Below are 1096240 nucleotides of genomic sequence, written 5' to 3' on the forward strand. Positions count from 1 at the left end.
TTGCTTATTTTTCACTAAACCAGAGAGGTCGTTTCAAATCTGAAAGCTAGAAAAGGGAACATGCTAAGTTAATATCTGTAAGAATTTAATTATTCTAAGCATCAATACAAGGCTTTTATTGTAAGAAGAGTTCCCCCACCTCTTTCTGGAAATATTTTTAAATAATGAAATTGGATATATTTGGAATTTGGTTAAGTAGATGTGTACTTAGAAATTTGGAATATAGTTCAGAACAATAAGAAATATTTTCTATAGAAAATCAAGCCTCATTTAGATCAATTTCTAGGCAGAATATTTCAACTTAAATATCCTGGGGTTGTTTTTCTACAGACTGAAAAATGGACAATTAGATATGAATTAATCTACTAGCACTTATAGTTTCTATTTTCATTTCAAACAAAACAAATTTTCTCATGAGTTAGAAGACCAAAAATGGATGGCTTCATTACAGCATAGAAAATTCTGTTATTTAATCCTTGGTGTAATGAAAGGGAAAAACATAAAGAACTCTGAAAAAGACTTTGCTGTTGGTGATTGTACTGATGTGATGTGTGATGCCAGTATCTGCATTCAGACCTGATCTGAAGCCAAGAAGTTATATATGGATACTCAGTGTATTTGTATTATACTTATAGAAGTAAGGCATGAAAAATGTAATGATATCCTTGAAGGAGAGAAAAAACTAAGACTGAACAACCAGTTCTAATACAAATGAGGGATATCAACTTGTGAATTTTTTACACTGTAACTTGAGTTTAGATATACATGCATTATTGTAAGGTAGTATTCCACACTACTAGGTTAACCACAGTGGCTTGACATCAATCTCCAGCTTTTAGGTGCTAACTTGGGTTAAAAGTTTTGTTAAACTATATTGGTTAATGAATATTTAGAAGACTTGACTTGTGAAAATCTAATTCACTGGAAGTCTCTGGGAGATAGTTTCTATTCATTGGGTGGGGAAGAGAGGAACAATTATGGCAAAGAAGGAAAGGAAAAATGACTTTCTTAGTCAAACTTACATGGACCAGTCCCCAGATGATAAGTCCAAATTGCCCTAAAAATATTTTCGTGACACAGAAATAAGATGTGAATTTCACCCATTCATTCAAAAAATGTATAAATATGTGATATGCAGGAACTATGTTTCAGTCACTCTTCTAGATATTTTGAAAACATCACTGAACAACAACAAAATTCCCATAATTCCTGCCCTCTTAAAGCCTCGGTCCTTTTAGAAAGTAGACCCAAAATAAAGATAAACATAATAACTGAATATATTACAAAGTAGAGAAAGTGATAACAACTTTGGGAAAAGTAATAGGAAATGGTGTGGGGGCAGGCAAGTGGAATGTGCTGTCAGTAATGTCGGAGTAGGTCTCACTGCAAGAAGTAATATTTGATCAAAAACTTGTAGGAGATGAGGTCCTTAGGTAAAATGATATTAGAAGAAACAGTGTTCAAGCTGAGGAGTGGTCACTGCAAAGGCTCTAAGATGGGAAATTCTTTGAAGTCATTCAGAAAGATCAGGTAGGGCCATGTGCACAGAGGAGAATGGGCAAGGGGGAGGAATATTGGGAGATCAGAGAGATGAGGGAGCTAGAATTTTGGATTTAATTCTGAGGAACATGGACTGTGTGAACTAATCACCTCCCCATTCTTAAAACTATCCCAGGAGACCCTTTTTGTTCTATGGATCTAAAATTATGTATATCAGTCATTACAGCTGAGGCTGTCCTACTGCTGGTTCCAAGCACCAAACATTATCTGCCTTCCCAGAGCACCAGCACCATCACTTACATTATGTTAAGAAGTGATGTTAACTGTACTTAACCGGTTGGTTGATAAAGAAGTTAATAACCATGAGAGCTTCAAAAATTGCCATAGTCAGATTCCTTTTTGCAATGAGCTAAGACATGTGTCAGCAAACTTTTTTCTGTAACGAGGCAAAGAGTAAACACTTTTTGCTTTGTGACTGTATGGTGTCTGTTGCACATACTCAGCTCTGGCATGGTGGGGCAAAAGCAGCAAAAACAAATATGCATGACTGGGTTTCAGTAAAAAAATTATTTGCAAAACCATGTGGTGGGCTAGATTAGAGCCAGAGGCTGTAGTGTGCTTACCCTTATGATAGAACACAGAAAATATGTTAGCTTTGGAGCAAAGGCTGTTAGGTGAGGGAGGATGCAACATGGTGCAGGAGAAACAGCAGTCATTAAACTTTGGAATCAGACATACCTGTCCTTCAGGCTCAACTCTTCTACTTTACCTAGTGCACATAGCAGATGTAAAGAGGTGAATGCTTGTATCCCACCCTTGCAGCCAGCACCCCATAAAAAAAGCTTGTCTGTTGAAACCCTAACTCCTAATGTGATGTAGTGGGAGGTGGGGCCTTTTGGAGATAATTGGATTCAGATCAAGTCATGAGGGTGGGGCTCTATGATGGGATTAGTGTCCTTATAAGAAGAGGAAGAGACCAGAGCTTGTTTCTCTCCATGTGTGAGGCTATAGCAATAAGGCAGCCATCTTCAAACCAGGAAAAGGATTCTCAGTAGAAAATGAATCAAATCTGCAGGTGCCTTGATCTTGGACTTTCTACCCTTTAGAACCACAAGAAATAAATGTCTGCTGTTTAACCCAGTCTGTGGTATTTTATCATAGCAGCTCAAGCTGACTAAGCAGGCATTCAAAAATGCAAGCGAATATTTACCAGATAGCAGATTTTGGGGGAAAAATCCATAACTTTAGGATATAATAATGACTTCAGAAACAAGGGAGAATGGTAAATAGACCATTATCTTTCTAAATATTGATTCTGCTCCATTTTTTCACTCTTCTCCTTCCAGTACTTCAATTATGTAGCTTTGTACATTTAATTATGCCTTACCTCTCTCTTTTTGTTTCTTCTGTTTTTTTCCCTGCCTATGATTCTCCTCTTGCATATTCTCACTCACCCATCTTCTAGTTCACCAATCTGTTATACTATGTTCAGTCTGCTGGAAAACCCACCTAATGATTTCTTAATTCCAAATATTTCCATTCTAAAATATCTGCTTTTTAATAAATAACATTTTTGCCTAATTTCAGTCTTTTCTACTATTTGACCAGCTTTTTCTCTCTAATATCTGAGTCACTTCTGCACTTCTGCTTCTTTTTCCCCCTCCTGTTTTAGCAAACCTAGTGTATCCTCATAAGTTTGGATATTGTAGATAACAACAATAAAAGAAAAAAACAAAAAACTGAAGGGGTTCTGCTGATTTTTTTTTTCAAAGATAAATATTTTTTTATTTTGCCTTGTTCTGGAACCACTGGAACCTCTTTTTAAAAAATTTTTATTAGAGTTTGTGAGGGTATAGAGGCTGTGAACCTTTAAATCTCACTGTGCATCACATAGGGTAGATATACATATTCATAGACCGGAGCAAAGTAATCAAATAAAGATGAAGTTATTTTCTCTATGCTTTAAGACATTTAGGACATTTACGGTCAATTTTAAAATAATTTCTAGGAAACGCTAGAAATTTGGAGGCTAATTTTCTTATGGAAGATAGTCACCATCTCATAGAACTGTATTTACAATTTGTGGAAATGATGCTAGCTAGATAATTTATTAATTTATATTACACAGGCTGAAATTTTAGGCTGTTTTGTTATGGCTACCTGGAGATTTTTGGATATATGCATGCCATCTAGTCTATTAAATGTCTTGAAAATTAAAATACTTATTAGAAAGAAAAATAGGTTGTAATTAATTAATGAGTTTTGTGAGAAATGGTCTAAGTAAAATGATACTCCTATTTTATATATTTTCTTCAGAACCCCTAGTCATAACACAGTAGCCGTTGACCCTGAGTGACCTTGGGTATGTCACTTACCTGCTCTGTCTTCATTTCTCTCACTTATAAAATGATGATAATAGTGCCTGCCTCATTGGTTGCTATGACGCTTAAGTGACTTAGTCTTTTTAAAGTGCCTAGAACAGTGCCTGGCCTAGGACAAACATGATAACTATTTGTTAAATAAATTAAATAAAGTATTCCTAGCTTCTCCTTTTTAGTTTCTCTATTGTTTTGTGAAAGAAGTAGACAGGAATCCTTGATTCTTACCTCAGAGGTGTTATTGCTTAACTATGTGCCCTTGGTACCACAAATTTTTTAGTGTCATTTAGCTTTGGTTCTGCACCTGTAACATGAAGTACTTCATGAAGCTCATTTAATTGTCACAACTACCTCAAGACAGGTGGTGAAACAACCTCATCTGAGGCTTAGAAAAAATAATAACCTGCCTGAAGAAACACAGCTAGTAGATGTGGCATCTGGGAAGCCCGTCCATTTCCAGAGCCCAGGGCTCTGATTATTACTCTGAGACCATGAGCCTCACTCTTCATTCTTCCCCGGTGGATGCTTGGTTCTTACTTACAGTGTCTTTAGGCATTGAAAAGCAGGCAGGTCTCTGCCTCTGCATACCATCTGCAGTTTTAGCTGTGGGAGGAGTCCTTGAGATTGTCTCCTTGACGTAGTAGTGAGACATGGCCCATGCCTTCTGGTGCAGGCTGGGATCCAGCCCACTTTAGCAGGTCACTAGTCCTTTCTGGTGGACCTTTGTTTCATGGCTTTTGGCTCTTCTCTGTCATAGCTTTCTTTCTAGGAGGCATTTGCAATGGTAACAAAGAAATCCTGCAGACCTTCATGTCTCTTGAGCATTTTCTTTTCTGAATCAGGTTCTGGTTTCCCGTGGCAACCATGTAGCTTGACCCTCCACAAAGCAGATCTCCCTGTGGTGTTAGCCTTTCAAAATGGTATCCTGTTGTCAATGTAATTGTTTGTTGTCCAGAATCCAGACACTATCCTTTTAGTGGCCTTCGGGAGACAATATATATGTGTGTCTTTTAATACTTTTGTTACCTTAATGGTGAGAGGAGCAGGCCAGGAAGGAAGCAAGCATCGCAAGAGGGCAGGGTAGCTTCTCACACAGCAGAATCTTGTGATGCCTCTTAAGCCAAGCTGTGTGTGTGTGTGTGTGTGTGTGTGTGTGCGTGTGTGCGCGCGCACGTGTGTGTATGTTGGGAGCCGAGTGGCTTTTTCTATAATCTAGTCCTCCACTCTGGGCCAGTAGAATCATTAAATGTCAATGCTGGAAAGGATTGTAGACCATATTCTGGGCACCATAACGATGAAGAAATCCAGGCCATTAGAGGCGAATTGCCTTGTTCAAGGTCTCATGCCATCTTAACATTGGACTGGGACCAGCCTTCTTGACGCCAGTGCTCTTAACCCTGAGTGGTGTAACCTCCTCCACACCAAACTCATGAGTGTAGCAGGTGCAGATCCCAGACCCCAGATTCAGGTGTGTGGTGGATTGAGTTGTGTCTCCTCAAAAAGAGGTGATTCTGGTATCTGTGAGTGTAAACTTATATGGAAATAGGTTCTTTTCCAATGTAATCAAGGTAAGACAATATCATATTAAGGTGGATCTTGAATGCAATGGCTGATGTCCTTCTAAGAAGAGAAGACACACAGGGACACACACATAGAGCAGGCCATGTGACGCTGGGGATTGAAGTGATGCAGGAAGGCCAGGCACAGCCCAAAGTTCTAGAAGCTGGGAGGAGGAAGGGAGAGCTACCCCTAGAGGCTGTAGGGAGGACAGGCCTGCGGCTACCTTCATTTTGTGCATCTAGCCTTGGGAGCAGAGAGATGAAATACCTGCTATTTCAAGTCATCCACTTTGCGATAACTCGTTATGACAGTCCTAGGAAACTAATACAAGGGGGCTATTAAATATTCTTTTAGTTTTCTATAATTCACTGTGATGTTTATTTTGTTCTTTATTTCTTCCAGGGGGTAAACACTGAAACCTGGTCTCTTTAGGTGCCTCCCGCCTCCCAGGGCTATGCCTCAACTACAGTTGGGCCTATCTGCCTAGCCAGGTTGTCCAGGACCATGCCCTGTTTCTGTGCCCTTGGCCTCTACAGCTCTGATGTTGCTAGCCACTTCCAACTATTGCAAGGCGTGAGGGTCTCAGGGAGTTTATACTCATGTGTGCACAGTTGGGGTACTTTGGACATTTCTGCAGTGAGTGCTCCATTGTCAAAATGGCTCTGCCATGGAGAAGAGCTTTCAGGCTTCTCTTACCAAGACCCACCTGTGTCTCTTTTCTCACCTTTACCCCACCTGCACAGTCAGGGAAAATTTTACCTGCTTCCCTCTACTCATTTCCCGACACTCTTCCTCTACTCTTTATCTATGTCTTGATGCTCTAACATCCTTACTTAGACTTTTGGGATACAAGAGCCCAAATACTTGCTGGCTCTTTCAGCTTTCGGTCTTGCCACATCCCTCCCCTGAGACACTGAACCCAGAATATTTGCTGCAAGGGAGGGGGCAAGGGAAGTGGAAAATAGCAGTGGAAAAATAAAGAACTTTCGTGGTTTATCAAAACTATTATCTGGATGAATGTGATATGGAAGAAAAATGTTCTCCTGAAGCCAGAGAGACATGAAATCAAATGCCAACAATACTACTTTGCGGCTGTAAATAAGCCAAGTTATATTTAGCCTCTGTGAGCCCTTGTACTCTCACTTACCAAAATAGGGAATTAAAAGACCTACCTTCTGAAGATGTTGTGAGGATTAAATTTAATGAGATAATACGTGCAAAATCATTGCATCTCCATTTAGCAAAAACACAAAGACAATACCAACTAGCCAAGCCAAATGAATGTCACAGAAATGAATTAAGATGGTGTTGATGTCCTAGTTCTTTCCTAGGGAGCCAGCATCCATGAAGACACCAACTATTTAGCCTGAAGATTCATTCTGAGTATGGCCTCCCACTACTATGCAACATGCTACTGTGGAGGCCCACTGGCTCCTTTAATTGTCTTTCTTATGCTAAGGAATAGCCTGAGGATGGGAACTAGCTTTTCCATTCTTCCATATCATCATCACTTTCAAGTTTTGGTGCACTTAGGTTTTTCTGTTTTCCTGAATCTAGATGAATACTCTGCAGACAGACAAATGCTTTTTATTTTAATCAACTTCGTTCTGAAACTGGAACACTGCTGAACCCTTGTGGGGAATGAGTGCTTTTTTTTTTTTTTTCCCCTTTAGGATTTGGAGACATCCAGCAGAGCCTGGTTGACGCTGCCAGTTTTTCCTTCTCTGGCTAAGAGGTTGTCATTCAGATGTAGAGCCACTAGATGTCACAAACGGGGAAGGGTTCTTCCCTGCTCCCTGCGGTTTCTCTTGCAAGGAGAGATAGTGATGTACTATAATCCTTCTTTTAAAAAAAAGTATATATATATATATATGCTCTAAAAGATAACTTTTTAGGGAAGTTTCAGGTTTATAATGAAATTGAGAGGCAGGTCCAGAGTTTTTCATGTATCCACTATTCCCAAACATATGTGGCCTCCCCTATTATCAACGTCACTCACCAGAATGGTACTTTTTTTTTTTTTTAATCAAGGATGAACGCACATAAAAGTCCATAGCCTACCTTAGGGTTTACTCTTGTTGTTGTAGATTCTTTGGATTTGGACCAATGTATCATAACATCATCCATCATTCTTCTCTAGTTGCTACAGTCAGAATATCTGGGTATCCTTCCCACCCTACCCAACCCCCTGCACCCAAATTCACATGTTGAAATCCTAATCTTCAAAGGCAATGGTTTAGGAAGTGGGCCCTTGGAAGGTGCTTAGGTCATGAGGTGGAGCCCTCATGAGTGGGATGAGTACTGCTATAAAAGAGGCCCCACAGAGCTCCCTGGCCCCTTTTGCTATGTAAGGATACAAGGAGAAGTCAGCCACTCAGAAGAGGGCCCTCACCCTGCTGGCACCCTGGTCTCAGTCTTCTAGCCCCCAGAGCAGTGAGAAATACATGTCTCTTGCTTATAAGCTACCCAGTCTGTAATGTCTTGTTTCAGCAGCCCCAACAGAATAAAATGGTCATACAGAGTATGTTCACTGCCCTAAGGATCCTCTATCCTGTCTAGTCATCTCTCCTTCCCTCCTCAAACCCCTGGCAACCACTTAGCTTTTTGCTGCTCTGCATTTTCCAGAATGTCATATTGGTGGATTTATACAGTATTGTAGTCTTTTCATATTGGCCTCTTTCAATTAGTAATGAGGTTACTCCATGTCTTTTCATGACTTGGTAGCTCATTTCATTTTAACCCTGAAGAATATTTCATTGTCTGGACAGATCATAGCCTACTTATCCATTGACCTACTGAAGGACATCTTGGTTGCTTCCAAGTTCTGGCAGTTATGAATATAGCTGCTGTAAACATCCATGTGTAGGTTTTTGTATGGGCAGGAATTTCCAGCTCCTTTGGGTAAGTCCTAACATGAGTGATTGCTGCATCATCGGTAAGAATATGTTTGGTTTTGTAAGAAACTGCCAAGCCATCTTCCAAAGCAGCTGTACCATTTTCCATTCCCATCAGTAATGAATGAGAGTTTCTGTTGCTCTGCATCCTTAATAGCATTTGTTGTGAGCACACTGGGTTTGGGCCATTCAAGTAGATGCATGGTAGTATTTCATACATCCATTAGATGTTTTGATTTACATTTTCCTGATGACATATGATATTGAGCATTTTTTTCCCCACATGCTTATTTGCCATCTGTATAACTTCCTTTTTTTTTTTTTTTTTTTTTTTTTTGCCTTTTTGCCATTTCTTGGGCCGCTCCTGCAGCATTTGGAGGTTCCCAGGCTAGGGGTCTAATTGGAGCTGTAGCCGCCGGCCTACGCCAGAGCCACAGCAACGTGGGATCCGAGCCGCGTCTGCAACCTACACCACAGCTCAAGGCAACGCCAGATCGTTAACCCACTGAGCAAGGGCAGGGACTGAACCCGCAACCTCATGCTTCCTAGTCGGATTCGTTAACCACTGCACCATGACAGAAACTCCTATCTATATAACTTCTTTGGTGAGGAGTCTGTTAAGATCTTTGGCCCAGTGCTGAAATCAGATTTTTTTTTTTGTCTTTTTTTTTGTCTTTTAAGGGCCATACCCGCGGCATATGGAAGTTCCCAGGTTTGGTGTTGAAATGGAGCTGTAGTCGCCGGTCTAGTCCACAGCAATGCAGGATCTGAGCCTTGTCTGTGACCTATACCACAGCTCACAACAATGCCAGATCCTTAACCCTTGGATCGAGGTCAGGGATCGCACCCGTGTCCTCGTGGTTTGTAGTCAGGTTCATTAATGGATGAGCTACAATGGGAACGCCCAGGTTTTTTTTTTTTTAATTGAGATTTAAAAGTTCTTTGTATATTTTGAATTAAAGTCTTATCATACATGTCTTTGTAAATATTTTCTTTAGTGCGGCTTAACTTTTCATCCTATTAATATCGTCTTTCACAGAGCAGAGGTTTTAAGTTATAAAGTCCGGCTCAAGAATTATTTCTTTCATGAATTATGCCTTTTATGTTGTATCTGAAAGCGCATCACTATATTCAAGGTCACCTGGATTTTCTCCTATATTATCTATAGTTTCATAGTTTTGCATTTTACTTTTAAGTCTGGTCAATTTTAAGTTAATTTTTGTGAAAGTGTAAGGTCTTTGTCTAGATTCAGTGTTTGCATGTGGATGCCCCATTGTTCCAGCACCATTTGTTGAAGAAACCATCTTTGCTCCATTGCATCCTTTGTCAAAGATCAGTTAACTGTATTTATGGTTGCCTATTTCTGTTCCATTGACCTGTTTTTCTGTTATTTCACCAGTACCACACTATCTTGATTACTGTAGCTTTATAGAATGTTTTGAAGATGGATAGAATCAGTCCTCCTTCAATACTGTCTCTTGCCCCTCCATAATGTTAGAATCAGTTTGCTGATATCCATAAAGTAACGTGTTGGAACATAGATTGCATTGAATCTATATATCAACTTGAGAAGAACTAATATTTTGTGTTTTATGCCAGTCTCAACTGTTAGATAAGCAGTGTTGTAGGTGGACCTGCCCTTACGGTTCTTATTGTGAATGCAAGATGCCCTCAGCTATAACCTTGAGGAAACTTAAAAAAAAAAAAACAAAAAGGTTTATTATTTACAAGTCCTGGAAATTACATGGCACATCATGAGGTCACAGGAAGTGAGAGAGAGATCATGAATCTGAGTTTCTACTTCTTTTGGGGTAAAGGGCATGGGCTAGGGAGGGGGCCTAGGATTTTGAGGGTCTCACTTTACATTGGTGGATTTAAAACACAAAACTGGGAATTTAAAGCACAGGAAGAAAAGAAATACAAGTAGTACACACATGGCCAGTTATTTATATCAACCAAGATCTCTAAAACAAAGGAGTGTGGAAGAAAGTTGGGGGAGGGGACAGCCTGGTTCTTTATCTCCTCCTGTGGTTCTTACTTAAACCAAATCTGTTAGTCTAGTGGTTAGGATTTGGCACTTTCACTGCTGTGGCCTGGGTTCAATCCCTGGTCTGGGAACGAAGATCCCACATCAAAATCTACTGCACACCAGAGCTAAAAAGCCAAAACCAAAACCAAACAAACGAAAGATGACTGAATGCTGAAGGAGTCAAGAATATGATTAAATGAGGGCAAGTGGCTCTAGAATGATGATAGGGCAGAAGCGGGAGAGGGCTGAGCATTTCAGGGCTTGGACTGGCTTCAGCTTGGTATTCCCAGGACATACCTTCCTTGATGTGCTCCTACAGCAGTTGACATCAGTGTCACACGAAAGGGATGAGGGATGGGGAGGGAGGGAGGGCAGTCTGCGATACATTGTCTGTGGAGAATGTTAAAACAATAATAAAATGGACTAAAGGTCAGCCTGCTTTCTATTATGACCATGCCTTGGCATTTCTAAATAATGTCAGTAACAAAATACTCCTTAATTTCCTGAGAAGTGCTTTCCCCTCTCACCTCCAAAACCCATACCCTTCTTTCTGCTTTCTGCTTTCACAGCTCAGTGTAGACCTTAACAATGGCACCTTGTATGACATTGTTTACCTCAGACTATGAGTTCTTTATGTCTTATTTAAGTATGGCTGATCTTTGCCCCTCTCTGTCATCCCTTACTATCCCTGTTATACTTATTGGCCCAAAGTAGTCTACTGTTATTTAGTTGAGTAAATAAAAGGTAATAATTTAGTTCTTCTACATGTGAGAGTAGCAAGTTATTACAGAGATAATAAAGTCTTCTAGCCTTAAAGCTCAACCAGTGTCCCAAGTCAGTTATGATCCCCTCAAACTTGATTTTCTTTTAATTTTCCACAGTTATTAAATTAAAATCCTTGGAGTTCCCATTGTGGCTCAGTGGTTAACAAACCCAACTAGCATCCATGAAGACGTGGGTTCGATCCCTGGCCTTGCTCAGTCAGTGGGTTAAGGATCCAGTGTTGTCGTGAGCTGTGGTGCAGGTCGCAGATGTGGTTGGATCCTACAGTGCTGTGGCTCTGGTGTAGATCGGCAGCTACAGCTCCCATTGGACCCCTAGCCTGGGAACATCTGTATGCTCTAAAAAGAAAAAAAAAATCCTACTTTTCTTACTACCACCAGCCTTTTGGAAAGATGAAGTTATGTGACAATAATAACTTAAATGTCACCAGTCCTGGTCCCTCCTTGCCTGCTCAGGGCTGCCAACTCCATTTATTCATGTATTCAATTGTGCAATGATTAAGTGTCCATGTAATGAATGAATACTGACTCTCATGTGCCAGGCTCTGGGCTAGCATGTCTGACATCTCATTCAGTTATGTCAGAGAGTTCCAAGTAGATGCCTTAGCCTTGATCACAGGCAGAGTGAAATTGAAACACCCTTACATTTCTCTTGCTATTACTATTATTTCTCCCATAATGCAACTTCAATGTGTTATTTTATAACATTGTCTCTGACTGTGAATGAGTCTTTGCAAAGACTCCTTTCAGGGGTGAGGCGAAGAGGGCCAGAAAAGAAAATTCTCCAGCCACTCATCACCCATCATTTTCCCAGTCTGTTCTTTACCTTATGGCCAGACTATCTTCAAATGTCTATAGAGAAGTTTGAGTCACTGTCTTCATCAAATCTCACCAGTGATTTCCTATTACCACAAAGTAAACCCCAAATCCCATGACATTTAAGGCTAGTTGAAGGATTAAAAACATGCAAATAAATGTCATGGAACCAAAATGACAAACATATGGGAACTCTCGGGTTTTTTATTTTCCCTGCCAGCCAAAGCATGGTCTGGCTTTGCCCTGCTTGGTTTTTTCTTTTCCTTTTTCTTTTGAGGAGAGTTCTCCCAGTGTCCCAGCACAGCTGCTTGTTGGTGGGTATAGTCTTCAGGCAAGAGGGAGGGTGGGCCTGAACTTCAGCATGTGCTCAGGTTACCCAGTGGTGCCAGATGACAGGCCTGTCTGCAGGTGGCAGGTTTAACTTATTTGCATGCAACTCCTACATAGCTGGCCTTTGTGAATCAAAATTGGGAGAAATGGTAAGAAGTCTGAATAAGAAAAAGGGAAAGGGGCCAGAGAGGATGGCTAGGACCAAGAAAGGAAGTTTTTAGGGTGGTTAGTGTGAGAAAGAACCAGAGCAGCTGTGGGTTGGGAGGGAAATGGATGGAGGAGAAATGGGATTTTAAGAAGTATCGCTTAAATAAAGAACCTGAGTTACTTTGAAATTTCTTTTGGTTGCTGGTCTCTGTTTGCTTTGTCTGCCATAGTGTTAGAAAAATCATTTTACACTCCTGACTTCACGTCTGAGTTTCACTAGTTAATGCAGGTCTGCAACTGCCCTCTAGGTCAGGGAATGTTGGGAGAAGAAATCCTCTTGTCTTTGCATTCATCAGCTGTTTGACTTTTTGAAAGTTAACACTTTTCTTAACTTGCACTTTTTCATCTGCAAACTAGGGTAGTAACAGCACCTGCCTCATGAAATGGTTGTGTGAATTAAGTGAACTCACACACATTCAAAGTCCTCCATGTAGTATTTGGAAGAGTGTGAATGCTAAATGAATGATAACATCCTGTTATTATTTATGTCGTTAGATAGAGAAACTCAAGCAGAATCTTTGGAAGTCTCCATGAGGAAGTTATGTGTCCTGGCAAGCTGGGTGGGACAGAGTAACCCCGGGGCTTGCTCAATTACAATGACTGGAAGGAATCAAAGCATTCTAGTCCTTGCAGCGGTTCCTGTAGTCTGAAGACACAGCAGATTTTTATTTCTAACTAACATGTCAGATTTCCTCTAAGTAGTAGTTTCTTATGGTAAGCCTTTCATATAATTTTAACATTTTTCTGCATTCTTTTGCTTAAGTTTGTTTTTCCTTTATCTCCCATATTCCATTTTGTTTGCTTTCTCCAACTCGATCCCACTTTTTTCTTTTTTTCAATCCCCCTTCTAATAGAAGGATTTAAGGATTGCAGAGTTTCTCCAAATTTGAATTGAAAAGGTGAATATAAGCCTAAGATCTCAGCTCTCTTCTCTCTAAGCCGTTGCCCTCTTCCCTTCCGGCTCCCTACCCCGCCCCTTAGACACTTCTCCCAGCAACAAATTGCTCCTCAAGGTCTCAGCTCTTCCACCTTCAGGGGTGAAAAGGACAGAGGCCTTTAAGCAGCTGTATCTTTTTGTTTCATAAGGAAACAACAACAATAACAACAACAAAAAAAACCACATTACTTCAACAGCTGGTTGTAATTATAAGCTAGATACAGAGTAAAATAAAATTCAAACCAGCAAACACTGGGACAAAGCTCTTTGAGCCAGAGTGATCCAAAGGGCCTATCTGTCCCTCATGGCTTTCTTTCACTTTCTCCTAAGGGTTTGCTCTTTGGTTATTGAATTATAGGAACCTGTCCTCTAGTGCCATTTTCAAAGGCTCAATGTTCTTAATCTAGTACTCTGAGAATACCAGAATAAAAGCCTCTCTACTGGTATCATCCATGGAAGGGCTTCAAAGGGAAAAGTCTCTTTATAACTCTCTTAAGGATGTGTGTGTGTCCTTGTACACAAGCTGAACATTTTCTGGGAGAAGGATCCTGTCTATTAGTAAAATCCCAAAGACCCCTCCAAAATTAGTCACAATTTGTAGGACTTTAATTGTTCATCCGAATACTTAAGTCCACTTATTTCCATTTTGTTCCTGCTTTTGTCGTTGCACTTATATTTTCTTTTTACACTAATAGTTCTGTGCAGGCATTTTAGATCTTGCAGCAGAAATATTTCTTCCATATTCACTAATTCTGTTGAGAGGATCCTTATTCACTCTCATTTGAGAGGATTAACTCCCAGTTTAGGGCCTATGTAATAGACTTTTCAATTAAAATGAAGTATTCAAAGAGTGTGGATGTACAGGAATACAAAAGGTCATTAAGCTTGGCTCCTGCTGCCCAGAGTCTGTAAGTATAGTGGGAAGACAGATATACTTAAAAACAATAACAGGAGCTCCCATTGTGGTATAGCAGAAATGAATCCAGCTAGTATCCATGAGGATTAGTGTTCGATCCCTGGCCTTGCTCAATGGGTCGGGGATCCAGCATTGCTGTAAGCTGTGGTGTAGGTCACAGACATAGCTCGGAGCCTGCATTGCTATGGCTGTGGTGTAGGCTAGCAGCTATAGCTCTGATTTGACCCCTAGTTTAGGAACTTCCATATGCTGTGGGTGCAGCCCTAAAAAATAAATAAATAAAATAAATAAAAACAATAACACCACCACCACCACCAGTCATAGCAATGCAGAGTCATACAGATGAAGGATAGATGAGGGATTTCTTTTGGGGCTGCACCCACAGCATGTGGAAGTTCCCAGGCTAGGAGGCTAGGGGTTGAATTGGAGCTGCAGCTGCCAGCCTACACCACAGCCACAGCAACGTGGGATCCAAGTTGAGCTACGCCACAGCTCACGGTAACGCCAGATCCTTAATCCACTGAGCAAGGCCAGGGTTCAAACCCATGTCCTCATGGATACTAGTTGGGTTCGTTAACCACTGAGCCATGACGGGAATTCCCATGGTTTCTAAACCTATCTGGAGAGTTAGGATAGGCCTGTTGAGGTAGGTAATATTCAAACATATCTTGAAATGCTTTGAGGGATTTTTACAGGGAGAACGAGAGGAAATGAGCATTCTTGGCAGGAAGCGGAAGAGCAATTAGTTTGGGTGTACCTGGAGCCTGAGGTGAGTGGGTAGTTGTGGTGAGGCCTGTGATGGGTAGGGGACATTGGAGTCAGGTGAATGATCCCAGGTCGATTACTTGGGATTTCAGGTTAACTCCTTGATACCTATATATGGGGGGAAGGTGTGTCTTTATATATACAGCTGTTGAAAGAAAATGTGCTTTGCCAAAAGTCTGCTCTTGCAGACTTGTTGAGAACTTCCAGGTTGTGAAAGATGTGGAGACAGAGGGTGAACACATACCATTTGGGAACTGAGGAGTCCAGGATCTGGAAATGCAGGTCCAGGTCCAGGGTGGAGGCGCGGGGACAGTTCCCTGAGACATGAAAGAGGACCTGGATATGCCAGAGGGGAAGGAGCCCAGCGCTGCTACATACACTATTCAATTCTATGAGCACTTTAAAATTTTTTTTTTTTTTATTTTTAGTGGTGGACTCATGGCATATGGAGGTTCCCAGGCTAAGGGTCAAATTGGAGCTATAGCTGCCATCCTACGCCAGAGCCACAGCAATGCAGGATCCCAGCCTCGTCTGTGACCTACACCACAGCTTACAGCAATGCCAGATCCTTAACCCACTGAGCAAGGCCAGGGATCGAACCCGTGTCCTCATGGATGCTAGTCAGATTCGTTAACTGATGAGCCACGATGGGAACTCCCTATGAACACTTTAAAAGGAACAATGAATATAGACCCTTAAACACTTCAGTTTGCTTGTTTAAACTGGGACCTTTCAGCTTATTTTATCAAGAAGAGTCTTGTGTTTTATGAAGGGCATTGTGAGAAGTGCAGTGGTTTAGGTCATGCAGTTATGTTCCAAATAAAACCCTATTATCCACTGGTAAAGGTCAAGTGTATAATGACTGTTTTTGAAAAGGTGACTCTCACGTAGTTCCTTTGCATTTTAATCTACAGCATGTTCATGAATACTTTAGTCAGAGCACATCTTTGGTGTGTTGGCAAATAAGGCCGTGTAATATTTTCACCGATAAACACATTAGTGATGGCAGAGCCTATAGACCACAAAAAGCAAGACTAAACATTGTAAAGTTGTTCTGAAAGAACTAGATGTTTGTATCTTTTGCCTAGGGCTGCTTGGAGACAGTTTAGCTGTCAAATAAAGTTACTGAATGGGCTTTTAATTTACTATATACATCAGAACATCAGAGGATAATGCTGCAAGTATCTGGAAATTGGCTTGCGGAAGAAGCTAAATTTGGCTGTGATCACTGCTAAAGGGGCCGTATTTGATGGATTCTTTTAGTTTTGCAGAAAAGAAATGGAGGTGCTGAGATAAATGAATTAAATTTAGTGGGCAGAGTAACTATGGAAATTTTTCTGCTCTGAAATGGCCTTTTTCATGATAAAGATAGAAAATTTTATAGGATGATCTTTTGTTTTGTTTTGGTCTTTTTTCCTCCGTCAAATAATGTTTACTATTTATCTTTCCTGGTGACACAGGCCTTGTTTCTTCCATTGTTACTCTTGATGATTTTGGCTTAGTGTGTTCCAGTCTTAAATTGAGAAACTCCAGGAATTCCCGTTGTGGTGCAGCGGACAAGAATCCTGCTAGTGTCCATGAGGATGCAGGTTGGATCCCTGGCCTCGCTCAGTGGGTTAAGGATCTGGCGTTGCTGTGAGCTGTGGTGTAGGTCACAGGTGCGGCTCTGATCCCTTGTTGATGTAGCTGTGGCGTAGGCTCTGATTTGACCTCTAGTCTGGGAATGTCCATATGTCAGAGGTGAAGCCCTAAAAAAGGGGTCGGAGAAGAGAAACTCCAGGGTTCCAGCAGGGAGGAAAAAGGTGATGACATCATAGGGTATAGGATTTGTTGGAAGTGAGGTGGGAGGCGGGGGTTGAAGAAACGCCACCTGTAAGCTGCTTTCCTCCTCCCAAAGCCTGCAGCAGTTTGTAGAAATCATGACCAGTACAGTCACAAATAGAAAGGCCCCCATCCTGAGTCCTCCTAGGCACTCCCGGCGGACACATTTACAGATGGGAATTAACAGACAGTGAACCTCTTAAAGTATGGCCCCGCAGGGCTCTGCACATGCTATATACAGACTTCTACCAGAAAAACTGAACTGTGTTCGTAATGAGTGATGGCATTTCTCTATAGTTGGTCCTTAATAAAGGCTGAAAGATATTGAAAAAACAGTTTATTAGTCCCATCTGACACCTTGCTGTAACCACTTAATGAAGTTGCTGATACTCTACTTTGATTTTTAAAGCTTTACATATCCTTTGAATATGCAGTTGTGAGCTAAAAACATTTTGTCCAAAAACTTCACCAACGTGGCAATTTAATTCTTTCCCAAAGTGTCTCTTGTTAAATATGAACCATAGCTTACACTTTTATCTAGGAACTGATTATCTTGAACACATCATTTAAAATTTTTTTAAACCGTGGATAGGTCTAGTCACGTAAAGTTGTAGAGTATTATATACTTCAAAATGTTATCACTGTCTCCTAACAAAATTTAGTGTCAGCAATGCTATTGCACTGTATGTTTAAGATAAAACAGCCCAGTCTCTTGCTTAGAAAAGTTTTTCTCCTAAAGACTAAGATGCTGTCAGTGCTGGTTCAAAAGGATCAATTGAACAACTGGCATGTGGCATCCAGTGCCTAGACACTTTTGATGTAAAGATGATATGAGCCTAATAAATAAAAATTATTCAAATGATCATATTTTTAAAGGCAATTAAATCGATGTATCTGGGTACATCAATTCTCTCTTCATTCATAGCCTGATCGTGGGTTATTACCATGTTTGTTTTGAATCTCTGACTGCTAAACTTAATCCCATTCCTTCAACTTTCTGCTCAGCAGTAATCCTGTATTGTCATGAGGTTGTCACCACAATTCAAAGTTTAGAATTTGCTTTGAAATTTCAGTAAGTTTCCTTGCCCGCAACACTTAAAATATATATGGAAAAAAAGAAGATTTTAAGTTCCTCTTCAATGCATACAGGGAAAATTGTTTACCTGAGGAAGCCCTGGGGGATGGGAGTGAACAAGTTCAGTGTTTGATAAAAAAAGACTCCAGCTGATAGATACTTCAAAATATTGCACCGCATCGCGAATGTCTGTATTGTTTGGTCAGGTGGCAGAACATGGTTTGAAAACTGCTGAAATGCGTAGCACTGTCTGGTTAGACCAATTAGGAGACATTTCAGTCAAACCTAGAAGTGGGTCTGCTTTTAAAATTTGTAGGCTCTCACAAGTTCCAGTGGGACAAGTCACACGCATTTCCACCCCTTTATTTAGCAAGCAGAGGAGCACCTGTGAATTTGCTTTTTTTGTTGTTGTTATTCTATTAAAATTTTATTTCAGACACAGTGTACAAATAAAATCCATTCTAATGAATTTTCTTACATTTTTAAAGCTGCTGGACTCATTTTCTCTCACTAGTCATGCTTAGGTGCTTTCTTGAGATACATAATTATGTAATCTAAAAATAAGTGACATTTTGGATATTCTTTCCTACATGTCTTCTTTGATGAAATATGTGTTCAAAACTTTTTCTGTTTTTGTAGTTTGTATTATGCCGTTATCTTTTTTCACTGTTATTACTTCATTTACTTATTTTTATATATAATGATTTTTATTTTTTTCATTATAGCTGGTTTACAGTGTTCTCTCAATTTTCTACTGTGTAGCATGGTGACCCAATTACACATACATGTATAAATTCTTTTTTCACACATTATCATGCTCCATCATAAGTGACTAGATACAGTTCCCAGTGCTACACACAGCAGGATCTCATTGCTTATCCATTCCAAAGGCAGTGATCTGCATCTATTAACCCCAAGTTCCCTGTCCATCCTGCTCCCTCCCACCCCTCCTTGGCAACCACAAATCTACTGTCCAAGTCCATGATTTTCTTTTCTGTGGAAAGGTTCATTCGTGCCGTATATTAGACTCCAGATATAAGTGACATCATATGGTATTTGTCTTTCTCTTTCTTACTTACTTCACTCAGTATGAGAGTCTCTAGTTCCATCCATGTTGCTGCAACTGGCATTATTTTGTTCCTTTTTATAGCTGAGTAGTATTCCATTGTGTATATATACCACTTCTTCCTAATCCAATAATCTGTTGATGGACATTTGGGTTGTTTCCATGTCTTGGCTATTGTGATTAGTGCTGCAATGAACATGTGGATGCATGTGTCTTTTTTAAGGAAAGTTTTGTCCAGATATATGCCCTAGTGGGATTGCTGAGTCATATGGTAGTTCTATGTATAGTTTTCTAAGGTACCTCCATACTGTTCTCCATAGTGGTTGTACCAGCTTACATTCCCACCAGCAGTGCAGGAGGGTTCCCTTTTCTCCACACCCTCTCCAGCATTTGTTATTTATTAATGATGGCCATTCTGACTGGTGTGAGGTGGGGTATCTTGTGGTGTTTTTTCGTTTTGTTTTGTTTTTTTTTTTTTGTCTTTTTGCCATTTCTTGGGACGCTCCTAAGGCATATGGAGTTTCCCAGGCTAGGGGTCTAATTGGAGCTGTAGCTGCCAGCCTATGCCAGAGCCACAGCAACGCAGGATCCGAGCCGCGTCTGTGACCTACACCACAGCTCACGGCAACACTGGATCGTTAACCAACTGAGCAAGGGCAGGGATCGAACCCTCAACCTCATGGTTCCTAGTTGGATTCGTTAACCACTGCACCACGATGGGAACTCCTCTTGTGGTAGTTTTAATTTGCATTTCTCTAATAATCAGTGATGTTGAACATTTTTTCATGTGCTTGTTGGTCATCTGTATATCTTCTTTGGAGAAATGTCTATTCAGGTCTTTTGCACATTTTTCATTGGGTTGTTGGGTTTTTTTGCTGTTGAGTTGTATAAGTTGTTTGTATATTTTATAGATTAAGCCCTTGTCAGTTGCATCATTTGAAACTATTTTCTCCCATTCTGTAAGTTGTCTTTTTGGTGCATCTGCGAATTTGAAAGTGTGTCTCATGACCCTAATGTGTTTCCATATTTACCAATACCAACACGTATTAAATTGCCCAACAAAACCTGAACAGGCATCAATAATGTTCTCCTGTTAAACAATTTGCTTTTCATTAAAAGTTACATGAAGAGGAGAAACTCAATTATTTTAAGATAAAACATTAGATCAGGTGGAATTCTGCAGATTTTCCAGCCATCTGGTTCTGTCACAAACTCCCCAGGGATCCTGAACATATTTGCAACTGAAAAGAATTTGAACTTGAATGACTTTTAAATTGGGATATAAAATGTGGCAACCCAGACTATGCAAAGATACTTAGCAAGAACTGATGAATAGATCTATTTCAAGGCTTATCCTCCATGATGTTTTCTTTTCTTCGAGGATGCAAACTTTTGGTAATAACTGAGTAAAAACTCTTTCCCTAAAATTAAACCATACCTGTGAGATAAATTTTAAATTAATCCAGAAATTCTTCTGCTCTGAGTGACTTTTTTCATTTGCCAGTTTCCAAAGAAACACATTGTTAGGAGTTAAATTCTTAAGTAAAGGAAACTCTAGGAAAGAAAACCCAAAGTGTAATGTGAACTGGAGTTTGGCCTTGCTATCAGCATCTACATGGAGTAAAACATGAGCCACTGCAGCTGCCAACATGCAGCACCCCCTGAACAGATCTCAGGGTGGAGACCAGGAGTGAGGCACTCTGTGCTCTGGGAAAACTGGAAGAGCAGGTCTTCAGATAGTTAGATATTTTTAGAAGATTTTATGAGCCCACTTTTTGCATCTCCTCATGTCTAGAAATGGTGATGTCTGCTTCTTGTGACTAGTAGCAACCTTCATGCGATTAGCAGCGAACTTTGCACAATGTGTACCTGGCTGCATGCCCCTCCCCCTTCACGTTTCTCACATTTACACTGATATTATTTCCCCCTCCCTCTGAAATATCTCCACCTGGGCTATTCTTTTTTTTTGAAGATGCCATGGTCATCTGTGAGTGCAGCCACTCCCAAGGGTGAACCAGTGAGCCCTGAGGGAACTCAGGAAAGAAACAAAGAATACTGGACCAGACCTGAAGTGCATATCAAAGGAGTGATTCCATTAACCCCAGACTTTTGCATCCTCCCATAGAAACACCATGAACTCCTCAACTTGAGGTATTGCTGCCAGAATTTGGCCTCTGTCTGCCTGTGCCAAATTGAAAGACAGAGACGGAGGTTTGGGTAAAGGAGAAAAAAATAGCTTTATTGCTTTGCCAGGCAAAGGGGGGGGGGTGTCACAGTAGACTAATGTCTTAAAGACTGTCCCCCTCACCCCCTTAGAAAGAATTGCAAGGAGTTTTATAGTAAAAAGGAGAAAAACAGGTTTGCAGATAGGAATCAGGATTGGGACAAATATGCATTCTTCTTTCTTTGGGGGAGTCTTAGTCTTCAAAACTGGAGTCAGGTGATCTTGGCCTGATCATGGTGGTGGTCTTCCGGGTTATTGCCTAGAATAACAGTACTTGCAAAAAAGGCATATTGATCAGAAATTGTAGAACAAATTAGAAAGTTCCTAAAAAACATCATATGCTAATAATCTTTAACCCATAGGCAATTATGCCCAGGGTGCCTAATCCATAGCTTACAGGTGATTGTGTTTAGGGTGTAACGAAGTCAGGGAGAAGGACAAGGAAGAACTCTAGGCTGTTCAATTTTAAAGTATTCATTTCAAAAAGAAGCATAAGGAATATAACTTTTCTCTCGGGGCGCCTGCATCAGTATCTGGTTTTCTGCAATCTTTTTATGTGCTACCTGCCTATGTATCCTAGCTTCCCTCTCGCCTCCTCAGAGCTGGGACTCTAATCCAGCCAAAAGCCAGTTGGTTTTTATTTTTAATTTTTGCTTTTTTTTTTTTTTAGGGCTGTACCTGTGGCATATGAAAGTTTCCAGGCTAGGGGTCAAATAGGAGCTGCAGCTGCCAGCCTACACCACAGCCACAAATGTGGGATCCGAGCCACATCTGTGACCTACACCACAGCTCAAGACAACTCCCAGATCCTTAATTCACTAAGTGAGGCCAGGGATTGAATCCCTGTCTTCATGGATACTAGTCGGGTTCGTTACTACTGTGAGCCATGACAATAACTCCAACCCACAGTTTTTAAATTAGAATTACTTAGTGTCTGGACTTACTGAGGCCCAGGTTCTTTGTCCTCTAGCACAGGAGTTTAGTGAGAGACAAAGTGATAGGCAAGAAATAGATTTATTAAGATAAGACGCTTGTGAGAGATGCAAGCAGGCAGGCAAGGAGGCTCTGCCGCAGGATTAGGTGGGGTGCATTTTTATAATGCAAGGGAGGTGGGGAGTGGGAAAAACTGAGTCTTCCTCTTTTTTGGCATAGTAGCTCCTCCTTCATATCTAGTATGAGAGTATTTGACCCTATAAGGTCAGACTAGGACTGGTAAGGTGCTTATTCAAATCATTAGAAGGACAGTCCTTAAACTTCTGCCCTTGGTCCTAAGAGTAATGACCTGAGGCATATCTTGTGCTTTTATTTGTGGTAAGCTTGCTTTGTTCTGATGGCTTTCTCAAGCGATTATTAACTTACAGTGATCTCACGAAGTTCCCTAGGTTTCCCTCTCTATCTATGGTCCCCTATTGAGATTTCTCCAACTACCCCGGTAACTATTCTACTCCATCCCTATCAGTTATATACATGACTTTATAGACTCTCTAATAACCAATCTCATTTTCATTGTGGCATTTTCTTCTTTTTTGTTTTCTTAATTGATACGTATTTGGCATATAACACTGTACATTTAAGGTGTATCACGTGTTGATTGATACACTTTTGTATTGTAATGTGATTGTCATTGCAGTGACAGCACTGCTATCATATTGCATAATTGTCATTTCTTTGTGTGTGTGTGTGTGTGTGTGTGTGTGTGTGGTGAGAAGAAATTAAGATCTAGGAAGGGAGTATTCCCATGATCGCATTGGACTCACCTCTTCAGCTATCTCCCCCTCAGGCAAGTTGCACCTTTTTTGGGATCTGCAGTGAGCCGTATATGAGAACTTGGTGGTTGGAACCATGAAGGAAGTGGAGAGTGTGTAGGATATTTGATCTCAAAAGACTTGCAGGGTTTCTGTATCAGAATGTCACATATCAGAACACAGCTGGCCAAGTCCTATGTCAGAACACACCTGACTTTTCGCTTTATAATTGTTTGCCTGGCAAGCATCAATTTTAAAGCTTTTAAGAATTGTTAATAAGAACCTTGCCCCCACTGCCTGCTACAACTCCTCCTCCCCCATTAACTACCAAAGTTGCATTTACCGCCTCTGAGGGACTTTAGTCCATACCAATACAGGCCCAGACAACAGGTGTTCTAGATGATCAGGTGAAGATGTTGCAAACCTTTTATACATGCGATTGATAGTGAATCATTTTCAGACAATTGATGCTAATTTTGAATCCTAGAAAGGTGATCTTTGATCAATGAAAAAAAAAAAGCTTCACTTGTTGCAGGAAGATTTGCTAAGCTAGGAAAAAATATTTTCGGTTCAGATGTCGCTAGAATTAAATATTAAGAAAATCCAGTTAGCTCAGCCCATCCTGAAAACTTCCCCAACAACATATAGGACATAAGTTTTACATTGTATTTGATTTTTCAGTTTAATAAATGTCTTGGTATTTGTGAAGAACTTTGGTAAATTTTTTGAAAGCTACGTTGTTGTCAAGGACATAATCATTGTGTCTATTAGAAATATGGGTATGACTTGCAAGGCCCAAATTTTGACTGTGAGGCAAGAACTGTTTAGGTCTTAAATTGATTATTACCAGATTGAAGAAGGAATAACTTGCTTTATATAGAGCACGGCATGTAATAGACTAAAGGATACTTATTATAAAGTTGCAGCCTTGGACCTTTGGTCAAAATTGCCATTCAATAGACTGTGTTTAAAAAGGAAATCACTAGGAAATCACAAATGATGATAATGATGACTGATAATGAAGATGGCATTTATTGAACCTTTACTAGTGCCAGGTACTCTTAGAAACACCTAATTCATTTAATCAAATAACCTCAACCAAAGAGTAAATGCGAGATGAGTGTCTCTTGTAATCTCAGGTACTCATGAAAAGACTGATAAGATTAGGACGCGTAAGATATTAGAGTTGGATAAAGTATCCTGGGGCTTCCTGGAGAAAGTCAACCTTGACCAATCCCCTGAGAGGTTGTTGGTTTACAGAGGAGCACACCCATCCAGCTCAGGTGGACGTAAAGTCAGGAACTTGGTTGTGGCCACCTTAGTGCAGATATAACACACAAGGGGGCTTAAGTTCCCCTTGTATTCTGATCATCCACCTTGTAATAGAAAACTCAGGCAGTTCCTGTAAAAGGCACTGTTGCCCATCCTAGGACTGTAGGGAGTTTATTAAATTGATTGTAAGGGAGTAATCACTAGTAGTGAGTGACTGGAAGAGTGCAGGATGTTAAATGCCCTGAAAGATAAGATAATCTTACATAACAAAGAATCATTTTATCCAAAATGCATATGGCACTCCTTGAGAAACACCACAGGTGACTCAGGTCCTTACCAAGAGGGATCCAGGGTGGCTTTATTGTGGCACACCTGGAATGGTGGATGATGCAGTGGGGAGGAGTTCATAGAATCAAATCTAGAACACTCTTTCCAAGGTTTTTAGAAATTGTTATGTTCCAGTGAGAGTGTACTGATATTATGATATGTTAATTTGTTAAATAATTTTTGTATAATGCATCTTTGCTGTGAAAATTTCTGAAGTGGAAGGAAAAAGGACACCATCTCATGAGTAAGTTAGTGTATATCCTTCCAGGCTTTACTATATGTATTGATTAATTGATTGCATAAAGATAAGATCATAAAAACAACATTCAATTTTTTTCATCGCCATTTTTCAGTATTTGCATGGAAGGGAGTAAGTTTTATAGCCTCAGATCAATACCATATGCTTGTAATTTTTTTCTTTTCTTTTTATGATTGCACCTGCAGCCTATGGAAGTTCCTGGACCAGAGGTCGAATTGGAACTGCACCTGTGACCTCTGTCATAGCCATGGCAACGCTGGATCTGAGCCACATCTGTGACTTCTACCAAACTTATAGCAACACCGTATCCTTAAACCACTGAGCAAGGCCAGGGATCAAACCATATCCTCATGGACATATGTCAGGTTCTTCACCCATTGAGCCACAGTGGGAACTTCTGTAGTTTTTAGAAGTTTTCAAAAGAATTCCATATGTGAAGAGACATTAAATATTTACATTTCAAATAGCAGTAATCTTTAATGATATTTTCAGTGTTTTATTTATCTTTGCGTTGTTCCAAACAAGTTTGGAAGTGGTTTCTTTACATTCTTTGTCAAAACTGACTTGTGCAGTAGTGCTTTCATCCATGAGATGAGGGGATTTCTGCAGACCTCTGTCATAACTATAGCTTTCCTCTGCGGACTCTTGGAGGCATTAGGCAATAGCCTCCAGACACTGCTGTGCTGCCTACTGCTTTGAGAATGTCTCAGTTTCCAAAGTCCATCCTGAACAGTGCTCTCCCACCAAACCCTCCAAACCCTAATGCCTTACCACTCTCCTCCAATGACCCTTTAGTAGGAAGCCAGTTCACAAGGGATTTGTCGTACTTCAATGATTTCCTCTACCTTTTTGGTGGCAGCTAATTGTTATATTGTTAGTGTATTTTTCTAATTAATATATATATTTTTTAATCTAGTCAGTTAACTTTTTCTCTTTTTTCTTTAAATTTAGGATTATTTTTCTCAGTGGGGAGAGCACAAAATAGAATTTAAAATTATTTTTCTCAGTGGGGAGAGCACAAAATAGAACTTTATTTATTTATTTATTTTCCCCCCAGGCAGTATTCTGATAGGAAGCCTCTGTGCCTTGAGCCTGTAGTCTAAAGCCAGGGAGGGAAGACGCAGGTCCTACTAGCTAGGCTCTGTCAATGTCAGGCCATTGGCCTCTGTGTTCTGTGGAGGGGCTAGAGAACTATGGAATCTGATGGATGGCTAAAGGACATTTCCAGCTAACTTATTATTAAACTGTATTGTTCATGTCTTTCACTTGCCTCAGGGTAAGTTGTAGCTGACTCAAATAACTCTATCAGATTCATAGGCTAATTTAGGAAATCACTTATAGTTGTATTAATGACATAACTTATACATCTTAATTTTTCTAGAATTGACAAATCAATTGTTTTAGCAAGTGTTTAATTAAAATCTATAATTTAATTTTTATTAAAAGCTATGATCTATTTTCATACATAATGGAAAATAGGACATTATAGAATTTAACAGTATTTTTTCCTCTGATTATAAGTAATTTTCACTTCCTTCTTCTCTATTTTGTCAGCATTGTGTTGGCTTTTATTTTTTTATATATATTTTTTTTGTCTGAGGGCCCATGTTGTAATGTCAAGTTCATGTAAGCATAGGCCATCATTTTTTTCCTGAGATGTAACTAAATCTCATAATTCACTGACTTCAGTGTAGAGTTTGAATTCTTGTCCCCAAAATGTTTTATACAATTACTGTTGTAGCCCTTGGATTTTGGTGCTTTAGATGGGAAAAAGTTTGCTATCAGGATAATACATATGTGGTTTAAAGTAGTTTTTACAAGAGTTCCCATCCTGGCTCAGTGTAAATGAATCCGACCAAGAACCATGAGGTTGCAGGTTTGGTCCCTGGCCTTGCTCAGTGGGTTAAGGATCCAGCGTTGCCATGAGCTGTGGTGTAGGTTGCAGATGGGGCTCAGATCCTGTGTTGCTGTGGCTATGGTGTAGCGACTACAGCTCCAATTAGACCCCTAGCCTTGGAATCTCCATATGCTGCGGGTGCAGCCCTAAAAAGAGAAAAAAAAAAAAAAAAAAAAAAAAAAGAAGGAAAGTAAAAAGAAAGAAAAAAAAAGGAAAAAGTAAAAAAAATAGTTTTTACAGAAGTGACAATAATAGGGCAGGCAGGCAGATAAATAGTTTACTAGAACACATTTGCTAATATAATGGAAACTATCACTAGAAGAAAAAGAGCAAATCAAATGAATTAAATATTTACATTTGAAGAATATTCTAAGTTTGATCAAATTCAAACCAATTGAAGAATATTCTAAGTTTGATCAAATTCAAACCAATCACATCGTTTTTACAAATTATTTTTAATTGTGAGCTATGTGTATCAATCCAGTCTGTTGCCTGTGTATGCGGATAGAAAAAGAATTTTCCAGCACATCCAGGTAAAGAGAAATAAGAATTTATTGAGATAAGAGATGCTGCTAGCATAGCAGGACCACTTGCTGATAATCAGGGAGAGGTGACCCCAAAGAGAAAGAAGAGTTTGAGATGAGAAGTCCCACTAGCACAGCAAGACTACTTCCTAATGATTGGGGAGAGCCTAAATCTGGCATGTAGTCATGTCTGTTTTTATAGCCCAGGGAGAGAAGAAGTCTCAGGATACATCTGCTGACCTGCTGATTGGTTGGGAAAAGATGGTGTCTTCTGATACACTTGCTGGTTGGTTGGGATGTACCTTGCCCCTATAGGGGAGGGGTGAGGAGTGGGTTACATACCTTTCCTAGTAGGGAGTAGGAAGGAGTAGGCCAGGTTGCTCAAAGCGGTGGGGTGCGTGGCAGTGTCAGGTAACATTACAATGAGAGGTCGGGCGATGATGGGATCTGGCAATTTTGGTCTTAGCCAAGGGCTTTGAGTTCTGTCTCCTTGAGGAGACCTTGAAGTCCAACATAGTCATATATCAATGGAATGGCTTTGGTTTTTTTTTCCTCCTAAGTCCATTAAGACCAGTGTTTCTCAACCCTGGTTACATATTAGAATTAACCAGGGGTCTGTGGGGTAGGTTTAAAAAATCCTGATGTCCAAGTTGTACTCTTGACCATGATCCACAAGGAAGAGACCCAGGCTTCAGTGTTTTTCTAAAGCTCTCTAGGTGATTCCACTATGCTTACAACTGCTTTAACAGGTTACTTAACTTTCATAGATACTGAGCTGAAAGGTTGGCTTTTAAAAACCATGCTTTTTTTTTTTTTTTTTTTTTTTCCTATTAGAATAGCAGAATTTGCTTCTTGGCCACTTGAAGTTTGGCTCTCATCACAAGAATAAGTATCTTCCCATGGAGCAAGGATGTTCAATTTGGCAGACCTCAAGTACAGGGAGAACCACAAAGGACTTTATTTATCTTTTCCCTGGGCTCAAAACAATCCTTACATGGGAATATGTTTATTTATCAGAATAATAAATGTGTGGGTTCTGCAGCTCTGTTTCAGATTCACATGCAAGATTCTCAGCATCTTCAAAGAAGGGCCTTTCAAAGCTCTAAAACCTAAAACTCACTTTTTATCTTTTTTTGCTTTCTGCGTATATGTGAGTTTTGGCAGGTGGGGTTTTCATTGGCCAAAATCAAAGGGAGAAACATTAAAAAAAATTTTTAAAACAGCAACAAAATCCCAGATATTTCAAGCAGGATAGAGAGCTGGCAATTGGGCCCCTTTCTTAGAAAGAAAAATATGGAATACAGTATTCTTAGAATTTTATCACCATCCAAGAATCTTGCATTTGTTGATATAACTAATAGTTTCATTGTTAGATAATGGAGAATCTAAGCTTTCTCACCACCTTGGGGATACTCTTCTGAGTAAACAGAGCTCAGGCTACCGTCAGATATCAACTAAATGAAAGAGCCACCTTTTATTTTTATTTTTATTTATTTTTTTTGTCTTTTTGCGTTTTCTGGGGCTGCTCCCGCGGCATATGGAGGTTCCCAGGCTAGGGGTCGAATTGGAGCTGTAGCCGCTGGCCTACGTAAGAGCCACAGCAACATGGCATCTGAGCTGTGTCTATGACCTACACCACAGCTCACAGCAATGCCGAATCCTCAACCCACTGAACAAGGCCAGGGATTGAACCCACAACCTCACGGTTCCTAGTCGGATTCATTAACCACTGCGCCACGACGGGAACTCTGAGCCACCTTTTAATAACAGACATGTGACACTGAATAGCTCCAGTGGGGAGAGAGAAGCTGAGAAGGAAAATTGTTTGATTTCAAAAAAGACATGGAGTTACCCTCTGGGCTGACCCATGTTATTTCAGATGATGAGTGGCTCTGGAGGTGACAAAACTTTATTGTTTTGAAAGAAATACAGAGAAAATAAATAGATTTTGTTTGCTCTTAATGAAAAAAAAAAATGTGTGTACAGTGAATTTCCTCAAGTTGGAGCAAGTTGCTTACTGTCAGCTTTGTAAATCCATCACCTATAGAGAAGCAGAGACTACAGAGCCATCTAAAGCTATGCTCCTAAATAATCCTACATGAAGGGCCCAAGAAATCGAGACAGGAAAAGAAAGATCCTTTTCTTGCACTTTTGGTGTTACTTTCTTTTTTAATTCCTCCTTGTCTCCCTCAAACTACCCAAAATGCTTTGCTGTTTTGTTTTGTTCTGAAGCTATCTTTGCATATCTGACCATCTTTGACAGGGGACAGGGTCTGTTTTATTCAAGAATAGTCTTGGTTTTAAGCCTTGTCACTTGGTAGGGAACTAAGGACATCACATCTGAGTGGTTTAACTTGTTTTTATTTAAGCACTAGGAAACCCCATAGGACCCTTCAATATAGTACTAAGCATGTTTGTATATGACCAAGCCTTAATAATACAAGAAATCTGCTGGCAAAGGAAGATGATATCTTTTATCTGTATGAGATCTTAAACACTAAAAGTTGATTTAATTCCATATTACCCTTGGATATCCTTCTCCAAGGTGGTTCAATGCATTCCATATAAGTATGGAAAACTTTTAAAGTACGCTTTTCTGTTTGAATGTCAATGACTCAGATTGTCATAGATGTGATTGCATTCAGGTCATTGCACCCGCATAAACTTTTGCACCCAAGAATCCATTTCTAAATACCTGGAATGTATAGAAACTATTTTCCACATCGAAAAGTCAGGAAAGGATGGAAATAGTGAAAAATAGGTTCCTTGTTATTGGAGTGTAAAGTGCTAGAGAGAAGGACTTCAGTAAGAGAATTAAAATCTTTCTTTTAATTTTAGTACTACAGTACTGAAGTCCTACAGTATCTCAGGTATATTAATCTAATCAATGACACTACAAATTTCTGGATTGCTAACATGGGGTATGAAAGAAAGTATACTTTGAACCCTACAAAAAGGGAAAAAAAAAAAAAAAACCCAGTAGATTTTGGGATAGTACTGTTGCTGATTTAACAACACCATAGGTATACTCCTTTTTGTTAACTTCCTTGTTGTTGTTGTTAACTTTGCAAAATACCAGGAAATGGGAATTGCTATATGTTTACAATTTGAACTCACATATATCAGAGCAAGGATGGATTCATTATCTTTTCTTGGAATAGTGTATTTATAGAGTTTGACACAAAGAAAAATAGCTAAGATTCTACAACTCAGAAGAATCAAGAGATACTGCAGTAACATAAAATTGACTTTTAATGTTTGTTTACCAGTTCATTGTATCTTACAGAAAATGAAAACATTTTTTTTTTTTTTTGGTAATACAGATTGGTTCTTCTCCTCAGATTTATACTCAATAGGTATTAAATGCCTTTAAATACTGACTTCCTTTTAATCAGGTGGCTTAATGACTTTTGTGTTTTTCATCTCTTTTGTTGTACATCATTGCTACACTGGCAGTAGTGAGCTATGATACAGTTGACTCTTAACAAAACCGTGTCAGTTATCCGTCGATATTTTTGATGTTTTCTGTTCTGAGAGCTGATGCGTAATTCTCTTTTCATCCTTCTCTCCTTAGTGGTCAGCTACTCCATGAGACCACTGTATTCTTTGGAGCACTGAAATCAAGAAACCCAGTATGGCTGCCAGCAACCAAATTGGAATCTCCTTTGAGTCTACTTCTAATTGCCAAAATAATAAGCAACTATATTATTGCATAAAATAAAACTTTAACAGGTACCTGCCCCCTTTCCATGAGAGAAAGTTTAAATGTACAAATACCATATTTGACTAGAAATTACTGTGATGAAATATGGCAGCAATCATTAAAAGATGGCTTCCAGTGTTAAGGTGACTAACTTGTTTTCATTCCTGTGCTATCTTCTATATGATTCATTTCTTTTTGCTTAGATTTCCACATGTTGGTGTGTTAGTGAAATATGCAGATGTACTTTGTTCCTTAAATGGGCCAAGTGTTATTAGGGACAGAATGATCAGAACAGAACAAGATTTCCTAACTTAAGACTCCCATCTCATCCCTCTGCTATTCTTGGTAACCAAGCCTGAGGAGCAATTTCTGAACTAGCCAGTGTTGTACTGACTTTCTGTTAGGAATTGTGTTAGGCCAACCTTTCTTTTTCAGACGTGCTCAGTGAGCAATCTTAAGGAATGAAATAGGAAAAGTAGATATTTGGTGAAAAATGGCAAAATAAGAACATTAAAAAGAAATCCTTATTCAAGGAGAAGTCCAAAAGAGTATGGGAATTCTGATCTTTTTGGGGAAGTCAGAAGATAAAAATTCTGCCCAGCAGTATTCATTTTATTAAGATATATATATATTTGTTTGTTTGTTTGTTTAACAAGCGTGGAAAAATGGTGTGCAGTCAGTATAGATTTTATCAGCTAACAGTCATTCCAGAGATTTTTGATCAGCACCAATTCCTATACTAGTAAGTATTCAAAAGTTAAGAAATGCTCCTATACTTAATATTATAAAGGTAGAGTTCTGCAGCAGTAACTGAAAATTATATATCTGATTCAATAGAAATTTATTTCCACTTGCAATTCCAATAATATTGTTGTAACGTGGGTAGTAATCATTCAAGTATGGGCTTCCTCCGATGACCTAACCCCCATATTTAAGGTACTAGAGTCACTATTTTGGAGATAGTTCCTCTTTAAATAATATTTTCATTTTATCCTATACCGTTTAGGTATTTTTAATTTAGAAATTTGAGTTCTATTTGTATCAGCAGTGTTTGAGTTAACTCTCACAATCTCTTTGGATTTATATTTTTGAAGTTTGCATATATATCCAACCTAGTGTAAAAATGTGCATGCATACATTCTCCTCTTTTAATATTAAAGCATCTGAAAATTTACAGATATGCTTTTGATAAAAGAGATAATATACTTTAATTTACAGTATTCTGTCTAGATAATGTATGAATATAGTTATGGTTTCATGGACTTCCAATTGTTCTATACCTTCCACACACATAACTCTACATTTTATAGAGTGAATTTATTAGAGTTATTACAGAGCTTTGAATGCAACCACAATCAATTCAGGAAACAGATTTATTTGCTCATGTTCATGGGAGGAAAATCTACATAAAAACATTCATGAAAGCATACCAGCTATGTCATACTTGGATTATTATACTAAATCCCATTTATTAGAACTCATTGTGAAACAATGGGAAACCATGAAATGTAATTTGAATACAAATATTGGTCCCTGTGGGGTCTCAACAGTCATAAAAATATAAGAAAACCGAGCTTTATTTAAGAGTGAAGCTGCTAATGGGGAAAGTTGTTTTTTCTGAAGCTGGTCTTACCTTGCTTTTAAAACCCTGAAGATTTTAGTGTAAACTCTTTGATGACAGCTTCAGCATTTCATTTAAGCCTAATGATGATCAGCAAGGAAAGTGGCATAACTGACCACATTTTCTATATGGAGAAAGGTTTAAAACTACTTTGTTGACTTTTTTCCCCAAACACAGGCACTAGTTGGGCTTTCTAGTTTGTATACAAACAGGAATAATAAGAATTTTGAAAGTTGGGTTCTTATTTCTTGGTGAGGCAAGTGTATAGTTATTCATTCCTTTTATGATTTAAATTTTTTCACGTAATTGTAAATAAGAAGGAAATATTAAATACTTTAAAGTTATTTAATAGGACAATAACATTTCATAGGCTAACATAAAATCAAGCTGCTAAATTTTACAATTTTTCTGTCCAGCAGTTTATCTATATAACTGCCCTGAGTAAATGCTAAATGCTGCTTAGCAAATGACCCTTAGAATTTAAATAGAACTCAGTAAAGCTACTCAAAAGATAAAACAATGCTTCTCAGGCCTGTGTAATTTTAATTAGAAGAAGGTAGGAATCTCTCATTGGTTAAATATTATTGGCTTATTTTAGTTTCATGCTTCGTATAAATAGGGTCATTAAGAGGTTTTGACTGTGCTTGTTATTAATGCATTGGAGTCCATATGAATTTTTGTTTGTTTGTTTTTTGGTCAAAAAGGCAGGATTTTAAAGAGAAAAATATTCTGTCTATTGGAGACTTGAAAGATTGACTTTTAGAAAAGTGTAGATTGTTCCCTTGTGAAACTAAGTTTTGTGCCACCTCTCACAATCTCAGTTTATGTAAAGAAGCCTGTATTTCAAATCTGCTGCTCAAATTTGCTTATTATCATGCATTTCAAAATTGTACAAATGTGTAAAACTTGTGCTTGTGGCAGCTGCTGCTCTGAGTAGCTTTACTTTCCTGCATTTAATCCTAGCGATCCTCAAGCTATATTGCATGCCCCGCTCATGAAAGGATACTTGGTTGGGGTGATGTAGCCTAAATGGTTTGGCTCTAAAGCCTCCTTATGTCATGTTTCCCTTAAAATTATATTAATTTATAATATATATTGAATGATAGCTTTACAAAAACAAATTAATGAATTGGTCTTTATGAAAATGACTCTTTACAGTAAGTAAAAAAGGGTTCATCACAGTTTTGGTAACTTGCATGAGTTCATATTGAAAAAGAAACCTTTCACATGTTCTTAATGACTTTAAAACTGCCGTGCTCTAGGGGCACGCTCAGTTGTATGCTCTGAAGCAGTAGACACCATACAGCTTATGCTTTTTGTCTGGGAAACCCACAAAGCGCACTGCAGCCTCTGTTGGACTGCAGCGCCTTCTTGGCCTAGAGATGGGGTAGCGGACGCTGCCGTCCGCCAGCCAGCCCGCATCGCAGCGGTCATATCCCAGAAGTTTCCAGGCAGCGAATATCTGGCCCACTTTTGCAATCTGAGCACCATCATTGAGACAAGCCTGCACCGCCTCATCGTAGGTCAGCTTGGTGGGGTGGATCAGGTAGTAAAACCGGCCTGCAGAGGAAAGGAGAGATGGTCAGTGGGCCTGTCCGTGGCTGAGCCCCACAGAGGAGGATGAAGCCCCGAACAGAAGCTTTTCTCCACAAAGGGGGATGCAGAGCAGTATCTGTCAAGCTCCTGGAATGTAGGACTGTCAGTGAAAGAGAGTGACCCTAGGTCTCTCTCCCTAAATTAGTTTTTTCCTTGCCCCTTAATATGTGTTCAGACATGCCCTTTTAGAGCTGGGGAAAAAAAAAAAAAAAAAAAAGAAAAGGGAAATGACAGATGCGGTTTCTCAGCTAATTAGTGGCTAAAAGGGCCCTTCTGTGGCACTAGAGAAGGCTGAATTCCATGTTAAAAGCAAGAGCTATTTAAATTCTAGCTGTAGCAAGACTGAACCCCAGCACAAGTTTCTGGAGAGGCAGAATTTGAATGTGAAAGGATCAAAACACATTCCTGACAGAAAAGTCCATTTAACAAAAAAATCAAAAGCCCTCAAGTCCTTTTCATTACAGGTATCAATAAGACATTATTCTTACTCAAAGACTACAGTATGAGAATGCAAAACATACAGGAAGTCACTTGCCATAAATAATACGGACTCAGAATGTGAACCCAAGTCTGTTCACTCACTGTTTATTTTCTGCCAGCTTCCTCTGTGGGAGCTCTGACACCTGACGGTTTCCGGATTTCACAAAAAAGAGCGAGTTAGTCTCAGCCACATATGGACTAATGTTAATGACTGAGATTCCTTCAGTTCATATTAAATGTGCATAAAATGTATATGATAGGACATCAACTGACTGAAGTGATGCATACCCATCAGCGAAAGATTTTCTCAGACTTTTAGTTTCAAGTAGAATAGAATCAGACTCTTAACCTGACTGTACATTGTAATGTGTTATCACCCTGTCCCTCATTAAATATAGACTATTAGACTACATAGACTATTAAATATAGACTATTAAATATGGACCATTGAAGCCTAAATTAATGCCAGTTCTTTCTAGACTAAGAGGATGGGATTTGGAGAAAGAGTAGAGGTCACTGGAACAGTAGAGGTCCCAAACACGGCTGAGATCTGGTATTGCTGCGGTTGTGGTGTAGGCCAGCAGCTGTAGCTCCAGTTCAACCTCTAGCATGGGAACCTCCATATGCTGCCGGTGTGGCCCTCAAAAGCAAAAACAAAAAAAAAAAAAAAAAAAAAATCCTATCAGGTAGTTGCAACAAAGGCCATACAGCCCACAAAGCCATAAATTACTGTCTGACCCTTTACAGAAAGTTTGTGATCCCTGATCCCTTGTTTTTTCCCCAGGGCAAGACACTAGACCTAAAACACAAAATAGTGGGGCCAAGGCTTGCCTCATCGGCACAATAACACAAGGCCTCACTCTTCATTTAATGCTCTACTATCGTCATTTTAAAATTCTTAATTTTTGAACAAGGTGCCCATATTTTCATTTTGCACCAGGTCCCACACATTGCATAACTGGTTCTGGATGGAGCAAGATAGGGTTGGGATCTCTCCCTTCCGTTTTTGCCTCCAGTGCTATTTCTACTTAATTTTCTTGCAAAGCTCTCTTTATCCTGAGCTTTCTGTTTATCCCAAGCTTTGGCGATCATCTGTGAATAAACTGACATTGTAATTGAGAGAAGGAGAGAAGCCATCCTTATTTCAATGGAGAGATCTATATCTCATGGAGGGCACACGATGGCAGCAGCATCTTGGGCAGTAAGAAAAAGACTCCCTGCAACATGACAGTCAAACTGTTTCATAATAACAGTTGGATGCAATAAAACCTAAGGATGATGGAAATATGTACTTTTGCTCGATGTCTCTGGATTTTTAAAAATTATGACACTGAAGAACTTCTTACATCTGGAGCAACACTTCAAAGCTTTTTTTTAAGTAGATAAGATTAAAAGTTTAATGTCGTATCTTAGTACGTATTGGTCTGTGGGATAGGAAACGAGGCAGTGTGGTTAATAGCTTACCATTGAAGTTGGATGTAAAACAGAAAACATCATATCTGCTTTTATCTTTGTCCCAAAACCCGTAGTTCCTGACGCCGGGCACTGTGTTCTGGCCTCCACAGGGTTCTCTCGGTTTTGTGATGGGATATTGCACAGACCCATCACTGAGCCAGCCAGCGTTGCACCAGTCCAGCCCACCCCGCCAGGCATCATACAGCTGGTCGAAGGAGGCAATCACAGCATCCTGGTCCAGACAAGCCTGCTGTGCTTCATGAAAATTGAGGTTGTAGCGCCCCAGTCGTGGAAAATAGGGGAATACCACACCTGGCCAAGGGAGAAGGCAAGGAATTGTTAGCGGCACAAAAAGTAAGAACTATAAGCAGATCCCACTTGATGGGGAAAGATATAGTAAGCTCTCCATCAGATGAAGTACCAGTTTTTGTTCAACTTAGTTTTCTCATGGTCCCATTTCTTTTCAAAGAACCTCTCAGCTCTGAGCATCTCACAATTAGCCATGCTTTCTGGGAACTTCAGAGATTTACCTCTTTTGCTAATAGCTCAGCTCAAGCCTCACAATTCTCCTTTTTGGAACGATTCATCCACAGATTATAGTTTCCATGTAGTCCTCCCTGAGACTCTACCTTCTGCGCATCTAACAAAAACCTAGTAAAGCAGTCTTATTTCACACGAATAAGCTAGTTTTTTTATAGCGAAGCACCTCCATAAAAAGCACTGTGGGCTCTCTTCCCTGTTTGAACTTTTGTAGCTCTTACTCTTACTTTTTTCTAGCCTTGAACAGTACAATGAAAATAAGGGCTTTCATTTTTAAATATTTCCATTACTGTTTTTCAGCTTCCATATTCATAGATTGCAAACTGAAACTAAGCTTTTAAAAACATCTTTATTGTAAATAGAAAAAGAAAAGCCTCCTGACAGTTGTCTTGTTAAAGTAGGTACAAAATGCATGTCTGCTGATTAAGTAAAGCCCAAGAATTAAAATTAAGTAATTTAGAGGACAGAAACCCTCAGTAACTGTAAACTTTGTGTCTTGGCACTTGACTTTGGGAAGCTGCAACAGCTTTCCAAAGTCTTTCTTTTGGTCAAATAATCATGGGAGGTGATTGAGCTTTCTCACGGCTTTCTGCAGCTTCTTTAAAGGATAAGGGTTACATCATGAGAAAGCAAAATGGTATCATTTTGTTGGACTTAATGAAGGACCACAGCATCAAAATGTCTCCCCTACTGTTGCTAAAGGACAATTTCAAGTGATTATTCAAGGCTTTGCCTTGGGTTTTTTTTTTTTTTAAACATCATTAGAAATAATTCATATTTTATGTGGAATGTAAGAATTGTCCGACTGACACAGTAATTTGGTGGATTTTACCAAATGGGCTCCTTTATGAGTCTGCAGACCCTATTCAAGACGGATGCACAATTCGCGAAGAGTATAACCAGTACACAGGAAATGTTTTCCTTTATAAATTGTCTTGGAAGACTCTACGAGAAGAAATTTCAATAGCCTAAATCAAGTCGCGTCCACTGAAGGCCTCTGCAGGACACATTTGTCCCCCAGGGGCAGTCCAGCTGGCACTGTCCACTAGAGGCAGAGATCCAGGAAGGCTTCCTGATCCCATCCTGCCATCTCAGGTTCTTGGCTGAGGGATCTGTACACTGAATCAGAGCCAGAAGTAGGGAGGAAAAGACTCTCTGGGTTGTCTTTGCCCCCCTGCAGTGATGGAGTGGGGGTGGGGAAAGCCTGGAGAAGGCTCCTTCTAAGAAGGACAGGGTGCCTGGGCATCCAGCTAAGGACCCAGTCAGCGCTGGGAAGGAGCTGCTATAGTGCCTCCTGTCCCTCAAGCCTTCATCCTCTTGCTATAGCACCCTCAGGAAAGCTGATGAAAAGGAAAATACTTAATTTATCCAGTAGAGATTTCTTTGGCAGCTAGACCTTATGTGAGAGAAAAATCACAAAGTATCTAAACCTAAATTCAACTCTTCAGGTTGAATTCCATTTCCCAAATGGCTCAAGATGGTAACAGCAGAGTATGTAGGATATTTTATAATCATTTTAAAGACCTAAAGACTGCCTTTGGTGGACTCCCATAGGTACTGGGAAAAGTTTTTCTCTAGTAATTTGTCCTTGATCAACCATTGAGTTATGTTTGATTCAGTTCCAAATCCAGTGTAATGTATTTTCGAGTTCCTTTCAAGTTTAACATAATTTCATGCAACATTTCTCAAAGTGAAACCCTATATTAAAATTTCACTCTTTTTCAATTGTAAGAATAAATGGTCAACTTACAGTAACTCAAAAGATTTACTTAGCATATTTTAATAAATGTTTGATGATGCTGGACAGAACACATTTCAAGTAAATCAAGATCAAGTTCTATGTCTCCACCAGTGTTTTAAAAGTTTCACTGCATTGTACATTTGGTACACACATTTCAACAATCAGATGTTTTGTACAAGTAGGGGCATTTCTGGAACTACATGTTTGTTAGTATTTATTTACTTATTTTACTTCCAGCTAGTTAAGATTTCAACATCTAAGACCAAAATTGCAGAAACCTTCTTGGCTCTGTGGAAAACTATGCAATTCCTACAGCTGAATTATGGAACAAATGGTGATTGCTTTCATCTGCGGTTACAAAAATAAGAAAACTTAGGCTTTCATGGGTGAGAAATAAGGGTATTATTATTTTCCAAGTATGATTATTTTATATTTATATGTCAAAATGTAATCAAAAGCTCTTTACTTTTCCATGAAGGGCTGGTATGCATCACTACCAAGGGGATTTATTAAGGCTGATATATCACACCACAGTATCAAATGATGTGAGTAGTGAATCGAAATATGTTTTAAAAACACATTTTTTAAGACTTAATTGCATAGTCCAATTTATCCTAGTTGTTGGCAAATATTAATCTGTCAGACATGGAAAGTATTTTTTTTTTTTTTTTTTTTTTTTTTTTTGGCCATACCCATGGCGTATGGAAGTTCTCAGGCTGGGGATAAAACCTGCAGCACAGTAGTGACCCACGCCACTGCAGTGACAATGCCAGATCCTTAACTCACTGCCCCAGAGGGAACTCTGAGGTTTTCATGTCATGGTACAAATAAAACTAAAGGAAATTTCAATCATTCCATAAAATAAATATTTTTAGTAATAAAGATCATGTAGCCCAAATTTACCTTCCTCAGTGCCTTTCATAGTGCCTCTCAGTACTATGGACATATCTAAAATTAGTTCTCTGTTTCTCAAGTTCTCAGACTGTATTTTTGTGTATTTGGCCCTATTTTCATCAATGGAAGACCAATACAGTGGAAGATTAGAAGAACGAATACCATGTTTTTCTTATCTATATCTTCATATCTTGCTGTGTTCATATAAGGCTTTCCTCTGGCTAGGTTCTATTTCTATAATATGGGTAATTAGTAGTAATCAGAGGGCTTTACTCTATTCAAGATTCTATATATTAAAAAATTGCATTTCCGGAGTTAATTCTAACTCAGTCTTTCAAAAGAGTTTATAATTTTTTTTATCAGTGTTATTTGAAAAACAATTCTTAAATCACAACTGAGAGCAAGGCATTGTGCTCAGTATTCTAAGATACCTTGAGTTTGTGGTGTGGCCTCTTCCTGAAAAGAGACTATGATTACACACGCACACACACACACACACACACACACACACGCACGTATCTGAATCCAAGACAGAATAAAATCTTACATATACAAACCATACACTATTGGCATCTTAAGGAAGAACGATCTTTTTCCTAATTGGAAAAATTCTTTGAAGGACATAGTATTTAATCTGCTATTAAAGGGCCAATATGATTAAAGACATTGTACAATTACAGTTAGAAAGGCAACTTAATCATGACATTTAAAATGATAGGCTTGGAGTTCCCATATCATGGCTTAGCAGTGACTAGTATCGGTAAGGATTCGGCTTCTATCCCTGGCCTTGTGCAGTGGGTTAAGGACCTGGCATTTCCATGAGCTGTGGTGTAGGTCGAAGACGTAGCTTGGATCTGGCATTGCTGTGTCTGTGGCCTAGTCCGGCGGCTACAGCTCTGATTCAACCCCTAGCCTGGGAACCTCCATATGTCTTGGACTGCAGCCCTAAAAAGACAAAAAAAAAAAAAAAAAAAAAAAAGATAGGCTTCCCTGGTCTTATATATGCATGTTATAAGATTGACAAGGAGCTTGAATGGAACTTGCCTGACTGGTAGATGGTTTCATGTAAGGATGTAATTGATAATGAAAAAAAGTCACAACCTGGAATAAGAGCTAATAAATGGTAACCACAAGGTATCTCTCATGCTGCATAGGGTTTATTATAGCCTTCAAACTCTAATGTAGATAACTGCTGCACCTGGAGAATCCATCCCAGACTGTGTGGAAATTATCCAGTTCCTCACAATGCCCATCCTTAGATTAGCGGTCAATATTCCTCAGACTTTATTTTATAATGGTACCGTGGCTATCTTCCAAAATTTTGTAATTTTATTTTAAAATATAATTCGTATCTCATGTTGAAGTATATACAGATAAAATCCTGAGGTTTTCTTGAAGATTATCCAGTGACAATAGGTGTAAATAAAGCAAAATAAGATATAATTGGCTATGTCATGACATTTTTTGAGGCTGAATGATGATGTATGGAGATTCATTACACTAGTTTTTCTACTTTTCCAAGTGTTTAAAATTTGTTGTAATTAAAGTTAAAAATTTTTATCCCATCCTATTGCCAAGTTGAGCCTTAAAGCAGTCAAGCTGGATGCTAGCTGTAGCATCCGTTGTTCACATTTGGGCCTTTGAAGAGTTCCTTCCTTCTACCTGTGATGCTGTCTTTCCTGCTTTCTCATGTTCTCTATCCTTAGAAAGAACCAGATCCCCCTTTTGTGATCTAACTCAAGTGTCTCTTCCTTTAGCATGCTTTCAACAGTCCCTCCATTGCGTGCAGACTCTTGTATTTGAAAGTATAAATTTATTGTAGCAAACCTGACTCACCTATAAACTATTTACTGAGTGCCGACTTTGTTTTTGGCATTTGACTGCATTCAAGTAGATCCTATTTAGCACGTGAAGACAGACAATTTTGCAAATATTTACAAAATGAAATATGATTGGCATTATAATGGAAATCTGTATACAGTGTTCTTTGAATATCATAGCTGGCGGAGGAGGGAGAGCTCAGGGTAGAGTTGGTCTTTGCTTTTATTCTTAAAGGATTGTTATTTTCTTCAGTTGTTCAGAAATGGATTCATATATGTCATATTAAATATTGAAAATGCCATTTATTTCAAGGCAGAACCTCTGGTGAATGGCTGCTTCTGCAGTACATGAGAAAGATGGAAAAATGCTCTCTGCAGTGAGGGGGATTTGAAACTGCCATGGGGACACCAATTCATACACTATATCTAAAGGACAGTCTCTAGGTCACTTCCCAATAATGTTGGGGCCTTTAAGAATCTTCAGAAAACATCAGAAGAACTGTGGCTGCCAAACACCTCTGCCTTCCCGCAACCTCCACCCTTCTCCCCAGCACACTTTCTCCTTCTTGCAACTCCCCAGATCATAGCACATAAACACCTAGGCTTCATTCACTACCCTTGGTGTCAAATGCCAGCTGTACCTCTCACTCCTAGCCATGTTACCTTAAAAAAGGAGCTTTCCCTAAGAGTCTGCTGTTAAGGGGGATTACTGAAAGTGAGCAAAGTAAATAGCACAATGATTAGAGCAATTTGTTTGCATCTACTTACTTTGCCCAATCCTTACCTTATTTTAAAGTACTGACTTTAGAAAGTATCTTAGAATCCTTAATGGACTATGAGATTGCTGAATGAAAGGAATCAGGATTTGGAAGTTTTCGTTTCTCATGTTACCAAAACAACATCTGTAAAAATATTTACCAATTAAATTGGTTTCTTGGACACATTTACTTGGCTCATTTGCATTATGTGTTATATGGTAGAGAACTGTTCCAAAAAGATGGAGAATTTGGAAGGATGCAGGGACTAGAAAGGAAAAATTACTCTTCTTATGTAGTTCTCCCTCAGCATCTCTAATTGTGTCTCAAAGTCTCAGTTTGACACTAGAGTGCATTTTCCTCTATCATATGCTAAATCTCTTTTTCCAACAAAGGGAGAACTTGCTTCATGCTCAAAGCCATCAGCAAGCAGGCATCCAGATCTAATTTAGAAATATCTTATATTCATTGTACCTATTTTCATCGTTTCTTTCTATTTCTGTCAAGTTATACTGGTTTCTATTTAAAATTTATTTTAATAAATGTAGGGAGATAACAAATATAGCATATGAATTATTTTAAGTTTAGGAAATACTGTGGGGTATGAACATAGACTTTTTTTATGGAAACATAGACTTCTAGAAGAAGAAGTAACTTAACAGATAAGGTAGTTCAATTTATTATTCATAGATGAGGAAGCCAAAGTACAATAAGGATAAGTAACTTGCTCGGGTTACCAAACTTATACTGGCAGAGCTGGGACCAACAGAAGCATTTGGATATTACTAGCTCCAGGCTCTGTCCATTGCCTGATGCCCCTTTGACAAAAGAAAGTGATCCTCAATTAATATTTGAGGATTAACTATCTTCTCTAAGCCAACTACTTCTTTCATCCTGAATAATGCCAATGTTCATGGATGTTGAAGTGAATCAATAAAAACTTAAAAAGACAAGGTGATAGGCAGTCAGGAGCTGTGACTGAGAGAGACAAGGCCACAAAAATGTACTTTACAGCATTGTGCAATGTATCAGATACATAAAGCTCATAACCCTCATGCATGTGCTGGTGCTCTGTGAGATTCAGAGGGTGAGATCTTCAGTGATGTGCTAGTGCACCAAATAGATATTTTTCCCAAAGCTGCAAATCTGTCCTAGAATGTGGAAGGAGCTTCTAGTAAACATACACTTACAGTTTATGTGCATAAGGAAAGACAGTATTCTATTAAGGAGTCAAACTCCATCCTTCAATGTAAAGTAACACTGAGATTCATGAATATCTTGAGACACATGAGAAACTAAGGAGTTTCCCACTTGTGGAGTATAGAGGTTAGACTTTGGGCAGAGGGGAAACAAGATGGCATGGACACATTTTATTGTTTCGATTTATATGCATTTTTGTCTTTGAACCCACATATTTAAGAAATAAAACTTCCTTCAAAACACCTTGACCATTTGGTAATCAATTTCTAAGAGACTCTGGACTATTTTAAAAAATTACTTCTTTGTAAGAATATTTACATAAATCTAGAGGTTACTTTTTTGTTAAATTAAATTTTCACAGTTATTTTACAGAATAAAATTAAATGTATTTAATTAGCAGATGTCCTTCACAAAACTTGCCATTATTTTGAATCTCATAATTTTAGAACCATCATAAAAAAAGCCTCCACTCTGAATTTCCTAATAACTGTGTAATGAGATTTAAATTTTGAATGGCATAAGGCAGTTTTTGAATATTGTTAATTTAGTTCCACTGCACGTTTCTACTTCCAATAGCTTCGATTTTGCATATAGCCATTGTGTGCACATTTCAAATATGAGAGCTGGAATCGTAGAGTGCAAAATACAAAAGAACAGGAAGACATGCTTTATGTGGGACTTTTGGTTTAGCACATCAGCACTATGGTAACCAGTAGATATTACGTGTCATGAAAAAAAAAAGCAATGATTAATTATCATTTCTAATTTTAACATGATTTACAGATACGTACCTTGTAAATCTAATGCTACCACAGCTGTATCATCTTCTAATCCTTCAATCACCTCACACTTATATCTCCCATAATCCTCCAGGGTAAGGTCTGTGATCACTAGAGAAGCGTCATTATCACTGCCTCCTTTCAGAAACACTCTACCGTGGTAGCCTCCATAGGTTTTCTTGTGGTATCCCATGGAAACAAAAACGTCCACTTCCTTGAGGTAATCTGAAGTTAGCTTGGTCCACTTAATTCGGATTTTATGGGTTCCTGAGCCAAATGCTGTAGGGTCTCGGAAAAATTTACACGGCAGTGTAACATTGCCACCTCGGTGTGAGAACACCTTGGCTTGTTCTGCTTCCACGAGTAGACGGGGGCCATTTTCTGCTGTAATTAAAAAGAAAAAAGAATGATTCATGCTTTTAGACTTTTTTATAAAATGAAACATGCCATGTACACAGGGTACCTGACAAAGAGTAGCAAGGAGTGATAAACATTTCTTCATGATTGAGCAGTGACCGCCTGTGACCACATGGCACCTCTGGTACCTCAAGGGCATCTACAAGGTAGTCGTGTCTTTCAAGCCACTGAAAAAAGGAGGGATGTGCCTTATAATCCATGTGAGACACTGGCTATAAGACTCTGTAGTCATGTGAAGTTTTAAGATTTCACCATAAACTCTATTTTCTTCTACATTTAAATATCAAAATTATAGAAACAAGACTAAAAGAACTGAGAAGAACCATGACTATTTCATCAATATAAACCCAAAAATTCAAGCTAGGTAAACTGATCTCTTCCCAGCTGAGCTTTCTTTTTTTTTTTTTTTTTTTTTTTTTTTGTCTTTTGTTGTTGTTGCTATTTCTTGGGCCGCTCCCGCAGCATATGGAGGTTCCCAGGCTAGGGGTTGAATCGGAGCTGTAGCCTACGCCAGAGCCACAGCAACGCGGGATCCGAGCCGGATCCAAGCCGCGTCTGCAACCTACACCACAGGTCATAGCAACACCGGATCGTTAACCCACTGAGCAAGGGCAGGGACCGAACCCGCAACCTCATGGTTCCTAGTCGGATTCGTTAACCACTGCGCCACGATGGGAACTCCCCAGCTGAGCTTTCTAATACCATAAGTCTGTATTGAAATCTGTCCTCAAAACTTGAATGTTAAAAGTGTATCCAAAGTCACACTTATTTCCTAATTCACCAAATAATTATCTGTGTATCTCCTTAAACTTCTTTTCCACTGCCCTCCTTGCTTTCCCACTTTCTGCTGTGCCTTGTGTCGCAGAATCTTACCGCTTTATGTCTACCTTGCCTTGCCTTGCCCTTTCATTTCCCTCCTCCCTTCTCCAAGGACTTTATTGCCTTCCTGAGAGCACTGTGATATTCCTGGCCTGCCAAGTCAGCAGGGCCGCTAGGCTCTGGCAAGCCAGCTGTTATTTTCAGATCTTGGCTTTCCCTGGGGCTTCCCCTGGTTCACTCGTTGTGCTTTTGACCTTGATGAGGTCTTTTGAGGATGTGCAAGCTTTGAAAATGAGAAAGTGATATGGGAACTTCTGGATGCACACAACTTCTCATCCACACACGGCTTTCTAAGGCTGCCAAGGCTGTCTTTCAAGCAGCTCTTTGTGCTTCACGCCTAAGGTCCTGAGTAAACCTTGGTCACGAATCATTGAAGGTTCACAGGTCATCAGGAAGAGGAGCCAGTCAGCTCCAGACAGACCTCATAACTTAGTTATTTAATGGCATACATAGGATTCGGATTTTGAAGTGTCCAAGAATAGATGGAGTAGTTATATTTTTATAAAATTAATATTACAAAATGAACTTATTTATGTAAGCCCCAATCCTCAGAAACTGAAAAGTTTAACCATTTTTAAAGACATCAGTGCCCCCACTTTGAATAGATCATAAGATGAGAGGATAAGGGCTTAATTAAAATGAGTAACTAATCCAGCTCATTAGGAATTTCCTTTAGAGTCTATTCTATCTTCTTATTTAGGACCATAGAATTGTAAGACATAAAAGGTAAATCTATCCAACTCTATGCTACATATAATATGCCCCGTGCAATATCCCCCATAATCAAACCCATGTTCTACCTAAATATTTCTAGTGTCTTCTTTCTGGGAGGAGGAAGAGGTGCTGTTGACAAAATCTGCTCAGTGATGCCTGAGTCTCCAGGGAACATCTCTCTGCACAGCGCCTTGGGAGGACGCTTGTAACTGGGCCTTCCCAGCCTGGGACTTGACTTTAGACCTGACCCAAGAGTTCTAAGAGGTTACGGTTTCATGATCCTCTCAAGCATTTTTACTTCCAAGACAAAACTAATGTGCAAATGTCCTGGGCTAAGGGGATCCTACATTAGTTAGGAACAAGGGCTTTGATGTGATAGAGACCTAGCTTTAACCTCACAAGTTTAGAACTTGTGCTAGCTTTGGAGCCTTGAGCAAGTTGTGTACCCCTAACCCCCAATTTCCTTATATATGAATTAGGCAGAGTAACATCTACTATGTATAGTTAACCTAATAGATACGTAAAGCACTTAGAATAATAAAGGACCCAGTGTAAGTGTACACTCACTGCTAACCTACTATTGCGTAGTTTTTCCCACTGTTCCTCATATATGATACTCTCTGATATTGAGTATAGTTTTTGACATATATTAACCTTCCATGGATCCACTAATTTATAACGTTTTGAACCATGTGGAGTAAAATAACACATAAAATGCCACCTGTGTTATGTAGGAAACTTGGAAATTATTGTGTGGTTTAGCATAATCATAAGGTTGTCCAGAATGAATACGAGGCCCGCATGTTTTTTAAATTAAAGAGTTAAAGCGAAGATCAAAACTCTTATATAAGGGACTGAGGCTTCTAATTTTTCTCTGAGGTTGACTGTAAATCATCCCGTAGTATTTTAGAAGGAAAAGCTTCTGGTGTTTTTTTTTTTTTTTCCCAGTTAGTTACTTATACTCCAGCATTGTGTATAGATGATGTCTTGTATGGTATAATGTTGAGAACAGAATAGACACCAAAAATCCACTGGCTTCCCGCAAAATAATTTTTCTAACAAGTCTACCAGAATGTATAAATTTTCACTATTCTTCTTTTTGGGGTAGCTGGGGTGTTGAGGTAATAGATGTCAGAAGGCCCTGCCTGAAATTCAAAGAACCCTAAGAAAGATGTGTAATGTGTAAACTTTGCATAACTGAGGACCACTAGTGTTCCTTAACTTAAATCCCCAACATGGCCTTTAGAACAGTCCTTAGTTCACTTGCTTTTAGAAGATCAGCACTGCAGATGATAGAGCACTGAGCACTGCTGGTAGGAGTGGCCTGTTGCAGAACAGGTAAGATGTGGAAAAGAGCCCTGGCCAGAGAATCAGGAGCACTTGTTCTGTTGCAGACTCTAGCAGGGCTTTGCTGTTTGAGTGACAGGTCTTTGCCATAAGACCACTGAGCTTGAGATGCTTATCCTGCTTCTGATGGCAGGTTGTCAAGATAGGGATCAGCCAGGAAGCACATTAAGCTGAAAAGGGGGGAGGCCAGGGACAAGAAGCAGAAAATGGAACTGAGAATGTTGATCAAAAACTTGGCATGATCTTGCCTGGAGTCAGTCTTGAATCTGATCATTAGATTCAAAAACCTGGATCCAGGAGTTCCCTTTGTGGCTCAGTGGAAAGGAATCTGACTAGCATCCATGAGGATGCAGTTTCGATTCCTGGCTTTACTCAGTGGGTTAAGGATCTGGCGTTGCTGTGAGGTGAGCTGTGGTGTAGGTGTCAGATGCGGCTTGGATCTGGCATTGCTGGGGCTGTGGCATAGGCCAGCGGCTATAGCTCTAATTAGATCCCTAGTCTGGGAACCTCCATATGCTGCAGGTGTGGCCCTAAAAAGACAAGAAAGAAAAAAAAAGGATCAGTTTGATATTAGTATTTAAGTCAAAACTGTTCAATCTATAGGGCAGTTGTAAGGCAAATAAAATGCAAAAGATAAAAATAAACTTTGATCATTAGAATGAGTGTTTCTTGTTTTCTTTTTCTAGAATCTTTTTTTTTGTATTGAAATATAGTTGATTTACAATGTTGTGTTAATTTCTACTGTACAGCAAAGTGATTCAGTTACACACACACACACACACACACACACATATATATACTTTAAAAAAATTCTCTTTTCCATTATGGTTTATCACAGATTGTTTTCTTTTTTAAGAAAAATATGGAAGATTAGAGAAAACTAAGCAGCAAATATGTGCTTATTTTGGGAAGACTAAATGTTTTAAAAGTTCAATTTGTAAGTTACAGGAATTTCATTATTTCTACTAGTGAGTGTCAGTGACAGTGACTTGAAAAATTTAATGCCCTTCAAAGACATCAGTTGTCTCCAGGGAAAACAGCAGGGTTTAATTATTATTTTACAAATTCTGCTGTGAAACCTAGAGGACATCATTCAGCTTCACCAAATTATGAAGTAATGGCATGGCGGAACAACTGGTCTTTGTATCACTGTAATTTAGATGAAGTCTTTTAAATAATAGGACAAAAACATTTGCAGAAAAACAATTTAAAAGTATAGTATTGAACTGTTACCTATTGTTTTTAATTTTATTGAAAGTATAATTATTATTTTTCAGGGGGTGGGCAGTTCATTGCCAAATCAAGGTGACAGAAAAAGAAAGAAAGTGCTATGGATCAAAGTTTGTCTTTTTAAAATAAATTGTGGATTGTGCAAAATAACCAGTTTTGGTGTTGGTTACTTTCTCACTGGTGTGTAATGAAGGAGTCTCTAGACAATTAAATTTCTAGACAGTTAAAATGTAAAAAGAACCCAAGCAAACAAAAATGAGGAATAGGATGGGGGAGGGAGAATTGAGAGTTTGGGATTAGCAAAGGCAAACTATGATATATAGGATGGATAAACAGCAAAGTCTTAACATATAGCACAGGGATCTACATTCAATAGCCTGTGATAAGCCATAATGGAAAAGAATATGAAAAAATATATATACATATCATAGCATAAATTAACATTGTAAATCAACTATACTTCAATAAAATTAATAAAGAAAAAAATACTCCCCTCCCAAGAAAAAATCCTACCACTGTATTTTTTTTTTATTGTGGTAAAATACACATAACATGAAATTTGCCATTTAAACCACTTTTAAGTATGCAATTCAGTGGCATGGATTACTTTCACATTGTTGTGCAGCCACCACCGTTATCTATTTTCTAATATCTATTTTCAGTAATTTTTTTTGGCTGCACCCACATCGTATGGAAGTTCCTGGGCCAGGGATATAATCTGGCAGGATCCCTAACCCACTGCACCACAGTGAGAACTCCTCCAATAGCTTTTCATCACTCCAAACAGAAAGCTAGTTCCTCCCTTACATTCCAAACTGGCACGAAAGTGCCAGGAGACTCGCAAACACCAGCTCCATGATGAGTCATTTGAAAAATCTGCACAAAGTTTTTAAAAAGGATCCTTATTTTCGTGGCATTCGTTATCACTTGGGTTGGTTGGGATGTGCTATGACTACACTTTGGAAGCTGTTACTTCCTTTAGGGTAGCCAAACCTGCTAGAGGGTGAGCAACCAGAATGGACTTGCCACAGTCTACTGAAAACAATCCCTGTGTCTCCCTGGTCCACATCTTGTTAAAATGTTCCTCCAGCATCATAGCCCCTGGGATGTAATAAGCACCCGTGACCGAAATAGACTGGTGCCGCCTAGAGCCTGCGCTCAGCTATGGCAGTAGACATGGATCCCTGCACTTGTTTTAGACCATAATACAGCTCTAAAATGAAAATGCTTTCTAAAAAACAACTAAATAAACACATTAAAGATACAGCATTTAAAAAGAATATGGGGAGTTCCCATCGTGGCACAGTGGTTAACGAATCCGACTAGGAAGCATGAGGTTGCGGGTTCGGTCCCTGCCCTTGCTCAGTGGGTTAACGATCTGGCGTTGCCTTGAGCTGTGGTGTAGGTTGCAGACGCGGCTCGGATCCTGCGTTGCTGTGGCTCTGGTGTAGGCTGGTGGCTACAGCTCTGATTCGACCCCTAGCCTGGGAACCTCCATATGCCGCTGGAGCGGCCCAAGAAATAGCAAAAAAAAAAAAAAAAAAAAAAAAAAAAAGACAAAAAATAAAAATAAAAAGAATATGTAATGTCAACATTTATCTCATAATGTGTACATGACATTTAGGTAGGATACATAATTTAGGAAAAAATTAAGTATCTTACTCATTAACCTTTAACTGTTTATAATTACAGTCAGTCCTCCATATCTGTAGGTTCCTCATTTGGGGATTCAAAGAATCAGGGATGGAAACTATTTGAAAAAAAAAAAAAAAAATCCCAGAAAGTTCCAAAAAGCAAAACTTGGATTTGCTGCATGCCCAGCAACTATTTACATAGCATTTACATTGTATTTACAACTATTTACATAACATTTACATTGTTTTAGGTATTATAAGTTATCTGGAGATATTTAAAGTAAGGGGAGGTTGCTTGTAGGTTATGTGCAAATACTGTGACATTTTATATAGGGATTTGAGCATCTGAGCAGTCTAGAATCTGAGGGTGGTCCTGGAACCAATTCCCAGTGGATCTTGAGAGATGACCATATTTTGTTTCCTTTGGACTGGAATAAACCTAATTGTTTCTGAAGTTGCTTACTGGGAATCAGAAGCTCCCATCATTTGGTCATGATTCTGATGTTAATAGCTTTGCATGAGAAACTTTTATAAGAGCCCTCCCCACGGTCCTTTCCTCTCTCCCTCCAGCCTTTACTGTCCTTTCAGAGGGCCAATTGCTTTTAATTTGTCAGAGACGGAGCTTCACTTTCTTCCCCAGCTTTTCCTGAATGCAAGGATTCTGAGCCTCTCCTCTTTGACTTAGCACTTTAGGAAGGGCCAACCTGAAGAGGGCAAGGAAGAAGCTTTAAGGAGTACCCATTTCTACCCTCTGCCCTCAACTAGACGATTTGAGTTTTGAACTTTGTTGGGTTTGTCCCTAGCCCATCTTTGCTTTCACCTGAAAACATCTGAGTATTGTGCTTCTTACCATTTGTGTAAATTCAAGAGAAATATGTATATTTGCATAAACTGTATCTGAAGATATCACTAGAAATCCTAGAAACCAGCAACTGTGGTAGCCTGTGGGAACATAATGTGGGTGTCTGGGTGGAGAACTCTTGGGAGATTTTCACTGGGTACACTTCCATATTTTAAAATTTTGGGGAGTTTCCGTTGTGGCTTGGCAGGTTAAGGACCTGATGTTTTCTCTGGAAGGATGCAGGCTTGATTCCTGGCCTCGCCCAGTGAATTCAGGATCAGGTGTCTCCACCAGCTGTGTTGTAGGTTGAATAGGTGTAGGCTGCAGATGTGGCTTGGATCCAGTAGTATAGGATGCAACAACCGCTCTGATTCCACCTCTGGCTCAAGAACTTCCATATGCTGCAGGTGCGGCCATAAAATTTAAAAAAAATATTTTTTTTGAACCATATGAATGTATCACCTATGCATGAACTATATAGTAATAGTATAAAAATAAATAGTTGAGGGAATTTAATTGGCAAAATAGAAAACTTTTTAGTCTCTAAAAATAAACATAAGAAACTAGTATCCAGCATTGCAGTATAACATTGTCACTGGAGGTTTATCTTTTTAGAAGACCTATAGCTCTTTTAATAAAAATGTTATATCTTTAAACAGGTCTTCAAAAGTTGAGTTTTATCTCTCTCTCTCTCTCTTTTTTTTTTTCAATTCCTTTAAGATACCAGTAATAAAGGTGCTGATTGTCATTAAGTTGTTTTTTAATTTTTTTTGTGTGTGTGCGTTTTAGGGCTGCACCCATGGCGTATGGAGGTTTCCAGGCTAGGGCTCAAATTGGACCTACAGCTGCCAGGCTACACCACAGCCACAGCAATGCCAGATCCGAGCCGCATCTGTGACCTACAACACAGCTCATGGCAATGCCGGATCCTTAACACACTGAGTGAGGCCAGGGATTGAACCCACAACCTCATGGTTCCTAGTCAGATTCGCTTCCGGTGAGCCAAGATGGGAATGCCTTCAAAAAATGCAAATCAAGAAATACAGAAATGTTCAAACCTACCATTCTGTCACTAAAATTTTTGGAACTCAAAAACCAATAAGTTTTACCCTGGTTTCAAATTAGTGCTTAGGCTAGCTTTTGTGTAATTCAGTGTCCTTGTTTATTCCTTTTTTTCCCCTTTTATGTATTTATTTATTGCAATATATATATATTAATTGTTATTTCTCCAATACAATTTTTTTTCTACTATACAGCATGGTGACCCAGTTACACATACATGTATACATTCTATTTTCTCACATTATCCTGCTTCATCATAAGTGACTAGACATAGTTTCCAGTGCTACACAGCAGGATCTCATTGCTAATCCATTCCAAAGGCAATAGTTTGCATCTATTAACCCCAAGCTCCCAATCCACCCCACTCCTTCCTCCTCCCCCTTGGCAACAATAAGTCTATTCACCAAGTCCATGATTTTCTTCTCTGTGGAAAAGTTCATTTGTGCCATATATTAGATTCCAGATATAAGTGATATCGTATGGTATTTGTCTTTCTTTTTCTGACTTACTTCACTTTAGTATGAGAGTCTCCAGGTCCATCCATGTTGCTGCAAATGGCATTATTTTGTTCTTTTTTATGGCTGAGTAGTATTCCATTGTGTCTATATACCACATCTTCCTAATCCAATCATCTGTTGATGGACATTTGGGTTGTTTCCATGTCTTGGCAATTGTGAATAGAGCTGCAATGAACATGTGGGTGCATGTGTCTTTTTTAAGGAAAGTTTTGTCCGGATATATGCCCAAGAGTAGGATTGCTGGGTCATAGGGTAGTTCTATGTATAGATTTCTAAGGTACCTCTATACTGTTCTCCATAGTTTAATTCAGCAAAGTAGCAGGATATAAGATTAACATTCAGAAACTGGTCATATTTTTGTATCCTAACAATGAAGTATTAGAAAAGGAATATAAAAATACAATACCTTTGAAAATCACACCCCAAAAAATCAAATACCTAGGAATACTCTTGACCAAGGAGGTAAAAGACTTACATGATGAGAACTATAAAACATTAATCAAGGAAATTAAAGAAGATGTAAAGAAATGGAAAGCTATTCCATGCTCCTGGGTTGGAAAAATTAATACCGTAAAAAAGGCCATACTACCCAAAGCAATCTACAGATTCAATGCAATCCCTATCAAATTACCCAGGACATTTTTCACAGAACTAGAACAAACAATCCAAAATTTTATATGGAACCACAGAAGACCCAGAATTGCCAAAACAATTCTGAGGAACAAAAACCAAGCAGAAGGCATAACTCTCCCAGACTTCAGGCAATATTACAAAGCCGCAGTCATCCGCAGTCATCAAGATAGTGTGGTACTTGTTTTTGGTACCAAAGCAAACATACAGACCAATGGAACAGAATAGAGAACCCAGAAATAGATTACTGCTATTTCTCACCAGGAATAGACCCTGCCTTTTGGTCTCACAGTCTACAAGAACCAACACCCCTCCACTGTCCACCAGGGCCTGCCTGCTCTCTATAGTCTTTATGCCCTGTTACTTCCTATCAATCTACAGCTGAACCAGACTACCTAAAACTGTGTTTTCAGTTTTCTTAAAAGGCATATGACCTGCCTTATCTGATGTGAGACATGCTGTGGAGCATTCTTTTAGGTATTGAGCACATCCATCTGATTGCTGTGTGGTCAGGCCACTCAAAGTGGTGGGTACTTCCCCTGCCAGACCGGTGCCTGCTTCACCTACCTCTACTTGCATGATTGACCTTCTGCCACACTTGCCCCCAAGCCTCAGTTAGGGGTTGTTCTGGCTTTAGATCAGAACATCTCTGCTTCCATAGCTTATCAAAGGCAAAGTAATGGGTAGTCCCCCTTTGCTGGTTTCCCTGGTAACTGGTGAGCCAACCTGACGTCAGTTCCCCCTATGACTGGTAACCTCCCCCTCCCCCTGGAGTGAAGACCAATGCAAGTCCACACATACTGGGATGTTGCTCCAGGACCTTGTTTCAGACATGTACGATGCCCTGTCCTTTAACCACTGATGTCTCTGTTGTTGACTCCAGGTTCTTTTGTCTTGAAGCTGGGCAGGTATAGGGCTTTAGGCCTGTGTGGGTGAGCCCAGCACTTGCCTTAGAGCTAAGTTGATTCTGTGAGGGAAAACTGCCCAACATCAAAGCATGATATTATTTTGGCCAATGGTGATCATGAATGTGTACCATGTTATTATCATATCCAAGTTTCACAGTAAAAATGAGGATAAGTTCTAGTACTATTTTATAGCCTGGAGGTAATCCATAGCAATATGAAAAAAAAATGTTTTTCAGGAACAATGGAAATTTTTCCCCCCAAAGGATATCTTAGACAAAACTCTGCCATATAAAAGGTAAACTTCTCTACTGGAAATGGGCATCAAGAGCCTCCAGATAGCTCTTGGAGGTCCAGTGAACACAGTTTAAAAATCTGTGTTCTGAGATATGAACTTGAAACTGTGTTACTGTCTTGAAAAATATTGTCTCTTTTTAATTCCTTTTTCTTCATCTTTTTTAACAAGGAAGAAGTAAAGTGTGGTGAGAGTGTTTGGTTCTGTTCTACTAAGTTCTTTGTGGGCTTTTGTCTTTCCACATTCATTATTATTTCATGTATATTATATTATTATCTACATTATTCTCCATTCTTTTTTTTTTTTTTTTGTCTTTTTGCCTTTTCTAGGGCCATTCCATTGGCATATTGAGGTTCCCAGCCTAGGGGTCTCATTGGAGCTGTAGCCACTGGCCTACGCCAGAGCCACAGCAATGCCAGATCCGAGCCACGTCTTCGACCTACACCACAGCTCACGGCAACGCCGGAGCCTTAACCCACTGAGCAAAGCCAGGGATCGAACCTGCAACCTCATGGTTCCTAGTCGGATTCGTTAACCACTGAGTCACCATTATTCTTTATTATATATAGTATAATAAAACTCAGCAGCTATAGTTTATTGGCTAAGCACATTGTGTCACTTAAGCTGTAGTTCTCAGTTTCCTCATCAGTATAATGGAGGTAAGCCTCCTTTTCCCAGGCTTCTTGTGAGGGTTAATGGAAGCAATATGCTGAGAACTTAGCCTTGTGCCTGGTACACCATGAGTGTCAGTAACTGTTGACTTTTACTAACAAACATTTACTGAGAGTCCAAAATGTACGAGGTGTACGAACCAGCTTCTGTCTTCTACATTGTCTTCTATCCTGTGCTCTTGCAGAAGGTACTTCCTGGAAAGTACTGGTTTCTGAAAATTCACATCTCATCAACTTTTGATGATGCTTCTAATTTAATGGTTCTTAACAGGACAGGAGCTCATTTCTGTATCACCATCTTAGAGCCTTTTCTAAAAAACCCTCTATCTTTTCAAGCCAAAAATTTCCTACCTCCTTTTCAGTTTCCTTGGGGGTTCCAGACAGTCTTCATTTGAGGGTGGGGGTGGAATGTGTGTAGTTGCAGCTGCCACCCCCACTTTGCTTCTCTAACTCCTCTTAAGAATCACCACAGTGGCCCGTAGGAAAAGTTTCTCCAAAGCCCAAGTCCAAATCTTTTTTTCATAGTGATTTGATTTCTTCTGGAACATAGTTATATCAATTGAATGGAATAAAATGGGAGCCATTTTTGCTCACTGCTTCACTCAAAAGTTTTCAAGAGAATGCCGAAATTCAGGCTATGTGGTTCCTATGTGTGTCAGGAGCCCAAGAATCACCTTAAGTTTGAATCTCAGCTTTACCACTTGATAACCATATACCAGGGGCAAGCGATGGAACCTCTCTCAGCTTCAGTGAGGATAACTATCTTTATTCTGGATGATGGTGAGGACTAAATGAGGTGGCTTAGGCAGTGCATTTGCTATTGTGCATCACACGTAGTAAGTGGTTTTGAATGTTAATTTATCAGTATTATTGCTATTAGTAAGTCCACAAACTAGAGACAACCATATTAGCTTTGACAACTCAGAGATGTCTGCTCTTGTTAATAATTTTTCAGAAATTAAATTTATCAATGTTATCAAAGATTTATGGGTAAAGAAAGAGCATTTTATTTCTATTATTTTAGATTTAGAAAAACCAAGGTGAATTATCATAGATATAGACAAATTAAGAAATATAGCATAAGAAAATAAATTTGAAGATTTCACTAATATAGGGAATGACAGTCTTTGTAGAGACATACTTGCCTGGATTTTAACTGTAATGCAGACTTCTTTCAAAGGGTCTGGGGAAACTGAAACATTAGCATGTGTCTTTCTTCTTCATTAGGCTGTAATTAACAACATACTCCCTAATTACTGGAAATGTGTCTTTATGTGGTAAAGGGGTAGAAGTCTACCTGTCTCTGCTCAGCCTCTGTCCACTTTGTGATGAAACGTAAGGTCAGGTTGTCTGTAATTTGTAGAAAGAGCACTGTTGGTTTTATACATTCGTGTGGTTAGTGTTTTCACTTAGCGTGAAAGACATCAAGATAGTACTGTCACAGAGTCATCCTGGAGGCAAAAAGGTTCTTAAGAATCTTAATCAGCAATCATGAATTAATAGTGTATAATGTGTCAAGTATTAAGTTTAGTGCTGAAATGAAATGAAAGGTAAGTGGAACATAAATGGCCGGCTGGGCAAGGCTGAGGGAAGTGAAGGGAACACCAGGGTTCCTGGAACAACAGGGAGTGGAGTGGACCTCCCACTGTGTGGCACACAAGCTCCACGTTAAAGGTGGGGCAGGTGCTGGTTCCCACAGATGCTGTCCAACAGGAATACAGACTGAAAAAACAGCAGGTCTTTGGATTTTTCAACAAATGCCAGAAATGCACATTTTAATGCAAAAATTTCCTCTTTTTCAATGGTTGCAATTAACTAAGTTTTTCTAAATTCTTTTTTTTTCTTTACTTCTTTTTTTTTTTTTTTTTGCTTTTTAGGGCCTCACCTGCGACTTACAGAAATTCCCAGGCTAGGGGTCCAATTGGAGCTACAGCTGCCGGCCTTCACTACAGCCATAACAATGAGGGATCTGAGCTTCATCTGCGACCTACACCACAGCTCACGACAACAATGCCAGATCCCCAACCCACTGAGTGGTGAGGCCAGGGGTCGAACCCACATCTTCATGGATACTTGTTTCTGCTGCACCACAAAGGAATGCCCAATTGAAGTTCTTTTAAAGTTACATGAGAAAAAATAAGTACCATAGATCATTGATCAAGATTTAGACTGTGAAGTGAGTATGTGGCTTCTGAATCCTCCTTCACCCCATCTGGTGATGCTGAGAGTTTCCAAAGCTCAGATGAGGGCAATCTCCTTGTCTCTATCTGCATTTCCTCCTGCTCCAGAAGGAAATAGAAATAGAGTCATCTAGTTTCATGGGCTAAAAATATTTATGGGCTGGTGATTCCAAAACTTTCTGGCAGTGCACTTTTTCCTAAGCACCAAGCTAGTAAATCCAACTACCTGCTGGTCCGCTATTGGATGCCAAACAGGTGACTTGAGTCCCTCTCTCCTGTCCAGACTTGCTCTCCCAATCTCCCTCAATTCATTTTATGCCTCCATCATCCATCTTTTTGCTCAAGCCAAAATCTAGGACGTGTGTTTGATGTGCCCCTTTCCCATTTTCCCTAAATCTCATCTATCACCAACTGCTGTCTTGTCTACCTCCATTTCTTTCTTTCTTTTCTTTTTTTCTGAATTGGTTCATCTCCATCTACCTCCACTGCTACCATCTTGGTTGCCACCACCATGATTTCTTGCCTCAACTACCGTAAGATCCTCCTAAAGGTCTCCTCACTTCTAGTCTTGACCCACCATAATCCAGTAGTCCTGTGGTCTTTTGTACATGGAAATCATATCACGTCACCTTGCTCACAATCTTTCAACTATTTTCAAGCACTTTTAGAATAAAATCTGAACCTCGTATTCTGAGCCACATAAAAAGTATGATGGCCTCACTTATGCCTCCTCTTCCAGTCTCATCTTAAACCATGCCAGGCTACCCATCGCTTTAGCATCTTTCTAGTTTGAAAATACCCTATTTGTTCTCATCCCAGAGAATGTGCATGTCCCAGTCTTCCTACCTGGAATGCTTTTGATGTGACTGGCTTCTGATCACTATTCAGGACTCAGCCTACAGAGCACTTCCACATCCCCCTCTAATGAGGGTCATCCCACTACCCCCAGAGACCCTCTCACAACATTTTCCCCCTTAGAAACACTTACATTTACTGCTTATGTGTTAAATTTTTTAAATTAAATCAATTACATATGCACACCAAATAAATAGTTGTAAGAAAAGAGGCCAAAGCTTGGTTGGGGAGCACATTTTGATTTTAATGTATTGCGGGCAGTCTGTAAATAGCTGTTATTTTATTCATTTTTTAAAATAAGGTATTTTGTTTACGTGGAAACATCTCAGTGAAATATTAACCATCTAATCAGCTTTTCAGTATTTGAAGCTAATGAAGACCCTTTGTTAATGATTCTGTGATAAAAGACAAGGCAAAGTGAGGACAAAGAAATAATCATATGCAGATTTTGGAGATTTAAAACTTGTCAGCAAATTTTTGATACTTGACAAGAGAAGGCAAAAATTATTCATAACCCACATTGTACTAGGGAAGAAAACTTTAAAATTTACCTCTCTAGTCTTTAAAAAAAACAAAAAGCAGGAAAAAATAGAGTGTTATTTTTTACTAGCAATATTCTTTTTTTTTTTTCCTTTTTACAGCTACACCTGTGGTATGTGGAAATTCCCAGGCCAAGGGTCAAATTGGACTGCAGCTACAGCCTACCCAGCCTAACACAACTACAGGCTATCCAACAGCTACAACAACACTGGATCCAAATCACATCTGCATTCTATGCTGAAGCTTGCAGCAACACTGGACCCTTAACCCACTAGGCGAGGCCAGGGATCGGACCCATATCCTAACGGACACTCTGTCGGGTTCTTAACCTGCTGAACCACAACAGGAACTCTTTACTAGCAACATTACTGAGCCCAGACAGGTGTAAACCCATTGTGAAAAAATGTAGCCATATAAATGAATAAATAAAAAATGTATGTCATACATATTTTAATTTATAAGGAAGTGTACCTATCTTAACTTACATGTCTTTTACCTGTTTCACCTTTGTCTTCACTACCATTCAGTAACTCTGAGCCAAACAGACAAATGTCATTTCCACTGCTTTCCAGGAACAAGGTAAAGCAAGGGAGCACGCAGACACCATTACAAATAGAATCATCGAGAAGTGGAAATCGTCTCATTTCAAGGATATGTTTTCAATGGTTTTTCTATTTTAAACTCACAATCCCTTGAAAGAGAATGGATGTGTGTATATGTGTAACTGGATTACTTCTATACAGCAGAAATTATTACAATCTTGTAAATCAACTATATTTCAATAAAACTTTAAAGAAACCATAATGGGAAATAATATGAAAAAGTGCATATATATGTAAAACTGAATCACTTTGCTGTATAGTAGAAATTAACACAACATTGTAAATCAACTATGCTTCAATAAAATTTTTTAAAAAGTGTTTTCTGAAAAAAATAAATTCACAATCTCTCTTTATTTATTTATTGGATATAGTGCTTTTCTTTTTATTCATTAGATCATAGTTGATTTACAGTGTTGTGTCAATTTCTGCTGTACAGCCTAGTAACCCAGTTATATTTATATACATTCTTTTTCTCATACTATTTTCCATCATGTTCTTTCCCAAGAGATTGGATATAGTTCCCTATACTGTGCAGTAGGACCTCATTGATTATCTATTCTAAATGTAGTAGTTTGCGTCTACCAACCACAAACTCCCTGTCCATCCCTATCCCTCCCCCTCCCCATCCCCCTCCCTCTTGGCAATCACAAGTATGTTCACTATCTGTGAGTCTGTTTCTGTTTTATAGATAGGTTCATTTGTGCTATATTTTCACATGTAAGTGATATCATAAGGTATTTGTCTTTCTCTTTCACTTACTTCCCTTAGTATGAAAATCTCCAGGTACATCCATGTGTGGCAAATGGCATTATTATTATTATTATTATTTATGGCTGAGTAGTTTTCCGTTGTATATATGCACCACATCTCTTAATCCATTCTACAGAATGGGAGAAAATCTTTGCAAATGATACAACAAACGAGGGCCTAATCTCCAAAGTATAAACAACTCATACAACTCAGCAACAACAAAACAAATAACCCTATCAAAAAATGGGCAGAAGACCTAAATAGACATTTCTCCGAATAAGATGTAGGTAGATGAAAAAATGCTTGACATCATTAATTATGAGAGAAATGCAAATCAAAACTATAATGAGATAACATCTCAAACTGGTCAGAACAGTCACTGTTAACATGTTTACAAATAACAAATGCTGAAGAGGGTGTGGAGAAAAGGGAACCCTCCTACACTGTTGGTGGGAATGTAAATTGGTGCAGCCGCTATGGAAAACAGTATGGAGGTTCCTGAGAAAACTAAATATAGAACTATCATATCATCCAGCAATCCCACTCCTAAGAATATATCTGGACGAAACCTTCATTAAAAAAGATACATGCACCCCTTTGTCCATTGCAGCACTATTCATGATCCCTCTTCAGAAACAAGATACGACTCTCTTATTTCCACCTCCTTCACCTAGTCTACATGCTTAATTGTAGTAAATGTTAATTTTATACATCATGGACTGTGGTATTTCTGTGTTTTTATCCATAATGTCCTTGTCTTAATTGAGCAGACAGTGTTTGGAAAAGGTAGCAAAAATTCTTGTTTAATATTGTCTAGTACATTTCATAGCATAATCCTCGAGCATATAAAGTACTCGGAGCTTGTACATGTGGTAATTAGTAGAGAGTAAGTTCTGAGGTCAAGTAACCAACAGGTTTAATCATTACAAGATTAAAATGGCTCCTAGTTGTACGGACTACTTGATAATCATTTTTGAGAACACACGTGTTTAGTGCTAATACATTGTCATTAATATAAAATACACAAAATGTTTTTGAAGTGATTTGTATAGAACTTTCACATTTCTTATACTTTCATTGTCTTCATTTTGAAATGAAAATATTTCTGTAACAAAGATGCTCCCCCACCTCAGATGTTATCACTTTGATAACCTCTTAATTAAATATTTTAAATTCTTAGCATTTTGGTAGATTTTTGTATTCCAGATTATATCCCTAAAAGAGTAATTTCCACCTTACAATTAAAATAAAGAACACAAGCAATAAAGAACTCTAAAGCTATTCTTTCTTGCTATCTGGAAAAGTCAGAGAAACATAGCATGTTGAAATTATTTTAATATTAGCTGCTAAGCTATAGGTCAGTGCTTTAGCTGAGTCCTGCAAACCTGCACTGGAAGAAAAAGGCTTCTCTATTTAATGGATTTTTCTTGGGGGAAAAAAAGCTTTGGGAAAGTTTCCAAATAATCATTGGTTTCCTGCATAATTTGCTGATTTCAGCATCCAGGATAGAACAGAAAGCAATAGCTGTTAGTGTGAATATGTTGTTACCTGAAAATGTTGTTAAATACAGGTATTTATACCTGGAAATGGCCCAAAATTCATTGTTTTAACAAACGCTTTATAGAATAACATAGAAGTCAGCATTTTAGGTTGCTCAATAACAAGTTCAGAAATGTTCTTAACCTGTATTTTATGGGTTTAAAAAGTGAGTATGAATACAAAATTCTAAATAGTAAAATTTTTTTCTTTGGTAGCTGTTACTCATATTTTCACCTCCATTTAAGACTATTTGTTTCTTGTCAACTTTGTCACCTTTGTCACTGTCATTAAGTTCCCTGGGGAGATGGTCTGTCCTTATACAGACAATAACTCAGTGGAGGGTTTTTTTTGTTGTTGTTGTTTTTATTTTTTATTTTTAAAATTTAAAAAATGAAAATATAGTTGATTTACAATGTTGTGCCAATTTTTTTCAAAATAGATTTGTTTTATTTTTATTAATGTATAGTTGAACTCAGTGTTTTTCACAAAGGCCAATATTCAGCAAATGCCTGAATGAGTAGATTATTGCAAAAAGACACAAATGTAAAGAAGACTTTGTAGATGCAAAGTCAGTATGAAAATACATATATTTCTGAATATAGATCAAAGGATTTATCGAAAGTATATATCAGCCTACAATCATTTCATTCCTTGCTTTTCCCTATGTGCAACCAGTGTTTGTGTGTATAAATATATATATGTGGGCGTATCTAGTGTAGCAGCTATATAGCTGAGGAAGATTATTGCCATGTTTGACTTAACATCTCTTATTTAAAGAAACTGTTTTGTTGAATGGCGGATACCACAATCATTAGCTCTGTATTCATAGTGATGCCTGCCTTGCATTAGACCATAACCTTGAAGAAGACAAAGATTGTGTGTTTTGTTCATAGCTAATAATAATTGTTCTGTTCCCAATGCCTATTTAGATGCTTGCTGTAGAAATTGAACATTTGTGTCCCTTTCAAATTCATATGTCGAAGCCTGATTCCCCCATGTGATGATATTTGGAGGTAGGGTCTTTGGGAAATGATTAGGTTATGAAGTGGAGCCCCCATGAATGGGTTTAGAGTCTTATAAAAGAGATCCAGGAGAGGTCCCTTGTCCCCTCCTGCCACATGAGCACACAGCCATCTGTGAACTAGGACCTTACTCTCACCAGACACCAAATCTGCCAGCACCATGATCTTAGACTTCCCAGTCTCCAGAACTGCAAGAAATATATTTTTGTTGTTTATAAGCCATCCAGGCTATGGTATTCTGTTATAACAGCCTTAGTAAATGTATATATGTTTGTGTGCAATATTTTTACACACACACACACACACACACACACACACACACACATGCCTATATATACATTTTCCTTTTTCCCTTTTGGGATTATTTATTATAGTCATATGGTGATTATCTTATGTCGATCAAATGACACATCTGTGTTTAATGCAGTAAGTTCTAATTAGCATATTTGTCTTCATGTCCTATAGTAAACTAATAAGAGTTCTTAGAATTAGGATGTTGTTAATTTTTATAATTTCATGATGAAATTCTCTGATATTTCATAGCCAATAATTTCTAGATAGAATTATCATCAATGTATGTAGTTAACCAAATGCAAGTTGGAAAATATACTTGCTATTCATGGATTTTACGTATGTAGCTGCAAATGGTTTACTCTCCTCAAAAAGTAAATTATAATTTAACTTTTAATTTAACTTTTAATAATAGAGTCTGACTCCAAATGAGTTTTAAGCGGAAGAGAGAATACTAGATAAGTTCTCCCACTAAACTTTGGCTCTGTAGATGGTTTATGATCATACATTATTAAATTCACTTCACTCCTTTTAATCCTCTCTGCATCACCAGATCCCAACTCTGCAGATATTACATAAGGAACACGATAGCATTGCAGTGACCAAATCTAAATCAAATACTCTTCAAAGCTTTGTGCACACATTAGGGAGATTGCTGCACCCTGCCTCTGCGGATTCTCCTAGAATGTGAGATCTATGTGCAGTGTGGGAGCAATGAAAATGACTAAACCAAATTTGCTACCCAAATTCAGAATCCTCCTTATCTGCTGCCTCTCGTCCATGAACTGAAAAGTTTCCTGAATTTTGGAAAGTCTGACGAGGGCTTGATTAGGAAAAGTACCTGGATCTTGGTGCTGAATTTATTCAACAAAAGTATTACTCACTTCCTATGTGCCCAGAAATTGTTTAAGTGACTGGGATACAGCAGACAAAGATGCCTACCCTTGTGAACCTATGTTCTTTGGCAAAGATGGACACAATCAAATAAAAATGAGTTAAGAGCTGGGGCTACAGAGAAAAAGAGAAGAAGATAAGAGCTAGATTGGGGGGTGCAAAGCAGGTGTGGAGTGCAGTAGCCAGAATGAATTCATTAAGAGAGAAATGAGGAGCTCCCGTTGTGGCTTGGGGGTTAACAAACCCGACTAGGAACTATGAGGTTGCGGGTTCAATCCCTGGCCTCGCTCAGTGGGTTAAGAATCCGGCGTTGCCATGAGCTGTGGTGTGGGTCACAGATGCAGCTTGGATCCTACGTTGCTGTGGCTCTGGTGTAGGCCAGGGGCTACAGCTCCGATTCGATCCCCCCCTAGCCTGGGGACCTCCATATGCCGCTGGTGCAGCCCTAAAAAGACAAAAAGACAAAAAATAAAAAAAAATAAAAAAGAAAGAAAGAAAGAAAGTGAGAAATGAACCCAGATTGAAGAAGGGGAGGGGATTAGCCAAGAGAAACTGCTCCCCATCAGCCATTCAGTCTGGGGCAAGCAACATTTAAGTTCTGAGTCTTGATTTGCTCATCTGTAGGGTGGGATGTGGATCTAGATGCTCTGCACAAGTCCTTTAGAGTTTTTAAATTCTGTAAACTATGATTTAGCTCATGCCAATATTACAGAAGGACAGCAGTCATCTAGTTCATGTTCATTAGGCGCACACAATGTGTCATGTGCTGCTAAATGCCATGGATGCCATAGGATTTGAGAAATTTCATTATGATAGTGATAATTTGGAAGAATCTTCTTTACACTCTTTGATTTATTCAACACAGATACATTAAACACCTGCACTGTGCCAGGCACTACTGTATAGCTTGAGGGTTATAAAGCTACCGGTCTGATGAGGAAAGGGAGTCATATTAGTGAAAAATAACACAGCGGGGATGGAAAAGTTATTTGAGACACAGGAAGGAAGAACCAACCACACCAAAAGGGTGGTCTCCACTTCTGCCAGGGGTCCTAGAGTGACAATATTTTTTTTATCCATAAAGATGAACTTCTGACAATTCTTTCTTTAAAAAAAACTAATTGCTTTATCTTTTGAGAAAGGTGACCTAAGTTTTACTTTTTATAGAGGGGAACTGTTTTCCTCTCTAAGATTTCCTCTTCTTATTCTTAAAAAAATTTTTTTAAAAAGCTTATTTATGTGCACCTAATAAGTATGTTAAGGGGTATGTTACTTAAGTTGGAAAGCTTCAGTTTCCCCCAGGAGAGTAAAAGTGATCAGATAATATTTGATACTATTTGGGGACTTTTTTTTTTTGTCTTTTTGGGGCTGCTCCTGTGACACACGGACGTTCTCAGACCAGGGTTTGAATCAGAACTGCAGCTACCAGCCTATACCACAGCCATAGCAACACAGGATCACAGCTGTGTCTGCGACCTACACCATAGCTCACTGCAATGCCAGATCCTTAGCCCACAGAGCAAGACCAGGGATTGAACCTGTGTCCTCATGGATACTAGTTGGCTTCGTTAACTGCTGAGCCACAGTGGGAACTCCCTCTTGGGGGAATTTTAAATTGTAAAATTAAAGAGGGAAAAGAAGGCAATTTATAAAATGTTTACCTCATGAGAACTAAGGTAGAGATATGGTTCTGCTAACGAATGAATTTGAAAAGCATGAGCTTTTCCCACCCATACATATTCTCCTTTTTCTATTTAAAAATCAGTTTTCTGTGACAGTAAGGAAATAATAAACATGGCAATAACAACCATCATCTACTGGGAGTGTATCATGCACTGAGTACCAAGGATTTTTTCATATATTATCTAATTTAATTCTCACAAAGCTCTGTAGTATAAACAGTGATGTTGCCTAATTTTATAGATGAGATGCCTGAGACTTGAAGAGGTTAAGTAAATTGTCCAAGATCTAAAGCCAGTAAGTGGCGTTAAGGGAAAAATTCTTGAACTTGACATCAGAAGACGTGCACTTGAAACACCAGAGACAGAAAACACTGGATCTCTGATGTGGAAAATAGCAAGGGGTTATGGGTTCAGTATAACTGTAACTGTTTTGCAACTGTTTTGGCTAACAGGAAAACAGTCATAAAATTTCTTTGCTGTCCATGTAAATGTTTTCTTAAAAGTTGAATCTTAAAAAGTACATTCATCCTCTCTGAACTTCAACTGGTAATCGAAAGTCTTCAAAAAGTTTTTAAACCAGATCCAAATAGTTTCAAAATTTTGTGTGACTTAGTACTCCATAAAAAATTCTTCCTAATGGTCTCCAGTTTCAAAGGATTTAGAAGCTGTTTGACTAGGCACATCATGAAATGAGGAACATAATCCATTAGTTGAGACTGTTATAGAGACACTATTAAGATCAGCTGTCTCTTCCTTTAGAAATATTTGAGGAAATTACTATTTCTCCACACTGCAGACAGTATATGATACATAAGCTAACACCGTGATTGCATATTTTTAGCATACTCCACGGATAAGTGAGGTTTCTTTTTCTTTTCTTTTTTCTTTTCTTTTCTTTCTTTTTCTCTTTTGGCTGCACATGGGGCATATGGAAATTCCTGGGCCAGGGATCGAAGGATCAAATCTGAGCCAAAGCAGTGACCTATGCCACAGCTGCGATGACGGTGGATCCTTAACCCACTACAGCGGGGCCAGGGATGGAACTGAACATTCACTGCCACAGAGACAATGTCAGATCCTTAACCCACTGCACCACAGTGGGAGGTTTGCTTCCTTCCTTCTTTTGTTTTCTTTTCTTTTTTTTGGCTGCACATGGGACATATGGAAGTTCCTGGCTTAGGGATGGAAGGAACGAAACTGAGCCAGAGCAGGGACCTACGCCATAGCTGCAATGATGTTGGATCCTTAACCCACTGTGCCAGGCCAGGGATGGAGCTGAACACGCACTGCTGCAGAGACAATGCCAGATCCTTAACCTGCTGTGCTGCAGTGGGAACTCTGATAAGTCAGGTTTGCTTCCTTGTGTAAGCAATTGAATCAGTAAAAAAATGAAAGGAAATGAATTAGTACAGGTTCAGTGTTATCTAAAGGCATGACTTTTTCCATGGAAAGGTGGGAGATTTTCCTTTTTTACCCCTAGAAAAAGGCTTTTCAATAGAAATAATTGGCATGGGAATCTCTGCTCGCCATTTTTTCCCTTGGTAATCTCACTTTTTTGAAAAGCCAAATTAAAAATTTTGGCCTGTATTTCGATAGAATCTCCCACAACAAGATTAAGAGGAAGCCTTCAGAAAATATAACTAGGGAGTTCCCATTGTAGTTCAGAGGTATCAACCCTGACTAGTATCCATAAGGATGTGGGTTTGATACCTGGCCTTGCTCAGTGGATTAAGGATCTGGCATTGCTGTAAGCCGTGGTGTAGGTCGCAGACATGGCTCGGATCTGGCACAGCTGTGGCTATGGCTGTGGCTGGCATCTGTAGCTCTGATTTGACTCAGACTGGGAACTTCCATATGCCACAGGTACGGCCTAAAAAGCAAAAAATTCAAGGAGAATTCTAGGATCATGTGCTTTATTCCCCTGGTGTTATTTAAGCCTGAGAAACTTAAAGTATAGAAATAAAAAAAAAATAATGAAAAATGGGAGATAGAAAAGATGTTTTTGTGGTAATATCAATTTTGAATAATTTTCTGTCCCTAACAGAAGCTCATACTGCTTATCAGTACAATTCAGGAATTTGAGATTCAGATTACTAATTTAATCATCTGACTGCAAAATTCTTATAAAATTTTATGAAAGTTTTAGCTTTCTTAAATTCCTTCTGGGCCATGTTTGAAGTAAGTAGTATTTCAGGTAAGTAATGAAAGCTATCTGCTTAATGATTATCTGCTGTTGTATGTGGTTTATTTTTGTGTTGTGAAAGAAGACTGATATTATGGCAGGACGTTTGGACAGGTTTCTCTGAAGGACTGAAGAACATGAAAGTTCAACCTGAATACCATAATAAAGTAAAAAGGAAACTTTCTATTGGATAGAAATAATGGGAACAGATATTTGGAACAATTTTAAAATAAATGTCAGCTATGGTCATTGCATCATTTTAGTATTAACTTCCACAAACAAAATGTAGGTCTTGTAGTTTTATTACTTGAAAGCTCAGAGCAACTTTCTAAGAACATGAATTTACAATTAAAATGACATGGACGGTGTCTTTTTTTAAAAAATCGGACAGTATAGGCAAATAACCTGGATTATTCTGATACCTTGTGTCAGAAATTCCTTTGCACTGAATTTCAACAGAGTATGTGGGAATAAAAAGGCTGGAGCAACAGACATTTTCTTGCTGAGAAAACTTTAGTCTGACGCAGGCTTTTCCCAGGAGTAACTCTTAAAATGTTAATATACTTTTAAAAAAATATTTTCATACTCTGGGTGAAATTTAGACAAAGTGATTTGCACAGAGTTAATAATAAAACAGAAATCAAACCTAGCAATAACTTGAAACTACTGCTTGAGTTTATTCTACATCAGATTTAAAACCGCTCTTGTTCACAATGACTAGATATTACTGTTTGGCTGAACTGAATTCCGCAACTTGACATTCAAAGAATGTTATCCTTCATCAGAAATCTCTACGTGTAAATATCTTATAGTCTCAGGGAAACAGCTTTGATTCTACTATACCCATTAAAAGAAACAGCTGAGTCAGCAGATTGCATAGTAAAATTTATGATTATATAATTCCTTTTTTTATGGTCCAACAGTGAAACGCATAAAGCTGTTAGAAATGAAGAGAACTGAAAGAGGTGTCTAAAATAGCCAGATGTCCAATTCATAATTCTGTTTGGGTAGTCATCACACATACAGCAGAATACTTTTGGCCAGACTTATGCTATCATTTGACCTTCACAAGTCACACTTTTCAACAGTGGATGCAATTTTCTGAGACTACCCTCCCGACCTTGAAGACAGAACTTGATCTTTTAACAAACTTAGAATGCCTCTGGTCCCCAAACTTAGAATGCCTCTGGTCCCCAAACTGAGTTCATCTAAAATTAATGTCATCATATGTTTAAACTGTTAAATTCCATAATTCTTATTTTAATCATTCAGCATACAAGGGCAAAGAGAGAAGCGCCAGCTCTTTTAGAACTATCTTTTTTTTATTGCATGAGTCTCTGAGCTTTCTTAATGCAGGATGTCCCTCATCTGAAGCCAGGATTGAGGAAATAGCTGCATTGTACTGCAGCCTCAAATCTTGCTACAGCTCTCAGGCTTAGCATTTAGCTGAGCTGAAAGGAAATATGCAGGGGAAATATGCATTGGTCTATGGGAACTAAAGCTTCACTGAAGGAGACTTTAATAGGGTAAGTTAGTTTTTTACTGAACCTCAGCTTGTCTGACTTTCATTTTCACACTGTTTTTCTTAATGATGACTCTAACAGAATGACCTTATATCCTAAGTTTTACTTCCTATTTCTCCCCCCTTTTGCCTTGCCTTTAAGTAAACTTTTTGCCCTCCATTCTACTTAGAAGGTAGCAACTGAAAAGCCTTGAACCATTGCATCAACACTCTGCAGTTGGACCTTAATTGTCTCCGATTTTTAACTGTACTGTAGTGCAAGAGCATTCGAAAGCCAGGGAGCATGTTCACCAATTAGCAGAAAGGAAAATAAAAAGTCAATGCAGCAGAACTAAAATAACACTAACCAAGCATCTCAACTCAAAGTAACTTGAAATGAATCAGACTTTCATAAGAGAAGCTGTGTTTTCTTACCTTGGATGTGAATAACTCTGTCATGATCTAGAGTATAGTTGTTTGAAAGATGATCAGCCCAGCAGACTGAAATCAGCACCAGAAGAAGTAGACTCTTCATCTTTATAGCCCAAAGAATCTTCTTCACTGTGAGAGCATCACATACAAAGAGGCTTGTGAGATTTGGAACCCTTTGGAGTGTTGCACTGCACAACTTATTACCGCCTTATCATCATAAAATGGGTCTGTAAAAATATTTAACCCAATCTGCTCAGAAAGTTACTGTAGCTGTCTTTGGGAGCTGAAGACTGCAGCTTTGAACAATTCCAGTTTCCCTTCTGTAGCCTGAGTCCAAATAGTGTTTAACTCTATCTTTGCAGAATTGTAAATCTAGCAATTTAGAACAGTAGAGTTTTGCTCTAGAGAGTTACAGCATGTCACAAAGAGATGTGGCAAGGATAGAAACAGACTTTTTAAAAAATACTTAAAACCTCTGAATTTGAAAGATAAGTCAATACAACCATTTGATATAGCTGCAGATGAATATTTATCACCTGGTTTGATTCAGAATTGAATCTTAAACCAGGGCAAATAAAGCATATTTGCCTAAAACTTGATATCATCATTCATTTTACATATGGCTTCCTAATAAGCAGGTTAGATTTGCTTGTTCTAAATAGAAAAGAAGACCAGAAAAAAAAAAAAAAGCCCAATTAAACAGAAGCAGCACATTTGTTATAGATTCACTTACCATCTTAAACACTGCTTGGGTCTATGGTGAATAGTTGAAAATCATGGACAAACTAGATTAGAGTTGTGCATGCTACCACTGCAGTCATCCTGATTGATTTTTCATTCATTTCTACCTAAAATGCTGACGCACCAACTTGGAGTGCCAGGTAGGGTCTCTGCAGTCAGCAGAGCCACGGCTGCAGGGAGCATCCCTGCCAGCCTGGCAGGGCAATTAGGCAAATAAAGAGCTGAAATAGACAGCCAGGCTCAGCTCTGGTCCCGAGTAAAAGAGACAGAACCATCGCCTGGCTGTCCTTTATTGCCAGACCGATTGGATGAAAGGGGACACAGTGCCCCCCAAAATTTTGTCATTGTAAGACTCTGAAAGTGATTCTAAATGATACAAACCAGACGACCTTTGCAGTATTTGCCAGGCAAGAATTTCGGTGTCGTGCCTCTGTTTCAATGTGGAAGCTGAGGCAAATATTAACAAGGACTTTCTTTTTCTCTCATGCACACAGCAGCCTTAACAATACTTGGCTATTTTTAAAACTGAAATTGCACAGCACTGGCTTCTCACACTAATTTGTTTTTTCCAGGAAAGCCTGACTCTGTAGAATACTTATTAAAGAGCTCTTAGTCTGTTCCTGGAGGTCCTTGTGGGCCAGCCGCTTCCCCAGAGCCTAAGGCAGTACTCACAGATGGCCCCCAGGTCTCTTTTGGGACCACAGGACCTCTCTGCCTTCTCCCCTCTAAAAATCAGCATCATTGTGATTCTTATGGCTTCAGTCTCTCCTGTTTGCTTTAACCCTTTTCTTTTTCTTCATTATGTCACAGAAAGAAGATGGTGAATGAGCAAATTGAGAAACTTACTTCCCCAGGAAAGTAAAACTGTCACCTTCAAAATTCTATTTGAAGTTCACTTGCTTGCTCCTCTGAGATTGTTTTCCAGAAAATGATAATTTTTTTTTTTTTGAAGCTACTGACTTATGTCCATAGAAATACTATTTACAAATATTACCTGTTTTCAGCCCAGAACTACACTTTGATGAACACTTATAATAAAGGTCACCTTTTGGAATTTGGAATATGCTTGGCACAGTTATAGACAAACACATCAGACAATGGGCAAACGGGCACATGAGGTGTCCTGTGCTTTCTGCTTGCCACAGGATTGGGAGGGGAGGGGGAAATGTGGATGAGAGAGTGTGAGAAAAACATAATTTTGACTGTTAAAGAAAGGGGTCAAGAAGAGCGGAGGCAGAGAATTTGCTACATTATTTTTTACATTAGGGTGGACATCTACTTCCCTCCAAACACACACACACACACATAGATGCACGCACATAGTTATGCATCCTACCACAGGATCCACCCTAACTTTTGCTTACTTTGACCTAAAATATATCACACGCAAATGTATCTATCTATTTTAATTCCATATAATAGTATTAAAAACTGTATCCCTAAGGATTCCTTCTACTATGTTAAGGTGTTAAATATCCCAGTTTTAAAATGCAAACTTGGTGGGGGGTAGCTGGACATAAATAATAATAATCACAGCAGTTCCTTTTAACTGAATGTCTACACTCTGCCAAGGAATATGCTAAGCACTGTGCAGATAACGGCTCATGCATTTCTTATAATAATAGTGTGAGACAAATATTTCCTTTTTTCCTGACACAGTCACCTTGCTGGAGGTCACACATCTAAGAACGTGGCCATCTTTGTATTTGCTTCAGGCCAAATCAACACCGCTTTGAGTTGTACTTATTTTTTCTGAAAGAGAATCTTAGTTATTTGCTTTGTTGCCTTTTTTATTTAAGCTCTAACTTGAACCTACTATGACCTTAAAACTTTGACTTGGAGTTCCCATCATGGCTCAGCAGGAATGAATCTGACTGGCATCCGTGAAGGGAGGGTGCGGGTTTGATGTCCAGCCTCGCTCAGTGGGTTAAGGAGCTGTGGCATAGGTCGCAGACTCAGCTTGGATCCGGCGTTGCTGTGGGGGTGGCATAGGCCTTCGGCCACAGCTCTAATTTGACCTCTAGCCTGGGAATCTCCATGTGCCTGGCACTTTTCTCAGAGTGGTTGTTGCCTTACCATGCTGGTGCCATGAACACTGCCGTGGTGGCTCACGTGTGGGCACACACATGTGTACTCATGCACACCTTCTTCAATTTAAAATAGCCAAGAACCTTGCACATTGTTAGTGATTTGTGATTAGAATAGAGGCATGTATCACTAAACACCTCCAAGGACTCCACACTGGCATTAATGCAGGCCAGGCAGGAGACAGTGGAAGTGATCTTTGCTACCCTGGCAGAATAAGAGCCATCTCACCAAAAGATGTGGCATGGAAAAGCAAACTTTAGAGACACAGTCTTCTGCTATTTAAGAAAAGTAAGTACCTACAAGGTTCTGCAGACTAAATTGAGGTCTTGGAGGACAAAAGCTGTGCCCAGCTGTCTGTATGCTGGTCCTCAAAGGAGAAAGCTGAATCCTACTTACTTGTATTTGTAATGATGTCTTCTCTGAATATCTAGGTATGTTGGGTTAAACATTTTCAGGGTTTTTTTTTTTTTCTTTTTATGGGCACACCCTGTAGCATATGGAAGTTCCCAGGCTAGGAGTTGATCTAAGGCCTACGCCACAGCCACAGCAACACTGGATCCCAGCCGCATTTGTGACCCTTGCTGTAGTTTGCGGCAACTCCTGATCCTTAACCCACTGAGCAAGGCCAGAGATCCAACCTGCATCCTCACGGACACTATGTCAGGTTCCTAACTCACTGAGCCACAGTGTGAACTCCAAAAATTTTCAGTTTTTGATAGGAGCAAAATTTAGGAAACTTGAGGGCTTTTATACACCAGCTATTGCCAGCCTTGAGTTAGCACTCCTAGTTCACCTGCAACTCACATATTGAGGGTCTCTTTTTATAGCCTTGCATACCCCTCTGCAATGATGCTGTAGCCAACTTCAAGGTGACTTCAAATTGCAATGTCTGTGTTCACAGTCAAAGACATGATAGGACTATAATTCTGCAGTTCTGCTTTGCTGACAATTGAACCACTATTTGGAAGCAAGATATCTAGCCAACTTACAAGTCTAATTACTTGATAGACAGAGTAAATATACACTAATACCAACAATCATAGTGCCAAAGTGGCCAATTGCTATTCCTTAAACACCCATTATGTTAAAATTATTGTATTAGGCAATGGGGAAATAAAACCAAGTGGAAGGTGCAGAAATAGTAACACCATAAATCAACTATACTTCAGTAAAACTTTAAAAAATGAAAAAAAGAAAAACCAGGTGGAAGGCATGTATCTGATTTTCTGTGTCTTGAGAGCTAATGCTGCCTATGTCCTGAACTACTTACTATTAGTCATCCCTCCATATCCATGGGTTCTGCATCCTTGGATTCAACCAAACTTAGAACAAAAGTATATGGAAAAAAATTCCTGAAAGTACCAAAAAGAAAACCTTTAATTTCAACTATTTTTGTAGCACTTACAGTCAGTGTATTAGATATTGTAAGTAATTTAGAGATGATTTAAAGTATACAAGAGAATGTGCCTAGGTTATATGCAAATACTGCACCATTTTATATAAGGGATTTGATCATCTCTGGAGTTTGGTATCCACAGGGCATCCTGGAACCAGTTCCCATGAAGACCCTTGGGGATGAATGTACTTACTAGGTACTGTCCTTGAATCTTCACCCATTTAATTGCTACTACTCAGAACAAGTCAGTTGAAGTATATAAGTATACACATTTGACAGTTTTACACTGTCCAAGTGGTGAAATCCCCCTCATGTAAGGTGAGAAGGTGGGGATCTGGGCAGTCTGAGGTGACCCCAGAGCCTGCACAAGCCACCAGCATCACTAATATCCTGTGTACCCTGAGGAAACCATCAGTTCTCACAACTCTTTCAAGCCTTCACACAGCTGGAATGCTTTTCCTCATCCTTCTCTCACTAGGGTATAGGTATAGTATCAATTACAGCTTCATTGTTTAAAGACGTAGAGTTCTGAGGCAGAATGCTTTCCTCACTACACGCCCAGCACCCAGAACCATCCTATGTCCCCCGAGGAAGGGTGAGTGGAAAAATGACCTGGGATAAACAGTTACAGGACCAAAGGAGCCAAGGCAGAGTCGAGGTTTTACACCATTTAAACGTCCCATGTGTTACATAGAGGATGGTGAAAAATTGCTTTTTCCTCCATTGAGAAAAATAAACCATGTTTCAATTTAGCACTTGAAATTTAGTTCACAGACTATGAAAATCAATAATATAAAGGCTGCTAGAAGCAGAATGAGCAAACCATAGAATCTCATTGGACAGAATTATTTCACAATAGACTGAATCCTCCCCTCCTTGACATCTTTCCAATCTGATCTAGTTATTGGCAGAAGAGGGTCCATGATCAGTGGTGCCATGAAATGAAAAAAGAAAAGACAAAGCACTGCAAAATTATGCTTTTTCATAAGGTTAAATTAATTCAACTTCTAAATATTGTTCTTTTTTCTGAAGTAAATTTTCTTACCTTTTTGCTGTTACAATGGCTTTCATTTCATGGAATTAGACTTTTTAGACATTTAAAAATTGTAGGTTATTTTATCCTTACTTAGCAATATTTTTTTTAATGACAGTCTTATGCTGGCTTATCACTTGTTTTGTTGTTGGTGGTTTGGCTTTGTTTCCTGTTTTGACTCTGCAGGTGTGTCAAATCCAGAAGTCAGACCGCTGACCCCAATCATGGCAAAAGAACTCAAACTATTGATGGATTTGAATTGTTCAGTGTGTGGAGGGACCACTGGGTCTTAACCTAAGCCCCAGGATTTCCTGCACACAATGGGGCAGAATGCAGAACTGCTTGGAATATACCCAGTGCTCAAAAGAGAAGCCATGACTGAAAATAAAATCTTTGTTCAACTATACAACAGCTCCCCTCAGGGAGTGAGTCTGTATAAACTTCAAGTGAACAGAGCATCCACTCTGTCATCTTGCATTATTCTATGAAAGTGCAAACTGGAGTTCCCTGGTGGCTCAGCAGGTTAAGGATCTGGCATTGTCACTGCTGTGCTGTGGGTTCGATCCCTAGCCCTGGAACTTCTGCATGCCCAGATCACGGCCAAAAAAAAAAAAAAAAAAAAAAGAAAAGAAAGTGCAAACTCCTGGAGAAACAAAAGGAAATTTATGATGCTCTGAATTAGATGTCCAGCCACAGACATTGTGATGACTTCCTACTCAGGCCGTGATCAGTCTCCTGCTTCCTTGGCATGACCCTTTGGCAACCTGAGAAGCTGGGAAAGGTCCTAGGTCAGGAGGAAGAGAACATGAGTTGTACTCCAGGTCTCATGATCAACACATCAGGTCTCAATTTCTTCACCTACAAAATGGTAATAATAATTTTCCCTAAGATGAAAAGTGTTTTTGAAAAAGTATAAAAACAGTGCAAACTAAGGCACTATTATCAAGCAGGTGTGCCTCACTTCAAACCTAAACAATTTTTATGGATAAATGTAAGAAAAATAGCAAACTAAAGACATCTCTGCCACAGAGACAGGTGAGTTCTAAATGATGTACTCTTTGGAGTGAGTGCACGATTCAAAACAAAGCAGGGGGCCTAGAGCAGCAATAGTAGCAGCACCAAGAAACGTATTAGAAAAGCATATTCCTGGGGCTCCACACCAGATCTGACTCAGAAACTGAGGGCGGGGCCCAGCCGCCAGTGTTTCACAAGTCCTGCCCCCTCGCCCAGGTGAGTCTGACTCAGGTTCAGATTGAAGAACCACAGGTCTAAGCCTGTAACATTACCCGGCATTCTTCCTCTTGTGGTTGAGCTCCAGGAAGCCAAAGCCAAGCTGCCCAAGGATCATGCCAACTACCAGAAAGCAACAGACTGACCATGCCAGACGAGGAAGTCACCACGATGTCTGGTAAGCTTAAAGGCTTAGACTGGTTGAACCTAGAAGCCTCTTAACTCTCAAGATAAGCTGCAATTTACAATTTATTAATGTTTTTTCTTCCTCCTCCCTACTTTGAAATGAGCCAATTTTATTTCCATTTCCCTCTACATTTTTCATTCCAAAGGTGTTTTTCTCTTTCTCGTGCTTTACGTTTTTCTCCACTTCCCCATTTGCTACCTACAAATCTTACTCATCCACTGTAACTTCATTTTTCTCTTCTCTTTCCCCTCTAGTTTATTATATTTATTACATTATTCGAGATCTGACGTGGTCATATGGTTTATCATCCAAACCAGGGCACAGAATGAACAGAAGAACGATTTATAGCTACATGGAACACCCATATCCTGTAAATTGGGGCTGTCCTAGGGAGATGGGGCACTGTGTAATTAGTGTAATGAAGAAAAGGCAGAATTTAGTTTTATTCTTTGCTTGGCCACTTTCTAGTTGTGTGATTCTAAGAAAAGTCATTCAACTGCTTCAGGGTCAAATTTTTTTTTTATCAGTAATTGGAATGGTTGATGAAAAATGTCAAAGTCTTTCACACATTTGGTGGTGTTATTATTATTCAACTTTTTTCTAACTGGAGACATCAGGCCCTCCATTCTACTCACATTGCATTTTAGGACTGTCCTCCTCAGCAAACAAATTCATGGGTTTTTAAGGGGATGCTATCAATAAGGCTTGTTGAAGTAGCTTTTTGATTCACTTTTTGCTTTTGGCTGGTTATTCTTTGCCGGCTCTCTTTTAGAAAAATCATAATAGCGCTTGGGAAAAACTCGGCAACTCTTCCCTTAATCAAAGCATATTTGCTCCTGCTGCTCATTGGCCCATCTGCACCTACTTGAGCTAATTCTTGAGGAAGGAATTAGACTTCTCCAAAACCAGCTTTATGAAAGGGTTCCACAGTGGTTTTGTTTGTTGATTGCCTTTCTAAAACAAACATAAAAGGCATATGTAAATAAAAATGCAAATTCTATGTGGTGTTTATGGTGTTCAGTCCTACACATTTTTATTGCATGCCTGGGGAATGTGGAGGAAAGTAGTGCATTTACACAATAATAAGCACAGTGAGTTATTTGGAACTTTTCCAGTTTCTGAGTAACTAATAGTCTGGCATTTGCTGCATGAATAAATGAATGAGGCACACACAGTAGGTTCTGACACTCCCAGGTTATAAACTCTGTGAAACTGTAGCCTTAAAGTGATGCTTAAGATCTGTGAACATTTCATCTAACATTAATTTACATGCAATACCTTCAACTGAAATTATATTCTCCAACCCAGTTCACATTGAGGTTCGGGATAGGATTAGTAAATATACAAAAGATAGTAGTGTGTGTATATATATATATATATATATGTATGTATATATATATAAAACATCTTATTTGACTCATTTTCTCATTAGGAAGAATGTATGCAGCATAAACTATGCCTCTCCAGTTTTATGGGATAATACCCGTGGGTGAGTAGATGTCAGCATCTACTCATACGACAAGAAGGAAAAAAATAAGTTGTAACTATAGTAAAAATGGACTCTCTTGTCATTGTATGTTCTCAGTGCCTTTTGCATGTGTAGCCATATCACATGGGTGAGATGGCATGTGTACACAGAAACATCAATTCATTCTGACCTGACATACCTAAAAATATCTTTTCTCTGCATTTACAATGAGCAGTCAATAAGACTAAATTCCAGACTTGTTCTCAATGTATTCCAGTATTCTAGTCCTAACGCTACTGGATAATTCACAGTCTTTTGGAGAAAAAATTCTGTGAGAGCTGGTCAGGACGTGGGGTTCTCAAGCTGGAGTGTGATAGTCATTGGTGAAGTAGTTTGGGCTCTGTCTATGTGCCGTCTGCAGGCTCCTCACATCTACTCAAAAGCCTTTCAGTTAGAGATTTCTAGGTTTTCAGGGTGGGAGCGTGTCTTCCATAATTGATAGTCTGTTTCTTAACCAGATAGTTGTTAAGCAATACATCTTGATGATATTGTAAGATTAAAAGAAAATAAATCTTCTATTTTCCCTTCTGTTTATCTTTGGGGAACTTATCCTACTTTTGCCCCCCCCCCAATCAAAGTTTTATAACAGAACTTTAAAAAATAGACTATAACCAATATGAATATCACATTGCTATGCAATTAAAAATGCATCCTTTATAGATGCAGAAAACATTTTCTGTCATTACACATAAAGAAAATTTTCAGAAATCAAATCACCTCAAGGGCAATTCTTAAAAGATGATTAAATATGTGGGTATATAAATTTACAATGCTGTCACTTCCCAAACTAACTCATAATTTCTTTTAGAGTTTTTTTTTTTTTTTGTCTTTTTTAGGGCCACACCCACAGCATATGGAGGTTCCTGGGATAGGGATCGAATCAGAGCTATAACCGCTGGCCTACACCACAGCCACAGCAATGCAGGATCCAAGCCACGTCTGCAACCTACACCACAGCTCACAGCAACGCCAGATCCTTAACCCACTGAGCAAGGCCAGGGATGGAACCTTCATCCTCATGTGTGCTAGTCAGATTCGTCCCCACTGAGCCGCAATGGGAAATCCAATTTCTTTTATAGTTTAATTGCTAAATGCCTCCATGGCGTATTGGCATTATAATTACGTTCAAGTTATGGGAATAATATGTCCACATGATAGAGGTAATTTTGACTAAAATTAAATTTTCACAAAAAGTTTGTTTCTGGCCTAGAATAATTTCCTCAAAAGCCAAACAAAAAAAGGGTGTAAATACTTTAGCATTGCTCTGAAAATTTTTTTTTTTTTTTTTTTTTTTATTTACCCAGAGTATACTTCCTAGACATACTTGTACAGGAAACATATCATTTTACAGATTCATTCTTTCTGGAGTCCATGGTCAAAATTCTCGGTAGTATCAACAACAAAGCATTATACTGAATAACATAAAATTAGACTTTGAATTTTTTTCTTAATGGATAAAATCAAATAACTGAATTGTCATTATCAGTAATACTAAATGAATTTCGAACACTGACAAGCTCTTAACACTAAGATGTCTACAAAGGTAGAGATTTCTTAGCGAATTGCAATTCAAATAGAACTTAAATGCAGGCATTTTAAAGAGACTGGAAGGCCGTTGTAACCAGTGATGTACGGTAACCAGTTTTTTTTTTTTCTGAAGTATTATAAAAGAATGAATATGCGTATATGAATATTAAGAGCTTAGATTACCATCTCCTTGTTTCCTAACTAGCATATAAAAATTCCAAATCAAACAAAAGTGAATAAAATAAAACAACTTCCATTTTTTATTGCTCTTTTACATCATTTTAAAACCATGGAAAATAACTCTCCCCTTCGTATTTTAATATGCAAATACAAATAAAATGACGTGTTATGAATGACTGCTTTTAAATGTAGGTTACATAAAAACAAGTTAGACTCTAACTCATATTCATACAACAAAATAAACACAAAACTCTTAGCTACAGGTTTTATAACTTGAAAGAAAACATTTTTTAAAAATAAGATATTTAGAAGTAGGGTTTACACAGATAGAAAACTGATCATAACATCCCTTTCAACTAAACTGCTTTTGGAAGTGTTCCTAATTTAGCTTGTAAAACTGTATTTTAAGAGTCTTGTTTCATTTAAAGTTTTAGCATTTCTTATAAAGTTCAAAATTTTAGCAGCTGTCGGTTAAACATTATACTAACACTGGATCTAAAAATACAACTGCAAATCATCTACAAGATGGCTTTGATGGCATCACAGATGTGACAGTAACAAGTTTTTATCATAATGCAAAATCCAACTCTTAAGCTCTCCACCGCATCCCACATGTAATTCTAAACTACTTGACAAACAACAAGAATTGAGCAACTCACAGATATTTTAAACGATGATCAGACTCTGAGAAGGTGTAGAAAGATTTTAAATATGTGTCAATTTGATTTTTTTTTTTTACTAAATACTGTGAAGAATTTTAGGATCAATAATTTCCTGAGGTATCTGATAGTACCAAGTCATGATAAAAACAAAAATAAATCCATCAAAGATCTGAAACTGTAGAAACTTTCTTTTCTCCTTTCTGCTTGATGCAGTCCCCACCTCTTTTGGCTGTCACTTTTAAGATATCTTCCAAGACCCTGAGGCAGGTTTACTATTGGTCTGTGTCAAAGCATGAGCTCATCAGAATTGAGTTCATTGGCCTTTGAGTAACAAAGCCTGTTCCAGCCCCAAAGGCTGCATCTACACAGCACAAAAAGGGGGGAGAATCCAGTATGCTGATTAACTTGGCAAATATTGACAGCTAAGCTCATTAAATAAAGTTTCCAAATTGGTTTTGTGATGCAAGACACAACCCAAGAACTCACCTTAATAGAAGTTTTTTTTTATTAGAGTATAGTTGATTTACTGTGTTGTGTCAGTTTCTGCTGTACGGCATAGTGACCCAGTCTCATTCTTTTTCTTATACTGTCTTCCATTATGTTCTACCCCAAGAGAGTGGACATAGGTCCCGGGCTGTATAGTAGGACTTAATTGCTTATCCATTCTAAAGGTAATAGTTTGCATTTACCAACCCCAAAGTCTTAAGTTAGAGTGATATTTGAATGTTTTTTTAGCTTTTAAAAGTAAAAAAAAAAAAAAATCCTCATTTACATCTTCTTTAGCTGAGGAATTTGTTCATTCTGAAAACTAAGATCACTTAATCCACCTTTTTTAAAGGCACTGAAAGCTGCCTATAAAGCTTAAAACTGATTACACTAGATTACCCTAGATCCCAAAATTACCTACATAGAGTACAACTTTGTTTCATAAAGAACAACGGCATTTAAAATTTTATGTTATGTAAGTATTAGGCTTAACACTGAATTAGAAGTAAATAGTCATGAGTATAATGCACAAAAATCAGGGCAGTATTATTACAAGAAATAGGGAAAGGAAGTATACCTAAGTTTCCTTTTTTTTTTATACCCCAGGGCATACGGAGTCCCCAGGTTAGGGATCCGAGCCTTTGTGGCCTAGGCCGGATCCCTAACCCACTGTGCTGGGCCTGGAATCAAACCCGTGTCCCAGTGCCCCAGAGATACTGCAGAAACTCTTCAAAGGTTTTTCAGTGTACTAAATACCATGAAATTACCACCCCAACCCCCCACAGACTCTCCCTTTTAATCTGCCCGCAAATTCCCACTATTAGCGTTAGCAATGCAAAGTCTCCCAAGGTCTTTTCCACTTCAAACTTGACCAGAGTTTTGTAAGATATTTTGAAGAGCCTTAAGTCCATGTTAGTGAGAGCAGTGTAGAGGTGGCAGAGTTCCTGGGTGGGTACTGTCACCATTAAGAGGAAAGGTGGAATCTAGTTTCATAGAAATAAAGGGACTTTCCATGAAAAATTATATAAAAACCTGAAATCTTATCAGTGCAGGAAAAATGACAATTGAGGATTATTTTTGCACTAATGAAACTTTAAATAATCTCTTTCACCTTGTTAACCTTAGCAGGTGCACAGGTAAATCTCTATCTCAGTGATGTAATATATCTTGAGAGTAAAGGATCTATAAAGCAAGGGAAGTGATAATGTTGCTCAACCCTTCAAAGAATAAACTGCCATCCAAAAATTGTAGAAAAACCTCACAAATTCAGCTGTCAATCATCAGCTCAGGTGTTGGTAATAACTGCACACCTGAAAATAATTTCTAGCGCACACAAAGTCATGGGAAATGGATTATCAGTGGCTGATTTAGCGATTGGCTTCTAAAACGTATGCATTTGCAGACAATAGTTTAAAAGGCAAAAGCCCCTGCCTCTGAGAAGTGGAAAAGAAGAGGAAGAGGAAGAGGAAGAGGAGCAGCAGGAGGGAAATGGGGAACTAGGGGAGGAGGAAAAGAAGGAGAAGCAGAGGAGGAGGTGGTGGAGGTGGAGGAGGAGGTGATAGAGGAAGAGGTGGATGGAGAAGAAAAACACAGAAAAAAACACTGGGTGAAGAGCAGTGTTCCTCCGTGTTAAAGGACTCTTGACAAAGGCAGCCAGCAGCACAGCCACTGTCAATGGGAGGAATGACCTGAAGGACAGGTAACCCAATAGTGGAAAGAACAGCCAGAGAGGCTAAAGGAAAAATCTGAGCGGATCCAGGAAGGGGAAAACCAGCCTGACATATCCTAAAGGTTCCTAAATCATGCACTGTGCCATGTGAAGCCGCAATTCAAGTAATGATCCATTAAGCACCACTTCCTGCCAGGCAAATAGAAAGTAAGGTTCAGCTTTAGATCCCAAAGCTGTCACCTTTTGGGAGGCTGTGAAGCAACAGACAGCAGGATGCGAAGTGCATCATGGCATCTCTGTAGGATACTATTGGAGAAAGGAGGACAGCTTTACAGTGCAGTGGGAACAACACCCCCTGATTGTGAAATGCAGCGGCCTGTCAGCCACCTAACCCTGGTGCCTGGGAGGAGCTAGGAGGAATGGTTTCACAAAGAAGGTGATTGCTCAACTGGATCTGAAAGACAAGAGGGGGAGAGGGAAGGGAGGCACAGGTACTGCTCTCTATTAGAATAGCATAGGCTGAGGAAATGAGCTGTGAGAGGCCTTGGGCTGCCCATGGCCTGCATGGAGAGTAGGACAATCAAATGGACTGGCTGGAGATGAGGCTAGACAGGCTGGCAGAAGCAGGGACAAGAAGGCCTTGCGTATCGTGTTTGCATTTTTCCTGATGCTAGCAGGAAAACAAAGTGCTGCAACCACCACTAGTTATTTATCTTTACATATCTCACAATAATATCCTAAAAATAAACCTTATTAGAAGACGTTACTAAGATGGGTTTTCTTTTACTTTTTTTAAAGGATTAGTTGATTATAATATTTCAGGTGTAGAGCAAAGTGATTATTTATGCTTCTTCAGATTTTTTTTCATTATAGGTTATTACAAGATACCGAAAATAGTTCTTTGTGCTATATAATAGGTACTTGCTGTTTATTTTATATATATATGTAATGTGCCTGTTTATCCCAAATGCCTAATTTATTCCTACCCATTCCTTTCTTATAACAATTCGATTTTTTGTCTGAGTTCCTGTTTCATAAATAAGTTCATTTGTATCATTCTTAATATTATTATTATTATGATTTTGTCTTTTTTTAGGGCTGCACCCATGGCATATGGAGGTTCCCAGGCTTGAGGTCCATTTGGAGCTGTAGCCGCCAGCCTATGCCACAGCCACAGCAAGGTGGGATCTGAGCTGCATCTGCAACCTTCACCACAGCTCACGGCAACGCCGGATCCTTAACACATTGAGTGAGGCCAGGGATCAAACCTGCATCCTCACAGATGCTAGGTGGGTTCGTTAATCGCTGAGCCACAACGGGAACTCCCTGTGTCATTTTTTAAATTCCACTTAGAAGTAATATGATATTTGTCCTTATTCAGTATGATAATCTCTAGGTCCATCCAAGTTGCTGCAAATGGCATTATTTCATTCTTTTTTATGACTAATATTCTATTGTGTATATGTACAATATTTTTCTTTATCAATTCATCTCTTGATGAACATTTAGGTTGCTAACACATCTTGGTTATTGTAAATAGTTTTGCTTATGGACATTGGAGGACATGCCTCTTTTCAAATTAGAGTTTCATCTTTTCCAGATATATGCCCAGGACTGGGATTGCTGAATCACATGGTAACTTTATTTTTAAGGAACTTCGATACTGTTTTCCATAGTGGTTGCACCAATTTATATTTCCACCAGTGGTGTACAAGGGTTCCCTCTTCTCCATACTTCTAAGATGGATTTTCTTAATCCATATCATGTATTCTCTGTTTACTGAGGGAGATGCATGCATAACACAATTTTAAAATTTCCAATTTTTTAAGAAAAATGTGAAAAATTTAAAGTGTAATAGGTTAACTTTTAGTATTGGATTTTCACTTACTCTTCAGGAAGGCCAGATTAACATAGATAGTGCTATAAATTCAATGGTCAGTGTAATTGTGGAACACATAAAAAAATTAATACATTTTCATATTGGGTTATAGCAAAAGACTGTCAAGCCACATACTTTAAAGTGGCTCTAGGAATACTTTATGAAATTTGAGAGCAGAATCCAGCCTATTGCATACATAATGGCTGGAATACCAGTCCCTAGAAAGTAGAAACTGTGTCCATCACGCTGTCCTCTGGCACATAGTAAGAGCTCAGGGGCACTGGTTTTGCTCTGTGCACTGTAGGATGAATGGCAGCCCCCAGTGTTGTATAGTGCACAATCTGCACAAGCGTATGCTGTGGCCACACATACGCACACACACCTACACCCTTTCTACTGAACAAATCGTAACATTTCATGCAAATTTAGACAACAATCATTTAATTTTCAGTTGATAAATGAAGTACCTAAATGTGTCTGATTCCATCCTAATGTTACAAGAGTTTAAACCTCTGAGGATAAAACACCATATTGTATTAGGCTTTATACTCCTGGCATGTAGTGAGTTTTTAGTGGGTGTTCAATGAATTATTTTTTAAAATTAAACTCAATGAATGATTTTAAAAGATTGGCCTTTCTGGAGTTTCCTTCGTGGCACAGTGGTTAGTGAATCCGACTAGGAACCATGAGGTTGCGGGTTCGGTCCCTGCCCTTGCTCAGTGGGTTCAGGATCCGGCGTTGGCGTGAGCTGTGGTGTAGGTTGCAGACGCGGCTCGGATCCTGTGTTGCTGTGGCTCTGGCGTAGGCCGGCGGCTACAGCTCTGATTAGACCCTGAGCCTGGGAACCTCCAAATGCCGCGGGAGCGGCCCAAGAAATAGCAAAAAGACAAAAAAAGAAAAAAAAAAAAAAAGATTGGCATTTCTGTGGTTCTAAATACAGCTGATAGAGGGTGGATTAGGGTTAGCTAAGTAATTATTAGACTCAGTCACTTCATTTTTTTTGTGTTGATTGTGACCCTTTCTGGAGTGCCTCATCTTCAGTCATCTTTCAGGTTTGCTGCTCATTTGAAAAGATAATCTACTCTGACATTAAAGGACCACTTTTGGCTAAGAGCATACGACTGTCTTAACTTTCCTGCAAGGTTCTTGAAGAATTTCCACACAAGTTCTTGAAGTCCACGGTAGAACAATATAAGATTTAAAGGCATTTCCATGGACTCTAATTGCTAACCATCTACCTCTCTACTGTCATTTCCAACCCCCATCCCATGTTATCATTTGAATATTTTCAGACTGGAGAATAAACACAGTACAAGCCCCCGAAGGCTTTGTGGAAGTGGAAGTGATGTTTTATCAGCATGATATATCAAATATATCCTATTTGATATATTCATCTGGTACTTTGGAGATTCTTTGAAATTGTACTACTACCAATGGCAGAGTCAAAAGAAAAATTAGGAATGTAAAAGGAAGTCAAAAGGGGGCATAAAAGGGAAAGAACAAGACCTGAGGCCAAATCGTCCATCTCTTTTCCTCTTACTTGCTAATTTAAAATTTGCTTAAGGATCATGACTTTGGACGGACTCCTTGCATGATTATCTGACCTCTGTCATGAAAAAGGAAATGTATGACAGGTAAAACAAAGCAGCAGCTGTTGCTAGTGTGAAAAGGTGGAAAAGGGAGCAAGATCAGTCTGTCAAATATAATTACCTCAGAGAGGATTTCTGAACTCTGCTGTCCTTTTCTGCCAAGCTAATGGAAGCCTCCCTTGGCTTAGAGGAGAGACAAAGATAGTGAAATGCATGTACTTTAATTCTTAACTGAGTTGGCAATAATAATAGCAGCCGTGAAGTAAGATGTCATGCTCAATGTCATTGGACTTCAGATGGTAATTTCTAGCAATGAGTGAATTCAGAGGGAACCATGTCACCTGTACATTCTGCCAATATTGACTGAAATGCATCAAATCCAAAGCCAGAACAGGCAGGGGCCCCATCCCCCACCCTACCCTGCCATTTTACTGGGTCTGAAAGTGAACTTGGGAAAAAAAGCTCACTCTGTCTATGATGCTGAGCCAAGGGGTGGGGGAAGATTGTAAAGCAGGTGGGGTGCAAAGTGACCCAAAACAAAAGAAGGTCATTTAAATTTCAGGAAGTTCAAGGGCAGGATAATGTTTGTTTTCTTCATATCTGGAAGGGTGTGTTGTTTTTTAATTCATTCCTGAATTTCAAGGGAAGAATTTCATTCTGTAAAAATGCCATTGCTTAAAAAAAAGTTAATAGGTTAAGTTGGCTCTTTGAAAGTTAAGGTAGTTAAGGTGACAGGTATGTTGGAATATAAAACAAAAAAGGAAATGTACTTAAAAATAATAAAATACATACAATAAAAGTGGTATAAGAAAGGCCACTGGTCATTAAAAAGTAAAAATAAACAAAAAACCCTTAAAACCAAACACAGGAAAAGAAGAAAAGACAGTGATCTCATTGAATCATTAATTTCAATGATCTGGTTTAGTCAGAATCAAATTTTAAGAACTGCACAATTGGCATATAATCTCTTAGTACATAATGAATGGCCTAAGGATGCATCTACTGTTTGTCCAATTGAGAAGAAGAGCGTGTCTCTCAGAAACCTCTTGACCATGATTTACATTTTTTAGTGATCATTTAGGAAGGTCTTTGCAAAATAACCCTTTCAGCAAAAGCATAAATTTCTATCTAGGCAGAATAAATAGCTACTAACTGGCATCATGGGCAAAGCAGTTGTTCAATAATATTTTTGAGGGAAGGATATAAAATGCAATCTATAGCCTCAAATGTCTCTCACCAGTACGGAATCCAAACCAATATGGAATCAAAACCATGGATTGCATTTGGTAGCATTCTGATACAATTGGACACTCAACTTCCCCAACTAGAATGCAATGGCCTTGATCACAGCAGTACCCACACTGTGTAACAGTCCTTGAATCTCCAGCACATAGGCTGGAAGAATACCCTCACGACTATTTTCCAATTTGCAGGGATCAATGTTAACATTTGGGAATGCCCATTTCTTTAATCTACACAATGTAAAGAAGGAAAAGAGAGGACTGATAAATTTTTATTTGTGCTCTCTGGTGTTGGAATATTTAAATTCTGGAAATATGTTTATATAGAACATTTACAGTTATTTCTCTTCAGCTAAAACACTGAAAGAATATTTTTATCCCCTTGGTTTTCTTAAAGTACAAATACGGATAGATAAGAATTTCTATGTCACAAAATAGGCCAAATGAAACAAGGTAAATTTGCTTCCACATCCCTCCATATTTCTTCTTTTGTTTCTATTTTTTTTTTCTTTTTCTTTTTAGAAGATCTTGGTGTCTGGGACATTTTAGCTGCTCATGGATCTATACTTCCAGACCCCATCCTCAGACCTGCTTTCCTGACTCTCTCTTCCCTTGAAACCAATTCTTCCTTTGCCTTTAGTCTTCTGTTAATTTTTGATTCTTTATTCATGCTTTATATTCAAGGGTTTATCTTTCATAACAAACACACTAGGCAATAAGAGTAATATTTAGCCCAAGAAGTCATCCCAAAGCCCACTGAATCAAACCATCCACCTTGGCTCCCTGATTTGAGCCACAGACTCCATTTCTCTATATGCAGCAGCACAGTTCCTGCCTTTCTTTATTTGGTTCTCTTCACAAGTTAAACTTTTCAGTGCCCACAATGGATCTGGCATGAGCTCACTGGCATCGTCCCCTTTTAAGAAGTTCTCATTCTCAATTGCAAAATGAAGTTGCTTCAAAATACTAGCATACTTGGCGAATCAAATTCTCTCCAGTAATGAAATGCACATGAAAAGCAAATGGTTGCTGACCTCTTTTGTTGGCATCCATGATTTTGGATAATTTCCTGGGATGGTATTTGCCAAATGCAGATTTCAGTCTTTTGTGGGTTTTTTTTTTTTTTGGTAGTGGGTATTTTAGGAAAGCTTATTTAAATGGGAGACAGACAGTATAGCCTGGGGAGACAATAGCCCTGAAAAATGATGCATTCAGGGCAATGGTGGACAGAAGCAGGAACCTTTCTGTTTATGGGCAGTGAGAAATAGCCACTAACAACCCCACAAATAAAACCATAACCCAAGAAAACTAAGCTGAAGGCCCTGACAATATTCATTTGCTAGCCAATGCCCATTTGGCCAATAGCTGATGAAGCTTGGCAGCACCACAGGGAACTTAAAATCAATGTTCTGTACTCAGGCTTAAGTATAGTCCTTAGTGCAGACATTGTATTTACAGTCAAAAATGCCTGAATGAGCTTGCCTGAAGGATTTGCAAAGTCTGCAATAAATACAACGTCTACCTTATTTAAATTTGTCTAGTCCACTAGCCAACCATCCCATTTAATAGGTCCTTGCTTATAGAAGATTTTCTTTTTTCAGGACAGAATTCATTTGTCCATCCTTCCTCTTTGGGGTGGTGGGTGGAGAGAGTTTGGGGTGGTTGGATTCTGCCGTGGGCCAAATTGAACACTCTGAGCACTAAGTGGTGACAGTGTTCATTGTCAATCGTTAAACTGACATAGCCAGTGTGGTACTGAAAACCAGAGTCATGGGCATTTGAGTCGTGAAGTGACTCATGTTGTCAGCCTGTCCTAGGTTTCCCTGGAGGAAACAGCTGCCTAAATGGATATTCTTCAAGGAAATAAAAGGCTTCACAACTGAAACATAGTGTATGTGGTTTTTTTTTGTTTTGTTTTGTTTTGTTTTGTTTTTTACTGACCGGCCAAGAAGAGAAAAAAGGAGTCTCTGGAAAAGAATGGAGTGCCCGTAAAAGCAACTTCAGCTGCTTTAGTATTGTGCCCAAGGCGAGCTGTAATGGGGGATCACATCTAGAGAACACACAGGGTTGATTTTAGACCTGAAAGTGGAGTCAAATGTGCAAACAAATGCTACGTAATGGTCAATTTTCTCAGAAGTGCTTAAAGTTCTTTATTTACCACATAACCCCAGATATTTCAGATTTATTATACACTGATTTTAATACAGATTGAGAGTATGTGTGTGTTTATTCATCTATATACATCTAAAAATAAGCACACCAAGTAGTTTACACAAACATGCACACACAAGGTAATAAATTAAACTTGGCTAATTCTAAGCCCAAATTTATTCATATCTTTTAAAAAACTTTTCTTCCATTGGATTTATATAGAATTTTTCCCTCTGCAAAGTTAGAGATAGAAAATTCTATATGAATAAACAAAAAACACTGTTTCTCTTCATCCTTTCTTAGCTTCAAAGTTAAAGGATTCAAGTTATTTTACATTTACAGTATTATTAGGTCGTTACTTTCTTCAAAGAACTATTTTTAAAAAGACCACCCAGAAGTTGCAACTAATTGAGGAAGCAATCTTCAGCTCAGTTAAAAAGAGAGGCTCCATGGGACACATTCCTGGCACCAGTACTCTGCCATATCTGTATGGGCTGGATAGAATGCAAAGGACAATCTTAAATTTTGAAAATACCCTGGTCTTTTCTTTTTGCCCCTAAAAAGCAAGAAAATGGTGAAAAAATTTTTAATACTTTTTTCAGAGGATTGTTTCATTTATTTGAGGTTTAGAAATGCCAGGGGGAAAAAAATTAGCCACCCAAGCAGATCATAAAAGTCAAAGTCACAGATGTAGAAACAGGTTTTTAGTAGTGTGATGAATTTCTGAGGTTGGGGAAAGTGTGAGATGTTATTCAAAGTGGAGCATTTGGGCCATGGAATTCTCATTAGCTGTTTGGTCATGAGAGAAACATCTGTAAAAGGGGACTAAAAGGTTTGAAGAAAAATATTTGAGGAATACATGGGAACATAGAATTAGAAAAATGATGGGTAATGCTTAGAATTAAGTTGGAAATCAATAAACAAAAGATGTGGAATATATACATATATTTAGAAACTAAGCTACAAGCCTCTAAATAACACAAGGGTCATAAAAAATCAGAAGGGATATTAAAAATTATTTTGAACTGAATGAAAAAGAAAACTCGACATATCAAAATTTGGGGGATGAAGCTGAAACATTATGCAGTGAAAGTTTTGTAGCCTCACACTCTTTTATTATAAAAGAATCAAGACAAAGTCTTCAGATCCCACCTTAAGAAATTAGAAAAAGAAGAGCTTATGAAACCTGATGTAAACAGAAGAAAGAATTATAAAGATCAGAGCAGAAGTCAATGAAGTAGAAAACAGAAACAATGAGAACATCAATGAGAACAAAAGATGGTCCTGTGAAGAGATCAATAAAATCAATAAATGTCTATCCAGGCTAATCTGATAAAAGATAAAAGACACTGGTTACAAATATCATGAATGAAAGGAAACACCACTACAAATTTTATAGATAAAAACCATAAAAAGAGATGGTATGAAAACTTCACCCTAATAAATTCAATGATCTGAATGGCCAAATTCCTTGAAAGATACAGATTACTAAAGCTCACGTAAAAATATCCATTACTTGAATAGCTCTATATCTTTTATAGAACTTGAATCTATAGTTTAAAACACTCCCAAGAAAACAGCAAAAAGAACAATAACAAAACCTCCAGGCCCAGAGAACATCACTAGTGAATTCAACCAAATATTTAGAGATCAATGCAAACTTTACAAAAACTCTTGGAAAAAAACAAAGAGATATGAGTATTTATCAGTTCATTATGTGAAGCCAGCATTAACCCAAAGACATTGCAAGAAAAGCAAACTACAAACAAGTACCCTTCCTGAACATAGATGTAAAAATTCTTAACAAAATGTAATCAAAGCTAATCCAACAGTATACAACATGAGTTATACAAAATGATATTTATCCCATAGGTTCAAGGTTTATCTTACATTAGAAAAATCAATTAATATGTATTAACATATATATGTAGACTAGATACGTAGATAAAAAATAGATTTAGACGGGTTTATATATGTGTGTGTGTGTGTATATTGTCAATATATATAGGAAAAGCATTTGACAAAATTCAAAATCCATCCTTAATAAAAACTCAATAAACTAAGAATAGAAAGGGCCTTCTTCATCTAATTAAAGACTTCTATGTACAACCCACAGCTTAAGGATGAAAGGCTAAATTCTTTGTTCCTGAAATTAGAAACAAGGCAAACATGTATGCTTTGACCATTTACTTTCGACATCGTACAATTGGTGTCTAGACAATGTTGGAAAGGAAAAATTAAAGCTTTATATCCAGATATCATGATTGTCTACACAAAAAGTCATAATGAATCTGCAAAAAAAGCTATAGTGGCCAATAACTGAGTTAGCAAGGTTGCTGGACACAAGATCAATGGGCAAACATCAATTCTGTGTATACATATGGGCAATGGATATACAGAAACTGAAATTTAAAGAAACCTGGGTGATGAACATTTTTATTAATTATAGTGATGATTTTATAGGCATATATACATGCAAAACTTATTTGTGCACTTGAACATGTATTGCTTATTTTATGTCAATTGTACCTTAATAAATGTTAAAAATAAATAGAGCTGTCTGTAGTTCCATCAGAGATTATTTTTTTCCATTTTATTGCATACCCATCCAAATATTTTAGTAAAATATAAATGCTTTTTATTTTTTGTTGAAATGGAATCAAATTACAGTGTTTTTTAAGTGATTTTTTAAAAATTGAGTATATGATGGGCACCTCTATTTCATTAAATCCTCTTTTACATCATTTTAATGGTATTACACTAAAATATTTTAATGTTTTTGGATATTTAAGTATATTGTTTAACTATTAATAAAACAACATTGTTATTACATAGCTATACATAAATATTTTTTTCAGCTAGATTCTACACAGACTACCAAATTAAATAGATTTATCTACAAAGTTGTGCAACTATTACCACTATCTTATTCTGAAACATTTCATCACTCCTAATAGAAACCCCATACTCATATGAGTAGACACTCCCTTCCCCCCCATTCTCTGGCAACTACTAATCTACTTTCTGTCTATTGTGGATATTTCATATAAATGGAACCATATAGTATGGGGTCCTTTAATGACTGGCTACTTTCACTGAGCATAATGTTTTCAAGTTTCATCCATTCTGTAGCATGTATCAGTACTTCATCTTTTTATGGCTGAATAATAATCCATTGTATAAATATACCATGTTTTGTTTATCCATTCAGCAGTTGATGAATATTTGGGTTATTTTTCCACTTTTTGACTCTAATAAATAATGCTGCTATAAATATTGATGTACACATTTTTACATGAATATATTATATACCTAGCAATGGAATTGCACTTCACCATTTTATACTGTACCAATGATGCATGAGTATTCCAATTTCTCCATGTCCTCACTAGCACCTGTTATTGTCTATCCTTTTAATTATATTCACCCTAATGGGTGTGAAATGGTATCTTGTTTTTTATTTGCCTCTCTGTAATAACTAATGATGTTGAGCATTTTTTTCATGGGCTTATTGGTCATTTATAAATATATATGCATATTTAGGAAAAATGTCTATTCAATCCTTTGCCTATTTTTATTTTTTAATGTTTTGGAGTCTAGTTATGGACAATGTTGTATTAGTTTCAGGGGTACAGCAAAGTGAGTAAGTTATATCTTATACATATATCCATTCTTTTGTCCCATATAGGTTATCACTGAATATTGAGTAGAGGACCCCGTGCTATACAATAAGTCTTTGTTAGTTATCTATTTTATATACAGTAGTGTATATATGTTAATCCCATCCTCCTAATTTATCCCTCCCCCTCACGGTTTCCCCTTTAGTGACCATAAATTTGATTTTGAAATCAGTGAGTTTGTTTCTATTTCATAAATAAGTTCTTTTGTATCATTTTAAAATACTTTCCGCATATAAGTGATCTCATATGCTGTTCATCTTTCTCTCTCTTTTTTTTTTTGTCTTTTGTTGTTGTTGTTGTTGTTGCTGCTATTTCTTGGGCTGCTCCCGCGGCATATGGAGGTTCCCAGGCTAGGGGTTGAATCGGAGCTGTAGCCACCGGCCTACGCCAGAGCCACAGCAACGCGGGATCCGAGCCGCGTCTGCAACCTACACCACAGCTCACGGCAGCGCCGGATCTTTAACCCACTGAGCAAGGGCAGGGACCGAACCCGCAACCTCATGGTTCCTATTCAGATCCGTTAACCACTGCGCCACGACGGGAACTCCATCGTCTTTCTCTTTCTGACTTCACCTCTTAGTACTATGGACCTTCACTTAGGTGCATCCATGTTGCTGCAAATGGCATTATTTTGTTCTTTTTTATGGCTAATATTCCATTGTGTATATGTACCACATCTTTATCCTGTCCTTTGTCAATGGACGTTTAGGTTGCTTCCATATCTTGGCTATTGTAAATAGTGCTGCAATGAATATTGTGGTGCACGTATTTTTTTGAATTATGGTTTTCTCTGGGTATATGCCCAGGAATGGGACTGCTGGATCATGCAATAGTTCTATATTTAGTTTTTAAGTAACCTCCAAACTGTCCTCCACAGTGGTTGCACCAACTTATGTTCCCACCAACAGTGTAGGAGGGGTCCCTCTTTTCCATATCCTTTCCAGCATTTATTGTTTTGCAGACTTTTTATGATGGTCATTTTGACCAGTGTGAAGTGATACCTCACTGTAGTTTTGATTGGCATTTTTCTAATAATTAGTGATATTGCCTCCTTTATCATAGATTAATTGGCCATAGGTGTGTGGGTTTGTTTCTGGGTTTTTATTCTGTTCCATTGATCTATGGTGTGTGTGTGTGTGTGTGTGTGTGTCAATACCATGCTGTTTTGATTATCACATTTTACTTTATACTAATTACAGGAAATTGGTATTTTCCTTTAAAGTTTAGATTTCATAGTCTTCAAAAATATATTATTTTACCTTGAGGCAATTAATGCATTACCACTAATAATAACTATTAGACAAGGTAGGTTTCAGTTTTTGGTATGCCAAAACAGTTTAAGAATGCAAATATTCAATGATGGTACAGCGCTCTTTTCATTCTGCTGTCTGAAGATTAATTTGAAATTGTAACAATATGTAATGAAACAAAATCCCAATAAAAGACTGCAGATGATCAATGCCTTCTATTTTCAAAAGAAAGGTTTTCAAATCTGCTTTGACATTTATTTTCCATTCTCTGGTGCACTGGCTATTTGTTTAATAAAAGGAGACCTTTCCAGTGACAAGGACATTATCTTATTCATTTCAATAATTCTGTGAGCACTATCAATCAAGCAGTTTTCTTTCAAGTCATGTTAATGTGAATGAGGTTTTTCCTTTTACTCTTAGAATTTTGAGACTCAAAGCCTGTACAAGGACTATAAAGCTAATACTAAGAGTAATTGCATTGTAGCTTGGAAGCGAGAAGAAATAAAATGATCTACAGAGTTTGGAAGGATATGCCCCAAATAAAATTTTACAGAACAAAACATAGTGTTTTGCAGTGGAAATTAAATTGGTCAAATATGAACTGTGGAAGATATTAAACGTATTCAATGTAACTTCACAGGGCAAACTAGAACAAATGGATGGATGTTAAGGAAGCCGATTTTGCACCATGTCAGGAAGAACTTTTTGGTAAGTCCTCTAAAAGTGAAATGAACTGCCTTGTGAAATACATTGTGCTTTTTGCCACTGCAGGTGTTGAAGCAGCTCAACAAACATCTGTCAATTACATTACCCCAGAGATTTGGTGAGTGGGTGGACCACTGGAACAGATTAGGTCCTTTGAACTGTGATTTCAAATCTAACATTTCAGGTCAGAGTTCTTTAGGACATCAGATGGATAAACAATCACCTAACAAGAAAGCAAGCCATTTTGACAGTTAAATACAGCATAGCTCATAGGAAAGTGTGCTAAGCCATGGTGATACAAATAAAATATTGAGAAAGAATTGAAAGAAAAGAGTCAAATTCCAGCTAGCAGTACAATGTCGGGTTGCCTGGAGGAAGTGTTATATGAAGGTTCCTAGCAGGAGTCATATTTGTGGGGGTGGGGAGAGATAATAAGTTAGGGACTGCCATCTGAAAATAGTGTTTGAGCAAAGAATTAGAGGAGTAGAAGTCCATGAATGTCTGGGAAGAGAAGAGAAATATTTTGGAACTTTTGATTATCAGAATCTTTGTGATAAATTTGTATTTCCTTTGGCTACCAAGACCGTTTGCTTTTTAATGCTGTAAGCTAATAGTTATAATGTGGTAAAATATCCGAAAGAAGTCATCAACTTCTCAATCATTGTATTTATTTCCCCTTTGTAATTTAAAATAACATTAGTGATAAAGATAGATAGGAGCCTTCCAAATTGCTTCCAGAATTTTCCTAGATAGCAACAGGACTGTACAGCATCTGAGAACAGCCTGCAGGAACTGAGTCACCACGAAGGTTTATCTCAGCCCGGCTCCTTGGGGAACCAGGCACAGTGCTCTCCCTCTTGGTTTGAGGATTTTGCTCTCAGGGAAAGCAGGACAAGGAGATAAGACCCACCCAGCATATATCAAGCTAGCCCACTGATTTTTGATATTTTCCCAAAGTGAAAAGAAAAGCAACATTTCCAACTAGCTAATTTTCCTGCTTGTTAGTCTATCTGAAATTTTTGGTTTTGGAAGCTTTTAATATTCTCTTTGTTTTTGTCAGCCGTTTTTCTGTACCGTGCCTGGCTGTGAGTTCTTTTATTTTTTATTTTCTGGTTTTCATCATGTTGGGCTTTGTAGTACTCCTTGAATCCATGACACAGGCCGTCACAAGCTTGTATTTCTAAAAGTTTGTTTCTGTCCCATTTGCTGTTTCTCCTGCTGGGATGCCACTGTCTATGCCCAACACAGCTTCTACTTTGCTCTCCTCCAGCATCTTTCATCTTTTCTCTATCAGGTTTCAGTCCAGTTATTTTTTTCAGAACTATTTTCCAGTGTACTAATCATCTCCTCAACGCATCTAAGCTTTTCATAAACTCATGTATTGAGTTCTTAATTTTAGATACTACATTTTCTCGGTTCTGGAGTTTCCATTTGAATGAGTTTTTTTGTAGTTTCCAATTCTTTGCTAAAGTTCTTAGGACCTAATTTCTTGAAATTAAACACATAAAATCTGTATCTGATAACTTTAATATTTAGATCCATTGGAGTTCCTGCTGTGGCTCAGCAGGTTAAGGACCCCATATTGTTTCTGTGAGAATGTGGCTTCGACACTTGTCCTTGCTCAGTGGGTTAAGGTTGCCACAAGCTGTGGCGTAGGTTGCAGGGGTGGCTGGGATTCAATCCCTGGCCTGGGAACTTCCATCTGCTGCAGGTGTGGCTGTGCAATGAAAAAAAATGTTTACATCTATTGATCTGTTTCTTAAGACCGCACTCTCAGCATATGGAAGTTCCCTGGCTAGCGGTCGAATCGGAGCTACAGCCACAGTGTAGTGGTCAGCTTATGCTGCAGCCACAGCCACAGCCACACCAGATCTGAGCCATGTCTGCAAACTGTACCACAGCTCACAGCAATGCCAGATCCTTAGCACATTGAGCAAGGCCAGGGATCAAACCTGCATCCTCATGCGTTCTAGTCAGTTTCATTACTGCTGTGCCACAATGGGAACCCCTCTATTTTCTGTTTTATGTCTTAATTTTTCTGGTCATTTGATCCTGTCAGGTGGGATATTGGGTCATTTTAGATGAGAAGTGAGGCTGGAATGGCAAGCTAGAGTTGGTCACTAAGAACCTTGCCAATCATAGTAAATAATTTGGATTTAATTTTCACAGCAATATATAGGCATTAAATGGGTTTAAGCAGGCAAATCTTTTCTAGTTCACTTTAAAGGAGTACTTTAGCTTCAACATGAGGGAAGGCATTAGAAAGCAATAAGACTATAGACACAGAGACCAGTGGGTAAGGCTTGCAGGCGTTTGAGCAAGAGAGGATGATGATTTGGGGAAAGTTTATGCTAATGGAGATACAAAAGAGTGTGTACATTCAAGAGATATAGTTATGGGCTAGAATCCACATGATGGTTCCCATGTTGCTATTTCTGGAAACTCAGTAAAGAGGAAATGCTGCCATTTGCCAAACTAGATAGAAATAGAGGAAATTCAAATTCACAAGAAAGAAAAGGCGTTCATTTGGGACCTCTGGAGATTGAGAGGTTACAAAGACTTCCTAATTGTGAGAGGTTTGGGGTCTGGACACTCAGGAAAAAATTCTGAGACAGATAAAAACCTCTGGGAGTCATCACACAGGTGAGAGTGGTATTGACACAGAGGAGTAGGTGAAAGAGCACAGGGAGGAAAGGGAGGGTGAGTGCAAGGCATCCTGGGCAGACACTGTCAGAGCACAGAGCTGCGGAGGGGCAGGTGGGCTCTCGGAGGCTTGAAACAGAGCCTGAGATGGAGTTATCGAAGTAGTAGGAAACTACTACTCTGTCACACAAGCCAACAGTAAAGATCTTGAAGAGGGAACATGGTCACCGGCATTAAAGGCCACTAAGAAAACAATGGAAACAAATCACTGGTGACCCTGGTGAGGAGTGTTTCAGTGGAATTGAGGGAGAAAGCACATCGCAATAGGTTGAGGATTAGATGGGAGAAGGGTGGAGGGTGGGCACCAGGAGTTTGTGAAGTTTGGCTCTGAGAGGAAGGAGAAAGATTGGTAGATAGAATGAATGTGAGATTAGGGAAATGTGTATAATTTTAGGACAAGAAGAGTTGAGTGATTAAAGGCCAAGAGGAAGAAATAACCAGAGTGGGAGTGGCTGAAGAATACAAGAGAGAAAAAGACTAATTCAATAGGGACTATTTCTGAAAAGACTGGAGGATTTGTGTCCAGAGCTCAGGGAGCAATGTCTGCCTGAGACACTTAGAGGCAAAGGAAGTCCTTGCATCTTATTATTTTCTCTAACAGAAGGGGAAAAGGGTGCTATTGGTCAGAGATTAGTTTTGGTGGCAGGACAGTGAGAGAGTTCTTTGCAGATGGTTTCTCCTTTTAATATCAATTAGGGAGGCTTGGGTACCTGTTGCAAGGAATTTGAGAAGTAAAAATTAGGGTGAGGGGAGGGAGAAGGTGGCCTGGGAGTTTGGGGTTAGTAAATGCAAACTATGGCATTTGGAGTGGATAAGCGGTGTTATCCTGCTGTATAGCACAGGTAACTATATCTAGTCACTTGTGATGGAACATGATGGAGGATAATGTGAGTAAAAGAATATATATATATATGTATGACTGGGTCACTTTGTTGTACAGTAGAAATGGACAGAATGCTGTCAATCAACTTACATGGAAAAAATAAAAATCATAATAAAAAAAGAGAAGCAGAAACTTTTAAGAAGTAAGGTAGGACTACCACATAGCATTAAAGAGCCAGCTGAAGTCATACACCATGAGGTTGTGCAGTGGCCCCATTCTGTGGGGTGATGGGGTGTTCCTAGCAGTTTCTAGCAGTTTGGGGCAACTGTGGAGGAAGTGGACTATTAGTTTTTTTGGCCATGCCCATGGCATATGCAAGTTCCTGGGCCAGGAGGGGAACCTGCATCACAGCAGTGACTGGAGCTGCAGCAGTGACAACGCTGGATCCTTAACCCACTGGAACACCAGGGAGCTCTGTGAACTGTTAGATTTATCCTGAAGAAGGATTTGGGGCTGGTGGGTCCCTCTTCAGACAGCTGGACAAGTACATGGCTAATGAGAATGTTGGAAAGTGTGATGGATAATGGAGAAAAATTGAAGATAAAAGGGAGAAAATAGATGGATGGATTATAGAGAGTCTAAGATGGAGGATTCAGGTCAATTTGATGAACTGGCAGTCAGTGACTCCAAATTTTCTGGTTTGGGTTATTGGATTATGGGGATTTTCAGCTTACATATAAGAAGACCAGTTTGCTTCAGACTGTCTTGGCTTATTCCTGTTTTGCTGGATTATTTAGTAAGGCACTCCATTTCACTTTCAAAAGTATTTTATAATAAACTAAATAACTTGGTAGATGGATCAGACTTGGTAGAAGGAAGATAATGACCTTAATTTGGGACATGATGAGTTCAAGAGTTTATAGGAAATCGAGGTTAAAAGGTCAAACATAAAGGCAAATACAACCTATATTCACCCCTAAAACATACATTATAATTTAGTTATTATCTCTAGAGTGATTTACTCATCTGCAGATAATACATTAAATTCCTGAAAAGTATTTGCATTAAATACTTGAGGGCCTTTTCTGGGTAGTGAAATCTATGGTATTTCTGAATAAGTGAAAAATATTAATCACATAGGAATAATTTTAACATAGACCAAATTATCAGTCCCATACAATGTAGAGTTAAATTGGGTCATACCTCCAGACATCGCAAGGTGGCAGCACAACTACAATACGATGTAGTTAACAAGGGAAAAAATTCTTTTCAGATATTCTACAGTTAAAATATGAGTTTATAGCCATTGTACATTATATAATTTTTTCTAAACCTATGGTCTTTTATTTAAAAATAATTATTTGTTTTATCACTTTGCCAACTTGAAAATGTGAAAATTAAAGTTTTATTCTTTTAACATATACATTATTTTTAAGTATTTTAAATAAACTAAAACACATGATCACTGATACACATTTATGGCATTCTTAAGATAGCTATTAGTATATCACACAGTAGTTATAAGTATTTTATAAATTTGCATCTTGATCGGCATATTGTAGTCAGATAATTTTATTTACAGTTTGTTTTTAATACATTTATTAATATATTAGTGAACATACACTCAGTAATTTCTCTTGTTGACCTTTACAAGGAAAGTGTTCATAGTCTCAAGAAATTCTTGCTTCCCATATTGTAGCTATAGTAACACAATTTGTGTGTGGGGGGTAGAGTTATCTGATTTAGCCAATGGAAAATACAGAATATCCAGTTAAAATTGAACTTCAGATAAACAGTGAATAATCTCTTTAGTAAAAGTAGTACCAGGCAATATTTGGGACACGCTTATACTAAAAAGTACGCAGTTTGTTGATATGTGTTACAAGGCAACTCTAATAATAGCAACAGGAAGGAGAAGAACTAGGAGAAAAAGTGAATTGCTGAGAAAACCTAAGAAATCCAGGATTCTGGGCTCCAAATCCAACCTAAGGTTTAGAGGTCTTCAGGACCAAGGAACTAGGAAAAGAACTGTATGTGGACTTGAACTAGGCTGCATTCTGTGGCGAACTTATTTATATGTTAAGATAAACAACATGGGCTAAGGTTAATCAAGTACTCTAGTGAATTACCATCTACACCACACATTGATTACTGATTTTTAAACAACAAGATGCAACAACATATATTTAAAGCTAGCTCAGTATTGGACCAAATTGAATGAATAACTACAATTCAGACATTTTGGGGTCTTACCCATGTTCAGGGTTATCATTATGAAAATCTGTCATTAGAGCATGAAGTCTTAGAAATGCCACTTTAATTTGATTTAATTCAACAAACATGTCTGGCACCTTCTCTTTGCAGAGGACTAAGACCACAAAATATAAGAGTTATGAAAACATTGATGTCATCCATCTCAGTGGACATTTATAGCTGATAAAATGAAAGTTAAAATCGTGTATGAATAATGGGAAACTGATTCTTAGCAATTTTCCCCTGGGTTTTAGTTCTTGGTTAACTGTTTCTCCCTTTGTTCCTAGCTGGAATGATCACCTTTCTCTTCCATATGCTTTTCAGTTACCATTTTAATACCAAAGATTTCTAAACCTCAGTTCTAGCCATGACTTCCCCACTGTGCCTAAATATATACATTCAGTTCATATATAGGATCTTGGCTGTCCTATGGGTGCTTCCTAAATTAGACTCACCATTTTCTCCCAGAAACTTTTATCCTTCCTTTCTTCCCAGCCTTAGTCAGTTGCATCTCTCTTCATGTTACCTTCTGCCCTTGAAACATTCACATTCTCCTCGCCTTCTCCCCCCCATCCAATTAATATATCCTTATTAGATGGTGCCTATACTCTTTCAGGTCCATTCTAAACTCATTTTTTTTCCCCCTCCAATCTCAATTTCCTTAAAGTGAGAGATTTATTAAAATTATCAATTAATGTTATTTACATCATTAATTTTATACCAATAATTATTATTTAAGTCTGAGGAGAGTTCATGAATTTGATGACATTGAAAGATACGAAGACCAATAAGGAAACAAAGGCAGAGTCAGGGACCAGCCTGGGATTGAGAGGTGTTTAGACATCTGAAATAGAGGCACTTGGAAGAAAAGGCAGGGAGACCCCCCTCAAGCCTCCTGTTTGCACAGCACTAGGCACTGATGAAACAACAGTAAGCATTTAGAGGGCACCTACTGAATGTTAGGTATGCATATCCCCCAGCTGGGTGAATAATGCAGAACAAAGATTCCTTTTTTCCAAGCTTCCGGAAAGTAGGGGAAGGAAACCAACTCTCTCAACCTAGGTCATTAGCCCCAACAATTTAAAGAGTGATGAACACATCTTTCTAAAACCACTGTGCTAGCTCTCCATGCTGGGCCCTTCTCTTTATACCATAAAAATTGATTCTAAATAAATCAAAAAGGCCACAGTGATGACAGTGAATATACAATGTTGCAAGATCCTGAGGTACCTTTTGAGTAATAGAAAGGACCACAATGTTCTCACCTCATGGTTTTTGCATTAGGAGTATTTTGAGCATGCATCTTTAAAATCATTTTCCCTCGTTGGCCATCTCCTCTCAGCCCTTCATTACCATGCCTGTGTTGCTGAGCCTGGACAGATAGAATACCTATAGCTTCTCATGTTAACTGAGCTGAGAGGACCCAAGCAAAGAGATCAGGAGGGTTAAGCAGACCACCTGGGAGACTCCTTGGGGTGGGAGAGGGGATACTCAGGGTAAAGCACTGTGGGGAGGGTGGAAGGACAAGTTGATCAGGCCCAGGTAAAAGGAGCCATGGGGTAACAGGACCCAAGGTCCTGCACATTTCTGGAACCAGGCCTTGAGGGAGTCTCTCTGGCCTCACCTGTAGAATGGGGATAGCAGAGACTGAAGACCATGGAGAATGAAATGGGCTTAATGCGGCACTGTGGGGGAAGGATGTGACAGCATCCCTCCACCAGATGCTTGAAATTCTTTCCACTGAAAACAAAACATTTACTTTAAAGAGATAAACAGCTTGACATGCAAATGCATGAGTGCAGCTCATTCACACGTAGGTGCAATCAGTCAGTCAAGAAGTCAATAAACAGAGAAGTTTCAGATCCTCTGGGGTGGGGGGTGCTTGGAGTGTCCATGTTTATGAGGTAGAGGTGAGTGGAAAGTTTGTCTAAGTGCACAGGAAAGAGACCCAGGGGACTTAGGAAGGCGAACTTCACCTACTTGGCACATTTTACCTGTGATTCATGACGTGTGTCTATCTGCCTTCTCCACTGGCTTGCAAACTCCTTCAGCCAGTTTGTCTATAACACCTAGCATGGAGCCTGGTGCAAATGGTCAGCACTATATCACTCTGTGCTCAGTCCGAATTTTAGTTCCAGACTGGTGGACAGCAACTGTGTGCAAATGAATTTTTGCTTTTCCTGCTCATCCATATAGGCAGATCATTGGAACCCTTGTCCTCCTGGGGTTCTGGAGTGTCAGAGCTGTCCCCACAGGCCCATCTGTGCCCACATATCCAAGAAACAAAGCTCTTATTCACTCAGCAAGGAGATGGCCAACAAAGGAAAATGATTTTAAAGATGCATGCTCAAAATACTCCTAATGCATAAACCATGAGGTGAGAACATTGTGGTCCTTTCTATTACTCAAGAGGTACCTCAGGATCTTGCAACATTGTATATTCACTGTCATCACTGTGGCCTTTTTGATTTATTTAGAATCAATTTTTATGGTAAGGGCCCAGCATGTAGAGCAAGTGCAGTGCCTAGCCAATAGCAAATATTCAATAATTAAATAAAAAATATTTGTTGAATGAACAAATGCACGCATGAATCATTGATTGAGGTGATTCCCAAATTCCAAATAAGAGAGCAAAAATGAGAAAAATTCACATCGCATAGGTGGAGCCTAAGCTGAAACATCCATAAAACTTGGAGAAAAGTTTAGAGAAGTCTAGATTTAGCATAAAAATAATTGAATGGTATTTAACGTAACTGGATTTTGTTTAATACAGTAAATGGAATTGGAATATGGTCGTTAGAATTTAGGAACCAATCAAGTCAATTGTGTTCTCTTTGGGTTAAGCTAGGTTGGACAAAAGAAGAGATTTCCCCAAATATTTGTGTCTGGAGGAACAGAGCAATGAGAATCCACATATTTGGTCCTGAACCCCTTTAAATCAAGGTACTGAAGGCAGAAGACAGGGAGTTGCAGAGGGCAAACACAGAAATTAGCCAGCATGTTCAACATATGGGACAAAGATGACATCTTTTAAAAATGTGTGCTCAGGTACTTTACAATTGGTTTCACAGAACTTTTAACATCAATGCCGATTATAGATTTTGGAAAACTAACTGGAGGAAGAAAAGCAGTGAAAATTCGCTTTGACTTTATAAAAATAACACTGATCAAAATCATTCATTTAAATGTTTCCCAGTATATGTTTGACACACGACATAAGGATAGGCATGTTTTAGTAGTTGTTTCAGATTTATTTATGTTTTCTTTGATTACACTCCTTTGATATGCCACCATGATGCTTTGTGAAGTTCAGGGATATCTAGATTTAGCATAAAAATAATTGAATGGTATTTAACGTAATTGGATTTTGTTTAATACAGTAAATGGAAGTGGCATATGGTCATTAGAATTTAGGAACCAATTAGGTCAATTGTGTTCTCTTTGGGGTAAGCTAGGTCGACAAAAGGGGTGATTTCTGCTACCCTTACAAGACTCAGAACCCATTCCTGAACGACTGTGATTTTTCACTGTTTGTTTTGTTGGTTTTTGTTTTGCAAATAGCTTCCTGGCCTTCTAGCAATACCCCCACCTCAGTTATCACTACCCTATCCCCTACTGAGCTATATAACAATAGATAGAAGCTCAAAATAGCCAGCAACATTTGGCATTTTAAACAAATCTGGCTTCATCTGAACCTAGCTAGGACTCTTAAGTCCCAGCCAGCCCCCTCTAGGGCTCCACCACTGGAAAAAGCCTTTTTGTGGAGCTGCAATAGAGCCATGAACCCAGTAGCATCAGAGCCTCTCCCAGAGCTTGGCTGGATCTCTCTTGTAGAGTTTGTTCTTCTCTAAGATCAAGTCATTTGAAACCATTAAAACTTCTTGTGATGGTTTTCCAAGCCAGGACTAAATCTCTACTTTGAGGACCTCTGACTTTTAGGGAGTCTCTCACTAGAACAAATCCGTGATTCATGCTAAATCACAAGGATGATCAGATGAAATTGTTAGCAGAACGGTGTGTGTTTCTGGTGGATAATAACTCCAGGGAAATGAGAATGAAGATAATGTGCTTTATTTTACATGATTGTTGATGTTGATTCCAGACATTACCTCTGATCAATTCAGGCTATAATTTTGTGGCATTAATGAAGGAAGGCTTAATGAGCAGCTCTCTTTTCCCAGAGTAGGTCTCACTGCTCTACACAAAACCAGAGTCCCCTAAACAGGAAACTTTCATTCCACACGAGCAGGCCTAACTCGATTTGTAGATTACACCTCCAGGGCTCAGCAAGTAACAAATTAATTTTTTTCCCCTACTGAGGCATTTTTCCTTTCAATCTGAATTTCAGACCTCTGTCTTGATTAATGCTGATGGGCTGGGCACTCCTGCCATTTAGTTATATATCTTGCAAAGAGCCACTTGGAGTAATAATTCATATATTTCCTGGGGAAAAGTTTTTCAAAAGTCTCAGGGCAATATTCTGATGGATTAGTCTTTTAGGATACCCTGATGCTTCTTTCAAATAGTGGGGTCCCTTGTAATTGTTCTTGCTTAAGATTTTTTTTTCTCATATCAATTTAATAGAATTGATGATCTTGCTTCAAAACTGCACATGAACCACAGGGATAGATGAAGTTTTTCCACATGCTGATTCTTAGTGTTTGAGAACAATATTTTGTAAAACATACTTCATTACCCCAAAGCAAGTTTTACTCCTCTCCTTTTATATTTAATTTTTTTTTAAATCTGAAGAATATGTGATAATAAGTGCCAGTATCTGTGTGCAAATCATTATTTATCCATATAAATTAGTAACAGAAAATTTTACAGTGATTTATTTCCTTTTAAAAGTGATTCAAGATGCAAACTCTTCCTGCACTTTTTTGAGCTAGGTCCTGACATCTCTGTAAAAAACAAATCTTATATTAGAAGCAAGTCACAGTTATTAAGCCATATCCTCATGGAGGCAGAAAGTTGATGATGAATTATCAGTAAAGAGTAAACTGATTTTAAATGCAACCACTGGGAATTTAATCAACTGTTAAGTGGTGCCTTGGTTTCTAAATAATATAAAAGTCACTTGCTGTATTTTCTACTCTGAGCAACTACCCCCAAATCAGGCCTGCAGTTAGTGTTCTGTGTCAGCAGAACGGAAATCCCAGAATTTTTTAGTAAGAGCCTGGTGAGAGAGCGTTCTTTGACTCATCCACTAGGTGGCACACAGGGACCATGTTTCACACAAGGAACCTCACAGACCCTCCCATTCATAGTGTAAATAAAGAGCTGCATTATTAATTTATACCATCGCATCCACTCTACACCTAATATTTCTTTAAGCAGCTGTTTCCTATAATCCTCCCTAAACACTATTGATTAAATCCTAAGACTATTCAGGTTTCCATTTTTCTGTAACAACATGTCAGTTACCTTTAAATAACATACTAAGTACATTTAAATAACATGGACTAAGTACTGTGGTTACTTGATGGATACAGGAGATTAGAAAATTAACTAGAGGCAACAGAAGAGTATAATGCAAAGCTTATTTTCAATTTTGCTTTGCATTTCGCTGGAATTTTAATTGGTAGAATACCACTATCTTAAAAAATGTAATCTGGAAAATAAAACACACACAGGGCAAAAGGAAAGGAAAAGAAACCAGTCCTCGTATTTTGTGAAAAAGGGAGTTATTTTCTGAATATGACTCTTGTTTCTCTTTACAAAGATGAAGTGCTGTGCTCCCTTAAGATGCAAAGACTTCTTCAACTCCTCAGAAAATACCGACATTCCACCTCCAAGATGCTAAAAGGCAGGACTGTTTAGCAGACCATCTATTCATAAAGCATCTTTCTGCGTACGCTGAACATATTTATACTGGATGTGTTACTGGCCCCAAAGGAAGGAAAAGGAAGTGAAACCACTAGGGATATAATGAATTGATTCTTCTCTGTGAAAGTATCTTCAGTTCTTCTAAATCACAGTGTCAGTCATTCCTCTGAGAGACAGGACCTAGCCAACAATAAATGGCTCACTTTATAGGAACATAATGTTCTCCTCTTGCTTGTTTCTCCTAGAAAGTCCAGGCCCACTGAGCGCTTCTCTTTGCAATACTGGTTTCTGGGTACATTATCTTTGGAGACCAGTTGTCTGGAGGTTGTTGGTTTTCTCCTGCTCCTTTAGTTACATTTAAACAAAACTACTTCTCCTTATCTAGTTTTCTTATTTTTTTATGGTGTTTCCAACATTGTGAAGAGGTTACCCAAACATATAATCATTCTCTTAGCTTAAAAATTAAATTATTAACACCAGAGAGCCCTAAAGTGACTAAAGACTCGAGCTTGAATGCTCAATAGGCTGTTTGGCATACATTCCCTTTTTACTGAATGAAAGAACAACTTCCTTATTTGTAAAAATAAATGGAACTCAAGTTAGAAATTGATGTAAGGATTAAGAAATACCACACTAAAAGTTATCCAAAGAGAACTGCTATGGTATATTTTTGGTAGAACAATATTCCCATTTTAGGATTCCATTAAAATATTGAAGTCGCTGAGATGTGTATAAAATTATGGCAAATTTAGTACACTGAAATAATCAAATAGAAATGGTTACCAGAAACTACATTTGTAAAGGATAAATATTCCATTTCACTTAGAAATTAATTCACAGGTTTTATTTCTTAAGAACCGTTAGCTTCCAAGAAGCCAGCCAGTATGTTTGATTTTATGACATCACGCTGGAACATGTACAGGAACACTTTCCACCCTAAAAAACTCCCAAATGTACTGGCCACTTTGTGTATTTTTCCAGGGATAAATGAAAATAAAACAATTTATTTTCAAAATAACAAACCATCATATTTTGAACACAACAGTCATATTCAGTGGAAGAAAACAACCTCATTAAGGCCCCAAAGAGTTCAGATTTGCTCAGGGTGGTGAACAGTCTCAACATAAATAATTCCTTTGAGCAACTTTTAAAAAAATAATCTTACCAATCGTGACTTAAAGATTTTTAGTGTGTTAAAATTATCCATCAACATCATTCTATTTCTGAAAAGCATCATCATTCTATGATCTTCATTTCATCATTTAGATGAGAAGCCTGGACCAAATTGGTAACCCATCTCAAAGATTATCAATCTAACAGGTATTACCTATGATTACAGTAATTTCTTTTTCACATAAACCTACATATTCTCTAAAAGGAAATTCATAAATCTGGAATAGACATCCCCGCTTCACTTCTGAGCACTTCCTTCAGTCTATACTTTTTTTTTAAATCTCAGGTGCTATAAAAACACTTGTTGAAATACAGATGGAAAAGCCGCCACTTGGAAACCACATATCAACCAGATTTATAGTAGCACCAGCAAAAGAGAGGATACTAGACTTAATACTTGCCCCAATCTAGACTCAGCTTGCTAATTAGAGTACAGTATTTTATCTGACACTATGAATTTTTTTTAGGTTGAGGTCATGTTAAAATCAAAAGAAAATTAAAATAATAAGAAAAGTTGCTTTAATGTATACATATATTATGATATGTACTGCTCTCTGAAACCTTAGAGGCATCAAGGGTTGACCAAAAGAGTAAAAGATTTGTGGAAGTTTTACCTTGTCCTAAAATCCAGAAGTTCAGATGCTCTCAAGTCCTGCTGAAGTTGGAGCCTGGAGATCAAGTGAAGCTAGCGCTCTTTCCTCTCACCTTAAGTTTGTCTCTGGGCAAGTGTGTGTGCCCGTGTGTGAGTGTGTGTGTGAGTGAATGTGTGTATGTGCGCGCGCGCGCGCGCGTGTGTGCGCGCGCAGAATGTCTCTTTGTGGCGTTGGATGGCAGAGGTCCTGGTCCTGGGAAGAAGGAGGCACTTTCTCACCAAGAGCAGAAGAAAAGCAAAGCGTCACCAGGAAAGTTCTCCTCCCAGATCCCCTAATTACAGCCTAACGTGCACTTCATGCAAACTTCAGGGAGGAAGGGAGGGGCAGCTCTGTGCCCATACCCTGTGAAACAGCAGCCTCTTAGATGACTTTCCCCTCTGCTCAGATCCCAGAGTAACCCGCTCGAGGGTTCAGGCAAAGCGGCAGCTACAACCACAAGCCCCCACCCACACCACACCTCTTGGGTCGGTGTAGAGGGGATGGCGCAAGGGGCTTGTGGAATGACCGTGGGGGCAGCGGTGTGAGGCAGACAAGCTAGGGCAGTGAGTTTGCCATTTGCTTTTTTAGCCTCTAATTAAAAGGAAAATTCAAATGTAGGAGAGGTCCTTGCTTTCCCGCCTCCCTCTCTCCGAAGTAGATCCAGGGTAATCAGGTAGAAAGGTTAATTATGACAACAGCGGATAAATCTTCCTAAACTTGAGGTGCTCTTTGACCAAACTGCCAGAAGTGTACTTTCTGGACTCAGTCGATATCAATATTGGCTTTGAATCTCTGTTCGCAAACAACTGCTATTGTATTCCTGGATGCCAGATCTCAAAGAACCTGGATTTATTTATAGAGAGAAGAATGCGAGGGGCAGACAGGATGGGTGGGGTTGGCTTATAGATCCTTACCCAGGATTAGAACCAGATGGGCACAGGGAACGCGCGCGCGCGCGCGCACACACACACACACACACACACACACACACAAGCCCCTAAAATAACGACTGGGGAAGATGCTGGGACACGCGGGAAAACGCCTTCTGAACAAATAGACATTTATTTATAACTCCTGGGAGAGTATATAGGTCCATTGATTCCCGCCTTGAGTAACCAAGGGTTTTGGAGAGGAAATGGCTTCATATTTCAATAACAGAGCCACCTTTGATGGAGCCTAGAAGGGGAAAAAAAGAAACACGCCGCAGGAAGCAAACGGCTGTTGCAGCCGCCGGGAGGAGGGAGTGGGGCTGGCCCCGGGATGAGGACAGGCAAACAAGCTCGAGAGGCCCTCAGCCAGGGAGGAGGCGAGACGTAGGCTGGCCAGCTGGAGAGCCTGGAGTGCAGGGCACCCTTCGGCGCCGGGCGTGGGGCGCGGGGAGGAGTCAGGGCATCGCAGCCCCGCTCCCTGCTCTCGCCTGTCTGCTTGAGAGGCGCAGGCAGGACTGCGGGCTGGCTGGTCACGACTGCCACTGCTCAACTGGTTGTCTGGAGAGGCAAGGGGACAGGTGGGGCAGAGGTCTCGCGGCACAGAGGACTGAAGGAGCAGAGGGATTGGTGGGGCAAGGGTAGAGGCGCCAATGGGACAGTGGTGCAGGTGAGCCACGCGGGACCAGTGAGGCAGGGATGCTGGTGGAGCTGGTAATTTAGGGCAGACGAGCTCGTGGGGCAAAAGCTTGGAAAGGCAGGGGCAGGAGCTGCGCCCCAGGCGGCGAGTGGCGCTATTGTCTTGGAGATAAAACCCAAGCCTTGTTGGCTGCTTCCTCACAGAAGAGAGGAGGGAGAGAGGTGGCTTTTTTTTTTTTTTTTTTTTTTTTTTTTTTTTCAGGCTTCTTTCCAGTTTCCCCTGATGTAGTTCACCGGTTCCTGCCCCGAGGCTCACCCTTGCTTTTCGTGTCTTTGGTAAATTAACACGTGCCTCTTGGAAAGATTTTATTCCAAAGACAAACCAAACACCCACAAAGTCTCGCTAAATGAAGACAGAGTCGAAATGAAATAATTAAAAATGAATCCTCCAACAGGCAATTCAACACCTTTCTTGTAATTCCAAAACCCTGGCAAGGCGCCTCTTTTCATTTTTTTCTGCTTGTCTTCACAGGGAACAGGCTCTCAAGGCTTTGCAATTTTAGGTCGTTAATTTACTGGCTATTGAGACAGCTGTTATACTGTAGGCCCCCACATTAACTGCTGATAAAATAAGATACATCTCTTCCTTTCACCTGCGAAGATTTTTTATGCTGTTTCTTGTAAATGTTCAGGATGGTTTGTATTTTAAGGAACATAAAGGAATTAGATTTAAAAACAAATATCCTACTTTTTTATATTAAAGCTCCATAAAGGTGGTGAGACTGGTGGTGTGTGGCTATGAAATCATATAAATAGAATTTAAGTACTGTTCTTGTTCCCTTGGTTTATACACTTAATCTGTGGGAGTTGCCTGGGAAGTAAATCAGATCAGCCCACTCATGGTTGGCACTTGTTCTTTATTTTGTGGTCTGCTCCATCCACTTATTCCAGCAGAACATGAAGAGATTGAAATGCATTCTCTTCAAAAATTGTTTATTAGCCGTGTAAAACCACCTGTTTTGTGATTTTGTCAGACCACAGTGAGTTACACTAGGAAAAAAAACTATATATGTATATATATTTTTAATTTCAGGTATAAAGCCTACCAATTGAAACAGGCTTCCAGGGTTATCTTGTCAGTCCTCCCTTACTCTTATTTCCTACTTCCCCTTTCCAGTTGTCTAGTTGCAAGTTGCTTGGTCAGGCCACTCAAGATGTCTGTTTTCTTGCTCTCTGTACCTCCCCTGCCTGACCAGTGCCTGCTTCACCTATACCCACTCACTTAACTGACTTTCCTACACGCTTGCCTCTAGACCCAGCTGGTCATTGTTCTAATCTTTACATTAGAACACCTCCACCTGGATAGCTTATCTGAGGTGGTGAGGGGTGTGATCGTTGGATGGTTTCCCTGGTAACTGATGAGCCAACCAGACTTCAATTCCCTCTATAACTGGTAACGGCCCCTTCCTCCAGGAGTGAAGATGGCTGCCATGTCCTGCCAACCGTCTGCTGCTCAGGCTGGGGTGTTGCTCCATGACCTTGCTTCCAACATGTAAGATCCCCCCCCCCACCCCCGTGCATTAAACCCTTGTTGTCTGTGATGCGGACACCAACCTCTTAGGTCTTGAGGCTATTCAAAGAAAGGTTTGCAGGCCTGTGGGGTGCAGCCCAATACTAATTTTTGTTGAGAGCTCTAGCACAGTTTTTTAAAATCACAAATCCTTAGCCTGTTGACAGTGTGTGTTTAATTTTATTGGTATTGATATATTTATTGATATTATACACATTTCTACTCATTTTGGAGCTTCATACGGTGTATGATTATCTTAAATTTACGTTGGAATTAGCTTTAAAGTCTTTAAAAAGATCTTTTTGATTAATTAATGTACTTTCAACATTATAGAGGAATACATTACTTTGATCAATCATTATAATTATGCATCAGGGCAAAGTCATTACAATAAATTTTGGTTAAAAAATCAAATCGGGGGTTCCCCTTGGGGTTTAGCCGGTTAAGAACCTGACCAGTACCTATGAGGATGCCGGTTTGATCCCTGGCCTTGCTCAGTGGGTTAAGGATCCCGTGATGCCATGAGCTGTGGTGTAGGTCACAGAACTGGCTCATATCTGGCGTTGCTGTGGCTGTGGTGTAGGCTGGCAGCTGTAGTTTGATTCGACCCCTAGCCTGGAAAGTTCCATATGCCATGGGTGTGGCCCTAAAAAAAAAATCAGGTAACTAAGCAAATATGAATCTGTTTTTATGACTAAATAATTATACAAAGGTGTAAATTGTAGAAAAATATTAGAAGATCCAATCTTTTTAAGGAAAACCATATCAAAAGGGTATTCTGTGTATGAAGATTCCTTCTAATTGTTAACACTAATGATTCATGTGGCAGTGTTACTTACTGAATGCAAGTTCATGTGCCTGATGCACAGTGAAGCCAAATAAGTATTAGGAGTTTGGAGCAGAGAAAGTTTATTGCAGGCCAGGAAAATGGGTAGCTCTTGGTTAAAAAACCTCAAACTCCCCAATGGTTTGCAGGGAGATTTTATAGGCAAAAGTTGGGGTGGGGGCTGTAGGATGTGTGATTGGTTGGTAGTAAGGTAGAGGGCAGTGCTTCCAGTAACTTTGCGCTCAGCCTGAAATTACCGTCCTCCACCTGGGTGGGGACAGGAAGAAGAACTCAAAGATATTGTTGAGGGGGTGGGGGGAGATGCTACCCCATTGCTACACTCTTGCCTTTTGACTGTCTTGACTGAGCCTCCTTTGTTTCTGCATTCCCTTACTTCCCTGGTTAGAATCTGCCCTTCGGAACTCAGAGAAGGTCTAGGAGGCTGAGTGAAGCCTATTTACTTCAAAGAAGAAACTGGGAACACAGAAAGGATTTGTACCCAGGAGGGGCCCACAGGGTCCTGCTCTGTTTCAGAAAACAGATCTTTGCTGGAATAATGAGGTATTTTGTCCGGGTTCTGGAGAAAGCAGGGAAACCAGCTTTCTTAAGTTTCAAGAAAAAAAAATGAACATTTTCTTCAGTATTAATTTTTAAATAACTTATGTGCTTAAAATGCGTGTAAGGTTTTACCTCAAATTACCTGGCTAAGTGCTAGAGACAGAGAGCCCAGAAATTAAAGTGGAAAATCAAGATTCTGGAAAAGCAAATACCAATTTAGAGCTAATGGATATTGAAAAGACCTTTAGCATAATGCAAAAGTATTTTTTTAAGAATGAAAAATTGGCCAGAATGGTGTTATAAAATGTAACTGCATTCTTTGGTTAATTGTAGGCAATTTGAGTAACCAAGCTGAACTGGACAAAATGGAATATTCAACCATTTTTGACTTGCCAAAAAAGGCAATTTCATTGGGCTTAACCTAATACCAACTTAAATATGTGCATAGTATAAACACAGCAGGAACGTTTTCAACATTTAAAAAAATATCCATATAAAATATCATGAATCTTTAATATGTAATACATTTGCAAGCAGAGTGGTATTCCTTCTGGCATATTACACTTCTAATAAAATATACATTTATATTCAAATGGAGATTACCTAAATTCATCTCCTTTTCAAACTCTGAAGAGGCTGCTCTATTATCTACCAAATTTCAGAGAACTTCCCTGTGAGTTTATATTTCCTGGAATTTTTGCCTCAGGCTAGTATCATACCTGGTTGAACATCTGCTAGGGAAAAGGTGCAGCTGTGTGCACTACCAGGATGGGGGTAGGGAGGAAAGCCATTTGACCTTCCCTGTCTGAGGGCTCACAACTTCATTAAAGCATCCCTTGGGATTGTGGGTATAACCATGAGAAAGACATCATTTGTAATTAAGTCCTTCCCACTGGCTATAATCCTGTTGAACTCCATGATTAAAATACAAATTCAATATTCTAAGTGGTCACAAAGCATTTGATAAAAGGTTATTTTGCTTTTAATGCAATGGGGGGAATGCCTTTCCAAGGGCCCACTTTTTGTACTCTCACTCTCAAAGTGTCCTGCAGAGAGACTCCTCCAAAGGGCAAGTGAAATAATTAGGCAATAAATTGTTCAAATGTTAAGAGCGAAGCTGTTCCAAAAGCTAGTGAGGCCACATGAATATCATAGCAAGTGATAAATATCCTTGACTCCTGAGAAGTTAAGTGCCTGCATGTTCTTCCCCTGGTCTGTTGGATTGGTTTTGGTTTCACAGCACCTTTCCTGTAATCTATTGTTCCCACATTGTGTTTCTTTTTTCCAAAATGCCCAAACTCTTTAGTTTTTCTTCAATACATTGATGTTTATTTGGTTATTAACTAGGTTCTACTCATTTTCTAGTAGGGTCCAGATTGAGTTGTCTCTCCTTTGTTATGCTGTCTTTGATGCTCCATGTGTTTAGAGACTTCTTTGCGCTTCACAATCCCATGTTACTTTAAAACAAAAAACAAGCAAACAAACAAAAAAAAAACAAAACAAAAAAAAACTGGCTGCACCTTCAAATTGCAGGTGGAAATTCCCAGGGCTAGGGGTTGACTTGGAGTTGCAGCTGAGGCCTATGCCACAGCCTTGGCAAACCCGCATGCGTGCTTCATTTGCAGCTCCCTACACCACAGCTTGAGGCAATGCCAGATCCTTTCCCCACTGAGCAAGGTGAGGGATCAAATCCGCATACTCACAGAGACAGTGTCAGGTCCTTAACCTGCTGAGCCACAACAGGAACTTCCCATATTCCTCTTAAGGGCACTCATTGGCCAGTTTATTTTGCCTTCTGTTTTATTTACATTTTCATGTATTTACTTTTCTTTTTTAATCAAGTGTACTTTAAACTCTATGAAAGTTACTATATCTTTACATCTTCAGCTTCTAGCACATAGCATGTTGATAGTAACTTATCAAAAATGTTTATTGCTGATGTTAAAGATGACGGTATCTTTTACTTTCAGGAGAGAAAATAAGAACAAATGAGGAAAACTAGTTATTGAAAAAGCTAGTTCAGACTATTATGAACTAGCCAGTGGCATAAATAGTAAATCATCAGAGGTTGATTAATAATTTGTATCATTGTTATTGATCTCACGGAATTAAAGGAAACATAATACATATTTTTCTTCCATGCTCAGCTAATGAATGATTATATAAATGATAATCAACAGAGGTAAAATATTTTTACTCTTTTAGGAAACTAGGTTGAGCTTAGTGATAGAGTTACCATCTTAGAATTATGATAGCAGCCACTTGAATATTGATTTTTTTTGCTTGTATTTATAGTTACTTTAAAGTTAGACCAATTATAACTATCAATAAATGTAGTCCTTACTGTATTTTCTTCCTGCTTCTTATAACCTTGAGAGAAAGAGATGTCAAGTCTAATTGGGCTAGAGTGATTTATAGATAGTTCTTCTTAGGGTAAAATGGGTGAATTAGCTAATGCATCAAGGTTGACATAGGGCAAGACTGCTCAGGAGAGAGTAAAGTATTGGGATTATTGGGAAGTGAAGGACAATAGTCCGGCTTTGTCAGAAAGATGGAGAGAAAGACAGAATATATTGTATCAGAAGCCCATGAAGAAGTATCTCAAAGTTAAGTGTCAAGCTTAGAGGCAGTTCTACCAAGAGTGGAGAAGAATGTTAACTTAAATACTCAGAATAGCATGCCTCTTAGTAAATTTTGACTTAAGTGTTTTGGAATAAACATCGGGATGTTTTTGAAATTTTATACACCAGTCTATGCTAAACTTAATAGGTCACATCTATTTTTTTTTCTTAATATCACCAGAAATCCAGAATTAATTCTTTATTTACATCCAAGTTTTAGGCAAGTACTAGGTAATACTTAAAGCAGCCGATGTACCCATCTATATCTGCATATATCTGCCTCCATCATATGAGTGTCTTTTTTTTTTTTTTTCCTTTTTCACTAAGGTCATTAGAAAGCTCTCTCGTAGTTTATTTGAAGCACTGAGGAAGTAAAAGTATTTTGGAAGTGGCCTTTGAACAGTGCATGTGGAAATAGCTTCACATGCATTTATCTTGTATTTCCTTTCTCAGGCTAACTCAGCCAATTGATGCTACTGTAAATAGGAAATCTGCCCTTCTTCCTTTACCAAAATCTAGGTTTTCCAACTTACAGCTAAATTAAGGCATGAAAGGTTAAATCGAAAGGAAGACTCTTATGGGTAAACAAAGAAAGGAAAAAAAAAGAAAGTATTTCTCCATCTTGGGTCTAATTGCCACCAGCCTTGTTGCTGAATGTGTCACCATTCTTCAGTAAGCCTTCCCTGATGTCAACTAGAATGTTCACTTACCGGTGCAAATGCCTGGAGGTGGATCTCGTTGGAGCTTAAAGGCCAGTGATTTGAGAACATAAAAAATTCTGAAAACATGCAAAGTTCAATTGACCCTATCTTAGCTTGTACATGAGAAGAGGAATGCCAATAACTTTAGAATCTGGTCATCTCTAGGAATTTTTTTCCCTATTCATGTTTGCTATGCTAAACTCTCCTTCCCCCCCTCTAATAGCACTTAAGTAAAAATAGAAAGTTTTTAGAATAAAAGGCAAGCTAAAATGATTTAATCCAATCCTTTACTTTCTGGATTAGTAAACTGAGTCTGCTGAGACTAAGGAATTGTTCCCAAAGTCACCCTTGTTATTTGCTATAAGACTGTGAAATGTCACAGCCACCCATTTTTATAAATCAGAATAGGACTTAGGGTGCAGTTGTAATTAATGTTCTTCTTCTAGAACATAGCTAAAGATTAATTATTCCTTGATTTATTACCTTATATTTCTTATGGAACTTTTGCATAGTTCAACTCATTAGTTGGGTATATATCTATCTCTTTTATTATACGAAGAGCACATTGCTTGTTCATGTCTAATTCATTCTTAAATCTTCCAGGATTGCCTCCCACCTCACCCCAAGGACAGTGCCTTGCACCTGTAGAGGTGGAAAAAAGTTTGTTGAATTGAGTCACATCAGCACCATAGGGAAATCAGGTTAGCAGGGGGAAACTGGAAAGTGAGTTCTAATAGAACTTTTCCAGTATATTGTCTATAAAAAAATAGTCATATATTTTGATTTAAAACCTGACTTGATTTATTTTTATATAGCCGTTGGTTCTTCCCTCTTACTTACTCTCTTCAGCATCTTAATGCCTTGCCACACAAATGCTTGATCGTTCTTCTTAGTTGGAAATTACCATATCAGGAGTCTGGCTCTGGAGGGAAGTCTGAAATGTTTCTCGCACCCGTCACCTCTTTATTTGGAACAGTTATTTCTTGTTTGATCCCTCCTCTTTTTGTAGTATTATCCTGGTGCCTTCCTTAATTCAGCTCTCCCATGTCAGGGTCCACCTCTACATGCCCATCATACTACTTTCTTCTGTCAGTAGCTCTGAGCTTTGGCACTTCATCATCAAAAGTAATTTTGATAAGGCTTCCTGGAGAGCTGAGCTCTAAAAACCCGAGATGTATATTTGATTTTGTGACCTGTACACTAAAATCAACACTGCTTTTACTATACTTGGCCTGAGAGTGGCATTCTTTACTCTTGGAATTAATTAAATTGTTTGGAGGCTGTAGAAACTATCTTGGATCAATTTGAGTGAATACAGTCGTTCATCAGACTCTGAAAACTTCTAAAATACGTATTTTTTGATGATTAAGTTACTATGCATGAAAATTTCTTATACAAAACATCTCTGCTGAATGGAATTTTGTACTTCAATTTCATAGAGAGTCACTCTGCTCCATTTATGTATATCTAGCCTTATAAAATAATGGACAAATATTTGTAGAGCAAAAAATATACTTGATAATTTTGTATTATGATATGATCACTTTGTGGATTTTCTTGTGGATAAAAGGCTTTGTGTTATTTGAGCATTACTTCTTATATGAACACTACTATTAGAACTGTGTGCAGAGAGTTCAGAAGCCCCTTCCCTCAACTGGACTATTTATGAAAAGGATCAAGCAAACAAACAGTGCGCATTGCTTTCTTGAGATTCTCTTTCTTTTAAAAAGACAATTTTTTAGAGCAGTTTTAAGTTCACAGCAAAATTGAAAGGAAGGCATAGAGATTTCCTGATACTCCCTGCCTCCCCATATACATTGCCTCCCCCATTGTCCATACCCCCCACTAAAGTGGCGTAATTGTTACAAATGATGAACTCACGCTGACACATGCTTATCACCCAAAGTTCATAGCTTACATTAGGCTTCTTGTGTTGTACGTGCTATGGATTTGAACAAATATATAATGATGTGTGCCTGCCATTTTAGTATCATGTAGAATATTTTCACTTTCTTCACAATCCTCTGTGTTGCACTTACCTATTCCTCCTTCCACCTAACCCCTGGCAACCACTGACTGATACTTCATTTTTAATGCTTCTAGATAATTTAAGGAGCTAACAGTGAGCTTCTGAGAGATCCTGTACTGAATGAAATTTATCTCCTTAGAAGCCACTTAAACAAAAATCAGCAAGCTTTAAATACATGTTATTTATTTTAAAATATGTGCTAATACTGTCTAGTTTGATATAGAAGGGGATAATAGAAGTTTTGAGGTGAAATGATTCAGTACATCAGGGTGTATTCCTGGCTCTTTGATAAGAGTAAAGCTTCATTTCTGCCTAGTAGCCTGTCACAGAGGCTGCCTCACTACTACTGACATTCCACAATTAACTTTCTTTCAATCTCAGTTAATGGTATTATTTCTATTTTGTGATTTTGCTATTAAAAATCATGAATTATACTTTAATCAACTACATAATTTAAAGTAAAATTAAGGTTTGTGCCTTTATTTTCATTTCAAATGTTATATTTAATATATATGTCATTTGTGATTGCCCTTTTAAAAGCTAACTTTGAAAATGAATTCTTCGTACCACCATTTTTTTAAAATAATGAAACTTGAAGCACATTTTGTCTCACCGATCATTCAGTTTTGACTGTCAAAAGATCTTTTTCTCTTTGAGTTTAGAGAAAAAAAGACTCTTAAATAATGAAGTACTTCATTTTTAATTCCTGTAATCTTTCTGTATGCTGATATTATCAAAGAATAAGAAAAATTATAGACCCATGACTTTAATTTCCATTCTTTTCTTCACTTGACCTCTAGGAAGGGAATAATTTGATGCAATCCAAGTTTATTGTTTTGATGGGGTGACTGTTTAGTTAAGGTTTGTTGTCTTCATTCCAAATGAAGTAGATTTTACTCCAAACCATAGACTAACCATAATTAATTGATCAATAAAATAAAATAACAGTAATTTGTTCTTAATGCTTTAAACCATCTATTTTATGTTCTTATATCGAGATATTCATCAACAATTGTTTAGGCTATTTGCATTATTCAGTCATGCAAACAATGGAAATCATATTTATAGAGCAATATTATGCTATATGTAGAGTGTATTTGTGTGTGTGTATGTGTGTGTGTATATATATATACAGTTTTATTCTGTGATGGGAACTTGAGGCCACAAACTTAGTTGGGCTTGGACTTTATATATTGGTGACATGATTCTCCATAAAGGTCTCTGTGTCTTCCTGTCCAAAAGAACACCTGTTCTGCTGAGGAAAGTTTTATACTTGTGAATCTTTTTTTTTTTTTTTTTTTTTCCCTTGCTTGTGGCTTGTGAAAGTTGTGAAAGTTCTAGACCAGGGATGGAACTCAAGCCACAGCAGTGACAATGCTGGATCCTTAACTGCTAGGCAACCAGAGAACTTCTGCGAATCTTCATTGCTTGAAAAATATTACAATTGGGCAGTAAGTTTGCATTTTTTTTTTCCTTTTTAGAGCTGCACCTGTGGCATATGGAAGTTCCCAGACTAGGGGTTGAATTGGAGCTGCAGCTGCAGTCTATGCTACAGCCACAGCAGCACTGGATCCAAGCTGTATCTGCAAACTTTGCTGCAGCTTTTGGCAACAGTGGATCCTTAACCCCACTGAGCGAGGCCAGGGATCAAACCAGCTTCCTCATGGACACTATGACCTGCTGAGCCTTGATGGTAACTCCACTATTGGGCAGTAATTTTGGAATCCTAATTGTCTTTATAGATAAATTTCTGTTGGTTTTTCTCAGAGACATGTTATGATTCTCTCTCACTAAAAAGTGTTTACCAACACATTGATAAAAGGGGCTGTGATCACATCAGTATTTTTATTTGCATTTGAGGAATAGATTTTGGAAAAAACTACCTACTCCACCTGCCCAAATAGTGAAAGATTTCTGCTTGTGCACTTTTAGAATTTCAGTCTCTATAAAATACTTTAATTGGATTAAGTTGCTATCATTGCAATATATAAAATTGCTGCCTACTGAGATCTAAGCATTTTTAGAAATTGAGTACAATTACTTAAGAACAAGAAGCAGGAAAGGGTCAGAATTAAGCTCTCTTTTGCTTCCGTTATTTTCTTAAGGTTTTTTTTTTTTTTCTATGAGGAATGATAAATTATGGAAAATAAATTTGGAAGTGAATGATATCCAGATTTTTCCTCTTAAGAATGACAGCCAGCTGTGGCACAGTGGGTTAAGAATCAGACTAAATTGGTTCTGGTCCCTGCAGAGGCAAGAGTTCAATCCTTGGCCCAGGGCAGTGGCTTAAAGGATCTGATGTTGCTGCAAGTGTGCCTTGGAGTCAATCCCTGGCCTGGAAACTTCCATATACTATTGGTGTGGCCATTGAACAAAAAAAGATTTACAGCTTTAGCTCCTAGGTCATATACCCCCTTAGCATCCGAAACCCCTTTACATCATATTTTTATGACTTCTTTGATATCTGTCTTCCTTGGTAGAGTTGAAGCAACCTAGGGATGAAACTCAGTCCATTTTGTTCACTGCTTTATCTTCAGTGCTAACATGTGGTAAGTTATTGACAAATATTTGACAAGTATTTTAAAAGTGAAAAATAGAAAAGTACAAAAATGTCTTACCTAAAATTAGATTTCATGCCCAGGATATCTTTAATTGAATCTTTGAATGACATAAACACTTGAGAGAGAAATGTTTCCCTACCCTAATTTATATATCCCTCTTGACAAGTCTTCTTCCAGATCTATTAATAAAAAATGGTATTAAATTCCTTTGAGCTGGGATGTTCCTAGTTATAAACAGAGTGGGAGGCAATGTCAGTGGTATAATTTGAGGGACAGTAAGAGGGAGGTTTGTTCAAAAATAGCTCCCACCTGGTGGCCACAGTATTTGAAATCCTCATTGCTGGAGCTGTTCTGTTGTGAAAGGGTCTCCGGGAAGCCCATTTTAAACTTATTTATTCTGGTGGTTGTCAAAACAAAATGGCATCCTACCTCCTTTCTGGGTTAGGACTTGAAATGAGGAGTTAATATGTGAAAAGTCTCAAACTTTTGGTGAGTAAACTGACATATGATGTGCTATCATGCAGTTGAATAGGCAGAAATTTTCCACCTCAAAAACTGAAGAGAAAAAAAAAAAATCTCTGGAAAGATCTGTTAAGCTCAGGTAAGGATTAGAAGCTACTCCTCTAAGGAGGGTAAGAATTTAAACAATATCAGCTATAAAACTATTTGTGCAAAATTTAAGGGAAAAAAGAAAAGGTCCTGAAGCATGGAAGAACCTTTGAAATGTGGACCTTCAAAATATTATTTATCTCTTTGAGTTATGACCCGGGTAGTTATGACAGGGACAGAATGGTGAAGTGCAGCAATGGATAGGCTATGTATGAGGGGAGGGAGAGGGGTTGCTTAGCAACACAAAGTGCATCAAGGCAAGGAGAGCTTTTCAGAAGAGATTTCCTTGCTTAAGGAATTGCCTTTTGCCCATTCACCTAAGCCAGGAAACAAAGGAGAGGTGGGAGATTTTACTTGCTCTACTTTTCTGTGATACTGTCATTTATAACCAATAAATCTTTGGTATTGGTCCTTATTTCCAGCCCAGAGCTCCTAAAATCCTTGGAATTTCCCAAGTGATAAGAGAGACAGAGATATCTTTTGTTATGTTAATGAGGCAACCTGGACCACAGCCAGGGATGGGGGGCTGGTGGTCATGAAGCCTACCAGGTAATTAGAGGGTTGTACTTTGAGTCCCATCCCCTGACCTCCTGGAAGGGGAGAGGGGCTAGAGGTTGAATTAGTTGCCAATGGCCAGTGATTTAATCCCTCATGTCTTTGTAATGAAGCCTCCATAAAATCCCCAAAGGAGAGAACTTGGAGAGCTTTCTGGTTGGTCAACAGGTAGGGTTTGGGGAGAGTGGCATAGTACTGAGAGGGCATAGAAGCTCTGTGTTTCTCTTCTACCATACCTTGCTCTGTGGGTCTCTTCACTGAGTTAGATCCTTTTAGAAGAAACCAGTTATCGAGTAAGTAGAATGTTTCTCTGAGTTCTTTAAGCTGCTCTAGAAAATTAATTGAACCCAAGGAGAGGGTGTCAGGGAACCTCTGATTGACAGTCAGTCAAAAATGCAGGTAACAATCTAGACTTGGGACTATAGTTTGAAGAACAATGACAGGGTCACAGATAAATCTAGTCTGAAGGCCGTGAGTCACAAGGACAGATAACTACTTGTCTGATGTGGGAGGAGAGGGGCAGTCTTGTAGGACTGAACCCTTAACCTGTGCAATCTAATGCTCTTTTCAGGAAGATAGTGTCAGAAGTGAGTAAATTTCAGGACTCCCTGCTAGTGTCCTGGGCATTGTTTGGTAATGTGGGGGAAAACCTTCCCTTTCCACAACCATAACTGAATTGGATACTATATGTTGTGTGTATGTGAGTGTGTGTGTTGTGGTGGTAGGGGAACCTCCAGACATTTGGTGACTGGCAGTGAAGTATTCTGTGTGGATGTGTCAGTAGTGTGAGAGTAAAAGAGAAACATAGGGAAGGATGGGGTTTTCCCTACCCAGGTAGACTGAATGGAGTTTTTCCCATTCATCGACTTTCTTGTTGGACATTTTACCTTTTCTATTTTCTGCTTTTTTTTTTTTTGCTTTCTTTTTAGTAAAGTTGATAACTGTGTTCTGCAGTGGGTGGACGGCAAACTCAGGAAAGAAGGAAGGAAAGTAATTCATGACTTATTCCCATAATAAGTAGTCAGGCTCTTGAATCATTAGGATGATGAGTCATTTTGCCACTGTTTTCTTAACCCCGGTTTTTCTCCACTGAATAAATGAATGGTGGACAAGGAGAGGAGAAGCCACAGGATGAACCCACCACCCTTTTATAAGTTGTAACTATTTACATTCAAACCTGGGCGCCCCCTTCCCTAACAGTTGTCCCTCAGGCAGGTTATCTAATCTTTGTAAATTGAAATGTCGTCTACTCTAAGATGAAGATAATCATGGCTTCTGACTGCTGGGTTATATGAGGGTTAAATGAGCGTGAAAAGAGCAGAACCTGTGTTCACAAAGTGCTCAGCAAATGTCAGCTGTTACTCCTCAGGGGACAGACTGCCTAGCCTGGTCAGGCTAGAGTGACCTCCAAGTTGAAGATGACCCTGAAATTCTTGATGTATTTGGAGATTCCAGTTTGGACATCTTTCTAGCCAAATGGGGGTAATGACAGAAAAACAAAACTCCCCGAGGCTCCAAATTGAATGAGGAAGTAACTGCCTCCTTGTCACAAGTATGGGGAAAAGGAAACCTTTGATCTCTGACAAAAGCGATATTTTACTGAACCAATTTTCTCCCTAGAAGATTTGAATCATGAGTGGTTTATGTTTCACATGAAGTTAATGCTAACTCATATCTCAGTAAACAGAGAAATGCTCTGAACTGGAATCATGGGGAATTGAAAATACTACAGGCTAGATAATTGACTTGACAAACAAGTCATGCTGGGCAGACTAATTAAATACTCAACCTTTTGAACTTCCCTCTGGCATTTTACAACTGACTTTTTTTTTTTCCTTTTTTGGTCTAAACTCTGTCACTGTTTCACAATTTTACTTGAGAATCTTCTGACAGCAGCTTCACTTTTACAGCTTGACCACCTGTAAGTCTGGCTGCTGCCTTATCCACTATACTCTTGTCCTAAGGCATCTATAGTGTCTGCCTTAAAGCCAACAGATACTATTTGGTCCTCAGATGCTACTTTAATACTGTCACCCATATTACACGTTTTTCAGATTACTTATTCCTGTTGCCTTTATGATGATACTCTCTCCTTGTTATCACAAATTTCTAACCGCTGCTGTTTTTTTTTTTTTTTTTTTTTTTTTTTTTTTTTTTTTTTTTTTTTTTTTTTTTTTTTAAGGGCTACACCTGAGGCACATGGAGATTTTCAGGCTAGGGGTCAAATCAGAGCTATAGCTGCTGGCTTAGGCCGCAGCCACAGCAATGCCAGATCTGAGCGCATCTGTGACCTACACTGCAGTTCACAGCAACACCGGATCCCCAACTGAGTGAGGCTAGGGATCAAATCCGCATGGATACTTGTAGGTTTTGTTGCTGCTGAGTCACAATGGGAACTTTAACTCTGCCTCTGCGTTTTGCAGCTTTTTCCTCTAATGCCATCCCTCTATTGTTTCCAAGCTTCAGTCCTTGGTCTGTCACTCTTTTGTTTGTTTCTTTTTTCTTTTTTTCTTTTCTTTTTTTTTTTTTGTAGTTGATTTACAATGTGATAATTTCTGCTGTCCAACAAAGTTACTCAGATATGCCTACATATACACATATCCATTCTATTTTAGATTCTTGTCCCCTGTAGATTATCACAGAATACTGAGTAGAGTTCCCTGTGCTATGCAGCAGGTGCCTATTGACCATCTATTCTATATACAGTAGTGTGTATATGTTGCTCTTTTCTTTTTACATGCTTTTCTTAAATGATCTTGTTTCACTACCATCAATGTGTCAATCATTCCTAAATCTGCATCTCCAGAGTATAGACTCTAATTTCCATACTTAGGTCTGATTGTATGTCCTAAGTGAGTATCTCCACTTAAACCAGCCCTGTCACAAATATACTCCTCTTTATTTCCTACCTTGGCTTAGGGAGTCACCATCCCCCATTCACCTACAGCAAGAAGCCTAGGAATTGCTTGCAGTTATTCTTGCATATTCACCCATATCCATATCCAGTCTGATTTATTTCCTAGTATTCCTTTTATGTTATTTTCTATTTTTTTTTTTTTTTTTTGCTCTACCCATGGCATGTAGACATTCCCGGACCAGGGATCAAACCTGTGCCACAGCAGTGACCTGAGCTGCTCCAGTGACAACTCTGAATCCTTAATCTGCTGAGCCACAAGAGAGCTGCCCTAGTATTTCTCATTTTTACCTAAATTCCTTAGTTGTTACTGACGTGAGTCACTGTGTATTATTTTAGTAGCTTTTAAAAATGCTCTTCATTCTTACCTTTTAAATAAGGATGATAACAAACCGTGAAGATGCAGTTAGGACATGCCAATCTCTCTTCCAAGTGCTTTACTCACACTAATTCATTTAATTCCGAAGCTAAGCCCCTAAAGCAGGTATTCTTATTATCTGCTTTTAACAGATAAGATCATTGAGGCATAGAGAGGTTCACTTGATCACAGAGCTGATGGAAGCAAGATGTAAACCCAGGCAGTCAAGCTCCAGAGTTCTCCTCACTGTTATCAGATTAATCTATACACAAGAAAATTTAAGTATGTTTTACTCCCTGTTGCCCATAGCTCAAAGAACAAAGATAATGTCTTCTGTGGGACATAAAAGTTTTGGTCTCTGCTCCTCTGAATGGGTTCATTTGTTACTTTGCATTTAACACCGTGTTCTAGCCACATTTCCCTCATGCTGTACTTAACAATAAACTCAATAGCAATGATAGATTCTATGTTTGCATATCAACCATTCAGTTTGGCATTCATTTTCTCTGTTCTCCTTTTGATACCTTTCTTAAACTCACAGTTGCTAATGCCGTAACATTTTAGCCAGTTTGTTGCAAGGACATTGTACCAGGTAGAATTCCAAGACGCCCCCTGACTCCCCATTCCTGACCCTTAGTGTACATGTACCTTCGTCCAGTTATTCAAACAAACACTAATCTAGGTATTACTATGAAGGGATTTTGCAGATGTAATTCAAGTACCACATTGGTTAACTTTCTAATAAGGACATTGTCTTAGTGGACTTGACCTAATCTCAAGTATCCTTTAAAATCTTTTTTTTTTTTTCCCAGCAGAAGGAAGTTGAGTGATTCAAAGCATGGGAAATATTGAATGTGTTATCGCTGGTTTGAAAATGGAGGAGACCACATGGCAAGGAATGAGGAAGGCCTCTATGAGGTGAAACAAGCCCCTGGCTGAGGGTCAGCAAGCAATCGGTAACATCAGTCCTACAAAGGCAAGGAACTGCATGGTGCCAACAGTGAGAATGATCTTGGCACTATTTTTTAAAGACAAGTTCAAGTCACCTGTGAGTAAAAATAGTTTTACTTTTTCCTTTCCATTTTTTTTTTTTTCTGCCTAATTCCCCTGACTAGAACTTCTAGTACAATGTTGAGTATAAGTGGAAAGAGTAGAATCTTTGTCTTGTTCCTGTACTTAGGGGGACAAAAGTTTATTTTGATTTTCCCCATTAATTATGATGTTAGCTTTGGGATTTTTTATAGAAGCCTTTTCTCAGGTTGAAGAAGTTCTCAAGTTCTCTTCTTAGTTTGTTGAGTTTTTTTTTTTTTTTCTAAATCATGAAAAGTTGTTGGATTTTGTGAACTTATTTTTTGCATTGATAGAGGTGATCATGTGTTTTTGTCATTTATTGATATGTTGTATTACTCTAATTGATTTTTTGATGTTAAGGTTACTTATTTCATTCCTGGGATAGTTCTCAATTGGTCATGGTGTATAATCCTTTTTATATGTTGTTGGATTCACTTTGCTAGTTTTATACTGAGGGTTTTTGTGATTCATAAGGAACACTGGCCTTGAGTTTTCTTTTGTTATCTTGTTTGGTTTTGGTATAATGATAGAATAGATCACAATAGAATTACATTGGAAATGGACAAAAGAACGGAATTCAGAAAATTCACAAGTATGTGAGGATTCAACAAAACAGTTGTAAATAATCATTGGGTCAAAAATGAAATTACAAGTGAAATATCATTAAAGATGAATGAAAACTAAAAACATGCTACAATGTATGTGAAGCAGCCAAAATAGTGCTTTGAGGGAAATCAATGCTGTATACTCCTATATGATAAGAGAAAAATCTCAGATCAATAATCTAATCTTCCAACCTTAAGAAGCTACAAAAAACTATAAACTAAACCCAAACAAAAGAGAAGGATGGAAATAATAGTGAATGAAAATAAATGAAATTGAGAATAAAAAAACAGAATGAATACAATCAGTGTTGGTTCTTTGAAAAGAGCAAAAGAATCTATAAGCCTTTGTTGGTAGAATGACCAGTAGAAAAAGAGAGAAGGCTTAATTTAGTGAAATTGGGGTGAAAGAGAGAGCATCACTATCTGAGCCCTAATTTCCTTATCTGTAAAATAAAAAATGATGATATATGCCTCATCAAGTTATTATAGATACTGAATGAGACATTACTGATCACCGTGCCTGCAATGTAATAGGGTATTGATGGGAGGTTGTTTTTCACTTTCTCTTTTGGACTTCTACTTCATTTTACAGTATTGAATTCTTTCTAAAGTCTAGTTTAAAAACCAGAAGTGATTATTCATGCTTTTAAAATCTACTTCACTGCTTATCTTCAGTGCCTTCCTTATTCTAATCCCAATTTACCTTTCCATTTATAGTCCTCCCTACACTTTGGCATTGAAGCTGAGCTTCAGCCAAGCTGTTTCACTCACTTTTCCTTGGGGTGCAGATGATGTAGGGATTTGTTCTTATGTATTTATCTCTTTATTTCCTGGCTCTGGCTTTCCCTTTATCTCTGCTCTTGCACTGGTATTCTGCAGGCTGTTCTTTTCCGCTCCAGCCCAAACCAGAGCAGAACCAATGAATCAAGACATTTCTTACTTGAGTGAAAGGCAGAAGCATTTGGCTATTGCTAGCAGAGCTGTTTCTGGCTTCCCTACTCCTTATATAAACAGCCTTTGGACTTTTCTCTGACTCTGTACTATATACCTTTCACAGGATCGCAAATCTTGCATCCTCCTTAACTTTTCTTTCATGCCCAGTTGGAAGTTTAGTCCATTTCTGCATGCTATGGCAATTAACTTACTCAACTATTGTATCTTTTGATGTGTTTAATTGCTTCATGACCAAAGCTTTAGCAAGGTGTGTATACCAGCAAATTGCTATGGTATGACCTTGGGTTGAATTACGAACATCAAAAGGAAACTCTCAAAATTTAAAAATGTCTGAGTATAAAAGGAAATAATATTTCAGAGAAGGGTTAATAAAAGAAGTTTTTATGCAGTTTATTCCTGAATAATTTTGCCCACAGCTTCTAAAATAAAAATAAGGCATCTTTAAAAAAATGCCATTGAGAAAATGTTCACTTGAGATGGAATTTACTGAATACCTGTTGTAAAAGGTTAGGAAATTAATGTACACATATTTTCCCACTTCCTATCAAACGACTTTGCCCTTTTTTGTCAGACATACTACTATTTTTTTTTTACATTTTTTAGGTTTATAGTCTTGACCTAACACAAATGGACTGCCAGTTATTTTCCCAGCAATGGGTTTATTCAAGATTAAAAAAAAAAAGAATTGTAGTTTGGGGTCTGCAACCATGGTGAGCCATGTGTAAGTCCTTGGGCAACAAGGAGAGAAGAAGTCTTTTAAAGGGGAAAAGGAATTTGGGAGGTTTGTAGCAGACAAAATGTCCCTTCGCAAAATTGAGAGTTCGAGGTATAGTGGCTTTTTATTGGCCAAGTTATGACAGTCTCTCATTGGCTGAGCCTTTGCTATTGCAAGAAGAAGTCTTCCTGTTGGCTTCTGCTATCATAATAGGGCATGAGAGTTCCCCCTTCTAGCCTCTTGACTTTAACATAAATTTCTGTTTATTAATCTTTATAAGCATATATAATTTTCTAAACTGGCCTTGTTTTGGGTCTTTTTAGGGCCACACTCATTGCATATGCAAGTTCCCAGGCTAGGGGTCAAATTGTTGCTGTAGCTGCTGGCCTATACCACAGTCACAGCAATGCCAGATCTGAGCTGTGTATGCCACTTACAGCACAGCTCATGGCAAAGCCAGATCCTTAACCCACTGAATGAGGCCAGGGATTGAACCTTCGTCCTCATGGATGCTAGTCAGATTCATTTCCACTGAGCCATGACAGGAACTCCTAAGCTGACCTTTTAAACTGAGCAACAGAATGTCTACATCTTTTTCAGATGGTAAATATATTTTTTAGCATTTGTTCTATACATTCATAAGAATTCTGTTGTATGGCTGTACATAAGAAATGAAACCTATGTGAAATTACAAGATATGTATGATGATTTCCACTTTTGTTATATAAGCAGTATTCTGATCATTTTCATAGCTATTTTACTTGTTTATTTTACGAAGATAAAACAAAGGTAAGTTTAAAAATAGAAGTCTGTGTAGTCATTGGCTATCATGTTGACCAGACATACAGGAATTTCAATTAATTCATGAAAAACCTACTGTAGTTCACCCGTAAAATTAAAATGTAATGTCTTTTTCCCCAGGGTTTTGAAAGTTGCATTTAGATAACATCTGTAAAAGATATGCTATCAAACAGTGCAGTATATTACTAATTTCACTGTTGAGGCAGTTTTATGAAATCACTGCCCCCATAGCACTGCTTTTATGCTTTATTACCTTTTGACATAAATGACTACTTACAAAAACTGAAAACACTATATAAATGTCAGAACAGTCCTGGGTTCCACATATCCCCGGCTTTACAGACTTTAGCAGATCCTGAGGTTTCCAAGTGTACTATCATTAAGAATTCCTAACACATACCTTTTTGGAAAAATACACGATAATGACTTTTGCAAATATTTCATTTACTGACTGTTGTATTCTAAATTATGAATCTAAAATTTTCACATGCATATTATTGTTCCCAAAATTGCAGTACAATTGCACCTGGTGTAGTGATGACATTTTGTGTACTTAAGAAAAAAATTGCCAGAGGCTTTGCCCATAAATGGCAAACAAAGAGATTAAAAGAATCATTCTTAGCTAGTTTGTTAGACCTTTCATAATATTTCTAAATAATAGACTGAAACATATGACTTCACAAAATGGGTTAAGGTTGGAGGAGATTATTTTTAAGCATCTGTCTCAATGTGTACTTAGGTTAAAGGAGAGGCAGTGTACACTGATAATTCAAAATGCAACCATTTATACTCGCCTAATTAAAAAAGGCTCTTCACTGCATCTGTTGAGTGGAGTGTCTGTATGTTACTAAAGTCTCCACATCATTGGCTTTGTTCTTCTTACTAGAAGAAGCAAATGCTATTGTAAATAAGCCACAGATTTGCAAGCGATAGACAGTTAAACACTTATTGAGATCCTACTATGTAGCGGGCACTCTGTTAGGTACAAGAGGCCCCAAGATGAATGCTTTGTGATTTTTGGTCTTGGAATTTACAGTTCAGAGGAAAAAATAGGCACACAAAGAGGTCATCTCAATATGATAGCTTTAAATTAGTATTCAGACAGAGGCATTTCAGCTATGTGGGGTAAGAGTATTGACTCTGTTTGGTAAGGTAAGGAAGATAATACCTGAGCTGAGTGTTCAAAGTTAAAAGCTAGCCACACAGAGGGCAATCGGGTGGACAGGAGCAACTTCAACTTGGTGATCTAGTCCCGCCTTAGCCAGTATGCCAACTGCATTGGGCAGGCTGTGCATGGAGGTTCAACCTAGGTTGCTCTGACTTTGCTCTTATGCCATTTTATAATTCATCTGCCTAGAGGAGGCACCTTTCTGCCATTGCTCTGTCCACAGTAGTACCTTTTTATATTTGTTCACTCAGAAGGGCCACTTGTCTGCAATTTTACAAAGGTGTTATATTTTAGCCTTATACTGTTGGTTAGAGAGCAAGGCTTTCTCTGCATATCATCTTTAACTCAGAAGTTTTCTAAACATCTAACAGTCCCTTATCCTCTCTTCTGAAAGCTTCCAAGCATCCTGAGCTTTCTGTCTATGGGTTGTCGACAGCTAGCTGATTAATAAACAGACAGGGATGTTGGTCTGCACTCTGGGCTATCTCTCTGTGGTCCAGATCAAAGTCAAAACGAACCAAAAGAAATGTGGACAACTGGCTGACTACTCAGGGAGTGGCTCTCAAAAGGGAACAACTGAACACTCAGTTAATTTCCAGAAGAGTGAGCTCCTGGGGGCTTGAGATTTCTCCATTATCTTTGCATTTTTACAGGTGCCTCCCTTTCTTTTTATTCCTTCCTCCCAACTAGTTGCTTCCATAGACTCTGCCAGTGGAAAACTTTCTCAGTCAAAAGCCTCTGAGTTGAATCTCTCTGTCTTACCTTGTTCTCAGGCTCTATCTTTCTGCAGTAGGTGATTCTGGTCTACCTGCCCCTGTGCAGGCAGATGGAAGAGGTCCCTTTGGGGGTGGGGAAAGGAAGAGCTCACTAAGTTCAGAAAAGGTGTATATGGAGGGAAAAAGCAGGTTAAAATTTAGAAATATGTATTACTATATGTGTATATGCTGCAAATCACTCGCCAAAGAACTTTTATGGAATACCTAGGCTATGATCAGTACATACAGCCACTTGCCACTAGTTTTATGACTCTTTCACTTGCGTAAACAAAGTTTCTGAGAACTAGGTCTGGCACTGGTACCAAACAGTGTCCAGTACAATATCAGAACCCCAATAAGCAAAAAGATGACCTTGGTCAGTTAGTATCATTGAAGTCATTGGGTAAATATTACAGCCATAGGTAATAAGGATGATGGTAAATTGTTTAAATTCCTTTTCTACTCCTTTGCAGGGACATCAGGAGGCCCCTAAGTGTATTCAAAAGCCTTTACATTTCTAATTTAGTATCTCTGAGATGCTCCTAGGAAAAGATCGCAAACTGGGAAGCATGACTTTGAACAGAAGTTGTGTGATCTTCTGGAAGTCCCAACTCAGCAAAGTCCTGCTTTTACCTAGAAATTGCACACAAAAGTCTGATTTGTAGCCAAGAAAACTAGCAGTAGTTGTTCAGCAGCAATCGATTGGCAAGTAAAATAGAGATTTTGGAGGGGAGAAGTGCTGGGATAGAATTATCTGGACAAATGGGAAGATGAGTTCATTGGATCAAGGCTCCAGGAGGATGTGAATATTGAGATGTGAGTGTGACCTAGAGAGATTGAACAGATAATGCCCCTTGGAGTAGGCAGGTTTGAGGTAATCTTGGGCTGGGTGGCCACAACTCTGCAATACTCTGATATCACCCTGTCCACAACCTTATTGCAATGCTTCATAGGTGTGGGGCTGAGGACCACTGGGGGCACGGTTTCCTGGGGTGCAGCAAAATGCCTGATTCCCAGATGCTAACCTGGTGTGACAGCATTGATGTCTCAGAGTAAAACTAGAGAATTTGTTTTTAATGACCCTGAGTATTTTATAGGTGTTGCCACTTAAGAATCATTGAGTAGATCAATCACTATGTCTTATATACTGAATTAATAACAGCATATAGGTATACGAATAATATGTAACAATATATACTAATAATATGTAGTAGTAATAACAATTGTATATGTACTATGTACTGTACACAATACTAACAGGCAAATATGTAGGCAAATATTTCAGGTAAATATTGCAAATATGTAGGCAAATATTGTAGTTTATACAGAGGCAAATGTTGTCTGTTTATGTAGAGAAGCTGCAGGAGTAAACTTTAAAATGGAGAAATTTCATGGTATGCAAATACCTTCATGGGAGGGCTACCTAAAGTATGTTGCTACTTTGAAATGATAGTTCTCCTACCCAGCCAATATGCTTCTCATTTAAGCTTTTCCTCCTTAAAAAAAAAAAAATTACAAAGTTTTTTATGAATGACCTGAGGATAGATAGATGAGCAGGAATGCCAAAAATGTCTGATGTTTACAGAGTAGGCTGCTTATAATTTTAGTGATAAATGTGGATAGGTAAATTGCCCTGAATATTTGGGTAGTATGCTGGTAAATGTTGAAGGACTAGCTCTTTGGGGGAAAAAGTCCTGAGTTAGAGAATTGGCTGATTTGGAGGGTATATATACTTCCATATTCATCAGTTTCAAGCTACCAATGATTTAACAACCTGCTAGCATAGTTCCTAAAATTTTAATACCAGTTTTTATGAACCCAAACTAGCCAGCTCTACTGATTTTATATATAGTTTATTTACATCTACTTTTCAAAGTTAACTTTTTCACTTACTGTATTCCACAGTACATAGTTTCCTGTCGAAGTCCCAGCCAACATTTATATGTCCATGTATTTTTTTCCCCTTGTGCTGTTCTTTTTGTATCATTATGACTTTTTGTATCATTATGTATCATTATGTTAACATGGCTAGTACATTTTTCACTTAAATTGTTTTTCTAGAATTGCACATCCTTAATGTCCTTTGAAAAGAACAGGGAGACCTTATAAAAGTAGTGGAAAACTAACTACAATTACTAGATGAAGTAAGTTCAAGCTATTTTTTAGAAGTATTTATAAAACTAAATGGCATCAGGAGTTCCCTGGTGGTGCAGTGGGTTAAGGATCTGGCATTGTCTCTGCTATGGTGTGGGTTTAATTCCTGACTTGGGAATTTGTGCATGCCACAAGGGTGGCCAAACAAACAAGCAAAAACCCAAAACAAAAAACGAAACCAAAAAAAAAAAAAAAAAAAAAAACCAACAAAAAAAAACCCCCGCAACTAAATGGCATCAGTGTGTCAGATATCAATTGTTTTTGAAAAAAAAATTCTCTTTTGCAAAATAGCTGTTTTCTTAGACTTGGAGAATAAAGAGGGTAGCTCATTCAATTGCTAAAAAAACTCTGTGCTTAATAGTCACTGAAAAGTGAAGGATGATGTACTCTGGGTCTGTCAGGGAAATATTTACTGTGTGATTTTCTGAAAGGAGAGTTAATGTGTGAGAGAAATCTGGAAAGCTCTTTGAATACTACCTACAGATATCTACACACAACTTTTCAGAGTTGAAGAGGTTAGTGAGAAAGACGGGTATATCTTGAGAAATCTTCCCAAGAAAGTTCTGTTTTAATTGTTACAGAACTGATTTAACTGTTAAAGAACTATTTACAGGCTGTAATTCCCACCTCTGACCACCTCACTCCCTTCAGAAGCACTTTTGGTAGGCGATGGCAAATATGATTGCAGTAACTCAGTTCTCCCTGAAAATGCTGTTTTTGTAGGAAATGAGGAATTTAATTTTTCAGAATGACATTAAATTGTTCTAATGAGTAATGCAGCTAAAGCCAAGTGGGCTAATTAGCAGGGAGGCATTTTTGTGGTGACATTGGTCAAAAATGTCACCCCGTGGTGCAATAGGTTAAACATCTGGATTATATGTTGTTAGGGACTGAATTGTGTCCCACCCCCTATTCATGTGTTGAAGCCTCAACCACCCCAGTGACTGTATGTCTGCCTGCTTGACGACACATGCAGCTGCATATACAGAAACATCATTACTTGAACAACATTTTTGAACATCTAGCATTGGTACGAGGTAATCAGAAAGAGTAAATCAAAATTTGTCTTCCGTCTATGGCCATATCAGCCTGAACGCATCCAATCTCATCTGATCTCAGAAGCTAAGCAGGGTTGATCCTACCTGGGAAAATTTGTCTTCAATGAGTTTCCATCACGGTGAGAAAATTCTAATATCCTCTAGAGAAAAAAGTAATATAAATAAAATGTAGTTCAAGATTGAGATGGAAATAATTTAAGGCAGGACTGTTGTCAAATTATTTGTATTATTTTACTTTAAATATAAATTCCACTCTTCCCAAAATAATTTAAGGTGGATTTTCAAACAAATGTGGACATAACTATGATAGGTTCTTGTGTATATTGCTACGAGTGGGCGCATTAAGGATAAAAAGTGAAGTCAGGAATGACATGGTGAAGGCAAAGTAGTTCTCACCAGGGATGATGTGGTTTGCAAGCGTGCAATTAAATTGGTTCTGGGAGTCTTGGTTTCAAGGAAGGAATCATCTAATAGCTTGCATAGATCTCCCTGTTGGTATCATTCACTTTATCACTTTGCAGTACATTTCATTGTCCAAAGTCTGTTTAACAATTTGCTGTGGAACAGAAAGAGCTGATTTCTAAGAATGAATAGTGATGGATCTGCACAGCTTCATCAGCTTACTCAAGTGCTTTTTTCCCTTGTAGTGGCTAACTTTCCCCTACAGCTAGAATTGCAATGTCATATGTTCTGCCCTCATGAAAAGGAAGAATGGGCTGGCAACTGCCCTATATATATTTTTTAAAGTATCTATATCTAATATATATAAATATTTCCTGGCTAAAACAAAGGGTGACAAAGATGCTTCCTGTTTTTGCTATCTTTGGTCTCTTCCTGCATTCTTCCCTCTGGCTCCTTGGCTTCTTCAGATCCCCTGTCTTGGCCACTTGCTTGAACTTTGACCTCCCATCTGGCACCCTCAGTATTAGTCACGCTCTTGTCTCTGACTGTGTAAGATCCTTAGTATCTTTGAGGATTCTTTTTCTTTTTTTTTTTCTTTCATAGATAAACTACTCGGAGGTTATTTTTTAGTTCCAATAACTGGAATTCAATTTATTAAAATCCCAAGTTAAAAAACTTAGCATTTCCTTAAGAGTATGTATTTTTAGCTTACGAAAGATACCATTATAATTTTTAAGTTTAACAACTTTTAACCATTATTCTGGTACCATTTCAAACTTAGTTAACTAATAAACACCTTCAAATATATTGAGCCAAATTTACAAATTAAATATTATGTTCAATATTCTTCTTAAATGTTTCAGCTGTCCACAAGGAAAGACATGTCCAAAATAAAAAGATCATCTTTCTGCGTAGTGAATGTTTGTAATTAATATAAATACTTTCAATTTTCTTAATATTTACATAAAGCAGTATAACTTGAATTGAACGCTGTCTTGAAACACCTCATCCTAAGACGATAGGTGTCTGCTTGGTTCTAGATGGCTGTAATGTTGCTGCTAAGAATTTCCTTTTGGGGAAAAGCCATCTAAATATGGATATCTCTCAGAGCAGTACCCTTCTTCAGTTTCTGCCTGTTTTTGTCCCTTTCCACTGCTTTTGATGAGTTTTTTTTATAATTTGTCTAAAATTTTGTGTTCTGTGGGAGGGTTCATCTGATAGCAACTGCTTTGTTATTCCCTGAAGTGGATCTCTTGAATCAGAGGCTTTGGGATTTGTTAACTGGTCACTGAATGTAAGGTGAAGGCTAGGGAAATAGAGGTATCATAGATAATTACCCAACAACAAATGATGTCTTCTCATAGGCAAAGCTGGGAAATTAAATGCGAATTCATACATATCTTGTCATACCAATCCAGTAAAATGTCTGAAATTTGAATCTGCTGCCAGCAAAGCTCTTGGCCTACTAACTAGTAAGACTAAAGAGAAGCTGCCTTTTCATTTGTGTGACCAGCAATGCCCTGTGCTTGGCACTGGCCCACAGTTGGTCTTTCAGAACTGTGCTGTAGAATCAGTGTTGAATTTTGTTCTTCCTCAAGTGGCTCTGACACCTGCCAAATGACAGATTATTGACCTTTTAGCCTGCAAGCAAATAATGGATATGCCTTGAGCACATTGAGGCTCTTAGAAAGACTTTGGTAACTGTAACTTCTGTGAGTTTAAACCTTGAAGAGATTTTGTCATTACTTCATTTGGAATTTAGATTCTATTAAAATGCCTCATTAACTGCTATGGATAAAAAGTAGCAAGAAACAAGTATAGGGAAGGATGGTGGAGGAGAAGATAATTCTCGACAAAACATTACCCATAAATTGTTTCTGAGAAAAGTAGGGAGATAGGATAAACCATCTCAAACAAAAGAGTAACCTTTTTTGTGAATGAATCTAATCCAGTTTGTCTGGCAAACAGATGAATAGGCATGTGTGTGGGGCAAGATGCTCCCTTCCCACCTTCATGTTGTCAGGTGATATTTTATAATGAAAGTAAGTCTTAACCTCGACCCCAATTCTGCCTAATGTAGTAACATTTATTGGCAAACAGGAACAAATACAGTCATATAATCTGTTCTTTTTTACTTCTGGACCGTTCATCTCTGTTGTCAGCGCCTCTGACAGGCATCTATTAAAAGATCAACTAGAGGCCAGTGCAACAATATTCTGATGTCAAGGTCAGCCAACACTTATACTGGGGTCAAATGACAAAGTTATCTTTGAAATGGAGTGGCCTGCAGCCATTGGAACCCTAACTCTCCAGTGATTCCCAATTTGAGTTTGTTGAATTTTACGCTTTCTTGATTTAGTCTCATATACTCTTTCTAAGCTGATCATATAGTTCAGAAACCATGCATTTCAGCAGTGAAAAGTACTGCTAGATTTCTTTGTGATGAGCAAAATTTCTTGTACGATTTTGAGAAAATATTTGAAGTGCACTTCTTGAGTATGGATTCCTCTTGAATCTATTTCAAATGCCAAATGAATGCCCCACGTAGAGGATTAGAGTTAACCTATACCTGTATATATTACACTGCTTACTGCTGGATTTTAAAAGTAATTTATCACACAGATAATGGCTCTCAATGACAATCGGATTTGTCTAGAAACCCTTAGTCCAGGTGAATAGTTCTGAATCACCACCTAGCGCTGATAGACACTGCTAATTAATAATTAACTGCTTTTCTTTCAGGATTAAATGTAGATTCACAATCTTTAGCAGCAAAGGCAGCTACTACCAATCAGAATTTTTAGTCAAGATGGGACTGTGTCATCCTAGCTTTAGTCCTTCCTCAGTTTAATATCAAACATTTATCTTTTTTAAACATCTGAGTACCAGCCAACATTTCCCACTTCACATATCATATGGCATCAGCTTCTGCAATACACATTTGACATTTGTAGTCATTAAGCTTCTTCTTTTTTTTTTTTTTTTTTTTTTTTTTTAACCAAAAGAGACGAATAAAGTGGGAGGCAGTTCAGTCTTGAGTATCACAGCTTTAAGAGAAGTCAACATTGCAGATGATTGCTTGGAAGCTGTAGCAGCAAGAGACCACCTATGAGGAAAATAGTGATAATTACAAACAACAATCACAGCTGTTAACGGCAGCACTCATAACACATCCGCAGCGTGAAAAGATTGCAACTAATGCATCAGATGTTCAGCCACACTCCATCATGGTGATGGACCCAGAGTGGAGACAATCTATGGACAAAGCCCACACTAACAGCAGGAGAGGTCAGAATTAAAGTCCAGAGCTTTCCTTGCATGAGAAATTTTTAATCATTTCAGAATGAAGGCCTAAAGGCTTAACTTATTTTGCATAAGAAATATATTACCAAAAGGTTACTTATCAATCAACACTGCAAGACTTCTTACCATACTTGAATTTTTCCTATAGATGGCACTTGAATCATTGTGCTTATTTTTTCCCAACTGCATAAAAAAATCACCCTGCCTGCAGATACTGTGCTCCACATTCTTCAGATCCAAAGCTCTTTAGGAAACACTTCATTGCTCTCAGACGGGAACATATAACTTTCAGTAGCCAAGGACTAAATTATGTTGGATTTTTCTCCAGAAAAATAATGATGAATTATTTAAGAATATTCATTTTTGGAAACACTTATTCATTTCATTTCCTGTGAGGCATATTTAATATTGGGATTGCTTTGTAAGTGTCTTTTATCCTCTAATTTCTTTTGCATTTATATCTTACCAAGCCCACAAAATAACCAGCAACCATGACAAGTCAAGTAATACAAAAAAAGAAGCCATGCATAGAAATAATAGTATAAGTCTGATAGGTTAATTCAAATTCTGATGAAGTCACATATAATTTAAGCCAACATAGTTCATGCTACTTTGAAATAAACAGCATAATCAGAATATATTAAAATTTATGAATAAGATAATATTGCCATCACCTCTTTTCTTTGTGTTCCAAATCTGCATATCCTATTAACATGAATGATATGCAATTTTAATGTTTATTGTCACACATGAAAAAGATGTGTAGTTTTTGGCAAAATGTTAGTATATACTATGTTTGCTTGAGTGCGGGGGGAATGTGGAAAAATATTGATGAATTTAGTTTTTGTTAATAGTGAATGGGGTTACCTGGTCTATAGTGAGATTTAGCTCGAAGAATCTATGTGAGAGAAAATCTTTCAGATTAGTTGCAGCCTTGGCCAGAAAAGGGGTTCCAGGGGGAATGTAGAGGGACCTCTCCTATCCTAACTACAGAAGAAGGCAAACAATGATGTGTGTAGAGTAAGATAAAAAGAGAGAAAAGGGATATTAAGGGAATTCCTTTGTCCTATCTTCTGTTTTCTCTTAGAGGAGAGGTGAAATCACTTTTAAAACCCCATAGTGATCATTTCTATTTAGAAGTGTGGACAGTAGCCTCATTTCTTTTCTAAACCTTAGTTTTATTCCCTCACATCTATTTTCCTGCCTGCTAATGGTGATTTGGGGGGTGAGGGGAACCTTATTAAGAAAACTTATTTTTTGCTATATTACTGAATCCACCTCAGTGTGAAGATAGAACTTGAATAAAGTGATAGTGGCAAAACTGATTTCCCACCTTCCTTCCTCCCATCTGTCATCTGAGTTGGTCAATCAACTCACTAAGCAACTTTTGAATATATTCACATGTGTTCTCCACATATATTGGGCTTTCAAAGCATTGTCACATATAGTACTTTACTTGATCTGCACAACAATCCTAAAGGAAGGGAAGCCATTCTTACTATTAATAAAACACTAATGGCATCTCATATTTATAGAGCATTTTATAATAATACATAATTATAATTAATGTTTCATATAATTTTTAAATTATCGCTTCAAATTCTCTGGGTATCAGAACAATTTGCAGTAGAATCAATATGAGTAGTTAATAGGCACAAATGTTGTTTAGGGTCACTTAAAACCAAAGAAGTACAAATTAAAATGACCAAAAAACATTTTCAGCTGTCGAATAACCAAAGGAATGATACACTTAATTTTGTCAAGAGTGTGTGTTGGCTCAAGGGGCACTGTTACATGCTGCTGGAAAAGTTATAATTTGTTTCACCTTTTCTGAATGACATTTTGGTGCTAGGAATTGAGTCTGAGGAAATAGAAACAAAGGTTTACCTGTAACAAATCATTACAGAATTCTTCATGATATAGGATATTAGAAACCACATGTATCTAGGGAAATGTAATTTGAGGCAGTCATCTTGGAATATGAGATTTTAGAAAGGTAGACCATGTAATGTGAATCAAAAGTTGGAAGTTTGGGATCATAGCTGCCTTAATTGTCTGAACTGCCATCCCTAGAGTTTCATATGAGAAAAATAAAAAGCTAATGTAAAGCGCTGTTCTTTGGGGATTTGGGGATTCCTTCATTCATTACAGCCCAACCTGGTTTTAACTGGCATAGGTGTTCTTGCTGTCTTATGTATGGATGGATGCATTTATATAATACATAACAATATGTGTTAGGAAAACTCTGTCTCTTTTCTTATAAGCAGAGAAGCTGTGGGATTAAGGAAATTGTAGAAAGGAGCCCACATGGTAATAACTGGCAGGGTAGCCTATTGTCAAGCCAGTTGATACTGAAAGCCTGAAGTTATTTTAAAAACTATTGAATATATGTCTCTGATTAAACAGGATTAGATAATATCCTTTATTCTGCTTCTAGGACTTGATGATCCCAAGATTTCTTTTAGCTTTATGAGTCTATGGTTGATTTAGCAATCACATTTATTATTTGAAGAAAGCGAGGAAGATGGTGTTAAATGTTCCTCAAAGTGGAATTGAGCTTTTAATTATTATAGGTCATATGGGGGAGAGAGACACTGAACAGCTTAATTCCAAGCCTGAAAAATTTTCAGTGAATGTTTAAAGATACAACAGTGTGGCTATTCAACTAGAAAGCTGTTGGTGTTTGTTTGCTTTGACTGGGCAAAAATTTGACTGCTCAGGTCATTATAGCACTTCGAAATTAATAAAAAGAAAACTTTTTGTAAAGTACTGATTAAAAACTCCCTTAATTTTTACTTAAACAAAATCAAGTCTATAAAAACTAGGTAACATTGGCTAGGGCTGTATGTTTTGAGATAAAGGGCACCATAACAGTAAAATCAGAAACACTGATGAGTATATCGGGCTATAGGAAATTCTTAGATTTCTTCTTCTGAATTATTACAGTGAAGATGCAGATTTCGTAACTATTAAGACAACTTAATGCAGTGTCTTTCTTCTTCCACAGATGCTCTTTCAGAAGACTTAGTTTTTTTTGTTTTTCTTTTTTTTCCTTTTAAGTGACAACACTCAGAGTTCCTGTCACGGTGCAGTGGTTAACGAAACTGACTAGGAACTGTGAGGTTTCGGGTTTGATCCCTGGCCTCGCTCAGTGGGTTAAGGCTCTGGCATTGCTGTGGCTCTGGCGTAGGCAGGCAGCCATAGCTCTGATTAGACCCCTAGCCTGGGAACCTCCATATGCCGTGGGAGCGGCCCTAGAAAAGGCAAAAAGACAAAAAAAAGTGACAACACTCATGCTATTTAACCCTTCTTTAGCATCTTATATTTATTATTTTATCTTTTCTCCCCCCTCCCCCTTCCTTTTTTCTCTCCTCCTTTCATTCACAGTTACTGAGATCAAAATGTTGGTGCTCTTCTAGGTAAGGACAGTGAGAAATTGTGGCTTTATTTGCACAGGCAAATGGGCCTAAAATACTCCCTGGAATGCATGTTCCCACTGGACCCTGGCATAGGTGAGCCCATGGGGCAAAGTACCTGTAATGGGTGTTCCCAGGACAAGTGGCTGCAAAGTTGAGCCTTGCCTTCTGGAAATGGCTTCTGCCCTTGGTTTCCATCCCATCCCAGCTCATTGTCCTGGTCTGCTCTGCCCTTTCTTTGTCTCTTAAATGAAGCCTCTTTGTTCACTACTGCCTCTTTTTTGTTTACCATGGAATCCTGAGGCTTGGATAATCCACAGGTTCCATCTTGTTCCTTATACCCACTTCCTCTGGGGCCTCTTTTTACACTTGTGGTTTCACCTATTAGGAAGGCAGACACCCAATCTATTTCTCCATTTCTGGCATCTGGGCTTCTCACTGGACATGAGTGCTAAAACTTGTTTTTCAAACCAAACCCCTTCTCTTTTGCCTTTACAAACCATTCCTTTGATGTCATATTTTTGCTACTGTATCAGCACTTTCCAGTCACCCAGACGCACAAAGTCTGATATTCTTTCCTCTAATCAGACATTCCTTTGCCCTATCTCCTGCATCCATCCTTTCCTCTCCCTTTCCACTGATACTAGGCTGGCTCCATTCACTGTGAGATCAATTGCACCAAATCTGAAAGACCCACACAAAGATTAGTTTATGCTCCCCATGTTCTCAGCCTTTCCCTCCTCCAGTTCAGCCTGTGTACATCAGTCTTCTCTAAGGTTAATCTCCTTTGCCTTTGGGATTAAATCCCTTTATGTTGCATTGGAGGGGTCACACAATTTACCTTTTATATACCTTTGGAGCTAATCTACTTTTCTCACACAAACCTTCCCCCTTCCAATCCAACTTAACTAATTGCTATTCCTTTTTCTAGGGCTGCTCCCACTGGCCTATGTTCCCAGGCTAGGGGTCTAATCGGAGCTGTAGCCTCCAGCCTACGCCAGAGACACAGCAATGCAGGATGCGAGCCATGTCGGCAACCTACAACACAGCTCAGGGCAACACTGGATCCTTAACCCACTAAGCAAGGCCAGGGACCGAACCTGCAACCTCATGGTTCCTAGTCAGACTTGTTAACCACTGCCCACGACGGGAACTCCTATATATTTTAATATATGTTTTATTTCCAGTTTTAGATGGTAAGGTACTTGAGGGCTAGAAGTTTATTTGTATTTTCCACAGTTAATAGGAAGTTTTAACATATCAGTTTACTGATTGCTATCTGGAGATTATGTCATCTACTTACCTTCCTTCTTTCCATGAGTGGTTCTGAAAGTTATTATTCAGAATAGCTTCCTGCATAATGCGGCCTGAATTCTTCTTGATGACATGTGTACTTGGTTTTTTCCCCACTTGAATGCTGGTGTGCATTTCAGTCTATTACAATTTTGACAAATTCTCAGGGTCTTTAGAGTTCAGGCTGTTTTTATCTCTGGTATATAACATCATCATGCACAAAAGGAAATCAGCAAAACAAATTTCTTCATTGTATAACCACATGCAAACCTGCCAGATTTAACCATCTGAGAACAGGGACTCCCCCGTAAGATTTCTCTGTTAAAGTCCATGAAGGTTTGAAGAAGTTTCCAAGGCTAAAAGTCACACATAGTCAGGTTGGTGGGGGAGGTCCAACAAAACTAATGAAAAGACTTTGGTCAGAAAGAGAGTGGCGCTGTTGTCCTGGGATGTGATCTTTTTCTCCCTACACTCCCACCTCCAAATTGTGTGTGTTGACAATTAAGCTAAGAGTAGATAGATTCCTTTCAGCATTTGAAAGCAAGGGTTGGTAGCTGGCAGTAAGAAAACTAATATAATGACAGCAACTGCTTAATGCGAAATGCCACGCTGCTTACATTTCAGCATGAAATCAAAAATTTTTAAATAAATGGAATTCATGTTCTAAAAAGCAGTTCACATAATTTGCAGTACTTATACTATTCTTTTGCAAAAATGTGCAGGAGAGCATGACCAGAAAATAATGCAGTGGCTGACAGAGAAACCCTTTGTTCTCAAAAGTGAAGTAATTTTGACTTTTTTATGTATTGAAAGCAGCATTGAGTTACAGCCACCTTGTAGTTGTAAAGATCCATAGCATCCTCTTTTGAAAATTATTTGTATAGCTTTATCTATAAGCAGAATTATTAGAATCCAATTTTCTCTGAACTGCATCATCAATATTCATTAAAATGTTCCATGCATATTTCCCATAGCCTCTTTTTTTTTTTTTTTTTTTTTTTCTTCTTCCCCACTCATTCTCTTTTCCAGGCAAACCAAACTAGTAAGTGTTCTCTCGTGGTCTGATTCCTTATCTCTGAAACTCTATCATTGTCTTTGCCTCAGAAATCCCAGTGGATTACAGTGCATAGGCAACTGAATCTTAAGTCAGTTAAAACATAACTAACCACATCCTTCCTTGTAGCAGACAAATAAGGATTCAAGGTCATTCATAAGTTATATCACAGCCATGTAATACTGGGTAAATATCATCTTATAATGAGCAAATGGAGGACCTCTAAAGAGTTAAAATCGTGGATGTACAACCCACTCTTGTAGTATGAACAATGACCTTAGAAAAATATCACTGTCTCTAATTTTATGATCTTACGATAGTTGCTCAAAGAACAAGAACATAGAGTTTTAACATCTAGATTTCATTTTCAGGACTCCATAGAACATTTTTATAACACACCAAGTCAGCAATCATTTCCATGGCTGTTTATGGCCTCTGTCTAAGCCAGTTCAAGTGGAGGTTAAAGTTGACTGCTTCAGTGATGCTCCCTATTTTGAAGTGGACCAATTTTCTGTTCCTTGATGGTATGTGACTTTTTAGCACTTCAGTGTATTGCTCGCAATCTATATTTTGATTGCTTAGGTTTTCAGACTTGGTTTTGGGAGTAAGAACTTTTGATTATTTCTTTCAAAGTTCTAGCTTTAACTGATCATGTTTATCATGTGCTTAGAAATTAAAGAAACAGCCTCTGATTAGAAGCTTGAGAGATGGCTGAGAAACAGGCAAAAATATAACTTTCAAGTCAGTAGGTGAAATGCCTGGATTGAATTGGCTTATCTATGTAAGTAAGCTTCTTAAAATATAATCACTGAGAGTCATTGTATCAGGTAATTTGCTGAAATTATCTTGCTTTTTTGTCACTGTGACTCTGTAAAATAGGGATGAGTAAGGCATGAATAGCCCATGCTGTGGACATCTCCTACTTTTTCAACTGCTTTAGTCTTTTTTTTTTCAGAAACTACCCCTACCCCCATGTAATTCAGGTGTGCAGGAAGGAAATTGCACCTTCACTGCAAGGTGACAGAGGTCAAATCTGCCCCACTGTACTAATCTCAGTAGCTGAAGTTATTGTCCTAAGAGAAAGAACAGAACTCAAGGAAAGCTATCCCGAATCCATGTTGGAGATTATCTAGCTCTTGGAGGACATCTTGCCATTTTGTCTGAAGTGTCTAATGTTAAGGGTGTGTATACTTGGAAGTGCCCATCTCTGCTACTTCATGGGAAGAATCTTCCTACAAAGGAAGCCAAGTTGAGGAGGGTAGAGCCAAAAAAGTGTATGAACATATTTTATCTATATCTATATCTATTGCTCAATGTTTTAAAGCCAATTTTAGTAGCATTACTGACATTTACAATTACAAGAATTCTAACTAATACTCCCTTCCCATTTTATTACCCACAAAAGGTTACCTGACTTCACCATATACACACATCTAGTAAGTGGCAAGCCCAGGATTTGAGTACAGGTCTCTCTGATTCTAGAACCGTAGTCATGTAATGACTCCAAGAGTACCCCGGGGAATCTTGGTAATAGTCAGCTACTTAAAACATCAAAGATGGTTTTGGACTCTGATTCCAAACTGTGAAAAACATTTTCTTTCCCAGAGGTTTCTGTGTGCTCCCACCTGATAGGGGGCGTAGTTTTTGAAGGGCAGGTATAGCCCTGTGGATTCTGGCACATACAATGGCTTTTTGTTAGGACAGTTTTGCAGAACATTTGATTATCTTAACCTTGGCCAGTGAGAATGTTGTATAGCGATCGCCTCTTTACCTCTCTGAATGTTGGCTTGCACTGGTTAAAAATTCTGACATTTACTGTCATACAAATAGTCAATATAATTTAGAACCAAGTGATGGGAACTGCTGAGAAAATCCTTGCATTTGATCACCAACCTTTCCTGAGATAGACCTTTCCAACAGGCACTTTCATGGCCTGAGCAGAACTGTTGCTCCTCTCTGGCCCCACTGTGTTGTGATGACCCACTTGCTAAGAGGTCTTTGCTTGGATGGTCTGGCTATCCGTAACATGGGAAAGCTGCTTCTCTGATGTCTGAGTCATTTAGTGAAGTCTTATACTCCGGTAAATATTCATGGACCACTAAGTATATCACCTTGGGTTGAGATAAAAACAGTTATAGGAATTCTTTTCAAACAAGAAGATTGCAAAACCTGTTCTAAAAGTTCCTCAAATTAATATGTCAAGAAAGAAGTTACAGTGTTAAGATGGATGGCACAGTGCTTAGTTGTAAGGAGAATTGCCTTCATTTCTTCGTGAAATTTAAATCTCTTAATATAATTTATGGGGACAGGGTTGCAGGTCTTCAATTAATTTAAATGTCTGGGCCTTAGTGGATACAATGAGAACTTGCGAATGGTAGATTTTTCAGGTCGCATAGATGATCAAGTTTTGTTTATTTTTTTTGATTGTGTTTTTCTTTTTTTTTCTTTTTTTTTAACTCTTGTTCTGTTTACTCCAAAATTGAAAATTTTCAGTACATTGATTTCAAAGGTTAGGATTCAAATATTCAACATTTTTGAAAGTACGTGTTTTAAACTCAATTTACACTGGTTCCAGGGCAGAAATTAAATTATCTTATAAAAATTACCTTAAAGTGGGTTTGTAATAGATGCAGACTATTGCCTTTGGAATGGATTAGCAATGAGATCTGTGTAGCACTGGGAACTATGGTCACTTATGATGGAGCATGATAATGTGAGGAAAAAAATGTATACATGTGTGTGTAACTGGGTCACCATGCTCTACAGTGGAAAATTGACAGAACACTGTAAACCAGCTATAATGGAAAAAAATAAAAATCATTATGTATATAAATAAATAAAAATAAAAACAAAAATTTTATATAAGCTGAAAAAAAAAGTGGATTTGTATTGCCCATTCTCCATTTATATCTAGTTAAAAAAAAGAAAAAGACCCCAACCATGTTGCTAGAAAATCAAGTGTTTTTGGATTACAGTAAATAAGCAGACATGACTAGCTTAGTCTCAGTTTTTAAAGTCTATAAAAGTGCATTATGAGATGCAAATTGGAAAGTTAAACACAGTGAATTGAACAAGCATTAGCTTCTTCACTCTCCTGAAACTGCAATAAAATAACTATAAAGGTATTTTTTTTAAGGTCATAATTAAACAAGGACAATGAGAAGGGAAGAAGAGGTGGCAGTAATGTTGGAAGAAATGTTGGGAGCTGAAAAACAGATGGAAGAGTCATAACTGACTTAGCAGACCTCAGCAAGCTGAGTCCTAATCATAGTGGAGAAAGCCAAGAGCAAACTGATTTACACCGTGGGCCCTGCAAAAGGCTCTAGAAGCTCTGATGGTGGATCATGCTGGGAGTAGAGATACAAGTGGGCTAAAAACGTGGGTCTAGGTTAAAGTTTAAGAAAGTTAGTCCTCCAGTTCTTCTTTCCTCCTCTCTGTGAGGCTTGTCACGGCTTCTCCCCAGTGTGGCCACTTTGTTCTTTATAGAAGGTCTCTCTGTCCTATTTCTCGTCTAAAGCACAGTTAGAACAGAATGCTCCATGTAAATAGGGAATAAAGTGAAGATTTATGTACTCTATGTTGCCAAGTTAAGCTATTAGGCTTATATCCTCAGGCAAGAATTAAAACTGCATCTGAGGAATCTGATTGATCTCCCAAGTAAAGATGCTGACCATCCCAAGTGGATTAATTCAGGCAGGCAACACTGAAAGGAATCCGCATTCAACACCCATCTTCCTCCACCACATGTAGACCTTCTAATCAACAGTTTATGGCTCAGTCATAAATTTGAGCAGTCCAGGATCACCAAGTATTTGAGAAAGCCTCCAATGTGAAAGACATAAACCAAAAACAAAGAAACAAAACAATAAATAAAAAGAGTAACTTGGAGGAAAGAGTTACTATGAAACAAGGATAAAACACCAATGACCCCAAATCCACTTATCTTCAAAATACTCAAAAGTATCAAGAAAATATGTCCATAAAGTAAAAACAGAACTCCAGGAAAATGAAATAAACACTTTCATAGAATATAAAAGAGCTCTTGGGAATTAAAAAAAAAATAGAAATAGAGTATTTAGTAGAAGAGTTGGAAAGTTGAAAAATTCCCCTAGAAAATAGTAAAAAAAAAGATGCAAGAAATGATTAAATAAAACAAGAGGATGAATGTAGGAAGTTCAGCATCTGAAGAGTAGGGGGAGGGCAGAAGTGGGAGAGCATAGACGAAATAACTCTGAAATGCTCAGCATTTTAAGTTGAGTTTCTAGATTTTAAAATATATATTCAGTTTGATAGAAGGAATGAAAAAAAAAAGGCCTCATACCTACACAAACTATTCTGAAATTTCACAACATTGTAGACAAGGAGAGAGAACAAGTTACTTAAAAATTCTGATGAGAAAATGGCTTTAATCTATCCAAACTATCACTCAAGATTGGGAATAGATTAAAGACATTTCCAGAAATGCAAGGCCCACCACGTTTTTGCACCCATGTTTCCCTTGCCACTGGCTAAGGGATATTAGTGATGTATATGCCTAAAATAAGGGACTAAACCGAGAATCAGAAAACACAGGATCCAGGGAAGACATCCAGCATGACAGAAGCAAAAGGAATCTCCAGGAAAAAATTCAAAAGAATAATTGATCTTTATTGAAACTTATTAGAAGGTTCTAGGAAATTTTTTTTTCTGGAAAATAAGTATAAGTGCCTAAAAAGTTTGAAATTAGAGGGGATTTAAATAATGAGTGGAGGAAGAGTTGAGAAGTTAATATAAGTTGCTGAGGAACAAAACAAAAATAAGATGCTTGTTAACAGTAGGGACAATAAATGTTATGTAGAAAAGGCAAACTAATCATAGTATACTAAATAGTATACTACTGCTGAAAAATGAGAACTATCTAATAAAAGTTATGTTTTGAAAATCTTGAGCAAATGGGAAATGGAAGTATGAATGCAGGTGATGGGAGCCTTGTCCACACAAAGAGAAGTCAATAGTGTCTAAAACTCAAAGATCAAGAAGCAATTTAAGAAAATTACGCTAAATTAAAATTTAAAAACTGGTAAACATGGAGTTCCCGTTGTGGTGCAGTGGTTAACGAATCTGACTAGGAACCATGAGGTTGCGGGTTCGGTCCCTGCCCTTGCTCAGTGGGTTAACGATCTGGCGTTGCCGAGAGCTGTGGTGTAGGTTGCAGACGCGACTCGGATCCCGCTGTGGCTCTGGTGTAGGCTGGTGGCTACAGCTCCGATTCGACCCCTAGCCTGGGAGCCTCCATATGCCGCGGGAGCGGCCCAAAGAAATAGCAAAAAGCCAAAAAAACAAAAACCAAAAACCAAAAACCAAAAAACTGGTAAACAATTTAAAAGTGATTGCCTCTGAAAAATCAGCCAGTGGTGGCATATGGAAGGTCAGAGGCATGGTGTTTTTTTAGAATAAGCTATTCTACATTGTGTTCATGGGTAACATTTTAAAAAATAAATGTTGGGAAAATTACATGCTGGGAAAATTTTTTAAAGGAAATGTAAGTATTTGGAATACTATTTTCATGACCCCCCTCACCATTTTATGCTATAATATGTAAATATTATTAAATACTTTTTTATGTCTCTCTATATATACACATGTGAATATATATATTCACATTTCTTTTGACTAATGAGAATAAATCTGTAGTGTACATTTTCCCCCCCCCCTGTACAGCATGGGGACCAAGTTACACTTACATGTATACATTATTTTTCCCCACCCTTTGTTCTGTTGCAATGTAAGTATCTAGACATAGTTCTCAATGCTACTCAGCAGGATCTCCTTGTAAATCTATTCCAAGTTGTATCTGATAACCCCAAGCTCCTGATCCCTCCCACTCCCTCCCTCTCCCCGCTGGGCAGCCACAAGTCTATTCTCCAAGTCCATGATTTTCTTTTCTGTGGAAATGTTCATTTGTGCTATACATTAGATTCCAGTTATAAGTGATATCATATGATATTTATCTTTGTCTTTCTGACTTATTTCACTCAGTATGAGAGTCTCTAGTTCCATCCATGTAGCTGCAAATGGAATTATGACATTCTTTTTTGTGCCTGAGTACTATTCCATTGTGTATATATACCACATCTTCCTAATCCAATCATCTGTTGATGGACATTTGGTTTGTTTCCATGTCTTGGCTATTGGGAATAGTGCTACACTGAATATGTGGGTGCATGTGTCTCTTTTAAGTAGAGTTTTGTCTGGATATATTTCCAAGAGTGGGATTGTGGGTCATATGTAAGTTCTATGTATAGATTTCTAAGGTAGCTCCATAACTGTTCTCCATAGTGGCTGTACCAGTTTACATTCCCACCAGCAGTGCAGGAGGGTTCCCTTTTCTCCACACCCCCTCCAGCACTTGTTATTTGTGGACTTGTTAATGATGGCCATTCTGACTGGTGTGAGGTGGTATCTCATGGTAGTTTTGATTTGCATTTCTCTTATAATCAGGGGTGTTGAGCATTTTTTCATGTGCTTCAGCATTTTTTCACGTGCTTCTTGGCCATCTGTATATCTTCCTTGGAGAAATGTCTATTCAGGTCTTTTGCCCATTTTTCCATTGGCTTTTTTGTTGTAGAGATTAAGCCCTTGTCCGTTGCATTGTTCGAAACTATTTTCTCCCATTCTGAAAGTTGTCTTTTTGTTTCCCTTTTAGTTTCCTTTGCTTGCAAAAGCTTTTCAGTTTGATTAGGTCCCATTGGTTTATTTTTGCTCTTATTTCTGTTGCTTTGGGAGACTGACCTGAGAAAATATTCATGAGGTTGATGTCAGAGAGTGTTTTGCCTATGTTCTCTTCTAGGAGTTTGGTGATGTCTTGTTTTATATTTAAGTCTTTCAGCCATTTTGAGTTTATTTTCATACATGATGTGAGTATGTTCTATTTTCATTGATTTGCATGCAGCTGTCCAGATTTCCCAGCAATGCTTGCTGAATAGACTTTCTTTTTCCCATTTTATGTTCTTGCCTCCCTTGTCAAAGATTAATTGACGATAGGTGTCAGGGTTTATTTCTGGGTTCTCTATTCTGTTCCATTGGTCTGTCTGTCTGTTGTGACACCAGTACCACATGTAGTGTACATTCTTAATCATACAACTTTATTTATAAATATACACATACACATACTTACACATATATCCAAATAACTTTTTTCCTGATTTATAAATGAGGGTTTCCAGAAGGGAAAACAAGAGAGAAAGTCCCCAAATTGCACCAGAGCACCCTCTGCCACACATAAAGCATGGATTTTCATTTCTTTCCCTTGTGTTAGGTCCAGCTGAATGCCAGTTCTTTTATGAGCCTTTCCTGATCCATCCATCTGAAAATAGCCTGTATGTGCCCATCTCTTTCATTTCTTTTGGTATAAGTCACAGGTGATTTTATGTTTCTTCCCTTTAATTTTCTGTTACCAGTGATAGCTTTCTAGCTTTATATCTCATAAACTCAATCTCTTAGCAGAACTGCTTGATTATTTCTTTGATTCCAAATCCAAAACCAGCTGTGTCAGGTGCCTACCTCTATATCCAGGGCTTAGGATGGATTTTGTTGACCAAGGTGGCTCTTCTTAAGATGTTCATGTGTATGAAGGAGAAAGGCTGTTTCTGTAAGAAGATGAAGGTACTAGAGAGATGCTCCTTCAAGTGTTTTCTCCACTAGTGTTGATTATTACAGTTTTGGGAAAGAGATGAGTGATTATTGAAAAAATCATGTTGAGTCAAAATTGTCAGGGTGTAGGAGTTCCTGTCATGGCTCAGTGGAAACATATCTGACTAGCCTCCATGAGAACGCAGGCTTGATCCGTAACCTAACCAAAAAAAAATTGTTAGGATATGAAAGGAAAGGTATGTAGAGATTTGGTAAAGAAATTGGGCCATGTGGCCTGGTCTGGTGCTGCTCTGTTCATTAGATTAACTTGGTCCTTTGTTAAGTTTTATTAATATTGCATAACATTGTTTTTAACAATTTTCATTTTGCCATATATAAATATGGTAGTCAAAGTAATACTTTGATGATCTGTTAATTCTCATTACAAATAAAATTCATGCAGCATTGCATCTTCAGAGGAATATTTTAAATTTTAAATTTTTAAATTTTTTATTTTTTGTATGCTTTTTAGGGCTGCACTTTCGCCATATGGAAGTTCCTAGACTGGTGGTCCAGTTGGAGCTTCAGCTGCTTGCCTACACTACAGCCACAGCAACATGGGATCCAAGCTCTGTCTGTGACCCATGCCATAGCTCACAGCAACACTGGATCCCCAGCCCACTGACCAAGGCCAGGGATAGAACCTGAGTCTTCATGGCTGCTAGTTGGGTTCGTTACTGCTGAGCCATGACGGGAACTCCGCATATTTTACTTTCTATAGAAATTCCAGGTAAAGGTTAGGATGAATCACTTTGGAAAAGCTAGATTAAGCCAGAAGCTTTTCAGTAGAGAAGGAAGGGATGTAATTGTAGGAAACAAAAAACATTGAGGGGAAATGTGCTGCTGACCAGTTTAATGTAGCAATAAAACTGTCCAGCACAACCCATTGATTCAGGTATCATCATTGCACATCCTGTAGCTGAGCAACGAAGTATAACAATAGAGCCTTTAGAACATCTTTGCAAGATTTAGATTATAAAGAGAAATATCCGCTTATAAATATCAATGCATTTGAAGAGCACTCCGTGATTCTTGCAAATACCATATTCAGATTTGTTTTCATTTTGTGGTTCAGTTTTTAACACAGAAAATACATAGTCCTTTTTTTTTTTTTTTTTTTTTATCTGAACCTGTGTCTGTTCACTTATTTTTTTTTTATTTTTTTATTTTTTTTGTCTTTTTGCTATTTCTTGGGCCGCTCCTGGCGGCATATGGAGGTTCCCAGGCTAGGGGTCGAATCAGAGCTGTAGCCACTGGCCTACGCCAGAGCCACAGCAATGCGGGATCCGAGCCGCGTCTGCAACCTACACCACAGCTCACGGCAACGCCGGATCGTTAACCCACTGAGCAAGGGCAGGGACCGAACCCGCAACCTCATGGTTCCTAGTCGGATTCGTTAACCACTGCGCCACGATGGGAACTCCTGTTCACTTATTTTATTTTATTTTTATTTATATTTTTATTTCCCCAATACATTATTTTTTTTTCTACTGTACAGCATGGTGACCCAGTAACACATACATGTGTACATTCTTTTTTCTCACATTATCATGCTCCATCATAAGTGACTAGACATAATTCCCAGTGCTATACAGCAGGATCTCATTGCTTATCCATTCCAAAGGCAATAGTCTGCATATATTAATCCCAAGCTCCCCATCCATCGCACTCCCTCCCTCTCTCCCTTGGCACCCACAAGTCTATTCTCCAAGTCTATTTATACTTAGTACTTAGAGCAGAATGACTTAAACATTATCATTTTTTTAAAGAAAGTTTTATTCTTTCGAGAAAAGTTTCATTTTTTTTTTGTGCTTGCCTTTGTAATTAATGGATTAATCTTTAGCTCCTCTTACTTTTGCATGGGTATCTGATTGCTTATGTATTCAGCAGACATATTCCTAATTTAAAATACAGAACCTAATCATCCTTTTCCCCCTGCTTTGGGAGGCTTCCTCTCCCAGCTAACCATTCATCATTGGCCTTTAAATTGCTGTAGGCAAGCAGAAAAGGATTTCCTTCTTTACATTTTCTTAGCATATTTTCACAGAAAAGAAAATTAATAGAAAGGTAAAAGACTCCCTGAGAACTTTTGCGGCTATTGCAATTTAGAAATATTATTGAATTGGTTTTTTTAAAAAAGGGTGAAATAAGAGAAACAAAAGATTAGGCTAAAGAAACCTGCAGCTTTCATTTTTTAAAATATTTCTCTGATTAGAGACAGATGAGCAAGAAAAAAACTAAGGCTCAGGCTGCCAACCATAGACTTTCAAAACCCACAGCTAAGCAGGGACTCAGACGTTTTCATACATCATCTCACTAACACAACTGTTAGATGATGGTGGTAAATGCAGGCATACCCAATCTCATTCTTTTTATTTTTATTTTTATTTTATTTTCTCACTGTACAGCAAGGGGATCAAGTTATCCTTACACGTATACATTTTTCCCCCACCCTTTGTTCTGTTGCAACATGAGTATCTAGACATAATTCTCAATGCTACTCAGCAGGATCTCCTTGTAAATCTATTCTAAATTGTGTCTGCTAACCCCAAATCTCATTCTTAATGAAAGACAAGTAAATTACAACTACAATGAAATACTGTTTCTAGTCATCAGACTGGCAAAGAGAAAAAGGTTTGCTAATATGCTTTGAGAATGTGTGTGGAAGACAGCTTGCTACCCTCACACACTATTGGTGGGAATGGAAACTGGTACATTCTCCAGAGAGTGTGATTTTGCAATATTTACCAAAATATGCAATTCTCTTGGCCTAGAATTCTACTTCTAAAAACTTACTCTTCAGAAAATGTATCCACATATACGAGGATATTCATTGTGACTTTTCTTTTCACAAACAAAATAATAAACTGGGGAACACCTTACATGTCCATCCATAGACTGCAGGTTAAATAGATGATGATATATTTATGATAGGGAAATCTATGCCATATGCAAGATGTGTTATTATTAAGTGCAAAATAGCATGTAAAGGTGAAACACTACCATTCTTCTTTTTAGAGATTTATGGAAGGCTTCAGAAAAGCTCCCCAAGAAACTGGTTACTGAATTTGCCTTGGGGAAGGGAGGAGGACCCTGTTGTTTGTTTGAGGAGGAGTGGTGTTTGTTTCCATATATCTTTTTATGTTGTAAAAAAAAAAAAAATGATGCCAACACCACATTTTCTGTCTAGTTAAAACTTAAAAATGTCAAGCCCACGGGCTCACATTCCTTCTGAGCACTACCGCTCTAACCTGCCACAGATCCCCCTACATGACCAGGGGCAGGCAGCTCCTGAGGTGAAAGGAAAGTGGAAAATAGTTGGATGGAGCAAATATTGTGACAGGAGTAACATTAGGAACCATGATGTTACCTCACATTTTGTGAATACTTAGTATGCCAGGCGCTGGTCAATTTTCCATACATTAACCTACTTAATCCTCACATCTATCCGTGAAATTACACATTGTCATCATCTTCATTTTCTGGATGAGGTAGACCTAAGAGACAGAGGGGATGAGGAATCTTCCCCAAATCACATAATTATTAAATGACTGCTGACAAGTTCAAGGACTACCAGAACTGCACTCAGCAAAGCAAGAGGTCCCTGCCTTCCCACCAGCACTGTCCTGCCCTTGATGACCAACTGGATGCTCTGTCCAAAAAAATGAAAGGGTATTTTTTCTTCATCAGCTCCTTTTCAAAAAGGGAGACCTGTTTTTGTTCGTTATTTGGAGTTGCAAATATTTGCAGAGACTGTGTGGGCACCATTGACCAGTTAGTTCCTTGGAAATGGGAAGGCTAAACAAATAAAGGAATGAGTGAAGTATGCCACGCAAACACCAAAAGAAGGACAGTGGGTTGTTGACATTAACATCACAAAACACCATACAAAATTCATAATATGGGAGGAAAAATTTTAAGGATGTTGACAAAATATTATACTTCCACTGTGAAAATATCTCAATCATGAATGTTGAATCTTGAAATACACACAATTGAAGATATTAAAAATTCAAGAGGAAGTGGACAAAGCCAGTCATTGTGGCAAATTTTTTTTTTTTTTTGTCTTTTTGCCATTTCTTGGGCCGCTCCTGCGGCATATGGAGGTTCCCAGGCTAGGGGTCGAATCGGAGCTGTAGCTGCCAGCGTATGCCAGAGCCACAGCAACGCAGGATCCGAGCCGCGTCTGAGACCTACACCACAGCTCACGGCAATGCCGGATCGTTAACCCACAGAGCAAGGGCAGGGATCGAACCTGCAACCTGTGGCAGATTTTTGGTGCACATCCACATCTGTTTCTGTCACATCAAATACATTAATAATGATAATATCAATAATAATCAAGGAATAAAAGAAAAAAGGGAATTAAATATATTGACTGCCTTAAAATGATTTACAAATCTGGCTCATAAAATTTGAATGTGCATTTATTAAAATTTTTAGTGGTTTAGGGATTTTGATGCTAATGTAGCAGGGTGTCATTCCTTTCCCCATATGCTTTCTTGATGATAAAATAGATTATTTTAAAGCTAGGAAAAAATATATCATAGGAATTGCTCAGAGGCAGACACTGGTAGCATTCTTAGTAAGATGGAGAAAAGAGAGTCAATAAAGTAACTAGAATCATAATGTAAGATACTGTAAATCTTTTTTTTAACCAGGATATAGTTGATTTGCAGTGTTGAGTCAATTTCTGCTGTACAGATTGGGACCCAGTCGTACATATGTATATATTCTTTTTCTCATACTACCTTCCATTATGTTCTATCCCAAGAGACTGGGTATAGTTCCCTGTGCTATACAGTAGGACCTCATTGCTTATCCATCTTAGATGTAAGTTTGTATTTACCAATCCCAAACTCCCCATCCATCCCACTTCTTTTCCACCTCCCCCTTGGCAACCATAAGTCTGTTCTCTATGTCCATGAGTCTGTAAATCTTAAGGGTAAACAAATAAACTTGCTTTGTAGCTTTTTCCCCCTGATGCAGGACCAAGAAGAGTAGGATTCCCTTAACATCCTCCTCCCACAAACAGGATTTGACGTAATCATCAGGGGCAGGCAAATGACTGACAGCCTAGGTCAGGGCCCATGCCAAGGAAGCAGCAAGGTGCTGATGGGAAAGAGAGGATAAAGGACTATGGGGGAAAAAAATCCCTTTTCCGTGGATTGAGCTTTAGGATTTCTCCTGTGAATTGTCTAATCCTAATCTTATACCTACTTTATTTTATTTTTTATTTTATTTTTTTTCTGCTGTACTGCATGGGGACCAAGTTACACTTACATGTATACATTTTTTTCCCCCACCCTTTGTTCTGTTGCAATATAAGTATCTAGACATAGTTCTCAATGCTACTCAGCAGGATCTCCTTGTAAATCTATTCCAAGTTGTATCTGATAATCCCAAGCTCCTGATCCCTCCCACTCCCTCCCTCTCCCCGCTGGGCAGCCACAAGTCTATTCTCCAAGTCCATGCTTTTCTTTTCTGTGGAAATGTTCATTTGTGCTGTACATTAGATTCCCATTGTAAGTGATATCATATGATATTTATCTTTGTCTTTCTGACTTATTTCACTCCGTATGAGAGTCACTAGGTCCATCTATGTTGCTGTAAATGGCATTATGTCGTTCTTTTTTATGGCTGAGTAGTATTCCATTGCGTACATACCAATCTTATACCCATTTTAAAAGTAGATATTTATCTTTCACTTGTTAGTTTATAGAAGCTCTTTATATTAACTATTTCATATTCAAATTATATTTATTATAACCAAATATTTTATTATTTTTTTGTTTTTAAAATTTTTATTATAGTGGATTTACAATGTTCTGTCAAGTTCTGCTGTACAGTAAAGTAATCCAGTTAGGAGTTCCCGTCGTGGTGCAGCAGAATAAAATCTGAGGAGGAACAATGAGGTTGTGTGTTTCGATCCCTGTCCTTGCTCAGTGGGTTAAGGATCTGGCATTGCTGTGAGCTGTGGTGTAGGTTGCAGACGTGGCTCAGATCCTGCGATGCTGTGGCTGTGGTGTAGGCTGGCGGCTACAGCTCCGAATGGACCCCTAACCTGGGAACCTCCAGATGCCCCAGGTGCGGCCCTATAAAGACAAAAAAAGACAACAACAACAACAAAAAGTAACCCAGTTATACATATGTATACATACAGTTTTTTTCCACGTTATTCTTCATCATGTTCCATCACATAGAACTATGTCTAATCATAGTTCCCTGTGCTATATATATATAGCAGGATTTCATTACTTATCCACTCCAAATGCAATAGTTTGCATCCACTAACCCCAAACCCCCGGTCCCTCCAACTCCCTCCCCCTCCCTCTTGGCAACCACAAGTCCATTCTCCACATCCATGAGTTTGTTTCTTTTCTGTAGATAGGTTTATTTGTGCCATACATTAGATTCCAAATATAGGTGATATCATATGGTATTTGTCTTTCTCCTTCTGACTTAACTTCACTTAGTATGAGAGTCTCTAAGTCCATCCATGTTGCTGCAAATAGCATTATTTTGCTCTTTTTTATGGTAGATTTTTTTTTCATTTAAAATTTTTTTAAAATTTTTATTTCCTCAATACATTATTTTTTTTCCTACTGTACAGCATGGTGACTCAGTTACACATACATGTATACATTCTTTTTTCTCATAGCATCATGTTCCATCATAAGTGACCAGACATAATTTCCAGTGCTACACAACAGGATCTCATTGCTAACCCATTCCAAAGGGCAATAGTCTGCATCTATTAACCCCAAGGTCCCCATCATCCCACTCCCTCCCCCTGCCCCTTGGTAACCACAAGTCTATTCTCCAAGTCCATGATTTTCTTTTCTGTGGAAAGGTTCATTTGCACTTTATGTTAGATTCCACATATAAGTGATATCACATTGTATTTGTCTTTCTCTTTCTGACTTACTTCACTCAGGATGAGAGTCTCTAGTTCCATCCATGTTGTTGCAAATGGCATTATTCATTCTTTTTTATGGCTGAGTAGTATTCCATTGTGTATATATACCACTTCTTCCATCCAATCCTCTGTTGATGGACATTTGGGTTGTTACCATGTCTTGGATATTGTGAATAGTGCTGCAATGAACATGTGGGTGCATGTGTCTTTTTCAAGGAAAGTTTTGTCCAGATATATGCCCAAGAGTGGGATTTCTAGGTCATATGGTAGTTCTATGTATAGTTTTCTAAGGTACCTCCATACTGTTCTCCATAGTGGTTGTACCAGTTTACATTCCCACCAGCAGTGCAGGAGGGTTCTCTTTTCTCCACACCTCCTCCAGCATTTGTTATCTGTGGACTTATTAAAGATGGCCATTCTGACTGTTGTGAGGTGGTATCTCGTGGTAGTTTTGATTTGCATTTCTCTAATAATCAGGGGTGTTGAGCATTTTTTTCATGTGCTTGTTGGCCATCTATATAGCTTCTTTGGAGAAATGTCTGTTCAGGTCTTCTGCCCATTTTTCTACTGGGGTTGTTGGGTTTTTTGCTATTGAGGTGTATAAGTTGTTTGCATATTTTAGAGATGAAGCCCTTATCAATTGCACCATTTGAAAGTATTTTCTCCCATTCTGTAAGTTATCTTTTTGTTTTCTTTTTGTTTTTCTTTGCTGTGCAAAAGCTTGTCAGTTTGATTAGGTCCTATTGGTTTATTTTTGGTTTATTTCTGTTGCTTTGGGAGACTGACCTGAGAAAACATTTGTAAGGTTGATGTCAGAGAATGTTCCACCTATGTTCTCTTCCAGGAGTTTGATGGTGTCTTGTCTTATATTTAAATCTTTAAGCCATTTAGAGTTTATTTTCATATATGGTGTGAGGGTGTGTTCTAGTTTCATTGATTTGCATGCAGCTGTCCAGATTTCCCAGCAATACTTGCTGAAAGACTGTCTTCTTCCCATTTTATATTCTTGCCTCCTTTGTCAAAGGTTAGTTGACCATAGGTGTCAGGGTTTCCTTCTGGGTTCTCTATTGTGTTCCATTGGTCTGTATGTCTGTTTTAGTATCAGTACCATGTGGCTCTCAATATAACCAAATATTGTAATATTTTTATTCAAATAATTGGATATGTTATGAAAAATAGTAACATAATTTATATACAAATATATCTAGCATCTTAATATATTTCCAGTGCACTTTTTGGTTTATTTTTGTGTATTTGTATAGTGAAATGTGTTTATCATCTTCTCTTTGGCTTCTGGGTCCTTGTTTTGTTACCTAAAACTTAACACTCCTGAATGTAATATTCTTCTCAAAAATCAGAATTTCTAAACTTATATGCCAGTAGTTCACCTTACTTCTCTAGGAGTTTTAATTATTACATGGACATCCTTTAACCTCCTGCATGTTTTCCTTACATTAACTTTGAAGTTAAGCCCTCATTCAAAGTTCAGTTTGGAGAATTCCCTTGGTGACACTTCTCATCCTTGTTCCATTTCATTTTCATTCTCTTAGCCCTCTGTGTTATGCAGTCTGTGCTCTGTTTGGAAATTTATTTCCTAAAACCTGCCAACAGGGAAGAAATAACTATAACTGCCTTGACCCATAAAGAGTTAGAGAATATCTTTACTTCTGTGTCAGATTTTGTTTTTTTTCCTTTTGCAGTATTTAATTTAAAAATGCTCATTACCTAAGCAACACATCAGTAAGCATACAACCACATTAACATGCCTTTATTACTCTCCTCCTGTGGGATATCCTCTCTGCCACTTTTCTTCACCGATTCATAGCCCTCAGCTGGTGAGTGGCACCTGTGACCCAGTGGGGTGGTGTGTGCTGCCTCTGCTCTGCACCCCATATTGAATCTTGACACTCTTTGGAACTGCTGTGCATGGACTCTTTTCTATCTGCCAAGTATTTCTCTGCTGGTGACCATCTTAAATCTTCATGGAGCCATAGTTTGAAAGAGTTTTGCAGAGTTGGTGAAGAGTCTTTGCCCACTTTTTATTATACCCTTTTGTTGCAATTCAAAAGCTACCTTATTTGGACCCAAGGATACCTTGAGTTCAATTTGTATTGTAGTTTGGGCTCCTTAAAAGCTGACTCTGGGACAAGGACTTGGGAGTAGGTGGTTAAACTGTGAAGTATTCCAGTAGACATGGGTAAGGGAGTAAGGAGAGAGGGAGTGAGGAGAAGAAAGAAACCAACCGTAATCATGGAGAGAGAGAGAGCAGAGAGAAGCAAGAAACCATCCCTGATCAGTGAGTGTTCACCGCTTGTTATGTGGAGGAACCAAGGCTCCATCTGACCAGGGGCTGGCTGAACTACCAGGTGGAAAACACCTCAGAATTTTCCACTGAGTATCTAGGAAGCCTGGTATTTATTCTCCAACTCCCATTCCTTGTTTACTGAGAGATGCTCCTGGGGGTGTTGAATCTCTAGCTTTCTGACCTACACTGGGCAAACTCCCTTGGTTTTGCAGAAAGCTCTAAAACTGAGAAATAGTGAGCCAGCAGCCTGAACGTCCACTATAGCTGCCAGCAATGACGTGGGCATAGACAGCACCTGCCACAGACAAATCGCACCTTAGTTTTATACATAACACTCCTTTGCACCCCCGCTGCAAATGTACGTTCCAGTGTTTTCTCTGAGCCAAGTTCACTTTGAACGCTGCTGTCCTTTTTGAAACGTACTTGCTGTCAGCACTCTCCCCACTTTTCTCTATTTTCCCCAGATACTCTGTCAGCACCTGCCACCCACCTCCACCCCAGTTTTCCACACAGACCTGAAGATGCCGGAATCCCACACGTGGGTACAGGTTCAGTCATTTCCTAGCAGTTCCATAAGACTTGCATGTAAATAGATTTCGCAGTAGTTCACAAGCTGCAGCCTGTGCCATATTTAATCCCTCAGCAGTAGATGCAGCCTTGGTCAAGCTGAGAATCACACCACACAGTCTTAAAATTTAATCTTTTATGTCGTTTTTTTCTCTCCTGACCTCTGCCAACTGGTACTTGACTTATCCTATATAACATAACCTAGATTTACTTACCAACAGTTCTTGCCAAGTTTCCCTAGATACCCTTAGTAACTGGCTTCTTAAAACTCACCTTACGTGTGGACTTAAAGTGACAGCATTCCTTGAAGAAGGATAGAAAATCAGTTGGTTCTACAGTGTGTAGAATACCGCAGAATTGTTGCCTCTTACTTGTTATACACAGCCTCTTCCATTTATTTACTTAAGGGTTTTGGAAGAAATGCCTCAAAGATGTTTAAGCTGGGTAAGCGGCATTCTGTCAGAACCATTGCAAGGATGGAAGAGAGTGACTGGAGCTCAGACGATTACTCAAATCCTCCCGCTTCCATTGATTTGTGGTAAAGCCCCAGTGGGCAAGAAGGCCAGCTCCTCCCCGTTGCATTTCCATCAGTTTTAGCGTGGAAATGCTCACTTGCTACAGGACTCCAGCCAGATAAGCTGCCTGGCAGAGTGGGAAGCAGAACGACTTGACAGAGGGACAGTGTGTCAGAGTCTGCAGACTCTGGTTAGTAACTGATGTGAGGTGAGATTAACTTGTGTGGAAGGCGCCTTCCCAATTAGCCATGCATCGGAAGCAGCCTTCCTAGGCGAAAGCTGGTGGTGTTGGGATTGTATGCGTTCTAATATTGTTTTATGTGGGTGGCAATCTGATTGGTGTCTCTCTAGAGGACTTAATTTAGTGCTTTTTCCATGGTGTGTCTAATAAATCCAGGTGATTATTGCTGTACATTGAGACTGTACTAAATAGCCTTAGACCCCATTTAATAATTTGTGTTCGGGGGAGGGGTGTGATAAATTCACAGAGACATGGAGCATTTGTCTTCTCCTGTAGCTACAGAGCTGAGGGGAAACTAAGCAATCAGTCCCTGTGTTCATTTCTCTCTGGTTCACATCTGTGTGTCTCTGTCTACCCCTGTCTCTCTCTCTCTATTTCACACACAGGCACACTTATGTATACGCACACACTCAGACACTGTTTAGATTCTCTTTTCCTAAGGACTTCCTCACACTTAAAGTTAGTCCTGACATGTCTTGCCCCTTTGAGACCCATGAGAGAGGCAGTGTGGAATAGTGTAAGAGCTGAGGTTTTGACAAGAAACAAATAGTCTTGGACCATGGCTCAGTCACTCAGCTATATGACCTGCAAATCACACAAACTTTTTTTGAGCCTTAGTTCTCTGAAGTTGCAAACATTTGCCACCTCTTGCAATGAGAGAAGGATACATCATGCCAAGTGGCATGCTGCCTGGGGTAGGATCTCCCTGAGAGGATTAGACTTCCAGCCATTAGGTCAGCCTTGTTCCATGTATCTTGCTCGAGCCAATATAATGTGAACAGAAGTCTTAGGAACTGTGTTGTGGTTCCACTACTGGTCTTTTCCTCTGTCACAAGATTAGTACATCCTAGATTGGGATTGTTCCCTCATCTTTGATCCAAAAGAACAGAAGACATGGAGCACAGACATAGTGGATCCACAGCGGAAACCTGTAATATGAGCAAGGAAATAAACCCTTATTGTTGTAAACCACGAAGACCACACAGTACCTTGGACTATAGTGATTTATATATTTCCTTAACTATACGATGGGGGTAATATTATCCATTCTGCAAAGATAATGTAAGACTGAGTGAGATAATGTATGTAAAAGCTCAGCAATTGAACAGCTTGGAGATGGCAGTTTACAAGTTGTAGGGGCTGGAAAGGAGGAATTTCTGAAGCACCTAGTTCATAATTTTGGTTGGTGCTTCTAATGAAAGGATGGCACTTCTTTTTGGAAAAATCTTTCTTCCCATCTAGGAAAATATCTACATATAATTCAAGTCACAGTTCTAATTTCACATCCTCAATAAAGCTCTACCCAACCCTCTGTCCTGGCGAGAAATCAATTGCTTCTCTATAGCCATAACAACGTTGTATTATAAATGTTTACATGCTGAATTTCCCATGAGACTGTGCAGGCCTTTAGGGCAGAAACTGATTTTCATATCCAAACATCCAAAAAGCAGTGGATTAGGTAGAAATTACAGTGGAGCTTCATCATAGAAACAATTTTAATTTTTTCCAAGAAAGGCAACAAAATTTGATATGATGCTATTATCTCAGGCAGTGCCAAACTCTTCTAGTAATGTGCATTCAAATGATCAGGTTTCTACAGTAGGAAGGAGCAGGCACTGAACACGAGATGGATGCTCTAGAATTTTTCACCCTAATCTTCTCTGTCACTGGGGTTAGAAATGGAATTGTTTGAATGTGTGTGCACATTCCACATTCTTTTATTTTTCACTTTTTTAGTCTACTTTAATGGTTCTCCCAGTATACTCTGAATAAGAATGCCCGTGTGTAATACATGTATGTGTATTGTAGCTTAGGGGCAAGTTCATGGGTTTTTAAAGGAACATTTTAAATAATTTTAATCAGGTAAGATGGACATGTGATACACTGCACAGATTTAAAAAATACAGCTGAAAAGTTTTAATATATGTTTACACCCATGAAAGCATAATCACAATCAAGATAATGAACATATCTGTTACATTAGAAGTTTTTTCTTGTGACCCTTGTAATCACACCCTCCTTCCTTCTCCCTGGCCTGTCCATCCCTAGATGACCGCTGACCTGCTTTCCGTACTATAAATTAGTTTGCTTTTTCTGAGCTTTATATAAATGGAATCATACAGTGTGTACTCTTTGTTCGGCTTCCTCGCTCACTATAATTATTTTGAGATGAACATTTGGGTTGTTCCCAGTTTGAGGCTATAGCAAATAAAGCTTCTTTGAACAGTCATGTACATGTCGTTGTGCAGGCATATGTTTTTATTTATCTTGAGTAAATACCTAGGAGTGAAATGGCTAGATCATATTATAAGTTTATATTTAACTTTTTAAGAATCTGCCAAACCATTTTCCAAAGTGGTTGACCATTATGCATTCCACTTGTAGTGTATGTGAGTGCCACTTTTTCTGCATCCTTGTCAACACTCGGTATGGCCAGTCTTCTTAAGTATAGCCATTCCGAGAGGCATGTATCTTATTGTGGTTTTTTACATTTCTCTAATAGCTCACAATGTTTAGTGTCTTTGCATGTGCTTATTTGCTACTTATATATTTTCTTTGGTGAAGTGTTTTCAATTTTTTTTCCATTTTTTTTTTTTTTTTTACAATTGCGTTTTGAGAGTTCTTTATATTTTTTCAGTACAAGTCGTTTACCAGAAATATCCTCTGCAAATATTTTCCCCATCCGAGGCTTATCTTCTCATACTCTTAAGAATGGCATTTGGAGAACAGAAGTTTTTAATTTTGATAAAATCTACTTTAACAATTTTTCTTTTATGGATATACTTTTAGTGTCTAAAGAATTGGTTCCTAACCCAAGGTCATAGATTTCGCTTAAATTTCTTTTAAAAGTTCTAGAGTTCTAGTTTTTCTAATTAGTTCTGTGTGTCTTTTTATTTTTTTTGTATTTTGCCTTTTCTAGAGCCATTCCCTCAGCATATGGAGGTTCCCAGGCTAGGGGTCTAATTGGAGCTGTAGCCACTGGCCTATAACAGAGCCACAGCAACATGGGATCTGAGCCACGTCTGCGACCTACACCACAGCTCAAGGCAATGCCAGATCCTTAACCCACTGAGCAAGGCCAGGGATCGAACCTGCAACCTCATGGTTCCTAGTCAGATTCGTTAACCACTGCGCCACAATGGGAACTCCAGTTCTGTGTGTCTTTAGTTAATTTTTGTTATAGTGTCAGGGATCAAAGTTCATGATTTTGCACATTCATTATTTTCACCACTATTTCCTGAAAAAGACTATTCTTTCTCCACTTCTGCAACTTGGTTAAAAATCAGTTGTTCACACCTTAGTGATTGTGAATAATGCTGCACAAGGAGTGCAGATGTCTCTTAGAAATAATGATGTTGTTTCCTTTGGGTATATACTCAAAAGTAGGATTGCTGGATTGGTAGATACATTTTTTATTTCTTGAGCAGCCTCCATACTGTTTTCTGTGGTAGCTATACCAGTTTGTATTTCTACCAGCAGCGTTCCTTTTCCTGCACATTTTTGCTAGCATTCATTAACTCTTGTCTTTTTGATAATAATCTTAAGTGATGTGAGGTGATTCCTCATTGTGGTTTTGGTTTGCATTTCTCTGATGATGAGTAATGTTGAGTACTTTTTCTTGTACTATAGGCCTTTTGTAAATCTTCCTTGGAAAAATGTCTATTCAGGTCCTTTGTCCATTTCTTACTTGGATTATTTGTGTTTTTGCTATTGAGTCATAGGAGTTCCTTGTATAGTTTTTATATTGACTCTTTATCATATATGTGGTTTACAAATATATTTATATTAGGTTGCTTTTTCATTTTCGTGATGATTTCCTTTGCCATACAAAAATCTTTTGAATTTGATGTAGTCCTACTTGTTTATTCTTGCTGTTGATGTCAATTTAAAAAAATCATTGCCAAGAAAATGTTCAAGGGGCTTACCCTCTAAGAAGAAAATGTGACACCCAGTCCCCAATGGAATATTATTCAGCCTTAAAGAAGAATCTTGCCATGCAGAACAACACAGGTGAACCTGAAGGGCTAGACTACCTAGTACAATGTTGAACAGAAGTGGTATGGGTGAACGTCCTTGTCTTGGTTGTGTTCTTGGGAGGGAAACATTCAGTCTTTTGCCATTAAGTATAATGTTAACTGTAGTTATTTCATAAATATCCTTTACCAGGTTGTGGGAACTCCCTTCTATCCCTATTTTGTTGAGAATTTTTTATCAGAAACAAATATTTGATTTTATCAAATACTTTTCTGCATTAATTTGGACATCACATGATTTTGATATGTTTACTTATATAAACAATACAGTGATTGACTATTTAATCAACCTTATAAACTCGACTTTGTCATGATTTATTTTCATTTTTTGTGTATTGTTGGATCTGATTTCCTAAGTTTTTGCTTAAATGTTTTTCATTTATAGTAATGAGAGACATTCAGCTCTAGTTTTGCTTATTTTTGTTTTAGTGTTTGTAATCCCTTTGGTTTTAGGTTCAGAGTAATGCTAGCCTCATAGAATGACTTACAGAGTAGTCCATTCTCTTCAGTTTTCTCAGAGAGTTAATATAAAATTGGGATGAATTTTTCTTACGTTTGGTAGAATTCACCAGGGAAGACGTTCAGACCTGGAGTTTTCCTCGTATGAAGATTTTTACCTACAAATGCAGTTTCCTGAATAGACGTGGGGTTATCCCTGTTATCTTTCTTTTCTTCTTGAGTGAAATTAGGTATCTTGAATCTCTCAAGAAATTTGCTCATTTCATCTAAGTTGTCATATTAATTGCATGAAGTTGTTCATAATACTGTTTTTCAAAATATATGTAGAATCTTTGGTGATGTGTTTTCCCTAATTTCTGATATTGATGATAATTTTGCCATCTTTTTTTCCTGATCAGTCTGACTAAAGGTTTATTGCTTTTATTGATCCTCCGAAAGAACCAGTTATAGATTCATTGTTATCTAGCCATTGACATCTGGCTGGTGGGAACAGGCACTATTCCCTGCTTGTATAAATTTCAGGAATTCTTCTCTCTTATCCTTATGGAAGGCTCTGTCCCTGTCTAGGGGTAGTTTCTTTACACATACGCAGTGATCTTCCCTCTCTGAATATTCAAGAGCGACTTTCCGCAGATTTCCAGTGATCTTTTCTCTGTGCGGTTCACTTCCCTCCAGTACTCAGTCTTGAAACTCTACCCTCTTGGTCTCCTCAGACTTTCAGCTTCATCATCTCTTCACCTCAGGGAGTCTACCAAGCTCCACCTGGCTTCCCTCTTCCCATAAAACCATATAGGAGCTCTTTTGAGGCAATAAGATGGGCAATTATAAGGATCTCTTCATTTGTTTTCTGTCCTCAGGGATCACTCTTTTTCTTTGCCTGATGTCCAAGGTCCTTCAATTCATTGCTTCAGATATGCTGTCTGGTTTTGTGATTGTTTCAGTCAGGAGGGCAAATCTGATCCCTCTTACTCCATATTAAAAGTCCATCTTAGGAGTTCCCATTGTGGCTCAGCAGAAACAAATCTGATGAGTATCCATGAGGATACAGGTTCTATCCCTGCCCTTACTCAGTGGGTTAAGGATCCGGGGGTTGCCGTGAGCTGTGGCATAGGTCGCTGACGCGGCCTGGATCTGGCATTGCTGTGGTTGTGACATAGGCCACTGGCTACAGCTCTGATTCAACCCCTAGCCTGGGAAAGTCCATATGCCATGGGTGCAGCCCTAAAAAGACACACACACACACACACACACACACACACACACACACGCACGTCCCTCTTCCAAGATGGCAGAAGTCCCTCAATGCTATTTTTGATGATGCATTTTTTTCACTTCATTAAATTAAATCTGGGCAAGTTAAGATTTGACTAAGGTTTTGCTACTAAATAAAGCCTTGCTAGGAAGTACAACCCAGTCTTTTTTTCATGCAATAGTCACTCTTTAACAAACGTTAGTTTAAAACGTTTGTGTGTAGTCAGATGTACAGATGCACAAATGCACAGATGCACAACTATACCAATTTTTGATGCTTGATAATTTCAAGTAATTCACAATATGCTGGTAAAAAATAGTGGGTGGTATAAAACAATTTTCACAAAGAACCTCTATTCCTGCCTGCATACCTACTGTTACTTTGGTGTAAATTTACCACTGTCTAGAGTTAGAGATCTAACAGATCCAATTTTACAGAGTTTTTCCAACACTCCACAATCATACAAAGCTGTCAGCTGTGAGCTATATGTTTATTTTGCATCCAGTATATCCTAGAAAGTGAAAACTTACATCTATATACCATGGCTTATATGCATAAAAAAATGCTTAAATTAACACATAGGGAGATTTAATTTCATTTACATATTTTAACATTATGAGAAGTTATATCTGCCAGATTTGTTGGTGAAAATGATGTAGTAGATTATTCTAAAAGTAGAATTGGCTTAGTTTTGCCTGTTATTGGCAAATACATAATATTAATTTCTTCCATCTGGGAAAAGCCCTAGTGCTGAATGAAATGTATCATCAGAGACTTTCTGGCAAATGATATATATATTCAAAATATCTTTATTGAATGAATGAATGAATACTTGCATATTTCTTCAAGTTCCTGACCATGTTTATTTCTTTATTTTTTTCACTTTTAAAAATTTTATTGAAGTATAGTTGATTTACAATGTTGTGCCATTTTCTGCTGTACAGCAAAGTTACCCAGTCATACACATATATACATTCCCTTTTTTATATTATCTTCCATCCTGGTGTATCCCAAGAGACTGGATATAGTTACCTGTGCTGTGCAGTAGGATGTCATTGTTTATCCATTCTAAATGTAATAGTTTGCATCTACTGACCCCAAGTCCTGATCCATCCCACTCCCTCCCCTCTCCCCTTAGGCAACACAAGTCTCTTCTCTTTGTGAGTGTGTTTCTGTTTTGTAGATAGATTCATCTTTAATTGTACAAATATTCACTTAGTGCTTGTTAAGTACCAGGCAATGTAGAAGACACAAAGATGAGTAAATTTTACTTGCTACACTTAAGGAACTGATGATCTAGCATATGGCATTAGCTAGAAGGCACATACTTTACAGTATGAGAAGGTGTGTGTGTGTGTGTGTGTGGTAATGCCATGAAAGTTCTATTGGGACTGACCATCTCAAAATCAGGGAGAGCTCACCTCTGTTTGGGAGAAATTGGGAAAATATACAAGGCATTTCAAAATACGAGTAATGTTTTGATAGGTGAAAACAGGCATCAAGAAAATTCTAAGCAGGAAAGTAATGTGTCCAGAGATGTTTCATTTATCTTGTGAACAGGGAGACTGCAGAAAAAGTTGGGGGTTGAAGCTAGAGTGATAGGAAGGAGGAAGTGGCAGTTATATTGTTAGCAGCCATGAAATGAGCAGGAGAGTTTGCATTTAATGTCGTTAGACATTTGGGAGCCTTCACATGTTTTAGTAGGAATTTATTGTGTCATCAGAGCGGTGGGTATAAATATAACCTGACACCTGAACGTAGGAAAGAAGTGGGCAGTGGTGAGAGGTGTGGAAGCCCAGTTACAGTACAAGCAAAATAATTCTCAGAAGGAATAGTTCAAGTAATGGTTGGAGAATATTATAAAGATGTTTCAGAGGTAAAAAATCTAAATTATTTGGCAACTGAGTAAGCACAGTTATTAAAGTGAAGGAGAAGGAAGAGACTTAGCTACAAAGAAAGAATTTTATAGATGTACTCAATGTGTTTTTAGCTGATGCTTCCAAACAAGAAACCACAGGATACTGAACCCAACGATGAAGCATGTGTGAGAACACGGTAATTTGAGAGTAAACTGTGTCCCTAATATCTGTACACAGAAACTGAAGCCAGACAAATTAAGCCAACACAACGGGGTAAATATAGTTTTGAAAACTACTCACTTTAGTAGTTCTTCTCCTTCTCCTCTTCTCCCTTCCTTCCCTCTCCGCCTCCTTCTTTTAACAGGAATGACTTCAAAGTTCTGAGTTTACCTGGCTGGTGGAGTAGTCATACTATTAATTGAATCTGAAAATCAAGGAAGGAGGCTAATAAATTATTACCAATCCTGTGGTCTTTGACTCTGAGTATACTTGGACCACCAAAGGAAAACATAAATAATGTCTTTCTTCTTTTTCTTCTCCAAGAACAAAGTCATATTCAAACTACCAGATCAAAGACATGAGAGGGAGTTGCAGATTATGTTTCAAAAAGCCACATTTGAGTCTATTCATTGCAAGGCCCAAATAAAACTATGCAAACACCCAGACCTTCCCTGAATTAATGTTGACCTCACAGATACCAATGTGCAAGTATTTTTTAATTCCAATAATCACTTTTGTCTCTTACTCATTTTTTGAGGATTGCATAGACAGTATTTTTCTCAGGCTACATGTGAACCCTCTTTGTCTTTTAGAATTATTCCTGATTTCAAATAATTCATCCCCTACCCAACCATCACCATTTTTCACAACTTTGAATTATGTTACGCTCTTTTATTTTTAGTTAAAACATCTTTTCTTACCAGTACTTTTAATAGTTCCACTGAATTTTCATGTATCAAACATGATAGGATTTATGTTCATAAAGCAAGACAACAAACATACCATCTTCTAGCAAGTACTGTGACAGACAAAACTAAAATGAATATACACAGCTGCTGAAGGCCTCTGTTTGGGTGCAGAAATGAAACAACTTTGGCTTTGCCTGTGATGGTCAGTAGGTTGAGAAGTTCAAAAGTACAGGAGATTTGTATATTCTGTGGCCTCAGACCTTCCTATCCCCTGAGAACATACTGGAAATGAGTTAGTCTTTACCTGTAAGTCAGCCACGACAGTGTAAACAAAGAAAGCCAAGCCTTTTCTTTCTCTACTAAGTGAAGAGGCAGGCTCAGTATGATAAATACTTCATTAATGTTTGCACAGTATCTGAATTCCCCTATATGAGAAAATCACAAGAAACATGTATGAAAGGATTCGTATTAGGGAATGCGTCACTGAGAAAAAGCACCAGCTTACAGCTCACCAGCCTCTCTGTCTTAGGACTTGGGACTTTTGCCTGGCTCCCTTGGCTGTCATTTGAGGGTGGGGTGGGGACTTTCTTCTCACCTCCTGAAGTCTGTGCTGGGACAAACTGCTGCTGTCACAACACTTTCCCTCTCTTAGTATCTTAATATTCTCCTTGATTTACAGTCCTTTTTGCAAATTTCCTATGTTAATTCTTCCCTGTCCCCACACAATGACTACTTAAGTGTTACTTTTCTTCTCTAGGTTTCTCATTGATGCTTTTTAGGACTGAAGTTCCCTCTAAACTCTGCTTTCCTTTGCATGTCAGGAACCTAGAAATTATATGACAACAACAAAAATAGGCAAATTGTGAGACTGGAAATTAAACCAAATACATGTAGGAGAATAGTTTGCATGCGGTATAGTATTGATTACTTGGCCTTTGTTTTAGAAAGCAAAATTTTACAAAGTTACTTTCATATTTGGAACAATATAAGTTGTATTTTCCAAGTATTCCACTATTGGTGATGTCAGAGAATTGGGTGAGGCTCAGTATTTAATCAGATTTCATTTTTCCTATTATGTGAGGTGGAAAATTGAGGAACAAGTCTCTTTTCTAAACACTCAGGTTTATTAATACAGAAAATAAAAAAGGGCAGTGTGTATAAATAAAAATTCATCTAGATAAATATGACTTCATTTTCTAAATCATATATATTGGGGAAAATTTAGGCAATAGAGTTACCTATTGACAATGGTTAATATCTTCAAGGCAGAGTTGTATGTGGTTGTAGTGTTGTTTTGTGTTAATAGTTGAGGTTTTTTTTTTTTTTAATTTTAGAGTTGAACGACTAGTAACTACATGTTCAGAACTTGGTAGGACTGTCTTGATTTAAAATGGGGATTGTCAACAGTGGGTGGTTTTTATGGCCCCTGCCCCCTGCAGACAACAATGTCTAGAAGCACTTTGATTGTTAAACTTTCTGGGGAGGGAGAGTTGAAGCTACTGGCATCTTGGGGGGATGCTGATGAATATACTGCAATGCACAGGACAGCCCCTGACAACCAACTTATCCAGGCCCAAATGTTAATAATTGAGAAAGCTTGAAGTAAAATATTGTATTTCATCATCTTTCTGCAGACGGATAAGTTCATGTAGTCTGGTATTTTTAATTTTATTCTACAGCGGCTCCATTCAGGTCAGGTTTTAAAGCAAAAGTATGTGGGTTTTGTTTTTTTTTTAAATCACTTGTTCCATGTAAAATTGTTGTGTAATGTAACACATAAATATACTTTTGCTTTATCTTAACTCTGTATTAACATTTTAATACAGTGGTACAGGCGTATTAGGCCAGTTATCCATGGAAAACACATTCTAAACTGACAAGAAAATGCTTCTGTAAACATAGGTCAGAATATCAAGTTAATAATTTTGCGTTATAGGGAAATCTAAAAAATGTAAATCAAGAATTCCAAGCTCTAAAATATGACTTTCTTTTAACAACATGTCATTTGCTCTGGCTTTCAGAACTGTATAGAATAGGTACTGACATTCTTCAACTTAGACTGAAGGTGAACTCTTCACCCAGTGGTTACAGAATGACTGAACGCACTGTTCCTCCTTTCCAGGCCCCGCTGTTTTACAAAGAGACCATTTGGGGCATCCATGTACCTGGTGGCGGCTGTACAGCTAGGACTTCTGAGTGCATGTGAATAATCTTTCTGTGGGTTAAGTTGTACCCAAGAACAAAGTAAGACCTGAGCCTCAGAATGCAGCCTCTGTACTCTCTTTTCAAGAGTTGTATTTATCTTTAGGTTAAATAACATTCTAGAATATGTAAGCAAAGTCCCTGAGGTACACAGGGTAGTAGAACAGACTGCACAAAAGCAAAGCTTGTATCAGGCATGCTATGTGACTTGTGCTCAATAGATATTCCAGGATCACGTGCATTTTCAAGAAAACGTAGATGTTCCAGCAACAAGATCATTTTTGGAGGGGTCATAAGGGTAATGCATATGGAAAATATAAATGTAAATTTGCATCAAACATAACTGGTCTGTTAAAAGGTCAACTGAATTATTACCTATTCTCTCACCCCAGCCACCTCCTTGGCCTTACTATCAAAGCTCTCTGTGTTGACATTTAAAAAATGAATGTGACAAAAATTTATTTCTTTACTATCCTCCCAAGTTCCTATTCTTTAGGGAAAACTAGTTGTCTTGGGTTGCTATCTTTTGATTCATGATACAGCATTTAGATGGCAATTGTGTGTTCATTTTTTTTCTATTTATTCAGTCAATAAGAAGATGGAAATATATAACCTAGAAACATCAGATTCGCTACAAAATGCACTCGATCAAGACTAAACTATTTTATTGTTATTTGTGGAGAAATAAGCTCCATACTCTCAAATTTCAAAAATATACGTATAAAATTGAAAATACAACATTGGTATTGCTTTTCAGTTCTAGATCACATTATCTTTGGAAGCCATTTACAATGTCTTAAGAGTTTTAACAAAACCAAGCCTGACTTACCTGAATAAGCACAGATTAAGTCTCATTTAAGATGAGTTTTCTTATTTGCTTCTTTTAAAAATCAAGCTCATTGTCTCTATGGGATAAAAGAATTGTGAGAAGCAAAGAAAGTACTGAGGATATATGGGACTATGACAGGGACAGAATTTTCAAGGTCCCTGTGGTCCAATATTTTCCCATTTCTTATTGGCAGTACTTCTCATGGGTCCTCTTCTTTTTTTTTTTTTTTTTTTTTTTTTTTTTTTTTTTTTTTTGCCTTCTTTTGGGTTTACAATGCTTTCTGGTTTTAGAAATTAACAAACACACAACCGAAGTCAACTTTTCTATGTTTATTCCACCCTTCCTTTATTGCAAGTATTTAAATATTCAGTGCAAGACAACAGAAGGCCTTGTGGGAGTAGAAGATATGAGGGCCTTGGTACTTGATACCAAAGAGAGCTCCGCACATCTGCAAAGCTGGCTGGCTAGCAGTTAGAGAGGTGCTAAAATACAGATTGCCCTTAAAATCTTGCCTTTGCCTGGGCACTGCCCTCCCTTTCTAGCATGACTTCAAATTTCCACCCTGAGAATTGCTATTATTCAGGGTTGCAAATTTACCTAAGCCAATTTAGCTGTTTAGCAAATGTCAGGTTTTTTTTTTTTTTTTTTTTTTTTTTTTTGGTAAATGTCAGGGTTGGGGTAGGTACTGATTTTCTGCCACCATCACTATGAACTAATGACCTAACAACCAGAGGGTTGGTTACAGAGAACGCAAATCTGAGCCCAAAGTCTGCCGAAAGTACCTGCATTTATTAGTGAGCTGTCACAACAACTATCAGAGTCAGTTCTCAGAGCGTGGGGATATATCTATCCTCAAACCCTCTGACTGGTACCATGCATGAAAAGTTCACTTTAAGGAAGATGCAGTGCTATTGCTTTCCTTTTATTCTTATTAAGAGGGAAAATATAATCATAAGTATTAGTTTGCTGCATCTTGAGAATTTTATAGACCCATGTAACCATTGTTACAAATAAGATATAGTATGTTTCCATTCCCTGCTCTCCAGGAAAAAACCTAAGGCTCTTTCCAATCAGTCCCCTCCCTGGTTTTCACCTCTCTATTCTAGTTTGTGCACATTTAGATTTCACATGGGCAATTGTACTGTAAACAACTCTGTAGTTGAATCAAGACAGAAGCCCTGTGAAGTGGGCTGGCTTCTTACACTTCCATCACACCAGTGATAAGGGTCTGAAGAGTCTTTCTAACCACCTACTATCTTAAATATCAGGCATTTCACAAGTGAGGAACTATTTCTTATACTCAGTATCTTATTTAACAAATCTTGTGGCCTAGATTTCGATAACCACATGTAAATCAGCTACCTTGGGGCATGTATTAAAGTTTTCCGCACCTATGTGACATACTCAGATTGATAGAGGAAGTTGTCTTGTGATGATCTGGCTCCTGCCTTTACCCCCAAATCCCATTCATCTTAAATGTACAGTTCAGCCTTTGTCCACCATCATAGCACAGTCTCTTATTTCTTCCATTTCCCAAGGTTCTTGGTATGAACCTTTATTGCAGCACATAAAACAATGAATTTACCCCAGAATGTGCTCTGTCTTCACTGGCATGTAGATTTTCTCTTTAGAAACAATATCATAAATATCTCTGTATTTTCCATGTAAACTATTTCATTCTCTAGCACAGAGTGCTAAATAAATATTTGTTGGAATGATACATGGCTGAAAGGATGATGCATGAATAATTAAAATACTCAAGTGTTATCTGGGGCTTTTTCAAAGACAAGTTTATCAAGAATTCATGACATTGTTGAGCTGTTGGAAATAGAATATTTTCATTGGGGGGATTTCAGCCAGAAATACTCTCCAGATAGGTGGGATGGAATGATGCTGCCTGATCAGGAAATATACCTCCCTGGGGAATTAAAAAGAGATAGATGATGAATTCTATAAAAATAGTTTTTTCTCTCTCTCTCTCTTTTTTTTTTTTTTGCTTGATTTTACCTAGAGTTTACATTGCTTTCTTGCCATGTCAATTCTCCTTCTTTCCTTCCTTAGCCTTTATAGGAGACTTATTGTAATATTATAGGAGGATATGAGGTTAATCGTGTCAGTGAACCAGCTAGAGTTCTTTGCAAGGTTTTATCTCAGAAACGTTGAGATGACTGGCTTAGAAAGATTCCTGGAAAACAGTGATTTGGATGCTTAGGACCATCTTCATCCTAGCCATCTAGCCATGACTTTTGCTTTCTTAAATCATAGATAAAGCCTTCCCCTGAACAGAAAGGCTTGTGTACTGACATATCTTACTGGGAAAAAACTCAGCCTCAGGTTATTTGCTTTATGATGCATCAGAAAATATTAAAATTCCCAATGTCTCTGGAAAGTTATCAATTAACTGATCCTAACTTGGCATAATCAAAATTAATTTTTTCTAATTTCACATGTAGGCCATGTGCTCCTCTGTAAGTGGGGAGGAAATTTTTTATTGCCTGATAGATTCTTAGCACTAATTAGTGTTATACAATTAGAGTTCAGTGAACTAAAGAAGAATACTACTGAGAAAATTAGCACACTAGTTAGAGTTTTAAATATGTAATGGAGAAATGCCTTTATCCAAAGAACATGGGTCTTTTATCTGTCCTTCTAACTCAGGGAAACACTCGATTTCTAGATGCCTGCTCCTCCTCTGCCTCATCTTTCAGTCTCAGGACTCTCTCCTTCTGCCCTGGTCCCTTTTGAACTATTTTCAACCCAGAAGTCAGAGTGATTCTGTCAAATTGCAAATCAAATTATGTCACGCCTTTGCTGAAAACTTTGTAGTGACTTTCTGTCTCAGTCATCCTTAAAACCTATCACCACCACTTTATCCAAGGCTGTAAGAAAACCTGACCTCGCTGTGAAACAAGAAACTATTTCTTCCAAATCTCTTCCCTATATAAACATCCTCGAGAAAATAGCCCAGAACAAAGGCAGGCAGTACCTCTGATCACAAGATGTGTGGAAATGTGAGAGACTCATGGAAAATTATTTCTCAGCAACTGTGCATTTTATTTATCTTGTTTGCTCTCTATCTTCCCCCATTACATTTTAAACTGAGGAGTGGTTCTCCAGGATCTAGACGATTACCTAATAGTAGATACTTAACATATGCTTGATGACCAAATGAATGATTGGCTAGTTCTTCACCAAAGGTTGCAAAGGAAGCTGGCTGACAGCATCCTCCTCAGTTCAATGATGTGAGTATTAGCAGGTTTCTACCCTAGCTCATGATACTTGACCACTGATCGCATCTCTGACTGCTTAGAACACTCTCAGTCTCCTGGTATTCACTCTGCAATTTTTTGTTGTATATATATGACTTACTCTAGGAAAATGGATCATGTGATTACATAGCTGAGAAGTCCAAGACATACAGTCAGCAAGCTGGAGACTCAGGAAGGCTAATGATGTTAGTGCCAGTGCAAATCCAAGTGCCTAAGAACCAGGAAAGCTGGTACTTAAGTCCCAGTCTGAGTCAGAATCTGAAGGCTGGAGGAGACCCATCTTGTAGGTCAAACATGGAGAAGAAGAATGCTTTCTTCCTCAGCTTTTTATTCTATTCAAGCCTTCAACAGATTGGTTGAGGCCCATCTACATTGCAGAGGGCAATCTGAGAAGGAGACTTCCTCTTTCCATTTGTTCTTAGTGCTGGGAGATTTTAGACAGGAGCCCCAACTCTCCAGCTAACTACTGCTTTCTTCATGACACCAAGTGACTCAAACTACACTGAGGAAGGGGGACAAGGGTCACTCTATTGAGTGAGGGTGGAAACCAAATCAGCCTGAGGGTATAATTAGGACATCTTTATTAAGTATTGGTCCTAAAATATATACAAAGAGACCTAACTAGAAATGGAATAAAGGTTTATGTTTAGAAGTTAAAACCTTATTTGAAAAAAAAAAAAATCTCATCTCATCTAGAAGCACCCTGACAGAGGTACCCCCAAATATTTAACCTGATATTTGGGAGTTGGACTCAAAATTGGTAAGTGCTGACAACTTGGCAGCAAAAGAAGAGGGACTATCTCCTGGAATGTAAATCCAATTGAGTTCAGAGAGAAAAATGTTCAAAGGTGACAGAGGGTTTGTCATATTTAACAGATCCTGACTGTGGATGGTGATATGAGCAAGCTCACGCTAAAATAACTGAAAATAATGAATTCTGAAATACATGGAAGACAAAACAATTATCCTTAAAAGGTAGGAAGGATGCCATAATGATAATCTTGATGTGTTTGATTGCCCATAAAGTTGACATAGTGACAGAAATAGAAGCATTGTGCACTGAAAAAACAAAATCTACCTTATTTGTTCTTTTTAAGTATCTGAAGCCTTGAAAGTTCTGAGGTAATGGGATTCAAAATGGGAAAGTTCTGGGAAGATGAGAGTGAGAGAAAGGAGATTGTCCCCACAGAACTGGAGCATTGTGGAACGTGTATCTGGATCTGGAGAAAAATGGGCAAAGACAATGTGTGGACAAACCACCAGTTTAGCTGGGAGCACTGCTCAGGCATAATCCAGCTGTCCTTTTTACTCACATAAAAAGTCATGAAATCTGCTTGCTTTCTAACACCTCTCTTTTTAAAATCATGGATGACTGAATTTTTTAACTCTCCAGATATCTCAATCAGAACTGTGCCTCATTTTATTGTTTTCCTGGAGCTTAGAGGCATCAAGTATTTTATTTGAGATTCTTTTCAAACATTCTTTTAAAGAAGGTGCTATTCAATATTTGATTTTTCCCATATAATACAGTAGTGCCAGAAAATAAGTCAGAGTGAAGCTCTAAGTCAACAAATTATTAGAGCTGTTCACTTTTTTAATTCAAGCGTTTGGCCAAGTTTCATATGTGCCATCTATTTTTTTTAAAGAATGAATTGCAATCATTATCCAGGTGTCTTCTAATAAAAAGTTTTAAAAACAGTCTGTACTCTTGCTTTTTCATTCTGCAAGAATCAGAATTTCACGTTGAAAATTATCCAAGATTAGTTTTCTTTTGGAAAATAAATGTTTTTGACTCATCAAACTCTCACAAGACTTCAATTCATTCAAAGCTTCAGCTTCCCTTTTTGTAACTTATTCATTACTTCCTGAGAGTGGCACACCTCCTAGGTAGAAATGACTAGATTTCTAGAAAAGGTGTCTCAGTGAGTCATCATTTTGGCCTGAAAAAGCTCATTTCCAGGGGCAGAACAGCAGGGATGGTGGCACACCCACTATGAGACACTGTTAATAACAACTGAAGCATTTATGCATTAAACTTTTTTTTCCCCTAAAGTTTTTGGATGTAAAACAGACAAATGGAACAAAGTTAGGTGTGGCTGTGGTCTTGTGCTGTTTTGTGGAACAGGATTGAGCAACAGCAAACCGGCAGAGCTTTGGGATTTGTTCCCTGTAGGGTAATTGTTTAGCCTTGGAGTTGAGGTCAGACTTCAGGACTAGCCAAAACTAGTTATTAGGTGTCCGAACTGAAAATCCCAAGAGCCGGGTCTGATGCACTACAGAATTAGAATTGTGGGGGTTCCTGGTGTGGGACAGTCGGTTAGGGGTCAAACTGCAGCAACTCTGATTGCTGCAGATGCAAGTGTTCGATCTCCGGCCAGGCACAATGGGTTAAAGATCTGGCTTGTGTTAGCATAGTTTGCAGCTGTGGCTTGGATTCAGTCCCTGGTCTGGAAAACTTTGTATGCCATCGGTGCAACCATAAGATTTAAAAAATAAATACAAATAAAAAATAAAGAATTAGAATTGTGAATGAGCAATCATAATCAGGAACCAATAGAAGTGAGTAAGTTAGGGACTCAGGAAGTAAATATAAGACATTCTGATGAAATCTGGCTAATACAGACTTGCTGGTTGAATTGACTTAAAAATGGCTTCGTATGTTCCTTATAAAACTCAAATAATTCTTGTGGGTTTATATTTAAAAATTAAGGGGAGAAATGATGTTTTTGCAACATTAAGACTTTTCATCCATGAATATATCTTTGTTTATTCGTCTGTTTTTATGTTTTTCATAAAAGTATTATTCCTCTAAAAATCTCTCCATCTTTTCTTAGATCTACTCCTGGCTTCATGGTGATTTTGTGTCTGCTATTGTTTTCTAGAACTATTTTCTAATACATTTTTAATTAGTTATTGTTGGTGTGTGGGAACTTAATAATCTTGATGTTGACCTTGTAGCCTGTCATTTTGGGAAATCTATTAGTGGAAATTCCACAATAATTCTATAGGTAGCCAATACACAAAATTTTACTTCTTTATTTCCAGTATATTGCCTTGACTAATATTTATAATCCAAGAGAGGGATTATCTATATTAAATGTATTTTTTAAAAACCGTAAGTATTGAATTTTATGAAATGTTTTTCTTTCTGCATCTGTGGTTATGATCATGTGGTTTTCCCTATCTGTTGACTAATATAATACTTAGGAGTTTCTTTTTTTTTTTTTTTTTGGTCTTTTTAGGGCTGCACCTGCGGCACATGGAGATTCCCAGGCTAGGGGTCAAATCAGAGCTGGCGCCTCCAGCCTACACCACAGCCATAGCAACTCAGGATCGAGCCGCATCTGCAACCTACACCACAGCTCACGGCAATGATGGATCCTCAACCCACTGCATGAGGCCAGGGATCGAACCCTCATCCTCATGGATGCTAGTTGGGTTCATTTATGCAAAGCCACAATGGTAACTCCTGATATGGTTTTCAAATGTGCTTTAAAAATGTGGGTCTGTCTCTTTTCATTCCTAATAATGTTGGTGTTTTATTTTACTGAGTAGTATTGTTTCTTTTCTTTTTTTTTCCCTTCGGCAAATCAGGTTTTGATTTCATTGGTTATTTCTTATGTTTGTTTTATATTTCACTAAATTGCTTCAGCTTTCTTCAAATTTACTTTTCCTAGTTTCTAAAAAGCTTAACTCATTTAGCTTTTTAGAAAACTCAGTTTCAAAGTACTTTCCTTTACAAATAAATGAATTTGTACATTTTTCTCTGTAGTACATTCATTGTCATTTGCTTCTAAGTGTGCCATAATTTCCATTGTAGTTTCCTCATTATCCTGTAAGCTACTTAGGAGTGCATTTTAAGGTTTTAAGTGTGTGTGTGTGTGTGTATGTATACATGCACATTTTCATATATGTTTACTCTTTCCTATCTAATGTAGAAAACAAAGTCTGTATAATTAATTTTTTGAAATATTTGAGATATACTCTATTCCCTGGTTTCTATCTTTGACTTGAGTTTTATGGTTGCTTCTACCTAGGCTTACAGTCCAGAAGTAATTTAAAGCTTCTTCCCTGCAGTGAGGTTGGAGGAGCTGGAAAATCTAGAGACCATTCATTCCTACAGGTCTCTTGACTTAATAATACTTGATCCTAATTTTATCTGTGGTCATTGCCTTCCTAAGTCAGCTGCTCCTTGGAAACAGTAACCCTAGGAAATGGTTGGGAGTCATTTTTTGTTGTTGTTTTAAGTGTGTTTTATGGGAGGGAAACACCTTTCCTGTCTGTAGCTTTAAGCAGTGGTCACTGACTCACCTGGACCAGTTTCCACCTTCCTGTTCTCAGGAGCTGAACTCTTGCCACCACTGCCTTCATTAAAGACACATGACTCTAATGAAACCAATGGCTTCAGACTTGCTTAGTGTCTTTGAGTTTTTTTTGGTGTGTCTATTTCTGATTTAAGAGAAGTTTTATTTTGCTTTTGGTCCTGCTATCTCATTTTGTTTTTTCCTTTCTATATTTTATTCCTATGTGTTTGGATCAGAAGCAGTGCCTCAAAGTATAAACTGCCCACCTGCTACTGACTTAAGTACTTTTATCTTTACAACATTTGAGATTATTTTTGTGCATGGTATAAGGTGAACATCTAACTGCTGTTGTTTCTCCTCTCTTTTCATAATGAAATAAAAGTATCTCATTTATTTGGTAATAAGTGATAATTCAGTCCATCCCATGAGGTATAGAATCCCATAGTTGGTGGCTTCTGGTTGTAATTAATTTGGAACTCAGAGTGCTTTTTTTTTTTTTTAACTTTTGGAATTAAAGTCCTTTTGAAAGGGGCACTGTTTGTATAGTTAATATAGTCCACAACATTCTGTATTGTCTTAAAAATGACTTCACTCATTTCTGTAACTCTTCTGGCCCTAAAGCTTCTGAGTGTGCAAACTCTTAGGTAAAATGCAGTCCTTTAAGTTTCAAATTCATGGATGCCATTATCTTTGTCTCATTAGCATAAAAGGTTTTTGAAAAATCTACTTCTCAAAATATTCCACCCCCCCTCACCTCACCCTAGTTTTACTTGCATATAGCTTTACTCCCTTTAGATGGCAAGTGCAGTATTTGCAGAAGAAATGATTAATGGCCAGTCTAAGATTCTGCATACATACTGGGAGCAATAAGTGATCTTTTAAAGATCACTGAACCTCTCTTGGCTTTAATTCCCTCATCAGCTGTAATGAGAGAAATGGATTATCTGACCTTTGAGATTCATGTAGGAACATGGTTGGGTCTATATTCTGGATCTGAGTTTTTAAAAAAAATTAATGATACTAAACAGCACTTGGGAGAACCTACCATATGGCCTGTAACTGGGTGTGATGCTATGTCTAATCCTGTTAATTTAAAATTCTTAAAAAATCGTTAGTGAATTGGAAGACAGGGTGAAGAACACATTCGTTACACAGGCAACTGATGCTACCTAAGGAGATGCTGCAAATGCGAGGGAGAAGAGAATGATAGATGTGGTTTATTACCTATGCTTGGCTAAGAGAGAGCAAAGGACTTGCTGACTGATGTACATATTATGTATGTTATTCTAGCACACATTTTTTTCTTAATGAGCCAGATTTTCCCATTGTTTAAATTTTTCCCCCTAATTCTTCCGGGTGGATGGAGCATCATGCTCTGGGGTATCAAAACTGCCTTGATGTTACCCTGATGTCCCAACTGTTATACTTCTCAAAGTGTAGTTTAGGCAGTCGAGAAGATCTGATTCAATTTAATGTTCAGTTTTAGGTACCAGCGGCTTTTGCACAGTATGTTGCTTTGTCTCTGGAGAGTTACATTAATTGCAATAGGAACACCAAAGAGGCAACACACTTAGCATTATTTATCTCTGCATTAGGCACACGGAGGACCTATTTAGCTGGTAGGAGCATCACGAACATCATTTTCAGTTTCTAAAGAAATCAAGTCCTATTCCCAATCCATTGTATTTAGCAAACTTATCTGTAGCCTTAATGCTCTGTTCACCTTCTCAAAGGAATACTGAATATTAATAACAACATATCCCTAAGAGACCAACATTTTGTTGACTTCTCATTTTCCTAATTTTTTAGATTTGTTGATTGTGACATAATTTTGGTTACTTCTTTCATCTTTGCTGTTGTTGTTTTTGCTGCTACTGTTGTTGAACATCAGAGCAACTTGATTCCTCCAAGAATCGACACCAATGCGGCATTGTTTGGTCACAGCCTGCCCCTCTACTAGCTCAGTTAAAGGTCTCTCCCTTTATCTGTCAGAGAAACCTCAGATACAGTTCTATTAAAATATGTGTCCCATTTGTAACTCTAGAGTGTGTTTGTTGATTTGTTTTTCTGTAGCCTCTCAGTATCTCTGCCCCAGAGTCATTCCTTGAAGGCCAGGATCAGGTATCATAGTGGCTCAGTGTATTATCACTTAGAAAAGGGCTTCACACATGGTAGGAGTTGAATAAAGGAATGAGAAATAAAGTAGGCACTTAAAGATATATTTATACATAGCCCATTTTATGGTTCTCTGTTTCTTTCAGCTGTGCCTTATATGATAATTTTTACTAAAGACTTCTAATAATTGATGGCATAAGACTTCCCCCATCTTCTTCTCTTCCCTTCCTCTTTTTTTCCCTTATGTTTACATGCTGCAAGTGTACACACACACACACACACACACACACACGTACATGGCCACCACCGCTACTATCACTGAGCAGAGTAAGAACACTTAATAAGCATTCACTAATTTGGAAGGCTCCAGAGGCACAGAAATATAGATCTAGAATTTATAATATAAATATCAAACTGATAAGCTACAGTGTCTTCTATAGTTTATTAAATTTTATTTAAAAAATTGCTCTAAAAGTAAATAATGATAATTGGAGAAAGAATTTTACATGAAGATAGAATGAAAGGAAATTCTGAAGGCTCAAAAGACTCTGCTACTTAATATGGATCATGTAGATGTGGCTGCTTTCAGAAAAGAGGTTAGGAACTTTTAGATAAATTGTAAAGGAATTGACTACAGCAAACTTCTTCATGATTACAGTATCACGTCTACTTGCAAACATGGGCCATGAATACCCTCATCTGTGTGCCTACTGAGGAGCTGTTTGTCTTTATGGGACTTTGCACAGCTGACAGCTAATGCAAGCATTTAAATGCAAAATCTGACACTGATGTTTTCCCCCAAATGACACTGTGATTCATAAATTATATGAATGTGGGAAGCACTATTCATTTATAAAATAATGCAACTATCACTTAGTAGTGCAATTCAAAACATCTTTTCACTTTATTTAGCCATTTCCAATCCCATTACATGTGACTATGAAAAGAATAAAAATTGATTAGACAAGGAGTGAAAAGTGGGCAAAAGCATTTCCCGGCATGTTGCCCGCCTCGTGGCAAAATGATGGAACCATAGCATTTTATTTCCTATTGAGGAGATGTTTCTTGCTTAGGTGGCCTGTTTCTGATTAAAAGCATCTTTGTAATACTGCATTTCATGTCCATAAAAAGAAAAATATACTCTGCCAGGAAAGAGTCTAGTACTAGCTGCAAAAAAAAAAAAAAGATGTTAATGAGGCAGGACAGGATATCTGTGCTCCAAAGTTTGTAGGATGGCGAGTTTTAAAATCACATAGCAAATCATGTCTCTTAGCTTCTGATTTCTCTCTGTTGGGTTTATGATAAAAGTGGTAGTGATAACTAAGATAGTTGCTAAGATAAGACTAAGAGCTACAATTTTTGGAACACTTTTGGAGTGCATTGTGTTATAGATAAACATGTAATTGTCAAAACAACCTTGAAAGGTGAAATTATTGTCCTAATTTATGAACGTGGACTCTGAGACTGAGCCCAGTTAAGTAACTTCTATGAGGTGGGCAGTGAGGGCCCAAGTTCAAATTGCTGCTGTCAACTTCTCTCTCATCCTTGTGCCCACACAATTCAGGGACTATTGTGCCTGTCGGTGAAAACTAGTAAGGCTCCCACTGACTGTCTTCCTTAATGTGGCTCATAGGTCTGTGTGATGGCTTGTTTCCATAAAGTTTTTAGACTTCTACATAAAAGTATTTTGCTGTTTAGAATTTTCCTTTCGAATTTTAGGGAAATGGTCTGGGCACAGCTCTGTTCTATTTCAAGAAGTGGGGGGAAGAGGGGGAAGAAGCCACGTTCATGTCCCCTGTGGCACCTGGGGAGTGTGGTCCTAGCAGGTCATCTTCATGGGAAGGCTAGGACATAGCTTCTGGTGTCCTTGTTCACAGGTGTTGGCTGAGAAGCAGCTCACATTAGATTTTGATGAAAAATAACTTGTTAAAGGACAGAGGAAATTTTTCCCATTTACTCTTCTGATACATGGTGTTAGGGAGGGGGACCTTGCATTTTGAGCAGAAGACTAGAAATTTCTCACACGACCTTTATCAGGAAGCACAAAACCAGTGAGCAGCACACAGTCAGAGGCACGCTTCTCAGGTGGCTTGTAAATTATATAGCCAGGTGGCCTTTGCTGCCCAAGGACTGTTCCAAAGGTATCTACAGTTTTTATTCATTCATTGCAAATTTTGCCATCCATTTTTACAGGCATAAAGCTTTTCTGCGAGGGGAAAAATCCATTTTAATGAGAAGAAAAAGAATAATTTGGACATTATTCATTTCATAGGAAAATTCAACCCTGTACATATAAAAAAGGGGAGAGTAGGTGCTAAGATAATATCTATGTTCAAAATATATTCACAAAATGTTTTTGCACCTCATTTATCAGAACTATTTAAGTCTTACGATTATTTCTGCCTCAGTAAGATCCTATGCTTTACTAGTAGCAGACAGAGCCCTATAGATTTAATGTTCCGTTTTAAATATAACATGAAGTTTATTGCATAAAACTGCTTTCCTTTTCCTCTTTTGGTGTATTTCTTTTGCTTAATCCCATAAAATCCTGATAGTGTGTATTTAGTCAGGTGGACTCTTTACCAGTTTTATGTAGGAAAAGGTATTGTGTTGGAATCTTGGGCTGAAAATTTGAGAGTTAGAAGTAAAAGGATTAAAGGAACCACGGTCAACACCAGAAAAGCTTTGTGTTAAATAAAGACAAGAAAGCCATAGAGTAATATCTATTATTACAAAATGTTTTTCTCATACTAGCTTCCCTGTAAATCAACTATACTTTAATTTAAAAAAAAATCATTAAGAGTTCCTGTTGTGGCGCAGTGGTAACGAATCCAACTAGTATCCTTGAGGATGCGGGTTTGATCCCTGGCCTCGCTCAGTGTGTTCTGTGAGTGTGGCATGGACCGGCAGCTGCAACTCTAATTAGACCCCTAGCCTGGTAACTTCCATATGCCATGGGTACAACCCTAAAAAGCAAAAAAAAAAAAAAAAAAAAAAAAAAAAAAAAAAAAAAAAAATTAAATTACAGCAGTAAAAAAGATGTTTTTTTCTTCTTTCGAATGTTTCTTCTTTCTGATAAGCTTGCTATATTGATATTCAGTATAATTTCTGAAGCAACAGTCATGGATGTATTATGGAATGGCAAAGGAAAATGAGTCAGGCCTTTTTTGCATTTATATGCCTATTCATTAGATCACCATGTTCTTCCCTCTGTTTGGCATAATCTAAAAGTGGTCCTTTCAAAACTCTGAACACAGCACAGAAGGTCTGCTCTGATCAGTAGGGCCTCTTCATCATGGTCCATGAGCAGATCATGTGTGTTCTACCTCTAAGAAGTTCATTCTCTTTTCTCTGTCTTCACCTGTGTCTGTTCCTGCCCTCCAGGGTAAAGCTCACGACTCTCTCTCTCTTTCTCCCTCCGAGTCGCCTCTGGGGAGCCCAAATTTTCCTGGCCTCAGAAAATCTGTAGCACTTAATTCCATGTTGTTGAGTCCTCTTCTCTGTTGCTCTCAGGTAGGAGTCTGTCTTCACAGCAACTAGACTGTGAGCCCCCCAAGGATGGGGAATCTGGCATCTGCATCCCCCAGCACAAAGCAGAGTGTCCACTGTCAGCAGGAACTCCTTGATTCAGAGCCTGTTTTCTGCTATTTTATTTTTATTATTTAATTGAGTGAGATTCTGCAGGGCCTAAACTATGCCCTTGAAACCAAGGCCCCTTTGGGAGCTGTGTTAACTTAAGGCACGTGGTCTTTATTTATTTAGTGTTTCAATATACAGAGGTAGCTTTACCACCAATCACACTATCTGACAGTCTTTAAAAAAAAAATGTACTGCTTCTGCATCATTTGGCTTTGCTCCTTCTCTTATGACTTTCTGGAAGTGTGGAGAGGAATGGGAAGAGGAGGACTTATGTTCTGTCGGCCTCTAGAACTTAAATTAGAAAACTGAAGGATAACAAGAATTCCTTTTGTCATACCCCCTTTTTTTTTTTTTCTTTTTTGCCCCCCCCCCCCACCCAAGTGGCATATGAAGTTCCCAGGCTAGGGATTGAATCAGACCTGGAGCTGCAACCTACGCCACAGCTGTGGCAATGTTGGATCCTTAACCCACTGTGCCAGGCCTGGGATCAAACTTGGGTCCCTGCCACTGCAGAGACAGATGATCCTGTTGTGCCACAGCAGGAACTCCTATACATTAAAATAAAAATTATAAAGGAGTACCTTCTGGTAAGTATAGAAAAACCTAGTATTTCTTTTCACTCTTAAAGTTAGAGACATGGAATGAGAAGGTGTGTGCTTTCTTGAGGGTGGCATTTGTCCAGGTGGATCTGTGGCTATGTGCCTGGCTTTCCCTTTTCATTTAGAAGCTTTCTGCTTCCAGGGTGTCTAAAATGGCATGGATGAATGTTTGGGGGCTTGTTTAGGGGTGAGCCCTCAGGAACTCCCAGCCAAAGTACATTTCTAGTGGAGTATTCTAAATAGTGCTTTCCTGGCCATCAGGTTTTCTAGGAGCTCTGAGGTAGGAGGATGGATGTAGGAGCAATGAGATCAAAGTAAGAGGGACAAATTAATCCCAGAACAGAACCACTACAAAAATGGTGAAGCTAAACCTCTCAAAAACTTTGAGGTGTATCCAGTGGGCTGAAATGCCCACTGTTTGAAGGATGTCTGTGCAGAACAAACCTTTCTTAGGTAAGGAAAAGAGCTGGGTCCAGCCCAGGAGTAAGAGCTTGCTAGAAACTTTATGAAGAAATTAGCATAGTGGCCACTTTGGTTGAAAAGACCCTGACCCTGGGTCCTAGCAGAAATTTAGGTGAGGACCCAGGACTTGGGTCAGCAAGTCATGCGGTAATTCAGATACACACGAAGGGATCTGACGTTGTCTGCTCTTACAAATACTCTGAAAGCTAAATGCATCTTGTAACCGTTGGAGCATGTGGCAGGCAGGATTTGTTGGCGGGAATTCTTATAAAGACTCCCGAGAAATCAGGCCATTTTGACTTTCACTTGGAATGGCATTAGAGTGGTCCCAGACTCTTGGGTCCAGTCTAGTTTCTGGGTCTGCCCTAGAGTGAACCCAAGCCTGCAGTCTCTGTATTACTCGGACGCATCTTCTGGCTTTCAAGACGACGGGGGCCTTCTCTGGGCAAGAGTGGACTCCAGAATTAGCCTCAAGTGAAATGTATTTCTTTGGAATCTATCTGAGATGGAAATAGCCTTCCCAGGTCTGCAGCTGTGTGTGGTACAGCCTCATTCAACCAGCACATTCTCCTTAATGTATGACTTCAGAGGGGAGGTGGGGCCAAGGTGGAAGCCTTGGGTAGAGGTTTCTCAGAAATGTCTGTTTCACAAAGCAGCTCTTTTTCTCAGTGGAACAACTCTGAGCCTAGTGCTTTCATTTTCCTCAAATATCTATCAGGACTTTGTGACTTATGAGCAAACAAACTGAAACAGAAGGCCACTTTTTAAGTTAATTTTATATTTGGTACAGGATTAGAAACTGGGCTTTGTTCACACACCAGCTATAGCCTGTAGCACAGAAATTGTGCCTGCACTTCCAACCCATTGCCGTGATACTCAGTTTGAAGGGGATTAAGGCTAAGGGGAAAAAAAAGGTCAGTTTCTATTTGTAGGTGCTTCTCAGTGTCTCCTCTCAGAATCTCAATTACCTTTCTGTTATTTTCTTTTCCATGCCTCATGGCCTTAAGACTCGTTGGAAACACTAATGTTCTGCTTTCTCATCAATAGCTGTGGATCATAGCGCCACTCACTAACATTTTACTGTGGTGTCCTGAGCTGCCCAGTCACTTCGTGCTAAATTTAGGGTTTAAATAAATAGAACATTTTAGTTGCAGTGCTACTAGAAAGCAGCTGGAATAAGGATAAATGAATCTATTGCTTTTGTATTGCTGTAATGGGAAGCACAACTTTGAGGGTTATTTTTTGTGTATTTATTTATTTTTAAAATTCCAAGATATTCTATGGGAAAACGAATAAAACTCAGGGTAGCAGTGGGAGAATAGCCTCTCAGATAAGTGAATTCCTTATTTTTTTTTAACCATGCAAATAGAGAAATGATTCTGAATGAATTTATATATATCATGTCTAAACCAGAAGTCCCAAGTTGAGACAGTGGCCATCCTCTTAGCCTCTTTAGCACCCTTGGCTCTTCAACTTCAAGTGTCTGTTGTTACTCTCTCATGATTCCTATGGTTGCATCTTGCCTCCCCAACAAGTACCTTGAACAAAAGAACTGATGTTAGTCACCTCAGCCTCTCACATAGCACCTGCCATGGACTTGGACACACAGTGAAGCCATCAAAAAAATGTTTGCTAAAGGGATGTGCCCTTGTTGACCTTAAGGAAAACAACCAGTTATTTTACTAGCAAAATGGGACTTTTTAGGAACAGCAAAGAATTGCAATTTGGGAAATTCAATCTATGGGGAACCACAGGCAAGTACAGAGACAATGGAGAGGAATAGTCTTCTTTTAGAGAAGAGGGAGTTGGGATTGTTGTTATAAATGAAGAGTTCATTGGAGGAAACTGGGAGTTTCAAGTGTAGAGGCTTTTCACTGGCTGAGTTGTGAGAATCTCTCATTGGCTGGACTGTTCCAGGGCAAAGAAAAATTCTTCCTTTTCCCTGCTGGTTACTAAAGAAGTAACCTTTCAGTTGGAGTTGCAAAGGTATCTCTCTCTCTCTTTTTAGTTTGCATCTGACCTCAAGTGGCAGGGTGTGGAAACTCCCTTTTCTGATTTACTGACTCCATTTTAAGTGAGAATTCATTTTACTAATTTTCCCATCCTTAAAATGAAATTGATGTTTTAGAAATAAGACTTACTGTAAAAAAGATTTTTTGTTCCCTTTTTATGGCTGAGTAGTATTCCACACACACGCACGCACGCACGCATGCACACACACACACCATGTCTTCCTAATCCAATCATCTGCTGATGGACATTTGGGTTGTTACCATGTCTTGGCTATTGTGATTGGTGCTGCAATGAACATGAGAGTGCATGTGTCTTTTTCAAAGAAAGTTTTGTCTGGATATATACCCAAGAGTGGGATTGCTGGGTCATATGGTAGTTCTATGTATAGATTTCTACGGTACCTCCATACTGTTCTCCATAGTGGTTGTGCCAGCTTGCATTCCCACCAACAGTGCAGGAGGGTTCCCTTTTCTCCACACCCCTAATGCCATTTGCAGCAACGTGGGTGGAACTAAATACTCTCGTACTGAGTGAAGTAAGTCAGAAAGAGAAAGACAAATACCATATGATATCATGTATATCTGGAATCTAATATATGACACGAATGAACCTTTCCACAGAAAAGAAAATCATGGACTTGGAGAATAGACTTGTGGTTGCCAAGGGGAAGGGGGAGGGAGTGGGATGGATAGAGTGCTTGAGGTTGATAGATGCAGATTACTGCCTTTGGAGTGGTTAAGCAATGAGATTCTGCTGTGTAGCACTGGGAACTATGACTGGTCACTTATGAGGGAGCATGATAACGTGAGAAAAAACAATGTATGCATGTATGTGTAACTGGGTCACCGTGCTGTACAGTAGAAAATTGACAAAACACTGTAAACTAGCTATAATGGAAAAAAATAAATATCATTATATAAAAAAATAAAAAAATAAATAGTTTTTTAAACATACACAGTACCATATATAAAGGCTGCTACAAAATACAAACTAAAAAGGTAAAGCTACTCTAACCTCTCTCTCTTAGTCACCCAGTTTTCTTCCTGACAGGCAAGAGGCTTCCTGCATAGCTTTCCAAAAATACCACGTTCGTTTATAAACACATACATAGAGAAATGTATATGTATAGATAAAATTCGAGCAAAATATGTACATTGTCATGCAACTGCTTTTTTTTTTTTTTTTTTTTTAAACAATATATCCTGGAGAATCTTCTGTCAACACAGGGAGCTAATGCATTTTTTTAAAGACCTGCATAGAATATATTCTGTGGTTGTACATTTCCCCAAACTTTTCACTATTATCAATTACATAGCAAGAATATATGTCATTTTACAAATGGGTAAATATAGCTAAAGGATAAATACCTAGAAATAGAATTGCTGCATAAAGGCATTGACAAATTGCTCTCCACCAGCTTTCTCTCTAACCAACTTACAATGCATGCCGTAACTACTTCCTTGACATGCCCTGTGATACCCAAATGAAGAAATCACATTATTAATGGCAAACACTTACATAGCACTTAGTCTGCATCAGGCATTGGTCTGTGTGCTCTACATATATTATCTCAAATAAGACTCTCAACAACCTTGTGAGGGAGGTACTTTCATTATCTCGAGTGTACAGATGAGATAAGACATTTTGCCTCGGGTCACCCAGCTAGGAAATAGCAAAAGACATTTGAGTCCAGGCTGTCTGGCTTCAGGAGTCACTTGTAAGCATGACCCTAAACTGCTCATCGTGTCAATTTTTAAAAAATATTCTGTATGAGACATAAGAATTTATTAAGAAATAAATGTTCAACTGCTGAATAAGGATTTCATCGGACTCTTCTACCATATGTACCCTCCTTGTTGCAATCTTCCATAGCAGCCTGAGTCCCTCTCATTCCTTGAAAGTGTCAGTTCCTGGTTCACTAGCACATTCTGTGGAATATCAGTGCTCATGTAGGTAAACTTTTCATTGTTCTGGCCTATCAATATCTCAGTCTCTCCCTCACTTTATCCTCCATCTGGCCTCAGCTCTCTCTTCCTGTGATGATAACCAAGATCTAGCTCTTGTCATCATAAATAACTACATCTTCTTTATAATAATGCCTTCAAGCATCCTATGTTTAGACACAGTTCCAATTCCAATTTTTCTACTCACTGTCTACAATACCCCTTACTCCATCAAACCCACTGGAGTCTGTATTCTATTGATGCTGTGAACAACAACAACAAAAAAAAACAAAGAGTATCAGTCATGACCCTGTTATGTCAGGGTTAAATCACAACCCACTGGAGAAGAGAGTTGAGGATGAAAGATTGAATGAGATATTCTATAAACAGCCCCCAGATGAATTTCTCAGGAAAATTTTCAATGATCCTAGATTCTTGCATTTTCCCATACATAGAAAAGCACTAAAATTATTGAGATACCTGTTCTTTGTGATTAGCAGTAATTTTCTACCAAGATGTATGCTTGATTATATGTATTTCCTAGCCTACACACACCCCCCTCCTCCCTTTTGGACCAGTTCCTTAGAGCTGTCTCCTGGGCTATAGTCCTCAGTAAGACCCTGAAAAAAACTTAAACTCATCACTCTTATGTTGTGTGTTTTCCTTTAAGTCAATAGTCTTGTCATTTTCCCCCTGTCCATCACCATGTTGGTGCCTTCACTTTTCCCTTACATGGTAGCTTATATTTCACATTTCATTGCTACAGTCAATTTACTTAGATTATTGCATGGCTTCCTGAAAAATCTCTCCTTCCTTGCTCTCTTTCTTTGTATTTTCAAAACAGCAGGCGGCTATTAAAATGTAAGTTAGCTTAAGTTACTTGTTAGTTTAAAACCCTCCAATATCTTTCCATTCCACTTAGAAAAAGAGGCAAATTATTTTAAATGGTTTATAAGGCCATATACAGCCTTTCTGGCTGTTTCATACCACTCACACTTTTTCTCACTCTACTTAAGCCACATGTTTCCACCCCAAAGACTTCGTATTTGCTTTGTGACTTTGCCTGGAATATTTTTCTTCCAGATAGCCACAAGACTCCCTTTCTCACTTCCATAATCCCAAGAAAAATAGTGCTCCAAGTATGATCAGTTCAGTGGGAAAAGTGTGCAAATCTTAACTTTTTTCCTTTTTTTTTTTTTTAAACTACTGAGTTCAACATAGTGTATTTCCCTTCATTAACTAAACTTTAAATCAAACTTTAATCACTTATTGTTAATACTGGTGCAAAACTGGAAGTATCTCAGATTCCTTCTCATGAGTTTTCCTCATAGGTAATATAAATTCCTGGTTTTAGAGAAGTTTACTTAAAAGATATGACGGGGAAATGGGGATACGTTTGTTCCAGAGCAATAGACTTTGTCAAGACTGATTTTCACTTGAAGTTTATGCTTTGTATTTAATTATTTGCAGCTTTGTTTGTAACAACAAAGAATTGGAAACAGCTTCAATATTTTATAAGTGGAAAAATTCTATGTAGTCATTAAAAAGTAATGAAAATATATCTGAAAATACTGATGAGGAAAGATCATGTACCTGAGTGAGCAAGATATATAAGTGAGAAAATCATATAGAACAGTTCTTGTATATTTTTTCTGTAGATAGAGGTGAATAATAGAGTTATAGTTAGTATGATATAAATAAATAAAAATAATTCTCTGAAGTATACATAGGAAGCCACCGAAGGAGACTTAATTTTCATTCTATTTCTTTGTTTTTTACAACTTTATTTAAAAACCAAGCACATAATTTTAGTTGTGGTGTTTAAATTTTAACATACATTAAACTATTGAACTGAGTCATTTAGCATAAACTTATTTGTTATTCAGTAAAAAACAAACAACTTTGAGATTTGTACTGTGAGCATAGCACCATGCCAGGTGCTGGGGAGGCCATAAAAGAAAAAGAAGCAATCACCAACCTAACGCAACTTAAGATTTAATAGGGAAAATAAGACTCACAGAAACAGTAAAAGAGAAACATAAAAATCACATACTTCAGGATGATGTCTATAAAGTGGATGATGGGGATTATGTGAATTGAGACAAGAAGACAAGTTGCCAGGTGTCATCAGGTAAAAAAGATAGAATCTGAATTTGATGTTGAAAGAAATATAAGGGTTAGGTTAAGGGAAAGAAATGGAGAAGATAAGCCAAGAAGGAGTAACCTACATTAGGCAGCTTTACTAAGGTCACAGGTAACAAATCAACAAGGACAAAATGTTTTAGGATGGTGACCTGGCACCAGCATGAGAATCAACAGAAATGATTAGAGACTGGGGAGGAAATACCTTTGAAGACTAACCTAGAAACCAAAGCCTGAATATTTCAGTCTAAAGTGCAAGAATATAATTTGGATGCAGAGTAAAGCAAGTATCCAAAATATCCTGGAAAAGAAAAAAACACTCTTATATAGACCTTGGTTAAATGTAAACACTGCAAGATAATATTCAGAAAATAAATGTTTCAGAAAAAAAAGTTTGTTCTTTTCTTACTTTGGGCACATATTGATAGAATATTATATCTGTCCAGTTAAGAGCTGAAGAATAGAAAAATAATTTTATAAAATGTCGGTCAGTATAATTACTGATAGAGACAAAGTAAGTATAAATCTATTTAATAAAATTGAATGTAAACTCAAGACTCAACAAAAATAAAAAAAACTTAATGTACTAAGAATAACCTAGATGCACTATTTAGATAAAACAGACAATACTGAGAAGCGAGGCAGATGGAATGAAAGAAAATAAAATACACTGCTTATTTTCTCTTGAGGGATCATAATGGTTTTATGTAACTTTCAATAATAATGTTTCAACCTTGACTCTAAACATAGGGAAACAGTGTAGTCTCCTGCTACTTCCTTTGAATTCACCCAACCCTTCAAGATGGTGTTAAGGGAATGGAATTCAAGGTTTAGACTGATTTGATTGCCCCAACCCTACATAGAGCACCAGAAGACTGAGCATTTGCTTTTGCTTAGGGGCCATTTCTTAATAAAGATTCCTTTTAAGCAACAATGCCATAGTAACTAGATGAGGCAACTTAAATGTAAAACTACATGATTTATTAACATCTCTTCCAACCTGGGTCAGAAAAATTAGCAATAAATCAGCAGTGCTCAGGTCTCTTTTAGACTTCTTTTGCAGGGGTCATGCTCTTCCCCTTAATTGACATCATGCTTGGTCTCCATCAGAAATCCTTTCCAAACCCTTCTCAGACCTTTCCCCCAATGTGGTACTCTTGAGGCCACATGTGGTTCTACCCCTAATTATTGTTCACTTCATTTGCACACAGGTTTTCTTAATAGCATTCACTTTTGCAAGGTAGGATACTATTGTCAGATCAACACAATAAAGCCTTGAAAACAATCGTTAATGCCACATGGTCTGATTTCTAATACATTCTCTCTTTCCCTTCTGTGGTAAGCTGAATAAAGGCCCCTCAAAAATGTCTACTGCCTAATCCCTGGAACTTGTAAGTAGGTTACATCATATAGCAATAGAACTGTCCAGATGTGATGAAGGTAATGGCTTTTGAGATGAAGTGACTATCCTTTTGAATATAATCTAATTGCATGAGACTTTAAAAGAGGAGACTCTTTCCCATTTGAAGTCAGACAGACACAGTGTGAGAAGGATTCAGCCCATCATTGCTGACTCTGAAGACTGAGAAAGAGGACTACAAGCCAAGGGATGCAGGTGGCATCCAGAAACTGAGAATAACACTCAGCTGACAGCCAGTGAGGAAACAGAACTTCAGTTCTGCAGCTGTAAGGAACTGATTCCTACCAACAAGCAAGAAGACGACTTCTTCTTCTTCTTTGTGTGTGTGTGTGTGTGTGTGTGTATTTTCCCTGCCAGGGCCTCCAGAAAGGAACTCAAGCAGTGCCAACACCTTGATTTCAGCCTCGTGAGACTTTTGGCAAAGACCAGAGACACTTCACTTCTGACCCATAAAAATGATGAAATTGCACATTTGTGTTTTATTAAACTAGTCAGTTTCTGGTAATTTGTTATGGCAGCAATAGAAAGCTAATATACCTTTATCATGTGGTTAAGAAGATGCAAGTCATTCCATAGGTTTTACTTGACTCTGTTCTCATTTTCTTTTTCTCTCAATGTCTAGTTGATAGGCACATTTCTTTTTCATAATCTAACTCCCTCATTTGCTTCTGGCAAACTCTGATGCTCATCAATGTTTACTATTCAATAGATACATTTTTTTGATCAGTGCAACCCATCCAATTTAGAAATTAACTAATTTTAAATTTAAAAAATTCCACAAATAGAATTTAAAATATGATGCAGAAACAACAGGAAATATGAAAATAGACAAACAAGTGTCTATATGCCACAAATTAGAAAAAAAGAAAACAGTAAGCAAGCATTATTAAAAAGATAGAAGTCATTTTGCAAGACCAAATATTGTAATAATAAATGTAATGAGAGATGAGCCTCTGAAACAAAATCCAAATGACATACTTAAAGAAACACAAAATGATTAGGTATGAAAACAGTTACAAAAGTATATATAATGAGATGGGATTAAGATGGTGGAATAGAAGGACTGGAGCTCAACTTGTCTCCTAAAAACAACAAAATTCACAACTAAAGGCTGAGCAATCTTCAACCAAATGGACCAGAAACCTTAAAGATACCCTACTCCAGAAGACAAAGAGGAGGCCACATCAAGAGATAGGAGGGGTGATTACACAATATAAACAACCCCACACCTCCTGGGTGGGAAGCCCCACAGACTGGAAACTAACTGGTTCACAGAGACTCACCTACAGGAGTGAGAGTTCTGAGCCCCACATCAAACTCCCACGTTTGGGGGTCTGACACTGGGAGAAAGACCCCCTGGAGCATCTGGCATTGAAGGCCAGTGGGGCTTGTATGCAGGGTCTCCACGGGACTGGGGTAAATGGAGATCCCATTCTTAAAAGGCGCACACAGACTTTCACATGCACTGGGTCCCAGGGCAAAGCCAAATCTCCATAGGAATCTGGGTCAAACCTGACTGCGGTTCTTGGAGGACATCTTGGGAAAACAGGTGACGGTGGCTTGTTGTGAGGGAATGACATTGGAAGCAAAGCTCTGGGGAATATTCAGCAGCTTGCCTTTCTCTGGAGGTGGCCATTTTGGGAAAACCTGTCCCCACCCATCAGCGCTGAGAAGCCCCAGCGCAAACAACAATCCAGGTGGGATCATAGCCCTGCCCCTCAGTAAATAGGCTGCCTAAAGGACCCCTCAGGCACACAGCCCCCCTAATCCCATCCAGAGACAAAGCCCCACCCACCAGAGGAATTAGAATCCGACCCACCTACCAGTGGGCAGGCATCAGTTTCTCCCTCAGGGAGCCTACAGCAAGCCCTCTGTACCAACTTCAGCCACAAGGGGGGGCAGCCACCAGAAGTAAGAGAGGCTACAACTCTATTATCTGTAAAGAGGTCACCACACCAAAAACCTATAAAAATGAAAAGACAGAGAACTATAACTCAGATGAGGGAGAAAGGAAAAACCCCAGAAAATCAGCTAAGCAATGAGGAGATTCTCAGCCTCCAGGAAAAAGACTTTAGAGTGTTGATGATAAAAACGATGGAAGACATTGGAAATAAACTGGAGGCAAAGAAGGATAACTTATAGGAAACATTGACTGAAGAGATACAAGATATAAAACTTAAACAAGAAGAGATGCAAAATACAATAACTGAAATAAAAAATTCACTAGAATTAGCTAACAGCAGAATACAGGAGGCAGAAGAGCAAATAAGCGAGGTGGAGGACAGATTAGTGGAAGTTACGGATGCAGAACAGAAAAGAGAAATAAGATTGAAAACAAAGAAGAGAATCTCAGAGAACTCTGGGATAACGTGAAACAAAACAACATCCATATTATAGGGGTGCCAGAAGGAGAAGAGAGAGAGAAGGGGACAGAAAAAAATATTCCAAGAGGTAATAGCTAAGAACTTCCCTCACATAGGAAAGGAACCACTCACTCAAATCCAGGAAGCGCAATGAGTACCATATAAAATAAACCCAAGGAGGAATACACCGAGATACATATTAATCAAACTGACCAAAATTAAAGACAAAGAGAAAATCTTGAAAGCAGCTGGGGAAAAGAAACACGTAACATACAAGGGAACCCCAATAAGGTTACCGGCGGATTTTTCAGCAGAAGCTCTGCAGGCCAGAAGGGAGTGGCATGATATACTTAACGTGATGAAAGGAAAAAACCTCCAACCAAGATTACTTCACCCAGCAAGGCTCTCATTCAGATTTGAAGGAGAAATCAAAACCTTCACAGATAAGCAAAAGTTGAGAGAATTCAGCAACACTAAACCAGCCTTACAACAAATGCTAAAGGAACTTCTCTAGGCAGAAAAGAAAAGGCTGCAACAGGAAACAAAAATACCACAAATGAGAAGGCTCACCAGTAAAGGTATATATACAGTAAAGATACGAAATCACTGATGAACAATTATGCCACCAAAATCAGAAATCATGAGAAGAGGTGGGTACAAATGCAGGACACTGGAGATGAACTTGCAATTAAGAGAACAACAACTGAAAACAATCTTATATACATATAGACTCATATCAAAACTTCAGAATAACTGCAAACCAAAAATCTACACTTGATACACAAACAAAGAAATCAACTCAAATACAACACTAAAGACAGTCATCAAACCAAAAGAGGAGAGAACAAGAAAAGAAGGGAAGAAAAAAGAGCAACAAAAACAAATCCAAAGTAATTAATAAAATGCCAATAAGAACATACATATCAATAATTACCTTAAATGTTAACGGACTAAATGCCTCAACCAAAAGACATAGACTGACTGAATGGATACAAAAACACGATTCATATATATGCTGTCTTCAAGAGTCCCACTTCACTTCTAGGGACACATACAAATTGAAAATGAGAGGATGGAAGAAAATATTTCATGCAAATGGGGATCAAAAGAAAGCTGGAGTAGCAATACTCATATCAGACAAAACAGACTTTAAAATGAAGAATATTTTAAGGGACATTTCTCCAAAGAAGATATACAGATGGCCAACAAGCACATGGAAAAATGCTCAACATCACTGATTATTAGAGAATGCAAATCAAAACCTCTATGAGGTACCACTTCACACCAGTCAGAATGGCCATCATTAATAAGTTCACAAATAACAAATGCTGGAGGGGTGTGGAGAAAAGGGAAACTCCTGCACTGTTGGTGGGAAATAAACTGGTACAACCACTATGGAAAACAGTATGGAGGTACTTTAGAAAACTATATATAGACCTGCCATATGACCCAGCAATTCCACTCTTGGACATATATCTGGACAAAACTTTCCTGGAAAAAGACACATGCACCTGTATGTTCACTGTAGCACTCTTCACAATAGCCGAGGCAGGGAAACAAGCTAAATGTCCATTGACAGATGAATGGATTAAAAAGATGTGGTATGTATACACAATGGAATACTACTCAGCTATAAAAAAGAACAAAATAAGCAGCATGAATGGAACTAGAGGCTCTCATACTCAGTGAGGTGAGAAAGACAAATACCAAATGATATCACATATATCTAGAATCTTAGATACAGCACAGATGAACCTTTCCACAGAAAAGAAAATCATGGACATGGAGAACAGACATGTGATTTCCAAGGGGGAGGGGGAGGGAGCTGGATGGACTGGGAATTTGGGGTTAATAGATGCAAACTATTGCCTTTGGAATGAATAAGCAATGAGATCCTGCTGTATTACACTGAGAACTATATCTAGTCCCTTATGATGGAGCATGATAATGTGAGAAAAAGAAGGTATAATGTATGTGTGACTGGGTCACCTTGCTGTACAGTAGAAAAATGACAACACTGTAAACCAGCTATAATGAAAAAAAATCATTAAAAAAAGTATATGTAATGCATTCAAATTATAGGAAGGCATTGGTCACAATAACAACATGAGACAAAAATTAAAAGCAAAAAGCACAAAAAAGAACAAAGGTCTTTTTCCATTTTAAACTGCATAATTTATGTGAAACATTAAGTCATATGAATCATCTTTTAAATACAATTTTACTGCAATATATAAAGTAAAAAGTTTTAAATGTAAGGAGGGATGAAAGAAAAAAGATTCCAAAATATCATGTAGTATTTGACAAAATAATAAAATAATGGTGCCTCGTGCTCTGAATTAAAGAATAAGGTTTATTTAAATACATTAAAATGTATGCCTTAAACAGAAACGAAACTTCTTTACCACTGCCCATTAATTGGCATGCCAATAAATTCCTGAAAAGAGACGTTTTATGAGCCATACTGCCTATGCAAAGTGCTTTAATTAATACTAGAATTTTGCAGCAATAAATTAACATTAAAAAATCTGATCATTTAGAAACCTTAAAATATTTTACTTTGCATTTATTGGTTCAGAGTAGAAACATAACTACAATGTAGAACATGTAGAAATCAGCCCATGGAAAAGTGTATGGAATCTGACCAAGGGAGTAACTCAGCGGAAAATTCATAGAATAATAACTGTATGGGACTAAATTAAAAAAAAAATAGAGAAGGAATTGCACTAAGGACCATAACATAATCTAATGAGAAAGATGGAAAGATATATTATGCTTTTCTAGAAAATTATAAATTACCCAAATTAATAGATCTGATGAAATAAAAAACAATGGAAGAATTCTTAGCAAATAATCACCTTTATGAAAGGCCCCTTGACTTACTCTAAAAACTGGGAGTTATTAATTGCATTCTATCAAACCATAAATTGATTTGATAGAACTATGGTTCTATCAAACCATAAGTCATAATTCCATTTTATCAAGAGGATGGGAAATGTGTTTTCTATTAGATGCAGTAGATGGTTTTCATCCGTAATTAGGTCTAGTCAGTACAGAGCAGACTGCTCTGATTGAAATGTATCCCCAAATAATGCACAGTATCCACCATAAGATAAACATTTTGCTTAAAATTTCAGCCGCCCCTAAAAGTTGTGAACCAGTAAGTCCCTTATATCTATGTGAGTTTGTCAAGTTTCTTTGCTCCACAGTGACTAGAGAAGTGAGTCCACATGGACCATTAATGTGGTTTTCAAAGCACGTCCTTGAACTGGCTTTCACTCCTTCCCCAGTTTTTTTTTTTTTTTTTTTTTCTCTGCCATTTCTTGGGTCACTCCTGCGGCATATGGAGGTTCTCAGGCTAGGGGTCTAATCGGAGCTGCAGCCGCCAGCCTATGCCACAGCCACAGCCACACTGGATCCCAGCCATGTCTGTGACCTATATCACAGCTCATGGAAACAAACAGCTCCTTAACCCACTAAGCACGACCAGGGATCGAACCCACAACCTCATGGCTCCTAGTCAGACTCCTTAACCACTGAGCCAAGACGGGAACTCCCCTTTCCCCAATTCTTTAGTTCTTCTGCCCCTCATTCCTTCTCCCTGAATCACTCCCCAAACAATCTCCCACGTTGAAGCCTTTGTTGTATTCTCTGCTTTCCGGAGTACCTGAGCTAAAACCTGTAAAACCTGAGAGAGAGGGTGTGATGCCCTCAAAGGAAGGATGAGATTGTGGCTTACTTGGGTCTAGCTTTTTCTTTGGTGCTGGGAATGACTGAAGAGTAAAAACTTAAGGACCTAAATTGATACCATGTGGAATCCTACTACTTTGGGTGGATGGAGTGGGTTGAAGAAGAAAAAAATAATCTTCACTCGTTCACTTCTTTTGCTTTCACTCATTATTGTTACATAATGCGACTAATTTGAAAACCCCTTTACACATCCATAAATATGCTTTTCCTTATGCGAAAATACTCCCCTCCAATTTTTAAGAATAAATCTTGCCTGATGTTGTTACAGCTCATGAGTTTTACTGGTCTTTAAATATATATAATTTTTTTTGAAAGCCTTAGAATTAGAATAAAAGATTTGCAAAACAAATTTCAGGAAAGTCAGAGATAGAATGACAGAACCTTTGCATGAAAACCCTTTGGCATTCTTTCAAAATTTTAAAACTTACCATTCAGCAAGAGAAATTCTGTTTAACACCCTCTGTGCTTTCAGAGAAATTAACACTCCAGCAGATGTCAATGATGCTTTTTTTTTTCCTTAAGTGATGACCTTGCTCAAATTCAAGCTTTAGAGCAAATTTTCTATATGCACATCCATAAAATATTTATGGATTATAATGAAGATCTGTTGTAGGTAATGTCTAAATTACTAGTTTGGGGAGGGGGGTGGAAAATTTAAAGCAAAGGAATGAAATTGATGAATGCCTGTGGTTGACATTATTGTTCACATTTTTTTTTTCCCCTCCTCAGATTAGAGCTTTCTTTATAGCATGCCACAAATACCTACTTCTATTGTATATGTATGTGCCCTTGTACCACAGGTGACCAAAAGGAGTTTTTCCTGTTGACTGCTGTCTGTTTTGCTTACATGGCTCAAAATGAACAGAGATGCAGACCTGAGACAGGTTATCTATCCTGGGGAGAGTAATCTGCTCAGAATTGAGGGGCTCTATTGCTCTGAGATTGATCTGGATCTGTTCAATTGTAATATCTGTCCTGTGAGAGAAGACTCAGAAACCAGGGAGGAAAAATAAGTACATAAGTTGGAGATAAATTCAAACAGTCAGAAATGGCAGCATGTTCTGACCTTGAATGATATTTTAGATAACTGCTACATTCTTCTTTTATTTCAGTGCAAAGAGACATTGCAGTTTTGTGGTGTACATTTTCGAGTCCATATGTGGCTGTGGGGAAAAGTGTAAGAAATCTGATTGGATTTTACACGTAGTTTTACCCTCATGAGTTTCTCCCTTATGGGCCAAAGGAATTATATATGAACTCTAATTGTTGGGATCCACACTCTAATTTTCCTTTGGGTGGAGGGAGGGCACACCAATCACATGAATTAATATTCTTGTTCTATAAGGTAAAATGATGTCCAAGAACCAAATTGTTTTTCTTTGATCACCAAAAATAATAAGATATCCAGCTGGCTATGTTTCATTACCAATTTACCTCCTAATGCAAAAGCTGCAGAGGGGAAAGAGTTAAACTTGCCCTAGGATAGAGGCAACACTATCCTATGGTCTGTGCATTCATAGCGTAGCACATACTGTATCTCTTCTAGACAGCCAGAGAGCATTTGTCGGAAGCATTTGATGGCATTTTCAAAATTCTTTACCATCTGCAATGTATGGGATTTCCTTTTCTTACTGTTTTCTATTTACAGAACCAAAAATCTAAACAGCCTGGCAGTTTTTTGGTTCATCCGATTATTTGAGACAGCCAGATTAAATAATTCAGTTCCTGACTGGAATAGGATCGACCTGGATGACCTGGTTTGGTGGTGTGCAATTATCCCGCTGACACACACCTTGCCAAATGTCCACTTCATGGCAGCTTTACCACCTTTGGAAACACTGCTTTAAGCATCAGTCCCATGAGACCTAAGCTGGCTCTTGCTGCTAATGAGTTTAGTTACACACATGTTGCCTGCTGACAATCTCCTTTACTGTCCCAAAATCCAGTTATAGAAGTTGATGGGAGAAAGTGGGATAGTTAGAAAATGTGGCTTGGATGGCATTTTGAAGGGTTAAACAAGGTCATGCCTTCTTAATGAAGGAGGAGCAGGAATATCACGGGAATTGGGGAAAATGGATCATTTAACCTTTGCCTCTCTGGAGACTTGAGATAAAGGAGCCTACAGATGCATGTGGCATTTTCAGTTACTGAGAGCAAGCTCCTTGTACAGTTCACTCTGATTGGGTCTAGTGTGTTTCAGGAATCCTTTTGGAGTTTTGCCTTGCAGAGTTCTGCGGAGACAGCAGGACTGCCTGGGAGCCCCACCTTCCTGGCATATTCTGGTGGACAAGGCTGCCAACTGGAGTGGCCCTGAGCCCAGGCTAAGTGGCCAAAGCCACCCCAGCCTGGCTGTGGAGACAGGCGCAGTCTGCAACTCAGCAAAGCCCTGCTTCCAGGCATTTTTGGTCATAGATTTAATTTCTACTTTCAAAAATATCCCTGAAGCAACAAACAGTGAGCAGCCCATAAGAGATCTTCTGTATATATTTTTTCTCCTCCTTCTATATCATCCCCCTCTAAATAAGAGGATTTTTTTTTTTTTTTCCCAAGCTTGGTTTCAAGTAGAACACTCCATAGGGAAGTAAACTTGTGGCATAAAATTGTGGGGAAAACTGCATCAGAGGAATCAAGTCACAAGATGAGCTTTTACCTCAAGAATTTTTCCTCATCACCACCCTTGGTATTGAAAACCACCCAGGTACACATAAAAAGGCATATTTATAAAGACTGAATTATTACTTCAACAAGTATCAGAAATGAATGTGCAGGCCTAAGTAATTTTAATCCTGTAACCAAGGTAAAAACCATATAACATCTTTATCTAAAATATAATAGAAATATGCATACACATGTATAAAAAGAAAAGCAGTATGTAAAATAATGAAACAAAACCAAAAAAAAAAAAAGAAGAAGAAATTACCTTAAATTGCAGACAAACAAACTTGAATTACATATTAGAAACTTTCTAATTCTAACTGGAATGTTTTATTGAGGTGAAACAGGGGTTTTCAGGGTATTTTTTAGGTAAGATTTTATTTATTTAAAAATTTCAGAACTTGTTTATGTAGAAGCAGAGGTAGGAACTAAATGATTTTTAGGAGCCCCTTGTAAATCTATAATTTAATACTCCATGTCCTGAAAGGCTGGCTGCCTGCCTTGTGTAGCTGAGGGACTAAAATACAAAATGGCACACTAGTCTCTTATTACTCTTTATTCTTTCTTGAATATTAGGAAAGGCCTTCTTGGCCCCATGCAAGAGCATTCAGTAGAAACTACTTAGGTTGAGAGCAATATCAAGAATCAGCAGTTAGGGCCATATTATGGTGACATGCTAGCATATACAGAACCTGGATTCCAGTATAATTGTCTTTTCTTTTTCTCCTGATCTCCCATCCCCATCCAGTCTTAAAGCAGTTTTACAGCCCCCTCATAATTATAACAGCCATTCTTAGGAGTTTGGATTTCATAGTCTTGAAAAGATTCTTTTTTTTGTTTCGTCTTTTTAGGGTTGCATCCGGGGCATATGGTGGTTCCCAGGCTAGAGGTCGAATTGGAGCTGTAGCCGTTGGCCTGCAACACAGCCATAGCAATGCCAGATCCGAGCCACGTCTGCGACCTACACCACAGCTCACAGCAATGCTGGATTCTTAACCCACTGAGCGAGGCTAGGGATGGAACCTGTGTCCTCATGGATGCTAGTCAGATTCGTTTCCATGGAGCCACGATGGGAACTCCTTGAAAGAATTCTTGAACTCTTAAACAAGGCTACAGAAAATGTTGTTTGGCTCAGGAGGGGAGGGGATTCTAAACACCTGAATGTGTCAGAAAGCCAGAGGGTCTTTATGATGCCCTGGGAATGGGAATTGCTTAGTCAGTATCACTCAAGGGAAAGGCTTTGGGAAAGATGACCCAAGTGGTCCCAGACATATTTCTCTTTCTGATTGGAATGTCTACATCTTATGTTGGCTTCCCAAATAGGCCTTGTCCCTGGTGTCAGATTGCTGGCTCCCTGGTATGTCAATTACTACCTAATTTTTTGACTAATTTTTACCCGTCTCTCTGTTTTCCACAAACCTCTGGAATCTGGGTCAACACGGCATGAATTACATACACTCATAGAGACTCAGTAGCTTCCTGAACTTCATTTCCATCTTACCCTTTGTCCAGGATTGTGGCAAAAGAGAAAGAAACATTTATGAAAACAGAGAAAAACAGGGCTTGAAGGGTACTGAGGACACAGATACTGTGATCTAACATTAGATACGAACAAGACACTATTATTTAATGTTCAATCCAGAACATGCCAGAATACTCATCAAAATACCAAAACTTATTTTCCTTGGATTGTTATTTTATCACAATCAGACTAAATGAGACTGTCAGAAGCGCTGCATTCTTCTAGTAATTGCATATGCCATCTGTACTGTGATCCTTAGCAGTGGGTTGTTATTATTAAGATAGGGCTAACTTTAATGCCCAGCGTGTCCCCATAGTCTACGGATATTTTAAAAAGATATGCTTTCCATTCTGGCTGTCAAAGAAATCAGAAAACAAAAATTACATAAAAACAGAGTCAAAACCAAGTAAAAGTGACATTAACTTTCCTGAACTGTCATTAATCTTTGTGTTTGAAACACTCATGTTCCAATATATTTCTTTCGCTATTTTATAATCAGATGGGCTCTTGCAGGTGCAATTCCTAAGCATGGGTACGTTGCTGGTGTTTGCGAGTATGTGAACAGGGCCCAAAGTACAACCGCACAAGCTTACATTCCCCTGGGGACAAAGATGAGGTGTTTGCTACCAATACTTGAAGTGTGTGTCACTGTCTTTCCAAGTTGCTCCCCTGGGCCAGCTTCAGGCAAAGATGTGAAGCAGGTAAAATGTGCTTTTGGTGCTCCAAGCAGTCTCATTTTTATTCCCTGGCATTCGTAGCATTCACTCCGTTCAGCATCTTAACCCTGTCAAAATTTACTCTCAGCAAAAGAGCTCCTTGAAATCTTTTTAAGTCTTGGTATGAAATTCTTTGTGTCACCTCTCCCAGGGTGAGTAGTATGTTAACTTCTGATACTAATTATAGAATTAAATGCTCTTCTCCTTCTGAGGAAGTCCATGCATCATTGGACAGTTACAAAAGAGATTCTGGAGGGCATCAAGGAAAGCCTTTGCAGCACTGTGGAACATACCTGCAGTACACACACACACACACACACACACACACACACACACACACACACACACACAGAAAGAAAACACACAGAAAGAAAACATTAACACATATCCCCTCTTCCACATGTGTTAGGAGGCCCAGGCATAATCTTGTATATATTTCTCACCAAATTCTCTACTGTAAGTAGAGTCAAGCAAGAAGTCAAGTTATCTTGTCCAAGTTATACAACTATTCAATATAAGATCCAGGATATAAAAGCTCAGCCAACCCCCACCCCCAGTGTCTTTTCTCAGTATGTTCTAAACATTTTTTTGTTGACTTGAGTGTGTGCTGAAAGTGAGGCATTTTCTGAGCTTAAATGCACATTGCAATATGGGAGAAACCGAGTGAGAAAACTTAAATGGAAAATCTTCTCAGAAATCCCAGGAGGAAGCCAGACTGATTTTTCATGTCTGAAGTCTTCATTCATTTTTTTTTTTTTTGCCATGTCTAAAGAGACACTTCATTTATCATCTTTGTGTCATCTCTTGCTTTGGTTAACGGCTGATGTTCCTCTTTGATTACTGACTGATGTCTCATAACTTCTGGGCTGTGAGGCATGAAACATTTCACATTACAGAATATGGCATTTTCACCACGGAGTAACTAAATATTTATTCCCCAAGAAATGTTCAGCAGGGTCTGGGTGCTTTGTTTTTGCATCTTCCACCTTTTTTCCTTTTATTGATTTCATTACTATTATCAACCATTTGTCATAAAATTCTTTTCTTGAAGTCAAAAATAATTCAATACTCTTCATTCAAAGCTACTGCTTTCTCTACTCCCAATGGAAGTGTCCTACCATTAGATGGACTTAGAGGTACTCAGAACAGATAAGAAGCTCTTGATATTGAAGCTTCTCCGTGTTTAACATTCCTTCTGCATTTTCTGCCCAACAAGGAAAGGCCATAAACATAGTTTTGTACTTGAATTATTGCTGAATTAAGCAAAGAGTATTTTAAAATAATAGTAGCAATGCAGGTCACGCAGCTTGAAAATTACCTGTTTTCACTTTTGCAGCAAGTATTAATGACCTCCTATATTACATGTGCCAGGCGCTGTTTTTGAGCTAAGGAAACAATGATGAGGAGAAGCTGTGGCCCTGCTCGCCTAGACTAGTGAGGGAAATGGGTATTGATCAAATGAGAATGCAAAAGAATGTATGATTACAAATGAAGATATGCACTTTGAAAGGAAGAAAGGGAGGGAGGGAACTTTCTATGTAACAAAGGAACCTGGCCTCAAATGAGCATGTGAGGAGGGAAGCTTCCAGTGTTCATATGAAGGAGTGGGATGGAGAAGAGCCTTATAGACACAATGATAAAATCACAAGCCTGGCATTTGCAAAGAAAGTGGAGAATTTAGAAACTGAGAGAAGGCAGTTTGGCCTGAGCTCATCGAAAGAGAAAGAGTGATGATTACTGAGACCAGGAAGATAAGCAAGGGCCAGACCCAGTGGACATTTAGGCAGTGTTCTGTGGATGTTGCTCCTCAGTTTCAGAGCAATGGGAAGCTACTGCAGGATTTCATGCATGGGGGTAACATGATTGACTGGCTTTGCATTTTGAAAAGATGCCTTTTTGCTCCTGGCAGGGTTTCATCTTGGCGAAGGGGAACTCAATTATTGATTTTGTTCTCTAATATCTAATTACTGTTAATATTTGATGGGATGAAAAATGAGGAATATGTTCTATCATACTATTGAGGGGTTTGCTTTTCTCTCTCCTTTCCTTCTTTCTTCCCTTCCCTCTCTTCCTCCCTTCCTTCCTTTTTTTTTTCCCCTTGGATTAGCACTATTAAAGCTCGCTCAAATTAAAAAAAAAAAAAAAAAGCTACTTGGAAAAGGCATTCACTAAGCTTCATTTATAAAAATGTGTAGAAAATTTTGAATTCTGATACACTGTGTGAAGAAAGAGTGATTAAATAATAAGCAGTGGTGAAATACAGATTTAAAAGCTAGGGCCAAATCTCTCTCTTATGAATATAATGTTGTGCAGGGAAGATGTGATACACTTACTTACAAAGGCATTTTAATCATCTTTGGAATGTTCTAAAAAATGTGGTGGTTTAATAGAAATATGGAATCTCTTAACCCAGACAGAAGTGCACCACAATATACTGGGGAGATGTTTATAATATTTCTTTTAGAGTAAAAAAAGGCTCATAGTTGATTGATTCATTCACTATTAAACACACTTTTATGGATGTCAACCATGTGCCAGGTACAGATTTTAGAGACATAGCAGAGAACTAGAGATAGTTTCTCTAATTGTGTGGCTTACATTTGGGGTGGGTTAGATATTAAAGAATCATCAAGGGAATAGATGATAGATAATTTAAACAAGGAGGATAAGATTTCAAGACTGTGGTGGAAAGGTGTTTGTATATATGTATATATATATATAGAATCATTATCAGTAAGGTTTTCTCTCAATATGCATGTACACACACATATGTTTGTATACATACACTTGCATACGTGCATATATATATTGAGAGACAGTCTCACTGATGAGGTGGCACTTGAGCAGGTCAAAATGCTAACACCCTAAATCAAAGCACATTGGAGAAAGCCCTTCGAAAATTTTCTCTCCACCCATTGGTGAAAGACACACAGAGTCACCTTAATTGTTAATTTTTTTGAACATCATGATGAAATTTTCTTTGGTATTTGATACTGGCAGATTGCACCAGTGCAACTTTACATCCAACTCCACCCCCTCTTCTGCTTTATTCTTAATTGCTTATGGCTGATCTAGCTCTGTCTGGAGTGCCTGCTATTTGATGATTATGGATGCTATGAATAGCATGTTTGGGAGAAGATCCACTTCATTTGCAACACAGTTTAATTATAAAAGAACTTTTTAAACTAATGTTTTCTTGCTAATTCCTTTCTCAAACTTGGTTTCTCTCTTTTGTTTAGCAGATGTGTTTTCATTACACACCCATTTGGCAATTTTGAAACAAGTTCACAACAGAGCCCATTTTCTAAACAAATCCACACAAATATGCAAACTGTGAACCTGTCCTTCGGCTTTACAACTGAAACAACTGAAGGATAAATAATTTTGTTACATATTTCCATCACGAGATTGAAGATTAAAATTCATTTCAGTGGCGATATCATCAAGCACTATCACTTGTCTTGATATCTAGAAACAGAATGATGTCATATTTATTTGTAAGAGCAGTGATCTCCAAGTATTTAAGAATCTATTTCTTGAGTTCAATAGTATGAAAATATGTCAAAGTCAAATCTACACACATTTAAAAAATCACTTTCATGTAGATGCTTTAAGTTGTAAGTCCTGAGAGTTCCCTTCGTGGTGCAGTGATTAACGAATCCGACTAGGAACCATGAGGTTGCTGGGTTCGATCCCTGGCCTTGCTCAGTTGGTTAACGATACGGCGTTGCCGTGAGCCGTGGCGTAGGTTGCAGACGCGGCTCGGATCCCGCATTGCTGTGGCTCTGGCGTAGGCTGGCAGCTACAGCTCCGATTCGACCCCTAGTCTGGGAACCTCCATATGCGGTGGGAGCGGCCCAAGAAATGGCAAAAAGACAAATAAATAAAGTTGTCAGTCTTTCATTGTCTACAATAGCTCATACAATTGTTTAAGTGGATCAAATTGCTGAAAGTATACATATAAGGTAGTATTACAAACTATATCTGGTATGTTAATACATGAATTCATTGATAAAAAGCAATATTACTGAAATACTAATCTGAACTTTCCATAGAGGATATCAGATAAGGAAGCAAAATTACGAAAAAGAATATGGCAAGGCACATGCACGATTGGCATTAAAGTCTTCTGATTGAGTACAAGCCACGTACTCAAGAAACTCTGGTTATCACAGGGTCCCTGATTCGCTTTGCAGATCCTTAAGAGTCAGTAATAAAGGCAAATTTATTTAGGCTTACCTAACTTCCAATAATATCTGATATACTAGGTAATATATTAAGGAAAATCAATAAAGTTGACATCTCACTATGGTAGGGATGTTTGTTTATCACCTGAAATTTTATTCTTTTATTTAGGAAGGAACTTATGGAAGTTTTTCATTTTTATTTATGTATTTTTTGGGGGGACCAGCACAGAGCTATCTGTGGGGCAGTTCAAGAACCTATATGAATTTACCGATGAGATTTAAATACTTTTATTTTCTTTTGTGGAATTCGGAAAAGCATGATGAAGAATGTTTGATTCAAAAACAGTTGCTACACCACTAAAGCAATCACTGTATTTTTCCAAGAATAAAATGAAGAATTTTAAAATTTTTAAGAAATGTTAAATATGGTATGTGTTAGGGTCCTGACTAAAAGTAAATTCACTCAAGGATTTGTGAAAGATAAATTATGAAGATGATTCACACATATACATTTCCCCCTTGTCCTTCTATAACTTATGTCAGAGTGAAAGGTAATGTCACACTGAAGATATTACTGTTATCCAGAGAGTATGGATATGGGACAAAAGCACTGAATGTAGTTTGAGTGATATTTAAAATTATGTAGGTGTTTGACTCATGGAAACTCACTGTTCCTCCTCATTCATAAGGTTCACAGTAATGTTATAACTTGCCCTTAAGCATCTATTAAATAGCAATTGATGATTAATTATGAGATTTTCCAAAAATTTCAATGGTTAGCTATAGGAGATAGCAAATACTATCTTAGCCCCTGGTAAGTTCCATTTTCTAAACAAATCTGCACAAATATGGTTTAATTCCATCTAAACTGAAATGAATAACGCACCTGAGTATGATAACATATTCATTTTAAAAACTGTCAAAACAGAACATAAAACATATACCACATTTAATTAAATTACATGTGATTGAGAAAAATCTAAAGTAATAACAATTAGGACATTCTAGTGAGTTCACCTTTTTCAGTTTGATCATGGACTTTTAAGTTCTTATAGCTGGATAAGAATGCTACTCAACATATTGCTCTGTGTGTATGCAGTAAACCTTACCAACATTCATTAGTAAACAGGCATGTCATTAGTAAACAGGCATGTGAGTTGACTCAATCTCTTCTTTAAGCTCTCTGTCCTTTTAGGGGCCCAATTTGTATAAATGATAGCACACAGCTGGCCCAAGAGCAGACCCAAGAAGACAGCTGGATACTCATACCACTTCTGTATTCCAGTGGCCACAAATAGCCTTGATTGAAGTATACACAAGGAATCTGACTTCACACAGGCAGTTGGAAAAGAAGGAGCACTTTAATAGCTTTCCAGATAGTTGAAAATATTCTTCTTTGAAACTAGGCCAATACTTGATACATGGTACTTTCTTAAAGATCAGTTGCAACGTAGAATTTGAAACCATATCAATAAGTTTTTTTCATACGCTTTTATATTAAAATCCATGGGTTTGTCTGACATTTTGAATAGATCTGTTAGACATGTCTGATTGATTTTGTAACATTGTACATTGATTGCCTGTAAAATATCAGCTTATTGAGTTATGCAGATTTTTCAAATGCTGACCTATTTTACTTTGTGATGTCAAGAGATCGCATTCATTAATATCTCCCCATCCTATCAGAAGCGTCTATAATTTGGGGACCTTCTCAAGTTTATCATTATGGATATAATTTTTCAAAGCAAATTTGCACTTGGCAATGTTATTTTATCACTTGCAACACATATTGGGAGTTGTTTTCCTGAACTGACAGATTCACTTAATTCACTTTTGAAAAAATATATGCCAAATACTTAAATCTGTGTAACCATATTTTGCTTCAGTCACTTTTTCAAATACAAAGAATGCAAAAAAAAATTTACTCAAGTGCTTTTCATGGAGATCACTGTCACACTTTTATGTGCAGCAGAAATGCTTTATGTGTACGTCATATTCAGTTGCATAGAATATTAAAAAGACGTTTACTCAAGAAGAAAACCTTAATAAATACAGTTCAGTTCATTTATCAAGTACCTTGAGTAAAACTGGCTTTTTCTTTTTTCAAACTGGAGGTGTGTATAGGTAAACAGTACAATGACCATTAGTAAAATTTGGTGCTGCTGTCCTGATTTGTGCTAAGACACCAGTAGATTCATCTGCAATTGCTTTTGCAACATCAGTGCAAATGTCAACACAATAAAAATAAAAATGACGTTGTAGTGTTATAGAAATAGATTTTACTTCTTAGATAGCCTAGAATGGTCTGGGGGACTAAGGGCTGTACAAAACACACTTTGAGAATTACTTAGTATTGTAAATCAGTGATATTTGTTTTACATTTAGAGTACAAACAAATAACATTGCAATATTATATTTCAAAGCCACAGTCATCAAGACAGTATGGTACTAGTACCAAAACAGACATATTAACTAATAGAACAGGATAGAGAACCCAGAAATAAACCCAGACACCTATGCTCAATTAATTCTTGACAAAGGAGGCAAGAATATAAAATGGAAAATGACAGTCTTTCCAGCAGGTGGTGCTGAGAAAACTGGACAGCCACATGTAAATCAATGAAATAGGAATATACCCTCAAACCATGCACAAAAATAACTCAAAATGGCTTAAAGACTTAAACGTAAGACAAGACACCATCAAACTCCTGGAAGAGAACATAGGTGGAACATTCTCTGACATCAACCTTACAAAATATTTTGTCAGATCAGTCTCCCAAGGTAACAGAAATAAAAGCAAAAATAAACCAGTAGGATCTAATCAAGTTGACAAGCTTTTGCACAGCAAATGAAACCATAAAAAAAAAAAAGCAAAAAGACAACTTATAGAATTGGAGAAAATAGTTTCAAACAATGCAACTGAGATGGTCTTAATCTGTAAAATATACAAACAACTTATATACCTCAACAGCAAAAAAGCCAACAACTCAATTGAAAAATGGGCAAAAGACCTGTACAGACATTACTCCAAAGAAGATACACAGATGGCCAACAAGCACATGGAAGAATGCTCAACATCACTGATAATTAGAAAAACTCAAATCAAAAGTACTATGAGATACCCCACCTCACACCAGTCAGAATGGCTATCATTAATAAGTCCACAAATAACAAATGCTAAAAAGGGTATGGAGAAAAGGGAACCCTCCTGCACTGTTGGTGGGAATATAAACTGGTACAACCACTATGGAAAACAGTATGGAGTTTCCTTAGAAAACTATATATAGAACTACAGTATGACCAGCAGTCCCACTCTTGGGCATATATCTAGACAAAACTTTCCTGGAAAAAGACACATGCACCCATATGTTCACTGTAGCACTCTTCACAATAGCCGAGGCAGGGAAACAACCTAAATGTCCATTGACAGATGAATGGATTAAGAAGATCTGGTACATACACACAATGGAATACTACTCAGCCATAAAAAGGAATGAAATATAATGCCATTTGCAGCAACATGGATGGAACTAGACTCTCATACTAAGTGAAGTAAGTCAGAAAGAGAAAGCCAAATGCCATTTGATATCACTTACATATGGAATCTAATGTATGGCACAAATGAACCTTCCCACAGGAAAGAAATTCATGGACATGAAGAACAGACTTGTGGTTGTCAAGGTGAAGGGAGAGGGAGTGGGATGGTCTGGGAATTTGGAATTAATAGATGCAAACTATTGCCTTTGGAATGGATAAACAATGAAATCCTGCTGTATAGCATTGTGAACTATATCTAATCACTTATGATGGAAGATGAAAATGTGAGAAAAAGGAATATATATGTATATGTGTGACTGGGTCACCTTGCTGTACAGTGAAAAATTGACATAACACTGTAAACCAGCTATAATGGAAAAAAATCATTAAATTAAAAAATAACATTGCAATATTGAGAAAATGATTTTAAAAAATATAGTGATAATAACACCTGCCATCTATTTAAAGCATCCAATATGGCAAGTATAACCCAAGTATCTTAGACACATTATCTTATAAAATCTGTACTGGAAAACAGCGAGAGATGTATTATTGTACCCATTTTATAAATGAGGAAGTAGATAAAAGGTTAAGTAGTTTTCCAAGTTTCACATAACTTATAATTTATGGAATCAAGAATAGAAATCTGGAATTTCTGACATGAATGCTAGTTATTCTTAAACACTAGCTTAACTTATTTTCAATAGATACACATATTGGAATACAAATTTAAGGTGGTTCATGGAACTAGAGAAGTGAATTAATATAAACAATTGTTGCTCTGGAATCTAGATCACTTACAAACATTCCAAAGAAGACTTTGTAAGATGCTCCAAAGAACAACATTCTTGTGTATGGAAGACTCCAAGTTTTGTCTTATCCACTGGCTCCTATTTTTTCATTACTTCTCACTCTTTGAAAATTTAGTCTCCCATTCAATGGAGGTTAATATAAAAAATTTTGGTGGAGAACATTTATGATGTCCTGTTTTGTTTTGTTTTGTTTCGTTTTTAAGATAAGATTGAATTCTCCTTCCCAGATAAGCCAGCACAACAGATGTATTACTTGTGGGTACATTCTTTTTTCTTTTTTTTTTTTTTAATTTTCTTTTCTTTCTTTCTTTCCCCAATACATTATTTTTTTTCCTACTGTACAGCACGGTGACTCAGTTACACATACATGCATACATTTTTTTTTCTCACACTATCATGCAAAGCCTAAGTCATTAAAACTGTTGGAATTTCAATAGTTCATCCTGGCTTGAGAGGCATAACTAACTTCCCTTTCCAAAAGTGTGCTATTTTCTTTCAGATACTTAGCCTGTGGAAACAGGAACTTATTTCATCCCTATGTTGTCTCCTGTGTGATATCACTGGTTCTACTCTTAAGTAAGACTGGGTGATAAGGGGGCGTCCCCTGCCAGGGATTGAAAACCTAACAAAGTCTCTTCATTTCCTAGTTGAGTTGATTCTTCCTTCTCAGATATTAAGGTCTTGGAATCTGTGGGAACAGTTCCCCATGAGTGGTAACCAGGAGCATAGTGAGTCACTGACTTCTAGGCTGAGAGAGTTGGGCTGCTCACTAGATGTAGCAAGTGCTAGAGCTGTATGAATGCTGTGTTTTCCTTGTGGATAGAAAGACATGGCTCATGGCATTGCATGGCTACCATTTACACCCACTCATGGACTTGAACTTGCAAAAGAAGAGTATATATTTGTGGTAAAAGCATACAGTAATCCAGTACTCTTACATACTATAGTCATTCATACTTCCATTCAGCAAATAGTTCCCAGGCGATTATTGCAGGCACAGTGTTAGGAGCTGGGAAGCATCAGGAAGCATGATAGCAGGTTCCTGCCCTCAGAAGGCTTGCTGTCTATGGGAGAAGTTAAATAGTCAATGTATAATTACACACCTAGTTACTATCTACAAGCATACATTTTAGCGGAGTTCTTAGCCTTGATTGGTTATAGGAAAAAACAATCTCTGCAAAGAGGAAAATTTCCCTTTTGGGTCAGGACCTGCTAAAACTCCTTGTCTGGTCTCATCCCAAGCCTCTGCTGTGGGCTACTAAGTTGCAGATACACAAAACTTTCTGATCATTCTGTGCCTTCCTTTGCTTGGAATGACTTTGCCCTCTTTCTCTTCCTTCTTCAGCTTTCCAGGCAGAGCAAACCAACCCCTCTTTTGTGTTCCTCAAGCACCAGTGAAGCCAGAAAGTGCACACTTCTCTTCCAGGCAGTCAGAATTCAGAATGCTTGGGTTTGAAGGCCAGTTCTATGTGATATGGACTAGTTGCCTAAACTCTCCAAGCTTCAAATTCTTCAACTTAATTATAGAGTAGGTTGACTCTACACATTGGTGAAATAACCTAGCACATAGTAAGCACTCTGAGCTTACTGGCTGATAATATGTTAGCAATTGTGTTCATTCTTTGATAGAATTTCATGAATCTGAACACTTAAAAGGTAAAGTTAGAGCCCTTCTCGGTCTGCTCTAACTCCTACCATGACTCCCCGCTCACTCAGAGTAAAAGTGAAAGTCATTCCAGTGCCTTAGAATAGGGCTTGAGCTAATCTGTTTTCTTTTACATCGACATCCTCGCCTCCCTCACTCTACTCGGCCACTGAGCTTCTGTGTTGTTTTCCACTTCAGGAGTCTCTGCCTTTGAGCCCTGCACTCCTTCACTTTACCTGGAATGATCTTTCCTCACGTGTCCTGGATCCCTCTTTTATCTCCTCCACCATCTTTTCAGTGAAGAGCCACCCACTCTAGTCACCTACGATTTCTTTACTACTCCTGATGTCACTCCTTAGCCCATTTTCTTCTTCTTCTTCTTCTTTCTTTTTTATGGATGCAGCTGCAGCATATGGAACTTCCTAGGATAGGGGTTGGATTGGAGCTACAACTGCTGGTCTACATACACCACAACCACAGCAATGGTGATCCTTAACCCACTGAGCGAGGCCAGGGATTGAACCCACACCCTCATGGATACTAGTTGGGTTCTTAAACTGCTGAACCACACAGGAACTCCTCCTTAGCCCATTTTCTTGCTTTCTTTTTCTTTATAGTTTTATTTTCCTTCCTAGCACTTGTTATTTCTCTGTATCTTGTTTATTGTCTATCCTTTCTACCATAGTTTATGAATTTGAAATGTGTCTTTTATTCACCACCCAAATCCTGACCATCTAGAACAGTGCCTGTGTCCAGTAGATGCTGAATAATTATCACTGAAAGAAAAAAGAAATCATTGGAGTTCCCTTGTGGCACAGTGGGCTAAGGACTCAGCATTGCCACTGCAATGGCTAGGGTCACTGTTAAGGCAAGGGTTTGATTCTTGGCCCAAGAACTTCCACATGCTGCAGTTGTGGCAAAAAAAAAAAAAAAAAAAGTTTTCCTCCTTGCCCTGAGTCCCTTCATAGTTTCATTTACATGAGATAATCAGTAAATATGAATTTTGTTTATGCAAATATCTTAAACTAAAGAAACTGAATTAATAGGCTACCTAGTCAGTTTTTATCTTTAAAAATGACCTTGAAAGAGGATTTCCTGTGTAAGTAAGTCTTCCTACACCACAGAACTATGGTTTTTCACTGCTCATATCAGAATCATTTTCAGAAACTCCTCACGGAAGTATTTATCATTTAATGTTCCCCTCCCACCAACATTCTACTGTTCAAAAGTGTAGAGAATATTATTTATCTGACATTCAGGTGTGTTTGTTTTGGTTTTTTGAGTCTGGAGGCTTGAAAGAAGGTAGAACTTATCTTCGAAGTTGTGAAATTTTTATTTGGTCTTTTGAATCCTGGGAATTTTTCATCAAAAGGTTTAAATCGCCTATGACCAGTTTTCACTCCAAGAAGCAGTGTTGTGTTTACAAGGGCTTGAAACGAATAATTAATCCTAAGGCAGTATCAGGTTGCAGCTAGCATTTATAGGAGCTGGCTTTCCCATCACTCCACTGCTACTACCATTCAATAATTAAATCAATAGCCAGGTTATGGCTTCATTCTTTTTCATTTGCTCAATATTTTAAAATATAAATTACTTAATGCTTTTTTTTTTAAATTCACTCTCTTAATTGTATCCGTTTAGAACATATCTTTCGTCTTAAAAACATCACTTTTTAAAATTGTGTTAGTGAAAAACTTTTGCCCAACATGCAGGTGTTGTGCGAATACACTGTGCAGAACTCCAAAAACAGAACTAAATGGCTAGAAAAGATGAATGCATACAGGTAGAATATAAGACTTCTTTGCTAGCAGGGGAAGTGAATATGGTCTAGTGATCCTTAGACCATGGTTACTTCAAGATCAGAGGTCTCCAATACTCAATTATTGAAGTGGCCACGGAGATTAGTGGTAAAGAAATTTGGGAAAAAACTGGATTAATTTTCTGTTATGTTCTATTATCGTTAGGAATTTTTGATCACTGAAAAAGAAAAAACAAACAAACAAAAAACACCTCTTTTACTGATCCGGTAGTCTAACACCAATTGCAAAATTGGTTATTAAATGTAAGGTGTAAAATACGTTTGGTGAGAAGTTGAAAAATTTTAATGACTCTAAAAAGCCCATCAGTGAGCCTCCATTTGGTTTGGGGAATTTGCAAATGCGGGGGTCAGTACCCACTGGGAAGTCTCTCCTCTTGGGTGCTCTTTCCTTTCTAGTGACCTGTTGGTGGCAGAAATGGCTCGTGACCTCCTGAAAAGCTGCTCTAGAACCAAGTGCTGTCTACTCAGCCTGAAAGTGAACCTTTAAGGTGATATATGAAGGCTGACTTTCTCATCAGGACTGAGGTTAGGTCTTGGGCTCAAACTAGTTACGCATGTCAGGAAAGATTATATATATCTTGTGTATGTCACCTTTAGTTTTGTTTATCTGGTTCATTCTCTAGTTATTGTCATTACTCTTATCTAGTTACTATTGAGCAGCTGTATAAAGAACTTTGTTACATATTAGAAAACCAGAGACTAGCATGGGTGAAACTTACAGGTATATTTTATTTCCCCAACATAATTTTATCACCCATTGAAGACAAGAAAATGTATTCCAGAGAAAATGGCTGTCCACTTTATTAGCTGTGAAACTGTGTTCAGATTCTTCTCTTTGGGCCTCAGTTTTCTCATTTGTAAATTGGAAACTGTTAAGGTGATTGTGAAGATTAAATGATTTCCTAAATGGAAAACATTTAGAATTATGCCTGGTTTATAGTATGTACTCAGTAAAGATTAGCCATTTTAGTGTTGGAGTATTTAAGGAACTTGATCTACAATACATCATCACAGGTGATACCATTGAAATTGGCCAAATGCTGCAAGTGGGCAATTTTGGGGAGTAAAATAATTCCTCTGTTACTTTAGCCAAATCCAGTTCTTTAGCTTTATCTCTGATCACTACCATCACGTCTTAGTGAACACATCTAGGATCTAGGGAATACTTCATTTTTCATTGGAAGAACTGCAGATATTTCTAATAAGCGTTTCTCAAACTTCACTATGCATCATGATCATGTGGAATACTTGTTAAACACTGATCTTTGAGCCCTGCCCCAAAGTTTCTGATTCATTTGCCTAGGGTAATCTCAAGAATGTCCCTTCCAAACAAGTTTCCAGGTAGCGCTGATATTATTGATGCTTGGACCACACTTTGGGAACCAAAACAAAATGAAGATGTTTTATAATTCTCTTTGTGTTTCTCCCTAATCATGTGTTTGTCTTTGCTTATTTACATCTAGAGCTATTGATTAAAAATTTTTTTTATTGCAGTATAGTTGATTTACAGTGTTTGTTCATTTACGCTGTACTGCAAGGTGATTTATTTGTATTTCTTTTGTGAGTATATATATATTGGCCATCTTGTGGCCTATGGAGTTCCCCAGCCAGGGATCTGATCCAAGCCAGAGCTGTGACCTAGCCACAGCTGTTGCAAAGCCAGTTCCTTAACCCACTGCACCAGGCAGGGGATCAAACCCGAGTCTCTGCTGCCACAGAGACACTGTTGATCCTGTTATGCCACAGTGGGAACTCCTATATATTCTTTTTCATGTTCTTTTCTATTACAATTTATCACAGGCCAGTGAATCTACTTCCCTGAGCTATATAGTAGGACCTTGTTTATCCACCTTATGTTTCATAGTTTGCATCTGCTAATTCCAAACTCCTAATCTTCCCCTCCCACCATCCTGCCTTGGCAACCATAAATCTGTTTAGAGCCCTTGATTTTAGGTTTTCAGAATAAAAAACTAGTAAAAGCCAGGTCCTAGGAAGCCTTGAAAGAGAAGCAATAATGGAAGATCACAAAAGATAACAAAAATTTTGACAAAATGGCATCCTTTACACTTTTAATGCTGCATTTAAAAAATATTACCTTTACTTTCCACTTTATAGTTGCTTTGAAAATCTTGCAGAGATTTCCTTGTATATGCATCTTGTAGGTTATAAGAGCACCATTTTTAGTCCTGTACAGCAGCACAAAACATTAGTAAAAAGGATAAATCAGTCTGAGTATTTCTTTCTAAAAAGGTTAAGGAATGTTTTGCTTTATTAATCGCTTGCTTTAGTAGAACTGGAGAACCTATATTGCCTAACAAATCAGGTTGGAATGTAGTACATATTAGACCCAATGTGTGAACTGCGATTCTGTTTTTAATAGCTATTTTCTAAGCTTTTGCGGCATATAAGAACATTATTGAGAGGAATGGCAACATCTCAGTTCTGAGAGTACTTTCTAAAAAAAATTCACTGGATAAATAATTTTCAGGCCGAATATTGCAATCTCAAGATGAGCCACAGTGTTCTTATTTTTATAAATATTAATAAAACCCTCCAACTGATGAAATTCAATAAATGTTGGACCATTTCAAATGAGCAATGGATGGGTGAAGAAGGATTTGTTCAGCTAATCAGAGACAGTATCTAGAGACTGTCTCTTCTTACAAGTAATTTGCTAGTTTGCATTCTTTTCAGAAGTGGCCATTGATACAAACAAAACCCTTTCAAGTCCAAGGATAAATTTACTCATTTAACATTATAGACCTTCCCGGTGGAGGTATGTTCTGTTTTCATCACGCCTGTAACTGAATTTTGACCTTGTGTTGGAAACACTTTGCCTTCTTGGGTATACACATTTTAAAAAACACTCATTTTAACTTGAAATATCTAATTTATTATATTTAACCCAATGTTAATACATAGTGACTCAGGAGATCCTCTCCCAAGACCTCAACCAGGAGGCCATTTGTAAGACATCCAGAGACAAGTGACCACAGGCATGAGGCCTGGGACAGGGGTTTGAAATAACAGCCAAAGAAAACCTATCTTGTTAAATGGGCATGTTATTTAGAAACAAAGTTGCCCTTTTAAGACGTGTACTTTTGGAATGGTTCCAACTGTGGGGTGACACTAAGCAAAATAAGAGTTAAAATGGAGTCCTTCAACCTTGTTGTCTAGTGATTTTGGAAGTTAGGCATCAGGCTCTCCTCCGGAGGTTCCATTTTAGGACTGGAACAGAGAAGCAGCTGAAAGGAGAGAAAAGTAGTTTGCTGAGACAGGATGTGCCTCTGTGCTAGCTCTCCACAGCTGCGTCCTCAAAAAGGATAAATGAGGGCATATTCACTCATTAATCAACCCAGAAGGATCACACACACAGAGAAAGGATCCCATCGAGTTGCTCGGATGTTTTGGTCTTTGAGCGCAATCACTAATTGCCTGGAAATGGGCCTGCAATTCTTAAAGTTGGCCCTGGTCCTCTCTCATTGTGAGTCCAGTCCGAACAGCAAGAACCAGCTCCCCAAAGCCTGTCTCCAGCTGGAGCCTCAGCTCTTGTCACCCTCAGCTCTCTCTTAGTGAATTTTCCGGAAAGAAAGTGGCACCTAGGTTGTTTTCTTTTCTTTTCTTTCTTTCTTTTTTATTTTTAGAACTGCACCTGTGGCACATGAAAGTTGCCAGGCTAAGGGTCAAATCAGAGCTTAAGCTGGCAGCTTATGCTACAGCCACGTGAAATCCTTAACCCACTGAACAGGGCCAAGGTTTGAACCTGCATCCTCATGAATTCTAAAGTTGGGTTCATTACCACTGAGCCACAAGGGGAACTCTCCCCCCCCATTTTTTTTTTTTTTTTCTGTTTAAGTGGTGGGAGAGATAGGGCTTGGTATAAAATGGTGAGATAGTCCCTCTCCTTCAGAAGAATTTTAGTTAATTTTGTTCCTCTCTGCTTTTTATTTGTTTTACATCACATATAGCCTTTGTTCCTATAGGAGAGGGGTTGAAGACACCACATTTAACGAATGTCAATGAGACAGTGCAAGTCTGCTTACAGCTGAGTTCTGCATGAGTCAGAGAGAAGAGCAATTTCCAATTTGGAGTGAGTTATAAGACGAAGCTGTGCTATGGGACCCAGACAGCAATTCTTCACAGCAAGACTTTATTATTTAAAGACAAACTCAGAGATGCTTTGATTTGCTATGCTGTGAGGGGCCCTAGATTCAGTCTCAGATCTCACTCTTTGTTTTCCCTAAGAGGAAATGAGGCCAGAGAGGGGCAATAACTTACAGAGGTTACTCAGGAGTGGATCCAAGACAAGTTCCCATGGGTTTTGCTTCTCAACTACAGTACTGCCCTGAGAAGTGAATTTCCAAATCATTCATATTCAGATGTGAGAAGAACCAAAATACATTCTGAAGTGAAAGATAAAGTATTTTTTCCCAGAACACTTGCTTGTTGTGGCTTTTTTAGGAATAGTCAATTATTAATTATTAGCAATGTGTATTTTTAAAGAGGAAGAGGGAATCATAATGAAGGCAAATGCAAATCTATCCTGTAGGTATAAGGGAGACGTAACAATATTTTAGAAAGAATTTTAAAAGAGCTTTAGAATACATTAATAATACTCCGAATTTTGTGTCAGAATTAGGAAAGAAGAGGGAAGGTGGGTTTGGCTGGGGGATGAGAAGAGGCAAGATTTCATTATTAAAATCTTTTTACTCTTTTTCATGACTATGCTTCCCTTCAGCTCTCTTAATAAGACAAAAATATTCTTACATTCTCTAAGCCATATGGGCAAGTGTATAAGGTACATTTGTGTTGAATCTCCAAGCTTTGGGCAAACTGGATAAGCCTCCCTCAGGCACATGTGTTTTGCCAAGACTCTCAAAGACCCTTCCTGGGAGGAAGCCATCCCCAAAACTTCAACAGAACGATGATAACAGCCATAGAGATGTTAACAAACTTTTCAAAGATGTACTATGTGTATAATAGAAAAGGCAGGAGAGATTTTGCTTTTGTAGATTCTAATGTGATGGGCACATTTTCCTGAATAGTTTTTTGACACCATGGAGCAGAGTTTCAATGTTCATCAGTGAGCTTTGTTTTGGAAGTTTCGATAATGTTTACCTTTTTAGTGATCATAATTTTTCTTCAAGAATGTTATTTTTTTAATTTGAGAAATTACTGTATATCAAATCCAGGCTTACTGGTGTCTTAAAAGAAAGGCAGCATGAACCATACAGCACACATAAACCAGCCCCCTGACAATTCTCATCAATGGAGATCAATAGATCAATAGTAGGATAAAGGGGCTAAAGGATTGTCACTGGTAAATTAGCATCATTTCATTCCACTTCTTTCTCTTTCCTTCTCCTATGCTGTCAGCCATATTTACTTTTCAAAGATGGGCTTTTTGAGACTTCAGGATGATATTGCTGGTGGGGCTAAGAATAAGCATGGTAGATAGTTTTGGCAGGAAGCACAAAAGTTGTGGAGTGGACTAGAGCTGGCATATGCTATTAGAAAGGAAGGGATGGAAGCAGGTAGGGTCAGGGCTGCCTCAGCAAGTACCACTCAACTCAGCAAGTGGGTCTTGCACCAAACTCTGGATTTGGGGAGCAAGAAAGAGTGTCTAGGACTTCTCCTTTTTAATGCATCTCTAATATTTAGTAGTAATAACTTTTGACTATATTAAAAAACTAAAATAGATATTTATTTTGTTTAAAAATACGCACATGTCCATTGTCAAACCGTTTCATGTTAAAGTCCTCCTGCCTATTAGTCACTGGAATACAATTTCAGAGCCATGCCCAGGTGGGGACGGACGGAGAGGCTGTCCAGTGTTTAGGCTATCAGGGATCCACTGTCTCTGGAGAATTTAAGAGCAAAAATTAAACCTTTCATGGATCTGCTTTTTATTAACATCGTATGCCCATAAATCCAAACTGTCAGTAATAAAATATTCATCCTCTCCAAAGACACTTCTACTGTCTTGCCCTTGGTACACCATTTTATTTTTCCTTTGACAAAATTGGATCATTCTATACATACTTTTTCAATGTAAAATGAATCTTGAGCATTTTCTTTTATCACTAATCAATGTCCTTCTATATTATAAATTTTATATTTGCCTATCATGTTGTCATTTATTTACATACTCTCTGTTTTTGGTTAATTTTGGCAGTTTCTAATTTTTCTTTTATATTTAATTACTTGTAGTTTATTTATCTATTTATTTAATTAATTTATTTATTTTTTGTCTTTTTGCCATTTCTGGGCCACACTCAGGGCATATGGAGGTTCCCAGGCTAGGGGTCTAATTGGAGCTTAGCTGCCAGCCTACGCCAAAGCCACAGCAACGCGGGATCCATGCTGCGTCTGCGACCTACACCACAGCTCATGGCAACGCCAGATCGTTAACTCACTGAGCAAGGGCAGGGATCGAACCGGCAACCTCATGGTTCCTAGTTGGATTTGTTAACCACTGCGCCACGACGGGAACTCCTATTTACTTATTTATTTTTGTCGTTGGTCTTTTCTGCGGCCGCACCTGCAGTATATGGAGGTTCCCAGGATAGGGGTCTAATCGGAGCTGTAGCTGTGGGCCCAAACCACAGCCACAGCAATGCCAGATCCTTAACCACTGAGCGAGGCCAGGGATTGAACCCAAAACCTCATGGTTCCTTGTCAGATTCATTAACCACTGAGCCACGATGGGAACTCCTGCTTGAATTTTCAATTGGAACCATTGTTGAGTCAAACTGCATGGAAAAAATTTAAGACTTTAATACTGAGAATATTTCAATGTAGGCAGTTATTATTATTGACATTCCCACCAGCGATGGAAAAAAAAAAAATAGGTGTTTCCTAATAGCTGTGCAAACACTGGAATTTGGCATAAAACAAAACAAATATAAAAAAATAAACAATATAAAAAATAAACACTTGGTTACTTTGATAAACTAGTGATTGTATTTGATTGTTGTCATACTTTATGTTACTTTGACTAGTTGTGGAGCCGATCATTTTGTTGTGTTTATTACTTTTAATTCTACTCTTAGAGTCAGCCTCTTAATATCCTTTAATGATCTCTCCCTTCTTTTTAACCGAAGACTGTGTGTTTATATGTAGAGATTATTCATAAAAATCTGTGTAAACCTTCTTTTTTTTGTATATATTGCGGATACTTTTTGTATATATAGTGCAGTAGGCAATTTATCATTTGCCTACTGATCTTCTCAAACTCTGGATTAACTAAAACATTTTTATTTAATACTATTCTATTCTATCTTAATTATTCTATTCAACATTTTCAAAAATCAGCAGTGGGATCATATACCCTCAGTATTTCTTCTAGTGCTTTTCGTCTTTAAATTTAATGTTATACTACATTCGGGAAATACTTTGGAGTAAAATATGTTGAATCGGTTGAGATGCCTTATTGTATAATCATTCCATCCTTTATTACATTTTAATTTTGTGTCATTGAATGATTTCTATTTTCTCTCTGACATAAATGATACTACTAAAAAAATACTGTATGTGTATTAGTGTATATAATTTGTGTACACATTTGAGGGCTTTGTTCTATATTCTGTACATTCTATATTTATAACAGTGTCACTCTGTCTTAATTACTGCTCTTTTGTAGCACATTTCCGTGTCACGTGCAGTATGTTCCCCTCAATATTCTTTTTTGTTTGTTTGTTTGTTTTGGCTTTTTAGGGCTGCACCTGCGGCATACGGAGGTTCCCAGGCTAAGGGTCCAGTCAGAGCTATAGCTGCCGGCCTACACCACAGCCACAGTAATGCCAGATCTGAGCCACATCTGGGACCTACATACACCACAGCTCATGGCAACGCTGGATCCTTAGCCCAGTGAGTGAGACCAGGGATCGAACCCACAACCTCCTTGTTCCTAGACAGATTCATTTCCGCTGCACCATGACAGGAACTCCCCCTCAGTATTCTTATAAAATATTTTCTTGTGTTTTTCTATCATTTACTCTTTAAAATATACTGGGACATCCTTTCAAAAATTTGAAAAAAATATTAGGATTTGTATTGGAATTATAATTTCTAACTTTATTACATTTTAATTTTGTGTCATTGAATGATTTCTATTTTCTTAATTTAATGAGGTATACCCAATAAATAATTCATGAATACTTAGAAGAATATGATGGTTTTTTGGTAGAATTATTACTCTGTTTCCTAAATTTTTGTATTTTCCTTCCTTTTTTCCCTATAATTTTTTAGCTTATTAATACTCACTTTTATGCTTGTTAGTTTGAGTCCTATGTTTCCCTTTATGAGCTGGAACACATTACTAATAATTTTTTATTTTTAAAAAAATCCAGGGAGATTTATAAAAGATCTTTATGATTTATAAAATTTCTTATATTTCTGGCAGTTTAGTTCCATTTATATTGGTATTTTATTAAGTGACATATAAATTTCAGTGATTGGTGTATATTTGTTGAGAACTATATCTATTAGCAATATAAAATATTGAATTTCTACCTCATTTAATACTTGTCCTTGAATTTGTTTCTTTTATAGGGTATTTGTATCACCACTTTCTTTTTACGTGCATTTTCTTAATAAGTCTGTGCTCACCGTTTTATTTTGACTCTTTTACCGAATTTTATTTAAGATACATCTTATATAAATAGCATTTTTGTAATAGAGGAAAACAGTTTAATTTAAAATCCAAATAGACTGAAACAGCACCTGTCTTGAGGAACCAAGGGAGGATATAGGAACAGGTGAGTAATTTGTATTCAGGGGGAAAAGTAAAATCTTTAGCTCCCTTGCATTTACATAGGATCATGGAACAGAGAAAATGACTAGTGAAATTTCAAAGCTCATTCTTCTCAGTTGCTAAAAGGTGAGACCTAGAGTAAAGGGTCTGTTTGAGGAGTGATACTAATAAGACTTTGGAAAAGCAAAGGCAGGATAGAAGATTATTTGTGGGTCAGAGCTAGATAAACTGCCCTGTTTAATGAAGGCAGAATGGCTGAGTTCTTTCCAAGCATGATGGTGAGCGATTCTTGGAAATCTGAGAGGCCTGAAGACACATGCAGGGAGTCTTTAGGATGAAAGAGGAACACACAATAGGTGACTGGCACCTTTCTGTGACCCCAAAGCCTCAGTGATGTCTACAACCCATACCATTGCTTGTCTAGGGAGTTGGGGTTGAGAGAAACCCAGGAAAGGGACAGGAGCAAGAGATGGAGAGATAGGAGGTCAGATGCAAGTGAGATTTAGAGTTCAGAAATTAACAGAGCTTGAATTCAGCAATAACTACAGAAATATACCACTCCAGAACATTGATCTTACTGGGAAATGAGAGAGAAGGCAATGAGTGTCTGTTGTTTTAATCTCATAGGAGAATATGACTTCACCTGCCATCTGGATTACATACACTTAAAATTTTTGTGTACCCTAGCCATCTATTTTTGCCTTTTGATAGAAAGCATAATCTATTAATCATCATATCTGATGTATTTGGACTTCTTTCCATCACATTGTTCTATGTCATTTTAATCCTTGTTACTCCATCCTACCTTTGCATTCCTACATATTGGACCTTTATTTTTTAATCTAACATATCAAATAGTTTTCAGAATGGGTACATGGGTGGCTGCATATTTTTTGACCACTTGACTAACTGAAAAAAAATTTTTAAATAAGTTTTTCATGTAAATAGAATCAAGGATGGATAAATAAATCTTGGGTTAAATTTTTTGTTATTGTTGTTTACTTTTCAAAACTCCATGAACGTCTCTTGGTTGTCTTCTGGCTTTAGTATTGGGAAGGCGATATCTAAATCAATTGGAATTTCATTATTTTATAAATTATCTGCTTTCCTATATGGTAGTTGTATGTCTCCCACTCCTCTACTGTGAAATACAACAGTCTTAACTAGGATATACCACAATGGTGTCTCTTCATTATTTAGAAATCTTTTAGATAAAAATTCCATCTTTCTTCAGTCTAAAATTTTTAATAATTTCATTTATTACTGATTTTGTAATTTCTTAAAAATGGTTTTTCTTTTTCCTTGGATGTCTGTCTGTAGTAAATTATCTGATTCTTGCCTCTAAATCTAACATATTTTATGGCATTATTTTCATCTTTTGGTCTTCCTTTTCTGAATTCTGCATTGATTTCTTGAGTTCATCTTCTACTACACTAAATAAATATGCAAAACCTAATCTACTGTTCGTTGTCATTATCAAGGCTGAGAATGTAGATAAATAGGAAGTACATTTTCTATAGAGACTCTAAAAATAATAATAAAACCAACTAAAAGTCACTTTGCTTTTTCTCATCACCATGTGCTGGCAACTATAATAATGCTGGCTTAGGATACAGGGTGTGTCTCCAGTCTTGGTAGAACTCTATATTTCTGCAGTAAACAGTGATTATAAAAATTAACAAACAGATCTTGAGTTATGTCAAATCTGTCTTTCTATGTGGCCAATGGAAGTTTTATTTGTGTTTAGAATTTAAGGCAGTGAAACAGAGTGTGAACTGTTGGTGTGATATTTTGGATTGGTAAGTGAAAGTTTTAGCTTATACATAAAACATCTCACTGCATTTAAGTACTATTAAAAATAAAATCAATTCTTTCAAGTGATAGTTTTAAAAATAAAAAATAAAGCAGTAAAATAATGATTATTGCTGATTACTACCTGATTGTGGTTCCTGTCAAATAGAGGAGGGGGATTTAAAGGATGATCTGCTCTGGTCATCAAGTATGCTAGTCATGTCACTGACAACCATAATGATAGTCAGCTTTCTGTAGCAGTTCACTCCATGAGCAAGTTTGATTAATAAGGTTTTCTCTTTGGGACAGCAATCTGTTCTTCAGGGAAGTCCCCACTTATTGATATGTTTTCCTTATGGCCATCTACTCTTGGTTAAAACCGTACTGACATTGACATTTTTGCTTGGTGTGACCATCTGGCCTAACCTGACCTCTTTTTCTTTCTCTGCACCCTGATCTTGTGAAAATGGAACTAAGTGGGATATTTTAAGTCTCCCATTCTTATTTTCTGGGAAAAAAAACCTGAGTTTTTGCAGGTCTCTATGCCTCTTTTAGTCCTGTTCTGCCTGCATTTCCTCTTTTTGTAAAAAATTCTTTGTCTTTTTTTTTTTTTTTTTTTAGGCCCCCTCTTGTGGCATATGGTAGTTCCAGGCTAAGGGTCAAATAGGAGCTGTAGCTGCTGGCCTAGCCACAGCCACAGCAAAGTAGGATCTGAGCCACTTCTGCAACGTATACCACAGCTCACAGCAACACTGGATCCTTAACCCACCAAATAAGGCCAGGGATTGAATCTGTGTCCTCATGGATACTAGTTGGGTTCATTACTACTGAGCCACAATGGAAACTCCTGCATTGCCTCTGGAAGAAATTCCTCAAAGCTTTCAGTTTTTTATGGCACCCTGTCTAGTTTCCAGTTGGGTAGAAGTTTCCTCCATTTATGTTATTTTTTATTTCAATACACGTCAGTGAGGATAATGGAGAGATATATATGCTCATGTCATTATCTTTCCTCCAGTTTTCTGCTGCTTATTGATTTAAATTACCCCAACTCTTACTCTCATTAAATGCATTTCTGGAAGAGGTATTAATAAGCAGGCTGTATGTGTGTGTGCATGTAGGTATGTGTAGTGGTATGCACATACACGAGTGTGGATTAATTTTAAAGACTTACAGCTGTTGGAAGGAAGCTCTTGAGTAATTCTGTAATTACGGTGTACTGAATAGTTTAATGAATTCATGTAGTTTTTGTTTTTCTTTTTAAAGGCATTAATGTAAGAGTCTGAATAAGTGTATACTTCTAACAATTTTTTGACAGAATTTTAAAAGTTTATACATTACTGCATTCACAAAAGAGGAGACCCAGAAAAATGCTTTGACCAAATCAGGAAATATAGCCTTTATATTCCCAAAGAGGAACACCCACAGTAGCTTGGAGGGGTAGTAGAACAGGCTGAAATTATTGTTTTGAAGCTGAAAGTTCAGAATCAGTTTAGGGAATTGTGGTATACCTAAGACTTTAAAACTCTTTATTTCAATCCTATATACTTCAGAGCTGATGTTTTTCTACTCTTAGATTTATCCATTGTAATGTACCTTTGATAAAACAAAGGTGACTGAATCCCTGGCTTCTGAGGGAGTCCTAGCAAGTCTATAATATTGGCTGCAAGTATAGCAAGGATATAAAATTCCTGGAAAACATCAGAGGGATTTAAAAATTCATTTTAAAGCTAGAAGTGTGGGATTAATAGGTAGAATCATGTTACTGAGCTAGTATGATTTGCCAAGATTAATAGTTCATTTAGTTGAAAATTACTATTTATGATGTTTAAGAGGTAAGTCTGTTAAGAAAGGACAAAGAAAGCTATTTAATAATGGCAAATTTTTCAATGAGAATAGTAGCTTAGGGCAAGAAAGGGAAACCTTTTTGTCTAAAGGGTGAAAAAGGACATTTCAAATTCTGGTTCCTTCTGGGGTCTCTCTAGTTCACCTTCTGAGAGTTTAGGCTCTCATTCTCCCCTTACCACCCCATGTACACATTCTGCCATGTTATGTGCAATGACCTGTGGATTGTTTCCTGACACCCATGTCTTTGCATAGCACTCTTCCTTTGTATATACTAATCCCTGTCTTGGAATGCTTTCCCCATTCTTGCTTGCCTTTAAAACCCATCATCATGTATCAGAGCCCAGGTCATAGGTCTTCTCTTCTATGACATTTTTTCACCACCTATAAGTAAACTGTATAGGTTGCTAGGATCCCCTGCCCTTGCCCCTCCATCACCTTCATCAAGCCCAGTATTTTGATTCCACCAGCATCCACCACATTGTGTATAATGTTTGTCTTTTCATGTCTCTCCCTGCTGGACTGCATACTCCTGGAAGACTGAACTGTCTAGTTTTTGCATTTCCAGTATCTTAAATATTACCTCTCTTTAGTAGATGCTTATCTATGTTAAATGAGTGAAAGAGGGAAGAAAACAATCCTATAATGTTAAACTTACCACTATAACCCAGACTGAAATTAACTTGTTGAAGAAAGATGGACATATACCTGCATTTATTTTATTCAGAAATAAACTTTAAGTGCTATGCTTCTTCTCTGGGGAAACGGGCTTTCTAGAACATTGGAAAATTAGAGCTACGACATTATTCAAAGGTACCTGGACCCTTGACAATGTTTTCACCTTATAGTTCAGAAAGTCCCTATTTTATGCATTTTATATCCAGAACAGGTTATTTGTAAATAGTCTCTGCTAAAGAAGAATATAAATCACTGGTATAAGTTTTTCTGAGTTGGGATGAAAAAGGGCTAGGATAGGATGGGAGTTTGGGGTTATAGATGCAAACTATTAAATTTAGAATGGATAAACAATGAGGTTCTACTGTGTAGCACAGAGAACTATATCCAGTCTCCTGGGTTAGACTATGATGGAAAAGAATATAAAAAGAATATGTATATATATCTGAGTCACTTTGCTGTACAGCAGAAATTGTTTCAACATTGTAAATAAACTATATTTTAGTAAAAAAAGAAAGACTGAGTATAAAAAGGATATGGGCATAACATCTACTTTGCTTCATTCTTAACACTTAAAAGTGTCTAAAAGGCTAATCTGGAAGCTAAAAGGGAGACAAGAAAAAACACAGTAAATGTACTGTTCCTGCAGCATATTCTATAATGCCATGTATAAGCGCTTCATAAATTACGACTTCATAGTAGGTATACATATATGATCTTTCCCTGCCATCTGTGACCGACCTGCAGTGCTGCAAATTATTTATACTGGATTGCATGGATCACTCTCATCAGTACTGTACTTATCAAAGATTGACTATACCATAAGGAATGTCTTTGATTTCACAGAAAAATTCTTTAGGTCCCCAGTTAAGTATCAATAAAAATGAAGTTAATATGCACTTAATGTGTATATAAGTAAATAAGCGTCCACTTTTAGGGTGTTCACAAACATGTCTGCAGGCTGCTTAAGATGACATTCTGAGTCAAAATAACATGGTTAACCCATGCCCTAATTGATCTCTCTCCACGTGAACTCATCCTCTTCAAGCTTGTGCCCCCATCCTTTTTGTACACTAGCTCCAGTTTCTGATATCGGCAGCAATTTAAATGGAATGTTTCAGAATCTGCCTCTAGCTCACAAAACTCTGTGTAGGAGCTGATTATAGAGATTTGACATAATTATTGGCACTACTTGATCATTGTACTAAGAATTATTTGTGGGTCTATAATACCATGGTCTTAGGCTGAAGTACTGATTTCTTCAATCCACAGCATGGCAGAAAAAAGACCCAGGATGGCACCTCTGGTCATAGCAGTCTTATACTTTTATTCCAATCTGCTGGTCAAATGTGATCATTTTTTGTCTATACCGTCGTGTGAAAAAAAATTCAAGAAGCAATAAATTGCAGTATGTTGGTATAAAAACCCATAAGTTCTATCTGCAAGAGAAAAGCAAAGACATTGAGAGGATCTCAGAATAGTGGTTGGGAGCCTGGGACTTGATGTGCTGTGTGAGTTTGAATCCCTGGCCTGTTCTTTACTAGTTGTGTGGAATTAGACAAATTACTTGGCTTTGCTATGCTTTACTTTTCTTACCTGCAAAATGGCAATAATGATCCTATAGCATAGCCTATAGGATTAAGAAGATAGATTAATATAGCCAGAGTGATTAGAACTTGCCTGATATATAGTAAAAATGATGAAAGTATTTACTATTGTGATTTGTTTTCTTGGTGAGGAATAAGTTCAGTTATCATATAATAAGAAAAATTGTCTCTAGCACTTTGGATTCTATCATTAAGATACATTTATCTCCAATACTCCTTAAGCAAGTATAATATAATTATTTACCCTATAATATATATAGCTAAGGAATTTCCTTAACATTCTCATAGTCTGCTTGATATCACTGTGCAAGCAGAAATTGCTTATTCTGGATGAGTCGTATAAAAATTCAAATACTTTTTCCTTGTACCAGACTTAATGACTTATTAATGAGATAACGTGGTAGAGAGGGAAAAACGCTATTGAGTAGCAAGAGTTTGTTGGCCAGATAATTCAGCTCACTAGAGTATTTTACTAGGAAACATTGGGGCAGCAAACAGGACACTGGAAGTTCCATCATTCCTACAGGAGCAACCAGGTCGATGGATCACTGCATCTGCTTGGGAGAAGAACATGGAAATGGGCTCCAGAGCTTCAATATGTCTACTACATGGACTTAAGAATAGAATAGACACTACTTAAAAACTCAGAATGTGATGTTGACATCTGATTGATTTTTTTTCCTCCTCTAACTGTTCTCCTGTACCCACATACCCACACACTTTTTTTTTTTTTAAGGACTTACCTTTGATAGATTGGTACAAGGCAGAGGTCCCAAGTAGATCTGAATTTATGATTTAATTGACTCAAAAACTATAAAGTTTCATATCTAAAAATGGGCAAAATGTGATGGTTTTAAGATTCTTTATTAAAACAATAAGTGTAATTATTATAGCTTTAATGTATAATCTTTTGATTTGTAGTTAAAGCAGATAAGGATTTAATATTTAAACACCATCTTCATTAATGGTACCCAAAGAATTGCTGTATACATTGGTACAGTTCAATGATCTGTCTATATGTGCTACTTTGAGGAATACAAAGATTTTTTTCATTTCATACTCTCAGCATTTTAGTTAATTTCAATCCAACACACATCTGATAAATCTATCCATAAACTAATACTGCGATCAAGCCACAAATTAATCACGTAGTTTATTCACCCCACTGCTGCAGATATCCTGCAGTACCCATTTGGATGCCTCGGAGAGCATGTTGACTGTGGAAGTGCACAAAATGGCATCTTAATGACCTGAAAGAACTAATACACTTCTGTAAGTGCCTTGCTAAATATCACAGAGTGACTTGGACACTGGAGAAAGCTTGGCTCATTATTCCACTCTGCTGAGCTAAATCACTTGGGCTCTCTTTATTTGCTGTTGGCCTTTCTCTTTTCCTCTCTCTGCTCAAGCATAAAGGATATTGATTTAAATAAAAGATACTGTAAACATGCACTTTGTTAGGGAAATCTGACTATGCAAGTATAATTTCAAAGGTCAGAGTTCTAGCAATGCTTGATTTACATTAATTTGTGCTTTAGGAAAATGCCTACTTGACTTAAAAAAAAAAAAGGAGCTTGATTCGCATATTGCTCTGTGTTTTTCTGTCATGTCCTCCCAGATTTGATCAAAGAGGAAAATCATATTTACGTAAAAATCTCACACTTGGGGGTTGTTCAGTGTAGTACAATATGTTAAACCTCTGGGGAAAATATATAGCCTGAATTTAAGTCTGAAAGAATTGGGGACCTCAATCTGAAAATGATTGCAGAGCGAAATAAGCAGCTTGTATTTTTAAAGATTATTTTACAGCTTTTTCTAGGACAACATTCTTTTTTAATTCCATAAAGATGTATTCCATAATGCTGTCTCAGGACCGACATAGAAAAACTGACAAAAATATTTCTAAAGTTGATTATATGTTCCATGTATTGCAAAAATGGCAAGTAATTTAACTCTTTAACATTTACTTTTTAGCGCTGACTTGCTTTTATTAAAATGTACTTCTATTAATAAGGTTACCGAGCATTTTGTTAGAGTACTATTCCTCTTATTGTCAGAATTGCTTATTTAACATTTTATTACTTTATTCTGTGTAGTCAAAAGATCAAAATGAAATAAAACTTTGTAAGGGAATGCAGTTGACAATAGTGTCAGAAACAAAAAACCCCTCTATGTACTATCATGTATTTTTTTTAAACGTGATTTTTTTTTTTTGCCAGATTAAGTTACAATTTACAGATTTACCTCTTACTAGCTGAATAGTGAAAGGATGGTAACAAGTACTGCCTTATATATTATTGAGAAAAATGCTGATAATACAAGTGATCATTTTACTGTGTTCACTCTCCCTGCAGTGTGTTAAAAATCGTATTGTTTTTCCATGTCATCCTTATGACAAACCTTTAAGGTGGGTAGCAATATTGTTACATTTATAGATGAAAAATTAGAAGTTAAGAGAAGTCATATCATACTCAAGATCACATACATAGCAAATGGTAGAAAATGGCTTGGAATCTTGGTTCTAACTACAGGTTAATTTTTTTTTTCTTCTTTTTGTGGCGACATCTGCAGAATGTGGAAGTTTCTGGTCCAGGGGTCAAATTGGAGCTGCAGCTGCTGGCCTGTGCCACAGCCACAGCAATGCCAAATCCTAGCCACATCTGTGATCTACATTGCAGCTTGCGGCAATGTTGGATCCTTAACCCACTGAGTGAGGTCAGGGATCAGACCTGCATCTTCATAGATACTAGTTGGGTTTTTAATATGCTGAGCTACAATGTACACTCTTTTATAAGTTTTTTTTTTTGTTTGTTTGTTTTTTTTGTTTTGCTGTTAACCCGCTGAGCCATATGGAAACTCCAGTGGAGGTAATGTTTTTAAAGAACACAGTATATCATCTAGAATCTTACAGGAGGTTAATAATCGGTTGCTATACTTTAGGTATCATTATTGCTTTGATATTCAGTAAAAGACATCTGAATGATCAGAATTAAAAATTAATACTGGAGTTAATGAGTTTTTACTTGTTGTGGCAATTGAAATTCTAGACCTACCATTGACTTAGTTTATTGTTATATTCTATATCTTTTATTTTTAGGACCACACCCACGGCATATGGAATTCCCAGGCTAGAGGTTGAATCAGAGCTGTAGCTGCTGGCCTATACCACAGCAACACCAGATCCCAGCCACATCTGCGACCTACACCACAGCTCATGACAATGCCAGATCCTTAACCCACTGAGCAAGGATAGGGATCAAACCTGCATCCTCATGGGTGCTAGTCTAGATTCTCTTCTGCTGAGCCACAACGGGAACTCCATATTCAGTATCTTTAGTGGTATATACTTTGTACTTGAATTCTGACTTTAAGCCCAATGAGTCCCTTCATTGTCAAATTCTCTGAAATTATATATACTTTTTTAATTGCAGATTTATAATTTTTCAATAGACAGATGCTAATATAGCATACAGAATCAGTGTTATTTCTGTTTTAGGTATATGTGGGTCGTTTACCCTTCCATGCCCATAAGACTTCCTTAGGCTTCCTGTGCCTCATTCACTAAACCTTTCATTCATTTGTATTACTTCTATCCCAATTGACACCTCTGCAATTATGCTGGTGCTTTTTTCATTGACTCCATATTCATTTTCCCCCATAAAACTCTTACAGTACAGAACATACATAGTATAATTTTTATGTTGCTGTAATATTACTTTACTATTTGCTAAAATCCTCAATAACTTTTCCCAGGAGGAGAGTTTTGGAGCCCAGATGGTTCAGATAAGAACTTGCATATTTCCTGCATATTCTTAATTATTATTCAGGTATTTGTAGTCATTTTGTTCCAAGGTGAGCATAACCCTTTGTTGTTTCATGTTATGACTAATTTTTTTCTTTGCAAATGCCCAGAGTATTGTACACAGATATGGAATCATGATGAGATTTTGTGAATCTGAGATGCCCTTGGTGTTTTCAAATGAATGAGAGTTGTTCTGTCCTAGGGATATTACTGGTTATCTTTGTAAGAGTGAAATGAATGGTCATTGCTAGTTCTGGTGCTCATTAAATCATTATATCTTGAATTTTTTCTGGAATAGAGAGGTGGGAACAAAGATCAAACGATTATTTGTTTAATCTCTGTAATGACATTAATCTCTCACTGCCCATCACATACCAAAAGTTTATTCATTAAAACACACATGCCTAAAAAACATAATTTGAACGAAATTATCTTATTTGTAAATATATATCTATTTATTTATATATACCTGTGTGTACATACACATAATTTTTTTCATACATATACTCACAAATTCTACAGAAATTTTATTACTATGTATATTGTATATAATAGAATTTATGCAATATATAATTCAGCTGAGTAGTTCCTTTCATTTAAAAGAACTAGATAATTAATATTTTGCTATTTTTATTTGGTTTCAATTATGTATCAAATAGCTCTAGTTTTCTATTTCTCTCTGTGCATTTGAGTATTTGTATGCATCTGTGGAGTCAATTTATTTAATGCAATAAAACTTTATCATAAAAGCTTTTCCTATATCATCTTTTCAATTATTTTAGGGTGACAAAATGTATTTTGAGTGTTCACTATGATACTGGGTAGTCCTCTCTCATTTTAAAAGTGAAAACTTGAAAAATGGATCTGTGTCCATCAATATTACATATTTCTTAATTACTTATATTGAGCAGTGGGTTTAACTTTATCATTATCCCCATATTTTTAAAATTAAGACAAAGGCCCAGAGTCACTGAACTCTCTGGGTCATTAAATCCAGATCTTCATCTTATGTAATGTTTTAAAATGAGCTTTATGCATATATTTTTCATAAATAAGAAAACAAAATACTTGATACTAAAATACTAGAAATTTTTGACTTTCAGAATTTTCTGTGACATTTTAATGAGGCAGGAAAAATTATCCATTACTTAGTTTTTAAGTTCCTCTTTAAAATTTTATAATAGCATCACTCCCTGGGAAAGAATCTTCAAAAATGGCCTGAAGTAACCTCTATGGAATAATGGTTTATAAATACATTTTAGTTAGTTCAGTGATAATTAGTGACACATGAGTGAATAACCATATTTTAAGTTCATGGATATTGAGCTTAGTGAATGATGTTTTGCTTTATAAGAGTCTGTTGGGGGCTGTTATGAATAATAATGAGGACAGAACATATATTTGCATCTACAGTGAATGCCCCCTGGCAAGAAGGCCTTGAGAAATCACACTGCTTGGGTTCCACTGTATGAGTGACATCCCAGACTACCCTCCCCAGCACAGCAAAGCTGCAATCAGTGTGTTGCTGCAAGGATCATTACCTTTTTGACACCACTTTCATTGCTTCTTTCATTCTAAATTTCTCTGAGAATGAGTTTTATTCATTCTATAACTATAATACATCTAGTTTTGACACTTTTTATCAGTAATTACAAAAGAATCAGTAGACTGGAATTTAGAGCAATTCAGATATTGTTTAACTCAACTGTAACTCTTGCTTTTGTAGAGCTTCCGGTATGCACACTTTCCTACTTTGTACAGTAGGGACCAGAGAAAGGGTATCTGCTGTGAATTCCCTCTTTAGAGGCAACCTTCAGACACCCTTTCTAAACCAACACCCTTCCTATCCTTCTTTATTTTTTTTCCTTTGCTTAGGTTCATTCTAGCACACATCACTTCCTGACATAATATTTAATTACTATTTTTCTCTTTCACTTTCCAGTGGAATGTAAGCTTTATGAGAATAGGATTTTGTCTACTTTATTTACATTTGGATCTTTAGTACTAGAACACTGGCTGACACATTTTTGTTGGATCAATGAATGATGGGATTATCAGAGCTTCGAAGCTGCTTGCATATCGACTTATATATATTCCTCTTATGTATTAATTCCAGAGAAGTAGTTTTCAGCATTTATCCCTCACTAATTTGAATTCTGACTATATGCCAGACATTAGGATAAGTGAAGACAAATAAGATAGAATCCCAGGCCACACAGAACTTACTAACTCCTAGAACATTCTACTAACCCGATTTTCTGGGGATGGGTTTTAAGACAGCGTAACTACAAAATCTTTTGCTTACAGAGTAAGAGGCTGAATGTCAAAGTCATGAAAGATACTCACTGCAAATCCCAGAATAGAGTTACTTTTATGAGTTAAGCCATTTGTTTGTATCAGCCATTATTGAATGCAAACCTGTTATGAGGGAGTGGTGATTTATGAATGCAATGGCACTTGCAGTACACATTTTCATTAAAAATTTTGCTTGAATGTTCTCTGTGCCAAGTATGTCTATGTCTGTATTCACAGAGTACCTAGAAAAGGCACAGGAGGAGATCAAGTTTGTGGAAAGTAGAGGCTAAGGGCTGAGAGAAGTCTAGATGGAGCACAGGGTTTTGTCAGGAGTCTCAGTCAGTCTCACGAAGGAGGAGGACTGGGACTTAGCCATGAAAAACATGAGGCCAAAGCACCCGGTAGGCAGGAATTACAGTGGAAGGGAGGTCAAATAAGGAAGTGAAGGTTTGCCAGAGAGAATTATGTTCATGATTTAAGCCTTTCCACAGAACTCTGTGGTAAGTTCAGATATTAGAAATCATCTAGGTCAACTCTGCTCCTTTTAAAAAAATTATTATTTTTATTGAATGAAAGGTTAAGTTCCATAATATTTTACAATGTTCAAAAGTTTCACACACATGATTTCATGTAATCCCATAATAACCCTTTTACAAAAAATTCCTTACTCCTATATTGTCCCCCCTCCCTTCTCTCTTTCCAGTGGTAACTGCTAGTTTGTTCTCTGTATCTGTGAGCCTGCTTCTTTTTTGTTTTATTCACTAGTTTGTTGTACATTTTAGATTCCATGTACAAATTATATACAATATTTTTCTTTCTCTGTCTGACTTGCTTCACTTACCATAACATGCCCCAAGTCCATTCATGTTGCTTGCTATAATTGGCAAAAATTCATTTTTATGGCTGGGTAGTATTCCTTTATGTGTGTGTATGTATTACCTTTTCTTTACCCATTCATTGGTTTTATATATATCTATATATATCTATATCTATATCTATCTCACCATTTCTTTATCCATTCATCTGTTGATGAACACTTAGGTTGCTTCCATACCTCCTTGACAATTGTAAATAACGCTGCTATGAATATTAGGGTGCATGTAAGTTTTTTGTTTTTTTTTTTCAAATATATAGCCAGGAGTAAAATTGCTCAGTCATGGGGTATTTCTGTTTTTAGTTTTTGAGAAACCTACAAACTGTTTTCCATAGTGGCTCTACCAATTTACATTCCCACTAACAATGTAGGTGTTTTTGCCACACTTAACCAACATTTGTTATTTGTGTTTCTTTTTGATAATAGCCATTCTGACAGGTGTGAGGTGATGTCTCATTTTGGTTTTGATTTGCATATCCCTGATGATTGGTGATATTGAGTACCTTTTCATGTGCCTGTTAGCTGTCTGCATTTCCTCTTTGGAAAAATATCTATTCAGTTCTGAACATTTTTAAATTGAGTTTTTTTTATGTTAAGTTGTATGAGCTGTTTATATATGTTGGATATTAACCTCTTATCAGTCATATCATTTGCAAATTTTTTCTCCCATTCAGCAGATTGGTTTCTGTTTGTTTGTTTTGTTGATGGTTTCCTTTGCTTTGTAAAGGCTGAAAATTTAATTAGGTCCTATTTCTTTGTGCTTTTGTTTCCATTACTGTAGGAGATGGATCCAAAAAAATATTACTGTGATTTATGTCAAAGAGCGTTTTGCCTATGTTTTCCTCTGGGAGTTGTATAGTATCTGGTCTTACTTTTAGGTCTTGAATTCATTTTGAATTTATTTTTGTGCATGGTGTTAGAGAATGTTCTTGTTTCATTCTTTCTCATGTAGCTGTCCAGTTTAACCAGCACTACTTATTGAAGAGAATATCTTTTCTCTATTGCATATTCTTGCCTTCTTTGTCATAGATTAATTGACCATAAGTGTGTGGGTTTATTTCTGGGCTCTCTATTCTGTTCCATTGATCTCTCTCTGTGTCTGCTTTTTTTTGTGCTAGTACCATACTGTTTTGATGACTGTATCTTTCTAATGTGATTATTCCTCCTGCTCTTTTTTCTCATGGTTCTTTTGGCTATTAAGGAGTCTTTTGTGTTTCCATACAAATTTTAAAATTATTTGTTCTAGTTCTGTGAAAAATACCTTTTGTAATTTGATAGGGATTGTATTGAATCTGTAGATTGCCTTGGATAGTATGGTCATTTTAACAGTATTAATTTTTCCAATCCAAGAACACAGTATATCTGTCCATCTGTTTCTATCATCTTCAATTTCCTTCATCACCATCTCAGTGTTTTATAGTTTTCCAACTGTAAGTCTTTAACCTCCTTAGGTAGGTTTATTCCTGCTTTTTTTTTTCTTCACTTTTTAGGGTTGCACCTGTGGCATATGGAGGTTACCAGGCTAGGGGTTGAATCGGAGCTATAGCTGCTGGCCCATGCCACAGCCACAGCCACAGCAATGCAGGATCCTTAACGCACTGAACAAGGCCAGGGATTGAACCCGCAACCTTGTGGTTCCTAGTTGGATTCATTTCTGCTGTGCCACGATGGCATTTTATTCTTTTTGATGCTATGATAAATGGGATTGTTTCAACCCTGCATCTTAAAGGTGAAGAAAATGAGGTCTAGAGAAATGTTTGGTGACTTGTCTAAGGTCAGTTGCTAGAACTGTGAGTATTTGATTGCTAAGATTTTATGACCGTTCAGTATCCACTTTTTCCTTTTGGTAGCCCTGAGTTTGTTTGGGGCTATGCCTTCCTAATATCCCCTGCTCTTGTGTCATAATGAACCCATTCACAGACTCCATTGGTGCAGTATGAGATGCCAACCTAAGCCAATTAAATAAGCCATCTCCCTCAATGGATTGAGGTCTCACCAAAGCTACATGACTCAAGTGACATATGTGACTCAAGCGACACATTGCTACTCCAAGTCTTCTTCTGGTCCCATGTGGACGTATTCTCTATTTCTAGCTTGACTCAAACTTGAAAGATGAGAGACTGATACTCCTTCAACCATCTCATTACCTCCAGGAAGAGCCTGTCACTGAAGCCAATGTTGAGGACTTGTGGCCCAGGAAGAGGGAAGATTCAGGGCCTGTTGTCATTGTTGGAACCCCTATACCAGGCAGTGTTTGGAACACAAAATACCTCCTGGACTTCTCAGTTTCCTGAGCCATTGAACTCCTTCCCCACCCACCTCTTCTAACTGCTTACTTAAAGGTTGAATTTGTTTTTGCCATGTAAATGTCCAAACTGGTACACTGGTAGATTTCCAGTTAAGCTCTTACTTGTTTGATGTTTGGTTGTGTTTCTTGAACCCTGACATAAGGAAGTCACATAAGTGAATGTCTGTGGGACTAGTTTTAGTTCTAGTAACAAGACCATTAAAAAATTTAGTGTAGTCCAGAGGTTAATAATACTAAGTTAGGAGTAGAAAACTAGGAGCTCAAGTCCCACTTCTAGGACTGTCAGTAATTTCCTAAAACTCACTTTTTTCCAGCTCTTTCAGACACACAGTAGAGGTAATAGTTATCCTTGCCTAGTGTGATCCTGGTGAAGATTAAGTGAGATTATATGCCTCTAGCAGTAACAGAGCCCAGCACGTGGTCAACACTCCAAGGTGTGTTATGCTGATTGATACTATGTTGTGTTAATAATTGCTAATTAGAGTCATTGTTAACTAGATGGAAGGTTGAAAGGAGATTGTTTTAACTTGGGAACAGAAAAATTTGATTTTATTCTCTCCTTTAAAGATTTTATTTTAAAAATCTCATTCTGGTCCTTTTTCAATTTCATAAACATTTTTAGGCGATTATTTTTTAGGCTCTCATCTTTCTCATTTTTCCATATTGTTCTCAGAAGACCCTTTGGGGACTTTATTTCCACCCTTGATTTCCTTCTGCATGGCCAGACTATTTAACGGACAACCTGCCTGTTAATAAAAGTTGCTCAGAGAAACTGGGTCTAATCTATTTATTTTTGTTTCTAGTTTGTTCTTATGCAATTTCTAAAGATGCTACTTGAAAGTTTCATTTTCAGAAATCCCAATTGTTTTTTTGGGGGGAAGGGGGCTAATATTATTTTATGCTTCTGAAATGTATGTTAGACAGAAAAATAGATCTTTCGTGTATTTTCGGTTGTTATCTTCACAAGGTAAAGTTAAAACTCCTTTTGTGCTGATAGAACAATTTCATATCTATATGGTATTTAAGGTTTATCCTCATGTTTACTATTTACACTATTCAGGGCTTTGGAATTCTCTGATTATATGTTACCTATCCCTCATGTCTTTGTGTTAGCATGTACTAGAAGCATGGTTTTAAGTTAGAGGGGACCACATGCTGAGGAGAATGAGATAACTCAGGCAGTGAGAATTCAGTAAGTATAGTAACCTAAGATTATGCTTTTATTCTCCTTACTAGGTGATTCATGGGGATCTGTGTACATAAGGTAATGCTAAGGCCAGATTTTCCAATTATTTTCTTTTGTTCTATATAACAAAATTTTGTGTGTAACTTGTGCAAAACTCTAATAAGATAGAATTCATATACCAGCAAAACTCTAATAAGATAGAATTATTTGGAAGAAAATAATATTTATGGATCTTCAAACAAAACAGTCTCTACTGTGCTTTAAAGTTTGAGCTCCTAGGACCTAAACCAAAGCCTGCAACTGACTTAGAATTCAAGAATATTTTTTAGAGCATAGGAAAATCAACAGACCCTGTAGTGCTTCTAACAACCAGTGTCATGAATGGGCCACTTGGGTAAAATTCTATTAAATATTTTTGTCAATGCTACATAAAATACAATTTTTAGGATAAAAAATCTCTAAATCAATGTGATTCAAGAGCTTGAATGATAGATTTTTGTGAATTTAGTGCAATCTGGTTTGGGAATTAAGGTGGTGACACCCACAGTGGTATAGATTTATCTTCTAGTAAATTTCTCATTAGCATAAGTGGAGTGTCCGAGAGGGGAAAGGATACTTAAGAAATCTTGTTTCTTCCTGCAACATCGATTTAGTTCTCTTCCCTTGTTTCTATGTCCTATGATAAAATGGAGTCAGTTTATCAGTCAGGTTCTTAGCTGCAGAGAATAAAATCCATTCTAGATGGTTTAAACTCAAGGGATTATTAGGGCTCACATAATCATTGTTAGACCTGATAAAGCAGATCCTGGGAGTTTTCAGGAATAAATTCCTAAACTGCATAGCAGAGCAGGACTGCAAAAGGAGCAGAAGACTCTTCAAGAATCTGTTGAATCAAGACGCTACTGTGGGAGTTCCCACTGTGGCTCAGCAGGTTAAGGAGCCGACATAGTGTCCATGAGGATGTGGGTTCAATCCCTGGCCTTGCTCAGTGCATTAAGAATCTGGTATTACCACAAGCTGTGGCATATGTCACAGATCCAGCATTACTGTGGTTTTGGCTGTGGTGATTTGACTCCTAGCCTGGGAACTTCTATATGCCATAGGTTCCACCAGAAAAAGAAAAAAAAAAAGCTATTTCCACATCAGTCATCTCTAGGCCCCCTGTACTGCTGCCACCATCTGCATCAGAAAATTGCATACACCCGATTCCTCACCTATGAAACTTGACCTGGATTCAGTTCCATCTGAGTGAGAAAACCTACATTGTCTGGATTGTTAGCTGCAAAGGAATCTGGGAAAATCTAGCTTTTAGCCTCCAAGTCAGCTGCAGATGTGAAGGCTGGTAAAAGAGGATTGGGTGCCGCCATGCAGGGACTGGCGGTACTTGTGTTTTAAAAATTAAAGAATCTGATGTGTGACATCCTTAGGAGTGGATAAGTCAAGTTAAATTCCTAAAATGTGTGGGATGTCAATATCTTAACATTTGTCGGAGGTGTGTAGAGGGCAGAGAGAGAGATGGGAAGGAACAGGAAGGGGTTAACAGAAGCCATGGTTGTAAGCTTAGACTGATATCGGAGTCATGAGATCCTGAGATTCTTCATTTTCCTTATACCCCTCTTTGTCTTGCCTACTTGTTGGGCAGTTTCTTACATAAGCCATCTCCTTGCCTTACCTCTTTATCTTGCTCATTCAACCTCTTAGCAGAGGACAGAAGCCACTTATCTCCCTGGACAAGACAGAAAGCTTTTGTCTGTGAGTGAGGAATAAACAGTTTTCTCTGTGGCCCTTTCATTTTTTTATATAACTAACATCAGATGCACCATTAAATACACTGACATTCTCCCACCATCACCACTAGACAAGAAGAGGGTTAAACTGGTTCCTTACCAGAGATATATACTTTATGCATTTGGATCTTCCTTTGCCTAGCTCGGTGCTAAAACCAGCAATATCTGCTTGGGGAATGCTCAAAGTCTGGTGGAATTTGGCTTCAGTTCAACTACAGGGACTGGGATCTGAGATTTTAACAAGCATCTTATGGCCCCCACACCAAACTCTCAGTTTCCCAGCCCTGCTGAATTAGCTGCTTCTTTCCTCTCCTCAAGTGGTGGCATCTGGACAGGGTCTTCAAGATGAGAGGCATCTGTTTCCACCCTTGACTTTAGTTTCTCCCTGGAACTCAGACCCAAAGCTAGCACAAAGCGGAGCCCATCAGCAAGCTGTGTGTTTGAGTGGCAAATCGGGGTGTGGGTACTCCCTTTCTGAGCTGTTCTGCAACCTTTTTCCTAGTTGTGATGCACACAGGGTCCTTTGTCTGTGGCTCCCTATGGCTGGCTCTCTGCAGGCAGGGCTGCATTTTTGAAAGCACTGAGTTGTTTTAGAGTTTCCTTTTGATGCTCTTTTGATTCTAATTATCTTTAAGTATGAGAAACTATGATCAAGATGAAAAAAGCGACCATCTTCCTCCTCCCAACACTGCAATTACTGGGAGACAGATTTTCAGGCTTCACTGGAGTGTTTGGAACAAATATTTTCAAAGAATTACCTAGGAGTCCTTAGGAGAGGGCTTCTGAGCATTTTTGATTCCCTTATAAAACAAACAAACTAACAGGAAACCTATGTCAATTGTGACTTCAAAAATTCTGAATCCTCTGTGATTTTTTTTTTATAAGGTACCAGGCATATCAAAGGTCTAAATAGGCTATTACCTTGCCCACACGGATGACCCTGTCCTTTTAAATAATTCAGCACAGTTCGCTGGGTGAGTCAGTCCTATTAATGTCTGCTGTTTGTTAGAAAGTAAATGGTCATCTGAGTCTAGTAAAGGACGATAGTTATCTTCTAATAGGGACAGGCAATATTAAATGTTGGCTTTAATTGTGGAAGTGTCAACTGTATGTCAGGGCAAATGTTTTCCCAGTGAAAGAAAAATTCGGATGGTTAGAAATGTTTCCTTTTGCAGACTCTTAGTCCTCAAGCTAATAAAATTTAAGTTCAATAAATAGATTTATACACGAACGTGATGCTGAAAATCATCTTGACTAACACTTGACTACCATCAACTCTGATGGCATTTATAACAAATTGGCATTAATTAAAATGTTTTGCAACAATAATTTTTTGTGTCTGTTGGTGTTAAATGGATTTCTTTTGAACTAAATAGCCTTTGTAGAGGAAGCTTGGAGGTTTTATTTACTGTGAGAGGATGCCATCAATGTAATAGAAAACCTACAGATTATGAAATTCTGAATCCTGTTATTTGGACAAATTTGGGCAAATATTTTGCATCTGTTTTGTCATAGGTAATATGAGGATAATTATTCTGAAATTAAAATTTTATTGGGGGATTAAATACAGTCACTGATTCATTGGGCACCTTCTCTGTGCCAGGTACTAAGCTACCATTCTGAAACAACAAGATTCAGTACTGCCATTAAGAAACTGTAATCTAGAGTATGAAAAAACATTTGGATATATAAAAGATGTTAAATAAATACTAAAAATGTAAAGATGGAGTGATTATCTATCTTTGGGATAAAATATTCATTGCTCTAGTCTTAGTCCTAAAAATACATTAAATGGTAAACGTGTCATTGTTAGATCAATTTATACAGTGATTCTCTCAAAGAGAATCTCTACTTTTCAGAGACTATAACAAATAACTACAATCATAGTATCTTTCTAATCCCACCTCTGTCATGTGACTCTAGCAAAGCTTTTATTGTCTCACCAATAACTAATTTGCAACAAGACAACTCACTAGTTGAGCTCGTCATAGCCTGATTCAACTTTTGTAGTGCTTGAGGCATATACAAATTTGAGAGTTTCTTTAAGAACGTAAATCCAGGAGTTCAAGTCTTGGCTCAGTGGTTAACAAATCCAACTAGGAACCATGAGGTTGTGGGTTTGATCCCTGGCCTTGCTCGGTGGGTTGGGGATCTGGCATTGCTGTGAGCTGAGGTGTAGGTCACAGTTGCGGCTCGGATCCCATGTTGCTGTGGCTGTGGAGTAGGCTGGCGGCTATAGCTCCAATTCGACCCCTAGCCTGGGAACCTCCATAGCCTCATGTCCAGCCTTAGAAAAAGAGAAAAAGACCAAGAAAAAAAAAATCCAATATCAAATATGCAAAATTAGTTTCAAATGGAATATAGATTTAGAATAAAATATGTCAAATTATAAATACTTAGATGTGGACACCACGAAACTGAAAAATAATTCTTTATCAATTAATTTCCTTGAAAAGTAAGGAAGTTTTTCCCCTACAAATATGGCTGCCTTCTTTATCACCTCTCCATATGACAATAATTTTCTAATATCACTTTCTATAGAGACAATAGAATTCAATCTTTTGTCAAGCATGGCTAATTGAAAACTGCTTTTTATTAACTTAGAGATGTTTCTGCTTCATAGCTCTCTGTGGATAATGTCAGACACATTTTTAGGATTTCTATCAAATTTGGAGGAACATCTATCAAGTGTCTTTCATATGCCAATTATACAGCTTGGAAGAATTTTTTTCCTGGTTCAGACCATTTCATAGCACTTTGCTCTTCCACTGCTAGTACCTTCCAGGAATTAGAATAGAAGTTCATATCCTAATTTGTCCTTTGGCTCTGTACTTACATGTCATGGAGCTGGATGAGCTAGCAAAATGAGGGCTAAATATGTTATGGAAATCATTCCTATACCAAATGGTCAACAATAGCTGAACCGTACATGGAAATAACCAGAACTGCTTAATATGTTTTATTAATCCCAAGCTAAACATATTTTCAACTCCATCTCCCCTTAACTGTTCTCCCTAAATCCACGTGACCCTTCCTCCCACATGAAGGGAAGTGAAGCAAAGTGGAAGTAAGAGTAGAATGAGATACATAAGTATGTGTAAAGCATCCTATGTTTTTAAATATAAAAAGAATACCAATGACCTTGTGAACACCTTGCTGGAACTTCTCCAAGAACTGTGGAAGGAGCCTCTGCATGTGAGAAGGGCCTAAGATTATGCTCCATTATTTCAAGGGACAGTTGCCTTTGTGCCTAACATAGCTCTTTCCTTACAGAGCTTAGAATTTATTGGGTGGGTGTTATCCTTGCAATAGTATTATAGAAGGGTAGGATTTTAATGTTAGAGTCACATGGTTCCATTTTCTTGAATAGGGCCTTTATCTATTTTAAATGTTTTTATCAACTGCTAATGTGTTTTGAACCATTGGTTCCTAATTTATTCATGCAGTTAGTCAAGGACTGTCACCTATGCCAGGTAGTATGCATACCCTGCAGATGCTGAGATCCATGGAAGAGTTACTTGCAGCCCTTCAGGGGGTGTGGGGAGATTTTTCATAAAGGGTGCAGAATTAGTAAACTGATATTCCTTGGGATTCCAGCTTTTATCTAATATTTTACAAAATAATGCAGAAGAATAGCTGCTTTCTCAAAGGTCTCTTAGTATTTTTCTTTCTCATAACTATGGTGGTACATGTCTAATATTCTCTAACTTTCTCTATTTTTAAGTGGATAAGTCACTTCCTACCACCTGTATGCAGATTCCAGAGTCTCTCTTTCTCTGCTCCATGTAGGTTTTTTTTTTTTTCATATAATGATTTTTATTTTTTTCCATTATAGCTGGTTTACAATGTTCTGTCAATTTTCTACTATACAGCATGGTGACTCAGTTACACATACATGAGTACATTCTTTTTTTCTCACATTATCATGCTCCATCATAAGTGGCTAGACATAGTTCCCAGTGCTACACTGCAGGATCTCATTGCTAATTCATTCCAAAGGCAAGAGTCTGCATCTATTAACCCCCATATCTGGAATGTAATATACAGCACAAATGAAACTTTCCACAGAAAAGAAAATCATGGACTTGGAAAATAGACTTGTGGTTGCCGAGGGGTAGGGGGAGGGAGTGGGATGGACTGGGAGCTTGGAGTTATAGATCCACGTAGGTTTTTAATTAGATGTTATAACCATGTCCCTTGGCAGAGACTGATGAAGAACGAAAATCTTTGAACATTGCCAATAGTCCCGAAACGCTGTCTTGTTACTAGATACATGAGGCTAACACAGCGCCTCATTTCCTTGAGGTTTTTTTTTTTTTCCCAGCATTCTCCCCATGGTGAATAAATTTCCCTTATACTCGTTTTAATGTAATGGCCATCATCTTGTGTCTTCTGGCATGTGAGTTGGTGAAACAGAGATGCTGAGTGATGAAGTATTGGTAATGTCTATCAAGTATCACTGTCTTTCATTTCTGAGATCCCATTCTTGCCACTGGGCTACTTTAATTTTGTTAATTTAGTGATTTGTGTGCAATGGCTTCATGTTATATATGTGGCATACATTTTCTTTTTCTTAAAGAAGAGTACTTCAATTAAGAATTATACTGTTTCATCTGAGGAGCTGACATTGCGAGAATGGAAAGAACACTTCTGCACTATGAACATCAGAGGCCTGGGATGAACCTGTGAGGAATCCGTGATCCGGCATGATTATATTCTAATTAATCAAGATAGATTAAGAACAGTATTTTATGTTCAGAGAAAGCATCAGAACAATTTTTGTAGGTACCCATTACAGCTTTTATTCATTCTTACTCTCAGCATTTGGTTCATCTATAATAAGATGGCCCAATGGTGAGCTTTGGAAAGGAATACAGGTGGTTCATGGTAAGTGTTCCCCAAAGTGTCCCATGAATTAAAGTAGTGATATTGAGGCTTGGGGTTTTGAAAACCTCCAGTAGCTAACAGGGAACATGAGGTAAAGGACCCAGGTTTGCAAAGAATTCCTATTAAGACCCTGGAAACTCAGAAATCTATAAAAAAATTCATTGAGCCTTTCTACTCTCAAGTGCAGCTATACTTGTTTCTCAAAAGTACCTTCTTCCTCATTGAAATCTCTCTTCCACTCTTTGGTGGTATGCTTTATTTTGTAGGCACTTATTTTTTCAACCAACTTAATGTTCAGCATAAAACACTGAGGATCCAGAGATCTGCAAAGATCCACAGTCTCTGACATAAAGGAACCCAACCTAGGAAAACAATAATCATGAGAATATGTGTGAGGATTGTTGTGATGGAGTTTGGTTTACACTGGGTGGGGTATGTCAAAGATCTCACTAAATAAGGGACAAATGTGGGAATTTTACCCACCCTTACGGTACTGACATTTTAAGGCACCATTTCACATTAGAAAATAGAATACCAAGCCTTCCAAGGATGTGTGTTCCATTAAATTATATCTCCAAAATCAGAACAATCCAAATCTAGTAAATGGAGACCTGAACAACACAGTTCTTAAAAGCGATTCCTTCCAGACAAAGGTGATTCAAAGTCAGATTTCCCACTTTTACTAATGGATTTATAGGAAGCAACTTCTCGGTAATGTTATAATGAAGAGTTGATATTTTCTTCCATTTATTAACTTTCAGAAATATTGAGGTCTCATCTCCAGGTACTTACCTGTTCAAGCAAGAAGAATTAATTATTCAAAACATAAAGTCTGGAATCCATTTAAAAATGGGATCTGGGTTAAAATTGTTGTCTCTCTATTTTTTAGCTAGGAAAAACTTCAGGTCCTCATATGCAAAGTGGAAGTATCTAGGAGTATCCACTCTATGGAATATTAGATGAGATAGTACTTGTAGCTGGACAGAATGTCTGGTAAATGTTCAATAAATATTAGTCATTAAAAATAAACACATAGGGATTTCCTGTTGTGGCTCAGTGGGTTACAAGTCCGACTAGTATCCATGTGGGTATGGGTTCAATCCCTGGCCACCCTGCTCAGTGAGTTAAGGATCAGGTGTTGCCATGTGCTGTGGTGTATTTTGCAGATATGTTTCAGATTTGGTATTGCTGTGGCTGTTGTGTAGGCCAGCAGCTACAGCTCCAATTTGACTCCTAGACTAGGAACTTACATGTGTCGTGCATGTGGCACTAAAAAGAAAAAAAATACATAAAAATAAATAAAATTTTAGTAGGTAAAATTTTCAGTAGGTAATGAATGGCAGTAGAAATTTCAAGAATGTTTTGAGGCATTCTGAGTGAGAGTGGACTAGACTTGAGAATTGTATGTAGAATAGTGATTCTCACTCTTTTTATATTGTAGATCCCTTAAGAATTTGATGAAAGTGTGGATCCTCTTTGAAAAACACAGGTGCACAGTTTTAGGGGTTCTACTCTAACTTATAAATTGAGTTTCCCTCAGTTTTTGAGACCCTTTCCTTTGGGAGGCTTGCCAGTGCTTCTTTCATCAAGAATCCACATGCCACATAATTCCTGTTGGGAACTCAAGGAACACTTGACAGTAAAGGAATCACATAGTTAAATATTTCTTTTATATATATATTTTTGTTGTTGTTGTTATTTCCCCAATAATTTTTTTTTTCTACTGTACAGCATGGTGACCCAGTTACACATGTATGTATACATTCTTTTTCCCTCACATTAGTATGCTCCATCATAAGTAACTAGACAGAGTTCTAAGTGCTACAAAGCAGGATTTCATTGCTAACCCATTCCCAATGCAATAGTTTGCATCTATTAACCCCAAGCTCCCAATCCACCCCACTCCCTCCTCCTCCCCCTTGGCAACAACAAGTCTACTCTCCAAGTCCATGATTTTCTTTTCTGTGGAAAAGTTCATTTGTGCCATATATTAGATTCCAGATATAAGTGATATGATGACTGGATTAGGAAGAGGTGGTATCTATACACAGTGGAATACTACTCAGCCATAAAAAAACGAACAAAATAATGCCATTTGCAACAACATATAATAGCTAGATATTTCTGAATTTCCTACAGCTTTGGGTTTTGGCTTTAATCAAATCAACTGCTACTTTTCTGATGCCACTCTTGTTCATTGGCCTCATCAAGGCTCACCTTGGTTTTTGGAAGAGGCTCTTTGCTATTGATTCTGTCACTATTCCTGTACCGCCCATCACTCTGCCACATTGGCTGCCAAAACAAGCACCTCATGATAAAAAACCTTTGTTGGCTCCTCACACCCATATGCTCAAGCTCTGCATCATGCATTTGAATACCTTAGTCATCTTGCCATGGATCTCTGCAGTTTCATGTCCCCGAGCCCCATCTTCTACATCTTTATCAAATGCTCAGTTGTTTCCTTCTATCATGGCAGAACCTGAACACACCATCATGGTTTATGTCTCCATTCTTTGAATTTTTGCTTGGAATCGACTTTCATCTCTTGCTTTCCTTGTGAAATATTTTTTGAAGCGGAGGTCTATTCCCCCAAGAAACCCTCCTAGGCAGCACTAGTCATTTTCCCTCTGATTCATGGTATCTTCAAAAGAATTCTGTTGATTCCTTTATCATATCATATTTAAATCTTACTATTGACTTACTTAAATCGTCAACTAGATACAGGGTTTCCTGTGAGCAGAAATTTTTAATCTTTATAGCCCAGCACCATAGCCAGCATACTGTGCAACTTAGTTGAGAAGTGAAAAGTCATTCTGTTGGAAGTTTTTAAAAATCCATTTTATTTTTGAATCATAACATTTTGCAGAAGAAAAGATTAGTAGTCTATTTTAGCATTAATGTAGTAATACAGCAAAAGTTTTTTTTTGTTTGTTTGTTTGTTTTTTCTGTTTAGGGCCGCACCTGTGGCATATAAAGGTTCCCAAGCTAGGGGTCTAATTGGAACTGTTGCTGCCAGCCTACACCTCAGCCACAGCAACGCCAGGTCCAAGCCATGTCTGTGACCTACACCACAGCTCATGGCAATGACAGATCCTTAACCCACTGAGCGAGGCCAGGGATTGAACCCTCAACCTTGTGGTTCCTAGTCAGATTTATTTCTTCTGCGCCATGATGGGAACTCCACAAAAATCTTAAAATCATCCAAAAGCCAGTGTTAGAAAATGAGGCCTTAGAAAAGAAGATCAGGAATAAAGTAATGGTAGACCCCGCCCTAAAATGGGCAGAAAGAATAGGGAAAACACATACCATACATATGAGCACCTTGGGGCAGTAAATTGACAGATGTTTCTAACTATCACCTGGAGGCTGACCCCAAACTCCCAAGATCAATTTAAACTGCAGAAAGTTGGGGAATGAATGGCATGACTTTTATCTCAAAGAATGGCAGACTTGACCTATTAGAGCTAGCAAATAGCATTTCAAAATAATATTTGAGGCATTTTTGTAACTTAGTTGTTCTAATTAGTAACTGTCTGCCTGTAGAATTAGATCAGGACTATTACTCTAGTTTTAAAGGCCTTGCTTTGTTTTCTAAGTATTTATTTATTCATCCTGTTTCATTTATTTCAAGAGGTATTTTGCCCTTGAAATGTAGCACTTAATAAAAAAAAAATTTCCACTCATAAAAAAGGCATTCTTGATATTGTTGAAGTATCTTTACAATGCTATAATTATAGGACAGTTTCTATTTTATTTTGTAGTTATTTAAACCTTTATTTTGACCTTTTCATATTTCCTTGGGTATTTGTCTTTATGCGTTATTATTTTAAGGAAAACAATATAGCAGGTTATTAAAAATTTTAGTACAAATCAGAAAACAACCAGAGCAAAAGAAGAAATTTTATGCTGATGTGTTAGGCATTTGTTTTTATTTTATTTTAAATATTTATTTTGTTACATTTCTTCAGTATTATTTTAACAATTTAATTCAACAGCTGCCTAAATACATCACTAAATAAGAAGCAGAGTTGAAACTTTCTAAAATTTGAGTTGTATATACCCGGTATTTCATTTGGAAAGAAGGTTGGTAATAACAAAATATGATTATAGAATAAATATGAGGGAAGTGAAAAAATAAGACTTGTGGAGATTCTACTGAGTAATAGAGCAGGTTAACTTTTGGAACAGGGTATCAAAATGATTACTAGCTTAGATGATTTGAATGTGTGTATATACAGATGTATGTATGTGTGATTATAATTTTATATGTACAAATAAATTAATGTATTCTACATAAATTATATAATAGTGAATATGCAAAATTATCCCTTATATAAAAATAATATATATATAAATAGTATGTGGCACATATTTTAATATATAGTATATGTTTATATAATATAAATATAACAAAATAATGAAATATATATTGTTATTGTATATTTATATAAAATTATATATTTATATTCCCTGGAAGATAACTAGTGGAGTTGTTAACTTTATGTGAGTGGATGCTCTTTTTAAAAATTTAAAGAGAGCATGCATTTATGTCTTTAAATAATGCACTTGGACTGCAGTTACTTGATCAGTTTAAATAGTCCTTGTTGATCCCTGGCTATAACATGTGGGCCAATCAGGACATTAACCTTTCTCCCACCTTCTTTCCACCACTCCATCTCTTATTTTTTGTTAGTAATTTAAATTATTTATACATCTCAAAATTCCTGTTATTATGCTCCGATTTGCCCTTGGGAACAGAGCCTAAATCAAAAACTACTTTACTTAATAATGGGTGTTTTTCTCATACTATACCATATTGTTTTCTTCCAAAGTGGGAGAAAGAAATCTATTGCTTCTAGTAAAAAACAGGTAAAATCCATGAAACAACATAAATGTAAACAATCACTTCATAATACAAAGTGTCAAACATGGTTACAGCTTCATAAAATCCAAGTTCTTACAGGTCTCCGGAAACATCAGTGTTACTGACCTATCAAGTATTTATTTACTCCGTGAATGGCATCAGTTCCTTTGTCCTCTGAGGGTGGATTTTTAACCAATATATCTTTGAATCGATACCATTTTGAAGGAGTCACCAAGTTAATTTATCCTTTTAGTGTCTTCTCTATATAGATTGACAGCCAGGCAGACAGCAAGAGTGTAAACCTATGCTTCCTAAAGTGAAATGGTTTGTAGGGAATTCTAGGTCACTCTAATTACCATCACTCTAACTTAAACATAATGGCAGGTTGCCTTTTGAATCAGAGTCTGATGGTGTAAAGGAATTTGAAAAATGAAACAAACTTTTAATCAGGTGTGTTTGCAAAAGATTGAATTAACAGTCACATGGGCAGAAGAGACAATCTGTGAGATGGAAATAATACATCTTAATTTCCATTTGCCCATAATTATGATTGTCATGCCAACTAATCACAGACTATGTTGTGAATTTCTCAAGATTTAGGGACAGGTAAAATTAGAATAATGACTTTGATCAAAAAATCGTGTGTTAATGGTTGTAAATGAATCCATCCTCTTGGACCGTCTCGTGTCACACAGGAAGAAGGTTCCTGCTTGATCCTCTTGAGCCCTGTTTTGTTGGAGCATCTGCTTCCATTGACTCTGACAGGAGCACTTTCCTAAGGGAACCCTTCTTTCCCCTCTTCCCTTCTAATTATGATTCAGAATGTTTCTGTCCTTCCCTTAGCTTCCTGCATTGGTCCAAAGCTGTGTTCAGTGATTTCTCCGGAGACGGAGCACAGCTGACAACTCACCATAGGCAACCCAGATGCGACAAGGAGTCTTCTAAGAATTTGAAACTATAAACAAGAAAAAAATTTACCCAAGCAGCTTAAGCAAAGAGATTATCCATGTAAATATATCTTTCCTGATGCTTCAAAGACCTTCCAGAGAAGGGGCTTTTATTACCCTGCACCCAGTGTGTTCTTAAATTTGCATTTTGATACTACCAATGATGACTGTTGTGGTTCTGCCTCTTTAAAAGAATGATACAATGTAATAATTATAGCTATCTAGCTGCTGAATTGGATGACCTGCTCATTTTCTTGGCTGGTGATTCAGCGTTCCTTAACATTACCTGCACATAGAATGACCTGGGGAGGTTTGAAATATTGATGCCTGAATCCCATCACCAGAAACTCTAATTTACATGGGCCAGTGTGTAGCCTGAGTCTGGGGATTTTTAAAGTCTCCCAGGTGATATATACATGCAAGCCAAGGTTGAAAATCATTGCCTAAATTGTTTTTGCTGGCATATACTGAGCACTTATTTTGTTCTAGCTATAAAATGTTCTGGCCCTGTGCTAAATGCGTTACATATGGCATCTTGTTTGCTCAGCAAGATAGCTCTTTGAAGTTGCAAATGATATCTCCATTTTACAGATGAGGACACTAAACTCAGGCTAAGTGAATTTCTCAAAGTCATGTGTCTGGTGAGCAGCAAAGAAAGGATTTGAACCAGATCTGCCCACCATCCTGTACTATCAACCATCATCATTGGTGGAAGTTTTGTGGCCAAGATAGAACGGATGGCTTGTTTATTTTATTTTATTTTAAAAATTTATTGAATTATAGTTGATTGACAATGGTGTGTTGATTTCTGCCATACAGAAAGTAATTCAGTTTTGCATATATATATATAAAATATTTTTCATATTCTTTCCCATTATGGTTTATCATAGGATATTGAATCTACTTTCCTGTGCTTTAGAGTAGGATCTTATTGTTTACCCATCCTATAGATAATACTTTTCACCCGTTAATCCCAAACTCCCAATACATCCCTCTCCTTTTCTCCACCGTTGGCAACCACAAGTCTGAAGCAAATGGCTTATTACATGTTAGGTGGATTGCAAGGGCATTTTCTTATGGAGCAGGAGATTGAGCTGGCCAGAATTTTCCAAACTTCCAGAATGCTGAGAAGTTTCTGGAGTTCTTGGGCCTCTTTTCCAGAACCTGATTAATAAGCATTTCTGAGTTGGGAGTCCAATAGTTTGTTGTCACTGCTATTGTTAGAAAATGCTTTGGTTGATTCTGACTTTAGGGAAGCACTGGACTAGATGACTGTGTGGAATCCTGGGATTCTGTGTGATACATTCTCCAGATCCTTCCAGGGAAAAGTCAGAGGAACAATGCTTCTGAATCCTGTTGAAAACAGGTGAGAGGGACAATCTTTGTAAAACACATTCCTAAAATACAAGCTCTGCATGTAATCCTGTTCCCTGTATTTTGAGGCTGCTCTGAGTTTACTATGTTGGCCGTGTTGGGATGGATGCCTTTTTACAAGCCTTTGATCCCGATCCATCTTAAGAGTTGATTATGCTCATCGTTGCCCAACTCTTTTTTGCATTCAGTGATATCACGTTGGTAGTTTGAACTTGGCCATCATGAATTCTTAACAATTTTTAAATAAGCTTTTATTTTAGGATAGTTTTTGATGAGAAGAAAAGTTGCAGAGATAAAACAGGGATTTCTCATATATCTCTTGGTGGGAGTTTTGACACCACAGAAATCGGAAAATGTTAAAAAACACAATTTTCCTCCTGTCCCACTGACCTCATCTTCCAACCCATTTTTAAACCTTAAGTACTAACCAAAGCTGCTTACATAGGGTCTAACCCTTTCTGCCTGGAAAACTGAAATGTCACTTAAGAGATATTTTCTGATTTTTCATAGACTTTTGGTTTTGGTAAGATTCTACTTTAAAAATATTCAAATGTAGGAGGTACATACCCAAAGATTGAAAATGAAATACAATTCTACTTCTTCCTGATAAATTTTAAGTGATGGTGAACTTGATGGAAAAAGGGAAATGATACCAGTATTTTATCTCACATATCTAAAGAGAAGTACCAGATAAATTTGATCTAAAGAATTATGTAGAAGCCCAACCTAGGCTCACCCTAAACCTCAAGGTAATAATGTATTGTAATGCATTCATATTTTTTGAAGTGCTTACCTGAATAGAAGTTTCACCTCAACCCATGAGAGAAATTTACTTCATATTTTCTTCATTATAGTTTAGTATTTCTAAATTTCTGCCTTGGAGACCTAATGACCTAATGAAATATTTTCAGGGTTTTAGAGAGGGTCTCTATTTAAAACACAAAATAATACTTAACCAGGGATTTCCTGTTGTAGCTCAGCAGTAACAAACCTGACTAGAATCCATGAGGATTCGATCCCTGGCCTGGCTCAGTGGGTTAAGGATCAGGAGTTGTCATGAACTGTGGTGTCAGTTGCAGAATGGCTTGGATCCTGCATTGCTGTGGCTGTGGTGTAGGCCATAGCCTATAGCTCCAATTAGACCCCTAGCCTGGGAACTTCCATATGCCAGGAGTGTGGCCCTAAAAAACAAACAAACAAACAAATAAACAAACACCTACACATTATTACATGTGAAATCAGTGTGAACTTAACTAAATCAAACTCCTCAGTCAAATACAAGTCCATTTCTCACTTACTCCAAAATAACATTTCCTTCCCACTCTAGTGAAGAATGATTCTTCTGCCTTCTGATTTACTGTTACTCCTCATACTGCCAAACTATTCACTTGGCATTTAACACCAAGAAACCTGTCTCTGTGCAAGATTCATTTTTTAGATTAAGAGAACTTCTGTTTTGTTGGAGATCTCTTGCTTTGGTATTCATCTTACCATGCATGCTTTTTAAAATCTCTACTATATAGATTTCTTAGAATCTTCAGTTCCTTAATATCTTCTGTTTTGAAGGGATTTTAATGGTCTCTTTTCCGCCACCTGTTTGCTGATATTTCCTCATGAAACTTCCTCCTTAGAGAACAGACTTCTGGTTGCTGTGAGGGAGGGAAGGATTAGGATTTGGGGATGAGCAGATGCAAACTGTTATATATAGAATGGATAAACAACATGGTTCTATTGCATAGCACAATAAACTAGATTCAATATCCTGCGATTAACCATAATGGAAAAGAATAAGAAAAAATTCAATAATTCCTTTCACAAATGTTTTTTCTTTTTCTTTTTGTCTTTTTCTAGGGCCGCACCTGCAGCATATAGAGGTTCCCAGGCTAGGGGCTGAATTGGAGCTGTAGTCGCTGGCCTACGCCAGAGCCACAGCAACATGTGATTCGAGCTGTGTCTGCGACCTACACCACAGCTCATGACAGCGCCAGATCCTTAACCTACTGGGCAAGGCCAGGAACAAACCCTCAACCTCATGGTTCTTAGTTGGATTTGTTAACCTCTGAGCCATGATGGGAATGCCTCACAAATGTATTTTTAGCAAATATGTTATATGCAAAAACTGTACAGACATTAGCCCGGCCATTGGGAGTTACAGTCTACCCAAGAAATGGCTATTGAGCCAGAGCTGATTTCGAGGTATTGTGATCTGTGTGGTTACATGGGACTCTGTGTTTGGAAAGACCCTCAAACTTCGTTAATGTTAAGTCTTGGTGTCTTGAAATTCTTCATAGTTTTTGGACTCTGGGCCCTGAATTTTCTTTGGTGCTGGGCCTGTAAAGTAGGGAGCCAATTCTGCATCTAGCTGTTGGTCACTGACTCCAACTTTCCTTTCTTGATAAATGCAATTGCTTAGTTTGTAATTATTGCTTATTAGGTATTTTCTGATTGTATGGAAAAGATTCCCTGCAGGATCTTGCTGATCCCACCAAGGGAGATCAAATCTAGGGGTGAGTCCAATCTCTCTGAATGTAGAATGTTTTCACAGCGGAATTGACTTTTATTGTATAATTAAATGGTTTGATGTTAGACATAGAAAAATAGACTTTTCCAATAAATAGACATATTATATTATCTTAGGTAACTAACATTAAAGGCAATTTTTATAACACTAAAAATTAATGTTTTAGGCTTTGTGCACAATGTTGGTAATAATAATTTATACTAAAAATATAATAACATCAGGGATAATCCAACTGAGATCTCTTGTCTCATTTTCACTTAAGCCTAAAGATATTAAGAACACCAGTTGGCAAGTGTAGGTTTTGAATAATCAATTAGCAAAGCCTAACCCATTACTTAATGTTTCATGAAAATAAAAAAAAAAAAAAAAAAAGAAAAGTAAAGAAAAAGATTTTTTCCCAGAGACTCAAACTGAGCTTGTACTGCTCAGTGGGAAACGTTAATCAGTTCATTATTGTGGTATATTATTTTCCTTCATTAGGTAAATGAATATGGAAGAATAAAATAATGAGCAAGAAAGTGGTCTTAGGTCTGTACCCTGAAAAACCAACGAAAGATTCACCAGCTATTTAAGCACAGACTCTAATAAAATTGGAACTTTTGATTATTGTATTTTAATATTTGTATGTATGACTGGTGAGCCTACATGACATAAAGAGAAATGCTAACACTGTTTAAGGTACTTCCTCAAATACTGAGCTTTGATCCAAGCAGTCTTATTTGTGCCATATTTTATATATATATATATATATAATATATATGGCAGATATTTATATATTTACCAAAAAAAATCTCATTATTTTTACATCTCATTTTTATGATGGAGAGTTGCATAATTGAGTGAAAGGAAATACTTAATCATATAGTAATGTTGTTGTAATAGTGTATTAACTTTGTAATGTGAGTAATAATACTCTTTTATGTTTAGAGAATGAATAGACTAAAAATCCTTGATATCTACTGATTTAATTTAGCTTGCCCTGAAATCATGTAATTGGAGGAAATTAGACTGCATTATATTTTAAAAACTGAGGCTGTCTATACACAACAGTAAACACTGCAGGGACAAAAAAGGCATTACATTAGCTAGCATTATTGTAATATTGAAAACTTGCCCTTTCTGACTGAGCAGGTAGTTTGCTATTCAAAATCCATGTTACCAAGTAATGGCTCAAAATTATCCCTTTGTCATTTTTATCTATTCGAGTTCCATGCCGAGAAATATTACAGAGTAAGTGTTCAACAGTAAGCATTAAAATGATTTCTACCTAGATGTGTACCTTGTCTAAAAAGAACCCATTTGCTTTGCACTGAAAAATATGAGATTTTAAGAGTTAGATTAGCTGTGCTATTCCTGTTAAGTGGATTGAGAGAGGCAGTGCTCTGAATTTTTAAAGTTAAGGAAAATTATAAGCTAATTTTTGGTTTAAATGTGAGACATTTCTCATATGGAAACAAGTAAAATATGCTGAAAAATAGTAACTTTAGAGATAAGTTAGTTGAAAGCTTCCCCTAAAATAATGCATTCTGTTTTAAAGAGTAATGATTCATATATTCATCAATTTCTGTGGTAGACTGTAACTCATAGTAGCAGGGCTAATGTTTGTACAGTTTTTTCATATATTTAAAAAAATATGTGAAAGGCATTGTTTATTTTTTTCATATTCTTTTGTATTATGGTTTATCACAGGACACTGAATCTGGTTCCTTGGGCTATACAATAGGACCTTGTTGTTTATCCATTTCATATATAATAGTTTGCATCTGTTAATCCCACAGTCCCAATCCTTCCCTCCTCTACACGCTTCCTTCTTAGCAACCACACCTCTGTTCTCCATTTCTGTGAGTCTATTTCTGTTTCGTACATAGATTCATTTGTGTCATATTTTAGATTCCACATATAAGTGATATCACATGGTATTTGTCTTTCCCTTTCTGACTTACTTTCCCTTAGTATGATAATCTCTAAGTCCATCCATGTTGCTGCAAATGGCATTATTTCATTGTTTTTTTCATGGCTGAAGGAATTGTTGAATTATTATACATGTGATAAAAACTGATAACCTGATGAAGCAGCTGCATAAATCAGCCAAGAGGAACATCAAAACCATTGGCGACGTGTGAAAAAGATGTGAACAGAAATGTTGAAATATTCATTTTGGCCTACGCGTTATTATGTGAAATACATTGCATGAAAATTTGTTGCGTTTCACTGTTGCACTGAGAAGTTTTCTTTTTTTTTTTTTTTTTAATAGAATCCTCAAGCTCCCCCTTGTTAGGAACCTGAGAGACTAGCTACTTCAGTAAATCTAATCCCTTGGATACACCTAACCTGCATGTCCAACATCTTCTCCATCATCATCCATCTGCAGTTTATCCTCGAATTTTATTTTTTGAAAGGCCGTAGGATGCTTAATATAAAATCATATTTTGTTGCATCAGCTTTTAATTTCCAGAAGTCACACAAAAGCTCAACGTTAGTAGACCGGCTGCTTGAGTAGGAATCTTGCTAATTCTAAAGGAAAGCTGATCCCTGCTAAGGCAGAAATGGAGGCCAGGCGGGCACGGGGGCAGGGCTTACTTCCTGCCGGGCTCAGGGACAAGCTATTTCACCCTGCAGAGCAAGAAAGGAGGAACCTGGAAGCCAGATTTTTGGAAATGTTATATGAAATTTGAAAACAGACTTCCCATGAAATGTAACATTTTCTCATTAAACTAATGACTGGAGAACAGCTGTTGACTTTAGTTCAGTGAGCTTTGGGGCATTCTCATATTGCTTCTTTCATAATGTACAAGTGTTAGTGGAAGGATAAAGTCTGGGGCCTGCAGTTAGGTGACCTGAATTCAGTTCCCTTTCCAGCACTAATAGACTATGTGATCTTCATCAAGACTTTCCTCTGTCATGCTTCATTGCCACTTATGAAATAGAGGCAATAATAAGGTGACTTTTAGATATCTTGTAATTTTTGTTTTAGCTATTATGTTGAAAGAGAAGCAGATCCACTACTTTTGTTAGATAAAATTCCTTGTCTTTTTCTTCTAATTAATTCATTCTCTATCTCAAGATGCATGTACACACACACACACACACACACACACACACACACACACACATCTTGTGGCTAAATGGAAAATATTTGTGGCTAACCCTCTAGGCAAAGGTACCTCAGTGTTCAACATCTAAAATGTCTTTGTATAAGTCTTCATGCAATTTTCTGTCACAGTGAGTTTATTTTATTTTGCAGTTCATAGTCCCTACTCTGTATTTATAGGTATATACTGCACACACCCTTTGGTTAAAATCTCAGTTTACAGATTATTTTTGCTCACATCTCAGGGTCCATTAGTTCACTTCGGTTCATAAAAGTCTGTGTTTAATTCATAGGAAATATTTAAAGAATGTGACCTTTAGAATTAAATTTATCCTGAGCAAAAGGCAGTGTGTCAATAGATCCTTTTCCTGTGGTTACACAATGATACTTTTTTATGAAAAAAAAATTAGAGTATTTAATGCAAATGATTTAATGATTTTAAATGGCACACATCTTCTCTTCATGATAAACAGCGTGTGAAATGATTTTTATTCATTTATTAAACTCAATTTGCCTTCAAAATTGTAAGTTGGAGAAACTCCTCAGAATTCATATTTTTGTAGAAGGTAAATAAGGAAGGTCCTTAAGCTGCCTGGTTATTGGATTTACAGTGAAATCTCCTGACTAGCTTATGCTATTGCTTTTTAAAACAACTCAATGGACTCAATTATCCCAAGTACCTGGTTTCTTCTTGTTGTGGCATAAATCACCTTATTCCATTTACTAGGGATTCACAAAACTTAGTGCAGTATTGAGAAAGTAAGTGCATTTATCCAACTACATAACTTTCATGTTGGGAAAAAAAAACAAAAACAAAAAACAGTTGGAATAGGACCAAAACTACTATGAAAAAAAAGGATTCTGTTTTTAAAAGCTAGGATGTGACATTGGGTCAATGCTCATGGAAGTCACTGGTCTTACCATGTCCCCACCATCCTGAAGCAGCTGGTTTGGTAGAATGGTGAATTGGCCTCTTAAAGACCCAGTTATAACACTAGCTAGTTGGCAATACCTTGCAGAACTAGGCCTAAGGTTTTTTGTTTGTTTTGTTTCTGTCTTCTTAGGATTGCACCCGCAGCATATGGAAGTTCTCAGGCTAGTGGTTGCATCAGAGCTGTAGCCACAGACACCAGCCACAGCAATACCAGATCTGAAACGCATCTGTGACCTACACTACAGCTCACAGCAACGTCATATCCTTAACCCACTGAGTGAGGCCAGGGATCAAACCCATCCTGTCATGGATACTAGTTGGGTTCATTATCGCTGAACAACATTGGGAAATCCAGAATTGGGCCTGGGTTTTCCAAAAGGCTGTATATGCCTGAATCAGCATTGAAATCTGATGCTGTTTCTCCCATAGCCAGGATTCACAAGTCCAGGATCAAGGGGTAGAAATAGGAGTGGTACCATTCACTATCACCCCCAGTGACACATTAGAGAAATTTTTGTTTGTGTAACTTTAGGCTCTGATGGTCTACAGGTCTTAGTTCCAAAGGGAAGGATGCTTCCACCAGGAGACACAACAATAGGTCCATTGAATTGGAATTTGTGTCTGTCGCCTGGTCACTTTGGGCTTCTCCTTCCTTTGAATCAACAGGAAAATAAAGGAATCACTCTGCTGGCTACAGTGATACATCATGACTACAAAAGGGAAATTGGAGTACTACTGTACAGTAGAAGTAAGGAAGAATAAATCTGGAATACAGGAGATCCTTTAGATTATCTCTTGGTATTACCATGCTCTGTGAAAAAAATCAACGAAAAACTGCAACAACTCAATTCAGGCAAGATTGCTGGACCTGGACCTTTCAGTAATGAAAGTTTGGGTCGCCACACCAGGGGAGAATTACCACCACCTGAAGGACCAGCTGAGGGTAAAGGGAATCCAGATTGGGCAGTGGAAGGTGGTTTTACCATTTATGACCACATGACTAGTTACAGAAATGTGAGGACTGTAATTGTCATGGGGACTGTAATTCCTTATTTTGTGGTGAGTATGTTTGTACACACACATAATAATTAAATACATTTGTCTTCCTTTTTAAAAAATCTCTACTATGTAACAAGATGTGTTTGCTTTATATCACAGTATTTAAATATTATTAACTTGGCATCATAGTATTAAGTTATGAGATATCGAGGAGAAAGTAAACATTACCTAAGTGCTTTACCTCCTCTGCTGAGGAAAGGTTTGGTGTTTTTTTCCCGTTGTATGCAGGACATTTGTATCATGTTAGGAGGAAATATGACCATGCTTTTTGTCTTTATTTGGGGATTAAGTGTGGTTTAAGAAGATGTGTTGGGATCCCAAGATGACAAGAGGTGAACTTGTATTTAATTGTATGGGTCAACCTGGCTATGCCACAGTACCCATATATTTGCTCAGACATTATTCTAGATATTTCTGGGAAGGTTTTTTGTTTGTTTGCTTTTTGTTTTTTTTTTTTCCAGATGAGATTAACATTTAAGTCAGTAGATTTTTTTTTAATAATGATTTTTACTTTTTCCATTATACCTGATTTACAGTGTTCTGTCAATTTTCTCCTGCACAGCAAGGTGACCCAGTCACACATACATGTATACATTCTTTTTTCTCACATTATCATGTTCCATCACAAGTGACCAGACATAGTTCCCAGTGCTATACATCAGGATACCATTGCTTATCCATTCTAAAGGCTATAGTTTGCATCTGTTAACCCCAAATTCCAAGGACATCCCACTCCCTCCCCCCCACCCCCAGCAACCACAAGTCTGTTCTCCAAGTCCATGAGTTTCTTTTCTGTGGAAAGGTTCATTTGTGCCATATATGAGGTTCCAGATATAAGTGATATCATATGGTATTTATCTTTCTTTTTCTGACTGACTTCACTTAGTGTGAGAGTCTCTAGTTCCATCCATGTTGCTGCATATGACATTGTTTTGCTCTTTTTCATGGCTAAGTAGGATTCCAATGCGTATGTATACCACATCTCCTTAATCCAATCATCTGTCAATGGACATTTGGGTTGTTTCCATGTCTTGACTATTTTGAATAGTACTCCAGTGAAAATACAGGTGCGTGTGTCTTTTTTTTTTTTTTTTTTGTCTTTTTGCTATTTCTTGGGCCACTCCCACGGCATATGGAGGTTCCCAGGCTAGGGGTCTAATCGGAGCTGTAGCCACTGGCCTACGCCAGAGCCACAGCAACGCAGGATCCGAGCCGCAGCCCACGGCAACGCCGGATCGTTAACCCACTGAGCAAGGGCAGGGATCGAACCCGCAACCTCATGGTTCCTAGTCAGATTCATTAACCACTGCGCCACGACGGGAACTCCACGTGTGTCTTTTTCAAGGAAAGTTTTGTCCGGATATATGCCCAAGAGTGGCATCGCTATGTCATATGGTAGTTCTATGTATAGTTTTCTAAGGTACCTCCATACTGTTTTCCATAGTGGTTGTACCAGTTTATATTCCCACCAACAGTGCAGGAGGGTTCCCTTTTCTGCACACCCTCTCTAGCATTTGTTATTTGTGGACTTATTAATGATGGCCATTCTGACTGGTGTGAGGTGACACCTTATAGTAATTTTGATTTGGATTTCTCTAACTATCAGTGATGTTGAGAATTTTTTCATGTGCTTATTGGCCATCTGTATATCTTCTTTGGAGAAATGTCTATTCAGGTCTTTTGCCCATTTTTCCATTGGGTTGTTGGCTTTTTTGCTGTTGAGGTGTATAAATGGTTTTTATGTTTTAGAGATTAGCCCTTGTCAGTTGCATTGTTTGAAACTATTTTCTCCCATTCTGTAAATTATCTTTTTTTGTGTGTGTGTGGTTTCCTCTGCTGTGCAAAAGCTTGTCAGTTTGATTAGGTCCCATTGGTTTATTTTTGCTTTTATTTCTGATGCTTTGGGAGTAAGTCAGTAGATTTTGAATAAAACAGATTACCCTTCATAATATGGATGGAACTGATCCAATCACTTGAAGGTCTTAATAGAAAAAGACTGGCTTCCCTGGAATAAGAGAGAATTCTTCCAGAAGAATGAACTTGAACTACAACATTGACTCTTCCTGGGCCTACAGCCTGCCTGCCTAATCTGCAGATTGAGGACTTGCCAAGTCCCCGCAATTACATGAGCCAATTCCTTAAAATAAATCTCTCTCTACATATACACACTTCCTATTGGTTCTCTTTCTTTGGAGAACCCTGACTAATATAGACAAGTCTCCAATAAAACTTAAAAAACCGGTAATAACACTTTGCTGTCATAAGTAATAGAATGAAATTCTGCTAGAATTAAGCTCAGTGAAGCCAGTGGTTTCTTGATCACTGCTTTCTCTATCACCTACAATATTGGCTAGTCAGTTAGTAAATACTTGCTTGATGACTGAGAGGCCTGCAGATGAGGAATCATTTGGTAAATAAAAATCCCTATGTACCAAGTTTATGAAGAGATTAATCAAACCTGTTAAAAACTTAGTTTGGATTTTGACAGTTGTTGATAGAGGAATAGTCATAGAGGACTGATAGAGACAGGCTAATTTAACATTGATTTAGCATTCAGTTGAGAAATAGATATGTGGGTGTCTTTCAAAGAATTTGGTAATAAAAGTTCTTCCTCTATGCCTCACTTTCTCTCATATACGCATACATATATGCATACACACACCAAGTAACAGGTTGGCCATAGCAAGTTTTTTTTTTTTTTTTTTTTTAAGGTAATTCAGTAGACAGTAGGGGAAGAAGAATCATTTACATTCGTTAGGAATAATTTTTAATAAGAGCTTTAACATCCAGTTTATGCACTAGCTAGCTAGCTGTTTGACTTTTGGAAAGTCCCTTTACCATGCTGAGACTCTGTTTATTCATCCATAGAGTAGATAAAATGATGTCTACTCATAGGGTTATAATTGGAGTTTAAAACATACAGAAATTCTCAGAATATTTTAAAATAACTTGTGGTCTAGCAGTTTTAAGGCTCAGCCATAAATTCTTTGACACTCTTTGAGATGTTCTCCCCACTCTAATCTGGAGTTGTTGTGGCTGGTTTGAACAGGAGTTTGTCAAAATTGATGCTATATGACTTTTGACACTGGGTCAAAACATGCTAGGCAGCTCCTGGCTTGTGCTGTTGGGTCACTGAACCATAATGTAAAAAATGCAGCTACCATGAAGCTACCCATTATTCTGGACAAAGCCTCTAGCCAGCAGCCCTAGCTAAGCCCTGTTTTCTAGCCATTCCAGCCAAAACCCCAGCATATGAGTGAGGAGACCATCTTGGAAGGAGTTCCCCACCCCAGCTTTTCAAATCCCCCCAAACAATTTTGGTCTTTCTAACTCCAACTCCAACATTGTGAAGCAGATACAGTTCTTACTTGCTGTGCTTTATTCGAAATACTTATCCACCAGATAGGTGATCATGGACAGTTATTACTTCACAGCACTAGGCTTGGAATGGTTTGTTATAACAGTAGAATCTGGAAATCAGGAATGTAGGTGGTTGCTAATAAGTGCAATAGGATAATAAGCACATTTATACCAGTAATTGTATGCTACCCACACACCAAACCTATAATGAATGTATTATTATTATTCCCAATTATTCTGTAGGGAAATCAAGGTATTGATATGATAAGAATTCTCTTTCTATTGTCATAGAATTAATAAGTGGAGACATTATTAAAGCTCTTATCTTTTCACTTTATAGTACCAATAATTTTAAGATCAGGAAAGAGGAAAAATTAAAGTGATAGAGGGACAGGGAGGAATGTGGGCGAATGTGGTATCTATATATGTGTGACAGAGGAGGAAAGGCTGGTTTTGGCCAAGAGCAGTGCTGCTTCTGGGAGTGAAGGGAGGGAGGCTGCAGTGATGGGCTCAGATGGAGCTGGGCGAGGGAGGAAGGGAGCTGTCATAACCTTGGTTTTGTATGTTTTGAGTGAGAGGCCTTAGAAGGGAGCCTATGATGGGGCTGAGAGGTCGAAGAGTCTGCTCATGATTTAGATTTAGACCACTACTGGGGGCTGTGGAGAGGGGACTGGCTAATGAGAGGCAATGAGATTACTGAGCAACACCACATTGTGAGTCCACAAGGAACTGGAGATGGAGAATTTGTCATGGCAGCAATCTATGTAGCACTGTCACATCCCCTTGCGGTGACATCAATGCAGATACAGGCTCTAAGGAGGAAATGTTTGGGCTTGGTTGAAGGTCACGTATCTGTAGGATCACTGTGCTGGGAATATGCAGTAAAACAGGAGGAAAGAATAATTTATTCAGTCATATTTCTGTCCATTACATGCCAGGCACTCAGTAAGTATTTGGTGGGGAGTCAAGAAAGCTGGACAGGTAAGTCTAGAGCAGTGAGGATGAACCTCCCCTGGGTCTAGGGAAGGAAAGTTTGAATGAGAACAGAAGGAAAGTTTGTAGGAGAGTGAGAAGGTGAGAGATCTTGACAAGGGGGAAATTGGGGTGAGAGTGGGAGATGTTCAAGTTTAAAATACCAAAGGAAGAGTCTATCTTGTGGGTGCAAACTTCTTAAAAATAGAGGAGCTACCTTTAATGAAGTGAAGGAAATGGGAGACAATAGGAATTCAAGGAACAGTGAGGCAAGGCACTGTATTTGCCCCCTCCTCCTGAACCTTCACTTTACCTGACACAAAGACATGGTGACTGTCAGGGGTTAAATATCTGTGTCACCTCAAAATTCAAAGTTGAAATCCTAACCCCTCGTGTGATGAGATTAAGAGGTGGGGGCCTTGGAGAGGTGGTTAGGTCACGAGGATGGAGCCCTCGTGATTCCGACGCATGTCCTCATTGGAAGAGGCCCGAGGGAGCTTGTTCACCATCATGTGAGGTTATGACAGGAGACATTCTTCTGCAACTTCTGGTCCAGAGGAGGGTCCTCACCAGACACCACCAGTGCCAGCATCTTCGTCTTGAATGTTCCTGTCTCTAGAACTGTGAAAAATAAGTGTTTCTTGTTGGAGGTACCCAGTTGATGGTACATCGGTACATTTGTTATGGCAGCTTGCGCTGATTAAGACCAACTTTTTAGGAGAGGGCTTTAAGGATGAGTGGGCTGCTTACAAATTAAAAAAAAAAAAAAAAAAGAAAGAAAGAAAGAAAGAAAAAAGGAAGTTCCCATCTTGGCATAGCGGAAATGAATCCGACTAGGAACCATGAGGTTACAAGTTCAATCCCCGGCCTCGCTCAGTGGGTAACAGATCCAGCGTTGCCGTGAGCTGTGGTGTAGGTTTCAGATGTGGCTTGGATCTGGCTTTGCTGTGGCTGTGGTGTAGGCCGGCAGCTGTAGCTCTGTTTCGACCCCTAGCCTGGGAACCTCTATGTGGTGCGGGCGCAACCCTAAAAAGACAGAAGACAGGGAAAAAAAAAAAAAGGAGGAATCTTATTGTCCTAGGAAACAGATTCCATAGATGACCAGAGATATGAAAATCTTTTGAGCCAAACCAGTCCAGCTATTGCCTTGAAGTAGTGGCAACAGGAAGTGTTTGCACTGGGATGGGAGGGGTTAAGCTGTTTCTTAGGCAGAGGTCCAATCTTTGTGTCAACTTTTCAATATACTTAGTAACACTAGATACTTGAGTAAGATCAATTTGTCTTTACAAAGTCTGAATAACTCAATTGCGAATGTAAACACATTTGATTATAAAAATACACACCAAGAGTGTGAAAGGTTACGTGAAAGTACATAACCCCTTTACCCTAAAAATGTGTTCTAAATTCTGATTTTCATGCACACATGAAATCCTGACTTCTGGCCAAATAGCATTAGCAGTGAAACATGAATGTACGTGCTTAATTGAGATCTTAGGAAGCATCAGACAGCTGGATGAAGGCTGTGCTTTTCCCACTATCCACCAAAGGACGTGAACCACGGGTTTTATGAGTTCATAATTCATGGTGAATTGTACTGTCAGCCTGAAAAATAACAGTATGGCTAGAATCGCTCTGTAGAATGAAGGGCCCCAAAGGCGATGTGTATGAAAATCCTACCACTAATTACTGCCTCTGTTCAGCATGCTCATAAAGCAAGCCCAAGCCTCTCTTGCCGTTTTGGGCTCAGGAGGGCACTGTGATACTGAGCAATGGGGACAGCCACTGGGTTCCCAGTGACCAAAGGGAATGTCAGTTAACATGGGATCACAGAAGAGGATTTGCCTGAAGTGGCTGTGCTCAGGCTGCTGCTCAGTGGAGCAATTCAGTAAAGTAGGCAGAAGCCAGGCTTTTGGCGACACTTGCCTCAATCCTGGATACGCCAGCTGCAGAGTCTTTCTGAGGTCTGGCCCGCATTGTTGTCCTCCTCTTCACTCTTTCTACAGTTACTGCTTTAATTAAAATCATCAGCCCACATCCAGGCAGAGAGAGGGTCTCCAAATGGCTCTCCTCCTCCCCTCCAGACACTTTACTCACTTTTAAAACTGATGTTTCTCAAACATGGTTTTGATCATTTCATTCTTTTTAAGGTGAACCTATAATTTAGCCAAAGAAGGCATTTCTCTGCTTTGCTGGTAGCCAGGTGTGGCCATGTGACTAGATTCTGTCCAAGGGGACATGAATTGATGGGTGCAAGTTCTGGGTTATGGATTTGCCAGGGAAAGGGCTATGTCCTCCTCTGCCCCTTCCTCCTTGCCCTGTTGGGATGCAGATGTGACCATGGCAGCTGGATCAAACATTGTAGGTACCTGTTCAGATGCCAGGGCAACAAGGGGCAAGAGGCCTGGAACTCCCAACAGCATGACACTTCCCTGACAGCATTGGGTTGCTTATGCCCAGATCTTTGTGTGAGAGAGAAATAAACTTTCATATTGTTTAAGACACCACTATTCAGGCTTTTACTTATATATACTTGTATATACTTTTGTAGAAAACTTTTATACTGCACACTTCGTATAAAATTTTCATTGACACCCTTCCCCATTGTTTTTTTTTTTTTTTTTTTTTTTTGCTTTTCAGGGCTACACCTGCAACATATGGATGTTCCCAGACTAGGGGTTAAATGGAGAGCTACAGCTGCTGGCCTACACCACAGTCATAGCAATGGCAGATCCAAGCCGCATCTATGAACTTCGCCACAGCTCATGGCAATACCACATCCTTAACCCACTGAGTGAGGCCAGGGATCCAACCGGCATCCTTAAGGATCCTAGTTGCGTTAGTAACCTGCGGAGACACAATGGGAACTCCCTTCACTGACTTCCTGTTGCTGGAAGATAAGTCCATGTCTCTAAGCAGAGCATTTAGGATTCTTTCAAAGGTAGGTTCAGTCCATGCTGGCAATTTAATTTCCAGTTACTTGCCCTGTGTCACACTCCTCTAGCCAATTAGTCCCCTCTTTCTTCCAAAAATACCTTCATTTGTTACTTTTACATATACTGATCCCTATTCTCTCCATTTAGAAAAAAAGCTTCCCATTTGCCCTTCTCAAGGTCTAAAGGTCTGGTTCTAACGTCACAACCTCTGTGCTGCTTTCTTGGAGTTCTTGGAATAGTTTTCCCTGGCAGATTTAATTTCTTCTTCCTCAGGGCTTCTAGAGTACTGTGCGTGTGTGTGTGTGTGTGTGTGTGTGTGTGTGTGTGTGTGAGAGAGAGAGAGAGAGAGAGAGAGAGAGAGAGGAGAGAGATGGAAATTTTCTATAATTTTTTTGCATTATTTGTGTTTATCTCCCTTACTAAGAAGGTAAACTGTTTACAGGTAAAGTAAACAGTGAATAATCAGGATGGACACAAAACTGAGGAATCTGCCTTTCATGAGGAGTGGAACTCTAAGTGAAATTGACATTCCCTTAGCAAAGAGAAATAGAATGAAGGTTCAGAGGTACTTTATGTGTTTTATTTTTTTCCCAACTAGAATGCCTTTGACGATGGTGGTAGGGAAACCAGGAAATCAAACAGCATGGGGCAGATGGCTTTGATTACTGGACCAAGCTGGAAAAACAGTCCCTGATGGGCTACAGTCATTCCTGTCTGTTTCCAGAACTTTGAAAGATAAGGAGGAAATCTGCAGAGTAGCCCCATAAGGGGTAGGAAGGGAACTGGGCCATTGTAGTCCCTGAAAACAGGCATGTCTTGTTACACTGGATGTGGAGCTGTCTTCCTGTGTATCTGACATCCACAGCTGCCCTTTGACACTGCTGTTCTGACATATCTAACTATGGCAGTCCCACTCAGTGTGGACCACATGATGTCACAGCCAATGCATTCAGTTTAATCTGCTTTATCCCATGCTTAGCTTCAAACAAAGAATTGCTTAATTTCCTCCATCTTCAACATTTGTGAATGAAGAATCTATACATCTTAGCATTTTAAGTTTCCATTGAGAAACACTCTTTTCTCAGATGTACCCCAACTATCCAAGCCTTTTGAGAAGGGTCTGTGGACTAGACTTTAATGTATTCTGGTTATATGAAAGCAGGAGGCATTGGGAAAATAATGCACACACCTAAAGTTACAAACTGATTTTGAAAACAAACCTTGAAATGAAAACCAACAGTGTAATTTTTGATCTTTTTTTTTCAATGTCTGAATAAACTTATTCGAGTCGAGAAAGCAGAATGTGCAAAGAGTGAATGGAAGGTTGTCACTTAAACATAATGGTTGAGAACATGAGTTATGAGGTCAGAGTATATGCATGCATTAATAGCCTGGTTCTGTTCTACAGGAGCAGACTGCTTAAAACTGCTCGAGCTTCCTCATATTTAACCTGGAGATAATGTCACTGTCACCTCACAGGCCTCCTTTAAGAGTTAAATGAGATAAATATATAAGATCTTCCTTTAGTGCTGGCACACAGTAAGTACAATAAATACTAGAGCTCTCCCTTATTATTTTATGTAACATTCATTTGTCAATTATACTTCTTTTCCTTGACCTCTTACACAGCCTGAGACAATGGACTGTTGCAAAAATCGTATATTGCCGGCATTGGTGACCTTATAAAAAGAGAATGTCAAGTATTCTGTATCTTCTTTGGTGGCATGCTAAGACAGGAGTTGGGAGAATATAAGCTGATGCCTTAAGTAATGGCTTCAGACTGGATTTAGAAAAAGAAAGAGGTTTTATTATGTTGGTTCTTGGGAAAATGTGGATCGTACTGCAGATGATGGAATTTTGTAGGTAGATGTTTGGAGGTGGTAGTGGATAAAATCATAAAAGTGGTGGAGGAGAAGGGTTCTTAAAATTAACCCACACAGCATTTTTGGCACATACCTTTATGTTGGCCACCCCTGAGACACTGTGAGGGTTTAAAGTGGATTTATGCCCAAATTCTTCACGGCATAATTTAAAAGATTTGAAGCAAAATATGCTGCCACAATGAACACACGCTCTATGCTTTATGAATGGCCTGTTTATTGCTGTGGTTCTGCACAACTGGAACAAACTGGTCTAAACTAGTCAAATTCATGCAGAATCACGAGGTTCTGCTTTAAATCTATCCCTCACTTCTAAGTCCACTTTCCACTACTTTAATGTGTAGATATTGCCATAAAACATACGGGTTGTGCACCTTTTGAACGACTCTGTGCATGTCACTATTTAAAGTAGAGGCTAAAGGAATTTCTGATTCCTGACTTCAGTGTGTTCTTCCAGCCTGTGCAGGGTCTAGCTGCAGGAAATAGCAGCTCAATCTTTGAAGCAAAGACTTTTCCTCTGCCTCTCAGAGTAAATAGCCCAAGAGAGCTTCCTCACTCCAAGGAAGTGGAGATAAGGGTGTGATAGGAAGGGAGAGGGCTGTCTTTGTGTCTGTCAGAATGGCACCTGAAGGAAGGCAGCTGGCTCCTGCTGAATGATAAGGTTAAGGTTACTGCGGCAGAGATAAAAAAGCCCGCGTGGTCAAAATGTATTACACACCAAAAGAATACCAACAGGAGTTTTTAGCATTACACCCCAAGCCTTTTGCTGAACAGATGACAGTCTGTTCTGATTTTTTGGAGGGAATTTAAGAATTATACTTCCCTGAGTGGAAGGAGTGTAGGACACACACATACACAGACACACACACAAACACACACTCTACTGGTTTCACTAGCTGTAGGTGGCTGACCCCTTTCCCAGTGGAACACTTTAAGAGGAGAAATCATTACCAAGGACCAGAAAAGACAGAACAAAGGATTTTATTGCTGGAAGCAGGAACTTGTTATCGCAGACTTTGGTGCTGGTGGTTTTGGTGGTCAGGGAGTTCCAGGAAAAATACACCTAGATGTAAGAGCTGTGGAAAACCTCACTATCTCCGTACTGTTGTTGGTGTCTCTCAAATATTTTTGAGCTCTTCACTGCTTGTGAGAAACATGACCGTCTCAAGGACACCCTTCCCTTTCTCACTCTGGAGTATTTCTCTTCCCTCTACATCTCCCTCCATCCCACCCCAGTAGTGCCTCCACAGTGAAGAATTTATGGGGCCTTATTTTCTATAGTTTCTAGTCTCCCCCCCAAATTAGTTTCCTCTACCTGCAAAACACAAAATTATCCTTTCAGCTCTGTGAAGAACAGCCCCCACATGCATGGAGTTAGTACCCTGACAGCCTTCCTCACCCATGTGTAGTCTCTTAACCTTCTCCTAAAAAAAAATTTTTAAGACTTACAATCTCCCTGACCAAATTTTCCAAGATAAAGCACTGGAATAACTCGTGAAATGACTAATCTTGCCTAAAAAAGATCTGACAAAATATATGCTATTATAAGGAGTCTTAAAAGGATATAGTTATTACTTTCAATTTTTAAAGAACAAATAGACCTTCTCTCTCTTGCTAGTTTCTTCGAGATGCTCTGTCAACCTCTGTGTTTTTTTTTCCATCCCTCCTAGCAACAATCTGTAGTGTAGGGAGAATTGCTGAACAAGGGCTTGTACTTTGTTTCCCCATTGCCAAGTCAGATCTGTCTTACTGAGCATGGCCACCAGGGGAAGCTCTTTGAGTGAGCTTCCGGGAAGTTGGGGAGAGAGGAAAGAATTGCATAGGGTAGCAGATTTGCAGAACTAATACTTTCTGCGTGCCAGGGCCACGAATACCACCTTCCTTCCAAGTTTGCTGGATGGGAAAACAAGTGGCCCAGTAGAAATAAAGACGTGGTCAGTGTTTAAAAGGAGAAAAGCATGGGGGCAATGCTTGATGGTTGGATGAGGAGGTGATTTTTGAGTACAGGAAAGTGGGCATTTCTGTTATCTCCAGGTAGAGTTTTTAGGAATATAGAACTATAAACATGGGTGAGAGAGGCCCTAGCAAAGACTGTGGCCTCAGGAGTAGGATCAGCACCTGCCATTGGCCTACTGATTGAGTAAGTAAGAGAGGTAGCTGAGCAAGAAACAAAGGATGTTTGTGTTGACTCTAGCACAGGGTTTGTTGGGGCAGAGTGGAAGAATAGCTGCAATGATACTAATGTGGAAAACCAGGTCAATTGGTTTTCAGAATGATGGAGGAAATGGCAGATGCCACAAGATGATAGAAAGGGAAGAAAAGCATATATGAACCCTTTCCCAAATCTCTGTCAGCCAGAAAGGAGGGATGTGAGGAGACCAGAAATTCCAGAGATTTTGCTCCCAGTGGGTGAGTCAGATTTACTCTTCTGATGCCAGATTAAAATCCTATCATCTAGATGACTTGGGAGTCTGTTAAATATTTTGTTTGCACACATACCCATCTGGCAGTATCTATACATCCCTTAACAAAGACATTTAGAGCTTCAAATATAATTTCCCATTTCCACTATGTCCAAATTATGATCCTCCCCCACCTAAAAACCCTGTTTTCTTTGGTGAAACAGGGGTGAGAAAGAGCAAGAGAAAAATACAGGTGTAGGGTTTTTTTCCCTCTCAGATTCCCCAGGGGACAATTCCACCACAAATACCGTATTTACTGGTCACTGCACTATAGTAACACTGTCTATAGTCTCCCACGAAAACAGTTTCTCGAGAATCTTTCCATGTGGCTAAGTGGTGGCTTTCCACTTGGTGGAATAAATGAAGGGAGCGTCAGTGGCGGTTCTGACTTCAGATGCTGGTTGGCACAGCCCGGACACTGTGACGTTAGGCAGATGCCACCATGATGCTCAGTCCTACCACTCTATGAATAGCTCTTTGCAGGGGTGGCTGTTGCTGCTGGAACAAGCTGGACTGAAGGAGTTCTGTGTGCAGCAAGCTTTTCCACACTGTGGGCTGAAGTGCAAGCTGCCTGCAACTTTTTTTTTTTTCTTTTGGTTTGTTAAACTTGACATTTGAATTTTACCCCCCTTTTTGGAAACAATGGGATAGTTAGGGCAGATTAATGATTCCTTTCAAAACTTTTTTTGAACTAAAACAACAACAACAACAACAAATTAGGAGACTTATGGCTTTAGATGAATGAAACTTTTCTAAGTGTTATTTGATTTTCAGCCTGACCAGCTATTTCTGAATTTACAAATGGAAGAAGTTCAGAATAAGAAATAAGTCCAAGAGGAAGGAGAGGGTGTGAAATGGAGAGAGAGGGGTAGAAGGAGAGGGAACTAGACAAACGGAAAGAAACAGAGTACAATGAAAATAAATTCTTTGGAGTTCTCGTCTTGGCGTAGTGGTTAACGAATCTGACTAGGAACCATGAGGTCGTGGGTTCGATCCCTGCCCTTGCTCAGTGGGTTGATGATCTGGCGTTGCCGTGAGCTGTGGTGTAGGTTGCAGACGCGGCTCGGATCCCGCGTTGCTGTGGCTCTGGCGTAGGCTGGTGGCTACAGCTCTGATTCGACCCCTAGCCCGGGAACCTCCATATGCCGCGGGAGCAGCCCAAGAAATAGCAAAAAGACAAAAAAAAAAAAAAACCAAAAAAACAAAAAAAACCCCACAAAGTTAAAAAAAAAAAGAAAAGAAATTCTTTGTGGTAATACTTGAAATGTTAAAACAATTTTTATGCTTTTCATTTATCATCATTTATTTATCAATGTCCAGTGCATTAAATTGTAACTATAAATGTGACAATCATTTCTTTTGGTAAATGTGAATCATTTCTCAGAGTTTTTGCCTGTAGAATGTAATTGCTAAGAATGTTCATGTATATTTTGAACTGCTTAATCTTACATCTAGTTACTAAATATAGAATTCCTGCTAATTCCATTTAAAATCTTCAAAAAAAAAAAACACCCAACCTCACAAAAATACTTGTCATAATTCATTGTGCTTTAATTCAATAAAACTTCCTGAGTGCAAGGGCTTTATCTGGTTGCAAGTTACTCAGATCCTTAATGTTACTGATAGACAGACTGAGGTCCGAGAGGTTTTGTATTTTTGTTTAAGCATGTGGTTCAGTGATAGAGAAATTATTAATTGTTGTGTTCCTTTCTCATAGGCCTTCATAACTTCTATTGTTGTCTTCTTCCAATTCTTTAATTTCCAATACAAGCAGAAAAGCCAGAGTCTATGTGTTGCACACATTTGGGAAGAAGTCTGGCTGAATGAGTTACTTCCCATACACCTGAGACTCTCCAGGCTTGGTAGGGAAGGAGAAAATGGTGGGGGAAAAAATAGCACTTTGGCCTTGGTCCAGGGTCTTCAGGGTCTGCAGGATCTGTCTCACCCTCGGTAGGTACTGTGATCACGAGCAGGAGGGACCTGCAACTCCCTGTCAGTTTAGAATGCGGGGAGTTGGGGGCTTCGCAAATGTACTTGTGTCACACTCCCTTGGGTACCTAGAGTGGAGGTGGCTGAATCAGGGTGCAGAGTGTTCTGAGGACAGCTCCATCTCTTCTTCTCTAAAGAGAATCTCAGAAGAAGTTGTATTAATTTATTCATTCATTCATTCACTCAACAAATATTTACAGGGAATAGAAGTCTGTGTAGGACGGAGATTCAGCAGCGCACGAAATCCCTCATGGAGCCCATATTCTAGTGACTCATCTCAGTCACTGAAAGAAAAGCCCTGTGTCAGCTCAGGCAGAGGGCAGTGGTTTGAGGAGCCATGCTAAAGAGTAACAGCTTCTGATAGCATAATGGAGCAGCAAGTGGCCCAGTGGAGAAAAGGCCACCGCTATAGATGGCAACAGAGGTGGCATTAATACGACAGAAGGAATCTATATATGCCACCAGATGCTAGATGAAAAGGAGACCTGGGTATCCTGTCCCAGTAACTCACCTGGCCTTCTAAACATGGTGGCACTTAGGCTTCACATCAGGCTGAAAGACTGGCAGGAGGAAATTAGTGAATTTGTGGAGAAATGAATAAATTCATAAAATAATTTAGAAATCACTGAAATAACTGAGTTTTCTTGGAAATTACTAAATTACCTTTTTTTGGAGGGAGGCATTAGATGAAATACAAAGAACAACATTTTGGAATAAAACAGTTGTGGTCTGTGAAAAGTAAGCTTGCCACAGTAACAAAAGGAAAATCACATAAAAAAAATGAACTTTAGGAGTTCCCATTGTGGCGCAGTGGAAACGAATCTGACTAGGAACCATGAGGTTGCGGGTTTGATCCCTGGCCTTGCTCAGTGGGTTAAGGATCTGGCATTGCTGTGGCTGTGAGGTAGGCTGGCAGCTGTAGCTCCAATTAGACCCCTAGCCTTGGAGCCTCCATATGCTGTGGGTGGGGCCCTAAAAAGACAAAAATAAATAAATAAATAAATAAACAGAACTTACTGAGCACCTATTATATGTGTGTGTGTGTGTTTTTCGTCCAGAGAAAAACTCATAGAAAGCGCCCCAGAGGTTTTAATACTTGAACTCAGGGATATATGATTCTCAAACTTGAGATTTCGTTTTTGGTAAGGGAAAGCTTAGGTTCATTAACTGGCCATACAAATGTTATTAGTCATTTGCACACATACGTGCCTTGGCTATATCAATGTAAGGAAAATATAACCACCAAATTGAAGAATTTGGCATTTGTCAGCAGACACTGAATGATCCTGTAGGATGTCTGGTGCACTCCCTAGGGATACAGTGGGAGACTTAGGTTTGTGAATAGAATTTACAATTTAAAGCACCAAACTTAAAATATGCTAATGATATTAAAATCTGTATGTTTCTGTTCTTTGAACAATATCAGTGTTTAAGCCTGTGAATTACTCTTTTTTGGGGAAATGAAATAGCAGAGGTAAAAATACAACTCTCAAATGGATCACTATTTTTATTAAAAGTTCACTCATAAAACTAACCATTCCAATGGAATGAATCTATTCTAATAAATGTTCTCTAAACTAAGTATCAGCTGAGCCAGAGTTATTATTTCAGACTTCGATAGGGGCCACTTACATTTTTATTTAGGCAGTCTTGTCAAAAATTCTGGCAATACCGAAGGATATGCCAACAGAAAGAAATACACCTTATATTGGGAAACTATTGCTTTTATTTTCCTGGATTATCAGGAGTAAATTTACTTCAACCAGAAGCTAACTTACGAGACATGTGTTTTTAACATTTTAAATATCCCTTTAGAATATAAATCAGTGACTCTCATCCCCTATTAATTTATGGAAATGTTCAAGTGAAAGTTTCGGTGGCATTACCTAGCAATACAATGTTGCAAAAGTAAACACTCTGCCTTTCAGTCCATTTTTTTTGGTAATAATGCAATAGAGACCATAAACTATAGTGCAAACATACAAATATTTGATTTCATTTGCATTCTTAAATTTCTGAGTAAAATATTCTAATTGCTTTTTTCCTGCTTTGAAAGAAAAAGTAACTCAAATATTTTGAAGACAGGATGAAAAGGTAAATTCAAAAGATTCAGTATTTCATCAGGTACAACATATTTTTCAGGGAGAGGCAGTAATAATGGTCTTAGGCACTTAATCTAAGGAGTCAGTACAATAAAAGAACTTTTGCATGTGTGGAGACAGAGTTTGCATCAGTTCCTTATTCTGCCTTTGGTGCTCCAAATGCTATTAACATTATTAGCAAGCTCTCTGCATTCAGCAAAATATCAACTTAGGTATGTGGGTCTGCAAGTCAAGCTATATCGAGTAGCCACTTAATAGTAACTTATTGAATGAATAAATAAGATTCTACAATTTTTGTTTTTATTTTTCTCTCTGGTATGTCACTCACCTGATACATCCTTACTGTAACTATTCTAGCTGTTTTTAAAATTTTTTTATTAGAGTATAGTTGATTTACAGTGTTGTATCAAATTCCACTGTTGAGCACAGTGACCCAGTCATACGTATTTATATATTAATGTATATATATCAATGTATATATATTCACAATCTTTTTCTCATACTACTTTCCATCATTTTCTACCCCAAGAGTTGGATATAGTTCCCTGTGATATACAGTAGGACCTCATTTCTTACCCATTCTATATGTAATAGTCTGTATCTACCAACCCCCAGCTCCCCATTCATCCCACTTCCTCCCCCACTCCCACCTGACAACCACAAGTCTGTTGTCCATGTGTGTCTGTTTCTATTTTTTAGAAAGGATCATTTGTGCCATATTTTATATTACACATATAAGTGATATCATATGGTATTTGTCTTTCTCTTTCTGACTGACTTCACTTAGTATGAGAATCTCTAATTATATCCCTGTTGCTGCAAATAGTATTATTTGTTCTTTTTTATGGCTGAGTAGTATTCCATTGTATGTACATACCACATCTTCTTAGTCCAACCATCTGCCAATAGACATTTAGGTTCTTTCCATATCTTGGCCATTGCAAATAGTGCCGCAATGAACACAGGAGTGAATGTATCTTTTTGAATGAAAATTTTGTCCAGATATATGCCTAGGAGTGGGATTGCTGGATCATATGCTGGTTCTATATTTAGTTTTCTGAGGAACCTCCATACTGTTTTCCACATTCTAGACACTTTTTAAAGTACATACACACACCACATACATATATACACTGTCCGTAATTGAAGTATAGTTGACTTACAATGTGTTAGTTTCAAGTGTATAGCAAAGTCAATCAATTGTATGTATACATTCTTTTTCAGATTCCTTTCTCATATAGGCTGTTACAGAATGAGTACAGTTTCCTATTCTATACAATAGATCCTCCTTAGTTATCTAGTATATATACAATAGAGTGCATTTGTTAATCCTTAATTCCTAATTTATCCCTCCCCCATAAGTTTGTTTTCTAAATCTATGAGTCTCTTTTTGTTTAGTAAATAAGTTCATTTGTATCATTTTTTAGACTTTCTATATATGATATCATATGATACTGGTCTTTGACTTACTTCACTTAATGTGATAATTTTTAGGTCCATCCAAATATTTCTGCAAATCGCATTCATTTTTTTTTAAATGGCTGAGTAACAATCCATTGTATAAATATACCACATCTTCTTTATCTGTTCATCTGTTGATGGACATTTAGGTTGGCTCTTGTATATAGTGCTGTTAGGAACATTGGGGTGCATATATCTTTTCAAATTATGGTTTTCTTCAGATATATGCCCAGGACTGCAATTGTAAGATCATATGGTAGTTCTGCTTTTTTTAAGGAAACTCCATACTGTTCCCCATAGTGGCTGAACCAATTTACATTCCCACCAACACCATAGGAGTGTTCCCTTTTCTCCACACTCTCTCCAGCATTTATTATCTATAGACTTTTTGATGACAGCCACTGTGACTTGTGTGAGGTCATACCTCATTGTAGTTTTGATTTGTATTTCCCTAATAAATAGCAGGGATGACCATCTTTCTGGTACCTATTGTCCATCTGCTTGTCTTCTTTGGAGGAATGCCTATTTATGTCTTATGACCATTTTTTGGACTGGATTGGGTTTGTTTGGTTATTGAGTTGTACAAGCTGTTTGTATATTTTGGAAATTAATCCCTTGTTGGTATCATTGTTTGCAAATATTTTCTTCCATTCTGTAGGTTGTCTTTTTGTTTTGTTTGTGATTTCCTTAAAAGCTGTGCAAAAACTTTTAAGTTTAATTAGCTTCCATTTGTTTACTTTTGCTTTTTTTCCATTAGTTTAGGAGATGGATCAAAAAAAATTACTAAAATTTATGTCAGAGTGTTCTGCCTATGTTTTCTTCTAGGAGTTTTATAGTATCCAGTCTGACTTTTGGGTCTTTAATTCATTTTGATTTTATTTTTGTGTATGGTGTTAGAGACTGTTCTAATTTCATTTTTTTACATTTAGCTGTCCAGTTTTCTCACTACCACTTAGTGAAGAGACTGTTTTTCCTACCATTGTATATTTTTTCCTTTGTATATTCTTGTATTCCTTGTAAATTATCTGACCATAATTGATCATAAGTGCATGGATTTATTTCTGGGCTCTCTTTTCTGTTCCATTGATCTATGTCTCTGTTTTTATAATAGTACCACAATCTATTATTATTATAGTCTTATTGTATATATTAAAGTGTGGGAATGTGATACCTTCAGCTCTGTTCCTCTTTCTAAACATTGTTTTGGCTATTAGGAAGTCTTTTGTGCTTACATACAAATTTTAAAATTATTTGTTATAGATCTGTGAAAATTGCCATTGGTAATTTGATAAGATTGAATTGAATCTATCGATTGCTATAGGTATTATGGTTGCTTTAACAATATTGATTCTTTCAAGTCCAAGAACAAAATGTATCCTCACATCCATTTGTGTCATATTCAATTTCTTTCATCGTCTTATATTTTGCAAGCACAGGTCTTTTACCTCCTTGGGTAGGTATATTCCTAGGTATTTTATTCTTTTTGATTCAATGGTAAATGGAATTGTTTCCTTAATTTCTCTTTCTTATATTGTTAATGTATGGAAATGCAACAGATTTCTGTATATTAGTTTTGTACCCTGTAACTTCACTGAATGCACTGATGAGCTCTAATAGCTTTCTGGTGGTGTCTTTAGGATTTTCTATGTGTAGTATCATACCATCTGCAAACAGTGACAGTTTTACTTCTTCCTTTCCAATGAATATTCCTTCCACTTCTTTTTTTCCCCCTCTGATTATGGTAGCTAGAAGCTTCAAAACTAAGCTAAATAAAAATGTTGAGAATAGGCATCCTTGTTTTGTTCCTGATGTTAGAGGAAATGTTTTTAGCCTTTCACCGCTGAGTGTGATGATAGCTGTAACTTTGTCATGTAGGGCCTTTATTATGTTGGATTAAGTTCCCTCTATGCCCAGTTTCTGAAGAGTTTTGTTATAAATGAATGCAGAACCATATCAAAAAGCTATTTATGCATCCATTTAGATGATCATATGTTTTGATTGATTTGTGGATATTGAAAAATCCATGCATGCCTGGGCTAAATCCCACTTGATCAATGTATATGATACTTTTTTTTTAATATAATGATTTCATTTTTTTTCCATTATAGCTGATTTACAGTGTTCTGTCAATTTTCTACTGAACAGTATGGTGACCCAGTTACACATGCACATATACATTCTTTTTTCTCACATTATCATGCTCCATCATAAGTGACCAGACATAGTTCCCAGTGCTACACAGCAGTATTGTTGGATGCAGTTTGACAGTTCGTTGAGAATTTTTGCATCTCTGTATATTAGTGATATTGGCTTATATATTTTTTTCTTTGTGATATCTTTGTCTGTTTTTTTACCAGCATGATGGTGGTTATATAGAATGAGTTCAGAAGTGTTACTGCCTCTGCAGTTTTTGGAATAGTTTCAAAATAATAGGTGTTAACTCTTCTCCAAATGTTTTGTAGAATTTGCCCAAGAAGCCATCTGGTCCTGGACTTTTGTTTCTTGGGAGATTTTAAATTACTGATTCACTTTAAGTGCTGGGAATTGACCTGTTCATATTTCATATTTTTTACTGTTTTAGTCTTTGGATATAGTACCTTTCTAAGAACTTGCCCATTTCTTCTAGATTGTCCATTTTATTGCTGTATAGTTGTGTAGTAGTTGTTTATGATCCTTTGTATTTCTGTGGTGTTGGTTCTAACTTCTTTTTCATTGCTGATTTATTGATTTGGACTGTCTCCCCTTTTTTCTTGATGAGTCTGGCTAAAGGTTTATCAATCTTGTTGATCTTTTCAAAGAACCAACTTTTAAATTCATTGCTCTTTTCCATTTTTTTCTTTATTCTCTATTTCATTTCTTTCTTTTCTGATCTTTATGATGCCTTACCTATTAACTTTGGGTTTTATTTATTCTTCTTGCTCTATTTGTTTTAGGTGTATGGTTAAGGGTGTTTGAGATTTTTCTTGTTTCCTGAGGTAAGCTTGTATTGCTATAAATTCCCCTCTCAGAACTGCTTTTACTGTATCCCCTAAGCTTTTCATCATTATCTTTTCATTTGCCTCTAAATAATTTTTGATTTCCCTCTTTGATTTCTTCACTGACCCCTTGGTTGTTTAGTAGCATATTGTCTAGCATCCATGGGCCTTAGTTTTTGTAGTTTTTTTCTTATAGTTGATTTCTAGTTTCATAGTGTTGTGGTTGCAAATGATGCTTGATATGATTTCAGTTTTCTTAAATTTACCAAGGCTTGTTTAGTAACCTAGCATGTGATCCATCCTGGAGAATGGTCTATGGGAACTTGAAAAGAATGTGTATTCAGCTGCTTTTGGACAAAAAGCTCTGTATATATCAATTAAGTCCAGTTGATCTAATGTGTTATTTAAGGTCTATGTTTCCTTATTGATTTTCTGTCTTGATGACCTGTCCATTAATGTAAGCAGGCTGTTAAAGTTCCCTACTATTATTGTGTTACTGTCAATTTCTCCTTTTATGTCTGTTAATATTTGCCTTATATATTAAGGTGTTCCTATGCTGGGTTAATAGATATTTATAATTGTTAAATATTATTCTTGAATTAATCCTTTGGTCATTATGAAGTATTCTTCTTTTTCTCTTCTAACATTGTTTTTTAAAAGTCTATTTTGTTATATGTATTGCTACTCTAGCTTTCTTTTTCTTTATGGTCACACCCACACTATATGGAAGTTCCTAGCTAGGGACTGAATCCAAGCTACAGCTGTGATTTATGTTTCACTTGTGGCAATGCTGGATTCTTTAACTCACTGCACTGGGCTGGGGATCAAACCTGCACCTCTACAGTGACCTGCAGTCAGAAACTTAACCCACTGCATCTCAGTAGGAACTCCCTGGTTTTTGTTTTGTTTTGTTTTGTTTTGTTTTTTTAATTTCCATTTGCATGGAGTAAAGTTTCCCATCTCCTCACTTTATCTCTTTATGTCTCTTTTCTCTAGAAGTGAGCATCTTATAGGCAGCATATATGTGGGTCTTGTTTTTGTATTCATTCAGCCAGTCTACATCTTTCATTGGGAGCATTTAGTCCATTTACATTTAAAGTAATTAGGGGAGTTCCCATTGTGGCTACAGATAATGAACTCAACTAGTATCCTGGGGGACCCAGGTTTGATCCCTGGCCTCACTTAGTGGGTTAAGGATCCAGTGTGGCCATAAGCTGTGGTGTAAGTCACAGATGTGGCTCAGATTCTGCATTGTTGTGGTATAGGCCAGCAGCTGCAACTCCAATTTGACCCCTAGCCTGGGAACTTCCATATGCTGTTGGTGTGGCCCTAAAAGAAAAAGACAAAAAAAAATAGTGATATGCATGTTCTTATTGCCATTTTGTTAAATATTTTCTTCTTTATCTTCTCTTCCCTTCTCTTCTTTGTCTTTTTATGGCTGCACCCATGGCATATGATAGTTCCCAGGCTAGGGGTCCAATCAGTTCTTCAGCTGCCAGCCTACAACACAGACACAGCAATGCCAGATCTGAGCCATGTCTGCAAACTACACTGCACCTCACAGCAATGCTGGATCCTTAACCCACTGAGTGAGGCCAGGGATCAAACCTACATCCTCATGGATACTAGTCGGGTTTATTACTCCTGAGCCATGAGGGGAACTCCTGCCATTTTGCTAAATATTTTCAATTTGTTTTTGTAGGTCTCTCTTTTCCCTTTCTTCATTTGTTCTTTTATGATATGATGACTGTCTTTAGTCTTATGCTTGGATTTCTTTGTGTGTGTGTGTATGTCTATTAGAGACTTTTGGTTTACGGTTACATGAGTGTTTTGTGTAGCAGTTTTATATCTATCTGTCTTAAGTTTTTGCTCTCTTCATGTCAAATGCATTTAAAAAATACTCTCTTCCCCTTAAAATTAGTTTTTTGATATCATATTTTACATCTAATTGTTTTGTATATCCCTTAACTGCTTATTGTAGATACAGATAATTTACTGCTTTTATCTTCTAATCTCCTTATCAGCTTTGTGTGTGGATTATTTAGTACTTTTGCTATATGTTTGCCTTGACTAGTGAGAGTTTTCAATTCATTATTTTTCTGTTTCTTATTGTAGCCTTTCCTTTTTCACCTAGAAAAATTCCTTTAACATTTTTCATAAAGCTGGTATGGTGGTACTTAATTCTTTTAGCTTTTGCTAGTCCACAAAGCTTTGATTTCTCCGTCAAATTTGAATGAGAGCCTTGCTGGGTAGAATATTCTTGTTTGTAGGTTTTTTCCTTTCATCATTTTAAATACATCATGCTACTCTCTTCTGGCCTTCAGAGTTTCTGCTAAAAAATCAGCTTATAGCCTTATGAGAGTTCTTTTGTATATTATTTGTTGCTTTTCTCTTGCTGCTTTTAATAACCTCTCTTTATTTTTTGTCATTTGATTACAATGTATCTTGTTATGTACTTCCCTGGGTTAATCCTGCATGGGACTCTACACTTCTGGACTTGGATGACTTTTCCCTTTCCCATGTTAGGGAAGTTTTCAGCTATTATCTCTTCAGATATTTTCTCAGGCCCTTTATCTCTTCTTTTTCTGGAACCCCTATAATTTGGATATTAGTGTGCTTGATGTTATCCCAGAAGTCTCTTAAAATGTCCTCTTTTCAGCCTTTTTTCTGTTCAGCTGCATGATTTCCTCTACTCTTCTTGTCATTGATCCATTCTTCTACATCACTGTCTACTATTGATCCCTTCTAGTGTATTTTTTCATTTTAGTTATTTTATTCTTCATCTCTGCTTAGTTCTTTTCATTTTCTACCTCTTTGTTGAAAACTTCTAACTTTTATGCTGTGCCTTCATTCTCCTCCTCAGTTCATGGATAATCCCTAAGACCATTACTCTGAACTCTTTCTTAGGTGAATTGCCTAACTTCACTTCCCAGAGTTCTTCTTCTGGGGTTTTATCTTGTTCCTTTGTCTGAAACAAAGGATTTATCTTGTTCCTCTGCCCCCTATTTTGTCTAAGTTGCTATTTATATTTTTACATATGTACTTGGTTAATTACATTTCTCAACTTTGGAGAAGTGGCTTTGTGTAGCAGACATACTATGCATCCCAGCATTATGTTCCTTTATCAACACCCAAACATTATGCTTAGGTTCCCTCTGAGAGGCTGCATGTGTTCTGTTGCGGCAACCTGACTATATGGGTGGTCTGATAGATTTGGTTGGCCTCTAGTTTGTTTGGTTACCAGGCCCTGCCTTTTATAGATGTTTCTGGCTGCTGTTTAGCGGGCCCTGGTCATGAAATGGCTGGTTTCAGAACCACAGAGGGTTTGTGGCTCCAGGGTGAGTGCTGTATCAGCGGTGGGTGGAATCAAGATCCTGAAGACTCTGGGACTCTTGCCCATCTACTGGCAGGTGAAACCAGATCCTGGGGTAAGTGCCAGGTGACTGGCAGGCAGCACTGATTCCTGAAGTCTGGCGTCAGGGCCCAGGGATCCCAGAGTTCATTGCAGATTGTTGGTTTCAGGAAAGTTGTTGATACAGTGGAGTTGGGATCTGATGTGTCCCAAAGTTTGCATTGGCCTGCTGTTGGACTAGGGCAGGGCCCAGGTGGTCTCAGGGTCAGGTCTGGCTTGCTAAAGGCTGTGGGATAGTAATTTTCTGCTTCTAAAGTCTGCTCCTCTTGGGTGAGGATAGTCTAAAGGGTAGTGCATGTTTCCTGTTGGGAAGGGCTGGTATCTGCCTATTGGTGGTTGGAGCTAGAGCTGGGACTCTGATGGGCAGGGCTCTGTCCAGGGGCATGTCTGGAGGTGGATGTGGGCTCTGGAGTCTTTAGACAGCCTAACTGCTTATGGGTGGGGCTGTGTCCCTGCCCAGTTAATTGGCTTGAGGCATCTCAGCACTGGAGCTTATTGACTACTAGGTTGGGCCAAGTCTTAGAGTTGATGATCCAAGATTGCAGGCACCAGTATCAGTGTTCACACATTTGAATGTTCCCCAGTATGTCTGCTACCAGTGCCCATGTTCCCAGGTGAGCATCAGCTACCCCCCACCTCTATAGGAGACTCTCCAAGACAGCAGGTAGGTCTGGCCCAGGATCCTAACAAATTACTTCTTTTATCCTGGGATCTGTTGCATGTGGGATTTTGTGTGCCACCTCAAAGAGTGAAGTCTCTCTTTCTCCCATTCCTGTGGGCAACCTGCAGTTAAGCCTTGCTATGGGTGTTTATCTTCCTGGTGCTGTATTCCTGGGCTGGGGAGCCTGATACAGGGCTCAGAACTCTCATTCCTATGGGAGAGCCTCTGCAATATAATTATTCTCCAGTTTGTGGGTCACCCACTTAGGGGGGTGTTGGATTTGATTATATAACAAGTCCACCCCTTCTACCCATCTACTCGTGGTTTCTTCTTTATGTCCTTAGTTGTAGGAAATCTTTTCTGGTAGGTTCTAGTTTATTTTAACAATAGTTGTTCTGCAGATAGTTGTGATTTTGGTTTGCTTGTGAGAGCTGGTGAACTCTAGGTCTTTCTAATCTGTCATCTTGGCTGCTCCCCTCTTCTAGCCACTTTTAAAGGTAGGAATAAGGAGTAGAAAATGAGGACCTCCATACTTAATTCAGGTGCAACTTGTGATCTATAGCACCATCAGTGAAGGAGAGATTGAAACAAAATCTGGAATTTTCGCTTTATGCTTAAGGTTACACTAGGGTAGGCAATTTTTAGAATGGGCTAAATATATTGCAAAAATATAAAATAATGTTAGTCTCCTATACTGGAATATTGGCTTTAATGAAAGTGTTAAGCATGGAGTTCTTGTGTTGCAGCAGAAATGAATCTGACTAGTATCCATGAGGATGCAGGTTTGATCCCTGGCCTCACTCCGTGGGTCAGGGACCCCGCACTGCTGTGAGCTGTAGTGTAGGTCAGAAATTTAGCTTGGATCCCACATTGCTGTGGCTGTGGTATAGGCCGGCAGCTGTAGCTCTGATTTCAACCCCTAGTCTGGGAACTTCCATATGTTGCAGGTGTGGCCCTAAAAAGCCAAAAAAAAAAAAAAAAAATTGTAAGCATGCATTGAAACTAATTAAGCCTCTGTCCCCAGAGTGAGATGCTAATTATAATTAGCAAAAGGAACCTCTTGTGGGAATATGATATACTCAGATTCACTTTCTGTGGACAGATCTTCCTTAGGATTTGAGCTTGCCAAATGGAAAAGGTGACTTCAGCCTGCACTCATATAGCTTGGCCTGTCCTCTTTGTGCATAGCACAGTCTATGTGAGCATACACAGATGCTGTGGACGTATATTTCATCCTTGATATTTTTATGGGTCCTTTTGTTTTGCCTTTAGTAGACTCTAAATAAATTTCTTAGATGAGAGAGTGCCTGTATAGCAAAATTTCAAAGCATTATTTACTGTGAAAATGGTTTTTCAAAAAGAAATAGGAATACATATATGACAAGGATATAAAGCAAATATTAGGGGTAAGATTCATTGGCCATTAAAAGTATTAAAGACTTAGGTTGTGTTATCCTTTCTTGAACACAGTGGATATTAGATGAATTCAACCTAGGGAATTAAACATTTAAACAAATGTATCCAGAGTTGATGGTCCTTTAATCCCAGTTGTCTAAGAGTCTTTCAGCTTATTCTGGTTCACTGATGAATAATTGACAGAGAATTGACTATTTAAATCAAGATATAGAAATTTCATTTATTAACTACATGAGGTTGCAGAAGGTTATTAGTCACTAGCTAAGCTCCTAATTCTGCTAATTGAAAAGTCACCAGGGAATGAAAAAAGATAATGCCATCTATCTATGATTAAGAAGTTGGTTCCTGAAATTGTGTTAGTATGCCTTCTTTATTTTCTAAAACATTATTCACTTCTCAGCTTCTCTGCTAGTTAAGAGTATGTTAACGCTTAAATTTTGGAAACTAGAACTCAAGAAGGAGTGGCTTAGTGTTTTTGTCTTCTTTCTGTTATTTGGGATTCTGTTTTAAAATTGAAAAGAACTGTTTTATCTATTGAACACTATTCTCAAATTTTTCTTAAATATAAATATTTTTGATTATTACATTAACAATTTCATACTTTATACATGGGGATAGACCACTTGCTGTGTCTTGTCATAATAGATACTGTGACATTTTGGGCTTATTACTCTCCTTTAAAAATGATACCATCAAATATATCTCTCAGTAGCCACTAGCTGTTCACCATTTGAGGCTTTTCCTCATATATCCATTGGTAATCAGCACTTCCCCCACTAATCATTTATTCCTAAAACCTTATCAGGTAATCCTGATGTATTCAGTTTCTTAGGGCACTACAAGGAATTGCAGAATAAACAGTGACTGCTTTGTCTGGAGGCAAATCATTTCTGTTGTTAACATACTAGAAGGTAAGGAAAGATGTTTTCAGTAGTCTTTGAATTAAAAGAAGAAAAGGAGTGTTGCACTGGGAGGGAGATGTTATCAGAACTAGGTATAGACCTGAGCCCTGAAACCTGGGAAAATCTAACCCGTTTTAGCTTGTTTTTCTCATCTTCCAAAAGAATTATTAAGAAATGTTAAGTTAGTTAATCACTTCTTCCTGGAGTTGTAATAAATAGTAAATTGGAGGTTTCAGGGCTCATGCATATTAAACTAGAAAGTTTTAATGTCATTTCAGACATTCCTTCTCCAGAATGACTTTCCCGACCTACTTGATCTACTGGTATGAGTGCTTGTGTCCTATGTCTCTTTGTACTTTGAACATATTTTTGTCACCGTGCCCAATATGATTGTTGACTCCCTTGTCTCCTCCCCCTTCACCTCTAGATATTGAGTTCCTGAAGGTCAGAGTCTTTTCATCTTTATAGTTCCAAAACCTTACATAGTTCTCAAATTTTTCTCAAGGAATGATTTTTCAAAAAGAGGTTGGCTAATCTTAACCTTGCCTTACTATTATTTTCTACGGTGTTACTTATGAAAGAATTTAGCTTTTATTTTATTTTGTCCTCTTTTTTAGGGCTGCACCCATGGCATATGGAGGTTCCCAGGCTAGGGGTCCAATCACAGCTGTAGTCACCAGCCTATGCCACAGACACAGCAATGCAGGATCCAAGCCACGCCTACAACCTACACCACAGCCCACTGCAATGCTGGATCACCAACTCCCTGAGTGAGGCCGGGGATCGAACCTGTGTCCTCATGGATGCTAGTTGGGTTCATGGATGCTAGTTGGTTTTGTTAACCACTGAGCCATGACGGGAACTCCAGAATTTATTTTTCATATTTCCAGGGAAAGGGAAAACATTTCAATATTTTACAGGTTGTGAATTACAGTCTAATGCCACCATTTGGAGGCATAAGTGTTTGTGATATTAGGTTTAGGTAAAAAAAAAAAAAAAAAACTCTCAAGCATGGAATTAGGAGTATGAATTTCTGAAAGATAGGCTTAAAAGGTTCGATCAAGGGTATATGGGGAGGGGTATCAGATTATGGGCTTTTAAACCAGAATTGACTATAGAAAAATCTATTTTAAAAAAGCATCAATTTTATTCAAACAAAACAGTACATAAATGTGCAATATGTTCAACCCCAAGTGCCAGGTCCCCACAGGCAGCCTCTGCTCATGCTGCAAACTCACCTTCAGGTCATACTCAACACCTCGGTGCATCTTCCCTAGCAGAAAAAAAAAAAATGAAATGGAATAGCAGAAAACTTACTGTGTTAGAAAATTTTATGATGAAAAGGAAGAAGGGCTTAGTCCACCACAAAGAGAAGCATCACACAGTTCTCTGTGTAGTATTTTTGTTTTCTTGAAAGTCTCTCAGGCTTCCAGCACCACATGCCTTCTCTATCCCCACCCAACCGCTAAAGCCTCTTATCGACAAAAATCCATCCAATTCTGGCTCTAATCTCACATCAGCCCCGTAGCATGCCAGGCTGCCAGGAGATGCCACCTGTTTAGAAGGAGGTTCAGGGACCATATTGCAGTGGTTTTCAAACTTTTATGGCTGGCTCAGAGTAAGAAAAATAATTAGTGCTGTGATCAAGAACACCTACGTACACAGTAATATAACTGAACTAAATGTGTTTTGTGAAAGAACTTTTACAATGGACTTATTCCTTTTTTTCCTCCCCCTCTGCTCTCTTCCTTTCCTAATGTATTTAAGTGAAAACCAAATGCAAGTCCTAACCCACCAATTTCTCTCCACTGGAAATTTGAAAAACATTTTACAATTGTTTAAAAGTCTACCTCCCAAATCAAGATATTAATATCACTAAAAACAGGTTCTTTTAAGGATGGGTCTTAGGTCGTTAGGTCTGCTAAAACAAATACCACAGCCTGGGTAATTTATATATAAACAGCAGAAATTGATTGCTCACAGATCTGGAGGCTGGAAAGTCCAAGTTCAAGATACCTACATGGTTGCTTTCTGGTGAGAGTCAGCTTCCAGGTTCACACCTAGTGTCTTACTGGGTAGAAGGGCCTGGGAAGCTCCATAGGGGCTCTTTCGTAAGGGCACTAATCCCATTCATGAGGGTTCCACTCTCATGATACCATAGTCCCAGCTACTACACTCTCACCTTTGGGGATTAGGATTTCAAAATATGAAATTTTGGTGGAGGGACATAACTTCCAATCATAGCAAGATGCTTCTACTATTTTTTAAAAAATCCACATCATTACCTAGGAAACTTGAGAACTGAGGAAGTTAAACTGTTGCAGTTGATTATTTAGTGCTTCCTTTGTGAGTGACCATTTTTAACCCCTCTGTTCAATTCTTCTTTCCCAGATCCAGGTGGAAAATGCCATCAGGCTTGAGAAATGCTGTACTGATAATCTCTGCCAGAGCTGCTGGCTTGCTGTGGGTTCTCTTCTGGAAAGGCAAGGCCTGTTATTATTATTTTTCTTTAAATTTCTAAAAAGAGGTAAATTTATGAAATATGTACAAGTGTATCTTCCAGTTGTCATCTACGTCATTTATCACTGAAAACATTCCTTCTCTGTCATATGCACACAGCCTACTCCCAGTTGTCTTCCTGTTAATCCTCTATGGAAAGTGCTCACAGAGCTGATTCCACTCTGGCTGTGGGGGATGTGAGTTTGAATGTACCATCCTACTACTTCTTTTCCATGTGGCAGCAGGTTGAGCTTATGGGGCCATTCATCATCGTTATTGACATATTTATATGTGGGCATATTGAATGGTGCTATGGGGATTTTAGATAAATAAGGGAAATATGAAAGAGCGTGTGGTTCATGCCTTTGAGGATGTTAAATTACAGGCAGTCACCATATGCAAATGCTTAATCATGTCACATGGTGACCATTTACTGATGCTCCTATACCATATTTCCATAACATTAGTGTTCTCATATGGTGCAATAATCTCCTGCCAAGATATGCAAAAACAACTAAATGAGGAGCCTTTTCCAAAACGTTTTCATATTTCTGCTACCAAATTCATCTAATAGAAATAACTCTTTGAGTAAGTGCCACTTGCCTACTGTGGAAAATACTTTATCTGGTGGCACTGTTGAAACATTCAATATGAATTACAGCCACTTACTGCAGGGGAATCACGGAATCCTATTTCCCCCTTCCAAACCAAGAGAAAAATTGCTACCTACCCTAGGTATTCTTTCTTTGTAAAGACAAATGACAATGCATTCGCTTTCAGGGTAGTTCAGCTATTTCTCACCTAGAAGAGTGGTTTAATTCTCTATTTTAACTGCTCAGGTAAAAGGGTCCTTCTGCATCTCAAAGAAAGCTTTTGGCAATAATTTTCACAAAAAATAACACACTAACTCTATTCTTAATATTGTTTTAAACTTGCCTTTGGGAAGAGAGAAAGCATGGCATTTCTGACAGTAAACATGAATGTTTTACCAAAATCTTCGCTTTAATCATGTACTCAAAGCTGAAGTGCTGGATGTTTTAAAATTTTAGGTTATGTAAAGAGACTATTTTTCCTTCATTAAGTTATTCTTAAAAGATTTTTAAAACAAAGCTTCAACATGATCAGACTTTCTCCTTGGAATTTTTTAATGATTTTTTCATCTTAAATTGGTAATTTTTAAAGTCTCATAGTTGAGAAGTTTCTGTTGAATAATTATTCTGTTTATCATAATGCATTTTTACCCTGTATATAGATGTTGTTATAGTTCTTTATTGACTTATTGAAAAAAACATGTATAATTGCTTGTATTTAATATAAACACATTTGTGTGTGTTTGAGAAAATTAGGTGAGCTAGGGAACCCCATTGAACTATTCACATTAAATGAAGTTAAACAGGAACATGTATGAATACATAAACATATATGATAAGTTAGTACAAGAACTGTCCGTGATTCACTGAAGCTCAACTGAGTCTAGATTTAGTATCTCAGGTTTTTTCCCTAAATTTTTTGAATCCTAAGAAAATATCTAAAATGTGGGAAAGTATTCGGACTCAGTATTTTACCAGTGACTTTCAGAGAGGCTGAAACAGGGTTTATGAAGAAGCTAAGAATATTATTTTCTTTAAGCAGAAGCTAAAGTTACGTAGATAAATATATTATTAGTGTTTGTGTTATTGCTTACTATTGATTAGATCTCTTCATTATACTCTGGAGAATCATGTACTTAAAAAACAATAGAAATAACAGCAGTAGCATCTGCTTAACAATGGGCAGATCAATTCTGGAGCACAAGACTTTAAATATTCATGAGGCAAAAAAAAATGACTTTGGGTTATTAGTATTCCAATAAAATTTCCACAGCTAAAAGGAGCAGGAGAAATTGCATATATTTTAATAATTTTGAAAAGGCCGATTTAGTTGTTATCAATGTACACTTGAAGGCTATTGTGATTTTTTTTTTTTGTACTTGTTTAATTTTCCTGTACAAAGAAAAAGTAAACCAGCATGTAGTTAAAGTAGTAGGTATTCACATTCAGATAATCTGTGTATTCTTACAAATGTGTTTGATTACAACTGCTTCAAAACTATCCCAGATTTTCAAAAGTTTATTTTAACTTTGAAGACTAGACAAGGTCATACTGCTTTTACAACATCCTACGTGATTTAAGTATATATACAAAGAAAGAAACCAACATTGGAATATTACACAGCTTGAAAGTTTGAAGAGATTGTGTCTTAGTAATTTCAGTACTTACTGACACATCAGATGCCCGCAATGAATATTATATTTCATAATTTGTTGATTAGCAATTACAATCATTAGTACCCCAAGTCTTCAAAATTCACATCAACCTTTATGAAGCCATTCAGAAAGAGAAAGTCAAACCAAAACTTAGAATTAGTGATTATGGTAAATGCTTTTAATAAGATGTAGATAAATGGAGATGTTTAAAACTGTAATTTCATAGATTATAAAATTAGCATGTTATCCTCAACATGGTAGAGGCTAGGTGACCCTTTTTTTTTTTTTTTTTTTTTTTGTCTTTTTGCTATTTCTTTGGGCCATTCCCGTGGCATATGGAGGTTCCCAGGCTAGGGGTCGAATCGGAGCTGTAGCCACCGGCCTACGTCAGAGCCACAGCAACATGGGATCCTAGCCGCGTCTGCAGCCTACACCACAGCTCACGGCAATGCCGGATCGTCACCCCACTGAGCAAGGGCAGGGACCGAACCCGCAACCTCATGGTTCCTAGTCGGATTCGTAAACCACTGTGCCACGACGGGAACTCCCAGAGGCTAGGTGATTCTTCTGTGCATTCAGGTTATAAGATTTTACTTGTTTTACTGTGAATTTATATATAACAAATTTGCTTCAATTCAATGTCATTGATACAAATGACACAAAAGCTATATACTACTTCAAAATAATTATTAACATTTCCACATGCGGGAATTCCTTTGTTGTCATTAATTTGGGGCATCATAGTATAAAGAGATATCCCATGATATGCCATGTTGCTGAAAAGCATAAAGCAAAGAAAAAATGTGCAAGAGAAAGCCATTTCAATGTATTTCTAAAAGTAACAAAATTGTAACAAATACCCTTAGAAAAATTGGTTTTGGGAAAAACTATCAATAAAACAATATTCAAAACATCATAGGAAGCCACAAGTAATTTTTTTTTCTTTTTTGGCTATCCCTGTGGCATATGGAAGTTCTTAGGCCAGAGATCAAATCCTAGGTGGAGCTGTGACCTATGTCACAGGTGCAGCAATGCTGGATTCTTAACTCACTGCACTAGGCCAGGATCAAACCAGCATCTCCACAGAGACAAACTGGATCATTAACCCTACACTACAGTGGGAACTCCAAGAAGCCATACATAATTTTAAGAAAGTAAATTATCACAAAAACTTAGCCATAATTTTAAAAACACTCTGTTAAGAATCAAAAATTGTGCAAAGCCTACAAGGGAAAATGGCTAGAAATTTGGTGGGACAGTAAATTTTTAAAGAAATAGGGGCCATTGACTACACAATAAGTAAGTGTGTCTATATCTTTGGACCTAAGTAATTATTCTTAACAAGCCTGTGAAATTTAGCAAATTAAGTTTAAATTAGGAATTAATTTTTCTCTTAAAAAGGTTCTAGTGATGATATGACAATTTTGTTTTTGAAAGATGCTAAAAACTGATCACCATTTCAGATGCTTCAAATCAACTATTTTATAACAAGAGCCTAAAGTAGAAAGCATGTCGGCACAGGATAAATACGTAGCCAGTCAGTCCATATTTTGTTCTTACTAAAAATGCCATTATGATTGACTTTCTCTTTAGATTCTTCACTGTGACTGAAGACCCCTCCATATATACATCATCAAGAAATGCTGTTAACACATGGACAGACAAGACAGTAACAGTCTAGTGGCTTTTGTTATGCAGCACAAATAATAAAGAAAAAGCACAGGACCTTAACATTTTGTACATGTACCATACTTTCTTTTCCAGGACCCTTAATTTAAAACCCCAGTAATTCTGGGTCTAAGCCTTATGAAACAAATAGTAGTAAAGCTTATGAATTAGATGTTGAGGACTTTGATGGAGGCAGTATGAACTTTAATTTGAGAGAATGTCAATGAAACCTCCATTATCAATAACAAATCGCTATGATAACTGCCCATTTTTTAGGACCTTTGAAGCAAAATAAATAGAAATCCATTTCATCTTGAAAATGATTTACTACTTTGTTATTAGTAAAATACTTCTCACAAATATCTACATTCTGTGCTTTCCTGAGAAACCACCACCAGTTTCCAACCTCAATAAAATTCCAGTTTCACAGGAAATATAGAGATGAACAAAAAATGATGAGTATGCTTGGCCAAGCTATGCAGCACTATGTCAATATTTGTGAAAAAAATTTAATATGCAAATAATCTATTATTCTATTATTTTAAAGATAAGGCTATGTAAATATCATCAAAACAAAGCTTTAAATTTTGTTTTAAAGAAATTTAATGGAATTTTGTTTATTTTGCAAAATGGTAGTACTGGGTTCTTTATAAAGGAAGTATTTAGAAATTATATACGTATAGGTTCCTTCAAAAACAAGAAATACTGAGCAGTGTTGCACAGGACCTTAACAATCTATTGGTTAAATATGATCAGCCTACTGATAGTCAATCATGTTTCATATTTTTGTACATGTTTCTGTGTGTATATATACATACACAGACACAAACATGGCACTTCCTTTAGGCAAATAATAGGATAAAAGTCAACTGGGAAGAATGTGGACTTATTTAGGCAATATGCAATATGTAGAAAATGGAGTACAACAAAAAGAAACAGATCACATAATCTCTGATTAGAAATAGTAAAGAAAGGAAATTATAATATCAGTTAGTACTGCATGTTACAGATTCTTCTTCAAAATTTGGTTATAAACACTGACAGTGTGGTAGGCACGGGGAAATAATTAGGATAATATAGAGTCAATACAGAAGGGAAAAATTATTGCTAACATTGCAGTATTCCTTTTATAAGAATAAGCTGAGTATTGATTATGAAAGCTGTAACAATTCTTGCTTTTATTTGATAACTATGAGATTTTTTTCTCCCTTGCTATCACAAGAGTGCTACTTTGCATAATATATTTCAGCCAGTATAAGTCAGAAAACAATGAGAAGAGTAATTCAGAATTAATGAGTTGTTGCTTAAGAAATTTAAACTATAAAAATCAAATCAAACCATTGAAAAGGCAGGCTTAGACCTCCTTAAGAAGACAGCTGATGGCCTACCATAATCTGAGCATTATTCTCCTGAAAAATCCCATTCAGTTTCCTATAGATTTTGCAGAGTTCATTCCATGGAGATACTGTAGGGAAATGGAGAGGAGGGGTATGGGGTCTGGGGTCTCCTCACTCTTCCTCTGTGCAGCCCAGCAGCTCTGACCGCAGCGTGATCCTCCCATACCAGGACCAAGGAAGGATTCTTATGTGCCGTGCGTAGATGGGAGGGTCGATGACGTTCTTTCTGTGTGTATCATTGTCAAAATTGCCCTGGAAAACCTAGGAAAGAACAGACTATGAATCACATGACCTTTTTATTGGGAATTATTGTTATTATTTTCTTGTTTAGAGCAGTTTTCCCAAACCTGAGATTTGATAACTAAGCATATGGTATTTTTCAAAATATGTTACAGATTTGGAGTTCCCGTCGTGGCTCAGTAGTCAACGAATCTGACTAGCATCCATGAGGATGCAGGTTCGATCGCTGTTTTTGCTCAGTGGGTTAAGGATCTGGCATTACAGTGGGCTGTGGTGTAGGTCATAAACATGGGTCAGAGCCTGTGTTGCTGTGGCTGTGCCGTAGGCCAGCAGCTACAGCTCTGATTTATCCCCTAGCCTGGGAATCTCCATATGCTGTGGATGCAGCCCTAAAAAGCAAAATATATATTATAGCTTGTTTTTAATGATCATTTTTAAATTAAATTATCAATAAATGTTTAAAGAGCCAAATAAGATGAAAATTGGTTGTCTAAGGCAGGAAATACATAGACTTAGTTCTTTTTTAAAAACATAAAAATGCTATCAGTTTTTTTCTCTTCTTTTTATGTCCACATCTGCAGTATATGGAAGTTCCCAGGCCAGGGTCAAATCGGAGCTGCAGCTGTGGCCTATGTTACAGACCTGGCAATACTGGATCTAAGCCACATCTGCGACCTACACTGTAGCTTATGGCAATGCAGGATCCTTAACCCACTCAATGAGGCCAGGGATGGAACCCACATCCTCACAGAGACAACACTGGATCCTTAATCCACTGAACCACAAGGGGAACTCCAGGGCTTTTTTTTTTTAATGCAACAAATGGTTATTTTTCAAGGTAGTCTTTCCTAAGGAGTTATTCAGAGATGGTTGCAAATTGCAGTCATCATCTGCAACATGTGGCATTCACATTCACAAAGGGCAAGGAGAGAAAGAGCTATTAGATTATGCAGGATGTTTTTAAAAGCAAGGTATGGAAACAGCTTGAATCATTTCTGGATACATCTCGTGGATCTTAATTAACAGCATGACCTTAGCCAACAGCAAAGGAGGCTGGGAAATGGAGAGGAGCATGTGGCCATCTGGTGAGCAGAACGCTTGCTATCACAGTGTCTTTGGCTTACCTCTTACCTAGAGAACAAAATTAACCCACTAGCAAGAGAGACAACCTCAATCAATGGTACTTTTGAACAATGTTTTTTGGGGGGGCTTCTCTAATAATTTCTGGATCTGTTCAGTACTCTTGTGATCGTTGTGACCTGACAAGTTGGTGCTGCACAACTGTTGTTCATTATTCTTTTGTTTCAAAGCTCTTTTGGACCTTTTGTGTCCATTTTTTTTTCTCCCAAGAGGCTTTTGTAGTAACTATGAGAAGTGCTTTTGCTTTAGAAAAAAAAAAAGGCAAAATGGAATCAAAACACTGGGATTAAATTATAAATTTGAGAGAAATTAATGGACTGATAATATTTAGTTGAAGATTTTGCTATTTTAATCTACAGATGCTGAACATTATTGAAGTCATTCCAAACTATTTTATATTTACATTTTTCTTCTAGTTCAACTAGGAGAGTGAAAATCTCTTTAAGGATTTCTCTTTTAGCTTGATGAGTCACTTAAAATTGGAAGATAATTTTCAGCTTGTTTGAAATCAAAACATGACTACATGGGCAGAGAGAGGGACCTGAAAATAAAACTCCCTGAAGGGAAAAAAAAGAAACTCCCTTATCACATGATAGAATATGTAACCCATATTTCTGAACTCAAAATTAAAGGGAATGTTTTTAAAATGGCCTTCTGGAATAAGTTGGTTCAGTCTCACATGATCACAAAAGGTCCCCTGAAAGAGAAAAATAAAGATATTCTTCTCTAAAGCATTAGACAGTGACACTGATTAATAGAAGCAACAGACAAGATGGGATAATCTTTCTGCTGGTTCCATGGACAGATTATATGCCATTGAGGGCGAATGCAAAGCGCCATCCCCATCTTGCGGGGAATAATTTTTCAACCTGACACAAAATATATCTCAAAGACTGTTTCTGAATAAACATTTGCTGAGGAAGGGAATACTGAGCTCTGCCAAGTCTGGAATCATTCATTTAATATGGATTTTATCCTCAGCAATGTTCTGGCTTTCACTGACCAAAGAGGAACTGGTTTTGGATTGGAATGTGTTATTCTTATAGCAAAAGCTCCCATGTATAGAATATACGATGCAAACACTCACCCCAAATCTTGAGATGTTGTCATTGCAACAGCAGAAAATAAGCACATTCTATTGTGTCCTGACATTCTCTCTGACATATGATGTTGGGTTCAAATGCTTCACTGGGGCTGTCGTGTTACAATTTAATAGAGAATCTAAAATCCAATTTCATAGCCCTACTAGAGAGCTTAATGTATATCTTTGGAATAATAGAGTTTAAATTCATTAACTTTCATTGCAAGATCCTCAACAGTTCAAAATATAGTGTTATACCACTTCTTGGGAGGGAAATACAGGAAGAAACAATTTTCTTTTAAGCTGTTGGTCTGCAGCACAAAAGTTTCAATAAGAAACTATCAACCCACAAAGCAGTAGTTGAATTATTATACTTACCTCTTGATACATAGTAGAGAATACATATAGAGAAACTATACCAGTTCTGAAAATACATACAAGCTATGAAATTTCTGATTTAATATTTCTGAAAGTTATATATTTGAAAGCTCATTAAAAAATTAAAAGAGAATAATTAAAAGCCCAAAAATTCCCACAGAAAAACAGCCTAAATCTGTATAAGAATCAACCAAACCAAGATCTAAAAGTACTGAAAATTTACTTTCATTTTGGAGGTCTCTCATTAATGACACAGCACAGAACACAAAGCACACATCTGCAAATTCTAGCATGATATCTTGTGCTTGCTATGCAAACATGTTGCACATGTGCTGTTTTCTTGTCTCCAATGCTAGAAGATCCTGCAGAAGAAAGCTGTTTCATTGCTTTACCTGGCAAAGGAATGCAACCTCAGTATTTTCAGTTACCTTTATGAAATCTGTAGGAATTAGAGGGAAGTGCTTTCACATACACTCTTTAGAGATTTAAGCACCTAGATTGAAATCAAAGTCTGAAAAGACTGATGGAGAACACTGAATCTCCATATAGATGGAGAAACACTGTATCTAAGAAAGAGTTGGATTTAGAAGTTTTTAGTACCTACCTATTCACAATAGCCAAGACATGGAAGCAACCTAAATGTCCATTGACAGAGGAATGGATAAAGATGATGTGTGAGTGTGTGTGTATTTTGTATATATGTACATATATATGTGTATATTTATGTATATATACATATTACAAATGTTACTTACAAAACAGAAATAGACTCACAGATATAGAAAACAAATTTATGGCTACCAAAGGGAAAAGGTAGGGGAGAGCTAGATTAGGAGTTTGGGATTAACTGATACATGCTATTATATATAAAGTAGATAACTAACAAGGGCCTACTGTACAGCACAGGGAACTATACTCTAAAATAACTATACTATAAAATAATAATCGATACTAATTATTAGAGAAACGCAAATCAAAACTACAATGAGGTACCACCTTAGACCACTCAGAATGGCCATCAGCAAAAGGTCTACAAATAATAAATGCGGTGGAGGGAGTGCAGAAAAGGGAACACTTCCTACACTGTTGGTGGAAATGTAAATTGGTATAGCCACTATGGAGAACAGTATGGAGGTTCCTTAAAAAACTAAAAATAGAGTTACCATATGACCCAGCAATTGTGCTCCTGGGCAAATATCAAGAGAAAACTCGAATTTGAAAAGATTACATGCACCCCAGTGTCCATAGCAGCATTATTTACAATAGCCAAGACAGCAGCATCCTAAGTGTCCATTGGCAGAAGAATAGCTAAAAAAGATGTGGAATACTTCTTATACAATGGAATACTACTCAGCCATAAAAAGAATGAAATAATGCCATCTGCAGCAGTATGGATGGACCTAAAGGTTATCATACAAAGCGAAGTCAGAGAAGACAAATATATGATATCACTTATATGTAGAATCTTAAAATATGATACAAATGAACTTATGTATAAAACAGAAAAAGACTCACGGACTTAGAAAACAAAGTTATGGTTACCAAATGGAAAAGATGGGGAAGGATAAATTAGGGATTTGAGATTAATATACACACACTACTATGTATGAAATGGAAAATTAACAAGGACCTACTGTATAGCACAGGGAGCTATACTCAATATCTTGTAAAATTTATAATCTATAAGGGAAAAGGCTCTGTAAAAGAATATATAACTTTGCTGTACACCTGAAACTAATACAACACTGTAAATCAACTATATGTCAATTAAAAAAAAGCATGGTCAAGTTTCAGTTTTAGGAGGAGGTCTATCTAATTAGCTGAAGACAAGTTTGCCAAAATACTCAAACATGGTAATGCTTAGGGGTCTCTCAGGCTTTTCCCAACATATGGCGCCTAGAAAAAAGGGCGCTCAAGGTATTTTGGAGACACGTCCACAATTATAACTATGAGAAGGTAAGAGAGCAAGAATGAAACTGCCTCGGTGTGACTGAGATCATGGATTGGGATTTTCTTCTGTCAACTCTCCTCTTCTTGCTAAAATTCTACTCAGACTCTGAGTCAAGTCTCTACACAGAGAGACTATCAGATAAAACAAAACAAATTAAATGTTGCTGGAAGCGGAATTTTTTTAAGATGAGACTTGCCATTCTTTGGTGAGGACAATGGTCTACTCAGGCCTGAGTAGACATCTTTAGGGATCATGGAGAAAGGCAAGGTTATCCTCCATGACTCAGAGCTGGGGGCGCCTTGGCTTCTCTTAGCAGTCATGTGCTCTGATTCTGCCTTTCACAAATACTGAGAAATCTTTGGGGGATTGCTTGCCTATACTGCTTATTTACTAAGGCATCAGGTTTGTAAAGCTGTACTTCATTTTATTTGTCTTAACTCATTAAAAGTTTTAAAGAGATTCCCATTCTTCTAACCTTTTAGAATTTATATTCATATCATCCAAATAGCAAGCAGTTTTAAGCAATTTTTTTTATAGCTTCCCTGAGACTTTCAGTGCTAACAAGTCAATATTTTAGCGAGGTCTCAGGTGACCATCACTTTATTCCTGTGGCCTTCTGGTTGCACCCTTCTAGATTTCATTATTTATCTTCTGGTATATAGAGACTAGAACCATATGTGGGATTCCAGCTCCTTGCAGAAATAACAGGGTTGAATCAAGCTTTCTCAAGTTTTCTCATTTGTGTTGTTAATACTGCCAAACATAGTATTGGCTTTGTTGACTATACCTGTACACTGCTCTGATGTCCTTAAGGAAAAAAAAGGACAAAAATAAAAACCCAATTCCCTAGAGCAGCATGTTTATGTATAGGTGGGTGGGGGCCTGGGGTGTAAAAGCTGAGAATTCTTTACTTAGCATACATAATTTCATTTATTTATCTTTTCATCCAGAGTGCATAGAAAGAAGTTGGAAAACAGTCTTTTCCAGTTCTAATGCCTGAGAAACTCCGTTTTTATCAAAATCTACTCATACAAGAATCTGAGATTTAGAAGAGAAGGCATAGATTGGCTAGAGTCAACCTCCCTCTCTAACATTTCTGACATGGAACTTTCAGTTTATCCATGGTAAGCCTCAATAAAATAGAGCAGGTATGTATTTAGACACTTTGAAAGTCTGTTGTCTTATCAGATTGAACCATTCCTCTAAGGTCCATCTATCAGTCCCAGAGCTTGATTCTCAACAAGCATAGAAGTCTAGATATCAAAAGAAATACACTCTAGGCAAATTTAAGAATAACACAAACCTTTGAAACTCAAATTCAATGCTTTAGGCTAAACATGTATGGTTCTTTAAAAATTCCTCAAGTTAGATGATTTTTAGACTTATCTTGACTGCATTCCATTGGATAGCCTCTGGTTCAATGTGATTCTTTTTAGGGGTGGTATTTGCTTGGACATAGTATGTAGTTAGTATAACCAATGGCTCAGAAAATAGAGCACACCTTTGTTGTGGATACAATACTTCTATCAAAGCAGTATCTGAGATTTAAAGCTATCATGTTACATTTTGGGTCACAGTTGGTTGAATTATGGTCAAATAAACTCTGAACTTTTTCATAAAACGTCTCTTATGCCAGTATTTCCCCATTTTTTTGCTTATAAAATGGATTTATAGTTCATGTAGAAATTTATATTTATCCCAATTTCATTTCATTGAATTCATGATGTTTTAAAATTAGCAATTTATAGTTAAAATTATGAGCTATTTAAAAAATGGTGGAAATTTAGTGGAAACTATGCTTTAAGAGTCTTTTTCATAAAGTAACCATTTATATATTATGTGAGTCTAAAATCTGATTTTTGTGGGTGACATAAAGCACTTATACTTACCAGTTTATGATTCAGTCCCATAAAACTCATTTTTATGTACTTAGTATTAACATTACTTGAATTTTTGGACTGTTAAAATTTTGAGTTATAACTTGAATCAATGCTATAAGTGATTTAATGTCTTAGGAAAAAATTCACAGAATTAGTATACATGAATGACATTAAACATAATATTTATCCATATGAACAGTGTTTATAAGAGGGTCCAGTTGTTTCTGATCCTATGACTAGGTTATTAATATGATTTAGGATAAACTGTAATTATGCCCTACTTTGCCTTACATTGGAGCATTCCAAAAATCAAGACTTTTTATTAAAAAAGGGTAAAATAAAATTGTGTTAAAATGTATAGACAATTGTGTTTCAGTGTGTGGTACAAATCTACATCACATTAAAATAAATCTTATTGGAAGTTTTGCATTTTGTGAAACTTCTCTTAGTGATTGGATATAAAAAGTTTGAAACTAAAGTTTGATTCTTTTATCCGACATAGACTCTAGCTGTTACTCAGTGAATTCAATTTTCTAGGAAAATTTACCAGTACCCTGAAACCATTTTGTGATTGAATGGCTGGTATATCATTCTTGATGGTTTTCTCTGCAATCAATTCCACTAAACCAATGAAACTCTGTAACAAAATTAGTCTAAATATAAATACATTCTTTCAGACGTAATAAGGAAATAAGAAACCAGTTTCCAGGTAAATTCCAATATTCTTGGAAATGTTCCTAGGAAAACAGTACCTATTGAGAATCATACCAAAGAGGGGAAAAGGCTTTTGTTGGAGACAGTAGCTTGTGTTAACAGAACCTGCACTGATTATCAGTCTGAAGAAGAAGCTGGTACATGAATCCTTATTATAGGACATCCCAACAATGCTACAGCAAAAATCATAATTGGCAGAGAACAAGAAGCTCTCTAAGTGTCTTCTAACTCAAAGTATCCGGAATAAAATTATTGCCCTCCAAAAAGCAGATGAAGTAAGGCCACAGAAAACTGAAACAGGAAACTATATTTCTGTATAGTTCAAGATGTGTCAGATCTACTGCAGTCATAGTGTTTGCAGACATGGCATTACAGTGAGGAGTATAGAGTTCATAAACTTTATTTAATATGAGTATTCAGTGAAAGATTAACTTTATCCAAAAGTTAGGGGTGGTGTGTCTAACTTCTGCCTTCAGTTCCTGGAAGATAATCTCTAAACGCTTGGAAGATCCTGCAGGATAAAAATGTCTTTGTTAATAGTCCATGATAACAATGTAATGTATGCTGCAGATTTTGGCCAGCTTGACCACTGGAGGTGCTGGAGACCAAGGTCAGCCATGTAGGTGGTCAACCATGTCTGCATGACTAAGCTTCAGCAAAAACTATATCTAGAATATCTAGGCTGAGCTGAGCTTCCTTGGTTGGCAGTACATCATTGCTAAGAGGAATTACCACTGTCCAAGGCTCCTCCAAGAGAGATCAACTGAAAGCTTGTGTTAAGAACCCTCCCAGAGTCTGCCTCATCTGCCTCTCCCTTGGCTGATTTTTACCTGCATCCTTTCACTTTCCTAAACTGTAACTGTGATTATGATAGTTTTAAATGAATTCTGTGAGGACTTCTAGCACATTATCCAACTGGAGGTGGTCTTGGGGACCTTGGAACTCTAAACTGATGTCAGAAGTCAGGGTGAATGTGGGACCCCCCCCAACTTTGCACTGAGTAACTGCTGTGGAAAAGTTATAGGTTCCATAGGACTTTTTGATATTTGTGGCATTCATTTGTCTGAAAAAAAGACCTCATTTATCTGAAAGCATTGTGTCCAAAACTTCTTCAACTTCATCTGCAAGGCTTGTGACAGACCCTCAGGCTTGAAAATTGATTGTGAACATTTTTTTTCTAATTCTTTGAATAAATCCTGACATGAAAAGCTATTAAAATGTATTTATTTTGGTCCTGAGTACACTTACTAAATTCTCTTAATTTCTGTATAATATTTATTCTCATAGATGTAAACAATAAATATTTCAAACAACTAGTGTTAGTTGTCCTATTTGTTATTTCAATAACATAATAGTTCAACAACCTTATTCTGTATTTCTTTAATATCATTTCTGCCAAGTTTTATGCATTACTTTGGCCTTCTATGGGGATTGATTTGAAATTCCATAAGAAATTAGAGTCAGGTTTTCTGAAACCTACACAGTATGACGATATACATAAATAATTTTGTACCATATTTCATGTTGGATACCAATTTTTGTCTGTTTCTTTTTCTTTTTTCTTTTTAGGGCCACACTTGCAGCATAGGGATATTCCCTGGCTAGGGTCTAATCAGAGCTACAGTGGCTGGCCTACACCTCAGTCACAGTAAGATCTGAGCCACATCTTTGACCTACACCACAGCTGATGGCAATGCCAATCCTTAACCCACTGAACAAGGCCAGGGATCAAACCCGCTTCCTCATGGATACTGTCTGGGTTCGTTACTGCTGAGCCATAATGGGAACTCCCTTATCTATTTCTTTTAAAATGTTGTTTTCTTCCATAAGCCCTTTTAAAATTCTGGACCTTGGTGCCTTCAGAGATTTCTTCACTTTCTAAAAACTTGAATGAAATTACAGAAGGCTTTCAAACTGCCTATCCAAATATTTAACTTCAAAGATTCAATTATAAAACATTTTTGTTTGATGCAGAAGTGAAAAGAACATGGACATGTCTTTCTTCCACCAGTGCATGAGTCATTTTAAACCATTAAAATGTATATATGGATTCTCTGAAAAAATTATTTCCAACCCCCCCCCCCCCCGCCGGTTGCTCTCTGGAAATTTCCTGTGGCTATCAAGTTGATGCTCTTTTGTAATTATGTCTTAGTTGGTCTTTGGCTTCAGGGGATGCTATTTTCCACTGAATTGATCCTGTTTTGCTTCATGCTCTTGGTATGTGTAGATCTCTGATTATATTCCAAGGAATTTTTCACTAAACCAGAAATTTTTCACTAAACCAGAATTCTTGCTGCCTTATTTGCCCTCTATTGTTCCTCTGTTAGACACTTTTTTCCCCCAAAATGCACTAATGTGAGATTCTAATAATAATTGGCCTCCAAATGCAAATATGTTGTCTTTTTCTCCCCCTACCCTCGCAATAGAGGGTCCCTTATTTCTTTTCAAATTGTCACACATTCTCCATCCTTTTTTATAGTTGACGTGAAAGCTCTTTGGCTGATATTTAATTCTTGATTGGGAAAGAAAGCTGTGATATCTTTCTAAAATGCATTCTTCCTGTATATTCTGGGGATTGAGAGTGTTGGAAAAGAAGAGGAAATGGCACATCTTTGGGGGTATTTTTGAGAACTTTTTAACTTCTGGTCTCTTACAGAAGGACTCAAATGACCTCAGCTGGCATGAGATTAAGGGATATATAATGTTTCCACAGCAATATCAACCTCTGTATTACCGGCAAACAGACTTAGGTTATCCTGTGATTTCCTAGTCCACTGTGAGAGTGACAAGTTGAGCTAAAGGATTGCTAAGAAAATAAACAAATGGGGCCTAATTAAACTTATATGCTTTTGCACAACAAAGAAAACCACAAAGAAAATGAAATGACGATCTATGAAATGGGAAAAATATTTGCAAACAATGCAACATGAGCTTGATTTCCAAAATAGTTATCTCTCCAAAGAAGACATATAGATAGCCAATAGGCACATGAAAAGATGCTCAACATCACTAATTCTTAGAGAAATGCAAATCAAAACTACAATGAGGTATCACTTCACACCAGTCAGAATAGCCATCATCAAAAAGTCTATAAACAGTAAATGCTGGAGAAGGAATGGAGAAAAGGGAACCCTCCTACACTGTTGGTGGAAATGTAAACTGGTGCAGCCACTATGGAGAATAGTATGGAGATTCTTTAAAAAACTAAAAATAGAGTTTCCATATTATCCAGAAATCCCATTCCTGGGCACATATCCAGAGAAACTCTAATTTGAAAAGATACATGCATCCCTATATTCATAGCAGCACTATTCACAATATCTAAGACATGGAAATAACCTAAATGTCCTTTGACCAGAGGAATGGATTAAGAAAATGTGGTGTGTACACACACACACACACACACACACACACACACACTGGAATACTACTTAGCCATAAAAAATAATGAAATAATTATGTATGGACCTAGAGATTATCATACTAAGTAAGACAAAGAAGACAAATATCATATGATATCATATATACATGGAATCTTAAAAAAATGATACAAATGAATTCACTTACAAGATAGAAAAAGACTCCCAGACTTAGAAAACAAATTTATGGTCACCCAGGGGGAAAAATGGTAAGGAGGATAAATTAGAAGTTAGGGATGAACATATACACACTACTGCATATAAAATAATCAACAAGGGTCTACTGTATAGCATAGGGAATTGTACTCAATATTTTATAGTAACCTGTATGGGAAAAGAATCTGAACAAGAATGGATATATATATATACACACACATATATATATGTGTGTGTGTGTGTGTGTGTATGTATCACTTTGCTATACATCTGAAACTAACAGCATTATAAATTAACTATACTCTAATATGAAATTAAATTTAAAAATATAACTTATATATGGAATCTTAAATGATACCAGTAAATGTATTTACAAAACAGGAACAGACTCACACACAAAGAAAACAAACTCATAGTTACTAAAGGGGGGATGAGGAAGGGATTAGCAGATACACATTACAATATATCAAATAGATAAACAACAAGTTTCTACAGTTTAGCACCAGGCACTATGTTCAACATCCTGTAATAACCTATAATGGAAAAGAATAAAGAATTCAAAAATGTCAATCAAGCCAGATGAGAGGGGAAAGGGACAAATTTCCATCTCCATTCTTTCTTTGGTTTTCTAGCATAACCTTGACATCAAGAATCAAGACCTTGAATCTTCTTTGGAAAGAGGCAGAGGACTCTGCTGGGAAATTCATATGACTTTTGGTATCAGGTGTTGACCTTGAAAAAGATCCAGAGAAAAATCAAAGCAAAAGTTTCTAACTCTGTCAACTGTTATCTTCCTCTCCCCACACCCCAAATGGACTGGCATTTAGGAGGCTCTCTTTAAAAGTCAGTAGTCAGGACATACCACCATATTTAACTTCTTTTATGATGAAAGTCTCCTTAAGTAACAAGAATATCCTGGGAAATATATCACATAGGATGATTGCCTATAAAGATTTATGAAACATAAAATATGCCATTCTAAACTGTGGCTATATATTTAAACTATCTGCTTTCTAGCACCAGACTTTGACTGCCCTAAAAAATATTCCTACAGAAAAAAAATAGAACTGGAAAATCTCTCCTTTTAAAAGATTTCTCCAGGAGATATTATCAGGAGTAGTCGGGGAGTAAGGCCATTTAATTTTTTCTTTTCAGTCTAATGTTGAAAAAGTGGAAATGTCTTTACCCTTTTCTGCAAAAGTACAGAACAGCCTGCTATTCTCTACTGAAGCTTAATGCTAATCTCTCAGAATTTCCTAAATCACACCAGGCATTTTGCATGTTATCAGAACAATCTGTGGTGGGTAACTCCAACCCCTTCATCGTAGATGTCTACATGATGTGGCAGTAGAGAAATTGGTGTCTGATAACTTCCAGCCCACATAAGGAACCTCTTCATCACTCCATGTCTCTTGAAAACTTTCACCCTATCTTGATCAGAAATGACTTAGTACAGAGCTCTATGTATGAGCAGAGCAGTGATTTAAGCATTCAGCCATGTGTCTTCTAAAATAGAATAGTGCTGAGTAAAAAAAGAGTGTTAGTGGGGTGGGAGAAGATAATCCCGGAGATGGATGAGGAGGTGGCAGAGGGGAATCTCAGAGTGGAAGCAGTGAGTGTGTGTGTGTGTGTGTGTGTGTGTGTGTGTGTGTGTGTAAGCACGAAAGGAAGGCACTCTCTTTTTTCCTCTCTCCTACTGTCTATTCTCAGGAGACCATCTGATCCAGCTAAAAGATCAGAGGTATCCTTAATGGAGACAGGGCTGCAAGATATACAATATGAGATATAATTATACTAAAAAATTCACTGTTTATGAAATACAAATTAGTAAGTATCCTGTATTTTACTTGCTAAATCTGGAAACCCTAAGTAAAGAGCATAGGGCATCCTAGCCCTGAACTGCACAGCTGCAAACTCTGCTTTAGTTTGAGCTCAATTCTGAGTCTTTTCGTCTCAATGAGTTGATGGTATATTGATTAATAAAATATACTTGAACTCATACATCAATGGTGAATTATTCTTTGACAAAGGAGGCAAAAATATATAATGGAAAAATTTATCTTGAAGTAGCGTTGGGAAAGTTGGACAGTCATATGTAAATCAATGAGGTTAGAACAGATACTCACACCACACACACAAATAAACTCAAAATGGCTTAAAGACTTAAATGTAGGAGATGACACCATGAAACTCCTATTAGAGATCATAGGTCAAACATTGTAAATTGTACCAATGTTTTCTTAGGTCAGTCTCCCAAGACAAAAGAAATAAAAGCAAAAATGAACAAATGGGATCTAATCAAACTTACAAGCTTTTTTTTATAGTAAAGGAAACCATAAACAAGACAACTTACTGAATGAGAGAAATATTTGCACATGATGTGAACAACAAAGGCTTAATTACCAAAAAAAAAAAAAAAAAAAAAACCAAAAAAACCAAATGGCCCATACAATGCAACAAAAAAACAACCCAACTGAGAAATGGGCAGAAGATCTAAATAAACATTTCTCCAAACAAGAAACACAGATGGCCAGATGCTCAATTATTAGAGAAATGTAAATTAAAACTACAATAAGGTATCACCTCACACCAGTCAGAAGATCCATTATTAAAAAGTATATAAATAACAAATGCTGGAAAGGGTGTAGAGAAAAGGGAACCCTTTTACACTGCTGGTGGGAATGTAAATTGGTGCAGCCACTATTGAAAATAGTATGGAGATTCCTCAAAAAACTAAAAACAGAGTTGCCATATGATACAGCAACTCCATTCTTGGGCTTATATCCAAACAAAAACTATAATTCAAAAAGATACATGCACCCAAATGTTCACAGCAGCACTATTTACAATAGCCAAGAGATGGAAACAATCTAAGTGTCCATTGACAGATGAACAGATAAAGATGTATACACGCACACATGCACACACACATATACACACACTGGAATATTACTCAGCCATAAAAAAGAATGAAATAATGCCGTTTGTAGCAACATGGATAGACCGAGAAATTATTGTACTAAATGAAGTAATTCCAAAAGAGAAAGACAAATATGTATGATATCACTAAAATGTGACACAAATGAACTTATCTGTGAAACAGAAACAGACTTATAGACATTCAGAACAGACTTGTGGCTGCTGGGTGTGTGTGTGGGGGGGATGGATTGGAATTTGGGGATTAACAGGTGCAAACTACTATATATAGAATGGATAAAGAACAGAGTCCTACTGTGCAGCACAGCACAGGGAACTGTATCCAATATTCTATGATAAACCATAATGGAAAAGAATATGAAAAAAAATCTATGTTTAAGTGAATCATTTTGCTGTACAGCAGAAATTAACATGACACTGTAAATCAACTAAACTTCAATAAAGTAAATTTAAAAAATAAAATACAATTTATATCAGGAGGGAAAAGTCAACTCTGCTACTACTTACAGATATTGATGAATTACCAAAAAGAAGAAAAGAAATGAAAGTACAACTGTGCTATATACAAGTAACATTTTCACTCACTCCTGAAGAATGTCTCCCTTTAATTATTAACTACTTAACATTCCGTTTATCAGTACAAAATTAATTTTGTTTCTACTTTTATTGAAAAGTAGGAAATTAATTTCTTTGGCCTTTGGGGGTTTGGTAATCTGTTTACAGCTGAAGAAAAACTGGGAGGAATGCCCTTTCATGCAGGTATAATTGCTGGATTTATCCTTTATTTTTAAAGTTATCTTTTTATCAGCTTTTGTCTCAAATTACACCAGAAGCTTTATAATGATGAGAAATGCATTGCGTTTTTAATAGGGGCCCCAAAGGGCTTAGTTAGAGATGTGTGTCTCAAGAGCGCACTATACATATTAATATGTTTTCTCTTTGGGTTCCAACAAAAAGAAGTGTGTGAGAATTACTGCCAAATGGGTCATTTTATAGGATGATGCAGATTCAGAAATCCTGTTATCGTGCTGTGACAGACAGGTTTCTTTTATTCTTTTTCAGATTTAAACTATGAAAGAGTAGGCACGAATGTTAATTCATTTAAAAAGTATTAGAGACTTTATTTGCTCAATATATTGCAGCTGATGGTGTGGTGGATCTAAAACTGGAATGTATACCATGGCCCATGCCCTAGAGGAATTTTTTACCTTCAAAATATATTAAATAGTCAAAATATGAGTTGCTTGGTAGTTATTTAGAAATAAAAATGGATTCATATTTTTTTACTCTATTCTAGCCAAAGGTCAATGCATAGTTTCAATAACCAAAACAATGACATGTTTCTGTCTTAAATCAATCAAGTACTCATTTTCATAATGAAGTAGGAATTACTACTCCCAGATTCGCAATAAGTAGGACCGAAATTTTTCTAATGAAAATACTAAAAATGTTTTTCAACTAAGTTCTCCTGCTTTTATCAGGTTCATCACTGCCTTTTAATGAATAACATACTTGCATTTTTAATGATTTATTAAAGTTCGATAGCTTTGAGCATTCTACTGGAGAGCTATCACCATTCAATATAATTTTTTTGACTTTTGTCAAAACTTTTGTAACTTCACAACACTCAACAGTTTGCCTTTCACCTCTCCTCTAATGAATTTTTTTTATGTCTTCACATATTTAATCAATGCACAGGGTCTTAGTTTGTCTAACACTTGGTAGTCTTTCACAGCAACAATCCAAGCATGAACTAAATAAATGATTCTCTTCCACTGAGGAATATTCTCATTATGCAACTGTGTCTCCTAATAAGGTAGTCACAAATAAACACGAGATATCAAATTTTCAGTGAAGGAAATTTTTGTTTATCTTTGATGAGTAATGTTGGATTTAAATAAACAAAAATTAGGAAACTTAGGTTTTCTGGCATTTGAACATTGGGAAAAGTAAGGCCATAAGGCAGGCAATAATAAAAAAGTTATTATTTTCTACTTATACACATTTTACTTGAACAACTATATGGTATGTTCCTTGTGTTTTTAACACATTTTTTTTTCATTCATGCAGAAACATCTGTTAACAAGGAAGACTACATGGTTTCAGATTTTAAGGCAGTTTATCACATTTTCTGAAAATAAAGAAGTTGAGTTTTTGATACATATATAATTAACACAAAGAACAAACATATATCATTCCTCAGCACTGCATTGTTTCCGCCTTTCTCAATAAAATTCTGTTTTATTGAGAATGATGTTTCATAGCATCTGTGCTGGGATATTATCTGTCACTAAATATGAGTCACAATGGCAGGAATCTTTTTTTTTTTTTTCTTGCAACCTACCCCCAAAAGGGTGAGCTTTATGGATTTTGTGCCTGATGTTTGATTGTTTTTTTCTACTACCTGATGGTATGTCCTTAGAGATTCTGCTTTTGTTTTTTTGGTTTACATGAAGATTAAAAAAATCTAAATGCTTTCTAAGACATGTAAAGGTGTCATTGGCCAGAATTAACCATATATTTTACATTGCTAGTCTTTAATATAGTAGAATGTGAATTGACATATAAAGAATTTTCTTTGAAACCTCAAAATCAGTCCTTGAATTAAGACAACTATTCTGTCTCCAAATAAGCTGAATGCCTTCTTAAATCACTGGCTTCTCATTGTTCCTGTGGCTCATCTGTCACTCTAGCTTGTCTTTTATTTCTAGTGTGCAGCTTGTTACTTGATTTTACAACTGTAGTTCTTTACATTATTAACCCTCTCTCCCCCCTCCCCGGCCAATAAACCCCATTTCCTGTTCCTATCTTCCTTTCCTGCTCTTAAACCCTTCTTCATCCTGGGTTCAGGAACAAACATCTTCAAATAAGGATGACATTTGGGGCTCATGTTAAACAGAGAAATACAAGTCTTCCTGTAGCTGATCCAGCCCTGTTTGCCTCTGGGCTTGCATCCATCTTCTGGCTCATTTCTGACCCTAAGCCCCCACTTCACAACCAATTCTGAGTTCCCTTCATGTTCGTTATGCACCTTAACAACTGCTTTCACACTACTCACTGGTGACACTGTACTTTCCGAATTTAAATTTGTTCACTGTAGCTGCCCTTTCCCAATCCAGCAGGCAGATCTGGGTCTGCACACAACTTTCACTTTGATAAATCAATTCTTCTACGCTGGAATATTTCCTGAGATGTGGCCTTTTTGGTCAGAAGCCCTAGCAAAATTTACAGGAATCTCATTCTATTTTTAGCAGGAGCATGCATTATAGAAACTGCATAAGGAATTACAATGTTTCCTTGAATTTTGCAGTTGCTGTATATAGATTATGGAAATAACTGAACTTTTTTCTTTTAACCCCTCAACTCCACACAGTTTTTATAGCATTAAAAGTAGAATAATGACATTAACTATTATCTCCCTCTATCCACTCCTGGGCAGAGCTATTTAATACAATTTAAAATTTTAAAAGGTGAGCTCATCCTTGAACTTTATATGCTGCCAAAATGGAAGTATTCTCAGGTGGTGTCCTAAATTCAAAACTCCAGTAACCTCCACATTTACGTGAGCACAGGCAATTTTGCATTCTTCACACTATGTCCTAGTCAGGTCCACAATAGTGAATTACGACAAGGAAGAAAGCAGATAAAACTGTAAATAACAGTTGATAGCAGATGGTGTTTATTTAAATAACACTGTCCTTATTTTTAGACAGTGCTGAAACTATATCCTCATCTCTTAGCTTCCAACTAAGTCACTCACCAGATCTCTAAGAAGTACACTACTGTGACTACATTATCAGTCTCTAGCAAATAGGGGCACAACTCACCTGCTATTTTTGAATTCTAGTGTTTTTTTGTATAAAGTCAATTAGTTCTTGGAAATTTCTTTCAGAAAAGCAGCTTCTTTTCCTTCCCTCCCTGCTTTATTTGAAAACAGTAAAAGGACTCTCAGAGTCTCCATGCAAGGTGGAGAGAATCTGTCTTTGATCTTGCTCCGTAGAAACATATCTGGTCCTCCTTGAAAGACTAATTCACCCCCTTTTATTTGTCCCCGCCAGCATCCTCCTCACCGATTGTCACTGAGAATTCTGTTTATCTATTTCTTAGCCTTATTTTTCAGGTTCTAAATGTCTAATCCAGATCAAATTTCAAAAGAACAGCTTGGGTATTGACTGCTGGACTGATGTCTTGTTTAGTCTCCTTCACTGATGAGCTGGACTTTCATGGCTCTAACTATTCAAATTTAATTATATCTACTAGAGTGTTAGCATCAGCAGGAATGGCAGCATGCCCTGTGGCATCTGTAATTACTGTTGCTTTGGAATGTATCCTCCAATACAGATTTGGAGGTTTTATTAATGAGGATTGTTACGTTCCTGCTTCTCTTTTTCACAATGATGTTGAGAAAAGAAAGGAAGTAGAGAAGGACCAGGAATTCTTTTATTTTTTTTCCCCTATTGGAAAGTCACAAACTTTTTGAAATGGACATCTATGTGTTACTTCTTTCCTGGAGTTGGCTTATCAAATAAAACACAGAAGATTATATTTTATTCTTTAAAATAAGCTGACTGAATCAAGATTTTTCCACCTTTCCCAAGCTCCTTAAGACTGAGAGTTCTCTGAGTCACTATGTCATATCCAGACTTTTTCCACATACATTAGGCACAGAGTAGACAGAATTGCCTGCTGAACACATGATTGAATGAATACAAATGCCACATTCTCCTACATCTTCCCAAATAGTCTGTGTTCCTTTTTACTTAAATCCATTATTTCAAATTTCAAATTTGTCTAAAGCAAATACCAATTCATAAGAGAATTGGCAAACATATTAAAATCTAAGCTTACCTTTGGGAACATTGATTCATATCGACTTTCACTGACAAACTGAAGGCCAACCAAAGTCCTAAAGAATTATATGTAAATTCCCTTCTGACTAGAAAAGTACAAAACTATATGTATGACTGGGTCACTATGCTACACAGCCAAAATTGACACAATATCATAAATAAAATAAAAAAAAAACACTTAGTTTCAAAGCCTTAATTTGAGTTTTGGTATGGATTAGAGTCATCTTTCCCAACTTGCTTATTATTCAAATTAGCTTGGACTTTGGGCAACACTGAGATCCCCAGTTCATCCCAGAGAGTTTGAGTCTGGGCCTAGAAACATGTTATTTCTTAACTAGCTCCCCCATGAGGGTTATGAGGAGATAATTTTGGTAACACTGAATCAGAGAGTTCACCAAGATGTTACAGAATAGTTCTTGATGAATACATGGCATTCATCTTTTTAAGAACCAACAAAGTTTTATTGGAAACAAGGTTTTGGATTTTCTTTTACAGAAAACCCAGAATAAAGTTGCAATTTTTTGACTTATGCTTAAAAAAAAAAAAAAAACCTGAATAAGTTTAGGGGAGAGACAAGATAGACTATTACTAACTTTTTTTCTTCCCCCAGAGGAGAAAGCTGACGGTGTAAACTCAGGTTTATTTAAACACCATGACATTATTACTAATATATTGAATGAGAAAACCAATTTTCATTTCTAATTTTTCCATATGAGTACTCACCCTGAAATTTATTATTGTTTTACTTTGGTTTATAACATTAAAAATTAAATACAGAAAGTGTCTGTCAAATTTTGCAATTTTCCTGCTAACTGCAGTAAAAAGCAGCTCCAAGAGTATAAAAACAAATGTCACTTTCATGAGAGCAAAGGAACATTTGACTTTCAAATAAAAAATATATCTGAATCCATGTTGTAGAAAAATGGAAAAGTGATTTAAATGTTAGAAAATACTGTAGACTAGAAAGAGAAAAAATAAGAATGTAAGGATTGAAATGAGACAGTAATATAATCAACAAAAAAAGCTTTAACGTGGAATTTTGTCCAAAATAGAATACCAAAGAAAATAAGCATTCTTATGAAAGCTCTGAGAGGGTAATGAGAAAGTGACATCTCAATGAAGAGAACAAAGGATCTATTTTACTGCATTGACTTCTGGTGTATATATATAGACACACACATATATATACATGCACATTCATGCCTATGTACATATATAATTTTCCTTTGGCATTTCTTTCCTGACCTTAAACTTGTTTCTGGATCTACATCAGACTTCCCCATCCATACCCATAAGACTAATTAGAGCAAGGAGTCAATAAAAGCAGAAAAGCACAAACAAGAAATTAGAAAGCTTGGTAAATATTTCCTTTTGAAATGTGCATATATAAAACATCTCACAGGCATATGTTTGCCTTGAAACATTCAATTCATTTATTATATTTTTTGGATGAAAGCTTGTAGTTGAATGTACACTTGTAAATATTGAAGACTTCTTTTCCCTTATGGAAAAGTTACTGCAGAAAACAAGACACCATGGAAAATAAGAAGAATCAATAGGAGATGGCTTATTCAACTTCGGAAAAATTAATTGCTAAGTTGTGTAGGACCTTTCAAATGAAGAAGAGCACCTCTATAAAGAGTATATAAAATTATAGCTAAATTCCTAGTAATAATAACAAAGCACAATTATATATACACACAAACATATTTTGACACAAACATAAATATATGTAAAATGCCTGTATTTCCAAGTGTTCAATGAACTAACACAACCCATTTTCTCATTTATTTTAAGGAATCCCCTTCTCAGAGTTCCCGTCATGGCTCAGTGCTTAACAAATCCGACTAGGAACCATGAGGTTGCGGGTTCGATCCCTGGCCTCGCTCAGTGGGTTAAGGATCCGGCATTGCTGTGAGCTGTAGCGTAGATGGCAGATACGGCTCGGATCTGGCGTTGCTGTGGCTAGCTATGGTGTAGGCCAGCGGCTACAGCACCAATTTGACCCCTAGCCTGGGAACTCCATATGCCACAGGTGTGGCCCTAGAAAAGACAAAAAAAAAAAAAAAAAAAAAAAAAAATCCCCTTCTCTGTAGGAATGGAGACGTTCATGCCCTGTACTTTGTACTTATACATAAAGTATTTATTATAATAGTAATTGCAGCATTCTTATGTGCAGTTTGTTGATGTTAGTTGTTTCCTTCAGTAATAAAGAGCAAAGTTACCCAAGGCTTTTATTCAATGTACCAGTAAACTAGTTATAATATTAAAAAGAGATGGGCTAAATTTAATTTAAAAACTACCAGTTACATTAGATGAGTTTAACCACTGTCATATTTATAATATTACAATATTAAATTTGTTTATTTTTCATATTTATAATGTTAAATAGTTTATTTTTTCAGAGATTTTTACATTGGATAGATGATACTGTTACTTATGGTCTCACATAAGAATTCTGGCTTACATCCTTTTCACTGAACATGTCCATTTACTCTCAGGACATTCCAACTTGCCTAATGGAAGTACCTAGTCTTTTTTCCTCCTTTACAATAACACATTTTGGAAATGGCAAAATCACGTTACAACAAATGTGGCTCCTAAGTACATGGATTTATAACTATAATCTATTTTGTTTGTGCTTATAAAGGTAAGTTTCTGGGTCTCTAATGTGAAGGTAGGCTTCATCAGTTTAAATGTACATTACAAATTCTAAAGCAGTCATTAAAATAACAACAAAAAGTACAGCAAATAGTCAACAAATTAACACAATAGAATTACTAAAAAATTAATTCAAAAGAAAGATGAAAGTAGAAGAAAATGAAAGAAAAGATGAGCTAGGAAATAAATAGCAAGACGGTAGATTTAAATACAATTACTTCAGTGCTCATATAAAATATAAATGGGCTAAATGCTTCAGGTAAAAAGCAGAGATAGTTGAATTGCAAAAACAGAAACTCAACTATATGCTGTGTAGAAGTGCATTTCTAATATAAAGTCAAAATAGTTAAACGTAAGAGAATGGAAAAGACATATACTACTGTTTTACTAATCAAAAGCAAGCTGGAGTATCTGAATAGCAGCAAAGTAGGTTGCAGAGAAAAAATATAACCAGGAATTTTAAAAAGTCATTTTCTAAAGATAAAAGGGTTATGTGATTTAGAGGACATAACAGTCCTAAGTGTTCATATATCTTTTAACAGAGTTTCAAAATACATGCAGCAAATACTGCTATAACTGCCAGGAGAAATAGAGGAATCAACAGTTAAAGTTGTAGATTTTAACATTGCTTCCTTTATAATTGATGGTACAAGAAGATAGAAAATCAGTGAGTATATAGAAAACTGGACCAACACTATCATTTGGCCAACTTGACACAAACACTTAAAATATATTTAAAATATTATATATATATATATAATATATTTCAGACTGAAATATTGCACTAACAAATGTGTAACCTATCAATTTAGGAAATTTAAAAATTATTCACAAATAATCACTGAATCATATGCTTAATATTAATGGCAACAAAGATGTGCTTTACTAGTGCAATGGCTTATACCTCTTCCTTAAATCAGCCTATGCAAGGATTTTGGTATTATAGATGCACCTTTTCAGTGAATATTACACATAGATTATAGATGAAAATACTTATCTGAAAATTAATTCCAAGCACTGTATAACTTATGAAGTTAAAAATTTCATCATATGGAATATATTTGCATTCTTCACGCATCAAAATGCCTACTATAAAAGGTGGAAACAACTAAATTAGTTACTTCCTATAAATTATAGCAGATACTTGTCTACAGCTAAAAAAATTGAAGATATTTTTACAAGATATCCCAAATTCATCAAAGGTGTAACTGATTATAAAACATGCCATTATTTTATGTTCTTCTAGAAAGTAGTAAGGGCTTCCAATTGAATTCTGACATTGAGCTATACCAATTTCTGAGATGTCGAAGTGCTATATGTGCATGTGTTTTGAGATGTTAAGTAAATGTGTTTGTCCTGAGATGCTAAATGGTTGTGTACTGAGATGTTAAAAGGTAAACAGGTGTGGCTTTTGTAATCTAAACCTAAATAAATTTTGGGCAAACTGAATTCAAATGTTGTAGACTCACTGAAATGGACATTCCAGTCTTAGTATTTCCAGGAAAATTTAAATCCTCTACCTCACATACCTGAAGAAAGACATTCCCATCCTTTCTATTGGTTAATAATACAATAATAGTAAGGGAATAAAAGGGTTACATAAAATGTAAAAAAAAATCATTATTAATTCAGAAATGTTTAACGCACATGAAAGTATATTGTTTTCCCAAAAATCACTGAACTGAGAGACTTTGTTTCTGTTGATGTCTTCAGGAAGCTACGGTTCTCTGCACAAAGACTAAGCAACAAATTCATTCAACTTCATTAATCTAAGCCCACATTTTAACATCTGATCCAATTAGTTATTGATATCACTCTCCAGAACTTTTATTCTCTAGGACATTTAAAGAGTAGATACTATAAAAAGATGTTAAACACAGTAACAACTTTTAGAAAAACATGTAGCAATTATATGTGTAGAAGTTTAGGTGCATTGATATGCACTGATCATTATAATATTAAAATACAGATTACACAGGTCAAAAAAATTAAACAAACCCATGCATTAAAATGCAATTAAGGAAACTGAGCAGAGAAACATCCCTATTTTAATTTCAATGAGCTAGTATAATAAGCAAACCTGTTTATGTCTATAATTATAATCCTATAATCCTAGTTATCAAAACAATCAAGGAAGCAAAAATGTGCAATAACGTACCATCCACTTCTGCATCACCAGGATGACTTACCTTATCTTTTCTTTGCTTTTCATCCTGGTATACTGTCCAGTGCTCTCCATCATTGCTGTAAGCCAGTTTGTAGGAGCCTACAAACTGCACGTGACCAAAATCCTTAGCTCCTTGTGTAATAATGCCAGTCACTTTGGTAGGAACCAGAAGATCCACCTAAGAAAAAGAAAAGGTATAATTTAAATGCTGCAGCAGAGTCCATTATAAATACACAGTTCTCTTGAATCCAGGAGATTAAGAAATATCTAAGTTAAAGCCAAAAATCTACTTGATTATTTGTATTTATAAACAGATGACTGACTCTATTATTGGCTTGTAGTTTTGACTGTCCTACTGGCACCTAGTTTTAAACCTAAACAACCATTTTGAGCATTTTAAAATAAAATGATGGTAGAGTTCCTGCTGTGGTGCAATAGGATCAGCAGTGTCTCCGGAATGCTGGGACACAGGTTTGACGTCCTGTCCAGCACAGTGGTTAAGGATTGGGTGTTGCCACAGCTGCAACACCAACTGTGGCTTTGGCCCAGAGTGGCCAAAAAATTAAAAAAATAATAATAAAATACCACACAATAAAATAAAACGATGGTTATGTCAAACTACCAATCAATTTTATATTAAACTGATTCATCTCGTGTGAGGTTTTTGTGTAACTGAGATAGTACAGAACTGGCAAGACTGACCTTGAAACTAATCATTATCTCCCAGGGCTTGTGCTTATAATTCAATTTCTGACTTTACTGGTCAATTCAATAATAATAAAAATAAAATTGCAGCTGTGTACATATCAGGAACAAGAGTAATATTTGATGTTCCATAATTAAATAGGAAATATAAAGTCAACCCTGTTTCCATGAATTTTAAGCAGTTCAGTAACATATAATGAAAAAATAGTAATCATTGTCCAATGAAAATCCTTTTTCAGAAAACTACAATCCTAAAAGTATTGAATAGGAAGTCAAATATTCTTCATGAATAAAAGAGAATTAAAACATGCATTCCAGACTTGTGGGATCTGTGATCATAATGTGCTCATTCTTGCAAAATATATATTAAAGAGCCTAAGGCTCATGGTGATTTAGTAAGCATTAAAGTCATCAACTGCAAAATTGAAACACAAAAGATAGGGATTTTCATCAAAGAAGAATATATAATACTGACTAGTGTAGTATTTTCCCTCTTTGTTCTCTGATGCACGTGTCTTTTTCTTAAATTTTATGATGCTAATTAAAAGAAAAATTATAGGAAACTTTGTTTTTCATGTGGACAATTCTTAAAAGGCCTTTACAATTTGTTGTATTAATGTTCCTTGATCTATAGCTTCCTCTTTTCTGACAATAGCCACCTACTTCCTATGACTAAATGCCCTGCAACATCCTTGATTTTATCATTTTCAACTGTCATGACCCCATGTGTGACCTTGGTGGCTTTCAACCACTATGACCTTTTGTTTCTATTTCAGGTTCTTCATCCTGAGAGATGTTTGTAGCCACAAATAGACAGTCATGGGTCAGACACAGGCCAGGAAGGAGAAAAGGGATCTAGGGAGAATGTACTGAATAGACCATATTGAGTGATATAGATGTTCATCAATAAATAGATGAAAAAAGTTCCCAATGTTTCACAGCCGAGGTGTGTATTTCTTAAAAAATTCAAATGGGCTTTTTGCCCACTTTTTGGAACATTTGTTAAAGACATTTTGCTCAAGTTGGACAGTGGATTGAGACAGAAAACTACCTGTAATGCTGTATTAAAGTATTCTAGAAAGTTTATAAAAATTATAAAATATTTTATTGTCGGAATTTTCCAAACATGTATTATGTCATCTAAGATATCTTGGGTGTCCAGCAGCAATGCAGCCTGACAAACTATGATATCCTGGGAAGAAAACTTGCTGCTTTCCTATATGTCTTGATTCTGCTTAACACTCTTGTATGGTATGGTATTATCTCCACTTTAGAGGGAACAGATGCCTAGGGAGTTAACATAACATGGCGTGTGACCTAAAGATAAACAATAAAGGGAGGATTTCAGATTCAAATGCAAGTGTTTGATTCGAAATTCCACCACAAATATGAATTCCCACTGGATGATTTATTCCCATTCTCTGTGACCATCTCAGAAATTTCTGAAGAATCTGAAAGCCTTTCTTACCACACTCATTGAACTTACAGCAACTCTAAGTCCCAAATAAAAACAATCCTGGCTTTACAATATTAGGGGAGCCCTGTCTTTCAACATGAATTTCCTCTCTGTTCTTTAGCTGTCTGGACTTAAAAATATGGATTGCTTTTGGTGTCCTAAATCCAAATCTAATTGCACAGAAACTTCTAGACATAACCGCTGATCTTCAAAATGCTCTTACTGTTGCTGACACTCAATAAATGGGGAAAAAAAAAAATCTAACAGTACTCTGAGTCACTGTGCTGTCGTCAAGGCTATAAACACACAGGAACTCAAACTGTCACCAGGAATACAAACACCTCCAATGGAGACTTCACTGCCTAAACATCTATATGTCCTAAGCTAAGATGACCCAATGAGGGGTCTTATAACCTCTTTTTCTGTGGTATTTCTTAAAGTCAGCTGGCTTTCCTACTGGGTGGAGATGTTTTCTCCTTCAGTTGTGTGTCTTGGCTCTTTCTAACAGATCTGTTTTTTTCCCCCACTCTAACTGCTCCCCTTCTCTAGCTTTTTTTTTTTTTTTTTTGATCTAGAAATGTTTTTCTTTTTTGTTCCAGTTAACTCCTCGATTTAAATAGTCAGCAATCTGTTTCAAGCTGGATTTTGTCCTAAAATTTGCCACATTATAAACTTAGAAGACCAGGCCTAAGCAAAGCTTCTTTCAGTATAAAAATAATAAGCGTCCCACACTTAACATGAGGTTGCTGCAACAGGGATGTACAGATCTCACTCCGAGAAACTGTGAAGGGACACGTCACTCTTGTGTTCAGCATGCAGGATTATCCCAGAAAAGCCCATTCTTCTGGACCTCTGCCTACCCTTGGCCTAGGACCACTCTGCCCTCTTGCAGCTTCTCTGAATTGAAGTTGTCCTGCAAACCTGCTTCTGTTATTTTAGACCCTCACTTCCTGAGACTTGGCTTGGATAGAGCAGGTTATTTAGGGCACAAAGCTGGCACATGGGTAGACATCTGGCTCAGTGCACTGCACTTCATGTCTGGATCTGTATTAAAAGTGCCTTACATGTAACAGTCTCTCAATAAAACTTTTGCTGAATTGAGCTGGAACTACTTCCCAAGTATGTTTTATGGACAAAACCCATCCATGCTAAAGATACTGCAATATATCATAGCAGACAATGCTAGCTACTTTTCTCTTATTTCTCTACGTGATGTTACTGGCCACGAAAAGTGTCATAGTTGTAACAACGATTTTTACCGGGAAGGCAACTAATTAAAAATCCTCTCCAATTTCTGGGAATATGATTATGACAGCCAGCCTATTCTAGTGGAGCTGAATGATCTGGGTTCATAAACTGGCTCTACCTTTACTAGCTAAATGCCCTTGGGCAAGCTACTCTAACCTCTCTATAGTGCAATGCCCTCATCTGAAAAAATGAGGATAATATTAAGAATCAGTTAATTTTATTGGATGTTGTGCATTTCCACTCAAATATTAAGATTATATTACAATAGGGAACTAGTTCTAAAATAATATTTAGAGAAAATTAGACTCCAAATAATAGTGAGTCACTTATTTCCTTTTAATGATAAGAGTGGAAAAAAAGGAGGATCTATAGAGAGAGAAGTTTAAGGATATACATAGAAGTAAAGAATGAAGTATTGCATGAGTGTTATGTAGGAATATGACTTTTTTTTTGTCATCAAACATCCCAAAATGTTCTAGCAAAGCATACATATTTCTAGAGTGTCTAAATTAGAAAAAGAATGTAGAAAAACTCAGAGCCTTTGTTTAAGAAAGGTCAAGGTAAACTATATGTCAGATAATCTGCTTAACACCCTGACGGGAGACAGGGCAGACCAAGGAAAGTCAGTTGATTTTCATGGAGACGTTCTTAAAGGGGTGAGGAAAATGAAAAGTGATACAGATAAATGATGCGCAAGAAAAGTGAACAAAAAGACCGCAGAGATGTAACACAGAAATATGCAAAATACTCAAAAAGAGATTTACCATAGAAATATGCCTTTCAGGCGCATCAACAATGTTCTAGTTTTTACTTTTATGTTATATCAGTTAAATATATCAGGATGACATGTTTTATAACTTCATGGAGCTTTGTAAAGTTAACGCATTAAACAAAAATACTTTAAAGCCAATATAATTATCTATTTAAAAATTGAATTATAGGCAAAATATTTAGACATTTTGGTTTCAATAAAACATTTTTACTTGAAAAGCCATGAAATTACTGCATATAATCCTAGCTACATTTAAAGCGCATGCTGGCATACTTTGTTTCATTGCACTTTGCAGGTATTGCGTTTCTTACAAATTGTAGTTTTTTGGCAACCCTGCCTTAAGCAAGGCTAACAGAGCCATTTTCCCAACAGCATTTGCTCACATTGTATCTCTTGTGTGACATTTTGTAATTCTTACAAGATTTCAAACTTTTCATTATTATCATATTCATTACAGCGATCTGTAATCAATGATCTTTGATGCTACTATTATGATTTGCTAAAGGCTCAGATGATTAGTAGTTTTTAGCAATAAAGTATTTTTTAACTAATATGCGGCATATTGTGTTTTGAGACATGACGCTATCACACAGTTAATAGAATACAGTACATAAACACAACTTTTACATGCACTGGAAAACCAAAAAAATCATGTTACTTGCTTTATTGCAATGGTCTGGAATTGACTTCACAATATCTTCAAGTTATACCTATAATTAATTATATTTGGCATTTGCACATTTTTGGTTATCATATATTGGTCACACTTTTCCTCATGTTTGCAGGCCTTCTAATTAATATGATCAACTCAGGATGAAATATTATCCAGCCCCTGTATCTGATATGATTTAGTATCCCTAAGATTATAGGTTCAAATACTATAAGATTATAGGTTACAATACAATAGAGGCCTGGGAATACACTTTTTCCAGCACCCATGATTGCATTCCTCCTCTTACTAAAAAAGTTTTAATTTCCAATAACATTTAAAAACATTTAAAGTAGCGATTACATTTCCCATATTGAATTTTAAAAATATGAACACTAATACAAAAAAAAAATCCCATAAAATAACCTTTCAAAGGAGAGAGGGAATATTCTGGGTTTTTCTGTTTTATGGTGTACCTTTTACATGTAAAACTGATCATAGTACATGTATGGTGCTACAGTGCTATAAATAAGTCTTCTATGCTCAGGTGATCACTTAGGAGCATATTTTACAGAACACAAGGCATATTGTAGACATACCCAATATACAGGCATCATATGCCCTGGATTTAGGATTGAGATAATTCCCTATTTAACAATTACCTGCAATTATGATATGAACAACTGCATATGTCAACCTGAGCTGCACCCCATGATTGCTGTCAGCTCATGACTATTAACTTTTTAAAAGAATTTGTTTAGAGTCATGTAGGTAGTTAAAGTCTTTTTTTTTTTTTTTTTCTTTTTTAGGGCTGCACTTGTGACCTACACCACAGCTCATGGAAACGTGGGATCCTAACCCACTGGGTGAGGCCAGGGATTGAACCCACATCCTCATGGATACTAGTCCAGTAAGCAACCCATTGAGCCACAACAGGAACTCCTCAAGTGCATATTTTAACTAAGGGTGGAAGATAGCATAACTATGAACATTTTACATTTAACATTTTTATTTTAAAAATATTTCTCAATATTAAATACATGCCATGAAGAAAATTGAGAAATACAGAGATGATTAAAAAACAACTCCTTCTCACCATTAGGTACAATCAATGCTTTTCATCCCCCGTAAATGTGGATATTTTAGACAAATTTGTTGTATTTGGCATTTAAACAATATTATTGGTTACCAGGTGTTGGTTACACTTTTAGTCCATATTTTCTGTTCATTTATTCTTAATATTTCACTAGAAATTCTCTGTCAATAAACTATTTTTGTCTTTTTTTCTATCCTAACAAGCCATTTTAAGAATTTACCACATTTTATTTACTGTAAAACATTTACTCCTCCCTGTATCCTTAAATTTTCTATTAAAATTAATACATTTATAAAATCCTAGTCTTTTCATTTGCTCACATATCTCATTTACATAAGATTAATTCATAGCATTTGGTCAAATGCTATTAATTCATAGCATTTGGTCAAAGAATTCTAAACAACAGTAATAAACAGTTGTATTTCAGATGGGGTGAAGAGATAAAAAATCCAGATAAAATAAGCAAAACTCTATAATCCAGAGTTAATTCTTATTAACCTCTTTATATTCATATTTGCAGACATTTCTTATTTTCATATAGCTTCATGAAAACAAGCTCACAATATATATGTGGTTTTATAACTTGCATGTAAATATTTTTATATTTAAATAATAATAATACTTCGTAATGGCTTTGTATCACTCTTACAGATATACAAAGAAACATGAAAATTATTTGGCCAGTCCCCAATTAGTATTACTTTAATTTGTTTCCAATTCTTTTTCATCGATAAAAACCAATAGAACTCCTATGTGTATTTATCTTTGTATACAGATATACAAAGAAACATGAAAATTATTTGGCAGTCCCCAATTAGTATTACTTTAATTTGTTTCCAATTCTTTTTCATCGATAAAAACCAATAGAACTCCTATGTGTATTTATCTTTGTATACAGATATACAAAGAAACATGAAAATTATTTGGCAGTCCCCAATTAGTATTACTTTAATTTGTTTCCAATTCTTTTTCATCGATAAAAACCAATAGAACTCCTATGTGTATTTATCTTTGTATACAGATATACAAAGAAACATGAAAATTATTTGGCAGTCCCCAATTAGTATTACTTTAATTTGTTTCCAATTCTTTTTCATTGATAAAAACCAATAGAACTCCTATGTGTATTTATCTTTGCTCATTGCTTTTAGTCATGAAGGACCTGACATTGTTTCATTGTTTCATTTGTTTCAGAAAAATTGCCTACTTTCCAGCTGTGATATATGATTTTTTTTCTCTACACAGCCACTAATTCTATGTTTCATGTCATTTTATATTTTTAATAATTTGAAAAATGTCATTTTTTACATTTAATACACATAAATGGTGACAGTGGCATAATTTACATCCCCCTAATTGTTCAGTCTCACTAATAATATGTAGTACTATTAATGTCTTTTTAGTATCCTTTATCTGTTAGTATCCTTTATCTGTTACCTCTGGAAGTAGAGATTTTCTTGTTGCTTTGTGGAATTATTTGGCTCCTGTTACATTTACATTTTTCTCCAGTTACATCCATATTGGCTCCTGTTACATTTATCTCATTTTTCCTAATTTGCTAGATTGTTTAATTTTTTTTTTGACATACAAGTTTTTAATTTTCCTATACACAAAGCTATCAATCACTCCTTTTGTGATTGCATATCTTTGAATGTCTAAGTTGACTTTTTACTTAGATTAGTTAATGATTTACATGTTTTCCTATAATTTCTTCTGGGTCTTCTAAGTTTTTCTTCCTCCGTCCTTCCCCCCCCAATTCCCTCCCTCCCTCCCTCCCCTCTTCTCTTTCTTCTTTCCTTTTAACATGTAAATCGTCTTGGCTTATGTATATATATGATGTGACATAAGGTTCATACTTTATTTTTTTTTATAAAAACATAATTTTCTCAACACTTTTTGTAGAATAATCCATTTATTTTTTTGTTTTTGTTTCCCCCCCCATCTGGTTGATAGTTAAAGGTCTGCCCTTTATTGTTGAAATTAATACTACAAATTATCATCATCATTATATACCAGGATGTCTTGGTGAGAGTATCTTTCACTGCTTTTGAATAGACTAAAGTGGATTCATTCAAGTTATAGACTCATTTGGGGGTGAGGGAGGTGTGCTCAAAAACTTTTCCTGTTTTATATTAAAATGTTGCTTCTGCTTCTTTTGGTGTCTCCTACGAGAAGGTCAATTATCTAAAAACTGGCTCTTTACTTCTGATTTTTCCTATTTATAATATTGTCCCATCCATCATTTTAAAAATATTGTTTTCCTTTGTATTTTCAGGGTTTCTACATTTTGTCCTCAATATTATGGATTTAATTTTAGTTAATGGAATTTCTACTGCTAAATTTTTAAATTTCCTTGAAATGAATAATTTAAGATCTGTCCCTCATCATCTCAGCATTCATCTCATTCTCTTGCTCAAGGAGAAAATACCTTTATGTATATTCTAGTAATCTGTTGTTTCTGTCAAAATTTTTCCACTTTTACAGTTTTATTCATACCTTTTAAATAATTTCTATCCTTCTCCGTTTTTGCATATTTTAAAGCCCAATATAATCCTGTTTTACTTTCTCTTACTTGAACAGAGAGAGAACAGTCCTGGTATTTGCCAGTACACTGGTCCTAAGTGTTCCCCATTGTCTCTCGTAATCTATCAGGCTGTCGTGTGAATTCTTTCTGACCTTCAGATAGCAACACCATCAAAGGCCTTGTTAACAGTGCCCAGCAGACATTTAGGCAGTAGAGCTTAGCTGGTCTGAAGGATGAACCTGTCTTACTCTTTGCTGTTTATCCTCTAAATGCCAGAAAGTTAACTTATTTTCTTGATAATATAAAATCCAAAGCCTTCTCTTACTATATGTAAAATCACAGTGGCAGCCAACTTGGTCTCTGTTGTTCACCAGTCACCTGGCAAACACAAGGGGTGTGTGTGTGTGTGTGTGTGTATGTTTTGAATGTAGGGTTTCATATTTTAGGATTCAGTGAACTAACATGTAGCCAACATGTTTCCTATTCCACTTTACCAGGTTTGTGTTATGGGGAAAATAGGTGTGATGGGACATTGGGAAGCAGAGTTCTGTCTACAGCATGCAGGTTCTGGCTATAGTAAGGTGACTTCTTGGTCTTCAGTCCTCAGGGCAGGTTCTGGGTCTTGACCATTTCTGTTCTGATTCAGATGTTGGAATCCTTACACTGTAGTTACAGGAAACTCTTCCCAGAGCCTGGAAAGTCACTGACTGGCTTATATTTGTATGCATACTTTATGGATGATAAGAAGGAAATCAAAGACTGCAGGAGTCACAGTTGAGAAGTTGATTATGATAAAATAGTGGAACTGATTTTCTGATAAGCTCACCATAGGCTCAAAGAAGGTCTGCTTTCTCAGCTCCAAAGGAATGCTCCAAATGTAGTTGTCATGAAAACATTTGAGAAAATTAACCCAGGTTTCACTAAAACTCTCTATGTAAAAATAGTTATAAAGCAAAGTCCATCCATCAGGATTTTCTCACTAAATCTCAAACAAGTTTAAAAGATAAAAATAAAGGTAGCGAAAAAGAAACTAAAAATCACACAAACATATGGAGAGACATATGGATTTGAAGAATCAGTATTGTTAAAATGACCATACTTCTCAGGGCGATCTATAAATTCAATGCAATTCCTATCAAATTACCAATGGCATTTTTAACGGAACTACAACAAATAATTTAAAAATTTATATGGAAACACAAAAAACCCTGAATAACCAAAATATTCTTGAGAAAGAAGAATGGAGCTGGAGGAATTACACTCCCTACTTCAGACTATAGTTCAAAACTATAGCCATCAAAAAACTATGGTACTGGCACAAAAACAGACACAAAGATGAATGGAACAGGATAGAAAGCTGAGAAATAAACTCACACATCTATGGTCAATTAATCTATAACGAAGGCAAGAATATACAATAGGGAACAGACAGTCCCTTAAGTAAGTAGACAGCTACATGTAAAAGAATGAATTTAGAACATTCTCTAGTACCTTATGCAAAACAACCTGAAAAGGAATTGAAGACCTAAATGTAAAGCCAGATACTATAAAACTCCTAGAGGAAAACAGAGATAGAACACTCTTAGAATAAATTGGAGCAGTATTTTTTTGATCCCTCTCCTAGATTAGAGGCAATAAAAGCAAAAATAAATGAGACCTAAGTTAAAATAAACAAAATGAAAAGACAACCTACTTCTCAGGGTGATCTATAAATTCAATGCAATTCCTATTAAATTGGAGATTAAAAGATATACAAAGTACTATATATAAAAACAGATAAATTGGAGATTTGATAGGAATTGCAAATGGGAGAAAATATTTGCAAATGATGCAACCAACAATGACTTAATTTCAAAAATATACAAAATCTCATAAAGCTCAATATCCAAAAACAAACAATCTGATCAAAAAAGGACAGAAGACCTAAGTAGACATTTCTCCAAGGAAGACATAGAGACAGCCAACAGGCATATGAAAAGTTCAATATCACTAATTATTAGAGAAATGCAAATCAAAACTACAATGAAGTACCATATCACAACCGTCAGATTGGCCATCACCAAAAAGTCTAAAAATAGCAAATGCTGGAGACAGTGTGGAGTAAAAGGAACCCTCATACATTATTGGAAGGGATGTAAATTAGTGCAGCCACCATGTAGAACAGTATGGAGGTTCTTTAAATTCCAAAAACAGAGTTACTATACTATCTGCAATCCCACTCCTGGGTATCCCTCTGGAGAAAACCATAATTTTAAAATATGTCTTAAAATTTTTTCAGCAGTACTATTTATAAGAACCCCAATGTTCTCAGCAGTACTATTTATAATAACAAGGAAGCAACCTAAGTGTCCATCAACAAATGAATGGATGAAGAAGATGTGGTATATATTCATGATAGAATATTACTCAGCCATAAAAAAGAATTAAATAATGTCATTTGGAGCAACATGGAGAGACTTAAAGATTCTCATACCAAGTGAAGAAAGTCAGACAGTGAATGATGAATATCATATGATATCACTTACATATGAAATCTAAAAAAATGATACATATGAACTTATTTACAAAATAGAAACAGACTCACAGATAGAAAAAAAACTTAAAGTTACCAAAGGAGAAAGGAGAGATACATTGGAAATTTGGGATTAACACTTATACAAAGTACTATATATAAAAACAGATCAACAATAAGGATCTATTATAAAGCACAGGGAACTATATTCAATGTCATGTAATAACCTATAATGTAAAAGCATATGAAAAGTTGTGCAGCAGGCACGTACACCTGAAACATTGTAAATTGACTATACTTCAATACAAAGGTAAAAACAACTACAATTATAAAATTCACAATTAATAAAATAATATTACAAGAATTATATCTAATGCCCTTGCATTGATTTACTTAAATCCTGATGTATAAAGGGAAAATAAAATAACTTGATTTTCTTCTTTTTTAGAGTAGACTTTTGAAATAGTTTATATAAATTTTATTTTTTGGGTTGTTTTAAAAAATCATTCTCAAACAACTACTGTTACAAGTAACTAAAAGTGACATCAAATTAACAGATAAGCTATTATCCAATAATTCCAAATCCTATGTCAGAAACACAAAAACATATTTGAAGAAAAATGTAAAACTTAGAAAATATTTAGGGGAAAGGATCATACTTTTCTCACTGGGTTACGGAAAGTGAAGTTTTTGCTGCGTAAATAAAAAAATTAGATCACCCTGAGAAAGTAGAATCACAGATTTCTTTTATCTTTCAAGCCTGATTTTGATTTGGCTAGGAATTTTGAATTAGTCCATGAACAAAAATTCAGGGTAGTGATTAAGTGAATTAGTCTCTGAATTGTTAAAGTAATTATTAATTGATTAATGGAGGCTTAATACAAGTCTTTGATCAAAGAGCATGATGATATCCAATAAAAGTTATTTAGATACTTTAATTATAGCTGGGCCAACACCCAAATGAAGTAGAAGACAAAATTACCTGTAAATGATATGTAATTTAGAAAATAATAACATAGCTTTTAAGTAGAAATCAAAGTAGTTTTTAGTGCTTTCTGAAAGCACAGTGAGAGGAGAGCCTGGGCAGAATCTGGGTCAGCATCTTGTTAGAAAGCTGGAGATTCATTGAACTGGCATTCACTTCAGTAGCCAGAATCTGGTTGATCCCTTGAAAGAGCTGTTGAATATATACATATCTTTGACAGCTGCTTTACTGAATATAATTTTATCAAAGGCATTTGTGTTCTCTATAACCATTATATATCTTAGAGACTGACATTTACAAGCACAAAACATCTATACCCAAATATGTGTGTCAATATGTACATTTACATAAATCTTCTGGTCCTGTGACAAATAAGTGAAAAATCACAAGAACTCTGAAAATAAAACATCCACAGCACACAGTATACTGCAATGGCAAATCACAATGCATATCTTAAATATTTAGAGGGTCTTGAAAGCTAGGGAAGTTGACAGAAACCACAACACATTTTTATGCACCATACTTGCTGGAGGAGCTGTGCATTTCATGTTGATATAAAACGTTGTCATCCCCACAATTTGTAAATCATCTGTAGAGTCCTGTATATCATTATGTTTCATCAGATCCCATAAGCCTTAATTCTAGTTTTTTCAGTCTTAACTGGACAGGTGATGTTTTATCATGATTGATTTTTAGGCTTAAACAACAACAATGCCAAGAAACCCAGATGTAAATTTTCCCCTCTCATCTTTACAAAAGAAAGTGGAAAGGGGCATGGCCTCTCAGGAATGGGGATGAGGTCAGTGCTTGGAATTGCTTTGGGAAAATGGACCATCCATGTCAACAATTGAAAAACAGCCCAGGTCAGCAGGGAGACAACCACCGGAGGATCACAGGGTTAATTAAAAGCCATTGACACAGAAAGTGGTCTGCCCTAAAGGGTGCCTTCTAAAAAAACCCTTTTGTCCAGAGTATATGTTTCATATGGATAAAAAGATACAAATTATTTCCATTCAAATGCATAGTCAGTCAATAACATTGTCAGCATTTCATTTGTTTAAGAAGCAGAAGCCCAGCTCTGGCAAATCTGGCAGGCAGGGCTACCTAGTTTATCTGAAGGCCAGTCACCACAAATTATAATTGTCCTCTTAGGGAGTCTCATTAGAAGCCATGGCTATAGAGTCCCTCATGGAATATGCATAAAATCAACATGTTTTATTTATTTAATATATTGATGGTAGAATATCTATGTTCTTTTGCTGTTTCTGACATTGATTTTCATTTGTTTTTTCCCAAGTGGAAATAAGGAGCAGCTGTTCTATCTTTGAAATCTCAGTTTCATCCTTTAGGTCCCAATATTAATGCCCTATTTATTCTCCTCAACATAGTGTCCAAGGTCTTTTGCACTTATTAAGTGATAAAATATAAAACTGGGTGCTGAACTGGACTTTATTCTGATAAAGATGGACACTCTCTGAAGAACATCCCACAGTACAATATAGCCTGGAGAGATCTATAATGAAGCCCCAAATAGGTAAATGCCTAACAGTTATAATGATATGGCTCAATTATAAGGTATATGACTTTCACAAAGTATTTCTTCTTGACTGCATGTGGACAATAAGATGCTTCTACTCTTCTTTCAAGAAGTGACAGTATGTTTTCAGGACTCTCATATACATGCTTTTCATTTCTTTGTGCATTCAGCTCCAAACAATCTCATGTTTTTAAAATCACATTCTTTGACTCTAAAACTATTCATGCACTGTATTTTCTATTACTGTAAAATAGCTCATAAACCACAGCTTTAAATTAGGTATGGAATTAATACATCCCTCAGGGCAAATTCATTAAACTTACTTAATTCTTTTGTGTACATATTCAAGATTTTAAAAACTCTCCAAGTTATATTTCACTTCACTGAAATCCCACTTATGGATTTAAGTGAAGAATTTCATGAGATATCCCCCAGTGGTTGAACATTTTTGTAATAACTGTCCTTGATATCTCAGCTAAGACTTAGGCACAAAGCTTCTGACACTATAAATAAAGTTTGAAAAAAAACAGAAGTAAAATAAATAGAAAATTGAGGTGTAACTCCCTTTTATTTAAGTGCTTAAGGATCTTGAAATCCAAAGATATTTTAATGAAATTCTAACACTGATTTAAAGAAAAGATGCATCATGTAGAAATTATTAGACATCAGAGCATTTAAAGTATGATGTCAGAAAGTTATTTACAGTGGAATCAGTCAGCAAGGAAGTATAAAAACAAGAAGAAAAGTAAAAAATATTCATCCTCATAAACAACTCACAAGATTTGTCTCTTATCTTGTGGCTTGTCATACCTAAACAGATTATTTTGACATGTTTTTCCCATCATGGAGAAATCTGGTACAGTTCAAGAAATGTTGAAATACCTGTTAGTTTATAAATCAGAATATAAGCTTTGACATATTTATATGGTAAACAAAAATCACTATATGTCTAACCCAAATGACTTTCCCAAGTCACCCTTTTGGGGACACGCAGGCCAGAGGTCACAAATAAAATTTATTCCCTTTTTAATGGTTCTAGGTACTTTTGCCATAAGCATTTCTGCTGTAGACATCTCTGCCACAAATATTTTTGCCACATAACTAACTGGTTATAAAGCGATTTTGCCGTAAAAGATAAAAGTAACTAAAAATAAGAGGGATATTAAAAGGGACATAAATATGAAACAGGAAAATGAGTAACAAAATTAAAAAGACTTTATTATGAAATAGAAAATATTTGAATATATTTACAATGTGTGTAGATTCATAGCAATACTGTGCAAATAACATTTTTTTTTTTTTTTTGTGGGTTGTACCTACACACTTATCTTCCAAGTTTTTCATTCATGGCTCTTTTTTTTTTTGCTTGATTTGTCTCTCTGTTGGTCATCACACTGTTTCTTTTTCACTAAAACTTAGTACCTTATTAAGAGAAGTATCTGTTTCCAAATACTGGAATGCATATTTGTACTTGAGCCTTTATCCTACTGTGAAAGCCTCTACATTGTTGCTGGTTCTTTACATGCCCATTAATAATTGTTCTAAAATTCTAGGGGATATGTGGTCAGCTCTGCACCTTCCAAGGCCCTTGGCCTCTTCCTACTCCAACATAAAGTTTTTCAAAATAAGGAACCAAATCTTGAGCAAATTATCCTCATCTGTCAGTTTGATAAAGCTATTGGCAATATTTCTACGTTGAAGAAATACTAATGCATTTCAACCAGTTGAAACCAAACTGTTAAATCAGTCAGTTTTTTTTGTTTCCCTTTCATGGCAAAATTGCCTCACAGCCAATTAGTTACACAGCAAAAACATTTGTGAGAAAAATGCTTGCAGCAAAGGTGTTTATGGCAAAAAAAAACTTATGGTGAAAATTTTGGACATGCTTTTTTTTTTCTTTTTTAGCTGTTCCATGGCACATAGAGTTCCCAGGCCAGGGATCAGACCTGACCCACAGCTGTGACCTATGTAGCAGCACCTCATCCTTTAACCCACTGTGCTGGGCCGAGATCAAACCTGTGATCTGGTGCTGCGAAGACATTGATCCTGTTGTGCCATGGCAGGACCTCCTGGACATGCTTTTTAATACCCTGTATTCTGAAAAAGTGTGGCTCTGTACTGCATTACCTCCAACCCCTGTGTAGAGTAGCACTTTTAACACGTGACAGCAATTGACATAAATGATCACGTAGAGATTATGCTTTAGGAGCAAGACATGTCACTACTGTTAGGGAGACTGGAAGTTAAATTGTAAAGAATCATTCTGAAACAATATATTCTCTTGAAAACTTTCAGGTCACAATAACATCTTGTATTTTCAAGATGGAACAATAATTAAAAGTAATCCAACAATAAAGGCCCAGACATTAGAAGAATATGACTGACATTTCTGCACTGAGAATGCTTTTTGATATAGCTTTTTTTAAAAAAAATATATTTTGTTAGAATGAGGACTTTTCCTTCTATTATTTGTTTAAGAATTTAAAAATCATGAATAGGTGTTAGATTTTATTAAATTATATATCTCAGACTGAGATGATTATACAGATTTCTCCTTTACTTAATTAATACATCATGAGCAGCTATGAACCCAAGAAACCTGAGAACTATAACATTGATAATACCTATGTACATGTGTTCCACTGTCTTTCTGCTTCTCTCAACTGTGGTTACTCAGTCCTATATTTTCCATTATTTCACTGCTTTTTCAAACACAGTTTCATTAGATATGAGTGAACATCTAAATAATATTTGGTTGTACTTTTAAAATTCATTAAAAAATGTGATGTGGTAATCTCTGAGGACTTGCTGTTTTCATTCAATGTTATATTACTAAGATTTCATCTACATTTGTTTATAAAGTATATTTTAACAACTGTGTAATATTCCACATGTACATATAAGATAATATATTTACCAATTCTACTTTCATGAATATTTGATTATTTCCAGTTTTGTCTTTTAAAATCAATGCTATGAGACTCACAGATGCAGGGAAAAAGCAAGTGGTTACAAGTCTGGAGAGAGAGGGGAGGGGCAATATAGGGGTGGAGGAGTGGGAGGGACAAACTATTGGATGTAAGACAGGGTACAAGGATGCATTGTACAACACAAGGAATGTAGCCAATATTTGGCAATAACTGCAAATGGAATATACCTTTAATAATTGTATAAAAATTAAAACTAAGAAAAAATTAATGCTCTGTACTTGTCTTCTGGTATATATAGTATTCAAATTTTTTTTGTGTGACTATGTACCTATGGGTGGAATTTTTGGGTTGTAATGTACATAAATGTGCAATTTTATAAATAAGCTGAATGAGTTCTAAAATGATTTTATTAATTTACATGCCTACCAGCAAGATACATACATTCTTTGTCTTCAATTTACTATCTTGGTGATTAACATTAACAGATTTTTTTTTAAGATATATCATTTTATGTGTGCCTGAGATAAATCCTTTATTACTAGACATATTTAAAGCTCGATAGATTCCATTTAATAATGTTCTATTTACAACTTTTGCATTTTACAAGTGAGATTTTAGTATTGTATTTCTTGTACTTTTGCCCAATTTTGTAGCAGGAAACAATAACTTTATAAAGGAATTTGGGAAGATGTATTTCCCCTCTATTTTTTGCGGAATAGTTTGTATAACACAAAGGAGGTATATTTTTTGAAAGTCTGACTTGATATTGTTAACAATGGTAAATCTATGGCGGGGGATTCTTTTCTTTCTCAGTTTTTTGTATGTGATCTTTCTTGACCAGTCTTGAGTAAATACATTTTAGTAATATATCTTTTACTATAAATATGTATATATGTAAACATATATGTGTATATATACATATATATTTATATATAGATATATGAAGTAAATATGGCACAATGTTAATTTTTGTTAGATTGGGGTATTGCTCTCTATAAATAACTAAAATATTTTATAATTTTAAAAAAGCACAGTAGTAATCTTTCTATTTGTTTTTGCTTCTTAAGTAGTGTGTATGAAGTGAAAACTGGGGTAGACTTTATTAAAAAATATCTAATTTTCTCCAGTAATATTGACACTATGCATTTAGTTTTGTAATATACCTTCAAATACATTCAATATTCAAAGGAAAAGTAGTATCTTAGGTAACTTCTGAATATTTTTGAAGAAATTCTGCTTGCCCACAATGTTGTAACTCTAGGCCTAACAAAAACTAGTATACTTAAGTGTTTAAAATTAGAGTTCTTTATTTTTTGGCTTTTCATATAACTTCCTTTTATTACTGCAGCCATACTATTACCACTGAGCCTTTCATTTTAAAGAAAGATTTTGTTCTCGTAGCTGAATTTATTTTTTATAATTACTTTTCATTTTTCTGCATTTTTGCTACCTTTGGCATAGCTATACCAAACTCATGTAAACATGAACTAATGAAATATTTCATTAAATCTGAAATATTTCATAAGTTATATTAAAAATCTAGGTTTTTCATAATGACAGGTAAGAAAAGTAAATATAATTATGTTCTAGGTTATTTTCTTATTATAAGCTTTATGGAAAACAAAATCTAATGCAGAGATTTAAAGATTATTTTTAAAATCATGTATAATAGTAACAAAATTTAATGAAAGTAATTAAAAAATATTTATTGCCTCCCTAACGTGAATTACCTCTGCCCCAATCCAGCTTTTCTTATATTGCATGATGCCTAGTACAGAACAAGATGCTCAACAGATTTTATTGTTTGTACTTTTTTTTCTTCTTTTTTGGGGGCAGGGTCTGTATCCATGGCATATGGAAGTTGCCAGGCCAGGGGGCTTACCTGTGCCACAGCAATGATAACGCTGGATTCTTAACTCGCTGGGCCACTAGAGAACTCCTTGTTTTTATTTTTTCATTACTGAATGGGCCAAAAATTAATGTCAATTAACATATCAAAATTAATACTTTACATCTGACATTCATCTGAAACTCAAATGTGAAGGGTTCTAAGACTTTTCCTAACTCTTGATCTATGCTCCCTTGAAGCTATTCCTCCATCAAAATAGGTATCCCACTGTGTTCACAGTAATCTGTTATGAATGTTGGTCCCCTACTAGACTCTGCACTCCTCTAGCACTCCAGTCATGTTTCAGTCATCTTTGCACCTTCCAAGTTAGTTGCAAGGTCTGCATATGTTAAATATCCAGGAATGTGATTTATTATATAGGTGAACACATAAGATGGAAAGAAACTAGATCAGGAACATGGGCAGGGGTTTGTTTTTAAAATACAGCAGGGTCTATTTTTCTTCATAAATAAGCAGCAAGGGAAAATAATGTGTAAATATATAAGGAAGTGTTTGCGTGAAGAAAAAGATTTTCCTCAAAGGGACGTTTTGAAGGCACAGTGTTTATACTCCTTGGAGCTGTTAAGTGGGCAGCAGTGGACAGTATAAACTTTGGCAGGGAAAAAATTCAGTTAAACTGACTCTAATGCTTTGTCAGTAATTCAAAATGAAGTAAAGCTCCCTAGATTCAAAGAGTGGTAATGAGAATGGAAAACCTAGAAACAGTCTAATAGGCAAAAAAGACATGGACCTGAGTGACAAAAGACAAGAGAGCTGCTGCAGAAAGTTGCAGATCTCTGAGAAGTCCAGCAATAAGAACTATATATGTAGAGTGAAAGAGGGGGTATTAAATAGGGATGGTAAGAGCTTTTGGAGATGTCTGGCAGAAGATAATAGGCAAGCTCCAAGCACACAGACACTCTGTATCATGGAACAAAGAAAAGGCATAAGACTGTCCCTTCGGTGGTGGATTCTGTTCTTAGGGAATATGAGTGAGGCTACATTTGGGAAGGGATGTAATATCATGTGGGCAATCAACTGGGAGACCAAATATGATTGTTGTCCAAAGCTGCATAAGGCGACAGAGAAGAACATCAGCAGTTCCAGTGATGCCTGATCCAGAGTTCCTATGACAGTGATTTATATGTCCACTGTCTTGGAATGAGATGAACTCCAAAGTGTGGGACTCTAGGAGGTGAAACTGCAAGTATGCCTGAAGTCCCCTCAATTGTGGGTGCTGGAAGTATACAGAAGTAAAAAGCCAGAGAGGTCATCATGCTGAGGATCTCTATCCACATCACAATGAAGAGCTGAGGGTTCTGAAAAGTGCTGCACCAGATGTCATCTCTTCCTCCACCTGTCCCTGGCATAAAATGCAACCCATTTACACCCAGACAGCTTCTGCCTATGACAGACTGGAAATTAAGATGAAAGGCTCCCTTGCATGTATAATACATCATAGTACTAGGCAAAGATGCGTTTGCATAGGCACAGGTGTGCACACCCAAAAACACACAGACACGCATGCTGACCAAGCAGAGTATGTTTCCTACAGTTTTTCAATTCCCTTGATTTGTTCCTAAAACATTTACTTGACTTCTCTTCTTCCACCCCAGACTAAGTAAAAGAAAGAATGCAGGAGAATGGAGAAGTTTCTTTCTGCTTGCTGTGTGTAGATTCTTTTTCATGCTAATTGTATGTTATAGTACCTGGTATGCTGATTACTCCAGAGAAAAATAATCAGAAATATATAATCAAAATTTCTCATGATCAATATAGGGCATTGTACTACTTTTCTGTTCTGGCATGATTTCTGTAATTTACCCAATCTTGGTATGGCATACCTGCTATGAAAAATTGAAGAACTGAAGGTATTATTATTATTATTATTGTCATTATCATTTGCTTTTTGGGGCTGCATGTGCGGCATATGGAAGTTCCCAGGATAGGGGTTGAATTGGAACTGCATGTGGCTATAGGCCTTCTACACCACAGCCACAGCAATGCATGATCCAAGCCATATTTGTAACCTACCCCACAGCTCATGGCAGGCTAGGGATCAAACCTGAATCCTCATGGATAATAGTTGGGTTAGTTATTGCTGAGCCACAATGGGAACTCAGAAGGTATCCTTTTGATTGGACAAGAAATTCTGTAAAGCCCTCGTTTTTTTCCTTTACTCTTAGTTGTGAATATAAAGTGTAGGTTTTTAGTGATAGAATATAATTGAATTTAATTGCAATGTCTGTATGTTGGTGCTATGCCCAGAAAGCTTTGGGAAATGGATAATTTTTGTATACCAGAGTAATAAATAAGGGCAATATACCCTCTGCTCTAAAATGTCTTGCTTATTCTTGTTCCTGAAATCATGTTTGGTTAGAAGAGAAAAGAATTCTACCTTTTTTAAAATAAGTAAATTGGCCTTGATTTGGTGTTTGCCCTTTTCTTGCTGATTTTTTAAATGTATTTTAGCTGTCTAGTGCTAGAAAAAATTATTTTTAAGTTCATTATTTTAAAATTCAGTAAATTAATTCACGTGATTTTAAATCTGCTTTTCATAGCTGTTGGACAGGCTTGTATTATTATTTTAGGTACTAAGATCTGTTTTTGGTCACCCTAATTTTTAAATGCATCAGTTCCAAAGACCAAAACAAAAACAAAAACAAATCCAAACCAAAACAAAAAAAACAAAAGGAAACAGCAACAAAAACTACTCCAATGATACAAAATAAAAATAAATCAATGATGTGTATAAAAGATCAGTTATCAAGTGCTCCCCAGTACCTGCAAATGTTTTTATATTTTTACATACTAGAAAATTCCAAGTAACCAAGACCTAGGTTTTTTTTTTTTTTTTTTAAGGCCACACTCAGCATATGGAAGTTCCCAGGTCAGGGGTTGAATCGGAGCTACAGTTGCCAGCCTACACCACAGCCACAGCAATGATGAATAATTGACCCACTGAGCGAGGCCAGGGACAGAACCTGTGTCTTCATGGATACCAATCAGATTCATTTCTGCTGTGCCACTAAAGGAATTACCAACCAAAGCATAGTTTATAAAACAAAGGTTTTTTTTTTCCCCCCCAAGACATGTTTTATGATGTATAGTTAAAATTATATTACATGGATTTAAATCCTGAATCTGTTGTATACTAGCTTGGTAACCTTAAGTAAGTTATATTAACCTCCCTGAACTCACCTGTAAAGTGAGAGGCATAGTTTAGAAGATTTTTGTGTTTCCTTTCTATTTGAAAATCTCTGCAATTATCCTATGCTACATGTTAATGAATAATAACTACTTCTATGAAATTTCCCCTTCAACGCTTTATCCAAACATTAGCCTCATGTTTACTGAGTACCTTCTAAGTGCTAAGCCCCCAGGTGACTAAATATCCCTTGGGGAGCTCTGGTGTATTGGGAGAAGCAGACCCAGGTATGTAAAGATGACAGTAGAAATATGGACTCCTTGGGGCATAGGAAGAAAGTGCCTGCCCTGCCTGGTGTGGGGGGCCAGCAGAGCCCAGGGGAGCCTGTATGTTGAAGGATCAAAAAAGGAGACCAGGAGAAGTGCACTTGTAAATGCACAGTATCCTGAAAAGCTTTCTGTGTTTAAGGAGAAGGAGGAGAATTTTCTTGTGGCTGGAAGATAGGGCAGAAGAACCTTAGAAGAGGGAGGCTAGAATGGAAGTTTTGAACAACTGGTGAAATGCTTTTCTGAGTCACTAGCCACAGTTACTAGATGAAGAAATTTACAGCCTAAGGAATTTAGATTTTAACTTAAATGTGCTAAACATAGCACATTTTTTTTTTTTAAAGGAAAGGTTGGGATTTTATTATGTGCTCTACTTGAACAAATCCTTTAAACTCTCTGGATTTTAGTTTCTTTGTAAAATGTCTAGGCCTAGCCTTCAATACTTCATTTCTGTTTTCCAGTCTTCTAAATTTGGGCAGTCCCTAGCTATCACTTTTTATATAAACCACTTCATTTGCAAATGGCTTTGTTTCTTCTTGTTTCGGCATCTGATAGCATAAACGTCTATTACCAATACATAATTTGAGATCCAGCGTGCAAGTGATTAACATTTTATGCTTTTTTAAAAAAAGTACCATGTATTCATATAGAAGGATGTAAATTTAAATCTTTTGACTTAGCCAGACTACCAGATAGTATTCTATCTTTAATTTCTGATGACATTAGTATGCTGACTTTTAATGTTTACTACTTGTCAAAATATATAGCCAATTTTTCATCTAGGGAGAAATTTCCTACATCACCTTTTAGGTGTACTAGAGAAAAAGCAGCTTCTAAAAATCAATTTTCCATTTCCGAAAAGTGCAGATCCTTTGTGTATCTGGGGCTTATATTTCAAGGTGTTTGCTTCTTACAGCTTAATCTTTTAAATGGTCACTGCAACTTTGCCTCATTATCCATATACATGTCCAGAATATGCAGAATCATCACTTGCATCCAAATCTCCACCTTTGCGTTATAGTCTCTGAGGTGGAAAACTTACACATTTAACAAAGAGTCTGAAAAGAATAATATAACTCATTCTTTTCCATATTTCTTTGGGTTAAAATTTTTTGTTTTACAGATCATATCAGGGAGTATATATATATAGACATCACTATATATATCACACATGATTTATTACATATAATAATTAACTATATATCTCAGGGAGTTCCCACTGTGGCTCAGCAGTTAACAAACCCAACTAGCATCCATGACGACGCAGGTTTGATCCCTGGCCTTGCTCAGTGTGTTAAGGATCTGGTGTCACTGTGAGCTGTGGTGTAGGTCGCAGAGGCAGCTTGGATCCTGAGTTGCTGAGGCTGTGACTTTGGCATAGGCTGGAGGCTACAGCTCCAATCCGACATCTAGCCTGGGAACCTCTGTTATGCAGCAGGTGCAGCTCTAAAAAGACAAAAAGGCAAAAAAAAAAAAAAAAAAAAAACAAGACCAAAACTCAAATAATGGTTGCTATAGTGTAAAAAATATACCCAAGAAAGCAAAATGGAACCTGGGCTGGGGTCCAAAGTGGGAACACAGTTGACATCTCCAGACTCTCCTAGACAGGGTATTGTCCTTTGACTATTAGGATACACTTGTCTGCAACTTGCAATTTCCCTCTGAAAATAACTCTCCTTGTTTAGATATTGCCATTTCAAGTACACACTAAAATTGATCATAAGGTATCTTTGTAATTTCTTTCTTCTCTTTGAGAAGAAAAGTAGCAGCAGCATTAAGGCAGCCAAAATCAACACATTTGTGTGTTGACATTTCCAGTGATTTATGTGCTTATCAGACTGCTCAATAAAATAATGCGTAATTACCACATCTACCAACACATAAAAGAACTAATCATATTTTTCTGACTCGGGCAAGTTCTTTTTCAAAGGTAAATAAAATTCAGTCAGTTTTATGTTTATTACATTTAAATATATTTTCCTCTGAAATTAAAAAAAATGATCAATTAAAACTATACTCCCATAAGAGCAAGAGAAAAACAGCCCTTCGTTAATGTTTTCCTCTAGATTTGGTATCTTTCCCATTTTGCACAGAGCTCATCTGTTCTAGCCAGGAAGTACATGGAAGAGTTTTCTCTGTAAAGCTGGCAGCCCGGATTCAATGGAACCTCAGTCATATTTTGCCTGCGTACCCCTGGACCATTATGTGTCCTGTCTGAGAGTGTTTTCTCTCCTCTAAAGTGGGGTTCATATCAAGTGTCCTTCATCTCTTCATATAACTGTTCTTAAGGTCAAATGAGATATGAAAGTATTTCTGTAAAAGCAAAATGCTATCCCAAGATATATTTTTAGGTGCTTTTCCTTTACATTTAGTCAAAAACATGTTTGTTTCTAAAGAAAAATAAAAACTGAGTTTCCTAGAAATTTAAAATCCAACATAAAGATGTAATAAAGAGCATTAACAGCTGTATCATGACCACCAAGAATGTCATTTCTTAACCCTTGATTGAGGGCAAGTATCACCACTATGGAAATGATCAGCTTTTCAAATTGTGAATCCTTTGGGAAGGAGTACTTTTAAGTCATTGAAAGATGATTCCAAGGTAAAACTAAATCAAATATTAAGACCTTTATTCACAAATTGATTTAGGGTTACAAAGTAAACTTCAGATTGCTTACTTTCACTTCCATGTGGTTCGAGATAATTGAATCCCTAGCCATGGAGAAACCGTTCTTCCTTAGGCACTTAAACTCTAGGAACTGAGCTCATGGGGAAATAAAATTTCTCTTACATTTTAACACCTGCTAAGCAAAGAGAAGCAGCTCCTCCCCATCTGCTCTTCCTCTTACGGATACAAGAGAAGATTAGTCCCATTTGATAAAGATATGGAATCTTACTAACTTCCTTTTTGCTCCTCTCCTCCACCACATGCGCTAGGGTTGCCTCTGTTTCCACTGCCCAAATGTGAGGCTTTGCTAACAGCTCTGCAGAATGGAAATTGCTCCCAGCGAAAGGAGATATGCTGGCCAGCAACATGTTTTGCGCTTTTCCTTTGCTATGCTATCTTGAAATATGTCTTATTCCTTATCTTTTGGGAAGGGGAGATAGGATGCCCCTGATGGTTGAGTCTTTATAGAATGGATCAGTCCATGGAGTGAAAGGGGACCAAGGACACAAGAGGATACAGGATGGCTGATGTGATAAATGAATCTGTAAGACGTATTTGACTAAAGCATGGACTTTAGGTGTGGCGCATGGGCTTTCTGGTGTCCCCATGATTTCAATCTTACTGATGTCCACACTGTAGGATATTCCCCTTCACTAAGTTAAGGCAAGACTTGTGACTTGCCACTATCCAATTAAATAAGATAAAGACACTTTGTCTTAGCAGAATGCAGCCAGAGATTCTCCTAGCCGGCTTGATAAATTCAGAAACCATGTTGAGATACTTACATGGCAGGAAACTCTGGGTTACCTCTGGGAGAATGTGGCCTCTAGCAACTAAAAGTGTCCTCTAGGATATGAGGGCAGCCTCCAGCTAATTGCCAGCAAAATAGCTGGGCCCTCATACAGCAACAGGGAAATGAATTCTGACAACAATCAACCTGGGTGCAGATTTTTCCCCAGTCATGCTTCCAGATGTGAGTACAACCCAACCGACACCTCAATTGCATCTTTCTGAGTCCCTGAGCAGAAGACCCAGCTGCTAGACTCCTAATACACAACAACTATGACAAAGTCAATATGCATTGTTTTAGTTTGTACTAATCTGTTATGCAGCAATAGAAAACTAATATACCAGATAATACAAAGTCAGAAAGATGACTTGGTGAAATGATTAGATGTCAAGTAATAGCAAAAAGGATGAAGAAGTAGGTTAAGTGAAGGGCACAGGTAAGCGTGGGGAATGGATAGCAGAAGTGTGTTCTGTATTATTCACAAAGAGTAAAGACCTATATTTGTGAATACAATATGAAGCATCACTTTACAGCATACCTTTAGAATGCAAAGTCATTTCAACTTATCCTATATTTTTCAGATTCAGATCTTCTTTTCCTATTAAACATTTATGTTGCTTGCTTCTTAAGTGCTATCCCTGTATTGCATACTTCATTTCACAGCTTTGTTTAGAATCCCTATAGCAACTGGTTTACTCCCACTTCCTTTCCTTACCTAGTCCAACTGCAAAAACTCTACTGTTCATAATAACATAAACAGTGAGATTTGGCATTATAAAAATCTCTTTTGTTACGGGTAAGAGTAAAATGAAGTAGTTAAATCCTTTTTTTTTTTTAATTAGAAAAAGCTCTATGTACTTTCTGGTAACCAATCATTCTGTCTTACTGTATCTGCCTCATCGATTCACCATCTGCTTCCAAATTTCGTCCAACAACATGTTTTTCTTCTTGATCACACCTCTTATTTTCTCACTTTTATTTAAATTCACATGAACCTTATGAAAGTTAACACATTCATGCTCTCAACACTGCACACACAGTCATGGCTACATGGCTGCCCATTGCCAAGTTATCTTGGCCAGCTGTTAAGAAACACAGGGGACTTGGTATGTGGACAACTTGGTATCGATGGCATGGGGGGGCAGTGAGGGGAACTGGAGTTGTACCCACAGTTACAAACAGCATCTCTTAGGTTTTGGCAGGATGCTGACGTATACTTTGACTATCTGCCACCCTCAGCATAGGCAGAATGTGGGTTTTCCTCACTGCTGTCTTTCCTCCTATTATCTTGGTGAAAGGAACCTATCTCCCCAGAGTTCCCCACACTAAACTGTGAGTGCACTCACAGTCTCTGCTTCAGTGAATCCATTTGTCATCCACATTTGGCAAATTTGTGGATTTATATACTTTCCATTTTATGCTCTGTAATCTATTAGTTGGCCTTTGGAGAGTTCATAAAGCCTAGCAGGTGCAACACATAGGGATTCAATGATGCAAGAATGATGATAGACAATAAGAGCTACTGTCATAGTGTTACATTTCTAGATGGCAAGTCTCTGCATGGACCTATAAAATCACCTAAAAGTAGACTGTGTGACACTCTAAGCCAGTTCATAACAGCAAAGAATTAAAGGAACATGATAACTGTGTTCAGAAGACCACTTTTTAATTCTTTAGATTAAAAAAATCTACATTTAGTCCATAGACACCAGCCAAACAAAATACTGATTTGGCCATTATCAGGATAATTTAGAAGGAATGTCCTATGAACCTTCAGAATGAAGACTAAACAAACTCTTAATCTTCAAAAGTAACTTCATAATACACCATCTTACAATGACCAGTTCAATGGAAGATTCAAAACATTTCCATCCAGATACTGGTTGACAAAGTAGCAAAGAAGAGATGGAGACAGGTAAATAAAGAGAAATTTTTGCAAGCACCTAACACTTAATATATGTTTATATTCAACTTATTTTTTTTTTTTTTTGTCTTTTGTTGTTGTTGTTGTTGTTGTTGTTGTTGCTATTTCTTGGGCCGCTCCCGCGGCATATGGAGGTTCCCAGGCTAGGGGTTGAATCGGAGCTGTAGCCACCGGCCTACGCCAGAGCCACAGCTCACGGCAACGCCGGATCGTTAACCCACTGAGCAAGGGCAGGGACCGAACCCGCAACCTCATGGTTCCTAGTCGGATTCGTTAACCACTGCGCCACGACGGGAACTCCTATATTCAACTTATTAAATTAAGTTCATAGCCGATTCCAGTTTTAAGGCTCTTTATCAATGAAGATACTGCCATATATGCAAGTATTTCAGGTTTTTGTTTTTGTTTTTAAGCTATTCAATTATTTTAAACAAAGTACAGTCTAGAAAAAAATGAAAGGTGTTTTACATAAATCTATTCATTTTAATGTTAGAGAAATATTGACTAATATTATCACATTCTGAAAGGTATGACCAAAGAATTATTTTAAAAGTAAGATCTTTTGATTAATTAATGATTATTTACTTTAGTGTTCTTTTCTGGATTAATAATTACAAACATAAAGCTTTAAATTGTGATCCAGAGTGAGTTTCTACCCAAATCAACAATTGCTTAAGTATCTGTGGAAGCCCCAGATGCTGTTTTAGAACATTCAATATACGTAAATAAGAGAATATCTTTAAATAATCACTAATAGGAAACATTAGAGTGAATAATTCCAAAGAAGGAGGAAAAAAAGAGCCCAAGTAATAATAAACTGCCCCTTAAGCAAAACTGTAATTATCATTAATGTACTATTTCTTGCTTTTATGAAAGGCACATTTCCCTTTGTTGAATATGATGTTTCATATCCTTGTTAACATTATTTGAAATTTTATAAAAGCTCCATGAGAAAAGCAAAATCAAATTAATATGACAAAATGATGTTTTATTATAAGCCACACACATTCTCCTCTATTCCCCTCTAAAATAAGCAATCCTAGGGGTGCACTGCTTTCTCCTATTTGCATCCTTACGGTTTCATTTTTGTAAAGGATATCCTTTCATCACATTAAGAGTGAAGAGACTCTTCAGAGCACTGCTATTGAATCTCTTTGCCTACCTGCCACAAGACCTTCTTCTTAAATTCTAGACCAGGGGTTTTTTAGCATGCCAATCCTTAATTTTAACTCCAGTGGGAAAGAATTTTCTTTGAAAAACGAAATGAGAAATGATTTCCTTGCATATAATGTAGGTTACACCCTGTTTTTGCAAACATAATCTTCAATGGAAGCTAAATCTGTGAAACGGTGAAAGATGGACAATTTAGAGTGACTGAGGAAGGGAGCAAGGCTGCCCCAAACTCACTTGTTGATTTCTTCCTCTGCCTTCTAACACCCACCTGGCATATAAGACCTCCAAGGCAATCCTAGGGTTCTGAGGACTATAACTAGAAAACCACTAATTTAAGATATTTTTGGCATATTCTATTATGGCTCATATTGTACCCTTCCAATCCTTGGCCACTCTGCTCCCTAAAACTATCCATAATTATGCCCAGCTCCTTTAAGGGCAATGTTGTAACAATGTTTTATAACATGGTTTTGTTAAATTAGGACATAATTGGAAACTTTTCAAATTATATATCTCCATCTTTTTTGTATGTAAATATTTCATACTTCCTTTATGATGCAAATAGTCTTAGACCACTGCACATAGCTAAGGGTATTTAAACTGAATTTATACGATACTTTCAAATAACCATCTTTTTCAATAACTATATATGTGTTACACTTAACATTATCAGAAGACCACAAATGGAAGAAATTTTTTATTACTACTTTATCAAGGTCCTTTTTGGAAGAGAGTTTGAAACTGAACTTACAGAAATCCACTGGGAACAGTTTCACAAGACTGTTTTTTTTCTCTCGTTTCAATTATTTTGCCATTTCAGTCTATCACGTAAAGGTTTTTATTTAGCAAAAAATTGTTTCACAGGTTCCATGTTTTCTCTATACTCAGGTAACAAATTTAAATTGCATGAAAAGCACCCATTTAATAATTTTTTCCCCCTATACTGGCTGATAGAAAGAAAGTGCTGAATAAAATTTTAAATTTGGAGTTTGGTAATTGTTATAGATTCTCTACTTTTTTGGCTGGCATTATGAGAAAAAACACTGTTTACCAACACCATATTGCTTAGTTCTTTCCAAATTACTTTTTGCCTGGAGAGAAAACCTGGACCTCCTGGATGTATTTCTACCTAAATTATGTTCAGAGAAAAACAGTTCTCATTTTGTTTTTCAAGGAAACTTGTTTCTCATCGGAATTACTAAAATTTTGGCCAAATCAAGACATATAACTATGTGCAAAACTCTTTATTACACAATTCTTAACTCCTTACTTATCTCGTTTATTTTTTTATATCTTATATGGATTTATCTAGACTGTTGGTAGGGGAAAGATATTATATCTTTCATTGCAGGTGCAATTGGGATTAAACACACACATAGAGTATGGGTTATCTTTTCTCTTTAGGTAGTTTTACTTATAATACCTGTTTATTGAAAAAAGACATAATGAGAAAATAAGCATGTAAGAATTCAGTGACACTTTTAAATGGATTTTAAGTCCTAATAGCAATTATATGAATACATTTTTTTTTTATCCTGGTGACAACACTCAGTATATTGGGAATCTGAAGTACCCCAGCAAACCCTCCAGCTCTCCTCTCTGCCCCTGTGGTCCCTAATATAAAGTTTCCAGGACTCTTGAAAGGAGTTCATTATATTTGTATATAAACAGGTTTCAGGGGATGAAGGTGAGGACTCAGGAAGGCATTTATTCCATGGATGTATTTTCAGCAGTGTCTCTGCACCAATATTTGGCCTACAAATGATGAACCCTTGGCAAAGTTATCTCTGCATTGGTCTAAAAAGTAGAATTATCTGGCAATGATCATTAAAACTGCTGAGCTGTTACATGCTAAAAATAAATGTAGACTCTAGGAACCTGAAACTTTAATCCATTTTCATATACTCTTCAAATTTTTAATAAAATCTGAACTCTGTAACACTTACCACATAATCACCTTGGGGATTAAAAAATATCATAATCTTGCCTGATGAGTCATTTTAATGGTCAGTGAAATTTGTATGCTAACTGTGGTCTTACTTAGTGGATATGTCTCAATTTCTGCTTTATTGCATTCCATTACCATGTTTTATTCATTTGCCTATTCCTCTCCTGCACAACATTTCCAACTGAGAACAGAAAATGCTTTAACTTTTATGAAGGCTCATTCCCCCTCCTACCCAGTAAGCAAGGCTACGAGTCTGATTATGTTCTTGACAGACATATTTTTATCTATAATGAGCTAAGACAATGTGTACCCTAAATTTACCTTGGCTTCTGTAACTGATCAGTTTGGAAGCATAAAGTATAGACACTACGTGCATATTTTCCCCTGACCAGTTTATGAGTAATCTTACACTTTTCCCATTTCAGTAGTACAATTTAATGATCCCTGGTAAAACTAAAGATATTTTGAGATGAATAGTATAGATGAAAAGAGGGCAAGTTATTTCTGATTAACTTCAGTTGTTCTTACAAAGCATGTTACCAACATATCACGTAAGTGCCATCGGACAAGCACAAACCTTTCGAATAATTTTGGACAGAGAGTGATTAAACAGTAAAATCTCACACTACAGGACTGAGCAAGAATTTTCATGATGTCTATATTTCTGGATAATTATGGCTGTGTTTTCCATTTTGGTATTCAAGCAGAATCTACTCTGACTGAAAGGAAATTCAAATATTCCTCCTCTCATCCTAATGTGGGGGAGAATACAGAACAGGGCAGAGAATGTGGCTGCCAGAGCAGCACAGAACACTGACAATGCCAGCAAATGCATTCCCCATAGAAAATGCAAATATTCTCCAACCAAGAGCCAGCATCGCAGGTAATAAAGGCTTATCTGTTCTGTGAGCAAAAGCAGACAGATCAGTAGTAAGGGCCAGGAGCCATATCAGTATGGGGCATGTGGTAGAGGATCCAGAGTGTCTGGGGTACACTGTGGTGTATGATGATGTTGTCTGTCCATGGGACTGTGGTAACATTACAACACACAGGCAGTATCACAGGCTCAAGAGTGCTGTGATACATGGGAACACTCCACCTGTTATAATAAAAGCAACTTTCCTTGAAAGGTCAGGCAAATCTTCCCAGAATGAATGATATCTGAAATGAATTCTAGAACCTTCCTAGTCAGTGTGTATTCCACCAGACTGTTGCCATCATCCAGAAACAATTGTTAGAAAGACAGGATCTTGTACCTAACCTGGACTCATTGGGAAAAAAAAAATCTGTAGTTTAACCAGCTCTCCAGGTGATCTGTATGTACATTAAAGTTTGAGAAGCACTGTTCTGGAAGACAACTTGTATGCAGCCGAGTAACAGGCAGGAAGACAGCCAGGCAGAGTAAATAATACTGGCAAAGGGCTGGAAGTAGGAAGAGTCTGGCATGTAATGGAAACTGTAGGAACATACTGGTGAGTATGGTCAGAAAGTAGAATTTAAGGGGAGAGGTCGCTGGAAATGAGGCAGGAGGTATGTGCACAGGCTGGATCATGGAAGAGAGATAATGCTAGATAAAGGCATTGGGCTGTCTGCAAGATAATGATCAAGAGGATTGGCTTTGTGTTTTAGTACCATCCCCTCAGCTATTATATGGAGACATTCTGGGTAGAGAGCAAGTGTTGAAATAGACTACTTAGGAGCCAAAGGTAGTATTTAAAGGGAAAAAGGATGATTATTTAAACTAGACAGTAGCAACGAGGGAAGAAAGCAGTGCACACATATACAGGATAGTAACATGAAAACCTGAATAGACTCAGGTTCTGAGCAGATTCAGTTTTCTGAATATAGAGAATTGAGAGCATGTGGGTATGAGAGATGGAGAAACCACAGACGCACCCAGATTTCTGGATTGGGCATTTGGGTGGTTGGTGGATCCAATTCCTGGAAACACGGACTGAATTTAGACAGAAAAAGTAACCAACCTGTTGAGCCTGTTGAGTTTGAAATATCCGTAGAACAATGAGTGATGACTTCTAGTAACTGATGTAGGGCTAGAGCTTTTATTTTGGGAGTCATCAACACATAGCTACTAACAAAGGCTTAAGAGTAGAGATTCTCATACTAAGTCAAGTAAGTCAGAGAGAGAAAGACAAATACCATATAAGATCACATATTGTGGAATCTAAAATATGGTACAAATGAACCTATCTACAACACAGAAACGGACTCATGGACATAGAGAAAAGACTTGTGGTTGTCAAGGGTGGGTGGAGTGGGATGGATTGAGAGTTTGGGGTTAGTAGAAACAAACTATTCTATTTAGAATGGCTAAGCAATAAGGTCCTACTTTACAACCTAGGGAATCATATCCGATCTCTTCGGATAGAACATTGGATGGAAGACAGTAAGAGAAAAAGAATGTATATATATATATATGTATGACTGGGTCACTAGGCTGTATAGCAGAAATTGGCACAATCCTGTAAATCAACTATATTTTAATAAAATTTTTTTTAAAAAAGAATAGATTATATCATTCAAGGGAAGCATGTAATTTGGAGTGGCAAAGAAAGCAGAAGTAGGGGTATTGAGCAACAGAAAGAACAGCCCTAAAAACATGCTGGAAAGAATTCACCAAACAGAAGAGAAATAACTTATTATTTCCACAACAAGAAGGAACTTTCTAACCATGTCAAATGTAAAATCTTCTGTTGCTGATACAGTCTTGCTGAAGTTTCCAAGAAGTGATGGGACAAAGAGCGAGTAGGAGGTGAGAAGAATGTGAAAAAAAATGAAGATAATGACTAGTTCACTATTAATGAAAAGCGAGAGACAGGCTATCTTGAAGTTTCCCATTAGAAAGCTGCTTTTGGGATTGTTAAATATACATATCTGAACTTGGATCCACTCAGGCTGTCTGTCTGTTTTGTTCCATTGTAAACTTTTTTCCAAAATAGGATAAATAAAGATAGCCACTTTTTTTGTTAAAAATCAGCTTAATGAGTCTTATTTTCATTTGGGTTTGTTAATATTATACAAATATCATAACTGGGAGATGATAGAATACTAATCATTTGATACAGAGCCAAGAACAGACAGAGCCAATATGATCTCCTGACATTCTTTCTGAACCTGGAAGATTCAAACTGCAATATGATGAGATGGTGTTTTCACTCCCTGGGCCTTTTTAAGCCTTTTTAAGCCTTTTTCTGATGAGTGTTGGGGGACTATGCCCACGGCATATGAAAGTTCCCTGGTCATAGATTAAACATTCTCCACAGCAGTGACAATGACGAATCCTAACCCACAAGGCTACCAGGGAACTCCTAAGCTTTTGGTCTGAATAACAAGTATCTTTAACACATTGAAGTCACTATCAATCTGCAATATGATCACCTATAGAAATAATCTGAACATGCTAACATTATTGGGTTATAAGGCAAAATTCAAGGTAGATGAATGTTTAATTTAATGAAGCTAACATTTAACTTGTGAGATTAATGAATGACACTGACAAATGTCAAGAGCCCGCAACATGGTCATACATAGGCTGGTGCACACACATCAAAGTGAGATTTTCTAAAAGCACAAGACTTTATAGAGGGGATTACATGGCTGGAGACTGAAAAGACTCTAGAAACTGGTGAAAACTGTGACTGCAAATCAAACACTCAGTGAGTACTATCAGTGAGGAGAAGGGAGAACTTTGCACTGACCAGGCAGGGCAGTTATCAATGTCACAAGCAGTCTTTCTGTTCACTACCTTGTCCCTGGCTGTGGCCCAGAGAGCAACCCACTACCACCAATGCAGACACAGTGTCAAGTTCTTTGCTAAATTCTTTATTCCATGGGCAACCATTCCTTAGGTCGGATATATTTATCCCTAGTCCACAAAGGCAGAAACTGAGTTTGTGAGGTTCAACAGCTTCTTCAAGACACACAGCAAACAGATGGCCTACCTGGGACTCAGAGTCTGGCAAATGCTGGGAATCCTGCTTGTAACCGCAAGGGTCCCACCTCCACGTTACTCAGGTGCATAGTTGAATTGTGTTGGAAATATAAGTTTAACATCCAAATTTCCCTTTACCTCCTCTTTCTTAATACTAGGGTATGTCTGAGTAGCGTCCATATCAAAGTAACCTTTTCCTGCATTTACCTCACATGCAATTCTTAATCAGTGGTCTGGGGACTTTATAACAATCATTCTTTCTTCACATAAAATCTCATTCTTTGTAACATTCTGCTTGTACTTTTCATTCATTATGTCAGGCTGCTCATTTGCTCCAGCTTTGTTTTTTTATGGGACTATGTTCTCCTCTCATTCAAAAGTATTATTAATTCTTCCAGATTACCTTTTCAGTACAGGGTCTATTTCCTTCAAAATGTAAATGTGGGGAGATCCTGTTATGGTGCAGTAGAAATGAATCTAGCTAGTATCCATGAGGAGGCAGATTCCATCCCTGGCCTCGTTCAGTGGGTCAGGGATCTGGCATTGCCGTAAGCAATGGTGTAGGTCACAGACATGGCTTGGAGCCAGTGTTGCTGCGGCTTGTGGTGTAAGCCGGCAGCTCAGATTCGACCCCCAGCCTGGGAACTTTCATTTGCCATGAGTGCAGCCCTAAAAAAAAAGCAAAAAAAAAAAAAAAAGTAAGTGTGTAGTTGTAGTAGCTGTAGTTGGTTTTACAAACCTAAGGCACAGTTTCTTTCATATCCTTCTCTAGTTTCATAGATGTTATTTAAGGTTAGTAATGCTGTATACTGTTTAAATGCTTCTCAATTTACAAAGCACTGGCATTATCCCAATTAGTTATTCTTTTTCATTTACATATAAAGTACCCATCATTGTATTGCCAATTCTCTCATGTTCTTCATGCACTGAATATATCTGGGATTTGCTAGCATTGGGGGTTTTATAAATGGATGTCTAAGAGGCAGTTTACACTCAGAACATCATTCACTCATATTCTTCCCTACAGGAGAGAACTGCAGGTATGCTTGAAGCCTGAGGCAGCCAGGAGTGCTCCTGGGAAACAGATCTAGACTTCAGTTAAGAATAAATCCACCCCAGTGAGCAGGTGGCATGTAACAAGAGTTCCAGAAAGGTTGTGGCCGGGAGGCGGTGGGGGGAGTGATAGGGTACAATGGGAATAAGTGATCCCCCATAAAAATGGCTTCACATCATATTTCCATGTAGCAGGTATCCTCTATACCCCAGGGAGAATTTGGGGGCCCCGGAAGAGCCAAGCCTCTTGACTATAGCATTCTTTGCTACCTATTGCTTTATGTAACACTGTATTTTCCATTAATGACACTTCACATCATCTTTGTCTTTTTTTTTTTTTTTTTTGGCCACCACATGTAGCAGCTTGATGTGGGATTTCAGTTCCCAGACCAGGGATCGAACTTGGGCTACAGTGGTGAAAGCACTGAGTCCTAGACCATGGGATAACTCCCTGTCTTTACACCTTTTTTTTTTTTTTCCTTTGGCTGCACCTGCAGCATGTGGAAATTGCTGGGCTGGCGATGGAACCTGTTCCACAGTTGCAACCTGCTGCGGCAATGCCAGATCCTTAAGCTGCTGCACCACATGGGAACTTCCAACACTTTAGTCATCTATATCACCATCCACTATACGCCCACGAAATCCTCAACTTGCTCCTCTCCTAATATTTCCTATCTGGGTAATCAGTCAAAAACCTACAAATCACACTTGATTTCTCTCTGCCCTCAAACCTTATATTCATTCCATCAAAGCTTACAAGTCCACCTTCGAAATTTATTCTGAGACTATCTCTTCCTCCTTATCTCCTTTGCTATCTACCAAGTTCAAAAAAGACTTGAGGTTATATCTGAATAGTGTACTGTTCTCTCAGATGATCCTAACTGGTGTCATTGTTTTTATTCTTGCCCTTCTGTGGTCAATTTCTTCATAGGTGCTAACATCATCTTTTGAAACCATACATAGTTCAGCTTACTTCCTCCTGGTTTTAAATCTCCACTAACTTCTCATCACACACAAAGCAAAGTGGGTGGCCTTGTATGGTCTGGGCTCTACCCACCACTCCAATCTCAGCTACACATGTTTCTGACTTGCGCACACCCTTCTAGCCATGGTGTTCTTCTTCTTCTCTAATATACCACAGCTTATCCCTGCCTTAAGGCCTGGCTTTTGCCTTTATCTTCAAGATCTTACTTTGCATAGCTTGCTACCTCACTTCATTTAAGTATGTATTCCAACCTCAAGTCTTTAGAGAAGTGGTCTCTCTAAGTATCCTATCTAAAATAGCAACCCCACTTCCATGCACACACATGCACACTCACACAGTTTTAACAGTTTTACCCTGTTTTAGGTTTGATTTTCACTACCTGGCATTATCATTAATTTAAATTCCTTGTTGATTGGCATCCTCTTCACTAGAGGGCAGGCATTTGGTCCACCTTAGTCTTCCCTCTATTCCCAGTGCTTAGATGATGTCCAGCACATGGAATGCACTCAGTAAATATTGGTTGAATAAAGTGTAATTATTCATATCCATTTTTTTCAGGAAGAGTTCAGAAAGGAAGGCCTGACAGGGAGGGTTTTCTTGAGAAACAGCATGATAGGTGGTGAAAGATGATATTATTAGGGGTAGGCAGATTTGGACTTGGACTGGCTGGAATGGCAAGTCTATCCTTAACTTGCTAACTGTGATCTTAAGCAAGTTACGTCTTCTCTAAACCTGTGTTTGTTTGTTTGTTTGTTTTTCTTTTTTGACTTGTAAATAGTGATGATGAAACTTACCTTTCATAGTTTTTGTAGTGATCAAAAATTATGTCTGTGGAAATCCTAGCACACTGCCTATCATTGTAATTGGTTAACTTCTACAGGACAGACAGGGTACAGGCATAGGGTCAGGACAGTGGCCTTATTCTGAGTTCAAGTGAAAAATATCAATTCAATAAAACAAACTATTTGGCTTTAAACAAATGTTCATACTCACATTAGAAATACAGTCCAATGGCATTTGGAATAATGCCTGTTTAATATTGACTGTACCAAGGCTTTTTAAACCTTGCATTTTAAAAAAGTACACAGCTTTTAGCAGAGTGAACCAGCTTCCCACTGTATTGAAAACATTCCATTTGTAACTGTAAACACAGTTTCTCAATTTGCTATTCTTCATGGCTTAAGGCATATTTTAAAATTATAATTACTCTATCCTAAACTATTGAAAGAGATGATAAAGTAATAAAAGAAATTCTAAATCCTTGCAGATATGATTTAATCTTTCTTCCCCCTAACTGAAGAAGCCAAGCTTATTACTCTACAAATAGCTTTCATTTTCTATGACTCTAACTGAATATATAAAATCTATTAGGTACATTTCCATTTATATGAAGATTTTACTGTGTTCAGATAAAATGTGCACTTCCAATTTCCTCCTAATTAAGGAACATATGGCTGGCAGATTTAAAGAATTAAAAAATGTTTTAAATTGTCTTACAAATATAATTTTTAAATAATAAGAAAAACTTTCCATGCCTTCAGAGAAGAATTTTTAACCTATTATGCTTACTTTATTTCTAGGAACAGAAGCTTAAAAAGTACATCTTCCATTTAAAAATAATCTCATATGCGAGTACAATATACATTAAGGGAATTTCAAAATTAAATTTCAAATGTTTAATATAAAAATAATAAGGGACATTATTCATTACAAAAAGTACTATTCTATTAAAAAACTGCAGTTGAGGCAATAAGAATCTTTTGTGATTTGCAGCAGAGATAATTAAAAGCTGGAATGACTGATAGTTTAGTTTTTTATTTTTTTAAAGAATTCTTTAATCATGAAGACTGAAACTATTTTAAATTTATCAAAAGGCTTCAGGGATATTATGCTGCAAAGCACAGAGAATCTTCTTTTTGGATGGTAATTGTTAATATATTAAATGAAGAAGTGTTTATATTAAATAAACGTATCATTCATTTATTCATTCTTTTGTTCACCTAACACATATTTACTGAGTGCCAACTACATGGTAAGCAGGGTTCTAAAGGCTGAGATACAGCAGTGAAGAAAGAAAAAATGTGGTATGTGGAAGTAGATGTTGCTCTTGAAATTTAAAGTACATGCTCGACCCAAGTCAAATGATGCAAAATATATACCTTTAGATGACAAAGCATTTTATAAATCGAATCTGTCTTTCAGGAACAAATAAAGTGGAATTAACAACATGCCAAAGTACCAAGTAAATTTGGTTGAAAGTTGGCCAATCGATGCTATGACATCATATAGGTTAAATTATAATACAATGAAAGCTCTTCTTTTGTTGTTCATCTGTTTTGTTTTTAATGAGACATGATGCATCTTAAAATCAGCTGTATCTATGGATATTGTTTTTGACCTTATATAAGCTTCAAAATCTGGAACCCTAATAATTGGCCCAGCTCTATTAACCCTCTCTGTATGATGATAATTCATTTTGTTAATAAAAAATCTTGACTTAGTTTTGCTTAATGGGATTTTTCAATATACTCCCTCGCTACTCTTCTGAGAGCATGGAACTGCCATATCCTACCTAGAAAAGTTAAGTCACTTTAGGAAAGTCTTTGATCTTATTTGTTACTAAAAATTAGACTCTATAATGAAATATAATGTGACATGAAATGCTGTCTTAAGAATCCAAGAAAAAAGGAAAGGAAAGAAAAACCAGCTAACTAAGCAAGGAAATTACTTTTCTCTGTCATAGGTCAGTTGACTGTGGGTTTTGGATAACTGAAGAACAGATAAGGAGCCCTGGATAACCAAATAATACCCTAAATTGGTGTGTACCGCATTTTGGCTATAGTAAGATTTGCAGCTAAATCAAAACTACCACCTCACACTGGTCAGAACAGCTATCATTAAAAAGTCAACAAATAACAAATGCTGGAGAGGATGTGGAGTAAAGAGAACCCTCCTACACTGTTACTGGGGATGTAAATTGGTAAAACCGCTATGGAAAACAGTATGGAGGTTCTTTGGAAAACTAAAAATAGAATTATCATATGATCCAGCAGTCCCACTCTTGGGCATATATATGGACAAAACCATAATTTAAAAAGATACATGCACCCCTATGTTCACAGCAGCACTATTTATAATAGCCAACACATGGAAAAAACCTAAATGTCCATTGGCAGATGAATGGAATAAGAAGATGTGGTACATTTACACAATGGAATACTAGTCCGCCAAAAAAAGAATGAAACAATGCCATTTGGAGCAACATGGATGAAATAATGCCATTTGGAACAACATGGATTGAGCAACTAAGTGAAGTAAGTAAAAGACATATACCATACGATATCACATATGTGGAATCTAAAATATGGCACAAATTAACCTACCCACAAAAGAGAAACAGACTTAACAGACATGAAGAAAGAGTAGATTTGTGGTTGCCAAGGGGGAGGGGGGAAGGAGTGGGATGGGCTGGGAGTTTGGGGTTAGTAGATGCAAACTACTACATTTAGAATAGATAAACAGTAAGGTCCTACTGTATAGCACAGGGAGCTATATCCAACTTCCTGGGATAGGCCATGAGTAAAAATAATATTAAAAAAGAATGTATATATATGTATGACTAAATCCCTTTGCTGTGCAGCAGAAACTGACACAACCTGGTAAATCAACTATAATTTAAAAAAATATTTTCAGCTAAAAACAGAAGGTGGTAGGGCAGATTGCACAGTGATTTCTGTACCATAGAGCAGTTTGGTAGACTTGTTTCTCCCTGTGAGTATGAAATAAACTGCTCTTCTTTTATAGAGGAATAACCCAGGTCACTTTGATGAGCTGAGGAGTGATTTTAGTATATCACTTGGGACCCGACAGGGTATAGCTAGTGACTGCTTCATGAGCATGACTTTCTGAGAAGTGGAAAACACTCTCTGTAAGTGCAGCAGTATGAGCTCTGAAGGGAAAAATCTAAATTGAAGAGAAAAGCAGGTACTTCACAATAATACAATGGCGTGTTAGCGCTGGATAAATAATATAAGATATCAGCTCTAAAAGGCAACCCAGTGAGATAACTACCTAATAGGTGGCATAGCTCAAAGTAAAATGCTAGATTCTGGTTTTTAGGCCCGATATGTTAGCATAGACCCATACCTTAATTCTAGAATTTACTCCTAAATTTCTTTTCTATTTTTTTTTCCAAAGAACTGCAAATAAGACCTTGGAATCAAGTAAAAACATCTAGTTCCTAAAATGGAAATTAAAAAAAATATATGTTTACTTTTACATCAAAGTATTCGTATTCTCCTAACAAAACACTCAATGTTGTATGAAGAAAAAAACTTGACTTGGATGAAGCAAATAATACTGTATATGATCAATTTATAGGGAGAAATGTCACAGAGTACATGGATCGGGACATGGCTGGCTAGTATTGAAAAAGAATGAGAAAAAAAAAAAGGTTTTCATTAGCACTAAAAACTCAAGGAACTTTTATCAAAAAATGAACCATGTGGAGAAGACTCTTAAAAGTGAAAAGATTCATATGAATAGCACAAGTTCTCTTAAGAAGTAAATGTTAAAATTGTGGCAATAGCCTTGAGAATTTTTCTTTAGAATTACAGCTTTTTTAGAGCTCGGCATTTATTTTATACCTTTGTCATCTCATAAGTCTGTATATTGCCACGTGTGTCACAGTTTGTGGAGAAAATTTGCTCTAAATGGTGTGTGATGAGATTTGTAGCCAAAGAAGAATGCTTATGCCAAAGTTCAGCACAAGTCTAGTTTATCTTCATGCATACCAAAGCCCTGGTTAGCTCTAACAAAGCTCATCTCATTTATTTCTTTTCATCTTCTAAAGCTTTTTCTGATACCAGTGTTGTGAAATGTGTGGAAACTAATGTTCTGAATTTATATTCCCTACTGTATTTTCATATTTGATGGCTGCTGTAATTCATCTAGTTCAACAGATATTAATTGAGTGTAAAGGCTTTGTGTTAAGAATATGTGAGATAACAGACAATTTAAAAATCGTAAGATTATTAGAGCTGAAAAGGTTTCAGATTATTTGCCCAACCTTCTTATTTAAAAAATAAAGAATCTAGGAGTTCCTGCTGTGGTACAGTGGGTTAAGAATCTGACTGCTGCAGCTCAGATCCCTGCCGAGGCATGGGTTTGAGCCCCGGCCCGGTGCAGTGGGTTAAAAAGGATCTGGCATTGCCACAACCACAGTATAAGTCACAGCTGTGACTCATACTCAGTCTCTGGCCTGGGAACTTCCACATGCTGGAGGTGTGGCCATAAAAAAAAAAAAAAAAAAGAAATTAAATAAAGAATTTGAGAACCCGCCTAAGACTTCTGTACTTGTTGGTAGGGCTAGGATTAAAATGGAGGCCTATTGGAAGTTCCCATCGTGGCTCAGTGGTTAATAAATCTGACTAGGAACCATGAGGTTGTGGGTTCAATTCCTGGCCTTGCTCAGTGGGCTACGGATCCGGTGTTGCCATGAGCTGTGGTGTAGGTGGCGGAAGCAGCTTGGATCCCGCGTTGCTGTGGCTCTGGTGTAGGCTGGCAGCTACAGCTCCGATTAGACCCCTAGCCTGGGACCCTCCATATGCCACGGGAGTGACCCTAGAAAAGGCAAAAAGACAAAAAAAATAAACAAATAGAAAAAATAAAAATGGAGGCCTCTTGAATTCTGATCTCCTTTGCTTTATACTACATCCCAGCAGGCAAGAACCCCTGAACTCCTGAAGCTTATTATTTTGTAAGGATGATAAACCTTTTTAAGGTTGGCTTAAAGAAAGTTAGAATTACAAGATGCTATGGGGGCTCAAAATATTATGTTTGGGAACAAAGAAAACTTCAAACAAACAAATAAGAGCAGTGTGGACTTTATCCCAGTAAAGGTGTGTTGCCTGTAGTTTTTACTATCTGGATGGATATAATCCATTTGTTGTAAAGGCATTCGTTGCACTTGAATTACTATACTTCTTGCTGAAGGTTACCCATGTACTGCTAGAGAAACAAAGTTTGAATCAAGATAGGTAGTGGTCCTAGAGAGAACCAACAAGAGGAGTCCTGAAACTACCCTGAATGCTTCTCATATATAAAAAGCCAGAGTTAATCCTCTCAAGGAACTAAAAGGGGTATCTTTAAAAAATTATAAACAGATGAGGAAACCTTACCTAAATGAGATTAATTAGGTTATCAAGGGTAGAAGTTTTGGAGTTCCCATCCATGGCTCAGTGGTTGATGAACCCGACTATACCCATGAGGATGCAGGTTCAAGCCCTGGCCTTGTTCAGTGGATAAAGGATAAGTCAGGTATTACTGTGAGCTGGGTATAAGTCATAGACGTGGCTCAGATCCCACATTGCTGTGGCTGTGGCAGAGACTGGCAGTTACAACTCTGATTTGACCTCTAGCCTGGGAGCCTCCATATGCCAAGAGGGCAGCCCTAAAGAGACAAAATACAGAATACAAAAAAAAAAAAAAGTTGAAATTTTTGTGGAAGAATGTGAATTCATACTCAGAACTCCCTGTTTGAAACTCTATGCCCTTTTTTAATAAAAGAAGGGTTAAAAAAAGGTCCACACTCTTTCCACAATGTCATTTTGTCATTCAAGACTACTTAAAGTTATTTAAGCTTTCTTTATGTGGAAACAATCTGTGTGTGAATCCTGTAGAAATTCAGCTCCCACATGGGCTGGTTATCCACAGGTAATATGGGAAGGACACAGGGCAGGAAGAGGATGAAGGCACTGGACGACCCAGGCCTGACTCTTTCCTTGTTTACTTAGTCATTCCATATTGGACCTGACCCTTAATCATCATGAATCTCAGTTACTTCATGTAAAAAATGCTGGGGACAGTGAGCATGACAATATCTGCCCAACATTTTTCACAGTTTTCATGAGGATCAATGCAGAAAGTACTTAATAAATCTCTCTATTGATGTTCTTCCTCTCATAGATGACCTTACATTCAACCTAGTCCTACTTGCAAGATTAGTATTCTTTTCCTAAATCTAAAGTGCTATACAGCTCTTGGTTTTATTGATTTTTTTCTATTGCTTTTTTAACCTCTATTTTATTGAATTCCTCTTTGATCTTTATGATTTCCTTCCTTCTATTGACTTTAGGTTTTGTTTGTCATTTTTCTAATTCATTTAGGTGGTGGGTTAAGTTGTCAATTTGAGATTTTTCTTCTTTTTTAAGGGAGGCCTGTATTGCTATGAATTTCCCTCTGATAACTGCTTTTGTGGCATCCCATAAATTTTGACTGGTTGTGTCTTCATTATCATTTATCTTGAGGTATTTTTTAATGAAAATGTTGATTAAATCTAACTTTTATATTGTGTCCTTTAGGATCTCTGTTGCCTTACTGATTTTTCGTCTAGAGGATCTGTCCATTGTTGTGAGCAGGGTGTTAAAGTCTCCTACTATGATTGTATTCCCATCCATTTCTCCTTTTATGTCTGTTAGTATTTGTTGGAGGTATCTGGGTGCTCCTATATTAGGTGCATATATATTGAAAATTGTAATATCCTCTTCTTGAATGGATCTTTTAACCATTAAATAGTGACCTTCTTTGTCTTTCTTTATGGACTTCATTTTAAAGTCTATTTTCTCTGATATGAGTATTGCAACTCCTGCCTTCCTGTCTTGTCCACTGGCATGAAATATCTTTGCCCATCCCCTCACTTTCAATCCTTTGCCCTAAAGTGAGTTTTTTATAGAGAGCAGATTGAAGGTTTTTGCTTTTTTATCCAATCTGCCACTCCGTGTCTTTTGATTGGAACATTTAGTCCATTGACATTTAAGGTAATAATTGATAGATATGTATTTATTGACATTTTAAACCTTGTTTTCCAGTTGATTCTATGTTTATCTTTTCTTCTTTTCTTTTTTTTTGTTGGATGATTTTCATTTATTTTATGCTTGAGTACTTTTCTTTTCAGTTTTTGTGAATGAAATGTTCAGTTTTGATTTGTGATTGCCCTGTTTCTTTGGAAAGGCAAACAAAATTGACAAACCTATGGCTAGATTCATGAAGAAGAGGAGAGAAAAAACCCAAATAAACAAAATAAGAAATGAAAAAGGAGAAGTCACAACTGATACTACAGAAATACAAAAAACCATAAGAGAACACTATGAACAATTGTAATTGTATGCCAACAAATTTGATAACCTAGAAGAAATGGACAACTTTCCAGAGAGACTTATAGCCTGCCAAAACTGAATCAAGAAGAAATAGATCAACTGAACAGACCAATCACTAGAAATGAAATTGAATATGTCATAAAAACACTCCCTACAAATAAAAGTCCAGGAGCAGATGTCTTCATAGGTGAATTCTACCAAAAAAGTCCAACATCCATTCATGATCAAAACTCTTACCAAAGTGGGTATAGAGGGAACATACCTTAACATAATCAAAGCCATTTATGACACATACATAGCAAATATAATACTCAAGGGAGAAAAGCTGAAAGTCTTCCCACTAAAATCTGGAACAAGACAAGGATGCCCACTCTCACTACTATTATTCAACATAGTACTGGAAGTTCTAGCCACAGCCATGAGAAAAACAAAAGAAACAAAAGGCATCCAAAAAGGAAGAGAAGAAATAAAACTGTCACTGTATGCAGATGACATGATACTCTACATAGAAAACCCTAAGGACTCAACCCCAAAACTACTTGAACTGATCAACAAATTTAGCAACGTAGCAGGATATAAGATTAACATTCAGAAATCAGTTGCATTTCTGTATACCAACAATGAAATATTAGAAAAGGATTACAGAAATACCATACCTTTTAAAATTGCACCCTCAAAAATCAAATACCTGGGAATACACATGACCAAGGAGGTAGAGGACTTATATGCTGAGAACTATAAAACATTGATCAAGGAAATTAAAGAAGATGTAAAGAAATGGAAAGATATTCCATGCTCCTGGGTTGGAAAAATTAATGTTGTAAAAATGGCCATACTACTCAAAGGAATCTAGAGATTCAATGCGATCCCTATCAAATTACCCATGACATTTTTCACAGAACTAGAACAAAATCCAAAAATTTATATTGAACCACAAAAGACCCAATTGCCAAAGCAGTCCTGAGGAACAAAATCCAAGCAGGAGGCATAACTGTCCCAGACTTCAGGCAATATTACAAAGCCAAGTCATCGAGCCAGTATGGTACTGGTACCAAAACAGACATACAGACTAATGCAACAGAATAGAGAACCCAGAAATAAACCCAGACACCTATGGTCAATTAATCTTTGACAAAGGAGGCAAGAGCATAAAATGGGAAGAAGAGAGTCTTTTTAGCAAGTATTGCTGGGAAACCTGGACAGCTACAGGCAAATCAATAAAACTAGAACACACCCTCACGCCATGCCCAAAAATAAACTCAAAATGGATGAAATACTTAAATATAAGACAAGACACCATCAAACTCCTGGAAGAGACCAGCGGCAAAACATTCTCTGACATCAACCTTACAAATGTTTTCTCAGGTCAGTCTCCCAAGGCAATAGAAATAAGAGCAAAAATAAACCAATGGGATCTAATCAAACTGACAAGCTTTGGCACAGCAAGGGAAACCAAAAAAAAAAAAAAAAAAAAAAAAAAAAAACCAAAAAACAAACTGACAAGGGCTTAATCTCTAAAATATACAAGCACTTATATAACTCAACAGCAAAAAACCCAACAACCCAATTGAATAATGGGCAAAAGACCTGAATAGACTGTTCTCCAAGGAAGATGTGCAGATGGCTAACAAGCACATGAAAAAATGCTCTCCATCCCTGATTATTAGAGAAATGTAAATCAAAACTACCATGAGATACCACCTCACACCAGTCAGAATAGCCATCATTCATAAGTTCACAAATAACAAATGCTGGAGGGTGTGTGGAGAAAAGGGAATCCTCCTGCATTGCTGGTGGGAATGTAAGCTGGTACGATCACTATGGAGAACAGTTTGGAGGTACCTTAGAAATCTATATATAGAGCTACCATATGACCTAGCAATCCCACTCTTGGGCATATATCCAGACAAAACTTTCCTTAAAAAAGACACAGACATCTCCATGTTCACAATAGCCAAGACATGGTAAAAACCCAAATGTCCATTGACAGAGGATTGGATGGAAGAAGTGTTATATATATACACAATGGAATAGTACTCAGCCATAAAAAAGAATGACATAAAGCCATTGCAGCAACATGGATGGAACTAGAGACTCTCATACTGAGTGAAGTAAGTCAGAAAGAGAAAGACAAATACCATACTATATCACTTATAACTGGAATCTAATATATAGCACAGATGAAGCTTTCCACAAAGAAGAAAATCATGGATTTGGAGAAGAGACTTGTGGTTGCCAAGGGGGAGAGAGTGGGGTAGATTGGGAGCTTGAGCTTAATAGATGCAAACTATTGCCTCTGGAATGGATTAGCAGTGAGATCCTGCTGTGTAGCACTGGGAACTATGCCTAGTGACTTATGATGGAGCATGATAATGTGAGAAAATAGAATGTGTACATGTATGTGTAACTGGGTCACCATGCTGTACAGTAGAAAAAAAATTGTAGTGGGGAAATAGCAATTAAAAAAAAAAAAAAAAAAAAAAAGGTGCTATACAAGCAGAAGATATGACATAACGTGCCAGGCTGCACTGTAGGGCTTTGCCACTGATGAACCTGGTCTTTCAAATTTTTGCTTGTTTTGTTTGCTTTTGTTTTTTTAAATGTCTTTTTATTATTATATTTAAAGTATAGTTGGTTTATAATATTTATTCAAATTCTGCTGTACAATAATGTGACCCAATCACACACATTTCCCTGTGCTGTACAGTAGGGTCCCATTGCTCATCCATTTCAAATAGAACAGTACGTCTTTGTCATTCAGCATGGTCCATAGAAGGGCTTGGTGAAAGTAATTATTATGATTCTAATTCACTTTAAAGATGGTTTCACTCTATAAATATGTAAATACTTTATAAATATGTAAACACCACCTGATTTCATAAGGATCACAACCTCATGAGTTATTTTTTTAATTTATTTGGAAGCATCTTTTATAGGCAGCTGTATTTATTCTTATGCAACTGTGTGAGGATGAAAATCATTTTTCAATGTAGAGTTTATCTTAGTTTAGGAACAGAAACACATTGTGACATACTAGTGCAAATGTTAAGGTTTTTTAAAATAATGTTTTTAAAATAAATGTGTCACACATGTGGGGACTGCATTCATTGGGCAGGAATAGATAATGAAGCATGATTTGGAAAAAATAACAGGATGCACTCATTGGGTGATATGACATCAATTACAAATAGTACAAAATAAATTCATGCTGTTGTTTTCTTTTCAGTGATTACTTATTTTGTCATCTGTTAGTAGTAATCATAAATTGTGTCAGTTCCAAAAAAAGTTCCACATAAATCCAGAGGAACAAATAACACATTCCCAAAGAAAGCTTGTTTAACTCCACTCTGAGTCATCATGGATCTCACTTTTCTTTGACCATTATTCGAAAGCTGTCAGTGGGAGGAAAAAAATCTTTGGCTTATCTGTGCATATATTAGCCTTACTCTTTTACATCCAACTAAATCCTTCCTTCTCCTTGAAGTCTGGCTACCCAAGTCCATAGTCTTCTCTTTCTTTTGGAATTTTTATGGCACGGTTGTCTAAAGTGGGCAATTGGCAATCAGCATACAGTAACTTGCATTGTTTTGCATCATACTGAGTATAAATTCTGTCTCTACATTTATATATGAGACTCTACTATCTTATATACCTCCGCAACTTTTGCCTCAACATAGCATCTGTGTTATTAGGCATCCATGCATATCTCCTTGTTGAGATTCGTGAAGAACGGATGGTGAAGAAAACTTCCTGATATTTTAACCACTATTTTCCCAAGCAGACTAAATCCCTTAATGACAGGAGGGGTGTTTGTTTCCTCTAATCTCTCTGGGTTTAACACACTAGGCCAGATAGGCATGAGAGGCATGAATAAAATGCTCAATCAATCTTCCCACTGCTGTCCTTACACTCAGTGTTGTTCTCTCAATAACCATCAAGCAGCATCTGCACCTGGCTTCTCCCACTCACTTTCCCCATTCAAAGAACTGTTGAGGTCTGAGGCCAGCCTTTCTCCTGTGGTGCAGGAAAGTCATCAGTTTGCTATATAGCACAACTTGACAGAACAATGTAAAAAACTACAATAAAAATTTTTTTAAAAGAAAGAGATTAACTCTGGAATTACAAAACTTCAAATCCCCCAAAGGCAAAGGGACACTGCCCCCAGGGCTTTCTTATGGTTATAATATACATTGCAAAGACTCACTCTCCTAAAATGTAAAAGAAAGAAGTGACACAGGGAGTCTAAAGCACCTTTTTTTTGTTTTTAAGTAATTACATGTGAAGGGTTGGATATGCAAGACCTATTTTCATCCTATTTGCTAGCAACATAAATTTAACAAAAAATCCAAAGTGGGCTAATCATTCCTGTCCTAGCTGAACTTTTGGTTCTGTATCTGTATCCTTGGGACTTGTGTTCTAATGTTAGTTTAGCTTCCTTGTAAAACCTTCCTGGGAGGTCCTGGGGTGCCCCACAGAGCACTGGTCAGGCATAAGTATTTTGCAACCAAAGAGCTCCTTGGCCAAACCAGTGTGGGGATACTACAAGGAATGGTCCCTCCCCAATATTTATGATGAATATTAGTGTATTAAAATGTAGATTTAACTTTGTGCAAAAAAATGCTTTCCTTTGTAATCACATGTGTTTCCTTCAGTGTTAGTCTTCTAAAGGTAATGGCTTTGTAAAATGCTATTTTAGTACATACAATATATTTTTGACTGTGATACATAGATAGAAAGGCATTTCTTAGATGCTTAAAACAGATTTACCTTCATCTGAGGCTTATACCCAGCTACTAATTGCTTAAATAATTTAGGGGACTTGACTGGTCTGGGAATGACTCAAATTTATATTCACCCAAAGGAAATATGGATTAAGAAGATTGCTTTCTTATGGGCCATTTCTCCGGAGATAGTTTGCTGAATTAAGGAATAAAATGTCAGGTCAAATGCATTTCTTATTACAATCTAGCAATCTAAATGGCAGCCATTGAGATAAGTCCTGAGGGGGTTACATTTACAAGGGAACAGGTTTATTGACTACTTAAAATCAATTCTTCTTTGCATCTCTTCAACTTTTAGAGGAATGATTTTTATGGGGTTAAAGTGGTCATTCTCTTTTAAAGAAATCTTAGTATGGCTAACTTTGCATGTAATGGAATGTAACAAGTTATACACAGACACAGACACACACAGACACAGACACACACACACACACACACTTCTTGTATAATGATATCTGTCCCAGTGACTGATCTATCTGTATAACTAGCTGCTTCTCTCAGCAAGAAGAGTAGTATTTTATGGAAAAGGTCTAAATATATACATAAATCATCTTCCCTTCTAGAACAGTTATATTACAGAAATACCTTTCTAATTCTTTTATATTTCTTTACTAAAGGAAAAGACTGCATAAGTATACCAGTAAACAGTAATGGTGTATATGCCAACAGTTTCTAGTTTTAGGTAGAATAACAAAAAATTACTTGGATTTTTAAAAAAAATTTAAAGTAAGTCAAGGAGAAAACAATGTCATTATGGGATATATGAAATCATATGTGTGAAACTTTTGAAGTGCTATAGAATTTAAAGAATCTTTCATATAAGACAACAATATTAATACATTTTTAAAATTAAAAAAAGAAAAAAGTCAAATGCAAAAGAAGTACATTAAAACTGAAGATAAATTATAACAAAATTAGAAGATAAAATAAGCGGATTTTAAAAATAAGCTAGTGAAATGACTGACAAATTTATTCTTTACATTCTAAGACTGAGTAAATTGTGGAGGTTATTGATGCCTTTTATACCATGGAAAAACGTATGGAGTGGAACACTAAGCCCCTTTTACAAATATTTAAGTTTACTTTAGTTTCATATGAATTTAAGAATAACTAGATATTGGACAGCACAAATTTGGTCCAAGTACTAGTAATGTATCATAAAATCTTGTCCTTTGGAATAAGATAGCTATTAAGCAATATTTTTACACAAATATTTTTACTGATTTAACAATTACAAGATTGCACAAGAAGTTTTAAGTATAGGCTATTTGTCTGCACATTGCCTCACACACACTGTAATAAATAACATGTTTAATGTAAATGCAAAACATTTATTTGACTATTTAGACTGTATTCAAATTTGAAGCTGAAGAGATGTGTTCTTTATAAGAACTAGTTGGGTTTTAAGGTCCCTATTACCCTGTCTCATTAAGCCTTTCTTCTTTATGGTGTACCATGGACCCAATTACTTGTTGACATAGGGCAAAATGACAAATCATCCCATTATCAACCAAAAAAAGAGAACTCTGAAAAATTATTTCAAATATTTAAATCATTTGTAAGATTACAGTTCAAATGACACAATAGCATTGCTCAATTTAAACTTACATCTTTCTGGAGTTCCCGTCGTGGCGCAGTGGTTAATGAATCCGACTAGGAACCATGGGGTTGAGGGTTCGGTCCCTGCCCTTGCTCAGTGGGTTAACGATCCGGCATCCGGCGTTGCCTTGAGCTGTGGTGTAGGTTGCAGACACGGCTCGGATCCCGCGTTGCTGTGGCTCTGGCGTAGGCCGGTGGCTACAGCTCCAATTTGACCCCTAGCCTGGGAACCTCCATATGCCACGGGAACGGCCCAAAGAAATGGCAAAAAGACAATAAATAAATAAATAAATAAATAAATGAATTTACATCTTTCTGTAAAGCTGAAAAGCAGATTAAATTTGAATAATTAATTTTAATGTTTTCATTTATATGAAGTTGCATTAAAATTTTACTTGCTCTGAGCCATTTTGATGGCCTATAACCCAGTTTCTAAGATTTAGAGATTATTTGCACACAGATTAGCCTTGGTGCTTATACCAGGCAAACCTTCTAAGAGGTAATGAAAATTTGTAACTATACTTCAGTCCTAATTGGCCTGACTCTGGCATGCTATACTTAAGCAGACCTTTCCTGGTAAACTGTTCTCAAAGATATTGCAGCTCTTTTCTGGGAAATATCCTCTGTTAGTTAATTTTCAATCACTTTTTAAGTATAATTCTTTAACATTACTCTTAACAGTCTACTTTAAATCAAATATTAATTAGCATGGCCAAGAAAAATGTTTAAGTGAACTTCCTTAGTATCAGTATTTCATTTGATTTTCCCTTCTGTCCTCAAGTTTTTAATCATTTATTCATTCCTTTAGTGACTATCTGCTAAACACCCACCATGTATAATGCCCTGAGCCAGGCACTTTTCAGGGTATAGATGTTTATGTTCAGAACCTGTCACTTTGTAGTTTATTGCAATGGTGCTATAAGGCAGCATGGAAACACTTGGAGTAGGAAGAAAGGAACTGAACAGAGAGTCAGAATCTGTGGGTTTTGATCATGAACCTGCTACCTTTTAGCTGCATGATGCTTTAAGTTCTAAAGAGCTAAAAATTCAATCCACAGTGGCTTAAATATTTAATGAAATTTATTATTTCATATAACATGAAGTCTTAAAATAGGGTTCCTCCAGGATTGGTTAATTGTGGGGTTCCTTAGTATCCCTCAAGACACAGAGTCTTCTTATATTTTTTTTTCATCCCACCATCTTGAGAATGTTTATTTCATCCTTTCCACATCCCAAGATGGTTGTAACAACTACATACCATATTACGCACCAACTACATACCATATTACATACCATATTACACACCAACAACAGTGAACACTTAGTATTCAGCAAAACCATGTTTATTAAAGAAGAGAGTTATCCTTCCCTTTGTAACTATACACAAAAGGCTGGCCTTTTGCCACCTTGAGTTTATTATATGGCCCTTGCACCCTTTGCCACTTCACTCAAACTGTGAAGATTAGGTGTTTTTCTTTTCTTTTTTCTTTTGTCTTTTTAGGGACACACCCATGGCATATGGAAGTTTCCAGGCTAGGGGTCGACTTGGAGCTGTAGCCTCTGGCCTACACCATAGCCACAGCAAGGAATCTGAGCCACAACTATAATGGCCTACACTGCAGCTCATGAAAATGCCAGATCCTTAACCCACTGAGTAAGGTCAGGGATTGAACCTGCATCCTCATGGATACCAGTCAAATTTGTTTCTGAGCCATGACGGGAACTCTAGACTAGGTTTTTCAAAGATATTTGGACTAAGAAATGGCTCATGAGTTTGGTCTAGTTGCCTGATAAAGGCATAAATTTGATTCCACAAGAAATCCTAGTACTACTCAAAGTGAGATCCCTGACCCAGTAACATTGCCATCACCTGAAAGCTGGTTAAACATGCAGAGTGTCTGGCCTCACTCCAAGATGTTGGTAGAATCTGCCTTTTAATAGGAAGACAGGTGATTCATATACACACTAAATTTTGCACGGCATCAGTCTTGTAGAATGTAAGATTTCATTTTGACCACATTGATGGTTTGAATCCAAATAGCTCATCAGAATTATGCCTACATTGATGCATTTTCTATGGCATAAGAAAGCATTTTCTATGGCAAATTGCTTTGAGCCAATTTAATTCTTTAATCAATTCTCTTTTCAGAGAAAATGTTTCTTTTTTATTTTCTTCAAATTATTTTATTGGATCAATTCTTCTCTAAGTAAATTTTACAACAATTTCAATTCACTCATCTTTTTATTTTTCACATAAAATTACAGTACTTAACCTGCTGCCACTATGCTTCTCTTTGGAGGGAGCATTTCTATTAAGTCGAATTTTCCTGCCTTAAATTTATCAGTTCTAATTTTTTTTCTGAAATATTTGATTACTTTATTAATATTCAGTTAGTATTTGATTATTTCTGTCATTTTCTTTATGAATTAGAAAAAAAGTCTCTAAATATTTATATTCCAATCAACTAAACAGTTGCAGCTATCCTGATATGTTGTCTACTAAGGCCTTAAACAAATAAAAGGGTCTTTGGGTACGAAATGACTCATTCTTTGCTTTAGCTCTGATATAATTTGAACTCAAGCAGATTATATTCGTTTACGTCTGTACAATGTTAAGACATTATCACATAGGATAGTACGTGTTGGTTACTGTAAGAGTAACCATAAACAAAGGTTCTGCTGGAATATAAGCTCCTCAAGAGAAGGGTCTATGTCTCATTCATGCATATTCCCCTGGGAGAAATTGTGGTACAAGTGTTCAAAACAATTGTTGAATTAGAGAGGAATAATTAACATACCAATCTTCAAACACATGCTCTGAGAGTTCAGAGCAGGAAAACTTGCTCCTATCTGGGTTATAAGACGTTGTCACAGAATAGTTGGTATTCTTTCCAGAAAGTAAAGTAAATGGGCAGGTGGAAAATGCCCAGAGCTTTTTCAGGGAGACTCTCAATTAAAAAAAAAATTTGTTTGCTTTTTAGGGCCACCCTTGCGGTATATGGAAGTTCCCAGGCTAGGGGTCCAATCAGAGCTACACTGCTTGCCTACATCACAGAAACAGCAACGCAGGATCAGAGCAGAGTCTGAGCCCTACACCACAGCTCACGGCAAAGACGGATCCTTAACCCACTGAACGAGGCCAGGGATCGAACCCACAACCTCATGGTTACTAGTTGTATTCATTTCCACTACACCACAATGGGAATACCTGTCCATTTTGATTAAGTGTAAAACATGTATGAACCAGCATTAGAATATATATTTGGACAGGTGAGAAGACTTAGTAAACCTTTACTGAATGGCTTCCATGGCTTCACTGTCTATAGCATTGTTAGGTCTGGGATGAGGAGGCTAAGAGAAGATTCCAAAATGAATAAAATCCTCTGGTCCTCATTCCCTCATCAAATGCACTATAAAACTGGATTGTGATGACCACTGTACAAGTATAAATGTAATAAATTCACTGAGTAATAAAAAATAATAAATAAAAGCCCTTCAAAAAACAAAAAACAAAAAACAAATGTACAACTGAGTAACAGAGGTGATAGAAGAGGAAAGCAGACTGGCTGTGGGAAAATCAGAGAATGTTCCCTGGAGGGCTATAAATGGGACATGAGCTTCACAGTGCCAAATGGAATGTGGCCCTTTTAATCTGGTTTTCTGCCTTTAAACACCATTTCTGTGTTGTGATGGAAAGGAGAGAATATTTCGAGTTCGGTGGTAAGTTGAAAATAGGATGGGAGGTCAGAGTCAGTGCTGTGGGTGAGGACAAGGGGGCAGTTGAGGATGAGTCTGAGCATTCTGATTAGTGAAATAATTAGCCTTATAGTCAAGTGCACACTAGATAGAGACTGAGAGTGGAGAGTAGGATGAGAAGAAAGTAGTTAAAACCTAGAGAAATTCATGCATAGGATATTACAGAGGTAATAAGAGTCTGAAGCTTGAAAATAGGAACTGGAGTGGAATAAAAGGAAAGTACCAGGAGTTGCCCTCAAGCTCTCTCTTTGACATAATTAGCTTCTCTGATCCACTATTCCAGTATAGGATGCTTCTCTTGAGAGACGGCTCCTAACACCTACGCTTAATCCACTGTGCCACAGCAGAAACTTCAAGAACTTACAATTCTGCCACATAAATATCTAATATAGGAGAGCCCAATTAGATAAACAAGAAACATGAAAATATTTAAGAAAAAATCAATGGACGGTTTATTGGAAAAATTTTAAACTTCAAAGAATATTTTCAAAGGTGTCCTATATGTACGTATGTATGTGTGCATATGCACATGCACATATAGTTAAATGCATACATATATATTCACATAGTCTTTAGATACAGATTTCTTATGTATAATTTTAAATTTGAGTAAATAATGTTCATTTGTATTGATGTTCTAAACATAGACTATTTATATTCCTGTTTTGTGAAAAATAATAGAATGAAAAGCATAGAAATAAGCTACTTTATTGCTTACAGCGAAATGGAGTATTCAGCTTTCCTAAGATTAAGGTGATCTTTATCAAGATATATCTTTGAGAATTGCTTTGGCATCCTGCAGTTAGTTGGAATAGGAAACGAAATCTTAAAATTTTATGCTGGGGTATACTAACAACACGCAATAATTTGTTTCATCTCTTTCCTCTAAGAAATGTCACAGACTCCAACAGTGTGTTAATACAAAAAGAACAACAGTAAGAAAAACTTCTCTAGTGCTGGGCTGCATTAATTCAAGTCTGTGTCTGCAAACTCAGAGGCAGGACCATCTTCACAGGGCACTCTACCCATCTAGCTCCATACTGATTAAAACATTTGCAGAGCCTTGTGATCCTGAGGGCCACATTTAAAAAGCCCTATTAAATTAAAAATAAAACTGTCTTACTCCTCTGCCATAAAATATTCAGCCATAAAAAAGAGTAAAATAATGTCCTTTGCAGCAACATGGATGAAACTAGAAATTTTCATACTAAGTGAAGTGAGGCAGAAAGAGAAAGACAAATATCATGTTATATCACTTATATCTGGAATTTAGTATATGATACAAATGAATCTGTCTACAGAAAAGAAACAAGCTCATGTACTTGGAGAACAGACCTATGGTTGGCAAGGTGGAAGGGGAGCAAGTGGGATGGACTGGGAGTTTGGGGTTAGTAGATGCAAACAATTGCATTTGGAATGGATGATCAATCAGATCCTGCTGTATAGCACAGGAAACTATATCTAGTCACTTGTGGTGGAACATGACAGAGGATAATGTGAGAAAAAAATGCATATATATGTATGACTGGGTCACTCTGCTGTACAGCAGAAATTGATAGAACACTATAAATCAATTATAATAGAAAAAATAAAAATCTTAAAAAATTAAAAAAAAAACTGTATGGAGAGAAAGACAAATGAGTTGGCTAGGATTATCAAACCTTTATTTACAACATAAAGGTCAGAAAGTGGCCAGAAACTTGGGGATGTGTTTTTGAAAGGAAGAGCAACTTACTAATTACAATAATCCAGCAACGGATGGAGTGCCCTATAAGTGGAAATATCTAGGCACAGGCTTAATGATTGTATGTCTATAAAGCCTATGTTGAAGGAATTCTAAGCATCATATCTGACTCATCACGTCCAATTTTTAATCTGGATTACCTTAAAGTCTCTTTCTAACTCTGTGATGCAACTAGTAGGAAGAGAGACACATGCGGCAGAAAACCAGTTAATGGTATAAAAGTATTTGGCTTTTTCTTTTTTGTTTAAGTACTTAAAATATCTTATATGTGAAATACTTGATGTTTACACACATATTTCCATATCTAAATGTAAGTAATATTCTTTTAAAAGTGATAATTCTCAGAAAGCTTAAACCATTTATCTACAATTTTATTTTTTATTTATTTTTTTACTTCCAACCTTGTATCCTCTACTTCATAAGCATTAAACATGAGGTTAAATGGCTTTCCTTAAGGAATAGATGCATTAAGAATTGTTCTAAAAATATCTTCTAAGCAAAGCAATTTTCTAAGACACAGCTGGGATATGATAAAGAGCACAAGAGCATGTATATTGGATTTTTGTTTATCCTTAGGTCTGTGTTTTTATGTTCATAATACAGAAGGGTTTAACAGATATTTAGTTCAACATAGGTCTTGAAGCACTTGACAGAATATGTGGCAATGCTGTGGACTTTCAGCTTCTGGGATTTGGTTTTATCATGAATGAGGCAGCATTTTCTGTCTTCTCTAGGGTCTGTCCATATGAGAACACTGGAGTACCAGTTATGATTTGTAGAGTAGCAGTCACAGGCCACCTCACAACTGGGGTGCAGTCAGGGTCTATGAGCTAGGGAAGCCTGCACCTCCAGACTAGCCTTCCTTGAGTTTCTTACACAACCCTAACCATGGCTGTACTTCTATCATCTCAAAAAAATCCAGCAGTAGCTTGACTAGTTTCAGTAATTTTATTCATTTACTAGGGGTTCCAGACCAAGGCACCGCAGACTAGGTGGCAAAAATAACAGAAAGGGATGTTCTTACAGTCCTGGAGGCTAGAAATCTGAGACCAAGTTGTCAGCAGATGGTCGACTTTTCCCTGTATCTTCATGTGGGCTTTCCTCTGTGCATGTCTGTGTCTCAATTTCCTCTTCTTATATAAAGACACCAGTAATATTTGATGAGGGCTTTCATATATGATCTTGTTTCACTTTAATTACTTCTTTAGCCCCTGTCCCCAAATACAATCACATTCTAAGGTCCTAGAGGTTAGGACTTCAATGTATGAATTCAATTTGGGGGTGGTGGAGATACAGTTCAGTACATAACACTAATTTTAAAAATTAGCAATACACCAAGCCAATTTTTTAATAGGAAATACTTTTCTGCCAATTTTGTTCTCAAGCCTCGATTAGATGTTTTTGCATTGAGAGGTATTGCTAAATTAAAGATGGTAATTTCACTTTTAGACAAAAGTATGGATACTATTGGGGAGCTGTGATTTAGTTGGTAATTCTACCTGTTCACTACTTCTTACCAGAGAAGCCCTAACTAAAGATGACACAAAAACCTTTTTAATAACTCAAAATTTAACAGAGGAATTTCAGTTATAATTTCAGATTTGCTGGACTTATTAGTACAAAACTTCATTAAAGTTTGTTAACATCCCCCAAGAACCATAATAGAGAGAAGTGAAAAGTAGTATTTGAAAAGCATATTTGTTCTTTACCTATGGAGAGATGAGTGTTTTTTCTTATGAAAGAACTCAGAAAAGGATTCATTTAAGATTGCTGAGTGCCTTTCCTATTTAATTAAAAATAAAGTTTTATCTGAAATGGATTAAACACAACTACTGTTTAATTAAACCAAAAACCTCTAAGAGGATCACTCCAATAAGATCAATTAGCATTCTGTTCCATACTGAACATAATTAGAAAAGCAATTCTTGTAATCCACTGGCATAACCTTTAAAATACGCTTGGCCTTTACAGAATATATATATGGCATTTCCTTAAAAATGTAAGTAGTTAAACAGAAAAAAATATATATACACATACTAAGTTTAATGTTAGTGATCATTTTAAAATTAAAATTATTAAAAAAACAGAATAAACCTTATTCGACAACTGGTACTTCTGATTGAGAATTCTACATGAAAATACGTTTCCATAGGTGAGTTAAAGAGAATTAAACCTTATATTAGGGAACTGGAATATTAAGCAAATACAAGAATGAGTCTGCACATTCCTTTTTTAACTAAATAGTTTTCTATCAGGGTATTTGAAATATTTACTTTAAATTTCTGAGTCACATGGCTTATATACACATAGCAAAATTTTATTAATACCGCTAATAATTTGAAAAGCAAGGTTAAGCCGTATGAGTCAGGAAAACATTAAGAAACAGAAAAAAAAATGCATATCGAAGTGACCTCTGACCACTGCTGCTTTGTGGTATAGTGATTATTAATGGATATTTGAAAGTATGCCTGACACTTTAAGAAATATACATGACACTGCTTGCTGCCAAATACATTCAGGTATATTTTTCCATTAAAAATATTTTGAAATGTGCTCTAAGATGGCTAGGTGAGTGGTTGAGGAGATGTCTGAGTGCAATACTCAACAACTCTCAGGTGGGTCAAGTAACCTTCAGAGGTCTGGCCTTGGCAGGCCCACTGGAGAGAGCCAAGCTACTGGGCATGGTAGAACTTCCAAACTCTCGGGTTTGAATCAAATAGGAACCAAAGGCCATATATTCAGGTCTTCCAGGGCATGAGCCCCAGGAAGTGCACTTATTAAGGAACTGCTAGGAGCTGCCCTCAAGCTCTCTCTTTGACACAATTAGCTTCTTTGATCCACTATTCCAGTATAGGATGCTTCTCTTGAGAGATGGCTCCTAACACCTACACTTTCTTTACTATCTGCATATTGTACTGCTCTGCTCCTCGCTATTTTGGCGGTTCATTTCAACTTATAATTTCCTGTTCAACAAGCAAATTTGCATATGAAAACTCCAGTCACTTGACCAATAAGAATTAGTAATGGAGTTTCTTCATCTTTTCCATACTTTCTTAAAACATTTTTTTCTTACCTAAATTCAAAATTGATCTAAAGTGATCTACAAGATACAATTCATTCAAAACTGTTAAAACATTAACCAGTTGGCATGTGACACCAGAGAAATAAGATTTTGGTTAAAAAAAAAAAAGGTATCCAGGGTTCTGGTACAGCTTTCTGTGAGCCACCAGTCACCTCTGGACTGTTCTACTCTCTGTGGGATACACTAACTTAGTGATCTGGACTCTGAGTTATACTGGGACTACATTTTAACATGGTAGTCAGACAAAAGAGAATCTGTTTTCTTAATCCCCAGAGTTATCTTTCTGACACAAGAATAAAAGTTCCTTTTCTCCCTAAACAGTTCTCTCTGGAGGGGCAGCTTTTCTGCGAGGGAAGAGGGGGCACTTGCTGGCTCATAGCCACTCTCAACCTACCAGAATTCAGGGCAAGATTCCGAACCCACTGGAAAGACTCCAGGCAGTACTGTTGGCCATGAAACCTGTGTGCAGCTACTGCATGAAACTAGAAGACCAGAAATTTTATAGATAGTTAAAAAGGCTTCAGCATTCAAATTTACTCATTTTAAAAGAGTAATTTGTTCTGGAAGAATCAGGCTCCCTGACTTTGCACTATACTATAAAGCTACAGCCATCAAATTTGTATGGTACTGGCACAAAGAAAGAAATATAGATCAGTGGAACAGGATAGAAAGCCCGGAATTAAACCCACGCACCTCAGTCAACCAATCTATGACAAAGGAGGCAAGAATATATAATGGAGAAAAGACAGTCCCTTCAATAAGTGGTGCTGGGAAAACTGGATAGTCACATTTAAAAGCATGAAATTAGAACACTTCCTAACACCTTACACAAAAATAAATTCAAAATGGATTAAAGACTAGATACTATAAAACTCTTAGAGTAAAACATAGGCCCAACACTCTCCGACATAAACCACAGCAACATCTTATCTAATGCACCTCCTAGAGTAATGACAAAAATAAACAAATGGGACTTAATTAAACTTAAAAGTTTCTGCACAGCAAAGGAAACCCTATAGTAAACAAAAAGACAAACCACAGAATGGGAGAAAATATTTGCAAATGAAGGAACTGACAAGGGATTAATTTCCAAAATTTATAAACACCTTCTGCAGCTCAATACCAAAAAAACAAATAACCCCACCAAAAAAGTGGGCAGAAGATCTAAACAGAAAATTCTCCAAAGACATACAGATGGCAAAAAAATACATGAAAAGCTGTTCGACATCACTAATTATTAGAGAAATGCAAATCAAAACCACTATGAGATACCACCTTACATCGGGCAGAACGGCTGTCATCAAAAAGTCTACAAACAGTAAATGCTGGAGAGGGTATGGAGAAAAAGGGAACCCTATTACACTGTCAGTGGGAATGTAAACTTGTGCAACCACTGTGGAAAACCGTATGGAGATTCCTTAGAAAACTAAAAATAGAACTACCATTTGATCTAGCAATCCCAGTCCTGGGCATCTATCCAGAGAAAACTATGACTTGAAAAGTAACATATACTCCAATGTTCATTGCAGCACTATATACAATAGCTAAGTCATGGAAACAACCTAAATTTCTATCGACAGAGGAGTTGACAAAGAAGATGTGGTACATACACACCATGAAATATTACTCAGCCATTAAAAGGAAAGAAATAATGGCATTTGCAGCAACAAGTATGGACTGGAAATTATCATGTCAAGTGAAGTCAGTCAGACGACAGTGAGACACCAACGTCGTGTTATCACTTATATGTGAAATATAAAAAAAAAGGACACAATGAACTTCTTTGCAAAACAGATAGTGACTCAGACTTTGAAAAACTTATGGTTTCCAAAGGAGACAGCTTGCAGGGTAGGGGGATGCACTGGGGGTTTGGGATAAAAATGCTATAAAATTTGGTTGTGATGATTGTTGCACAACTACAAATGTAATAAAATTCCTTGAGTAATAAAAAAATAAAAGAGTAATTTGTTATGTATTTTCTAAATAATTTAATCATTTTTACTAAAATTAGAAGAGCCGCACATCGCAGGTGCATAATTACACTTGCAATTAAACACAAACACAGATGCATGCAACAAAATTAGATGCAATCACCTCATTGAGAAAAGAATGGCACTTGTTTCCCATTTCTCATTTCTGATTCAAAAAAAAAAATTAAACTAAGCTTTGGTTTTTCTCAGAGACCAAAGGCTATGTTGTCACCAGGATTTTAATTTTTTTTTTCTACATTTTAGTGGGAATTAATGGTCAGGTCATTCTAGAAGTAGTGGAAAGAAACTTTATCAGACTGTAGGCTAGGTCTCCTCAACTATAGTCATGATAATCATCACCATGATATAGTAACTCTACAAGGAGGACACCACAAAAAAACACATGTACCTTCAACCAATCTAGAATGGCCCTTGTTATGATTTTCGTCCACTGTGCCCTATGGGGAAAAGGCATGGCTTATGTGCCAGGCAGCATGGTAACAACTTTCACAAATGTTCTTTCATTTCAACTCCACAAAAATCCTTTCAATTAGGTTGGCTTCATTTAGAGGATGGGAAGCCCTGGGGTAATGAATTCATTTGCCCTCTAATAAAGACAGTAAGAGGCAGAGCTAGAATTTTAACCACAGTCATTGGAATGCATCCTGGCCTTTCATCTCCTCACCAGTCAATACATCATCCAAAGACAAAGCCTTCTCTAAACTCGATAAGACTGACCATGTCACTGCCAGCAAGTCCAACCATATTAGTCCTGCAGGCCAAGTGAGTGACCCATCTCATTAGCTGACCTTTAGGAAGACAAAAGTTATGGTAATTTTCTGTGATATTGCTTCTTATTGTAGACTGTAAGACCAAACTGATGTTTCCTAAATTGAGTAAATTGAGCTTATGAAATTAGAATGAGTTTTTCACACCAACATGACCTTGGGAATGATTAAACTGAATCCCACGTCACAATTCTCACCGATATTTAATCATTTGAGCATCTGCATAAATAAAGCTTTTTATGCTAGACTTCATACAACTTTAAGGGCAACAAGGAGCAGAGTTCACCCTCATGTTGATATAATGACTAAATATCAGCAAAGCTATGCTGATTAATTCAGCTTTTTATGCTAGAATCATAATCATAATTCTCCTCGCTGGAACTCTTATTATAGTAACTTTTTCATTTTAATATCTAATGATATGTTTTTAACTTAGCTAGAGGATTAAGAAATAAACCAGTTACATTTTTAAAAAATGATGATGACCCCTTAAATTGAGGTTAATTCATAAAAAATATTTATATGAATATTTCTTAAAATGGGGTCATTCATTGGTACAACTACTTCATTAAGCATCCTAAATTCGTTTTACTCGTATGTTATCAGATAGGTAAAATTATATGCAGAGTGTATATAGCGTAAGGTACAGACAGTTTGATTCGAATTGTTAGAAACTCAACTTCTTTCAGATTCTCATGCTTTCTTTTATCTCAATGATTACACATATTGTTCTTTTTGAAATATTCTTTTATTCTACCTCCCTTTTGCTTGCAGGCACAACAAACTCCTGCTTACCTTCTATGTTTCATCTCAAATATCACTTTCAGAGGATGTCTTCTCTGATTCCCAGGTCCAATCAGATTTTTACTATATGCTCTAACTATTTTCTTCTATTTTCTTAGAGTACTCGTTTTTCTTTTCTTTTCTTTCTTGGTTATAAATCTGCCTTTATGAACTATAAACTTCATAAGGGCAAGAACCTTGTATTTCTTCCTCACCTCTGCATCCCCAGTTTGGAGCTAGAATTCATTCAATAAATATCTGTTGAATGAGTGGGTGATACTGAGTAGTATTGCAAAAATGTGCAAATTTATTAAAAAATCTCATAGGATAGTACGAAGAAAATTATTGAAGGGATTACCATTGATCACTCTTTGTGTCACTCCTTCCTGAGAAGGCTGAACTGAAGATTCTGGATAATGATATTAAATATGCAGGAGACCCATCTCTCCTGGGGATGGCAACTGGGAACACAACATGTGGCTTCTGGGATAAGTATGTGTGGAGACAGTGCAATCAAATCTGCTTCTACGGAGGATTATCTGGGGGTCACTCAGCATCAGCTAGGATCTTAAGGCACAACTATGAGCATCATACTTTCTCTCCATGTTGGGGGGGGTATCAATAAGACAGGGATTTTTATTTCTATTTCTGTGAAGATATCCCATCTACTTTAAAAATAAGGAAAGTGGGTTCCAGAAGAGGCAGGCCAGCTGCTGAGGGGCTTCTTGTATCTAGTGGCACAAACAAAAACTCCTTTATTTATCTTAGGGCTAACCTTTCTAGACACTTCATTTTAAGACATTTCTTTGGAGTCATATCATTTAGTCTGGGCCTAAATAAATAAATAAATAAATAAATAAAATCTTAGACAAGAAGGTATTTTAAGAAGTCCTGCAATCACCATTGATACAGTGGTAATTCCAAGAGCCACGACAGACTTGAGGCACTATAATACAATGCAATTGCAAAATTGTAAAACTTTAGTTCTGTGAGACAACTTATTGAGAGCTAACAGTTTCTTCACTCTTACTAAACGCATCTTTCTCTTTCAGATGTTTAGTCTCTCCTGGTCAGTAAAAGACCAATGTCTTTGACAGAGAAAGTGACAGGTTTAGCCCAATTTATAAGACCTTGCTTTCCTCAGCTTCCCTAGCTGAACCTCATCTCATTCAAAACTAGATCAAGCCTCACTTGAAGCAAGAGGTATGCTCCTGCTCTTCCTATCTGTCAGGTCACCTCAGGTTTGCAGTGTGTCACTCTGCAGGTTGTGTCCCACACAGGGAACCCAGCTGAGGGTATGAGACATGACTGAAAAGTGTCCTGGGCCCTGCTTGCCAAATGCCGAGCCTTGCTGGTCCACTCAGAGGATGGGGCACTTTTGCACAAAGATACCCTGTGAGCATGCAGTGACCCAAGCTCACTCCTACTCTGGAGTTGTGATGTTCCCTTGTTTCTTCCTGTCAGGCTCCTGTTCTGTCCTCATGTGTCAGCTCCAAATGTCAGGTCAGCTCTTCTGAACTTATGTATCACTCTTGAGCCTGAAACTTGTTCTACTCCTGGAACCATGGTTCTACCACTAAGGTCCTCCTTAGGATGCATCTTTCCTACTGAATACTTCTCTCTTAGACACAAAACTTCCCCCAGTGTGTTCTAATCACTGTGCCCATTCTTTGTGACTCTCTGAGCTACTGTGTGTGTGTATGCATGTGTGTTGTCATTCACAATTATTTGTCTGACCTTTAAGTTTTGTTATCATTCTTTTCTTTCCTCCTCACATGAACATGCTTAGTGATTTTCCAAAGCTGGGCAAGGCTCTGCCAAAACTCCTGGTCCAAAGCCCCTAGCTTCAGTTTTTCAGCTATTTGGCATCTCTCTCTGTCTTAGGTTTTGAAATAGGACAGAATGACAAGAAGCAAATTACAAATTGAAGAGCTTTGTTTTCTCTAACTCATATCTTAAGACTGGGAAAAGCTGGGGGACTAGCTCTTCCTTGAGGTTCTTATTTTAAACTCAACTAAAATAAAAGTCCTTTTGGTCATCTTGAGCAAATGGAATGTCTTCACAGGCCTGCAGAGAATGAAGCAAATGACAATTTTGGACTAAAAAAGTAAACTTGAGTGGTGGATTGTGGTGAATGAGTGGAGCATATGCTCCATTTAGGCCATTCAAATTAGAGATTAAAAAGTACTCTGTGCCATCTGAAAAAAATTAGGCTGAATTTGAATCCAGCCCACTGCTACTCTGTCCAAACACTCTTTGCAAAGCTAGCTAATTTTGTGCAATTATTATCATTGATGCTATAAAGTTTGCTTTTTCACCCATTTCGTACCACTTCCACTTCACTGACAAATCTCTCTATTTGGGTGAGCTCCAGAGTAGCACTGCTGTGATTATCATTGTCAGCATCCTCCTTTTCACTAACTATTTAATGAGAATTTGCTATGAACAAGGCATTTTGCTGAGTGTTCTACCTAAATTATATATTTTAATGATGGAAACACCCTATAAATTAGTAAATACTATTACTCTTATTTTATACATTCTCTCCCCTCTGGTTTCCAGACGTTTAAAGACTTCCTTTTGGCTTCGTCAGATGCTGTAGCTGTCAGAGGAATCTAAGTGACAGTGACATCATGCTTCTGTGCTTAGTTTATAATGTAAATCGGGATCCACCATCTGTTTTTTTTTTTTTATTTCCAAAATTTTCCACTTAGAAATGAGAAGAATCACTTTGCTCCCATTTATTGACCCAGGAAAGTCACATGCAAAGCCTGAATTCAGTTGGTGAAAAGGTTCATCCTTTTTCAGAAGGGAGAATTGTAGGAAGCGGCGGCATCAAAGTCCTTTGAACAACAATATAATCTTCCATCCTTTATCTCTTCAATAGGTATCATGTGTCTAGATAATCATGGGCTAGATTCATGGTTAGAGTACGTGGTACTCTAAAAATCTATAATTAAATTCCCATATGAAAAACAAACTCTTTAACATACTGAGTTATAGCCGTTTTACATTCATCCACAATGAATCACAATAATTTAAAAGGCATGAGGTCGCTATGACTGAAACTTGAAGGTTATGGATAGACCTGTCTCTCACTTAGCATTAACTGGCCAGTTTAATGCTATTGCTCATTTTTCTATTTTCTTTGTCATTCTATATGTATTTGGTTAAGTGGCAGAAAAATAATAAGCCTGATTTACTTGACTTTTACTATGTAATAATTGCCGCTTCTAATTTAAGTTGGAGATATTGAAAAGTAGGTAAACTTTTCAAAATTATAAAGGAAATACTAAGAAATAGTACGATAGATTTCTTTAATATGTTTCATATTTATTTGATCCATTTAAAAACCCATTTCTGAAATGAATATATTTATATTCTATATAAACTGATTTTAGTATATTAAAAAAAAACTGAGACTAAAACCTCCTAAAGAGATTCTATACTTTCTATATTTAAACCTAATTAGCAATTTAATTCAGGATATTATTTACAGAAAAGAAATTTCAAGCACTATTATTTTCAGTTGCGTTTTCTCCCCAAGACCTGAATAATGGGCAGAATACTGCTGTTTTCTATTACTCTGTTCCCTTAGGTCTCCAAGGCCAGAAAAAAAAGCAAATAACACCCCCCCCCCCATCAAATAATTTCATGGATAGACTTTTCCACTGAAGGTTTTTTACCATAAATTTTTCCTAAATACCAGCTGTATTCTTATAGGTTAGTATGGCCTGGCAGAGGGCAAAAAAGTGTTCATTAATATGAACAGTTAGCTTAAGAAATAGCAATGCATATTGGGATTCTCTTTTCCACTTAATACTCTTGGAGTGGTTCTGGGCACGTGACAGGTCAGGGACTATCTGCACTCAGCTCGATTCCCAAGTTTACACCTGAGAGTAAAGTGGTGGCTCCATGGCTGGGAGTTTTCGGTTTCCCTTTCAGCTCTCCACAAAGTCTAATAATTATTTTGTCAGAAATTATAGTGTGCTTGCTCTACAAGGGCAGCTCACAGAAATGTCTCCTCCTTCTCTTTTCACTTTCACGGTGGCAATTCCAACAGTGAAACTTTATCAGGAACTTCTAGATGCTTCCATGGAGAGCTTGGCTATGGCCAGTAAATGCATGACTGTGTTGGCAGGTCCTATTTCAAATACCTGGTGAGACTGGGATCACTCCTTTTTCTAGACTGATGAAATAATGGATAATCTCACAACGTGAGTGGGGCTGAGGAGTTCTATAGCATTTTCCAGGTCATTAAGTAGAACTGTTGTGGCAAAATTCAGGAGTCTAGGCAACTTTTGAAATATATGAAATAATCTGATTGAAACCTAGAGACACAAAGGATCCTGTGTTTCCTCCTTACTTTGTCTTGTGATTAAATATGAAATGACCACAGGATTTGGGGGTCAAAAATGGTTCCACTACGACTAATCTCTAGAGATTTTTCTTTAATGCTGAAGAAGAAGAAGGGAAGAGAACTAAAATGGCAGCTCTCAGCCTGTTCCAGGTACTTTGAATTATGGGTTTTATTTTTTGCTTTTTTTTTGCTTTATTTATTTATTTATTTATTTATTTTTGCTTTTTAGGGCTGCACTGGTGGCATATGGAGGTTCCCAGGCTAGGGGTTGAATTGGAGCTCTAGCTGCCGGCCTATGCCACAATCACAGCAATGCTAGATCTGAGCCGCATCTGCAACTTCCACTGCAGCTCACGGCAACGCCAGATCCTTAACCCACTGAATGAGTCCAGGGATCGAACCGCATCCTCATGGATGCTACTGAGGTTCGTTAAGCACTTAGCTATGATGGGAACTCCTGAATTATGTTTTATATTGGTAGCATCTCATGGTCATTGCTATAAATATCTTTTATTGGGCTGTACATATCAAAGAACTAATTAACAAAAATCTGTGATAATTCAAATTCCATAATTTCACTAGAGCTATATCTATTTCATACCCAGAGAATTCAGTCTCCTGACAGCCCTGTGGAATGGCCATTTACTAAATTTCTTAGATGAATACACTAACGCTGGAGGTGATGGGGAGGGATACAGTTTCCAATGTCATTCAGAGGATCAAGGGTCAGGTCCTAAAGAATGTGTGTGTCTCATTATAATATGAATTCACTGAGCCAAAAATCTTAGAGGACTTTAAATGCCATCTAGTGGTAATTTCTACAAACTGTAGACACAATATCCTAAACATCATTAAGTAACTCAGGAGCATTCTTTGCAACTTCAACCCACTCCTATGATGGAAAATGTTATATGGAATCCTTATATATTGAAAAAGACTGACTTCCAGCATTCACCTCCTTGTTCCATGTGTAGACTTCAAATGGTTCAACTTATCCCCAGAAATCTACTAAACACAGTAGAGTCAGAATAAAGAATAGCTTCTTTTTTTTTTTCCCGGGAACAAAACAGGCATCAATAATTATGAAGTGGAGGTCAGTTTAATCATATTTGTCTGAGAGTTAATAAACTATTGAATTTCTAATATATATTCATCTGGAATATAAGCACAGTGCAGAACAATTATAGATAAGCAATTTATTAAAACCATTATTTATTGACTAAATCATCACTATATCAGCATCATAACTTAGTTCAGTTAGAGATTCCAGGGGAAGGAAGGCAAACAAGACATAGTGAAAATAGGATTCCTGGATTTAGCAAAATAAGATATAGGATGCTCAGTTACATTTGAATTTCAGACAACCAACATTTTTTTTGGGTGTGTAAATACATCCCTTAAAATATTTGGGACATCATTATACTAAACAATTATCTATTATATATTCTTCACTAAGCATTCTAGATTTTTATTTGGCAACCTTAAGGAAAATGTGACATACATTTTCACTGGTAAGTGGTTCATTCTGATTAATAAAATAATAATAACAATTTTATAGTAATTGTTTTTAAGCATTTTATTTTGTTAATTCATTTAGTCCTTAACACAATCCTATAAGTTACTACTATTACTGTTTAGAAAATGAGACTACTGAGATACTAACAGGTAGAGTTGTTTATCTAGAGTCACAGAACTAGTTAGTGGCAGAGGAAGAGTCTGACCCAGGTAGTTCTGCTATAGAGTCTACTATCCTAACATTACAAACTACTGTTTCTGGTCAAATTTATCAATTAATTTAAAATGATGTCTATAAACTGCACACACATTGACATGTTTTGAAAAATATGATTCAGCAGACTTTAAATAAGCACATACTTTAAACAAAGCTTCTTTATCAAACACTGCAATTAATACTCCATCTTCACTGAATATATTTTACTCTTTTCAAATATAAATTAGTAGTGTCTTAGGGTCATTGCTAGGAATACCTATTATTGCACTACATATGTCAAAGGACCAGTTAACAAAAAGGTGTGATTAAGTTCCATAATTCCACATACTAGATCTTAATTCTGTCTGTCTGTCTGTCTATCTATCTATTTACCTACCTACTTATCTATATCTTTCATAGCCAGAGAGTAGTAGAAATACAGAAACCAATATAGATCCTCTTTCTCAGAGTTTAGGTCTGGTTCTGCAATAAAGAAGAAAAAATATGACTCCATATTAGATCTGTTCCTTTTCCTTTAACTTTCCTTAAAGCTTTGTTCTCTTTCACTTGTGCCTAGTCATCCTGGTGCTGAAACTTTTGCAAAAGGATGCAGTCTATAGCCTGAAATATACAGGATATTCTTAAAGCTATCATCTTTAAGGATATTACATTTGCAGATAAAAAGTTGCAGAACAGAGAATAACATCTGTTGAAGGTTTACAGGAACATTATGACCTGACCTACAAGGACAGCCACAAAAACAAAGGATATTTGCAACAAGAAGTTTACGACAACTAACTGCTTCCCCTCCCCTTTCCTGTATATAAGGGGCATAGTTCTTTGAGACATTAGTCTGCCATCTTCTCAGTCTGCTGGCTCTCCAAATAAAGTTATTATTCCTTGCCCCCAACAACTCATCTCCTGATTTACTGACCTGTCCTGCAGTGAGACGAGTGAGCTTGGACCCTGTAACAGTTCTAGGTGAGTATGTCTGATACACCTTTTTCCTACAGAGTTAGGAGAAACTAAAGATTTGTCATTGGATTCATTCATTTAATAAAAGTCAGATCAATATAAGGCTGAATTTTTGACTTCTTCGTAGTGGTATCATGACATTAATTTAATTTGAAGTGTCTGATTCTCTACTCTAAAGAGCAATTAAATTCATACTCAAATATTTTTCAATTTATCATATCTAAGCAAGTTCCATTAATATGGTAGCTTCTAAATAAATATGTTTATCAACCAAGCCATAAATTACCAACTCCTTTTCTCTCAAATTTCACCTTGTGCAAGAAAGCCTGGATATACATACACATTTTTATGCCCAATCTAGACTTAAAAACATCAGAATCTCTGGGGGTGGGATTTGGGAATCCACATATTCAGCCAGCTCATGCCCGCTGATTCTGATGCAGAGGGTCTCTAAATCACACTTTGAGAAAATGAATTTGACACCAACACGCAAGAATATACAGGGAGCTGGTGGTGTACTTTTTTCCCACTGAAGGCTTTAAAGTGGCTTTATTTTTAGATTTTCCCTTATTTCCCATGACGGAGCTCTGAAGCAGCTATAGAAACATACATCTATACATTTAGTGTTACATCCTAAGTACTCAGATCCATTATCTTGTCTATACAACTCCTCCCACATCATTAGGCATATGCCTGACAGAACAGACGGGTCCTGTAGTGCTCATGAAGGGCCATCAAATCCTACAGCTTTGGGGATTAAAATCCACAGTACTTCTCATGAAAGAAACAAAGGCTGAGCCTCAAATAGGTAGGCAGCAGGGAGAAAGGTGACTCAGAGTTTAACTGGAATAACAGTTACTCAATTACCCTTGCTTTTATTTTATTCATTCACTTTAGACCCTCTTAACCATATTTGGTTTGTTAACTAAGTTGCTTATAAAATGGTAATAATAATTGCACAATTCCATAATATTTAATACAATTTTGAATGCAATCTATAAAATTTTACTTTATTTCTAATTTTAAAACTATAGATATCATGTAAACAGTTACTAATTAATAATGATTATAGGCAAATGTCTCTCTTACATGAGATATAAGAAGTCATATGAGATATAATAAAGTATCTCTCTTTCTTACATGAGATAACCTTGGATGAAATGCTTTTTATCTGCTTTTAGCTTTCTCTACCAAAAGCCACTGAGCATATAGAAGAAAAAAATATATGGGACAACAGAAATCATATTCAAAGAAACTGTATTCTGACTTCAAGGAACATATTTTTAGAATAATGATGCATTCATAGTTACTCAACAGAGGTGAATGCTACTGTGTGTTTAGTGTCCCATTTTACTGGAAAACAGTGGCTATCCTAATATGAATCCTAAGTTAAAATGTAATGCATGCCAGTTATGAAAGACTCTTTGGAATGAAGAGAGAGAACTTGACCCTGTGAATACAGAGAAGGCAAAGTCAAAAAGTATGAACGTTTGCAGAAGGACAAACTTTACAGTAAATTATTTTAAATTCCAATGAAAATCTTCTGTTATGTTAAGTGAGATGGAAACAGAGTTTTAAGTAAAATTATCAAATGTACTTTTAAACCAATGAGAAATGTTCTAAGCGCTTGAGTTGACAAATAACATTTGAGTGCTTATGTAAACTTTTCTAGCTAATAAGCCTCTTAGCTGACAGGAACTGTTCCTTAATAAGCAAAACTATTTACATGCTACCTTCCATGATTAGAGTGGTCAATATATAGAGCCCATTTTATTCATGACAAGGGTGGACTATTCTACAGGCACACCTGGGCTACCTGTAGCTTATGTGAAACATTCTTTCTTTTCTAATTTTATATTTATTTTTGGCTATGGCATGCAGTAGCTTGATGTGGGATCTCAGTTCCCCAAAGGGATTGAATCCGGGCCACAGCAGTGAAAATGCCTGAGTCCTAACCACTAAACCACTAAGGAACTATTTTCTCTGATTTGGTAGGTTGGTAGGTTGTCTTTTTTTTTTTTTTTTTAATGGTTTCCTTTGCTATACAGAAGCTTGTCAGTTTGATTAGGTCCCATTGGTTTATTTTTGCTTTTATTTCTGTTACCTAAGGAGACTGACCTGAGAAAACATTTGTACTGTTGATGTCAGAGAATGTTTTGCCTGTGTTCTCTTCTAGGAGTTTGGTGATGTATTGCCTTATATTTAAGTCTTTAAGCCATTTTGAGTTTATTTTTGTGCACGGTGTGAGGATGTGTTCCAGTTTCAATGATTCACATGCATCTGTCCAGGTTTCCCTTGCTAAAAAGACTGTCGTCACATTTTATGTTGTCTCCTTTGTCACAGATTAACTGACCATAGGCGTCTGGATTTATTTCTGGGTTCACTCTTCTGTTCCATTGTTCTGTATGTCTGTTTTAGTATCAGTACCACACTGTCTTGATTACTGTAGCTTTGTAATATTGTCTGAAATCTGGGAGAGTTATGCCTCCAGCTTGGTTTTTGTTCCTCAGGATTGCTTTGGCACTTCTGGGTCTTTTGTGGTTCCCTATAAATTTTTGGATTTTTTTTTTGTAGTTCTGTGAAAAATGTCATGGGTAATTTGATAGGGATTGCAGTGAATCTGTAGATTGCTTTGGATAGTATGGCCATTTTTATGGTATTAATTTTTCCAACTCAGGAGCATGGGATATATTGCCATCTTTTGAATAATCTTTAATTTCCTTGATTAATGTTTTACAGTTCTCAGCATATGTCTTTACCTCCTTGGTCAGGTTTATTGCTAGGTATTTAATTTTTTGGGGTGTGATTTTCAAAGGCATTGTATTTTTATATTCCTTTTCTAATATTTCATTTTTAGTATACAGAAATGCAACCGATTTCTGAATGTTAATCTTGTATCCTACTACTTTGCTGAATTCATTGATCAGTGGAGTAGTTTTTGTGTGGAGTTATCAGAGTTTTCTATATACAGTATCATGTCATCTACATAAAGTGACAATTTTACTTCTTCTCTTTCAGTTTGGATGCCTTTTATTTCTTATGCTTGTCTGATTGCTGTGGCTATGACTTCCAATACTATGTAGAATAAAAGCGGTGAGAGTGGGCATCCTTGTCTTATTCCAGATTTTAGTGGTAAGGCTTTCAGCTTTTCTCCATTGAGAAAGTAATAAATGGGTTTTATTAGGTTAAGGTATGTTCCTTCTATACCCACTCTGGTAAAGGTTGCAATTGACAAGGGCTAAATCTTTAAAATATACAAACAACTTATACAATTCAACAGCAAAAAAAAAAAAAAAAGAAAAAAAAAAAAAAAAAAGAAAAAACAAACCCAACAACCCAATTGAAAAAATGGGCAAAAGACCTGAATAGACATTTCTCCAAAGAACATATACAGATGTCCAAGAGGCACATGAAAAATTGCTCAACATCACTAATTATTAGAGAAATGCAAGTCAAAACTACTTTGAGGTAGCACCTCACACCTGTCAGAATGACCTGCATTAGCAAGTCAACAAATAACAAATGCTGGAGAGGGTGTGGAGAAAAGGGAAACCTCCTACACTATTGGTAGAAATGTAAATTAGTCCAACTACTACAGAAAACAGTAAAATAGAAAACAGAAAACTAGATATAGAACTACTATATGACCTAGCAATCCCACTCTTGGGCATATATCCAGAGAAAACTTTCTTTGAAAAGGATACATGCACCTGTATTTTCATTGCCAGCACTATTCACAATAGCCAAGACACGGAAACAACCTAAATGTCCATCAACAGATGAGTGGATTAAGAAGACATGGTCTATATACACAATGGAATACTACTCAGCCATAAAAAAGAACAAAATAATGTCTTTTGCAGCAACATGGATAGAACTAGAGACTCTCATACTAAATGAAGCAAGTCAGAAAGAGAAAGACAAATACCATAGGCTATCACTTATATCTGGAATCTATTATATGGCACAAGTGAATCTTTCCATAGAAAAGAAACTCATGGACTTGGAGAACATACTTGTGGTTGGCAAGGGGGAGGGGGAGGGAGTGGGATGGACTGGAAATCTTGATTTAATAGATACAAACTATTGCATTTGGAGTGGATAAGCAATAAGATCCTGCTGTATAGCACAGGGAACTATATCCAGTCACTTGTGATGGAACATGTTGGAGGATAATGTGAGAAAAAGAATATATGTATATATGTGTGACTTGGTCACTTTGCTGTACATAGAAATTGACAGAACACTGTAAACCAACTATAATGGAAAAAATAAAAATTGCATAAAAACAAACAAACAAAAACCCACCAAGGAATTCCCTGCAATATTTTTTCTAAAGAGAAAATGAAAATAATGCTTTGAATCCATTTAGGCACTTTTACAGGCTTTGTTTGTACATATATGGGCAATATGTTGATAAAATTGTGATATTGAGTAGGTCTATCATAAAAACAGAAGAATGCAGTGAATTGGAAAATCATATTTCCAAATACACATATTTTGCTATATTGGAAAAATAATGGAAAAGTTCATGGGGGGGAAAAAAGGCTACTAAGGTTAGACTTAATTCTACATAATGTCAGATGCAAATAGCCATGAAAAAAATGGCACTCAATGGAAAAGAGAGATTGTGTTTTGTAATCAAGTTCTGATAGTTGCAGGATTAAGTCATATAACCCCATTGTTTTTACATGCTTTATGACAGAATACTTTACATAAATAATTTGTATGTGTCCAAATTACAGTAAAGATATAGATCAGTAGAAAAGTCTTTTGAAAATAGCAAAATATTACAGAAATGCAATTTAATTAATACAGAATATTCTAAAGTGGTTCCTGGGCATGTTAAGGTACTTATTTTTAAAAATCACTCTGTGATCAAATAAGTTGAAAATCACCAAATAAAACAAATCTCTTTCCTATAGGATTCTTAGGCAACCTATGTTAATATTCATCTGAATAAGTAAGAACAGAGATGAACATACAGGCTTTACTAAATGTATTTTAGCATAGAATCTTCTTTTTTCTTTCTTTCCCTTTTTTTTGAGAACCTTATAGAAGCAGGGTTTTTCAGGGCACATTTTGGAAAATGCTGACAAAATTGATCATTTGGAGAGAAAGGGAATCTAATTTGCTTTAGAGTACCTGTATTTTTAGAATGAAAGAGTGATATACATTATCCTGATTTCATTGGTTCATAATCAGATTGAGAAGGAGAGGAGCTTTTGGAAACTCTGGGTCTATAGTCAGGAGAACTGGATTCTAGTAGTGGACCTATCTGAAGAAAAGAAGCATTTTGAAAAACATAAATTTTGAGTGCCAGGGCCATGAGCTAAGAGAACTAAGACTGAGCTCATCTATGGCAGCAAGCTGGCCCTTTGGAGCAAGGGCAGAGCTGAAACTCCACAGAGATGAGAATGAGCTGATGATAAATAGGCAAGCAATCTTCCAAAGGCAGGCTGGAGCTGGCATGCAAGAACAAAGAATAGATAAATCAAGCAAGAAAGCTCAGGTGGGCAGAGGGCACAAAAGGAGGGCAGTCACAGAGAATAGCGGGCAAGCTTGAGGGAGGGTGAGGTGTTGGAAATCTTGACAGACCTGGGCAAGGAGTCTAGGTGATGAGTTAAGAAGTGAAAACTCTGGTTGGCCTTGATACTGAAGCCACAATCTGCCCTGGCCAAGAAAATTGTTATCTATTTTTCTCTGACATACACACTAATTCCAGCAAGTCATTAATTGGAAGCTAATTAATTGGTAGGCAGATATGCCCATAGGCACATCTTCAAGGATATGAGAGAAGGTTCTAACCACAGGTTAATACAGAAACAGGCATGGCTGGATGGATCGACACTTTCAGGGAGACATGCTACACCAAAGAACTATAATAGCAGCATAAAACAAAGACACCAGAAACTTAAAAGTCACTTCACTGGGGCGTTGGTTTCCTCACAGAAATGCTAATTTAATGTGAAAGAGAAAATGAATGCAATTTTTGCTACAAATAATTTTATTTTATGTTGACATTAGCTAGCAAATAAATACTTCATAAAGGAAAGATACCTTAATCATGAATGTAAATGAAAATTGTACTGATCTAGTCATCATAGCAACACTGGCCTCAAAGAAAAATTACAAAGGTCTCTAGAATAAACCAAAATAACCAAAATAGGTGAGCCTAACTATGACCAAGAATGTTGGGCAGAAAATTGTTGTCTAAAGTGTGGTATGTGCACCAAGGACAGGCCATAGAGTTGCAGGAAGAAAATGCTAGAATTTCCATCCTATTTCCTATTTGCTTTACTTTATTTTATTTTATTTTATATTATTTTGTCTTTTTGTCTTTTTAGAACTGCATCCGCAGCATATGGAGGTTCCCAGGCTGGGGGTGTCTAATCAGAGCTGTAGCCTAGAGCCACGCCAGAGCCACAGCAATGTGGGATTCAAGCCGCAGCTGTGACCTACACCACAGCTCATGGCAATGCTAGATCCTTAACCCACTGAACGAGGCCAGGGATCGAACCTGCAACCTCATTGTTCCTAGTCGGATTCATTTCTACTGTGCCACTATGGGAACTTCTGCTTTACTTTAAACCAAAAAAAAGAAAAAAGAAAAAAAAATGACCTTTTCTGAATAGTTAACATATTTGTATTCAATTGTATGAGTATTCAATTTTTACAGTGTGAAAACAAATTTAGAGGGCAAGCTGGATCCATGGAAATACTCCTTCAAGAAAGGTATAGCCATGGTTAGCATGGGGTTTTACAAGAACTTCCCAATCCAACACATATCCCCTGAAAAAGGAGTCACTTCGCTCACTCAACGGTCTACCAAATATTGTGGTAAAAATCGCTGGGTAAACTCCCTGGTGTGTCGAATTCCCCTGTACTGCTGTGCAGTCTATAGGAAGCCTTCCAGACTCTCTGTAACCTCATATAATGGACATAACTTAGTCACTGACAGGACTGCTTTAAAGACAAAATGAGATCACCAATTCAACCTGATTCCCATTTTATTTGAAAGCCTTTATAAATGCTTATCTTTTTGGAAACAGTATTCCCAAGTTCTAATTTTTACTCTTTGGCATATTTTCTGTACATATTTTTAGAAGAGAATAGTCCCTGTTCTTGTAGCTATATTCTGTTAATATAAAAGATAACTAATATGTCAAATTAAAATTCATTTGCACACAAAGGAATCAGAAGTCATTCAATTCTCATTATCATAAAAACATGAATGAGCCTGCTAGGCACGTACAATTTTTAGAAGTCCTGCTGTTCAGTTTTTCAGTGGTTTCAGATATGGCTTCTAGGCAGAAGTATCCAACTTCCCACATTTCTGTTTATTGCTTTTGGAGTGGTAAATCTATGACAATTAGGGCATTAGCAATCATATCTGCAGGCAGACACAGTGCTGAATATATCTTTCGGTTCCTTGCACCTGATATTATATTTTGTTGTTGTAGGTGTCTCAAAAATATATATTTGAATTTTTAAAATTATGAAGATGTTTAAAAGCACTTCTAAACCACAAAGCCTCTGTCCAATTTTTGCATACCACTGAGGCTTACCCTCTCAAAACTGCACCCTGAACTTAATCTAATCTATTCCTTCCTACCACCAGAACTATTACTTTGTGTATTTTTTATGATGTGCTGTATATAAATACTAATGTATTAGTACTTCCTAATGGCTTGATACATCTCATTGCCTTATTTTAGGGAATTCTTTCCTTTCAAGCTTGTTTATAGAGATATAACACAAAGAAATGACTCAAAATTAGGATGGGTAGAAAGGTAAGGGCAATATTTGGGGAATTGAGTAGATATAATATGCATAATATAAATGTTAACTTTTTAAAAGTTTATTTTTAAAGTTAAATGGCTATATCCCTAACCTAATTCAGTTATACAATGTCTTTCTGTTAACTTCACCAGAAATTGATCTGGTAGGCCTGGTAATTTTCTGATTACTTTTGATTTGGCCAATCATCATTTAGATACTATAATTTTAGCACTAAGATTATAGCATTGAAAAACTCTTTTTCTAAAATGTAGATATTTCGAAAAAGATAACTGCCAGGCAACCTTCCCCATTTTAGAAAAAGAGCAAAAACCGAGCCCAGAGTATTGATGTGATTTGTCAGCCTTCAAAACTACATTTTTGGAGTTCAAATTATGCACTCAGTACAACTACCCTGATGCTGAGAGCACTTTCCTTTGCTAGCACAGTACTTTCTGTATAAATAGCTTATTCAATTTTATTAGGCTTATTAAGTGTTTTTTTTCCTAATTGGATCATGGAGATTCCCTTTGATATTATAAAATTATAAAATAATTTAAAAATGCATTTATAATCCAAGCAAAGTATTGACATCCTTTGATTCACTTCATATACTCCAAATATATTACCATTTATGAAAGATGGAAGATGTTTCACAATCCTACACAAATTGTTTGTTTATGTGACCTCTTTCAGGTCTGCTTGATAACTGAACCCAAGCAGGCTTACTATTTACTATATATGAATTATGGAAATAGTGAGTTGGAAGTCAGAATAGCGCTTCACATTGCCAAAGGTTTCCCAGTGCCCTAGAGGTCCCTTGATCCTTAAAAACTTTTCCTTGAGCTCTTTGGTAAATAAAATTGTCCAGAGGGAAAGGAAAGTTAATGGTTTTAAAGAAGTTATAATATTTATGACTAGAATACTCCCTTTTAAAAATCTGAAATGGACCAAATTAAATAAGGCTTATTTAATTTGAAAACCTAAATTCAATTGCCTTCTTACATATTTCCACAAAATTAGTATTGAAATGAAGCTGTGAAGGGTCAGCTGCAATTTTGACAAAGGTCGGCATTAAAATGTACAGTCTTACAATTCTATTAATTCTACTAATTTTGTTGAAATACTATGCAGACTACTCTAAATTACCAAATATCTCATGAAAGAGACCAAAAGGTCATTTCCCAGGTAACACTGTGACATTTTTCTTCCTATTAGTTATATTATGCTACCCTTTACAAAATCTGAAACAAATTTTAGTAGACTCAATTATGGACAGTGACTTAGGCATTTTCTAAAGTCACCACCAATAAATTGGACAATGACTACATTATACAGGGTATTCACTATTAGAGAATCTATGGTGTCTTATTTCTAAAAAATTTTTAATCAATCTGAGTTAATTCATAGAGTACTCCTTGTTTAGCTGCATCTACTATAGCAAAAAACATTTCTTCACAATTTATAAGATTATCATCAATGATGCTCCTACTCCTGGTAGACGGTCACTCAATATCTCAACTCCATGCTGCATTTAAATCAGTTTGTATAATTTGAGCATAAATAAATTTACTCCTTCTGTTGAAAAGCCACTGAAAATGAACATTAAAAACACACAGCTCTGATTAGACTCCTAGCCTGGGAACCTCCATGTGCTGCGGGTGTGGGCCTAGAATAGACAAAAAAGACCACAACAAAACAACACCACCACCCAGCCAATCCAAAAAGAGTGTAATTTTAGTAGAGAACATTGCCAAATAACAAAATGTTCATTTTAAGTTATTAATAATATTCTTACTCTTCTCAGGTAAACCATCTGAAAAATAACTGATGCTACCCAGATAAAAATATTTAAAATGTTTGTTTGCCAATGCAAATCTATGTAATTTATCAACACTGCTCACAGTTTGCAGCTGATCTCAGGATATATTACATTTCATAGTTTCATTGGAAATTTTCTTTTGGGGAAGTAGCAAAAATATATATGTACATCTTCATTCTTGGTTATAATTGGTGGTGTCAGCTAATGCTCTCCCAGGGTTTCAGAAGCCACCAGAAAGAGAAAGAAGGGAGTTACTCGTTGCTGGGTATCCACTGTGTGCTTCCTCTGTTCTGTCATTTGTTTTACTTAATCCCAACCAAATTTCTCATTTAGAAACTAACAATAAGAGATAACAATTGTTTGATTCTAAAAAAAAATTTCTGTAAATTAAACATCTCTTTATTTTACAACAGGACTTAAACTCTAGTCTGACCATGTATGAAGCATATCCAACTATAGGAATGATTGCCTTATGACCTTTCAACTTAGGTATAGGGAATAAAGGCAGAAACTGCAATTCAACTTATATAAGTTTTTGGAAAACACATTGGTAGAAACTTCTTTTTCAAATTTTAAGAGACCGTCAAACATAAGTGATGGAACAATGTTTTTTCAGAGGTCTGAGAAATACCATTTACTTAGGCCTGCCCGTGGACTTCACACATGTTTGCCATGTTTATATAGGAATAGCGAGTAAGTAGCTCAGGGAAGCTAACCAGTTAAGCAAGATCACTTCTAAAAAAATCCACAAGAAACTTCTCAGATTTTGACTGGAAGAAACATTAGCATGATAATAAGAATAAAATGTTAACTGATATTTGAATACGTAAGAATTCCTTAAAGGAATGTATAAGAATTCCTTAAAATATATCACAATTGGGTAAAGGGGTTTTTTGGGGGGGTTTCATTTACAACAATTGTATTTCCAGATATTACCTGATTAGGTTTTGGAAAAAGAACATCAAACTGAAGTAAAACTCTCATTATTAGAGTGTTACATGTATAGTTGGCATATAAAAGAAATTTCTTAAAATACAATAAGCAGGAGTTTGATCATTAAGGAAGAGAATTTATTTGTTTATTTATTTATTTTTTTGTCTTTTTTGCCATTTCTTGGGCCTCTCTCATAGTATATGGAGGTTCCCAAGCTAGGGTCCAATCGGAGCTGTAGCCACCAGCCTACACCAGAGGCACAGCAGCTCAGGATCTGAGCACATCTGTGACCTACACCACAGCTCACAGCAACGCTGGATCCTTAACCCACTGAGCAAGGCCAGGGATTGAACCTGCAACCTGATTGTTCCTAGCCGGATTCATTAACCACTGCGCCATGATGGCAACTCCGAGGAAGAGAATTTAAATGATATTGTTTCTTTTCTGAAGAACTATTTCTCAGAATTGATGTACTTTAGTTAAGAATAGAGCCAAAACTGATAAACTCAGAGGCCTCAGATAAGGATAACAATTGGTTCTTTATCAACAATTAAAATCTCAAATTCTCCTATACATTATCTATAAAAATATTAATCTTCTTTTCAACAAAGACACAAGCAAATATAACAATGTACACTTGAACAGATTATATTCTCTTGAGGAAAAAAATACTAAAATTAGTTACAGTTTTGGAGCATTTTTTCGCATGATGTCAAAAAAGAAAAAATAAAAATAAGTAAAGATGTTGGTTTACCTTGCCTTGGAGATTCTGAATATTTTGTGACACAACAAAAAGTAGACATATACTTGAAGAACTGGTCCTTGAATTGACAGAAAATCTGTCACCAACAGAATGAATCAATTTCACCACGCAAGTGACTTTAAGAAGACAGATGAAAAGCCATCTTAAAGAAAAGTGATGGATGGAGGTTTGCATTGAACATTACACTCTGATCCATGTACAAATAGTTGTTTTATTTTTATATATCTAAAGAAATTTGCCATTGGCAATACCTTTATGTGGATATTTCTAGAGTCTACCATCCTGTCTGTGTTACTTATGAGGTGTAAAATATTTTGTCTTATTCCACATGGCATTATGACTCACAAATAATGTTAGCCATGCCCAGTTAATCTGAAATATGACTGGAATGTTTCCAATTTTAAAAATATTATACAGTGGCAAAGAACAAGTTTAATTTCACCATTCAAGTCTAACAAACAGAAAGGACATTTTCCGTGGTTTCTTCTAATTAAGAATTTGAAAACTTCCTAAAGGCTATGTATTATAAAAATTCAGTTTCCTTTACTAAAAAGGTCAGACCTTTAATATGAACTTTTAGATTTCCTTTTCCAATATTTAAAAATTTGAGGACACTAGCAGTTAGTCTCTTAAACTGGGGACTAAGATTACATGCAGTATAGGCCCAAATCAATAACTTGATCAATACTTTGATCTATCCATTCATTTTTTTTTTTTCATTCAGTAGTATTTGCTGAATGCCTACCATGCCTCAGGTGTTGCAACAGGTATTGACAACAGACTGAGAAAATAAAGACAGACATGGTTCCATACTTCCTGGAGCAAATAATCTAGCATAAAACACAATTTCCAGTAGAGTATGATAATGTGGCAGCAAGAGAATTACAGGAGACACAGTCGTATTCAGGAGAGAACTGAAGCCAGATTTGCCAGCAGGAAAGTGCATCTAAACTCTAGTTGAAGGATTTAACCAACAGAAGGCTGGGGATGTTGAGGGCCGAGGTGCTCTTTCCATTCTTTTCCTCTAGGAAAAGGACATTTAGAAAGAAATGGGAAGAGAAAGAGGGGATTTGGCTCAAGAAACTGGTAAGAAATGAATGGGGCCAAATCATGCTAAGACTTTTGGGCTATATTAAGGAATCTGCATTTTATTCTAGGGCTGAAAGGGAGCAATTGAAGGGTTTTTTGTTTTGTTTTGTTTTTAAAGAGTAAGATAATTATATTTACACTTTAGGAAAAAAAAAATCACAATGGTTACAATTTGGGAAATAGGTTTTTAGAGAGTAAGACCAGAAACCAGCAGGCTGGTTCGGAGGCTTCTTGTGCAAAAACCCTGGTGTAAAAGGGGTGGTAGCCTGGATCTTGGAAGTGGCAGTGGGGATGGTGAGAAGTGAAATAATTTTAAAGTATTTGAATCCTTTCTTCAGTAGTTGAAACAACTGGGACTTGCTCAGTTTAGTTAACATGCGTGTGTGGAACTGGTGGAAGTGCGTGGAGTTGTCAGGTAGATGACAGGCAGAGGAAGGTGGCCTGAAGGACGGTGGGAGGTACCGGCTAGAAGGACAAAGAAAAATGAAGTATGGTGTCATGCACATTGAATAAAAGGAATGGTTTATGAAAGAGGTAATGTCCTAGGAACATGAACAGTGTGCTGTGCACTCAGGAGCCACCACTGTTTATCATGGTGCGTCACAAATATTTGTCCAGAGAATGATTTAATTTAGTAGTATTACTATTGCTACATATAAGACAAGGCCATGAGGCTGGGTTCTGGGATGATAAATATACTATCTCATAGAAGAGTAAAAGGAAAGAGACATAAACAATTATTCATAATGAGCAGTAATGAAAGAATTTAATAAAGCTTCAGATCAATAAATATCCCGATAGAATGTTAGGGGAAAGGAAAGAAAAAATGTGACCATTTCTGTGAGAATAGGAAAAGTAAGCCCAAGAAAGAGACTGAGAAGAGGAAATTTCAGGTGACTTGGTAAGAACAGTTTTGCACATAGCGAATCTGGTTAAATGAGGGGTAACATTTGCTATTTTAATTGTTTTCATGATTTCAGAAGTACAATGAAGCACCACAGTTCTGAAATTCATAAGTACAGCATAAAAATCAGTACGAGTAGAACTCCTATCTTTCAAATAAAATGACCTCATTATGGAATTAAGCTGTCTTACTCTTCTTTGCCACAGAAGACATTAACAAATTTGTGCATACTTGAAAGCACTCCACAAGTAAGTGCATTTCAGGAAGATTGTTTTAAAAAGCACTGAGTGTAACCTATTTCATTTGCAAATGATAAACAGACTCTGCAGCGTCTATGCTTTCCTTCTATAAGCAAGCTCTCTTATGAGAACGTAATCAAATCACTCCATTGCTTAGCAACCACAGGTAAAGAGCTAATAAGTCATGAGTCATGATTTTATGAGAACAACCCGTAGGTCAGTGACATGGTTTCAAGGCAGTTTGGATTCCTGCTGTGATGCTTTTTCAAACCAATATTGACACAGAGCATTAGAACAGATGAGAGTTCAAATGCAAATGGTCTCATAATCAATGAAACTGACCTATACATAGTATGATATGGTACACCCTTCTGCATCAATCTGACAGGAACATCTATAAATCAACATCAGAGTAAAAACAGCACAAAGAATTGGATTCATAAGGCATTTCTATTTTATCAATTTAGTTAAGCAAAAGAGGAAGGCACATTTAAATTAGTATGACAGTAATGATTCTGACATTCACCCAACCAAGAGGAAATATTCTAAGGAAGAGGAACAGTAGATAGTGAGACATTTTTAGAAAATATTACCTGTAACCATTGTGACTGGTCATTGTGGCCGGAGGTCCAGGCATTCACTTTGCCCTGCTTGTCAAGCCGAGCCTTCCTTGGTTCCCAAGTGAACATGTCCATATTGAGTGTTCTGAAGATGCTAGAGGCAGTGATCTGATAGTCTTGTATATGTCCTGATTTCATCCCCAGAGGCTCAGAACAGCCTGGAAGAAAATGAGAAGGGCTCCATGAGAAAAATGATTTATCACCCTGGAAGTTTTCTGCATTCATTTTGGATAGGCAAGAGAAGATTAAGCATAATGCTATTCATTCCCCCAAAGAAAGAGCATCTAAATTTAAAAAAAAGGGCTATAATCAGAAATAAATCTGGAACAAAATCGAAAAGCAAAATAGCCAATTCAAGCTATTTTGTCTGAATATATTTTGGAAAAATTGAAAACAAGAAAGACAATTCAAACTACTTTTCTGTGATAGATGATTTTGCAAAATGAAAACAATGCTGAAATGCTCTCTCCTGTCTCATTACTGATCGCCTCATGACTGTTCCCTGGTTTTCAACAGTTTCATTTTGTCTTTAAAAATGGAACATTTTGTCCAAAAGTATATTTGGTTTTCTCTTATTTGTTTCCATAATACTGCAAATGAAAATTCCCTCAGTGCAAAGGCATTTTTCACAAACTACTCCAATAGTATATTCTAAACTGGACAGCATTTTGTTTTCCAGGAAAACTATTAGTCATTATCATTGATTCCTATAGCACTAACAAGCCTTCTTGTGAGAGGTAGGAAGGTAATATTATTCTGTGTATACCATGTGTTCCACATTGTGCTAGTGTAGTATTTAAACTAATAAATAACAGAAAATAATAAGCTATTTCTAGTAAAGATAATTATTGGACAAGCCTCTATATAAACCATGTTTCAATCATACACAATAGGCTGTAGTGTTGACTATCTTTTGAAGATTCTCAGATCTGCCATATGTATTTTCAGGTTTGATATCTTGCAACATTTCTGTTTGAGTGTCCTTGAAAAACTGTGTGTGTGTGTGTGTGTGTGTGTGTGTGTGTGTGTGTTTGTGCATATACATAAGATTTCCCAATTTTGAATTGCAACTGTGGGAAAATTACATTCACAAGAGTTGTAATAGGAAGCATTACTCTATTATCATATTATCCAGTGGTTGAGCCTTCTAAATGTAAAATTTTATATTTTGACCAAGGAACATACAAAGTAAGTTTGATCATCAAGAAAGCCAAGATAAAAGAGGAGATTTCTCTTATCAATGGCATCTCCTCAAACTCTTCTGGTGCCCTACTTACTAGCTCTGTGGCTTTGTAACCATTATTTAATCACTTTGTGCCTCAGTCTTCTCATCTGCAAAGTGGTGATAATAATAAAAACTATCTCAAAGAAGTGTTCTAAGAAATTAATTAATAACATATTTGTAAACAGTTCTGGCATATAGCTAGCATTAAGTAAATGTTAGCTATTTTTATTTTTCAAAAAAGATCATTCCAACATATGACAATATTATGTCCCAAAATTAGCATATACATGAACACTAAAGAATATCCAATGACTGGCTGCAGTTTCTAAAACAAGACCATTTTAAGTCCAGGCTCTGAGAGAGGTGGTTTAGAACTCTTCATTGATAAAAATAATTCTTAACTACAATTACTTGTTTTCTGTCCTAGTCACTCTAGATCAAACTTTCCTTCTTGAGGCTTCTCCATGTTTACCTTCACCTCCACCTTCTAGGAAACTCCTATCCTATGCAAATTTGACAAAAACCAACCTGCAGGATTAGCCAACTGGATGTCTTAGATTAAATCTTGTAGAGTTGTAAGCATAGGAAACCTATATTTCAAGTCCTATGATATAAATAGTTCTAAATCCTAAATATAAATTCTCAAAAAGAAAAACTTCATGACCAATCTCAAAGATTCTGGAAAGTTCTAAAATGTTAATAGCATGCTGTCTGTCCTCAAGCAGTTCTAAGTTAACATACATTGTCTGTATTATGGATTTATGACTTGTTCCTCTGTTATTACCCTAAACCCTCTACCTAGATTACACCTTGCACTGGAATCTTTGTAAAACTGCTCGGCTTGCAGAAGAGACACAAGGAAAATAAAAGTTTTTGGTTTTGTTTGTTTCCCTTTTGTGATATAATATAATATTTGAAGTAATGGATAGATAAGGGATACCTTCACTTTGACCATTTCTTCTTAGTTATAGAACTCATTTCATTGCCCACTCTTGCCTAGCACTTAGCCCAGAGGAAGTGCTGAATAATTGGTCAAAGAAACAATTATCCCTGTACTAATTATGTTCATAATTCATTTCATTCTGAACATCTTAAGTCACCTCTCTTTCAGAGAATTTAGGGAATTTTCTTTCTAAGTGTTTGGGAAAAGATTAACTGCTGATCTTCTAGGCAGGCTGAGAGATCTTATAACAGTTTATTGAATACAATAAGACAGCCATGGGCTTTACAGTGGTTGCATGGGATTGTGGGAAATAGTTTGGCACATTATACTACTGTTTATTTCCAAGTGTTACAGCTAACCTCTCTGTCAATTTGCCTGACACCACAAGTTTCCCTTCTCATATGTATGATTTCATATGTATAAATTAACTCTTTTACCAGCATGAAGCAGCTGAACAAAATGAAGTATAAACAACAAAATTGATTATTTCTATAGTGAGGTGTCCTAGCTTTTAAAATCATTCATTGAGAGATATTATTCTCCGCATGCCCTTTTCAAAATCAATTTCTGGGGTTAGGAGATGGGGATCTGGCTTCTTTTTGAAAACATAAAAATCTCTAAATTGTCAAGTGTTACACTCTCATCAAACTTGAAAATAAAATATATTCATATCTTAGGGGTGTAACTGTGCCCTGTCTGAGAGACTGGCTCTTATGAATCAAAAGACTGAAAAATCGGGAAGGTGATGTTGAGGCAACTTAAAAGGCACAGGACTTGCAGCAAACCTCATCATATTGTGGCTTCCTCTTGATTGCTTTATGATGAATGACTTAGGGATGACACTGGGCTGTGGTGAAATAGTGACATGCAATATAAACACTGTACAGCAATAACTCTGCTGAGATTTATTGGTAGTCAATAAGCCAGTTTGAATTACCAAAATAAGGAAAACACCCCCATTAGGATAATTAATGGTACTAAAACTGTATGGTGATTGCTTCATAAAAGACACTCATATATAATATGAAACTGTAATTCATAAATCAGATTCACTCATGTGCCCAAATATCTCTAATTCCTGGATTCATTTAAAGTTCGGTTATTTTTCATAGGAACTTGTATTTCCTTAAAAGTCATTCCCTTTCTTAACATAACAAATAAAGCTGAGAAGGGAAATAGATACAAAGTGTACATTTTAACCTATATGCAACCTTCTGAAATGAATAAAAAGCTCTCAGTTGTCTCTTTGTAAGGATACATCCTCCGAATTTTAACTAAACAATATTTTTGTAAATAGGATAAAAGTCTGTCTTATCCTTGGAGGTTACACTAAAAAGTGGGTCACAAATGAATTCTTAGTTTTCCTAAAAACACAGAAGTTGAACAAAATTTCAGGCCACAGTCTCAGAGATAGTTCATAAATGTTGATGTTAGAAATATAGGAACAACCACCCAAAATATAGCACAGTGAAATGCCTAGACAAGATTTTCTATTTAGTTCAGAAACTAGCTGAATTGAAAGTGAACTACTATGAGAGCCACACATAAAATCTTCAAATTGATATCTTGTCCTGATACTCCAGGAAGATAAAGATTATTTAAATCTGAGTCCTCTGATAGATTATCTCTGTGTCTAAAAACCACTGTTTATACAACACCCAGGGTGCTGGATAAGAATGATATAAAAATGAATTTATAGTAGCAATCTTGGTTTTAACGTATTGTCTCCTTGGAAGCAATGACACATTTTCATGTTTCATAAAACCTAAAAACAGAACACAAAACCAAATTCTTGTGGTATACGTACAAAGAGAAAGCTTACTTTATCATGCCATATAGCCTAAATGTAACTGTAATTCATAGGGTCAGGCAGCTTCCAATTTTTAACCGAAATTTTGTCATAAAACATAAATCATAGTTGCTATTAAAATCAAGAAGACATTCAAATTTGACAAGTTTCCAGTGAAAATTTGTTGTACATTCTTTGACAACACTCGAAAAAATACATTGCCCCTCCTACATTAATTCTATTTTGTAGTATGCTATAGAACTTTATCCTACACACATTCTCTTTCTCTTTTTCACTGAACCAAGCCCAAGACATTTTTGTCACAGAAGTGCACATCTATGGATATGAAAAAATTGCAAGTTAGTTACAGACTACACACAAATGTGCTTCCCCCTACCCCTTTGAAATATGAGATTCACCTGACAGTTCACATCCAAGAAGTTCCATTCTCAAAGTGCAGTGTCTTCGACAAACTTGGGGATAGAGTCTTACATACTGAGCTTTTATGGGAGGCGTGAAAGAGTTAGCATAGGGTGTGTTGTTATCAACATTTCCACGGAATACCTGTGTAAAGAGATATTACAGAGTTTAAAGTTATTAACTGCAATAGTGCTTTTTTTTTTTTTAACCTACTTTCATATATTGACCCTATATCCTATCCAACATAATCTTTCAAAGACTGGATTAAATAATTTAGGAGCCTGGAGCATTGAGGAAGTACCTTGCCATCAGCAGTGAATATAAAACCCTATAGATAAAACGCCAATTAAAGCTACAAACCACTGTGACCTATGACTTAATCTGTACCCGACTCTGATGGCCTTAAATCTTTCAACTTAATCTGGGATATAGGTCTGTCTATTCACTTTGCTGCTTGTAATTACAGTTTCTTATTTGTTTGTTTTGTTTTATTTTAGGGAACCAATCTTTGCTATTGGCTCCTATGCAGTTTCTTTAATGCTCTCATCAGATTTATGGTGTTTTAGGGTCTGATTTCTCAAGATTACTTCCTTATCAGTCTGTCCCAGATAAGAGACTCATAATTCTTTATATATGTCTCCAGTGAAAAGCTAATTTCTCTCTAAAATTTAAGTGCTAAAATGTGATACTTTTAATTCCTTTAAATCTCATTCTTATTTTATCTTTTATGTAAGCTGGTAATCAGAAAACCTATTTAAATTAATCTAAGAAGGTAGTTTAAAAAATCATAAAATTTATTAGAGTCTAGTCTAATGACTCAGTTTTAAATGCAACTAGTTATGATCCTGATATTTTTAAAATTACAAATTTTGGCTATAATTAATTTAAAAATTGGAAATACCATATGAAAAGGCAAAGGCAACACTGAATATTATATCCATTTCCTCTAAAATATTTTATTTCTGCTAAATAAAAATTTTTCTTCCACCACAAAGTATACAAAGATACATGTGTTCTTCTTTTTTTTTTTTTTTTTTTTTTTTGTCTTTCTAGGATCACACCCACAGCATATGGAGTTTCCCAGGCTAGGGGTCAAATCAGAGCTGTAGTCGCCAGCCTACACCAGAGCCACAGCAACATGGGATCCAGGCCGCATCTGTGACCTACACCACAGCTCAGGGCAATGCCAGATCCTTAAACCACTTAGTGAGGCCAGGGATGCTAGTCGGGTTCATTAACCCCTGAACCACAACAGGAAATCCTAAAGATACATACTTTTCTTTCTTTTTTTTTCTTTTTTCTTTTTTGTCTTTTTGCCATTTCTTGGGCCACTCCTGCAGCATATGGAGGTTCCCAGGCTAGGGTCGAATCAGAGCTGTAGCCGCCGGCCTATGCCAGATCCACAGCAACGCGGGATCCAAGCCGCCTCTGTGACCCACACTATAGCCCACAGCAATGCCAAATCTTTAACTTACTGAGCAAGGCCAGGGATCGAACCCACAACCTCATGGTTCCTAGTCAGATTTGTTAACCACTGAGCCACGACGGGAACTCCCAAGATACATATCTTTTCTGTAACTTGGTATTTTTCTTTTAAAATTATACTATTTCTTAAGAAATAGCTTTGATCTGTAGTTATTTGATTAGGAAGAGTGCTAATCTGTCAAAGCAATGAAACTAAGTTGAAAGCTAACTACTGTTAAAATAAAACCAAATTGTTATACCTGGGACTATGTCAGCCTTGTGATAAAGTGTTTATAGGATCACCAATTAGAGTCCGAGAAAGTCTAAGGGGTAGCCAATGTCCAGTTATAATTCCAGATAACTTTTACCCTCTCCACACCACTGGTCTAATTAAAAGAATAATAAATACATATCCAACAACATAAAGCTTCTGCCAAGAATCAGTAGTCGCTTGGTAATCAATGATCATTAGTGGGAATTTATTTTCAAATTAAGCACGTAATGTAAGTCTTACCATGTCTTCGTTGGTGCCTTTCACTTTGTAGGTTGCCCAAGTCTTTCCATCATTACTATAGGCAATTTTGTAGGATTTTATGTACTCTGGGCTTCCAATCCTTTTGGCTCCTTGAGTAATCACACCAGTAACTCTCATTTTTCTTTGTAAATTTATCTGGGGAGACAAGGCATAATCAACTATAATTTCATTGCTTTCAGGATAATGATGTTGACAATATCAAATTGAAAATGGAACATTTTTATTTATTAGTAAAGGTTTAAAATAATACAAAATGAGCATATTATCAAGCTTAGCTTCAAAACATCTTTCTCTAATGGTATACTATTTTTTTTTTAATAAAGCAATATCTGCGAACAAGCTTTGAAAAGGGTACTGTGTCCCCAAAACTTAAGTATTGAAAGCATTTGGTTGATCATGATGTGGAGGTATGATTTATCAAAGTGAAATATGAGAATATTATCTTGTCAAAATAACCTCAATGACTTACTATGAATAATGTCAATATAACTGTTAATGTGTTTCAACTGCTTTAGACTTCAAAAAATGTCCATTCAAATAGAACATGCAAATCTCTTTGAGATCTTTGAGTAATAGAGTAAGAAAAGGCAAAGACAACAACATGGCAAGAAATAAAAACAAAAAGTATCTTCAGTCTCTGAACCTTTATAGTATAGTCTCTGCCCTGGGTTGTTTAAGAACATACTGGTCATGGAGAATTTTTCACCAAATACTTTTTGTTTCATTATATGGAGATGTTCTAACTGATGGTTTCTCTCCACATTTTCTTGCATTCCAAATCACCCTGCAATAGTTTGCTGCAGCATAACTGTCACCTAACACATTTTTCAACATTTTTCTCATTTTTAAATAGAAATCTCCTTTTGATGCAATATAGCAATTAAATGCTACTATGTAAGAAAAATATTTTCTTCACATATGGAAAATATTAATAATTGTTCCATTCACTTTAAAATGCCTTTATGATGTTTATAAAATCTTAAGCTCAGTAGAAAGATACCGTTTTGATATTCTTGACAAATTGCCATAAAGCTCTCCTCTCACCAAATACAAATCAGAATAACCTTAATCTCTTCTATAATATTAAATTAATAATGAGGAGACCATTTCCAGTGAAAATCAGAAAATCTTCAAATTCATATAATTGATAAGGGTTTTTCCACTCTCTGATGGGAGTATGAGAGTGAATATTTGAAATGGGTAGAGGATGTGCAGGAAGAAACCAGCTCCTCTAGAATCATTTTTTTTTAAAAATATATTCATGTCACATATTTAAAAAGTCATTGGAACTATGAAAGCAATCCCTAAAGTGTTTCCACCCCAGGCAAACACAAGGCAAACTTATTAAAAGGCCTAAAATATTTTATTTCCCTGAATTTATAGATTTTTAAATGTTGGAAATGTGTTAAAGGTAATCCTGAATCTGCATGTCATCAATGCCCTTTCAAACTTCTAAAACTCTGCAGATATGGCTGGGCTCGACTTGCTCTCTATTATGAGTTTCCCAAAGTCTCATCTTCCGTCTCTGATGTTTCCTCGCCAAGCAGTGCTCACAAAGCAATTCTCTATCTTACTCAGGTATGAGGAAAACTTGGAATTTGGATTAGTTAAAAGAAATGTGGTGAGTGGTCTCTAACCTCTGGCTGGCAGGCAGGCCCATCTTTCACTCCTGCAATGCAAACCTATAAACACCATTTTTGCTTTAAAGTCTGGGTCTGTAATCTCTTTTTTCTCCAACATTGCCAAACAAATTACACAAGTTTGCTTTTCTCATTTCTGTGTTAGACATTTTATGTCCCATTCTTACTGGAGCCTCAAATTAAAGAAGAGCCACCATGAAGGTAAACTTTACTTTTTACTCTTTTACCTCAATTAGTTCCCTAAAGATTGATTTTGGAATTTTATCTGTGGGATTTGTCAAAGGTAAACTCCAAAAGGGACCTGATTTCAGTAATGAAATACTGAATGATGAGCACATTGCTACAAAAGAGCCATATTCTTCCACTATCTTATGTATAGCATTATTTTTTTCAAACTAAGACTCTTTAGAGTCTAAACCTTTCTAATATATATAACATAAACAGTGGACACTATGAATCATGTTTCCTCCCATTTTGGAAGCCAAATTCCATACATGATACTGCTGAACATTCCTTTTTCAATTATCTTTTATCTTGTTTCAATTATCTTGTTTATCCCTCTTGTAGATGGCCAAATTTTCTTTGCTAGAGTTTCAGCTGATAAGCTATACACTAATTTTCTAAAGCTTAAACTATATAACCATCCCCCCAAAAAATTTGAGTACACGTTTCTCTCTAAATCATCAGAAGTGATGTTTTAAAGGATTCCTATTTGCTCTAATATTTACAGTCTCTGAATATGTATCTCAAGGAGCTAGAACTCCAGAGACTAAAGCAGCACCTAACTTGGGTTATATCTCCTTTCTATTTTTTTAATTTATTTTTTGTCTTTTTAGGGCCATACTGTGGCATATAGAAGTTCCCAGGCTAGGGGTCTAATTGGAGCTGCAGCTGCTGGCCTACACCACAGCCACAGTCACATGGGATCAAGCCACATCTGCAACCTACATCACAGCTCATAGCAATGCTGGATTATTAACTCACTGATAGAGGCCAGGGATTAAACCATCCTCATGGATACTAGTAGGGTTCATTTCTGGTGAGCCACAAAGGGAACTCTTGTATCTACTTTTAGTAGTAAAAATCAATACTGCTTTCATCAAGTGAAAAACAGAAATCAAAAAGTGATTCAGAGAGTCACTGGCATTGTTTGATTTTTTTGGTCTTTTGTCTTTTTAGGACAGCACCTGTGGCATATGGAGGTTCCCAGGCTAGGGGTCTAATTAGAGCTATAGCCACTGGCCTACACCACAGCCCACAGCAATGCAGGATCCTTAACCCACTGAGTGAGGCCAGGAATTGAAAATGAAACCCCATGGTTCCTAGTCAGACTCATTTCTGCTGCACCACGACAGGACCTCCGACTGGCATTGTTAACAATTACTAGGTTTTAGGATTTTGAATTCTCGTGTACCTAGCACTATTAGGCTTGAAATAATAAGGAATTCATAAATAAAAGGGCTAAGATTTCACTGTCATGGTCATACTCGAATTTAGTACCAGGAATCTGTATTACTGTGAGAAATAAACTAAGCCTTGGAAGAAGCCTGTGGCATGATTTTAGAAACATCTCTACCACAAAGCTTGCTTCAAGTCATCCCCATTCATCCCAACCCAACCTTATTTTTTAATCTCTTTGTACAATAACGTTGGCTAAAATGTGAACTGACTCATATTCTGTTTATTCTGCCTGTACGAAGGTCTAAAGATACTAATGGTCTACTAAAGGGGTCTGCATCACAAATTCCAAAATCACTCCCTGTGACCTTGATGGATGTCTGGATATGCAATAGAATATTTTCACTTATTTATCTACTTTCAAAGAAATTATTGATTATTCCATTGGGTGGTAGGTACACAGTATGGCCTTAAAAGTATGTCCTAAGGTGTTTTGAGTGAATAATTCTCCCTGCATTGATGTAACTATTCAAAAACATAATCTGTACCTAGAATGCCTAAAACCCAGGCAAAGGCCAGGCAGAAGGCAGGTAAGTACTGACAGTTTCAGGCTTGGACTTTGTCACTTCCCACCAATACAATCTTGAACAACTTGTCTAAGCTTTCTGAAATTTAACTTCCTCCCTAGTAAAAGGAATTTTAATAGAATTCTTACATGGGAAAATTATATGATTTAATGCATGTAGCAACTGAATAGCACTTGTCACCCAGAAAACTCTATGGTTGCTTTTGGGGTTGATTTTTGGTTTTTGTTATATTTAAATGAAAAGGATCATTCCTTTTGTGTGTTCTGCCCTTATTTATGAGAGCCAATAATCATAATAAACTTCGAAATCAACTTCCAAAGCTATGTGCTAATAAGATATGTAGGGCTATTATGTTTAAGTGTGTGAGTATGTGTGTGTGTGAGTGTGCATGCGTGCATGTGTCTGTGTATTATGTCTGTGTAAATCTAACCATTAGCTTCAACATGGGGTAGAGAAGGGAAAAATTAATGAATTCCTGACAGGATCGTGAACTAGCATAGACAACTGGCTCTCTCCCTGAATCCAGCACTGGAGATATTCTAGGACAGAAAGTTGCTGAGTAGGCATTCATACCGATCAAACTCCAACACAAAAAAAGCCTGGGAAACCCTCAACTGAACAGGGGTTTTTGAGACCCCAGTGAATATTCGTGAATTAGGTTATGCAGAGGGGAGCTTCAAGAGCTGATGATGATGGAAGAGGCTTGGGAAGAGCTTTCTAGATGTGCCATTTCTCATTCTCATTCTCCTTGCCTGATTTACAGAGTTCCAGCCCACTTCCAGTGGGAGGCACTGGTGAGATATGGGTCAGGCTGCAATGAGGAACCTGTAGTCACTAACAGACCTGAGCTGTTCACCGTTGGCACAACACATTCCTAGTCTATGAACTCAAGAAGTAAAATAGGAGAATGGAGGTCCTGGTAGAAGCAGTGTCTGGGGCAAAAAGGGTCTTTTCAGGGAGAAAAGAGATTAACGGTTCAGTACAGCTCAATTCATCTCGAGTGGCTGAAGCTGGGGCACGAGTTTCACCTTTTCCTCTAGGTACATCACTAGCCAAAATAGTAAAACAAACTCTCATAGTGGTTTTGAATTGCATTTCTCTAATAATGAGTGATGTTGAACATCTTTTCATGTGTTTTTTGGCCATCTGTATGTCTTCTTTGGAGAATTTTGTTTAGATCTTCTGCCCATTTTTTTGATGGGGTGGTTTGTTTTTTTGGTATTGAGTTGCAGAAGGTGTTTATAAATTTTGGAGATTAATACCTTGTCAGTCGATTCATTTGCAAAGATCTTCTCCCATTCCGTGGGTTGTCTTTTCATTTTGTTTAGGGTTTCCTTTGTTATGCAGAAACTTTTAAGTTTAATTAGGTCCCATTTGTTTATTTTTGTTTTTACGGTCATTACTCTAAGAGGTAGATCTGAGAAAATGTTGCTGTCATTTATGTCAGAGAGTGTTTGGCCAATGTTTTCCTCTAAGAGTTTTATAGTGTCTGGTCTTATATTTAGGTCTTTAATCCATTTTGAGTATATTTTTGTGTATGGTATTAGGGAGTGTTCTAACTTCATTATTTTCTATGCCCAGTTTTCCCAGTACCACTTATTGAAGGGACTGTCTTTTTTCCATTATATATTCTTGCCTCCTTTGTCATAGATTAGTTGACTGTAGGTGCATGGGTTTAATTCTGGGCTTTCTATCCTGTTCCATGGATCTATATTTCTGTCTTTGTGCCAGTACCATATGGTTTTGATGGTTGTTGCTTTGTAGTATAGTTTGAAGTCCGGGAGCCTGATTCTTCCGGCTCCATTTTTTTTTTTTCAGATATCTTTGGCTATTTCTGCAGCATCTTACACCAGCCAGAATGGCCATCATCAAAAAGTCTACAAACAGTAAGTGCTGGACCGGGTGTGGAGAAAAAGGAACCCTATTACACTGCTGGTGGGATTGTAAATTGTGCAACCACTGTGGAAAACAGTATGGCGATTCCTCAGAAAACTAAATATAGAACTACCATTTGATCCAGCAATCCCACTCCTGGGCATCTATCCAGAGAAAACCATGACTTGAAAAGATACATGTCCTCCGATGTTCATTGCAGCACTATTTTCAATAGCCAAGACATGGAAACAACCTAAATATCCGTCGAGAGAGGAGTGGGTCAAGAAGATGTGGTACATATACACAGTGGAATATTACTCAGCCATTAAAAAGAATGAAATACTGGCATTTTTAGCAACATGGATGGACCTAGAAGTTATCATGCTAAGTGATAGGACCTAGAAGTTATCATGCTAAGTGAAGTCAATCATACAATGAGACACCAACATCAAATACTTTCACTGACATATGGAATGTGAAAAAAAGGACACAGTGAACTTTGCAGAACAGATACTGACTCACAGACTTTGAAAAGCTTATGAATTCCAAAGGAGACAGTTTGGGGGGTGGGGGGATGCACTGGGGTTGTGGGATGGAAATCCTATAAAATTGGATTGTGATGATCATTGTACAACTATAAATGTAATAACTTCATTGAGTGATTAAAAAAAACTCTCTGTGTAATGTAAGCACCATGGTAATTGTAATAATAATAATAATAAACTAATATTAGAAAAAACTAATTTAATAGAAGTGACAGATTAAGACTAGAATTTTTTTAAAAATCTCTAAAAAGATAAAGGACTTTTTGAAACATAAGATAGAAACAAGCATATAAATAAAAACCAACTGTAAACTATTTAATTAAAGTTAAATGAAGTTTAAAATTAGGGTAAATAAAGTTCCCAGTTGGGGTGATAGCAGCACAGATGAAGAGTAAACTAGTGAGCAGAAAGGCAAGTTATGAAACTCTTTCCAAAAGGCAATAGGATGGGATAAAGTTATAGCCCATATTGATAGATGATATGAAAATTTACCTTGAAAATGCAAGAGAAATAACAAATAAAAATGAATTAAAAAGTGTTGCAAGTTTGCTTAGTATAAAGTCAACATATAATTAATCTAAATAGGCAATTATCAATAGGAAATATCATACAAATAATCAAAATAGTGTGATAGTGTAGCCTGTTTATTGATTTTGTATTGTTTTATTGATGGGTCTGCCTTTATATGTGCCACTATGTAAGGTAATTTTGTATATGAAATAAGTGGAATTCAGATCAGTGGTGAAAAGATAGAGTATTCAATAACTGGATTGGTGCAATTTGATAGACATCTTAAATAAATTTAATCAATATCTATCATCTTATCCTAGAGTAAATTCCTGGTAAATTAAACACAAGTTTTAAAAAAAAAAGAAAGAAGAAAAGACAAAAGACAAACTGGAATTAATATTTTTGAAATTGTATCATAGCACAGAATTGATTAATTAAAGAAAGTAGAAAATCTTATGTATTAATAGGTAAAACACAACACAATGAAAAAAAGGGCAAAGGATTACATTAGTTGACATCTAAGGTAATATATATGGATCTTAAACATATGAAAAGATAATCTTACTCATAATATAAATTAAATCTACCCCAAGGTACTATAATTCACCTTTCACATGAGTGAAAAGCAAAAAAAAATACATTATACCATATTAGTAAAAGTGCAAAAAAAATAGGTTAGTGTGTACATATGTGGTGGGAGTATAAATGACATGGTCTTTTATGAAGGACAATTTAATGATCTGAAATAAAACAACAAATGCGTATTTTCTTAAACTCCGCAATTTCATTCTAGGAACATAGCCCCCAAGTATATTCACACATAGGCAAATTGATGTAAGTAAAAAGTTGTTGCCTGTAGAGTTGTATATAATAGACCACAATTACGAATAATTTAAAATGTCTATCAATACAGGTCTAAGCCATATCATTATGGAGAAATCCTGAAAATGAATACAATTCAGTTGTAAAACAAAATAGCAAGAATGAAGTAGGCAGGGAAGGGGAAAGGGAGGGGAGAGAAAGAGAGATCCAGGGAGAAGATGTAAAAAATTACTGCTTGTCAAGTTTTGGTGTGGTATCAAAGAAGAGGATCTACAATTATCTGGAAATTATGTGGAAAGAGTAAAAGACTTCAGCAATAGGACAGTGTGCACTGTATACTCCTGTTCATATTACTAAAAGGGCAAATTATCACATATTTTCTCATATATAATTATTATGTCAAAGTGAAAACAAGAAACTGGTTAATGATGGTTCCAAAGAGAGAGGAGAAAGAAGAATTTTTGCTGCACTCTTTTGTGTCCTTTTAAATTTGTAATGTATAGATGTTTTATCTATTCAAAATACAAATACAATGAAAGCAAAAACAAGATTGATAATAAGATGTTATTTATAATAGCAAAGTAAATCACATATCTAGAAATTTATCTCATAAACAATATGACCTAATGGGGAATGCTTATTTATTTTTTTTTTATTTTAACTAGAGAACATTACAGAGCACCAGTATAAATTTCAATGGATGAGATGATATAATAAATTTATTCTTTCAATTGTGTTTGTAAATTCTGTGCAGTTTTCATCAAAATCCAGAAAAAAAAACACTCTCTGCCATGATAAATGTATTCTAAAAACCTGTATTAAACACTGAAAAATAAATTTTCATTAATAGATAGCCAAATGAATCTTGGAAAAGATGCTAAAAAAGGGGGGAATTTTCCATATATTAAGACATTACAAGACAGCTTTAATTAAAAATAATGTGATACTAGCACAGAGACAGATCAATACACTTGTGGAACTGGAGTAGGGGATCCAGGAAGAGGCCCAAATGTATACTCACACTTGAGTCAGGAGTACAAGTCAGTGGGTCAAGGATAGATTATTTAGCAAATGGTGCTGGGAAAATTGATTCTCTCTGTAGAGAAAAATGAAGTTGGATTGGAAGGTCCTGAAGACCAAATGTTAAAAGTAACACTATTCATCTAATAGAAGAAAATGTAGAAACATGTTTTTGTGACCTCAGAGTTGAAGAAGCTGTTCTTTCAAGACCAGCAAAATACAGAATGTGCAGGCAAAGTGGAATTGGCTCCAAAATTAAAGGTTTCTTACATCACAGGTAAGGTTAATAGAAAGGTGACAGCCTGGGAGAAGACATTTGTAATGTCAAAAACTGACAGGCATATTTAGTGCACTAGTTCTCAAAACTTTAAGGTCTCAAGACTCCTTTACTCTCGAAAATTATTGAGGGCCCCAAAGAGCAAATATGCTCACACCTGGTGTTGATATATGGATATACGGACGTATATATACCAATGTTTATTGTATTAGAAGTTAAAACTGACAAATTTTAGAAATATTTATTATCAAATTAACTTTATTAATCATAAAATAATTTATTAATTTAAAAATGACAGTAATAAACCTATTATAAGTTCCATATTTTTATTAAAAAAATTGTCCAAAGCCAAAAATTTACTGAGGCTATTTTAAATCATTCTAAATCTCATTAATATCTGACTTAAGAGAAGATAAGTAGGTTATTATAGTTTCTTCTACATCAAATCTATTGCAAAATATTTTTTTGGCTGAAGTATGGGAAGAAAATCCAGCTTCACACAGATGTGTAGATGGAAAAAGAAGTATTTTAATAACCTCTCCAGATACGTATTTATATTCTTTTTCACTACCACATCAAAAATTGACAACCAATATTTTTTTAAATTTTAGTTTCAGTATGGAATCTGAAATCTATCAGTGAACATCTCATGTTTGCTATGTTAAAATCTATTGGTTTATCTTGCCCTTTGAATGGATCTTTTACCTACACATGGTTTTTATAACATCATGTGTTGGTCATTTGGAAAATGTAGGCTCACTGAGCGATGTGGATTCTTTAAAAGGTTACATATTTTATTATATAACATAAAAAAGTCACATTCGTTAATATCACCACCAGTTTCACCAACAAATCTTAAAGTATAGAAAGCTCTCCAGCTCACGCTGGCAATTACATTTTTTCCAAAATTGGAATTTTCCCTTGAAATTTCAAATTTTATCTAGCAACAAATACTATCAACTGTTTTCCTTAATGTGGAAGGACTACTCGGCTCATTGTCAAGGAAATTACCTACCAAATACCCAGGTATGAATAGTCATGGTTTATCAGTTGTTCTTTGAAGTAAACAGGATATTCAAAAAAGGAGGGGTAGTTCAGCTCTCAAAGCACACCATCTCCCAAGTGCTTTCATCAGACTTAAGTGCTCAGCAGAACTGCTTTAAGAGTGAGTCCCATGTCATCGCACAGAATATTAAACACATAGCCAGCATTGGCACTTAATAAAATTAATGATCATTACTGTTTCATCAAGGACATTCTTAAATGAGCTGGATTTTTCTTTTTCTTTTTTTTTCCCCTTCCAACGTGTGCATGATGAAGGTGAATACAAAGACTACTAATTCAGCTTGCTGTTACTGTCCTGATTTGTGGTAAGGCTCCAGCAGTTTTATTCACCATTGTTTTATGATGTCAGTGCAAAAGTGAACATGGCAAAGAAAGTCTTATAGCTATTATGGAAATAGTGTTGACCTGTGAATCTCCTGAATAGGGTTTGGGGTCCCTGGCTTCACAAGAGATATGTGTACTATAAGTTCAGTTGAGAACTACTGGTCTGAAATATACAAGGGGTTATTACAAACACACATGCACATACACACACTCCAAAGAAACAAAGGAACTAATAGAAAATGGAGCAAAGCATATTAACAGGCAATTCAGAGAAAATGAAATGCCAATAAATGTTCACTATTAATTAAATAAATGCAGATTAAATGAAAGGTAACTTACAGCCAATGGAATGGTAAAACAAACAAAAAAGATAATATCAAGTGTTGGTGAAGTATTCCTCTCCTAAAGGTGATAGTATAAACTGGCATGGTTACTTTGATCTGTCACTTCTCGGTAAAGGTGATTAACCTATTCTTGGGTATTTTTCCATAAAGATTATTTGAATAGGTGATCAATACGAAATACACACACATATTTACTGTAGTTTTTTTTTTTTTTTTTTTTTTTTTTTTGGGTGCATCAGCAGCATGTGGAAATTCCCAGGCCAGGGAGTCAGCCTGTGCCACAGCAGTGACCCAAACCATAGCAGTCACAATGCTGGATCCTTAACTTGCTGTGCCAGAAGAGAACTCCCTGTAGAGTTTTTTTTTTATGTTAGCAAAGAACAGCTTAAGTTAATGTCCCTAGTGGAAGAGAGATATAAAACATAAAATGTATGTATGCACATACCTATGTTTATGTGAGCTCTTGCACACATACACAAAAGCGTACTTTTAGAGAGTCTGAAGTGATGAAATAGATTTATAGTCTAAAAAAAGTAAGAATGTGTGAAATATACATAATGAAATATACATAATACCACTTGTGTAAATTAAAAACACACATATGCAGCAAAAAATCATGCATTTTCCAACAATTCACTTTTCTGAATCAACATAGGAAAAGTGAAATGAAAGGTTACACATTGGCTCTTCTAGGTTGCATTTCTCTAAGAGAAGAGGAATGGGCAGGAAGACAGGAAATGAGTAACAATGTCACGAAACAAGGAGGTTCATCCTCAAATCAGTGCTGACAAATTATATCTTAAATGGGGGAAGGGATCACTGGTTCCTCTCATTTCCTCCTCTATTCTTAAGGAAAGGACTTAAGTATAGCCATTTGATTTAAAAGTACTGTTGTATACAAAAGTACTTTCTGAGGCTTATTCCCTAATATAAAATACAGTGCTATAAACATTTCAAACACACTTATTATATCTTAAAAGTATTTATAGTTACATTTAGGCAAAAGCTAGTATTAAATAAGCAACCAGCTTTAAGAGTAGTTTATGAATAGCTAATTGTTCTTCTGTACCTCAAATTTGTTACTAGAAGTTGTGATATGGGTGGTGAATTCCAGCATGTGTCTAACTGGTAGTTGGTATCACTATATAAAAACAACACACATACAAAATGCAAACAATCCTACTTTGTCAAAAATAACTACTTGCTTCTTTCTAATTTTATTTCATTGAAGGACAAGCTTTCAGGTTTTTAAATGTAATGCATGGGAAGTGGAAGAATTCCTTTCTGAAGAAACTCTAGGAAGCATTTGCTAATTGAAGATAGTCAAAAGATAAACTGAGGCATATTAAAAACTTTAAGTTTATTTGAGCAAAAACTGATTGGAATGGGGCAGTGCCAAACCAGAAGTGGTTAGGAGGGCTCCAGGAACAGGAGCTGGGGCAGGACTTACAGAGAAGAGGGGGAAGCAAAGCAAAGTGATTGTCTTATTGGCTCTAGCTTAAGCAGTTGCATCATTTGGGAAAGCCTAGGTGGCTGTTTGTGACTGGTTGTCCTAAGGTTTCCATTTCTTAACCTTGGAATTTGTGAGCTTTGGTTTACATTTTCTTGTGTGATGTAGGCTGCTATGGCATGAAAACCAACCCAGTCTAAAATATATGAACAGCACATACAACTCAGTATCAGCAAACAAACCAAAATAACCCCAAACAACCCAATCAAAAAATGGGAAGAAAATCTGAACAGACATTTTTCCAAAGAAGACATACAGATGATTAAGAGGCATGAAAAGGTGCTCAGTATCAATAATTATTAGAGAAGTGCAAATCAAAATGAGATATCACCTCTCTCACAGCTGCCAAATGGCAATCATCAAGAAATCTACAAATAACCAATGTTGGCAAGGAGATGGACAAATGGAACCCCCGTATACCATTGATGGGAAAGTAAATTGGTGCAGCCACTATGGAAAACAATCTGAATGTTCCTCGTAAAACTAAAAATAGACCCAGTAATTAATTCCACTCTGGAAAAAATGAAAACAAAAATTGGAAATGATACATGTCCCGCAATATTCATAGCACTATTTATAATAACCAAGATATGGAAGTAACCCAAGTATCCATCAATAGATGAATAAAGAAGATGTGAGATATATATATAAACTTTTTATATATATAAAAAGAACAAAATCCTGCCATGTGCAGCATCATGGATGGACCTCAACAACATTATGCTTAGTGAAGTAAGAGAAAAAAAATACTGTATATTTTAACTACTATGTAGAATATAAAATAAAACAAACAAATGTATGTAACAAAATAGAAAGAGACTCGCAGATATAGAAAACACACTAGTGGTTATAAGATGGAAGACGGAAGGTGGGAGGGGCATGTTAGATATATGGGAATATGTCTATGTATAAAATAGTTAAGCAACAAGGATATATTATATAGCTCAGGGAATGATAGGCATTATCTTGCAATAACTTTAATGAGATATAAATGATAATGATACTGAATCACTATTCTGTACACCTGAAACTAATATTATACTGTAAACCAACAATACTAAAATTACAAAAAGTCAACTCAGACTAATGATCTCCTTGTTAAATTAATTTAATAAGCTCAATTCAAGAGAAAAATAAATGCCTGATTCATAACTTATTATTAGGGAAATCATGTTAAAATCCAGCATTGAATGCTTTATTTCATGATTACTGAGGCCCACAAACAAGGAGTAGTCTGTGAGTTGCTATAGAAAAAAATGCAGATTTGAAGACTAGATAGTATATTTCAGTAAAGTACTACATAAATAGTACTTAAATAATGATACTCTAGAGCAATCATTATGCACGCCAATGTTGCAATGTTTTGCACAAAATTTATTTAAATTTACCACCAAGTGTGAGTAAATAGAGATTTTTGAACCACTTATTTTTCTTTTCTTAATGATGAGGGTTAGGGATTATCATAAAAATATAAAAAGTATCAGGTGAAATATTAAGTAATAAAAGAATCTACTAGACAAGATGAGGCTGATATATGTCCATCATCACAAGTGCTGAAATATAACTTGATGAATTTGCTGCTACTGTGCATCAGATATGCAAACACTCCTGCATTGACTAAAAGACATGTACATTTCTCAAGCAAACAACTGAGCTATAACCACCTTTCAATTTAAGGAAATGAATACTTCACTTGAACATCAGAGATGTCCTTTTGCTGAATTAAAAACATTACTTTTGTATGATTATTATAAAATGTACAGCTGGACAGAATTAGAGCACTCTTGAAATTGTAAATCATCAACATTCATGATACTTTCATCTTAACAGAGATTTTATTTTTTGTACTAACATTCTATCTCTGGTGGAGATGCAAAAAGACATATATGCAATTAGCTCTTTTTCCTAACATTAGCAATCTAGAAGTATGAAAAAACCTATATGTGTGTGTGTGTGTGTGTGTATCTATTTGAAATTTCCAGATAACCGTTTTGTACTGATGGTATTTAAACTTCTAAATTTTTAAATGAATTTTTTTTCTATCCGCGATGTTTTTTATGCTTCTACCTCATTTAAGTATGCTTTCACAGGTCACAGGAAGGGCAATCCTCCTAGCTAGGAGGGCTATCTGTTAGGAGCTGGCAATCCAAATAGGCCTTAGGCAAAAAGACCAGGTAACCATCTCTTTTGTGTGATAGGAGAAGTAACGTGAGCCTCTAGGTCATCTCTAAACATATTGATTGTAAAGATGTCACTTAAGGGGTTAGAAACAACCAGGAACATTATCACCAAAAGTGTCTGGGCTAAAAATGACAGGGAATGAGAGCTCCCCTACAATTCACATTATCTTATTGGTGTAAAGTATTTTATTGACTGCATCTTTAACCTCTTCTGTGGAGACTTGGGGGCAGGAAGCATTATGAACGTGCTTCAGGAGGAAGACTTTTGGGGTGTTTCAGGATGACAGGAGGAACTCAGACCAGCAGGGCATGGCTCATGATTTCGATGTGACTGGTCCAGTTATAACAGAATTTCTCTTCACCAGCCTCCATATCATCAGTAACATGGTCCACTGATACTCCACTCCCACTGCTAAACACACGTGCTGCTCTGCACATCCTGGCACTTTGGCTGGTCTCTGCCAGGCCCACTGACCTTGCTGCCAGCTGAACTGTGCACTAGTTGTACATCACTTGTACTTGTTCCTCAACCTTTTTTTTTTTTTTCAAAAAAACTTGTTATTTTAATTATGTAATTTTATTAAAAATAAGTGTTAAAATGTGACTGGGAATGAAGAGTAGTTTTTTTTCTATTTTTTGGTATTTTTGGGGTTTTTTGCCTATAAAGATGTGAAAAAGCTTTGAAAAATATTGAAAAGGCAAATTACGGGAAGTAATTGATAATACTGGGGAAATGAATAATATCTGGGATTTTTTTGCTTGAATAATTTTGCTAGTATGATTAAGCAAAAAAAAAAAAAAAACAAAAACCAACAACCCTGAAGTATCAATAATGATTTATGGGTGTGATTCATCTAAAAGATGAAATATAATTTAAATACTTTTTTTCCTTTTAATCGGTTTTCATGAACTAACCAAATACTTAGTTCTGTAGAGCCAGCTAAGAGGGCTTCTAAAGTGTTCTCCACTATCCTGAATGCTGGTCAGCCTTTAACATAAGTTCAATTACCTTAACTGTCTTCTTTAAAAAAACATGGGAAAAGAACATACATGAATAAACATAAAAACTATCATCTCTTTATGACTTTTTGCACCTGGTAAAATTTCCAAAGTGAAACACCTCATTCACTAAACAGCATGCAGCAGAAGCAACACAGCATCATGGGTGTGATCTACTGGTTCCCAAAGTCCTGGTCTGACATAACAATTTCCTCTGAATTTCCACCTGTTTCTGAAGGGCTTTCAATATATTATACTCTTTCCCCCCCCTCTTGGTACCGTCTATGGTTAATGTTTCTTCACATCCTTTAGCATTTACAGCTGCACATTCAGGAAAAAACTGAATTGCAGCTATTCTTTTTAAAGACTTCAATCTTACATTAAGTTAGATGCAAAAGTTTATATTAAGGTAGTTAGAAATCTCATAAATAAAGTTTTATGGTCTGAAGCATGGGTTTTAATTCATGTTCTCTTTAGATTTTTCTTGTCTTTTTCCTGCTTACATTATATGGCTAGGGGAAGAATTAAAGCAGACATTGTAAAAAGCCTGGCAAACAGAATAAATTCAGGAAAAGATGAAAGGAAGAAAGAAAGGAAGGAAGGAAGGGAGGAAGGGAAGATGGGAGGAAGGAAGAAGAAAAAAGAAACCTTAAATAACAGAACATGGAAAAGAAACAAGAGGAATAAAAAGTGAAAATGATGACAGCAGATGAGGAGAAAGACTAACTTCAAAAAAATACATTAGAAAATACTGTATAGCACAGAGACTATATCCAGTTTCTTGAGGTTAGACCATGATGGAAGATAATATAAGAAAGGGTATATTATCTAGGGTATATTATCTAGTGACTAGGTCACTTTTCTGTGCAGTAGGAATTGGCACAACATTGTAAATCAACTATATTTTTATAAAAATACATTAGAAAAAATTAAAATAAGGTCACTGCTCATCTCTATTTTGCAAAGAAGCCTGATATGGTACAACTAAAAAGAAAAAAAAAAAATCCTTGATGCTCAAGAAGGGGGTGGGCCATGGAGGGGAGAGGAAGGAGGGAAGCTGTGGGTGAGAAACTGGACTTTCTTCAATTCTTATAGGTGGTCAGTGTTAACAGTAATAGATCATGTGTGGATGTGAAGTGGGCAATCACCTGTTCGACAAAGGGGGAGAGAGAGGGAGGGAGGGAGAGGAAGGGAGAGAAATAAGCCTGTTGAAAAAAATTTTAAAGTTTATCAATTAAAATAATTTTTATGACAAATATCAAGAGATGTACATTACTTCTAATAGGTGACCTAGGAACCAGGGCAAGGAATTTCACTATGAGGTCCACGTGAATGTTCTCCTGGGCTTCAACCATCTCCTTGCTAAGTGAACCTCAAAGTGAATGTGACTGAGCACAGTACTGAGTGAATCAGAAAAGAAGAAATAAAGATAGGCTTTCCTGTTATTTTAAGTAGAGTCTTATCTAAAGCTGAGATCTCCCTGCCATTCATATCCTTATCAGAATGACAAAAAGAGTAGAAAAGAATGCACGATCCCTTGTGTTCCCTAATTTTTCTTATTTTACTGTGTTATAGATAACAACAATGCTAACAGAATAGTGGGTTCAGAGTTTTGCTATGGAAACACTCTATATCTTTCCAAAGAAGATATTATTGGTAGTGGCAGTAAGTGTCCTGAAATTTAAAATGATGACATGGGATCAATTAAACATCAAAAGAGAAACGAATATCACGTAATAAAAACTTAAAGGGAAGCAGAGCACTGTGACACTCTTCATTTTTATGTAGTGAAAGGAAAAGTCTAAGCAAACATATGTTCCAGCACACAAAGTGGCAAATTTTCGAGGATATTATTTTCTAGCATTGAGCAATATGAATGAATTAACCCAAAAGAGACATCAGGGGGCTAAATATAAAGAATGGAAACCTCTGGGACACAGATGCAGCAGCTATTACCAAGTAATAACTCAAGTGTTCTCTATTCTGTGTGTTCTTCTGGCTTTATTTTAATCTAAATAAGTATGACCTTACATCTGTTTCAAAAATAAAATTAAATAGTTTTAGAAATTAAATTTCATTGTCACACTAGAATATATTAGCATATGTTGTGAGCAATAACGGAACAGACCCACTATTTCATGACTTTTTTTGAGGACAACTTCAGGATTCCTAACTTCTGCTTTTTTTGTTTCTTTTTGTCTTTTCTATGGCTTCACCCAAAGCATATGGAGGTTCCCAGGCTAGGGGTCTAATTGGAGCTGTAGCTGCCGGTCTATACCACAGCCACAGCAACCCGGGATCCGAGCCACATCTGCGACCTATACCACAGCCCACAGCAACACCAGATCCTCAAGCCACTGAGTGAGGGCAGGGATCGAACCAGCAACCTGATGGTTCCTAGTAGGATTCGTTAACCACTGAGCCACCATGGGAACTCCCCAAACTTCTGATTAAATAGACAAACTAAATAGTGCTTGGTTACTTTTACTTATTATAAAATTGTTATTCTAGATCTAAAGGTAGCTGCTAGAAATGCTATTACCTGAGCCAACCAGATAATCTAGTTTCAAAGTAAGTTTTTAATATGACTCAGAAATCGGACACACACTGGGAATATTCCATAGTATCCTAAAATGCAGCCTAATGCAAAAGATTCATTTCAGTTTATAATGAAGTTTTCTTAGAAGAAGCAAATAATAACTTTTAATCCTTTTACCTGCTTATACATTTCTAGAGTAAAGATTAATTTATAATTTGTGTCATATTTCCATGGAAATTATGGACACTTGCACTTAAAAAATCTAATTATTTTAAAACAAAATATGGAAGGTGAAATGTCTTACGCTGTTTTAATGTTTTGAATCCCTTTTTGAGCAAACAAACCCTGAAATTTGAAATCAGAGTTTTTTCAACAAGTCAAAATCTGGGACGGGATGTGTTGAATTTGGGACCATTTTCATTATTAGGTGTTGGGAGAATGATGATGCTTTGGGAACACTGGAAAGATGAGAAACAAGGAAAATCAAAAGCCTGCCATTGGAAGTACTGTACTGCATGTGTTTAGGATGTGAAGACAGACCCCTCCTTTTTAGGGGCTGATCAATGATAAGAATCACCAGGACCAGATACTGCACCAAGAGTCATTAGAAGGAACAACAGGAATTCAATTTCTTCAGGGTGGAAGAAGACCCCTGTACTTAAGACATTCTTCTGAAAACCCATGCTTGAAACCTGTCTGTGCCACGGTACTTCCTAACCTAGCCTTGGGCAAGGTCCATAAACCTCATAAAATAGAATTTCCTCACACATACAATGGTAATGAGATCCTATCTAACTCACAGGGGTTGTCTGAATATTAACGGTGAAGTTGGCCCTTGGACACCTAGCATCTTCAAGCAGTCAAAAATTGTTTGCTACCATTACTGTTCTTTCCAGGGAAAAAAGGAAAGCTGATTTTCTCATTCACAAATGTAGAAAAGCAATGAAACGAAGGAAAGGATTATTTAATTCACACTGATCAGGCCTATGAGACTCCTTTCTTTAATTAACTTTTACTTTTCAAAGTGCTTTTAAACACGTGCTATACTATTTCTTTGCTCTTTATGTTAGACCTAAGAAATAAATTGGACAATTCTGGTCTTCTGTATGGGCCACCAGGGGAAGATGATGGGGGAATTTGGGTCATCTCTGCTCCCTTAGAAGTAAGGAGAAGAATACACAAAGAGCAAAATTCTACTTGACAGAAAAAATTCTACTCTCTTGTCCAACATTTGCGCTTTAATAAAACAGAAAGACAATTTTTACATGTTTTCAAAGAAACACAATTTCACCATTAAAAAAGAATTATGGGTGGCAAAGAATTAAAGCATTTGAAATTTGCAAGGATGAAAAGAGGATATATCTCATTATTTAAAAATAGTAATTTTGCTGAACAGATGTTGGCAATAGGAAATCTTTAAAACATGTTATGATTTTATCATCCATAAACTTTTTATCTTTACTTCCCCTAATTAAATACTATAATACCATTTGATCTAACATTTTCAAAAATTTTAAAGAATATGTTATTTTTAATGGAAGAGTATCATTCTTTTATATTTGTAATTTCATAGATTATAATCAAAATTTAGAAAACAATGTATTTTTAATGATCAAGAGCTACACATACTTTATCTCTAGCCAAATTTATTCATATAAAATTGTATCCATAACTCTAGTTTTACAGTTAATTTTATGACTCATGAATCAAACTATTTCTATATATTACATATATGCATTTAAAAATATGGATACATAACTATAATGGATACATAACTATATGGATACATAACTACATGACTTAAAAAGTGATATAAAATTTTTAAAATTTTCACCTATTGCAGCAGTCTGAAAAGTTATTGGCTCTTTGAGTCTCATTTTAAATAGCTTCCTTTGCACTTCATGGGACACTTAAATTTTTAATTTATAATGGATACATAACTATATGGATACATAACTACATGACTTAAAAAGTGATATAAAAAGTGATATAAAATTTCCAATAACAGAATACCATAATTACATTATTATGATATGCAAAATTAGGCAAACTAAATTACACTTGACTTTTTTTTTCTTCCCCTGGTGGCTTGAGGTATAGATTTTCTCTACTCTTAGATCACTTCTCTGTTTTCAAACTTTCAATAGTTCCCAACCACATGTATAGTAAAACATATATATTTTCCAGTTGAGCATGCACAAATTTCTATCATTTCATAGCAACTTACATTTCCAGCTATACTTCCAGTTATTATCTCCCGTGCATCTAGCTCTTTATAATCATTAAATGTATTTAATTTATCCCATATTTACTGCATGTCTATAACTTACAAACATGATGACAGAAAAAAGACCGTAAATGGAAAGGCAGAAAAGATGTTTACATTGGTCACATGCAATCTAAAGAGGAAAAAGCACACAAACAACTAATTGAGAGAAGAATGTTCTAAATGATAAAGGGACAAATGTCTCGTCATGAAAATAAAGAGAAAATATCAATTAATAGTGACCAAAAATAGAAAACTAAGATCTAGAGAGGTCAAGTGTGCAGTCCAAGGACACATGCCAGGAATGAATGGCCATCCCAAGTGCAGAGGAGAGCAAGAGAGATAGGCCAGGAGGTGGAGCACCCACTAATATTTATGAGGGTCTGATAAGGCTGGACAAAAAGGTAATTCTTCTTATGCTATGTCTACCTATCTGGAAGACATTTTTCACCTATTGCAGCAGTCTGAAAAGTTATCGGCTCTTTGAGTCTCATTTTAAATAGCTTCCTTTGCACTTCGTGGGACACTTAAAAATTATTCTTATGACAATGATACATTCTGCCTTGGATCTAATATTGAACAGGCTATTTGCAGACTCCTATTAAGCATAGTTTGGTTCAGTTGTGAGTGACGAAAGCCCAAACTAACAGTGGCTTAAATAAGAAAGAACTTGGCTTCTTCCTTGTGTAAATGTGTGACTAGGCAGAAGGGGCTGATATAGCCTTGTTGCCACTGTACAGAACCCTGATCTCATGGTACAAGAGGGCAGCATCTGAGTTCTTGGCAGCAGGATGGAAGGAGGGATGAAGGGGAAGAGGAGGGCATTAGGTGTTGTCTCAAGGCCGATTCTCAGAAACCACCATATAACATTTTTGCTTATATGCTTCTGGTCATTTGTTAGTTACATGGCCACATCTAGTGGAACAAGAGGTTGGGAAACATAGCCTAAAAGACTATATTTTTATATAGGATATACAGAATATTCCACTGAATGAGATACACAGTCTTATACAGAATTAGACTCTATTCTGAGGTAAAACATGCTTATTAGCTACTAATGTTCTTGCCATGGAAATAGGTGAAAAGGATGTTGGAAGACAGTGGAAAGCCTTGGCTACAACTCTCAGTGAACATGTGTTGAATGAGTGAGAATGTACATTTATTAGTCACTTGCTGTGCAGCCAATACGTGACAACATCCATCATATAAGACAACAGTCCTAAAAAGTCACTCCATTTTTGTTACGACTTTATATATAAAGAAGTTGTATCTTCAAGGTGTTAAGTGACTTTGTTTAAAGTGATAGGGGCCAGTTGAATCCAGAACCACTGATCTTGAACACCAACCATATTGCTTCACCATAGAATATAACTGCTTAGGCAAATGTGTTTTATTTGTATTAGATTTACAAGTAAAGTGGCTTATCTTCACACTATTTGTTAATTTGTTTACTGAGCAAATAAAAACTACATAGTTCTTGGGGATACTGAAAAATTATGATGACATATTTATTCTTATTTATTAAAAGTTTAGTCTCTGGGATTGGTAAGAATACAAAGTACCAACAGACAGTACCCCTACTCTAAGGCAGCTTATCTAAATAAAATAATCGCCTGTATACACTTAAGTATAAACTGCAATAAGCACTAGGCAAAAAAGAACAAGAAGTTTTAAGAACCTGTATTAGGAGAATCATATCTAATCTGAGGTGAAGAAATGAGTCAGGGAAGGCTTCCTTGAGAAAGTTGCATCGAGAAGAGCAATTAGCCAGCACAAAGGAAATGTTCAATGAATATACTGAATGAATGAATTTATTAATCAAAATGGAGTTGGAGGTCAGTTTGGAAGATGTTTTATTCTTTCTTCCTTCCTTTCTTTCTTTCTTCCTTCCATCCTTCCTTCCTTTAGGCTGTACCTGCAGCATATGGAAGTTCCCTGGCTAGGACTGAATCGGAGCTGCAGGTGCCAGCCCACACCACAGCCATAGCAATGCCAGATCCAAGCTGCATCCGTGACCTACACCACAGCTCATGGCAATGCCAGATCCTTAACCTGTTGAGCGAGGCCTGGGGTTAAACCTGCATCCTCATAGATACTAGTCAGGTTCATTACCACAGAGCCACAATGGGAACTCCATGGAAGATGTTTTTTCTAAGCCTAGGAAACAGGAGGATTTCAAGAAGTCCCAGCTGGCTGGAATTCAGTGTTAAGTTTCCACTCTTCCCATAGTATGTGGTTAAGAGTTCAATTGTTTAATGAATTAAATCAAACAGGATTTTTTCCCTCTCGAATGTCCACAAAGTGAAGTAAAAGTTTTGTGCATAAGAGCATCTAAAACGTTTAATTAACTTAAATAAGCTCTACATAGGTATAGAAAACTTGTGTACTGCCTAAATAGTTCTCCGTAAATAGGAGCTGCTGAATGAATACTAGTTCATCTACAGAAGATTTGAAACTAAGGAAAACCGTCTAAAAAATGTGTAATGTACTCTTCTTTCAAGTCTACATACATCTTTACAAATCTGGGTTAATGCTCCTAAGAAAGGAAAAGCTAAGATCTATTGGCAATATTAAAATGTCTTATTTGCTGTTTTGTTTTGCAAGACAATCACATTTCAGTTTAAGAGCTTCTTGGAAGCGGCCGTCATGTAAAAATACTGGCTTTGGTTGGGCTCCTACAAGGAAAACTAAGATAGAAAAGTGTACATCTCTTTTGAAACAACACTCTCTCTCTGAGCAGCACTAATATAATAACGAAGGAGACCTGAGTTAACATAGTTTTTTTTTTAATCTGAAAAATGAAAGTATAGCCCGTTATTGTGAACTCAGAGAAAAAATACTTCAAAGCTATTGAAGCATTAACTATATAATAGAAGCAAGAAAGCTGAGAGCCCAATTTCGGGAGGGAAAAAAAGACCTTTGTTATTTTTTCAAGAACCAAAATCACAATGAAATTAAACAATCTATACGAAGTACACTAAAGTTAAGTTGAAACAGCTACTATTTTAATTAAATGTATCAATTCTGGGGAAAACAGCAGGAGCCATGGCAATAACAACATTAAAAGCAAATACATGGAGAAAATGTAACCTATATATAGTACAAAAATAAAATGTTCTGATAAAGGCAATAATATAGAATGGGGAGTTCCTGTCATGGTTCAGTGGAAACAAATCTAACTGGTATCCATGAGGACGCAGGTTTGATCCCTGGCCTTGCTCAGTGGGTTAAGGAACTAGCTTTGCCTTGAATTGTGGTGTAGGTCATCTTAGATGTGGCTTGGATCTGGCACTGCTGAGGCTGTGTTGGAGGCCAGCGGCTACAGGTCCAATTTGACCCCTAACCTGGAAACCTCCATATGCTGTGGGTGCGGCCCTCAATAAAAAACAGAAAAACATAGAATGGATACACTTATTCTATTTTTTTTTTCTTTTTACTGGATCCTTAACCCACTGAGTGAGGCCAGGGATCGCACCCCCCTCCTCACAGAGACTATGTTGGGTTCTTAACCTGCTGAGCCACAATGAGAACTCTTATACACTTATTCTGAAGTTCAAAGTTCAGTTCTTTACTTCCCAAGGATCCTCTGCAATGATGCTCCCAGGTAAGCTATTGTCTTATAAACTGGTTTGATGGAAATGGAAATAGGTGAGAAAGAAACTTTCAACTCTGTGGAAGGATATTCTATTTTAGAGTTCTCATCGGTCCTCTCGAATATCACTTTCAACTTTGTGTGGACACCACCTAACTTCCCATTCCATCGGGCATGGCCCTGTGACTCACAAATGGCCAAATGACAACACAGAAGAGTGACACCTGGCAGTGATGGCCACTTGACCCACTTCCAATCTGTACAGAGCAGTAAACTCACTTTTCCAACTGCAGACTCTATACTGTTATTTTCTCCGAGTAAGTAACTAGGGCTCCAGATATACGCACTATTTTCTAAGCAGACCAACTCTTTTCCTATCTCTCTATTTCTGCATTATGGTGCCAAAATCATGCTCAAGATCCAAAGCCTGGAATTTGATTTTTCTTATTTTTTCCTTCCTCCCCTCCCAAAACTCAATGACAATGACAATCAATGACACACCCTCAAACCATCTCACAATCTGATCTTTTATTTTTATTTCAACAGCAGCCAGTTTAATTCAGGCCCTCCTCTGACAGTTAGTTCTAAAAGCCCCTTAACTGGTGTGCCTCCTCCTAGACTTGCTTCTGTAGTAAGTAAAACATTCATTCAATAAAATTTTACTAAATGCCTTGTAAGCCCTAGGCTTTGTGTTTCGTTCTCATAATACACACCACTGACATGCTGTCATCCTTAACTCTAGTTCTGACACTATTAATAACCTGCTAACACCCTTCAGGAGCTATCATGTGCCACCTTTGTCAACTGATGCATTTCACATTCTGGAGTCTCCTTACCTTTGCAGAATTTTAGCTGCCTAATACCCTCAACATACCCAACTTTTCAGTCCAGTAAACCAGTCCCTGAGGTACCTTGAGTTCCCCCGTCTCCCTTGTGACTTTGTTCATTCTATTTCCTCCATCTGAAATAACCTCTTTAATGTCATCCTTAAAAATGGTGAATATGCTAAATTCACCTTTAATAATTAAAATGTAAATGGCTTTTTGATGTTTTCATTATACTCCGGTTGCACAGAAAATAAACATTTCTTCCTTACAGACTCCTAAGAGCCAGCTGAGAATTTAACAATAAAACATTTAAAGCCTGGTCTTCTAGAGATGTGGATATTTTTACAGTCCTTTTACTATTTAATTATGGCTTAATTATTGAAGGCCTCATGTCACGGCAAAAATCCTCTGAAAACAATTAAGCATTACTATTTCCAGTTCATGGAGGAATGGGGGTTCCACTAAAGGCAGACAAGTGAAACATGCAGGTTAATAATCAAATATCAACAAAGCAGCTTAAGTCTTAGATTTGTGATGTCTTAATGCCATCCTTTACTTAAAATATTTCACACTGATGTTTCATTTTGAAAATAGGCTGTTATCCATCATCTTAATTTATTTAATTAAGTTTCTTCTAATCGTGAAAGGGGCATATCCAAGGGGAAGTATGTCTCTCTCGCTAGACTGTGGGCTCCAACAGGGTACCAACTATGACTTTTTTCTAAGGATCACCAATATCACAATCCACCTGCAGTGTCTGCTTGTTATGGCATCCCCTGGGTCACAACTCTGACCTACTAATTCAGTAACTCTAAGGATGGAGACAACATTTAAAAAGCTCTCCAGGTCATTGTTACATAGTTGAAGTTTGAGAACCACTGCCTCAGGCTAGAGGTGAATTGTTTGTTATGTGCAAATATAATTTTTATAAAATACGAGATACTTAACAGAACCTTAAGAAAATCCAAGACTCCCTCATATCTACTACGAGTACCCACCTTCAACCTCCAAAAAAAAAAGGAAAAGGGCACTTCCAAGAGCTTTCAAAAAGAGGTTAGGAATGGTTTAGTGCTGGCCTCTCACATAAACTGCCTGAGTTTAAATCCCATCTATGCCATTTGCCAGATTAGAAAATTTGGACAACTTATTTTTCTGTGCCTAGATTTCCAGATCTGAATGCTGAGAATAAAGCACAATGCCAATTACTTGGCATTATGGATTCAGTACATTGCAAGTAGTTGACACAGCACATAGTGCTAGCTGTTAGATTATTTTAAAGCTAATATGTCACAGTATGAAGAATGAGATTCACCTGTAACCTAAGTATAAGTGAATAGAGTAACTTTTTCTGTACCTAAATTCAACCTCCTTCAATTAGTTTTGAACAATGACTAAATCTCCCAAATTGAAATAGTTTCAAATTAATTACTGTCTCAAGAAAATAAAGCTTTCAGAATCAGTCCAGGTGGCTTGGGATTCGGTCACATTTTCAACACAAGGAGGTTTTCAGTGAGGCCTTGGGGGCAAAACAAATTTGTTCAGTGTCTACAGTGGAAATAAGGGATTCCTTCAGCTCAATCCAAATAGTAATCCCACTAGTTCCCAGAAGAGAAACATGAAGAGACAATCAAACCTTTAGCTCAGACTCACTTTTCCCGTTGCTTCTCTGCATTTCTCACCCCTAGGGACTCGGACAGGCTGCCAACAGACCTTCTCTGCCCTTGCAGAAGGTGCTACAGGAGTCCTTTCAGGACAAACTGTTGCACTGGAGGCAGTAGCTGACTCTAATTTCATAAGCAAATATACCATGGGCAGGTCTCATAAGCAGGTTTAACATCTTAAGTTGACACTGGATTCACATTCACACGGACTTCACGTTTATGAGTGCATTTAGCAATACTGGAGAAACACTGCAAAAAGAAACTCTGGGAGATGATAGGAACTCAGAGTGGTGACTCCTTAGTCCTAAGAAATGAGGATATATAGACTAGAGGCCACTAGATGGTCATGTGAAGGGACATCAAGAGGGAACCAGAGTAAATTTGCCATGAAGGTTATCAAGGTAGATTGCAAAACCAGAAATATTAAATCTTGAATGTTTTATTTTTTTCCATGACAAGAGGGAGTTCTTATTTTCAATCAATTCAGATACTTTCCATTTCAATCCACCAGTATACACTAAAAACCAAACCAAACCAACCAATCAAACAAATAACTGGTTCATTAAATGAACCATTAGACATTTAAAATCATAACCTTTGTAAATGTGCAAGTTGCAAATGTTTTCCTGATGGCCAAAACGCACAGCACGTATGTATAATGAAAAAGTTTTTTACAAGGGTAGTTTAATGAATTATTTACTAAGGGTTTATTAGATGTTGAAAATTGTCTTAAAATAATTCCTGGTAACTAGTTTTAGTCTATATTTTATAAATATTAGTAATAGATGTAGTTCATATGTTTTTGACATACCTGCAAGGGTAAAAGTGACATAGCATAAGCTGGGGAGATACTAGTATTTAAAACATTTTTTTTTCTATGAAGATACAGTTATTTTAACAACAGTACTGTCTAAAGTTTCAAACTCTGGTGGTATGATTACGATAACAAACAGAAAAATGTGCAAGAAGTGAAAACAAACATTTATTTTTTTTCAAACATTTCAGGAACAAAACATAAATGGGAAAGAAGATGAAAATTTTGGTGTCTGAGACTAAGGGTAATTAGTAGACTTCTTGGCAAACAACTTTATAAATATTACTCGTGCCCATAATGTTGCTTATAAGGGCGGTTTGCAGTGATTATGAAGGGAAGTATGTGCCACTGGGGTTACAGAAAGTTTGATTCTTCTGCTGCCCAGATGGGTGAGACATTCCTTATATTGCGAAGAGACATACCACATATGGCACCCATGGGATCAAGCCTGGATGGTAAAATTCGAATATAAGCATAAAACAGCTGAACACAGAGAGTAAGCTGAATTGTTTGGGCAATTTCAGTACCATTGAGGGCAGTATAATTACTATGTGAAAACCACTCTCTTTCCAATCTCTTTTGTTCAACAGTCTCTATTCTTCTATCAATCATTTGCATCTATCCAACATAGCTTTTCTTTTTTTTTTTTTTTTAAATTCAAGATGCTCTGGAAATAGATTTAAACCAGGTATACCATTAACCGTCAAGTGGCTTTGCAGAAAGGAAAACAAATATCCCTTTATGTTAAGTAATTTAGCTGCTCTGATTGAAACGTCAAGTTGGCAGAGTGGAAAAAAAGGGCACTATAGTCATGACTTTGGATTAAAAAGCAGAAATTCTAGGAATAATTTTTTTTTTTGTCCTTTTTTTTTGTGCCACACCTGCAGCATATGGAGGTTCCCAGGCTAGGGGCTGAATAAGAGCTGTAGCTGCTGGCCTGAACCACAACTATGGCAACACCAGATCTAAGCTGCATCTGCAACCTACACCACAGCTCATGCAACACCAGATCATTAACCCGCTGAGCAAGGCCAGGGATCAAACCTGGGTCCTCATGGATACTAGTCAGATTCATTTCCACTGAGCCAGGACAGGAACTCCTAAGAATCATTTTATACAAAATGCAATAAAGGAGGTGAATCTAAAGAAGATTGGTATGTGGTCAACAGATGAACCATTAAGTGTGTGTGCCTAACAACAGTAACAGAAAATAGCCAGATGAAGTTGAGCAACAGTAAGAAATCTAGATCAACAAGGTGCTGGGTGCTGATAGGGAGGAAGCAACTTAGAGGAAAGAGAAGAGAGTCTAGATGCAGTGCTTTTTATACTAGGGAACAATTTCTATCTGTTTAATCATATATTCTATAGCTCAGAGAATCTGGGGTTCAGATCCAAAACACTACCTTTAAAACAAATAAACAAGTAAGATGTACCATATTAGTATAACTGTGCTAAATGACCAAATAATTAGACTAAATATATTACTCTCCAGAACAGATGTATCCAGTCATTTTTACTTAATGCTAAGGGCCTTTAAAAAGGCATTTTAAGGGTTTTTAAAAGTTAGAAAGTGATTTTTTTGGCTTTGGCATTCAGCAGCTTGATGTGGGATTTCAGTTCTCAGACCAGAGATTGAACCCCAGGTCGCAACAGTGAAAGCACGAAGTCCTAACCACTAGACTACCAGGGCACTCCTCAAAAGTAACATTTTTAAGATAGACTTTGTGTGGATGCTCACTTCTAATAAGCAACTTAAAAAAATAGTAATTTTTCATCCAGGATTACTATTTAAAAAAAAGATGATCAGAAGCAATATATTAATGTCTAGATGTAATTAACCTTAGATGTTTAGTATGGAGAGGAGTGTATCTGAGAATGTAGTTTTTTTTCAGGAAAAAAAAAAAAAACCCAAGGCTTAAAATACTTCCTATTTGAATAAAGAAGTAGTAAAGATAGATTTTATAGAAAATTATAGAAATTTTCCATAACTAGAAAACAAATTGAAAACAGAAAAAAAAAATCTACTTCTTAAATTCTATGTTTTTGAAAACAGATTTTATGTCTCAAGGAGCTCCAGGTGCCATAAGAAATTTTCACACACATTATATATGGGCTTTCAAAATGAAACAGATGATTACTCTATTATCTTGCAGCATTTTTAATACTTTGTTCACAAAGTTAAAAAAAAAAACACCACCACCACGTACGGAATTTGTATTCTAGAAATGTGATTGTAACATAATTTGTGCTCACACAAGTCTCTTTTGAGCCCACATATTCTACACTAACTAATATTTTATATAAAACACAAAAGTCAAATGGTCTTGCTTTGGGCTATTTAAAATTTTCTAACAAAGAAGAAACCAATAGCCATTTAGGAACATTAACTGTTGAAAATACTTAAAAGCTTTATGAGTAATGAATAATAACTACTTAGGAATTGCTGCAAAGGCAGGATGTTCTTCTAATTAGGATATACAGTATTGTTCTGCCTCCCTTTAGAGACTTTTTGTGGGTCAGACAATTCTTACTATTTCTCCTCATTTTTATTCCCTGTTCTTTCTTCTCCATCCTTTTGTTATCACTACATGCAATTCCAACAACAAAGTGTCCAGATTATCAAGAAAAATTATTCTTGCATCTTATTCATTTATTTCTAATGTAGCTCAGACGGTATAAATATAGGCTTTATGAGCTGATGAGACATGTTTTTACAGTACATTCTGAGGGTGACCAGCAATAAACAGATCTGTGGAACAATCCAGAAGTTTCTATTGAGTGACCCATGTGATTTCTGTGTACATTTAAGTTTGATAAATAACTACTTCCATCCCCCCCAAACTCTGTGGCATATAGAAAAGGAACATATTAAGATTGTATTAACATATTCTAAAAGGGTAATGATTTATTTAAAATAGAAAAATCAAAATCTATTTTCCTCAGTGATGAAACACCAGCACTGGCACAACTACTGGTAAGTTAATTTTCAAAGGAAAATTATGTCTTTGCCTTCGTGTATCCATCAAACAGATTAGCATGTAATATTATAGCTGTGTCATACTAAGTGTAATGGGAATTTCTCTCCTTTCTTATTCTATAAATATCATTCTAGATTTTAGTTTAACAAAATCTCTATTAAAAACAGACTGTCAGGATATAATAAAACATTATGGTTCAAATGAAATGGGTTAGCAGAAGATGTAAGAATCAGGACACCCATGTAATATTACTGTGTTTACCCTATTTACTTTTCTATATTCTAGATTCAGAGCATCCTAAAAAGCATCCTATATCCTAGACTCAGAGCATCCTAAAAGCTGTCTTTTTTCTAAGTGTCTAGTAGAGAAGAGACTGCAGAGTAGACATTCATTTAGTGAGTATCTGTTGAATGGATGGAAATCCAGTGAATATGCATTCCAGAAACACATACAAACAAAATTACCCCAGAAGTTTTTTAAAAAATGAAAAATTTTCTATAGGTAGCTATAAATAAAAACAAAACAACAGGAATGGAAAACAATTATCTTTTAAAATTAAATAATAATCACCATGAGTGACCTTATTCAGTGAGCAAATTTCCCAGAAGGTTTAGCTAAGCTTTTATATTTTCACTTGAGATAATGTAACACACATTTGCATAACTGCCCAAAGTTTTTATTTGTAACACAGCAGTCAGAAAGAAAAATTGATATTCCAGGATGCTAATGAATAGGTTAGTGTTTAAGATGGTGGTTATTTATTACTTGGAAAAAAAAATCTAGGTGAGGAAATAAAGGTCAGAAAAACTTAAAAAAATAGGTTTTTGTTTAACTGTATTTACTGCACTAACCCCTTAAATTCAGAACCAATTATGAACACTGTGGTGCTATCCATAATTGCATGCTGAGTGTGTAAATTTAAAATGGCAATTTCAATTTTCATTTCATCAAGACAAGGAAGAAAATGAAATTGAATACTAATTAGTGCATGTGTCTCGTACACCTGAAAGATTAGAGGAATACTGTGCTCATTATAAGTGAGTTTAAGCAAAGTACTCAAATGTTTCATTTGGAGGACTGAATATAAATAAAAGAATTAAGTGACAAGAGAAATTAATAATACTCAAACACAGAAAATTTGTACATGATTAGACTTCCTAGAGCCTCTTAGATATGGTTTTCCTTTGAGAAAGGGATACACTTTTTCTTTTTAGAAAAATAACTTAGAAAATAAGACATTATTAAGGAATATAATAACATAATATATACTCTCAGCACAATCATGAAGTATTTATTGAATAACAATGGTACATTTCCAGTCTTCCTTCCATTACATGCAAGACTGCTTCATTTAATATAAACCCTTTGTTTACTTTTACTGGTTTTCTCCAAGAGTTCATTATTATCTTCATATTAAAAGCAAAATAAGAAGAACAACAGTAATAATGCTAATAAACTGCCCTTAAAAGTAAAAAGAATACTTAATATTTCTACTTAGGCTGATCAAGTTATATTTAATCTAAATTTCTCTAAGTCAACTACGGTTCTGTTCCATTGAGTTATTTAGATCTATAATCACTGGGGTCAAGAAAACAAAATTTATTCATACTCTGAGAGAATGATGCATAGTGTTAAGTAAGTAATAAACTACAACAAAGTATAGTGAAAAATCAGGACATAAAATAATCAAAACATGTTTCTCAGAGAAAGCACAGCAAAAGTAGGGGGTTTATTAACACATAGAAATCACTGAAGCTCAGAAACATCATTTGCCCAGTAGAAACATTGGTGCCTACTTGTGACATCATCTTTCAATTGGTCTGCAATTTCTACTATGAATCTTAATTTCCAAAGTTTTATCATGACCTCAATCCTATAAATGCATTTCATAAGGTCAATGAAAAAAAAATGATTTTTAGCAAACAGAATACAGGCATCTTTTACTGTCTTGTGTTATTTAAGAATTAACTGGAAATTCATTGGTCTATGATCAAAACTGTACAAATGTGCCATTTCTACTGTCTGGAATTTTCTTTGTGCATGTGGCTACAGATTATAAAAATCATGTGTAAATTAAGAAATAATTTCTACAAATATATGCAAATTAAATTCATAAAATAAAACCAGGATATCAGGTAACTACATGGACCCATATAGATAAAAGAAACACATATAGGATAGTAAAAATACTTAAGAAATTGAACAAAAAATACATCTAAAGGAGATTTTGGCCCTCTTTAGAAAGTATGGAAATCATAGTACTTGGCCTTAAGTCAATTTCCTTTTCTATCAACTGCTGGTAAAGTAGCCTCTGTCTTCTGCACCTAATAATGTCACATCATGGAGTCCCATCTTGAATATTATCTCTGACTCAAAATATGCAGTCAACAGAAAAAATAGATCAGGGAGTTCCCGTCGTGGCGCAGTGGTTAACAAATCTGACTAGGAACCATGGGGTTGTGGGTTCGGTCCCTGCCCTTGCTCAGTGGGTTAACGATCTGGCGTTGCCGTGAGCTGTGGTGTAGGTTGCAGATGCGGCTCAGATCCCGTGTTGCTGTGGCTCTGGCGTAGGCCAGGGCCTACAGCTCCGATTCGACCCCTAGCCTGGGAACCTACATATGCCGTGGGAGCGGCCCAAAGAAATAGTAAAAAGACAAAAAAAAAAAAAAAAAAAAAAAAAAGAAAGAAAGAAAAAATAGATCAGCTACCTAAACAAAACAAAATTGTATAATAATTCCCTATTCTGATGGAATAAAGCTAAAGCCTCTTACTACCTCTTAGTATGAATCCTATGGCACACAAAACTCACACACTAAATTTGAACTGATTTCTCTGGCACTTAAACACAGGTCACAATTTTCTATGTGGCGTTGCCTAAATTCTCACCTAGCATCTTTGATCACGCTATTCCCTTGGCATGCAGTCTCTGGTGAAAGCTATCCTCCAAAGCCTATCTCAAAAACTAGCTTTCCTGCGAGGCTTTCTCATGAAAACTAATCATTTCTTCCTCTGACCCCAGTGTATACTAGATTTTTCCTCTCTTTGGCACACATGAATAACTTCTTATATGTTATTAACACACTCCTCACTGACAAAAGGAGAATCTTCCATCAAAACTGTGGTTTGATCACTTTTTCTGCCTCCAGATATGTACTTTCCCACTTTTCTTCACCTAAGGGCTCAAAAAGTATCTAATGAGATAAAATATAAGATGCAGGCTTCACCACCATCCATCGTCTTTGGTAAATAATTTACTATCTTGGTTTGTCATTGTTTTCTCATGCTTTTATGAAAAATATCTGTTTCATGATAATAAATAAGAGTAGGAACTGAAACATTCTCAGCTATTGAAAGAGGGTGCAGAAGATATTTCAGATACTATCATAAAACACTGCATATTTTATATTTGCACATCTAGAACCATTTATAAGACATATAAGGAAAAGACACAATATTTATATACTTGAAGTACCAAAAATTGCTGCTAAATGTTAACACAGTGTTAATGAAAACAGTGTACCTCAAGATAGTAATATCTATAACTCAAGAATTTTAACATCTTTAACTCGATTAATACATTTTAATGGAATGGAAATGAATGTTCACATTTCCCAGAGTTTCAGTTTTTATAGCCAGTGTGGACTCTAGCTAAATCATCCTTTCCTCTGTGACCATGAAGAAAAGTCACACTTTGGGCAAACTCACAATCTTCTTTTTGGAATGACTCTGGTCATTCCTTGGCAATAAACCTTGTCCCATCCCATCCCATCTGTTACCTGAATCCATGGCCATCTGTCATTTTCTGCAGCTGTCCAGGCATTTATAAGCCCCTTCTTATTAAGACGTGCATAGTAGGGATACCACTTCTGGAGTCCAAAAAGAGCTCGGTGGGTAGAGGAAGCTGTGATTTGCTGATTTGATATGATTCCACCTTCAATTCCCAGTGGGCCTGAGCATTCTGGGAAAAAAATCAGGGAAAAAAGTGAATGTACGAGAAATAATCTGTATAGAAATGCGGTTATTGGACTAGATGGAAGGTATTTTTAGGAGATTTTAATTTGGACCATCATACCATTTAAGCCCTTCATACTTTAGATTTGTTATTGATAGCTACATGAAGGAAGTAATTCTTACTTCTCAAGTCTCTTCTTTCTTGGCTTTGAATTTGGCAGCTGAACAGACATGACCCTCTGTACTAGGATTCTGTGTTGTATGGTGTTACTTTTGCTGATCATATCAACAAAAGTGTGATGTCCTTAAAAGGTCTATCCCATACATTATATTCCCATTAACACACCTCATAAATCATAATTCCTCAATAAATATCTGTTGATCCATTATTTCCTGACTTGTCTATATCTGAGTTTGGTATCAAAGTTATTTTCGTATTAACTTAGCATTTCTCACTACTGTAAGAGCTTAACTTAAATTTTTATAACCACTGTCAGTTATGCATTCACAAAAAGGGCAATATGTAAAATCTGTCAACATTTAAAACTATTATAATAACTTGTGATATGCTATAAGAAATAGAAAATAGGTAGATAAATTATTTTTATAAAGTAAGCAGGTATACTTTCTGGCATTATTCAGAGCAGTATAAATGTTACTCAGTAAATAAAATATTAATGTATTTACATTTCTAATATTTTTAATTCAAAATTCACAGCTCTAGGGATTCTGCACTGACATATTAGCTGTTTTATTTTTCTTTAAATTTGCAACTTGGAAATTCAAGAAAAATTTCCTAATAAAAATTTAAAATGCTAAGATTAAAGTATAATAAACTCACAGTACATGTTCTCAAATATAAAATGTGTCTAGATTTTAAACTTAGAAATGAAGGTAAATCAAGGTAAAAATTAGATAAGCAGTAAATATATATATATAATATGTATGATATATAAGATATATATTTGAATTTCCTAATTATTTCACAAAATTTCACCAGAAATAACACTTATATTAAGTTCAGTTTTGGAAATTCAAAGTAATATGATATAATGAAAAATAATATGTGGTTTTCTTAATTTCATTAACATTTCATATATAACTATATTCAGTGTTTTGCCAATTTAGATTTGTGTAATAAATATAATAACCCTATTGAAAATACATAATAATGCACCAGAATTCCTGAAAATATGAAAGGAGTATATTGCTATTATTAAATGTTACTGTATATAAGTCAACTTGATCAGTATTTGCCATCAAGTATATTTTAGAACTTAATTACTACTGAAATCCAGCAATTAAATGTTTACACTCAGATTGAGGTAGGAAATACGAAAGGAAAATATGAAAATATGAAAGTCTGCTGCTAGGCTATAGTATTCGAAAAAATTTACACAGATATTTCTCACTGTTAACCATTATTTTCTCTAAGCATAAACATGTTTCTTTTTTCTATCCCATGCTCAGATAATAAGTATCTCTAAGCATATTACTTATTAACATTCCTCCATTGGATTTAAAACCTTTAAACACTTTGTAAAAAGAAAAATATGCGGATAAGTAGTCATCTTAACCAATAGTTATCAGTAAAGATGACTAACACAGCAAAAATTGCACCTTCGTGATTGACAACTGACAAATCATTCACTTGTTAAATTAAATGTGGATAGAAATATCTTGTCTAAAGCATGTATTTAGAACTCTTTAGCACTTAATAAAGGTGTACCATATCATTAAATTAAGAAAGCACTCATTTTTAGAATCTCTATATTAAGAGTCACAAATAATGATCTGATTTTCACATTCCAAAAAAATTAACATTGAAATCGCAAATGTTGAGTCTTTGAATTCATGCTTTGTTTTGCATTTCAAACTTCAAGATCTTTACAGATTTCAAAAAGCACTAAGAAACTTTCATGATGACACTTTGATTTTAAGCAACTGCAGGAAGCTGGCTTTTTAAGACTCTTGCCATTAAAAAGAGTCTCAAGGATGCTTGTCCTTGATTTGTACAATGTTTGGATGCAAAAATGCAGCAGGCAGGGAGGCCATTTATTGTAGGCCAGTCAGTGTAACGACAGAGCTAGAGAGCCAGTTTTGATTAATTAAACTGCAAGATAGCCTTAGAGAGAACTTTGTACCATTTAGCTGTGTACTGCTTATGAACTTATGCTGAGCTGGATATCCTCACTGAATTTGTAACCATTTTAAAAGAAATTAGACCTCACCGCACTATTAGTATGTCTATGTTGTTAGTACTCTTAACCTACCAATTTCCCCTTACTAGCTACCGTATTAGCAAACACAATGGCTGCAAAAGGCAGCATTCACACACTGGCCAAATACTACCAAGAAATTTAAAACATATATTTCCATTTTTTTTTTTTTTTTACTCTGCCATAAGGCTCCTAATCTTTATCACACCACCAATAGTCATTCATTCAAACAAAATATAATTCAAAAAAATACCCTGATAAGGTATATTTATATAGGGCTTCACAGCTTCCAAAGCATTTTCACATGAATTGCCTCCTTGTTGTGATGTCAAATGGATGAATATTTCTTTTCTCACCCTCAATTTCACAAGGTTTTTTTAAAACAAATTTTTGCAACATTCATTTACATACTCTATTGTATGTAGCCAATCAGAGAATCCCAGTAGTAGGAACACCACTCTATAGGAGGTTCTTAACCAAAGGGTGAGCATGTGAGCTATCAGCTTAATTCCTTAAAAATTGAGTGGTTCTCAATTTTTCTCATTTTAAAAACTGTGGTTATGGTGACACCTAATTCACCAACTGTGAGGTAATGAAAGGTAAACAGTACTTTGCCTTTACAAGAATAAATTGTTAATAATGAGCTTGGGTCTGCAAGGTCACTTGCATGTTTCTCTTGAGAGTAGGGGTGACTCTGGCCTTTTAGCTCCTGTGGAGCAGGCACTGGATCTTACACTGCTGCACTCTGAGATGATCACAGTGGCTTAGCTTGGACACAGGAAGAGCTCAATATATATGTGCTGAATATTCCTAAACACTAAACTAATAAGGAAATCCAAGTCTTACACTGTATTTCACACTGGAAAGTTGTCACAACAGCAGCTTTTCTTCACTAATCATTTGGACCACAATCAAATGGATGTCATCATAATAAAAGGTTCAAAATCCAATTTCCTTTTGCCTGTGCTATCCACTTCCCCAATGTCCTATTAAATACAGCAGTTATAAAAACTAATGAAGGCATTGCAATTCAGAATGAAAATGATTATACACCTAAGATTAAGTGACCTTAAGCGGTGAACAATAAGATGCTTAAAAAAAAAGGTAATATGGAGATGTGTGTTGCTATCACTATGAATAAATGAGGCAAGGATATGAAATAGTATCTAATGAAAAACAGTGTAAGATGAGCATTCTGAAGTTTGAAAAGTGCATCCACATGTGTTCTCTCCCATAATCAAAATAGTATTTCAAGGAAAAAAGTTATCATGTCTATTTCATAAGTGAAGAAACCTGTGAGGAGGGAAGTTAAACTCATAAAAGATGAGTCTGGAATTTAAGTCAGATGCTCATCTGTGCCAAAAGAAAATAATATCAAATGACAGAGTGAAAGAGGTCAGTCATTCTTTAAAAGTTGGTTCTGAATCTTTTCTGTCTGCTGTGATTTTATTTGGGGATGTGTGCATACACATACTAGGATGGAGGCCAGAATTAACATGAAGGAAACATGCAGGATATCACTAGTGGTACTCAGAGTGTGACACAGCTTCCATAAATTGGGACACACTAAAATAGTAGACAATAGTCTGCAGCAGTGGGTTACAGAAGTAAACACTGAGGTATTGTGGTGGTCTGTGTCTCTTTACAGGTGTTAAAAAAATTGACCTGCTACAACTATTGACCTATATACTGTTTATCTAATATGGACTGGCTTATTCAGTCCTAATTTATTGACCTTTTACTATATGCCCATCTCTACATTGATCTATTCATCCATTCACTTAATTCAGTTTTGAAAAAAAAAGCCAATTTATTAAAGACATTCTATACGGGTGCTTTTCTAGGCAGAAAGCTCAGGTGTCAGATTCCAGTGGAGAGGCAAACTATAAACACTTAAATAAATAAAGGTGGTCAGTGAAGAAAAAAAGGATGAACCAGGTGAGGATGCCAGGTGATCAGAGAAGGCCTTTCTGAGGAGTAACACTAAATCTGATCTCTGAGTGAGAAGCAGGAGTTGGCTACTATACTAGTTTCCTGAAGGAGCTTTTACTGCAGTGGGAGAGACACACAGAAATAAAAACATTGTAATATAATATGAAGACACTGTGATGCTGGAGGCATGGGATTCAAGGGAGAATGGAAAAGGGAATTACAACCCAGCTTGGGCTTCAGAGAAGGATTCCTGGGAAAGAGAAGGCACTGATATAGTGAAGGAAAAAGGGGGACAGCCTGGTATGATTAGGAATGTGGAGGCAGTTCAATATTACTATACAAATTTACAGTAACCAAGACATGGAAATAACCTAAATGTCTATTGACAGATGAATGGATTAAGAGGATGTGGTATATATACACAATGGAGTACTACTCTGCCATAAAAAAGAACAAAATAATGCCATTTGCAGCAACATGGATGGAACTAGAGACTCTCATACTAAGTGAAGTAAGTCAGAAAGAGAAAGACAAATACCATACAATATCACTTACATCTGGCACAAATAAACCCTTCCACAGAAAATAAACTCATGGAATTGGACAAGAGACTTGTGGTTGCCAAGGGGGCAGGGGAGGGAGTGGGATGGACTGGGAATCTGGAGTTAATAGATGCAAACAATTGCATTTGGAATGGATAAACAATGAGATCCTGCTGAATAGCACTGGGAACTATATCTAGTCACTTATGATGGAGCATGATAGAGGAAAATGTGAGAAAAAGAATGTATATATGTATGTGTGACTGGGTCACTTTGCCATACAGTAGAAAACTGACAAAACACTGTAAACCAGGTATAATGGAAAAAGATTAAAATCATTAAAAATTAAAGGTGTTCCTTAAAGTTATCAAATATAAAAAATTTACTAGACTAAGGCAGGTTGGTCAGGGGATGGTTAAGGATGGAGTGAAGTTGCAGAGACACTAGATTATTTTGCTGAAGAGCTTGCTGAGAAAAACTTATTCTATTAGTGATGGGAAGTGTTTGAAGGATTCTAACTATGGTCATATTTTCATTTAATGCATGGGATTTAAGAGGGGACAAGACCATGTCCAAATGGCAAGCTGCTACCACAGTCCAGGTGAAAAATAATGCAGGTCTGAAAGAAAAATGGAAAAGAGGAAGAATTCAAAGCATATTTGGAAGTTAAAATTGAGCAGAGGCAGTAATAATTAGGTATAGAATGAAGGAGAGCAATGGAGTACCTTCAAGGGTGACAGACAGCCAAGAGCAGAGAGCACCTCCCAACTAAGTGATTGGCCATGTCTCATAGATAAAGCTAATTCCTCTCTTAAGATTTTTATCAAAAAAATATTCTTGGAGTTCCCTCATGACACAGTGGTTAACGAATCTGACTAGGAATCACAAAGTTTGGGGTTCGATCCCTGACCTTGCTCAGTGGGTTAAGGATCTGGCGATGTTGTGAGCTGTGGTGTAGGTCACAGATGCGGCTTGGATCCTTCATTGCTGTGGCTGTGGTGTAGGCCGGCAGCTACAGCTCCGATTAGACCCCTAGCCTGGGAACCTCCATATGCTGCAAGGGTGCAGCCATAGAAAAGGCAAAAAGACAAAAAAAAAAAAAAAAAAATTATTCTTGCTGTTGGATTCAATTTGAAAGGACCTGATTTTGTCCTACCTGCTATTGTTACGTAGCACTTGGCCAACTACATTCACGTCTACCAGGCAGCCAGGACTGGGCTGAAAGGTGAAAACCTGCTTCTATGCTGAAGCCACACCCAGAACTTCTCTGCCCTACCCACAGCTCCTGTATGTGTGTCTGTCTCTGTTGTCTCACAATTGCAGACCCTCCCCCTCCTTTGTCAACAGGGATTATAGCCCTCATAGTACTCAGCAGTGGGCCTCCTTTTTAGGAGAAAATTAATTTCTTAAAATAAACATAAAAGGCAAACAAATAGTAAAAAATACAGCCAACATCACATTTTACTTATGTCATTTAGTTTTCAATTAAAAAAGTATTTCATCTAGTCTTTCAAGAGTACACAGATACAAGGGCCTTTAGAAATTGTTTATATGCTGAGCAAAGAGGAAGAACATTTCTTCAGTGACTAAAAAAAAATGGACTGAGAGTTAAGTGGGTTACTTTATTTTCAACTAGTTGCCACACAGCAACCAAGGATTTCTGAAATTGTCCACTCTTACCCCTGGAGTGGGCCCAGTGGCAATCTGGTGACTGTCGAACATGGCAGTAGAATATGGCAGTCTACATTTTCTGACAATTAGATCTGTGTTTATGTATCTTTGGTATTGTGCTTGCTTTTGTCAGGTTCAACAATAATCCTAAATTAATGAGTCCCATCAACATCGATCACCAGAGGCTTTTAGGCGTCATTTACATAATCATTTAAATAACTGCTTTGCCTGAATTGTCTGAGTGGCCTGGAAATGCCTTCTGACCCGGGGCCCTGCTGTTCAGATTAACTGAGCCAGTGAGCAATGTCACCTGGCAGGCTGAGCAAGAGCAGCTGGACCAGCTGGGGCCAAGTCTCATGCGCCCTCCCCTGAGAAGCTTCTCTGCCTTTGCCAGGTCCAGGCGAATAAAGGAGCTTCAAAGTAAAGTCCTTCTCACTCTGCGAACTCATTCTCTGGAATGTGGCAAAGGATGGCATCTGGAGTCTATTGATCTTGCAGCTGACAAGGAAGCAGTGCCTCGAGATGTCTCACATCTTGTTCCTGAGTGTGCTGATGAAGCCTTTCAAATAAGGGAGATGCTCGGCTGAATCCATAAAGGAAGGTACTGCTGTCATTGGTTCTGTCTCAATATCCAGACCTCTTCAGAATGAAAGGATTTCAAATTAAAGCCATGTAAGAAGCAAATCTTTAAACATTTCCCGTCCTCTCTTTTCTCTGAGCATCTCATCTTCTTGCAGGAGAGTGAGTCCTATGCGGTGCTTAGCGTAGCACGATAATTGTGCTGAGCACAAGCCCTGGCGAAGGAATTACTGATGACCTCCAGCACTGCAGAAATGAATGCTGATTCAAGCATAAACTTCCCTCTGTGCCACTTGGACCGCAGCCTTTCTCTTATTCCTAGTGTTCTATTTTAGAGTTGTCTTGAGAATAGGTTCTAAACTGATGAGGAGGGATCAAAGCCACTATTTCTCACTTTGGGGCCCAGGAGTTAAAAAAAAAAAAGGAGCCCTTGAAGGTTTTTTTCTTATAAGTTTTGTCACTTAAGTCCCCTCATCCCCCCACACTTGCTGATTTCTCTCATGCTTCATTTTTCTGGGATTAGGAAGCCCTGCCAGAGGAAAGATGACAAGGGACAGAATGACCACTGGAAGCATAAAAAAGGCTGATCTCGGGCATAGGGTTTGGATGCACTGGGTTGGTAGTGGGAGCCACGGGAGCTGGGAAGGAGCTCTCTGGACATGATGTGAGAATGTGAACATGGATGGACACACAACAGCCTTCCTTTCACTCACAACCTGCCTCCCACCCCACGTGGAGCATTCCTGGGGGTCAGCTGCCCCTCACTGCCTTGGGAATAATCACCTTAACAGGACTGAGTGTGAAAATGGCATTTGGTGATGTTTGTTTCTCTCCACACTGAGAGAATGCTTCTCTCAGTGTGGACACAGATTTCACATACAGCCGGAGTCATACTGCTAGGGGAAGCGAATACTTGCAAAATCATCAAAATAGTTTTCAAAAGTTAGTCAAGCTTATTTGGAATTCACAGAAAATGCATGTGTACTTTGGAGAAAATGCTCTTTGCATCAGAGGGGCTGCTTACCCTTGATAAATGCTAATTTTCTTCACCATCTTGAAGGCTGATTCTTCGATAGGGGGCCACTGAAGAATCTCCTCCATTCTATTAAGAACTGTACCCTACTTTTTTCAATATTGGGAAGCTCAGCAGTGCCCAAGACAAGTGATGAGCAACAACTAGTTCTACATATTTTTTCTCTTAGATAATGAACTTCTACCTAAAGGTAGAAACCATGCCTTTTGCATTATTTATGTTTCCAGAGCACTTAGCACAGTGCCTTACAATTGGCAATTCTCAATATCGTGGGTTAATGTAAATTAAAATAAATCATTGCTTTTTTTGGAATTACTTCTCCTCCTGTAGTGAAACTGAATTAATCTCCTGAATGTGGATATTATCACTCTAAGGATTCAACATACTAGGTGGGAGTTAAAATCAGAAATATTGTCTTAGTATGCTGGAATGCTTGAAATATGTAAGAATTAGCTCTTGGGGGTAGGAGAAATATCATATTTAGAATGAAAACCAGCATTCACAAAGCTACCAGTTCAATTATCAGCCATCTATCTCTTTTCCTGTAAAAATGTGATTATGCTTTTTTTCACATTGTGTTATCTCAAGTCAATTATGATGTACTATCATTTTAAATCAATTGTTGTAAATTCAGGAAAAATTAAACTCATGAATAAGCTGAATTATAACAGGGAATTGTCCATTAATATTTCCCCAAGCTAATTTTTGAGCATAATGATACAGAATGATAGTGTTATTTAAATAGCAGAGCCTATGGACTCTAGTATCCAAAAGCCAAAATTTGTATTCAGATAATTCACAAAAGTCAAGAAAATCTAATACTATCATTCTATCACAGTTAACAGAACTGCCACAGGACAATCAAAGAGTGCATTTTATTTTGTTTAATATGCCTTCTTTCAAAAAAGGAAAGCATATGGGCTTTTCAAGCACTGAGTGTATTTGCAGCCAGGCAAGATCTCAGTAACTTGTACTCAGGATTCCACTTATACACTGCACAATTCATCTTCTACCAACTATGAAGATAACAACATGGTTTGATGAAACATTTGTCTGTAGAGTCAAAAGCCTGCAATTCAAAAACCTGCAGATGTATACCTATTCCTGGCTTCTGACAAAACATAATCTGCACAAGAAAGAACTAAAAAGGGGTATAATGCCAAGGTAAATGCTAAATGTGGGACTCCATTGCTTCAAGAAATATGAATCGAATACCAAATGTAAATATTCAAATACTGCTGTGCATAAGACATTTTTCCACGCTTAAAAGTTATTTACATCTGTTAAGTTTTTTGCTAAATGCCTATCAGGATAAGTACTGCAAGGCATTGCCTCTGATGTTTTGTTATAAAGCCATATGCCTGGCATGTCAAACACAGATTTTTATTTGAGAGATAAATCATTGTCCTAAATCCAAATATCAGCTATCTAGCCATTTTCTTCTGTGCAATGTAGCTATGCTTTTCTTCACATTGGATGTTATCACAGGTCAAGTATGAAGTCTCAGTGTTCCAAAGGTCAAAAGAAACTAAGCAAGAAGAGAATAAATAGGAAGCCACTGCAGATGACAAGGTATCACATAAGGAAGCCTCTTTAATGTTAGGAAATCCTTAGGAAAGTTGGGGGAACAAAGGATGGAAAGCAAAATGGAGCCTAGAAGTGCACGGCAGATGATCTGATTATGAATTTTAGAAATATCAACATGTACATTCACTCCTAAAAATATGGAGAGCTGTTTGTCATACAGAAAATAAGTAGACAGCACTCATTGGTCAGAGAGGCATTAGGGTTGGAGAAGGGAACTGCAAGTTCTCCCAAGTAATTTAAGCCCATATCACAACCTCAGCTTTTTTGTTTTTCATCTTTCCAAACTAAATAAAAAATAAAATATTTTTTATACTTCCAGTATAGAACTGAGACAGAGGATGAAGTCTTGAAAATAACACATTTATAAATTGAACATTCCTAGAGAATAAAGCATCACAAATGCTTTGCATATATTACTTGCAATGGTTTGGTAGTTCTGAAAGGGAAAATCCAACATAGAAGTTTAAACAAAACAAATGTTAAGGAGCTCCTGTTGTGGCACAGTGGTTAACGAATCCGACTAGGAACCATGAGGTTGCAGGTTCAATCCCTGGCCTTGCTCAGTGGGTTAAGGATCTGGCGTTGCTGTGAGCTGTGGTGTAGGTTGCAGACGCAGCTTGGATCCTGAGTTGCTGTGGCTCTGGCGTAGGCTGGCAGCTACAGCTCCGATTAGACCCCTAGCCTGGGAACCTCCATATGCCACAGAAGCAGCCCTAGAAAAGGCAGACTAAATAAATAAATAAATAAATAAAAACAAAAACAAATGTTAAGCTACTAAAACAAAGCATGCTTTATGAATTTTATAGAAAAAACATTCCTGAAGAATTGAATAAAATTTGATAACAAACCTGTAGAAGCTAAGCCAGTTTTTCATATATTGTCTCTTACACAAGATTCATGTGAGATCTGTTTTATAATATAATGAATATAGGTCAGCCTATTAAAATAGGAAATTTAACTTCTGCTTCTCTTCAAAGTTATTATATATAATGATACATAGATTCTGATATTATGTTATGTTCAGGTTAAATGTTCATTTTTGTTGAACAATATTTGTAGAAAAAATAACTAAAGTATGTATCAGCTACTTAATAATGCACTCATACATTTCAGATAAGTAAAAGTATTTAAAAATTATAAATCTGGATTTGAATCTTTAGCTGCTGGAGTTCCCTTGTGGCACAGCTGGTTAAGGATCCAGCATTGTCACTGCAGCGGCTCTAGTTACTGCTGTGGTACAGGTTTGACACCTAGCTGGGGAACTTTCACATGCCGTGGACACAGTCAAAAAAGAAGAAAAAAAAATCTTTAGCTGCTGAAAAGAGTATGGACTACTAGCTATGTTCAACAAAATATGCATAATGGGATATATTGCTATTTTCTGATATGTTCAAACAAAATATATTATCATTATGTGGTTTGATCTAATGATTAAACAAATAAATAGGCTTCTTAAAAACTTACATTAAAAATCAATGACGAATATAAAATTAAACTACAAAAAATCCTATGACTGCCCATTAGGACATTATAAATCTTAAAAAACTCAAAACTAGAATCTCATGCTTTTTCTTAAGATTTTAATTAAAAAGAACTTAAAGTTTCTCTTATTTTGGAATTATGTGAAAAACTGGCTTCTCCAGAAGTTTTCATCTTACCATCTCATTCAAGTTGGATAGCTCACTATCCTAGTTATGTATTTACAAGATTAATCAGGAGTTAGTAAGGGCCAACAAGTCACAAACACAAAATACAGCACAGTCATTAACCTAAAATGAAGATGGAAAAATTATTACCTTTAGAATTTCCTGCACAAATGAGGAAAATAGTGACTTGCTTGTCTTAGGAATCCTTCACTTTATTCAAATGTGTCAAAAAATATTAAAAGCAGTTATTGTTATTTTGTAATTTAGTCTTTAGGATATAGATATTATTTTTAATATACAGAGGTGATATGTTACATAAAAATAAATGGAGCCAGGAATATAAATTTCTTTGCATTACTAAGAAAATATTTCATTAGTTGAATTTTTTTTTTCACTTACTAAAAACCTCATTAGAAATAGAAAAAAAAATGACTATGTGAACTACAAACTGTTCATGTAGGGGGTTATGACAATATATCCTTGGTGCCACTATACTTTCAGAAATTATCTGCTCAGATGCAAAGATTAAAAAAAATTAGAACCACTCATTTTATACTAATAGATTTAAAGGTCTGTAATTTCATAGGACCATACAATTTGCAAATGTAAGTAATTTAGTCTGGGAAAAAGGTAACAATTAAGTGTACTATACAGGTGACTTGTGAAGCGTGTAAAGTAACTTATTGAGTCTTGGCAAATTTTCTATTATATCAGTTCAAGACTATTTTCATTTCAATTTTAGTTAAGGGCATGAATGAAAATGCTGTTCCAGATATCTGTATTTTTTAAAAATCTGAGTGATACTAATATATAGCAAAATATGGAAACTGTGAGTTAATCATCCACATTATTGGGAGAATAACACCCATCTTAGCGTTGTTCCTTAGGTTAGAAACAATACATGGTAAGCACATCATAAACCACACAGCAATCAATATGCCCTTACTGAATGGTGACTCTTACACTGTAGTTGCTATGGTTCTTATTTTGTTGTTTTAAAGCAAATGTTAGAGTTAAAAGTAATAGATGGGAGGTGTCGACTTCCACTATGACTTCTGGAAGATGCAAGATTTAAACCTACCACCAGTTCCACCAGATTTTAAATGCATTCACTTCTTATTCAGGAAATAAGAGTAGAACATCTATTCTCATTTCCCAGACAAAACAGTCTTGAATAAAAATTAAAATACATAATAAGCACAATTATTAATCACGAACAGTTTCTGAAATGACTCAAAATGTCATGCCACTTGGTGCCTCCTTAATACCGTATTCATCATCAGATAATTCTGTCACTAAAGCACTCAAATTGTCAGATAAATCTCTGCCTGGGGGAAATATAAACTATAGCTTCTGATAATGAATGAAAATGAAATGATTCCCCACAGTATATTCCCAGACTCACTGGAAATAAAAATAACTAATTAAATAATCTCTTTTTAAAATAGGTCTGTGTCTGGCAGGTAGTTTTCTTCATTGTGGTACAAAATAGGGATCTCTCCTATGGAAAAGTCTCCTATTAACACTCTGATAAACCAGATTACAGCTCTGAAAAGGGCCTTTATAATCAAGTTTTTTCTCAATTTAATATCTGAGTAATCCTATCTTTAGGTTAGATGGAGATGCAGTTTTAGCTGGAGGCAATTTTGTTGCAGTAATCAAAGAAATCTCATTTCCCCAAGTCCATAACTGAATGCAAAATAATAAACCATTTCCCCCCAAATTGAATAATATCTGGTTCCCATATCTTTAGCATAAACTTTTTTGTTTCATCATGACTTATTTTTCTGTTCCATGTGAAAAGAATGTTAATACACACTGTTTTAGATTTCCAAGGACACAGGGGGAATGAATTGGAAGAAAAAAAATCATGAAATGCCCCTTGGCACCTAGCCGACACTCTTTACGATCTGATTTTGAGATATAAGAAGACCATGGATGAATACTGGTTTCTTATGATGTGTCAAATAAACAAACTAAAATGAAGAGACAGTTTCAGAAGAAACTTCTTTGCTCCAAAAGTATAGATCTCTTCTCTCACAGGCATTCCTGAATAATAAAAATGAAACCTGTACACATTTACTGCAAAGAAAAATATGTCTGGGATTTCAACCTCAAAAGAACCCCATGAGAGTTCCCATCGTGGCTTAGCAGAAACAATTCCAAGAAGGAACCATGAGGTTGCGGGTTTGATCCCTGGCCTTGCTCAGTGGGTTAAGGATTCTGTATTGCAGTGAGCTGTGGTGTAGGTCACAGATGCGGCTCGGATCCTGCGTTGCTGTGGCTCTGGCGTAGGCTGGCAGCTGTAGCGCCAATTCGACCCCTAGCCTGGAACCTCCATGTGCCACAAGTGTGGCCCTAAAAAGCAAAAAAAAAAATAAATAAATAAATAAAAAAATAAAAAGAGAACCCCATGAAGAGTAGTTTCATTCCCAATTTTAATTAAGGCAACTGAGGCTCTGAGAGGGTAATTAAGTCCCCAAAAGTCACAGAGCCAAGATTTGGCCTCAGGTATACCTATTACAAAAGGGTCATCATAAACACTGTGTTACAATGTGCTGGGGGCAGTCTGTTTGCTGCATGTTTTAAGCAGTGATCAGAATGACAAGAAGGGCACTTGGCCATTACCTTTATAAAGACGTAGAGTACTTATCTAACTCACTTTGTGCTCTTCACCACTGTTTCTGCCATGGCTTATAGACTCAAGGTTTGACATCAATTATTATTCATTCAATGTTTTAGAATTTGTTCGACCTCTTCTTTGTGCAAGGCAGAGGCATAATATTTCACACTTTGGTCTTTTAAGGTTCAACATGATTATACAGCTGGGAGTAACTTAGCAGAAACTAATTTAAAGTTAGCATCACTTTATAACTGGAGATCCATAGGAAAGGTCTGGTGAACTGCCTACCTGAAGGATTTCTACAGCTTTAATTTTCCTCTCTCCCTGGCTTTTTACTTTCTCTCTACAATATACAAACTGCTTTCATATTTGTGTTTATAAGAAAGCCAGTGGTGACACAGGGCATTCTTTCTGTTTAACAAAATGCCTCTGGCTAAATTGTGGAAGCTACTGTTTTCTGTGTTAGTGTCTTCAAACAAGAAATTAGCATCTGGGTAAGTATCACAACATTAATCTAATTTAGGATACAAAAATAAAAGTTTATAATTTCCAAAATTTGTGTCATTGCTTTCTCAAGAACTTTGTGTTTTAACCCCAGAAAGCTGTTGCAGTCGCTATTAATTTTTGTTTTCATTAGCTTGGAATTTTAGGTGTACAATAATCACTACAGAAATATAAACAAATACCAATTCAACATTCATTTGCACATACACGTGCATTCCCCAAGTATATTTCTCTTCTCACATATTCACTTTACTGTAGACCCAATATTTATTATCTGTGCTAATAGATTAAAAAGTAAATATGAAGAAATCAATTGATTATATTTATTTTACATACCTTGTAATCCTCTTAAAATTCAGTTTTAACTCCCATTTTTCATAAGTCTATGACTAATTTATAAGATGAATTATGAACTGAAATATGATTTTTTGCAGTATTTAACTTCTATCAATACTCTTTGGTTAGGGTAGAATACTTAAAAAAAAAAAATCATTTTGACCAGTAATAAAAGCTTCCTTGTTGACAATTTACTTGGCTAGCCAGCTCCTGGAATTTCAAAAACTGTATGTACTATTATATTCTTGGGAGTAGAGAGGCTGTGACTAGAATGTAAAACAGTCACTCTTTTTTACTTTATGTGTTGTTAAAAAGTGTAAGACCAAGCCTATAAATTTTTGCAATTAAAAAAAAGTTCAGTTTTCTCTCTCTCTCTCTTCCCCTCTCCAAGATTATTTACTCTAGCTCTCTCAAGAAGTCTTAGCCACTCAACTGCCTGGGTTTGTCAAATGTCCAATCTATCCACAAAGGGATTGTAGTTGTTACAGAGACGAGGAAGGGAAACACAGTGAAGAGACAATGTCTATCCTTGCAAAACTTCAGATCTGAAATGGGATTTGGCCAACCAGGTACACCGAAGACATTCTCTACAAAGAACAAGGTAATAATAAATAAATATTGTAAGGGTAGCCTCTGGTGGCATCTTGCAACTAATGGATTTAAAAGGACTCCTTTCAAAAGAAAAAGAAATTAAAACTTAATTTTTTTTTTTGAGTTTTCTTTTTAAATTCCGGTATTATATATATAACTATATATATCCGAGTATTCTTTTTAAGTTATATATATATAACTATATATGACTTTCTCTCTCTCTCTCTCTCTATATATATATATATATATTTATATATAAATAAAATATATATATAAATATATATAAATAATATATATAAATATATATATATAAATAAAATATACATATAAATATATATATATAAATAAAACTTTGTAGTCAGAAAAAATTTTAAAGACATAAAGGTCATTCAAAATAATTGCAATGTCCACAGTTTTTCAAGTTGTACTTTCGGAGATGCTATCACCTGTTGCTAAATGTACAGAGAGAGTCAACAGAAACCACCTAATGATACAGAAATGTGTCTAGAAAGAGGTAATGAAACCACTTTCTAATTAAGGTAGGGGTGTGTGTGTGTGTGTGTGTGTGTGTAAGAAATGCTGTATAATGATCTTATCAGTTTTAAATTCTTCTAAACACATAACTATATTTGGGAAGAATAATTAATCTGTGGCCAAATACACAGGCTTTTACAGATGGGGCCTGACATAAATAATACTAAAGTATTCTTACTCACAATAGGAAATAGAATTGGTTAGCATGAATGCATGCATCATTTGCTTTAGTATTAATCCATATTTTTATTCTATTGATTTAAAAATAAAAAATCACTACTTGCATGGCTTGGCTTAATATAAATGCTTGATGGCAGTACATTTTTTTGGAAAGGTAATGTTGCCTAAATCACTGTTTTGTTGTTAATTTAATAGATTTTAGTGAGACAAAGATCCCCTATTGTGTTCCATTTTCTTATGTACCATTAACATATCAATGATTTTAAGATGTATCCCAAATTCAGATGTTGATATGCTTCAATAGAAAGGCATGTATTTTAAAACTGGTGGAAATGAGGAAATGTATATGATTTATGTTTATTTTTTCTCTAAGGGGTACTTCTTAAAAAAAATTTTTTTTTGAAAATTCGGTTTTCCCATATTACTGGTACTTGGCAATAAGGCAGTCCTGCAGTTGATACAGTGAAACCAGAACCACAAAACTCTTTCAGGGCAGATTAGAAACAAAAATCTGAGTACTTATGACCAGACTTGGAAAACGATTTTTTTGTTGTTGTTGTTAGACTGGCTTATCCATTTTATTTGACAGAATTTTATACATTACTCTGTCATATTTTCAGGCAACAATGCCATTATCCCCAGAAGATAAAAAAGTTGTTTTACTTTTTATGAGTAGACCAAACACCAGAGCACAGTTAATGGTTCTGTGAGGACTTTTGTAGTGTTCTGCATAGTGAGTGAACTCACGCTCCTAGGATAAAACCCACCTGACTGCTCAAAAAGTTAAATGTGTATAAAAAGCTAGTATTTTGCAATGCTAGGAAAAAGAGTTAAGAGGCACTAAATGAATTGTTTTTCCTTCTCAGATACAATTGTAAGCTTATCACTTTTTTGGTGTTATAAATACCCTTTTCATGTGCAAGCCAGAGCACTATTTGCTACTCTTTAAAAGAAACCATCTCCAGCATTTTTAGCAACATGTATGGACCTAGAAATTATCATGCTAAGTGAAGTCAGCTATACAATGAGACACCAACATCAAATGCTTTCACTGACATGTGGAATCTGAAAAAAGGACAGACAGAACTTCTTTGCAGAACATATGCTGACTCACAGACATTGAAAAACTTATGGTCTCCGGAGGAGACAGTTTGGGGGGTGGGAGGATGTGCTCGGGTTGTGGGATGGAAATCCTGTGAAATCAGATTGTTATGATCATTATACAACTACAGATGTGATAAATTCATTTGAGTAATTAAAAAAAATGAAAAAAATAAAAAAATAAAATAAAATAGAAAAAAAAAATAAAAGAAGCCATCTCCAGCATTTTTAGCAACATGGATGGACCTAGAAATTATCATGCTAAGTGAAGTCAGCCATACAATGAGACACCAACATCAAATGCTTTCACTGATATGTAGAATCTGAAAAAAGGACAGATGGAATTTTGCAGAATAGATGCTGACTCACAGACATTGAAAAACTTATGGTCTCTGGAGGAGACAGTTTGGGGGGTGGGGGCATGTGCTTGGGTTATGGGATGGAAATCCTGTGAAATTGGATTGTTATGATCATTACACAACTACAGATGTGATAAATTCATTTGAGTAATTAAAAAAATGTAAAAAAAAGCCATCTCAAGTACAAATATTGTTGTAATTGAAGAATATTCAATACATTGAAATTTATCATTCATGTAAAGGAGCAAACAGTAAAAAATTAGGGAAAAGCAAAAATTTTATGAACATCCATGTGACCTGGAAACAGGAAGAGAGGGAGAATGGGAAAGTAAGACAGAGACTCAAGTGGTACATAAGCCTTCTTTATAGTTTTGGTTCACTTTTAATCTTGAAAACATCCCTCTTAATAAGGTAAATTGAGCAGATACATCTTTTCTATAATCTATAATCACAAAGGCCAGAAAAATGTACATCAGAGCACTATTCCAAATGTCTTAATGTCAAAGACCATGCAGTATATGTTTTGATAATTGTCTCAGCATTGAGCATAATGCTACTGTCACAGTCATGTTGCAAAAGATCTAGGTTGTTAGATGACCAGTCATTTGTACCTTTTCATCCCAGTTCAACATCCAGGGATCTGTGCAAACTTATCCTCCTTAAAGAAAGAAGGCCAAGTAAATGATAGAATCATATGAGCCTGGGAAGCATATACTGCTTAAAACAAACCTAGGTATCAGTATATTCTGAAATAACAACTAAATTCAAAAACAGACTTAATTACATGTTTAGTGACAATGCCGTGATGCTCTCAAACTAATGTGAACATTGACTGAAAATAAAGCTGAATAGATTAGCATTCCTTTTGTTTTTTCACATGTAATGAGTAATCCACATATACTTTGTATTTGATGCTATGATTCTGGACCACTGGAAATTTTGGGTTAACTCATACACAAACTATCATTTTCTAAAGCAGCTGGGATTATGTCACTGGCAACCCAAATACCTAAATTGATTATAAAATTTTATGCAACTGGTTTTGAGAAAATTGAAAAGGTCCTGGTAAGACTGGATGTATTCCACTTCAGATCAGAGCCTCTGGGTAGGGGAGGAGGATAATTTTTTAGTTTATCTCTTTTCTCTCTGTTAAACATGGGTCACTGTTCATGTCTAACTCAAAATACATATTCTAACTCAGAATACATATTAGAGTTAGACATGAACAGTGACCTGTATTCTTACCAGCAGTGCAGGTCTTGTTACAAACTTTCTAAACCTGCACAGCTGATGAGAATCAGCAATGGGTTTAAAAAAAAAAAAAAAAAAAAAAAAAACCTCAACCCTGCTTATAAAAACTCCTGTAAACACAGTGACAAAAACATTGCTTAATAGTATCATTCTCTGCTATTTTTCTTATTATTTTCGTATAAATGGAACTAGAGAACAACATTCAGAAGCAAAGCCAAAAGTGGACATCTAATGAAAATGGATCATTAATAGTTTTTCTTTCCAAAAGTTCCATCTCTATTACACAGGAAGGAAAAATATCTTTTGAAACCAGGAAGTGAATAATTCAGGGTTCTGAACTTTTTCTGCATTATGGACACTTTCATCAGTCTTGTGAAGCCTAGAGGCCCTTCTCAGAATAAGGCTTTTTTAGTCCATAAAATAAAATGAACAAAAGCACAAAGTAATTACAAAATATTTTAAAATGTGTGACAAAATAATGCATGTGCTTATCTATTAAAACATTACATAACAGAGGTGGTGGCAGGATTACTATAGCTCCTTATTAGTGAAAGATGTAAATGGTATTTCCAGCTCTGTCCAACAGACAATGTGGTATAAACATACCTGTGATGTCTATTAGTGATAGTCACTGGTGTTGCTAATGTGAGGATTGGCTGTTGCCTTTATTTGTAATGGATGGAAAAGCTAAGGTTCATGTAGCCATTAGTAAAAATAAACATGCTATTTTTTTTCATCAAAAAACGTAGATCCCCTGAATTCTATACACCCTTGAGGGTCCTGTGACCTCGGTCAGAAACTTTGCATTAAGTACTTAAAGGGGTGGGACTGAGAACATCCTTTATATTAAACCCTGCAGGAAAGTGCCCATGTTTTGTTAAGCCGACAACTATTAACAACGGTAGAACCAGCAATAACTCTAATGGGAAAGGAAATGGCATTATTAAGTTACTGCTGAGTGGATATGAGGCAACATTTATACAGCAAATAGCCATTTTATGGATGTTTTAAAAATTGCATGTCTGAGTATACCAAAAAAATGTAAAGTGAATTTTATTTTTAACAAACTACCGCAAATATCCTTGGATTTCTTGGAGCTAAGAGGTGAGGTTTCACTTCTTTGGTGTTTTGTAGTTAGATAATAGTGCTGAGTATTTATAGGCTCCCTTATATAAGTATAGTTCTATCCATTTTTCTTGTCAGAATAGTTTATTTTCTGTCCCTGCTCCTGTTTTCCTTGAATTTTAGGACTGAATTTACTGACTTTGTCTGGCTCTACTTCTTTTTATAGAACCATATTCTTCAAGTCAATTTATTTTTAAGTTGGATACTTTATGTGTCCATTCCCGTTAGAGCTCTAAAAAGAATGTGTATTATTGACCAGATAAAGCTATTAAGGTAACTATTAGGAAATTTATTTTTAGGTCCTTGGCCATCTTAACAGCTCTTTGGGGTTTAAGATAGGCTCAAAGTCGAGTGCACTATAACCTGGGAGGAGCTGCTCTGTGGCTGTTATTTCCTTCTTGGCACCTGCTCTATCTGGAATAGCTGCAATTTGTCATTCTCTCTACCACCCACCACAATTATTTAAGGACTATTAATGATGTGAGGCTCCAAATTAAAACGTCTTTTCTTAGGTATCCATTCCCTTGACCAGCTCCTGCTTGGGAAAGGTTATTTTCTTTGCCCCAAGTCTTTATTCTCTTTCTCTGATTACTCTTTTATTTAATTTGTGACTTATTTCTAGTTCCCTTGAAGACAGAATTTCTTTACCTGCCTTCAATTCTATCTATAGGAATCTTATCCTTTTTACTCTTTTTAATCTCTCCCTGGGCACTAACATTTGATCTTACCACTTCACCATTCTCATCCGCCTCTCGAATCCAAATCTTTGTTTTCTATGTTTCTGTGAGTCACCATCTGCATTTTAATAACAAGCTGTCCTGGCTTATCAGGATGTGCCCAATGCACCTACAATTCAATATGCCAAGCCGGGAAAGAAATCCGTTGTACCTCCTTCCTTCAGTTGAATAAGAATGCTTTGAAGATGCACAAGGGGAGTTCCCATCCTGGCTCAGTGGGAATGACTCTGACTAGCATCCATGAGGACACAGATTCCACCGGTGGCCTTGCTCAGTGGGTTAAGGATCTGGCGTTGCTGTGAGCTGCGGTGTAGGTAGCAGACGCGGCTAGGATCTGGCATTGCTGTGGCTGTGGTGAAGGCCAGCGGCTCCAGTTCTAATTTGACCTCTAGGAACCTGCATATGCCCCAGTGTGGCCCTAAAAAGAAAAAAAGAAAGAAAGAAAGAAAAGCACTAGGCTCTTTGTGTTACATGCTGCTGGAAGCGAATACTTCTAAATCTGCTGAAGGAGGTGACAACTACAGCTAGGCGCGCCCCAGGGGTTAGTGTCTTAACCAGCTCAGCTCCACGGTTGCCAGTGAAATTTTACTGCAACTTTTTGAAACCCTTTGGATTTCAGGAAATCATGAGAAATAGTGCACATTTGGTAAAAGATCAGAAACTGTGTTCTGTTCTTTCTATTTGAGAAAAGCATTTATCTCTGCTATTCAGTGAATTTGATAAAAGAAGAACCACAGTGATTTGTGGCCTATAATTTCTCCATTATGAAATAACCATCTCAGCCTCACTTTGATATTCGGACCCAAAACTTCACCTAAGCACCCAAAAATGCCATAGTAACATGTGTAAAGAATAATGACTAGCCCACAAATTACATTTTAACTATGTTCCAGCCTTTGAGTACTAGGATGACTTCTTTTCTAGTGTTTCCTTATAGAGAGATTTTTGTTTTTCTGTACTGTACATACTTTTTGGGTTCTTTCTCATTTTTTTTTTAACAAGGGTGAGGATGGGGTGATGTTTGAAAAGACTGATATTTACAGTCTGAGAGAAATACAACATTTCTCAATTATGTACTATAGTTCTAAATGTTACAAGGATGAAATCAAGTTATCCTGTTCCCAAACTCTTCTGATCCCTATGTGCTATATCTTTGTTTTTGAGAGGAAATATTAGAGTGAGTTTTAGCCTGGAGAATAAATGCAAAACTAAATTTTAGTCCCTGGACATATGCAGGTTAGTGTGTAATGGAATGTTACATAATTTGAAAAGCAAGATCTTACTGGGTGTTTTGGTAATTATTTGTAATCAAATACAAAGCTGTCAAGTAATGATAATCTGATTCAATTTGTTAGATGTATTTAGTTAAGTCCTAGGAGGTCTATCTGAGCATCCTGCAGTATTTTTTCTGTCCTTCCTTTATTAGATTATCATTTTGAGGTACAGCAGGTGAATTTTCAAAGTGTGATATTTATGAATAAAATTGTTGGGCAACATTTGGAAAAATATACCCAGAGGCATCTATTTGAAGATCGAAATTCTGTGTCAGACACAGAAAATCCAATTCTGTTTTGTCATTCAGTCAATTTTTTGTGTTTATTGTTGCAAAGACTTCATCCTGTAGTAATGCTGGAATCGTTTCTTTCCTTGAGGGCTATTGATATACCTGCACAATACTCTGGTTTTGTTTGTTTGTTTGTTTTTTGTACTTGCTGTCATGTCTTTAAAAAGAATGGGAGAAATTAAGTTAAAATAATTATCTATACTCAAGTGTTTACAGCTATGGTACTTCCACTTATATCCCTCTATATATGGGTAGATTTTAAATGTTATGTATCTTGGATTTACATTATACAATTAATTCTGAATATAAAACTTTCAACAACCCATGATAGATTTCTTTCTTCTTTTTTCAAAACTTTATAAAATTTTCATAAAAGGTGACAGCCTGAGGTTTGTTATCCTTCTCCTGTCCTATTGGAATTCTGGATTAATTCCTATTTTATGTATTCAAGGAAAGTAATCTTACATTGATATTAGGCAATGCTTTCTAAGACAAAAATCATCACTAAAGTATACCATTTCAAATTTCTAAAACATAGGAGATATTTTTTATCTGTAAACACCATGGCCACAGCAACATGGGATCCAAGCCACGTCTGCAGCTTACAGCACAGCTCAAGGCAATGCCAGATCCTTAAACCTACTGAGTGAGGCCAGGAATTGAACCTGAGTCCTCATGGATTCTAGTCGGGTTCCTTACCACTGAGCCATAATGGTAACTCCCAACGATTATTTTTCTTTGTTTTTCTTTGACTTCTTGCTACATTTGCAAAAATTAAAGTCTATTTGGGTATTTTAAAAATCCTTTATGGGGAGTTACTGATGTGGCTCAGTTTTAAGAAACCCTACTAGTATCCATGACGATGCGGGTTTGATCCCTGCCTTTCCTCAAGTGGGTTAAGGATCCAGCATTGCCGTGAGCTGTGGTGTAGGCTGCAGATGCACCTTGGATCTGGCGTTGCTGTGGCTGTGTAGGCCAGCAGCTGCAGCTGCAGCTCCAATTCAAAGAACTTCCAGATGCCACAGGTGCGGCCCAAAAAGCAAAAAAAAAAAGTATAACAAAATAGTTTTGATGGATTATTAAAATATAAATATTCTTGCCATCAACAGGTCTTGATCTCATATTGTCAAAGTTAAAAGGGAAGTGATCATCCTAAAAACCTCAGCAGTGATTATTATACAGCAATAAGAACTCATCCACTTAATATTAAGATTCTTAAGGACAAAGGGTCTGTATATTCTTGAGCACATTGTCCTTGTAAAATTCTTATTTCTGCAGGCCTCCCTGTTTGGTACCTACTCTATATACTCCTAGCCAGAGTCCAAATGTCACTTCCTTAAACTACCAAAACAGAACAGCTACCCCTGTCATGGTTCCCTCCTGTTTTCATTCATGGTACTCATCATATCCTGCAGCTAGGTATTATGTAATTCTTGTTTTTCTCTCCCACTAATCTGTACATTCCATGAAAGTAGAAACTGAATTTAACTGTCACTGTTGCCCCAGCTTTAAAGAGTGGCTACTGTTTGGTGCAATTCGGTGACTACATTATTTAATTCATATAGGTTCTGAAAATGTTGCGCAAAACTATATTAAGAAAAATTCAATATGTCAACCCCAAACTCCACACCATGGTATATGGAATGACTGGCCTGTGGGGACCTGCTGTATAACATAGGGAACTCTACTCAATATGCTCTGATAATCTATATGGGAAAAGAATCTGGAAAAGAATGAATGTGTGTATATGTGTAACTGAATCACTTTCTTGCACAGCAGAAATTATCACAACATTGTACATCAACTATACTTCAACAAACTTTAAAAAAGTGAAGAAAACTAGGTTTGAAAAAAGACAAATATTTGTGGCTAGTTTACTTATTGAAAGCATAATTGGATATATTCAGTATAACACTGGACTTATGCAATTTTCTTATTAAATTTATGTGTGTATAAATTCTTGTTTTCACTTCCTTATAAACACCACTTATTTTTAAAATTCTTTATTTTATTCAGAATCTCTTATATTTTGTTTTTGGATTTAAGTCATACCTGGATATAGAAGAATAGGAATTTAGTGTTTTACAGGATAAAACCTATAATCTTTGACCATCTATATTAGATGTGAAAATACTGGAATTATTTGTTTCACTGTTCATTTCCGTTCATCATTCATTAAAATACTTGATCAAAATAACAGTGTCTTACAATAATCACAAACATAAAAACGTAAAGAAATGAATTTAGGTATCTGTGGTTCAGAAGTATGTTATGATGTCATATTTTTCAAAAACTAACATAGCTCCTATCTTCTATAATGGTTTTGGTTAAATTAATAATATTTTTATTAAAATAATATTAATGCCACTAGTTTTCCTATATTTATATACTTGTAAAACATGGTATGCAAAGCATTAAAGTGACTTCTACGCATTTTGTTCCCAATACATAGTCATTTTCCAAAGACAGGCAATTTAAAGCTTTGAAATTTCACAAAATTACGACAAAAGAAAGATGGGAATAAAACTACCATTATCTTTTTAAATAACTCGAAGACCCTTGTGTCTACTTATTTATTTGTGCAATTATTTATTTACAACATGTATTGACATAGGTATTTTACTTAGGACTTGATATATGCTCTTAATTTTAATCTGCCCATCGATATAAACCAAGAGGTATCACTCAATCCATTTACAGATGGAATAGAAAGGGTAATTAATGTTGTTCAGACATATAGTTACTAAGACAAAAAGCCAGAATTTAAATCCCAAGTTTATTCCAGTGCAAAGTCTGTGCTCTTTCCTCTTACTCTGCAGCCACTTGCCAAGGCCACTCCTCAAGTGCAACTGTCCTACAGGTATACAGTGTAATAGACAGTGTTCCTGGGAGTTCCCATTGTGGAGGGTGGAAAGGAACCCAACTAGTATCCATAGGGATGTATGTTCGATCCCTGGCCTCACTCAGTGGGTTAAGAATCTGGCATTGCTGTGAGCTGTGGGTTAGGTCGCAGATGCGGCTTTGGGTCCCACAATGCTGTGGCTGTAGGGTAGGCCTGCAGCTGTAGTTTCAATTCAACCTTCGACCCCTAGCCTGGGAACTTCCATATGACGTAACTCTGTACCTAAAAAGCAAAAAAAAAGAAAAAGAAAAGAAAAACAGTGGAACGGTGTTCTTTTCACACTTCAAGGGGTAGGATCGATCATGCTTGGGAGTACAGGCTCTGCAGATCCAATGCCTGGGATTAAGGTAAGGCCAGGATCTGCACTTTACCAGCCTTGTGAACCTATGCAAATTATTTCATCACTCAGTAGCTCAGTTTTCTGTGTAACATGAAGCCACTGATAAAAAGAATCTACCACCAAGTGTGTTAAGGGAATTTTAAAAATTAATATTCAAAGCACTTAGGATACCACTTGGTTCACAGGAAAAGCCTACATGAAAATCAATACTATCATATGACAATTGATGGCAAAATATTAAGATAAGCTGAGAGTTTTGATTTACAGATTTGTCTTTATAAAAGGAATAATTGTGTTGAGCATATAATAATGTATATAATTGTCATTTATTTATTTATAAAGTATTTTAGCAATTTTCACTGGATAAGTCTGCATTTATACAGATATACTTGACAGCACACATTGATATTGAAACAAAGATTACATATGTACATCTATATAGTATAACTTTGTGTATTTGTAAATATTAACTCATCTGTAATGAAGGCTTAAAGAGTTACAGCTATTTGAAAAATGAAGATACAGAAATATTTAATTTTTTTTATTTTTTCATCTTTATGCCATTTCTTGGGCCACTCCTGAGGCATATGGAGGTTCCCAGGCTAGGGGTCTAATCGGAGCCGTAGCTGCCAGCCTACACCAGAGCCACAGCAACATGGGATCCGAGCCGCGTCTGCAACCTACACCACAGCTCACGACAATGCCAGATCCTGAACCCACTGAGCAAGGGCAGGGACTGAACCCGAAACCTCATGGTTCCTAGTCAGATTCGTTAACCACTGAGCCACGATGGGAATTCCCAGAAATATTAATTTACAATTTGCCAACTATATTCACACGAATCATATTTTGTCCATATTACTTAACTGACAGACTTCTTAAAGAGCTATTGAATTATCTGGATTATTTTACTAGATTTTAAAAAGCTGGATAACTTTGACATTTAGAAACATCACTCTATCCTCAGTTGAAGATTTTAGTTTTCATTTCTAATAAAACCCTCTGAAATCATCCAAGTCTTAATACTTTCTGGCATAATAGTTTGGGGATGGTGTATTATAAGAGCTCCCTTGGTGACTATCTTAATTTCCAGAAATAGTATCAGTGACAGAAATGAATTTGAGTGCCATTCCTGAAATTTAATCATGTCACATTCAAACACCCAGGAGGCCACTGTCTATGGCTACTGAGGGCCACATAGCCCAATAAATGAAAACAGTCCTAGTTATTTCTAGATTAGTTAACTACAGTACTATCAATTTCCATTGCACTTCCTTCAGTTTTAAAGATCATGTTCTGTTAACCCTACATGGCAAAGCATATTTGTTCTCTTGAGAATACATTTCTCACTCCAGTTCCTCATCATTGTCCTTTCTAGCTGTTTATGCAAATGGATATCTGAACCCTTGAACTTATATTATTTAAAAGCAACAAGGGAATGTAAATGAACACTTTAATTAGAAGAATATCTGTAATACTGTGGAAGATATTATGGAAATATCTAGACAATTTTAACATATCAATCAAAAGTAGCTCCAATTAAAGTAAAAAATAATCACACTTAAATGTTCTGTGATAAATGAGTGAAAAATAGAACTAAAAAATAACTAAAAGCTCTTAAAATCAATGATAAATTGCATGAACCATATATGGAAATCTAAACTGAAATTATTTAAATCAGCTGCATTATTTCCTTAACCCAGCTACATATATTAATTAGGAAATAATTAATGTGAAAATTACAGGCAGGTTCTTGGCCAAGTATTAAAACATTTGTTTTAAATATCTGAAATAATTATATTGTTACTGAAAGTGTTTAATAGGTGATTGACACACATAATAATTAATTCCACATAATTAGGCATTATAGCATAATAGAAAGGGCTAGATATAAATTTATTCCTTATAAAAGTATTTAATAGCTAAATTAGAGATGTACATTATAATAAAGAATTCATATACTTTAAAAAATAATATTAAAATAGCACCTCAACTAAATGTCTTGCCTTTAATTAACTGAAAATGAATAAATATACTTGGGTTTTTAAAATGCAGTATATCATTAATATTAAAAATATTTCATTTAATTAAACTGTCAAAGGTAGTCTTAATAAACTGCTTAAAATTGAAGGCACAGTAAAAATGAGAAGAAGCAGAGAAAAGGTTAATATTTGAGAAAAACAAATCTTTTGATGATAAGTAGACAGATATCAAGATCAGTTTGTCTATACCCTGAAAAAAGTAACCTCCAAAATTACTTTTATATTTTTAAAGTATGTTAATGATAGTAGTTAGTCAGATCATAGCATTCATATATCTTTTGATTATTTGAAATGAGGGAGAAACAAATAAATGATCTCAAATAAATTATCAAGATGTCCACATGTAGAAACAGCCTGAAATGAGAAAGAGGTCCCTCTCTCTACCTCTTTTATTTCAAACCCATTTGCGCAACCCCAATGCAAAATAGAATTTTAAAAGCTTTTATCAATTAAAGGAAAGCAATCTAACTTGCAGTATCTTACTGAGCACCAACTGATACACCAGATTGTATTTATCATACTAGCAATGTCAGTATTAGAATACTACTTAAAAAATGAAGTCAGGAAGTTCCTGTTGTGGATTAGTGGGTTAAAAACCTGATCTGAGGACCTAAGGATCTTAATTAAGGTTACTAAGAGTGGGTTATTCTCCATGAGAATGAGGGTTCAGTTCCTGGGCTCACTCTGTGTGTTAAAGGATCTGGTGGCTATAGCTGTGATTCGACCCCTAGCCTGGGAACCTCCACATGCCACAGGTGGAGCTCTAAAAAGACAAAACAATGAAAAGTGGGGTGAGAAATAACTTAATAGACATTAAGAACACTGAGACATGAGACGTCATCCTATACTTAAAAGAATTCCGAGTGCTAGCCTCATTCATTCATTCAACAAATATTTACTGAGTACTTACAGCTTGCTAGCCATTCTGGCAATTGTGATTATAACAGCAAAATCTCACCTTCAGGGAATATAAACTCCGTTGGAGAAATAGTCAATAAACAATATGATAAAGTAAAAAAAAAATGATATGTTAGTGATTAATACTAAGTAAAAAACTACAGCAGAGAAGGGGATGAGTGTGTGTTTCAGGGTGTTGAAAAAAGGGCATAGAGAGGCTGGGGAAAGCCTCATTGAGAAGATAGATGCCTTTAATGTAATGACCTGAAGCAAGTACGGGAGTGTTCATAACAAGGAATATGACAGAATAAGGGAGAAAGGAAAAGAAATGCTCTAGGGCAAGAATGTGCCAGAAGCAGCAGCTAGGAGGCCAGTGCGGCTGGAGCAGTGCCTTAGAAAGTGAGAGTTCTTAGCAGATGCGGTTGGAGAGGGGAGTGAGTAGGACAGAGCTACAGGGCTCCAGCAGGCGTGGGAAACAGGAGATCTGTCATTTTCACTCTGTCTGAGATCAGAAACCTGTGGCAGATTCTGAGCTAATATGTGATGGGTTCTGACTTCTGTTTTCCAGGCTTCCTCTGGCAGCTGAATTGAGAACAGACTGGAAGCAGCATGTTTAGAAGGAGGGGAGGGCTTCTCTTAAGTAAAATTGTCTAGTGGGAAATTCCACGTCTTTGAAAAATTCTATTTGTCACCTCCTTTGTTTTACAATGTCCCCAAGAATGCAGACAAATTCCACCCCCACCCCCAACCCTGGCGCGCGCGCATGTGTGTATGTGTGAGAGTCAGAACTTCGTGCGTGCTGCAAGGTTAGTGTAGAGACTGGTTAATAACTCTCACCCTTTCCTTTCTCCTCTTTTTTCTTTTCTATATTCATTCTAAAGTCTGCCAGCTAGCCTCTGCTCCTCTTTACCCTTTCACCCATTTCTGTTTATATTTTCTTTTGTTTCTGTCATCTTCCAGTTTTCACTGGAAATGACCGGGATGTGAGAGGAAGAATCTGAGAGGGGTGCATAGTCATTCCATTTTTTTCTTCACACATCTAATACTCTTATTAAATCCTCATTCAAAATAGAATTATTATTTTCAGGTCATAAAGTTACTATTTTTTTTTTTTTTTTGCCTTTTTAGTGCTGCACTCACCGCATGTGGAAGTTCCCAGGTTAGGGTTCAAATTGGAGCTGCAGTTGGCAGCCTATATACAGCCATAGCAATGCAGTATCCGAGCGAGTCTGCGACCTACGCAATAGCTCATGGCAATGCTGGATCCTTGACCCACTGAGTGAGGCCAGGGATTGAACCCTCATCCTCATGGATACGAGTCAGGCTCATTACCACTGAGCCACAATGGGAACTCCAAAGTTACCAATTTTATCAGTTCAAAATAAACATAAGGAGAAAGATGGAGATGCAATTCAAATATCACATGACAAATAGTAAACTACTTCCTTTGAGGAAAGGTTCTGTTCATGTTCTTGCTGTTTTTTTGTTGTTGTTCTGTTGTTATGCTTTATTTTATCGAGTGGAAAGACATAATAAATTAAGGATAAGAAATGTTTATTTTTTGTGTTCATTGTAAATATTTCCCCAGTTTATCATTTATGTTTGTAGTTTATTATTTTTATGTAGATTTAAAAATTACTTCTATTTCTTTGAAACATCTATTATTTCTTATTTCAGGGGGCACTGAGAATAATTTCATTTTAAAATATGCCAGAACTTAACTGACCCATTATTACAAATAAGAAAGAGGTGGTACAAGCGATGTATGCATAAGTTGTAGGAGCCCCGCATTAGACCAAAGACAGTTTGGATGTGAACACAAGGATGATAGCATTTTGGTTTGGTTGTCCTCTAACTCACCCACCAGTTAGTCTCCATCATTCTCCCTTCCCTCTCTCACATGAATTATCTGCTCAAACAATGGCTTCTGCCATTATTGCAGGTGTAAGCTGACCTAGTGGTACCCCTGTGGGACAAGATACAGTGCCTAAAGAAAGTATATCAATCTTCCTTCAGAGTGGAAGTGGGTAAATTGGTTATAATCTATATAATGTCAACTCCCATGATCCTAAACTCAGTCAGCTTGGACCTGGCACCACCTGTAACACACAGGTGCTTCTATGTGCCCTGCAGTGAGTGAATGTTCTAAGTTCCCAATGTGTAATACTAAATCATCAGTTGTGACAAGAGGCACTTTCTTTCTCTGGATTTTTCTAAAGTTGCTAAAAAGCCATAGAAAAAAGCAAAACCATACCCCAGAAAACTAGACAAGGTGGAAGAATCAGGATCCTTAAATTATTACATAATCTTACAAATCAATACAAGAAAAAACCAAATACCCCAACAGTGACATATGTAAAGTGGACCTTAGGTGACTCTGCAATCTCTGTCAGGGCGCAGAGATGAACAGAGTAAGTGGTAGGAGGTCAGAAAGTATGATAGGTTAAGGAAGACACTTCATTATCATTCATGTTCAGAGAGAAGTCTGGATCTAAATATAAATATTATACAAATACAAAACCAAGTTGAAGAAGACCAAAGAATCTTACATGCAATTGCAAAAACCGATTAGAAGACATTAGATGCAAAGTGGTAGCAATTAAGTTCAAGGTCTATTTCAATATGCCCTTCGTCATCAATAGGTTTCTAACTTCTCAAGGGTATTTTTTGGATGTGGTGACCTCAGTAAAATCTTTGATGGAGATATGAACAGGTTTTAGTCATCAGTTTCAATGTCCAGCTCATATCCAGCACTCCTTCCATTTTCAACAGATAGGCAACCAACTGACTATCCAGATGCTCCAAGGCCAGGGAGCAAGAGGTGACTACAGACTAGGCCATCCTCAAGTCACATGAACCAAAGGAAAAAAAGATGCAAGATCTGGGCCTGGGTGGGCCAGGAACCAAATGAATTTACTTTAGCAGGTGATTAGTTACAGGCTTTATAGGAAAGTTGCTAGGTCAGTTAACTGGGTGGCTATTGGTATGTTTGGCTTTATGATTAAACTGCTTAGTGAGACAGTCCTGTCCTTCCATTCATCCAGGCCTGAAGTTCATGCTCCATGTCCTTCTCTAAATATTTTCAAGCTCAGAAAAATTTTCCCCAATCCAAGGCATTCCTTTGATATTCACAAGTTCATCATTTTCATGAAAATTTTCATGATTAGGGTAGTGAGAATCCCTAGATTTACCATTCTGTTTAAATACATAACCCAAATAAATTCATCAACAATTTTCCTTGTTTTATTTTATAAATTATGTTGTCAAGGGAAAAGGAAGAGGGAAAATGAGAAATGAAATTGTTATTCTGGCTAAAGAGGAAGGAGTATGTGAGTGTGTGTGTGTGTGTGTGTGTGTGTGTTTGTAAGAAAGAGTGGAGGTGGAGGGTGCTTTTGTGTTTATCTTGCTCACCTCTGTCCAAAGAGATATCTTGATTTAGAGAAAAATACACTGAAATGGGAATCATAGACCTGATTCTAGATTCCTTCTAGTCCTACTTCTTTCATTATCTGTGAGAACCTGTGCAAACCACATAGACAACGTGTCTCAGTTTCAGTGTTTGAATCCTCATCTGTATTTGCCTTCTGAATTTGTGGAATGTGAGGATGTTCTCATAGTTTTATATACGTTAAAGCAGTTACACTATTAAGTTTCTGTAAGTGCCCAACAGTTATTAAGCTACATCACTATTTTTCTCATTAGCATTATCCTCCCACTCACTATAATCTTGTTACTACTTTTCCCTAATTTTTTGTTTGTTTGGGGGAAGGTGGGATGCTTTGTACTTATTTATAAACACTTCAGGCAAACTACTATCCTATAATTTGACCCATCATCCCAAGATCCTACTGTCCTAGGCTTCATAGAAGACTAATAAATAGCATGTAAAATTCTTATCAACGTGTAGGCCAGCTCAACATGAATCCTCACTAATCTCTACCTTTTCTTTGTGGCAGAAGTTTTCTGGTTAGGATGTTCTGAGTTTATTGTTTGAACCAGAGTAATCCCTCTGGGAGAAAATGAGGTCATACACATACTCAAAAGACAAAATGAGATTTATGGGAGAGATGCACTTGGGTTTCAGAGGAACTGCTGACTTCCTGTGACACCACAAGATGATCATATCTCATGCCTACTGCGCTCTAAGTGAGAACTATCCCGGAGAATATATGTACGTTAATAACATTAACAATAACAAATATGAAATGTGCCATTTCAATGCATTATGATCTCTGGAAGCAAGTTATATTGACTTTCACCCAGAAACGGAGGCTATGCCAATAAAGGTACATATGAGTGCCAATAAAGGTACATATGAGTACTTACTGTATTGACAGTTTCTTCCCATGAATTCTCCTGGGCACTCACAGGAATAGTTAGCAACAAGGTCTGTACATATTCCCCCATTTTTGCAAGGCTCAGCTTCACACTCATTTATATCTGAGGAAAATAGAAAAAAAGAGAGGAAGAGAATTATTGGTGAAAAGATGATCAGTTATTGGAAGGTTTTAGGCATTTCAAATAAAATGAAGTCTAAATACTGCTGTTACATTGTGTGTGTGTGCATGTCTCTAGTCAATAATACAAATGGTGCTTACAATCAACAATTTATTAACAATCCAGTTAAATCAAGTTCAGGTGAAATTCAGAATCTGAATGCAACACCAATAGAATTAAACTATTTTTCCAATTTTGAAAATAAATATGAATAGTTTAGGGAAATATTCAGTGTATCCATAGAATTAAATCAAACAAATTAATCCTGATAGAGAAATGAATTGGTATCACTTACAAGATCTAGAAACCTTCCCTGCAGCAACTACTGCCAATTAACACTGTCTCATTTCATCTTAATTCATTAAAATTCTAACTGACAGAGATGTTTTAGTTTCTAAATAGTTCTCCTTTGATGAATGTGATGAGAAGCAAATTAGAGTTAATAGCTAAAACTTGTTACATGTGAAGTATAATAAATGTAAATGATGATCACTTCCTAATCTCATTCAAGGGTTTCTAAAGTTAGGATAACTAAAGGGACTTACCTTTGATATAACATTATTATGCCTGACATAAAATCATCGGAAATATGAAACATTCAGCAAGTTATACTGATTTCCATACTAATTTTGGGTAACAGGGATAACGGATGGGATTTTGAATGAAAAAAGAAATCATGGCGAATCCAGCCAAATAGAAATCACTGATATTTGCAAGTCATTCCCTTTAAACCCAGCATCACGCTAGGTTCTGTGGGAGCTGGTGAAGTAGTTGGAGAACACACACTGCCCTTCAATGCTTTCCCTCCCCACCATCCATCTTAACCGAACTCCTGCTCTGCTCTTATTCGCACAACTTTCTTATATACCTAAATGGTGTTACTTAGGAACGTCTATCTATGTGCCTTCCACCCTTTCACCTTGTCAGTCTCTGAGCTTTATAAATGTGGTACCTGTCCTGCACTATTCTTTGTACCTCCACAAATGGCACACTCTATATGGAAGATGACTAGTGCCCAATAAATGTTTCTTAATAAAATTTGTAATAAAATAGTGGTGAAGGCAATCTGAAAAAAAAATTTTCAGATGTGTAATGTGCCTTCTGATACACTGCAACATGCCAAAAGGTATTCCAAAGTCCTGAATTTTCACAGTGCTTTCATTGAAAAAGATACATGCACCACTATGTTCACTATAGCACTATTCACAATAGCCAAGACATGGAAACAACCTAAATGTCCATTGACAGATGAATGAGTCAAGAAGATGTGGTATATATACACACAATGGAATACTACTCAGCCATAAAAAAGAACAAAATGATGCTATTTGCAGCAACATGGATGGAACTGGTGATTCTCATACTAAGTGAAGTAGAAAGAGAAAGACAAATACCATATGCTATCACTTATATCTGAAATGACATTTATGGCACAAATAAAACTTTCTACACAAAAGAAACAAAATCTTGGACATGGAGAACAGAGCTGTTGTTGCCAAGGGTGAGGGGATGGGAGTGGGATGGACAGGAAGTTTGGGGTTAGTAGATTCAAACTATTGCATTGGAGTGGGTAAGCAATGAGATCTTGCTATATAGCACAGGAAACTATATCTAGTCACCTGTGAAGGAACATCATGGAGGATAATGTGAGAAAAACAAAAAAATATATATACATATATACACACACACATATATGTACATATGACTTGACACAGCAGGAATTAACAGAACAATGTAAATCAACTATAAGAGTAAATCGACTCAAAAAAATAAAAACCTAAAATAATAATAATAATAATAACGTGATCAGTAAATTACCCCCTCAAATAAAACAAGAACAAAACACTAGAAAACCTTTATTTTGCCCTCTTTCCTTTAACTTCTTGCTTCTAAACAGCAACTCCTCCTGGAAGTGGATTTGGACACCCGCTCATTCTAAGTTTATGGCTAAATTTACTTAGAGAGGTGACTACTTTCTCTGAAAAAGCCAACCTGGTTTCTGGTCAACTGCTACAGCTTGAGAGCAGAGACAATTCATGACTATGTTCAAAAAATTTGAATAATTTGAGCATTCTACAATAGCAAATATTAGACTAAAATCAGAATCTGATAATCTCTAAAAAATAGCTTGTACTATAAACTATAATATACTCCCAAATATTTGACACAAAAACTCTCCAGAAAGAAATGAGGAAGGAAGAAAGGAAGGAAGGAGGGAAGGAGCAAAGGAAAAGGGAAGGACGAATGTGTCATTTATTCATTTTTCTTTCCTGATAAAATATTCAGTTTTGTTGTCTTAACAAAATTTTAGATGTTATATTAGACTAACATGCAAACACTAAATTTTGAAAGTGGCGCAAAAGTCACTGTGCTATTTATTTTCTTGCCAGCTCAATGTAAGGCAATGGCAATGGTTGGCTACTTTGGAACATGCCTAATATATCTTTTCTTCTACAATTTGTTTTAGGTGAGAATACGTCAGTGGATGACAAATCTGCATGTCTTAAAGAATGCATTGCCTTATTTTGTAAAGTAGACAAAAGCTACCCTTTTATATAGTTCTAGAGAAGAAACTAAGTATTAATGTCTGAAAAATACCCCATAAGGGAAATAGGATTTCATCTTGAACTTGAAGGAAGATTAAGATTAATAAAAACAGGATGAAGATGGTGGTATATTTCCAAGCAGGGACCAGAATGAAGAAAGATGTTTATGGTATGATGGTATGCTCAGAAACATGAATAGCAGTTTTTCTGGAGCATAGAGTAGGAAGGGGAGTGTTGGGAGCCAAGTCTGAGGATGTAGATAGGGACCAAATTATCATGAACCCTTAGTGCCAGCTGAGGAAACTGGTCTTCATATCTGTGCACTGAAGACTTGGATCTGGCTGGCCTCTTAACCTTGTACTCTAGAAAGACCTAGTAAAACCATATGTGGATGGATTTAAGAAATAGCGAAGGAAGGCAGGACAAAGACCCACCGGGGACTTAATGCTAATAGGTACAACAATACTTTAATTCTCATGTATGAGGCTCAAAGCATTTCTCATTGTAACACTGAACTATATCGTAAGTAAAATTGAACTCAGTTTTTGCTGCATTAAGATGTTAATAGAAAGAAATTTTCATAGTTGACAATGTGAGAATAATCAAGAGTTATTACATATACTTTTAAGGACAGGCACTGTTGTTCTTTGCTTCTTTATTTCTTCTAAGTCTTTACACAATAAGTAGCAGTTAACCACATGAATGTGAATTTAAATGAAACAGATCAACCTCTGAACTTTTGAACTTCTTTCTACTTGTTCATCAGGCCAGATCTACAATCAACAACCAAGGAAGTTATAATTAAGACCATTTGTTTCTAAAAATACAGTTATACCTTTAACCAGAGGTTAATAAGAGGAAGAAATTGGAATTGCATTTGCTAAAGTGAAAAGGCTTTCTATCCATACTCAATTTGTGATAAAAACTGACCTTTTATTTCCTGTGCAATTTTCAATTTTTACATTATCAAAAACTTCCTTAATCTAAATTCATACAAATACAGATGTTGTTAAATTAGTTACATACTTTTACATAGTAGCAACATAAGAAAAACATTTTTGCCTGTGCACACATCTAGTAACATGTAGGCTCAGACAACAGATGCAAATTACACAGAAACCTTTATATCTTAGTATAATGTAAGAGTTCTTTCAGCAGTGGAGGCTATTTGCACTGTGATTAACAATGCAAGCAATCTAAATGGAAACAGACCTCAATTTGAATAAATCATGTTTAATTAAAGACTAGATATAAATGTTCACAGAATATAATGTAATGAAATGAAAATTAAACTTCTTTATAACAAATTACATACATTTCTCCTTTCATAGATTAAGATATTACCATTTCCAAAAAAAGTCTTCATCTATTTCAAGTGTACTGGAATATACTAAATTATTTTATAACAAGAAAAATGTTACATAGCAATCCTGTATAAAATAAGACTTTCCATATTTGGTCATTTTTATAGTTCATTTATCATAGGAATAGTTATCACTTTTTGAGGTTTATACATCTATGACTGCCTACTGAGAATTGTTTTTAAAAAATAACCTCATTCAAAACTGGATTTTATAGTCAGGACACCCAGCTGAATCCCAATTCCTCACTCTGAAAACATAAAACTTTGCTGACCACCTTCTAGGTACTGAAGCACATGATAACAGCTGAACATGGATTTCTAGATATAAATTTGTGATGTAGTTTGTGTGTGTGTGTGCATGCACACATATGCACAAGCATGCATGAAGGAATTAAAAAGCAAAGTACAGGAAAGAAGGAGAGAAAGAGAGGAGAGAAAAGGAAGTTGGTTATAATCACATGCATATCTTTGCATATCTTTGAAACAAGTACTCTACAAGTATTTCCAGACCCTATGTTCTGTTGTAAATACTTACACAATTTTATTCTTATTATATGCATAATTTAGTACCAGATCTGAGCTGCGTCTGCAACCTACACCACAGCTCTTGGCAACGCCAGATCCTTAACCCACTAAGCAAGTCCAGGGATCAAACCTGCATCCTCATAGATACTAGTTGGGCTCATTAACCACTGAGCCACGATGGGAACTCCAATAACCCCATTCTTTATTACAGACTCCACCAGCTGGTCAGAGATGAAATGGCCATTTTTGGAGTCTAATTGGCTAGGGCATCCTATAGAAACTTTCAAACTTAATTGGTTAATTAAACTAATTAATTAGTTTCCAAATTGTCTAACATTTGCAATCTGTGCAATAGGAATGACAGCAGGCTGTATTCTTGGGCCATCAATGTCCCTGTTAACACGGGTTTCCCCAGAATTCTTGAAGCATATGCTATCTGGCCCCAGTAGTTCAACTACATTTACTTTCCCAACTTGGTTTAGAGTATTTTGAATACTGACCACCATTTAGTATAAGACATCCAGTCTTTTTTGGGTTAGAAATCCATGTAACCTTCACTGGAGTGGAGAAAAAGACAACCCAAGTCCATCACAAAACATCTCCTTTTGATCCTCAACTGCATCCAGGCACATGAGCATAAGGAAAGAACAACTGAATCTCAGGGTGAGCACCCTCATTTTGATATATTATAAGGACATTGCAATTAAGCCCACTTTTTCCTTTTCAAAGGCATAATTTCCTGGCTTCCTTATTTCCTTCTCTGGGGTTGTCTTTTCTCCTGCAACATTGTTATTGACTGTTAATTAACCAGCAAGAGCTTATTTTCAAGCGTCTGCTGTTTCAGATCCTTAACAACACATCTTCCCGGGGCTCCCCATTAGCTATTAAATATTCTCCAGACCTCCCGTGAGTGATTGCCTTTTAAAATTTGACCTTTCATTTTTTTTTTCTATCTAAAGTCTATGGTTTTTCAATTTCTCTTTTAAGGCTGAATAAATTATGATGAACTTCTAGGAATTCCATCCTCCTACTCAGCTACTGAATTTAATTATGTCATAATCAGAATTATCTACAGGATTTCCCAAGCATTTCTGGGGCAAGTTAGTATATCTTTAATTTTGTGTGCTTGAACTCCATTTTGATCTGGCCTGCTGCCATATCACCAGTCATTCATTTTAAAGGAGTAAATTAAAATAAGCATTCTTTGATCAGAATGCCTCACACACAACTTTTATAATAATTTATTGATAACCTTTGCTTACCAAGAACAATAGTGTTAAAAAACATATCCAAGAGGTATTTAACCATCACCACTTACTAATAAATACTCTATCCTGGTCTATCTGTATTCTGGTCCTAAGATCTATTTTGAGATCCCAATTTTGTTGCAAAAACCTTTGCTACTGTTATCCAGATAGAGCCCAATACTCTAGGATGCTTCCATATAAAATTATTTCAGTAGGGCTTTATTTGCCTTAATCAGATAGTTGGCCAGCAAGATAACTATTCCAATATATTTTAAAGTCAAAACCAAGCCCAGATTTAAACCCACACACTTACAGCCAACTAATCTATGACAAAGGAGGCAAGAATATACAATGGAGAAAAGACAGCCCCTTCAATAAGTGGTTCTGGGAAAACTGGACAGCCACATATAAAAAAATGAAAGTAGAATACTTCCTAACACCATATGCAAAAATAAACTCAAAATGAATTAAAGACCCAAATATAAGACCAGATACTATAAAACTCTTAGAGGAAAACATAGGCCCAACATTCTCTGACATAAACCACAGCAACATCTTCTCAGATCCACCTCCTAGAGTAACGATGATAAAAACAAAAATAAACAAATGGGACTTAATTAAACTTAAATGTTTCTGCACAGCAAAGGAAACCCTAAACAAAACAAAAAGCCAAGCCACAGAATGGGAGAAATATTTGCAAATGTAGCGACTGACAAGGGATTAATCTCAAAAATTTATAAACACCTTCTGCAGCTCAATACCAAAAAAACCCAACAACCCCATTGAAAAATGGGCAGAGGATCTAAATAGACAATTCTCCAAAGAAGACATACAGATGGCCAAAAAACATGAAAAGATGTTCAACATCACTAATTATTAGAGAAATGCAAATCAAAACCACTATGAAGTACCATCTTACACCAGCCAGAATGGCCACCATCAAAAACTCTACAAACAATAAATGCTGGAGAGGGTGTAGAGAAACTGTTGGTGGGAATGTAAATTGGTGCAACCACTGTGGAAAATAGTATGGAGATTCCTCAGAAAACTAAAAATAGAACTACGATTTGATATAGCAATCCCACTCCTGGGCATCAATCCAGAGAAAACCGTGACTTGATAAATTACACCTACTTCAGTCTTCATTGCAGCACGATTTTCAATAGCCAAGACATGGAAACAACCTAAATGTCCATCAGCAGAGGAGTGGATAAAGAAGATGTGGTACATACACACAATGGAATATTATTAGCCATTAACAGGAAAGAAATAATGGCATTTGCAACAACATAGGTGGACCTAGAAATTATCATGCTAAGTGAAGTTAGCCAGGCAGTGATATCCCAAAATCATATGCTATCACCTAGATGTAGAATCTAAAAAAAAGGAAACCATGAACTTCTTTGCAGAACAGATACTAATTCAGAGTTGGAAAAACTTAATGGTCTCCAAACTAGGCAGGTTGGGGAATAGGGGGATGTACTGGGAGTTTGGGATGGAAATGTTATAAAATTGGGTCATGACGATCATTGTACAACAATAAATGTAATAAAATTCACTGAGTAACTAAAAAAATCTATACTTAGGAAAAAAAAAGTCAAAACCAGAGAAGACAGAAGAAAGATTGGGGGAAGGGTAATCAAAAGGCTGCTATGACTCAAATTTTGGAGTCCTTAAAAAATTTCATAAATAAAAGCTACATGGAAAACACAGCAGAAGCCAAAGAGAACCAATGCCTCTGGTAAAAAAAAACAAAACTGTGTTTACCAAAGAGAAAACCATTGCAAAGAACATTACCTTAAGGGCATGCAGCATAGTAACCTGACCTGCAATAAATATGTGTTGATTGGTAACAAAGAATTGAGACTATTAGAGACCTGGGGAATCACTACTTCCAGTGCAACACTGAGTCCCTTGATAGGGTTAGATGTACCAGCCTACTTGTAAAGAGCTGTTAAGGAAAATGGATTTAGAGCAATACTCCTTTTGAAGTTCCTGTTGTGGCTCAGCTGGTTAAGGACCCAACATTGTCTCTGTAAGGACGCAGTTTTCATCCCTGGTCTTGCTCAGTGGGTTAAGTATCCAGCATTGCTGTGACTCTGGCGTAGCTGGGTCAGCCTGGATCCTGTGTTGCTGTGGAATAGGCCATGGCTGCAGCTCCAATTTGACCCCTGGACCTGGAAATTCCATGGGCTACAGGTGTGGCCTTAAAAAGAAAAGAAAAAGAAAAAAAAAGTTCCTTTTAAAAGTTAGAACTTTTGAAATACAACAATGTGAAGGCCCCAAGCCAGAGATTCTGATTTAAATGGACTTGGGCGGAGTGAATGCATAAATATTGTTATATAGGAGTCCAGATTATTCTAAAGGTAGCTAAGGTTGACAAACACTGCATAGAACCTCCTTGTATGAAGCCAGATCATCCATCCATCTATCCATCCATCCATTCATCCTTTGCTCAGTGTGAGGTTCTGAGAACACAAAGATTAATATATCATGGCCCCTTACTTCTGTCAAGGATCTTACAAGACAGTAGATCGTCAAAAAAATAATCCATTATAGTACAAGGTGACAAGTGCTCAGACAGGAGAATGAATATACAGTTCTCAAAGGAACTTCAAATATCAATAACTAAACTCATCCACAGGTTGGAAAATGTTGAATTTTAGAGGTGCCTAGCTATCAGGGGAAAATGCTTCTGAGTTATGTCAAGTTATACCTAATTAACCTATAAATTTATTTTTCTAATTAATATGAATCTCATTATGTATCTGAGTGACTCATTGTCTCATAGTTCTTAGCTCAAAGTACAAATATCATATATTTCCTAGTTTTCTACTTTTATTATGTATGCTATAATTTTATATATTCTATATATTCATAATCCTTTATTCAAAATTAATCACTATTCTTTCAGATGCATGTTAAAGCAATTCACTTTCAGCTCTCTCTAGTTTTAGTGGTCAATACTAATGATCAACTACTCTGTATTTTTTCTGCCATGGGTTGTTAGAAATCTATAACTGGCTAAATGATATGGAACCCACATGGAAAGCATAGCAATGATTCACAAGATTGTTTTTACCCACCCATTCATTCCCTCCCTAATTCATTAAAATTTGATGAATATCTTCTATGAATCAGCCTCTGATTGGATACATCAGTGAAGAGGGATAGTTCTTGTTCTAAGAGGTCTCACCTTCTATATATAATTCTACTCAGAGATAATTACAATAAAATATAGGGAAACATGTGCCATATACCATTATGCACAAAATACACTGTGACCACCAATGTGGCAATGGCTTTGTCTACAGGAGATGTGGAAGACTGCTTCAAGAGGGTAATGTCCACTTGGTGCTTAAAGGGTTAGAAAGATATTTTTAGATGTGTTAAAATGGGAAAGGAAGTTAAAGGACACTGTGTTTTTGAAAAGAACTGAGCACTTTTAAATGTCTGACTATGCACAGTGACTATGTACATGGAACTACTAGGGATGGTGGTTACTAGGCAGTCTGGGACCAGATTCTTATAGCCTTAAAAAATCAAGCTAAGGAGTTTGAACTTTAGTCCTCAGATACTGTAAAGTTAACAGAGAATTCAAGTGTGGAAAGGGGGCATGGGATTGAATAGATCTGTGTTCTAAGGAGCTCATTCATTCTAGAAGCGCATTAGTGATAGCATTTTGGGAAAATAATTCAAAAAGTTGGAAGGGAAATTTATGTTGAGTCCTATCACTCAGCCCATATAACATGATGACCACAGTGCATGTATGGTTAAACACTGAGCTTGGTTTGAAATGCATAGACTTCTTAATATCTAGAGTTGCTGGATTTAGCAAATAAAAATATAAGATGTCCATGCAATATCTGTCTCATTATTTTATCAAAAAAAGTTTATTTAAAATTCAAATTTACCTGGCTGCCCTGTATTTGAGAATTCTACTTGAATTGTCAACTAGAATGTGATTTCTTCATATTTTCTTTCTTTCCTTTCATATAAGCACTTTAATTTTCAGCATATGGTCATGCTTTCCATTTTGTATATTCAGCAGACCCCAAGAAAAACTACCAGTAGAAAATCATTATTGACAAATGAGTCCTCCTCAGACTTTTACTCAAACTAAAATTTGCTGCTTGCATTCTGCAAAGCAGTTCATAATCTTTACAGTTTACCTGTATGTAAGCGTCAATGTGTTATTTATACACATATACTTGTATATGTTCTTCGGGTATGTAAGAGCCAATGAAATCCATTTCTAAATAGATAAGCAGTTGTGGATTTCAGGAATAAAATTAGAAAAGATGCCCATTAAGCCCAAACCACTTACGACTTTGAGAAAAATTACTAAGTGAAATAAATAAATCAGGGAAACATTTGTATTCCTATCTGTAACACAATTCATAATAGTTTAGAATATAAAGTTATGCATGAAGCTTGCAATAATCACTTATTTTACTTCATGTAGAAGTTGTAAATAGATGGGCTTAACACCAATGTATAATTTTAAAATATATTTTTATCAGGAGGGGCTTTTAAGAATAAACTCAAACTTTCAATTCACCAGATTGAATTATTTTTTTCTTCCATGCTAGCGATTTAAAAAAAAACCCAAACACATAGCGATTTAAACTAAAAATAATGAACAACTGAAGCCATATAAGCAACGCCACATTTAAATAATGGGCATTGTTATTTACACAGTTACATTTTGTATATACAGGAAAATAATTTCACTTAGCTCCAGAAATTACTTCCTTAAAAATAACTCTCTAACTTATATTAAGTGTGGACAAGGAGCACTCAGGCTGATAACGGACTGGCAACAATTAGTACATCCACCCATTTATACTACGAGCCAAACATTGTTCTAAGCACTTTGTATATATCATCACATTCTCTGAGCTACTTACTATTATCATCACTGTTTCACAGATAAGTGAATTGAGACATGCAAAATGTAAATAAGTTGCCCAGAGTCACACAGGTGGTAAAACTGAGGTTAAAACTCAAATAATTTGCCACAAGAATCTATGTGATTCACAAGTTAATTCTACCACCACGAAGAAATACAAATACTCCTTCACCTTCACTTTATACTTGCCTTCAAGGTACCACTCTAGATACTGAGGAAGACAGAAAAGGAATAATACGTAGTCCTTGACCTCAGAATGTTTATAATGTCCTAGTAATTTAGTATCAGTGCTCTAGGCCAAAGACTCCAGTCCTAAAATCTTAGTGTGGAATACTTGTTTTCACTAATTCCTTTACTCCTTTTAGTAATTTTTCTCAAACTCTTAAGTAGTTTGGCCTTCATGGGCATCTGTTCTAATTTTATCCTGAAATTCGCAATAGCTTGTCTATTTAGAAATGAATTTTTGTGGCGCTTACATTTTTTTCTACTTGACTTTTAACTTTATATTCTGATGAAAAGAATACACTTTAGGTTTGTTTCTTTATAGAGGACATGGGGTATATTTTATACCTAGACAGGTGAATTTTTTATTTTTCAAGGTGATAATTCACATTATTTTAAAATCTTTAAGTGAAAGATACCATATACACAGAAAAATATACAAAAAATAGAACTTACAGAATTATTGTTAAGAGATAACCTATGTAACAGCCACTAAGGTCAAGTACAAGAACAACGCCAGCACATGAAGAGCTTTCTCATGTCCCTTCCATTCAGAACTTCCCCTCGATCTTCAGTGCTGCTTAATGTAACTGCTCTGCTGCTTAATGTGGCAATCACAGTCTTACTCTTCTTATGGTTTAGACATTTGTTACTTAAATGTGTATTTTTAAAGAGTATCCTTTATTCTTGCCTATATTTGAACTTTACAGTAAAAAAAAAAAACCAAATAATTTTGCATGTTTTCTTTTGTTTGTAGCTTCATACACAATGTTTTTATAGATGATTACAGTGAGTTCATTTGCTTTCGGTTACAGTATTTCACTATAAAATATATGACAATTCATTTCCCCTTTCTGTTCTTAATGGCATTTGTGTTGTTATAAATAAAGCATCCATGAGTGTGCTTGCACATTAGTATATTGAATTTTCCCTGGGTATACCTAGAAATGAAATGGTTGAATCATTTATATACTTAATTTAGTACATAATGCCAAACTGGTTTTTAAGCGGTTGCTCTGACTTGCATGCATATTCGCAATTTAATTCATATAGTTTTGAAGATATAAAATGTATGACATTTGCAGGTAACCACTTATTTCACTTAATATACAAGTTGTAAATAGAAGGGCTTAACATGAATATATCATTATAAGATATATTTTTACCAAGAGAGGCTTTTAAGGTAATAAATTAAAACTTTCAACTCACCAGGTTGAAGTATTTTTCTGATTTTTGTTTTAGAAACATAGACGGTGATTCAAACTAAAAATGATAAGCCACTGAAAGCATGTAAGACACACCACAGTTAAATAACAGGCAGTGACATAGAGTTACATTATGTATATACTGAAAAATAATTTCACTTAACTCTAGAGTACTTTCTTAAAAAGAGCTGTACAAATCAACTCTCGCCTATAGATATATGTAGACTCAGGTAATAAGAATACTTCTTACTTTTAAGTTTCAACTTCTTTAAAATTTTATATCATAGGTATAATTAAAAATAAATAAAGCTAGAACACACCCTCACATCATGCACCAAAATAAACCCAAAATGGCTGAAAGACCTAAATATAAGACAAGACATCATCAAACTCCTGGAAGAGAACATAGGCAAAACATTCTCTGACATCAACCTTATGAATATTTTCTCAGGTCAGTCCCCCAAAGCAACAGAAATAAAAGCAAAAATAAATGAATGGGACCTAATCAAACTGACAAGCTTTTGCAAAAGAAACCAAAAAGAAAGCAAAAAGACCACTTACAGAATGGGAGAAAATAGTTTCAAATGATGCAACTGACAAGGGCTGAATTTCTAGAATATGCAAGCAACTTATACAACCCAACAGCAAAAAAAAAAACAAAACAAAACAAAAAAAAAAAACAACCCAACAGAAAAAATGGTCAAAAGACCTGAAAAGACATTTCTCCAAAGAAGATATAGAGATGGCCAAAAAACACATGAGAAAATGATGAACATCCCTGATTATTAGGGAAATGCAAATCAAAACTACCATGAGATACTATCTCATACTAGTCAGAATGGCCATAATTTAATAAGTCCACAAATAACAAGTGCTGGAGGGGGTGTGGAGAAAAGGGAAACCTCCTGCACTGTTGGTGGGAAATGTAAGGGGGTACAACCACTGTGGAGAACAGTATGGAGGTTCGTTAGAAATCTATACATAAAACTACCATATGATCCAGCAATCCCACTCTTGGGCATATATCTGGGCAAAACTTTCCTTAAAAAAGACACTTGCACCCATACATTCATTACTATTCATAATAGCCAAGACATGGAAACAACCCAAATGTCCATTGACAGAGGATTGGATTAGGAAGATGTGGTATATATACACAATGGAATACTACTCAGCTGTAAAAAAAGAATGAAATAATGCCATTTGTAGCAACATGGATGGAACTAGAGATTCTCATCCTGAGGGAAATAAATCAGAAAGAGAAAGACAAATACCATATGATATCACTTATGTATGGAATCTAATACACGGCACAAATGAAACTTTCCACAGAAAAGGAACTCATGGACTTGGATAATAGACTTGTGGTTGCCAAGGGGGAGGGGGAGGGAGTGGGATGGATGGGGTGTTGGGGTTATTAGATGCAGACTATTGCCTTTGAAATGGATCAGCAATGAGATCCTGCTGTGTAGAATTGGGAACTATGTCTATTCACTTATGATGGAGCATGATAATGTGATAATTGCTGTGGCTCTGGTATTGGCTGGCAGCTGTGTCTCTGATTAGACCCCTAGCCTGGGAACCTCAATATGCTGCAGGTGTGGCCCTAAAAAGACACAAAAAAAAAAAGACACAAAAAAATATTTACTATGAGGATTAAATGGCAATTTATGGAGAAAATAAATTATATGCTTTAAGGACTGTAAAAAACTATTATCTACATTATGATAATATGGGTTAATCCATATTTATATTGTTGAGTGTTTCTTTGTTATGTGGCTGGATAAAAATGTAGGTAAATTTTTAATGAGATTTTCTGCACAAAGATACTTCTACTTTTGCGATTATCATCAGAGTAAACAAATGGATAGGGTTTTCATCAATATTCTTCAGAAGAACAACCCTGCTGTGGAGAAGCATGAAAGATAGCATTCATTCTCAAATTTGCAAAGTTGGAGTTCCCATCGTGGCGCAGTGGTTAACGAATCTGCCTAGGAACCATGAGGTTGTGGGTTCGATCCCTGGCCTTGCTCAGTGGGTTAAGGATCCGGCGTTGCCGTGAGCTGTGGTGTAGGTCACAGACGCGGCTCGGATCCTGCATTGCTGTGGCTCTGGTGTAGGCTGGCAGCTACAGCTCTGATTCGACCCCTAGTCTGGGAACCTCCATATGCCACAGGAGCGGCCCAAGAAATGGCAAAAAGACAAAAAAATAAAATAAAAAATTGCAAAGCCCATGGGAATTTTGATCTACTGAACAGGATCATTCAACAGATACTGTCAGTATATTTCTTTCTAAAACAGTGACTTTTACTATTTTTTAAACTAGTGCTTTGATTCTCCATACGTTCGGCCTGAGAGATGGTGTACTCCACAGCTGACAGACATATATTATGGCTGGTAAAGTAGAGAAACTTCTTTTTTAAATTCTTAGGCATTTCAGTTTCCATCAAAGTGAAAGAGCTGGGTGGCTAAATTGTCCTCAACTCCAGAATCTCACCTACATAATTATGGGAGGTTTTCTGGATTCCAGGCAGGGCTAGAGGCAGCAAAAACATCTGCTATAGTCAAGGCCACTGTGGAAGAATCTGCTTTCACAACCAAGTCATGCCTCAATGCCAGAAAAAGTGCTGCCTGCCTATAAGCCATTACTTTTTTATATTTTATTTTTTTCTCCCATATTTATTGTTAAGGATGGCATATCAGGATCCTGTCTTCATCAAAAGTGATAACACACTTGGATTCAAAGAACCTCTGCTTCTGGCCAAGGCATAGTTCAGGGACCAGATTTGCCCTCCTGCCTGAAACAACCAAAAAAAAAAAAAAAAAAAAAAGCCAACAAAATATATGAGACAACAGTTTTCAAGATACTGGGCATTAGGAAAGAGAGGAAAATAATAAACCAGGTGAGTTTTACAACTGCCTTGGTTCACTGCCTTAAGAGAGATTCCAGACCATGGTGCAGTGAAGATGGAACCTGGCCAACTTTCTGAGTTATAAAGAGGGAGCTGAGAGTCTGGAGAGCATAGGAGGCTAGAGTTTGCAGGACAAGATGACTGAGAGGAGAGGGCTCTAAAGAGGCTACCCACAGGGTCCTGCAGAACATGTGCAAAACACTGGATGCCCCTCAGGCATTCAGCCCAGCACGTATCAGTCCACATGAGTGGGAAAACTCCTGAAGGGAGAATTGTCTAAATGGACTAGAGGGAGCAATATCTGGAGATTACACCAAGCCAGGAAAACTGCCACTTCCTTCCAGTTAGACTGAAAAATAAATTCCTAGGGCATGGAGCAAAGAACTCTCAGAAGGAACTTGACGCAATTGTGAGGAGTAGATTTGTCCTGGACTAAACACCTCATTGGTCCTGCCTAAGAAATCTTAAAAGTAAGCCCCAGAAGAATCAAACCATTTTCAAGCAATTTAACCATGTACAAGAACTAAGCTCATGAAGATGTACAGGAATACAGCAAATTGAGCACTCAACAGGGTAAGGTTCATGTTTGAAATTTGGTCAGGATCAATAGACATGTGAAAAAAGCAAGGGAGTTCCCATGGTGGCACAGTGGTTAACGAATCTGACCTGGAATCATGAGGTTGCGGGTTCGATCCCTGGCCTTGCTCAGTGGGTTAAGGATCCGGCTTTGCCGTGAGCTGTGGTGTAGGTTGCAGACGCGGCTCGGATCCCGTGTTGCTGTGGCTCTGGCATAGGCCAGGGAGTACAGCTCCGATTCGACCCCTAGCCTGGGAACCTCCATATGCCTCGGGAGTGGTGCAAGAAATGGCAAAAAGACCAAAAAAAAAAAAAAAAAAAAGGCAAGAAACAGGGCAGATTTTAGAATGACCAGACAGGGACATTAAAATGTTATTATAGCTATATTTCATACACTGAGGATGTTAAGTATATACATGAAAAATATATAAGAAAAGACCCAAAATGAATTTCTGGAATGAAAACTACAATATGTATGATAAAAATACACTAGAAGAAAATGAAGCAAATTAGATATTACAGAATAAAAGATTGGTAAATGTTTAAGATATAATAGAAACCATACAGAATAAAACAGAAAAGAAAAAAAAAATCTCAAACTGGACATCAGTGAAAAGTGGGACACATATACATGGGTAGCCTAAAATAGATGTGATTGGAGTCCCTGAAAAGAGTGGGCAGAAAAATATTTGATTAGATAGTGGGCAAAATTTTTCCAAACATGATGAAAATCATATCCATAGATCCAGGCAATCCAACAAACTTCAAGCACTAGAAACATGAAGTAAACTATACAAAGGCACATCATGATTACAAAACATGTAAAAGTAATTCTGGAGATAGATGTAGTGTTTTCAACAAATGATTCCAGAGCAACTATTTAAATAACTACATGACAAAACAAACAAACCAACCAACCCCAAATTCAGGTCCATATCTCATACCATGTACAAAAATTAACTCAAAATTAATTGTAGACTTTAGTGTAAAACTAAAACCTATAAGAAATTATCAGAAAGAATCTTGGGGAGTTCCCATCGTGGCTCAGTGGTTATTGAATCCGAATAAGAACCATGAGCTTGTAGGTTCGATCCCTGGCCTTGCTCCGTGGGTTAAGGATCCGGCATTGCCATGAGCTGTGGTATAGGTTGCAGATGTGGCTCAGATCTGGCATTGCTATGGTTCTGGCTTAGGCCGGCAGCTGTAGCTCCAATTAGACCCCTGGTCTGGGAAACCTCCATATGCTGCAAGTGCAGCCACGGAAAAGACAGAAAGACAAAAAAAAAAAAAAAAAAAAAAAAAAAGAAAAAAAAGAAATCTTTGGGGGGCTCAATTTAGGCAAAGATTTCTACACTTGATCTTAGCCAAAAGGCCCAAAAATGATAGGCAAAGATTTCTTAGATACAACATCAAAAGCATGAGCCACCAACATTGATATCTTACACATTAACGAAATTACAAACGTGTTTTTCAAAATCAATTTTAAGAGAATGAACAGACAATCCGCATACTGGGAAAATATATTTGCAAATCAGATATATTATAAAACACTTGTATCCAGAATATATAAAGAACTCTCAAAGCTCAATAAGAAAACAAGTAACACCAAAAAACTAGTCACAAGATTTCAACCTCAGAAAAAAGAAAAAATATATGAATAGGAAAATATATGAAAAGATATTTGACATCATTTGTCAATAAAGAAATGTAAATTAAAACCCCAAAAAGATATCACTATACTAATTATTATATGGCTGAAATTAAAAAGACTGACTCTAGAGTTTCTGGTGTGGCACAACGGGATTGGCAGTGTCTCTGCAGAGCCAGGATGCAGGTTTGGTCCCCGGCCCACACAGTGAGTTAAAGGATCTGGTATTGCTGCAGCTGCGGCATAGGTCACAAGTGAGGCTCGGATTTGATTCCTAGCCCAGGTTAACCAAAAACAGGGGGAAAAACAAACAAACAAAAAGACTGTCTATACCAAGTGTTGGTAAAGATGTAGAAGAATTGAACTCTCATATACTGCTGGTCAGAATGTAAAATAATACAATTAGTTTGGAATATAGTTTGACAGTCTCTTCAGTACTTAAACATGTATTTACCATATCATCTAGCTGATCCACTCCTATATATTGATCCAAGAGAAGTAAAAACCTATGTCCTTATGAAGACAAGTATGCATATTCATAATAGCTTATTCGTAAAAGCCAAAACTAGGAAAAACACAACATCCATCAGAGAATGGCTAAACAAATTATATGTCCATACAGTTACTACTCAGCAACAGAGAAAAATGAACTACTGACACAGGCAACAACATGAAGGGTTCTCAAAATAATTATGCTGAATGAAAGAACACAGCCAAAAGAAGTATTTTAAAATTCTACTTATAAAAATTTCTGGAAAAACAAACTAATCTATAAAGACAGGAAGAAAATCAGTGGTTGTCTGGGATGAAGCTGGAGGGACAGATGGGAGGGATTATAGTGGTGTACAGAGAAACCACTGAGAGTGATGGAAATGTTCAATGTCTTAAGGGGATGGTTTGATAGGTGCATGCACATGTCAAAATGTATCATATCGCACATTTTGAATATGTATATTTTATTGTATAGCAATTATGCCTCAACAAAGATGTTGAAGACAGCGATCATGTCAAGGTTCTTTTTATTATCACCCACTTATTTATCAGCCCACAAAATTAATGAGGGACATCAGCCTTCTCCAATTCGCATCAGAGAAGGTTTGTTTTCTTTTACATTTACACCCCAAAGTGAGAGCCATTCAGCCCAAATGAAATGAGGCAGGCCTTATTGGCAAGACTGAGTAGTTTAATAAAACACACTAATAGAAGGAGCTGTATTCATAAAAATGACAAAAATACTAATTTTTTCACAGTGGTTCACCTCCTGCTTTGCAGGTTGTTTTCATCACTCAAGAAAGCCTTTGCAGGAACCCTTAAATGAAGATGAATGGAAAAAAAGTAACGCAACTGCAAGATTTTCTATTGCTCATATATTTCTGGTTCCAAATTGCATTTTTTTCTGATATGGTTGACTATCAGAATATTGAATGTTATTAAACTATAACTGGGGTTACCTCTACCTTCCCTAATAGTTCTTATTTTCCAAACATTTTTCAGTTGTAAGTTCTTAAGTACATAGATGTGTATGTTTCCTGAATTCTTAGGATTTAAAAGGTTGTGATTTTCATATAAAAAGCATGGAGTAATTTTTTCTAGCTCTCTTTGCTCCTGTGTGAGAAGGATGACTTTAAACACACACATACGTATTTAAAAGGTGAATTTTATTATTAATGTCTTTTAATATACACTAAGATTGAAGTCTCGATTCCATCAATTACTTACCATGTAATTTCACACTGTAAAAGTAAGCCTTCAGGGCAACAACTTCCATCATCTGCAATGAACCTGATTAAAATAATTGGCTATTTCCATAACAAGCGCTCTAACAAATGGTCCTGTGTCAGAGAGGAATGGCTCTGATTAGAAACTGCATTGATGTAGTATACTATTATCAGATTAATGCAGAAAAAGAATTTAGTTCCTTTTAATAAAATCCAATGACTTTTGAATTGGTCTAAATATCTGTTAAGACTAAGTATAAGTGTAACCCCATCTACTTAATTGTTTAATTTGGCCCTGAGTATAATGATTGGAGTTTATATAGCAACTTACTTCCCTACCCTTATTAACTCTCCTTCTGTGTTTCAGAAGATAAAGGAGGTCTCATGTAATCTCAGTAAAATGAATGACAGAGTTATCTTCAGATAACTGTAGCTGTAACTGATGTTAATATTTTCTCAAAGTTAGAAGCTATACACAAGACACCATGATATTTAAAATGTTTTGGTTAAGTTACGCAGAGCTAGAGAACAACCAAAATCTATTCATGGATCCATTTTACTGAATAAACATTTTTGAAATTTGTAATCTCTTTATAGGTGCTCCTACTAGAGATATTTAATTTATGTCTTAAAGAAATAAAGCAGTTATTATAATTATGCATAGTTAAATACAATTATTTATTTATTTTGGTATCTTATTTTTATCTACCTGCTACATGTATATTACATAATAGATATATATTATATAATACATATATAATTTTGTGGATGTACAATAATTTAGTCCATGGCTTTTATTCTATTCATTATTGATACTAATTTATGAGTTGTAAATGAGAAAATGATCTCTAAAAAACTATCTCCTCTTACTCTCGTTGCCTTCTAAATTTTCTTAAATATTTTCCTCTTTCTATTGATTATCTTTACAACCTTAACCAATTTCTTTAAAACTGATGTTTGTTTAGAAGATTTACGCATTAAAGCTATACAACTCTTTTTACATCTCTTCTTGCCTCTACAGTTCCACTATCAAAATTTTATTTCTGTTTGCAACACATTCTGTTATATGGTGGTGAACCTGTCAGTCAGTGAAAACTACAGTTAGTCTGTACAACAGTGACGAACCTCCATGACACACAATATACATATATTTATTTCCCCAACTTCTGAATGTCAGTGAAGGGTGCTAGTGTCAGGAGATCTCAGGTGGGCTCCATGGAGGAGCTCAGCTTTGATCTAAAGATCCTGCTGGTCTCAGGTTCTCCCTGAGATTTGTGCTTGTCCATTCCCCATTCTGGGATCCATGCTGATATTGGACAACTATCTTTTGACATCATTATTTGACAAGAGGGGGTCATAAAAGAAAATGAAACATGTAGGACCTCTTAAAGCCTGGGATCAAAGTGGCTCCCTGTCATTTGATTTCATTCAATTGTCCAAACCAAGTCACATCTCCAAAGTCAAAGCCAAAGAATGAGAGAAATATATTCTTCCTTTCCAGGAAGACCCAGTCACATATGAGAAGGGTGATTATATATGCAGGGATGAAGAATTTGGGCAATAATGCCATCTGTTGTATATAAATTCTCCAATATCTTGTGTCTAATTGATTACAAGAACTGGAAAATGAAGAGCGTTTACAATAACAAAATAATATAAATGTTATTCACTATAGAATCAAGTAGAAAAAAATGTTACTGTGCTTTACCAAAAATGTGTCATACTATGGAGACTGTTCTAGGATCACAGTCAAATGGACTTGCTTTGACATATTTGATCAATTATTCAAAATCATGTCACATTTAGATGTTTTATATTTACGGAAGTTTTTTTTCTCTTTCATTTTTTTTTTTTGGAATAGTTCATTGTTTTTCTTGTGAGAAGTATAAAGATTTTCACTATATGATCAGAAACTTTCCATATTGTGATTGAAATTTATTCCCATGCTTCTTGAAGACTTTTTTTTGGAGCACTGTGATTTCTTGTTCTAAGCTGGGCTAATTGCTTTCCAGGCCTGCTGCAAGCTACCTCCTGGGACTACTTTTCCTGCTCCCCCTTCTTTCCTTCCTTTCTTTCTTGGAGGCTAAGTTTTCTTTTCATATCCACTTTTCATTTGCCACATAGAACAACTTCAGGAAATTTTCATGAAAGGAATAAGAAAAACATTATTTTGAGCCTATGTCTTAAAAATTGTCCTCATACTTGAATAAAATTTGGCTGGTAATAGAAGTCTAATTTCAAATTCCTGTATTCCCAGAAACATAAAGATATGTTCATTTCTTCAGGGAATTTTTTATACTGTTGCTGAGAAGTTTGAAGGCAATGTAATCTTTGTTTCTTCACGGTTAACATGTTACCTCTCTTAGGGATTTGGGGATTTGCTCTACATCCAGATTTCACTAGAATTTATCTGGATATATCTTGCTTTGCATTCATTGTGCTGGTACTTATTATTTTAGTTCAATGTGAAGAGTTACTTGTTATTGGCTCCAATTTCTCTATTTTCCCTGGATCTACAAAATTAGACCTATGTTCAGCTTCCTAAATTGATTTTCCATCTTTGCTTAACACGTATCTCCTGTTTTCATTTCTTTGTATTTTGATCTAAATTTTGGAAAATTTCTTTGACTTTATTCTACTGCATTAAGTTTTCCCAATCATGTCCATAAACTTTTTTCAAAATGATATTTTCTAGTTTTATGAATATCTTATTCTCTTTATGTTCTAATTATGTAAATATCATGTTTTTTTATGTTTCTAATGAAGTTTTTTGTTTTGTTTTGTTTTTGTATTTTTAGGGCCACACCCACGGCATATGGAGGTTCCCAGGCTAGGGGTCTAATTGGAACTGTAGCCACTGGCCTACACCACAGCCACAGCAACATCAGATCCAAGCCACATCTGTGACTTACACCACAGCTCATGGCAACGTTCGATCCTTAACCCACTTAGCGAGGCCAGGGATTGAACCTGCAACCTCATGTTTCCTAGTCAGATTTGTTTCCACTGTGCCATGATGGGAACTCCCCTAATTAAGGTATTTTAAAAAGGGTCTTTCTGTTCCATGAATCATGCTTGCTTCAAATTGTATCAGTTATTCTATGTGCTCATTTTGGATTTCTGTTTTGCGTATTTCACTTCAAATAGCCAGTGATTATCTGAATGGAAAACTAGATTGAATTACATACTTAATTGGTGTGGTTTCTTCCCTCTCTTTATATGTTTATTTTCACCAAGTCTTCTCTCCTGCATAGTTGGACTGATTGGAATGTGGAATGCAGAATCTAAGGGAGCAGGCAGCAAGGCCCTCTCCACGTACAAAAGGAGAAAGGTTTAATTCAATGATGCCTACTTTCACATCAGGAAAGCAAGCTCTCCCCGAAGAAACACTGATTAAAGATTTTAGACAGCAGTCTCCCAATTTTCGACTTAGAAATCATACTTTGTATACAAGGGGGAAGTGAAAGGGTGGACAACTATGAGCTCTGTTCCCAAGAGAGTTTTAGGAACAAATCTGATTTCTGTCCATTCATTTCCCTCCACCAACTGACTCCTGGCTTGCACTCTTCTGCTAAGAAAAACAGCCTTTGACACTATTTCATACTTTTCCAGATCAAGGATGTAGGTTTTTGGTCCCCACATTATTATAAGGAATATTATTCCTTTCCATATTCTTTTATCCAGAAATGTCACAAATCATTGGGATTGTAATGGGCCTATCTCACTATTGTTATAACATTAAAAATTCATCCCTTAAAATCTTCACTGTCATTTCCATGAGATTTTGAGGATTTGAGAATAAAAGGGTGGTAAATATGTATGTTCGGTTTGTCATCATGAAAGTTAAATTTAAATAAATAATTAAATAAAAATTAGGTGGAAACATGGAAGCAAGAAGAAGATAATCCATTAGGTCATCCTTTACTCAAACAATTTCAATAAAATGTTAACTATTTACTCTATTTTAACAGTGTAATACTTTACGTTATTACAGGGTTGTTACTAAAGAAGCTTTCTTAAAGAAGCACTTGGAAACCAATCTCTTCCTATAGTTTCTTGGCTTAAAGATGGCCCTTTGGGGAGGGTGGCAGCCCCACAGAAAAAATCGTTCCTTCTGACTACTCTGTAACGTTACAGGACAGCATATTCCCTGAGAGAGCAATAAATTCAGTCCCAGAGATTGTTTAGAAAGCTTCAGGAGAAGGTATTCTTTTTTATTATTATTAAATCTAACATCCAGTAGATAAAAATCTTTCCGTAACATACACTCATTTGAAATATACCAGACCAGCGTACTATTAGCACACGGAAGAGAAGCCAAACACAACTGGACTTCCTCCTTCTCCAGTGCCATCCTTATAACTTTTTTTTTTAATGCCAGAAATTAACCAGGATCCAGAATTTTTTCTATAAGTTTCCTTACATGAAGAAAGAATAGAGGACTCTCAACAGAGCTATAAAAATAATTCTTTTGGCATATGATTCTAATAAAAAGCTGAAGAGTACTTGAGAGCAATTTCAATATAACATTTTTGGTTCTTTCTTTAAAATGAAGTGGGGAATTGACTTACATCATTGATTCTAAAACAGTTTTCTGTATGGTCCAGATGTGAAATAAGATGCCCAGAAAATAACATTCACATTACTATGGAGAATCAAGAGGAAGAAAGGGGTTGGCAGTTGTTGGGGATAACATACTAAAATCTTTTCAATTAAACACATACACAGACCCACACACACACAGTCACGCACAGACATAGTTACCTAGTTTCTGGCATTATTTACTTAAACTCGATTTTCTTGAAAATTCACATTCTGCACATTCAACATAACTTTAAAATTACACAGCCTGGTTCTATTTTTTTCCAAAATCAATTTCTTGAACCCTTTCCATTCTGCCCACATAATATAACTCAGTGTTCCTGGCAGTTGCAGAGCTGCCAATCTGTTGGATCTCTGTAAGGAGGCCTGTGGAAGAGAATGATCTAAATGAAGGAGATGAGAATTTTTTAATTCTTCTGAAGAAATTTTTTGGACAATTTCCTTTTCCTTTATAATTACTTCTTATTAAGATGCGTTATGAATTAAAAGTAGTAGCATATAGAAAGTAAATGCATAATTTACTAAACGCATAAAAGTTCAGAAGAGGTGATTACAATAAAACAATACTTAAGCCTTAGAATATTATTATTTTTGAGACAAATAAAAGTAGTGGATGTTTCTGAAATTTTCTAGACCACAATAGCTAGAATATATTACTGAACAAAGAAGTGTCACTATAATGAAGCAGCATGCTGCATATAATTAAAGTATTAAAATAGAATACAGACAAAACTGTCAGGCACAACAAGCTTCATTACATGTGAGGAAAGATTAAAAAAAAGAATAAATTTGTAAAACCAGATGTCCTATTAAGTAAAAATAAATTGAAATCTGACTGGTTTACAAATCTATCAATTATACTGGACAGAGTCAAGTAACTTTGAACATTCGCACTTTTCTTTTATCCAGAAATTCACAAAACTAGGTAATCTTAAGCGTTTTATCACTTTATCTCTTAACTCTGAAAGTGAGCACTGCTCTGATATTTTAAAGAATAGTATCAGCATTGAAGAAAATTAAAGTGAATACTCGAAAATAATTTATCCAATTCCCACTAGCAAAACACTCAAAAGTTCAGCTGTATTCATACATATCCAAATATATCAGCTTTTCTCAGAGATACGCTTTGAATTATGCTACAAAATAGAATACCTGGGAGATGAAAGAGCATTCAGAACATCAATACAGAAATACACTGATTACTAAAACATAATTTTAAAGTGCTTCCAGCATATAAAAGATATATTTATTTTCCACAGTTATGTTGTGCATAGTCCTACCTTATTATAAAGTAATCTTTGCATCTATTTGCTATTTATCCCTCAATTATGTGGTAAAATTGGATAGTTAAAAACAGAAGACAGAAACAAAGAAATCTTTGATGTTATGTCCTAAAACCTTTTATCTTAAGATGTGCAGAAAAAAATTTATTTTGAAAACAAAAGTATTTTGTGATTTTCTATATCTAGGTGTTTACCTTAATTTTGAAATATTTCAGTCAAGGTACACAATTATGCCATTCAGTGCTTTTGTGTTTCAGTGTCATTCTCTGTCTATAGGATATTGATCTAATATCATACTCTACAACCCCAAATATCTATAGTCATTTTATATCTCCCAAACTAATTTATTACAAAACCCATAAAATTATCCATTGTAGTGCCTATAACAAAGGAACAAACAGAACAATAAAAAGAAACAATGTACATTTTTATATTTTAATGATATCCTCATTGCCTCTACATGCACAACCAAGTAGAAACATTTTAGCCACAGCATAAAATACATCTCTTGAGACCCACTTGTTGCCACTCTGCAATACAAATTAATAGCTAGAACCTTCAATTCACAAAGCAAGTTAAAAGGCAACTAGCTATCCATTAAAAATAAACCGTGTATTTATGAGTTAGCTCCTCTTCAATACCTGTATGAAAGCTAGGGTGCAGACATTGTTACAAGTACTGTATTTCTGTTTTTCTCTGAGGACTGCCTAAATCCTTCTGATTGAGATTTTATATTGTTTCAATAATCCCAGGGAGTTCTCATTGCGGCTCAGTGGAAACCAATCTACCTAGTATCCATGAGGATGCAGGTTTAATCACTGGCCTCCCTCAGTGGGTTAAGGATCTGGAGTTGCCATGAGCTGTGGTGTTTGTTGTAGATGCGGCTCAGATTAGGCAATGCTGTGGCTGTGGCATAGGCCAGTAGCTACAGCTCCGATTCAACCCCTAGCATGGGAACCTCCATATGTCACAGGTGTGGCCCTATAAAGACAAAAAAAAAAAAAAATCCTAAGTGAACTACAAATTTATAGATAGAAAATTTGCCTTTGGGTTAGCCAGAAGCAGAGGAAATGAGTTAACATAAGTATAATAAGACATTCATTTATCTTACAAGTTCAAGCGTACTTGAGCTTATGTGCTATATTTTTTTTCTTCCAAATATTTTTTCTTTTTTTTTCCTTTTTTTCCCCTTGTTTTATTATTTAATTTTCTTCCGCTGTACAACATGGGGAACAAGTTCCTCTTACATGCATACATTTTCCCCCCACCCTTTGTTCTGTTGCAATATAAGTATCTAGACATAAATCTCAATGCAACTCAGCAGGATCTCCTTGTAAATCCATTCCAAGTTGTATCCAATAATCCCAAGCTCCCAATCCCTCTCACTTCCTCCCTCCCCTCCAGCCACAAGTCTATTCTCCAAGTCCATGAGTTCCTTTTCTGTGGAAAGGTTCATTTGTGCTGTATATTAGATTCCAGTTATAAGTGATATCATATGGTATTTGTCTTTGTCTTTCTGACTCATTTCACTCAGTATGAGAGTCTCTAGTTCCAACCATGTTGCTGCAAATGGCATTATGTCATTCTTTTTTATGGCTGAGTAGTATTCCATTGTGTATATATACCACATCTTCCAAATCCAATCATCTGTCAATGGACAATTGGGTTGTTTTCATTTCCTGGCTATTGTGAATAGTGCTACAGTGAACATGTAGGTGCATGTGTCTCTTTTAAGTAGAGTTTTGTCTGGATGTATGCCCAAGAGTGGGATTGCTGGGTCATATGGAAGTTCTATGTATAGGTTTCTAAGGAATCTCCAAACTGTTCTCCATAGTGGCTGTACCAGTTTACATTCCCACCAGCAGTGCAAGAGGGTTCCCTTTTCTCCACACCCCCTCCAGCACTTGTTATTTGTGGACTTATTAATGATGGCCATTGTGACTGGTGTGAAGGGGTATCTCATGGTAGTTTGGATTTGCATTTCTCTTATAATCAGCAATGTTGAGCATTTTTTCATGTGCTTGTTGGCCATCTGTACATCTTCCTTGGAGAACAGTCTGTTCAGGTCTTTTGCCCATTTTTCAATTGGGTTGTTGGCTTTTTTTTGCTGTTGAGTTGTCTAAGTTGCTTATGTATGCTAGATATTAAGCCCTTGTTGGTTGAATTGATTGAATCTATTTTCTCCCATTCTGTAAGTTGTCCTTTTGTTTTCCTTTTGGTTTCCTTTGCTTGCAGAAGCTTGTCACTTTGATTAGGTCCCATTGGTTTATTTTTGCTCTTATTTCTGTTGCTTTGGGAGACTGACCTGAGAAAATATTCATAAGGTTGATGTCAGAGAGTGTTTTGCCTATGTTCTCTTCCAGCAATTTGATGGTGACTTGTCTTGTATTTAGGTCTTTCATCCATTTTGAGTTTATTTTTGTGTGTGGTGTGAGGGTGTGTTCTAGTTTCATTGATTTGTTTGCAGCTGTCCAGGTTTCCCAGCAATGCTTTCTGAATAGACTTTCTTTTTCCTCTTTTATGTTCTAGCCTCCTTTGTCAAAGATTAATTGACCGTGGGTGTCTGGGTTTATTTCTGGGTTCTCTATTCTGTTGCATTAGTCTGTATGTCTGTTTTGGTACCAGTACCACACTGTTTTGATGACTGTGGCTTTGTAATAGTGCCTGAGGTCTGGGAGAGATATGCCCCCTGCTTGACTTTTGTTTATCAGGATTTCTTTAGCATTTCTGGGTCTTTTATGGTTCCATATAAATTTTTGGATTGTTTGTTGTAGTTCTGTGAAAAATGTCATGGGTAATTTGATAGGGATAGCATTGAATCTGTAGATTGTTTTGGGTAGCATGGCCATTTTTACAATATTGATTTTTCTAACCCAGGAGCATGTGATGTCTTTCCATTTCTTTACATCTTCTTTGATTTCTTTGATTAAAGTTTTATAGTTCTCAGCATATGTCCTTTACCTCCTTGGTCAGGTGTATTCTGAGGTATTTGATTTTTTGAGGTGCAATTTTAAAAGGTATTGTCTTTCTGTATTCCTTTTCTTATATTTCATTGTTAGTGTGCAGAAATGCAACTGATTTCTGAATGTTAATCTTATATCCTGCTACTTTGCTGAATTTATTAATCAGTTCAAGTATTTTTTGGGTTTAGTCCTTAGGGTTCTATATGTATAGTATGTCATCTGCATACAGTGACAGTTTTACATCTTCTCTTCCTATTTGGATGCCTTTTATTTCTTCTGTTTGTCTAATTGCTATGGCTAGGACTTCTAAAACTATGTTGAATAGCAGTGGTGAGAGTGGGCATCCCTGTCTTGTTCCAGATTTGAGTGAGAAGGCTTTCAGTTTTTCTCCATTGAGTATTATATTTGCTGTGGGTTTGTCATAAATGGCTTTTATTATGTTCAGGAATGTTCCTTCTATACCCACTTTGGCAAGAGTTTTGTTCATGAATGGATGTTGGACTTTGTCAAATGCTTTTTCTGCGTCTATTGAGATGATCATATGGTTTTTGACTTTTCTTTTGTTAATGTGGTGTATTATGTTGATTGATTTGCATGTGTTGAACCATCCTTGTGCACCTGGGATGAACCCTACCTGGTCATAGTGTGTGATCTTTTTGATATGTTGTTTGATTCGGTTGGCTAAGATTTTGTTGAGAATTTTTGCATCTATATTCATCAAAGATATTGGCTGATAGTTTTCTTTTTTGGTGGTATCTTTGTCTGGTTTTGGAATTAGGGTGATGGTGGCATCATAGAATGTCTTTGGGAGTGTCCCTTCTTCTTCAACCTTTTGAAAAAGTTTATGGAGAAGGAGCACCAGATCCTCTTTACATGTTTGGTAGAATTCGACTGTGAAGCCATCTGGTCCTGGACTTTTATTTGTAGGGAGTGTTTTTATGACATCTTCATTTCTAGTGATCGGTGTGTTGAGTTGGTCTGTTTCTTCTTGATTCAGTTTTGGCAGGCTGTAAGTCTCTAGAAAGTTGTCCATTTCTTCCAGATTGTCAAATTTGTTGGTGTATAGTTGTTCATAGTATTCTCTTATTTTTTTTTTTTGTTATTTCTGCTGTATCCATTGTGATTTCCCCTTTTTCATTTTTCATTTTGTTTATTTGGGTTCTTTCTCTCCTCTTCTTATTGACTCTAGCCAGCTCTTGATTTTATTAATTTTCTCTATTGTTTTTTGAATCTCTATTTTATTGATTTCCTCTTTGATCTTTATAATTTCCTTCCTTCTGTGGAATTTAGGTCTTCTTTGCTCTTCTTTTTCTTTTTCTTTTTATTTATTTATTTATTTATTTTTGTTATTGTTGTTGTTGCTATTTCTTGGGCCACTCCCGCAGCATATGGAGGTTCCCAGGCTAGGGGTTGAATCGGAGCTGTAGCCACCGGCCTAACGCCAGAGCCACAGCAACGCGGGATCCGAGCCACGTCTGCAACCTACATCACAGCTCACGGCAACGCCGGATTGTTAACCCACTGAGCAAGGGCAGGGACCAAACCTGCAACCTCATGGTTCCTAGTCGGATTCGTTAACCACTGCGCCACGACGGGAACTCCTGCTCTTCTTTTTCTAATTCATTTAGGTGGAGGGTTAAGCTGTCAATTTGCGATCTTTCTGCTTTTTTGAGGAAGGCCTGTATCACTATGTATTTCCCTCTGAGCACTGCTTTTGCAGCTCCCATAGATTTTGAGAGGTTGTGTCTTTATTATCATTTGTTTCAAGGTATTTTTAAATTTCCTTCTTGATTTCCTCTTTGACCCATTGGTTTTTTAGTAGCTTGTTTTTTAGTCTCCATGTAGCAGGTTTTTTCTCATTTCTTTTCCTGTGGTCAATTTCTAGTTTCATAGCATTGTGGTCAGAGAAGATACTTGAAATAATTTCTATACTTTTAAATTTCTTGAGGTTAGCTTTATGACCCAATATGTGGTCGATTCTTGAGAATGTTCCATGCGCACTTGAGAAGAATGTGTACTTTGATTTTTTTGGATGTAGTGTCCTGAAGATATCAATTAAGTCAAACTTTTCTATTATTTCCTCTAGGATCTCTGTTCCTTTATTGGTTTTCTGACTAGAGGATCTGTCCTTTGGTGTGAGTGGGGTATTAAAGTCTCCTACTATGACTGCATTCCCATTGATTTCTCCTTTTATGTCTGTTAATATTTGTTGTATGTATCTGGGTGCTCCTGTATTTGGGGCATATATGTTGATGACAGTAATATCCTCTTCTTGGATGGATCCCTTAATCATTAAATAGTATCCTTATTTGTCTTTCTTTATGTCTTTTGTTTTAAAGTCTATTTTGTTTGATATGAGTATTGCAACTCCTGCTTTCCTTTCATGTCTATTGGCATGAAATATTTTTTCCCACCCCTTCACTTTCAATCTATATGTATCCTTTGCCCTAAGGTGAGTTTCTTGTAGGCAGAAGATTGAAGGTTTTTGCTTTTTTATCCACTCAGCCACTCTGTGTCTTTTGATTGGAGCATCCGGTCCATTGACATTTAAGGTGATAATTCATAGATGATTATAGATGATTATTTATTGCCATTTTAAACCTCGTGTTCCAGTTGATTCTATGGTTTTCCATTCTTCCTTTTTTTTTTTTTTTTTTTTTTTTTGGTATGGTCTCCGATTATTTTCTGTTTCTTTTTTTTTTTCCATTTTTTGCGAATGCAATGTTTGGTTTTGGTTTGTGGGTGCCCTGTTTTTTAAGTATGCTAACCCTTTCCTATAATTGTGTGTTTTAGCCTGACGGTCCTATAGGTTCAAACCCTTCATTACTATACTAAAATTAAGAAGAAAAACAAACAAAATTTTTTTAACAAAGAGTCTATTAATTTCCTTACTTCCCTTGCCCACATTTTATGATTTTGATGACTCTTTTTTTTCTTTTAAATTTTGTTTTAAACATGTTCATGATTAAATCTGTATGCTGGCTTATTTGAGTGACTGTTCTCTGATTGTGGTTTCCTCAATCATCCTTTATTTTTGGTTTAGAGAAGCCCTTTCAATATTTCGTTTAGCCTGGGTTTTGTATTGCTGTATTCTTTTAGCTTTTGTTTGCTGGAAAAAATTTTTATTTCCCCTTCTATTTTAAATGATATTCTTGCTGTATAGAGAATTCTAGGTTGCATATTTTTTCCTTTTAGCACTTTAAATATCTCTTGCCATTCCCTCCTGGCCTGTAGAGTTTCTGTAGAGAAATCAGCTGATAACCTTATGGGGGTTCCCTTATAGGTAACATTCTGCTTTTCTCTTGCTCCCTTTAGGATCCTCTCTTTATCATTAACTTTTGCCATTTTCATTATAATGTGTCTTGGTGTGGGTCTATTTGGGTTCAACTTGTTTGGGGCCTTCTGTGTTTCCTTTATCTTGAACTCAGTATCCTTTAGATTTGGGAAGTTTCCAGTGATAATTTCTTCAAATATATTTTCCATCCCCTTATCTTTTTCTACTCCTTCTAGAATTCCTATTATGCATAGATTCCAAATATTTTAAAATATTCTTCAGGCCTTTCTAATCATGGTCTCAAAACTCTTGATCATATATCATATACCTCAAAATCAAAATTTTAATTGAGGTATCCACTTTCAATGAATGTACAGTTAAGTATTTATAAATTATACACTAATGTGACTAAATGAATATATTTTGTACATTATAAAATGTATGTAGGAAACACACATTTTAAAAAGAATGAGGATGGCTGCAATACAATTTTTAAAGCATCTTTCTGGTTGTGATGGCTTCATATTATCATTAATATATCAAAGCATGGTATTCACTCTGGGTGATTTCATCAATAATAATGCAGGATGTAAAGTACATTATACATTATGTTGATAATTTCTATTTGGAAGCCAATCTCTTGTTAGATTTCTCTAGAGTGACATGAATTTATAATGTTTTGTGCTTAGTTCATAATAGGAAAATAAACAGCTGTGATTTTCTTCTCTTCTTATATTATTGGGAATTTCTCTGATTTGATATTTCTCTATAGCTTTCTCCTTAGGTCAACTGTGGATTTGGTTAGGGTTAATTTAATTAAAATAGATAACATAAGCATCCACATGGTGCTGATAATGTGCTGCTTTGTAGAACTCCTACCTTCCCTCAGAACCTCTGCACTGATTTCCTTCTGACAGTTAAACCCAGGGAAGTGTCTACATATAATTGTTAAAAAGTAACTGCAAAATTAAGTTATCTTAGTTTCTTTGGACCTATCAGAAGATTGTGTCTTATACTCTTCAAGGGTATATGCACCTCAGTGTGGAAACAACTACACTATAGGTAAAATGTCTAGGAAGACAGATCTCAGGATTTATGTCCTATTTGTCTTTAATCATGAAACCATGTTCAACTGCTTATGACTCCTAGAGACTAACTAATGGTTAATAGAATTCCATTCTTCTTATTTCAATTCTCCACAATCTAATGAAATATTCACAAGTTAAGAAAGAAAAAAAATCCTTAGGCTAAGTTTAGGACAATTACCTTTTTAAAAACTGCATTCAGTATGACTAATCTCAAGTCTATATATCTTGGACAGATGCTAACATCACAGGTTGAGTAAGAGAATGATTCACTCCCTACCCCACCCCACAAAAAAAAAAAAAACAAAATGAACACTGGGTTCTTGATTAACCAAAGAGTTTCCTAGTATGCAAGCCTGAAAACCAAACAAAAAACCAAACATCCTTTATCTCTACTATTAAATAATTATTTCTATCAATGAGTCAAATCCTGAAACAGCTTCTATGGTTTATCCTTGTTACTTTGGGGTAATAAAACTATCCTTAGCTTACTTTAAGTTAATAAATAGTCACTTTACATATTAAAGTAAGTCCAGTCTTAGAGCATCTAAAAATCTATAATCATATCCAATTTGGAAATTTCTTCCCCAGCTTAGGCATACATTAGACTGGGTATAAATAAGATGAGTAAGTTGTGATTATATCTTCTACATTTCTAACAATGTGGAAGACTAGGTTTGAAGTGAGAACCCCAGATACCCTAGAGTTCCATGAAACAAAGTGAGGAGCCCCAGGAGAAAGGACTTTCAAACCCCATTATCAATGGCTACCCCAGCCTGAACACCCAAGCTCTGCCTTCCAGCCAGCCAACAGCTCCCCAGTGGCATGTTCCTGAGCTGAGGGGTATGCATACATCTGACATGGTCCATTCATGGTGGGGCAGATATGAAGAGGCCAACATAGGCCTGAAAGTACGTTGTGGGCCATTTGGGTCCTTCTGGGTCCTAAGTACCTTGAATGTGGTCTAGAAGAGGGGACTCTGTCTCCCAGTGGGCATGCTCCTTGTGCCCATTGATTCCTTGCCCCATAGAGAGGGCTGATGCCAGGGGAAGGCCAGAGCAAGATCTCTAATGTGAAGTACAGGGCCTGGCCATGTCCAAGGAAAGCACTGGGAAGGGAGTTAGGGACACACTCTCTTTCATTCCAATCATCCTCTACTCTCTAGCTGTATTTTAGCCCTTCCAGTATCGGAGAAGATGAGATGAAAAGCTTTCTTGATATTCAGATAGAAATGTAGTATTGGTGACCTTGGATGTGGCAGATGTACAGTTATGGGCTCATTATCTTGTGGGGCAAAGCTGTGGGTTCTTTGAAAATACCTCGTCACTGGGAATTCCTTGCCAGTTGCTGCCTTCACAGTGCTCTGCCCCTGCTTCCCTGTGGACCACAATGCTGGTGGGTCAAAAGCTTCTCTAGCTTTTCTAATTAGTCTCTGCTCCTTCCAAGTTAACACAGTTGCTTAATTTGGAGTCTGATCCAGAGGAAATCCACACACATCCTTCCCTGCCATATTCTACAAGTGCCATCCATTCCCCAAACAATCCTTTATTCCTGCTCTCTATCAGTTAGGGACAGATTCATTTACAGTCTCTGGTCTTTGGAACTCTCCAGGCAAGCATTAAATCACCATTATGTAAGTGAGTATAAGAAGTAATTACAAATAATAATAATAAAAATGAGTACTTTATTTCTTTTTGATTTCCCATGGTCAGTTTTTCCTGTATTACTGATAATATACTTAATACCAATCTCTCCCTTTCTTTCTTTCTTTTTTCTTTTCTTTTTTTTTTTTTTTTTTTGCTCTTTAGGGCCACACCCATGGCATATGGAGGTTCCCAGGCTAGGGATTGAATCAGAGCTACAGCTGCCAGCCTACACCATAGTCACAGCAACCCTGGATCTGAGCGGTGTCTGTGACCTATACCAGAGCTCACAGCAACACTGGATCCTTAACCCACTGATCGAGGCCAGGGATTGAACTTGTATCCTCATGGATCCTTGTTAGGTTGGTTAACTCCTAAACCATGAAGGGAACTTCTCATGTTTTTTTAAAAGGAAATCTTTGGGAGAAAAGAGATTGTCTGCTTTTAAAATCCACCATGGCTCACAAGTTTCTTACTTGAGAAAATTTTAAGAATGAATGTTGGGAAAGAAATTTGAACCTCAAAGAGTGAGTGATCTACTTTCAAATGACAAAAACCAAATCATGCAAAGTCCCTGAAAAACAAAAAAAGGTTCATTTTAAATATACTCTCTGAACCATTCGAGAATGGCAGGCAATAAACTGCAGCAGAAAGATAGCTAGCAATAAATATTTGTCTTCAATTGCTCTGAAGAGGAAAGAAAAGACCATGTTCTCAGATAAAAATATCATTTACATTCTGACAAGACCACACTTAAAGAGAAATTGAAATGTTACATTTCTTATAAGCTTGAAATATCAATTAAAAAATAGAATCCACTATGAGTTAGACCCTCACAAGGAAATAAGACAATTTCACATCTGTTGAGTTTCTAATACATAAGACCATTAACACAAAAATATATTTTATAAGTTAAAAAAGTAATTGACAGTCCAAGAACTTAAAAGATTAACCAGTGTATCTAGAGGTAACCATCAGGCATCCTGAGTCAATCCACCTATATACATTAGCGTAATGTTTATAGTAATGCCTTAACATGGACATTGCATTATGTTTTACTGAGAGAACAATGCACATGGCAGATATGCAATGAACTTCATCCCAAATTAAGACATAGAAAATGATTCTAGAAAATGCTGGCTATATTGTCACCAAGTGATACTTTATTAATTTCTAAGTGGATGCCATGGCTTACTCTATTCAAATATGGGTAAATCATGTATACACAGCTTCTCAGAAATTTGGAGAAATTGCCCTGCCTCTAAAAAAGCTGACTTGGATCTCTGGAGCTGCCCATGAGGAATTTATCTTTATTGCTATACATGCTGTGCTGGGATGTTCTCATTATATATGCACAGCCAATTGGGAAACATTTGGAATGATTATTTACATTTAATATATACCCTGTGTTTTCCACAAGTAGTTGAAACAGCTTGTGGTGAAATCCCTACAAATTAAAAGAGCTAAAAATAAAAATAGTTGTCCAAAACCGTGTAAAAGAATGGGAGCACTAGGAACTTAGGGTATAATACTTATTGGATTTGAACATTAATTTTGTCTATGTCGGCCAAGCAAAAAAGTTTTTATAGTTCTCAGTATCTTATAACATGGAATATCTTTGTATCTCATTAAAAAGAAACATGTGCTTCCCCGAATTTATATAAAGTGTATAAATAACACATTGATAATAAGTATCCTCACATTCATTCATTCAACAAATATTTACTGTACTGTATACTTACTATGTGACAGGCACCTTGCTAGATATGAAGGATAATTTGATATATAAAACAGATACATCAGAAACATAATTGCAGTCAGAGAAGAGACTAGTGGTAACCATGGGGGTGGCGAGAGGAAGTGGGATGGACTGGGAATTTGATGATAGTAGATACAAACTATTACATTTAGAATGGATAAGCAATGAGGTCCTGCTGTATAGCACAGGGAACTATATAAGTTTCTTGGGATAGACCAGAATGGAAGATAATATAAGAAAGGGAATGTATATGTATGTATGTATGACTGGGTCACTTTGCTGTACAGCAGAAATTGGTACAACACCATAAATCAACTATACTTTAATAAACAAAAACAAAACAAACAAAACAGAAAGAGAGCTCTTCCAAATAAAGGCAAGTAACCCTAATCTATCTAGTGCAAGGGGCAAAACTATTGCAATTATCCTGTCGCAATTCACCATGATTTTCTCTAGGTTTCTATTTTTGTGGTCAAACAATAAACAAGGGTTTACTGGGATCTTACTAATCACTCATTTATTCATTCATTTTTCAACTATATTTTGAGTAACTACCATGTGTGAAGCACATTTCTAGGTTATGATCAGGAATTGAGGATGACTCAGGTAGAAATAGTCTTGAAGCTGCCTGGGAGAAGAGAAATACACAAGTCAATACAAAGCAAGGTAGAAAGCATGAAGAAAAAGTGCCACACAAAATTAAAAGTAGGGAGGAGTTCTTGCCTGAGAAAGGAGAGGGAATCCTGGAAGTTCTCCTGGAGGACCTGGGCCTGGTATTATAGACAGTTGGACAGGGGAAAGGCTGCCGGCACAGAAAGCATATTGGCAGAGGGAGCACAATGGGCAGTTAAGGGATTTGAAGGCAGAATGGCAAGTGGCCCACTTGGGTAGAACTTTGGTGATAAAGGCAAACATGGAAATAGAATAAGGAAACTAGATTATAGCATGAGATGAGGTTTTGTTTACCGAGGAGCTGGTGCCCCCAACTGTGTCTCCTGCAACACAAAAGCTGGCAAAGGAAATACAGAGCTAGACTCGTGCCCTCAAGGACTGCATCCTCTAATGCATGTTTGGCAAGGGCAATGCAAGATTCTGCGTTTAGCTATTCTCATGTACCTTTCATCTATTAGATGATGTATAGAGTTCTATACAGAAAGGAACAGTTTTGGGGAGGGTATACATTCAAAGACATGTGATCTGTGACAGAATCACCTCTCACTGTGCTTACTGTTTATGTGCAACTCTGGGTTCTCAGGACCCCTTTCTCCCACAAGGGTGCTCTTTACTGCATTCCACTCTAAGTGCTGCTGGAGCCTGCCTTACAATATTTCTTTTGAAGGATTCACTGTCTAGGCTGTGAGCTCACAAAGCTCTTCAGTTCAGTCTGAAGAGATGCAGTGTTAAAGCATACATGACCAGCAAAAGGCAGTGATGGCTGAGTTGGTAAAACGATACAGGAAGAAAACCGACCCTAAGAAAAACTGTGCTGACTGTAAACACAAATAATGGCAAAGACTTTAGCAGCCAAAGTGGCAAATGGCTCTCTAGATAGTCTTGATGGAATGCACTGCTCATCATTCCTTCACCTCTCAGACAAAGGAAGTCGCCACAAGCAGGGCAACATTAACAAATTCCCTTTTTTTGGGGAGAACTGTGAATACCGAATCAATGCTCATAAACAAGTGTGTGTTGGTGTATGTTCCTCCTTGTGTGTATTTGCATTAAAACATTAATATGTGCAGATCCAAATGATCCCTGAAATAGTCTTCTACCTCTACTGCACCCTTACATCCTACGTATTTACCATTCATTTGACAATAATCCCCTCATCTTCAGTGCCACTACCTCATTTTGTTTGCATCTGACCTCTCTCCTATGCCTCAAGAGTAAACTCACCATTTGAGCTTTTGCTGTCACTTTGCTGCATATTGAGTTAAGTGATAGCAAACAACATTTTAAAATTATCTAACTATTGGAACTCCCATTGTGCACAGTGGTTAATGAATCCAACTAGGAACCATGAGGTTGTAGGTTTGATCCCTGGCTTTGCTCAGTGGGTTAAGGATCCTGCGTTGCTGTGAGCTGTGGTGTAGGTCGCAGACGTGGTTCAGACCCTGTGTTGCTGTGGCTGTGGCATAGGCTGGTGGCTATAGCTCCCATTCAACCCATAGCCTGGGAACCTCCACATGCCGTGGGAAGTGGCCCTAGAAAAGGCAAAAAGACAAAAAAAAATTATCTATTAGTTATCAATTAAATTTATAATCAATAAACTGACAATCTATTGACAGTGTCCAAAAGGAGGAAAAAACCGTGTTCCTAAACTTATTTGGCCATGACATGTTATTTTGCTCCACACTAGTTTCACAAACTATTGAAGGCAAATACTGTTTCTTAAGAGATTTTGGGTCCACAGAGGCTAGCATCATGGAAGACAGAGTATTAGTAGATGATATATGAATGGGTTACTTGTTTAAGAGATAAATGGTTTAGGCAATCAATTATTTATTTCACAAATAATTACTGAGCACCGACTGTGAACTTTTTTAGGCAGCAAGAACAGAGCAAAAAACCAAAAGGAAACAAATCAAGCCCTTGATCTTAGGAACCTTGCTTTTTAGAGGAGAGAAAAATAATTTTATATATATATGCACACACACATATATATACAATACACACACATATTGTATATTGTTATATATACATACATACATATGTGTGTGTGTGTGTGTGTGTGTGTGTGTACACACAATGTCAGGTGGTGAGGAGTGCTAAAAAATAAAGAAGACTAAAAAGTTTAGAGAGTTGAGATGGCAGAGGAAGGTTTTACAGAATGACATTTATTCAGGGTAGTTGGAGAAAGGCACTCTGGAGAATGACCACCTGTGCATAGACTGAAAATGAAAGAGAAAGGTAGTGAGTTTTGTGGTTCATTAGGAAAGAGAGGTCAGGGTAAGTGAACAGCCAGGCAAAGGCCCCAGACTGGAAGCAAGCTTGGCATGTTTGAAAATAGCAAGAATGGTATGACCACAGCTGAATCAGCACCACATAGCATGGCTGGAGATAAGGTCAGAGATGGCTGGGCACAGAATGCACCATTATCTTTTGGTTGCTACAGGGCTTTGATTTTACTCCAAGTGCAGCGGAAAACCATGGAAGGCTTTATACACAAAAATGACCTAACAGGAGCTGTGTTTTAAGAGGATCATTCTGGTTGCTGTTTGAAAATAGACCAGGGACAGGTGTGGAGACAGCACAATCACTTCAGAGTATGTCTTAGTGGATAATGGTACCTTAGGGAAGGAGCAGAGGTGGTGAGAGTGATCAGAATCCTATACAGTCTTTAAGTGATCACAGAGCATATAGAAAACTGAGTACAGATAACTCTCTTAAGGAGCTTTATTGGAAAGCAGACCAGTGCAACCAGAGTACTATTTTGTTTCGTTCTCATGCTCTCTCTTTTCCCCTCCATTTCTATGTCTATCTCTACAATTGTGTTTATGTTCCTCTCTTTCTCCTCCTTCTTCTTTCTGTCCCTCTCATCCCAGCTATTAAGAAGGTATATATTCTCAATTACAAGATTTTGCTTTTTAAATTGAGGTATCAAATAGTCCCTATTCTCTCTGCTGCCAGACTAGCTCTAGTAAAATCAGCATTTATTTTAGTATCAGTTTCTTCTATCATGATTATAAAGTATTTTGAAAACTAATCAGAAATAATGATAGTTCATGAATGTACAGACTTCTAGTTGCCAGCAACGCTTTCACATATATGAAATTATCTGGGCATCAATATTCTGGACATAAAAGTAGGCAAAGGGCCCTGTTATTTCTGTTTTACACTTGAGGAAACCAGGGCTTAGAATAATCATCAGTTGAAATAGATAAGACTTATTAATAATATAGAAAGAATTCAAGTTTCTGTCTCTTCTACTTTTAAATTCTCAACTCCAATAACAATCATGCTTTTGTTATACAAATAAATTATACTCAATATATTTAGCAAGAGTCAAAAGCAGTTCCTTTATTTACCACTAAAAGAGTTTTTTTCACATGGGTGGGGGAAAGAATACTCATTTAGAAATATTCTAGTTTAAGATGTACCTTATAAAATGATTAAAACCTCCTAAATAGCCAAGAAAAATTTACTTCCAAAGAATACATTGCCTCGAATTTCTCTAAACTCATAGACTGTGGCATGATTGCAAAATCAATTAGGAATTGTGAGAGCAAAATCAATCAAGTTATATTCTAAAGGCTGATGTTAGTAAATATCCACTCAGTACAATTGTGATTTCTGGATTTCCCATTAAAATGTAAATGATGTCCTCTTTTTCAAAATCATTACTGTATTTTAGTATGTAATTGTATTAGTCTTGATGTACATATCTCTTCGGTTATTATGTTTTCTTTACAATATACTGTCCTATACTATTACGACTCAGCTAATGTGAAAGATAAAGTGACATAATATATCTAAAGACAACAAATTTTATGAATAATTTAAAAACATGCACCTGGGTTGGAAGAATTAGTACTGTAAAAATGGCCATACTATCCAAAGCAATCTACAGATTCAATGCTATCCCTATCAAATTACCCATGACATTTTTCACAGAACTACAACAGACAATCCAAAAATGTATAGGGAACCATAAAAGACCAAGAAATGCTAAAGCAATGCTGAGGAATAAAAACCAAGTAGGAGGCGTAACTCTCCCAGACTTCAGGCAATATTACAAAGCCACAGTCATCAAAACAGTGTGGTACAGGTACCAAAACAGACATACAGACTAATGCAACAGAATAGAGAACCCAGAAATAAACCTAGACACCCACAGTCAATTAATCTTTGACAAAGGAGGCAAGAACATAAAAGGGGAAAAAGACAGTCTGAAATGCAAGTGATGCTGGGAAAACTAGATAGCCACATGTAAACCAATGAAACTGGAATACACCCTCACATCATCCACAACAATAAACTCAAAATGACTGAAAGACCTAAATACAAGACAAGACACCATCAAACTCCTGGAAGAGAACATAGACAAAACATTATCTGATATCAACCATACAAATGTTTTCTTAGGCCAGATTCTGAAGGCAACAGAAATAAAAGCAAAAATAAACCAGTGGGACCTAATCAAACTGACAAGCTTTTGCACAGCAAAGAAAACCAAAAAGAAAACAAAAAGACAACTTACAGAATGGGAGAAATAGTTTCAAATGATGCAACCGACAAGGGCTCAATCTCTAGAATATACAAGCAATTTATACACCTCAACAGCAAAAAAACCAACAACCTAACTGAAAAATGGGCAAAAGACCTGAATAGACATTTCTCCAAAGATATACAGATGGCCAACAAGCACATGAAAAAAGGCTCAACATCACAGATTATGAGAGAAATGGAAATCAAAACTACTTTGTGATACCACCTCACACCAGTCAGAATGGCCTTTATTAACAAGTCAACAAATAACAAATGCTGGAGAGGGTGTGGAGAAAAGGGAACTCTCCTATACCGTTGGTGGGAATGTAAATCGTAGGTACAACCACTATGGAATATAGTACAGAGGTACTTCAGAAAAATAAGTACAGAACTACCATATGACCCAGCAATCCCACTCCTGGGCATATATCCAGGCAAAACTTACTTTCTTTCCTTCCTTCCTTCCTTCCTTCCTTCCTTCCTTCCTTCCTTCCTTCCTTCCTTTCTTTCTTTCTTTCTTTCTTTATTGTCCTTTTGCTATTTCCTTGGGCCACTCCCGCGGCATATGGAGGTTCCCAGGCTAGGGGTCGAATCGGAGCTGTAGCCACCAGCCTATGCCAGAGCCACAGCAATGCAGGATCCGAGCCACGTCTGTGACCTACACCACAGCTCATGGCAATGCCGGAACGTTAACCCACTGAGCAAGGGCAGGGACCGAACCCGCAACCTCATGGTTCCTAGTTGGATTCATTAACCACTGCACCACGACGGGAACTCCAACTTTCCTTGAAAAAGATACATGCAACCGTATGTTCACTGCAGCACTATTCACAATAGCCAAGACATGGAAACAACCTAAATGTCCATTGACAGATGAATAGATTAAGATGTGGTATATATACACAATGGAATACTACTCAGCCATAAAAAGAACAAAATGATCCCATTTGCAGCAACATGGATGGAAATAGAGATTCTCATACTAAGTGAAGTAAGTCAGAAAGAGAAAGCCAAATACCATATAGTATCACTTATATCTGGAAAGTAATATATGGCACAAATGAACCTTTCCACAGAAAAGAAACTCATGGACTTGGAGAAGAGACTTGTGGTTGCCAAAGCAGAGGAGGAGGGAGTGGAATGGACTGGGAATCTGGGGTTAATAGACATAAACTACTGCATTTGGAGTGTCTGGGCAATGGGATCCTGCTGTATAGAACAGGGAACTATATCCAGTCACTTGTGAGGGAACATGATGGAGGATAATGTGAGAAAAAGAATGTGTATATATATGACTGGGCCACTTTGCTGTACAGTAGAAATTGACAGAAAACTCTAAATCAACTATAATGGAAAAAGTAAAAATTAAAAAAAAGACAAACAGATAAATTAAATTCTCAAATGTTATTGAGTACTTTCCACATTCCAAAAAAATCAAGAGTTGAAAATTACCTTTTTAACATTATGTATATTTAAAGCATTGGTTATATGTGTATGTACATCCATGCATATACACACATTTTTTTTCTTTAAAATTCTAGATTCTATCATAATGTTGCTGTTCAAGGCTAGAAACAAATATCACTAACAAAGCATAATATAACAACATCTTATACTGCCCAAGTCTATGACATGAGCTTAAGTAAAAATAATTATAATGTTACTGAAAATAAGTAGGGCAAAACAAGTATTTATGACACCAGTGTAATCTCCTTGAAAAGGTTTTCCAAATCTGAACATTATTCAGCAACCCATAAGTCCTAAATGCACCTCAGTCCCAACCACCAGCACCTTGCCCCAACATGGCCTACTCTTTACCAGTGTTCATAGCTATTCTCCAAAGGAAAAATAGTTAACGTACTCTTGCTCTCCATTCTCCAAAGGTGCTCTCCCACCATTTCAATAAAATAAAAAATACTCTCTGTGGCCCTATATGGTTCTTCCATACCACCAGCCAGGCCTTCTTTCTGCCTCCCCTCCTCAACATTCATCAGGCTCCAAGCACATATACATCTGAGGACTTTAGGCTTTACTTCCACTCCCTCTGGTGTACTTGGCTGGCTTCCTGGCTTCATGCATTTCTTGGCACAAGTGCCATTCAGAGGAAAAAATTGTGGCCATGCTATAAAATATCATTCAAACAACTCTGCTCCTTAGTTCTTATACCTGTAATACATATTACTACTACTGATATTATATGTTACTAATTTAGTACTATGTATATGTGTAACATATACTATATCTTACATTATCTTTTTAAATGAAATTTTTATTAAAATAACTGGAGTCAAATGCATTTGTAAAAAAATGATATAAGAACACTTTACCCAGTTCTCCACAATGGTTAATATTTTGCAAAACTGTAATATAAAAGCATAACTAAATGTTGCTATTACTATATAAATCTTATTCAGATTTCTCCAGTTTTACTTATACTCATTTGTGTGTATGTAAGTCATTCTGTACAATTTTATCACATAAGTAGGCTTGTATATTTATCATCCTAGTCAATGTACTAAACGGGTTCAGTACCACAAGGATATATCATGTTGTCCTTTTAAGACCACCCTCATCTTTCTTAACTCCCTCCCTAACACTCAGGAATCTGTCCTTCCTTTTAAAAATTTTGTCATTTCAAAAATATTATATAATTGGAATCATCCAGTATGTATCGCCTTGGGATTTTTTTGGGGTTTTTTTTTTTTTTTTGCTCCACTTAGCTTAAGTTCCTAGAGATTTATCTAAGTTGTATTTGTCAACAGTTCTTTCCTTTTCCTTGCTGAGAAGTAAGTATTCCATGGAACGTACATACCAATGTTTGTTTAACCATTTACCTATTGGACGACATCAGGGCCGATTTTAGGTTTGGGTTATCACCAGCACAACCGTGATGAACATCCATATAGAGACACCTGTATGGATTTAAGGTTTCATTTCTCTGGGATAAATGTCCAAGGGTACAGGCGCTAAGCCCTATGGTAAATGTGTGGATCTCATGTTTTTTATTATTTTTTTCTCTATTAGAATGGAAGTCCTAGATACCAAGGGCTTGGTTATCTTTGTCTCTGCCCACAGGTACAACTATACAGAGCTCCTAAAACTCTTGTAATTTCCTGGGTGAGAGGAGTGTCTTTTGTTCTAAGAAGGAAACTCTGGGTAGGCTTGGCTGGCCCCTGCATGATGGCTGGTCACCACAAAGACCAAGCTATGATTAGAAGCTTGAAATTTTCAGCCTTGTCCTGCTATCTCTTGAGAAAGGAGTAGGATTAAAAATGGAATTAGTGTTTGATCATGCCTATGTGAGGAAGCCTCCATAAAAATCCCTAAAGTACAGGGTTCACAGAGTTTCCAGGCTGGTGAATATATCCATACCTCAATTCCACCAAAAGAAGCTCCTGTGCTCTGGACCCTCACAGACCTTGCCCCATGTATCACTTCATCTGGCCTGATATCTGTATCCTTTATCACATCCTTTAATAACTGTTAATGGTAAGTGTTTCCCTGATTTCAGTGAGCTGTTCTAGCAAATTAATGGCCCTTGAGGAGGGAACCTTCTATTTACAGCCAAATCTGATGGCACTTGTTGGTAACCTGGGGACCTACAACTTTCAGTTGGTATCAGAAGTAGGATGGGGGCAGTCTTGTGGGTCTGAGCCCTTAACCTGTGAGATCCAACACTATCTTCAGGTATACCAAGACAACAACAAACACAGATAAACAAAGAAAATTGATGGCTGTCAGAGGAAGGTGCTAAGAGAGTAGGCAAAATGGGTAAAGGGGGTCAAAAGATAAAATCTTCTAGTTAAAAGGTAAACAAGTTTCCTGGGGATATAACATACAATATGGTAACTACACTTTTAATATTGTATTGCATATTTGACAGTTGCTAAAGGCATAGATCTTAAAAGGTCTCATCACAAAAAAGGATGCTGTATACCTGAAATGAATATAATATTACATGCCAATGATATTTTAGTTTAAAAAAAGAAAGAAAGTAGAAGCATTTCAGGTAGGAGGTTGAGCATCTGTGTCCATAAATGGATGTGTGAGGCTGGGAAGAGCCCTCTGACACCCTAGCCTCAGGGGCACAGGAGGACCCAGTGTCATTAAAATGGCTTGACTTGGCCCGATGATTCCTCAGACTATGTGGTTTCTGGTGGCTGCGTGGCCACCAGCAAAGGAAAGAGTAGGTGGCACCCTGGCAATACTTTCAAGGTGGAAGAGGCAACAGAGCCAGGGAGCCGGTACTCCTTTCTAAGCACATGAGGCAGCCTGGCAAAGTAGTAACTAAGAGCTCAAAAATCATTTGTCAACCGTGTAAATGAGTTAATAAATAAACTCCTGGCCTGGGTGAGGAAGACTTCAAGAGAGAATGAGGCCCTACGGCGGCAAATGGTATTGGAAAATGGTAGCTAAGAGCAATAGGCGTTTGAAATTCAACGTTAACACCACCACAAACTGAGAGGCCTGGGAAATTTGGATTACATGCAACGGATTTATTTTTTAAACTGCATTTGTGGCAACCTCTCTATTCCTGAAAAGATCCTTTATAAGACCATGAGTGACTCAGTTTTAGAAGGTCAGGCGTATTTGCATAAATACACCAACTTCGTGAGTAGAACCTTTGTGGCAAATTGAGTTTGACAAATTTTTGTTCAGAGCTTATGGTTTCCTGACAATCAAATTTCTTTTAATAAGTAACAAGAAAAAAAACATGTTTAACTGTCATTTCAAGTAGTGATTTTCACATATTTTGAGTTTGATAATACTGGAATATTTCATTGTAAAAATCACAGACTGTGCCTATATTTGAATAGCGTTTCTGTATAAACATCTATTACATATCTCTGCCAGGACAGTGCTCTTTGTGACACTCCTGAAAAAGAGTGAAAATGAGAAAATGAAAATGCTTTGCAATTCTGACTACTGCAGATAGATTAAGGGATAACATATGTTAAGAACAGAAGCTAATATCCTCCTTTGCCCTGATTCTTTCAATCAGTTGAGGGTTCTCTCTGTAAGATGATTTCCATTGTAGTAGGTAAAAGTTGAAATGACAACATTCAATGAGGTTGCCTGATGATACACTTAGTATGGGGTTATATTCATGTATCCTGAACTTCCTTTCTCTTTGAGTATTTCTGCTGGGTTTCTTTAAGACAGAGGAATTACTCACAGTATGGTTCTAGAACATCGATTTCCAGCCTCGCCTGCACATTAAGATCATCTGGGGAGGTTTTAAAACTCCTAATGCCTAAACCATACCCCAGACCAATTAAAACAGAATCTCTAGGGTAGAAGCCAGGCATCAGTATGTTTCATAAGTCCCCAGGTGATTCTAATGTGCAACCAAGGTGAGAACCAGTGTTCTAGAATCGTTTGTGTCAGTTCCACTAGGGTAATTGTTAATAGTCAGACCTGAGTCCAAAATTACATCTATTAAATTGGAATCTCTATGGATGAGCAAGAGGAATCTGAATATTTATCTGTACTCCCAGATGTTTCATATGCACACCAAGTTTGAGAACCTCTGTCTTACAGAGTTAAGGGGACTAACATTGACCTGCAAAGTTCTCAGCAAACAGGAAGATTTGAATTCTCAATCTGCAGTCAAAAACCTTTAGGGGTTGGAGGCAAGTCTATTTTGGAAGTCTCCTTAGAGGTCTTTATTTAGCCACTGTAGTTATATAGCTTGCAGGTGTCAGTAATAACTCCAGGTAAAGTCTCCACACAGCTTTGAAGTGCATACTTTATTAGGGCAAATTGATTCTCTAGTGGGAAAACTAAAATAAAGAGGCTATCGAGCTAAAATTAAAAAGAGTAGTTTAATGAATTAATAATTATCTATTAGAATTAAGGGTGTAAGACAAGAATTCTTACAGAAAAGCATAAAGCTCCAAACTGGGCTTCCCTCTGCCCCACAACTCATTTTTTCTAAAATTGTTACAGTTAAAATGTTTTTAAGGGAAGGGAAAAATTAAAGACCAATAGGAATTCCCATTATATTTTAAAATATTCATCCATTAGGCACAGCTTACTCTTTAAAATGTGTAAAGTGTGTTCCGAAACATCTCATCGTATGGTAACAAATATCCTATTTAGGGAAGCAGGACAAAGGATTATTAATTCCACTTTTACAGACATGTTATTTCCAGCACATAATACAGTGTGTCTTAGTATGTATTTACTGAATTGAATTATCATACAAGAAGGGTGAAGCACAGAACCATTAAGTACTAACTGACTCTTCATTAATTGATCAAGATAGATCTGTATCAAAAACTAGGTCTAAATCCACAGAGTGGGAGAAAATCTTTGCAAATGAAGCAACTGACAAAGGATTAATTTCCAAAATATACAAACATCTCATACAGCTTTACACCAAAAAGCAAAAAAAAACAATTAAAAAAATGGTCAGGAGTTCCCATCGTGGTGCAGTGGTTAACGAATCCGACTAGGAACCATGAGGTTGCAGGTTCGGTCCCTGCCCTTGCTCAGTGGGTTAAGGATCCGGCGTTGCCGTGAGCTGTGGTGTAGGTTGCAGACGTGGCTCGGATCCTGCTTTGCTGTGGGTCTGGCATAGGCCGGGGGCTACAGCTCCGATTGGACCCCTAGCCTGGGAACCTCCATATGCTGCGGGAGTGGCCCAAAGAAATAGCAAAAAGACAAAAAGAAGAAAAAAAAAAAAGGTCAGATGATCTAAACATATATTTCTCCAAAGAAGACATACAGGTTGCCAAAAGCACATGAAAAGATGCTTAACATCACTAATTATTAGAGAAATGAAAATCAAAACCTCAATGAGGTATCACCTCACACCAGTCAGAATGGCCATTATCAAAAAGTCTGTAAGCAATAAATACTGGAGAGGGAGTAGAGAAAAGTAGGGAATCCTCCTACACTGTTGATTGGAATGTAAACTGGTGCAACCACCTATGGAGAACAGTATGAATGTTCCTTAAAAAACTTAAAATAGAACTATCGTATGATCCAGCAATCCCACTCCTGGGCACATATCCAGGAAAAAATATAATTTGAAAAGATACATGTGCTCCAATGTTCAGTGCAGCACTATTTACAATAGCCAAGACTGGAAGTAACCTAAATGTCCATCAGAAGAGGACTGGATAAAGATGTGGTAGATATATACAATAGAATATTACTCAGTGATAAAAAAGAATGAAACAATGCCATTTACAGAAACATGGATGGACCTGGAAATTATCACACTAAGTGAGGTAAGTCAGACAAAGACAATTATCATGAAATTACTAATATGTGGAATCTAATAAAAATGATACAGAAGAACTTAGAAAACAGAAAAATACTGAAAAGATTTTGAAAGCAAATTTATGGATATGAAAGGGGAAATATGAGGGGGAAGGGTAAATTAGGGTTTTGGGATTGACATATACACACAATTATATACAAAATAGATGGGTAACAAGGACCCACTGTATAGCACAGGGTCATCTACTCAATACTGTATAATAATTTACATGGGAAAAGAGTCTGGAAAGGAATGGATATATGCTTATGTATACCTGGTTTACTTTGTTGTACACCTGTAACTAACACAACTTCCTAATCAACTATCCTCCAATAAAATTTATTTAAAAAAATGCTTCTTCCAGGATAATTTGGAAATCAAGAGACATTTTTTTTATCCAGTAGTCCTCAAAGTTGGTGCACCTAAGGACTGTATGGGTACCTTTAACTATATCCAGGGTACCAACCAAAGATTCTGATTCAACAGGGCTGAGATGGGACCAAATTCTGACTGTTTAACAAGCACCAGAAAACACATGTAACTGCCAAATATGTGATTAATCCAATTAGCAGTGATTGTTAAAACAGAAAATATGACTGGCTAACTCAGAGAAAAGGGAAATAAGTAAGTGAGAAAAGTAAAATGACTCTTTGCCCCAATAAATATTTGTTGATTATATGGACCCATTAATTAATAGTATAAAATTAAGACCAAACTGGTTTACAACATTTAGCATAATATACAAAGCAGAAAGTTTTAAATTTTGTGGTTTTTCTGGTCAAATTTCTCAGTTTGAAAAAGGTATTAGAGAACATTTTATCTTGAGCTAATCTGGTAACATGGGCCCTTCTTGAAAATGGTTCTTTTCTTTTTTTAGGACTTGGTGGGCCCCAAGATCAACTCTCCTTCCTCAAAGAACAGGAACCAAGAAAACGTGTTCTTGTAAGAAATTGAAGACTGCAAAGCCATGCACAGGTAGGGAAGAAACCATAGAGTGCCTTCCTTCAGTGGTAGGATGGGCAAAGAGTTCTGGCAGTGAAGAAGCAGTCCTTCCCTAAGGCATTAGATTTGTTACTAGGCAACTAATAAAATATGATTACTTCTAGCCAGCCCAAAATGCAGCTCCTCAAAGAAAAGTGCGTGCTTAAAAATGTCTTCAAAGTCCAACAGCCAGACAATTTTGATGTTCAATTCATCCTATAATTTACATCTTATAATTTGCACACACACACAGTATACATTACCATATGACAGTTTAAGGACATGCATATAATTCTATATAAAACATAGTAATCATTATTAGTCTTATAAAGTTATTAACCTCATGCTATTTTCATCACCAAAAAAGCATATTAATAGCTACAATCTGAAACACTGACTATAGTAAATGCTTTTGAGAATATGAAACTCTCACTCACTGTTGGTAAGGATGCAAAAATGCTACAGCCCCTGTGGAAATCAGTTTGGCAGTTTGTGACAAAATCAAAGGTACTACTACCAAAAGCTCTGGCAATCGCACTGTTAGGTATTTATTCAAGTAGGGTGAAAACATGTTCACACAAAAAAACTCCACATGAATTTTTATAGCAGATTTATTCATAACTGCGAAAAAGAAGAAACTAAGATGTTCTTGAGTAGGTGAATGAGCAAATTGTAGTACACCCATAAAAAGGAATATTATTTGGTGGTTAAAAGCAAGAAGAACTATCAAGTCACAGAAAGACATGAAGAAAACTTCCATATTGCTAAGTGAAAGAAATCAGTCTGAAAAGTCTACATATGGTATGATTCCAGCTACTCACTGTAGGATTCCAATTATATGACACTCTGGAAAAGGCAAAATCACAGAGACAGTTAAAAAAAAAAAATCAGTGGTTTCCAGGAGTGGAGGGGAGGGAGGAAGAGAGGAATAGGCAAATCATAGAAGATCTTTAGCTTAGCCAAACTATTCTGTATGAGGCTTTGGTGGATTTATGATATTATGCATTTCTCAAAACCCATAGAACTGTACAATACAAACGGTAAACCCTAATATAAACTATATATTTTACTTAATAATAATGGATTAACATCAGTTCCTCAATTATAACAAATACACCATATTAACATGAAAAGCTAATAATAGAGAAGACTATGTAGGAGTAGACTATACTATATGCATATACTATATACTCTCTATATAGTAGACTATATGTAGGAGAAGACTATATGTGCAATATCTGCACTTTCTGCTCAATTTTTCTGTAAGCCTAAAACTGTTTTAAAAAACTAAAACCTAATTAAAAAAATATGTAGGTTAATATTAAAGCTGGCACCAAAAACATTTTCTCTAATTTATAACTCTGACAAAATTGTTGTTAAACTAAACCTATGAATGATGTATTTGTCACTCTGGTATCATGAAACAAAATTCTTTAACTATTTAGCTATATTCCAAAACATATGTAATTCTCATTCTATCATATAGAACTAAATTAATAAGCCCCACTTATATATGGATGTCTAAGGAATTTTCTTTCAATTCTTTTCCCAAATGAAATGTAGATATTATATTAGTCCATCTCCCATTTTTGTTGATTTTCAGTATAGTTTTGATTAGCAAAAAACTTAACACATAAAGTATTAGGCTTATAATGTATTGTTATGTAACAATGCAGAAATTGCTATCTTCATCTATGATATGACTAGTTTAGCTACTGAAAACCTGTACAGTATTTCTCAAACTTCAACACATGTGAGAGTTACCTGGGGATCATCTTGAGAAACATAGCTTCTGATTTAGTTGGTTTGAGGTGATACCTTTTAATCTGCATTTCCAACAAGCTTTGGGTAATGCTGAAGATGCAGGACCACATTTTGTATGGTAAGGTTCTAGAGTATATCTGAAGTATTAATACTGTGAAACACAAAACTCAAATCCCTAGCAGTTCTTGTAAGGGATTAAAAAGCTGTTTTTGTGTGTGTGTGTGTGTCTCCCACCTGGAAAAGCTCTCAGGGCTTCCAGTGCTTCTAAATTTGCTTTCCCAAATATAATCCTTTCCAATTTTCTCCAGAAAGAGGAAGGCTTGATAACCTTTGAACAGTAAGCAAGCTACCCACTTAGTCATAATACTCTCCTAGCTTATATGAACCAAAGATTATTTATTTCTAGTTCAATTCCTCTATTTATGTGTCTTCAAGCACAGAAAGGTCAAGTGATTAGTTCAAGGTCACTTATCCAATAACTTAAAGGTCAGGTCTCAAATCCAGGTCTCTGACTCCAAATCCAGTCCCTTTCCCTCCATTCTCTGCTGCCTCTAATAATGATGCACTTCAGAGAATAGGGGCCAGTTTGTTTAGACCACAAAATCCCAGCTCTAAATTGAATCCCTCAGCCTTCAGCTTCCCATAAACCTTAAATATGGGTCTAAGGTCTTACAGGAGAGAGGGTGCAGTAAGAGGGAGTGTTTCTTTGCACTTTAAAATAAGCCTTGCAATTCAACATTAATAAGCTTATTTGAGCATGGAGTAAGGTACAAGAGAAAAGACTTGCATGTTCCACTGCAGAGATGGGAATAAGAATGATGTTCTATTTCTCCAAACCTGATGGTCCTCTGAAAAGCATTCACAGCCAACCACATGTGGGAGTCAGAAGCCAGTGGGTGCTTCTCCAGTACCACCTGTTCAGAGCAACCTCAATTATACTGGGACAAATGATGACTTGACATCAACGTCACTTCTAGGCTATTAAAGATGACAGAAACTAAACATGTCTTCATGATATGAAGAAAACACGGCTCAGAGATGTGAAAATAATGTTGTGGCATTGTACAGGTATTATGCACCAGAATTGAGAGTTTCTCAAGTTTGGTATAAGGACCAGACCCAATTTCACACAGATGTCATAAGTGACACTAGTGTTTACACATGCCTTTCAAATACTGTTATTCTAAGGACAGTATTTTTATCTTTGTTTTTACTTAACCTGGGAAGTTAAACAATATATGTCCACTTGTGATGATTTCTTGGATGTATGATTCGACATAAGTGCCCAATGAGTGGTGTGAGCTCATAACTGCTCTAGGGGTTTAGCAGGCAAGCAGAGAAGCCATGGCGGGCCATGGAGGGAAATGTTCTTATAAGGCTGCCTCAGGTGAACAGAGGAGAGGTAGGGTATTGATCAGAGGGAGGGGAACAGGGGAATGGCGTCTGGCCTGGTGTGGGTAGTGAACATAGGAACCCTGAGTACTGTGGTGTCGATTAAGAACATGACGTCGAGAATGAATGAGGCAAAGTTGGATATGTCAGCCAGAGGCAGATTTTCAGCTACAGACAAAAAAAATATATACTGTGGCTCCTGGCTCTGAGTCTTTCAAAGCACTGTGTATTTTTCTGGAGACCTGCAATAGCCAAGAATTTGTGGAATTTCTGTAGAAGCCTGTTATAATACATATAACACAGCCTATTATAATATCTGCACATGGAATTGGTCTCTAAGAGCTCAGATCACCAATGAGGGACTGAGAAGCTCCTGGTTTTTCTCAGGCTGGGTCCAGATTCACTACGGATGATTTTTCCTTATTGTAAAATGCCTACTCAGCTTTCACACACAGACACTCAACCATCTCTGGAAGGAAAGAGATGGGGGCCCATAATCTTGGCTGCCTTGACCTTTACCCAATCACCTGAAGAGAATGTTGCTAACCTTACCTACCTACAAAGCTTTGTGACATAGTGTCAAAGCTACACCCAGAGAAGGACAGTCTGGCCACCCCACTTGAGCCCCATAATTCAGGGCTGTTTTCATGGAGCACACACATTTGGGGAGGAATCCCCCTTGAAAGAGAACAGAATTTTCATAATGGGATGTTGTCCAGTGTTTAGAGGTATAGATTACACCTAAGGTCATATCATCCTGATTTCTTCTTTTCTTTGCTGCAGGACTCCAGGATGGAAAGGGTGAGAAGGTTTAAAAGCCAGATTCTTACTGTTTAGAAAGAGTTAGAAAGGCAGTAATGTTGAATAATTTTTTCTTTTTTTTTTAACTGATTGAATCATACTTCTAAGAAGAAATCATCACAAGTGGATATATTTTAACTTCAGAATAAATAAGAATGAGGATAAAAGACAGAAGGGCAGATGACACTTGTTGAACTCAAAGATTTTCACACTCAAAACGCTAACATTTAAGAAGGAGGAAACTGGTTCATAGAGAGGGCAAAGTGGGCAGTTTTCTTTTCTGGCTGTCATCTCTGAACTGAATCAATAGACAAATGTCTGGGAAGCTTGAAGAAGGTAGCTTTAGGACAAGTGTGAAAGGAAGAGATATCAGTTCGCTATAAAAACAGCATTTTGCAAGTATGGCTCAACAGTGATGAAAAGCACCAACAGAATTCTGCTAGATCCCACACCCCTGGGAGGACAGAAACATGGTCCAAGAGCCGTCAGCTGGGGATGTGATGTATTCAGTGGGTGAGGAGCAGCATTAGGCTACAACGCCCAGGGCTCTTTGCTGCTGGGAGATTCTATCAATTCCACTACAAACAAGAATGATAATGACTTGTGTACTTTGCAATCAATGATAATAAAAGCACGATGACTGTGGATGACTTACTGTGCTGACAGTGAATCCCATTAAATCCTCGGGGACATTTACAAACATAGCCTATGAATGTGTCCCCTCTGTACGCTTCACTTATTTCACAGGTTCCTCCATTATGGCATGGATTAGGAATGCAGGGACCTGAAAGATAGAAAAAACAAAACAAATGAAAAAAAAAACGCTGACTGATTCATATACTTTAAAGGTCAACATTTTGCAATTGACAGTTTTATAGAGAAAAGCACCTGGATGTGAGCAGCACAAGAAATGTAGTAGTTGTGTGGGCTCTGGAGATCAACAGCCTGGATTGGAATCCTGATTTCATCACTTTCTAGACTTTTCTTTCTTTTTAAGATTTCTCAGTTTATTTGCATATATATTTTTTCATTCTAGGGAGCCAGCTCCACTTCAGGAGTCCCAAGCTCCCCTCACTCAGCCAACATCCAAAACTAACATAGGAGGAGTTCCCACTCTGCCTCAGTGGGTTACAAGCCCAACTAGTATTCATGAGGATTCAGGTTTGATCCCTGGCCTTGCTCAGTGGGTTAAGGATCTAGTGTTGCTGTGAGGTCACAGATGGGGCTCAGATTTGGCCCCGTTGCTATAGCTGTGGCAAAGGCCAGCAACTGCTGCTCTGATTTGACCCCTAGCCTGGGAACCCCATATGCTTCAGGTATGCCCCTAAAAAGAAAACAAAACACCTCCACAAAACCTACACAGGAGACTGGGTCCTGAATAAACAATGCCCAGGACTCATATCCCAATCCCACAGGTTATAATTATGCTTGTACTTAAAAGGCTAAACATCATCTTGGATGATTCATCTAATCTCTCTTTACCTCAGTCTCATGTTAAATGCCAGTGCTAATACAATCTACTTCAAAGAGGGAAGATATAGATGAAAAAAATCCAGACATAGAAAATACCAAGAATAGACACATATTAAACATTCAAAAAGTATTAGCACTAAATGTGGTTAAAGGTCTCCAAATTATAAAATATTTTTGCATGTTTAAAAAATAATACTGAATGGCAATTTCTAGAGTTATGAACACTGAAGAGCTTTTGTATCCTGTTGGTGAAACTAGCATAAACTTGCAAATGACCATATCCACATAGGCCAAGTGAAGTAGATAGCTGGTTGCAACACTTTTATTGAGTATTTGTGAGTTTGTGGTAGGTGTGGCATACTTCTGGAAAACTATCATCTTTGCCAATGTATAGGAAATAGTTCATCGAAAGTTGCAAATACAGGGAAGAGACACTGAGAGTTATTTTTAAGCTCTGAGAAAGTACTTCCACCAGGGTGACTGGTACCTGTGACAGCCAAAAGGAGTGTGGTGCTCCATGTCCCTTGGAGAGAATCAGCTGCTGGCACCTGGGGGGAAGAGTGCTCTGGGGTGGGGGTCCTGCCTGACCCAGGATGACTTTTCTATTGCACATTCTTTACTCTATACTTGGGGCTGCCCCTTTGGTAAGGCTGAGACTTTCTCACTGGCCATAGCAGTCCAAGGCTTTTCCTTTGTAATCCTCCTCCCTTCTTTTCCTCCTTTCTTTTCCTCCCTTCAGAGCTGTCAGGTTTGTGTCACAGTCTAAAGCCTAATCCTACTTACTCTTGCTTTCTCTCCATTTTGTCCATCACAGTCATTCCCCCAAAAAACCTTCTGTATCTCTAATTCTTTTAAGTCTTTTGCTTGGACTCTTGGAGGATGCTAGTTGACTTAGGAAAGAACCCAGACTGTTCATTGTGAAGAAGGGAAGAGATAAGTTGAAGGAGATAAAGCTCTCCCTGGGAGATGAAGAAAGGCCAAAGAAAATATACAGGGCTCTCCAATATGGGCCTGCCTGACTTTCTTTCTTTCTTTCTTTCTTTCTTTCTTTCTTTCTTTCTTTCTTTCTTTCTTTCTTTCTTTCTTTCTTTCTTTCTTTCTTTCTTTAATTGGAGAGGCCAGAACACATTGATGTGAAACAAATATCATTGAAGAGAAAACTAAGATGTACACATTAGAAAAGGAAAGCTTGGAGTTTCCATCATGGCTTAGCAGTAACAAACCTGACTAGGACCAAGAGGATGAAGGTTCGATCCCTGGCCTCACTCAGTGTGTTAAGGATCTAGTGTTGCTGTGAGCTGTGGTGTAGGTTGCAGATGCTGCTCAGATCCTGCATGGCTGTGGCTGTGGTGTAGTCTGGCAGCGGTAGCTCCAATTCAACCCCTAGCCTGGGAACTTCCGTATGTTGCACGTGCAGTCCTAAAAAGCAAAAATAAAAAAATAAAAAAATAAGTAAAATAAATAAAAGGAAAGGAAAGGAAAGCTAGAGTAGTTAAACAAAGTGTCTCATCCTGTTTGTAGAGATGAATTCCAGCATCCTAGAAGGTTAGTCAAGAAGAGGAGCAAGCAGTTTCTGCAGAGACTAGAGAGAAGGTGAAAGTGTTGAACACAAAAATGGTAGAAGGTTGATAACCTGAGGCAACTGGGCAGGGGCTTCATCTTGGAAAGCTATTAAAGAGTGCAATCCTAACTCCAGTGGGGGTCAAAGACTTTTAAGGACTTCATGAAAGAAAAGGAAATTCCCCAACCTCCAGAAGGTAGTAACAGGAAGCACTGAGGGTTTTGGGCAATTGTGTCCTGCATTGAGGCTGGACTTTATAATACTATCACCTCCTACAGCAATTTCCCCCAGTTTAAAATTTCATGAAATCCAATGGTTATAGAATCTAATAACAATATGTATATTAAAAAAAAGATATGCACGGAATAGGAAACAATGTGGTAACGCTGTTGTCTAGATCTTCACTTCATGGTAGGGCTGACTTTCAAAAAGTGAAAAGAAATCAATGTATCTGTGACCTCTCTCCAGATATCTCCATGCCAATTAAAAATAACACATTTATTCAGGTAGGCAGTTCTGTGCTATGCAGTACTTGTCAATTAAATCAACTAACACCTGCCCGTAAGGTGATTTATTGTCGATATCTGAGAAAAGAAGAGGGTGCAGCACCAATGATCATTTTCTTCCATCTCAAAAAAATGCAGACCATGATACAGAATCCCTAGGTTCTTCTCCTCTTTCGCACTTTCTATTTCTTCCCACCTCTCAAATTAATTAGCACTAGTGCTGCCTGACAATTTGCAAATTCCTTTCGCAAAAAATAATTTCATTTATTCCTCCCAGCAACTAGATGAGATAGTTGTCATTACCATTCTCTTTTATTTACAAAAAAAAAAACAAAAAAAAACTGAAGGTCAAAATGATTAGACAGTATTTCTCAAATGGACATGTACAAGTGATACATTTAGGTCCCAAACTAACACTACTCGATCCTAAAACCTAGAACCTAAATCCATGATTCTAAAACTCCTTATAGAATCAACCAGCTGGGGAGGGGAGAATGAACAAAAAATGATATTAGAGTTTTGACTCACTCAGAAGAAGAAAATATATTACTGAGATTTTTTTTTTTAACTAACTGGTAACTGATAGCCATGCATATAATTGCTAAAGAAAAAATACTAATAATTGTAGTATAAGAATTACATAATTTAAACAAATGAGGTGCATTGGAGATCACCTAATCCAATCTTTCAATTTTGGAGATGAAGAAACAAGCCTAGTAAGAGTTCAGTGACTTCTCAAAAATAAAAACGGAAAATTGGCTTTAAGGAATTCTCTCCTGGAGGAAAAAAAAATATATTAAGACCAAAAATGATTAAGCTATTTCTGACCTTTCGAGATAGTAATGTAATTCATCTCATAAAGAAAAATATAGTTCCTGTCGTGGCGCAGGAAAATGAATCCAACTAGGAACCATGAGGTTTCGGATTAGATCCCTGGCCTCGCTCAGTGGGTTAAGGATCTGGTGTTGCAGTGAGCTGTGGTGTAGGTCGCAGACGTGGCTCAGATCTGGCATTGCTGTGGTTGTGTGGTAGGCTGGCAGCTGTAGCTCCGATTGGACCCCTAGCCTGGGAACCTACATATGCCATGGGTGTGGCCCTATGAAGACAAAAGACAAAAAAAAAGAAAGAAAAATATTTTCCATGTTCCCTTCCACTTATAGACTTGGGTGAGAGAGGGGTAAAAAAACCAAATGACTGAAATAGTAAGGCTTCTGCCAGTTCTTAGGATCAGTTAAAGCCACAATTAGGAGGAAGGTGGTCAAGGGAAGTCAGTTTGAACAAGGAGCCAAAGTGAGGCTGGAATAAAGATGACTGTTAAGTCTGTCACAGAAAAATCTCTGGAAAAGTAGAACTGGCTAGAAGCTGAGAATGAATGAGTAGTTCTGCCTTATAAAGGGAAGAACTTCGGAATGGATGGGGACAACCAAGGAGGGGAGACCCCCGCAAGCAGAACTGGAAGCAAACTCTGAGGTGTGAAGGGGGTCAAGTAACACGCTGTGAAGCTGTAATCTGTGAAGACAATTAGCTAGTAAGAAACCGTGATGTCTCAAGTTTAGGTTTAAGTTGTTTGCACAGCTGCGATGTGACCTGTCTCTGCTGGACTATCCAGATCTACATTCGAATCTGCTAGACACAGACTTGTGTGTGGTATTTGGGGAAATCAAGGGGAAGGGGCTAAGCTATTTTCTTGGCTCTTGCTGGCAGAAGGGAAGAAGCGTTGCAGCACATGACACCCAAGGGATTCCAGAATCCAGTGGGCACAGGAACCTGAAGACCAGTCTGACAGAAGTGTCTAGGCCCAGACACTCTAGATATTTCCTGGGGGCACAAGTGAAGTCTGTCCAGCAATCTTGGTACAGCCTCTGGGCTTCCCCAAAGACATGAGTTAGAGAGTTGGTGCTCATTTTATTTATACCCCTAAAGACATCATGACCTCAGGTGACATCTGGATTTCAGGAAAAGATTACCTGTTACAAACACTGTAACTGGTGTTATTTTTCCTCCTCCAAGAAATTCAGTGATTTTCATTTAGAGGGTAAGGATGAGCTAAGGCCAAGGCGGAAAGGATTTAATTTTTCTAGAGTACTTTATATGCTAAGCAACATGATATATACCTAGAATTCTTTATGGTGCTCCCTAAGAATTTATCTTTGTTCTATAAGCAAGAAAACGGGCTTGCTCAGAGAGGTTAAGTAGCATACGTAACTGGACAAGCCAAGATCTTTTTTTTAACATATTCTGCCTGACTACAAACCTAAGCCCTTTCCATTAAGCCATGCTTCCTGCTGTGTTAAAGATCTGTATATTAACATGTTAATCATGACAGATGCACACAGAATCATCATGAGCTCACTAAGCACATTCCTATAAATAATACAGGACTCCAAAACCTTCCTAAACGGAAATATTTCAAAGGACTTTCAGCAAATGGGACAGAGTGTCTTAGATATTACGAATATAGAGAGGCTCTGCTAGACTAAGTGTACTCCACTTCAGGTATGCTTGAAAGCAACTGTCAAACCTGAGTACTTCCCCACTATTATTTTGTCTTAATATATTTGGTGTGTGTATACTGTTGCTTACATTGTAAGGATAAGAAATTGATCTGGCCCAAAAAACAAAAATTTTTTTTGACCCTAACAGTTATACCATGAAACCAATGTTTATGCCTTGCATATATGCTTTGTAAACACTCTTTTGGAGAATTCATGACAAGAGTGTTGAAATGAGTGATGGTTTTTCCTCATTAGACCATTAATCTTCTATGGTAAGAGTCATAGTAGGTTGGCACATAGTAGTTTTGTGATATATTTTTAGTAAATAAGGATATGGCAATTATTGTGCAACGCCCATCATATCTTTAGGTTAAATTCCATTCAAGCTTATAAGGTTTATAAGCTATCAATATATTTTTTGGCATCTTGATTAGTAATTGATTAACATACTTTATGTAACTTTTTGACACCTTTTAAGGTTCAAGTCCTTTAACCTTAAGATACTATAAGGTTAGTAATTTAACCTTAATCTTGATAGTTGGTCTCCAATATTTTTTACCTCTAATATGGTTTAAGCGTCTAGAGTATTACATCTGTAATGTACTATTATTTTAACTGTAAATAACAGATCATTGGAATCTAAACTTTTGTGTAATGATTACACATATCTTAATTCTCTGGCAAACATATAATCGAGAAAAATGTGACATTATATAATTCTATCAGTAGTATTTTGGTCTCCTAATTTAGTGATTCCTATGTAAATAAAGACATTCACTTAAAGTATTAGCAAGATAAACTAATCAGAATATAAGTTAGTACGTAAAGATATAAAATGTAGGCCAAGATCTCAACTCACAAAATTTTCTTAGTAGCCAAAAAATTTTGTATTTGATGTTAAACAGTGACAATTAGTATCAATAGTCAGTGACAATTAGTATCAATAGTCTCTAGGTTTCATTCTCCAAATGATAGGTGGACCAGTCATATTCAAGATCCTAGGAAATATTTTCTGTTTTTTGTATCCCTCCATCCAATAATCTCTATTTTGATACTGAAAGCAGGTGGGCATTATTTTAATGTCTTGGTACCCTGATAAATAGTAATCATCACCTATAGCTTATACCATCGCTCTTACTGTGAGAATAAGAAAGAAACTGACCCTGACATTGCTCAACATAGTGTTTTTAAATTTATTTTTTATGATTTCAGTTTAAATAATATTTATTCATTAAGCATCTCTTATGTGATAAGCATTCTGCTAGTAATTTGTGATAAATATTTTGAGTGGAATTACATTTGTCTGCAAGGGAAGCTTACAACACAAGGAAATACTTAGTTGTCCAGTTTATGCAAAAAGGTACTTTAATAGCTGTCCTCTCTTGCAAATATACATGCTCAGTATTAACACTTTTTTGTTTATGTAATGGTTTCTGAAATTTTAATTCTAGAATTTCTTTAGTGATATTGTATTAACCAATGTTTGTAATATGGCCACATTCTTAACTTTTGCTGCTAAAACTTTGGAATATTTAAGGAACCTCATATCTCTCTTACATGTCAGCACTAATCTAGAACTTATACATAGCTTTGAAAACAATTTAAGATCTGAGGAAAATTTGAAAACAAATGAGTATTACTCAAATATTCAGAGCTTGTAAAAACAAGGGCAATCTCCATTCTTTCCATTTCAAAAGTCTACTTCTCTTTGTATCACAGGTATAAAGAAGAAGTATACACAATGGTACTTAGAACTTCAGTTGTGATTCGTGTTCATAGAAGTTGAAATTATCTGATTAGACAAGACTTGGTAATTTCACTCTTAACATGAAAGTATAAGTGGACTTCCAAGATACAAGAGGCTTCAGGGAGTTTCAAAATCGATAAAGCTGTAATACTTTTGTAGGTAATCTTTAAGTAGCTCCTAAAACAACAGGGACAGCATATGATCAATATGAACGAACAACTGAAGTCAACAGCATGCTTTCCAGGCATTTTTAATGCAAGCTCATATAAGTATGTCAACAAGGTTAATTGCTCACAAAAGGAATCGATCTATATAGTTTGCTATGTTTTGCATCTACCATCTCATAATTATAACAATATGGAGTTAAAGTGATTTATGTATTGGTAACACAGCTAGCTTTTCACACATTTAGAGATTATGCCAAAAAATACAAATTCTTTATAGTGTATATGCAGATTATTAGAAAGTAAATAGGTTAATACTCTCCTGTGACAATACTGGGCCTTGGTTAGTTTTACAAATTATGCTCCAGAAACACTGGCATCAGTAGGATATTAAAAATGAATGTACATTTCAGATTATGTAATAAGGGAATGTCACTGAAACAACTGCAAAAGAATAGTTTCACCATTTGTTCTAGGAGGGCAATCAAAAGGGAATAGTTTGGACGCAAAAGTTCACTCCAAATTCTGGTGTGAAAAACATGTTAAAATTCTATTATACTGTTGCTTTTATACTTAGTAAGATTTGAGCATTTTGGCAGTTTCCATTTTGAGCCATTGCCCCTCAGTTTCAAAACTAGTTGAAAAAGAAGGAATTTTTTTGGGAACGTTTGCAGGAGTGATACTTTCAAATCTTTTTTTACACTAGTTGCTTCTCCTCCTCTTCCTCTTCATCCTTCTCTTTTCTACTTCTCCATTTTAAATGTAAAGTATAAATTCAGCCATTTGAGCAAAGAAATTGTCTATATTTTCTGGATAATGTTTATATATCTAGAGAGGTAAACTATAAATAAATCTAAAACATTCAATTTAAGGGGGAAATCAGCAAATTTAACAAGATGTTTTTTAAATATAAAATATCTGAATAGATTATGAAAATTGAAATCTGGGGCTAAAGAGATTTTTTTTTTTAATACCAGCTGATAAACTTTCTTACCAAGAATTAACCCTAGAATCTTTATAAGAGATAAAGGCAATGAGATGACTTGGGGCTAGAAAGGTGTTTGGAGCTCTGTATCAGTTTCCCAGAGTGGTGCTAACAAATTACCACACACGTGGTGGCTTCAAACAACAGAAATTTATTCTCTCACAGCTCTGGAGGCTAGAAGTCTGAAATCGAGATGTCAGCACTGCAGTGCTACCTCTCCAGACTCTGGGGAAAATCCATCCTCATCTCTCCCACTTCTGGTGTTCCTTGGCTTGTAGCAGCATCATTCCACCTTCTGCCTCTATCCTCCGAGGTCTTCTTTCCAATGTGTCTTTGTGTTCTCTCCTCTTACGACAGTCACTGGATTCAGGGCCCACCCTAATCCAGGATAACTTCACCTCAAGATCCTTAGTTATACGGCAAAGACCCTGTGATGGGCTGAACTGCATTCCCTCCCAATTCATGTGTTGAAACCCTAATTTCTGGGCTGCATTCAGAGATAGGACCTTTAAAGAGGCAATTAAAGAAGGTCATGGAGGTGGGCCCTAATCCAATCTCCATTATACCCAGAGGATATCTGGGGAGTTTCCGTGGTGGTGCAGCGGAAAGGAATCTGACTAGGAACCATGAGGGTTGTGGATTTGATCCCTGGCCTCACTCAGTGGGTTAAGGATCTGGCATTGCTCTGAGCTGTGGGGTAGGTTGCAGACGCAGCTCAGATCCCGTGTGGCTGTGGCTGTGGTGTAGGCCAGTGGCTACAGCTCTGATTCATCCCCTAGCCTGGGAACCTCCATATGTCATGGGTATGGCCCTAAAAAGCAAAAAAAAAAAAAAAAAAATCTGAACCCACAAAAGGGACTTCAATGATGTACCAACACCAGAGGAAATGTTGTGTGAGGACAAAGCAAGAGGTGGGCTGTCAACAACTCAAGGATAAAGGCCTCAGGAGAAACCAAACGTTGATCTTGCACTTTGGGACCAGTGAGGAAATATACTCTCTTGTTTAAGCCACCCAGGCTGTGGTATTTTGTATTAGCAGCCCCAGCAAACTATGTGGACCGTATTTCCAAATAAGGTCACATTCTGAGATGCCTGGTAGACTTGGATAGGTACAATTCAAACCTCTAGAGCCCTGGGTCATTGTTTCTTGTAGCAATAAAGTTGATTAAGGAAACCAGAGATCTCATCTATTGTCCAAGCTGGCTGACAAAGCACTCATGTTTATCAACAATTACCATCTTAGCTAAAACTAATTTCACTTGGCTCTCATCACAGAATGAATTTTGATCATTTTGGAGATCAAAAGAGCTGTTTAAGTTTGGAGCAGTGCCAAGAAAGAGTACAGAAGTGGCTATACTGGTGTCATCAAAGAGGACCTATCACGGCAAGATAGAAGGAAGAATTAAAATTTCTTGGGGTTGTAATGTAAATCAACCACATGTCAATAAAAATTTAAAAAAAAAGATTCCTTGGGGTTAATCTTTATCCACTTTTGTTTAGAGTTGGGCTTGCCAATGGCAGTATGTTTTTTAGCAAACACTCTGAGAAAGTCATTATACACATTATTTCTATAAATTTCTATAAATGTATGTAATCATTTGTGTACCAGCAGTCGATAAAAAGTGACAGCTATTAATGTAGCTCCATCTTATATTTTTTGTCCTCTGTCCATTTACCTAGCACACTGCTGCCAAAATAAGCTTCCTAAACCACCACTTGCATAATGGAAATTCTCGGCTCAGAACGTTTTATTACTCAAACAAGCATGTGTCTCATTAGTCTGTAGTCACAATGCATATACATTTTTTTTTTTTTTTGGTCTTTTTAAGGCTGCACCAGCGACATACAAAGGTTCCCAGACTAGGGGTCCAAGTGGAGCTGTAACAGCCTGCTACATTCACCATGGCCACAGCAATGAGAGATCTGAGCTGCATTTTCAACCTACACTGCAACTCATGGCAACGCTGGATCCTTAACCCACCGCACAAGGTCAGGGATTGAACCTGAGTCCTCATGGATACTAGCTGGTTTTGTTAACTTATGAGCCACGATGGGAACTCTCATTTTTTAAAAAATCCTCCAAAACATGTTGTCTATTTTGGAGCATTTTTTAGCTAACCAATAATATATGCTAACTGACTGATTATGTGATCCTGTCATTCAGAGAGCAATATATAGTGAACGTAAGACAAAAGACAATGTTGCCCTTTGATGTTCTTTTGAAAGCAAAGGAAGCAAATTCTGGCATATTATGCCTATAAACATTAAAGATAGTATATAGAAATTTTTTGTAAACAATTGAATGCCACATGAAATTAATTATTATTGTTGAAGTTAGTAACAGAAGGCTTGTGTGTAGCTTAAAATCTTGAGTCAATAGGATAAAAATTCCTATAATCTAATGGAAATATGGATGTCAAAAGTATGGACCATCATGATAAGCAATGTTATGCTTTCCTTTTTTTCAGATAGCTACTAGAATCAGAGAAGGGATTTCCCTGTAAAAATTCCCATGAAAATTTAGAAACCATAAATGCAATCCAATCTAACTGATAAAGCAGACATTCAATAATTTTTTTGATCAATCTAGGGGAAAAAAAAATCTCTGCTTCTAGTGATTACAGTAAACAAACTCTGGTTATCTCTAAGAAATCATAACAATTTTTAATTCCTTAAAAAGCCTTCTTTAATCAGGGAGCTGTTTCCAAACAGAACTCTGCAAATCACTTGTTTGAAAAGTGCATCTGTCAGAACTCACATGCCGTGCATTGCAAAATACAATTTAAGCTCCAGAATATACATCAGCAGGTGGTGCAAAGTGGTAAGGTACCCTTCAAGTCAGAGCTACTTGGTTTGTTTCCTCTTCTACATGTCAACAGGACAGGGCATAGATTAAAGGCAGAGAGAGACAAGTGTTTTCCATGTGTATTATTATAAGCAAATATCTGAGCCCAAGTTTCAGGAGCATCAAGCAATCTCACTGCTTCACATGGTGTTTCCAGGAAGCTACAAAATTTCCATGTTCTTCATCAATCTTCCACTGACAGCTCTTCACCTTTTTCCAGCTCCCACTGAACTTTCTGCCTGTACTGCATGATTAGCATCTCACTGTATACTGCTCCCTTTTCTAATTATTAGATTGGTCTCTTTCGTCTCCCTAAGAAGATTACATACTGCTTGTGCACAGGGACCCATATTCCTTGTATCTTTCTACCCCATAAACCCTGAGAAAGTGCTAGATACCCTGATGTTGCTTCATAAATGTATGATGATTGACTAAAAATTATTATTAATTTTAGGAATTACAATCTATTACCCCAAACCCCTATCATAGTTTGTAACAAAAACCTAAAGCTTAGAGATTGAATGCATTTTTGTTTGTAGCCCTTTCTCATCCTTACTTAACAGACTGCAACAACCCAATTTTAACTCAGGAGGCCAGTTCAAATTTTTTTGGCTGAATGTTTTGGCAATTTGTAAAATATCAGATTGTGGATAATTATATAATTACAAATAGGTATTAAAAATAGGTGCACCATTTCCACTAAACTATAGCTCTTTCTTTTTAAATCTTGCAAAGTGATTTAGATTTTGAAGCCAGTCACAGGAGGTGGGGGAAAGGATTTCTATTTTTACTTTTGCAATCTGCCCCCTGTGACTGCCGTCTTCACCACAAGGCAGTGAGATCTCTGTAGGAGTGGTTCCAGCTGTACTTAGATGGGAAGGGTACCTACCCAGACTTTACAGCTGAGAACACGGAAGCCCAGCTGAACAGGCAAAGTTAGTGTTTGGTCTGCTTCCTCAGGTCTCGCATGTGGCTTCTTTGTGGCAGACTTGAGAAGGCAGTCACAAAGCAGGCATGGATCCTGGCCAGCTGGCCATCTGTTCTTTCACCCACTGTGATAATTTGGTCTTGTAAAATTTTGTTAAGTGAGCATTAAGTAATGACCATGTCAAACAGAGTGCATAATGAATGCTTCTTAATCACTGGATGAAAGCTTAGGGAATGCTTTCCCAAACACAGAAAAGGTCACCAACAAAACCAAGGATTAAAAACAAGAGAACAATGGAAGAGGTACAAAATAACAATAATGAACTTCTTTTCTGTCTTCACTTTTCCTCATATGGAATCTATTCAAATGGAAGATGAAGGTCTCATAAGGAATCTAGGTAATAGCATCTACTACCCCACTATGCCTGTATCAAAATAAGGAAGAATTTTAAAACTAATGAAGTATGTGAAAGGATTTATCATCCTGACCCGAGTTGAAAGCACTTACGGTTATAGCCATTAATATCAAATTTTTCCAAATAATTCTCCAGAATGAGCTCAAGTAGTCAATGATTTGAAAAATACTTTTGGTGATGCTTTTTAAAGATCAATTAAAAGATTCTATTCTGAGAAAGAAGCTTTTCTTCCCCCCTCATAAAAAAATACTTGAAAAATCATAAAACTTTTTAATCCCCCAAGTGAAACCAAATGATGTACACCATAAACTGTGTTATTAGGACAGTCTCCTACTGCCTGGTATTCTAAAGTCTGTAAGTTTGGACTAATCTTGGGCAGTCAATGTTACCTCCATTGTTCACAAAAATGAACCAGAATACTTCACCTGGTTAAGTTACCATCCTATCACCTAAAGAAGATACATACTATCTGAGTTCCTCCTGTGGCACAGTGGGTTAAGGATATGTTGTTGTCTCTGTAGAGGCTCAGGTCACTGCTGAGGCTCAGATTCAATCCCCAGCCTGGTATAGTGGTTTAAGGATACAGTGCCGCTATAGCTGTGGAGTAGGTTGCAGCTACAGCTGAGATTCAGTCCCTGACCTGGGAACTTCCACATTCCATGAACATGATCTCCTCCAACCCCCACAAAAAGATACTATCTATTTCTAAGATCCTGCTCATGCAGCTCCTCAGCTCGGAATGCCTTTCTTCACTTCACTGCCTCTTCCCAATCTCCCTATCTTTCTAAGACCTCTCCAAGTTTTATAATCTCCACGAATTCTTCCCTATCATTTATTCTTATTCTCTTCAATAAATTTTCTATTACTTCCTATTATAGCCATTTATTATTTCACAGGATAATTCCATTCACATTTAGAGTTCCTACTATGTTCCAGACACAGTGCTAAGTACTACGGTTGTAATGGTGAGCAAAACAGATACTCTTTCTGGGCTCATATAACTTCAGTCAAGTGGAATAACTGATAACAACCAAATAACCACATTAAAAACTCTTATTTTTAAATGAGTCATGAAGCAAAGGTTTACATTATCCAGAGAATCTCTTAATAGAAGGTTTCTGAGGAAGTTATGCATAAGCTAGAAGCTAAAAACTAAGTAAGAGCAAAAGTAAAGGAGATTAATTTTCCATTCACAGGTCTGTGGAAGGAGAAGCAGGGCAGAATAAGGGTCTCCAAGAAGGCCAGTGCAGCTAGAGTAGACCCAGCAAAGACAAAGAAAGATAGCGATTGGATAAGACAGGCTGTAAACTTTGTGTTAGAAAGAAAGAAAGGAAGGAAGGAAGGAAGTAAGAGAGGAAAGAAAGAAAGGCATAATGGGATACATTGACAAGATTAAGCAGTAGGATAATATGATTTGAATTTCAATTTTATGGATAATCTGTGTGCTGCATGGATGATACTTTGGAAAGGATCAGCATAAAGGAAAGTAAACCAGTTAAAAGTCTTCACTCAAGTCCAGGTGAAGCATGACGGGAAACTTGGATTAGAGTGTTGGGCTGGCAGATATAGAGGGAAACAGACATATCTGAGAGTGAAAAGTCAAGGATAGCTATTATGTTAACCTTTTTACATCCCAGTGGATGAATGCTGGTGCCATTCCCTAAGATAGAAATACTGAGAGTCTGGATTGAAGACAAAACCAGGAAGAGACATCAAGAAGGCAGAAAACTGTGGCCTGGAGATATAAAGGTTAGTGTGTGGAAGTCGATGGGTTTGGATGTAGTTGACTACATAAAGACTAAAGTTGATACAGAGAATCCAGAACCAAGACTCAGGAAATGGCATGTATTAATGGTCAGATAGAAAATGCAATGTTCAGAGAGAGTAACAGTCAGAGAAATAGGAAAATAATTATCAGGAAAGTGAAATGATTGGGGCACTTAAGGGAGCATGATAATGTGTGAAAACAGAATGTGTACATGTATGTGTAATTGGGTCATCATATTGTACACTAGAAAAAAATTGTATTGGGGAAATAACTATTAAAATAATAATAATAAATAAATAAATAATATGTGTAATAAAAAAGAAAAATTGAAAAATAAAAAATAAAATTACAATATTTTATAAAAAAGGTATTTCTTTGCATTTTTAACAAATTATTTAATTTGCATATAGTTCATCATCTAAATAAATTTTATGGCCCCAGAAACGCATTTCTGTTTCATATTTTTTCTATAATTCACCCAGTATTTTATACATTTCCTTGCATACAACAAATTCTTGCTGGACGGATGTGAAATGTTTACAATATTATGGCTGAATATACTGGAAATGTATATTAGGGATTTAAGTGACATTATTTTATACCAGGAGGACATTCTGGTTGATCATTTTGTTTATCTAGGGAGTCACTTTCATACCACTATAGGAAAAGTCATGTTGGATAAACTGCCAACTCTTTTTGTTGCTTCCAAAAGGATTACTTGGTCTACAGGAGTAGCAAATGTTTTTAACAATCTCAATTCCCTTAAAATCCATAAGAGGAAAAGGAAATATGTGGACAAGCAAAAGCATGATATGAAAATGAAGACAGAAAAAAATACATGTTGAGAAAATACACTTATTTTCAGATTTACCTAAAATACTTTGGCTGTTTTTGTTTTTTCATGATCTCTGATGCTACTCTCAATGCTGGACTGTCATTTTGCTGACCTTAGACTACACATCTAAAACTGCTTCCTGTAAGATCTTTCTGAAAAGAGAACCCAGTATAAACTGCTTTACAATTAGGCTGAGGAAAGCTCTATCAAGATTTGCCCATGGGTCAGTGGGACAGGGTGCTTCTTGTGTGGTCTGCCGGAAACAGGGGCAAACCGCAGCAGTTATTCCTGATTCCAGAGGTGGGTATGGCCCACTGCCATTGGAGATATGTGAACAAAAATCACTTGCAGCCCCATTCACCTAAGGGTACCATAGAGGAGGGCACTGTGACAAAACATGACTTGGTGCTCTTGTACCCCCCAGAACACACCTGCCCTGCTGCTGTCACTGCCAAATGTTCAGGGAGTACCCACATGCCTGATCTCTGTCACTTCCCAGGATCCTGCATCTAGGAGCACCCTTTACAACACCTCATATGTGGACTAAGTGAGACGGGTTTCTTCATGCATGGTCTATAGGCAGTGGGGCAAACCACCGTAGTTATCACTGACTCTAGAGATGGTCATGGCCTGCTCTCAATAGGGGTCCCTGAACAGGCACCACCTGTGGTTCCAATAACCTCAGAGGAGGGCACTGCAATCAAACACAAGCTGTTGTTGTTCTCACTCCCCTGGGAACTCACGCACCCTGCTGTTGCTACTGCCAAATGCTCTGGTCACCTTGAAGATCTGTCTGGAGCTTATTACCACTTCCCAGGGCCCTGCAACTAGGAGTGGCCTGTGCAACCTTCCTGCAGGTCCTTGCTGCTATTGAGAGCCCAACGACCAGGCACTGACTGCTGGCCTTACCCATTGCCTCCTTTTCCCTGAAAACACACTGAGCAGTCTAAGAACAACAGCCTGCTCACACCAAAGAAAGAGACAGCAAATATTCAAACTCCCATACAAAAATAAATAGTAACCCCGCAAAAAATACAAAGGGATATTCTTGTATAGAAGTAGCCTTACATGACTACAGTTTGGCTTCCTCAAACTCACAGAAAAAGAAAAACACAAGCAAGATGAAGAAGCACAGAAACCATTCCTAGTTAAAGGAACAGGAGAATTCACCTAAAGCAGACAACAATGAAACAGACCTCTGCAGTATGAAAGACATTGAGTTCAAAAGGGAGGCACTGAAAATACTGAAGGAATTAAGAGAGGCTATTAACAGTAATGCAGATTCCTTTAGAAAGGAACTAGAAAATATAAGGAGGAGTCAAGAAAAACTAGAAAATTCATTTGCAGAGATACAAACTGAGCTTAAGGCAATAAAGAACAGAATGAATAATGCAGAGGAACAAATTAATGATGAGGAAGATAAAATAATGAAAATCACCCAATCAGCAGACAGAAAACCAATGAAAAAACATGAAAGCAATATAAGAGACCTATGGGATAATATAAAGCGGGCCAATCTACACACAATAGGAATTCCAGAAGGAAAAGAAGAAAAGGGGATTGAAAATATATTTGAAGAAATTATGGCTGAAAACTTTCCAAATCAAAAGCATACTGATATCAAGATACAGGAAACACAGAGGGCCCCAAACAAGCTGAACCCAAACAGACCCACACCAAGACATATGCTAATAAAAACGGCAGAAGTTAAAGATAGAGGATTCTAAAGGCAGCATGAGAAAAGCAAAGCATTAATTATAAAGGAACCCCCATAAGGCTATCAGCTGATTTCTCTACAGAAACACTACAGGCCAGAAGGGAGTGACAAGATATATTTCAAGTGCTGAAAGGAAAAAAAATTGCAACCTAGAAGACTCTATCCAGCAAGAATATCATTTAAATTAGAAGGGGAAATAAAGAATTTCTCCAACAAACAAAAGCTAAAAGAGTACGGCAATACTAAACCCATTTCAAAAGAAATACTGAAAGGGCTTCTCTAAATTAAAAATAAAAAACAGAGAGAAAAAAGAAAAATAGAAGAATTATGATGGAGGAAAACACAATTGGAAAGCAATCACTTAAATAAGCCAGCATGTTACAGATCTGAACATGATGCTAAAAAAAAAAAAAAAAAAAAAAAAAAGACAAAGACATCAAAATCATACAATGTGGAGAAGGAAAGTAAGAAAAAAATAGATTCTTTTTAAAATTTTAATGATGTGTCTGAGCCTATATGACTATCAGGCAGAAGCAAACAGATATAGGAAGGGCTTAATGTGCTTTAAAAACAGGGCAACCACAAATCAAAACTGAACATTGCATTTGCAAAAACTGAAATGAAAAGTACTCCAGCATAAAATAAATGGCAACCATTCAACCAAAAAAAGAAAAGAAGAAAAGAGAAACATAGAATCAACTGGAAAACAAGGTTTAAAATGGCAATAAATATGCATCTATCAATAATCACTTAAACATCAATGGACTAAATGCTCCAATCAAAAGACACAGAGTGGTAGACTGGATAAAAAAGCAAAAATTTTCAATCTGCTCTCTTCTAGAAACTAACCTTAGAGCAAAGGACACATATAGATTGAAAGAGAGCAGATGGGAAAAGATATTTCATGCCAATGGACAAGACTGGAAAGCAGGAGTTGCAATACTCATACCAGACAAAATAGACTTTAAAACAAAGGCCATAAAGAAAGACAAAGAAGGACACTATTTAAAAGTTAAAGGATCCATTCAAGAAGAGGATAGTACAGTCATCAACATACATGCCCCAAATATAGGAACACCCAGATACTTAAAACAAATACTAATAGACATAAAAGGAGAAATCGATGGGAATACAATCATAGTAGGAGACATTAACACCACACTCAAAACAGATCCTCTAGACAGAAAATCAATAAGGCAACAGAGATCCTAAAGGACACAACAGAAAAGTTAGACTTAATTGACATTTTCAGAACATTATATCCAAAAAAAATCAGAATATACATTCTTCTCAAGTGCACATGGAACATTCTCGAGAACTGATCACATACTGGGGCACAAAGTGAACCTCAACAAATTTAAGAGTATAGAAATTATTTCAAGTATCTTCTCTGACCACAATGGCATGAAACTAGAAATCAACCACAGGGAAAGAAATGAGAAAAAACATACTACATGGAGACCAAACAACATGCTACTAAAAAACCAATGGGTCAAAGAGGAAATCAAGAAGGAAATTAAAAAAATACCTCGAGACAAATAACAATGAAAACACATCCACTCAAAATCTATGGGATGCCACAAAAGCAGTGCTCAGAGGTAATTCATAACAATACAGGCCGTCCTCAAAAAAGAAGAAAAATCTCAAATCGACAAATTAACCCAACACCTAAATTAATTAGAAAAAGAAGAACAAAAAACCCCTTGGAGTTCCCATCATGGCTCAGTGGTTAACGAATCTGACTAGGAACCATGAGGTTGAGGGTTCAATCCCTGGCCTCACTCAGTGGGTTAAGGATCTGGCATTGCCGTGAGCTGTGGTGTAGGTCACAGATGTGGCTCAGATCTTGCATTGCTGTGGCTCTGGTGTAGGCTGGCAGCTACAGCTCCGATTTGACCCCTAGCCTGGGAACCTCCATATGCCATGGGAGCGGCCCATGAAATGGCAAAAAAAGACCAAAAAAAAAAAAAAAAGACAGAAAAAACAAACAAACAATCCCCCCCCCCCAAAGTCAGCAAAAGGAACAAAATCATAAAGATCAAAGAGGAAATCAATAAAATAGAGATTAAAAAAAAAAAAACAATTGAAGAAATCAATAAAACCAAGAGCTGGTTCTTAGAAAAGGTAAACAAAATTGACAAGCCTCTGGCTAGACTCACCCAAGAAGAGCAGAGAAAAAACCCAAATAAACAAATTAAGAAAGTAAAAGTCACAATAGATACTACATAAATACAAAAAAATCAGAAGAGAATACTATGAACAATTGTATGCCAACAAATTTGACAAGATGGACAACTTTCTAGAGACTTACAGCCTGCCAAATCTGTATCAAGAAGAAATAGACTAACCGAACAGACCCATCACTAGAAATGAAATTGAATATGTCATAAAAACACTCCCTACAAATAAAAGTCCAGGACCAGATGACTTCAAGGGTGAATTCTACCAAACATACAAACAGGAAGTTATACTCATCCTCCCCAAACTTTTTCAAAAGGCTGAAGAAGAAGGAACACTTCCAAAGATATTCTATGATGCCACCATCACCCTAATTCCAAAACCAGACAAAGATATCACCAAAAAAGAGAACTATAGGCCAATATCTTTGATGAATATAGACACAAAAATTCTCAACAAAATTCTGGCCAACCAAATCCAAAAACATATCAAAAAGATCCTACACCACGATCAGGTAGGATTCACCCCAGGTGCACAAGGATGGTTCAACACATGCAAATCAATCAATGTCATACACCACATTAACAAAAGAAAAGTTAAAAACTACATGATCATCTCAATAGATGCAGAAAAAGCATTTGACAAAGACCAATATCTATTCATGATCAAAACTCTTACCATAGTGGGTACAGAGGGAACAAAACATAATCAAAGCTATTTATGACGAACCCATAGAAAATATAATACTCAATGGGGAAAAGCTGAAAGCTTTCCCACTAAAATCTGGAACAAGACAAGGATGTCCACTCTCGCCACTGTTATTCGACATAGTACTGGAAGTTCTAGCCACAGCCATGAGAAAAACAAAAGAAACAAAAGGCATCCAAAGAGGAAGAGAAGAGGTAAAACTGTCACTGTATGCAGATGACATGATACTATACATAGAAAACCCTAAGGACTCAACCCAAAGACTACTTGAACTGATTAACAAATTCAGTAAAGTAGCAGGATATAAGATTAACATTCAGAAATCAGTTGCATTTCTGTGTACTAACGACAAAATATTACAAAAGTAATATAAAAATACCATACCTTCTAAAATTGCACCCCAAAAAACGAAATACCTGGAAATACACCTGACCAAGGAGGTGAAGGACTTATGTGCTGAGAACTATAAAACATTAATCAAGGAAATTAAAGAAGAGGTAAAGAAAATGGAAAGATATTCTATGCTCCTGGGTTGGAAAAGTTAATATTGTAAAAATGGCCATACTACCCAAAGCAATCTACAGATTCAATGCAATCCCTATCAATTACCCATGACATTTTTCACAGAACTACAACAAACAATCCAAAAATTCATATGGAACCACAAAAGACCCAGATTGCCAAAGCAATCCTGAAAAACAAAATCCAAGCAGGAGGCATAACTCTCCCAGACTTCAGGCACTATTACAAAGCCAAGTCATCGAGCCAGTGTGGTACTGGTACCAAACAGACATACAGACTAATGCAACAGAATAGAGAACCCAGAAATAAACCCTGACACCTATGGTCAGTTAATCTCTGAAAAAGGAGGTAAGAACATAAAATGGGAAAAAGACAGTCTTTTCAGGAGGTATTGCTTGGAAACCTGGACAGCTGCATGCAAATCAATGAAACTAGAACACACCCTCACACCACGCACAAAAATAAACTCAAAATGGATGAAAGACTTAAATACAAGACAAGACACCATCAAGCTCCTGGAAGAGAACATGGACAAAACATTCTCTGACATCAACCTTATGAATATTTTCTCAGGTCAGTCTCCCAAAGCAACAGAAATAAGAGCAAAAATAAACCAGTGGGAACTAATCAAACTGGCAAGGTTTTGCACAGCAAAGGAAACCAAAAAGAAAAAAAGACCACTTACAGAATGGGAGAAAATAGTGTCAAATGATGCAACTGACAAGGGCCTAATCTCTAAAATATATAAGCAATTTATAGAACTCAACAGCAAAAGAGCCAACAACCCAGTGGAAAAATGGGCAGAAGACCTAAATAGACATTTCTCCAAGGAAGATGTACAGATGGCCAACAAGCACATGAAAAAATGCTCAACATCCCTGGTTATTATAGAAGTGCAAATCAAAACTACCATGAGATACCACCTCACACCAGTCAAAATGGCCATCATTAAGTCCACAAATAACAAATGCTGGAGGGGGTGTGGAGAAAGTGGAACCCTCCTGCACTGTTGGTGGGAAATGTAAGCTGGTGCAACCACTATGGAGAACAGTATGGAAGTACCTTAGAAATCCATATGTAGAACTACCATATGACCCAGCAATCCCACTCTTGGGCATATATCTGGGCAAAACTTTCCTTAAAGAAGACACTTGCACCCACACGTTCACTGAAGCTCTATTCACAATAGCCAAGATATGGAAACAACCCAAATGTCCATTGGCAGATGATTGGATTAGAAAGATGTGGTATATACACACAATGGAATAGTACTCAGCCATAAAAAAGAATGAAATAATGCCATTTGCAGCAACATGGATGGAAGGAGAGACTCTCATCCTGGGTGAAGTAAGTCAGAAAGAGAAAGACAAACACCATATGATATCACTTATATCTGGAGTCTAATATACAGCACAAATGAACCTTTCCACAGAAAAGAAAATTATGGATTTGCAGAATAGACTTGTGGTTGTCAAGGAGGATGGGAAAGGAGAGGGAGTGGGATTGTTGGGGAGCCTGGAGTTAATAGATATAAACTATTGCCTTTGGAATGGATTAGCAATGGGATCCTGCTCTGTAGCACTGGGAACTGTGTCTCATCTCTTATGATGGAGCATGATAATGTGAGAAAATAGAATGTGTACTTGTATGTATAACTGGGTCACCATGCTACACAGTAGGGAAAAATTGTATTGGGTAAATAACTATTAAAAATAGTAATAATAATTAATTAAAAAAGAAAAGATTTGCCCAGGGGAATAAATAGTGTGTGGGTGAAAAAAAAAAAAAAAGAAAAGAAAGAAAGCCATTTAAAAATAACATCACACTTTATTTAAAGTAGTTGTCTGTTTGCTTCCTAGTAGACATGAAAATATAGGAGGCAGTTAAATATTTGAGAACTCTGAAAATCCACTTAAAAATGTGTTTAACAATTTATCATTGTTGCAAACCCAATTAAAAATATCAAGCTATTAAACACAATTCACTTTCTAACCCATGAAAATATTAAATGTATGCAGCCAAGATTTGCATTACTATAAAAATCCTTATTTCAACTTTTCCAGCAATATGCATTTAAATTCATAAATTCCATGTTACATTAATCACATGAATATAGATGGGCAATTTTCAGATGAGAGTTACAGTAATGACAGTATTCCCTATAAAAGAAATCATCTTGCTGACAATTTTGTGGTGAATTTTGTTAAAAACGGAGTAAATAGTTCATTAAGTGGCAAGGCTGCCTTTGCAAAAGTTATTAGATGTTTAAGCCCTTCTCAGCTTTATCAAAATAATAAAAAAATTAAATACTACACTTTAAGAGCACTATCTCTGGACTCTGACGCTATATTTAATACTACATAGAATATAGTCACATAACCATTAAAAGAAGTAGCAGTAATCAAGGTTTGACTGCACTGTGATTTAATATTTATAGTGTTTTCATGATCTAAATAAAGCATGCTGATTAAAATAATCAAGATGCCCCCATCTGGATGGACAAAGAAGCTGAGGTTCACATCTTTGGTATAAAATGCCTCAGGTTATTTCTGCCTGTCACCCTTTCTTATTTCCAACACAGTTTCTGTTAGATGTAATATTATAGTACAGAGAAACTATATACAGTAGAGAAGACTTCGGTCAATAAATGAATACTTTAATTAATTAATTAGAGGAGTTATTACCAATGTGCCATTTAAACATAGTAGGCCCGAAATTTAAATACAGCAGGTCATTCTTTAAGATCCATATATCAAAATCAGACAATTTTCAGAGTGATCAATAGTTACTAGAAGTGACAGAATATGTATCCGCCCCTTGGTCAATATGGTATATAGCTTTTAGTGTGATTTTTCCTGACAAAAAGCCTTTTCAAATAATTTATGAGTCTAATTGGAGTGGGTCACAAACAATGAGGGAAAGAGATTTATGATTGTTTATTTAGTGCTTAAAAAAATCAGTTGTAAATGTACAGACATGGTAATTCCCAAAGAAGCAGCTAAACCATATCTGTATATCATTGCACAAGAACACTCTGGTACTTTGATAGGAAGGACACACTGAATTTTAACAATGTTTGGCAAGAAGCAAAAATGTCTCTAATTTGGGTATTCAAGGATAACCATACTGTTCAGGATTAAATATCTCTTGGGTGTGGACTCAGGCTCACCCTCACAACAGTAGTAGGCATCTTATTCCACTGCTTTAATATTTTTCTGTCTAAAACAATTTTGATCATATGCTTTATGTCTTAGAGCTTGAGGGCTCCAATTTTTTTTTTTTTTGATCCAGATGCCAGAGAGGAACCTGAAGTCTCAAGAATCTCGGCTGTTTACATGGGAGCTACCTTAGTCCACCTCTGGGCTAAAAAGTAGTCTTTGATTCAGACACCTGTGCTCATCAGGCCTCTCAGTTTCCCTAAGAGGATATCCTTCCCATCACCCATGCTGCCCCTTGGAACATAAAAGGGACATATGATTTTCCTTGCCTCCAACTCATTGGGAAATGCTGTTGGTTCTACCTTCAAAATATAAGTGAGTGGCTATAAATCCAGGAAACACAGATAAATACTGACAACAAAGGATATGTTGATATTACAATGCAAAACAGTAAAATCATTTGAGTCAATACAGCCTCTGTTGCTCTACTGAACATATCAGTCAGGCTTCTGTATCAGGAACTTTTCTACCTGAAAAACTCTTGGTCTAACTCCTTCACCTCTATCAAATCTTTGCTCAAAATGATGGTACCCACCTCCTATTCCAAACAGCAAATCATAACCCATGCCCAAATATTCCTATTTCTCCCTTATTGTGATCTGGTTTTCTCAAGAGTATTTACCACCTTCTAATATAATCTATGTGTTCTCTATCTATCTATCTATCTGATCAATTGATAAATCGATATGTCTATGATTTTGGTTTTTGCTTATATTCAGAGAGACCCCTTCTCAGAATATAAACTCCACAAAAACATAGGACTTTGTTTTCTTCACTGATATACTCTGAGTGTCTGGCAATGTTGTACTCAGCCTATCTTTGTTGACTGAATATGTCTTTGCACCAAGTGGCTTAAGTTTTCCAAATACTTGTTGCAAAATAGAATGTTAAACTTATTAATCTGCTCAAAAGCTGGATTATGTCAGAAAGGCCATTATCCCTGTACATAGGATTATTTTGACAAATACAAAAGTGCTTTTATAGGATTATTTTTGTTGTAATCCCAGTGACCTACCTAAAAACAAAACAAACAAAAAAGTTAGGAAAAAAACCCCACCCTGCTTTATGTACTGTCAGGAGTTATGTTATCCAGGATCCAAGGAGCAGTTACCTATGAACTTGAGGCTGAGAATAGTTTTTTTGTTTGTTTTTTTTTTGTTTTTTTTTTTTTGTCACGAGTAACAATGTAGTTCATTCTTAGAACAATTTGAAATTATAACATCTTTCAGTCATCAGAAACCTATTAAGCAGCAGTTATGTGCCAGGCACTGGGTATAGTGAACAATCTCAAAAACAGCCAATGGCCTCAAGGATCTTATTTTCCAAAGATTACTGACAAGTAAACAGAAAACTTCAATAAAATGAAATGAGTGTGAATGCACGGCAAGTACAGAGAGCTCTGGGAGAATGTAAGAGGAATACATAACTCAATATTGGAAACTCAGGTATGATATCCTGGAAGAATGAACATTTAAAGCTGAGGTCAGGAGTTCCCATTGTGGTTCGGTGGTTAACATCCGACTAGGAACCATGAGGTTGCGGGTTTGATCCCTAGCCTCGCTCAGTGGGTTAAGGATCCGGTGTTGCCCTGAGCTGTGGTGTAGGTTGCACACTTGGCTCGGATCTGGCGTTGCTGTGGCTCTGGCGTAGGCCGGCAGCTACACTTCCAATTGGACCCCTAGCCTGGGAACCTCCATATGCCGTGGGAGCAGCCCTAGAAAAGGCAAAAAGACAATAAATAAATAAGTAAATAGTAAGTTAACCAAGGTTAATCTATGGCATGTTAAAAATGGGGCAAGATGTAAAAAATAAAAATTTCTTATAAAGCTGAGATCAAAGGGATGGATAAGATTAGGTTGATAAGGAGGGCAGTTTATAGCCCTCCAGGCAGAGGAGGACTTTATTGTGTACAAACATTCAAAGTAAAGAAAAGCATAGCCAATTTGTAGAACTGAAACAAATGTAGTATCACTGGAACCTGAAGTGCAGGAGGGAAACTGGCAGGAGAAAAAGAGAGATTAGCAGAGCCTGATTATGACAAGCCGCACAAGCCAAATTACAGATTTAGACTTTATCTTGAAGGTAATGGGAAGTTAAGAGTTTTAAGCAAAGAATGATTGATCAGAGACCCACAAACTGAATGCATAGGATCAGCTACTTGAGGGAGTTACCTGAGGGATGGTTTCTATTTCCTCTACAAAATATATGTTTGGCTCAATAGCAGAAAAGATAGTGGGAGGTTGTGTGATAGGGAAGGAAGAATAAGCATTTTAAGTAGCAACTGGTGGGGTTTAGGAAGTATCTGAGAAGTCACTCAGAGGATTTGTAGCTAGTGTTGATGTTCAACTGGTGTTAAAGACTAGGAAACTGTAAAGGCACCACTCTCTGATAATGTGACCAGAGAAAGATGATGATATCACTAAGCCAGAGTGAGGAGTTTTCTAGTTGTTTGTGACTCCTCAATGACAAGGCAAAGAAAATGGAAATGTGTGCAAGAAAGTGGTTGTGATGATGGAATTTGGGGTCTTGGCTTGTAAAAGAGGGTGATCAGGCTTTAAGGAGCTGATAGAGAAGGGTGGAGGAACAACAGGGATTGGAGGTCTGGGAATAAAGAAAAGATACAGTTTAGGAACTAAATGAATCCTGAAGCTGAAAAAAAAAAAAAAGGTAGTACTGAGTTGTTACATAATACATGCATCCATGTATTTTGAATATAACTTTATAAAATGTTAGAGATCTGTTAAATATTACCAGCACACTGAGCTATTCATCTTGACATGATCAGAATGAGTAAAAGAGAATTAGCATGAAAGTTACATCCTTTATAACACTGTATTCAAGGTTACTGACGTCTTCTTTGTCTACCACCTAAACTCATGCAGTGACAACCAGGAGTAAGTACCATACTTTTTGAAACATTGTGTTAAGACAAAGGACATTAAGATGAAGGACATTTTAAGATGCCTAACATGACATGGAATTTGTGTGCCACGGAATGGGGCTCTTCCATTTCAAGAACAAGGTGAGTAGCAGAAATGTGGATGTGACCAGAGTAAGCAGAGCTCTATGAGAACTTGAACTAGTGAAGATAACTAGCCAGAAGTCTTTCAGTTTCAGGAGCCACCAAGGTTTCTGAGATGGAATAAGATTTCTTGGCTGTAAGATTTCCAGAGGAATTAACTCCCAATTGTATTCTACTTGATGAAGAGACACAGCTCTGTATAAAGAGCAAATTGTAACCGGAACTGACTCTGCTTCTGAAGAAGTCTTTGTTGGGTAGGTGGTGATGAGATGGTTCAGTACATTGAAAACAGTGTTTTGAGAACAGCACCCCTTAAGGAAGGTATTTAGAGTCAAATTCATGGCTCACTGTTCCATCACACAGGTCTATGCTAAGAGGGTGCAAGCCCCTTAGACACAAATCTCACCCCAATTTCATCTTAATTTGACATCTTTAATTTTTTTTTTACCTTTGTCACATGTAAACCAGAAGGGCAATCATATTTCCCCTTTCTAACCATTTTTGGAAGGAGATGGAAAATCCTTATACTGAAAGTTCAAACATCAGTCAAGGGAAGGCCACAGACCCCAACACGTGATCCAGCCCAGCATGAACACCTCTGAGGTAGTTCGTTTGTCTTCCTTCCTTCCTTCCTTTCTTTCTTTCTTTTGTTCATTCATTCATTCATTCATTCATGAATTTGATCTCTTATACTTAGGCAGGTCTCTGCCACTACCTGGAAGCAAGAGATTAGCCATGGGAATTGAACAAAATGGCATATTTCAGAGCAAGAAAGGAAACATGGTGACTGAGACAGAGGAGCAAGACTTGGAAAGGAGGGCACTGATGAAAAGAACATAAAAGGTTTAACTTTGTTTCTTTTTTCCTTAATTTGAGGAACAGCCATATTCAGCATTGAGTTCTGCTGTTGTTGTGTCCTTTTTATTTTTTCCAGGGAGCCTCAAAACTCCAAACTTTTTTCAAGAGGAAGCTTTTATGTCAGTTGTATGGGAAGGTCTTTCCTTACGGGCAGTAAAAGGAAATGCCAGCTTCCTCCTATCACACCTCAGCTCACTTGAGAGCTCCATTAGCAACAGCATATGGAGGAATCCTGGATATTTATCTTGTGACCAACTACAAAGTCAGCAAGGGCAGAGAGCCAAGTTGAGAGCCGCTAAAGTAAATAGTATCTAATGACTGAGGAAAATAAGCCCTCCCCAAATCTATAGTTGTGGTATTTCTATAGTATATTGGTACAATTCCTCCAGAAACTTGAAAAAGTAGGGAAACGCAAGTGATTACAAACACGATTACATCCATGAATTGATTTTCTTGAATGAGTTTATTTAGAATATGAATTATAAATGTTTTATGATTTATATCTGAATTTAAAGATGCTTCTATGAAATCATTTTGCAAAAAGGCAGAGTATTAATTAATCAACCTATCTAATGAGTTCAAATTTTCTCAGGGATTAAACATGAGTATATGTAAAGATCTTCAGCACACATAAGCAATGAAGCATATTTGTTTTCAATAAAACAAACTGGACATAAAAGTTAATGAATATTTATGAGTAAATGAAGAAAATATAGCCTGCTTTCTTCCCAGTTCTAAAAAAAATAATGGCGAGTTTCAAGATAGGAATCATAACAATCATAAGATACATAAAGAAGAATAGCTATGGTATCTTAAATTATTACTTAACTGATGATATTTGATGAAATTTCTAATTTATAGGTAGGAGAATATTTTTATATGACACATCCAAATAATTAAATTTGTTACATAATTTCATGAAATATTACACTTGTCTTAATAAATCAAAAATTTAAGTGATTAGTCATATAATTACTCAAATGAAACTGAAATTCATTTTAAAAGAAATGAAAATAAAATTCTTAAGCCCATATTAGGCCAATGTTAGCAGCAGACGGCCATTACTAATTATGTAGACATTGACAGTAAGAAAAAAACTTCCTTGGAAAGTACTGGCATAATAGGAAAGAAACTGGAAAAGATTTGTCTTATAGGATAAAAGCCGAGTGACAAATCTTCCAGTTAATATAATTTCCACTAAAATTCATCTTCACAGGAAAGCCTAAGATAATTATCTATCAAGCATAAGGTACTCAAGCATGGAGCACAGTAAAGCTGAATGTTTTATAATATTTTATTAGGGTATATTTACTTGAGTTATGAAAAAATTAATTTACTGTATCTTAAATCTTAAAGAAAAAATCTGGATATGAATACTAATTCCCAAATATATAGCACTTGCATTTTGCGGAAACAGCAGATGAACAAATGGCTTCTAATCCACTTCTCTCCTTTTATCAGGGGTATAAACCAAGGGAAAGAAAGGCAGATGCTTCAGTTCTTTGTAAGTACAAAGATAACTAAACCTGCTAGCAAATATTTGCTAGAAGGAGAAACCTTATCTGTGAATGTTTTTAGCAGTTTATCTCTAGTTTTGGATTATTTACAGTAAAGAAATCTACAATCTCTGAATTTATAAGGCACGGTTCCATGGCAAATGCCATGTAAGCTATACAACTACATGAAGATAGACAATTGATTATCTAAACACCCCCTCTAGATGTGGTAATCCATGTGCCATACTTAGAGACCTTGGCTGTTTTTACTGGGCCAGACAGCCTGTGTATAAAGCAAGAAAGAAGCTCTCTGCTTCACACATGCCTCTTGACTGCCTGGACCCTTGAAATAATTGGTAAGCTTTGACATTGGCTAAGATCTCTGATTTATGTAAAACTAATCTGACAATCTAAGCTTTTGAGTTAATTTGACTCAACCTACTCAACCTTTATAGAAAAATCATGTAGACTAAAAGTGAAATGCTTTAAATAATCCAAATGCTCACAAGTTAAAGAGTAGTCAAACAACCTTCAATATAACATAATTATGAAGTAGACTAGAAAACTGCCACTTAAATTAAAAATATGAAAACAGTTAAGCTGTATCATAAAATCTATAGAGAATTCTGTTAAATGCAAAACAAGCAGTTTATGCTCCAATAAAGTAAAATGTGGTATAAGTAAAATAATAGGCACTGAAAGAATAGATTTCTTTAAATGGCAGGGTTATGATGGAGAATTCTGTTGTAAACAGTTTGAGGAAGGGAAGGTCAATGTAAGCAAGAAACCAGTGTACAATCCTTGTAATTTTCAGATTATAGTCATTAAGACCACACATATTCCAGGTCTCCTGATAGTAAATTTGCAGAGTTATATTTCCCCATCATTTCCCAAGTTAGTAGTGGCCATGTGAATTTTGTTGGCCAATAATGTGAGAATTAATGTGTGTCATTTCTGATAGATGTTTTATGGACTAATTAGTGATTCACCATGCTTGCTTCACATTGCTTTAGTGACTACAGTAGCAACTGTTGAGATGTAGGCTTTCTGGCCATCCTGAGTAGAATGAGCAGAGATCCCTTGTGTGTTAAGCCACTGAGAATTAGATGTGGCTTATTCCTAAAGCATAATGAAGTTCATCCTGACTGATTAAAACAAAACAAAACAAAAAAAGTGGAAGTCTAAAGCCTTCATTGTTTGACATTTTGCAAACCATAAACAGTTAAGCAAAGTCTGTGCAAACATAGATTTTTGAGTCCTACAGGATGTCAGTTGGGAGTACATAGGTACATAGTAGGAGATGGACTTAACAGTATTGCAGAGTAAGAACCAAATGATCACAGAAAGTAATGTTCAAGAAGAGAGTGAAACTGAAGGTGACTTGGGCGTTTTATGCCTGACAGAGAAATCGCTAATGCCATTGAGAGGGGTAACCCACGAGAGCAAAAGGAAGAGTGTTAAGAATATTCGTCTTTGAATGTAGTCCATTAGATGTGTCTAGCTGATGTCTAAAAATGGAAACATAAAATTCAGGAGAGAAGCCAGGGGAACAGAGAAGAGGAAGAGAAAGCAGGCTCATATATTCTATGATCTGGATATCCCCCCAGGTCTTTTACATATAATATCTCCAATAATAATTCCAAATTTTAGCATTTCACTGAACAAAACTAAGTCACTAAGAGGTTTAGCAACCCAGATTTGAGAGCACTACACTTACAGGAACTAACAGAAGCCTAGGAGAGAATACAGAAAAAGGGGCAAGGCGATAGTAAAGCTACACTTGAGAGGAGCCAAAAGAAATAGATCACAAAATAAAAACAGACATTTTTACAGCCAAAAAAGAACACAGGGCCATGGGAGTCAAGGAGGAAATGCCAAGAGATAAAAGATGGTTGTTCATCTTGAGTATTGCAGAGAAAACTAACTAGATCCATCATCTTCAAATTACTGAATTTTTCCTCAAAATGGTTAACTTATGAGAGGCAAAAGCTGAAAGTATTCAGCTTTTAATGTATTAATATGCTGCAGAACATTAAGCTGCACAAATCTCAAAGATGGGGTGTTTTATGAGTGTTACACCTCATGTTCACCTAAATTAAAATCTGGGGAATTAAATAAATACTACCACTAGGAATATTTTTTATTTCTTTAGATAAAAAAATATCTCTAACAAAGATGACCCAACAGATGTTGAAAGAATCCTTAACAGGTCTAAAGTCATACAGGTAAATTAATTCCACAAACGGCTCTCAAAAGGAACTTGAATCTCATTGCTGACTTTGGTGTGCCAACAGCACAAGTTCCTGGTGGATCATAATGCTTCATAGAGATGAATCTTCAAAGTGATCTTCAGGGAAATTCGAAATTAGAATGTACTCCAATGATTTAATTGAAAGATCACATAGGTGACTGTTATAAAATCTGTAACATAATGGAAACATTGTACTCTCACAAGTAGCAGTTGACAATTTTAGGTCAAGGGCTCACTGCATTTTTAGACTTAGAAGATAATAACTCTTTACTTACAAAACATGTCCACATTTCTCTAAGGAAAAAAAAATCTATTCTTTTTATGTAATTTGAGCTAAAATATCTATAATACTAACACTAACTATCTTAGAAAAAGAGGCAAATTTTAAGTAAGGCAAGCACACAGCTGTAGATATGTTCTTTTTCTAACACTTGGATTATTACATGCTTTTGCCAATTCCTTTGATGTGATCAACAATTTTTTTCAGATACTTAATTCTACCATTAGGAAACAGCTATGATTGACCTGTTTCTTCCACTTTTGTAGGTTTGTACTTTTATTACTTTTATTCTAAAATAGCTAGCAAAAGCAAAACATCCAACACAATTTTATCTTAGTAAAGAATGTTTACAGCATTTTTCAGATACTTAGTGAATAAACCCAATAATCAGTATCACAAAATTTATTTAAACTACTTCATGAGAGAGTTAGCAGTTGTCCATGGAAAAAGTATGTATTTATAAAGCCCTGTTAGTCAAATTCACTTTCATATAGTTCAGGGAATAATGTCCACAGTATGTTCCCTGAAACTAACAATAGAGAGAATAAAACTGATTTTAAAATTAAAATGCTTTGAACACTATCACAATTACATTTTGTACAGAAATTATTTCTTTCATTTTCATCAAAATGCAGGTAAAAATAAAACTACTGACAATTAAGATGGTATGTTTTTATATCCAATTCCATGTTTTTGATGTTCAGTCCATTTTTTATTTTAAAAAATCCTCCTTTTCTCCGATTCCATTATAAAATTTGTATGCATCTGCATTAAATGCCTAGTTTGAGTCATTATCCAATTATTTTCCACCTCTAGATCTACATGCAATCTGTTCTTCCCTTGTCTGCTTGAGTTCCAATTAACTTAGAAATTCAGCAGGCCCCTTATGACTGTGATATCAGTATCCTTCAGTTTTCTGCTCTTTTTGAAATAACATATTAGTGATCTCAAAGTAGTTTTAAAAGTTCTATCTTTTCTATTGTGACCATCTACAAGCATAATTTAATTGGCCCATGACCAAATGTTAAAAAATGGCTTCATGACTTAGAAATGTTATTTTTGTATAATTTTAAAATACAGTGTGCCCTATCAGTAGCCTTAACAATTAAAATAGTAAATTTCTGCATAATCATGTATATATGTTTGTACCTATCTGTGTCCCACTTTTTTTCCTCCAGGAAGGATTACAAATAGCTCCCAAGTGATATAAAATAAGCTAGAAACATTCAAACAACTATCAAAATTAAGGATGAGCAGGAATTTGACAAAGAAAACAATGAAGCCTGATGTGTCATTGCAAAAGGCTACATCTCCTTCACAGAGGGAATATGAAACATGTAACAGTCATAACATTTAAAATCTTATAAAGAAGCTGAGTCCACTTAAAGAACATGACTCTTTGACAGAGGGTGAACAGTAAGGCTATTCTCAACTTCCATCAATCATAGGGTCAAGAAGTAGGCAGTGCTGTAAACACTGAGCAACAGAAATACATGTATTTATTGGGTATCCTGTTCACTGGTAAATAAAATGAAAAGAAATTCTGTTAAAATGTTTTCTTGAGACATTTTTCACAGCAATCTACTGTCATTTTCTCTCTATCCCTCAGGTTACTCAGTGTGATGATTTCCCAGTGGTTGTCTCCATATCACAGTGAAATACTTGGTTCTTGTTACCTGAATCTAGAAAGAGCTTAGACTTGTGTCTAAGCACATTCTAATTCATCCCTTTTTAGCATCACCTTCAAAGAATATTTTCTAGGTATTAAAAAATATATTGTCTTAACAACAAAATTTATATGTTAAAATTATCATAAAATTAAAATTTTAAATAGTAATAGTTTAAAAGTTCCTGTATTCATTATAGTCAAGTCGATCTTGGGCTCCAAAATTGCTGAAATGAATTTGGACAACAAATTGTTCTCATTTGTCACAGTAAGTATTTGTTTTCTATTAAAAATGATCACACATATTGAGCTAATTGTTTTCTGCCAATAAACAATAAAACTAAAATAAAAATCAGGTAAGGTTTATTTGACATTTTCTCATACTGTGTTATTCTAAGCTGACTGGATAAAATAAACGCATTTTAGTTTTCTATAATCTGGGGCTCTGCTTTTCTTGTTCTTGCTTTTTTATAAATTAAAGAATCCAACTTAAAGTTGCTAAAACTGTAAAACCTCAGTTTTTATGTAATTATGAAATTATGTCAAAATATTTAAAAAGTTTGTGAATAATGCTTTTCTTCTTTAAAATGAAAAGAAGTGGCTTTATAATGTAGTTAAAATGTTACCTATTTCTGGATTTTTTTTCCTCTCCAGGTCTTTCTTAAACAGATCTGTATTTCAAATAACATATATATTAACATGGTTGCTATCTAATTCTTTCTACCTAGAACCCACTTTTTAGAAAATACAGAGTTTCTACTGATTTGGAGATCAGCTTCATCTTTACTGAATTATACTGGCTGAGGCTTTGGTAATGTCTATAGACTTTATGAAAGCTCTCTCTGCTGCTGTATTGAGTAAACTATGACTTCATGATTTTATTTTTAAGGCCAAGTTTTAAACCAGGAAATAAAAAATATTAGAGGTGTAAGAATCATCTACCCATTCTTGCAAATCTTTCATTATACATTAATATGTTCATTTAAAAATTTCAGGTCCAGAAAAATGACAACCTAATTCATTGTACATTTATTTACCACATTTATTTAACTGGTTTCTTCCCAAAAGATATGTCATAACTAAATCCCTGAGTCTCTGAATGTGACCTTATTTGAAAAGAAGGGTCTTTGAAGATGTCATTATGTTAAAGATCTTAAGATCAGATCATCCTAGATTAGCCAGGTAGGTCTTAAAGACAATGACAAGTGTCCTAATGAGAGAGAAGAAGAGAAGCCACAGGTAGAAGAGGAAATGGTGCTATCAATACAGAGGAAGAGATTGGGAGTGATGTGGCCACAACCAAGAGAGTCAAGGAATGCTGAGAGCCACCATGAACTAGGAGAGAAGTGTGTGTGGGCGGGGTGAAGGTGGAGGTGGTGGTTCTCCCCTAGAGCACACAGAGGTAGAAGGGCCCTGATGACGCTTGGCTTTCAGATCTCTGGCCTCCAGAACTAAAACAGAAAACATCTGTGTTGTTTTAAGCCAACAAGATTATGTTAATTTGTTATGGGATCTTTATGAAACTATCAGATCTATAAATGGTCAAAGTGATCAGGGAATGATATAAATCAAGAAATATGATGGCCATAACTGTAATTTATGCAAGTCAAAAAGGTTATGGTAGCTGCATAAGGGTACTATTACATAGCTTACATATTTTGTATATTTGAAAAGCACTGTGTTGTTTCTTCTTTTCTTTCTTTCTTTTTCATTACATTATGATCCCAAGGGGTGATGTGTATGTATTGATCACGATAGGAATCCATCTCTGATTCTGTCTTTAGCATTGCTGAGCAGACAAGAGAAAGATGAGTCATAGTCAAGAGTGAGTCCCCAGTCTAGGTGGAGAAGCAATTTCAACGCACATCCAGTACGTAACAGAGGAGCACAAAGCCCTTTAAGGACAGAAACTGACATCTCCCCAATCGATATTCTATCCCATCCCTTCTTTCATACTCATAGAAACATGGTTTATTTGAAAGGTACTAGTGAAGATAGAGAATGAACTCCTTTGCCAGCCAGGCTAATCTCAGTTCCTTGTCACAGAGGACATTCCTAAGAGACACAGAAATGACATCTGGGAAAAGAGACATCAATGAGAGTTATAACAGATGGGAGATGCGGGGTCTGAGATGAGGGTGAAAAGATGGATAGGTGTTGAAGATGTAAAAGAGAAAGGAAAGCATGTCCTGGACAGATAAATTTGGATAAAAGCTTGGAAGTAAGAATGAGTGAGCACAGCATGTGTGACCGAGAAGAGTGGAGACTGTTTCTCAGGGAGAAGAACCCCGGGTGTGACAGGTTTCATGGAGTGAAATGAAACAGTATTTTGAAGAGACCAGTTTTTATTGGGTCTCTCATTTCGAGAATAAGAATAGTGTGAGGCAACAGTTTTCGCTATCTCCCATTACCCACCAAAGTGTCAAGGAACACAGAAATGGAATGATATTAAAAGAGGAGACTTAAACAAAAATCACAGTTCGAAAACTCGTTACTTAAAAATATGCTAATCTCCCTTTTCTGCATCTCTGTAAATTCTCAGAAATCTGCAAAGTTAAACAACTTGCTTGAGTATTTTGCCAGAAGAGTATCAGACTAAGGATTGGCATATCATGGGAACTCAAGATGGGCCAGAATTTTCAGTGGTTTCTTCACGATCTGATAAAAACTTACTGCTGAACAATGTGTTTAGATAGGTAAAAACACAGAATATTAAAATTCTGGGAAATTTTTGATCACTTTTACTTTACAGAGCTAACTGTTTATATTCATAATTTAGCACCTGCTCAATACCTCCCAACACATTTTTAAATACTAAGTTATAGAATGAAAGAGACTTCAGAGGGCCTTGGTCCCAGATGGGTATTACAATCATTTACAAAAACATCTAAATCCTTGGCACAAACTATGAGCTGATGTGTTTGGTGGTTTTGGTTCCTTGTTTTCATTTTGGTGAACTGGACAGTTTACTCTTTTTCATGAGCCTCTAGTAAGTTTTCAAAACAATCAACAATGTTGTAATGCTATTTATATTAGATAAGAAATACTGAGTATTTTCTTTTCTTTTTTTTTTTTAAATGTATTTATTTATTTATTTTTATTTTATTTTCCCACTGTACAGCAAGGGGGTCAGGTTATCCTTACATGTATACATTACAATTACAGTTTTTCCCCCACCATTTCTTCTGTTGCAACATGAGTATCTAGACATAGTTCTCAATGCTATTCAGCGGGATCTCCTTGTAAATCTATTCTAGGTTGTGTCTGATAAGCCCAAGCTCCCAATTTATGATTAGGGAAGCAGAAAATGAGCTGCAAAATAGGACACATATCTCTAAATCTTGGTGAATTCTAGCAGATGAAACTCTTATTGGATAAACAATTAGAAGCAAAAAGTTGTACTCAAGAATCTACATCCACCTATATTTTATTTTGTTTCTAAATGTCTTACTCCAAGACTTAAAACAATCTACCACCCATACAACTTTGAAAATAAAATCACTTGAAAATGTCTGTGGGCTTATTAATGAGGCATGAATCGATAACAATGCAATACAGAGGAACTTATCATACAAAAAAATGGCAGACTCCTTTTGGAGTTCCCTATTGTGGCTCAGCAGTAATCAACCTGACTAGTATCCATGAGGATGCAGGTTCGATTCCTGGCCCCACTCAGTTGATTAAGGATCCAGCATTGTCATGAGCTATGGTGTAGGTCACAGATGTGGCTCAGAACTGGCATTGCTGTGGCTGTGATGTAGGTTGGCAGCTGCAGCTCCGATTCGACACTTAGCCTGGGAACCTCCATATGCCACAGATGCAGCCATTAAAATAAATAAATAAATAAATAAACAAATAAAATTTCAGGCTCCCTTTCTGCTTGACCTGAGTGCCCACCCACTCTTCTACCCACGTATATGCTCAGCATGGATAGCCTTTGTTGTCAGGTTTGAAGCTTTTTTTTTTTTCCTTTTTTTTTTCTTTCCTGGCAATACCTGCAGCACTTGAAAGTTCCTGGGCCAGGGATCAAACCTGCACCATAGCAGTGACAACACTGGATCCCTAAATCACTAGGCTGCCAGAAGACTCCAGTTTGAAGCTTCTTAAAATGACTGCTGTGGCTTCTATATAGTAATGACTAACACTGGCTGAATTACTGACATTGTTAGGACATCACCCTCAAAGAATTACTAAACAGAATGCATTTTATTCTGCAAAAAAAAAAAAAAAAAAAAAACAAAAAAAAAAAAAAAAACAGAAAAAGATCAGTGTAATGACTTTTCTCCAACAAAAGATTCAAGTAATTTTAAACCATCTTTAAGATTCTTATCAATTTACTACTGTTATCCTTTTACATATTACTTTCTTAAATTGGAAAGTACATCCATCATCGCCCTGAGACAGATAGGACCTGGGACACTTTGCCGCAGTGGCTGCAGTGCTTGCACCTGGACAAACATCTCCTCCAGCAACAAAATACAAAAAAACTATAAGGGACTAAAAATAACTGTGTACATGTACAGTTGGGACAAGTCATGGGCAAGAGGATACAAAAAGCCTAAAAACCCTACTGCCCCTTCTGAAGAGCTGAGAGCAAAAGCAGGACATCAGAAACAAAAGCAGGGTCCTACGCATGCCTGCTGCACACAACACCACAAAAGGGGTGGGTCCCACTTAAGGAACCCCTCTGGCCCACCCCCTAAACCTGCCCCTACATTTGCCTCATATAAGGAATGAGTTTGCTGCTCCTGGCAAGTAAGCAAGCAAAAATTCTGTTTGTTTTGACTCCCTGCTGCTGCAGCAGGGTCCCAATAAAGCCTTGCCTGAACTTACTTGTCTGGCCTCTTATCAATTTCTATTGATTAAGGAGTCAAGAACCCTGGACAGTAACACCCCCCTCCTCCCTCTTTTTATGTCATCAAATAAGAAAAATGTACTTGGGTTAAAAATGCTTTAAAATCAGCATTAAATAAGCGTGGCTTAATTTATTCATTAATTGAATTATACAACAAATATTCATTAATCCATCTATCAAACACTTGCTCTAGGACCTAGGGGTTCAGTACTGAATGAAAAGACCAAAAACATCCCCTCCTTCAGGGAGTTGATATTTAGGGCAGATAAAAAATAAGCAAACTACATACATACAGACAGTGCTAACATTAAAGAATAAAGCAGAGCAAGGGACCATGAGAAGGTGGAAAAAGTGTGACCTTTTTAGAGACAAAGAGAAGGTCTTTCTGAGAAGGCATCTTTAGGTCAAGATGAAGGACATGATGGAGGAATCCTGCAGGTACATGCAGGAGAAGCTGTCAGATGATGGATCTACGGAGTGCATTTCTGCCCAAGAAAGAAATGTGGTCAGGGTTTGTGTTTGCATTTGTTTTATAGAAAAGGAAGGACAGGGTGGCTGTAGAGGAAATCAGCCAGGAGGTAATGGAGAAGGGTGCATATTACATCCAGTTTTAATCCTAAATCTACTGAAAGGTTGAACAAGGGCTAAAATAGCCTTTGGGCTGAAGAGTGATGGGATCTCATGGCCTATAACAGAATCACCCTGGTCTCTCTGGTGAAAAGGAACTGCAGAAGGGCTGAGGGGACCAAGAAGAAGACCAATTAGGAGGCTACTGCATAATAAGTCAAGTATGAGAAGATAATGACTTGGACTAGGATGGTGGCATATGTGATGGAAGAAGTGTTTAGATATGGAGATATTTTTGAAGAAGAGGCTATAAGAATCTGGTGAAAATGGATGTGGTGGGGGTCATCAAAGTTGACCCTGAAGATAATGGATTGAGCCACTGAGATGAAGGAAGACTATAAGAGCAACCAGACTGAGGCAGAGTGTTTTTTAAAAATATAAATGCTCAGTGTGGATGAAGCCAGTCAGAGGGATTTCCATTTCCTATTTTAAGAAATGTCTACAAGGTCCATAAATCACTATAGTAATCAGATTGTCATTTAAAATAATAAGTGCAAAAACACATATTATTAGGCACGGCTTTATAATATAGGCATGACAAAAAACTTGAATTACTATGTATTACATTTACAAGTGAAGGACATATATGTTATTTAAAACTATTTATAAGTGAATAAAAAGCAGTTTGCAGCAGTAGAATAAGCACATGTTTTTCCAGAGAAAGTTGAATTTGAATCCTCCTTTTGTTATCAGCTTATTTTGTAACCTTGGGAATATTTCTTCATGCTTTAAAATTCAGTCTACTCCTTTTTAGGTAGGAATATACATATATATGATAGGAATATATATGATATATATATATAGTGGTACAGCTAATAATACGTATGTTATATATAATTTTATATATATATATCATTAGCTGTTCTGCTTTATCGTGAAAATTGAATACTGCACATAAAACACTCAGCACATTGCCTGACAGATAATCAAAATAATGTTAACAGTAAGACAACACTGATGATAGTGAAGGTAAAAACAATAGCTTAGATTCCCTATATTTATTATAGGATAGGCATCATGTGGTAAGCATTTTAATGCATCATCATCTTTTATCCTTATAGAAAAACTCTGAGGTGGGCACTATTATTAGACAATTTTACATATAATAAAAATGAAAATTGTAAAAGCAAAATACTTTACAGGTAGGAAATAGCTATTTATCTGAAGATAAAAACAGCTAAAGGCATGGATTCAGGCCTTCAGGTCCATGGGGTTTTATTCTACCCATCATGAACTGAAAATTTTAATGCCTTCTTTGAGCCAAGAAATGCCTAGAATATTAGATTAAAACTTTTCTATACTATGCTATTAATATTATCTATTATCTGATACTCCTCTATGTATAACAAATTTTGAAGTGAAACTTGGGACAGCAAAAAAAATTGACCCAGACAAGTGAAGTCGGCCTTAAAGATGAATCTTACCAATGCAAGGAGGACTAGAAATTAAATAAGGCTTGAAGTCTAAGTGTACACAAATGGGGGGGACGACATGTATTGTTATTAAACATTAGAGATTATGCTTGATCTGTTTGCCTGAAATTGGTTTGGTGAAAATTTAAAAATTTTGTGTGTATATCATTTTTATTCACTTTTTGTGATGTGATGGGCTAGACTATCGCACCCTGTTTCTTGGTCAAATGCTAGATATTACTGCGAAATGACTGTGTCGATTGATGTGATTTAACATCTACAATCAGTTGACCTGTTTTTTTTTTTTTTTTTTTTGACCACCCCGTGGCATACGGAGTTGCAGGGCCAAGGGTCAGATCTTAGCTGCAGTTGTGATCTAAGCCGAAGCTGCAACAGCACTGGATCCTCAACACACTATGTGGGCCAGGCATCAAACCTGTGCCCCAGCATGGCAGAGACACTGTAGATCCAATAATAATAATGATAATTATCATTATTATTATTATTTGTCTTTTTAGGGCTGCACCTGTGGCATATGGAGGTTCCCACGGTAGGGGTCGAACTGGAGCTGGAGCCACTGGCCTACACCATAGCCACAGCAATGCCAGATCCAAACCAGGTCTGCAACCTACACCACAGTCAAGGCAACTCTGGATCCTTAACCCCCTGAGCAAGGCCAGGGATCAAACCTGCATCCTCATGGATACTAGTCAGATTTGTTTCCACTGAGCCACGACGGGATCAAGCAGATTACCTTCCATAATGTTGGTGTGCTTCATCCAGTCAGTTGAAGGTCTTAACAGCAAAAACTGAGGTTTCCCTGAGAAGGAAAAATTGCCTCAAGACTATAACACAGAAATCCCACCAGTTTTCAGTGGGCCAGCCCCACAGCTGCATAAGACAACTACTTAATATAAATCTCTTTGTTTTATATATTTATATGTGTGCGTGTGTGTGTATCCTTTTGATTCTGCTTCTCCAGAGAATACTTGCTGATATGTTTTCCTCTTCCATTTCTAGAGCATTATTTTTTAAGTTCATCTTAATTAAATATAAAAATAAGAAACATGAATATGAAAACACTATCTACATAGAACAGAAATTCAAGTAACAATTAGGAAGTTTTGCTATATCTAAAAAAAAAAAAGTAAGCACTGTTTGGGATTTCTTCTTTATTCCACTGAGAATCTACAAATAATGACTTTGTATTTTTTAAAGATATGCATTAGTTTTTATATACTAGGTTTTAAATATTTAAGCCTGCTTAGCATATATTTATGAACAAGAATATACTTGATAAAATAATTAGTAAAGTTGCTCCAGGCACTGGAGGAAAAATGTGCATGTCTGTATGGAAAAGGAGAAAATCTGTAACAAATGTAAAGTGAACAAAGAGGAGGATGTGAAGCTTTACTTTAGACCCCCAAGGAAATAAGTGCTAAGATCAAAATGCAAAAGCAACTCCTGTTCATTAGAGAATAATGTGGTTAGATATCATTCCTTTTCAAAATGCATGAGTTGTAGAATAATTGAGCACAGTTGGCCATGCAGAATCAAATTCTACAAGAAAACAAGAAAGAAGATCTAAAGGAAATGTGTAGCATAATAAAGAAAATCACAAAATTCACCATAAACAGAAGCAATGTTTTTGTAGGAACAAAAAACTGAGCATTTCAAAAGTTAGCAAACAATACCTCATCACTGCATCCTTTGACTAGCTGAACAGATATATAACGTGTTTTTTTGTTTGTTTGTTTGTTTTTTGTCTGTTTTTGGGCTGCGCCTGTGACATGTGGAAGATCACAGGTTAAGGGTCAAATCAGAGCTGCAGCTGCTGGTATACACCACAGCCACAGCAACTCCAGCTCTGAGCCGCATTTGTGACCTACACCACAGCTCACAGCAACACTGGATCCTTAACCCGCTGAACAATGCCAGGGATCGAACCCATATCCTTATGGATAATGGCTAGATTCATTACCGCTGAGCCACAAGAACACCAATGCTGTCATTGGTTTTAAACTATATACTCATATAAAGTTTGTCTATAAAACTATAAATATATTTATATATATATATAAATTAGAGCTTCAAATATTTATTCTCTTGGCCAATGTTCTATTGTATGGTTAGTTTATGGTTCGTAGGTGTACTTCCTCAATGGTCAAATCGATCATTTAAAAGATTAAACATATTAAAAGATTTATAAGGAACTAGTGAAAACAATGAAGCCCTATTGTGCCAAATCTCCACTGTCTCCACCTTCGATGGGCATCATAGAAGTCACAAGATATCCATTATAAACTACTATATCCATGCAGTAACCTCTATCATCACTAACAATTGGGATCAGATATTAAGTGAATACATAGTTTTATATTTCAGTAAACTCTTAAATTTCAACTTTATAAACATGTGAAGAACAGTATGGCTTTTGTTGTTTGGTGTTTTAACACGGCTGATTACTAAAAATGTTTTTTTTTCACACCCATCTGAATATTCCAGTTTTCTCATCATAATTTTTTTGTTATTATGTGAGCTTATTCACTATTAATAGCTACCTTTATGTGAACTCAAACTCAGCTTCTTTCTTTGATATTAAAAAATGACAAATGACAATTTAAAGCAATTTAAAATATCTCCCCTTAAGCAAGAGAAGAAAACAAAAAGAAAATATTCAAACTTTGGTTTTGAAGTATTTTAAACAAAAAAAGAGTAAGTTCTGGTTTGATTAATTTTAGTCACTGATTTATTTTACAGCTACAAGATCTCTACTGTGTCATTTTCAGACTGATTGATTTCATTCAACAACATTTTCCATTTCTGTTCCTATTTTAATTCTTATAATGATTTGATCAATTTGACAAATAAATGGTATTTCTAGAGAGGTAAAATAATAGCTAATAAGACAAAATAAATTAAGAGGATTGAAGAAATTCATATGAAAATAAGCCTAAGTTGATAGACCTTAGAGTTAATAAATTAAATATTATATAGATTAGTTCATTTGTAACAGTCAATTTTGTAATGTAAATGTCTTAATTTCTTAAAGGACACAGAAAAAGGCATTGGTATAATCAATTTATCAAGTCTCTTAATATTATGAAATTTAAATAAAGGATAAATGAAAATTGGATTTGTGCAACATGGGAGAAGCAACTACTGTATTAAAGAGCGTTATTAAAGTTATAAACTGACGTGTATTTCACACCCAAGGATACACACACAAGGGAATACCTGCATGTCCTTGTTTCTGAAGGCCTATTTATTGGACTAATGTCAGATGAATATAGTAGCACAATTCTGAGACTATTAAAGGGAAAAAATGATGTAATATCTGAAGGAAATTTCAAAAGAGAGTTACCATATTTATTTGAGCAATAACAACATAATTGGATTACATACATCACATCTAAACATGAGTCATTTGGAGGTACTATATCTGTAATGGTTGCTTTAAAAATATAAAGCTCATTAGTTTATAATTAGATCTTGGGATATACTTAGTTTGAAGGAATTTCCTGTATAGTTCATAGGTGTTTTTTCGTTTGTTTGTTTTTGCTTTATTTAGGAATCCTTTATTTATTTATTTATTTACTTATTTTAGTAGTTATTTCCCCAATACAATTTTTTTTTTCTATTGTGCAGTGTGGTGATCCAGTTAAACATACAGGTACACATTCTATTTTCACACATTATCATGCTTCATCATAAGTGACTAGACACAGTTCCCAGTGCTACAGAGAAGGATCTCATTGATAATCCATTCCAAAGGCAATAGTTTGTGTCTATTAACCCCAAGCTGCCCAACCACCCCACTGCCTCCCCTCAAGGAAATTAAAGATGTAAAGAAATCGAAAGATATTCCATGTTCCTTGGCTGGAAAAATTAATATTGTAAAAATGGCCATACTACCCAAAGCAATCTACATATTTAATGCAATCTCTATCAAACTACCCAGGACATTTTTCACAGAACTACAACAAACAATCCAAAAATTCATATGGAACCACAAAAGACCCAGATTGCCAAAGCAATCCTGAAAAACAAAATCCAAGCAGGAGGCATAACTCTCCTAGACTTCAGGTACTATTACAAAGCCATAGTCATTGAGACAGTGTGGTACTGGTACCAAAACAGACATATAAACCAACGGAAGAGAATAGAGAATGCAGAAATAAACCCAGACACCTATGGTCAATTAATCTTTGACAAAGGAGGCAAGAACATAAAATGGGAAAAAGACAGTCTTTTCAGCAAGCATTGCTGGGAAACCTGAACCGCTGCATGCAAATCAATGAAACTAGAACACACCCTCACACCACGCACAAAAATAAACTCAAAATGGATGAAAGACTTAAATAGAAGACAAGACACCATCAAACTCCTGGAAGAGAACATGGACAAAACATTCTCTGACATCAGCCTTATGAATATTTTCTCAGGTCAGTCTCCCAAAGCAACAGAAATAAGAGCAATATAAACCAATGGGACATAGTGAAATCAACGAACTTTTGCAGAGCAAAGGAAACCAAAAAGAAAAAAAGACCACTTACAGAATGGGAGAAAATAGTTTCAAGTAATGCAACTAACAAGGGCTTAATCTCTAGGATATACAAGCAACATAGACAACCCAACAGCAAAAAAGCCAACAACCCAGTGGAAAAATGGGCAGAAGACCTAAATAGACATTTCTCCAAGGAAGATGTACAGATGGCCAACAAGCACATGAAAAAATGCTCAACATCCCTGATTACTAGAGAAATGCAAATCAAAACTACCATGAGATACCACCTCACACCAGTCAGAATGGCCATCATTAATAAGTTCACAAATAACAAGTGCTTGAGGGGGTGTGGAGAAATTGGAACCCTCTTGCACTGTTGGTGGGAATGTAAGCTGGTGCAACCACTATAGAGATTAGTATGGAAGTACCTTAGAAATCCATATGTAGAACTACCATATGACCCAGCAATCCCACTCTTGGGCATATATCTGGGCAAAACTTTCCTTAAAAAAGACACTTGCACCCACATGTTCATTGCAACAATATTCACAATACCCAAGACATGGAAACAACCCAAATGTCCACTGACAGATGATTGGATTAGGAGAGATGTGGTATATATACACAATGGAATAGTACTCAGCCATAAAAAAGAATGAAATAATGCCATTTGTAGCAACATGGAGGGAACTAGAGGCTCTCATACTGAGTGAAGTAAGTCAGAAAGAGAAAGACAAATACCATATGCTATCACTTATATCTGGAATCTAATATAAAGCACAAATGAACCTTTCCACAGAAAAGAAACTCATGGTGTATTTTTAATACTCAATGATAAGATGTTTAAATACCTGAAGATAAGATTCAACTAGGATTTTTAAAAAAAGAAGCTTCTGGTATTACAGAAACAGGTGTTAGGTGAGGCTGCCCTAGTAACTCAGATGCTACAAACAAGTGGCACTAGGCTAACGCATCCCATCAGAACATTTGGTGATGAAAATCATACAAGTGGATGCTGGATATTCAATAAGAGGAAACCTCCCTTGAGGAGAAATACAAATGTGACATTTTATGCATCCCCTCTGGAAATCAACACAAAAAAGCACTTAAGAAGCATTTGCTTTTCATACTGAAATTTAGAGGATCAAATGAGAGAGATTAGGCATATTAGAAAAAAAATTCTAAAGGCAGAGCAAAGCATAAAAATATTGTAAACAGAATTATATGGGAAAAGTATGGAAGGATTGCTTGTCTTTTTAAAGATGGCAGTCATTCTAATTTTAAATATAAAGCAAGTCAAGTATTCTCCATTGTAAAGTGAAAAATCTATATAATTTTTGTAGCATTTGTGTAGTTTTACACAAGTAGTACTATAATATCTCATTAATTTGTCAGTTATTTTGTCTCTTCCTAATGTTAGTCCAAACAGAAACGATTATTTTCTTGAAAAAATTCTGAACAAGGAGAATTTGTCATGATTATTATATTATAATTAATCTAATTCTGTGTACCTTTGGGGTAAAAGTAACTTAAATTTGTAATAGAATATCCATACATTTGAAACAATAAATAGCATCATTTAATAGTAGTATTAACTAGGCACCTAAATGTTTAGATAATCTATGTATATAGTTGTTTTAAAATTAAATTTAAATTTATTGTTCACACATTAACAACTAGTCATCAGGAGTGTGTGTCTGTCTGGCAGCAAAGAACACCCCCATATACTTTACTGTTTCTTCTACTGTTGAACTGTGAGGAATAGCAGGTCTCCTATTAAAAATATTATAATCATTTAATTTAAAGAAACTGAAGTATGTATTAGAAGAAGTTGCTATCCAATTAAGCTATGACTCCAAAGGAAGAATGTGAATGTCATATCCTGCAAATATATGAATGTTTAATTCAGGTGCAATTTCTGTGGCAAGCAAAAGATTGCATTTCATTGATGATTTAAACAAATGAGACATAATAGGAAAGAAAGATAAATTAAAAGAAGGATCACAAAGATAAGTTAAAGGAGTCTGAACTTGGAAAAGATCATTCTAGGTAAATTCTTTCTCTTTTTTTTGGGGGGAGGTGGTTGGCTACACCCGCAGCATATGGAGGTTCCCAGGCTAGGGATCTGATCAGAGCTACAGCTGCCAGCCTACACCACAGCCACAGCAATATCAGAGCTGAGCTGCCTCTGTGACCTACACCACAGCCCACAGCAAAGCTGGATTCTTAACCCACTGAGAGAGGCCAGGGATTGAACCCGCAAACTCATGGTTCCTAGTTGGATTCATTTCCACTACGCCATGATGGGAACTCCAAAGACAAATTCTTAATAGAGGAGATGAGAGTAAAAACAGAGAATATTAATAATATATTATATCTATTATAGATAATAGTTTTAAATAAAATTTTTGTTTCACTTATTTATTTTCAATGTTTCTTCTTGTCTGCTAGAAAATGTAAAATTCCATAAATGGTTTACATTACATTTCTTTTGGATAGTACCAACCTAGAGCACAGAAAAAATAATGCTAAATTTGCCCTTAAATCATCCGTAAGATAGAGCATTCTCCTTCCTATAGTAATTTTTCCCCGTTCTGTAAAATTTAATTGAAGAATAGTTGATTTACAATGTTGTGATAATTTCTATTGTACAACTTAGTGATTCAGTTATACATGTACACAATCCATTCTTCTTCAGATTTTTTTCCCATACAGATTATCACAGAATATTGGGTAGAGTTCCCTGTGCTACACAGCAGGTTCCCATTGGCTAGTCATTCCATACACTTGTGTCATATGCCAGTCCCAAAGACTCAGTGCAACCCCACCTACCTATCCCCTTCAGTAACCCCTTTTGTTTTCAAATTCTTTTTATAAAGACTACTAAAGGATATATAAACAGAATAATAAACATTCAGCTAAGAAAAACAATTATTTAAAAAAAATTGGGGCCAAGAACTACTAAAAAGAGTAAAACTCTACTTAGCACAATTGTTCATATTCCTTACGAAACCAAGACTTTACAAACCTCATAAAACCTTGTCAAAAGTTTTAATTCAACTATATAATAATACCCATTTTATTACATATTTGATAAAATTAAAAGAAAAGCATTTGCTCCCATCATCAGTTTTACATAAAATGAATGTTTGCTTTACTAAATGCAAATTTTCCTAATGTTAATAAAATCCGTATGTGAAATCATTTAGTTAAAATACTCCTTAAAAATACATTTGTTCTATTCTAATCAACTGTACTAAAACAACAACAAAAACATCTGGTCTTAGCTGAAAATGAAAATATTTTTAAAACATGGTTTAAACCCTACAATGTTCAGATAACTCTGGAATCAAATAAATATTTGGAGCAAAATATTCAGTTGTGTTTACCAAAAGCTTTTCTTAATAAGTATAGAAATTATTAAACTAATTTAAAAATGAGAAAATCAGACGAAAATTAGCTCTATTATAAGTATCATTTACATTAATTTAAAATGAATCTTCATCATGCAAAAACAGTATTTCTTTTGCAAAGCCACCAAAACTGCTAAGCAGGCAACATCACAAGGAATGGGGTATAAAAATATAAGAGGAATAGACTAGGCTAGGAAAGCATGGATGCTCACAAAGATTGGAACCCACAAAAGAAAAAATTCAATTAAGGCTGAGAAATACAGACTCTTTGAGCCACCTTGTCAAACTAAAACCTCAAGTCAAGGCAAAAAGAAGTCAGAAAACTAGGCAGAGGAAACTTATTACAACAGATAAGTTTGCTATTGAGTAATGTGATCAGGTTGCTCCCCAAAAGAGGCAACCCAATACTGACTAGAGTAGGAAGAAATTATAGGGAGTTGTTATCATCCAAAATCAGATTATGAACCATCTAACTATATTGTGAAAATGAAACATTAGTTGAGAGTTTATCTTATTCCGTGATTCCATTTCAAGGCAATTTTGACTATAATGCAATATGGCATCCTTGGAGTTTATCAAACAAATTTGTAAGATGTCTATTTCATTTGCTTTCCATTGAACTTTTGATCTTTTGAACTCACTTTAACAGATAAAAACCCATGCTCAGTTTTACAGGTAGGTAGAAATCAAGAAGTCTCCCACCAGTTTAAATGTTAGTTTTATGAATTAAAAAGACCCTACTTTGTACCTGAGTTTCAATAACTAGGCTATGTTCCACACTTCCTGTAACATCAAGCTCCTTTGTCCATTAGTTTCAGTAATCATTTTTCTGCTCCTGCCTCTAACACCTAACTCCCTTCCTCAATTACTTTGGCTAGGAAAGAGGCTGGTGCTAAGGTCTGGTCTTTCTCTTCCAACAAGCTTCTAACCCTTTCAGCTCAGGGCTTCATCTCTTTGTCCTAATGCTGCTGGTCTGCTAGCCTGGGTTTTTTATAACTTGCTAACCAGATTGGCTGTGGTGGTGCCTACTTTATCCTTATAAATGTGTCTGGTCTTTAGGTTCCTGGCATTTCGTTTTCACCTATCCCACTGTCCTAGAACCATGTAGAAATACCATGCCTTCTCTACTATTTGTATCCCTCATAGTGTTTAGTTTAGACCTGAGCCTGTACTTGATAAATGCTGGAAAATGGATGGGAAACAGAGAGACAGGTTTCAGGAGGAAATTATAGGGAGTTGTTATCATTGAAAATCAGATTATGAATTATCTAACGATATTGTGAAAATGAAACATTAGTTGTAGCTGAAAGTTATACTATAAAAATTATTTTCTTAAAGAGAGTATTTGAGGCAACAGCATGATTTTTATCCTTAAATGAATATCATGTTCAATGTCAGTCATATATTTGATAATGCAATTCTGGAGTGGAAAGTCATATTCTGAAATATGTTTTATCATTTTCCTCTTTTTCATTTGTCTCTCCATTTATCATTTTTCTGCATTTTATCCCCCCCAATTTTATAATTTTTGGCATTTTTCTCAATGTTTTAATTTCCCAACTTTGATTAGTCTTTAGTGTTGATGTGATGTTTTGTGTTACAATTTCTTCTTTGACAGTTCATTTTCAATTACTTTATCTTTTCATTTAAAACTCAACCAACATCATTTAGTCTGGGACAGCATGATGGATCCAAGAAATAAAGCAAATAAATAAAACTCTGCCAATTTTCTGGTTTAAACCTGAGAAGATACATTTTAAATTGTCTCTATTACTAAGGACATTGAATTAAATTGCAACAATCTTTGCAATATAGGAAGTTTACCTGTTGAAGTTGGCCCTTCTTCATCTGATGCTATGGTAAAAGGAAAAGAGACAAAGTGGGAACAAAGAGAGGGAGGGGAGGGGATGAGGGGAGAGAGAAGGGAAGAGAGAGAGAAATTGAGATTGAACATAAATATATTTCACATTTCTAAACAATGAATATAAGTCCCTGACTTGTAATTTTGTGTATATATTAGATATTTGTCATTACATATGTCATTACATAATAATATATTAATGAATATTTACATTAACACTTAAATACTGTTATACCTTAAAATGAATATGTATTAGAAAAGACCATTCAGTTGCCTACATTTGAATTTCCTGTCCTTTTGCAAACAAGCTTGATCTTTTTAGTTTGCATGAATAATTATAAATCGCATTGTTTAAAGCACAAATTGTATATAACATAGAAATACCCCAACATCTCTGCTTTGTGGGAATATGCTATTAGCAAAGAAGAATCAAAAGGTTATTGGTGATAGTCAAAAATTTTGTTACATGGAGTAGAAATTATAAAGATAGGAATTATTAAACCTTAGAGTGACTCAGAATCACTTTGAGTATTAAACACAGAGATGTTATCTCTATCACATACATACACATACACACTCAACTCATGTGTGCCACATATTTTAAGATTTAGCAGTGGTGATTCTGTAGTGATACCAGGGGAACCTAAATTTTAAAAGTTGATCCCAAGGTATTCTGATAAAATATCCACAGCCCCCAAGTAGCTACATGTGGATATTATAAAAGGAGAGATCACATTATCAAAATACAACTTTATGCCAAAACAGTGGTTTACAGCCCTGAATCTATATGAGAATGCCAAACTAGGTGCCCCACCTCAAACCAATGAAGTCAGAATTCCTTTCAATGGCAGTAACTTATAGCCAGGATCAAGACACTACTAAGTAATGTCAGAAAAACATTTAAAATGAACTACAACTCAAAGTGTGAATCATTTTGATTTTTACTTTAAAAGGGGAAAATAGGAGTTCCCCTTGTGGCTCAGCAGGTTAAGAATCAGACATAGTGTCTGTGAGGATGCAGGTTTAAACCCTAGCCTCACTCATCGGGTTAAAGTTCTGGTGCTGCCATAAGCTGCAGCATAGGTTGCAGCTGCAGCTCTGATTCAGTCCCTAGCCTGGGAACTTCCATATGCGGTAGATGTGGCCATATAAAGAAAAAGAAGGAGAGAAATATTTCAGAGCAGCAAAACTCTAGGGCTAATGATCTGCTGTGTATATGTGGGGGATGGAGCGTGGTGGTTGCAAGAATGAAGCAGCATCACAATTTCATCTACAATTCACCTCTTTAACCTTCATACTAACAGGCATAATCTGTGAGGAGATATTTCTGCTCTGTACACAAGGGCAGTTTAACCAGAATTTTACTGTTGAATTATATTACTCTAGCCAGTAATATCATTTGATTCATGAAGTTTTAAAATAAAAATTTACTCAGCTGAATTGCTTATAAAGGAGCTCTGTTCCCCAGTGATTTTTTTCATCAACGTATCACTGTGTAACTAAGGAGTTGTCTCCACTCTTTTCCATTAAGGTTATATCTGCACAGAGTACACATTAGACAAGCATCCTTTGTGTCCTGACACAAAGTATTTTCCCCTCAGACTGTCTGGCTTGTCTCCCTGGCCTGCGCATGTGCGTGCGCACGTATGTACACACACACACACACACACACACACACACACACACACATGGAGAAAGCAAACACACTCGGCACACATAGCGGGGAGAACATAAATATTTAAAAGCTGTTTGCTGCTTTATCATGTCCAAAATATATCACAACATGTTCAAAGAGGAAAACTGTCAGTAGCTTCCAGGAATTCCCTTATAGGAAAATACCATAGGGGCTTGTAGAAGTGCTGACTTAGATGGATCATTGTTAGTAAAAGTCTGGAGATGCAAAACGGAAAAAAAAAAAAAAAAGCTTACAAAGCTTACATCTATATCTGGTCACTTTGTGTGTGTCAAAGTAATTTATACAGCAACTGATGAGATGAAATATACCCTTATTTGATAGATGAAGATGCAGAGCTTCAGAGTGACTGCGCATTTGTCTAAGGTCAATTTGAATTTGATTCCACGTGACTCTAAAACTAAACTCTTTTCTCTATGCCCTCCTATCTCACCAAGTGCTGATTCAGTATCTGCTAAGAGAAAAAGGGAAAAGGGAGAGAGGGTCATGCAACAAGGACTGGCTAGATCTCTGACAACATTCCTTGGACTTAGCCTAAGGGAAAAACAAAAACAAAAACTGTATGAAATGGCTACAAGAGAAACCCCTTCAAGAAATGAAAGGCTCCCTTGAAAACTCCTAGTTCCTTACAATCCAGGAATAGACATAGGCAGGTAAGAACCTGACTAGGTTGTTAAATAAAACATCCTAAGCCTGTGATACCCAAGAAAGAAAGATTAGAAGAGCTAAGATTTTATTTCTCCGTTATACATGGATAAGAAAGAACAAGCAAGCACAGAATAAAGGCAATTCCAAACATATAGGAGCCACAGGAATTAGGATAAAACCCAAGCTCCTGGGGCAAGCAGTGCACCAACCTACACTTCAGCATGTACTACTTGAAAGCATGTTTGTAACAAATTAATGATATTAGAAAAGAAGCCACACAAATCTGCACAGAATTCTATTGCTATGCAATATCTCCAATGAGGTAGTTCCTCATGGTATGTAGATGTAACTACATCCATACTATTAACCACATCCTTCATATTATTAGCCAATCAATATATCATTAACCCCCCCCCCACAGGGTTAGGATAGGATTGGTATTAATTCACTGTTTCAGTTCTCCTTGGCCAAGATTGCTTTACAGGGTAACTGCAACAAACAAAGCATGATCAAATATTAATAGGTGGCAGCAAGAGTCCCAGGAGTAAAAATGAACATCAAAGTGGACATTAGTGGTTTATTCATTGGCATTTAAGTGAAATAAGTATCACAGAAGTAATGTCATGAGACCCAAATGATTCCTTACTCTTCCTATTTGCTTCTTGCAAGTCATAAAATCAGCAAATAAAAATATGCATATATGTATGTACATATATGTTTGTGTGTGTGTGTGTCACATGCAAGTTCCTCTAATCCTGGAAATTAAAAACTCATACAGCAAGAAAAATAAAAACAAACTAACAAATAACTCTGTATTATTCTTCCTGGTCACAATGTAGAAGAATATACTGAAATTATGATGACAGAAGGAAAACAGAGTAAAAAATAAGTATCTAATATACAGAATTTAACTTGGTATGATCCTCCGACTGCCCATAACAGAATCACTGGGGTATTTGTTTAAATGCCACAGAGCTAATGCATTTGAATTTTGGGTGTTAGCCCAGGTTGTTGCATTTTTAAAAAGCTCAGTAAGTGACTGCTATGAACACTAAATGCTCAGAATTGTGGCTCTACTCATAGAAAGTTTGTTGCAGAGCCATGGGTCCAGTTGTTGGAACTGCAGCAATAAATTAGAAGGTTTCTAGAAAACCCTTTGCAATGTACACTGCAGCTGTTTCATGGTTTTCAATGCTCTTTCACTTATAATATCTTTAGGTTGGTTTTTCTGCATCAGTGCCTTAGAGGAAGATGACTCCTCCTACAGATTTAGAGGAAGTCTGTATCTCTGGATTGAGTAAATCTCTTCCCTTTTCCTGGCCACAGTTATTGGTTTAGGTAGGAATATGACCCATTTGGGGACAGTCATGTGCAAGATGGGTTTGTGTGTGTTTGGGTGAAGAGAAGCTCTTGGAAAGATATTTTCTTTTGAGAAAGTGTCTGCAAATAATCCCCTCTCTCACTCCTTTAGATATGGACAAGGGAGGCTGCGGCCCCAAAAGGAAGTTGGCAGACACCTTGTACCGTGATAGGAGCCAGCTTTAGAATGAAGCTGATGCTCAAAGACTGTGTAGGTAAACAAAAGGAAATTAAATTACTGATGACATTATTGAGCCAATGAATCATATCCTGACCTCACTCTAGACTTCTAGCTCTAAGGAAAAATACGTGCACTTTATTATTTATCTGGTTGTCCCTGAGCTTTCTCTTATTTGCAACTAATGGCATTTTGCAGCCACCGTAACTAGTTTTGTTGTTCCCATTTAAAATATATTAGAAGGCATAAGAAATTAATTATCTCTGAGGCAGGAAAGACTAGAAATTCATACATTCTAGAGCTGTGCTTTCAGAGGGCAGCTGGGTCTGAAAGCTCAGCTTTTAAATTTTTCCATGATTTGATACAATAAACCTATTCCTCTAATTCTGAAGTTGGTCCACAGTTTTTTTGTTTGTTTGCTTTTTTTTTTTTTTTTTTTTAGGACAGTTTGAAAGGGTACATGTTCATGAACTGGGCTGACGCTTAGCCAAAGAAGAAGGCATCCTACATACTTTTTTCACTTTCTATATCTCCCCTCCCTCCCTTTCTCATTTGCTCATAAGAGATGGGAATAGTTATTGTCAAGAATGTAACTACCCAAACCCAAACCCTGATATACATGTGCTATTAAAACACATATATTTCTTCCTTGGCCAGGCTCTAGTCTCTTAATGTGAGCTCAGCAATTCTTCTATCTCCTGCTTTTGTTTACCTTATCCTTGAGTGTTTTAAGTAAATTTTTATAAGTTGGAAATTCTATCTATTTAAAACAATTCTATACACAGCATGCCTCACCATCAAATAGGAAAAGCTCATTATGAGATATATGAAATACATTTCTTAACACATTATAATGTATTTTACATAGAGATGTTATTCGGTTCTTATTGACTTATGGATCATTTTGTTTGCTATACTATAAATCTAGTTAATTATGTACTGAATATGCTTTGCAAATATACAATTATCTATGTAATTCATTATTTCCATGAGCAAAGCAACAAGAAATATGTATTCCTGTATTCTCACAACATTTTAGAGTGTTGTTATTCAACTGCAGTGATGCAAAAATAACAATGATGGTATTTATGCATGATTATTCATGCCTGCCCAGATGTTAAATGCTATCAGTGTGTGTGTGTGTGTGTGTGTGTGTGTGTGTGTGTGTGTGTGTGTATGTGATTACTAAGGCAAAGAAGAGCAAATTACCATTTCAAATTTGTTAATTCAGTCATTTAACTAGGTTGTGGAGTTGCCTCTGGAAGTATTCAGAGAAGTATTTAGAGGTTTTGGCTTATATATTTTTGTTTTGACATATTGTTTGTTGATCTGTTCTTGGCCAATGGCCCAATGAGAACATACTGCAGGACCTAAAATAAAAGTTGCTATTACCAACCTTTTCTTTGTAAAGGTAAGAAGAGGAATGCTAGTCTCCTTGGCCAGAGACTTCAGACAGCATGCTCAGTGGTCAGTTCTACATTCTCAGAACTGCAGAACATCTGAGTCATGGTGAGGAGTAGTAGATAATGTATTTGCATAAAAAATGTCCAGAGATTTTCAAAGTGTTCTCTATTCTATTGATCTTCAATATGACATGAAATTTGATTCCTGTGCTAGGTTTGGAGGATGGTATCTACTTGAATAGAGTTAATAGATGCAGTACATAAAATACAATCATGTACATATGTAGTTAGCATATAAGTATTTATTTATTTGTATGTTTAGTAATCTCTTTCATGAGACTAGGAGTTTCATGAGGGCAGGGATGTGCCTCTTTTGCTTCCCTATGACTACATATTTTAGAATAGTATTTACAACACTGCAGGGCTCAATACATTTTTCTCAAAAGAAAGAAAGGAAGAAAATATGTGTATATTTAATATAGTCCTCTGTGTTACTCAATAAAATTCAGTTGCTTCATTATGCTACATTATTAGACTTACCAAAAAGAAAGACTTATGTTATCTATGTTTTAGTTATGTAAACATTTATGTAATTATATATACACATTGTAACTTATATGATTATAGGTAGTCATTAAATAAGATTTTCTTTCTTGAGACATGAAAGAGAAAAGGAGTAATGCCTACAAAGACAATGATTGCTCTAATAACCAATGGATTACCTCCTGAAAAAATAAACCTGCGATTTTAACCCAAAAAGTATCAAACTATAGTTTATAATTAGATCCACCAAAATGGATTTACTAAATGCACTTTCTTAGTAGTAACAGAGCTCACATGACAAACTATTTATACAATGAATCATGTTAAATGCAATTAGCAGGGCATGTGTGATTTTCTCATTTTAGAAAGAGGTCCAAATGAGGAAAATCATGTATGTGTGACTGGGTCACCTTGTACAGTAGAAAATTGACAGAACACTACAAACCAGCTATAATGGAAAAAATAAAAAATCATTAAAAATAATAAATAAATAATTAAATAAAAAGAATGAATGGAAGCTTTGGTTTCATTTCTTCTACTAAGTAAAAAAAAATATAATTTATAAAACTAAACCAGAGCATAGGGTAGCTGGCAAGTTAACCTATATTCATATCCTAGCTAGTATTAAAGAGACTTTGAAGACATAATTAGGACACATTTTGCTACTTAAAAAAGCATTAAAGATCTTTAAGCTTAGTGATTTGACATTACAACGGCCTATAATTCAATATTTCATGTATTTATACAACTGTCCTCAAACGTCCTTTGTTTATTCAATGTGCCCTCCCTCCTTATTTAAATTCTTCCCATTGTTGTAAAATGAATGCAAGTCTCATCACCTTCCATTTTTAGCATTTATTTTAGTTTCCAGATTTAGTTACCCCCTAACATCCCCCAGTAGCTTTGAAACTATAACCTAAACCCAGTTCTAAACAAAGTGGCAATAGTATTTCACAGTCTTATTCCCAAGCTGGATGTTATCTGTGGTCCTCCTACCAAGGGTAGTGGTTATGTTTTAATTTTGTGTAGTGTACGTAATTAGTACTGAGTAAATATTTTTAGAAAGCTATCTGGTTTATAGAGATGAGAAAAGGAAGCCCCAATAAGTGAATTTAAGGGTTGTTTTTACATTATTGTGAGCCATGTAAAAAGGGAATGGAAAATTAAACCTAAGACGTCCTGACAATTCATGGACAAATAAAAGAAACTTGTGAAAGATAAAGCAGGGCAGGAGTCAATAAATGATTGCTTAGATTTATCAATTTCCAATACAATTAATTCATAATCTTTGTGAAAAATTAATACAGGAGGTTGGAAAATGAAGAATACTGTTTAATGTGATAGGAAAGCCCTGCAGCTGAGGTTATTTGCTCGTCATATGTGAACTGCAAATAGTCATGGCATCTATACTGTTCTGTTTCACAGCAACTGATAGAAGGAAGCTTATACCATCAGGCTCATGTTTGATGGATTTCTGCTTTATTTATGCGTGGGAAGCTCTTCACTTCAACTTCAATTCATTCTGTAAGTCTGGACAAATGAGCTAATCTGAAGAGTAAATCAGTTAAAACCAAAAGAACCAAAACCGAGAAAGTAATGGATAAGTCAGCAATATTGGCCCGAATCTCAGTGACAGCTTCCACTGAAGGAAACCACAGGATATAAATTGTTCATGTCAGAAGAGATTTTTGATTAAGAGGTTGGCCCAAAACCCAGTGTTATAATGGCTTAATGTTTGCATTAGAAAACAGATATATGTTTACTACATTCATTAAATCATCTCAATTATCAGAGTTCCCGATGTGGTGCAGTGGAAACAAATCCGACTAGGAACCATGAAGTTGTAGGTTCGATCCCTGGCCTCGCTCAGTGGGTTAAGGATCCAGCGTTGCTATGAATTGCAGACATGGCTCAGATCTGACATTGCTGTGGCTCTGGCATAGGCTGGTGGCAACAGCTCAGATTAAGACCCCTAGCCTGGGAACCTCCATATGCCGTGGGTATGGCCCTAAAAAGACAAAAAAAAAAAAAAAAAAAAAATCATCTGAATTATCAACTAAAAACACAAACTGAATTTTGAGGTTAAAATTCTTAAACAGCATACATATATATATATAAATAATATAGAGTTATAATTAAATGTTTATACTATAAATAAAAAGAATTATATAATATGTTCTATAACTTGTTTTCATTAATATATTGCACATATTTTTCTGTTTTAATACAATAAGTGAATATGGACAGTTTTTAATAATATTTTATTTTGTGGATAAACCATAATTTATGTGACTAAGTCTCTACTGAATGGTATTTGGAGGGATTCAGGATTTTTCTCTAAGAAATAGTATTTCAAGGAAATACTATTTGGATTCCATTTGAATAATGGTAGAACGATAAAACAAAAATCAATGATCAAATAAATATATTAAATAAATAAGAGCTCATAATCTTGAACACAACATAAACTATTCAATTTTTATAAATAAGGCTTTTAAAGAGTCCTCTTTTATGCTGTCAGCCTATCTTTAGTAACATACCTCTTAAATATGTTGGACAATATTGCATTTGTGACTTCTTCCTATGAAAGTTACTCCTTTGCACAGGAATTACTATTAATGGAGATTGAGTAAAAGTTACAGTGTCCCATGTCTGAGTAGCACAATACACAAAGAAATGGCTAAGCTCTGAGCTTGAGCAGATGCAGCCTTAGACTAATAGATTTCCCCACCCATCACCCTCAACTTACTAGGGATATATAGAGTTACATACTGAATATAATATTCTTACATTAAGCGATTTAAAACTTCCATGTTTTTTTAAAAAATTAATGATGACTATTTGAAGTCAGAAAATTATTACAAAATAGTGGCATATAATATGTGTATATGAACACAGTCAAGAACTTAATATGTTAGTTATTTCAAACATGACATTTATACCACTTTTGAAATTTGTGAAGCCTTTTAGTAAAATACCATTCCCTTTTTACTGCTTATATTCCAAAGAAGAATTCAAAAATTTTATCATGGCTTTGACATGATGGGTTCCCTAAATATAGATCCACACATTTGGCTTAATTAAAATATCTTTTGAAATTCAAAAGATGAAGGGGAAAAACAGAGGAAGGGGTAACTTGAAAAGAGCAAAGATATCTCTGGTGAATCTACCTGCTTCTCTTTGGCCAAGGGGAATTACTATTTTTTTTTTTTTTTCATGTAGTTTGAACTCATTCCAAGGACACTAACTATAAGAGATAAAGCGCAGCCTCTGCTTGCCCATACAGAACTCGATTAATCTAATGTGCCACTGACTTATTCAGCAGTGAGTTAATGACTGCTATAGAGGGTTTTTTTTTTTCCTGCCTGTTAAAATAGAAGCTAAAATTAAATGCTTTCTTTTTGGAATCATTAGGACCTTCTTTAAAAGGAAATAGTCAGTGTAGCCACATTCAGGTGTTAATCAAATGACATTGACAATGTAATTTCCCTGTCTTCAAAACTTGTCTCCCTAGGCTGAATTTTTCCTTAATTGGAATGTCTTTAAGGAACTCAACTGATAAAAAAGTGGACAGGTCTAACGTTGAGACAATGAAATTGAATAAAGGTACAGGGCTATTCTGGGAGGGCCCAAGGCCCATTCTTCTTATCTTTGAGGTTATTTTCAAGTTGAGAATGCACACTATTAACTCCTACTCTTCCAAACTGTTGAGAAACAGTCTAGAAAACAACCTGCTCAGAAAAAAAGGATGTAAAGCAACTTTGCAAAAGAGAATTTTAAATCCAAACCAAACTTAAAGGTCACTTAGTCCAATTTGCCAACCCAAAACCTAAACATTGCTTCAAAACGTTTAGTGCCAGGGAACTCATAATCTCACAAAAAAAAAAAAAACAACAAAGAAAAAACATGTCACATTACTCTCCTAAAGATAGCCTGTGGAAAACAATGGAATAATGTGACTTTCTTGGACATACTCTCTACTCAAATATTTGAAGACCAACTATGTTATCCTCAGTAAAGAGGAGATTTACTGACAGAAAATTCTCTACTTAATTTCATATATTGTGGTATATGATGTGGTTATCATTTTAGTTACCCTCCTCCTAATAAATGCAAATGTGTCAAGGTCTTTCAAATAGTGCAACAAGAATGAAATCTTTATAGCAACACTAATTAGATGCCCAGATGAGCTCTAACTATTATGAAATACAATGGCATCATTACCTGCCTTTTTTAGGCTGCAATGTTACAACTAATAGTCTAATGCTGTATTATGAACTAAAAGAGTAAATAATTAATTTATTTCCATTCTCTCCTTCCTCCTCATATTATAGACCAATTCTTAGAACACCAGCGACTACTAATCTTATCTCCTTCCTATTTAAAGTCAAGATTGGGCAGAAAAAAAGAGGAGGAGGGAGACATGGGGTGAAGTTCAAGGGAGAATAGACTGGCTTGCAAGCAATGCTAAAAGCACCTTAGCAATAGGAAAAACTGCAAAACTTTGAAACCAAGCAAAGCCTTAAAGGTATTTTTCCAGTCTTTCATTTTCTCTCTAGCAAAAAATATAGTTTGTTTGTATTTCATTTGTAGCTGATTAAGTTCACAGACAGGAAAACCAAACATTTGTCTTCACTGAAACAGTTTCCTTTGTGCCCAGGACTAGGTATCCATCTAGGAGGATATAAGTATTCTGTGATTTCTCATGGGATTTTCCACATGCCAACGGACATTTCTAGTCATAGAAGAGTATCCTGAAAACTATTTTTGAACTTTACAGTTGTTTCTTTCAGCAATTAATTTCTGGTTAGAAATTCTAGGTAAGAAATTCACATTAATATTAGTCAATAAGTCACATTCTTTTCCCAATCTGCTAATTACTAGACAAAGTCTTAATGAAAATAATCGCAATAATTAATGAATTGAAAAAGAGATATGTCTTGGAGGAAGGAAAAAAGTAATCGAAAAAACAGCACATCTTAATCCTCAAAACAAAAGCCTAAATTAGTACTTAAAAATTAACACAAATACTATTCAGTTAAGACTTTTGTGTTTGGTTTTTATAATGTTTGTATGTTTCAATTATATATTAGCAAAAGAGATTACAGAATCATGTTCCTGGGATAATACTGTTAATAACATTGAAAACTATGTTCCCAAGAGTCTCATCTTTGTGATTTTTATCATCCTATATTTTGTTTAAAATGTTACCATGTAATAATTTTATTGGTGAAGCACATCCATTTCAGCCATCTCAAAAGCCATCTCACCCATCAAATTTGATCCCTATGTCTGGAAGTAACCTTACCTGCTCTTGACACCTAAGCACATTACTTTCCTCTTATTATGATTATTTTCTGAATTATGTAATGACTATTGATGTGTGGGTTTTATAGTCCCTTTCCAAGGGGCTATATCTTTATAAGTATCTCAAGGTCAAGCCCTTTATCCTGGGGTTATAGACAAAGGGGAGACTAGGCTCTGGGGGTCAGGAACAGCATATCAGCAATGTTCAATAATATTCATTAAGTGAAATATTTTAGTTTTCTTTTCTGCCTTTCCCCCCCCCCCCCCCCAGGGCCTCATCTGCAGCACATGGAAGTTCCTAGGCTAGGGGTTGAATCCAAGCTTTAGCTGCTGGCCTATGCCTCAGCCCCAGCGACATGGGATCTGAGCTGGGTCTGTGACATACACAACAGCTCACAGCAATGCCGGATCCCCGTCCCACAGAGCGAGACCAGGGATGGAACCCGCATCCTCATGGATACTACTCAGATTTGTTTCTGCTGTGCCACAATGAGAACTTCCTGGTCTTTTTCTGCTTTGTGATTCTATCTTTACACAAAGCCGTAAAGAGCTTATTGTTGATGTAGCACATCTAAGAACCTCGTATTAATATGTTGTCATAAATTCCAACTTGGTATTTATTATGCTTTTACAGGATTCCTATTTTGCAGTCTTGCAAAGAAAATTCAATTCATAAGTTATTTGCTATAAGCATAAGGAAAGCTGTATTCCTGAAAGGCCAATTCCTAATTATGCAAGCATTACTTACATTACTCATAATTTTCAAATAATAAAACATAGGGTCCTTTTTTTCCCATAAGTAGGTGATTTGTCAAATTATACACTGAAGAAAATAAAATTTTGAAAAATTAAAAGCTGACAGCTAAATTGCCCCCAGTTTGCATATTCAAGCACAAGCAGGACAAATCCTGACATAAAAATAATAGGTCAGGATTTATTGGACATTTCAACAATGTCATTAATGACTGAAATGATGGAAGAATATTCAGGGACTTAGAAGCCTAATTTCTGCATGTGACTTTTGAATTGTCTATAAGGTTTAGCTATTTTTATTTACTTATTTCATAAATCCTACATAGCTTTTATTCTAAGGCAGAAACTATTCTAAGAACCTTACATTTACTAATTCTCTTTAATTGAACAAAACCCCTTCGAACTTGGTACTATTATTATTCGGATTTTACACATAAGGAAGGAAGGCATCAAGAGATTAAGCAACTTGCCCAAAAGTAATAAAGGTAGTAAAGAGAAGAATCAGAAATTGAATTCAGTCTGGCTGAATTAGTTCTTAATCACATCATGATGTGATTCTTTAGAAAATGTGTTCCTAAAGAATTCTAAGTGAGCATGTTGAGCATGACAACACTGGAATTAGAAGTATTATTATTATTGTTGTTGTTGTTATTGTTATTATAGCTCCAGCTTCTCTCATTGCTTCAAAGTATCCATCCTCATATGTATAACAGGCACACTTTAATCTGGACACAAACACTGGACTGTGGAAAAGCATGGGACCAGATTTCAGGTTTGACACATATTCTGCCCATCTTTGAGCAGGAATCTATGTATGACCTTAGTATAATCATTGTGTTTATCACAGATTCACTCTCCCTTTTAACACTGAGATTGGTATTAGCTCAACTAATTCAAGATTACTACAAGAATAATATATATATATTAGCATTTTAATAGATAGAGAATGCTAAAAATATGAGATGTTACTAAAGAGAAAGGGGTGAGGGAAAAATATTCTTGGCATTATAGTGATTGGTAAATTGCATAAATGTCCCACACTTCAATTTCAGGACACAATGGCCCAATAGCCAGAATATCTGCTTGTGATGTGAGCCTTACCACAGAGGTTTTGGGTCAGGAAATCATTGTGGAGATAATGTAGCTCAACCACCATAGTTGAATAATTAACAAAAGCTGACCTCAGAGCCCAAAGCACATTCTGGGATGCACCCTGATTTATCCATTTCCTGCAGAGCCAATGCCACTGACTGAAAGAGACCTGAGTTGACACAAACATCTGTCTTGTTAAAAATATGTGAGAGCTACTGTGTTGATGAGTAGCAGTGATGAGCTCTGTACTCAATTGCTCTCTATGATTTCAATGAAGCACTGGGGTCAAATTTCTCCATTAAATTTTTACGAGATAAAGACATAATAGGGATTTCTCAACATTTTATGCAAAGAAGGTGCTAATTCTTACTTGATACATTTTCCTAGGATCAGTACTTAAGAAAACCCCCTTATTTGTGGTTCTTTTACTGAGGAAATGAAATTGGATTCTCCCTACTTTACTTTCCAAGCTTTGATTCTTTGATTAAAATAAATAAAGGTAACAGTAAATACTGATTGTTGTCCTTTTTTTTTTTTTTTTTGTCTTTTTAGGGTTGCATCCATGACATATGGAAGTTCCCAGGCCAGGGGCTGAATCAGAGTTATAGCTGCTGGCCTACACCATAGCAACACCAACCCTGGATATGAGCCACATCTGTGACCTACACCACAGCTCATGGCGACACCAGATCCTCCTTAACTCACTGACCGAGGACAGGATTCAAACCTGAATCCTCATGGATGCTAGTTGGGTTCATTACCACTGAGCCACAAAGGGAACTCTAATTGCTTTCCATTTTAAATCATAGTTTGGTAAATTTTATACCTTCAGAGGGAAAAAAATATATATTCTAAAGAGGATTCTGCCCAAATTCTCTCTCATTATATGACTGATTTAAAGAGTAAGCCATAAGGTAAACTATGGACTTTGAGAAGTAATGAAACCTCAGTGTAGATTCATCAGTTGTAACATGTGTACCACTCTGATGAGGGATGTTGCTAATGGAGGAGGCTAAGCATGTATGGGGGCAGGATGTAAATGGAAATTCCCTGTAGTTTCTGTTAAAATTTTCTGTTAACCTTAAACTAGTATAAAAATAAAAAGTCTATCAAAATAAAAATTATGTGTTGCCACTGTACTTTAAATACGGATGCCAGAATTTGCCTTCACATAAATACTTTGATATATGTTGAATAATAAATTGCCCTAGAAGACAAAGTTACCTTGAGGTGTCACCCAGTTTTCCTCTGGCTTCATGGACTGTGGCCAAATAAGACTTCACACACAATGACATGTACTTGAAGCTCCTTGAGGAAAGATGCATGCCTTCTATTTCATTGTAGTGACCCTTACGCTTTACTCCTGTAATTTCTCATGACAGTATGATTTTAGCACATAGTAGGTGCCAAGAAGATTTGTTGATCAATCTAATTTACTAACATTAAATTACTACAGGGGGGTTCTAATAATTTTAAGAAATAAATATCAACCTATCAAAATATTGTTTTCAGTGAATTCTTAATGCTTCATCTCTTTCTCTTCATTCTCTCCATTGTGTACATAATGCTAAGAGGAAAGCTGAGGACAAATATGCTGTCATTCATCCAATAACATTTCACTAACATCATATTAATCATTTTCCCACTTCCTACCTTTTGTAACCTTCTTAGGCTTTCTTTATCCAGTCATTCTAAGTGTGTTCCATGCTCTAGATGCTCCAGAGCCATTTTTAATGCTTCTTTAATGAAATGCCTGTTCCCTCTCTTAGTGTTCTTACCTTACCTTAACCTTTTCCTCATGGTTGTACAAATAAAACTGGATTTTCTATAGGCCTCTTTATAGTCTGTCCTTTTAAAATGATTTATGGCTTTATATAATAATTGCTTAAGAGAAATAAAAAGGGATGTAGTCCTCATATGCTATTTTAAAAATATATTTGATGGGACAACAATCTCTTCTTTTACTCTACAAATATATATTTTCTCCTCTCACACTAATCAAATAACCACAAATCTACATTACAGTGATTAAGAAGATTTAAGCCCATTAAGGTTTCTTTTCATTATAAATCTATCATGATAAAGTGTTTAGCCTTTTCCATACAATCTTTATGATATTAAAGGTTTCCAAGTAACTCTTATCCCAAACATTTACTTTTAAGAATTTAGTCTAAGGAGACAATGGTGAATATACACAAAATATAGTTAAAACAGTGTTTACCAATAAAGGAAATTTGCATGGCACTTGAATGTCCAAAAATAGTGGCTGGGTAAGTAAAATGAAGGTAAATGATGAAATGTTAACCTGATATATTATTTTATTTTATTTTATTTATTTATTTTTTTAGGGCCACACATGTGGCATATGGAAGTTCCTAGGCTAGAGGTTGAATTGGAGCTGTGGCTGCTGGCCTATACCGCAGCCACAGCAATGCAGGATCCCAGCCTCATCCATAACCTACAGCACAGCTCACTGCATCACTGGACCTTTAACCCACTGAGCAAGGCCAGGAACTGAACCTGCGTCCTCATGAATACTAGTCAGGTTTGTTGCTGCTGAGCCATGATGGGAACTCTGTAGCCTGATATTTTAAATAACTCCAGGAAAGAATTTTTTTTTTTTTCTTTTTTTTGCTATTTCTTTGGGCCGCTCCCGCGGCATATGGAGGTTCCCAGGCTAGGGGTCTCATCGGAGCTGTAGCCACCGGCCTACGCCAGAGCCACAGCAACGCGGGATCCGAGCCACGTCTGCAACCTACACCACAGCTCACGGCAACGCCGGATCGTTAACCCACTGAGCAAGGGCAGGGACCGAACCCGCAACCTCATGGTTCCTAGTCGGATTCGTTAACCACTGCGCCACGACGGGAACTCCCAGGAAAGAATTTTTAATGAAATGGAAAGATAGTAATTTCATATCCTAAGTGAAAAAAAGTGATCAAAGAATATGGTATGTATAAGTTTTATGCACTGTATATATATACTCATAAACACCCACATGCAGATAATTTTGTAAAAAAGGTGTCAACTTAAATTGCTATCACTCTTTATATGACTATGACTTTATATATATATATGTCTATATACAGAGATGAAGGATCTATAGATAAAGGTAAATGATTTAAAAAAGAGTGAAAGTATATATAACCTAAGGTTATGATACTTTTAATTTACTTCTTTTACTTTGTATTTTGTAAGTTTTATTACATTTGTAATCAAGAAAATCAATAAACTCTAATAAGATATAAATTCTAAAATTTGGCTTCAATATATAAAAGCAATATACACACTGTACACTCTTCTTCCTATGAACAGCATTTAGCAACTCAGCCTAAAGATAATTATGTTTTCATTTTCTTGTTTCCACTGTAATCACAGGAAGAACATTTTGCTCATTTTCTAGCAACATATCAATTTCCATGAAATAATAAAATTTTAATACCTTGTCATGACTGGTGAAAAATAATGTTATTTTTTAATTACTTGCTCTGTCTGGGATAACATGGATTAATGTGTACTTAATTCAATTAAAAGAAAACAAAAATAGGTGTAATTACGAAAATCAAGCAAGAGATTCATGGTGAAATTCAATGAAGAGGAAATCAAGTAATAGTATGCAAGGTTTTAAAGATTGTTCAGCATGTTTTAACTAATTTATAAATCATTTTCATGTCTCCTATAGGTCTCTTTCCAATGAAATTGGAAGAGAAAAATTTGCCAGAAATTAACCCTAAATTTGGCATTTAGTCTGTCATTTTAAAGCAATAATTTTTATAAATGGATAGAACTGTGCAATTTGACAGTGCCACAACCAACTTCATGCCACTCCACTTGGAATATGAATAAAAAGGATGATTTGATGTTACTTTGTATTTTTCCTTTTCTAATGTTTTCCATGTATTTTCCTAAAACTAACAGAAAATAATCATTTTTCCTTTTTAAGGTGTTTTATTATTAAAAAAAATAGAGGATTTGATAAAAGTTAGTATTACTAAAATTTTTGAATTCATAGCTAGTGACATATAAATACACATCTACAAATGTATCTACATATTTACTAACTTTTTGCATTGCCAATAAAAACTGTAAAGAAAATGAAATGGAAAAAAAAGCAACTAACTTTCCATGGTAAATTGTAAAACTAGTTGCAAATTCTTCCCCTTCTTGCATCCTCACCTTTGTGATATGAGGTGGCAAATCCTCCCATCAAAAGTGTGGTTAGCTAGTGTGACACAGGCTAAGACTTGAAAAGTGCCTGTAATTGGAACTTGACTTTTCTCATTGTTCTTCAGATCTTTCCACCACCACTAGGTAAGGAAACAGAGACATGCCATTCCAGCCAAATCATCTTCTACGACACTGCACCAATCAACCAGAATACCTCTTAAGTAACTCACACAATTGTGAGATGAATTTGTGTCTAAACTCAACTTGTAATTTGTTAAGCATAAAAAGCTCAGTGATACACATCTACATTCATTTCATTCACAAAAGTATTTATCCCTAATTAATAGGAAGGGTACATTCACAAAGGCATTTATCCTTAATTAATAGGAAGCGTATATTCTCAGAAAAAAAAAATACAGTGGTTTAAATGGTACACATCAAAAAAATTTTTTTTTTTTTTCCCCACTGTACAGCAAGGGGGTCAGGTTATCCTTACATGTACACATTGCAATTACAGTTTCTTCCCCACCCTTTCTTCTGTTGCAACATGAGTATCTAGACATAGTTCTCAATGCTATTCAGCAGGATCTCCTTGTAAATCTATTCTAGGTTGTGTCTGATAAGCCCAAGCTCCCGATCCCTCCCACTCCCTCCCCCTCCCATCAGGCAATTTTTTTTTTTTTGTCTTTTTTGTTGTTGTTGTTGTTGTTGTTGCCATTTCTTGGGCCGTTCCCGCGGCATATGGAGGTTCCCAGGCTAGGGGTCGAATTGGAGCTGTAGCCACCAGCCTACGCCAGAGCCACAGCAACTCGGGATCCGAGCCGTGTCTGCAACCTACACCACAGCCCACGGCAACGCCGGATCATTAACCCACTGAGCAAGGGCAGGGACCGAACCCGCAACCTCATGGTTCCTAGTCGGATTTGTTAACCACTGCGCCACGACGGGAACTCCACATCAAAAAATTTTAATGTATCACAGTGCACATATGCCAATCCCAAGCCCCTAATCCGTCTCTCCCCCCACTTACATGCACACTGTGGTATATGAAGTGACTGTCTATGTATCACTGAATCACTTAGTTGTACAGAAGAAATTATCACAACATAGTAAGTCAGCTATACTTGAATAAAACTTAGAAAAATCATATGTTACATTGCCTTTTTTTTTTTTTTTTTGTCTTTTTAAGGCCACACCCATGGCATATGGAGGTTCCCAGGCTAGGGTATATTCTCAGAAAAAAAGACAGTGGTTTAAATGGTACAAATCAAAAAATTTTAATGTATCACATTCCCCACTGGAATGAGTAGCCAGTGGGGAACTGCTACATAGTACAGACAACTCTACTGAATATTCTGTGATAATCTATCTAGGAAAAGAATCTGAAAAAGAATGAATGTGTATATATGTATGTGTAATGTATAACATTGTCTTTTTTTTTTTCTTTTGCTTTCTTAGGGCCACACCCATGACATATGGAGGTTCCCAGGCTAGCTGCAGGAATACACCACAGCCACAGCAATGCCAGATCTGAGCTGCATCTGTGACCTACACCATAGCCCACCACAATGCCAGATCCGTAACCCACTGAGCAAGGCCAGGGATGGAACTATGTTCTCATGGATGCTAGTCAGATTCATTTCTGCTGAACCACGATGGGGACTTCTTTTTTCTTAAAATACAAGTCTTAGCACAAACTGGCACTCATCTTTTGACTGGGCAAGAGAAGATTTCTGTACTTGATATTTTCTGAAGTTCTTTGATGCTCTCTATATTTTTTCTGGAGTTAGTATATAATCGTTAGGGCTTGGAATTGCAAGCTAACAAATTCTAATCATTGTAATTACCAATAAAGTAGAATCATTTTAAAAATAATAAGCTGGTTTATAAGCTATGTTATGGAAAATTTTACGTATATAAAAGAAAATTATTTTTCTGCAACATACACAAAATAAATGGCAAAACATTTCCCTTAAATTATTTCTGACATCTTAACTGTACATTTGTATGAACAAATGTATTTAATCATTTTTTTATCAGAAAAGCAAGTAAATATAATTCTGAAAATAATTCTCTTTGACTCTCACAGACTGGGAAATTTCTTAGCAATCATCCATGGCTAGCAGCTTTTGAGAAACTATTTTAGTCTATGCAGAAGAGTTCTCATTATGAAAATTTCTAGAAATATGGATTCAATCATGAGCTATCCTTCCTTAGTCCAAGAAGTAATCTTATGGGGAAAAAAATTGACAACTACTCATAACTTCATCTAAACATATGGATAATTTAACTGAAATTTACCAAAACTCTCATTTGGTAACCAAAGTTCAAAAATCTAAAAATAGCCTCACTCTACCCAAGAGATCTACTTAAAGCTTGTTAACATTCTGATATTTCAGGGTCACTAACAAGAAGTCTTTTAGACACAGTCAGTCTCTATTACACTCCTTGAAATTCTGACACTGATCACATTCTAAAAGCTAAACATGAACAAGGCTATTCTTGGGGCAAGATGGACAGTGGAAATTGGAGTGTGTTTCTGTGTGTTTAATTTTTATGAGGTACTTTGTGTTTTGGAGGTAAATGTAACCAATTTCTCAGAGTGAAATGGAAGCAGGTAAAAGATTAGCAGGGTTGAGGTTTAAAGGCCACAAATTTAAAAAAAGTCTGAATTTATGTGTGAAAAGGAATGTCAATTACCAAAAGTAAATAAGTTTTGACTCAATATGTAGAAGAGGGAAGAAGATAGGACAGGATAAAGCACCTTCATGTTTTGTTTTATTTTTTCTAAATGAGAAAACCTGCGAAGGCAATGCAGCTCCAGAGAGAATAAAGAGGAAGAACTAGAAAAGAAATAATATGCTAACTTTGTTATCCTGCACTGAGCCCACTCTCAGAAACACAGGTACTTTAAATTCCTTTCTAAAAGTGATGATGAATTTGAAATTATGACCACATTCCAATGGTTATATCCTTTGTTTTCAGACTGGTAGTCTGAATGTATGCTAAATATCAATGAAATAGCTACATGAGTCATCTAACACAGTTTATTCTTAGTAAAACACAAGCTTAGGTTTTATATAATATTTCCAAATCATAATGCCATTATAGTTCCATCTTAAAGGAAAAACCTCTTTTGGCCCCAATTCTTCTCTAGTTATTGTCCTCTCTCTGCTATCCTTGTACAATGAAGGTATCTCAGCTTCTCTCTCTGTTCAAACATCACCTGCTCAATCTTCCCCATAGTCCTATCCAAAAATATACCTCCTCTTATTCTAACTTACACTAGTCTTTATTTTTTTAATAGCGCTTACCATGATAATTGTAGTGATTTATGGTCTATTTGTGACCAGAAGTCTGTGAAGGCAAAGTCTCTTTTTTAATGATTATCTCCCTACTGCCAGGAAGAGTACCTACCACATACAATGTGTTCCACAAATATTTGTTGGATGGACAAATAAATAAATGAACAAATGTATGAATGTTTGTTATAGTCATTAAAGATTACTTTTTAGAGCAGGTTTAGAGTTACAGCAACATGGAGGAAGGTGGAGAGATTTGCCATGTAGACTCTGATACCACACATGCATAGCCTCCTTCACTATCAACACTCCCCACCAAAGTGGCACATTTGTTAGAGTGATGAACCTACATTTATCCATCATAATCATCCAAATTCTAGAGACTGCATTAGGGTTCACTCTTGGTGTGGTACATCTCATGCATTTGGACAAATGTATAATAACATATAGCCAATATTACAATATGAGACAGAGTATTCTCCCTGCCCTAAAGTCATTTTTGTGCTGCTTATTCATCCCTCCCACACTTCTCCAGCATCCAGCATCACCGAAAACATCAGAAGACACTTCAGAATCTGCCACCATCACCATCTCTAGACTCATTAATGACCATCATATATTTCCCCTTTTAAGCTCTAGCCTTATGGATTTTCTTTCAGTTTATGGAATTATTACTTTTTTTATCTCCTGGTTTTTTTTTTAATATTTTCTCTCTCTGGAATACTTTTACCTTTCTGCCCAGTAGATTAAAATTATTTTTTAAAATTATGTCAAAAATATTTTTTTCAGGTAGGCATGCGTTCTCTGATACCTAGCTTACAGTAAGACACCTGCTTTAATTTCTCATGGCTCCATATACTCCATCACAACACCCACCATATTTATTTACTTACTTACTTATTTATCTGCTTTCCTAGCTAAACAGCAATTCCTGTAAATTTGTTTACTATTGCATCTCTACCATTAGTTAACTATTACTTAGTGTTCAATAAATACTTAAGAATAAATGAAAAATAAGGGTTTTATATTTTTTTAATTATTTGTTTTCTTTTTAGGGCCACACCTATGGCATATGGAGGTTCCTGGGCTAGGGGGTCAAATAAGAGCTGCAGCTGCTGGCCTCTGCCACAGCCACAACAACACTGGATCCCAGGTGCATCTACGACCTACACTGCAGTTTGCAGCCATGCTGGATCCTTATCGCACAACCCATGCTGGATTGACCCACATCCTCACAGACACTATGGCAGGTTCTTACCCTGCTGAGCAAAGATGGGAACGCAAAGGTTTTATTTTTTTAAAGTCAATCACTTATTCCATTCCCTTTGGTTGTATTACTCTGCTATGTAATTGGGTAGTAAAATTTATACTTGTTATTAGTTTACCAAATTACTCTGATAACATACAGAGGAGAATTACCCCATGGAACTTGGAGAATTTAATAATTCCCAATATTTCCATATGTGAGTGCTAGAATATTCAACAGCTATAGAAATGTTTTCTATGAAATGAGGGTGTCAACATCTGGCTCCAAATTACACAGTGCTGTCCAGGAATGTGAGTAGGTAATTGGGAAGTAATTTGGGGCTTAACTACATGTGCTCTGTCTACAAGCTCCCTGGAGAAAGTGGCAGCGTCCAGTGTACATCTGTGCAAACCCTGGTAAATTTGGCTGATGTTTTCAAATCAGAGTATGGGAACTAGAATTTTTTTTTCCCTTTCCTTTGATGACAAGGATGCTTTCCTATTTCCTTTTGTGGATATTAGAAGTGAGTCTTCATAATTCTAAAAGGCTGAGAATATCAAGGTGTGTAAGGTGTCATAAGCCACAGCCACAGCAATGCAAGATCCTAGCTGGGTCTGTGTAAGTGTGTCATATACAGATGTGGGAGGTGGGAGGGGCGGGAGTGAAATAGAAAGAGAGAGGCAGCCAAAGAGATGGAGACAAAGAGAGATAAAATATGGATATTGGAATACACAAACGTATCTATTAAGTTCAAAGAAAAGCAATGCTCTCTAGTGAATGAAATTCACAAGTCTGAGCAAGTTATTTTCTCCAAATTTCCACAGGTAGTGTAGGAATGTTAATAATGTGAAGATTGATTGCAAAGGTAGTCAAGTGTTTTGGGCTTATCTGGCATGAAATTCTTTGAGAGAGAAGAATAAAAGCACAAAAATTGATGAAGATTTCTTTACAATAAGTAACATCAAGAACTTAAAATAAGGCTACTGGCAAGTAATGAGGTCTGAGGTAAAATCAAGAGGCGATGTTTATCTCTAAGAATACCATGCATTTGAAATTCTCTCTAAATGTACTACAATAAAGAGAACATATTTTTGATTGTAGAATAAATGGAGAAATAATAATTTTTTTTTTGTCTTTTGTCTTTTTAGGGCCGCACTTGCAGCATATGGAGGCTCCCAGACTAGGAGTCGAATCTGAGCCATAGCCGCCAGCCTAAGCCACAGCCACAGCAATGCAAGATCCTAGCTGGGTCTGTGACCTATATCACAGCTCATGGCAACTCCAGATCCTCAACCCACTGAGCAAGGCCAGGGATCGAACCAGTGTCCTCATGGTTCCTAGTTGGATTTGTTTCCGCTGCACCATGATGGGAACTCTGAGTAATAATTTTTAAAGTTAGGATAAAAACAAAACTTTTTAAGCCAGTAGAGACAAAATTATTTCTGCTTTCCTTTGGAAATTAAGAAGGAAGCAATTTAGAACTTTAATTTAATCACGATTTATATGGTTCAAAAGGTTAGCAGAAACCTTACACACATCTCCATCTTTGGGAGGATTAATGTGTAAGTAAAAATATTTTGTCTTTTAGATGTTGTATTAAAATACTTGTAGCTTTTGAGGGTGGGAGGAGTTGGTTTAAAATTCTACTGCACTATAGAAGTGGATAGTATAAATTGATTTGTGTAAAAATGGTTAGTATAAAACTCTTCTTAGATGCACTGGTGTTATCTAGCATCAGGGAAACAATGTCCCACAAATGTTCCAGAAAAGTAGTAGATTTTTTAAACTCAAAAGGCAGCATGGCCTTTAATGATCTAATGTTCATATACTGTGTACCAATAATTCATTTTAAACTATGAAAAATAAGGTAATCTAGAAATTAAAGGCATTGCTATTAAGAATATTTACTCAATAAATATTTGATATTCTCTGACTATATGTAAGAGTTAAAAAGAGGTAGAAAGGTAAGTTTTTTTTTTTTAATAATATGGAATAATGAATCTAAGTAAAACAATTCTATAAGCATTTGATTTCTCAAAGTCTCATTGAACTATGTAGAATATGGAGGAATGTTTAGTTTTTAAAGTGTTGCTGCCTATTGTATCATTCTTCTGATAAAATGATAAATGTTGAATTAACATTTAAAAATATCACTTGAAGTCTTCAAGTATGTACTTCAAAATTCTAAAAACAGACTGGTCTCTTAGTTTAAACACATTTGCCTCTTCAATTTCAGATTTGTCTCTTAAAGCAGTGACAAAAATGTTATACACTACAAATCTAAAGCACTGCCAATCTGGGGTCAGGGAGCTTAAAATTTAACGCTAAACTGTTATTCTATTCATGCATTCATGTTAGGAATATTTATGACTCTAATTTTCATCAGAGATACAGACTTTGTGAGGATATGATTCTCATATTAAACTCTGAAACTGACTGTACATATTTGGAGATTGGGTCAAAGTGGTTACAACAGTTTTATTTCTATGGCACTGCATCAAATCCCCTAAAATAGCAGCAAGTTAATAAAAGCCTTAAAAGACAGTTATCTTTGAAATGAATCAAATGAACAAAGCACCTTTCAGCAATAATTAACTTTTTCAAATATAACACACTCATACCAATATAAAAAAATGCAAGAAAAGCACATTTTAAAAATAGCATACTAAAATGCAATAACTAGTGGCCCAAAAGAGCAAATTAGTGTTTTTATTTAATTATTCTTTCACTCATACAACCAACAGTTATCGGGCTCCTACTCTACATTAAGGTACTAGATTAGGTGCATTAGATACAATGATGAGTAGCTCAAACTCATTCCGTACTCAGACACTATTACTTCTTCAAAACTATTTTTTTTTAAACTATGGAAACCTCTGAGGTTTCCAAGGTTTACGCTGGCTGCCAAAAAAGTAATCCAACACATGATAGGTTTTCTTATACTGAAAATATAGTTTCATTTTTTTACTTCTTAGTATTGACATGAAAAAGATAAAATTGATTTCAAACTAAATTATAGTATGACTTTTAATCAGAGAAAAAACTCTCTATAGAGTTGACATAGTGCTAAATTATTTAAAGTACAGCTATCTTCTTAATGGGGAACTATTCAGAAATTATGGAAATTTCCCAGAATCCCTGACTATAGGTGCCAAGCACTTTACAGATGAAAAACATTTTGAAATGTGATCATTGACTATTCAATATTTGTGAGCTTTTGAGACTTTGAAGAGCAATGCTGCTGGAATATTTTTTGTCTCACCATATATTACATTACATAATCTTAGAAAAATAATGAACAGAACAGCTACAAAATACTGGGGAGTACTTTCAGCACTCTATTTTATTTAGAGTTAACTATTTAATTTGAATAAATTGACTGAGGGATTATTTTCCAATGAGTTTAATATTTAAATGTATATTAATATTGGAAAGCTAAGACATTTATTATACTGAACTTGTATGTGTAGTGCCTTTAAAGTATAGTGTTAATCACTAAAAGTATTTTTAATTAATTAATTAATTTTTTGTTTTTGTGTTTTAAGGCCACAACTGTAGCACATGGAAATTCCCAGCGAGGGGTCAAATCAGAGCTGCAGCTGCCGTCCTTCAGCATAGCCACAGCAACACAGGATGCAAGCTTGTCTGCAACTTACACCGCAGGTCACAGCAACACTGGATCTTTAACCCATTGAGTGAAGCCAGGGATCGAACCCTAGTCCTCATGGATACTAGTAGGTTCATTAACCGCTGAGGCATGATTGGAACTCTGGGAACTCCCAATTTTTAAATATTTTTAAAATATTTGAGGGCACCACAAATAAAAATATAATTTAAATATAAAATAGAAATGATAAAATTGGGACACTGACAGTGGAATAACCTACTTAGTAACACAGAACAATCTCATACAGAACACCTATAAAGCATCAACATCCAAATTTGTCAGTCACTCATGAAAACAAAGAAGAAAACTATTGAAATGCTTAAATCTTGCACTTACCAACCTCCACAACACTAGAACAGTTGGGACCTGTGAAGCCATCTGGACACTTGCAGGAAAAGGAATCATCGGATAATCCTGACAAACAGATACCTCCATTTTCACATGGATTGGGCTCACAAATATCACCTGAGGAATAAAAAAATAGATACTGACTTTATTTTTTGCCTTAGGCACTGAAAGGTACTACTTCACATACCCTACTCATAGTCCTTCAATAAAGTCACTCTACTATTGAGATTTACAGATAAAGTAAAAAATAAGACGCATTCAAAAGCAAATGCTTCTAGGAGAAATAGCATGTAACATGGTAAAAAATACATTTTACAATTCAAAGACTGCAGAGTGAACTGCATATTAAAAGCTCTTAATTCAGTTTGAGTTTCATTTATTACATCTAAATGAAATTTTGTCTACGTTGTTAAAGAAGATCAACCAAAATATCTGTGGTAAACTTGTTTATTAATTGCTACGGTAAAAAACTGATCTATATCAACACACTTTGCTCTGTAACTTTGCAGTTTCTCTCAATAAAGGGATGAGGTGTATTTCTGGATCCCTAGAGGTTGGTCTTGTCCATGTGACTTGCTTTGGCCAATAGGATGTTAGCAGACTTGAATTCAGCAGAGGTTTTAAAAAGCACTTGCAAATGTCTACTTCCTTTCTTGGAACTCTACCACAGCCAGAAGAATAAATTCAGGCTTGCTTGAGAGAGGTGAGACAAACCTGATGGGAAAGAGAAATAAGTAGTGCCATAAAAAAGAACTAAAATATCTGGCCTTGGCTTTGGTACTGGTGGCAGATGGAATCTGAAAAAGCACTGAAAGCGGCTATAGGAGGCTGGGAGATTGGCTGTCCATGTTATGCAGAAAGAAGCAGTTGGTAAAGCCGTCACCTGAGGAAACTTGGGTGATAGAAAATGTACCTAATAAATTTCTGTATATGAGTAATGAGGTTTCTAGGCAGAGTGTTAGCATGTCACTTGGCTCTTAATAGCTGTATTTATAATGCCTTTCCTACAAGAAAGAGATGTGCTAAAGAAAGAACTGATGGTTTGAGAATGAAGAGAGGAATATAGAGGGACCAGAACTTGTGACAGAAAATTTCTCAACTCTAGTCTTTCACACCACTGAAAGATCAAATCCAGAGCTTTGTCAGAAAGACATGGCCTCAACAAAATATCAAGTCAAGGGTGTGGCTCTAAGACCTTTGTGAAAACACTTAATATAATTCAGGCTCAGCCTGAAAGACTCTCTCAGCTAAATAAAAAGCGCTTCTAGGAATCTTAAGGGTATTATCCCTGAGCAGCCTGACATACCCAAAGTAGCCCTGATTAAGTCTGGAGTAAAAAGCAAGCTTTAGAGAGTCATGAGTGTGGCTTTATTGCACAAATAGGATGTGAATCAGATTTCAGATTCAGAAAAGCCCATTCAGTTTTTAAGGGAGCTTTATAGGTGAAAGTGCCACCTAATGGATTAAAAGAGAGTAAGGCTTTTCCAAATTTTAAGAAGCGTGGCCCCTACTTCACACTACCTTGTATTTTTTAGGAACTTTATTCCCTTATAGGAGCTTTCCTATGAATTATTTCATCTTTTTTCCAGACTAACTGCTTTAAAATTTTAGAAAAATAAAAACGGAGGTTAAGCTATTTGTCAAATTTATAAGATAAATCATTAGCTATCCTAAGATGATAGATAAAGATACTACATTAGCACTAGAACAGCTTTTAGAATAGGGAGTCATAAAATTAGTGAACAAATGAATGAATGAACATGTTTGGGGAATATCATAGAATTGAGCATGGATAGACCCTGGAGTATTTGAGTGGCAATGGCTGAGAAAGTATAAATATGTCAGATCAGGGAAGATTGTGACATCATAGTTTATAAATGAGGAGCCAATGTATACTTTTAACATATATTTTAGTAATCAGATCTATTTAAAAAGACTATCCTGGCAGCATTCCTTACAGTGCATTTGAAAGTGAGGATGATGCCTGGTAAAGATATTTCTCCTGAAATATTGATAGACTGTCTATCTCTTTATATATCTATCTTGCTGGCCATTCAACCATGGTTTGTCCATCCAGCCATTTATACCTTGAGTACCTATTTAATGACAGGCAGTGAGGTAAGTGCTAGACACAGAGAACTAAAGACAGTCCTCTGATCAACCAGTGCAAAGCCCACTTTGGGAGACTAAAACAATAGGAATGATAAGAGTACACAGTAATTAGATCTGTGATTAGTATACATGATTCAAACTGTAGGATCACAGGAGATTTTTTAAAGGATTCAACACTTTTAAGTGATACAGAAGAGGGAGGAGGATGCAGGCTTCAACATTCCAGGTGAAGAAAATAACATATACACAGGAAAAAAAAATCACAGGTCATTCTAGAAACTTAAAAGAGGTCACTATAATTAGAGCATACATCTGTATGCAAGGAGTAGAGAGAAAGTTTCTCAGAAGGGTAGCAGAATTCTATAGATAAAGACTCTGTGTACTGTACCCCAAATTTTGAAGTTTATCTATAAGTACTGGAAAATCATAAAAGGACTTTACACATGAGACATTATATGATCACCTATGTGATCTGGAATGATAATGTGCGCAGCATCATGTTAGATCAAATGGAAGAGTCAAGGCAGATGGCAAAAGGACTAAGCGTTAAATTTTGAAGTAGTCTCAGCAAAAAAAAAAAAAAAAAAAAAAAGAGGATTTTTCTTAAAAACCTCTTTAGAAGTGCTATAGACAGAGAGAGCAGTGGAGGCACCATTTAATCCCAGTTCAGTTAATAAATACGAGGTGCTACAATAGGAAATGAAAGTACTCCCAAATCACTACTCCCCTCCCTCCATTAGAAACAAAGGCATTACTGTTGAGATTTTCTAGAAAGAGTCAATCATCATTTTAAGTATGATCTTGCTTCTCTGCCTTTGGTATAAGCAAGGCAGCACAGCTTTGTACAGTCAGACTAACAACACTGCCATCTGCTAACTCTGTACAATGAATAAAGATGGGTATTAATATCCAAACATATTTTTGATAAGGTGTCAGTTACATTTTTGTGCACAAAATACTACAAAAATTAATACTACAAAAAGAGAAGTTCTACATCTCCCAGACCAGGATCTGTTGTCAAAAGATCAAGGAACACTGCAGATGTTTACATTGATTTATTTACACTGGCAGAAGCTATCTCCACAGGAGAAAGGCAAAGTGTGAACACTATCCTAGAAGCTCTCAAGAATTCAAGCTATGTTTTTATATTTATCCAGAATCAAGAGCTGCTTCTTCTTATCCCTGTCACTGCTATATCCAGGGTCCTGCATAATTTATTAACTGATATGAGTTTCCCCAGGGACACATGAGGCCAGGATGTCTGGTCCCTTTGGTTATACTATCCTTATGGGGATTTTGGGTGTCCTAAGCAAACTTTTTGAGTACTTGTGCTTCCCTTCCTAGGTGGTAATACTTAAACTAACAGGTTTTCTACTGTGTGTGTGTGTGTGTCAGTCATATGATGTTTCTGTGGTCAAATAATGAGACAGGATGATCCGTTCACCTCTCATTAGATCTTGTAGATGCCAGATACTGTTCAGCCTGACCTGTTTCCTCTCTTGCCCTTGTACTTTTTATTCTTTCTTTTTGCTTATTTTATTTTTAATACATTTTATACTTGTGAAAACCCATATTTTATCCCCATTGTTGATATTTAGTCAGTATCCTTTTGAAAAGTGGTATTACCAAGAGGTAATAAATTTGACCAAAATGTAGAATCATGAGGACATTTTGACCAAATTGAGGTAGGCATTGAGGGAGAGCAAAAAATCTGGACTGATTTCTAGAGCTCCTGCCTGTATGACTGTGTGGCCGTCTTTCATTGGGAAATATAATGGGTTTAGTGTCAGAAGAATTCTTGTGTTTAAAAAGTCTGTGAGACACCCAAAATGAAAACATTCCATAAAAATACTAAATAAGCAGGTAAAAAGTGGAGCACTTTTGCTGAAACATGGATTGTTAAGGACAGTTGTGAATACTATATTCCCAGGAAAGTCTTTAAATGCAGGGCAGAGGAGGGGAGTAGAACAGAGACGAAAGAAGAAGAGAGGTGAGGACTTTGAGCATCCTAACAAATAAGTGAGACAAAAGGAAGATTCTTCAAAAGAGAAAAAGGAGGAAATTAGTGTTCGGCCCTTTTCACTGCAGTATAAATGCTCAGTTTTCACTCAGGGACTAGTATGTTGAGGTCCGCCTGAGATTAATTAAGGCCCCTGCAGGTACCTGTGTGAGATGGACAATGTCAGCAAAAAACAACTGAGTCACTCAGTTGTCTAGCAGAAATTGGCACAACAGAGGACGTCAACTATATTTTAATTTAAAAAAAGAAAAAATAAATAAAAAATTTAAAAAACAGCAACAAAGCTTTGGCCATGGATAAAGTAGAGGGAATTCAATAGAGCCCATCAAACACAGTTAGGGTTATTAGAGGCTGTGCTGTCTATCTGTTTCCTCACATCTAATCACAAACAGCACCCTTCTGTCAGCTGGGTTCTCCATGAACAAAGAGTGCAAGCAATGTATTGAGAAGTAATGCCCAAGAAAGATAAAATGAGGAAGAAGGAGAAAAGGCCAGGGACAGCCTTCATCTTGTGATGCAGATCTGACACCTGCGAAAAGAAATGAGTGGGGGGATGGGCGTTAAGAGGATCAAGCAGGGAAGCCTCTGTCTATAATGCAGATTTGACAAAGTCTTAGTCCATCCACCAGGGAGCTCCAGAGCAAAGATTTCTCTTTAGAGAAATCCCTCAGTGGCAGAAATGACCAGAAACGAGTACTGTTACTGTGTTCAATTATTGGTTGGAGGAGGCCCAGGAAGAGTAAGGCTCTAAGGCCCAAGTGGGTCCTGACAAGCACTTCAGAAAAAGGTTGCCAGAAGCTAACTGCATTCTTTGCAGCCTAACAGCTTGTTCTTTCTTAAAGGGAGACTGGAGCCGTGCACCTCCATGGGTACCGTAGTTACATTTCACTTTCAAAACTGTTCTGGTTTGGATAAGTTGTTTAATTAGTTTGGTCAAAACCGTCATATCTTAGCCTGCTTTTTTTCCTCTCCACACCCACCATCTCAATGGGTGATACAGATGTAGGCTGATAACCTTAAGTAGAAATAAACTTTCTGTGGCTGGAATTTCAAGTTCAATTAAAATGCACTGTAGGGACTTTTGATTCTCTGTCATTTCAATTAATCTGAGAAAGTATCAGCTCAGGTAAGAATCCTGATTAAAATGCAACTGATTTCTGGACTTCAAAGCAGTGTTTTGTTGTCTGTTTCTTCATTTCCCAGTGGATGTAGTGGTAGAGTCTTTTAAAACTAAGATGGCAATCAACACAAGAAAGTAGGCTCAGTAGAGGAAAATAGGACAATACATGCTTCCATGGTTCTGTATGTCACTGTCAGCAGGCTCCTAAAATATACCTCCGCATATTGTAATCTGTGTGCAGTGTTATACCTTGATGCTGCTTGGCTGGCTGGCCTCACCTGCTTTAGATTAGGACAGATGTGTTTAATTTGAATCTAACTATATCTTATGATTCCATCTGCAGTTTATGGCAGACTCAGGCAAATTAAGCTGATGCCGATTTGCCTCTTGGCAACAGAATGAAGCAATTACTTTTCCCAGGGGCAAGAAATCATTGCAGGCTAAATTTAACTTCCCATTTGCCTGCTCTTTCCTCCCACTCTCAAGGGTTCTGCTTGGACTGGGACCATCCCATCTGTATCCCCTTCATTCTTCTTACTGACCCACCACCTGTTGCCTGTGACCTCCTGTTCAAGGTGATTCAGGGATGTCTTGTTTCACTTTATTATCAATTTGCATGATCTTTCAGCCTAGATAGCAAAGTGTCTACACATCTATAGAATATGTAGCACTGCAGAAGATAATGCAAAAAATCCCCCCAAAACCTAAAATCCATACCATTATGATCATGGTTGTATTTTTTTCTATAAGCTCAGTATACAACCATGCAACCTGTAATGTCAAGTAGAGGAAAAAATTCTATGTTGGCACTACTGTGGGAATCAGGTGGATAGAATGGCTAATTTCTCTCACTGATATTTTCACTTTTAAATGGTTTATACATTCAGCTTTCTTTACGTATTATTGCCTACTTCCAGTTCACATATCAGAGAACCACTGATACATTTATCATGTACTGATACACCAGGGACCACTTCAGACAAAAGGACTACACCTTAGAAGACTCATAAAGCTTCTGCACTTTTAGAATTTATATTATAGTGGAATGGATGCATGATGAAAAACTTACAAGTAAATAAGCAAGCTGTCATCCACTGTAACAAAAGCCATCTTAGGGGTGGGGGTGGTGGTGGGAGGGGTGGAAAGGAGAACAGCCTGATAAGAAAGGCAGTAAGTAGAGCTTAAGGTAGCCAGTCAGGAAAAACTTCTCTGAAGAGGTGCCCCTTGAGCTGAAAGATGAACACTATCAGTCACATTAAAAACTAAGAAAGGGTCTTCTGAGCAGAGGGAACAGAATGTATGTGGCCCTAGTAATAGGAAAGAGAGTGATGAATTTAAGAAATGGAAAGAAGGCCAGGATACCTGGAGCACAGTAATAAAGTGCCCCTAAATGTTTTTTGTCAGTAGCATACATTTAGGGCCAACCAAGCTATAATTTAAAGACCCACATTTGGAGTCCCCTCTGTGGTGCAGCAGGTTCAGGATCCAACCTTGTCTCTGCGGGTGGCATGGGTTTGATCCCCAGCACAGTGGGTTAAGGATCCAGTGTTGCTACAGCTATAGTGTAGGTTACACTGAGGCTCACATTCAATCCCTGGCCTGGAGACTTCCATAAGCTGTGGGTGTAACCAAAACTTTTTAAAATAATAAGTCCCATATTTGATTCTGTCCTTAGGATAATCAAGGTCATTTCTGTTAAGCCTATTCTTACTATGTTATCACATATCTACTGAAAATATATTTACATATTAATGTATTGATGTATTTATATATTGATATCATTTACATATTAATATATTTACACAGTAGTGCTGATGTACTCCTACATTTACATAACATGGTAAAAATTTTCATAATTTATTTGGATGAGTGCATGCATCTCCATTCTCTGTGTTCCTCTAGAAATGCTAGAAGTCACCTAGAATATGCCTATACCCTCATCCTTGCCCTCTCTTCATTTCTGTTTTAAAATTAAAAATAAAAAAGTGGTAACATATCTCTAAAGCATGTTACTACATTAACAAGATATTTAATTTCTTCAACATCACTGCAAAATAAATGTGAAGGCTACTGCAATATATATTTATATGTTGTAAAGTAAAACAGAGACCATTTATTTAGTTATGTTTGTTTTACTTTTGATATTTTTAAATGCAATAATTGACATACAACATTATATTAGTTTCAGGTGAACAACAAACACAGTGACTCAGTTATTTTTATACATTCCAAAATGATCACAATAAGTCTAGATACCATATGTCACCATATGGAGTTTTTACAGTATTATTGACTATATTCTCTACATGGTATATTTCATCCCTCTGACTTATTTATTATATAGCTAGATGTTTGTACCTCTTAATCCCTTTTACCCTTTTTACCCATCCTCCCACCCTCCTGCTTTATTTTCTTTGTTAATTTGTTTTGTTTTTTACTTTTCATTATTTTAGCCATGCCCACAGCATGAGGAAGTTCAAGGGACTGAACCCCCACCACAGCAGCAACCTGAGCTGCTACAGTGACAACACAAGATCCAAAACCTCCTGTGTCACAAGAGAACACATCTTTTGTTTTTTAGATTCACATTTAAATGAAATGGGGAGTTCCCACTGTGGCTCACCAGTAAGGAACCCAACTGGTATCTATGAGGATGCAGGTTCAATCCCTAGCCTCACTCAGTGGGTTAAGGATCCCGCATTGGTGTGAGCTGTGGTGTAGGTCACAGATGCGGCTCAGATCTGGCATTACTGTGGCTGTGGCGTATGTTAGCTGATGTTGCTCTGATTCAAATGCTAGCCTGGGAATTTCCATGTGCCACACATGATGCCCTGAAAAAAAAAAAAAAAAGATTAAATGAAATTGTATTGTATTTGTCTTGCTGTCTTCACTTAACACCGTCTTAGTCCAAGCTTACATAGTCAATTAATGTATGACAAAGGAACAAGAATATTCAATAGCGGAAAGACAGCCTCTTAAAAAATTGTGTTGGCAAAACTGGACAGCTACATGCGAAAGAGTGAAAATGGACTTTCATACACTATATACAAAAAATAAACTCAAAATGGATTAAAGATTTAAATGTAAGACCTAAAATCATAAAAATCCTAGGAAAAAACAAAGGCAGTAAGCTGCTCTTTTACGTCATTCTTAGCAATATTTTTTTTGGACCTGTCTTCTGAGGCAAGGGAAATAAAAGCAAAAATAAACAAATGGGACTACATCTAGCTAAAAAGCTTCTGCACAGAAAAGGAAGCCATTGATAAAATGAAAAGACAACTTATTGAATGGGAAAAGATATTATAAGGGGTGGATAGCCAAAATACATAAAGATCTTATACAACTCATCGAAAAGCAAACAACCTGATTAAAAAATGAGCAGGGGATCTAAATAGACATTTTTCCAAAAAACAACATGCAGATGGCCAACAGGCACATGGAAAGATGCTCAACATCACTAATCACCAGAGAAATGCAAATCAAAACCACAATGAGATACAAGAGACCATTTAAATTCATATTCTACAACCACAACAATGCAGGTCTCTGTGTTACAACCTCAACTTCAGTTTATTGCTCTCCTATTGAACTTGGCAGCTATATTACAATTTCACTTAAAAACTGAAAGAAAATAAAAGCTTTGCCTTCAATCATACAAGTTAAAATTTGAATCAACCTGTAAGCAGAGCACTTGGCAAAATGAGCCAATTGTAGAACATAAGTGAGCAATAACTCTGGTTAAAATGAGATAAAAAGTTCATGAGAATTTGCATACTCATCCTGGTGAAACTCACTGAAAATGTTAGCACCTTGATGACTTACTGCCAGTGAAATGGTATAGAACAAAATAAATGTCACTTTTCAAATCAACAATATACTTTGGTACCTCTTGAGAGACCACTTGTGTTGAATATAGGAATATTATTTGTCGTACGCTCTAATGAGTTTGATGCATAGATATGGATTTTAAAGCCTTCTTTCACAAGCTAAAGCTTATAAGTGTGGTCAGTTTAAACTAAAAAAAAAAAAAAGTTTTATGTGATTGTTAGCTTCATTATGGGGTTTAAAACGAAATTTTAGTTGATATTTCACATCATCCTACAATTAGGAAGAGCAGAGAAGGAAATAAGATAAAAATGTCAATAAGACTGTTGATACAGGAGTTCCCGTCATGGCGCAGCAGAAATGAATCTGACTAGGAACCGTGAGGTTGTGAGTTCGATCCCCGGCCTCGCTCAGTGGGTTAAGGGATCTGGCATTGCCATGAGCTGTGGTGTAGGTTGCAGACATGGTTCAGATTTGGCACTGCTGTGGCTATGGCGTAGGCTGGCTGCTGTGGCTCTGATTGGACCCTTAGCCTGGGAACCTTCATATGCTGCAGGTACAGCCCTAAAAAAAAGCAAAAAAAGAAGGCTGTTGATCCACATTGAGAGGATCTGTCATTTTACCAGAAAATCATGGGATGTATTTGTAATAAAAGACAAGTACACAGTCAATTCTACACCTTGATGTCCACAGGGTCCCAAGATGACCATATTCAGCCATGAAAGACACAAATCTAATGAATGAGCAAAGAAATTGCTTAGACTTACTCAGTGCCACACTAAAGCTAATTTAAAGCAGGATGTTTCTCAGCTGTCAGCCAGTGGTTTATCCCATTATTTTTGAAGATAATTTTTTATTTTTAGATAAGTTCTTAAATACTAAGGAAATACAGTACTGAAGAGAATTAGAAGAAAATCAGCAATAATTCTTGAGTGTTGACTATTTGAATTTTATATCTTTTAACACACAGCTTCAATCAAGGCTCACTGCATGAAAGGACAGAAATATTTCGGGCTCTACATTTTGAAAAAAAAAATCTTTTGGCATATTTTGTATTTTAAAACACTCTGGAGAGACTCTTAAAATAACAAAATCTAGAGTTTTTAGAATTGAAGGGGACATTAGAGATGATCTAACCCAGTGGTTTTCAAACTTTGCTGTATATTAGAATCACAGGGGAGCTTTTAAAATTCCTGATGCCCAGTCCAATTAAATCAGAGTCACTGGGATTGGAGCCTAGCTCTCCACATTTTACATAGCTCATCCAAAGATTTCAGTTTATTAAAGGAAATGAATAAGAGAAAGTGAGAAAGGAAAGAAAGAAATGAAGGAAGAAGGAAGGAAGGTAGGAGGGAAGGGAAGAGGGAAAGGAGAGAAGGAAGGAAAAAAGTAAGAAATTTGTATTTTCTTGCCTTCAATTGAGAGGAGGCCAAAAGAGGAAAGATATTTATTTGACTAGCTTTGTTAGTACACTATAAGTTATGAAAAATTTGTTTTCAGGAAGCTAGAATTGGTAAATTGAAAATAAAGGTACAGAGCATGTTAAGGAAGAGTAGAATAGATACTACTTACTAGTAGCATATATTAAATTTCCATGGAATAATTAAAATTTTATAAATCACCAGAGAATTCAATCATATAATGTAATTACCAAGCATTTTTTGACTATATTACCTCTACCTCTGAAGAATATCCATCTAGTCATTCAATTGTTATTAACTGAAGCCCATCTATGTGCCATTAAGTGATAATTGCTACACATATTATGGGGCCCCTGATAGACAATTACCTGTTCGTTAGAGTCTAACAAAGGACATAAATAAGGTGACAGGTAGTTACCATTGCATGTTAGGTCTATGAGAAAGGAAATGCCTGTTGCCAAGGAAGCACAAGAGAGGGGCTCCAAACTCAGCACCATGAGTTAGGAAGCCTTCCCAAGGCAAGTGATCTCCAATTTAATTAAGGATTAGTGGAAAACAGCCAAGCAAAGCAATGGGACCAGAGATTCAATGCAGAGGGGAAAGAAAGCATGTGCAAATGCAGAGAGTGAAGCCAGGACACATGCTTAAGAAACAGGATGGAATCCACTTTAGTTACAGGAGTAAACAGAAAGGGCAAGGGGCAAGACTGATGAGCAGGCACGGCCCAGGGAATACAAGGTGTTTGAGACAGTCATAAAGAATCCGGGCATTTCTCAGCATAAAGGACAGCCACTTAGGGGTCTAAGTAGAAGGGTGACATGATTTGGACTTTAGAAAATTCATCCTAGATGCCATGTGGAGAATGGATTACAAGGAGGCAAAATCTATGGGTGACAGACCAGTTAGGAAGCAGCAAAGTTTATTCTGGCACAAGAGACTGCTGGCTTCTACTAGAATACTAAAAATCAAGCGGCGAGAAGTGAATTCCAAAAGATATATTGAGACAAAATTTAGGAGATCCAATGTGATGACTGAAAAGAACGAGAAGAAACTCATGTATCAAAATTTGACAGAAAGCTCTGCCTTTCATTTTGGTACAAAACATGGCCTAGGAGCAACTGTGAGGATGGGGGAGGGGGGCCGAGTGATGAATTCTGATCTGGAAGTGCTTGAATTGAAGCACATATAGACGTCTGCACAGAGATACTTAGTGAGAAATTGATTTTATAGATTTGAATCTGTGGAAAAAAATCAGGTTAGAGATGGAGAAATTAGCATAGTTAGTCTCTTACATCATGGGAATGTAAACAAAAATTCTAAGTGTTTTTTGAAACATGGGTGAGGACACGTGTTTGCTTGGTAAACTCTCTAAAGTTTGGAGTTCCTTCAACTTATTCACCAAACTCTCCCTGTACCAAAGATCAGTATCTGGCATATAGTCAGTGTTATTCAAATAGAATGTCATCCAAGTGAAAATCAGGTGGGAGATGGTCTGTCTGGGATTTAAAACAGCAGAAACCTGATAGTTTTTGGTGCTGACCAGAAAAGAAGAGCTTAAAGATACAGGAGAAGGGGATTCAGAGAAGGGTAGGGAGTGAGCAAACACGATGATGGATGGGCTTCAGAGTACACATGGAAGGAATCACCTTTGGCATGAGGAAGTGGCCAACATAATACAACGTCTAGCCTGGATGCTTGTATGTTTGTAGAGGCTGTTAGACAAATTGAGGGAGCTCCTATCTGGTGTTTTCTCCGTATATTAGGGCTGCTGACAGTGTGATGGGATCAGAGGCTTGAAAAGAGTAGCAAGTAAGTAATAGGTTCCTGCAGTCAATAGAAGGTTGCTGCCTGGAAAGGCAGAGAAAAAAGATTGAGGGAAAGCTCTTAGGGCCCAGCAGGGTTTGGAGACAAGAACTGACAGTGGCAACATGAACTCTATCATGTACCTGCTTCGAGGAAGGACAACAGTTGGCAGTTGTGCGAGAAAGAGACATACTGATCAAGGCTTGTTGTTTTACTAGACAGGTGTGATGCAGGTCCCCAGAGCAAAGGACCAATCAAACCAAAGAGCAGTCTGACTGCTTCGGATTCTTTTCTGTTTTTTCTTCTTCTTCTTCTTTTTTTTTTTTTTTTGAAAAATGCATAAGTACCATAGCTTCTTAAATCCTCTGTTCTAGGAGTATATATTTTTATAATTCTGCAAAAATTAGAAAGCCAGTGAATTGCTCTTTCAGAGAATATTGTAGTTCTTCAGTTGACAGCAAAGGACAAACTAAAAGAATTTGGCTGCTGTGTATAAATAACGCAGCACATCATGACGATAACACTTAGTTCATCAATCCTTGTCAAGAACACAAACTCCCACTGACTTTATAAAAACAATCAGGTGATACAAAGAAGATGAAATCCAGTGCCATATCCAACTATGGAAGTCTTTCATTGCCTTCTCATTTACATCTTAGGTTGTGAATTCCTCTCTTTTTAAGGAAAAGTTGCATGGCCACACTAGAAACATAACCCCCAAAGAAAACGACTAAGAATACAAATTGGCTACATTGATGACTTATTAAGCATAGTAGCCCCTGAAAACCCAGAGGAAAATTTATCTATCACTAAATAACACATTTTATCAAATTTTTTTCAAGCAGAAAGGATATGCTATGTTAAAATTATAGAAAAAAATAGCAAAGACTAATTTTGTGTTTTATTTAGAAACTTCTTTTAAAAAGTCATAATTTATGATGGCAGTAAAATGTCACTTTCAAACCACAGCATGCAAAAGCTGAAGAAATATATTTCACTGTTTAAAGCCCAGCCCCCACTATTTATTGCTAGAATGTTTAAAGCAGTTAATCATCTCATTACATAACATGTTTATAAACTGCACCCCTGCATCTGACTATATATATATATATATGTTCATCCATTTGGTAGGTGGAGAAAACAAATCACAGAAATTGAAACTAGTCCTCTTTCAACTGGAAAATAAGCAATAGACACCTATCTAATTTACACAATGTAAGTCAGATTTTAAAAGTATGATTTAGATCTTGATTATATTTTGAAAAAAGTGAATGATTTCATTTTCACCTTTTATAGCAATATTTTCACATGAAAGCTTATAGAACAGCTGCTGAATGCTCTAATTCTAGATAATCCCTAACATTTCAGAATTTATATCTTTTGTCCATAGACAAAAACAGGGGCAGAAACATAAATCACTTTGACAGGCTACTGTCTGTAGACAGCTTACTGATAAACATGACAACGAATGAGCTCTTTAATTCTTTTAACAAACATGGGATCTGCTATTCAGATATGATGGCTATATGGCCAATGTCTTTTCTTAATGCTGGAAGTACCTGACAATTAACTCGATGGAAGTGTTCTTGCCATCTCTCCAGTTTTCAACAGGTATTGGGTTATTGCTGTTAGCAATCAAATTTGCATCTTCATAGGACAGCTTGAATGTAAGGAGGGAAGCAAGTACCCTTTCTTCAGGAGTTGCATATGCCTTAATGGAACTCAATTTAGAATATTAGCGCTTTCATACAAAAAAAAACCAGGGAAATACTAGGAAATAACGTAGTGGGACTAAGTTATCGGTCTGGCCTATAGAAATGTGACTTGTTAAAAGAAGCCATTAAGCAGAGAAATGGACAATTCTTTGAGAAGTCGAATATACTAAAAAATACCCCACTGCCTCTGTTCTATTAATAGTTTCAGTTCTGCATTGGATCACACAGTGTGAGGCCTCAGCTGGTTGGTTTTCAATCTCTGCAACCCTCCTATTCTCATTGTTGGGATCATTTGCTACCAGCTTATTCCCAGCTCCTGAACCAGTCTTGATCTGAAGTAGGAGGGTTCTGTGGGAGAGTTTCTGAGCCTCAGGCTCAGAACCGAGCATCAGTTTATTTCTGCTATTCATGAGGCTCTGACTTTGGGCCTCTCTTTTCTCACTGGCTGACTCAGGATTATCCTGAGTCCCCAGATCACACAATCTGCTCCTGAAATTTTTTTTCTGATATAAATTACTGGCTTGCTTAAATTCCCAAATTTCATATATACTTGGATGCTTTCATTCCATTACTTAGCTGATCTGTTAGAACATTTCATTATTTTATAGTAATACTACTTAATAATTTTTGTTCCTTAACCATTAAAAAATTATAAAATTCAACATTTTACCTTAATTCTAAAAATAGTGTATGTCCTAGGAAAAACTGGATAGCCACATGCAAAAGAATGAAACTGTATCCCTTTCCTGCTTTTTGTCCTTGAACTTTAGAAATTAGCTCCTTCTTTTGTATCCTTTCTAAAATTAACAAATCAATACTCTTATTTATGTTTTACATAAATGAACAGAAATGGCACTTACACTGGAAATAAAAAACCTAAAAGTAGGTATACTGGAAATAGAACCTCAAAGGTAGTTATATGCTTCAAAAAATTTTACTGATATTGCCTAATAGCTTTTCAAAAATATGATCCAAATCTAGACCATCAATGAGAGTATATTGCTGGTCTTTGTGGTTCATGGCATTGGGTTGCAACTGTTTGTAAATTATCCTACATTATTGTAAGCGATAGACACATGATTTCTGTTTCTCTTAAACAGAAGCAGTTTATAACTTAGTTTCTGAAACTCTGAGTTTTTGTCACCTGGAAAGAAAAAAATAAAGGGTGATCGACGTAAGGGCATAACTAATCCAAAAGTAATACAAATTTGGAGGATTTTAAAGGTTTAATTCTATTCTGAATGTGGGCCACAAAGCTAGTGAGATTGTTGATGGCCATTTTCTTGGACCCACGATTAGGAAACTCAAGAGGCTTATCAGTAGACACTAAAGGGTCTCCAAAGGATCCATCTGCCATCCTTTCCCCAGTTCTCCCACCATGAGGTTAGAATAGCTCTTTAGAGGAGATCACTGGACTTTGTGAGCATGGCATCAGTATACAAATCCTGCTGGATCCTGTCAAGATTCTGTCTTAAATGAAAACACAGGAAATGTTCTGGTGAAAGACTGAAAAATATGTTCTGTTGAAGAGAGGAAAAGAAAGATCTGGAAACATAGACAAAGAGATCAAGACCCATCTCTAGATAGGGAGCTTATGTGAGTATTACAATATTCTTCATTGTGCTTATTTTTCAGTGTTTTCCACAGTTATGTATACTGCTTTTTTTGCAGTAAAAAAAAATCTTAATTAAAAAACTCATAACATTTAAAAATCCAATTAGCAGCTAGGTAGGAGCAGAAAGGATAACTACCAAGGTTGAACTGAATGAAAAAGAGGTTAGTGAGAATTATGATGGGCCATGAATGTTTAATGTTTACCTAATGCAAAAAATATTAAAATGAGCTCTTTAGGAACTCAAACTGTTCTCATCATAGACACATTATAGGTGTGAACTCTCAAGGTTTGTCACACCTGTTAAACTCATAAACCTGAGGAAATATGGATATTTGTCAGTAAATATGCTGACATTGTTTATTTTGTGCGGTATTCTTTGTCAACTTACATCTCTCTGATACAGTTAGTGCATAATCCAATTCTATATCATTTTTCACTTTGATATATATCCTGGCAGGTTAAACTTTTTATTTGTTTTATTCAATTTTATTTTCGAAATTAATACTAACACCAACTATGACAACTATTAAACACTAATATTATAAGTGTTGTTCTAAGCAGTTTATAGCTATTACATCGCATAAACTTCATAATAGTCATGTGACATGGATACTACTATTATCACTATTTTGGTGATTAAAAACAAGTAGTGATTTAAAAAAAAGGTTAAGTAACTCACTCAAGATTCCACATCTGTAGAACACTATAAATCAACCATAATGGAAAAAAAATCATAAAAAAGGATTCCACATATAAGTCATATCATGGGTATTCAAGTCCGTGCAAATTGATTTCATTTTTTTTTTTTTTTTGCCTTTTCTTCTTTTTTAAGGGCTGCACTTGCAGCATATGGAGGGTCCCAGGCTAGGGGTCTAATAGGACCTACAGCTGCCGGCCTATGCCACGGCCATATCAACGCCAGATCTGAGCCGTGTCTGCGAACTACACCACAGCTGATAGCAATGCTGAATCCTTAACCCACTGAGTGAGGCCAGGGATGGAACCCACAACCTCATGGTTCCTAGTGGGATTCATTTCCGATGCGCCACAATGGGAACTCTAATGATTTCTTATGCTGTAATGTAGAACCTGTCAGAAAGAATGAAGTAATATCCACGGAGTAGGCAGACCTGAAAACATTATAGAGATATAAGTAGTGGTCTAGATCACTTATATTGCCCAATCCTGAGAGAAAAAGTATTAGTCATTTATCCATCCCTTGAGTAATTTAAAAATAATTCACTGTGTCCCTATTAGATTCAAGGCACGAGGTTAATTAGAGTGACTTAAATTACAATTTTATAACATGGTCTTGGTCTACCTAATGTGTTCTTCAAATTTTATCTAGACAACTTAAAATTGACCTTTGCTGGGTCTTCCTGAAAGAAGAGAAATAGAAAAAAATGGACTCGATTTGAAAGTATCACATTATTAATATGAACTTTAATGTGAAATTGGAATGCCCCTTTAACTGTCACTTAAAATTTTGAAAAAAGGACATAGTTTATTACAGAAGGAAAACTAATGCTGATGTTCAGAGGATCCCTCATGAATGATTTATATGAATTTGATTTTCCCCATGAAGCCACTAGTTCCTGATATGTTGTAAGCTTGTAAGCTACAGAGATTTAGTTTACCTCTGGAAAGAGAATCTATTTTATGTTCATTTCAAATCCCTTATCAAGTTTCTCACTTTGATTAATATAATTATATTGCATGCTTTTTAAAGTAATTACTTAATTACTAAATAAGCTACATTCTAATACTATTGGGAGTAGAGTTCAATTTTAGTAACTTCATTGGTATGATAAAATCTAGAAGAATTTCCAGAGTTAATATAGAAACTCTTCAGGCAGGATGACATAATTCACAGCAGTCAAAGGAAATAGGCACTGCAGCCTCAACTGGGGAATTATCCATATTTCAATACTCAATACCACTATTTTCTCAGAAGTATTTCTTGGAGCTTTTATACTTTTTGGAGGGTCTTTTTTAGAGTCGCGCCCACGGCATATGTAAGTTCCCAGGCTAGGGGTCAAATCAGAGCTGTAGCTGCTGGCCTACACCACAGTCACAGCAACACAGGATCTGAGCCACATCTTCAACCTACACCTCAGCTAATGGCAATGCTGGATCCTTAACCCACTGAGTGAAAGCAGGAATCTAACCCATGTCCTCATGGATACTAGTTGGGTTCATTTCCACTTAGCTACAGTGGGAACTCCTTGGAGATTTTTCTTTTTGATTTATTTTTTTTTTAATTTAGTTTTGTTCTTTAAAAATAAAAGAAGGAAGAAGAAAGGAAGGAAGCAAATCTCTGATAAACATTCTTTACTAAGGGGATTTCTTTCCTAGAAGACTTGGGAATTTTCCCCACTACTTATTGGTCCTAATTGTGTGTATACAGTGTGCCTTTCTGACTTGATTCCTATCTACGGAGAACGACTTTCACGGATATCCTTAACCAGAACTCCTGGATCATTACTCAGCCAAAGTGGAAGGGTCTTCTTCTAGAACGAGGCCTGCTTGTGGGACAGGCAGAACACTATGCATCTTCTAATGATGAATCCACCCAGACTCCTGGGTTCTAATTTAGCTGGATTAGAATCTTCTTAATCTCTTGATTCCCTGACCAGTGTTTGTTTAATTAATTATTTAATTAATTTATTAATTACCATACCAAACCATCTATCCCATATATATTTTTATTTTAGGAAAGGGAAAAAACTTCAGCTCTGGTGCTAACAAGGGACTAGGACCCAGTTTTAATAAGTCAAGCCCCATAATGTTTCTATAACCTACTACACCCCAAAGTTGAGAACATAATAAAATTCACTCTCCCATTTACGTTTAGAAGAGCTTTCTTTTTGTCAAATGTGCAAAATAATTGACTATCACAAAAGTCTTGCACCAGTTTTTTGATTTCCTACTTTAACTACTCATTTGAACTCTAGTCGGTTCATTTAGCAGCACAGGAAGGAAATCAGAAGCATCTATATAAAATGTATTAACATACTCTTAGCAATCACTTTCAGTTATCTGCAACTTATAATTTGTGGGTTTCATTTACAAATTGAGTTCCCACTGAATGTTTTTTTCACTGATTCCCAACTGAACCAGTTTCGGTGTATGAGATCTGTTAGATAGTAAAAGAATACTCTGGAAGGTCTTTATTATTATTCTGAAGGTAATCTATAAAATGGCTGAGATGATAATCTAGAATACTTGCAGCTCTAATAAGCATGCTTAAAGAAACATCATTATCCCCAGACAGTGGATAGGAGAGAAGTATAAAAACTAGGCATATATATTAACTGAGTCCCTTGAGGGAGGTATTGAATGATTGTGACAAATACCTGCTCAAAAACAAAGATCTGGTAGGTAAAACTGAAAGTAAATCTTAAGCATCAACATTTTTCTTGTCAAATAGAACACTCAATACTAGCTCAGGGGTTTATTATAGCAAGAGTACAGCACTCTTTTTTTTTTTTTTTCCCTCTCATTGGATTGATATATCTGTGGAGGGAGGTTTCCAAGTTTGCATTTTTCATGCATAAATATTCAGTAAGTTTTCCTCTTGTACTGGTGGGATCTCACTTTCTTACTACCCTAAGCCTTTTAAAGCCAGCCACTATTTTTCCTTTCAAACCTTTTTGGCTATTTAGAGTGTGGTCCTTTGCCATCTCATCCTATTACACATAATGTCTTTTGCTGGATGTTTATTCACATGTATCTATTTGGAAAACGTTTGGTTTGCTTAGTTATACAGGGAATCCCCAAATAAGAAATATGGCTCTCTAGGTCCAATCCAGTTTTAGGACATTGAGGTGTGCCTAAAATTTAACCTCAGATAAATCTGAGAAAGTATTTATATTTTCATCTCTATGAATTTTCAATAGAAATTCAAGATGTATTTTCAGAATCTTTAGTTCTGGTTGTTTATTCTCTCCCATTAATCCTTAACCTTGCTGGATTATTTTCTGTAACATTTTAATCATTTCTTTCATAATCTGTTAAAATGAATTTATATGCTTTTTGATCTCTTCATTTTGTTTATCAGTGTCTTTATTTGTTTCTTGGAATTACTTTGGAGCTATACCTCTTGAATTTATGCTCAAGTCAAGTAATGTTGGTTTTACCCAGCACATTCTAAGGATAAATAAACTGAATCAACCACGTTTTGAACCATTTAAACTTTTAAAACATATAACCTGTAATAATCACAATTTTATTATTATTTGTCCTTGGCCCATTAATACCAGTAGTCTATAAAGCTCTTCCTCTTACATAAAGTAAGCTACTTTTTTTTTTTTTTTTGTCTTTTTGCCTTTTCTAGGGCCGCTCCCATGGCATATGGAGGTTCCTAGGCTAGGGGTCGAATTGGGGCAGTAGCTGCCGGCCTGCGCCTGAGCCACAGCAACGTGGGATCTGAGCCACGTCTGTAACCAACACCACAGCTCAGGGCAACGCCAGATCCTTAACCTACTGAGCAAGGCCAGGGATCGAACCCACAACCTGATGGTTCCTAGTAGGATTCATTAACCACTGAGCCACGATGGGAACTCCTAAGCTGTTTTTAAATTAAGAAGTCGATGCCATTTTTTGCTTAATTAAAATTTCAATTATTGACTATTTACTCTTTTGCATTACACAGAGAATAACATTTATTTGTAAAAATATTACCATTCCTTTAATTTCACTTTCAAATACATAGCTATTAAAGTTATTAAGACCAGTGTTTCAAATATCATATACGTTTACTTAACATTTCATCAAACATATGACTGTCATAATTTTAAAATTCATTCATTTGTTTTACATATATATTTCAAGTACCTGCCTGTGCCTAATATGGTAAAATAGCAATTTATAAGTGTCCAGGTATAGTTTCTACCATTTACATATGGATCTTGTAATATATTTTCTTTTTTCCCCCTGAAAACATTAACTAATAAAAATCACATTAAAAATGATTCTTTACATTTAGAAATCAGTTTCAAATCACAAAACTGAACCCTTTACTCTGAAAGTTAATTCACATCATAATGTAGTTATTGAAAATAATGTATGCCCTTCTATTAGTACTAAGCCCTGAAGTACTATCCCTGAAGATTCAACCTTTCAATATCTCCAACAGCATGGCTACAATTCTAATAACACATGTTGTGTACAGCATATTTTCCCCAAATAAATCAAAGCAATTATACAAATCTTTTTTTCCCTAATAGCCCATATCAATCACACAGTCTAGGCTGTTGTTCTGATTTTAGATAGAAAAGCTGTATGCAAATAGACACAAAAAGGAATGTCTAGAGTGATATTAAGGGTGAATGAGAGTTTACAAAACAAGAGTAGATAGATGGAAGGCAAGAACATTAAATGCAACAAATGCATAAGAAAGGATGCATGATATAACAGGGTGTGTGTCCTACGACATATGCCATTCATTCAATCATTTAAACCACTGCCTCTTTTACTAAAGAGAGTGGATGAACTTAAGCATATGGACTGGGTCTACTATTTGTGTTTCTAGCATCACAAATCTAGCATCACTCCAAAGTTATCTGGCCTGCTGCAGATGGATAGAGTCAAATGGGTAAAATTACTTTTTCAAAGACAGAAACTTACAATAAAGGCTGACAATTCTGATCTTCTCATTCTTTCAACACAAATTAGCATATTGAGGATCCACCATGTACCAGTACCATGCCAGGCACAGGAGAAAAGAATAAGACTGTCTGATGTCCCCAGTATGCTAAAGAACCATTAAAATACCTTTGAGTCCACTATTACTTCCTAAAATCTGTTACCTAAAAGAGACCAAAATTCTTCATGCAAAAAAAAAAAGAACAATGCAGCATGTCAGTACACCACACATTTGCCTTGCCCAAGGGCCTTTCCTAAGTAAATTCACAACTGCTGACTCCTCTCCTGGGGGAGAGGTCCTTCTACATTTCTCCTTGACATCTCTGACCGCAGTCACCAGTAAGGGTTGCTACACAGGTTTCCTGCTCCCCTTGAAAGGAGGCAAATGACAACATTTCATAATACAAGGCCTATAGGCTCAAAGAACCAGATCAACCTCTTTCTCAACCTAGCTCTACTACTTTTAGCCTTGTCACCTTGGGAAAACTGTCTCTGCCTCTGTCTCTTTCTCATTCTTAAATTTAACAGACTAATGTTATGTAAAGCAACTAGCACAATGCCTAGTGCATAATAGGCATTCAATTCCTAAAAATTCTCTTCCTCCCTTCTTCTGGCGAAAGCAAAATTATTCAAATCCTGAAAGAGAATAAAAGTTATTAAGTCCAACTTCCTCCAGGGAGAAGGAATCATTTAAATATCTGTGGAGTCATCACATCAAAAGATTGTCTTAACTATTAGTAAATCCAATCAATAAGAAAAAACCAATACTCCCCTTTGAGAGGTTCCCTGGGCATCCCACTGACATACCAAAAATGGTTTTCTTATACTTTCCTCAGGAATCCTGCCATCTAGATTAGCATAAACACTGCAATCTACATTCTATATATGCGTTCTTTATCTGTATGCAATGGTATTTACAGAGATTACTAACACTGTGTGCTGCTAAAGCCACAATGGCTGATGCTTTAGGACCAGATTATGCTATACTGTGCCTATCTTAAAACTCTTGCTTTTTGTCCTTGTAGTCAAAGCTATTTGTCAAGCCCTTTGCTATTTCTTAACGCTGTCTCTCCAGCTCTACTTTTGGATGGAGGCTTTGGTCTGCAAGGATCTCTGTCCTTTGCCACTGCTGTCTTATTCTCCTCTTGTGAATCCTTACATGATCAGCTGCCCATAGAGAAATCACAGGACTGGAGTTTTATCAGCTGTTTCTCCCACCCTCTCTGCTGACACCTTCTCTTTTCCAGCTCCCATTCCAAAATTGTTTGACTCCTGTGCTGCTGCACGTTCTCCCCAGACATACAGGAATTTTGTCCTGAAATAAGCATTCCTTTATTAAACACCAGTACTAGATCCCCTGTGTCTCTCTCCTGCTATTTAATGTACCATTGCTCAAGACGTGATACTGCCCAGTTTTCACAGAAGACCAAGCTGCACATTCCCATTGCTTTATAGTGCTTGACACATGGGCCACACTGCTTTTCATTCTTCCCACATGACTTGTATACCAAAAGAACAACAGCTGAGTGAGGGGGAGGCACAATGCAATGTTTTTGTCTCTTCACTCTCTACAAAATGCAGAGCAAAGAATTGTTTCTATGCAATAAAGGAATGTTTTGTAGCATCCAGGACTCATGTCCCTTCTCTGCTCCTTCCCTTTCTTCACTTCACCTTTACCAAGTAGTAAGGGGTGTCATTTAGAAACGTCATGAGCGATAACAAGAATCCTACCAGACCCAACAAGAACATGAATGACCAAAGAGCATGTAATATGTTCAGAGACAGGGGCCTGGGGTACACAAACTTATGTGCAAAAGCCAGCTCCACCAAGCATGAGATATACAACCTTGCATTGTTCCATTAATTTTTCTATAGTTCAGTTTCATGTTCAATGAATGACAGCTCTCATCAACTGTTAACTTTTCACGATCTAGTTAATAGATTTGGTGTGCATTCCAAAGTGTAATGTCACTTTTTTCTTACCACTTTAGTCTCCTTCAGTTCTATTTCTTTCTTTCTTTTTTCTATTATTATTATTATTATTATTATTATTTTTAATGGCTGCACTTGCGGCATCTGGAAGTTTGCAGGGTAGGGGTCAAATCAGAGCTGCAGCTGCCAGCCTACACCACAGCCATAGCAACTTGTGATCTGAGCCATGTCTGCAACCTACACCACAGCTCACGGCATCACTGGATCCTTAATCCACTGAGTGAGGCCAGGGATCAAACCCGTGTCTTCATGGATGCTAGTCAGAGTTGTTACCATGGAGCCATGATGGGAACTCCCCAGTTCTATTTCTTATCTTTACTGTGATCAATGGAATTCAAACTGAACTTTCAGGAATTCTGGTCTTCTATGCATAGGCTACCCTCTAAGTCAGTTTCAACCTGGAACAAGAAGTCAACTACAAATAGAGAAGGATGGAGTATATATTTTATGGCCTCACTTCATCACTAAACACATTGCTCACTTGCCTTTATTACTTAATGAATTATATTTGTAGTTGTACAATGATTGTCACAATCCAGTTTATAGAATTTCCATCCCACATCCCCAGCATATCCCGCCACCCCCCAAACTGCTTCCTTTGGAAACCATAAGTTTTTCAAAGTCTGTGAGTCAATATCTGTTCTGCAAAGAAGTTCATTCTGTCCTTTTTTCAGATTCCTCATGTAAGTGATTCCATTTGATGTTGGTGTCTCATTGTATGGCTGACTTCACTTAGCGTAATAATTTCTAGGTCCATCCATGTTGCTAAAAATGCTATTATTTTGTTCCTTTTTAATAGGTGAGTAATATTCCATTGTATATATGTACCACATCTTGATCCACTCCTCTGTTGATGGACATTTAGGTTGTTTCCATGTCTTCACTATTGCAAATAGTGCTGCAATGAACATTGTAGTACATGTGTCTTTTCGAGTCATGGTTTTCTCTGGATAGATGCCCAGGAGTGGGATTGCTGGTCAAATGGAGGTTCTATTTTTAGTTTTCTGAGGAATCTCTCACTTGCCTTTTAATGCCTTTCACTACCCATGTTCCCTTTCAGTAATGAGCAGTCCAATGGAAAGCACTTTAGGTTTTACTTAGATATGACTTTCGTTTTCTTCTCACTCTAATGCCATCATCCACATAAAACACTCAGCAAATCACTTATCAGTGGTTTAAAATGTTAGCTGTTGGTATTACTTCTGGGTGACATCTGTGATCACAGTGTGGAAATGGTTTGGTCTTTTCTGCATGGGTGGCTGTGTGTACAGACTTCATTCCAGCTTGTTCTCTTCCAGTTATGACAACCAGATGCTCTCTAGCCCTGACTCTGCTAATAATAACCTGGAACCTCAGGCAGTTCAAGTTCTTTTTTCAAATTATGACATATTTCAAGAAAACATAAAAGTGTGATTCATATAATCAACACCCATGTATCTATCTACCATCTAATTTTGCCAAATTTTAACACTGTCATCTCTTTTAGTATTTCAAAAAGAGCAGAGCATTAAGGACAGAATGGTAAGCCCCTTCTTAACTCCATTTCTTTCCTTTGCTCCTTCTAAAGTGGAAACCATTCATATAATTTTTATATTTATCATTTTAATACATGATTTATACCTCTGCTATGTAAGTTTGGATCCATGCAAATCTGGAGTTTAATATTACTCTCTAAACTTTATATGATATTATATACATATGTACTATATATAATACTATATACTATACAATAGTATTACGCTAAATGTACCCTTCCACATTCTTCTTTTCTTCTTAAAACTGTTTCTGAAATTCATTCATGTTAACCCACAAAACTCCTATTCATACATTTTAAGTGCTTTACTATATTCTATTATATATATATATATATATATATATATATATATATATATTTATGTGTGTGTGTGTGTGGGTGTATACTGTAATTTACTCATCCATTTTCCTGTTGGTGGATATTTTGGATTTAGTTTTTTCCAGTTTTGCTTTTGTTTTTTTGCTATTACATTTTAGTGTGTTTCTTCTTAAAAACTGTGAGACTTTATTCTGTGCAAACTAATAGTTATAATATTTCCTTTCTTTATTGCTTTGGTTTGCATCTTCCTGATTACTGTTCAGTTTTCATCTATTTAAACTGAGGAAACTGATATCTGTAGTCAAGTATCCAATATATATATTCAGTAACTGACTCTCCATTATGTATTTTTCAGTCTGTTTCTTACACTTTTTGAAGAACTAGAACATATTGGTTATATTTTATCTATAAAAATTTGTTCGTGGGATTACCTAAACAAATGTCATGCAGGAAAGAGAAAAGGGTATGAATGAACGATTTCTTTTTTTTTCTTTTTAAACCAACATGTCATTGTTAAAAAGATAAGCTGGTGAAATTCCATATTGAGCTGGTATGTCCAGTATTAATTTATAAGAGCAAATATGAGGTATAAGAAACATATTAAAGAATTGGCTATAAATGCCCACTAAGCAGGGGCTACAGCTTCTTTCCAATTTTGCCATCTCATCTGCATATTTAATAAACAGCTGCTGATGATACAATAATAATGTCATGATGATAATCACTATAATAACTGTAAGATCGGTTAACTCTCCATGTTTATGTTCTAAGAGAAACTACTGTAATTATGGTTGACTGCTCTTGACAAATAAATAAATTTCTTCACCCTAACTTCACTTTTCTTCTATGAGAACAAAAAGCTCTGGTTTGCTGAGACATCCTTACTTTAAGGCTCCTATTTTTAAAGCTAAGTTTAACCCCATGCTCAAAGAAAGATCAGTTAAAAGTAAACAAGATTAAAAGTCTTTTAGAGGTGCACTATTCACTTTAAAAGAAAAATCTCAGTTAGTAAGAATTACACAAAACTTCCTATCTCCATTTCTGGCCAGACTGCACCACTACTTGCAATTCACAAATCTTTCTCCATCTCTCATTAACATTCAGCAACACAGAGCATTATTTCTTCTGGAAACACCTTTCACATATTATATATTTCTTGTTTCCTAGCATATATTCCTAGATTTCTTCCTACTTCTCTGTCCATTGTTTGTCTTTTTTGTCAAATGATTATCCCACCTCATATATCTCTATGGCATCAAGTTTACCACATTCAAAATTGAATGTACGCTCTTTCTAATGACCCCAAGTCTTCAGTGAAGAGCACAACCACTCATCAGCTACACAAGACAGGACCTTAACAGGAGCTTTTCCCACCCTCATTCCTGGCTTTTGACCTATGATTATCAAGTCCTGTTGATATTCTACCTTTTAAGTCAATTTGGAATCCACACCCTTCTCTTCACTTCCACTCCTAACGCCATTGTCACACCTCTTCACTTTCCTGGCCTTCCTTCCAAACCATTCCTGGTGAGACAACTCATCCCAGAAACTCTATGGCACGACTCCTATGGCATTGCAACCAGACTCTGCACCTGTTCTGTGTCCTTTATCACCAGCACCTAGAATGGTACACAGTGCAAACATCATGTTCAAAAAACATTTGCTGTAAGAATTAATTATAATGGATCTAATGAGATGGATATTATTAAGGAAATCAACCTTAGGATTACTGGGTTTCCTCTTGCTGCTTTTGACGAAGAAATGTTTCTGCTTCATGTGACAATAATGTTAACTTCTAAAAGACTTTAAATAGTTTTGTCCTAACATCGTAATTAAGAGCAATGCAATAAAAGCAAAAGCCTTGAGGAATTCAGACCAAAGGGCCTAATTGCAGAGAGACGCCACCTCTTATTGCTGGAATGCTACTTTTGTTTGCAGTATAAGAAAGAAAACACTGTTCCATTCCTTCCTGAAAGATATATTTTTTGATTAGTAGCTAAGTATCAGTTACCATCCAGAAGACAATGGGAAGAAAAATCTATAAAAACTATTATTTTCAGTGACATTCTGTGTACCTGAGAAAAGCTCTGTGATGGGTTGAAATTTAGTTTAACAAACAAACCAAACAACGGTCACAAGAAGTCGATATCTACAAGAATATTTCTAAAGGCATCTTCAGTGAATCTAAACAGCAGTATGATGAGAGTAAACTATATCATAATCTGTGAAACAATGAATTTGAACATTTCTGAATGAGTAGGCTACTTGTAAATGTCAAAAAGTCATGAACTCTCATGTACTCTTAAGGTTCACTGATTAAGAAAAAGCTTAATGACAAAATGCTACTTATGAATCAAATAAATTTAAATACTCTAATCCCAGTGGTGCCCACATGGCTTTCAAAAATAATATTGTGTGGGTGAACTTAATTTTCAAAACACTACTTGGCCTATAGAGACTTGTTAATCTGAAACCAATTGAGAGCTACTGATTCCTCATATATCAGCTTTACCAGTTAGAAAGCAAGGACCATGCCTAGGAGGCTTAGCATCCTTTATGCCTGGTACAGGGTCTGGCATATAGTAGATATGCAATGAATGGCCGTTTGAATGAAACAAAACACCTTGTTTTTATAATGGTAAACAAATTGAGGTGGTTCATACTACCTGAGAAAAAATATATTCATAAAAGGAAACCACAAGGAAAAGTTAATTGCATGTTAGACTGAGGCATCTAGGTTGTTGAAAATATAAATTTCATGTGTAGCTAGTAAGATGTTTGGACCCACTTTGTATGCATGACTGCACTTTCAAGGATAGTCACTGTTTTCGACATAGATTTAATGAAGCGAAGTGATGGACTGTGGAAGGCCTCAGATAGAAAGGCTGTACAGGAAAAGTGTCAGAGTGACTCTTCTGTCAGTGGCATGAGGGATCCAGTGGCACTGATTAATTTCAGCGCTGCTACTTTATATGGAAATGGGGAGATGCATGGACCACAAAATTGGAACTATATTATACATGGAGCCCTTTATCCCTGTTTGAACATAATTGTTGGCAGCCAGCATCCCAACCTATATGATTCCATAGGAGTTTTTTTCCATGGATCTTCCTAAGATGAAACTCTTGTCTGTATCTTTAAATTCTTGTTTTAGCTTTAGGCTCACTGTGAACTTTACAGTCAGACTGCATAAATATTCTTGAGCCATTCTTTGTGTGCCAGGCTCTCCAGAGACTGGCACAGGCAGGAGACTGCAGTTTAGGATATCAAAAATGTTTTAATTCTGTGATATCATGTATTTTCACAAAAACAGATGTGTGTTTTAGCTTGCTGCACTCTTTCTGTTCTATACTTTTAAAGGGAAGGGAAAGTAAGGAGTAGTAGCCTGCCCCTGATTTAAAAGAGAAAGAAATAGATATCCACAGAAAAGAACAGAAGATTTATTAATTGAAAGGAGAATACATATAATACTCCTTAAAATATAAAAAAGATGATTCAGCAGAGTTCCTGTCATGGCTCAGTGGTTAATGAATCCTACCTGGAACCACGAGCTTGTGGGTTCGATCCCTGGCCTTGCTCAGTGGGTTAAGGATCTGGCATTGCTGTGAGCTATGTAGGTCACAGACACGGCTCAGATCCTGCATTGCTGTGGCTCTGGTGTAGGCCAGAAGCTACAGCTCTGATTAGACCCCTAGCCTGGGAATCTCCAGATGCCACAGGAGTGGCCCTAGAAAAGGTAAAAAGACAAAAAAAAAAAAAAAAAAAAAAAAAAAAAAGATGATTCAGCAATAAACCATCTGATTACAGGCTGATAGGCTGTGCTTAAGTTCTCATCAAGCCTGTATTGAAGGAGTTCAGCAGACAGCCACACTCTGGATCAAGGCAATGCATTTAGCACATATTCTTTGTGTGCTTGTTATATTTTGATGCACATAAGCTAGAAATCCACAACACTTTACATTCAGTTGGATTCTTTATACAAAGAACTCTTTATTGCCCTTTTTGTGTGTTTTAGATTGCCCTTTTTGTGTGTTTTAGACTTATTAGGTTAAACAGGGCAATAGAATAGACAGAGTGATGGAGAATCTATTTATTCTTTCAGAAGATTTCTTATACAATGCTTTCTCTATTCATGTTATTCCTCCTGCCCTCATAAAACAAGGCCTAGCACTTCAGGTTAGAATCAATTAGGCTGATCCTCAGCTGTTCATCACTTCCCAAAGGGGCAGCCCACACATGGTACCTGCTCTCTGCACTGGGGCTTGAAACTGAACTCTGGGGACTCTACTCACCCTGTAGGCCCTGCACAGTTTCTCAGCCATGCTAGTGAATAAGGTTAGAGAGGATGGGAAGAATCCTACTCCATGGTGAAGATAACATTTTATTGGTATGTATACCCCTTCCAGGTCTTGTGCCTGAACTAATGATAAAAATAACACAAGACAGATTAATAGGAGGAAAAAAACTCTCCAAATTTTAGTTAAGGCACATGAAGGTCCCACAAAAATGGGCCTAGGAAGTGGTCAAAGCAGGCAGCTTTTATAATTTTTAGACAAAAAAATCCAATAAATTTGTGACAAATTGACCAGACAAAGAAACTTAGATTTTAGGTGCCCCATTAGTGAAGAATCTAAGTAGACCTTAGGCTTGGAGTAGTGAATTAAAGAAGTGAGGAGATTTGTTTCTATAGGTTTCTTGGCTAGAATTCCCTAACTTTGGTGACAAGGGCGTCCTTCTAACTCCAGATGCTGGGAGTACCCATTTGACATGAGAGATTTATTTCCTGCTTTCAGGGAGAAAGAGGAGGGTAAGAGTATTCTTACATTAACTGTTTTCTTAAACAACTTTAATTCAAAATAATCATTATGTCATTGAGCCACACTATGGGGTAGCCACTCTGGACCCCAATAGATGCTCTTCTAAAATACAACCCCTACCTAAGACCTCTATGATTGAAGACCATCCCTGGTAATGATGGAGGAAGGCAGCCACCTAATAGGACATACAGACTTTTGGTTGGTAATGATTCACATAATATTGTTGAGTGATGTACTTTATGCATAGGTTTTATAAATTGTAGAGTTCTACTATTTTAAGCCTGTGTTTGTCAACTTGCCTTTCTGTAGGGTATACTTAGTAATCTAATCTCCACAGAAAAATGTACTATTGTGATCATTTATACAAGCTTAGTTTTAGATGTGATACAATAAGTCAGATAATTTTCAACAGAAAACATACCGTTAAGAATATAAGAAGTTGGTGTTTGACTTCCAAGGGTCTTATTTGTGGCATGGATTATTTGTGGCATGTGGATTATCATTATCCATGGCATTCAGATCATCATTAGAAGAAGTGGTTGGGCAGAAATGAAGAAAACAATATTGCTTTTCATATCCTGAGTATTTGGGGTATAAAACTGGAGGGCAAGATCATCATGTATATATTTGTTAAAATGATTTCCAATGTTGTTTGGAATTCAGGTTGAATGTTTCAATTAATCAATACAATCAGGAGTTCTCATCGTGGCTTCAACAAATGCTGAATAGCATCCATGAAGATGCAGGTTCGATCCCTGTCCTCACTCAGCAGGTTAAGGATCTGGCATTGCCGTTAGCTGTGGTGTAGGCAGCAGATGCAGCTCAGATCTGGTGTTGCTATAACCGTAGGGTAGGTCTGCAGCTAAACCTCTGATTTGACCCCTAGCGTGGGAACCTCCATAGGCTGCAGGTGTGACCCTAAAAAGGCAAAACAAACAAAACAACAAAACAATTTCACAGGCTTAATAAATGGGAATCAAAATGCAAGAATGTCTGCATCCTAGAAGGACACATATACAGGCCTGGTTTCTACATGGTCATATAGGAAAATAAAGTGAACCTTCTAAAACTGAAAACTGAAAACACTATTTAATGGAACAGCCAATTCTTAGTCTTCGTCTTATGTGACAGTTGAACAATGCCTCTGCTGTAAACTCTTTTCTTCACTTAGTTTTCAACACAATTCTTTCCCATGATTTTCTCCTACTTTTCTGGCCATTTCTTCTTTTCAGGCTCTTTTTCCCTAACTCTTAATTTTAGAGTGCTGCAGGGCGTAGTCCTCGGACTTCTTGTCTTTTTAATCTATACTCAGTCCCTTTGTGATTCCATTCAGTCTCCTGGCTTTAAATACCACCTATAGACTGATGACTCTTAACATTTCTACCTCCAGCCTGATACATCCCATTAAACTCCAGACATATAATTACAAACTCACTTGGATGACTAATGGGCACCTTAGATTTAACATGTCCAAGCTCCTGATCATCTCCCTCAAGCCTCCTTTCCTACTGACTTTCTTATCTCACTTAATGTCAATTCATCTTTCCAGTTGCTCAGCCCAAAAGCCTTAGAGGCATTTGTGACTCATTACTTTCTCCCATACACACGTCCTCTCTGTCAGCAGTTCCTCTTGGCTCTATCTTTGAATTACATCCATTAGCACCGCTCTTGCTAACACTCAAATTCAATCCATAATCACCTTTTGCCTTGATTACTACAATTACCTCCTAACTGGTTTCTTTTTTACCTTTGCCCCTTTCAGTAATTTCTCACATGTCAGCAAGAGTAGTTTTGCTAAAACACATCAGATCATGTTACTCCTCTATTCAAAACTCTCCATGTAAGGATTATATTTGAAAACTTTAACAGGGACTATAGCATAACTTTGATATTTTGAAATAGATGCTAGCATCAGCCTAAGATTGGATCAGTGTCTACTATAATGATTCTAATATGCAGTCTCAAAGTGGGTGTATGTGTGTGTGTGGTTGGGACTGTTCCCCATACCAACAAGCAATTCTCAGACACCAGCTGGGAATTCTAAAACTCAACTCAGTTCTGATAATATTTACCCAGAGATAACATCAGATCCCACAGGGGTTTAGTCCTACCAGACTGCCCCCTGCCCAGTACTCTAGAGATGCCCGTCACAAGTCCTGGTCATCACCTGTGCTTCAAACTGAATCTTCACTGGGTTCTATTAACTTGCTAGAGTGGTTCACAGAACTCAGAAAAACATTTTACTTATGTTATCACTTTATTATAAAAGCAAATAACTCAAAAACAGCAAGATGAAAGACATGCATAAGACAAGGTATGGGGGAAGCTGCAGAGCTTTCATGATCTCATGAAGTACACATCTCTCCTCCAAACATCCATATGTTCACCACTACAGAAACTCTCCGAACTTTGGGTTTTAACAAAGGCTCCACTATATAGTCATGGTTGATTAAATCATTGGCCAGTGGCAACTGATTCAAACTCCAGCCCTTCTCTCCTCTCTTGGGAGTAGGGGAACTGAAAGCTCTAATTCTCTAATCATGTGGTTGGTTCCATCCTCCATCTTTAGGTTACTTAAGGATTTTCCAAAAGTAACCTTATTAACATGACAAAAGACACTGTTATTTTACAGGAATTTCCAAGGTCTATGCCAGAAACCCAACAAAGACCAAATACATATTTTCTATTAGAAATCACAAGATTATACCCAACCAACTAAATATCAACCATATGCAAATTGCTTCCCAGCTTCTTCTTGTCTCTCTGACCTCGTTTCCCAATCTTCTTTCTCTCCATCACTCAGTTTGCCTCAGCTCATAGACTCCTTACTCTTTCAGAGATATTTCAGCCATGCATTTACCTCAGGACCTTTGCATCCCAAACATCTCCTCCCAGAATGTTCCTGCTTCAAGCATAAGAACGCTTTTTATCCTTACCTTATGTAGGTGTTTACTCAGATATTACTTTCTCAAAGGCCTTCCTTAACCACTCACCTTAAATTTCGTTTCTTGCCCCCACCAAAGGCATTTCCTTTATAATACTTATTGCCAACTATCATCCCAATTTTACTTATTTTGTTTATGTCTCTCTTTTCCACTAGAATGAATCTTTAAAAAGGTAGGATTATTTTTATTTTATTGCAGTACCCATTACTTAGAACCAATCTACATGTAATAGGCACCCCAGAATATTACTTAATTTTAAAATTAAAGTTGAATGACTGAATGAATCAGTGAATTGGAAATGTACAGTATGAAGCTAAAAAATGCAGATCGAGGTTTAAAGATTGTGACTAAACCATCCCTGTCCTAAACTGGAATGTTTGATACATTTTAATGATATTTTTGTTCCTTCCAGGCCAACTCCTAAATTCAAGTTTACATTCTCTCTATTTCTAAATGGAGCTGGGCATATAAAACAAGCAGACAAACACAAATAAATAGAATAAGTTCTACAATGTAAGCATGGCTTTTGGTTTTAATGTTACACACTTTGTATTGTTTCTTATATCTTAAATAAATTAAACTTAGTCATTGACAATAATAGAATGTTTTGTTAAATATTTTTTTAAATGTTTCTTTAGGTAAATAAATTGCTGCTTGAGTTTTCCACACTAGGTCTTCTTCCCACAACACTCTCTCTCCACCTCCTCATTGGTGAGCTGCTATACTTTTGTTGTTCTTTGATGTTTTCTTCATAAGCTCTTTCTGGTCAGCATGACACATGCTGGGTTGTCAAATACACTTCCTCCCCTATGATCCATTCAATCAGTTCTTCACTCATGGGAGGCTCTCTCCAGTTCCTCAGCTTAATAGGAACCAAGGGCCATCTGGATGTGAATCTTGTGGGTATTCCTTGGTCCATATAATTGCTGACTGCCTGCCAGCAACTAACATGGCTGACCACTCTCTGATTCCTCCAACTCTTTTGATAGCCTTCACTCCCTTTTATTCTTCCATCCCTCTGATCTCTCTAGGTTATTCTCTCTGATGTTACTTCTTTATCAGAAACAAATAGATTAACTGGAGTTATTAATAACTATTTCAGATACTTGCAACTTTCAAGTCAAGTAACCACTTAAGCACTAAAATATATTGAGGAAATGAAAACCTTCATATATGAACTGTGTATACTCTTCCTGTCTATCATAAGTAATATCACTTTAATACCCCAGGGCATAATGAAAATAATTAAAAACAAGCTTATCCTGCCTTTTAAATAATATGTTGTAGAAGATATATTGGTGAGCCTTTTATATGTTCCGTTAGACAAAAGGGGCACTTTTTTTTTTCTTTTTTTTTTTTTTTTGGCCAGGTGGAGTATTAGCTCCTGAAAGCTCAAAACTTAGTTCCTCCTCAGTAACTGTGCTGGAAAACAGAGCTGCCTTAATGGAGACTGTCTCTGCTCCCTGGGGACAGCACATATCCAGTGATTGGTCAATGCTGGAGAACAAAAACACAGACTCTGACTTCAATGCCAGACAATTTGGAAGGAACACCTCAGCTTTAGAGCTGTCCATGACATCACAAGACCTCTTTTCCAACCTCCTTATGGTCAACCTTTCCTTGTGCCCATGTCTGCTTCTCTTACTCCCTCCAAGTATTCTTCCTACCTGCAAATCTCCATTTAGAGTCTGGTGTCTGGGGAGTCCCATACAGCATCTCTAATACTAAGATATTGAATATCTATGCTATTTCAAGCACCTCAGTTTCAATCCTTTAACAGACTGCTCACTGAACACTTGGCTATTTTTGCTTTCCTCCGACTGCAACATTTAAACTAAAAAATTCTCCACAAGAGAACATTATAACCAGGATAGCTTGCTCATACTATAATCTGCCTGATAACCCAATTTAAAATTCAATATACAGTAACAACAATAACAAAAAATACAAGGTAATGTCTGTCCAACAGTGAGGCTATGTGACATTTAGAATCATACAAGTTACTTGGTAGCTGCCTATAGAAGTGAACAGCACTGAAGAGAGAAAAGAGCTCATAGCTTTAGATTCAGCTAAATCAATTAACAGTTACTGTTTCTCCTAACTAAATTGATTTTCATTATCTGTACCAGGATGTTAGCCAAATGATAGAGACAATTAATTATCACTTAGCTCTATTTACACACACACACACACACACACAGCGAGAGAAAGAGAGAGACACACACACAAAACAGGTTTGCTCAAACATAGTGAAAGGATACTTGAACAAAGGAATCATTTCATTTTTTAAGACAGAGGTTATCAGATAGAATTTTTGGAAATCCATCTTTAAATACACCTCTGGAAAGGGCAGAGAGTAAAACAACCTTTAAAGACAGAAAATAATATGATACTGTGTGTATACACACACACATATGTATGTATGTATATTAAAGAAAAGCAATATAAATACTGAAAATGGAACTTTAGACAAAAATCTATACAAGGATTATAAAAGTGACTATCAACCAAGAAATTAGAATATTCATTATCATGCATACATATAAAGACATACCCATGTACATAAAAAATACTGAAAAAAACATATAGCACAAAATGTAGAAAAAAATTAATTGTATTTTATAGTCCTCCCTCCACACATAAAAACACATACACCACTGGTTTTCTCAGATACAGTTAAAAAAAAAACTCGGAAAATATACTAGAACTTTAGTGTCCAATGTGGTAGCACTAGGTACAGTGGCTGTATGATTTTTAGCTAAAGTTAAAACTAAAATTCCAATCTCGATTCTTTAGTCACACTAACTAACCACATTTGAAATGCTCAATTAGCCATGGGGCTATTGAGTAGTTACCTTATATTCCTCAGACATAGAACATGTGCATCACAGAAAAATCTATTGGGCAGGGCTCTTCTGGAATATAGACCAAACTTTTAACGGATAAGAAAGAGGGATTGAGGGAGTCATTGAAGACAAATTTGCTTTTCACTGTTACCTAAATATTTTTAAATAAAGACTGTAGCCATGGATTAATTGTGTAGTTAAAGTTATTTTAAAAAAGGAATTATGACTCCTCACACAAACTGATAACTGATAACTTCAAAGAATAATTTTATACATGATAGTGTCTTGGGTAGTTACATTTATATAAATTTTGACCTACACCATGATATGTCACAACTAGAGAAAACTTACACAGATCAGACCAGTTAAGTGTCTTGATGAACTCACTGTTACGGCAACACAGAATCAGAAACTACACAGGTAAAAACTTTATGCAGAAACAAATATGCAGTTATTTGGGACCCAATTGTGTTTCCCCATATCCTAACTCCAAGGACCTCAGAATATGACTGTAATTGGAGATGGTCTCTAAAGAGGAAAATAAGCTAAAATAAGGTCATTCTGATCAATCCTAATCTAGTCTGACTGATGTCCTTATATAGAGAGAAAACGTACATACAGAAATACATGCACAGAGGCAAAACCATGTAAAGATGCAGGGAGAAGACAGCTATATACCAGCAAAGGAACAAAGCTTCAAAAGAAGTCGGCCCTCCTGACACCTTGATCTCAGGTTCCTAGGCTCCAGAACTATGAGAAAAGAAATTTCTGTTGTTTAAGACATAAATCGGTGGTACTTGGTTCTTCCTGCTACACCACGCTCTCTCTTCCATCAGTGGTTGTATCAATACTGTGATCATATTATTTAGGAAAAAATAAATGTTCAAAATTATTGTAACTTTCAAAATTTCGATCTTGTTTTCAGAATAAAATATTAAAAGGCACTCAGATTTTCAAACTTCATCTCATGCTGAATAGGATGTAGTGTTCTGGAGCCAGGAAAGCATGCACTCTTTATTAAAGCTTTTTTTGTTCAGTCCTCTCAGCTGTGTGCAGGAGAAAGAGGCTAAGAGCATGACACAGATTTGCACAGCATATTGTCAAGCCAACAACAATGATACAAACTCTTCATGGTAGAAGAGCCACTATCTGTGTTTAGATAAAAAGAGAAAAGTAGGCTAAAACTACATTCACAATATTTTAAAATACTTCTTATGTCTGGAATCTAATACATGGCACAAATGAACCTATCCACAGGAAAAAAAACAACTCATGGACATGGAGAACAGACTTGTGGTTGCCAAGGGGGCAAGGCAGGGAGTGGGCTCAACGGGGAGTCTGGGGTTAGTAGATGAAACCTATAGTATTTGGAGTGGATAAGCAATGAGATCCTGCTGTATAGCACAGGGAGCTATATCTAATCACTTGTGATGGAAAATGATGGAGGATAATGTGAGGAAAAAAATGTATATATATGTATAACTGGGTCACATTACTATACAGCAGAAATTAACAGAACATTATAAATTAACTACAATAAAATCTTTTTAAAGTAAAAAAAAACCCAAAAAACCTACCATTAAAATATTTGGCTCTCAGACTATATACTTTTAGTGATTTCACAGACTGATAAATTCATCTGATCCTAGAAACTCATGGGGCATGTTCATGCTGTGGCACAGTGGGTTAAGAATCTGCCTGCAGCAGCTTGGGTCAATTTGGAGGTGATGCAGGTTTGATCCTCAACTCTGCATAGTGAATTAAAAGATCCAGCACTGTAGCAACAGCTGAGGAGAAGGTCACAGCTGCAGCTCAGATTCATTTCCTGGCTTGGGAACTTCCATATGCCCTGGGTGAGGCCACAAAGAAAGAAAAAGAAAGAGAAAGAGAAAAAGACAGACAGACAGACTGACTCATGGTTATACTGAGTGAACCAAGTGTTTTGCTAACAACACAATTATAATTTTGTTATACTTACGTAATAAACACATAGCACTTAGCCAAGTCAGTTACCTTCATTTTTAATTCACCTAGCAACCCTCTAGGTTAACACTATCACCGTAACCAAGCAGGATGCTATGGGGCCATTCTGGGACACACCCCTCCCCTCAAGTCTTCTGCTTGCCTCTTGTTTGTGGACAAGTTGTAGTCTCTCCAGCTTCCCCTGAGTTATGAAAGCCTGGATCAAGAATTAATGATTGAAAGGATGTGACCACAAACTGACAAAAATAGCAGTTGGGCTAGGAAAAATGGTAACAATTTAAAGAGTAAATTGGCCATATAGCAGTCACAAAGTCCTTAGTTTTTCTCTTAAGTACCTAGATAATGGTATCTCATGCACATTTCCTGAGTTGTTTTGTGGATTAAAGAACCACCAAACGGAAATTCACTACTTGATAACCACAAGCATGTAGACCCCAGACCTACCGGAGCCTCAGCATCAATAATGTTAACCCTGTGACCAGCCCTGCTACCACACCATCAACAAATCAGAAACTGAGCATGAGCTGACTGCACACCCTGTGACCCCTCCTCCCTCACCTTGCCTTTAAAAATGCTTCCCTGAAGGGAGGGTTTTGAGCATTAGATGCTCTAGACTCCTTGTCAGGTGCCTTACAACAAAGGCTGTACTTTCCTCCACCACAACAGGGTATAGGTAGATTGGCTTTATTATGTGTGGACAAGGAGTCCTGAGTTTGGTTCTATAATACCATTACCCAGTTTTACAGTTGAGGAACCTAAGGAACAGAGATGTTGAACAATTGTCTCAAGGTAACAGAAGCACAGCAAGCATCTAAACTCAGGTTCTCCAGCCCTAGAGTCTATGCTCTTAACCATTGTGCTTGTATTTGCGTGCAAGCTTCCCTGCTAATAATTGTTTTCAAGCAAAGACTCACCCATGTGTGGGGAAAATGAACCATGTCAAGTTCAATCCTCATGTGTCCCAGGAAAATCTTCACATAAAGGCAAAATTTAAAGGTAGCAAATCTATAGCCTTTAGGGATACATTTTCAGGTTGTAATGTGATAAAGAAATCAAGAAAAGTGATTACCATACAAATGAAAATAATGTTTCCCTTGTGGATTGGGAAGAAGGAGCAAGCAGAGGGCTGTGGTTAGAAAGGGGCAACAGAGATGGTCTATCAGGGCTGGAGATTTTTAGACTAGGTGATAGACTACATGAATTTTCTTTTAAATAATCTATTCAGTCTGACATACATTTGTTTTTATTCACTGTTCTATTGTATGTAATTTTTCACAACAAAATGTTAATGTACAGACATACAAATACATTTTCTTTTGCGTTTGTTGGAAACAGAATAATGCTGTATATTCCCTCTGTAAGTGTTTATATTAGTCAAAATTACATACTGAAAAGTAATAGATTCCTTTTAAAAACAGCATGTACCATAATGACCATAAAGTAAGCCATCATCAGATGGAAATGCCATGAGATATTTCAAATAGTCATATATGTGACACAAATATTCAAAAGAAATTAAATGTTATGAAACTAATTTATCAGAGTTTAGTCTTTTGGCAGATGTACACATAAATACATACAAGAATATCTTATTCCAGTACTATATCAAGTCAAGGGATTCTTATTAAAAGCTATTCATATTATCTGAAGGCATTTAAAAAAGCCAAGTGGAGGAGTTTCCATTGAGGTTCAGTGGTTAACAAACCCGACTATTATCCATGAGGATGCGTGTTCAATCCCTGGCCTTGCTCAGTGGGTTAAGGATCCTGCGTTGTTGTAAGTTGTGGTGTAGGTCGCAGACAGGGCTCAGATTTGGCATTGCTGTGGCTATGACACAGGCTGGCAGTTGCAAACTCCGATTCAAACCCTAGCCAGGGAACTTCCATATATATGCCGGTGGTACAGCCCTAAAAAGACAAAATAAAATAAGATAAAAGGCCAAGAGGGTTTTCCAGTTGGGAAATATATTAGCCAACATTTATTTGTTACTATTTACTGAATATTTACTAGCTATCAGATGGTGTGGTAATACATTATGGATCTTATATCCTTAAATGAATTGAGCACAATTATCATTCTCATCTTAAAGAACTTAGTGGTTAATAACCTGAACAGGTTGTACTACCAGGACAACTTGATTCTAGGATCTCGACCAAAGACGCCCACTTTCAAGGCATCACGTTGCTTCACAGAAGCAAGGCAAAACTGAATGTGCCAGTAAATTGAACACAATGTACTTTACGGTGTAATGCATTTTAGTATTTATACCTTTTAATAAAGTGGAAGTTTTTCTGGAGCATTTACCTAGTTTCCATAGATATTGTGCAGGGAATTCAACACAACCGTGGTGGTCAAGAAAGAAAAAGGCAGAAGACATAAGAGTCATGAGAAATGGAGACTTTTAGTACTTTTTTATCTTCCAATGCATAATAACATAGAGGAAACTAAAGGAAAATATTGTGTATATAACTTTTAAAAATAACAACTCTGTAAACATAAATACATAGGTGTGTCTGTTCTAACCCATGTATTTAATTACTGTATCATTTGCAGGAAACATGTTATCCCAACCTAGAATAATGCTACATCACATTCATATTCTAAGATTATGAACCATCAAAGGAAATCACCCAAAGTATTCAGACAATGGTATTTATGCACAATGACAAATCGAGCAATTATTACCAAAGCAACAGGTATTCTATCATTGTAACGGTGGGGTATTAAAGCATACCTAACATAAATATTAACTAAATTAAATTAAGACTTTAAATATTCTTTCAAATATTCAACATAGATTTCATGTGTAAAGTGGGAAGAAGGCAGGCCTATTAACTTTTCCTAAATTTAACAACTAATTTCTGAAAAGTGCAGAGTTCATTGCTTCATTTGCTGCCTGATGGGAGGGGGAGGGAGTGGGAGGGATCGGGAGCTTGGGCTTATCAGACACAACTTAGAATAGATTTACAAGGAGATCCTGCTGAATAGCATTGAGAACTATGTCTAGATACTCATGTTGCAACAGAAGAAAGGGTGGGGAAAAATTGTAATGTATACATGTAAGGATAACCTGACCCCTTTGCTGTACAGTGGGAAAATAAAAAAAAATAAAAAAAATAGCAATAAGAGTAATAATTACGGATATAGCTCTTTAATTTAAATATATTACTCTTAAAAGACAACTATAAATTTTCCTAAATTACTTGCAACACAATAATGCAAAGTGATATTCAAATGCCATTATTATCTTAAAAAAATGGGTTGGATTACTCCTCTGTGTTTCTTAACTGTTACACAGACACCATTTACTATATTGTGATAGAAATATTTTGAACACCCAAAGACTTTGTCTCCATGTGAACACTGACTCAAGAGGTCAGCAATCATGTAGGAAATAGAAAGACTTATCATAGGTATCTGATAGAAGGTAGTGCATCTTTACTTCAAATTTGGGTTTTACCAATTTTCTATCTGGGCCACATTTGCAGCATCTAAGAAAGAAGGAAAGGAAACCTCTTTGAGTTTTAGTTTTCTCATTTGTAAAATGAGGACAATCAGAGTTACTACCTCGATTTGTTATAAGGCTAATTTTATAGGACATAGAAAGAAGCACACTTTGTATGTGACACATAGTAGGCAATTTAGACCTGTCATTTACTTTCTTCCAACTCTAGCAAGCATTAGGTAGTCACAGAAAAAAATGTTAAACTTCTTCCCTCCTTTCTTACCCCAGGACATTCATCTTCCTTTCTATATCCTTGGAGTTCCGGTTAGTAAAATTCAGACGAGCTAAGTAGGCACCTTATTACTGTGTAACATTTAGTTAGGTATTTTAGTGATTTTTAAGGATAAAATTTATATTCTAGAGTAAGTTTGTTCTATTCTGTACTTCCCACAGAATCTAGGAGAGTGACACATACTCAGTGAACATTAAATACATATTTGGAAATGAAAATGAAACTATATTTGTATCACAGGAGCAAAAGGTATTTCTTATATTGAGAAACATCATGTGCTTTTTAAACTGATAAAACTAGTAATTCAAATTATTTTATGTCCTCTAAATTTGAAGCAGAAGTAAAGTTTAGGTTGATGGTCTTTATCAAGGCCCCCAAAGGAGACCTATCACCACCAGGTGATGTCTGTCCTCTCTAATTCAATCAAATGGAGCAACTAGATACATGACTGGGAGGAAACTACTCTTACTCAGGGCACACAGAATCTCCAAGTTGTGAAAGAAATGGTCACATCCTTGTTTCCACTCAAAATGAATGTAACTGACATCTCCATCCTTCTTATATTTAAGGTAAGTAAAATACTTTCTGAAGATGTTGTCTCCTTGAGGCCCCTATTCCCTGTATATCTAAAAAAAATTTATATTATCATTAAGGCTGACCCAATATTTCTACATCCTTGAACTGATCTTTTTTTCCCTACAGCAGAAAATGTTTTATCAATTTTTGGAATCTAACCTCCATTCTCCCAATATAAATTTCACTGTATTTATATAGAAGTTGCTTCATTTTTTAAAATATAATTATGGTTTTTTGCTATTCTAATTAGTCCCAGGTTATTATATTTAGTTTCATGTGCAAATTTCAATTTTTCTTAGAGTTAGCAATTGCCTTTTTAATTTTTTAAATTTTAATTTTTTAATTTTTTTTTTGCCTTTTGTCTTTTTTTTTTTTTTTTTTTTTTTTTTTTGGTCTTTTTGCCTTTTCTAGGGCTGCTCCCGCGGCATATGGAGATTCCCAGGCTAGGGGTCTAATCGGAGCTGTAGCCACCGGCCTACACAACAGCCACAGCAACTCAGGATCCGAGCCACATCTGCCACCTACACCACAGCTCACAGCAACGCCAGATCCTTAACCCACTGAGCAAGGCCAGGGATCGAACCTGCAACCACATAGTTCCTAGTCAGATTTGTTAACCACTGCGCCACGACGGGAACTCCTGCCTTTTGTCTTTTTAAGGTCACACTCGAGGCATATGGAGGTTCCCTGGCTAGGTGTCCAATCAGAGTTGTAATTGCTGGCCTACGCCACAGCAACACCAGGTCTAAGCCACATCTGTGACCTACACCATAGCTCACGGCAATGCCACATCCTTAACCCACTGAGCGAGGCCAGGGATCGAACCTGTGTCCTCATGGATGCTAGTCAGGTTTGTTAACCACTGAGCCACAACAGGAGATCTGCCTTTTTTATTTTCATGTGCTAGTGGTCTTTATATGTATACCTCCATTTCAGTTACATCTCAGAATGGATAGGGGGTGAACACAAATAAGTTAATCACCATAACCCCACAGAACCCATATTTTTGTCTATAGAGCAATCATTATTAACCAATACATTTGGAGCATTCTGTATATCATAACATAATGGAAATTAATGTTAATCACATTATATGTTTACTCTTTTAGACTGAATTTACCATCTACCAGTGTATTCATTTTCTACCATTGTTATAACAAATTACCACAAACCTGTGGTTCAAAACAACACAGATTTATTATCTTATGGTTCTGTAGGTTAGAAGTGCAGCATGTTCTCACTGGATTAAAATCAAAGAGTCAGCGGAGTTGCATTCTCTTCCAGAGTCTAAAGGGAAGAATCCGTTTGATGCCTTTTCTAGTTTCTACAAGCTGTCTGCATATTTTGGCTCTTGGCCTCCTTCCTCTATCTTCAAAGTCAATAGTATTGCACCTATCTGGCTATTCTGCAGTCATAGCTTCCTTTCTTCTGAACTCAGCTAGGAAAGGTTCTTTGATTTAAAAGGCCCATGTGATTAGGTTGGGTCCACATGGCTATTCCAAGATAGTCTCCTCATCACAAGGCCCTTAACCTTAAACAAACCTACAAAGTGCCAAGGAAAGCAACATATTCACAGGTCCAGTATGTTAGGAAAGATGCAGACATCTTTGGGAGGCCATTACTCTGCCTACCACCCCAGAACTTTCTAACTACACAATCTTATCAACAAAAGCTCTCAACAATGGGTATGTTGTATCACCTAAGGAAATTACTTCCTGAGTTAAATGTCTATACTTTAAAATTAACTGTGACTAGATACACAGAATAAAATGCATATCCTAACAAAAAGCACAGAAATCCATCCCTAAGAAATATTTGTTAATTAAGAATGAATGTACAGCGTGGGGAAAAAAGCCAATATAGTCAATAATAATGTGATATTTTTGTACAGTGACAGATGGTAAGTAGACTAATTGTGGTGATCATTTCATAATGCATAGAAATATCGAATCAATTACACTGTGCACCAAGAAATAGCATAGTGTTGTTGGTCAATAAGACTTTAAAAACAAACAAAAAAACAAACTCATAGGAGAGATCAGATTTGTGGTTACCAGAGGTGGGGGATGGGTGGAAGGGGAATTGGATGATGGTGGTCAAAAATGACAAACTTGCAGTTATAAGGTAAATAAGTACTAGGAATATAATGTACAACATGACTAAAATAATTAACACTGTTCTATGTCATATATGAAAGTTAAGAGAGTAAGCTCTAAGAGTAATTACAAGGGAAAAATTTCTTTTGGTAGAACCCAGACTAGAACTAGAATCCAGGTACGCTGACTTCAAGCCAATCATACATCCTCATAGGCACACATACACAGGCACATATACTTCTCATAAAATATTTTAAACACTTTACAGAATCATGTGGAATTAGAAGAAAATATCAAATGCAAACTCCTGAAGTAAAATGAATTCAACAGCACGAACTTCAAAATATGGTTATTATGACAGGACAAATTTTAGACTTGCCAATCTCAAAATAATCCTGTTAAATCAAGTCGTATGTAATACAGCATACTCTTATTCTTGTAAGCCTTAGTATCTGCCTACTGCAGTGGGCCAAGTACAGAAATAGAATGGTCAGATCCTTCCTTGCTAAAATACGTCAGCCTCCATTTTGTCATATAAATCACCATTACCATGACTTTAACAAAAGCCTATCACGCCTGTAGTAAAGAATGAAAACGACTACTGCAAATCATCAAGTTACATGCCACTGTGACTTACGACTCTGTGAAGCAATAATAATCAAATTCTACATTTTAAAAAATCGGCAAGACAAACTCTTTTGTGATGATCTTTGCTGATCTTTTCATGGAGTGTTCCTAAATAATTCTTTAGTAGTAATTGGTCCAAAGTAGAAAAGTTAACGTGAGGAAGATGAAAAAGAAATAGAAATTCTAAGTGTTTCTTCACCTGGTGTTCAGATGTGGGTTTTTGGGGGGATTTTTTTTCCTGAATAGAGATGTCATAGTTTTCATCGTATTATCAAAACGGTGTGAGACACAAGAGGTTAAAATCCATCCCTAATGCATATAAATAGCTGAATAGCTGCAGAAGCCAACAATAAACTAATTTTGACAACATTTTCTCTACCAAGAGTAGTGACTATGTAGAGAATATACCTATATGATATCTCTCCTAAAAATCAATCTTTTAATGCAATTATAAATCTGATTAGTAACTTCCTGAGGGGTTTTAGTATTAATCATAGAGCCTCCATTTTATTCTTTCAATTCCATTTTTAAGGGTCACTCTTTTTTCTTGCCACTTACATTAGCGTGTTAATATTGGTACTGATTTTTTTTTTTTACTTGAAATCTCAATTTCTTTAATTTTAAAAGGAACCTTTGTATTCTGTAGCTGGTTAAGCATGGATTTACACTCTTCATTTCTCAAAATTGCCCATGGAAATGCCATTTTCCAAAGTGTTTCTTGTGTATGTATGAAGAGTAGAATAGAGTAGAATAGAAGTCCTATTAGACGTCCTCTATTCTAGGTAAACTCATCATCTTATCTGCTGGTGATTTTGAGCCCACAGGGACAATAGTAAGAACGAATTCAATGAATGTAAAAGGTGGCCACGTCTCAACGTTGTGGAGAAGACTGAGATTAGCTAGCAGGGACCCAATGAACATCATTTGTTTCTTTGTTTCTACTCATATAAAAATAGTTCTTTCAATGACTCCTGTGAGCTTTGAACTGCGCCATTATGTACAATATAGTCAGAAAACTCCTAACTGAGCCATCTCAGAAACAGAGGTAACTTCTTTTCTATACAGAATTCTTTTGCCTGCATTCTGGGTTTCATTTCTTGCCACACCTGCCAGACTTGTATTTCTGTAGCCATCACCTCCAGCACCTTAATTATTCTCTTATCATGAACCTTTCCTTTTGAGCTTTTAATTGTGCCCAGATCTTTCTTAACCTTAAAAATGAGGGATTGGATTTAAGCCTCATAACTCATCCAATTTCTCTGTTAATATATTCAAAACAGTGATCTCTATAGTCTCCGATCTCAATGCCCCATCTCAGGCCCTTTGAATGGAACAAAATCATTTAATCATCCATCAATGTACTCTATTCAATGAATAGGCTAGATATTGTGCTTATTAGCACTGACTCTGTCACAGTTTGTGTAATGAGCCATAGTGTCTCTAAAAGCAAATGAAAAATACTGATAATTTTCCTTGAAGCAATTTTCTGATAAAATCATGAAGATCTCTTTCAGGACAGTGTGGAGCTGTGCAGGTGAGGTACTGCACACCTCCAGAGGTGCCCTATAGAAGGATGAAAATGGTGCCAACTGTGGTTATGCAAGGTGGGGGCCTTGGTATCCCTCCTCTTTCACCTCTGTTACTAAATGCTTCCTCTGCCTTTCATAGGTCCTTCTTGGACTGGTCTATCGTTACCCGACCTGTTCCTTTACAAGCAGCTGGATGACAAAAAAAAAGAAAAAAAAAAAGTCATCTAGAATCCTTCTTGGAGTCATTGCTTATTTATTTTTTATTTTTTTAAATAATGATTTTTATTTTTTCCATTACAGCTGATTTACAGTGTTCTGTCAATTTTCTACTGCACAGCAAGTCATTGCTTATAATCTTTGTGTAATATCAAGATGAACCTATTCACTTGTTTATTTCTGGTATCCACTCTCTGTTCTCTTCTGTAGCTGTTTGGCCGGAATCCTCCCCGTCCCTATTTCTTTTCATTATATGTGATGTCAAAGGACTGGCTGCAGTGTATCTGGAAACTTACTTTCATTTTGATTTAACTGTCATCACATTCCACTAAGAAGACTAGAGAACCAAGAACTAACTTCAAGGTGAACACACTCTTCACCCTAGGCTTGCTGGCCTAACCTGCTTTACAGCTGTTCACAATTAATTTAGTGGTTAACATCTCTGTGGGCACATAATAGTCAATATTTTCATTATATTTACATTTTATTGGATATATTTGACTATTAGTATTAATATAAACTGTGCTGTTTATATAATTACATATTTTATTATTCTTAGAGTTAATAATTTTTATTCAGTATAAACTTTTTAATAGTTAATGCTAAATTTCTATAGTATGGAAAAGTATATGACAACAAATTTTTTTTTTTTTTTTTTTTTTTTTTTTGCTTTTTAGGGCCGCACCCATGGCATATGGAGGTTCCCAGGCTAGGGGTCAAACAGGAGCTGTAAGCTCCTGGCCTACACCACAGCCATAGCAATGCCAGATCCCAGCTGTGTCTGAGATCTACACCACAGCTCATGGCAACACTGGATCCTTAATCCACTGAGCAAGGCCAGGGATAGAACCCACGTCCTCATAGATACTCGTCGGATCCATTTCTGCTGCACCAAAGTGGGAACTCCCTATGATAACAATATTAAATTCTTTCTATTTCTCTCTCTCTGTCAATTCTAACTTCCCTAAGGCAACCACTTGAATGGGTGTGTGTTGAATGGGTGCGTGTCTATGTGTATCCGTTTGGAAAATAAGTGGATCGTGCCATATAAACTGTTTTGCAACTAGCTTTTATACTCAACAATATATCTTGGGCAACTTTTCATGGCAGCCCATATAAAATCCATCACTTTATTTTTAATGGGTGCAGAGTAATGTATTCAATGGTGTGTACAAACTGTAATTCATTTAAAAATTTGACTCTAAATGCTTTTAGAAAAATCTGCTATAACAGAAAATATATGAAGATACACAGAAGTAGATGGTCCAATAAACAATATAGCTCATCATAACTATTTTCACCATTGAGAAACAGGGATATTTCCTAGGTACAAACTGAATTGGTAACCGAATATCTGGTTTTAACATAATGCAACAAGCCTGCCTACATTTTTTGGTATATGTCAATGGGACTGACAAGAATGTCAAACTTAGGATTTTCAATTCAAAGTCACCTAGGGTGCACCGAAATTGTGTTAGTTGGAATATGGAGCTTTCTCAATGTGTTACAGAACATCTGGGGCATTTCTGTCATTTAACTGACATGCATGACACACCACAAAATGCTGAATGCCAGCTTGTATTTTGTAGTTTTGGACCCGCAGCCTCTATTCTACTCTTTATGCTTAAGTAAGGTTGACACAAGAATGCCAGGGAAAAAGTTCTTATTCTATGTATCTTAAATGAATATTTGAAGCTAAAGCTTAGAATGAATTGTTATAAAGATCAATTAAGTGTACAGTTATGTTTTGAATGTTTATTCAGGATCTGATGAATGATACCTATTGTCTTGGGATAAGCCTCATTGAAACCCATTAATTAGTTTTCTGCCTTTATGATTAAACCTCCAAAAATTACTTCAATGTAAACAAATCTAAGCAGCCAAATAATACAACCAATGGATACAAGGCAAGGGAATCCCATGGATGATGAAAACTAGTATGTTTAGGAAAATAAAAATAAATAAAGCCAACACTTTGTATGCGGTAACAGGTTTTAGAAATGTGTCAGAAGCAAAGATCTCTCTCGTTGAAAATAAGAAATAAAAACAGTCTTGAGCAATATAATCCCAGAGACAGGAAAACCAATTTTAATGTAATTTTAATGTAGCTAAAAATAAATCTAAAGCTCTTAGGAGGGCAAAACGCTACATTAGATAGTGGCTTGGAATATTTTGGATAAACTGACAAACTAAAACAACTCTTAGTATGTAAGAAGGTGAATAAAACTAAGCAGTCAGAAAGCAAATCTAGAACTAACAAATCCAGGGTTTAAGCAGTAATTAAATAATTCTAATTTCATCATTCTTTTAAGAAAAGATAGATTTAAATGCTATTAACATTTTTTTTAATTTCAGCAATTTTCCCATGGGAACATATATTAACAATTATATTAACCGCCTCCTCCCTCTCATATGGTAAAACTGCTTCTTTGGACAACCTTGCAGCTATATTCTGTGCCTACGTTGTACATAATTTGTTCTATGAAATTTAGCTCTTAACAATTGTTGTGGAATCACTCCCAAAGGTGTGTATTAGCTCAGTTGCCCTAGGTCCCAGGAGCCTTTTCAGATATAGGCTATAATCCAAGAGTTAAATGAAGCAAAGTCTCTCAACAGCTCTCGACAGAGTTTGATTCAGTGCTATCTATGCTCTACAATTCCAAGCTGTGAGTTCAATTACTTAGTACTTGAAAAGTAACTTTGAGATACACTGTGTACTTGTTTTCTTTTCTTTCATCCCACACCCTTCAAATTCTCTGACCTGTGAATTTATTGAGAACATTATTCTTCAGATTTATTTAACCAACAGAATTTCTTTTTGGTGATGAGAATTGTAATGTTCCAAATTTCTACTTTTTTAGACAAAAGCATCAAAGCAAGCTCAGGACATTATCCTAGGAATAGTCACTGGGCACAAGCGAGCCCTTTCCTTTTTACCTTTCATTGTTGGCAGAAAGGGGGTAGAATCAACTGCCATGTAAAAAGATCATTGGCTTGGTTGAACATTGGCTCAAAAATTTAGCAGGAACACCAATCACAACAACATCCAGGCTGATGATGCATTTAGGACTATATTCATTTAAAGTCAAAGTTTGATTAATATTGAAAACAGTAACACATGAACTAATTGAAACCCAATGCTCATAGTACATTTCTAACATCAGAGCACATTTTATGGAACACACCAACTGGTAAACACTATTATTATAAATAATAATTTACTCTTATATCCTACCTTCTATGAACTAAATAGAATCTTCCTTGAGATCTACAGTTAGAGCAAATAGGTGGATTATATTCTACAGTCAAATTATCTACAACTCCCTGTTGACCAATACTGCTTAGATAGTATTAGAAAAATTTTAGAGCATAATGAGTAAGTTGGTCCTAAATCAAGAGCCAAGTGCTAAATACAAAGCAATTTCTAGTGAAAGCAATTCTTTCCCAGTGTTTTTGTTTTATTATTTTATCGTGTCAAAGTTGCTGGCAAAAGTTTTAGGGTTGTAAGTCATGTTCCCTGAACAAGTCCACTCCTGAGAAAATTTAATCAACAGTAGCCCCTTTAAGTCATGTAGCCCTTTTAAGTCATATTTTCCAAAGTCAGTTAGTCACTGCGCACAAGTCTCCAAACCTTAGCTTCATTACTCGACTGCCATATGACTTTACTCAAACCATTTTACTCCCTGGTGACTTAGGTTCCCTAACTGCAACAGGAGAGTAATTACGTAAGATTTCAGAGGAGTTTTATGAAAAATATATGAGATTATTCAAGTAAGATCTAATATATGGCACAAATGAACCTTTACACAGAAAAGAAAAGCATGGACTTGGAGAATAAACTTGTGGTTGCCAAGAGGGAGGAGGAGGGAGTGGGATGGATTGGGAGCTTGGAGTTAATAGATGCAAACTATTGCCTTTGGAATGGATTAGCAATGAGATCCTGCTGTATAGCACTAAGAACTACGTCTAGTCACTTATGATGGAGCATGATAATGTGAGAAAAAAGAATGTATACATGTATGCGTAACTGGGTCACCATGCTGTACAGCAGAAAAAAAATTGTATTGGGGAAACAATAACAAAAAAGTTTAAAAAGATACCTTTTTATACAACAGTAGACACACAGTGAATACTCAGTAAGACTTAATAATTATTCATATGCTCTTCCAGTAAGCATCAACTAAGTATCCACCATTTGTGTATTAGGTACCAGAGATGAAAAAAAGACATAAATGACATGATCATAACAGATATGCCATCTAGTTAGGGAAGTGTGATTAAAGAACAAAAAGAAACACGAGAACACATTTTAAAAGGCAAAGATGAGTTACTCCAAAGTGAAAGACAGGAGAGAAGTAGGGTTAGTCAAAAAAGGTTTCATGGAATAAGTGAACCCCATCTGTGTCTTGTGTTAAATGATATCTGCAGATTAATGGAAATTGAGGAGGATGTTCTAGGCAGACAGGCCAATAAGACAAGTCACAAAAGTGAAAATTAACCACACAGATCAGTGCTGACGTCATCTGGATAAGGCAAAATTCAAAGGCCCCACAAAAAAGAAGGGATGTTTGGTAAAAGGTCCCACAAAACAGAGAAGTCACTTGTAGAAATGTCATATAAGCTACAGTTGTAAAAGAGCTATTTAACTAGCTTTATCTGTTTATACATGTGAGTAATAAAAAAAATTCACTATAGGTTCTGGACGAGGAAAATAACTTGTCAAAAATTATGTTTTAGAAAGGCTATGTCAGCAGCTGTAGGCTGCATGCTCTGGGTTGAGGAAACATGGGAAGCACAGAGGTGGCATGTGAAGCTTCAAGAGCAAATGAACTCTCTCTGAGGGAGTTATTAGAGGGGGGAAAATAAAAAGCAAGGGGCAAGGCCAGACTTGACGAAAGTCCACAATTAGCTCCAGCCTGTACAGGAAAGAGAGATATAAAAAATAGAGGAGAAGAAGGGAGAAGGTGCTATCTATAAAAAAAAAAAAAAAAAAAAAAGGTCTGGTCTCTAGTGCACAAAGCAGTGAAAAGGCAGAAGAGAATATAAATTAGGATGTGAGGTAAAGACAAATTTGTGTTTGAAAAGAGTGGCTAGGATAGAAAAGAAAAACAGAAAGGTAATTTGAGGCCAGAACGTGGTCTGATTCTTGCATTATTTTTTACTAAAAGATTTTAGACAATCTGATTAGATCTATATTTTACAGCAAGAATTCTGGATAACAGTGTAAAGGAATATACTGCAAGGCAGAAGAGGTCACCTGGAATACTCAGTGTGAGAGAAGTAGACACAGAAATAAAGAGGAGAGGAATTTAAGAGACAACTGTGATGTTGAATCAATCTGACCTAGTGGCCTCCTAGCTTTCTGGCCTTTATTACTAATAAATGATCCAGCTTGGGCAGAGAGAGGAGAGATTACAAAGTATGTTTTGGAAAGGCAGAGTGCGAAGGCCCTGTAGGATGTTCAATAGGCAGGTATGAATGTGTACCTGGGGTGTCAAAGGGAGAGGCAGTAGCTCTTTGTACACAGGATAATAAAGCTCAGGGTGGTGTTTACACATGAATATAGTCCTAATGTCACCTCTGCTAGCTCCCCAAATGAGGTCTCCTCCTAATCATTTGCAGGGCATTCTAAACTAGTGACATCCTAACTGCAATTGGTTTTTATATGATAGGTACATGCCCTATATTGTATTTTAAGTTAATTTGATTTCACGGAGAATTATTTCCTTGGCCAGGCATAAAGATACATTTAGTACTAGTTTTTGGCTAGCAACGTTTAGATATATTGAAAAAGATAAAAAGTAAATTCTTTTTTGTTGTTCTTCTTTGGCCATACCTATAGCATATGGAAGCTCCTGGGCCAGGGATTGAACCTCACCTGTACGACAGCTGTGGCAAGATGGGATCATTAATCCACCGCACTAGGCCCGGAATGGAAACTGTGCCACTACAGAGACAATGCCAGATCTTTTTATTTTATTTTATTTTTATGGCTGCACCTGCAGAATAAGGATGTTCCCAGGCTAGGGGTTGAATCAGAGCTACAGCTGAGGCCTACTCCATAGCCACAGCAACACCAGATCTGAGTCATGTCTGAGACTTACCCCACAGCCGGTGGAAACATTCGATCCTTAACTCCCTGGGCAAGGCCAGGGATTGAACCTGCGTTCTCATGGATACTAATCGGGTTCTTAGCCCACTGGGCCACAGTGGGAACTTCCACAATGCAGGATCCTTAACCCATGGTACCACAAGAGGAACTCCAAAAAGTAAGTTCTTAACTTAGGATTCAGATTGTATAAAATAAAATCTGATGTTCTATCAGGACAAGATTCATAATATGCAACTATTTTTATAAAGAGATCAATCTATTTGACATACATTTGATAGCAATTTAAAAACATTACGTTGATACTTGTTTTTCTAGTATATTTTTCAAATAAGGATTCCTCAGGAGATTCAATATAACCGTTTGATCATGCAAGTGGATAAAACTCTAACATCAATCACTCAGTTACTTCATTTTACACCCATGAAAATAATTTTTTATGTGGTCTAAGTGATTTTTATAGGATACACAAAAGGAGATATTATATTCATATGTCGTGAAATAAATTTCTTTTCAGGTTTATATAAAAATATAGGATTTAATATGACTTAAATCCTTTCATGAACTATGTACTAGTGATACATATCGAAACCATGATTTTTACCTCAGCTTAAACTTATATAACATAGTTATGATGCAGATTTTCTCCATTTACCTTCTCCTGTCCTTATATGACATCTTTATTTTTTAAAACAAAGTTGCTGGTTTGTTTCTCAAGCCGACAAGTTAGTACTTATCTGAGAGTGATACATGTTTTTCCTCAGACTTTTATGTCCACACTGTCACCTCACACTATCATTGCTATCCTCACCTCCAGACATATCTTACCAACGTCAAATAGGACGCCTCTGCTAAGAGAGAAAGATTTTAATAGAAAACAAATCACTGAATTGACACCGAGACTGCACAATTTAAAAGAATAATTCTCTAAAATCTTTGTCTTGACTAAGAAATAACTGAACCTTAATATCTAGACATTCTTTCAGAAAATCCTCCTTAGCTCAGTACCACTTAGTTACACTTAACTTACATTGCGCAGGATGTAAATGAGGATGGTTAGGACATATCAGAAACCTTCAAATTGATGGTGGTAAGTAATTTGCCCAAAGTCACTGAGCGAGAACAAATATATTTTTAAAGGTGGGGAAGAGTACATCCGGGCAGTGTAAAGTTTTAGGCCCTGCGATCCTTATGTACAAACCACATATTGTAACAGTAGTATGCTCCATTTCCTTTACCTTTAGACTGTGAAGGAAAGTTATCTAAGTTACAGAAAAAAAGTTAATTCTATTGCATCCCCCAAAGACAGGCAAATGTTGAAAAATAGTTATCTCAGCACGAAAGTAAGTGGCACAGCCATCTAGGGTGCTAACTATATCTTCTGAGGTCACAATTAACCCTTCTTTATGCTTCTACAAATATTTATGATGTCCTAAGGTCTTGCTCACTCAGGTTTCTGTCCTGTTAGGTTAAAAAAAAAAAAAAAATGTATGCACGTATACTCACACCCATGCATACATATACCTAATGTACTCTGATGGAAAGACAGCTTTTCTGTAGTGCAGAAGTCATGTGTGCAGTTCCATGTTTACACAGTTGTGCTCCCAGATAAAAATATAAAGCACTTCCACACTCTAACACATTTTCTTGGGCTGTGACCCAGTCAACAATCATCTCCCAAAGGTAACCACTCCTGTGAACACCATCATTATAGGTAAGTTTTGCATGCTCCTGGATTTCATGTAAACACAATGCATTCTTTTGAGTCTGGTTTATTTTATGCAACATTTTACCTGTGAGATTCAACCATATTGTTGCATGAAGTAGTTTTTCTTCATTGCTATAGAGTATTCCTGGCATGAATGGACCAATTTCTTTATCCTTTCCTCTGTTGTTGGATATTTGGGTTTTCTCCCCCCAGTTTTTTTTTTTTTTAATTCATAGATAATGCCATTATAAAAATTCTCTTACAAGTCACGTATTATAAATTGCTTGGTCTTAGGTTATGTTTAGTTAGTTAACATGCATTAGCTGCGGTAGATAACAACTTCCAAGATGTATTCTTTTTTTCTTTTCTTTTTTTTGCCATACCCTGTGGCATGCAGAAATTCCCAGGTTCTAGGCCAGGGACCAAACCCACACCACACAAGTGTTGGTAAATTTCAGTGGTTCTCAAATTACACATGAGTCACCTGGAAAGTTTTTTAAAATTCCAAAGCCCAGGCCACACCTCAGACCAATTAAACCAGAATCTCTAGGGCTTGGACTTAGGCACCCAAATGAGTATTTCTTAAAAAGTATTTCTTAAAGCTCGCAAATGAGTCCAACTTTGTCACCAAATTTTAGATACTTAGACAAGATCCATATCTTAAAGGTACAGAGAATATATGGCAGATACCATTTAGTGGGGTTCAGTAGTTGAGAAAGGAAAAGAAAAGGAAAACCACAGTAGGATGGAGAAGGAAGTCTGCATTAGGACCAAGTAATCTGAGATGCATGGATCATGGGGAAGGGGGCAGAGCAGTGACTCCAGTGACAAATCTCTGCCATCATAACCAGGACTGGCTCTGCTAGGTCTATACAGTATCAGAAACATCTGCTTTATCTTCATGCTCAATTTGCTTTATCTTTTTCCTTCTTAATTTAGCATTTGACTTTCATATCATAAATGCATGCAAAGGCAAGTCTATTTTAGGTTAGAGAGATTCTTTTATTAATACATATGTACAGAAATATGTTAAAAGATTTCTTAGATTTCATAATTTTCACCATGCTAAAATTATTAGGCCAATTTACTTTGCAGGAAAGAACATCAGTCTTCCTCCTAAACACTTTGAAGATAAAATGGCATCATTTAAACTGTTCCATTCTTTCTCTCCTTTTCTATAATGTGAACTATTTAAAATATATAAAATATAGTTTTTCTATAATGTCCCAAAGAAGACATTATAGAATATAAATTTTTAAAAAGTCTTTAGGTCAATAACCTTAAAATCCACTCCTAATTTAACGACTATGTTTGCTTATTTGATTTTCTTAAATTAATTCGGTCTCGGAAATCAAAGAAATCTCAAGAAAATTACAAATTCTAACCTCATTTTTTTCAAGCAGTTCAAAAAACTTGGAGTATAAATATCTTTTGAATTTTATGCTTTTTATAGTAGTTGTAGAAACTGGATAATGAGGACTGTGAGGTGATATTAATGCTCACAATACAGGGATGTTTTTCTACTGCAATGTTGCCTTCTTTTTACGTCTAGTTAACAGAATGTATGGCAATGACTAGAAAGATGAAAGGTGAACTGATCTATTTCCAGTGAATCTGATCATCTAATACCAAGAACCTAACTGAAAATACTCATTATGTTTCTCAATGATGGATGTAATTGCCTGGACTCAACTCTGTACGTTGCTCCTTCACTTCTATATAAATAATCTAAAATCACACATGTGAGCTACCTCAACACTACTGTAATTATGAAAATTTTATAATCATGGTAGTGTAGGTCTGCAGAAATCCAGAGAAATCATGAAGCTCGTTCAACTCTTAGTTCTTCAGATTAAGAAATCGAGATTTCGATAATTTAAATCATAACTTATTTGTTATAGACCTGAGATTAGCACCTTAGTCTCATGTTTACCAAGTTCAGAGTTTTTCTCTGGTTTATTTTCTGTGATACTATGATATCTCCTTCCATGCTAGCATTTTTTTAAAAAAAGATAAAACACTTCACTGATTTCAGTGTATCTGTGACATGAACTATATCAGGCAGCTAATTAAAGACATTTAATGTAACGAATACTTCTGAAAAAGGTGCCTGGAAGTGAAACTCTCCTTTAGGTTCCATCAATAAAATATGCTAATTGAAAGAACTATTCTAAGAACCTTTTTAAAAATTTACTCTGCTATCTGTAATGCATTACTTAAAAATGTAGAGCAGCAGCAGTGGCATCACTTGTTAAAAAGGCAGAAACTCTGGCCCCACCCCAAATCCAGTGAATTCATCTCTGCGTTCTAACCAGAGCCCTGGAAACTGAAACATCCACTGAAGTTTGAAAAGTATGGCAGACAACTCCAGCTGCACCCAGCGCAAGGGACAGTACATACAATCTAGTCCCCCAGCGGGAATTTTGAAGAACCAGAAATAGCAGTTGAGACCTGCAGGCTTTATGAAGATCTCTCCTCTGAGGCTGAGTTAGAGCTGAGCCATTCTAAATCTCTTGCTCCCACATCATCCAATAAGTCCTGTGCAATACTGACTGCTTCTAGGCAGATCCAACCCTCCTTACTGATGGGAGAAGCACTGAAAGCAATCTAAATCTCAGACACCTAAACACACTCTGATTCCAAGCCATTTTACACCAAACATAGATGGGGGGAAAAAAAAGAAAAAAAAAAAAAAAAGACTTCCACAAGGTTTCTTCAACATGGGGATGCCAACAGGAAGAAAAACTAAGACAATAATACATATAGTTGCCCCTGGGTATAAGCAGGGAGTTAGTTACAGGACCCTTGATGATACTAAAATCCACAGATGCTCAAAGACCTTATATGAAGTAGTCCACTGTACATGCAACTACACCATTTCATGTGGGTCTGCAGTTTGCTAAAGTTTTTGGTGGAAAACTCACATTGAGAAAGGAATTCTATTCTACTTTGCTGAGAATTTTTTGTCACAAGTGATGACTGAATGCTACTAAACTATTTTCTGCAACTATAGGTGATATGGTAAACACATTTTAAAAGTGTGAGCCAGTATATTCATGGGATAAATTCAGTTTATGATGTATTATCTTTTTTAATAGTTTTAATTTTTGTTAAATTTTAAAAATCTGCATTGACTTTTATGAGTGAGACTGATAAGTAATATTTTCTTCTCCAACTGTTTCTGTCAGATTTGGAGATCAAAACTATAAAAGCCTCAGAAAATAAGATGAAACATTTTTTGTTTTTCATTTAGGTTGCATGCTCTCTAAGCCATACATTTCCCTTTATTTTTAACAGTTTGAGGGGTTTCCAGATTTTTGCTGGCTGAATTTCAGCAAATGTATTTTTTAAGGAACTTGTTCATTTTATTTTTTTCCTATTCTCTGTAGTATCTGAAAATATGATCATATCTCTCCTCCAATGTTATTTATTAGGGTCTTGCATTGTCAGCTTATAGAATTTTTAGTACCTTATTTTAGGGACTTCAAAGAGCCAACTATTGATCTTTTTGATCCTATTATGCACTTTTTTAAAAAAATAATGAGTGGTCTTATCATTATTATCTCCTTATTTCTAATTTGCTTGGATCATTGTTATAAACCTAACTTCTCAAATATAATGCTTACATAATATTCACCTTTTTCTTTCCTAGTATCTCTATTTTAATCTTCATGATAACTCAAATGGCTATTTACTTCTAATTAGTCCTGTAATGCCCGCCTAAGTAGGACATGTGATATTTTTACTATTCATTTCAAATTTTAGAATTCTCACTATTATTTCTTTGACTCATGAGATTTTTTAAATGTTTTTAAAAATTTCCAAACAAAAGGAGTTTTGTAGGTATTTCATATTATTGATTTTTAGTTAAAATTATGTTCTGAGAATACAATACTGATTATAATACTGATTCTCTGAAATATGTTGACACATTTTATAATCTAGAAGACTGAGGATTTTTGGATATTACTTTATATTTTCTTGGAAATTGTTATGTATTTTCCACTTGTTGGTGGCAGTGTTCTATATATGTCTTTAGATCAAGTTTATGTTTTACAAATTTGCTATATACTTATTTTTTTATCTCCTTGTTCTATCAATGATAGGGATATGGAGTTTAAAATCTACTTTGAGGGTTGTCAATTTACCCTTGTTTAATTTTGGCTTTTTGAAAATTATTAGTAGCTGACACAAGGTCAGAAATAATATATATTGCCCTGGAGATTTAAGATTTTATCAATATGTCATAATCCTCTTAATCTCTAATAATGCTTTCCTTTAAGTCTATTTTGTCTAATTAAAAATTTGTTCTATTTTGGTGTATGCCTGCTATATAGTTTTTTCATAATTTTACCTTCAATATTTTTGTATCTTTGTGTATTGAATGTATGCCCTGTATCTTGCTTTATTATTTTATCTGGCAAACTTTTCTTTGAACTAGAGATTTCATTCATTTGACTGAGATCACCTATTTGTTTGGACTAATTCTGCTGTCTTACCTTATGCTTTTAATTCATCCTGTTTTCACTTAGGTATATTTTTTCCTCTCAGTTATATTTACCAAGATTCTCCCCACACCCACCCTCATTCCATATACCACCTTGTTTAGAATATATATATTCCCATTTCTTTCCTTTTAGTTATTCTCTAGTTTTTGCTTTAGTTTAGTTGACTAGAAGTTTGAAAATCCATCTCTCTCTCTCTTTTTTTAGGGCTGTACCCACAGCGTACGGAGGTTCCCAGGCTAGGGGTTGAATCTGAGCTGTAGCCTCTGGCCTACACCACAGCCACAGCCAATGCCAGATCCAAGCCACATCTGCTACCTACACCACAGCTCTCAGCAATGCCAGATCCTTAACCCACTGAGTGGGACCAGGGATTGAACCTGCAGCCGCATGGATACTAGTCAGATTTATTTCCGCTGAGCCATGAAGGGAACTCCTGAAAAATCCATCTTTTACTTAGTCTGTTGGTAAATCAATATTTTTATCCTTTTTCAGACTAATACAACAATCTAAATCTTTACCTATGATCATCTACCCCTAGACTTAAGTGCAATTGCTTTCAAGGGCTTTGCTTGTAACTTGATTTTTCTAACATGAAAGAAATTGTCTATTTTTGTTAAATTTTATACAATCAACACTTGATTACATTTTCCTCCATGTTTATTATTTTATTTGCTCACTAGTCCTTTGTGCACTTTTCTAACACAATTATGCTCCTTCTTCTGGAAGTGTGTAATTTATCAGTTCCTTTAGGGCCTATCTGTTGGTATTGGATTTTCTCAATTTCTGTTTTTCTGAAGATACCTTTATTTTGCCTGTATTTTTGAATGTTAAGCTTAAAGGATATAATTTTAGTTTGCAAGTATTCATAGCTTTAAACTACGATTCACTAGCTTCTGCCTTCAACTATTGCCATTAAAAATTTAAAAGTGAATCAAATCTTTTGGTCATCTGTATTTTCCTGGCTATTCATAAGATTTCTTTGTCATTACCACTTTATAGCTTCAGACTACTGTATTTAAATGTGGACTCATTTTTTTTTTTTGCTTTTGTTTTCTGTGCAACCAAAATCTTTCATAATTTCTAGAAAGTGGTTCAGCTCCTTTTATCTTCAATATTGTTTCCTCATCATTTTCTAAATTCTCTTCTTCACCTAGGCATATGTTGGAACTTAATTATCCTTTATTCTTAACTTACGTTTTTTTCTTCATTCTCTCTTTTTTTCTTCAACCTAGATGATTGCTTACATATAATGTCCTGTACCCAAAATATCTTTTTAGTTCTATCTACTCTTCAGTTTTTCAGTTTAATAAATCCATTTGTTGAAAATAATTTTAATTATTATGTTTTTCATTTCCATAAGTTCAGTTTAGTTCTGTTTCAAATATAACCGGCATTTTTATAGTCATTTATGTCTTCCCATACTTTCAACTCCATCATTTTTGGTTGTTTGTTTAAAGAAATTAAAGACATTTATTTTACATTCTGTATATAATAATTTTATTATGTACAGTTTTTGCAACCTTGATTCCTCTTTTTGTTTTGTTTTGTTTTTGCTTTTTAGGCCTGCACCTGGAGCATATGGAAGTTCCCAGGCTAGGGATCAAATCGGAGCTGCAGCTGCCAGCCTACACTACAGCCATGGCAACAGAGGATCCGAACCATGTCTGGACCCACACCACAGCTCACGGCAACGTCAGATCCTTAACCCACTGAGTGAGGCCAGGGATTGAATCCGCATCTTCATGGATACTAGTCAGGTTCGTTACCACTGAGCTACAATGAGAACTCCTGATCTTCATTTTTAAAACATTTTTCATAGTTGATTGTTTGTCTGTATATTTAGCATTATGTTGTTTGTTAATTCATGTTCTTTGAAGCTTTTTCTGTGAGAAGACTTAAAGTTGTCTATTTCATATTTTTCTCCCTATAGCATGGTTTTGCATTTATTTCAGTTACATGCTTTGGACACCAACTTCCCATGATCACTTTATATGAAATTTTAGGGTTACAGTTTTCAGAGCCATACAGTTAGTATGAATGGTAGTCCCCACACCATGCAAGGAATACCTATTGCTAATAATTCTCAGGGAGACACTTTATTTTTATTATTTTACCTTTATCCATTGCCTGACAAGATTAAGAAAGTGGGTCTCTTCCTACTTCTCCCATTAAGGGAACAGCCCTAATTCTTCTCAGTTTTATATGAGGAGAGTGTGTGGAGGTCTCACCAGCACAGAGGAACACTCCAAGAATGTATGGCAGTTGTCTGTATCTATTTATTAATTGAATACATGGGCGCTACTCAAAGAGAATTTATTTTCAATATAAAAGTTACCACTTCAATAACATTTATTCATGTTCTTTAGAAGTACTATCTCTTTTTGCTCCATTAGAGTGAGAAAAAGGCCAACAATGAGTAATATTTTTCTAAAAAGACAGGTAACACAGAAAGTTTTTTGAGACATAACTGTAGAAGCATGTCATGTGCAATTAAGCCTTTCAGCCCTTCTCAGTAATCCTCTTCTACAGAACTGGAAGTTCTATATATAGAACGTGTTTCTTAAAGCTGTATCTTAAAGAGGAAATCAATCCAAGCATGTAAGACTTTGTGACCATTTATGCTGTGGTGATACTGGCTATACAAAAAATTCTTCCCAACACAGCCTCTCACCTCTCCTCCATCTCTATTCTGTGACTCTTCAGAAAGATGTGTTTCCTGCCCTAAGAGAATGAGCTTTAATATCCTCAAGGGAATAGATCTTTGCATATCCCTGCTGAGCTGTGCCATTCATTTAACAATAAATGCTTCAGGTGACTTTTGGTTTCTGAAACTTGAATCAAATATTTCTGAAATGGATAGATGCCTCTATGCCTAGGGTCTCTTCGTGTATATTACACACGGCTCCACAAAAATATAAAGTTCACTCCACTATCTCCTTACTGTGGCTTTGCTGCAGTGCAGAAAATGGCAAATTTCTTCAGCTCAAAGAACACCAGGATTCAGCTGAGATAAAATGCCTCATATCATTCTATCAGTAAAAGAAGTGCACTACCTCGAATGAAGTAAAATTCAAGGAACTGTGGGTGGTTCATAATATCTCTCACTGCATCTGTAAGATTATTTCAGTGGGGAAAAGGAGAAGAGGCATATACTTGTAAAGTTTCTTACACAAGCTTCAACTTTTCCTCAGGGAACTTTCAATTTTGCTGTCTGTTTGACCCTTCAGAGAGAGATCATCTACAGTTCTTTGCCACAGTCATACCAGTGCTGAAAAGCAGGCAGCACTGAACCTTTCTCACTACTTAGGAAACTTTATTACCTGAATACGAAATGATTTTATGCTAAGTACCCTTTTCTTGCACATTCCCTCCTTATAATAAATCCAAGAGTATGCCTTCTTTGAGAACAGGAAATTGCTATTCGGTTTCTTCATCTTTTTTTATTTTTTTCTCACTAACAAGAGAGAGAAAGTCATGAAAAGGAAAATGATCACTGTTTTTTCTCTTCCATGGCAACTTGTTTGTTGAACAGCCTAAATGCCCTATCTACTAACTGCATGCTATCAACATCCTATACTACAAACAAGAGAAGTGAAGTGAAAGTTGGTCAATTTCGAGTAAACGTGTACTAATGTTTTTCTGTAATACTAATATTTATCTTGAATATTCAGGAAAAACACTAAGACTATTTTTGAATTTTGTAAATGCATGATAGATGCTCTTTAGATGCCTTACTATGAATAGATCTGTGCCTATTACATAGCACTTACCATGAAAGGCTCCCAGAGTTGTGCAGTTCCTCTGATTGCATTCTATGACATTGTGCCTGATGACAATTTATGTAATTTTCTTGGAAGTTAGCATATTGATTATACTGCCTGTTGTCTACATTGCTTCTAATTCTACATATGCTATTCTGTTGCTACCTCAAAATTAATAAATTATTTTGGTATTATTTTGCTTTTGCATTCTACTGTATAAACTTATCACCATTTTTAGAATTATGGTAAAGATAATTTTAAAAATAATAATAAATACAATGATAAACTTTTTCAAAGCAATTTCTTTCTTTCTTTCTTTCTTTTTTGCATTATAGGGCAACACCCATGGCATATGGAAGTTCCCAGGCTAGAGGCTGACCTGGAGCTGCAACTGCCAGCCTACGCCATAGCCAGAGCAATATGATATCTGAGTTGTGTCTGCAACCTACATCAGCTCACAGCAAGGCCGGATCCCTGACCCACTGAACAAGGCCAGGAATTGATCCTGCATCCTCATGGATACTAGTTGGATTCATTTCCACTGTACCACAATGGGAACTGCCTTCAAAGCATTTTCACATATACTATTCACAACAATGTTGACAAATAAGAGAGATCATATTTTCTCCTTTGCGCAAAAGAAAAAAATAGAGACATACTTATCAGGGGATTTGATCAAAATTATACAATTTGTATTTTTGTACACAATTACTTAACAGATTTTTAGAAGAAACTCCATTTCAGAGAGTGCAAAATTACCATCAGTTTGACTTCTGAATATCAAATTAAAATATCTAAATACCCAGATATTTAATTACCTACAGTTTTCATTGGCAAGTAAGTACATAATTTTCCAGTAACATATATTATAGATGATTATTAAGTTCTAATATTAACCTGCAAATAACTAATTCATTCCAAATAAATGTAAAATACAAGTAAGCATGATAAGCTAAAAGACTAAAATTCTCAGAAAAACTACCATTTTCCCCTGGAATAACTAGTTGCTTTCTCTATGTTAAGAGAAAAACTAAGAAAAAAAATTTAGTTCTCAAACTGATCTTAAAATGCTTGAACTCGGAAATGGAGTGAAATACATCCTGCTTCACTCAGATGACAATAAACAAGCATCAGTGAGACAGACAGGCAGATATAGGCGGGAAGGTTGCAGTGCACACCACACTGAATTGCAAAAAATGCTTCCTAAGAGGTACAACTCATCACATTAATGTTTAAGTCCTCAGATTACTTATACAACAAAGTCTCAGGATGGTTAATTTCAATGTTTAAACTAGTACAGTCCATATGTTCCATGTATGCACATTTTCTTTCCCTTAAAGTCAGAAAACTCATTTTATGAAAATAAAAGTGGATTTGTTAGGAAAGAATTAGTATAAGTATAGCTATAGTTCTCAAATTTGTAGTTGACATCTCATTTGTTTAATAAATTAAGGATATGTCTTATATATAGTCATGTCTATTCCCAGCCGGACAAACTGAAAAGTACAAATTTTTAAGACAGTGTTTTGTATTAATAGGATGCTTCCTCACATTCAGCTGTCTTCCTTTATCTGTCTTTAATGAATAGAGTCAATAAAAAATATCATCCAGATGAAGGTACAGGCATAAAAATGTGGTTAACGCTTCCAACAGAGGGATGAGTTATCAATAAAATTCCCTAGTTCTTTTGTTTTATTTATAATCCAGCCTCTCAGTTCTGCTTATCTTTTAAGTAGGTGGGGGCCTCTAAGAAGGCTCCTGCAGGGCTGCACACACGCCTGTGGTCCAGCTCATTCTCCCTGAGTAGCTAAAAGCAATCAAGAGCACGGCTGGTTCTGTGCCCCTAGAATATTGGGAGGCAATGAAAAATGGATCAGGAAGCAGTTGGCATTCTACCCCTTACAGTAATTTCTCTGTCACTTTTTTCATTTTGTTTCCTCACTGATATTTATCATCACAAGATTTTTTATCTGAACAGTTATATAAATGTTTCTCTCTATACTTTTTTTTTTCTTTAACAGTAGGGCCCATCTGAGTACAGAGACTACTCATTTACAATTTTTTTAACTCCTCCAGCACATATTCAGAATTGGAACAATGGATTTGCAGTCAATACTTGATGAAAAGAGAAGTAAAATGATTAGTCCCCCAAATTACCGAATTATTCACCTCTAGATTTAGGGACAAACTGGCAAGTGTATTGTATTGTATTGTATTATATTATATTATATTATATAGCTCACAAAAGCCTCTTTCACCAACCTGGTGGAGGGATATCATCTGAATGATAGAAAAGAAAATCTTATATCAGATTCTTCTAGGAAAATAAAGTGTATGGAGTACTTCAATGGAAGATTTTCTAAATCAGGTTAAGGCTGAAAGCCATTACAGAGACTTTCAAGATAAAGTTTGATTACAGACTTTTAACTTTCAGTACAAGATTTCATGAGCTGAACTGGCTATTTTCCCTACCACAATTAACAGGACCCCTCTTCCTGCATGGACATGGAAGACATGCCAGGCCCTCAACTGACAGAGACATAAACTTCTGAGAAAGGAGGACCCAGGGCAGTGTTGCTGTCTTACTATAATTGGTGTTTGTCAATGATCCAATCCACAATGTAATGGCAGAGGTAGAGCTTTAATAAGTTAACTCCACAGCTCTTCAAAAGACTATGAGGAAAAGAAAGAGCTTCATATGGAAGATTCCCTTGAAAGTCCCATCAGCCTATTGCAGAATGAGGGCAAATCCTGACAGCCTACATCTTTCTTATTGCATTGAGGACAAGGATAGTCAGGCTATGTTAAATCTGTGTCTGCACATTCATGCAGAGAGATGATGTAGGTAGGTAGTGGCAGGGGGAAGAGACAGAGAGAGAGAGGTGAATGAAAATGAGAAGAGTTGAAAAGTGTAGAGGGGTAGGGGGAAAGGAGGATAGCCAATAAGACAAGGGGGGATATGATAAAATTTAAAAATAATAATACTTGCCAAAAGAGGATACAGAATTATACCAAAGGTCAAGACTAACCTCCTACTGACATATGATTATGGAATTTGGTACTTCCTTACTATAGGCTGTGTTAGTACATTTTTAATAATTAATTTCTTATCATTAAGTTGCCAACGATACTGCTGATTACCAAGAACTGAAGCTATAATAAGAATTTAGCAACTAAAGCTATGCATCTCACTTGCTTAAACACTGTAATTTATCCCCACTTGAAAATTAACATAATTTGCCTTTTGAAAGTGAGGTTGAGAGAAGTTCAGGTTTTGATAGAGAAAATTAAGAAGAAAAACTGATTTGAGTGAAAAACAAATCAAGATCTCAAATAATAAATACATGCATTAACACATATTCTATTTGTTTAATTTCAAAGGAACAAGCTAATAATGAACTAGATAGATACAGCAAGAGAAACTTTGTGTAATACCTATTAAGTTCTCATCTTTTTAGAAAGGAATGAGATAAATTTTCTAAATATAAATAAATAATGACTATTTTTATAGGGACTTTTGAAGAAAAATTATTACATGCATTTAGAAACCATTAAAATTCAATAGTGAAATAATTGTAAACATTAGAATATCACTAAATAATATATTACTTATTTATGCAAATTGAAATTTGTATATAATAAGATAATAAAAAGAAAATGCACAGCATCATAGGGAGCAACAAAAGGAAGGTTTCCATGGGTCTGAAATGAACATTCACTGAGGAAAATGGTCCTGGGAAACTGAGATATGCATAATAAAGCGATTAGTTATGATTTCCTTAACAACAAAATAACACAAAGATCAAAATCACAAACTTAAATGGAAGAGTTACTTCACATTGAAAGATTTCTGTGTCAAGTAATAATGAAAGAGAAATTAAATTTTTTTAGAGCATAACATTCTCTCATGGTTAAACTTTTGTTTTTTAATCTTTGAAGCTTTCACTCTTCAGTAATCAATATGACTACAAGGTCTTAAGTTAAACTATCAAGTACAATACTAAAATCCATAAACATTATGCCAATATAGTCTATTTCTTACAAAAACTCAACAGGAAAAAGATACACAAAATTCTCCCTCAAAAATTAAGAAAAATCAGATTCTAAGTTCTTATTTGGGCAGAGTTTATAAATGCTGCCTGATAGAAGATAAAGAAAGGATACCTAGGATGTAACCTTTAGGTGCTTGGGGAAATGGAGCATCTGCCATGGCTTAAAAAGGGCAGTAACTATACAATATGTTTCTTTCTGACCAGAAGAACAGAAGTAGTTATCAGTAGACAGTGAATTTCTCCCATCCTGAGTCTTTTCATGTAAGAGGGATGTTCTTGAGCAGGTGCCATGTGAGATGAATGAAATATTTTAATCTCCAAATACTGCAACTAAAAAGAGGGAACAGTTTTTTTCCCTACAGTATAAGAAACCAAGTTCTATTACCTTCTCTATTTTAAACTTAACCCAAACATCTTCATTCAGAATTTGCTGCCAATGTGCCCTGGTTCACTCTGCTTTTTCAAGCTTTGGCTTTCAACTTTCCACCTGCCCTTTCAGAGATATATATCTATTCATTAATTTGGCAGATATTCATTAAATGAATTTTACGTGCTGGGCAAAAATGGTGAAAACAAACCCAATTCCTACATTCATCAAGTTTAAAGTCTCACTATAATGAAATCTCAATCTTTTTTTTTTTTTTAATGTGACTCTTCACAGGTTTTTAAACTTAATTTAGATTTATTTATTTAACTTTTCGCCTCAAGTTACATCTTCTCTATGACTTCCTAAAATAATATCTTGTTTATTTACTAAACAATTTTATTGAAGTAACAGTGGTTGATAACATTATCTAAATTTCACATGTACAACATTATAATTTCACTTCTGTCCTACACACTACAGTGTGCTCAACCACCAAAAGTCCAGTTTCCATCCATCATCATATAATTGACCCATTTACACATTTCCCCTCTTCATTTCACCTCACCCTTTCCCCTCTAGCAAAGAGTCAATCTCTTCTCTATGTATGTTTGTTTTTGTTTTGTTTGTTCATTTATTTATGATTTTTTTTAATATTCCAGGTATGAGTGAAAACATACAAAATTTTTCTTTCTCCATCTGATTTATTTTACTTAGCATAATATCCTCAAAGTCCATCCACACTGTCACAAGTGGCAAGATTTAATCATTTTTATGGCTGAGTAATTTTTTCTTTTTTTTTCTTTTTCCACAGCATATGTAAGTTCCAGGACTAGGGGTTGAATCAGAGCTGCCGCTGCAGGCCTACACTCACAGCAATACCAGATCCAAGCCACATCTAAGACCTATGCCGTAGCTTGCAGCAATGCCAGATCCTTATCCCAGTGAATGAGGCCAGGGATTGAACCCACATCCTCATGGAGACTACACTAGGTTCTTAAACCACTGAGCCACAATGGGAATTCCTATGGTTGGGTAGAACTGCATTGCATCACTGGGCACTTAGATTGTTTCCATGTCTTGGCTATAATAAATAATGCTGTGATAAACATAGGGAGTATATGTTTTTTTGAATGAGTATTTTCATATTTTTTGGATAGTCATAAGTGGAAAAAGCTGGGCCATGTGGTAACTCTACTCTTGGTTTTTTGAGAAATCTCCATACTGTTTTCCATTATGGCTCCACAGTTTACATTCCCATCAACATTCTCTCTAACACTTATTATTTCTTGTTGTTTTGATAATGGCTATTCTGACAGTTGTGAGGTGATACTGTGGTTTTGATTTTCATTTCCCTGTTGAACATCTTTTCATGTCCTGTTAGCCATCTGCATGTCTTTGGAAAAAAATTCTATTCATATCCTCTACCCATTAAAATTTTTTTTGCTATTGTTGAGCTATTGAGTTCTTTACATATTTCAGGTATTAACTCCCTATCAGATATCTGATTTGAAAAATATCCTACTCTTTTGTTGTTCTCTGTTTTGTTGATGGTTTCCTTTGGTGTGCCAAGGCTTTTTAGTTTGACCTAATCCCATTTGTCTATTTTTGTTTTTGTTTTCCTTATCTGAGAAGACATCTCCAAAAAGAAATTGTTAAAATCAATAGTACACTAACCATACTTCTAGGAGTTTTATGGTTTCAGGGCTTACATTCACATCTTAAATACATTTCGAGTTAATTGTTGTGTATGGCATAAAAGAGTGGTCTAGTTTCATTCTTTTAGATATGACTGTCCAGTTTTCCCAGCACCATACTAAAGAGGCATTTCTTTTTCCATTTATGTTATTGTCTCCTTTGCTATAAATTAGTTGTCTATATATGTGGGGGTTTATTTCTGGGATCTCAATTCTGTCCTATAATCTTTGTGTCTGGTTTTCTGCCAATTCAATCATCTCTTCTTTTAAATCCTCCCTCAACAGACACTGCTTGTTTCTTTACATTCAAACTAATTCACTGATAATTTGATTAACATGCCCTTTTTGTGCAATAAAACTTTGAAATAAATTTGAGTAAGAAGACTTTTAAATTTTTTCTAGTTCTATTCTCCAGATCAGAGAACATAAAATAACTGGGAGATAAAGCTGTGGCGCAGTGGGTTAAGACTACATCTGCAGTGGCTGAGGTCACTGCGGAGGCACAGGCTGGATCCCCCTCCCAGCACAGTAAGTTAAAAAGATGCAGTGTTGCCACAGCTGTAGCTCAGATTCAGTCCTTGACGTGGGAACTTCCATATACTGCCGGTGCAGCCATAAATAAATAAATAATAAATACAATTTATATAAAGTAATTCTTATTACTTTTCATTATAATACTCATTTTTACTTCTCTCAGTTATAGCACAATTTAAAGAGAGATCTTACAACTTTCCAATAAATGGAGTTCACAAGTGGAACTTCCTAACTGCAAATACCAGCCGTATTTTAGTCCTATGAGGTGGTCAGGATAAGGAGCAGTGACTGAGAGAGAGGCCTTGTAGATGAAGACGACCTTGAGGAAAAGTCCAGTCTGTAATCACAGCCTGGCCTTTAAGCAGTTATTGACTCCCTAAACACAAAGCCAGATGCAGAGCCTCATTGTAATAAGAGCTTTCCACTCAAAAGGCATCTTCCCAGCCTAACATAAAAATCAAATAATCATGAATTCATTCACTGAGGTAAGGTTTTCCAGCAGCATGTTGGTTCACAGCTGGGCTTTCTCTTTAGATTTGAACTTGCTCCTCCTCTTACTAAAGGTTTAGCAACACAAGGGTTTGTCTTCTCTAAATTTCAGCTCCTTCTTCAGACAAGTGACAATAATGATGCTTTCTACCTCGGAGAGATACTGTAAGGATTAATGAGAGGTGCATGTAAATAACTAAACACAACTTCTAACTCATAAGTAAACCCCTGCAACTGTCAGCTCTCACCACTGTAACATGACACATTTCTAGTGATTTTAGAAGAAGCTGATTGTTTGGGAACATTTAGAATCTGTTAAACTGGACATTTTTAGATATATGGACACTACAAATATAAACTATTTTATAGTATTCGAACTATCTCACATGTGCACAATTACTTCAATGTAAGAACAGTAACAGTGACCGGCCCTTAGAAGTTCAGACCGCTGGCTGATCCATAGTAAAACTTACACTGTAGTAATAAAGGATGTGATATTTAATGACCAATACAGATCAATTTAAAAATTAAATTACTTTGGTTATTAAAAAACTAACAAATGACAAAAATCCTCCTGCGTGGGAGAAAATAAGAACAAGTATGATGGTGGGAAATCAAGCTCAGTCATACAAAAAACCTTAATAGATGAATGTGGAGAAATAACACTGATCTTACCTGGTCGCAAGACCTAAAGCTACTTCTGCCTAAGTAAACCACACAGTCAGTCCAGCCATCAAGCCATTGGAGCTCCTTCTAATTTAATCTAGCTGAGTCTGTGATGAATTCTGGTTCTGGGCTCAGGGGTGCTGATACTCTCACAGAGGTGGCCCGGCTCATGTCTTCCCTCCTCTGAAGTACCAGCTAGAGCTTGGCATCTTTAAAATGATGTGCTAGTGAAGGAGATTCTAATGATGATGGTTTCTCGCATCAAGTTACCTTATACATAACCTTTCTTATTATCTTCTTTCATGTTACCATTCACACACAAGAGGCTTGAATTTGATGTTTCACCTCCTGACTGACAGGAATAATGTATCTGAGAGCAAACCAAGACTGTAATCTACAATTTCTTATTCCATTTTGTTAGTAATTATGCAATTCTAGCAGAAACTAGCTATTATTTTTAAAAGGAATCCAAATTTCTTTACTATTCAAAATTTAATCACAATATTTCACTAAACCCTTCACAGTACGTTATTATTGCTCTTAGTTTACCCCATGACCATTTCTATTGCTATCACTTCTTAAGTCACTTTTAATTTTATGCTCTTGGTTTGTGACTTTGCTTATATCTTCCTCTGGCACAGCTGCCATATATACAAAATGTTTAGTCTGAATTTTCCTGTTCATTCTCATAATCCATTCACTCTAGATAATCTCTTTGTCTGCATTAAGGATTTTTTCAAATGTTACAAGTGTTCCCCTAAGAGCTTTGCAGCCTTGCTATCTGTTTAATTTGTCCCTTCTTTCTAGACCTACTCCTTATCCTCTTCCTGAACTCTTGTCACTAGAATCTCCTTTCTTTCCATTCTCCTTTTACTAGCATTATTATATCCTCCATTTTATCTCAGGTCATTTCTCCTTTTATTGTATCTGTTTACACCGGAAGGCAAGACCTAACTTAGACACAGTGTGTTAAGTAGTGCCAGTCATTGGAAAATGTACAGAACAGCAATTTTAAGGCATGTCTTATATAAGAATCTAAAGACATTTAAAAAAATACAAAACAAAACAAGCAAAAAAAAAAAAAAACAAAACTATGGCCTTGGCTTCTAACTCAAAAGCGTACACACCAAATGGAGGCCACAATTTGTAAATAAATATAATACAAATGTCATTGTTATAAAACAAGAAACAGTTATATGCTTTAGGAAGGAAATGGAGGTAATATAAATGGCATTAATTGTTATAAATAAGAAAAGGGTGTATCCCTAGGGGCCAATGAATAGAACTGATTTTGATACAAAAATAGAAATTTAATGAATGGGTAAGAAATCATAGAAACTGGGTGTATAGCATTTGAGAGAGTGGAACCACCAAAAGCAAGGCAGTATTTAAAAAGCTCCATACAGTTGACGAACATGAAAACAGAAGGTGAGACTGGAAAATCAATAAAGATCAGATCACGAATGAGATTTATTCCTGTGAACTAAGATCTGTCCCTGCAGGACTTCAAGCAGCGGCTATCTGCACTGTAAAGGGACCGTATGGAGAATGCATTAATGAGATGGAAACATGATTCAGAATTAATGAATAGTAATTATAATAATGCAGGAAGACATAATGAGAGTCTGGACCAAGGCAGTGAGAATGGGGAGAGAAAAGGGGAGAAATATAAATTATTTTTAAAGAAAGGGCATTGGTAAAGCTCAGGAACTATGACTGGAAGGGGAGAGAGGATGAGGAAGGCAGTGCCTAAAGAATCCTTAGATTTAGAAGTTCCCTTGTAATGCAGAGGATTAAAGATCCAGTGTTGCCAAAGCTGAGGCACAGGCTGCAATTGCAGCACAGGTTCTATCCCTGGCCTAGGAACTTCTACATGAAGCAGGTGTGGCAAAAAAAAACAAAAACAAAAACAAAAACGGAACTCTTTGGAGTTCCCGTCGTGGCGCAGTGGTTAACGAATCTGACTAGGAGCAATGAGGTTCGGTCCCTGCCCTTGCTCAGTGGGTTAACGATCTGGCGTTGCGTGAGCTGTTGTGTAGGTTGCAGACGCGGCTCGGATCCCACGTTGCTGTGGCTCTGGCGTAGGCCGGTGGCTACAGCTCCGATTCAACCCCTAGCCTGGGAACCTCCATATGCTGCCTGGAGCGGCCCAAAGAAATAGCAAAAAGACAAAAAAACAAACAAACAAACAAAAAAGAATCCTTAGATTTAGGCTTGGTTCACAAAGTGTATGGTATTGTTTTTCATCTACATATATTTACTTCATAATTAAGTTGAGAGACTGCAAAATATTGCTATAAAGTAACAATGTTCTGTAATGTTACTTATCTAATACCAATATAGTTCTCAAACAAGACATAAGGACACATCTCCCCTATTTTCCCTTGAAGTGAGAGCATATCTCAAAACACTAATAATTTTTAAAAAAAGGGACTTGATCAATGTCACTTACTTAGTAAGTGGCAGGGCTGGAAATCCAACCAAGTTACTGCCTAGGCTGGAGTAGTTCTTTTAGTCATAGGTACTCCATACTGCTGCACCGGTTGTTCAGTGCACAGGGTACAAGGACCAGCAACCAAGGGGGGCTGAATTCCAGCCTACATTCCACTGGCTTAGCCCTGTGCTGACCCAAGCCTACATATAACACTTTAAAGAGGTGCCTTTAACCAATTCATAGAAAAGTCCTCTGATAACCAAGCTATGGACTCTCAGAGCTCTGTCTTCTTGGAGGGGTGAATTGTTCCAATTTGCACAAAGATACCAAAGCCACCTATGGTCTTGAGGGGGCTCTTGATCCATTGTATTTAAAGAACTTTCTTTATCTAGGTACACAATGATCTGCTTTGGCAAATGATATAAGGAAACAATCCCGAAGCTGGAAGCAAGAAGGGTGAGGATGTGATTCACTCTGAATTTTTACATACAAGACCATGGGGTTGGCAATTTCCTGCATTTAGTTCCAAATGGTAGGCACATCTCCAAATTGAAGAACAAAGGAAACTAATAATAAAAACTGTTCTTATACTAGTGTGACCAAAATTAATTACAAATTACATGTATGTTTTCCCTTTTTGTCCTGAAACTAGTGAGAAAAAAACTCCACATGGAGGGCCTGGCTCTAGAGCACATACACATAGAATATGACTCAGATATAACAAAGAATAAAAACACTTTTCCTGGCACTATGTAGGTTTTATTTTATATTACCTACAAATTTATGACTCAATGACTATATTCAGGCTGACCTTCAATATTTTACATAACTATTTTTGGTCATAGTAAATGATGAATCATAATCAGAAAAGTGATTTCTTCCATACCGAGGCAAATATTTCATTTTTACTATAGAACTATAATATTCAATTCCATACTGAATAAGCAATCATAATGATAAGCAACACTATGCAAAAGCTATGAGGTTGGGCTTTTTTGTACCATAACAAAATACGAGGCAATTAATCATCCAATTTACAAGAATGTGCATTTTCCTTTCTGTTTGCATCAAGCTTCTATGATTCTTTAAATTTTCAAAACTATTAAATACTGTTCTACATACTCAGATATATACATGTAATGGTCAAATAATTTGATACAAAAACACATTTAGAAAGCTGATTCTATTTTTTTACCTTTCTTTTTTAAAATGATTTTTATTTTTTCCATTATATTTAGTTTATAGTGTTTTGTCAATTTTCTACTGTACAGCAAAGGGACCCAGTCACACACACACACACACACACACACACACACACACACACACACACACACACATCTATATACACATTTTTCTTCTCACATTATCCTCCATTATATTCCATCACAAGTGACTTGATACAGTTCCCTTGCTAAACAGCAGGATCTCAATGCTTATCCACTCCAAATGCAATAGTTTGCATCTATTAACCCCAAGTATGTTAGTTCTAGATTTAGGTTTCTTCCCCAATAATATTTTCAGGTTAGAATCTCCATAACCAACCACCACTGGAAGTTATACACTAATTCTTGGGGAGATAAAGGCTAAGGAAACCATTCCTTAAGAAGACAACTTCTGACTGAATATAGCTGGCCCTGTAACTTACTTTGGCTAATAGAATTCAAGCAGGTGTGATATATGGAGAAATGTTAAAATATGCTTCTGTGCTTTGGTTAGCTTCTTGCACTCCTGTCATCTGTCAGGATAAGACTGTTTTTTGAAAGACAGGAACATATGAAGTAAACTTCAAGCTGTAGTCTGTGGTCAAGCTCAGACAACCTACAGCAGGAAGAGGCGCTGTCCTTCTGAGATTAGTCTAGATCTGAGCACAAGTTGATCCACAGACGTGTAAGCAAAACCCTGTTTTATGGACATGTGAACCAAAACTTAGTGTTTTATGTCTTAAGCTGCTGAGTTTGAGAGTGTTTATTATACAGCAAGTATTTGGTAATAGCTGACTGATACAGCAGCCGTATAACCTCGAAAAATGTATTTAGTTTCTCTGGATCTCAATTTCCTCATGTATAAAAAGAAAAATGATTGGCATATCATGATAATACCTAAGGTTCAATGGTTGTTGTAAACTAAGATGAGAAAAAATATGAAAAATCACTAGCATAATCCCTTAACTATCTTCTTTCACATGAACAGTTTAACAGGCAGATTGGTCCTGGCTATGCTCCATGTTGATACTACTGAAGCATTAATTTTATCCCTCTTTCTAAATAAGTTTTTATGACAAAACCCAACTTCATGGCAGTGAGGAAGTAACAACTCTACTCACTTTCATGCATTGTAAGGTCACATGACAGGAGAGACAGAAGAATTGAGAATAAAAATCCAATCAACCAACCGGAAACCTTTCCCTAGAAAAAGAGATTTACTTCATCTCCTTTCCAAGGTTAAGGCAGCTCCCCAGGCCTGGCTCCATAAACATGTGAGTTATGAAGTCATACAGTGTCTTGCAATCTTAAGTGCCCATCACTTGTTTTCATGTTCCTCTAATTCTGCTTTAAAAGTTTACATCATTTTTGAACAAAGAGCCCCCGATTTTCATTTTGCACTGGACCCTGAAAATTACACAGCTGGACCTGCTACTCTCATTTCTTCCTTTCGCTCCCTTTTCTCCCTTGCTTTTCTTTGTGCTAGGTCTGCCGTAGGTGTTAGGGAGAGAGTTTAAAAAAATAAACAAAATAAATAAGACGACTAGGACTTACCCTACCTTCCTGTCCTGTGCAAGAAGCTATTTATCAATCTGGTAAAACGCAAAGACTCTTGAGCCATGGTCTGTAGAATTAAATCTCATTCTTCCACTATTCACCTGTGTGACACTGGGAGATTTACCTAACTTCTCTGTGTTCCAAATCAATGTTCATACAATGGGGATAATGTAATGATAGCCTCTACATCTAGGGTTATTACCAGAGTTAAAGGAGTTGATAAAACAGATCTTGACACAGATCAAGCATTATATAAATCATACTGGTATTCTCAGTATCATTATAATTATTTTATGTTTTAAGGAAATACACTAAATTTTATTTCTTCCGATGTCTTCTCAGGCACTCTATCAGTCATCCTGTATCTTTGATGTTTAATCTTCCTCTTAAATGAGTACCTTCTCTCTTCCTAGACTGGCTCAAAACTTAAGAAGTTTGTATAAGGATATTTTTCTATCTACTTATATGATTGACTTTTCCCTGAAATATGCTATATTTTAAAATGTTAGAATACTTTTTTGAATTTTTATAACATCCTATTTATTACCTTTAACAACTATCTTTATAAAAGTCCTACATGTTAATGTCTGATACACATGTTATTTAAGCTTAACTCTGGCATGAACCTAGAATGCACAATAAAGTACACTTGAAAGACACCTGCAATTGAAGTAACTTCTAACTGATGCTAAAAGAAAAAACTAAGAATTTAGGAAAGGTGAAGAATGAGGGGCAGACTATCCTAGAGGGTTATTTTTTCAAATCTTAATCTGTAAAAAGATACTTAATGAATGAATGAATTCCACTTTTGTTCTAATCTTTAAAAAATAATGATTTTAATTTCTGTAAGTATAAAAGAAAATTTTAAAATACAATTTTAAAAAGAAAAATATTTTTAGGATGGAAGAATATGCACATCTTTAATAATAGTTGATTTTCTATGCACTATTCATAACTTTAATAGTTATTAATAGTTTAATATTTAATTACTAATAATAACTAATAATAGTTGATTTCCTATACACTGATGCAAAAAAACTGATGATGAAACAAACAGATGGAAAGATATACTGTGTTCTTGGATTGGAAGAATCAATATTGTTAAAAGGACTATACTACCCAAAGCAATCTACAGATTCAGTACAATCCCTATGAAAATACTAATGGTATTTTTTACAGACCTAGACAAAAAGTTCTAAAATAGGTATTGAAATAAAGAAGACCCCAAAGAGCCAAAACAATCTTGAGAAAGAAGAATGAGGCTGGAGAAATCATGCTCCCTATCTTTAGACAATATTAAAAAGCTGTAGTAACTAACACGGTATGATGCGCAAAAACAGACACATAGATCAATGGAATAGAATAGAGATCCCAGCAAGGAACCCACATTTATATGGGCAATCAATCTATGCAAAGGTGACATGAATATACAATGGGTAAAAGCCTTTTCAATAAATGTTGGGAAAACTGGACAGCTACATGAAAAAGAATCACACTGGGCTACTTTCTCATACCACATACACAAACTCAAAATGGATCAGATAATTAAATGTAAAAGCTAAAACCATAAAATTTTTAGCAGTATGCTCTTCAACAATTGGCCTTAGAAATTTTTTTGGATATGTCTCTTCACACAAGCGAAAAAAAAAAAAAAAAAAAAATAGCCGAAATAAATAAATGAGACTTCAAACTAAAAAGTTATCAACGAAACAAAAAAAGCAGCCTACCGAATGGGAGAGATATTTCCAAATGATACATCCAATAAAAGGTTAATGTCCAAATTATACAAAGAACTCATACAATACAACAATAAAACAATCTGATTTAAAAATGGGCAGAGGACTACTATAAATATTTTTTTTAAAAAAAGACATACAGGAGTTCCCGTTATGGCACAGTGGTTAACGAATCTGACTAGGAACCATGAGGTTGAGGGTTCGATCCCTGCCCTTGCTCAGGGGGTTAAGGATCTGGTGTTGCTGTGAGCCATGGTGTAGGTTGCAGACGAGGCTCAGATCCTGCGTTGCTGTGGCTCTGGCATAGGCTGGCAGTTATAGCCTGGGAACCTCCATATGCCGCGGGAGCGGCCCAAGAAATGGCAAAAAAGACAAAAAAAAAAAAAAAAGACATACAGATGCCAACAGGACATGAAACGATGTGCAACGTCACCAACCCTCAAGGAAATGCAAATCACGACAGTGAGATACCACTTTACACCTGTCAGAATGGCTATTATCAAAAAGACAATAAATAACAGGTGTTGGTGAGACTGTAGGGAAAAAGGAACCTACGTGCACTGCTGATGGTAATGAAAATTGGTGCAGCCATGATGGAGTTCCCTCAAAAAATTGAAAGAATTATCACATGCTCCATCAATTCCACTCCTGGGTATTTATCTGAAGAAAAGTAAAAAATTACTTTGAAAAGATATATACATTCCTATGTTCACTGCAGCATTTTTAAATTAGCCAAGATATGAAAGCAAACTAAGGTCCATCAATAGATGAATGGATAAAGAAGATGTATATAAATGGAATATTATTCATTCATAAAAAGGATAAAATCTTGCCATTTGTAACATAGATGGTATGTTATGTAGATGGTATTGTACTAAGTGAAATCTCTCTTAGAGAACAAATACTATATGATTTCCACATAAATGTGGTATCTAAAAACCAAATGAACAAACATAACAAAACAAAAATACACTCACAGATACAGGGGACAAAAGGATGGGTCCCAGGAGAGTACAGAGTTGGAGGATGAGTAAAATAGGTAAGAGAGATTAAGAGGTATAAGTTTCCACTTATAAAATAAATGAGTCACTGTTATAAAGTGTAGTGTGTGGGGGATATATTAAATAATTATGTCCTATCTTGGTATGATGATGGCTTTATTTTTTAATTAAAAAAATCATTCTAGTCTTTCATTGATAATAAGAGAGAGATAAAACAGCCCAGAGGGGATAATTGGCCCTGTGCTAGTTTCCTTCAACTTACAAATCTCTTCTTACTGTTTAAGTCTGTTCCCCAGTCTCACAAACTTTCTTTTAGCCTCTCAAAGGCACCCTATTTTGTATTTACTTTGCTTGATGTGCTCCTTGACTCCCCATCCCAAACCCTCCCTGCCACCACCTCAGTCATGTCAGCTCCCTCACCCTTCATGGCTCAGCCCAACAGTCAACTCAGAGAAGACTTATCTGAAAGTGATCTTCACCCCTGCCCCCACTTGGGGCTTTGCTATCAAAGCACTCAAGAGAAGCAGCATTTCCAGCCCCAAAACCTGCCTTTATGACATGGGATTCTCTTGGGCTGATTATTTATGAAAATCTGCAGACCCAGGAGCAGCTCAGAAAACCAAGTATCTATACCCTTTTATGAGAGAAGTTTACATTTATAAGGGAAATCTCCATTTTTAAAGGAGCCTCCCTCTCTGTGCCACCAGGCAAAGAAGGAGGACTAAAAGTTCTAGAAACACTTTATCAGTGATTTACATTGCATAACAACCTAACCCTTGTTTACTGTGCCCTTCCTGTGAACCTCCTCCCATAACTGGCCTTCCCCTTCCCCACAACACTTTTTGTCTTTAGTAGAGGACAGTACATAAGATGGGGCTTGGGCCATTTTGTAGAGTTACTCAGTTTTCCTGGGTATCTGCCACTCATACAGGAGGTAAACGTTATTAAACTTCTGCTTGTTTTTCTTCTGTTAATCCGTCTTTTATTATAGGGGAAGTTTCCCCAAGAACCTAGAAGAGTAGAGGGCAGAATATTTTTCCTCCGTTTCAGCACCCATTGCATTTCTTTTTCAGCTTGTAAAATTGCCTGATTAATGTTTATTTTTCCTGAAAGATCCACCAGGCTTGGTACCAGAATACATCTTCTTGCTAAAATACATTCTCACAAATATTTAGGGATTTATACACATTTATCTTTTACCCTTCACATAGCTCAATATCTTACACATAGTGTGCACTCAACGTGTTTCAGAAGACTTAGACTGAGCTCCTGCTACGTGCAATATTCTAAATGGAGGGTAGAGCAGTCAACAACAGAAAAATCTTTGCACTGATGGACTTTTTATTCTGGTTGAATGGACAGCTGTTTGACATCTGTGCCTGACCATTAAAAAAAAAAGAATTCACAATAATCAAAACAGAGCTGAGACTCATAGAAACCAAAGGCAAGTCAAAAAAGTCTCAGGATTAGCAGAAAAGACACATGTTTCTAACATTCCTATAACGTTTGTTAAAGATTTCTATATTTTTTTTTCAAGGTAAGCAGTTTAAACTGCTTCTATTGTCATTTATTGTAAAGGTCAGAATTCTCACACAATCATTTCAACTCCTTCTGAGACTAGTACCTAAAAAAATAAATTGGAGGCCCAGAGCAAATTAATATAATCTAACATGGAGTCAACCAGAAAATTCATCCCATTAATTATTTTTTTAAACACTTTTCAATTTCTAGAGGATGAAGATGTTTTGAAAATGTCCTCCCCCCCCCCGCACTGGTGCACAAGAATATTTCATAGTAGAAACCCAACCGAGCATTTAAGTATAATGTCCCTTCTATGTATCCCAGTGCCCCGTCATAACAAGGAACTTAATGTAAATATTATAGCTTATTTTAATATGATTTCTTTCTCCCCAGAAGTTCGATATACATTAAATACACTATCAATATATGCTTTTTCCTTATACCATTTTTAAGTATTTGATAAAAATAATAGCCTTTCTCTCATTTTTAAATGAGGAAGGTTTACCATCACTACGTACTCTCTTTTGGCCCTGAGGGGTGAATTGATTTCTTTTGTTTGAAAGGAATTTTATCAATAAAGGTTATGAACTGCCAATACTTAGCTTCCTAGAATTAAATAAGTCTTTCTTTCATCTAGTCTTTGAACACAGAACAGCAAGTCAGTCTTTGTGTGATGAACTATCTTTCATGATTGTCAGTATTACATTTCAGTTTTAAGTTCGATTTAGAGTCAAGCTCTCTGACAGAACAATATTCCTCATTTTTCACTGTTTCCTCCTCACTATTAGAAACTTTCAAATTTCAAGAGCTGAAAGCAAACTTAGAAATCATCTCCCCATATATTTAGGCTCAGGCTTCCTTTCAAATCATGCTGGTATTTTTATAACAAAAGGATATATTCACTGAACTTCTTGGCTGTTAAGTAGCCTTGAGTTCTCTTTATACACCTTCCTTGTTTGAAGAACCTTCCTGTCCTAAACCAAGGTTCTTATAGTAAAGTCAGAACGGTTATCCTTTACTTCACCCCCTGGGCAAATATCTTTCCACTTTCTCATAAATTAACTCAAAATCTTCATGATTCTAAATCATAATTTTCTATATTTTCAAGACTCAGACTCATAGCAAATATGTATATTGAGATTCTGAATGGCTCACATGCAAGGAACAACCAGGTATTTGCCTATTCTTTAATTTTTCTAAGAGAGAAATTTAAAGTGGCATGGAGAAGTCATTTACATTTGGCCCACTTAAAATTTGAGATGTGCACTGTCTTTGCCTACTTATCTTTTTTAAGTTAGAAACTTTCATAAAATTTAGCACTTAAAAATTACTTGCTTTTCTTTTAACTCTAGCTGAGTTCTCAGTACATTAAAATTTTTTTTTTAAATGTGTTTGGCATAATTTCTATTCTTGGCTATGTTCCTAAACTGCTATAACAATGGGTCAAGTTTTTAAGTCCTTTTAACCTAAAGTAAAAATAGTTTTTTGACATTCATGTTATGTTGTTAATGAACTGCTTTTTTTTTTTTTTTTCTTTTTGGAGGAGAAATAAAATTGTCTAGTTTTATCTGTTTTAAGGTGGACCAGCTCATCTGTACTGGGGCAGTAAGCACATTTGGACCCACTTTAATTTTTTTTAGAAAATTGTGAGAATTAACAAGAGATAAAATACTTCCATAGGAACTTCTTTCTACTTTAGGATTTCAGAAAGCCAATTTAAACCAAGCAACTACTAAGACATACTCCATATATACTGCCTGAGTAGCTGTAAATTTACTTATATGTCCACTAGAGAGGAAGAATCAAGATTGAACTCTGTGGACTCTGGTTTATAACTCACATTCTCTAGCAGGCTGCTTTGGCTTGGAATAGAAGCTGTGAAAGAAGCAGAAGTGTCTTTCCCATGGGAAAGTCTCTAAAGTTGGTCCTAAAGGCCTGGTACCTCTAGCCTCCATCACTGAAGAGTCGCTCTGCAAACCAAGGCTCTGAAAGTTTCAGATGGAGGTCCCACCTGATTCTGACATCAAAGTTTAAGATTTGGAAAAACAGAACACCATACTTTACTCCTCCAATAAAATAATTCTATTAAAATAATGGAGCTCATCTATCAGCTGCTACCTGTGTTAGCAGAGGCTCTTTAGCTGTGGAAGAGGAGCCACTAGTTGGGGAGAAAAAAGGGAGGGGACCCAAAATGCCTACAGAACACACACTACTCAACTTTTTGTATGAAAATTTGTTACAATTGGTATACTGTAGATATTTCTATTCATATATTTTGTTATAAGAAAATAAATCATAAGTATTTGAAATTATTGACCTGTATGACTGAGTAATGTCCTACACCTGTACTGCCAGTGGTATGTGATAGGTCCATGTGGGTACTGAGCACTGAAATGTGGCTAGTGTGACTGAAGAATTTTTACTTTTTTTTGCCAATTTTGTGAATTTTAATTTAAATAAAAACCTAATACTGCAGAGATCAGAAAAATCTTTAATGTTATCAACAACTTGGAAATGTGATTCCCCTTTTTCATATATAATTTTAGGAAAACTAAATAACCAATGAGGTATTTTTGATGAAAATTTTGCATCTAGATTGAGATGTACTATTTATATAAAATGCACTCCAGATTTCAAATACTTAAAATACAGTATAGAATATAATGTATATCATTAACAATTTTATACTAAATTTTTAAATGAGAATATTCTAACGTATTGGGTTAGATAAAACATTCTCAGCTTTACTAAGGTACAATTCACAAAAGTGTCTAATATACGGCAAAAATGAACCTTTCCACAGAAAAGAAAATCATGAAATATTTTGGAGAATAGTCTTGTGGTTGCCAAGGGGAGGGGGAGGGAGGGGGATGGATTGGGAGCTTGGGGTTAATAGATGCAAACTATTGCCTTTGGAATGGATTAGCAATGAGATTCTGCTGTGAAGCACTGGGAACTATGTCTAGTCACTTATGATGGAGCATGATAATGTGAGAAATAGAATGTGTACATGTATGTGTAACTGGGTCACCATGCTGTAGAGAAGAAAAAAAAAATTGTATTGCGGAAATAACAATTTAAAAAAATATTTAAAGTGCACAATATGGTGATTTAATATGTATACATTTGAAAGGATTCCTGCCCTCCTTCCCAACTGAGCTAATCAATGCTATCAAAACATATGCTTACGTTTGTCTTGTTTTGGGGAAAACATTTCAGTTCTACTTTCTTTCGTAGGAAATTTCAATTATACAATACAGTGTTATCAACTATAGTTGCAATTAAAATATACTATTAAAATTAATTTAACCTATTTCTTTATATGCTTTTTAATGGAGCTACTAGAAAATTTTAAATTACACACATGTGGTTCACATCACATTTCTAATAAATAGAGCTTCCTTAGACAATCATAAATCATTTACTGTGTCAAATGCTAGGGTTCTTGATTTAAACATTTTATGTTGCTTTAAAATTATAATATTTTCAACCAACCAGTCATATCACTTACACTTAAAGTAAACTGGAGGTGCCATTCTAAAAATTCCTGGACTGATTATGAAGCATTTTAAAAGGATTATGTATTTTCATATAAACATTTGAATAACCAAGTTGTTATTCTCTCATCTTTTCTTGTGGCTTATTTTCTTGTTCCACACAGATAACACTCTACCAGCTTTACAGTATAAATCTATTCTGTTACATCTCCCCTTTCACCTCAGAGGTAACACCCAACCATTTAAATCTGTCTGTAATTACATTACTGAGTAATACACATGCCACTAATTTTCTTGCCATAGAAATATAGAACCCTACTAAATAGAGAAATCTGAAACACATATTCTGCCAAGGAAATGTCATTTGAATTCAAGTACTCACAAAAAGAAAGAAGAAGAATTACTCAAATATTCTTTTCAAAGTATTTACCATTCTTGGGATGGTTTTAAATGAGAAAAAGTAAACAATAATAATAATAATAATAATAATAATAATAAAATAGGATAACAAAAAAGCCAGATATTTTCCCAGTCTAAAGCAGAGGAGTTCCCTCGTGGCACAGTGGGTTAAGGATCTCAAGTTTCACTGCTCTGGCACAGGTTCAGTGTCTGTGTGTCTGGTCGGGGAACTTCTGCATGCCTTGGGCGCAAACCCTCCTCCCCCCCAAAAAAAAAGAAAATAACAAAAAAAAGAAAAAAAAAACCCAAACTAGAGCTATGAAGTTTGGGGTTAGTAGATACAAACTATTACAGTTTGAATGGATAAACAATAAGGACCTGCTGTATAGCACAGGGAACTATGTCCAGTCTTTTGGGATAGGCTCTGATGGAAGCTAATACAGAACGGAAAAGTATATGTATATACATATATGCTGTATAGCAGAAATTGGCACAATGTTATAAAGTTAATTTAGTAAGAAGAAAAGAATCAGAGCTATGGCTCTTCAATTACAATGTTGCCAAAAGCTGATTTTGAGTTATTGTACAACAAAATATCTATCTGAGCATCTCCCACAGATGGTCTGCTTTTAAAATATATCATAACATTATTAATTGCTCCTTAATTAACTGGGACTCAGAATGGTACAGAAAGAGGAAAATATGTCTAAGTTTCATTTTTAATTTATATGGGTATATGAATGGTGGCCGGAGAGGAACATTTTAGTCATCATGAACATATATTCATAAACTTAACCAAGCATTTTACAAAGTTTTCCAAAATGATATGTAGTCATATGCATGTATAAAAAAAGATAAATTCCAAGCTAGTAAAGGCTGGTTCGAAACCTCTAAAAATAGGTACAGACGGAAGAATCTCACTCAGCAGATCCCTGTGCAACCACAGCAATGTTTCCGTAGCTACTGAAGCAGATGATTTAAGAAAATTGTCCACTGTAAAAGGTTCAAAAGGCACAATGTATGTGTTAAAAACTGAAGCTCGTACAACTTTTATTTCCCCTATTAAGTGCACCTACTTAATTCAAATTTTTCTCTTAAATCCTTATTCCGAGGTCATCAAACTTTTTCTTAAAAAAGCCAGGTAATGAATATTTTAGGCTTGAGGGTCATACTGTCTCTGCTGATATTACTCAACTCTGCAGCTGTTGTGCAAAAACAGCCAGAGACAATGCACACACTGATGGGCTTGGCTGTGTTCCTATAAAACTTTATTCACAAAAACAGACTGTGGGGGCTGATTCAGCCTGAAGGCCATAGTTGACTGACCCCTGTTCTACATCTTTGCACAAGTGATCTTACCAATTTATTTTTGCTTATCCTAGTGTTTATGTGACTATTTTCCTTAACCATATGAGTATAGTGTACATGTTTGGATTTGCCTGCTTGACTTTGATTCCTTGTCTTCTGTTAATAGCCCTCTGATGTTCCTTGGAGAACTCCCCCTCTCTAGTAGACTCCATGTTTTAAGTGGCTGTTGGCATAAATTCAGGGATGAGGACATGAAGCAAGGAGGACATGAGAACCAGTGATACTTATTGCAGGACTTCTGTGAAATTCTTCAAAGACAGAGCTCATCTCTTTCCTGCTAGGCTTGAAACTAATAAGCTAAATATTTAGAGCCAATGATAATCATCTTGCTTCTGTATGGGGAGAGACTATATGAGAATGAAACCAACACAGAACCAAAGGATGGAGTGATGTTGAGACCTGATGGCATTAAGTCCCTGGATCCAGCTGTGCCTGCAGCCAGAAAATTCCAATTACTTGAGACGAAGCATTCTCTTTTTTTTTTTTGCTTGAACTGGTTTAAGTTTGATTCCTATCTTTTGAATGAAAGAAGTGCTAACAAAAGTATACTGAAAAAGTTATTATAATATCTTAGGTCTTCTAAGTCTAGCTCTGGGACATAAGATGCACAGGAATGCTTTGGCTTCTCTTATGACCTCTTAGAGGTCAGAGTTTGAAACATAGTGTCCCTTTGTCCACGGTTTTGTCCTAGGCAGCATTAAATATATATGATTGGAAGGTAATTAGAAAAACTGTAAATTTATTCAGATCCCATCAAATGCAAAGCTTTGTTTTCATCTTTTCTCTTATCAGAAAACTCCTATCATATTGCTTTAAATCTACAGATCTTGTATCACACAAAGCAGAGGACAAAAACTGAATATGTATAAGAGGAAAGAAACGTTATGCTCCATTTGGGAATAGCTAATTGACGTTTTCAGTAATATTTGCCTTTAATTTTATTATACTGCATTATGCTCACATCATTAATTATAGTAACTAAAACTAAGGACAGGTGACATTTCTATTGATCTTTTTTACCTAAATATACATAACCGTATTTTGGCTTTTTTCTTATTATCTCAGATACAATCTATTACTTCTAAAGACAGTGTTTGATTAATTATGGAGAAAAAATTTAGTAAATATTAAGATCTAAAATCTAATGGGAATAATTTAATCTTAAGTCACATATTGCACGAGTCTATCTTATAACCATCTTTTTATCCACCATCTTTACCCACATCAAATTGCAGTTTTCTGGAAGGCAGATATGTGTTTTACTAGCTTTAGCCCCTGAAGGGCCCCTCTAGTCTCTTCTATGTTGAAAGGAGTCACTATCTACTAAATTGAATTGCTTTTCTTTATAAGACGCATTTAAAATATTTGCTCACAGCTATGTTATAAAAACTTGGAATGCTATACGACCATTATGAATGAATGAGATAAAGACTGTTTGGTCTCCTGACAGTATAGACCCTGACACTACATTCACTTGGTGATGATTCATGGAAGCAAAGGTAGCCAGCAAAAAGTGCTTACTAAGCTGCTGCAGAGGATGAGCTAGGCTAAATTCTATGGGGGAAAATTCTGGGAAAGGTGGAAAATCTGCTTCAGAGAGTGAAACCCTTTGGATAAGAGAGTCAGGCTATTTATACAACTCCCTGCGATTATTGCTTGAAGACTATCCATAGGGGTATTAATTCTCTGTCATTTTCTAGAACTCTACCTGTTCTAGAAAAAGCCTTTGAGCATGGAAATAGTACGGCAGCTGGACATTATCCTGTGCACCCCAAAATGCTAGGTCTGCAGCATTTAGATGGGGATACTGCTAGCATCTGCTACACCCATATCATCTTTCTCCTTTCCACTCTTCCTGTGCAATATTCTAAAAAATACCTCCTTAATAAGCTTCCTTAGTCAAAAACATTTAGTGATTCTATTTTTTCCCAAAATCTAAAATCTCTCACCTGATTTTCCTTTTTTTGTTTGTTTGTTTTTTTTATATTCTTCTATGGCAAAACCAAACCCAAGAAAACCAAACAAAAAGTCTTCACAAAAAATTGTGAATCTTCACAAAGAAATTGTTGGATCAAAGGTAAGTAAATTTAAACACACTAATTATTTCCAAAATGTAGTAAGTTTTTCTCTCTGACTTGGTACACAGAAAATTCACCAACACATAGGTCATGTCTATTGTAAATACATGTATTCTAATTTTCTGATTTTTTCATAATATTTAAAATACCACTTCAAATCCTACAAAATTCATTTCTAGCTAGTTTGTTAGCAATGGTATACTTGATACATCTTACGTTTCATTAAGTAAAAATCATATTTCATTACTTCTTGAACTATGGAAATTCAATCATTATTTTAACAAAATAATACAATTCCCATTTATGATGTCACAGCCCCAATCCATAATATGAATAACTCTTGCTCAAAATTTCATCTAAATTAAGCTCCTTTATCTCTTTTCAGTAAGTAATATAGCAGCGTTTTCAAGTGATAAATAATACTCTTGTTAACTTCTATTGCCAAATTTAGGAACATGTTCTACTACTGTTATCTATAAAAAAAAGCCTGCTTTCCCAAGCATGGGTCTTGAGGCAACATTGCACCAGATATCTCTGAAGCCTGTGTTGTGGAAAATTCATGTTCCAGAGGAGTCTGATTAGCAATCAGCCCTTCCATCCATGTTCCCTGGCCCTGCTTGACCTGAAGCAGCTTATTTCTCCTTCCTACAGCTGAATGGTAAGATGGATTGTAAAGAAGTGATCAGCCAACTAACCATCTTATCCTAAAAGTTTACTAAGAGTAGTAATGTACTTAACCATCTGCTAACTCCAAAAGTACATAATACGTTATTGAGAAAGGAACTAACGTGACTTACTTTTTCTTTTTTTTTTTTTTTTTGCTTTTTAGGGCTGCACCTGCAGCATATGAAAATTCCCAGGCTAAGGGTTGAATTAGAGCTACAGCCGCTGGCCTATGCCACAGCCACAACAACACAGGATCCAAGGTGCATCTGCGACCTACACAACAGCTCATGGCAATGCTGGATCCTTAACCCACTGAGCAAGGCCAGGGATCAAACCTGCATCCTCATGGATCCTAGGTAGGTTTGTTAACCACTGACCCATGAAGGGAACTACTGTGACTTACATTTTTAAATATATTTAAATATAAATATTTTAAGTATTTAAATATTTTAAATACAATTTGATTTTATATTTACAGATTTAGGATCCTTTTGGAATCAAAACCAGTTTCATTTTTAATAAAGCAAGATTCAATTTTCAAAGGAATCATGTTTATATGCTTATAGTCATCTTCTATGAATACATGCTAAATAGAATAATACTACACATTACTTTGTTAAAAAAAAAGAGCATCAACATTCTTTTGTGTCAATAAATACAGCTCATTTTTAATGAGTGTATATTATTTTATAGTATGGATATACCACTCATTTAAATTCTCACTTTTAATTTTTATACTCAGCATCACAGACTTTTATAGGTATATACATCCTAGCAAACACTTTTTAATAAACTTAGAAATACATATGTAATTTACTGTGTGTCAAGTACTGTTCCAAAAAACTTAAAAATATTAACTTATTTAATCTTCATAATAGCTCTATGAGGTAGCTATTATTTTTGCTTCACTTCCACAAATGAGGAAACTGAGGCAGAGAGGGGCTAAGTACACTACAAAATTATACAGAAAGTAAGTGGAAGATCCTAGTATCTAACCCAGATAGCCTAGCTCTAGGATTTGTGCTCTGACCCAATGTAGTAAGTTATCTTAGTGTACTTATCTCTCAATATTATATGACCAATGGTTATTTCTCAATACTATGCCTCAACTTTAGTTATTACATTAAATTCCTTCAGCTCTTATGTCTACCATCAAATTTCCCACCAGAAATCTAAACTAATTTGCATTCTCTTCAGAAATCCATGACCAATCTTTGCCTTCCTAACAAGTAGCAAAGACTATATTATACAATTTTAATTTGTACTTGTGTGTGCCTACTAGCAAAGCTGAGTATTCTTTGATATATCGATTAGTCACTTTAGATGGACACTGTACTAAGGTAATAAACACCTAATGAGTTTGGTTTTGCATTCATGTAAAGTATTAGGACAATTATATATACATATATATATATATATATATTTTTTTTTGTCTTTTCTAGGGGCTCACTTGCGGCATATGGTGGTTTCCAGGCTAGATGTCTAATTGGAGCTGTAGCTTCCTGCCTATGCCACAGCCACCCCAATGCCAGATCTGAGCCACATCTGCTACCTACACCACAGCTCAAAGCAATGCTGGATCTTTAACCCACTGAGCGAGGCCAGGGTTCAAACCTGCAACCTCATGGTTCCTAGTCAGATTCATTTCTGCTGAGCCACGATGGAAATTTCAAGGACAATCATATGTATGTTTCAATTTCTCAAATTTGTATGTACTTAAACCACAGGCCAATCATTAATTTGCCTGACAACTCACAAGAGATCAGTAAGACTTAGGCCTGAAACAACAAAAATAATATTACTAATGCAATAGTATGCTATCATCTGGCTTTTTCAATAGTAGGGAGCCAGACCTGTCTTCAAAGGGTGGCCATACTATCTATCACTTAAACTTATAAACAAAATAACCCCATGGGTGGATGTCCTGCTTCTGATTTGAATATATACCATTATCTCCCATTCTCTCTTATTCTAGCCTGGCACTGCTCAGTAGAAATATAAAACAAACTACATATGCAATTTTAAACTTTATGGTAGCTACATTAAAAAGAGTTAAGATCCAAGTAAAATTAATTTTAATAAAAAGTATTTATTTTTCATTTAACATGAAATATGTATAAAAGTTAAATAAGGAGTTCCTGTCGTGGCACAGCAGAAACAAATCCGACTAGGAACCATGAGGTTGCGGGTTCGATCCCTGGCCTCGCTCAGTGGGTTAAGGATCTGGTGTTGCTGTGAGCTGTGGTGTAGGTTGCATAGGCAGCTCAGATCCTGCATTGCTGTGGCTGTGGTGTAGCCCAGCAGCTACAGCTCCGATTGGACCCCTAGCCTGGGAACCTCCATATGCCGCAAGTGCGGCCTTTAAAAAAAAAAAAAATTACATGAGATATTTTACTCATTTGTGTGTTAACTCTTTGAAATCCAGTGTGTGTTTTATATTCACTGTACATATTGATCCACATTTAAAATGATCAATGGCATTTTTGTTGTTTGCTGAACTGGACAGCACAGCCACAGCCTTTTTCAGCTACAGCACAAGCACACATACACACACCCTTTTATCTTTTTAAAAAAAGAGAGTTTTAGAAAAGTGTTCGTAGGTCAGTGAGGGCAGGTGGTTCTGGGAAATTGTATGCTCCTTTAAGTGCTATTTGTATATTTTTATGTATTTGCAGATAACTTGCAGTATTATCTGATTCAAAATCTATCTACAATCTTTGGCATTATTTTTAAGACCTCTTGTTGGCCAACATGGTATTCTGACCCCAGGTATATTCCTAATCAGCTATGTGAATTTGTGCCACTCAAGCTGCCTGTTTTTCATCTCCATAGGAAATATAGTGCAGGCAACAAAAGAACTAGGCACTCAGTCCTAAAAAACTGTCAGGGCTCACATCCTGTCTTGCTAATGATGAACTATGTAACCCTGGGAAAGTCAGTAAAGCTCTCATTTTCACCATCTGTCAAACGGAAATAATTACCTAATAGAGCTGTTGTTAGACTAATATACCATTTTGATTTTTGGATTTTAGTTTTTCTTATTGGCTGTGCCCATGTCATGTAGAAGTTTCCAGGCTAGGGATCAAACCTGTGCCACAGCAGTGACCCTAGCCACAGCAGTGACAACACCACACCCTTAACCTGATGAGTCACTAGGAAATTCCTGGAATAATATACTATTTACTCCATATTGAACCTCAGTTATATGTAACATTTAACAATGAACAATTATTAAATGTTAATTCCCTCATCGACAAAATGAAGATTGGGTTTGAACCAGGATGCTCTCCAAGATTCCTTCCAATTAAAATATTCAGTAATTCAGTGAAATGAGTAAAACCAAAAACGCCTACCACCTTGGGCTAGGACACTGGGAAGCAAGCCACACTGGGGCCTCTTCCCTTCCCTTTCCACAGTGACAATCTTTGGAAACCAAGAAAGGAAGTAGGTTTCTAATTATTCTAAAAATATTTTTAAATGTCCAGCTAATCAATGATAATTAAACTATCACATAAAAAGGTACTTGAAATAATTAATATTTTCTTAGGCCTACCTGTGTTATAATTCCTCAAATATGTATAACTCCAATACACTCAAGACACAATTTAGAATTCCATTTCCTATCTTATATAATTTTTATATCTCAATTCACATCATTTTCTTATGAGAATTTTTATATCATTGTATTACCTCCAGGTTCAATGTTTGCCTCATATTTTTTAAGCACCTCATTAAAAATCACCTATCAAGTTCTGTTAAAATGATACTCTGGATATGTAGATCTCTGTATGAAAAAAAATTGCTTCCAAATCTGAGCATATGGCCCATTTATCTCAGGCAATATTAAATGTAATAATATTTGAGTACTGTGAAATTACATAGACAACTTTTAAGAACAATTTTTAACAAAGTTACAAAGTGTTAGGAATTATAATTTCTTAAAAAAAATAGGAAAACTGTAATCCAGTTCACCACCACTAGTAAGTTTTTTAAATGAATCGACATATTTTTAAACACACTGTCCTCAAAATTAATTTTTAATTCAGATACATTCATTCTATGAATATTTTAAAAATCTTATCCAATCACATAAAAATCATGTGAAATATATATTATTCCCAGATTCAGAATTTCAAAACAAGAATGGTGACACAGAGGTAATTACTGGGATTGCGTAAGTAGGAGATGCTTCTGCATCAGCGTATTAGCTTCCTATTGCTGCTGTGACAAATTACCACCAAATTAATGGCTTAAGACAAAATGAATTTATTATCTCAGCTACCATGTGAAAGACAAATATAAATGGGCTTCACTGGACTAAAATCAAGGTGTTAGCAGAACTGCATTCCTTTCTGGAGGCCCTAAGGGAAAATCTGCTATGTTGCTTTTGAGTGGCCTCCCTTCCACCCTCAAAGCCAGTACTGGCCAGTTGAGTCTTTTTCACAATCATCGCTGTGACTCTGCCTCAATCATCACATCTTCTCTGAATCTCCTGCCTTCCTCTTTCTCTTTAAGGACCCTCATCATTACCTTGGGTGAATCAGAGAATCCAGGGTAATCTCCCCAGGTCCAGATCCTTCATTCCCTCACATCTGCAACGTTTCTTTTTCACAGGTCTGAGGGCTTAGGACCTGTATATATATATATGCGTTTTTTTTTTTTTTTTTTTTGGGGGGGGGAGCCATTATTCTGCTACCATGTCGGACAAAATACAGTGTTGATATTTCCTCTCCCATGTAATCTAAGATCGAACTGGTCATATTTATTTTCTTCTAAGAAATAATTACATCAATGATTCAGAAGTTGATTCTTCAAATATTCTTTCTTTGGCTTTTCTGGCTTTGAGAGAACAATTGTTCTGATGCCAGTTCCCACTTTCAGATGTAGCCCCACCCGCATTGGTTCTTATCTTCCTGTGGGTGAGATGGATGTATCTATCACTAGGAACACTGGCAGAGTGCACGCCCATTTCTTTTTCTCCAGGGCTGCTGAATCAGTTGTGGCAGCAACACGGAAGTGGGATTCACATCCAAAACCCAGGCTAACCACAAGAATCCTCCATGCAGCCAAGGAACATTCTTCACAAGCAATAATTAGCTCTGGTAAACCCTGTAACCTCATCATTTTGAGGCTTAGAGGCCAGTTCCAGTGAATGCCTTACACATGAAGACTGTGCTTTGGAAATACACTTGGCCTTCTCTAACTAATTCATCTTCTATTTTCCTTGGCCTTCTCTAACTATTTAATTCATCTTCTCTTTTCCTTAGACCCTAAGTGGGGCAGTTTTCTCTAATCATACATAAGCCATAAGGTCGCAGAAAAGTGTTGTTCATAATTGCAAATATCTGCAGTAATATGATATGAGCAGGTGACATAGAAGTTGCTCTAGAGCACAAAGATCCCTTTTGAAATGCTTTCATGTATTATGCTATAATAAAGAACTTAAACAACAGTAATTTTTGGTCATTTTAGGTTATATACAATTTGTAGAAGTAAAATTTACCTTGGTATCAAACTAGTTAAAGATAAAGCTGAGTTTGGGGACAGAAGGTAACTGTGGCATGAAAAACACGGTACTCATTTTCATACCATGGCTTCAGTGGCAGTTCCAAAAGCAGTTTAAGATACTATTTGAACCATCATGGCATAATTTGGAAAAAAAAAAAAGAATAAACATCTCTGGGTGATTACTTTGAAGGAGAATACTCAGGTAGGTATGGGAATTGGGGTTTACTAAAAGTGTTATCTTTATGTTTCTGCTGCTCTATTCCATACAAATTACCATTTACATTTTATAGGCTGTAGTTTCAGTATAAATGACTTAAATATGAAGAATAGAAATTTTAAATCAACCATTTGATTGATTAAAACATCACCAGTCATATCTGCCTCTTTAGCATTACCATTAAATGTGCAAGGCAGCTATACTCAACACAGAAAGAATTTGGATGTGTCCTTTCTAGTGCCCAACTTTTGCTCAAAATTTAAACAGATAAGTATTTAATTAGATACATAATTTATTATAACACAGTGCTGAGTCATTAAATAAAAGCCCAAATTGTATTTCTTGAATATGCAATTTCAAGAAATAAATAACACACTCAAGACTTTAAATTTCAACATTATAGCCTGCCCTCTAGTTACATGACTCATGCATACTGAGGTGACACTTTAAAAGAGATTGGGAATCCCCTAAGATCTTAAAAATCTGAAAACTAAAATTACCAGCAGATTGTTAAATTGTAATATCCTAACAGATAGAATAATTTGGCTTTCTGGACAGCAAGAGTTGACATGGAACTAAGGGAATGTATAATAATATCCAAAGAAAGAATATGTCAGTCAGAGTGCTTTGGTGCATGACCCAAGACTGGGGAAAAGAGGTTATTCAGCAGTGACAGCACCCAAAACTGAGAGGGATAAAGGCTAACTTGGCACTGCCCACCCAAGCACTGGCACACGACCAGGAGAACAGGGGCTGCACCACAGACTGTGGGACAGGTATATCTTTTTTGTGGTTAGACCATCTTAGCCTCAGACCATTAAATATTCAAGATGTCCAAATAACTCCTCTCTTCTAAATCTATGATTGACAAGGAATGAATGACCAGAAGCCTTCTGTGTCTTTTTGTATCCTCAGAGATTAAATTACCATTATGAAACTTAAAAATTCATATTCTGATATAATATTTTTAAAAATTATATATACACCTAGGAGATGAATCTGTTTTCAGTGCACTGACAAAACCATGTTTCTAGGACTGAAATACTAAACACCACTACTACCTAAGGCTGAATGAATACCAAATGAAAGCACCCAAGGCCTGGGGGAGTAGATTCCTCACAAGAGAGTGGCTAAGTTAAGGGGAAAATGATATAAGCTGAATGGAAAAAAAAGGGTAGGTAAGAGGAGGGTTAATTAAAAAAAAAGGTGAGATTTTAGAAGGTCAAAGAACAGGTATTGCTGGGGTAACTGAGAAATTCGAAATCTAATTGCTTTGCAGCAGTTTGGACCTTACGGAAATGTGTGAGCAAACAGAGGAACAACTATTTGTACAGCCTTTTCTGAATTCAATTAATTCAGTAGGAACCCAGATAATTTACTTAAAGACTGAAGTTTGACAAATTAAAGGCCAAGGTGTTTGAAGCCTGGGAATAAATTCACTGCCCCCCAAAACATCTTTTAATGTGAAGTGAGTAGATAAATTGAATGCCCTTTATCAGTCATTTCCTATTAAATTAGTAAAGAAGAAATAAGTAATGCCATCACTTATGTAGGTTACAACCTCCAGAATGGTAATTATCTAAATGAGAACCTCAGTAAACACCAAAAGGAAAAAAAAAAAAAGACCTAAGCAAATTTCAGAGTAATGGAATAATGCTTGGTATAGATCTGAGAAATCTCATTGCAGATAAGTATGGCAAGAAGTCGTCTTTTAGAAGATTTTTATTTCATCTCACTGTAATAATATGTGGTATATCTAAATCATAGGAGGAGACTGGATATAAATATACTGCTAATAATGGCCACTCAAACAAGAAGAATGCAATCCTTTGCCAATAATTCAATCTAGCATTTAATTATCATAGAAAGCAACAAAAAATAATTTACTTGGGGAGTGGCTTACAGTTAAACAGTAGGTTCTTTTAGGAATATTTTTTCCTAAAATGTTCTGGGCACCATATGAACATATTTAATAATTTCAGATGTGCTGGAAAGGTGCCAGCAATGAGCGGCTTAAAAGCATTTTTCTTGCCTCTTGCATTTCAGTATAACTTTGGTCCACTTTCCTAAGTTAATTCTGCAAAACAAGTGGTACTAGAAAAGACAGACAATTGGTGGGTTTTGCTTAGCCTATTGTATGGAAAATTACATTAGTTTGGACTTGGTTTAAGAGATCTAGGAGTTCCCGTCGTGGCGCAGTGGTTAACGAATCCGACTAGGAACAATGAGGTTGTGGGTTTGGTCCCTGCCCTTGCTCAGTGGGTTAACAATCTGGCGTTGCCATGAGCTGTGGTGTAGGTTGCAGACGCTGCTCGGATCCTGCGTTGCTGTGGCTCTGGCGTAGGCCGGTGGCTACAGCTCCGATTGGACCCATAACCTGGGAACCTCCATATGCCGCGGGACGGGCCCAAGAAATAGCAAAAAAAAAAAAAAAAAAAAAAAAAAAAAAGAGAGAGATCTAGTCAGAGCAAAACCTTTCCAGGGATAACACCTTTCTGGGACACAATATACTCAACATGTAAACACACACACACACTCTTACACTTTAAGCTTCTAAAGCAGGATGAAGCCTCTGCACAATGTTTTGGTGCCTTGGAAGCCTGACTATTCTGTAAAAAGCTACAAAGGACTAAACTGAAATTTTCTTTACAAATAGAAGAGGCATCTACCTACCAAAGGTGGCTTAAGTGCAATCTTTATTTCTAGGAGAATAAAATGATTACAGGTAATTCTAAATTTCTCTAATTCCATCAACTGCCTCCCAGGACCTTAAAGATTTTGTTATTTTAGCTTTTAATAGGTTTGATGCAATGAATCTTAGTTTATTTTTCTGGAAACTTATATATTTACATACTTTAAAAAAACTTTGTTATTTGAAATGTTGATTTTTTTCTAACAGCATTGCCATGTTATAAAAATATTAATAAAATGTTTTTCTCATTGTAAATCAACTATATTCTAATAATAAAAATACAAATAATTTTAAAAAATGGTTTTGAGGGAAATTCAATTTTTCTATCAAATATATCCTATTTACAGAGTGCTGTTTTAAGTGCTGTGAAGTATCCTGTGGTGCTGAATAAGCTCCAGTTTTTATACTTAATTACTGTTTTAATACAAGGTAATATATGAGTAATGTGATAATCAATGTGACAATATTTTATATGTTATAAAACTCTACAAAGATAAAAGGAATTCATACTTTTGTTAAATATGGATCCATACAGATATAAATGAATACATATAAGATCTTAATTGATTTTAAGATACAATAATATTGTTAATATGGCCATTCCCCTCAAGGTGATCTATGAATTCAATGCAATTTTAATCAAAATCCCAGCAGGTTTTTGAAGAAATGGACAAGTTAATTCTAAAATTTATATGAAAATACAAAAGATAAAGAATAAAAGAAATTTAGAGGACTTATATTACATAAATTCAAGTTTTACTATAAAGCTACAGTAATCAGGGGATCATGATTTATTGTGAAGATAAAGGGATTGAAGATACAGAATAGATAAGACCAAGACACCAAGTCAGTTCTACAGAGAAAGCAGTCTTTTCAACAAATGGTGCTGAAATAGCTGAATCTCCCTACGGAAAAAGATAAACCTCAATCTGTACCTGTGATACATGTAAAAATTAATTTTAGAAGGATCATATACCTTAATGTAAAAATCATAAATAAAATATTTCTGGAGGAAAAAATAAGACAATATATTTGTGACATTGGACCAGGCAAAGACATTTTAGGACATTAGAAGCATTTACTCTAAAAGAAAACTATAGGTAAAATGCACTTCATCAAAATTACTAAATTCTACATCAAATGACAAAACAAAGAGATGAATATCAAGCCACAGATTAGGAAAAGTGTGATATAAATATATTGCAAATATTTTTTGCTAATATATATATATATATTCAGATGCATACACGTATCTGCAAAGTACTGATATCTAGGATATATATAGAACAAAGTTACAAATCAACTTTAAAGTACCCAAACAATAACAAAAGTAATATTTGCAAAAGATTGAATGGTTCACAAAAGATTAATTAATATGATGAAAGATGAAAGAAACTCATCTGTCATCAAATCCTTAGTCATTAGGAAACAAATCAAAAATACAGTGAGATACCATTTCGTATCAGTAAGAAGAGCTATGATCAAAAGACCAACAGCTGACTCTGCAACGCAGGGGTTTAAACTGTGTGAGTCCATGGTTAGGTGGAGGCTTAGTGACCCCAAATCTTTCATTGTTCAAGGGTCAACTGTAGTGACAAATTTTGGTGAGGATATGGGAACAAGTGAACCCCTTATACTCAGTTGCTGGGAAAACAAAATTACACAATCACTTTGGAGATGTGCTGAGTATATTTTCATCAAGTTCACATATATCTACCTATGACTCAGCAATTCCTTTCCTAGGTATTCACCCAAGAGAAATGAGATCATAAAAAAACCTATAAGATTTTTAAGATTATCTTTATTCATGATAGCTAAAAACTGAAAAAAAACCCAGTTATCCAAATTATGCTATATTTATAAAAAATATTAAAAATAAAAAAGGCTTGCACTAATTATCCATGCATTAACAAGGATAAACACAAAACCCATCGTGCCGAGTGAATGATGCCAGACTAAAATACTTTTTCTCTCCACCCTAATAATGGTATGAAGTTCAAAAACAGACAAAAATTAATCTATGGCAACTGAAATTCAAAAAAAAAAAAAGATGTTGGAGAAAAGATGCTAAGGATGGAATTTGACTGGAAAGAGCATGGGAGAATTTTCTAGGATTATGGAAATGTTCTATATCTTGTTTTAGGTTTTACATCTTGTTTTCAGTAAAGGGGCATAGACAATTTTGAAATTGTCTATGTATTTTTTTTTTTTTTTTTTGCAAATCAAAATGTCTCCAAAATGTTTAGTACCATTTTGTCACTGCATATATATCAGTGATTTCCATAAACCCAAAGAACAAATATTGACCATCTCAACCTAAGTTTAATAACCTAAATTGGAAGCCATAAAGAGACACAGGTTACACAAGACTTTTCTGTTTGTTGTTCCACAGCAGGAGCTTGAGTAACAGCACCCTACAATAACAAGCTTATGCATAAACATAACAAAATGAACTTATTGGAGGAGACATATAAACTAACCTCCCAAATGAGCAGTGAAGCCAAAGGGACCAAGTTTTAACTATAAACATGTATTAATAGATTTCCTGAAGTGGCTTCCACAATTTCTGGATTATCAGCTTTAAAAGCACATAACAATAATATATTTTTGCTTTACTACACACCTTGGTTATTACTCCAACAAAAGAAACAGCAGTGTTTAAGTTCCTGGAGTGCAACCAAATTATTCATCAATTCACTTTGGTTTTATTTCCTTTTGCAGGAGTTGGGGAACCAGTGAACCATCTGAATAAGCTGTAAACTGTTAAATTGTATCTTCCTCATAGTCAGTGTCTTCCCATGATTTCTTGAATCCAAAAAAAAAATAATAATAATAAAAGGTTGATTCAAGCTACACCAGATAAGTGTTATTTCCTTCTATTAAATGTTACGGAGTGATGGTCTAATTTCCTAATGCTGCCAAATGACTTAAATATTAAGTTTTCTGCAATGCAGTTACATGTTAAAATGCATATTTTCTGTTTGACATACTAACATAAACGAGCCCAAGAAGTCACCAGATAAACTGTGTATGTTCCAATTGCCTGGGCTCAGATTCTAGGATTTGCTCCTAGTAAGTGGCTTCGCAAACAATTGAACCTGGAAGAATTCTTCAGGCCTCTTATTATCCCAAAGTCAGTTGACTTGATTTATAACATATTCCCAATTAAAGTTAAATCAGCAACCTGAAACCTCAAACCCTAGATTGCTTTACTGTGTACTTGTGATCAGTAATAAAATTTTAAATATTTCAAGATACACTTGAATTGTGGGAAACATAAAACTAAATAAATAACCTCTTTAAAATAATCAAGAAATGTTACTTCAAATTGATCTATACCACTTTCCAAAGAATATAGAGAAATTATTTTTTAGCAACAATTTTGCTTATATTTTTGTTTTCCTATTTGTAAATCTGACTACTGATTTTTTTTTTTTTTTTCCTTTTTACAGCCACACCCATGGCATATGGAAGGCCCTAGGCTAGGGGTTGAATTGGTGCTGCAGTTGCAGGCCTACGCCACAGCCATGGCAACACCAGAATCCAAGCCTCTGCAGCCTACTCTACAGTAAGCAGTTTGCCTAATCTGCAGAGATTGAACTTTCATTCTCAAGGACACTAGGTTGAGTTCTTAACCTGCTGAGCCACAACAGGAATTCCAAGAATATGTTTTATTTTAAAGTAATCATCATGTGAATTCATTCTGTCACTAAAGTGGTCATTTATTGAGGCAATTTTTCTTCAAACTGATTTAATAATTTTATAATAAAGCATTAAAAATTTCCATATATATAATAAACATTCACAGTTACTAGGGGGAGAATCCTAAAAATGTGATTACACTTTGGTATTGGAATCTAAGCTAATGTTTATATTGAAAATTATCATCAAGAAATTACTCAAAGTTATGGTTTATACTCCATATATAATTTTGAAATGGAGCTTTTTAGAAACAAAATAAAACAAGTTTCTTTAAAAACAATTCTATAACACTAGTGGACATATTTTAAATAGAATCCTTGCTACTATTTTTAAGGAAATTTGTATTAAGCTATTTTTGTGGACTGGAACTGAGACCAGAAGAGGCTGAAGTTACTGGCAGGTACATTGCAGGAGAGAAGATGAGTCTGGTTTTTGAGGTGGCAATTTTGTCAGGAGGGTGAGAGAATGATTTAACTTTTAAACTCTGGCATTTGCAAACCAGAACAGAAAAAAACAGAATTCTCTAAGCCAGCCATTCTAGATCTCAATCCAGGATGAAACAGGCAGGTGAAATCATGGACATGCGGGAACACCAGATATGAATATGCCCATTTTAACATGTAAGAGCTATCCATGGTCTAAGCATCATCAGTTAGGTTTTTGTAATGGACCAACTACCTATATATCATATCTGTCATCATTTCTAGTCTATGTTCCTTTTCCAAAAAAATTGAAATCAAAAGTTTTCATGACACCTGGATGTGTTCAGTTAAACACACAAAAACAAATAAAGGGAGTATCATATAAATTGGGAATCACTGTGACTTCCAATACTACCTGATTCTATAAAAGTATAAAAAACAAAGCAAGGATTGGAAGCTACCACCAAAACAATTTCTAGGACCTATTTTCAGGTTCCAAAATCATTCCCTGTATGTTGCTTCATTTTCATTTTGATCATTATAATAAGCCAAAAAGACAAATAGTTCAGAGGCTACTATGTATTTTTGCCAAATAAAGAAATCAAGGTTCAAAGATTGGAGTTTGCTCAAAGTCACAAGGCAAATACTTGGTAGTGCTAAGATTAAGTCTATTGTTACCTGAACTATGGCACCCTCCTACAAGAGAAGGATGATATAAACCTGTACCTACATGATATTGTGTATAAAAGCAATATTAGGATTCTGGTCCCATGATCTTCACCCCTTGATGTTATACCCATTAAATATGTTATAGTACATGGCAAAAAGGACTTGGTAAATGCAATTAAGATTGCTAAACACCTGGCCTTAAAAGAGATAGATAATCCTGAATCTGTATTTTACAACCATTCCTTTATGGAGATACTCACATAATTCTCAGAATAATGTTTTATGACTTGATTTGTAAATCATACATATTTTTTTGGATAAATCCCAACAATTTTAACCATGTAAATATCATGTGGAATTTTGCTTTCTTCGGCCATCAGCTAATTTTAGTTATAAACGTTACTTTCAAAATGAGTACAAATTGACCTAACAGTCTGACACCTTGATTTCAATTGATAAAAGTCTATTTCTTAAATCAATCCAATGGATTCATTCTGTAGGAGACCATGTAGTTCTACACTAATTCTTAAAACATGTTTGTATATCTATCTCTTTTATTTAATTTAAAAGTCTTCTCTGAAAGGTTTTGTTTTGTGTCTTTTTTCCAAAGTAGGGTGATAGTAGTAAAAGTCAATTCGTTAAAATGCAAACAGCATTATTTTATTTTAAAACTTTTAGCCTAACATGAACTTAATGTTTACTTATTTTTGAGATAAGATAAATAACACAAACATAGTGTTTACTCAGTTTTGAGAACTGCTGAGAGGTAAGAAATAATAGTTTTCTGAATACTAAGTACTGACTGACCACAGAGATCACCAGTAATGAATAAGTATATTAAAAAAACTTCATGCTGCCAACTTCCTTAGATGCCATGTTTACAATTGAGATCTGTACAGCAAAATGTGAAATAAGGGTAGGAATTTGTATATTGCATTACTATTTAGCTGATACTACATGATATTAAAATAGCAATGTGAAATAAGAATAACCTGATGTATTTTAGAAGTTTCTGTTATAGGTTATAAATCAGGTCACAATTTACAGTCAAAACACAGAGTAGGGAGTAAGTGCACCCCAGTGGAAAAAAATATAAAGGAAGCAAAGACCTCCTGGTGAGTTAAGACCCACTGGAAGCCATTATAGTGTAGACAATACTATAGACTGTTTATGTCACCTCAGGATCTTTATCTTGAAACCTAATCCCCAATATGATGGTCTTCAGAGGTAGGGCCTATGGGGGTGATTAGGTCATGAGGGCAGAGGCCTCGTGAATGAGATTAGTGCCCTTAATTTAAAAAAAAAAAAAAAAAGCCTCAGAGAGCTCCCTGCCTCATGGACCACAGAAAGTCTCAGTGAAAAGATGACCCCCCCTGATCTAGGAAGCAGGATCTTACCATACACAGAATCTGCCAGGACAATGACCCTGGATTTCCTGGTCTCCAGTACTGTAAGAAACAAACCTCTGTTTTTCATGATTCACCCAATCTATGGTATTTTTGTAATAGCAACTCTAATGGATAAGACAGTTAAATACTCCCAAATCCAGTAACTTAAAGCCAGAAACATAATCAACATTTGTTTAATATAAATTCAAGAATCGCTAAACTTTGTTGATCAACCAATTGATCAGATTGATTCAGGTTTCCATCCCCTCCTTATACCATTCCCTTTTAGAACATGTCCTAAGGTAACTGTCACCTTCATAGAAAAAGCCACAACCACAATTAAGAAAATAATAATACCTAGTATTATTTGAGAGTTTATATTGTGCCACCATCTGTAAACATATTACATGGATTATACCTTTTAATCATTATGAAAAACCTATTACATTCCTACTGCTTTTTCCACAGTCTACAAGCTAGAGAAACTGTAGCAGCCTTCAAAATATGGATATATGTTACAAAATAAATTTAACTTTTTGCACAGTAAACATAATAAAGACAAATGAAATGTGAGACAGCATACTTGTAACATGTAAGTCACTTCTTCAATGCTTTTACAGAGTTAGGCCTGACATAAACACCCTACATAAAAATGAAATTCATTCCTGAAAGTCCTACCCCCTTCTTTTAACCTATAAAATAATTTCCTTCATTTATTCTGTTCCCCTGCATTAGAAAGTAAGCTCTATGTGAGCAAGGATTTTTGTTTTGTTCATTGTTTGTAATTCCATAACCCAGAACAGCAGCTATGGCTCAAACTCAATCCCTGTCCCGGGAACTTCCATATGGCCTGAGTGCAGCCATTTAAAAAAAAAATCTGAATAAATTATAAAACTACGTGGTATGGTCAATTTTATGCTTAAAAGCATGACTTTGAGATATATATTTATTGAAATAGTCTCTAAATATAAACACCGAAGTGTCACCATTACAACTTTTTTTCCATGAATACATACTTATATATTCAAAAATAATTAAAACTTCAAAAGAAGGATGAGGAATTAGCTCTCTCACACACACACGCAAAAAGCACCAAAGTTTTTTCCTATTACATAAAAAGGAGAAAAGTATTAGATTTTACAATTTGTATGCTACATAATTGTTTGCTGTTGAATATCATTTTGGAAAGACATGTCATTTTCAGAGCTTTTAGCCTAGGAGTGGAAATCACACAATTAGTGGGGTCACAGGCATACAAATTGTTTCAGAACCACCAATGCATTTAAGGAAGGAGAAAGTATAGTTGCCCAAAGGGGAATAAAGATCAGTCTGCCGTGACATAAAGATTGTCATTACACAAACAACTCTAAACAGAGCTGTTTCAGAGGCACTTGGCTCCTGGGCAGACACAGCACCCAGGTGCTGCCTCTTCCCCTCTGCCAAGTACATCTGGGTTCAGCAGGTGTGACTTTGTAGTGGGAGGAGGGAAAGAAATTATGTTTGGAGAAATGTTATTACTGGTGGTGCCCATGGGAGTAAGAGCCAGGGCAATTGGCAGATCAAAGAGCTACCTACCCTCAACTCCTCCCTTACCAAGTGCTTGGATTTTGTGGCATATATGTTTTTTGTCAATTCTTGATACTAAAATGACAGTCTGAAACTTACTGTCTTTCATCTACAATTATAACTATTTTAATACAATTTGCTAATTTAAGGTAAAACTCAAATCTTGATTTTAAAGTGTTTATAAATTAGACACCTATGGAAAAAAAGTAAGTAATTTATTTAGTCAGCTCTTAGAGTTTGCCACTACTTGAGTATTTATTGCTTTCTAAAAATGTATCACTTGTGCCATAAATCACAAGTCAAGGCATCAGTGCCTCAAGTAGATAAGAATTTATTAAATGAGTTAATAGGTATATCAAAGGAATGCATTTTTTTAACCCAGAGAAAGATTTATACATCAGCTGAGCTATATTTCATTCATGTTTTTCATTCATTTATGCATGCATAAACTCAGCCAATAAATATTAATTGAGTGCCTACTTGTGCAAGGCACCATGTTTGGAGTTGGATATACACATTAGGGAACAAAGCAGATGTTTTTCCTGCCCACATGGAGCTTGCAATACAGTGGAAACAAGAGAGAAAATTTAAAAAGCTAATAAACAAGTGATTATATAACTGGCTTTTGAAAAATGCCATCATTTCAAAAGAGGAAAGAGTGATAGAGACTAAGACAGGGGTATATTGTGTGTATATGTGTGTGTGTGTTGAAGCCTCAGTTACTTTGAGGCGATCAGAGAGATTCTCTTAGGTTGTGCCATTTAAGCTGAGGCAAGAGCTAGAAGCAAAAAATGGAAACATACAAAAGGAGATAGATGGAAATATAGAAATAGGAAAAAAACACAGAAATAGAGATAGTTGATAGTTGCAAGAAGATAATGCGTAATTTAAAAACCTCAAAAGAAATTAAATATGGAAAAAAAGCTAAGGGTAGGAATTTGTATATTGCATTACTATTTAGCTGATATGTTCATGATATTAAAATAGCAATAAATAGCAGAGTGATGTAATTTTCAGAAAAGAAATCAGGTTATTCTGAGATTCTGTGGGCAGGGAATACATCACATAGTAGTAACAATCATTATACTAAAGACAGAATGAAGAAAAATATAAAGTTAAAACTTCAGTGAAAGCCAATGCAAAACAAAATTATGGAAAAAAGGGCATAGATAAGTGTTACTTGGAAAGAGGTGGTCTGACAGAGGGAAAAAACAGCAAAACAACAGATTAAAAATTAAGAGTATATCTGCAAAATTAAAAAGTACAGACTAATGTGTGCGGCATCATTTCAAGGAAGCACGTCCCTGGAATTCTCTGTTGAGTTTTTGGCAAGCCTGCCGCATAAATATGTAGGCTACTTGGACAGATTCCAAATGAAACCAATAAAATGATGAAAGAAATGACTTACAAGGACAGATTAAAGGAAAAATATGTACGACTTGAGCATGTCAGAAACTAAAGAAGAAACATTATGGTTTACAAATATTTGAAACATGTAAATTTGAGGAAAAAGAATTCTTTGTATACAAGGTTGCACCCGTAACAAGGCTGTTAAAAAGGAAAAAAAAAAAAAATTCCCCTAGTAATAATGTTGTTTTCCAGTAAGAACCATTTACACAAATAATCCAAGGTGGGCAAGGATTAAGGTCACCTCACAGACACAGACATTCCCAGGAACCTAAACTATGTAGACCTCAAAATACACAGAGACGCATCTGAACAGGACAAAGTAGGTCAAAGCACAACTGCAGACATCTTCCTATTCTCCAGCAGGGCTTTAAATTTAGAAGGGATCCTTCCTTGGATTTAAGTCTTTTCTCTGTAATTGTGCTATTGTGAAAGAGTCCTGGACTTGGGTCTACAAAGCCAAGTTTTAAACGTTTATCACTAAGATTCATTTTCAGTCCATACCATCATCTGTCAATGGAGATAATAATAACCCCCTAGGTTTTTGTGAAGTTTCAAACAGTAGTTGCATATGAAAACATACTTTATGTGCTTAAACACATAAAATATATGAATATATCAATTATTATAATGAGCTCAATGTGTCAAAAAATGTAGGATGAAAACTATCAAAGAGCATGATGCCTGGGACAAAGCTATTGCAACTGTCTTACTACTCTAGAGGTAATCAGTTCTCCTCTGAGTCACTGTTTACCTTTCAGCCTCTTAATTGTTTTTCTCTCCCACAGATTCTAGGTGTGATATGTGGCAGGAGTCCCTCTTAGTCCTCAATGCAACTTCCTGGACATTTTCTCCTTCCTCTCAAAAAACAAACAAACAAACAAAAAAACCTGCCAACCCAATTTTAATTTCACTCCATAAATCTCTGTTCCTCAATACTTCTCCTTTATTTCAGTTATCTCCTGATCGCTTTACCACATCCCCTTATTTTTTGAAGATTTCTGCTCCTGTCATTCTTTCCAACATTTTCCCTGGTATCATGTTTTGAGGATTTCAATACCTGTATAGACGGTTTTTCCAAATGCCTTAACTCTTTTCCTCCAATGGTCTTTTCTTCTATGCTCTCTCAACTGTAACTCCAATAGCTATACTCCAGAATTTATAATTATCAATAATTGTAATTATCATTGCTGAAGTGCCCCAACATATTACTCCTCGCACCATCACTTCCTATCTTTCTTAGTCTATCCCTTTTGGACCCACAACTCAACCTTTCAAATCCACCAGGATTTCCAATGGTGCCTATTACCTCTTGACAGAAGGGCTGTTTTCTCATCATCAGTGAGGGGAAAGGGACTTTGGAAATTAATTTCAGACTCAATGAAACAAAAATGATGAAAGCACCTGGGCTGAGAAATTCACAAATGGTTGAAACCCTCTTAAAATGGATAGACAAAAAGACAAGAAGGATTGAAAATTGGAGCAATGACAAAGTGGGTTCAGTAGGAAAGAAGGGCAAGGAGAGGTAGAAAGACAGAAAATTCTAGTAAGAAATGGGAGGTCTGAGTAATTTAAAGTACTGGTAAGTGAGCAAATCACAGGACGAGCAAGTCTAATGAACAGCATTGCCACTGGGTACCTAACAGTGGAGATGGAGATGATCCATATTGGGAGCTTCTTAGGAAGCTTAACACCAGAATGTTAAAAGAGTCACATGTTTTTAAGGGGACAAATGATGGAAAAGAAACAAGATTCTGAAGCCTTTGAGGAAGTTCAGGATGTTGTGATGGTTAGAAATTGGCTTCCAAGAGGAAAGGGGGTATTATATGCTGAGGGCAGCCAAGTGTTAATGCCTGTTGAAAGGCAGTTAGAATAGTTTCTGAAAAAGCCTGTAGTATCCCAACTTCAGCATCTCATCTTCTAAGTCCAAGAACTAAAAAAAAAAAAAAAAAAAAGCACCAACTGTAACTACCCTCAAGCAAAGGGGGAAGCGGAAAGGAAGAAAAAATACATTGGAATCAGAACACATGGAGGGAAGTTCAAACTTTATCAGTGGTTGCTTGAACTATGGGACATGCTGAATTATAAGTGATGTGACATTTTTGAAACTGAGATTCCCTGTCTGTTATATGAGGTTAAGAATGCCTTTTTGGCTTATGTTTCCTTGAATAGATATGGGAAATTTTTAAGAAATTTAAACTATGGCTTTATATCATTATTATTTTATGGGAATATATATAATAAAGCACGTGGAGATCCATTTCAACTATTAAATACTATACAGATGTATAGAAGATATTAACAAGGCAGTCTCATATTAGACCATGCAATTTTCATTATTTGTCAAATACTTAAAATTAACCCAATTGTAGTTGTTTTTTTGGTTAAATAACTGTTAAAGGAAACCAGAAAATGTAATCTTCTATGTGATATGGTTTGAGACTATTTGGTATTTTTGTTTGGCTAAAATTTTTTAATGAGGTTACAAAGAAATAAAATTAAATGAGGATGGGATGTAAGGCAAACTTCATTAGACTATTAGAAATAAAAACCTTGTTAACCTACAAAATCACTCTCTGCTATATTAGGTATCTGTTAACCTTTAAAATCACTTTGTCCTACATAATGTATCTGAAAATTACAGAGAAAGCATGCTCGTACATATCACATTAAATAACAAGGGAGAAATGGAATCCTAGAAAACTGAAATAAATTATACAAATCAGGTTGAAATCAAATTGAATGGCAAGATTTTGATGAAAACAAATTTTAAATCATTTCCTAAGTACCCTTCTTTTTCCTGTCTCACTACTCATACTAGTGACACATGATTTGGAAAGACACTTTAGCTCTTTCTAACCAAACATAGAATACTCCAGCCTTTATTTCTGAATGTGAAGAGACATATGACACTTTACCAGTTAAAGTTGAAAATTAAAAAAAAATTAACCCCTTCCAAAATATCTTACCAGTTAAATAAAAATAGGATATGATGTTTGTGTTCTACAAATAAGAAAATCATTTAGCAAAGTAACTCTATGATATACAGGATGTGTCACTCATTGAAATACAGCCTAGTTCAGTAAAGGAAGTAGGCTTCAGATTTAAATTGGATTATGTTTCTAACAAGTTACTGAATAGATTGATTTGGTTGATTATTTAACCTCTCTGTATTACTGTTTTCTCATTCATATGGCAAGAAATAGTAGTACCTGTCTCATAGAATTGTGAGAATCAAAGATGCTACTTAGAAGAAGGGAACACATAGCATGCACTAAATAAATACTAGACTTATTAACTTTACTTAAGAAAGATATCAGAATGAATCCTCCTTATTAACTGTCTAGCAAGATGCTTAGACATGGTGGCAGCCTGCAAGAAAAGAAAAGGAAAAAACAAACTGTCTGAAAAGTTATATTTTCTAGGTTAAAATTAAAGTTAGCTGGACATGTCAGAGTTTTGTAAATAAAGAAGAAATCTTAGAGGTAGTTTTTCTTCCAACTGACAATGCATAACAAACATAGATAACATGTCATATCATGCCTGCATGTTGGTATTGTATGTTTCACAATGCTCTTGCCAGAGTACTGAAAAGTATTTTCAAAATAGGTTCAGTCAGTCTACAACATAGATTTAAAAAAAAAAAAAAAAGAGAGAGAGAGAGAGGTGTTTATATAAGCAAGTGAGAAACAAATGTTTTAAAGTTTCTAGAAGTGATTTTGACTTATATTTTATAACATACCACTGTTTAAAGTATGTGGGTACTTCTTATAAAACAATTCATTTTGGTATATACTGAATGTTTTGGGTTTGTTGCTGCTGTTTAGTTGTGCTATTTTGCCTAGCTCTGTTCTAAGCACTGGCTCTGTAGGAAACACAAAACATGAAACAAGAATTTATAAATAAATATTAAAACATTCTGAATAGTAATTTGCATTTTCTTTGGCTATAGACAATATTTCAAAAAACGTAGGGCTGACAATACAAAAGTTAAACTATAGAAAGAAAAAAGATGAATAAACACACAAGAAAAATATTGTGGGAAAAATTAGAGTTCAATTAGCATTGGGGGTGAAAAAATTGAGGGGAATGAAAAATGTGAGGGGAGAAGGGTGTCAGAGATGTGAGCACAGATAAGACAGATGCCTATAAATCTGGAGACTGCTCTCCACTTCCAAAAGGCCTTCACCAAACTTATTTCAAATGAAAATTTTCTCCAGTGCTCCCATTTGACTCTTCCAGTCTTTTCTGCTTAAGAGTCATGAGCTCATTTGACCTTGGCTATCTTCCTAAAATCTCCAGTGACAGGAAAATGTAAATGGTCATCCCACCCTCAGTACAAGAAGAGATGTAAGAGGATTATTGTGCATTCCCAAAATAAATGCCTTTATCAAATGCCAAGCATAAACCTTAAAGAATCATGGTGTCCTAAGCCATTTAGATATTACTTTCGCATCACAGACGAAATCATTTGACAAGCGGTTTAAACCTTGGTCTTCCCATTTGTAGACTATTTTACTATATCTAATTATTTTTAAAGAGATTGACCAGTTTTATATAGACCTGTTTTAGAAAATAGAAAAAGTAAACCTTAGATCTAGAGTCAATCTTCTTTCTCCATAGTAACAATCACATTCAAAAGTGCTTTAGTATTTAAAGATCCTTCACTTAAATTCCTGTACTTAAATCTTCCATCTACTTCATGCACTATTAAATCTTCAGTTGAACAAATACTACACAGTTACTATTACCATAATAATGCATATTTTAAAACAAAATAGCCATATATTTTCTTCTAAAATATAACCAAATAATTGCAGGACATCTTATCTGCATTCTGAGATCTACTTCTTTTCCACAAAATAGAGTCATATGTTTTGTAATTTGTACATTCATTTATTATTCCAGTAAAAATAAATCAATAAAAATATATAACATTTTCTCTGAAATGATAGGAAAATAAAGTTTCAGACAAGCACATTCTTCAGAACTTTCAGCAGGTTTTCAAACTAAATTTTTCTTTTTTTTTTTTTTTTTTTTTGCTTTTTAGGGCCGCATTGGCAGCTTAAGGAGGTTCCCAGGCTAGGGGTTGAATTGGAGCTGTAGCCACCGGCCCATGCCACAGCCACAGCAATGCCGATCTGAGCTGCTTCTCTGACCTACACCATAGCTCAAGGCAACCCTAGATCCTTACTCACTGAGCGAGGCCAGGGACCATCAAAACCATATGGTACTGGCACAAAGACAGAAATATAAATCAGTGGAACAGGATAGAAAGCCCAGAATTAAACCCACGCACCTACAACCAACTAATCTATGACAAAGGAGGCAAGACTATACAATGGAGAAAGGACAGCTTGTTCAATAAGTGGTGCTGGGAAAACTGGACAGCCACATGGAAAAGAATGAAATTAGAACACTCCCTAACACCATACACAAAAATAAACTCCAAATGGATTAAAGACCTAGATATAAGACCAGATACTATCAAACTCTTAGAGGAAAACATAGGCCAAACCCTCTCTGACATAAATGACAGCAACATCTTCTCAGATCCACCTCTTAGAATAATGACAGTAAAAATAAAAATAAACAAATGGGACCTAATCAAACTTAAAAGTTTCTGCACAGCAAAGGAAACCCTAAACACAATGAAAAGACAACCCCCAGAAAGGGAGAAAATCTTTGCAAGTGAATCAACTGACAAGGGATTCATCTCCAAAATTTATAAACACCTTCCGCAGCTCAATGCAAAGAAAACAAACAACCCCATCCATAAATGGACAGAAGATCTAAACAGACAGTTCTCCAAAGAAGACATATACAGATGGCCAAAAAACACATGAAAAGATGTTCAACATCACTCATGATTAGAGAAATGAAAATCAAAACCACAATGAGGTACCACCTCACACCAGCCAGAATGGCCATCATCAAAAAGTCTACAAACAATAAGTGCTAGAGAGGGTGTGGAGAAAAAGGAACCCTAGTACACTGTTGGTGGGATTGTCAATTGGTGCAACCACTGTGGAAAACAGTATGGAGAGTCCTCAGAACACTCAAAATAGAACTACCATTTGATCCAGCACTCCCACTCCTGGGCATCTGTCCAGAGAAAACCATGACTTGCAAAGACACATGTACTCCGATGTTCATTGGAGCACTATTTACAATAGCCAAGACACGGAAACAACCTAAATGTTCACCGACAGAAGAGTGAGTCAAGAAGATGTGGTACATATACACAATGGAATATTACTCAGCCATTAAAAGGAACGAAATACCGGCATTTTTAGCAACATGGATGGACCTAGAAATTATCATGCTAAGTGAAGTCAGCCATACAATGAGACACCAACATCAAATGCTTTCACTGACATGTGGAATCTGAAACAAGAACAGAATGAACTTCTTTGCAGAACAGTTATTGACTCATAGACTTTGAAAAACTTATGGTCTCCAAAGGAGACAGTTTGGGGGGTAGGGGGATGCGCTGGGGTTGTGGGATGGAAATCGTATAAAATTGGATTGTGATGATCATTGTACAATTATAAATGTAATAATTTCACTGAGTAATAAAAAAAAATTAAAAAAAAAACCCCACAACCTCATGCTTACTAGTCAGATTTGTTTCTGCTGTGCCACGATGGGAACTCCAAGCTGAAACATTTTGACCAAATTTCTTCAGTGATGCAGACCCCAAAATGCAGACCACCCCCAAATTCATAACCCCCCTCAAATATGGAACATACTGTGGTAAGTCTTTGTCTAGGATGAGAGATCAATATTAGCATCAATTACTATCATATTTTCTCACCAGATGATGCCTTTTTGCCTTTAAACTTAGCCCCCTCACCCCAAATAAATGCCCCTAGTTTTTTTTTTTTTACACTTAAGGCATCAATGCTTTTGCATATATGATTTCAATCTCCTTTTTGTCTAATAGCTGCCATGTTTTATTGCTCTGAGTAAACCTGACTTATTACCTCATATGCCTTTAACTTTTTGGATCCAGTTTATAGAGAACCCAGGAACTTAAAATCCAAGAGAAATAGACTTTTTAAATATGACTTAAGGCCTAAGTGTATTATCTAATTTAGGTGGTCAGAAGTTTCCAATGCTTTCTCCCAGGTTCTTGGTTCTGTGCTACAGGCATAGCAAGATACTTCCCTTCAAGTGGGGTGGATATAAATTATTGCCCGGTCGATAGTTTTAGGCAGGATGCTGTGATTAAATCAAGGTGTAACATCCTGAGTTGCTCCATAATTCAGATCCTAATTTATTTCTTTTTTTATTTTAAACCTCAGGATTTAGTAGTAGAGGCTTCACATTATCATTTTCTCTTTTTTTTTTTTCCTTGAAAGAAAGTAAATCACAAATTCCACAATGTTTTGGATATTTGCAACCTTTAAATAATGATGACAGAATTGTTCAGTGAATGCTGTGTTTTAGTCTGTCCAGAAAGGAAGTGTGCGTGGGGGGTGGGTGGGTGGGGATTATTATTTAAAGAGGACTGAGACAGAAAGGATACCACTGGAGACAGACTACTTGCCATGGTATCAGTGACTTTCTAAAAAAGAGAAAAAAACTGAGAGAACTGTAGAAATGATGTCATGATGAATTTGTAACAATGTTTTAAAGTCTGTATCAGCAGATGCTAGAACTAATTTGCAAGCAAAGGTTATGGGTAAAGGTTCAATTAGAAACAAACAAGTAACATCAAGTCACTGACAGCTATTGAAACACAACAGGCATATACATAGGATTAATAACTGGCTGAAATGGATAATGACGAAACATTATTATGTCATTTTGTCCCTTTTGGCCACATGACTTATGTTATTTAGAAACCTGCAAGCTCCAGGAAACAAACACTTTACTGTTGCGATGGAAAGGGATAAGTAGTAATCTTTTCCAGCACTATATACAAATATGTAGTTGAATATACATCCATGTAAATCAATATAATGGAATTACTACTTAATAAAACCTACAGTTGATATGGAGAATAAGTGTAACAGTTGCCCAATATTTCAACAATCATTGCTTGACTGTAGGTAACTCAGAGCTCTACAGGCATTTCCTTGGAAGGTACTCAGGAAATCCATGAAAAACAGTGGTTCAGCTTAGACAAGCACTTGTTTTGTGTGTGGTTCTTAGAGCAACTCTGCTTCCAACGGAAGATCCTATGGTATAAGAATTAGGTGCTTACAACTTACTCTCACTTCCTCTGTTTTCCAGGGAAGCACTGAAAACTCAATTAATGACCTCAGTTTTACATAGAATAGAAAGTCACTTTATGAGGATTTGCTGATTACCATTTACTAGTTTATTTCCCCCTCCCTCATCTTTCCTTTTAAAGATCTCCATTGATTATCCTGACACCTGCTGGCAAGGGCACAGTTGATTCAGGTCTAATTTTCCCTTCAACTACTCCCCCCAAAGCAACACTTTTTTCCAGGTATTTTCAGGAACAATTAAGTGGTAACTCATTCAGTTTAAGTATTTAGAGTCCTTCTATTCTAGCATTATCACTCACGCAATTATGAGAAAATTTGCAATAATATGATTCACATAGTCAGCCACTTGAGTCTTAATAAATAAATACATGTTTGCTTTGATTAACCAAAAGATATTGTCATCATTAAATGGGCTAAGATTTAAAAAAAACAAAAACAAAAATATGCTAGGCATCTTCCTTAAAGTACAGATAAGAATTCAATAATAGGAGAGACTTGGCTTTGGTTTTCTACTATTTTTTTATCATAATAACATCAGTTTGCAAACTACTTGGTAAATAAACTCAAGAGTAACTGTTTAGTATGAGAGAATCCATATCATTACTTCCACTTTTTCAAAAGTTGCCATTTGTTTCTCAGTACCTACTTGTTCTGATTTACTCTAATTTGAAATGAGTGCTGAAACCTGCACTGTTTTTCATGGGTTTCTTTATTTGGCAAGGAATATAATGAACCTACCACATCATAAATCATATTCAAAGCTATTGTGCTTGCAAGTATGTTCGCTAAACAGCAAATATCAGACTTACGTTCTTAGGCTTTAGGAAACTCTCAAATCAGGCAGTTTTTAAAACTGTACACAAATGATAACATATACAGTTCATCCCACCACTTCAAAACCCTTCAAAAGATGCAAAGTTTTCAAAATAAACTGCCTAATTAAATGCCTTACAGTAATTACTATCAATGAAATTAAGAGTTGGGACCACTAATTTAGAGTCTAAAAACTGTCAGATATATACTTTGTAATGGTTTTAACTAACCAAGCTTTTTTCTTTTACTCATGTATATTTTAGCGCTTTCCTTTACATTTCAATAATTTAGTGAGAAGGAAGGATTACATATATCTAGCAATAAAGGCAAACTTTATTAAAATATTGATTAAAAATATCCTACATCCTGAATACAGGTTTTATATAAACACTGATCCTAAAATATTTGAGAAAAATAAAAGAGTTTTAATTTAGAAAGAGTTTGGAAGTAAAATACATTTGCCTGGTTTTGAACAACTTTGTAAATTCAAGGCTACAGAAGGGAGAACAGACCACCTTGATTTTTATAACCATCAATTTGTATTATTACACATATTTTCCCCACATCATATGAATTTAAAACAAAATACATTTCAAGTCTAAGAAGACATTTCAAGAATAGTCAGAAAAAAACTTTTTCAGGACCAGAGGGGAAAAAAAAAACTTGTTTTGTGTCATGACAGTGTATGGCATGGCCAAGGTTTTTCACTAGTGTCAAACTGTCACAGCAAGACACTTTATTCTCACTTATTTTTAATTCAGGATTTTAAAATAATTTTAAAATGATTCACCTGGAATCTGAAGTCAGCACTTTAAAAAATTATAAAATTAATAATCATTTAAATCGGATAATGAAGGGACTATTATCTGTGTATAAATGTGTAATTTTTTTTAAGTACAAAAACTTGTTATTTCAGTATAAATATTGCTATACTAATTATAGAAGAATGAGTGTTTTTACCTTGAGTGAGATTGTTCCAGTACTATTTGAATCTCATGCAGAATTAACTAAAAATCGCCATTGATTAAAACAGGAAATGCAAACGTCAATGATTCATAGTATTTAGGACATGTCTAGACATTTTTAGGCAGTGCCATTTGCTTAAAGACTTCAGGCACAAACTGCAAGTACAGGGACAGATTGCATAAGATGTCACGTGCTTGCTGCAACTGTATGCATGTTACTGGATTTTTTAGAGCAACCCATAACGATGAATAATTTAAGAGTTAATAAAATATTCAGTCTGACTGATCCATTGGTTTCATTTTAAAGATGACTAATAAAAGGAATCACATGTCCTTATCAAATCCTAGTCATTAATGCACATAAATTGCAACCCACATAGGGAAACACCAATTTCTAAAAGGTATACGTGAGATAAATGATGTCTGGGGAGGTCGGGTGGCTGGAAGCTGTGTAAGGGAAATTCGCATTGTTAACACCAGCTTCAATAAGTTTGCTCAAAGTTTAATTGTTTGGAGCTGCAGGCAAGCAGCAGTCTGCCTTTCTGTAGGGCTGAGGGAGAATGAATTAAAAGGGTGCAAGTTTTAACAAATGAGAGCTCATGGAAAACTGTTTTTTCCTAAAGCTCTCTATCCCTCTCCACATAGGCTGGCTTGAAAAAAAGGGAGAAATCTTCTGAAGAATGGGGAGTTCACAGTGCCTGAGCTTTGTCTAGAAGGCAGAAAGAGACACTGCCAAGGTTGGATCCCAAGGTGGAGTAAGCTCTGCCCTAGGCATGGCTATCTTTAGAAGGCAGAGCTCTAGGCTGCAGGGAGCCGGGACTCACAGGAGCCCAGGGCTTCTGCAACCAGACCTAGGGAGGCCAGCGGCCACTCTTGCCAGACGCGCGCTTTCTCCTCCTCCATCAGCACCGCCCTCCACCTTGGGTGCCCAGACGAGGGTGGAGATGAGGGAGGCAAAGAGTAGGTGCCTGTGAGTGGGTGAGTGTGTGTTTTCGCGTTTGGGGAAGGAAGGGAGGCGGGGAGGAGAGTGCCTTCAGCTTTCCCATTCCTTTCCTGCTAAGGGATCAAAGTGCAGAAGGAATTCAGAGGCGAAATGAGATAAAGGAGAAATATCGGTAGCGGAAGCACTGTCTTTTCCGTATAGCTGGGAGATTCGGCGGTGAAACTACGAGTCATAACCATTCCTTAACCTTTAGTAGAGTGCGTGCCTCTTCCTGATAACTGGAAGGGCACTTTGTAAAGGCAGGCGAGGCACACATTTACACACAAGCCTACACCCTGGGGAAAATAGCCACGTTCTTGGGGAGGGAAGCCGAGGAGAGGCCCAGCCTGGATAGCTACTGGCAGGGCACCAAGGGCATCTGGCCAGGAACACACGGCTTCCTGGGCTAACGGTAGCCCAAGACTTCACAATTTTCCTATGGAACAAATAGATGGATGGCTGCATAGATGAATGATGTAGAATATTTATGCAGTATCTAATTGCAAATAGATTTGAGTCAATGCATTTTTAAATCCAGCAACACTTCTTTTAGAGATGCAGTATTTTAAACACTGTGGTGCATTCAGCTCTTCACTTGATGCAGCCTGCTGAGGGGTTCACTACCGGTGGACTCTCGCTGAAGGAGCTCAAGTCCCCATCGAGCAAACTGCCCAGAGTCCCTGCTGCTCCTGCTGCCCTTTCCCATTGCCAACTTGAAGTCCAGTGCCAGCAGAGCCTTGGCCAGGACCAAGGCTTGTATAGACAAGCCCTGCTTCCAAAAGGACGCGGTAGTCATCTATGCAACTCAGCAAGAGTTGTTTTTTTTTTTTTTTTTTTTTTTTTTTTTTACACAGACGAGTTTATTTCGTGCAAGTCGAGGAAACCACCACCAGACCAGCTCTTCTTTACAACTTTTCTGCTCTCGGGCGGGGGCGCCAGGGGTGTCTTGCAAGGTACAATTCTCTATTACCAAGAGTTCCGCTTCTACCCAGAGGGAGTGCTAAGCAAAGCTCAAGGGCCTTAGGGTTAAAGGAGAGGAGGGTTGCAGGGGTTTTTCCGTTAGGATGCTGCGCGTCCAGGATTGGGAGGCAGGGGAAAGCTGAACTGACTTGTCAAACCCATCACCACCTCACCCTCAGCCCAAACTCCCAGCACTCGGTTCGGATTTGCAAACTGCTTAACATGGGCCCAGAAACATAGCACAGAACCTTTGGGGAGGACAGCCCTGCGGCTCTCCAGCCTCTTCTTTCCCTGTCAACTCCTCCACGCCCTGGCACGCTGGCTTTCCTTGCTCCCCAGTGAAAGCCCTGCTTGATGCTGGTAACTGGCATTCCCCACACTGCCCCAGAGGGTTCCTGTGGCAACCCGGTGGCCGAGTGAGACCTGGAAGGTCTGGTTTCCCTCCTTCCCCCCCTGAGTCCCTATCTTTCCTCAGTTTGATCTCCAATCTCATCTCCGCACCCGGAAACCTTTTTCCCGCTCGGCCCCACACTCCGCTCTGACTTTGTGAGCACTTTTCCGGGCACCCAGGGCGCGCCGCCTCCTCAATGCTGGCCGCCTCCTTCTTGCCGCCCCTGGCACTCGGCGCACCCAGGGGACCGCCTCCATCCCCGGGTTCAGTGTTTCCCAGGGGACTCTCCTCCTGTCCCACAACCTGGGACGGGGTCCCCACAGCCTCACCTTTGCAGAACTGAGGGACACTGAAGCTGAGCCCGACCAAGAGCCAAGCGGCCACGGAGTGCTTCATGATCCGGTCTCTCGGACGTGACCCCACTGGAAAGGGGTCTTAGCGGATGATAGTGTCGCTGAGATGGCACCGCAGGGTAGCGGCAGACCCCGCCCGATAGAGGATTCAAGAAGATGTCTTCTTCCTGCAGCGTTTCCTTAAACAAATTCTTGGAGAGGGTGAGATAGAGTGGTGACTAAAGAGAGGAATTTCTTCCCCTTTTGCCTCTGCTCTGGCACTGGGAGGTGGGCGAGCTCTGGGGAGCCTCCAACCAGCTCAGCCTCGGTTGCGGGTGGGTCCCAGCCTAGCAGGCGGGCAGGGCGGGGCTCGGGCTCGCGGTGACTCTGGGTCACCCAAGCCGGGGGACCCGCAGACTGGGCGCTAAGCTCAGCTCGCGCCTCCGCGGCTCCGGGGCTTCTGACTTGGAGAACAATGAAGCGTGAGCAGGTGGGGAGCAAGGGCGCTAGCCGGCAGCCAGGAGCTCACTGTGTACAAACAGAGGCGGCGTGCGTGTGAGCCTGAGCCTCGCAGGCGTCTGCCCGCCCCATGCGCCCCCCTCCCTCCTATTCCAACCACCAGTCTCCCCTTCTCCCCTTCTCTCCCCCTCCCTCTTCCTCTCTCTTCTTCTGTCTCTCTCTCATGGCTCCTTCTGCTGGAAGAGAAAAGGGAGACAACTGCAGCCACACCCTGGCACCTGCCGATGGCTCTTAAGTTCCTACAGTGCCTGTACCTTTTCCAGACAAGCCAGAGACTCTGGGGTTAAGGGAAGCACCACTGGTGTTTGAGATTCTCTTGGTTTCCAGCACTGACTTTACAATTAACCAAGTTAAGGAATCCCCCGAAGTCTTGTTCTCAGTATAGGCAGGAAAAGAAGTTAAGAGATTTTGAAAAGTGGCTCTTGGGGCACTGCTTCTGCTTGAGATCCAGAACACTGCAAAGTGAATTGTCCCGGATTCTCATGAACTGCAACCTAGTCAGCAGCCAGACTCTAATCAACTAAAACAGGCTGCTCTGCTGCTGTTCCCTCTGCACTTTACTTAACTGAAGGGTTGGGGGGAGACTGTTGTGGGCTCATCTGGTCACCAGGCAAAAAAGTAAAGGTATGGGGCAATCCAGTGGGAGACACACATCTCCTTAAGCGGGACATCTACTTCAGATGAGGCATAGTAAGGTGAGTGTGGGGAATGGGCAAGAAAATAAGGCAAGGACAAATTCTTGAAGCATCACTACAGTAGATCAGATTCCCCTGCTACCCACCAAAAACAATGTAAATGGACTGGCTTTTGCAGTGAAAATGGGTGAACCAAAAAACAAAATTCATGGCTTACGGCAGTGCTTTCTCCTCTGTTTTTCAGGTTAGATTATTTGCTTAGTGTACATGGATTCAGTTCTAGCAGTTGCAAATACCAAAATGAAAAGCAGTCTTTTTTTTTTTTTTTTTTTTTTTTTTTGCTTCTAGAGAGGGAGGTAGGGAGAGACGGAAACACAGACACAGAAAAATTGAAGGAAACATTGCTGAAGGCATTCTCATTTAAAGGGAGAATGTACTAAGAAAAGAATGTACCAGCAGAGGACAATTGGTCCTGCAACTTCATCTCCTTTTGCCTCCTTGAATCATTTAAACTTCAAATTCTACCTTCCTTTAGAATTTGAATCACGGATGCAAGACTGATGGAAAAGTAACACTGCATACTGCTACCTAGAAGTTAAGGTATTGTACCCCTGGCAAAGAAAGAAACAACAGCAACCACAACAACTATTTCAAAACAAGGTTTGCTTAGATCTCATGTTTGGTAGGATGGTAAAAGAAGCTTTTTAAAAAGAACTTTAAAAAAAAATAACTTTGCTATTTTCTTGCTTAATAGTACAGATGTTTGAATAAGATACCGTAGTCCAGAGCTGTAGCAAAGCAGTTTTCAACAAACTCCAACTCTCTGGCACATCACTGTTAACTTAATTTTGAAACTATGCCTTTAGTCATGCTGTGGCATGTCCATCATAAAGTATCTGTTTAACTTTTAGAAATGAAATGTTTAATTTTAGTTTTAAAGTATTATTTCTAAAACGTAGTACTAAATCTCAAACATGTAAAATCAGAAACCAGTGACTCTGTGATGAGATATTAAATGAAAAAAAGAGTGCCAAGAGTTTTGTTTATTTCTACTTTTCTAAAAATATATGACCTCACTTAATACACATGTTAAGAAGTCAATTTCTTGCAATAGTGCACGTTGCTAAATTTTTATCATTCTTTTAGTTTAGGTTCTTAAAAAAAAAAACTCCAGGAGAGCATAAAACTACACTAAAATGCATATTCTGTGAACAAATACCTGGAAATGTGACTGCAAATGCCATTTTCCATTACCTGGCAAAATATGTAACCAGTTTAATACCTCTACTTTCATAAGTCCCATTTCTAATCTAAATTTAGTATACAGTCTTAGATTCATACTTTTCTGTACATAATTACTCCTTCTTTTTTCCCATCTATTGATAATGATCATTTATCAATAAGCTTTTCATTTTGAAAATTCCAGGCATTTTACCTAATTGACATTTATAGGAGTCATTTCACTCTTACTGAACTCATATAGCTTCTTCAGAAGTAGAATGTAAGAAATGATAATAACTACAATAGACGTTTTTAAAAAGGAGAAGAAAAAGTAAAAGGTGAAACTCTGTTATGAAATTTTACTTCACATAAAGTGCTAAGGGACATTTATTAACCACATGTGATCCAACCTACAGTTTTATAGCTTCTCCAAATATATGCCTAATGTACCCATAATGAATATATACTTCACTTGAGGACAGCACTTCCCCAGATATTTTCTGCAGGCTTACTTTCTTCAAGATGTTAATTTTTTTTTTTTTAAAGTCTGTAGTCAAATAATTTTGGGAAACAGGCAGGTTTTTGAAGATTCATAGTGAATGTTAGCATATTAAAAACTTTTAAAATTCCGATGATTAAGAAACTTTTCCAAAAGTGTTAATCCAGCATTTTGCAAACTTTTCTTCTTCTTCTCTCTCTTTTTTTTTTTTTTTTACTAAGGTAATTTTTTTCTCCTAACACCTGTTAACATATTGTAGTTAGTGCTACAAGGAAAACCACTTGGGAAGTGTCTAAAAACAAAGGAGAAGAAAGTACAAGCAAAATATAAAAAAAAAGGGACTGTGGAAAGTATATTGTTTTCAAGAATCATTCTTATTGGCTCAGTGTTTGGATGCTGGAGCAGAACATATCTGAATTGGAATACTGTTTCTACCACTGGAACTCTTTTAACACAGGCAAGTCAGTTAAGCACCCAGTCTCAGTTTTCATCTGTAAAATAGTATTAGTAATAGTACCAAACTCATAGTGGTAGATTATTGAGGTTACAAAAGGGCCTAGGCCAGTAGTGGGCACACAGATAGTGATGGGGGTGATGTCATGACAATCATGATGCAGAAGGAGGAGGGACGAAGAGGAAGGGGAAGAAGACAATAATCACATGGAGAATCCCAAAAGAATTTTCCTCAGTGACTGATTATCGCCATTCCCCACTCCCAACCCCATTAAATTATCTGGAATTTTTTTTTTTTTTTTTTTTTTGGCTTTTTGAGGGTTGTACCTGCGGCATATGGAGGTTCCCAGGCTAGGCGTCTAATCGGAGCTGTAGCCGCTGGCCTATATCACAGCCACAGCAACACCAGAACCCAGCCACATCTGCGACCTACCCCACAGCTCACGGCAATACCGTATCCGTATCCTTAACCCAATGAGCGGGGCCAGGGATCTAACCCACAACCTCATGGTTCCTAGTCGGATTTGTTTCCGCTGCGCCATGATGGAACTCCTATCTGGAAAATTTTTACTTCAACTTTTAATTTCTCAAGCAGTAAATAACATAAAGGTATCATTCCATAACCCTATAATTACTGATTGCTATTTATAAATAAACTAGATATAGGAAGAATCCTAAAATTATTTGAACAAATTACACTTAGTAGTACCATGAATTTTTAAAATTCATTTTGTGTTTAAAAACTTTGCTTTGCATTTCAAAAACTTTTAATACTCAAAATGCTCCTGGATTAAAACCTCAGCTTTGAGAGATCCAAAGCAGAAAATCCAGTCAAGCCCACCTGGACTTCTAACTTATAGAATTGTAAGATAACAAATTGATGTTTTAAACGGCTAAATTTTGGTAACTCGTTAAGCAGCAAGAGAAAGGAAATACAGTAAGTCACTATTACTATTCAGAGAGAAGGATTAAGGCCAGGTTGGTTAGGTAAATTGCCTCTGGTCTCCAGTTAGTGTTAGCGTGAATCCAGAAACCATTTTACTCTACTGGCAACAACTGTGAAGCCTCAACCCGATGCTAAGCACTGACATATTTTTAAATATACTGCTTCACTAAGTCATCCCAATACTCTTTAGGAGGTAAATATTATTATTATTTCCATTTAAAAGTTGAGGAAACCAAGGTTCAATACATTGAAGTATTTTGTCCAAAGATTAAGGCAGCAATGAACGATGGAGCCGGGAGCCATGATTGGAGCCCTGGTTCAATTCCAGGAACAATTTTCATTAAGTGTTACATTGTGGCATCCATTTAGCCTAGCTATTTCATTTATTTAAATTTTCAGTTTAAGTGGCTATAATTGTGATTGTCATTTTTAAAGTACAGTCTGCATTCTCTCTGACCTTGATTTATCATTTTAGAGTATACTTTGAATGTAGAGTTCCAAGCACATTAAAAAATTCTCTAAAATATTTGCATAACTCAGAACACTTTTTTTCACAGCTCTCCATAAACACCAACCTAATTCTTTCCTTCAGCCCTCTGCTCATGCTGTTATCCCCATCTGAAAGGACCTCTTACAAATTCTACCAGCTAAATCCCTGTCTCCATGTAAGACCTCCCAAATTTTGCCAGCACCGCAGAACCAAGATTTCTTAGAATTAACACTTTTTATTTTTCTCTAGTTGTTTCCTCGGTGTTAGCCTTGTCTTTCCAAATAATTACGTACAGTTCTCACCATGAAGAAGATAACGGCATGCCTTAGACATAGCTGAATATTGTATTTTAAACTTCTTTAATCTTTCCTTAGTGTTCGCTAGGGAAAATTCCTTTTTAAAACTACACATTTTAAACCACATTCTGAGTTCCCAGGATTGTCCTGCTTGATTCCCTGATGGATACTAGTTCCAGAACATATTCAGGGTCATTATACAAGAATGAGCTTTTGCTTTCAGTCAGACCCTGCTAAGAGGAATTTCTAGCGCCTCTAATTCCTTCCCTCCAGTTTCCTGCTCAAACCATTTAGTGACTTGTTTTTAGCTCCCTAAAATATTTTTTTCAATAATTATTGCATGTACATAATAAAATTTCAAAGGTACCAGTGGGTGTACAGGGAAATAAAAGTTTCCTACTTGATAGTATCCCCTCCTTATTCAGGGCTGCCTTCCCAGGACCAATAGCTGGTAGTTAGTAGCTATTGCTATGTGTCCCTCAAGAGCTGTGTGTACATATACATACACATATACGAACACACATACATATATGTGTGTACTTCGAGTATATGTGTGTATACATACATGCTTTTCACAAAAATTGCTAGATTATATAAATTTTATGCATTTTCTTTTTCATAGGGAATTATATATTTGTGAAATTGCATCAAGGTCTGGCATAGCATTTAAGTAACATCAATCCTTTCTGATACACATTTGTTTCAATCTTTGAGGATTGCAAGAAATGTTGCAGGCATTGCAATGTGTTGCAGACACATTTGACACACATATGTAAGATAAACTCATTAGAACAGCTTGCGTCAAGTATTGTTGGTTGAGGGTACATGCATTTAAAATTGGTATTGCCAGGGTGTCATTCATAAAAGATGCATGAATTCATCCTTACACCTATAATGCATCAGAGAGCTTGTCTTCCTTACATCTTGGATGATGCATTGTGTTTTCCAAGTTTTAGTCTTGTCAATCTTACAGTTGAAAAATGGTATTGCTTAGCTTTGAATATTTTTATCATGAGTGGTTTTAGCAACTTTTCATATATTTAAAAACAATGTATATTTTCTTTATGTAACCTACATTTCATGTAATTTACTCTTTTCTCTACTGGGTTTCTGACCTTTTGCTTGATTGGAAGGAGCTCTGCATATAATAAATAAATTAGCCCATTGTGTGTCATGTTTATGTCAGCTAGCTTACGGCTGTTTTCTTTGACTTTGCTGTGCTAAAATGTTTAATATTTGGAGTGATGAAATTTAACCATCTTTGCTTTATGATTTCTTGGTTTTATTTTTTGCTAAGATAGACTTACACTTTTGAGTTTATAAACAGATTCTCTTATATTTTCTCATGGTACTTTTATTGATGTTATGTTTTTATGTGTGTATGTACAATTCTTATTCAACTAAAACATTTTTGTGTAAAGGCGTAGTATAGATCTTACTTATTTTACAGGAAACTGCCAGTTACATAAAAACCATTTATTGAATAAATTCACTTCTTCTTTACTGATATGGCATGCCACCTCAGTCACCTCGTCACATATACTTGGTCTAACTGATTGCTTTTATAGACTGTTCCATTGGGTTATCTTTTCACGTGCCAGCACTATACTCTTAGTTATTTAATAACGTTTTTAATAGGTGCTAGGGTAAAATACCTTCATCTATTTCATTTAAAAAATATTCCTTAATGACATACATTTATTTTATGAACTTTGGGATGAAATTGTCTAGCTGAAATAAGAGAATATGCATATTTATAATATTATTCTTACCTATACATCTAAGTTTTCTTTTATGCTCCTCTTGTTAGTTTTCTGCCTAGATATTTTACCTTTTTTATGTACCTATCAATAATGGAGGGTTTTTCTGTTATACTGTGTGACTGGCTGTTTATAAGAAGGCTATTTGTGTGTGTGCTTATACCCAGTCACTTTATCAATGTCTTTTACTGTTTTGTTTAGTTTTGTTTTGTCTTTTTAGGGCCACACCAGCGGCATATGGAGATTCTCAGGCTAGGGGTCTAATTGGAGCTACAGCTGCTTGCCTCGACCACAGCCACAGCTACGTGAGATCCAAGCTGCGTTTGCGACCTACACCACAGGTCACGTCAACACCTAACCCACTGAGCAAGGCCAGGGATCAAACCCATGTCCTCATGGACACTAGTCAGGTTTGTTAACCACTGAGCCACAGCGGGAATCCTCTTTTACTGTTAGTCAGTTTTTTAGTTGACTCTTTTGGGTTTTCTATATAAAAAACTGTATCATCTGAAAATAACACTAGTTTTCACCCCTCTTTTTGGATTTTCATAGTTATTTTCCCCATTGAATTGTTCCAACTCCTGCCAAATAAATGCTCAATACATAGACACACTTGAATTGTTCCTGACTTTAATGTGACCACCCTTGTAGCCTCTTGTGGCACAGCATATGCCCCTCTTCTGGGTCCCGTGCATGTGGTACGGTCATTTTCTATACACCAGCATTTGTTTGAAAAATAGCTATATGGACTAGACATTACAATCAGTGTAGAAAGGAAGTAAGTATTCATGAATGCAGAGGATAGGACAACAGAAAAATTAATGTTTGTTTTAGCAAGAAAGAGAGGCTTGTGAAGATTCAGTGGGAATTTGAGGTTGCCTTTGAGAAAAACCTGCAATGTCTTCCAACTAAAGCAAAATTATAGAAACAACTTTCATGCCCATATGGTTACCTGGGGAAAAATGATATTATAACAGTGCAAAGGGTGATTTCAGACTATCTCCTCTTTTCTATAGTTTACATTGGCATTTCCCTTTTTATCTATAGATTGATTTATTCAAAAGATACAAAACAAAAATAAAAGATACAAGACTTCCAGATTGATACATCAAGCATAATAATTACACCAAAACTAAATAAAAGTTAGAGAGAAATGTTTGTCTCCACAAACAGATGAATACACAAGATCCTCTCCGATTTTCCTGGTTCCAAAAGGCTAAAAATTAACAAGAAAACTGTCGGTAAAAAAATTTCACAGTCATGTTTTCATTAAAAAAGCAGAAAGTTCAAAAGGAATATATTTAAATATATGGTATTTTGGAAAATGCAGTTTAAGTATGGTTTGTTTCTTCAGCCATGGGAGAGTAACATTTAATTTTATGTGTATAATATTAACTTTGATTCTGTTATGTCTGGGGATAAAATACTCCTAGCATATTCCCTAACATACATAGTAATTTTAAATATTTTACCAAAATAAAGTATCATGCATGTCTCATATTACTGTTACAGTTTGTCTAAAATTATTGCATTAACAAAATATGAAATACTTGAATAAATGGTTTGGGGGTATGTGCCCACAGCATGCAAGATTTCCTGGGCCAGTAACTGAACCTGTGCCAGAGCAATGACCTGATCCATAGCAGTGACAACACCAGATCTTTAGCCTGATGAGCCCCTAGGGAACTCCTGATTAAAAGTTTTTAACCCAAACTTTTCTTATACAAACTTACACAAAACCCTAAAACTTATATTAAAGTTGGAGAATGAAAGAAATAGCATGGTTCTCACCATGAGGAAAATGATAACATCTTGACCTTATGCCTTTGCGAGTGAGCAAAACAGAAAAAGTAAACCAAGAGATTTTTAATAAGGTCTTGAAAACAATGACAGCATGCTTTTCTTATTTTATTGGATGATCTTAGGGGCTTTACTTCACAGGGAATCTTTCATTTTCAAGAAAAAATTTTTAAAGCATATATAAACAAGACAGACTTTCACCATTGTCTCACTAAATCCCTAGCAAATTCAGAGATTTCTAGTTTGATTCTAATCACTGTATCTTTCTTATGCATATATAGCAACACAACTTGGTTTATAATGCAATTTATGATCTGAAATATAATGAAATGGGTATTTTGAATGGAAAAGTTAGAGCTCATATAGTAAAGTCCACTGCAATGTGGGCCTTCAGTTATCCAATCATCAAAAAATAAAACTGAAAAAATTAATTTTACATTTAGCTGAATTATTTTTGCCATTCTATTGTAATGAATAGATGACTGAAAGTTTTCTATAAAATAATATGATGAAAAAATTAATGTGAATGTGAAAGTAGACATTATAACTCAATCTAAAAGTCAGGTTTTTTTTTTTTTTTTTTTTAATGATGAGTTTAGAGGATTCCTTAGACTGTCAAATTGGGGTTGAGTAGATTTAAAGTATATCCAGAGGCCAATCCAAAACCCCTAGTCCATCCCTCCCCTCTACCTGTCCGTCGCCTTTGGTAACCATAAGTTTGATTTCAAGATTTGTGAGTCTGTTTCTGGTTTTTAAAAAGTTTGTCTGTATCATTTTTTTTTTTTTTTAATTCTACCCAATGTTCAGTGATACCTATACGGGAAAAGAATCTGAAAAAGATTTGGATATGTGCATAGGCATAACTAAATCTGTTTGTTGAGCAGCAGAAATTATCCAAACATTGTAAATTAACCATACTTCAACAAAACTTTAAAAATGAAAAAAAAAAAAAGCACACTGAAATGGAAGGACAATAGGCACTCTTGCAAAAAGTTTTAAAATTACCTTTTCTACTTTTAAAAATAAAATTAGCAGGGATATTGTTGTGTAAGCTATTTTCTAGTCTTCCTGTTTGTGAGTGGGAGACATCACAATAGTGTTGGGTGAAGGGTGGAAATGTTTCTGTCATTGCCAATGATCTGACTCAGCATCAGCTGAAAACACTCTTGTATTATTTTAACATTTTCCTTTCCTGTAGAATAATAATGTGTCACTCTGGGCAATGGCTCGAGCTGGTGACTCAGTTCTGCCTAAGACTCTGCCTGGGAACCTTGAGCAATGACTGAAAATGCCAAGATGTTTTCTCCTTGGAGGAGCCTTGGTTTTGAAAACTTAAGTGCAAAAGCTATTGATCCACAGCTTTTAGCCAGCTTACAATAAAGGGAATTGCTAGGCTCGTTACCTTTAATATTTTTAACCATAGCAAAAATTCTACTGTTTTATATGCTTCATATTCTACTGTACTTATATGTTTATTATTATAATATTTCTTTTAGCTTTTTTAATTTTTACTTTTAAAAATGCAGAAGAATAATCTTATGAATTCTCTGAACAGGTTACATCCCTAATAAGGGAGATGGCCAGTCTTTTGCTTCTAATTAGTTCTGCACAATCCTTTTTAATGCTGTAAAACAGATCTCCTTTTTAGTCTCAGATGGTACCTTTGCCCTAAAAGGCAGTCTTGTGGAGGAAGTGTGGAGGACAGGGCTTAAATCACTGCTCTTGTCAGTGGGCTCGGACTGCTGGCTGAGGATTCCTTCCCCAGGGAGCAATAAGCACCAACTTAGAGACAGCCCAGGGTAGCTACTAGACTATTGTTGCTTTTCAATTTCTAAGATCCTTCGGTCCTTACTAAACGAAATCCATGAATTAAAGATAACTTCCTGACAGTGACCCAGGCTTTCATTCAGCCCATAGTATGGAGTGAAAAGGAAATTGGAAATCATCATAATTCCCTTTATTTTACTTACTTTGTCAAGCACTCCCAAACAAATCTAAATAACTCCTTGATGTGAACTTCCAGTGAGAAGAAGTTCACCACAACTACAGTGCCAGAGGTGTGCAAACATGAACAACAGAGAGAGGCACATTCTTAGCTGGCTCTTCTCCATCCCCTGAAGGAATCTCCTACATACCTGAAGCTGGTAAGGAAGACAGATCTTACTTCTTTATATAAATCTTTAAAAAGAGTAGTGAACAAAATAGTGAACAAAAGTCTATTTGAATAATTTTGTAGGGAAGAGGACTAACAAAGGAAGTTAATTTCTAGGTTCATTTTTTGCTTCTTCTTTAAAGAAAAGGAAAAGTAGATAAGGAGGATGGGGCAGGGGAGGGTTGAATGCATCAGAGTCTTCCCAGGAAAGACAGTGAGAAGGATTCCTCTCCTTGGTGAAGGGTATGCTCAAGGATAACGTTGGACATATGGATAACTGGAGCTCAGAGTATATACTGGGATGTGAGAAGTTGGCAACTGGCACAGGGATAGTAATAGATGGACTGGAAGTGGGGCACACAGTAGAAGTTAGGAAGTCAAATACCTGGATAGCATATTACACAGAGTGGAACAATCATAAGAAAAAGAATTGAAATAAATCAGAAGTGGGCCTTAGCCTGCTTTTCACTTGTAACCTAACATGTAAGATTTTATTATTTTCTGCTTATTGAACTTCATTCTACAGAATGAACCTCTATGAAGAATTCTTGCAAATATGAGTTTTGGTTGTTTAGTATAATGTGTTTTCCTAAACTTTACTCCATTGTCCATTTGCCAAGCGAATTTTGATTCTCTCCAAAAAATGGGCCAAATGTACTATGGATATATCTCTTAAGATGAACAGGGAGTTGTTTTTACATTGACCAGCTACCTTGCAAAATTAGACCAATGTAAGGGGTATAAGCATTACACCCTATTTGCTTAATTTGGAACATCACTCAATAACATTTTAATCAATTAAATCTTCTGATCAGTGTCTGTTTCTCTGATCAATCTGCAGAGTTAAACTCATGAGAAGCATCACCAGCTCCTCTGCTACCTGGCACTATTTTCCTTCTCACTTACTCTGAGCTCTTTCTTTTTTTAGAAGTTTGAATTTTGAGTTGAGTTCCTACCCTCTGTTAATCTCCAGTTAATATCAGCAGTGAAATCTAACTGTGGGGTGGCAACCATTCAGCTACTTTTTTCATAATTCTGTTAAAATATTAATTTATCTTATACTATGTCTCAGGCATTAAACTAAGCAGTTTACTTTTAAATTACTAAATTTAAGACCTGTGAAATGTTAAGATATTTTTATTGACTAGTGTAATTGTGAATCCCAAATAATCCACTAACCAATTGGTTTTGACTAAATTCACAACATAACCCCCAAACTCCACTTATGTTCCTGTAACTCTGGTCAGCCAAGCTACACACCCACTTGAACTCAACAGACATTGGGATCCATTCAGCTCCAGACATGAGACAAAGCACAGTTTCATAAGGAAACCAGAACCTAGATTAATTCTGATATGTCTTCTTTGTAAAATCTACCTCATTTATTATTTAAAATAAAAATTCACACTAAATGCCTAAGGTGTTGAAATAGGCAATAAAGGAATGAAACAGACCTAACAGAACACAATAAAGAGTGGTGGCAATTTGGGAAATGCATGCCCAATTGAAAAGGTGTAGGAGCTACCCAACTGTAGTCGGTTGTTCCCTTAGGAACTGAGACCAGAACAGCCAATTTTTCAAAATCTGAAGTTTAATATGAAATCTCCCAATTTTTAATATGCCAATGTAACATTTCTGCAAATCAAAGAAGTATACTTCTAGTAGTTGAATATTTTTTGAAAAGAAATAAAAACTTCCATTTGAATAACTGCTGAAAATAAGTTAAAAATTGATTAACAAACTAATCAGCTTTATTGTCAAACAAAACTTAGGTCAATATTTTAATCTAATTTTGAAAAAAGAAAAAAATAAAATTTGAAAGCAGCAACAAATTTCATTGTCTACATAAAAAAAAAAATCTTCTGTATGTCAAAAAAAATCATGAAAAGAATTAAAGGTAAATATCAAAGCATGGAGAATACCCTACTGTGATGACTGACGACTGTCTTATATTGCTAGTGGGAATGTTAATTGTTCCTACTTTCTCTTTTTTTTTTTTTTTTTTTTTTTTTTTTGTCTTTTCTAGGGCTGTGCCTGCGGCACATGGAGGTTCCCAGGCCAGGGGTCTAATTGGAGCTGTTGATGCCAGCCAGCCTACACCAGCAACACCAGATCCGAGCTGCATCTGCGACCTACACCACAGCTCACAGCAACGCCAGAACCTTAATTAACCCACTGAGTCAGGCCAGGGATCAAACCTGCAACCTCATGGTTCCTACTCAGATTCATTAACCACTGAGCCACAATGGTAACTCCCCGTTCCTACTTTTTAAGAAGCAAATTTGACAATATGAGGGACTTAAAATATAAATGTTTTGAGTCAGTAAAGCAATTTCTAAGAATTTATTCTAGGATCAATTTAATACAGTTTTATATATATTATTATAATTCAGTTAAAAGAGGAGTAATTATAGAATATTTATTAGATCAAGTACAATATATATCACATTACTTATTATATCATATATCTGAAACAAGTTAAATGTCCACCATCAGCTGAAGTAATGTTAATTCAATAAAAACAATTTTATATCTTTTATAACATGATGGTTTTAAATAATTTTAGGACATTGATGTAAATGCTTACACTTAATTTAGATTTTTTTTAAGTACTAGAAAAATTCACCCATAATTGCATCTCTGCTTAATGACTGCCAACATTTTAGAATACACCTTTCCAGAATGTATCCTAAATGAATACTAACAGGGTATATAAACAATATACATTACATATCTCTCCCTTTCTCTTTTTCTATTTTCATCATTTCTTTTCATTATGCATTAAACAATATATCAGAAATATATTTATTGTTCGTTACATAGCTAGTGTACTCTAAAATGGTTATGAGTATTTTAATTTAGAGTAAACAAGATTATTTTTAAATCTTAAAAAGCTGAGATATATCTCAATGTTGCAAAGATTACAAAATAAAACATTTTAATATAGCCTGACAAATGTCTTATATTCTATCATCACTTTTTTTGGATGTATCCTTATTGATCACTTTTTCATTTTAAAAAATTTAAAATATGAGTTTCTACAGAAAAAATGGAAAAAAAAATTTGATTTTTTCTCTAGCATGCCTAATGAAAAAAATCAAATGAATAATTTATTTAAGCTTCTTTATATGTCATAACTCCTAGTAATGTCAAAACTTTTAGAATTGATAAAGGCTGATAAAACTCTATCAATGTTCTTTTATAAACAAGGTGTAACACTTCAAGGAATATTCCACAAACTGGATCTCTGGATCTGTTTGTTAAACTGTGTTTTTTCTCAACTATCCACATAGAGTTGGGTGCAGATTACATTCTATTGAGCCTAGCCCTGTATCTTGTCATAATAGCCCTGGGTTGGGTAGGTAAGTGCTGATAATATTCATGGAGTTACTGCTATACTACAACAGTGAGCAGTTAAGTAAAAGCGACTGCAAACCATGTAAATATACACTGTTAAACCCCAAATAAGTATGTTCTAAACTCCACTTATTCATACCTACATCCCACAAATTCCCACAGCCCCTCCAATGCCAGCTCTTATAAAGGAAGGTGCTGACAGAGGAAGAGCTACACTGGAAAGAGACTATGGTTAAAACCCTCCTTTTTTCAAAATTTTCAAAAGCACATGGCCATATCAACACATTGCTAGCTCCCTCTTAGGTCCTTGGAAGAAGCTGGTGCAAATCAGAATCCCTGAAACTTAAACTTCACTCTGATCAAGGTCTGCTTACAACTGTGATCAACACATAAAACCACTCTTTTCTTTCTCAGAATACACTAGTGAGTTTCTCAGTAATTTGTGGAATAAGTTGTGCTTTTTGCTATCATTTTGGAAAGAAAAGGTTGAATAAGTGACCAACTAATGCTAGAAATTCTGCTTCATGGTAGGCATCATATAAACCAAACTGCTTAAGAAAGGTAAACAAATGTGAGTCTTATTAGAGAGGGAAAATTTATCCTTTCCTTCATCAGAGCTTTGTGTCTAAAAGTTAATAAATGTTCATGTTAAAAGTCTAATTAAATGTAAATATTTGACTGATATAATGGTACTCCCAGCAATGGGATACATGAGATTCTTGTTATTGTATCATAGAAAAAAAAATTCATTAGTAGAGAAAAATAATCATAAGTCAGTGATCAAAAATGCAACTTAATTATTATATAATATGACATAATTATTATATGACATCTGTAAAAATACATTGAGAGTTACATTGAAAGTTTTCTCTATCTCTAAGGATGTCATTAGAGATATTTTGAAATTTAATTTTAAAAATCTTTTAAACATTTTAAATGTTAAAGACATTGCTTTTTGAAATAGGTTGTAAAATTTTTAAAAAACTATTTTTATTTTAAAAACAATAAAATGCATGATGCTCAGTTTGCAAGCCATGCAATAGCAAAAAGTTTTCAGATAATAGGAAACTATTTTGGTTCATATAAACCTCCTATTATTCAAGGATTATTTTTATACCACTTTTTTGACTCTAGCATCAGTCATACAGAATTTCTGTACATCCTGACAAGCCCATGGGTTTTCTACCTTTTTTGAGCTTAGTCATGATAAAGCAGATGATAATCTGAGGCTTGCCTGCTATACTGTGAAATCCCTCTGTGCTTGTAATAAAGGCTTCATCTCTACCTCAAGTACATGTCAAGAGCGGATAAATAAAACTCCTTTTAAACACAGAATAAGGTAATACTTATTTAAATTACTAGTTATTTATGTAATTCTAAATGTATCTTTAAGATAGCATATTAACTATTTCTATGCATTACTTATTTTATTGCCAAGAATACACCAAGTCTTCCAGTAGAATTTATTTTATCTATTTTCAAAGATAAGGAGAAGCAATAAACTTTGAAGTTAAAAGGCAAGTGAATAATATAGATAAAATAGAATCAGGCTAGTATAATTCTCAGAGTGTATATTTTATAGTCTATGTTGTGTGATTGTTTAGGAACATGATGTTACTAATCTTTGAGATACTGTAGCCAGTGTGGCCTGCAGAGTTTAGCAGTCCAATTTATCTTATCTTTGATATGGATTTGTGGGCTCTTAGGGCTATCAGCTATCCTATGAAAGGGCCTCCTCTGCTACTTCTATTTGTCATTAAATTCTTGTTTTCAATCCTTCAGCACACTTTTTATTGAGTTCCTATTTTGTTAAAGCAAGACTCTGAGGAAAAGGGAAAGAATTTAAAAATCACAACCTGCCCTTCAAAAGCTCATATTTGTGTGAAAGTGGAGAGGCTGTGACATTTGAAGATAATTAAGAGAATTTACAAATACAAATTTAGCCATGAATATTGAAGGTTTAGGGCTATTGTCATCTTTCTCTGCTTGTTTTTGTGTTTTTACCAAGAATAGAATATAAAACTTAAGTGTCCAGAGATAAGAGAGGAGACAGGGCAGTGATTAATACACCATGTATATCTGCAGCATGGGTGGAAGTATTGACTGGACATGGAAAGAAACAAGAAGGAAATACCAAATTCTGGAAGACTTGGCAATGAATCTATTACTGAAAATATTTGGTGAAGACTGAGCTATTGAAGCCTCAGAAATTTTTCTGAATATCTATCAATTAGCATTGGTGTATGTTTTATTTTATTTTATTTTATTTTAATTTTTATTTTTAGGGCCACACCTGTGGCATAGGGAAGTTCCCAAGCTAAGAGGTGAATTGGAGCTGTAGCCACTGGTCTACACAACAGCCACAGCAACACCAGATCTGAAACGCATCTGCAACCTACACCACAGCAACACTTGATCCTTATCCTCCTGAAGGAGGCCAGCGATTGAACCTGCATCCTCATAGGTACTAGTTGGGTTCTTAACCCCCTGAGCCACAACAGGAACTTTAGCCATGGTGTCTTTAACTTGCAGGTAACCAAAAACTCAACCCACATAGGAATTTCTTGTTCATGTGATTAATATCCAGGGATCTTTCACAACCTGGCCATGGCTGGGTTCAGAGACTAAAGACTGTTATAAGCCCTAACTTTCTCCCACCTCTTGGTTCTTCCTGCAACTGTGTTGGCTCCAGTAAGACATACATGTTCTGTGCAGTAGAAAGATGGCCACAGAAGTTTCAGCGTCATATCATCCCAGAGTGTAGAACATGCAAACATGTCTTCTTCCACAAACTTGAACAAAATGCGATGGTGAAAGCTCTCAACAAAGAACGCCCATCCCTAAACCAGTCTCTCTTGAAAAGAACATGAAATGCACTGCATGGCTGAGGCCTGTATCACATACATTTCCCTGAAATAGGGGATGGATCCTGCTCTACCAGTGCAGGTAGACTGAAAGTAAGGGCAGACCACTCCCCAAAAGGAAGTTCCAAGGAAGTGAAATGGTTTTTAGATTTAAAAAAAACAGTAGGCTTCTATTTTACAGACCAAGATAAATACAAGCTGGGGGCATTGTGGGGCTTCAACTTTAATAATATTCTAATAATATACATATAGTTGTATGTTTTGTATAAACATATGGAAAAATATTAACAAGGTAACTAGAGTATTTAAATATTATTTAAGATTTCAGTGTTTGGAAGAGTGTTAGGAAATAAGCACAAATGTAAAATGATTTTTTAAAAATCTGTAGGGAAACGACAGTAAATATCAAAACTTTTAAAACTGCTTCACCATTTCTCCTAATAAATTCATATCTTGAAATTTATCTTAAGGGAAAAATTTGTCAAGCACAGAAAATAATAATGAATAATAAAAAAATAATGGAATAAATTTTCTTCCACCCATATAGTCAAATCCTTTGGATGAACTATTGTAATTTGTATTTGCTTATTTGAAATATTGCATAAAATGAACCAAGTTAAAAAACAGTAGATGTAGTATGAGTATATTTATATATAAAAATTCTTAGAAAAAGTTTGCGAGTATATGTACCAAGAAATTTTTAAAAATTGTTAAATTTATATTATAAGGTTCAAGGCTTTTTTCCCCTTTGGCTTAGCTATATTTTTTCTCCTGTAAAATAAAACATTTGTAATTTTAAAATAAATAATGGTAGAAAGAAGGACTGGAAACTTTCCTTACTTTTTAACTTACCAAGTAAATCCCAACTTGAATGATATAAAAATTTAGTTTTATTTCTTTAAAATATATGAAAAATATGGTATTTCAGTCTCAGAAAGAAAAATGATGCAGCCTATGTGTGAATGCTTGTTTATATATGTGTATATAAATATCTTTACCAATATCATATATGCATAACCCTCTATTTTAAAACACTTTTGGATTTTGTTTTATTGTTAGTTTTATCCAAATACCAACTTTTACTTCCCATGACTAAATCACTGACTTACACAAAATGTATAAAATGGAGCAACGTCATTGTGCTTTAGTAATGTAACTGTATACATTCACCAAAGTCAGGAGAAACTTGTTATATCCAAGTCAGGAGAGACTTACTAGCATCTAAAGACTTTTAGTCACACACTGCTTACTTTGAAATCTAACACTTGATATCAGCATAAGAAGACTTTGAAAGGTTTATCACAGGATAGTGACAGTATCTTGTAGAGTAAAACACACCATGTTTCCAAATATTTATAATACCTGACATGAAAAATAAACACAACTAATTCAACTATCTAAAACCAGATAACTCTTGTTTTAAAAGGAAAACAATTTAAAGAGATATGTGGGAGAATCACATAATTTTATATCTGGAACAAGTAGGTCTTAGAGAACATCCAGTTTTAACTGTATTTTATAAATATGAAAAACAGTATCATAATGTAAAATGATTCACCTAAGAGTCTATAGCTCAGTGAGGGAAAATCCAGGGCAAGCTCATCTGACTTTAGCCTTTTGTTCCTGCTGTTACGCTATACTTTTAAAGCAATCAGAAACGGGCCCAGAACTTGAATTTTCCTCAGTGTAGGTCTGGAAAAACAATGACTGGCCTTGTGGTGTCAGGGAAAGGGTGAGATACTCATTTAAGCAAGCTGCTCTTTTTCACAATAATTAAAAAATCTTGCACATGTTAGCTACATTCTCTGAGCAATGTTTTCTTCATCTCTTAAATGGGATGAATAATATTGACATGAAAGTGTGATGTTTGTAGGTCATATGTATGAAGAGCTTTAGGTATACCAGGTTTTGATCAGACTGTCCTATTGATTGTCTTTTTTAACCTTACTATACTATCATGCTCAGGATTAAATCTGATCAATCTCTCACAGTTTCAGGAATAGAGATAAGGTGGTTGCCTTCAGTAGTCTACATTAGATGACCCTTAGAAAAATTTTTGTCCAGGACACATATGCTGATTCTTAATTCTCTATTTACTATATTTAGTTATCTCCTTTATTTTGAAAGAACCTGATTTTTTTTTTTTATTAGAATAAGAAGGGAAGTTTCTTTGGCCAATGTAAGAAATAGGATGACAAAGGAATTTTGTAAACCATGCTTTTGTCTGAGTTTCCACAATGTATATCTGACTTTTTCATTCTAGAAGTTGTGCTTATCTGAGTATTCCTTTTATGAGGATCATAGTCATTTAAAGAAGCTTAATTTACTTATTAAAGATATTTATTTTATTATTTTAATTAATTTAGATTAAGGTATATGTTTCACCATATTTAAAGATATATATATATATATATATATATAATATGTATAAGTATAATAAGGTAATAAGCTTTTACCTTCAGAGGGATTTTTTTCAAAAATAAAATCTCAGATTTACTTCTGATAAACTACTTCTTCAAGAAAAAGGTATATTAAGATATCCTCTTGAGCAGTTAAAGTTAATATGTAACTGATAATCTCAGGCTCTAACCATCACCTCATGGGTGTTTATAGCCCATTAGAATCAAGGAAATAAGCCAAAACCTCATAGAGACCTAAAAAATATGATACCCAAAGCAAAGGACATTGCCCACAATCTAGGGAACCGTAAGAATTTTTTCCATGATTATCAGACTTTGCAAAATCCATCAGAATAACCACTGGCACCAAGACATCATTTCCACACAGAAAAAATATATTCCATAAGATGAAGAGAGTTGTGGGTTCTGTTCTGGACTGATCAATCCAGAAAGTGCTTAGGTGAGAAATTCTAAAAAGAATTTACCAGAAAGCAGATTTCAGCCCTATAAAACAAAGATGATTTTAATATTCAGAACTGTGCAAAGCTGCCAGGGAGGTGGTTTGTTCTTTGTCACATAGTTTTTCATGCAAGGATTGATATATTTAAACATGCTCCATTAGTTCCCTAAAGTATGAAAATCCCCTTATTCATATTACTGCAAGGCAAACATGACAAAGTATAGTTTTTGAAAATTATACTTAGATAAGTTTAAAATCTTCATTATGAGATTAAAACTAATTTCCAATATTAATATATAATGCTGTTTGACTTGCATTTTAAAAATCAGCTATTGACTCAGGATTTAAAAGTAAAAAGCTTTATGTTTACCTGTGTGATGATATTTAAAATTATGATCCTTACAGATGTTTCTCCTTGTATTGTTTAAAACTAAAATAACATTATGTCCTGTTGAATCAGTCAAAGACAATGATAAAATTTAAATTAACTTCTTAGATCATTCTTCTGCAGTGACATCACCAATATTAAATTCATGTCATTATGTATGTGTTTCTGGGCTGAGCACTTATGTGCATGCATACATGTGTTCTGCAGTTGAGTTACTGAATAAATATGAGAAATTCTTCATCTATAATTGAATTAAAGAAGGAATATATGATGAATTAGAATTGCAGTGCATTCTTATTTAATTAATCATCCTTTCAAGGGAAGGTCTATCAAAAATAATGGTTTAATTTGGTTGGCTAAAATTTTGCTGAGAATTTTTGTGTCTATATTCATTAAAGACATTGACTTATAATCTTTTTTGGTAGTATCCTTGTATGTTTTGATATTATGGTGATAGTGGCTTCATAGAATGTCTTTGGGAGTATTCCTCCTTCTTCAACCCTTTGGAAAAATTTAAGAAGGATGGGTATAAGTTCTTTTTATGTTTGGTAGAATTCACCTGCGAAGCCATCTAATCCTGGACTTTTTTTGTAGGGAGTGTTTTTAATACACATTCAATTTCATTTCTAGTGATTGGTATGTTCAATTGATCTATTTCTTCTTCATTTAGTTTTTGTGGGCTGTATGTCTCCAGAAACTTGTCCATTTCTTCTAGGTTACAAATTCTTTGGCGTATAATTGTTCACAGCATTCACTTATGGTTTTTTGTATTTCTGTAGCATCCAATAAGATTTCTCCTTTTTCATTTCTTATTTTCTTTGAGTTCTTTTTCTCTTCTTATTGGTGAGTATGGCCAGAGGTTTGTCAATTTTGTTTACCCTTTCAAAGAACCAGCTTTTTGTTTTACCGATTTTTTTCTATTGTTTTTTGAATCTCTATTTTACTGATTTCTTCTCTGATCTTTATGATTTCCTTCCTTCTGCTGACTTTAAATTTTGTTTGTTCTTCTTTATTCTTTTAGGTGGTAGGTTAAGTTGTTGATTTGAGGTTTTTCTTCTTTTCTGAGGAAGGCCTGTGTCACTATGAACTTCCTTCTAAGCACTGCTTTTGCAGCATGCCATAGATTTTGAATGGCTGTGTTTTCATTATCATTTGTCCCACAGTATTTTTCGATTTCCCTTTTGATTTCCTCATTGACCCATTTGTTTTTGACTAGCATGTTGTTTAGACTCCATGTAGTCAGTTTTTTTTTTCTCATTTCTTTTCCTATAGTTGATTTCTAGTTTCATGCCATTGTGGTCAGAGAAGATGCTTGAAATAATTTCTGTAGTCTTAAATTTGTTGAGGTTAGCTTTGTGCCCCAGTGTGTGGTCAGTCCTTGAGAATGTTCCATGTGCACTTGAAAAGAATGTATATTCTAATTTTTATGGATGGAATGTCCTAAAAATATCAGTTAAGCTTGACTTTTCTATGGTATCATTTAAGATCTATGTTGCCTTATTGATTTTTTGTCTAGAGGATCTGCCCATTAATGTGAGTGTGTTGTTAAAGGCTCCTACTATTGTTTTATTCCCATCAATTTCTCCTTTTGCACAGCAAAGGAAACCATAACAAAAAACCCCATACAACAGGAGAAAATATTTGCAAATGATACAACTGACAAGAGCTTAATCTCCAAAATATACAAATGACTCATACAATTCAACAGCAAAAAAACCAAAACAACCCAACTGAAGAATGAGCAGAAGACCTAAATGGACATTTTTCCAAAGAAGGCATATGATGGCCAATAAATACTTGAAAAAATGTTCAACATCACTATTAGAGAAATGTAAATCAAAACTACAATGAGGTACCACCTCATACTGGTCAGGATGGCTATTATTATTAGGTCTACAAATAACAAATACTGGAGAGGGTGTTGAGAAAAGGAAACACTGCTACACTGTGGGTGGGTATGTAAATTGGTAAAACCTCTTTGGAAAACAGTACCTCAGAAAACTATGCGTATAACTACCACATGATCCAGCAATCCCACTCCTGGGCATATATCCAGACAAAACATTTATTCAAAAAGATAGGTGCACCCCTATGTCCATTGCAACACTATTTACAATAGCCAAGACATGTAAACAACCTAAATGTCAATCAAAAGATGAATGGATTAAGAAGATATGATATATATATAAACAATGGAATACTACTCAGCCATAAAAAGAATGAAACAATGCTATTTACAGCAACATGGGCTCCATGACTAGTTTTTTTCAGCTTTACTGAAATATAACTGATGTAACTGATGTGTAGTATTGGGTAAGTTTAAGGTGCATAATATGGTAATTTGATACACATATTTATTATGAAGTGATTATCACAATGTTTAGTTTACACACCTCACAGTACTACCACTTTTGGTGTGTGTGATTAGAACATAAGGTTTACATCAAAGTAGAGATACTTTAAAGTTAATTCGAATCACAATGCAGTACATTGGACCCCCAGAATTTACTCATCTCAGAGCTAGAAGTTTGGACTATTTGGCCAACATCTCCTGATTTCCCCAATCTTCTAGTGCCTGGCATGTACCATTATATCCCTCTGTCTCTAAGAGCTTTTTTATTTAGATTCCACAAATAAATGAGATCATACAGTATTTCTCTTTGTTGAGCTTATTTCACCTAGCATAACACTCTCAAGGTCCATCTATATTGCTATAAATTGCAAGATTTCCTTCTCTCTCTCTCTCTCACACACAACCTTTTTTCTTTCATCCATTGACTGATTCTTAGATTATTTTCATATCTTGGCCGTTGTAAATAATGCTGCAATGAAATGTGGGTTCAGGTCTCTCTATGAGATTTTGATTTTATATTCTTTGCATGTAGATCTAGAAAGAGAACTGCTGCATGAGAGGGTGACTATTTTTTTTTCTTTTTTGGCCACCTCCACAGCATATAGAATTTCTTTGGCCAGGAATCTAACCCATGCCAGAGCAGCGACCTATACCAGAGTTGCAGCAACACCAGATCTTTAACCCACTGTGCTGGGCTCAGAATTGAACTGGCACCTCTGGAGAGGCAAGCTGGATCATTAACCCATTGCATCACTGTGGGAACTCCTATTTTTAATTTTTTAAGAAACTTCCATTCTGTTTTCCAAGTGGCTAGACCAATGTACATTCCTACTAACAGTGCAAAAGAGTTCCCTTTTTCCCACATTCTCCCAACCCTTATCTTTTTTATAATAGCCATTCTAACAGGTGTGAGGTGACAGCTCATTATGGTTTTGATTTGCATTTCTCTGATGATTAGTGATGTTGAATATTCTTTAAGTACATTTTTTGGAAAAGACATTCTATTCAAGTCTATTCAGAGTTTCTGGCCATTTTAAAATCAGATTGAGGTTTTTTGCTATTGAATATGAGTTCCTTACATATATTGGATATTAGCCCCTTATCAGACAGGTAGTTTGTGAATATTTTTTCACATTCCATTTTACTGATTGTTCTTTTGTTGTGCACAAAGTTTTGAGTTTGATGTATTATCATTTATTTTTGCTTTTGTTGCTTGTGATTTTAGTGTCATATCAAAAAAAAAAATCATTGCCAAGACAAATATAAAGAAGATTTTCCCATATGCTTTCTTCTAGTTTTATGGTTTTGTGTTTAAATCTTGAAACCATTTTGAGTTAATTTTTGTGAGTGGCATATAATAGATGTCTAATTTCATTCTTCTGCATGCAATTATCCAGTTTTCCCAAAAGGATTTATTGAAGAGACTATTATTCCCCCATTGAGTATTCTTGGTACCCAATCAAATCTTAGTTGACTGTATATCTAGCATTTATTTCTAGCCTCTCCATTCTGTTCTATTGTTTTATGGCTATTTGTATGCCAGTAACATATTGATTACTATAGCTTTGTACTATGGTTTGAAGTCCAGCACTGTGATGCATCCGGCTTACTTCTTTTTTCAAGATTGCTTTAATTATTAGTTCCTTTCTAACATGAGGATTGTTATTTCTATTTCTTTGGAAAATGCCATTGGAATACTGGAGTTGATAGGGTTTGCACTGAATCTACTGATGGCTTATGTAGTAAGGACATTTTTACAAAATGAATTCTTCCAATCTATGAACATATCATATCTCTGTGTTTTATTAATTTTTTTTTCATCAATGTCTTATAGTTTTCAGTGTATAGTGCTTTCACTTCCTTGGTTAAATTTATTCTTACATATTTTAACATGTTTGATGCTATTATAAATGGATTGTTTTCTTTATTTCTTTGAAAGGTATTTTGGGGAGTTCCCATTGTGGTTCAATGGGTTATGAACCCAACTAGTATCCATGAGGATGTGGGTTCAATCCCTGGCTTCACTCAGTGAGTTAAGGATCTGGTATTGCCATGAGCTGCAGTGTAGGTTGCAGATATGGCTCAGATCCTGCATTGCTGTGACTGTGGTGCAGGCAAATAGCTGCAGCTCTGATTCAACCCCTAGCCTGGGAACTTACATATGCCACAGTTGTGGCCCTAAAAAGAAAAATTAAATAAATAAATAAATAAAGGTATTTTATTGTTAAGGTAAAGAAACACAACTGATTTCTGTATGTTGGTTTTCAACTTTCCTGAATTAATTAATTAGTTATAATTTTTTTGGTGGAATCTTTAGAATTTTCTACATATATTATTTGCAGAGACACTTTAATTCTTCTTTTCTGATTTGGCTGTCTTTAAATTTTTTATACCTGACCAGATTGCTCTGGCCAGGAATTCTAGTATTATGTTGAATAGGACTGGTGAGAGTGGGCACTCTTTTCTTATTCCTAATATATAGAGGGGAAGATTTCAGACTATCACCATTGAATATGATGTTAGCTATGGGTTTGTCAAAAAGGCCTTATTATAGTAAACAACGTTCCTTCTATACCCAATTTTTTTTAGTTTTTTTTTTTTCATAAAAGGATAAATGATTTCTGATATCTACAGAGAGGATTGTTTTTATCTTTCATTCTATTAACATGGTGCATCACTTTTATTGATTTTGTATGCAAGGATCATTCTGTACCCTAGGCACAAATCCCCTTGGTCATGACATACAATCCTGCTAGTGTGCCTGTATGTTGCTAGAATTTTGTTAAGAACATTTTCATTTATGTTCTTCAGGGATATTGGCCTATAGTTTCCTCTTATTCTAGTGTCCTTATCTGCCTTCGGGTTTTAGGGTAAATCTGGCCTCACAAACTTAGTTTGGCAGTGTTCCTTTCAAGTTTTGAAAGAGGGTGAAAAGGATTGCCATAAATTCTTTAAATGTTTGTTAGAATTTACCAGGAAACCTTCTGGTCCTGGGTTTTCCTTTCTTGGGAGGTTTTTAGTTATGGCTTAAATCTCCTTATTCATACTGGTCTATTCAGATTTTCAATTTCTTCATGATTCAGTCCTGGTAAGTTGTGTGTTTCTAATAATTTACCTATTTCTTTTAGTTTATCCAACGTATTGCCATGTAACTATTCATAGTGGTTTCTCATGATCATTTATATTTTTGTGGTATCAATTGTAATGGCTCTTATTTCACTTCTGATTTTATTTGAATCCTTTTTCTCTTTTTTTGGTTGTCTAGCTAAAGATTTGTTAATTTTATCATTTCAAAAAACTTAGTTTTATTGATCTTTTTTATAGTTTGCTGGTCTCTGCTTCATTTATTTCTGCTCTGATTTTTGTTACTTCCTTCTGCTAACTTTGAGCAAACTAAGTCCTATTTTTTCTAGTCTTTTGAGTCTTAAAGTTGTTTGAGTTTTTCTCTTAATGTAGGCCTCTCTTTTTTTTTTTTTTTTTTTGCTATAAACTTCCCTCTTAGAACTGATTTTGTTGCATCCTATAAGATTTGGTATTATGTGATTCCGTTTTCATTTATTTCAGGATAATTTTGGTTTCTCTTTTGGTTTCCACTTTGATCCATTTGTTGTTCAGGAGTGTGGTGTTTACTTTCCCTGTTTTTTGTAAATATTTCAGTTTTCCTCACAATTTCTATTTTCATACCATGTGGTCAGAAAAGATACAGGTATGATTTCAATCTTCTTAAATTTGCTAAGAGTGTTATGTGACCTAACATAATTGCTACTAGAGAATATTCCATCTGGGCTTGAGAAGAATGTGTATACTGATGATTTTGGATGGCATGTTCTGTTCATGTCTTTTAGGTCTATTTGGCCTCAAGTATAATTGAAGTCCAAATTTTCCTTACTGATTTTATGTCTGGATGATCTATCCATTGTTGAACATGGGGTATTGAATTCCTCTGCTATTACTGTACTGTATGTTTTTGCTTCACATCTATCAGTATTTACTTAAGATATTTTGATATTCTGATGTTGGGTGCATGTATAATTACAATTATATCCTCTTTTAAATTAATCCCCTTACTATTATATAACAGCCTTGTCTTTTGTTACAGTTCTTGAGTTAAAGTCTATTTTGATGATATAAACATAGCTACGTCTGTTCTCTTTTCTTTTCCACTTGTATGGAATATCTTTTTTTTCCTTTCCTTTATTTTGAGCTTCTATGTATCCTTAAAGCTGAAATGAGTCTCTTCATATACAGATAGCATATAGTTGGATCTTGTTTATTTCTCCATTCAATTGGAATGTTTAATCTTTTTACATTTAAAGTAATTATTGATAGTTAAGAACTTCTTTCTGCCACTTCGTTGTTTACTGCCTATTCGTTTCTTCATCTTACTGCATTTATTTGTGAATTGATTTTTTTAACATGGGTATGTTCGGATTTTTTTCTTTTTGTGCATGTACTATAGTTTTTCTTTTTATTTTTGCTTTGGGATCACCATGAGATTTACATAAAAAATACCTCATAGATATAACTATCTGTTTTATGCTGATAACTACTTCAATCACATATAAAACTCTAATCCCTTTCCCCCTCATTTTTATGTACTTTATATCATAATTCACCTTGTTATAATATGTATATGAAAGTTATTTTATATGTATTATCTTTAATACTATTATCCTTTAACCTTGAACTAAAGTAAGTGGTTAACATAGCACCATCTTACAGTATTAAGGGATTATAAATTTGACTGTATACTTTCATATGTTTTAATGTTGCTACTTAGCTTCCTTTTATTACAGCTTGAAGAATATCTTTTAGTATTTCTTGTAAGTCAGGATTAATGGTGATTCACTCCTGCAGCTTGGGTTTGCCTGGGAAAGTATTTAGGTTTTCTTGGTTTCTGAAGGATAATTTTTCCAGAAAAAGTATTGCTAGGGGGCATTTTTGAGCATTTGAACATATCTTCCCAGTCTCTCCTGATCTATCTTCTTCTTCTGAGAAGTCCTCTTATAATAGCCTAATGAGGGTTTCTCTGTAAGTGAATTCTTTTTTCTTGTTGCTGTTAATATTTTTTTGTCTTTGAATTTTTGAAAGTTTATTACAATTTAAGAAAATCTTTTCGATTTGAATTTGTTGGGACCTGTGATCTTTATGAATTTAGATATCCAAATCTCTCCCCAGATTTGGCCAGTGCACAGGCATTATTTGTTTAAATAAGCTTTCTGCCCTTTCTCCTGCCATTCAACTTCCTGGGACTCCAATAATTTGTAGATTTTTTTTTTCTTTTTATAGTATCCATAGTTCACCAGGCTTTTATTACTCTTTTCATTCTTTTTCTTTGCTCTCCTGTGACTGGATAATTTCCATAGTACTATTTTCTAATGTATTAATTCTGTCTTTTGTTTGATTACTGATGTTGATGCTTTCTATTGCATTTTTTTTTCATTTAACTACTGCATTCTTCAGCTCTAGAACTTCTAGTTGGTTCTTTTTTAAAAAATAATTTGCATTCCTCTGCTAAACTTCTTTTTGCTTGTGTTTTTTTTCTAATTTCATTAAACTGTCATTTTGTGTTTCCTTGTAACTCATTAACCTCTCTTGAAATATTTATCAGGTAAATTGCATCCCTTCATGTTTTTGTGGTTGGTTACTGAAAAATTATTGTTTCCCTTTGGTTATGTCATATTTTCTTAAGTTTTGGTATTCCTATATGTCTTCTGATGCTATATTTGCATCTGAAGTAGTAGTTACCTCCTCCAATATTTAATGATTGATTTCAGAAGAAGAATCCTTCTGTCAGCCCTGCCTGGGATTCTAAGGCTATGGAAATGCTCACTCACACTTCTTCCTCTTTCATGGCAGAATTCTCAAGCATGTATGCCTTCTTTCAATCCAGTCAATTCATCATAAATGCTGACAGACCTCTTTCTGCTTTCTCAAGGGTCTAAAAATCTCGTTTGGGTCTTTCCCAGGTCTGCACATTCAGGCTGGATTTTCTCACATGCTCACTACTCATCTGAAAAAGTTCACTTGCACTGCTGTTAGGTGCACTCAAAGGGAGCCAGCTAGAGTGGTAGAGTATGTGAGTCAGGTGAGCAGAGAGATGGGAGTGACTATGGGGCCATTATGGGAATCCACAGACCAGGCATCCCCAGTGGCCCATAAACAGATATCTCAGTTGAGTTAGTATCATCCAAGTCACCGTGATACATTCTATTCCATGCTCTGGTTGCTTTTCTCCCAGCCACTCACCATTTCCCAGTTGTGCAGCCCATGACTTAATACTCTGGGTGGGGCAAAAGAAGAATAGGCCTATTTGGAAGCATGCTGTATAGCTGGAGAAGCCAGGTGCCCAATCTCATGCTCTTAGTTTTCACTGTAAAATAAATGCAATGAGAATGGCTCACTTACCCCTGAGCTCTGATGTCTTGGGAAGAGGTGGTGTGAGAAAACTTGAATTCTTCTTCTTCTCCACTCCACTGTGTCCAATTTCAGATTTTTTTCTGTTCCAGTGGTGTGTTGGAAATTCCATGCTGGACATTTCCACAAAGGGCTCTCTCATCTCTATGTCACTGTCTAAATAATCATTCTACAGGAGCTCCCAAACTATAGCCAAGAGGGGCTGGAGCCATTTGATGAGCCACTTCAGGGTTCATCTAGGCTGAGTTCTATATAGCTATTACTCAATGTTTAGACAAGCAAGATTCTTCCTTGGTCTCTTTGCCTATGGTGCTGGTGCAGAAACCAAGTCAAAGAGATCTGTAGTCAAGTTTTCAGGGGTACAAAACTGCTTCCACATCTATAACCAGAACCACAGTTGGTGAGTCAGTCACTTGAGTATGAACAGTCTCCTTGACTCTACCATGGTTTCCTAATCTCCGACCTGGATCTCAAAACTCCTGCAAAGGTACTTTTGTTTGTGGATGCCAAATTGTTCTTCTTGAGTTGAGAGTATTAGGGAGGGTTGCTTATTTGGCCATTTTGCTAATGTCACTTATCCCCTCTGACTTTATTGTATGTTGACTTTTTCCAAAAGATTATTTTCTGGGTACTAGTATTTTAACAGACACATACAATTCCTGTCACTGACAAAGAAACTTTCTAGTTTGAAATGTGCACATTTAATTTGCAGTTTAGATTATAAAATGTGTATTCTATTTGAATGAATTTATGGCTTTTAATGTTTCCAAAAATTATTCTCATATTTGTAATTAATTGATGATTCCATGTTGTAATAGCAACTGTTAACAATATATTCTAATGAACAACACCTCCCTGGGTTCATGTCTCTTGGTAATGTGACATGCTGAGTTGAGTCTGTTTCTCTAACTACTTGTACCTGGGATGATCTTCATTCTTTCTTTAGTCAACAGAATTTGACAGGTGTAATTCTGTGTGAGTTTCAGAGCCTAGGACATAAGAGGCTTTGGGACTTCTGCTCTATCCACTTCAGAACCCTGAGATCACTAGATTGGGAAAAAGTAGAGTCAAAATTTCTCAAGGATGAGAGGCCAAGTGGAGGAAAACTTAAGTACCTCAGCTGATAGGTGACTTCAACTTCTAGAAACATTGTTGAAGCCATTTGGACCATCCAGCCCAGCTACTCTCCAGCTGAATGCAGCCATGTGAGTGAGCTGTGGCAAAATCAGCAGAGGAACTGCACAACCAACTCACAGAATAGTGAGAAATAGCCAGTTGTTCTTTTTTTAAGCCACTAATATGTAGGGTGTCTTGTTACATAGCAACAGATAACTGATACATTTCCTTGGTCTTACTATATCACATACTGAGTTGGACACAAGATGCTATAGTAGATGAAAATCAATCCAGAATTCATTGATTTTCAAAATAACACCATAAACATGTTACTTTTCTGAAATGCACAATAACAACAGTCAAACGGAAGCTATCCATCAGCCAAATGGAATTTGAACAATTTCATCAGCTTCATAAATAAGATATTTAGTCAGTATTTTTGAATAAACAAAGTGTATAATTAGGTATATACTATTATCTCTGACACTTATGCAGAATGTCTACAAAGGAAAAGTAAAGTAAAGGGTAAAAACAAATATCCTATTAAAGCAAATATTTCAAAGCTTCCTCAATTAAGGAAACAGAAGGGACATAGAAAGAGCCTAGGCCATCAGAGATTTCAATCATCGTATATTATATGAATTCTGATTCTTTGAGAGCTGAAATATGACTTCTTATGTTAAGGCAGAAAAGCATATCTTTGTTTTTATTATTACTTAGTGAATTTTATTATATTTATAGGTGTACAACAACCATCACAGCCCAGTTTTACAGCATTATCATCCCAAACCCCCAGGGCATCCCCCCACCCCCAACCTGCCTCATTTGCTATCTTGATAGAATTTATAATCTTTCTTTTTGAAGATTCTAGGTCCTTTATGATTTAATCCAGCAAATGTTGATTCCTACTTATACTTGTTTTCAATGTATGATAGAAACCTATTAATATTTAATCAACGTTTTCTAGGTACACTGACTCTCACAATTTACTTCTTTCTAAAGTGAATGTTCCCTTCTCATGGATATTAAGGGAACATGATAGAATGACTTTCACTTTCAATTTTCCAAACATTTTGAAGGCTGCTCCATGGAGGCACCACTGAGACCTTGAATATCTCTGAGGCCTAGGAGCGATCTCATTTATCACTGTGTTCCCGGGGCTTACATTTTGCAGTTCTGTGGCAGAAGGAGATTATTCATTAAATGTTGGCTTGCTCAATGAATGATCAGAGCATAATGGCTAAATCTAAATATTTATAATCCACATTATTGGTAGCTGTATCATTCTGAGCTCAAATGATCTGCCTCCCCATGTCTTTCCCAAAACACAAGAAAAATACTGACATGCTCAGTTTGCCCAGGCAAACTGAAATATATTACCTGATTGTCTTTGAATAAAAACCAAGAGATAAATTATTCTTAAAATATATGCACCGATTTTGTTTATCAAAACTGTGACATACAAAGACATTATGGGAGGAGAATCAAAGTGGAAAATGGGAGAGAAGCACATCTAAATTATAACACTTACACCGGAATGTAAAAAATCTCTGCAAAAAGTTCAGAATGGATTAAAGGAAAAACAAATGTTATTCCAGCTCTGTTGCTGTTTCCATGGACATGTTCTCTATCTCAGCATTACTGGGATTTTTTTCCTCCATTGCATGGGCCACATACCTAACCACTTTATCTCCAGGAGGAGAGAACACAGGGGCATCTCAAAAGGAAAGAAAGAGGAACCTCCCAATGCCCATTATCTTCCATTGTCCTTTGACTTTGAAATGATTTCCCCTCTGGATAGATTTAAAAATATTTTTTTCAGAACATATTGATTTGCAAAAGCACTTTGTGGTTTGCTTGTAGAAAATGCACTTGTTACTAATAGCATGCTTACTTCTTGCCCCTGACAAAAACAGGTCATTTTTCCAGAAATAAGACATGTTTCTATTTTGGAATAGATAGTATTTTTCCTTCTGTATATTTATATTTGGCTTGAGGCCTAACATTTTTTAAGATTATTTATTTAAAAGAAATTATTTTTCAAAATTAAAAATTGAAAATAAAAAGAACAATAGTAATTCTAATGAACATGACTAAACATAATTTACAACTGTAATCAAATATATGACAATTATCTTCAGATGTTGGGACATAAGCTAATTGAAATATACATTCAAAATGTCTTCAATGATGTATAAACTTTATCAGTTTAGACCAGTGCCCAATATAATAATATAAAAATATATATCAAACATTAGATATGCGTGAGTTATGCCATTACATGACCAATTTTGCTGTTTGTGAGATTTTTATAGAAGAAATCTCTGAGTTAGGTATTTGAATACATTCAACAAAGCAAAGGTATTATGAATTGCCATTTTCTAGACTAATAGTTTCCAAGTTCCTCAGTTTGAAGCTATAACTAATCACATAGAATGTACTTCTTAACCAAAATGACTAAGGAAGAAATCCATAAGTATAATTACAGAGGTTCCTTTCCCTTCCTCCCTTGGATTTTTTCATCCTAAGGCAATTAGGTGGACAGAGTAAAGACGGCTTTCATATGGAGGGGAAGGCTGGCGCAGGGAGTCAGAACCTGGCCCATAGAAAGAAGCTGTCCTGCTGGGGGCAACATGCAGCACTGAAATATTCAAGAAAGAGGAAAAGTTCTTTGTCCTGTAATTACAACTCTTCTGTAAGTTTGAGATATTTTTTAAAATGATGCAAAGAAATACAATTACAGAAATTTGGGCTTGCTTTACAGAGATAACATAAAAATCAATCTGAACATTTTCAAATAATTATCTAGTGATTAGATTGGATATGTCCAATAAAATTTCTTTTTTCTTTTTTCCAAAAGAAGCCCGACTATGTTTTCAAATACTCTTTTAGATTCTGTGAAGATGGTAGAAATCATTATTTTGCCTGGATTTTTATGTATCATTGAGCCAAAGAAAAATAACTCAGTGAATACTGACTGAAAATCGTAAACTGTTAACTTTCAATATTAAATGAAATCGAGTAACATCACTCTGCAATGCAGTTATGGCACAATCTTTTGGAAAAAATCTAATCACAACCTTCAACTTAGAAATCTATCTCTTTTAGACAGTCTTATTTTCTCTGCCACTTTATATTCCATATGTAGTAATAAAAGTGTTGTAATGATTAAGAACTTAAGAAATGGGTTAAACTAGGTCATTGTAGTATGAGCTGATGGTCTTGAATGAAATAAACTACAGAAATAAATATTTAGCATGGGTAGTCTTGTTGAATTTGAAGTATTTTAGGAACATAGCATCATTCCTCTCTCTCCACATTTGAGTAAACACCAGTAAACACCGCTCTACAATCTTTCTCAAAATAGAGCAATTTCTCAGGAGTCTGACTACTTAACCAATCTTTTGTTATTAGCCTACATATGGACCTTATATTTTTCGAAGAGTTCAAGTGTCAACTGGTAAGAAGCTTAATAAACTCATTTTGTTTGTTTATTTATTGTCTTTTTAGCGCTGCATCTGCAGCATTTGGAAGTTCCCACACTAGGGGTAGAATCTGGCTGCAGCAACCGGCCTGTGCCACAGCCACAGCAACAGGATCTGAGCTGCATCTGTGACCTACACCACAGCTCACAGCAATTCGGGATTCTTAACCACTGAACGAGGCTAGGGATCACAACCTGCATCCTCACGGATACTCGTTGGGTTTGTTACCACTGAGCCATGAAGGAAAATCCCGATAAACTCATTTCAAAAAGTGATTTTTAGGAGTTCCTGCCATGGCTCAGTGATTAAGGAACCCGACCAGCATCCTTGAGGACGTGGGTAAGATCCCTGGCCTCGTTCAGTGGGTTAAGCATTGCCATGAGCTGTGGTGTAGGTCGCAGATACGGCTCAGATCTAGGGTTGATGTAGCAGTGGTGTAGACCGGCGGCTACAGCTCCAATTAGACTCTTAGCCTGGGAACCTCCATATGCCTGCCGCCAGTGTGGCCCTAAAAAGACAAAAAAAGGGGGGGAGATTTTTAGCTTTATCATTTGTTTAAACATCTTTAATCTTAGAGTAAAAACAGATGAATTAAACTCTGTACTAAAGCATGTAAAAAGACACTATGGACTTGAATAGCATATATTGGCATATATGTAAGATACAGTTAATGGAGAATTTTTATTGCTTCTTTCCATGACCATAATTCCTTGCTTAGTATGGTAGATTAGATTTTCTTTTCTTTCTTTTTTTTTTTTTTTTTTACCATATATTCTGTGCTTCTTATTCATACTGTCAGTAGAGAGTATATTTTTCAACCCCAAACAAGTTGGGTTAGTTATATGACTTTATTTGGCCCATAGATTATTAGTGTATGTGATGCAAGTGAAAGTTTGAAAAATGTTTTGAGATTGAGCTTGCTTTCTTGGCTTTTGCCTTCTGCCATGAGAACATGCCTCAGATAATTGCTGGCCCAAGAAAGATGAGAGTCTTGTAAAGCAAATAGGAATATATACCTCCTTACTTTAGATATAGTGATAAAATTGAAATAAAGTTCTTCAACAAGCAAGTACAATAGTATAAAAGTACCATAGGGAGAAATAGAAAAATTGGCAAGGGTGAAGAGAAGAGAGGCACACTAAGTGAAGATTATAGAAAAATATGAATTTGTATAGCCTATTTACTATAAATGAGTAAACTATATTCCTATAGGTTGAGTCTTTTCATGGGATAGTAAGAATTTAATGATATTGCAATTAAGATGCTCATCAAATCACATAAAGCCTTGATGTGCCTGGATAAGTCCTTAATTGTTGATTAAAAAGAAGGGGATGTACAGATAAACAATAGAGAATGCCCCTTAATTTAACAAGCTACTAACAACAGACTTTAGTGTCTTATACAGTTTATATGTTATTATAATAAAAGGGAAATCTCACTGAAATTTTATTTATTTTAAGCTTTCATAATTTGAAAGTTATACCTATTTCTGAGACCTCAGCCAGCAAACACTCAAGCTTTTGTTTGTGTACACCTGCCAAGTTACTGTTGAGGATAGGACGGGTGAGGAGATATCCTTCAGCCACCCTGCCAACATCACAGTACTAAAAGGTTTTTACAACTTGATATTATGGCTTCATATTCATATATCAGAGAAAAGTTCATATTTATATATCAGAGTAGATATTATAAGGTCATCAAAAAATAGTTTTATGCTAGGAAGTTGCAGAAAAACATTACTACATAATACAGAATAACATGATAGGTTCTAATGACATGGCAGTATATAAAATTATATTGACATTTATGTCATTTCCTTCCCTTATACATCTAACAGTATTAACAATGTTGATGCTGATCTAGTTGTTTACATAATCTATGTAATTATTTTAACACCCCACTCCAATTTTCTATTAAAAATCTAATTAAACTGCAAATGGAAGGGGATACATATTGACACTAAACAGAGTCTGCTTTGAAAACTTGGTTATGTTGCTATCTAAAGAACTAAAATAATTATGTATGATACTGAAATTTAATATAAATATTGTATTATTCTATCATTACATTACCACTTAAATGAGTCTGAATCGAATTCATTAATTTGATGTATAGGGTTTCTTTGCAATCTGTATATTTTCAACATTTATTGAGAAATGGTATATTCCAATAAATATAATCTTTATAATGTATACAAGTTCTGAAATTTTCATGTCTTTACACTGTTTGCAGGCTTTTCTACAACTTCTAAAGATTCTTCTAACATTTTTTTTTTGGTAGAATTTTAAACATCAAGTTTCCTGCTATAGAAGACTGAAAAAGATTAACAAATAAAATTATTTTATTAATTAAATTAAGTGCATCAATACATCATTCGATTTTATCATTGATTTTGTAATGGCTTTAAATTAGATTTATACATTCATTAGCCAAATAGTTACTGACTGTCTTTTAGGCATTAGGCATAACATTAGGCAGTACAACGAAATGATGAGCAGAAAAGTGTAACATTTACTTTCATGGAACTTAAAATTAAAATCAAGGTAAGGATGGATAATTAACCTCAAATTTAGACAGATGAATGAAAAATTATGCATTGATGAGTGCCACAAAGGAAAAATACAGGGTAAAAAGAGAACACTTAGACTTAATTAGGGAAGTCAAGGAAATCTTTCATGAAATGATAATGCAGCTGAAATTTAAAGGAAAAGTATGTGTCAACAAGTCCTAAGAGGAGAGGGTGTAGTACCAGAACAGGAAATCATAAATTAAGAAGTCCTATACAGAGGGAATGCTAAGATATATGCTGTGGAAGTGAGGAGTAGCTACTACTTTTATGTGTATTTAATGACAATATTTTCAACCATAAATCCAATAAAAAAACCCATCACTTTCGTGGTAATTTCAGGTTATAATCTGGTGTTTACTAGAATTGTAGACTAGAGCTGGTATCGTCTACAAAGTCAGAATTACACAGTGTAGGAATTACCTCAAGTCAGAAGACTGCTTAGCTCATGAGTCTGAGGCATTTCTCTAATTCCAGCTGTGTGGGACAAAGAGGATTTTCGAAGTATACAACGGTGGATCAGTTGTTTATTGCTAAAACAACACTGCATAGCAAACTGCCCCAACAACACAGAAATATGCATGTAGGCTAGTTGCTTTTTCTGGCTCCAAGTGGGCTTATTCATAAGTCCTTAGTCAGCACTCTATCTGTAAGAAAGCTCTTTTGGTCTTGACCAGGCTTATTTCTATGTCTGTCTGCTGGAGTAGAGGGACCTCTGATGGTACAACTGGGGAGATTGGGCTCTGCCTCAGTTGCCTCATCTTTCAGCAGACTTAGAAGAACCAGCAAGGAAGTGAGAAGGCACAGCTGCTTTCCCAAGCCTCTACTTTTTGCTAATTTGTTACTCTCCCATTGGGCAAAGCAATTTACAGGGGCAGGAACAAAGTCAGTGTGGAAGACCATTAACAAAAGGCACGGGTGAAAATGACAGATTTTGTTCCAAAATGAAAAAAATTGCAGTTTCCTGAGTCCCTGCCCTGTCATAGCAAAACATTGCGATAGCAGGCATTCTCCAAATTTATTAAAGCAAAAGTACATTTTCAAAGAGAGAGTGAGATTGAGAGAGAGAGAGCAAGCACATGCATGCATACACTTAAAAAAAAAAAAGAGGGCCCGCTTCACTTTACAAATGTTTTTACATCCCCATGCCCTGAACCTGAGTGGAAATCCAATTTCTACATGCCCAGTTCCCCTGAGCTGAGTTTAAGGGCTGAGTGTTGTTTGATCTCCATATGGGGCATATTTGATTTTCTGATTGGTCTCTGGAAGGATACCTTTATTTGCATGGGGAAGAGGATATTTAGAAGTGGGGTGAGGAATGGGTAGCATTTCTTCCCTAGCTGGGAGTGAGCTGCTCAGGTGGGGGGAGGGGCATTACAATGAGACATGGCCAGAGACTTTTGAAGGGGACTTAAAGTATATAACAAAAAAATGGGTGAAAAATTGGGAGCATTAATTCAAGCAATTATCTACCCATGGCATCTGGAACAGCAACTATGGCATCAGGGAAATAGGAGCACTCTGCTTTGGGAAAGTTTTCAAAGAGGCTTCAATGCCTGACAGAAAAACCCAAAGGTCAGTCTGCCTGAGGTACAGAAAGTTAAGCCCAGCACAAGCGGGGGTTGGAGCCAGACAGGTTCATCCTATGGAGGGCCCTATTTTTTAGCTCAATTATATAGTTTTTCTGAACAAGTGAATGACCAATAAGCTTCTCCATTAGGAATAATTAGATGACAATATCATAGAGAAACCAAAATTAGTTTCTTTGGCATGTAATTTTCAAGAGGAACACTGAAATTTAAGCAATAATTTTAATAAAACAAAAAATTATAAAAAGCTTACTCTAATACTTAAGGACACTATAATTCAATAACTTAATATACATTTAAATATATGTTCTTACCTAATTCTTTGATTTTTTTAATGGAAAATGATTTCCCTACTCACTTCAGTACAAAAGTTGATTTTTTTTTAAATTCAATAGTGTCTGTTTTTCATTTCTGTGTTTAAGATAAAAATTTGATTACATGGCTTATCCCTCTTCTAATTTTCATGAAGTGTACTATTCCAATTTAATATTTCTTTTGATTCTTAACCTTTGCAATGTTTATTTTGTCTGATTTCAGGAAATTTTCAAAATGTAATGTACATGCAGAAAAGTACATAACACATTTGTGGAAGAGCTCACTTCTCAAACTGAACATAAATAACTGTGAAGGAACACCTAGCTCAAGAAAGAGAATATCATCAGTATCTCAGACACTGCTTACTCATTCTCTTCCAAGTACTACGTCTCCCTCCCCAAAGACAAGCCCTATTCTAATTTCAATCACCATTAACCAGTTTTTCTTGTTTGGACTTTTATAAGTAGAATTATGTAGTCTGATTTATCTTGACCAAGTTTCTGATTGTGAGCTTAACTCATGTTGCATTATAGCAGTGTTTTATTGATTTTTAAATGACTAGAAAGGATCCTATACATGAAAACACTGCAATTTATGTATTCCATACTGACTGACAAATGTTTGGTAGTTTCTGGTTTTGTGGCTAAGACAAAGTGGTGCTCTGTTGGGAATCTTGTATGCCTTTTAGTACATACCTGTGCACATTTTAAATAGTTACCAACCTATGATTATATATTTATGGGTACTGCATTTAGTCTACAAGTATGTAGCTAAGAGGACTGGGGGACACACCCAGTATGTAAACCTAAAAGTATTGGGAAAATAAAAGAACAGTATATCTACCTTTAGTAGATAATGTCAAACAGTTTTTCAGAGGGTTTGTACTGATGTTCTCTTCCTGCAGCAACGTATGCAATTTTTACTGCTCCGACTACTCTCAAATACTGTCACTGTCTTTGTATTAACCATTAATTGTATCCATTCTGATACATAAGTAGTTGAATATAATTGTGGTTTACTTCCTAATTCCCTGTCAAGTAAATAGGCTAAACACCTTTTATTTCTTTATTTTTTGGCCATTTGGATATGCTCTATTTTGAAGCACTATTGTGTCCTATGGAAAATCTATGTAAAATAATTATTGTGTCCTATGCAAAATCTTGAGGAATCTTGAAGATAGTCAATATTTTTCCTTCAGAACTTTAATATTTTACCATTCACATTTATCTTATTTTTTTTCAATTAGCTATAACTGTACTTTGGATAAACCTCTTTGACTACAATATTGCCAAAGCACAAAGGTCCATTCACATTTAGATTTAGTCTGTCTGGAATTTACTGGAGTTTTTACATATATGATCAGGTCTTCAACAGGTAAAAAATTTGTTCCTTCCTTTCCACTAATAATTTCTTTCATGTTTTATTACACTGGCTAGGATCTGTGGTAAAATAGTAAATAAAAGTAGGAATAATAGTAATCCTACTTTCATTCCTTGTCTTAAGGAGAACACTTTCAATTTTGCCCCTATTTCTAATTTGCTTAAAGAAAGTTTATAAAATCATCAAAGACTTAATTTTTTCAAGTTTTTTGTATATTTATTCAGATTAACATATGATTATCTTTTTTGTTTTATCAACAACACCGTGAAGTACAATAGAAATTTCCATTCTGCTAAATTTTAAAATTTTACACAAATTTTGCTTTCCTGAAGTAAAGTGACCTCTATAATATATTTAATACATTACTGAATCTATATTATGGTCTCCAGAGAAATAAAATATGTATACGAATGTGTGTGTGTCTGTGTGTTTGTGAGCACTCACATGCATTGTTCTCTCTCTCCCCCTGCCTTCCTCCCTCTCTCTCTGGTGACAGCCAAACAAGGGATGAGAGGGGGGAGTTGGGAGAGAGAGGGCGATAGAGAGAGAGGGCGATAGAGAGAGAGAGAGAAAGAGAGAGAGAGAGAGACAGAGAGAGAGAGAGAGAGACAGAGAGAGAGAGAGAGAGAAAGAGAGAGAGAGAGAGACAGAGAGAGAGAGAGAGAGACAGAGAGAGAGAGAGAGAGAAAGAGAGAGAGAGAGAGACAGAGAGAGAGAGAGAGAGAAGGCAAGACTGAGAGGGAGCTACTGATTCTAAATAATATTTTACAATTGTTTTCCTTAAAAATCAGTTTGCCTATGACATTCCCCATAAGTCTCATGATGCTTTCTAACAGTATTTTTCCAGACTTTGGTATCTGAACTGCAGTGATATATGTTCACCTCCTCTTAACACTAAGAAAATTAACTCATGGACCCAAAATTTCATATTGTGTTTCAAAATCTCTTTATCCTCCTAGCGTCATGACATCTGCAACTATGCAGATCAGATGTAAGGACACTTTTAACCTGATTAAAAGTTAGTAAATTAGTGAGTTTCACATACTTTCTACTCTCACTACTTTTTCAGGAACAATGGCAGTCTACGGCAATCATAGAACATTTGCTTTGTTGTCCTGATATTTGAGCCGGCCGCACATTCCTTAATGAAACCATTAAATTATTTCCCAACACATATCTTCTTTTTCATTAAGACAGATGCTCTACATCCTGTTTCTCATTATCTTTAGTGTATTTCCCAGTGTTATTCCAGCCTACCACTCAAGAAAGCAAAACAAACAAAAACCCATTAAGTAATTTTTCTTTTTTTCTTTAAAATTTTGCACAAAACGTACTCTACATGTTACTCAATTTTCCTTTGATTCATAATCAAAGGAAAAATAGGTATTTTTGATACAGATTTTTAAAAATCAATGAAAATCTAAAATAAAAGTTATAGGTTTTATGCTTAAATTATAATAAATGGAAATGTTGATTAATCCAAGACCATTTCCTAGTGAATCAGAATAATTTAGTTCATTTAAAAATATGTACTGGTCATAACTATTTTTATAAGCACTTAAGAAAATAAAAGATGAATAATATATGGTTTCTGCCCAAGCTTATTATCTAGATGATGATACAGGTATGAACAACTAATATAAAAACATACTAACAGTTATAAAGTGTTAAAAGTAGAAAGATAAAGGGATATAATGAAATCAGAAAATGAATAATAACCCTAATATTCTTGGCAGCCAAATTTTTATACCAATTATATACAACTGCTGCTAAAATTTTCAGTCATTCCATATTAGACAAATAGATTACTTCAGCTTACTTTTGTCTCCTTGGCTCTCTTGTGAGGACTATATAGTCATAATCCTTTTTTCAGCTTTCAGAAGATAATTAACACACCCATTAAATGTCTAATCCCTGAGCCTGTTTTCCAAATTTCTAAAAATATCAAACATTTAAGTCATGTTTTTCTAGAAATAAATTAGAAATTATCTTTGAGCAGCTGCATTTTCCCCACATCCTTCAATTTGGTTTCAAATATTTAAAAATTAACAGATGCTTTTATTTCTCAGCATCTCAGTGAAGGAAAGAAGAATAAATGGCAGTTCTGCAGTAGCCATTACTCTTTACTGTATTTTAAGACCAAGTTTTTATATAGAAGGAACTATTTAAAACTATCTTGATTTCAGAGTTCATTATATTCTTTATTCACATATATTGACTTCTTTTTAGTTTTAATAGGATGAATGAAATCTTATTTCTAAAAAAATAAATGTCATTAAAGACAAGGCTACAGTTGATTCTTTCCTTCACATGTAGGTAGAAAAAAAGCAAGTGAATCTACATAAGCAAGAGAGGACTAATGGGGAAAAATAATCTAGAATGTTCCAGCCATCACTGTAGACATGCCATTTCATTTAATATCTACTGTGATCCTTTCAAACAGGTATTATAATGCCTAATTTTTAGCTCACACTCCCATCCTGATCCAGAAAAGGCAGCCTTTTCACCACGTAAGAGTATGATATAGCTTTATTGTCAGACACTAGGAAATTTGTCTTTCATGGCAAAGATCTTCATCTTCTAGGTTACCAGAGATAGATTGTTCTTATACTATTTCTTAGTAGCTCAACCCCCTGTGATTGACTAAAATTTGGGCCTACTTATTTTCCTTTTACCCTAATAGTTGCCTTAGATTGTACCTCATAGCGCTGTCAATGCCAATACCCGTGTACACACCAACACTAGTACAAGACCAACCACGTTATGAGCACCAACACCTCTATGAACACCAATGCCAATGCCAACATCAATACAGTTATAATGCCAATGCCTCTACTTTATTTCACATTAACAACAGTGATAATACATTCTATCTGTATTAACTTCTCACAATAAACATAAATTGCAATTTTTAGTAGTATTCTTACTTTTTAATATTATGGCATCACCCATGGCATATGGAAGTTCCCAGGCCAGAGACTGGATCCAAACCACAGCTGCTACCTACGCTGCTGCTGGATCCTTTTAACCCATGGGGCCGGGTGGGGAATTGAACTCATGCCTCTGCAGCGACCAAGCTGCTGCAGTTGGATTCTTAACCTGGCAGGAACTCCAGTACTCTTATTTTAAAATGAGGAAATTGAGCCTCAGAGAGGCTGAGTAATTCACTCAGTGTGTTCAAGTTAGCAAAACGCAGAGGCAGAACTGGTTCTCAATTCTGTCACTGCTGGAGATATAATACACTGAAGTCTTTTTTATGCTAGTTCTGAATCTTTCAAGTTAACAGTGCATTCTCCATTTCCCTCCATTTTCAGCTTTCAGAAAAAAAAGATCAGGTCCATTAATTTTAATTTTCTAATCAAATTGCAGAAATATCCATTGCTGATTGAAATTTTAACAATATTCAAAATGCTTATCTAGTCTTTTGCTGTTTCCAATGTGCCTAATTTCTTGTCATAGTTGAAGAATTTATTTAAATATTTTTGAAGAAACACTTTAATGCTTAGATTGTTAGCACTGGGATTTCAGGTTAGAAGTGCATTTTGGCGATCTGCCAACACATCCAGCTATTAGCTACCACATGAATCTCAGTCACCACAGCGGTACAAGCCTCACTGTCTTTTATTCTAGGCATATATTTTTTTTCACATTGTTTGGCACAGTCAATGCATTTGGTTTTGCCTCCTAATTCATCTTGCATCTTTGAGGCTTTTAAGTGTTCAACATCTCCATTTTGTAAAAAATATTCAAGTGTCCTTGTATTCCCATTATCTTTAAAAGTTCTCTGAAATCAACAGACCACTTTAATGGTGTGTAGACTCATTTCCTTTATTTATCTTATATTAAACATTTATAACATAACAAAGAAGAAAAAATATTGGATTTCCAGGTGCACGGACAAACACACATTGATTAGATCAAATCAAAGTAGGAACCTCATGCTTTGCTATGTTAAAGCAATCTCATAAAGACATTTACTCTAGTGTGATCAGCTCCCAGTATGGTCTCCACTTCTATTGTCCACCTAATCATATTTTCCTGTCTCTAATGCCCACTGACAATTGGATGTAGTCCCTATTTTCACTTATTTCTCAACTTAACTAATAATTAACATATTCTTTTGGGATTTGCTCTCCTTTTTGATTAGTATCCTATTCCTCTCTTTGCTTTTATAGTCCAACTCCTTTTGAGAGTTGTTTATTCTATCTCTTTTTTTTTTTCCTTTGGTATTTTCTAGGGCCACACCCATGGCATATGGTGGTTCTCAGGCTAGGGGTCAAATTGGAGCTGTAGCCACTGGCCTACCCATAGCCACAGCAACGCCAAATCCAAGCCAAGTCTGAGACCTCACCACAGCTCACGGCAATGCTGGATCCTTAACCCACTGAGCGAGGCCAGGGACTGAACCCCCAACCTCATGGTTCCTAGTTGGATTCACTGCTGTGCCATGGCAGGAACTCCTCTATCTCTACTATTAAAACAACCCCTATTCAGTTCTCAAACTTCTCAACCAGGATATGACTCCACATTTTCTATGTCCTACTTACTCTTTTTTCCCCTTTATGGGGCTACTTCTCATTTATAATTGCCAGATCATCTAATTAGTTTAATGCCAATTAGTAAATATTTCTCTCTTTTTATTAGATAAAAGTTTTGCAAAGATAGAGATCTTCTTCCCTGACAGATATGTTAATCCCAAGTACCGAGAATAGTGACCAACACAAATTAGCATTCAATTAATATTTGATAAATGTTAGTGAATGGATTTCATCCATGTCTTTCTATTCATAAAACTTAAAAAAATCATAGTAATATGTTACTATTTCATACATAAAATATTAATAATATCAATAATAATTAGTAATCAATGAAATATAGCGCCATCAATTCTATGGTAGTAATTTCAAGTAACATAGCAGGTCCAAGATCAAGAGTTTTTGTAGCGTGTGATAGTTCATAAAAGTTCTCACTCAGTGATAGAACTGTGATTGGCAAGATTAGGAGTGAGATTTGATGAATGGGTTTTATAGATGGAAAGCATTTTAGGTACTAGAAATAGTATGAGTCAATATGGAAAAGTGGATATGAATGTCACATTCATAATAGTGATGAGAAGACAGGATTGGAGGGTAAGTGTTGCACAAAGCGGAGGTATTTTTAGATAAATGGGGGGGGGCAAAATTTGAAAAGCTGTGGCGTTGGAGCCAAAGCTTGCATTTTAGAACATAAAGTAAATGAGCAAATAAGCTCTTTATTGTGGAAGAGGAACAACAAAAGACATATTTTGGAAAGATTAAGCATTAACATCATTTGCTATTTATAACTGGAAATGCGTGGGGTACTAATATAAAATGCAATTAATACATGATTTTTAGCAATGACTTTATGCCAGGCTCTATCCTGTGTGCTTTACATATTTTATTTAACAAAAATAAGGCAGGAGAATAATGCTATTTCCTGCAAAGTACCTTAGTTTTCTATTACAAGCAAAATTAGTTCTAATTTTATAATATACTACATTTGCAGATATGGTCTCTTGATTTCTCAGATATGTTTCAGAGTTTCATGAAACTGCTTTAAGTATACTGATAACTATACTGAATCACACTTTTCTTTTTACATTTACCAGAATAGATGCTAGACTGTCCTATATATGAAGACATTTAATGTTTCCTATATAAATAATTTAGTTTGCATTAAGCATATATATGTGTGTATACACATGTAGACATATAAACATCAAGAAGTATATCTATTACAGTATATTAAATTTTTAGAAGGTGTCAAAAGTATAAAATTATAAGATTGAATTAGTTAAGATCAGCCAAATTTTTATGTTATATTCCATGCATACACTGTAGACACTAGTGTTCTACTAATCGACACTGTAGACAGTTGATAGGTTATGTTAGCATGTAACAGTAAGTTCAATAATGACAATGATAGAAGAGAGCAGAGTGACACTGTATCAATTGATCATTAAGGTGATTGTCTGTCTTCTTCCAATCATTTCCTGTATACTTTAAAAAATAATTGGGAAAAATGATTTTCTTAGACATATGACTATAATTTTTGGCTGTTTTTCAAAGCAATATAATATTTGCCCTTATTAGTTTTTTTTATTCAGAAAATAGGTGCATATTTTTGTCTCTGTCCTCTAAAAACAGTGCAAGAGTTGTAAGTTAGACATAAAGAAAATATTAGGGACAGTGTGAGCTATTATACTACGGAATAAGTTATAAGGGAAGGTTGAGGACTTTAAAAGTGGAATGAATAATCTTCTTAACAACATAGCATAAAAGAACATGAGAAATGTCATTCAATATCAGATCAGTTTCTGTTTACCTGCTACCATATGAATACTTAGAATGTAGTAGTTTCCTTCTCCAATATTCACCTTAAAAGAATATAACTCAAGTATTGTTAGTTTCATTTAATACAGTTTGTGAGGATTGAATTTAATCCACCTTGGACATATTCATTTCTATCCAGCACAATCTCCTTAACACATCAAAATAATTTTCCTTATTCTTTTTTCTACCTATGCCATTCAGGCTTTGCAGGAGAGACTACTATTAATTAACTAATGCATTAGTTCATTCATCTGATAAATATACTTTGAAACATCATGCATTAGAGTTTACAATATAAAATGATCTGAGTTATGTAATGTATCAACTCAATATAAATGGCATCTTTTCAATCTGGTCTCTCTTTTTTATCAGTTAAGAATTGCATTTGGTTGTAAGAAATGAGACCAATCAGTCACAAATCAAGACAAATAATTCTTTTTCCAAAAAATGTACAAAAACACACTATGAAGTCTGGGAATAGCACAATTCCATCAAGACTCAGGAGTCTTCTATTCTTCCACTTAGCCTTTGGTAGGATGTACTTATCACCTCATGGTCAGAAGAGACCAGCTAAAGCTCCACCCTTCCTATTTGCATTCCAGAAAGGAGGAAGGGGAAAGACAAAGCGTAAACATTGCCTGCCAGAAATCAGTCTCCTTTTAAGAATCTTTGCATAGCCTACCGAACAAATTTCAACAGAACTAGACATGTATACTGCAAGATGGCTGGGAAATATCAGTACTAATTTGAGTACATTTCTTCCACAATTGAACCAGAGTCCTGTTAGTAAGGAAGCAAACTAATGGATAGCAAATAACAAATGAAAAGATTAAGGTCTATGCCACATTCTCTGAGTGTGCACCTTATATTCACTGTATTGAAATTTCTCGCCATTCCCACACTATCTATATTTCATATTTCCTTACTTTAGCTTGTTTTTTGCTGCTTACTCCCTCTGACTAAAATGTACTTGCCCTGTTCACAACTAGTTCAAATTTTAACTATTTTTCAAAGTACATCTCAATAGTCCCTACTCTGTGAAAGCTTTTTCATCTTCTTCCTCAAAATTCATTATTGTCTCTTCTACATAAACTCCTAAAGATTTTCTTCTTATCATACCGTGCTTACTCAGAGTAATCTGAATTATAACAGTTTTACATGTTGTATTCGTTTTGGATACTTTTAATTTATAGAGATCAGGACATGTTCTGCTTATTCTTGTGTTACACATCATGCCTTATATGTAACAGTTACTCAATGTATTTGCTGAATTAAATATACAGGTCTCACCTTCAAGAGTTTAGTCAGGGAGAAAATCTGCTTTTTAAATAACATAATAAAAGAAAAATTGGGAATGGCCTTAGAGAGAGTTTATTACATTTATATAAAGTTAAGTAGAAGTTATTTCTGCAAGTTTGTTAAAGGATGATGCTTAATATATAAATTCCCCATTGTCTTGATCATTTTAGACTTAAATTTGTCATTGATGAAGCAGTTCCTGACTTTAGTTTTTAGTTTCTTCAACTATTCTCTTTCATCACATTTTCTTCAAGCACCTTTAATTTATGTCATCTTTGTTCATAAATACGTAGTATTCTCACAGTAAAACTAGAAACGTTTTTTTCCCTTGACTTAATTTGCTTTTCAGTCACATACATTTTTACTCCTATGTTTACCAGTTCTTCTGGTTATTTTCTGTTTGTCGTCCCACTATGGATGTATTACATCCATGGGTTCCCAAGGCCTTACCTGTCCCTTAGGTGTGGCAAAGAGGAAACTAGAGGGATAACAGAGACAGAAAATGTAGTAGTCATTCTTCAAACTCCCTCCCTAGGAGTTTAGTTTAGTCCCTTGACTAAAAGTCACTGCTTCTCTCAAGATACCTGGGGTTCCTGTAACTATTCCATCCTCCTATTCTTAGGGCCTAGAAATGGTGACAGTTTAGCCATGGTTTCCCCCAAGCCTGCTCCCACCATCATAACCATTCTCTTTATGAGCAAACTTTAAAAAAACCTTAATGGGAACTTATTCTACCAATTTTCTCATCGTAAAATCCTTCCTTAACACTTTGCAAACTGGAAGTTTCCATTGTGGCCTGGCAGACACAAATCTGACTCGTATCCTTGAGGATGCGGGTTCCATTTCTGGTCTCTCTCAATGGGTTAAGGATCCGGTCTTGCCTGCCTTGAGCTGTGGTGTAGGTCACAAGTGTGGCTCAGATCCTATGTTGCTATGGCTGTGGTGTAGGCCAGCAGCTGTAACTCCAGATTCAACCCCAAGCCTGGGAACTTCCATATGCTACAGGTGCAGCCCTAAAAAAGCAAACAAAACACTTTGCAAACTTGATTACCTTCTCTCTCTCTCTTTTTTTTTGTTTTTGTTTTTGGAAAACCATTTATTGCTATTTGACAATGAGGACAGACAGAACTCTGAAGATTCATTCCAAGATAAATATCTTTCCCACAAGAAAAATAGAGCTTATTATAACCTTTGTGAGAGAGGATATGGATGAAAGCCTTGGATCAGGTCATAAGTATTCGACAAAACTGGAGGAAGATTAACCCTATTATTTATCAGAGGAAAGCAAAGCAACCTGGTCAATAGATTTGAAAAAATTTAAAGCTTCTACACTAACACGTTTGAATTGGATGCAAGCATGTTCATATATCCTATGAGAACATGTTCTTTAAAAATTAGCACTTGGCTGTCAGACCATAAAGATCAGTCAAGAAATTGGTGACTTTATTAGCATATGTGTCATTTAATATTATATTCTATAAAGTGATACCCTTGAGCCCTGGCAAGATTTAAAATTGTACATAAATTATACACAGTGCCTAAATAATGTAAGAGTTAAATATCTTAGGTAATACTATATAAATGTTTCATAAGTTTTAATTCTAATGTACTTTTAAATTCTATTGAATTTTCTTATTTAAATAACATAACAAGCTAATCACCAAAATGAAAAATATAAAACATTAACCTGTGGTTAATTTTATGGTATATTATTTGATGGCACTGGATATTATAACTAAATTAACTGAATAACTTAAATTTGAAGACATTTATCCAGATTATTCTATATCTCTAATTGGGCTTTGGAATAACAGTGAGAATAATATAAAAGTAAATTTGAATCTTGAAATGTATATATGGTCACTGTAAAACACTTGTAGGAGATACGATAAAGACTAATTTTTTAAGTCCTCTTTTTACATTTTTCATCAAGATAATAGTTTCAGGCTAACTGACAGCAGTCTTTAACTATTTTAACTTGTCCTCTTATTTCTCTTGTTCCCTCCTTGAGAGCGACATTAGGAATGTACCTTGGGAACAATACATAAAAATGCATGCAGAATGTTAATTTTAGTTACCTTTGGGAAGTAAGATTTCAGATTTTTTTTTGTCCATTTTATTTCTAATTTTACCTACAAAAAGATATATGGTCCTTGGGAAATTAAAAAGAAGAAATAATACCAAATCCTGGAATGCTAATTTTATGAATATCTTATCCCAATATTATACACATGAAAACAACTTAGAACTAGACCTGAGTTGTCTCTTCTTATTGAAGTCAATGTTTCAGTTTCATTAATTTTAGAATATACTTGCATTTGATTCAATTTAGTACACACTGATGAGTACCTGTTGAGTCCTACATTCCCTGCTAAGCCTAAACAAGAATGAGGAAAGATGTAGTCTCTACCTTAAAAGCAGCCAAAAAAAAAAAAATATGATGAGTTGTAGTACAAGGTCATCAGAGAATGAAGTCATAGAGTCTACTCTAGGATGTACCAATTAAAGCAGAGACAAGGCTATTATCTACTTTTTGGAGGTGAAGGATTTTTAAAGAGAGCAGTATTATTTGGAATCTTTAAGCATGAGTGAAACTTGAGCACACAAAAAGGATAGACTAGAATAGAAAGGATGTGAGGGTTTTTAATAGGACAAAAGAATATTCAGGTAACAGTATATTTTAGTGCCTTTCAAATATGAAAAATGCCTATTATGTGGAAGAGAATATAGATGTATTCTATGTCGCTTTAGCTGGCAGGACTAAGGCATATCTTTGTTTTTAATCAGCCATTGGTTATGTCTGTGATTTAAGTCAATGCCTTGAGAAAATATAAAACTTACAAAACATAATATAGTTAATGAAGAAAATATGAGCCAATTTGTAAATATCACGTTTTGACATGGTTTCCAGGAATTCATTTTGCTTACAATATCAAGGTTGCTTTTACATATCATGTAAATTATACTAAGCTTCCTCGGTTTAATATGTTTATTAAGAGAGTGCATCTTTGCTGTTACTCTTATGTGCAAAGTAACATGATGTCAATTATCTGTAACATTATGGACTGTAAATGGATGAGGAAAACAAGAAAATTGGAAATTGTTATTGAGTAAAATCTACTGAACAATTTATGTCAATAAATGTAAAGACAGTCTGGCAGATTGTTTTCTGCTATTTTCATCAATGAACTTAATAGAGAGTGAAATCAGAGTCAGAAACTCAAGCGTAGAGATGAGAAAGTTTACTACAGTGCAAAATCAACTACAAAAGTTTAATCCTGTGTTTTGATGTTCATGAACAAATGAAAGTTTAAAGATTATAAAATACCCACGTTTATGGACCTAAGCTTGAATTTGGGAATCTGGGTGATTTGAGAGCCTCCATTTGCACCCTTTAAAGCTGAAAAAAAAAAAAAAACAAAAAAACAAAACAAACAAACAAAAAAAAACCAAAAAAACCCAGAGTCTACTTGGAAGTAAGAAGAACCCTACAAAGGCTAAGCTGACTCCATGGAAACAAAGTGCTTGATTTGAATGGAACTTATTCAGGTATTCAGTCTGCTTTGTTTTTATTTGCCTCTTGTCAGAAAGGTTTCACAGTCTAGGTGATATAAAATAAAAATAATATAGCTTTTGGGGAAGAGAGCACTTCCTTCAATATCAATTACAAATAACCACAATTATTGAACATGGATATGTTAGAATTCCAATAGAATGCAGTGCTATAATTTTTTTGATTGAAGTTCAACTTTTCTGTCTTATAAATCTCTTAATTACGATTAGAAAATATCCTAGAAGGACAAAGCTAATTAAATTTGCTGTTAGCTAATATTATTAGAGTAACTGTAATTAAGTATCTTGAATATTCAAACACATTTATATTCCATAAATTTTGGCAAGGAATTACCATATGTTGGTACTATTCTAGGTACTAAACAGATGAGACAGGGAATCACATAGTAGATATCAAAGGAGAGTACCATAGTTTTAGAAGGCATTAGAGATCAGTCTGAATTCATTCAACAGTTACTTATGGGTTGCTGTATTCTCATCATTGTTCTAGGTGCTGGAAACAGAGTAAGAAACAACACTACTGAAAGAAACAGAACAGATGAACTTCATGAAACATACTGCTAAGGGAAGAGTCAGAGGGCATTGGAAGTAAAGAACTTAATTTGATTGCAAGGGGATTAAAAAAATATCTTCTAACCACTAACATTTTCTCACAGAAATAGAAAAGGAGAGGAGTCCCCATCATGGCATAGCGAGAACAAATCCAACAAGGAACCATGAGGTTGTGGGTTCCATCCCTGGCCTTTCTCACTGGGTTAAGGATCTGGCACTGCTGTAAGCCGTGGTGTGGTCACAGAAGTGGCTCAGATCTGGTGTTGCTGTGGCTGTGGTATAGGCGGCAGCTGTAGCTCCAATTTATACCCCTAGCCTGGGAACCTCCATATACTGTGGGTGTGGACCTAAAAAGCAAAAAAATAAGAAAAGGAGAAGATGAGTGAGTGTATAGAGAAGACTGTTGATAGTGTGAGGACGAAAGGATGTGAAGTGCTCATCTGGGATGGGGTGGTAGGCCTGACTAAACATGCTGAAGACCTATTTAAGGTTCATGATCATAAATTGATTTCGGGCATGCTCATATGTGTTTCTTCAAACAGATGTGGAATACAAAATTAGATTATAGCAGAGTTGAGATCTTTCTCAGAAAATATAATGGAGGGAGATAAAAAAAAGGTGTGGAGAGTCTATGCACAAGAGTAATAATAATGACTACTGTGGACCCTAGGTCAGATAAGGAGGGAGTTGAGGAATGAAAAGATGGTAGGATCAATGAACTGGAAGAATTGGATGGAGTCAAAGAATTACTGTACTCAGCAGACTAGAAAGAAGGGAGTTAGGAGAGAAAAAGTTAGACATAAGAGTTGGATGATTTAAATTGAGACTATGGAGTTCTGGGTAATTATTAGTAAAAAGAAAGTTCTAGAACCTGATTGTGGGAATGAATTGGCTGAGGAAAGGAGAAGAACAATATCATTTTTGATGAGGAAGTCAAAGCAGCCGAAAACTAGGATTTTGCCAAGATCAGCCACAAAGAAGTTGGGATAGAAAGTGTTTGCACTAATTCTAGGCCATACTTTGAGAGAACTGATATAATGTAAATCTCCAAAATTTATATAACTTTACACATTATTTTTTTCTTAAAATCAAAGCACACAAAACTATTCTAACATACTAGGCATTTGAATCCATTAATATATATGCATATACATATATATGACTCTCAAATACTATGAGGTGCTCTTTTTTCTTGAACCAAATCTAGTATCAGCATGGGAATACATGCACAGGGAAAATCATTCTGACTCTGGAAACCTTGTAGCTTATTGTAACGCTTTAATCTATATTTTCTTAAAGAATATCACACAGAAGGAAGTACAGCACACAACCCTCATTAAAAGTTCCTAAAATTTCTCTTAATTACTTTTTTGTCCATTCAATTTTTCCTAACTTCTTTTCCCATCTATGCTAGTTCATCTCTCTTTTTTTAGATGTCTAATACACTTCTCTGTGTGGTTTTCTTGAAGAAGCTTTTAACCAAACTGGGGATCCTGATACTTGTGCTATTTGTATCTTTTCACTTTTTACGAAGTGCAGATTAAAGGCATGAGAGGAAAAAAAGTTATAAGTAAGCACTTACATGTTCACTTATTTAGTCCCTGTCAAATGTCTTTAAGTGTACCTAATATGAATGTATATTTATTTGTATGTCTCGACTTGAGAGTTTATTTAAAGAGATAGGATGCACTAATTTACCTCAACTGTTGAGAATCAGAACTGTGGGGAAGGAAACTTTATTAAATGACAGATCTTCACTGGCTGTATATTCAGTTAAGTTTGGGAACATGACTGTAAATAAATAAATGAGGAATCAAGTTTGACATTTGCATGATGAAATATGAAGCACATTTTCAATAATTTCAGTGATCCCCTAAATATCATTCAGAATGTTAGCTGACCTAAATTTCCATTTGGCTAATGACTTTCTCTGCAAAGTATACGACAAGCTGTCACTGCTATAACTCTAGTAATACATCAATAAATTCCACTGTTTCTGAGTTTTTATATATTTATACCTAAAGCAATGGAAAAATCCCTGGGTAGAATAGAAATTGACACAATCTCTTATAGAAACAAGAGAGAATATTAACATTTGAAACATTCATGTATTTGAATATAATGCAAAATGTAGGGCTGTATGTGTCTAATAAAGAACATTTAATTATATCCTATGGTTAAAATTTCCATTTATTATTTTTGGGTGTAAACAAACTAATCTTTAGAAGTTTACAACAACGTTTTCCTGTAAAATACTTGCAAAGCCAAGAGAATTTCAATAGGCAAGCATTCTTTTTTTTTTTTTTTCTCTTAAGCACAGTTAACCCCCTAGTAAGTAACACTAATGGATTTCTCCCATACCTGCTTTGTTTTCTCAATGGGAAATTATTAACAGGAAGTAGAGGAAGAAAAAAAATCTTGAAATATGTATTTCAATTTTTAATTTCAATGCTTTGAATTGAAATCCTTATTAACTTATATACTTGAAGAGCTATTAGCTCATAATTAGGTGTCTGATCATTGAATGAATGACATGAGATCCATTTTAAACTGATCTTTCACAAATGGTTTGGCATTTGCATGGAAAATCATGCTGAACAGTTAAGGGTCTCTTGCTGTGGGCAAAGACTATTTGATTTCAAGAAAATGAAGCAACACAAGGGAGCTCAAACAGAAAAGAAGAAATATTTTGCAGGTGCGTACTGTTTCATCTAGAAGTGCATAAAGAACCCTGATCTCCCCAGGGCCCAGGGTTAGGTAGTTGCCATTCATTCACAACTTTTCTTTCTCTTGGTTATGCTTCTGCAGCCTTATCTCATGCTTAATAGTCTCTCAGCTCTGCTCAATTTTACACATTTCCTTTGTTCACTGTCTCTTTCTAGACCAACTCCTTTAGGTTACTCACAAATGAATGGCTCACATATGGCTGTCCTAGTGGAGGCTTTTACACTGCCTCTTGTTCAAGGGCTCAAAAGAGTCAAAGTCAGAACCATGAGTTGCAAATTCAGCAGCTTACATCAGGCAAGCAGCCCAGAATCATGAACTGTGATGTGGAGAAGGACCCATAGACATGGGGCAATGGAGGAAAGTCACGTTGGGAGGATACTCTTCCAGAATGGCCCAAAGACAGAGGCACAGAAGGCAAAAATACCATCTATTTTCTCTTTTGGCAAGGTGTAGAAAGTCCCTTGTGCCACATAGCCTTCCACATTTGCCTTGAACTCCTCAGGATTCTTATTCAGAAATCAATTCCTTTTCTGGGAAAGCAAATTCTCTTAGAAATTTAAAAATCTTAGGGGGAGAATACATGTGTTAAGAGAGAACTGAAAGATAATTGAAGGAACTCAGTCATATGCTTATAAGAGTTATAACAGCAAGGGACCTGAGCTATCACTTAATCTCACTATTTTATAGAGGAGGGAAATAAAGTGAAGAAGTTTAAGGGCTTGCCCAAGTCCTCGTGGCTGCTTATTTTTTAAAAGTCAAGGCTAGAGTCCAGTTTTATTAACTCCAAGTCCAATATAATTACTACTGTGCTAAGTGTTTTCTTTTCTTTTTAAATTTTTAGGGCTGCACCTGTGGCATATGGAGGTTCCAAGGCTAGGGGTTGAATGGGAGCTACAGCTGCTGGCCTACACCACAGCCACAGTAACGCAGGACCCAAGCTGCCTCTGCAACCTACACCACAGCTCCTGGCAAGACCGGATCTGTAACCCACCGAGCGAGGCCAGAGGTAGAACCTGCAACCTCATGGTTCCTAGTCAGATTTGTTTCCGCTGCACCATGATGTGAACTGCCTAGTGTTTTTAACAATTCCGTTTGACCAGTGTACCAAGGAAACTGAACTTTTATAGTATTGTAAGTGCCTGTTTTAGCTTTCTATTGCTACTGTAACAAATTGCAACAAATTTGTGGCTTAAGAATTAAAATTATTATCTTGCGATTCTGGAGATCAGAAATCTGATGTCGTTCTCACTGGGCTAAAATCAAGGTGTTAACAGGGCTGTGTTCCTTTATGGGGGCACTAGGGCAGATGCTCTTTCCTTGCATTCTGCAGCTTCTAAAGGCTGCCCACACACTGTGTGTAGCCCTCTTCCATCTTCAGAGCCACCAATGGCAGGTTGAATTCTTCCTCATCTAAATATTCCAGTCTCTGCATCCATCCTCATCTCCTTCTCACCCTCTTCCAAAATTAAAGACTGTTGTGATTACATTGAGTCCACCCAGATAATCCAGGAAGATCTGTTTTAAGGTCAGCTGATTAATAGCCTTAATTCTATCTGAAACACTAACACCCTTTGCTATAGAATCAAATGTATCCACAGATTTTGGGGGTTAGGGCTTGAAAATCTTTGGCAGGGGTGAGATGGGGGAATGAAGGGCCAATTATTCCACCTCAAAGGAGATGATCCTTGAAACGGGTCATAGAGATGGAGAGATGCTTATCAGGAAATGGGGAGATTGTTTGGAAGACACTTTCCTTGGTTTCTGCCACACTTGCTGTCTGGTTCCTCTTCCAGCCTTCTGAATTTTCTTTATTACCTAAGCTAGCCTCACATCCTTCTACTATACATCCTAAATATAGGCATTTCTCAAGAGTCAATTTCAGGCCATATATTAAGATACATTTTCCAGAAAATTTACCTAATTTCAGAAGGTTCTTCTACACCCTTATCCAGTCAGTCATCAAATCCTATTTATATCACTTCTTATTACTATTTCTTTTTTCAAACCACTGACTCTGATTCTCTCCAGTTATTTGTGGGGAAAATTAATATTTCTATTTGTTCATGTGGAAAAACAGACAGATAATTGCTTTGGTGATTTCACATAACCTAAAGCAACAAGACAGTGACATAGCTGAGAATAGAGTTCAGTTCTGCAACCTTCAATTCCTATTTCCTACAAAGCATAACTCAACAACAAAGAAAGAAATCCCATATGAATTAAACATCCTTCTTTGAATTGAAATAGTTCTTCATTCCAACATCAACAGCTTCACCACAGGATGTTCTGTGAACTGAAAAGAAAGGCTCTGTGCTGAAGCTGTGTCATGCTAACACTTCAGCAGGCATATTAACTTCTTGTTGGAGAGCTATTTAACTTGAATAGAATCTGAGTGGTTACAATGGTAGAAAGATTTTATATAACCCTCATTTTTCTATTAATGAGAGCTCTACTACCTTTAAGATTTGAAAAGGCAAGACCTCTGCTATTAAAAAAAAAATCAGTTATCTGAAAGACATATTCAGAAGCAGGGTAGGAAATGCTGCACTGGCTTTTACATGATACTAGGCCACAGAAACGGTGTAGTGATGAGAACAGGGAATTGACACTGTATAAGTTGAAAATAATATTGATCATTCAATGAATGATTAAACTTAAAATATATGAATACTTTCCACTTACATGTTAAAGCTTGGAAGGAGTTTAAATTTCAATACAGAACATAAGATGTAAAGGAAAGAGCCAAAATTTTAGCTAAAATTCAATAAATATAATTATCTTGCCATAAGGGTAATTAAAGTTGCAGCACTTTTATTTCAATTTTTCATTGAAGTATAGTTGATTTACAATGTTGTGCCAATTTCTTCTGTGAAACAAAGTGATCCAGTCATCATCTGCAGATATATATCTACATATATATATATATATATTATATATATATATCTGTATATCCAATAACCCTAAACTCTTCTGTCCATTCTACCAACACCCTCACCCTTGGCAACCAAAACTCTGTTCTCAATGTCTGTCTGTTTCCGTTTTGTAGGTAGGTTCATTTGTGCCATATTTTATATTCCACAAATAAGTGGAATGGTATTTGGTATCATTTCATATGCTATTTGTCTTTCTCTTTCCGACTTAATTCATTTAGTAGAAGAATCTGTAGTTGCATCCATGTTGCTTTCTTTCTTTCATTTTTTATGGCTGAATAGTATTCCACTGTATACATGTACCACATCTCCTTAATCCATTCATCTGTCAATGGACATTTAGGTTGTTTCCAAGTCTTGACTATTGTGCACAGTGCTAAAATTGCAGCACTTTTAAAACAAGAATTTCATATTTAACTGCTTTTGAGTTGGAAAGGATCCTATCAATGTATAATTTGTCCACTGAGAACAAGCGAGATTATTTGCTTTCACTCTGAAAGCACCCAGAGTACTTTTATAAAGGTTGCATTTTCATGCACAGAATACCTTGCCCCTCTGTGTAAATAGAGAGACTTGCAACCTTTCCTTCACCCATTATAGGATGACCACATTTTATTTTTTTATTTTTTATTTTTATTTTTTATTTTTTTTGGTCTTTTGTCTTTTTGGGGCTGTACCCACAGCATATGGAGGCTCCCAGGCTAGGGATCCAATTGGAGCTGTAGCTGCTGGCCACTGCCAGAGCCACAGCAACACAGGATCTGAGCCGTGTCTGCAGCCTACACCACAGCTCACGGCAACGCTGGATCCTTAGCTCACTGAGCGAGGCCAGGGATCGAACCTGTGTCCTCATGGATGCTAGTCAGGTTCATTAATAGCTGAGCCATGATGGGAACTCTGGATGATCACATTTTAAATTGCTTTAAATGACTTAATGTGTTATGATAATTCCTATGCTATGATTTTGTCATTTCAACAGATGGCCAAGTTCTGGTTGAATTACAAAGACTAAGTTGAGTTATTTACATTTTCCATGTTTACATGGATAAACATTTTGAAATTGATATACTAATTTGAACTTTACCATTCATTTATAGCAATGTGTTGAGTGTGTTTATTCTATTCATTTGCCAGGTTCCAGAGAGCTAAAGATACATAAGATGATGTGGGTAGAAAACATATACAGGAGTAAGCATTCATTAATGGAAAACTTAGAGGCAAACATAAATAACCTGAATCTTTAAGACAAAATAGCTTGTAGGAACTATTCTACAAGATGAAGAATGGGATAAAAGTTCTCATCTTGAGAAACTTCATTTGAAGAACCTGGAAGACAGGACACAATGTAAGGTAGTGTGGAGCACTATTATCTTAGTATTTATAATAAATTTCAAGCAGAGAAGAGTGAAGATACATCTGGAGAGACAAATAAATCCAGGTCAAGATAAATTAGCAGTGACATGCAAGGTAGTTTGAACTTCATTCTGTAGGAACTAGGGAGACAATGAAGGGTTTTAAGAGATAATTTCTGATTTAAATCGGATACCACAATAATTGGGTGGAGAACAGACTTGACGGCATAAGATTAGAAGAAGGGGAATTTCCATCATGGCTCATCAGAAATGAATCTGACTGGCATCCATGAGGACACAGGCTCAACCCAGCCTTGCTCAGTGGGTTAAGGATCTGGCGTTGCTGTGAGCTGTGGTGCAGGTCACAGACACAGCTTGGATCGGGAATGGCTGTGGCTGTGGCAGCTATGGTCATAAAATGACCAGAAAAAAAAATTAGAAGGGAAATCAGGTAAGAGAATGTTGAAATGGTTCAGGAGAGGGATGTTTTGAACCTCAACAATAATAGTGGTGCTAGTGATGAAGAGATGGGGAAATTTTCAAGACATATTTAGGAGATAAAACTGCCAAGACAAGGGGCAACTGCCAATATCAACAGGCAGAGAGAGATAGAAGAATCAAAAGTAATTATTCTTGGATTTTTCATTCTAGTGACCAGGTAGACAGTGTGGCATCAACAAGATTAGATAATAAAAAAGATGACATTTGAGAGAAGGAAGAGGACAAGAGATGAGAGGGAGGGAGGAGGGAATTTTTACTGATCATTGCACTTGCAGGCAAACTGGCTCCTTTTACATTAGTGGATGCTGAATAATAATGTAGTGACATCAGAAGGTGTTCATTATATTTGAAGAATTTTAATACAGAATGTGTATTCTCAGCTACATTAGCATATTTATTATTTGATTTCCACTTTAGCAGTTGGAATACTAGAACATTTTATTAGAATTTCTATTTTTCAAGTGTTATTCGTAAATGAAAAACATGATAAGCTCATACTTTTGTAGAGAAAAACAACAGGGAATTTAACTGATTTTTCAGGAATTCCTTTATTCTTTCCCAGGATCAGCCCTTAAGATATAATTTTAAAAGTTTAAGGATATTTATCAAGCATCTGTATATGTATTAATGAGTTAAGGATTTATCAGCCTTACTTCCATTATTCCGTGGAATTATGGCTGAAATAAATAGATAGCTCAAGCTATCCATCTGGTTCATGTTTACTAGGAAATTAATGTTCAGGTTTCTTAGACTTGGTCTTACTTCATAAGTAAGATGCAGTTGGTAAAACCTAACCCAAGACCAAACAAAAAATGATTTCAAAGTCTGCCTGTGTGTAAATAAGAAAGGCCTGTGTTCTCTTAACCAACTCTGGAAATATATACACTTTTGTGCATTTTTCATTCAATAAAAAATTACTAAAAGGCTATAAATATTATATCATATGATGATATAAAGATATGATGACAAAAAATTTATAGCAATCCTAAAATAAAATACCTTTAGATTTCTCATATTTTTGTATCACCGAACACTTAAAAATTCTTTATACACATTTGTAATACTATACTCCATAGAATTATACTTGCAATAAAATGTTAGGAAGTAATTTATACCATTATCTGTTATGTATATGATGCCAATGATTAATTTTTGTTATGCTACAGTTTCTTTTCACTAAAAAGTATTATCTATATGGTTGGCACAAAGGTGGTCCATAGTAACAAAAGCTTTCTAAACTTCTAGGTTATGCCTTTTAATTTTTTCTAAGTTATTATGGCTATAACATATTAGATGATACTTGGGTGACCTAAAATACATGCTTTCCTAAGCACTTAAAGAGTACTACACTTTGGCAGTGGGAAAATCTGGCATTTTATGTTTAACCAATTACAACAAAGGATGTTCTTCATATTTGTTGCTGATTTTATAAATAGTCTTAGAATACTACTTAAGTCTCAAAGGAATGAAATACCATCTTCCAGAAATCATTAAACTGCTTAATCTAAAATGACTTAACACCAATGAGCAACAGGAAATGGTCTATCTATACAACTACACCTTGTCAGGACACTTTAGTGGAAAACTGGTTTAACTTCTTAGCACACTTCAGGTTAAGTCTTTGGGTCATGAGTATCAGAATATTTGAAATATGGTGTAGACACAGATGTGATTTCCAGTTTTCTTTGTAAAGCAAGTCATAATTATTTCATTTTCAGACTTTGTTTTGTAACCATTGCCTTTGTAAAAATTGTGCTCAACATTATATTTTTTTTTTTCCCTGAACTGGTTTTAACATGTTACTCCACAGCTGTTTGAGAGCAAGTAAATTAATATTTTCTCCAGGGAAGAGAAATAGTAATCTTAATATTACCATGAAAAGAAACAATGGTTCTAGGGCATCAACCAGCAAGGCCAATATCCCTATAATCCTACTACAAGGGTGATATTCATTTAAATGAGTGTCTTCTGGGAAATTTTTCAGCATCATTCTGAGACACTTTCAACACGAGAAATAACATACACTTGTTAATTTTCTAGTTACCAAAGGGTCAGATTAAAAAGATTTGTTGCAGCTGAGGGATTTTTCAAGGTTATAGCCCATCAAACATCAAAACATGAGATGCACAAGATCCTGAAAACAATTCAGTAATGTTCGTTTTTATATTCAGCAGTCCCTGGGAAGTAAGTGGATGTCCTTGACACTGTACTATGGTTAGTTTCTGCTGCTCTAGGCATTTTGCTGAGTACTGTTTTTACCTTTATGGTCATGCAGTCATAAACAGTGCCAGGGAATGGTGAAATAAGTACGTGAACTTATTTGGTCTTGTTTACAGTACGAATTCAGAAAACATGGGACTCTAACGATTAGAATGAATGCTTATTGCTTTTTGTGTGCTTAAATAATAGAATATGGTGGTTTTTAATAAGTAGAGTGGAATAAACTTGCAGCAAAAATTTTTTTTGGCTTATGACTAATGTTTGGTTTTACTTGAAACTAAACTATTAGACTTGAAATACAGTGTGTTGTGGAAGTCCAGTTGATTATTTCTTCACAGAAGTAAATCTCCATATCAATGCAAGTAAGTCTTAGAATTTTAATATTGTTAAAGCCAAAAATGTATTATGGTTCATAATTTATGATTTCACAAGTGAATTTACAGTAATTGCAAAGAATATACAAATAGTCAGTGAAAGGACAAGCTCCTTGGGATGGAAATATGCCTCATTAGTATTCATTACTGGGAGACAATATAAAAAGTAAAACAGCTCTCAACAACTGAATTAATAATATATCTGTATTATTATAAAAAGTTACTGTTAAGTATTTTTTCTATTTGCATTCCAGAGACATGTCTGATTTTAATAAAGAGACGAATGTTGTCAGATGTGGTTCCAAAGTTCATGCTTAATATAACACTGACAAAAACCTTTATTTTGCTATTAAAATTTTTCCTGAGCCTAGTATCTATAAATTGAAGTGGATATTTAATATTAAATGGGAACATTAGTGCTTTAAAGGACTATGTCATTCGAATGTACTCTATATCCCTCGTCTGTCACATGGTAAGATTTCTCTAAATGCTCATGGAGTGACTTGATGATTTCACATACAAGCATCCTGAAGAATCTACAATTCATAACCCTAGTGTACATTATCTCATTAGCTGTGCAAAGTACTTTGGCACATTATGCATTTGATATAAAACTAGAACTTTGAAAGTTCTTTTAGATATAAATTTGGTAACTTTTTGGATCTAAAATTTAGATAGCTTTTAATTTTGCAAGGCAAAATGACTTGCTGTATCCTTAGCATGGACAGCAAGAAAGAGGTTTTGACAGCTACACCGTGCTCTCCAAATACACATCAGATGTTAATTTACCTTAAAGATTCATTTTTTTCAAAGATGGACATTATTTCTTATCAATTAAAATAGTCACTAAATAGGCCGTTTACTAGGTAACATAGTGGAAAATATTACCATGGAAAATAGAATCTCAGATGGGTTTAGTGCCTTAAGATTCATCACAGGGAATGAGAACGCCTCAATATACATACCAAGTGAAAATTACTTAAAATCATAAAAATGTACATGGTGTAAACCAAAGTATTATCTTGCTTGATTTGTATTTAACAGCATTTTAGTAAAAGCACATTACCTTTAATATTTTGACCATTTCACCACTATTAAATTCCTCATGGGGGAGTTTCCATCATGGCACAGTGGTTAATGAATCCGAGTATGAACCATGAGGTTGCAGGTTCGATCCCTGGACTCGCTCAGTGGGTTAAGGATCAAGCATTGCTGTGAGTTGTGGTGTAGGTTGCAGACGTGGCTCAGATCCCCTGTCACTGTGGCTCTGGCATAGTCTGGTGTCTACAGCTCTGATTAGACCCCTAGTCTGGGAACCTCCATATGCCATGGGAAGGGGCCCTAGAAAAGGCAAAATAAATAAATAAATAAACAAATTCATTCCTCATGGGGTCTTGTTTCTCATACAATATGGTCATTGTAACTCTAACATAATGAAATGTAGCCACTAAGGTGATGGCAAAAGATTATACAATTTTTAACATAACTGTAACAGTAACATGAAATTTAAAAAGAAAGCTGAGGAAATGTCAACCTCAAAGTCTATTTCAACACAGCAATAATTAACCTCCTTAGCCTCGATTCCATTATTTACCAAGAAGGATTAGAAAAGACACTTACAATATCTACTTGTATTCTAAATATTCTTTGCATATAATGCATTTGTTATGATTACCATTATCACTATTTCTAACACCATTAATTTTTTTGACCAAATGCTCTAAGAATTTAAGATTAACATTAAGAAATCGGTTGCGTTTCTGTACACTAATAATGGAATGCTAGAAAAGGAATATACAAATACAATACCTTTTAAAATTGCATCCCAAAGAATTAAATACCTAGGAATAAATGTGAGGAAGGAGGTGAAAGACTTATATGCTAAGAACTATAAAATATTAATCAAGGAAATTAAAAAGGATGAAAAGAAAAGGAAAGATATTCTATGCTCCTGTGTTGGAAGAATTAATTGTTAAAATGGTCACACTACCCAAAGCCATCTACAGATTTAATGCAATGCCTATCAAATTACCCACGACATTTTTCACAGAAGTAGAACAAACAAGCCAAAACTTTATATGGAACCACTGAAGACCGAAAATTGCTAAAGCAATCCTGAGAGGAAAAAAAAAGAAAAAAAAAGAAAAAGCAGGACGCATAACCCTCCCAGACTTCAGGTAATACTACAAAGTTGCAGTAATCAAGGCAGTGTGGTACTTGTACAAAAACAGACATAGAGACCAATGAAATAGAATAGAGAGACCAGAAATAAACACAGACACCTATGGTCAATTAATCTTTGACAACAGAGGCAAGAATATAAAATGGGAAAAAGACAGTCTCTTCAGCAAATGGTGCTGGGCAAACTAGAGAGCTGCACATAAATCCATGAAACTACAACACACCCTTACATCATATACAAAAATATACTCAAAATGGCTTAAAGGCTTAAACATAAGACAAGATACCATAAAAATCCTAGAAGAGAACACAGATAAACATTTTCTGACATTAACCATATAAATGTTTCCAAGGCAATAGAAATAGAAACAAAAATGAACCAATGGGACTTGATCAAACTTGCAAACTTTTCCAAAGCAAAGGAAACCTTTAAAAAAAAAGAGACAGAGACAACCTATAGAATAGGAGAAAATATTTAAATATACAAACAATTCATACAGCTCAAGAGCAAAAACAAAAAACCACCCAATTGAAAAATGGGCAAAAGATCTAAATAGACATTTCTGCAAAGACGACAATACGGATGGCCAACACATGAAAACATGCTTGACATCACTAATTATTAGAGAAATGCAAATCAAAACTACAATGAGGTACCAATGCACATTGATCAGAATGACTGTCATTAATAAGTCTACAAGTAGCAAATGCTGGAGAGGGTGTGGACAAAAGGGAACCCTCCTACACTGTCAGTGTGTATGTAAATCGGTATAACCACTATAGAAAACAGTATGGAAGTACCTCAGAAAACTAAATTCAGAACTACAGTAGGACGCAACAATCCTACTCCTTTTGTCCCACTCCAGCCAAAACTTTCATTGAAAAAGATATATGCATCCCTGTGTTCATTGCAGCACTATTCATGTTAGCCAAGGCATAGAAACAACTTAAATGTCTATCAAAGGATGAGTAAATTAAGAAGATGTGGTATGTATACACAATGGAATACTACTCAGCCATTAAAAGGAACAAAATAATGCCATTTGCAGCAACATGGATGGAACTAGTGACTCTCATACTAAGTGAAGTAAGTCAGAAAGAAATACAAATACCATATGATATTAATTGTATTTAGAATCTAAAATATGGTTCAAATGAAACCATCTACAGAATAGTAACAAACTCATGGACATAGAGAACAAACGTGTGGTTGCCAAGAGGGAGTGGTGGGGAGTGGGATGGACTGGGAGTTTGGGGTTACCAGATGCAAACTATTGTATTCGGAATGGATAAGCAATGAGGTCCTGATGTATACCACAGAGAACTATATCAAATCACTTGTGATAGAATATGATGGAAGATAATATGAGAAAAATAATGTATATATATGTATAACTAGGTCACTTTGCTGTACCACAAAAATTATCAGAACATTGTAAATCAAGTATAATAAAAAACAAAGTGTTTCACTCTCCAGTAATGTCTTAAGCATTTTATTACATTGGAATGCAATTAATATCAGTATTTTTTCCTTGTTAGCAATTTAGTTTGCTTTAAAAATTGTTTCAAGATATTTATTTATCTATTTATTGTCTTTTTAGGGCATGTGGAGGTTCCCAGGCTAGGGGTCAAATTGGAGCTACAGCTGCCAGCCTACACCTCAGCCACAGCAACACCAGATCCAAACCATGTCTGTGACCTACACCACAGTTCATGGAAACGCCTGATCCTTAACCCACTGACTAAGGCCAGGGATGGAACCCGTATCCTCATGGATGCTAGTCGGGTTTGTTAACCACTGAGCCGTGACAGGACTCTTTCAAGATATTTAAATAAAAGAAACTTTGAGGCATCTGTGTTTTAAAATTGTATTTTCAGGAATTTCATTTTGACATATTTAGGTCTTTATAACATATCTGTCAAACTTTAATTTACTGTGATGGTGTCAGGGTATATATACATATACACACACATATATACATATACACACACACACAACACACGTGCACACATATTTATATATATATATACACACATATATATTGCTATGATTCAGTATTTGGTAAGATGTTCTACATGTTAAAATCTTCCATGCTACAAAAACACAAAAGTTAGAACATAATAGTGGGTAAATACGACTTCAATTTTTTTCTAAAACGTTTATGCTTAAAAAAATAATTTTCATACCCTTGAAGGAACATGGAATAAAAGTTGGGTCAGATGTTCTATAATTAGTGATCCAATGGTTTTCAAACATTTTAGCCGTGTATTTCTTTCCAAAAAACTTAATAAAGTGAAGTTCCCATTGTGGCTCAGTGGTAAGGAAATTGAATAGTATCCATGAGGACGCGGCATCGATTGCTGGCCCTGCTCAGTGGGTTGCAGATCCGGCATTGTTGTGAACTGTGGTGTGGGTCGCAGACACAGCTCAGAGCTGGCATAGCTGTGGCTCTAGCGTAGGCCAGCAGCTGCAGCTGTGATTTGACCCCCTAGCCTGGGAGCTTCCATATGCCTTGGGTGGTGGCCCTAAGATAGATAGATAAAGCAGAGGTGGAACATAATTTTAATAGAATTGCCTTTTATGTTGTGTATGTGTGTTACCAAAAAGGCCTGCCAGTTGCTGACTGAAAGACTGGATAATTCAATTCCAAAAACTAAACTTCATTTTTAAAATAATGTAATTATTAGTTTACTAATGGAGTAGCTATGACAATTAAATGAGGTAGTACTTTGTGTAGATTTAAACACAGCTTTTATCATTCAGAAAGTGATAGCAGTAATTACAAATGAAATAGGCGAGTAGCTCTGGTGAAGCATAGGTTCGAGTAACTAAAGTCCTACTCTTTTAGCTTTATTCTTTTTTCCTTCTGGGCATCATTAGTGGTTCAGAGGAGGAATCTTAAATACTTTCTCCTCCTCATTCCCACATTAAATTGAAGATTTCTCTACAACCCAGAAAGCAGTGATTCACATATGTGGTAAGTATTTTTCTTATTATATGATAGATTCTTCTCTACTATCTCATTAAGACATAGAATCAAGATAATTTTCTTGAGCAGAAGTGCCCACACATTAGAGCGGCTTTAGAATTATAGTATAATGTGGAACTAACACTCAAAATGACCTCTGCTTCATACCTAATGGCTGATATTGGTGGGTGATATTTTAATTGTAACTCCTAGTAAGTACTAAGGGAGGGGAGGCATTTTCTATTGACTGGTCTCCATGGAGCATGAGGAAGTGTATGATTGTCTGCTCCCATTTTCTAATCTTAGGAGATAACCCAAGTGTCATGAGGGCAAGAAAGGAAACTTGCCTTTCGATACATGACAAGCTCCTGTGTCTTGTTTTCTGAAAATATTCTGCCTCATTATCTCAAAAACTAGCAACCAGAATAATTTCCAGGGTTAATATACCCACATATTAAGCACAGGGAAGGTTTTATGTGACAACCTGAGCATTAATCTAGGCATAAATGGTATATTGTACCTAGCATAGTAGAAGAAGTTGTAGGCTGGCAATTAGTACTCTGCCAGGAAATTATTCTGGATACAGCTTGACTGCCTCATGCATCTGTGGTCTACAGGTGAGTAAGAAAACCCTTTTTCTTAGGTGACAGGAGCAACTGAGTTATATGTTCCTCATATTCTAAAAAGGTTATTCTGTACTTAATCTCATCCTTTCTAGAAGCAAACATGCAGGATCCCTACCATGCCAGGATTCCTGAAACTCTCATCCAATTGTGGTACCAGGCTCAAACCCTGGCATTTGTAACCTATATCTATTTCATATGCAGCTATGAGAATATACTTCCTTCTGCTCCAGAGACCTGTGAAAGATATCTAGGTATTTCCCCTAGACCCCAACAGATAATTGAGAAACAGGAACAGAAAAAACTACATAGGGGTTCCCATTTGGGAAGGAAGGTGGAGAAAAGGATGCTTTAGTCACCGGCCCATGACAATTCAGATATCCAGTGAGACAAATGATACAAGAAAACTCCTTTTGGAAGGAGTGAATAACAGTGGTCATTTTTTGCAGTCTACCCTATTCTAAGAAGAGGGGACATTTTTTATTTAGGGTCTGGCTCTCATCCCTGGAAATCCACTTCCCCAGCCCATTGTTTTGCATGGCTTTCAGCTTTAACTTTTGATATTCTCTCACTTCCACCCTTCTTTGCCACTTCTGAAGATGGTATTAGAAAATATCTATTTTAAGATTTTTTTCCTAGTATAGTTCTTGCTCAAAGAAACCTAGGGGTCAAAGGTCTTTTCTCCTTTAACTGCCTCAGTCCCCTTTCATCCATGCAGGCAGTGGTTTTGCTAATATAATTCCCTTAAAAACTTACAATGAATTTTGTTGTATGAATTCTGTTCACCAAAAGCCATACCTTCAAATCTTTTCTACTTTGACTAATCAAAAGTCCTGTAAGGCTCTGTGAGACTCTTAGAAACACTTTTTTTTTTTTTCCCAGTTAAAAAGGTCTAATAGACATTATCTGAATTATTTCAAATGTCATTAAAAAGGAAAGGTGCCTTATAATCATACCCTTGATTTAGTTATTCCCCATATCTTATTTATTTTGAGAATATATTATCAGTTAAATAAACTGCTTAAGAAAAAAGAAAAAAAAAAAGGTTTTTATTTTCCGACCACCCAGCATCAAGCAAATTAGGCATTCCTGTTTCTAAGGTCTGGCTAGCCTTAGAAACAGGACATGAGTATCATATGCTCCAGCAGGAGAACTCTGGTCCTGTTCACATGGCAAAGTCACAGTTCTAAAAAGGAATAGAGGCAGCAAGGCCTCAGAGCTGGTACAGGGTCACCTCCACCACGTTCTAATGACCAGCTCAGATTCAAGAAAAAATAGCCTCTGCCTCCTTTTAGTAGGAGTGAATAACAGTGGTCATTTTTTGTAGTCTCCCCTAGGGATGATAGCATGAACTGTTGGTTGGATTTCATGGAGCATCAGGAACCTAGAAATTGATTCCTACCATTGTGTGTTCTTTGTGAGCATCCTATATACCATGAGAACCAAAAATAAACAGTGAGTGGACAAAGGGAAGTTTCTATTGCCATCATCTGTTAAGAATTCTCTCAAGTAAACTATACTTCAATAAAATTTTAAAAAATTCTCTCATTTTATCTCCTTTTATCTAAAAACCAAGATCAGGGAGTTCCCGTCATGGCACAGTGGTTAATGAATCTGACTAGGAACCATGAGGTTGCGGGTTCAGTCCCTGCCCTTGCTCAGTGGGTTAACGATCCGGCATTGCCGGGAGCTGTGGGGAAGGTTGCAGACGTGGCTCGGATCCAGCGTTGCTGTGGCTCTGGCATAGGCTGGCAGCTACAGCTCTGATTCAACCCCTAGCCTGGGAACCTCCACATGCCACGGGAGTGGCCCAAGAAATAGCAAAAAGACAAAAAAATAAAAATAAAAATAAAAATAAATAAATAAAAACCAAGATCATTTCCTTGGGGTACGGAACCAAGGGCAGAGCTTATATACCATCCTGGGCATTCGAAATGGTAAATGCAAAATATCATGCACAGCATAACTGTGAAAAACAGAACCTCACAAGACACTGATAACTATGACTTTTTGATTAATGGAGTCAAAAGTTTTCAGAGGAAAAATACAAAGATCTCTAAAGAAAGACAATAATCAAAATGGCTTCAGAGTTTTATATGTGAAGCACATCCTATTATGCTACACCTTCAAGAAACATTTTTAAGACAAAAGGGTAAAGTGCAGAGCGTTATGTAAAGTTAGTTACCATTTTGTTAAAAAATACATATTCACATACACATCTACATGTATGCAATAAGACAAAGGTGCATAGATTTACATACACATACACATATATGTACATTCTACACATAGGCAACTACTTGAATGTTTTTTAATTTTATAAGATCTCCTAGATAATTTTTAAAGTATTGGTAAAATTGGTAATCTCTGAGGAGAAATACAGAGACATGAAGACTGAGGATGGAAGAAGCACATATTTAAATATGAATTGTTTTATCCTCTTTGCTTTTGTACCACATAGATGCCAATTATTACATTCAGAATGGATAAACAATGAAGTCCTACTATATAGCACAGGGACTACATCCATTCTCTTGGGATAGAACATGATAGAAGATAATACGAGAAAAATAATATGTGTATATGTGTATATTTATATATGACTGGGTCTTTGCTGTACAACATGAATTGGCACAATATTGTAAATCAACTATACTTCAATATAAAAAATAAAATAAAATGGCAAACCTCAAAATTAATAAATACAAAACTAATTAACTTTCACTTAAATAATGAAATTATATAAAACTGCAACCCTATGGAAGAACTGAGGTTATCATGTGACTCCTTGCTCTGCTCTGCAGTTTGTGTCACGGCCTAATCTCAGCTCAATGATGTGACCTCTTTAGGAGCCTCAGTTTTCTTACCTGAGATTCAATAGTATTTTACCTAATAATATTTACAATTCATGTTTAATTTATATTAAAACATGAAATACTTGTATAATTTTCTGTTTTATGTAACACAACTTTTTGTTTTTTTGTGCAATTAAATAAACCTGAGAGCACCTAGAACAGTTTCTGACAATGACTGGACTACACAGATGGTTGTAGAGTGAATGACTGAATGGAAATCCTCTCAATTATTATTAGAAAAATGTGCCAGGAGTCTGACATTGTAGGTAGAGTTTGAAGCTGGTTAAGCTCTTAGTACAAGAGAGCTCTCATTAGAAGTGCATGATACTGAAGTGTTCACCTGGCTTGAACAGTCTGGAAACTAAGGTTCTCAGACTCAGACAGAAGATGTTATTGATGTGTCTCATCTACCCTCCCTCAGTGGCTGCAGTGATACACATTTAGTCCTGAACTTACTTGTGATTATTTTTATTATTATTCTTTGGCTACACCCATGGCATGAGGAAGTTCCTGGGCTAGGGATCGAACCAGCAGTACAGAAGCAACCACACTGGCTCCTTAATCTGCTGTGCCATAGCAGAACTGAACTTATTTGTGATTAGATCCTAGGCATCATTATTCTAATTATCATCTGTATCTCCAGAGAATAAGTGAAAAGTTGCCTTATAGTGTTATAATTTACAACCTGAAAATTTCAGATTCTGTAGAGAAAATCTACACCAATTTGTCAGAAGAAAATCTGATGTATTTGTTAGAGTTGGAAATCATTTTCTTTTATATTTATAATATATGTCTGTTTCTGATTCAATCTGAAAAAATATACCCCACCAGAACTTGACTATGAGGAGGTTTAAGTGACATGAACTATTTTTAGCTTATTAATGAAAAAAAAATATACTGTAAGAAATATATCAAAAGCCTAATTAAATGTTCATCTGTTCTGTAACTGCTTTTCAGTGGGTGATATTTGTGATGATTAATTTTTCATTTCATAGAACACATAACTTTGCAAAAAGTTCTGAAAGCTACATTCAAAAGTTATGATATGAGGGGAAATAATCTTAAAATTGAAAATATCATTAATTCTAAGGTTGAAAATTTTTGTATATTTGATCTTAAACTACCAAGCTTTTTAAATATATTTTAGTAGAGGAGAAATTTGTATTATAAAATTTCCTAGGCTAATACTAAAATAGAAGAACTAAAAATACATACGTATATTCATTCATTTACTCAGCAGCTATTTAGAGTTAAGTATAGGCACTATATTCAGTGTTTGGGATTTTTAAATATGGATTACACATTAATTTTTCTTGAGTCTTGATGACTTAATATATATGAACTAAAATGAATATAGGCAAGAGTTTAATTTTTTTATCATGCAAATCTAAACTGTATACCCAAGATAATTCAAGCAAAATTTGTTCAAGGGAAAAACTCCTAAACACGCATGACTGCAATATCCCTAACTAGACTGATAAAATTCAAATCCATCCCCTAGTCCATCTACTTTCCAGCAGGTCATTCGTTAAACCCTTCATTCCAGAATTGTTTTAGGCATGGGAGATCTAGCAGTGAACAAAACAGACAGACGTTTCCATCTTCATTGAATCTAATCTCCTATGGAGCCGCAAAGCATGGAATCAATAAAAGAATTAAATGAAGGCACAGGGCTTCCCTGGCTGGGTGAACTTGCATATTGCCCAGCACTGGAGAAAGATGAATAAATGGTCAGTGTGCTTTGCCAGCACGTGCTATCAAGAAGCTGGAAGTTATGATTAAGCCACTGCTATGATTAGGAAACAAAACCCTTCCCACTTCATACCCTTGCTGCATGACTCATTCTCAACTCTCTGATCAGCTGACTCTTCTGAATCACTTCATCTGAAGTAGTGCAGCTCAGCCCTACCGCTCATCGCCTGCTTTGCCCCACCCAGCGCTAAGCCCTCGTTTATGTCCTTCATAGAACTCTCACAGTCGATATTTATCTTGAATTCCTGGTTAATCTCCATCTCTCCCAGGAGAAGGCTGGTCTATGAGAGCAAGATATTTCTCTGTCCTGTTCACTGCTGCCAAATACAGTTCTTGGCATATAAAAGAGTCTCATGCCATACTCTTACATTTACAATGAATAAGGAATGAGTTCCTACTGTACAGCATGGGGAACTATATCCAATCTCTTGGGAGAGAGTTTAGATATAGTTGAAAGGAAGTATAAGAAAAACTATACACACACACACACACACGACTGATATGACTGGGTCACTATGCTGTATAGCAGAAATTGACACAACACTCACTGTAAGTCAACTATTCTCTAATAAAAATTAAAAAAAAAAGCAAAAAGAATCTCAGTAAACAATGAATGAACTGAGTTATGGAACTTTTAAGAGATAGAATAGAGAGTGAGAGGCCTGGAGGTTGTTGAGTGGAGAACACAGCTGATGTAGAATATGGAAGTCAGGTTAACACTAATGCATTGGAAAGGGAGATTATAATCTTTTGCATTTAACATAGAAAAATATTTTGAACCCATAATACTGTTTCTTCATGAGACTTAGCTTGATTATATAGCCTATACTTAACTTCTTTGAAATTTATGGCTCCACATAAAATTCCTTATCTTTAGCTAACCTAGATGAGGCTCTCTCAGAGTCAAATAATGTAACCAGTCTCCTGGCCATACCTTATTTGATTCATGACTTGCTCCCCTAGAGACTTGTGCTACAATATCTGTGATATAGGATAACTTTAAAAAAATCTTCTCCTCAGAGGGCTGACATACTTTTCTTAACAGTATTAAACCCGTAAGAAATGAAATTATTCTAGATTTCGTGAAAAGGTTTACCCTGGTATAGTAGTTCACAATCAATTCAGATGACAGTGATTATCTTGTATGTGATCAAGAGACATCAGAATATTTCCTGATAGTCATTTATATCACAATCATAAAACCACAATATCAAAGTTGGGTCTCAATCATCAGGAAAAGAAAGCAATTTAATGAAATGTAAAAAGCTTTTTAGCTACACTGAGCTCTACTGAGTTATTCTCATCTGACAGCCAGTTCCAGTTATGAGGCTTAACCTCTAAGGAATTTGAAAGTTTGTTATTTTAGAGATTACCTATCCTCTCTGTGGCTACACAGTGGCTGAAGATTGCTCCATTTTAGAGATAACAGGCTCTAATTTTATATTTAGGTACTTAAAATGGAATATTTTATCAAGTGCTCTACATTCTAATGGAACTTCTTAGCATCGACTGTACTGAGGGCTAAACATTCCACTCATGAAACACTGAAGGTATTTCTGGATTTACATAAACTTCAGGAAAATTTTCCATAAATTTATTTCTTTAGGACGTTTGGAGGATTTGTGAGACCTGTGACTTGCATATAATTTCAGAGATTAATTTTTATAAGCAAGGAGTGCAGGTAAATAACATTGTGTTAGTATTTTCATGGCTAAAACTTACAGACTTTGCATACATAACTGAAAAGAACACTTTTGAGTGAACAGTTTTGTATTTGCAGACCTGGTATAATGAGAAAATAAATGGTGAGCATGTTTTTAGACAGCTTGGTTCTAGTTAGGGCAGATATGGCAGCTGTAACTGGGTGAAATGAGACTTCTTTCTCAAAGAGGGGCTTGGTTCTCCAAGGCAGGGAGATCTTATCCCTTTGGCAGGAAAAGGAGCAATGTTCTCATCACCTCTCACACGAGTATACCAAACTTACAGGGCCTTCTCCCATGTCACTAAAGATGCCTCTTTTCTATTTCAGGTCTATTTTTTCACGTGGGTTCTGGATCCAATTCAGTCATGCCTTTTTAGAAACATTGAATTTGCAATATTTTTTTCTATAATTTTTCCTTTAAAAACTCTATCCTCATAGAATTAACTTATATTTTATCTTAAGAGAATTAAGTTAGTAACACTTCAAATTATTTTAGAAATACAAAAGGACTTACCCCTTAAGCATCAGCCTATAAATAACCAGATCTATCTTCTATCCTAAGAACAAATAAAACCTCTCCTGGCCCAGTAGTGTGCATATAGTATATGCTAGCACAAGTCGAATAACCAATTTACTGGGGAGCCAGGGAAAAGGAAGCTGATTTATAGCATTTTCCAAAGCCTTTGTTATAGACACTCTCAGCCTGGCTGATTTCAAGTTACCAGCATGATGTCACCAACGTGGAATTGGGAAGAAATTGTTATAAATAGTCTTTCCACAGTATGAACAGTAGATATAAATAATCTGAAGGGCACATGTTGAGGGAGAATGGTTGTGTGCTTCCCCCAAATTCATATACTGAAGTTCTAATCCCTGATGTAGCGGTAAAAGGAGGTAGGGTCTTTGGGAAGTAATTAGGTTTAGATGAGAAAATGAGGGTGGGACCCCTCGATGTGATTACTATCCTTTATGAGGAGATAGAGCGATGAGAGTGCTCTCTCTGCCATGTGAAGACACAGGAAAAAGGCAAACTCAAAAGAGGGCTCTCACCAGGAACCAAACAGGCTAGCACCTTGATGATGGACTTTCTAACCTTCAGAACTGCCAAAGGTAAATGCCTTTTTTGTTTCACCTCATTATTATTGAAAAAGATGCTTTCAGTGATTTCTATCTTTTTAAATTTATTGACTTTTTTATGGACTACCATGTGGTTTATCCTGGAGAATGTTCCATGTGCAATTGAGAAACATGTGTATTCTGCTTTTGTCATTTTTTGATAGATTATTTACATTTAATATGTTTCAGTATACAACATTATGATCACAAGAGCAATGATTTTTTTCTTGTGATTAGAAAATTTAAGATCTAAACTCTTAGCAGCTTTCCAATATGCAGTATTAAATGTGCTAGGGAATATTGAATATCTCTTGTTTAAGCCTCCCAGTCTATGGTATTTTGTTATAACATCCCAAGATGATTAAGACAGAATATATAACAGGAAACTGTTGTAAATATTGGGAATACATGTAGTTTATTATTGTATTTTTCTTCCTTTTCATTAACAGCTCCTTGAGATACCCATACATTCTGCCTAAGTGATCTTCCCCAGACCCACAGTTTCAAATCATCTTATGTAGAATTATGAGTCACAAATCTCTATCTCTAGTCTTTATTTCCAAACCCCATTCACCGCACACTCCACAGTCATGTGTGCAGCTGCCTACCTGACTTGTATATTTAACAGGCATCTGAAATTAATGTATTTGAAACAGAACTCTTATTTTTCCATAAAGAATTTTATTCCTTTAAGGACCTTATATCTTTTTAAATTAATGTTACTACATTGATCTAAGTTCCTTCAATTCTCTTTCCCTAACCTCCCAGATTCAAGTAGAGTAGATTTGCTTTTCAAAACATCCATTCACTTCTAATATTACCATCTTCATCCCACCTCTTGCTGGGGACTTACACATCCCTCTTTTCCTCCTGCCTCACCTCTTCTCCTTCTAAAATATGTTTTACAAACTTTAAAAAAAATGCAAAACAATATAATGTTTACATATTTATTAAGTGCCAGACATTGTTCCAAAGTACTTTAAATTTTAAACTCAGTGAACCTCACAGTGAACTTATGAGTTACAGTATTATTGCTATCATCAGTTAGAAGAGGAAATGAAAGGCCTAGATATTTAAAATTCATAGACACATGTCATACAGCTAAAAGTATTAATGAAAAATTGATAGAGGCCAGAATTCAACCCCAAATGTCTAGCACTTGAGCATGAGATGATAAGCAATATTTACCTGCCTTCATGAAAAATCAGACCATCTCTGTCCTGTAACAGTCAGCCCCTCATTCTCCACCCCCAACTCAAGTCCTCTTTTTTTTCCTTTTCATTAGATAAAATTCTTAACTCCTTATGCCTTCTTTCAATGTTCTAAATGATCTACCCACTGCTTATCTCTCTGTATTAATTTCCTAAGCCTTCAGTGACAAATTACCCCAAACTGCGTGTCTTCAAACAACAGATATTCATTCTCTAGCAATTATGGAAGGCAGATGTCCAAACTCAAGACGTTGGTAGGTCCACAATCCTATAAAAGCTCTAGAGGAAAAAAAGCCCTCTTTTTTCCAGTCTCTTTCAGCTCCTGGTAGATTTCAGGATTCCTTGGTTTCCTTAGCTTGTAGACACACTGCCCCTAGCCATTCTCTGCCTTTGTCTTTGTTTGTCATTTTAGGGCCACATCTGTGGCATATGGAGTTTCCCAGGCTAGGGGTCATATCAGAGCTGTAGCCGCTGGCCTCTACCACAGCCCAGCAACACCAGGTCCTTAACCAACTGAGCTAGGCCAGGGATCAAACCTGCATCCTCATGGATCCTCGTCAGATTTGTTTTCGCTGATCCAAGACGGGAACTCCTTTGCCTCTGTCTTTGTATTGCCTTCCCATCTTTCTCTTATGGAGATAATTATCATTGGATTTAGAGTCTACCCAGGCAGTACATGATAATCTCTTTCTAAGATTTATCCCTTGTATCTGCAAAGACCATTTTTCCCAGTCTGGTAACTTTCACAGGCTATAGGGCCTTGGACCTGGGCATACTTTCTTGGGGGCCACCATTTGACTTACTGCCCTTTCCAATCGTATACTGTACACTTAAATTTCTCCACTCTTGGGCTCCAGGTACACTGACTTTATTTCCAGTCTTAGGAAATAATTAGCTAATTCTACTTCAGAACTTTGCACTAGTTCTACTCTTTGCTTGAAATGATTTTTCACAGAAATTGAAAGACTGCTTGCTTCTCATTATTTGGATCCCAGATAAACTCTCACTCCCTCAGAGAGGGTTCTGTTCCCACCCAAATTGATGTAACCACTTTGTCATATTACTTTGTTTAAATTTCCACAAATCATTCGCCCTCATCTGATGTATTTGTTCGTTTATTTTTGCCTCACCTGCAGCATGTGGAAGCTCCCAGGCCAGGGATCGAATCCAAGCCATAGCAATGACCCCAGCTGCTGTAGTGGTAACATCAGATCTTCAACCCGCTACACCACAGGGGAACTCCTGCTTGCTAATTTTTAATTTGTTGGTTCATTCATTGACTAAAAAATAGTAACAGTAATAATAATTGTTCCCCACTCTAAAGAATAAAAGTTTAATACAAATTGTGATCTTGCTTGCCTTGCTTGCTTGGTGATTTCAGGGTATTCAAACCGTAAATTTTCAAAAAATTAGTAAGTAAATGACTATATTAATTAATGTTGTGTTTTATGCTGAAGGACAGAATTGTTCTCTTCCCATCAGAAGTAGAGTAATAGCATAATATCTAGATAATGTATTAATATCAGGTAGAAATTTGGTGAAGTTCCTTTCTAGATTTCTGAGAAGTAGTTTGAAAAACATTTTTCCTTTGTGACGGCACAGGTTACAAAGGAAATGATTAGCTCTCTGTGATAAACTATGTCCTGGAGGAGAAATGATTGAAAAGCTGAGTTTTAAAGATTTATTTTCCTCCTCTATTGTCCATCTTTCCCAGATTCACAAGGAAAATCAGAGGTAGTGAAATGGGATTTAATCATGAGAGCAGAGAAGAAATGTTTATGATCCAATTAAGTCATTACATAAACAATTAGTATGAATTAAATGTCTTTTTTTTTTACGTTTAAGAGTTCACAACTTCATTATCTTAGAGCCCCTCTCCCTAAACCTACTCTTCCATCTATTATTGCAAACCTGGGGCAGTTGCATGAAACTACTAAGTCAACCAAAAGCATACCCTCAATTTTTTCTTTTTTTTTTTCTTTTTTTTTTATGGATGAACCTTTGGCATATAGAAATTCCTGGGCTAGCAAGTCGAATTGGAGCCACAGCCATGGCCTGTGTCACAGCCACAGCAATGCTGTCTCTGAGCTGCACCTGCGACCTAGGCCACAGATTGCTGCAATCCCGGACCCTCAGGCCACTCAGTGAGGCCAGGAATCAAACTTGTACCCTCACAGAGACAACGTCGTGTTCTTAATCTGCTGAGCCACAACAGGACTATATTCCTTTTTGCAGCATCTAGGAGGAGGCTCTTCACGGAGTGAATGACTCCCAAAACAATGTGTAATTTTTTCCAAAGAGCGTATAAGGTAAGTAATTCATAAGTATGGGTGTTGACCTAAACAAATTACCAGTTTTCTGGGGAATCAGTATCCTCATTCACTCCAAAAAGGTCTAAACCAGAGATGACCAGGGTCAGGGTTAGGGCTGGGGTGGAGAGGGTTGCAGAAGCTGATAATTATAACCGCTAAAAATACTTTTTAAGGCTCTTAAGTCTGTATCTCATAAAATTGGTTGATCATTTTGCTGAGCAGATATGAAAAAACTATTGCAGCTTTCACAACTTTGGGTGCATGACTGTGGATACATACATATGTCTCCTCAAGATTTTTATGGAAACACTAAGCAGTGAATAATTAATAAGAGGAATATGAGACAATAGCCTTGGCAACCAAACTATGTTCTTTCTAAATTAAAAAAAAAAAAAAAAAAAAAGACACAAGCAGGAGGGAAGGACCACTGCAGAATTCCAGGAACTATCAGTGACTATGTCAAGAAATCATTAACCCATAATGATTATAGGTAAACACTGTTGGAATTCCCATCATGGCCCAGTGGTTAACAAATCCGACCAGGAACCATGAGGTTTCGGGTTCGATCCCTGGCCTCGCTCAGTGGGTTAAGGATCTGGCGTTGCCGTGAGCTGTGGTGTAGGTCACAGACGCAGCTCGGATATGGCATTGCTGTAGCTCTGGCATAGGCCGGCAGCTGTAGCTCTGATTAGACTCCTAGCCTGGGAACCTCCATATGCCACAGAAGCGATGCTAGAAAAAGGGCGAAAAGACCAAAAAAAAAAAAAAAAAAAAAAAAGACGACTTATTTCGGAATTGTTCAGGCATTCAGAAAATTAAAGAAAAAAGGTTTGCTCATTCTAAGAAAGCTATTAAGGAAAAAAATAATGAAACAGAAAATATATGACATTTTCTAAGAATATCTGTAAATTAGGTAATAAAACATAATGGTTAATATTCAAAGGAAAGTACTAAGTGGAAAATAGCAACCCTGAATCACACTGGACATGAATGGGGCAGGCACTTCTGAAGAGAAAACAGACATGAGTGGGCTCCCCATGAGCATATGGTGTTCAGTCCTGGCTGTGAAGGCACTTGTGGACTAGAGGTAGATGTTTTTGAAGCATATAAAGCACTAAATGCAGCAATTAGAGTGATAAGAAGCTATTGATACCAAAGCAGTCTACTTCAGACCACATTTTGACATCCTCTGCCTCAGAAAAAAAATCAGCCTTAAAAAACTGCTCTCTTAAAGCCTTTTCAGGCAATGAGAAGGCGATAGAAGGAGGTCAATTCAAGACAATTATAAACAAGCCTTGTAACATATGGTTAGAAAAGCTATAATGATGTAAATGTTGATCATCTTCATTTTCTAAGCAGATTTTATTAAAAATGACGAATATTGAGTATTTTGCTATCATTATAGTTTAAGGAAACTTGTCTCAAATGTTGTTCGTTATGATTTACTATAGCAACATTTAAAAAGTTACATCATTTTTTGGGCAATAATTCTTTTAAGTACAGTTGATCTTTGAACAATGCAGGGGTTAGGGGTGCTAACATTCCAGCAGCGAAAAACCCCCATAATCATCTAGCTGGTCCTGCATATATGAGGTTCCTCAGGATCAGTGGCTCTATATCCATGAGTTCAAGTAACTGCAGATCATGTAGTACCATGTATTTACTACAGGAAAAAATCCACATACAAGTAGACCCACAGAGTTCACAACTATGTTGTTCAACGGTCAACTATACAAAGCTTCTTTTGCTTCAAAACCCATCAAATAAATATGCTATAAAATTAATAATTCAGAGTTCCCATTGTGGCGCAGTGGAAACAAATCCAACTAGGAACCATGAGGTGGTGGGTTCAATCCCTGGCCTCGCTCAGTGGGTTAAGGATCTGGTATTGCTGTGAGCTGGGGTGTAGGTCACAGACACAGCTTGGATCTGGCATTGCTGTGGCTGTGGTGTAGGCCGGCAGCTGTAGCTCAGATTAGACTCCTAGCCTGGGAACCTCCACATGCCACAGTGAAGCCCTGAAAAGCAAAAAAAAAAAAAAAAAAAAAAAAAAAAAAAAATTCAACATCATGCTTTTAGCGAACTATTTTCCACTTTATACTTCTTTTCTAATCAAAAAAGTTCACAAGGGACCAAACTTAAGTTTGGTCTCATATTTGGATAAACCCAAATGGTGTACTATGTACCCATACATTAAGCAAGAGTAATTAAGAGGTAGTAATTTCCTTACTTCCAAAGGTTTTGAAGTGTTCTTTTGTTTTCAGTTTGGTTTTATTCTGCTGTATTTTTTTTTTCCTGTGCTACAGTACTGCTTTAAATCTAGTTAGAAAGAACAGTAACCAGGAGCCCCAAGTGGTTTTTTAAAATGCCAATAAAGAGGACTATATCAATGTTCCTATCATGGATCAGCGGTAATGAACCCAACTAGTATTCATGAGGACATGGGTTCCATCTGTGGCCTCGCTCAGTGTGTCAAGGATCTGGTGTTGCTGTGAGCTGTGGTATAGGTCACAGATGCAGCTCAGATCCTGTTGCTGTGGCTATGCTATAGACCCACAGCTGCAGCTAAGTTTCGACCCCTAGCCTATGAACTTCCATATGCAACAGGTGTGGCTCTTAAAAAAAAATGAGGACTATATCTTTCAAGGAATGACTGTTTACTTCTCCTTTACCATCTAGAATCACATCTTCTCTTTCTCCTGGAAGGAGTACATGTAACAACCATTTTCCTATTTTTTGTATTTGATTCTTGAACATCTTGGGACCTTGTTGAACAGAGAGAAACTGCTCCTCCCAAGGTTAGTCAATTGTTAGAGACAGTAAAGCACATCTTTCCCATGCAAATCAAAACATTTTAAAATAGGACAAAGCTACTTTATGCCAGTGTTTTGGGACACACTGTGTTTATGTTTAAATTTTTGATAATTATGTATAGAAATGCATCTTCATTGGTTAATTGATGTTTTGAAAATATTTGGATGTCATATTGGTTTGGAGAGAATCATGATATATCTCTAAAATTAATGAATTTACTAAAATCAACTAAAAATGGATTGAAGATTTCAGCATAAGACCTGAAACCATAAAGCTTCTCAAGAAAAATATAGGAGAATATAGGAGATAAGTTTTTTTTTTTGCTTTTTAGGGCTGAACTTGAGGCACATGGAAGTTCCCAGGCTATGGGTCAAATCCAAGCTGCAGCTGCCACCCTATACCACAGCCACAGCAATGCCAGATCTGAGCTCTGTCTGTGACCTATGCCACAGTTCATGACAACTCCAGATCCTTAACCCACTGAGTGAGGCCAGGGGTCAAATGTGCATCCTTATGGATACTAGCTGAGTCATTACAGCTTAGCCACAATGGGAACTTCAGGAGCTAAACCTTTAACACTGGTCATGACAATGATTTTTTGGATTTAAAACCAAAAGCCAAGGCAACAAAAGAAAAAAAAAATCAACAAATTGGACTATATCAAACCAAAAGCTTTTGTACAGCAAAGGAAACCACTGACAAAATGAAAAAGCAATCTATGAACTGAGAGAAAATATATGTGAATCATATGTCTGATAAAGGGTTAATGTACAAAATATATTGAAAATTTCTACAAGAGTAAAACCAAACAATATGATTTAAAAATGGGCAGAGAAACTGAGTAGACATTTTTTTGCAAAGAAGACATACAAAAGTCCAACAAGTACATTAAAAGTTACTCATTTTATGAATCACAATGGAAATGCAAATCACAACAAGTCACTTCACACCTGTTAGAGTGGCTGTTATGAAGAAAACCGGAAAAAGAAAACAGTGTTAGTAAGGATGTGGCGAGAAGGGAACACTTGTGCCCTCTTGGTGGGAAGGTAAATTGGTGAAGCCATTATGAAAACAGTATGGAGTCTTCCAAAAAAATTAAAAATAGAACTACCATATAAGTACAAATTCCATTTCTGGGTATTTAACTGAGAGATAAGTCACTATCCTGAAAAGATACCTCATCCTCATATTCATAGCAGCATTATTTACGATAGCCAAACAGGGAGCAATGCACACACAAACAGAATATTTTCAGCCATAAAAAAGAACGAAATGCTGCCATTTGAGACAAGATGGATGGATTTTGTGGGGATGGATTTTGTGTGCATTATACTGAGTTAAAAAGGTCAGACAGAGAAAGATAAGTACTAGGTTCTTAAAAAAAAATCTCATAGATTTAGAGAATAGTTTGGTGGTTGCCAGAGGTGGGAAGTGGACACAAGGGGTAAATGTGCTCTAAGGATACAAACTTCTGGTTATAAGGTATATAAATCCTGGGGATATAAGGTACAGCACAGTGACTGTAGTTAACATACTATACTGCATATTTGAAAGTTACTAAGAGAGTAGATCTTAAAATTCTTATTACAAGGGAAAAAAATCACTATATGATGTGATGGATGTTAATTCAACTTACTTTGGTAGTTATTTTGCAATATATACATATATAAAATCATTTTATTTTATACATAAAAGTAATACAATATTATATGTCAATTATAGCTCATAAAAGTGGGGGTAAAAGGGCTAAGGTATTTATTTTTGAAAACTAGCCTGGGTTCTATGTTGTCTATTAAAACTTTATGAACCTACTCCTGAAGTACAAAACATATATCCATTTTATATAAAATGGATATAATACTTTCTTTATAAAATGGATATAATACTTTCTTGAAGAGGTAACCAATCTCTCTTAGACAGTAAAAAGTAGGTATGATTTTATTACTGTCAAGAAATGGATTATTCTTTAAATTCATGAAAACATTTTTCCTTCCCTCCCTCCTTCCTTCTTACTTGCCCTTAAGTCTTTCCTCCTTTCTTCCTTTCTCCATCATCCAGTCCTTCCCTATCTTCCTTCCTCTCTCTGTCCTATTTCTCCCTCTTTTCCCTCTCCTTTTGCTCCCTCCTTTTCATACTTTCTTCTCATTTTCTCTCTTTCTATCCCTTATTCAGTCAGATAGTTTTCCCATTAAGTGTTTCTCTGGTGCAACATACTGTTCCTGGTCATGAAAATATGTTGGTGAACAAAGTTTATCCCAGTGGAACTCACAGGCTTCTGGGGGTGGGGAATGGGGGTAAGAATTAGCAGGTAATTTAAAGATAGTTGGTCAATTATCAAAATAAGATCAAAGTGTTTAAGAACTTGTAACAGAGGACTTGATTTGGACTAGGGTTCAGAAAACTCTTTTCCCGAGGTCAAAATCATTTAACACATAGAGATATAATCATATACAGCTAAATTAATTTTATTGATTCTGAGATTAAATTTTCACATTAGATAACTTAATATGACTTTGAAATAGCCATTTCTGCAGAACATTAGACTGACTTAAGATTATTTTAAAGATGTATTCAAATTTTTAATTTATATTAAAATTAAGACTTTAGAAAACAACACTAATCATACTTTTCAGAACTATGATAATTTTATATCCATTTTTTCCTTCTGAAAATGTAAAATATCAAAAAATACTTAACTTACAAAATATATCTCTCACAAAAGCAGTCTTTTTAGAAATATGTCCTGTTGCATAGGTCAAAAATACTTTAAAAGTTGGCCTGGACATCAAAATCATCATGTGTAAAATAGTCCTCATTATGTTGTTGAGTGAGTCACAGATACTATTACAGTTGGAAAAACTGAAGGACAAGTGATTTTTTGGGGGCACAGCACAGAAGTCATATTTTCATCATATACTTGGCCTATTATTTCTATGTAATCAGTCCCATGGGGCGTTTGAATTGGTTTATCCAGTTGAAATGGCATTATCTGAAATGAATGTATTGAAGATATATTTCATAGTTTGTGGAATTTGAAAATGAAAGAAAATTTGTTTAATCTCATAGGAGAAAATCAGGATGTGACTTGAACCTACTGCATAGAGGGCATAGAGGACAAAAATATATTATTAGCTTCCAACCACTGATTTTATGGTCATTTTTTTTTTAAAAAATAATTTTTCTGTTTTCTTCTTTGGGCTTGATTATGTGTTAAAGTCACAATTGTTTAATTTTGCTGTTTGAACTGGAAGGGTAAGTAGTGTTGAAAGTGAAAAGAGTGGTTATTTAATGACAATATGAGGATTATGCAAATTTATCTGCAATTATTTTCTCCCTACAGTAATACAAAGAACACACAAATGAGTTTTTATAATTTAATACCAGAGAAACTAGTTGTAGGTAAGTATATTAGTTTACTATCGCTGTGTAACAAATGACCTCAAACTACTGGTGAGAATAGATACAAATTTATTCCTTTTGTTTGCTTGAGTTTGGAGTATGAGTACAGGCTTTCTCTGTCCACTGCTCAGTTGTCACTGTATGCAGATGACATGATACTATATATCAAAAACCCTAAGAACTCCACACAAAAACTGTTCCAACTGATCAATGAATTCAGCAAAGTAGAATACAACATTCAGACTGGTGGCATTTCTGTATACTAACAATGAAATATTAGTAAAAGAATATAAAAATACAATGCCTTTTAAAATCATACCCCCCAAAATTAAATACCTAGGAATTAACCTAACCAAGGAGGTGAAAGACTTATATGCTGAGAACTATAAAACATTATTCAAGGAAATTAAAGAGGATTGAAAGAAATGGAAAGATATCCCATGCCCTTGGATTGGAAGAATTAATATTCTAAAAAATGGCCATACAACCTAAAGCAATCTACGGATTCAATAAAATCCCTATCAAATTACCCATGACTTCTTTCACAGAACTAGAATAAACCAAAAATTTAAATGGAACCATAAAAGACCTAGAATTGCCAAAGCAATTCTGAAGAACAAAAACCAAGCTGGGGGCATAACTCTTCCAGACTTCAGACAATATTACAAAGCTACAATCATCAAGACAGTGTGGTACTAGTACCAAAACAGACATACAGACAAATGGAACAGAATAGTGAACACAGAAAGAAACCCAGACACCTATGGTGAATTAATCTTTGACAAAGAAGTCAAGAATATAAATGGGAAAAAGATAGTCTTTTCAGCAAGTGGTGCTGGAATAACTAGACAGCCACATGTAAATCAATAAAACTGGAACACACCCTCACACCATGCACCAAAAAAACCTCAAAATGGCTTAAAGACTTAGATGTAAGATGAGACAGCATCGAACTCCTAGAAGAGAATATAGGCAAAACATTCTCTGACATCAAGGTTTCACCAGAATGAAATCAAATTTGTCAGCCAGGGCTGTGATATCATCTAGGGCTTTAGGCTCTTTTCTAAGCTTACTGGCTATTAACGGAATTCAGTTCCTTGAAGCTCTAAGACTGAGACCCTCAACTCCTAGAAACTGCCCACTATTCCCTCTTGAGGTCCCCTCTACAACCTGGAAGTTTACTTATTCAAGATCAACAGGAAAAAGACTGCTGTTTTGAATCTCTTTGGTTGATGACCCATAGAATTTTAATTTTTCTTATTTTTAGTGGATTCTGATTAGGTGAGGCCCATTGGGGTAACCTCTAGAACATTCATTGTTTCTGCAAAATTCTCTCACTTTCTCCATGTTACCTTTTCGTAGGAGTAATATTTCATCATATTCATTGGGCCCACCCACAACTTAAGGGAAATGAATTATACTGAGCATGTACAGCAGGGGCCCAGAATCTAGGAGGCCAGGAGAGCATCCTGACTACCACAACAGCCTTCCCCAGGATAACTGCAACCTCTATCTTTTTCAACTTATGATATATAGAACTGTCAGGAGAAAATTGATACTATTCTAATTATACAACAAATGACATGTGTCTAAAAAAATGAATACAAAATAAAATTCTTAGCAAACTGTGTAATTACAGAAATATAAATTATACTAAGCACTTTTAATTTATTTTTTAAAAATTCAAACTGCACTGAAATATTACACACTTTATATTTTTGGTATAAAATACAAATACTATTTTTATGAAAAGGTATTTCTGTGTTCTATTAGGGCCTACTTTAGTCACATTATTAGTGAAATGAATTTTTGAATTAGGATTTTCAGTAAGATTGTTCCTATACTTTGCCTTCATTGTTGCATATTAGGAAAACTGTTTTACAATGGTAAACTTTCAGAATAGGGAGGAAGATGAAGGAAGATTGACATCACAGTGCCCTCGAATTGGGTGGTTCCCCAAATCATCAACCATTTCATCTTAGGTTGCTTACCTCCTACTTGTTGGAAAGCAGTGGATATAATTTTGTACCCTTTATTTGTAATATTCTGATTTCTGTGTATTTCTTTTGAGTGGTTTTAGAACCATGACTTTACATTTAAAATTTCTTACTGCCTTATATCAAAGTAAAATACATTTTTGCAAAATGAGCGTTAAATATATCAAAACAATAAAAACTTCATGAGTGTGTAAATTATACAAATAGAAACTAACAAAAATAATTCAACCAATGACATATATCATCTTGAGAATTAGAAATGCTCTCTGGCATCGATACACATGTAGAGCATTAGGGTTCCTATTTTATTCATGTGTTATGTTACATAGAACATGCAACTTTTTAGCGGCTCAGTCCTTGAAGAACTAAAAACAAGCTAAGTCTTTTAAAAAAGACTTTTCTTAAATATGTCTAATAATAATTTCAGAAAAAACTATTCCTGGCCTCTATTGTATTTTTACTTTTACATAGATTTATTTAGTTTTAGGGAATCCTAACATCCCTATGAAGTCAAATGCAGATTATTTGTGCTGTACCTGATCAAGTCTCGTTTTGCGGAGTCTTCCACAGGCCCATGACCCCACTGTGATAATATTTATTGAACTGTGTATGAACTTATTTTAGGCCATGATGCAGTCTTAGCACAAGCATTGGAATTAGACAGAATTTAAAGGCAATCACTATGGCTCAGATACTGTCCAACCAGTCATCTTGGCCTGTTATTTAATACAATTTCTTCATCTCTAAAGTCAGATACTAGAGAAATTATAAATGAAAAATGATTAGCATCACATCTGACACAAATTATGAGCTGAGGAATAGTAGTTAATACTGTTGTTACTAGAATACAGGCATCCTATATTTTCTGATAATCAAAAGTGAATTTTTGATACCAATTTTTGCTCTTGCTTTATGAAGCATTGAAAACAAATGTTAATAATACTTTAAGCCAAACTGTATAAGAACTCATGCTCTTGCAATAATGTATTACTGGTTAAATTAATTAAAGGACTATGTTTGACTCTCTCTTTATCAGTCACAAACTGATCATATTCTACATTGTTTCTGTGATTTGAGAAAAGGAGAATCACTTCAATGCTTTATGTTAAAAGTTGGGAGAAATCTTACATTGTGTTAACATGACTCACTTCCAGTTTAGGATCATTATATTTTGGTAGTATTTGTGTTTTTCCCTAAAGTTTGAGGGGGAAAAAAAAAACCCCAAACAAACAAAATGCAGTACATGTAACTGAAGATTTGAGACAAATTAGAGAAAAATCACTTCAAATTAAAAAAAAAAATCCCTCTATTCAGGACAGAGATTATTTAAATTTTGCCAGATTTTACCTCCAGGGGATATTGGTGACATTCTCAGTCTGCCATGGTTCATCAGAACATGGTGCGTCTTTAGCAAAGACAGATGTCTGCTTGACCTTCTGCACTAAGTGCTCATACCGGCTTTGCACATCTCCTGCCAAGCACTTGATGTTCACACAGAAGTCAATGATCACTGCCACTTCTGTGCCAAAATTTCCTTTATGCAAAAACATTTACAGCTAGAGCTTCTGAAATCAATATACTATGTTCCGATCATCACTGTAGCTAACTATTCTACATTACTAAGTGAAACAATTTTTCCAAAAAATACTGCTCCTTCACGCCTTGAGACCGCTCATGTCCCACCAAAAGAAACAAATATATTACTAAGATAATGCTCAGAAAGTGGGCTGATTGATTCATTGACTCAGTCAATACATTTTCACTGAGAGCCTACTCTATTTACAGCATTTGAAGAAAACTGGGAAACATGCTTTTTGCCTTTGAGAAACTTAAAATTCTGTTCAGAAATTTAAAATCTAGTGTCTATAGAAAACACTAATTCAAAAATCAATGCCCGCCATCCAAATTATTTGTCTTTCCTTCTTTTTTTTTTGTTGTTATTTAAATTGCATTCCTGTTCCTTCACTCCTCAGGCTTTATTTTTAGTTTTTCTAGTTATATGACCTTAGTTCATTAACCTATTTAAGCTTCAGTTTCCTTGTGTGTAAAACAAATATAAATGTCTTTTACTCAAAAGTTTTTCTGAGGAAAAACATGATGATTGTAAGAACATCACTGTCTGGTAGAGGAAAAAAGCTAAATAAGCACCAGGAATGAGAATCATAATTATGGTTGACTGAATAATAATAATCACAACAGTAATAAAAGTATAATAATAGTTTTTTGTTAGCTGTTCATGATTGAATTTCTTTGTTTTAATAGAATTTCATTGTAATTCATTTCATTTCAGAACAAACATCACATATAATTATAGTCTCAAAATAACAGAATCTTGGCCTTTGATTGAAAATAGGAGATCAAATACTGCAGTACTATTAGTCTCACAGATGAAGATACTGAAGTCTGGGAAGGCCATGAAACTTGCTTATTAGGGATGTGGGCCTGGCTTTCTGCATGACTCAGAATTACAATTATAACTTGACAATTACTGAACACTTACTAGATCTAAGTAGTGCACTAAAGGTACCGACATTATTTCATTTAATTTTCACAGCAATCTTGTCATGTCTGTATATAGCTGCTACTATCTCTATTTCTATCCATGTGAAAACAGATTTCTCTGTTCTGGGTAGCAGAGTTGGATATGAACATAGTTAATATAATTCCAGAAGCCAAATGTATAACCTTTTTGCCATGTGTATGAAATTGTATATATGTCTGTCTCTGTGCGTGTTTAATTAGACAAATGGAATATACAAGTTAAAAACAAAAATATGGTGATTTTTAAAGATTTTCATTGTTCACCCACTTCCTGAGGCTTAAAGGGTATATTTAACTCTTAAAAATCTTTTAGTGTTCATTTGCAATGATGGTTCAGAATACGACAGATTAGATGATTTAGGGGAGGGAATTCAGAAATGTTCCGTGTTCAGCTAACCTTCAAGTTAATGCCTTCAATACAAGAAGAAAAATCAAACTGACCTGAATAAGTAAATCCAGGATAGTGTCTAGTAGGAAGATGTTCATGTTCTTTAACTAAAATAAAAGGAAGAAAAAAAGCAAAACAAAAAAAAAAAAACAGAAAATGGTGCAAACCAGGAACTGGAAAAGAGTTTTTTTTTTCTATAAAAAAGTTATATTTAAATATAATATTTTAACACAAGTTGAATATGGTATAGTAACATTTTTACAAGGATGTAATATATAAGTTCAGTGTTAAACAGTCCACAATCTATAGTCTACATAAATCAATCACTAATAGCATCCAAAAAAAAAAAACACATTGTAAATACAATTTTAGAAAACGCTACACATCTATGTATAGCAGTTAATGGTACTAAATCTCTACAGTTTCAAATATATCATTACATCCATTATACCATCACATAATATGTATTCATTATTTGAAAATATTATTAATGCCAATTGAACCCCTTAGTATGAATTAGAGGCAGTTTTGATTGTATCAGATCACTGCAATTTTCACCTATTTAATCCTGAAATGGATACAAGATGGACATGAATACATACAAGAACTGAATGTGGAAAACATGGCTGTTTCTATCAATGTTGTTGAACTGAGTAGCTATTTGGAAACAGTGATGGTGGATACAAATCTATCTGCTACCTTATGTAACATGTCAATAATTTAAATGTAATGAACCCAGAAATGTCCAACAAGAAAGAACTGGATGAGTACTTCATAAACCCAGAATATAGAAGGATGTTCTAAACAATGATACCACACGAAAATCTCAAGACAATCGTTTTATCTAGTGATTAATAAATTTGACTAAAATAGAGACACACATGCTAAACATACAAATGACAGAGATTATACTATAAGCAAAGTCAAAAACCAAAAACTGGTAAAAATTTGCAATTCATATTATATAAGAAAGCCTAATTTTTCTAAAACATATTTAGTTAAGTTTGGATTTCTCAATCTAAGATCATATAATAAGTAAAGTCAAAAAACAAAATCAAACTGGTAAAAATTTGCAATTCATGCTTATATACAAAGGGGAAATTTTTCCTAATAGATGTTTAGGTAAAATTGAATTTCCCAATACAAATTTACAAACTATTAAGAAAGAGACATACCATGGATTTAAACAGAGAATTCACTGACAAAGTAACACCAATATCTCTAAAGCATGTTATAGATGTTCAAACTCACCCAAGAGAAAGGCACATTAAAATTTCGCTTTAGACTAATTTTCTAATCTACCTGACTTGCAAATATTTTGCTATTTCTTTTTATTTGCTGAAAATCTAAATTTACAAGGACTTAGTCATGGTGGCATCATCAGTAGGGTGGTTGTGGTATGGAGATACACGATGCTGATCTTAATCTCCTTCTCTGGATTGGTCACTAGAGAGTAAAGTTTCTATTGCAATCATTTTGACCCCTGTAACCTTAGCATAGCACATGCAATGTATAAGGTACTTAAAAATGTGAACATTGAAAAACCACAGCGGTGGCAATTTTTATGACAGAACATGGTAAAGGGCCATGATGCCCACAGAGGTGCCTTGTTGAGGGGTCCAGGATGTCATTAAATCTGCTCTGTTTTCTCAGTAGAAATTATAGAGTGGGTGGCGTACAGAGATAAGACAGTGGCAGCAAAGAGATTACAGATGCACACGTTCAAATGTCAGTATCATTTGACATATTCTCATCAACTAGAAGGGACCTCGAGTTGAACTATTTAAATTATAGGGGTGAGTAGCATTGTTGGATAATATCTGAGATGTAGCCAATAAGAAACAATTGGAGGAGAAAAATAAAATAATCAAAGACAATTAGAATAATCTCTTGAAAATGTGATGACATGCTTTCACCAATATTAAGAATAACAGCTGCCATTATGACTTTTTTATCTGTTAGATCATGTATTCCCTAATGTCTAAACAGAGTGAAGATTTGAATTCCTGCCAAAATATAAAAGATTTCTTTAAAGGACAGTTCACTCCGTATAAAGAAAATCTGTTGCCCTTTTCTAATTTAAAAACAAGTATTTTTCATATATGCTTTTTAAACATTGCAAAGTAGAATTTTTGGGGGGAAAGGGTAATTCCCGGTTCTGTTGTATACTCTAGGATTCTGTATGCTCCAAAGACTGCAAATTATTTTCCCTGTTAAAGTCTTTAGAACTTGGTTAACTGTCACCTTAATGTCCATAGCTCTTCTTTAGGTCACTGAAGTTCTCTTGTAAAAGTGTATATAGGACTGAGTAGATTTCAAGTTTAGGATGTGACAATCCATATTTACCAGGCAGAAGTAGTCTTTCAGAAACTTATAGAGCTGCCAATATTTTAAAATATTTTCTTAAAATTTGGGGGAAGCTATATATACCACATTGCTTTCTAAGATCTGGTTTTCCATGTCTCTAGAGGGAAAAAATAGATAGAAATATAAGTAGAGAAAGAAAGAGGTGGAGGTTGCCCTCTCTTTCCCAATATGTATATACAGAATGGGATCACTGATGCCTGCTAATTTACAACTGAGTTTTGAGCAAACATGTTCTAAAACCTATCTGAGTATTCATCACATCTTCCTCTTCTGCCATTTTTCTGTAAACTGCCCTTGTGTTATTTCCTTTAAGAAAGGCACAACCCACTCCTTCCATACTCCAGGAAAAAGGAGGCTAGAGAGTGATGGTTACCTGAAGCTGACTGGAATTTTTTTTTTTTTTTCTTTTTAAGGCCGCACCTGTGGCATATGGAAGTTCTCAGGCTAGGGGTCCAATCAAAACTGCAGCAGCAGGCCTACACTGCAGCCACAGCAGCTCCAGATTCGAGCCATATCTGTGACCTACTCTGCAGCTTCAGCAAAGCTGGATCCTTAACCTACTAAAATGAGGATAAGAATGGAACCTGCATCATGGGGACTATGTTGAGTTCTTAACCCACTGAGTCACATTGGGAACTCCTAGAATTCTTTCTAACCAAAGCACTTGTTTGGCATCAAACTAAAGCACTCAAAATCTTTTTTGCATAGGTTACTTATCTAAGGGTGCTGCCTTGAGGATGGCTGAAAAAAATTTTCAGTTGCCCATTTTGTTCAACAGCTAGGAGAGAGTGGGTTTCTTTTCTGGGGGCTGATGAGGTGTTTTCCTCTGCCTTGCCATGTTTCTGTATTGATGGTAAGCTTCATACTTTGAAATCATTTCCATGGGTTTCTTGCCTGGGATCTTTGCAAATTGTCTCTCAGGACTGACAGGAAGTTGTTATATGTTGTTGAAGGATAGTTTGTAGTTAGAACCACTTCACTGAACTTAAATTATAGTATTCGGAGTTCTTTCTTGCCATATGGAGCAGTGTTGTAAAATATTTTGATGTATATCACTGGATGTACATCATTTCAGAAAGTGATCTACCCCTTCTGTTTGTGTTTAAAATATTGAGAGGAACATCTCTCATTTCCTTCTATGTTGCTATACATCCTTTTAGATTTTTATTCTCACATGTATCTTAATGTATACATTTTACATGCATGCTTCCTGTACATATCCATCCATATATATATATATGTATATACATACATGGGTATATACATATATGTAACAAGAAAAAAAACTTCAGAAAATAGGTAAAACAAATATGACACATGAATTCACTGATTTAAAACATATATTGAATACAAAACATGTCAAAATCCAAACTTCGGAACAAGATACTAAAAAAAAAAGAACCTGAAAAACCATAGTATTTCTCTTCTTTTAACCCCCAAAGAATTGAGGAACCACTGCTGTGTTCAGAGTACTTTTCCTTCTTTCGAAAAAGCTTTATAAAAGGCCAAGACACAAAGATGAAAACTCTTTGATTCTATGTAAATGGTTGTCCTGTGGGGAGCAAAGTCTTCTCCAGACACAAAGCCCCAGAAATCTGTCCTCATTAGAAAACACCTAGGGACGAGCTCCAGAGAAGCAAAGCTTCTGAAGCCTGCTAGAATCTCCTTGAAGTAGAAGAAATGTTTCTCTTCTGAATCACCTTAGAATTTTTAGTTCTCATTTTTTTTCCTTCAACTTCCATAATTTTTGTGCTATTAGCTACTTTAAGAACATGTTTAGGATTAAGACATTAGAGACATTAAAATCTTTTCTTTAGTAGGTCTTATAAACTGTATCTATTTAAATTTCTGTCATTCGAAATGTTTTGAGAACCATACATCTTGATGTAACTACCAGAAGTCTGTTCTGGAATAGATAGATTAAAAATAAAGCAACACGGTGAAAGATAAAATGTAAGAAGAGATGAATGAATTATGAGTCCAAAAAGAAAGAGAAAAGCAGAACTGAAAGATTATAAGCTGGTTATTTTAGGAAAAGTAATGAAATATATCACAAGAAATATATTTCAGAAATCAAAAATTACAATATATAATTAGAAATATCAAAAGGAATACAGCAAGAAATGTAAAGATTTTTTTTTAAAAAGAGATTATTACATATTAAGATTTAATTCCTAGGACTTCTAAGACTTGTTATCTTGCTTTGTATTGATCCTAGATCAAAAACCACACATATGAACTGAATAGGAGGAGGGAGTACCAGAGCTGCTGCAGGAGATTCACCAGAGAGGTAAGTACAGACCAACACACTGGTGATGTCCCTGCCAAGGGAAGATGATGCCAACCTAATGCTCTGATGGGTATGACGCATCAAGTGGGAAATAAAGGTGCTCTCTTGGGTATATATTTTGGTGGGGGAAAGGTGGACAATTAGAATGGGATTCCAGTGCAGTGGGATAAGCAATACCTTGGTGATGAGTGGGGTATAGGAGAGGAAGCCCAGTACATGGAATGATCAGAATGGACCTTCTCTCAGTTTCCGTGTGATGATGATGTAGGAACCAGGGAAAGATGAGAGATGAGACCTGACGAGGTAATCAAAGCCTCAAAAATGAATCACCACCACAAAAATCATCACCTCTATCTTTCTTTTTCTCTTGAAGCAATCATTTGGGGTGTCCTTAATCTTACAGCATGATATGGGCTGTGACAACACTCACCCCAGTTCCTCTGTGGTAGAGCTAAGACTTAAACCTATATAACTTCACTCCACATTCCACACTTGAAATCACCATGTTGTGATGTCTCTTTAAAATGACATGTGAGACTACTGAGTCAATATCTAGAATAATTTGTGGAACTGGCATTCACTATCCAGTATCTTTAATCCTTACAGTGCATATTTGAGTACAGAGTATAATATGGCAGAACCATAGCACCTAGAACAAGGCCTAGACCATATTACTGTTAAATAAACATTTGTTACATGAATAAATCTATCATTTAAAAAGAATTACACAATGTATAGCTGTCAAAATAGTTGATTATCATGATTTATTATTTGATTTTTTACACAGATGTTAAAAAACTCAAGAAAATGAAGATAGCAAAAGTGAGAGCTCTAACTTTCTCATCTCTAGCTTATGCAATTCTCTTTTCCCACTTAATTTCTCTCAACCCTTTAAACTACAAGTCTGAGTTCTTTTTTTATGGGTTAATTAGTGTTCACTACTTGAATATTCCTAGATCCTTATTTACTCAGTAACTTTCCATATTTTTTTAGAGACATAAGAATCAGAATGCCTAGGTTTAAATCTTTACTATTGAGAACCGGGTATTAATCAGACTAGTGACAGACCAGCACACTCATGGGAAAATTTACTGGAAGGCAAGATGCTATACATATGAAAAGTAGATATTGCGGTAAGGCATATTTCAGTGGGTCTCTTATTTCCACATATTTCATAAGCAGAGAGTAAGTGTCCTTATATTCCACACTACCTTTTCAGTGATGCTTGTTTATAGTGAACAGTCTTGGAATATAGACTGTCTCCCTCTGGAAATGAGTAAAGAAAGGAAAAGAAAGTCGTCAGTAAAATAAAAACAAAGTCCCTCTCCAGAGGATAGCAGGGAACCTTATTGCCTTTTATAAAACATCAGATTATCTAGGTTAGGGTTTCCTCGGTGGTAACACAGACCCACTGTGGGCAGAGAATCCATCTGGATCCCTCTGTGTTCTGGACATGGGACTTAGGGGCAAAGGAACTGACATAAACATTAAACTGATGCTATTTTCTGTGCAATAAATAACAAAGACTTTTGTCTCTGATCTAGACTTGATGTCTTTTGCCACCATCTATAAAACTGTGCAGACTAACCCGTTAGTTTGTAAACAAGGTAAATTTTAGAGCCTTCACAGTTATTCACAGACCCCTCACTAAAGTAATTAAACCTTGCCACTTCTCAGTATTTTAATTTGCAAAATCAAAAGGAATGTAGGAATAATCCTACTCGAGATTGCTGAGAGGATTAAATTAAATGATACCTTTAAACTGTCTAATGTAGCTCACCATATAGTTATACTCAATAAAGAGTAACTAGTATTATCTAATACTTATATGTTATGAAGCAACAGTACTTTAAATTAGGAACACATAATTGACAACAATCTTTTCCTATCAAAACAGAAAAGACAACTCCCTTTTTGGCCCACAATTTTTGTTTTTGGAAAACTCTGCTAAGTTCTTTAAATTTCTCCATAGACACTTTCTCTATGCTGCCTCAGATTTTCCTATTTATTTAACACAGCTTAATAAACATTTATTGAACAGCATTGGGAATACCCAGTTATAGAATTTATGACACTCAGTAGAGCAGATAGCAAACTGTTTACACTTATGTGACCTCCCTTAAATCAATTTTTTAATAATTATATTGAAAAAGTCAAAGCAAAACAAAACATTTTTTCACCCGTGGAAAGTACAGGAACCAAGTGCATCTTTAACTGCACATACATATTCAATAGTGATTTGAAATCAGAATGTCCTTATGCCTCCCCAGCCTATGGGTCCACTCAGGTCACACTAATATCAATTTCCAAATATGGCTGGCTTATTTTTCGCCTGATTTGAGGAAATCAATGTCTGCTTCAAAATCCCTCCCAGTTGTTTCTGGGAATCTCTGGAATGCATCTAAGAGCAATGAGAAAGAAATCTGCTCTAGTTCTGTGTGTCTTTTTTCTTTTTTTTTTTTTCCTTCAGAGCTGCTCTGCTGCTGGGCATGCCAATGGCTGGTGTTGGTCACTGACATTCTTTCAGTGGCAATACCTCTCCTCTCATGACAGACATGCTCACCCCTGAGGTACCAAAGCTGTGCAGATGCCTGGAACAGAGAGTGGGGCTGTTTTGAAATTGTACATGCTAGACATGCTATGTACTAAAGCTGCTACAACCATAGGAGGAAACAATAACAAGGCCTCAAAGGAAGAAGTGTGTTATAGTCAAAGGTCTCAGAGAAGGGAGTCAATGCATGCCTCCCAGGGCCACAGATAAAGACACTAGCATAGGTCAGGAGGCAGCAGGGGAGGGGCAAGGGCAAGTTAGGGCATGGATTTTATTGAGGTTTCTACAGGAGGAGTGAGGCAAGGCATGGTAAACAGTTTAGGATTGACTAATTTGAATAATTCCAGCTGGCTTGAGCTACAAATGGTTTCTAGTTGTCTGGGACCAGGCCCTGGGAGATGAAGACAGAGGGATATTGCTTCCTGGATATGCCTGCTGCATGGGCTGGGGAGAAGACATATGGCTCTAGATTGACTAATTTGTTTATCAGAGGCACGTTCCCCACTGGGCCCTTCACTACCTAAGAATTGTCTAGACAGGAGGGATAGTCTTTTCCTGGCCAAGGTTATATTTTTGTTTTTAAGATTTCAAAACATCATAATATATACAAAATTTAAAAATACACACAATGTAGGGATACAAGGACCACTTCTCAACTCTAGATTATATATGTCAGCATAAGGGCTCAGAATCAGCACTGTTCGTGTCAAAACGTCAAAATGTCTGTTCTGAAAACAATTGTTTTACCTTCTTCCCTTCTACTTTCTCCCTGTAGTGGGCCACATTTAGTCCCTGGAGTCTGGTGAAATGAAAGCATTCTATTATCTATCATTTTTCTTCTTCTGTGACATATTTCCCACATCGCAAAATTTTGAAAGCTTTATTCCCAACATCTATGTCATCTCAAGCAATAGATATAGCTATTTAGAGCACAGCAGTTTCTCAGAATGAATTCTAATTCTATTAATTAGTCACTAAGTTTGAGGTATAGAGGATCACCTTCCTTTTAGATTATTAACTTATAGCTTAAGAACCCATCAGTTCTTTTTCCAGAACCTTATGAATTGTCAAGTATCCTAATGACTCAAGTAATTTGCAGGTGGTCAGTTTAACTCCAACAGATAAACAAAAAAAGACCTGAAATCTCATTAGCCCACTCTTGATATTATTTGGATGCCAGAGTGTACCTTAAAGATGATAAATTTTATTGGAATTATGTATTAAAATATAAATTTAAAATTAAAATTGACTAGATTCATAAACTAGATTTATGAATTCCCAATGATAATAAATGTAATATGGATTTTAAAAACTAAAGTAAATACTAGTGGTCTTTTTACTGTACCTGAACATTACTTACTGTGAAAAATATATACCTGGTCAAATATTCTAAGATTAATCTCATATAGTTTGGCAAGTTGATGAAAAGAAACCTGTTTTCAGAAATCTACTTTTTGGGAATTTCCTCTCTAGATTTGATAATCAAAACTTAGTGATATACATTATTTAAGAGACTTTTAATAGTTAACAGGTAGTAATTTCTTAATGTAAATAAAATACTTTTAAATAATAGCTTGGGAGTTTTTTGTTTTTTTTTTTAGTGTGTCTGTGTAAAAGGACTTGAAGTAAGTCCTGAAGATATATTTTCTGAGGTTGCAGGAAATGCTAATTATATTTTTTTCCCTCATTGCATCTCACAGTGTTTTATCCCTTTTTATTATTTATATACTTTCAGACTTGACTAACATTAGAAAATAAAGGATTATTAAGTGGTAGTGCCTTTGTAGTAATTTGGAACTTGGGAATTGACTTGGGAATAATTTCTGCCATGACAATGATTTGTGTTCTCAGACTCAACTGTATCTCTCACACCCAGGGGCTATATCACTTTTCAGCAAAGGATCTGTATTGACCTTTACTCTGTTAGGTCCATTATGGATACAAAATTGAACAGTTCAAATAAAAAAATCAGAATTTTTTGGTAAGAACATAGGAAGAATGTTCAACATTCCGAGGTAAATTTATACTTGCTCTAAGTTAAATATTAATTTAAAGCATAAAATATCAGTCAATGGGTCACAACAGTAATGAGGAGGTGTTTAAAAAGTATGGCTGTAGTGTAAAATAAGTTGCTTTAGTATTTACTGAACTTGTATTTTCATATTACACAAATAGATGAAGTTACCTATTTAAATAAATAATTGCCTTCACTTTTATTAAAGCAATGATAAAGACACAAAACAGAGGAATCCTAGTAGAAAAAGCACAGAGCTAGGACTCATAGTCAACCTGCTGGTGGATTTGAGAGGACTTTCTACTAATTATAAGCAGGGTGATTCTAACATAGGTAGACCTGGGGCAAGAGTATAAATGAAAACCTCACAGACTATGCTCAATTTTCTACCCCTCCATATATCCTTATACCTATGATCTGAATTTGTAGCTCCTTTCATTAAGAAGTAGAACCTCTTTTCCCATCATTTGCACTTGTTCTGAACTTTTGACTTTTTTTTTTTTGCCAACAAAGTGAGTGGAAATAATATGTAGGTAGTTCTGAGACTAAACTTCAACAGACCTTGCATACATCTGCTTTTTCTGCTCAAATTGATACCAGCAGCCAGCTTTTGTTCCTGAAGAGAGCTCATCATGTCAGTTGAGAACATTCTAAGCCAGCTAGCTCCCAGCCAATGAACTAGTGACCACCTACAGATCAGCCAATCCTGGCCCCTATCAGGAGAATTACCTAATCAACCCAAACATTTTGGAGAAGTAAGAAAGGGTCATTATTTAAGCCATTAAGTTTGGGAAAATTTGTTATACTGATAACTAATTAGAATATAACTATCTAAATATTTAACATCATAAGTAAAGCCACATGTTAAAGAAAATGTTTTACCTTCTCACTATTATAATAATAATTTCATAATAACTTGGAGGGCCAAATTTAACTTTAGAATTCTCAAAACTTTTGTTATTCAATGGCATAACTTAGAAGCAAGTGGAGAGCCTACCTCCTGATCCAGTCCCCAGCCAGTGGCCTGCTTGCACTTTGTCCTACTACTCTCAGTGCCCTTTACCTTCACTGACCGCCTAACGCACACACAAATTCTTGTAATAGCCCACAAATGCAAGTTCTGTCTTCTACAACTCCCTACTTGTGTGTATAGCCAGAGTCACTGCTCTACAGAAGTATGTGCATACTGATGCAGTCAGCCATTTAAAGGAGCGACTCATAAAGAGGTCTGTCTTAAAAACTCTACTAAGAGGCTGGGGGCTACCTGGCAGGGATTTACAGGTGCAAAGTACTCTGTGCCTGGTCTACAGAGTGGAGGGCACAAGCTCCAGGTGGGCATTTTACTTTGCTGTTGCAGACCCTTGACCTCTTAAAAGGAAAATTGTAAACTGTGGAGTCAAGGACAAACCTTTCTCTGGACCAAATCTAAGGAGGCTCCTGACTACAAGATCAAGAGAACCTAAGTAAAAACACCAGTTGTGGTCTAGCATAAAATAGAACTTTTCTTTCCTACCTCTACCCCTTCATTATAACAAAGTTTTAAAAATTAGACTGGTCATAAACTCTACAATTGAATGGATGTAAATTCATATATAACCATATGTAAGCTACATTTTGGTGTTGTTCAAATATTCTGTATTTTTACTGATTTTTCTGTATCATCTATATCATTTTTTTCCTGTTGAACACAGATATTTTGTTAAAATTTCCCACTGTGATGGATTATTTTTCTAGATTTCCTTTTATTAATGTCAATTTTTACTTTGTATACTTTGAGTCTATCTAGCTGGTGATAACACATTTAGCATGTTGTGTATGAAATACTGTAGTGATAACTTGAGGCTATGGTTGAGGCTATAGTTGATGGTTACATTTGCTAGAAAGGAATTATTTCGTTTGTTGCAGGCAGTTACACTGAAGAAAGATCCAAAAATAATGTTTGAACAAATTTAGGCCAAGTCTTTGTGAAGAGAAGTATATAATCCCCCCCCCCTTTTTTTTTTCCTGTTCTTATATCTTATTCCTATTGAGAAGTTTCAGCTTTTTGTTTGGACTGGTACATCCTTATATTCCTTTACTTCTAAGATAGAGAAGTTTCCAGCTAAAAATCTGGAGTATTTTCCAAATACTTTCCTCTTTGCCAGGTTCTTAATTCTATTTTGTGTCTCCTAGCACCATTCAACTCTCAAAAATTGTGCTCAACAGCTTAACGTCCTCAACAGAGATATCAAATTTGCAAACATATCAAGGGAGAGATGGGAGAATGAGAGCCAAGTATTTGGAATCTTGGATTTATATCATTGCTATTTTTTTCTGGTGGATCTTTATTCCTCAAATCTGGTTGCCATTATCTAATTTTTTTAATACATGCTTTTTATACTTTTTAGAGCTTCTTGATGTGTTTTCTGCAGAAGGATCTGATATAAGCTAACTAACCAGAGCTAAAAGTGAAAAAAGTCTTATTTTCATTCAATTTTATCTGTGACCTCACCTTCCTTTTACACATTATCTCATTGAATTTTAGGATTTATATTTAATAAATTTTCATTCAATTTTCAATCATTTTAATTATGTATTTACTGTTTTTAAATTTATTTCAATGCCACTGTTTCCTGCGTCCTGGAAAGCTGTATATAAGAACACAATTTCTGAGTGTTTTTATGGATATATGAAAACACATTCGGTGCCTTTTCTAATCTGCATCTATTTAATGAAAATTAGGTACACCCAAGTATAAAAAGGATAAGAGTAACATTCTAAAAGTGTATACCATTGGGTGTTTTAAGGAAAGCTCAAATGACAATAGATATTTGTTTAGCTTTGAAAATATAGCCTCTAAGCTCAAAACTCACAAGAAATTATCTTGAAAAATAATCAAGGTTAACAAAGTACATGTGGAACTGTACATGCTAGTTAAATCATCTAACAAAGGAGTGGAAAAGTTACTGAATGTTCAGTATGTTTGAAAGTTGAATGGATGATTTGCGAGAAGATACAGGTTAGAAAATAAAAGAGGTTTAGTGATAATATGGGGCATTAGAAAAACTATAGTTGTCAGATTCTTCCTAATAGAATTTCCCAGGATTGTTTATATGCATCCATTTTAGGATCTCAATTAATATTTTCTTCCAACTTTTAAGATTTATAATGCTTTTTTAATGTTACAGAGTAAGTAGCTAAATAATAAAAAAAAAATCTTAATCATGTAATTTCTGAATTGGCCATATGATGTATGTTTTTTTAGATAGTTTTTCAGATTTTTTTCAATTTTGCCAATTTTTAAAAAATTTTTTTAATTTATTTATTTATTTATTTTTTGTCTTTTTGCTATTTTCTTGGGCTGCTTTCGTGGCATATGGAGGTTCCCAGGCAAGGGGTCCAATCGGAGCTGTAGCCTCCGGCCTACACCAGAGCCACAGCAACGCGGGATCTGAGCCGCGTCTGTGATCTACACCACAGCTCACGGCAACGCCGGATCGTTAACCCACTGAGCAAGGGCAGGGACCGAACCCACAACCTCATGGTTCCTAGTCGGATTCGATAACCACTGCGCCGTGATGGGAACTCCTAATTTTGCTAATTTTAAAAGATGATTTTTAAATGTGTTAAAAATCTATTCTACAGCAAATTGAGTTACAGTTTTAAGATGACTGAAAATGCTAGATTAACAATTTTTTGATTTAATGTTTTTATTTCTTAGGTAGTGTTTCTGTTATAACAGTCAACTAAAAAATAGTATTTAATATATTCCTCAGTGAGTAAAAATGCTGATAAATGGCGCAACATCAGAAAATGTATTAGGCTTATTATAAACAAACTATGTATTTGACACATCAAATATATGCCTGAGATGATACGGAATAATTTAATCATTTGTATATAAATCTTCCTTTGAACACTTACCAGTTTCATGATTTGCCATAAGCAAATTTTATTCAGTTCATTCATATCTGTCTAAATTATTCTTGATTCCATTTCCTAAGTATATCATTTTAAGAATATCTGACATTGAACAAAGTCAAATTCAATATGTTTAATGACACTGAAATCAATTTCTTTCAAAAATGATTTTCTTACAAAAATATGACAGTGATATGTAAATTACACTTATAATGTTTTAATTTTATAGTAAAAAGTCTGTGATACCTGTTTTCAGTATTTTAATAATTAGAAATATAAGTGAGAATATGGTAATTTATAAACTATTTTTATTAAGCCAAACATAAATCTTTGAATATTTTAACATCCTACAGTTGAAGCTATGACTCATTTATTATACATATTGTACCTTAGATTCTATTTTAATTTTTTAAATTGTTTTAAATTGAAATGCACCAAAAAAAAAAAAAAAAAGGAGTTCCTGTCGTGGCGCAGTGGTTAACAAATCCGACTAGGAACCATGGGAGGTTGTGGGTTCGATCCCTGCCCTTGCTTAGTGGGTTAATGATCCGGCGTTGCCGTGAGCTGTGGTGTAGGTCACAGACACGGCTCGGATCCTGCGTTGCTGTGGCTCTGGCGTAGGCTGGCAGCTACGGCTCCGATTAAACCCCTAGCCTGGGAGCCTCCATATGCCATGGGAGCGGCCCAAGAAATGGCAAAAAGAAAAAAAAAAAAATTGAAATGCAGGTGAATACTATTATATTAAACTCTTCAAATTGATGTCTTTTTTTTTCCGTTCACATAATGTACTCTGTAAAATTCCATTTATATCACTTAATGTAAACGAACTATTGACTGTGGCAAAGCATATTGTGTTTAGTCCTGGGAGCCATACATCAAAAGGATTTCATGCAGTCTAAAATACCTCAAATCAAGGAAAAATACTGGGTGGATGAAAGTCTAGAACTTATGTTACCTTAAAAATCATAAGCAAGGCTGCTTAGCCTGGAAAAGAAATATTCAGGGCTGTCATAGAATTTATATTACTTCTGCATGGCCCCATTATATAAAATATAGAATAAACTAATGTATTCCACTAAGAAACAGAATTCTACATAAGAACATTTATTCCCTAATTTATTTAAAGGTGAAGTGAATCTCTTTGAGAATTCCAGCACCAGATTTATGAGGAGATGAGAGTAGATATGGAAAAAAGTGTAAAGGGCTTGAAAGTCCATTCTAACACTTATAATTTGCTATAATAATGATTATAAAATCTATGAACAATTAAATACAGTTTTAATTACTACTGAAGTTCTGCAATGATTTATGTACTAACAATGGAGTGTCACTATATTACCATGTTTTTAACACTAAGAAATTTTACAGCTTATCCACTCTAACTCTCTCATGTAACAGATAAGGAAACTAAGGCCAAGACACAAAGCACTATGACTTGCTCAGAATTTTTACGTAGTTAGAATAAGAGAGCACAGCTCCTGTCCATAGACAATGACAAGCTAATTAAGTGAACTTTGGCTTTGGAACTGGTATGAAAGAAGACCCACTAAAACCACATTAAATTTTGAGATCTTGGATAAATTATTTATTTATTTTTTCTTTATAGGGCCACACCCATGGCATATGGACATTCTCAGGCTAAGTGTTGAATCAGAGCTCTAGTTGCCAGACTACACCACAGTCATAGCAACACAGGATCCAAGCTGCATCTGTGACATACCCCACAGCTCACAGCAACACAGAAACACAGAAACCTTAACCCACTGAGCAAGGCCAGGGATCAAACCCGCATCCTTATGGATCCGAGTAGGATTCATTAACCGCTGAGCCACGAAGAGAGCTCCAAGTTATGCAATTTTTTAATTTTTTAAAATTTGTTTATTTTTGTCTTTGTCTTTTTAGGGCCATACCTGCAGTATACGGAGGTTCCCAGGCTAGGGGTCCAATTGGAGCTACAGCCGCTGGCCCACGCCACAATCACAGCAGCATGGGATCTGAGCCACGTCTGTGACCTGCACCACAGCTCACAGGAATGCTGGATCCTTAACCCACTGAGCAAGGCCAGGGATCAAACCCTCAACCTAATGGTTACTAGTCAGATTCGTTAACCACTGAGCCACTATGGGAACTCTCTATCTAATTTTTTTAAACCTTAGTTTCCACTTAGATAAAGCTGATACTGGAGAAAAGAAAATTTTTATGAAGCTTCCTCTGAATATAAGGAGAGATAAATAAGAAACATAATATAGTAGAGAAAATTGTTAAAGGATGGTTTCATTTCCAAATTACTGCATTGTCTTTCAGCTTTATGGAACGTCTCTGTTACTGTTTCTGCTACTTTAATATTTCTTTTGCATTGGTATGAATTAAAACACTGGTACTAAAAAAACATCGTTTTATTTCCCTATTATTTGTACAACTTTTTAATTTTTGCTGTCTTTAGGCTGTGATAGTCTTATAAATGGTTTAAGTTTATGGATTATCACATAACTTACCGATTTTATTTACTTAGTAGTAATTTCTTTTACAGTTCTTTTAACATCAGGAAACTTTTGTTTTTTTTGTTATATTTTAATTACTTCTAATAATAAATATATGTAAGATTTGAACATTGTGTGTATAATCATAAAGCTAAAAGAAAGTAATACATTTTAGAGATTTCTAATGATACCAAAGGTGATTTTCAATAAAAAGTGTGCTTGAAAATATACTATTTATGATTTATCTAAAAACTCAAGAAAGGCTATGAATTAACAGAAAAATTTGATATTGACTAAGTACAATTATATTTCAGATAGATTTTTGACATCCTAGACTAATTCTATGTGGCCTGAATTCTTTATAGTAAATCCCACATAAAGTTTTGGTAAACTACAATTATAACAAAGCTATAGCATGAATTTTGGACCATCTGTGAATAACAACACTTTTTAAAATATTTAATGATTTAAAAATGCCTGAATACCAATGCAGTACATGAGTTAGTCTAGTATTACATCAATATTTTTGACTTCTCATGAAATCATTAACCTTTCAAAGCAGAGGTATTTCTAATAGCTCTTCCCAGAAGAATGATGAAAGTTCCTCCATGATTTGAATATATTATGAAGTGGTTATGTGTTGGTACTTGAACAAGTTATGTTATTTCATGCCTATAGAAGAAATATGTACTGGGCTTCCCTAACACAACCAGGTTCATGATACCTCCTAAAGTATTCCTGATGATACTCTGTTCTATTCTTTTTATTAGAAATATTTATGCCTTTCAGAACTTTTTCCATCATATTTTTTAATAAAGCAAATAAAAAGATTATTGAACTTTCCAAAGTTACTTATAACCTTGAAAATGATATTTCCCTTATCACTAAAAAGAGCCTCTGAACATTGTTTAATATTGTCAGTGTGCCAACATCAGGAACTTGATATTTCTTTAATTCATTTGACTTGCCTTTACTTGTGCTAATGAAATAAGTAGCTTTGGGAAAATGAAAATCATTTTAAAAATTACTTTTATAAAAAGAATGCATATATTTTCAATTACATTAAAGAAGTGTACACAGTGATTTAAACTAGCAAAATAGCTACTGAGTTAGCAGTGGGTATTCTGAAGATTTACTGGTATTTTTAATCAGGGAATACATGAATATCCATCCTGATTTTCTATAGTAGACAAAGGCATATACCTTACTGACAATCAAAACAGATGAAGCTATCATGATGAAAATGACCATATTGAAAACAAAATAATAAGGACCTCAGTTACATAGCTATTCCTCGACCCAAAATGAAGTAAAATTTCAAATGATTTTTAATTTTTTTTAGTTTTTTGAAGAACCTCCATACTGTTTTCTATAATGGATGAATAAATTTTTATTCCCACCAGCAGCACACAAGGGTTCCCTTTTCCCTACATCTAACATTTGTTGTTTCTAGACTTTTTGATGATGGCCATTCTGACAGATGTGAGGTGATATCTTATTATCATAATTTGCATTTCTCTAATAATTAGTGATGTTGAGCATCTTTTCATTTGCCTATTAGCCATCTGTACGTCTTCTTTGGAAAAATGTCTATTTAATTTTCTGCTCTTTTTTTATTTTTTTTGATATTTCATTATATGAGCTTTTACATATTTTAGAAATTAATCCCTCATTGTTCATATCATTTGCAAAAATTTTCTACCATTCTGTAGGTTGTCTTTTCATTGTGTTGATGGTTTCCTTTGCTGTGCAAAAATTGTAAGTTTAATTATATCCTATTTATTTTTTATTTTACTTCTTTTGCCTTAAGCAGAAGATGAAAATAATATTTCAATGATCCATGTCAAAGAATGTCCTGCCTATGTTCTCTTCTAAATGTTTTATGGCTTTAGGTCTTACATTTAGGACTTCAACCCACTTTGAATTTATTTTTGTATATGGTGTGAAGGAATGTTCTAATCTCATCATTTCACATGTAACTGTTCAATTTTACCAATACTACTTGAAAAGACTGTATTTTCTTCTTTTTATATTCTTGCTCTCTTTGTTGTGATTAATGGACCAGAGATCCATGGCTTTATTTCTGGGCCCTCTATTCTGTTCCATTGATTTCCATGTCTGTCTCTGTGCCAAAACCACATTGTTTTGATTACTCAAGGATTAGTATAGTCCTTGAGGGTGTTACCTCTAGTTTTGCTCTTTTTTCTCAAGATTGCTTTGGCAATTAAAGGTCTTTGTGGTTATATTTGGATTTTAGGATTATTTGTTCCAGTTCTATGAAAAATACCATGGTTATTTTGCTATGGATTGCATTTAAGCTGTAAATTGCCTTGGGTGGCATGGACATTGAAACATTAATTCTTCCAATCTAAGAACATGGGATATCTTTCCATTTTTTTGCTACATCAGTGTTTTAGCGTTTTCACAGTTCTATCTATTATCTTCTAGGTTAAGTTTATTTCCAGAACTACCATATGATCCAGCAATTCCACTCTTGGGTATATATCCAGAAAAAAACAAAAGCATTAATTCAAAAATATATATGCACCCTGATTTACACAGAAGCACTATTTACAATAGCCAAGATATAGAACAACCCAAGTGTCTATCTACAGATAAATGGATAAAGAAGATGTGGTGTGTATATACACACACACGCACATGCACACACACAATAGACTATTACTCAGCCATGAAAAAGAATGAAAACTTGCCATTTGCAGCAATGTGGGTTGACCTAGAAAATATTATGCTGAGTGGATGCAAGAGGGAAAAAGTGTAGGGGGACGTGCTTAACCTCTTCCACAAACACACACAAAAAAACCCACATCTACATGTTGAACAACTCACACAGAAAAGCAACTAAATGCTAGCAGAAGAACTTAAACCTACAAAAATGGCAAGAATCTCATGACGTAACTGGGTAAAACAAGAGAAAAGAGGAGAATGAGAGAGGGGGAATCAGGACTGGACTGGAGCTCCCAAAAGGGAACTGTGAAGGAGAAAGGGAACACACACCCTGAAAAGTCACCTAACTGATGGAAAGATCAACTGAGTGGAGGGATCTCCAGATGCTGAGAAGAGCGCAGCAGTAGGTCTGACATCTGAAAAGCAGAGTGAGAGCTGAACAGATCATCTGAACTACTGGCACAGTCACCAAAAACAGAGATGCTTGGCTTGGGGCTGGGCATTGAGACCTCGGCTCTGGTGGTTAGTCCCTGGGAGTGGGCTGGGATTGGCAGTGTGGAGACAGCTTGAGGGACTAGGAAGCCATTCATCAAGGGTGGAGGGAACAATTCGGTAAGGCCTGTGAAGTGGAAAGCCACAACAGAGGGAACCTGGGAGATCTGGACCCACAGGACAGACAAAGTGCCAGTGTTGGCGAGGGGGGAAGAGGAGGGGCAGGCCTTCACAGAATACTCCTTGCACCCCAGTGAGCCTGCTTGCCTGCCAGCTAGCAGAGAGCAGGGCTTCCCAGTGAATCCCCCTCCCCTTCCCTGCACGTGCCTGACCTGAGGTTGCCTGCCATCCCAGAGGGCTGGCTTCACCACTGGTGGGAAGCCAACCACCTCTGGGGCTTTCCCTGGCCTGGCCTGCCTGCCCTCTGAAGGGGCTACACTCCCATGGAGCAGCTGCCCAGCACTGCCCGTCCCCTGCAAGAGCTCTGTGGCCCAGAAATGCTGAAGCAAGCCCTGCCCAGCTATGGGAAGTCTGCTTCCATTGTGGGGCAATCCTGACAGTCCTGTCTGCCCTGGGGAAGCACTTCTTTACCTCCCAGTGGCCCAGCTAGCCACTGCCCTCCTGAGGCACAGCACGCCCGCGGAGCAGCTCCCCAGCACTCCCACCCCCTGGAAGAGCTCCGCAGCCCAGAAGTGCCAGGGCAAGCCCTGCCTGGCCACAGGAAGTCTGCCTCAATCGCGATGTGGTCCTCCTAGTACCACCTGCACTGGGGAAGTGCTCCTTTGCCTCCCAGCGGCCTGGCCAGGCCCAGCTGCCGTCAGGAGGTGCTGAACTCCCATGGAGAAGCTGCCCAGCACTGCCCACCCCCTGGAAGAACTCTGCAGCCCAGAAGTGCTGGGACAAGCTCTGACCGTCCATAGAAATTCTGCCTCCATCGCAGCGTGGACCTGCCAGTCTCGCCTGCACTCAGGAAGTCCTCCTTTGCTTCAGAGTGACCCTGCTAGCCCCACCCACCCTTGGGAAATGCCCAGCTGCTTCAAAGAAGACCAGCCAACAACATCAGCCCTCAGGAAACACTCCACAGCAGCGCCAGGGCAAACCCTGCCTGGCCACGGGGAGTGCACCTACACCAAGAAAAAGAAAATAACAAGCAAGATGAAGAAGCTCAGAAACCATTCCCAGTTAAACCAACAGGAGAACTCACCTAAAGCGTCAACAATGAAACAGAGCTCTGCAGTCTGACAGATTTGGAGTTCAAAAGGGAGATACTGAAAATACTGAGGGAATTAAGAGAAGATATGGACAGTAATACAGACTCCCTCAGAAAGGAACTAGAAAATATAAGGAAGAGCCAAGAAAAACTAGAAAATTCATTTGCAGAGATACAAGCTGAGCTAAGGGCAGTAAAAACCAGAATGAATAATGTAGAAGAATGCATTAGTGAAGTTGAAGACAGAATAATGGAAATCACCCAAACAGGACAGCACAGAAAACCAAATGGAAAAACATGAAAGCAATATAAGAGACCTATGGGATAATATGAAGCAGGTGAATCTACACATAAGAGGAATTCCAGAAGGAGAAGAAAAAGATAAGGGGATGGAAAATATATTTGAAGAAGTTTTCACAGGAAACTTCCCAAATCTAAAGGATACTGAGTTCAAGATAAAGGGAACACAGAAGGTCCCAAACAAGTTGAACCCAAATAGACCCACACCAAGACACATTATAATAAAAATGGCAAAAGTTAATGATAAAGAGAGGATCCTAAAGGCAGCAAGAGAAAAGCAGTCAATTATAAGGGAACTCCCCATAAAGCTATCAGCTGATTTCTCTACAGAAACTCTACAGGCCATGAGGGAATGGCAAGAGATATTTAAAGCACTGAAAGGAAAAAGTATGCAACCTAGAATTCTCTATACAGCAAGAATGTCATTCAAAATAGAAGGGGAAAATTTTTTTTCCAATAAACAAAAGCTAAAAGAATACAGCAATACAAAACCCTGGCTAAAAGAAATATTGAACAGCTTCTCTAAATCGAAAAAAAAAAAAAAAAGAGGAAGAACTAGGATGGAGGAAACCACAATCAGAGAGCAGTCACTCAAATAAGCCAGCATACAGATCTAATCATTAAGATGTTTAAAACAAAATAAAATTAAAAAGAAAAAAGAGACATTGAAATCACAAAATGTGGACAAGGGAAGTAAGGAAAATAAATAGATTCTCTTTTTAATTTTTTTTGAATTTTATTACAGTAATGAAGTGTTTGAACCTACAGGACTATCAGGCTAAAACACACAATTATAGGAAGAGGTTAACATACTTTAAAAACAGGGCAAACACAAATAAAAACCAAACATTACATTCAGAAAAAATGAAAAGAAAAATACCATCCAACCAAAAAAAAAAAAGAAAGGAAGAATGGCAAATCATAGAATCACCTGGAAAATAAGGTTTAAAATGGAAATAAATAATCATCTATCAATTATCACCTTAAATGTCAATGGACTGAATGCTCCAATCAAAAGACACAGAGTAGCTGAGTGGATAAAAAAGAAAAAACCTTCAATCTGCTGCCTACAAGAAACTCCCCTTAGTGCAAAGGACACATTTAGATTGAAAGTGAGGGGGTGGGAAAAGATATTTCATGCCAATGGACATTACAGGAAAGCAGGAGTTGCAATACTCATATCAGACAAAATAGACTTTAAAACAAAAGCCATGAAGAAAGACAAAGAAGGACACTATTTAATGATTAAGGGATCCATTCAAGAAGAGGATATTACAATTGTCAACATATGCCCCCAAATATAGGAGTACCCAGATACATACAACAAATATTAACAGACATAAGGGGAGAAATTGATGGGAATACAATCATAGTAGGATAATTTAACACCCCATTCACATCAATGGACAGATCCTCTAGACAGAAAACCAATAAAGCAACAGAGATCCTAAAGGAAACAATAGAAAAGTTAGACTTAATTGACATGTTCAGGACACTACATCCAAAAAATTCAGAATACACATTCTTCTCAAGTGCTCATGGAACATTCTCAAGAATTGATCACATATTGGGGCACAAAGCTAACCTCAACAAATTTAGGAGCATAGAAATTATTTCATGTATCTTCTCTAACCACAATGGTATGTAACTAGAAAACAACCACAGGAAAAGAAATAAGAAAAAACCTACTACATGGAGACTAAACAACATGCTACTAAAAACCCATGGGTCAAGGAGGAAATCAAGAAGGAAATTAAAAAACATCTTGAGACAAATGATAATGAAGGCACAATCACTCAAAATATATGGGATGCCGCAAAAGCAATGCTCAGAAGGAAATTCATAGCAATATAGGCCTTCCTCAAAAAAGAAGAAAAATCTTAAATTTACAACGTAACCCATCACCTAAATGAATTAGAAAAACAACAAAAAAACCCTAAATTCAGAAGAAGGATATCATAAATATCAAAGAGAAAATTGATAAAATAGAGATTCAAAAAACAATAGAGAAAATTAATAAAACCAAGATCTGGTTCTTTGAAAAGGTAAACAAAATTGACAAACCTTTGGCTAGACTCACTAAGAAGAAAAAGAACCCAAATAAACAAAATTAAAAATGAAAAAGGGGAAATCACAATGGATACAGCAGAAATACAAAAAACCATAAGAGAATACTATGAACAACTATATGCCAACAAATTTGACAATCTGGAAGAAACGGACAACTTTCTAGAGACTTACAGCCTGCCAAAACTGAATCAAGAAGAAACAGACCAACTGAACAAACAGATCATGAGAAATGAAATTGAATATGTCATAAAAATACTCCCTACAAATAAAAGTCCAGGACCAGACAGCTTCACAGGAGAATTCTACCAAACATACACAGAGGATCTGGTGCCCAACCTCCTTAAAATTTTCCAAAAGTTTGAAGAAGTAACCTTGCCAAAGATATTCTATGATGCTACCATCACCCTAATTCCAAAAGCAAAGACACCACCAAAAAAGAAACCTATCAGCAAGTATCTTTGATGAATATAGATACAAAAATTCTCAATGAAATTTTAGCTATCTGAATCCAACAACATGTAAAAAATATCATACACCATGACCAGGTGGGATTCATTCCAGGTTCACAAGGATGGTTCAACATATGCAAATCAATCAATGTCATACACCACATTAACAAAAGAAAAGTCAAAAACCATACGATCATCTCAATAGAGGCAGAAAAAGCATTTGACAAAGTCCAACATCCATTCATGAACAAAACTCTCACCAAGGTGGGTACAGAGAGAACAATCCTTAACCTAACAAAGCCATTTATGACAAACCCACAGCAAATATAATACTCAAGGGAGAAAAATTGAAAGGCTTCCCACTAAAATCTGGAACAAGACAGGGATGCCCATTCTCACCACTGCTATTCAACATAGTTTTGGAAGTCCTAGCCACAGCAATCAGGCAAACAAAAGAAATAAACGGCATCCAAATAGGAAGAGAAAAGGTAAAACTGTTACTGTATGCAGACAACATGATACTATACATAGAAAACCCTACGGACTCAACCCAAAAACTACTTGAACTGATCCACAAATTCAGTGAAGCAGCAGGATATAAGATTAACATTCAGAAATCAGTCATATTTCTGTATACTAAAAAAAAAAAAATAGTAGAAAATGAATACAGAAATACAATACCTTTTAAAATTGCACCTCAAAAAATCAAATACCTTGGAATAAAGGAGGTAAAGGACTATATGCTGAGAACTATAAAACAATAATCAAGGAAATTAAGGAAGATATAAAGAAATGGAAAGATATTCCAAGCTCCTGGACTGGAAAAATTAATATTGTAAAAATGGCCATCCTACCCAAAGCAATCTACAGATTCAATACAATCCCTATCAAATTACCCATGACTTCTTTCACAGAACTACAAAAAACAATCCAAACATTTATATGGAACCACAAAAGACCAAGAATTGCCAAAGTAATGCTGAGAAACAAAAATCAATCAGGAGGCACAACTCTTTCAGACTTCAAGTAATATTACAAAGCCATAATCAACAAAACAGTGTGGTACTGGTACCAAAACAGACATACAGACCAATGGAACAGAATAGAGAATGGAGAAATAAACCCAGACACCTATGGTCAATTAATCTTTGACAAAGGAGGCAAGAGCATAAAATGGGAAAAAGACAGTCTATTCAGGAAGAATTGCTGGGAAACCTGGACAGCTAAACTAGCTGGACAAATCAGCTAAACTAGAACACATCCTCACACCATGCACAAAAATAACATTAAAATGGCTGAAAGACTTAAACGTAAGTCAAGACCATCAAACTCCTGGAAGAGAACATAGGCTAAACACTCTCTGACATCAACATCATGAATATTTTCTCAGGTTAGTTTCCCAAAGCAACAGAAATAAGAGCAAAAATAAACCAATGGGACCTCATCAAACTGACAAGCTTTGGCACAGGAAAGGAAAACAAAAAGACAAGTTACAGAATGGGAGAAAATAGTTTCAAATGCTGCAATGGACAAGGGCTTAATCTCTATAATATACAATCAACTTATACAACTCAACAGCAAAAAAGCCAATAACCCAGTGGAAAAAGGGCAAAAGACCTGGATAGACATTTCTCCAAGGAAGATACACAGATGGCCAACAAGCACATGAAAAAATGCTCAACACGCCTCATTATTAGAGAAATGAAAATTAAAACACCACCTCACACCAGTCAGAATGGCCATCTTCAATAAGTCCACAAATAACAAGGGCTGGAGGGGTTGTGGTGAAAAGGGAACCCTCCTGCACTGTTGGTTGGAATGTAAGTTGGTACAGCCACTATGGAGAATAGTATGGACGTACCTTAGAAATCTACACATAGAACTACCATATGACCCAGCAATGCCACTCTGGGGCACACATCTGGACAAAACTTTCCTTGAAAAAGACACATGTACCCGCATGTTCACAATAGCCAAGACACAGAAATGACCCAAATGTCTATTGGCAGACAATTGGATTAGGAAGATGTGGTATATAAACACAATGGAATACTACTCATCCATAAAAAAGAATGACATAATGCCCTTTGCAGCAACATGGATGGAACTAGAGACTCTCATACTGAGCGAAATGTCAGAAAGAGAAATACAAATACCATATGATATCACTTATAACTGAAATCTAATATACAGCACAAATGAATGTTTCCATAGAAAAAATCACAGCCTTGGAGAATAGACATGTGGCTGCCCAGGGGGAGAGGGAGGGAGTGGGAGAGATTGGGAGCTTAGGGTTAATGGATGCAAATTATTGCTCTTGGAATGGATTTATAATGAGATCCTGCTGTGTATCTTTGAGAACTATGTCCAGATACTTACATCGCAACACAACAATGGGAGAAAAAATTATGTCTACATGTATGTGTAACTTGGTCCCTATGCTGTACAATGGAAAAAAATAAAATTTGTTTTCAAAAACAAATAAAAGTAATCTTTAAAATAAATTTAAAAAACAAAAATATTGTGCTTAATGAAACAAGTCAGAGAAAGACAAATACTGTATGATATCATTTTTATGTGAAATCTGAAGAAAATACAAATGAATGTATATGAAAAACATAAGCAGATTAACAGATACAGAAAAAAAAATTTGTGAGGAGTTCCCTTCATGGCTTAGTGGTTAATGGTTTCGACTAGGAACCATGAGGTTGCAGGTTCGATCCCTGGCCTTGCTCAGTGGGTTAAGGATACAGTGTTGCCGTGAGCTGTGGTGTAGGTTGCAGACGTGGCTCGGATCCCACGTTGCTGTGGCTCTGGAGTAGGCCGGCAGCTACAGCTCCATTTGGACCCCTAGCCTGGGAACCTCCATTTGCTGCAGGAAGCGGCCCTAGAAAAGGCAAAAAGACAAAACAAAAACAAAAACAAACAAACAAAAAAGAAAATAAACTTGTGGTTACTAAAGTGGGGAAGGAAAGGATACAAAGTCAAATAATAGGTGTGGGATTTAGAGATACAAACTACTATGTATAAAATAACATGGATATGTTGTATAGCACAAAGAATTATACTTATTATCTTACAATAATTTTTGATGCATTATAGTCTAAAAAAATACCGAATCACTATATTGTATACCTCAAACTTTTAGTGATGCAAATACCAATCAATGGATTCATATAGTGACATCTTTATTTACTCATCATGAAATTTCCCATCAGGATTTTACTTTTTATAGGGCTTAATTTTCACTAGTAATCATTGCATAGACCAACTTCGGTACAGGTTAAAAATGGTGATTTTTAAATTACTCTTTTAACTTTTGTATCTGGAGCTCTGTATTAATATTATGCTTTCCTTCATCAACTAATTTATCACACTGAAAGAAAATACTTCTAGGATGTTAGAATAAATGATTCATTCTTTGCCTAAAACACCAAATGGCAGAAGAGACAATATGTAGATGGCCTCATTTGGGTATCAATTTAATTGACATGCACCTAAGGAAAGAATTAAATGTGTACATTTATATTTAAACATGTATATACAAACACACTTATTTTCAGCTGAAAGACTGGTTTTCAAAACACAGAGTGAATCATCCTTATGAATTGGTAAGGACTTAAACGCCAAGATTTTACGTTATGAATGAAATCACTACTCTTGTCATATTGCTTGCCAGTTTGAGGAAACAGGGAAAACCTGTCTCCTTTTCAGTGTATTTAATAGATCCTGTTCCTGCCAATTCTTCTATTTTTACCTCAAGTTCATATACCCCAAAGGTAAGTGTCTAGGTTGATTCATTACCATTCTCAGAGCTTTTATGCTTAGTCACTTATCCAGGGTGATCAAATACATGGACCAACTTGACAATTACCATGTAAGAAATCACTTACAAATAGACTATATAGGCAGTAACATGAATCAAAGTCAAAATATCTGAGTGAAAGAAGTCAGACCAAAAAAAAGTAATAATTTGTAGAAACTTTTAGAAAACACAGCTAATTCACTGTGTTTTCTAAACACAGTGAATTAGCCGACCAGCAGTGGAGGAGAGGAAAAAGACAGTGGGGGTTGAAAGATGGTCAGGTTTACTACCTTGATTGATCATTATATTGATGGTTTTACAGTTGTATTAATATGTTTAAATATGTCATATCATATGCTTTATTTTTTATTTAGGTAGAGTTGATTTATAGTGTTGTGCCAACTTCTGCTGTACAGCAAAGTAACCCAGTCATACATATATAATTCTTCTTCTCATACTATCTTCCATTAGGTTCTATATCAAGAGATTGTATACAGTTTAAATATGTGAAGTTTGTGACATGATATTTAATCCTGATAAAGCTTTTTAAAATGTTGGTCATCAAGATAGAGACCAATCTGAGGAAAAGATCACTCTAGTGGCTTGTTAGGACACCAAATTTATTGAAATGACCAAAAAAAAAAAAAAAAAGAAGGTTTAGAAGTACAGGGCTGCATTAAGAAATCAGTCTAAGACTAGGTATCCTAATGGGGGAATTTTAGAAGCACAAAAGTAATACAAGAATATTTGTCTTCTAACCAATTTATTTATTTAAAAAATTAATCTTTATTAAAAATAAAGCATTTCAATTTTTGAATATTATAATCAAGTACAATATTAAAATATCTACATTTTATATTACATGACATTTAATGACAAAGAAGAAAAGGATGGGGCAGAGAAACTGTAAAAAGAAAATTGAGAAGGGAAATTCAGATGGAAATAAAAAGGTGTACATGGGAGAAAGAAATACGGACAGGAAAAAGAAGAAAGAAAAAAAGAAAGGAAAATACAGGCAGGGAAGAGAGACCAAACAGGTTCATGTCACACACATTGTTCATCTGGTTAAAAAAGAGATAATTTCTGAACTATCAATGAACCTTCTCCTAGTTTTAAGTAATCCTTTCTTTAATAAGATTATCTTATTTTCAATTACCTATTTCTATTTACTTTTAGCACAATTCTAGAAGTCTTGCATGTATATAAAGGATTGACTTGGATTTCTGAAATATATCTATAAGGGAAATATTTTAGAGGTAAACAAATATACTTCAAGTTATCAGGTGATACATACAGGCCAATGTGTTACCATCATGGCTCATCATTTAACGAACCCGACTAGTATACATGAGAACATGGGTTCCATCCTTGGTCTCGCTCAGTGGGTTAGGGATCTAGCATTGCCCTGAGCTGTGGTGTAGGTTACAGACGTGGCTCAGATCTCCCCCTGTTGTGGCTGTGGTGAAGGCCAGTGGCTACAGCTCCAATTGGACCCCTAGCCTGGGAACCTCCATATGCCGTAGGTGCAGCCCTAAAAAGACAAAAAGACAAATAATAATAATAATAATAAATATATATGTATGAGTAAAAAAAGAACCCAAAGTCATTGGCTATATGGCTAAAGTTGACTTACTTGCTAATCTTTTTTTTTTCTTCAAATAAGAAAATAACCAATTTAAAACTATTTTTTTGTAATTTGGAAAATCTGTTTGTTCTATTTACATTTAAGATTTACTTAAAGCTAGCAATACTGTGGGACATTACTAATGGTGAATGTGGTACTATAAACGTTAGTGTTGAAGTAGAAGCTTACAAAATGATTTTGTGATTGACAATTGTTTCTAGGACTAAACAAGACGTCTTATAAGGGATATGATTGTACAGAGATCTGAAGTTATTTTCATTTATGTATTTTTTACACTGTTGCATTAAAGTATAGAAAAAGTCAGGGGTAACAGTGACATGGCAGAAGAATTAAATTCAGAATAGAAGAAAAAATAATGTATATAACGTGAAAAAAAATGGATGTAGATATGAAAAGCTATACACAAAAGAACGTTTACAAATTGTGATGCCCAAAGCTGGCAGAGGACCAAACATGATGTCGGGTCAGAGCTTAAATGGTTTTCAGATATGGAGAAGCTGGAACAAGGAGCTCACGAATGCAAACTACTTCAGTATGGAAAAAAACATGCAGATGAGGCTTCAATTTTGTTTGGATCTAGCACAGACTCTGATGATAGCAGTTCATGAGTCATTAGAAGCCGTTAAGTATGGGGAGAGTTGGGCCATAGAATCTGACATATTCTACAAAGCAGACCTAAAGTCTAACAGTATGGAGGTGGGTAAAATGTAAAGTAAGAATTGCCGCTAAGACATATTAACCATCTTTAGTGTGGTCTTATTTTAATAACATACCATTTTTATGAAAGCACTTTCATGATGGTGAACACTGAATATTTACTGCTAAATAAATATTTTTTAAAGATTTATACACTAATTATATTCTCTAAAAATCCCTTTCTCATGTTATAAACGAGGAATGTGGAGCTTAGTGGCTGTAGCTGTACTAAAATCACATTAATTAGTAGTAGATTCAGTTTTAAGACTTTTTGTTAGAGATGGGTTTTAATACTAGCAACCATGTCTTAATCTTTTGGCAGTAGGATACATATAAATAAACCCCAGAGGCAGTAACAGCTCAGGGCTTCATGCAAGGCACTCAATTCCAAAACGGTAGTATAATTTAGGTGCTTGTAAGGTAGGGACGTGGGGCAGAATTTTGTTGCTAGAATCCTATGAATTCCTACTGCCTTTCATAGTTTCATGCAGGAACACTCTATATACAGGATTTGATGGCCAGTTAGAAACATCCAATCCTAAATGCAAAGCATGTCTAGTATAGTACTGCTAAAGAAAAAGGCTGATATATTTATCACGGTTTTGCAGTATTCTAAAATCCTACCCAAATTGTGAAAACAATATATTTCTAGTTTAGATTAATGCAGAAGCCAACACAATTTGCCTTCAATTTTTAACAGAGGAAAACATCAGTGTCTTATGATTTAACCCAATACTCGTTCAATACTCCACCATATCTGAAGCTAAGTTGTTCTTACAAATCTTTGTGAATGATGTAAGGTATTTAAAAAGAGCAGAAATGTAAGGTCCAAAGTAGTGGCATGAATTCTAACAAGTGTAGCTCTCTGTCCTCACCTTTAGTTCATCCTGATAGTCATTCTTCTTAGAATTAAATTATGGTATCCATCTAACGATTCTTCTACTTTACGTCAAGTTATCTTGAAGAGTGAAAAGATTTTATTCCTAAAGAAGGTTGTATTAAAATGTATTCCATTTTAGCTTATATTTAATCCTGCCGTTATTTGACCTGGACCTGAATGTACTTAATGAACACTGAGCAGACAAATTCTTACATAGGACAATCTCTTGATTAACTTGATTCTTCAGCAAAGTGTTACACAAATTGAAACCACAGTCCAATATGTAATATACTTGAAGTTGGAGCTGGTTATTCTATTACTGTTTACCGAAAAAAAAATAGTTAAAAGGTTACTCTATGCTAAAATTTTACTTAAAGCTTAAAGCATAGTTCAATCTTCCACTTCTGTCAAATTCTTATCTAAATCTGAGGACATAATTTGTGTCCCTGCTACTACGTTCATCTTTTTGTTTTTTCTTAGCTTATGGATGTTCCACACTATGTATAGTTTCTAATTTTTTCCACAGTTTTATTCTGTATCACCCATATCCTCAATGTGTTGTGTCTGTGTTTGCAAGGAAGCCTATTTGAGACTGAGAACAGGTGTAGATGCAGCAACTGGTGAGAAGCTGTAAGAGTGTACTCCAGTGACTGGCATTAGCCTTCATGATTTCTTCTGATTATATAAATATAGTAAAACATTAAGTGGCTGTCCATCTATTTTACCCTCAGGAACAAATTCACCCATTGCTATAGATGCTTGTGGGTCAATACAGCCTAGTTGTCACTTTACTCTTGCTGCCCATAAATTAAATTACATCTACCTTGAGGCTTACAGCTTTGAGTTCACAACTGCCTCTCCCATCCTGTTTTACCATTAGACTCTGATATTTGACAGGAGCAGCCCTTCCATCACTGCCAGAACTCTAGCGCGCCGCTTCTACTGAGCTTGTCAGTGATGCTGGTACCACCATCATGAGAGCACTTCTCTCTCTGTTTTTTTTTTTTTTTTTTTTTTTGCTATTTCTTGGGCCGCTCCCACGGCATATGGAGGTTCCCAGGCTAGGGGTCCAATCGGAGCTGTAGCCACTGGCCCAGGCCAGAGCCACAGCAACGCGGGATCCGAGCCACGTCTGCAACCTACACCACAGCTCACGGCAACGCCGGATCGTTAACCCACTGAGCAAGGGCAGGGACCGAACCCACAACCTCATGGTTCCTAGTCGGATTCGTTAACCACTGCGCCACGATGGGAACTCCATGAGAGCACTTCTCATCTCCTTAGTGAAGGCAGTGTCCTAGGCAACTCAAGGAATAGAGTGAAGTGATGGGTTCCAAGGCTGTATATTATTTCATTCCTAACATTCCCACACCCAAAAGCCTCCTTATGAGGAAGGGAAAAGGATGCAAAAAAGGAAGGAGAAAATATAGAATAAGAACTATAAAGAAAGTCAAAATATGTAACATATAGGTGTAGCTGAATGTCTACTTTAGACGATCAGATAAGGTCTCCCTGTTGAAATGATATTTAATCTGAGAACTAAATGACATAACAGAGCCAATCATTTTAAATTAATTGAAGAAAGATTCAAGAAGAAAATGCATCTATGAATTCAGCTATTATATGTTTCCTTACCTTCAAATTTCATATTATTAATTTCTTTTGGATTTCTCCACAATGACCTCAAATATAACCAATAAAAATCTGAATCAGTAACATCTCCTCTCCCTATCAAAATCTTGCTTTCTATGTTACTTTCCTAGGTCTTCCATAACAAATTACCACAAACTAGGTGGCTTAAAACAATAGAAATTTTTTTCTGTCACAGTTCTAGAGGCAAGAACTCCAAAATCAAATTGTTTTCGGGGTTGGTTCCTGCTGGAAGCTCAGAGAGCTAATTCATTCCATCATTACATCCCTCTTTCCTTGTGAGGGGAGATCATGGTGTTCTTTGGCTATTAGCTGAACCACACTAATCTTTGTTCCCCTCCTCACATGGCCTGCTTTCCATCATATGTCTCCATGTGGCCTAGCCTCTTCTTTAAGGGTATTAGTCATTGGGTTTAGGGTCTGATCTAATGCAGTATGGCCTTAACTTGTTATTTGCTAAAACTCTCCTTCCAAATAATAACACATTCACAGATTTCAGAGGTTAGGGCTTCAAAATACCGTTTTGGGGAATACAATTCAACCCATCACATTTATCATCCTGTATTCCCAAATTTAGTAATGGAACACCTGAGTCCATCATGTTCCATATTTTGTCACCAAATACTTGCAACTGAACTTCTTTAGTATTTCCTGAACATATCTTATCCTAACCATACCTTGTACTATTACTTTAATTTATATCATCATTACTTTTAGAGCCTTTTAAAGGACCCTTCAAAACATCTCTCTGCCACCAATATCGTCTTCTCTTACTCATCCATTCTTTCTAAATCCATTCTATAGCCAGACCATTTTAGAATCCCCCCCGAAACAAAGTAAAAACAAATGGAACAAAAAACATATCAAAAAAAGTAAGATTTTTAAATATGTGTTAGGGTAATAATTAAATCCTGCCTTTGAATTTTCAATACCACTTCTTATGCACAAGGTAGTGTCAGTGGTTACTGACTGTATGAATGAATTTCATTTTTTTCTCACTGGTTAAATGAGGCTAAAATAATTGGCCAAGCAGAATTGTAAGATTGTTATGAAGAACAAGGGCTTAGCTTGATTCCTGGCACACTGCAAAAGCTTAACAAACACAATTCCCATAGGCGACCTCTCCAGGTTCTTGTGCAAGTCTAATACAGAAATGAGGTTAAGTTGTGAGGTCTCGAATGACTTCTGTACTTTTCTTTTTCAGAGTTAAGAGCTGGATTGTGAATTGTGATACTAATCATGAGGGTTTTATGTGCTTATATTGGGAGTGCTCTGCGACTTTCATTTTTAAATAGGGTTTGGGATTGTTGGAACATTTAAATAAAGAGTTATTGGAGTTCCATCATGGCTCAGCAGTAACGAACATGACTAGTATCTATGAGGATGTAGGTTCAATCCCTGCCTCTCTCAGTGGGTTAAGGATCTAGTGTTGCTATGAACTCTTGTGTAGGTGGTAGGTGAGGCTCAGATCTGGCATTGCTGTAGCTGCGGTGTAGGCCCGCAGCTGTAGCTCCAATTCAACTCTTAGCGTGGGAAGTTCCATATGCCACAGGTACAGCCCTAAAAAGGAAAAAAAAAAAAAAAAAAAAAAAAAAGGACAAAAAGGAGTTATTAATTAACAAAATAAAAATAACTTCATGCCAATCTCCTCTATCTCTTTGCCTGGCGTGCTCATTTAACAGAATGCCTTGCATCTCTACCTTGTACAATCTACTCCTTGCCTTTGGCCTTTTCACTTGACTTGAAAAGCTATTTAACTCCCCACTTTCAGTGGGTTAATTTCTTCACACATCTTTGATCCTGTTGGACACAGATATCAGCCATACCAGGAAGCTAGATTTGACTTCTTGGTCTTAATTAGAATTTCTCCTTTGTGTACATTCCTGTCCCAGCATTTATCAATGTCAATTGTAGTTGTCTTCCTCCTTTTGTCTGCTTTGATATGCTATCAGTCCTTTGAGTACAGGGACCACATCTTATGCTTGTGTCTATCCACTAGCACCTAGCCGAGTGTTCCATGTTCTTGAATTATGTGAGAAGATGAAGGAATGTTAGTTGAACGTATTGATTTATCCTGGAATGAGAACAGATTTATATTACTAGAATTAAGCTCCATGAGAGCAATGACGTTATATACTGAGTTTATTGCTGCATCCTCAATTTTGAAATAGAAATACACACGTAGTAATATTCAGTATATACTTGTTGATTGCTGAATGGGTGAGAGACATGCTATGTTTAAATTAACAAAGGCGGAAAGGTATTTATCAGAAAATTTAACTCTTACTATAAACAGTAAACAAGTATAATCCAAATCAAAAAAAAAAAAAAAAGATGCAGAGCTATGTTGAGGAATAAATGTCTATTACTTGGCATAATGCAAAAGCACTCATTTGGCATCTAGGAGATCCAGCAACTATCTCTTGGTGTGGTGATAGAGATATGTACTTGGGACTGGTTTCTTCATTTTCTTTAGGTCTCAGTTTCCTCCTTTGAGACACGAAGTTCTTAGATTACCTCTAAGGTCTCTTCTGTGCTTAAATTCTTTAAATTTTAGGTAAGCAAGTCTTATCTAGAATCAGTAAAATTTGATTCCATAGTATTTTTCATGAGATATGTGAAGCTAATTTACCTATATATCCTTCATATTAAAAATAAGTCCTGTTATTTTTGCAGTTAAAAATTAACAATAATTGTGTCAGTAAAAATAATATATAATAATCTTAATTGTAATATGTATTTATATTGAATATTAGTGATTATGTAACATTATTATAATAAAAATATTAATGTTTTGGCATTAGGAGAGATGCGAACGTAAGTTTCTAAATCCTTTCCCTTTGCAGATAGAAGAGTAGAGTCACAAAGGCAGTACATGGCTCAACATGGCTCTCCAAATTAACCACAAGCTTATTTCAGGGCAGCAAAATTTAAGAATCCAGTCTTCCTAACTCCTTCAGGGAAGCTCTTTCTACTACACTAGATTTTCATATCTTCAAAGCCTTTATTGATAATCTAATATCACCAAGAAAACATAAGCTATCAGAAAAACATCACTGGGAGTTCCCATCATGGCTCAGTGGAAACAAATCTGATTAGTATCCATGAGGATGAGGGTTTTATCCCTGGCCTCTCTCAGTGGGTTGAGGATCCTGTATTGCTGTGAGCTGAGGTGTCACAGACTCAGCTCATACCTGGCATTGCTGTGGCTGTCATGTAGGCCAGCGGCTATAGCTCTGATCCCATCCCTAGCCTGGGAACCTCCCTATGTGGTGGGTACAGCCCTTAAAAAAAAAAAAAAAAAAAAAAAAAAAAAAAAAAAAAAAAAGTTAAAAAAAGAGAGAGAGAGAGAAAGAAAAAGAAAAATATCACTAAGCACCTACCACATCTACCTAGCTACCAGCATATATGTTCCTGGATAATCCTTACTCTGACTTCACTTCTATTACTGTGGAAGGACTCTCTTTGCTCTACACCAAGGTAAACTCCTCCACTTGTGCCTAAGATCCTTTTCCCTCTTGCTTACTCAAAAATATCATTCAAAAGCATCATCAGTTTTTTTACATTGCAGAGGATCATTCCCATTAGCGTACAAACATTCTGTTATTTTTCTCATGTAAAAACAGTTTGATCGCACTTTTCCTGAACTGTAATACCTCTCTCTCTCCCTGAGTTTCTCTTTACAGTGAAACTTCTTAAAGAAGTTGTCTTCACATCTGCGTTATCTTCAATATCTCTTCTCTTTTTTCTCTTTAAATTTTACTCCAAGCTGTTGCTAAGGTAAACCCTGTTCTGCACATTGCCAAATCCAGTGGTTTGTTCAGTTTTTATTTTACTTGGCCTATTAACAGCATTTGACAGAGTGTAACACTTTCTCTTCTTTGAAACACACGTTTCACTTGCATTAATGATATCATATTCTAAGGGTTTTCTTCCTACCTCCTTGGCCAGTACTTCTTTGCAGTCTTCTGCTTGTGCTCCAAACTCTGATTATTGGTGTCCCAAGGTCTGGAGATGGATGGTCTGAGTGATAAGGAATGAGAGCAGTCTTTTTTTTTTTTTAATTGTCCTTTTAGGGCCACATTGACATCACATGGAGGTTCCCAGGCTAGAGGTTAAACTGGAGCTGTAGCCTTTGGCCTACACCACAGCCACAGTGACACAGGATCTCAGCTGCCTTTGAGACCTACACCACAGCTCACAGCACTGCCATATCCTTAACCCACTGAGCAAGGCCAGGGATCGAACCTGCAACTTAATGGATACTAATTGGTTCATTGACTGCTGAGCCCCCACTGGAGCTCCAGAACACGGTCTTTAGGAACTGAGAATTACCCTTAACTGACAGCCCGCAAGAAAATGGGAACTTCAATTCTACAGCAGCAAGAAACTGAATTCTGCCAATGATCTTACTTGCAAGCATATTTTTCCTCAGAGTCATGAGAGGAGAACTCAGCTAAGTTGAACCCTGTCAATGTTGTTGTTTTTTTTTTTTTTTTTTTTTTTTTTTTTTTTTTGAGATCAATACACTTTACTGAGGGGCTTTGGGGGAGGGTCGAAAGATTGGGAGAACAACGAGATCCGACGTCCTCCCGGCCGGGATCTCCTAGCTTCACAGTCGCTCAATGTTAATTTTGTGTGTCAACTTGCCTGAGCTAAGGGATGCCCAGGTAGCCAGTAAAACATTTCTGGGTGTGCTTGAGAGGGCCTTTGTAGAAGAGGTTAGCATTTGAATTGGTGGACTGAGTAAAGCAGATGCTCTCCCCATTGTGGGTGGGCATCAATCAGTCCACTGAGGACTCCCTCAGAACACAAGACAGAGGAAGGGCCACTTTCCCGTTCTGTAAGCTGAGGCATTCATTTCTCTTGCCCTCAGACATAAGTGCTCCTAGTTGGTGGCTTTCAGAGTATTCCCAGAGTCATACCATCAGCTCCCCAGTTTCTCAGGCCTTTGGAGTGTTATTCCCTAGATTTTCCTGGTTCTCTGGCTCCAGATAGCAGACTGTGGAATCTTCTCTTGAATTGGCTCAAAATCGTGTGAGCCAATTCATATAATACATCTTCTAACTTACGTGTGTGTGTGTGTGTGTGTGTGTGTGTGTGTGTGTGTGTGTGTGTAATACTTTGAGAACCAAACTAGAGAACTCTGGCACACCATGCTTGGACTTCTCATTTAGAGAACTGTGAGCTAATAAACGGTTATTTTAAGCCACTTTGTTAGTGGTAATTTGTTAAATAGCAATAGTAAGCTACTACAGCACTCAATAAATATGTGTTGAATTAATATTACATTTTATCACTATAATCCTTTCAAATAATTGATGTTTTCATTGTGCCATAAATGTTGATTTTATAATATACAAACAATTTTTCTAGTTCCTGAAACATCTTTTTGTTTCTGATCAAATGTATATTCTTTTTAAATTTCAAAGCATTAAAAATAGCTATTTGATAATATTAGAGATCAGTATGCATTTTTTTAGGATTAAATTATGCTACATTTTCATTAAAATTTTGTTGGTCCATGATGTGTCTGAATCTTGAAATTTAACTTATAAAGATGGGCTTAATTTTAGTCTTTTTACAGTCCTGAGGTCAAATGTAGTTTTTTTTCCTTCACACTACTGGATCCTAATAACAGCTGTTCCATTTTTACTTTAGGTGATCACAATTTGAAAATGATTGAGCATGGCAAATTAGAGAGCATATGCATAATAAGTTTTCACCTAGCACTTACTTTCCAAATTCCCATCTATTCTGCAGTCTCACTAACAGGCAAGTGTTACATTTTAATCACACTTTCTGACACAAGATTTTCCCTTTTCTGTTGAAAAATAAATTAGGTCTTCTTCCCATCTGCATATCCTTTCCTAAAGACTAAATGATATCTTACTGTTTGATATTAATTTGATATGAAAACTATCATTCTTTGATGATGTTTTCAGTTTGCACAAAATCTGCTAGAAATTTTTGGCTTCTTATGTAGTTTTAGAAATGTTTCTCATTAACAGGTAAACATAAAGATCAATTTGAGAATAGGCTTAAATATTCATATCATATGAAAAAGCCAAGATAAAATGTGATAGTATGTAGCAGAAATTTTTTTCATCATTTTCCAGAGAGTAAAAACATATTGTTCAACTGTTCTAGATGTCATCTGTTTGTAGAAAAAATATAATGATACAACTAGTAATGTAAGAAATAAAAAGATTCATGCAGAAGATGCCATACTGAGACAGAGGTAGTATGGATTTCATTTCTTAAATTGTTATTACTTTTATTCCATCATTATTTTTATTTCTGATCAACTGTTATTTAGAGTTCTCTTTTTTGACTACCTATGAGAACAATGGAAATGGCTTTCCCTGGATAACTGCTATTACTCAGTAGGACAAACTGTAGAATATGCAACTAAAAAGAACTGGATTTTTTCCGGAGTGTTGATTAATGAATGAATGAATGAATGAATGTAGCAGAAAGCTTAATTTGAAGAATACTGTTTGGTCAATTACACTGAAATCTGATGTGGTTTTACCTGTGAGTAAATGTTGCAAAAAGTAGAAAAATGGAAGGTCAGAGGTCTTGCTCTCAACTACAGCAGTAAATCATGTTAAGACAAGCATCATGGAGGCTTGTTTTATGACCTCACTATATTTTCCCTTCTTTCATTTCCCCTGGAAAAGTGCTTTCTGTTAGGACAGTAGAGTCAAGAAAAACAAAGGGGAGCAGTGAGATCTCAAGCAGGTTTATCAACCAAGAGAGTGGCTGGGAGCACTGAGCAGAGAGAACTCAGGCTCCCTGCTATTGGGGCAAGGGCTTTCTTATACTTAGGGTTTTGTGTGATAGGCCATGTAGTCTGAAGAAAAAAAGGAAAGGGGGCTTGGGAAACAGGGAAGGAGGATTTAGGTCATTAAGTGTGAATTTAACAATCCTTTTGACCCTAAAGTTTTTTAGCTCCTTGAATTATCTTGGTCCTGGGGCCTTCATCCCTGCTGGAGTCTGTTTTTCCTGTTTGTTTGGTATCTGGATCCAGGTGGAATCTTGATGGTATGGTTGTGCTACATCCTCCCCTGGGTATTCTCCCTCCAGTTTATAGATACCACTTAATACTTCCTCTCTTCTGACATGTTCTTTCTCTGTGTCTTTTAGCAAATTAATTCAAATCTTTTGATTAGAATAGGTAAAAGCAAACACTGTCTTATTCTTCCTGAACAAGCAACAAAAAGTAATGAGGAGATACTTCAACTACCAGGCTAGATGTATTACAAGTTTTTAGCATTTTGCTTATGTATTTTTTCCCCCATGGGTTGCTGTTAATGAGCTATCCATCTATAAGACAGAATAAAATACTTAGTAATTTATCATAAAAAAGAGAAATGTCTACTTTTTCTTTAAATCAGGTATTTGGGGGGATACTTTTATATGTTTTGGGGTTCTTTTTGGACAACTGAAAAATCTTTAAAAATGTCAGGGGGAAACCCTACCAATTATTTTTTAAATTTGGATTCTAAAAATTAAACACATTCAAAGAAAGTATGAAACATGCTATAAACAGTTACCAAGTTTAAAAAAGAAAACAAGTTAAAAATTTGGGTAGTGAGACTTGGAGTCTCACTTTCTCTATCCTCAAAATAAAAATGGCATCTAGTTTTATGACATTCTGAAATCCCATGACTTTGCTAATAAGTTTATTCTTCTGACAATTTAATATGCTGAAAAGTGAACTTCTTTAACACATTTTTTACAGCTTGAAGAAATTCTTTAATGTATCTTTGTTATTGTGCATTTATTACAATAAAAATGAATTATAATACAATAACAAGGCAGCTAAAAGGCATACTTCTGCAGAAGAATAAAATTTAAGATGCATTTGTAGCTATGCTAAAGACTGCTTTGATGTACCTAGAGCCAATAAAAGGAAAAAAAATCTCTAAGTTTAAGGCTCCAGAAACATGCCTAACAGAACTCAGACAGTTTGGCAGAACTTACATGAAGCAGTAACTGCATAGAGTTATGAGAGCCATTACAAGAGAAATTCTTCTAGTCTTTTAGCTGATACAAGTCAAGAGACAAAAATATAAAGTGGACCAGGGAAGGACTGAGGTTGAGTGAGTGAAGGTGAGTTTTTAGGGGCAAGTGCTGATATTTGGGAAGCTAAGAAAGGCTGAATAAATAGATACAGGGACAGGTCATAATCTTCTTTCTTGGGAAGGTGAAAAATCACTTATAGGCTCATTCTAGGCGAAACCTAGGGTCAGACATTTTTTGTCTGCTCTGAAAGTTTTTGAGTGCCTCTTATTTCAGAGGTTCACTTTATAGTGGGTGAATAATCCTATAATTTAAGGGTTTTGATTAACAAAGAGACTTTCCTGTGCTTGAGAACAGTGGCTTTTCTATGGAAAGTAATGCCAACATTATATCTCATTAAAAAATAAACAAAAGCAGCTTTTCAACAGTTTCCCAGAATGCCAAGCTGTGGTACTAGTTAGGGGTGAGAGAGGAAAGAGCAGGAATAGGAGATAGGACTTTGAAGAGACAATTTGCCAATAACACCGCAACAATGAAAGGCTCTTGGAGAAAACTTGTTTTGTCTAATTAATTTACTCAAATTTTCTGCTAAAATGCCATTTCTTCTCAAGAGTATTTCCCTGCCCATGCTCTTTCCTCAACCCTAACTCCTGGCTGAAATTTCCATCCTCTAAATTTTATCTTACACATATCCTCTTTTAGCACTTCTCAGAAGTGTAATTATTTTTCACAAGGCCATATCTATCAGAAGGTTATATAGTTATTTGAGAGGAAGTGGTGACGTCTTATTGATATCTCTGTCCTCATTGCCTGAGCCTTTGTTAGTTACATTACAGGTATTTAGTACTTAAGGGGTAAATGAATAATTGCCAATACAAAAAAGCATTTGTCATTGCAGCTCTGAGTAAGGTTTACCTACTTTATATGTAAAAACTCAGTCTCATAGGACATTCTAATTTATTTTTTTAACTAAAAATTTATTTGGTGTGAGATATTATCCAAAGAAATTCCAGAAACCATGGATGCTTATCAAAACCCCATGAAATCTTTAGAGATACACTTACCACTTAATTGATAAATCTAAAACCTCCCTCAATCTACTTTTCACTGTTTAATATACACAGAGATAGCTGTATTAACTCTCGGGAACTGAATTTATTATAGACTTCTGAAATGACTATTTCCAATTACATGATTTAATTTTGTCCTGTGGTTTATTTAAAGAATTAACAAGCATATTTTCAGAATGCTTAGAAAAGGTCCATCATACTTAAACGGTCTTTTATTAATTATAATGAACTCTTTAAATTTTGGACATTATTTTAAAGTCTACCAGGTAATAAAAATTTAATTATCTTTGCTAATATGACTGGCATACATTCAGGTGTCAAAGAATACTAATATTTATCAAACTAAAAGCCTAAGAGTCTAAAACTAGGCTGTTACTCAATGTAAATTTTTAGCCAGGGTTATATGAAAGGGCAACCATGCATTTATGTGCCTTGGCAGTTATTCCTGGAAGCTACGTGATTCTTCACCCCTGAAGAATTTTATCATGAGGTGTATTTATCATGAAAGTCAAAAAAAAAAGATTCTTCAGAAAATCAGGCCAGCCATTCTATTGTAATTGATAATAGCATTCCTGTATATCCTGGTTTTGCCATGTATGTAAAGTTATTTAACCCTATGCCACTCGGTATCTTGATCTGCAAAATTAAAGATGAAATATTCGCAAGATTGTTGCGACTATTAAAGGATCAAAACATAATCTCAATAAATGTTGAATGTTATTATTGCCTTACTACCTAATTTTCTTTTTTCTTTGTGTTTTTGTCTTTTGCTCTTTTCCCTTCTCCTTTGCCAATTTTGCTTTGATTTTTTATTATCTTTTTAGGGCTGCAACTGCAGCATATGGAAGTTCCCAGGCGAGGGGTCAAATCCTAGCTGAAGCTGCTGGCCTATGGCACAGCCCCAGCAACACGGGATCCCAGCCATGCCTACAACCTACACCACAGCTCATACCATCGCTGGATCCTTCACCCACTGAACGAGGCCAGGGATCAAACCTGCCTCCTCATGGACACCAGTCAGGGTCCACTGAGCCACAATGGGAACTCCAATTCTGCTTTTAATTTTCTTTTATGCTTACTTTCTCATGTTTTCTTTTTACTTCCTTAGGTTTGACGGTGATCCTGTTAATCACTGCAACTCCCTCCAAACAGAATTTGGAGTTAAATATTTACTCCAAGTAAGATACAAAATTAAAATAATAACAAAAAGATCTGGAAATCTTGCTGTGGTGCGATGAGTTAATAATCCAACTGCTGGAGTTCCCGTCGTGGCTCAGTGGTTAACAAATCCGACTAGGAACCATGAGGTTGCGGGTTCGGTCCCTGCCCTTCCTCAGTGGGTTAACGATCCGGCGTTGCCGTGAGCTGTGGTGTAGGTTACAGACGTGCCTCAGATCTTGCGTTGCTGTGGCTCTGGCATAGGCCAGTGGCTACAGCTCCGATTGGACCCCTCGCCTGGGAACCTCCATATGCCGCGGGAGCGGCCCAAAGAAATAGAAAAAAGAAAAAAAAAAAAAAAAAGAATCCAACTGCAGAACCTTGGGTTGCTGTGGATCCAGGCATGGGTTCGATCTCCACCAGTGCAGTGGGTTAAAGAATCCAGTGTCTCCGCAGCTGTGGTAAAGATCACAGCTGTAGCGAACATTCAGTTTCTGCCCCAGGGACATCCATATACCACATCTGTGACCATAAAATTAAAAAAAAAAAAAAAAAAAAAGCAAACAACAAGAAATCTAACTTTTGACTTTGTTCATCTTTCTCATCTCAAATTCTCTCTTTCTCTCTCTTCTCTCTCCTTCCCCTTTTACAGTTCTTTTAATTAGGAAACAAGGAGGATGTATGAAGTGACAAAGTTGAAATTAAGGGAGATGCTAAAGAATATACTATGTATATCACAAAATGAAAAAAAGATTTAACAAGTTCTTTGAGCAAAAGATTTAAGGAGCTGGGGAACCTTCAAATTTTAACATGTTTGTATTTCATGAAAAAATGGCCAAATGCCAAGAAAACAGATGGGCTCAATACAAAAAATGAATTCATAGACTGAAGGTTCCAGCAATGAGGAAAGCTTTTATTTGAGCAAAGTGGTATCACCAATCAGAATTTTAGCTTTGTCATTTTAGCCCTTGTCATGATAGTCTTGAAGTACTTCCAGGGGGTTTCATTTCCTCCTTATCTAAATATTTTGCCAGGTAAAATGCAGAGAGCAATTTATTCTCAGTCTGTCATTTCCCATCTCTTCTTCTGGTTCACTGCTAGATCCAACACTACAAAGACCATATATAGGAGGAAGAAACAAATTAGGTATTTCTAAATTACATGAAGGAAGACTGTTTCGAAATTGCAGCTTTCTCCTTTCTTCTATATTATGGAAGTTATACTGGTGTATCTTCCCAAGCAGATTAAAGCTATAGGAAGTCAATCAGATTCACTGGGTGAGGTTATGGGAAAGTTACAGAACTACTATGCCAAATGGATTTTATCAGACTTTTGGAACGGCTGTTCTCAGGAAACTCCAGTGAGATTAGAAAACTAATTTTTACTCATTTTAACTAATCAAAATTACATCTTGGAAAAGTGTATTGCTCATCATCATTATCTGAAGCCATAATTTTTCACTTGCCACTGATACAGGATGTTTTCTCTTAAGTTTACTTTAACTTGGTTGATGACAGTCTACTTTATACTTTTGGGAGACAAATTTTTTTATTGTCTATCTCTTTATCAACATCGTGATCAAAGTGGAAATTATCAAAATAAATAGTATAAAAACTCGAATATTACTAAAGATATACCTGTGTAAATAATGATTTAGGAGAATTAAAGATGGTGGGGAGGATGGTGAGTGCTTTGAAGAGAGGAGTTACTTAATCTTTCAACTAAATACAGTGCTTTATAAGTTGACTTTGTGAGAGTCAACATGTCAGAGCAATAGCAGACATTTTAACCTGTTCTGTTATTTTTAGTACTTTTAGACCCTTACAATTGTTTATCTGGCCAAACATAAAAGGTGGAAAAAATAATGGACCATTGACCTTCCAAACCTTTAACTGTAAATTCGAGGTATAAGCAAAGGTCAACAGCAGTTTCTTTAGGCTTACAGGTAATTCTTGACAAGTTCAAAAGATGTCAATGTAGAAAATATGTGAGTTTATATTTCATGAATTTACTGTGGTCCAGTAAAACTTTTATTTCTGGGGATTCCTGAAAGAAAGTTAAGAGTCCCTCTGATGAAAAGTTTTAGGGATTAAAATTTGGACCTTTGAGGAAAACACAAACATAACGTAAAACTGTATTTACTTATGGGAGGAAAAAATGCTAAAAGGTAAGTAATATATATTTATGATCCTGTTTTATACTGAGATTTCTAGAGATATTATCCCCGTTTTCAGATGAGATATTTGAGAAAAAAGAAGTAGGGCAGGTAATTTATACAAGATAACATAGCTAACAAAACACAGGACAGAGTCCAAAATCAAGATGAGGATGAGGATAAGGAGGCCATGAAAGAGTAGCTCATCAAGGTCAAGCAAAGCCATGTGTATTCTCAACAGATAAACACAAAAGTTACACCAAAGGAATGATTTCATGAAAAGGGAAGTCGGAAATTTCAAGTCTTTGAGATAGACCATTTTCTCTAAGTATGTTTTGCAATCTGTCACCAAAATCTTTCAGCATTATTATTATTTTTTTTCTCTTTTGGTTGCCTGGCAGCATATGGAGTTCCCAGGCCAGGGATCAGATAGGATCTGCAGTTGGGACCTAATCTGCAATTGTGGCAATGCCAGATCCTTAACCCACTGTGCTGGGACTGGGCTCCAACCTGAGTCCCAGTGCTCTCAAGACATTGTCATTCCTGTTTTGCCACAAGGAGAATTCCCACCAAAATCTCTTGAAGGTAAAAATTAAACATTTCTTTCTGAGGGGCAGTAGCAGTAAGACACAATCCCATGTATTATGTGCAGCAGATAAGAGGCACCTGGAGCCCACTACCTTCTGAGCACTACAATACCAAGTGATCAAATGTAAGTGTCATCAAAGAGAATCTACTGCTTCCAGGGTGAGCACCCCACTCCTACTTAGTCCTCCTGAGGCCAAAGTCAGGGTTGGTCTCCAGACTTAACAGAACTTGTCCAACTCCAGGACTTGACAGTTCAGCAGAGATAGCTATGGCGTGAGCACTGCTTTTGTGAAAGTAACAGAGACTTCTAGATGCTGCCAGTACCTGAAACATAACCAGCAGCTATTGCTACTCCAGTTTCTGTAGGCAGCACCTCTAGTGAAGAAACCACATGATCCCCAGACTCTCAGAGCAGTTGAAGGTGATTTTGTATCATCTAAGATATATGGAACTGATTCATTCTTTCACTCAGTAGACAGCAATTCTTCACCCTCTTCAGCTATTCTACAAATTTTAGCAACATTATTGTCAGTAGGTTTTATTCCCCATATCCCACTAAATTCTATTTCATGAAAATCTAAAGTGAATTCCTTTATACCTATCCTTCATAAAAATTCAGAGTCTTTGTTCAGTGAGTTTTTCCAACCCTTTCATATATGATAATGCATGCTGAATAAAATTCAGTTTTTTTCTTAGTTATGCATCAGTATTTAGGCTTAAGATTCTTCAGCTTTTAATTTTTGTCAATGAAGCTTTTCAAACATCCAGTAGTTCACATTATTTCCTCTTTCTCAATAATATATTTTACAACATACATTGATTTTCAAAATAGTAATATTCTATCATTATCATTTAATATATGATGTATAACTCCCAATACTTTAGTCTCAAATTGCTAAAAAATAATAAGTAATTCCATTTTTTAGGATTTATTTTCTTTAAACCCAAAATAGTACTATTTATTTTACTTTGCAGAAAAGCCAACCTGCCCTGGAAAGACCACTCACCAAATTCCTTTTTTTTTTTTTTGCTTTTAAGACTGCACCTGCAGCAGATGGAATTTCTCCATATAGGGGCTAAATTGGAACTTCAGCTTCGGGTATGTCTATGCCACAGCCAATGCAGCACCAAATCTGAGCCACATTTGTGACCTATGCTGCAGCTTGCAGCAATACCAGATCCTTAACCTAAGTGAGGCCAGGGATTGAACCCACATCCTCAGAGACACTATGTTGAGTTCTTAACCCACTGAAGCCACAATAGGATCCCCACTCACTAAATTCTACTGCTCTGCTATAGCAAGGATAAATATACTACAAATTTTATAATTCTATGGAATTACAAAAGACCTCCACTAGTCAAAGAAATCTGGAAAAAGAAGAAGAAAGTGGGAGGAATCATGTATCTTGATTTCAAACTATGCCAAAAAGCAACAGTAATCAAACAACATGGTACTGGCATAAAAACAGACCAAGAGAAAAGAACAGAGAGCCACAATAATATATTATCAAATTATGACAAAGGAACCATGGATATACAGAAGAAAATAGATAGTTTCTTTAATAGATGATGCTGGGAAAACTGGATGGTACATGCAAAAAGATGAAAATGGATCATCATCTTATACCACCAACAATAATCAACACAAAATGGAGTAAACGCTAAAATTTAAGACCCGAAACCACAAAACTTCTGGAAGAAAACATAGGCAGTAAGACCCTTGACTTTGTTCTTATCGATCATTTTTTGGATTTGACATCAGAGGCAAAAACAAAAAAGCAAACATATATACATGGTACTATATTAAGCTAAAATTTTCTGCATTCCAAAGAAATAATCAACAAAACACAAAGACCAACTATAGAATGGGAGAAAATATTTGCAAATCATATATCTGATAATATATTCTAAATTAATTTCTAAAATATATAAAGAACTCATACAACTCAATATAAAAAAAATCTGACTAAGAAATTTGTATAAGTATAGATATTTTTCCAAAGAAGAAATGCCAATGACCAAAGAGCATATAAAATTTACTCAACTATCAGGGAAATGCAAACCAGAACCATAATGACACATTACCTCCCACCTTTTGGAATTGCTATCATCAAAAAGCTAAGAGATAACATCATGTTGATGATGGTGTGGAGAAATGGGAGCTCTTGCACACTGTTGATAAGAATACAAATTGGTACAGTTACTATGGAAAACAGTATGGAGGTCCTTCAAAAAATTAAAAATTGAACTACCATATGGTTCAGACGTTTTACTTCTGAGTATATATCTCAAGGAAATGAAAACAGGACATTGAAGAGATATGTGCACTCCTGTGTTCATTGCAGTATTGCTTCTAATATCCAAGAAATGGAAACCATCTAAGTGTCCACTGATGAAGGAAAAAGAAGATGATACTGTGATACACATACATACATACACACACACGCCCACACAAGAATACTATTTGGCTTTGAGAGAGAAGGAAATCCCACCATTTCAGCCTACAAAGACAGAACTTGAGAATATTATGCTGAACAATACAGCCAGACAAAGACAAATGCTGCATGGTGTCACTTTTTATGAGGAATCTAATAAAAAAGTGATTAATACAAAGAGCACAAAAGTATTTACAATAGCTGGGTGGTGGGAGAAATAGGACAAGTTTGATAAAAGGGTATAAACTTTCAGCTACAAAATGAATAAGATCTGAGGAGCTAATATAAAACATGGTGATTACAGTTAAAAAACACATATTGAAAAAGATATTTGCTAAGAGAGTACAACTTAAATGTTCTTACCAAAAATGAAAAAAGAAAAAAAAAAGATTGGAAAAATGTTGCAGTTCTGTTCCATTGCTGACACTGGGCGTATCAATTTTCTGTTGCCACTTTAGCAAATGACTACACAGTTCAGGGCTTAAAAATGCACATATTTATTCTCTCACAGTTTCTGCAGGCTGAGTCGGGCATGAGTGAGTTGGGTCCTCTGCTCTCAAAAGGCTGCAGTCAAGATTTTGACAGGATTGAGTTCTCATATAGAGGCTCAAGGAAGAAATAATCTGTTCTTAGGATCATTCAGGTTGTGAGCAGAATTCAGTTCCCAGCAACTATGTGGCTGAGGTCTCCTGCTTCTTGGGGCCCTCTCGGATCTTAGGGGCTGCACACAGTTCCCCTGCCATGGGGTCTTTTTTTTCCTGGGTATTTTCTACCACAGCCTCCTACTCCTTCAAGGCCAGTAGTAGAATCTTTGGCTCCAGTCTGCTAAAACAATATTCTATTGAAAAAGAAATACTTGGGGCATATTTTATTGTTTAGAAGCAAGTTACTTCTGCACTCTAGATGAAGGGATCATACAGGGATGACTCATGGAGAGAAGTGGGCACCTCAAGGGTGTCTGTCATATCTTCCTAATCTCAGGATTAAATGACCTGGTGCAACCACTTGTAAACTAAACATCTATTACTTAACATATCCTGTGAGCATTTTTGCATGATGCATCCCCAGATGGTTCAGGACATATTAGCTGACCTTTGTTTCAGTAATATTCTTTTAAACTATTTGAATGCAAGTACTACAAAACTACAAAAAAAAAATAAAACTAATTTAATGTGTTTTATAAGAATAACATGCCACTTAGCTTACAATTCAATTTTTTCCTTTCTTTTATTCTTATTTTCTCCATTTTGCACTTATTCATATCCTGGGGTCTTCTCTTTTTGTGGCAAAATGAATTTTTGATCTTCAGTAATGGTTTCACCTACAATATTTCTATTTGTATTTTCTTACAAAAAAAGAAAGCAAGAGAGAGCGAGCTCTAGAGCTAGCAACCAAGGCACTTGGAATAACAAAGACAGGCATTGAAAGGCTTGGCTAGATTGACATCAGCAGCAAAAACAAAGCATTATTTATGAAGCCTGCCTGGCTAAAATATTCCAGGGGTAATTTTTATTCACTGACTCATTCCTTCTTTAGCATACACATTTAATAAAATCATTATGGAACAAAACTCAAAAGCAATCTGATGCCAAAACACACTTAAGTATTGCTTAGCATGATAAAAAATGTTCTAAGAACAAATCGTTGTGACTGGGATATTAATGGGGCAAGCTATGGCTTCAAAGTGACTGCATGTGTAGAATTTGGTACACCAGGTAAACAAAGAAGCAGCTTTGGCCTTTATGTAACACAGAAAGCCATGCCCTTTTCTAATCACCAGGCTAGACCTTACCCCTTCTAGGTCAAACTGTGGTGTTGGTATTTGGAGGCAGTTTTCCTGTGGAAATTATCACAATGAACCTGATAGCTGAGGTAATGATGTAACCAGAGTTACTATTTCACTGCTTGCATTAGCAAGAAGATTATATAGTTAATCAATTCACAAATACTTCCTGAGTTCTTACTAAATGCAAGACACACATTGGCAAATGCGCCTATAATCAAAGAGGATAATGCAAAGGATAGCATACTATAAACTGTACATCTCCATTAAAATGTGAGTTATGATTAGTCAAAATAATATACATTATTATTAAACTATTTTGCAGCCTGACCCTCAAGAAGCAAGACAGTGCTTTTATCGATTCTGTTGACAGTGACCCAGAAAGATCTGGACTGAAGTACATTATGCTTCAAACCAAGCATACTGGAAACTGGGTCAAGAGGTTAATGATGATAGATGCTAACTAAATGTATTGCAATAATCATTTCAAAATATATGTAAATCAAACCATTATGTTGTACACTTTACACTTATACACTGATGTATATGAATTATATTTCAATAGAACTGGAAAAAACTTTAACAGAAAGTAAGTCCGATTCTTAGGAAGCTGGCCTCAATAGTCCATTGTTTTCATTATATATAAGTAATAATATACATGTATGTGTAACTGGGTCACCATGCTGTACAGGAGAAAATTGACAGAACACTGTAAACCAGATATAATGGAAAAAAATAAAAATCATTAAAAAAATAATAATAGTATAGAGTCTTTGCTCCCTACTGAATAAATGACCCATCTTGGAGAGAGAAAAGTGCATTTATGAATGGCCAATATTCCACACAAAATCTAATTTATTTACTTTTTATTTTTTAATTTTTTTGGCTTTTTGCCTTTTCTAGGGCCGCTCCCGTGGCATATGGAGGTTCCCAGGCTAGGGGTCTAATCAGAGCTATTGCTGCTGGCCTACGCCACAGCCACAGCCACGTGGGATCCGAGCCACATCTGCAACCTACACCATAGCTCACGGCAACGCTGGATCCTTAACCCACTGAGCAAGGCCAGGGATCGAACCCACAATCTCATGGTTCCTAGCTGGATTCGTTAACCACTGCACCAAGATGGGAACTCCCTAAATCTAGTTTATTAATCAGAGCTCTAAATTAACAATGTTTTTCTGCTATGCAATGTGCAATAGGCCTCAAAACCATCATGCTATCATCACACCTTTGATTATAAAATTATAGCTTGGCATAACATTGGTACATTTTATACATAGATACATTGAGAAATGGTTTTTATACATTTCAGTGGTTATCAAAGAAAATTATGATTTAGCCTTAAGCCCACTTCCCTGCCTTGGGCTCTAGCCTTTTTTCTTATTTTCTATTTTCTATTTCTTTATCATTTACTGAGCAGTTTCTGTTATTCTTCATTTCTCTTCCACAAATAGAGCCCTGAATTCAAAGCAGCATTTTTAAGAGACAGCACTAATCCCACTTACTTATTAAGTGGATTTTGAGTATCTATAATTCAATGCTACCTCTTTGACTTGGCAAGTTTGGTGTTGCCTTCAGCTGGAGGGTAAGGAACTTCTTTTTTGCCTTTCTGCTTTATAGTCAGTGGCAGTAATATCAGAACATAGACAACCAACAGTTCTCAACTTAGATGGCTTCTAGTGCTGCCTTTAGGTTCTTAAGCAAAGGAGGGTGAGACTTTGCAAACCATTATAATATCCCTTCGATCTGCACATTGCCATCTTGATGCTAATGCAGTTTTCCTAAAGAATATTCTGCTAACTGCAAATTGCTCAACAGATGCATTCTCCTGACATTTCAATTCAGAGGCGTTTCAAATTTAAAGACACAGTAAAACAGTCTTCTTGCAGTGAAGGCACTTGTTTCTGTACTTGCCAGTTAGAATTGTGCCTGTATAAAGGACGAGTTAATGTGTCTTGACTTTAATTTTCTTTTTTTTATATAATGATTTTAATTTTTTTCCATTATAGCTGGTTTGCAGTCTTCTGTCGATTTTATACTGTACAGCATGGTGACCCAGTTACACATACATGTATACATTCTTTTTTCTCACATTATCATACTCCATCATAAGTGACTAGACATAATTCCCAGTGCTACACAGCAGGATCTCATTGCTAATCCATTCCAAAGGCAAGAGTCTACATCTATTAACCCAAAGATCTTAATCCATCCCACTCCCTCCCCCTCCCCCCTTTTAAATAATGTTTCCAAGCTAATAATCAAGGTAGTCTTTATTTAGCACTTATTATTTTTTTAAATGTAGGTAAGTGTGGATCTTAATATCTTATAAATTCTGAATAAAGGTAACACACTCTAGCAGATACGGACTGAGATTTAATACTTCAAAATAGTCTTATAAAACCTAACAGTTCACCTGTCCAGTGATCACTTGGCCAACTTTTTACAACCAAACTTTAAAATCCAATGCAGTTTTGGCTTGAGGAAAAGTGTCCTACAACATGAGCTATTCCATAGTAATTTGGCACTTTCCTCAGGGTACCTTGCTATTGGAAAGTTCTTGATCAAGGGTTGTAGTTTTGAGATGCAATCAGAAGAGAGTAACCAATTAACTGGGGTCAGTATCACAAAGCTCAGTAAGTAGAGAAAAGAATTAAAACTTAGAAAGAAGTAAATACTTCCAGAGACTTTCTATTTCAATATAAAACATGTACATTAATGGAACAATTTTGTAGAATTCTTCCATAGTGTAGTGTAGGAATATATAAGGTTGTTGGACGGTATCCATCCCACAGGCCAACAAGTCTTGTGCTTGCCCAATTCAAAACCACTTTGTTCTTATAAATTTATAAACTCCAGCATATTTTAATTATGGAGTGGCACCTCATATTCTTTTGAACTTAAATGTCTGAATGACAGATAATTTTCTCACATACATTATGTCATCATACCATATTTTCAAACTTGTTATTTCTTTTAAATAATCAGCCAAATGATTTCTTTTATTTTTTAATGACAGGCGAGTACATTGCTAACAATTTGTTCAATTTAAAAGGTTGTTAGAAAGATGTTATTAAAATTCTGAGATAATTCTGCATTAACACGAATTTATACTGATTTTGACAGCTTTTCAGTAACATGATATGGCTGTAAAATTAATATAAATCACACCTTAATGTTACTTTTAAAAAGTCCCAGATATGAATGATATCATATGGTGTTTGTCTTTCTCTGTCTGTCTTACTTCATTCAGGATGAGTCTCTAGTTCCATCCTTGTTGCTGCAAATGGCATTATGTCGTTCTTTTTTATGGCTGAGTAGTATTTCATTGTGTATCTATACCACATCTTCCTAATCCAATCATCTATCAGTGGACATTTGGGTTGATTCCATGTCTTGGCTATTGTGAATAGTGTTGCAATGCACATGCACGTGCATATGTCTTTTTTAAGGAAAGTTTTGTCCGGATATATGCCTAAGAGTGGGATTGCTGGGTAAAATAGATGCAGAATATAGCCTTTGGGATGGATTAGCAATGGGATTCTGATGTGCAGCACTGGGAACTCTGTTTAGTCACTTACGGTGGAACACTTATGTGAGAAAAAAGAATGTATACATGTATGTGTAACTGTACAGTAGAAAAAATATATATATATAAATAAATGATAAAAAAAAGTCCCGAGCCTATTTCTGAAATAACAGACGTTTCCCTAAATTGCTTGGGTATCATTAAGGTATAGAACTGAGCTATAAAAACTATGATTTAAGTGGGCTTTTAGTCCCATGTCATATTCATTCACCCACTGATGCAGTGTTCTAGTTTCTTTTAATGCCTTTCATCATTTGGTGATGAATCCAAGCAGGACCCCATGGGGACAAATGGTCTCCATTTCCCCCATTTCTAGTTTGTAGGGAATAGATTTCACATAGCCTCTTTGACCTTCTGAGTTTAAAAAGGCAGATTGAAAATGTTGTTAATCAGGGAAGGGAGGGAATGCAGAAACAAGGGAGGAGAATCAAGAAAAAGTACTGTGACCTTGGGGCAAGGACCTGGTTCCTCCCGAAAGAATATACAGAACAGTATCTTTGAGCCCTTCTATAGTATCTAAGGCCCCCACCCATCTGTATGAGCACAAGATTCCCAGAAACACTCCCCTTTAACCTCGCCACCAACAAATTAGAAGAAAGCCACACACCTTGCTGCCCTCATCCTAAATTTCACAGATTAAAAACTTTTCTAAGACCATAGGGGAGTTTGAGGCTTTTGGACATGAGCCTCCCATTCTCCTTGCTCGGCCCTGCAATAAACCCTTCTCTGCACCAAACTGTTGTTTTGGTTTATTTGGCCTCAATGTGCACTGGGCACATGAACTTATGTTAGGTAACAGCAGCTTCTATATAGATGAGGCTCCACCCCCAAAACTCTCTTACTGAAATACTGTACCCTCTAAACACATTATTCCTTTGCTGTAAAACATGTCCTTGTCACATGCTATTGTCACATCACATAGCATCTTTGAGACTGAATCCATGGATCCCATGACTTACTATCAATTCTTCCCTACTCTACTGCCCCCTTATCTCACTTATTTTTTTGGGGAGGGTATGCTCATGGCACACGGAATTTCCCCAGCCAGGGATTGAACCCATACCACAAGAGCTACACAAACTGCTACAGTGACAATGCCAGGTTCTTAACCCACTGCACCACTAAGGGAACTCTAATTCCATCTAAACTCAGTCCATCATAATTATACTCACATATACCTCTGCCCTTCCTTTACTTCTTGTCTGGAACCATAACCATAATAATTTTGGTGAAACTAATCAATCCAGAACAAACAAAACCCCACAAGTGGGGAGGTTGATTTCATTACAATTGCAGGATCATCTCCTTAATACCAGTGAAGTGTACTCCCATTTTCTTCTCTACTACTGCCACTAGCTTCTCTTTCCTGATGTCTTAGCTGTATACTTTTATTATCACCTTCCCTGCCCTCTAATCTTTGACCAACTTTTATGACAATCTTTGTAAAATGAAAATCATTTTCCACTACTCCCAAGCTTAGAAAAAGGCTGTAATGGTTTTCAGTTGCCCTTAAGTAGTACCCCAAACTGCTCAAGGAAATTTAAATACATTACACAGCTCTATTATCTGCCTTTTATTATCCTAAGAGGCAGATAATTCTTAGGCTGTCTTTCTCTTCAGCACAATTTAGTTCACGAAGTCCTGTCACATTTTCAAACTTTCTCACCCAGGTCCTTATTCATTTCTGCAAGTTAGGCTGCTAGACAGCCTTTTCTTGCTTTCAGATAGGCCTTCCTTTGTTTCCAAATCTAAAATAGATTCTCCATTCTCACCTCTCAAAGAATCTTTTCTTTGAATCATTTTTCACCATGTGTAACTACATTTTTGTATTTTTCTTTGCTTAATCTCTGCTTCTCCAAGTAGAATCTATGTTCCAGGTAGCATGGTACATTACCATATACCCATTACATAGCACAGTGTCTGGAACAGAGACAATGCTTCCTAAGTATTGGTTAAATATGAAAAAATGAAAGTATGAATGAAATGTGCTGTTAGTTGATAATACAGTAATTTGGGAAGACTATATTTTATTTATTTATTTTTTTTTTTATCTTTTTAGGGCCACACCCAGGACATATGGCACTTCCCAGGCTAGGGGTTGAATCAGAGTCCCAGCTGTTGGCCTACAGCAGCCATAGCAATGAGGGATCAAGCCATGTGTGTGATCTACACCACAGCTCACAGTAATGCCAGATCCTCAACCCACTGAGTAAGGCCAAGGATTAAATCCATGTCCTCATGGATACTAGTTGGATTCTTTATCACTGAGCCATTGTGGGAACTCCAATCACCTTATTTTAAATACTAGAACATAAGTCAAGAAAAAATCCATTATGGTTTCTTAAATCACCAGTGGATTAACATGTTTTCTGGAAAAAAGTTCTATTAATATGTGATTTAACTTTAATAAAGTATTCTTTACTAATTCAACAAAGTCATAATTGTGAGATCATCAGTTTTTGTATTCTTAATGTGGTTTTAATCTAGCCTTATTATACAGAGGCAGAAGGCAGAAAAAAAGGGCCACAGAATTTAAATAAATCTCTTAACTCCACACAACTTTTAAGTGGCAGAACCTGTACCAGGATCTGAATGTAAACCTTAAATCTTCCTTTTTGTAAAGTGTAATGTAAAAATCTTCCAAACATTTAGGTTTTAGCTACTTATTTAAAATATGATGCAGAGGATTTTAATAAGGTCCTACTGAGTTATCTTCGCTCTTGTGTTCTATGGAAGTTAAGTAATACTTTTTAGGTCAGTGGAACCCAGTGTTGCTTTCCTGTAATTGGTTTTCAGTGAGCTGGGACATCTGCATCTTTGGTTATCTTTGTTAGTGCTTCACATGGAGATCTTCCTGCACAACTGATACCTGTTTACTAACAAGCATACTAATATTTAAGTCCCATTTAGCTTTCTTTAGCTGTCACTTTAAATAGTTAAATTGCATTTAGTTAAAGTGCATTTAGTCTTGATTGAAAGCTAGAGATAAAATCAGATCAATCAGCTTCACTGTTGCCCCCAAAAATACCAGAAAGGAATTTACAGGAGAAATACAAAGAGACAGGTTAAATTGAATCTCTATTCATGTAGAGTAATCAAATAAGGTAAATGTGTTATAATTACATTCCATTCTAAATTGCATTCAAAATAAACTTATTTTTTCCAGTCCAGTGGTTAATACATCTGGACAGTAAGTTTTATTTTGCTTGTTTCCTTATCACTACATTACACTTTTCCCAAATCTCTCCTATTCATGTCTCATTGTTTCTTCTTTCCAAGGCACATCTTTCAGTTAACTCACACAGATATTGAGACTTCGACAGAACAACTGTCAGAGAAGGGTTTCCAGCTAGGCAGTTTCATTCAATTAAAATAAAGTGAGCTGTATTTCACTGGAATAGGTAATGTTGTAGCGTTCCAAGGCAGAGATAATAGCATCCACAGGTCATGCTGCTTTTATTTATGGTTTTATTAAATTGTACTGCTTATTACCATGTACAATCCTAAACCCATACTCATTCTGTTTTCTTTTTATTTTCCTTTGTTCCTGAAGAATAATATGCTTCTACTTCCATTTCTAACTTCTCATTCATAGGTTGTTTTATATGGCTTTTCCCTTTGGTTTATATTGTGATTCTTTCTACTCTGCAGAACCTTTATACAGAGATCCCTGAGAGCTTTAGCAAGAGCTATTTTTATCTCTTGTCTCTGAATGTAAAAAGGGTGCAAATACAGTCTTCACTACAATAAGCCTATTTTCTTTCATCTACAGGCCTATCACATTGTAAAGCTCTCATCTGCAAGTGGTATGAACCTCAAAAAATACAAGCTTGATATGCTGGGCAAGTCAAACATTTAAACCTCAATTTCTTTATGGTTAGCAATACTGGCCCTATCAAATCCATTAATTATTGTGAAGCTCAAATTAACTTTTATTAGAAAGCAATTTATAATAGATAGACGTAATAAAATGTGCTATCATTATGTCAGTATTCACTAAGTCACAGACAGAAATACAGATATGTGACTGTTCTCCAGTGATAAACCTCCACAGGGTTTTAATGGTTTTGTCATCTTCCTAAGCCCCTCTTCTATTGAAAGCAATGGCAGTATGGAGCTCACAGTTGAAGGTGAACTTTTTCTGTTTTTTTTTTCTGGCCATGCTGTGACATGTGGAAATTCCTGGCCCAAGGACCAAACCAGTGACAGAGCAGGGGATAGAGCAATTGCAGGGACAACACCAGATCTTTAACCCACTGCATATCAAAGGAACTCCAAACATTTTTAATTTCTAACTGTTAAGTAAAATACATTTTTTGCTTTTTTTTTTAAGTCAGATTGTTGCAATTAATGCAAAACTTTAGCATGTAACTTAATGACGCTGCATTTTAATTTTCCCAGCAGGTCCATTTTCATCCATGTTGTTTTAAAACTGTGTACTCTTCTCTAAGCTATTTTTCTTGCACTTAGCATTACTATTTGTTTGATGGCTTTAATATTGTTAAGGCCACAATAATCTCATCTACTTGGATCCTATTTGCTCAAGCACTGGAATTTGTATGTTCTCTTAAAATTATTCTGTTAAGTTGCTGAAACATTTTTTATATTAATAGGTGGGTATTTTTATTCTTATGAAATTCATTTGGAATTACTTTTTTGGGGGGGGGGTGCTGCACCCATGGCATATGAAAATTCCCAGGCTAGGTCAAAATGGAGCTGCAGCTGGTGGCCTACACCACAGCTACAGCAACACCAGATCCAGCCAGTCTGCTGCATCTGTGACCTCCGCAACAGCTCACAGCAATAACCAACAGAACAGAGCCAGGGGTTAAACCCACATCCTCATAGATACTTGCTGGGTTCGTTACAGCTGAGCCACAATGGGAACTCTTGGAATTAACAAATTTTTAAATATATTTCTTTCAAAAATGTAAATTACACATATGTGTTTGAAACTTTTTTTTTTAAGTGTGTTTTTTTTTTTCCAAATACATTGGGGATTAATGTATTTTTGAGAAAAAAAAATTGGACGTTTCAGACACTAAGCAGCTGATGAAATAGTTCATTTATTGGCTTTATAGATTTCTGACCTAACATTCTACAATCAATAAAATTCAAAAGAGACTTATTTTATCAAAGGTGGTTGGCAAACTACAAAAAGAAGAGATTCACTGTGCTTGTCAGACTTTACTGATAATCCTTAGCATCACTAGCTGTGGGGCAACCCGACATTGTCTTCTAATATAACGGTTGTTCTTAAATGTAGCTGTGCATGAGAGATTCCTACAGAGCTTTGAGAAAAACAAAAATGAAAAACAAACAAAAAAAAAGCATGCTCTGTTCACTCCTTGGATCATACATCAGACCTCTATATCTGGGGAGGCGCTTTTTTTTTTTTTTTTTTTAATTCTCCCAGGTGATTACAGTAAGCAGACAAAAATGAGTACCAGTTTTGCTCAATTTGAATATGATCAAGCCTATGGAGACAACTTCTGTTTGGAAATACTTGCTTATCTGTATTAGATAATTCAAAGGAATTAGTGTTAATTGTATAAGGCATGATAATGGCATTGTGATTGTTAAAAAAAAAAAAAAGGTCATTATTTTTTAGAAATTCAAAGGAGTGAAATGACATAGTGTCTGGAATTAACTCCTAAAACATTTCAGCAAAGAATAACAGAAGAAAAAGTGATGAATAAAGGAAATGTGGCAAAATCTTTATAATTGATGACTCTAAGTATTGGGTATGTTAGACTGATACATTATATTCTTCTGTTTGCGTATGTTAAATATTTAAATATAAAAAATGTTCAGTTGGTCCTCATTATTTGTGCAATCAGTATTTGCCCAGTTACTAAAATATATCTCTAACACCCAAACCAATGTTCTTGGCCCTTTGCTGTCATTTGCAGACATGCACAGTCTTGAAAAATTTGAGTTCCTCAACAGCATACTTTCTCATCTGAGGTCAAAGATTACACCCAGCCATCTTGACTGAGCTCTCATATCAATTTTTTGTGCTATTTTGTGTCATGCTTTCCGTATTTTTGTGCTTTTTGTTGATTTTTGCTGTTTAAAATGACCTGGTCCACCTCCAAGTATACTGCTAAGTTCTGGCTAGTGTTCTTAGGTGCAAGAAGGCCATGAGGAGCATTAAGGAAGAAACATGTATGTAAAATTGACAAGCTTTGTTCAGGCATAAATTACAGAGCTGCTAATCTGGAATTCAATATGAAGCAACAATACATACTAAATAAGGGTTTTTAAACAAAAATACATGTAAAATGAGGTTATGAATTGGTCTACTGAAGAAACATTTTGCTTGTAGGGCCTGAACCCTGTATTTTTTCCCTAGGAACAATTGTCCCCTATTTGCTAATTTAGTGTTTGTGGTGAATTTATAGCACTAACTACTGCTAATAACAAGGATTGACTGTATTTATGCCTGTATTATTCACTCAAAACTTTTCAAACTCTGAGGAATCAACACATACTGTAAAATAGAACATGATTTATTATGATTTAAGTGACATCAATAATAGGAGTTAATGATGACCAGAAGAAAGTCAAAATGGCTTGGGGTGTATAAGGAACCCAGGTGAGAAATCTGTGGACAGACATTTACTACTTTTACCCTATCATTCTTTAACAATAAATCACTATTTCTTCCAGACATTAGCTGTTAAATAATGTCTCTACATTGCATCATCTCTGGACTTCTTGAGTAATTTCCTAACCATTCTTCTCATGTCCAATATTGTCTTCCTTACATCCATTCTACTGACAAAGGCTATCATGATACACTGCTTAAAATGCCACTCTAGTTAAAATCATTCAGTGACTCCAAAGGACTTAACAAGGATTTTTAACCTCGCTTCAAGAGTGGTGTTCAGGTGATCAGGACCTAATGGAAATGTATGCAAAATGTTAAAATACTTCTAAGTGATTCTTGCCCCCCTGAAGAAGGCACACAGTCTTATATTCTGCAAGAACCCTTGATCACATACCAAAAATAGAAAATCCAACATCCCTGACAAAGTCTAGAAAGCCTTCCATGATCTCATTCCTGCTACCTTTCTAGAGTTTTCTCTCATCACTCCCTGTTGCTGCTGCGGGAACATGAAACTGATTGAAGTTCCAACACACACCATGATTGTGCTCATAATTACTACCATGGAATGCTTTTTTTATTGCACATTACTATACTTATTTATGTGCTCCTCATTGTTTAGGACACCCTTGCCAAAATTTGAAAGATATTAGATGGGTTAAAATAAGTAAAAAGATCAGTGTATCTAGCAGAGTGAAAGGAGATACAGTGGTATGAAATGATGTCAGAATCATTTCACTGAGGTACTGAGGAACCAGATTATGTGGATCTAGGAAGTTTGAATTTTATTCCTATGTGAGAGCTGTTAGAGAGCTGCAGTAAGGGAGTCCAACATTAACTGGTTCCCTATTTTAAAAACATCATTCTGATGTGACCAGTACAAACTGTAGGTGAAGTGATGAGCTGAAATCAGAAGACAGACTAGGAGAATATTGTTTAATAAGCCATTCAAGATTATGGTAATCTAGCAACAAAGGTAGCCATGAAGATGGAAAAAAGTAGACGTTCTGGACTTAGATTGGGATATGCTTTGGAGGTCAAATTTACGGGGTGTACGGATGGACTGTATGTAGGAAAGAAAGGGAGGACTCTGAGATTTTTTATTCTTGCAATTGGATGGAGCATTGTACCACTTACAGAGGGAGCAGAAGAAAGGAAGCATGATTCCCAGTATTCTTGCCTGGAAGACTGAGTCTGTGGCAATAAGCATGACGTAGATAAATAATCCGTAAGGAAGAACAGGTTTTCTATGGGATAGATTGGGTTTATATTTAAACATGTCATGTTTTAGGTACAGGTGAATATCTAGTTCTAGAAATATATCCCTAATTCTAGGAAAGTTTTGTTTTCAATGAAAAATTAGGAAAACTAGATTTAAATCGATATTCTTACCTTGATGATATTCATGATATAACTATGTGGACATAATAAACTATTATGAAGTCTCGTGAACCCATCTGAAAAAAGATTTGTATTTAATTAGAATTGTCTATACAATACTTCAGAGGTCTTTCTTATAAAGCTTTTATTACTGTTGGTGATAGGGATTTATGTCCACCTTAACCTGAATGATTACAATTAATCCATTTTAAACAATTGACCTTCTAATAAAATAAAATCCTTTAAAGATCACTGGCTGCAATTTAAAAATATTGACAATGAAAGAGGACAAATGGCTGTAATTCAGAATCTTGAGTAAAGATGACAGAATACAGTCTTTCATTTTTCTTGGAAATGTGGAATAAATACCTTCAGTTCAACAATATGCACTATGACTCAAATTCAGTTACCTCATAACGATACTACTTTTTTTCAGTTATTCATTTTTTCTGCTCCTTGGGTTAAAATTGCTGCACTATGTGTCATCTTGACATCTTGACTCCTCTCTTAGCAGTCATGTATAAAATCCTGACTCGTTGTCGACATTTCCAATTGGATGTCTAATAGAATCTCAAGCTTCACTTGGTCCGCACAAGCTTTTGCTTACTTGTAGAAATTGCTGCCATTTCCTCTCCCATGGGCCTCCATTCACTCAAACTTTCTTCAACTCACTCATTTAAACACTCTGGCCAACTCCCCATTTCCAACTGCCAGTGCCCGCATTTCTGTGCCTGAGAACTCTCTTCCAACTGTAGAGACCCACTCTGAAGCCAAAAGTGCTTCAGAATCAATATCATCCAACCAGTGATTGGGAGTGGATCAATATCTCCACTTTCTCACTGCCAAGGATAATTCAGTTATCTGCAGTGCTCTATTTCCTAGAGTTTTCTCACAGTTCTAGGCTTCAGACACTGTCAGCTAGCTTAGTAGAACATCCACAGTAGTATTTTTCCTTTCCTTATTTCAACTCCACACTGCCCTACTCTTGTTTGTTAAACTTCCCAAATAAACTTCTTGTACTCAAATGCCGCTGTGTCAAGAGGGTCCACATTGAGATGCTCCCCCACCAACTCATTCTTCCTGGAGTCTTTCTTATGTCAGCTAATGGCAATTCCAGTTCTATCAGCTGCTGAGCCAAAGTCCTAGCTACCATTCTTAACTCTTTTTTTTTTTTTCCCACACCTCAGATTGGCTTTATTGTAAAATCATGTAACATACATTTAAAATCTATCTATAATTTGACCAATCATCTCCACCTTTAGTGACTCTATTAGTCAATGTTCGGATTGCCATAACAAAATATCATAGACTGAGTAGCTTAAACAGCAGATGTTTATTTTCTCACAGTTTTGGACACTAGATGTCCAAGATTAAGGTGCAGGCAGGATTGGTTTTTTCTGAATCCTCTCTCTCTCTGCCTTGCTTTTTTACTCTGCCTCCAACAGGTCCTCTTCTTTGTGAGCACACATCTCTGGTGTTTTTTGTGTGTCTTAATCTCTTTTTTATAACGACATCAGTCACGTTGGATTAGCGTCCACCCTGACTACCTCACTTTAACTTAACTGCCCCTTTAAAGGTCCCATCTTCAAACAGTCACACTCAGAGATACTGGGGGATGGGGCTTCAACATAGCAATTTTAGAGGGATTCGTTTCAGTCCCTAACAGTGATTCTACTCCTACTGATCCCAATTTGGTCCAAGGCATCATCATTTTCTGCCTGGAAAAGCAATAGCCTCCTAACTATCAGCCCTACTCCTTACCTTTTCTCTTTTACAGTTAATTCTCAACGTGACAGCTAAAATTTTCCCAATTGACATTCTGCTCAAAAACCTCTACTAGTTTCCCTTCTGACTTAGATGAAAATTCTATGGCCAACATAGTCTACACTGGCTCCAGTCCTTTCCTCTCTGGAAATCAGATTCTATATATCTACTCCCCACCTCAACCCTCATCTAGCCACACTGATCTTGCTGTTAATTTAGGCAAGCTTGGGAATTCCCACCTTAGGGGCCTTCATGTTGTCCCTTTACCTAAAATGCTATTTCCTGCAACATCTGTATGGCTATCTCCAGTTCTCCCTTCAGATTTTTACTCAAAACTCATCCTAAGGAAGAACATACTAGTTATCATACATAATATTTCAATGCCTCCGTGACACTTCCTTACTGTTTTTCCTACTTCTCAGCACATATCAAATCTATCGTCTTGTAGAATATTACATTTTATGTATTTAGTTGGTTTATTTTTTGTATGCTTGACTAAAATACAAGCTTCTTGAAAGCTGGAATATTTGTCTGCTTTATGCAATCTTGATACTTCAGCACCTAGAACAATGCTGGCAACATAGGTGTTTCAAAAAGTATTTGTTGCATGAATGGCCTTTTTTTTTTTAATTGTTATTTCCCCAAAAGCACTTTTTTTCCCCACTATACAGCATGGGGACTCAGTTACACATACATGTATACATAAATTTTTCTCCCATTGTTGTGCTGCATTGTAAGTATCTAGACATTGTATTCAGTGCTACACAGCAGGATCTCATGGACTGGATTTGCATGAATGGTCTTTTTAACCTACTAGTAAAAATAATTACAGGTATAAAAATTCAATCTGATACTGATTTGAGGGTTCCATAGCCCTTCATGCATGTCTTTGTCATACCTCTTATATACACTAGGATGAAAATATCAGAAAATAAAAGAGCACATTGAAGGGCAGCAAACTCAGACTGGCCATTTCAGAAAGGATTCCCAGAATAACATCACCATTTTGATGTTTAGGGGAAAATAATCATTCATTCGGCAAGGATTTATTATTATTATAAATATGCCAATCACTCATTAAAAGCTAGGGTAGAAAGATAATTAAGACCTTGGCCTTGTTTAGGAGAGCTGTATAGTACATAGAGTTTTCCCTTCTACCTGATCTGAAGTTGTATTTCCAGTGTGGTTGTGAGGGAGAGGAAGGAAAGGATGAGGAGAGGTAGAAGTGGGCAAAGATGAGAAGAGGGAGGAAGAGGAGGATTAATTACTCACATGTTAGTAGAACTAAATGTCTGAGCAAACAGCAACATAGAAAGAAATGGGTTTCTTAATGGTTAAACAAGGACAATCTTCTCATGATGAAAGAGATGAGGAAGAAGAGACCTTTCTCTAAAGGCAGCCCTAAAATGATGTTTTGAAACTTTCTTCAAAGGCCTATATGTCTTCCTTTTGTTCTGGCTTTGACACAATTGATATCCAGTTTATTTTAAGTGCAATAGCATAGGATCAAGCAACCATGACTAGGCTTCTGCTCTTCCTACAGGTGAAAGGAATATGCATTCAGTATAAAGAGATTTCAAAACTAAGGGCAATTCCATATTTACTAATACAGATTTCTTGATGCATGGTTTGCTATTCTAGTGAGAATCCTGAATTTGATTTTTTTTTTCTGGCATTCTTATGTGGGGAGGGTGGGGACTAGTTGCAGGAAGAAGACCAACTCGGGTTTGGTTATTCCAGGCCCACTGTTTCCTCACAGGCACATAATATTTGCTGTTAGAAATGTACTTTACCAATGTTCAAAACTATAGCATAAGTAAAATAAATGTTTGTAGATATCAGGCCTTACAACCAGTGGAAATGAAACAAACATTCTTAAGTTGCTCCTTAGAGATGCACACAATTAATTGAAGACAGATAATTGCATGTGTAATGGCTTCTTGTACACTAAGTACCTGTTTACAAATCGAATTATTCAATTTAGAGTCTCAAGTGTGTGCTGTCTCTGCTCGATTAACCCCTGATGACTATGCATAAACACCTAGTTTGTGATGAAGGGGTTTTTAATATTTTTAAGATCATTTAAATTATAATTCAAATTTAAACATGTGAAGTAAAAATCTATTATCATTTCCTAAGTAAAGAGATGCAACGTATCAAGTATTGCTCTCAGTCATTTGCTGTTATTGTTTGAAGCTTACATGTTTATTTGTAAAACTTGTATTTAAACAAGTTGTCTACGCAAGAGATTTCCAATCTAAGAGATATTAAGACATGCCTGATAAAAATCTGAAAAGGCAGTTTTCTAAAGGCATTTGAGAGTCATAACCAAGCTTTTCTAAAGAGCTGCTGCTAAGCGTGAAAAGTAGGTGTAATCATTCATTCATCTGAAATGTCAATCGCACACAATACGGAAAGAACCATGGAAAGTGCACACAGAAAAAGAAGGTATTCCAGCCCGTGACACATTCTTAGGAGCATCTGATCCATAACCCTGAAGCTGTGGGAGGGGTGGGCACAGTGGTCAACTCAAACCCTGGAGTCACAAAGACTTTGAAACCAGTTCCATGCCTCAGGAGATGAGCAACAAGATTTTCGTCATCACTTTTAGCCTTAGTTTTCTCATCTCTAAAAGTGGACCAATCTAGTTCTTTGCTTAGGTAGTAATGTGAGAATAGAATGTTTAGCACATTCTAAAAACTCATAGAAAAGCCAACTCTATTGCTCTGTAAGGAAATTTTTTTTTTTCTATTTTGCTTTCACGTAGTATCTATTATCTCCACAGATGGGTAAAACAAGAGAAAAAAAAAAGACATAAAAGGGTAATGAATGCCACAGGTAAAGTAAAATCCTTTTGTAGGGAAGGAAAAAAAAAAGCACGGTTAAGATTATGATTCATAGAGTGAAGTTAGATTGTTCCTTGAAGGTTATGTGAACATATGGCTAAATAAATAGCAGAATAATAGGGTAAGAGGCAAATTGTAGAATGTTTGCAGTAGATAAAAATTACATGTTACTGTTTTATGTATGTGAAGCTGGTTTATAGATTTGTGTTTCAGAGAAAAACAAAAAACACCTCTGATGTGAAGAATGGTAAACATTAGGAAAAAAAATTTGGTTTTTAATTGTCATTTATTTGGTATCATATGTTCCAACTTGAGGAAAAATCTGAAATGATTCTTCTCTCTAGACAAAGGAAAATCATTATATAGTACTTGAGATGAATATAGAACACATACCTGTGTTATTTTTATACTGTCCTTTAAATAGGTTCCGTACAATAACAAAATTCAGTTTGCTTCTTATGGGTACTAAATAAAAATAGTATCCCTAACCTTAAATTTCTTCGGTGGAGGAGACGATAAAAGGCTGCTAACTTATTTTTTTTACTATGACTGCTTTTAGCATTCATTTTAGTGACTGAATAGCCAGTGTTTGAATTGGGAAAGTTTGCTAGTAATCTATATTCAATTTACTTGGTTTCTGAAATATAATTGGATTATATGTGAGGTTTATAGGCTCAGGAAAAACAAAGCATTCAAATATGATTTCTTTTCTCTTTTGTTTACTCTCTTTCTCCTTCCCTTCATTCCCCCTCCCTCCTCTGTCCTCTCATTCCTACTTTTTAACCTTCCTTTCTTTCTTCCTTCCGTCTTTCTCTTCTTCCTTCATCTCTTTCTCCCTCTCGCACTTCCTTCATTTTTTTTTCCCAAAGAGGAATAAGCAGGGTTCACTATTTATACTGTTTTCTTAAAAGAAAAAATCCTTTAAAAAGTTGGGGGTTTTTATTATCATTATTTGATGACTATTTCTATGATAAATTAAATAGAAAAGACTGGACCTTTAATTACAAAATAATCATGAAACTGCCACACTCTAGTTACTATGTCCCTATTTTTGCAGTTAGATAAAGAACACACGCAAAATAACCATACATCCACAGCACACTTTGTACTACTCTTTGGGAATTATGTTTCCTATGGTAATAGCACATTTTCAGCAGTGATTAGAAGCAGGCTTCTATGGCCTTTACACCTCACAGACTTTTCTGACTGTAAAAGACAGTCTTTTCTCCATGTTCAGTAGTCTTTCTCATGAATGCATACAGTGGTTAACTAAAGTGTTATATAGTCAACACTAGAAAAGGAAATGATTGTAATTCCATCAGATGTAAGAGGATTTATAAAAATATTACAAATTGATCAAGTATCCATTATTGGAAAAATGATATAATATAGTAGTTACTCAAAATTAGTAGTTTGTGGCTTTGTTTCTTCTGAAATAATGGGAAAGAAATGGGAAACAAATTTTCATTTATTCCATCTGTCTCATTTAGCACCCATTCCATTCGTTTGTAGTATTATTCATTTTTTCCTTGTTTTTGCAGACAAATGTTACTTAGCACATGGTGGTAATGTAGAGGAAAAGAGTGCATTTGAGAAAATTGAGGCGTAAAAGTGACAAATAGCTGTCTTAAAAATATTGTGAAAGAAAAGATGGTTACATGTAGAATATTTATACCGGCAGAGCCAGTATGTAAGATATGGCTCAGTTTCCCAGAGCCAGAAAAATGTGACTTGTTGCCAAAGGTGTCATGGTAATCTGCATATTATTAATAAATATAAGACAATTTGTAGAAGCAGTACAGAGTAATGGGAAGTGTCTAAGTTTTCTAAATTAGTGTGGCATCACATAATCTGCTCTAATTTTTGTTTCCTTAATGTGCCAATAGTATATTTTCTTTATCTTTTTTCCTTTTCTGTCAGTTTTGCTGGTGAATATATAAAGAAACAACATTTCTTTTTTTTTTTTTTTTTTTTTTTTTTTTTTTTTTTTTTTCTTTTGTCTTTTTTGCTGTTGTTGTTGCTATTTCTTGGGCCGCTCCTGCGGCATATGGAGGTTCCCAGGCTAGGGGTCGAATCGGAGCTGTAGCCACCGGCCTACGCCAGAGCCACAGCAACGAGGGATCCGAGCCGCGTCTGCAACCTACACCACAGCTCACGGCAACGCCGGATCGTTAACCCACTGAGCAAGGGCAGGGACCGAACCCGCAACCTCATGGTTCCTAGTCGGATTCGTTAACCACTGCACCACGACGGGAACTCCAGAAACAACATTTCTTTCTTCAACATAAAGAGAAAACATTAACATATCTAACCTACAGATGCCAACTTATTTATTTTCCACATTCCCCCAAAATTAAGAAATAAAATTTAGAGTTCCAGTTGTGGCTCAGCAGCTAGCAAACCTGACTAGTATACATGAGGATGCCTTCCATCTCTGGCCTCGCTCAGTGGGTTAAGGATCTGGCATTGCGATGAGCTGTGGTGTAGGTGGCAGACATGGTTCAGATCTGGCATTGCTGTGGCTGTGGCATAGGCTGGCAGCTGCAGCTCGGATTCAGCCCCTAACCTGGGAACCTACATACACCGCAGGTATGGCCCAAAAAAGACAAAATTAATTAATTAATTAATTAAGTGTATATTAAAATGTTTATCTACAACTTGTTGTGTGTCAGGATTCCTTAGTCCTATGATTTATTTTGCAACATGGCAATGTTCTGTGTTTATGTTAATGTGGAAGAAATATCTGTTTTAATTGAAAGTCTTTCCAACACATGAGCCACAGTGCCTGTGCTCTGTGTTTCTATGGTCAGTGATGGCTTTGGATGACTTGTATTGTGGAAGTCTGGCCCTCATCAGACTTCCTTTAGACAAGGTCATGCATTGGCATTAGGCTGGCTCTGGAATGCCTACCACCTTCTGAAATGGAAGATTCGATCACTAAACTTGATCCAATCCCCATGTCTGAACAAATTGAGCTAAATATTAGAGTAATATCAACTGAGTACCTGCTTTATACCATGTACTCAATGTCTCGGTCATTTGGTTCTACTTTTTTGTTCTCTTTAGGTTTTCAGTAACAGGAGAATTTTAATTTAAACATGGATTATTAACTGCAAACTCCCTATAAATTCTAGTAGAATACAAGAATTCAAACAAACAGGGTAAATCTGTATAGAGAATCCTGGGACAGTAGTGAGGCAGTAGGAGTGAAGGGTTGCATACAGATTCCTGAATTCTAATTCTTATCTAGATATTCAGTTGAACCCATTAAACAGCAACCTTCTGGAGGGGAAGCAAGTTATGTTTATTTCCCTAAAGCATACAAAACAATGCAATTCAAGTAGTGGTAGTTGTAGATATACTGACATAATTGGAGAAATGCTAATTTTGTATATATTCTGGGAAAGGTCCTATTAGGAAAACTTTTCTGGAACTTTAGTTTTCTCAATAAAGTAGTGGTATTTACTATCTACATTTCCAGGTCTCCAAATATAGTAAGATCAATCTAAGCTAAATTTTTCAGAAGAATCAAAAATAAGGCATCTTTGTTAATCAATTACTTTAGGGTACAGACTTGTATGATTTTTCAGGTATTAGATATATAACACAATACATTTAGTATTAAAATTTTAGTATGAAAGATAAAGTTGCATCAGCAAAATTACAGTTTAAGCTCTTGGAGTGCTTGATGGATTATCATTAAAAACACCAATTACTGACACCACCATCACCCTAGTTCCAAAACCAGACAAAGATACCACCAAAAAAGAAAACTATCAGCCAGAATCTTTGATGAATATAGATACAAAAGTTCTCAACGAAATTTTAGTCAACTGAATCCAACAACATATCAAAAAGATCGTACACCCCAAACAGGTGGGATTCATCCCAGGGTCACAAGGATGGTTCAACAAAATGCAAATCAATCAGCATCATACACCACATTAACAAAAGAAAAGTCAAAAACCATATGATCATCTCAATAGATGCAGAAAAAGCATTTGACAAAGTCCAACATCCATTCATGAACAAAACTCTCACCAAAGTGGGTACAGAGGGAACATTCCTTAACATAATTAAAGCCATTTATGACAAAGCCACAGCAAATATAATACTCAAGGGAGAAAAATTGAAAGGCTTCCCACTAAAATCTGGAACAAGACAGGGATGCCCACTCTCACCACAGCTATTCAACATAGTTTTAGAAGTCCTAGCCACAGCAATTAGACAAAGAAAAGAAATAAAAGGCATCCAAATAGGAAGAGAAGAAATAAAACTGTCACTTTATGCCAACATGATACTATACATAGAAAACCCTAAGGACTCAACCCAAAAACTACTTGAACTGATCCACAAATTCAGTGAAGCAGCAGGATATAAGATTAACATTCAGAAATCAGTCATATTTCTGTATACTAAAAAAAAAAAATAAAAAAGTAGAAAATGAATACAGAAATACAATACCTTTTAAAATTGCACCTAAAAAAATCAAATACCTTGGAATAAAGGAGGTAAAGGACTTATATGCTGAGAACTATAAAACATTAATCAAGGAAATTAAGGAAGATATAAAGAAATGGAAAGATATTCCAAGCTCCTGGACTGGAAAAATTAATATTGTAAAAATGGCCATCCTACCCAAAGCAATCTACAGATTCAATACAATCCCTATCAAATTACCCATGAACTACAACAAACAATCCAAACATTTATATGGAACTACAAAAGACCCAGATTGCCAAAGCAATCCTGCAGAACAAAATCCAAGTGGGAGGCACAATTCTTTCAGACTTCAAGCAATATTACAAAGCCACAATCAACAAAACAGTGTGGTACTGGTACCAAAACAGACATACAGACCAATGGAACAGAATAGAGAATGGAGAAATAAACCCAGACACCTATGGTCAATTAATCTTTGACAAAGGAGGCAAGAGCATAAAATGGGAAAAATACAGTCTATTAAGCAAGAATTGCTGGGAAACCTGGACAGCTGCATGCAAATCAATGAAACTAGAATACACCATGCACCAAAATAAACTCAAAATGGCTGGAAGACTTAAATAGAAGAGAAGACACCATCAAACTCCTAGAGGAGAACACAGGCAAAACACTCTCTGACATCAACCTTATGAATATTTTCTCAGGTCAGTCACCTGAAGCAACAGAAATAAAACAAAAAATAAACCAATGGGACCTCATCAAACTGACAAGCTTTGGCACAGGAAAGGAAACCAAAAAGAAAACAAAAAGACAAGTTACAGAATGGGAGAAAATTGTTTCAAATGATGCAACTAACAAGGGCTTAATCTGTAAAATATACAAACTACTTATACATCTCAACTGCAAAAAAGCCAATAACCCAATGGAAAAATGGGCAAAAGACCTGAATAGACATTTCTCCAAGGATGATATACAGAGGGCCAATAAGCACTTGAAACAATTCTCAATATCACTGATTATTAGAGAAATGCAAATCAAAACTACCATGAGATACCACCTCACACCAGTCAGAATGGCCATCATTAAGTCCACAAATAACAAGTGCTGGAGGTTGTGGAGCAAAGGGAACAGTCCTACACTGTTGGTGGGAATGTAGGCTGGTACAGCCACTATGGAGACCAGTATGGAGATACCTTAGAAATCTATACATATAACTACCATATGATCCAGCAATCCCAGTCCTAGGCATATATCCGGATAAAATTTTCCTTAAAAAAGACACATGCACATGCATGTTCATTGCAGCTCTATTCATAATAGCCACGACATGGAAACAAACCAAATGTCATCAACAGACGATTGGATTAGGAAGATATAGTATATACACACAATTGAATACTACTCAGCCATAAAAAAAGAAAGACATAATGCCCTTTGCAGCAACATGGATGGAACTAGAGACTTTCATCCTGAGCTAAATAAGTCAGAAAGATAAAGACAAATACCATATGATATCACTCATATCTGGTATCTAATATACAGCACAGATGAAACTTTCCACAGAAAAGAAAATCATGGACTTGGAGAATAGATATGTGGTTGCCTTGGGGGAGGGGGAGGGAGTGCGAGGGATGGGGAGCTTGGGGTTACTGGATGCAAACTATTGCCTTTGGAATGGATTTACAATGAGATCCTGCTGTGTAGCTCTGAGAACTATGTCTAGATACTTACATTACAGCATGACAATGGGAGAAAAAATTATGTATACATGTATGTGTAACTGGGTCCCCATGCTGTACAGTTGATAAAAAACAAAAACAAAACTACAAATTATCCTGTTTTAATTCAAATAGCTGAAAATATGTGATCATTTATGGAGTCTCATTATATGGCAAATAGCATGTAGATTTACCTTAGTGGAACTAAATAGATGTTCATTATTTTACTTTTATTATTACGTCTCTAGAATTCAACAGAAATATTTTTTTCACAGGACTATTTATTTTTGGATGTACTAGTATTTATTGCCTTTCTCTAATATTTCTTGAGACGTTCTACATTTTTCATTTCTGTACTTGCATTTTTCTTTTTGAAATACACTTGACATAATATATTAGCTGTACAACATAGTGATTCAATATTTTTATAGGTTATATTTCATATAATTATAAAATATTGACTATATCCTCTGTACTATACATTAACTTCTTGTAACTTAATTTTATACCTAGTAGTTTGCATCTCTCAATTTCCTTCACTGATTTCGATCTCCCCCTCTTTCTCTTCACTGGTAACCTCTACCATGTTTTCTGTATCATTGAGTCTCTGTTTTGTTATACTCATTCCTTTGTTTTACTTTTTAAGATTCCACTATCAGTTAAAATATGCAGTATTTGTCTTTCTCTAACTTATTTTACTAAGCATAATACCTTCCAGGTCATCTATGATGTTTTAATGGCAAAAATTCATTCTTTTTTTTAATGGCTGAGTAGTAGTCTACTATGTGTATGTATACAAAACCTTCTTTATCCATTCATCACTTAATGGACACTTAGGTTACTTCCACAACTTCATTATTGTAAACAATGCTATTATGAACATTGGGGGCATGCATCTTTTCAAATTAGGATATTTACCCAGGAGTAAAAGTGCTGACAGCCCTATTTTAAATTTGAGGAATCTCTATACAGTTTTTTGTTATGGCTGTACCTTTGTACTGACTATCAAAGTGGTTGATATACAGTCCTTACTATGTATTTGCCTTTACCAGGGGTATTTGCCCCTTCTTATAATGTTTTCTTATTTCTTGTTCACTTAAAGAAGACCCTTTAACATTTCTTATGAAATCAGTTTAGTGTTGATGAACTCTCTTAGCTTGGCTTGTCTAGGAAACACTTTATCTCTCCTTCAATTATGAATGAAAATCTTGCTGGGTAGAGTATTCTTGGTTATAGGCTCCTTTCAGTAATTTATATCATGTCTGCAAAGCCTTTGCTGAAAAATCAACTGATAGCCTTATAGGGTTCTCTCTTATGCAACTCTTTTGTTTTTTCTTACTGCTTTTAAAATTCTCCTTATATTTAACTTTTTTCATTTTACTTATGATATATCGTGGCAAGGATCTCTTTAGGTTCATCTTATTTGGGACCCTCCGTACTTCCTATACCTGGATAGCTATTTCCTTCTTCAGGTTAGGAAAAGTTTTTGGCCATAATTTTATCAAATACATCTTCTATCCTTTTCTCTCTCTTTTCTCCATCTGGGACCCCTATAACGTGAGCATTAGTACACTTGACAATTGTCTGAGAGGTCCCTTAAGCTATCTTCATTTAAGTTTTTTTTTTAATTGCTGTTTTAAGTTCTACTCTTTTGTCTTTCACATCATGTATGTATTCTTCTATACCACCTAATCTGCTGTTGATTCTTTCTAGTGTATTTTTCATTTGTTATTCTGTTCTTCAGCTCTGATTTTTATAATTTTGCCTTTCTTTGTTGAAATTCGCACTGTGTTCTCTATTCTTCTTCTCCCCAAGTTCAGTTAGCATTTTTATGATTATTCCATTTGACTCTATCAGGTTAATCATTTGTTTTATTAGGCTTTTTTTAAGTGGATTTATCTTCTTTTATTTGAAACATTATCCTCTGTCATCTCCAATTGTTTGACTTTGTCTCCATGAAATTAGTCAAAATGTTTACCTATCTCCATCTTAAAGGCATGTCCTTGTTGGGAGCACCCCCTGTGCAGTTGATGTTTGCCTAGTAACTTTGGAGGAGAGCTGGATTTCAAGTGAGCACAAGTTATCCTCTGTTGTGTCTTGTAGCCACTGCTTTTGGTGGGAGGTAGATCTTCAATCAGAAAGGCTAGCACCAGAGCCATGTTCAAGCTGTGATTTCTTCTAGGCTCAATGGTTGCAGCTCTATGGGGCTGGGTGGGGAGCAGGGAGCTGAGGCTGGGTGGGCTGTATCAGGAACCCTGAGGGTGTTGAGCTTCTTTCTGCTAGCATAATGGGAGTCTCCTCCTTGGTTGGAAGCATAGCCCAGGCCATGAGCCTGAGAAATACTTCCTAGTTGGCTCCATGTTTACCCCTGGTGTGCATTCTACTCTGGTTGTAGGTGAGCTTGGAGGCTTTGGAATTGGAGTTTACATCTGAGTTGGCTTTTCTTTTCCCAAGTACATGTGCATGATACCAATGCCAGTCTCCAACTTAGAGGGGAGCAGTGCAAGAGCAAAAGGTGCTGGAGCAGAAGCCCAGCATAGGCTAGGGGTGCACTGGCATGGTCCTGCCAAGCTGACCAGAGCACTAGGCAGTTTTCCATCTCTTGCCTCTGTTCTGGGACTAGGAGCAAGTAAACATGCCTGCATGCTCCTCAAAAGAGGAGTCTCAAAGTTCCCATTATGGCGCAATGGAAACAAATCTGAACTAGGAAACATGAGGTTGTGGGTTTGATCCCTGGCCTCACTCAGTGGGTTAAGGATCCAATGTTGCCTGGAGCTGTGGTGTAGGCGGCAGCTTGGATCTGGCATTGTTGTGGCTCTGGCATAGACTGAAGGCAACATCTCTAATTAGACCCCTAGTTTGGGAACCTCCATATGCCACGGGTGTGGCTCCAAAAAGACAAAAGACAAAAAAAAAAAAAAAAAAAAGAGGAGTCTCAATTTCCTACCACCCTCCAGTCAGACTTAATGACTTTCAAACCAGCTAAGGGGGTTCATCTTCCCAGTATCAGGCCCCAGGGCTTCAGTGCATAATATGAGGTTCAAACCCCTTGCTCCCTAAGGAGGATCCCTGAGCCTGTGAGAACCCCTTGCTTTTCTGGGTCATCATTTATGGGTGTGAGTCCCAAATAGAATTGCTCTCCCCACCTCCTATCAGACTCTGCATGGTTCTTTCTCTACAAGCTTGGTTGTACACAGGACATTTTACTAGTCTTCAGGTCATTCTCAGTGAGAGTTGCTCTCTATATAGTTGTAGTTTTGACATATCCCTCGGCAGAGGAGAGCTCATAGTTCTCCTATTCTGTCACCTTGATTCCATCTCCATTTTTTAATTTTAAAAATAAATGATATAATTCTTTTATAGAGTTTTAACTTGGGGATTTCAAATGGAAAAGATTTATTACTGACTTTTCTTCATTGATTTTAAAATTTCCCTCAAACCTCCAAATGGTTATGAGAATAAAAGCACTGCTCAACAACCAATGGTTTAGGTAATGGTGCTGTTTTTCTACATTTTATTTTGTATTGTTTAACTCGATGATTTGCAGAGTCGATAATGCTGAACATTTTCAGGGGAGAGTATACTTTCTGCATAATGAACAGATTCAATGAGGTGGGCTCATCAAGATGAAAATATGTTGAGAAAATAAACAGTATATTTTGTTTTTGACTGTACCTAATATGTATTTACAATCTTTACACTCTTAAATATTAATCTACTCTCTCCCAGTCATTCTTACTCTATTCTGCTAACATCAGATTATTACCATTTTTAATATTGTTTCCTCTGAAGATATTTTATATCCATGACTTTTTAATATTTGGAAAGCAATGTAATTCTTTAATGTATCAAATAAATATTTTTTGAAGAATAAAAATCCTCTCTTACTTATTTTCCAGAGGAAAAGCAGAGGTCAATTGTATTCTAAACTGTTTCTATGAGTCATGAAACAACCTGATAACCTTGAAGCCTTAACAGGGAATAAATAAAATGAACATAATATCCTTAAGGTATGACCTATTCATCACCAACAATTTTTTATCAGAAGCAACAGTGGCAGCTGAACAAGTGCATATAAACAAACTGTGAAAATGGTCTCTGAGAAATACTCTGTAAACATTTGAGAAAGAGAGATGTACACATGAAAGTATAAGTCTAGTGATTAATTGAAAGAAAATGACTGGCAGTATCCTAAGAGTAGCTAGTTAGCGAATTTATGATTTTTAGAATCCCTGAAATCAAAGAGAAGCCTCAGGGGCAAAAAAAATCTATGTCCATAGACTTTCTAGAGGGTACAAAGAAACATCTGAATCTGTATGTGTGCCCTATTTTGGATTCATTTTTTTTTTAATTTACACTTTGGGTTTTCAGGATTTTTCACTTGCATTCTAATCCATTCTTTCTCATACTTCAGAAATATAATTATCACATTTTTAGGGCCACACCTATTGCATATGCAAATTTCCAGGCTAGGGGTTTAAACACAACTGCAGCTGCCAGCCTACACAGATCTGAGCTGTGTCTGTGACCCACACTACAGCTAGGGTAGCACCAGATTCGTAACACACTGAGCGGGCCAAGGATTGAACCTGCATCCTCAAATATACTAGTTGGATTTGTTACTGCTGAGCCACAACAGGAACCCCTAATTATCACTTTTAAAAGAAAAAGTTCATGAACCCATTGTATAGACATAAAATACTTAAATTACAATAGTACCTACAATAGTAATTAAAATGGTAGAAAAATAAAATCAAAGATGCTTATACTTTTAGCTTTTGCAAAATTATAATGCCAAACAATTTTCAAAGTTAAACTATAAAAACAGTAAAAATTCAAATTAATGATACCTTGGATAGAAACTGGTACAACATTGTAAATCAACTCTACTTCAATAAAAAAAATTAACAATATTAATTTTGTTTGACAAATAATGTTTTGCTAATATTACATTGCCTTTTAAGATGCGAATAGTAGCTTTTAGGAACTAGCTCTTCCAAACCATCATACAATTCTCTCTCTCCCTTTTATTTTTTTATGGCACGCCTATGCCATATGGAAGTTCCCAGGCCAGGGGTCAAATCAGATATACAGTTGCAACAATGCCATAGCCACAGCAATGCTGGATCCAAGCTGAGTCTGCCACCTACACTGCAGCTCAAGACAATTCCAGGTTCTTAACCCACTGAGTGAGGCTAGGACTGAACCCACTTCCTCATGGATACCAGTCAGATTCTTAATCTACTGAGCTAAAACAGGTGCTCCCATTGTAAAATTTTCAATTTCAAACTATACTAAGATTTTTATATGTGGAGCAGTGATAGCATTTACTGTTCTCTTGGTGTGCGTTGTGTAGTTGTGTTATGGTTTACTCTTTTTTTCTTTTTTTCCCCTGCTTATTTACTTGCAACCTAGAGGAACTCAGTCACACAGTAAACACAAAAGTAGCCACTCTAATGTAATGATATTTAGTCTCAGGCATGAAGATGATCTAATATACACTTAAAATGATTTTTTTAGTGTTTTATTATTGAATAAAGAGAGTTCTCCAAAAATATGTTTGGAAACTCTTAAAGAGTCTCAGAAATCAGTGGAAGAACATTACATCAGATATGAAAAAAAAATACTGAAAACATATTTTAAAAAACTACCACCTATCATACTAAAAAAAATCAGTAGACAATGTCACAAAAAATAAAACAGATAAAATATAAAAATGAATGGAATTCTCCAAACATAGAATACCAAAACCAAGAGAGAAATTGAGGAAAAAAATGTTTGAAGGAATGAGGAATCTGAATGTATAAAAATAAAAATTATGAAATTGCAGATACAATGCAGATCCCTTTTATTTTTTTTCCCTTGGAGAAAGGAGGAAAAAAGTGGTATTCATTTCAGGGCTAATGCTAGAAGGAGAATGGAGTCCAAGTGAAGCTGGTGGTTAGGACCTATTTCAGAGTAATTAGAGCTCAAAGTCTACTTCTAGTCAATACAGAGACCAAAACAAATTAAAGTTGGAAGAAAAGGTCAAATAAACTCAAAATTATTTTTTGAAGATTTAGTTTTGTTTGGCAGCCAAGTCTTTGTCTTTTATGTAAATTGACTTCTCTCTAAACTTGCTATGATTTTCATTCTCTTTTATATATAATTATATTTAGCATCATAAAGAAAAATCCTTTCCCTATTTTTGCCAGTGGAAAAGGAGCTGTCTTACAAGAGAGAAGGAAGGGCCTTAACTATGTGATCTTGCTGCTGAGAAGCAGGACTGTGGTGGAAGCCGAGCTTTCACGGTGTTCTGCAGGAGGGTTGTCTCTGTCTTAGCCCACATAGGTTTTTTTCTTCCACAAATCCAATTGTCAAACATTTCACGGGACAATTCTAATCCCAAATTTTTCTTTTAAAGTAAAAGGTAAGGTAATAATAGAAACTTGAGAGATGTTTATCTGTCTGATATTTGCTAAATGTGAAAACTTCTAAAAATAGATTTTTTTCCTAACCTGTGCCAATACATTTCCTGTTTGTGATAATAAAAACAATAACCATAATAATACAACTATTATGTTTGTTTACGCCCCATGTGTTGCTTAAATATATTTATCGTAGAAGTAATCTATGTCCTTGAAATTCAGATTCCTATGAACAATATATCATAAGCAGTTTTCATTTTGCTATTTAGCTGTTTTAACCAAAACTAATTGATATTACTAAATTTTACTATATAATATTAGGTTATCAGAGAAGCCAAAACATATTGAAAAGCTAACCTAAAGCCCAAAATATAACCAGATTTCATCATTGTTAACATTTTTATTTATAATTTTTAGACTTTTCCTAGAAATATGTGTATATATGCATATTTCTAAGAAACTTCCCTAGTTTCCTAAAATATTCCCTAGACCCTCACTGACACATGTCCATGACACATGCCTGAAAACCCTCTCCCTTCCCTAGGGAACAGTCCTTGGCCAATAGTGATGGGAAAGAAGAGATGAAGAACTCAGCTTTCTTAAAATTCAGGTGAGGTGATTCTTAAGATACTGTGATGGCCCAACCCTATGAGATGTAGAACTGGCGAAGGGTAACTAAGGCCAGAGGATTTGCTATTAGCCTGACAAAACTCACTGAGTCTCTTCTTATTCAATCCTCCTTCCTTCCCCTCTTTTTGCCTTACTTTCACTCTGGTCTGAGCATTCTTCCCTCTAATTCCTCCCCCTCAGTCCCTCTATTCTTCACATATAAATAAATCTCTTTTATCTAATACTAGTAGATCTCTTTTATATCTAATCCTATCGTGCATGCTTTTTAAAAAATCTAAACAAAGTAGTGTCAGGAGAATTTAGAGAAAACAAGAAGTAAGATATAGTTTTGAGATGGGCTACCTGTTGATCCTATGGGCAAAGAGGATACCATTGGCATGGCAAGGAAACCATTAAACTATAAGTTGCAGATGCAGGGTATTTTGGACTCCAGGTGGAGAAAAAAAATTCACCATCTTGGCCAGAGTAGTAGATGTTCATAGACAGTAGGTTGGGCTTTTATACAACTGGCGCATGTAGACATATATATGAAACCTGGGTGATCCATACGTGCTCCTCAGTACCATCATACCTATTTTCACTGTGAGGGAACAGTTTTAACAACCATGGCTCAAGAAGCCATGATTGACAAGGGCATAGGACCTCAGGAATAAAGTTTGGGGTTACAACACAAATTTAGTCACCCAAACCTTGGGTGAGGGGATCTTAAAAGGTGAGTATGACTTTTTTTCTGTCTTTTGTTAGGGCTGCACCCATGGCATATGGAGGTACCCAGGCCAGAGGTCAAATCAGAGGTGCAGCTGCTGGCCTATGCCACAGCCATAGCCATCAGGGATCTGAGTTGCATCTGCAGCCTACAGCACAGCTCATGGATACACCACAGATTCTTAACCTACTGAACAAGGCCAGGGATCGAACCCATGTTCACATGGATACTGGTCTGGTTCACTAGCTGCTGAACCATGATGGGAACTCCTGAGTATGACTTAAGATCCCAAGACATATTGTGGTGGTGGGTACTGCAGCAGGCATAATTGGTCCCTCTAAATCCCCCTTCTAGATAGGAAGGCCATGGCCACCATGACAGAGCTACTTCTGGAATTTGCACTGAGAATTAGATCTGTGTAGTGCAATGAGTGGAATGCAGAAAGTACACTTTTCAAATCTTTTGCTGTAGGGATCATAGTTGACCGAGTTCCTACTGCTGCCTTTATGGATTGCACTTAGTCTGCAGCCACACTTCTCTAGGGTTGCTGTAAGTGAACTGCATTTAGTCTACAACCACACTTTCCTAGGGTTGTTCCAAGTGAATGACTAAGCATGGTGGCTTACTAAAGCCAGGCCTTTTTGCATTATCTAGGATACTCCACTGAGTACTCCCACCGGACCTGAAACTCAGAGCTGCACCGCACTGGTCTTTGAAACTCTTCCAGGCAAATTCTCTTTCCTTTCCCTTCTCCTTTCATAGGTGCCATAACTACATTGTATTCCACATGTTTATCCTGACTTTTCTTTCCTCCTCCCTTTTATTCTTCATAGGAACTTCTCTAATAATTCTATTCTTAATTTAGTATCAGCTTCTCAGAAAAACTAACACAGGTCTGTTTCAAATCCTCTCCCAGAGGTTCTCCAGGAGAAGCTTAGCCTAGTTGTTAACAATTATTAACTTGCATATGAACATAACCTGTTTTGGATTCTTTCCATTCTGTGTTTCATATCCCTGTTCCTTAGTCAGAATTCCTAAGATGGATTTAATGTGATGGTTTTAAAATAAATCCATAGGTTTTGAAATTCATGTCAAGAGTTGGAGCCGAAGCCCTCTCCCCTTGGGGATAAGCTAGAATTTATCACGCAGGTCTAATGAAGAGAAGGTAGGAGAAGTGATGGTATGTTTTGCTAAAAGCCAAAAAGAAACTAATGCCTCTTAACAAGAGCTATAGATATGAGACTATTTGGAAGGGGTCCCCTCAGTTAAGTCTTCTGATAACAGGTTGACATCCCAACTACAACCTCAGGGGGGACCCTGAATCAGAAGTGCCCAATTAAATCACCTCTGTACTCTTGACTTTCAGAAATTATGTGAGGCAATAAATGTTTGTTGTTTTAGATGCTATGTTTTTAGAAAATTTGTTATACAAAAGATAAACAATACACCCTTACATTTACCACATGTGCTCAAATCCTTTTCTCAGGATCAGCTTTTGCAGGATTATATACATGGACACACACATTCACACATACAGGTAAACGTGGGTTTCTTATACAAAAAAAATTTAGTAATGTGCGTTTATTTTTTACTATAATATTTTGAATGATTTTCAAAAACATCCCTGAACATAGCATCATTATTATCACTCCACAGTATTGTATTATTCGCATGTTTCATAATATGTTTAAGCATGTTCTTTTTTTATAAGAAATTGAGGATATTTCTCACTTTTAGGTTCTTGTCAACTTATAAAAAATAAATATACTAGTTGAAAGCCACTGATTGAAAAAGTAAAACATTTAAATCACTAGTGCTTTATTCTGTGGCATAATTCATAATTATAGTTATATCGCAATGATAATTAGAGCAGAGGACAGATGTTAAAGGTTTAAAATGATATGTTTATTAAAATTATGTAGGCTGCCAAATAATTTATCACCATCACAAGTGTCCATTCATTAGCTACTCCACTGAGACAGGGTTGATGAAATTTGAAGGTAGACAGTAAGTAATGCTAGTGTCAAAATAGAAAGTATACATTTGCTACTAAAGGGTCAGCAAACAATGTCTTGGCCAACTGTAATAGTGTTAGAAAATTGTATTCTATGTAAGATCAAACTAAGTAGTTACAGAATATTTGTTATTTTTCTACAAAGGAGTAATAGAAGATAAGTTAATAATGTAGATAATATTCTGGGTACATGTACGTTTATCATATTATGTATGGCTTCTTTGCTTGAAGGTAGACCTAGTGCAAATCATTTTAAATTCAAAGAAATTTTATTATGAGATTATTGGAAAAGCTCCTGGAAACTAAGGAGAAGAATTCACTAGACACAGAAGACAACTGAAGTCAAGGACTCCTGTGCCATTCATTTATTTATTTCTTGACTCACTTTTTTTCTAGAGGCTTACACTGCTTTTTGGTCTATAATATTTCTAAGCAACAATGAAACAAAAATAACAGCATAAACAACCATCAGCTTAATAACCAGTTATTGAGTATGGACTAAGTGCTGGGCATTCTTTCTATATTTTATCCTATATAATACTCACAGAAGACCAAAGAGGTAAGTACTTTTATTGTCACCTATTTACACATTTGGAAACTGAGTCACAAAGGTTAATAACTAACCTGCAGTTACGTACCTTCTAACTTAACTTTTTGAGTACCAAGTTCAAATTCATAAGGAATGTACTCATTTCCCCAGTTTGGATCATATCCATACACCTAATCCAATCATCTGTTGCAAGAGGATTGGACCAGGTTGTGCTCAAATAGAAGGGGAGGCTCTTTCTAGATACATGTAAAAAAAAAAAAAAAAGTGTGTGGTAGGGTATGGAAGAGAATATAAAACTAATGAGGGAATATGAACAAATACCAAGTCTTTCTTGATTTGGAAGAGTCAATAATGGCAACTTTTTTCAGTTTTCAATGAAAATTAGTACACAAAAAGAGCGCTGGGGGATCAACAAAAGAAATGTGCTTTTTATCCACAAAGTATAATGGCAGAAATTTTATTTTAAAATGTTTTAAAATGATTGTTTTAAAATCAGGAGATATTCTTTGCTATGGCTCAGTTTTAAATTATATTTTAGAGTTGGAGAGCACAATTCTGCATAATATTAAGCATCCTAAAGAGTTACATTTGATGCTGGATACAGCACCTGTATGAGGATTCCATATAAATTTATGGCTTGATAGAAAGTTCACGGAGGATTACAGCATAGTACCTTCTTTCCACTTACATAAATGTCTATTTTCAAGAACACTTTCTAAAGTAGTGTACGTTGTGTGTCAACACAGTCATGTGCTCTCCTGTCATTTCCATTATATTTAAGAGTACATAAAATTGTTAGCACAGGTTAGGATTCCATTTTGACCACCAAGAGAGAAAAATTGGTGCTTAGAAGAGTTGAATATTACATAGGAAAATGAAAATTATCTGTTTGGTATACTCTTGATGTCTTTTTTCACTGATGATAGCTAAGTTTATTTGGTATGTAGTGAAATTTAATAGCAGTATAGACAGAGTTCATATATAGAGAGATTCTAAATTAAATAGTCTAAGATTTTTTTTGAGATAGAAAAATCCTAACATTTTTGACACATCTGAGATAATCCAAAATTGAAATAAAGATAATGAATCCAATTTTTTTAATTAATGCAATTAAATTTGAAAAGCATAATAACTTAAGATGAAAAGTTTTTTTTTTTTTCCAGTATTTCTTCTTGTTTTGGGAGATCAAGTTGAAAACTGTGTACTATAGAACTAATATTCCAAACCTGTGTAACCCCAACAATTTCTTCTACTTACAGTAAAAATCAAATGTAACTCAGACTCAACTATAACCCAAAAATTATTTTTTAAGTACCAGAGTGTGCATTGTATATAGCAATTTATTTGAAGTATGGTTGCGTCAGTTTTAAACCATGGCCATGTGTAGAGATTATAACTTTGTCATCTCATAATTTCTTCACAGTACCCCTGAATTTGCACCCAAGGTAACATTGCCTTTTTTCCCCTATGAGTCTTCTACTGATTTTCACTTTTTCACTCTAAGTTACTGTTATTTGAGTCCTAGTCTCCAGATTCCTATCATATTCCTTTTTATTCTTACTGTAGTAATTATCTATTGCTGCATTACAAACTTAGTAGCTTCAAACAACACACATTTAGAATCCCACACTTTCTATGTGTTAGAAATCTGCCATGAGCCTTCTGGTTCAGGGTCTAGGAGGCTACAAAGTTCTGCCTTGGGTCCAATTCATCTAGGTTCTACTGGATAAGGATTCCCTTTCAAGATCACTCAGGGTTTATTGGCAAGATTTCATTCTTTTCAGGCTGTTGATTGAAATTATCAGTTTTTTGCAGGCAAGGGCCAGAGGCCACCCTTGGTTCTTTGCTAGTAGCCCTCCCCATCAGAGAAAGCATTTGAGAAGAATGAGAGAAATCATGCCAGGAATATGAAAGTTGAAGTATTTTATAACTATGTATGGAGTATACATCCCATTACTTTTACCATATTCTATTGATCAGAAGTAAATTACTAGTTGCAACACATATTCAAACTATATTCCAAAGCTATAGTATTCAACAGAGTATGGTATTGACACACAAAGAACAAAGGAAAAGAACTAAAAGTCCACAAATAAATCTGTGCTTATATGGTCAATTTATAGCAAAAAAAGCAAAAATATACAATGGGAGAAATACAACCTCTTCAATGAATGATGTTCAGAAAACTGGACAGCCATATGCAAGGGGGTGAAACTGAATCCTTACACCATACACAAAAATCAACTCAAAATGAATTAAAGATTTGAATGTAAGACTTGAAATCATATAACTGCTAGAGAGAAACACAGGCAATATGCTCACTGAGGTTCGTCTTTGACATCAAAATCAAAGGCAACAAAAGCAAAAATAAAAAAGTGGAACTGCATCAAATTAAAAGCCTTCTGCATGAAAAAGGAAACCATGAACTAAGTGAAAAGGCAATATATCAAATGAGAGAAAATATCTGAAAATCATCTGATAAGGGGTTATTTTCTAAAATATATAAAGAACTCCTATAACTCAATAGATTAAAAAAAATCTAATTTAAAAAAATTGGCAGAGGAATTGAACAGACATTTTTCCAGAAATGACGTATAAATGGCGAACAAGTACATAAAAAGGTGCTCAATATCACAAAATATTGAAAAATGCAATTCAAAGCCATAATGAGATGCAAACCTGTTAGAATTACTATTATCAAAAAGATAAGAAATACATGTTGGTGAGGATGTGAAAAAATGGGAAATTTTGTGCATTGTGGTGCACTAATAGGAATGCAAATTGGTGCAGCCACTGTGGAAAACATTAAGGAGGTTCCTCAAAAAATTAAAAATAGAGGGGGTTCCCGTCCATGGCTCAGCAGTTAATGAACCCGACTAGTATCCATGAGGAAGGGGGTTCAATCCCTGGACTTCTCAGTGGGTTAAGGATCTGACATTACTGTAAGCTGTGGTGTAGGTGGCAGATGCAGCTTGCATCTGGTATTGCTGTGACTGTAGTGGAGGCAGGCAGCTACAGCTCTGATTTGATCCCTAACCTGGGAACCTCTATATGCCATGGGGTGTGGCACTAAAAAAATAAATAAATAAAAAATAAAAACATAACTATGGTAATATTGAGCATTTCCACTTCTGGGTATCTATGTGAAAGAAATGAAATCACAATCTTAAAGAGATTTGTACCCACAGCAGTATTTATAATAACCAAATATGGACACAATCTGTCCATTAACAGATAAATGTATATACATACAACAGAGCATTATTTAGCTATATGAAGAAGGAAATCCTACCATTTATGATGGCATGAATAGACACTAGGGATGTTATATTTAGTGAAATAGGTCAGAAAGAAAAAATCAAATACTATATAACTTATATGTGGAATCTTAAAAAAAAGAATTCATAGATACAAAGAATAGATCATATTCAAATATCACAATTTTTTTTTTTTGCTGTCCCAGGATTTAATCAAGGATCTTGCACTGCATTTCCTTATTACTTCTCCCCCTACAAAACCTGAAGTTATCCTGAGCCACCCAAATGTCCTAAAAGTATAGAAAAAAATTTTCATCTAATAAACAGAAAAGTTTCAGATTCCATATTTTATGAGAAAGAAACAGAACAGAGAGCAGAAATACAGCAGAAAAATTTGCTTGTAGATCAAATGAAAACTATAACCAAATACTTCAAAGTGATAAAAACTAATTTTAAAATGATAGATGCTATGAAAGAAAAAATAAATCAATTTAGAACTAAAGTGATTAAAAAGAGGTTTGATGACTGAAGATGTAAAATCAAATAAAATTCATTTTATAAACTGAAACTAAATTAGAAGTAACAATAGTAAAGAAATAAATGGATATGTAAAGAAAAAAGATTAAAAGTATGAAAAATTTAAAATAAAGAGAAAACATTTAGATATAGAAAACAAAGATTACATAAGTGAAATATATATTATGAATGCAGTATATATGTATTAAAAATGCTGTATAGAGGGATGGAGAGACATACAGAGAGATATTGATCAATTCTGAAGAAAACCAACACTAAAACAATGAAACATACCAAGAGTAATTATAACTCAAGAAAAATTTCCTGATGTAAAAGACAACTTGAAGCTACATACTCAGAGTGTATCGTTAAAATCAAACAATAATGGCAAGATATATTACTGTCAAACGTCAAACTATGAGATTTTAAAGAAAAAGCAATGTTTTGGGCATTCAAGCATCAAGAGTAAGACATTTATAAATGAAAGCACTTTATATTGTGATTATATTTTTCAACAGCAACACTTTATACTAGAAAACATGGAAAACATATTTAAGACAATGAAAGAAAATGTGAGCCATAAATTTTTTTATGTAGTCAAAATGAACTTTCAATTGTAGGCTTTCAATAAACTGAATTGAATATACAAAGAGATTCCCAAAATTCTTAACTGAAGAATCTACGAACCTCAGGCAACCACACATACAAAAAAAAAAAAAATGGAGAGGTATTGGCATTAAATAGGATGATGTGCATTAAATATACTTTTACCTCTTTCTCTTAAATTACGGCTATAAGGAAGATAGTCTAGTATGCCACACTGTAAGCCCTGCCAATATGTGTATATGCTAAATTTGTTAAAATTGAAGGAAGAAGAAGGTGGATATTAAATAGGATAGTAAGACTGTTTCTTCAGCTAAGATATTCGGGTGACAGTGAAGTGTAAAAAATGTTAGTAGAGGAAAACAAATCTGATTCCATATTGGATCTGCTTCTTTTAGTTTATCTTTGTATTCTATTGGTTTGGCTATAAGTTAATCACTAAAGGGATGTTGCCTCTAGTTTAAGTATACATAATTGTCCATGTCCTGGAAGACTGCCTCCCATGGTTGAGTGTTAAGCCAAAATACCTTTGCTAAGTTCACAGGAATCATCCTGACCAAGTACACCAGTGAATGGCTGTGAGAAAGAAGAAATTAAAACATCTTCTCCAAGGTCTGAGGGAACCAGGAAATATTTGCAACATTTTGTCACTTTTTTTTTTTTTTTTAAGACTTTACCTCCTCAACTCATCCTCTTTGTTCTATAAAGCATCCAAACTCGGGCAAGATGGCTCTGTGGGACACTGGTTCACCATTTTCTTGGGCGGCTGGTTTTCCAAATAAATTCACTATTCCTTGCCCTAACAACTAGTCTTTCAAATTATTGGCCTCTTGTGAAGTGAGCATTATGGGCTTGGGCTCAATAAGAAAAATATACTAGCTCATTTCAATATACTAATTCATTTAGGGATCTATAAAAGAAAGATTTAAGAATATTGCACTTTTAGTATCAAATTAACAATTGGAACAAAAAAGAAAATCTTTCTTAAAAGACAAAATATATACATATATACACTCCTCAAAAGGAGAGAGAAAAATTAAACAATATGACCTAAGTGACCAAGTATAACAATGTAAGTTGGTTTATGCCACTTAATAAATAAGATTTTATGACTGGTAATTGGTTAACAAAGCTAATTCAACATTCTGCTGTTTATAAGAGGCTCACTTAAAGACGTGCTAAAACCTTAAAATGTTACATTTATATTAAAAAGATATACAAGGAAATGCAAACTAAGTGAAAGAAGAGATCACAAATACTACTATCTACACTTGATCCTAGACAAAAGGCCAAGGAGTGATATAATACTAATATCTGATAAGACAAAAATCAGACAAAATGTATTAAAAGAAACAAAGAGGGATGTGATATATCCTTAAAGTTTATGTTCACGATGAAGATGTATTTGTTAATATTTACAGGGCTACTAACATATCAAGAATATTCTTAAAGCAGAAAACAAACCATGCAACGAAAAATAGGAACCCAATAATGACAGGATAACTTTTCTCAATTTAAGCTCAAGCACGTGAAAAAACTTTAGTTAGCTTGCAGATGACCTAAAAACAAAATCAGTGACATAGATTAATAGATATATAACTGATCTTGAAAATGGCTGATATAGAAGTTCCCGTCATGGCACAGTGGTTAACGAATCCAACTAGGAACTGTGAGGTTGTAGATTCGATCCCTGGCCTAGCTCAGTGGGTTAAGGATCCGGTGTTGCCACGAGCTGTGGTGTAGGTTGCAGATGCAGCTCAGATCTGGTGTGGCTGTGACTGTGGTGTAGGCTGGTGGCTACAGATCTGATTAAATCCCTAGCTTGGGAACCTCCATATGATGCAGGTGTGGCCCAAAAAAGACACACACACACACACAAAACAAAACAACAACAACAACAAAAAAAGGCTAATATAGCCTAGCCTATTTTCAAGTGTACGTGGGACATTCAAGAAAATGCTGCATATTTTAAGCTATAGTAAAAGCTCTGTATTGTGTCAGTATAAGCTAGAACTACAATGCCTTTTCCTGGATGGTTCTAGGTTAGGATTAGCCACAAGAAAAATACTGTCAGAGGTGGGATGAGGAATTCAAATAGCAGCCGTGATTTCACTCAGGTTAGGGTAGCTTAAAAGCTGGCCTGGGATGTGCTGGCTCACTTTGTTGCATTGGGGTAGCAGCTGGGTAATTAAGTCTTCCAGTTCACACTGGTTATGCCACTTCCTTTAGCCTTCCTAATTCCTGGACCAGTCTGTATATAAGACTTTGGCAAATCATATCACCATCTCTGCACATCATCAAATTTAGAGTCATGGAAACAGTGAGAGGTTTATGTACCCTCTGAAGAGAGACTGATATAAGTTCTAGGTCACTCTGAAGTTTCTGGCTCATCCTTATGGGTTTCAGTGTGTACCTACACTTGCTTACTCAAATTCCATGTTGTCTTCCAGATATGAGGACTGCAGGTGGACTCAGGATCCCAGATTTTATCACCCGCTTAGGCTTTATACTACAATTATTTAAGTTCTAATTGATATAACCAATCCCTTGTACCCCTCCTAGAGGTTCTGTGTGATATTTCATTTTCCAGAAATGACCTTAACAATACTTCCCATCGTAAATGCCCTTTCAGAATCTTGTTAGCAGACTCTGTCTCTGACTCTCCTTTAAACTAGGAGAGGTCTCTGCTATTGCTGCAACAATTTTTTATTTTTATTTTACTTTAATTATTTTATATTGTTTTATTTTATTATTTAAATATAATTTGATTTAATATGTATATATAATTTTATGTGATTCTTTTGATGTAATTTTATTTTAAAATAGGATATAATAGACTACTAAGACTTCTGACGTTACATCACACAAAGTGATAGAGCTTCTGCTGACTCTTTGGATATTTGATCTTAAAATCCAGCCACCATACTATGAGCACGTCTAGGCCACATAGAAAAAACCCCATGAGAAGAATGAAGACCACATCCCTCAGTCCACGTTGGGTCCTCAGTCCTATCCTGAACCAACTTGCCAAGCATGTTAGTGACTCATCTTGGAAGTACATCCTTCGGTTCTCAGGCGAACAACCCCAGATAATGCTGAAAGAAACAACGATGAGATTTCCCTACTGAGTCCCACCCACGTCTCATATTTCAACAAAAATAAATTATTGTCATTTTAAGTCACTAGATATTAAGGTAGTTTATTACACAAGACTAGATGATGAGAACATTATGTGATATTGCTCTAATGAATCAGCCTACAATTCTTTTATCTATTTCATGCCATGTTTGAATCATCATATAATTCCAGTAAGCATTAGTTCGTTCTGTTCCTCATCCAAAGATGTGTTAGTAGGCAAAACAAAAATGCTCAATAGCAAAAGATGCTGTATTTTAGCTGGCAAGGAATATTAATATTTTTATACCTTACTTCTCTATCCTCTGCCCTCATTACTGGGTCTTTTTAATATACCTTGGAATTTGGGAGGGATTTGATCAAGAAGGTCTTCTCTGGAATCAGTTTGCACGTAGGAAATGTAGCAGCCCTTCATCTCTCTGATAGATATAGTAGTAGTCTCTTAAGAAGACAAATTGGAGTTGTAAATATTTTCGCCTGACCCAATTATCAGTCCAAGAGGTTTCTGTCATGTCTCTCAGTAATACTTTTGTAGGAATTAGAAGCCCTTTTGTGATAACCAAATTTATCAACTAGAGCTCTAATTGATATCACTATATCTACTCAGAAGTCATACGGAACAAAAGAAAATATTTCATAATTTATGTCTGTTGATTTTTGGAAAATAAAAACTGTAACATGAAATATACAAATGATTCAGTGGGAAAATTAGTTTTTTTTATATATGTTTTTGCCAGATGTTTTTAGCAGGCAGCATTTTATATAATATGAGCTATGAGAATTAAGAAAGATACAGAACATAGTCACGTATTATATATCATTTCCAATAAAATTTGGAATATTGTCATAATTGATTGTTCAAGTAGATCATCTCAGTTTTGAAGTTACGAAAGGTTGGAAACTTTTTATGTTTTTACTCTCTTTCCATAGTTCATTTCCCGTTATCCATTTGAATGTCCCTAAAATAATTCCCTGTGGCATAGGCATATATTAGTCTTAAATAGTATCAATTTAATAATGTTTCCTAAACTAAAACACACTATTTATACTGCTATCATTTTTCATTCTAGGTCACTAGAAAATTTTAGCTTTTCCTAAACAAGCTTTGCAATTCACAGAAATCTCAGAGAGTTAGAAAGTTAATCAATGCTTTATTCATCTCAAGTCATGAGAATTTAATTTCTTAAAATTTTTTTCTCCTTATTTTTGCCCCTTATTCAGGAATTAGAATTTCTGAGAAGTCTTTTTACTTAGACCCTGAAAATTTTTTTCTTAATAGTACAGTACTGAGTTGACTCCTTGTTAATTCAAAGCAGGTCCTGGGCATGTTGCCTTGAGGTGAAGGTTGTGGTTGGAAATTATTCCATGGATGTTTCTAAAAGCTTCCACTGTATATTACATAACATATGCAGAATTTTTGCGGAGGCTGAGGCTGGGCCAAGAGGCGAGAGACACCCCGTTACCAACTTCAGACTCTAAATACTCATTTGTCTCTCTTTGTATTTATACATGACAGGTAATCATAAAAAAAGAAAAAAAGCATAGACTGTCTCTCTGGAAGGTAAAGGTTCACAATTTTCTTCCCTTGCGATGAGAATAGAATCAAGTTATTGGAGGATTTTTTGTGTTAGACTTTGTATTAAGTAGTAGAGGAAAGAATGGAATGTAAGTATAAATAGGACATGGGCTGGCTTTTGAGAAACTCACTGCCAAATGAAGGAAAAAGACATATACTGTGGTATACTGTGAGAGGAGTTCCAATGGAGAACAGAACATGCTCTATGAAAGAAGGAAAATTTAGGAATTAAGTGCAAGAACATTTAGGGAAGACTCTCAAGAGGAGAAAGAGAAGAATTAACCCATTATAAAAGAAAAAAAAGGTAAAATAGAGAAAACTCTATATTCTAAAGATAGGTGGCTGAAGTTAATGTTGTAGCATATGGATACGTAACTGTAAGACAAAGTGACTTTATATCCACTTCGAAATTTAAATGAGTCCAATGATTTTCTTGATTCGTATATCATAAAATTTCAACATCTTATTTTAAAAAATAGGGCTTCAGGTTTCTTTTAACAGCCTAATAGGCCTTTCCATTTTTCTAGTGTTCAGGTCTGTTGTTCCCTGTACTTCAAACTTAGGTCTGTCAAGCTTTATTTTCTCCACTTATGCTGCTGCACCATGTATCTTTAATTGACATCTTTTATATGTGTAAGTATAAATCAGTGGCTATGTTCCCCTTGCAGACTCCTAAAGGTATTGTTTACCACAGTGAGCACACCTTTATCTTGTCAACAACTCCCAAGTCTGCATATAGAAGGAAGGGAATCTAACCTCAATGGTAGTATATCAGGATGTAGAATACAGAAAATAACCCTTAAAGGGACAAAACATTAATATTCTGACACAGAATTGTAAATTAAACTGAAACGGAAAAGGTGATTTGGGTAATACATTTCACCCAACAGCAATTTTCCTAATAGTCGACAGAAGGTAAGTTGACAAAAGTTTGTCAATAAGTAACAGTACCTTACTGTGAATTAGCTTTCCCAACAGCTTCAGGAATCTTATGGAGATTCTTTATTCACTTTGTTTATACACACTACAAAATCCTAGTGGTAGGAATCTATCTTAGGATGGGGATCAAATTTAAAACAGTAGCACAGCTAATGTGACACATTCCCATCATTGGCTTTGTCAGAAACGTGTCTGGAAACCTACCAGAACAATTGCCTCATTGTCATTTGCAATAATCCAGATGACAGAGTCTGTCAGTGAAAAAAATTTTCCCAGCATGTGGCAGCAGAATCAGCTGCTCCAATATGGACTACTTTTACAGTAGGGAACAGAAATGTTTATCTTTCTTTTTATGCACTGAAAGGTAAACTGTATAATCATAGTATATGTATTTTTTAGTAAGCAAGAACTTTGAGACTATAAGAAAATACAACAGAATATAAGGTTTTAATATGGATATTGATGAAAAAAAAAAGAGGTGTTAAGTCAGAGCAGAATCAATCCATCAGTCAACTGAGCACAGGAAGTGTGGATAATAACATCATATAGAGGAGAAGATATAGTATAAAGAACACTGAGTCCTATATTTTGAAAGGTAGGTCTACTATATGTTATAATTGCTGAATATAATCAGCATTCCCACATTCTGGGTTTAGTAATCCCAATCATGTTACTATTTACAACTGTCCTTTCATATTTGAAAATAACTTTTGAAATATCCATTATTATCTCCATAAATACCTTGTGATCTTACTTCTCCAATATGGGAACTGATTTGCTTATCAAACTTTTTGTGATCCTGAGAAAGTCACTGACCTCCTCAAGATCGCATGGGAAAGAAGGTATACAGATCGCAACCAAGCACAAGAAAAGATGGTCCATGACATGTGTCATTAAGAACTCCAAATTAAAAAAAACAATGAGATACCACTGCATACCTATTAGAGAGGCTAAAATTCGAAACACTGACAATACTAAATGCTGGTCAGGGACATTTTTTCCAGGTAATTTTTCCATATACTTATCACACATTCAGGTAGAGTTTGTATTGAAAAAGATTTGCAATGCCTGCTACTGGAAGATATGAAGTGCTTAACCTGTGACTTATATTCTGACACAGAATTATAAATTAACTTCCATCACTCTTTTGTGTATTTTTAATTCTATAAATTCTAAACTTCACTCTAGATTTCACTGGTGCCAATCTTACTTTTGATGTACAGTTATTTAGAGTAGGTAAGATGTAATCAAATGTCACTGAGACTGTAGTTGAGTTACATTCAGATGTTGCTTAAAATGTTTGCGTATCAGTTTTTTCCTTGTACTTAATAAATCAATAGGTAAGTAGGATAATGCTAAATGAGACTGGCTGATGAATAATAGTTATTAACTCATTGATGTGTGATGGGGGAAAATGTTCCCCTTGAATAAACATGTATGCCAAACATGGATAACGATCACTTTGATTTTCCACCAGCATACTGTGAGACTATACAAAGGTCTTGCAACTTTGATTTCATGTTATTCTTGGGCTGCCTTTAATCTTACTACATTAATCACTGAGATGCACCGCACGTGCAGTTAATGAACATGTTACAAGTTCATTATGTCATTGTATGCAATAGGGAGGGACAGTCAAATATAACTGCTGCGAAAGATTTAAATTTGGTCTTTTACATGAATTAGTTCACATGGTGTCTATCCTAAGGGTGCTTGGGAATGAGTTTTTTGAGGCTATCCTTTTAGAAATAGTCTGATTTGATTATTATCTAACTGCTGATTCCATTTAGATACAATCATGAGCTAAACCATAGCTATTTTACTGCTCAGCAGTCTAACTTTAGAAAATCAAGCTGTCTTTCTACACCCTTGAATACATGGAACTATCATGGTGGGTGAACTGAATTTCAGTAATCCATGTGGTGGGGATGACATTTCAAATAAAAGCTTATGATTTTTGAAACATAAGTCACATCCTTAAAAGAAAAGTCACAAATTATTTACAAGATACTTTTAGCATATGGGAATAAGAAATGAAAACCCATTCCAAATATTTCAAATTTCAGCTTTATTTTTTAGTGCATTAAATTTCAATTTTTTAAATATATGAGGTAATCTATATATTTCATATATTCCTATTAGTGCCGTTGTGTGATTTATTATTTGTGTCAAAAACTCAAGTTTCCATAAAGCATATAGTTAAGGAAAGGAACTTCTGATATTCTTTGCACAGATGACTGAATGCCTCAGAAACTTTCTTGAATACTATTAGGAGTAAATAAAAAGCCTCATATTCTGCTTAAAATTCTAACCTAGAAAAATAGTTGATATTGTTTTAATGTTCTTTACTCTTAATTTGGACTACCTCTTGTTATTTTCTTGATTCAACAATTTATGACTAACATTCCTGTACTGACTGTGGATGTGTGTTCCTTCGGACAGGATCCTTGAGTGGTAATGATCAGTAGAGTAAGCTTATAATATGCCCCCATCCTGATTGTTGTATCTTTAATGTGTATCACCTGCTGACATGCCATGATAAAATCTATCATGCTTGGTAATTTGCTTTGTTCTGAAAACGTTTCATTGTCTGATATACTTATTATGTTCCTATAATGGAACTTAGATAAATTTAGGCATCAGTATGATGGGCTTATGCTTTTATCTATTCTTTCTGCCTCCAAAAATATGTATTACAAGTCTTTTCTAGACATACCTTTGCTATTGAATGTCCTTGAAGATGAGAGACTGGATATTGTTGGGGCCTAACCATGATTCCAAGGAATGCTGCAAATAACTAATAAAATATTCATTTATCTGATTTTATTACAGAGCATAATGTTTCTTGCATGAAAAAATCTTGCGACTGAGTTTAATTCTAAGATACATTAAACAATAAGATGAAACACACACATACACACTTCTTGGTCTAGAATGGCCCAAGAACTTGGGAAAAAACACACATGGAATTACATGTAAGAGAAACAGACTTCTGAGTGGACAAACACATGAAATATTTGAGGGGTTAAGTTTGCCTCAGTGACCAATACAGGAGAAAATCCTGGTCAAAGACTTCATATTTCTCACATCCATTTCTCTACTGAAGAATAAGAAGAAAAAAAAAAAACACTTTCCATAAAATTTCCTTTTATGGCAGAAACTTTACTTATAAAAAACTAAAGCCAAACCTCAGCTCTTCCACAATTGAACAGATAATTACAGCTAAATGAACCCATGATTTACCACAAAGTATTTAATGCTACTTCCAAGGTTTAATGGTAAATTTTTTAAAATTCAGCTATTAAAATAGAAGCTTCATAAACTTGAAGTCCAACTGCATTTCAAAACACATATTTTATTTTTAATAAACAACAATGCATGGATGTCTGTCCTGTATAATATTAACTACCATCCATATAGGTAAAGTCTCCTAAAACCACCTACCCCTAAATCCACTCCCCTTCTTCTCCATATTTAATTCAGATCTTAAGATATAATAAAAACTAGAAAGCATGTTATTAAGGTTGAAAAAAACATCCACTCAGTGGAATAGGCAAGTATGAATTCAAAGCCTTTTTTGATAATGCTAAGCTATGTGTTTTAGGGCAAATCTCTCAGGCTCACTGAGTTTCAATGTTAAATGTAAAATGCAGGGTAGGTATGAGGTTTTTTTTTTTTTTTTTTTTTTTTCTCCTTTTTTTGGCTTTTGTCCTTTTAGGGCCACACCCATGGCATATGGAGTTTCCCAGGCTAGGGGTCTAATTGGAGCTGTAGCTGCTGGCCTACGTCAGAGCCACAGCAATGCCAGATCTGAGCCATGTCTGCAACCTACACCACAGCTCATGCCAACACCGAATCCTTAACCCACTGAGCAAGGCCAGAGAGTGAACCCACAACCTCATGTTTCCTAGTCAGATTCAATTCTGTTGCACCATGACAGGAACTCCGAGCAGGTATCAATTTTGAGTGAAAATGTGTTATGTGTCTATTATGTACTAGGTGTAAAATAAAGATGTACTAGGTGTTAATTTATTAAAGAATCTACAAAAGCATTAAAAATCCAAAGACAGGAGTTCCCTCCGTGACACAGTGGGTTAAGGATCCAATGCTGCTGCAGCTGTGGTAGAGGTCGTAACTGTGGTTTGCAATTGATCTCTGAACTGAGAACTTCCATATGCTGTGGATGCAGCAAAGAGAGAAAAAAAAAACCCACAAAAATAAACTCAAAATGGCTGGAAGACTTAAATAGAAGACAAGACAACATCAAACTCCTGGAAGAAAACATAAACATTCTCTGACATCATCCTTATGAACATTTTCTCAGGTCAGTCTCCCAAAACAACAGAAATAAAAGCAAAAATAAACCAATGGAACCTCATCAAACTGACAAGCTTTGTCATAGCAAAGGAAACCAAAAAGAAAACAAAAGGATGACTTACAGAATGGGAGAAAATAGTATCAAATGATGCAAGACCAGGGCTTAATCTGTAAAATATGCAAACAACTTATGCAACTCAACAGCAAAAAAGCCAACAACCCAATGGAAAAATGGGCAAAAGACCTGAATAGACATTTCTCCAAGATAGATATAAAGAGGGCCAACAAGCACTTGAAACAATGCTCAACATCACTGATTATTAGAGGAATGCAAATCAATACTACCATGAGATACCACCTTACACCAGTCAGAATGGCCATCATTAATAAGTCCACAAATAACAAATGCTGGAGGAGGTGTGGAGAAAAGGGAGCCCTCCTGCACTGTTGGTGGGAATGTAGCTGGCACAGCCACTATGTAGAACAGTATGGAGATACCTTAGAAATCTATACATAGAACTACTATATGATCCAGCAATCCCACTCTTGGGCATATATCTGGCCAAAACTTTCCTTAAAAAACACACATGCACCTGTCTGTTCATTGCAGCACTATTCACAACAGCTAAGACATGGAATCAACCCAAATGGCCATTGACAGATGATTGGATTAGGAAGATGTAGTATATACACACAATTGAATACTACTCAGCCATAAAAAAGAACAAAATAATGCCATTTGCAGTAACATGGATGGAACTAGAGACTCTCATTCTGAGTGAAGCAAGTCATAAACATAAAGACAATTACCATATGGTATCACTTATATCTGGAATCTGATATATGGCACAAAGGAACCTTCCCACAGAAAAGAAAATCATGGACTTGGAGAATAGACTTGTGATTGCTAAGGAGGAAGAGGAGGGAGTGGGATGGTCTGGGAGTTTGGGATTAATAGATGCAGACTTGCCTTTGGGATGGGTTAGCAATGGGATCCTGCTGTGTAGCACTGGGAACTCTGTCTAGTCACTTATGGAACATGTAATGTGAGAAAAAAGAATGTATACATGTATGTGTAACTGGGTTACCATGCTGTACAGTAGAAAAAAATAACAAAAAATTTTAAAAAAAATTTCCAAACACATAGTGAAATATCAATGACTCTGACATGAAGGCAGAGGAACACAAGTTTCTTAAGATTATTTAGGTATTCTCAACCAAGAAATTAGAGATGAGTTTTCCTGATGCTACATCTATAGAATGAATTCCAGAGGTGGTGGATCACATTGCTCTGAGACACATGTGTGCTCATCTCGACCAAGAACCTCTTGAGCAACAGCCAGGAACAATAAAGCAAACAAAAAAACAAACAGGAAAACCCACAACAACAACAAAAACAAAATTCCTTTGTATCAAAAACAAAATGAGCAAAGCAAAACAATTTCTTCCCCAGTTCTCTAAGTGTAAACTTTGAGTCATTAATACTATAGAACTTCTAGTTTTTAATCATTTCAGAGAAAAAATCAAAATTAAAAATTGTATCTATTTTATAAACCCAAGTTAATCCTATATTGACTGCCTTATTTTAAAAATATTTTTACTAAGGGGAATATGATGACAAAAACATATCCCTGAAAATGTTTAAATAAGGTCACATAAACCTCCTTGAATGTAGGATGATGCTAAGCCTATGGCTCAAGTGTCAAAACCACTGTGAACGTGTCTATGGACCAGGTTTGTACCAAATCCTAGGAGAACAGCATCTCAGAGATGGCATTTGTTATAGTACCAAGTATGTACCAAGTACCAAATCCTTCTACTTTTGTAGTATTAGGGACATTTTAAACCAATTGCTTCCACTTTGAAGCTGGTTCACGTGCAAATGTGAAGAATATAAGATTTAGAAATGTTACTATTCTGAGAGGAGGTTGGATAGGAGAGAGGGGAGGAAATCATTTTAATGTCTATAAAAAAATCATTGATGGGAGTAAGAGGACTTATGTGGCGAATCCGTTGCCTCTCAAATGTATTATGATGGCTTTTGTAAAATCAGATTGACAAACTTTCAATTCTGAAGGGAAGGAACAAGAGCATATATATGACATAAAAAAAATTTAAACAGAAAAAAGGATAAACTGGGTGTTGGATAAATAAATGTTAGACTCCTTTGAAAGAATGCATTTCTAAGAAAATAAATTAACACCAAAGAATAACAACCTGTAAAAAGCGCACGTTTTTTATGACAGATATTATATAGATTTTTTTAATGTACAGTCTAATTTTAATCCCATGTGTCCAAGAATTATGGTCCTCTTTTCCTAAATGCATCTTAAATTAGAATGAAGCTTCAAACATATTAAATGTTTTAAACAGAATCATCCCTTAAGGGGCTATTCATATTACTGTGCTATTGGCTCATTCACTGAGTCTCCATATTTACGTATTCCTTTAATACAGTAAGTATGAACTGAAATGCAACCAAGAATCAAGAAAAATAATTATGTCCTCATTTTCCTCAATCAATTTAAGAGGAACATTTAATATTTTGATAGGCATCCCACCAAAATCTTATACAACAAGAAATAGGAAAGCTTCAAAATGTTTATCAGTTCAAATGCTAATTTGAACAAATACTGCAAGGTACTTTATGAAATGTTATCAAAATAACTAATGTACATGTACTTCTACTGTAGAACTTAAAATCCATGGCAAAGTTTAACTTAATTTTCTTTCTTTTACTGACAGACTGTAGGAGTTCAGTAAATACAGACTTTTCCCCATGTTATGCTAATGTATTTATGAGTCTATTTTAAATCAAAAAGATTATAAGTATGAAAAATATTTATAAAAGGGGAATCAGAAAGCTTATTAAATATTTATACAGGTCTTATAATAATAGATAAGTATTTTAAGGTTTAACTAAACATGATGCCATGCTCTATTTTTATTTGTGCTCTGTTTATGTTGAATAAGAAAGAACCTATATACACATAGACTACTTTATCTAGATCTTTCCCACATGCCCCCATTATTTTAAAAAGCTGTTTTCCCCCATTAAATGAATTTTAATCATTATGTAATAGTCATATTATTTTTAAAACTGTTTTATTGAAACCAACAAGGTTTGGACAGGAACCACTGCATATTGACTACCAAGATTTCTAGGATATTGATATTTTCTGGCTCTCTTTAAGGAACATCCTGAAATTCCACGAAGCCCTCAAATAATACATCATCCAGGCTATTAGCAAAACAATTTTTAGTTTTGGTTGTATTTTCAGGAAAGATTAGGAGTAGCATGATTTGGATAAGGTATAAAGCAAAGTATGGATGTGCTAGTTAGAAGAGCAACTGGAAACTTTTTTTGGTTGGTTATCCCCTATCTCAGCTTAGATTTTACTTACGTTACTGTTATTTATTCCGTATTTATTTATTTTGGGGGCAGAAGCAATTCTACACGCTGCCTTGGTGGCCAGAAGGAACAGCTGGCATTTGCTATTGTTAAAAGAGGTGCCAAGGATAAAAATACGTGAGTAACTGGCAGTGTAAAAGACTTTGAAATCTGTCTCAGCAGCTGTCACTGGGATAGGCACAGTGCAGATACACACAATGCTGCTCTTCACTGCCAAGGCCTTCTGGACTTTTGGCAATGTACCTGCAATGGTCCTGTGTGTTGTGTGGCTGCCTTCAAAGTGGTAGGGCTGTGTGGGTCAATGAGTAGAAAAATACTGGAATTTTCATTTCATGTCATGTTTGCCAAAGGAAAACAAAGGAAAGGTGTTGGTATCTTTTTTTCACTCATTTCATGTAGGTCACTTAAATTGATTTTGTTTTAATGGTCAAGTAAACTTTAAGAAATCTGGCAGTGGTTTTGAGAATTTTGCGGTCCTTAAGAAAACATGATTTGAAGGTGGGAAGGTAAATCCTTAGGTACAAGGTCAGCCAGGTGGCTCAGTTGTTTAAAGATAATTTCGCATTTATTGTTTCTTCTCTGTCTACAATATCACTGCAAAAACATATTTCATGAGCTTCAAAGACCATCAAATGGGAGAATGTAAATGACCTAATTTTTACATGCTATTTTTTCTCAAGTACCTTTGCAATATATCTACAGATAATTAGCATATAATTATAAAAATATGGTAAGGAAAATGTAGATAGTACCAATTTCATGATATAAGCAGAAGATTTAATTTAAATAGATCAGGAGACATTTAGATTGCCAAAGTAGTGACTGCTGTAAATAGACACTTTAATGATACCACTGGTTGGTCCAATATGAGCTGGAATTTTTTGGAGAAGCTGGGCACTTAGTAAAAGCCTTTTGAAGGCTTGACTCTGTAATGGGCTTGCCCACACCTCTCAATGTATTCCCGCCCTAATTTCCTTTCCAGTTGCACCCTTGTCCAAATTTACCATCTTTCTTTCCCCTCCTCACATTTGTTACACCTTCCTGCCTCCTGGTCCTTGCTGTCCCTCATTTGTCTTACTTTTCCCTTTTCCGATCTTGACTTATCAAACCAAGGCCCTCTATCTAGGCTCTACTTAAATACCAGTAACTGATGGAAGCAAGAGTAAGGTGCTGTAATACACATTTATTGGGCTATTAAACTTGAATAGGACACATTTTTGAGTGCATTATATAAGGTGTGAGGAGACCTTTTATATTCAACAAAAATGGCACAGCTTTGACTTAAGCATTTTATATTGAACAAAAATGGCACTGCCTTTTTCAGCACACTGTTTAGGGAATTATCTGGAAGTAGACACTGATACATTTTGGGGAACGAGATGTTGAGTGGAGATCAGTAACTGTACCCGGGGTGGGGGATACAGAAAAAGGAAGAGGAGAAGGAGAAGGAAGGGGAAGGGGAAGATAAGGAAGAAGAGGAGGAAGAGAAGGAGGTAGAAGGATTGAAAAAAGGTGAAAAATGAATGGCTATTACAAAGCCACAGGAATCAAGACAGTGTGGTACTGGTACCAAAACACACATACCCACCAACGGAACAGAAGAGAGAACATGGAAATAAATCCAGACACCTACAGTCAATTAATCTTTGATAAAGAGGCAAGACTATGAAATGGGAAAAAGTCTTTTCAGCAAGTGGTGCTGGGAAAACTGGACAGCTGCATGTAAATCAATGAAACTGGAACACACCCTCACACACATGCACCAAAAGAAACACAAAAGAGCTTAAAGACTTAAACATAAGACAAGACACCATCAAACTCCTAGAAGAGAACATAGCCAAAGCATTCTCTTTATCAACCTTACAAATGTTTTCCTCAGGTCAGTCTCCAAAGACAAGAGAAATAAAAACAAAAATAAACCATTGGGACCTACTCAGACTGACAAGCTTCTGCACAGAAAAAAAAAAAAAAGAAGAAGAACTTACAGAATGGGAGAAAATAGTTTCAAATGATGCAATTGACAAGGGCTTAATCTCTAAAATATACAAACAACTTACACAACTCAACAACAAAAAAGCCAACAACTCACTGGACATACAGGCAAAAGACCTGAATAGACATTTCTCCAAGGAAGATATACAGATGGTCAACAAGCACATGAAAAAATGCTTGGGCTTATCAGACACAACCTAGAATAGATTTAAAAAGAGATCCTGCTGAATAGCATTGAGAACTATGTCTAGATACTCATGCTGCAACAGAAGAAAGAGTGGGGGAAAAACTGTAATTGCAATGTATACATGTAAGATAACCTGACCCCCTTGCTGTACAGTGGGAAAATAAAAAAAAAAAATAAAATAAAATAAAAAATGCTCAACATCACTGATTATTAGAGAAACACAAATAAAAACTACTATTAGGTACCACGTTACACCAGTCAGAATGGCCGTCTTTAATAAGTCCACAAATAACAAATGCTGGAGGGGGTGTGGAGCAAAGGGAACCTTCCTACACTGTTGGTGGGAATGTAAATTGGTACAACCACTATCAAGAACAGTATGGAGATACCTTGGAAAACTATACATAGAATTACCATAAGACCCAGGCATCCCAATCTTGAAGGCATATATCCAGACAAAACTTTCCTTGAAAAAAAGCCACATGTACCATTATGTTCATGGCAGCATTATTCACAATAGTCAAGACATGGAAACAACCTAAATGTCCATTGACAGATGAATGGATTAAGAAGATGTGGTATATATACACAATTGAATACTATCAAGCCATAAAAAAGAAAATAATGCCACGTGCAGCAACATGGATGGAACTAGAGATTCTCATCCTGAGTGAAGTAAGTCAGGAAGAGAAAGCCAAATACTATACGATTATCACATATCTGGAATCTAATATATAGCACAAATGAATCTTTCCACAGAAAAGAAAATCATGGACTTGGAGAATAGACTTGTGGTTGCCAAGGGGGAAGAGGAGGGAGTGGGATGGACTGGGAACTTGGGGTTAATAGATGCAAACTATTGCCTTTGGAATGGATAAGCAATGAGATACTGTTGTATAGCACTGGAAACTATATCTAGTCACTTATGATGGAGGATATTGTGAGAAAAAGGATGCATATATGTATTTATGGTTGGGTCACCTTGCTGCACAGTAGAAAAATGACAGAACACTGTAAACCAGCTATGATGGAAAAAATAAAAGTCATTTAATAAAATTGAATGGCAGGTGGGTCCTCAGGGTCTTGGCCACCACAGGACAGCCTCTGGAGTGGGTGTGGTAGTGCAAGCTCATGTTGGCTGTGCCTTCACACCACTGCCTCACCCACTCATTTGAGGGAAGCATAGCATTCAGTGAGCAGAATCTTTGCAACTCAGGCAGATTCAGAGAAGCTGGCAGAAAGCCGTTTCAAGGAATGTTTAGGGTATATTCCATGATAGTAAGTAGTAGGGTAATAAATCACTAGATCTTGTGATTTTAAAAAATTTATATAAGTAATAAAACTAAGTGCTATTAAAACTCTTATGTCTTAATTCGTTGCCAATGGTGTTTTTTCTTCTAACTGGTATAACATTATTTGTCACACTTTATAATAATTTCAAGTATAATTTATTTTTAGAGAATTTTAGCTTCATATCAAAATTGAGTAGAAAGTAGAGTTCTCACATATCCCCTCCTGACCGTTTCCCTATCTCTCACTTTTACACTCATACATACAGCCTCTCTCATTATCAACATCCAGCACCCAAATGGCACATTTGCTACAATCCATGAATTTACATTGACACGTCATCACCAAGAGTCATTTTCTACATTAAACTCACTTGGTGTTGTATATTCTGTGGATTTGAATGGATTTATAATGATATATACCTACCACTATAGTATCACACAGAACTCTTTTATTGCTCAAAAAATCCTGTGTTATACCTACTCATCTGTTCCTCTCCTCTAAGCCCTAGCAACCATTGTTCTTTTTATTGTATCTACAGTTTAGCCTTTTCTAGAATGAAATATACTTGGACTCCTATATTATAGAGGATTTTCAGATTGGATTCTTTCACTTAACATGTATTTATTTATTTTTTTTTTTTGTCTTTTTTTTTTTGCTATTTCTTGGGCCGCTCCCGCGGCATATGGAGGTTCCCAGGCTAGGGGTCCAATCGGAGCTGTAGCCACCGGCCTACGCCAGAGCCACAGCAACGCGGGATCCGAGCCGCGTCTGCAATCTACACCACAGCTCACGGCAACGCCGGATCGTTAACCCACTGAGCAAGGGCAGGGACCGAACCCGCAACCTCATGGTTCCTAGTCAGATTCGTTAACCACTGCGCCGCGACGGGAACTCCCCACTTAACATGTATTTAAAAATATTTGCTGTATTTTCCTGGCTTGGTAATTCATTTTCTTTTAGTGCTGAATAATACACCACTGTCTGGATGCACCACACTTTATTTAACCACTCACTTGCTGAAGAACATCTTAGATGTTTCCACATTTTGGCAATAATAAATAAACCTGCTGTACCATGCACATCTATGTGAAGGTTTAACATTACATGTGGACATAAGTTTTCGACTGACTTGGTTCAATTTACACTTTTTTGATGAAATATGATGCTGAGCATCTTTTCATAGGCTTACTTGCTATGTAGATAGCATCCTTGATGTTAGGTGTTCTTCTGTTAAGGTCTTTAGCCCATTTTTTTAATTCAAGTATTTTTTTATAGTTGAGCTTGAAGGGTTGTTTGCACATTTTGAATAATATTCCTTTATCACATATGCCTTTTGTGAACATTTTTGCCTAGTCTGTGGCTTCTTTTTTCACTCTCTAGGTAGAGTTTTTCAGAGGAGAGGATTTGAACATTAATGAAATCTGGCTTATCAGTTATTTGTTTCATGGATCATGCCTTTGGTATTATATCTAAAAAGTCATTGGCATACCCAAGGTCATCTAGATTTTCTCATTTATTACCTCTAAAAGTTTTACAGTTTTGCAAAAGACCCAGAAAAGCCAGCACAATATTGACCAAGAACAAATTCAGAAGACTAACACTTTCTGACTTCAAGAATACTATGAAGCTACAGTAATCAAGGCAGTTTGGTATAGGCAAAAGAATGGACAAATAGATCAGTGGAATAGAATAGAGAGCCTAGAAATAGTCTCACATAAAGAGTCAACTGATTGACAAAGCAACAAAGGCACTACAATGAGGAAAAAATAATCTTTTCAACAAATACTTCTGGAAAACTAGATATTCATGAGAAAAAAAGAGAATCTAGATGTAGAATTTAAAACCTTCACAAGAACTAAAATATATATTTTAGACCTAAATATAAAATACAATTATCTTCAAGACAACAGTAATCTTGTTTAATATGCCTGACATTTTTTCTGCCCCTTTGCCCCCCCATTTAAATCTTTGGAGTATTTCTTATAACACTGGGATTATCTTGTTCTTGAACATTTGACAGGTCTCTCAGTAAAACTCTTGGGGCTTTTCATTTTGGCAATGATTTTTAAAAACTGTTTGCTATCTTGAATACTTACAGCCAATCTGGCATTTCCTTTACCTTGAGTCCGTTTTAGTAAGTGATTTTTGTCTAGAATATTATTTGTACAAACTTTTCTAGAATGCTGTTAACTTCTAAAATTTTGCTCTGTCCACAATTATCCTATCTTAATTTCTGCTAATATTTGTGCTATTTTTCCTCTTTAAATTCTGAATAGCTGTATTATTTTTGTGTATTAACCTGGGTTCTACTCAAAGACTCCAAAATGAAATTAAATATCCAGGGCTTGATAAAAGGGAAATGCCTGTTTAAGGGAAAATAAGGAGGAAGATGGTGAAAATATGAAAGAGTTGCCAGACCACAAGGCCTCTATGATCCCAAGAAAAGAAGAGAAGAAAGAAAGGCTGGCTAAAGGGCCCCAAACTCTTATTCAGTCTAAAAAAGACATGGGAAGGCCTTTAGAAAGTCCTTGAGCTAAAGTTTACTGCAAGAGTAGCCCCATGTCTTCCAGGATCAGCCTTGTATTATGACCCCAGTTTTGACTGGGAGAAGCCCATGGCCTTACTATAAACAAGATAGTGATCTCAGAGCATAGCAGTTGCTTCTGTTGATACATTACATGCTTATAGATGGAGGTATGTGCGGTGCATTCTCTATGCTGCTACCATTTGTTTTTGTAAAGAACTAGTTTTTCGGTTTATTAATTCTATTTTAATTTCATCAGTTTCACCTCTAAACTCTATTTTCCTGTAATATAGCACCTGAGTTAGCATTTTCTTTTAAGGTATCATTTTTGCTCCATCTCTTTGAGTTTCTACATATGAAGCTTTCATTATTCAATTTTTAGAATTTTCTATTTTTTATTATGATTTCTGTTATGATCATTACCTATTTAGAGACTTATTCTTAGCTCTTACTACTTTTTTCTTTAAAGTTATTGTTTGGTTTAAAAGTTAATAAATATCTTGAAAAAAGCCACATAAATTCTCAAGTTTTTGACTCTTCCGATACTGAATGCTTGATAACTCTGTAGGCTAATTTTTGGTTACCTCAGAGTAGTGATACCATTGTGCTCCTTTCATTTTAGATCTCATGTCCTCAATTCAAATAGGCTAATGCTCCAAGGAGAAAAAACTTAAGAATTCAGAGCTCCCATCAATGTGTCTTTCACTCTGTTCTTGACTCTTAGGTCTGGCTCTTTCTTAATCATTTTTAACTTTTCTCTACATGTTTATGTATGTATACATGTACACATGATATATAATATTTATAAGCAGAAATTATACATATATTAAAGTATATTATATTTAAATATATGCATTAAAACATACTCTACATAAGCTATTATATATATTTTATATTCATATAAACCTGTCATCTTTTTTGCTTTTTTTTTTAGTGTGCTAGATTTTGATTTTTTTATCATGATTTCTATTTTATCCATTATAGCTGGTTTTTAAAAGCTAATTCACATATCTTTTGATATTTGTTTCTCTGTGGTTTTCCAAACACAGACCATTGCACTGGATGTTGATTCTGGAAGTTTTGCAGGATATCTCTTACATTTTAGAGTCATATTTCCTCTCTCAGTTTTCTAATTTATATAAACATCTACTGTTTTATCTAACATTCTCCTTGTATTGTCTACTGTGGGGAGCTTAGTTTGACTGAGGTTCTTTTATTTTTTTAATTTTTCATTTATTTTTATTTATTTATCTTTTTAGGGCTGCACCCAGAGTATACGGAGGTTCCCAGGCTAGGAATTGAATCAGAGCTGTAGCTGCTGGCTACACCACAGCACAGCAATGCCAGATCCGAGCCAAATCTGTGACCTGCACCGCATTTCATGGCAACTCCATATCCTTAACACACTGAGTGAGGCCAGGGATTGAACCTGCATCCTCATAGATACTAGTCGGGCTTATTACCACTGAGCCACCATGGAAACTCTGATCTTTTAAGTTTTGTAAATGCTCTGTTTTCTGACACTGGGTTTGGAGGTGTGTTCTAGATAATTTCTTCAGTTGTTATAGTTCACTCATTTTCTCATCAGCTCTTTCAAATACCTTACTTCTAAGTTTCTAATGGAAATAATTATATACCCATATTTTCATATCTGTGTTTTACTTTATAATTTCAAAAACATTTTATTGTTTTGATTACCTTTTATAACTATTTAAAAATATTGGCAGATTAATTTTGCATTGCGTATCCCAAACTTTCAATGCTTACTAATTCTTGCCAAAATGCTGTGCCATCCTACTAGAAAATAGAAAAAAATACTTATTAAAACAAGTAGAATGGACTACATCTGCTTGACTACTAGCCAGAAAAGTAGAAACAGAAAATTTTATTTAAATTAGTATCCTTAAATACTTTCCTTGTTAGTATGTTGCTGTAATTAAAAGCATGTAAGAATGATTAATCATCACTAGGTGAAAAAGTACTATGGTAGGTTGCAAAGTAATTCACAGATTGTGATTCAAATTTAACTTAGAAATACGTATGTATACATAGAGAGAAAATTACTATCCTATGTGTACCAAAAATGTATCTTGGTGTAAAGGAGGTGATTTTCTCTTTATAGTGTATAGTTTTATTTATAACTTGTATTTTTATTTGTGAAAAAACAAAAATAATTATATATAAGCCTTTTAAATAAAGTCTTTGTGAAATTTTTGATGTAATGTCTGGAGGATGGATACTGGATTTCTGTATTATTTGCCAATGAAGTGCTTATCTTCCCTAGTCAAATGAAGATAGTATGGGACGAATATGTATTTGATTAATATATTATGTGTAATATAATAAATTAATGAATTATCCTATGTGCATAATGCTTTGGAAAAGACATAAATGATCTGTGCACTTAAGGAGTTTATATTCTAGTAATATAACAATATACCAAAAAGGAAATAGAGTAAAAGACTGAGCAGATGCTAGAATTGTTAAGATGTGAGGCAGTATCTTCTCTTAACTCTGCTATAACTAATGAACAGAGGTAAGTCAGTTAACTTCTCTCTTCGTCATCTTCCTCATTTGTTAATGTCATTACCATCCTATCAAATTCACGATGTTGTGAGATAGAACTGGGCAAAGTAGAAATAAGTGCTTTACAAAAATCACAAATATTGGTATCCAGTGGATACATTACTAGCATTATTCTGGCAGAAACGTGACTTTTTTTGGCCATGCCCACAGACATTGGAAGTTCCTTGACCAGGTATCAAACTCTCACCACAGCAGTGACCTGAGCCACAGCAGTGACAATACCAGATCCTTAAATTGCTGATCCACCAGGGAATTCTGAGAAGTAATTTAAGTGTTACTTTTTATCTCAGATAGTGAAACTGAGTTAAATGAAATTACTCTTTTTAAATAACTTTATAGATACACATAGAAAACATAACAAATGGCTGATAGGTAGTCTCCCTGTTTTCTGTTCAAAGACAAAAAGTCTAATTTCTAATGCTGATTTTGGAAATTTTTTTAATTATAAAGGAGACTGGAGAAGATGAAAATATCAGCATTATTACTATAAAAACAATGTGTCTCTAAAACTGTATGCGACTATATAGGGTTTTTGGGGCTTGGCAAAATTGCACCAGACCACAACTCCTGGTCTTTAGGGACACTCTGGGAATGCCTAATGGTCAAAGAGCCTCTTGAGAGAAAAGGATTGATAGTTTCCCACTTTTTTCCCCTCAATTTCACTTTCATTGATATATTTTAGTGATTGGCAAGAAAGGACTTTACTGACATTAATAAGCAGAAAAGGGTACAAAAGGGCCACTATTTAAAAGTCTGTGAATGGATTTTGTTGTCATGTTATGGAAAGGGCATTATGAGAAGCATGACATTTGGATAAATCCTGAAGTATTCCTGAAAGCTATGGGTAATACATTTATTTTTTATCTTAAAATATGCAACATATTGTACAGTGCATTTGGGTGTACACAAGTCCAACTGTCCTTCAGTGTCTGCAGGACATACAAAAGCAGGAAGATTCACTTCTATTATTTGAAATCGAGAAAGAGTCTACAGATGGGATGGCAATTTAAAAGAATTAGATTTTAAGACTTACAATCTAAAAGGTGAATAGATTCTGATGACAGAGACATAGGACAAGGCAGTTATGATTGAGGACAGTAGAAAACTAATGAGAGAAGATATAAAACAAAGAATGGATCTGGGTAACTACGTGTAGTATTTTTGAAAAAAGATGTGAGAGAAACGAAAGGATTTAAGGAAGGCGTGTGTCAGATGACCATATACCTTCAAAATTTAGATAAAATTAAGATAGTCATTCTTTTTATAATCAGGGAGTATAAAAGATATAGAACAGTATAATATAGCATCATCTAAAACTAGGCTTGGATTGAAGATAGTTTATAATCAGGTCGATCCATTGGAAGCCTTCCTGTCACTGTTTAGATAACAGACAATAAATTTGGGAAAAAAATAGGGCAAGTGGAAATGGTGAGACCAGTAAAGGTGAAGCAAATTACAGAGAAGGAACTCAGCAGCTATATGGTTTATACCGCACATAGCCTTTGCATACTCATTGTCTTCTGGATTAATTATCTTTTCCATTCTTTTGTACCCTTTTTTGTTTTTTATTCTTTGGCATGGTTGTATTACCATATATAACTTTGTAGCTTTGGAGAAATTATATTTAAAAACAAGAAGATATAAAACATAATATATTAGAGCTAATCTATAAAAATGTGGTTTTCTAATTTTCCTAAAACATAAGATAAAATAAAACTAAAGTTTGCATTGCACTGCCCTCCTTATTGTAATGGATAGAAGTTTGATATATTATGTAATTCATTTATCTTTAATATTTGATATCTCTGATGTAAATTTAAACATACGTGAATAGAATCGTCTTATCTTTTTTTACCCAACATTCAACAACAAACTAAATCACAAAAATGTTGCCTGTGACCCAGAAGTTGGGCTTCTTGGTATTTAAACATAGGAGGTGAAAACATGTCTACAAAGAAACTTCACACATATGTTTATAGCAGATTTATTGGTAATTTTCAAGGCTTGGGAATCACTAAGATGTCCTTCAGTAAGTGAAACTATGGTACAACTAGACCACAGAATATTACTCAGTGCTAAAACAAAATGAGCTTTGAAAGAAATCAAAGATTAAAAAATAGATGGAAAGACATATCATGCTCTTGGATTGGAAGAGTTAATATTATCAAAATGACTATACTACCTAAGGCAATCTACAGATTCAATGCAATCCCTATCAAATTACCAAGAACTCAAACAAAATATTTTAAAGTTTGTTTGGAAGCACAAAAGACCCAGAATAGCCAAACACATCCTGAAAAAGAAAAATGGAGCTGGAGGAATCAGGCACCTGGACTTCAGAATATACTACAAAGCAACAATCATCAAAACTGTATGGCACTGGCACAAAGATAGAAATATAGATCAGTGGAACAGGATAGAAAGCCCAGCATTAAACCCACGCACCTACAGCCAACTAATCTATGACAAAGGAGGTAAGAATATACAATGGAGAAAGGACAATAAGTGGTGTTGGGAAAACTGGACAGCCACATGGAAAAGAATGAAATTAGAACACTCCCTAACACCATACACAAAAATAAACTCAAAATGAATTAAAGACCCAAATATAAGACCAGATACTATCAAACTCTTAGAGGAAAACAAAGGCCCAACACTCTCTGACATAAATGACAGCAACATCTTCTCAGATCCACCTCTTAGAATAATGACAGTAAAAACAACAATAAACAAATGGGACCTAATCAAACTTAAAAGTTTCTGCACAGCAAAGGAAACCCTAAACAAATCGAAAAGACAACCCCCAGAATGGGAGAAAATCTTTGCAAGTGAATCCACTGACAAGGGATTAATCTCCAAAATTTATAAACACCTTCTGCAGCTCAATACCAAAAAAACAAACAACCCCATCAAAAAATGGGCAGAAGATCTAAACAGACAGTTCTCCAAATAAGACATACAGATGGCCAAAAAAACACATGAAAAGATGTCCAACATCGCTCATTATTAGAGAAATGCAAATCAAAACCACAGTGAGGTACCACCTTACACCAGCCAGAATGGCCATCATTCTGCAAACTATAAGTGCTAGAGAGGGTGTAGAGAAAAAGGAACCCTAGTACACTGTTGGTGGGATTGTCAATTGGTGCAACCACTGTGGAAAACAGTATGGAGAGTCCTCAGAACACTCAAAATAGAACTACCATTTGATCCAGCACTCCCACTCCTGGGCATCTGTCCAGAGAAAACCATAACTTGCAAAGACACATGTACTCTGATGTTCATTGCAGCACTATTTACAATAGCCAAGACATGGAAACAAACTAAATGTCCACCGACAGAGGAGTGAGTCAAGAAGATGTGGTACATATACACAATGGAATATTACTCAGCCATTAAAAGGAACAAAATCCCGGCATTTTTAGAAACATGGATAGACCTAGAAACTATCATGCTAAGTGAAGTCAGCCATACAATGAGACACCAACATCAAATGCTTTCACTGACATGTGGAATCTGAAACAAGAACAGACTGAACTTCTTTGCAGAACAGATGCTGACTCACAGACATTGAAAAACATAAGGTCTCTGGAGGAGACAGTTTGAGGGGTGGAAGGATGTGCTTGGGCTGTGGGATGGAAATCCTGTGATATTAGATTGTTATGATCATTATACAACTACAGATGTGACAAATTTGAGTAATAAAGATAAAAAAAAAATAAAGTCTATTAAAAATAAAACATCCATACATGCACACAAATAATGACATGGTTTTAAGTCTCAATTGCTGAGAGATGATACAACTCGCAAAAATATGTTAAAAAACAAGAATAGAGGGACAGGTTTGGATGAGGAACTGTGTTGACAGTTCATTTGGGGACCTGTTAAAATTTATCTGCTATCAGGACATCCTAGTGGAAAAGTATGTACAGCAAGCAGGTAGGAAAGTAAAACCCAATTGTCAGAAATATATCAGAACATGATGGAAATTATTCTCAAGTAGAAGTGACTACTGAAGACATTAAGGATTTTGTATTTTAAAACTACTGCCTTAAACTTTAAAATTCTCCCAGACTTTTTTTTCTGAGACTCATGACTGAAGGAAAAAATCAAAGCGTATAAACTCCTGCAGGGTGTTTTTATGTGTTTTAATAAAAATTAGGGTCTCTCTAAATTAAGACCAGAATGTTTAAATTTTTCTGCTCAGTTTTAAAGTCAAGAAACATTATCATTTTTATCTGTGCTACCAATGTCACAATAAATGGTTACTTTAAAGTAGAAATTAAAAGCAAATTATATCCTCAAAATAGGAATTCACACTGCTTTAAGAATATTATTATTATTTAACAGGGAAATTTCCTTTCTTTTTTGCCTACATGTAATTTGTTTTCACTTTTGTGCTTTTGTACCAGACTTCAATTAAAATTTTATTCACAATCAGCCACATCATTTTAAGTTACCTATTTAATCCACACTGAAGAGTGTACCCGAGAAGCCCTTTCCAAATAATTAGAAAGTGTCTTTAGTTTAACCTAGATCAAGTGCTTATATTTTAAAACTCATGTGAATAGGCTTCCTACCAATTACCTGAAATCTGTCCCTGAGCTTTTGACATTAAACAATTAAGCTCTATTTCTCGACTTTCAATTAGTATATTCACTATCCCACTCCATATTTGATAAGTTGATTAATGAATCACCAGAGCAATTTCAACCCTGTCAAAATAACAGAAAATTCATGCTATTTGTTCTTACTAACTAAATTTAAAATGTTAACTCAGGCTCTGAGGCACAGTTAAGTACCAGGATCATAAAGAAACATGTAGAGTATGACAGAGAATGGTAAGCATCTCTAGCAAAGTTCCAGAGATCCTGTTGGTAGGAGAGGCAAGTGTGGGCAGAACCAGAGAGCCCACAATACTGTATGCAATTTCTTTATCTTCCTGGTAAGGTTATGTAATAGTTTTGATTATTGAAATGTTATAAAAATATTTGGTTCTGAAATGTCTCCTCCATTTTTTTTTCCAAACGCAAAGAGATGCTTTCATTATTTTGTTTGGACATCAGATGCTACATTCCTCAGAAACCAATTATTCCTGCTGAAACATTTGTTTGCTGTCACGTAGGCAGGGATTAGGTGACAGAAATAACAGAATTTCAAAAGATTTGCAGAGGAAGGGGGGAAAAAAAGCACCTTTAAAAAGGGGCAAACATGGAAACAACCCAAATAGAAAAATTGAACCAATGATGAAAAATTTCTCCTTTGATGTTGTTCAGAGTCAAATAAAATGTGGAAATAATACTATTCAAAATAAATTTTATTTTGTAATTGTATGAAACTACATCTACATAGGATTATATACTGTATGGGATGAAAAGTAAAATAGAGTGTGTAGCAAGCATTTTATCACTAAGTCATATTAACTGCTATCACATATAAGACAGAGTGCCACTAACTATTTTGGGAACAAAGAAAGTCTTTAGAGCATAAATATTAGAAAGTCACCTTAACTTAAAATATTTAAAATGTAATGAATGTGAAAGATGATTTTAAAGAATTCTCAGCCTTTCTTTGCTGCTTTGGGATTTTAGGAAAGACATGTTTTATAGCTCACTGTAAAGTCACTATAGTCATTAGTCAATCTTTCTCTTGCCCCCTAAATATTTGAGGTAAACTTCCATTTCCCAGGACAGCCATAGTTCAACCTTAAAAGTCCTACCTGTCACTCACTCTGTCCACTTCATCAACATTTTGTCATCCAAACATTTCAGTTAAATGGAAACCACTCACCCTTCCATTTTTATCAAGAACCCCTTTTGGCTGGACAGTTTTTCTCCTATCTGTCCTCTAGCCAACTCTCAACTTCTAGTTGTCCTTGTTCACTCCTGGCTAAATTTGCCCGTTGACACAATTCTAGTCCTTCGCTCTTTTCTCTGAATTGCCCTTTCTTCTGTGATGAGACTCTCTACCCACTTTTCTCTGCTGCAAACTGGGGAACTTAGCATAAATGAGCAAAGTCTCTCTGCCTCACCTCCTATCTTTGGAAAATGACATTTCTTTTCCAGAAATATACTTCGCATCATCTATTTCATCACATCTCCTTGACTACAATCAACAATCTCTCCCAAAAGCACTTCCCCAGAGAACTGCTCCAAGAGAGGCTTTATTTTGTCTTACAGGCCAAGTTTCCAAAAGAGAAAGCACAAGATCCTGGTCCCTGTTCACCAATTCCAGCTCACTGCTCTATTTTAGTTCCTCAAAGGATTCACTATTTTTGACATCCCAGGTTCTACACTAGAGTCAGACTCTAAATTTCAGACCATAAACATCGCTGCTTTGTCCCTATGTACATCACCAGATTTCTTAATTTCCATAGAGCCATTTACCTACTTCACTGTAGCACTTGAACTTCCTTTTCCTCTGTCTCATTGTCCTAGTATTTAATTTATGTATCATTCACACTGATGGCAAATGATGCACTTTGATGGATCAAGATCTTTGATTAAAACTCCCCATTATCCTTTCACACTCAGATTCCAATATCTTATTTCATACCCTCCATTACCACATATTAATATAATTTAACTATTTTCCTCCTCTACCAAATATCTGCCTTTTCAATAGTTGGTCACCCCTAGCACTTCAGGTCTAGGAAATCGCACATACTTCCCTAATGCACTTTTACCATTATGTTTTGCTAACTAGACCCATCTAAATCCATACAACCTCCTAGCTGTTCTTTTATTTATTTCTTGTTTGCTCCTAATTGTGTTCTCCACAGTGGCTGTTTCATATCTTTGTTGACAGTACTTGGGTGTGGAATCAGAGTTCATGTACTCTCCATCTTTCTTCATCTTTTTTGAGAGAGTAATATTCTTGTAGATAATTAAGATCATGCTCTCATCAGATCTAACAATCAGAACCTCTCCACAGTGTCTCAGAGTATCTGTGTATCCTCACTTAATCATTTTCTATCACTTCTCCAAAGAAAAGTCCGCACTCCTCTGCTTCTATGATATGACCTGTATGCCTCCTCCCCACTCCCCTTTTTTCTCCTCTTGTATGCTTTTATGTGACCTTTTTCTAGGATGAATGTTGTGTAGATGTAAAGAACATTGAGATCTGGTGCTAGGCTGCCTGAATTCAAATACTCATGCTGGAATTTATTAACCACGAGAACAATTATGTAACTTTCATTTGTTTTAGTACCCTCACCTATAAAAATGAAATGATAATAATGATACGCCTCTTATAGGCTTATTGTAATAAATGAGATAATATATTTTAAATGTTTATATCTGTGATAGTCCCAGTGTTTCCTGTTATAAAACATTTTCCCTAATTCCTGCACCTCCAAATTTTGTACTCTGCCAGCTTCTTTACTATAATATACTAAAATGGTCAGATCACCAACATTTTCTTTTTTTTTAATTCTCCATGACTGGCAAATATAATTTAAAAAATGACATTATAAAATACTTATCAAGGTTTGTGCATTTCCTTTTTTATGGATTTAGCACCATAATGTTTGTAGGATATAATGTTTTTATAGCAGTATACAGAAATTACAGTGTTTTTTAAAGTATTTTCAATAAATGGCATGTGTTTTATTTAATCTAAATATTAACAGTTATGATTGGTGGAAATATAATGTAGTCTACCTCTTAATGCTTTGATATTACTTTGATACTACTAAGGAACATTCACATATATTTAATACATCTATAAACAGTTCCATGGGACTTTTAAAAATTACTTTCATTTTTGGTTACTGGAAGGAGGAAATATATTCCTTTTAGTTATTTGAATTTTGTATTCTTCTGTTCTGCCTCTGATAAAGAAATTCAAGAAATTGAATCCTTATTGAAGCATATGAGCTTGTCTGTTAATTCCAACTGGGCAGATGTTTACTAGACTCTCTGCTTCACAGTTGCTACTGCTATCTGGCTATGATATTCTCAAGAGAACTCACAGGGCAATTTTCAGAGTTAGAAGATTCTGTGGGGCACCCAAGTCACTCTGGAGGCTACTTTGTAGTTTGTTTCCATGAATATGTTTTTATTCTTAAAAAGTAATGAACCTGTGCATGTGTGATTAGATATGCAAAGTAATACATGAATGGAAATGCAAAGAACACTGGAAAGCAAAAGTTTCCCTGTTGTGAAACTTTGCTATGGCTTAAGATATATAAGCAATAGTTTAAAGCCTTAAGAGGTCATTTGCAATTCATACCGAAGCCTATAGCTCTATCACAGGCATTTTAAAAGGTTTTGTGCATCAGAGTAGAAAAATAAATTGCTTAATCTAAATATGGTCTTGCTACAACTGTCTGGGAAAAAAATATGCAATTCTGTTCTACATTCTGTGTGTTTTGCCTTTGACCATTATTTACAATACCAGTGGCACTGTTTCAATAGTACATAGGGATTCAATGCTTAAATCATTAAGAATCACAAAAATTATATGCTATGACAAGAAAAAGTCATGGTGAATAGTTTTAATGTCTAATGAGATTTGTCTTAAACTATTTAATATGTTTTTATTTAAACCTAAGCTAAAAAAAAAAACTCCTTTTAGCAAAGTTTCAGCCTAGATGTACATGAAAGGTTTCCCTAAGAAGTAAATAATTAAACTCAAAAGTTGAAAATGCATATTTTCTAATTTAAAATTTAATTTTAGTGAAATTCTTACATTAAGCTGCATTCAAATGTAATGAAAAGTGGCAACTAATTGTAGTAGAATAAAATGCATGTCAAATTTAATTGTCTTCAGTAATTCATTTTCATTAATTTATAATTGAATTAGAGTTTAACACTCCAGGAAAATTTTTTTTTCCTGTGTAGCAATTCTAACATGATATGTTCTCATATAATTTCCTGATCAGAGACTTGTTTTAAATTTCAGAAAATAGATAAATAATATAAACATACAGCATTTTTTTTTTTTGTCTTTTTGGCCTCTTCTAGGGACGCTCCTGCGCAGCATATGGAGGTTCCCAGGCTAGGGGTCTAATCAGAGCCTACACCAGAGCCACAGCAACATGGTATCTGAGCTGCATCTGCAATCTACACCACAGGTCAGGGCAACACTGGATCCTTAACCCACTGAGCAAGGCCAGGGATTTAACCTGAAACCTCATGGCTCTCAGTCGGATTCGTTAACCACTGAGCCACTACAGGAACTCCAATATATAGCATTTTTTATAGCTTGGATAATGGCACATTAAGCAACATTATAATCTTATCAATATGATGGCCATGCATTTATTCTTTACAAAAGGAATTGACTGTTTTATTTACCTATGTACTTAGCCTGCAATGTGAAGGACACTGGCATTTGATCAGGCGCATTATGTAGTATCTGTTTATTTTTTTACCTTGTTTATTGAGACTATGGAAATTTTTAAGTTGTCAAATTTCCTTTATTTACGTAATTTAAAATATTAATGATAAGTTATAGTTACAGAAACTTATGCAATTATAGAAACTTACATAGTTATAGAAAGTTATAGTTTTAGAAAGAAAAAGTCTTTCTAGTTCACTTATTTTCTTGAAGGCTTTCACAGTGTGTCAGAGAGACTAAAATATTTAGATAATCATGATGACAATCCATGGTATTCCATAGACATTACAGTCCTGATCACTTTATCCCTGCTGAATGTTAGAGCTGAGTATAATTCCTATAGTTCTCAAGCAGGGAGAAAATATAATGGAAGGTATTAGGTTGTCTAAGTATTCTAGTATTTAATAGCTCTTTAATAAACAGACATTGTCAGTGAAGAGACAGATATATTCTTTAACTTCAGCAACATGCTCTGTGAATTCACTGGTTAAACACAGAACAATGTATAGATTATATAGGTTTCCAAACTCTTGACATGAACATTCTTGAGGAAAGTACTGCTCCCTGTCCTTTTTTCTTTCAAAATGTTTTTTTGTGACATTGAAGTTGTCATTTATGTTAATAGAAAGGCTGTTTTTTTTTGCCATTTGGGACATAGGTGAGGAATGTATGCATAAAATAATTTGGGGAGGTCTATTCGAAACTAGCTGCCAAGGGCCTCATTTCTTTAGCTTACACTTTTCTTAATGAGGAGAGATGCTTGACTCTTTCCCACCCGTTTAATTTTCTGCATTTGGCACAGCACTGTTCTAACAAATGCCCAACGCAGTATTCACTGGGGCTCTACTGCTCATCTCCATGCAACATTAATGAGTCTTTATGGATGTTGAGTTAGTTATGATTTTTCTCCTGATTGAAGAATAAACTCTGATATGGAGAATAGTCATGTGATCATTGTTGTGATCCACTGGAAAGTGCTTGCCTTTATAACAGGAATTCAGGAATCATAGGAAAGACATGTGACTATCTGAAATGCAGCCCTTTCTCTGGCTTAAATTTTGCAACCTTGGAACATGGCAAACTCCTTTAATCATGTCATCTTAAAAAGCTTTAAGAGTGAAACATCTCTAGTAACATTCTTCCTACATTTATACTAAATGTAAATCTGTGAAATCATGGAAAGAAAGGAAAAGAAAGCCAAGTGGCACTGATTTTGTAACACTAAAGAAAGGAGGGGAAAAAGAAGGAATAAAAAGGAGATTGAAATCAATCTACATCTTTAAAGAAAAACAGTAAGCATAGACTTGGGAGACCTGTTAATTTTCTTTTACTATGCATTGAGTTTTGGGCAACCAGGTGATTTTCTACAGTTGTTAAGTAACATACCATCTTAATAATAAATCCCTTTAGGTTTCCCTTTCCTTGATCAGACCTTCAGCATGCCTTAACAGCCAGATGAAAATACTTTTTTGAAATTATACTCTTCAATAGGCAATAGAATACTAGTCAGCCATAACAAATAACAAAATAATGGCATTTGAAGCAACATGGATACAATTAGAAATTCTCATACTAGGTGAAATAAGTCAAAAAGACAAAGACAAATAGCAAATGATATCACATATATATGGAATCTACAATGTGGCACAAATGAATCTATCTACAAAACAGAAATAGACTCACAGACCTAGAGAACATACTTGTGGTCGTCAAGGGCGGTGAGTGGGGGAGAGTGAGATAGATGGGGAATTTGGGGTTGCACCTGCAAACCGTAAGATTTAGAATGCATAAGCAATGAAGTCCTACTATATAGCACAGGGAACTATATCCCATCTATTGGTACTGAACTGATGGAAGAGATAGTACTAGAAATGAATTTTTATATATATATGGCAGGATCACTTTGCTGTACAGAAGCATTTGGCACAACACTATAAATCAACTATACTTTAATAAAAAATTAATAAAGAAAAAAGAAAAAGAAAAAATAAAGGATATGGGGGGGGGGAGGCAATAGCCAGTTACTACACTGGTATGTGTGAAAGTATAGACTTAAAACTATTAATATTTGTCATTGCTCTGATGGGCAAGGGTTGAACAATGTCAATGAAGGAGAAAAATAAGTCTTTGAATGATAGAAGAACATTTTAAAAAATAGACATATCTTGCAAATATTTATGACATAGCAACGTACTAACTTGCTTTCATCCTCTTTGCCCCCTTCCTTCAACTTCTCTCACTTTCTGTCCTCTCCTTTATTTTTGTTCAAAACACATTATCAGTCTATTCTATTTTCCCTTCTCTGAAGCTATAAGAAGTATTAAGTGGCATCTCAAAACACCTAAAAAGTTGTTTCCTTTGAGGTTTGCTTATGTTTTGTTTTCTTCCTGACAGGAGTATGCCAAGAGAAGGTAACAACATAATCCAGGCAACAGACACTGATCTGAAATTTTGATGGTTAATTAGTGGATTGGGTATCAACAGCAAGTGTGTAATTATTATGATATGTGAAAATTAAATCTCTTTCTATGTTCCTTACCTATTATTTAAGCTGAAGCACGTGGCTATAATGAGTGCAATGTGTAGAGAGCCCATTTCTTAGCATAATAAATAGGAATCAGATACAATTATTCTTGATGTTTCAAAGAGTTGTTTTGAGAGCATGTGTTTAGCCAGTGATGCTCTGCTGAGTGCTTTTTGTTTGGAGGCACTAGAGCTTCTATTATTAGAAGGCTTTAGATTATAGCTCATTTTGTATTTAAGCTATTGACAATAATAATGGCTATTGCCATCAAGATAATCTGCAAGTGATAGTAATTTTAATGCTCCTCTTCTTGGTTAAAGTTTGCATTAGAGTTTCAGGCCATGTAGTTAACAGTGTGACTATCTGGTTTCCTTCTTATATATGTATTTTGGAAAATATTAAATGTTTAGTAGAATAATATGGTACTCATTATGCAGCAAATTTAGTCCTATAATTTATATCGAAGCAAAGGAAATTTTAGCCTTTCCTTTTCCTTTCTCCATCCAGACTTTTCCACTTAATGTTCAAAAATAAATAACAAAATGTTTGAACCACCCCATGATATTCTGTTAGTAAATATTTATACCTTAAAGAAGAATTTCCTCTCTAAAAGAAATTGCCTATAGGAGACCTAGGAAGCAATTTCTTTTGAGCTGAAAATTTAGGAACGTCATAGTTAGTCCCACTAAGTAAATGAAATGTGTTTGGAGGATGAAAACTGCTGCTTTCTTCCCATCTCACCTAACTGTAATTAAATGGTGTTAACTGGGAAATAGCCAGTCTCAGCATTTTTTCCCTGCTAAAACAAAACTGATTTGCTAGAATGTGAGATAGTTTACGCCTAGTAAATTGCAAGTTAAAAAGACATGAGAAAATTGATTTTTAAAAAAACACAGGGAACTCTACTTAATACATGTAATAACCTATATGGGAAAAGAATATGAAAAGGAATGATATATGTATATGTGTAACTGATTGACTGCTGTATACTGAAGCTAACACAACATTATAAGTCAACTACAATGATTTTTTTCTTTTCTTTTTAGAGACTACAGGAGTTCCTGCTGTAATGCAGTGGGTTAAGAATCTACCACAGCAGCTTGGGTCAAGCCCAGACCCAGCTCAGTGGGTCAAGGATCCAGTGTTGCTGTGGCTGCAGTGTGTGTCTCAGCTGCAGCTGGGATTGAATCTCTGGCCTGGGAACTTTTGTCTTAATTTTTTTTTTGTTTTTTTTGTTTTGCTTTTTAGGGCCACACCCATGGCATATGGAGGTTCCCAGCCTAGGGGTCTAATCAGATCTCCAGCTGCCAGCCTATGCCACAGCAACGCCAGATCTGAGCCGCATCTGCGACCTACACCACAGCTCATGGCAGCGCCGGATCCATAACCCACTGAGGGAGGCCAGGGATCAAACAGGCAACCCCCATGGTTCCTAGTCGGATTCTTTTCTGCTGTGTCATGACGGGAACTCTGAGACCAGGGAACTTCCATATGCTTTGGGTGTGGCCAAGAAACATTTTTTTTTTTAATTAAAAACTTAAAAAAGACTGCAGATAAAGCAAAGTGTTTTTTACAAAAGTTTCCATTTTAACAAAAACAAAATTTCTTCTTATTATCTTTTCTTACCAACTGTGTCATTTGAGGGTCACTGGTTAAGAAGCTATATGTAAAATAACCTGGAAATATGTAAATCATTACCAGGGTCCTCATAAAGGAATGTTCATAGGAGGTAAAATTGGGCTTTGGCCTGTAACTGGGAGAATAAAGATCAACTACCAGAAGGGAACAAAAATGTGGATGAAAGAAATGACAGCCTTGGTTTGACCAAAAGCATTAAGGATGAAAGATGGGAGATGAAAGCGCAATCTTACATGTCTAATATTACAGTATTCTAAGTAGGCTATAATCATCTCACTTTATATATTAAAGTCAGCATGTCACAGAGTTTTCCAACAGCACTTTTTTTCTCCTTTTTTTAGTTTTGTTTTAAATCAGATATGGCCATCTGGTGGATGGGGGACAGGTATGGAGCAAGAGCATTACATTTACTGAAGCTAAAAGTTAAGAACTCTGAAAGATAGTCAGTTTAACTATGTGGTCCTAATAATTTTTAGCAATTTTGGAATTTTCAGACACTCTCCTCTCACTACCTCATAATACACATATAACTCCGTATATAATTATATATAATCATACTTGTGTATTACACACATGTAATGTATATATTGTATATTATGGTCATGCATAATACATGTTAATATAATACATATGCATTTATATATTTACATGTACATTATAAATGTAATATATGTTAGGATTAACATGGTTTCAAATTCTTAGCTCTTCACAGGTAGGATATTTCGGCTTGTTTTTGTTTTGAAATAATTTCAGTGTTAAGAGTGTTAAATTTCTATATAAAATGGTTTGATGCTGCTGACATTAAACGATGTTTCCTAAAATGAAAATTAGTCATAATATTAGATTCCAAGTCAAATTTATGTCTTAACATGATTTTGTAAGTATATACACATTTTATTAAATATACTTAAAATATATCACATTTTAGAAAAAGACTAAAGTAAATTTAAAAATTTGAACCTAATCATGTGCACATATATGCACATGTGTCTTAGAGAGAAAAATGAAATACAGAAAAAGAAAAAAAGAAGACGCAAGTGGGTGAAGAGGGAGAAACGAATCAGTTTATAAATCATATAATTGAAAGAAAAGAATCATAATTTTTTCAGTTCAAAGTATAGCAAATATTTCTTATGCGCTTATTGTCTCTAAATATGGAAGATCTATTTTGGACTTGCAGGAGTAATTTGAGTGATCTGCTTGAGGGACAAGTTGACTACTATAAAAAAAAGTGTTCTCAAACTTAATTTTAAAAATCCAATGAGCTCTCTGAAGTTGTTAATGGGGCATGACACTATAAAGTTGAGAACCTCAGTATATGTAGTAGTCTTGCTCATGTAATTTCTAGTTTACTGATTCCTAGCAAAGAGAAGTTTAGCAATGTTTAGAGAATTTTATTATGAAAATTTTAAATTAAAATCTGACATAAATCTCTTTCCATAAAGTTGAGTATATTTAAAGTGTAAATGAATATAAAATGTCTCCAAATACTTTAAACTATAAATCATGAGTTCCCATAAGTAAGCAATTTTTGTGGATATAAACTTAGATTATTTGAAAATGTTTTCCTTCCTACTTCTGAGGAAGACAGAACATCTAGGCAAATATGGGACATTAGAGCATTGAGCAAAGGTAAAATTGATCTAGACTTTTTTTTTTTTTTTTTTTTTGGCTTCTTGCCCAAGGCATACAGAAGCTCCTGGGCCAGGAATCCAACTGGAGGCACAGCATAACAGCACTGAGTTCCCAATCCCTAGGCCACCAGGGAATGCCTATCAACGCACATTGAGACTGACATATATTCTACCTAAGAGTTGACTTACAGTTTCTATCTTGAGACTGCTAAGCTATTATGAATAATTGTTCATGATAAAAAGATATAGATATTTGATCTTCATGATAAAAAGATATAGATATTTGATCTCTTTCAATGGAAAGTGTAAAGGTACATAAAACTGTGATATACATTAAATGTTCAAAGTTAGTGTTTTAGTAGTTTTTCACGTTGTCTTAAGTCCATAGGATTTGCTAAGTCTTAGGCCAGTACATCTTTATGCTATTGAAACATATGTTTAGCTTGACAGTGAAAAAAACATAATAAAGTCAGATGTGTGGATTCTATGTCAAATGGATTTAACTTAATTACTGTCCCCCAAAAGTGTGGACTGCTAGGCTGGATGCTATCTATCTCCTTTGTCCATTTAACCAAACTTATAATTATCCTTTAAAACTAATCTTAAATATCACATTTCTGCAAGTTTTATTTAATGTCCCATCATCTACTAACCCCTCCTCTGAGCTTATGTAACACTTTGTCCACCTCCAACATTTGCAGAATATTATAATTTGTTTGATTTCAATAACTGCCTCACTAACCCACAGATAGGAAAAATGTCCAGCATATGAATTTGTCAAATGTATAAATGGGTGAAATATATGTCATGATATTAGGAGAAACACTTGCTCTGTTTTCTGAAGATGGTCTCTCAGAACGTTAAGTCACAGAGGAAGGTCTCCAACTTTGGTGTAGTACCAGGGTCAATGTTTATGATGCTTGTCCTAAGAACCCAAAGTATGGTCCTTCTGAACCACCCCTAACTTTAAATTCATATAGGCTGGCTCTGATTGACTATTGTCATGAGACCGTGTCCTTGTGTATATCTTCTGATGTACACTAGTATGTTTTATTTGTTATGCACAGAAGTGTGTACTGTCCAGCCTTCCCACATCCCAGGACCCTCATCAAGATAAGTGATCAATAGTGCTATGAAGGTTTTGACTCAGAGAACCCTGAGCCAGAGATATGTTGCTGCTTGCTCGTCTTGGCTTTCTTTTCCTCTGAGACTGATTCAGTCATTCCTGGTGGATAAAGGACCAGAAGGAGACCAGTGGATGGACAGCATGCAAAATCATGAACAATTGAGAAGCTTGTCCCCAGAGGTTTTGGACTTGTCCAGGAAAACTCCCCACTCATTCTTACTCAGGTCTCCTGAAGGATATAGGACAAGGTATTTTCTACCATACAATGAAATGTGTTTGTGAAGTCTCATTACGAGACTAGGGTAATCTGGGATTTTTTTTCTTTTTCAGGTTTTCTTGTAATCTAACAAACTATTCCACACTGTTGCTTAGAATAATTATATTTTATAATTTTTCATGACTCTATGGGCTGGTTGAGCAGTTTGTCTTTTGGTTTTGTCTAAACTGATTCATGCGAACATGTATGACAGTAACACTGCCTGCTGGCTAGACCACCTTCTATCTCCCCCACATGCCCTCTTATCCTCCTGTGGTCTAGACTGTCTTCTTTACATAGTGGTCCCAGGGGAGCACTCCTGGAACTCAGAAGTCTCACTTCTATCACATGCAGTTGGTCAAAGCAAGTCACAACATAAGCCTAGATTTAAAAGGTGGAGCTATAGACTTCATTTCTTCATAAAGGAAGCCATAAAATAGTGCAGCTATGTTTTCAATCTATTGCATAATTCTGTTGCACACTTAGTGGTTTCCAGTATCTAATATCACAGTCATTCTCTTAAGGTTGGCTACTATTCATGCATAGGAATTAAAATCATGTAATTTCCTCTCATTGTGCTTAGTTTTTTTTTTTTTTTTTTTTTTTTAGGGTTTTCCCTATTCACTTCCATGAATAATTTGTTATGACCAATTCACATTCTGCTATTTTCCTAATTCTGATTATTCTACTTCACATCAAAAAATGGGGCCATGTTGAAACCTTTACTTATTTCTTCAATGAGCAATATTCATTTTAATTAACATTTTATTTCTAAATACTCCTATATAATTATGAGAAAATGATAGAGGAAAAATACAAAACAATAGTATAAAGCACTTGGAAGAGGATGTCAAAGATTTTTTTGCTTTATTAGAAAACAGGAAAAAAACAAAACAATTTCCCTGAAGAACCCTAAGTAAGGAAAACATGACATATTATTCTTGGACCATTACTCCAAAGATAGCTCCAAGGGATTATCAGACAATTTTTCTAAATTTACTAGGACATCACAAATCCTGCTATTTTTATACCCAATAACCAAGCCAGTTTATTAAATGACCATAAGAAGGCAGTTCACTGAAGTATGGGGTGCTTAGGGCCTCTGTTCTATAGGTATGGTAGCTAGAGTCATTTTGGGGGTTTTTTGGATACAAACTGAATGGATGGGATCCTACTGTACAGCACAGGGAAATGTGTGTGATTGGGTCACTTGGTTGTACAAAAGAACTTGACAAAACATTGTAAATCAGTGATACTTTAATGATAATAATAATAATAATAATGAAAATAAAAGGAAAACACATTTAGCAGAAGTGGGGTGGGGGGTGGTGTGCAGTGAGAGGCAGGGTCCCAAAGAACCATTGAGTGAGGTTTCATCTAAAGGATTTCTGGAGTAGTTTCCCATCAAGGAAAAGAGAGAAAGTAGCAAAAGTGGAGCAGCCTGCACTCCTGCCATGTGATTTTCCATTGGGCTAGGTTGGTGGTTTGAAAGGAAACCAGTATTGAGCCAACTTAAAATTGAACCACTCAAAAGAGCAACTTTTTCAGAGTAAGGGAATTTCTGTAGTAGGAGGTTCTGTGTACACTGCTGGGAACAGGCAGGGAAGGAGGTTGGAAGAGGTTAGGAAATTTCATAGAACAAGACCCACAGGACTTTGATGGACCTACAGAGGTAGCTTACATGACAGACTTCATGGGACACCTATCATAAAGAGGATGTCCATGGCCATATCACAACAGAAAGAGTGTTATAATCATCTTGCTTGATGTCTACTGATCTTATCTTCTATTTAAACAGAAACTCAATTTCCTTTTCAACTTTTAAGCTACTTAACATCTGTTTTATTTTAAGAAATGATCAGTAACAGATTTTACTAAGATATAACTTAGGACAGGTCTGTCTCCTAGTTAAAGGCAATAACCTTTGAGCTTAATAAACTGAACAATACCTCCATTCCTTTATGAAGTTCAAACACTATCATTTCAGATTCTTCTCTTTTATGTGGAGAGTCAGTACATTTACAAGGAGTTATGACAGATATAACAGCATCAGTCTAAACACTGGACCATAGCCTGGTGATAAAAATAGACTACGACATTTACAGAATAAAATTTTTCTAGCTTTTCACTCAAAAGTATTCTCTATCTTTAGATAGGTTTTGTAAGCACAATTTCAGGGCTTATATACCTCTCTTCCAGGAGCCATTTCAGCAAGTCTAAAGGATATTATCTCTTGTTGTCATTTATCCAGAACAAAAGAACTGAAACATGACTTTGGAATTACTTTGGACCTTTAGTTGGTTTTCCTCCTTTTCTCCCTTGCTTTCCTTGCTTCCCAAGCCCACATTGGCCCATGTGTTATTCCATTTCTCAACTGCCCCCTTCCTTTCTGCTGCTTTGTAGCTGCCCAGCCTGGCACTAGGAGTCGCCTCACTCCCTTCACTTTGTCCTAGCACCAAACTCTCCGTTAGACTTCTCAGCATTGCCCCACCTGCCATGGATCTCAGATCCTCTGCTCCTGGCATGGGCTCAGGCATTTTAATGCTCCTAATACACTATGCTTGATAAGTTCACACTCAGAAAATGCACAAAATATGTTCTGCAACTAGAGATTAACATACTAAGTGAATCAGAAGAGAAAGACAAATATCATATGATATCACTTGTATGTGAAATCGGAAATATGGTGAACCTATCTACAAAACAGAAACAGACTCATATAGAGAACAGACAGACTTGTTGCCAAGGAGGAAGGAGGTAGCAGAGGGACAGACTGGGAGTTTGGGGTTCGGAGATGCAAATTCTTACATTTAGAATGGATAAGCATTGAGGTCCTACTTAAAGCACAGGAAAGTATATCCAATCTCTTGGGATAAGCCATGATGAAGATTAATATAAGAAAAGGACAAAATTACATATAGACACACACACACACACGACTGGGTCACTTTGTTGCAGAGCAGAAATTGGAACAACATTATAAATCAATTATAATAACAAATGTAAAAAAATATTCTATTCACAGGTTAACACAGAAGGTATTTAAATAACCCCAGGAGGTTCACTACACTGTAATAACATTTAATGATTTTCATGATTTTTTAGCCATTTATTTTGCTGTTCCAGGATTTTTTTGGTTACATATTTATTGAGAAATAGTTAACATACAATAATTCTTAAAAATTATAATACTCCCACCTAATAAGAAATGCTCAGCCACTGGGTTTATTATTCTACAGAAAGCCAGATTCACAAGTGGTAGTCAGGATGGCCCCTGCAGCAAAAGAGCTCTTATGAGTGACTGCAACTCTCAAAACCCAAGGGTTCAACTCCTGACGTGATTCAGAAGAGGAGAGAATGAGCCTCGAGGGAGCATGCATCTCTGATTTAATGGGTGATAAAAGAGGGAAGAGCCGGAGGAACAGAATTTTATTGTAGAAAAGTTGGTTACTATGTGTATTTAATTCAAGGAATCTCTTAATTGAAATGGATTGTGGAGGTCACTGACTCTGACCCTCATAAGTTCATAAGTCCTTTCAATAAAATTACCAGAAAGTGGTCATTTGATCCTACTTGACTAACTCCAGTAAAAACTCATTAAATTTGTGAGGAAGACTTTTAAGTAATTAGAGCTTTGTAATTTTTCTTTAGATATGACCAGTCTACTTCAGCGTAACTTTTACTCAGTTCTCTCTCTACACCCCCAACACACACTCAGCTTTTATCTATAGACTTTCAAGAGGTACAGTTTTATTACCTGTTTAGACACTTAAAACATATGTGAAGATTAATGCATTCCTGTTAGTACCAATTACTTCAGGGACATAAAGAAAATATAAAGCATTGCTGTGTTACCTTCTCTTTTGTCATACTTCTGTTTTAAATACAATAAAGGAATGAAAAATTTTTTCGGTTTACAAAAAGAAAGATAAGCAATTCTCTTATAAGCAGGAAGCTATCCGAATTAGTAAAATAACTATCTCTTCCCCCAAACAATGGCAGCGATGGCAACATACAGTATGTTCAGCAGTTGTCTCTGTGCATGGCTTGCTATATATAATTTCTAAATATAATTTCACCAGATCCAGAAACTGAAGTACAGATAGGCCAGCAACCTGCCCAAGATCACACATCACACAGCTAAATGTTAGTGCCAAGAAAATCTTACAAAGTAAGTTTCTGTATAGTCACCTCCCCTAAAGAATGAATGGTCTCTGACTCTATGAAATCTATGTAAAACAGTGCTTATCACAAACCACAAACCTATATTATAGCCTAAAAATGAGTTTTAAAAATAACAGTAAGAGAGTATGTGCCAGATTTTTCTGCTGATGAATCACATTATTCAACATTTTTCTTGAAATTGAAAGTCAATCACTAATTATGTTGGGAACACGTCTCTCGGTTACTAATTTTTTCTCAGTTTATAAAATAAATGTTTCTGGAAGCTGCATTAATGTTTTCATGTGATCATATCACTGATGATTAAGAAGTTAGTATCTTACTACAGGAAATTCCTGGTAATTCTATGATCCAAAATAGAATATTTAAAATTTTTTTCATCATCCTCTTTATCCCCCCCCCCCAAATTCCATCAGTAACATCATCATTCTAAAGTCATCCACATATGCCAAACACTAAAACCACATTTGCCTATTCTCTTTGACTTGTAATTTCCCACTACATCAGACGTCATATTGCTCACTGATCCTCATTCAATTACACTTTCACTATAACTCACACAAATGTTCTCTCATCACTACTCTCATCAGAGTTAGCCTACTCCAATTAATTTATTCCCAGACTACTCTAATGGCTGTCTCATGTTCTTCCTGCCCAACCAGCCAAATCCTTGGTTCAAAAACTACCAAGATAAAGTTCTGCCTGCCCTCTGTTATTGAACAGAACGATAATGATACGAAAGTTTTAAAACTTTGCAAAGTTTAAATCAGTGTATCTAGTTTTCTGAATGCTAATAATTTTGTTGTGTATTACACTAATTTTATTTCATCTTATATCTTTGATTTATTAACTACTCAATTTTTCCTAATTTGTTTATAATCATCAGTGAATTATATTTCCTTCACCTTCTCCTAAATTCAGTTTGAGGGATAAGTAATTACATGAAGCCACCACAGATCTATGATACAGTTTCTTCATGTTAAAAGCATGATGGCAATCATACCTGTCTCAATGTTACTAGATTAAATGAGTTAATATATGTAAACCATTAAAATACTGCATGGCATAGATCCTTTCTCAGGATAATATAGAAATAGGGTAGTATTAAAAATTATTTCTCAGGGTCTGTGTATCATTTACTTGAGTTATATTTGGCACTTACTTTCTGCCCATCACTTTATACTTATAATCTACAGTGTCAGTGTCATTTTCAAATGATTCTTTGTGATCCCATTCAATTTGCAAGCTGATTTACATGCCCCATATCTGTAGAAAATGCCATGATATTTTCAATCTGTTCCACTTAACGAATTTGTTGCACAGTAGGAAAGCTATACCAATAATTCTTTCATGATAAAAATTTCCATAGAAAGGAGATGTCCATGTCAGTTTTTGAAGGTTGTGAGCTTTACCCTGATCATTCATGGAACAATGTCAATAAGCAAATTTAAAGTACAGTATTTCTGACCTTTTACCCCTTTTTATTGTTTGTAGAATTTTAAATGCATACTGCGTTAAGCGCAAACCAAAAGTACATCGCAGGGATATTAGGCGTTTTGAACAAATGTATACATTACCTTTAGAATTCACCAACATTAAGTATCTTGCTCATATCAGAAGGAAATACTTATTTGTCCTCTTCCCTACCTTTAGGGATGTGTATTAGAAATATAAACTGTCTATGAACAGAGATATTCTGTATTCTTGATCTTACCAGACATCATACTTTCAGCTTCTACCACTGCTTTATTGCATTTAATCTACATAACAGTCCTCAGAGTTGGATATTTCTATTGCCATTTTTAATGAAGAGGAATGTGATAGCTGGATAAATTTCATGACCCTACTAAGATAGCACTTTCAGGATCTGAGTTTGACTCTTCCGTGTATAAATTCAGGTTCCTTTCCAAGCACTGAAACAATGGGTTCTATTGAAGACTTCTAGGTAAGGAACATTATAATCAAGAGTTTCCTTGTAACTCTTCCTTGTGCATATATTTGTCCATTCATAACCTTTGATAATTATCTTAGTAAAGTTTTAGATCTTTATTCTCTATTTCCATGCCTTTTCACTTGGAGAAAGCTATTAAAATAACAATATCCACATCAGAAATTCACAATACAGTTGAAAATCCTGTAACCTAATAAAGTGAGATATACATGGCTTCTTTGTATGTGTCTAGAGAAGTCAACTTTCATAGGATGTGACTTTAGAGGCAAACAAAGGCCTTGTGATATTTCATAATTTAACTTCACACTTTCATCAACATTAAAATGATTTTCTGTATTTGAATATTTAAATACTTATTATTTAATTTCTACATTGATATAAATGTGCAGTAGAAGCTGATAAAAAGTTGAAAGATAAAAGCCTAAGGAAACAGGTTATTCGAAGACTAAAAAGTTTAGTGCCTGGGATGGAGAAGTTAACCTAATTGACTGCTAGAGGAACCAAGATGAATGCTACTTAAGAGAGCCTTGCTAAGGACAGAATGGAAATTAAGTGATGACTACATGATAAATGCCACATCTCTGTAACTCTAAAACACCATCAATTTAATAACAACCTTTTAGAAGTGATGCATCATAATTTTTGAAATGTTAAACTATGCAACTCAGGGGGGACAGAAACCCTGTTCTTAAAATACCTAACTACTTTACAAAGGAGCATGGTAAATATTGTGAAACTCAGGCTAGAATTCATTTACCCAACCCTTCCAATAAGTTTGTAAATACCCAACTCCCATGTTAAATCTGCCTCCTTTTAAATTACATGAATTTATTCCTATTTTCTTTACTAAATCTAACTGACACAGTGCTCGTGCTAAACATGTTTTCTAGCAATAGATTGTATTGGGTGGCTTTGGGAGAAAATGGTACACTATACTGAAAGTGCACAGCATAAGACAGCTAAAGAGTTTCTTAGATTATCTTATGTGGTCACCTGGAATGAAGTGCCTTCTAAAGACAAAGCATTGATGAGCCAAGTGGCTATTGCAACAGATCATTAAAGTTGGAATGATGGTTCTAAGTGTAGCAAGTTTTGACTGCATCAGAAAACTACAAGAACATGTTCTCATTAGGGTTTAAATTCTTGACTTGAGAAATATGCACAGGACCAAGGAGTTACTATGACTAAACTAACACAAGCTCTTACCTCTGTAGTCATAGAAACTGATGTAAACCACTATCAGACACAAATTTAATTCATATTATTCCAAGGTTTCTTCTGTGAAATATAATCCATTAATTAGAAATGACTAAAGATCTCAGAAATAACATAAATGAAACGCAGGGTAAATTCAGATGACTATACACCACCTGATTATTTCAAACTAGTGAATTAATACTGAATTCTTTTGCAGGCAGAAGCAGCCTCTCACTGTCTATCTCTCATGCCCCCATCTTTTGAGGCTGGACCTGACTTGGCCTAAGGTCTGCAGATGATTACACCTGACAGCAAGCTTGAAAATAAATTCCATTTTCCTTCATGCTCCTTCTGTACTCTTTCATTTCATTCAAATTTTTAAGTAAAAACAGATACTAGTGTGATGAAAGAAGCAAAGACTTAAACATCTAAAGAGCTGTGAGTATTAGTAGAATGGTGAAGAATGTGCCTGGCCATTATGCACTCAGGAAAAAGGAATATGATGTTTAATCTACTTTATCTATATGGGTGAGATTTCTAGAAAAATCTAGATTTAAAGACATGGCTAGAATGCTTTGGAGTAGTGGTAGATTTGATTGGTAGATTAACTGAAATTTAACTCTGGCTTGGCCAAATACCTAAAAGCAACACAAATAACACATGTTGGGGATGATGTGGACAAAGGGAAATATTTGTATACTGTTGGTGGGAATGTAAATTTGTGCAGCTTCTATAGAAACAGTTTATAGTTTTCTCAAAAACTAAAAATAGAACTACCATATAAGCTAGCAATTCTACTACTAGATATATGTCTGAAAAAAACAAAACAAAACAAAACAACACAACAAAAAAAAAAAAAACCCTTGAATTCTAAAAGATACCTGTACCACAGTGTTCATAGCAGCATTATTTACAGTTGACCAGATAGGGAAGCAACCTAAGTGTCCATCAGTGGATGAATGGGTAAAAAAGATGTGGTACATATATACAATGGAATTGTAACTGAGCCATAAAAAAAGGATGAAGTATTTCCATTGGCAGCAATATGGGTATATTTGGAGGGCATTATGCTAAGTGAAATACATCAGATGGAAAAAGACAAATACTGTATGAAATCACTAATACATGCAATCTAAAATTACAACAAACCGGTAACATAACAAAAAAGAAACCATCTCACAGATATAGAGAACTGTGGTTATCAGCAGGAAGGAGGAGGGGACAATACAGGGGTAGGGAATTAAGAGGTATAAACTATTAGGTATAAAATAAGCTATAAGGACCTACTGTACAATACAGAGAATATAGCAATATTTTAGAATAACTATAAACAGTATACATAACTTTAAAAACTGTGAATCATCATAATGGACACATGTAAATCATAATATTGTACAGCTAACAGAAAAAAATATTTTTTAAAAAACCTAACTATGACTATAAAAATGGATTTGGAATCCTAAAAATTCATATATTTAGTGTGGATGCAGGAGTCCAAAACTTTACGAAGATAATGCAACTCACTTTCCCATCACTTATTTATTTCCTGAGAAGGTAAAAAGGACATTTATTCTGCCAATGCACTAAAAAATACACCTGTGTCTCAAGTCCTAGCATTCTTGAATCCCACCATGGTGTCTGTCCTCTTTCAACCAGGGAGGCAGGTAAATAAAGGATGCTACCATTGAAATTTACAAGTCTATTTCAACGCACATAAGAGACTCTAGAAAGTAAGAAAACAAACAGCAGCTTCATCACCAGGAGAACTATGAGTGTGATTTTCCTAATAGGTATTACAACAGGAAAAAAATCTGAATGAGATATCAACAGGGATAGCTAAGGTAGATAAGTAGTCCACAATTCTTGTGGGAATATGACTATGTCCTCTCATACTATCACGCTGAATAATATATTCACAACTGTTGTCTTTCTGTCTCTGTGATTTAGAGGTTATCTGCATTAGGCATCTTAATACTCAAAGTCAGAGTGAGTCCAAAAAGATAACAATTATTCTCTCTTGTCTTTTGGACTTCGCTATGATTCAGAACCCACAGATTGATTTTTAAAAGTATTAATGTCAGGATAGGGTGATTGCTTCTAAATATCAGAGAAAAATATCATTACTGCTACATATGGGAGCAGGGGGGAGTATCGTGCATCTTTTTTTTCTTTCTTTTTTTTTTGGCTGCACTCACAGCATACGGAAGTTTCTGGGACAGGGATTGACTGTGAGCCACAGCTGTGACCTATGCCACAGCTACAGTGACACCAGATCCTTAACCCACTGCACATGGAACTCCACACGCATATTTCTTAAGCAATTCTCTGGGAAATTTCTCATGTGTACACACTCAGTGACAAATTTAATGGAAGACCATTGCAATGTATAATGCCAAGTGCTCATAATTCCTAATAATGAAGCTGAGGATATCCCACTGGCACAGATGCACAGTGTGTTAAGAATTCAGCTGCAGGGGCTCAGGTAGCTGCAGAGGCGTGGGTTTGATCCCTGACTCAGCACAGCGGTAAAAGGATCTGGTGTTGCTGCAGTGTAAGGTAAGTTGCAGCTGTGGCTTGGATTCAGTCCTTGACTCAGGAATTTCCATATGCTGTGGGTGTGGCCATAAAAAAGATTACCAAGCTAATCATGAAAAGAAGATTGATCAGTTGAGTCTCTAGATGCAGGTCAAGGGTATGAGAAAGGATTGAAAGGTGAATGTTATGTATGACGATTCGGGCTATGCCCTCAAGATTGTTTTCACATATGAGGACTTCTACTTTTAACAATGTCTTATTTCTTGCTGTTTTCTCCCTTGCTTTATTTCGTTTCTTATCTCTAATATTCATACATTTAACAACTTTTTCCTCTCTTTCAGTGGCTTTATATACTGTATGTGTACAGTCATTAAATTCATTATTTACTCTGTAAGTGACAAGACATAAAGTCATTTTTTGGCTGAATAGAAGAGGGATGGACATCATATAGAAATGAATAAATTTATTATTGGTACTTTGTATAGCCTATATTTGGGATGAGGTGGATGTTTTTATTTGGTGATGCATCATTTTTTACTTTAGGTAAGACTGTATTGTTATTCCTACAGTTTCAGTTTGGAAGCGTTAAGTCAATGCAGCTTCCCTGATATACTAGTTTTGCAGAGCTCTCAATTACTCCTGAGGTGCAGACTAGGGCCCATTTCCCCATTCTTTCCAGTGGTTACATAACAGGGATTTCCTGTATTGAATCCCTCTTTGACTAGCACAACTAGAGTAGTTTTCCCATGTTGAAAATTAGTTAATGTCAGGATGGACTTTTTCAAATGAAAATCACATTTTTCTACTGAGCTTCTCAATAGATTTCAATATGCAAGAGTGTATTTTGAAAAGAGATTAGCAGTAGGAAGTAGAGGAAGATAATGCAAAGAAAATAATCTGAATTCCTGGGAAATTTACAGAATAGAAATGACTGAGAAGTAATACATTAGCTAATTGGCATGAAAATGGAGCAACAATTTAGAGTAAAATAAACTAAAAAATAGTTATGGTGGAGTGATGCCTGAAAGAACCCCTATAAGGTTTGTTTACTATCTGCACTGATATGCTTGTTTTTTTAAAAAAACAAGTATTTTTATGACCCCTCTCTTCATCCCCTCACCTGTGGGAGGAGTATAGCCAGGTATAGAAGAGGGAAGATGGAGTTCCTGTTGTTGCTCAGCAGGTTGAGAACCTGGTGTAGTGTCCATGGGGATGTGGGTTCATTCGCTGGCCTTGCTTAGTCATGTAAAGATCCAGCATTGCCACAAGCTGTGCCACACATCAGTGATGTGGGTCAGATCTGGTTTAGCTATGGCTGTGGCTGTAACCACAGCTGCAGTCCCAATTCAGTCCTTTACCTGGGAACTTCCATATGCCACAGTTGGGTCTGTAAAAAAAGAAAGAATAAATAAATAAAAAAAGAGAGAGGTGCATGATCAACCAGAGAGAACAGTGTTTGTAAAGACAAAGGAGTGTAGCAACTGTGCATAGTAGGTATGGCTGGATAAGAAGGTCAAAGTTGGGACAAAAGGACTGATGCAGATTAGCCTGGATCATTTAGAAAGAACCAGATAATGAAAGTTTGGATTTTATCCCTAAGGCAATAATAAGCAATTAAAAGATTTGTGTGAGAGTAATATTAGGTTGTTATATCAAAAATACCTTGAAATGTCTAAGATCAGAAACAAGGAGGTCAGTTAGTAGTATGTCATAATAATTCCATTGTTATTACTAAGGGCATAGAAATAAGTTGTGCCAGTGATGATGAAGGTGGTTTGCAATTCTAGAAACACTACTAAAGTAAAACAGATTGGATGTAATGATTGACATGAGTGAAAAGGAAAGCAAAGAGCCAAGGGTAAATCCTAGGTTTTCATCTTGCAGTTAAGAGTTGATGAAATGATGGTAATAATAAATATAAGATTACTGAAATAAAAACAAACAAGCAAAAAACCTTTCTGCTCCTAATAATTTTTGAAATTAACTGTTACACTGGACTAAAACATTAAACATAAAGATTTTGTGTCCTTAGGGCTGTGAAAACATTTCATGATAAATTAGCATGCAAACAATTACAGCTGCCTCATCTTTTTAAACACTTAAATCCCAGTAGGCAAGTGTGTTTTCATGTGTAATAAATGTCCCCTCCCATTAAATCACTGTCTATAAGGAACCAAGTCCAGTTTTATTATAGACAGTGTACTTACAGCTTAATGAGTTACAGATATGGCAATATCACACACAACTATTAAAAAAACAGTGGAAGTAGGTATATAAGATTTAATTGTAAGTTATATTTAATACTAACAGAATTCATTCATTCATTCTCAGGGGTCATATTTGGAAAAATTCCTCCACATCATTGCAAGATTATGAATCAAGATAAATTTAAATTGGAACAGATTTAGATGAGGAAATGGCCAAGAAATACAGTAGGCATTAAATTGTTAATTAAGTCTCAGGTAGAGTAAACAAGAAGCCGTTAATACTCCTTTCTCTATAATAACGAGTAAAGAGTTTTGTTAATGTGAAAAATACCCTTTCTTAAAAAATGGAATTAGATTGTGATGTTTCAGAGGAAAACAATTCAGTAGCTTTGGAGAGTGTAAATTATTTGCCAGGTAGAGAAATCAGTGACACATGACACTCACTGGTGGAAGAACTGAGCAAGAGTCTGAGAGCCTACTTTTTGCTTGTTCACAGCCTAAAATCTCCATGGAATGTGAGACATGAGTAGAGAGACATACAACTGCGCATCCAAGTCAATTTCAGATATTGGCCTGGAATGCAGATACAGGGGGAACCTAAGATATTTTTCTGTAAATCAGGTAGATGTGTTCTATTAGACAAAAGAAATTTAAGGAGCTAGGTACATCATTAGAGGCATGCAGACCTAAGGAATCCATAAGGAGAACCCATAAAGTTCATCTTCTTGTGAAGGCCCTTGCAGTCATCTTCTACCTTTTGATAACTGACAAATGAAAACAGCATGGTAGCAGAATACAAACTTAATATATAGAAATATACTGCATTTCTTTACACTAACAAGGAAATATTAGCAAGAAAAAAAAGATCCTGTTTATGATGACATCAAAAATATATAACATTTAGAAATAATCCTAACCAAGGAAATGAATGACCTATATGTTAAAAACTATAAAACATTAAATAAAGGAAATTTAAGATGGTTCTAAGAAATGAAAAGATATGACGTGTTCTTGGGTGGGAAGAATTAACACTGTTAAAATGGCCATACTACTCAAAACAATCTATGGATTTAAACAATTTCTATCAAATTACCCATGACAGTTTTGAAAAGAACAAATGAGACTAAAATTTACATGGAACCATGAAAGACCCAGAATCACCAAATGCAGTCCTAAGGAAAAAGAACAAAGCTTGAGGCATAGCCATAAACCTCTCAGACTTCAGATAATACTACAAAGCTATGGTAATCAAAACAGCATGGTATTGGCACCAAGAGAGAGGTATAGATCAATGGAACAGAACAGAGAGCCCAGAAATAAACTCACACACTAGGGTCAATTAATCTTCCACAAAGGATGCAAAAATATACAATGTGGAAAAGAAAGTCTCTAAGTGGTATTGGGATAGCTGGATAGCCTCATATAAACTGATGAACTTAGAACACTCTCTCATACCATAAACAAAAATAAGACAGCGTAAAGGCTTAAATATAAAAACATGACACCATAAAACTCCTAGAAGAGAATGTGGGTGAATCACTCTGTGACATAAATCCTAGCAATGTTTTCTTAGGTCTCCCAAGGCAAAATAAATAAAAGCAAAAACAAAAAAAGTGGGACCTAATTAAAAGACTTTGTACAGGAAAGGAAACCATAAAAAAATGACAGCCTCTAAGTTTCCTAAATGTACATCAACAGAGGACTGGATAAAGAAGATGTGGTACATATATACAATGCAATATTACTTAGCCATAAAAAGAATGCCATTTGTAGCAACATGGATGGGCCTAGAAATTATCACACCAAGTGAAGTAACTCAGACAAATATGTGAGATCATGAATATGTGGAATCTAGTAAAAATGTTACAAAACAACTTACCAAGCAAAAGCAAACTCAGAGATTTCAAAACCAAACTTATGGTTACCAAAAGGGAAGCATGGGGGTTATAGATAAATTAGGAGGCTGGGTTTCATGTAAATACACTATTGTATGTAAAAGAAAGAGGTGGCAAGGAACTAGTGTATAGCACAAGGAAATCTACTTAATACTGTGTAATAACTTATATGGGAAATCAATCTGAAAAGGAATGGATATACATATAGGCATAACTGATTTACTTTGCTGTACATCTGAAACTAATACAACTTTTTAAGTCAGCTATCTCCAAAAAAATTTTTTAAGACAACCTACCCACTGGGAGAATGTATTTGGAAACAATGCAACCAACAAGGCCTAATCTCCAAAAATATAAACACGGTTCACATAACTCTGTCAAAATTAGGCAGAAGATGTAAATAGACATTTCTCCAAAGACATACAAATGGACAATAGGCACTTGAAAAGATGCTGAACATCTTTAATTATTAGAGAAATGCAAATCAAAACTATAATGAGGTATTGTCTTCACAACAGTCAGAATGGCCAACATCAAAAAGTCTACAAATAATAAATGCTGAAGAGTGTGCAGAAAAGGGAATCCTTCTACACTGTTGGAGGGAATGTAAGTTGGTACAGCTACTACAGAAAACAGTATGGAGTTTCTTTTTAAAACTAAAAGTGGAGTTCTCATATGATCCAGCAATCCCACATTTGGAAGTATATTTGGAAGAGGCAAAAATTAACTCAAAAATATTTATGCACTCCAGTGTTCATAGCAGCAGTGTTTACAATAGCCAAGACATGGAAGCAACCTAGGTGTCCAGTGATAGATGAATGTATAAAGAACATGTGTCTGTATACACACACACGTGTATATATGCGCAACATATGCATATATGTAATACATATATGTGTATATGCATACAATGGAATATTAGCCATCCATACAGTTACATGAATGGACCTAGAGATTGTCATATTAAGTGAAGTCAGAAAAAGACAGGTATTATATAACTGTAAAAAATAATACAAATTAATTTATTTGTAAAACAAACTTACAAAGAAAACAAACATGATTAATAAAGTGGAAAGCAGGGGAGAAAGAATACACTAGAAGTATGGGATTAACAGATAAACACCATAATATTTAAAACAGATCAACAACAAGGGATAGCAGAGGGAGCTATATATCCCAGGGAACTACAATATAATTATATGTAAAAATATAGGTTGTATAATTATATATATTGTATAATTATTATATATAATTATATATATATTGTATATATGTGTAGTTATATATAATTATACATGTAGTTATATATATAAATTGCTGAATCACTTTGCTGTACAGTTGACAATAATATAAATGAACTATAGTTCAGTATAAGAAAAATTTTCTATGTGGTACTGGGAAAATTTTAAATGAACTGGAATTTAACTAGTTCCTCTCATATTAGTTGTACCTATTATTATTGACTTTTATATTTGAAATGCAGTTCCATCTTATGAAAGCTGACATGATAAAATTGCTTGCTTCCATTTCATAGTTTCTTCAGGGCTCAAATGGAAGAAAGGGTGTTGACCTAGTCCGTGGTCTACAGCATACAGGCTAGCGGCCATTATTAGTGGTTGGAACAACTTATGACATGGGAAGCATCAGAGGGAAAATATGGGAAATAAATAGGAAAATTAAGCTTTCCAAATGACTAGTAAGTTAGTGGACCTACACTTAGAAGAGGAAATGGTAGATATTAGTGTGACACATTCAATAAACATTCTTCTGAGCAAGACCAGGAGCTTAGCGTTATGAATGCATAAAGAAAACCTATTGTTAATGATTCTGCAGTTTGTTAGACAAGCAAAATAAGATATCCAACGATTAAAATCAAGAGTTTCAGTGTGAAGAAAGTACGCATAGAGAGTTATAAGAACCCAGAGAATGGGACATTTATCATCCAGCAGGGAGAAGTAAGAGTAGGGGGGTTTAGAACATGATAAAAAAAAATCTCATAATTTACACAAGTACAGACCTTTCTCACAGATAGGCATCCTTATTTAAAACTGTAAAGAAATTTATGTAAACAGTGAGTAAATGCTACATGAGAATGATGTTTTTATGCTAATTACAACCAGAATTATTAGTTAATGCTTGGTTCCTCACGTTTTTCCCAAATTGCATCTTAGATAGATAGACCTAGATAGACAGTGACCAACCAACCACTATCTCGTGCTTGATATTCTCTCATTTGGGGGGCTGGGGGAGCATTCAAATTCTTTTGTTTGATCTACTTTTATGTTCTTTTATTCTTAAGTCATTCTCAGATCCTGGCCATTCCTAGGGCTTCAGCTTTGGAGTTCATTCTCTTATCACCCTATACCACCTCATAGATGTTTTATTCATTTCATGGGTTTTACCACATATTAATTGACAAATAAACTCTAAATTCTTCTCTTAGTTTCAGGTCTTAATATCATCCTGCTCAAAATTGAAATTTGCTTCCAAACAATCATTTTGTATTGTGTCTTTTCACTGAATTGTTACTATTCTTAGTCTAATAAAAACTGTTATGCTGAATTTTTCTCTCTCAGCCCTCAAACACCTTTCATAGTATAAGATTCTCTCTCTTAAATCTCCTTCCAGCCTTATCCTTACCTTAATTTTCACTGTTATTGCCTTAATTTGTGTCTTTATTATCTTTTGGTTAAAGAGTTGGAATAATCAATTACTATCTCCAACGTCATTCATTTCCACTTATAATCCATCTTCCCTTCTTTCACAAGTTATCTTAAAAGTCGAAATGCTATTCTGTCTCTTGCTTGAAACAATTAATTGACTCCCATTTATTTGCTAAAGTGATAAATGCTAAGTTCCTTAGCAATTCACACCAGATCCAGGTCATACATAAACTGGCCACCGCATTTCCTTGACTATCTTAGATCAGAACCTATCTTTGCTGCAGGCCCCATTGTAGTTTACACGCTACCAAATTTAAAACATACAGTAATCCCTTCTTCTCATTTTAGTATACACACACTTTGACAGAAGACTTTTATTTATCACCTTGGCTTTGATTACTATTCCTTTGCTGATAACTCCCAAACCTCCATCTCCCTCCAGCACTTATTTCTTGGGATGCAGACAAGGATATCCAACTCAAATATCTATTTCTTCTCAAGTGTAGCACAGACACCACAAACACAACATTTCTACAGACTGGATTTTTAATCTTCATCCACAAACCTACTGCATATAGCACTTTTAAGGATGTCTAGTTATTTTGGTGAAATCCACTGTTATGCCAATACTTCATCTTAGACATGTAGAAACTTGGTATTTCAAACACCCTAACTCTAAGTAGATTTTTTTAAAAAAGAGCATGAATTGTGTCCTACAATTGAAAGCACAAAGTCAAATCATGAAGGGCTCAAACAATCACCTTTAGCCTACCTATTACTCATTTTCTGTCTCTTGGTCTCTACCATTTGATTTAGAATTTTTCTGTGTTTCCTCCTTCCTCAGATAGGAGTTCCCTTTGGGGTGCAATGCAGCAGCCCAATGCTTTAGATCTGCATCATATCCTTTCAGCAGCCATCAGATAAAAATAAAACTTTTCTTTCCTAATGGTTAAAAAAAAAATCTCCCATGGAAAAAACGTTGGACATGTACTGCTTTCTGAAACAATTACTGTGACCATAGGGGTCGGTTATGGTGAGATATATGTTATCCCAGAAGCCAAAAGATGAGATTCCAGTAGAACTTCAGGGACTGAATAAATGTTTGGGGTCATTCTAGAGACAAAGGTGGGGAATTATGACAGAGGTGGGGAGAGATGAATGCTAAGTAGGCAAAAGCAATAGCAACTCACTCCTTGTTACTCAGCAAATAAGTAGTCTCAGGCAAGGACCCAAACTTAGGCCATTTAGCTCCCACATTACTCTTTTTATGTGCTACAATGAATATTGTCAGCTGTAGCTTAGCAACTGGAGACAGAAAAATGTAAGACATAGTCCCTGTTTCTAAGGAACTGTAAATCCTATACTGTAGGTCGGGCAATTCCAATCATTTCATCATCAACAATTTATAGGGTCTCTTTTCAAGAAAGGTACAGTTTAAAAAGCCTTCTAAATGATAGTCATTTCATACTAATTGTGTATAGGTATTTTATTAAAATAGTGTATACTTTATTATTCAGAAAAGTTTGAGGATTACTATTTTTAGTCAAGAACTGCAAAGAGTGGTGAGCTGGGACATTCCTTCTGCCCATGAGATAGGTGCCTAGCCTGTTTCTTCTGTGCCTCCTAAGTTTATCTTTCATGTTCCAAAGAATACACATTTCTAGTCCTTAACCCAGTAGTCATTAGCTAGAAGGTGATTTAAGGAACTAACTTACTACAATGTACTGTTGATCATTAGGGCTCTTCACAAATGTTCTGTTCCTTCTCATTCTGGGTAGGAGTGTACTTTTCCCAATATTTTGAAGTAATACATGATCATGGGACTCCCTCTCGTTGACCAGCTTTGTGTAGTAGTATGTGCTATTCTCTTGAGGAATTATGAAAAGCCTGTGTTCAATCCACTAGCTTTCTTTCTCCTGTTCCAGCAGTAATGGAAAAAAAAAAAAAAAAAAAGCTGAAGATATAGGGTTTCCTTTACTCTCATCCCTGAATAAATACAATAGCTAAAGCCACCTGCCAACCCACATCAGACATCTAGAAAGAGAAAAACACATTTCTGTGTGTGGGATTAATCACTAAGATTTTGAGGGCTATTATTATAGCATAATGCATCTTATTCTGAGTGAATGGAGTGTACCTCCTTGAGGGGTATTTACAGTGTTAGAATATGCCTGGAGAGACAAACCAAAGGAAAGAACATCTAGTGGTGGAATTTTGGAATTTGAGAGACCTAAGCAGTGTTCCTATTTGAAAGGCTTCTTATTAAGCCAATACTCTGCTTGCTAGCAAACAATAACTAAAAAAAACTAAAGAAAAACAATCACAAAATTTGAATCTGCGAAAAGACACATGGGACTTTCATTTATTATATGAAGCAAATATACATGAGGATGTACCCTCATGTACGGAGTTGTCATTTACAGTAACCTCTCTTTTTTTATATAATTATTTTTATTTTTTTCCATTATAGATGGTTTACAGTGCTCTGTCAATTTTATACTGGACAGCATGGTGACCCATTTACACATACACGTACACATTCTTTTTTCTCACATTATCATGCTCTGTCATAAGTGTAATTTCTAATTTATTAATGCCAAGAACATTAAAACAAAGTTTTCTGTCCCTCAGTTTCTGTTTCAAATCCTGTCTGGATGAAAAAAACATGACAAACTGCCCTTGAAATGCTGTGAAAGGGAAATAAAACTTTATTATCTCTTTCCAAAGTTAGTTAGGGAAGGTTCTTCAGCTTGTCATAGGAAACTGGGAGGAAGGCTGAAGTTAATGAGCTGCTTGCATTGTGATGGGCTTCTTTGAAAGAAGCTGTGCTTTCCATAGTGAAACTATCAGAAAGAAAAAGAATCAGCATGGCAGCAGGAAGCATAATTAATAAGGAACCCACAACAGAACACTGTTTAATTTGACTACTAGGAACTGTAGACAGTAACAGCATGAGTCTTCATTTACGAAGCAATCTATCACTCTTCCTCCGCAGAAAATGAGAAAGTATCAATCTCTTCCACAGCTCAAACTTAAAATGCCGTGGAACAAAATAGTGTTTTTTTTTTGTTTGTTTGTTTTTAAAAAAGACTAGTGTAAAAGATGTGGAGACAAATTTGAAAGAGAGACTTAATCTCTGTATCTGGGATGCAGTAGACAGTGGAAATTTCATTCACCATCTGTGACTGAATATTCTAATGCCAAACTTCTACTCTCAGTAGTACCTTTAAGTGGCCTGTGGCTTATTGTCTAAAGATTTGGGAATTATAAATTCCCTCTAATGAATTGGTAATGGAGATAAAGGATTACTTTAAATATTTCTTGAGGGAATAACTGATTAGTCAAGGGGAAAGTTTTCATTCCTCAAATTTGCCTTCTGAGAATATAGGAACAAAGGACTCTAGGAAGTTAGAGTTCTTTCACAACCTCTATTCAGGAGTCCAGGTTTATTTCCCTCTGACATTATCAATTTCTTTCCCTACCCAACTTTTATGTGAGTCCTAATGATACACTTTACTCAGAACGTACAAAGTCAGGGGTTCCTGTTGTGGTGCAGCAGAAATGAATGTGGCTTGTATACATGAGGATGTGAGCTTGAACCCAGGCCTCTTCAGTGGGTCAGGGATCTATCGTAGCTGTGAACTGTGGTGTAGGTCACAGATACACCTCGGATCTCACGTTGCTATGGCTGTGGCAATAGGCCTGCACCTGCAGCTCTGATTTAACCCCTAGCCTGGGACTTTCCCTATGCTATGGGTGTGGCCCTAAAAAGCAAAAAAAAAAAAAAAAAAAAAAAAAAAAGGCAGCTCAAAGATTATCAAAAATATGGTGTGGACTTTCACCTAGTTTAAAAGTTTATTTTTGTTCTATATGAACTAAAGGGACAAAGATAAGAAAACTTGGTATATATGGGGCAATTAAATTTGTTTTTAAGTATTAGTAGTAATTAAGTCATCTAACAGGGAGCTTAGGTTGGGAGATTAAATAGACAATGAAATATTTTCTTGATGTAAAGACCTCCATTATGGACTATCTATTAGATGTTTAACCTTCATTTAAAAAAAAGTTTCACAGCACATATTTTACATGAAATTCACTTGCAAGTGGAAAAAAAATTAAATTATTAGAAAGTTAGAGAAGGTTTAAATGCTACTAAATGAGCTTTCATTCTTGCCAATAGCCATTAGAAAGGTAGGAGGTCAGAAAGAGTTTTAAGTACCACACTTTTAAAGTTTTTCTTTCATTGTCTGTATTTTCAGAAGTCATTGTTTTTAGAGTTCCCTGTTATAAAACTCTTCTCAGGAAGAAAATTAATGTAAAGATTTCTAAAGGTCTGTCAAACTTTTAAATAACAAATTTCTAATTACTTCTAGGGAAGCTGAAATTACAAACAATTTGCAACATGAAATAGGAATTTATAAATATTTTCATAGTAAATTCAATACTAACACATTTACTATTTTTCCACTTAGTTTTATTTCACATACCTAATGCTAATTTTTTTAAACATGTGTGCATGTATATACAAAATTGTTACTTCTCTGCTTTTCACATTATTCTTATATGTAGTTTCATCATATTTCCAGGTTATTAGCCATTCTGATTTTGCATTTGAAATAAAAAGACTAAGGACTACTTCAATGACTTTTCTAAGCAACTGAACATATGGTAGTAAGACTGTTGGAACCTCAACATTTATGATACAAAGTTTATGATGCATTTATATCTTTTCTATTGGTGCTTCCTTCAGATATTAAACTCTGTACCATATATCTTATCCTGTAGTGTAGATATACAAAAGTAATTTTTTTCATTTCATATTAGTTATTGGATATGTCAAGATAATTCAATGATTTTGAATTAAGGGGGGAAATATGTGGAAGGTCTAAGTATAAAAGTATTTTTTTTAATTATTGTAAAATACATTAGAAAATTATCATCTTCTCCTTTTTCAGTGATAAATCAGTATTGTTACATATATTCACATTGTTATGAAACAAAGCTCCAAATATCTTCATCTCATAAATCTAAACTATACCCAGTAAACAACTCTCCCTTTCCTCTTCCCCTTAGCATCCAGTAACCACCACTTTACTTACTGCTTCTATAAATTTGTCAACTTTAGATACCACAGGTCGATGGAAGCATACACTGTCATTTTGTGACTGGCTTATTTCACTTAAAATAACCTTTCAAGGTTCATCTTGTTATGGCATGTGAGAGGATTTCTCTCCTTTTTAAGTATGAACACTATTCCATTATATATACCACATCTTGGTTATTCATTTGTCCATCCATGGACATTTCAGCCACTTCTTAGCAATTGTGAATAGTGCTGCTGTGAACATGGGAGTAAAAAAAAATCTCTTCAAGACCCAGGTGTCAAAAGTTCTTTTGGCTATGTGTCCAGGAGTGGAATTGCTGCATCATACGTAGCTCTCATTTTAAGTCTTTGAAGAGCCTCCATACTATTTCCACAGCTCTTGCACCATTTTACAATATTACCAATAGTACCTAATGGTTCGATTTCTCCACATCCTTGTCAACATTTTTTATTTTCTGTTTTTTGAAAGGTAGCTAGCCATCTGAATGGATATCAGGTAATATCTTTTTGTGATTTTAATTAGCATCTCTCTGATGATTAGTGATGTTAAGCATATTTTCATGTGATTGTTGGCCATTAATACATCGTCTTTGGAGAAATGTCTATGCAATCCCTTTATCCATTTTTAATTCAATTATTTGATTTCTTAAGTGGTAGTTCTTTATATATTATATTAACTACTTCTCAGGTATATGACTTGCAAGTATACTATTCCAGAGGCTGTCTTTTCTGTTTATTATGTCATTTGAAGCACAAATGTTTTTACATTGATGTAATTCCATTTTGTTTCCTGTGATTTTGGTGTCACATCCAAGAAATCATTGTCAAGTCCAATGTTATGAAGCTTCTCCCCTATGCTTTCTCCTAGGAGTTTTAGTTTTAGCTCTTACATTTAGGTCTTATTTCAGTATGAGTTAATTTTTGTATATGGTGTAAGAATACATCTTCATTCTTCTGCATGTAGAGGTCCAGTATTCTCTAATAAAGTTGTTTTGAATAGACTATCCTTTCCTTTTTAAGTGATCTTTGGAACCTTGTTGAAGGTCATTTGACTATATATATATCTATATATAGATATATAGATATAGAGAGAGAGACAGACAGAGACAGACAGAGAGACAGAAAGAGACAGAGAAAGAGAGGGGTCAGGGAAGTGTTTATTTCTGAGCTCTCTATTATACTATTAAATTCTTTTGGTTTATTTGTCTGTCTCTGTGCCAGTATCATACTGATTTTTTTTTTTTTTTTCCTTTTTAGGGTCAAACCTGTGACATATGGAAGTTCCTGGGTTAGGGGCTGAATAGGAACTGTAGTCGCAGGCTTACTCCACAGTCACAGCAACATAGGATCCGAGCTGTGTCTGCTACCTACAAAACAGCTCACAGAAATGCCAGATCATTTAACCCACTGAGCAAGGCCATTGATCGAACTTGCATTCTCATGGACCCTAGCTGGGTTCTTTATCTCTGAGTCACAATAGGAACTCCTGATTACTGATATTTTATAGTTTGTTTTGAAATAAGTAACTTTGAGTTTTTCAATTTTGATGTCCTTTTTCAAAATTGTTTTGTCTACTTTGGTCTGAGATTCTATATGACTTTTAATATGCAATTTTCTATTTCTGCAAAAATTGTCATTGGGAATTTTATATGGAGTGCACTGAATCTGAAGTCTTCCAATATATGCAACAAGGATATATATATATTCCATTTATTGGTATCTTCTTTCAGTAATTTTTTTTTTGTTCAGCGTCTAAGTCTCTTGCCTCCTTGGTTATGTTCATTCTTAAGTATTTTATTATTTCTGTTATTGTAAATAGAATTGTTTTCTAAATTTTCATTTCAGATTGTTCAGTATTAGTGTATAGCAATTTAATGGACTTTTGTGTGTTAATTTTGTGTCCTGCAACTTTGTTGTATTTGTTAATTAGTTCCAATAGTTTTTTTTTTTTTTCCCTAAATCTTTAGGGACTCATATATATAAGATCATATCATCTATGAGATCATTTTAATTCTTAAAAATAGTATTTTCAACACAAATTTTTCAACTATATGAGTTTTATACTCATTGGTTATGTAACATAATTGCAGCGGCCTTAGGAGTTCTAAGAAATATGGAAATATAAGATCATCACTAATATTGGGAAACTAGTCTATGTAATTTGTTCCTAGCTTCAAGTATTTTGTAGAGGCCTTAATCCTCTGTTAACTTCTTTAATTTTACTTCTTGTAATTACTCACCTATTGCCAAAAACAATGTTTCCGTGTGCTTAATAGTTACTGACATTTTAAATCACATTTCTTGGATTTTTCAATTTTCAAAGAACAGGTGAAAATAAAATCTGAACCACACTAATCCTGCCAACATGAAAGCACTATATATGCACTTTCATATATTAATATAAATTGTCAATTATATAAATCTTGTATTAGTGACAACAATACTTTATGATCCCTCTTATGGCCCTCATCTTATACTGATGTGTTTTACACACCTGATGCAGTTTTATTCATTTACTACTATATGAAAGAAGAATGAATTAATATCCTGTAATATGAACAAAATTAAGGCATTTATCCATGGCTAGGAGTTTTTTTTTTTTTTCAAAATCATATAATCTTTGGAAGATTGGCCAGTTTCTTAAATTTGCTGGGACATAATTAAATAAATATTAATGATGGGAATTAGAGTAATTTATAATATCACTTCAATATAAAATAATATGTAAGATTATATAATCACATAGCCCATGATTAAAGAACTGTCATATACAGAGTGTTGATTATAGTGCAAGAATCTGAAAACTATGTATGTTGAACAAAGTACAAATTCAAATAAAAGTTATTGTATGTTTTTCAGCATATAGTAATATTGTTTCATTCCAAACACCTTTCTATAAAGCTTTTACAATAAAAATTTCTTTAAAAGCTACTTATTTATGTTATTATGTATTCAATCATATCTGAAAACAGAAATACTACTGAAAAGCTTTCAAAATCAGAATAATCGAATACAGATCAATTATCTACAAAATACAAGTTCCCATTGTTTCTCAGCAGAAACAAATCTGATGAATATCTATGAGAATGTGGGTTTGATCCCTGGCCTTGCTCAGTGGGTTAAGGATGCGGCATTGCCATGAGCTATGGTATAGGTCACAGACATGGCTCAGATCTCATATTGCTGTCACTGTGGCAGAGGCCTCAGCTGTAGCTCTGATTCAATCCCTAGCCTGGAAATTTCCATATGGTGCAAGTGTGGCCCTAAAAAAAGAAAAAAAAAAAAAAAAGAAAAAGAAAACTGTAGATCTACTTATGTGTATCATTTCATTCTACAGGAAGATTGACTTTAACCTAAGTATTTAATTTGGTTCCATAGCCCTATATTTTTTTGAGTAAGACAGGTCAAAGCATCATTCCTAATTATTATTTCAAAATTAAAAAATAGATAGTGCTAAGAGCCAAATCAAAGTAACTTTAGTAATAAGTGGATTTTGTCTACACTGATATGGATTTTGACATCTTTATAATAACTGAACACCCCTGCATATATATATTCACAAACACTATATTTTAAATTTGAAAATTAGGTAGACAAATTTGTTCTTCCAATATACGACATAGTATATTTTAGTAGCATTCCACTCTTATTCTCATTTTTTGTAGTATACAGAGTGAAAGAGGGAGCACAACATGGTCAATTATGCATCTACTCTTTGGCTTCTTTTTAGTACAACTGTAATGCTTAACACAGACCCTGTAGTATTTAATAATGCATTCATGTATTTATTCATCCACCCATTATTCAAATGTTAAACACACTGAATATTCATAACATGCCAGGAATTATGCAAAGTTTCTTAATTTTAAGACAGACACAAAAATTAAACCTCTGCCTACAAAGAGCTTATAGTCTAGTGACAAAGAGATTTGGTGGAAAAGTTCTATCAAAGTATCTGTATTAATTATAAGACAGAAATTAATATACATACAGTAGGAGAACAAAGTATATATCTGTGCTAGTGGATGGAAGGATGAGAGGTAAGAAGACTCAAGGAAGAATAGTAATAGCAGCCAGGAGAGCACAAACATATGCATTAAGACACAGAGGCATGGAACAGCATTGTTTTTTTGTGAAACTCTCAACATGTTGCCTTGAAACAGAGAGTGGTGGGATTAAGAGAAGAGTGTAAAATAGAATGGAAATTACTTACTAACATGAGAGAGAAGATTAAGATGTTAAGTCTACGGAGGGTCTTATATGGTATAAAGTTATTTGGACTTTCTCCCATAGGTGAAGGTATTATTTTCACAATTGTTTAGACAGACTATATGATAAATAGATTTACATAGGTCTCTTCTGCAGCAAAGGATATGAGTTTGCTAGAAAAAAAAAAATAAACAAAGCTGATAAAGAATGGGATCAATAGTTGAAGAAATCAAGGAAAACATAGAAAGATGACAGAGCCTGGGCCAAACTGGCAAATAGGAATGCATACTCTATTACCTATATACAGTTACTATCTGGGAGGGCCAAATTGGATTCTAACCTTCCAGAATGCAAAGTAGAGAAAGAAAGGCAGACAACTGCAAAATCCACAATATCAAATGGAGAGCCTCCCAGATGAAAAATAGAAAGGAAAAGGAAGCTGGCTGCCACATTCTAAGCTCAAAGAGAAAAAAAAGCAAATAGCCATAGAGAATGAGCATTCTCTAAAGTATAGAAGAAATTTCTCCTTAGGATGTTCTTAAAGCTACTGTATAGGGAGTTCCTGTTGTGGCTCAGAGGTAACAAACCTGACTATACTCCATGAAGATGCAGGTTAGATCCTTGGCATCATTCAGTGGGTTAAAGGATCTGGCTTTGGTGTAGGTCAAAGAGGCAGCTCGGGTCTGGTATTGCCGTGGCTGTGGCTGGCAGCAATAGCTTCGATTTGACTCTTAGCCTGGGAACTTCCATATGCCCCAGGTGTAGACCTAAAAAGCAAAAAAACAAACAAAAAAAAAAGCTACTATATGATACACTACAAGATATTCTCAACAGCATCTCCACAATAGGTCTAATTACTAGTTTACAGTATCTCCTTTTCTTCATGCCCTTCAGTGTTGACTGGTAGCATAAAACCAAAACTCAATTTGATACAAGTAATTAGACCAAAGACTCAAAAGGTTCAATTCAAATCCAGGGCTTTTTAATGTTCTAGTCTCATCCAAGGATAAAGTTGGTTTTATCCAAGGAAATGGATACACTGAGTATAGTGGTACAACACAGGTGTCAAAGCAAATTCCTTCTCATGTGGAATCATCCTCCCAGTGGTTAGGGATGTTCATTTATTAATGTCATTTGTGATTTGTCTAGAATACAAAAGCTTCCATTTATAAATAAAAATCTTCTCTCCAAGTTCCTTTTCTTCCAAGCTCTAAGAAGTATTTCTAGGCTTTCATCTGCTTTCAATATAAAAGGAGATACTGTCTTGCTAAGAAGGAAGAACCTGTGCTCCCCATGTAGTCTCGTTATCATGCGGTGCCAGGGAGAACTGCCCCTCATAAAATGCTTAAGCCTTGAAAAAACCTGAGGTAAATACACAGAAAAGCATAAGACCTAGGAAAACAGTCAGAAAACTAAATGCTAGATTCACTCTCTCAAAGTGAAACATAGCTATAAATCTTAGTATAATCAAAGTATTGAAAATTAAAGAAAATATTATTGTAGCTCAAGTTTTAACAAGCCTATTTGCTTGAGCCCTTTATTCAATGTATCACTGTCAGGCATTGTGCCAAGTGCCACGATTTTGACATAAATAGAAAGACATGAATTGTTTTGTTTTTTTTTTTTTTCTTTTTCTTTTGAATGGGTCACTAATAAATAAAAAATAAATAAACATGGTCCTGACAATGACTATGGGGAAAATGCTGATTATCAATACACCAAGTTGAACTTCTATTAGAATAAGGAAAAGTGTCAACACAGAACCTAATAACTTGAATAAAGATTCTCAAGTTGCTAGTTTATAATTCATTTTAGGCCGGGCCTAATTTTGCTCAGGGCAGAAAACCTGCAGGTCTCCTGTAATTTGCATGACTGAAAAAAAAAATAAAAAGAAAAGAAAGAAATCTTTCACTATCTCTTTGAGCATGATAAAAAAAATATCATCTGAAATTGTTCTCTCTGAGTTTGCTTCAGGCCGAACAGGCAAATAATAAGGTAATAAATAAGACTTTATATGAGTTCATGGAAAGAACTCATTGAAAGATGACTGTATTCCACTCCAGAATTTTCTCCTAGGTAGTTTGAAAAATAAAATTTCAGATTTTAGATTAATGCTCTGATGTGAGAGCATGGTCATATTTGTGATTCAGTATATTATTATTAAATAAAGTGAGATATGAATTTATATTTAAATATTTTTCTCTCTAACAATTCTTCAGTGAACATAATTGTTAATTTAAACTTTATTTTATTAAGTGATATGTCTATCCATGTTTCAGTACCAACATAGGTTTTCTCATTTTCAAAGTCGATTTCATTCAGATTCTCTAAGGGGAAAAAAAAAACCCTATGATTTCTCTTTTTTAATGTGAATTCTACCAACATGAGTAGGGCCTGTTTACCGATTTACTATGTATGAGCCCTTTTTGTTCTTGCAATACCCACAAAGGAGCATTTTCTGTGCTTCATAATTGAGCAATAAGACATCGACAGCAAGTGCAGTAAAGTGATTTCAATCATCAGAACAGTGCAATAATCTCAAAGGAAAAAAAAATACTTGCAGTCTCTTAATGATATTAAAAATTCAAAAAACAAAAATGGGAACATCTGCAACTACTGCATCCATTCACTGGGTATTAATTTGGGGATGCTGTTTTTGGCAGCAAGTCAGAAAATTCCATTTGTGTTGAGTTTTGAAGCTATCCCACAATGAAAATTTGTTTTTTTCTCTATTGACATTCTCCAAGAAAACGGCTTATTCCTGCAATTCACTTGATAGTAAAACTATGCAAATATATCCCAGGAGGATCCAGTAACTTTGAACAAAGAAGCGTATCTCATTGATTATTTGCTTGTTTCCAGAACTGGAAGCTGGAGAATGAGACTCAGTCTCTGATAGAAAACCCCCATTTAAATTTTTTTCTCTTACTTATCCTGGAGGTGCCAAAGTCTCTATTTGTCATTTCCCTTTCAAGTAAAATACCTAAGTGAAATCATACTCTAATCTACATATAGTCATTATTAGCACATAGTATGGGGCATAAATCTGAAGCTGTGTTTGTTTACTGAAACTGAAATAATTCAAATGCAAATCATTTGAGAGTATTTAAAGGATTTAAAGAAACATTCACAGATTAGGCCAAAGCAGATAAAAAATAAATAAATAAATAATAGCAAGACAAAATTCAAGGTGTTTATCAAGATCTTTCCAGGAAAAAAAAAATATTTTTTGCAATTTTACTTTTTCAATTAAGTGCATGGTTGTCAGAGATGATGATAGTTTTATGAAAAGCTGTTTTGCAGAAACAGAAATGTGCAAGATTAAGAAGGTTTAATTGTCCTTACATAGTCCCACTAATCAAAACTCTACCAAGCCCATGAGAAGCTTGAGGCCCTGGGTCACTTGGCCCCTCCAGGAAAGGGCAGGAGTGATTTTCTTCTTTTTTGTGAATACAGAAAACAAATGATAGAGTTAAAGAACATCAAACACCACCCTCTCACTGAGGAAACTTAAGATATATGGCAGGTTTACATTTAGCATTTGCAAAGCCTTGAGCAAAAATGAAAATATGGAAGCTTATATACCTAAGCTTTTAAGAGCTATGAATTAAGTCACAGATTTTAATAAAACATGTTTTATCTTTCTACCTGGGCCACCTATAAATGTCAAAATAATCATTTAATGCCTATATTTTTAATATAAATTAAAATTGGTAAAATAGTCTAAACAAGTTGATTTAATGATGATTACCCCTAGGAGGTAAGCTCTAGGTGTCTGAATGAATAATGAAGACATAATTCATATTTTTCTTTTATACTTAAACTAAGTTCTTTAATTTCAAATAAAATCTCTTCTTGCAATTAAGATTTTCCTGTAACTTGTGCTTTGAGAATAATGACAAATCAGAAAAATCTTTGAGTGATTATAGTCCTTAGATCTTATTATTTCAATATGACAAAACACTACTGCGAAAATTGCAACTTGAAAAATCTAAAATTAGCATAGCTATACCTAGATTTGGAAAATGCCATTCATTTTACAATGAATGTTAAGGGCTCAATTCTATAAGATTGCCCAATATTAAAACATGTAAACATTGTAATGGGTTTCTCTATGGTAAATTCATTATTAAAGAAAACATTATTTGAATTTCTTCATATAATTGTCATGTAACTTAAAGAATCTTACTATTTCTGGTATCTTTTCAAATTTTAGTGATAGAATTTTATAAGGAAAATTTTAAAATTCAATATGTTCATCACTTTATTCAAATAGATTTTGTTAAGAATATACCTGGATTTATCTGATATTGTGCTTTATATTAAGAAATACCTATTTGATTTTCCTCCCTTTCCTGGCACAGGCCTCTTCAAAACCTTGAAATTTTCCAAACTGGTGAGATTCATAAAGTTGTCATTTTTAATGATTTATAATAAGCCCCTTTCACCATATCTGAGTTTAAGTTCTTGAGGTGACTTTTGGAAACCCCCTAAGGATGGGGCTGGTTGCCAGGAAAACTAACCATGTGATTGGAGGGCTTTAACTTTCATCATACCGCTCACAACAAGGGAACAAAGAGGGAATGGAGACTGACTTAATCATCAATGGCCAATGATTTACTCGTGTACTTTTAATGACTCTTCTCTAAAGACCCAAAAGTTCAGGGCTAGAAGAGCTTCCAGATAGGTGAACATGAGGAAAGTACTGGCAAGGCAGGCATGGTAGTGAGCCCAGAGAAGGCATCAAAGCTCTGCCTCTCTCCCCTTGTTCTTTGCTCTGTGCATCTCTTTCGTTTGGCTATTCCTGAATCGTATCCTTTTAAGACTAACTTGTAACCTGGCAAGTCAACTGTATTTTCTGAATTTTGTGAGCCACTCTAGCAATTAATTGAGCCTAAGGAAGGGGTCATGGGAACCTCTGATTTATAGTCAGTCCATCAGAAGCACAAATGACAAACTGGACTTGGAACTGGCATCCAAAGTAGTGGAGGCAGTCTTCCGAGACTGAACCTTTAACCTGTGGGATCTGACATTTCTAGATAGACAGTATCACAACTGAATTGAATTGACCCATCTGATATCGAGAGAGTTGGAGAATTGTGTGGTGTTGAAAACTCACACAGTTGATGACCACAAGTATCAAAAGTGAAGTATTCAGGGTAGCACTGTGAGTATAAACAATGGGTTTTCTCTTTATAATATACAATGATAAAAATAATGGTGTATATTATTATATATTATATATACAGTAATTATATATACCATTGTATATAACAATTTAATAATTATTGTATACATATTATATATAGTAATTATTTTTAGCATTACTTGAATGAGAATTTTCTCTTCCATATTCAGAGAAAAATGTTTCCTTGCTCTATTTTCCTTAGAGTAGAAAGGAAACTTTATCACCTGTTACTCTGATTTTTTTCTAAACAGTATTTTCTCTAAACATGTTGTACACAATTATTAAGTGCAATTATAAAGTAACAGATATGTTTGACAAGTTTTCACTACTATTAATAAGTAGAGGTTCATATCCAATGACAATGTGTGGAGGAAAATGAGCATAATTTATAGTTCATAGAAGGTGTTATTTGCTCTTAATAATCATCATTTCTGTAACTTCCTTATGCGCCTTGATACATTTAATCAAAGTGCCTAACATTGTTTAGTTGACATCCATATTTCGTGTCTGCGAGAGCCTGTAAAATCAAGTTTTATATATTTTCATTTGTCAAGCTATTTCATTTTTGAACTGATTCAGAATATATTGTATTAAATCTATGCATGCGTCCAAAAAACATCATCATTCTAAACACAACTGAGGTCATGACTCCTATCAGGAAATTTAAACTAAATGTAATATATGGCACATACACACACATAAAATACGCTTCTGGATTTGAAGCCAAAGTTCCAACAAAGCCAACACCATTGTCTTAAGTCCATGGTTAATAAAATTTTAAATTATTTAAAATAATTGAGTTTAAAGACTACTTTTCTTTTTTGTCTTTTTGCCTTTTCTTGGGCCGCTCCCATGGCCTATGGAGGTTCCCAGGCTAGGGGTTGAATCAGAGCTATAGCCGCTGGCCTACGCCAGAGCCACAGCAATGCAGGATCCAAGCTGCGTCTGCAACCTACACCACAGCTCACGGAAAAGCCGGATCCTTAACCCACTGATCAAGGCCAGGGATCAAACCCGCAACCTCATGGTTCCTAGTTGGATTCGTTAGCCACTGAGCCACGAAGGGAACTCCAATGCTACTTTTTAATTACATTTAATTTTACTAGATACAAATTAGTTTTAGTTACAAATTAGTTTTTAGTTCCATTGTTCAATATTCATCTAGTTAATAATGTAAAGATTGTGCAAAGAATCAATGTTTGCACATGTTACATCTAGGCATGCATATATATACACACACACACGAATTTTAAGAATTACATAAATTAATACCAAATATTCTTTAGCCATCATGTGCTACTATTGAGAATGTGCATTAGTTTGTTGCACTTCTAGAACCAAAAAAGAAAAGCAAAAAAAAACAGATACTTAATACTACTTGAAAATGACACTTTGTGGAAGAGGCTACTGCAATCAAACCCTGTGAAAGGAGGAATTTGACAAGTTAATTTGTCTTCTATTTATGCATTTCTCCTATTCAAATTCTCCCTACACTCTGAGGCAGTGTCCATCTGCCACTTTGGCAATGACACAACCTGCACATCTTCACCTCATTTGAATACTTTGTCAAAGTCATAGGACAGGATTTGCAGTGAAATGTTTCTGGCTTTCTTTGAGACATTTAAATACCTCTGATACTAGTGGCGCAGGGCAGGGTCTCTAAGCAAAACTACCTAGGAAAGGTATTTAATTTCTTACAGCCAATTTGCATTATAATTTTCCTGGCAAATACTTTTTTGAAATACTGCACACTTGTATTTCCATTCTAAAATCTTTATGAAAATATTTTAGTAAATCCTATAATTTTGTCAAAGAAAGCATGAGATGAGAATAGTAATCTTTGCAGACACTTTATCTAAAGAAACTTTACAATAAACTACATGTTAAGGCTTGGAAAAAAACACAGTATTATAGTAATTAAAATTGGCATTTCATACATTATTAATGTTGCATGCTATTAAATACATAAAATAAAGAAAAAAAATTATGGGAGAGGTGGCCAGTGAATTGAGTCAAGAAACGTTGATTTTAATCTCATCTTTATATCTGGGAACTTAAACATTCTAGTTTTCTTAGGCAAAACAAGAAAACAAAATTTCAGTTTTTTTTTTTTTTTAAACTCTACAAGCCAAAGAGTATTTTATAGTTTATGGGTGATAAATTTAACAAGCAAGTCTAAGTATAAGGAAGAACCATTACTGACTTATATGTTGGTAGTGAAATTTCTCTTCAAAATAGAGAGCTACTGTATCTCTTCTTCCAGAGGTATGTTTTCCAGAATGGGGCCCTTAGATAAAGCATCATGTGCATTTTCTGAGAGCTTATTGGAAAAATAAATTCTCAATTTGAGAACCACTGCTCTAGAACCAGCAGAGAACCCTCTCAAGATTCATTCAGATTTATAAAGAACTTCAGAAAGAAAGTGATAGAATTTGAAGTGAACTAATTACAGAATCATGGTGGCAGATGTTGAAGTTGAAAGCTCTAAGTTGTTTTTAAGACACTTAGTGCCTTCATATTAACAGAAGTTGCTAATCCTTAAGGTAATTCAAAAGTGACACTGCTCCATTTGTCACCAAAACCCAGAATGCGGCAGAGTGAATGTAGAAAGCAAAGTAAAGGCCTGGATAACTTTGATTGAAATACTCAAAGAGGACCAGCACTCATCAACCATTCAAGGAATAACAAATGAAGAAAGCAGCCAATATTTGCACATTTTTTTTAAAGAATGCAACATTTTCAGAGAAATTAATGACTTCACTTTCAACAACAAAACAATAAGACATTGCTTAAGAAAAGCTCAAGAGGTAAGGGATCAATCTTCAAAGGTAAGAGGCAAATATCCAAGACACATAACTTTTAAGGGGGACAGCGTTATTGACACCAGATTCTAGAAGAACATCTGGACTATCCATCTTTAATTACATTTGGGTCTATCATTAGTTCAAATGAGAAAACAAAGCATCTAACAATTGTGAAAATCATAGTGTGTTATAGAGAAGAAGGCGTAGGAAACTAATTTTACAATGTGTTTCTAGTCATTTGATGCTAACTACGGAGCATCTTAATAAAGACACAAGTATGTAAAGACCCTTCTAGATATGGTTATTCCTAAACATATGAACTGCATAGATGCTACTTGGTTATTTTAGTTCACAGAGTCCATGAACAGAATAGCACAACAAACTTATTTCTTTTTTTTTTTTTTTGTCTTTTTGCCATTTCTTGGGCCGCTCTCGCGGCATATGGAGGTTCCCAGGCTAGGGGTCTAATCGGAGCCGTAGCCACCAGCCTACGCTAGAGCCACAGCAACGTGGGATCCGAGCCGCGTCTGCGACCTACACCACAGTTCACGGCAACGCCGGATCTTTAACCCACTGAGCAAGCGCAGGGATCGAACCCGCGACCTCATGGTTCCTAGTCGGATTCGTTAACCACTGCGCCACCACGGGAATTCCAACAAACTTATTTCTTTCTTGCATGTTGTATGCTATATGGGCGTCGTGGTATAGGAAAGGGACAAGTTAAAAAATATATTTATGTACCAGGGACTAAGAATGGAAAATATGTTAAAATAGAGATAACTTTTTAAAAAATATAATGATTAGAAATTCTGGAATACCCTCATAAGCCACTTAAGAAATATTAGAGCATTTATTCCAAAAATTTAAGTCTTATTAAAAACTAGATAATTCTAAAGTCATTCAGAAAAAAAATAAGGAAAAAATATAATATGGACACATTAGAAAGGAGTATGTAACATATATGCATAATTTAGTTTTTAACAAAAACCATTAGAAGTTGCAGAAAGAACATTTGCTCTATTTGAAGTATAAAAAGAATAAAAGTTGTTATTATTCCATAGTTTTCTTTTATTAACAAAAGTCCTATCAAACTAGAATCCTTAAAATTAAATTTTTGCGTAGAATGAAATTACTAGTTAAAAGAATTTAATCGTTCACTGATATTGAACTCTAGATCAAAAGTATTATATACTGTATGAAAGTCAATTAATATTAAGCAAAGTGTTTCATATAATTATTCTATATACTAACATTTGGATTGAGAACAAAGCTTCTTATCAGTGATGATGCTTTCTAGTTCATCAAAATATTCTTAAGCAGCTCCAGATTCATCATTTCATAAAAATTCAATTTTCAAATTCAGAGAAAAATAAATTCATTGTCACATTTCTCAAGCTTTCTACTATCATAACTATAAACATGTCAAAGAAGAATTTCAATTTCTTTTAAAGTGTAGTTCATCACTGCAATTGCCTTTATATTAAAACAGACATTAAAAAGATATTGAAGAACTTCTGGTTTCCTGTCTGACAGGTAAGAAGCTTAGAAGTTCCTCATTAGTTTTAACAATAAAAAGTTGAACAAACTGAAAAATCAACAACACTTCTTAGATCTCTAAGAGAAGTGAGGTAATAGCCCATAGAACTTGTCCCCAAATTGGAGAAACAGTCAGATACAGCCATCACAACCTATGAGAAAAGAAACACAGAAGTAGAAACTTTTCTGGAAACCAATGCCATGTAGGAAAACTCATACTGTAACTACCTGTAGGAGGCTCAGCACGCACAATGTTGCACAATACTCACACAATACTCAGGGGGTATCCAGTCACAGGGAGGGCTCCACAGTTTTGTGTGTTTTACCTCCATGAACTTGAACTAGTTCTCCAAATAAATATCAGAGAAAAATCCACTTATGCTTATAGCAGAAGATGAGGAAAAAATACAATTAAAAAAAAAAAAATCAGAGGATTCCCTTCTTAACAAGGCTTGCCCTCAGGATAAACTATTTCACCAGAGCCTAACTTTCTGGAGTTTTATCAGAGCTTAATAACACTGGGGTGGAGTTCCTGTCATGGCTCAGTGGTTAGCGAATCCAACTAGGAACCATGAGGTTGAGGGTTCGATCCCTGGCCTTGCTCAGTGGGTTAAGGATCTGGCGTTGCTGCGGGCTGTGGTGTAGGTTGTAGATGTGGCTCAGATCCTGCATTACTGTGTCTCTGGCATAGACCGGTGGTTACAGCTCTGATTCAACCCCTAGCCTGGGAACCTCCATAGGCCGTGGGAGTGGCCCAAAAAATGGCAAAAAGACAAATAATAATAATAATAATAATAATAATAATAATAATAATATTAATACTGGGGTATGGGGATCTCTAGCCCACTCTAGCTGTCCTGCCCTCCTAAGGGGACAGAGGAGAAAAAGAAGTTCTTGTAAAGTTCCAAGCCCAGAGGTATAGGCTCACCAAAACAATGAGTAATGGCACTATCAAAAGAAGAAAGAAAAACAGAAGAAATTATCAGGGATAGACAAAGGCATTATGTGATGATAATGGGACAAATGCGCAAAAACAGATAAATTCTTAACCTTGTGTGCATCTAAATATAGAACAAATAATGTGAGGTGAAAACTGAACAGACAGAAGAAAGAGAAAAGCTGACTATTAGAGTTAGAGATTTCAACATCCCTCTGTCAGAAACTGATGCATCTAGTTTGTAAGAATATATTGAACTCAAACCATCAATCAACTGGGCATAATGAACATCTATAGAATACTTGATCTAACAATGACAGAATACACATTATTCTCAAGCTCACTTTGAACATTCACCAAGATAGACAACTTTCTAGGCCATAAAACAGGTTTTTTTAATTAAATAATTCATAAAATATCTGCTCTCAAAATACAGGATTATTTTTTGATGCTTGAACAACATGGGTTTGAACTCTTCAGGTCCTCGCATGTGGATTTATGTATACATATTACAGAACAACACGATTTGCAGTTTGTTGAATATGAGGATGCAGAGTCTCAACTATAAAGATAGATGTTAAATTATCTTTGTAGAGTATTGGGACCTCTAATCCTCACTTTAAGAGTCAAACTACAAAACTACAACAGAAAAATCGCTGGAAAATCCCAACATTTTTGAAAATTAAATAAGAACTTCTATTCAGCAAATGTATCAAAAAAGACAGACATTTCAAAATATTTGGAACCCAACAAAAATACAGTTATCAATTTGTGGGATGAAGTGAAATGTATGTAAAGGGAAATTTATAGCATTAAATGAATGTATTAGAAAAGATGGAAGATTTAAGAAAATCATCTTATCTTCCACCTTAGGAAACTAGATAAAGAGTAGATCAAATAATAAAAATTAGAACAGAAATCACTGAAATTGAAATCAACAGAGAAAAATCCATGAAAAGTAAAATCAATACTTTGAAAAAATCAGATTAAGATGGCTCTCTCCATGCTAAGTAAGAAAATAGAAGTTGCATAAATCAATAATACTAGAAATGAGAGGAAAAGACTATAGATACCATAGACATTAAGCAAATATGGAAAGAATACTGTAGAGCAAGTCTATGCCCACAAATTCGATATAAAATGTGATGGACAAATTCCTTGAAGTACAAAACCTGCCAAAACTCACACAAGTACAAAACCTGCCATAAACTCTGAATAGGCTTATATCTACTTTAAAAATTGAATCAATAATTAATAACCTTCCAAATCAGAAAGTACATGAGTTCACCAGTGAATTTTATCAAACTTTTAAGGAAAACTTTCCACCAATAGTCTACAATGGCCTAAGAAGACAGAAGCAGAGACAATACTTCCTAACTCGTTATCCAAGGCCACCACTGCCCTAAGACCAAAACTAATAAAAGCCATTAAAAAAGCAAAAAACTATAGACCAATCTCTTTCATGAACAAAGATACAAATATCATCAATACAATTTTAGCATACTGAATCCAGCAAAAAAAAATTACACACAAAAATCCAGAGGAATTTGTCCAAGTATGCAAGACTGGTTCAACATCTGAAAATCAGTTAAAGAAATTCATCACACCAAAGGCGAAATAAATCACATGATTATATCAACAGCTCTACAGAAATCGTCTGACAAAATTCAGTGTCCAGTCATAATAAAAATTCTCAGTAAACTAGAAATAGTGGAGAAATTTTCAACTTTATAAAGAATATCTACAAAAACCTATGGCTAACAGTATTTAATGGTGAGAAACTAGAAGCTATTCCATTAATATCAGAAACAAGGGGAACGCTGTCTCCCTCTCATAACTCCTTTTCCACATTGTACTGGAAATAGTATTTATTGCAATAACATAAAAAAGGGGTTGGGGAAGGTATATAGCTTGGAAAGGAAGAAATAAAACTATCTTTAGTCACAGATGACATGACTGACTCTCTTTAGAGTATGTCAGAAAGAATAAACAAGACCTCCTGGAATAGGTGATTATAGCAAGCTTGCAAAATTCAAGATCAATATGCACAAGTCCATTTCTTTCCTATGTACCAGTAATCCGGTAATAAAAAAGTGGCATTTGAAATTAAAAACACAGTATCATTTGCATTAGCATCTCCCAAATGAAATTTATGTCTATAAATCCAACAAATGTGTACAACATCTATATAAGAGAAACTACAAAACTCTGATGAAGTCACTAAAGAACCAAAGAAATAGACATATGTTCCATGTTCACAAACAGAAAGATTCCATATTGTAAATCTGTTAACTCTTCATGACATTATGTATAAATTCAATCCAATCCTGAATCATATTTCCAACATGTCACTTTGTGGATATCAAAGGTATTCTAGAGTTTATTTGGGGAAGCCAAAGATGCAGAATAGCAACCACAATATTGAAGGGAAAGAATAAACTTGGAGGACTGCACCCACCTGACTCCAAGACTTACAGTAACACTATAGTCATCAAGAGCATGTGAAATTAGTGAAAGAATAGACAAATAGATCAATAGAAAGGAATAGATGGCCCAGAAGTAAACTCACACAAATGCAATCAACTGCTATTTGGCTAAGAAGGAAAATCAGTATGATGGAGCAAAGATATTCTTTTCAACAAATCGTGCTAAAGAAACCACTCATCCACATGTGAAAAAAATAAATCTAGATGCAGAATTTACACTCTCAAACAAAAAAATAAACTCAAGATTGATTTAAATGTTAAATGCAAATCTATGAAGATATCATAGGAGAAAACCTAGTTGACCTTGAGTTTGGTCATACCTTTTAGATACAATACAAAGGCACAATCCATGAACGAAAGTACTTATAGGCTAATTGTGTTAAAATTAAGCATTTCTGCCCTAGAAAAGATAGAATGTCCAGAGAACGAATAAATAAGCTGTAGACTGGGAGAAAACATCATATGTCTGAGAGAAAACTGACATATGATAGAGGATTGTTATCCAATATATAGCAAAAAAAAAAAAAAAAAAAACCTTAAAACTCAAGGGTTTGTTATTATAAGAAAATCAACCTGATTTAAAAATAGCTCCCAAATTTAAATGTCATCTCACCAAAGTTATACATAAGGCAACAAAGCACAAGAAAAAATGGTACGCATATTATCAGGGAAATGAAGCTTAAACGATAAGATACCTCTACAAACCCATTAGAAAGGCCATAATATGGAATATTGACAATACCAAATGCTGGTGAGTGTGAGGAACAAAAGGAACTCTCATTCATTGCTGGTGGGAATGGACATCATCAGTACAGTTACTTTGGAAAACAGTTTGTCAGTTTCTTACAGCATTAAACTTACTCATACCGTATGTTCAAATAATCACACACCTTGGTATCTACCCAAAGGAACGGACAACTTCTGTCCACACCAAACCTGTACATAAGTATTTATAACCACTTTATTCATAATTGGAAAACTTAGATGCAATGAAGATATCAATTAGTAGGTGAACAGATACCTAAACTGTGGTACATGCAGAAAATAAAATGTAATTCAGCACTAAAAACCAAATGATCTATCAAGCTCTGAAAAAACATGAAGGGACCTTAAATGCATATTATTAAGTGAAAGAAGCCAGTATGAAAAAGGCTGCACACCATATGATTCCAACTATAAGATATTCCATGAAAGGCAAATCTACGAAAACAGTAAAAAGAGCAGTAGTTGCTAGAGGCTGGGGGAGAGATAAATGATTAAGTGTAGCACAGAGGATATTTAGGGCAGTGAAACTACTCTGATACCATAATGCTAGCTAGCTACATGTTATTTGTTCAAATCCATAGAATATGTAACACCAGAAGTGAATTCCAGGATCAGCTATGGACATTGAGTGACCATGATGAGATTATGCAGGTTCATCAATTATAACAAATGTACCACTCTGGTGACAGATGGTGAAAATGAGGGTGGCTGTGCATGTTCCTAGACAGGGGATAAATAGGAAATCTGTATCTTCTGCTCAATTTTGCTATGAACGTAAACTGCTCTAAAAATAATCTATTTTTAAAAAAGATATCAAAAGATATAACAAAAATATTAACTACTTTTCTCTGAAGAGATGGTTTAGGCTATGTTTTTAACTAATCTGAACTCTGAAAAAGTGGAAAACTATATTTTAACTTCAGACCTAAAAGAAATCTAATGTGAATTAAATAGTGCAACAGAAGACCAAGTGGTAAAAGTATGCCATTTAGTAGGGAGATTTTAATTTCTTAGCTCTTATAACCATGGCTAAAAACATAATACCAAGTGTATCTCTGCTATTAAAATATGAACTTATCACCATCAGACATCAAAAATGAAGTGAGATGTGATGTTCTATATTATCATCATTTCTGATCCTTGTTTTCCACTTTGGAATGCTAATAATTATACAGATGTAGATGTGCAATTTGAAAAAGAAAGTAACAGCTTTTATTATATGAAAAGTTTATCTGCTTGGGAATTTTTAATTTCTTTTAATTTTTTATAGTTATAATACTTTTTATGGCATTATTTTAGGAAAGATAAAAATTTAGATTATAATTTATAGATGTACTCTTTAACAAAAGTATTCCAGGCATTTTAAAATATCATAGTTAAATATCACTATTACATTAAATATTTATCTTTACATTCCCACCTCTCATACAATGGGAAATCAACTTATATGTTATAAGCTAAATATATAAATGATGTCATGTGAGTTTTATATAAATCTACATTCAATATAGTCTGGAAAACCAGACAGACAATAGTTATGGAAGCAGGAGAGAAATAGTTTTTTGGCACCACAATAGAAAAAGGAGAAACTACTGGCTTCCAAGCTCCAAAGCACTCAGAGATAATTGCCATGATTGGCAAATAAAACATTTGCACATGTTTTATTTTTTTCTCTTGCATCTCTCAAAAATTATAATGGATTTGAGTATAGATCTTCATATTCTTATCTCCTTCACTGTGTTCTTTGATATATTCTTTGTTGTGGCAGGACTCAGATGTTTTAAATTATAAAAATGTCCTTGAAGTTGGGATTCAGAAGCCTGGACTACAAACAAGTAAATGCTCAGGATCATCAACTTACCCATGGTCTGATTACTGATGCTGGTAATGTTTATTGTACAACCATGGCTAGACTTTGGTTTCTGGCAAAAATGTTAACTTCTCGTCTCCCACATTAGTGACTAAACGAAGTTAGCAATATTTTTTTTCTTCTGTCTCATTGTGAAGTTCTTTTATAAAAATATAAAAAACATTTGGAAACAATTAGAGATAATATTGAAGATATTTTAAGAGAGAAATCTAATCATTCTTCGATTCTAGCTGTAGTAATTGATTTCATATTCTCTTGGAAATCTTCTCAGTTTTACTCAAATATTTAAGCTCTAATTCCTTTTGCTGATAATTTCAGAAGTTTAAACCTTTACGAGTTAGAATTTCTTGACAAGCCCAAGACTCCTAGACAAAGGTCAGCAATGTCTATTCAACTTGATACAATTCTGTTTCTGGAATGATTAGGACATTTTTGTCATTTCCAACACAACCAAGAACAAGCATTGTTAAAGTGAAAGAGAAGAATGAAATTACTCAATGTTTTCATCAGGACTAACTAATGACCAGGTTTATGGTTCTTAATGTTTAAAAGTATAAAAAATATGGCAAAAATACCATCAGCTAATTGGAGCAAAATATTTTATTAATCTATACAGCTTTATCCAAAAAAATCCACTTCTTAGATGGTAGATACTAAAGTATGAACAAATTTTAGGGAAATGACAACAAGATATGAATCCTGAAAATTCAGATAAATGTGTTGCATTTTTTTTATTCTGAGTAGAAAACTTGGTCTTAATGACAAAGGAAAGTTAATAATGTAAAACAGAATAAGCAAGAGGTCTGAAACCACCATGGAGAATAATGTAATAAAGGGACACATATAACTAAAAGGATCAGAAGGGATTCTTAAATTACTTCTGGTAGCCAGACCACCAGTAGCCAGACCACCAGAACTCACCAGATTCTTCCATCATGACTAATACAGTGATTGACTTAGGTACCCAAATATAGGTGCTTAAACAGGCCCTAAGTAAAAATGGAATTTTTTGTTTACATATTCTATTTGTAATTGAAGCTCTCCCAGGGTGCCTTTTGATGATCCAAAATAATTTAATATGAAGCATAGAAATCTATGCTTCAGATAATACACTTTTGACTGGGATGTCCTGTTCTAAATCTCAGTAGACAGAATGCAAATGACAAGTAAAAAAATAATTGAGTTCTTAATGATGATTTACCATCTTTATATGACCTTTCATATTAATTTAATATCTTAAATGCAGATTTTAAGATTAGTTCAAATAGTATTTTATCTAGGATCCTCAGTGCCTAAGTTCAAATAAAATTGTCCTGTAAGAATGTTAGATGCAGAGGCATAACTTTTTGTGGTGTAGAGGAGGAAGGTAAATTTTTTTTGGTACCTTTTCTGCTTTGGATATTTTCAGGGTCAATGCAGTATACTTACCAGGAAAGGCACTGAAGTAGAAATTGGAAAGATGATCAGCATAGAGAAAGACTGGTGTTTTAACCTGTTTTAGAATTCCTCTGTATAGGAGTTCCCGTCCTGGCGCAGTGGAAACAAATCCAATTAGGAACCATGAGCTTGTGGGTTCAATCCCTGGCCTTGCTCAGTGGTTTAGGAATCTGGCATTGTCATGAGCTGTGACGTAGGTCACAGATGTGGCTTGGATCTGGCCATTGCTACGGCTGTGGTATAGGCCGGCAGCTGTAGCTCTGATCAGACCCCTAGCCTGGGGTAGGGGCTCTAAGAAGACAAACACACACACACACACAACAAAAATAAAAAATAGAATCCCTCTGTATAAACTTACTGGCCACACTGATTAATTGATTAAAATATCGAGAAAGACCAACTTGCCAGTGGTGACTGCGGAAAATTTGTGGCTAGAAAGAAGGGGTATGCATGTATCAGATCACGGTTCACTTCTCTGGGAAAAGGCATGAGATTTAGGCTCCCTATCTGCCTATCTTTCCACAACTATACAATTCTCATGGAGACATCAATTTTAAATTTTTGTTCCCATGTCAAGCTATTCTGCATCTGAATATACATATGTTTTCAAAGATTAAAAACATCCTGTGAAAAGGGAGATTGTTGGAAAGATTATCAAGATTACCTTGACCTATGGGGCACCCTCACAGAATTTTCCTGTCTGTGCTTGCTCTGATTTAAGATACCTTTCACAGGTAAGGATCTTGCAAATGGGATTTCTATTTCTCCACAGAACAGCCTCTGTAAATTTCCTAGGAACTCCAGCAGGTTAATCTCTGCTGTTGCTGTTTTGTGGTAGGCCTCTCAGGTCCTAGATAGGTAATCTCGGATGATTCATTCTCCTCCAGATCGCTCACATTCTGGTCATGATGAATGTGCAAGAAATGCACTGATGCTCTGCCCTGATAATAAAGTTTTTGGACTGGTTTTGCAAATCTTTTACTTTAACCAAAGAAATACTGTAATATTCAAGTGCCAGAAAGCATCACAGTCAAATTAGATTGTCTAGAGCTGGAAAGCAATTTTTGCCAGTAAGATATAGGCTGACATAAATGAGGTGGAAGACAAATGAAGATACACATGTTTTCTATTTAAGGTGTATATTAACAGTTTTGATGTAGGGTTTTCTTTGCACGGCTTTAAAAAATGGATTTTTTTATGGTTTTAATATAAGTAGAGGTTGGGAGGACCTATAGAAGATAAAAACAAAACATTTGAGTAATTGAGTAATATTCAGACAAACCCCAACAATGAATAAAGTGGTGAAATTCAGTCAGATCTATGAAGAAGTAGAATAAATCTTTAAGGCTTTCTTTATAAATATTCATTTACACAGACTACACCAAGTACTATGTATGTTCATGTGTCTGCATATCTATTAAATGCCAAAAGTCCACTAACAAATCTCCCTAAAATATAAGCCATTAAGTAATTCCTCCCTCAACTTTAAATTCAGTTCATTAATTATTAGGTAGCCATTTGTGTTAGTTCTTAATAGTGTATGTGTTTGTGATCCTGGGAATGTAATAAGTTGTATTTATGCTGTTGTTCTTGTTTTCAAGGATTACTTGTTTATTCAGTGTTTAGTAAATGATTGCTATATGAAGACAAGAAGACAGCTGAAACATGAATGGAGCCTAACATGTAAGGAGCTATAACCAAAAAGGGGGTTTAAAGAAAGTAACAGCAGAGCAACAGTGCAAAGCACAACTTTAAAAAAAAAGTGTATAGGAGTTCCCGTCGTGGCACAGTGGTTAACGAATCTGACTAGGAACCATGAGGTTGCAGGTTCCATCCCTGGCCTTGCTCCATGGGTTAAGGATCTGGCATGGCAGTGAGTTGTGGTGTAGGTTGCAGACGCGGCTTGGATCCCGCATTGCTGTGGCTCTGGCGTAGGCCAGTGGCTACAGCTCCGATTCGACCCCTAGGCCTGGGAACCTCCATATGCCGCGGGTGCGGCCCTAGAAATGGCAAAAAGACAAAAACAAACAAACAAACAAAAAAGTGTGTAGAGAACCTTCTCTAAAGTACTATGCAGTTTCTTAAAGTGAGATTTATGCTTAAGTGATTAAAATAAACCATTTAAATATTATTTGAACATGGTGATACTTCCCAATGACATGAAAACCACTCACGTGATATCTATACAATTCTTTATATGAGTGCTCTATACATGTCTATCCATATGCCTCAAATGACATGTTAAATTTGGACTGCCGCAGTTCCCACTGTGGCTCAGCAGGTTAAGAACACACTGTAGTCTCCATGAGGATGTGGGTTTTATCCCTGCCCTCGCTCCTTGGGTTAAGCCAAAGGTATGGCTTGGATCCAGCACTACTGTGGCTGTGGGATAGGCCTGCAATTTCAAGACCAATTCAACCCTTAGCCTGAGAACTTCCATATGCCACAGGTACAGCCATAAAAAAGAAAAAAATTTTGGATTGTGTTTCAAATTTAGTTTAGAAACATGGATGCTTTATGAGGGAACTGAACATCCTTAATTTTGAATTAAAATCATTAGGAAAGATTCCATTCCACTTCCCCTTAAATCCAGAATTATTCCTTACCACTAATTACTCTTGTGATTTAAACAATAGGGATTTGCTTCATATTGGGCCATTCTCTCTCAAAACTTCATTCTCTTTGTCGATGAACTACTGCTTTCAAGACACCACATAAGAATATTACAAAAATTAATTCAAAAGATTACCTATTAGTATATCTACCTTCTTTACTAAAGGGAAATGTGTTCTTTTATGTGAAAGGATAATTCCACAAAGCATTCTATACTACCTGATAATGGAAAACTAGGAGGAAGCTGTTTCATACTGGAGTTTGAAAATAAGTATCAGTTTATTGCATTAAACCCAGTTATTTCTGTAGGGTTCATCATTGTAAAATCTTTATTTCACTGAAACGTTATCTATTTGAATTAAAGATTCATATTTCTTAGTTTGAGCTATAAACAAATTTGATTTTGAAAAGAAGGCCTAAAATTAATGAATCATTCTATATACCACTCACAGAAATAATATGGGTAAATCAAAAAGCTAAGAGACACTTCCATTCAGATACAGGAGTGGGTTACTCTATCATTTCTCAACTCTTAATTTACCTAATTCTTATTCAGATCAACAGTTGAAGCTGTGAAGCTCTTCAGTATGTTTGCAGTGTGTTCACATAAATGAATAAAAGAAATGTTATCTGTTTTCAATTCAGTTTCATTAGTTAATACTGGCTTATTAAATTGATGTCCAGATATGTTCATATTATCATTACACTTCAGACTCAAGTAGATGGTTCACTATTTGACATAGTTTCATATACAAACACACATATATGTGTGTGTTTACATACCAGGCTTCGTATATGAATTCACATATAATTACTGTTATGGTCAAAAACGATTTGGTTTTTTCAAAAAGTTTCTGAATTTATAAAAATAACTTTTTCTGTAATGATTCGTTACAAACCCATATGAAAAGATAAGGGTTTTGCACAAAGATTAGATAAGGTTTTTCTCTCAAATGGTAGAGCAACACATCATACCAACAGAAAAAGAGATAGTCTCTTTTAATTTAAACTCTTACTTCAGCAGACTTATATGGAATTTATATAGGTTTATGCCTCAATTTCCCACTCAGGATAGAGACTATTTCCATAACCCCAGAAAGTTCTCATGCTTTTTTTCAGTCAATCCCCAGAGCCTCCACTTGCTAGACAATCACTCTGTTGTTTTCTATTACTGCACATTAATTGTGCTTCTTTTAGAACTTCATATATATATATATATATATATACACACATGCAATTTTTTGTTTCTGACTTCTTTTGTCAACTAAATGCTTTTCAATATGCATCCATTTTGTATTTATCGGTTGTTTATGTTTGTTTATTGTTAAGAAGTATTCAGTTATATGACAAAACTACAAATTGGTTGATCCTTATTCTGCTAATGAATATTTGATTTTCTGCTTTTGGCTCATAGAGCTATTACGAACTTCTTGTGTGAATTTTTTTCATTTATCATGGATAAATAATGAGCAGTTGCTGGGTCATAGTTATATGTTGACAATTATAAAGAATTTTAATTTTTCAAGGTAGCATCTTGTGGTTTTAATTTCCATTTTCTTGATGATTAATGATGCTGAGAAAATTTTTAAAAATGTGCTTACTGGCCATTTGTATGTCTTTTTAAAAGTACCTGTTTATGTATTTTGCCCTTTTGGAGGGCAGTGAGAGTTGTGGATCTTTTTATTAATGATTTCTAAGCATTATTTATATTCCCTGAAGCAACTCTTACAATGTCAGACACACACACACAAACACACACATATTATGGCTGTTTTCTTCCATTTGTAGTTGCATTTTCATTTCTCTCTATGGTGTTTTTTATTAATAGAATTTTTTTTTTCTTTTTAGGGCTGCACTCTTGGAATACAGAAGTTCCCAGGCTAGGGGTTGAAATGGAAATATAGCTGCTGGCCTTCACCACAGCCACAGCAACAGCAGATCCAAGGTGCATCTGTGACCTACACAACATCTCATGGCAACACCAGATTATTAACCCACTGAGCAAGGTCAGGGGTCAAACCTCATGGATTCTAGTTGGATTCATTTCTGCTGCACCACAAGGGGAATTCCCAGAAAATTTAAGTACAATTAGTATTTTTCTAATACTTCCTCTAAGACATATTTTCTAACTCTAAAGCCATAAATATATACCTTTTAGAAATTTTATAGTTGTAGTCTTCATATTTCTGTCTAAAATCCAGGTCAAATTAAAAAATACATGGCGTGAGATAGGGGTTTAGGTTTATATTTTTTTTCATCCAGGGATACCCAGGTGTAAAAGTGGAAAAAAATTCACACTTTCCTTAATGTTTATATTAGCACATTTGTTGGAAATAAAAATCAACTTACTGAATGTTTATTTATACACCATCTGTTTTGTTACCTTGGTCTTACTGTCTATGCATACTCCTGATTTTTGTAGCTTTATCATAGTTCTTAAAATCAGATACTTTATCTTCCAACTAATAATTGTACACATTGGTTCCAGATGCACCATGTCATAGACTACAGTGTATCTCAGATCATCGTTTTTGGTGGTTATTCTTGAAAAGCTGCCTTTCAAAAATTTAAAAAGAATAAAAGAGCTCTAATCAAAGATATGAACCTATACCTAGAAAAGCACATTGATTAGATTTTTGTGTGGCTCAATTAAAGACAAATGCTTGAGTAATTATCATAGACCCAAAAGAGACTACTTTATTACTTAATCATAGCAAAAATAATTATGTTGTAAGATCAAGGTTTTTTACTATTGTTTTGGTCCCTAGATTTCCTAAATTAATTCCCCAATTCTGAATTCTAATATGCTTCACTTTCATGGCCCTCATTCCTCTACAGACATGTCCTTCCTCCCAAACCTGGTAACTTTAGTTTGCCCCTTTTACAAGCTTATTTTTAACTTCCCACTTTACTATCTGTTCCTTGTTCTTTAGAAGAAAATATTTTCAAATCATACATGCCTAAAAAAAAAAGATAAAACAAAAAACTAACCTTTCCTTATTAAAGACTCAACCATGTCCACAAATTTTTTTTTTTTTTTTTTTTTTTTGCCTTGTGTCTTTTGAGGGCCGCACCTGCAACACATGGAGGTTCCCAGGCTAGGGGTCTAATTGGAGCTATTGCTGCTGGCCTACACCCCAGCCAGAGAAATGCTAGATCTAAGCCACGTCTGCAACCTACACTACAGCTCAAGGCGATGCTGTATACTTAACCCATTGAGTGAGGCCAGGGATCTAACCTGCGACCTCAGGGTTCCTAATTGGATTTGTTTCTGCTGCACTGTGACGGGAAATCCATGTCCACAATCTACTGTCTTATATCTTCACACTCCACAATTATATTACCTGAATTATCAAATTATATTTATGTATACCATCTACATAATCGTATGTCCTTTTCCAATTCTGTAACACTGGCCAATGTCCCTCTAGATATAGTCTCTCTTCCTTTTTCCCCTCAATTACTTAATTTGTCATTAGACCAGGTACTTTGGAAATAAAACTAAGAAGTTGGTCATAAATATGCAGTGAGAGATTTGGAAAACTGTGTATTTTAAGTACTAGGTGAAACCCATCTATATGTATATATATATATATATATATATATAAAGTTTTTTTTTTCAGTAAATAACATTAAATAAATTTGAGTTCCAAAGTATTGCAATATGATCAATAAGTATCTTATTGCTTCTATGATCAATATTTGTCTTTTCAAAAAATTAAATTTTAAAAGTTAGATTTTTTAAATTAATGAATCTAAAACAAGTTAAAACGTATATGGATGCATAAGAATCGAGTCTAAGGTTTAAACACCCCACATTTTTTCCGACTTAACACATTAAATTTATTCATTTAACAAACATTTCATCCAAGTGTAGCTAGTCCATGAATTCTGCTTTAACTGTAAATAAAAAATGAAATATGGCCTTGTTTTAAACAAGTTCACACTCTAATAGAGGACTAATTTAGATGTTTGAAACTGCTTATTTAACATTACATGTTTAATATTACATATTGAATTTACTTGTGACAATATCTGAAGTGCTATAACAGATATGCAATGCAGCAGAGGTCAAGTAAATTTGTCAATTGAAAAAGGAAAAAGAAACTGACCTGATTCTTGATGGATAGTTACTTTTATTCTGGCTGATTAAAAGGTCAAACAGATGTGAAAGCAGAGGACATAGACACAAATATATATATGTATACTCATGAAAGAGAAAGACAAAGAACTATAAGAATATCTGATAACTTCTGATAATCTACTAGAGTTTGATTATCAATACAAGACAGAGTGTGTGTGTGTGTGAGAGAGACAGAGAGACAGACAGACAGAGATTCAGGTTTCTCAGGAAATGATGGTCAGAATGTAGCTTAATATCAAAATGTGTAAATGCTTAACAGAAATTTTTAGGAATTTAGAAGTATACCATCTTTATTGAGGTATTTAAACAAGAGAAGAATCAGAAAGCTCTAAGATTTAAATTTTTGGTGAGAGGAAGGGATGAGAAGTCTGATAGAAATGTAGACAAAAAACTGAAGTTTTAAGATAGGAGGAGGAAGTAGATTCAGCACATGTTTAACAAAGGGCTACTCAGAGCCCTGCCTTTAAGCTTATTACCCAGGGCTTTGGAGTGAGGCCAAAGGATCTGGGGTTTGACAATTTCTTTATAGCCATGGACTTTCAGAAAAGAGTGAATGGGGAAGTATTTTTTTTACCACCAAAGTGGAAAAGTGAGCAAATTAAACTCAAGCAGTGAAACCAGACATGCTGAAGGGATTTCTCTCAAATATTGGTTGTGAGATACAATTTAAGAACTGACATCTGATTTGATGTAGTCAATTACATATATGTGATAAGGAGCTGAAATTTCTTCCAGAAGTTGTAAGTCCAACTATAATATTGGCAAGTTCTCTGGTCTTTTTTCTTAACAATTTCCCTATCTACTTTGTTCTAGTTATGCTGGCCCATTGTTTTTCAGACACATTCCCATTTCAAGTTTTCTATATTTCCTATTGATTGGAATTCTCTTTCCTGAGTTATCCCGTGCATGTTCCTCAGTATCATTAAAGTCTCTGCTTATATGTCACTTCATGTGAGACTTGTGTCACCATTTCACATAAAATAGCACCTCCATGCTTCTCTTAGTATTCTGCTTTACTTTTCTGTGTATTATTTAGTTTAAGTTGGTACAAGGTGGATGTTTGATAAACACCTGGGTAATTGATAATTAATTCTAATACATGAAATATAAGGACTATCTTAATCTTTTAAACCCAAGAGAATGAACCTCCAACTTTGGCATTTCAGGCTCCTTTTCAGGTTGGAAGGGAGATAATTTTGGGGGAGACGTTCTTTATTGAACAGTTCAATCTCCTTTGTTGAAGATTTACCTACCATAGATGTGTAGGCTCGTTTCTGGGCTCTCTATTCTGCTGCATTACTCCATCTGTTTTTGTGCCAATACCATACTGTTGTGATTACTGTAGCATTGTATCATTATCTGAAATCTAAAAGTGTTACACTTACGTCTGGAGCTTTATTCTTTTTCTTCAGCATTCTTCTGACATTGTCATTTATGGTTCCATTATTAGTTCTATTTCTGTGAAAAATTTCATGGGTAATTTGATATGGATCACCTTAAATATGTAGATTGCTTTGGGTAATACATCCATTTTAACAAATATTAATTCTTCCACTCCAACAGAATGGGTTATCTTTCCCTTTGTTTGAATCATCTTTTTCTTCTTTTATGAATGTTTTATAGGTCTCAGAATATAAGTCCTTCATCTCCTTGGGCAGGTTATTCTAGCATTATATTTTTCATGTTATTTTAAAAGGAATTTTTTTTATATTCCCTTTGTGATATTTCATTATTAGCGTAAATAAAGGTAACATTTCTATAAATCTATATCCAGCTACTTTTCTGAATTCTTTGATCAATTCTAGCACTTTTTTGTGTGGAATCTTTAGGGTTTTATATATGTGTGCATATACATATATATATATATATATATATATATATTCATGTCATCTGATACAGTGACAGTTTTACCTCTTCAAATTTTGTAAATTTTATTTACAAAAAGAAATTTTTTTTCTTTTTCTCATCTAATTGCTATGTCTAGGATTTCCAAAGCCATGTTGTAAAGAAGTGGTGAGAGTGGGCATCCTTGACTTACTCCAGATTTCAGCAGGTAGATTTTCAGCTTTTCACCTTTGAGTATCATGTTGGCTAAGGGTTTGCCACTCATGATAAAAACTTAACAAATGTTTTTCTCCATCCACGAAGATCATGTGATTTTTGTTTTTTGTTGATGTGATATATCACATTGATTTGCATATACTGACTCATCCTTGTGATTTGGGATGAGTCTACCTTGACTGTGGTGTATGATCTTTTTTATGTGTTTTTGTATTTGGTTTGCTAAAATTTTATTGAGAATGTTTGCATTATATTCATCAAAGATTTTGGCCTGTAATTTTCTTTTTGGGTAGTACCTTCTCCTGGTTTTGATGTCAGGGAGATGGTGGCTTCATAAAATGACTTTAGGAGTGTTCCCTCCTCTTCAACCTTTTGGAAGCGTTTGAGCACTTTCAGTATATTTTCTTTGTATGTTTGAAAGAATTCCTTGGTGAAGCCATGGGGAACTGGACTTTTGTTTGGAGGGAAATTTTAATTTTTCCATGACATGTGGAAGTTCCCAGGCCAAGAATCAAACCCATGCCACATCAGCTACCTGAGCCACAGCATTGCCAACACCAGGTCCAGTTTTCTAGTTGATTTTCTGTTCCTACATGGTTCCTTTTTTTGGTTTTATGATTTTCTCTTTTTAGTTTTTATGAATCTATTGTATGTTTTTGAGCTATTGTGAATTTTTGTGCATCTATTTTATGTTTGTGATTAACCTGTTTTTCAAATGTTAACTCCATTACAATATCTACTTGCTTTAGACTGGTAGTCCAATAGGCTCAAATATATCTTAAAAACCAATCAACATTTTCTTTGCTCATCCCCCACTTTTTATGATGTCTTCTTTTACATCTTTGCATTTATTCTTTTGCTGTTCCTTCTCCAGGTTGGGGAAGTTTTCAGCCACAATTGCTTTAAAAACATTTTTTTTTTTGTCTTATTTTCTAGAGACACACCCATGTCATATGGAGGTTCCCAGGCTAGGGGTTTAATCAGAGCTGTAGTCTCCAGCCTATGGCACAGCCTCAGCAATGTGGGATCCAAGCTGCATCTGTGACCTACACCACACCTCACAGCAATACCAGATCCTTAACCCACTGAGGGAGGTCAGGGACTGAACCCACAACCTCATGGTTCCTAGTCGGATTCACTAACCACTGAGCCATGATGAGAACTCCTCCCAAAATTTTCAATCTCCTTTTCTATTTCCTCTCCTTCTGAGATCCCTATCATGTATAGATTGGGTTGCTTTATGTTATCCCATGGGTCTCATATGTTGCTCTCATTTTTATTTTTCATTTGTCTTTGTGTATACTGTAATGAATAGGTGATTTCCAATATTCTTTTTCTTTCTTTTTAGGGCTGCACCTGCAGCATATGGAAGTTCCCAGGCTGGGGGTCAAATTGGAGATACAGCTGCCAGTCTGTGCCACAGAAATGACAGATTTGAGATGCATCTGTGACCTAGGCCACAGTGCACAGCAATTCAAGATCCTTAACCCAGTGAGTGAGGCCAAGGATTTACCCACTTCCTCATGGATTTTAGTCAGGTTCTTAAACCACCTAGTCATAATGGAACTCTGGTTTCTAATATTCTATTTTGCAGGTCACTTACTTATTCTTCTCCATTATTCAAGTTTGCTTTTTATTGCCTTTAGCTCAGCAAATTAGCTGTTGTTTTTTGTTTTGTTCAAAAATTTTTTGGTCTCCATTTTGGGGCTACATTTGTATTATATGCAAATTCCCAGGCTAGAGGTTAAATTGGAGCTATAGCTGTCATCCTACACCACAGCCAAGCAATGCTGGATATGAGCCACCTCTTGACCTACACCACAGTACACAGCAATGCCCAATCATTTACCCCACTCAGCGTGTCTAAGGGTCAAACCCACACATCCTCATGGATATTAGATGCATTTGTTACTGGTCAGCCAGGACAGGCACTCCCAGGAAATGAGTTTTTTTTATTTTAATCGTCTCATTATAGTTTGTTTTTACAATAATCTGCATTTCCATTGATATCTTAATTTTGCAGGATTTTCTCAGGGTCTAGTAGTCTTGAAAGTTCTCTTTCATTGTTCTTCCAGGGGAATTTTCTTGATCTTTTAACTGGGAGTGGTTCGTCTGCTTCTTTTACTTACCTTTTTCTGATTCTGTGAATTTCAGAGAAACAGTTACCTACTGTGATCTTGAAGTGCTAGTGCTATGTGGTTATGTCCCTGTGTAGCCTACATGACTAATATTTTCGGTTCAAGGACTGTTTTTATTGTGGCTGCTTGCCACATCTCTCCTCAGCATGTGCTATTATCTTCTTGATATGGGGTGTAATCGGTATTGCAGTGACCAAAGCCTGCACTAGAGGTTAATTGGGACCTACTCTTTGTTCTGTGGTTGTCATAGCTCTGTTGGGGGCAGAGTCTGCTCCCCAGTGGTTGGAGTAGATGCCCTCAGATCCATTCATGAACAATGGTGTGAGGTAGGCAAGCCAGCAGTACTCCCACCAGGAGGGGAGCCACTGAATATTCCTCCACAGGAACTGTCCATAAGTAGGTACACTTTGTGGTGTCACCTGTCACCCACTATATGAGCTTATCAAGTACACTGCTCTTAACCATGGAAATTCAGGCAATTGGCCAGGGTGTCCCAGATACTCTGTTCACAAAACCAGTAGCACAGATCTCCTTGTTCAGAACCTCTGAGATCATGCACCTAGACTGCCATAATTGCACACCTGAACCCACACTGGAGGCTACTCAATCAGCCCAGATGATAGCTCTCCCTCCAGGTGTGCACACAGGCAGAGTCAGTGGCCACTTTAACTGGACCCACACCAATCATGGGAACACCAGGAATTTGCTCAGATGTTCTATAGGCACTTAGTTTATAAAGGCATTGGCAGTGGCTGAATAAATCTGCAGATTGCATGCTTCTGAAGTTTCCTGGCTTCTGGGGATAAGCTTTCATTTTAGTGTTGCCTCCATGTTTTGGCAACCTGCTGGTGCTTACACATTCCTAGAACTCATAGAGGCAGAGCTGCACCAGCTTTAATCACACAGAGAATAAGCCTGCTATGGCAGGGCCCCACTCCTCCCTTCATGCCCTTGTTAACAATGGGACTTCAATGGTAGACCCAGAATCTTTCCTGTGCACAGGTCTGGTTGTGGCTTGGACCACTCTCCAGCCTCTAGTACTGTCTCCACCCACACAACCCCATTCCTCTCCCTGGGTCTGTTCTCTGAAGCCTGAGTTTCAACACCCAGCCACCAGCACCCCAGCAGATGGGTGTCTTGAGCTAGGGAGGGAAGGGAGGTGGACAAGACCCTCTGTGAAGTTCTCGCTGTTCTTGCTGCCACAACCCAACTGCTGTACTCTCCTCTGAGCCTCTGAAACTCCCTCTCTCAGTGGATTTCTCTGCCCACGAAGGTGAGGGAACTTTTCCTTTCCTCAGGAACACAAGTCTCAACCCAATTCTTTTTTTTTTCTTTAATATCATCCTAGTTACATGAATCTTTCCTGCAATTTTTGTTTTATGGGAACTTCTACCATCATTCAGCATGTATTCTGTGAGAATTGTTCCATAGGTAGCTGTACTTTAGCTTTCTTTGTGGGAGGCATGAGCTTATCTGAACTTCTTAATGTTATTTATAATGTAATCACTGTGATATAAATTGGCCCTTCTACTGAATTATCCCTAAGAGTTAAACTATCAGTTTCAATCTGACTCCTTTAAAACTTTGTTCCATTTTTTTCAGTAAATCTTCTTAAATTAAAATGATTCTTATGAATTTTCTGTGAAATAAGGGTAGATTTGTTATCACTTTTTAAATAATCCTGAGACTCAGTTTTCTAAGTATGTCTGTTCTGTGGAAAACCATTGACCTCACAGTAGAGATGCCAAACTGTGGTGTGAATAAAAGATGCAATGTGGTAACTTGTTCTGAGGAGCAATGAGCCAGAATTTTTCAATTTCATGTTAGAGTGTAGGCTGCAACAGTAAACCTCCTTTTAAGAAATGAACTACATAGGGCTGATGACAAATTTTTAGAAAGGAAATCACCCACAAAAAATTGGGACAATACCTGCAAAATCTGTTATGTATTTTGATATATAAATTTATACTTGTGCTGCTTTCTCAAAAGCCAGAAATAATAATACTTTTGAGAGCCAATGTACTCTATATGGATATATTTTCAAATATAAGATGTGTAAATTGAAACTGGCTTTATATGGTACCTGGTACATTTGAACATAAATAGAAAATCTCCTTTCGGGAAACACTCTAAATATGCAAATAATGTTTTATAAATAAAACCCTCAAAGTGAAACTCAGTTGTATAATACAAAATGAAATTTTCATATAATGCTACAGTTCTCAGAGTAAATTTAAGCAGTATTGTTAGAGAAAGAGAAAAAATGGGGCACAAATCCATATTCTTTAAAAAAAAAGTTTTAGGAACTCATTCCAATCAGTACCAAGTATTATTTTCTTTATACAGCCAGAATTAACTGAGAAGATCTTTAAAAATAATAAATTATCTTGTATACTTTCTATTGAGAAAGTATTCGCAAGAAGAAAACTTGGTAGTAAATATGACGACAATGATATTTTTTATGAGCCTGAGATATAATGAATGCAGTCATGGAACAGAAAATAGCAGAAATTAGAAAAGAGGGGCTGCATAGAAAACTGAATGGCCTATGTATTAATCCTGAGTCATTCATTTATACACTTACTCACTTACATAAATATTCAACACATCATCTAAGTTTAATGGCCTTATAGTTTTCACAGTCCTGCCAAAATATTGTTTCTACTGTCTTAGAAACTCAGATTATATATTTGCCTATTTCTTCATGGAGAGACTTTTTTACTTCTGACCATGATGAAGCAATTATAGCTGGACTTTCCTTTCCACCATAAGTAACTGCAAAACTGAGTTCAATATATTATTAAGTTACCATTTTTAAGCATTGAATAATAAGAAATACAAGACTCAAAGTACAGATTGACAGCAAACACATGAAATGAGTTTAACACATGTTTGAAGAATACTAAATAATGGAGGTTAGTGATAATACACATATAATGATGAGAAGTAATTGAATGGAGATTGAATAACCTCATTATTTTTGGAAGTAGGACAAATTGCCAGAATATTATATAAGCCCATTTTCAAATGTAAACACACAAATATCGTAATACCAAATTTAAAGGATGTTGGCATTACCATGGCTCATATTTTATGTTATTTGCAACACTGTTCCATTAGCACAGACAAATACAACGTCTTCCATTAGCACGGGGGGCCAAATGTCTATGGGGTTGATTTTTTTCCTTGTTGGTTTCATCCTTAGTGTGTGAATAACCTTCCAGAGCAGTGAAAAACCTACCAGGTCCTTCTCCAACTCTTTTTTAAGTAAGCAGGCTTTAAATTGATAAAATCATCAAAATATGTGGTTATGGTTTAAATTATGGTTTCCAGACTATTACATATTGGCTTACATTGGTTGTAAGAAAAAAGACGAAGAATGTCAAGATTTTTTTGAGAACTATACTTGTTCACATTCATTAACCAATTCTTATTTGCAGAACAGAAACAGTCTTACAGACTTTGAAAAAGCTATGGTTACCAGTGGGGACAGGTGGGAGAAGGGCAGGATAGACCATGAGTTTGGAATTGGTATATGCACAGTAAAGAATACGGAATGATTGGCCAACAGAGACCTCCTGTATACCACAGAGAACTCTACCCAATATTCTGTGATCATCTATGGGCGAAAAGAATCTGAAAGACAATGTATGGGTGTGCATGTATAATGATCACTTTGTTGTAGAGCATAAAATCATAATATTGTAAATCAACTATACTTCGATAAAACTTTAAGAAAAAAAGGAAAAAAATCCAATTTTTCCATTGCAATAATAGTTGGTATGGGGAAAAATGCTCTGGAATACTAGTTATCACTATATAAGCATGTCCGTAACACAGAGGCCCACATACACACATATACACACAGTGAATTAAGTATGGTATACTTCAGTGATAAAGAAGGGTTTTTGCCATTATTTGATAGTTACATAGATTGAATATGCATTCTAACTGCCTTTGAAAAAATGTATTTTGCATATACTAGGGAGAATCCCCACAACCACACTCAACTTGTACATAGGAAAACTTTGACAGATATTTTAAAATTTACTCCTGAGTAAACCTTTATTTTTCAACTTCCGTAAAGAGAAAAACTTAGTTTTCATTTTAACGAAATACAAATGATACTAAGATCAATACTATCAGTTTAAATTTACGTATTTATTTTGCTTTTTAGGGTTATGCCTGTGGAATATGGAAATTTCCAGGCTAGGGGTAGAATCAGAGTTACAGCTGCCAGGCTATGCCACAGCCATAGCCACACAGGATCTGAGCCATGTCTGTGACCTACACCACAGCTTACGGCAATGCCACATCCCTGACCCACTGAGCAAGTCCAGGAATCAAATCTGCATCCTCATGGATACTAGTTGAGTTTGTTACTGCTGAGCCAGAACTCAAACTCCCTACATTTTTTACTTATGTTTTTGCACCAGTTACTAGCACAGTTAATAAAACATTAATCCCTGCAAGACATTGATAGTCTTCAAAAGAAGAGAGATCTACAGGTGGATGCTATCCAAAATGAAGGACAGTAAGAGAGGGCTCAGTAAAGATCTGTAAGGGAATCTAGCTAGGGGAAATGTCCTGTTCTGTGTCAAACCTAAACACTTTTGTTTTAACTAATGCCGTGGTGGCAATATGAATTAATGACTTGGCCATTTAAAGAGTATTTGTTAGAAGTTCTGAAGCAAAACTTAAATGTCTTAACACAGAACATAATTTCTAGAAGAAAATTGTTAATTGAATAGCATTTTTCAATAGAACTTCCAGTCTGGGAAATGAAGGATTATTCAATTTAGATATATATTATCAACATTAAATATTGTTGCATAAAGCATTTCAATTGATGTTCCATGTTCATTAGTAATAAACTGATAGATGTTCACTGATTTCACTAAAATAACTTTCTCTTAACTGTGACTTTGATTTTACAAAACGATATATAAAGTTCTTCTTGCATGTACTCCTCAGTTTTCTAACAAAAACTATAGCCTTTTTTTTTGTCTTTTTAGGGCTACACCCACAGCATATGGGGGTTCCCAGGCTAGGGGTTGAATTGGAGCTGCAGATGCAGGCCTATACCACAACCCAAGCAACACCAGATCTGAGCTACGTTTGTCACCTACACCACAGACCACTGCAATGCTGACTCCTCAACCTAACCAGCGAGGCCAGGGATAGAACCCGTGTTCTCATTGATGCTAATCAGATTCGTTTCCACTGAGGTATGATGGGAATTACTTTATTCAGTATTTTTGTGAGGCTATTTTGACCAAAATATTTCGCAAGTACCAAGAAAAGAGATAAATCTGATAAGCTAAGGCTAGCATATAGTCCACCTACTGAAAATTTTTTAAAGATGGTGTGGGTGAAATACAAGGTGCTGGATGAGTGAACAACCAGGAAGAACCCTAGACCTATTACTGTGGAGCAAGAAACGTTACCTTTAAAATTGTTATTCTCAAAATGCAGGTTGTATCAAGAATAGGGCTGCTGATGCTCAAGTGGTGGCCTCAGCTGATTGAGCTGAGTCAAGGCGAATCTGAGCCTAAGAACTAATTGTAGTATGAGGGAGTCAGAGCAGCCTGCCTTTCGATCTTGAGGGGAAACTGGAGGTTTTTAAGACTAAAGTGTGCAAAATTATTTTCTTTCTGATCAAAGGAGCTTCTACTATGAGACAGAGAGATCAGATTTAATGAGACAGAGGAATTTATTTTGATCATTGTTGTATTCACCATCTATATCAAAATGCATGGTCACAGAAGACTTAATTATCGACACCTTCAATGAAATAAAGAATCCCAATAAAATTATAGTAATAATTGCTGGATTACTTGAGTAACCACTTCTCAGTTTTTCCACCTCTAAAATACACAGCTTAAACATGTGACCATTTTCAAATGTTGTTTTGAGGATGAAATAAAATATGAACATGTATTCTAAACAGATATATAAATCTGCCTTGTGTCACCACTTTTTATATAAGCAAATCAATACCATATATGGTTAAAATATTACCAAATATATCACTGATGTCCTATTACTAATAATACGGCTAATCAAATGAATTGAAAGTAGTGAGTATTTCAATTATCAGAGTTAAAAATTGTTTGGATAAAATACAGAAAATGTTCTCCAATTTCTTAACATCAGTTCCTGAGAGATTATATTAATGATTCTTGTGATAATCCTTTTGAATTAAAAAACAAAACAAAAACAAAACCTTTTACTAATATTGACAGAAAAATCTGACATTAAGACTCTTCATGATGTCTTTGGTATAGATGCGTAAGAATATGTAATAGGACTGATTCTGTGGATAAATAATATATGCAAAATAATGAAATCGTTCTTTAATTTTTAAGCTAAAAATAGTTGACTTACAATGTTGTGTTAGTTTCAGATATACAAAGTGCTTTAGTTATATACATTCATATATACTTAGAACATATTCTTTTCCAGATTCATTTGCATTATCAGTTATTTCAAGATCATGAGTGTAGTTCCTTGTGTTATATGCTAACTCCTTGTTATTTATCTATTTTACATGTATTTATCTGTTAATCCCAAACTGCTAATTTATCCCTCCCTCCCCCGCCCTCTTTCTCCTTTGGTAACCATGTTTTTTCTTCATGTTTGGGAGTCTACTTCTGTTTTATAAATAAGTTCATTTGTATCATTTTTTTTGATTCCACATATAAGTGATATCATATGGTACTTGTCTTTCTCTGACTTGCTTTACTTAGTATGATAATCTCAAGGTCAATCCATGTTGGTACAAAGGGCATTAATTCATTTTTGTGTGTAAAGGTATGGCATTGTGTGTGTGTGCACACATCTATCTTCCTTGTCTTAGCTATTGTAAGTAGTACCGTATGAACACAGGGGTGTATGTATTTTTTTGAATTAAAAGTTTTCTCTGGCTATAGGATCATCGTGGGATTGCTAGATCATATGGTAACTATTTTTCGCTCTTTGAGGAACCTCCATACTGTTCTCCATAATGCCTGCATAAATTTACATTTCCACTAAAAGTATAGGAGAGTTCATTTTCCTCTATGCTCTCTCTCCAGCATTATATTTGTATACTTTTTGATAATGTTCATTCTGACTGGTGTGAGATGATACTTCATTGTAGTTTTGATTTGCTTTTCTATAATGATTTGTGTTGAGTAACTTTAGGTTTCCTTGCTGGCCAACTGTTAATACACTAAGATTCTTGAAACTTTTATGACTTATTTACCTTATAAGCTTTGCCAGTGCAACCATACTAATTACATGGAATATGTGTGGATGTGTATTTTTAAGTTTTTTTTTAATGAATGAAAACATTACAAAATTCTGTTTAGGCCCTTTTCTACATCTTCCAGGTCATACCCTGCTGACAGAATTTCCTCCATTTCTCTAAAATCTACTTTTAGTTTAATAATCTGCATTACTTCTATTGTTGTATTAGAATATTAAATTTAAATATTTTGTTATTCTAGAATAGGTAATACATGCAAATTGGATAAAATTAAAAAGGTACACACTGTTATTCAGTGAATTATATGCCTCTTTTTCACTGTTCCTCAGTTAATGAGCTTCCTTCTCTAGAGGCAGTCATGTTACCAGTTTCATGCTCATCTTTATAGAATTATGTTTATACAAATTATTCTGTACCTTGATGTTTTTCTCTTACCAATTTACCTGTAACAGAGATTGGTAAACTACAGCACACAGTCAAATCTAGTTTATCTCTTGTTTAACTTGAATAGAGCACCTCTCATTCACTACTGTATCACTTATGATGGTGACATGCTGCAACAACAGAGGTGAATTGTTACTACAGAAATGCAATGGCCTCAAAACACTAAAATACTTATTCTCTGGCTTTTTACAGAAAAAGTTTTGCCATCCCTGATTAGTAAGGTCTCCCTATTGATGGATACGTAAATTCATAAAGGCACGTAATGTTTTTAACATTTTTATAATAGCCCACTGGGTTAAGGGGGCATGGAAAATTTGAAGCTTCTGTTATACTATTACATGATGCCTTTAATAAAAGGTCCAAAAATAGATCTTTTGATTGCTTTCTATAAATAATAATGAACATAATGCTTCCCCTAAAATCTGCTTCCTAACGTGCTTTCCCTCTACCATCCGATTTTAACTGCTTACACTTTTCTAAGGGTTTACCTCTGTAATTATAAATACACTTGTATCTCACTACTTTTGTTATTAGCATGTGATAACATTTAACCTCAAGGAATAAATTATATACATGCATAAATATTCTCTCTCTCTCTATATATATATATAAATATAATCAGATATTTAACTTTAAACTGGGTATACATATTTATATATATATATAATATATTACACCTATACATATATACTCATGTATACATACACAAGTGGTGTCTTTTCAGGATGATATATTTATGATATGAATATCATTTGCAAAGGATGCTCTGAACTACATAGATAAAACTGGACCCACTATTTTGTGACAGTTTTTGTTGTCTCGAATATAAATTATATAATTATTTCTTTATGCATAGATTAAAATATTTAAATACATTTCCAGGTAAATATACAAATTAGGTAGTTTTGCCCTCTAAATCCACAGCAAGACAAAGTATTTCTTAAACAATTCTGAACAAAGATAGCAGAAAGAGCTTTTGACTCAACTGATAATCAAACTATATTACTTAAAATTTTCATGAATCACCATTTATTGCCCATATTGAATGTGAACCTGATACTAGTATGTATTAGCAGAAATCTTAAGAAAGTATACAAGAATATATGTCAAATGTAATCAGTGTTGTCAGAGCCACAGTATCGACTCTCAGAGATTAGACTCCACATTTGACATTTCAGTAAGATTCTCAACAGTCTTACAAAGTAATTCTAGTTAGTTAATTACCCTAAATAAATAAATAGAAACGGTATTTCTCAGACTTCCTAGCCCACCTTAACCTGGAATAAAACTTTGAGCACAGCGCTTAAGTTCTCCAGGCTTATCCCTATGGACTCTTTAGAAAGACTAGGTCATAACAAGACTTCCCTAAGGGCTTTTTTTTTTTTTTTTTTGCGCCATTTCTTGGGCCGCTCCCGCGGCATATGGAGGTTCCCAGGCTAGGGGCCCAATCGGAGCTATAGCCACCGGCCTACACCAGAGCCACAGCAACGCGGGATCCGAGCTGCGTCTGCACCCTACACCACAGCTCACGGCAACGCCGGATCGTCAACCCACTGAGCAAGGGCAGGGACCGAACCCGCAACCTCATGGTTCCTAGTCGGATTCGTTAACCACTGCGCCACGACGGGAACTCCTTTTTTTTTTTTTTTTTTCTTCCCCCCAGTTGTATTAACTTTCTGTGCTCAATACTCTCAAAAATGTTAGAGAGATTATCTTTTGGTTCATAGACCTCTAATTACTATATTTGACCTGATTCTATTGAACCTATTTGAGAGCAATGCTGATAGAGATAATCAGACTTCTTCTAGGATGCTTACTTCTGTAGCATAAACCATGCTTAAGCAGCTGCTAAGTCCTTCTATATAGAACCCTTCTCTGCATTACTGTCTTCACTGATTCCTTAAGACATTATTATACACATCAAGGTCACAGTCTAGGGCCCCACAGGATGGCTATGTGGTCTTCTAAGTTTAATATAGACCATTTGAAGAAAATTCCATATTATTGAGCAAAGACAAAACAAGTTTGCCTCAAAAGTGCATTTTAACATTTCATGCTAAAATTTAAGGTATGGTTGGGTTTTTTACAAAGTCATTATTGAGATAATATTTACTAGATTTGGTAAAGTTTCTTAAATTATTGAGAGATCAGACAAGATAAATTACTGAGTATGAAAGCATAGATAATTATTTGAAAATGTATAATGCTAGTCTGCTTAAGGAGTATAAATCCTACATAGGTAAAGTTCCTTTCTCTAGAAAATTAGAATGATATTACATTAATTTCTTTACAGCATTTTTTATCTGCTTAGATCTGAAATGCCATATTGGAAAAACATCATTGGAAACTGCAGCTGCTAAACAGAAAGTTATTCACAAGGCCAGTACAATCTTATCTATTTTCCAATCTCTGAAAATAAATGACTTGAAAAGGAAAATGAGGGGTATTGTGTTTAATTATACAACATTGACATCACTCTTCAAAGAAGGTGCTTCTCCCCCATGAGAGGGGTTATAGTAGAATACAAACTAGGTATTTCACAAATTCTGCCACGTAGCTAACCCAGTCCTGCTTTCCTAGATCATTTCCAAGAGCTCACTAAAAGCCAAGTTTCACATATTATGCTAAGCATGATTTCTCAAGTGCTAGCATATTAAATCCTGGTGGCTCACTGCTCATCCACCCCATTTGATACTGTGGTCTTGGCTTACAGTGGCTAACATAAGTCAGCAACTTGTCAGATAAATGACATTTGTTTAATTTAAATGACACTCGTCATGCTGCCTTTTGTTCTAAAGCACTATGAGGTTAATTGAGCAGATATGAAAAATTAGCCAGGCTAAAATTGCCTCTGCTCTAAATCAGAATTATTAATCCACTTGCCTTAATTTAGAGCTTCTCTATTTTCTATGATAGACTGAATCATGTAGACTGTTCCAAGGAGAAATGCCAGTGATAATAGCCTATTTTTTAGATTGTTCATTTGACTAGGAATTTCAGCATAGTCAAATTGAACAGACTTCAGATTCTAACCATGGAAATACAGTTATTAGAGCTAACTTATTTATGCCATTATATGGCAAAGAAAATGCGAGAGTAGGTCTTATCAGCAACTTTTAATTTGCAATTTTGCTTATGACCTTCAAAACCATTTCACACTAAACATAATCTTACATTTCATGAATACACAGTGCCTTTCCATTTTATGTAGCTAAAAATGTTCATGCAGACTTCCTATCTTAAAGCAGAGTAATTAAGGCCATATTCATTGTGTTTCCATACAGTAAGTCATTACTGAGGTGATTGGAACATTTCTGTAGAGGATTAGTTTAATTTATCATGCATTGGTTCTTGTGGAATAAATGATCAGAGATACCCTTCAGTCAAATTTTCTTTCCTTCTCTAACCATGGAATAGCAATGGGATGAATGGGATGATTTACTATAGTCCAAGGAATCCATGCCCTTGAGTTAGGGTGGCTTCCAAAGCCACCAAAGGTCCCAAGTGAGCACCACAAGGGAAGACTAATGGCCCATGGGGGGGAGAGCACTACTTTCAACTGCATTGCCTTCTAAACTGACTCTGTCCAGTTCCCACATATAATTAAACCATCTATTATGCATAAATTAGGCACTAAATTTGGCTGTTTTTCATAGAAGAGATTTCAAAAGTACAATTCTGACTATTTCAGACACAACCTTTTAATTCTTTAAAGCATTAATTTCTTTCATTGTGTTAATGTGCTATCATTTGTTTAGTAATTATTTTACAATTGCATTTCATTCCATGTGTATGCTGTATTTCACAAACATATTTGTGTATATATATATTTTTTATCCTTATGCAGAGAATCAAGCCACAGAGAAGTAAGGCTGCAGGCCTTCTAAGTGCAAGTACATAGTGAAGTCTATCTACAGATGTCATGTGATATTAGGAATTACCCATAGGTAATATTCCTACAAGGATAAGTGATATTCTTTGAAGCTACCTGGATGAATTCAGTGATGAATGGGAGTGAAAGGACACAAGGAAAAGGAAATTTTAAAAATGTTGTCTGCACAGGTATTACCTCTATCAGTGTTAATGTCTACATTTGTTGAAATCCAAGGCAAAAATAAAAAAAATACAAAATCAATCTTGACCTTATCCAGAGATTTACTCCAATTTTGTTACTAATTTACTAGGAATGGAGAGCCACTAAAGCCAATAATCATCTTTTGTGAAATTCTTGTGAACTTCATGTTTCCAGATTCATGATGCAAGTTATGTTTAGACAATATTCTTATCATCAGAAAATATCAGTGTGGTCTAGTTGTTGAAAACTTTGAAATTATGGAAAATCTCCTGTTTTGAATACATTTACATTTCCTATTTTACAAAACAAATCCAAGCCAGTGGTCCAGTTTAATATATTTCATCAACTTTAGAACTTAGACATCAATGGAGAATATGTTCATGCTCTCGACATTAAAGTCTAGACAAATTCAATGGTGTAGGTGTACCTGGATATTAAAATAGGAGAGATGTCAACATTGTCATACTAGTATTAAATATTGCATGCTAAAGAAAATATCAAACATATAGAAAGGCTAGCATTACTTAACTTTGCAGAAACTTATGATCAGATATGGACTGTAAGTAGATGTCATTTGGCTCCTTTAAAATGCAGGATTTTTATATATACAGACAATACAAAGTTAGATGGTATAATACAAGATTTTATATACAAGGGAAAATGTCAACTAGATTTAACTGTAGCAGAAAATATTAGGAAGGGTAGGGAGGGGAAAAAACAAATACACAATTCAATACAACACTGCTCAAAGCAGCAGGACTATAGCTGAATAAAAGGTATTTCCAAGAAAGATGATGTTCCAGAATAGAACGATCCAGACTCCACAGAATGTCAATGGTCTCCAATACTATTATATTGAATTATAAGTATTATTCAAGCACAATGAAAATTGCATGTTTTTCTGGAAGCTAGTCAAGTTGTTTTAAGATTCATATGGAAGAATAAATACGCCTTAAAAACACTGAAGATCAGTAGAAAAGGGTTGAAGTGTATTTTAAAATATATTAGAACATATTATAAGGTTCTATCAATTAAGAGGTATGGTTATAAGCTAAAATTTGATAGATGGATAAACAACTGTTACACTAAAATATTCAAAGTAGATCTAAATGTGTAAGGGAATTTATGATAAAGATGAGAGGAAAGTTCATTTATAGATATTTACAGGTAGTGCTGGGACAACTGCATATCTAGATGGAAAAGTATAAAATTACATTAAACCCTATCATCCAATAGTATAAATATACAATGCATTGGCAATCTAAAAAATAATAAAAGCACGAGTTCTCATTGTGGTCCAGTGGAAACGAATCTAACTAGGAACCATGAGGTTGTGGGTTCAATCCCTGGCCTTGCTCAGTGCGTTAAGGATCTTGCATTGCCGTGAGCTGTAGTGTAGATCACAAACATGGCTTAGATCTGGCATTGCTGTGGCTGTGGGGTACGCCGGCAGCTGCAGATCCAATTAGACCTCAGCCTGGGAACCTCCATGTGCCGTGCGTGTGGCCCTAAAAAGGAAAAAAAAAATTAAAAATAAAAATAAATATAAAACCTGGCAAGCACCACATATTGATTTATTTAGATAGTCAAGGTAAAACTTTTTTATGACCTAAAATTCAGAATTTATAAAGAAAGTTCTAAAGATTTAGCTACATCATCAAAAAAAAGAATGAAAAATGACAAAAAAGGTTTATTTACAACTTCTATTAGAAAAGTTTGATAGTCTCAATATACAAAATGTTTCCAAGTACTGAAAAGACTAATAATACAGTAAAAAAGGGAATAAAGCATAAATGCAGTTAAACAGAGTAAGAAATGCTAATGTCCCTAAGAGTATGAAAGGATGTTTAATCTTGCACATATTTATAGATATATTAACCAATTAAAAATGCATTGATATGCATTTCTTATCTTTCAAATTCAGAACATTCAAGTTTGCTAACATCTTCTGCTTTAAGGCCATTTCATAGGGGAACTCTTACATTTTTGGTAGAAATGCACTATGTTAAAATCACCATTGTGTTTGCAATACCTAGCTAAATTTCCTATGAGCCCAACTTCTAGGAGTCTAACATGCACAGGCAAAAATACAAAATGTTTTATGTACATCACTATACATTTTTATATCATCCATGCAACAAAATACCCGGACCTATGTTAAATCCAGACAATAGAGTCCTATGCATCTCTTAAATGAACATGCAATGAAGACCTCCATAGAATAGCAATGATTATGTAAATTGAGGCACAGAAATATGAATATACACAGGTCTTTTTATATTTCTAATATGAAATAGTGAAAGAATCAGCCAAAAACTATTCAGAATAGTCACATAAAGGTGAATGAAAAAAATGAAAGGGGCAATGAAAGAAACAGACTTTTCTGAATTTAGTTTCTTTTCTAATTTTGAAATGAGAAACTATACGTGTTCTATGAAACTCAAACTATAAAAATTTTCCTGAAAATTCAAAATAACCTGAAACTAAATTAAATTGTATATTAAGTTTGTGGCATGCTTGCCTAGGGAATACTTGTTAGAAGAGCTTTTAAAATGCCCTAATTTGGACAGTTAAAAGTGAAATAATCCTAAGGAGAAAAGATTAGCAAAGAAATAATTTCACTGTATTCCATGATATTGTTGACATTAGTAGTATTAGTATTCCAAGTATTGTTATTAGATAATTATTTTTTTTTAATAAATGGTAAGAACTAAAAGATATAGGTAAGGAGTTCCTGTCATGGTTCAGCAGTTAGTGAACCTGACTAGGATCCATGAGGATGCAGGTTTAATCCCTAGCCTTGCTCAGTGGGTTTAGGTTCCAGCGTTGCCATGAGCTCTGGTGTAGGTCACAGACATGGCTTGGATCCCACGTAGCTATGGTGTAGGCCTGCAGCTCCAATTCAACCCTTAGCCTGGGAACACCCATATGCCACAGGTGAGGCCCTGAAAAGAAAAAACAGACAAAATAAATAAATAAATAAATAAAAGAAATACGTAAGGACTACAAAATGTAAGAATAGGACCAAGAAATTTATTTGGCTTTTCTTATATGGAATGTATTTAAGAGTCACCAGATGTACTTGATAATGGAAAAGTTATTCCTTATCAAATAATGAATCCAGGTAATAAAAGCAGAGGGAATGAGAGAAAACAAAGCACTAACTCATTTTTTTAAAAACATCACTAAGTCTGGGATAATTAGGTATTATGTGCTTCCAATTGTTGACCTGAAACAAAAGGTTTATTCTAGATCAGCAGAGAACTATAATTTGGGGGTCTGGAACCATGCTGAGCCATGTGTGAGTCCTTGCAGGGCAAGAGGAAGAAATGCTTTTATGGAGAGGAAAAGAAATTTGGGAGAACTACGATAGAGTCCATGGCTTTACACTGGCTGAGTCCTTGCCAGGAAAAAAGAGAAATCTTTTTCTTGTCTGTTGGGTTTCACTATTCTAACAATAGGGATCCCCTTCATGGTTTCCCAGCACTATTTATTTGCAATTTCTGTTCATTAGTTTCACACAATTATGATACAATAAGAAGTATGCACCACCACTTAGGATGTATGTTGGTAAAAAAAATTCAAACTGAGTATTATGATGCCATGAGACTGATATACAATTTATAGGCAATGCAGGGGCCTAAAGAAATATATGATCCCATGAGGAAGAAACTGGACAAACTCAGAATGTGGGAAAGTCTACAGGGAAAGTGAGCAAGTCTTTGACAACATCAGGCTTCAAAAACTACATAGGGATAGGAATATTACAGATGAAAATAATTATAAGGTACATCTGAACCAAATGCAGTATGTGGACAAGATGTGGATTCTGTTTTGACCAAACCAAACTTAAAAATAATGTTTTAGAGACAACATGGAATATTTTGACACAGACTAAGCATCAAGTAACATTGAAGAATTACTATTAATTGGGTTAAATGTGATGGTATGTTGTGGTTTAAGAAATCCTTAAAGATTAGAGATATAACATTGAGACTTATTTACAGGAAGAATAAGGTTTGCTTTAAATATACAAACTCACAGACATGGAGAACAGACTTGTGGTTGCCAAGGAGGAGTAGGGAGGGTGTGGGGTGGACTGGGAATTTTGGTTTAATAGATACAAACTATTATATTTACAATGGATGGGCAATGAGGTCCTGCTATATTGCACAGGGAACTATATCTAGTCTCTCGGGATAGACCATGATGGAAGATAATTTAAGAAAGGCAATGTGTGTATGTGTATGTACATACGTATATATATGTGTGTGTGTGTGTATATATATGTATGTATGTATGTCTGGGTCACATTTCTGTACAGCAGAAATTGGCACAACACCAAAACAACAAATTTAAAAAAGTAAAAAAAAAAAAAACTGAAGCAAAAATATGAGAAATACAATATTAGCAAACACCTATTCTGAAACCAGGTTTTTAATATATTATCAGTATATTATACTTTACAGATGTTTTATATATATATATATAAATAATCAAAACAGGGCTGCTGAGTCATATGCCAAGTATTTCAGGACAGTTAGGAACTGGGTAATGAATTGGAGACAATGGAGCCCACACAATCACAGTGTCCTTCTCTTAGGAAAAGCAAAGATAAGGCCATGAAAAAGTACTTTCATTTCCTTCTAGTTCCCTGAAGGAGATAATTAGAAACATGGTGAAGAAAGATTTTTTTCTGAAAAGAAAGCTATGTGGTTAGAGAAGAGGAGGGTAGACCATTGAGAGAATGGCTACTCTGAGAAAGAGAAACAGACCATGTGGCCCCAATATACAGTTCCTATCAAGTCTAATGAAGGCAAAGGATATAAATGTGTACAAGCCAACATGGGCAGCCTTATCTTAATGCCTGTATTAGTGCCACTTTTATTTTTGGATGTGCTTCACGGTGAACGTTGATTCTCCATGTTTTCTAATTGATTATTTATGAATCATCAGTACACCCACATTATCACTGGATATCACTAAATATATGAGATACATGAATATATGGGCATATGTGCATGTGATAAGATAAACAATTATAAGCAATTATAATTTCATAGATATATTTCCTGAAAAAAAAGTCCTATGTAAAGATGAAGCTCGATTTATACCTTTTAAATAAATCTGCTTATTGCTTTAAGTTTTAGCTGTTGATATTAACATTGATAATATATTTTAAAATGTTCCATTCTTCTGGAAAAAAAATGATGCACATATGAAATACAGAGTGTTAAAAATAAAGCAATAGGCCCAAAATGGATTTGCTTATACTAAGTCTCACATCACCAAACTAAGACTTTATTAGTTTCAGCTCTGCGCAAATGAAGTCAAGAATTGCCTGATCAGCATTAGTTAGATATTCTGCCTAGGAGATGCTTATCATCCCCTAAAGGAAAGTTACTCTGCAATAACCAACTTTTTTTTTTTCATAGTATAACTTGCTTGTTCTTTTCTTTTCTGCCTATGAAATTATTTGGTTTTTTGCAGTTCCTCACAGCTCCTTTCTATCTACTAGATTGCATGCTGCTCCATTCAAATTGATTTTTGCTGAAATAAACTGACACATAGATCAGCTGTTTTGCATTTTATTTATGATGATTATAGAAACACTGCAGAATAGACACTATTTTCTTTATTCTAACAAACTTGAGGGTTGGAGATATCAATATTTTCCATAGGAGATAGGCTAATGTAGCTTGTCTCAAGTAACTTGTCTCACAATTTTATTATTTGTTCTAATTTTTATACAACATGATATAAGACAACACAGCAGAAAACTTTCATATATTCTGCTGTTCCTAAAACACTTTTTCTTATTGATGACCTATTTCCATATTGTTGAATGTCTTAAGTTAAAATGCCATTTTTACAGAGATTATGTATAGAAGATATGGCATGAATATGTGTTCTAGAGTTTATTTATTTTTTGTCTTTTTTGCTTTTAGGGCCACACCCATGGCACATGGAGGTGTCCAGGCAAGGGGTCTAATCGGAGCGACCGCTACCAGCCTACACCACAGCCACAGCAATGCCAGATCCGAGCTATATCTGTCACCTAGACCCCAGCTCACGGCAATGCCAGATCCTCAACCCACTGAGTGAGGCCAGGGATCAAACCCGCAACCTCATGGCTCCTATTTGGATTCATTTCTGCTGCGCCATGATGGGAACTCCCAGTGAGTTGTAGAATTTAGATCAAAGTAACACTAACACCCATTTGCATTTTTCATTTACATCTTAAAATTTTGAAAAATGTTTTCCCTTCCACCTCATTCATCCCTCACATGGCATCTAATGCTTCATTTCTCTGCACTCTCATAAAGCATCAGTGCTTACCCTATATTTAGCTACCCTAAATTACGGACTCCCAGACTAAAGTTTCTACTATTTTCGAGTTGTGCAGGGTCCCTCTCAGGGCTTCCTAATGAGGAGCAGAAATAATCATGCTACTCTCCAGTAATGACATCCCTTACTCATATCAACCTTTGCTATTCTGTTTTCACCAATATTTTATTTTATAAAATTTAATTTTAATGAGGATTCTGAGGCAAAAAAAAAATCACATCCAATACAACTTTAATACAGGTAACGCCAAAACTATTATATTGATATCCAGAAACTGTTAACATTTATCCTATAGTTATTGTTTGACTACCTATTCTTTGCTAAGAATTTTGGTAAGCATTTGGGAGGAACAAAAGCCAGCTCAGATGTAGGCCCGGACTTTGAAGAGACTGAAGTCTAGTAGGAAAGATAAGAATTGCGCTTAACAAATTTCAGCAGAGGGAACTTTAGATTCAGAGAGAAGTCAGGGAAGGAAGAACAGAAAGATCGACAGATGCAGGCAGAGTGAGGAAAAACAATTTAGATAAATAAATGCTGATAATTTTTCCTGCCGTGAATCTCAAGGGACTTTTGAAGGGAAGTTAAAAGGGGACTTGAGATTGCAGTGTTATTCATCCATTTCAGGTCACTCACTCAGAACTTTTGAGTTGGCTCCTGTCCAGTTCAAGCTGGCTAAGACTGGCTGAGACCACCAACCTAAAACTGGGCCTGTACTGGTGTCCTATAAATGACCTTTTGATGTCAGAGGCCAAAAACCTCACCCTCAGATTAAGTTAGCCCTCAGATTAAGCTAGGTGCTTCCATGTGTTAACGTGCATCCCGTGAAAAAGCATGTAACTCAGATATGCCTGCACAGAGCACTACTTGCCTCACCTTTTCCCCACCTCCAATCACATTTCCCCATGCCGAAGACCACCCTGCTTCCTCGCCTTCTGGGAAGCAGATCTGAGATTTTTCCCTCCCATTTTTGACTTGGCCATCTTCTGGATAAACTGGGGCCAACACTGCAATCTTAGCATTTGGCTTGCAGCACCTGGTTCTGTAATAGTTTAACTCATTTCAGATCTTTGTTCTTCAGCACTAATCAGAATACCTCTCTGCAGAGAGCTTGTCATGAGAATGAGGAACTAAGACCCCGTAAGTGTAGAAAAGGGTGAGGGTTCCAGTTTCATTGCACATATTTCAGAATGTGCTAAAATTGCCCAGCACAAACTGAAATCAACTTTCCACATTTACATTTCACAGTAGAGTGTGCCTTCCCTAACCCTTTAAAAATGTATTAATGTGCACCGAAGCTGCCTAAATACCAGTTCACTATTTCAAATGTAAGACCAGGAGAGTAATTATGGTTTCTTGCCTAGAATGTAAAAAAATTCCACAGCAAATTTAATAGACACTTCAGTTTCTAAAGTGACACCATAATTTTTGTGTGTGTGTGTGCAGTCTGGCTGGCAATACTGTTGAATGTGCATTCCCAGTACAGATGTAAATGGCGAACTGAACAAAATGTACTATTAGGTGAGGGAATCTTGACAGTTTAATGCTGCATGTTACAAAACACTTAAAGAACAGATTTCTTCTGTTGGGAAAAAATATCTTCATATGACTTATAATGTCATGATCAGAGAAGCCTATTTTATTTTTCTTCTAAGTCAGAAAATATAAAATCCAATAAAACAGAAAATTAAGCAACTAGGTCAAGGCAGCTATTCCCTTTAGGTCTATAGTAAAGAGGCAAACTACCAAGTTAAGTGAGAGAGAATAAATCATTTATTGGCCAAGGAGCAGCGTTCCTGGCTAACTGGGGATTAGATACATGTGGGTCAGTAATACTCCATGAAGGATATGGCACCTGACAACTAAGGGGCTACTTAACTAAGATGATGATTCAGTGAGAACATAACTCTTCTTCAATTACTGACATTTGTGACTCAAGAGCTGTGCTTGTCAAGAACCGACCTCAGCTAGTAAAAGATCAGAACACCTGGGAGGATTTGTTCACAAGTAAAAAAGTCAATATTTAAACTCAACAAAGGAGGCAATGAAGATCAGCACAAATAGGTTAGTTAGGGCAAAGTCTGAGGGAATATAAGGGACCAAGAGCTTTTTCTCTGGATCACACATGTTCTTGAGTGAGGAGACAAGCTTAGTGTGTGTATAGTTTGTTGAAAGATCAGAACTCATGCAGTGTCACTGTTAAAGTCAATATATTTCCTTCACACCTGTTGTCGAATTCTGCTCTGTGGGGATAGATGCTTCTTGCTTCCTGATAAAACCTATACCTAGACTCAAAGCCTATTTGCTCACTTAGATCACAAAACCCTCATGTTATTTTTGTACCCCCCTTCCAAAAAAAAAAGTTTCAGTTCTGTAGTTACTATTTCTAATCAATATAATAAAATTCTGAAATTATTCAAGCATAATTTCTCCTAGCAAGTCTGGTACAGGCTGGAAATGAAAAAGTGAGAAAGGGGATTTACTCAGTTTTTCCTGTTTCCAGCCTTATATAGGGAAGCCAAGATCCCCATTGTACTAGTACTAGTACTGGTTTGAGTTCGGTGGGATTAGAATATGTTTAAAACTATTTTTCCATTGAGAAACACTTCATTATGAGGAAGCGATTCTTTTCAGCCCAGAGGTAAAGAAACTATCATCCCTCCTCCATGATGACAAGGGAGGTCGAAATACTCTTCTCCATCTCCAATGCAACACTTGCATAATCCAAGAAGTCTGGGGCCAAGAAGCAAGAATTTAGACATCTCCTCTCTTTGTCGCAAATTATGAGCTAGCACCTCAATTTGCACCGTGGGGCTATTTGTCATGTGTTGTTACGAGGCAAGCAGCCCCGTGGAGCGCACAGCAACTGAAATGCCAATTACTAAAACACTTATCACCTTCCTGTCTGACTTTGTTTAAAAATCATTCTTAAAATATATACAGTTTGTTTGACTACACAAGGACATCAGTTATCTTTACTTCCCTTTAGATATTTCTATTTCTACTCTCTGTCCCAACACTGCAGTCATGAATTCAAGTTTCCTCTGTGCTCCACTCAATGCCTACAATGAACCACTTGTAAGAGACTTCTATGAAAACGCCTTCTATAATTGGGGACAGACAGAGTGGCTTTTGAGACCTTCCTTCACTTACAGGGAAACAGCCAAACACAATCTTTCCAGCTGATTATTATTATTACCTGAACAAGTCCCCCACTAATGTATAAAGTTGTTTCATATCTTCTTCTACCAGAAACCACCTTTTTGAAAAAACTGAGACTAACATTTTCGTCTCTATAATGCTATGGTTTTGTTGATTTTTTACTTATGATTAAGATTTCACTTCAGGGATATGTAGCATGTGTAACTTTTAAAATTCTCCAAGATAGACAGGCATGTTGACTGGGAAGAACTCTCCAATTAGCAATCTATGTTACTATGTACAAAAAAAGGAAAAAAAATCCCTATCCCTCATTCACTCCTCACTTCAGTGCTTTTTCTGTTTGTATCAATTCCAGAAACTGCTCTCACCCACGTGACGACCTCTGCCTTTCTGAATCTTACCTTTCTTGGCTCCTCTATGCTAGATGACACTTTTGGCCATTTGACTGTTCCTCAGAAATCATTCGTTTTGTTTCTACACGATATTCATATAGTCTTCCATTCATATTCTCTCTTTATAAACACACATTCACACAAATAAAATTTTTTTTGATCTTTTTAGAGCTGCGCCCATAGCATACGCACATTCTCAGGCTAGGGGTCGAATCAAAGCTGCAGGTGCCAGCCTATGCCAATGCCACACCAGATCTGAGCTGTGTCTGTCACCTACACCACAGCTCAGAGCAACACCAGACCCCAACCCATGGGTGAGGCCAGGGATCAAACCCACGTCCTCATGGATATGAGTCAGGTTCGTTACCACTGAGCCATGATGGGAACTACTCATACAAATAAATTTAACAATTCTTTCTAGTCATATGAATTAGGTCCTTCCCTCTACTCACCTTGCAAAAACTCTTCAATCCATGAAAAGGAACAAATAAAATTCTTACTTATTCTTAACCCACATTCATGGTATCAATTACCGTATTTAAAGCAAAAACTCCTGTGATGTCATTGGGGAGTGGTTGTTTTAACGTTCATTCAAGCTCTATTTTAGTAAGCTTTCTTGACTATAGAGATGCAGCTAGCTGTGCTAAGTGTTACTTAGGATATACTCAACACATAAATACACTTAGGATCTAAAAAAGACATAAATGAAGTATGTTTGTTCTCTTTTGCTGCTGAAACAATACAAGCTTAATGGTTTAAACCTAGAAGAAATGAATAAATTCCTAAAAACATACAACTTACTATTATTGAATCAAGAATAAATAAAAATCTGAATAGAGAAGTTAGGAGACTAAATCAGTAGTCAAAAACTTCCCAACAAACATAGGTCCAGCACCAGATAGTTTCATCAGTAAAGTCTACCCAAGGTTCAAAGAATTTATACCAACCCTTCTCAAACTCTCACTCAACAACCCCCATCCCTATCCTCCCACCCCTGCCTCCACCCCTCTCCCCACAGAGCACTTTTTTTTTTTTTTTATGGCCACAACACACCTGCAGCATAGGGAAGCTCCCAGGCTAAGAGATGAATCCCAGCTGCATCTGTTACCGAGGACTTAGCTTGCAGTAATGCCAGATTCTTAACCCACTGTAAGGCCAGGGATCAAAGCAGCATCCTCAAAGAAACACTGAGACCTTAACCCACTGAGACACAATGGGAATTCCAAGAACACTTGTAAACACTTTTTATAAGGACAGTTGTAATGAACCTGAAACCAAAACTAGACAAGGACGCCACTAAGAAATTACAGGCCAATATCCCTGTTAAACACAGATGCAAACATCTTCAACAAAATATTAACAAATGATTCCAACAAACATGGTGGCTTAAAGCATTACTTTGTACACTCATTTTACAGCAGCATTATTTAAAATAGCCAAAAGATAAAAGCAATCCAAGCATCCACTAAAGAATGAATTTGTAAAAGAAAATAAAGTATATTCATACCATGGAGTATTACTCAAAAAAAAAAAAAAAAAGACAACTTGAACATATGCAACAACAAGCATAAACTTTAAAGACATTACACCAAGTGAAATAAGCCAGGCACAAAAGGACAAAAAAAGTTTTCTTTTATACGAGATATTCAAAGCACTCAAATTCATAGGAAAAAAAAGGTAGAAAGTTGGTGACCAGGGGTTGGAAGGAGAGAGGGAATGGAGAATTATCATTTAATGGAGATAGAATTTCAGTTTCTAAGATGAAAATGGCTCCAGAGATTGGTTACACAACATTGCACTGTTAATAGACTTAACACTAATGAACAATACACTTTAAAACAATTAAAATTGTAAAGTTTATGTTTTGCATATTTTACCACCATTAAGACATTTAAAAAAGTTTAAAGCCTATTTTAGGTATACATAAACCCCCGCAATTTTTTGTTTTTTGTTTTTTACCTTAGAGTGCGGTAGATTGGAGGTCCAACATCGGTCTCAGTGCACAAAATCAAGTCGTCAGCAAGGCTGTATTTCTGTTGGAGAAAACTTTCTCTAGAAGCAGCTTCTTGAGACCTTCCTGTTTGCTGGTTTCTGGCTGCCTTCCTCCATCTTAAAAGCCAACAGCCAGGTGAACTGAGTCCTTTTCATGTTTAATCTCTGATTCACTGCAGCTGTAAATGACTCCCTGCTTTTAAGAACCTGTGTGATTAGTTTGGTGTTGGTTTACAAACTGAGGCGCTCTCTGGTAAATTCGGAAATTGACTTCTGTAGGTGGAGGACAGGGAAATAGGCAGGCCATTCCAGATTGAAAGATGGCGGTTTTAACAAGCAAAGGAACTTACAGAGGAGGCTTGTCTTGGGTGGCCATACGAGAGATGACCGAATTCCTCCTCTAGAATCTGAACAGTTTATGGAGAGGTCTTCAGGGGGTTCGGTCACATAGTCTATTCAGATGAGAAATCATGGGTTATCATTGGTTAAATCCATTTCTTCTCTAACCTGCATTAACTAATAAAGGCCTTTTTAAGACTTGTCTGTCCTCTAAGTAACATGTATCCTAAACAACAAGATGTTTGCCTGACAATAAGAATTGTTTTCCAGGATCTTGAAGTCAGTCTGTCTAGGATGAGCTAAACTGGCTGAGCACAGAGAAGACCACCTGGTGAGTTTTGACATTAGAGGGCTGAAAACTCCACTCTCAGATCATGCTAAGCTCCTCTAAAAACTTGCAGAGGCCTGACTTCTAGTTATGCCTGCACAGAATAAGGATTCTTGGTTACCACACCTCTTTCTAATCTCCTTGAGGACCCTGTGATTTCCAGGGCCCAGCCCTCAGGTCAACTACTGGTCATGTCCTCTTGATGACCAACTCCTACAAGTTGGGCCCACCTGTATAATCAGAACACTACCCATCTCAAGGTTCACACCTTTAATTACAATCTGCAAAGCCCTTTTTATGCCATCTTAGGTAACAGTCCCAGCTTCCCGGGTCCATCATTCTGCCTCTAACAGATGTTAGCAGGCAAGGTGGGTAATAAGCATGTGTTTTGCTGCCGTGAGTAGTGGTTACACTAGGATAATATTGAAGTCAGTATCTTAGTGGAAGTTCATTTAATCATAAAGTAGGGAGTGTAGTTTGGTTATTAGCCAAGTGGCTCCCTGATTCAGTAGATTTTTGGAATTTGGCTGAGTCCCCTTAACCTAGAAGTTCAGGCCAGAGTCTGTTCCTTTAGACAGATTATCAGTTAGGGGTGCGATCTAAAATAATTTGCAATGAATTTCTTTCTACAGAAATCAGTTTGGACATTATCTGAAACTGAACCCTGGTTAACTCCATGTCTATATTATTAGCCAAGGAACTTCCTGAAAGGCATTAAATGTCCACTTACCTGTTTGATATTTACTCTGGGGAAATTCTCAGGGATTTCAAACAACATCATATAAAAAACTAAGTTCATAATTTTACTCTCATATTTGGACCTTATTTTTCTCTGTATTAGTTAAAAGCTTTGATCTGAGTTCTCAGCTGACAACTTGGGAGTCCTACAAAAATGAACTACCTTTTTAAATTGTATCATATTCATTTAGGATTCAAATAGTATTGAATCCTCTTCTCCATATTTCTGAAATTCATACATGCCTGTTTATTTCAGCTGTTCATGCTTCATCGACTCTTAATTAGATTACCAGGAACACCTGTTAACCAATCTCTCAGTCATTAACAACTGCTAACGGCTCCTTCCTCCCCCAAATTGATTATGATATAATTGACATATAATACTGTGTAAGTTTGAGATGGACAGCATAATGGTTTGATATCAGTATACACTGCAAAATGATTCCCACAATAAGATTAGTTAACATCCATCAATCCATCACCTCACATAGTTACTTGTGTATGTGTGTGAGAACTTGTAAGATCTATTCTCTTAGCTGCTTTCAAATATATGATACAGTATAGTTAACTATGGTTACCATTATTTCATTATGTCCCCATGACTTATTCATCTTATAACTGGAGGTCCGTACTCTTTGACCACCTTTATGCATTTTCATTACTCTTTTACCCGCACTCCCTGCCCCCAAATCTACTCTCCGCAACTAATCTCCTCTTATGAGTACAGTTTTTAGATTCCATCTATAAGGGAGATCATACAGTATTTGTCTTTCCCTGCATGACTTATGTCATTTACCATAATGTTATTAAGGTCCATTCAGAAGGTTACAAATGGCAGAATTTTTAACATGGCTGAATAGTATATATATGTATATTTATTTAGTATATTCATTATATTATATATATACATTTCTTTATCCATTCTATCAGTGGATGCTTAGGTTGTTCCCATGATTTAGCTATTGCAAATAATTTTGTGATGAATACAGGGTTGCTTAACTATTTAACCTTTGCTGACTTCCACAGCTTCATTTTTCATTGTGATTCCAAATGCATCCCCTGCTCAAGCAACCCTAAACTACCTTGGACCTCTTGAAATGCCATGTACTACTTTTGTATGACATGCTATCACTTTTATATATGCTATCCCCTTTATTTGAAGCTCTGTCAACTCATACATCCTCCAGCTATCAAACTTATTAATTTTCAAGCCTCAAATTCTTAACTTTTAGTATACACCTTTATTTTTTTTGAGGTGTTTTTTGTTTGTTTTTAATAATCATGAGTCAAGGCATAATCCCTAAACTTTTTCACTCAATTGTTTATGTCCAAGAAATCATTGCTTTTTTTTTTGCCTTTTCTAGGGCTGCACCCCCGGCATATGGAGGTTCTCAGGCTGGGGGTCTATCGGAGCTGTAGTCACTGGCCTACACCACAGCCACAGCAACATGGGATCTGAGCCGCATCTGTGACCTACACCACAGGTCACAGCAATGCTGGATCCTTAACCCGCTGAGCAAGGCCAGGGTTCAAACCCACAACCTCATGATTCCTAGTCGGATTTGTTAACCACTGTGCCGCGATGGGAACTCCAAGAAATAATTGATTTTTAAAGTAATGTTCAAAAAATGTTTCTTATACACAGTTATGACAGAGAAATAGTTATAGTGTTTAAATAGATCATATTTCAGACCCAGACCAACTTGAATGATTTTAGAAAAGTCACTTTGCTGTCAAAAGTTCAATCTAATTTCTTCATCTGCAAAATGAAGAAAAATAATGCCTATACTATAAGTTTGCCTACAGAGAGAGATTTACACTATCATTATAATTATCACAAATACTTAACAGTTTTTAAGGATCCTACAGGTTTGAGTATTCAGAGAAGAGAAAAATATTTTATGCAGAGCAATTCCAAGTAATATACACAGATACTATACTTTCAAGAAAGTGGAGCACAGCTCCCACTCCTTAAGTGTGGCCTGACTGTAGTAACTTTCTTCTCAGGAGCATACTGTGGAAACTGGGAAAAAGTGACAAATTTTACAATGGAGATTTTCAGTATAACCCAGACTAAATCTCTTAACATTGCATAGTATAAATAATAATTTGACTTTCTAGATTGTGAGCTGTTTTTAAAAGATGATTTTTGTTTTTAAATTTACAACAGTTTTAGATTTAAAAAAAAATGAGAAGATAGTATAGAAGGTTCCTATATGCCTTACACCCATTTTACCTTAACATATACCATATAGGGAGTTCCAGTCATAGCGCAGTAGTTAACGAATCTGACTAGGAACCATGAGGTTGCAGGTTCCATCCCTGGCCTTGCTCAGTGGGTTAGGGATCTGGCGTTGCCATGAGCTGTGGTGTAGGTCGAAGACGCAGCTCGGATCCCACGTTGCTGTGGCTCTGGCGTAGGCCTGTGGCTACAGCTCTGATTAGACCCCTAGCCTGGGAACCTCCATGTGCCGTGGGAGTGGCCTTAGAAAAGGCAAAAAGACAAAAAAAAAAAAAAAAAAAAAAAATTACCGTACTAGTATAACAGATACACTACTATTATTCAGATTTCTCTAGTTTTTACCCAATGTCTTTTCTCCACAGAGGATTCTGCCTTCGGTACCACATTACATTTTGTTTTCATGTTTCCTTAGGCTACTCTTACCTGTGACAGTTTTTTCAGATAGTTTTGGTTTTGGTGACTTTGACAGTTTTGAAGAGTAGTCCTCAGGTATTTTGTAGAATGCTCTTCAATTAGAATTTTCTGTTGTTCTTGTCATGTTTATACTGGGCTTATGGGTTTTAGGGATGAAGAGCACACAGACCTGTCCTCAACTCTAATCTGTTACCTTCCATTCTGTTATATGGATCATTCTACACTTCTCCTTTGCTCATCTATAATCTCCCACACTGAGAGAGAGAAATAAGACCTTCACAGTTTTTCGACCATTTATTTTCAGGATACTTATATAGGGGTATCCGAATTTTTAGTCTGTACCCTCATGGAAAGTATCTTTATCAACTACATTATGGGGCTTAGCTACAGTTTCTATTGCCTACAGTCTTAAAAAAACACTCTACTCTTCAAAAGTTATGTAACTTAGTCTTCCCCCACTCATTCAGTGAGACTGTTTCATTCATTTGTAATGTACCATATTTTGTCACATTCTGCATTCCATTGGTGAATCACCTCAACCACTAAGTTTTAAAAACATTTTGCATGCAGGTTAATTCTCTGTGATGGAAAGTTCTATGCTTAAAGTCTTGTACCTAGTATTATAAGATCATTACACAATAGTTTCACCACCCTAAACACTATCCTATTTACCTATTTATCCTCTCTGCATTAAAAAAGCAACAATTTAATTTTTTACAGTCACTAATAACCTTGCATTTTTGGATATGTAATTGGAATGATATATTATGTAGCATTTTAAGACTGGCTTCTTAAAATGGCAATGTGCACTTAAGATGCTTCTGTGATTTTCATGGCTCAATAGCTAATTCATTTTTATCTTAGAATACAATATAATTGTATGATGAACCACACTTTTAAAAAGTCTTTTTGAAGGACACCTTGATTGCTTCCAGTTTTCAGTGGTTGTAAAGAAAGTTGCTAAAACATCCATGAACAGTTTTTTGTGTGGTCACATTTTCAAATCATTTGGATAAATACCTAGGAATGCAATTGTTGGAGCATGTGGTAAAACTCTTTAGTTTGGAAGAAACTGCTAGCTAGTCTTGTAAAGTGACTGTACCATTTTTATCTCTACCAACAAAGAATGAGAATTCCTGTTGTTTTACATCTTCACTATCAACTAATACTGTTGTATTTTTAGATTTTTAACCATTTTAATAGGTACACAGTAACATTTTATTTTTGTTTTTAACATGTAGTTCCCTAGTTACAAATGACGTTGAGCACCATTTTTCATATGCTTACTTACCATCTACATACCTTCTCATTAAGGTGTTTGTTTAGATCTTTTGCCCATATTAGACTTTATTGTTGAGTTAGAAAAGTTCTTTGAAAATACTGGGTACCATTCCTCTATCATATATGTGTTTTGTAAATATTTTCCTCAGTCCTTGGCTAATATACTGATTTTTTTAAAAGTAGTGTCTTTCATGGAAGTCAACTTTTGCTTTGTTTTGTATTTTTCCTTTTTGTATGGCTGTACTTGCGGCATATGGAAGTTCCTGGGCTGGGGTTGAACTAGAGTTGCAGCTGTCTAGAAGTTAGAATTTATAATTTTGCATTTTATATTTCAAGTTAATTTTTATAAAAAAAGTGTAAAGTCTGTATTTCCCTTGTTTTTCTTTTTGCATATAGACATCTAATTTTTTTATACCATTTGTTAACCTTTGCAATAAATTTATCTTTCTCCTTTGTGATAAATTACTTAACTATATATTATTTATCTTTCCCCTTTTCTGGGCTCTGTTTTCTGTTTCACTGACCTACTTGTCTATTATTTTACCAATCCCATACTGTCAGGATTACAGTATATTGTGCCATGAAATTTGGTAGTATTTTTATTATCTATAAAATGTTATGCTGGGATTTTGATTGGAATTGCAATAATCTATAGACCAATTTAGAAAGAATTGACAACAATATTGAGTCTTATCTCCATTAACAAATAATACCCCTTCCATATTTTGTTTTGTTTTGTTTTGTTTTTCTAGGGCCACACTCGCGGCATATGGAGGTTCCCAGTCTCGGCGTCAATTGGAGCTGTAGCCACGAGCCAAGTCTGCAGGCTACACCACAGCTCACCACAACACCAGATCCTTAACCCGCTGAGCAAGGGCAGGAATCAAACGCACGTCCTCCTGGATGCTAGTGGGTTCATTAATCACTGAGCCATAATGGGAACTCCTATTTGAGTCTTTAATTTCTTTCATCAAAATTTTGTAGCTTACACATATAAATTCTACACAAATTGATTTTTTAAATTTGCAAATTTTATCAAAATCTTCTAGAAAGTAAAATAAGAGGAATAAAAAAATGTGTCTAGTAAAATCCTGACGTCAATACTGTGCCATTTCAAAAAAGAAAAAAATATATATAGCTAATGAATACAGGTCCATAGATCTTAAAATATTAAGAAGCAAAATCCAGATAATATAAAATTTAATTCATAATAAACAATCTGGATTTATTTCAGTAGTATAAGGTCTGCATGACATTAAAAAAAACATTTAACATAATTCACCACAATGACTGAATATAGGAGAAATTACATCTGATCTTTTTTTTTTTTTTTCTTTTTTTTTGTCTTTTGTTGTTGTTGTTGCTATTTCTTGGGCCGCTCCCACGGCATATGGAGGCTCTCAGGCTAGGGGTTTAATCGGAACTGTAGCCACCGGCCTACGCCAGAGCCACAGCAACGCGGGATCCGAGCCGCGTCTGCAACCTACACCACAGCTCATGGCAACGCCGGATCGTTAACCCACTGAGCAAGGGCAGGGACCGAACCCGCAACCTCATGGTTCCTAGTCGGATTCGTTAACCACTGCGCCACGACGGGAACTCCACATCTGATCATTTTAATAGATGTTATTTTATTTGATTAAATGAACATTCATGATTTTAAAAAACTCATTGTAATATGAGAAATACAAGAGATCTTTAATCTGAATAAGGATATCTCCAAAAAACTATTTAAAAACTGTTATAGTTAATGATAAAATCTTTTAAAAATTTTTATTAAAGTATAGTTGATTTACAATGTTGCACCAAATTTGACTATACAACGAAATGATTCAGTCATACATACCCATACTTAGTTTTATATATATTTTATTTTCCTTCATGGTCTATCCCAGGAAACTGGATATAGTTCCCTGTGCTATACAGTAGGAACTTATTGTCTATAGTTAATGATAAAATTTTAAAAACGTTTTCTTTGGGATTGAAAAGACAATTCTATTTCTGAAATGCCTTTATTCAACACTGAAAAGGTATTAACCATCAGCACAAAAGGTGAAAAAAATAAATAATTACAGGATTAGAGAGAGAGAAATATAAGATTTCTTATTTGCAGATGACATGACTGTATACACCAAAAAATCAGAATCTGATTAATTATTGAAATAAATGAGATTAATGAGCACCTCCAGAAAATTTCACTATGTCCAAATTATTTGTGTTAACCACGCACCAACAAAAATTACTAGAAAATACAATTTAAACAAAATATCATTCATAATATCATCAAATATTGAATATCTAAGATTAATTCTAAAAAAAAGGTGTGAGATTCCTATGCAAAAAAATATAAAATATTAATGAAGCAAAGAAAACCAAGTAGGAGGATATAGAACTATACAGAACTGTAAAGACATCAGTGCACACTCATCAATTCACTTAATGTGATATAAATAAAAACCTCAACAGGTTTTATTAAGTAGATTCACAAATATTCTCACATTTCTTGGGAAATATAGAGGGCCAATCACAGTCAAGACCATTTTAAAGAAATAGAAAAGAAGATTTCTTCTACTGGATATTAAAATTTGTCGAAGAATGGAGGAATGCTAAGCATACTACAGTTAGCCAGTGAAAGGAGAACCTGGCCCACTTGTGTGTGAGAATGGGTTGGAACAAAGTCAGCACTGCAGAACAGAGAAAAAGGACCCATCCTTTTAATAAAAGATGTTAAGAAAATTCTATACTTACATGGAAAAAAATTAGAATTCTAACACCCAGCATATCCAGTATAAGTTTCACTATAAGTTACATTATATACATTTACGAAAGATTAAAATAAGGTCCCTAGAGGGAACAAGGCAAATATCATTAACTATAGAAGAGAGTTTTTAGGAGTAGTACATGGAAGAGTACATACTATGAAAGGAAAGGTAACATTTATATCACATTAAAACTAAGAACTCATTTCATCAAAAACAATTAAAAGAGAAAAAAGACAAGACAGAGTTGGAGAAGATATGCATAAAACATTTAACTAATAAAGAATGTGTTAAAAATCTTTAAGTCATAAATGAAAAAAATAAGAATGGAATTCAAATATTCACTTTAATGAAGATACCCAGTGTTTATGGCAGTTTGCGGAAGAAGGCACCCAATGTATAGTAATTACATGAAAACTTGATCATATTGTTCATAACCTAAAAAATATAAATTAAAACCAAAATAAGAATTTTACACAAATGGTTAAACTTAAAAAAATATTGACAGCACCAGGGGTTAGTGACAATGTAGCACACTGGACATACATGTGCACTGCTGATGGAAATGAACAGTGGTACAACTAATTTGGAAAATGATTCAACATCATCTAGTAAAGTTGAAGTTCCATATGTTCTCTGAGAAAGTCCTTGTACTCCTAGAATTTAATTTAAAAAATTGTTAATTATTTTCTAGTCTGCATAACAAGAATTTCATAAGTTATTTTTTGTAATTTCCCCCCAAACGGGGAAAAAAAAAAAACAACTAATGTCTAAACAAGAATAGAATGTACAAACGAAATATTATAGTCCCACCAAATTAATCAATGAAAATGAAAATATTACAACTAGGAGTTTTATCATGGCTCAGCAGTTAACTAACCCTACTAGCATCCATGAGGACGCAGGTTTGATCCCTGGCCGTGCTCAGTGGGTTAAGGATCTAGCATTGCCTTAACTGTGGTCTAGGTCACAGACAAGGCTCAGATCCCATGTTGCTCTGTATTGGCCAATGGTTATAGCTCTGATTGAACCCCTAGCCTGGGAACCTCCATATGCTGCGGGTGTGGTCCTAAAAAGACAAAAAGAAAAAAAGAAAATACTACAACTAAAACACAGGTTGGATGAATGCCACAAATATACTTTCTAAGTGAAAGAAAATTAATTTGAAGGATTGTACTTTTTCAAAAACCAGCAAAATTACTTACACTCATTGTGGTTGTGTTTCAGAGTAAAAACATAGCAATTATGATAACAGTTGCCATAAAATTCAAGATAGTAATTACCTTTACACAGTAGGGAGGAAGTCTTAATTTGAAAAGCATATGAAGAAAGGACTGCTGGAAATATACTATCTTTTGACCTCAGTAACAATTCATAAGTGCTCACTCTGTAATAACATATTGATCTTTACATTTAAATTTTACACACTGTATTTGTTGTTTACTTCAACTTTAAAGACATTTTAGGAACTTAAATAGAGCTAGGGAGTTACAAGATGAGGAAAGGTCAAAAGGAAGAAACTATACGAGAAAACAAAACAAAACAAAACAAAACAAAAAAACCCACAAAGTAAACTTGGAAAAAATAAAAATTTTAGGAAAGGAAAATGATGGATGATGGTGTATATATAAGTTTAGACACAGCTCTAATAATAGTTTTAAAAACTGGAAAATACATCCTGAAGAACCTATCCAGCAGCAAAGTAAAACATATGGAAACTATGCAAGAGATCTTCAGAGGGGACTGCAAAAAGTAGAGGAGAAACAACAGGAAAGAAAAATATAAGGGAGAAATTTCCAGAACTAAGTAATGAAAGACATTATTCGTGCAATTCAAGAATCCCAGTGAATACCAAGTCATTAAATAAAAAAGATTTCACATGAAGACAAATCACCATGAATCCTCAGAACACAACAGATAAATAAAATATAAATTTTAAGTGTCCAAAATACAAGAGAGTTCCTATATCTCTATCCAATATACAATTCAACTTTCAATTACAATTTATTAATGGCTAAAACTTATTAAGAAATGAAATGTAAGCTAAAATATGATTATTCTATTTTCTAAGCCTCTAGAAAAAACAATAACAAAACAAAAGATAGGTACAATAACATTGCTGCATCTCCTCTTTATATGAAAACTTGTTAAGTTTCATCTAAAATTGATGTACAATATTTACTTCCGTTGCTGACTCTAGCGCTTTGTTCCAATTCATTAATTCTAGGAGTAAGGAATATCAGGAACATCATTAATCCAAAGACCATTTCTGGCTATGCCTAAGTGAAGCTATTAAAAATAATTCAAGATTTGACTAAAATAGTTATTAAAAAGCCTAGCCACTATGTCTCAATATACTTTCCTAGATAATGGTAACATCTTTGTCTTGGGTCATGGGTTGATGCATGTCTTTGGGTTTCATTTGAATTATTTCAGGCTAAGGTGAAAAGATAATATAAGCCACAATTAAAAACACCTTAAAATTTTTCAAGCTAATTTTAAGACTTCTTTCATATATCTAATATAGTTGTCATGGAAGGCAAGCTTTACTTAGCATCATTAGACAACCTGGTGTATCTTTCCTCTGTCTTTTAAAGTCTATATTAAAGGAAAAATTCACATATACTTCTACATTGTTTTTTAAGGATCATAATTATATACTGCTACCTAAGAAATTCAACACAGCCTTAAAGTTACCTATGTGAGCAAACAGCACAAACTTTATGAATCAACCTAAATCTATGCTACTTTTGGTTTTTAGTGAAACTTTACCCTCCATTTGTAATGTTATATCTAAATGGTGATTATTGAGTTAATATCTGTCTCCCCCACAAGACTAACCACTCCATGAGGACAGTAACCTTATCTGTTTCTCCAGTGTAGCCAAATAAATTGCCTAATCCTCAGCACACAGTAAATAAATGAAAAATGTGTAGTGAACCAGAAACAAATCAAACACATTGATAGGAAAATAATTTTTAAAATGTATTTTTAATCTGGATTTTTTTTCTGTCCATATTAATGGTAAATTTAATATAAAAAGGTGGCATGGGAGGATATACACTTGCACCTACACATAAACACATTTACATATATATGTGTATTTTCTAAATTATCAGATGTGGAAAGAATTGAAAATGACTACATCTAATGTAATTGCTCTTTCTTCACAGTTATTACAGCATATTGGCATTGGGGCTAAATGTATCCATTTTTTACATCCAGAATTTCCACAAATCCTTTTACCATTTCTTTCTAATTTTTCTTATATGACTCAAGGGTTAAAAATTTGGGGGGATCACCCAGAACTACATGTTATATCAATAGACAGGTTTTTAATTTTTAATTTTAGTTAATACTAGGTAATCAGCCCTATTAAAATGGAGTGGATGATTGTATGCCTAAATATGGATCCAATACTTTGTTTTATCTTGCCTTTTATGAATTCTTAGATCAGTTGCAATTGCCATTTTATATTTTCCCAAATCCTCATTTTAAAAATCACTGAAGCTCATTTCCCACTTAGCATTGCATAGACTCTGCATTTGTAACACAATTCATGGATCTATCCTGTTCTGCATCAAACTGATAAAAGGCACTTTGAAACTGGAGGCAGCAAGTATAGAATAAAGAGAAACATCAACTACAGTTGTTGTAAGACAGTGAGTTCATTTCCAGCTTTGACCTTCAGAAGCTATTAGAAGCATGTGTATTCTCCTGATGTCTCTTATCCTGGGATTTCTTATTGCCAATGGTGATAATTCCATATTAATAAACTCAGCATATAATTTATTAATAATTACATGCTACATATATGCAAGTTATTGTTCTGAGAACTCATTTCTGAAAACATTAGAAAGACTAATTTTTAGTTGAGTGCAAAACTTTTAAGATGTAACACATGTATAGTGTTATCTGGGAAGAAGCCATTTAAAAGAAGATGAAAAACATAGTATGAATACAAATTTTGCTTGATCAAAATTTTCTAAAAAAATTACAAAATTGCCTTGCTAAAAAATGTCACCATAGTATATTTTGCACTAGGTTCACTTATTAGCAATAAGACTGGACTTACTATAATTTCTTTTTTTTCTTTGGAAGGCAAGACACTTCCTATTATTTTCAATCATACTACTACCCATTTTTATAAAACAAATTTTTTTTGTCTTTTTTTTAGGGCAGCACCTCAGCATATGGAGGTTCCCAGGCTAGGGGTCCAATTGGAGCTGTAGCCACAGGCCTATGCCACAGTCACCGCACTGCCAGGTACTTAATCCACTGAGAAAGGCCAGGGACTGAACCTGCGCCCCCATGGATGCTAGTCAGACTTGTTTCCACTGAGCCACTGAGAGCCATGAGGGGAACTCCATAAAACAAACATATTTTAATAAAATTACAGATAACTTAAATACGATAGAACACCTAGTTCCAAACATTTTTTAAATGAATAAAATAATTTTGGTAGTAGTATCCATGACTTTCTCATGGTCTCATAAATAGTCTCAATAAGAGAGAATATACATCAAAACTCTTCATTCCTTAGCACACTAGCACTAATCTTGCTGATTTGCCAAGATCTAGTTCCTTTGCCTTCTTCAACTCCTATTAAATCAAAACAAACCCTATCACCAAAAGAATATTGTGCAAAATTCCAATGACTTCCTTTTCCAAGTTTAGAAACCTCTCGCAATGGAAGTACCTACTTTTCTATCTAATCCTTTTGTGTCATGATTAATCATGACATATGCATAACCTTTGTATTTGATCTGCACTATTAGAGAAAAGAGAGAAAAAGCATGAATGCTGAAAGACTTTGCCTGCAGTCAGCAGTTAAGAAAGGAAGGAATAGGTTTGAAGTTCTCTAAAAGAAATAGTCAGAAATCCAAAGGTGGATAAAGACTTCAGAACTTGCTAGCAGATCCCACTAGTTTAGTATTTATAATCCAATCTACTGGAGTTTATGAAGCAGAAGAGTGAAAAATGTGAGACTGCTTAAGGCTAAAAATAAAAGAGTGCCTCATTCTGCCTTGCAAGAATTATAGACCAATAAAGCTAATGGGTGAAATCTCATTTTTTGAAATTGAATACATGTTCATCTATGAGTTTGCTCTTGTTTTGAGAAACAGATTTGAATTTTTGGTCCACTAGTACTTGTTTTAATTTTTTACAATATATTTTTTTAATGCTGGAAAGTGTAAAATGATCATTAGTCATCAAATTTCATGTATGTGGATAATTAAAGGCAACTTCATTTGGCACTGACATGTTACTGAGAAGATGACTCTCAAAAACAGTACAATATCACTCCTGAGGGGCACTCATTAGAAATATAAAATTTATTTTACATATTTTCTAGTAAAGAATTCTGATAATGATATTCATCACCATTTCTGCTAGATAGAAAATGATCACACTGTAAAATGAGACTGGGTGACTTGGAAATTTTGTTATCATTCTAACCATTAAAAAAAATCAACTACATATCTTATAATTAATCAATTATATTTAAAATCAGATAAAATATTTAAAACTCATTACTTACTAATTATATAATTACATTTTACCGCTATATATGATCTTGCAGTTACATGCATTGATCATATCAGTGGGGTAAGATATTATGTTGAAAATACTATATAATGGTGCATTTCTGCATACCTGTTCTCAAACTTACATTCAAGGATGTCATGTTGCTGTCATGAAATCAGTCCCAGTGGGAGTGCCTATAACATAGAAATTGTCAACTGATATAGATCATGGTTGATTTCTTAATTGATTATTATCACATTTTTAAAAATAGTGATAAAGAATATTAAGTAATGAAGATAAAACTAAAAATTACATTGTGTTTGTAGCTGTTAAATTGTTAATAAGACAAAAAATTAAGGGCATTTTCTTCTAGTGTTCAAAAACTATCAACTGATTTACAACGAGGTCACTCTTGTCACTGCTAATGAGAGACATTCCAACATGGACATGTTTTCATTGTCTCATGTTTATCTTACTCTGAACATAAACAAAAATATCGACAAGCATTCATGTCAGAATTACGCTTTTTTGTTAATGATGCAAATGGCTATTTTGTTGAATTGAATAGTGATTAAACATTTATGTATAACCTAACCTTGAGACGCTACTGTTGGGAATAGAATTATTAAACAGCAGATTTTGAAAGAAATAACAATTCATTCTGAAGTTAAAAGTGTAGAGAATTTTTGATGAAGAACATTAATGTAGATCATTTCACATATTTCTTATATTAGCAAAGTTTGTAGTAAAATAATATAAGTATACATGCACACATTTTCCCCAGAGACTAAACTTTTAAACATTTATTAGCTCAAATAGGAAGCCTAATAACATAGAATGACATAATGCTGAGTTTTTGCTTTTATCTTGGTGAAATGGGAGCTATTAACAAAGTTTGGAAAAGGAGAATGGCAAAATCTAATTGTTTAAAAGAATTGTTCTTTGCTATTGTTTGGAGAATGGACTGATGGCTATCAACTAGTATCATTTACCTTTGATTTTTAGATAGGCACATAAGACTCAAGATAAAAAGCACATTTCTTAGACAATGTGGTAAGCTATACCCACGTGATTAAATTCTGGCCAACTGATTGTTGGTGAAAGCAATGAGCACATCATCCAGATTATGACCTTAAAAGGAGAAGTATATTGTTTATGTTTTACACATAAGGAAACTGAGACAGCTGAATTTAAGTAACTTGTCAAATATGCAATCAGCAAATAGCATTCTTGCATTTTAAGCAGGTGGCTTCTTACTACAATCTCTACTATTTTGTAGTGCCCTTTAGTGTGTGGAGATTATTTTTACACCAATATACGTGAGATGGTGGTTTAAAATTAGTTCAGGATTTAAATTTCTGTTATATATTTTAAGCAGTCAATACAAATTTATTGTAAGTCAAGATGAATGAGGTAGATGGATAAGAGAGTCACTCATATGGATGACTTGTTCTATGGATAAGAGACTGCTGCAAGATGTGCAAAATTCTGTCTTTTAAAGTATCTTGTATGTATATTTGTGGGTGTCTATTTGTATACACACATATGTATATGTGTATGTGCATGAGTATGTTTGTGTAATAAACTTTTAAATTTCAAAACTATAAATGCCAAAATGGCTATTTTTAATTTAGCCTAAAATTACTTTGTGTAATTCAGTATTGTTAAAACTGTTATTCAAAGCCTCACAAATATCATAATTCAAAATCATAAGAAAGTTCATTTTATTTTTGAAAAAATATAAAACCATATTTGGAACTATTAAGTTATTTAAAAACTACCAGAATGCATAGTTATTTTCTTCCAAAACACACAAAAAATATTAGAAGAAAACATGGATCCTGATTTCTTGAATGATACATAAGGGTCTCTGAATTCCAATTCCTTTGCATTTGCTTTTTGTAGCCTCAGTATATTAACTGCCAACAGTTTCAAACTATGAAATGTTTCAAGAAACTTTACATAAAACTTGTCAATAATTTAATTTGCAGATAAGATGAAACCAGGAGAGCAGAAAAAACTGACAACATTTCTGAAAGTTTTCTATAGTGTTATAAAATGCCAAAGTCTAAACATTAAAAAGCATGTTAGGAGAAAGTTTTTAAATTACTGTGGCTATCATACTTTAATTTATTTTAATGTACACCTCTCTGCCACAAATGATTTGAGTGGGTAGACATTACTTGACAAGCCTGTTTTGGCATCAGAACAGCAATGAAGAATAGGTTGTGTCAAAAAAAAAGTTACTGAAGGCACCCTCTTTTGTGTGCCTTCAAATTGGATGGAGAAGTTTGAGGGAAAAAGAGTTCAATATTTCTTTAAAGCATTGAAACAGTTTTTATTGAATCATTGAAAAAGTAGAGCACAGAGCCTGTGAAATACAGAAATGGTAAAATGTGTGAATTCATAAGGAAGGTGGAAAGCAATTTTTGCAATATAGGGCTGTTATAGTGCAAAGTTCAAAAAGTTGCCTCTGAAAGGAACACTCCCAAAGATATTCTATGAAGCCATCATCATCCTAACACCAAAACCAGACAAAGACATCACCAAAAGAGAAAATTACAGGCCAACATCTTTGATGAATACAGATACAAAAATTCTCAACAAAAATTTAGCACACCAAATCCAACAACACATAAAAAAGATATATGTCATGACTGAATGGAATTCACCCAAGTCCACAACTATGGTCCAACATTTGCAAATAAATCAATGTAAAACAACAAATTAACAAAAGAAAAGTCAAAAACCACATGGTCATGTCAATAGATGCAAAAAAATGATTTGACAAAATCCAGCATCCACTCATGATAAAAACTTACCAAAGTGGGTATAGAAGTAACCCACCTCAATATAATAATAGACATCCATGGCAAACCTACAGCCAATATAATACTCAACAGAGAAAAGCTGAAATCCTTTCCTGCCAAAATCTGGAACAAGACAACTCTTACCACTTTTATTCAACATACTATTAGAAGTCCTGGCCATAGCAATCAGACAAGAGAAAGAAATAAAAGGAATTCAAGTTGGAAGGGAAGAGGTAAAACTGTGACTATATGCAGATTATATGATACTATATATAGAAAACCCTAAGGATTACACACAAAAATTACTCAAGCTGATCAACAAATATAGTTAAGTAGAGGGATATAAGATTAACAGTAAGAAATCTGTTGCATTTTTTGTATACTAACAATGAAGTATCAGAAAAGGAATGTAAAAAAAATACCTTTTAAAATTACACACACAAATATACCTACGAATAAACCTGACCAAGGAGGTGAACAACTCCTATGCTGAAAATTATAAAACATTAATAAGGAGTTCCCGTCATGGTGCAGTGGTTAACGAATCCAACTAGGAACCATGAGGTTGCGGGTTTGATCCCTGGCCTTGCTCAATGGGTTAAGGATCTGGCATTGCCGTGAGCTGTGGTGTAGGTTGCAGATGCAGCTTGGATCCTGCATTGCTGTAGCTCTGGCGTAGGCCAGTGGCTATGGCTCCAATTAGACCCCTAGCCTGGGAATCTCCATATGCCATGGAAGCAGCCCTAGAAAAGGCAAAAAGACAAAAAAAAATAAAAATAAAAATAAATAAAACATTAATAAAGGATATTAAAGAGAATTGAAACAAATGGAAAGATATCCATGCCCTTGGATTAGAAGAATTAATATTAATAAAATGGCCATACTATCCAAAGCTACCTACAGATTTAATGTGATCCTATCAAATTACCCATGAAATTTTTCACAGATATAGGACAAATACTTCAAAAATATATATGGAACCATTAAAAGACCCAGAATTGCCAAAGAAATCCTGAACCAAAAACAAACAAACAAAAACAAAAAAACAATAACAAGGCAGGAAGTATAACTCTCTCAGACCTCAGGCAATACTACAAAGCCACGATAATCAAAATACTGTGGTACTGGTACAAAAACAGAAATATCAATCAGTGAGACAGAATAGATTGCCCAGAGATAAACCCAGACACCTATAGTCAATTAATATTTGAAAAAGGAGGCAAGGATATAAAATGAGAAAAAGTCTCTTAAGCAAGTGGAGCTGGGAAAAGTAGATAGATGCATGTAAATCAATGACTAGAACATATCCTCACATCATGCACAAAAATAAACTCAAAGTGGCTTAAAGATTTAAATCTAAGACATGACACTGTAAAACTCCTAGAAGAGAATATGGGCCAAACATTCTCTGACATAAACTATACAAATATTTTCTTAGGTCAGTCTCCCAAGGCAACAGAAATAAAAACAAAAATAAACCAATGAGACCTAATCAAACTTAAAAGAGTTTGCAATGCAAAAGAAACCATAAAAAACAAAAGCAAAAACAAAAACAAGACAAAAAAAGAAAAGACAACCTAAAGAATGGGAGAAAATAGTTGCAAATTATGCATCCAAAAAGGTTTCATTTCCAGAATACATAAACAACTCACACAACTCAACAATAACAAAATAACAACCCAATGTAAAAATGAAGACTTAGACATTTCTCCAAAGAAGACATATGGATGACCAAAAGGCACATGAAAAAATGCTCAAAACTGCTAATTATCAGAGAAATATAAATCAAAACTAAAATAAGTTACCACTTCACACCAGTCAGAATGATTATCCTTAATAAGTTTACAAATAGCAAATGCTGGAGAGGTGTGGAGAAAATGGAACCCTCCTATACTGTTGGTGGGTATGCAAATTGGTACAACTACTATGGAAACCAGTATGGAGGTTCCTTAGAAAACTAAATATAGAACTACCATCTGATCCAGCAATCCCATTCCTGGGCATATATCTGACGAAAACTATAATTCAAAAAGATATATGCGACTGTGTCTTCATAGCAGCATTATTCACAATAGCCAAAACATAGAGACAACCTAAATGCCCACTGACAAATGAATGGGTTAAGATGTGATAAATATGATATGTTACATATGTGATATATATTATACACATATACTACTCTGCCATCAAGGGAATATTGTATATAATACTACTCCATCATAAAACCAATGAAATAATGCCATTCACAGCAACATGGATGCAACTAGAGATTCTCCTACTAAAAGAAGTAAAAAAGAGAGAGACAAATACCATATAATATCACTTATATGTAGAATCCAAAATGTGGCACAAAAGAACCTATCTACAAAACAGAAACAGACTCACAGACATAGAGAACACATTTTTGGTTGCCAAGGGGGAGGGTGAGGAAGTAGGATGGACTGGGAGTTTGAGGTTAGTAGATGAAAAACAATTACGTTTACTTTTTTTCTTTGCTTTGCTTTTTAGGGGCATGCCCGCAGCATGTGGATGTTCCCAGGGTAGGAGTCGAATCAGAGCTGCAGCTTCTGGCCTACAGCACAGCCACAGCAACAGCAACACTGAATGCAAACACTGCAACCTACACCACAGCTCAAAGCAAAGCCAGATCCTTAACTCACTGAGTGAGGCTAGGGATCAAACTCTGCATCCTCGTGGATACCAGTCGGGTTCATAACTCACTGCCACAACAGGAACTCCAAACAATTATATTTAGCATTGATAAACAAGTTCCCACTGTATAGCAGAAGGAACTATACCCAATCTCTTGAGATAAACCATTTTGGAAAAAATTACAATAAAATTATGTATATTTATATGACTATACATATATGATTATATATATAACTATATATATAGTCAATATATGACTGAGTCACTGCTATACAGCATAAATTTATATAACTCTATAAATCAACTATATTAAAAATGTATTAAAGGAAATCGCTGTTGTGGCTCAGCTGTAATGAACTTGAGTAGTATACATGAGGACGTGGGTTTGATCCCTTTCCTCACTCAGTGGGTTAAGGATCCAGCGTTCCTGTGGTGTAGGTCGAAGGCATGGCTTGGAGCCCACATTACTGTGGCTGTGGTGTAGGTCAGCAGCTGCAGCTCTGATTTGACCCCTAGACTGAGAACTTCTATATGTTGCAAGTGTGGCCCTAAAAAATATATATATATATGTATAAAGTTGCCTATGGGGTCAGATTTCACTGTAATCCTCGATTAGTCCCTTTATGAATTTAAACAAATTGCAAGTGAAATATTTAACAGACTTTCCAACTCATAGTAGAACCTCCCATAATGAATAGTGACACTGGAACCGGCAAAATTTGATGTGTTACAATTAAAGTGTTCTTTTAGAGTTTACTAAGAAATAAAGAAGTTCTTCAATGGACATAGTTGAGGATCTTAAAATACCTAGTAATATAAGTCATACTTTATTTTAGGATGCTGTTTGGGTTCAAATACAGAGCTTTCTAAAAATTCAAAAGCCAACTGCCTCAGTAATCACTGTAGCTGAATCATAAAATATACTTTCTAGACATTTCTCACCAAATGGTCTGAATAAATGTAAATGGCTATAAGACTCTAAGTTTAGTTCTACATACAACTGCAGATGAAACAGAAATAAAATCATTTATTAAACTTTGAACTCAACTCACAATTCTGTATGTCCTGTGGATTACTGAACTCAAAGTCAGAAATGTAGGCTTTCTCACAGAGCAATGATCTTTATTCAGGGCAGTGTTTCTGATTTCTTTAGAGGACTAGGTTTTTGGATGAAGTAGCCCAGGGCCCACAGAATTGAGGATGAGAAAACATTCAGGGATATCATCCTTACAGAAAACTTCAAGTTAAATGAACATATTTCTTTTCATGATTTTACTATTCGCCATCCTTAAGAGAAAAAATTATCACAAAATGTTATAAATGCAAAAACCTGTTTTGTTTATTTTTATAACATGTTTTTCCTCTACAATAGTATATATTTTTATGTGTATATGCAGGTGTGTGTACACATGTATGTATACACATGTTGAACTTGGGAAGAATGCCAAAAAGAATAAGTAAAAACTAACAAGATTCCATTCTAATATAAGCAAAATAAAACTTAAAAACAGCTTAAATAAATAATGGACTCATTTATCTTACACAAAAGTGGAAAGATGTAGAGATCCAATGTTAGCACAGTGAATAAAATTCTTAGGATCCAGGTTGTTTCCATTTCCTACTCTGCTGCCTCTGGCATGTGACTCCAACTTAGACAAGAAGTTGGAAGAGTAAACAGCAGGGTGGGGAGAGTAATCCAGCTCATTCCATGCACCTTTACAGTGCCATCTTAGAGCCCCACAAAGCAACTTCTGCTTATGGTTCATTTTTCAGAACGGGATCCTTGTCTACCCTAGATGCAGTTGTAGGGGAAAGTCAATGTTTTATTATTTTACAATGTTACGATAAAGGAGGACAAAGGAAACCCAGGCTGTGCATGATTTTGTATAACCAATCGGTACTCTTGCCTCAGTAAACTGAAAATTCAGATACTTCAAAATTATGGAAGGAAATGTTTAATTACTTAATCCTTGAGAATTGGAACAAATGAATTGTTTTATAGTAGTTTTATCAACACTACTACAATCTGGATGTTGAATAATAACATAAAATTAATAATAACATAAAATTCAGAGTTGCTGTTGTGGCACAGTGGGAAAAAATCCGACTAGTATCCATAAGGATGCGAGTTCAATCCCCAGCCTCACTCACTGGGTTGAGAATTTGGCATTGCCATGAGCTGTGGTGTAAGTCACAGACATAGCTTGAATCTGGTATGACTGTGGCCTAGGCTGGCAGCTGTAGCTCCAATTTGACACCTAGCCTGGGAATTTCCATATGCTGTGGTGCAGCCCTAAAAAGCAAAAAAAGGAAACTAATAATTAAATTAAATTAAATGAAGAAAACAGTTCCTTGTATTTAGAGAGGTTCATTTCCAAGGGCATTTGCAACAAACATTTAATAGTTGTCAAATAAAATGGCTGTAATATACTTTCTGAAAATTATAAAAAAAACTTCTATTTTTCTTATTTCAGTTATTCTATAAACTAAAGAAAGTTCTTAACTCTTGTCATTAAATGACATTAAAGAATTCTCCAATTTCTTTGTTGTGACTGGGGCCATAAATATTTAATAGTGTAGGAAATATTAAATAATGATCCATTTCTTTCAATACTGTTCATAGCTGAAAGTTCTTATCCAGGGAGTTCTGTAACAACAAATGATTTCAAAATCCCTCTCCCAATCACTCAGGATAATTACTAAGGCTTTAAATTTCTGAGATGTCCTGGGTCACAAATACACCCCTTCTAGCACTTACTCCTTTTGGCATTATATTGAAAGTCAGTCTATGAACTGAAGAAATAGGGAATATTTTATTTTTTCATCTGATGTTTTCATTACTAAATAAACTGAATATACTATGTGAAATGTGATAGGGAAAAGTTTATTCAACATGTCCAATCTTTTTTTGTCTTTTTGTCTTTTTTTTACAGCCGCACCCATGGCAAACGGAGATTCCTAAGCTAGGGGTCCAGTCAGAGCTGTAGCCACCAGCCTATGCCAGAGCCACAGCAATGCCGGATCTGAGCTGCATCTGTGACCTACTCCATAGCTCACAGCAACACAGGATCCTTGACCCACTGAGAGAAGCCAGGGATCGAACCCAGGTCCTCACAGATGCTAGTGGGGTTTGCTGACCGCTGAGCCAAGACAGGAATTCCTCAACATGTCTAATTTTTTAGAATTAAAAAAAAAAAACACCTCTGATAACCACTGTTAGATTTAATGAAAAACTGGACTCTAAGCTGTTGTGCAGGAGGCCAGGGGAAAGGTTTATGCTCCTTCTGAGAGCGCATGGGGAGCAAGTGGGAAGAGAATGAAAATAAAAGATGAGAGCCATTAAATATCTTATGCCATGAGGAGTAGGATGTAGACCTCTCAGTTACAATTTAAGATTTGAAATACTTGGAGTAACTGGACGTCTTGTGAAAATTGGCTGAAGGAGTTTTGCATATAATAGTTAAGTGAGAGGAAGAAAAATACTGCTAATGGCAGCAAAAGCCAAAAATGCAGGTAAACTTCAGTTCATATTTAGAGAATATATATATGAAGAAAATTTATTTTGCAAGTTAAAATTGTTTTCCTTTAGTAGTAAGTAAACTGCATGATCTCGATCTGAACACAGGCTTTGAGGCAGCAAAGAATTCTTTGTTTAAAAAGTTGCCTCATTAAACTAAATTAAATAGGCTGAGTAGTAGCTAGCTTCCTCTAGACCCCAGACTGCCAAAGCCTTCAGTATCAGATCTAAATTGTCTAACTGTTATAAGAAATATATGCTGAAAAGTAAAGAAAGTTCATTCTCTTAGTTAAATTAAAATTATCATACTTCCTTACATGATGTGGCAGACTGACTAATGCTCCTCTGGAATGTCCAAATCCTAATTCTTGGAACCTGTGAATATGTTTCCAGGATTTTAATGATGTGATTGAATTAAGGATGTGTGACAATGATGATTATACTGGATTATCAGGTGGGTCCAACACAAATACATGGGTTCTTAACAAGAGGGAGGTTGGAAAATCAGAGTCAGACGAAAGATGTAATGCTGGAAGCATAACGGGAGGAGAGAAGACGCTGGCTCTGAAGAGGGAGGAAGGGCCACAAGCCAAGGAATGGGTGGTCTCTACAAGCTGGAAGAGGCAAGAAAATGAATTTCCCTCTTGAGCCTCCATAAGGAAAGCATCCTATGGACACCTTTATTTTCCAACTTCCAACCTCCAGAAGTGTAAGATAATATATTTGTGTTGTTTTAAGCCACTAAGTTTGTGGAAATTTGTTACAGTAGCATAATACACATAATATTTTGGGCTCTATAGAATACTAAGAATTACTGTGTGTGGTGCAGCTTAGATTCCAACATTTATTTGTTTTCCTCCCAAGGTTAGGTGTACCTGAATTGTGCAAAATTTCAATGAAGGGTTTTCTTAATATTCTTGTCTTCCCTCCCCTCCAACACATGACCTGTTGTCAAGGTGTGGCACATCATTAACACTTCCTTTATAGAAAAAAACGAATATTTCTCTAAATCTGATTTATTTATTCCTCAAAATCACCACTGGTACTTCATCATTACTGCTACTGGACATGGGTCTGTAGAAAGGATTATTCTATTTTTTTATGGACAAACTAAATGCAGGTTTATTGTATTCTGAAGGTCAGCGTGCAATCATAGGGGTTACTAATTGACTTTAATTTTTTATGGGACTTTCAGAAACTTGTAGTATATGTTCAGTCTGCATGTGTGATAAAAATGATTTAACAATTGGCAGTATGTCAAAAGTCTTAAAGAAAACACTGCTTGGATAAAAAGCACTGGTGAAATGTGAAATGTTTCATCAAGTCTAGATTTTACCCAGGCTGCAAGGAGGAATTTCTAGGTTATAGAACAACTGTGATAGAAATAAATAGAAAGCAAAGGAACAGTATGTGTGGTTGTAACCTGTGGGAAAAAAAAATGGTGCTTTGGTGATTTTACTTCTACCATTTGTCTGTCTTTAAATAAATTGAAAATGTAACAGAGGGACTATACCACTATAATTTAATGTACTACACTGTGTTGTTTATTGATAGACCATAGAAGTAGCAAAATTATATTACTTCAGAACTTATTCTATAAAATTATTTCAATTTCTGCTAGCCTCAACCCATAATCTTTATTATTTCTGCTCAAAAGCTCTTGTTTATTATTTACAGACTTCAGCAGGAGTTCTATCCAATATTTTTTTTTTTCAAGACAAGAGATGTCTACATTGAGTGGTAATTCAGACAATCCTGAAGATACCTGGAACTAATCCACTACTGTTCTTAACATGTGTGCTTCCCCACTACAGCAACTTCAAGAACCAAGTTTATGAGCCATAATTCAGCATCTAGAAAACATGAAAAAATTATTCAAATGGCTAAGAAATTATTCATATTCCCTACATGTCTATTTTTTCCCTATGTGTTACATTTGATGTTTAATTTCATTTGCTATTTCCTTATGAGTTGTAATTTGAGCAATATTTCAATATTATAACTTAGCATTTGATCAATAAATCATATCTTTATTTTACCACTAGTTCCTGATAACACATATATATCATGTATATATAAATGTATGTATATACACATATGTGTATATATATACAAATATGTTACATTCATATGTGTGCCATTAGAGTTTTACATCCAAAATAAATAATTCCAGAGATCATATGTTTATATAAGCAAACTCATAAATTTACAAATACATTATTTTCATTAAAGAATGGCAAGTCTATTAAAATATACACTGCAATAATTTCTAAATATTCTCTAATAATTCAGTTATAGAAATTAAGCCAGAGAGTAATTACAAACAATATTTTTTTCAGCTACTCTTTAAGTAACTTAGAGATTATAAAATTTAAGTATTCTAATTTGTGAGAGCCAGATCACTTTAGCTATCTACTACCAGCCAATAAACTCTCAATAGCAAGAATAAAATCTGCCTTTTTGGACAGGAAGCAACTGGAATGTTTGCATTTTCCATCTCTTGGAGAGGTAAACTGAATTAGACACATGCATTATCATTTAGTATTATACTATAAATCAAGGTAAAGGGAGTAATAAGTTTATATTAGTAATTACACAAACACAGATACATATATATACCTGGTTATGAAAAAGACATTACTAATGAAATTATTCAAGAATGGAAGAAATTATATATTTTTGAATTTCATACTTTTTAATTTGAAAACGATTTTATTTGAATCGCTACATTTATATTCAACAAACAGCCCTGTGAAGTAGATGTCATTATCTGACATCACAGAGAGTTAAGTGCATTTTCTCAGTCCACTGAGCCAGTAATTACAGTATGGAATTTATTACTCTGGTCCTAAGTGTGGTGTTCTTTCTGGCCTTGTGCTATGCTTTGATGGACACTGGATTCATATTTTACTTGGACTTTCTTCCATATAAGTCACAAAAAAACCCCAGGGAGTTCCCCTCGTGGCTCAGCAGAAATGAATCTGAATAAAAACTCTCTGAGTAAGCTCATCTAATCCCAAGGCTTTATTTGTTCATTTATTTATTTTATTTTTTAGGGCCACAACTACAGCATATGGAAGTTCCCAGACTAGCGGTAGAATTTGAGCTGCAGCTGCCAGTTTATGCTACAGCCAAAGCAATGCCAGATCCAAGCTGCATCTGTGATCTACACTTCAGCTCAAGGCAACGTGAGATCCTTAACCCACTGAGCGAGGCCAGGGATCAAACCTGCATCCTCATGGATGGTTTCTAGTTGGGTTTGTAACCCGCTGAGACACAGTGAGAACTCAACTAATCCCAAGGCTTTAAATGCCATCTATATGCTTTTGACTCCTGAATTTTTATCTCCAAATAATATAGTCTAGAAAATTCTCAAAAGAATATACTGCAAAAAATTAAAGATAAGAAAACGGAGTTGTCCATCCCCCTCCCCGTAACTTCTACTCACATAACGCTTCTTGATCCATTATTTTCTCTTTCAGTAAATGACATTACCTTTCACCTGTTAATTCAGGGGAAAACCTCAAGAGCTCTTCTTGAGGTATGTAAAAGATACATATCAACTCTTAGAAACTTGGATAGCTTCATCTTTTAAAATACATCCTGTAAGTGACACATACATACCCACCACACACATTAGAAAAACATAAGGGACATTATCAACACTCTAGACATCTCCCTTTGGCTTTTTCCTATTCAATGACCTCCTGAGAAAATAATAATTATTCTTGCTTTTATTATCTTTGGCCTGTGTTTATTTTTACGCATTTTTAAACTTTATCGAGGTATAAATTAAGTGCAATAAACTACATATATTTAAATTGTACAATTTGATTAGATTTGACATATGCATACTTCAACTAAAATCATCACCTCAACTAAGATCACAAATATTTGCATAATCCAGATTTTTTTCTGTTTTTGAACTCCAAATGAATAGATGAGGAATGAATGAAGAGTGTATATCTTTGGTGGGCATCTTTTTTTTTCATTCATTCTTATGTCTTTTATATTCACAGCCTTTATTGTGTCTAAAAGTACCTGTTTTGTTAGTTACAACACTAAATTGTTGTGTAGTATTCTACTGGTAGATAAACAATGATTTATTTATACATTCTATTGCTGTGAATTATTTAGGTTTTTTTTTTATATTTTGCTATTATGAGTAAAGTTGTTATCTGCTTTCCTGTATATGTCTTTTGGTGGATGTACATAGGAGCTCCATTTTCCTGGGAATATATTTAAAAGTGAGATTAGGTTATACTAGAAATTTACACTTAGTTTCCAGAAGTATTTTAATGATTCAAACACTCACCAGCAACTTCAAAGTTACTCCACATCCTTGCCAACATATGATACTGTAATTATTTTTAGTTGTTTCCATTCTAATGGTTGTGCAGTATTACGTCATCTTAGCATTAGTTTTCTTTTTCATGATATTTAATGACATTGAACACCTTTTCATGTGCTTGTCTTTTGAACATCCTCTGTTATGAAGCATCGTTATTAGTCTTTGGACTATTTTTAGTTGATGCTTTTATTTGCATAGATTTCTAATATTTATTTATATAAAAGAAATATAGAAAAAGTAAAAAGTTGGTAAAGAAGGGAAAAAAGGTATTAATACTATACTACATGGTTAAGTATGCAGTATTAATCATACATAATAAAATATTTTATTAATACTAATAATATTTGTGTTTAACCCCATTTGTGATATAATGATATTGGAAAGTAGGAGAGCAACAAGTGATATAAAAAAGGCCAACTCATTATCCACCATAAGAAATAAAAGTACTGTTAGAACGGATGAGCCATAGTAGCACCATTTACAATGGCCAAGACATGGAAACAACCTAAATGTTCATTGACAGATGAATATATATATTATACATATTTGTGTGTGTGTGTGTGTGTATATATATATTTGAGTGTGTGTGTATACACACACACACACACACACACACACACAAAATGGAATACTACTCAGCCATAAAAGAGAATGAAATAATGAAACAACATAAAGGACCTAAAGATTATCATACTATGCAAAGTAAGTCAGAAAGAGAAAAAACAAATACAATGATATCACTTATACATGGAATCTAAAATATGACAAAAATGAACTTATCTATGAAACAGTTTCACATATACAGAAAACAGAGTTGTGGTTGCCAAGGGGAAGGGAGGGTGGGAGAGGGATGGATTTGAAGTTTCAGATTAGCAGATGCAAACTATTATATATAGAATGGATAAACAAAGGTGCTAATTCATAGCAGAGAGAATTATATTCACATATCCTATAATAAACCACAATCTAAAAGAACATGAAAAAAATAAATATTTATATATCCAAATCACTTTGCTGTGCAGCAGAAATTAACAGAGCACTATAACTCAACTCTACTTCCCACACATAAATTAAAAATAAATACATAAAATTTAGAAACCAACCACACTTACACTCTTTAGTAACGTGAAGAGTAAAACTAGCAATAGCCAAAATATGTACTTCTGGGTAATAGGATAGAGTGGTATAAAGGGGTGAAACTGATAATCACATGTATTTGTTTATTTTTATATTAAAGTTATGTTTTTATATGTTTTAAAGATATAATTATATAAAAAAGAACTAGTTATAATAGGTGATATTATTCTAGTTAAATGGTTCAGAAATACAGTGTAAAAGTCCTCCGAGTAACATTTCATAACTGAGGGCAGACACAAATGGCAGAGATGAACTAGAGCAAGAGCAGCAATGAGCAAAGAGAGGATTAGCAATTGGAATGAACCTTCCTGAGTTCTCATAGCTAAACAGCTAATATGAATATAGTCAGGACAGTCTAACTGAATCTTTTCACTTAGGTTTATTTCTGGAGTTTCAACTGCGGCACAATAGGATCAGCAGCATCTTTGTGGCACCAGGACACAGGTTCACTTCCTGGCCCTGCACAGTGGGTTAAAGGATTTGGCATTGCACAGCATAGGTCACAACTGTAGCTAAGAACTGATCCCTGGCCTGGGAACTCCATATGCCAGAGGGATGTCAAAAAAGAAAAGAAAAAAAAAAACACTTAGATTTATTTCTGAAAAGTTCTTGATCTGATTTTTAATATTTTTGTTTTTATTATTTTATTTAAAAGTTCCAATTTGGGCAGGTTTCCTTCAGTAAGACATTAAACTTAATCATTGGGAAGAATTCATTTTAGGGTTCAGAAAATTGTTACCAATTATTTTTGAACTTAAACTCACATTTCTTAAACATTAAGCTGTTAATCTGAGAAAAAATAAGTTCACATTTTCTCTTTGTTACTCTTAATTTTATTGAACAATTATATTTTGTTAAGTCATGGACACTAATTTTCTTGAGATAAATCCATATGTATGGTTATTTATTCCCCACTTACTTAACATTTTAAATTTATGGCTAGATATTCCATATATTTATGTAAGAATCCATGTCCTTCTAAAAGCACTTAATAATTTGCAAAAGAGATTTTTTTTCTTCTGTAAGCATAAACTTCCCTCATCATAAATAAATCTAAGCTAGGTAATGTTTTGTTTTGTTTTGTTTTATTTCCAAATGTCTAGAGGTTACAGTTTTACTTTTTGGAGATAATGCATTGCTAGATGATTAAAAGAAGTTAACTGGTAAGGACAACGGAAATCCAATGACACCTGCCTGTAGTGATATTTTACTTTGGCACCACAAATATCACTAATCATTTAGTGATATCATAAATAGCACTTAGCACTTCCTTGAATCCTAATATCTTATAATCATTTTTTCTACTCCTGAATATATATTCTGTAATGTGATCTAGATTCTATTCTAATTTGATGATCTAAAAACCTTCTGAGAACACTTAAATCCATCTCATCAAACTAATTCTATTAAAAGTCAGCATCTTTCATGGACAAAATGCCACCAAAGACCTACCACACAAATGATTAAGTCTCAGAGGGGGACCACTGGTCTAGAGTTACTGTGAGGTTTTTGAACACATCATCCCTGGGAACAGTCAAGTGAGAAAGCTCAATTATATATCATTTCTTTGCCTATGTATTTAATACACCTACTAAACATACTTAGAATGACAGAATATTCCTCCTTTCATCACGTGAAGAAACACAGGGACCATGCATAACTTATACGGCTTTTCATTCTACACACTCTTCCTACACCAGATGGCTACTGACCATCTGACCAGGAAAAACATAAATCTCAATCTAGTATCATTGGGACTCGTTTCTAGAAACTGTTTCAATAGTTAATGACTAGTAATCAACACTGGCTGTGCGTTAGAACCACAGGGGGAGCTTTTAAATTACATCAGGTATTTTGCTTTATCCTTGAATTATTAAATAAGTTTGTATTGGAAGGGTTCTCTTCAGTATTGGGAGTTTTTTAGGTTGATGTCAAGGGTGTGAACCATCACAACACATGTAAATTCCGTAGCATTAAAGGTCTCTCTTTAACACATTATCAAAACTAAATATGTCACATTTTTCATTCTTAATTTCTTCCTCTCCACTCAATAAGCAAGCCTTTAGAATCATTCACATTCTCTCACACACTCATCTTCATTACGTGTGCAACTCAGTTCCTTTCTCCTGAATTACTATGGTTCCCTTCCTCCCAAGTCCTCCTGCTGTAAACTCTGGAATTTGCAGTCAATGAGCAATAAACTACTCTCTACAATCACCTCCTCCTTTGAATATATTCTCCTTTAAATGAGATATGGCTACTACATGTGGAGACCACTTGCCCACTACCACACTTCATATTCCGTGAAGCAAGTTTCTTGATCATTGCAATGCTTTGTGCATTACCATATTGGTGATGATGCTTTCTGTGGGTCCATTGGTAGGAATTCTGACAGAAGCACTGCATGTGGGGAAGGCAAATCTATGTGAGAAGTGAGAGTCTATTCCAATCCCTTTCCTTATGAAAGTGCTTCAATGTAATCAACCTACTACCAGGTAGCTGCTTGATCCCTGCAGGGAATAGGGCCATATTTGGAACTCAATGTTGGTCTCAGCTGCTGGCAGACTGGTCATTTAACAGTGACTGTTGTCAGGTGGGTTTTGACGAGAGGAAGCTCATGTCACTGAGCCCATGCATTTCCTCTCTGTCCAAATGGCCACTTTGTTCATAACCTCATTGGACAATCACAGGAGTGGCTGGGGAAAAAGACTGGGAAGAGATAAGAGGTAGCTACTCTGAACATATTGGGAAGATTTTGCATATCAGACACTTAGAAATAAATCTGACAAAAATTCAGGGGCTTTCAGTCAGTGAAATTTCTAGATATTCTGGGGTGAGGCACATGTCAAGATATTCTTTTTAAAGTGCCAGATAAGTCTCTGCACCTGACCTATCCTCCATATTAAAAGAGGGGTGCAACATCTCATGGGACTTTTTGAATCTGAAGACAACATATTTTTTGTTTGAATATGCTACTCTGGGCCATTTCTTGAGTGACTAAAAAAGCTGATGGTTTTGAGTGGAACCCAGAATAAAACAAATCTCTGCAACAAGTCTGGAATCTGAAGTTATATGATCCTGAAGGTCCAGTGATGCTTGAAGTATCAGTGGCAAATGAGATGATGTTTGATGCAGGTCTCTATGAGTGAATCATAGCTCAGACTCAGGATTTTGCAGTAAAGACCTGCCATCCTCTGTCAATATTTATTTTCTTATTGAGAAACATTCCTTAGCTTGCTATTGGGTTTCACTAGACACTGGATGTTTAACTCTGGGCCACCAAGTCACCATGTAACCAAACTTCCTTTCATGAACTGGATGTTGTCTGACTGGGTGATTTCTGTTGTTATTAAATCAAATGATCACATCAGCTGTCCATTATCAAATGGAAATATATACATATATTTATTATTGGACTCAAGCAGGCCAGTAAGGCATATCTAAATTACATGAGATAGTGGTTTAAATGCCCATATCCCCTATTTATATTATATTACTTTGCTGTGCAGCTAACACCCATAGTCCCCTAAGTTATCTACAATAAGTTGGCTGAGGAAAACAAAACTCAGATCTAGTTAATGTGCAGACACAACTGGAAAGTGGACAGTTGCAGTACTACAGCTCTTTTCTGGAACATTCCTGAAGACAACAGTAAAGGGAAATCCTTCCAGTGGGCCAAACTTTGAGTAGTATAGTTGGTTGCTCATTTTGCCTGCAGTGGGACAGCCAGAAATATAAGTATATATATTGGGGGGGGGATGAGTTGGGCTTTAGCTAGGCAAGTCTAAAATTTTATAGCAGGCTATCAGAAAGATAAGATTGAAAAAAGTCAGGCAAGAGCGGACAGTGACAATGATGAAGTTCAAAGGTGGATTTCTTCTTCCTCAGGAAAACCTTAGTTCTGCTCTATGAAGGCCTTTCAACACACTGGATCAGGCCTACACAGATTATCAAGGATGATTTCTTAAAGTCAACTAACTATAAATAACATCATCTATAAAATGCCTTCACAAAACTACTTAGATTTGCTGTGATACCTACATTAGTATTTGATCAGCCAAACTGACACATAAAACTGACCATTACAACTACCTTAAGGTAAATAAAGAAATGTGATAATTTTTACAGCATTCTTTTTGGATTCATAGAGAAAAGTGAATCATCTGAAATTATCCCTCATTGATTACTTTTATATTGTACTGTAGCAAGTTTGCAGTAGGGACAAGAAGAAACCGTACCTTTAAAACGTTCCATGAACTTTGCTATAGAAAATGTCCACTAATCTTGAAAACTATGTAGAAAAAAGGTACAGTGGGAAAAAGTTATAGACACATACCAGCATAGATTAAAACAAATTATATACCAAACCCTATGATTTTCATTATTCTAAAAAATATGTTCTGTAATACAAGAGAGTAGATAGGTGTTTAGGAAGGACGACTTATTATAAGTCCCTTTTCAGATTTTTTTCCTTCTTCCATACTTCTTTTTCCTCTTAAAGTAGTATAGCACTAAAAATATTGATATTAAAAGTAGGCATATTGGAGTTCCCATCATGGCTCAGCAGAAATGAATCTGACTAGTAACCATGAGGACGCAGGTTCTATCCCTGGCCTTGCTCAGTGGGTTAAAAATACAGCATTACTATGAACTGTGGTATAGTTCACAGATGCAGCTTGAATCTGTCATTGCTGTGGCTGTGGCATAGGCCAGTGCCTCCAGGTCTGATTCAGCCCCTAGCCTGGGAACCTCCATATGCTGCTGGTGTGGCCATAAAAAGACAAAACAAAACAAAAAAAGTTGGCATATTATTCCATAATGCTAAAATAGGACTTTATCTCTGTGTATTACACTATAGTTTTTTCCTGAATGCATCTATATTTAATGTAGCTGGAATTTTACATCCCTCATCCTAATTATATCACAAGCCATGTAACTGGAACAGCCTATCAAATGACTAGAGGAATGATAATGTTCTTAGTTTTGAATCCTAGAAATAAATAACCAATAATATGGTGACAGATCTGTCCTTACAAGAAATAATGAAAGAAGGTGAATGAATAGAGGTTTTTATGCAGAAGTGAATTAAGCTGAGGAAGTTCACAATGAGTCATTCTAAACTATCTCAATCATCTTGATAGAATTTGTGTGAGGGGAATCCCTCATTTAATGAATATCATTAAGGTTATTTATTCATACTTGGTCCAGTGCACACTGCTAGAGGTTGGAGGGGTTAGAAGAGATAAAATATGTATTTGACTCAATTATTTTTCAAGAGAATACATTCTTCTGCTGAGTCAGCAAAGTAGATAACCATGTACAGATGAAAATAACATATCATCCTTGTGATAGCTGTGTTATCTGAATGCCTATATTCAAATTCTGATACAAACGCTAAATAAATTATATTAGATGATACATACCTTTCTGATGGCCAGTTTTTTTTTGTCTTTTTGCTATTTCTTTGGGCCGCTCCCGCAGCATATGGAGTTCCCAGGCTAGGGGTCGAATCGGAGCTGCAGCCTCCGGCCTACGCCAGAGCCACAGCAACGCGGGATCCAAGCTGCATCTGCAACCTACACCACAGTTCACGGCAACGCCGGATCGTTAACACACTGAGGAAGAGCAGGGACTGAACCCGCAACCTCATGGTTCCTAGTCGGATTTGTTAACCACTGTGCCATGACGGGAACTCCTCTGATGGCCAGTTTTATTACCACAACAATGGAACAACAGTTTCATATGTCAGTAATACTTTAACTCTTTTAAGAAAAGATTACCCTACTCCATAAGGGTAGGTCTAATTATTATTTTCATTATTACAAATTAGAAAGGCAAGAATCAGAGAAAGGAAGAATAACATGGATAAGTTTACAAAGTTTATCACCTGGGGCTCTAATACTGCTTATTTTTAGGCTTCAAACTCTTACACGCTATACAATATTACCCTTGACTATTTTTTATGCTTGCTTGAGGGTCAGATGCAGTAAACAAAATTATCTTATAAATAGTAAATTTTTATAACATTGGTTATATTCCACTTACACATAGTCTTAGTGGATATTATTTGAAAGGCTTACCTAATATTTTTATTAAACTGGTATTTCAAAATATAAACAGACATAAAATTACTATACTCATTGTTTCATTTTTAGTTAGGTTCTTAGATATTTTTCATTAGAGTTTCAAATTATTATAGGTGTGTATCCATAAAAGCCTTAGTTCCTTTTGTCTTCAGATAAATTATTTTAAATCAATTTCATGGTTATAAAATATAAACATGGTTTTACTTCATGCATATTACCAGACTATATTCCAAAAATAATTGCAAATATTTAATTATATTACCTCCTGTGTTTAAAGTGCTTGGCTTATCAAATTCTCATCAATGTTGCATACTACATAATTTTTAATACATTATTTTAAGAAGAGTTATATTCTAATCTTCCGTTGTTTTAATTTGATTATTACTGTATATTTAGTTATATTGTATGTTTATGGTATGTTATGTCAGGTCATACCCACCCAAATATATTTTTTCCTTTGCTTATTATACATAGTAATTTTCTCATATTTGAGATTAACATATTTGATGACAGTTTTAATTTTCTTCTTTTACATTTTGCAAAAAAAGTTTTTATTTATACCTGTCAGTATTTTGGGGGTAGTTCATTTAACTGGATCAAGAGATAAAATTATATGGAGTTCCTGTTGGGGCTCAGTGGAAACAAATCTGACTAGTATCCATGAGGATGCAGGTTCAATCCCTGGCCTCACTAAGTGGGTTAAGGATCTGGCATTGCTGTGAGTTATGGTGTAGGTTCAGACAGTGGCTTGGATTTTGTGTTGCTATTGCTGTGGCTGTAGCCAGCAGCTACAGCTCCAATTCGACACCAAGCCTGGGAGCCTCCATATGCCACAAATGTATCCCTAAAAAGACAAAAAAAAAAAGAGAGAGAGAGAGAATGTTATCAAGTATTTAATCCTTCTCCAATATGACCATGATTCCACATTTTTGTTATGTTTAATTTGTTAGGCTACATGTATTTGCTTATTACTTGGTACATTTTATAACTATACAATCCTTGATCTAATGTATCATGTATATTTATACTTTTCTAGATTGAGATACATTACGGGGAACCATATAAAATCTTTTTCCCCTATATTTGTGGATATTTGATGATCTTTCTCTTTATTCTATTACAGTGTGCTATTTATACTTGCTTTGTTTCATTTATTTAATCATACTGGCTTCAAAATCATACTTAGTATGGTTTTAACATCTTATCCATCTTCTATTTAAAAGTGATACTGGTTCTGATCATTTGTACCCCTCCAAAAATGTGGGGCCTAATGCAATGGGCAATGAGACTAAAAAAATGAAAGAGGCTGTTTACTTTCTCTTTTCTTATTGTTTTCATGAGAAGCTTGTGAATTCAGGAGTCATTTGGCTGTTGCCTGCTGGCAGAGGCCTGTGTTCTCTTGGTTCAGTGAGGTAAAAGATGGTTAACAAGGTGGAAGAAGACAGTTTCATAAAATTGTGAGCAGGAAAAGCTCACATTTGAATTAGAAACCAAATAAATTATATACTGATTTAGACTAAGGAAAATGATTTTCAACTATTTTAAAATTATTCTAGATTTTGAGAAACTGGGCATTGTTCAAATTAACAACGTTTACTCTTCAGAGAGAGAAAGGGCCTGAGAAAATATTTAAAGAGATTATAGCCAAAAAGTTCACTAATATGGGAATGAAAGTACCCCCCCATTTGAGGAAGTACAGAGAGTCCCATATATGATAAATCCAAGGAATAACATGTCACAATAAATATTAATCAAACTGACAAAAATTAAATACAAAGAAAAAGTATTAAAAGCAACAAATAACATTCAAGAGAATCCCCATAAAGTTATCAGCTGATTTTTCAGCAGGAACTCTACAGGATGGAAGAGAGTGGCAAGATATATTTAAAGTTTTGAAAGGGAAAAAACTTTAACTAAGAATATTCTATCCAGCAAGGCTTTCATTCATATTAGACAGAGAAACCAAAGCTTTACATGCAAGCAAAAGCTAAAAGAATTCAGTGCCACCAAACCAGCTTTACACCAAATGCTAAAGGAGTTTCTCTAGGTGAAACATAAAAGTAGAAAATCATCCATGGACAAATACAATGTCAATACCAGCAATTGTGAGAAGAAGATGAATGCAGAATACTGAAAATGCATTTTAAATTAAGAGAATAGCAACTTAAAACAATTTTGTATCTATAAAGTATGCTATATCAAAACCTCATGGGAACAACAAACCAAGAAAACTGTAATAGACACACTCATAAAAAAGAAAAAAGTAACTCAAACACAACAATAACAAGTCATCAAATCACAAGAGAAGGGAATAAAAGAGGAAGAGAAGTAAGAATCCCAACAATACCAAAGCCAAGACAATTAAGAAAATGGCTATAAGTACATACATATCAATAATTACCTTGGATGTAAATGGACTAAGTACTCTAAACAAAAGACACAGACTGACTGAATGGATACAAAATAAGACCCATATATATGTTTTCTACGAAAGACTCACTTCAGACCTAGGGACACGTAGGGATTGAAAATGAGGAGATGGAAGAAGATATAACAAAATTCAAAATAAAAAGAAAGTTGGAGTAGCAATACTCATATCAGATAAAATATATTTTAAAATAAAGAATGTTAGGAAATACAGAGAAGGACACTAATTATCAAGGAATCAATCCAAGAAGAAGATATAAAAATTAGAAATACATATGCATCCAAAATAGGAGCACCTCAATATATAAGGCTATTGCTAACAGCCATAAAAGGAGAAAGTAACAATAACACAATAGTGTGGGATTTTAACACTCCCCTTTCAGCAATGGCCAGATCATCAAGATAGAAAATTAATAAATAAATACAGGCTTTAAATGACACATTAGACTAGATAGAAAATTTATGTTTACAGAACATTTCATTCAAAAACAGCATAATACCCTTCTTCGCAAGTGGATATGGAACACTCTCCAGGATCTATAACATTTTGGGTTACAAATCAAGCCACAGTAAATTTAAGAAAACTGAAATCATATCAAGCATTTCTTCTGACCACAACAATAGGAGGCTAGAAATCAACCACAAGAAAAGAACCAGCACAAAGCAGAAACATGTGGAGCTACTTAACAACCAATAGACTACTGAAAATGAAAGAGAAAATTTTAAAAAATACCTAGAGATAAATGGCAATGAATACACAATTACCCAAAACCTATGGGACACAGCAAAAACAGTTCTAAGAAAAAAGTTTATAGCAATACAGTCTTATCTCAGGAAAAAAGAAAAATCTCAAATAAACAACCTAACCTTACACTGAAAGCAATTACAGAAAGAAGAACAAAGAAAACCCAAAGTGAGTAGAAGGAAAGAAATCATAAATATCAGAACAAAAACAAATGAATTAGAGATGAAAAATAAAACAATAAAATCAAAGAAACTAAGAGTTGGTTCTCTGAAAAGATAAACAAAATTGATAAACTTTTAGCCAGACTCATCAAGAAAAAAAGGAAGTATCAAATCAACAAAATTAGAAACAAGAAAGGAGAAATTATAACTGACACCACAGAAATACAAAGGATCATAAGAAACAAACAACCACATGCCAATGAAATAGACATCCTAGAAGAAATGTACAAATTCTTACAAAGATATAATCTTCCAAGACTGAACCAGGAAGAAAATATAAATAGACAAATGACAGGTTCTGAAATTGAAACTGTGATTAAAAGACTTCCAAAAAGCAAAAGTCCAGGATCAGATGGCTTTACAGATGAATTTTATCAGAAATTCAGAGAAGAGTTAATTTCTATTCTTTTGAAACTCTTCCAAAAAAAAAAAATGCAGTGGAAGAAACACTCCCAAGGTCATTCTACGACATAATCATCACCCTGATACTAAAATCAGACAGAGATACCACACAAAAAAGAAAATTACAGACCAATAAAATTGATTTTTCTACAAAAAAAAAATCCTTAAGAAAAATTAGCAAACCAAATCCAACAATACATTAAAAAGATGACACACCATGATCAAGTGGGATTTATCCAGGGATGTAAGGATTCTTCAGCAAGTGCAAGCCAATCCATGTGATACACCACACTAATAAAGAATAACAACCATATAATCATCTCAATCAATGAATAAAAAGCTTTTGACAAAATTCAACACTTATTTTTGATAAAAAAAAATTCTCTAGAAAATTGGCATAAAGGAACCTACTCTATAAAATAAAGGTCATATATGACAAACCCACATCCACCATCGTTTGCAAGAATGAAAAGCTGAAACCATTTCTACTAAGATCTGGAACAAGACAAGGATGTTCACTTTCACCACTGTTATTCAACATAGTTTTGGAAGTCCTAGCCATGGTAATCATAGAAGAAAAACAAATAAAAGGAATCCAAATTGGAAAGAAGTAAACTGTTGTTGGCAGACAACGTGATACTATGCATAGAAAATCCTAAAGATACTACCAGAAAACTGTTAGACCTCATCAATGAATCCAGCAAAGTTGTAGGATACAAAATTAATGTACAGAAATTCCTTGCATTCCTATACACTAACAACAAAAAAATCACAGAGAGAAATTAAGGAAACTGTCCCATTTACAATCATCAAAGAGAATATAATACCTAGCAATAAGTCTACCTAAAGAGGCAAAAGACATGTTTTATACACTGATGAAGGAAGCTGATGATGACACAAACAGATGGAAAGAAATACCATGCTCTTGAATTAGAAGAATCAACATTGTCACAATGATTCTACTACCCAAGGCAATCTATAGATTCATTGCAATCTCTACCAAACTACCAACGGCATTTTTCACAGAACTGGAATAAAAAAATTTTAAATTTGTATGGAAACACAAAAGTGGAAAATAGCCTAAGGAATCCTGAGGAAAAAAAATGGAACTGGAAGAAGCAGGCTCCCCAACTTCAGATTCACTACAAAGCACAGTCATCAAAACAGTATGGTATTGGCACAAAAACAGAGATCAGTGGAACAAGATAGAGAGCCATAAATAAACCCACACACCTATGGTCAATTAATCTATGACAAAGGAGGCAAGAATATACAATGGAGAAGACAGCCTCTTCAATAAGTGATGCTGGGAAAACTGAATAGATATACATAAACGAAGGAAATTAGAACATTCTCTAACTCCATATACAAAAATATACACAAAATGGATTAAGGACCTAAACATAAGGCTGGATACTACAAAATTCTTAAAATATAGGCAGAATACTCTTTGATATAAATCATGGTGATATCTTTTTTGGGGAAATTCGAGTCATGGCTCAGAAGTAATGAATATGACTGGTAACCATGAAGATGCAGGTTTGATCTCTGGCCCTGCTCAGAGGGTTAAGGATCTGGTGTTGCCATGAGCTGTGGTGTAGGTTGCAGATGTGACTTGGATCCCACGTTGCTATGGCTGTGGTGGAGGCCCGCAGCTATAGCTCTGATTCAATCTCTGGCCTGGGAACCTCCATACACCATGGGTGTGGCCCTAAAAAGACAAAAAAACAAATCTTTTTGAATCCACCTCCTGGAGTAATGAAAATAAAAACAAAAATAAATAAATACAATCTAATTAAACTTTAAAGCTTTTGAATAGCAAAGAAAATTATTAAAAAAAAAAAAACAGACAAGCCACAGATGGGAGAAAATTTTTGCAAATGAACCAGCCAACAAGGGATTAATTTCCAAAATATACAAACAACACATACAGTTTACATTAAGAAAACAAACAACTGAATCAAAAAAATGGTTAGATGATTTAAATAGACATTTCTCCAGAGAAGACATACAGATATCCAAAAAATACATGAAAAAGATACTCAATATCACTAATTATTAGAGAAATTCAAGTCAAAACTACCATGAGGTATATAACCTTGCATCTGTCAGAATGCTCATCATCAAAAAGTCTACCAACAATAAATGCTGGAGAGAGTGTGGAGAAAAGGGAACCCTCTTACACTGCTGGTAGGAATATAGCTTGATGCAACCATTATGGAGAGTGGTGTGGAGGTTTCTTAAAAAACTAAATACATACTATCATATGATCTAGTAATTCTGCTCCTGGGCACACATCTGGAGAAAATCATAATTCAAAAGTACACATGCACCCCAACGTTCACTGAAGCACTATTTACAACAGCCAAGACATGGAAGGAACCTAAATATCCATCAACAGAGGACTGGATAAAGAAGATGTGGTACAATGGAATATTACTCAGCCATAAAAGAGAATAAATAATGCCATTTGCAGCAACATGGATGAACCTAGAGTTTATAATACTAAGGGAAGTAAGTCAGACAAAGACAAATAGCAAATTAGATCACTAGTATGTGGAATCTAATTAAAAATGATGCAAATTAACTTATTCATAAAACTGAAATATACTCAAAGATTCCAAAACCAAACATAGGGTTACCAAAGAAGAAATGTTATGGGGAGGGAGGGAGATACGGATTAAGAGGTTAGTATTGGCATATATACACTACTGTATACAAAATCGATGGGTAGCAAGGACCTACTATATAGCTCAAAGAAATCTATTCAATACTCGGATGGCCTATATGGGAAAAGAATCTGAAAAAGAATGGATAAATATATGCATATGTGTGACCAATTCACTTTACTGTACACCTGAAAATAACACATAATCCTAAGTCACATATAAAATTACTAAAATTTATTAAAAAGTAAAATAAAGAGTAATAGTAATTAAAAATATTTACTCTTTGAGTGACAATTATGAAACTGAAAAGGCCAGGCACAGAACTGGAGAAAATATGTGAAATGTTTAATCTAACAAATGACTTACTTCCAGAATATAGAAAGTCTTCTTACAACTCAAAAGTAACAAAATAAGCAATTACATTTGAAAATAGGCAAAATATTTAAGATAGACTTCACAAAGACTATATACAGTTATCCAATAATCACATGATAAAATGTCTAACATCATTAGATTACAGAGAAATGCAGATGAAAAGTTTGATCAGATACCATTACACATCCATGAAAATAGAGAAAAGTAGAAAGCCTGACAGTACAAGAGTGGATGAGGATTTTTAGCAACTGGAAATCTCATACCCCATTGATGGCAATATAAATGGTATAATAATTTTAGAAGGTTATTTAGTAGTACCTTAAAAATCTTAAAACATATACCTATCTTATGGCCGAACCATTGACTGAGGTATTTATCAAAGGTAACAAAAACTTATGTTAATGCAAAGACATGTACATGAATGAACGTAGCTACTGTAATCAAAAAAAGCTCAAAATTGGAAACAAAGAAAATATCCACTAATGAATAACTTAGTTGCAGTTTACTGTAACTCAATAAAATTGATTTTAAAATGTCCTGGAATACACTGTAGTTTGTTCTGAATTGAAGTGAGAGACAAGCTTAACTCATATCCCAGCACAAGTGAGAAAGAAAGTCTTTTTTTTTTTTTTCTGAGTTTCTCCTTTTAAAATATTTTATAATATAAAGCCAAAGGTACATGTATAATAGTCTTCCTGTCTATATTCAAACCACATACATCCTGAAATAAGTAAAAACTTTTCTAAATACATTTGGTCACTGTTTGTATGATTCAGTACGTGGACTAAGTTTAATCATATTCCAGAATATAATTATGCAAGAAGCTATAAGAACTAGGTTCATGTGTGAGATAATATCCATGCCCAAGCTACAAAGAACTGAAATGATTGAAATGTCAATTTACCTACCTCTAAATAACTTGTTTTTATGCACAGTGCGATTCCTATTAAATCCTTTTCCTAAAAGAAGTTATTTTGGCACAACAATTTCCTGCTGCTTTTTTCATATGGCTCACTTTCCTTTACCATTATATTTGAAACTGCATCATTACTGTTGCAGAACATAAGCTTATGATATGTGATGATGCTCTGAGGTAGACACACTGCAAATGAGAGTTGAAAGTCATAATACCTCCTTATCCTTGTCTTCTGCTTGGGTATTGAATATATACTTTCTCTTTTCTACTCCATTTATATGTAGCTATAAAGACCTCTGTGTTTTGGGCTTGGATCTCTATTTTTTTTTCCATTATAATTGGAAATACTATATTTTCATTTTTATTTCATTTCCAAGGCCTCTCTCTGCTATAAACATTCAGGGTTAAATTTTAGGATGTATACAGAATTTTTTCACAGACAATAGAGTGAAATAATAAAAGTATTTTACATGACAAATAGTCAGTGATTTCTTCATAGGTTTCTTGAGAGGAAGGTGAATTTCCATAAAGGGAGAAATACTAGAGAACATTTCAATGAAGGCCATATCAGAAAATAAAATTGATATCTATAATAAATCACCTTCAGTACTCCAGTGCCAAACAATGTCTTGACTAAAGCTGGAAGGAATATTACCAGAGTGCTCCAGTGTATAATGATTTTGGTATTTTACTCTCTATATAGCACTAAAACCCTACTAGTACTTGAAGTTGTACTCCATATATTTCCTTTTCTAAAATATAGTGCAGTCTGAGCTTTTTAAACATCAAATAAACAAGATTTTATCTTCTTTGCACTTACTAAAATATAGCAAAAAATAAAGCTATTAGCTATCTGATTGGTTTGTGAACAACTTCAGTAAGAGAATTATTTTCTTTTTAAGTTTTTATGTATCATATTAATAGAAGCACAACTTTCATAGTGTATATTTATAACTTTTGGAATAGCTAACATATATTAAGTGCTTACTGTATAAACATAGTTTTAATTGGCAACTAATACTATTTAGCATTTTTATAATCTATTAAAGAGTAATACATTTTTAGAAATTAAAGGAATTAAACCTGAACATGAAGGACATCTAGACAGGATGTTATCTACTATAATATAATCTAAATCAGATTGAGTCAGATGATTCCACATTGCTTTTACTAATATCTTTTATAGATGTAGAAATTGGAACTTAAAGGGATTAATTAACTTGAACAAGATCACAGAACTTGGAATTGGCAGGCTAGAAATGAAACCCTGGTCTATCTGACATAGGACTCAGGACCTTTGGTTGCTAATTTTATATCTAAAGCTTCATTTGTCCCTGGAAATTACATACATGCTCACAAAGGTATTTTGTTCTTCTTCTTTACCAAATGTGTGCTTTTTCTTTAAGGTTGTACACTGTCATTGTTAATTAAACAACAAAACAATGAACAATAGTATATCCATATTATTATTAGAATCTGAGATAAATGTTTAAATAAATTATTTCATACTAAAAGCTACCTTACTATTTTCATTTTTTTTAAAAAAGGATAACCAAAATTTAGAGAGGTAAAATTCTCAGAACAATGTTACACAAGAGGAAGGGTTAGAGCTGGGATGCAAATCAAGTTCATGGTTGCAAAGTTCAAATAGGTTTTCCAATCACTAAGGTTTCATTGCCTGACAGAGTGATCCACTGAAATGGTTTTATCCAACTTCTCAGTTGCTCAGATGAGACTCCCTTTTCAGTGTAATAATGCATGTTCTTATTTCTACAATAACAGTATATCCAAATGCATGTCTGAAATTCTGTTAATGAGCAACCACATAACATAGCTTTAAGGAGAGGTCAGGTCAGGACCAGACAGATCTGGGGTCAAATCCTACCTCCCACACTAGCAAATTCAGTCACTAAAGGAGTGCAGTTGGCTTGTCTACATCTTGGTTCGTTCATTTGTAAAAGAGAATCCTATAGTAATCTAACTCTTGCTCTGAGCATTAACTAAAATGTGCATACAAGATTCAAGGATAGTGTCTGGGCCTAGAAAGATTTGTATTGTGATTCTCTTATTTCCTTCCACCCCACATTTACCTATTTTCTCACTTTCTCCAAAAGATAACAACTTCTTGACACTTGACCTTGGAATTAATGAGATACTGATTGATTATACTAATTTTAATATACCTACAATAATAACTATCATTTACAGAATGCTTGCAATTTGTTAGGCTCTGTGCTGGGAGGGTCTTCTTCACTATCTGGAATTATCATACCAAATACTTTAACGGGCAGGTACAATTATCATTCTCACTTTTAAGATGAGGAAATTCAAGTCTTATAAACATTAAATAATTTTCCTAAGTTATCATATCTCCTATGAGGTGGGACCTATATTTAATGAGATCCTCTGAATATTCATTTTTAGCAAATAAAAACTACACATGCTCAACATTCTCATTTATATGCCATGGTCTACAAAAGGCTGGATTTATAGTCTGGGATAGTTCTATTTATTTTCAGATTTGATACTTAAGATTTTAGCATTCAAATATTCTGCCAGAGTAGCCAATGAAAAAATAGAGCTCTGCTTGAAGATTTAGGATGATACAGAGAAGGTCATTTTACTTATGAGAGGAGGTGGAATGCTTCCAGGTTTATTACCTTTCATGATCTATAAAGGAGGAGTGGCCAATTAAATTAACTACACTTTTTTTTAACCCTTGTCTGATCTGCATGCTGTTAATTTAGAACTAGTCCATTTTGATGGCAAGATAGGCCATAGCTAAATCAATTTTCAAATAGTATTCTCCTCTTTGGCTATTTGTAATTATGTGTTTCAATGAAAAAATACATAATATTTACTTCTTGGAGATTTAAAATATAATTGATATAGATATGGCTAAACAAAAGTTATTAGAGAACCAGTAATGTAATCTCTCTGTCACTTGACATTTATATGAGTCAGGTAAGTACACTGTTGTTGCTATTTCCATGTTTTTCTTTAATATTACAAACAGACTTCAGAAACTAAATTCATAACATTTATAAGAGAACTCTAACATATATTAAAAAAGAAATCCTTTAAGGTGTCCTCTTTTCTTCAGGAGAGTTAGTAGTATTTTGTCTTATTTAAATGAAAGTTACATGTCCAAAAGCACCACCAATATGAAGTAGAATTAACTCCATTGATATTATAGGTCACCTACATTCAGTTTTGCTAAAGATGAGATAATTCATTCAAAGATGTATGTTTGGAAAAGAGCCCAAGTGAGAGGCCTACAAATTAAACATTTGGCAAAATTCCTTAGATAAATGGAAAAGGTCACTTTGAAAAATTGGTTTGGTGGATTTTAACAGCTGCACTATAAACTGTAATTGCAATTTAAACAACCTCCAGCACCACTCTAGAAAGATCTTAACCTGCTTAACCTGTCACCCCTCAGTAAAAGCAAGCAAGACACAGATATAATTTTATGAGCTGCTGGAGAAATTTCCTCAATTATTACTTGACTCCATAGTCATTGTTACGTGTAACTAAATCAAAAGTTAAATATGATCCATGAGTTTGCAGAAAAAAAAAAAAAAAAAACGCCCTTAATACTTGAATATAAGTCTAAATTCCAAATGTAGTTAGGGAAGAAAAAGCAAATAAACATATCTGATCATTAAAAAGCTAATCTTTTCAGACCGATATTATATGGATGTATTTTTAAAAATTTGAAGGTAGTATATTTTTTCAGGATAAATTTTTTCTACATGAAAATAATATACATTTCAATAGCTTTATATGAGAGATGTAAAATAAGGTTTATAATATTGTATTTCTTGGAGTTTCCATCATGGCTCAGAGAAAATGAATCTGACTAGCATACATGAGGATGCAGGTTTGATCCTTGGCCTTGCTCAGTGGGTTAAGGAGCTGGCATTGCTATGAGCTGTTGTGTAGATTACAGAGGCATCCCAGATCCCAAGTTGCTGTGGCTGTGCTGCAGGCTGGCAGCTGTAGCTCCAATTCAACCCCTAGCCTGGGAACTCCATATGCTGCAGGTAAGACCCTAAAAAGACAAAAAGTAAAATAAAATAAATAAGATAAAATAAAATATTGTATTTCTTTCTAATTTGGAAATTTAAAAACATTATTTTAGACAGAATACAGTAAATCTCATTCAAAAGTATGTAATCCAAAATAAATATAAACAAATATATGCTGATTTTTAAGCTGTAGCATTAATAACATTTCAAATGTGTCAAAAATTATAAAATAGAAATTTAAAAACAAATACTGGGTTACACACTGGGATAGGGAAATATAAAACTGGTAGGTCCTTAAGCCCTTATTTTGCAATTTAGTTAATTCAAATATTAAACTATCCCAATAACTCAAATTACACCCTTATGGTCTCTTCTCCTTTTATTTTTAATCGAGATTACTTTTTATTTTTTCCCTCCCAAAAAAAACCCTCAAACATACCAAACCAAAAACAAACCTTGGTCATATACAGATTATCAGGGAGTTTACTTGTTGAAAAAAAAATTTTCTTCAAAATAAAAATATTGTGGCCATATTTTCCACACTGAGTGTTATGTTAATTCAAGGTATGATCCATCTGTATTATAATGGCTAACTAGTGTGGAATACTGTTTTAAAACTGTTTGAAAAAATAAAAAGACAATGAATACCAAGGAAATTCAGGTTTTTTGTGTCATAAAGAAATAAATTATAACAAATCAATTCATTATATAATAGGTGTTTTTTGAGCTAGACATTAACACCCAATATGAAGTTGCCTTGTTCAACAAGGAATTTACATTTCTAAGCTGTTGACACAAATAATAAATCTAATGTTCAAGGGAATCATTTCCCCTTCTGATTTGAAATTTCTAATATTTAAAATTAAATAATGTCATGATATTTTCTCAGACTTTTGTTCATTTGTAACGTTCCCCTTATATTAGAATAGACAAGTGAGTGAAATTTTACAACAGATACTGAAAATATTTACTGTATTATTAAATACCTTCAACAGTTGTTTAGTGAGAGTATTTAAAAACATTGTGCTTTGTTAAAAAAATGCCAAATTGTGACATATTTCATAATAATAACGTCTTTCATTTTACCATGATCGCCTGCACTATTCTTTTCATTATTTATCATTTTATGAATATGGGATTGATGTGCTGCTTACTGTGCTGACAGATTATTTTATGAATAAAATTTAAAAATATGACGTGCACTGAAATTTAAGTACTTTCACAGAAATTATTATTTTATTTACGTGATTATAATATTCTTTCTGTTATTATCGGTTTAACAAACAGAGAAAGTGAGGCTCAAACATTTTCCAGGGATTGTTGAATTTTATTCAAATATTATAGAAAATGTTCTGGAACTCAAATCCTGGCCATCTGAACTTCAAATCCTTGATCTCTTTTATTATCTCACTGAAGGGTTGGATATATCACCACAAAATATGTCACTTTGGCATGAAGATTATTTTGATTTAAAGGCACTTGAAAAGAAGCAGGTCCAAAAAGAGCGCCAACCTCCCCTTTTGTTCCGGAAAGCAGGAGATAAAACTCCCATGTGAAAGATATCCTCCCTATACAAGAAGGGAAGATATATTCTTATCACAAGAGATGGGGAGTCCAGGCTAAGATAATTCTGTACAAACAGACATGATTAGAATGACCTTTATCATCCTTTCATCTCTACATATATTTTAGTTACTTTACCAAAATTGCTTCTCTTTTTTCAGCTTAATATAAAACACTTGACTTTGCCAATTCTTTGGGTCTTTGCTTCCTGAAAAAGAGTTTCATACCACATACAACATAAAAGAAACACATCTGTATGCTTTTCTCTTGTTAATCTGTTTTTGTGTTTTGTTTTGTTTGTTATAGAGCCTCGACTGAGATCTAAGACAGGCAAAGATTTTTTTTCTCTTCTACACAACTCAAAACATCTATTTAAGAGATGATTACTCAATTAATTATTCTTTATTACATCTCTTTAGATGACCAATAAAACCATAAATGGAGTTTGAATTGAATTAGAATTTATTCTGTATATGGAAGAGGAATTTGGATAATTAAAGTTAATAAATGATGACAGACAAAAATAAACACAAGTACATAAAATTTCACTAGTGCCTCTAAGGACAGTAATAGTTACCTGAGAAAAGCCACATATGCATGTCACCTCTATAGACGGATAAAATAACACTGCAACATATGAATCATATCATTATAATCCTAAATTCCAGGAAGGCAATTATTTCTTAAAGGAATAAATAATTTTAGTTTAGGAAAGAAGGCAAAATGACTTAAAAGAAAAACAGAGAAAGAAACCCAAATATTTCACACAATTCAAAGCTCTCAGCTTGCATAGGGACTTAAGTTTAAGCTTCGTACTGACTCTCTGGTGCACTCTGAAGGGATGAGCCAAAACCTTAGAGATGTTAAACATTTGACATTTCATTAGCCACAGATCCTTCCTTTCTTTTCAGTAGAGCCAAGTATAGTTACAGATCCCAGGACTCCTCAGAAGAAGTCAGAGGTGGCACCAGTGCCTGAGTCAAATAACTCTTTTGTCTATAAAATAATTTCTAATTAGATATTTTTTAGATACATATCAGTGAGGGTACAAAACAGATCCTTTAGAGCCTATGAGCATGTCTGGACCACTGCTCCTAGTAATTTTTTTTTTAATTTTTAACATTTTATTTTTAAGTATAGTTTATATACAATGCTATGATAATTTCGGTGTAAATGAATGACTTTGTTGTAGAGTAGAAATTATCACAACATTGTAAAGCTACTGTACTTCAATAAAACTTTAGTAATGAAAAACATTTAAAAAAGGAAATCAAATAAAAACTGGGATTGTGCTGGAAAAAAGAAAAGAAATGGAGTGTGAAAAGAAAGTTAAAAAAATTTTTAATATTTCACTTTTAACTAGTTAACCATAAATATACAAAATACAGTGACTTAAATGTAACCACATTATATTTGAGATTGTTTTCGAATATAAAACTTAGGTCAAATGGATTTTCTAATCTCTCAGTAAATTAGCCTTAATATGAAATTCCTAAAATACTCAAGAGTGTGGGAAAACATAAACTGTAGTTGCTATAAATGGATATATTTTAAAAGAACACTCATTTGAATTTAAGTAGGACACTGTGAAACTAATAGCAGAAACTCTGCAGCCAGAGTAGGGTGGGTGATTATTTGCTGTGCTACTTACTAGCTATATGAACCTGTGTTTTGTTTTCTCTTTCGTATAATGGAAAGAATGATCTTATTACCTTATGAGGTTAATGTAATGATTAAATGATTTAATATTCATAAAGTGCTTAGAATGATTCCTTGGCACATGGTTGTTGTTAAATAAAGCCAAAAAGTTCATACTGTATATTGTGTTAGCCTCTATAACTAATATTCTGAAAGTTTCAATGGCTCAAATGAATGGGATTTTGTTTATTACAATCCCATGTGAGTTTGGAGGCTCTACTGAAAAATCCTACCCAATGTAGTTAAACAGGGACCCAGGCTACCTCACTTCTATGGGTCTCTCATCCTGGTGTATCTCCCAGGCATCCTCTGAACTCAGAGATGAACAGATAAATGAAGAGAGTGTGTAGAGACTCACTTAGATTGTTTGATGAGAGGTGCACAATTCCACTCACATTCTAGTCCTCAGTGACATGACCCTGACTGAGGAGAATAAAGGCTGAAAAGTGTAGTCTTTCTGTACATCCACGACAAGGAAACAGGGTTTGTCTGCTTCTGATGAACTAGGAACATACATGATAAATGTCACATTAAGGTTTTATCTACCTCAAAAGAGTGAAAAAAAAACATCATGATGGTGCTTGACATTCATACAGAATCTCATTTGAATTGCTGGCTTTCACAGCCTTTTTTATTACAATAAAGATGTGGAAGTCAGTCATATAAAGATGGGTAAGTAAGAATGGCAATTATTTACCTTTTAAATCCACTGGAATTTATTGTTAGGTTGACCATGTAAATGCGCTATCTCCAGCGTATTTTTGAGGTCTGTTTTTCCCTTGGAACTTTTTTTCCTTTCCCTCCTCGCCTGTTTGTTTTATGACCTTAAAAGCCAATTTTCTCTAAAGGTCATTTTACCTCTAAATATTTCTTAAATCCATCTACTCCCTTCCACCTGTTTGGCATAACTTGAGATCAAATTATCATTTTTCTTGTCTGGACTATTGCATTGACTTCTGAACTGATCACCTTATATCTACCTTTGTCTGCTTCCAATTTATTTACAGCAGCCATTTGATTTTATCTCCTAAATCTTTTTAGAATCAGCCAATTTCTTTAAGTCAGTTCCACAGAACACTAATCTAACTGACTCACATGTTTCTTTCAGTGCCATTCTCTTACCTGGTCTCCACCATACAAATCACTCTTCATTTCCAGGACCTACTGGAATGCTTCCTGTCTTAGGGCTTTAGCAAATGCTATTTGTTATTCCAAAAAGTTCTTTCTTCATACAGTGGTTAGTTAATTCCTACCATGTGTCAGACCTGAGAGACTGCTTCTTCAAGATACAGTGACCTCCTAGACTACATATTATTCTGTTTACTTTTTCAGGGCACCTTTAACTCTTATTTATATACCTTTCTTATAAATGTAATTAAAAAATAAATGGCACCATTAGATTTATAATATATGTCTTTACTAAAATGTTGTTTATAAGATTGTGTTGACCAGAACACTGTCTCTGGCACCTGGCAATATCCATTATAAAGAGCAGACACAAAATATTTATTGAACAAGGTGACTCTTTTTAATTCCACATCACCAAATAATTTCATTTATTACCAATATATGATTGATGTCTTACAATATATCAAGGACTATGCTGCACACTACAGATTCAAATTTACCTGAACTGTCCTTTGCTCTTTGAGTTGCTGTTAAAGCCGTGGTGAAGCTAATATAGACAATGGAAGATAATAAAATATAACAAGAAATTTGGAGGTATAAATTTCATAAGGAAGTGAATGTGTATGTGTATTTTTTTTTTCTTTTTTAATGAGGGGATTTTATTTTCTTAATGAGTGATCGTTCAGTATTCTATCCTCTGTCATCTAGGATTTTGATACTGATCAAATTAGAGAGGGCAAATATGTCCACAAAGCTCTGTGAACTTAATTTCCAAAGGCATTATTGATTGATGGAAGGAATATCCATTCTTGAGAAAAAGAGAGTTCTACCTTGATGAAGACTACTAAGTGTAAGGAAGAGAAACAAACTGAAACTGAGTAGATGAGAAATTCACTGTAGAGATACAAAAAGGTACCATGGACAGAACAATTATTCAAGTAGGTAATAAATATAAAGATAACATTTTTTGACCAAATTATCTATTTATATATTGAAGTGTCATACAAATATCATCCCAAATCAATCAGGTTTTATAAAAGTGGCAACCAAAAAATCCTCAAAAAAGACAATTCTGAACTATAACTTATCCCATTTGTCTTCATGAAATGCTCTATCTTCTTGTTTTTATACCTAATTATTTTAATTGGAAAACCTCCCATTCAATGATTTGCTTCATTATTTGATATTTCAGATTTACCATGGCTGACTTCTCATTGTGAATTCCATGTCTCAACAATCTTACATTCCCAGTTTTATGTACTAAATAAGCTATAAAAATTTTGTGTATTTTGTTTTTGCATAAGGATATGGTTTTTGATGATTCCAGAATCTGTATTCATATTCTATTTATCTGTTCTATTAATTTTATATACTCATTCTATTCATTTTCTAATTTATTCTTAACATAGTACTTCCTACATACTAGGCATTGATTTATTAGAGATATGACAGAGAATAATGCTGTTTAATATCTGTGGCCTAGATAACTCTCCAGTTACCAGTGCTGTTCAATCTAGACTAACTGAAAATATGAAGATAAAAACTTAGAATCACCCATGAACTAAAGCAGAAAAGAAATAAACAAAACAGGATGATATATAGGACCCAAACATTTGAAAGAGAACTTACTAACAGGTAACTTAATTAGTGAAGGAAAGAGCAAATCACTCAAATGAATAAAATAAATATCTTTAAAATTACTTTGAGGGGATAATATGTCCATTAAAAAACATAAGACACCCTCCACCTTTGGGAGTAGGGGGAATCATATAGGCTGAAAATGCTTTAGCTACAGCATCATAAGACATTATCCATAAAAATAATAAAAACATCCTGATACTATATAATTGAGTTGTCCAGTCAGTAAGGAAAGTTCATAGGTTTTCTCCGAAAGAGAGAAATCTAAAAAATCAGAGTGGTTAAGCATGTGCTGAAACTTTGGTGGTGATGATGGTGGAAGTGACAATCTGTGGGGATTTTGAGGAGGTTACTAATCTCTTTAAACAAAGGAAATTTTTACCTTTCAATTTTTATTTTGACATAATTTTAGAATCACAGAAAAGTTGCAAGAGTAGTAATACACATAATTCCCATATACCCTGAGATTCTCAAAAATGTTGAAATTTATTTACTTACACTTTTTCATTTCTTCAACAAATGTTTTCTCTTTTTTCTAACTCATTTTAGAGGCATGATTTGAGGATTATTTACTGAAACTAAGTGAAAAAGTAATGAACCAACTGTCAAGCTAACAAAAAATCTACTGTAACACATTTAAGAAAGGATCAAGAAATTTAAAAAATTCCCTAAATTCATACACACGCGCGTGCACGCGCGTGCACACACACACACACACACACACACACACATATACTCTTCAATTACTTTATCTCAAACTTCCTCCTAAGAAAAGATATATTTTGGTGGGGCTTTTTTGTTTGTTTTTTAAAATATTTTTTTTAGAGCAGTTATAGTTTCAGAGCAAAACTAAGTGAGAAGTTTTGCTTTTTCCAGAAAATCCCCACACCCATTTCCACACACATACAAACTCCTCTGCTACCAACATTCTTCTTCAGGGTAATATTTTTTACAACTGATGAACTTACACTGACATACATAATCACTCTTGCTATTGTACATTCTAAGGATTTGGCAAATGTATAAGGACATGTGTCCATCATCAATAGTATCATACAGAGTCGTTTCATTACCATAAAAATCCTCTGTACTCCATCTATTCATTCCTTCTCCTCTAATCCCTGGCAATCTCTGATCTTTTTACTCACTTCAGAGTTCAAGACCTATATCCTGAATGAAGAGTCACTTTAGAACTGAGTAGACAATGTTTTAAACACCTGTATATCTGATAAAATAGAGCATTACTCCATCTCAGAATTGTGAGAAGAAATTTCATGATATATTAGTTTTATATATCTATGGGACTGTTAACTAGCATTAGTTGTTTTACTTTGTATGTACCTACAGAGCCATTTCTATTATCTTTGGGGTACAATAAGAGTGAAACACAATCACTGTTGGAATATTAAGAAATATGATCCCCACTTAATTATTAACCTAGGAAAAAGTGATTGAATGAACAAAATACAAAATATCTGCTCAAATTTTACATTTGATTTCATTATCATCAATGCTTCCACTAGTTTAAGATCATTTATCAGCTTATAAACATCTTTTGGGACCTACCCTGTGGAACAATATCTTCCGAAATTGTTGTCTATGATTAGTTGCTTCTTATACAGAATTCATGCTGGCATAATTCCCTTAAAACAGTCTCTATTAACATACAGAATAGCAAGAATAGCTATTTGCTTACCTTCACTCATCTGCATATGAATGTATTTCTATTTTCTTCTATTTTTTACATATGTCTGAAAATTTATTAGAGTCACTGATTCACTTGTTACCCACAAACTATCTAGAAGATTCTAGTCACCATTTTGTGCTTCTATATATCTATAATTTATTTGATTCCCTCTAGGTGATGAGTCTAAAAATAGTTGAAAATATGTTTCTAATACTATACTACTTGAAAGAAATCCAAAAAGATAAAGAAGAAGTTCAGAATTATAGTTCTAAGCACAATGTCTCTGTGTTTGGTGCGTTGGAGCTGGGTCTATGCTGGTAATGCTAACGGAAGTGTACAATTAATTATTCAAGTGGTTGCCAAAACTAAGTGTAGGTTAAATTATGCAAGTAAATTTCAATAAAACTTGCATTCATTACAAAAACATTAAAAATATTCATCCAATTAATCTTACCCAGAAATACACAATCTGAATTTCAATATGATGCTAATATTGCAGTTAGGCTTATAAATTCTATAAATATATCTGAAATTTTCTGAGACTAAATTCTACCTGAAGATCAGATATCAGTTATTTTTGGAAATCTAGTACACGAGACCTGCAGATACCCTTCATGAAATAGAATATCCTAGCTTGAATGAAATATTTTTAAAAGCTCTATCAGAATATATTTATGTTGTAAGTATGAATTTTAAGGATAAAAGCAATTTCCAGAAAGCCTCTTCTTTTAGTTTCCTATGGCTGGCTGCTATAACAATTACTACAAACTTGGGGCTTAAAACAAGGGAAATTTATTATGTTACATTTTTAAAGGCCAGAAGTCAAAAGTCAGTGTTATTGGGTCAAAATCAAGGTATCAGTAGGGCTGCACTACTGAAGGATTTAGGGGAGAATCCCTCCCTTACCTCATCTAGCTTCTGGGAGCTACCATGTTCCTTGGCTTGGGGCTCTGTCTCTCAAATTTCAGCCTCTGTTATCATATTTCCTCCTCTCCCATCTGTCAAATCCTTCTCTGCCACACCCCAATAAAGAGACCTGTGATTGTATTTAAGGTCTAAGGTCTTATAACCAAATAAGATTCCCCATCTGAAGATACTTAATTCAACACATCAGCATCTATTTGTCAGTTAAAGTAAGAATCATAGATTTCAGGCATTAGGGTGTATCTATCTTGGGGTGGTATTATTCAGCCTACCACATCCCTTTATAGCAAGCTGCAGAGTTTCAAAGTCTAATTCCTCATACATATGCGGTGATTAAAATATTTGTTTAATGCAAACATTTTTAGTGTATTTTGAGTCAATATGACCTTCAAATATCTAGAGATGTGCTAGGGTGATACTCTTCTGGGAGTTTTAACTCAAGTTAAACCACAGTGTATAACATTCCTCAGGTATCTCTGTGTCTGAGGATAGTACCATCTCTTCATTTAAATCACATGCCTAAGACACATTCCTCTCCTTCATTGCCCTTCCGATGTCCTTGCCCCAAAGTCTAATCCACCATTTATCCTTGATGACCTTCACCCTTCATCTTTCAAATTTTCCCATTTTTCACTATTTTTACTTTTGCTCCACTGGCCCATACCATCATTAACACTGGTCTGAGGTGTTGCAATAGCTTCTTTATTGGTGTCAATGTACTACTTATTTCCCTCAAATCCACTCTCAGTTCTGCAGTTAAAATTACCTTTTCATAACGCAAATATGATATTTGGCATGAAGAATAAATCCATTCTCTGATTTGGGGATGAAGGCCAAAATTCTTCTGCAACTCGGACCATACCTCTATGCTGGGAGAACTTCTACCCAGTGCCCAGAAAGACCACATGATCAACCTAAGTATAATAATTGGACTAGGGAAAACAAAGCCCCAGGGCACCTGTGAACTCAGCTAAAACTTCATTTGAACAGAGTAAAGTTATCACATTCTGAATTAAAACAACTATAATCTAAACTTGAGATGAACTGAAAGAACAGAATACAGTGACAGATGGATGTGGAAATGCTAGAAAACAGTAGTAAAGTTGGAAACCGCATTGTGTTCCTGAATTTGCTCTTCCAGAATGGAAACTGCTACGACGCTCCAGGCTCTAGGATTCAATGAGATGCTGCTGAACGTACAATTTCTATTTTTACCTTCATTTTTCATTTATTCTGAAACTTGAGTGTTTGTTTATTAAAGCCAAATCAGCAGTGGTTTGGCCAAAAGATTAGAATTAGAAATGGCAGGACAGCTGTAGTAATGTACATGGATTTACAGAAGCCAATATCTTTTTAATAAGGTACATAGAGCATAATTTCCCATTATACATGTCCAAATAATACTAAACTGAGAAACATTAAGACAAAGGAGTTAGAGGCCACCTTATAAAGTAATTGTAGGAATTGTAAATGCTAAAACTGACTGTTTTTGTTGTAGTTGTTGTTGTTTAGGGCCGCACAACAACATATGGAAGTTCTCAGGCTAGGGGTCGAATCAGAGCTACAGCTGTCAGCCTACACCACAGCCACAGTAACGTGGGATCTGAGCTGCATCTGAGAACTACACCACAACTCACGGTAATGCCGGATTCTTAACCCACTGAGCAAGGCCAGAGATCGAACCCTCATCTTCGTGGATATTAATCAGATTCATTTCTGCTGCACCACAACGGAAACTCCTTTTAACAGTTTTTGTTAACATGTTGATGATGCTGATAATTACATCTTTCCTGGATTTAGTTAATATAATTGACCAGGACAAGATACTAATGAAGTTATAGCTACAGATCTTGTAGTTAGCTCAGTTCCATTTTAGTGACCACAGATGGAATAAGTCTCACCTGGATAAGTCTCCACTGTTGTGTACCATTAACTGCAATGGTGACTAAATTAAAGTGTGAGATTACATCTATAAAGTGACTACTTCAGAAAAAATAATTCAAACTTTGTGCTTTACTTATTATGAGTCACTAGTTTAATGTGTTCGAAAACTAGGATACTTTATATTTCTGATGATGAGACAAAGAAAAATCCCAATGCTTTTTACTTTTTGGTTCTTATGCATAGTCATATAAAAGACTCCTTTTTAAAAATTATCTTGGGGAGTTCCCGTCATGGCGCAGTGGTTAACGAATCCGACTAAGAACCATGAGGTTGCGGGTTCAGTCCCTGCCCTTGCTCAGTGGATTAACGATCTGGTGTTGCCGTGAGCTATGGTGTAGCTTGCAGACACTGCTCGGATCCCGCGTTGCTGTGGCTCTGGCATAGGCCGGTGGCTACAGCTCCGATTCGACCCCTAGCCTGGGAACCTCCATATGCCGCGGGAGTGGCCCAAGAAACAGCAAAAAGCAAAAATAAATAAATAAATAATAAATAAATAAAAAAATAAAAATTATCTTGGAACACAAATGAATCCTCATTTAAAATTCCGAAGACTAATTTCCAATCTTTAAGAATTACATCAACCAGTTTGTTTTGATTATCTGATATAGCTTTTCCATATAATTGCACCAAGAAGACATGCCAACTAACAGTTAAAGTTGCTCGCGCAATTAGAATTATCTTAATGTTATACACTTACAGCAGATTCAGTGGAAATTATTAATGGCAGCAGTCAAATATTGTATAAGTAAAATTAGATTTTTACCTCCACTGATTTTATTTGTGTTAATTTTGTATATTAAAGAGCAGAAATTATAATGAATTGTAGAATAAGAATCTAGCAAACAAAGAGTGGCTGGTTACATGGAAGAAATTGGAAGTTTATAGTCTTCAAAAATAAAATCTTAATGAAAGGCTAATGTCAGGAGAATTTCTGAATTCCTTATAAGATAGCTGTAGTTGATGCATCAGGGCTTTACCTAATGCTGGTCTCAGAGGTCTTCATCAAAATCTTGTGTCAATTTGAATATATGATGTATATGCAAATTTCAGGTGTTCACCTGCAGCTGTCCCTATTCCTACTCTGTGAGTTTAAAAAGAAACCCAAATTGTGATAGTATTAGTTTATACATCTTTAAATCTAAAGAGGTTATGAGGATCACATTAAATCAACTTTGCTTACATAGTCAAATTCCCATATTCAGTTATAAAAATGTGTATGTTTTAGACCGAGTATTCATTAAATACCTTATTAATAGATTTGAATGAAGAGCTTTAGGGAAGAGCGGAATCAATACAACTCTTCCCAATCCCACTCTATAAACTAATGTAACTTTAATTCTGAAATTCATTTTAAGAGTGTATTTTGTAAATTCTTTTTTAATAGGGTAATCTCATTTTATTGACATCATAGAATATTTCCTCTTCTTTAAACCTACCTTCTTGTGAGAGATATATGTAACTATAGATAGTTTGTCCCCATCTATCCCCTTCTCTTCTGCCTCCATCCTGACAAACAAATTTTTGCCATATTTGTTTGTCAGGAGCTGGGGGACAAGAAGGAGATAGATGGGGAGTTTGGGGTTGGTAGAATCAAACTATTACATTTAGAAGGGATAGTAGTGGGGTCCTACTAACAGCACATGAAACTGTGTATAGTCTCGGGTTAGAATATGATGTAAGATAGTGTAAATAAAATAATACATATATATAGATATGTATGGCTGGATCACTATGCTGTGCAGAAGAAATTGAAGGAACACTGTAAATCAACAATATTTTAATAAAATTTTTTAAAAAGAAACATATATAACTAAAAATACATATAGCTTTATGTTTGATTTTACTATAATAGAATCATGTTATATATCATACTGTACTTTTTTCTTGATGATATATTATACAAATTCCTACAGATTAATACATAGAGAATTTAAAAATTTAATTTCTATAGGTATACAAAATATATACACACAGATATATTATTTAATATAAATTGGATTATCTTATATGAGCTGTGTAATTTTTTCCTTAGGGTTGTCACAATGTTGCCAGTTTAAAAATAAATACCAGGGGGCGGAGCGAGATGGCAGAGGAGTAGGAGGTCGTGCTCACCTTCTCCCACAAACACATCAGAAAAACACACTTACATGTAAAATGACTCACACAGAACATCAACTGCATACTGGCAGAAGAACTTAAACCTCCAAAAAGGGCAAGAAACTTTTGACATAACTGGGTAGAACAAAAGAAAAAAGGAATCAGGATGGGACTAGCATTCCTGAGAGGGAGCTGTGAAGGAGAAAAGGAACCCACATCCTGGGAAGCCACCTACTTGATGGAAAGATCACCCAAGTCAAAGGGACCTCAAAAGTCACCAAGAAAAGCTCAACAGCTAGACTGAGAATGGCAAAGCAGAGTGAAGGCCACACAGATCATCTGAACCACTGGCCTGGATATCAGAGCCTGAGACACTTGGGCAGGGGCTGGGCACTGAGACTTAGTTTCTGGAGGTCAGTCGCCAGGAGAGGACTGGGGTTGGCAGTGTGGAGACAGCCTAAGGGGCTAAGAAGCAGTGAGCCAAGGGCAGGAGAACAGTTCGCCATGCGCTGGGGAGTGGAACCCCATGGACTGCCATAGGAAACTCTTGGTGCCAGAGCATGTACTTGCACCCATGGGCTCTCAGAGGGGGGGGCAGCTCTGGCAAAGTCTGTGCTAGAAGTCAGGTAGAAGCTGCTTGCTAGTCTGCAGGAGATCAAGTGGCTCTGATGCAGGCTACCTGGAGCAAGAAGCCATTGGCTAGTCTGCAGGAGACTGGCGGGCTCTGACGCAGGCTGCATGCAGAAAGAAACCACTTGCCGGTCTGCAGGAGATTGGGCATTTCTTGCACAGTCTAAAAGTGGCCAGCACCTCTTGTGTAGGTTAAGGGCATGAGGAGGCTAGGTGCCATGCGGTGCCTACCAAGCACCATATGCTGTTGCTCTCACTCCCCTGGGAACATAGCCACCCTGCAGCTGCCACTGCCAAATACTCTGGGTGATGCCCAGACATTTGATCACTGTCCTTTCCCAAGACCCTACAATTAGGAGCAGCTGGTGCAGCACATCCTATGTGAGCTAAGTGGGACAGGGTGCTTCTTGCATGGTCTGCTGGTGGTGGGGGCAAATCACCACAGTTATCTCTGACTCCAGAGGTGGGCATGGCCTACAACCACTGGGGATACCTGAAGAAAAATCACTTCCACCCAACCACCTCAGAGGGCACCACAGATAAGGACATTATGACAGAATACCACCTACTGTTGCTCTTGCTCCCCTGGGAGCATACCCACCCTGCTTCTGCCACTGACAAATGCTCTGGTCAGTGCCCACATGCTTGATCACAGTCCATTACCAGGAACATGCATTACTAGGAACAGCTTGTGCAGCACATCCTGTGGGGGCTAAGCAGGACGAGGTGCTTCCTACATGGTCTACAGGAGGTGGGGGCGAACCACTGCAGTTATCTCTGGCTCCAGAGGTGGGAGTGGCCCCCCACCACTAGGGGTCTGTGAACAGGCACCACTTGCAGCTCCATCACCTCAAGGGCACTACAGAGGAGGACATTATGATCAAACACACTTGTTGGTGCTCTCGCAACCCTGGGAACATATCTGCCCTTCTGCTGCCACTGCTGAATGCTCAAGGCAGTATCCACATGTCTGATCTCCGTCACTTCCCAGGATCTTGCAACTAGGATCAGCCTGTGCATCACCTCTTATGTGGGCTAAGTGATATGGGTTGCTGCATGCATGGTCTTCATGTATCAGGGGCAAACCACTGCAGTTATCACTGACTCCAGAGATAGTCATGGCCCGCTGCCACTAGGGGTCACTGAACAGCAGCCATTTGAGGTTCCAATCAGCTCAGAGGAGGGCACTGCAATCCAATACTATCTGTTGTTGCTCTCACTCCCTGGGAACTCACGAACCCTGCTGCTGCTACTGCCAAATGCACTGGTTGCCTTGTAGATCTGCCTACAGCTCATTACCACTTCTCAGGGCCCAGCAATTAGGAGAATCCTGTGCCACCTTCCTGCAGGTCCTTGATGCTGTTGAGAGCCCAGCATCCAGGCACTGACTGCTGGCCCTACCCATTGTCTCTTTCTCCCTGAAAACCCACTGAGCATCCTGGGAATAACAGCCTGCTCACACCCAAGAAAAAGACAGTAAATATGCAAACACCCACACCAAAAATAAATAGTAACCACCCCAAAAAATACAAATGGGCTGTTCTTGCATAGAAGTAGGCTTACAAGACTATAGTCTGGATTCCCCAAACTCACAGAAAAAGAAATATGATGAGTAGCCTCACATTTCAGATTTGGATAATGAAGCTACAGAGGTTAACAACACGCCTAAACTGATACAGCTAATACAACTGTGTACCAGAACTTAGACTTAGACTCTAGAGTAATGATTCCTTAATCCACATTGTAAACTATTTCCTATTTTTTATATATACATTTATATACCTGTATTTTATAAATATTATCTATGAAATGATATAAGATTGAAAACTCTGACCGCCATATCTGAAATGTTCAGATAATTCAATTTTTAGTAGACCAAATCTAGCATTTTTTTTTTTTTTTTTTTTTTTGTCTTTTTGCCTTTTTTTTTTTTTTCTTGGGCCGCTCCTGCGGCATATGGAGGTTCCCAGGCTAGGGGTCTAATCGGAGCTGTAGCTGCTGGCCTACACCAGAGCCACAGCAACGCAGGATCCGAGCCGCGTCTGCAACCTACACCACAGCTCACGGCAACGCCGGATCCCCAACCCACTGAGCAAGGGCAGGGATCGAATCCGCAACTTGATGGATCCTAGTCAGATTCGTTAACCACTGCGCCATGACGGGAACTCCCCAACTCTAGCATTATTGTTAAAGTGGTTATTCCAAAAATAGTGTATTAGCCTAACATTATAATACAGTTTATTTCAAAGCTTTGTGTAGCATAAATTATGGCTTTTGTAAAACTATTTGATTTGTTTAAAATTTAATTATTTGCATAGATGTTTTCCTCCCTCTTGCTTTTTATCTTTCATATGCAAATAAATAGGTATTATTTAATTTTATAAAATTATAAATATAGACATGTCTATTAGTATTTTTATCAAGAATGTCTGCTTGCCCTGAGATTTTTTTTATAGCTTAGTATGCCAGTATAAGTTTTCCAAAATGAAAATTGTGCACTTAAATAAGTCATTTTGAAACACATGTAATTGTGAGTCCCAACTGCTGCTCTAGATCAATCTTAGTGAGCCAGACTTAAATGCAGAGAACATCTTACAGCTCTCATTTGATATCTGAACTAAAACATCTATTTTTTTCTTTAAAATGCTGAGTAATATATTTAGCAACATTTAGACAGGAAAAAAACAAAAGAGCTTTCTAAAGTAATTACTCTCTCCCAAAATCTGAGGTAAGAAGTTAAAGAAATCCAACCACTCATTGTCTAGCATTTTGAAACCTCAGTTTTCCATACTATTAAATTTTGATAGTGTACAAAATTTTGATAGTGTACAAAATAAAGTGTACATTATTAATAGCACAAATATAAAATCATGTATTCTCTCGGCAAGAATGGGAAATGCCAATGCTTTTATTGAATGATAGCTATAGGTCAAGTCTGTTTTAATGGTGATGGATATATAATATTATTTATTTAATCACGGCACAACCATACTGGTATGCAATTTTCTTAGACCATTCAGTCCACTATCATAAAATACCTCAGACTGGGTGGTTTATAAAGCAGAGATATAATGCTTATAGTTCTACAGGCTAGAAGTCTGTGATCAGGGTGCCACCATGGTCAGGAGAAGGCCCTACTCTGGGTCCAAGATTTCTGTTTGAGTCCTCAGATAGAAGAAGGGCTTGGGGACCTCTGAAGCCCCATTTACAAGGGTTCCACCATCATGACTTACAAAACTACCAAAGGCTCTACCTATTAATACCATGGTTACCTTTGGGAGTTAGGATTTCAACATGTAAATTTTGAGAGGACACAGTCAGACCATAGAAGATACTATTTTTATCCTTTTTCAGGTGAAAAATTTGAAGGATAGCAAGATTAAACAAGAGGACCAGCATTACACACCTAGTATGTACTCTTTAAAAACTGATAGGCTTGCAACAGTGTCTGGACTTTTAAAATACATTTGAAAATTCCTTGTGATATTGAGGCATAAGGATATGGATTCAAGGAAGATTTTCACCTTTTAAGAAAAAAATTATGTGAATTAAAATTATTAATTTCATACTGTAATAAATTTAATGAAGTATAAATTTTTAATTTTAAAATTATTATTAAGTAATACATATTTGCTATAAAAATTAGTCCATTGATAGGAAAATATCAGAAGTCCTTTCCATTCTGATGCTAACAACACAATTTTACATCTCATATCTAATTATCTGAAAAATAGAAAAAAAACTTACTTTGATTTATACTTGATGTAATGTTTTAAAGTTTAATTGCTTTGCATAATTTTTTGGGTAAACTGTGTTCTTTAGATTATGACCTAGACTTTATTTCTTTTTTTTTTTTTTTTTGCTTTTTAGGGCCATATCTACAGCATATGGAAGTTCCTGGCCTAGGGTGCCAGGGGTCTAATTGAAGCTGCAACTGCCTGCCTACACCACAGCCACAGCAATGAGGGATTTGAGCCATGTCTGCTATCTACACCAAAGCTCATGGAAATGCCAAATTCTTAACCAAATGAGCAAGGCCAGGGATCGAACCTGTATCCTAGTGGATACTAGTGGAGTTCATAACCAGCTGAGCCACAATGGGAACTCCCTAGTTCTAATTTTTGATGGCCTTCTTCTACTACTTTCTTACTCTGCTGTACATCAAACTGTCCAAAGTAAACTTGTTGATTTTTTATTATCATCAGCCACTATACAGAAGTCTTGAACATCTCTCTGATTTATTAGTGCAGTTCAGAAATTCACCTCAGAAACAATCACTGTGTCCAATATGACAGCAGCTATACGATTGGCTAATCAGCAAATGCAGTGATTTACCTACCACAGACCCAATCATAGTGCCAAGGAGTTTGGTATCAATGGCACTTGCATCTGAAAGAGAGGTCAATCCACTCAAACTTTCCTGGCTTCTTAAAAACAGAGAGCATTTCACGTATAATAATGTTTATCCCAAACTTTAGATATAATTATTTGCTTCTCATATTGAAAGAAGATATTGAGTCTAATTTTCCTTTTCCTTCATAAGAGACCTATGTACATGGTTGTTCATGTTATTTTATTTATCCACAAAATTTTCTTTATATTCACAGGATATAACTAAATCTCCATTTAAAAAAATGATATTCAAGGAGGCCAACATTTTAACAATAGAATAAGATCTTTGTACATTTCAGGAAAGTTTCACAATAAATTTGAGTACTTTTTTTCTTATTCTAATTGTTTTAGCTCTCATCAAAAAGCAATGTGTGTCTGGAGTTCCTATCATGGCTCAGTGGTTAACCAACCCAACTAGTATTCATGAGGACATAGATTCGATCCCAGGCCTTGCTCAGTGAGTTAAGGATCCAGCATTGCCATGAACTGTGGCATAGTTTGCAGGCGTGGCTTGAATCTGATGTTGCTATAGCTATGGTGTAGGCCAGCAGCTATGGCCCTCTTTAAGCCTCTGGCCTGGTAAACTCCATATGCTGTGGGTGTGGCCCTAAAAAAACAAAATAAAAGAAAGAAATGTGTGTGTAAATAAAAACACACATTTATACACACACACATATATATAATTTTTGTCTGTTGGTTAGTTTTTCATCCTTTGCCATTTATTGGTATGCCATTTTAATGCTTTTAGTAATTGTATACTTTGGAAAATAATATCAACCCACTAAGTACTCAATTTATTATACTCTAGTATAATGTTATAATAATCCACAATTCCATTTATTCTGATAAATGGGTCTTTCTGTACAAGTAGTTTTAAATTTAAAAAGAAAGAACCCTTTTAAATAATTGTTTGAGAGATTTATAAACAAGATTTTCAACAATTTTCCTACCACAGTGTCTAGTTAAACACTGATTTATGAGAAAGATTTTCCTCAGATGAATAAGGGGAAAGAAGAACTCAACTAATACGATCCATAAAACTCAGTGTGGAGTCTATTAGGGCTTAAAGACTTTTTACTAGTTTGGAAAATGAAGCAGATGTTTCAGTGAACAGGAGACAATAAAGAGAACACTAAAAATATGCAGCAGCACAGCTGCATCTGTGCCAATTTTTCTGACCTGGTATTTTTGGGAAAATTGTCAATATTTATTTTTCACTTACTTTAATTATATCCTCTGTAATTGTGACAATGAATTCAAATTTGTAAATCATAAACATTGGAGTTAGGTGCCGATCTGAAAAAGAAATAACTCGGGGAGTTCCTGTTGTGGCTCTACAGGTTAAGAACCTGACTAGTATCCATGAGGATGTAGGTTTAATCCCTGGCCTTGCTCAGTTGGTAAAGGATCTAGCATTGCAATAAACTGTGCAATGGGTTGCAGATGCAGCTCAGATTTGATGTTGCCATGGCTGTAGCATAGGCCACAACTGTAGCTCTGATTAGACATCCACCCTAGGAATTGCCATATGTTGCAAGTGTGGCCATAAAAAAAAAAAGTGGTAACTCAGACTCCACACACTAATTAATTAGCCAAACATACAAAATGGGGAAAATGAAGATGACAATTTTCTTGTTACTGAAAATAATACCAGGGGACAGGATTAAGATGGCAGAATAGAAGGACTGGAGCTCAACTTCTCTCCTAAAAACAACAAAATTCACAACTAAAGACTGAGCAATCTCCACCCAAATGGACCAGAAACCCATACCCTACTTCAGAAGAAAAAGAGGAGGCCACATCAAGAGGTAGGAGGGGCGATTTCACGATATAAACAACCCCATACCTCCTGGGTGGGAAGCTCCACAGACTGACCTACAGGAGTGAGAATTCTGAGCCCCACATCAAACCCTCACATGCTGGGATCTGGCACTGGGAGAAAGAGCCCCTGGAGCATCTGGCATTGAAGGCGAGTGGGGCTTGTGTGCAGGAGCTCCACAGGACTGGGGGAAACGGAGAACCCATTCTTAAAAGGCACACATGGACGTTCACGTGCACTGGGTCCCAGGGTAGAGAGAGGTCTCCATAGGAACCTAGGTCAAACCTGACTGCAATTCTTGGAGGACATTCTGGGAAAACAGGGGTAAATGTGGCTTGTTGTGAGGGAAGGACATTGAAGGCAAAGCACTCGGGAATATTCAGCAGTTGCCTTTCTCTGGAGGTGGCCATTTTGGGAAAATCTGGCCCCACCTGTCAGTCAGCAGCTGAGAAGCCCCAGGGCAAACAATAATCCAGGTGAGATCACAGCCCCACCCCTCAGTAAACAGGCTACCTAAAGAACCTCAGGCACACAGCAGCCTCTAATCCCAGCCAGAGACTAAGCCCCACCCACCAGAGGGATTAGAATCAGCTCTACCTACCAGTGGGCAGGCATCAGCCCCTCCCATCAGGAAGCCTACATCAAGCCCCCTGTACCAACTTCAGCCACAAGGGGGGCAGCCACCAGAAGTAAGAGAGGCTACAACTCTTATCTGTAAAGAGGTCACCACACCAAAAACCTATAAAAATGAAAAGACAGAGAACTATAACTCAGATGAGGGAGAAGGGAAAAACCCCAGAAAATCAGCTAAGCAAGATTCTCAGCCTCCAGGAAAAAGACTTTAGACTGTCGATGCTGAAGATGATGCAAAACATTGGAAATAAACTGGAGGCAAAGATGGATAACTTACAGGAAACACTGACCAAAGATATACAAGATATAAAACTTAAACAAGAAGAGATGCAAAATACAATAATGGAAATAAAAAATTCACTAGAAGCAGCTAACAGCAGAATACAGGAGGCAGAAGAATGAATAAGTGAGGTGGAGGACAGATTAGAAGAAATTATGGGTGCAGAACAGAAAAGAGAAAAAAGATTGAAAAGAAATGAAGAGAGTCTCAGAGAACTCTGGGACAATGTTAAATGCACCAACATCCATATTATAGGGGTGCCAGAAGGAGAAGAGAGAGAGAAGGGGACAGAAAAAATATTCCAAGAGATAATAGCCAAAAACTTCCCTAACATGGGAAAGGAATCACTCACTCAAATCCAGGAAGCACAACGAGTACCACATAAAATAAACCCAAGGAGGAACACACCGAGACACATAATAATCAAACTGACCAAAATTAAAGACAAAGAGAAAATCTTGAAAGCAGCTAGGGAAAAGAAACAAGTGACATACAAGGGAACCCCAATCATCAGGTTATCGGCAGATTTTTCAGCAGAAACTCTGCAAGCCAGAAGGGAATGGCATGATATACTTGATGTGATGAAAGGAAAAAACCTCCAACCAAGATTACTTTACCCAGCAAGGCTCTCATTCAGATTTGAAGGAGAAATCAAAACCTTCTCAGATAAGTAAAAGCTGAGAGAATTCAGCAACACTAAACCAGCCTTACAACAAATACTAAAGGAACTTCTCTAGGCAGGAAAGAAAAGACAGCAACAGGAAACTAAAATTCCACAAATGACAAGGCTCACCAGTAAAGGTATATATTCAGTAAAGATACGAAATCATCCATGCACAATTATACCATCAAAATCAGAAATCCTGAGAAGAGGTGGGTACAAATGTGGGACACTGGAGATGAACTTGCAATTAAGAGAACAACAACTTCAAACAATTTCATATACGTATAGACTCTTACATCAAAACTTCAGAATAACTGCAAACCAAAAATCTACAATTGATACACAAACAAGGACTCTCTGGAGAAGAAATATATCTCATATTAAATAAGTGCATAATCCACCATGAAGGGGGTCATTTGACATCATTCTTGGAATGCTGAAGTCTTACATCTGATTCTGATTTCCTCTCCATCAAAGAATTTATGATAATTATAATTAAACAATGCCACTTTAAAATTAAAAAAATAAAAAAATAAAAATAAAAATAATACCAATTAAGCTACATATATCTGTAAAGGAATAAAATAATTTTCTTCCTGAAAGAGAGGTCTTGAATTTTTTACATTACTACATTTTAGATACCTAGATGTAATCCTTGACTTAAAAATTTATCCTAAAATGAGAGAATTCTTAGTTCATAAAAATGTGCCTGATTAGTCATTCTTTTAAAAATTTCTCCTGAAATATTATGTTGAATTCCAAACTAAGGATTGTGAGTTGGTGGCTTTTATAGAAATTCATTACCATGATAATAAAGCCATTATAGATTTAAGGTCTTAGACCTCTATGTTGTGTAGAAAGCAATTACTAAGATATTCAAATAAGTATATGCAAATACATATATTTTCTCATTTTAGTAAAAACAATTAGCAGAAAAGAGTTAAAACAGGTCTTGTGATTAAAATAATTTAGAATTAGATATTGGTTTCAGTGTAATCTTTTCATTTGGATACATGATTTTGTAGATGAAGATAATATAAAATTATTAGAAGCTAGCCTAGAGGAGCTTGTAATTCAAATGGTAGAAGTAGCCAAAGGATTTATTTTAAAAAGACTATATAAATATTCATTATGATATACTACATACATTTATGATTTAATTTGATTCAATTACTTAAAATCAAAGTAAACATATGTTAGAGAATAAATTACCTAATATAAATCATATGACTTAAAATAGAAGAGCTAGAGAGATAGAAATCTATTGCTTATGCAATGACCATATCTACAATTCCTTATTCAAACCCTAGGGGCCAGATATAGTAGAAATTGGGATTTTGTCTGAATTTTTAAAAAGGTAATATTTTGCCTGTACCCATATCTTATATTATGGGATCTGGAACAGCTCTCACTATTCAGCTATGTTATTACTTCAAAAATAATATGACTATCTGATTTAAATAAGAAATCAATAAATAATCATATATCAATATAGCTCCAGTTTTGTCATTGTATGAAAAACTTTTGATTATCATAGCTCTTTGGATCCTGGATTGCAGATGAGAGATTTTTTTTGTATATATAATACAAAACACACTAATTTCTCTATGCATGGGTTTTCCTTGCCTTTGTGCTTTGAGCAACGCAAATGTTCTTAGGCCCAGCCCTTTGACACTAGAGTTGTGAGCAGTTAACAGTGTTTTATGATCAAATTGGTGTTTGGGCTATTCGAAACCCTTAACTTTTATTAAAATATTAGAAAGTTCATTAAGCAGCTCTGAGAATATGAAGAATATCATGAGGTGAAGGAAAATATTCCATATTTACAAATAGGGCCAAGCTTAGGCCCTACAAATATTCCATATTTACAAATAGGGCCGACTTCACCAGATGCATTTACATTTGATCAAAAATTATTTACATTTCTGAATCTCAGTATTACTAAATACCTTACCTAGAGTTCTCTTCAACTATTTTATTGACGTTATTATCTTTTTTATGATCACATGTTACTGTGAAGATATCTATGTAACTTATTTTAATTCAAGTGTTTCTCAATATGTTGATTGAACAGAATGCTTTCCATTATCCTTTACGTTATTCCTATCACATAAAGAGTCTTATATCTGGATATGAGTAGTCCAGGCAAGAAAATTATATATTTTTTCTTGTCTGGTTTGTTTTCAGAGGATTGAAACACCCAAAGCACATTCATTCAGGTGAAAAAAACACAATAAAAACATATTCTATAGGTAAATTTCAGTATTCTCAATTTGGGTAGCAAAGGATAGACCAAAATAAAGGATACTCAGTAACTCCAGGATATGATATACTTGAAGCAATATATTTTGATTACAGGATTCAGGTTTGGTAGATGAGTAAGAGGAATCATCAATACAGTCTTCCTATGTGCAGTTTGTCTAAGAAATTATCCATGGCATTTGCAAGAAGAGGTTATTGAACTGTAGAGGACTGAGGTCTGAGCCAAAGTCCTTGAAGATGTTATGGGTGTCAGAAGTTTCAGTCCTTTTTTCCCTTGTCAGGTTCACAGAGCTCCATGCACACTGAAGCCGGAAAACTACCCCTGTACTTGCTTTCAGGCCAGTGTATTCTCAAATCTCCATCACCAAGTCTCCCATCTTTCTGAATATCCTTGGATCCTACATGTGTCTGGATAGTCAGCTTTCAGAGTCAAAGTAAGTCAACTCTGAAGTATATACTTCTATATTTGGGATATCTTTGTGAAGCAGTAATGATGAGAGCTGGTACTCATAGGCTCTGTGAAAACTATGAGTATTCTAATTTTCTAGATGAGAAAACAATTCTAAGGGTTTAAATAACTTGCCTTACACAAACTTGCAAATGGTAGAAGAAGAAATTGGGGTCGAATTCTCTGATACTAAGTATTCAGCTATTTTTTTTCTTCCATAATTCCACAGACAATTTAAAGATACATTTTGGTGCGTAGAGTCTTTTAGTACCTCAAGTTAACTTTCCAGCAACTACGGATTTTTATTTGTTTAAATCTGGCAAAGGTCTTTGATATGATGTTGCTCCACTTCTGCTAGACAATGACTCAATCAACCAATAATGAAGAAAATTAATGTCCTCACTATAGTTATGGACCAAAAAGACTGAGGAAGAATTTCTGTGCTCAGTTCTAGGAAATTTACTAGAAGCTGCACTTCCTCACACTCACATGTCCTAAACCTTGGCCTTAAAAAAAACACCTTTCAGCTAGAATCCAGATACTAACTGGTGTGAAATGAATGGACTATCAGTCTGGAGATTTCTTTCATTTGAAAGAGATGGCTTACTCTGTATTGCCAAAAGGGATAGAACAAATAAAGAGATGAAATTTAATTCTATTAATGAGGGGAAAAAGAGTTATATGAACCTCAAAAGAAGAGAAAAACGTGATTGCAAACTGCTTGAATCACTTAGACTTTTTATTGCTATCAACACTAAAGCATATCCTACATTAGAAAAATAGTAGCTTAACTGAATTGCTTTTAAATGATTTTCAATGATTTTACTGAGATAAGGTATTAAATAATTTTATTATAATTCATAAAATTTTATTTTCTTTTGTCTGTCGAATTTGTGGTGTCTAATTTTTTGGAAAGAATGTGTGAAACAAATAGCTTTACAATTGAAATTTAGAGATTCTCAGGAATTAGCTAGGCGTCTGCAGATAGTACTTTGATATTTATTTTTAAATTTTAAAGATATTTCTTAAAAGAAGAGGACCTGAGGTCCATTGTACTTCTACTAGAAAATAATATGATGAATTTATCAGAAGGTTAAAGGTTTTACATGCACAATAAATGTTTGGAAAAAATTTACAAGAATAGATATCCCAAATTATGTTAAATGTCATAATAAAAGGATAAAATTTGAAATAGGAAATTTGTAAAAGAATCATTATTTTTTAAAGTTAAAGATAATTTTATAATTATATTTAAATTTTATAATTAATTTTATAACATTATTAAATTGGGAGTTTACTTGTTCTTATCATTTCATTTATATTCATAGTTGCAAGTCATGTGTTGGATTGTGTTCACAGAATTTCTTAGAATCCCTTTTATTGAAAATGCAATTGTCTTAAAAGAAAAAAATAAAAGTCTAAATAATCTAGTATCTAGTAAATTTTTATGCTTAGTATGGAAACTACTGTTTCCTAGTAGTCATATTTGGTAAGATTGTTACTATTTCAGGATAAGATAAATATCAACTGAAGGACCCTTTCCAACATACATTTAAGATTTGATGATTCCTACTATCTCCATGGTTTAGAATTTGAGGTTAGAGTTTGGCTACACTTCCTTATGGTCACAACAGGCTTTTTATTGCTTTATGGATCTTATCGTCTGCAACATTTGCTCCTGTTTTGGGTCACACTGTCCTAGATAAGCAATAAGGCCCACATTATTTAACTTATATACCATCATCAAAATAACAAGGGAGAAAACAAAAAATAAAACACAATTAATGTGCATAATTGATTTAATTATAGGTTTGGAAAATCAATAGGGGTGTTTCCAAAAGAACACTTAAGGATAAAATTTAAATATTGAAAAGCTTAGTTTTTCAAAGTTCATTGGCCACTCTACGCAATTGGACACTACCATATTTGTTGGTTTTACCTACAGTATTCCCATTTCCTTTATTAAATATATTCTTGAAAAAATTTTTTTTCCAAATGTAATTATAGTTCTAGGTAATTAAATAATAATTTTACAAGTACTATAATTGTATTTTATAATAATTTTAAAATATAATAATATAATTACTATTCAAATTAAGTAATAGTTTTTCAAGCAGCTATTATTTTTCTCTAATGAAAATTGTAGACCCTATAAAAACTGACTCAGTTTGAGGATTTGGTATGATGTAATCATGACAAAAAAATATGTTATATAATTGAAACATTATGCAACTGAAAGATATTCCTCTCAAACAATTTTATAAGGATGGTCCATGCTGTATATCAAATAATGGTGAATAATGAATGTAATAATTTTTCTATGTGGTCAGGGAGAATGCAAGCAAAGAATACATAAATATTTTCTATCCTCCAGAGGGGCTGCATTCATGTTATGATATGTTATGCTATGAAATATTATGCTATGCTATATTATATTACAAGTTACTCTACAGTGTGCTATGCTATGGTAGGTTATATATTATGCTATGGTGTATATCACATTATGTTACATTATGTTATCTCTTTCTCCTAGATATTTGCTTTCTAATTCTCTGAAGCCTTTCTAGGTATATTGCTTAACTTAAGGTATTCTGAATTTGGAATAAGCTCTGAGATAGAGGGGAGATTGAGAATTGGCTCATCCTAAGACTACATTTCTGCATCTTTCCCCTCTGACTCATATACCTAATCCTTCCTCTGTCTTCCTGATGGTGGTGAATTACATTCAAATGCAAAAGATAGGGGAATCACATCAATCCCCATTAGAATTGGAACAATTCTAATGCAATCTTCTCTAGAGCTAGGTTGACTGTGCCAGGCAAAATTTCTATGCCTCAGTCAGTTGTCATTCTTCCTAGCTCCATACCAAGCCAAGCAGTCCTACTTTGTCAGTTATTTCCCCCCTTTTTTGCCTTGCCACCTGCTCTGCTTTGACATGACTGCTAATAACCTACCTGTGTGACCTCAGTGGTGAGACTGCCAATCTTTTTTTTTTTTTTTTGTCTTTTCTAGGGCCACACTTGCACCATGTGGTTTCCAGGCTAGGGGTCCAATCAGAGCTGCAGCCACCGGCCTCCACTAGAGCCACAGCAAGAGTAGATCTGATCCGCGTCTGTGACCTACACCGCAGTTCACAGCAACGCCAGATCCTCAAGCCTTTGAGCGAGGCCAGGAATCAAACCCGCAACCTCATGGTTCCTAGTCAGATTCGTTAATCACTGAGCCATGATGGGAACTCCAAGACTACCAATCTTGATACCTTAGGGCATCTGTATTCTTTTGCTTCTACCTTTGGAAATTCTTTGTCAAGTTGACTGCTGATATCATGTCCATTTATCCCTTGAATTTAAGACATGTATATCATCATTGGCTCATCTACATTTCCATTTGGATGTTTATGAGACATAATAGATGTTAATTTAGAATCTTGATTTCTTTTCCCCCAACAACCTTTTCCCATAGTATTTGCTAAAGCAGTGAATGGTTACTACAGCCCGCAATTGCCTGGATCACAAACTATATTTATGGGACATACTAGATATTAATTTAGAATTTTGATTTCTTTCCCCCCAACAACCTTCTCCCACAGTATCCTCTAAAGCAGTGAATGGTTACTACAGCCTTGTAATTACCTGGGTCACACCCCTGACTCTCTTTCTCACATACTTCATACCCAACTGATCAACACATCCTAGTACATCACTTCTCTAAAATTATGCAAAATTTGCCCACATATCACTTTTTCATAGCTGCCACCATAGTTCTAGCTACTGTTATTCCTCACTTAGATTAATACAATAGGTACCTCATTGATATCCCTACGTCAAGGCTTGCTCCCTCTATACTCTAACACATCATTCAAAATGATTCTATAAAATTGTTAAAAATATCATCTTATGAATTTTCTCAAAAATCCTCACTGTACATTTTACATCAAGAGCAGTACAAGTTGAAGTATCAAGAGAGGCTTAGTTGATCTCACATGGTTGAGCCTTTTCATTTTTTACCTCATCCCACCACTCTCATTCTTTCAAGAGCTGTATCTTTATCAACTTGGTTGTTGTTCTTTATACATTCCAAGCAATGCTCCACTAGGGCATTATCCTCAATCTCTTCCAAAAAATAAAGAGAAAGTAACACTTCCAAACTCAATTTATAAGGCCATCATTATCCTGATACCAAAACCAGAGAGATGTTACAAAAAGAGAAAACAATAGGCCAATATTACTGATGAACATAGATGTAAAAATTTTTAGAAAATATTAGCCAAATGAATTAAACAACATATAAAAAGGATCATACACCATGAACAAATGAGATTTATTCCAGGAATGCAAGGATAGTTTGATATTTACAAATCAGTATTCTACACATTAGCAAAATAAAACTGATATGACTATATCAATGAGTGCAAAAAAAAAAGTTTTCGACAAAATTTAACACCCACTTATGATAAAGTTTCCCAATAAAATGCGTAAAGAGGGAACATACCTCAACATAATTAAGGCCATATATGACAAACCCACAGCTAACTTAATGGTAAAAATTGAAAGCATTTCTTCTAAGATCAGCAACAAGACAAGGATGCACATTCTTGCCACTTTTAATCATCATTGTATTGGAAGCCCTATCCACAGCAATCAGACAAGAAAAAGAAATGAGAGGAATCCAAATTTCAAGAAGTAAAACTGTCACTGTTTGCAGATAACATGATACTATACATAGAAAATCCTAAAGATGCCACCAGAAAATTATTGGAGCTCATCAATGAATTTGGTAAAGCTGCAAAATACAAAATTAACACACACAAATCAGTTGCATATTTATACCCTAATAACGATCTATCACAATGGGAAAATAAGAAAACAACATCATTCACAATCACAGCATAAAAAGTAAAATACTTAGTAATAAATTTAACCAAGGAGGTGAAAGACTTGTGCTCTGAAAACTGTAAGACATTAATGAAAGAAACTGAAGATGACACAAATGAGAAAAAAGATATACTGTGTTCATGGATTGAAATAATAAACATCGTTAAAATGTCCAAACAATATAAACTAATCTACAGATTCAATGCAATCTCTATCAAAATACCAATGGCATTTTTCATAGAAATAGAATAAGTAATCCTAAAATTTGTATGTAAAAACACAAGATCTCAAATAGCCAAAGCAAACTTGAAAAAAATAATAAAGGTGGGAGGCAGCATGCTTCCTGATTTCAAACGATACTACAAATAATAGTAATTAAAATAGTATGGTTCTGACACACAACTAGACACAAAGATCACTGGGATGGAAAAGAGAGCCCAGAAATGAACCCATACTTACATGGTCAATGAATCTATGAAAAAGGTGGCAAGACTAAACAATGGGGAAAATACAGCATCTTCAATAAGTGTTGTAGGGAAAACTGGACTGCTACATGCAAAAGAATAAAACTGGAACATTTTCTTATATAATATAAAAAATAAACTGAAAATGGATTACATGGTTTCGTATAAGACCCAAAGCTGTAATCTCCTAGAAGAAAAGGTAGGCAACATGCTCTTCGAAAGCAGTCCTAGCAGGATTTTTTGATATGCCTCCACAGTCAAGAGAAACAAAAGCAAACATAAACAAGTGTGACTACATCAAAGTAAAAACCTTTTATAGTGAAGAAAGACATCAAAATGCTAACTATCAATCAAGCCCTCAACAAGTCATCATGTTTTTGCAATAGTAACATCAAAGATCTCTGATTGTAGAGCACCATAATAAATATAATAATAACAAAAAAGTTTGAAATGTTTCAGGAATTACCAAAATGTGACACAGAAATATGAAGTGAGAAAATGCTTTTGGAAATATGGTGTCAATAGACAGAAGGTTGCCATAAATCCTCAATTTGTAAAAAACAAGGTATCTGCAAAGTGCAATAAAGCAAAGCACAATAAAGTGAAGTACATCTGTCTTAAATTCAGGAACCATTTTTACCCTATATTTCTGGTTTGAATGTTATTTTCTATTCACCAACATGTGCTTTGATCTTCCACCCCTATTTTAATATTTATCTGCTTGTTTGCTCTGGTACTGTTTTTCAAACTTTAAATCTGTTGCAAAGCATGGGCCTTTATAATGACGCTTTTCTTAAAGAATGGGGACAATCATATTTCTCCCCATAATAGAAATGTAATAGGTTAAATAATATTGACCTCACCTTCCTTACTGTATCATCCAGAAAGATGGAGGGATAGCCTATCTCAATGGACAGAGCTGAGCATTCTCTGGGGCACATTTTGCAGGTATTTAGAGTTTGACCTCTTCTCAACAGGTTGCCTATACCTAACTAGAAGCAATGGCACCTAGTGTCTCTGTCCAAAAAAAGAAGTGAAGAATAGACCATAGAGACTGTCTCTGTGCTTGTTCCCTGACTGCTAGATATTAGCAGCTTTGATCATATCTTTGGTGCAGGTATGGTTGACTTCAATCATCACAATGTTTGGCTTCAGTTAACTTTGACTTAGGAGACAAAAAAAATACATAAAAAAGATGAGGGTAAAAATCAAATACATATTTAAAAGAGAACTATAAAAAGCCAGCACAGTGGATGAAAATGCATCTACATTGAGGCATGCAGCATCTTATATTTCTGAGGACAGAGATTTTTCAAGCTTCTGAGAGGAAGGAATAGATAGTCCACTTAACAATATGTTTGGGATAATAATGGTTTTAAAGTTCTCAATACAAGATTTTAAGTGAATAGAAAATAATTTTAAAACATTTTATAGAAAATGATATCTAAGTCATTTAGCATCAATTATGATTAAAGCTAGAGTGAAGATATTTTTTTTAATTTTTATTACTTTTTTTTTCTTTTTTGGATGTCCCCTGACATATGGAGTTCTTGTGTCAGGGATCAGATCCAAGCTGCAATTATGATCCAAGCCACAGCTGTGACAACACCTCGGCTGGGGATCAAACCTGGGTAAGAGTGTTCCCAAGAAGCCACCGATCCATTGCACACAGTGACAACTCCAGAATGAAGATATTTTTAGATATGCAAAATGTCCAAACAATCACCCATTATCTTTTCCACAAAGCTATTTCATGTGTTTCTAATAAAACAAGGGAATAAACCTGGACAGGAAAAAAGCCTCCATTAAACAAGTTTCTATTTCAGGAGAAAACTAAATAAAGGAATACATGAGATACTGGTGAAGGGAAAATGATTGATGACAAATGCATATCAGATTAAGAGGAAATGTAGTTTACTCTAGAGTGATTAAAATCCTCTGGGAGTTCTTCAAGAACTTTCAAGTTCTTCTAGGAAATTAAGTTTACAAATTTTTGATGCATAGGAATATATATGGGAGATTTAGATAACTGGAAGAAAGTTTGGAGTTGAATTAGTACCATGTTCATAGAAAAGGGAACAAAAAGTCAAAAATGATAATTCCAAGGGAAAATGTATACAGGAAAAGAAAATCAACCATAATACGTTTAATCAAGACAGAAAACTATTTATAGATCAAAATAACATTAACACTAGATTAAACATGATAAAGGCCTTATTGGGAAGGGTGGGAGGGTAGAGAGGATTAGGAGTAATACATTTTTGGTAACATGCCTTGTAGAACATTTACACTCTGCCTATGTAGCTAAGGTGCACAGTTTTCCTGTTTGCCCAGAATTTTCCATGTTTATGTGTGTAGTTTTGGTATAATTATTAATAACACACTATTCATTCTCAAACAATTCCTAGTATGAGTGAAAAAAATATAGTTTTACCACTGTTTAAAGCAAAAATATTTGTTTTTTGCTCACATTAAATGTAGGGGTCACTGGTGGTTGCACTATTGCTCCTTATTCGTTTACTTTTTAAAATTCTGGGAACTAGGCTATAGGAACAGTTCCCAATAGGATATACTCTAATTATGACAGAGGAGAAAGAACAGGAAGAAACACAAGAACATAATGGCTCTTAAAGCTTTTACTAGAAAAGGATACATTGTTACTTTGTTCACATTCATTGACCAAGGCAAGTCACAGTCAAGCCTGTAGTCATAGGTGGGGATGACAAAAAATATACTGCTTTCCACATGACAATAAATAGGATGTATAACCCTCCTATAAAGAAAGGGGGTAAAAACAGTGGGGAATGATAAAATCTGTCATGGTATGTAATAAAGGTAAAACCTGGAAACTACATTATATTTATAGGATATATATGAATAATAACTAACTGCTATGAGAGCCTGGATGTGAAATAATAATAAAGAATATTTGAATTTTGCTTCTTAATTTTTCATAGGCCTAATATACATAATGAAATTTGATACATTCATTTTAAGATGGAGACTTTTTTAATGCCCATTTAATAGGTAATGAAATTGACATTAGGTTAAATAACATGACCAAGTTAATAACTTAATACAAATAAGGCAATCTTATTATAGGTTAGCTTTGATATTTGTAGCAGTTTTGTTACTTCTTTCTATGATGTT

At 36.0% G+C, this 1096240-nt stretch overlaps 2 protein-coding genes and 2 long non-coding RNA genes across 14 annotated transcripts; 2 read left to right on the forward strand and 2 right to left on the reverse strand.

Moving 5' to 3' along the window:
* Nucleotides 1–30553: 30553 nt before the first annotated feature.
* HAPLN1 (hyaluronan and proteoglycan link protein 1) lies at nucleotides 30554–108292 on the reverse strand. 4 transcript variants are annotated; one of them, XM_005661538.4, is made up of 5 exons: nucleotides 108139–108292; nucleotides 69525–69650; nucleotides 43921–44292; nucleotides 36189–36491; nucleotides 30554–34208 (listed from the first exon to the last, which is right to left on the reverse strand). In XM_005661538.4, the coding sequence occupies exons 2-5, from the start codon at nucleotides 69622–69624 to the stop codon at nucleotides 33919–33921; spliced, it is 1065 nt and encodes a 354-aa protein (XP_005661595.1). In that variant the 5' UTR covers nucleotides 69625–69650; nucleotides 108139–108292; the 3' UTR covers nucleotides 30554–33918.
* Nucleotides 76096–308076, forward strand: LOC102165705 (uncharacterized). 6 transcript variants are annotated; one of them, XR_014838207.1, is made up of 5 exons: nucleotides 76096–76187; nucleotides 94679–94746; nucleotides 125836–126071; nucleotides 293961–294052; nucleotides 305119–308076. It is a non-coding gene; the product is annotated as an uncharacterized LOC102165705 (long non-coding RNA). The 6 variants fall into 6 exon arrangements; XR_014838209.1 differs by having other exon boundaries at nucleotides 76100–76187; nucleotides 125839–126071; XR_002341804.2 differs by lacking the exon at nucleotides 305119–308076 and having other exon boundaries at nucleotides 76100–76187; nucleotides 293961–294096.
* On the reverse strand, nucleotides 296022–727453 carry EDIL3 (EGF like repeats and discoidin domains 3). 2 transcript variants are annotated; one of them, XM_005661542.4, is made up of 11 exons: nucleotides 726974–727453; nucleotides 608871–608999; nucleotides 583140–583169; nucleotides 533519–533647; nucleotides 479794–479907; nucleotides 446998–447179; nucleotides 413428–413583; nucleotides 411449–411593; nucleotides 407046–407230; nucleotides 322975–323130; nucleotides 296022–299639 (listed from the first exon to the last, which is right to left on the reverse strand). In XM_005661542.4, the coding sequence occupies exons 1-11, from the start codon at nucleotides 727038–727040 to the stop codon at nucleotides 299490–299492; spliced, it is 1443 nt and encodes a 480-aa protein (XP_005661599.2). In that variant the 5' UTR covers nucleotides 727041–727453; the 3' UTR covers nucleotides 296022–299489. The 2 variants fall into 2 exon arrangements, with proteins under 2 accessions (XP_005661599.2, XP_020940173.1); XM_021084514.2 differs by lacking the exon at nucleotides 583140–583169.
* LOC146405625 (uncharacterized) lies at nucleotides 725145–824957 on the forward strand. Of its 2 annotated transcripts, XR_014838219.1 has the most exons (6): nucleotides 725145–725289; nucleotides 726148–726246; nucleotides 728666–728730; nucleotides 801413–801509; nucleotides 804962–805035; nucleotides 807718–808781. It is a non-coding gene; the product is annotated as an uncharacterized LOC146405625 (long non-coding RNA). The 2 variants fall into 2 exon arrangements; XR_014838220.1 differs by lacking the exons at nucleotides 728666–728730; nucleotides 804962–805035; nucleotides 807718–808781 and adding exons at nucleotides 737619–737739; nucleotides 820763–824957.
* The last annotated feature ends 271283 nt before the right edge of the window (nucleotides 824958–1096240 follow it).

This window comes from Sus scrofa, chromosome 2, assembly GCF_054392235.1.
Source record: "Sus scrofa isolate SSC_HxYL_T2T_F1_AM1 chromosome 2, Sscrofa_HxYL_maternal_Yorkshire_Landrace_v2.0, whole genome shotgun sequence".
In the NCBI taxonomy this organism is placed as follows: Eukaryota; Metazoa; Chordata; class Mammalia; order Artiodactyla; family Suidae; genus Sus; species Sus scrofa.

Excerpts from the sequence above, each read along its gene's own strand:
- EDIL3 (XM_005661542.4), bottom strand. The coding sequence starts at position 727,040 with ATGAAGCACTCCGTGGCCGCTTGGCTCTTGGTCGGGCTCAGCTTCAGT. Across the intron at positions 407,231-411,448 it reads TCTTGGATGTGAACTGTCAG|GCTGTTCTGAGCCTCTGGGG; the intron begins GTGAATCTCATA and ends ATTTTCTTCCAG. Across the intron at positions 299,640-322,974 it reads AAAAGCAAAGAAAAGATAAG|GTTTTCCAGGGCAATTTTGA; the intron begins GTAAGTCATCCT and ends GTTCTTTCCTAG.
- HAPLN1 (XM_005661538.4), bottom strand. The coding sequence starts at position 69,624 with ATGAAGAGTCTACTTCTTCTGGTGCTGATTTCAGTCTGCTGGGCTGAT. Across the intron at positions 44,293-69,524 it reads CAGAGTTATTCACATCCAAG|CAGAAAATGGCCCCCGTCTA; the intron begins GTAAGAAAACAC and ends TTTTAATTACAG. Across the intron at positions 34,209-36,188 it reads TTTTACATCCAACTTCAATG|GCCGGTTTTACTACCTGATC; the intron begins GTAAGCTATTAA and ends TTTCCTCTGCAG.